Source organism: Globicephala melas, chromosome 6 (genome assembly GCF_963455315.2).
Source record: "Globicephala melas chromosome 6, mGloMel1.2, whole genome shotgun sequence".
Lineage (NCBI taxonomy): Eukaryota > Metazoa > Chordata > Mammalia > Artiodactyla > Delphinidae > Globicephala > Globicephala melas.
Window position 1 is genome coordinate 89609987 of NC_083319.1, and position 1134183 is coordinate 90744169.

Genomic DNA, 1134183 nt, shown 5'->3' on the forward strand with positions numbered 1-1134183 from the left:
CCCCCCTCTGACCATTTTTGAATCGAGTTGTTTGTCTTTTTGTGGTTGAGTTTTAGGAGGTCTCTACATATTCTGGACACTAGACCCTTGTCAGATCTGTGAATTGCCAATATTTTCTCCCATTCTGGGTGGTCTTTTCACTCCCTTAATAGTGTCCTTTGATTCCAAAAGTGTTTAATTTTGATGAAGTGTATCTGTTTTTCCCTTGGTTGCCTGTGCCCAACAAAACCTTTGACTAAATTCTCCACGCTCCTTAGACAAAGTCCCGTGCCCTCTCCCTGCTCAGTCTCCTGGACAGCAGGTCTGTTCTCAGACCCTGGTGCGCTGCGCCCCCTGGTGGCGCCTGGCCATTCAGGACACGTGGGCGATCCAGGCAGCAAGGCACAATCAGGCTCTGAGGGCATCAACGTTAGATGTGACAAAGCAACATCTGTGCTCAAGGCTACTTTCTTCCTCTGGGAAGAGAGAAAGAGGAAAACATTGCCGCTTCCCAGTCCCAGACACAGCTGACCACTGGCCATCTCTCTTTGTATCCTGCCCACTATACTGTGAGGTGAAGATTCCAGTCCCCACTCTACAGAGGAGGAAGCTGAGGTTTGGGGAAGTGCAGTAAGTGCCCAAGGTCCAGAGTTACTGATGGAGCTTCAGGGACGAGCTCTTCCATTTATTCTTTCAACAAACATTTGTGAGGATGTATCCCCACAAAGACCCCAGCTGAGCCCTGACCAACTCAGTCAGGGACAGACTTAACAGGATTGATGCCATTGGGAACTTCAGGCCAGGACCCCAAGGATCCTGGCCTGGGGTCTGGGGTCAGCGTTTGGTGGGGAGCGTGGAAGAAGGGATGTCATCGTTCCGGGGCTGGCAGCCCAGAGCTGAATGCTGACTGAAGAAAGCCTGGGAGGGAGATGTCCGAGGCCTCATTGGTCCTGCTCCTGCTGTGAATGGAACCCATTGCCCATGGAGCTCCCGAGTCCCCCGAGAGCCAGCCAGGTGGGCCCCATCACCCGACAGAAAAGTCAAGAAAAAGTGCAAAGTGCAGGATGGTGAGAACGCGGCCCTGCCCTCATCTGTGTGTATGGACAAAGAACCTTGGTCTGTGTCTGCTTCACTCCTTCCCAACAAGAGATTCCAGAAGGAAACCCAAGACCCAAAGGCAGTGGTTTCCTGGGTGTGGGTACACTGAGCAGGTGGAGGCAGGCATGAGGGGAGGCCTTCTTAAAGTGCCTGAGTCACCTGAATATGACTTTTCAAAAAATAAATTAAAAATAAAAAAGAATGATCAAAGTGTCCTAGAATTGATTGAGGTGGTAGATACACAATTCTGAATATACTAAAACCACTTTAAGTGGATAAAATGTATGGGGTGTGGATGCTTTCTCAAGCAAGCTGTTAAAAAGGGGGAAATTTTCTGTGGTCCTGAATGTTCTCCGTGAAATGGTGGGAAGGACGGCACGAGTAGGGCTTCCACTGGCACAGACGGGCTGGGACACCTCCACGCATAGATGTATTTGCAGGCTCAGGACCGCCAAGGGGTGGCTGAAACACAGATTCCTGGCTCTCTCCCAGACCATCCAACTCAGCAAATCTGGAACAGGGGCCTAAGAATCTGCATTTCTGAAGTTTCCTGATGATGCTGGGCTGGTCCTGGGACCCACTTTGAGAATTGTTGGCCCAGACAACCTCTGGTAGCACTGGGTACTTCTGGGGGCAGGTGTGAGAGGGAGAGGTTTCACCACACACCGTTTTGAATTTCATACTGTGGGATCAGGCTACTTAACAAAAAAATACATAAATAAGATTTAAACTTAAACAATAGTTAGAACTTATCAGAATTAGGTGTGTGTTGGGCTTCTCTAGTGGTGCAGTGGTTGAATCCACCTGCCAGTGCTGGGGACACAGGTTTCAGCCCTGGTCCAGGAAGATCCCACATGTCGCACAGCAACTAAGCCCATGCGCCACAACTACTGAGCCTGCGCTCTAGGGCCCGTGAGCCACAACTACTGAGCCTGTGTGCCACAACTGTGAAGCCCCTGCGCCTTGAGCCCGTACTCCGAAACAAAGAGAAGCCACCACAATGAGAAGCCCGCGCACCGTAACGAAGAGTAGCCCCAGTTCGCCACAACTAGAGAAAGCCCGCGGGCAGCAACAAAAACCCAACACAGCCAAAAATAAAATAAATAAATGTATCAAAAAAAAAAAACCATTCTAACTTTAAAAAAAAAAACGAATTAGGTGTGTATAGCAGAGATGGCTAAGTGCACTCCACTATCCTTTCTCTTCCTCTATCATAGAAACTTTAGTTGGGAGCATGGATGGATACCTGGAACAGAAAGTACATCTCCCTGATTCCCTTCCATCTAGGTATAGCCACGTGGCTAAGTTCTGACCATAGATGTGAGTGGAAGTATCCAGAAACTTCTAAGAAGTGTCTTAGAGAGCTCCCTCGTGGTCTAGTGGTTAGGCCTCGGCACTTTCACTGCCGTGGCCCTGGGTTCAGTCCCTGGTCGGGGAACTAAGATCCCGCAAGACGCACAGTGTGGCCAAAAAAAAAAAGGAAGTGTTTTAGAGTAGAGGATGCACACTTCTTTCTCTCTTCCTCCTTCCTGCTGGATAGAGGCAAGCATGATGGCTGGAATTCAAGCAGCTATTTCGGCCACAAGGTGGAGACTACGTACTGAGAAGAGCAGAACAGGAAGTTAGGAGGAAACTGGGTTTCTCACAGCATGGAACTGCCACACCAGGCTCATCCTGCTTGCCTTGGGACATCCTCTACATGATAAGAAAGAACATCTTTCTTGCTTAAAGAACTGGTATGTTGGGGTTTGTGTTACTCATAGTCACACTTGCCCCGAGCATATAAAGTAACTGGCACAGCATCTGGCCCATCACAAGCATCCCAGCTGAGGATCCTACCCAGTCACACATGTATGACGGGAGTGGAGTAGAAATGAACCCAGGCCTGTAAGCCTGGGAGGGAAGCTGACACAAAGAAGACCACGAAATTCCACTGCCCCACCCCAGCCCTGGCCCAGCTATTGGTCATTGGTCCTTGGTCTCTGAAGGCCAACACCTAACAAAACGACATGTGTTAAGCCACATGTTTTTCTGACTGTACGTTTTGCCAATTCAATTAGATTTTCCTCTTGTTGATACTGGAGTGAGTCTTCATTTCCTGACCATCTGCTGTTTGGGTGGCAGGAAAGTCCTCTGAGTGCTAGAGGAGAAGCCCAGATTGAACGTGCTCCACGGACGCCCCAGGAGCAGAGGGACTGATGGCGGTGTTCCCGGGGAGGTCCTGACAGCCGCACCACACACGGGGAAGCTCAGGCGCTGCAGCCCCCGGTCCGAGCCTGCGTGGAGTTCTTCCCACTCCAGACGCTCGTAATATTATTCAGTTTAAAAAGGAAGGAAATTCTGATACATGATGCAGCATGGCTGAACCTTGAGGACATTATGCTAAGTGAAATAAGCCAGTCATAAAAAGGACAGATACTGTACGATTCCATGTGTATGAAGCATCTACAGTCATCAAATTATAAAAACAAAAAGTAGAATGTGGGGTGCCAGGGGCTGGGGGAAAGGGAATGGAGAGTTAGTGTTTAATGGGGACAGTTTCTGTCTGGAATGATGAAAAAGGTCTAGAGATATTTTGTACAGCAATGTGAATACACTTAGCACTACTGAACTGCACACTTAAAAATGATTAAGTGGTAAAAAAAAAGATTACCTACCTGTATCTATATTGATAGATCTCTTGTATCTCATTGGTCACAGACCTTCTTGGAGAGTATCTCTGTGACTGTGTCAATCTGTGTCCAGTCAGAGGGTAGGGACCACACAGTGACCTGAACAGGATGTCTAATAGGCCCAGTTAGTAAGCACTGATGAGACATAAAAGAAAGCTCCAGGGAACCCAGGGCTGAGGGACGGCACTGGCGGAGGCCAGCTTGGAAGGAGCTAGGCCTCAATGGAGAAGGCATGCCTGAGCCCACTAGATGTCAGGGAAATCTGCTGGTTTGTGTGGGCCAGGCCGGTCTGCAGCCACCACGGCGCAGGCGCTGTGCCTGGTGGCCAGGTACATAGCAAGCTCAGGGCATCAGGATGCAGGTGGGGGCTGAGAGGGGGAAAGCTGAATCTAGAGGCCTTGGAAAGGTAATCGCCAGGGTGGGGCTGCAAGGTCACAAGGGAATGTCATTTGAGGTGCATGGCTGGGCACCAAATGTGCTGACCCCCACACCTCAGACCCCCAGGCATCAGAGCCTCCTCTCCCTTCCACCCCTCCAGTGTCCTGAACTAGGGGAGCCTGACATTTTGCTCACCAGGAAGGAGAAATGTCCAAGGGTATTTGGAGCTCAGAGGCGATGAACTGGTACACTGACCTTGGGAGAATAAGAGGCCTCCAGTACAGGATGCCAAAAGAAATAATTGGCAAAATAATATAAAATTATTATTTTATCTGAATTTATCTGAATAAAATCTGATAAATTGGACTACATAAAATTGAAAACTTCTGCTTATCAAGGAATGGGCTGCTGATACACAAACAGTACTGGTGAATCTCAGAAATATTTGGTGAGTGAAAGAAGCCAGACATATAATAAATGAATCCATTTATTTGTGGTTCCAGAACGGGCAAAGTGAATTAGAACAGTGGTGGCCTCTGCAGTGGGGGGGAGAGGGCTTGACTGCACAGGGGCCAGAGGAAACTTTCTCGGGGACAGCAATGTTCTAAGACTTGATATTCGTGATGGTCCATCTAAACAGTTCTCAAAACACATCAGTCTGGACCTCCAAGATGAGTGCTTTCTTGGTGTATGTGAGTTATAATTCACTGCTAACATCTAAAGCATATCTCACCCTGTCTAGCCCTGGCTGGGGAAGTAGCTCCAACACGGGCTCTCCCTGCAAAGTTCAGAGAAGTAAGACCAAGGCCTGAGGCCACACGGCCAGAGGGCAGAGGCCAGCCTTTAGACGAGTGCGTCCCTGGGGTTCCCTCTGCCCTCCCCAGCCCACACCCTGGTGACTAACTTCTGCATCCAGGAGCTACCTGCACACCTCTGGCCACCCCAGCTGACACAGGGCATTCCCTAAGGAGTGTGTGATGGACAGTGCACTCAGTGGGTGGTGGGCTGGGAGCAGAGGCCACCTTCGGTGGGGGGGTTCCTCGGTATCACTGGGGGGCTATGGGCATCATGGAGGCCTTGGACATCATGAAGGTCATGAACATCACAGGGGCCATGAGCATCACTGGGGACATGTACATCACAGGGGGTCATGGGCATAATGGGGACCATGGGCACCATGGGGCCTGTGGGGGTCATGGACATCATAGGAGCCATAGGCATTTGGGACCATGGGCATCATGTGGGCCATAGATATTATGGGAGATATGGGCACCAAGGGGGCCAAGGACATCATGGGGTGTCATGGACATAATGGGAGGACATGGGCATCACAGGGGCTGTAGGCATCATGGAGGAAACGGACATCATAGGGGTATATGAGCATCATGGGGGCCATCAGCCTCTGGGGCCAGTGACGTGGGAGATGTCCCCAGCCTTAGGCTGGGCTCTCACTTTGGCCTGAGTGGGTGGTGCCCAGGAGCCCAGGGTTATCCCCGCCCCATCCCTGGGGATGCAGAACCAGGACCCTGGCACTCTCTGAAGCATCCCTGATCCTACCTGGCCTGCGCCCTCTCCTGCATCCACTCCTGGGGAAGCTTAGGGAATGCTGGGAAGCTGTCATCTGAGAGGGGACAGTGAAGCCAATAGACTTGCCTTTGACTAGCGATCAAAAAGACCAGCAACACTTTTTAAGTTGTTTCTTTTAACGCTTTTGTCTGGTTATAAAATAATGTAGGAAGTATACACACAGAACTGTAACTGACAGAGGCAAGTCCTCTAAAAACAAAAGGCGTTTTTGTTATGCCATTTTTGTTATGGATGAAGAAAGAAGCCAGCGGGCTTACAAGGTGTCACATGCCCACTGGAGAAATCTTGGTAAGTCAGCAAAGGTGATTAGGAGGAAGACCTCATCCTACCACCCAGGGAAAACCATGGTTAACATTTCAGTGGTTTTTTTCTAAGGAAGTGTGTTTGTATCATTGAAATCACTTAATTTTGCGACCTCTCCCCATAACAGTATAGTGTCAGCCATAACAAGCTGCCCTGTAAGCATCTCTCGCAATGGTTACATGATATTCTATCACGGAGGGGCCACAGATTATCCTTTCCCTGGCAAACATTTAAGTTGCCTACAATTTTTCATTACTTCACATAATGCTATGGTGAATTATTCATACTGCTTTTATCATATTAAACAATATCTCTTTAGAATAGATTCCCAGCAGCAAAGTTATTTGGGTCAGAGGATATAAATATTCTGAAGGCCCTTGATATACATTGCCAAATTGTTGTGTGGAAGTCAGTCATTGGGTTTGCAGATGCTTCTCGTGTAGCAACTGTGGAAATTTGTGTACATTCAGGGTTTGTTGTTCATTGTGAATCATGGTTTCAACATATAGGTCTTTAGCTCTGAGGCTATTTTTTAAAATATGTGGTAGCCGTTTATATTTCTTTTGATTCACTGGCAGAGACAATGCTCAGAGTTTGTCCAATTATTTTCTTGGCCCCATACATCTGGGTGTGATCACATGACTAATTCCCATGTGTGGGAGGAAGTGACCTGCTACTAGATTGAAATATGCTGGGTCCCTGGGCACCACTTGGTTGAAAAGCAGGAGAGCTGCCTTACCCACATCAGGTGTGTGAGAGTGAGAAATAAACCATTCTGTATTAGCCACTAAGATGCTGGGGTTTATCTGATACCACAGCAGAGTTTGGCCTCTCGACCAAAATACTCACACTCTTAGTTATCTATCACTTTGAAACAAATAAGTGGCTTTAAAAAATAATCATTTAGTGTCTCTAATAGTTTCTGTGGGTCAAAAATTCAGAAGTGTCTCTGCACAGTGGCTCTGGCTCAGGGCCTCTTATGAGGCTGCAGTCAGATGTCAACTGGGGCTATAGTCTCACCTGAAGATTTGAGTGGAGCTGGGGATGCACTTCCAAGGTGATTCACTCCCTCATGGCCAGCTGGTACCGGCGGCCATTGCTTGGAGGCTTCAGCTCCTCCCCACACTGGGCTCTCCTCAGTGCCGCTTGAGCATCCTCACAGTATGGCAGCTGGGTCCCACAGAGAGAGTGATCCAGGAGAGAAAGGCAGAAGCCACAGTGCCCTCTATGACCAAGCCACAGAAGTCACACACCATCACCTCTGCTGTAATTTATTGGCCATATACACTAGCTCTGATTTACTGTAAGAAGAGACTACAGAAGGGTGTGAAAATGAAAGCAAAGATTATTGTGGCCATCTTTTTTTTTATTTATTTTTGGCTGCATTGGGTCTTCATTTTTGCACGCTGGCTTTCTCTAGTTGCAGGGAGAGGGGGCTACTCTTCGTTGCAGTGCACGGGCTTCTCATTGTGGGGGCTTCTCTTATTGTGGAGCATGGGCTCTAGGAGCGCGGGCTTCAGTAGTTGTAGCTCATAAGCTCTAGAGTGCAGGCTCAGTAGTTGTGGCATCCAGGCTTAGCTGCTCTGCAGCATGTGGGATCTTCCTGGCCCAGGGCTCGAACACATGTCCCCTGCATTGGCAGGCGGATTCTTAACCACTGTGCTACGAGAGAAGTCCCTTGTCCATCTTGAGGCCAGCTATCTCACTCCCTAAATCTGCTTTAGAAATTTATTCTTTAAAAAAGTCATGCGTATGTGCAAAGATTTAGGTACCAGGAGAGGATGATCATTGCAGTATTGCTTTTAGAAGCAGAAGAAAAAGGTGGGGGGACATGAATTCCATAAAGTTGAATAAGGCATAATATGACATTAAAATAGAATTGTATGCAGTCATATGTTGCAGAAGAATTTTTATGACACGGAAAGTTGTGTTTGTAACATAAATAAGCAACAAAATAAGTAGAATGATTCTGTTGTGTAAAGAACATGTCTTTATAAAAAAGCATAGAAAAGGTATGAAAGGCTATAGGTCTGTGGTAATTTGGATTATAAATGGGCATGTATCCACACACCTCCCCTTCAAATGTGAGTGGAGGACACTTTCCCACCATGTTCATTTTGGGCTTGGCCAAATGGCTTGCTCTGGCAGCAGCATCAGTAGCCGATCCCAATCCTAAACCTTCAGAGGACTTGCATGCTCTTCTTGCCAATCTGGGAGCTCCGGACTCCCAACAGGAGAGGAGCATGCCGAGGAGCATGTCCCAGGAGAATGGGAGACATGTGGAGCACACCTGGACCACACCTGAAGCTGAGGCTGAGCCCCATCCAACCCACAGGTGCAAGAGCAAGACGTACACCCTCACCCTCCTACACCTCCTAGTATTCCCGATGGCTGTGACTGATGATACAACATCAAACTAGGAAAAGCTGTTATTCCTGCATGATAGAATCATTTTCTTTTTTTTCTCTTATCTTCATTTTCTAAATTTTCTGACATGAACATAATATTATATTATTATATTAACTAATTATATATTTTATTCAATATATTCATTATATAATATATTACATTTTGTTATTTAATTATATTATTTATATACATTTTTATTGTTTATTTAAATGTTTTTATTATTTTATATAAAGAATGTGTGCATGTGTGTGTATGTGTAAAACAAGGTTTGGGGAAGTTTAAAAAGAAAACCTTGCCCTTGAAGCCACCCTGTCTCTCTGTTCCCTGCCTCCTGCAAATGCACGGTAACCAGTGATAATCACAATGCACATTTTGATATCCCGTCTTTTCTCTGAAGTTACATTGTAAACACTCTTTTTGTTACTATATGTCCTTCATGAGTAACATTTACAGTGATGACAGAATATCCCACCAAGTGAATGTAACAGCATTCTCATGTGTTTTACCTGCTGGAAATTTAAGTTACAGGCATAACTTGTTTTTTACAGTGCTTTGCTTTATTGCACTTTGTAGATACTGCATTTTTCACAAATTGAAGGTTTGTGGCAACCCTGCGTCAGATGATAGTTAGCATTTTTTAGCAATAAAGTATTTTAAAATTAAGGTATGCACATTGTTTTTTTAGACATAATGCTATTGCACACTTAATAGACTACAGTATAGTATAAACATAGCTTTAATTTGCTCTGGGAAACCAAAAAATATGTGTGACTCACTCATTGAGATGTTCATTTTATTGCAGTGGTCTGGAACCAAAGCTGTAATATCTCCAAGGAGGTCTGTATTTCAGAATTGTCGTTTAGTGAATGTGTGACCATGAATATATTCATGCATGTGCATTGTGTTTTTCCCTTTGCTTCCCAAAGATAAAATCACAGACTTGAGACACACAGGAGGGGATGCATATTTTACTCCCTCTTGATATGTATTTAAAAGTTTGCCTTCCAGAAGAAATCAGCCAATGTACCTCTCCACCAGCTGTACTTACAGGTGTGCCGGCCTGCAGAAGACACCACAGATCACCCACTGCATGTCCCTCAGGAAATAAGACCTGATTTGATTCTAGAGTGTGGGGGGCAATTTGCCTATCCCACCCTGTATCTATGGGTAGCTAATGAGATGTAAGCAGAATTACTGAGTGAGTCATCTGGAAAGCTCCTTAAGAGGGGATAACTGGAAATGAGCCCTTTTTGCCCCCATGCCTGCTTTTTGTTGTGATGGTTGGATCTCCAGCAGCCACCTTGGGCCATGAGGCTATTTTGAGGATGGAAGCTCCACACTATGCAAGGCAGAAAAGAAAGAACCCCCAACTCCCTCCTGCTGAGCTGACGTTGCACTGTTGCATATCCCAGCTACTCTGTGGGTTTTGTGAAACTGTGTGAAGTCTCTATCTCATTGTATTATATGCAGGCAAGACTGAACTCTCCTACAGATGTCTGGAGTAAGCTATGGTGTAGTTTTTTGGGGGGCACATAATAAGTACGTTACAGCAGAAAAAATAATAATAATAATACTGTGGAGGAGCCATGCCAGCCTTAGATTTCCTGTCTCCAGGCTTGTTTCAAGGTGCGAGTAAAATAAATCCAGTATTAGTTAGGTCTTTGAATTTTAGACCTCTATTACTAGTAACTGAGCTACTTCTTAACCTCTCCAGAACATTACTAGCATTGGCTTTAGCACATTACATTTTTTAAAATTATGTATAGGTGTCAAATAAGACTTAATTGTTGCTTAATTGTGCATTTTTGGAGGAACGTTACAGGCAGAAGGAGTAGCACAAGCAAAGCTGTGCAAATTGGGAATGACAGCCGTTTTCAAAAACACAACAGTCACTTCCTGGGGCACGACACCGTCAGATTTCATCTTACTGAGAGGGTTTCAGGTAAGACATAAATGCACGTCACTCCCATCATGGAGAACCATTGAGGCAGAGCATCCCTATGGAAACTCAACCTGTGTTTTCACGTTTCCAGTCTCTCTCTCCTCTCTTGCTCCCTCTCCCCCTTTTTCCCTCTCTCTCTAACAGTTTTAGCAGGAGAGGGATCAGCGAGTCCCCTGCCCAGGACAGGGTGAGTAACTCACATAAAAAGGGACAGGTTGCACAGCTTGGAGAAAGAGCTGGAAAACTGACACCCTCAGAGCAGGACAGCCCAGCCCTGCTGGCACTCTGTGAAAGGCTATTTCTCTCCTCCCTGCATTCAGACAGAGACACACCATCCAGCCCAATAAATGCCCCTTTGTGCTGGATGGGTTTCCATCAACTTATGAGATGTCTTTAATGAGAGCTGGTTGTACTCTGCCCGGCCTCTGCCCAGCAACAGGCCTGCCAGCCCGGACACCATAAGAGCCAGCAACAGGAGATGGACGTTGTGGGGAGACACTCCGGAGTTTTTAGCATCTGCACAGTGCAGACAACATCCACGGGCTAGACAGGCAGCTGGCCCCATGGAGAGGCCAGTGGGTCACATGCAGGGCCTGGCTCTTGGACCTGCCTTGAATATTCAGCTGGAGGCCCCAGTGGTCTGGTGGTTCGGCCCCCAAGCAGTGGTGGCCCCAGAACCAGCCCCTGGGGTCACCCAGCTCCCATCCCACTCCATGTCAGACCAGGAGGACACACCTGCTTCCTACCTGCTCCTGAAGGGACAAGGGTCCTTTCCTTGGGCAAGCCAATTCACCCCTCAAACCTCCACACCCTCTCCCTTAGATGGGAGGTAGCAGTTGTGGAACTGAAGTGGAATATCTCAGCTTCCGAATTCTTCTCATCAGCCTTAGCTGAAAGCAAGGAAAGAACCGGGGGTTAGCCAACCAAACAGGATTCAAGAGAGACTTGAAAGAAGAGGCTGTGGGGACCAACATTTTCAGACCGAGAAGCACAGCCCAGGCATTACAGCAGGCAAGCAGCAGCCAGAGGGTAACGGGCGAGTTAAAGTGAAACCATCCTGCTCCCTCACCTCGTTGCCCTACAGTTGTTCTTAGCAAACAAGGTCCTCTGGGAACCCCTGCTTTTTGACAACATAGGCTTTACCAGGATGAAGGCAGCCTTGCTATCTGTTGGACCAATCTGCTCATCAGCTGTGAGAAATGACTAATGACAGGACATCACCTGGTCATCGGGAACCCAGCCAGCATGAAAACTGTGTCGGCTGACCCTGGAACCTATACAGGATCCCTCTTTAGGACTCTTTTCTTCACGGATTTATGCAAGTAAAATAACTAAAAATGGTGCCTTTGCAGTATAGTCATTTCTAACATGCTACACTGAGGAGTCAATTTTTCCACAGCAGAAGACACATGCCCCGTGTTGAGGGGCAATTAGTGAGTGCATCTGTGCAAAGGTGCCAGGACCATGGCAGGTGCTCAGAAGTGGGGTCTTTTCCCCTCTGCACCCCTCAGTCAAATCCACTTGACTCAAATTCCAACGCTGGGGCTCCGAGTGGGGTCCCCAAAGCAGCCACACCAGCCTCCCTGGGACCTGGGTAGAAATGCAGGGCATGGGCGGCAAGTAATATCCCTCAGCAGTTCTGATGCTGGCCTAACCAGGATCAGAACAAGGATACCCCTTCGGATGGCACTGCATGATGTCCGGCAGGCACAGGGGCCAACCACTGGCCCCTCCCCACCTCAGAGCAGGAGAGATCTACGCCTGGGCTCAAAGCCCCCACCCTGTTGTGGCTCCTAGGGCGTTTGCAGGGGTCTCCCTAAGGAAAGTGAAGCCATGGGTCAGCCTGAGATCTGAGGTGGGCCACGCTTCTCCAGGGTAGACAGGAAAGGGTCTGAGATGGCTGAGTGCTCCTGCAGGACTCACCCCAGCCTCGCGGTAGCTCCCAACACCCGTCTGGGGTAGGTGGGGTGGACTCAGGAGACCTGGGTTCAAATCTCAGCTCTTAGAGCCTTAGTTTCCCCACATGCCGAATGGGTTCATAGTGAGACAGTGCACACCAAAGCCCCATACCAGGGTCCCTTAGCAACGCCTGCTAGTTCTATCCTTGGCTTCTCAGTGGCAGTGTCTCCACTTGTCCACAACCTGTGGGAAGCCGTGGGTGCTAAAGGAGACAGCCCCCAGCCTGAGCCTCAAGAGCCTCAGTGGGGGTGGGGGTCGTGGAAGGTGGTGGGAAAGACCTGGGGATGCAGAAAGCATGCCCTCAGGGGCATCTGGAGGTTTCCTGGAGGAGGCAGCCCCTAGACTTGGATAATGAGGAGACTGACCCTGGGCCAGGAAAGGCAGGAAGGCGGGGGTCTTCGGGCTGGGTATGTGCGGGCCCCACCAGTCCCTCAGCAACTTTCCTCTGAGCGCCTGTGTGGAGGTTTCAGACCCAGTTTACTATGGAGGAGCCATCGCCTGTCCACAGGACCTCCTCGTGGCCTGAGTCTGGGCCTTTTGCCCAGCTGGCTCCCTGGACAGGCCAAGGCTAGCAATCGACCTTCGGGAGAGGAAGGGGGGTACTTAGACTAGACCTGACCTGCCAGCAGACACCTCTTTGCCAAACCACAAGCCACCTACCCCAGCAGAGCTCCAGACACCTGTCCTCACTCCCACGCTTACCCATGGCCCAGTGGCTTCGTGGTCTGAGTCAACGGTCAATGTCAGAGCCAAGAATATAGAGCCCCGTCATTAGTGGTTTGCAAAGCACGGGCTTGGCCGAGCCAGCCAGGCTGAGGGACTCCTGGAGACTGGACAAAGCGCACATGGCCAGGGCATGCCCCGGGCAGCTACCAGGTGCGGGCTGAGGGTTAGCAGTACCTGGGGTTTTGCGTCTGTGGTTGCGGGGGAGGGGGCAGTCAACACACAAACAGCAAGCATGGTGCTTTCAGGAGCTGACCCAGGGCACGGGGTAAGGGAGGCCAGGGGCTACTGCAGACAGGTGGTCTACAATCAGAGGTTATGAAGAAGCTGGCCACATGGAGACCTGGGGGTAGGATCTTCAGGTTGGGAATACGGGGCGTGCAAAAGCCCTGAAGTAGAGATGAGTCCAAGGAACACACAGAAGGGCAATGGGCAGGGTGAGGAGGGGGGAGGATGTAGGGGTTTCAGTTGTACAGGTTCCAGGAGTGAGGATTTTCATCAGAAGACTTCAGAGGGACTTAAGCTGGTCAGTGATATAATCTGATTTACTTTTTCAAAATAGGATTGTGGGGAGGGATGAGTGTTTTAATCTGTTATATGTCCTGTGTTTATAGAAAAAAATACCTATTTATCAATGAAAAATATAACATATAAAAACTAGGACTGAGATCAGCTGTATCAGGAAAAAGAACAAAATTACAGTACCCTAAAACAAGATAGTTTGTTTTGTTTTGTTTTTTCACATTTAAGAAGTATTGAAAGGACAGCCTCTTCAATAAGTGGTGCTGGGAAAACTGGACAGGTACATGTAAAAGAATGAAATTAGAACACTCCCTAACACCATACACAAAAATAAGCTCAAAATGGATTAAGGACCTAAATGTAAGGCCAGAAACTATCAAACTCTTAGAGGAAAACATAGGCAGAACACCCTATGACATAAATCACAGCAAGATCCTTTTTGACCCACCTCCTAGAGAAATGGAAATAAAAACAAAAATAAACAAATGGGACCTAATGAAACTTCAAAGCTTTTGCACAGCAAAGGAAACCATAAACAAGACGAAAAGACAACCCTCAGAATGGGAGAAAATATTTGCAAATGAAGCAACTGACAAAGGATTAATCTCCAGAATTTACAAGCAGCTCATGCAGCTCAATAACAAAAAAACAAACAACCCAATCCAAAAATGGGCAGAAGACCTAAATAGACATTTCTCCAAATAAGATATACAGAGTGCCAACAAACACATGAAAGAATGCTCAACATCATTAATCATTAGAGAAATGCAAATCAAAGCTACAATGAGATATCATCTCACACCAGTCAGAATGGCCATCATCAAAAGATCTAGAAACAATAAATGCTGGAGAGGGTGTGGAGAAAAGGGAACACTCTTGCACTGTTGGTGGGAATGTGAATTGGTACAGCCACTATGGAGAACAGTATGGAGGTTCCTTAAAAAACTACAAATAGAACTACCATATGACCCAGCAATCCCACTACTGGGCACATACCCTGAGAAAACCATAATTCAAAAACAGTCATGTACCAAAATGTTCATTGCAGCTCTATTTACAATAGCCAGGAGATGGAAACAACCTAAGTGTCCATCATCGGATGAATGGATAAAGAAGATGTGGCACATATATACAATGGAATATTACTCAGCCATAAAAAGAAACGAAATTGAGTTATTTGTAGTGAGGTGGATGGACCTAGAGTCTGTCATACAGAGTGAAGTAAGTCAGAAAGAGAAAGACACATACCATATGCTAACACATATATATGGAATCTAAGAAAAAAAAATGTTATGAAGAACCTAGGGGTAAGACAGGAATAAAGACACAGACCTACTAGAGAATGGACTTGAGGATATGGGGAGGGGGAAGGATAAGCTGTGACAAAGTGAGAGAGTGGCATGGACATATATACACTACCAAACGTAAAATAGATACCTAGTGGGAAGCAGCCGCATAGCTCAGGGAGATCAGCTCGGTGCTTTGTGACCACCTAGAGGGGTGGGAGGGAGGGAGACGCAAGAGGGAAGAGATATGGGAACATATGTATATGTATAACTGATTCACTTTGTTATAAAGCAGAAACTAACACACCATTGTAAAGCAATTATACTCCAATAAAGATGTAAAAAAAAAAAAAAGGAGTATTGAGGTAGGCAGCCTAGGGAAGGCCTGTGATCCAAGCATTGGGGACACAGGCTCCTTCTGTCTTTGGCTCTGCTGTGTGAGACTACCATGCCCAAAGTCTCATGGTCCAATATAGCTGCTGGAGCTCCAGCCATTACAGCCACATTCCAGCCAATGCGAAGGCAGAAATAATAAAAAATGGCATACGCCCTCTGTTTAAGGTCCTTTCCCTAATGTTGCACACCGCTTCCATTGCCAGAATGTAGCCACACGGCTACCCTTCGATGCAGGAGAGGCTAAGAAATGCAGGAGAGACTCCTATTCTGGGAAGCCATTTGCTGACCTAAAAAGCAGGAGCCTGTGACTAAGAGAGAAGGGAAGAACCAATAGTAGGGATGACCACTCTCCCTGCCACCTTTGCCCTGCTCCTGGGGACAAGGACTTTGCTGGGCATAGATACCCATAGATGGCAAGTGGAGTCAGCCCCTTGGGGACTGGGAAGAGACCAATGCAGAGACAGGCAGGACAGATGGGTGGATCAGGGCTCCACAGAGGAAGCTGCATCTCACTGTTCTCTCTCCACAGTACTGGGTGGGCACCTCCAAGCCAGCTGACCTGCCTCTCACTCGCTCTGTCGATAGCTACATGACAGTCCAGAACATGATGGGCACAACTCAGCGACAACCTCATGGGGGGAACTCACTTTGTTTTGGGGTTGAGGGCCTTACTGTGTGACTTTGGGCATGTCACGTCTCACTAGAGGATCAAGTGAGGTGGTGCATATGCCTGCCTGGGTGCCCATCTCATGTTACTAGTCCATTACCATGCTTGGCCCAGGCATGTCTGCATGACCTTGGCCAGTGTCTCCCCATCCCTGTCTTTAAAACGGGGGTGATGACAAAGAAGCTCCTCACAGGCCTGGCCTCCTTCCTCTGTCCTTCTGGAAATAGGGTGGCAGCCCTGCCCTGCCTCCCGGCTCTGTGCACTGAACTGGTGGGAGCAGCGGTGCCTGGAAGTGCCTGACAGAAATGCAGAATCCTAGGCCCACCCCAATGCCATGAGATGGTTCCCCTCAGGTGGGTGGCGGGCAGGTGGGCCACCTGCTCCCAGGGAGTGCCCATTGCCCCAGGCTGTTCTCCTCCTCCCGCTCCCTGGTGGTGGGCATGTGTCGGCCAGCCTGGGCCCTGGCAGAGACAGGAACTATAGCTGCAAAGCCAGCCTCCCGGGGTAGGGTTGAGCACAGGCCTGCTTCACTCAGCCTGGGGCACCTCAGACATGCCACACCACGTTTCCAACCTTGGTCTCTCTCTCTCTCTGTAAAATGGAAATGCCATCTCTGTCTCCTTGCCTCTCACGAATGGAAAAGGGCCAGGGATTCAGCCACTTTCAAAGGTTCCCATTCATGTGGTCTATCTGAATGCACATCTTCCCAGATCCCAGATGACATAGTCATGATCTCCCCACAGTAATTCAGGGGCACAGGCAATGTTCATCCCCCTCCTGGTGGTGTGTTGGGTGAAGTGGGGCCCAGGCCCTTCTAGCCATGAGACTCCCATCCCTCCTGATGAGGAGTGAAGTGGGTCAGGCATCCTGGTCTCTGTCTCACCCAGGGCATGAAGCCACCGCCCTAAGAGCCACCAGACTCTGGGGCCTGTTCTGGGTGATGTGGCCCTTGGCTATCACTGGCCAGCAGGATTTCAGCACCTGCTCAAGGTGGCAGCATGAGGAGGGGCTTAGGTCAAGGCCACCACCACCCTCACTGCCGGGAGCTGGTCTGGGCTTCACCTGGGCTGGGTCAATTCATCTTCACAGCATCCCCATTTTACAGACAGTAAATGTATCCCCAGTCACACAGCTCAGAAGGAGCAGGTGAACTCAGCATCATGCTGCGTGTGTGCGTCTGCACATGTACGTTGGCTGCACATGCAGCCTCTCTATCACGTGTGTCTCTCTGCTGGAGCATAGCTGCTGGCCCTGTCCCTCCCCAGCCCACCCTGTCTCCTGGGACATTACCCAGTGGTCACTTCCCCATGGACCCAAGCCTCGTGGTCAGCATCTGGGAACCGGCCTTGGACAGTCATGCTGGTCTCTCCAGCATTAGAATTTGAAACCAGGTAGATGCGGGGACACACAGTAGGCACTGCCCCTTTCAGTCTGTCCTGGGAACAATCTGGTAAACAGACACAGCATAGGCAAATGAAAATGACAAAGCAGACAAGGGAAGTCCCTCCCTGAGGACAGGCACGCCTGGAGAATGAGACCCTGCCCAGGGCTGACCAAGCCCCCCACAGGTCTACCCTGGGAAGGTGAAATGCCTGCCTGGGTCCCTGGTGGTCAGTACAGAGCACAGTTACAAACCCAGGTCTAAACGCCCAATTATTCCACCACGATCTTTCCTGGCTTCCGCCTTTTGGACAGAGGGAATAATGAACCTCAGCACAGAGCTGCCATGTGGCCCACATGAGAGACCCCTATGACACCCACAGAAACCCTTTCACTCAGCAAACAGGCAGGAACAAAGCCCTCTCCTCCCACCTCTCTTCACCTGCCCCATCCCCACACCTGGGGCCTCCCCTGCAACCTCAGAGCCCTCTCCTGGCTGCCCTCTCCCTGGCCCCTCCAGGAGCCAGCACTGCCCCTAGGGCAGAGAGGCTAGTGCTTTTGTATGAATAATACCAACTTAAAAACTCTGGATTTCCAGCTGCTCATGAATAGTTAGTTAGCTGTGGGTTATGTGAGAATAACAGTAACTACTACTTGTAATGGCCACCATGCCCAGGCCTGATCAGACCCCCAGGCGCTGCTGCATCCCCACTCATGGTGGCTTTGTGAACTAGGACTGAGGCAGTAGCCACCTCTGTGAGCCTCAGTTTCCTTAGCTATGAAGTGGGCCAACAGCAGTTCCTCCTTCACAGGACGGTTGTGTGTGGGCAGAACTGATGTCCCATTGGGATGCATTGGGCCCTCAGCGGTGCTGCGACTGGGCAGGCCCTGCTCACACCTGCACAAAAGGGAGGGCTATTGGTCTGAACTGTGGGCTGCAGGACTTCAGGGCTAAGGTCAGGACAAGCTCCCAGGGCAGCCCATACAGACCCTAGATACTAGGCCCCCACCATGGGCAGAGCACTGAGGAACCAAATCCAAACACCTCATTGAACAGAGAAGGAAACCAGCCACATCATACAGCGGGCGAGCGCCCGGCTGGGTTCAGCCAGTGCTGTGGGCACCCCATAGCCCCCAGCCTGTCCCCCACCACAAATGGTTTGGACATGCCAGCAGGTCAGGAGGAGGACCTGGTGCAGGGTTTAGCGGAAGATTCCTTTTTCTGATAAATCTCCAGGGTGACTTGCATTTTCCATGCCTTCTATTTCACTTTCAAAACTCCCTCTAGCAGCGGGGGTGAGGCTCTGGGCAGGGGGAAACAAGGAGGGTCCAGTGTGGAGGGCAATCACAGGTTAGACAGGCACTAGGTTACAACACCCATGGGTACCCACCTGCTGGCTGGGTAGACTAGCCGGGAGAGCATCCAGTCCACTCTTACAGGACTGCACAATCTCCCCAGTTCTGAGCGTGGCCCTCCTGGGTCTCTTCCCAGCTGTGCCTCAGTTTCCTCCCATCATGTGAGGGGGTAACACCTGCTTCCCAGGGCTGTAAGACAAAAAGTGATGCACCTGGCCCCACGCAGGGCTGTCCCATGCCACCTCCCATCTGCCCCAGAAGTCCTGTTCCAGCCCACAGCACCTAGAACAGGGCATGGCATACAGCAGGCACTCTGTGGTTACAGGATGAATGAATGAACCTCCACCTCCAGGCCAATGTAACTCACTATCTCCTGACCTTGGGCACCGCTGCTTACCCTCTCTGGTCTTTGGTTTATGTGGAGGGAGAAGGTCATGCCCACATGGCCTTGGTCTCCCTCACAGGCAGGGAAGCTGACGCACAGAGGTCAAGCCACCTGCCTGAGCCACTCTGCTGAAGACATCAGCAGACACCGTGACAGACGGCGGAAAAGGGGCAGGGGTGGGGAGGGGGAGGGCGGCTCGACTAGGAGTGAAAAGCAGGTGGGCCTGGGAGCCGGGTCAGGGTCAGGACAGGAGAACACAGAGGCCTGTACTTTCGCATACCTGCCAGGGGAGATAATGCCTGGCCCCTTCGTACCTGCCTGGCTTCTGGGAGAGGCCCGCGTCCTGGCCGACAGAGCCAAGGGCTGGAGGAACCAACACGCTCAGGCCACCCCCGACGGCTGGCACGGGCCCACACAGGGTGCCACCCCAAACAAGGGGGCCCTGCCTGAAGACATAGAGGCTGCTTCATGAGGGGCAACGGCGGGCACTGGCACACAAAGCGGGCCCAACCTGTGGTGATCCGCTCTCTGCCTCCCCCTTCCCTCCCCTCGTGAGTGCGTGGGAGGCCTTCATGCCCCCATTTCCTAGACGAGAAGGCCGAGGCTCAGAGGGTGTGAGACCCACACGACTCGTTGACTCAGGTTCCGGGTGCGGGGCGGACGATGTGTTGGCGAGACCTGCAGTGGGGCCCCCGGGGTTCACAGCGCGTTCGGCAGTTAGCGAAGCGGCCGGGGAAAGGCCGGTTCTTGTCCTCGTTTTATGGATTAAAAGTGTCCACGACAGGAGCACAGAGGGCGACGTACTTTACCACGAACACGCGAGGTCCGGGGCCTAAGAGTGCCGAAACGCAGCGCAGGATTCCGCGGCCCTTGCCGCCCACGCTGGAAAGGAGAGCGGCAGTCTAGGACCAGCCAGCCCGGCCTCCAGCCCCGGCCTGGGGGCGGAGTCTGAGGGCGGTGGCGTGCGCTGGGCGGGCCGGGGGGCGGGCCGACGGGAGGGGGCGCGGGTACGCAGCAGGGTCTCAAAGGCTGAGGCGCCGGCCGCCCTGAGGCCCGGAGCAAGGCTGACCCAGCGCCGCACCATGGACTCGCGACCCGAGGAGTATGAGCTCAATGGCGACGTGCGCCCGGGCTCGCTTGGCTCCCCGGACGCCTCGGTAAGTACCCCTACCCCCGTGGCGCTCTGCGACCTTGGCCGATGCCCGCCCTCTCTGAGCCCGGCGCCAGCGGCCCCTAGGGACCTATGGGCGCCGACCAGCTGCGCGCCGCGTCCTTAATGAGGGTGGCGGTGGTCGCCACGCCCCGTGCGTTCCGCCCCCTACCCGCGCGGTCGGGGGCCCCAGCGGTGGCCCTGGGGCTCCAGCCACCCCGGAAAGTGAGCGGGGGCGGGGGCGGTTGGCAAAATGCCGGACGTGGCCCGGGGCAGGTAGCGCCCACACCGAGCTGCACAGCCGAGGGGCCTGGGCGCCACCTTCCCTCCTCCCCCCGCCACTTCCCGCTGGCTCCTGTGTTCCCGGCTCCCACACCACACTCCAACTTTGCCTCTCCGCCGGCTCGATGCGCGCCCGGACTGGGCGGAGTGGATCTCGGCTTCTGGGCCCCAGGCCAGCAGCGGGCAGACAGTTACGTCGGCAGACAGTTACGTCACCCACGGTGTCCACGGAGACCGCACAGTCTTGTGCGTGCCCTGATGGGGAACTTGGTGCCACTGTGGCCCCTCTCCTCTCTCCACCCGCACGAGAGGCTCTATTCAGAGACTGCCCTGCTGGCCTGGAAGCACTGTGGGCATGGGGCAGGCCCTGGCATTGGTCCCATATTACAGCTGGTACCCTCCCACCCTGGGGTCCTGTCCCACTGGCAGGGCCAGAGTAGCGGTTCCTAACTGGCTTTGCCTTGGACTAGCACTTCCCCAGGGCCTCTGTTTACGGCGCAGTCCTGAGCACGGCCCTCCCAACTTGTTGACTTTGGACGTTCTTTCAGTTTCTGACCCCCCGGGGATGGGCGTAGGGACGGTGGCCAAGTGCGCCTGACTGAGGCAGAGACTGGCCCTGCTCAGGTGTGGGTGACCAGTCCTAGGCGATGTTGTAGTAACAGGCCACGTTTAGGGGATGGGGGGAGAACATGTGGGGCAAGCAAGGCCTTGGACTGGGGAACGGGCCCTCAGCAGGCAGGATGGGTGTGCTCAGTGATCACTGCGTTCATTGGCTTTGGGACCAGTTGCAGTTGCTGCAGCCCTGTACCACTCAGTCTGAGAGCTGAGACCGGTCCAGACGGAGAAGCCACGGCCAAAGTGCTGAACTCCCAGGGGTTGGTTCTGAAGGCAGGTGGGAGTGGGGTCAGGAAGGCTTCCTGACCAGTGGGGACATTGGCACTGGAATGGGGTACAGGTATGCCTGGGAAGGGCATCCCAGGCAGGGAGAACAGTGAGAGAAAGGCCCAGGGGCTGGACCACCAAGTATCAATACATTGGAGCTGGGGAGCTGGAGGTGGTATGGGAGGTCAGACCTTGCCAGCTATGGAGGCCATGGAGGGGCTGGAAGCTCATGTGACCGTGAACACATTCTTCCAGGGTGGCTCCAGTCACAGGCAGGGAGGCTCTGGGAGAGATGGTCAGTACTGAAGGCTGCTCTGCTCACCCTGCCTGGGGCCCAGGCCCACCCAACACTGCTCTCCAGCCTCCGCCTTCCCCTTCCCACCCTCAGGACCTGCCTCACTGTGTTCTTGAGCACATCACTCTGTGTCTCAGTTCTCATTTGTGAAACGGGGTGAGAGTAGTGCCTCCCTCAGAGGGTTATGGTGAGGATTAAATGGGCTAATGCGTGTGAAGTGCTGTAGGAAACTGGGCACACAGCGTTGTTAACATTCCTGCCTGCCACACAAGACCCTCTCCCAAAGATGAAGCCCAGGCAGGGTTTGGAAAGGGCAGCACCTTCCCTCAGGTGCAATCCCTGTGGACAGGCATGGCCCTCCCCCTGCACCTCACCTGGCTTTTCCACAGCCTTCTCTCCCGGCGGTCCCTCCCTGAATCTGAGCCCCAAGCTCCTGCTTGAGGAGGGGTAGAAAGGCTTGCTGGGAGGAGGGGCAAACCCAGGATCTTCAGATGTGTCCCCACTTAAGCAAGAGCCCCAGACAGCAGGGTGTGTGGGCTGGGTCACCACTATGTCCTTGGCTGCAAGAGGACTGAGTGGGAGGCCCAGGCCCAGAGCCGCCATCAGTCTCAAGATGCCCTGCCATGCGGCCTTGGGCAAGTGCAGACCCTCTCTGAACCTCAGTTTCCTCCTCTGTGAAGTGGGACAGGATCACTCACCTCCCAGGGTGGCTGGGCTCAGGGAAGAGTTATATGTGTAATCCATGGGCAGATGAGCCCTGTCGGGCCAGGGTGGTGGGGGAGCTCTGCAGATGTCCCCGTCCCCGTGCCCCATATCCCTATGGCCTCCACACAAGGCCCGTCTGCTCAGATGCCCCGCAGGAGTGAGTTGGAGTCTTCACTAAGTCAACTCACTTTCGGCTGGCAGCAGCAGGAATAGTAAACATCAATTTTATTGTGAAAATAAATGTGGTCCTTGACTGTGTCATGCACGGGGATTTATCTCAGGGGGCAGCTGCGTTGGACCCTGCAGCAGACTCTGGGACCACAGCCAGCTGAGGACACAGCACGGAGGTGGCAGGACAGGGTGCAGTGAGGCTCCTGGGGCCACATTTGGGCTTGGAAGCCAAGTCCTGGGAGGGAGGGGTGCGTGCACAGCCTCAGCTGCTGGGGGAAGTTTGCTCCTTTTCTCTTAAACTTTTTTTTTGGCTGCACTGCACGACATATGGGATCTTAGTTCCCCAACCAGGGATCGAACCCATACCCCCTGCATTGGAAGCATGGAGTTTTAACCGCTGGACCTCCAGGGAAGTCCCAAGTTTGCTCTTTTTCTCATTTCTGCTCTCCTGGCAGATCCCGAGGCTGGTGGGGTCTTGGCCGTGTTCCAAAAGGCAGCCCTGATGTGGCTGCGGGGTTACTGCTGGCCATTGCTGAGTCCACAGGAAACGGGACTGCCCAACCCAGCCCAGCTGCAGCAGGGAACCCCCCCGCCCCCCACCCCAGGAAACTTCCTGCCATGAACTCAGACATGGAGCAAGAGACATCTCGGGGCTGGCTGGGTGCAGACAGTATGGGGACAGTGCAGGAGTAAGCCAGTGTGACCTGGAGCAGGTGGCTTCATGCTGAGTCCGGGTGGTGGCCACAATAACAGCTTATGCCCCGCACTAGTGGGTCAGACAAGGGACACCCCAGGTCCCAACAGATCCTATTCAGTCAGTTCTGAGGTCCCAGCCAGAGGCAAGGACGCCAGAGCCCGCACATCCACTGTTGCCCACTGAGTCCAAGGGGAGGGGCCTTATGCAGAAGTGGCTGCGATAGCCCAGCATCTGGAGCTGGACCTCCAGTGCACCCCGGGTCTCACTCAGCTCATGCATTTTCTGGGGCTAGTACTTTCTCTTCCTTGTTATGGATTTTTTAAGTGGAATTAATTACAAATTGGTACAGTTCATTTTGGAGGCAACCTTTCAAAGTGGTGAAGCCTGGGTGGTGAGAAAGAGGAACATCCAGTCCCGCCCTGCACCAGCTGTGCTCTGACCAGCCACTGGGCCTCTGAGCCCTTCATTCACTCCCCTTTATGTGCCCATTTTATAGATGAGGAAACTGAGGCACAGACCAGTCATTCTGTTGGTCCGTAGTGTGGCAGGATATGGAGATGATAAAGGATAGGTGCTGATGGAAGCCCCACACCCCAGCTCCTCCCAGGGTAGCTGATGAACCTCATAGATTTATTGGGGGCTTGGTTCTACAGATATGCAATTGGGCTCTGGGAGCATGGGCAGGAATTCCCATGTGGGCTCCTTGTTCCATACTTGTACATGGGGTTTGGAGTCAGTGGCAGAATTGGGGCAGGAAGGATTGGTGGAAGTCCATAACCAAAACCCTGAGGGGTCCTGCAGGGGTTCAGTGGGCCATGGCCCTGGCCTGCCCTTGTCTCCCAGGGGAGCAGAGAGTGTACAGGCAGGAGGCTGGGGGTGGGCCAGACCTCCTGGGCCCAGCTGTAGGCCACGGGCAGCCCATCCAAGCCCAGGGTGGACTGGAGGATGCATTGTGCTGAAACTGGGTTCTCTGAGTACCACAGACCTGCTTTGAATCCTGCTTCTGTCCCAACTCCCCTCCCTGTCCAAGCTGAGGTTGCCCAGCAGTGTGACCCTGGGCCAGGTGGCCTGGGTCCCTGCAAGCTGCCTACCAATGGCTGGGATGAGACCCTCTGTCCACAGAAAGTGGGCTCAAGGAGCCAGCCCTGTGGGCATCTGCCGAAGTCAGCTCCCTCCCCACAGGCTCCTTCCTGGCTTTTAGGGGAAAAAGTCTGGCAGCCCCAAGCTTACTCAGCTTCTGGGATGCCGTTGAGGTTTCAGGGAAGTCCTCTTGGCCCTAGGGACACATTAAACTGGGTATTTGTTCCCTGCACTGCCCAGGTCATGGGCAGGGGTCTCGGTGAGAGGGTCCCAGCATGGCTTCTGGCAGCTGGGTGGGCAGGTGGGCTGTCCAGGCCCATAGAGCTCCGCACCTGTGAGAGGTGGGCTCTGACCGCCCCCCCAGCCCCAGTGACCTTCTCAAGATAGCAGCCTCCCTGGGATTCACCTGTGCAGCAGTCACCTCTAGGGCCCAGAGCTCCCTCCACAGCTCAAAGCCCCTCCGCAGAAGGCCTAGGACACGAGGTCAGGCATGGGAGAAGCGGATCAGCCCTGCAGCCTCCTCCCCACCCAAGCCCCTACCACACAAACCTCCTGGGCTCTCTGACCAGGGTGGACATGAAGCTGTGCCATGTCCTGCGTGGCCCTAAGCTTTGAGGTGGAGAGGCTGGTTCAAATTCTGATCTGCCCCTCCCTCACAGTAGCCCTGGGTGAGCCCCCCTGAGCCTTAGTCTCCCACTCTATAGAATGGGAGAACAGTGCTCTTTCTCAGTGTTAGTGGGGGCACTTGGTAGGTTGTAGAGCTTCCCAGACTGTGGCCTGGGGTGTACAAATGGGGAAACTGAGGCCCAGTGAGGGGAAGCGTGTTGTCAAGGTTACACTGCCAGGCTATAGTGAGCTGGGGCTTGACCAGAGCTCCCCTCACCAGCCCCCTGGCCTGCAGCCTCTGGCCAGCACTCCTTATCACTGCACAGGTTGAACAGGAAGCAGATGGCCGTATGGGCAGGAAGTGCCCTGTATCATGAGGGGCACATGGCCTGGGGCCCTTGCTTCCTAACTGGGACCCTGAGACAGTGGCCAGATCCCCCGGAACCTCCTGGCATGTTTGCTCCGTGGCCCTGTTGCACACATGGGAGACTGAACCCCAGAGGGGCATGGCTGTCCTGAGGTCACTCAGCTAGAGCCAGGGGCTGGGGACTTCTGAGCACTCAGGCTCACAGATGACCCAGACCCCAGACCCCCACTGCAGGCTCCAAGGGGACTGTCGTGTCAGCTCTCAGGGCTTCTGAGCCCTGGGACCTGGGTTCAAATCCCAGTGCAACCCTCACTTGCTATTGGCTTTGGACAAGATTCCTCCCCATATAGCCTCAGTTTACCCTCGGTAAATGGGGTGTGAGGACGGGAGACTCCCTGGAGGAAAGCACCTAGCTAAAGGGTGAGTAAGATGATGGGCTGTGCCCTGGGCACCCAAGATGGAGGACAGCGGGGCACAGGCGCCCTGTGCTGGGGGCACTGCTGCTGATGGTGTCATTCTGTATTTGAATGTGCATGTGGCTGCATGGGCATAAAATATTTCAACAGTTCAAGAGAGCTCAGAATAAAAAGGAATTCTCCCTCCTCAGAAGCCTCCACAGTTAGCCTGGATGTGTACATATGTGTGTGTATGTGTGTTTGTTAATGCATATATACATATGTATTGTATATGTGTGTATACATGCGTCTGCATGTGTGCTCATCTGCGTTTGTGCATGTGTACTGTGTATACATGTTTGTGTGTGCTTACACACATATATGTATTGTGCTTGTGTGTAGATGTGTATTGGGTACTTACGTGTGTGTGGAAGACATTTTGGCACTTCTGGTTTATGAAACATAGGGGCACATGGCCAGCGGGCCAGTGTCTCCAGGATGCCCACACCCAGAGGAGCACACACATGGTGAAGCATGGCCAGATGGGCCGCTTTGCAAGAGCAGAGCTGGGAGACAGCCTGGTGCTTTTGGGGGGGAGGGCACAGACCCTGGGGAGGAGTGGTGTGCCTTGGGTGTTCTTGGTCCAGGGGTGTGGCCCACCCAGATGTGAGTGCAGCTGTAGGCCTGGCATGGAGAGGCAAAGGGGAGAGTTGAAGAAAGAAAGAGGAGACCTCAGGCTGCACGTGGAATTTCCCAAAGAGCAGGCCAGGGCCCTGGGTCCAGTGGAGGAGGCTTTCCCTGGGGGCTCTTGGGTCTAGAATTTTAAACCAAGTAGATTTGCTACTTAAGAACAACTGACACTGAGGGAAAGCAGGACATAGCAGAGCCGCCTACGTTCCTGTCCTCCCTCCTGGGCATGTTATTCTAGATTAAATTTAAAAGACATAATGTAAAAATGATGACCCCGCCCTTCTGTAGTTCTGTAATTTCCACGGTGAAATATCTCCAGCTGCAGAAGGTAGAGGCTTGCCCTCCCCAGAACCCCCACCTCCCATCCCTGCCTCTTTCATGACTCTAGAAACAAGATCTGAATGGCCCCAGGAGGCCTAGTGGCTCAGGGATTCCTGTGGACATGTGGCCAGGGCTGAGGGGTACAGATTTGTCCTGGGAGGTTGGGGAGGGGCCTGGCCAGGGGCAGCTTGAGGAGAGCAGATGGGCTGGATACAAAGAGGAGGCCTGGCAGCTTACAGCTGGCTTCAAGTGAAACAGCCGCCCCAAGAGGTAAACTCCAGTCCTGGGAGGGGTCTTTGTGGCCTGGACTCCAGCCTCGGAGGCAGACCTTCTCCTGCCTAACTACCCTCCCCTCTCCTGCCCTGGGACAGAAGAGCCTATCCTACAGGGGGAGTCAGCTCTGGGTGGGGCCCTGGGGCATGGAGGGCCCTTGGGAGGGACAGGGGCCCTGGCCTTGAGGACTGGGGATGTTCTCAGGCAGAAGTGAGGGAAGTTATCGGAACTTGTGTTCCTGTTTTATCAACGTGAACATGAAGGCAGAATGAGCCCTGGAGATCCACTGTGCAGCATGTCGTGACCAGTACAGCACTCTAAGGGTGATATTAGTATTATCACAAATACTAATAATAAAGGGTCAGGAGAAGACTCTGGATGTGTGGTGGCCTGGATGTGGTGATGGTGTCACAGTACACACTTAGCTCCAAACTCTTCAAGTTGTTCATGTTTATTAGGTACAGTTTTTGTGTGTCAATCACACCTCAGTAAAGTGGTTTTAAAAATTTTTTTAATAAAAATTAAGGAAGAAGCTAAGCTCAGTTGCATTGTAGAATGCTGAGGCATCTGTTGAGCACCTGCTGTGTGCCTGCACAGCTGGGAGATGGCCTGGGTGGATCGGCCATCCCAGGAAGACTTGTTTCAGGTCTGGGCGAGTATGCAGGGATCTGGAATCCAGATGCCGTCATGTCACTTCCCACGCTGGCACCAATCACCTCCTGGAGAGGAGGGCAGGCAGGGGCATGCAGGGGAGGCTGCCAGACGGCCCCGCCCATGGCAGGCAGACAGTTGGCGGCATTTTCCCATCTAACACCAGAGTGTGTGCTAAGGTTGTGTTTTGTTTCCTTTCTCTTCCAGGACTTGATTCCTAGGGTGGGTCTTGCAGGGGCTGCACAGCCTTCTCTGGGCCTCTTGTTCTATTAATAAGCACTTCCCTTTCGAGCCCTTATCTGGGCCCTCACCTGCTGATCCGATCAACCCCCACATCCCTGGGAAGGAGACCAGGCTCAAAGGGGGGGACACTAGGGTGGGCCCAGGCCTGCAGCCCCCTGCCGCAGAGCCCAGGCTGACCGCCCCCCTCCCTGCAGCCACCCCGCTGGGGCAGGAACCAGCCCATCAACATGAACCATTATGCCAATAAGAAGAGTGCGGCCGAGAGCATGCTGGACATCGCACTGCTGTTGGCCAACGCCTCCCAGCTGAAGGCTGTCATCGAGCAGGGCCCTGGATTCGCCTTCTTCATCCCCCTGGTGGTCCTCATCTCCGTCTCCCTCATGCTGCAGATTGGTGTGGGCGTGCTGCTCATCTTCCTTGGTGCGTGCCTGGGCAGGGGGCCCCAGCAGTGGGAGGGCCCTGGGGTACCCCTGCCCCACGGTCAGCTGATTCTGCCTGCACGCACCTTGGGATGCGTCACTTACCCCACTGAGTGTTTTCCAGGCCCTCACAGAGCTGCATGGGAGCCCTGGCCCTTCTCACTAGGCACGTAGTCCAAAATGTAGCTCCCACCGTGGCCCCCAGAGGGACCCCATGTCTCCATCTTTCCACTCACCCAAGCTGAGGACACAGGAAAGTGTCATAACTATACTAAGAGTTGATATGTACTGGGCACCTACTGTGTACCCTCTAGACCTTATGGCGGTCCGTAGGGACTAGGTGGTAGTCCTGCCCCCAAGGTGAGGGTCAGGGCTAAGAGCAGCAAGAGCTTTGGGCTCCCCACAACCGCTGCCTGGCTGTGTGACCTCAGGCAGGTCACACGACCTCTTGGACCTCTGTTTCCTTGCTTAGAAAGTGGACATAAGGACAGCCTTGGGTAGGTGTGAGGATGGCTAGATTATCATTGCACCAGCACTCAGAAAGGTGCTTGCCTGTGCACGTTCGGCACATTGTGCCTTAAAATCCAAGCCTGGGCCTGGGCCTCCATGCCTTCCACTTTGTGACCAGGCACCAGGCCCCTCTGAGCTTCTGTTCACTGAACAAGGGGGAGTGCAGTGGTCAGGCCACAGATACCAGACTGCCCAGGCCAGAGCCCACTGTCTGTAATGTATTAAGGCAGCCATGTCTCTCTCTGGGGGACAGAAGAGGGCCCCTTGGTGTTGCACAGCCCTGGGCAGTGTCTGCTCCCTCTCGCCCACAGTCAGGTATGACCTCAACAACCCTGCCAAGCATGCCAAGCTGGACTTCCTCAACAATCTGGCCACCGGCCTGGTCTTCATCATCGTCGTGGTCAACATCTTCATCACTGCCTTTGGCGTCCAGAAGCCCACGATGGACATGGCACCCCGGCAGTAGGGGCTCGGGTGAGCTGTCAGGGCCGACCTCGGCAGGGTCTACACGTGGCTCCACCACGAGCCCACCCACTCACCCCACTGGGCCACCGACCCAGCATGGGGGACTCAGGGTCTTTCATGCAGAGCCCCTGTGACTGCGTCTGCCCTCACCTGGGCCTTGCAGGGTGGGCGCCCCTGGCCGTGTGCAACCCCACACCACACTCAGCCCACTGTCCTCGCTCAGAGAGACCCAGCGCCTGCCCAGGGTCACCCCACTTGGGAGCAGGAGCCACAAGGGAGTGGAGTGACCCTCATAACACACTCAGCAAGCCCCTACTATAGGGCCTCAGACACAGGCAACCCTGATTGTCATGAGGGCAGATGCAGAAGGTCAGTGGGTCTGGCATGTGTCATGTGTCCAGAGTCTGGAGCCCTGGCCAGGGCTGCACAACACAGGTCCACCCACCCTTGGGTCCAGCAGTCCTCGGGCCTGCCCCAGAGGAGAGGTGGGTGCCACAGACGACTGTCCATCCACTAGCACAGCAGAGTGGACGGGAGACTGTCCCTACACAGCAAGGACCTATGTGTCAGGGGCATACTAGAAAACCTTACACATTGACCAAGTGGACGATGCCGTGAGATGCTGGGAGCAGGGCCTTTGTGTGGCCCCATTGTGAGCACCTGGCCTCCACTTGCCCATGCCATTGCTATTGGCCCCACCTGGCATCTGATTCACTGCCCAGCTGCTGGCACCAGTTTGTTGTGAAGTCTGTCCCCCGTGGAGGCCTCTGGATGCCAGCCTGCTCCCTCACTCATTGCATGATGACTGGGCCACTTATTAATCACCTGCTTGTGTGCCCCAGACACAGTCCTGACTCTCCCCAAGCATCGGCCTAGCAAGGAGACCTTGTGGGCCCCACGGCACATGTCCACCCGCCGGCCCATGCTCTCAGGGGGCCCCTATCAGAGCGTGCTGGGACCCGGCTTTTAAATCCTGACAGTGACCCAGGAGGGGAAACTGGGGCTCTCCCAGGTCAGAATTGGGCTGTCTGATTCCGGAGTCAGAGTGACCCCAACATTTGTGGGCTGGTTGCCAGACACAACACTGAGGCAGGGTCACCAGAACAGAACTGGAGGCCCCTCTGGCCTTGGCGACCCTCATGCCTCTCCTCTCCCTTCTTTGCAGATGCCCCCGGATCGTGCCTGGCCGCAGCTGCCTAAACCCAGGAGGCGCCTTGCCCTTGAGGCCCACCCTCCTATGCGCGCATTCCCCCAAACCGCCACAGCCCAGGCTGGCCCCGCTGGACTGCATCCAAGCAAGCCACCCACGGTCAGGCCACTCTGGCCAGCACAGGGCCTGCCCCATCCTCAGCTGCTCCTCCTCCTGGAGCATGGCGCGGTGAGGCCCAGAAGACAGAACTGTAGAGTCCTCAGCAAGGGTCGTCACTGCCGTGGACATGCAGCAGGCCCAAGCATGGGGGGACAAGAGGCTGGCGCCATCTCAGGACATTTCCAGAGGGACGAGGAGGCGCCTGCCCTCTGCCAGTGCAGCAGTGTCCTGGCCTCGTGTGCTGCCCACCCTGAGTGACCCATGACCTCTGCACTTCCTGACCCAGGACCATAGACCACCAGAGACCCTGTGGGACCCCCACCGTGGCCACTGACTCAGGCCTCACACCCTCTACCAGCAGTGACTCGGCAGGGCCCTACCCCTCCTTGGCGGTCTGAGCCCCCACTTTTCTAAGTACAAGTAACCAGTAAAGCTGATGCTCCTCCTCATGTGGCTCCCAGTGCCATCCTCCCCTCCCCCAGGCCCGGGTGCTGTGCACCGTGCCCCTCAGAGCACCAGCCTGTGCAGGCCTCCTCTCTCTCTCCCCACAAGCCTGTGACCTTTGTGGGGAGCAGCCTCTGTTGGCATCTCCAGACATCACCCCCATGTGTCTTCGGGGACTGGTGACCCCTGACCAGACCCTCATGGAAAGTTCCAGCACTCCCACATTTCCTGCAGTTTGCATGCCCACACAGGTCCCTTCTGCACCCACAGGACTGGCTCACCTTGTGGCGGTGCTGGGCACTGCTGGTCAATCGGGCCAAGGGGACTGAGGAGAGTGGGGCGGGTGCTGAGCAAGCCTCGACCCTGCAGAGGCACCAACAAGGGCCAGGTGCTGTCTCGGGGGGGCCTTGGGGCCACATCTCACCTGGCTGGGCCCTCCAGCTCCCTCAGTCCACCCTGTGGCCTCTAGGGCCTGAGCCCTCACTCTCTGCCCCCTTGTCGCCTCCCTTCTGACTCCTGCTGGCCCCACCCCCTCATCTCCTTGAGGCAGCAATGCTCTTACTTGGTCCTCTCTAGGTGAGATACCTGAGAATCCCCTCCAAGCAACTGGAGCCCCGGGTGGGGATGCAGCCCCCAGGAGCTCCCAAGGCCCCTCCCCCATCACTTCTCTTGCCCTCTCCACTCTGAGCCTGGGGCAGCTCCAACACCTTGTTCCTTAAGACATTCAGGTGACCCCACAGACTCTTCTGTGGGGCTGAAAATTCAACTCTGCACAAAGTGATTGATAAACAGGAGTGCTTCTGGGTGAGATGATCTAATCCTGGGCTTTACTTTAAATAAATAATCCAGGAAAAAACATAGGGAAATGGATGAAATAAGATTGAAAGTGCTAGTGGCTGCAGAGCTGGGGCCAGCTCTCTGCTCTTCTGAGTGTCTGAATGTCCCATAAAGAAAGTTTTTAAAGGTGATCCACATATGGGATGAGGTCCATGAAGAAGCAAGACCAGCAGGTAGGCAGTGGGTGGACACATGTTCCCAGAGGATCCAATGAACCTGGGGCCACCCCAGCCAGAGGGGTCAGATGCAGAGCTGTGCAGGTGGCTGGGCCCTGGGAGCAAGTGGTACAGAGGACCACCTCTCCTGCCGCTCACTATGAGCACATCTTACCTTGGCTGTCTTGTTATTGCCAGGAAGCAGCAGAGGTCAGGCTCCTGGCTGTGAACCTTCCCTACCACCTGGCCCTCATGGTGGGTCCAGGATGGTGTCCGGGCCCATGCCCCCAGGTCCAACCCTGCCCAGGGCCCAGCACAAGTGGATGCTGCCCAGCACCACGTGCCTGGTATAGCCTGAAGCAGTCTGTGGCTTGTGGTATGGGCTGGCTGGCAGCCACACCAGATGGATGCCAGCCTGTGTGGACCATGGACGTGGCCAACAGATGGCCTAGTTCCTCCTTTGGCCAGGACAGGAAGCTGGCCCAGATGTGGCCAGAGAGGTTAAGCCCCAGATGGCTGGACTGGGTCCCAGGTCACCAAGCCAGGCTGGCCTCCACGGGTGCTAGGGGCACTGGGGACAGGGCATGACAGTGGGTGGGTCTGTGCATCCCAGCCCCCTACAGCCCCTACCCCAGCTGCTGCCCCAACAGGTACACGTGACTGCCCCCCCGCCCCCCCACCAGCACCCAGGCTCATGCCTCTACAGTTCCGGCGCCCTGATCCTCACTCCAGATGTCTTCCTGTCTGAGGTCCATGGCACGTGCTGCTGCTCTCTCGGGTCAGGGCTGTGCCCTGAGGTCTTCCCCACTGGCCCTCCTGACCACCACTGCTGGTCACTGTCACGGTGGGCCATTTGGGTTTACTCTGCCTTTGGTGCCATTGGCTAGCGTCACTGCCCACAGTGTCCCCCTGGGGCCCATATCTGAGCCCTGACTACCCCTGCACCGTCTGGCCCAAGACCAGGGCTGCTCCCTGAGAAGAAGGGTCCTGCCCACCATCTCCCTGAAGGCTGAGGAAGCTCTGCCTGAGCTGGGGGAGGAGGTGGACCCCTACTCATACTTGCACTTCTCTTTGGTCTGACCTGGCTCTCCCACTGGTTGCAACCACCCACAGCCTATGTCCCCAGCACTGTGTCTGACATACAGTAGGTACTTAGTAAACATCTGCAATAGATTCACTCCTCCTCGAGTTCCGAGCCCTGTGCATGTGTCACAGTGGCCAAGGGATGGACAGAAAACCGAGGCCCAGAGAGCGAGTCAGGGCCAAGCCAGACCCAGAGGGGTGAGACAACCCTCAGGGAGTTCTCCGAGACCCTAACACATCCACTGCTTGTTAACTACCCCCTCTGCCCTACCATGCAGCTGCCCCACCCGGGGACACTTCTCTGCCCTCCCTGGGGATGGCAGAGACCCTTAAGGAGTAAGAAGCAAGGAAACATATGTGCCAAGTTGGGGGACTCCACAGAGGGACACACAGGGAAGTCAAGAGCCAGGGAGCTCTCAAGACTGATGCTCTGGGACCCAGGACCAGGAGGGAGCCCCAGGAAAAGACAGGCTGTGGTGCACGAGCCCTGAGGCCACGTGAGCTGGGGCTGGCCTTGAAGGAGTGTGGGGTGGTCAGTGCAGGGGAGGGGGCAGTCATGCATAGCTTGTTGAGCAAGCTCTGGGGGGACTGTGTGCTTAACCTTCTTACTGTAAAAGATAGATGATGACTGATGGTTGGATGGATGACAAAAAGATGATAGATTGATGGACAGATGGATAGATGATGATAGATAGATAGATAGATAGGTAGATGATAGATAGACAGGTAGATGATAGATAGGGGTAGGGATAGATGAGTCATCCCCAGGTCACCCCTGGCAGAGTCACCAGATGAGGAAGTAGCTCTGTGCCAGTGGAAGCCCAAACAGGACCCCTCTGTCCCTCCGGGAACCCTTGTTCTTGTCTCCTCATTTCTCATGTCCCCTGCATGTGTCCAAGGACACCACAGTTTATTCCTGCCTGGCTCAAACCCTGGGAGTATTCTAGGTCCGTTTCACTCTACAGGTTCTCCTTCCCTGACTCTCCATCCCCACTGTCCACCCTTCAAGGCCATGGCCCACTTGACCTGGGTGGGGGGAGGACAGGGTAAGTCAGGGGGCTCTGAGGAAGGTAGGCCACGATGGGATGGGGGCCAGTGGACCAAGAAGGTGGACTTTTGCTGCAGGATTGGGTCTTTCCTCCTTCCCACACCTGCCACACCCACCTACCCATTTCCCTCCCCTCTCTCTCAGGCACCTTCTCTCCCACCTGCCTTTAATTGAACTTAGTTCCTCTTTTCTCACCACATTATTTATAAAAATCAAGGAGCTGAATGTTTTAACATTTTTCTTCCCTTTCTCTCAAGTATTTATTTCATGGGAAACTAAGCTAAGCTGCTGGACCTGTGTGTGGCCCAGGGGAGATGCCCCATGGCAGCCCCCTAGGCCCTGCCCCAGCCCTTGGTGTCCTCAGAGGGGAGATGGGGCTCCAGTCCTGCCTCCAGGTGGAATGAGAATTGAGGTCCCAGCTGCCACGTGGCCAGCGATGAGGAAGGGCCCCTGCTCCATGCTCCCAAACCCCCATCCAGTCTACAAGACTGGGGTCCCAGAGCCCATACAGCAGGGACCTGACCCAGCGCTTGGTCAGGCCTGGGGTTTATGCAGAGGTTTTGGGGGCACAGGGTGAGCAGTATCTTCTCTGAGATAGTCCACAGAGCACTGACCTGGCGGGAACTGGATATAACAACCCCGGATTCCAACAGTGTCAGCACCCACACCTGAACCCTGTGCCCTCTCCCCAGAGGGAAACCCTGCATTGTGCAAATTGCAGTTGCATTTCTGGTTCCACAAACACCAGCCTGTGACCTCACCCGGCCTGAACCACATCACTCTGGCAAGAGTATCTAGGGCCCTGACTCCCTCCATCACAGGTCCACTACTCTTCACACACACACCTCCTTCTTCACAGACACACTTCTCCCAAATGCCCGCATCACTTCCGTCCCTCCCATACTCCTCACACCCTCCCTCATTCCTCTCCCTACACATGGGGGTTCTTCCCCACCCCAGGCAGACTGGAGATGGGACAGTCATCCCAGCACTGTGATAGCCAGGATGAGGAACTACTCTTTTCTTACTAGAGTTTTTGGGGGACTTTCCTGATGGAGATGGCATTTTACCAAAGACCCAGTTGAGTAGATGGGGGGGTGGAGGGCGGATGGTTAGTAAAGAGTGTTCCTGCTGAGGGAAGAGCATGTGCAAAGGTGCAGAGGCATGGATCATGGGCAGTTCCAGTTGTTGAGGTATGGAGGTGGGGACGGGGGACAGAGGGTCAGGGGGCCAGCAGGGGAGACTGTGGCCCATGGTGTCTTTCACACCCTGATGGACTTAATGCATTCCATGTCATGGTCACTGACTGACAAGGTGGTTGGCAGGGCGTGGCCTCATGCGGGGAGGTACTGTGCCTAGACATGGATGCCCCATTGTTCTACCTCCCTCAGTCCCAGCCCAGGAGTGCAGGCATTGTATGGCAGCAACCAGCCAGGGGCAGGCAGATGGTGGACGGGCCTGGCTGCTGGTCTGGGCTGTTGTCGCAGACTTCAGCTGCAGGCACGGAGTCCAGGCACAGTCGAGGAAGGGGCCGTTGAGGCAGGGATCCACAAAAGGGTCCAAGAACAGCCTGAGCTCGGGGGCTGCTTTGGACCTCCAGGGCAAGGCCTTGGTAGGTCATGGATGGAAGGAGAAAGTCAGCAGTCACAAGAAGTAGCCCAGCTCGAGCCAAGGGAATAGGTGTCCTGGACTGTCACAGCTCACCAGACGGGTCCTGAGACCTGGGACAGGCACTCACCGCCCCCCACTCAGGGGGTGGAACCCTACCACAGGGTCTCACAGGTCTCGGGGGGTGGACAGTACCCAGGACTTCCCTGCCATAGGCCTGCGGGGCCTGTCTCTGGGATGTTCCCTCAAAGGTGCTGTCTTAGTTCGGGGCTGCTATAACAGAGGCCACAGACTGGGTGCTGTATAAACATTTATTTCAGGGGGTTGGAAGGCTGAGATCAAGGCACTGGCTTATTCAGTGTTTGCTCTGCCTGCACCCTTCACCCAGTGGCCTCATTTACTTTTACCCAGATGTCTCTATCACCTACAGTCAGGCGTCTGTCACCTTCACCCAGTAGTGCCCTTTACCTAGTTGTGTCTGTCACTTTCACCGGGCATGTGTCACTGTTACCCAAGCGTGTCTGTCAGAGAGCAGGGCAAGCATCAAGAATACCCCAGGCGGGCTTCCCTGGTGGCGCAGTGGTTGAGAGTCCGCCTGCCGATGCAGGGGACACGGGTTCGTGCCCCGGTCCGGGAAGATCCCACATGCTGCGGAGCGGCTGGGCCCGTGAGCCATGGCTGCTGAGCCTGCGCATCCGGAGCCTGTGCTCCGCAACTGGAGAGGCCACAACGGTGAGAGGTCCGCGTACCGCAAGAAACAAAAACAAAAACCAAAAAACAAGAATACCCCAGGCATCTGCCCAGGAAGCAATTACCCTCAGAATCAGAATCCTGCTCGCTCACAATGGATGGAGGGGCTACAGACTGGACAGAACATGCTGGGCTGGGCCTCAGGGGTCTGCTGACCTCGAGAACCCCTGCCACCTTCTGAGCTCAGAGTCTGGAGCAGGTGCAGGGACTAGTCCCCTGGTCTGGCTGGCCAATCGGGAAGGTGGCCTCCAGTGTCTCTGCAGCAATAAGAGCCAGTTTACATGGGGAACTGTCTGCAAGAGACCTGGAGTGCGGTGCACATTCACAGCCCTGAGGAGGCTGGGAGGGAGTGGGCACGTTCACAGCATCCCTAACCCTGGACCCTGAACAAGATCAAGAGGAACCTTCACGTGGTGCGCAGCCATTGGGGGATCCGTTCAGCCCATTCAGCTCAGGGTGGCACCTGTGTCCTCCCCACTGAGCACAGACAACTGCACTCCTTTCACCCAATGGGAGTCTGTCCCAGAGAGAACATGCATTAGCTATGCCTTCCAGCAAAGTGGTAAATTCATGAAGCAATTTCCAGAGAACAGTACTTGGAACAGTGCTATCCAGCTCAGGATATCCATGCTCAAGGACAGGTCCCAAGGTTGTGTCCCTTTTTACAGATGGGTAAACTAAGGCTCAGAATTCGGAGACACACACCCACAGCCTGCAGTGCAGAGGTGGAGGAGCGAGTGGGAAGCTGCACTGTCCCAGGCTTCAGGGCAGAAAGGAGAGCTCCTATGCCTGGCTCTCCCTTGCCCTGGCCCTCACTTTAATGGCTGGGCATGCAAATGAGTGAACTAGCTCACGAGCTGGCTGAATGAATCAGCCAGAGACCATGTCCTGAAGCTGATTCCTCTGCCTCCCATCTTGTTTCCTTCCCACATGCTCTGAGAGACTAAAACCTGGGAGTGGAACCCCTCCTGGGGCCCCAATGGTAGCGTCGTTCCTGGAGTCAGGCTGTGGGTTCCTCCGGAAACCCCCTATGGAAAATGCAAGCTCATGATGATTCTTGGGTTGACAAACATACTTCTGTTTCCCCAAAGAGGCTGGAGAGGGACGAGCTGACAGGGTGGGGGCAATGGGGAGAGGAGCCCATCAGGGGCCAGGCCCAGGCCCTGGCAGCCCATGCCTAGTGCGGTGCATGTGTGTATCTGAGCACTGTGCACGTGTACATGTGCACACTTTTCGTGTATGTGTGCATGTATGTTTGTATGCCTGTGTGTGCATGTGTACGTGTGTGGGGAGGGCACTCTTGGCAGCTGTGTGGTCCTGGGCTCTGAGCTTCCGCTCCCTCATCAGTAATGAGGGTGGTGACAGGGGTCCACATAAAAGACAGGTGCCAGACAACCACAGCCTGCAGGAGGGTAGTAGGCACTGGGGACGTGGCTCACAGGGCCCCCAGAGCCAAAGGCAGAGCACACTCTTGGACGTGTACACTCACCCTCTTGTGTCCACGAGGGACATTCCCATGACAAGATCCTGAGCCGGAGGCTGGCAGGTGAGACAAATAGGTACAAACACCCTGGTCAAGGGGACAGGCCCATGTCCCCAAGACAAATACAGGGGCTCAGCTCTGAGGACAAGGTGCTGGGTATGGCCAAACCCCAGGCTGTTGGGGGAGGGCGTGAGGAGCCAGAGCCCAAGACTTCAGATGGCACAATTACATTTTTCACCTCTAAAAGTTCTAGAAGTTTTTGTGGACTCTTTTTTTTCTGTCTCAACCTCCTCTCCACCTGGGATCAGGGACAAGACTTTGTGTTCATTTCTAGGCTCTGACCATATCTGTGTCAACTGAACCCTCCCCAGACCCGCCAAGCGCGGGTCATCACCTCCCGGGTGGAGGGGCTCCATTTCCAAGATAGTAGTAGTATGAGGGGCCTCCAGGGCCCAGGATCTGGGTGTTGGCTCTGGTGACTGGACAGAGACAAGGGGGATGATAGGGGAGGGGGTATCTCCTTGGGACATGTCACAGGAAGGGAATGAAGATGGTGGTGGAGCCCCTCATGCACTGGGTCCCCCCACTTTCCTGGCTGAGTGATCTCTCCTTTCAGTCTTAGATTCTTCATCAGGAAAGCAGGGACAGCAGCCCACCTCCTGGGGCTGCTAAAAGGAATCAAATTAACACATGCTGGCACTAGGTATCATGAGGCATTTGGTTGGCGCCCCTCCATGGCCCAGGGCTCGGGTAACAGAGCAGCCCAGTGCGCCCTGTCCATCCTCATCCTCGCCACCTGAGGCTGAGGGCTGGGGAAGGAGTGAAGATGGGCAGGGGCAGGTGTGGGGACCAACAACACCCAGGCAGGGGATGGCAGGAGGGGTTCAAGGTAGGGAGTTCTGGAGAGAAGTAGTGGAAGGTGGCCAGGGAGGGAGGGAAGGGGAACACATGGCAGGGGATAACTGGAGGTGGGCACTGGGGGACACAGCAGGGGTCATCTGGGGCAGGTAGCCCACATGGAGGGGTGAGGCCCAGGCCCACAGGGGTCTGAGAAGGCGGCCTGAGCAGGACCTGGGTCTTGGGTTGGACTCGGGAAGCCAAGAGCCCACAGGGTCAGCCCCAGTTACACATGCTGTCATGTCTTGTGTTGGAATCATCTAGAAAACACTCCTGAGAGAAGGGATAAGACTCAAACATTTAATATTGTTGAGCACCTTTGTACAGTGAAGGTAAAGTGCTGGTTACATAAGTTATACACAGTGAGAAATAAACACTTAGAAAAATCAGCCAGCCCCAGGGCAGCAAGCAGCCAAGGTGGGCAGGGAGGGGATCGGTCAGAGCCCCCCCAGGTCATCTGTGAGGAAGGCCAGCAGGAAGCGGCTGACGTGCCTGTCGACGATGACAGGGGAGAAGCCCAGGACACGCCTGGCCCCTGGCAGCACCTTGGGGTCTGGAAGACAAGGGGGTCTCAGAACCCATCGAGAAGGCGCCTTCTCTCAGCCTCATGGCATCGCCAGCCCCACACCTGAGTGATGTGGGGTCCCCATGCCGAGTGGGCCTGCTTGGCACTGGCTCCCCACACAGGACCTTGACAAGGTCAGCAAGGCAGGAAAGGAACCGCAGGACTGCCACGCTGGGCCACAAGTAGGGGGCCTCAGGTGTAGGCCTCCGTCCATCCGGCAGGGCTCTGCCCCATGGTCTGGAGAGGACTGGGCTGAGGCTTGGCCAGGCAGCACCCACCTGGGGGGCAGCAGTAGACGAGGAGTGCCAGCCCTGCGGCCAGGCCGAGACAGGTCAGGAAGGCCACGGGTCCTGGGGAGAAATGCACGTGAGCAGCTCCCCAAGCCCAGGAGGGTGGGAGGGGTCCAGAGGCCTCGAGGGACAGGCTCACACCCTGTGCTGGGGTCAGCTGGGCAGGGACACACCCAGTGAGCACCCTGAGGGGGTCTGTCCAACAGGAAGCCAGGAACGGAACCCGACTTGGAATGGAGAAGCCCCCAAGGCAGAGATGGAGCCTTGGGTGGGGGAACAGAGAGAAGGGACATGGGAGGCGGTTACCCCTGTCACTGAGCTCACGGCCTGCGGTGCCCGAGTCTAGCTCTGTGCAATCTGAGTTCTCTGGAAACAAAATCACAGGGTGCAGTTAGTCATGGGTGGGCCAGAGGGTAAGGTGGTTGCCCCGCCCTCGGGAAACCAAGGGGGCTGTCGAGCCCCCTCCCCCAGACCACCCAGGCCCCTCAGGTTGTGCCGGTGCTAAGCCCTCCAGGCTGTGTTTGGGGTAAGTCAGCCCCAGACAGGGAACCCTGCACAGTTTTGTGTCTTCTCCTTTTGTCCACTTCATGAGAACTTGAGGACCATGGAGTAGGGGGTTCATTGTTCCCTGGCAACCACAAGGCACCAAACACAGCGCAAACACCTGCCTGTCCGAAGTCTGATGATGTTGATGTGAGGGCAGGGCGCTCTTTCCCTTTCCCCAGACCCCACTGGGGCTCCCCCTAACCAGCCAGCTGCCAGACAGCCCTGAGGGCACCCTGGTAGGTACCTGACTCCAGGCAGGCTGTGTGGTCCTGACCTGTGGTGACAGGACCGTCCCATGCTGGAGCTCAGGGCCCAGTCCTGCCAGCCTGTCCTTGGGGGCAGGGACACTAGCCCCAGGTCCAGCCGAGTGGGCTGAGGCGAGCCACCTCTTCCCTCCTGGCCTCCAGCCTCTCATCCGAGGACTGAGGGACAGTAGCCACTCCTCCTGGGGACCTGGGTGCAGAGGCCTCAGAACTGAGCTGCCATCCTCGCTTGTACCTTCCCTGCACCCAACCTGGCAGCTCAGAGGACCCATCGGGGCTCACAAGCCTCCCGGGCCCACAGGCCAGACCCTCTAAACCAAAACACATGTGTCTTGGACCAGCCATCTGTGTCAGAAACTGTTCTACAGAAACAGCCATGCCATGAGGATCTACCTGGGCGAAAGTGGACACAACCTGCGTCGTGGGGGTTGGGGGGGTCAGTTCACTCAAGGCCGGTACAGCCTACAGCCGTGAGCTATTTCTGATCAGAAGTGTAAGGGTTCCCAGATTCATTAGATTACAGAGGGAAGGGCAGAGCTGCATGCAAGAGATGCTACCTTTTGTGTAAAAACTGGCACAAGAAAAAGGGAGAGAGAGGGACAGAGAGACAGAGACAGAGAGAGGGAGACGTGGAGACAGAAACATCTATATTGTCTGAAATACTCTGAGGGCCATACAAGATGCAACCAGAGAGCAGTCTCTGGTGAAGGGCCGAACCAGAAGATGCCGAGGCCTGGGGACTGGGACACGCACTTACGCAGGGCGTGCCGGCTGGGCAGGCAGCTGTGCAGAGGCTGGGCATGGATGTACAGGGCCCGGTAGAACTCCTGGCAGTCCCGCTCACCGCTCCGCTGCAGGTGGCCCAAGAGGTCGCAGAGACGCACTCTCAGAGATACCTTGGGGTTCCGGAACTGGAGGAGGAAGGGGCACAAGACAAGGTCAGGCTGGAGCACTCTGGGCTCAGCACCCAGCCCCAGCTTCCTCAATGGCTGTGATACCATCTAGGTGCTTGGAACATGCACGGGGAGGTAGCAATTGCTACCACAGCCTCATGCACTCCCATGTGGCACCCAAGACTGTGCTGCATGGCCACTAAGCCTTGCACTCCCACTGGAGGCCAGGACACGTCAGCAAGAAAGATGGCGGTGACATTATTCCAAGTGTGGAAACTTAGTGGCTTGCTGACTTGGTTTTCCCATTTGTAAAAAGGGAATAATAAACCCACATGGTAGGGTCATTACAGGGAATCTCTGAGGTAATGATAATTTCTAGTTTACACTCTACAGGAATGTGATTCAAGTTTTAAAAAACAAATCAAGGGTTAAGGAGAAAAAAAGGTGGCTTTTTTGATGTGGTTGACTGAAAAATATGTGGTTGTAAAGGTCAATGGACAGGGTACTTGGCATTAACCCCCAGAACCTGGAGGCCATGGCTCGGTGCTGCCACCTGGTGGTGGTGTACCATGCTACAAGGAACTAGAGTCAAACCACAAAGGTACAGAAACTGCAAAGCAAAGGCAGATGTGCAGCAGAAGCCATGGGTACCTATGAGGAAAGGAACTGTAGTTTTGTGTGTGGAGGAGTTTCCTTTTTCTCATGTAAACATATGAGCTTTTCAAATTGTTTTTTTACAATGAATGTGTATTCGACTTTTAATTACAAGATATAAATTTGAGCCCCTACTTTTTAACTCACTGTACTACTTCTGTAACTTAAGAAGCATCTGGGCCAGTAGCAGGGTCCGTGTTGATTCTAGTTCTGTTGAGGATCAATCTCACCTGTCCCTAGGAGAGACCCCAACCCTCCAAATAGCTCTGCACGTGAAACTGTTACCCTGTGCCAAGGCAGGAAGCTCAGGTCCAAGAGGAGAAGAGCTCGCTCAGTCACCCAGATGGGAGGCAGGTCCTGCACCCCAAAGCCTCGGCTGGTCTCTAGCACCCACCCCCAGCCCCATGGGGGAGCCAGAGAAGTGGGTGGGGCGAGCAAGGAGCACCCACTCTCACCCAGTGTCCCTGAATAGGATGGGCCAGATTACACCCAAAACGTTTGCCCACTTTGAACTTTTGGAAAATTCAGAGTGAAGAGCCCTATGGCACTGGGTAGGGCCTGTCTGGTATCCCTGATCCCCTCCCACCCCAGCACTCCCCCTGTTCCCCCTCCCAGGTTTGTCTCATGTTGTGGCATGTTATCACATGTCTCCTGTGATCCTCCCAGCATTCTGGAAGGGGCCAGAAGGCCTGATGACATATAAAGAGACTAGGGCTCAAAGAGCTGATGTTCTGGGCCCAAGGTCACCCTAAGGAGACAGGTTTTCACCTCCAAGCTGTCCTGCCCCCCGCTTCTCCCAGCCCAGAGAGGAAAGGGATGGGAAAGCAGCCTCAGGTTCCTTGGCACCTTTTCTGCATCCTTGTCGCTGAGTATCTGGGGGTAGTAGCGGTTCAGCTGGAGGATAATCCTGTCCACCTGCTGCTCACTCAGGCGCCCAAGGCCTGTGAGGAAAGGCATGTCCTGGACCAGGCGGTCACAGTAGGTCTGCTCTGAAACAGAAGCATACAACACAGAGGGAATGAGCCAGCTCAGCCCAAAAAGGGGGTGGCGAGACCCACACAGCATGATGCAGCCATGGCAGGGACCCCTCGCAGCAAGGTCCCCATGCCCACCGAGAGGTGTACCAGCTGTAAGCATCTGGACAACTGCTGACATCCCAGCTCACGAACAGCCCAGAGTTCCCCCATGTCACGCCAACACCCTTGCCAGAAAGTGGGGTGGGTGGGTGCAGTGATAAAGGTTCAGAGTGCTCAAAAGCAGAGCAGAGCCTCTGGCTCCTATCTTTTATGCCTGAGAGCTTATTGCAAAAAAACTCAGAAGGGCGAAGAATCTGCTGTCTGTTGGGCCCCCTCAGTGCCCTCTGGAAATAGCCAGGCCCGAGGAAGGGCACGGGCAGCCTGGAGAAGGCCCAATCTCAAAGCTCCTACAATCGCTGTTGTTTGGAGTGGCCTGTGCTGGCATGGCCACCAGACACAGTGTATCTGCAAGGCCTTGAGAAGCTGACACCAACAGCAGACCAGCATGCTTGCTGCCCAGGAGGCTGGGGAATGCCTTTTCTTTTGTTTTTTCTTTCAGAGTCACCATTAAAGCATCACTGTTGCACTGTCTTTCCCATTAAGAATGTCCCTTAGAATGACAAGTCTTTAAAGGCAAGGGGTGGGGAGAGGTTGGTGGGTAGTTGACAAAGAAATCTCTGAATCTCTGAGGGAGGGTCCCAAGTTCCTGCAGCACTAGCTGCCTGAACAAGTGCACCACCTTACCTACCTGTGGCAGCTTGTCCTGTTTCCTGGTGGACCCAGGGGATGGGGGTAGGCAGAGCTGTATAGGAGGAGAGTTTTTGTATGTGACTGAAGTTAAGTTGGTATCAATTCAAATTAGATAGCTGTAACTTTAGGGTATTATGTATAATCCTCATGGTAACCACAAAGAAAATGTCCATAGAATACACACAAAAGGAAATCAAAATGTGTTACTACAGAAAATCAACACAAAAGACGGGAAGAAATGAAGGAAAAAAAGCTATGAGACATACAGAAAACAAATAGCAAAAAGGCAGAAACAAGTTATCCCTTATCGGTAATTACTTTAAATGTAAATGGATTATACTCTCTAATCAAAAGACTTAGATTAGCAAAGTGGATTTGTAGTCTCATGATTTATAATAAGAAATATATATTTGATCTTTGTCCCAATTCCTGGCACACAGTTTCTAAAACCCAAGTAATTTCCTAAGTGATGAGAGCTGTGAAGGTGGAAGGATATCTTTTGTTACTCATAACAAGCCCCTTCCAACCTCATCTGACTTTGTATTAATGAGGTGATTTTGGGAAAGCCCCTAAATAACCACAGGGTGGGAGCTGATTACGAGTGGAACCGACCACGTAATTCGAGGGGTGGAACTTTTAGTCCTCCCCATCTCACTTCCCCCTGCAATGTCTGGGGAGGGGAGAGGGGCTGGAGGTTCAATCAATCACCAGTAGTCAATGATTTAATAAGTCATTCCTACCTAAGGAAGCCTGCATAAAACCCCCCAAAAATGGGGTTTGGAGCACTCTAAGTTACTGAATATGTGGAGGTGCTGAGAGGATGGCCTGTCTGGGAGGAGCATGGAGCTTCCATGCTTTGCTTCTCACATGCTTTGCCCTATGCATCTTTTCCATCCGGATGCTCATTTGTATCCTTGAAATACCCTTTGTAACAAACTGGAAATAGTGTTTTCCTGAGTTCTGTGAACTATTCTAGCAAATAGGGTCACAAGGAGAGGGTCATGGGAACTCTGATTTATAGCCAGTCAGTTAGAAGCACAGGTGACAACCTGGATTCATTATTGGCATCTCAAGTGGGGGCAATCTCGTGGGACTGAGCCTAAAGTTAACCCATGGGATCTGACACTATCTCTGGATAGATGGTGTCAGAATTGAATTAAATAATAGGACTCCCAGTTGGTGTCCACCAAAGAACTGGAAAATTGCTTGGTAGGGGGAAAAACCCACACATTCCATAACCAGAAGTGTCAGAAGTATTGAGAAATATAAGCGTTGTATGTAAGAGTAGAAGAGAAACAGAATTTTTTTCCTCTCAGGATTTAAAAAACATGATTTAACTATATACCATATTCAAAAGACTCACTTTAGGTCTAAAGACAGAAAAAGGTTGAAGGTGAAAGAATGGAACAAGATATTCCATACAAATAGTAACCAAAAGAGAATTTACATTGCTATACTAATATGAGAAAAAACAGACTTTAAGGCAAAAGCTGTTATGAGACAAAGAAGTACATTATATATTAATAAAGTAATCAATCACCAAGAAGTTAGAACATACATGTACCAAATATCAGAGCCCCAAAATATTTAAAGCAAACATTGGCAGAATTGAAGGGAGAACTAGAAAGCTTTATGATAATAGCTGGAGACTTCAACAGACCACTTTCAATAATAGAATAACCAGACAGAATATCAATAAGGCAATAGAGGATGTGAACAGCCCCATAAACTAATGATACCTAACAGACATAGACACAACACTCCACCCAACAGTAGCAGAATATACACTCTTCTCAAGTGCACAGGGAACATTATCCAAAACAGACCACAAAACACAGTTAACCACAAAATGTGTCTTAATATATTTTAAAGGATTGACATAATAAAAGGATCTTTTCTGATCACATGGAATAAAGCTAGAAATCAATAACAGTAGGAAAACTGGAAAATTCACAATTATGTGGACATTAAACAACAAATGCATCAAAGAGAAAATCACAAGAGAAATCAGAAAATACCTTGAGAAAAATGAAAATAAAAATACAGCATACCGAAATTTAAGGGATGCAGTGAAAGCAGTACTGAGAGGAAAATTTACAGCTATAAATGTACATACTAAAATAGAAGATCTCAAATCAATAACCTAATGTTACATCTTAAGGAACTAGAAAAGGAAAAGTAGACTAAACCCAAAGCTCGTAGAAGGATGGAAATGATAAAGATTAGAGTGAAGATAAATGAATAGAAAAACAATAGAAAAACAAAACCAAAAGTTGGTTCCAGAAACATCAACAAAATTGGCAAACCTTTAGCTAGATTAACAAAGAAAAAAAGAGAGGAGATTCAAATTACTAATATCAGAAATATTACTATGAATTTTACAGAAATAAAAAGGATTATAAAAGAATACTGTGGACATTTATACCAACAAATTGGACAACCTAGATAAAATGGACAAATTCCTAAAAACACACAATCTACCGAAGCTGAATGATGAAGAAACAGAAAATCTGAAAGGACTTATTACTAATAAGGAGATTCAATCAGTAGTTAAAATGGTCTCAACAAATAAAAGCCCAGAATCAGATGGCTTCACTGGTGAATTCTACCAAACATTTAAAGAACTAATACCAACCCTTCTCAAACTCTAAAAATAAAGTTACCACATGATCCTGCAATCCTACTCCTGAGCATGTATCTGGAGAAAACTCTAGTTTGCAACCCAATGTTCATAGCAGCACTATTTACAAAAGCCAAGACATGGAAGCAAGCTAAATGTCCACTGACAGATGAATGAATAAAGAAGATGTGGTATATATACATACACAATACAATATTACTCAACCATAAAAAGAATGAAATAATGCCATTTGCAGCAATATGGTTGGACCTAGAAATTATCATATTAAGTGAAGTAAGTCAGAGAAAGACAAATACCATATGATATCACAGTTATATGTGGAATCTAAAAAAATGACACAAATGAGCTTATTTACAACACAGAAATAGACTCACAGACATAGAAAACTTGTGGTTAGCAAAGGGAATGGGGGAGATAAATTAGGAGTCTGGGATTAACATATACACACTACCAAATATAAAACAGATAAACAACAAGGACCCACTGCATAGCACAGGAAACTATACTCAATATCGTGTAACAACGAATAACGTAAAAGAATCTGAAAAAATATATATGTAGGGGGCTTCCCTGGTGGCGCAGTGCTTGAGAGGACGCCTGCCGAAGCAGGGGACACAGGTTCGTGCCCCGGTGCGGGAGGATCCCATGTGCCGCGGAGCGGCTGGGCCCGTGAGCCATGGCCGCTGAGCCTGCGCGTCCGGAGCCTGTGCTCCGCAACGGGAGACGCCACAGCAGTGAGGCCCGCGTATGACAAAAAAAAAAAAAATATATATATATATATATATGTATGTATGTATGTACATATGTATAACTAAATCACTTTGCTGTACACTTGAAACTAACACACACTGCAAATTAACTATATGTCAATTTAAAAACTTAAAAAAAGGAATAAAATACTTAGAAATAAATTTACCCAAGGATGTGGAAGACTTGGACACTGAATCTACAAAACATTGCTGAAAGAAATTTTAAAAGACACAAATAAATGGAAAGACACATCCCATGTTCATGGGTTGGAAGATTTAATATTGTGAGGATGACAATACTACCCAAAGTGATCTAGGAATTCAGTGTAATCCCTATCCAAACCCCAATAAATGTTTTTTGTTTTTCATCCTAAAATTCAAATGGAATCTCAAAGGACTTTTATGGCCAAAACTATCCTGTAAAAGGAAAGAAGGTGGATGACTCATACTTCCTGATTTCAAAATTTACCACAAAGCTACAAGAATCAAAACTGTGGTACCAACATAAGGACAGACATATAGAACAATGTAATAGACTAGAAAGTCCAGAAATAAACCCTACTTTGAGTGGGAAAAAAAAGAGTGAAGACAACCCACAGAATGGGAGAAGTATTTGCAAAGCATGTATCTGATTAGGCATTAATATATACAGAGAGAGGAGATAAAAAGAACTCCTATAACGCAACAACAAAAAATCCTATAAAGTAACCACTACAAAAATGAGCAAAAGACTTGCATAGATATTTCTCCAAAGAAGATGTACAAATGACTACTAAGCATATGAAAAGATGCTCAACAACACTAGTCATTAGGGAAATGCAAATCAAACTACAATGAGATACCACTTCATACACATTAAGGTAAAATAAATACATGGAGAGAGAGGGAATATGAATATGAGGATGAGGAGAAATTGGAACTCTCATGCATTACTGGTGGGCATGTAAAATGGTATGGCCACCATGGAAAACAGTATAGCTATTCCTCAAAAAGTTAAACAAATACTTCAGCAATTTCATTCCTCAAAAGAACTGAAAGCAGAGACTCAAACAGGTATGTGCACACCAAGTTCAGACTAGCATTATTCACAAAAGCCAAAAGGTAAAAACAACCCAAGTGTCCACAGACAGATGAATAGAGAGACAAAATGTGGTATATATACAATGGAATATTATACAACCGTAAAAGGGACAGAATTTTAGTACATGGATTTGACAACATGGATGACTGTGAAAACATTATGCTAAGTGAAATAAGTCAGACACAAGAGGACAAACGTTGTATGATTCCACTTACATGAACTATCTAGAATAAGCAAATTCTAAAGACAGAAAGTAGAATAGTGATTACCAGGAGCTGAGGGTAGGGGAAAAGGGGGAGTTATTATTTAATGGGCACAGAGTTTCTCTTTGGGATGATGAAAAGTTCTGGAAATGCATAGTGGTGACAGCTTCACAACATCGTGCATGTATGTAATGCCACTGAAATGGTTAAAATGGTAAATTTTATGTTCCGTATATTTTACCACATACATACATATAAAGGTGAATGGATAATATGTTAAACTGTGGTTCAGTTTAGTAAGTTACAATGGAATATAATTCAGTGATAAAAAGACCTATGAAGTCACAAAAAGACCTATGAAGTCACAAAAAGACATGGAGGAAACTTAAATGCATTTTGCTAAAGGTTAAAGAAGCCAATTTGAAAAGGCTATATACTATATGATCCCAAGTATATAATATTCCAGAAAATGCAAAACTATGGAGAACAGTCAAAAGATCAGTGGTTGCCAAGGGTTAGGGAAGAGGGAGGGATAAATATGTAGAGCACAGATTTTTAGCCAGGTAAAACCACTTGTATGATACTGTAACGGTGGACACAGGACATTACTAATTTTTCAAAACTCATGCAATATACAACACAAGAACTTTAGTTAGTAATACCTAAAGTTATTAATATTCTATCAATATTGGTTCATTAAGTGCAACAAACATACCACACAAATGCAAGATGTTAATAATACAGGAAATGGGGTGTGGGGACCCTCTGTGCTATCTGCTCAATTTTCTATAAACTAAATATGTTTTAAAAACAAAATCTATTAATTAAAAAGAAATCCTATTTGGAAATTCCGTAGCTGAATTTTAAAGAAAGAAAATGAGAGTCACAGAAAGCAGATGAATTCTTGGATTGGGTGGGGTTCCCTGGAAAGGAGCATGAAGGAACTTTCTAGAGTGATAGAAATGTTCTGTCTTGATTAGGCCTGGGCTGGTTGTTCCATGGGTGCATTCATTAGTCAAACTTATATAATTATTCACTAAAAATGAGTGTATTTGTAAGTAAATACTACCTCAATAATGTTGATCTTTTTAAAATAGAGTCATTGAGGTGGAACAAGTGGGGCCCCTTCCCTGATTTCTTCCATGGGGCCAACTCAACAGACTGTCTTTCTCTCTCCTCCTCCTGGATGGTCTTTTCTCCCCCAGAATATGAATTTCTATCTTCTGATTCTCCGAGCCTCTGAAAGTCAACCTTGTCAGCAGCTCCAACTTGGTGAAGAAGCCATGGACAGGAATGCAGAGAGACCTGCCACCACCACACGGCCGGACCCTCCTGGCCACCTGGCTTCAGCACCTACAACCTCTCTGATTAAAGAGTTAATATTGGCCATAGTTCATGGAGTGTGCCCCAAGCTTGGGCATTCTGTGGGCTCTAGGCATACAGATAATCATCATTCTTCCATCAGCTCTGCTACACAAGCATGACTACCACCCCTATTTTCAGAAAAAGAAACTGAAGCACAACGAGTAGGCTTATCTAAGACCTGCCTAAGACCTCAACCAGCTAGGGAGTGATGTATCGAGGTCAGGACCCAGGCACAGCACAGTGTTGGGGCCAATTCTTGACATCTAAATTTTCTGCCTCTCTCATCAACCTACTAATTAACTATGCAATTAGCTGCATCATGTCTGTTCCTGGCCAAGCCATAGGCTGTCTTGCCCAGCACTACCAGTGTGTGCACGTGTGCATAGTGCCAGCACACACTAAGCACTCACTAAAGAGTTTGGGAATGAATGGACGTAGGTCCAAGGCTCAAGGGCAAGGGCTGTCAGTGGATGGTGGCCAGCATCTTGCAGTGGCTCCTCCTCCCCTGCAGGCTGCTAGCCAGGTGGGGCCTCCATTGCCTGCAGCTGCCAGGCACGATGGCATAGCCTGGGGGCCAAAGCTCTGGGCTCTGCTGTGCGCTGTGCACACAAACCACACCCAAGCAGCCATTCAGAGGCATGAGAAAGCACAAGAAAGGAAACCACTTTGGTCCCAAGTGCTGATAAACAGTCCCAGACAGTTTTTACAGGACAAAGGAAGAGGAATGCTCTGGCATAAAATTCACCAGACCTTCACCAGCAACCTCTGCTAAGCCCTACCTCCCCCATCATCTTGCCTTCCTGGCAGCACCACAACCATGGACACCCCCGCCCACCCGCCAACCTGTTAGCCTGGCTTGGCAATAGAGGCCCTGTGGGAGCTGGCCTCACTTGCCCTCACCGGGCCTCCCAGGCCCCTGAGCCATTCCTGCACAGCAACCCCCAACTGCAGTGTACTGCCCAGGATTCCTGCCCTTGGCACAAGAATACCTGTCCCTGTGGTTTCCGCCTGGCTAACTCACGCTGACTGCCCTCCCGCTCCCCTGCCGCCCCACCCAAACCAAAGTCCAGATGCTTGGACCTCAACCTCCCTCCCAAATTGAATCTCCCAGAATCCCCTCCTGTCCCAGTGCCCAACCTGGCCTCAGGCATGGAGTTGAGATGGCACACTCCCCAGCACACCACAAGGCAGGGACTGGTTCTGCAGCAACAGCAATTGCTGCAGTGACACTCGGCCATTGCTGGCCCTGAGCAGACGCATCAGGCCCCACACACTCACTCTGCAACCCTTTGTAGAGGCCCCAGAACCAACACGAGGCAGTTTCCTGTTGGTGCATGGAGACAGTGAGCCAGGAACTTGAGGCCCGCAGCCTTGCAAGCCTGCCCATTTGACCCTCCCAGGCCTGTGCTCTCTGGGCCCCAGTTCCCCATACCAAAAATGAAGGGCTCTGAGGGAAGAGGTCTCTAGAGGCCCAGGACACAGAGATGGCAGGGAGAAAGGGGATTGATGGGCCTGGGCAGGGTCTAGTCCTGGCTCTGCCACTGACTGCCCTAGCAGTCTGGGGCACCTGCCCAACCTGACACTTTATTTCCTCATCCACACATAGAGATATTCCACTTTTTCCCATACAGCGGTTCTCAATGGGAAGCACCTGATGCAAGACCAGGTGCACAATAGGTACAACAGACCCTGGAACAATGCAGCGGTTGGGGGTGCAGATCCCTGAGCAGTCGAAAACCCACACATTACTTTACAGTCAGCCCTCCATATCCATAATTTTGCATCCAAGGATTCAGCCAACCTGAGGTCATGTAGTACTATAGTATGTATCGAAAAAAGTCCACATATAAATGGACCCTCACATTTGGAACCTCAAAGGGTCAACTCTACTCAGAAACAGCAGCCACAGATAAAAAGAATTCAGAGAGATGACAGGGGAATGCACAGCAGCTGGGGTCTCTTCTGGCTAAGGCTGGGACACTGGTGTCCTGGAAATCACCAGGTTCCTGCCCATGAAATCCTATTTGTGTGCAGGACTCAGGCTGGAACTCCAGTGAGTTCTGGGGAGAGAACAGGGACTTCTGGGGCCTTCCTGGCCCCGTGGGCCACCCCTAGGTAACTTCTACCTCATGAAGCAGCCTGACCATGCTGTCATGGGCTCTGTCACCAGCCTGTCTCTCTCATGGAGCTTCTCCTACAGGGAAAGGTCCATAGGGAAGGGTCACCCTGCTCAGTCAGGGTCAGGAAGGTGGTGGGCGGGTCCCTACTCCAGAGAGGCCCTTGGCGGATGACTGGGCTGGAGAACCCATCCAGGGAAAAGGAGGGACTGGGGCAGTTCAGTATGGGGCGCAAAGCCTTCGGGGACCAAGTCGGTATCCACAATTCCCCTGGGCCTGTCTTTGGGCAAGGGGTGCAGCCTGGGAGGCACCACAGAGTCCCATGGGTACCACACACTGCCCAGGCATGCACCACCTGTTGGGCATTCTTCTCAGGTAGCTGTGAGGACGGAGTGTCTATATTTCCTGATAGAAGCACAGTAGAATCATTTTTATTTTCACCTCCCACTGTCAGGCCTCAACCCTACCTCCCCCACCCGCCCATGCAGCATCTCCCCACCTACAGACGTGCACTGGCCGCTGCCCTCCCGGAACCACCCACGACGTGGCCCCCACCCACTAGAACCTTCTTCCATGGCCTGACCTGGCCTCAGAACCATCCCAGGCCCAGCCTCTGTCCCCCAGAACCCTCTAGGGCCTCACCTGGCCTCGCCGTCCAGACCCCTCCAAGGTGGGGCCCCCAACGCTCAGAAGCCTCCAGGGCATGACGTGGCCTTGCCCAACAGAACTCTCCAGGGCTTGTCCATGGCCCCCGCCCCCAAGAACCCTCCAGGACCCGGAGTGGCCTCGCCCCCCCAAGAACCCGGCCCCGGGCCGCGAGCCGGCCTACCGTCGTCTCGTCGACAGGACACTTAGTCACGGGCAAGGTCACTCGCCGCCGCGAGGAGCGGCCCCCGGTGTGGCATCGGGACACCCGGACCCTATGGGCCACCGTGGCCGCGCGCCCGTCCCTGTATGGCAGGCACGACCCCGGACCGCTCTCACCTGTCATGGCGGCGGCACGCCGTGCACCCAGCTGACCCGGCCAGTCCCCCTGCCGCCGTCAGTCAGCCTGGCTGTCCGGCCGCGGCCCGTCGACCCCTGTGAAGACCGCCCGCTCTTTCCCTGTGAGCCCCGCCCCCGGCATCGTCGCGGCTAAGCCCTAACCCCGCCCTCACTGAGCCCGCCCCTTGCCGATAGGCCCAGTCCGTAGCGTCGGCTGCGTCGCCTCGAGGGCTCTAAATCCCCATCCCTCACTCGAGCCCCGTTTCCGAACGCGTGGGCTACGAACGCTGCCGAGCCCTTAGCCCCTCCCCTCACTGGGCCCGGCCTTCCGAGCGCCCGGGGCATCGGCTTTGTCACTGCGAGAGCTCTAAACCCCGCCCTCACTGAGCCCCACCCTCGCGGACATTAGCTCTGTTGCTGCCACAGCTCTTGAGCCCCGCCCCTCGCTGAGCCCGGTCCTCGTCAGTTACTGGGCCTCCAGAAGCCTTAAACCTTGAGCCTAGCGCCCGCCCGCAAGCGGAACTCTCAGCTCCACCTCTCACTGAGTTCCGCCGCCGCTGTCCTGGGCTACGTCACCACCAGATCCCTGAGCCCTTCCCTTTTCCACGAGGCCCCGCCCCCGCCTGCGTTGATGGCGTCGCCGCGACCACTCTAAATGCCGCCCCCATTCTAAGCCCCGCCCCCTCCGGCATCACCTACGTCGCCGCGCAACTCTGAGTCCCGCCCCTCACCCGAGCCTCACCCGTGTCTCTGGCGCAGCCTCCTTTATACCCTATGTTCTCCGTCCTGGCCTTTACCCACTTTCGACCCGTTCAGTCTTGGCCTCACGGGGCGGCCAGGGTCCGGACCTGGATGAGCGCTTCCGGGCACAGTCCACCGTGCCCGTGCGCCGACCCCCCACCCCATGAAGGAACTGGAGGATGGGTGCAGCTGTCGGATGGAAACCCCAAAACTCTTGGACCGAGTCGTGGTGGTCACCACGGGAACCATCCCCGCTCCGAACACTGAAAGTGAGTCTGGCCCGCCTTACCGGAAAAGCCCAGCCGGGTCCTACCCCAGTCCGTGGGACAACACGGGCAGTGCCAACCTGGGGCAGGAGGGCTGTATAGCATGACCTGGGGGTGCACTAGGGGAAGTCCAGGCCTGCTCGAGGTCCCACGGCCGCCCTCCTGGAGGGGGCCTCCTGCCCACCAGTGGAACTGGCCTCACACCCCCTCCCCCATTACTCTGCATCCCTCATCCTGGGTCATGACTCTGCAGACCAAAAGTGTTGCCTGTGACATCCCAGTAAACATAAATGTTACCCACTATTAAGCCATTAGGCACTGCAGCACCCCCTTTGGGGGGAATTCAGGACGGAGAAAAACAGGATACAGGCCCCAGATAGATGAGATGCATATCTAAGGAATAATTTCAATAAGCCCAGATTCTTGTATCTTCCCAAACAGAAAAGCACTAAGATCATTAGCTTGACATGTCTGTTTTTGTGATTAGTAATCTTTTGATATTCGACTACATGGGTTTTTTGGGGTTTCTTTGTGTTTTTTTTCTTCAGCAAAAACTCTTGTGTATCCTGGCTCCTGTCAACTGGAAAAAAGGCACAACCTAAAAGTTGAGAATTATCTTTTATTTGGTAGACTTTCTGAGGATTTCAAGCCTGGGAGGTAGCCTCTCAGATAGCTCTGAGGGACTGCTCCAAATAGGTAAGGGAGGCGCGAGCATATATAGGAGTTTTGCAACAAGGACCAGGTAGTTGGGACATCAGAAGATTACTGTATAAGACTTCCCTGGTGGAGCTGTGGTTAAGAATCCGCCTGCCAATTCAGGGACACAGGTTCGAGCCCTGGTCCAGGAAGATCCCACATGTAGCAGAGCAACTAAGCCTGTGCACCACAACTACTGAGCCTGCTCTCTAGAGTCCGTACTACTGAGCCCGCACACCACAACTACTGAAGCCCGCACACCACAGCTACTGAAACCCCTGCACCTAGAGCCTGTGCTCGGCAACGAGAAGCCAGTGCAATGAGAAGCCTGTGGACCGCAATGAATAGACCCCACTCACAGCAACTAGAGAAAACCTGTGCGCAGCAGCCCAAAAATAAATAAATAAATAAAATTTATGTTAAAAAAAAAAGATTACTGTTTGTTAAAGAAAACCAGGTATCTCAAGTTGATGAATTTAGTGCTTTTCTTTGTATGGGAAGATGCAAGAGTCTGGGCTCATCGAAATCATCCCTTTGATATGCACCTTACCTATCTATGGCCAGTATCCTTTTCTTTCCCATCCTGAGTCCCCTGACGGTGCACTGCTGGGGTTGGCTGCAGTGGCTGAGGGTTTGGGGAGTAAGGGGCAGTCCGTTTGTCTGCATCCTGAGTTCCCTCAGCGCTCTCCATAGGGGGCAGTGGTAGCGGCTGATGACTGCAACATCCTTTTTTTTTTTTGTGGTACACGGGCCTCTCACTGTTGTGGCGTCTCCCGTTGCGGAGCACAGCCTCCGGACGCGCAGGCTCAGCGGCCATGGCTCACGGGCCCAGCCGCTCCGCGGCTTGTGGGATCTTCCCGGACCAGGGCACGAACCCGTGTCTGCTGCATCGGCAGGCGTCCTCTCAACCACTGCGCCACCCGGGAAGCCCACTGCAACATCCTTTTATGTTTACTGATACAGCAGGCAACATTTTTCATTCACAGAACAGTTGCTCAGAGCTACCTCAGAGGCTGTCTCCAGGGCTATAGTCCTCACTAGGGTCCCTGAATAAAACATAACTGGCAACTTTCAGGCTGTGTGTTCTTTAAAAGTCAACAGTTCCTAGCATTTACTTCTCTTAGTTCCTTTCACTCTCTAGGAGTAATGTCAGTGGCATAAGTGTGGGGTCTAGATGGACAGAGGACACAGTGAGGAAGGGGGGCTCCTAGGCCAGACTCCTTCCTGGGTGGCCAACATTCCATGCCACTCCCACCAAGGGACAGATAGGGAAACTGAGGCTCAGAGCAGCAGATTTCTGGACCTTGCCCCTGTTCAGCAATGACAGGGCCTCCCAAGTGCAGGATTTGCTAGAGGGACCCCACTCCCTGGCAGACAGGCCCTGTGCCCCTCGGGATGTGCATGCCAGGCAATCTAGGGCAGGGGATCCCCACCCTGTGAGTGGCAGCAGACGCTCAAAGAGTCAATGGGTGGGCCCTGGGCACTCCCCTCCCCAGATGGGGCGGGGAGTGTGTGCAGTGTCTCCCTCCTTGCCCACTGCCCCACTGCCACTGCACGATTCGGATCGAAAGTGAACACTCAGGAAGTTGGGCCATCTGAGGTGGGAGGGCGGGCCTCCTGGGGACCCTCCCCAATCTGCTGAATACTGTGGGTCTCACATGCAGAGGGAAACATCTCCCTGTGTGGACTTACTGGTGCGAACTGACGTTGCTCCCCACCTGTCCCTTAACATCCGGAATGCACTGGCCCTGACCCTCACCCCCACCCCCACTGCTTTCACTTCTGACTTTTGCTTCCGTAGAATTTTGTAATCTTGGCATGCTTTATGTGATCAGAAAGTAAATACAAGTTTAAATCAGGCAGGGAGAGCTCTTCCCACGTGGTGTCTGCACTTGCCACTTGCCTGATCTCCTCAGGACTGCCCTCCCCTCCAACATGTAGGCAAAGTCAAAAAGCAAACAAGAAACTGGGACATGTTAGCAGCTCATCTCCCTAATTAATAAAGAGCTCCTAGAAATCAGAAAGAAAGCAGTCAACGTTCATATACTCAGAGAAAGAGGAAATGCCTAAGGAGCTGCTCAATTTCATTCATAATAAGAACATCGTGTTCCATGGATACAACTGGCACAAATCCAAGATCCTGATCAGACCTTCTGTGGGCCAAGCCGTGGGAACACCTCACCACAGGGCACCACCACAGGCTCCCCATCCTGTCCCCCCAGGCACTTCCTGCTGCCCATCTCCCTACTAGAAGGTGAGTTCCCAAAGGCAGGGCCACATCTACTTTGGTCACAGTGCCAGACTTACAGCAGGTGCTCTGTAAATGCACTTAGAGCCTAACTAGATGAGCTGAATAAAGCGGCAAGCACAAGCCAGAGGCAGGAGGAATGCAGGGTGCCTGTGGGCTGAGAAGCAGCCTGCCTGGGTAGAGCTGACCATGCGAAGGGTTGGGGTGGGTGATAAAGGGCCTGAGAACTGCGGAGGTGCAAGGACATTCTCCTCCCACATTCTCATATGGCCAAGGGCCACAATTCATTCATTCAATCATTAATTTATTTAGTAAATATCTCCTAAACACCCACCATGAGCCCAACCAAGAGGTAGATTGTCACTGGGAGAGCAGAGGAGCCCTGATCCCATGGAGCTTCCATCAATAGCAGCAAAACACATCTGAGTGCAGGTGCTGAGTGTTGTGAAGAGCAGGAGGCTAGAGGCTGCCTGGGGAGGCTGCCAGCCTCCAAGATGGCCCCTCACATTGTTACAGAACTCAGGTTTGGCTGCTCACTGCTCAAAAGTCAATAATTGAGGACCAAGTGTCGATAGAAAGAAAAGGTGCTTTATTCTGAAAAGCCAGCAATCTGGAGAGAAGGTGAACTCTTGTCTGGAGCCCAAGTCCAAAGATTCTGCTCAGCCATGACAACTTTTAAAGGGAAAAAGGGGAAACGATCTCAGTGAATCATTAATGTAAGAGGTCAGATTCATCGTCATTTTTCCATTGCGTGCAGACCTGCTGGCTTCTGATCCTTTGGATGCTGTCTTGCTCACATGGTCCCCCTAGAATTGGATGTTCCTTTGCCCATGTGGTCTGCTTTGCAAATGTACCAAGGGTAAGATAGAGGTAGAGAGTCAGTCATTCTTTAACTACATAATTCTTCATTCTTACTCCTTTTAATCCAGGAATGAACCCATTAGACTAGGCATTGTGTACATCCAGTAAAGCAAAACTCAGGAGCTGTGTTACATGTTGCCTAGTGAGCTCATCTTTCTGATTAAGGTCTGAGGAAAACAGGGATGAACAAATGGAAAAGGGGCAAAAGAGCTGCTGCAACATACTGGGTCACACCCCTGTGCAGTCTCCTCCGCAGCAAATCAGGCCAGTCTTTGTGAGTGGTGAAATGTGGCAGAGGTGATGGTGTGTGACTTCTTTGGCTGGGTCGTAAAGGGGATTGTGGTTCCTGCCTTTCTCTCCTGGATCACTGTCTCTGGGGGAGCCAGCTACCATGTCATGAGGATGCCCAAACAGTGCTGAGGAGTATAGGGAGGAGCTGGACCCCCAGCCAACAGCCAGCATCAACTTGCCATGAGGGAGTCCCTGGCTCCAGTCAAGCCTTCAGCAGAAAGCCTGTCCAACATCTGACAGCAGCCTCAAGAGAGATCCAGAGACACAGCCACCCTGCCAAGCCTCACCTGAAACTGTGAGAGATAATAAATGATGATTATTGTTTCGAGCAGAAGGGTGAGGTCAGGTGGTGGCAGGCAGGTCACACAGGGTAATACAGGCCAGGCAGCTGGGAGCTGACAATATGAGGGTTATGAGCTGGGGAGGCGGGGTCGGGGAATGGAGATCTGCTGTGATTTATATGTTCTAAAAATAATCCCATGTACACACAAAAGTATTGAAAGCAGGGTCTCAAAGAGATGTTTGCACACCCCTGTTCAAAGCAGCATTATTCACTGTAGCCAAAAGGTGGAAGCAACCCAAGTGTCCCTCGAGGGTTAGATAGATAACCAAATGTGGCATATACATAAAATGGAATACTATCCAGCCTTAGAAAGGAAGGAAATTCTGACACATGCTACAACATGGATGCACCTTAAATACATCATCCTAAGTGTGATATTACAATTTATAATGAGAAATATATACTTGGTCTTCATTCCAGTTTCTAGCACAGTTTCTAAAACGCTTAATATTTCCTAAGTGGTAAGGTAGCCAAAATTCGGTCTCTGTACCCAGGTACCGAATTGAATCACAGAAACAGAGTTTTGGGTGAATTAGAAAAGAATAGCTTGTTGGTGGGAATGTAAATTGATACAGCCACTATGGAGAACAGTATGGAGGTTCCTTAAAAAACTAAAAATAGAACTACCATATGACCCAGCAATCCCACTACTGGGCATATACCCTGAGAAAACCATAATTCAAAAAGAGTCATGTACCACAATATTCATTGCAGCACTATTTACAATAGCCAGGACATGGAAGCAACCTAAATGTCCATCGACAGATGAATGGATAAAGAAGATGTGGCACATATATACAGTGGAATATTACTCAGCCATAAAAAGAAATGAAATTGAGTAGTTTGTAGTGAGGTGGATGGACCTAGAGTCTGTCATACAGAGGGAAGTAAGTCAGAAAGAGAAAAACAAATACCGTATGCTAACACATACATATGGAATCTAAAAAAAAAAATGCTTTTGAAGAACCTAGGGGCAGGACAGGAATAAAGACGCGGACGTAGAGAATGGACTTGAAGACACGGGGAGGGGGAAGGGTAAGCTGGGACGAAGTGAGAGTGGCATGGACATATATACACTACCAAATATAAAATAGCTAGTGGGAAGCAGCCACATAGCACAGGGAGATCAGCTCAGTGCTTTGTGACCACCTAGAGGGGTGGGATAGGGAGAATGGGAGGGAGACACAAGAGGGAGGAGATATGGGGATACATGTATACGTATAGCTGATTCACTTTGTTATACAGCAGCAACTAACACACCATTGTAAAGCAATTATACTCCAATAAAAATGTTAAAAAAAAAAAAGGAAAAGAATAGCTTTATTGTTTTGCCACGAAAACGGGGCCACAGCAGGCTAATGCCCTCAAAACTGTGTCCCAACCTGGACGGGATAGTGAGTTTTATAGTAATGGTTCAAAGAGGAGAGTGTGATCATCTTGTGGACATTCTTCCGATTGGTTGGTGGTGAGGCAGTTGGGAGTCAGCATCATCAACCTGGTTCTAACCGGCCTGGGGCCTACCTGCTTGTGGGCAGCATACAGTTAACTTCTCCCATGTGATGGGGGTTTCAGTACCTGTAAAGCAGCTCAAAGATATTGTTATGTATATCCCTAGAGGGGAACAAGGACCACTGTTTCTTGACTGCTCCTCCCTTGTCTCCACATCCCCTCCTTTCCCTGATTAGCAACTGTTTGAACCTGCCCTTTGGAACTCAGGGAAGGTCATGGAGGCTGAATGAAGCCTATTTCCTGTAAGCAAGAAGTGGGGGGCATAGAAGGACTTTTATGCCCAGGAGCCCCACAGGGTCCTGCTTGGATCAATAAGAGAGAAAAATGTGTCTTTTGTTATGTTAATGAGGCAACTTTTGGAAAGTCCCTAGGTCACCTGAGGATGAAGGTTGATGGCCAGGGGAACTAATATTGTGATTAGAGGGTTGGAAATTTCAGTCCCACCCCCTTACCTGGACTGGCAGAGGGGCTAGAGGTAGAATCAATAACCAATGGCCAATGATTTAATCAATCTTGCCTACGTAATGAAGCCTCCTAAAAACCCCAAAAGGATGGGGTCTAGAGAGCTTCCATGTTGGTGAACTGATGGAGGTGTGGGAAGAGTAGTGCATCCAGAGAGGGGACAGAAGCTCCACACCACTTTCCTCATACCTTGCCCTATGCATCTTTTCCAACTGGCTGTTCCTGAGTTATGTCCTTTTATAATAAACTGGTAAACTAGTAAGTAAAATGTTTCTCTGAGTTCTGTTACTCTAGCAAATTAAGTGAACCCAAGGAGGAGGTCATTGGAACCTCTGAACTATAGCCAATTGGTCAGAAGCACAGGTGACAGCCAGGATTTGTGATTGGCATCTTAAGGGGGGGGCAGTCTTGTGGGACAGCCCTTAACCTGTGGAATCTGATGCTATCTCTGGGTAGATAATGTCAGAATTGAGTTGAATTGTAGAAAACCCAGCTGGTGTTGAAACCGTGCACCTCAGATTGGGACTTGAACCCACGTGGCTGGGGCTCAAACCCGGCCAAAACCCTCGGTCTTCCAACCAATATCACACACCTGGTTTCAGGACTTAATGAAGCTCAGGTTCTTGATATCTCATGGCAGAAAGAATTCAGTGAGAGACAAAGTGTTAGGTAAGAAGTAGATTTATTTAGAGAGAAACATACTCCACAGAGTGTGGGCCATCTCAGAAGGTGAGAAAGGCACCAGGGTATGGGGCTCTCAGTTTTCATAGCGGTGGGTAATTTCATAGGCTAATGAGTGGGAGGAGTATTCCAGCTATTTTGGGGAAGGGGTGGGGATTTCCAGGAATTGGGCCACTGCCCACTTTTTGATCCTTATGGTCGATCTTGGAACTGTCATGGCCCCTGTGGGTGTGTCATTTAGCTTGCTGATGTGTTACAGTGAGCATATACTGAGGCTCAAGGTCTAGTGGAAGTCGACTTAACCACCATCTTGGACCCATTTGGTTCTATTCAGTTTGTCATGTCCTTGAGCTATGTCATTCTTTCAAAGGTTGTGCCCTGCCCCCTTCCCTCTTGTTTCAGTGTCTGGAGAATTGCTTGTTGGATGTGTGGGGAAACACCCTACCACATTGGAAACTGGGTGCTCATGATGCCGAAAGCTTGGCCTCTCTGCACCAGTGCTGAATCGAATCTCGGAGACAGAGTTTTGGGTGAAGTAGAAAAGAATAGCTTTATTGCTTTGCCAGGCAAAGAGGGACAAAGGGGCTCCTGCCTCAAAAAACTATGTGTCCCAACCCGGGAGGATTTGATGAAGGGTTTTATAGTAATAGTTCAAGGGTGGGGTTGCTGGACAAGATTAGGGTGTGTGCAGGGCTTGCACTCCCTTAATCTCATCTCAGGTGGTACATCTCCTTAATCTTTTTTTTTTTTTTTTTTGCGGTACGTGGGCCTCTCACTGTTGTGGCCTCTCCCGTTGTGGAGGACAGGCTCTGGACGCGCGGGCTCAGCGGCCATGGCTCACGGGCCCAGCCGCTCCGCTGCATGTGGGATCTTCCCGGACCGGGGCACGAACCCGTGTCCCCTGCATCGGCAGGCGGACTCTCAACCACTGCGCCACCAGGGAAGCCCTAGAACTCCTAAATCTTGTTGGGTTTCTCTGGTCTAATCTTGCCTCAGGTGGTTTGTTGGCTGCTCCTTCTTTGATTAGCAACTGTTTGAATCTGCCCTTTGGAACTCAGGAAAGGTAATGGAGGCTGGGGTCTTGCCTACAAGAAATGGGGGACAAAAAGGCTTCTATGCCCAGGAGCCCCACAGGGTACTTCTTGGTTTCACTCAGAACACAAAAGACTGAATGAAATTGTTCTCAGAGAGACAGCAGTGATGTGTCTGCTGACACAGAAGCAGTTTATTTAGACAGAAGCAAAGCAGAAATACACACCTGGAGAAAAAGGGGGTGGGCATCCCCCCTAATGAGGAGGAGCAAAGTAAAGAGGTGGTTAAATCATTTATATGGGGGCAGTTCTTCTGGGTCTTTGTTCTCCTCTGGCCAATTATCTCGCTTCTTTTACCACATCTGACCTTGGGGACCTTCCTGACATTCATGCACATCTTTTTGCCAAGATGGATTCCAGCGCAAAGGCTAAAGGAAGGTTTGACAACACCTATTATTGGATAACGCCCCCTCCCTTTTTAACCCCCAAGGAGCCTTCCTGTGCATGTGCAGTTGCGGAGGTTTCCTTGCCCTCAGGAGTGATACATGTGGTTATCTTATCTCTTTACTCAGCAGAGCCCAGCTCCTGCCATTAACTTTGTCCTTGGAGTGTCAAGGAAAACAAAGCTCCAGTTTACTCCACTTGACAAACCCCAGCTGCTCAGCCCAGGGGCTGTCTACCTCCTACCTCAAAATAAGCTAGTCACAAAAGGACAAATAATATGTGATTCCATTTATACGGGGTACCTAGAGTAGTCAAACGGCGGGTGCCAGGGGTTGAGGGAGGGGTGGAGGAGTTAGTGTTTAATGGGAACAGAGTTTCTGTTTGGGAAGATGAAAAAGTTCTGGGTATGGATGGTGGTGATAGTAGCACAACAACGTAAATGTGCTTAATGCCACTGAACTTTACACTTAAAAATGGCTAAGATAGGGGCTTCCCTGGTGGCGCAGTGGTTGAGAGTCCGCCTGCCGATACAGGGGACACGGGTTCGTGCCCCAGTCTGGGAGGATCCCACATGCCGTGGAGCGGCTGGGCCCGTGAGCCATGGCTGCTGAGCCTGCGCGCCCGGAGCCTGTGCTCCGTAACGGGAGACGCCACAGCAGTAAGAGGCCCGCGTACCTCAAAAAAAAAAAAAAAAAAAAAAAAGGCTAAGATAGTAAATTTTATGTTATGTATTTTTTACCACAATTAAAAAAAATAAAAGTAACCCTCTGGTAGCTGTATGGGAACTGACTCTAGGGCCAGGAGGATGGGGCTTGAATGGAGGAAGGGAGACCAAGGGGCAACCAGGAGGAGACTACTGGAATGGTTCAGGTGAGAGGAGGAGGCTAGAACCAGAGTGGTGGTTGTGGAGGTTGGAGATGGGGTGTGTTCCTGTTGAATTTGGAGGCTGAACCAAAAGAACTGCTGCAGGATTGGTTATGGGATCTGAGAGAAAGTGGGGCTGGGGTTTTGGGCCAGGGGAAGGCGAGGGAGAGAGGTAGAATGGAGAGTTCTTCTCTGGCACACTGACTTCAAGAAGTGTGAGCATATCTAAATCTTGGACTGCATGGCAATAGTCTGGGCCCAAGCCATAGGAAACCAACAGCCCCTACTTCCTGTTTCTGGGATGTCTACCCTTGAATCCCAGACACCACGCTTGAAGAATACTCAGGCTACATGTGGTGTTTCCATCTAGAGCCCCAGCTGAGGTCCCAAACAACTAGTTTCAACTATTAGCTGTGTGAGTGGTCGCCTCTAGAAGATTCCAGCCCTGGACTCTGCTAACTGCAGCTGTGGGGGAGGCAGCCCGCAAGAACCCACAGAACCAGGAGAGATGACAACATGGTGGCCACAGTTTAAAGCCACTGAGTGTTGGGATGACTCACTATCCAGCAGTGGATAAATGGGACACATAGGTAACCACATTGTTGAGGAAATGACACATGAGGTACAATTTTTTCCCAAATGCTGTGCCCCAACTGCTGGGTAATGAAGTCTCCCTTGTGACATCTTAGCCTGATTCTGCACAGCTACTTCTGGGGGCAAGAATGGCACTGTTCCAATATTTAGGTCTGATTGGTATTTCTCTGATAAATTAGCTGTCATAGCAATTGAAAACCATGGGACTCGCCAGCGCTGTATGTGAAAGAGCTGATGCGGGATGATATGGTAGTCCTGGTGGTGTTCTCACCTGCCTGTTCCCTCTCCTTCTGCACACTCAGGAGAGTTACTCTCCTGGCCCCTGAGGTCAGTCTTGTTGATGTGTCTTGCACAGAAGTGAGGTGTGTCCCCTCCAGGCCAGAGGATTGCATTGCTGGTCGAAGAGGCTCCAGCATCCCTTCCCCTTCCTGGAGACTGTGGAGGTGCAAGTTGGAAAGGGGCTGCTCCACCGGTGAGGCACTACGACTCCACTGAGCAGAGCCCCTGCTGATTGAACTGGACACACAATGTGAACAAGGAATAAATGATGTTGTCTGAGCCCCTGAGACTTAGGGGGTTGCTATGGACTGGAAGCCCTAACTTCCAGTGTTGGCTATATTCGGAGATGGGCATTTAAGGAGGTAGGTAGAGTAAAATGAGGTCCTAAGGGTGGGGTTCTGATCCCATAGGATTAGTGTCCTCCTAAGAAGAGACACCAGAGAGCACTCTTTCCCTCTCCCTCTCTCTGTACATGCTCCAAGACCATGTGAGGACATAGCAAGAAGGTGGCCATCTGCAAGCCAGTAAGAAAGCCCTCACCAGAAAACAAATCAGCCAGCACTTTGATCTAGGACTTCCAGCCTCCAGAACTGTGATATAAATCTCTATTGTTTACATTGCCCAGCCTGTGCTATTTGTTACAGCTGCCTGAGCTGACTGAAACAGGAGTTGTTTGTTTCAGCAGCACAGTCTCGCCTATCCTGAATGATATAACAACAGTGGTTAATGTTTCTTGAGCTAAGAAGGCAAGTGTGGGAGTGAGTCATGTGGCCTGCAAGGGAGGGGGCACAGCAGGTGCTAAGGCCCATCGGTGGGGGTAAGCTTGGCATTTTGAGAAACAGCAAGAAAAGGTGTTCACTCCTCTCTCTTCCTAGTACAAGCTAGAATTGGTTTTAGGGGAGATTTGGGGCTGGCTCCCCCTCCCCCTTCTCCTCTGGTGCTGAGTGAAGTCCCTCTGCTCTGAAATGCCTGTGAGAGAACGTAGCTCTCTTCCTGCTCCTTGGCAGGCATGTCTCCCAGTCCAGCTGAGACTCCTGGCCATGGTATAGATGGGGTCAGGGCCCAGCATGCTGCACCACAGAGGCCTCATGCCCCACAGCTCTCCTGAGCAATGGCTTTGATGTCCAGCCTGCACCCTTTCCAGCTGGGCACCATGTCCCTTCCTTCCTGCCCCTGTAGCACCTTGTGGCCATCTGGACACCTATCCCTGTAACTCTCAGCTATTGGGAGTTGGAGCAGGATGGGGCCATCCCCTTTGCACCACTTCACCCCAATCCTCCTGTCCTCTGCTCCAGTAGCCCAAGGTTAGGTACCTGGGACAAAACACACACCTCCTGTTGAAGGCACCCCCAAACCCTCATGGCAAGCCTCCCATCACCTCATTCTGATAAGGGCATGGAGAGGGCCTGGTGGAGTTAGCACTTATGACAGGAACTCAGAATCTTGCCCAGTGTTGCTGAAGCCCCGTAAGGAGCCTAGCGGTTTCTGACAGCATCCACACGCATCAAGATCACACCCTGCAGGATCGGGGTGAACCTTCCACCCCTGCCTGGCCCCATAAAGTTGAGCCCACAGGCCCCTTGGAGGCATATAGTTGAGGGCCACTGCTTGCCACTCCCAGAAAAGCTGGAGAGGGCCTGAGTCTACCAGGGACCCCCACAGCGTGAATGCTGCATTGTCTGGTTGAGGGCTGGGTCTGAGCTTACCCACCCAGTGTCCGCACACGTGACCTCCCCACCACCGATCGGAGCACCACACACTCCCTCTGGCCTCACAGTTCCACTCTGGAACCCACCTGATGGAAAAGTATCCCAGAACAGAAAGGATGTTGGTACCAGTGCGGCAGCTGAAAATGTGAAACCACCCAAGCGCCCCCTGCTGGGGGCTTCCCAAGTGAATCAGAGGACAGATGGACTGTCCTGTGTGGCCTGTATCAAGATGTATTTGTTAGTGATGGAAACCATGACAAACGTGGCTTCAGGGTAGCACAGGCTCCCGAGGACCACCAGCTCTTCTTTGTCAGGCTCCACCCCTCATGGCCCCAACGTGGCTGCAGGGCCTCCAGGAAGCAGGAAAGTTCAGAGGGCAAACATCAGTGAGGTTTCTCAATGGCCAGAGATCACACCCCAAATCTCAGAAGGCTGGAAGTCAGATTTCAACTGGCCCAGGAGAGAAGTGGAGTCCAGCTGCCTCCCCTCGTTCAATGGAATGCAGCAGTAGTGACCCAGGGTGACTTCTGAGGCCCTGACAGGTAAGATTTGCACTCGGGACTCTCACTGTGGAATGCCATGATGTGAGGAGGTCCAGGCCACTTGAGGCGGCCACCACCCCATGAGGTCTCGGCTGACATCTGGCAGCAACCCAGCCAGCCTTGGATATGACCCAGTGCGTGCCACCAGCTGCCCACAACCACATGGGAGAAGCCCCAGTGAGCACTGCCCAGTAGAGCCCGGCAAACCTGGAACCCCGAGCTGTAATAAGAAGGAACTATAGTTTTATGCTACTACACTTGAGGTTTTCATTATGCAGGGACTGAAAATTGAGACAGTGATTTTTACCCTTGCTGTTTTTCAAAGTATTGTTTATTTCATACCCCTTACCACAACTTTACAGATAATAGATGCAGCACCCCAGCTGGGTCCCTGCTTATAGATACAAAGCAGCCAGCTGTAATTGTTGAGAAACCTGCTGCCACCTTCCCACTCTGCTATGCAAAACTAGACGTGCTTAAAATGTCCCCCGGTCTCTTCAAAGGAACCTGACTAGAGGGAGGCTGCAGCTGGTTCTGCGAACCTCAGCAGTGGTTTCAAGGAAGCCTATCTATAAAAACCACTACAGCTGGGCTCCCCTGGGACAGACACCCCCCAAATAGGGTCCCCAGCTCAGTGCCCTGAGGGAATCCCTAAACCCGGAAGCTGATTTCACTGACCAGTCTTGAGCTGGACACATGTTGAGATGCAGTGGCCGGCTGGTGGGGTCAGCCTGGCCCTCCCACTGTGGGCTCTGGCCTCCACCTTAGTCACCCCGGGACATAGGCTGCAGGCTGTCTGAGCATTCCCACGGTTGGCCTGGAGGCAGGCAGCATCTGCCCTGGGTTCGCTGTATGCACCATCACCTGGGCACGTGGTGAGCTGGTGGGACCACTGGGGGTCCAGGGGTCCTTGTCAATGCCTCGGGCCATGCTGGCCAGCTCTCTGGTCCCCTCGCCAAGGTCTCTGCAGGAAGAGGAGGTGTGAGCCTGGGGGCAGAGCAGGGGCCCCATTTAACCCCAACTCTGCCACCATGCAGGGTACCCTGGCCCTGATCTTCAGCAGGCCTGGGATAGACTGCTGCCCCTAGATGAGGGCCCCCGTTTCCTCTTGCCTTGCACCCAAGGAGGCCCCTCCATCGGTGCCCCTCCCTGGGCCTCAGGCCCCTCACTCATACAAGGGGGATGACTCAAGGAGCATCACACCCACCTTCCAAGGGTGGGAAGGGGCTTCCTGGGGCTTTGTAGAAGAAGGGAGCTTATTCAGAGTGTGTGTAAACTATATGCACCAGGATGCCCTAGGCAGAGAAGGGACACTGGGGCCCCAGGAACATTCTGGAGGACACCCTCGCACTTGCCAGGCTCTCCTCTGAGTCTGGGACCAGATCTCCCACCTTCCATATCTTCAGTTCCCTAGTGGCCTCCCCTAGCCCCCAAGCCACAAACCCACCCATTCTCCAGGCTGAGAAAACCCTGGCCCCACCGTTGTCCACCTGGCCCTGCTCCCATCTCCCGTTTACACTGGACTTTACTTCCTGAGGCTGCCTGGCTGCTTCCTCCCCTTAAGATGCTGTCTCTCTCCTTCCCCCCCAGTATAGGCTCTCCTAATCTGTTCACCTCAGGCATCACTTCTTCCAGGAAGCTTTCCCAGATCTATGTTGCCACCCACACCTAGTTCTCAGAAAAGCTCTAGGCAGTAGTAGGACTTAAATTATCTGTTGGTTCAATGAATATGTGAATGAATCAATTAATTAGTGGAGAGGAAAGTCAGCTTAGTGAGCAAGTCCATGGACTTTGGAGCCACAGAGCCTGAGTTCAAACCTAGCTTCATGCTTAGTAGTTATGTGATTCTAGACAAGTTTCTTAAAATGGGATAAAAATAGTGCCCACTCCCATGGTTAGAACAGGTAATATTTGGAAAAGCTAAGAACAGTGCCTGGCATAATGTGAGTGCTGGGAAGTGTTTATGAAATAAAAGTAAGGTCAAGGGGCAAACCTCACCTTACTAAAGACGATTTCACCACCAATCAGTGGGAGACCTGGGGTATCTGGGCCTTGCCTAGGATGGCACATCCTGAGAGGCAGCAATTCCTTCCCCTATTCCATTGGGGTTTCCCAACTGAGACACAAGACAGTGTGTCACAGGTCTATAATGGGGAGAGGGTGCCACAGGGCAGCGGGCAATGCAGAAAATTCCAAACCTGCCAAGGAAACGTGACTATATGAAAAGGATGTGCACTAGCAAGACAACCCCAACACAACTGAAACAAAAAGGAAAGTGCTTGCAGCCAACTGACAGGTAAGGGTCTCTTCCATAATGTACACAGAGCTTCCACTATTTATGAGAAAAGACATCAGCAGGAGATTCAGCAGAGCAAAGTGAAAGTGACTAAAACCAGCAATGCAACTGCTAAGCAACGGTATGGAGAAAACACTCTTTCTCAATGTTAAAGAAATGCTGATGAAAACCACCTATGTAACTCACCCCTGCTAAGTAAGCGATGGAAAACAAATCATTAACACTCAGTGACAGTATAGGTGTAAAAATGGCTCAACTAGCGCCAGGTTCCTGGAGAAAGAATTTGGTAATAAAAATATTCGGACTACTTGGCCTAAACAGTCTGTTCCTAGGATTGCCCCAAAATGTCATCTCAAAAAAGAAAAACAGCTCTAAGCACAAGCATTTACCCAAACCTGAGCACAGCAGGTGAAGTATCTGGAGCATAGCTCCAGGGGCCTCAGACCACCACGGCAACACAATGACAAGTCAAGGCAGGTGGAAAGGGCGCAAGGCGGCATTTCTGCCATGGCCATCATGACCTAGGCCTAATGTGTGTCAAAAGCTCAAGGGAAGGAGGTAGGAAACCAATTCCTTCCCACAGGCCTCGCCACTCCAGGAGTCAGCTAGGCCCGGTACATTGAGTGTGGACATGGGACCAGACAGACCCTCGCCACGCCTGCACAGGCCACCACCTCCAGCGCCTCAGTTTCCTCACGTGCACACCAGGATCAAGAGCAGAATTAACAACAATGGCTGGCACTCACTGAATCTGTACTCTGGGCCCAGTCAAGGCCATTGACTTGTATCACCTCAACAGGGCCAGGAAGTGAGCCCTGCCATAATCCTCACTGTACAAGGGAGGAAAACGAGGCATGAGCAGTTGTCACACAGTGAGGCGTCAGGCCAGGGGCAAGCACTTGGTTCCCTGGGAGGTTCCTGTGGGGACAGGCTGAGGAAATGAGCAGACTGCCTCTGCGACGCCAGGGCGGGGCAGAGAAAGCACTAAATGGGCCAGAACATCTGTGCAGAGAGGAGGCACTTGGAGAATAAAGGGCATGATCAGGACGCAGCACAACAGGGCTCCAACCAAGAAAGGACTGGAGCCCATAGGAAGCATAGGTCCAGATGACGCAGGGGAACGGTGACCCCTGAGGTTAGCAGACGGGGACAAGAAACCCATTACACTATTCTCTCTGCTTCGTGTATTCGTGAAATATCCCCATAATAAAGTTTAAGAAAAGATTACCTATGAGTTCAGAGTGATACAAAAACAACAAAACAAAATGAGAAGGAAAGGAAGGAAAAAACAGAACTCATTTTCATTCCTCATAGAGGGAATAACAGAATCGCAACAGAATTAAAATCATTATTCTGTAAACCTCAGGGCCCAAACCGATTCTGGCTGGAACATCCCTGGATGCTAAGGCCACAGGTCAGACGTCATGGGGGCAGCAGAGTGACCCTTAGCAGGGTCCCTTCTTCATCTCCTGACAACGGACTCATCTCAGTCAAGAGCGCCCAGTCCTCGTGCCTGCAGGGCGACAGCCTGACCCATACCTGTGATTCACACCAGCACCGCCCATGGGGCACCCACGTGAGAAACGCTGCCCGAGTGCAGTCATGAGGGAATGTCAAGACAGTCCAGAACACGGTGTCTGTAGGAGACCACTGGCCTAGAGTCCGCAAAAGGCAATGCTGCCCAAGACAAATATCCTGCCCCATTTAAGGAGCCCAGAAACCGGGCAGCCCTGGGATCCTGGGGTCAGAGGGTGCTCACTCAAAGCTAGCAACAACCCTGGGAGATGTTCTATCTGCAGTCCGTGTTCAGCCAAGATTAGACTCCTTGAGTCAAAAGGAAGTATGTAAGAAATGTCCTTGTATTGGTTCATAAAAAGTGTGTGTGTGTGTTTTTAAAGAGAGACAAGAAGAGATAGAAACTGAGAGACAGAGGAGCAGGGAGGGAGATGGGAGGAGAGACCAAGCTGACAGGGCACCGTGGATCCTGGTGAAGGGTAATACTCGTGTCCAGAAGCTTCCTTCTCTAGACAAGGGGTGACAAGATAAAGAAACAGGGTGGAGGGCAACTTTAGGCACTAGGGTGCAGGGTCAGACACGGGTACTAGAAGGACCATCAGCCCCTGTCTTAGGGATGGGAGTTGAGGCCCTGGTGAGCCTGGGCTCGCAGCATGCTGGGGCCTCCCTGCCCTCACCACTGCCCCACCGCCCCGTTGCTCTGCCCATGCCCACGTGGTGAAGCTGTGGTTGTCGTGAGCCTGGATGGGCTGGATCCTGGACTCGCCACTGATGCTGTGTTTGTTGTTGAGGCCCTTGAGGCCGAGGCAGGCGGCCTGTACTGTCTCTAAGTCCTCGTCTCTCAGCTGGAACCACAGCTGGGCCGCCCTGGAGAGAGATGGGGGAAGGACATTCAGGTGCACGTGTGTCCAGGACACCGCCTGCAAGCCTCTGCAAGGTCGACAGTATTTTAGGGCCATACAGTTCCTGAGCAACTACTCAGCTCTGCTGCTGTAGGGAGAGAGCAGTCATGGATGATGAGTAAATGTCAGGAAAACTATACTTACAAAGACAGGCAGTGGAAAGTTCTTGAGATGAATCAAGCTGATGGTGGCACAACACTGTGAGTGTAACTAATGATCCTGAATTGTGCACTTAAAGATGGTTAAAATGGTAACTTTTATATTGTAAATATTTTACCACAATTTTAAAAAGAGCAAAAAGAATAAAAGGATAGGTTTCCGTGAAGGAAACTAGAGGTGGGCCAGACTCCACCTGCAGGCCCTAGTTAACCGTCGTGTAGTCAGCCCTTCACGTCCACACAGAGCAGAGCATATACTGCGTGTGTGCACAGTCTGCAGAATGAGACAATCCCCTGTGTACCTGTCACCTGTCTTATGGAAGACCAAGCGAGTGAGCCATGTGCCCTCCACGGCCTCAATGCTCTGTGAACAGCAAGATGTCAAGATCCCAGCAGCCCCACTCCCTGACACACCAGGAGTCTCGGAGTGACTTGCAGGTGCCCTGCGGCAGTGCCAGGTCACTGTACCTGTTGGATCGCCGCTGCTCACTCCTCTTCACACACTTCATGAGGCAGCAGGTGAGGAAGGCCATGGACATGAGCATGATGATGGCACAGCTGACGATGGAGGAGATCACGGCCACCTTGAAGCCGAAGGTTTCATAGGGAGGCACAGCTGCGAGTGAGACAAGTCCAGCTCTTGGGCCCAGCCTGCCCTCAGGGAGCCCTGTTCCATGGGGGAGGCAGGGAGGCGCTGGCAGCTGAGGTGAAGGTCTGTGCAAATTGTTGTAGGGAGTGGGGCTATCAGGCAAGATTGCCCCCCAAGAAGGGGGTGTTTGAGCAGGGTTTTGGAGGGTGTGTAGGAGTTTTTGCTGGCACACTGGAGGAAGCTCTGACAGCGAGTTCAGTGATGATAGTCCCCTTGGCTCCCACCCACTGCAGACTGGGCCCCTGAGACCAGAGGACAGCAGACAACACACAGTCTATTTTCACAATGCCTCAAGTGGGTAAAACCCTATGGGGGCCTAGGTGCTTTCTCGGGTCACTTTCCAGGAAGGTGCAAAAGCAAGAAAAATGCCAGTGTTTGGGGTCAAAGGGCCTTTGGCACATTATCAGCTGTGTGACCAAGAACTAGCTATGTACCAAGAACTACTTCTATCAGGTTCTAAATGATGTTCTTGGGAATCAAGGCCCAGGATGCTAATTTGAACAACACTGCATACTCTCCCCTGTAGTGGACACTGATCACGCTCCCCAGTCCCTAGTCCCCCAGCCCTAGCTGGACACTGGCCGTCCAGACTGAAGACTACATCTCACAGCTTCCCTTGCAGCTACATGTGGTCACATGACCATACTCTGGCCAGTGGTGAACAGGGTGGAGGAGTGTGGGACAACTTCTAAGAGCCTTCCTTGCCCTGCAACTCATCCTGTAACAACTGCCTGGATCATGCAGTTGAGATCATGCCTAACAGAGCCATAACATGGGAAGGACTTGGATCCCCACCGTGGGGTACCATACAAGGCTAGGACTGCCCATCCTGAGGGCCACGGGCAAGAGAAAGCTCTCATAGCCCCCATTATCTTGGGTTTTCTATCTCTTGGAGTCTAATCCTAACAGACACTCTCCTTCTCAGAGATTCAACCACCACATGAGTATTTTAAAGGCTCTGAGAAGTCCTGCAGTCTATTAACCGGGGCTTTTCCAAATTATATTGACTATAGAGCCCTTTTCAATGCACAATACACATTAACACAATATATGTATCCTCACTTTGGAAAATGCTGTGCTGGGTATTATCCTTTAACACCCTGTATAACAAATACAACTAGAAAACCATCTCCTCCCCCAGACTGGGGCCCCATGGCCAAGCAATCCTATTCCCCAGTTCTAGAATTCTTGGCGCACGAAACATCCTATTAATGTTTGCTGCATGTGTGTTTGAAAGAACGTAGTTTTCTGCTTAACAGATGAAGTACTAGCTCAGACAGCACAAGTAACCTCTTGGAGATGACAGGCCGAGTCAGTGGCAGAGCTAGAATTTAGAGCAGCTGCTAGGATTTGAGTCTACACTGTTGACATGGAGCCCCAAGGGACCACCAGCACTGGGAACAGGACCCTACACAGACGCCCATGGAACTTTCTCTGTGGACACCCACACCATCCATGTGACAAAATCAGCAACCCCCCACCAGGGGTCGCTGCTGAGCTGGGTGCGGCTCACAGGGAATGGGCCTCACTCTTGCACATGGGGGTCTCTGAAGACCACTCAGCAATGCTCCCCTTCCAGACACAGGTGAGGAGGCCAGACCCCACCATCTGGTGGCCCGAGGGGCAGTGGAACACGATGACAGTCCCCACAGAAGTACCGTTCCCACGAAGTACTTGGAAGGTGCCCTGCAGGGGTGGCTGCACTTGCACACACATGCCTAGGAGAGAAGAGAGGAGAGACAGAGTGAGGACCTCACCCTGGAGGGCAGGGGCTTGGCAGGAGCCCTCACCTGGGACAGGCATCATTGACCCAATGACCACACAATGCTCTGGAGAAGGTCACACAGCCACCCAGACAATTGGAAGTGGCGTCCGTGTGACTAGTGGCTTGGGAACAGAAGTGGAGCTAATCCCTACATTAAGTGAAATCTAGATGCTCTGAAGACCATGGTGTTGATAAAAGAAACACACATCTAAAGACAATAAAAGCAAAAGGACAATTATTACCCAAGTGCAGCTCAAAAGGCAGAATCAAGGGGGAAAAAAAGGAGAGAGATCAACAGATGTGGTTTCATTAAAAGTAAAACACAAAAACTTTTGTTACTCCCTAATAACTGAAAAACAAACAAACTCAGATGAAAAAATTAGGAAAAGGTATTTGGAAAACATAGGGCAAAGGTTCAACACCCTTAATTTATAAAGAGATCTTACACGTCAATAAAAGCTGAACATCCAAGTAAAGCAGAATGGACTGGTGTGTGAACAAGCAAATCACGAGATACAAGTAGCCAACAGACATGAGAAAATGCTTGCCCTCATAGTAACTGAAGAAACACTAATTCAAATGAGAGCTAATCTTTCACTCCTCCACTTGGCAAAAAGGAGAAAAAAAAAAAAAACGTGTGAAGTTAGCAAGGGCCTGGGAGCCACTCCCCTCAGACTTGCTGGTGGGGGCACAGATCCAAACCTTTCTGGACAGAGTCTGGTAAAGTGTATGAAGAGCTTTATGCTGTGTATACATCTGAGAATTTAGCCAAAGAAGTAGTTATGCATCTGCTGCCAGGATTTCTATACCAGGATGTTTGTCTACACCCACATCTCCAGCTGTGGGGATCAGTACAGTTAATCAAAGTACATCTGACATGAATGCCAGCAATGCTATCCTAAAGTGCTACAATGATGTCCTTATATAAGGACACAGAGAGGCACTCTGGATAACGTGGGAATCACAAGCATTTTTATAAAATTGTAACAATGCCAACAGCTGGCACGTAGAATCTACTGTGCTGGACGCTGTTCCAAACGCTGTACGTGCATTAACTCATCAATCCACAAAATACCTCCCCACTTGACAGGAAAGCAAACTGAGGTACAGGGTGGTTTAATCACTTCCTGAAGTCACACAGCTCCTATGTTGTAGGGTAGAGATGTGGAACCACACAAGGAGGCTCTGGGCCTACCGTCTCAACACACGCGTGTGACAGATACATCACGTGTCCCTTGTGTCTGGCTTCCCTTGCTTAGCACAGTGATGGGAGAGGTGCCGTGCTGCGTGTGTTGGCAGCTGTCCATATTTATGGTGGAGCTGAGTCCCGTTGCATGGATGCCCTCGTTTGCTTCCCTGTTCCTGCTGATGGGTGTGTGCGTTGTTTCCGGTGTTCAAGAATACGGAATGAAGCTGCTACCGATGTTCTGGAGCACACCTCCTGGTGCCTGAGTGCAAGAGGCTCTTCCTCCTGCTTTTCTGGAACTTTCTGACTTTGAGCACTGTATACTACTAGTGTATAAAGCAGTTAGTCTCAGACAAAAGGGAGACTGACCAGAGGCAGCGTCTGTGTCCAACTCCCTCCACACATCCGAGGCCTAGGTGGGAGCAGTGGTGGGGATTCGGACAGAGGCTGGCACTGCCCAGGCTAAGGACCCCATTATTCCACACCAACCCAAGACAACCCTTCCCCTGTCCTCCACGGGATACCTCCAGCTAGGACTGTCCCCTGGGCACCAGGCACGGATGTCCAAAAGCCCACTCGGCCTGCCACATCCAGCCAAGCTCCTGCACTGGCCAACCTGCTCATCACTTGGCCTGCCCCATTCTAACTTTGATGTTAGCCACTATGCCCTCCATCCTTTACTTACTCCAGCCCCCAAACTCGGAACCTACCTGGACTCTTTTTCTCAATCCACAACCAATTCACCAGCAAACTTTGTGGGCTCTGTTTTCAAAATATATACCCAGAATATCTGTAGTGGGCTGGAGAGTCCTCCAAAATCCACATCCACCTGGAAGCACCCATGAAGGGGATGCACTGTGGAATGCATGGTACCCCATTTCACATAGGCTGTGGGGACAGAGGACACCCGGAACTGCCCAAGGGCAGCAGCTGTCACTCAGGAGGGCCACACACATGCACTCACACACCCCGTGATAGTGCTTCACATGTCTGTGCACAACCAGCCCTGTCCAGAGGGGAAACTGAGGCTCAATGAGGTCGAGCCACCCCTTGCATGGCCCCACTGGCCCTACCCCACTTAGGGTGAGGGTGTTACCAGGGCAGTGGCAGAGCCAGGCTTCAGCCTCAGTCTTGCATTCTGCCCTTGGAGGCTAAGGCTCCTGGACCCTCGCTGTGGGCGGTGACACTGAGGGACAGCGTTTGGCTGAGATTGGCCAAGCTCCCCCTAGCTCTGCCCTACCAAGAACCTGGGGGGTGCCTCACCAGGCTGAAATGCTGGGGGGAGGGGTGTGAGCCTGGGTGGTCCTTGTGGTTTGTGTACCTAGCAGAGATGGGGGGCTGACATTCGAACAGCACAGACAACGCTGGGCACCTCATGGATGCTTCACTGTATTTCAGCCATATGAGGAAGACCATCCACCTCCATCTTACAGATGGGGAAACTGACGCAGAGCAAGGCTGGATACACGCTGAGGGTGGTGGGGGTGGAAGTGTGCTGGGCCACGGCTGCCATGTAAACTGCACATCTGGGAGGATTCAGGCTTCCCTGTCTGCAGATGTCCATCATTAGTGTCACACTAACAACGGCAACACAGGTCCGATAGAAACATCTGGTTAAGAAGGACCCCAGTTCCTGACCTCACGCAGCACTCAATCATCTGCAGAGGACAGCAGGGAAGAAATTGTTATTATCGTCATTTTAACATGAGCAACCAAGCCTGGAGTGGTGGCTGACCTGCTCAACACCCACAGATAGAGAGGGCACCCGCAGACAGGACTGACGCAGAGCTTAAGATTCCTAATCAACAGCAGAACGAGGGAGTGTGGGTATTTGCAACATACATGTAACAGAGCATCTTTCCTACATAAACAGCACTTACGGAAGACATGACAAAAATCACAACACAAAAAATGGTTAAGTTAGAAAAGAAAAATATGGAAATAGCCCCAAACCAGGGGGCAGAGCAATTAATTAAGAAAATTAAACAGCATCCGCATCAGAAAGGAAGCAGCAAAACTTCTCTATTAAATGACATGATCCTGTATCGAGAAAATCCCTAGGAATCTGCTAAAAATCTACAGGAACTAATAAATGAGCGCAGCGAGTTGGCAGGATACAAGATCAACACACAAAAATCCATTGTTATTTCAGTACAGTGGCAATGAGCAAACTAAAAATGCAATTAATAAGACAATTCCATTTACAAGAGCATCAAAAAGAATAAATTACTTAGGAATAAATTTAACAAAAGAAGTGCAAAACTTAAACTCTGAAAACTACAAAGCATTGTTGAGAGAAATTAAAGAAGACCTAAATAAATGGAAATACATCACATACTCATGGGTCAGAAGACTTAACATGGTTTAAGATGGCAATGCTCCTCTGCTCATCTACAGATTCAACATGACCCCTAACAGATCCTAGCTGCTACCTGTGAAGAAATTTACAAGCTGATCCTACAGTTCATAAGGAAATGCAAAAAGACCTAGAATAGCCCAAACAGCAATCTTGAAAAAGAAGAACAAAGTTGGAGGACTCGTACTTCCTTATTTCAAATTCTACCACAAAGCTACAGTGATGACAACAGCGGCACTGGCATAAAGAGAGACATATAGTCCAATGCAAGGCTTTAGACTCCAGAAATAAACTCATATTTACAATCAACTGATTTTCAACAAGGGTGCCAAGACAACTGAATGGGAAGAGAATAGTTTTTCAACAATTGGTGCCAGGAAAACAATACTTACATGCAAGAGAAGAAAGTTGGAGCTCTCCTTACATCATATACCAAAATTAACTTAAAATGAGTCAAAGACCTCAACATAACAGATAAAACTATTAAAAAAACTCTTAGAAGAAAACATAGAAGTAAATCTTCCTGACCTTGGATTAGGCAATGGTTTCTCAATGATACCAAAAGACAAACAACAAAAGAAACAGATAAACTGGACTCCATTAAAATGAAAAAATTTGTGCTTCAAAGGATACTATCAAGAAAGTGAAAAGACAACCTACAGAGTGGGAGAAAATATCTACAAATCATCTATCGGATAAGGGACTGTATTTAGAATGTATAAATTATTATACTGAATTATAAAAAGACAACCCAATTTATAAATGGGCAAAAGATATGAACAGACATTTCTCTAAAGATATACCAATGGCCACCAATAAGCACATGAAAAGGTGCTCAACGTCATTAGCTTCAGGGAAATGCAAATTAAATGCACAGGGAGGTACTTTTTCACATCCGCCATGAAAAAGACATAAAAAAAAACAAAACAGATGATAACTGGTGTACCAAGAATGTGGAGAAACTGGAGCCCTCACACACTGCAGCTGGGAATGTAAAAGGAGCAGCCGTTTTGCAGTTTCTCCAACAGTTTCGCAGAGTATTTCCAAATGATGCAGCAATGCCCCTCCTAGCAATATACCCAAGGGAAAGGAAAACACATCTACATGAAAACTTGTACACAAATGTTCACAGCAACAATATTCATAATAGCCAAAAAGTAGAACCCACCTAAATGTCCATCAACTGATAAATGGATAAATAAGATATGGTCCACCCATACAATGGACTACTTCTGGAAATAAAAAGGAGTGAAGAACTGACATGCTACATGGATGAACCTTCAAAACACTATGCTCAGTGAATGAAGCCAGCTACCAGAAAACCACATATTGTATGATTCCACTCATATGAAATGTCTACAATAGGCAAATCCAGAGACAGAAAGCAGATCAGGGAGAGGGGGACTTGGGAGGTGACCTCGAAGGGTCTAAGGGATGCAGGGCTTCCTTCTGGGGTGATGAAAATGTCCTAAAATTGAGTGTGGTGATGGTTGCACGTATCTGTGAATATACTAAAAATTGTGAATATACATCAAATTGTACACTTTAAATGTACAATTTAAAGGTGTGAATTGTATGGCACATGAATTATACCTCAATAAAGCTGTTAAAAGATTCAGGGGAGAGATCTAGCGGCTGCCTTCCCCAGCTCAGGCTCCAAAATGGGAAAATCCTTCGCCAATTTCATGTGCAAGAAAGACTTTCATCCTGCCTCCAAATCCAACATCAAAAAAGTATGGATGGCAGAACAGAAAATATCATATGATACGAAGAAACAAGAAGAATTAATGCAACAATATCTTAAAGAACAAGAATCATATGATAATAGATTGCTTATGGGAGATGAATGTGTGAAGAATGGCCTTAATTTCATGTATGAGGCTCCACCAGGGGCTAAAAAAGAAAACAAAGAGGAAGAAGAAACAGAAGGAGAGACCGAATACAAATTTGAATGGCAAAAAGGGGCCCCACGAGAAAAATATGCCAAAGATGACATGAACATTCAGAGATCAGCCCTTTGGTATTCAGGTTCGAAATGTGAGGTGCATTAAATGTCACAAATGGGGTCATGTCAATCCAGATCGAGAATGTCCTTTGTTTGGTCTTTCTGGAATTAATGCAAGTTCAGTTCCCACTGATGGCTCAGGACCATCGATGCACCCCTCGGAGCTAAGCGGAGATGAGAAACAGTGGGTTTGCACTGAAACGAAACGTACTGGGGAGAAACTTGACTGCAAATGATCCATCACAGGAATATGTTGCAAGTGAGGGTGAAGAAGATCCAGAAGTCGAATTTTTAAAGTCACTCACAACCAAACAAAAACAGAAACTTCTCAGGAAATTGGATTGACTCGAGAAGAAAAAAAAAGAAAAAGAGAAAAGGCAGAAAAAAGAAGAAGCTTCAGAAGAGCAGAAGTAAACACAAAAAACATAAAAACAAATCCTCCTCCTCTTCCTCTTCCTCCTCTGGTGGCACTTCAGAAAGCAGCAGTGAGAGTGACAACAAAGGAAAAAAAAAAAAAATACAGAGGACTTCCCTCGTGGCACAGTGGTTGACAGTCCCGCCTGCTGATGCAGGGGACACGGGTTCATTCCCCAGTCCGGGAAGATCCCACATGCCGCGGAGCAGCTGGGCCTGTGAGCCATGGCCGCTGAGCCTGCGCATCCGGAGCCTGTGCTCCGCAACGGGAGAGGCCACAACAGTGAGAGGCCCACGTACCGCAAAAAAAAAAAAAAAAAAAAAAAAAAAAACAGAAGAAGAAAAGAAAGAAAAACAAGCATTCAGGGAATTACAACAGTGGTTCTGGAGAGACGGACAAGTCTAAGAAGAGAAAACTTGATGAAGAACGTTCTAGCAGTCACAGTAACAAGGAAAAGCCTAGGTTTTTAAAACAAGAGAGTTCTGGGGAGAAGAGCAAATGGAGGCATTCTGATTCTGACAGAAAGCCCAGAAGCCATAACCAGAGTCCAGAGGAGAGAGGATCTGGAAGAAATGAGAGAGGCAGCAGGAGCCAGAGCAGGGATGAGAGGAGTAGGAGAAGCCGAAGCAGAAGTCATGGTGGTTACAAGCCAAGAGAAATAAGAAGACGGCCACGGCGAAGTCCCAGTGAAGAGTGGGACAGAAGAAATGACACCAGAAGCCATGGCACAGATAGACACAGAGGAGGGAAAATGCACAGAGCATTATCAGGAGACAGGCACACTAGAGTGATGCAAAGAGAATGGAGAAGTAGAGAATAGAGACTTGTATGTGACAATTACCTGGAAATAAAAATATCTCCACTTTCTTCTTGAATACCTTTAGCAAGGGCTAAATTATGTACTATTGTCTTTCTAATAAAAAAGCTCTATTTTAATTTTTCATCTCTGTAAACTGTTATATTAAGTACAAAACTACATGAATCCCATAAGAATGAACTTGGCAAATATTTTAAGTGATCTATTTTGGGGCTGTAAAAATATTTTCTGTTCATTAATGTTTCTTGTGCCCTATACTAAAACAAAAACCCCACGTAACTGCGTGACATTTTCTTTGTTCTGAAACATCATTAAAAGAATGACAAACAGTAAAAAAAAAAAAAAAAAAAAAAAAAATTCAGGGGAAATATTTATTTCAATTAAAGAAATGCAGATTTGAAACCTAAGTTATTACTTTTGGCTTCTTAGCTTGGTCAAGATCACAAAGACCAGGCCACCAGGTTGGTGAGGGTGTGGGGAAAGGGGTGCATAACCCCTGGGGCAGAGGGCACAGCAGGGAGGACCTGAGAGGCTGTCCTGCCCTGTAGCAGAGGACAGGCAGGTGCTTGCAGGCAGGAAGGGGTGGGGAGCCTGAGCTGGGAGCCCCAGGGAGACAGGGCAAGGAGGACACCGCACCCACCCTGAGCCTCCAATCGGACATTTCCTGATTACCCTCACTGGTCTTGGGTCCCCTAGTACTCAGTAGTACAGAGGGATGCCAACTTTGATTCCAGAGTATAGGCCCTTAATTAATCACCACGCTTTGTCTCCATAGGTGCCAAAGCAGGAATGAATGAATGCATGCATGAATGAATGAATGAACAAACTAACAGTTGAAAGCTGTGATCAACACTCCCCCAGGAAGAACCTCTTTTCTTTTTCAGGATCCGTGGACTTGGACATGTGCTGTTCTTCCAGCCAGGGAAGCGGACTGGGGTTTTGGAACTGGGTAGACACAGCAGGGCAGCCACGGGCCAGCCACGTGGCCCCTTCCCCAGGGTCACCGGGCAACCAACACTTCCCAGTCCCCAATTTAGAGCTGCTACTTCTCCATTCTTCCATGGCTAAGCATCTTCTTTCTCCCGGGCCCCATATGGCCCTCAGAGAAGGGAGGCCCCTGTGGGGGGATCAGCAAGGGTGAGAGCTTTGTGGACACTTGTCTGCCCAGCACCTGCACCAGTGCCTGGCGAATGAAAGGAGGAAGGGATAAACTTGTATTCATCTTTTAAAGATGCAACTAGGACTTTATCAAAAAAGTAAGATGCCTTGAGGGAGGGACGAAGAGATGGCAAGAGATATGATGAAGCAGGCCTACTGAAAAGTTATGGCTAGGCTAGAGCTGGGGGGTGTGTGGTTATAAATTCTTTCAACTCTGTGGTATGTTTGAAAAAATTTTAAGTGTGGGGAGAACGCCTCAAGCGTCACTGCTGACTGCCTGATATGCCCCAGCTGGCCTGCCAAGCCATGAGGGGTGGCTGTCCAGCTCCCTAACCAGAGCACAGCCTAGACCCTGCATTACCTAATGGCCCTGGCATGGAGAGTCACAGACAGGAGAAAAAGCTCCAGAAACAGAGGCAGCAGGCTGGTTCTGCAGCCAAACATGTCTGGGTGTAAACCACACTTAACCAGCTGGGTAACCGGGTCACCAGTCTGGTCCTCTGACCCACCTGTAAATGCTGCAGAGGGCAGGACAGGGGCTGACTGAGATGATGTGCAGCTCCGGCTCCAGCCAGGAAACCACCACTGTCGTAGGGAAAGGGCTCGCCTGTCAACAGCCACATCCTGTGCTGCTGCTGGGTTCCGCTATGGTTAAGGGTGCCCATCGTGACACAGCACTGCAGGCTATTTCACCACCCAAGGGGGTCACACGTCTTAAAAGACAGAACTAACCCCTCACCCCAAGAGGCCCAGAGCCTGTCCTGTCTCCTGGAGCCTCGTCAAGGTGGGAGGGTGAGAGGTGACACCACAGAAAGGAAACAAGACTGACCTGCAGATGCCTGCATGGTGTGCATCAAACTGAAGACTTAAGGGAAAGGTACAAGAAAATTTGAAGCACAGGCCCAACGAAAATGCCGCTGCCCCATTAACTATGCACTCTGCATGGCCGGGGACAGGAGGGGCCTCTGAGAGACTCGGAATGGAGGGCTTTAAATGCAGTCATGGCCTCTCTCCCCAGGCCTCGTACTCTGCGTTTCCAGCCAGCCAATACAGGGGTCTCACGCCCATCAGAGGCAGGGAGCCCCTGCTCCTAGCATAAGTGTATTGTTTGAACGGTTCTTCTTTTAAAAATGAAAATGAAAGGTCAGAGGAAATAACTCTGGTAAGGAAGGGTAGAGGGAGGATGAGCCTTGCCCATGGCCCCCTCCTTGCAGTGACCTTTCCCCTACCTGGGAGGCAAGGAGCTCAACCCCCAGTAATCCAAGAGCCCAACCAGGCTCAGAGAGAAGGCAGAGAAGCCAAGTGGGCCTGGTCTGCTAGGAACCCAAACCCCACCCAGCCCCTCTCCACCAAGTCTGACTCTGCTCTACCACCTCTAGCCTCAGTTCCTGGACCTGGTCCTTGCCTTGCTCAGACTCATCTTCCCAGCCTGCAAAATAGGGTGACCTGCCCCCCGGGGTGACAGGAGTGGGACCACCTGGTGGAGACCTTAAGCCTGTGCCTGGGAGCTCAGGAACGCCGCCTAGGAGGAGGCTCAATACCTCATCCTACCCCCCACCCCAAGTCCACAGCACCCAGGATACCTGCACCTGCCACCCCTACCCGCCACCCGCCAGACTCCAACAGGATGGCCTGCATCCCTTCTCTGGGCCTGGAAGGCCAGCAAACACTTTGGGCTGGGCCCATTTTCCAGATGAGGAAACTGAGGCCCACAGACTTTTGAAGGCCCCAGGTGTACACTGGCAGGGCCCCCACCAGACCTTTCTACAGGACTTGTGACACGTAGCCCAGATGGGGCAGGAAGGTGGCACAGCATCAAGGGACTACAAGGGCTTCAGTCTACCCATCTTCTAAGGGTATTCCATGAAACCACCAGCTGGCTCCAGAGACCACATCCCCTAACCACTGCAAACTCAGCCTCTGCTCACACTCCTCACTGCACCCTCCACAGCCTGGAGACCCCTGCACCCCCTAGCTGGGCCCCCAACAGTCCCTCCCCACACTTGGTGTCTAAGAGGCAAATCCTACCCCCTCCATACCCTGCTGAAAACCCTCACAGACACCCAGTTACCCCTGTATACCCTTCCTAGGACTGGCCCCCAAAGGGGACCACCCCAGCTATCCTTTCCTTCCAGCCCTGTTGCCTGGCCCCGTCCACTTGCGGCCCGCCTCAGACACTGGATGCTACACTTCCCCAGCCTTCCTTTGGCTGGACCCCTGCACCCCTCAACCTCTGGTGCATTTTTTTTCTCTGCACCCTGCATGATACTATCTTTTTTACTATGTACAAATAAATCTCAGAGGAGAGGAAAAACAACAGAAAAAACAAAGGGAATGGATTTGATGCAAGCAAGATACAAAACAAAAGCAAACCCTATAGGCTCACTGGACAGTAGAGAGGCAGACCTGCCCATCAGTGTTCGCCCAACACTCCCAGCTCACTCCCCAGCCCCAGGCAATGCTCTCTCCCACCTCTAACACACAGGGGGTGCATGGCCTGACCTAGACAGCCTGTCCTCCCAGCCCATGCCTCCCCCAGCCTGCCTGGCCAGTGTGGGTGAGAACAATCCTTGCTTGTTAATCTTTTATCTGGAACCTTGGACCACAGGACCATCCCTCCCATCCTCCTTTCTGGAGCCAACATGGCCCCCAAACCCTGACCTCACCCGCTGAGACCAGGTAAATAAGTTACCTTTTATGCTGGCTGTGACTGTGGACAATAGGTACAGTGGGGAGATGGGGGGAAGCAGGCCACTGGACCAGCCCACTATGGGCCTGGGTCCCTGTGGGACTAGAAAGTCGCTTCTGAGTCTCAGTTCTGAGTCTCAGTTTCCCCAAGTGGAAAGAGGAAACCACAGGAGGAATTTCTCAAAGAGAAACTAAAGAGTGACGTGTACAGAGGTACTCTATGGAGAGTGGGACCCCCCAAGACCGCAGCAGTGGGGACAGCCACATGCAGAAGGCCCATGCCCAGGTCGTGTGTCCTGAGGCAGGTGCAGGGTTCAGAGCTACTGCAAGCCTGGCCCTTGGGAGACCCGGGTCTCCCAGGCACTTCCCTGACAGCAGGTCAGCTCACACACCCAGAATATATATTCTCCTCCAGAACATAACCAGGTAAATTCCAAACCAAACCAGGAAGAGCGCACTTCCCCATTCCCCCCAAATCTCTCAGGGGAGAACATCGAGGCTCCAAGGAGCCTCGTTCATCCAGCAGCTCTGCCTGTACCATGGTGGGAGGCCAGAGCTGGGCCTTAGGGGCACATAAGCCACATTTAGATTCCCACCTACACCCTCTGGGCTTTGGTCTCCTCCATGAAATGGGCCCAGGGCTGGCCCAGTGGCTGGGTGGCAGGAGTGAAGCGAAGAGGCTGTCCACAGAGCACGTCCTCACCCACCCAGCAGTCCTCCTGCTGCCCCCTTTCAGGGGCATGGGGGAGGGTCACCTCTGGCCACTGGTCTTCCTCTGGCAGGGCCGTGTTCCTGGACAATCTCCTCCATCAGGGAGTGCTGGAGCTGCCCTGGGAACAGGGCCAGGGACAGGCCAGGGGCCTAAGGGCAGTGGGAGGGTGGCCTCCCAGTCAGCCATTCAGAGCAAGGCCATAAAAATTTAAGGCCTTGCTCTGAGCCGGCCTTCCCCCACCTGCCTCTCCCCGGTCATCGTGCACGGGAGATGAGGAGAGAATCCTAGGACTCTGTGTCTGACTGGACTCTCATACCTCCTCTAGGAAAAGCAGAATAATGTGCCCATTTTACAGACTGCAGGAAAAACACCCACCCCATTGCTGTGTTTTACACAGTGCCAAACTGTCTCTAAAGACCCCCACACCCATCACTTCACTGCCCCACAAGGAGAGGTGGGTGCACATTTCAGAGCCCAAGAGACTGGGGCCATGGGGCAGAGGAGTGGATGAGTCAGCATTACCTTGGAGCAGAACCATGCAAGGGTGGGTGCACTGGGCCCTCCCTGGCTCCCCCTGGCCTGTCCACAAGCCTGGGGCAGGTATACAGGGCCCACCACTTAGCACATGGAGAAACTGAGGCACAGAGATAAAGAGACGCACCGCAGGTCATTGTGTGTGTGGGGGTCCAACCCTAAGTTCCTGGGAAGGACTCACAGGCTGGGACCCACAGGGCTCACATCTGGGAGGAGGCTGAACAGCAGCCGGTCAGAAGTAGGGCTGGGGCCAGGCTTGGCAGGCCAGAGGGCAGGAACTGGATTCTGAGACCCTCTTTCCCCCAGGAGAGTCCTCTGCAAACAGCCTTTTGTATGTAGTCAGGGCCTCCCCTTCCCTGTCCTTGGCTGACCTTGGGCAAGTCCCTCCACCTCACAGTGGACACTCACCTCCCCAGGCAGTGCTGCACAACTTGCACACACATTGTCCTCTTCACACACGGGGCAAAACACCAAATTCAGGATTGGGCATCAGGCTGCCCGAGGGAGTCAAAGAAAATAAACCGACCCCACCACACCAGGGGCAGTATCAGGTCTTAGCTTCCACACCACCAAGCCACATGCCTCTGCTTTGTGACTTACTTCCCTGGGCCTGTTTCCCCATCTGAGAGGAAGCCAGCATTCCCCCCAAGGTGGCAGGTGTCACTGTTTTAAGCATGACTGGCTGCATCCCGGGTGTGTGTGTGTGTGTGTGTGTGTGACCTGTGCCAGCCTGCTCTTTCAGGCCCAGCTTCCACTTGTGCAATTCAGCGCCTGGCCTGGGGCACAGGTGTGCAAAGACCCTGAGGTTTAAAGGGGAGCAGACAGTGTGCCCTAAAGTGAGTCTCCAGGAACATCTGCGGCTCAAGGTCCGGCTTTATCTTTGTTTCTAAAAGGGTTAGATTTTAGACGCATTCATGGAGCAAGGCCGACATTCGAATCCGGGGCTTCAGCTGCAATCCCCCTATCCGAGCAAGGCAGGAAGGTGAACCCCCTACAAAACAATCTCGAAATCAAACATTGAAGATAACAGCCAGCCCACCCCCTCCTTCCGGAGACCCCGGAGCCTTACCACAGGCTCGGCTGCAGCGGGACCTTGAGCAGTCACTCCCCTCTCCCAGGTTCAGTTTCCCCGCCTGTGAAGTGGGGCTGGGGAGCTAGCTGAGGATCCAGAACACCTCCCTGGGTGAGGCCAGTTTCGATTTCCCCACGTCCGTCACACCGACATCCCCCGCACTGAGGCGGCCCCCACTGGGAAAAGGCGCGCACCTGGGTTGGCGGGCAGCTGGACGCCGCCGCCTGGTTTCTGGCCGCTTGCCGCTGGGCTTCGGCTCCGCTGGGGCGCCTGCTGGGCGGACGGAGAGCGTCGGGGAGGTTTGTCCTCCGACTGTGCGCCTCACCGCGGCAGTGCCGCACCCACCGCCCCCGCGCAGGGCTGCGCCCCCCGCGCCTCAGCTTCCCCGTCTGAGAAATGGGCGCAGAGCCCCGCTCGAGGTCTGCGGCCTCGGCCCTCACCTGTGCAGTTCCCCGGGGCGGGCGTGGCGTCCCCCATGCGCCCCCCAGGCCTCGCCCTGCGGCTGAGGGTCGTAGCCTCCTCGCGCATCCCTGCGCGCTCCGCGGTGTTCGGCCAGCCTGCCGCACAGGGGCCAGCGGGGGCGGGGCCGCCCGGTCACGCCCATCCAGGGTTGAGGGCGGGGCCGACCCCGCAGGAACCCAAATCCCCGAGGGGCGAAGCCAGCAGACCGGGAAGTCTCGCTCCAGGGCTTTGCGTAGGTGTTAACCTCTGCCCCTGCGCCTCCGACCACCAGGGCCCCCCACAGACCAGGTGTTCTCGGTGAGTAGCACATGTGAACCCCATCTGCGTCACTGTGGGTTAGGCCCTCTGTGGTGGGTGTCGATATTGTAGGTCCTAGTGAGGGACCTCCGAGTCGTGGGGGTCAGGATTCAGACCTCCAGGGTCTGGCCCTGGCCTTACACACCCGGAGGGCCTGCCCTCTCCTTGCTCCTCCTACCCAGCTCCCTCTGAAGGGGCCCCTGGCTAGGCTCAGAGCTGCGGCTCGCCCCTTCCTCTTCCTAGGACCCCACCCAGCCCAGGCGCAGCACCCCGCCCAGGCCCAGGCAACCACTGAGGGAGCTCTCAGACAACAGACTCAATAGACGCCCCCCCTCCCCCCCACTCCCCGGCCAGGGCATCTCAGGGCAGCTCCTGATCAGAGGACCAGCCCGGTAGAGCTGAGGGAACGTAAGTGGAGGATTCCTGGGTCTATCTTCGTTTGCAATCCTAGTCTAATAATGGATCCTTATGTCTATCTTGGTCTACACTATCTATTCTAATGGTGGATCCCTGGATCTATCTTGATCTCCACTACCTAGTATAATGGAGACTCCCTGGGTCTGTCTTGGTCTGCACTTCTAGATTAATGGTGGATCACTGAGTTTATCCACCATTAGACTAGGTAGTGGTGACCAAGATAGACATATGGCTCCATCATTAGACTAGGAGTGCAGACCAAGATAAATCCAGGGATCCATCCTCAGAATAGGTAGTGGAGAACAAGAGAGACACATGGATCCAACATTTGAGTACAGACCAAGATAGATACAGGGATCCTCCATTAGACTAGGTAGTGGAGACCATGATAGATCCAGGGGTGCACCATTAGCATAGGTAGACCCAGGGATCCTCCATTACTAAGTAGTGGAGACCGATATAGACACAGGGATCCACCATTAGATTAGGAGTGCAGGCAGGCTAAGATAGATCCAGGAATGCATCATTCGACTAGGAATGGAGACCAAGGTAGACCCTGGGACCCTCCATTGGACTAGGTAGTAGAGACCAAGATAGATCCAGGGATCCAACAATGGGCTAAATAGTGGAGACCAACCTAGACACAAGGATCCACTATTAGACTAGCAGTACAAACCAAGATAGACCCAGGGATCAAACATTAGACTAGGAGTGAATACCAAGATAAATCCAGGGGTCCACCATTAGGCGGTTAGTGACAGAGAGAACAACTGATGCAAGGCCTTGAGATCTTAATTCTTTGGAAGCTTGAGGTATAGCCAGAAGTCCAGTGTGCTCACCCCTGCAAGTCTGTGAGGTGGCCCAGCTGGACAGGCCTGGCTCTGGAGTGCCTGGCAGGTGGCAGCAAAGAGGTAGGTGTCTTGTGGGACAATAGAGCAGGGTTCCAGCAGGCCAGCCCCTCCCCACCTTTGCTTTCGTAGCCTGGTAGAAGCTGATGTTCAGTGCGATACATAAGGGCCCTGCCCTTTCCTGGGTCAGAGTTGTTTCAACCCATAATATCTAATTCCCACTTCAGACTTGTGGGTCACACATAATGACTTTCTTCATTTCCCTTGATGTGAACCAAGCATGTATGTCCCATTTGCCACATCAGGAAGCCGGGTGAATCCACAGGGCCCACTGTGATCTGCCCCCTTCAGACCACACTCAGGGACATGGGACCCCAGAATTCCCTACCACATGGCCCCGTGCCTACCTCTGGGGTCTTGTGACCTTCTCATTGGCTCTGGTCTTTTGTGCACACCCCTGTACCCAGGACAGCTGCCTGTATAGGTGCATGAGCAGGGCTGGGAGGGGAGGTCTGGTGTCGCCCTTGAAACTACAGGACAGAGCTGGTGGAAGCTGCCTGCGGGCTGCCTACAACACCACACGCTGGCCCAGGCCTGGTATGTGTATGCATCCTGGGGCTGCTGTAACGAGGTACCACAGACTGGTACTTTAGGACTACAAAAATGTGTAATCTCAGGGTTCTGGAGGTCAGAAGTCTGAGATCAAGGTGCTAGCAGGGCTATGCTCCCCCTGAAGGCACTAGAAAGGGTCTTCTCCATGCCTCTCCCCAGCTTCTGATAGTTTCTTGGCAATTTTCATACAGCTGTTTTGTCCCTTTGTGCATATCTGTCTCTGTGTCCAAATTTCCCCTTTTTATAGGAACGCCAGTCCTATTGGAATAGGGCCACCCTAATGACCTCACTTTAACTTGATTGCCTCTATAAAGACCCTATTTCAAAATAAGGTCATGTTCTGAGGTACTGGGGGTTAGGACTTAATCACTTGAATTTTGGGGAGGGAAAATTTCAGCCCATAACAGCCTATAACATAACAAGAACGAGACAACATGTTTTCTTGGCCATCTGTGGCATGGTTACACGTTCTGGGTATTCAAGCATGGGGCGCTGGCCTCCGTTTGTACCGTTAGGGAACTGGTGGTGGCCTGAGACTTCTGTCACACGCTACAGGAAACTCTACACCTCGTTCTACCTCAGAACACCCACTTGTGTCAAAGACATCTTCAGAAGCAGTGGTAGGCACTGGGTTTGGTTCTGGAGGTGGAACCTCAGTCGTTATGAACCTTGATCTGGACCACCCCATCTACCTTTTCTGGGACTTCTTGGAACAGCGTGCTCCTGGAGAGCACCAGCAACACCTACCATGGGTAGGGAGGGAAACTGAGGCCGGGGAGGCGAAGGCACTAGTCTACCACAGACTCAGACCGCTTGGGCCGCCACCTCGCCCCCCATCCATGTCAGGGATCGTGGTTCTGACAAGCATCCCGTGCCTGAGCGTTAGTATTCTCATCTGAGGGATAGAAAAGATCCTGCCACCCTCCCAAGGTGAGGGAGACTGTGACATGGTCAAGGATGGAGCATCTTCTGAAAGCTGGGTTACACAGGCCCTGCCAGTGTTTGGACTTGCTGCCATCCCTATCTGCCCCGCAGCTCTCCAAGTCCTGGCCCAGACTGGGAGCAGTGCCTGTGCTATGCCAGGCTGGTGTCTCCTGGCCCTCAGGCCTTGGCCACCTACTCAAGGGAGCCCTCCCTAATGCCCTTCCTGGACAAAGCCATTCCATGCTGCATGACCTCAGGCCTGTGAAGCAGACAGGACATAGGGCTCCCTGGTGGAGGCAATGGCGAAGAGGCAAGAAGCACTAGCAGAGACACTTGAGGAACTGACCGAAGCCTTGGCCTCTCTGCATTTGGGGGTCCAGCCCCTACCCCATTACCTCTTCCCCATCTGCGTTGGTATCTGGGAGCACAAACAAACATTTGTTGAATAAATGAACTGGCAGGAAGGAACCAGGGAGGTTCGTGAAGGGGGAGGGGTCTGGAAGCTCTAGGTCTTGGTGTTCTGCTCTATAAAATGGGCTTACACACATGCTACCAGGGACTTTGAGGGGATGATGAAGATCTGGCTTGGGGGTCTCCTCTTCCCTCAAGGCTTAGCCTGTCCCAGAGAGCCTTCCTCAACTTGATTGTCCTGACACAGCATCCACAGGCCATGGTGGCGGGGTGGGGGGGGAGGCGTTGGTCATTGGTGTGTTTCCCTCACATTGGATAATCACTTTAGAAATGTAAAATGCTTTTTGTTTTTCTTTAAATGTTCCTCATTTTTTCCACCACTCAATATAAAAATAAGATTTTTATCCTAAAAACCTCTCATAAAGGACCAAATCCAGAAAATTCCATCCCAAAACAAGAGTCAGGGAAGCAGGGTGGTCTCATGGGCTTTGCCTCTTTTTTAAAAAAATTATGTTTTTAAATTAAGAGCGATTATTTTAAAAAGTAATCTAAACTTGTAGCTCCAACGAGCTGGGTATTTGGGGAGGGAATTTTCCCCAAAACATTTTCTGCCAGGCTGTTTGGCATCCTCCACACACACTAGTCCTCTGGCTGCTCCACAGGAAAGCAAGAGCTGGTCCTCTTCTGTAGGGAACCCCTGGCTGGAAACCCACTCCCCACCAGGGCCCAGGCTCTGACCACTGGGATGTCCTCCCTGGCCCTAGGTCTGTACAAGTGAGGCTTTCCTTGGCTTTCAGGAGGGAGACAGGTGAATCACCCTAGGTAACATCAAGCCACCACCCACAGGTTCACAGTGATGGCTTGGAGACATGTAGCAAGGAAGCTGGAAGGAGGCAGGCCTATGGGCTATACGCTTTCCTAGGGGGGCAAAAGCAGGTGGTGGATTCACAGAACAGATAGGACCAGGCCCTCCTGAATGCCAGGCCTGCTCAGCAGCCAGGACACAGGGGGCACAGGAGGGGCAAAGGCTGATGGGCTGCTTCCAGGGCTCCTCCTCCACCTCTGGGCAGCCAGACTATGGGTCAGTTTTTCCTGCCTCTTGACTCTTCTCTGAGTTGTCTGAATCGTTTACAATAAGCACGAATCTATTCTCTCACCAGAAAGCAGGAAACTCATAAAGATTTTAAGGGTGGGATACATGTAAATGATAACACACATTCACAGGACAGTTCTGAATTCTACCTGTCAGTACAGATATGGACTGGCCCCTCATTAGCAGATGGGGAAGCTGAGGCTCAGAGAAGTGGAACTGTCCTATCTAAGGCCATTTGCCAGCTAGGAGGATGCCTCATGACTGTGGTCTGAGGGCTCACTCATAATGATAGGGTTTGGCTGTGCCCCCGCCCCTGCCGGGTCGGGGCAGGGGTATGTTTTCACAGCCAGAAGTTTTCCTAGGTAAGCCTGGGGTAAGAACTACATAGGCGGGTCCAGGGCAATCCAGAGGCTTAGTGGTTATGAGCCAGTTAAGCTTCTTTGATGCCATGCACCTGCGCAGCCAGCTTGGCGGGAGCCTGAGTCCCCAGTCACAGAAGTATGAGAGCCTGCCTCCCCCTGCCTAACACAGACCCTGTGGCCTCTCGGCCCTCATCAGCCCCTCAGGCTCAGGGCATTTTAGCTACTTCTGCAGCCTGCTGGTTGACTTTGGGTAAGCCCTGCCCCCTCTCTGGGCTCCTGTCTCCTTCCCACCTTCTCCCAAGCCACACCTGCCGAGGCTGTGGCTCAAGGGCACCTCAGAGGCCCAGGCTTGCAGCCTGGCACATGCCTTGTGGGAAGGCATCCCCTGGGCCTCCTAGGGGGTGGTGTCTCACAAGGCCTGGAAGGCTGGCCAAGGCCATCCGCATGGACAGATTGGAGAGACCTGGCCTGGGACAGGTGCTTGGAGGGCTCCCATTTCACAGATGGGGAGTCTGAGGCCTGGGGAAAGGGTCTGTCCCTAGCAACACAGCTCATCCCCAAGGCCCAGCCTCTGGGGCCTGACATTCTGGCTCTCTGTGCCTCTCAGTTTTCCCAAGATGGGCATGTTAGCACTCCTCATACCAGGGCCAAAGGAAGGATGAGATGTACAGTGCAAGTCCAAGTATGTGAGCCCCATAGTCAGGGCTAGTAGGAGGGTCAGGACAGCAGAGAGCAGGAAGGGGCTGCTCTGAGTCCTACAGGCTGTATACCTGCTCTCACCTCCTCACTCCCTGTGCTGACAGCTGTGCTTTTCCAGTAATCATCAGGAGCGCTTTGCTGTCCCCATTTTACAGGTGAGAAACTGAGGCTCAGGCCTGTGAGTCACACATTTGCTAAGTAGCTGCTTTAGTCAGCTGCAAAGGATAGAAACCCAGCGTCAACCCAGAGGAGATGGCTGCTGGCAGCTTCAGAGTTCAGAGGGAAGTCCTTGAAGCTCAGGATCCCAGAACAGGGGAGCAACTCTTTCAGCATCCCAACACCTCGTCCCAGAGATGCACTGGACCATGGGTTCATCCCTGGACCAATCGCTGTGCCAGGCAGAGGTACTCGATGAGCCAGGGTTCCAGGAACCTGTGGCTGCATAACCACGGATACCGTTTACAACAGCAACAGTCATTTCTGCTCATGAATCTGCAGTCCAGGCAGGGCTCAGCACCTTGGCTCTGATCCACGGTGAGACTCTACTGGAAAGGCATCCCAGAGCATTGGCACCTCTCCACAGGGCTGCTGTAGCTTCCTCATGGCATGATGCTGTCTTCTAGGAGCAAGCATTCCTTAAGACAGGGAGTGGAAACTGCCTGTTTATCCAGGCCTTGGCCTGGAATGTCACTTCTATCGGATTCTATTCATCAAGCAGCCATGGAGCTCAGGTCCAACGAGTAGAGACAGACCTCACCTTTCATAGAGAGGATCCTCAGCAAATTTGAGGGCCACAAGCACTAGGCCAGACTCTTCTTGGGTGTCTGATGTGCACCTGCACACTAGCAGGCCATTCCAAATTAGAGAGCTTAGATCAGATTCAGACCCCAAAAGCAGGTGTGACCTTACTGAGTTCTGATAAAACACGCACAAGCAGATGCAAACACAGGAGGACTGGAGGACACTAGTGCATGGTGTTAAGTGCTGACAGGGGATACAAGTAATGTGTGTGTTTTTGATGATTGTCCACATTTTCTGAACTGTTCAGAGGAATGTACACTCTATTCGTCTGGCCTTGGGCTGTAACGATGCTATCTGAGGGCAGGCGGGCAGAGCCTATAACCAGAGACAAGGTCATCTCTCATGTACCCACGTGTGGAGTCCTGATTATTGTGCCCAGGAGTCTTCCTTCCCATCGAGACCCAGCTCGGCCCAGGTGGTTCCAAGCTCATGTAGATCCTGGATATTGCTGTACTCTTTTCTCCCCTGTCCTCTGTACCCCCATGGTCCCGGTCCTCCTGGAGACCACCTTGTTCTCAGCTCCTTTGAGAGGCTCAAGGAGGGCCGGGGGAGGCCAAGGCTAGCCCATCTGGTGAAGGCCAAGACGCTGAGGGTGCTGCACGGGCTGGATCTCTTTGTATCTCTGCGCTCACCGGGGCCCCTGTGCAGCAGACAGTCTGTCAACTGAACACTGTGACCCTCTGTGGGGAACATGCCCCTTCAGCCTTCAGAGGACTGTGAGTGCAGAGGTCCTGCCTTCCCTTGCTGATGGCCACCACCTCTTAAAACCAGACTCAAAAGGTGATTAGGTTAAAAGGTCCCTGCCCAGCTCTTCCTTGACTCCCTCTCTTATTCCATCCAGTCATCAAATACCTGCTCCTGCCTCGCTCTGTGCCCCCATGCTACTGACCTCTGTGATCTCTTGGGTCCACAGGGCCCAGGAATAAAGCCCTCAGTTAAGCTGACTTTCCTTGCAGTCTACCCAGCCCTGTGGCTCTCCTCGTGCTTCCACAATTCACTCAGGTGCCACTGCTTCCAGGAAGGACTCCTTGCCTACCCAGGCTGGCTTGAGGCAGACCATAGGCTTGCGACTCCTTCTCTCCCACCCAATAGAGAGATTGTACCTGGAGTGCAGGAACCACACCTTGTTCATCTCCTTGGCCCCAGAGCCCAGCACAGGCTGAGCACAGGGCAGGTGTCACTAACTGTTTGAGGAATCTGAGAACGAGAGATGGTCCAGGTAGAAAATGTTGGTGACACCTTGGGCAAACTCCTGCTGTTCCTTTCTCTCCACTCACCAAACTGAGCTGCGGATCAGATTGTGGAATTTGGCATCAGTGACCTTAAGCTCAAACCCTGGCACTGCTGTGGTGACTTTGGGCAGGTCGTCTGTGACAGATGCTGCCTGTGCCCACCATGTCTCCTCTGCTAAGCTCACTCAGGGCCCTAGGCCCAACTCCCAGCTGCCTGAGTCTCCCTCTGGGGTCTTGTGTTAGTCATGTCTTTTATTTTCTATGTTCTGATGCTTTGACACAGGCCAGGCTGACCCTGGAGGGATGGCCTCCGAGTCCTAGAGAGAGTAAAGCAGTTGCCATGAGCACATCTTTCATATGCAAACCAACACATCCAGAGCCAACGCCACAAGCACCTCACACTCCAGACCCGTGTCCACCCGCCCTAGTCACCCCAGGGCCAGGTACGAGACAGCTAGCCTCTGTGCCCTGGTCCACTAAAATGATTCAAACTGGCCAATCCTAAGCCTGCTCACGTTGCTCACTCGTTCCTTCCTATGGAAACCACAGTAAAGGCTCTCACCACATGTCCCCCTCTCCCTCTGCCTCCTGAGCAAACCTGGTGCTTCCCTGTGTGGCCCTACATGGTGCAGTGTGCTCCCAGCCCCCTGGCCCCTCAGGCAGGTTAGCTCTGAGGCGCTGGTTCTATACAGTGAGAAAGCCGGGCCCTGGGGCTCTCCTGTTGAACATAAACGGTCACAGAACATCAACATCAGACAAGGTCACTCTGAGACAAAGAAACAATCAACTGTACCTATCCTGGTGATATAAGTGGCTGCTGCTTTGTTACCAATTACAACTCGTGCTTCCCTTCATTCCTTATGCTTTCTAATAAAACTTATTGATACTCAAACATAGAACAAGCCCCACTTCCTAACCGCATCCAGTCCAGCTCTGCTTCTTTGAACCTCTTCAAAATTGCCTTACATGAGCCCCAACCCTACTCAAGTCCTCCCTAACACCATTGCACTGAGATGCCTTACGATTTCGCGTGGCAAGTGTTTCACCTCACCTCATCACGGCAGGTCTAAACGACCCTGGCGTCATCCTGGGGTCTCTGCTGGGACAGGGTGAGTGGCACACAGGCTTCCCCTACAACCAAACTTCAGTTGCCTCCAGACCTAAGTTGCTTGATGCCACACTCTGTGTATCAGTGTCCTGGGGCCACTACAACAAAGTATCACAAATCAGGAAGCTTAAAACAACGAAGGAATCTTTGGCCTTCCTTCGCTTGTAGCTGCACCACTGCAATTCCGCCTCCACCATCACATTTCTGTGTGTCCTTTTCCTCTTCTTTTTTTTCTTTTTCTTTTTTTATAGTACACACCTTGAATATATGTAGTTTATTGTGCATTAATTATACACCAATAAATCAGTTAAGTAAATCATTAAATTATTTTGCAATTTTCCTGCTTCTGTCTTGAAAAAATAATCTGGAAATATTATACCTCCAAAATAATAGAGAAATATTTAGCAAGTCTTTCCCTCTTCTTATAAGGACACCAGTGATTGGATTTAGGGACCACCCTAATGCAGTAGGACCTCATCTTAACTAATTACATCTGCAAAGACCTTCTGTCTTGGTCACATTCTGACATTCCAGGTCAACATGAATTTTGGTGGGGGACACCATTTAACCCATCATAATCTACCCTTTGACCCCCTCAAAAGTCACTTTGGTCCCACTTTCAAAATATATCCACCCCATCCCAACATCTCCCAAAGTCTTAACCCATTCCTAAAGGGAGAAAAAGGAAGGAACGAAGGAGTCACTGGTCCAAAGCAAGTCTGAAGCCCAGCATGCACATTCCAGTAGATTTCAAGGCCGGCAAATAACACTTTGTGGCTTGATGCTCTGTCCTTTGGGTGCACGAAGGTGGCCCTGCTCTCTGGCGCTTTGGCAGCAGCCGCCTCCCACCTTCTCTGGTCTCTGCCTCTGCATTCATGGCTCTGCCCTCCAAGCCATTCTTTCTTCACTTCATTTCATCTCTGGGCCTCTCAATCTAGACTGGCAGAGTTTCCACTAATGTAACAGTCTCAAAAGCCTTGTTGGTCTTCTGCGTAATTCACAGGGAGCTACACCATCAGGTAAGAGGCTCCACAGATCTTTCCTGAATAGCCCCATCTCTCTTCCTGCATTCCGCTGGGATGGTGGAGTATACCCGCAAGTCACAGATTTAATCTCTTCAACACTAGGTTCTCCCACAACATCTTTGGTGCTGTCTTTAGACCACACTTTCTGAACAGTGAATTTCCTAATTTTAACAGGCTGAGGACTTCCCAAATCATCAAGTGCTGGTTCCTTTTGCTTAACAGTTCCTTCTGCAATTTATATCTTTCCTCTCAGATTTTACTACAAGCAGCAAGGAGAAACCAGGCCATATCATTCATATTTTGCTTAGAAATTTCCTCAGCTAAATATCCAAGTTCATTCCTTACAATTTCTACTTTCCACTCAACCCTAGAATACAATTCAACCAAGTTTCTGCTGCTTTATGGCCTGTCCTCCGGTTTCCAATAATTGGCTCTTCATTTCCATCTGAGACCTCACCAGAAGCACCTTTCATGTTCATACTTAATACCAACATTATGTTCATGACCATACATGTATTCTCTGAGACAATAGAAACTTTCTCTACATTCTCCTCACTTCTTTCTTTTCTTTTTTGGAGGTTCTTTTTTTTTTTTAATTGACGTATAGTTGATTTACAATGTTGCATTAGTTTCAGGTATACAGCAAAGTGATTCAATTATACATACGTATATATCTATTTTTTTCAGATTATTTTCCCTTATAGGTTACTACAAAATATTGAGTATAATTCCCTGTGCTATACAGTAGGTCCTTTTTGTTTATCTATTTTATATATAGTAGTGTGTATATGTTAACCCCAAACTCCTCATTTATCCCTCTCTCCCACTTTCCCCTTTGGTAACCATAAATTTGTTTTCTATGTCTGTAGGTCTATTTCTGTTTTGTATATAGGTTCATTTGTATCATTTTTTCTAGATTCCACATATAAGCGTTAACATATGATATTTGTCTTTCTCTGTCTGACTTATTTCACTCAGTATGACAATCTCTAGGTCCATTCATGTTGCTGCAAATGGCATTATTTCGTTCTTTTTTATGGCTGACTAATATTCCATTGTGTGTGTGTGTGTGTGTGTGTGTGTGTGTGTGTGTGTGTGTACAGATCACGTCTTCTTTATCCATTCATCTGTCGATGGGCATGTAGGTTGCTTCCACGTCTTGGCTATTGTAAATAGTGCTGCAATGAACATTGAGGTGCATGTATCTTTTCAAATTATGGTTTTCTCCAGCTATATGCCCAGGAGTCCTCACTTCATTTTAACCTCTCTCTCCCCAGAATTGCCTTTATTGTCCATATTTCTACCAACAATCTCTTCAAGGAAATCTAGGCATTTTCTATCATGTGCCTCAAAACTCGTCCAGCATGTATACATTACCCAATTCCACAGCCACATTTTTAGGTATCTGTTATAGAAGCATCTCCCTTCCTGGTACAAAATCTGTGTTAGTTTTCTAGAGCTGTTGTACACATTTCCAAATTTAGTGGGTTAAAACAACAGAAATTTATCCTTTCAAAGTTTTGGAGGCCAGGGCCCTGAAATCAAGATGTTGTCAGGGCTGTGCACCCTCCGGAAGCTCTAGGAAAGGATCCTTCCATGCGTCTTCCAGCTGCTGGCCACTCTGGGTGAACTTTGGTGTTCCTTGGTTCATAGCTGCAGAGTGCCCATCTCTGCCTCCATCATCACAAGGCCTTCCCCGTGTGTCCCCTCCTCTTCTTATAAGGACACCAGTCATAGGACTTAGAGCCCACTCTATTCTCATCTTAACTAACTACATCGGCAAAGAACTTATTTGCAAATAAAATCACAGTCTGAGGGTCCAGGTGGACATAGATTTAGGGTGGGGGATACCATTCAACCCAGGACGCCAACTTGTGTGGGCTTTTTCCCTTCTCTGCTTTATTCTCCATTCCCCTCCTATTCTTCCTGTGTTGCCTCCCAAATAAACTCCTTGCATTCAATCCGTGTAGCAGGATCTGCTACTGGGAGAAAACTACCGAAGACACAGGGCCCCCTGCTGTGAGCCAATGGGGACCCACCTAAGACATGCCCGCCCCCACCCTGTGAGCTACTGGCAACCCATTTAAGACATAACTCCTGGTGCTGAGCTACAATGTCCCCCTCTGTGAGTGGAGTGAAGATAATGGCCCTTTCCTCTGAGGTTTCGGGAGCACAGAGGAGAGAATGCCGTAGGGCTCTGGGTTTAGGACCACACACAGGGAATGGCCACTCCCTACTTCTGGGAAGCGGGGTGCTTTGGGAATGACCCCAATATTTTTCCTTGCAGTGGATGGGCTACTCTTTTGTCAGTTTTCCAGTGCCCCTTGGGGGCAGATGTCGTTCTGGGGGGCTATAATGTGCTTTCTGAGTTCTGATAGAGCACAAGGAAGTGGAGCTCCCTCTCCAAGATGGAGATTCATGGGATGGTGGCATGTGCATTGTGAGCGGGCAGAACTGGAGTGCTTAGGACCAGGCTCCCGGGGCAGGCCTGGCCCTGGCAGGAAATGGAAGATTTTTGTCCCTCTCAGGGATACTGCCAGCCTGGATTCTGCTGGGGAGAGAGGGTCAAGGCAGGACTTTTTGGAGGGTGCAGGCTGGTCCCTGCAGATGGGGTCTGCGGGGTGGGGCAGGGCCATAGAAGAAATCAGACTCCAAAAGAACTGTATTCTCTCATGGCTGCTTCAGGTGAAGTCAGAGGTGGGTTTCTTCCTGCCTCTGTTCTCCCATCCTGGTTTGGGCTCCCCGGGAGGCCCTTCCATCCCATTCCAGGATGGCCCCCTCCACCCTCAAGCAGGGGACTATCTTAGGTCACATGGCCATCTTGGACCAACCCCAGCAGAGGGAGCGGGAGAGCTGGTCAGTGAGCCTGTGCCACAGGAGGGCTAGCTGGAATCCTTCCCCTGTAACCTTCACTTTCTAGGATCTTGGGGCCAGATGGCCCACCCAAGCCACCAGCTCTTCTCCTTGGCAGGAAATTCCCTAGGCACTACCTGGTATTTGCCATCCTGCTGGTCAGAGAGGACCAAGTCCAGTTTGGGGACAGCACAGAGGGGCCATCAGGAAGGTAAGACAAGGCTGAGAGAGCAATGTGGGTGTGCCACTATCCTCAGGGATCCCTGGTATGCTCCCATCAGTGGGGGGGCCACTGAGGCCCAGCAGACAGCGGCTTGAGCACACCTGGGCTTTGAGGGAGATGGCGCGGGTGCCATGGGACAATGGCTTCCTGGGGCTGCAAGGACCTCCATCAGAGCTTTGCACCTGTGAGCAGGGCACCAAGCCCAGAAATTTGTTGGGTCAGCAAGACCAGGCCTGGTGGGCCTTGTGGCCAGGAGGGCGGGGGAGGCCAGCTTTCTAGGACGGAATGTGCAGAATGTAGGGTGGGAACCTGGCTGCTCCCCCATGGCCTGCCCTAGCCCCAGTTATTTCTCTGGCCCTTTTTCTCTCTGTTTTCTCTCTTGTAAATGGGGGGGCAGTGGTGGGTGTGGGAGGGTATGTGACCAGGGAGCAGCCTGGCCTCTTGTCACAGCTGGTTGCCTTGGGACCATCTGGAGCTCCTCAGATCACTTGGAGGACTTAGGAATACCTGGAGCCCCCAGGGGACACCTGGAGCCTCACAAGGACCATCTGGAGCCCCTGGCGACCATCCGGGGCCCCCTGAGACAAACCGGAGACCTTTAAGGATCCCTGGGGCCCTCAGAAACACCTGGAACCCCTCAGGACCACCTGGGGCCCTCAAGACCACCTGGAACACCTTGTGACCACCTGGAGCCCTCTGGGACCACGAAGAGCCCCTTGGAGACCCCGCGAGGAGGGGGAGGTGACTGAAAGGAATGGGCGGTGGGGGGTCCATAGTGCAGCCACCCTCTGTTGCCAGCTGGGCCTCCCAGAAGGATCATTCAGAGAGAGCTCGTCTGTAGAAACATTGCAGTGGCTCTTGGGGAGGTGAGCCCACCCTCTTTCCTAGATGCCAAGCACCTGGACTAGCTGCTCACAGGGGCTTGGATTCTAGGGCCCTGTCAGACCCCAAGAGGTGGGGAGGCCCTTTGAGCATCTGGGGTATGAGGGCTAGAGCCCCCCAAGCCCTGGGCTCTGAGGTTTGGGGTAAGCAGGGACTTCAGGGGCTGATCCTGCCCCTTCCATGTGCACAGTGGTCCGCTGTCCCCTTGGAGGGTGGTGACGGATGGGCACAGGTGTACGGCGGACCCACCTGGGTCCAAATGCCCCTCTGCTGATTTCCTGGGGCATGGCAGCCCCTTTGGGTCTTGTGTGCTGGTTTCTGCAACGGGACCAGACATCTGAGGAGGAATTGGCTGTATGTCCTGGAGACCTGGGGACCTCAGAGGAGGCAGGAGAGCACTGGGCCTTTATGATCTCAGACAGCCTCTGTCTCTCTCTGAGCCTCGATTTCCCCATCTGTTAAAAGAAGATTCCAGACCCAAAGTGCTCTGGGGCTGCATGGCAAGAACAAAGTCTCTGAGCTTTCACCCAAGCTGTTGGCAAATATTAACTGAGCACATACTCTGTGACAGGCACTATTGTAGGTACTTCATTCTGCTCTCAGAACTTCTGTTCTAGATGAGGAGACAAAGGTTAAACAAGAGAGCAAATACCCCAACAAAAAGTAGAAAGACTGGGGCAAGGGCTCTTTGTTGAGGTTCACGGAGCAGACTCTTGCAAAGTCCTGCAGGAAGAAACCCCAGACAGACAGAACAGCATGTGCAAAGTCCCTGAGATGGGAAGGAGACTGGTGTGTTCTGAAGGTCCAGTGGCTGGAGCCTGGTGACCTGGGGTGGGAAAGGAGCAGTGCGGGGGCGCCGGACAGGAGAAAATGAGGCTGGAAGTGTGACAGGGCCAGAGGCTACAGGGCCTGAGTCCAACCCCTGAGTCCCAGAAATCCAAGTGGCCGGCACACAGGAGGTATGCCAGCAGTGCCTGCTGCATGAAGAAATGGACAAAGAGTGAATGAGTGACTCCTGGCTGGGTCCCTAACTCATTGTGTGACCTTGGGCAAGTGTATTTCCCTCCCTGGGGCTTAGTTTCACTGCTACTAAGACACCCTGAGTTGTCATTATTTTCAGCGAATGGCTGGGCTGGGTGCCTGGCTGCAGCAGACCCTTGTGTATGTTGGCTCCTTCCTCTTCCCAGGACTGTGAGGGACATGGCCAGCATCCCCCCTGGGCCTAGTGGGGAATGTGTGTTCCCCAGGCTGAAGAGGAGCAGCCCCTGGGGGCACAGAAGACCCTCAGCTCAGGCCTTTGACTCCTGTGACAGTTGGGTACTTCAGACCCTTTTCCTGCCCCGTCTGGCATTCTTTAGGACCCCAGAGGCCCCAGGGCCCACCTCCTGCTCCGCCCACTGGCCTCCCTTCTCCCTCTGTTCAAGGGATGGCCTCCTGTCCTGCAGGGTTGGGGGCTGGACTTGGGGAGGAGGAGGAGGAGGGACAGAAAAGGAAGGTCAGTGGAGAGGCTGAAAGCCAGTGTGCGTCCAGCCTCCACCCTCTGTGGGTGGGCAGTGCAGAGTGCCCAGGCCTCAGGCTATGGGAGCAAGATGAAGGTAGACAGAGGTGGGCAATGTGCAGGTAGGAAGAAGCCCAGGCCCAAGGGTCACCCAAACACATGGTGTGGAGACTCCAGGCAGGCAGCCTGCTTCTCAAGTCCTTACTGGGGCATCCAGAGGGCCAGGCCAGATGCCCCAGCCGGAAGGGTCCCTGGGGACAGACCTGCCTTCTGGGGCCATGCACCGGCCACCCACCCCATGACTTCAGACTCCACAATAGTTATTAACATTTATCAGGATATTTCACATGAACACCTGAGTTTCTTTCATCTCCTGAAAAGCTGGAAGCTCTGGCCACACAGGTCCATGCCTGCGTGGGGACAGCTGGCAGAGGCTCCCCTATATCACCATGCCTGCTGGCCTCCAGCATGCCCGTCATGGGGGTCTGTGTTGAGACTTGCTGGAGACACAAGGCCCTGTCTCCAGCTCTGCCCTGGTTGCCCCCATCGCAGCCAACTGGATCTGTTAAGACCCCCAAGCCTGCCCCGTGGCTCTTGCCTCCTGGAGCATCACCAAATGAGACCCCGTGGAGACCCCATGACCAGGCCTTGTCTCCCCCATGCTCCCTCTGCTCCTTGCTGTGTGTCACTGGCTCCTCCAGGCCTTGGTGGCCCTGCACTCAACTTAGGCACCCTTCCTGCAACCCCTCCCCCAGGGTGTCCTGGCTGGGAGTGGGGCTCCTAGGGAACTCCTGCCACACCCCCTGCCATGCCCACTCCCCTTCCCTGCTTCTGTTCCTCCCCTGTGGCTGCACACCTTCTCAATGTCTCAGTGGGAATAGCCACTCCAAACAGAGGGATTTCCTTTCCTCTGTGTTCTCAGGGCCCAGCACTGTCCAAAATGGACAGCGAGGACATTTTTCCGGGTCCTGCTGCAGCCACAGCCTTTGGGACGCCTCCTGTTTTCACCCTTGTAGCTGGCCCCAGGACATATGGACTGTGATGGAATATAATGTCCTGGTGTACCCCGAGCTGCTAGGGACAGAATGCCCACCTCGCCAGCCTTCCGATGTGCTGACTGAGGACAGGACCCTCCTGAAATTACTGTGGAAGCTTGCGTGCCGGGCCCCCCACGCTGTTGGCTGGGAGAGGATAGGGCTCAGGTCTGCCCTGGGGCACAGAGAGCTCACTGGGAACCGGCCACGGGGACCCTGGGCAGGAACCCACAGTGGGGGCTGCGGGTGAGGACCCTGGATGGGGGGCCCAGTCTTGCCCCCTCAGACCCCAGCAGAGTGGCACCATGTCCAGCAGGTCAATTCCAGCTGCCCACTAGGTCTGGAACTGTGGGACTCTTGGGGGCATCCTTTCTGTGACTGTTTCCTCAACTGTCAAGTGGGAACATCCTGGGGTTTAGGTGAGACTGGAGTATTACAGAGTTGACCCTGAGAAGGAGCCCCACTAGGCCCATGCTCAGTCAGTGCATGAGGCAGAGAGCAGAGCTCCGAGGGAGAAGAGGCAGGACCAGCGGGAAGAGGCCGGCTGGGATCCAGGTCCCTTCAATGCCTCTGACATCTGCTGTCCCTGCCTTGGCTCCATGGGCAGGGACTTTGCTGTATTTTCTTGAGTAAGAGCACAGTTGGAAGGGCCTGGCCTCCCCTTCCCAGTGGGCAAGTTGCCGGTATCAAGCAGCTTCAGAACACCCACTGCAGGTGGTGAGCTCTCACAGGTGCAGGATTGAGGCCCAGGTATGCAGCAGGTATACAGCTGCAGCAGCATCCAAGCATAGCAGGGTGGGTATGTGGGAGACAGCGCTGACTCACGCCTAAGCTCACCTGTGCCCTGCCCACCTCACCTGGGTCTCTACTTTACCCGTGTCCTGTCCTACTTCACCTGGACCCTGACCACCTCACCTGGGCCCTGCCCACTTCACCTGGGTCCCAGCTCACCTGTGCCCTGAGCACCTCCCCTGTGCCCTGTCACTCCTTGCCTGGGCCCCACCCCTGCCTCACCCATGACCAGTCATCCATTTCTGGCTCCCACAATGACCCTCTCAGCCCACAGGTATGTGCCCTGCAAGTCTGCCCATGGCTGGGCAGTGACAGGCATCCCCGCAGGGTGCCTTGCGGACGTTAGAGGGATGGGGTCCCAAGGGACTGGACACCCCTCAGTCATCAGTTCCTAGGTCCCTCTGCTCTCCTTCAAGGCCCTCGGGGCTCTGGTGCATATAGACCTTCCCGACATCTTTGTGAGTAGCCAGCACTCCCACGATCCCGTATCTAAGTCTGGCTCCACTTGCTACAGGGGCAAATGGCCCTGTCTACCTCACTAGCATGACCAGGGACACAGAGCAGGTCTCCAGGCATGGTACCTTGTCTGAGGCCCCGCTGTCTAGTGCCGCTGCATCCTGGGGCAACCACAGGGGTGTTACTTGCACCCTGCAGGCCTGGATTGGGGTCCAGGGCGTCATTACCAGCTGTGCCCAGCTGTTACCCTCATTCTCCAGCCAACCAGGCCCACTGTGGGGAGACCCTGCCCCAAGGCTGTGTCCACCTGTTGGCTGCCAGCATTTATTTATGTAGATAAGCACTGTCCACCACCGACCAGGGGAGGCAGGCACAAATCTCAGGCCACAGATCACGACGCCTGTGTGGTCCCCCTGTAGTTTCGCAGCATGGCTATTCAGGAACCCACCACTCGCTCCCTTAGGCATCTCCAAATGGGGTGGCGAGCTACGAGGTGGCACAGGGTGTGCCCAGTCCCCAGGAGAGGAAAGAGGAGAGAGGTGGAGTCCGGGGGGCCAGTATGGTTCAGCTCACATGGATGTAGATGGTATAGATGGGTGGGCAACCATCAGGAGGGGTGGCATGACTGCAGACATCCACCAGGTGTCCTGGGCACCACCCATGAGCTTCTTCTGTCTTCTGGCGCAGATGACCCCTCACTGCCCACTCAGATGGAGTTTTCTTGACAGTCACCCCACGCCCCGCTCTGGGCCACACTGCTGGGCCTGCAGGCAGAGGCCCGGGTCTTTGAGGGACGTGCTGGGTGACCCTGGGCAATTGGCTGCCCCTGTTTGGGCCTCATTTTTCTCCTCTCTGACGTGGAGGAACCCTCCAGGGCCAAGTGCTATGTGGCCTGTTGGTCCCTCAGCAATCCAGGCTCCCTTCATGCCTGCATGTGGCCTGATGCCACCTCTCAGATGAGTACAGGCCCTGCCACGGTGGCTGTACAGCTAGGAGACACGGCAGAGACTCAGCTCATGGGGCAGCTGGGGCCTGGGGCTGCTGGGCCCCTGGGCTGGCCTGGGCCAGGTGCCCGTGGGCTGCTGAGCTCAGGGCCTCCAACCACTGCTGCTGCAGCTCGGTGGACGGGGCACTCAGGTACAAAGACTGCTGGGCCTGCTGCAGCTGCCACATGTGTCCAGCATCCAGCCTCTCTGCGGGCTCTGGCACACTCACCCTGCAGCCAGAGAGGGGGATGGCATGCAGCAGCTGGCCATCCTGCAGGAAAGGAGAGGAGCGTCAGCACCCCGGCCTCTGGAGTCCTGGCATCACTAAATACCATCTCCCACAAGTGGGCAGCAGAAGGGTGATTCTGGACAGCCGGGGAAACTGAGGCCCTAGGGTCACATGAGCCACCCACCACGTGGGGTTGGGCCCAGGCTGCATGGCCCAGGCCTATCTGGGCGCCTCGGGCTTGAGGCTGTGGGCTGCCGGAGCAGGGTGGACCCCCACCCCCAGTGTGGCCCAGCAGACAGAGGACACACCTGGCTGCCTCCTCGAAGGTGCAGCACCAACTCCAGGGAGTCCGACTCAGAGATGGCAGCCCACACCTTGCTCCAGGCTGTGCCGCCATCCGACACCAGCAGGGGGCCACAGAGCAGGCTGGGCGGGGGGTCCACAGTGGCTGGCTTCTGAGGACACAGAGGACAAGTCAGGTGGAGTCTCCCTTGTAAGAGCCACTCTCCAGGAAGCACCAAGGCTGAAGCTCTTGGGGGAGAGAGGAGGGGGAGACAGACTGGACAAGGCCTGGGCCAGCCTGAGCTTCCCCAGGGTCACTGCAAGGCCACTTGGGATTGGGCTGGACCTTCTAGGCAGTGAGACCACAAGAAGGGTCAGGACAGAAATAAAGATAAGGTAGGAAAAAATGGAACAGCAGGGAACCAGAATGTGGCGGCTGTTGATGATTTCCCTGTACACACACACACCTCTCACACGTAACATCACACACCCCACACACATTCACATCCTCCAGGACCAGGAAGAAATAAGTTTCTGTTGTTTAAGCTGTCCATCCTATGGTATTTGTTATACAGCCTGAGCTGACTAATGCACCATCTAACCCCTGAGTGCAAACGGTTCCCAAGCTCTCGGCCATGACTGGATCCTAAGAGCCCAACACGCACACACGTGATATTTGGCATTCAACTGCTAGCTGCTCTCAGTGGCCTATGGACCCAACTGAGCCCTACCAGTCCTGGTCCCAGGGAAGGCGACAGCACTAGGAGCACAGTCTATCAAGGCTTCTGGGGTCTTGTGTCTGGAAGGCTCACCCAGCCCACCCACCTCTGTGCTCTGCTTGGGCTCCAAGGGCTCCTCGAGGCCGGGGCTCGAGGGGGCCACCGGCTGGGTCAGGAAACACTCTCCGCAGACACGGCTCTGCCTGCCGTTCTCAGCCTTGAACTCGGAGCACTTCCCACAGATGACCTGCAAGACAAGGGCACCTGTGACCCCAATGCCCAGGGACAGAAGACTATCCAGAAGGAGGCTGGAAGGAGAGGTGTAACGGCATGTGGAGGGGAAGGGCTTGTCTGTGAGACATGGGAGTCGGGAGCCTTGTCCACAGGGCAGAGACCCCAAGTCTGGCCCCTGCTGGGCCTCCAGAGCCTGCCTTCTTGCTCAGAAGTTCCAGGATCCAGGGGTCTGTGTGCATGGAAAGAAGATTTGGAGGAGGAACTAAGCACATGGAGGTTCCAGCAGCTGGCCTCCTTCCACCTGGACTCACCGCCCCGCACAGCTTGCAGTGGCGCTTCCTTTTGGTGATGGAGTTGAAGGTCTCGCCGCAGCTGCTGCAGCCCTGCTTCTCCTTGTCACGTCTGGTCTTAGAGGACCCTCTCCTGGGCTCAAGCTGTGGGAGGCAAACGGCTGCAGTCAGCTTCCCAGCACATGTGGAGTGGCAGCTGTGCGATACACAGGCAATGCACATGCAGGGCAAGAAAGCCGGACGTGCAGAAGGGAATTAAGCAGGAGCCACACTGGCCATGGCCCCCTGCCCAGCCTCACTCCCCAGAAGCTGCCCTGCTGTCACACGGGGTGAGATTCCAAGGGGAACAGGAACTCTATGCTTGGAATGACTTGTCCCACCACGGAGGTCAGTGACTTTGCGTGTCTGCAAAGATAACCACCGGAACCCACACTGGGGGGAACGGTGGCTGCTCTGCACAGGAGCCCAGACGCCAAGGACTGGGGTGTCTGCACCCAGCATCCAGCCAGGTGGCCCTTGCTTCCATGCTCTGCCCTTTATTGGACCCCAGAGCATGGTCCCTGCTCCATGCCAGGCACTCAGAGGTGTGCAGTTGCCCGCCCAACACGTGTGAGAGCACTCTCCAGGGGTGGGAGCAGGGTCAGGGGCTGGACTCCCCTCTCTATCTCCTCCGATGCTGCCTGAATTTCCCACAAAAGAGGGCAGTGATGAGTCCTTTCAGCAAGACAACGGGAAGTCATGAAACATGGTGTGTGTTCAGAGAGGTTAGAAGATCTTTAAGACTAGTCACAAGAACACACTATAAAATGCTTTTACTTCTTTTTTGTTTGTTTGTTTTCTTTTACGTTTAAACAAGCTGTTTTGTGTAAGGTTTCTCAAAAAGTTTTACAAGAACCACATCAAACTCCTTGGAGCAAAGAGGAATTGGAGAGTGGCAGGCAGCAGTGGGAGAGAAGTTTTCATTTTATTCTATCACTTTACTTTTTTTTTAAAAAAAGTATTTATTCCTTTTTTAGTTAAACATATTTACAAATTTTAAAAAATCTAATGCAGTCTAAAACTAAGGAACAGGTATATAAATCATACATGGGAGGTAGATGTCAAGGCGACATGTTGGAAGACTGTTTAAAGGTGTCAAGTTATATTGCTAAGGGAAACAAGCAAGTTGCAAAATAATGTACAGTAGCGTATAATGTTTATACCAAAAAGAGTACGTGCATGAAAAAAAGACTGGAAGGAAGCACACCTGATGATCTTATTGGCTGTTTGGGGTAGAGTAACTCTTATCTGACTCTCTTATCTGGATTTTCCTCAAGTGTTCACTGAGAACAGCTTGTGAAAGAGGAAGAAAACCAATAGACACGTAGAAAAGCAAACCAGCCACTCACTGACCAGCCCCCCTAACCCCCCCACCTCCTGCCTCACATTCCCATTGAGGACTGTGTTCCCTCTGCACTGTGGACAGCGGTTTGAGAGCTGAGTGAGGGAACCTATGTGGTCCACTCTGACTGCCTACCCCTGGCCATAGTGACATCAGTCGTGTCCAGGACCCCAGCCCCACCAGATGCAAGGGCTTGGGAGGTGAGCAGGAGGCAGGAGGGAGTGAAGGTGGGAGTGGGCACCGACCATGCAGGGTGAGGCTGGCGTGGGGGCTCAGTAGCGCTGTCTGATTAGGTTTCCCCATATGATTAGGAGTGGTGCAATTTGGGGGACAGCTCCCAGGCCCTTGCCCTGCCCCTCATCAGCCATGAGACCCTGCACGAGTCACTTCTCCTCTCCAAGCTTGGTTTCCTCATCTGTAAAGTGGGGTGAGGAACCGCCCCTGGCCCTGAACCCCGTCACAGCACAAGAATCCTGACTGGTTTTGCTGATCGCCCTTATGTTACCATGGCTCTCAGGAAATGCCCCGTCCCAGCCCCTTAGCATTTCCTCTCTGTGTGGGTAGGGGGCGCTGGGGTCCCAGCAGAAAACACAGTCAATTCACCACAAACTTAAGATTTTAAGAAATGTCACAGATATGTATCAAATTCCCCAGGATGTCAGAACTAGAATGGCTACTGGAAGTGCTTGTCTCAACCTCTCCCTTGCACAGATGGGGAAACTGAGGCCCAGAGACACTTTTTCTGTTTAAAAGAGAAACACTTAAAATAAGTTTAACATTAGTGTTTCTGAGCAGAATAAAATGACGTCTGAGATTTGTTTTAAAATATTCCAGAAGAAGGAAGAGTATGTGGGGGTGGGGTGAGGATAGGGGTGGAAAGACAGATAAAACAGGAACAGCACAAAGCTGAAGTTGCTCCAGGCTGGTGTGGGGGTCTCGCTGTCTGTTAGTTCTACTTGTGTGTGTCCAAAGCTTCCCTAATAAAAATTTGAACAAAATAAGCTAAAAATATGTTTAATATAAACTCTGCAAGTTTAAGGAGAAAGAGATGCACTGGTTGGGGGTGAGGGAGACAGAAGGGAGGGGCTTGGGCATTGGAGGCTGTTACGGGCTGAATTGTGTCCCCCAAAAGTCATAGCTTGCAGTTCTAACCCCCAGCACCTCAGACGGTGACTGTGTTTGGAGAGAGGGCCTTTAAAGAGGTGATTAAGGTAAAATGAGGTCACTAGGGTGGGGCTTAATCCAATATAACTGGTGTCCTTATAAGAAGAGGAGATTAGGACATGGTCACACACAGAGGCAAGACTATGTGAGGACACAGGGAGAAGATGGCTATCTACATGCCAAGGAGAGAGGTCTGTGAACAAAAAAAGAACACAGAGTGCCACTCATCATCCAGTTATATAAGGGTTAAGATGCACCCACTGCAGTCACCCACGACAGTGCACCCGGGAGGGAATTCAGGATGAAAAAAACAAGATGAGGCATTCTGTGTGTTGGAGAAACAGGCCCCAAGATAGAGGCACATCTCAGAAAGAATTTCAGTGACCCCAGATTCTTGCATCTTCCCATGCAGAGAAAATCACTTAAAAGTATTAACTTAAGATATCTGTTCTTTGTGATATAGCAGGAATCTTTTACCAAAATGTATGCTTGACTACATGTATTTCCTAGCCAAAAAATTCGTACATATACTGGCTCCTCCCCTCCCTCTTACAAGCAGTTCCTCAGAGCTGTCTCCCAGGCTATAGTCCTCAGTAAGATCCTGAGTAAAACTTAAACCCAACTCTAAGTTGAGTGTTTTTCTTTAAGTCGACAGGCCTCAGGAGAAACCAGCCCTACCAACACCTTGATCCTGGACTTCCAGCCTTCAGAACTGTTAGAGAATAAGTGTCTGTGGTACTTTGTTAAGTAGCCTGAGCACACTAATTCTGGCCTGTGCTTCCAAGCTCTGCTGCCTCTGCTCATAGACCCCAGTGCTGGCCCCCTGGTACGAGGAGCCCTGGGACCAGCTGGTGCCTCTGAGGGTGATAGGGACGCTCGCTCTACCCAAGACCCCATCACCCTCCTCCTCCATCTCATGACCCCTGACCCCATGGACACTGGGTGTAAGAAAACCTTGGGCCCCCTCTCAGTTTATTCCATGCAGCTCAGGACCACAGAGCCCTGTGGGTGGAAAATGGGTGGCACAGACCCGACAAGCAATACTGACGCTCCCCACAGCCACATGCCTTACTGGAGGCCACCCCTGTCACCCGGCCTTGGCTGCCAGCCACACTCTAGCCCTGAGGCACATCTGTCTGCCCCACTCAGGGCTCCTTCCCTTGAAACCATCTCTCAGGACTGCTGGGGCTCAGACATGAGAAGAGAGAGGAGGGGCCATCCCTGGGTCTGCTGTGGCCCAGGAGCCTCAGCCCTCTACCAACCTTCATGGTGACCCTGCCATGCCTGTTTTCCAGGTGAGGACACCAAGGGCACTTGAGGTGGGAGTGGTCAGTGGCAGGTGGCTGGATCCGCGTCTTGCCTTCAAGCACTTACATGTGCTGCAGAACCTGGGCTCTCCAGACCCTGCGAACAGCGCTGCACAACTGCTGAGAACACAGGGAGGCCACGGGGGCTACTGGGGCATCCCTGAGGGGCAGGGCTGCCCACAAGATGGAGGAGAGGCTGTAGCGGGTCAGGGGTATGTGGCCAAGAGCTCAGGTGCTGAAGGTCAGCAGGGACCCCGTCCTGGCCAGAGGGACCAGAGAGCAGTTCCTAGAGACGGGCATCTTGGGGCTGGGGCTTGGAAGAGCGACCCATCCTGGCTTCCTTTTTTTAGGCTGCAGTTCGGTGATCAGACAGGGTCTGAGTACCAGCTTTCTTGGCTGGGTACCAGCTTCCTCGGTGCTGAAGACCGTAAGCCACCATGGCCCATGCTTGATGCGGCTCCCCCAGGCAGTTCCCGACACCGAGGGCTGGTGACCAGGTGGCTGAGGTGAGCCCACCTGCATCATTGAGGACAGGTCTTCCTGGCCAACCATACTTCCTTTTTGGATGAGGATATAGAATAAGTCCACCAAAGGGAGGGGCTCAGATTTTCTTTTTGGATGTGGAGACATTGGAAAGGCCTGGGCCAAGTCTAACCAGGGAGGTGTGGCACCATGGCTTCCCTAGTAACAGCCAAGCGACTTCACCCAAAGCGCTCCAAATGCACAAGCGTGGCCCTGGGAGGTCTGTGCCGAGGGCCTGTTTTACTCAACGTCTTCTCTTCAGCAGATTCACTTACAAAGCAGGGAAGCAGGAGGAAAATTCAGGGAAGAATTGGGTCCCAAACAGTGGCCCTGCCAACCAGCGTCAGAAGATGGAGCCACAGTTATCATCGGTCCTAAAGGGTGTGGACATAGGCCCGGGTCTTAGGCCTGGCCCTGTGGTGGGTGCAGCCCAGGCCCTCTGCCCTTCACAGGCAGCCCTGTCCTGGGCTTGGGGTGGAAGGGCGGCACTAAGTTTGTGCATGCTGAACGACGGGTGGCAGGGATGGGGCCTTTCACGACATCGTGGAAGGGTCCATATGTTGCCATGGTGGCTCTGGAGCCCAGGGAGGCCTTGACAGTTCTGTGCTTCCGTGAAGAGAGACGCAACTTTTGCAGAACGGGGAAGTCTTTGTATTCTGCAAGACTCCCTTGCAAAACTTCCTGGTTTGGGTTTAGCTTTTCTTAGGAAAGAGGGCCTAGTGGGAACTGTGTGTCTGAGGACACCACCAGGAAATCAAATGAGCACACCAAGAGTGAGTTTACATTTCCTCTCCAAAAGCTTACATCTGGCATGTTGTAGCAAAGATCACTCTTTCTAGTGCCAGAATTAAAACCCACTTTGGGGTACTTTCCACAAATATCCACTGAGCACATCTCGGACTCGCCCTGTATGGCAGGAGCTTCACGGAGCTGCCCTCCTGGGTCCACCAAAACCTGTGCTCATCAGAAACACAAATGAGAAAAACCATGGCCGGGCCATCTGTGCTGGGGCCGGAGCTGCAAGTCTGTTGCTGACGAGCGTTTGTCTGTTGTAGGGCCTGGGCCTGGCTTGGGGTGGATAAAGGGACTGGGACAAGGAGACCTGAACTTGAATTGTGATCCCAAGCATTTGGCAAGTCAATGGTGCTGCAGAGCCCTTGGAAGGCTGAGCCCCTGTGTAGAAGAAGGTGGGGTGGCCCGCATATCCACTGGCTGGGCGTCGCCATCGACGTGCAGCAAGTCTGCAGCCTGGCCTGGGCAGACCCCTGGACCGCGCTGAGGCCCTGAGCCTCAGGGGCTCTCAGCTACCTTTTCACCTGTCAAAGGAGTTGGGCAACTAATCGGAGGGGCACCCGAGTGGCCAACAGACACCTGACACAGCTCCTCTCTCTCTTCTCCCCACCCAAGGGAAGGTGAGGGCAGAGGGGGAGGAGTTGCCCAAGGCCTCATGTCAGGACCCACTCCACGTGTTAAAACATTAAACATGGGACCTTCAGGTCCCTTCCAGCTAGAACATTCTCCGATGGGCACTGCCCGTCGTGTGTGCCAGCCCCACCTCCTGCTCCTCTGTCTCTGCCTGGGCACTGGATCTTCCTCAGCCCTGTCTCCCTGACCACACAGCCCACAGCCACTTCTACTTTACCCCGCATCCACGGACTGAGGCCTGCCCATGGACTCACCCTACAAAGAGTGGGGGTTGCTCACGGCCCTTGATGCCTTCCGGCATGCCCCAGGCCAAGGGTCGGATAGCAGAGGGCCCTGCAGGGGGTCCAGCTCAGCTCCCCTGCAGAGACAGGGAGAAGCAGTGCTTCATGCAAAGGGCCATCATGGAGGTTGTCAGAGACCCTGGCCAAGGGACCCTGGAGCTGATTGGAAAGCTGAAGAGTCCCCATGTGTCATTCTTCTCTGGGCAGTTAGTTACACAGATGAAGCTTGAGTGTGCAAGCTGCTTTTCATGATGTTCCTAGACGTTCCAGAAAGGAGCCCAATAGCACACGGCCAGCCTCACACGCACAGTTTGGTGATTCAGAAAGCTGATGGTGGGTTGCTTCATGTGAGAAACACTTGTCAGTGACTCTGGGGTCAGCTGCGAGGGCTTCACAGATGAGGCCTTGGGGCACAGCAGGCATAATTGAGGCATTCTGCACAGAGGGGATAGCAGGTGCAAAGGCCCTGGAACATGGCCAGGTGAGGTAGGCCAGGGCATGGTGGGGGAGGGTGGGCTGAAAGGAAGGCAGGGCCAGACAGAGCCACAATGCAGGAAGCCCCTCAGGGAGTTTGAGGGGCTGTGACAAGACCATCTCTCCCCTGCTGGTAATGCTGCTTTCAGATTTCCTGACTGAGTTCAAACAAATTAGCACAGGCTCCCTCTGGTTCTCTCAGTGCCACCCTGTGGCAGCAGTAGCACTCAAATAAGGGGGTTCCCTCCTCTCACTTGGTCCCTGAAGCCCATCATGCCCTAGAAATGCTCCATCCCTCCATGGGAGCCCAAAAACTCCTCAAGGTTTTCCCAGTGCCTGGCAGTCAGAGACACATCGGGTCAGGGGTCGTGTGGTGACCTGGCAAAGCTTCTGCTCTTGTAACAGAGCAGGGGACTGGAGCATCTGAGCACACCTGTTCTGGGGCCTCAGCTGGGGCCCAATGCTACCCAGCAGCATGGATTGTGTGGGAGGAGGGGACTAGTTTTCTTACTAAAAATCTAAGCCAGGACAGGGACATTTACTCCCCGTGAGGAGCTAGACATCCGTCCCTCCCTCTGCTGCTGTCCCAGGAAAGTCAAGTCCCACCACAAGGCCTTTGAGGCAAAGGCCAGGTCTCCTCACCTATCAAGCCCGTTTCCTGTTCCTAAAATGGGTTGACCCTAACAGGTGCCAACCCAGAATGGCTGTGATGACCAGCAGGGTGGCCCTCGTAGCCAGAAAAGAAGGAGCTCTGCAAGTTGGTGCGAAATTCAGGCAGACTTTGCTGTCCAACTGGGGAGCACCTGCCACCAAGGGAGTGCTGGCCCAGATGAGGGATGTGAGAAAGAGAAGTCAGGGGGAGGGAAGGAGAGGCAGGCCCAGTGGAGAGAATGTGGGGGCTGGACCAACCTACCCATGGAAGAAGTTCCGCTTTAGGAGCAAAGCCCCTGTTAGGGGTCAGGCTGGGGCTCAGGCCTCCACTCATTCCTTCTGAGCCTGGAAAACTGAGGGATAGGGCAAAGCGAAGATGCCCAGGAGAATCCCCTCTCAGGATGCAGGGTACAGCACCTCCTTGGTAGTCTAGGCTTATAACTGTCATCAGACTTCACGACTATTAGGCCCAGTGGTTAATAATGATGCTTCCCTGTACTGGATACTCACTGCATGCGAGGCACACATATTTACCCTGTTACTAATCTCCCAAACTGACAGAGCAGGAGAGACTCCTGCATAGTCCCGGGGCCTGGCCCTGTCGGGGTGGGGACATGCACACAGGCTATCTGACCCTGGACCACGCCTTCTCCGCCCACATTGACTGAGCCTCCTGAGGGCCAGGTACCGCCTTGATTCACATTTCATCCAGGCATATTTTACCTGTGGTAAAGAGCACAAGTCTTCAGAAGAACTCAGCTGTGTAACCTTCACCCACCCAAGGAAATGGACATTTGGGTCCCAGCGGGCTTGCCCCAGCCCTCCACCAACAGGCCCCAGAGGCCATCACTGTGAGGACCCAGGTCACATGGAAGGGGGAGGCTAAACCCTTACCCTCAGGTCACCCTGGTCTGACCCCACCTTCCACCTCCCGCCCCTGTCAAAGCTGGGGGGGTCACTCACCCCTGCAGCACCCCCTCCACCAGTGGGTACCGCTGCAGGCACCTCTGGGTTGGAGCTCACCATCTGGAGGGGACAAGACAGCTGGCATGAGCAGAGGTCTGTGGCCACATGCTGACATCCAAGGCAGTGCTGGAATGCCACCATTCCTTCTGTCTGGTCACAGGGTCAGGAGGAAGACTGTCGGGGCCTGGTGTTTGCTGTGACTTTGGGAATCTGTCCTCCCTGGCCTGAAGGCATCTCAGAAGAGTTATCATTTCCCAGCTGGGGTGGAGGGCGGTGGGCAGGTATGAACCTCCTTGAGGCCCACCAGGCCTAACCAGCTGCATCACACCATGTGAGGTGGCCCTGGCCTCTAGCTGTCCTCAGGCATCTGTGGAGAGCTCGGTGCCCTGCCTTCTACAGTCAGGCTCTGTCTCTGCACCAACTTTAACGGCAGGTATGGGGTGGGGTGGGGGGTTCTGTTTCCAGGTCACCTCTTTTCAAGGTAGGGGACAGTACTTTCCCTGCCCGGGGACAGCACAAAGTTTTCTTCTAAAATAGTCCAGAAAGCAGACAAAATGGAGATTTGATGCAAATATTAAATGGATAATGAGGTGGCCTGTGGCCCACAGACCAGTGAGACCACAGGGAGGGCCACCCCGGCCTGGTGTCTGGGACTCAGGGCTGCTCAACCAGGCTGGGCTGGGTATCTCTTAGCTTCAGGGATGTCCCTGAGGCATGGAGTGAGGGACCCTCACTGTGAAGTCATGTTTGGTTGTACCTAGACAGAGGGGATGGCCAAGGCCTAGGGTGGACCCATCTGGCCCTGGGGGGGGATCCTGCTTCCTGGCTCCCCCCAGGCCTGGGGACAGCTTCGCATGGGGAGCAAGCTACCCCTGCTGACAAGATCACAGCCCCTAGGTGCATGTGATAGGACAATGCCCTCATGTAGCAGCTGTATCCAGGCCTGTCCTTCCCTCCCTCCTGTCCAAGCACTGACCATCCCAGCTATAAGGTACAGGCGTCCCCACATGGATGCCCAATAAAGGTGGGCATGAGGAGAGCATGGGGACTAGCTTCCCCCCCAAGCACCAGTCCTTGTGCAAAGGGCCTGGGTTGCCCCAGGGACACTGGCACTCACAGGCGGGTCTGGAGTGAGAGAGGAATCCTCATCCTGGCCGAAGGAGCCACTGAAGGCCTTGAAAGTCTGGCTGTTCTGCTTGTGCTTCTCAATGGTGGCCTCAATGACCTGAAACAAAACCATAGAGAACAAGGGCCCTCAGAGAGCATTCCAGGAGGGTGAGGACAAGGGTCCTGTGGTCATTGCGTTCTCCCCTGACCAACAGCCTCACATGTCCTCTGAGATGAGGAAACAAGGCTCAGGGATGTGATCAGTGACTGACCGGGTCCCCACTCCAATCTCCATGGCTCCCAGTTCCACCCCACATGCAGTTCTCCAAGCCAAGGGCAGATGCTCTTGGAACATTTTATATGGATTCAAGGCCATGTTTCCACTTCCTGCAACAGCATTCCAAATCTAATATCTGTTTGAATTTCCTTTTTCTCTTCTCACTCAGATTTCTGTCTTATGAATTTTGGGAGCCACTAATGGTGGCTAACCATCACTAATGGTTAGCGTTTGGCCTGGTGGTGGTCTGCCAACCCCGGTCACTGCCTTGGCCTCTGCTCTGATGTGGCCCTCCTGACCTGTGTCCCTACCATGGCTGGTTCTGAGCTGAGCCTGCTCTGGCTGCCCCAGGACACTGCCTGGCCTGTCTTTGGAAGCACAGGCTCCGTTCTGGAAGTCAAGCTGCTCGTCCTGCAAGACCCACCTCTCCTGCCAGCCATGGAGAGAAAGGACAACACGGACCTACCTTGGAGCTGCCAGACAGTGGAGATCCTCCCCAGGATGAGGGCACCTCCCTGCATGTCCACCTCCAGGCCTTTATGTTTATTTGTTTACTGGGGAGCCCCAAATAAGAGAATGGATTCAAAGGTTTGTGGAGTCTGAAGGTGCTTATAAACTTGGTCACCCCATCACTTCAAGGTGGATAGATGGGTGGGTAATACCTGGGGGGGACACGGGGCCATCCCATCCCTTGCTCCAACATGAAATGGCCATACCACTCAAGAATTTGGTCATTGGGTTACTTTAAAACTTTAGGAGCTTCACCTGAATCCATTCTTTCTTTTCCTCTTCTGTCCTATAAAAGCCAAAAGAGTATTTTATTCATTTAGTCTTGGATACTGACTCTAAACCACCTGATTCCTCTCAGCCCTGAAGTACATGCCTGTGCTGCTCACTGCCTGGAAGTGCAACTCACGGCTTGGGAGAGTGGCCCCAAAGGCTCTGGAACACTGTGGCCAGTATCCCCAGGTGCAGTCAGGCGAGGTCAATTGTGGCCAGGTGGAGTTAAGTGTGGCCTTGTGGGTGCAGGTAGGGTCAGGTGTGGCCAGATGAAGTCAGATGTGGCTAGATGTGGTAAGCTTGGTATGCAGAGCCCTCTGCAGTGGATGTAAACCAACACTTCGGTGGGCCACAATGGGTCATTGCAAAGATCTCACGTCATTGGCGGAAGTGAGAGATGGGCTCTCCCAAGCCCCGCCACAAGTCATGCACCATCTTACAGGGTAGTGTGACAACAGCCACCAAAATTTAAAGTGGACATGCTACCCTTTGGCCAGCAATTTTACTTCAGGAATCTACCAGATGGACGTAACGACACATATGTACAAAACTTGGTTCATGGACACTGCTTGCAGCACCATTTGCGACAGCAAGACCCCAGAGGACCTAGGTGCCCGTCAATGGGAACCAGCCAACGATCATACTGGAAAATTATGCTGCTTTAGAAAATGGTGCTCATATATGGGATGATTTCTGATAAATTAAATGAAAAAAGCAAGATGCAGAACAGACTAGATAGAAAATGGTCATCTGTGCTTTAAAAAATAGATACAGGGCTTCCCTGGTGGCACAGTGGTTAACAATCCACCTGCCAATGCAGGAGACAAGGGTTCGAGCCCTGGTCTGGGAAGATCCCACATGCCGTGGAGCAGCTAAGCCCACGCGCCACAACTACTGAGCCTGCATTCTAGAGCCCGCGTGCCACAACTACTGAAGCCCATGCGCCCTAGAGCCCGTGCTCTGCAACAAGAGAAGCCACCGCAATGAGAAGCCTGCGCACCACAACGAAGAGTAGCCCTTGCTCGCTGCAACTAGAGAAAGCCTGCGCACAGCAACAAAGACCCAACACAGCCAAAAATAAATAAATAAAATTAAAAATAGATACATATGTATGGGGACAGAAATTCCGGAAGGATACTTCAGAGATGGTTAAGAATGTCTGCTGGGGGTGGGGAACAGGGGGTGGGCAGAGGCTTAATTTTCATTGACTTCCCCTTAGTACTGTTACATTTTAAACCACAGATAAGCGAGTAAAATGAACACAAACACATCGAAAGTTTATGCAGTTTAGAAAAGGAAGCCATCTGCTAAAATTTCAGGTCAAACATATTCACACAGCGGCAGACACCAAGGCAGCTGAAACCTACCGAGTTTGTAGCTCCAGGGACCTTTTCTTTCCAGTTATGATGAATGTGTAGGCTGCATTTGACTTGACGACATCCTGCACCTGAAGGCATACAACAAAGGACAAAACAAAAACAGTAGGTCACTTTTAGCAGGTCCTGAACTGTGGACTCACACTCTCAGACTTGGAGGTCTTTCCCTGAGAAGGGGGGGCAGAGGTGACCCAGTGAGTCTGCAGGGGAGTGCTCAGCTTAGGGTCATGGTTGCTGCGGGCCACTCCGTGAGTCAGTCCATGGTGGAGGGTGGACCACCGACCTGCTCAGGCAGGGCTGGGACCACTCATTCACTGTTCTTGGAACTGTGCCGGCCAAATCTGCCTGCTCTCAGGGCTTCCCAGGAAGTCAGCCCCAGTGCCTTTCCCCACAAAGGTACCCACAGGCACTCCCGACACAGGGATGGGAATCTTAGGAGAAGAGCCAGGAGGATCTCCACTACTCTGCCGGGGTTTCTGAGGCCCCATGGGCAGGTACCTTCTATCTGCAGGTGTCTGCAACAGGGAGCCTTCCCTCATCCCCTCAACACTCTACTCCCACAGCCCTTGGGAGTAGATGTGGCCCACAGGCTGGCCACTGTCAGAAGGGATTTTTTTTGCATCACTAATGCAACCCTTCACTTTTTAGAATAAAGAAATACTTTGATTTAGACAGTATTTTTGGAGTGCCCGTTAATTCAAAGCACTCTCCCACAGAAGAGGGGGACTGACTCCAGCTCCAGCAGCCCCACAGCACGAGACATCAATGGACGCAAGGAATAGGGACAGCAGGGACAACAGGTCATCTGGACCTTGGGTACAAGTGCCTGCAGAACCTCATCTGGGCTCCAAATTGGTGCAGGAGTGGAGAGAGCATGGACCAAGGACCAGGGAACAGGCAGGACGGGCACCCCATCTGCATTCACCCCAAGTTTCCCTTAGAGTCTGTAAGTGGGGCCCTTAGGGCTAACTTCACAGGGGACAGGAGATGGCCCAGGTCCTGGCATTGCCCTTCATCCTGCCAACATGAAGCCGGCAGCGCACTGGCCGGTACCCAAGTGGAGGGACAGGGGATCCTGCCCATTCAGCCCAGGATGCTAGGCCAAGGCGCCCTCAGAGATGTTCCCCCATGCCTGGGTCAGGATAGAAGTAAGGCTCAGAGAAGTAGTCAGGCAACCAGTTGCACAGCAGTGAGTACTTTGGTGGCTAAAGCGCTGTGTCCCTACACCTGCTCTGTGCTTTCTCAGGGGAACAGATCGGTGGGAGGGGCTCACCCACCTGGAGGTCGGAAATGTCCATCTTCTCCCGGACACTGAACTTCTGGCCCATGAGCCGCAGTTTGGGCACGCAGTAAAGGATCATGCTGTTGAACTGCGATAGTGACGGGCACGTATGGGGTGAGGGGCGGTTGACTCCACAGAGGAGCACCCCAAGGAGGAGGTGGGGCGTGGCTCTGGCAAGAGTGGGCAGGGCTAGGCGGGGCTGGGCTGGATGTGGGAGTGGTGAGGGCATGCTGGGGGTTGGACTGGGGGAGTGGCTTAGTGGTGGGGAGGGGCTCTGCAACTGGTTGGGCCTGGGTTGGGTGAGGGTGTGGCTGAGTGGCTGGGTAGGCCCAGGCTCTGCCGCTGGGCTGGGTGTGGCGTGGCAGGGGCGTGGTTCTGCAGCTGGGCTGGGCAGGACTGGGCAGGGCTGGGTGTGACCGGTTGGGGGCTCACCAGGAAGAGGTGGCGGTCCTGGGTCGTGCCATTCTTGGCTGATAGCTTCTGGATGTGGCCCTCCTTGATCAGCTCGTTCGCAGGGTTGACGATGTCCTCCTCCCCACCTAGTCTCTCGTATACCTCCAAGAGCTTGTGCATTTTCTCCTGAGAGAGACACGGGGCTCAGGCAGCTGCACAACCACAGGGACTGGAGGCCTGCCAGGGCTGGGGACCCAGAGGTGTGTGGAACCCTGCCCTGCAAGTGTGGTCCAGAACCAAGGAGGGACCACGATCCTGCTGACAACGGTGGGAGGGAAAACACGGGCCTTGTAGAACAGAGGTTCAACTTGCAGAGAGTAATAAATAATAACAACAGTTAGCACCACTGCTATGTGCCACACCCTGTTCTAAACACAATGTGGGTATTAATTAATTTAATTCTAGCACCGGCCTTAAGAGGCAGATGCCATTACTATCCTCAATCTATAGACAGAGAAACTGAGGCACAGAAAAATCAAGTGAGTTGCTGGAGATGTTTCAGCTAGAGAACTGGGACTGGCTCTCTTAGCCTCCACAGTGAAGGGCATTGGGTCAGAGGAGATACGTTGGGCAGCTGCAGCTTTTGCCCTGGACAGTCATCCCTTCTTGTGGTAGCCTTACCTGGTTTCCTGCTCCACCCTCAGATGGCCCAGGGCCATGATGAGACCAGACCTCTGCCTACCCGCAGGTCATCGCCCTCTGTTCTCGAGACTGGTTGTGTGGTCATATGGCCAACCCCCACCCTTGTGGTGTGAGGGGAGAGGGTAGGCAGCTCATTGCTCCAGCTCTGGGCCAAGAGGCCATAGGCCCTGACCAGGGGCTTGAGCCAAGAGTGAAGGAGTGAACTCAGCAAAAGGCAGAGCTGAGCCCACAGGAACCTTAACCCAGCAACAAGGAGCATGGATCCACCATGCTACAGCACCACTGCCCTTGGACCTGACCAATCTTAGCCTGCACTCCCTGGAAGCAGGCTGGTTTGGTAGCTCTTCTGCCTCTGGTATGGAAACAGGTGGTAGATGTGGGCATGGGAGCAGGAGGGGGAGCCAGCACGGAGAGTGAGGAAGAGCAGGCTAGGCAGGGCCAAAGGGCCTTGTGTGTACTGGGGGCTGGGCGTGCAGTGGACATGTAGGAGAGCTTATGTGTGTACCTGTGAGGCAGTGGCAGGCCAGGAGGCTTCTGGACAGGGAGTGACAAAATAAGCAACCCATAGAAAGCTCTTAGTAGAGAAGTACGGACCGGAGACCAGGGAGATTGGAGGTGGGGAGGTTGGGGTGTCGGTCCAGGTTGAGGGGATTAGGGATGGACAGGTGAAGCATGAAGAGGGTCCCATGAGCCCACATTGATAAGCCTTCCCCCACACCTGACCAGAGCCCCCTGCCGGTCACAGAGGCCTCACCAGACTTGGAGCGAGAACTGCCACACAGTGGACATGCTACGGTGGGACAGGAGTCCACCCCAAGCCCCTCAGAGATGTAGGCGCATGGGGGCTCCTCCGTGGGCTCTGTGTGAGCTCATGACCACAGAGTTCCATGAAGCAGCTCTTTCTCCTCCATTAGATTTAGTCTTGGGGAGGAAGAAAAGGGGAGATTAGATAAAAAGTATCTAGAGTGAAATGTCACCTGTTTAGGTTGCCATGGGTGCCCCACTGTGGGCCTGACCTCAGGCACATCTGGTCTGGGGCCTCCAGACCCAATCCCGGGGACAGGCAGGTAATGAGGACACAGGACGTGGACGACACATAGCAAGAGCTGCCCCAAAACAGGCGGCCCGTCTCTCATTTCTCCTTTTTGAGAGATGTGGGGTCAAAGAAATATTTCACTTTCTTTTTCCTCTCAAACAACAGCAGTGCCCATGTGAAAGTAAATAGGTCTCAGGACTGAGGCAACCAGGGCTGGGTAGGGACTGTGGTGGCCTGGAGACCCGGCCCACTTAGGGGGCACCTCGCCTCGTCCCAGGTTTTAGTGTGGGCCTGGGGTTTTCAGAGTTTTCCAGTAAAGCCAGGAATTTGGATTCTCCTGTGAAATGACCTGATCTCTAATTCTGGGCAAGGATTTAGAAATTCTTACACCATGTCCAGGCAGTGTGCAGGCCAAACAAGGGCCTCTGAAGACAGAGCCCACTGGGTCAAAAGGCATTGGTATGGGCTAGGAGGCCTCCCCATCGGCAGAGCCTATTACTTGGGGGCGTTAGATCAACAAGAGGACACCATCTCCTCCACCTTCAGGCTGTATTTGGAGGTGAGGCCTTTGGTAGGTGATTAAGTTTAGATGAGGTCATGGTCATGGGATGGGGGAGGGGTGGGGCATGATGAGATTAGAGCCCTATTAAGAGAGACACCAGAGAGCTTGCTCTCTTTTTTTGCCATGTGAGGACACAGCGAGAAGGTGGCTGTCTACAAGCCAGGAACCAAATCCGCCAGCACCTTGGTCTTGAGCTTCCAGCCTCCGGAATGGTGAGAGTAAATGTCTGCTGTTTAAGCTGTCCAGTCTACAATACTTTGTTAGAGCAGCCCCAGCTGACAGAGCTTCAGTGAGTGAATGAACGAACAAATGAATGATACTAACACCAAAAGCTAACACTAAGTTATGCCAGGTCCTGTTCTGACCACTTCACGTAGAGTGATTTAATCCCCACAACAGCCCAATGAGACAGATTCTGTCAGTGACCTCATTTTACAGATGGGGAAACTGAGGCATGGAGCTCTATATAACTTACCAGCAATCACCAAGCTAGTAAGGGACAGGCCTGTCTGGCTCTCAGTGGAGTCTCTGTCTTCCTGGGGGACAGGTGGGTGAGTATGCATGCTGACAGTACCTGGCCCACCCTGTGCCCTCCCTGCCCCAAACTACTGGTCCCTTGGGCATCTTCCAGGGTCGCCCACACTCACCATTTTCCGAATGGCAGCGTTGGAGTGGTTGGCAGCTGTGGAGATGAGCTCCAAGGACCCTGCAGGAAGAAGACAGAGTCAAGCTGCAGGGCGCCTGGTGGCTCCTCGCCCCACGAGGCTTAGTGTCAGGTTCTGCCCTGCTCCTGCCCTTTCCCACGGTTGTACCAGGCTGCTCATGAGACCTGGCCCTGGGTGTGGGGGTGAGACCCTGCAGAGGCATCCCATTTGCTGGGGGTCCGCTGGGGCTGGCATGCCACTCCCCTGTGCAGACCTTGCCCCATGCTGCCTGCCAGCTGCTGCCCATGCACCAGGAGCAGCCTTGCCAGCCCCATAAGGTCCTCCGTGAGGGCTAAGCTCTGCCAACACTTAGCAGCCCCCTCCACAGAACCATCATCCACCCCTTGCACTGCAATGGGGGCAGGGGCGGTTTTCCCTTACACTCAGACTCTCAGTCACCTCCTTGTTTAGGGGTCACTTGGAGCTCTCTCCGTCTCTCTGTCTCTGTCTCTCTCTATCTCTCTGTCTCTCTCTTTCTGTCTCTGACTCTCTGTCTCTCTCAATGTGGGTTTTCAGCAGGGGCCCCAGCTCCCACTGCCCAGGAGCCCCTCAGCCTGTGGCCGGCTTGGCTCACTCTCTGCATCCTTCCAGTCTGGGGCATCCTCTGGGAGCCTCTTCAGATAGTCCTTGAGCAGCAGCTCATAGCGGGGGACCCTCTGCACGGGCTCCAGCATATGGTGCTGCAGCGTCAGGTTTCCGCACATCTCCTGCTTCTGTGGGGGAGATAGAGGCAGTGTGGGGCACCCATGGACACACATGTTGATCCCCCAGGAGGCTGCCTGGAGTACTGTACCCAACTGACTGCAGACCACATCTTACAGCAGAGGAAACTGAAGTTTGGAGAGGTTGAACGATGGAGTAAGGAGCTGGACCCCAGGCAGGCCTGCTCTAGACCCAGCACTGGCCTTTTTATACACATCCCCATTGAAGACTGTTCTGTGGGGACAGCTGGGAGGGCCCAGACGTAAGTGAGGGGGTGAGCGTGCAAGGAGTGCAGGCAAAAGGGGAGAAGGAAACACTCTGATAGTATCAGAGCTATCCTCTCTGGGGAGGGACAGGGATGCTGAGAGATGCAGGGGGATCTAGGACCCTACGCTGAGAAATCATGGGTGACCTGATTACAGTGGGATCTGGGGAAAACACAGAAAGTTATCAAGGGGCCACCCCAAATCCGAGCCTGGCCTCCAAATCCTCAGCACAGAGGGACTCTGTGCCCATTAACCCTTCAGGGTACAGTGAGGAATGTAGGTGCACGTATGCATGTGTGAACACATGTATGTACACATATTCACGTGTGCCTATGTATTACGTGTGCACATGTATGCATGTATGTGCATGTGGCATATACTTGAAATATTTTTTAAAGAATTACTTTATTTAAAATTGGTGAATGTGGCTAATTAAAACCCCAAAATTTTGTATGGAAAACAAAATCATACATAAAGTTAAAAAATAAAACATCAGTGGAGAAAATAATTTGCAACACATTTGACAGTTAACAGCTGACATTCTTAACATATAAAAACCTCATGAATCAGTGAGAAAAAGACCAACATGGCAGTAGACAACAGCAACCAGAGGTGTGAACAGGCTGTTTGCAGAAAAAGAAAAAGAAAAGATCAATGCAACATTTTCCTAAGTGCTTCCACTAGCCATTGAGAGATGCTGTGGAGGGAGACCAGCATGTTTGGATCCAGGTCCTATTGAATAATAGTTTCTGATGACATAGATCGCACAAACTTTTTTTTTTTTTTTTGCGGTACGTGAGCCTCTCACTGTTGTGGTCTCTCCCGTTGCGGAGCACAGGCTCCGGACGCGCAGGCTCAGCGGCCATGGCTCACGGGCCCAGCCGCTCCGTGGCATGTGGGATCTTCCCGGACCGGGGCACGAACCCGTGTCCCCTGAATCGGCAGGCGGACTCTCAACCACTGCGCCACCAGGGAAGCCCCGCACAAACTTTTTGAGCCACGATTTTCTCACCCATGAAATGAGAATGATGATTTGTCCCTGGAAGTTATTTTAAGGATCAAAGCATCAATAGAGCATCTGGACACATCCCACAATTTTACTGATTTTCTCCATGTTGAAACACAAAGCCAGCACTGTGCCCGTGAAGCAGAGGTGGGACCGCCCTACCTGGATGCCTTGGACAATGTCCTTAAATACCGGTGAGCGCTGGGTCCAGGTGCTCACCAGCTCCACGGCCCGGTCAAAGTTCTTGACATATTCACCATACATCTTGAGGAATGGGGCCAGCTTCTGCAGGATGTCTCCAAGCCGGGGGTTTGTGTCCCTTTGTGGGGGAGTGAGTGAGATCGTCAGGCAAACAGCTCCACTGAAGTGCCAGGGTGAGACAGGGACTTCACCAGGGAGCTATGGGACAATGGCCTGACTCCCAGCTCTGTGTGATGGTGGGCAAACTGGTCACCTTCCCTAAGCCTTAACTTTCCTTCCCTGTATCACATGGGCTGGAAAATAGTGTGTTACCTAGAGGATCATGTAAAGTACTTCAACCATGCAGTCATAGAACGATTGCTCAAAACCAGGAGTTGTTAGTAATAATGGAATCACTTTAATGATGAGCCACAGTTATCAAAAAGAATCAAGAAAACCCCATTATACTTCTTCTGTACGAGCGAAGATTAGGAACAATGGGGCAATCTAACTCTGGCAGTGTCATGGGAAAGCAGCACTGTGTAATAATGAATGGTTTGGACAGGGATTTGGAAATAAATTTCAAGGAGCAGAAAATATATTAATAACCTTTGACCTTAGAACTGTGGGGGATTTATCCTAAAGAAATAATCAAAAAGAAGAAAAAAAGGCATATGCATAAAGTCATCCTCTGCAGCATTACTAGGAACATGCACTCAAAGGCCCACCACCTGTGAAGACGGATGGGCAAGCTGCTGGACTCTCTCACCCTTATTATACAAGGGGTGTCTGTGTGCTGACAGTCTCTCCAGGGCTTTGAGGAGAAAACTTATATCTAGCAGGTGTGCACTGCATCAGCCAGAAAGCCAATCTAGCCCTGCGCTTTAACCTCATGGCCTTGGACACAGTATAACCTGCTCTGCAGGTGGAGCATGTCTTTCTAAATATTTACGAATTGCCCTGGACCCCTGCTGAGCCTTGCAGGTGCAGGGACAACCCCCAATCAACCCCCCTGGCCTCTGTGTTCTCCCTGGCCTGGCTGCAGCTTGGAAATTACCTCTTCTCTTACCACAGAACCACACACTGGCTCAAGCCAGGCCAGTGAAGAGGGGAGACAGCAGAGACCCCAAAGCAAAGCTGCAGCAGCACCCGGAACAGAGGGGGAAGCACATAATATGGAGAATGGCAAGCTGGGGGCCATGCCTGTAATGTTTTATTATCATTTCTTACAGCTGGGCAGTCCCTCTGCTACAAATGAACGGAAGCGGCAGAGGGACAGAGGGACAGCCCTCTGGGGACACTGCTGAGGAAGAAAAACATCTCATTTTTTAAAGCAGAGGTGCAATATACACTAGGAGGGAAAATAAACCAATAAGCACTGTCTATTCACTGGTGTTTGCAGATGGCAAACCTCATTTAAATTCCACAAAGCCCTGAGCAGGTATTAAAGTCCTTTTAATTTGCAGATGAAGAAGCTAAGACACTGAGAGGGCTTGGGGTCAGGGTTGGCCCAGGACCCTACCGAAAGAGAGCCCAGGGCACTATGAGACAGGCTCCCCAGGTGTCTCCTGGCTTTTGGGCATACAAACCCCAGATTTAGAGGCTGCTTGGCAGAGAGTATTCAACAAAACCACTGCAATAGTGTCACCATGACCCTCAACCACCAAGGGCATTGGAGCCAAACTCCCTGGGAGATGCCAGCCCCTACACTTCCCAGGCACCATGAGCTGCACTTACCACTCATTCGTGATCCGTGTCTGCAGCTCAGGAAGGAGGAACTTCCCGTGGAAGCAATAGATGGAGGAGATGTTAGAGAAGATGCCTGTGGTGACTTCCGAAGGGATCCCTGCTTCCATCAGTCGGGTGCAGAAAACCTGGACACGGAGAAGCCCATGCAGTGGTCACTGAGTGTGGGTCACTGCAGATGGTTACGATCATGCTTCTGCTGCAGGTATGGGAGCTCAAGAGAGGCTGCCATTGCCTTATGTTTTCTTAGTGAACCTTCCACTTCATCAAACTGGCTCAAAGAACCTTATGGTCTTAAAGCAAGCTTACTTATGGCTAAGAATTGGGGGTGAGGCAGGGACAGTCCCCTCTAGATGGGGACAGGCCATCTTTCTTCCATCTGCCCATCAAGGGAAGTGGATGGTCCTGATTTCCTTTCTTTGCTTTGTGAGCTACAAACAGAAGAAGCACCTGTCAAAACCCAGTTTCTGTTGCAGTTTTACTTCCTGTGCTCATAAACCCTACGTTGCCAGGTGGACAGGGAGAGTGCCACCCACTTTCCCAACTATTTATGCAGAAAGATGTCCAGAGGCCATTTACATGCTCAGATAATTTAACTGCCAAGAAGAAAAAAACCCCAAGGTGACTGGATGAGACAATTGCCCCAAAGCCACAAGTTCTGAAAGCAAAAACTAAGACTTTCTGGAGGAGACTTAAATTTGTCCAAGTTTTAGTATTCATGTCAGTCATACTCCAACTGCAAGCCCTAGCCAATGCTAAGAGAGAAAGTTTGCCTCTGAAACTGTCCACTGAAACTCTGGAAGTGGACAAAGGCAGGCCCAAGCCAGGAGGGCTACCTGGTCTAGCAGGTGTAGACGCTTCACGTAGGTCTCCTCAGTATGCAGCAGCTCCTGGGCAATGTGGAGCAGCTTCTGGGGCTCAGCGCACTGTGAAGAGAAGAGCCATAGCTCACCTAGGGGAGATGAGCTTTGGGGAGGCATGATATGACAAAGGCTACCCGCTGTATGCCATGGATGACCAGGGGCCCCAAAAGACCAGAGGAGGCTGCTGGGACTGGGATGTGGGGCTCAGTTCTCGCAGATGGAATTTCCAGGGAGGTTTCTGGGGAAGACATAATAGTTTCTACCAACCCCCCCCAAACCTTCTGCAGCCCAGAGAGAACTCTATCTTCCCAGGGCTTTAACTACAAAGGAGCTGCAATAGCCACATCAAAATATATCATGGAGTGACATCAGCAAGGTGGCAGATTAGAAAGCTACAGGCCCTCCCAACAGGCACATGAAAAGATGCTCCACATTGCTAATTATTAGAGAAATACAAATCAAAACTATAATGAGGTACCACCTCACACTGGTCAGAATGGCCATCATTAGAAAGTCTACAAATAAGAAATGCTAGAGAGGGTGTGGAGAAAAGGGAAACCTTCTACACTGGGAATGTAAATTTGTGCAGCCACTATGGAGGTCCCTCAAAAAACTAAAAATAGAGTTGCTATATGATTTTGCAATCCCACTCCTAGGCATACGTTCAGACAAAACTATAATTCAAAAAGATACATGCACCCCAATGTTCATTGCAGCACTATTTACAATAGCCAAGACATGGAAACAACCTAAATGTCCATCAAAAGATTAATGGGTAAAGAAGATGCGGTACATATATACAATGGAATATTACTCAGCCATTAAAAAGAATGAAATAATGCCATTTGTAGCAACATGGGCTAGAGATTATCACACTAAGTGAAGTAAGCCAGACAGAGAAAGACCATATGATATCACTTATATGTGGAATCTAAAATATGACACAAATGAACTTATCTATGAAACAGAAACAGACTCACAGACATAGAGAACAGACCTGTGGTTGCCAAAGGGGGGGGAAGGGATGAATTGGGAGTTTGGGATAAGCAAATGCAAACTACTATATATAGAATGGATAAACAACAAGGTCCTAGTGTATAGCACAGGGAACTATATTCAATATCTTGTGATAAACCATAATGGAAAAGAATATTTTAAAAAATATATATATGTATATATATAACTGAATCACTTTGCTGTGCAGTAGAAATTAACACAGCATTGTAAATAAACTATACTTCAAGAAAATATATTAAAAAAAAAAAAAGAAAGTTATAGGCCCTCCTTCCCCCACACATGAGTTAACAATATACAAACAAGAATACCTCTGTGGAAACTTTAGAGACCAGCTGAGAAGCTACAGCTTCCAAGGCATTGTAAAACTAAGAAGAGATTCTATCAAATAGAGAATGAAAATTGGCATGTTTGGAACACTCTTTTGTGTTCCTCCCCCATGCAGCATAGCACAGCACAACTGGGAAGAACCGCCCCTCCCCCCAACTAGGGCTCCTCCCTCAGGATGGAAACAAAGGAGTGAACTGTGCATCCAAAATTTTGGCTCATCTGGAAGCTGCCTGAGGGACTGGTTTCTGTCTTGCCTGATTTGGAATGCTGTCATGACCAGCGACAGAGTTTGAAAACAGGCAAGCAGCATGTTAGAGCTGATGTTCTGCAGGCAGATGCCAGGGGAGCAAGAGATCAGAAAAATTTTTAATAGGTCTTAGAAATTCCAGCCTGATTGGCTAAGGTTTTCCCTGCACAAAGCCAGCATGCAAAGACTGGAGAGATGGTTGTTTTTCAGATGCCCAAATTCCAGCAAAAAATTACAAAGAAACAGGGAAACATAGTGTGATTAAAGGAATAAAATAAAATTCCAGAAACCAAACCTAAAGAAACATAGCCCTATGAGCTGCCTGTAAAAAATATTAAATACCTGTCATATAGATGCTCAATGAACTAAAAAAGAACACAGACAACTAAGTGAAATCAGGAAAGTGATGCATGAACAGAATATCAATAAAGAGATACAAACTATTTAAAAAAAAAGAGCCAAACAGAAACTCTAGAACTGAAAATTGCAATAACTAGACTGAAAAGTTCAAGCTAGGTCATTTGAAATCATAAATCAGAGAAACAAAAAGAAAAAACAATGAAGAAAGCAAAGAGAGCCTAAGAAACTTATGGGATACTACCCAAGGGACCAATATATGCATTTTGGGAGTCAAGTACAGCATACTTGAAGAATTAGTGGCTGAAAATGTCCCAAATATGAGGAAAGAAATGGATATATGAATTCAAGAAGCTCACAGAACTCCAAATGGGATAAATCCAAAGAACCACACTGGGACACATTATAATAAAAAAAAAGGGGGGGGTGGGAAGAACGGGATGATATATTTAAAGTGCTGAAAGAAAAATAAAACTGTCAACCAAGAATATGTATCCAGCAAAGCCATCTTTCAAAAATGAAGAAGATGATACCAAAACCAGATAAACATATCACAAAAAAAAGAAAATTACAGGCCAATATCACTGACAAACATACATGCAAAAATCCTCAACTAAATACTAGCAAACCGAATCTAACAACACATTAAAAAGATCATACACCATGATCAAATGGGATTTATCCCAGGGATGCAAGGATTCTTCAATATACACAAATCAATTAATGTGATACACATATTAACAAATTGAAGAATAAAAACCATATGATCACCTCAACAGATGCAGAAAAAGCTTTTGACAAAATTCAACACCCATTTATGATAAAAACTCTCCAGAAAGTGGGCATAGAGGGAACCTACCTCAACATAATAAAGACCATATATGACAAATGTACAGCAAATGTTATTCTTAATGGTGAAAAACTGAAAGCATTTCCTCTAAAATCAGGAACAAGACAAGGGTGCCCACCCTCACCAACATTATTAAACATAGTTTTGGAAGTCCTAGCCATGGCAATCAGAGAAGAAAAAGAAATAAAAGGAATCCCAATTGGTAAAGAAGAAGTAAAACTGTCACTGTTTGCAGATGACATGATACTATACACAGAAAATCTTAAAGATGCCACCAGAAAATTACTAGACCTAATCAATGAATTTGATAAAGTTGCAGGATACAAAATTAATTCACAGAAATCTCTTGCATTCCTATACACTAACAATGAAAGATCAGAAAGAGAAACTAAGGAAACAATCCCATTTATCATTGCAACAAAAAGAATAAAATACCTAGGAAAAAACCTACCTAAGGAGGTAAAAGACCTGTACATAGAAAACGATAAGATACTGGTGAAAGAAATCAAAGATGACACAAAAAGATGGAGAGATATACCATGTTCTCGGATTGAAAGAATCCACACTGTGAAAATGACTATACTACCCAAAGCAATCTACAGATTCAATGCAATCCCTATCAAATTACCAAGGGCATTTTTCACAAATTTTACAATTTGTTTGGAAACCCAAAAGACCTCAAATAGAAAAAGCAATCTTGAGAAACAAAATTGGAGCTGAAGGAATCAGGCTCCCTGACTTCAGACTATACTACAAAGCTACAGTAATAAAAACAGATGGTACTGGCACAAAAACAGAAATATAGATCAATGGAACAGGGTCAAAAGCCCAGAGATAAACCCATGCACCTATGGTCACCTAATCTATGACAAAGGGGGCCAGAATATACAATGGAGCAAAGATAGCCTCTTCAATAAGTGATGCTGGGAAAACTGGACAGCTACATGTAAAAGAATGAAATTAGAACACTCCCTAACATACACAAAAATAAACTCAAAATGGATTAAAGACCTAAATGTAAGGCCAGACTGTATAAAACTCTTGGAGGAAAACATAAGAAGAACACTCTTTGACATAAATTGCAGCAAGACCTTTTTTGACCCATGTCCTAGAGTAATGAGAACAAAAACAAAAATAGACAAATGGGACCTAATGAAACTTAAACCTTTTGCACAGCAAAGGAAACCATAAACAAGACGAAAAGACAACCCTCAGAATGGGAGAAAATATCTGCAAATGAAGCAACTGACAAAGGATGGATCTCCAAAATATACAAGCAGCTCATGCAGCTCAATATCAAAAAAGCAAACAACCCAGTCCAAAAACGGGTGGAAGATCTAAATAGACATTTCTCCAAAGAAGATATACAGATGGCCAACAAACACATGAAAGGATGCTCAACATCACTAATTATTAGAAAAATGCAAGTCAAAAGTACAATGAGGTATCACCTCACACTGGTCAGAATGGCTATCATCAAAAAATCTACAAACAATAGGACTTCCTTGGTAGGGCAGTGGTTAAGAATCCACCTGCCAATGCAGGGGACATGGGTTCGAGCCCTGGTCCAGGAAGATCCCATGTGCCACAGAGCAACTAAGCCCATGCACCACAACTACTGAACCTGCACTCTAGAGCCCGTGAGCCACAACTACTGAAGCCTGTGCACTTAGAGTCCATGCTCCACAGCAAGAGAAGCCACCACAGTGAGAAGCCCACACACCTCAATGAAGAGTAGCCCCTGCTTGCCGCAACTAGAGAAAGCCTGTGCACAGCAACGAAGATCCAAAGCAGCCAAAAAGAAGAAGAATAAAAAAACTACAGACAATAAATGCTGGAGAGGGTGTGGAGAAAGGGAACCCTCTTGCACTGTTGGTGGCAATGTAAATTGATGCAGCCAGTATGGAGAACAGTATGGAGATTCCTTTAAAAACTAAAAATAGAACTACCATATGACCCAGCAATCCCACTACTGGGCACATACCCAGAGAAAACCATAATTCAAAAAGATACATGCACCCCAATGTTCATTGCAGCACTATTTACAATAGCCAGGACATGGAAGCAACCTAAATGTCCACGGACAGATGAATGGATAAAGAAGATGTGGTGCAATGGAATATTACTCAGCCATAAAAAGGAGCAAAATTGGGTCATTTGTAGAGACATGGATGGACCTAGGGACTGTCATACGGAGCGAAGTAAGTCAGAAAGAGAAAAACAAGTATCGTATATTAATGCATGTATGTGGAATCTGAAAAAATTGGTATAGACGATCTTATTTACAAAGCAGAAATAGAGACACAGATGTACAGAACAAACGTATGGATTCCAAGGGGGAAGGAGGGGATGGGATGAACTGGGAGACTGTGATTAACATATAAACACTATTGATATTATGTATAAAATAGATAACTAATGAGAACCTACTGTATAGCTCAAGGAACTCTACTCAGTGCTCTGTGGTGACCTAAATGAGAAGGAAATCCAAAAAAGAGGGGATATATGTATCTATATAGCTGATTCACTTTGCTGTACAGCATAAACTAACACAATGTTGTAAAGCAACTATACTCCAATTCATAAAATAAAATAAAAAAATAATAAAAAATTTTTAAATGAAGAAGAAATTAAGACTTCCCCAAATAAACAGAAGATAAAGAGTTCATTACCACTAGACCTGCCATACAAGAAATGCTAAAGTAAGTCCTTCAAGTTGTGAAAAGATGGTAGATAGCAACATGAAGCTGTACAAAAATATAAGGTTCTTCAATAAAGGTAAATGCATGAACAAATATAGTAACCTGTACTATCATAATTTTGGCAGTACAGTAACCTGCACTATCATAATTTTGGTAGATAGCAACATGAAGCTGTATAAAAATATAAGGTTCTTCAATAAAGGTAAATGCATGAACAAATATAGTAACCTGTACTATCATAATTTTGACAAAAACATTTAAAAACTATAAATCTATGTGAAAGTGCATACTATATATATAAATACATAATTTGTGACATCAATAACATAGAGTGTCTGGGAGGGGGAGCTGTAAAGGAGTACAGTTTTTGTGTATCATTGAAATTAAGTTTTGTTCAGCTTAAAATAAAATGTTATACAGATGAAAAGATGCTCAACATCACTAATTATTAGAAAAATGCAAATCAAAACTACAATGAGGTATTACCTCACACCAGTCAGAATGGCCATCAGCAAAAAGTCACAAAAACTAAATGCTGGAGAGGGTGTGGAGAAAAGGGAGCCCTCTTGCCCTGTTGGTGGGAATGTAAATTGATACCTCCACTGTGGGGAATAGAATGGAGTGTCCTTAGAAAACTAAAAATAGAATTACCGTATGACCCAGCAATCCCACTACTGGGCTTATACCCTGAGAAAACCATAGTTCAAAAAGACACATGTACCCCAATGTTCATTGCGGCACTATTTACAATAGCCAGGACATGGAAACAGCCTAAATGTCCTTCGACAGAAGAATGGATAAAGAAGATGTGGCATATTTATACAATGGAATATTAGCCATAAAAAAGAACAAATTGGGTCATTTGTAGAGATGTGGATGGACCTAGAGTCTGTCATACATAGTGGAGTAAGTCAGAAAAAGAAAAACTAATATCAAATATTACCGCATATATGTGGAATCTAGAAAAATGGTACAGATGAACCTATTTGCAGGGCAGGAATAGAGATACAGGTGTAGAGAATGGACGTGTGGACATGGGGGAGGGGAAGGGGAGGGTGGGATGAATTGGGAGATTAGGTTTGACAGAAATACACTACCATGTATAAAATAGATAGCTAGTGGAAACATGTGGTATAGCACAGGGAGCTCTGCTCAGTGCTCTGTGATGACCTAGATGCGTGGGATGGGGGTGGGTGGGAGAGAGGTGCAAGAGGGAGGGGATATATGTATACATATAGCTAATTTACTTTGTTGCACAGCAGAAACCAACATAACATTGTAAAGCAATTATACCCCAATAAAAAATAAAAAGCAGATGGAAGATCTTTAAAAAAATAAAATACTATAACTATTTTATGTAATTGCAATAGAAAAAATATATAGAATATACACAAGAGGCAATGAGAAGGGATGCAAAACATATTATTACAAAAAAATCAATTAAACTTAAAAAAGGAAAGCAGTAAGAGAGGGACAAAAAAGCTACAAAACATACAGAAAACAATGAAAAAGGCAATAGTAAGTCCTTCCCTACCAGTAATTACTTTAAATGTAAATGAATTAAACTCCCCAATCAAAAGACACGGATTGATTGAACAGGTTAAAAATAAAATCCAATTATATGCTACCCACAAGAAACTCACTTTAGATTTAAGGACATACATAGGCTGAAAGTGAAAGATGGAAAAAGATATTTCATGAAAATGGTAAACAAAAGAGATCATGAGTGGCCATATTTACATCAGACAAATGGACTTTATGACCTTTTTTTTTTTTTTTTTTTTTGCGGTACGCGGGCCTCTCACTGTTGTGGCCTCTCCCATTGCAGAGCACAGGCTCCAGACGCACAGGCTCAGCAGCCATGACTCACAGGCCTAGCCGCTCCGTGCATGTGGGATCTTCTCGGACCGGGGCACAAACCCGTGTCCCCTGCATCGGCAGGCGGACTGTCAACCACTGCGCCACCAGGGAAGCCCCAGACAAATGAACTTTAAATAAAAAAACCATTACACAATACAAAGAAAGACATTATATAATGTTAAAAGGACCAATTCACCAAGAAGATATAACAGTTATAAATATTTATTCATCAAACCTCAGAGCTCCTAAATATATGAAGCAAACTTTGGCAGAATTGAAGCAAGAAACAGATAACAACAGAAGAATAGTAGGAGATGTCAGTACTCTACTTTCAATACTGGATAGGACATGCAAAACATCAATAAGGAAGCAGGGGATTTGAATAATACTGTAGAACAAATGAACCTAACAAACATATGCAGAACACCCCATATAACAACGGCAGAACATACATTCTTCTCAAGTGCACACAGAGCGTTCTCCAGGTCAAACCACGTGTTAGGCCACAAAACAAGTATTAACAAATTCAAGAAGATTGAAATCATATAAAATCTCTTTTCCAATCACAACAGAATGAAACTAGAAATCAGCAGCACAGAGAAAACTGGAAAATCCACAGATTTGTAGAAATTAGACAATACGCACTTAAACAGGAGTCAATAATAGAGATTAGAACAGAGATAAATGAAACAGAGGGTAGAAAAACAATGGGAAAAAACCAACAAAACTAAGTTGTTTTTTGAAAAGATAAACAAAATTAACAAACCTTTAGCTAGACTTACCAAAAAAATGAGAGAGAACTCAAATAAATAAAATGAAAGACGAAATATTACAACTGATACTACAGTTGAATACAAGGGATCAGAAGAGACGGCTCTGAACAATTAAATGCCAACAATTGGATAAGCTAAAAGAAATAGATGAATTCCTAGAAACACACAACCTACCAAGACTGAGTCGCGAAGAAATAGAAAATTTGCACAGACCGATAACAAGTAAGGAGGTTCAATAAGCAATAAAAGTCTTCCCAACAAAGAAAAGCCCAGAAACAGATAGCTTCACTGGGAAATTAATACCAATTGTTCTCAAATTTTTCCCAGAAAATTAAAGAATAAGGAACACTTCCTAACTCATTCCATGAGACCAGCATTATCCTGATACCAAAACTTTGGGGCCTTGTTGACCCTGGAGGGACTCTCCCTCCCAGGGGTTCGCGGATTCCTAGAGATGTAAAGGATTCGCTGGCAAGAATGTCTTTCAAGTGCAAACCAGCCCATCCAGAGCCCACACCCAACCACCTTCTTTATACTTGCTTTCCCCTATTCCCCTGCCCTAATTACACGAGCTATCCAGGGACAGCCCCTGTGCACAGAACCCACTGAAATTATTCAAACTGGCCAATCTTAAACCTGCTTACCCTGTCTCACCCATCCCTTTCCTCAGAAACCACAATAAAGACTCTACTGTAACTTACATAGTATTTGTACATCAACTATACTTCAATTAAAAGAATAAAATAATTACATGATTAAAAAAAGACTCTTGCTCACAATTTCCACTCCCTCTGCCTCCTGCCCTACCCTGGTGCTTTTCCCTCTGGTTCCCCATGGTGTGGTGTGCCCCCTCCTCTCGGGAACTATGAGTAATAAACTGTCTTTAAATGGCAGTCATCTCCTGATTTGTGGGCTTCACCATTCCTGAATAATGATAAAACTTAGCTTAAAACATGCCCCCAGCCCACTCGCTGACAATTTGGCTTTCAAAAGTGCAGGCCTGTGGCTGCCCTTTGCCCATGAAGCCCGCCTCTTGATGCGGCCGTGTTAGTCCATACCATCTCTACCAGGAGCCAGCAGGTCCGACCCTGGCCAAATGCCACTTGTGCTTGTCTTGGGACCCAGTCACTCGCAGCTTACCTACGCTGTTCTCCTCCCATGCACAGGTGGTCTCTCTAAGCCGGGGCTGTCGGCTTTACTTCCATGTCCCCACAAGTCCCAGTGTAGAGCCCAGAGCCCAAAACGCTAAAGGGACACAGATGAGCTTTCTTGCAAGACCGAGCCCCCACAGGTGGGCACGCCTGCTTCCCGGAGCCATCTGCACGGGGCTCCCCTCGCGTGCCTGGGCTCCCTTCCTGCCTCTGCCACACACCATGGGAAACCCTGGGGTTTCCCCATTCATAAAATAAGGTGACAAGCATGCTGTCTTCCTCATGGGGGCTCTGCAAGGCAGGCAGCAAGCACTGGCAAAGAGTGGTGGCAGCACTGTTTCCGCTAAGTTGGACCGCCACAGCCACCCTGGGGTGGGGTCCCTGTGCCACCGTGGGGCCATGGAACTAGGGCTTGGGAGTGAGATCATTGTCTGATATGTCAGGGAGATCCCTGCCTGTGTGGTCCTTCCCCAGAGCCTGCCCATCAACCCATAGCAGGGGCTTCTCTGAGCATGGTGTCTGAGTGTACACCCTGCTACTGGCACCAGGCCTGGGTGATGGCACTGTAAACCTCAAATACTCTCAGAGGAGAGCTCTGCAGCCCCTGACACCTGGGACGGGAAGGTGGCCTACCTTGGCTGGATCCGCGTCAGCCCTCAAGGGGCTATTCTCGGGGTCTGGCTCCTCACTGCTGCCCTCGCCCATATCGCTATCGGCCTCCTCCCGTGGGGCCTTGCCACCTGGGGCTGTCTCCAGGTGCAGCCCTTTGATGGTGGGGCCTGGGCCCGCCTCGCTGCCGTCCTCACAGGAGAAGTGCTCGCCGACCACGCTGCAGGAGGGGCTGTCTATCCCGCTGTCCCGGTTAGGGATCTTAGTGCCGCTGCTGGGCTCACTCACAGAGCCCACGTCCCCCGCAGAGGCCTGGCTGCCAGGGCTCCCGGAGGCAGGGTCACCACAGTGGGCTCCAGGCCCAACAGGGAGCGCTCGGAGCTTCCCCGGGTCTGTGCTTGGATGCTCCAGGGAGGAACTGCTAGGCCCAGCATCTGGCTCCCCCCGGGTGGCAATGGGGGCTGGGGGCATTGAGGACACCCCTCCTGGCTCCATCCTCAAAGTTGAGTTCTCTGAGCTCTGTGAGGGGCTGGCCGGGGTCTTCCTGTCAGGGAGAAATGAGCATAGTCAATGCCAGCTGGGCCATGGACTAACCCCCAGGTGGGGCCCTCTGGAGAAAATCAACATGGAGGAGGGGGGCTGGGGCTGAGTGTGAAGTGAACACCCTGGTCAGCCTCAGCTGGGTCCTGACTAGGCAGGCTTTGGGGCAATGGCAAGTGGAAAGCATTTTATTCTAAAAATAAATTTCTTCATTAAAAAAAGAAGGAAGAGAGAGAGGGAAGGAGGGAGGGAGAGAGTGAGAAAGAGAGAGAGAAAGAAAGAAAGAAAGAAGGAAGGAAGGAAGGAAGAAGGAAAGAAGGGAGGAAAGAAGGAAGGAAAGAAAGAAAGAAAAAAGAGAGAGTGAAAGAAAAAAAAGGAGAGGGAGGAATGAATTCTGTAGCGTGAAGCTACCTGCCCCTCAGTGAATTCAGAATATATGTGTAAACGAACAGCAATAACCACCGTGAGCACAGTGAATCTGGTCTGTACTGTGCTTGGGCGTCCGTGGCACTCTATCCTACCATGTAGCTCTGAGGTGAGGCAGGAGCCCCATCGAGACCCTCCCTCAATATCACTGTCGATATTCTGTCTGACAGGTGACCTGTCATTTTCCAGAGACCTGGAGGCTGAGGAGGCTGGATCTTGGTTCCCAATTCCTCTTCCTGCTAAGCACCGGAACTACTTCATGCCCTCACATGGTGCCTCTTCTGGAAACCTTCGTGGAGGAAAGGCACCTTCAAGTGTCAGTCTAGGTGCACAGAGAGGGTCAAAGGTGAGACTAGACTGGGAGGAGATTGACATTCCCCCAAATCTTCCACTTGAACCCCCAGTGGAGCTGCAGAGGAGGTCAGGGACCAGGAGCGGCAGTCACTTATTCCTGGGCAATAGGTGGGTTACCTGAGGTTGTCAGACTCTGCAAGGACACTGAGGTGGAAGGGTGGGTGCCAGGCTCCCTGCTGGCTGTGTTCCGGGTCCTTTGAGTTGGCCAGCCCAGGCCTTGCACAGGGTTGGAGGGCTGGGAGGATTTGCTGAAAATCTTTTTCTTGCCCAGCAGTTTTGAAGTGGAGCAGTTCAGGAGGTTCTAAAAAAAAAAACGTGAAAGGAGAATGAAAACCACCTTCTCCACTGGCACTAGGAGCAGCATGGGTGACAGACCCAGTGCTCAAGGGAGAACATGGAAGGGCATCTTCATGCCACCACCCAGTGCAGGAGACCCCCGGGCAGGTCATAGAGGTCTGCGGGTGGATGGAGCATGGCTGAGTCCCTGGCCCCCGTGCAGCAGCTTCTAGGCCCTGGCTTAAAACTGGGGCCAGAACTGAGCTTGTCCCCAGTCATGCAGTGACTCAGGGAGAAAGGATCCTCTTGAGTGTGCAGTGCCCACTGTGTCTGAGGAGAGCTGGCTGGCATCTACACGTGCCCTCCCAGACACAGGCACTCACTCAGCTCTGCTGCCAGTGGCTTCTTCACACATTCCCCTCCTCCCTTGCTAAACAAAATAAAGAACCATCAGTGGAGATGCAGTTTCCCCTCCCTGCAACACACACAACCAAAAAGGTGTCCTGAAGCCTGACCCTCGGCCACCCATGCAGCAGAAGGGCCTCTGGTCAGAGTGTGCTCAGAAGAGAAGCGTGAACCACCTCTGCGCGTGCGTGGCCTTGAGGGCTGGCGAGGCCCCCGGAGTCAAGCACCAACTCCAGCCCCTGTGATAGTCTCCTACGCTCTTGCCTTCCAGTGCAGTCAGATTTCTTCTGAGTGGACCTTTTTTTTTTTTGCGGTACGTGGGCCTCTCACTGCTGTGGCCTCTCCCGTTGCGGAGCACAGGCTCCAGATGCGTATGCTCAGCGGCCATGGCTCACGGGCCCAGCCGCTCCACGGCATGTGGGATCTTCCCGGACTGGGACACGAACCCATGTCCCCTGCATCGGCAGGCGGACTCTCAACTACTGCTCCGCCAGGGAAGCCCTGACCTTTCTTTAAGTGACACCAAAACCAGTGCGGGTTGCACATTTAGTATTGGCTACTGCCACATTCTTAAAGAGCTTAATGGGGAGAAATATCAAGATTTCTAAACAGAAAATGCATGCTTTGCTACATTTTTCTCATAGCACAGGTGATAAACTCCAGTTTCCGGAAATCAGACATGACACAGCAGTCAAAATATGCCAGATGGAATGCAGGCCACGCTCAGCTTTGGTGTGTCCAGTGCAGCCATCTGGTGCCAGGTGGAGCCTGCTGCAATCACACCTCAGGGATTCCTGCTTCTGGTCAAGATGGAATAACAGAAACTGGAGATACTCTCTCACTGGAAACAACCAAATCATGGATAAAACATACGAAACAACAGTTGACAGACACCTTACACCAGGCAGCAAAGCGCGGTGCTCCTGAGAGGTGGGTACAAGTGCAGTGATCCCTCTCTCACCCCAGCTTCCTGCCCAGAGAAGGGGATCTCAGGTAGACCCCTGAGTAAGGAGACAGAGCTGGGAGTCCAGGAATACGAAGGCAGCTGGAGGTCAGAGGATAGAGCACTAGAGAGAGAGCTGCACAGAGAGAGCGCAGAGAGCTGACAAGGGCCCTCGGAGATGGCTCAGTGCATGTGTGAGGAAACTGCAATGCTGGAGAAAGATCTACTTGAGAGGGTCAGAGGGAACATTACCTGGTGCTCACACAGGGCAGGGAATATGCCTGTTTCCACCAGCTAGACTGGAAACCCCAAGATCCACAGGGAGTTAGAGAACTTGGAAGGGTCTTGCCTCAGTGTGGGGCATAATTAGCCCCATGGTGAGCTCTGCTCAGGTCCCACCTAACAAATACTGATGAATTTTAACAGGAAAGTCCATCTGTTTACAAATGACTTAACTGCCTCCCTAAACAATGCCTAAGGACAATTATAAGAGCACAAACATATTCAGCATCCAGTAAGGTGAGATTTATAGTGTCTGGCATCCAACCAAAAATTACCAGACACAGAGGGCAGGAATACACAACCCAGAGTGAGGAGAAAAAGGCAGTGAGTTGAAATTGAACCACATATGTTACAGATGTTAGAATTACCAGACAAGACAAGGTCATTAAGGCAGCAGCAGTTACCCGCATTATATTTAAAAGGTCAGTAGAAACATGAAGAATAAAAAAAAGATGCAAATCCAACTTGCAGAGATGAAAACCACACAGTGTGTGATCAGACCCACTGGAAGGGATTGATGGCAGATTAGATATTGTAGAAGAAAAATTAGTGAGTTTAGAGAGACAATAGAAGCTATCTAAAATGAAAGAGCGAGAATGAATTGTGAGATGTGGAAAAACTTTAAGCAGCATAATATCTGTGTAACCAGAATATATATGCGGAGTCTCAAAAAAGGAGTGAGCTTGAAAAATATTTGAGAAAAATAATGACCAAAATTGATACCAATTCTACACAAATCTTTCAACCATTGAGGGGAAAAGAGAATACTTCTGAACAACATGGATGAATCCAGAAATAATCATGCCAGGTGAAAGAAGACAGACAAAAGAAAAGGCACCTACTTTTTTCTCATTTACATAGAATTCTAGGAAATGTACACTAACAGGTGCTGCCAGAAAGCAGACAGGGATGTTGCCTGGAAGGAGGGGTAGGTGTGGTGTGGGGGTTACAACGGAACACAGAGAAGCCTTCAAGGGGTGACAGCTATGCTCATCATCTTGGCAGTGGCGACACTTTCACAGGTGTATATATGTATGTTGAAACGTCAAATTGTACATTTTAAACATATGCAGTTAATTGTATGTTGATTATACCCTGTGGAAGGTGATACCTCTGAGCTGTGCAAACTTGGTGAGTTGCTGACACTCACCAAGTGTCATTTTCCTTGTTACAGAAGGGACAATGAATCATGTAGAGGAGGGTGGTGAGGGGTGTGGCAGGCCCAGAGGCTGGGGAGGCTGGTCTGCCTGGATGCCCTTCAAAGGGAGGAAGTGTGCCTTTCCTCTGGAGGCCCTTTAGCCATGACCATCTTATCTTCCAAGGGTTTTAGTGCAAGGGCAGCTGAACCATGCTCGGCCAGACTGGGAAGCCCAGGGCTCAGCATAAAGACATCCTCCAGGGAGCAGAGTACGTGGTGGAGGAAGGTCCTCGTTGCAGAGCAACCTTCCTAAAGATCAGACGACCCTCTGATCTGATTTGGGAAGCCACAGGATACAGCCCACAGCCTCGCTTACCTCAGGACTGGTCTCCCTGCTGCCTGTCCAAGGCCAACGTGAGTGCAGGGCAGGCCAGTCCAGTTCCAGCCTCCCCTCCACACTGCTCAGAGGAGCCGGGGGCTAAGGTAGGGCTGGGGGAGAGGAAACACATGTTCAAAGGTGCCCAACATACACACATATAAACACACACATGCCTCCACACGTGTATACACATATGCACATGCACACATACACAAATACATATAAACATATATCCAATTATACATACACACCCACACACCCCATGTGCCAGGAGATGTGCTGAATGCTTTTGTACCCTTGCTCAGTCACAATCACCAAGGTGGGTGACATTCCATGTTTCAGACAAGGACGCCAAGGCTGACCCTGGCCATGCTGGCCTGGGGTAATCAGCACCCAGGAGCTGGGTCCCCCAGACATGCTTCTCTGAACCCCCTGGACTGGGCTCCGGGCTCATTCTGACATGCCCAAGGCCAGGGACGTGTAATCACGGAGGAGCCAAGGAGCATTTGTCATTTCTGTCTTCCCAGCCACTCAGCTCTCCCTTTAGAAGCCCTGAGCTGAGGGAGCCCACCCTAGGTGAGTTGAGCCTGCTGCCGAACTCAGGACCCAGGGCCCCTGACACCCGAGGCTGCCACCACCTAGCATCAAAGGCCCCAAACCTGGGACTGGGGGAGGTGTGGGGACTGGAGAAGTACAGAGAAATTAAATGTGCCCCACTCTCCAGTGCGTTGTGGCCCGTTAAGTGACTCCATCCACAGTAGCCAGTTGGACGGGGTGGCATGAATGCAGTGGTGTCTGCCCTGGAGTCTCTGAGCCACTTGGTAGCTGCCTGAGATGGGCAGGGATAGTCTTACAGATGGGCCACAAGTCCGCTCCACCTGCCGCTGGACGTCCCCACCTTGGAAACAGTATAGGAACCCCCACTAAAACCACCATTATGCCCATCTCACTTGCTGCCTGTCACCTGGTACCCTGGAGGCCCCACGTGGGCAGAGACCTCGGCTGTCTTGTCACTGACATGGCTTAGTGGCCCCGGCACGTGGGGCCCCAGCTGACAGCTGGCAGCAGCCATCAGATGTGTGAGCCTGAGAAGAAGACTTTGAAACAGTTCCAGCCCTCACTGGCGACAGTCCCAGAGAAACCCTGAGTGAGAGCCATGGGAATGCATCCCACGAGCCCCAGAATCATGAGAGATGACAATCCTTGGTGGGGTTGCTCTTTACCCTACCATGTCCAGGTGGTTGGTTACGTGAAGGAGGTAATTCAAACAATACTGGAAGCACCATAGGGCAATACCAGAAACTTCTGTGCTGCACACACCTGCACGCAGGTTGCAGGCTGGGAGACAAAGCTGCAGAAACCCACAAGGCTGTATTAGCAGTGACAAAGGTCTGGCTGCGCTGGCCATGCCAGATGTAACAATCAATGACATGTCAGCAAAGCTGCCCAGGGACCCAGGGGTGCCTGCACTCCAGTGTCAGGATCCAGAAGCGCAATACTTGCCTTGGGGCCTCAGCCCGGGAAGCGCTCTGGCTGCAGCTGGTACAGTCTGCGTTCTCCATCCTGTGTGCTGAGAACACAGAGGTGGACACAGGTACTGTGGGGTGCCACATGCTTCAAAATTCGCTGGGGTCAGTGGGACCTCGGGGTGGGATGGGGCCAGCAGAGTGGGGAGGAAAGGAAACGGATCAGCACAGCACCATCCCAGCTTGCTGGGACGCCCTGACCAGATGTTCCCCAAACAGTTCACACCATCACTTTAAAAAGTTACTGTTATTTTTTTAAACCTCATGAGTGATGGGTCATTTTTTTTTTTTAAGAAAACCTAGATATTATGGAAAAACAAAAAAGAAGCAAAAGTTACCTGTCCGTTCTAGTACTGGGATACTGGTGAGTGGGCAGGGGCCTGTGGGCTGGACAGCGGGGGTGTGAGGTAGGTGGGGGTCCTAACGCTCCTAGGTATGTTGCAGCTTTTCTTAGAGAAGCTGCATTTGTTTCAACACCAAATTCCAACATGAATCCCTTATGTCCTCAAGAACACATTTCTCCCAGAAGAATTGAAAGCAGAGACTCGAACAGATGTTTGCCCCCTGTTCACATGTGAACAAAGGTTCAGAGCAGCATTTTTCACAGTGGCCAAAAGGTGGAAGCCTACTTCAACATGAATGAACCTCGAGGAAGTGCTGAGTGAAACAACCCAGACACAAAAGGATAGATATTAAGATTCCGCTTGTGTGAGGTACCTGGAGGGGGCAAATCATAGAGACAGAAAGTAGAATGGTGGAGCTGAGACTGGGAATGGGGAGTTAGTATTGAATGGAATAGATTTTCATTTTGGAATGATAAAAAAGTTCTGGAGATGCATGGTGGCGATGGTGCATAACAACGTGAATGTACTTAATGCCACTGGACTGTACACCTAAAAGTGGTTAAAATAGTAAATTTTATGTTATGTGTATTTTACCACAGTAAAAAAAATAAAAAAGCTTTTAAAAAAAGGAATGCATTTCAGAAAGGTTTGCCTAGAAAGTTCTATAAATTAGGGTTAAAGTGACAGTGATTCAAAAGCACTGAAAACTTACTCCCTGCCCTGCATTCCTGTCCCCCTGGGCCTCAAACCCAGGCTTTTTCTCCACTCACCCCCCCGGAAGCCTCGAGGCCCACAGTGACGTGCGGTTGTGGAGAGGCCTGGCCCTGAGCAAGAGCTGCCTGTAAACCTCTCACCCCGCTGCTGATGCATCGTCACCCTACACTGCCCACGCTACTCCTCAGGAAACATGGCCCCCAGGGAAGGGCCTCGAACAGACCTGGGGGGTGGTTGGATGGTTGGACTGTGGCCCACGCTCTGCGTGGCTCCGGCTCTGACCTCGGCCTCCAGACCATCTTTTGGTCCCCCACCTGACGAGGTGAGGCTCAGAGACAGCTCATGGCCCAGCACAGAACATGGGTATCATTATTAGAGGCTCAATACATGACTGTGGGGAAAAGGCAGGATGATTTCCCGGTTGATTACACTCCTGGGACCACAGGTGCCTCACTGGGAGGGAGGTGGGAGGGCTAGAGCCCCCTGCCCACCAGGGAGGGTCAGCCAACTCCAGCTATGGAGGCCCTGCCTGGACTCCTCCCTGCTCTGACCCCAGGCCGTCTTCTTGGGCCTATGGGGGCATGACAGCCCCCATGGATTGCACGATGCATCTTTGGCCCTCCTGCGTGGATGCAGGGAGGCAGCAGCACAGTGGGCCTGAGGCCCTGCATCCAGAGTGATCAGTTTCTACCACTGATTGACCCAGTAACCAGAGATAAGCTCAACTTCCCCAAACCTCAGTTTCCTTGTCTGTAAAATTGGACCCAACAACAGTCCTGCAAAGGTTCTTAAAGCTTGAGGCAGTGCACAACACTCTACCCTCAACTGGCCATGTCATACATTTTTAGTGGCCCTAAATGACAAACATGGGCAGGACACCTCACCAGGGTGATGGCCTTCAGCCATTAACATCGCCTGAAGCTCCCAGGTCCCCTGTCACAGGGCCTGCTCAGCTGCAGTAGGAGTTGTGTGAAATCACACAATGAGCCCAGTAGTGATGACATGTGCCCAGAGCTGGATTGACAGAAACTCAGGGAACGCACTGGGTGCAGTGTAAGGAGCTATGACAAGAGGGGTTACATGCAGGGCTGCACTGTGCGCAGGGTGGTTGTGCCTGGGAAACAGACCACTGCACTGTTTCTTTCTTTTTTTTTTTTGGCTACGCTGCGTAGCATGTGGAATCTTAGTTCCCTGACCAGGGATCCAACCCATACCGCCTGCGTTGGCAGCATGGAGTCTTAACCCCTGGACTACCAGGGAAGTCCCTGCAGTGTTTCTACTTAATCTTTTTACTTATGTATTTACTTAATATTTTTCTTTATTTCTTATTTTTAAATTTTCTATACTTATTTCTGTTTCATATTTTGTTTCTGTTTTTATTTTACTTTCATCTAGAAGGAGTATAAATATAAACACTACAGACACTGTACATTACCATACATTAAAAGCAACTATAAAAATAAAGTCACAACCTTTGAAATAAAAAATAAATCCTTCCTTGCATAGGCAGGTAGATGTGTGATAAAGCAAATAGAATCTCAGGAGGGGACATTGTAAAATTCTTGGAGCTTTGCTGTATGTTTGAAATGTTTTGTAATAAAGCTTTTGGGGAAAAAAGTTGATCTCTGCAGTACCCAAGACCTCCAGGCCCACACTTGGGGTGGGGCAAGGGGGGGTCCTTGTTCCATTCTGACCTCCTCCATTGGGCACCCTGGGCTCACTACATACTTCTCTCTACTTTTGATTATGTTTGAAATTTTTATTTAAAAAAGTAATGAAACAAAACAGATAAGAACTTTCCAACAGCTTCCGATTGACACTGAAATCCTTGAGCACAGATGTAACTCTGCCGCTCCTTCCACACTGAGCCACCTCAGGGACCTTTGCAAGGTGCTCCCTCTAGAGGAACAGCCTGGCGCAGCTCCCTGAACTCACTCCCTGCTCTGTGACAGGCCTTCCCCCCAGATGAGGCCGCCCCTCCTCCATCCCCGCTACTCCTCCAGGCTCACCCACACCTCCCACCTCCACTCCCCACTGGCTGCAGCCCACACAGGTGGAAATCTCACCTCCTTCACATGGTCCCCCACCTGGCAAACAGCAGGACTCAGTAAGCATGTTCGGTGAGGAAGTGAATAGATGAATTTGAATCGGCATCGCAAGCGGTCTTATTTCCCTTCTAATATGTACGTTTACAAAACCATACAAAAATGTCCTCTGGCTGAGTCCAAATTTTGAAAATATAAAATGCAAATCAATATTACAGAAGGTCAAATCCCACCTCCTACAGTCCATCACTCGACAGCCCCACGGTCGTCTCATCTAACTTCACAGTGACCCTGTTAGGTAACTACAGCGAAAGGGACACCCAGACAATGGATTCACCTTCCTAAAGCCACACACCTGCACCAGCAAGAGCTCTGTGTCCTGGGCACCGAGGGGCTCCAAGTGGGCCCCACCAAAACCCCCAGAGCTGATGTGTAAGGACAGCCACCATCCACTTCACTGGGGACCTAGGTGACCAGTCATCACACATCGGGACTCAGACAGAGGGGACAGTATCCCAGACAGATGGAACAGCATTACAGACAGAGGAAACAGCATCCTAGGCAGAGGAAACAGCCTCTCAGGCAGAGGGAACAGAGCCTCAGACAGAGGGAACAGCATTGCAGACAGAGGGAACAGCATCTCAGACAGAGGAAACAATGTCCCAACAGGGGAAACAGCATCCCAGACAGAGGGAATAGAGTCTCAGACAGAGGGAACAGTGTCCCAGGAAGAGGCAACAGCATCTCAGGCAGAGGGAACATTATCTCAGACAGAGAGAACAGCATCTGAGGCAGAGAGACCAGTGTCCCAGACAGAGGGAACAGCATCAGATACCATCAGACAAAGGGAAGAGCACAAAGCAAATAAGAGTCAGCCAGGCCATCTGAAGAGCTGACAGTGTGCCTAGGTGGGTGAGCCCAGAAAGGGAGGGGATGGGACCTGGTTGTTGGAGCCAGGATGGATCTCATAGCTGTGGGTAGCCAGGGGGTCATGCAAGTGAGTGACACCCCATCCAGGTTTGGATTTCACATCTCGGCTATGGTTAATACTGCCCCAAGGTTACATTTTTACCCCTATGTTCACCCACTTTTTCATGGACCTGTTTCCTCATCTGTCAGTAGAGTCATCAGAGCCCACCTGGAGAAGGTGGCAATGATGCCGCAAGGCAGGTGCTCCTGGCACTGGATCAGCGACTCTTCCATGGTCACTGTTCTGGGTCCAGGGACACCCGCCACCCTAGGTTCTCAAGGGGCTCCGGGCAGCAAAGCCTCACCCTTCCTCTGGGGCCTCACTACCACATCTCAGCTTTAACCCCAACAGACCCACCACAGTCCAGGCTTCTGTGTGTGCAGAGCACACAGTCTTGTCCAGCTTTGCGAGGCACTGCATATTTGGAGGTGCTGGTTTTTGTGCGGAGACAGACATCAGCCCAAGGAGCGGAACCAGGGCCTCTGGCCTCCTGCACCCAACCAGCTGGAGACAAACCACTTCCTCCCCTTCCGCACCCGGCCCCACCCAGCCCCAGGGCCACTTGCCAGTCAAGCTGTCAGGCTCCAAAGGTTTGAGTTTGCCCGGCTTGGCGTCTTGCAGTCCATGGTCTAGGGCAAACGGTGGGCCTCAGTTTCTCTGTGACCTTCAGCTTCCTCTCCTGAAAGAACGGCGGAGCGAGGTCACCCTGGGCTTTGTCTGAGGACTAATCCGAATAATAGCAGAGCTGCCCCAAGCACATCCAGCCTCCAGGGGGCTGTGCTCACCTCCGGAGCCCGGCACCACTCAGACCCCAGTTCACATACAGGAAAACTAAGTGGTAGAAGCATCTGCCCAAAGTCATAAGCTGGGGGAGGGGCTGCAAGCCAAACGTCCCAGTTGGCCACGAACACCAGCAGGGCACCAGCCACCTGCTGCCCCATGCTCAGTTTCCCCTCTCCAGTGGGGTCTCAGAGAACCCCAGGCCCAACTTGCCACCTCCCAAGGGGACTCCACAGCACCTCACCGACTGCAAGAAGCTGTAAATGGGCTGGTGGTCAGCAACCACAGGGACTCCCACACTACAAACCCCAGAGGGTCCTGGGAGCCAAGTGTTCTGAGTGCAGTCGCGCCCTAGAACATGTCCACTCTGTACAACGGGCACAAACACAGCTGCCTCTGGTACCCCATGGCTGCCCATGAGCCTCCCCCAGTCTGCGAGCCTCTCACAGGTGGTCCGCCCACCACCCTGCACTGTCTGGGCACAGTGTGGGATTCTGAGGAGGCCCTGATGGGCTTGGCCTTCCTTCCTAGTAGCACTATCATGGACAGGCCCTGTCTGTCAGTACCTAAAATGCAGATTGCAGAGGAATCTTCTGGAGCCCCCACCATGTGGAAAGACCTAGCCCCCTAAGGACCATGTTTGGGACCCTTCATCTGTCCTCCGTAGGCCCAGCCTACGCAGGGACCCTGGCCTCAGGTTCATCTTTGCTAGAGTCTAAGCCACTGCAGATGACACCCAACACTGTCCTGGCAAGTGTGCTTGTTTGCTGTTCGATGATGCTCACAATAACCTGACTTGTTACAAATCATGCCAGAGGCACCACAGGAAAACAAAGGGACACAAGACATCACTCAGCGGCACCACGGCAGCTTCCTGCCTTGAAAACATCCGACCCCGAATGGGTCCTGCTCTGAACTTCCCCTGACCCTGAAAGTACCCCTTACAGGACCAGCACAGACTCTCAGGGCTGGCGAAGACCCCAAAGCCAGCACCACTCACCTGTCTTCTGCGGCACACACACTTCTCTCCAGGACTGACTTCAGACAGCAGCAAAACACAACTTCCTTTTGCTGGTTTTCGCAATATGGGTCACTAAACGACAGTGCATTTGCATTTCCGCACTATCACACATCCAAGCTCACTGGTTCTCCCCCTGCCTTATTTGCAAAAATACAGCCCAAACCGGCTGGAACGCTGTCCAAGGCCCAGGCCATCCTGGCCTGTGTTGGTTTAAAGTTTAACAGACTGCTTGGGTGTCCCTGAGTTGTTCTGGGCGTGGAGGCTGCAGCCATTCTGCCTCTGCCTCTGTGGGTTTTTCTAAGCAGACCTCCAGGCGCCTGTCGCTCAGACCCTCAGAGAGGGGTCGTCAGTGGGTTCAGTGCCTGAGCGGTGGGGCTGGCCCCAGACCACACAGGCAGTGGCCCCTAGATCAAAGAAAGGGCCCAATGGGCCCCCAGAGGCTTCTTCAGGTCTTCTTTGGTGGGAACGGTGAAAATGGCCACAGACGGTTGGAAAATTGAGAGGTCCCACTGAAAACAGATTATTTCAAGATGCTCCCGGGGTGAAGCCACTTCCTGTGGAGACCTTCCCGCCACTTCCTGTGGAGACCTTCCCGCCACTTCCTGAGGAGACCTGTTCCACAACGGATGCTCCAGCCCCACCCCAGCACCCACAGGAAGGGCTCCATGACTTCTAGGGTGAAAGTAAATATACAAAGATACAGGATTCCTACAAGGCTTAGACCACGAATTCTGACCTAATTTAATTGATGGATTCTTCATCCAGGCTTACATGCTTTTTAAAAAACAAAGCAATTTCTCTGGGCCTTAGTTTCCTTGTTGTTGCAGGGGTGTCACCATAGAGCCCCCCTCAGAGGCAGTACCTAACACACAGGGATCATGTGAGTGTAACGAATGAAACAATCGAAAGGGCCAGTTAATGAGATAATTTCTCCAGCCCACCCTGACCTCCCTTGGCAGGGCACAGAGCCATGTTTCTCCATGAGTTCCTAAGTGATGCCCACACCAGCTGGAGAAGGGACTTGCTTCCGCCCTCAGTTCTACTAAATATTTACCCGTTGTTTGGGAGGGGGTAGGCTGAGACATGCTACCCACTTTCACCTCCAGATAGTCTTCCTTTCAACCAAAGATCTGAAGAATTGTACAGCTAGGACACTGATGAGCTCTTACTCACCTCCATGAATAATTGCAGTGAAAGCCACCATGCGCCAGACCCTAGGAGTATGGCCACCCTGGACCCAGGCCCAGCTCTAGGATACCTAGGTTCATCTCCCTCCAGGAATCTGAAGACCAAGGTGAGGATGAGTTCCATCTGGCCCCCAGCCATTGCTGAGGACTCAGAGTAGCCTGGCCAGCAGGTGACAGAAGACAGGGTGGCCTGTGTTTCAGGGGCACCTGGTTTCACGTCCTGGCTCACAGGTTGTGTGACCTCCACACATCACTGAGCCCCTCGGAGCTCCAATTCTTCTCATAAAATGGAGATAATACAGGATGCGTGGTTGGAGTTTTTGTGAGGAACGAGAGCCTGGCCTGTGGCAGATTGACCACTGGAATGCTTCCAGCCCAGGCTGGGAAGGACAGTGCCTGCCACCATCCTCCAGCACAGCCCTTCCCCTTGTTGACATCCCTCAGACAAGAGAGTGGCAGGGGGACTCCATCAGGACATGGAGACCCAAGCCCAGACTCTGCTGTACAGAACTGGCCTAAGAAAGCAGAGATGAACCCTGGCAGCACAGCATCAGACCAGGTATAATGACCCAAAGGTCATGTGGTGGCGGGGCTTGGCCAAAAAGCAGAACTGGGGTGAAGTACCCTCTCACCCTGAGATGGGGGTCTCCACTGGGGGGTGACACCATCCAACAAGAAGTGTGCTTGTGGCAGTCAGCTCCCAAGATGGTTCCTGGTGATCCCACTCTTCTGCAGCCACGCCCCCTTTGAATAGGGTTGACACAGTAATGCAGCCAATAGGACACTGCAGAAATATCGAGGGTGACTTCTGAGGCCAGGTCACCCATCACATCGCAGCTTCTGCCTTTCTCTCCTGGGTCAGTTGCTCTGGGGGAGCCAGCTGCCACGTCATGATAGTGCTCAAGCATCTCAGAGGAGAGCCCCATGTGTGGAGGAGCTGGGCCCCCAGCCAACAGCCAGCACCAACTTGCCATGAGGGAGTGAATTACCCAGAGTCAAGTCTCTGGGTAAGACTGCAGACTCACAAGAGACCCCAAGCCAGAGATAAACTGTATCCAAATTGCTGACCCACCAAAACTGAGTTGGTAAGTGTTTACGGTCTTTTTAAGCCACTAAGGTTTTGGGCATTTCGTTATGCAATAATAGATAGATCTGTTATGCAATGATATAATATGGTCATCAGGAAATGGGCATCACCTTAAGGTCAGGGGGCATCAGCCCAAAGTGAAGAGGTGACTACAGGGTATTAATGGTACACATTCCTATTTCTCTATCCAGTTATTTCATCAGTGACCCAATGGTCCAAATTGTTTCCTCAACCCTGAAGGGTTCCCTGGTAACAATGGTGAAGATTCTGTCATTCACTCTCGATGGCCCTGAATAGCTTCACAAATCAGAGGCTCTTCAGGGGAAGGCCAAGTGCCCCAAACCGTCATCCCTCTGCCCGTCCATCCTCCAAAGGGGATGCTCACTCCTCCCCCAAGCAGCTCACTGCACAGGGGGCAACACTGATCAGGAGGGCTCCCCCTACAGCCCCTGCTCTGCCCCAGAAACCCCCAGGCCCACCTACCAGGACAGCTGGCAAGGACCTGGGGGCGGCCCTAGGTCTGAGGCAGGCAGAAGAACCCTGAAAGCAGTCACCGAAAGGGACTTGTGTGGAACCAAAGGCTGGAGAGAACGGGTGAGCAGAGACCTTTCTACCAGGGGGAATGTTCACTCATTTCACTCAAGAGGTGATCCAAAGGGAGAGTGCCTCAGGCCAACCATAAGAAACTGGTCTTGGGGACATTGAATGGGGCAGAGCCCACATCCCGAGGTGGGGCTGCTGCCTAGCTCTCAGCCCTCACAGAGGAGAGTATGGGGCAGTCTCTTGGAATAAGGGACAGGCCGGCGCGGAACCCAGGAAGGTCTTGTGATACGATTTATTTTGTGTTATGATCCCTACTCATCTTGTGTGAAACGCATAAGATTTAAGCTACATTAAGTAATTCAAGATGGAGTCACAGTGGTGAACGTGAGTTTCCATACTGGTTGTTTTGAAACGTCCAATACAGGACTGTGAGCGTGATACACTGAGAGTGCAATATAGATAAGGAGCTTGTTTGGCAACATCCTTGGAAAGATTTCGGGAACAGAGGGGTGACTAATAGAGACAAAACTCCCTGGGGTGTAACCATGACACCTTACTGACTTCTTAAAAGTTGAGACCACTGAACCAAATGACTTAAAGGCTCTTTGCTGGAGGACCCGCCTCCACGCTGCTGAGAGCTGTTCCAGACGGACCTGCCGGAGGCTCTGTTGGAGCAGAAGCGACTTTCCACTCACACTTGTCAAGACACCCGTTGCTGGACCAGAGACTGCTGCTGGTGCTGAGATGCCTCCTTCCGGGACTTGTCCCTGGAGTGGTTCATTACCCCCTTTCCTGTTTTCTCCCTACTTTGACTAAGCTCTGTTGTGTGTTGATTGTGTGCAATAAACCGAGTGATTCGTGAATTGAATGTTAGCTACATTTCATGTATCTCCAATCCCGTGATTCTTACCTGACTTTACTGTTGTGCCCTTCAACAAACAGGTCTGTACGAAGAACAGTGGAAAGCGTGAAGAAAGAGGCCTTGGGGGTTAAGTCCAGGGTTTATGGAGTCTCTCTATAAATTTGTTTGTCTCTCTGTACATCTGTACATTAATTTCCTGCCCAACCCTGAACTCCCTGGTTCTCCATTCACTCCGAGAGTGCTGTGTCCCAGCTTGAGGAACAGAGGTCATCCAAAATGAGTATTTTTTGTGTGTGTGTGGTACGCGGGCCTCTCACTGTTGTGGCCTCTCCCGTTGCGGAGCACAGGCTCCGGATGCGCAGGCTCCGCGCCCATGGCTCACGGGGTCTAGCCGCTCCGCAGCATGTGGGATCTTCCCGGATCGGGGCACGAACCCACCTCCCCTGCATCGGCAGGCGGACTCCCAACCACTGCGCCACCAGGGAAGCCCGAAAATGAGTATTTTTATAGTATAAAATATTGAACATGAAATGGCCACATCTGGTTGTTTCTTATTTGCACTTCCTTGAGTGTGAGGAGTACAGGACAGTACCGCCTCCACTTTCTTCTGGAGAGTGGAGTGACCACATCTTATCACTCCCGACCTCCCCGGCTGATGGTGGGCCATGTTGTCAACACTGGACAATGGGAACGACATGCCCCCTTCAGGCCTGGCCTCTCAAAAAATGCCCACGCAATCTTCCAGCTCCCTCTTCCCCATCTGCCAGGCAAATGCATGGAAGTCAGGCCAGGAGCCACCAGATGGAGAGGACTGGACCCCAGACTGTCGATGAGCTAAGCTGGACCTTTGTCCCCCAGAACCCATTCTCCCTGGGGACCTGAGTTAGGGCTGGTCACAAGGGAAATTTGCCCATGATCGGGGAGATGAAAGTGAAACGGTGCCTCCCTTTCTGGAAGTCATTGTGATTAGATGAGAGAGACCCAAACAGGAGTGCTAGCAGGTTCCAGCTCATCCCCATTCCTCTCTCTCTCTGTCCCACTCCGCATCTCCCAACAACCACCATCAACCCAGCCCCAGAAGCAGGGTCACAGCCTTCCTCGAGTATCTCCACCAGTCCCCCTTCATGGTTCTGGTCTGCTGGTAGGACCCTTCTTTCCCAGCTGGTATTTAGTAAGCACATGCCTGAGCAAGACTCTGCCTGGGCTGGATTTGTGGGGTAACTTGGCACCCACAGGCCCACCCCAAATGCTGCTCAGAATAAGATCAACCACCAGGGTGCATCCTCCGGTCATGCAAGGGTGTCCCTGGCTGTGGACATCAGATGGCCCCAGAATGTGCAGGATCAAATGTGTGGCCAGGCCTCACTGAGGTTTTCCTGCAGACACAGAGGCCAGGGGACAGCAAAGGCACTAGCTCTGGGCAAAAGTTACCTCTCACCTATACTGTATGTGTCATTGAGCTTTGCGATCATATCTAAGCCCCGTATGAGACTCTGATGTTTAAGACTCTTTCCTATGGGGACAAATTCAGAGTTTACTCATAGCCGCCAGCAATGGAAAAGCCCCTGTTAGAAAAGGGGGTGCCTAACCCACCTGCGTACATTCTGAGTGGACGCTCAGAGATCCCATCAAATCCTCTGTCTCTAAGCAGAGCAGAGAACAGAGCCTCCAGTCTCCTTGTCACCAGGAAGTGGCAGGGCTGGGGGTAGCCCTGTCTTCTTGCCTGTGCTGATCTGAGATGACCTAGCTCTTGCTGTCCTTCAGTACTGTAGGTGCCAGCGACCTCTCCCAGGACACTCTTGTGAACCATCAGGTGGACACTCTGGACCAAGGGTGTTGGGCAATTGCTGCTTCAGTACTGGGCAACTTGGGAGACACACGGAGCAGCCACTCTTCTGGGTCCTCCAAGAGCTGTCAGCCCACTGGTCTCCCATCAGAGCCCCTCAGCACTGCTGCTGGCCCCTGCATGCACTCCCTGCCCCACGGTCCTCTCTGTGTCCTTGGGGATCAGGCCAAAACCACACGCCAACACCACTTCAGTGTCCCTGATGGCGTATCCTGTGCCAACACAATGACCCAGAGCAGGCATCAACAAATCCCTCCTCACCGGCCAGGCAGCAGGCAGTCCTCACGGCACAGCAGTATGGAACCAAGAAAATGGCCTGCAAAGTGGTCATGACCAAAGGGGAAAACTACCATTTTCCAGGACCTTTAAAAATGTTTTTCAGAACATTGAAAATCTCTCACTGTTGCTATAAATATAGAAAGATGAAAAATGGTAAAACCAACATTTATTCAATATGCCGTGACAAGACATTAGAAACATTAAGACAAGGTGTTTTATTTCCTTGTATAAAAACTTATACAAAGAGAACCTAATTCTCTCTTCTATCATTTAGTAGAACTCTGGGCACGTATAACATTAAAATCCAATATACTCCAAGAGTGAAACCTAATGTAAACTATGGACTTTGCATGATTATGACCTGTCAATGTAGGTTAGTCAATTGCAACAAAGGTACCACTCTGGGGGAGGTGCGGGGGTTGTTAATGAGAAGGCTATGTATGTGTAGGGACAAGGGGTATATGGGAATATCCCTTTTCCCTCTTAACGTTGCTGTGAAAGAAAAACTACTCTTAAAAAATAAAAGCTTAAAAAAAAATTTTTTTAAATACAATACACTAAATATAATATGGTACCCCAGATTGGATGCTGTGAAACCTGACTACAGACTGCAGTTTATGGTATTCTACCAATGCCAATCTCTTGACAAATGGAACCTGGTTTTGTAAATGCCCGTGCTGGAGCAAGCTGGGTGAAGGGTATAGGAACTTGTATTATCTTTGCAGCTTGTCTGTATATCTAAAATTACTCCATAATAAAGAGATTATAAATTCAGTACTGGATATTTTAATGAGATGGAACAGTCCTGTTGCGAGGCCATGAGCAAGTTAGGCTTTCTCACAAAATCTTGTCTCTTATGGCATTTCACATTCTAAATAACTTCCTGGCTCATGTGTCAATCAGTGAGGCAGCATGAGGGACAAAGGGATGATAAAACCAGCTACCAGATGTAAAGTAATTTGTTTGCTGTTTATCAGACTTATACATGTGGAGTTAGATGAGTTAATCTGACAAAACCTAAATTTGGTTTTATTCCAAAATGGTTCAGTTTTTTTTTCTGTTTTTTTTTTTTAAGATTCAGATGGCTGATCTGCCATCAGATGAGTCATTCTCCATCATTTAGTCCAAATAAGGGTGTTGGGGGTGGGGCGTGGTGAGTGGAACTGTGGAATGATCCAGAAGCCAGTAACTCTGGGCAAAGGGCAGGAATAGATAATCATAGAAAAGGAAATGTGAGTGGTTCTTAAACGCCTCACACATAATGAGAGAACTACAGATTACAGCCACACTGAGATACATTTTCTCCCCATCAGATTGGCAAAGACTGGAGGAGGGGGGAGGTGAGGCTGTGGGAAGAGGCTCCTTCCACATGGTGGATGGGAGGGTGAAAGGACACATATGCCCTGAATTCAACTCTCCGGAAATCAGTTCTGCAGGCACACAGTGTTGCCCAGGTACACAACAACAGTGTGCCAGGTGGTTCCCTGCATCGGGGCTGGTAAGAGCAAGTCTGGAAACAACAAAGACCCACCTAGAGAGGACTTGCTAATAAATCACATGGCCACCTGCTAACTGCAGAGGGAAATTTACACAATGGGGGGATCTGGCAAAGCGACCTCAAAGGATGATGCAGCTAGTCACTAAAATGAGATGACCAGAGCCTGAGTGACACAATGGGAAGTACCTAGCCACAAAACGTTCCATCCGTGAGCTATGAAAGGTTTTTTTTTCAAATGGTTCTGACAAAAAAAAGTCTGCCTATGTATACAGAGAGAGACAGCAAATATGGGGAAATATTGACACTTGGTGAATCAATTCTTACAATTTTTCTGTAAGTTTGAAAATGTTTAAAAACAGTTTAAAATGGTTATCTATAGAGAACAAGAGGAAAGGGGTGAATGAAGATAGGGGTGGGAGTGAGACTTCTCTTGTAGCTTTTTGTTTTTTTAGCCATATAACCATATAACCTAATTTTATTTTAATCATTTTGTAAGACTAAGATAATTAAAACAAACAAAAAGATTCTACTTCCTTTCATGGCTGTCTCTATGACAAAGCACAGAGCCAAGACATGAGATAGCACTCCACAGGCACCAAACACTGGAGGTTGGCTTGGAAAGGGTCAGAGTAGTGCCTGAGGTGCACCACTCCCCCACCCCCCACCACCTTGTAGGAGGCAGTCTGGAGCCTCGACCAAAACAAGGATGACAATACACAGGTCACCCCCTTCCACACAGCTCTGCCCGCTCCAGGTGTCAATCCTTCATGTTCACACAGATGAGCAAGGACATGCAGTACAGTCATATTTGTAATAGGGGAAAATTGGAGGTGTTCTGGATGTCCAACAATAGAGAACCAGTTCAATAGATTACCACAGCACAAGTCTTACTATAAAATATAAAATGATTTAATTTATTAAGTAAAATCATTACTATAATAATAAGATTAAATTAAATAAAAAATCAAGACAGTGTGATATTAGCATAGGGATAGAGAAATAGATCAATGGAACAGAATAGAGTCCAGAAATAGACTCACATTCACATGATCAAGTTGATTTTCAGTGAAAGTGCCAACACTTGTCAATGGGAAAGGAAAACCCTCTCAACAAGCTGGAATAAGTGGTTATCTACATGGAAAAATGAACCTTGACCCTCCACTCACACCACACACATAAAAATAACTGGAAATGAATCACAGTCTTAACTGTGAACAATAAAACTAAAAAGGTTCTAAAAATAAATAGTTGAAAACATTCATGCATTCAAGGTAAGCAAAGATTTCTTAGGCTATAAAAGGCACTAGCCATGTAAGAAAAACTTGACGAACTGAACTTCATCAACATGAAAAACCTGTGCTCATCAAAAACCTGTGCCCATTAAGAAAATGAAAATGCATGCCACAGACTGAAAGCAAATATTTGTAATACATCTATCTGACAAAGGACTTGTGTCCAGAATATATAAAGAATCCCGACAAATCAATAAGAAAAAAGACAAATGATCTAACAAAAAAATAAATTTGAGGAAAAGACTTAACGAAGCACTTGACTAAGAAAAGTTATCTAAATGGGCAAAAAGCACATGGGAAGGTGCTCAGCATCACCTTTATCAGGGAAATGCAAATTAAATTCACAATGAGATATCACCATGCCCTACCAGAATGGCTACAATGAAAAATACTGACAATACTAAGTGTTGACAAGAATGCTGAGCAAACAAAACTCACACAGTGCTGGTGGAAGCATAAAATTGTACAACTGCTTTGGAAAACTGCTTGGCATTTTCTTATGAAGTTAAACATACATTTGCCCTGTGACCCAACAATTCCACTCCTAGGGGAGTCTACCCAAGAGAAAAGAAAACATCTGTCCACACAAAGACCTGGTCACAAATGTTTATAGCAGCCCTATTCATAATAATTCATAACTGGAAAAAACCCAAATGGCCACCAACTGGAGAATGAATAAGTGAAGTGTGGTATAGCCATAATATGGAATTAAAAGGAATGAATTACTGATATACCAGTGATACGGATGCATCACAAAAGAAGCCAAGCACAAAAGACTAATTTAGATGAAGTTCAAGAACAGGCAGAACTCGTCTATGAAGTTGAAGTGTGGTTTATCTGGGGCTCTGTGGTGAGGGTGGGTATTAGTTTGCTTGAACTGCCATAACAAAATTCCATAGAAACAACAACAAAAATTTATTATCTCAAAATTCTAGAGGCTAAAGTCTGAGATTCATGTGTCAGCAGGGCTGGTTTCTCCTGAAGCTTTTCTCCATGGCTTGGAGATGACAGTCTTCTCTCTGTGTCCTTACATGGTCTTCCTTCTGTCTGTGTGTGTCTATGTCCTAATCTCTTCTTCTTATAAAGACACCAGTCATATTGGATTAAGGTCTACCTGCAAGACCTCATTTTAATTTAATTACCTCTTTCAAGGCTCAATCTCCTAATATAGTCACTTTCTGAGGTGCTGAGGATTAGGATTTCAACATATAAATTTTGCAGGACACAATACAGCCCATAACCTCCCTTAAGAATGAGAACAAGGCAAGGATGTCTGCTTTCACCATTCTTATTCATCAGAGTAGTGGATTCTCTAGCCAGTGCAATAAGGCAAGGCAAGGAACTAAAATGCATACAGAACAGGATGGAAGGAATAAAAACATCCATATTTACAGATGACATGATTGTCTACAAAGAAAATTCCAAGAATCTACATCATACTCACTGGTGAAAAACTGAAACCATTTACTCTAAGATCAAGAACAAGACAAGGATGCCCACTCTCACCACTTTTATTCAACATAGTATTGGAAGTCCTAGCCACAGCAATCAGACAAGAAAAAGAAACAAAAGGAATCCAAATTGGAAAGGAAGACATAAAAATGTCACTGTTTGCAGATAACATGATATATACAGTAAGTCCCCTACATATGAACCTTCAAGATGGGAACTTTCAAAGATGAGAACATGCATTCCACCAATATTAGGTGTGAGTGAAATTGCAGCTTGCTCTTTGTCTCCTATTGCTGATGGTCTTTCAGTTCTACTATCTCCTACCTCCTCTCCCTCCTCCAGTCAGTAACTCTTCTTGCCTGTTTACTTGATGCCAGCCCCGTATGCCAGCTGTTGTACTGTACTTTTCAGTTACTGTATGATTAAAAAGTGTTTTCTTTGTTTTTTTTTGTTTGCTTTTTATGTATTATTTGTGTGGAAAGTATTATAAACCTATCAAAGTACAGTACTATATAGCCGATTGTGTTAGTTGGTTACCTAGGCTAACTTTGTTGGACTTACGAACAAATTGGAGTTATGAACGCATTCTTGGAATGGAACTTGTTTGCATGTTGGGGACTTACTGTATAAAAAATCCTAAAGATGCAACCAAAAAGCTATGGGAACTAATGAATGAATTCAGTAAATTTGCTGGATACAAAATTAATATATGGAAATCTGTTGCATTTCTATACATTCACAATGAACTATCAGAAAAAGAAATTAAGAAAACAATTCCATTTACAATTGCATTAAAAAGAATAAAAATACCTAAGAATAAATCTAAACAAGGAGGTAAAAGACCTGTACTCAAAAAACTCTAGACATTGATGAAAGAAATTGAATACAACACAAACAAATGGAAAGATATACTGTGCTCATGGATTAGAAGAATTAATATTGTTAAAATAACCATTCTACCCAAGGCAATCTACACTTTCACTGCAATCCCTATCGAAATACCAATGGCATTTTTCACAGAATGAGAACAAATAATTCTAAAGTTTGTATGGAAACACAAAATACCCTGAATAGCCAAAACAACCTTGAGAAAGAAGAACAGAGCTGTAGTTATCAAGCTCCCTGACTTCAAACTACACTACCTAGCTACAGTAATCAAAACAGTATGTTACAGGCACCAAAACAGACACATAGATCAATGAAACAGAATAGAGAGCCCAGAAATGAACCCACAATTAAATGATCAGTTAATCTATGACAAAGGAGGTAAGAATATACAATGGGGAAAAGATAGCCTCTTCAATGAATGGTGTTGGGAAAACTGGACAGATACATGCAAAAGAATCAAACTGAACTATGTCACACCATATACTAAAATAAACTCAAAATGGTTTAAAGACTTAAATGTAAGACCTGAAACCATAAAATTCTTAGAAGAAAACATAGACTGTACCGTCTTTGACATCAGTCTTAGCAATATTTATTGGATATATCTCCTCAAGCAAGAGAAACAAAAGCAAAAATAAGTAAAAGGAGCTGCATCAAATTAAAAACTTTTGCACAGTGAAGGAAACTATCAATAGAATGAAAAGGCCTCCTACTGAATGAGAGAAGATATTTGCAAACAATATATCTGATAAGGGGTTAATATCCAAAATATACAAAAAATTCATACAACTCAACATCGACCCAATTAAAAAACAGGCAGACACTGAGGTTGCTTCCATGTCTTAGCTATTGTAAATAGTGCTGCAATGAACATTGTGATACATGACTCTTTTTGAATTATGGTTTTCTCAGGGTATATGCCCAGTAGTGGGATTGCTGGGTCATATGGTAGTTCTATTTTTAGTTTTTTAAGGAACCTCCATACTGTCCTCCATAGTGGCTGTACCAATTTACATTCCCAGCAACAGTGCAAGAGGGTTCCCTTTTCTCCACACCCTCTCCAGCATTTATTGTTTGTAGATTTTTTGATGATGGTCATTCTGACAACAAATACCGTACACTAACACATATATATGGAATCTAAAAAAAAAAAAAAAAAGGTTCTGATGAACCTAGGAGCAGGAAAAGAATAAAGACACAGATGTAGAGAATGGACTTGAGGACATGGGGAGGGGGAAAGGTAAGCTGGGACGAAGTAAGAGAGTAGCATTGATATATATACACTACCAAATGTAAAATAGCTAGCTAGTGGGAAGCAGCTGCATGGCACAGGGAGATTAGCTCCATGCTTTGTGACCACCTAGAGGGGTGGGATAAGGAGGGTGGGAGGGAGACGCAAGAGGGAGGGGATATGGGGATATACGTATGCATATAGCTGATTCACTTTGTTGTGCAGAAGAAACTAACACAACACTGTAAAGCAATTATACTTTAATAAAGATGTTAAAAAAAAAAAAATGGGCACAAGACCCGAATAGACATTTTTTCCAAAGAAGACATACAGATGGTCAACAGACACATGAAATGCTCAACATTACTAATCATTAGGGAAATGCAAGTCAAAACCACAAAGAGATATTACCTCACATCTGTTAGAATGGCTGTTATCAAAAAGACAACAAACAACAAGTGTTGGCGAGGATGTGGAGAAAAGGGAACCCTCATGCTCTGCTGGTGAGAATGTAAATTGGTGCAGCCACTGTGGAAAACAGTATGGAGGTCCCTCAAAAAATTAAATATAGAACTACCATATTGTACAGCAATTCTACTTCTGAGTATTTTTCTGAGGAAAACAAAAACACTAATTTGAACACCCCTATGTTTATTGCAGTGTTATCTACAATAGCCAAGATATGGAAGCAACCTAAGTGTCCATTGATAGATGAATGGATAAAGAAGATGTTTCATACACACACGCACACACACACACAATGGAATGTTACTCAGCCATAAAAAAAGGTGAAATCTTGCCATTTTCAATAACATGGTTGGACTTTGAAGGTATTATGCTATGTGAAATCCTTTGGACAGAGAAAGACAAACACTTGCACAAGTGAGCCCTGTGCCCGTACCCCTTCCACTCACTGGTCACATGGGGCACACATGCAGCAGGAACTGGGGGCACCTGTCAGACTCCAAGGATAGGACAAAGTGTCCAGTACTGTCATTCTCCTTTCCACAAGGCAGGCGAGAGCCACAGAAATGATAAACTCGCCAGGCGGGAGGCTGGGATGAGACTCCAACAGGCTTTGGATGGGGAGGCAACTTAGCTTTCAGGCCCCAAGACAAATCCTAATGAATATTCTACTTATCAATAGACAAGACCCAGGAAAGGAAAAGGGGAATCTTTCCAGACCCACAAAAACCTCGCCATCTTTTGGTGGTGAGCTTCTGGGAATTTTCATTCTCCTCTTAATGCTTCTCGGTAATATCTAAATTTCTACGAAGTACATTCATTGTATTTGCAATTGGGAGAAAAGCCAACCTATTTAAAAATAAGAGAATAAAGGCTTCAACATACAGCTTCTCCATTGCTGTTTTGATATTCCAAACCTCCAGCTATTACATAGTCAGAGCCAGCTGTCTCCACGTCTGTTTACGTATGGAAATTTTAATTTCTACTTAGCTGTCCTAAATCTCTCTTAGGAAAAATGCGGTCAAGAAACCCCAAAAGAAGGGACTCTGAGTGTAATTCTGCTTTCTGAAAACACGTTTTTACAAAAAGTTTTCTATGTTGCTCTAAACTGAAATTGTGTTTTGTTCAAAGGCCTAAAATATTTCCTACATTGGGCACTGCCTTGAACGTCACCCACCTTCACCAGCAGTCAGGCAGCTAGGAGGGTGAACAGACCAGCACCTGGAGTCTGTGAGGCCACATCCTGGGCAGGTGACAGTGGGAGAGCCCCTTCACACCAACACAGGGCTACGGGGTGGGCAGTGAGGAGCTGATTAATCATCATTCGCTTTACTTTCTTATTAAAAAAAAAAAAGAACTGCTCTAAAAATATTTGAGACGAAACTTAGCCATCTCAGCCAAGAGGAGCCTTTGGCATTGCACTGGAGAAGCAATCTCAGCCTCAAACCCTTGGACGAAGTGGCTTTTAAGAGCTTTCCAGACAGCACAGGATAATTACAGAGAGGCCCTGGTGTGGGCTGCAATGACATTCAAGCCTGAAGTGGAAGCAACCTCTTATCTTTAACAAAGAGCTCTGATGATCTACACTGAAAGGAAAGTGCTGTGTCCAGGGTACATTTTTTTTTTTTAATCCTGTAAGAAAAAAATATCACTGTGTAAACAGAGAGCTATATGAAGGAGTAAGACAATAAGAGTGGCTTTGCCCCACTCTTCAGGTCTAGGTGTCTGGATACAGGGTGATTCCAACATTGTTCTGGCAATTGCACAGCCTCAACCAGAGCATGGCCGAGCCCAGAGAGGTGCAGGGTCTCCCCTGTGTGCTCAAGATCAACCCACATTAGAGTTAGCCAGGTGGCATTTGCACAGTCACTTGGACCCTTCCTTTCTTGTTCAGCTCCTTAGTCTCCGCTCCTGATTAACCAAAGGCAATTCAGAAATCAACAGCTCTGCTTATTTAGAGGGCTTTGTTTCAGGGCACTGCTGTGCTGGAGACTCTGGGAGAAGGTAACTAGAGAGAACTGGAATCTACTCACAGCACCACTGTCCTAGTGAGAAAGGAGGGAAGGGAGGGGAGAATGGGGAGAGGGAAAGGGAGGGGAAGGGGAGAGGACCTGAGTGTCCCTTAACAGAGGTCTAAAGCTGAGGGATAGTGTCAGGAAGCGATAGCAGGCTGGGAGCATCTGCCCACCCCCCTGCAATTGATTATTTCTTAAGCAGCATAGTTTATTTTGCAGACAAAATTTTTTGGAACTTGGTTTAAGACAAAGGATCATGGAGAGAATAGAGAACAGATGCTCCCTTTGCCATGGAAGATCTTAGACTCCCGTACACGTGGGGAATGGGGAAGGGAGGAGGGACCTTCTCTGCAGCAGCTCCTGACCTTAGCAAGGTTACCATTTCAATGGTTTCCTGCAGACACTCCCTGCAAACGCTGCACACGCACAGTTGGACACAGGCCAGGCTCCCCCCTACACCAGGGTTCCCTGACCAATCACCTAGGACAAAAAAGCGACAGCCACACTCTCCTGGACCCACGCCGGAGAAGCAGCACAGGCCGCTGAAAAGTCACAGCCTGTTGACCAGGAAGCTTACATCTCAGAGGTCAGCGGTTTTATCCAATTTGCAGCCTGAGCACCAGCTATGAGGGGTCCTTTAGACACGATGTTAAGAACATGGGAGTCGACAGATATAACCCCACATCTGCATGGGACAGCAGTTTCTTTTAGGATGCTATAAGTTCAGTGTAAGATGCATTCAGCAAAAAATTCTAGCCTCATCCAGCTTAGTCCACATGAAATATTCTGAGATGCAAAATTATGTACTAGGAGAACACAGGCCTTCCTCACTTATCCATTCAAGCATATATCACTAGTAACTTTTCATTTTAAAAGCCCCAGGTGGATCTCTAGAAAGCCAGTTGGAATTCCCTCTAAACACGCTCAACGTAGCCTTTATCTCCCAGCCAGGCCAAGGGGGAGCGAGTCGTCCACCCCCACGGTGTCCCCTCTCCCTTGTTCCTGCAGGGGACAGGGGACAGAGTGCTGGGAGGGACAGCCAGGAGGATGGTCATTTAGGGTCTCCCACTCCTCAGACCCCTTCTGAGTGGGCTCCTTGGGTCTGTTTCTGGGTTCCATTCTTTAGACTGAAGAATGTTCACAAGCTCTGATAGCTCACAAGGGCCTGACCTGGAAGTGGGGAGGAGGCTCGGAGTAAACTGGCCAACACTGAACTCACAGGTACAGAGCCTTCTCTCTCCCCTGCCTTCTTCCAACACCCGGGCTCTCAGATGGCTAGGCTCAAGTCCAGAACTCCCACAGAACTCGGTCATGGGGCTTCACGCGCCCGCCCCCCTCCCCCCACACAAAAGTTCTGTCTGCAAATACAACCAGCTCTTACACTGTATTCACCTGCTTCTCTCTCTCTTTTTTTTTTTTTTTCAGTACGCAGGCCTCTCACTGTTGTGGCCTCTGCCGTTGCGGAGCACAGGCTCCAGATGCGCAGGCTCAGCGGCCATGGCCCACGGACCCAGCCGCTCTGCGGCATGTGGGATCTTCCCGGACCAGGGCACGAACCCGTGTCCCCTGCATCGGCAGGTGGACTCTCAACCACTGCACCACCAGGGAAGCCCCGCAGGGACCTGCTTCTCTTTATCCTGAATACTTTAGGCTAAACCAAATCCTTTCTGGAACAAGATGGGAAGGAAGGAAGGGAGAAAGGGAGGACGAGAGAGAGGGAGGAAGAGGGGGAGAGGGAGGGAAAGAGGGAGGGAAAGAAGGGAGGAAAAGGGAAAGAAATGAGAAGGAGGGAGGTCAGCTAGCTGGTTAGTGGTTGGGTAGTAGCTGGCTGGTCAGTTAGTCAAACCCTAACAGGGATCTTGCCTGTGGCTCTGGGACAGAGGATGGCTGAGAGCCTCTCAGGGAGAGTAGAGGGAGGGCAGGGGGGACCACACCCCTTGGCAGCACACAGAGAGCGAGGGCACAGCAGTGCACACGAGGAGGGTGCTGGCTCAGAAGGGATGGCTTCTCGGCTCTTCCCGGGAAGATTGCTGCAAACACTGGTGCCTCACCGCTCACTGGACACAGTTGGCCCACGCAGACATCTGGCGGCCCTGGGTGGGCTGGGAGTAGACAGCTATGGCCGAACTACAAACCTGGTTCTGGGGAACCCCTCCTCTGGGTGTCCTGGAGAAGGTGGATACCCCCAAAGCTGGCCCGAAGCTACTGGACTGAAGCAGAACTGGAGCCCAGGAGCTTGGGTTGGGTGTCCCCTCAGCCCTGGCAGGTACTTCAGTCAGACAGACTCCACCTGCCTTAGATTGTACCCCTCAGCTCCTTCTACACACAGCAAGCCCCACTGGACAGCTGGGGGAACTGAAGCACTAGCCTAAGGTCATGTGGTGGCAGGGGCCACCATCACCTGGTTGTGTGCCCCCCCACCAACTCGCTTGGCAGGCAGACGTGTCCTGCTCTGAGTCCCCCAGACCTGTGTGAGCTGGTCTGTTCCCAGTGCCTAGAGCAGGGCCAGGCCCCCCACAGCCCCAGCTGAGGTCACCAAGTGAGCCACTAAGGGCCTGAGGACCAGCTGTCAAGACCCCCTGAAGTGCAGATGAGGAAACTGAGGCCCAGCCCAAGCTCTTCTTCGTGGGGTCTCTGTCAGGATCCAGCCCAATCCGACTAGGCTTGGACCCTTGCCTACACAGAGCAGACCCTGCATCCAAAGCCAGCTGGCCTTCAGCTGACCAACTGGCTAGACATAGGGGCCTGGAAGGAAAAGTCACGCCTGCCAAGACATGTTTAACTTTTCTGCACAATGTAACCTCTCGTAAACAACCTATCTGGAGCTGGGGTGTGCTGTCATTTGAATTGAGTCTGTGTACATGTGTGCACAGACACAACACACATAAGCATTCTTTTCACTTCAAGCTGATTCAAGCAAGCTGATTCAACCCAGTCACCCTAGAAATCCACAACAACAGTAAAGAAGTTCTCACTGTCCCGATTCACAGATATAGAGCAGGAAACACATCACCAAAGAGCCAGGGACAGCCTGGGGTCACCAAGGACCCGGGAATGAGCACCTTACAGCCTCTTTAAAGAAAAAGTCCCCTTGCCCACATTTACCTGAACGGCTGGTTTTCCTCATGTAAAAGAAAGTAAGTAAGTAAGAGAAATAAAAAGAAGACAACCGTGGAACCTAAAATGCATATTACTAGGTGACAGAAGCCAATCTGAAAAGGCTACATGCTGTATGATTCCAACTGTGTGACATTTCAGAAAAACTACTGGAGTTCAGGACTTGCCAGGGGTTAAGGCAGGAGGGATGAATAAGTGGAATACAAAGGATTTTTAGAGCAGTGAAACTACTCTGTACAATATTATAAAGGTGGATACCTGCTATGATACATCTGTCCAAGCCCATAGAATGTACACACCAAGAGTGAACCCTAATGTAAACTGTGGACTCTGGGTGATTATGATGTGTCAGTGTAGGTTCATCAGTTGTAACAAATACACCACTCTGGTGGGGGATGACGATAATGGGGGAGGCAGGGAGCAGGGGCAGGGGAGTATATCAGAAATCTCTGTACCTTCCCCTCAATTTTGCTGTGAACGTAAAACGACTCTAAAAAAAATAAAATCTATGTTTTTTTAAAAGACAATCCTGACATCTGAAATGGGGTCCCTGTTATCATGGCAACCTCAGGAAGTGGTATTTCTAAAGCACACACTCTATTCCTTTCCCATCCATTTAAAAAGAAAGGAGAAGACTGAGGGAAATCCAGAATTAGACCACGTCCCATTACAGAATCCAACATCCTGCATTTGTTTAAAAAATATTCTGGACAATTCCATTCAAGAGCCAGGGACCCTTCAGCAAAGCCAGCCCGGGTCGTCAGCCTAGACCCAGTGTGCTGAGATGCAGGGGGACCCCCTCCTCAAGTCACGCGGCAGCAGTGTTCCATCCCCCAGCCCTACAGCCCTGGAGAAGAAGGAGCACCCAAGGAACCCAGAGAAGTGACCCACCTAGGACTTCACCACCCGAAACGAGAAAAAGTCTCCCCTTTTCAGACACCCGTCTACTCACCACCTTCCCTTGAGGAGGAAAACCAAGAAATACGGAAACAAGCAGAGCCAGGGGTTCTCCACAGGCCTGTGCAGCGCCATCAGCCACTCCTGCCTGGGACAGCTTGCAGGAGGGGACCCCAGGCAGATCACCAAGAAGCAGGACACCGCCCCAGGTTCCCACACTGGGGTGGGGCTGGCCTCCTCCCTCTGGGCACGCTGTGCTGTGGGCAGTCAGTCCAGGGTGAGGCTGGCAGGGACCCCACAAACTCGGGGCTGGTGGTCTGGAGTGGCCCTGCCTGCCGGTTTCGGCCCTCAAGGGGCCTCAGTGGCACCCACGGCAGCCTCTTTTCTTCTCCGTCTTGCAGCTGCAGGGAGACGCTGAGCCCTGACAAAGCCCGCCTGCTCCTCCAGAGCCAGCAGGAGGGGTGAGGGGAGTGCAGCCCGCAGCCCGCAGCCTGGGATGCCCACTGTCACCATGGCAACAAGGAAGGGTGTGGGGGGGGTGGGTGACAGGCTAGTGGGACCTGTAGGGCCAGGGAGTCCATACAGTCATGGGCTAAGGAGGGGGCCCCGGCAGGTTGGGAGGGGCCTTGTTTCTTGTTCTGAACCACCACCCTCCCTCTTGCAGACTTTTTAGAAAGTTCTGAGGCAACAGGGCGTTTAAAACGTTTCATCACCACAATGAACCCCCTTTTGTAGTGTGTGGACACTTAATACATGCCTAGGTAAGCATACAGGGAATATGCATCTGCTTAAAGAGTTCTTTGGAGACCATGGGGTGTGTGTGTGTGTGTGTGTGTGTGTGTGTGTGTCCCACACTCAGGCTTACCTCCACCCTCACATTTTACCCTCACACTTGCCTGCACCCGTCAGTTTGGGGGATGCTAACTGAAACTTTGATCCTTAGGGCATGTCAGCTCCCCTGAGCCCTGTCTGTGAATGTGACACAGACTTGTTTATTTCCTGTCGCAAACCTGTAAGATGAGTACTGTTATCACGGAGTTTTCTGCCAAGGAAGCCAAGGAGATAAGTGCCCCCCTGAGGTCATTCCCTCTGTAAGTGACAAGCCTGGACTGAATGGCCACGTCACACACTGTTGTAAGTGCCGAAACCACGACCAGCAAGCACTGAGCAGACATAGGGCGTGGGCGTGAAGCAGGCAGCCCGGCCCAGGCCAGCCATCGTTCCTGGCCTGGTACCTGAAGCCTTGAGCAGCTGTGCCTCAGCTTCCCACCAGGTCTGTCCTTCACCCCCCATGCCTGCGATCTCACTAAATATCTTCGTAATTCAATGTCCAAGGCCTTCAAATGCCCACTGAGGTCCCCTTGGCGAGGGACCTGGCAGGACACAGAGGGTCTGAAACCCCAAAGTCTTCACTTCTCACCCTGTGAATTTATCTATACATATACACGTGCAGTAGCATTACAACACCTTGCAAAGAGAATGTGCTAATATGTTACTTACGAAATTATAAATAAGTGCAATGAAGAGAAAACCTTTTAAAGGAAAAAGATGCCCTGAGTGCAGATGAAACCCAGGTTCAAGTCTCAGCTCGCCCCTTGTCTGACCAGTGACCCCATCTTCTCATCTGTAAAGCGGAGATCTTGCTAGTGGGGCGCACTCCAGAGTTGCCGGAGGATTCCATGGGGTGCTGATGCATCACACTTCAGTGCAGGGCCCAGCTCACAGCAATTACCCAGTTAATGCCAGCATGCCAGCGTTTATGTGTGTTTTTTTATTTTCCAACCAGAATCTACAATATCTTGTTTTAGAAAGTGGTTCCCTCACCCCACAGTATATTGCAAACGTACCCCTATTTGTAAATACTCTCCTATAGCCATGTGATTCTTTCTGCCCCAGCCAGCGCTGCTTCCCCTGGGCTGAGTTGGTGGAGAGCGATGGAGAGCTTCTCTCCTGCTGCTTCTCCACCCTCTGCCCCTTCAGCCCGACACAGGGTGGAAATGGGTAGAAACTAGCAATCAAGCAATTTCTCCTTCTCTGATGGGCACCTCTCTCTCCCCTAGCCCTGAACCACAGAACGCACCCAGCCTTAATTGCTTTCATAACACCACGAACAATGACCCATTTTACATGCTCACATGGATGGAGAGATTACTCTGAAGTCAGGATAACACTTGCTGTCCAAACTATGGAGGCCTAAAACCCTCTGGATCTCATGGTTCATCACACGCCCACAGTCTAAGTCTGTCAGGTTGGGCTTCCCTGCAGTCCCACATTTCTGGTGTGCTCTCAGTTCTCATGTTGGAAAAGGACAGGCAGCGTGGCAGGCATTCTTCGCTCCAATTCCATGACGGCTGTGACCCAGAATGCCAGCCTCCTGGGGCCACTGTCACTGTCAGTGAGGGACATGCACACACACGTGTGCTCACATGTGAGTGACATGCATGCAGTGTCAGGGACAGGAGGTAACACGGCTCTTCTTGTCTCATCCCCTGGAGACAGCTCCAAATGTCCCAATGTGGTCTTTACTGTGCCCGGAATATCCACAAATAAAAACACAGACTTGTGAGCTAGGAAAAATGCCATTGTCTCACTAAATGCTCATTTGCTCCTGAAGTGCTGATGCACAATTGTGTAGCCATTAAAATAATTAGGAGGGTTGTGTAGCAGTATGGGAAAAAAGGCAGAGTCGTAGAAACTGAATTACCACTTTGTAAAACCAACTTTTGCAAATGAGGAGGGGACGAAGCAACAGTGGATTGTACAAAAATGGTCTTTTTTCTCATGCTGTTGTGATGAAAACTACGTAATAAACAAAAACCAGGAAAGAAGGGAATTTCCTCTGTTTCCTGAGCAGGAATTTTGTTTGACGTGCTTTCCACAGGTGGCTTCATTTAATCATACAAATCCAGGTCTTTTCACCCAAAGCTAGCACCCAGATGTCTCTCAGAGAAGGGCTTCTTTGCAATCTAAAATATCAAAGGGGGCCAGCCCTGCAACATTTCTGGGGTTCAACCCCAAGTCTTTCCCTGGGAGGAACCCCCCACCCCACCAAGAAGGGCCGACCTCATGCAAGCCCGTCCAGATGTCGTCCGATAACTCGTTCCCAAGGGGCCTGGACACATGGTTGACTTTTTTGTTAAAAAAAACTTCAGCAAAAAATGGTGTCTTTTATGTAAGGTTTGAGCAGTGTGATTTTCCTGTGGCATGTAGAAAAAATGGCAGAAATACCATAATTCCAAGCATTTATCTGCTGGGTTTAAAAATATCCAAGCAGCTGTCCCGTCAATGGAATGTTTCTCCTTTGCTAACCAGGAGAATAAAGGGCAGAAATGCTTTGTCCCCAGAAAGCATTTTCCCTTGACATGCTTTCTTTTCTTTGCAGCGTTTGCCTGTAAGCTTTTGACATTTCATAGAAGCACAAATCAAAGCTTCCTATCACTCAGCAGACTCAGTCTCGTACCCACTCCTGCCAGCCCCCACCCCATGGGTCTGATCCTGGAGGAGAAAGAACAGGTGGTGGCACCAGTGCATTCCAAACTCCTGTGCTAGTGGGATGAGCTAGCACAACGCACACCTTCAGCATCGGGTGTGTGTCAGACCTGCCGGGCCGACAGCCCAGAAATCAGCCTCGCTTGGACATGCTGAATCAACCACCCAGACACACAGGAACTGTGAATAAACTGTTACTGTATATCAAATATAAATTAAATAAAAACTGTTTACTAAATATTTACATACTGAATACGTAATGAATAAGTCGTTTTGAACACTTGGTGCGTGTCAGGCCCTCACATGAGGATATCATCATTTGCCCCCAGAGAGGTGGGCATCATTAATTCCATTCACAGATGAAGACGTGGCAAAGCGTGTAAAATGCCTCAGGAAGAGCAGTTCTGGGTGAGATAGCGGTAAGCGCCTCCTGACTCAACAGTTCAGCCCTCCTTCCTGAGTTCCTGGTCTCACCAACCTCGGCGGGGGCACCAAGGCTGGCCCACCTGGGTCCTATCCTGACAGCAGGTGAGCAGGACAAGCACACCCACACACATGTACACACGCACACACACGCACATGTGTGCTCCCACCCCACGTGCCATAGCGCTCTCCTCAATCTCTCGGTTCCACCACAACAAACCCAGACTTCTCTAAAGGATGGTAACTACGAAACTAGGAGACAAACTGCGCCAGGCCTGTTTTAGGCTCGGAAGGAAGCGGTAAGCCAAACTGACACAGGAAACCTAGAAGCAGCAGGACAGACACGTCCTGTGCCATCTGATCCTAACAGCCCTGATGTGAAGCCAGCCTCCTAGCACGGCTGCCGGAGGCCAGCGCCTGGCTCCCCTCCAGCCCTGGGCCACACGACTTAAGGCTGGCCAGTCCCCAGTGGGCAGGACCTGGTGAGCCCCTCTCTCCCAGGGAGGCCCAGGCCCAGCTGCTCAACCCATCAGCCTGGGGACACCAGGGTCTCTAAGTAAGAAGCCCTTCCCCAGGTGACTTCAGGAGTGCCCCCACACCTGGTAGTCTGGACCCCATCCCCTTGATGCCCTTACATTCCATCTGGTGACAGTGGTCCCTGGAGCACGGTGCTGCGGCCTGAGGATGGATGGATGGATGGAGGTGGCCACCACAGCCCAGATGAGGGAAGCCTGTTATGTTTGCTAAGGCCTCATCCATAACATGGGAAAGACGGACACTCTGCGTTGCTCCAGACAGTGCCTCACTGGGAACGACATGCACACCTTCACAGGAGTTTTGAAGTTCAGGTCTGTGCTTCGCTGCCCCAGGCCCTCCTGCTCCCTTCCCAGCTCTGGCCTCAGCTCCGAGCTCTTGGGTGATGCGTCCCAGGTCTCTGATCCTCTCATTACTGTCTGTGCTGCTGAAACACACAGAGTTTGCTCCGGGCTGGGGGGTCCTCTGCCACCACCGCTGACATGTTTTCACCATGAACTTAAACAATGGCAAGTGCAACTTCAGCCACGGAAGTTTAATGCTCTAAGAATATAGTGTTTAAAACCCGGACCAACTCTTCCTTGGAAAAAACAGCATATTCCAAATCTCGATTTTGGACACTTCCTTCACTTAGCCAAGAAGAGCACCAGTGGACAAAGAAGCCCATTTAGACCCTTCCCTGATGTCCCCAAGCTTCAGATTCCATGTGTACCTGCAGGGGGGCTGGGGGCTTGAACCTGAGGGCAGCCAATCCCACCTGGCCTCCAGCTGCCAGCCTTTCACCCTGCAGCCCAGTGCATCTCAGCCCAGTGCAGACCACCTGAGCTCAAACAAACAAACAAGATGGGGCTTGTCAATAGAATTCAGGACTTGACCTGGAGGAGCTCCTACTTGCCAAAGCTGGAATAATTCGAGCAACAAAATTAATGACGGTGTCAGATTTCAACCCCCAGAATAAAATAAATATCCATGAATCTGTACTGATACTAAAAACTGAGGAAGTCGATAAACAAATGCGGGAGAAGAGACAGATCTTCCTTCTAGAATTTCAAGCAACAAATGGAGATGGGAAGAGGGACACGAGAATCCCCATCAGGCAAACACTAGGAACAAATGCTGTAGACAAAATGTCCCAGTGGAGGCAAAAGGCAATGGGGAAAATGTGAAGAGAAACAGGATGTGCACCGTCTCCCCCAATATACTCATCAACTACGAAGGCAAGGGAGGAACATTACAGCAGAGAAATTCAACCAACTTAACCAAGTGATCAAGCTAATGTAACCAGGGATATGCTGAGTCACAGATGCCCTAATAGGATGCACTAAGGGACCTTCAAGATGGCAGAGGAGTAAGACATGGAGATCACCTTCCTCCCCATAAATACATCAAAAATACATCTACATGTGGAACAGTTCCTACAGAACACCTACTGAATGCTGGGAGAAGACCTCAGACTTCCCAAAAGGCAAGAAAATCCCCATGTACCTGGGTAGGGCAAAAGAAAAAAGAAAAAACAGAGACAAAAGAATAGGGACGGGACCTGCACCAGTGGGAGGGAGCTGTGAAGGAGGAAAGGTTTCCACACACTAGAAGCCCCTTCGCGGGCGGAGACTGCGGGTGGAGGAGGGGGGAAGCTTCAGAGCCACGGAGGACAGCGCAGCAACAGGGCTGCAGAGAGGGCAAAGCTGAGTGATTCCCGCACGGAGGATCGGTGCCGACCGGCACTCACCTCACCAGCCTGAGAGGCTTGTCTGCTCACCGCCCGGGGGTGGGTGAGGGCTGGGAGCTGAGGCTCGGGCTTCGGAGGTCAGATCCCAGTGAGAGGACTGGGGTTGGCTGTGTGAACACAGCCTAAAAGGATGCACTGAGAAGGACACAACATCGTGACTGTGATATTTTGCCAAAATGCATAATCTCACTCCAACCATGAGAAAATGGAGGACAAGCTCAAACTGAGGGACATTCTGTAAAAACAGAGATCGGTTTAATCTTTAATCCAGATCAGAAAGGCAAGGAAAGCCCCTGGTATCATGACAACCTGGGGGAGATTCAGGAGAAATAACGAATGTAGTGTGGGATCCCAAAATAAGAAAAAATGTCAGTGAGCAGTTTGGCAACATTCAGAAAAGTTCTGGCATTTGGTTGATAATATCATTCTATGGTAAATCTGCTTGTTTTGATCATTGTACTATGGTCATTAAGAGTCTATATTAGGGGGAGATGGGTGAAGTGTACTTGGGAACTCAGTAGTAGTGTTTCAACTTTTCTTTAAGTCCTGGCATTCAAGGCTCCTCAGTATGGCTCCAGCCTTCTCTGGGACCAGAAACACATTTTCTTTTTTCTAGTAACAGGGCATTTAGTTCGGCCTTTAGGAGGAAAGCTGTTCTAGTTAAAGTAAGGTCGAGGGCCACACCTTGTCTCCTCGACCCTTCACACCCATCCAGCTCAGAGGCCTGTCCTCAGGGACACCCTCCTGCCCCACCACCCACATGTTGGATAAGACTCCTTGTTGTCTGAGCCCTGGGGCACCCTGGTGGATGCCCAACAGCAGTGACTATCTCTTGACTGTTCTTTGTGCCCACATCTCATCTAGAGAGGCAGGAAGATGGAGCGCTTAGGGACTGTGTGTCCTTGGGCAAGATACTTACCCTCTCTGAACCTCCATTTCCTCATCTATATCATAAGAACAATAAAAGAACCAACCTCTTTTGGTTACTGGAAGGATTAAAAGAGGCAGCACAGGCAAAGGTTTAGTACAGTGCCTCTTATTGGTGCCACAACGATATCATCTCTCCTTGGAGCTGGTGTCCTTGGGACTGTCTGGACGGCACCTAACAACATCTCCCCAGGCCACCATCACAACCCCTTTGAACCTGGAAGTGAATTTAAATAGACCACAGCACATCCTAGGCACCCTGGAGCAAGTATGTGGCCTCACATCACATCACTCCTAACATTACTAAGCTCGCATTCAGATACATCTAGGAGTAAACCCGAAGTGAAAACACTCCAATTTTCGGTTGTCAGAAACTGCACAAAACCCACCCCCAAGGAGGTAAGGCTGCTTTTCTGAGTGACCCTGGAGCCTGTTTACAAAGCTTCCACAGGCTCTCTGCGGGAGAGTGGGTCCGGAACAGCACTGGGCTCAGAGCAGCCACTCAAAAATTTGTAAAGTCTATTAATATAAAAAATCAGGGCTTCCCTGGTGGCGCAGTGGTTGAGAATCTGCCTGCTAATTCAGGCGACACAGGTTCGAGCCCTGGTCTGGGAGGATCCCACATGCCGCGGAGCAACTAGGCCCGTGAGCCACAGCTACTGAGCCTGCGCGTCTGGAGCCTGTGCTCCGCAACGGGAGAGGCCGCGATAGTGAGAGGCCCGCGCACCGCGATGAAGAGTGGCCCCCACTTGCCACAACTAGAGAAAGCCCTCGCACAGAAACGAAGACCCAACACAGCATAAATTAATTAATTAATTAATAAACTCCTACCACCAACATCTTCTTTTAAAAAAAAAAAATCAATATTAATCCAATTCCTTAACCCAACCCTTTGGAGGAATCAGATAGATGTTATCTATTCTAAAGTGCTTTGTACTTGTCTCAAAAACCAAATCCTACGATGATAGATGCAAGGTACACCCGCAGACTCATTCACTGTATATACTAAGCTATGATATGTTTATTAATGCTTAGCAAAATAAACATGAATATGTCTAAAAAAAAATTTGTGGAATGAATGATCTCAGAACTCTTAAGAGGTCTCTAGAATCATTTAATTCATACACACCTCCTCTTCATTTCATACCTGTTGAATTATTTTAAATGTTTTTGTTGTTGTTGTTTGTTTGTTTTTAACAATAGCCAAGCCAGGAAAGATTGGTGAAACAGATGAACTAGGGCCATTTGTAACTACAGCAGCCAGCCACTGGTCTAGCCTGCCAACGTGTGCCAAGGGCAGGACATCCCTGCCCTTCAGCTCAGGCACCCCCAACCCTGCACCCCTGAGATTTCTCAGTGAAAATCAACAGCAGCAAAGCTCTACCCCTGCAGCACCTCTTCAATAGTAAACACATCTGAATAAAATGTCTTAGCACCAGCTGATCAGGGTATACATAATTGTGATGCAACATTATAAATAATCTAAATCATGGCAAAGTCTGTATAAAGTTTTTAGATTTAACATAGAATGGGGGAAAATCCAAATGCAAACCCACAGTTCAACACCACGTTTATGTTGAAAATCTCACAAAGATGGCCAAAAAGGGCTGGGATAATGAATATCCCTCCTGCCCCCAAACAATTTTTCTTCAGAATCTATGCTATTTCATCTTTTTGATGAAGTGTGAGGAAAATCTATGGAAAGACTGTAGAAAACTGTGAATGTAGGAGACAACTAATAATAATTCAAACGATCCTTTTCCATAGAAATAAAAATGAACCTTGCAGGTGGAAGGCAATGGATTTTTGCCCCGTGGACAAATGGCTTTGCACTTATCTGTACATTCACTTGGGCTCCCCTTACTGCCTAAACATATGCTGCTGAACCATTTCCATTGGGAAATTTCAGGGGAGTGGAGGGTGGGGCGGTGCCTGAGCTAGAGGGCTGGAGTGTCTTTGTGATTCTCAGATCAGATCTTTGGCATGTGCTCACTTCATATCTGTGTGAGTCATGTTACCTTTTCAAAAAGTGAAAATTCTCTGAACACAGATTTTAATGAAGTGCCCAGACCTAGCATTTAACTCCACCTGGTTGGGACTGTTCGTCCCCAAATGGGACTATACTCTCACAATCCCCTGTAGGATCACAGAACCAAGGCCTTAGCACCGCAGGTCCTAAGGTTAACCCCAAGCTTAAAGGCCCAGGGACCCCCAGTCAACTTCCCTTTAGAACACCTATAAATTCTAAGCTGTAGAAATATCTGGAAAGTCTAGAAGAGTAAGGGCATTGGACATTCTGAAGACTGGATCTTACCAAGCTTGTTTTTTGAAAAGGACGTATAAAAACCCATGGTGAGGGCTTCCCTGGTTGCGCAGTGGTTAAGAATCCGCCTGCCAATGCAGGGGACACGGGTTCGAGCCCTGGTCCAGGAAGATCCCACATGCCGTGGAGCAACTAAGCCCATGCGCCACAACTGCTGAGCCTGCGTTCTAGAGCCCACGTGCCACAACTATTGAAGCCCGTGTGCCTAGAGCCCGTGCTCCGCAACAAGAGCAGCCGCCGCAATGAGAAGCCCACGCACCGCAACGAAAAGTAGCCCCCACTCACCGAAACTAGAGAAAGCCTGCATGCAGCAATGAAGACCCAATGAAGCCAAAAATAAATAAATAAAATAAATAAATTTATTTAAAAAAACCATGGTGTTTTGATTTGCATTTCTCTAATAATTAGTGACGTTGAGCATCTTTTCATGTGCCTCTTGGCCATCTGTATGTCTTCTTTGGTGAAATGTCTGTTTAGGTTTTCTACCCATTTTTTAATTGGGTTGTTTGTTGTTTTGATATTGAGCTGCATGAGTTGTTTGTATATTTTGGAGATTAATCCTTTATCCGTTGTTTCATTTGCAAATATTTTCTCCCATTCTGAGGGTTGTCTTTTCATCTTGTTTATGGTTTCCTTTGCTGCGTAAAAGCTTTTAAGTTTCATTAGGTCCCATTTGTTTATTTTTATTTTCATTACTCTAGGAGGTGGGTCAAAAAAGATCTTGCTGTGGTTTATGTCAAAGAGTGTTTTTCCTATGTTTTCCTCTAAGAGTTTTATAGTGTCCGGTCTTATATTTAGGTTTTTAATCCATTTTGAGTTTATTTTTATGTATGGTGTTAGGGAGTGTTCTTATTTCATTCTTTTACATGTAGCTGTCCAATTTTCACAGCACCACTTATTGAAGAGGCTGTCCTTTCCCCATTGTATGTTCTTGCCTCCTTTGTCATAAATTAGGTGACCATATGTGTGGGTTTATCTCTGGGCTTTCTATCCTGTTCCATTGATCTATATTTCTATCTCTGTGCCAGTACTATACTGTGTTGATTACTGTAGCTTTGTAGTATAGTTTGAAGTCATGGAGTCTGATTCCTCCAGCTCCGTTTTTCTTTCTCAAGATTGTTTTGGCTATTCATGGTCTTTTGAGTTTCCATACAAATTGTAAAATCTTTAGTTCTAATTCTGGAAACAACCTAAATGTCCAACAACAGATAAATAGATAAAGAAGATGTGGTACATATATACAATGGAATATTACTCAGTCATAAAAAGGAACAAAATTGGGTCATTTGTAGAGATGTGAATGGACCTAGAGTCTGTCATAAAAAGTAAGCCAGAAAGAGAAAACCAAATATTGTATATTAATGCATATATGTGGAATCTAGAAAAATGGTACAGACGAACATATTTGCAAGGCAGGAATAGAGACGTAGATGTAGAGAACGGACATGTGGACACAGGGGTGGAAGGAGAGGGTGGGACGAATTGGGAGATTAGGTTTGACATAAACATACTATGATGTGTAAAATAGATAGCTAGTGGGAACTTGCTGTATAGCACAGGGAGCTCAACTCAGTGCTCTGTGACAACCTAGATGGGTGGGATGGGGGGGTGGGAGGGGGGGTGAAGATGGAGGGGATATAGGTATACATATAGCTGATTCACTTCATTGTACAGTAGAAACTAACACAATATTGTAAAGCAATTATACTCCAGTAAAAAAAAAACAAAACCCAAAAAACATAGTGTTTATTGGTTCTAAAAGATTTTCTGTAGGCTTCTCAGAATTTTCTACATACAAAACCACATCATCTGCAAATAGAGATGGTTTCACTTCTTCCTTTCCCATCTAAATGCCTCAGACTGAAATGCCGTAGACTGAAATTCATATGTTGAAACCAGTATGATGGTACTTGGAGGTGAGGCCTTTGGAAGGTGATTAGGTCATGAGGGCTGTGTCCTCATGGGATTAGTGCTCTTATACAAGATACTCTAGAGAGCTTCCTCATCCCTTCCTCCAGGTTAGGTTACAGTGAAAGATAGCTGTCTCTGAAGCAGGAAATAGGCCCTCACCAGACACCACATCTGCTTGTGCCTTCATCTTGGACTTCCCAGCCTCCAGAACTATAAGAAATTTCCAAATATCTGTTCTTTAGAAGACACCCAGTCTATGGTATTTTGCATACCAGCCTGAATAAACTAAGACATAAAATTCTGCTTACTTACAGTTGGTTATGTTCTACAAAGTCAACTCAAACACCGAATCAGCAAATACGGAACTGCTGTTCCTAAGAGAAATATGGGGTTAGGATCCCACTAGTCTCATATGACACTTTTCCATCAACCAATCCATACATAGTCTTTTTTATATGTATTTTTGTTTAAAGACACCTGATTTAATTTATACTGTTGATTCGTTCATGAATTCTCAGTCACCAGAACATAGCTCATGCCTGAATGAAGTTCATATAACACACATATTTTCTCCCCAAGACACATCGTAGTGTTTTTGCACTTAGAAACACCAGTCAGCCCTTCAGCACTACTCTGGGGGCCACTTTAAACAGTAAAATCACCAACAAAAAGCACAAAAATGCTTAAAATGTGGCATTAAATAGACATTGAAAAGGAGTTTACAGTATGAGAGCTGAAATAAGAAGGAAAAGTGTCCCCTTGTTTGACCTCAGCTGGGAACATTTGTGTTGGCCACTCAGATGTCAGCTGCTCGGCACATTTCTGTGAATGACCACAAAAGCACAGCAAGTGTTGATTTTGGAGTTACACATAAATTTTAACAAGCAAGTGGATATGCAAATATGGCATCCATGAATAATGAGGATTGACTGTATATTGATTGATTTTTGTATATTAAACCAACCTGCATTCCTATGATAGGTCTAACTTGGTCATGGTGTAGAATCCTTTAAATGTGCTGCTGGATTCTGTTTATGAGGTTTTTTACTGAGGATTTTTTGAATCTATAGTTGGCCCACCAACTATAGATTGTTTGAATCTATGTTTGAATCAGTGGATTCAAACAAACGAGGATGGGAAATATTTGAAAAAAATTCCAGAAAATTCTGAAAAGCAAAACTTGAATTTGCTGCACCAGCAACTATTTACATAGCCTTTACACTGTATAAGGTATTATAAGTAATCTAGAGATGATTTAAAGTGTACAGAAGGATGTGTGTAAGTTATATACAAATACTATACCATTTTATATACAGGACTGAAGCATCCTCAGATTTTGGTATCCATGGGGGTGGGGGGGCTGGAGGGAGTGTGTCCTAGAACTAATACCCCAAGGATACTGAAGGATGACTGTATATTCATAAGAGATGTTGGTCTGTAGTTCTGTTTTCTTGTGATAGTTTTTTCTGGTTTTGGTATCAGAGTAATTCTGGCCTCACAGAATGAAATGGGAATTGTTCCCTCATGTTCTAATTTTTGAAGGGTTTGTGAGGAATTAGTGTTAATTCTTTAAATTTTTGGTAGAAGTCACCAGTGAAACCATTAGGTCCAGGGCTTTTCTACGTGGATGGGTTTGATTACTGATTCAATCTCTCTATTTGTCAGGGGTCTATTCAGATTTCCTATTTCTCCTTGAGTCAGTTTGGTGTCTTTCTAGGAATTGGTCTATCTCTTCTAGGTTATCCAATGTGTTGGTGTACAATTGTTCATAGTATGCCTTTATAATCTTTTTTACTTCTCTAAGATTGGCAGTAATATCCCCTCTTTCATTTCTGATTTTAGTAATATGATTTTTCTTTCTGTTTTTTCTTAGTCTAAGCGTTCATCTATTTTGCTGGTCATTTAAAAGAACCAATTTCTTGTTTCAATGATTTTCTCTATTTTATTTTCTATTTCTTATATTTCTGCTCTAACCTTTATTATTTCCTTCCTTCTGCTTGCTTTGTTTCTTAAGTTTCTTAAATGGGATGTTTCTAAAAAACAGAACAGGTCCCTCCCTTCCTCAAAACCCTGCCATGGCTCCTCCCTTTTCACTGTGGCCCAGAAGAACCCCAGTGAGCTGGCTGTAGACACCTCCCCTACCTTTTCTCCTGGGACTCCCCTCAACCCATTGTGCTGCAGGGATATTGTTCCTCTTGTAATCCCCCTGATGAGGCACATGTGTTCCTACCTCAGAGTGTAAATGTCCTGCAAGGAGGCATGTCACATGTATCAGCTTACGGGCAACCCCTCACAGAGGCCTTCTGGGGCCACTCTGGTTTCTACCCATCCAGAACTTCCCACCCCATCACCTCTTTTATTCCCAGGACTCATCACCATCTGATCTAATCTTGTTTATTTGCTTCCTTTACAACCTATACTCCGCCATGTGGGCAGCTGAGCTGGATCTTCCACAGAGCCCCCATCACACCCAATTGTCCTTGTCACTGTCTACTTCCACTGCCCTTAATCTTACCAAAACCAACCAGCTCTTCCCTGCCACTGAGCAGGGAGATCCTTCTGACCGCTCGTCTCCCCTAGCCACTCCTCCCATCCAGGGCCTTGTTTCATTTCCACACAAGCTCTCCAAAGCCAGCCTTATCTTGTCTACTTGTTTCCCACCTCTTCCAAAATGTAAGCTCTGTGGCATCCCAGGGCCAGAGCAGCAGGCTGAGTGTTCAATGATCAGGTATGGCCACTGCTGCTCCCTGCCAGCCTAGAAGACCCAGTGATTCTGATTGTGTCCAGCTGGACAGCCAGTGTGGATGTGTGAGGGTTCCCTGACCTTAGAGGCCTTCCCAGAGCCAGAGGTGATCCACCAGTGATGCTCTCCTCAGTGGTGGCAGGGTCATTGATAATGTGACCTCCCACATGTCCCCACCTGGGGACCCTCACAACCTCCAGAGGCTGAATGGCTCTCAGACAAGTCACAGATTGCGCCAGGTCACTGAGTCCAAGGTGGGTGGCCCACTGGGGTCCAAATCCAACCCCCTCTACCACCTCCCAGCCAGGTTCTAGGGTTCTTAGGTGGGGGCGGGGGTTTTGCAGACCTACTCTGACCCCTCTCCCTTCTCAGTTTCTCTGGGCCTCTCCCTCACTCAACTTCACAGGGACTCAGCCCTCCTCCTCAGCCCTCTTGCTGTGGGGGGAGGGAGCAGGAGGTTGAAGGAGGGGAGGAGAGGGTGAGAAGGGCCTTGGGGGGAAACTCCTGCCAGACCCTCCCCCATTCTCCCCCCAGAGCCCCATCCCCTGCCTGGGCTGCCCTCCCCTGTCCCACTTTCTCTCATCTCCCCACCCCTGTGGACAGATCACATCAGCAGCCAGCACAGGGCATTATGGGACTAAAGGAGCATGCTGAGCACACGCCTGTCCTGAGAGGGACTCCTACCCTTGTCATCACCACCATTACCATCAACCATCAACCCTTACCTCCACCATCACCACCACTACCACCACCATCATCATCACCATCACCAATGCCAGGCCAAGGTGAGGGGTGTGACTTTGATGAGCTCTCAGGAGAGGAGGGAGAGTGTGGGGAGAAAAGAGGTGGCCCCAGGAGGATGGTGCATGGGATGTGCAATGCAGGGAGGACTGAAGTGTGCGGGCTGGGCCGAGAGCAGGCCATACACTTACCAGCGCCCCTGCCCTTGGCAGGGTGGGGTTTCTTGTCACTTGGTGTTTTGCTTTCCAGAGCCCATACCCTAGTAGTGATGTGCCCTGCAAGCATGCAGGCAGATATATGTAAAACTAGCCACTGCACCAGTGAGCTCAGAGTTCCAGGCTGTACACACCACCAAAACCTCCACACAGCAAGAGCCTCTGCTTCTAGAATGATGTTCCAGGGTCAGCAGAGGCCATCATGACAATGTGCAGCTTCAAGGTCAGAGGTCATCATAGCACCCTGCAAGGGGGCTGGAAAAAGAGGTCAGGGAGGCTTTCAGAAATCATTACTCCCACACTCATCCCCCATCTCAGCCAGCCTGTGCCAGAAAATGGGGCCACAGAAGAATGAGGAACCAGACAGATGAGGTTCCTGTCCTCAAGCATGGGGCTCATGTTCTTGCGAGGGAGACAGAATAAACAAATGAACCAGACAGTTCTGGACACAGGCACTATTCCCCTCCACCAGGAAGCCTACACAACCCACTGAACCAACCTTAGCCACTGGGGGCAGACACCCAAAACAATGGGAATTATGAACCAGCAGCCTGCGAAAAGGAGACCCCAAACACAGTAAGTTAAGCAAAATGAGAAGACAGAAAAACAGACAGCAGATGAAGGAGCAAGGCAAAAACCCACCAGACCTAACAAATGAAGGTCTGAATGAAACCAGACCTGAATGAAACAAATGAAAAAGAAACAAATTCTTTTTCAGGTAGGCAGTCTACCTGAAAAAGAATTCAGAATAATGATAGTAAAGATGATTCAAAATCTTGGAAATAGAATAGAGAAAATACAAGAAACGTTTAACAAGGACCTAGAAGAACTAAAGAGCAAACAAACAGTGATGAACAACACAATAAATGAAATTAAAAATTCTCTAGAAGGGATCAATAGCAGAATAACTGAGGCAGAAGAACGGATAAGTGACCTGGAAGATAAAATAGTGGAAATAACTACTGCAGAGAAGAATAAAGAAAAAAGAATGAAAAGAACTGAGGACAGTCTCAGAGACCTCCAGGACAACATTAAATGCACCAATATTCGAATTATAGGGGTCCCAGAAGAAGAAGAGAAAAAGAAAGGGACTGAGAAAATATTTGAAGAGATTATGGTTGAAAATTTCCCTAATATGGGAAAGGAAATAGTTAATCAAGTCCAGAAAGCACAGAGAGTCCCATACAGGATAAATCCAAGGGAAGAACACGCCAAGACACATATTAATCAAACTATCAAAAATTAAATGCAAAGAAAAAATATTAAAAGCAGCAAGGGAAAAACAACAAATAACACACAAGGGAATCCCCATAAGGTTAACAGCTGATCTTTCAGCAGAAACTCTGAAAGCCAGAAGGGAGTGGCAGGACATGTTTAAAGTGATGAAGGAGAAAAACCTACAACCAAGATTGCTCTACCCAGTAAGGATCTCATTCAGATTTGATGGAGAAATTAAAACCCTTACAGACAAGCAAAAGCTAAGAGAATTCAGCACCACAAAACCAGCTTTACAACAAATGCTAAAGGAACTTCTCTAGGCAAGAAACACAAGAGAAGGAAAAGACCTACAATAACAAACCCAAAGCAATTGAGAAAATGGTAATAGGAACATACATATCGATAATTACCTTAAAAGTAAATGGATTAAATGCTGCCACCAAAAGACATAGACTGGCTGAATGGATACAAAAAAAAGACCCGTATATATGCTGTCTGCGAGAGACCCACTTCAGACCTAGGGACACATACAGACTGAAAGTGAGGGGATGGAAAAAGCTATTCCATGCAAATGGAAATCAAAAGAAAGCTGGAGTAGCAATACTCATATCAGAATTTCTGGAGACTGAAAGTTCAATGAAGAAAGCAAAATAAGGGAAGGTGATGGCGATGTGGGAGGGAGGGAGGCTCTGACCTGCAGAGAATGGGAAAGGCTGAGGGAACAGCAGGCACAAAGGCCCCGAGGCAGGAACAGAGTTGCTTGTGACCTGAGCAGGAGGCTGAGGCCGTCCTGGAGTCCTTGTCAGCCTAGAAGAGTCTGGGTTCTGTTCTAAGAGCTGTGGAAAGCCCTTATAGGGAGGACAGATGACTTACAGGTTGAAAGGCTTCTGGCTGTTGGGTGGGGATGCACTGCAGGGAGCCTTGAAGGATGAGGGTATAAGCAGCAGAACATAGGAAAAGGTAGCATGAGTCAAGGGGGCCAGTGCAGAGGTGGTGGGAGTGGCCTGGAGTGAGAGCTGGGGACCAACCGAAAGTTCCCAACTTGAACATAGGGAAGGATAAAATTCATCCTGACCGTGATGGGAAGCAGGAAAGGGGCTGAGCAGCGTGAGGCTTTGCCCATCTCCTGAGGTTGACCCAGATGGCAGAGGAGGAGAGAGGAGAGGGCAGAGACGGTGGGGCAAGACAGAGAGGGACAAAAGGAAAGGGGAGAAAGGGAAGTCATCACAAAGAGCCCCTGGATGGAGTGCGGTGTTAAAAAGCATTCTGAGTCCAGGTTCTGGACCCACAGGGAGGTGTCCTGAGACCTGTGCTGTCAGTGTTGATAGGGGACTGTGCGGCCATGACTGTGGGCCCTGCCTGCCTCTCTCATAGGGGATCCCAGCTCTGTGCACAGAGCTGCCACAACACTCACTGTCGACTGTCAAAAGGCCCTTGAGCCTGAGCCCCAGCCCTTTATCAATGAGCTCAGTGGCCTTAGGAAAGCCTCAGTTTCCCTGTCTGTAAAATGGGCATCCCCTAACCTTGAGCACTTGAGAAGAAGCCATGTGGGTCCAGTGAGATTGGCAGCACCCTGGGGATGTAGGTGCATTCTTCACACCAAGGGAGGGATGGAGACCTGCTCCCCCTGCCTGACCCTGCAGACATGCACCTTTGTGAAGACAGAACTGACACCCCCAGTTTCGTGACTCTGGGTCAGAAGAAAAGTAATAAGCCAATCCCAAGGCTGGGTGAGGGCCCTCGGGGTTCCCGCCCTGGCTCTGCCCCTTGTTTTGTGGCCTGGGCAGATGAGAGACTCATACGAATTGGCACCTGGAAGGCCCAGTGCCTGCTGCAGTGAGCACCCCATACCACCCCTTCATTCACTGTCCCACCTGTCCATACCCCCCAAGAAGCCCCTCCCCCTTAAGTGGAGACCACATGCCTCCTGGATCCTGTCCCTATCATTGTGGAGGAGTTGATGGGCAATGCCTCTTAAAGCACCTGGTATACCGTAAGTGCTCAATGAATACTTCCCTTCATCTCCTTAGATTCATTTACAGACTGTCCTTTTACCAACAGGAGAGGCTCCCATCCCAGGGGGCACATATGTTTACCAGATACACACTGAGCCACCCAGTGCCGGGCCTGGGAAGTTCAATAGGCGACTGGGGCTGATCCTGTCACACGCACCCCACACAACAGTGTCAAGAGCAGAGTCCTCAGCCTGTGCCAACCCCAAGCCAGAGGTGTTGAGGCCCTGCAGGCAGCTCCCAATGAACTAGTTTTACTCCTAAAATTACATCTAACACATGGTTTTGACAAGACCCTTTAGAATCAAAGCTCCCTTCAACATTTATAGTTAAGGCATCTCAGGCCAACTCTCATGAAATGAATTAAAAGACTGCAGAGCCTTGTGACTCAAAGACAGTGAATGAACACACGGGGTGAACCAAAGTGACCTTGTGCACTGCCCTCCGCCCCGTCCCTGCTGACCCCTGAGTCATTTTGCTCAGGTGAAACAATTATTCACTGTTTAAATCTTCACAATTAAATCTTCCCGTTATGTCACTGATTTAGGTCAACCTACATATTTGAAACCCCAAAAGAAATGGTTTTAGGAACTGCTCAATAGCTGAAACACATCCAACCTTATTACCAAGTTGGAAAAGTTGCAAGAGGCAAAACGGTTGATGGATTTTCAAAAAACCCTTCGCCAAGTTCTTAGCCAATAGAATTACAGTGCTGGGGCTTCGGCAGAGTCAGGGCCTCTGGGGAGGAAACTGACTCAGAAATGCCACTTGTTGTGGCTTAATATATATCCACAGTTCTTTGACTCTCTCCTCTCCAAAAGGTGGAGCCTAGCTCCCCTACCCTTGAGTGTGGGCTGGGCTTAGTGATTCACTTTTAACCAAAGGAAAGTGGTGGAAGTGAGGTGATGTGTCTTCTAAAGTTAGGTCATAGGAAAACCTTCTGCCTTTCTCTCCTGGATTATTCATTCTGGAGGAGCCAAATGCCATGTCATAAGGACTCCCAAGCAACACTGAAGAGAGCCCTGAGTGGGGAGGAGCTGAAGCCCCCAGCCAACAGCTGGCCATGAGGGAGTGAATCACCTTGGAAGTGGATCCCCAGGCCCAGCCAGGCCTTCAAGTGAGACTGCAGCCCTGACCAACATCTGCACCTCACGAGAGACACAGAGCCAGAACCATGCTGCCAAGCTGCTTCTGAATTTTTGACCCATAAAAACTGGGGGGATGATAAATGTTTACTGTTGTTTTAACTACTAAATTTTGGGATAATTTGTTACACATCACTAGATTTGTTATACACCATTGAACGGTGGCCACTTCTCTGGCTAGAAAAGTACAAACAAGGAGGTCCTTAGAACTTGGAGCTGAGATCCTTTAACTTGGGGCCCTACCCAGATTCCCTTCACCCGCCAGTGGCCCTCACTCCCTCACCCCCAGCCTCCCACTATTGAGAGTGCTGGCTGCTCTCAGCCTGCACTGCCCATTACACTTCACCCCTCATCAGACCTTGGCCAATGACTGATGGGGTATCTGTGTTGTGTCATTCATTCTACCATACCCTGTGGATTGGGCTGAGGCTTGGCCCTGGCAGAGACCCTAACCTGGCATAACTCCCTCTCTTATGCCACCCTGTACTACTTCCTCCAGAGAGCCCTCCTCAATAAGTCAGTGGCACAAAATTCCCCTGCCTGTCCCAGTAGGACGTGTGTCATCTTAGAGAGAAGAACCCAGTTGCTATCATGTGATAAAGCCTGGATGAGAGTCCAACTCTAGCTCTTTCCACTCCATCACATTGCTTCCCTAGAACATGGCACGTGGCAGACAGTGTGTTTATTGAATGAGAAGGTGCTAACAGCCTCTGGGCTTTAAAATACTTCATGGGGCCTGCCTGCCAGAGACGGGGTAGGAGTTCAGCTTTAGAGTACAGGCCCTTGAGAGCTGGAGGGCCACGTGGGGAAGTGGCAGTACATGACCTGTGTTCCGCTCGGGGTCCTGCCGCTGACCACTGCATGGCCTCAGACACGTCCCTGTGCTCTGAGCCTCCAGCTTTGTATCTACAGAGTGGGGGTCATGTGGTAATCTTGCTCTAGCAAAGCTGCTGTGAGAAGGAGGCCATCACCCTGCTTCCAGCATAGCAAGTACACCCTGACCACAGAGACGTCTTATAAATTCATCCCAAGAACTAGATGGTGCCTGCCACAGAGCAGGGATCCATGGTGTGTGTGAAACAAATGAATGAATGAATGAACACAAGGGATGGTCTCTGCAAGCTCAGATTACCATCTCACAGGAATGGATCTCTGTGAGGGGAGGGGTGGCTGCAGAGCAGGACCCTCCCACCCAGAGCCCAAGGGTAGCATTAACTCCTCCTCCCTCCAGCTGTGATCCTCTGTCCTCTCCTCCAGGGACATCTTCATACTGCAGGGAAAGATCCAGTTCTCTCCACTCCCTTCCCACTGCTTGGATATCCATCAGCAGATACAGATGTCTAATGATGCTGGCCACAAAATGCTGAGGGTGAGGGAGACAGAGGGACAGAAAGGAGGAGTGAGGATGGTAGGGACAAGAGCAGAGGCGGCTTCTGTGGTTTCTGAGGCCAAGTCCTTCGAGAGTCTGTTCTCTCTCAGTTGTGAAAAACAACACTTTCTACAGCAGGAAACAGCTTTGCTGCTTCTATTTCCACACTTCAAAGGTGGCTTCAGCAATGAAAGGTGGCTTAGCTGACGTCCGCATCAGCACTAAGGCAGGACACAGGTGCAGAAATGGCTTTGCATTTAGGATTTCTCTTTGGGACCTAATGACTTTGCTGAGGGTCTTTCACAGGATGGTGCTGACAAGCCAGGGCTGCTCCCACCTGACAGGTACAAACTCAGGCTTAATTTCCTGCAATTCTGGGAGACTTTTCTCTTTTCACATCAACTTTAGCTTTGGAGTTTAGCTGGGTACTATGATGATCTACAATGAGAGATTTAAATGAAAGGGTCAGAGCGATGTGACAACCGATGAGGAGGCAGGTGAGATGCAAAGACTTGAGAGACTCCACGCACCATTGCTGCCTCTTAATATGGGAAGGGGTTACCAGCCAAGGAAAGCAGCATCCTCTAGGAGCTAGGAGGGATCCTCAGCTGACAGCCAGCAAAGAAATGGAAATCTCAGTCCCACCGCCTCAAGGAACTGAATTCTGCCAACAACCCAAATGAACAAAGAAACAGATTCTCACCTGGAGTCTTTGGAGGGAGCGCAGCCCTGCCGACACCTTGATTTTAGCCCCTTGAGGCCTAAACCCGACCTCTGACCTAAAGAACTGTATGAGATTTAAGTCTGTCTTGTTTTAAGCCACTAAGTGTGTAGACATTTATTACAGCAGCAATAGAAAACTAATACAGGATTTTTCTTGGAACTAGAGAATTTATTGAAAATTTTATCTAAAATACTAAAAGCCCCAAAACTAAGACAAATTTGAAAAAGAAGACCAAGTGGTGAAAAAGTGAACAAGTGGGTGTAGTGGGTTGAATCATGTCCCTCAGAAATGTATGTCCAAAGACATATCCCTGTGAGTGTGACCTTATTTGGAAATAAGGTCTTTGCAGATATAACTAGGTGAAGGATCTCAAGATGGGATCATCCTGGATTAGGATGGGCCCTAAATCCAATGACCAGTTTCCCTTTCAAGAGAAAGTGTAGAGAGACACATAGAGAGAAGGCTGTGTGAGTACGGAGGCAGGGTTGGGAGTGATGTGGCCACAAACCATGGGACGCCTGGAGCCACCAAAAGGTGGGAAGAGGCAGGAAGGAACCTCCCCTAGAGTTTCTGGAGGGAGCACAGCTCTGCCGACACCTTGATCTCGGGCTTCTGGCCTCCACACTGTGAGAGTATAAATTTCTGTTTGTCTCCCCAAGTTTGTGGAAATTCGTTGCAGCAGCCACCAGAAACGAATACAGTAGGGGAACATGTGCTATAAAATTCCAAGATGTGTTATACATAGTACTGATGTATTATCACAGACAGAGACAAATGACAAACAGATCAGACCAGAACGCCTTGGCATATACCTGTGTGGAATGAAAAGCGCTTATCACACAGATATGGCTCTGTAAACCTGGGGAGACGAACTCAGCTCGATCGTGAGGTGTTATCTTTCTTATGCATGGCTGGATATGGCTTATTAATGCTTGTTCAGAAGTGTTGCAACTTTGCTCATGAGAATATTGGCCTGTAATTTGCTTTTCCCACATAAGGCAAATTATGTGGGATTTGTCAGAGTTTAGCATTAAGCTTATGTTAGCATCATGAAATGAAAGGCGAGTGTTTCTTCCTTTTGTATATGTATATATGTTGGAAAATTTGTGAAGTATTAGAATTATGGGTTCCTTCCCAGGCTGGTAGCACTTTCTGATAAAATCATACTGGGATTTTTTTCTGTGTGGGAAGATTTTTAATTACTGATTTTATTTCTTAGTGGCTATAAGATTATTCAGGAATATTTCATATTGAGCCAGCTTAGCTATCATATTTTTCTAGATATTTATTTCATCTCGGCTTTCAAATTTACTGGCATGAAGATATTTTTAATAACCTCTGGCTAATTTTAATTTTTTTAACTGTTTGTGGTATTATTATCTCTTGTAAATAGAAATAAAATAGCAGGAAGAGCTGGAACTTGCTAACAGGGCCACTGGTGCAGCGATATTTACTGAAGCCTTGCTTTTAATTGTCAAAAATCAGATGTCCATAACTTGGAGAGGAAATTAATGCACTGTGGTATATTAATACAATGGAATGCAGTACAGCAATAAAAAGGAATGAACTAAATCTACACATATCAACACGGATGAATTAATAAACACACAGTTGGATGAACAAAGCGAGTTCCAGGCTTTATATACTGTATGAAGTCATTCATGTGAATTTAGAAATGAACGCTTGCACTTACATTGAAAAACTAAGAAAGCATGGGCTGCAGGAGAGCAAATTCATGATGATGTTGTTTCTGGAGATGGAGGGGTGTGGCCTGGGAGTGGAGCTTGGGCACTGCAGCCTTGGAATGACTTGGTTCTCAAAAGAAAACCTGAAGTAAATATGACGCAGCGAGAGAGGGGCGGCACAAAATGTAGTGGAAAATATTTTACAGGAACAAATGATTCTCACTTAAGCCTAAAGTTTTCCATTTGGGGCAGTTTTATGTTCCTACAGATTTTCTTTTTCCCCAGACGACTTCTAACTGTTATAGAAACTGATTGGTTGTTTGTTTTTTATTTTAAGGTTCTCCCTGGCTAATAAAGGCAGTTCTTTTGGGCTTGGTCCCTCTTGACAGAGCTGTAGGGCACTGACTCCGTGCTGGCACACCGGATCTAGGCCTGCAGTCCCGGCTCTCTGGCTTTGCCAAGGTGGCTTTGGAGGTGACACCACCCACCTGGGCTCTCACTTCTGCCAAGTCAGTCCCAGGGAAAAGCCACCTTCATGCATCCTTGCAAATGTTACCTCACTGAGTTACCAGAGGCAGCCCACTTAAACCCGCCCCTTATGAGTGCTTGTAGAGCCCTGGGCCAGGACAGTCGCATCCTGCCCAGGTCAGGGAGGCATCTAGTTCCCTGGGCCGAGGGCAGGGCTGGCTCAAGTGTGACTAGATGAGACTTTCATTCCAAGTTCAACTTAATTCAGCAAATATTCCCTGGAGCCTCCTCTTTGCTAGGTACCATGGGCAAGAATAGGATGCACTATATGATTTGTAGGGCCCAGTGCAAAATGAAAATGTGGACCTATTATTTAAAAAGCAGGAGAAGAGGACTGTACAAAACTTCTTTTCTTCCATGGTCTCTCTCTTAACTTATCATGATGTCTTATATTTGCTATATAATTTCATTTATAATAAAGAAAAACTCAAAATTTAAATTATTAGCATGACTTTTACTGTTAATCTTTATAGTATATAATGCCAGTTTTAAATGCAAATATAAGAGCATTTAACTCACCAAAATTATACAAATTCACACAATCTGTATTTTGTAGCTCATTCCTGACGGATGGCACTGCAAGCTGGACCAAGGAAGGTTGGAAAGAGGAAGAGAGGGTCCCGAGCTCAGAGCCAGCTGAGTGAACGCTCCTGGGCTCAAGGTATTTGCAGGGGTACAGACCTTCATGGGTACCCGGGCCGCCCTCCTGCCTGCTTGGGGGGCCTCTGAGGAAATCAGGGCCTCTCCATTCCCCATGGCCATCATCCAAGACGTTTTTAAACCTCAGTCACGCTCAGAGCCTGAACTGCTGCAGCACCTCCCATCCTCCTGCCCCCGCGCCCCAGGGTATGTACACCTGACCCCAATCCACCACGCCCATACCCAGCCTTCCCGGCCAACAGGACCTGTTGCTATGCCAGGCAGAAGGTGACAGGGGAGGCTGGGCAAGGCCTGGGCACCAGGAAGAACCTGTCCCAAGGAAGCAGGAGAACAGTCGGTGGTAGGACCACTAGAGACAACACACGTGCTCCATTGTCATGTCTGCCGCCACTTACAAAACACAAGGTCAAAGGTGAATGTATTAAGATCACAGATGGTGACAGCAGAGCATTCAGTCAGGTGCAGGGACCTCCTGAGTAAGCACAGAGGCCTGATGACTACACAGATTGCATCCACCCTGAGTAAGCAATGAGAGGGGATGGGGTCTCGGCCCCCAGTACTCCTCTAACAGAGCAGGTAATAATACAACCGGATGGTTGTGAAACAATGGGTTCCGCCAGCCCATCATGATCCGTAACCTACCCATCTCCTGCCTCACATCCCACTGTTCCCTGAGCAGCTGCTCCTCAGAATCACACTTAGAAAGAGCTCTTGTCACCCCTGCTTGCTCCTGTTCTCATGACAGATACTGCTAGCTGATCCTGGCACAAGCTGCATAGGAAACTGCAGAGTCCAAGGCAGAAACAGCGAATTGATCCCTGCCTAGGCCTAAGAGAGAACTGCAATCCCTCGCACAGCTATCAAGGCAGCCAGTACTGGTCAAGGTTGCCCTCAAAATGACCCCCACCTGTCAGCCAGTTCAAGCCTGCATTCACCTGTCTTCTGTCTTTGTACATTCTGTTCCCACCCCAGCGTGGTTGTTCTACCCTTCCTCTGGCTGATTCTCCCTCATCAGTCAAGACTCAGGAGCCTCTCCCTGGGAAGACTTGCTGCCTCGCTGGGCTGGCGTGGCACCCATTACCCCCTGATGCACCATGATTCCCATTGTTTCACAACCATCCGATTGTATTATTACCTGCTCTGTTAGCGAGTACTGGGGGTCGGGACCCCATCCTCTCTCCTCATTGCTTAGTCAGGGTGGCTGCAACCTGCATAGTCATCGGGCCTCTGTGCTACTCAGGAGGTCCCTGCACCTGACTGAATGTTGTCAACTACAGTTGGCGCTCGCCATGGGCACTTGCCATCTACATCTACAAGGATTAAATCATGTGCTGCTGCAGCTGCTGACCTTCAACACCCCCTGAAAGGAGTTCGGGGTGGAGAGCAGAAATGAGGCACTCTGTGCTCTGGGAAAAACTGGCAGACAGGTCTTCAGATAGGTAGATAGTTTCAGGAGCTGATTTTATGAGCCCAATTCTTATACCTCCTCATGTCTAGAAAAGCACTAAAATCCTTCATGGTGATATCTGCTCCTCGTGACTAGCAGTGACCTTCAAGAGACTCGCAGAAACCTTCTACAAAAAATACGTGCTGGATTACATGTACTCCCTCTTCACCAAAATCACATACGTACTGACCTTCCCCCCTACCTCTTTGGAGCAGTTTCTCAGAACTATCTGAAATGCTGTCTCCTGGGATATAGCCCTCATTTTGCACATTGTGCACTTCTTTAAGTTGACAATGCTCTGCTGTCACCATCTGTGATCTTAATACATTCACCTTTAACCTTGTGTTTTGTAAGTGAAGGCAGACACGACAATGGTTCTGATGTGGGTGTCCTGCTGAGAAACACACATACACTTCCAAGTCCACCAGCTGGGTCCTGGGCACCTGCCTTAGGTTTGCTACCTCACTTGTGGGGCTGCACCTGCCCAGCGAACCCAGCACTGTCTGTACTTTCCAAACACAGAGCCTTGGTCAAGCGTCTCATTTTCCTCATCTGTAATGTGAAGATGATCATTTATACCTTACCAGAGCCTAAATGGGGTCTTCAGGCCCCAGCATTGCCCCACACTGCTGGCCCAGTGTTCGTGCTTGGGGACAAACCCTGCTCAAGGCCCTGAGCCAGCACAGGGACAGCCAGCCACTTCCCAGGACCCAGGCCCATGTCCTGGTCAGTGTTCTCAGCACAGGGTCTCCTGCTCCCCACCCCCGAGCTCCAGGCTACTGCGAGTGCCCACATGCTTCTGTGTCCAGCCCCTCTGAAATGCAGGCCACATAAAGCCCAGCTGAGGAGACTAGGGAGCACACAGTGACTTCCAAATACCAAAAAGATGTCAGGCCAGACTGTGGCCACCTCCTTCTCCAGTGAATCAAAATACTCTCTGCTTAGTGCTTTTCCCAACAGATAAGAGCAAATGGTAAAGCTGGCTCACACCTAGATAACACTCAAGCTGCATCTGCCCTGTACTTGGTGCTTTAAAACCAAAATTTGGGCGCCTTCCCCAAAGCTAGGGAGGCACCTGTTCTCAGGGTTGTAGAGGCTCAGAAAGGTGAAGCAGAGCACCCAGGTCACACAGCCAGGAAGCAGAGTACCAAGGCAGCTGGCCTCCCCTCTGTGCCTCAATCACTCAGCTGTGATGCCTCCTGGAAGGGAGGAAGCAAACATCCTCTCTTCAAAGTGGGGAAATTCCAACTCTTGCAGCAAAGTTGTGTGGTCAAAGGATGGGAGTGGTCATGGTTAAGAGGTACTGAGCTCTTCACCTGCACTGTCTCATTAGAACCCCACAACCCTGCTCTTTGAGATGGGCTCCATTATCAGCCCATTTGAGTTGGAGAAACTGAGGATTAAAGAGCTTAAACAACTTCCCTAGGTCACGCAGCTAAGAAATACTGTTTGTGACTTCTAGGGTTATAGTATTAACCACAAGATGAGTTCCTGAGATGGGCCCTGTGAGCAGAGGACGTTAGCTAGACATCAGCCCAGAACTGAAGTGTTAATTACAGCTGAGTGACAAGGTCAGCCTTAGTAATAAGCCTGAGATCCTGGTAGCATTTAATACCTAACCTTTCTCCCTGGTCAGGTCCTCAGCATTAGAAACCTGAAACACTTCTAATAATACATCAAAATAGTGTCTTTCAAAGTGATTCCTTCTGCCAAGTATAAATAAGCCCCATACCCCACAACATATGCTTGGGAGAACTGGGTTTTGCAAGGCTTGTCAGGCCTTTACTATGCAAATGTCTCCAAGAAGGAGAATCACCAAGTAGCTGCTCCCAGAATTTTGTGACTAGTCCCTTTTACCCAGGAGCGGCTGAGGGAATGAGTGCCACATGGAACAGTTTAGGAGAGCATTTAAGACTGACACGTGTTTATACCCTGTGAGTGTGGGGAGAGAGGGGGGAAAACATGCCAAGATAGTTTCTGAATCTAAGAAATAACTCATACCAACCTGGAGTCGTCAAGCCCTCAGGTCTGCAGACAGTCATTTTCAGTCATCTCTGACATTCCAGACATACTCAAGGGAATGGCTCTGGGCTGTGGTTGGCTCAGCTTGGAAGGTCAGCAAGTAAAAGGTGCTTATTAACCATTGGTTGATAAATGCAGTTGGTAAGTAATTAGACCAGGTCCCTGCTGTCTAATTCTATTTAAGTCAAACTGATCTATGCTAATGGAGGTCAATAAATTGGATGAATCCAATATAGTACCTTCTGAAGAGATTTATGACAGTCAGCTATTTCTACACACAATTGTGACCTGATTCTCTCAGAATTAAACCTTTCAGTGTTTCAGGATGCATTCCTCTTATGGCCTGGGAATTGCAAATCAAAACAACAAAATACTATTTCCACATCAGATGGGCAAAACTTAAAAAGACCAATACTTCATGTTGGCAAAGATGTAGGGAAACAGCACCTTGCATCTATTGATGATGGTGAGAAATGGAATATTGCCTGCTGTATCAGTAAACAAAGAATGACACAGTCCTCAGCGATTGCAGCCACTGCCAATGGTGAGCGGTGAGCCCTGAGGGAACTCAGGAAGGAAAAGAACACCTGCCATCTAGCAGCCACCAGACTGCAGGCACTCCCTGTGGTGAGCCCTGAGGGAACTCAGGATATGAAAACATAGGATACTGACCCCAGATAGCTGAGGTGCATATCAAAGGAACTGTTTCAGTGAGCCCAGACTCTTGCATCTTCCCATACATAGAAAAGCGCTAAATTCCTTAACTTGAGATGTCTGGTTTTCTTTCATTAATAATGATCTTTTGACGATCAGACTACCTGCTCTTGGTTGCAGAATTCCTGTATATCCTGGCTCCCTCCTCGTCTCCTTGGAGGAGTTCTCTCAGGGTTACATGAGATGCTGCCTCCCGGGCTTGAAGTCTTAAAACTTTCCACCGAGTAAAACATAACTCTCAACTTTTAGGTTGTGAAAACTTTTTTAGTCAACAATGGGAAACAAAGGTCTACAGGCTTTTCTGTATCTGTTTGTGATTAGAAGACACTAAGGAGCACGTTTATGTGGCCCATTTGAAAAGTAAAAGCAAAACCTAAAATAAATTTAAGAAATAAAATATTTAGGTTGATTGTAAATTAAACTAAAAAATTTTATGAGTTGATTTTTTTTTTTTTTAGTTGAAAGCTTTGTTTTTAACCTCAGTTTATCAACTCAGATATTCATGAGTTAAGAATCTCTGTGCTATCCTGATGGAGCTTCTTCTGTAGACTTACATCATTGTGATCTCGGGTGGCCTCAGCCTGCAGTGGCTTGAAGCAGGATTTCTTGTTCCTGGCCAGAGATTGAAGTCAGGCCAAGGCAGTGAGAGCGCTGAATCCTAGCCACTAGACAGTGGCCAGTGACAAGGCCCTGGCCCATATGGCTTTGCAGAAAATGAATTTCCACAAAGAAACAGAAAGTAGTGAAACAAGTGTTTATTAGGAGGGAAAAGAGTATGTGTGGATAGACATACGGGCAGACTCAGAGAGAGAGTCCCGCCCTTGTGTAGTTTGAATCACTTACATGGGGTATTTATTTCTTCCAGGTTTCCTTTGGCCAAACATCTTGTTTTGCCTGGTTCTGAGTCCGTATTTGGTTTATCTCAGGGTCCTCCCATGTGTGCATGTGCATCTCTTAGCCAAGATTGGATTCTAGCAAAGAGGCTTATGGATAGGTTGACATCACTCCCTTTTTGACCTCCAAGGAGCCTTTCTGTGCGTGTGCAGTTGGGAAGGTCTCCTTGACCTTGAGAATGAGAAATATTTGGTCTCTTTCTTTTATCTGGGCAGGGCTCAGCTCCTCTCTCACTCCCGCTATTTTGGAGTATCTGTCCATAGGGGACAAACTCCAGCTGCTCACACTGGGGCCCATCTATCTCCTGCCTCAGCTGGACACTTCATAGAGTCACTAGGTGGTTCCTTTACTCATAGAACCATGTGTTAGATTTGTGGGGAAGAACTATAAGACAGAGCTACTAAACTATTAAAGATCTAACAGTCAAACTTTTTTATTCTTCGGTATTGTTATACTCCAACTATCTGTACTATGGTGTGATAGCTTAGGCGTGAATATAATTTGAATTTATGAATGGTAAGAGGGTGTCTAAAATTCAGAATGAGGCAGATCCATCTACTCTGACCCTAAGCATGGCCCTAAAGAAAATTACTTGAAGAAATTGGATTCAAAGATTACAGGCGGGGAATTTTTGCAGTATGTCCATATTCAAGTGGAGATCAAAGAAGCATTGACTGACATGACAACTATGGACTGAGCAAAAACTCTTTTTAAAAGGGCTATCTTGAAGATTAGGATTCAACCATTGGAGGAACTACAGTGATATAGTTTACAGTGGAAGAAATCATAACATGTGAATTCCTTAAATAAAAATGTATTGACAAAAAACTGCATTTCAACAGTGCCAACTCTAAATCTGGACTATTCTTTACCAAAATATATGGTTCACACATACTTCTTTTAATTTTTTTCCTTTGGCCCATTATTTCTTTTCTATATGTTTTTAAGAGAGCTTCCTTATTTAATGTTTCACTGACATGAATATTGAAGTACACTTATATGTACACATTGTCTACACACACAGCATATGTAAAACGTATACAGTACACCTCATACATAGGAAATGAAGTATTTTCATATATTTAGCAACACAGGAAATGTGCGGGAAAGTACAAGAATGTTAAGTGCTGTAGATTAAAGATAATCTATTTTTATTAGTAATGTTTGGCTTGCTTGAAATTCAATTTCTTTAAAAATATGCTGGACATCCTACCTGGTATCTGAAGGCTGCTGGAACAGAAGCCTCCATCTCAGGTGCCTGCTCTTCTCAGAAAGGAATTTATCTGGAATTTATCCCCTGATCCACCTATGTATCTCCTCCAGCCTCAGTTGTGTTTGATTGTCTAGCCTTGCTGAAATGGTAGTTTAGGCCTGGGCATGTGTCCAGCCTTGGCCAGCACAGTTTCCTTTGGGTTGCTGAGAAGTTTTCTGTGAATTTAAGAAGAGACAAAAAGGAGTTTCTCCTCAAAAGTAATGCAGAAAAATCCATGATGAGCAAAATATCCAAATCTTAAATAAAGGCAGGATACATCAGAGCTGGGATGAGGATGTGGCAGTGAGGGGAGCAACTCAGTGGCAGTCTGTCCTCACTGCACTTCTGTGACAAGTCTTAGTGGTAAGCAGAAGCAGAAACTGAGTGCTTGAGTCCTTCCAGTGAAGCTCAGCTAGAGAGATTCTAGGAGTGGAGTTGATCTCAAGGACTCCTGAAATATTTGACAAACCTCAAAGGATAAGCCCAAAGAAATCCATGCCTAGACTCATAATCAATCTGCTAAACATTAAAGACAAAGAAAAAATCTTGAAAACAGAGAAAAACAATATGTTACCTACAAAGGAACAAAGATGTAAATGATAGGATTTCTCATCAGAAATCATGGAGACCAGATGGAACTGGTGTAATATATTTAAAGAGCTGAAAGAAAAGAACTTTTACCCAAGAATTCTATAACTACTGGTAGAAAATATCCTTCAGGAATAGAGATGAAATAAAGACATTCTCCCATGAAGGAAAACTAAGATAATTTATATCTAGTACACCTGCTCTAAAAGGATTACTAAAGAAAGGTTTTCAGACAGAAGGGATACGATATCAGAAAGAACCTGAGAACATCAGGGCTAAAGGAAGAGCAACAGAAATGGGTGAAAATAACAGACTATTGGATTCTTTAAAACATGTTTAATAATTGAAAAAAAAACATTGTCTGATGAGATTTTTCAAAATATATAGATGTAAAATATAGGATAACTATAATATAAAGAGTGGAGGGAAAAAGGGATTGATGTGGTGGTAAAGTTTCTATTCTCCTCTTGAAGTGGTAAAATTCTGAATCTAAATAGACTGAGAAGTTAAGTGTGCATATTACAATTAGTGTCAAAATGTAACACTAAAGAGTGCTCAAATACCCAAAAGAAAGTAGGAAAGAGGGAAAAGATGAAATAAAAGCAGGTATAATAAGTAGAAAGCAAATAATATATAATGTATATATAATAATATAAAACTAAACTTAAATACAAACATATCAATAATTACATAAAATGTAAATGGTATAAACACACCAATTAAAGGACACATTGTCAGAATGGTTTTTTTGTTTTGGTTTTTTTTGGGTTTTTTGCGGTACGCGGGCCTCTCACTGTTGTGGCCTCTCCCGTTGCGGAGCAACAGGCTCAGGACGCGCAGGCTCAGCGGCCATGGCTCACGGGCACAGCCGCTCTGCGGCATGTGGGATCTTCCCAGACCGGAGCACGAACCCGTGTCCCCTGCATCGGCAGGCGGACTCTCAACCACTGCGCCACCAGGGTAGCACAGAATGATTTTTTAAAATGACCCAACTATATACTGTCTACAAGAAACTCCCTTCAAAAATATGTGATTTAGGGGGGACTTCCCTGGTGGTCCAGTGGTAAAGAATCTGCCTTCCCATGCAGGGGATGCAGGTTCAATCCCTGGGCGGGGAACTAAGATCCCACATGTTGCAGGGCAACTACGCCCGTGTGCCACAACTACTGAGTTCATGCGCCTCAAATAGAGAGCCCACATGCTGCAAACTGCAGAGTCCACGTGCTCTGGAGCCAGCACGCCATAATTAGAGAAGAGAAAACACACATGCCACAACTAGAGAGAAGCCCGCACACCACAACGAAGAGCCCGCGTGCCCCAGTGAAAGATCCCACGTGCCTCAACGAAGATCCCACTTGCCACATTAAGAACTGATACAACCATAAAAATAAAATAAATAAATAATATAAATGTTAAAATATGTGATTTAGGAAGACTAAAAGTAAGATTATGGAAAAAGATTTATCATATAAACAAAAACTGGAGTAGCTATATTAATACCAGATAAAACAGACTTCAGAGAAAACAGAGTTATCAGGAAAAAAAGGGACATTACCTAATGATAAAAGGGTCATTTTATCAATACATAACAATCCTAAATGTATATGCAATTAAAAATAGTGTCAAGGGCTTCCCTGGTGACGCAGTGGTTGAGAGTCCACCTGCCGATGCAGGGGACACGGGCTCGTGACCCGGTCCGGGAAGATCCCACATGCCACGGAGCGGCTGGGCCCGTGAGCCATGGCCGCTGAGCCTGCGCGTCCGGAGCCTGTGCTCCACAACGGGAGAGGCCACAACAGTGAGAGGTACGTGTACCGCCAAAAAAAAAAAAAAAAAAAATGGTGTCAAAATATAGAAGCAACATTTGACAAAATTGAAAGGAGAAATAGACAAATCCGGGATTATAGCTGGAAATTTCAGTATTTCTTATTTAGTAATAGATAGAACTAGTATCAGAAAATCTACAAGGACAGGAAGGAGGTCAAGATGGAGGATCAAGAGAAAAAAACAGATGGAGGATTAGGAGGAAGAGGAACTCACCTCCCACCATGAACACATCAAAAATACATCTACATGTGGCACAATACTCACTGAAAACTAGCTGGAGACTGGCAGAAAGACTGTTGTACAACCAAGGCTGTAAGAAAGATCCACACAGAATTGGGTAGGAAGGGAAAATAAGTGATCAGGTCAGGACCTGTGCCCCTGGGAGGAGATAAAGAAGAGGATGGGATTACACGGGAGGGGGGGGGGGATCCTCCATTAGGGAGTGAGCAGTTGGAGCCACATAGACACCCCAGACCTGGGGTCTGACACTGGGAAGACTAGTCCCTATAGCTGGTTAGAAAACCAGTGGGACTAAGAAGAGGGCTGTAAGAAACCTAGACTCCATCCAAGAGGAGTGCACACACACTTGCTTACTCCTGAAACAAGGCGGAGAAAGCTGATTGAAACTGCATAGGACTCTGGATGGTTTCCTGCAACCACCCTGGCATGTGCCCTAGCCAGAGCTGAGCACCACTCCAGTCCCACTTGCTCTTTGGCATAGCTCCACACTAGGGCAAGGGCTGCAGTGACCAAGAGGAGTGCTCAGTTGTGAGGGATGGAGCCAACTCTAACCCAGAACAACATCTGAATGGGGCACAGACAGTTATTACTGGCACCTACGGAGGCAGTGCATCAGAAGTGGCCTGAGACTCTGACTGGAGCTGAGACTGACACAGCCCATGCCCAGATCCACACCAAGCACCCACTGCAGCACTCCTCCTATCTGGATGAGAGTGCCAGTGCTGGGAGGTGGAGGAGCACACACTTAGGGAACAGAGCCAGCTTGGACCCGACCCTCAGGGCTTCCCCTCCAGCAACTTGGGACCCACCCCCACCCCCAATAGGTGATGTGGGCCACTGAGCAGAAGAAAAGCACCTGCTCACACCTGGTTCTGGCTTTAGCCCCTCCCTCTCCAGCCTCACCTCACCAAGGTGATAGCTATCAGGACACTCTGGAGAAAGATGTAAATCATGCTCACATCAGATCCAGCTCTCTCACACAGAAGCCACTGAGCAAGTGCAGGCTGTATAGGGATACTCCCACACAAGGATAGATAACTGTGTCACCTAATTTCATAGAGAAGAGAAAGTCAAACAAAATGGAAAAAAAAACAGGAAATTGTTTGAATTGAAAGAAAAAACCCTTAAAAAACAACTAATGAAACAGAAATAAATAATTTATCAGATAAAAAGTTCAAAGCATTAGTAATGAGAATGCAAACTGAATTAGGGAAAAGAATAGATTAATAGAGTGAGAATTTTAACAAGGAACAAGAAAATATATAAAAAATTAACCAGTCGGGGGCTTCCTTGGTGGTGCAGTGGTTAAGAATCCACCTGCCAATGCAGGGGACACAGGTTCGAGCCCTGGTCCAGGAAGTTACCACATGCCATGGAGCAAATAAGCCCGTGTGCCACAACTACTAGGCCTGCGCAATAGAGCCCGTGAGCCACAACTACTGAGCCTGCGTGCCACAACTACTGAAACCTGCACACCAAGAGCCTGTGCTCCACAAAAAGAGAAGCCACCATGATGAGAATCCCAAGCACTGCAACGAAGAGTAGCCTCCTCTCGCCGCAACTAGAGAAAGCCCACACATAGCAACAAAGAGCCAGCACAGCCAAAAATAAATTAATTAATTTATTTTTAAAAAATAACCAGTCAGAACAGAAGAATACAATAATTGGAATGAAAAACACACTACAAGGAATTAGCAGCAAACTAGATGATGCAGAAGAGTGCTTAAATGATCTGAGAGATAGAATAATGGAAATCACCTAATCAGAGCAACAAAAAGAAAAACAAAATTTAAAAATGAAAACCATAATTCAAAAAGAGTCATGTACCAAAATGTTCATTGCAGCTCTATTTACAATAGCCAGGAGATGGAAGCAACCTAAGTGTCCATCATCGGATGAATGGATAAAGAAGATGTGGCACATATATACAATGGAATATTACTCGGCCATAAAAAGAAACAAAATTGAGTTATCTGTAGTGAGGTGGACGGACCTAGAGTCTGTCATACAGAGTGAAGTCAGAAAGAGAAAGACAAATACCGTATGCTAACACATATATATGGAATCTAAGAAAAAAAAAGTGTCATGAAGAACCTAGGGGTAAGACGGGAATAAAGACACAGACCTACTAGAGAATGGACTTGAGGATATGGGGAGGGAGAAGGATAAGCTGTGACAAAGTGAGAGAGTGGCATGGACATATATACACTACCAAACGTAAAATAGATACCTAGTGGGAAGCAGCCGCATAGCTCAGGGAGATCAGCTCGGTGCTTTGTGACCACCTAGAGGGGTGGGAGGGAGGGAGACGCAAGAGGGAAGAGATATGGGAACATATGTATATGTATAACTGATTCACTTTGTTATAAAGCAGAAACTAACACACCATTGTAAAGCAATTATACTCCAATAAAGATGTAAAAAAAAAAATGAGAACAGTTCACAGGACCTCTGAGACAACATCAAGCACACCAACATTTGCACTGTTGGGGTCTCAGAAAGAGAAGAGAGAAAGGGGTTAAAATGTAGTTAATGAAATTATGGCTGACAACAGCTTGAACCTGAAAAAGGAAACAGATATCCAGATATAGGAAACAGGGTCCAAAACAAGATGAACTGAAACAGACCCACACCAAGACTTATAATAATTAAAATGGCAAAAGTTAAAGAGAATTCTAAAGGCAGCAAGAGAAAAATAAAGAGTCATATGCAAGGGAACCCCCATAATGTTATTAGCTGATTTTTCTGCAGAAACTTTACAGGCCAGAAGAAAGTGACATGATCTATATAAAGCACTGAAAGAGAAAAATCTGCAACTTAGGATACTCTACCCAGAAAGATTACCATTTAAAATCGAAGGAGAGATAAAGAACATCCCAGACAAGCAAAAACTAAGAGTTCATCAATAATAAAACTACCTTAAAAAATGTTAAAGAGTCTTCCCTAAGTGGAAAAGAAAAGGCTTTAACACAAAGTGTCTATAAGAAAGGAAAAATCCCGCTAGTAAAGGCAAACATATAGTAAAAGCTGAGAATCGGACACTTAAAAAAGCAAGTTTGAAGACTAAAAGACAACAAAATTGTAAAATCAACTGTAACTAAAATGAACAGTAAAGGGATAAATATGAAGATGTAAAATGACATCAAAAACACAAAATGTGGGGGAGGGAAGTAAAAACATGTAGATTTTTTAGAATGCATCTGAACTTAAATCACTACCAGTTTAAAACAAATGAATATAGTTATAGACCAACATATATAAACCCCATGGTAGCCATAAATCAAAAACCTACAATAGGCACACAAAAACTAGAGAGAAAGGAACACAAGCATACCACTAAACAGAATCATCAAACCACAAGGGAAGAAACTGAAAGATGAACAGAGAAGAGTGACAAAAACAACCAGAAAATAAGTAGCAAAATGGCAATAAGTACGTACCTATCAATAATCACTTTAAATGCCAATGGACTAAATGCTCCAATCAAAAGACATAGAGTGGGTGATTGGACAAAAAACAGGACCCACCTATATGCTGCTTACAAGAGACTTACTTCAGAGCTAAAGACACACACAGACTGAAAGTGAGGGAATGGTAAAAGATATTTCATGCAGATGAAAACAACAGAAAGCAGGGGTAGCAATATTCATATCAGACAAAATAGACTTTAAAACAAAATCTATAACAAAAGACAAAGAAGGTCACTATATAATGATAAAGGGATCAATAAAAGAAGAGGTTATAACACTCCTTAACATATATGCCCCAATACAGGGGCACCTAAATATATAAGGTAAGTATTAACAGACATAAAGGGAGAAATTGACAATAACAGTAGGGGACTTTAACACTCCACTTACATCAATGGGCAGATCATCCAGGCAGAAAGTCAATAAGGAAACAATGGTCTTAAACGACATATTAGGCAAGTTGGAATTAATAAGTATCTATAAGACATTCATCCAAAAACAGCAGAAAATACATTCTTTGCAAATGCACGTGGAATATTCTCTAGGACAGATCACATGCTAGGCTGAAAAATGGGTCTCAACAAATTTGAGAGGATAGAAATTATATCAAGCATTTTTTCCAACCATAATGGTATAAAACTAAAAATCAATTACAGGAAGAAAAATACGAAAAACACAAACACGTGGAGACTAAACAGAATGATACTTAAAAACCAATGGGTCAATGGAGAAATCAAAGAGGAAATCAAAAAATACCTCAAGACAAATGAAAATGGAAACACGACTTTCCAAAATATATGCGATGCAGCAAAAGCAGTTCAAAGAGTTTATAGCAATACAAGCCTACCTCAAAAAACAAGAAAAGATCAAATAAACAACCTAACCTACCATCTAAAGGAATTAGAATAAAAAAAAATCCTAATGTCAGCAGAAGGAAGGAAATAACAAAGATCAGATAGGAAATCAATAAAATAGAGACACACACATCCCCCAAAAAATAGAAAAGATCAGTGAAACCAAGAGCTGGCTTTTTGAAAAGATAAAGTTGATAAACCTTTAGCCAGTCTTATCAAGAAAAAAGAGAGAGGACTCAAATAAACAAAATAAGAAAAGAAAGAGGAGAAATAGCAACTGATATCACAGATATACCAAAAAATCATAAAACAATACTATGAACAGTTATACGCCAACAAATTTGACAACCTAAAAGAAATGAACAAATTTTAGAAACATACAACCTTCCAAGACTGAATCAGGAAGAAATAGACATTTTTTAATAGACTGATTACTAGCAGTGAAATTGAATTAGTAATCAAAAAACTCTCAGGAAACAAAAGTCTAAGACCAGATGACTTCACAGGGAAATTCTACCAAACACAAAAAGAAGAGCTAATACCTATCTTTCTCAAAGTATTCTAAATAAATGCAGAGGAAGGGATACCCCCAAATTAATTCTATGAGGCCATCATTACCCTGATATCAAAACCAGACAAACACACTACAAAAAAAGAAAGTTACATACCAATATTGCTGATAAATATGGATGCAAAAATCCTCAACAAAATATTAGCAAAACAACTTCAACACTATATAAAAAGGATCATATACCATGATCAAGTGAGATTTAGTCCAGGCATGCAGATTTGGATCAATATCCATAAATTAATCAACATGATACACCACATTAACAAATTGAAGAATAAAAACCACATGATCATCTCAATAGATGCAAAAAAAAATTTGACAAAATTCAACATTCATTTATGATAAAAACTCTTATCAAACTTGGTATAGAGGGAACATATCTCAATATAATAAAAGCCATTTATGACAAACCCACAGCTAACATCATACTCAATGGTGAAAAGCTAAAAGCTTTTCCTCTGAAATCAGAAACAAGAAAATGATGCCCCTCTTGCAACTTCTATTTAACATAGCATTGGAAGTCCTAGCCACAGAAATCAGACAAGAAAAAGAAGTAAAAAAATGCAAATTGGAGGGAAAGAAGTAAAACTGTCACTATTTACAGATGACACGATACTATATATAAACCCTAGAGTCTCCACCAAAAAACTATTAGAACTAAAATGAATCCAGTAAAGTTGCAGAATACAAGACTAATATACAGAAATCTGTTGGTTATCTGTATACTAATAGTGAACTATCAGAAAGAGAAAGCAAGAAAACAATCCCATTTAAAATTGGGATAATTTTTAACCCCCCAAAATAAAATATCTAGGAATAAACTTAACCAAGGAAGTGAAAGACCTGTACTCTGAAAACTATAAAACATTGATGAAGGAAATTGAAGGTGATACAAAGAAACATATGTATCCAGTATTCACCAATTAGAAGAAATAATATTGTAAAAATGTCCATACTACCCCAAACAATCTACAAATTTAATGCAATCTCTACCAAAATACCCATGACATTTTTCACAGAACTAGAACAAATAATCTTAAAATTTATATGGAACCACAAAAGACCCTAAGTTGTCAAAGGAATCTTGAGAAAAAGAACAAAGCTGGAGGTATCATGCTACCTGACTTCAGACTATACTACAAAGCTACAGTAATTAAAATAGTATGATATGGGCATGAAAAAACACACATATATCAATGAAATAAAATAGATAGCCAGAAATGGACCCACACTTATATGATCAATTAATCTGTGACAGAGGATGCAAGAATATACAATGGAGAAAAGACCATCTCTTCAGCAAGTGGTGTTGGGAAAGTTGGACAGCCTCATGTAAATGAATGAAATTAGAACTCTCCCTCACACCATATTTTAAAAAAACTCAAGGTGGTTTAAAGACCTAAATATAAGACATGGTACCATAAAACTTCTGGAAGAAAATATAGACAGAACACTCTTTTGACATAAATCATAGCAAAATTTATTTTGGATCTGTATCCTAAGGCAAAGGAATCATAAGCAAAAAAAATAAATAGATGGAAAGTATTTAAACTTAAAAGCTTTTGCACAGAAAAGGAAACCAGGAAAATGAAAAGATAATCAACTGAATGAGAGAAAATATTTGCAAATGATATGACCAATAAGGGGTTAATATCCAGATATATATAAACAGCTCATACAACTCAATATCAAAACAAAACAACAACATTAAAAAATGAGCAGAAGATCTGAATAGACATTTTTCCAAAAACATATACACATGGCCAACAAACACATGATAAGATGCTCAACATTGCTAATTATCAGAGAAATGGAAATCAAAACCACAACAAGATACCACTGTACACATGTCAGAATGGCTACCATCAAAAAGTCTGCAAATAACAAGCATTGAAGAGGACGTGGAGAAAAGGGAACCTTTGTACATTGTTGGTGGGATTGTAAATTGGTGCAGCCACTATGGAAAACAGTATGGAGGTTTCTCAAAAAAACTAAAAATAGAATTACCATATGATTAAGCAGTTCCACTTCTGCGTATATATCTGGGAGAATGAAAATACTAATTCAAAAAAGATACATGCACCCCAATGTTCATTGCAGCATTATTTACCGCAGCAAAGATATAGAAACAACATAAGTGTACATCAACAGATGAATGGGTAAAGAAGGTGTGGAGCATATATAAACAATGGAATATTACTCAGTCATAAAAAGGAATGAAATTCTGCCTTTTGCAACAACATGGATGGATTTGGAGAGTATTATGCTTAGTGAAATAAGTTAGACAGAGAAAGACAAATACTTTATGTTATCACTTGTACATGGAATCTAAATAATAAAACAAACCAGTGAATATAACAAAAAAAGAAATAGATTCACAGATATAGAGGACAAACTAGTGGTTATCAGTGGGTTGAGGGTAGTGGGGAGGGGCAAGAGAGGGGTAGGGGATTAAGAGATACAAACTACAATGTATAAAATAATTAAGTGGGCTTCCCTCGTGGCACAGTGGTTTAGAGTCTGCCTGCCGATGCAGGGGACACGGGTTCGTGCCCCGGTCCGGGAAGATCCCACGTGCCACGGAGCGGCTGGGCCCGTGAGCCATGGCCTCTGAGCCTGAGCATCCAGAGCCTGTGCTCCACAACGGGAGAGGCCGCAACGGTGAGAGACCCGCATACCGCAAATAAATAAATAAATAAATAAGCAACAAGGATATATTGTACAGCACAGGGAAGTAGAACCATTATTTTGAAATGACGTTAAGTGGAGTATAATCAGTATGTTGTACACCTGAACTAATATAATATTGTAAATCAACTATACTTCCATTTAAAAAAAAAAAGAAAATCAGGAAGGATATAGAGTAAATGAATGACACCATCAACCAAATGGAACTGACATTATTGAAAAATCCTCCCAACAGCTGAAGAATATACATTCTTTTCAAGTGCATATGGAACATTCACAAAGATAAATCTTACCCTCAGTCACAAAGCAAGGATTATTTTTTTAAATTTGAAATAACACAAAGTGTCTTCTCAGACCATATGGAATTAAACTAGAAATCAATAAGAGTAACACAATAGGGAAATTTCCAAACACTTGAAAATTAAACTATGCACCTTTCAAATAATCCATGGGTCAAAGAAGATATCTCAAAGGGAATTAGAAATATTTTGAACTGAAAGAAAATAAAACTATTCATACATCTCAAAATGTGTTGGGGGAGACCTTCCACATGGTGGAGGAGTACGACGTGGAGATCACCTTCCTCCCCACAATACATCAAAAATACATCTACAGGGCTTCCCTAGTGACACAGTGTTAAGAATTCACCTGCCAGTGCAGGGGACATAGGTTCAAGCCCTGGTCCGGGAAGATCCCACATGCTGCGGAGCAACTAAGCCCATGTGCCACAACTGCTGAGCCTGTGTTCTAGAGTCCACGAGCCACAACTACTGAGCCTGTGTGCCACAACTACTGAAGCCCACCTGTGCTCCACAACAAGGGAAGCCACTGCAATTAGAAGTCCATGCACCACAGGGAAGAGTAGCCCCTGCTACCTGCAACTAGAGAAAACCCCACACAACGATGAAGACCCAACGCAGCCAAAAATAAATAAATAAAATAAATAAATTTATTTAAAAAAATACATCTACTTGTGGAACAACTCCTACAGAACACCTACTGAAGGCTGGCAGAAGGCCTCAGACTTCCCAAAAGGCAAGAAACTCCCCACGTACCTGGGTAGGGCAAAAGAAGAAAGAAAAATCAGAGACAAAAGGATAGGGACGGGACCTGCACCAGTGGGAGGGAGCTGTGAAGGAGGAAAGGTTTCCACACACTAGGAAGCCCCTTCGCGGGTGGAGACTGCGGGTGGCGGAGGGGGAAGCTTCAGAGCCACGGAGGAGAGCGCAGCAACAGGGGTGCAGAGGGCAAAGCGGAGAGATTTCCGCACAGAGGATTGGTGCTAACCACCACTCACCAGCCTCACACGTTTGCTGGCTCAACCACCGGGGCAGGGAACTGAGGCTCGGGCTTCAGAGGTCAGATCCCAGGGAGAGGACTGGTGATGGCTGCATGAACACATCCTGAATGGGGCTAGTGTGCCACAGCTAGCCAGGAGAGAGTCCAGGAGAAACTCTGGACCTGCTCAAGAGGCAAGAGACTATTGTTTCGGTGTGCACGAGGAGAGCGGATTCAGAGTACCGCCTAAACGAGCTCCAGAGACGGACGCAAGCCGGAGCTATCAGCAAGGACACCAGAGATGGGCATGAAAGTTTAAGGCTGCTGCTGTAGCCACCAAGAAGCCTGTGTGCAAGCACAAGTCACTATCAACACCTCCCCTCCAGGGAGCCTGTGCAGCCTGCCACTGCCAGGGTCCTGTGATCCAGGGACAACCCTGGAGAACACACAGTGTGGCTCAGGCTATTGCAACCTCACACCGGCCTCTGCCACTGCAGGCTCACCCCGCATTCCGTACCCCTCCCTCCACTCAGCCTGAGTGAACCAGAGCCCCTTAATCAGCTGTTACTTTACCCCGACCTGTCTGGGCGGGAAACAGATGTCCTCAGGCAACCTACATGCAGAGGTGGGGCCAAATCAAAAGCTGTACCCCAAGAGCTGTGTGAACAAAAAAGAGAAAGGGAAATCTCTCCCAGCAGCCTTAGGAGCAATGGATTAAATCTCCACAATCAACTTGTTGTACCCAGTATCTCTGGAATACCAGAATAGACAATGAATCATCCCCAAATTGAGGCAGTGGACTTTGGGAACAACTGTAGACTTGGGGTTTGCTTTCTGCATCTGATTTGTTTCTGGTCTTATGTTTATATTACTTTAGTATTTAGAGTTTGCTATTATTGGTAGATTTGTTTATTGATTTGGTTGCTCTCTTCCTTTTTTATATATAGATATATAGTTTTTTCTCTTTCTCTTTTGGTGAGCGTGTATGTGTATGCTTCTTTTTGTGATTTTGTCTGTATAGCTTTGCTTTTACCATTTGTCCTAGGGTTCTGTCTGTCCTTTTTCTTTAAAAATAGTTTTTAGCGCTTGATATCACTTGTGGATTTGTTTGTTGATTTGGCTGCTCTCTTCTTTCTTTCTTTCTTTTTTTAAATTACTTTTTTTTTTTTTTTTGAGGTACGCGGGCCTCTCACTGTTGCGGCCTCTCCCATTGCGGAGCACAGGCTCCAGACGTGCAGGCTCAGTGGCCATGGTTCATGGGCCTAGCCACTCCACGGCATGTGGGATCTTCCCAGACTGGGGCACGAACCCATGTCCCCTGCATCGGCAGGCGGACTCTCAACCACTGTGCCACCAGGGAAGCCCTATTTTACTTATTTTTAATAATATTTTTACTTTTTATTTTAATAACTTTATTTTATTTTTTCTTTCTTTTTTTCTCCCTTTTATTCTGAGCCATGTGGCTGAGAGTGTCTTCATGCTCCAGCCGGGTGTCACACCTGGGCCTCCAAGTTAGGAGAGACTAGTTCAAGACATTGGTCCACCAGAGACCTCCCAGCTCCATGTAATATCAAATGGTGAATGCTCTCCCAGAGATGTCCATCTCAATGCTAAGACCCAACTCCACTCAATGACCAGCAAGCTACACAGCTGGACACCCTGTACCAAATAACTAGCAAGACAGGAACACAACACCACCCATTAGCAGAGAGGATGCCTGAAATCATACTAAGCCCACAGACACCCCAAAACACACCACCAGACGTGGTCCTGCCAACCAGAAAGACAAGATCCAGCCTCATCCAACAGAACACAGGCACCAGTCCCCTCCACCAGGAAGCCTACAAAACCCACAGAACCAACCTTAGCCACTGGGTCAGACACCAAACACAACAGGTACTACGAACTGTAGCCTGCAAAAAGGAGACCCCAAGCACAGTAAGTCAAGCAAAATGAGAAGACAGAGAAACACACAGCAGATGAAGGCACAAGGTAAAAACCCACCAGGCCAAAGAAATGAAGAGGAAATAGGCAGTCTACCTGAAAAAGAATTCAGAGTAATGATAGTAAACATGATCCAAAATCTTGCAAACAGAATGGAGAAAATTCAAGAAACGTTTAACAGGGACCTAGAAGAACTAAAGAGCAAACAAACAATGATGAATAACACAGTAAATGAAATTACACATTCTCTAGAAGGAATCAATAGCAGAATAACTGAGGCAGAAAAAAGGATAAGTGACCTAGAAGATTAAATAGTGGAAATAATTACCACAGAGCAGAAAAAAGAAAAAAGAATGAAAAGAATTGAGGACAGTCTCAGAGACCTCTGGGACAACATTAAATGCACCAACATTCGAATTATAGGGGTCCCAGAAGAAGAAGAGAAAAAGAAAGGGTCTGAGAAAATATTTGAAGAGATTATAGTTGAAAACTTCCCTAATATGGGAAAGGAAATAGTTAATCAAGTCCAGGAAGTACAGAGACTCCCATGAGGTTAAATCCAAGGAGAAACATGCAAAGATACATATGAATAAAACTATCAAAAATTAAATATGAAGAAAAAATATTAAAAGTAACAAGGGAAGTTCTCTGCCATTGGGTGAGGCGCGGAGGGAAGTGGAAGGCCGCCCAGGTGGGGCCCGGGGGACCCGGCCAAGTGGGTGCTGGGAGTTGCGAGAAAAGAAACGTCATCATACTCTTCAATGTGGAAGGTGAGCTTTTCGAGTTATCGAAAGTGTTCAGAGAACACGCTTTTCCTATAGCTTAATCGTTCAACAGGCACTTATTAAGTGCAAAATAAAGATGGGTACTTTGATGCTGAATATGCGGAATCTGTTTGAGCAGCTTGTATGCCGGATGGAGATTCTCAGTGAAGGAAATGAAGTCCAATTTATCCAGTTGGCCAAGGACTTTGAAGAATTCCGTAAAAAGTGGCAGAGAACAGATCACGAGATGGGCAAACACAAGGATCTTTTGATGAAAGTAGAGACTGAGCGTAGTGCTCTGGATGTTAAGCTGAAGCATGCACGCAATCAGGTGGAGGTAGAGATCAAACGGAGACAGCGAGCTGAGGCTGACTGTGAAAAGCTGGAAAGACAGATTCAGCTGATTCGAGAGATGCTCATGTGTGACACATCTGGCAGCATTCAACTAAGCGAGGAGCAAAGATCAGCTCTGGCTTTTCTCAACAGAGGCCAACCGTCCAGTGGCAATGCTGGGAACAAAAGACTGTCAACCATTGATGAATCTGGCTCCATTTTATCAGATATCAGCTTTGAGAAGACTGATGAATCGCTGGATTGGGATTCTTCTTTGGTAAAGACTTTTAAACTGAAGAAGAGAGAAAAGAGGCGCTCTAGTAGCCAACAGTTCATTGATGGTCCCCCCGGACCTGTAAAGAAAACTCGTTCCATTGGCTCCACAGCAGACCAGGGAAATGAATCCATAGTTGCAAAAACTACAGTTACTGTTCCCAATGATGGCGGACCCATTGAAGCTGTGTCCACTACTGAGACTGTGCCATGTTGGACCAGGAACCGAAGGAAAACAGGGACTTTACAGCCTTGGAATAGTGACTCCACCTTGAGCAGCAGGCAGCCAGAGCCCAAAACCGACACAGACGGCTCCAACACTCCACAAAGCAATGGAGGGATGCGCCTGCATGACTTTGTCTCTAAGACGGTTATTAAACCCGAATCTTGTGTACCATGTGGAAAGCGAATAAAGTTTGGCAAGCTATCTCTAAAGTGTCGAGACTGTCGTGTGGTCTCTCATCCAGAATGTCAGGACCGCTGTCCCCTTCCCTGCATTCCTACCCTGATAGGAACACCTGTCAAGATCGGAGAAGGAATGCTGGCAGATTATGTGTCCCAGACTTCTCCAATGATCCCTTCAATTGTTGTCCACTGTGTAAATGAGATTGAGCAGAGAGAGCTGACCGAGACAGGCCTGTATCGGATCTCAGGCTGTGACCGGACAGTAAAAGAGCTGAAAGAGAAATTCCTCAGAGTGAAAACTGTACCCCTCCCCAGCAAAGTGGATGACATCCATGCTATCTGTAGCCTCCTGAAAGACTTCCTTCGAAACCTCAAAGAACCCCTTCTGACCATTCGGCTAAACAAGACCTTTATGGAAGCAGCAGAAATCACAGATGAGGACAACAGCATAGCTGCCATGTACCAGGCTGTTGGTGAACTGCCCCAGGCCAACAGAGACACATTAGCTTTCCTCATGATTCACTTGCAGAGAGTGGCTCAGAGCCCAAGCACTAAAATGGATGTTGCCAATCTGGCTAAAGTCTTTGGCCCTACAATAGTTGCCCATGCTGTGCCCAATCCAGATCCAGTGATAATGTTACAGGACATCAAGCGTCAACCCAAGGTGATAGAGCACCTGCTTTCACTACCCCTGGAATACTGGAGTCAGTTCATGATGGTGGAACAAGAGAACATTGACCCCATGCATGACATCGAAAACTCAAATGCCTTTTCAACACCACAGACCCCAGATGTTAAAGTGAAATTACTGGGGCCTGTGACCACTCCTGAGCATCAGTTCCTCAAGACTCCTTCATCCAGCTCCCTGTCACAGAGAGTCTGCTCCACCCTCACCAAGAACACTCCCAGATTTGGGAGCAAAAGCAAGTCTGCCACCAACCTAGGACGACAAGGCAACTTTTTTGCTTCTCCAATGCTCAAGTGAAGTCACGTCTCCTCTTACTTGCCAGCGTTTACTGACTACAAGGAAGGGCGCACCTGTACTCTCTGCTCTGCAGCCTCCTGTACTCATTACTACTTTTAGCATTCTACAGGCTTTTAATTGAGTTTAATTGTGCATGGGGGTTTTATGAAAACTATATCTCCTTCTCCTCAAGTAATGTAATATCAACACCTTGTGCTGTCTTCGGGAGCTTTTAGATGGGAGGTCTTTACAGGGGTAGAAGTGGGGTATGGAATTCGCTGTGATTCTTTTGGGGGCTGGGGATACATCCCTTTGGCTTAAAGCCAAATTCTCTCATGTAATGACCTTTCTCTGGTGTAATTTCCATGAGACAGTGGTAGAAGCCCTACCTCTTTGGTAAGATTGACTTGTCTCAGGGTGGGGATTGGGAGGGCAGGGTAAAGAAAGGTTTTGACAGAAGATTTAGGATGGCTCCTTCGAGAACTTGGAAATTCCCCTTCCCCCATTATGAACTGAGCTATAACACGGAGCCTTCATAGCAATGGGGTACGGTGAGGACTGAACTAATAATGGGAGTGTGCTTAGCTTTAATTTGGATTGATTAAGTTTAATAGTGTTAAGTGGCACAACCTTGTAAAAGTGATACTACAATTTATATTTATTTCTAATTGGCCTCTGGCTGGACTTTGGGTTTGGTTGGGGTCAAAGCCAGTTTGTTCTTAAGTTGAATTCATTCTGATGCTTGACAGCCCCCACCCCCTTGTCCATTTAGAAGCCCTGCTTCTAAAAGTCAGTGTTCCATCTGTTTGGCACTCAACTAACAATTAAGAGTAGGCTATAAGGGAGGATTGTCAATATTTTGAGTGGCAAGAAAAGCCACAGTCATTTTGTCTTTGCACTTTGGATACTGAAATCTTCCTGTGTAACATAGCTACATCTAGATAAATGTGAGCTTTTTCTTCTATGAAAATTATTTCCAATGTCTATCAAAATGCTTTCTTTTATAGAATGTTTCTGACCCATAGTGGCCTATAAAACATGTATTTGGAATAATATTTGGAAAAAAGTAAATAGTTTTTTTTCAAAATGAAAAAAAAAAAAATAACAAGGGAAAAACAACAAATACCATACAAGGGAATCCCATAAGGTTAACAGCTGATCTTTCAGCAGAAACTCTGCAAGCCAGAAGGGAGTGGCAAGACATATTTAAAGTGATGGAAGGGAAAAACCTACAGCCAAGATTACTCCACCCACAAGAATCTCATTCAGATTTGACAGAGAAATTAAAACCTTTACAGGCAAGCAAAAGTTAAGAGAATTCAGTACCACAAAACCAGCTTTACAACAAATGCTAAAGGAACTTCTCTAGGCAGGAAATACAAGAGAAGGAAAAGACCTACAATAACAAACCCAAAGCAATTGAGAAAATGGTAATAGGGACACACATATCGAGAACTACCTTAAAAGGATAAAATGCTCCAACCAAAAGACATAGACTGGCTGAATGGATACAGAAACAAGAACAGTATATATGCTGTCTACAAGAGACCCACTTCAGACCTAGGGACACAGACAGACTGAAAGTGAGGGGATGGAAAAAGATATTCCATGCAAATGGAAACCAAAAAAAAAAATGGAGTAGCAATTCTCATATCAGAGAAAATAGACTTTAAAATAAAGATGAGGGCATCCTTGGTGGCACAGTAGTTGAGGGTCCGCCTGCCAATGAAGTGTACATGGGTTTATGCCCCAGTCTGGGGGGATCCCACATGCTGCGGAGTGGCTGGGCCCGTGAGCCATGGCCACTGAGCCTGTGCGTCCGGAGCCTGTGCTCTGCAACGGGAGAGGCCACAACAGTGAGAGGCCTGTGTACCACAAAAAAGAAAAAAAATTAAAAAATAAAGATGATTACGAGAGACAAAGAAGGACACTACATAATGATCAAGGGATCAATCCAAGAAGAAGATATAAAAATTGCAAATATTTATGCACCCAACATAGGAGCATCTCAATACATAACGCAAATGCTAACAGCCATAAAAGGGGAAATTGACAGTAACACAATCACACTAGGGGACTTTAACACCCCACGTTCACCAATGGACAGGTCATCCAAAATGAAAATAAATAAGGAACACAAGCTTTAAATGACACATTAAACAAGATGGACTTAATTGATATTTATAGGACTTTCCTTCTAAAAAACAACAGAATACACTTTCTTCTCAAGTGCTCATAGAACATTCTCCAGGATAGATCATATCTTGGGTCACAAATCAAGCCTTGGTAAATTTAGAAAATTGAAATCATATCAGGTATCTTTTCTTACCACAACGCTATGAGAATAGATATCAATTCAGAAAAAATCTGTAAAAAATACAAATACATGGAGGCTAAACAGTACCTACTAAATAACAAAGAAATCACTGAAGAAATCAAAGAGGAAATCAAAAACACCTAGAAACAAATGACAATGAAAACATGACGACCCAAAACTTATGGGATGCTGCAAAAGCAGTTCTAAGTGGGAAGTATATAGCAATACAATCCTACCTCAAGAAACAAGAAACATCTCAAATAAACAACCTAACCTAAAGCAATTAGAGAAAGAAGAACAAAAAACCCCACAGTTAGCAGAAGAAAATAAATCATAAAGATCAGAACAGAAATAAATGAAAAAGAAAGGAAGGAAACAATAGCAAAGGTCAATAAAACTAAAAGGTGGTTCTTTGAGAAGATAAACAAAATTGTTAAACCATTAGCCAGACTAATCAAGAAAAAAAGGGAGAAGACTCAAATCAATAGAATTACAAATGAAAAAGGAGAATTAACAACAGACACTGCAGAAATACAAAGAATCATGAGAGATTACTACAAGCAACCATATGCCAATAAAATGGACAGCCTGGAAGAAATGGGCAAATTCTTAGAAAAGCACAACCTTCTGAGACTGAACCAGGAAGAAAGAGAAAGTATAAACAGACAAATCACAAGCACTGAAATTGAGACTATGATTAAAAATGTTCCAACAAACAGAAGCCTAGACCCAGATGGCTTCAAAGGCAAATTCTATCAAACATTGAGAGAAGAGCTAACATCTATACTTCACAAATTCTTCCAAAATACAGCAGAGGGAGGAACACTCCCAAACTCATTCTAAGAGGCCACCATCACCCTAATACCAAAACCAGACAAAGATGTCACAAAAAAAGAAAACTAGAGGCCAATATCACTGATGAACATAGATGCAAAAATCCTCAACAAAATATAGCAAGCAGAATCCAACAGCACATTAAAAGGATCATACACCATGATCAAGTGGGGTTTATCCCAGGAATGCAAATATTCTTCAATATACACAAGTCAATCAATGTGATAAACCATATTAACAAGCTGAAGGATAAAAACCATATGATCATCTCAATAGATGCAGAAAAAGCTTTCGACAAAATTCAACACCTATTTATGATAAAAACCCTGCAGAAAGTAGACACAGAGAAAACTTATCTCAACATAATAAAGGTATATATGACAAACCCAGAGACAACATTTTTCTCAATGGTGAAAAACTGAAACCATTTCCTGTAAGATCAGGAACAAGACAAGGTGGTCCACTCTCACCACTATTATTCAACATAGTTTTGGAAGTTTTAGCTGCAGCAATCAGAGAAGAAAAAGAAATAAAAGGAATCCAAATTGAAAAAGAACTAAAGCTGTCACTTTTTGCAGTTGACATGCTACTATACAGAGGGAACCCTAAAGATGCTACCAGAAAATTGCTAGAGGTAATCAATGAATTTGGAAATGTAGCAGGATACAAAATTAATGCAGAGGAATCTCTTGCATTCCTACACACTAAAGATAAAAAATCTGAAAGAGGAATTAAGGAAACACTCCCAGTTACCATTGTAACAAAAAGAATAAAATACCTAGGAATAAACCTACCTAAGGAGACAAAAGACCTGTATGTAGAAAACTATAAGACACTGATGAAAGAAATTAAAGATGATACAAATAGATGGAGAGATATACCATGTTCTTGGATTGGAAGAATCAACATTATGAAAATGACTATACTACCCAAAGCAATCTAGAGATTCAATGCAATCCCTTTCAAACTACCAATGGTATTTTTCACAGAACTAGAACAAGAATTTTCACAATTTGTATGGAAACACAGAGGACCCCAAATAGCCAAAGGAATCTTGAGAAGGAAAACGGAGCTGGAGGAATCAGGCGCCCTGACTTCAGACTATGCTACAAAGCTATAGTAATCAAGACACTATGGTACTGATACAGAAATAGAAATATACATCAATGGAACAGGATAGAAAGCCCAGAGGTAAATCACGCACATGTGGTCACCTTATCTTTGATAAATGAGGCAAGAATATACAATGGAGAAAAGACAGCCTTTTCAATAAGTGGTGTTGGGAAAACCAGACAGCTACATGTAAAAGAATGAAATTAGAACACTCCCTAACACCATGCACAAAAATAAACTAAAAATGGATTAAAGACCTAAATGTAAGGCCAGACACTATAAAACTCTTAGAGGAAAACATAGGCAGAACATTCTGTGACATAAATCATAGCAAGATCCTTTTTGACCCACCTCCTAGAGAAATGGAAATAAAAACAAAAATAAACAAATGGGACCTAATGAAACTTAAAAGCTTTTGCACAGCAAAGGAAACCATAAACAAGACGAAAAGTCAACCCTAAGAATGGGAGAAAATATTTGCAAATGATGCGACTGCCAAAGGGTTAATCTCCAAAATACACAAACAGCTCATGCAGCTCAATATCAAGAAAACAAAAAACGCAATCCAAAAATGGTCAGAATATCTAAACAGACAATTCTCCAAAGAAGATATACAGAATGCCAACAAATACATGAAAGGATGCTCAACATCACAAATCATTAGAGAAATGCAAGTCAAAACTACAATGAGGTATCACCTCACACCAATCAGAATAGCCATCATCAAAAAATCTACAAACAATAAATGCTGGAGAGGGTGTGGAGAAAAGGGAACCCTCTTGCACTGTTGGTGGGAATGTAAACTGATACAGCCACTATGGAGAACAGTATGGAGGTTCATTAGAAAACTAAAAATAGAACTACCATACAATCCAGCAATCCCACTATTGGGCATATACCCTGAGAAAACCATAAATCAAAAAGAGTCATGTACCACAATATTCATTGCAGCTCTATTTACATTAGCCAGGACATGGAAGCAACCTAAGTGTCCATCAACAGATGAATGGATAAAGAAGATGTGGCACATATATACAATGGAATATTCCTCAGCCATAAAAGAAACGAAATTGAGTTATTTGTAGTGAGGTGGATGGACCTAGAGTCTGTCATACAGAGTGAAGTAAGTCAGAAAGAGAAAAACAAATACCGTATGCTAACACATATATATCTAATCTTAAAAAAAAATTAAATGGTTCTGAAGAAACTAGGGGCAGGACAGGAATAAAGACGCAGACATAGAGAATGGACTTGAGGACACACGGAGGGGGAAGGGTAAACTGGGACAAAGTGAGAGAGTAGCATTGACATATATACACTACCAAATAGCTAGTGGGAAGAAGCTGCATCGCACGGGGAGATCAACTCGGTGCTTTGTGACCACCTAGAGGGGTGGGATAGGGAGGGTGGGAGGGAGACACAAGAGGGAGGGCATATGGGGATATACGTATATATGTATAACTGATTCCCTTTGTTATACAGCAGAAACTAACACAACATTGTAAAGCAATTATACTCCAAAAAAGATGTTTAAAAACATGTGTTGGATGAAGGTAGAATAGTGTTAATGTGGAAATTTATAGCATTGAATGGTTATGTTTGAAAAGAAGAAATGTCTGAAATCCATCATCTGATCTCCAACCTTGAGAAACTAGATTAAGAAGAACAAAATAATTCTAAAACAAGGAGAAAGTAAACAATAAAGATAACAACAGAGGGAACATAACTCAATATTTTGTAATAACCTATAAGGGAAAAGAATCTGAAAAGGAATATGTGAATCACTTTGCTGACCACCTGAAACTAACACAACATTGTAAATCAACTATTTCAGTTTTAAAAAAGAAAAAAAAGATACAGCAGAATTCAAAGAGATTGAAAACAAAAACATTAGAGAAACGTGATAAAACCAATAGCTCGCTCTTTAAAAATATTAACAAAATTTTGAAAAATTTAGGAAGACTGGCAGAGAGAGACAGGAGATGTAAACAACCAACATCAGGGATGAAAGTGGGACTATAACTACAGAACCTACAGACATTGAAAGAGGAGTCAGAAAAATATTATCTTTTCTTTTGAAGTATAGTTGCTTTACAGTGTTGTGTTAGTTTATACTGTACAGCAAAGTGAATCAGCTATATGTACACATATATCTCCCCTTTCATGGATTTCCTTCCCATTTAGGTCACCACAGAGCACAGAGTAGAGTTCCCTGTGCTATACATTAGGTTCTCATTAGTTATCTGTTATATACATAGTATCAATAGTGTATGTATGTCAATCCCGATCTCCTAGTTCATCCCACCCACTCTTCCCCCTTGCTATCCCTACTTCTGTTCTCTATGTCTGTGTCTCTATTTCTACTTTGCAAATAAGATCATCTATACCATTTTATTAGATTCCATATATATGCATTAGTATTTTTTTTTCTCTTTCTGACTTACTTCTCTCTGTGTGACAGTCTCTAGGTCCATCCACATCTCTACAAACGACCCAGTTTCATTCCTTTTGATGGCTGAGCAATATTCCATTGCAAATATGTACTTCATCTTCTTTATCCATTCCTCTGTTGATAGATATTTAGGTTGCTTCCATGTCTTGGCTATTGTAAATAGTGCTGCAATGAACATTGTGGTGTATGTGTCTTTTTGAATTATGGTTTTCTCTGGGTATATGATTAGTAGTGGGGTTGCTGAGTCACATGGTAGTTCTACTTTTAGTTGTTTAAGGTACCTCCATATTGTTCTTCATAGTGGTTGTATCAATTTACATTCCCACCAACACTGCAAGAGGGTTCCCTTTTCTCCACACCCTCTCCAGCATTTATTGTTGGTAGATTTTTTGATGATGGCCATTCTGGCCAATGTGAGGTGATACCTCATTGTATTTTTTATTTGCACTTCTCTAATAATTAATGATGTTGAGCATTTTTTCATGCATTTGTTGCCATCCATGTGTCTTCTTTGGAGAAATGTCTATTTAGGTCTTCTGCCCATATTTAGGTTGGGTTTTTTGGTTTTTTGATGTTGAGCTGCATGAGCTGTTCGTATATTTTGAGATTAATCCTTTGTCCATTGCTTCATTTATAAATACTTTCTCCCATTCTGAGGGTTGTCTTTTCGTCTTGTTTATGGTTTCCCTTGCTGTGAAAAAGCTTTTAAGTTTCATTAGGTCCCATTTGTTTATTTTTGTTTTTATTTTCATTACTCTTAGCGGTGGGTCAAAAAAGATCTTGCTGCGATTTAAGTCAAAGAGTGTTCTTCCTATGTTTTCCTCTAAGAGTTTGATAGTGTCTGGCCTTAAATTTAGGTCTTTAATCCATTTTTAGTTTATTTTTGTGTATGATGTTAAGGAGTGTTGTAATTTCATTCTTTTATATGTACCTGTCCAGTTTTCCCAACAACACTTATTGAAGAGACTGTCTTTTCTCCATTGTATATTCTTGCCTCCTTTGTCATAGATTAGGTGACCATAGGTGTGTAGGTTTATCTCTGGGCTTTCTATCCTGTTCCATTGATCTATATTTCTGTTTTTGTGCCCATACCATACTGTCTTGATTAATGTAGCTTTGTAGTATAGTCTGAAGTCAGGGGGCCTGATTCCTCCAGCTCCATTTTTCTTTCTCAAGATTGCTTTAGCTATTCGTGGTGTTTTGTGTTTCCATACAAATTGTGAAATTTTTTGTTCTAGTTCTGTGAAAAATGCCAGTGGTAGTTTGATAGGGATTGCATTGAATCTGTAGATTGCTTTGGGTAGTATAGTCATTTTCACAATATTGATTCTTCCAATCCAAGAACATGGTATATCACTCCAGCTGTTTGTGTCATTTTTGATTTCTTTCATCAGTGTCTTATAGTTTTCTGCATACAGGTCTTTTACCTCCTTAGGTAGATTTATTCCTAGTATTTTATTCTTTTTGTTGCAAAGGTGAATGAGATTGTTTCCTTAATTTCTCTTTCTGATCAGAAAAATATTATCTTAAAGACAGACAGCAATAGAGAACCTCAAAGGACTAATGAACTCCTATCCACCCCACAAATTCAGGGGGAAAAGCTGTCTGTCCTCTAAAGCTTTCCTTCAATACAACAGCATTTCATTCTTCAATACAACAGCATTTCATTTCATTCTGACCCCCCAAAATATGTTTTATCTATCCTACTTTTTAGCAACTTAACTACCAATACAAGGCACTGCTGTGAGCAAACAAGTCTTAGGTTCCAAAATGGCTTTTATTGTTCTTTTCTGTATACCTGTATCTCCAACAGAAACTGTTTAAAACAATGTTTCTCAGATATTGGGGACCAAAAGTGATTTTAGTTGAGTAGAGGGAGGTGGCACTTCAGTAACATCAAATCATTTCTCATTTATCCTTCTGATTAAGGGGAAAACCCTCATGTTAGTGTGAACTTTTAACACCTAACACTTGTCAATCACCCCTTCTTATTTTAATTAACATCAAGCTTGAGACCCACCACCTTCAGCAGACAGTACTAGTTAGCAAGAATAAAACCATTACTTTGCTTCATTTATATATTCTTTCTCTCACTTCTATTTGTGGAAGTGATATTAGTTTTTCATTTCACTGTTGGGATATAGCTTCTTTTTCTTTCTTTCTTTTTTTTTTTTTTTTTTTTTTTTTTTTGGATATGTTGGGCCTTCGTTGTTATGCACAGGTTTTCTCTAGTTGCAGTGAGTGGGCTGCAACTAGAGCACTCTAGTTGTTGTGGTGCATGGGCTTCTCCCTGTGGTGGCTTCTCTGGTTGCAGAGCATGGGCTGTAGGTGCAGGGGCTTCAGTAGTTGCAGCATGTGGGCTCAGTAGTTGTCACACACAGGCCATAGAGCCTGCAGGCTTCAGTAGTTGTGACTCACAAGCTCTAGAGCACAGGCTCCATAGTTGAGGCACATGGGCTTAGTTGCTCTGCTGCATGTGGGATCTTCCCAGACCAGGGATCTAACATATGTCCCCTGCATAGGCAGGTGGATTCTTTTTTTTTTTTTTTAACATCTTTACTGGAGTATAATTCCTTTACAATGGTGTGTTAGCTTCTGCTGTATAACAAAGGGAATCAGCTATTCATATACATATATCCCCATATACCCTTCCTCTTGTGTCTCCCTCCCACCCTCCCTATCCCACCCCTCTAGGTGGTCACAAAGCACAAAGCTGATCTCCCTGTGCTATGTGGCTGCTTCCCACTAGCTATTTATTCAACATTTGGTAGTATATATAAGTCCATGTCACTCTCTTTGTCACTTTGTCCCAGCTTACTGTTCCCACTCCCCATGTCAGCAAGTCCATTCTCTACGTCTGCATCTTTATTCCTGTCCTGTCCCTAGTTTCTTCAGAACATTTTGTTTTCTTTTTTTGTTTTTTTAGATTTCATATATATGTGTTAGCATATGGTAATAGTTTTTCTCTTTCTGACTTACTTCACTCTGTGTGACAGACTCTAGGTCCATCCACCTCAATACAAATAACTCAATTTCGTTTCTTTTTATGGATGAATAATATTCCATTGTATATATGTGCCACATCTTCTTTAGGCAGGCAGATTCTTAACCACTGCACCACCAGGGAAGTCCCTACTTTCTTTTTAAAATATGTTGAAGTAAAAAACAGAGAAACATTTAAAAAAATCATCCCATTTCCGTACAAATAGTACTTGTATATGGCAAAATTATAAAGGTACTTGAAGAAAAGTTAGTGTAAGGAAATAATTGAAGTCTGTGGAAAATTGAATTAAATAATATTATCAATATGTCAATTTTACCTAACAGATATTTAAGTCAATTAAAAGGAAAGTAATATTTAATAGTAGGGCTTCTTTCTTTGTCTCCCCATTAAGTTGGAATAAAAATCAAACGTACTTGCTGAGTCTTTAGCATTTCATTAAAAGACACTGGAGCAATAGTGAAAATAAGTGATTTTAAATGTCTTTCCAAAGAATTCTGGAGAATCTGTGTTAATTTGCTATCTTGATAGCTTATAAAGCCACTTGACATTATCCACAGTTTTAGTAATCAATCTCTCTAGGTAATCTATCCTAGATCAAAAACCTAACAAAATTTCTTTTTGAATTTTATTTTATTTATTTTTTTATACAGCATGTTCTTATCAGTTATCCATTTTATGCATATTAGTGTATATATGTCAATACCAACCTCCCAATTCATCACACCCCCACCCCCACCGGCTGCTGCTTTCCCCCCTTTGTGTCCATACGTTTGTTGTCTACATCTGGGTCTCAATTTCTGCCCTGCAAACCGGTACATCTGTACCATTTTTCTAGGTTCCACATATATGCATTAATATACGATATTTGTTTTTCCCTTTCTGACTTACTTCACTCTGTATGACAGTCTCTAGATTCATCCACGTCTCTACAAATGACCCAATTTCATTCCTTTTTATGGCTGAGTAATATTTCATTGTATATATGTACCACAACTTCTTTATCCATTCGTCTGTCAATGGGCATTTAGGTTGCTTCCATAACCAGGCTATTGTAAATAGTGCTGCAATGAACATTGGGGTGCATGTGTCTTTTTGAACAGTTTTCTCTAGGTATATGCCCAGCAGTGCGATTGCTGGGTCATATGGTAATTCTATTTTTAGTTTTTTAAGGAAGCTTCATACTGTTCTCCATAGTGGCTGTATCAATTTACATTCCCACCACCAGTGCAAGAGGGTTCCCTTTTCTCCACATCCTCTCCAGCATTTGTTGTTTGTAGATTTTCTGATGATGCCCATTCTAACTGGTGTGAGGTGATACCTCACTGTAGTTTTGATTTTCATTTCTCTAATAATTACTGATGTTTAGCAGATTTCATATGCTTCTTAGCCATCTGAATGTCCTCTTTGGAGAAATGTCTACTTAGGTCATCTGCTCATTTTTGGATTGGGTTGTTTGTTTTCTTAATATTGAGCTGCAAGACCTGTTAATATATTTTCGAGGCTAATCCTTTGTCCGTTGATTCGTTTGAAAATAATTTTTCCCATTCTGAGGGTTGTCTTGTCATCTTGTTTATAGTTTCCTTTGCTTTTCAAAAGCTATTGTTTCATTAGGTCCCATTTGTTTATTTTTGTTTTTATTTCCATTACTCTAGGAGGTGGATCAAAAAAGATCTTGCTGTGATTTATGTCAAAGAGTGTTCTTTCTATGTTTTCCTCTAAGAGTTTCATAGTGTCTGGCTTTACATTTAGGTCTCAAATCCATTTTGAGTTTATTTTTGTGTATGGTGTTAGGGAGTGTTCTAATTTCATTCTTTTGCATGTAGCTGTCCAGTTTTCCCAGCAACACTTATTGAAGAGGCTGTCTTTTCTCCATTGTATATTCTTGCCTCCTTTGTCATAGATTAGGTGACCATAGGTGCATGGGTTTATCTCTGGGCTTTCTATCATGTTCCATTGATCTATATTTCTTTTTTTGTACCAGTACCATATTGTCTTGATTGCTGTAGCTTTGTAGTGTAGTCTGAAATCAGGGAGTCTGATTCCTCCACCTCCATTTTTTTCCCTCAAGACTGATTTGGCTATTTGGGGTCTTTTTTGTCTCCATACAAATTTTGAGATGATTTGTTCTAGTTCCATAAAAAATGCCATTGGTTATTTGATAGGGATTGCAATGAATCTGTAGATTGCTTTGGGTGGTATAGTCATTTTCACAATATTGATTCTTCCAATCCAAGAACATGATATATCTCTCCATCTTTTGGTATCATCTTTAATTTCTTTCAACAGTGTCTTATCGTTTTCTTCATATACCTCTTTTGTCTCCCTAGGTAGGTTTATTCCTAGGTATTTTATTCTTTTTGTTGCAGTGGTAAATGGGAGTGTTTCCTTAATTCCTCTTTCAGATTTTCCATCATTATTGTATAGGAATGCAAGAGATTTCTGTGTATTAATTTTGTAAACTGCAACTTTACCAAATTCATTGATTAGTTCTAGTAGTTTTCTGGTGGCATGTTTAGGATTCTCTATGTATAGTATCATGCCATCTGCAAACAGTGAGAGCTTTACTTCTTCTTTTCCAATTTGGATTCCTTTTTTTTTTTCTTTTTCTTCTGTGATAGCCGTGGCTAGGACTTCCAAAACTATGTTGAATAATAGTGGCAAGAGTGGACATCCTTGTCTTGTTCCTGATCTTAGAGGAAATGCTTTCAATTTTTCATCATTAAGGATGATGTTCGCTGTGGGTTTGTCATATATGGCCTTTATTATGTTGAGGTAGGTTCCCTCTGTGCCCACTTCCTGGAAAGTTTTTATCATAAAAGGGTGTTGAATTTTGTCAAATCTTTTTCTGCATGTATTCAGATGATCATATGGTTTTTATTCTTCGCTTTGTTAATATGGTGTATCACATTGATTGATTTGTGTATATTGAAGAATCCTGGCATCTCTGGGATAAATCCCACTTGATCATGGTGTATGATCCTTTTAATGTGTTGTTGGATTCTGTTTGCTAGTATCTTGTTGAGGATTTTGGCATCCATATTCATCAGTGACATTGGTCTGTAGTTTTCTTTTTTTGTAGTATCTTTGTCTGGTTTTGGTGTCAGGGTGATGGTGGCCTCATAGAATGAATTTGGCTGTGTTCCTTCCTCTGCAGTTTTTTGGAAGAGTTTGAGAAGGGTTGGTGTTAGGTCTTCTCTAAATGTTTGATAGAATTCGCCTGTGAAGCCATCTGATCCTGGACTTTTGTTTGTTGGAAGATTTTTAATCACAGTTTCAATTTCATTACTTGTGATTGGTCTGTTTACATTTTCTATTTCTTCCTGGTTCAGTCTGGGAAGGTTATACCTGTCTAAGAATTTGTCCATTTCTTCCAGGTTGTCCATTTTATTGGCACAGAGTTACTTGTAGTAGTCTCTTAGGATTCTTTGTATTTCTGCAGTGTCTGTTGTAACTTCTCCTTTTTCATTTCTAATTTTATTGATTTGAGTCCTCTCCCTCTTTTTCTTGATGAGTCTGGCTAATGGTTTATCAATTTTGTTTATCTTCTCAAAGAACCAGCTTTTAGCTTTATTGATCTTTGCTATTGTTTTCTTTGTTTCTATTTCATTTATTTCTGCTCTGATCCTTATGATTTCTTTCCTTCTGCTAACTTTGGGTTTTGTTTGTTCTTCTTTTTCTAGCTTCTTTAGGTGTAAAGTTAGATTGTTTATTTGAGATTTTTCTTGTTTCTTGAGGTAGGCTTGTATAGCTATAAACTTCCCTCTTAGAACTGCTTTTGCTACATCCCATAGGTTTTGGATCGTCATGTTTTCATTATCATTAGTCTCTAGGTATTGTTTGATTTCTTCTTTGATTTCTTCAGTGATCTCTTGTTTATTTAGTAATGTATTGTTTAGCCTCCATGTGTTTGAGTTTTTTTCGTTATTTTCCCTGTAATTCATTTCTAATCTCATAGCGTTGTGTTCAGAAAAGATGCTTGATATGATTTTAATTTTCTTAAATTTACTGAGGCTTGATTTGTGACCCAAGATGTGATCTATCCTGGAGAATGTTCCATGTGCACTTGAGAAGAATGTGTATCCTGCTGTTTTGGTTTGGAATGTCCTATAAATATCAATTAAATCTCTCTGGTCTATTGTGTCATTTAAAGCTTGTGTTTCCTTTTTAGTTTTCTGTTTGGATGATCTGTCCATTCGTGTAAGTGAGGTGTTAAAGTCCCCCACTATTATTGTGCTACTGTTGATTTCCTCTTTTATAGCTGTGAGCAGTTGCCTTATGTATTGAGGTGCTCCCATGTTGGGTGCATATATATTTATAATTGTTATATCTTCTTCTTGGATTGATCCCTCAACCATTATGTAGTGTCCTTCTTTTTCTCTTGTAACATTCTTTATTTAAAGTCTATTTTATCTGATATGAGTATTGCTACTCCAGCCCTCTTTTGATTTCCATTTGCATAGAATATCTTTTTCCATCCCCTCACTTTCAGTCTGTATGTGTCCCTATGTCTGAAGTGGGTCTCTTTTAGACAACATATATATGGGTCTTGTTTTTGTATCCATTCAGAAAGCCTGTGTCTTTTGGTTGGAGCATTTAATCCATTCACGTTTAAGGGAATTCTTTCCAAAGAATTCTGGAGAATCTGTGTTAATTTGCTATTTTGATAGCTTATAAAGCCACTTGACATTAGCCACAGTTTTAGTAATCAATTCTCTCTAGGTAATCTCTCCTAGATTAAAAACCTAACTAATTTTTTTAAATAAAAAATAAATTCAGTAGCTGAGACACATGTATTAGAAATAATACATGCTCAAAAATCACAAAAGTTTTCTACAATATAGAGAAAGCAGTACACTTATTGAGCCTTCCTGAATATTATAATTTCAATCCAATGAAAATTTCACACATTAAAAGGTAAGTAGAGGGCTTCCCTGGTGGTGCAGTGGTTGAGAGTCTGCCTGTTGATGCAGGGGACACAAGTTCGTGCCCCGGTCTGGGTGGATCCCACATGCCACAGAGCGGCTGGGCCCGTGAGCCATGGCCACTGAGCCTGCACGTCCGGAGCCTGTGCTCCGCAACGGGAGAGGCCACAACAGTGAGAGGCCCATGTACTGCAAAAACAAACAAAAAAAAAAAGGTAAGTGGAAATGAAACAGACTTACACAAATTATTTATCCCTGAATTTCTTGATCATTTCCCCCAAATAAATAAGATTTGATTCACATTATAGTATTATTTTGAGTTGCATACCAGAATTTATTGAACAGATATTTATTAAAACTAGAGTTATTTGTAAGTAGAGTTCTCAAAATTAATCTATTAGTTGATGAACTTATTTATCAGTAAATTATGCGAAAAATTAAAAATGCCCACTGCTAAATTCTCTGCATGGCTCACGACTGAGCCCCCCTTCATATCAGTGTCTGTTATTCTTCCCACCTATTAAGTGGAGGAGAAAGGTAATAAGCCAATAGAAAAGACAGACAGAAAAAAGGAAAATGTGACTGAGAAGAGAATGACACCAGAAACTTCATGTCTCCTAGAAGATATCCTTTAACGCCTCAGTTCAAATCCTTCTTTTTAGAAACCTCTTAAATGTAGGGGACCCTGGACTTTGAACTAAATTAGATCCTAACTTCTTATTTTTTAGTTATATATTTACTTGTTTTTACATCATAAATATACCACACACTTCAAACATCATTTTTTTTAATTTTCAAAAAGATATAAATTGAAAAATATTCTCATTGGCTTTGCTGATAATTTACTGACAAATAAGTTTATCAACTAGCAGATTAATTTTTCCCACCCACAATACAAATTTTAAAATCACCTTAAATAGTTAAAAACAACAACTACTACAAATATTCCTAATGACATTTTTATTTGAGTTGAGTTTAATCTAGGAAATTACCAGAGAAGTTTAGTATTTTTATTATTTTGAATCTCCCTATTCAAGAGCTTAGTAACTTTCCAATTGTACAAGTATTTGTTCTTTTTTTCAAGTCTGCTTAACAGTTTTCTTTATAGGTCTTTGTGTTGGGGGGGTCCCCACGACCACGATCAGGTTAATGATTCACTAGAATGACTCACAGGACCCAGGAAAGCTGTTATACTCATGGTTACTGTTTATTACAGCAAGAAGATACAGATTAAAATCAGCAAAGGAGCACAAAATAAGTCTTAATAAATTTTAAAAGACTAAAATCATACAGATATAATTTCTGTTCAAAATGAAATAAAACTAAAAATTAATAAGCATAAAGAAAACTGAAATTTTCAAAACCATGTGAAAATTATAAAACACACCTGTAAATAAACAGTGAATCAAAGAAGAAATCACAAGGGAAATCAGAAAATACCTTGAGACAAGTGAAAAACCCAAAAAATGCAGCATAACAAAACATATGGGATGCAGTGAAAGCAGTGTTAAAGGAAATGTATGGCTCTAAATGTGTACATTAAAAAAGAATAATCTAAAAAAATCAATAAACTAACAGTATATTTTAAAGAAAAAGAATAAACACAAAGCTAGGAGAAGGAAGGATATAATAAAGAATAGAATGGAGCGAAACAAAACAGAGAGTATGATAGGATATCATATGATATTGCTTATATGTGGAATCTAAAAAAATGATACAAATGAACTTATATACAAAACAGAAATAGAACCATAGACATAGAAAACAAACTTATGGTTACCAAAGGGGAGTGAGGGGGAAGGACAAATTAGGAGTTTGGGATTAACATACACACTACTATATATAAAATAACAAACAAGGACCTACTGTATAGCACAGGGAACTATACTCTCTCTCTCTCTCTCTCTCTCTCTCTATATATATATATATATATATATTTTTTTTTTTTTTTTTTTTTTTTTTTTTGCAGTACACGGGCCTCTCACTGTTGTGGCCTCTCCCGTTGTGGAGCACAGGCTTCGGACGTGCAGGCTCAGTGGTCATGGCTCACGGGTCCAGTCGTTCCACACTGTGTGAGATCTTCCTGGACTGGGGCACAAACCTGCATCCCCTGCATCGGCAGGCGGACTCTCAACCACTGCGCCACCAGGGAAGCCCTATACTCAATATTTTGCAATAACCTAGAAGAGAAAAGAATCTGGAAAAAATATATATATATATATACACATATATATATGAATCACTTTTTTGTACACCTGAAACTAACACAACATTGTAAATCAACTACACTTCAATTTAAAAAACAAAAGGGGGCTTCCCTGGTGACCCAGTGGTTAAGAATCCATTTTGCAATACAAGGGACACTGGTTCAATCCCTGATCGGAGAGCTAAGATCCCATATTCTGCAGTGCAACTAAGCCCGTGTGCCACAACTACAGAGCCTGAGTTCTGCAACTACAGACCCCATGAACTCTGGAGCCCATGCACCACAACTAGAGAGAAGCCCGCCTGCCACAACGAAGAGCCCATGAACCACAACAAAAGATCCCCAATGCAGCAACTAAGATACAGTGCAGCCAATAAATAAATAAATAACTATTTAAAAAATTAAAAATGAAAGGATATGGTTAGCCCTAAAAGAATAAACCACTGACAAAATCAACAAAGTTGAAATTTGGTTCTTTAAAAGATCAACAGAATTGACAAATTGACAGAATCAACAAATGTTTAGCTAGACTGACAAAGAAAAAAGAGAGAAGACAAATTACTAAAATCAGAAATGAAAGTGAGGACATTACTACTGACCTTACAGAAATAAAAAGTATTATAAGAGAATATTATGAACAATTTTACAAACAACAAAGTGAATAACCCAGATGAAATGGATAAATTCCTAGAAAGAACTATGAAAACTGACTCAAGAAAAAATAGAAAATCTAAATAGACCTATAACTAGTAAGGAGATTGAATCAGTTATCGAAAACTTCCCAGAAAGAAAAGCCCTGGACATAATGGTATCACTGGTGAATTCTATCAAACACTTAAAGAAGAACTAATACCAATCCCTTTCAAACTCTTAAAAATAAAAAAGGAGGACACACTTCTTAACTCATTCTATGAGTCTAGCATTACACTGATATTAAAGCCAGAAAAAACACTACAAGAAAATTACAGGCCAATATCCTTTATAAATGTAAATGCAAGGGAAGAGATATGGGAATATATGTATATGTATAACTGATTCACTTTGTTATAAAGCAGAAATTAACACACCATTGTAAAGCAATTATACCCCAATAAAGATGTTAAAAATAAAATAAAATAAAATAATTCATGAAAAAAATATATATAGATGCAAAGATCCTCAATAAAATACTATCACATTAAATTAAGCCGGACTTCCCTCGTAGCGCAGTGGTTAAGAATCTGCCTGTCAATGCAGGGGACATGGGTTCAATCCCTGGTCCAGGAATATCCCACATGCCAAGGAACAACTACGCCCATGCACCACAACTACTGAGCCTGTGCTCTAGAGCCCGCAAGCCACAACTACTGAGCCCATGCACTGCAACTACTGAATCCTGCGTGCTCTAGACCCACGTGCCACAACTACTGAGCCCGCATGCTACAACTACTGAAGCCCATGTGCTTCGTGCCTGTGCTCCACAACAGAAGAAGCCACTGCAATGAGAAGTCCACACACCACAAGGGAGAGTAGCCCCCACTCGCTGCAACTAGAGAAAAGCCCGTGTGCAACAACAAAACCCAATGCAGCCAAAAATAAAATTAAAAATTAAAAAAACCTAAATTAAGTCACATTTTAAAAGGATTATATACCATGTCAAGTGCAGTTTATCCCCAGAATGCAAGGGTGGATCAAAACATGAAACCCAATCAATGTAATACACCACTTTAATAGAATGAAGGGAGGAAAAAACACTTTATCATCTCCATTGATGCAGAAAAAGCATAGAAAAAAATCCAACACCCTTTCATGATTTAAAAAAAAAACCCTCAACAAACTAGAAAGAAACATCCTCAACATACATGAAAAACCTACATTATACACAATGGTGAAAGACTGAAAGCTTTTCCTCTAAGATCAGGAACAAGACACAGATTCTTATTCTCACCAGTTCTATTCAACATAGTACTGGAACTTCCAGCCAGAGCAATTAGGCAATATAAAGAAATAAGAGACTCCCTCTTGCGAGAACACCAGAATCACAACTAGCTGCTGGACAGTCATCGACAGGAAGACACTGGAACTCACCAAAAAAGATACCCCACATCCAAAGACAAAGGAGAAGCCACAGTGAGATGGTAGGAGGGGCACAATCACAGTAAAATCAAATCCCATAACTGCTGGGTTGGTGACTCACAGACTGAAGAACACTGATACCACAGAAGTCCACCCACTGGGGTGAAGGTTCTGAGCCCCACCTCAGACTTCCCAACTTGGGGGTCTGGCAACGGGAGGAGGAATTCCTAGAGAATCAGACTTTGAAGCCTAATGGGAATTGATTGCAGGACTTCGACAGGACTGAGGGAAACAGACTTCACTCTTGGAGGGCACACAAAAAGTAGTGTGCACATCGGGACCCAGGGGAAGGAGCAGTGACCCCAGGGGAGACTGAACCAGACCTACCTGCTAGTGTTGGAGGGTCTCCTGCAGGGGCGGGGGGGAGGGCTGTAGCTCTCAGTGGGGACAAGGACACTGACAGCAGAAGTTCTGGGAAGTACTCCTTGGCATGAGCCCTCCCAGAGTCTGTCATCAGCCCCACCAATGAGCCCAGGTAGGCTCCAGTGTTGAGTTGCCTCAGGCCAAACAACCAACAGGGAGGGAAACCAACCCCACCCATCAAGAGTCAAGTGGATTAAAGTTTTACTGAGCTCTGCCTACCAGAGCAACAGTCAGCTCTATCTACCACCAGTCCCTCATATCAAGGCCCTTAGATAGCCTCATCCACCAGATGGCAGAGAGCAGAAGCAAGAAGAACTACAATCCTGCAGCCTGTGGAACAAAAACCACATTCACAGAAAGATAGACAACATGTAAAGGCAGAGGGCTATGTACCAGATGAAGGAACAAGATAAAACCCCAGAAAAACAACTAAATGAAGTGGAGATAGGCAATCTTCCAGAAAAAGAATTTAGAATAATGATAGTGAAGATGATCCAGGACCTTGGAAAAACAATGGAGGCAAAGATCAAGTGGATGCAAGAAACATTTAACAAAGACCTAGAAGAATTAAAGAACAAACAAACAGAGATGAACAATACAATAACTGAAATGAAAACTACATTAGAAGGAATCAATAGCAGAATAACTGAGGCAGAAGAATGGATAAGTGACCTGAAAGACAGAATGGTAGAATTCACTGCTGCAGAACAGATTAAAGAAAAAAGAATGAAAAGAAATGAAGACAGCTTAAGAGACCTCTGGGACAACATTAAACGCAACAACATTCGCATTATAGGGGTCCCAGAAGGAGAAGAGAGAGAGAAAGGACCAGAGAAAATATTTGAAGACATTATAGTCGAAGACTTCCCTAACATGAGAAAGGAAATAGCCACCCAAGTCAAGGAAGCACAGGGAGTCCCATACAGAATAAACCCAAGACACATAGTAATCAAGTAGGCAAAAATTAAAGACAAAGAAAAATTATTGAAAGCAGCAAGGGGAAAATGAAAAATAACATACAAGGGAACTCCCATAAGGTTAACAGCTGATTTCTCGGCAGAAACTCTACAAGCCAGAAGGGAGTGGCATGATATACTTAAAGTGATGAAAGGGAAGAACCTACAACCAAGTTTACTCTACCCAGCAAGGATCTCAATCAGATTTGATGGAGAAATCCAAAGCTTTACAGACAAGCAAAGGCTAAGAGAATTCAGCACCACCAAACCAGCTCTACAACAAATGCTAAAGGAACTTCTCTAAGTGGGAAACACAAGAGAAGAAAATGATCTACAAAAACAAAGCCAAAACAATTAAGAAAATGGTCATAGGAACATACATATCAATAATTACCTTCAACGTGAATGGATTAAATGCTCCAACCAAAAGACACAGGCTTGCTGAACAGATACAAAAACAAGATCCATATATATGCTGTCTACAAGAGACCCACTTCAGACATAGGGACACATACAGACTGAAAGTAGGGGATGGAAAAATATATTCCATGCAAATGGAAATCAAAAGAGAGCTGTAATAGCAACACTCATATCAGATAAAATAGACTTTAAAATAAAGAATGTTACAAGAGACAAGGAAGGACACTACATAATGATCAAGGGATCAATCCAAGAAGAGGATATAACAATTATAAACATATATGCACCCAACATGGGAGCACCCCAATACATAACACAACTGCTCACAGCTATAAAAGAGGAAATCAACAGTAGCACAATAATAGTGGGGGACTTTAACACCTCACTTACACCAATGGACAGATCATCCAAAATGAAGATAAATAAGGAAACAGAACCTTTAAATGACACAATAAACCGGATAGATTAAATTGATATTTATAGGACATTCCATCCCCAAACAGCAGATTACACATTCTTCTCAAGTGCGCATGGAACATTCTCCAGGATAGATCACATCTTGGGTCACAAATCAAGCCTCAGTAAATTTAAGAAAACTAAAATCATGGCAAGCATCTTTTCTGATCACAACGCTATGAGATTAGAAATGAATTACAGGAAAAATAATGTAAACACAAACACATGGAGGCTAAACAATACATTACTAAATAACCAAGTGATCACTGAAGAAATCAAAGAGGAAATCAAACAATACCTAGAGACTAATGATAATGAAAACATGACGATCCAAAACCTATGGGATGTAGCAAAAGCAGTTCTAAGAGGGAAGTTTATAGTTATACAAGCCTACCTCAAGAAACAAGAAAAATCTCAAATAAACAATCTAACTTTACACCTAAAGGAGCTAGAAAAAGAAGAACAAACAAAACCCAAAGTTAGCAGAAGGAAAGAAATCATAAGGATCAGAGCAGAAATAAATGAAATAGAAACAAAGAAAACAATAGCAAAGATCAATAAAGCTAAAAGCTGGTTCTTTGAGAAGATAAACAAAATTGATAAACCATTAGCCAGACTCATCAAGAAAAAGAGGGAGAGGACTCAAATCAATAGAATTACAAATGAAAAAGGAGAAGTAACAACTGACACTGCAGAAATAAAAAAGATCATGAGAGATTACTACAAGCAACTCTATGCCAATAAAATGGACAACCTGGAAGAAATGGACAAATTCTTAGAAAGGCACAACCTGCCAAGACTGAATCAGGAAGAAATAGAAAATATGAACAGACCAATCACAAGCACTGAAATTGAAACTGTGATTTAAAATCTTCCAACAAACAAAAGCCCAGGACCAGATGGCTTCACAGGCGAATTCTATCAAACATTTAGAGAAGAGCTGTCACCTATCCATCTCAAACTCTTCCAAAATATAGCAGAGGGAGGAACACTCCTCAACTCATTCTACGAGGCCACCATCACCCTGATACCAAAACCAGACAAGGATGTCACAAAGAAAGAAAACTACAGGCCAATATCACTGATGAACATAGATGCAAAAATCTTCAACAAAATACTAGCAAACAGAATCCAACAGCACATTAAACGGATCATACACCATGATCAAGTGGGGTTTATTCCAGGAATGCAAGGATTCTTCAATATATGCAAATCAATCAACGTGATACACCATATTAACAAATTGAAGGAGAAAAACAACATAATCATCTCAATAGATGCAGAGAAAGCTTTTGACAAAATTCAACACCCATTTATGATAAAAACCCTGCAGAAAGTAGGCATAGAGAGAACTTTCCTCAACATAATAAAGGCCGTATATGGCAAACCCACAGCCAACATCATCCTCAATGGTGAAAAACTGAAAGCATTTCCAGTAAGATCAGGAACAAGACAAGGTTCCCACTCTCACCACTCTTATTCAACATAGTTTTGGAAGTTTTAGCCACAGCAATCAGAGAAGAAAAGGAAATAAAAGGAATCCAAATCGGAAAAGAAGATGTAAAGCTGTCACTATTTGCAGATGACATGATACTATACATAGAGAATCCTAAAGATGCTACCAGAAAACTACTAGAGCTAATCAATGAATTTGGTAAAGTAGCAGGATACAAAATTAATGCACAGAAATCTCTGGCATTCCTATAGACTAAGGATGAAAAATCTGAAAGTGAAATCAAGAAAACATTCCCATTTACCATTGCAACAAAAAGAATAAAATATCTAGGAATAAACCTACCTAAGGAGACAAAAGACCTGTATGCAGAAAATTATAAGACACTGATGAAAGAAATTAAAGATAATACAAATAGATGGAGAGATATACCATGTTCTTGGATTGGAAGAATCAACATTGTGAAAATGACTCTACTACCCAAAGCAATCTACAGATTCAATGCAATCCCTATCAAACTACCACTGGCATTTTTCACAGAACTAGAACAAAAAATTTCACAAGTTGTATGGAAACACAAAGACCCCGAATAGCCAAAGCAATCTTGAGAACGAAAAATGGAGCTGGAGGAATCAGGCTTCCTGATTTCAGACTATACTACAAAGCTACAGTAATCAAGACAGTATGGTACTGGAACAAAAACAGAAATATAGATCAATGGAACAGGATAGAAAGCCCAGAGATAAACCCACGCACATATGGTCACCTTATCTTTGATAAAGGAGGCAGGAATGTACAGTGGAGAAAGGACAGCCTCTTCAATAAGTGGTGCTGGGAAAACTGGACAGCTACATGTAAAAGTATGAGATTGGATCACTCCCTAACACCATGCACAAAGATAAGCTCAAGGTGGATTAAAGATCTAAATATAAGGCCAGAAACTATAAAACTCTTAGAGGAAAACATAGGCAGGACACTCTATGACATAAATCACAGCAAGGTCCTTTTTGACCCACCTGCTAGAGAAATGGAAATAAAAACAAAAATAAACAAATGGGACCTAATGAAACTTAAAAGCTTTTGTACAACAAAGGAAACCATAAACAAGACCAAAAGACAACCCTCAGAATGGGAGAAAATATTTGCAAATGAAGCAACTGACAAAGGATTAATCTCCAAAATTTATAAGCAGCTCATGCAGCTTAATAACAAAAAAACAAACAACCCAATCCAAAAATGGGCAGAAGACCTAAATAGACATTTCTCCAAAGAAGATATACAGACTGCCAACAAACACATGAAAGAATGCTCAACATCACTAATCATTAGAGAAATGCAAATCAAAACTACAATGAGATTTCACCTCACACCGGTCAGAATGGCCATCATCAAAAAATCTAGAAACAATAAATGCTGGAGAGGGTGTGGAGAAAAGGGAACACTCTTACACTGTTGGTGGGAATGTAAATTGATACAGCCACTGTGGAGAACAGTATGGGGGTTCCTTAAAAAACTACAAATAGAACTACCATATGACCCAGCAATCCCACTACTGGGCATAAACCCTGAGAAAACCATAATTCAAAAAGAGTCATGTACCAAAATGTTCATTGCAGCTCTATTTACAATAGCCCGGAGATGGAAACAACCTGAGTGTCCATCATCGGATGAATGGATAAAGAAGATGTGGCACATATATACAATGGAATATTACTCAGCCATAAAAAGAAACAAAATTGAGCTATTTGTAATGAGGTGGATAGACCTAGAGTCTGTCATACAGAGTGAAGTAAGTCAGAAAGAGAGAGACAAATACCGTATGCTAACACATATATATGGAATTTAAGAAAAAAAATGTCATGAAGAACCTAGGGGTGAAACAGGAATAAAGACACAGACTTACTAGAGAATGGACTTGAGGATATGGGGAGGGGGAAGGGTGAGCTGTGACAAAGTGAGAGAGAGGCATGGACATATATACACAACCAAACGTAAGGTAGACAGCTAGTGGGAAGCAGCCACATAGCACAGGGAGATCAGCTCGGTGCTTTGTGAACACCTGGAGGGGTGGGATAGGGAGGGTGGGAGGGAGGGAGACACAAGCGGGAAGAGATATTGGAACATATGTATATATATAACTGATTCATTTTGTTGTGAAGCTGAAACTAACATACCATTGTAAAGCAATTATACTCCAATAAAGATGTTAAAATGAAAAAAATAAAAGAAAAAGAAAAGCTGTTACAGTGGAGGATTACTGGACTGAATGTCAATATTATGACATAGTATGAGTGTGTTTCGTGTTTGATAATTGCAATCATTGTTGCTTTTGTTGTGGTCATCCATTTACAATGCTTGGTGTCTATTTATCTCTTGTAAAAATAAAATACAGTGTGTGTGTGTATGTGTGAAAAAAAAATAAAAATAAAGCCAAAAAATAAATAAATAAATAAAAGCCACCCAAATTGGAAAGGAAGAAGTAAAATGATCTGTGTTGATGATATGATCTTATATGTAGAAAACCACAAAGATTAAATAAATAAATGCAGAAAAGTTTTAGGAATCAAAACCAGGAGTGAATCAGGGCTGATCCAAACTCTGGGATACTCAGAGTTAATCCTTTACTGCACAGGCCATCCCCTGACATTTAGCCTAGATTCTCTTACAACAAAATGATCATATTTGTCTGAGCATCTGTATCTAGTATAGCATTTATGAACCAGATAGCAGAAGTCTCAATACAAATATGCCAAACATTTGGGGGAGTCAGTGTGGGGTAGGGATAGATTGAAAGAACAACCAACTTATTCTAGAAAGCCATTACATACATTTTCAAATTTCTGTACTAATTTACTGACATTTCTCCCGTTGATCCACCAGTATTTGCACCTTAAGATCATCTGAAATAGACATTTAGCATAGAAATTAGCTTATAGCTAACTAAATCCAGTTCTTCCTCAAGCCCATCATTTTTCATTGGTATTACATCTTGAGGAGGTTTTAACTCAATTTCCCAATACTTTTGATCATCAATATGAGGATTATCACATGATTTATCTGAGTACAGTTGTTGAATCTTACCAACAATGCCAGTGTGACACCTTATTGCAGTGTGGATGTAGTACCATTCAGTTTCACTAAAGAACAAACAGAGTAAGAATTTCAGTGGCATTTACTAAGCCTTCTCAACAAAATAGGCCCATGCCCGCATACCAGATAACATTATGGACAGGCGTCATTACAACTGGCCATGACTCAATTATTTCTGGGTCCCAAATCAACGAGGATGTTGTGGGTCACTCTGCCTCCGTTGACAGACTAGACTGAGACTGGTTTCCATTGCGTGCTTTTACTACTTCTTTTCTTCTTTTGAGACTAGTGTGATCTTTTTCTTCTTACTGAGGTATACCTGATTTACAATATTATATAAGTTTCAGGTGTACAACAAAGTGATTCACAATTTGTAAAGGTTATACCCTATTTAAGTTTTTGTAAAATATTGGTTATATTCCCTGGGCTGTACAATATATCCTTGTAGCATATTTATTTTACACATAGTCGTTTGTAGCTCTTAATTCCCTACATCTATCTTGCCCCTCCCCCTTCCTTCTCCCCACTGGTGACCGCTACTTTGTTCTCTATATCTGTGCTTATTGTGGATGAATACGGTTTTACTACTTTTTCTTTTACTCTTCCTACTATCTTTGTGCATAGATGGTTTTCTACCTTTTACTGTATATTTGCCTTTACCAATGAGTTTTTTCCCTTTCATAGATTTCACGTTTCTAGTTGTGGCCTCTCCTTTTTCACTTAGAGAATTCCCTTTAACTTTCTTGCAAAGCTGATTTAGTGATGCTGAATTCTTTTAACTTTTGCTTGCCTATAAAACTTTTGATCTCTCCATCAGACCTAAACAAGAGCCTTGCCAAGTAGAGTATTCTTGATGGTAGGTTCTTCCCTTTCATCACTTTAAATATATCATCCCACTCCCTTCTGGCCTGTTGAATTTCTGCTGAAAAGTCAGCTGAGAGACTTATGGGAGTTCCATTGTATGTAACTTATTGCTTTTCCCTTGCTGCTTTTAATATTGTCTCTTTAGCTTTAATTTTTGCCATTTTAATTACAATGTGTCTTGGTATGTTCCTCTTTGGGTTAATCCTATATGGGACTCTCTGTCCTTCCTGGACTTGGATGTCTGTTTCCTGTCCCTGGTTAGGGAAGTTTTCAGCTATTACGTCTTCAGGTAGGTTCTCAGCACCTTGCCCTCTCTCTTTTCCTTCTGGGACCTCCATAATGTGAATAGTAGTGTGCTTGATCTTGTCCCAGAAGTCTCTTAAACTGTCCTCATTTCTTTTTTTCTTTTTCTGTTCAGTGTCAGTGATTTCTACTACTCTGTCTTCCAGCTCAGTGGTCTGTTCCTCTGTATCATTTAATCTGCCGTTAACTCCTTCTACTGTATTTTTTATTTCAGTTATTGTATTCTTCATCTCTGTTTGATTGTTCTTTATATTTTCTAACTCTTTGTTTAAAACTTCTAACTTCTTGTTCTGTGTATCCATTCTTCCCCTGAGTTCTTTGATCATCTTTGTGATTATTACCCTGAACTCTTTCTTGGGTAGATTGCCTATCTCCACTTCACTTCTTCTTCTGTGATTTTATCTTGCTCCTTTGTTTAGAGCATGTTCCTCTGTCACCACATTTTGCCTAACTTGCTGTTTTTATTTCTATATATCTGGAAGGGTCGGTTATGTTTCCTGACCTTGGAGAAGTAGCCTCTTGTAGGGGACATCTTAGGCATCGCAGCAGCACACTCCCCTCTCATCACCAGAGCCATATGTTCTAGAGGTGCCCCTTATGTGGGCTGCATGGGTCCTTTTGTTGTGGTGAGCTGACTACTGTGGGCAGTCTGGTAGGCTTTGTTGGCCCTTGGTCTAGTTGGTTGCCAGGCCTTGCCTTATGTGGAGGCTGCCAGCTGCTGTTTGGCAGGGGCAGGTCACAAGGCAGCTGACTGCAGAACCCCAGGGGAGTCTGGGGCTAGTGCTGGCTCACTGGTGGGTGGAGTTGGGATCCAGGAGATCCTGGTGCTGGTTCCCACCCACTGGTGGATGAAGCCTGGAGCTAGTGCCTGCCCACTGGCAGGCAGAGCCAAGTCCTGGGATCTGGCTGCAAGGCTCAGGGGTCCCAGAGCTGGTGTCACACTGCTGTGGGTGTGGCTGGTTTCTGACACAGCTGGTTGTGGGGTCCAGTGTGTCCTGAAGCTTGTGTTGGCCTGCTAGTGGGCAGGGTCAGGGCTCAGCCAGTCCCAGGGCTGGTGCTGGCCTGCTGGTGAGTACGCTGTGTCCATAGGTTGTGGGACCATGTTTGTCCTGTGGCTGGTGTCTGCCTGATGCTGGGTGAGGCTGGCCCTGAGACTAGAACAGGTTTGCTTATTGGGTGGAGTCTGTGCCCAGCTGGTCCCAGAACAGTCCCAGAGCAGGATTTGGCCTGCTGGTGGGTGGGCTTGGTCCACAGGTTACGGGACCGTGTTTGTCCTGCAGTGAGTGTCTGCCCACTGTTAAATGAGGCTGGTTCAGAGGCTAGAAGAGGCTTATTGGTGGGGGCAGGGATCTGGAGCTGGTACCTGCCCACTGGTGGGTAGAGCTGGGTCCTAAGTTCTCTGGCTGCAGGTCCCTGAAGGTCCCAGTTCTAATGCCTGTGCACTGGTGTGTGGGGCCAGATCCCGGGCCCTCTGGTAGCCAAGGCTGTGTCCAAGGACAGCTGTGGGCTCAGAGAGTCTTCAGGCAGCCTGTTTGCTGGTTGGTGGAGCTGTGTCACCAACCAGTTAGTTGCTTGTCCTGAGGCATCCTGGTACTGGTGCCTACAGGCTGTAGGGCAAGGGTGGGGCTTGGTCTGAGGCTGCTAAGCCAGAGGGAAGATCCAAAATGGCACTTGGCAGCAGCAGTGTCCCAACAGAATAAGCTCCAGAAAGGGGCTTCCACTGGTGCCTATGTCCTCAGGGTGAGCTGCAGTTGCCTCCTGCCTCTCTAAGAGACTCTCCAGATCAGCAGGTAGGTCTGGCCCAGGCTCCTTTCAAATTACTGCATCTGCCCTGTGTCCTGGGGCATATGAGATTTCGTGTGCACCCTTTAAGTGTGGAGTCTCTATTTCCCCCAACTCTCTGGGACTCTTGAAAGTAATCTCCACTGGTCTTCAAAGCCAAACATTCTGGGGGCTCATCTTCCCAGTGCAGGACCCCCAGGCTGGCCCCTCTCACTCTTTTGGGAGGACGTTTGCAATTGTAATCATTCTGTTTGTGAGTCACCCACCCAGGGGTATGGGACCTGACTACATAGCAACTCTGCCCCTCCTACTTGTCTTGTTGTGGTTCCTTCTTTATATCTTATATCTTCTTTATATATTATCTGATAGGTTGTGGTCTTTTTCATCAATTGTTGTTCTATAAATAGTTGTAATTTTGGTGTGCCCATGAGAGGAGGTAAGCTCAACGTCTTTCTATTCTGCCATCGTGGCCAATCCCTCTTGTGTGTTTTTACATACCAGGGCTTTTCCCTCCTACAGGAACAAAGAACTATCAATTCACTATTAAACCGCTGTTCTGAGGATTGTATGCAACATTACATGTCCACTTATTGAGGCGTCTCTTTGCTTATGTGTGTCGTAAAGTGAGTTCCTTGGTCTGAAAAATGTGACTTGGCAGTCAAAATGGATACAGTATCTTCTGTTTGGTTCCTTTATGGTATTTTGAGAATTTGCATCTACCAAAAGGTAAGCAAAGCCCAGTCCAGAGTCAGTGTCTATTCCTGCCTGGACCCATTTATACCCCCTGAGAATACTGGCAGTGATCTCATATAGTCCACTTACAGCTGCATGTGGGATCTCCAAATGGGCATCAACATGTTCTACTTTAATGTGCCCCTTTAGTTCCTAGAGTGGTTTCATAGGGCCATGCCCTACATTAACATACATTTAATAGTCCAATTTTCCATGGCCCTTCTGCCTAGTTACATGTCAAGTTTATTGTCCACTGCCCATGAGTCAGTAAAAACCCACGCTGAAGGGCTTTTATCATTTGTGTTTCAATTATTTCATTACAACAAGAGAACAGCATGCGGTTCAGCCCATTGAGCTGATTTGTTCTCCAACTAGAGTTTTTCCATCAGTCAATCGTAGTGCACTGACCTTCCAGCCACTATGCTGTCTGTCTACCTTGGCACTGCCATTTGTAAACTAAATGGCTCTTTATTAGTCAATAGAGAGCTGTGGACCCAGCAGGTGCTCAGGTGGTTCCAAAGCTGCCTTAAAGGAAAGAAGACCACCTGCCCATGAATATGATGAGTACTTCCTTCCCTTCCCCCACAGCACGTTCCTGTATAAACCATTTCCGTATTATTTTGGAACTCTTCTGGGCACTGCCTTTCTTGTATTAGAGTGTGTCTCTAATATCACCCAACATATTATGGGTATTTCAGGTTTCAAAATTATTTTATACCTTCACTCATAGGGGTAGCGTCAATTAATAACAAATCACAAGCTAGTAATTGTGTCTCAAACAGAATACATGGTACCACCATGCCTGGAAATTTTCCAGTCCAAAATCCCAGTGGTTGCCACTGGGTGGCACTCATGGGCTTTTGCCATGAGCTCCAGTCTGTGTTAATGCTCCATGAGCAAGCAAGCCATCCTCCTTCTCCATGTGCCACACAGGGCTATTGTACAGAGAATTTTTAGGTACCAGGACTCCAACTTCTAATACGTCACTAAAGTGGTCATCTCTTTGTCCACCAGACATCCAATACTGTTTCAAATTAACAACCTGTATGGGCTCAGACAATTCCGCATTTCCCATTAATACAGTTTTATGTCTTCTGTTTTACAATACTAGGTAGGGGAAATGACTTCCAGTCAGACATACTATCCATTGATAAATGCATTTAGGTAAAAGAGATGCAACCACTTCACATAAAGTCCATTCAAACGTTCCAATTTTCCTCCAAATTTTCATCTATCAAACGATCAATCATTTCTTCCTCTATCCTCCCAATCTAACTGTAGCCCCCATCAGGACCTCACCACCAAGTTTTGAATCACAGTGCACAGGGGTCCCAATGTCAGGATGTCCCAGAAAAGTTTCTTCTCCAATGCCCGGCCAATTTTCCCCCATATATCTGCATGGCCTTGAGACCCTAAGTGGGGACTGGGTCAGAAGACACTGATCAATACTGATCCAGAATAATTTGCTGGACCATCACCTCCAGTGACTCAAGATTAGATTTCTCATAGTCATCTTTGTCTTCTGGTTTTTAATTCCTCCAAAGTAGAGTAAATAGAGCATATTTGTTTAGGCCTCTTCAATGTTGGGGGAGTAGCAGGGGTTCCTGTTGGTCCATCCAACCTCCATTAGTGTTGCATTAAGACTTTTGTTTCAACTCCATCAATGTTCATTTTATTCATTCTATTTCTTAACTGTTTAAAGATTTCCATGCTTCTGGGAAAAATCCCTTGACTATCCCCAAATTACTGGTTTCAATAATTTCTCTGTGTTGTCTCCCTGCCACCTGGACTACCTTCTTGGTTATCAGGATTCTTAGAAGTGCTTGTTATTTTTTGTTCCAAAATAATTTTTCCCTTTGGTCATGTCCCTGAGGCTAGTAGCCATAGCTCAGATCAGCTGAAATACAAGCTTGACAAACAGCATCAGGTTCCCCATTCAAAACTTTCCTTTAATTTCATTTTAGCTATTCAGACAATTGTATAATTAACTTGTTTTTCTCATTATTTTGCATTTTCTTATATATTTAGTAAGCCAACTTCTCAGGCATTGGGTCTATCAGTTCTAAATTCCATTGGTAACTTTTACCTCTAGTAACTGATCACAGCACAGCTACTGCTTCATACCATGGGTATCAAAGTTTCATCAACACCACTCCTTCAGCCTTCCTCTTCCAAAAGGAAGCTTTCATAGTGTTTCAGTAAGTCAGGATCACTACAGCCCAAACCCCACTTCTGATACCAAGTGTGTCAGGGATTTCCCAAGGCCACTCTCAGGTTTGGTGATTTGCTAGATGATCTTACAGGACATAGAAAAGTTGCTATACTCACAGTTATAAATTATTATAGCAAATAGATACAGATTAAAATCAGCAAAGGAAATAGGTACATAGGTAGAGTCCAGGAGAAACCAGGTGCAAGCTTCCAGTTGTCCTCTCTCAGAGGAGCTGCACAGACAGCACTTAACTATTCCTGCAATAATGAGTGACAACATGTGTGAAGTGTTACTAATCAGGGAAGTTCACCAGAGCCTTGGTGTCCAGGAATTTTATTGAATGTCTGTCATGTAGGCAGGGAGCACCTTAGTCTTCAGCCCATCCGGATATCAGACTGACATAGCATATCCCAGAGCCCCAGGCAAACAAAAATAGGCATTCACTATAAACCACACTGTTAGCATAAATTATCTAGCATGGCCCAAGATCCTGGGTAAACAAAGACATTCTTATCAGACAGGATAGTCCAAGGGCTTAGAAGTTATCTGCCAAGATCCAGTCAAGGGCTACTCATTTCCTTGGAATGTGCCAAGTTTAAGCATCCCAAGATTTCTGAGTTAACCCCTTACTACACAGTCCTGAATACTTGTGGTTAGCTTCCTACTAGGTATTATATATTTTTATTTGTTAACTCTATTACTTATATTATTAAAGCTATTTGTGCATATATATTAATATACCACACTACTTTCTGAATTCCCTTACTAGTTGTTAAATCTGGTTTTCATGGGTTTCCCAGGTACACAATTCTGTCACTTCCAAACACTTATAGTACAAGTTTTCTGATTGCTGCCATAGGCTAAAGTAAAAAATCAAGAAAGTATAGTTCCTGATATTTATGTTACAAATTCTTATCATAAGATTATTTTATAATCATTGATATTCTATTCATTTCTAGAATGCCAGATATCACTTTCATTCTTTAAAAGTACAGGAAGGCATTAAGACCAACACAGTTCATGAGTTTTCACTACCTTTAGCCCCTGTGTGAATAACATTTTTGCTGCTTTCAGGTTCAACCAGAGTCTGTATATTTAATGTTAGATGGATAAAAATAAGGCTCTAGAAAGGTTACCTTGAAAATAATAAAATCTAAACCTACAGAAGAACATTTCAAATACACAGATGATTTGACCATGCCATCTGCATCCTTGTCTCCTTCTTCAATGTCTTGGCTCACCCCCTTTCTAGGAAATCAAATCATAGCCTTAGTCGGCCTCTATTTCTCTGGGCCTTTACATCTAAATAATACTCCTTTATGCTGTATCCTACATGTATTGCCAGAGCATCATTCTAAAACACAAGTCTGATTATGCTCTGAATTCTCTATTTCTTATGTAAAATTTAAATCTTAGCACAGTACAGAACTTTACAACCTGACACTAGCTTTGTCCTATCCAGTACCTACTCTTATCATACAAACCTACTCAATATTCCCCAAACATTTCATGCATGTTGCTATGGACTAGATTGTGCCCTCCCCTATATTCATATATTGAAACCCTAACCTCCAAAGTGATGGTTTTGGAGATGGAGCCTTTGGGAGATAATTAAATTTAGATGAGATCATAAGTGTGACCCTCACAATGGGATTAGTGTTTTTACAAGAAGAGACACCAGAGCATTCTCTCTCTCTCTCTTCCATGTGAGGACACAGTGAAGACAGCCATCTATAAGCCAGGAACAAAGGCTTCACCAGAGAGTAACCATGCTAATACTTTGATCTTGGGCTTCTAGCCTTCAGAACTGTGAAGAAATAAATTTCTGCCGTTTAAGTCACCTAGTCTATGGTATTTTTTTATGACAGCCTAACAATTTTCTACCAATTTCAATGTGTGTGTGTGTGGAGGGAGAAGAGTGGTTTCACCACCAACAAGCAAATCTTGGACACCAGCTGAAAGTCCTACAGTTTAACCCAATTCTGACACTATTTACTTGGAGATAGCATCAGATTCCACAGGGTAAGAGCTCAGTCCCACATGACCGCCCTCTAGTTCAGCTGTCAATTGCAAGCCCGTGTTGTCACCTGCACTTCTAACCGTCTGGCTACAGAATGGAGGTTCCCATGACTCCCTCCTAAGATTTGATTAACTTGCTAGAGTGGCTCATAGAGCTCCAAAACCCTGCTTATTCACTGGATTACCAGTCTATTACAAAGGATATAAATCAACAGCCAAATGAAGAGATACATAATGTGAGGTCCTGAACAAGGAAGCTTCTGTCCCGTGGAGTTTGGGATCCAGCGTGGTGGCATGTGGAACCATTCTGGTTCTCCAACCCAGTTCTCCAAAGCCCCTCTTTTTGGGTTTATGTGGAGCCTTCATTATATAGGCATGATTGATTAAATTGTTGGCCATTGGGTTTTTCTTATAAATCACAATATTGCACAGCTGAAGCTGACCAAGAAACACGTTTATATCCCCCAGAAGGAGTGTTTGCTGTTCCTCCTGTTTATTTCTGCCTAGAGGTCCCTACTCATTTTCAAGACCCAGGTCAAATGTTACCTCCGTGATGTAGCTTTCCTGACTTTATTTTTCCTCCCACACATACAGGACCTGCAACATAACTGTGGCCCAGTACAAATGAAAATTCATGACCTCGTATTCAGCAAGCAGCAAAAAAGTGCTGTGAAAGGTACCAATACAGAAAGTGCTTTTCTTTCTTCTGCTTTCTCTTGCTTGTTTTTATTTGCTACCTAATGTCATTCTAAGTAAAGAAAAAATAAATTTTAAAATTATAGTATGAATTTTACCATTTGTCTTTATATTATGTGATGCCAGTTTTAAATGCAAATATAAGAACATTCAGCTCATATGCAGGATCACTGAAATTACACAATCCATTGCTCATACGTGCGTACAGATTCCATTCTTACCTGGGCAGAGGAAATGCTACACAAACTTAGGTCAACTGTTTCTATTTCACTTCTTGATACACTCACATTCTGCCAACTCTTTCATCTTTCTAGTGAGTGAGGGAAAACTAAAAGAAAAGCATCCGTGAGCAGCCCTGTCTTCCCCTTTCCTTCCATGGCATCATTTTCAGCTAAGTGGTTGGCCAACGTGGGGGAAGAAACACAGATAAGAAAGAATAATGATAGGTCATTGATGTTCCCTTGAAGCCACTGTCTTCTTTCTGTGTTTGAAGCAAGTTCTGTATTTAAAGAAAGTTCTGCTTGAAGTAGCTCTCAGGCAGTTCCCCCCAAAGCCCAGTTCACCCAGCTGTAGCCTTCACAGGCTTACCTCATACTTCTCCACTTGGCTCCTTTGGCTGTACACCCAAGCCCTCTCCATGCACGACTACACCAGACTTGTTCTGTTGGGCAAGAGATGCGTCTCTCACTGGGCTTCTCTGAGGGCCTGGCCCTGTCCTTCCCTTCATGTGCCAGGCACTGTGCTAGGTATGGGCATGCAGCTGTCAGCAGCATGACCAAGGCCCTGCTCTCATGGGATTTGTGTTCTATAAGGACAAGCTGGAGGTCGATGGAAAGGAGAAGAGAGAGAAAATAGATAAACAAAAAAGCATGGTAAGTGCAGTACCACTGCTCCCCAAACCATGCAGGGTGTCGGGAGGACAAGGCAGCAGCAAGAGGTCCCATGAAGCTCGGACAGGAAGGCAGAGAGGAGGAGCCATCAGAAAGGTTGAGATGAGCATCCTGCTGGAGGAACACAGCACCCATATCCCTAAGTGAGTGGCAGCTGGTGAAGTGGAGCATGCAGGAGGAGAGGGGTCCGTCCAGGCCAGGCAGGACCTCTGAATAAGGATAGGACCCTCGAGCTCCTTCTCAGAGCAGTGAGGGCACTGAGGGATGTAAGCTTCAGGCCTTCCACCTGCCTTATTTTTTGTGGATCACGGTAACTCCTGGTGGGGAAAGCATGGAGAGTCAGCTCAGGAGATCTTGATGGTGAGCTGGCTGAAGAGGTGGCAGTGGAGATTAGAGAAGGGGAAGGAATCCTGTAGTCAGCACACTGTGGGCACCACAAATACTCTGAGTGCATCGCAGTAAGGTCAGAGCTGTCAAGCACTTCTCTCTGGGTAGACTTTCTAAGTTGGGCAGGTAGTTATATACTCCTGTCTTCAGTCCTCCCTCAGATGCTTCTTCCTCCAAAATAGGGGTTGGCAAAGCACAGCCCAGGGCCAGAGCCAGCCTGCCACCTGTTTTGGTTCTACCTGTGATATAAAATGATTTTTACATTTTAAAATTGTTGGAAAAAATTAAAAGAAGAATATTTCATGAGGTGGGAATTATATGAAATTTAAATTTCAGTGCCTTTAAACAGTTTTATTGGAACACAGTCACACCCATTCATGGACGTACTGCCTATGCCGCTTCGTGCTAAAAGGACAAGTTGAGTAGTTTGTGGTCCACAAGGCCTAAATATTTACTCCCTGGCTCTTTACAGAAAGTTTGTCAATGCCGCTCTAAAACCCTGGGAGAAGGCAAATCTTTCCTTCTCACTTAGTAACGACCAGAGATGAACATAAGGAAAGAACACAGTGGTACAGAGGACAGCATGCACTAAGGCATGGAGGTAGGAATGAGGTCAGTATCCACACACACCAAGAGCTCACTCTGTAAGAAAGACCCTGTGGGGACTTCCCTGGCAGTCCAGTGGTTAAGACTCCATGCTTCCAAAGCAGGGGGCACAGGTTCAATCCCTGGTCAGAGAACTAAGATCCCACATGCCACAGGGCATGGCAAAAAAGAAAGAAAGAAAGAAAAAAAAAAAAGATAGGCCTTGTGGAGGAGGGAATGAGAGTAGATGGGGTGAGTGGGCCATGTCTTTTCAGGAAGGGGCAGAAGAAGGTGTTGTTGTGGTACCATTTGCAATCTGAACCATGGGCTTAATGTGGAAGCCAAGCCACAGAAGGTCTCAGGAGGCCACTATGTCATTCCAGCAAGATGTGAGATCTTAAAGGGGCAGATGAAAGATGTATCCAAAAGTGGAAGCAATAAGAATTGGTTCATCTTCAAGGAATTCATGGAAAAGACTCTGACAAGTACAGGTTTCTGGTAACTGACTATACTGCTGAACTGAATGAATAAGCATTTTCAGAACTCTAATGGAAAACTGATGAATTCATAAAAGTGCTAACAGAAGATCAAGATGAAAAAAAAATTAATTACATGAGACTGAGTGAACTGATGAGGATGATTATAATTTTTGTGACTTTCTGTTTGAATAAAAAAAAAAAATCCCACAAGGACTCAGAGGCAAAAACTATACAAATCAATTTTCACTGCAAAGTAAAGGCGCTGTTACAGTGGAGGGTTACTGGACTGAATGTCAATATTATGACATAGTATGAGTGTGTTTCGTGTTTGGTAATTGCAATCATTGTTGCTTTTGTTGTGGTCATCCATTTACAATGTTTGGTGTCAGTTTATTTATCTCTTGCAAAAAATAAAATACAGTGTGTGTGTATGAGTTGTGGAAAAAAATTTTTAAAAGGTTAAAAAAAAAAAGAATTGGTAACTGACTGCTTAAAGGAAAAGAGAAAGAATTGAGTCAAAATTGACTCTAGTTTCTAGCCAAGTTTGAACTGGGGAAAAAGGATTTGCCACAGAGAGAAGAAATAAAACTGGTTTAGGTACAATGGAGGTGAGGTAACAGTGAGACAATTAAAAATATCCTTTAAGCAGACATGAACTAGAAGTCAGGACAAAGAGTCTAGATAAAATTCTAGGCAGCCATCAATTAAGAAACAAATGCAGTCTCCAGGGCAAGAACTTGAAGCAAGGAAAGCCACAGAATAAGCCCTGGTTTCTATTAGAAGGTTAGAGGGGAAATCCATAGGAGGAAAGAGAAGAAGCAGAGACCAGAGAATCTGGATATTATCACAGCACAGAGGCAGAGGGAAAAGACCCTCAAGAAAGGGCCATCACTGTAGGGGTCAGAAGGCATCCTGCAAGGAAGACTTCCTGTCAACACCTTGCAGTTAAGTGTGAGAAGGAAGGTGGAGCAGACAATATGGAGGTAGATAGTCGTGACCAATGATGGCACATGGAGAAGAATAAGGGGGAAATCACCAACATGAATGCATGTGTGTGAAAAGAATATTAAAGTTAAATTACTAAGTGAAAAGTTAAAATTGTAGTCTAATATCTCACAGTAGAGGAGAAAAGCAAAACAGATTAGAGTTTTTGTTTTTTGTTACTAAGAAAAAGATTAAGGTCACACTATAACAAATTTTAGACTTCCATAAGAAAATAACTGACAGAGATGAAGGTTGAATTGAACATTACATAATTAAGAATCCAATTTTACTGGACCTGATACGAATAAATAAAACATATACCAGGTTTATTACTTTTTTCCCTTAAGTTTTCAAATTGAACAAGGTAATCTTAAGTTATATCCCACATTAAACTAAAGAATTTAGGTTTAAAAGCTGGAAAATAAATTAACAAGTGATAAGGGATAGGACAGAGGTCAAAGACAAAGAGAGAACACTGATATCACATAGACAGATGGAGAGGGATCACTCACATGGAAAGCAGAGTATTTGCATAATGCTTACTTGCTCTCAACACACATTCACTGAATGTGAACTACACACAATGTACAAATTAAATGAGATATTGCTCTTCCTTCAATAGATTTACTGTCTAAAATGCTGTATTTATAAAACAGAACCTATTTTCTTAGTGAATCTGAGAAAGAACTCTAGTAACCTGATTTACTTTATAATCATTCAACCTAGGTTTTTGTTGACTCCATAATAGCAAATCTACTGGTTGGAACCAAGGGGGTAAAAAAAGCACAGTCTAAAACGTAAATTCCATAATGATTTTAACTCTCAGCCGTGTATGAAGAAAAAATCTTCGTTTTGTGCCAGGAAAAGCCTAAACTCCTAAAGTTCTTACATCTGAATTGTGGAAGACAGAAGCCCTGATGTTATCCATATTCAGCAAGAGGAACATCTTGAGAGCTCCTTCCCAGTTAGAAGCTTTGCTCTTCTCTCTACTTCTCAAATACAGGCAGAAAAGATAACTTGTAAAATGTAAAAACTAAGTAATTGGAAGAGAGAGAGAGAGAGGAAGGGAAAAGGGAAAGAAGGGGGAGGAGGAAGAGAAGGAGAAAAGAAGAGAGAACACTACCTAACACCCTAAAATGATCTGACGAGGACTTTTCCTTAGATTTATTTTTGTTTCCTTACCATTTCTGTGGTCTTCAAAAATGAGTCATAATTCAGCTGCACACATTAAAACCCCCACAAAAACACTACATTTTATTTCAGCTTGAAAGTAGACATGTGATTTGGAGTTTTAAAGTAATATAGAACCAAGTCATACTTTCTCCCTTCAAGATCCACTTCAAAGCTATTTATGATGTGTCAGCTCTGGTGTGAGGTCCGCCATTTGCACATCATATGACACAAGTTTAATTATGGGAATGTTAGAGAAATATAAGTAAATTAAAACTGTGCATCTCAGAAAGAAGGTGCACATTCCCACAGAATTCATTTATGATTCTTTTATGGAAGTTATGTCACTGAGTCCAAGCTCACACTGCACGCTGCATGACAGGCCGATAAATCGGGAGATGAGGTGTTGAGGCAAGGAATAGGACTTTATTTGGAAAGCCAGCAGACCGAGAAGATGGCAGACTAGGGTCCCCCACAAAAAAATCTTACGGGTTCTGGATGCCAGTTTCTTTTATAGAATCAGAGAGAGAGAGGCGGTGAATAAGTTAAGTAAAAAGGGCCATCAGTCTTGCAAAACATCTCCTGGAATGGCCAGCCTTGGGGAGGGGATGTGTTAATTTCTTCCTTTCCGCAGCCATTCACAGGTGGGCAGGGTCAGATTGTCTCCCTGTGAGCTGAACAAAGGCACTTTAGTTTCATACTCAGGCAGAGGGGCTGGGTTCCCTGAGGCAGACCATTATGTATGATTATAATAACAAAAGGAATGAAAAGCAAAGGTTAAAGTCAAAGAAACAGATCCAACATGGGGTCGAAATTGGCTCATCCCTGTTACAGTTAGACATTGAAAATGGGATATATTAATCTGTAGAAAGATAATTGTCCAATCTATGAATAGTCACAATTTATTTCCTATACTAAGGAATGCCAAATCCTAATTAGATGCTCCCCTTTTGCTGTTTTTAGGCATTTATACAAAAATACTAAAACTGTCAAGATTTTTTTAAAATGGAACATAATTTTTAAACTGTGCTTAGCAGCTAGATCTCTGAAAACACCTTTCAAAATAGAAATAGGACATTTTTGAAAAGTGATATAGAAATTAAAATTAGCTGTTTAAAGAATTATTTCTGCTTCTAAAATGGAGTAACACAAAAACAGATGAAGTATATGAAACAATTATTTTTCTGACATTGGCTCTCAAAGGTGAAGGAAAATGACCCTGAGAGAGGGGAGGCAAATAAGGAGAGACTTATGACTGCCCACAGTTCACTGCCTGGAGAGACCATCCAGGGTGCAGCAGGAGGAGGTGACTCCAGGGGGCACAGGTGGTCCACCTGAGTTGAGGAGAAGGAACTGAGAGTCTGGGGAGAACAAAGCCACTAGAGTTTACAGAGCACAGTGCACAAGAGGAGAGAACTACATGGAGAAAGAGCTCTGAAGAATTCCAGAAGGTTCCCTTAGAATACTGAGAACTGAGCAGTGTGTGAGTGTGGGGATGCCAGCCAAGGCTAGGGAAAGAAGCACGAGTGAGGAGTGAGAGAACAATCACCAGAGATTTGCAAGCCTGGGAATAGTTCCTGCTCCACCAGTCAGAAGAGAAAACATTGCAATTCTCAGGCTATTAGATAGGGTACTCAGGAGGGTACTTCCTTGGTGGTATAGTGGAATCAGCCCTAGAACAAAGGTTGCTCCGGTTGTTACCGAATGCAATTCATGTGCCTGACTCACAGTGAGGCCAAATATACCAATACATCAGCATTTAGAGCAGAGAAAAGTTTATTGCAAGGCCAAGCAAGAAGAATGTGTGGCTCATGCTCAAAATCCCTGAACTCTCTGATGGTTTTTAGGGAGCAGTTTTTATAGGCAAAATTTGGAGTGAGGGCTGCAGGGTGTGTGACTTTCTTCTGACTGGCTGGTGGTGAGGTAACAGGGCAGTGTTCCAGGAATCTTATGTTTAGCCTGAAGTTACCATCCTCTACCTGGGTGAGGCCTTAGTTCCTACAGAAGAACTCAAAGATATTGTTATGTATATTCCTTGAGGAGGAACCAGGACACATCCCCAAGGTTACACTATTGTTTCTTGACTGCTCCTCCTTTCTTTCTGCATTCCCTCCCTTCCCTAATTAGCAACAATTTGAATCTTCCCTTTGGAACTCAGGGAAAGTCAAGGAGGCTGAAGCCTTTTGCCTGCAAATAAGAAACGGGGGACACAGAAGGGATTTGTACCAGGGAAGGTCCCACAGGGTCTTGCTCCATTTCATGGTCTTACATAACATCTCTCAAGAGCAAACCTTGAAAGATCAAACTGTTACCAAGTGACTTAGCTGCATCTCTAAACAATGTTCACTAATGTTCACAGGAACCCAAAATTAGCCAGCATTCAGCAAGGTAAAACTCACAGTGTCTGGCATGCAAAGAGTTAGGAAAATATGACCCATAATGAGAAGAAAAAACCCAATTAATAAAAATAAGCCCAGAGATGATACAGTTATTAGGATTAGCAGATAAGGACATTGAAATAATTATCGTAGCTGTATTCCATGTTCAATGTTCAAGAAAGATTGCACAGGTTATTAGGGATAGGAAAAATATGAAAAATACCAAAATCAAGCTACCTAAAATGAAAATACAATCTCTGAGATGAAAAATACTGGATGGGACTGACAGCAGATTAGACAATAAAGAAGAAAAAATGAGTGAACATGAAGAAATAGGAGCAGAAACTATCCAAAGTGAAACACAAAGAAAAAAGATTGAAAAAAATTAATGGAGCATCAGTGAGCTGTGAGGCACATTCAGTCAGATTAATACACATATAATCGGAATGAAACAGGAGGGAAGGGGGCAGGGCACAAACTTTAAAGGAATGACATAGCCCAAGGACATGACATAAACTGATTAGAACAAAATGGGTCCAAGATGGCCGACAAGTTGACTTCCATTAGACCTGAGCCTCAGTATATGCTCACTGTAACACATCAGCAAGCTAAATGACACACCCACAGGCACCATGACAGTTCCAAGGCCGACCATAAGGATAAAAAAGTGGGCAGTGCCCTATTTGCTGGAAATCCCCACCCCTTCCCAAAATGGCTGGAATACTCCTCCCATTTATTAGCCAATGAAATTACCCACCCCTATAAAAACTGAAAACCCCATACCCTAGTGCCTTTCTCACCTTCTGAGATGGCCCACATTCTGTCTGTGGAGTGTGTTTCTCTCTAAATAAATCCACTTCTTACCTATCACTTTGTCTCTCACTGAATACTTTCTGAGATGAGACATCAAGAACCTGAGCTTCATTAACTCCTGAAACCAGGTGTGTGATTTCGGTTGGCAGACTGTGGGTTTTGGCCGGGTTCGAGCCCCAGTCAGGGTTTTGGCCAGGTTTGCGTCCTGGCCACATGGGTTTGAGTCCCAATCAGGGTTCTGGCCGGGTTAGAGTCTGGCCTCGTGGGTTCAAGTCCCAATCTGAGGTGCACAGTTTCAGGAGTCCCTGTAGGAAAAAAGAGGTAAGGGGAACATTATTGGAAACAATAACATCCCCCAAATTTCCAAATCTGATAAAAACTCTAAACCAGTGGTGCTCAACTGGGGGTGACTTTGCCCTTGAGGACATTGGCAATGTCTGGAGTCATTTTTGGTTGTCACAGAGGAGAATAATACTGGAATCTAGTGGGTAGAAGCCAGGAATGCTAAACATCCTATAATGCACAGACAGCCTCCACCAGGCCCCATAGTGCTGAGACTGAGAAACTCAGCTCTAAATCCGCAGGTCCAAGAAGCCCAATCAGCCCCAAGCACAGAGAGAGAGTGGGGGAAAGAGAGAGAAGAGAACAACATGAAGGCATGTCATAATTGGATTGCCTTAATCTGTGATAAAGAGAAATCTTAAAAGTAGCCAGAACAAAAAGGCATATTATGTCACAAAATCAAAGATAAGAATGATAATGAACTTCTCTTCACAAGCAATGAAAGCCAGAAGATAGTGCAGCAACATCTTTAAAGGACTGGGGTCTAAATGTGGGGCTGTAAACCTACATTTCTATAATCAGCAAAAATATTTAGAAAACTTAGGCAAAACAAAGACTTTTTATGATATAGTGAAACTGAAAGAATTCATCTCCAGCAGATTTGTAGTATAGGACATAATTTTTAAAGTTCTTCAGGAAGAAGAAAATCATACCAGGTTGAAATCTGTGAGGAGAAATAGACAAATCACAATTGTAACAAGAGATTCCAACACCCCTCTCTGAACAACTGAAAGAATGAGTAGGCAGAAAATCAGGAAAGGCATAGAAGACTTGAACAAAACTTGAACAATATTATCAATCAGCTAGACCTAGTTGACATTTATAAAATACTCCACCCAACAACAGCAGAATACGTATTTTTCCAAGTGCACATGGGATGTTTACTGAGACAGGCTACATCTGGGCTATAAAACAAGTCTTGATAAACTTAAAATAATTTAAATCATACAAAGTATGTTCTCTGATCACAATAGAATTACCTTAGAAATAAATATTAGAAAGATATCTAGAAAATCACCAAATACTTATGAAACCAAGCAGGACCCTGTGGGACTCCTGGGCACAAAAGACTTTCTATGTCCCCCATTTCTTGTAGGGAATAGACTCCAGCCTCCATGACCTTACCTGAGTTCCAAAGGGCAGATTCGAACAGTTGCTAATCTGGGAAGGGAGGGGATGCAGAGACAAGGGAGGAGCAGCCAAGAAACAATAGTGCAGCCTTGGGGCAGGGTCCTGGTTCTGCCTCAAGGGACACACACTTTAGCTCTTTACAGAGCTAAAACCCCCAACAGGTAAAAGATGTTAGCATTCTTCATTCCAGAGAAGACCACCTGAGGCCAGATTAAAGGAACCAGAGAAGTTCATCAGGAGACTACCTGAGACCAGATTAGAGTGCAGGCCCTGCACACACCCTAATCCTTATCAGCAACCCTGCCCTTGAACCGTTACTATAAAACTCCTCACCAAATCCTCCTGGGTTGGGACACACAGTTTTGAGAGGCATGAACCCACTGTGTCCCCCTTTTCCTGGCAAAGCAATAAAGCCATTCTTTTCTACTTCACCCAAAACTCTGCCTCTGAGATTTGATTCGGCACTGGTGCACAGATGCCGAGTTTTCAGCAGCAGTTCTAAGTCAAGGTTAATTTTTTCCTATGGATATCTGATTGCTCTAACACCATTTGTTGGAAAGACTATTTTTCCTTCATTGAATTGCCTTTGAATCTGCATTAAGAATCAGCTACCCATACTTGTGGGGTTATTTCTGGAGAATCTCTTCTGTTCCATTGACCTATGTGTTTATTCTTGCACCAGTACCACACGGTCTTGGTTACCATAGCTATGTAAAAATCTTAAGATTGCTTCCCAATTTATTCTCCTTTTTCAAAATTTTATTAGATATTCTAGTTCCTTTGACTTTCCAAATACATTTAGAATAATATCATCTATATTGACAAAATCTTGCTGGGATTTTGATAGAAATTGCCATAAATCTGTATATCACTTTAGAGGCAATTGACATCTTTACTATGTTGAGTCTTCCAAACATGAACATATTATATCTCCATTTATTTAGATGTAGTTTGATTTCTTTCTTCAGAATTTTGTAGTTTTGAGCATTGAAGTTCTGTGCATGTTTTCTTATATTTACACCTAAATATTTCACCTCATCTTGAGCTATTGTAAATGCATCCTTAAGTATGATCCTGTCTGTAGGTTTTGTAGATAACTTTTATGAGGTTGAAGAAGTTCCTTTTACTCCTACATTGCTGAAAGTTTTTATCATGAATCTGTATTGGGTTTTCTCAAATGTTTTATTTTTTGCATGAATTGAGATGAACTTATGATTATATATTATTCTATTACTATGTATTACATGAATTGATTTTTAGATATTAAAATCACTTTAGAATAAATCTCACTTGGTCCTGGTGTATAACCCTTTTCATGTATTGCTGAATTTGACTTGGGAATATTCTGGCTGTGATAAGACTGGATATTGTACTAAATTTTTTTTCTTGTGATGTCTTTGTCTGGCTTTGGTATCAGGGTAATAATGCCCTCATTGAAGAAGTAGGGAGTCTCCCTCCTCCTCAACTCTCTGAAGAATTTGTGATATACTATTATTATTTCTTCTTTAAATATTTGATAAAATTCATCAGTGATGCCATCTGGGCCATGCTTTTCCTTGTGGAATTTTTTTATTCCTAATTAAATAATTCCTACTTTCCTTGTTATAGGTCTATTCAGATATTCTATTTGTTCTTTTTTTAAAAATATTTTTCACCTCCTTTATTTTAGCATTGGTGTTTTGACTATAGGTTTTTTTCTTTTTTTAAGAATTGGGGACTTCCTTGGTGGTCCAATGGTTAAAAATCTGCCTTCCAATGCAGGGGACGTGGGTTCAATACCTGGTCGAGGAACTAAGATTCTACATGCCATGGGGCAACTAAACCCATGCACCACAACTAGAGAGCTTGCATGCTGCAACTACTGAGCCCATGCACTCTGGAGCCCGTGAGCCACAACTAGAGAGAAGCCCACTCGCCACAGTAAAGAGCCCACTCGCCACAGAGAGTGGTCTGTGTGCCACAATGAAAGATCCTGCATGCTGCAAGGAAGATCCGGCACACCACAACTAAGACCCAATGCAGCCAAATAAATAAATAATTGAAGTACAGTTGAATTACAATCTTGTGTTAATTTCTGCTGTACAGCAAAGTGATTCAGTCATATATATATATATATATATATACATACATATATATTCTTTTCCATATTCTTTTCCATTATGGTTTATCACAGGATATTGAATATAGTTCCCTGTGCTATACAGTAGGACCTTGTTGTTTGTCCATCCTATATATAACGGTTTGCATCTACTAACCCCAACCTCCCACTCCATCCCTCCCCACTGCCGTTGGCAACCACAGGTCTGTTCTCTATGTCTGTGGGTCTGTTTCTGTTTCGTAGGTAGGTTCATTTGTGTCATATTTTAGATTCCACATATAAGTGATATCATATGGTATTTATCTCTCTCTTTGTGACTTACTTCACTTAGTATGATAATCTCTAGTTCCATCCATGTTGCTGCAAATGGCATTATTTCATTTTTTTTAATAGCTGAGTAGTATTGCATTGTATATATGTACCACATTTTCTTTATCCATTCTTCTGTCAATGGACATTTAGGTTTTTCAGATATTCTATTTCTTCTTGACTCAATTTTGGTTATTTGCATCTTTCTAGGAACTTGTCTATTTTAACAAAGTTGTCTATTTGTTGCTATAATTAGTTCAGAATATTCTCTCATAATTGTTTTGATTTCTGTAAGGTCAGTTGTGAAGTCCACTCTTTCATTTCTGGTTTTGGTAATTTGTGTCTTGTCTCTTATTTTTTTGGTTAATATAACTAAGTTTTGTCAATTTTGTTGGCCTTTTCCTAGCATCAAATTTGGTTTCCTTGATTATCTCTATTAATTTTTTTCTGTGTCATTGATTTCTGCTTTTAATATTTATTATTTCTTTCCTTCTATTTGCTTTATAATTGTTTGCTCATTTTTTCTAGTTTCCTATGGTGAATGCTTGAGTTGTTGGGTTGAGATACCTTCTTTCTTTTTTGACTTAAGGCAGTAAATTCCCCTTTAAGCACTGCTTTCACTGAATCCCCTATATTTTGATTTGTTGTGTTTCTGTTTTAATTGAGTTAAATCTTTAAATTTTAATCTTCTGCTATCTTTTTGGGGGCCATGAATTATTTAGAAGTTTAATTTACAAATACTTGAAGTTTTCCCAGATTCTTTCAGTTATTGGTCTCCATTTTAATTCCATTGTGTTCAGAGAACATACTTTGCATAATCTTTATCTTTTTCAACTTAGTGAGGCTTGTTTTGTGTCTCAACATATGATCTATGCTGGAGAATGTTCCATGAATTCTTGAAAAGAATATGTATTCAGCAGTCATTGGTGTATGTTCTGTAAATGCTACTTAAGTCAAGTTGTTTGATAGTGTTGTTAAAGTCTTCTTCATCCTTTCTGATTTGCTGCCTGGTTGTTCTTTCAATTGCTGAGAGTAGAGTACTGAAATTTCCAACTATTATTTTTGAATTGTGTATTTCTCCTTTCAGTTCTGTCGAGATTTGATTCATGTAAATGGGGACTCTGTCATTAGGTGTGTGTATTTTTAAATTTTTATATGTTCCTTGTGTATTGATAATGAATTGCCTCTCTTTGTCTCTAGTATTATTTGTTTCCTCAAAGTCTACTTTGTCTGATTTCAAGACAAACTAGAATATAGGCCTTCCGGTTCGCTTGTGGTTATTATATGCCTACTATATGTTTTCCACACAAATTTGTTTGAATCTAAGATGTGTCTATTGTAGAAAACAAAGTTATATCTTGATTCTTCATCCAGTCTCACTATCTGTGCCTTTTAAGTTGGATGTTTAACACACTCATATTTAATGTAATTATTGATATGCTACCTTTTTCTACCTTTTTTTTGCTACCTTTTTTCTATATGTCTCATATCTCTTTTCTTCTTCCATTCCTCCTTTACTATCTTCTTTTGTCCTAAATGAAACTTTAGAGAGCACTATTTATTCCTCTATTGACATTTTAACTATTTTTTTAGTTATTTTATTAATGATTGCTCTAGGGATTACAATATGCATCTTACCTTATCACAGTTTACTTTAGAATAATACTAACTGAAATTTGGCCAAATAGAGAACATCTGCTCAAATTTATCATTTCTTTCCCTGGCCTTTACACTATTATTGTGACATTTATTGCATTTATATATATTATAAATCCAATAATATAGCTTTAAAATGTTATGCATTTTAATTAAGAGAAGAAATGAGAAAAAATACATATAGAGCCTTTGATATTTACTTATGTATTCCTTCCTTTCTTCCTGTGTATTTCAAGTTACTATCTGGCATCATTTTCTTTCAGTCTGAAGGACTTTTTCTGTATTTCTTGTTAGGCCAATATGCTAGCTCCTCTTGATCTTTATTTATCTGGAAAAAGCTTTTCCCATCCTCATTTTTAAAGGATAGTTTTGCTGGATATAGAATTCTTGTTTGGCAATCTTTCCTTTGGCACTTTAAATATGTCATTCTACACTTTTATGTTTTCCATTGTTTTTGATGAGAAGTCATTTTCTCATTCAAGTGTATGTCATTTTCCTCTTGCTTTCAAGATTTTCATTTTGTATTTGGCTTTCAACTGTTTGGCTATGAAGTGCATGGTGTGGATCTCTTTGTGTTTATCCTTCTTGGATCTGTAGGTTAAAGTTTTTCATCAGATTTTTGAAATTTGGCCCATTATATCTTCAAATATTTATCTGTCCCTTTCCCTTTCTCCTCTCCTCTGAGACTCCCATTACAATTATGTTGGTACACCTGATGTTGTCTCACAGATACCTGTGGCTGTCTTTAACTTTCTTCAATCTTTTTTTATCTTTGTTTTCAGATTAGACAATTTTTATTGATCTATTATGCTTGCTATTTCTCTTTTAGGCATCTTAATTCTGCTTCTGAGCCCCTTTAGTAAAAGTTTCATTTCAGTTATTGTAATTTTCCATTCAAGAATTTCCATTTGGTTCTTTTGTATAACAACATCTTTATTGAGAGTCCCTAGTTGTTGAGTGATTGCTGTAATGCATTGCTCTAGTTATTTAAATATGGGTTCCTTTAGCTATTTGAATTTATTTACAATAGCTGTTTTGAAGGCTTTGTCTGCTATATCCAATATCTGGGGATAACCAGAGCCAATAGCTATTGACTCCCTTTTTTCTGAGTATGGGCCACACTTCGTTGTGCCTTTGCCTGTCTTATGATGTTTTATTGAAAATATAATGTATTGTAGCAACTCTGGATTCCAATTCCCTTCTCTCATGCATTATTGTTGTTGTTTTGTTTGTGTACTCTGTCTCCCCAACAGTGTATGGTTGCTGATGTATCTGCTCAGTTGTTTGTTCTTATTTTTGTGTTTAAGCCCTCTTTCCCAGGTTTTGTCCTGGTGACTGCATAGCTTAGCATTCAGGTAAAGGTTAATCAGATTGTTCTCAGAGCTAATGAGGTTTTCACCTTCTGCTGATGGGTCTGTGTGTGGGCAGAGGAGCACCTTCTAAGCTCAAGTGACTTTCAAGTGTACCTTGGCTTTCACATTCCACTGAAATCTCTTGCATCTTCACTCCATAAAAAGGCATACTGTGATGGCTGGAGATGTGCAAATGTCTTCAGTCTGCTGTAGTCTTTATCATACATGTGCACACACTCTGGGATATGTTGAGTTATCAAGTTCCCATTGCTGTCTCACCTCCTGGAGCTCCCTAGTAAATTCTCAGCTTTCCTTCTGGTCCATTGCTGCTCAAAACGGTCCTGAACTGTTAGCAGAGCTTCAGGTCTTCCCTGATCACTTGCTAATGAGATCTACTTTAACTGAAATAACTCCAGATCAAGTGAGATCTCTCTAGCAGTGGAATCAAAGGTGATAGTTTTCTTGCCCTGCTTCCACATTTTAAAAAATAAATTTATTTATTTTTGGCTGCATTGGGTCTTCGTTGTTGTGCGTGGGCTTTCTCTAGTTGTTTCGAGCAGGGGCTACTCTTTGTTGTGGTGTGCAGTCTTCTCATTGCAGTGGCTTCTCTTGTTGTGGAGCACGGGCTCTAGGTGCACGGGCTTCAGTAGTTGTGGCCCATGGGCTTAGTTGCTCCGCGGCATATGGGATCTTCCCGGACCAGGGCTCAAACCAGTGTCCCCTGCACTGGCAGGCAGATTCTTAACCACTGCACCACCAGAGAAGCCCCTGCCTCCACATTTATTGAACTATGATGATGGGAGGTGACAGCAGCTTCCCCAAGAAAGAACGTCCATGCTCTTGCTGTTTGTAACTGAATTTCAGTAGTTTTCATTGATAAAATTTTCTCAGTTTGATGTGTGCACTTGGTGAATTTCCAAGCACTGAAATAGTTGTTTGACAGTTCTGACAGTTTTCTCCAGCTTTGATAAATGATTTTTGGGAAGAGGATGTGTGGACTTGCTAACAGGATCATGTCAAAAATCCAAATAGCAAGTGTGCAGGCCTATCCCAGCAGTCAGGGGGCAGGCAGGGCATGGGCATCATGTGGCTCATGTACCTGCTGAGCTGGCTGTTGCTCTTCATCCAGGTGGCCTTCATCATTCTGGCCATTATAGCCGGACTCTACTACCTGGCAGAATTGATAGAAGAATACACAGTGGCCACTAGTAGGATCATAAAATACATGACCTGATTCTCCACAGCTGTATCGATTGGCCTCTACATTTTTGAGTGCTTCCCCACCTGCATGATTGGCATGGGTCTCTGCACCAACCTTGTCTACTTTGGTCTCCTCCAGACCTTCCCCTTAGTCATGCTGACCTCGCTTAACTTCATCCTGTTGTATGGGTTAGTGGTGGTGAATCATTACCTAGAGTTTCAATTTTTTGCAGAGGAATATTATCTTTTCTCAGAGGTCCTGGCTTATTTCACTTTCTGCCTGTGGATAATCCCATCTGCATTCTTTGTGTCACTGTCGGCTGGGGAGAACGTCCTGCCCTCCACCATGCAGCCAGGAGATGATGTGGTCTCCAATTACTTCACCAAAGGTAAGTGGGGCAAATGCTTAGGAATCCTGGTTGTCTTCTCCTTCATCAAAGAAGCCATTCTACCCAGTCGGCAGAAGATATACTGACCCCCTGGGGAGGGGATGCTGGGGCAAGATCAGGAGAGTCAGGTCCCTGGGCCTCTGCACTAGGTGGGGGCCAGTAGCTAGAAGGCACCTTCCCCCAGCCCTGGCCCTCCTTCCCTGACTCCCCCAGATGCCCCCATCCCCACCCTCCTCAGGAGGTTCAGCTTGGCTCAGATCTGATGCTGCCAGAGGCTGAGACTTCAGAGAGCACTAGGGAGGATGCTGTGCCTGCTTAGCCAGGAGGCCGTGGTCCACCTTTGGAGGGCAAAGGCTGAGCTCCTGTGGCCCTCCCACCCCCTCCTGTGATGGGTCTGGAGTTCTGGCTCAGCCAGGGCAGGCAGGGCAGGGGCCGTGAAGCTGGAGAGCAGATGGTGATAATTGCTGTGGCAGATGGCCGTAGGGAGGGGCCGTGGCTTAGCACTCGTAAGAGAAAGTTTCTGCTGTTGAACTGCGATTTCTGTCCAAGTGCTGATTGCCATTTGAATAAAGATGCTAGATGGCACTGTTTGCCATAATACCCTGAAAAAAAATATCCAAAGAGTACTTTTGTTGCAAGAATTCTCTTGCAGTGCTAGACATTGTTTATCTTTACTCACCATCCATTTCTACATTTATTCTTCTACTCCTTGTGAAGGGTGGGAAGGTTAAAAACTACATCTCCCAGAGACTTTTGCCCTTAGGAGTCTGGATTGATTGACTTGGGTTCTGCCAATAAGATGTGATTGCATGAGATATGGAAGGCAGAAGGGAGGAGGGTGCCATTCTCTTGGCAGAGATGGCACTGATGTGTAGGTTCTGGCAGATGTGAACTTTTGCAATGGCCCAATTCCATATCCCACTCACTTTCACCCAGTTTCATGGGTGTGGCAGCTGTGACCTTGGCAATGGTTTCATGCAGCTTCTTGATCTCTGGATTACAGCTGCTATGGCAGGACTCTGAGGCCTAGTCATAGCCCCACCGACTTCAAATCTTAAAGTCCTTTCCATGATTTTGCAAGCAACTGATTCCCTGTATTAAATCCCTATCTGTTTGAAACATCTAGAGTGATTTCTATCTCCTGAACTACAACTTCATCTATACAATTATATTTTGGAGACTTTGGGATGATTAAACTCTTCTTTTAGGCAATGGTTACTCTCCCTTGAGGGGCTATTATCCAGGTCTGACTGAGAAAATCACATATCACCCATAGTTCCTGGACTGGGATGTGGCAACCATATGAGACTTGGATTGTCTTCATTGGGCAGGGTTGATATGTATTTTATGTAGGTGTGGGCATTATTTAAAGTGTGTATATGGGAAAGGGGTGGTGAGAAGAGTTGTTTGTTGGTGAAATCTCAAACATTTCAGCCCAGATGCCCAGATCCCAGCTGCATGGAGCCTGGGAGGTGAGGATTGGCCCCTTGTTTGAGCTTCAAAACTGGGAGGTTGGCCCATCTTCCATCAAAACTCACATGATGGGGGAATTCTCCCAACACAGGAAAGGGTTCTGATCCTAGAGGCCCAGAAATAACACAGATTTTTCACAGTGGTAGTTGGATGAGAGCCTGGAAAGATGGGGAGGCCACATGGGGGAGCTATGTTTAACACAGCCTTGGAAATTCATCTGGAAATGCCATGTTGGCTGGGGATCCAGGAGGACCCAGAGGTGGAGTAAGACATGAAGAACAGTTTAGGTGGCAGTGGGGTGATGATGATGAGTGAGAGTGTAGATTCCCCTCCCGATCTCCCAGAGCTCAGGGGTTCAAACCCATGGCCATATCATTCTCTGTTCCTCAATTTCCTCATCTGAAAAATGGGGATAATAGCTAGGTCATTAGGCTTTTGTAAGGATTAAATAAGATAAAGCAGGCACATGAGAGCAACCAATGGATTCATTTAAAACAAGAAGTAGGTCGAAGCAGGAGGTCAGAATTCATGTCCACTAGCAGGGACAGCCACCCAGAAGTCAAGTGGCACTCAGATGATAGCTATTCAGAGACAGGTAAATGACTTTTTTTTTTCGTCTTCTCATGTTTTATGAAGGTAATATCATTACAACATTAAAACACTTGAAATTTTTTATCTTAAAAATTTCAAAATAGACCCAAAAGTCAAGAGCATAATGTAGCACCCACCCAGCTTCAACTACCATCAACAACTTCTGAAATTTCATTATCCTCATCTCCCCTTTTTTCTGGAGTATTTGAAAAAATATGTTAACCATCATGTTCTCCACTTGTACATACTTGCAGGTGTATTTACATCCAAACAGTCATTTTTCTACATAATCACACTTTAAATTAACAATAATTCCTTTATCAAAAATGTTTAAAGAAAAATAATTCCCCATACTCCCATCACTATTTAAACCACAGTGACTCCACTTCTCTTCCAGTTCTGCAGGAAGTGTGCAAGGCCCAGCTCCAAAGTTCCAAGCACAGGAACTCTCTCTTCTGTTTCTTTCCCCTCTTAAAATTGTATCATGTTCAGTTCCATGTAGCCCCACTATCTTAACCAGGGGAGCTGGGTGAGTTAATATACCTTTAAAAATACCTTACGACCATTTAGCTCTTATGAATATTGATGCAAAAATCTACAACGAAATACTAGCCAACCAAATTCGGCTGCATATTAAAAGGATTACACCATGACCAAATGGAATTTATTCCCAGAATGCAAGGATGGTTCAACATATGAAAATCAACCAATGTATCACATTAACAGAATGAACAGGAAAAAAAACCCACACACATGATCATTTCAATTGATGCAGAAAACCTTTTGACAAAGTCCAACACCCTTTCATGATAAAAACACTCAACAAACTAGGATAGAAGGGAACTTCCCCAACATGATAAAGGCTATATATGAAAAAATCCACAGTGAACATCAAACTCAATGATGAAAGACCTAAAGCTTTCCCCCTAAGATCAGGAGTAAGACAAGGATGCCTGCTTTTGCTACTTCTTTTCAACATAGTACTGGAAGTTCTGGCCAGAGCAATTAGACAAGAGAAAGAAATAAAAGGCATCCAAATTGGAAAGGAACAAGTAAAATTATCTTTGTCCATATCTTATACATAGAAAATGCTAAAGATTCCACACCAAATAAACAAACCCCGAAACCTATTAGTGCTAATAAGCAAATTCAGAAAAGTTATAGGATACGAAATCAACACATAAAAATCAGTTGCATACAGTAACAATGAACAATCTGAAAAAAATATTTAGAAATTAACTTAACCAAAGTGGGTAAAAACTTACAGACCGAAAATTACAAAACACTTCTAAAAGAAGTTAAAGAAGACATAAATATGGAAAGACATTCTGTGTTCATGGACTGGAAGACAATATTGTTAAGATGTCAATGCTACTCAAAGCATCCTATAGATTCAATGCAATTCCTATCAAAATCCTAATGATTTTTTTGCAGAAATTAAAAAAAAAATCCTAAAACTCATATGGAATCTCAAGGGACCCCAAATAGCCAAAGCATTTTGTAAAAGAACAAAGTTGGAGGATTCACACTTCCCTATTTCAAAACTTACTTCAAAACTACTGTAACCAAAACAGTGTGGTACTGGCATAAAGATAGACATACAGACCAGTGGAAAAGAAATTCTAGGGAATTCCCTGGTGGCTCAGTGGTTAAGAATCTGCCTGCCAATGCAGGGGACATGGGTTTGATCCCTGGTGTGGGAAGATCCCACATGCCGTGGAGCAACTAAACTACTGAGCCTGCACTCTAGAGCCCATCTGCCACAACTACTGAGCCCACACACCACAACTACAGAAGCCCACACACTCTAGGGCCTGTGTGCTACAACTACTGAAGCTGTGTTCTGCAACTACTGAAGCCCACGCACCTAGAACCCGTGCACCACAATGAAGAGTAGCCCCCGCTCGCCACAACTACAGAAAGCCCATATGCAGCAATGAGGACCCAATGCAGCCAAAAAAAAAAAAAAGGTCCACATCAAAAAAATAAAATTAAATTAAAATAAAAAAATAAGAAGAGTGTAAAAAAAAAAAAAAGCAAAAAGAAAAGAAAAGAAATTCCAGAAACAACCCCTTGCATATAAGGTTGATTGATTTTTGACATGGGTGCCAAGACCATTTAACGGAGAAAGGACAGTCTTTTCAACAAATGGCACTGGAAAAACTGGATATACGGTATATGTCTGAACCCCTAAGGCCTGGCACAGAGTTTATCAAATGAATGACATTTGGGTCAAAGACTCATCCTACATTACACAATATGAATACGTGGGGGATGCCATGCCATTTACTCTGCTGTCAGTTGAGCTAAGTATGCCTAGGCAGGGAGTCACCAACAGGGGATGGCTTTGCTCCTTGGTCTACAACCAGATAGCCACAGGCAGAGAGGAGACAGGATTCCAGGAGGAGGAGGGACGTTTGTGAGCACCCAGAGCTCCTGAGCAAATAGCAAAAAAGGGAACCTAATAGCAAATAGCCTTTGAGCAAATAGCTTTGGTAGCAAAAAAGTGGCCACATCTAGGCCAGGTCCCAGCCCGGACACTTGTGTGCATAAGCATCCTGCCCCTTTGCCCTGGATGGGAGGAGTGGGGGACCCGGAGCCTTTGCTTATGAAGGTAAAGCGGGTTTCTGAGAAGATATCACTTACCTTTGCCTCCAGGCTAATGGTCACCCAGTCATTCTTGGCAGGGGGGTGCACCATGGGCACCCAGCACCCCAGTGTGACAAAGGCCTCCATTCTCCCATGTCTTCCATCCTGGTGAAGGGGTATAGGGTCCAGGGAGGGGGATAATAAGGACAGCCTGGTCTCTGCTGAGTCCTGAGCCCCTGCAGGACCCTGGCTGGAGGCCCTGGTGTGTGGGTCAGGAGACTGCTGAGGCCTGGTCAAGGTCCCTGCCTCCTGGAGCTGACATTCCAGGAGGAGACAAAGGTGCAAACGTGAATAAGCACAACATGCAGGATGCCACGGAGGAAGATAAAGCCAGGAAGGGGAACAAGTCATGAGAGCAGAAGGGCCACTTCCCAGAATGTGAAGTGTCTTGGGGGGTGGCTGCTGTAATTAGGCTTTGCCTCTGGGAGGGGGCTATGATCTTAAGTTTTGTGCCCCACCAAATTCACACATTAAATCCTAACCCCCAAGGTGATGGTGATAGGATGGTGGGGTCTTTGTGGGTGATAAAGAGCCTTATAAAAAGAGACCCCAGAGAGCTGCCTCACCCCTCCTGCCATGTGAGGACACAGTGAGAGAAGAGGAAGCCAGTTCTCACTAGACACTGAATCTGCTGACACCATGGTTTTGGACTTCCAGCACCTTAAGAAATAAATGTCTTTTGCTTATAAGCCTCCCAACCGTGGTATTGTTACAGCAGCCTGAATGTACTAAAGGAAAGAGTTTTGAGCTGAGGGGGTATGACTTGCCTTGGGCTAAGGATCCTACTGCTGCTGTTAGAGAAAATATAGGGTGAGGGGGCTGGGGGAAGGCCAGTGAGAAGATGACTACAATAGTCCAGTTGGGAGGCAATTGGGTTCGAGCCAAAGAGGGGGCAGTCAGGAAGGCAGGAGGCCAAGGCTAGTTCTGAGTCTGTCGTTTGCTCACAGATTGACAAATCAGATGGAGTGTGTAAGAAGCCAAAGGTGATAACTAAGGATTTTGCCCTGAGCCTGTTTTCTCATTTGTAAAACATGTAGCATAAGCCCCACATCCCGGGGTATTGGGAGGACTCGATGAAATGATGGAGGGCAAGCACCTGGCAATGTTGGAGGCCCAGTTGGAGCCCAAAAAGCAGCAGACCTGCTTCTTTTATCTTTGCCAATCCCCTATTCCAGCAGCCTCACTGGCCACTTCCTGTGCATCTTCTGGGTCTCCACTCAGGTGTCATATCCTCAGGGAATCTCTTCCTGATGACTATTCCCCCAACACTGTCACACATCATGGCTCCTCCAGTGACAGGTCCTCTGTCCCCAGCACCTATGAGAGTCCTTGCCTGTCCCCTTCCACCACCACCCTGTCTCCAAGTTCTAAGCTCCGTGGTCAATGCCTGCCTGCACCAGATTCCCACAGCCTTTTCTCTTCTCCCTCCTCAGGCCAGCCTCATATGAAGGCATGGAGTTGGGTGGGGGTTTGGAGTTTGGCCAGTTTGGGTCAGAAGGGGCCACCAATTCTCAGAGCATCTTCCTCTTATGTTCCTTCTCCCTTCTTTTCCCTAGCATCTCTCGCACTTAGACTGAATGGTGAGCCTAGGCCTGAGGGTTTCCTAGGACTTGGGACTCTCAGCTAAGACAAGGACAGACAGGCTGATTGGGCATCTCACTCCTACTGTGATTGAATGCCCTAAAAATTATTTTTTAATTTCACAAGTAAAATTATGACATATTCTCCTCATACAAATAAAACATGAAACCACTAAAAGGAATCAGGGCTCCTTGGAGAAATGGCTGATTCCAGGTCTGGGCCCAGAGTACAAGATGATCCTGGAACAACTTTGCTAGAATGTAAGAAAATTCTTAAAAATCGTGACATGTTGAAAGGATACAAAGCCAGCTGGTGGAGCTCCCACTGGCCAAATCTGCCACATCTGAGCATCTAAGTGAATATGGAGAGTAATGGATTATAACTCATTAAGTAAAATAAGAATCCACAGATCCATACCACTAATGAATGTAGTATCTTCCCTAGAGTACAAAGTTAGTAGGTGGAAAAGGAATGATGGAAATAGAATAGTCTGATATATACACAACCAAATATAAAATAGATAGCTAGTGGGAAGCAGCCGTATAGCACAGGGAGATCAGCTTGGTGCTTTGTGTCCACCTAGAAGGCTGGGAGGGAGACGCAAGAGGGATGAGATATGGGGATGTATGTATATGTATAGCTGATTCACTTTGTTATACAGCAGAAACTAACACACCATTGTAAAGCAATCATACTCCAATAAAGATGTTTAAAAATAATAATAAATAAATATATAGAAAAGAATAGGCTAGTAACAATTCCTTTAGGCAAGAAATATCAATGAAAACTACTTAGTTAAAAGTTTAAGGAGCTCAGCCTAAGCCATTTTGTGATCTAATCCTGGCTACAATGCTTGCCCTTGAACAGGTCTCAGTAATTAATGATCTTAAGGGAACAAAAGAATGCAGAAACATTACCTGCTATCAGGCAAGAGAAGTAACAATAGCAAAGATAATATATCAGTTGTGAAGACTGCCAGTTATCTTTCAGTGGTAAAGGTTAGCCTGAAGCACTCAACCACCAGATCAACCAGAACCTAAGGGATGATGATGTTGACCTTTTCTGACCCTGGTGACTTCAATCAACTAAAGTTTGGATTCTGTCAACTGTCAGCTGAGCCCCTTCATGAATATGCATGTACCCTCAGCTTACAACCTCCCCAATTTTACTGTTCTGGGACATGCTGCTTTAGGAAAGATCCCCGGTGTTCTCCTTACTTGCTGCAAGTAATAAATCCTTTCTTCTCCTGATTAAAAAAAAAAAAAAAAAGTCTGAGGAGCTCATATAACTCAATATCAAAAAAACAACCCGATTAAAAAATGGGCTGGAAACTTGAATAGACATTTTTCCAAGGAAGACATACGGATGGCTTACAGGCACATGAAAAGATGCTCAACATTGCTAATTATCAGAGAAATACAAATCAAAACAACAGTGAGATATCACCTCACACCTGTCAGAATGGCTAGCATCAAAAGACTACAAACAACAAATGTTGGTGAGGATGTAGAGAAAAGGGAACCCTTGTACACTGCTGGTGGGAATGTAAATTGGTGCATCCACTGTGGAAAACAGTATGGACGTTCCTCAGAAAACTAAAAGCAGAACTACTACGTGATCCATTAATTCCACTCCTGGGTATATATCCGAAGAAAATGAAAACACTAAATTTGAAAAGATACAAAGTGCCCCAATGTTCCTAGCAGCATTATTTACAATGGCCAAGATATGGAAACAACCTAAATGTCCATCAACAGATGAATGGATAATGACAATGTGGTGTACACACACACACACACACACACACACACAAACACACACAAACACACACACACACCCCAATGGAATACTATTCAGTCATAAAAAAGAATGAAATTTTGCCATCTGCAACAACATGGATGGACCTAGAGGATATCGTGCTAAATGAAATGAGACAGAGAAAGACAAATACTGTATGTTACCACTTTTACGTGGAAACTAAAAAATAAAACTAGTGAACATAACAAAAAAGAAACACTCACAGATGTAGAGAACAATCTCTACATCTGGGAGAAGGATGTACATCTGGGGAGAAGGAAGGGGGGAGGGACAGGACAGGGGTAAGGGATTAAGAGGTACAAACCACTATGTATAAAATAAAGCTACAAGGATATATTGTACAGCACAGGGAATATAGTCAATATTTTATAATAACTATAAATGGAGTATAATCTTTTTTTTTTTTTTTTTTTTTTTTTGCGGTACACGGGCCTCTCACTGTTGTGGCCTCTCCCGTCGCGGAGCACAGGCTCCGGATGCGCAGGCTCAGCGGCCATGGCTCACGGGCCCAGCCGCTCCGCGGCATGTGGGATCTTCCCGGACCGGGGCACGAACCCGTGTCCCCTGCATCGTCAGGCGGACTCTCAACCACTGCACCACCAGCAAAGCCCGAGTATAATCTTTAAAAATTGTGAATCACTACATTGTACACCTGAAACTCATGTATTATAAATCAAGTATACCTCAATAAAAATTTTAAAAGCTTGAGGAGTGACAGGATATTTGCAAAGTCTGAATTGTCTTCTCACAGGATAGTATCAATGATTACAAAGGAGTATCCAGCAGCATCCGGGCCATGGGTTTGCGAGTCTCCTGACAGGATTCTGTGAGAATTTAGCACCACCTCGTTGATATTCCAGCCAAAGTGCATAACCTAATGTAACCGTGGGGATGCATCGGTGTGTACATCTCTGGCCTGCACGTCTCAGAAAGGTCAAGGTCATAAAGACAAAGAAGGAGAAAGTCTCCCAGATTGAGGGACAGTAAGGACACCTGACTGCCATTTGAGGCGTGACCCAGGACCGGGTCCCGGACCAGAACCCACGCTACGAGGGTAGCGCAGGGAAGCCATGCTGGATTCGAGGCCCCGTCAGTGTCGGCGGTCCTGAATTGGATCATCGTAGGACGCATGGAAATGCCTAATTCTTAGGAAACACGCACGAGGCATTTCGTATTTAGCTGGGGCGAAGGCGTCTCTTCCGCTAGCGGTTTGACCATCTCCCCAACTGGATACGTCCTGGGCTCCGCAGGCCTCGCCCGTCTGAACCGTCGGGTTATAGTCCCCACCGCCACCCAGCCCGCCGTCCCCGCGACGCCCCGAGCGCTCCACGTAGGGTGGTTCAGACCGGTGGCCGGCTCCACCCAGCCCCTGCATATCGCAGTCCGCGTCCCGCCGATGACCTACCGCACCACCTACCCACACCTCGCAGGCCCGGGGGCGGGCACCGGAAAACACCAGTTTCCGGCTCCGCGACGGCGGATGCCCTGGCCAATCACGGGCGGGGGCGGGCGGGCGTGTGGAACTAAGGGCCTTGTAGTCGGCGCGCTGGTGGGACTACGACCCCCACAATGCTCCGCGTGGCAGCAGCGGAGGCTACAGCGTTGGAAGGGGCCTCCCGGCACGGGGCGCGGGCCAATCACGGGCGGGGGAGGACGGGCGCTGGGCGCGACGGGCCTTGTAGTTGCCGCGGGCGGGACTATGGCCCCCACAGTGCCCCGCGCGGCGGCGAGCTCACGGCGGCTGCGTGGCGGCGGCGGCCGGGGCGCCGTCGGGTTGGGCGGCGGCGGCGGCGGCGGCGGTGGCGGCGGTGGGGAACCCGGCCTGAGCCTCGGAGCGAGTGGCGTGACTCCGGCCGTGGTCACCATGTCCGCGCCGTCCGAGGAGGAGGAGTACGCGCGGCTAGTGATGGAGGCGCAGCCGGAGTGGCTGCGCGCGGAGGTGAAGCGGCTGTCGCACGAGCTGGCCGAGACCACGCGTGAGAAGATACAGGCGGCCGAGTACGGGCTGGCAGTGCTCGAGGAGAAGCACCAACTCAAACTGCAGTTCGAGGAGCTCGAGGTGGACTACGAGGCCATCCGCGGCGAGATGGAGCAGCTCAAGGAGGTAAGGAGCAAGGGCCGCCGGCGCCACGCCCTCCGCGCCCCCGGCCAATCCCGACCCCGGACTGACCTCAGCTCTGACCCCAGAGCCGGCCCTTGACCGTGGCCAAGACTACCCCCGAGCGGACCCCCAACCAGCCTCCGACGCAGGCCAGACTGACCCCTGACCCTGGGCCGGGTCAACTCCCCAGCCGACCCCTGACCCCAGGCAGCCCGGATCAGCACCGGGGCGCCCAGCGTCAGTGTGCTTGGCCGACCGGGAGGCGGCCCTGCGGTGGGTGGCGGGCCCCAAGTGTGGTGGGCGATGCGCGTTCTAGAAACTCTGGCCTCCGCGGCTAGGGCTGCGGTGGAACCGTGTGGTCAGCTTTTCTGCTACTGATGGCAGGTCTCGGGCACGGTGGGATGGCGTCCTCTGCGGTGTTTGATTTTCTGAGTGCGGGGGATGGGGACGTGGGATGGATGCAGGTGACCGGCTGGGAAAGACCGGGCGTGTGTCTCCATCGTCTCCAGGCACATCACCTCCTTTCTCTGGGCGCAGCTGCCTTCAGAGGTTTCAGCGCCGGGAGACCAGGAAAAGGCGAAGTCGGGGGCTTGCCTTGCATGTGTTCATCACAGCTGGCGGGAGTACCCCACAGCCTCTCCCCATGCTCAGCTTGCAGACCACCCCGCTAGTTACTTCTCTGTGATGCAGTGCTTCTGTCCACTTCCCGTCCTGGTTGCCCTCCCAGGCCCTTCCCTGAAGTTGGGGGACAGGTCTGTGGGGGTTTGTCATGGATAAGCCTTGTGTCTCCTGTGTGATTTTTACTCCGGGGTGAGCAGATTGGACCCCCAGGCTGCCAAAGAGCCTTGCAGCGAGAGAGCTGTGCAGTCCTGCCGTGAAATAATTCTCTTGGGTGATTTAAGCACCATTTTCTCTCAGTCCTCCTTGCCTCCCCAGCCTTGTTGTGGGGGTGGAGAGGGAGAAGTTGCTTCCTGGGTGGAACACCCAGGTTTGGATCCAGGTCTTGCCTTTTGCTGGTGATGTGGCTATGAGCAGGAACCTTAGCTTCTTCCTCTGCAACATCCCACCCAGAAAGGGTTCGTCTGCGGCATATTTAAAAAGCCTGGACAAGGTGTTAGGTATCTAGCCTGTCAGTGCCTGAGATAGTCTGCCCCTTCCCTACTTGATTCTTATCTTGTCCAGGTAGGCTCCTGGCCCTTGGTCTCAGGATCCACCATGCTCGCTGCTTCCCGGACTGCCCACCTCCCAGCACCCCACTCCCAGTGGCCTCAGGAAGGTGCCTGGGCTATTTTGAGCCTCCGTGTCTCACTGGGTAGACCAGTTGGGTCCCCTTCTGATAGTGCAGGGAATTAATTCATGAAGGTACTTAAATCTATGCTTGGTGGAGCAGGTGCCCTGTAGAAGACAGATAGGGGCCCCAGGGAGGGTGATGGTGGAGCTCATTCGACCCGAGGTCTTGTATCTGTCAGCAGGTATTGGTACCTACTCCAAGCCAGGTTTATCTGGCACTAGATCTACAAGAGGGGTGACATGTGACCCCTCTGGCAAGGGCCTCATCTTAGTGTGTGGGGTAGGGGAATGTGCCCAAGATGGAGGGATGCTGAGGGGGCCTTGAGAATATGGAGTGGGAGACATTAGGCTCACCCTCTGCAGCTCAGAGGTGAGCCTGGTCTTCCCTAGCCTCTCCCCTCAGAGTTCATAGTGAGCTCCCTCTGGCAGCATGTGCAGTCCCCTTCTGTGTTCACAAGCTCGAATTCACGTCCGCTGTAAGAGCAGACCAGAAGGGAAAGTTGCACAGGAATTAATCATTCCCTGCTTAGGGACCTTTCAGTTGTCAACTCTTTACTGTCACAGACATTTGGCCAGTGTAAGAATCTTGACTTAGTTTTGTGGCATGTGTCTGGAGGATGGGTCCCCAGGGGAATTGGGAAGATGGTATATCGGTCTCCACAGGTGTTCTTCAGGTGGCTGCTTGCTTAGTTTGATGTTACCGTCTGGCTCTCGCACACACTGGCCACATGGCCTTGGACACATTGTCCCACTGTCCTGAACTTCAGTTTCCCTCATTGTAGGTGGGATGAGAACAGTTCAGCTGGAAGTCTCAGCAGAACTAGAGGAAGGTGCATCAGAGTCTCAGTAGATGTTGCCAGAAACCTCACACCAGTTTACTCAAAGCCATGCCAACACAGGCTCTTGTCAGCCTCTCTTAATTCTTGTTATTATTATACTTGGAAATATTTACTCTTATTTTAAAAATCAAGATTTAAGGAGACCATATCTGTTGGGTCTTTTTAAAATTTTATTTGTTTTCTTCTGTAGAGAGATGAGCCATCTTCATTCTTTTAAAACTTTATTTCTTTAACTAAAGTGGGTTCAGTTACTAACAAATTATGCTATGAACAGAGGGGCCTGTATTCCTGTTGAGCATTTGTAGCATTTGTACTGTTTTAGAGGGAGAGAAGCTGGCTGGTCTGTCCCAGGTGACTGGGTTGTGACCAGACCTGAGGGAGGGTCCCTCAGGGGCCAGTGGCAGTGGTGCTGGCCCTGCAGCCTTTCTCACATGGTGAGTGTATGTGTGTCTGTGTCCTACTGACACCATGGTGTGCGGGAGGAAGGGTACCCACTGGCCCATTTTGCCTAACCATTTTGCTAGTGATTGAGCTTGGCTTAATAAGGGCACTGTATGTCACAAGTTCTGCTGTGCCCCCTTCCCCACCATGGTGACAGATTTTGGTCAGCCATGTGATGTTTCCTGTCCTCAGTAGCCATGGAACATCTCACTCTGTGTCCTTAGCTGCAGTTTGAAAAGGACAGGTGTGCTGCCCTTTTCAAGACAGTTCCTGCCTGCATGGCTCAGGCAGGTACCAGGAGTGAGTGGTCCTTGTAGGTTGGGAATGTGAGGGCTGGAGGGCATGCCGCAGGCAAGTGGTGGGGGTCGTGGTGCAGTCTCAGCCCCACCCTCGCTTGGCTCCCAGAGAGAGCAGGAAGACAAAGTCTGGATGCCCTTGCTGACTTATGTGCTACCTCGGGATCTTGTCTGTGCAGTATACTTATATCCCAGGGAAGCCGCGGGTGGAATTTGGTGAGCTGAAGCCTGTCACAGGCTGGGACTGGTGCCTGGCACACAATAAGTGCTTACGCAATAAGTATGTGTTGGCTGGTGTCATTAGCTCCTTCCTTCCCTCCACCTCACCCAGGCCTGGATCCCCTCCCAGCTGTCCCTGTAGTCACCTTGTCTCTGCTCCTTGTTCTCGCAAGGTCTGGAGTGGCCCTGCTTCGTGTCCAGAGGGCGGCCTGAGCCTGCTGCCTGGGGCCTCTGGCCTGGCTCAACCTACACTGCTCTCTGCATTCTGGTTGCCTTCACTGCCCTCACCATCCCTGCCTCTTCCCAATCTTGGATCTTGGAAGCTCTGCCTGCCCTTCAAGGCCTGGACACTTTTCAGAGCCTCCTCTGGACTTGCCTGAGCCCAGCTCCCAATACCTGGATATCCCTCCCATCCTGCAGGCTCTGGCTGCATGAACAACTGTGGCAGAGCTGGTGGGAGCAGCTGCTCTGTCCTCTTTGCTTCCTCCTTCCCATCCCTCTTGTAATTTCCTCTCTCAGAGGATGGGGAAACCAAGGTAGGGATGGGTGTGAGTGATTGAGGAAGGTCCAATAGCTCAGACCAAGTTGGAAGTTTTCTTTGGGCACCAGGTTCCTGTCCAAGTCTGTGTAGAAGTTCCGGCCATGAGCTGGCTTCACAGAGGAGGGTGGTGTGAGGGCTGCCGCTCAGGCCTCGCCCCTGTTGGTGAGCTGTTCCTGCCATAGCCTCCGCATGCCCCACCGACTCCTGCAGTCCTCATGCCATCCCTTGGAGTCACCACCCTGTTATGTCTGTTGTACTGCTGGGGAAACCGAGGCATAGAGAAACTGAGTTTCACTCAAGGCTCTGAGCCTAGGAAGCCTGTCCCCAAGAGAGCAGGCACCTGTGGAGGAGGGAAGGGCAATTGGAGGCCTCTGTGCAAGGCGCATCCTTCTCAAGTGTTTGTTTTGAGACAGGAAAAGTCCTGATTTGGACTAAACCCTGTGAGGATTCTGCTCATCTGATACCACCCTAGAACTTGGAGCAGAGAGCCATTGGGGGTTGGGAGACTCTAGGAGACCTGTGGGCCTTTCAGGGCAAGCTGTGTGGTGGTCTGCTGTCAGCATGAAGAAGCCTGACTTGTGGTGGAAGTGGGGATCCAGGGAATCCTGGAGGTGCTGAGACAGCCCTGCTCCCAGGGGTCTAACAGCTGGGAGAGGCAGCTACCAGCATCCAAAGGCAATGACCACACGCCCCACTGTGGCTGCATTGCTGGGCATTCCCCACTTTCCTGCCTGCAGAGCTTGTGTCTGGCAGGGCGTTGTGAAGCAATCTTGAGGGCTCTTCCATTTTTAAAAATTCCCAAGACTCCCGTGTCACCTGGCATTCTGTCTTCCTGCAGGGCCTGGGGGTTAAGCAGCTGTGTACCTCAATGTTCTCAGGGTGTGACTTTGGATGGGTGGTTGGACACACTATGAAGGAGCTGCTTTTCCATAACTGGTGCAGGAGGGAGGCCAGGCCTAAGAGTGGCACTGCCTGGGCAGGTGAGGAGGTACTGCATGTGCTGTCCAGGGCTGTGGTTTCCACACTTTGGCTCCAAGGGAGCAACTGGACCCTTCCTGGGCCCTCAGGAGCTATGTGGCCCTGGAGGAATGGCTCTTCCCTCAGGATCAGGCTGGTGTACCTGGGGCACTTGGGCAGGTAGTGACCGAGGCTCCTTAAGTTTGAGCAGCTGCCTCAGAGAGAGCCACGGCCAGGTAGACACAGACTCCTGCTGGGCCTTCCCACCTCAGGGACCCCAACCCCTTACTGTGAGGGAGGAGAGATCAGTTTACCCTTGTCAGTTTGGGGCAGCCACCCCTCAGTCAGACCTGCTTCTCCACATCCGTGCACTGGATAAAGGGCCACTACACATGCTGAAGGTAAAGAAAGATTTGGTTTCTTCTTAGACAGCAAAGCGAAGGTGGCTAGCAGGCAGGGGCTGGCCAGGACCCTGCAGGCTCTGATGGATGAGACTCTCCTGGGCCCCAGGCCCCATACTGTCCAGTGTTTGAAGTGTGGCCCCTCAAGCTGTCCCCCAGAGCCGGAGAGGGCCCCGTGTGACTGCCCAGCCGCTGTCCTGGGCATCAAACCTTTCTGTCCCAGCCCTGCTGTGCCATGGGAGGTGGACTGACAGATGGGGCTGCAGGGGCAGGGTGTGTCTCGGGGACATGTGGTAGAACAGGCAGTCCAGGCTCAGGTAGGTGATGACATCAAGGAGTATCGGGGCCTGGCTTCTTCTTTAGAGCTTAATATGCTTAAAAAAATTGTTCATTCACTTTAAGAACATCAAAATGTAGAAATGAGCATGTCTCTGTAGGAATTATGGAGTATGTATGGGGAACTACCGGGTTTTTCTACTTGCCAGCTTTTTTCTTCCTGTGTATGTATGTGAGATACATATGATCTATAAAAACTAGAAAGTGCTTTGAGCATCTATAACAGTTGTTTTTAAAAAGACACAGAGTTTGGTGTTATTCTTTGAGTTGCAGAAAAGTAGGTTTCATTCAAGTGGTCGAAGACCTGGAGGTTTCCATGGGTTTGGAAGGTTCTGTGCACTTCCAGTCTATTGTTGTATCATGTGAAATAATTGTTGTAGTTTGAGTTTTATGGGTTTGCTTTTTTAAGGCAGTTTTTCTGCACTGTTCCCCTCCTAAAGGTCTTCCATCTTTAGGGGAAGTTTTAAGCATAACCAGAGCAGAGAGATTGGCCTGTGTGTTTTCGCGCCCACTTTGGCAGCTCCAGCTTTGGCAGCCTCCGTTCTGTGCCTCACTTCTACTGTAAGTACATTGGTGTGTTGTGTTGAGAAAGTAATCTGTGATTCTGTTTTTTTTATAAAAACAGAATCACAGATTAATTTTCATACCTCACAAGATTAACAGTGACTCTTTAATGTCATCTTCTATCTGGTCAGCGTCCGGATTTCCCTGTTTGGCTCATAGTCGCTTTACAGTTGTTCTGTTTGCATTGGGAGCCAAGCAGGGTCCACTTGGTGCACCTGGCTGAGGGCGCCACTGCTTACAGGGCCTCATGTGACCATCCTGAGGCTGCCTGTCCTGCTTCCCCACTGGCAACCTGGAGTAGCTGTCCCCGCCCCCATGCAGGCCAGGCATCTCACTCTTGTCTTGTCTTTCCTTTCTCTTTTTTAGGAAATTGGCCACAGTGCTACCTTCAGCTGATACATGTCCTTGCCCTTGCACTGCTGAGTCATTGTTGCCCATCCAGTTCATTCATTAGACCAGCTTTTATTGTGCCGCTGAGGCTCGTGGTCACCTGTCAAGTGTATTCTGACTGTGGTGCTGAGAGGTGTCCAGCTCTCTCTGAACCAGGAGGGAGGAGCTCTCTTTGTCCCAGTTCCATAGGTGAGGATGCTGGGGCTCAGAGTGAGGGCTAACATCCCACACTGTGTGCTAGCAAGGCTTGACATGATCTTGAGTGGTCCTCTCCCTGGGCCTTGGTTTCCTTGTTTTAGGCCAGCACATCCCTGAAGCCCTGGCAGTGGACCAGATTCTCCCTCAGTGATGGTGTCAGGGCAGGCCTGGGACCTCACCCTTCTAGCTCCTGGGGTCCCCTGGGCATTCTCCTCCCACCTTCCCCCTCACATCCTGCCCCAAATTCTCTGCAGGGGTCCAGGCTTCTCCACCGACCTGAGAGATTCCCTGGGTATTGTAGAACTGTGACCCAGGATGATCAGAGGGGATGTAGGCCCCTGGAGTTGCTGCACCCAACAGTCATGAACCCGAGGCAGTACCTAATGTTGCCCCATTGCCGGTTTGGAGAGGCTGGAATTGCAGTGAGTCCAGCAGCAGCTGACAAGCAGGTCTGCATTCTCATCAGCACTTAGTGTTGTTGGTTTTGTCATCGTGGCCAGCGTGGTGAGGGAGAAAGGGTGTCTCAGAGGGTTTGATTTATTTCTTATGGGAGCAGTCAGCTCTGCCATAACACTGTTTTTTTTTTTTTTTCTTTTTCTTTTTTGCGGTACGCGGGCCTCTCACTGCCGTGGCCTCTCCCATTGCGGAGCACAGGCTCCGGATGCACAGGCTCAGCGGCCATGGCTCACGGGCCCAGCCGCTCCGCGGCATGTGGGATCTTCCCGGACCGGGGCACGAACCTGTGTCCCCTGCATCGGCAGACGGACTCTCAACCACTGCGCCACCAGGGAAGCCCCATAACACTGATTTTGAAAATGCAAATTTTTTCCAGAGTGATTGATATTTGAGGGAACAATATGAGCATAATAAGAGTTATGTGTGATTTTGTCCTCAGAAAACACCAGGTGAACACAGAACCTGCACCCAGTGACCCACCCACCTGCATCTGGTGTGACTTTCCATCTCATTTCAGAAGGCCTGCTTTCCCCCTCTGGAGACATCATATCCACGGGCAAACCTCAGGGTTTTGTCAAGATAAAGTGCCGTGTGTTGCAGCATTTATGTGTTTTTAAACTACCTGACACTTCTAAAACTCTGCTGCCTTTTTTCATTAATTTAAAAAAATAAACTGCTTTAGGGCTTCCCTGGTGGCACAGTGGTTGAGAGTCCGCCTGCCGATGCAGGGGACACGGGTTCGTGCCCCAGTCCAGGAAGATCCCACATGCCGCGGAGCGGCTGGGCCCGTGAGCCATGGCCGCTGAGCCTGCACGTCCGGGGCCTGTGCTCCGCAACGGGAGAGGCCATGGCAGGGAGAGGCCTGTGTACCGCAAAAAAAAAATAAAAAATAAAAATAAACTGCTTTAGATCCCCGGGCTGAGGTGTTTGTCAGGCATCTCCACTTCAAGGTGCTCTTTCATCCTTTCCAAACTGCACAGCTACCACCCTAAGGAGAAGGCGGGGGCAGGAGAGGGTCATGCTCACTGCCTTGAGGGGAAGCATGTACATACATTGTTCGGAATTTTTCCCCATGGGAGACATGTCTCTTCCCAGTTTACTTGTTTATTCATCCATTCATTTATATTGGTATGGACTCACGGATATTTATTTTATATTTGGGCTTTATTTTGTTGCTTAGCTTGTTACAGCTTTGGCCCCTGGCAGCTCTTTCATTTGGCTCCTGTGCCCCTTCAACATACCTATCATTGTGATTGTTTCCTTCCTTCCTCCCTTCCTCCCTCCCTCCCTCCCTTCCTTCCTTCCTCCCTTCCTTCCTGAGAGCCTCTTTACTTTCTGGTGCTACAGGGTTCTCCAGAGGCATCCTGTATGTTCCCTGCCCCAGTACAAGAGTAAGCATTCTCCAAGGAGTCCTGGTTCCTTTTATTGGAGAATGGTATTAGAAGCCAGGATCTGGGTGCTGGGTGTTTGTTGCTGCTGGAGTGTCCCTGCTTCTAGGCCCTCTCAGCCAACAGAGGCAGGAGATAGATCTGGCCCACATATACACACACATCTATAAACATTTCTAGATGTAGTCACATGTATTTATATTAAGCTGAACATGAGTTCCTACTGATGTCTCCAGCTCTGATCTATCACCACGTAGGTCATTCCCACCACCTCCCCTTGCTTATCTGTATGTAACCTCCCTCCACCAGAGAGACACCTGGCTTCCCCATCCCCCACACAGCTCCATTCCAGCACACATCACAGTAGTGTCAGAACTGTTGACCTATACCCCTTTGTGAAATAATTTATCAACTAGAGTATAGTGCTCACGTGCTGTTCTTTTTGACTTCAGTCTTATATACTCCACTGATTTCCAAATACATTACTTAAGCAAGCACCTTATTTGCTATCCCCTTCAGTGAGGTGGTTTCATCTATCTGTAACACAGTTAGATTGTTTTACCACATTCTGTGTTCCAGCCTAGGATCCCCATATGTCCTAAATGATTTTTTAAAAAAATTTTATACATTAAGGTTCACTCTTTGTGCGGCAAAGTTATCTGGGTTTTGACAAACAAGTAGTGTCATTTATCTACCATTACAGTATCATACAGAATTGTTTCACTCTGTTAAAAAAATCCCCTGTGCTTTATTCAACACCACTCCACCCCAAAAAAAGAACCCCTGGCAACCGCTGATCTTTTACTTTCTCCATAGTTTTGCCTTTTCCAGAATGTCATATAACTGGAATCATATAGTATGTAGCCTTTTCAGATTGGCTTCTTTCACTTAGCAATATGTGGGTTTTTTTGTTGTTTTTTTTTGCAGTACGCGGGCATCTCACTGTTGTGGCCTCTCCTGTTGCGGAGCACAGGCTCCGGAGGCGCAGGCTCAGCGGCCATGGCTCACGGGTCCAGCCGCTCTGCGGCATGTGGGATCTTCCCGGACCAGAGCACGAACCCGTGTCCCCTGCATCGGCAGGCGGACTCTCAACCACTGCGCCACCAGGGAAGCCCCAGCAATATGTGTTTAAGATTGATCCATGTCTTTTCGTTGCTTATTAGCTCTTTTTTTTTTTTTTAAATCACAGAATGATATTTCATTGTTTAGATATACCACAGTTTGTTTATCCATTCAAAGTGGGCATCTTGGTTACTTCCAGCTGGGAGCAATTATTAATAAAGCTGCTATAACACATCCATGTGCAGGTTTTGTGTGGACATAAGTTTTCAGCTCCTTTAGGTGAACACCAAGGAGTGTGCGACTTGCTGGATCACAGGGTAAGAGTATGTTTAGTTTTGTAAGAAACCGCCAGACTGTCTTGCAAAGTGGCTGCACCATTCTGTATTCCTACCAGAAATGAATGAGAGTTCCTGTTGCTCCACCTCCTCACCTGCATTTGGCAGTTACTAGAGTAGGTGTATAGGGGCATCTCATTGTTCTCATTTGCATTTCTCTGCTGACATATAATGTGGAACATGTTTTCATGTTTGTTTGCTGTCTGTGTATCGTCTTTTGTGAGGTGTCTGTTCTGATCTCTTGCTCATTTTAAAATTGAATTGTTTGTCTCCTTATCATAGAGTTTTAAGAGTCTTTTATCTATTTTAGATACAAGTCCTACTTTGCAAATAAATAACCCAGTCCGTGGTTTGTCTTTTCATTCCCATAATAGTGCCTTTCACAGAGCAGTTTTTAATTTTTTTAAATTTATTTATTTTTATTTTTGGCTGTGTTGGGTCTTCGTTACTGCGAGTGGGCTTCTCATCGGTGGCTTCTCTTGTTGCGGAGCACGGCCTGTAGGCATGCGGGCTTCAGTAGTTGTGGCTCGCAGGCTGTAGAGCTCAGGCTCATTAGCTGTAGCTCATGGGCTTAGTTGCTCCGTGGCATGTGGGATCTTCCCGGACCAGGGCTCGAACCCGTGTTCCCTGCATTGGCAGGCGGATTCCCAACCACTGCGCCACTAGGGAAGCCCGAGAAGTTTTTAATTTTAATGCCATTTTGTTTTCATGTTAAGATTGTCCTCACCAAACCCAGGTCATATAGATTTTTTGCCTATGTTTTTATCTAGAGGTTTTATTAGTTTTGCATTTTATATTTAGATCTGTGGTTCATTTCAGGTTGATTTTTGTGAGAGGTATAAGGTCTTTGTCTAGATTCATTTTTCGCACATGGATGTACAGTTGTTCCAGCGTCATTTGTTGAAGAGACTGAACTTTCTTTATGAAGTTGCTTTGCTCCTTTGTCAGTGATCAGTTGGCTGTATGTGTGTGGGTCTACTCCTGGGAGTTCTGTTCTGTTCCAATCATCTGTGCAATTATCCTTTTTCCAACACCCTGCCCTCTTGAATGTATGTTGCTGATTTTATTAGGTTTCTGTCTTTTTATGTGTTAATGGTGAATCTTTCCCTTAAGCCCTGTGGTTTTTGTTATGTGACTCGGCACACCTGACTGGGATCTGCTGGCCTAGGTCTTCAGCCCTGGGTTGGCAGGGTTGGTCCTGATCATCATCAATTGGTGGTCCTTTTTTTTTTTTTTTAAATCTTGAGAAAAAGTAAAAACAAAAATCACTAGTACAGTTGGTTAGATTTTTGATAGAAGATGAGTATGATACTTCTCTGTGTCTTTGTGTCACTGTTTTTAAGGTGGTCCATGGGACCTTCTGTTTGAGCAGCTCAGTCAGGGTTGACTTTACTCCTGGGAAACCACCCAGAAAGCTGCTTAACTTACTAGCCTTATGCATTTGACCCAGGCAGTAGTTAGGGGAGGGGTGTGGACTCAGCCACTGCTCAGACCTGGGATTGGGTCCCAATTGGCCGTTTACTAGCTGCTTGCCCCACAGGCAGAAGCTGGTGGCTAGGTCCCTCCAAAACTGTGACAGACGCATCCCCATCTTCGTTTCAGGTACCTTCACTATTATTTCAGGTGCTCACCACCCTATGTGAGCCCCTTTCCAGCCTGCCAGGCCTCTAGGTCTGGCCCTCTTCTCTGGTGCTAGGGTCAGACTCCACCCCAGAGATGCCCGCCCAGCCTTTCCGTATGCCAGCTCTGACTCTTCACTACCTTTGGAATAGGTCTGTAGGGACCCACAATGGATTTATGGTAGGTGTGGGTGGTGTTTACGTGCCAGGCCGCCAAGTCTGCATCTCTCGCAGACTCTCACTACCAAGCACACCTCTTTTTCCTCATGTTCTCTCAGCATCAGTGTCTCACCTCCACTGTGGGATGCCCCTTTGTGCCTGTACTGGTTGAAGTCTGGAACACATCTCTGTTTTCAGGACCCACAGGAGCCTGTGAGGCTTTGGGGAGAGGTAGCGTGCCTGGGCCAAAGGCGCAGGGCGGAGGGTCAGGTCCTGATGTGGCACTTTCTTTGGCTGCGATTTGCACAGTGGCTGCTGCAACTTAAAGCAGTGTTGGTGCTGTTGTGATTGGGCTGAGAAATGGCCCCGGGCAGTCTACTGGAGGGTGTCCAGGATGAGTCAGGAGTGTTAGGCTTTCATGCCCAAGCTATGATGAAGTGAGCCATGTGTGCGTGTGTGTGCATGTGTTCACATGTGTGTGTGTCACAGACAGCACAGGAAGGATCCCTGCAGGCCTCACTCTTCTGGGTGACCTCAATGTGTGCAGGTTGGAGGGGCGAGGCTGGGAGACCAGGTACCTGGCTTCAGTACAGGGTCTCAGCCGCCCACCCTGAGCCTCAGATTCTCACCTCTTTTCATGAGCAGTGCAGCATCCTTGGTTCCTTGGGGTGTGGGAGTCCTTCATGACGGGGACTTACCCTGCCAGGGTGACTGTGACAGAATGCCAGACATGGGGGACACTTGGCTCCTGACACCCTTTATCTCATCATGGCTACAGCTGCTGACAGGCCCGTCTGCCTTCCAGAGCCTCTTAGGGCAGATGTGAGAATTGAATCATCATTGCGGCCCATGCCCATACATAGTTCCATTGGCTCCACTCTCGTCTCTAAAGCTGCAGACCTCTGGGTTCTTGAAGGGACATGGCCTGAGTTAGAGTCTCTGGCTACTTGCTGACTGTGAGGCTTGCTGGATGTCCCTTCCTAAATGGGGCTAATAACGTGAGGACATGTGTTGAGATTAGAGATGAGGTGAGAAACCGCAATCCACTCTCCTGGTGTTTCCAGCCGGGTATAGTCCCGGCTGCTCTGCCTACCAAATGTATTCTGAGGCTTGGGATAGATGGGAGCTGATCAGCTCCCTCGACTGCAGGCCATTGAATAGAGGTTTGTGTCGGGTAGCCAGCTGCCTCGGAAGACAAGGGCTTGTCCCCAGACCCCAGGATTGACGGAGGAGCCAGGGTCTGTGGGGAGTGCCACTGGCTACAGGGCTCAGCTGGCCAGAAGCCTGTCTGCTGACACTGGGGCAATTAGAGTGTAATCTTCTCTAAATGGCACCGATTCTGGCTAAATCCCTCCTGCTCAGGAGTGGATTCCCAGTTTTCTAAAAGCAGCTTAGTGTTTGGACACTGCCCAGGGCAGCTGGGCTTTGTGGTTGGTGATGGGATGGATGTGGACCTGTGGGACAGGCGTGGGGGTTGGGGGTGATCCCTGGGTGAGTACCACACCTTGGGGCCAGTTTTTCTGATCCCTACAGCCAGTGTGCAGGTGCTCTGACGGGAAACTAAGACAGGAAGCCACACAGTGGGAAGGGCAGGCCAGTGGAGAACAGCTGTCACACACGTGCCCCTCCTGGGCCTTTGGAGGGAGTCTGGGACAGGGTTGGGCCCTTGGCATGCTGATCTGATGGATGAGGCTTGTTTGCTTGGGCAGGGTGTATGCAGGTGTGCTTGTAGCCTCTGTTCTGCTCCAGTTCCCAGGTGGAACCCTCATCCCCAGGAGGCCCCCATCCTCTCCTGCAGGGGAGATCTGTGCAGCCTTCCCCAGCTCCTCCCTGCCCTCCTGCCAGGTGAGGCTGCTGGGGGCTCCTTGGAGCCCAGCTCCACCTTCATCCCACCCCGCCCTTCCCAGCTCTGGGAACTACTTTGCTGCAAAGAAGAAAAGTTGTTTTTGGAGTGAGAAGCCCTGTGGTGCCATTCAGGGGAATCATCTGACCTCGCTGAACCTTGGTTTGCTCAGCTGTGAAATGGGAGTGATAAGTTTCTACTTTGCGTGGCTGTTGTGAAGATCAAATAAGATTCACACCCACCTCGGTCACCTTTGCGGGGTAGCCAGGCCTTCCCAGGCTGCCTCCAAAAATGTCTAGAGGCCTGGGGCCATGCCTGCCACCACCTGTCTGTTCAGGAAACCTGTGAGACAGGGAAGAGGGAGTGGGTCTGGGGTAGGTCCTTCTTGGAATGGAAGGTGGGAGCAGATGAGAAGAGCTGGCTGAGGGTGGTGAGCTGAGTTCTCCCATGGAGTGCATGGGGTGTCCTTTTGTGTGGGTTTGCAGGTCTCTGAGGGCCTGTGTAGGGAATGGGTCTGTTTCTGCTTTCTCAGCTGGCTTGGGTTCCCTGGGAAGCTCATGCAGAGCCAGTGTGGTGTATTGAATTTCCTGCACGCCAGGATCACCAGGGAGCTTTCAGAAATTCCAAAACATTGGCCACACCCAGAAGGATCAAACAGTTTCAGGGTGGGACTTGAGCATCAGGAGATTTCATGTTTCTGGAAGGATCCCAGTGGGAAGATGCATCTGGGAAACCTATCATGTTACTGCAGCTTATGCTAGGGATCTGAACCCTCCCTGGCCACATGGGTGGACTGTCATTCTGTACTTCTGCACAGCTACAGGATTTATCCGCATCTCTCCACCTTGGTGCACAGTGAGGGCCCAGGAATGCCCTTGGCTGTGTCCACGTGCTGGCGGGAGGGCCTGCCTCTTTGTCTGCTTCCCACGGCCAGGTCATGGGCCACTGGCTACCCGGGGCTGGTCCTGGAAAGGACCCCTCTCTGGAGGTGTGCATGAGCCACAGGCAGACCCAGGTAGAGGGGTGAGCCTAGGAGCTATTCCTGCTGCCAAGTCATGGGGGTGTGTCTCCTGCTGGCTGGGGAAGAGTGGTAAAGAGGAGATGCCTGCAGGACCCGCTTCCCAGCTCCCTCAAGCACCAAGCCTCACCCAGCACCCCTACTACCTGTCCATTCACTGGACCTTCTGTCCCTGTCCACCCACTTCTGATGTAGCCCTGTCACCCCCTTGCGGTGTCCCCACATCCTCCCTATTCTCCTGTCAGTCCGCATATATTTACTGAGTGCCATTCTCTCGCTGGGAGTGGGCTTGCCCACTCCAGGCCTATACCCAACTTAGGAGGCACAGACTCCTTAGGCACAGGCCAGGCATGGGGTGCCGTAAGGTGCACCACTGCTTGCATTCCCACAGGCCCACCTTCCTTGTGTGAGAAGCCACCTCACCCCCACTGCCCTGGCCTGCACTATGTGTCCAAGGGGTTTGAACCCTGCCTCCCCCCAGCCCAGCTCTGCATCTGTGAACTCAAATGGTAGAGCACCAGCCCTAGGATGGCTTTCTGTAGGGAAGGTGGAAGGTCCCAGAGTAGCCCCTGACACTTTTTTTTGCCTGTCCCCTGCTGTCCCTGGGGCTGACTGCCCTGAGTGCCCCCCCCAACCCAGGCCCCCTTGACCCCTGGTGACACCCTAGGTCTGAGATATGGCCTGATAGGGACCCAGTGGGGATGTCACAGGGCTCTGTTCAGCCCTCCAGAACGTTCTGTCCTTGTGTGTGAGTTTGGCATGTCATCCTCCCTCCCCACCTTGGTTTCTCTTCCTGGAAGCTGCTCCTGGCCAGTTTGGTCTCACCCACCTGTCGGAATTTGGGTGATTCACTGCGAGGCGAAGCTGAGCCCCTCTTCCAGTGGCAGACTGCATTGTTCAGGTACACCTCTGACAGATGCTTCTGGAGTGACAACTCTGGCTACTGCCCAGAGGATTCTGTCTGTAATCAGCTCTCATTTTAAAATTGGGGCATAATTTACCTATTACAAGACACAGAGTTGTTTGTGCTCCTGTGGCTGCCCTGCCTGAGGGTTGTCCTCACATGCCTTCCAGTCCACCCCATCCAAGACAGCCCTGCCGACCTTCTGCTGCAGTGATTAGGTTCTTTTCTAGACTTGCATATTGACGGGCTGCACCCAGGTGGCCTTTTTGTCTGGCTCCTCTGAAAGGCATCAGAGCTGTGAGTGAGTGTTGGTGGTGGCTGTTCTCTCTGAGCAGCAGTGCCTGAGTCGTATGCCTTAGTCACCAACACCTCCCCTTGGAGGACATCAGGGTCACCTGTGCAAGGCTCTGTGTGGACCTGCATTCTCAGTTTCCTCGGTGATACCCGAGGAACAGAACTCACTTCCTTTTGTCTAGGACAGATACACACAGTTGGCCACCCTGGTCCCTTGGCCAAAAGGCCAGCTCCTCTGCAGGCTCTGCCCCTTTATTTAGCTAGTGCTTGAGGGTGGCAGGGCTGTGCCAGGAGAGAGGTAATCTCCATAAGCTATGTGAAGTAGGACCAAGGACCAGCACGACCAGCCTCAGCCAGATCTGGGGATTAACAAGCACTGCCCCAGTAAGCTGAAACATTCCAGATTCCAAGCTTGAGACTGGCAGGGCTGACTGGCAGGTGGACCTGTACTTGGGAAGGTACATTTCTGGCTCCTGGTGTGATTCTTAGGTGTGGGCAACTGAACAGCAGAGTCATGGGTCCAGGTGCTGGTTCTGCCTTCCAATCTGTTACGCCTCTTTCCTGCCTTTTCTGGCAGTCCCACCTGGGAAGTCATATGGAGTTGCTTGTTCTCAGAGTTCAGTTTCTTACCTGTGAAAGGAGATCCCTCCTGTGAGAGAAGCTAATGGGCTCATGTTGACACAGATTGTGAAGTGCACAGGCCTCGGGTTATTGCCCACCCTCCTGGGCCTCTCCCACCTGGTTCATCTCTTCCCTGGACTCCATCAGAGCTGGAAGAGGGGCCTGGGAAAATGGGCCTTGGAGCCACTCTGTTTCTGTGTGCTGTGTGATTCTCAGGGTCTTTCTCAAGGACATCTGTCCTGGATGCATCCTTATTGATTGCCAGCTCTAGCCCTTTTTATGCCCCTCTCTCCCTACCCCATCCGGTCCCCCATCCAAGCTGGTACTTTGTAGCTGTTGTAACTTGTTTCTCTCCAGTTGCCAGCAAGACTGTGTTCCTGCATGGGGCAATTGGAAGCATATGGCCCAGAGTGAGCATGCAGTCCATTTTTTTGTCCCATTTCCTGGCTGGACCTTGCATTCTTATGTCAGGTTTTTGCTGAAGTGCATTTATGGAAAGTTGATCTCTCATTGTCTCTCTGATACCTTGTTTCATTAGTAATGAGTAATTGGTCTCCATGGGCTATATTGAGATCTGGGGTACATTTGGTTTGTGTTTTGTTAATCTTATAACTGTACAACATACAGTAAAATGCACAGACTTTAAGTGCATGTGCACACCAACCCAGGCACATTTGCATCCTGCTTCCTGTTCTTTCTCATCACCAGGAGTGGTGGTAGCTAAGGTTCTGAGCATCTCACCTCTAGCATTTACATTTAGATAACATTGCAGATGTTGCATCTTTTCAATGGTTTGTTTCTATTTCAGTATGCAGTTTCATAAATCATTTTGTTTACTTTTTGAGATATAGTTTACTTCCTATTTATTTTTAAGCCCTATTATAGTTTTGACAATGGTTAAAATTAGTTTTTATTGGAGTATAAAATATAGAAACTACACAGATCATACTTTTACAGTTTGATGTTTCCATGCAGCTCCACAGATGGAGCAAGGAGCATGTTGTCAGCATCCCAGAGACTGTTCTCTAATGCTTGTTCAGGGTTAATAATTCAGACACTGCCCCATACATTGATCTTACCTGTTTTCGACTTACTCTAGGCAGTCCTACGGACCTTGGGTTTTGTGTGTTCACTCAGCATTTTCTATCTAGAGACACTGTTGCCTGAATTTGCAGATTGTTGGCACTCATCACTGGCAGGGTTCCATGTGGACACACCATGCTTCCTTACCCAGGTTTGTGCTGTTGGACTCTGTGCCTCTGTGAGCATGCATGTAGATAGCACCCAGGGTGGGCACTGGCATTTTCCATGTTAAATTCTGGCCTTTCTGATCTGTGTGTCCTAGTCGCCATCCTGATGCTAGTTTGCATTTCCCCATGGACCTTTCCTATGTTGACTGCCTATTTGGAAACCCTCTTTTGTGAGGAGCCTGTTCAGGACCTTTACCCTTTTTTCTGTGGGGTGTCCACTTTTTTCTTCCTGGTGTGTCAGAGTTCTTAATATATTCTGGACATGGATCTTCCTGCCCTCCAGCAATAGTTCTGACACTGGTGCAGCAGAAGGAGCTGGTGTGAGGGGGTAGGGATGGCCCAGAGTCCCAGCTGTGCTTCTGCCCAGGATAACTGAGCATGATAGCTGACAGCTTGACATGGCCCTGGCCTCTGGGACCCTTAGTTTCTTCCTCCATAAAATGGGAACCAGAATTCTCCTGAGAACTTTGAGCTAGGCATTAAGTGAAATAATAGATTTAAAGAAAATTATAAGAGTGGTAGCTATTATTGTTACTAATATTAATCTTTTTTTAAATGGGAAGAGACCTTACACCTACTAGGACGGGTAAAATCAAAAGACCAACAGTAACAAGTGTTGATGAGGCTGTGGAGAAATCAACACTGGAATGGAAAATGATACGCTGCTTTGGCAAGCAGTTTGGCAATTCCTCAAAGTGTCAGACATCGAATTACCATGTATATGTACCATCGGTTCACTCCTACATATATACCCAGGGAAATGAAAATATGTGTCCACACAACAACTTGTATGTAAGTGTTCACAGCAGCATTATTCATAGCAACCCTAAAGTGGAAACAACATAAATTGTCCATCAGCTGATGAATGGATAAATAAATGTGGTCCGTCCACATTTACTGTATTGTAATACTATACAATGGGATAGTATTTGACAGTAAAAAGAAGTGAAGTGCTGGTACACGCTACAACATGGATGAACCTTGAAAGCATTATGCTCAATGAGAGAAGCCAGTCACAGAAGATAACGTGTTGTGTGGTTCCCTTTATATGAAATATCCTGAATAGTCTAAGCCATAGAGACAGAAAGTACATTGGTGGTTCTTAGGGTCTGGGGGAGGGGAGCTGGGGAGTGAATGCTAATGGGGAATGAAAATGTGGGTTATGAAAATGTGAAATTAGATGGTGGTGATGGTTGCTCAACCCTGTGAATCTACTAAAACCCACTGAATTGTACATGTTAAATGGGTGAATGTTATAGTATGTGAATTATACCTTAAATTTTTTTTCATTGGAGGCAAAGGGGAGAGAGTCTCTTTGTTAAGTCAGCTGGATAAATTGCACTATTGCTCTCAAGTAATCCCAGAGGATTTGGGGCAGCTTCCTTCAGCCTTATAGCTGTGGTGTCCCAGACACATGAGCTCCAAGTGACAAGTCAGGCACCTTACTTACCCTTTTAGGTTCAGCCCTTCTTGTTAGCCTATTTATCATTTTCTTTGAATATCATTTTCTGGTTAAATTAATATTCAAGGTTAATGTTTTTTGATGTTGAGATTATAAATGTAATTTTTTTTTTAAAGTACGTTTTCCTAGCCTAATTTAACTTGGGAGGATTGGAGATTTCTCAATGACCTTTTTGGAGGTGTTTCTTAGCGCATTTTCTGGAGAAAATTAGACAATCAGACCTGCAGACAATATGGAATTAACATATCCTTTCTTCTGTTTCTTTCTTCCAGTCTCTGAAGTGTGGTGGGAGGTTATCTTGCCTTGTCCTTTTAAGTGGAGTGGCTCTAGTGCTTGTCCATTATTTATTAACGCGTTCTGTTCCTTGTTAAGTTGGCTCTCATTTTAAATCTGTCTAGGTAGATTTACTGCAGCTATAGGTGCTCTTTCTATGAAATTAAGAAAGAAAGTTACCATATCCATTTTTCTAAAACTTCAGTTGAGGAGTGGATTGAAAGCATCTTTGTGCAGATGACATTCTTACATCCTTTCTAAACATTAGTTTGTCTGTGACAGGGATGTTGATAGTTCACCTTCTGACAGCACTATATGGTTTACTTACTGTGCTTGCTTATCCTGATCCTGGACAGGCGCCAAAGCAATATTTTTAAATTGAATTAAATTAGTGCCTCTGGTTTTGTGTTCCTGGGGCAGGTGACTGATTCTCAAGGTGGACTGTTGGCTTCTGTTTGCTGAGGTCTCACCTAAGTTTTTGCATGCACAGTCAGCCCAGGTGTCCTCGGACACCCCCCCACCCCCACCGGCTTTTGAAGGAAGGATTTGTGGAGCTCCTCTGAGCTCCACAGGGTGTCCATTGAGCCTGTGATGACTGCCCCTCCCTCCCCTCCCCCCATCCTGTCTTGTGCTGTGAGTGGATGTGGAAGTGGACAGAGAAGTCCCAGGTTCCAGTCCTGCAGCACAGTTCAAAGTTCCAGGGAGTGGGGCAGCAGGGCAGAGGGCACTGGCTTACAGCTCCCTGTTTTAGGAGCATGTGCTTTTCCTATGGCTATGATCATCACCAGCTTGAGAAAATACACTAACTTAGTGGCTTTTTTTTTTTTCTTTTGTTTTGGGTTTTTGTTGTATTACTTCCCCTTTCTAAGACCTTTGCCTCATTACTTTGTTCAGTTTCTGTTTCTTTTTATCATTAATATGGATTTTTAGTGTAACCCCTCCCGCAGCACGGTACTGCTTTGGCAGTGATCCCCAAGTTCTGATATGAGATGTTTCTATTTTTTGTTTATTTGGTTTCCTGTTGTTTGTTCTGTATGCTCTCTCTGGTCCAGACATTACTTAAGAGACCAATTTCCATGTGTTTGGGTGTGAACTGATTTTATTTAATAGCTTTTATCTTCTAGAACAGTTTTAGATTTACAGAAAACTTTTTGAAATATATTTAAAAATTTTTCTTCTACAGTGATGCACACGTATATGTAGTTATATTCCCTTTGTCAGATTACTGTGATATCACTCTGTCCCATTGTGATACCATTTCCTTAGGAAAAAGCTTGAAAGGAAGCGTGTGCCCTTCAGCCTTCTGTTGAGTCGTCTTTACGTTGATGCTAATTCTGACTCATTTGAACCCCAGTCGAGTTCTTTGCCAGTTGACACATTCTTGCATGTCTACCATTATACAGTATTTTGTACCCGGCTGTTTTGGCCAGTGAATTAAGTGTTGATAGGTTTAATCAACCTTTGAGAGACTTTAATCTCCTAATGCTATAAAATCTTTATCTCATAATGTTATAGAGCTTGTTATCTGTGTCCAGTTCATAAGCCTTAGTCCCGTTTTGAGGTTAATGAGGCTCACGTGGTTTCTTGGGGCTGACAACCTCGCACAGAGAGTGTGTGGCCCCATATCACAGGTCCCCCCATCATGTCTTCTTTCCATTTCTCAGAGTTGCCAGATCCCCCTTGACTCAACCGAGTGGTGAAGCCCTGTGGTTTGTATGTACTAGTTTTGGGGTAGGGGGAAATCCATCAGCCGTCAGTATCTGCTGAACAACTTCTGCGGCAGTCTGCACTGAACTTGAGTTACTGGTTCCTCTTCCTTACCTAGCTCCCTGCATAAGGATTGGGAGGGAGGCCAGCTCCCAAGGCTGCTCCTTCCTGCCTCAGAGCAGAAGCAGACAACTACGGCTTTCTACTGATTAGTAAGTGCTCTGTGCTCCAGGTGGGGCTGAGCCTGGGCTGCCAGGTCCAGTAGGCACAAGTGTGCCAGCAGATGGTGACCATGTGGAGTGATGACTGGAGGGAGTCCTCCCTCCCTGAGCACCAGCTGCCATGTGGCCCAGCTCTGCCCCAGGCTGGTGCCCTGCACCTTGGGGTTCTCAGCACACATTTGCTCTGAGGAGCTGCTTCCCAGGGTGAGGTTCTGGTAGGGACACCACTTAGAACCAGAAAAGAAGTGAGGGACACTTTAGGGACTTCTCACTCTGGTTGGGGGATAGAGAGAGGCTGTGGTGCTGACTGGTTATAGTAATCAAGACCATTCGTGAGCTGAGGGTGGGCGGTGTTTCTGTCCATTCAAGTGGTTCCCCAGGATGCCAGGCTTTGGAGTCCCAGCTGGGATAGAATTGGGTCCTGAGGGCCTGACAGTGTTGGCTCTCCTAGTACCACTGGCACCCACCTGAGGCCAGACACTCAGTAAGCATGCTCTTGCTAAAGGCAAACTGAATGCTACCTGGAAAGGTCCTTGTGAAGCTAGCCAGTGGGGTTTCCTATAAGCCTGCATAGGAAGACGATGTGGGGTGGGTGCATAATGACCATACCCAGCCCCTGGTCCCAGGAACAGGATTAGGAAGGAAACCCAACAGAGCGGCTTGGATGGGCAGCTAACAGAAGTCGGGAATTTCCGGGATGCCCACACCCTGCTTGGTAGCCCTTCAGGAAGAGGTGGGAACTGCTGTGAGTGGATAGGGCTGGGTAAGCCCAGGAATTCCAACAAGCAAGTTGAGAATCCCAAATCCCAAGCTTCATTGTGAAAACTGCTTCCTGGAATCACGCCTTAACTCCTGGAAATGCTTATTAGTCCGGTTCTCCTCGTTTGACATGTATTGTGCCTGCTGTATCAGATCATCACCCGAAAAACTGGTTCACCTCTTGGTGGATATCAAGCCAAAAGACACGACCAAGCCAAAGAGCAGGAGAAGGAAGGGTTTATTACTTGGCAGCAAGTAAGGAGAGTACCAGGGATCTTTCCCAAAGCAGTGTCTCCCTGAACATCAAAATTGGGGAAGTTTTTTGTTTTTTTCTTTTCTTATTCAATATTATTTTCACTTTATTACTCAAGAATATTTCTGAGCTGGATAGTGTGGCAGAACCCCTATCAGATTTGTCAGTGAAAAGAGGCAAGAGGAAATGTAATTCTGCAGGCAATATAATATAGATAGTTTTAAAGAAAAAGGGCAAAGAAAATGTAAATGTGGTCTGTCTTCTTACCTATATAGAAGGTAGGCACAGGAGTAAATTATTTTTTATGTTACATTTATTTCTAAAGGTTTATAAGATATGATTTTAAAATGGGTGTATTTTATGGTTTCTATATTAATTGATACAGACATAGCAAAATACCTATGTGTATAAACTATTTGGCCAGTATCTGCTCACTTCATACCTTTAAGAAAGAGAATATAAGGTTATTTGCAATAATAATTAACTAGTTAATAATGTAAAGCAAGCTAAGTGTTTTTTTTTTTTGTGGTACGTGGGCCTCTCACTGTTGTGGCCTCTCCTGTTGCGGAGCACAGGCTCCGGACGCGCAGGCTCAGTGGTCATGGCTCACGGGCCTAGCCGCTCCGCGGCATGTGGGATCTTCCCGGACCGGGGCATGAACCCATGTCCCCTGCATCGGCAGGCGGACTCTCAACCACTGCGCCACCAGGGAAGCCCAAGCTAAGATAATTTTTAAAGAATGTTGACCTGAAAAAGTGTAATGATTCTCAGTGTAGGCGTTCCTGTGTGGAACAAATTATGTGTGAATTACAATACAGTTTAAAAGTACACATGCATATAACTATCCTCTAAAGAGCCTTATAATTTTTGAAGATAAATCTACCACATTTCTGAATAATGTGTTTCAGTCCATAATAATCATCAAAAAACGATCAAGGCTGCCTTCCACATAAGGCGCCCTCTGCTGGACAATATGGGGAAATGAAGAGCTCCGTCAAAATGACACTTTGCCATATGCATTGTGAGATTATGCTGCACAGAAAAGAAGTTCAATTCCTAAGTGATGTTACACTGTATTGAACAAATATAGAGAATTCAACAATCAATTCAACAATAAAATTCCCTCAAAAATTGAGGAAGTTTTGGGCTTCCCTGGTGGCGCAGTGGTTAAGAATCTGCTTGCCAATGCAGGGGACACAGGTTCGAGCCCTGGTCCGGGAAGATCCCACATGCTGCGGAGCAGCTAAGCCCGTACACCACAACTACTGAACCTGCGCTCTAGAGCTCGTGAGCCACGACTACTGAGCCCATGCGCCGCATCTCCTGAAGCCCGTGCGCTCTAGAGCCCGTGCTCTGCAACAAGAGAAGCCACCGCAGTGAGAAGCCCGCACACTGCAAACGAAGAGTAGGCCCCGCTCGCCGCAACTAGAGAAAGCCTGCACGCAGCAACGAGGACCCAACACAGGCAAAAATCGTAAACAAAAATAAATAAATTTATTGTTTTTTAAAATTGGGGAAATTTTAAGATAATATCACATGCATATTCATGAAGGGGCTTGGGCAGTGTATGCATATTCATAAAGGGACCAGAGCAAAGGAGAAATCAGCATAGAATTGGGGCACAGATCGATAGAGTCCAAGCATTAGTTGGAAGTCACAAGGGTCAGAAAAGGTCCATATCATCATCCCTTAGGTTCCATTTGATCTGTTGGTTGAGCACTTCAGGCCAATCTTTACCATTGAAACAGAACTGGGAGTCTTTACAAATATATATTATCTTTGTTATTATTACTTCTCTTACTTGATAATAGGGAATAATTTGTTCCCGCATTCTTTTCTTCCTTTAAGATAATTACTGAGACCTGCTCAAGGACAAGCGCTGTGACCAGGCTTAGATCACAAAATGTCTGTGGCCAAAAATGGCTTCTCTTATGTCAAGAAAGCCATGCCTGATTCTTTCTCCAGGGACCCCCTACCCTCTCTGCTAACAAGATGGCCAGGCTGGGTCAGGAAGAAAGGTCCTCCAGAGCAGCCCTGTTTGCAGCCTGGTTCCCACTGCTGCTTCTGCCCTGCTAGGGTCAGGAGCCAGGCTTGTGCTCAGTCCCCTCATGCAGACTTGTTTCTGGCCCCTTGTAGGTGTGTCAGAGACTAAGGATCAACCTCTTTGAGCTAGGACTGGTAACCCGTGCTCATTGCAGAAATGCTCACATTGTTCTCTTGATGGGAAGGGGAGTGGGCAGTGAGGACACTGCAGAGCAGACTCTCACCCAGGGTCACTCTTCAAGCCCTGGCAGTCTTCATAAGTGGGCTCAATGGGGCTTATTTCACCTGGGGCTCAGGGCCCATCAGCTGGCTTGGGACTGGACATTCTACACACAGCCCAGTTTACAGTTGGGCTCAGCGAGGGGAGGGACTTGTCCAGACTCACAGCCAGGATGGAGCAAAGGCAGCAGATGCCACAGTACTCATACCTTCTTTCCTGCCCAGTGAGTGCTAGGATCTGCCATGGCCGAGGAGGAAGGGGCCTTCTTGTTCAGGGCTCAGAGGCATGGCATAAGGACCCAGCTCTCCTCCTAGCCCACCTTGTCCTGCCCTGGGCTTTCGTCATGGCCACCCCTGCACCTGCAGCACCCCTCATCCTTCCAGGCACTGATCCGATGCACATTTTCTCCTCTGCACCTGGCTTAGGGATGGGCCCCTTCAACATACACTTAATAGTTTTTCTATAGTGAGCCACAGAAAGTGGATGCCAGGTGATGACGAGGTGCTGGCCCAGACTAGGGGTCAGCAAACTGCTGCCTGAGGGCCATATTTGGCTTTCAGTCTGGTCTTGTAAATAACATTTTACTCATTTTTGCCTCTGTTGTCTACGGCTGCTTTCACACCACAGCATCAGAGTTGAGGGTCCTTGCAACACACCCCATGCCTGTGTGACGGTTAATTTTGTGTGTCAACTTGGTTGGACTAAGGGATGCCCAGATAGCTGGTGAAACATCATTTCTGGATGTGTCTGTGAACATGTTTCTGGAAGAGATTAGCATTGATTCAGTAGATGCCTCCTCAAGTGTGGGCAGGCATCATCCAATCCATTGGGGGACTGATTGGAACAGAATGTGGAGGAAAGGTCAGTTCACTCTCTGCTTGAGCTAAGATGTCCACCTTCTGCCCTCAGGCACCGATGCTGCTAGTTCTCTGGGCTTTGTACTCAGACTGATTACGCCACAGGTCTACAACTTGCAAACAGTAGATTGTGTGACTTCTCAGCCTCCGTAACTGCCTAAGCCAACTCCTATAATAAGTCTCCTCTTATGTATATCTACATATATTCTCTTGCTTTCATTTCTCTGGGCATCCCTGACTAATACAGATTTTGGTGCTGAGAGTATGGAGCTGTTTCAGCTCTCTTCCTGTTTGACTCCCTGTTTCCTCCCTCCTGTCCTTGTGTCTGCCCTGGATGCCCCACCCAGAGAGCCTGTGTGGCAGCCGGGGCTTCTCTGGAGGGACCTTCTGTGTCCGAGGGGTCCTGAGGTCTGTGCCCTGATCCAGGCAAGTTAGGGAGAGGCGGATGGGGCCTTTTACCTGGAAAGTCCACAGACTCCCTGTGGACACCAGGCTCTTGGTCCCTGTCCAGTCGCTGACCCCCGTGTGGGCCATGTGGGCCTCACACCCATGGACTGAAGGCAGAAGCCCCAGCGTCATGCTAGCCTGCTTCAGCTTTCCCATTTAGCTGTGCTCCAGTACAACTTTAGCTGTAGAATGAGGCTTGGACCAGACATGGGCCACAGTGTGCTGACCTCCATTCTTCTCATCAGGTGGAAGAGGCAGGAGGGGGGCTGTTTGTCTACTGGTGGGTCCCAGCCCTTGGTGGAAGCAGAGGTTTGGTTTGTTGCATGAATGTCCTCATGGGAGTCTGCTCCCTACCAAGACCCCACCCTCATAAACAGTTGATGGTCCACTAGTTGTCACCCTCCCTGCACTCACTCCATCCCCTCTGTGTCCTGCTCTCTGGGTGCCCTGTGCTCTGGACCATGCGGCCCTCGATGCCTCACTGCCAACACACCGAGATTGGTGGCTGCACTGGACAGCAAGGTGGGGCCACCCAGAGCCTGAACTTCGTGACAGGAACTCATCCTCTCTTGTCTCTAAGGGCTCCCGCAGTGAGACTTCAGGCTTGAGGGAGGGAGGGTCAGGGTGGTACCGGTCTCGTTTACCAAGGTGTGCAAGTGCCCTGGTCTCTGAGCCCTCACCACTGTTGCCACTCCACAGAAACTAGGCAGCATGCTAAGTTACTTGGGGAAGCCTCCAGGCCTGACTCCCATCCCCACCCAGCCCCTCTGCTCCCCACTTGGGTCTTCCTGCCCAGGCTGTCCCTGTGGTCTCTGAGACTCTCAACTCCTCCACTCTCAGAAAGTGGCTCCTGATACTTCCCAGAGAGCCTGGGATCTCCTGCCTGGCATGTGCTCACACCGTTCCCCGGGCTTTGGCCCCTCTTCCCACCACATTTGGCTTTGAAATCTTACCCCTGGAACCCTGCAGCTCCCCTTCCTGGGCTGAAGCTTGCCCTTGGCCCCCTCCCCATTTGACACATGCAGCCTCCCCCACCATGTCTGATTCTGGCTCCAGGTGTCCACATAAATGTGGATGTACTTGAAGCAAGGCCCAGCGTGACCTCACAACTGAGCTCACTGGACCTGGGAAGCTTCGGAGCAGTGGGCAGGGTATGGGCTGCAATCCTGTGTCAGGAACAGCGTCAGCCGGCTCGCAGCTGGAGCAGCCCTGAGGGGACATCACAAAGGCACTACCACCGCCGCCTCAGAGTCAAAACAGGCACGCTGTGGTTCAGGAGGTCGTTGCCTTTCTTCCCCAGAGTGGCCAGGGAATTTTGTGGACAGACCTGGGATGGAGGCCAAAGCTGGGCCCCTGAGCTGCCCAGAAACTTTTGGAGGCCCTCCAATAGGCACCGGCCTGGGAAGTGTGCAGTGAGGCGAGGACAAGCATATCCGCAGCTGGACACCCCAATCACATGGTAAATGGTGCTGCTCTGAGCGCTTCCTGGGATAGGGAGGCAGGTTTTGAGATAGACTCAAGCCTGCACATGATGGTGCAAGGTGGGAGTAAGGAGGCTTTGGTCAGAAGAAATTCAGACAGGTGGGCTGAGTGACCAGGGGCATAGATAGTCTCCACTTCTCCCAACTTCAACCTCCTGTCCTGTGAGCTGGGGCAGTGAGCATAAGGGTGAGGTCTCCAGGTTGATGCTTCAAAGACATCCAGGTTTTTGTCTTAGCTTTATTGAAGTATAAGTGAAATACAATAAATTGCATATATTTAAAGTATTCAGTTTGGTAAGTTTTCATATAGGTGTATACTCATGAGGTCCACAGTGTGATCGAGATAATGAAGGTATTCATCATCCCCACGTTTCCTCATCCCCATTTGTAATTTCTTTCCTCCTCATCCCCAGGCGACCATGACATATACATTTGTTTGCACTTTCTAGTTTTAAATAAATGGAATCATACAACACATACGATTTTTTTTTTTGGTCTGGCGTAATTTTTAGGTGTACCTTTGTTAACGTGCATATCAATAGCTATTCCTTTTTGATTGCTGAGGAGCATTCCATTGTGTGGCTGCTCCACACTTTTTTTTTTTTCCCCTACACTTTAAAAAATCTATTTTCCTATTGATGATCATTGGGTTGTTTTGAGTTTTTTGTTTTGTTTTGGCTGTTACAGATATACACATTCCTATATGAGTCTTTGTATAGACAATATGCTTTCATTGCTCTTGGGTAAATACCTAAGAGTGGATGGCTATGCCATATGTCAGATGTATGCTTAACTTTTTAGGAATCTGCCAGATTCTTTGCCAAAGTGGTTGAACCATTTTACTCTCCCCATCAGCAGTGTAGGAGAGTTCTAATTGCTCCACCCTCATGCCAACCTTGATAGGGTCAGGCTTTTTTTTTTTTTTTTTTTTGCAGTACGTGGGCCTCTCACTGTTGTTGCCTCTCCTGTCGTGGAGCACAGGCTCCAGACGCACAGGCCCAGCGGCCATGGCTCACAGGCCCAGCCGCTCCGCGGCACGTGGGATCTTCCCGGACCAGGGCACGAACCCGTGTCCCCTGCATTGGCAGGCAGACTCTCAACCACTGTGCCACCAGGGAAGCCCCTCTTCTGCCCATTTTTTATTGGGTTATTTTTCTTACTGAGTTTTGAGAGTTCTTATATTCTGGGTACAAATCCTTTATCAAATGTCTGATTTGCAAACATTTTTTTCCCAGTCTATGACTTGTCATTCTCTTAACTTGCCTAACAGCATAAATTTGTAGTTTTGGAGTCCAGATTACCAGTTTTCTCCTTCTGTGGGTCATGTCCAAAGTCACCAACATTTTATCTTGTTTTCCCCTGGAAGTCTTATATTTTCAATGTTTGAGCCTATGATCCATTTTAAATTACTTTTCATATATGCTGTAAGGTATGGATTGTAGCTCATTTTTTTATATAAGGATATTCATTTATTCCATCATCATTTGTTAAAAGATTATCCCTTCTTCACCAAATTGCCTTTGTACCTTTGTCAAGTCAGTTGGCCATACGTATGGGTCTATTTCTCGATTCTCTGTTCTGTTCAGTACCTCTGTTTGTCCCTCTTTATGCCAATAGTATGCTCTCTTAATTACTATAGCTTTATAATATTGAAATCAGTTAATGTTAGTCCTACTCCTTTGTTGTTCTTTTTCAAAGTCATTTTGATTGTTCTAGGTCCTTTGAATTTCCATAGGAATTTTAGAATGAGATGTTCAATTTCTACCAAAACAAATACTGGGATTTTGATTGGCATTGTGATGAATTAAAAGATCCACTTGTGGAGAATTGACATCTTAACAATATTGAGTCTTTTGGCCCATGAATAGGTATATCTCTCCATGATTTAAATTTCTCTCAGCAATATTCTGTAGCTTTTAATGTATAGAGGTCTTGCACATCTTCTGTCAGATTTAAGCATAAGCATTTAATATTTTTAATGCTATTGTAAATAACATTTAAAATTTTTTCACTTTCTGATTGTTCAATCCTAGCATATAGAAATAAGCTTGATTTTTGTATATTAATCTTGTGTCTTGCAGTCTAGCTGAACTCACTTATTAGTTCTAGTGGCTTCTTTGTAGAATTCTTTGGATTTTCTATACAGACTGTTGTGTGATGTGTAAATAAAGACAGTTTTACTTCCTCCTTTCCAATCTAGATGCCTTTGGTTTTTCTTGTTTCATTGCACTGTAGGCTGGGAACTCCAGTGCAAGGTTGAACAGAACCAGGGAGACTCAGTTTTTCGTCATTAAATATTAGCTGACAGGTGTTTGGAAGATGCCCTTTATCAGGTTGAGGATGCTCCCTTCTGTTTGCTGAGAGTGCTTATCAGGGATGAATGTCGAATTTTGTCAGGTTTTCCTGCATCTTTTGAGATGATCCCATAGATTTTCTTTTTTTGTCTTAATATACTGAATTACATTGTTTTTTCCCTAGTGATTGCTAATCAACACTACATTCTTTGGATAAACCCCTCTGGATCATGGTTCCTTATCCTTTTTATATATTGGTAGATTTTTTTTGTTTTGTTTTGTTTTGTTTTTGTTTTTTGCGGTACGTGGGCCTCTCACTGTTGTGGCCTCTCCCGTTGCGGAGCACAGGCTCCGGATGTGCAGGCTCAGCGGCCATGGCTCACGGGCCCATCCGCTCCGCGGCATGTGGGATCTTCCCGGACCGGGGCACGAACCCGTGTCCCCTGCATCGTCAGGCGGACTCTCAACCACTGCGCCGCCAGGGAAGCCCTATTGGTAGATTTTTGTACTGTCTTTGGTTTTGGTTACAGGGTAATGCTGGTCTCATAAAATTAGGTGGAAAATATTCCCTGCTTTTCAGTTTTCTGAAAGAATCTGTGTACAGTTGGATTTATGTTGTTCTTAAATGTTTGGTAGAATTCACCAGTGAAGCCATCTGAGCCCAGAATGTTCTCTTTGGGGATTTTAACTACACATTCAATTGCTTTAGTACATGTAGGACTATTCAGATAATCTATTTCTTCTTGAGTGGGCTTTGGTAGTTTTTGTCTTTCAAGGAATTTGTCCATTTCATCTAAGTTGTCATGTTTGTTGGCATAAAGCTGCTCATGACATTCCCTTATTATGCTTTTTAATGTTTGTGGTGCTCCTTACCCCCACCCGAGTTATTCTGGCTAGAGATTTATCAATTTGATTAATCTTTTCAAAGCACTTGCTTTTGAATTAATTTATTTTATCTATATTTTTTCTATTTCATTCGTTTCTACTCTGATCATTATTACTTCCTTTTTTTCTTTGAATTTCATGTGCTCTTCTAGTTTTTTGTTTCTGTTTTTACTTTTCATTGAGGAAAAACATACAAAGCACAAAGCATAAGTGTGAACTTCCAGATGCTAAACACACCCATATAACAAGCACCCAGATCAAGAATCAGAACATCTCCAGCCCCAGAAGCCTCTTTCAAGGGCCCTCCCCCAACCCAACGGTCACCACTGCCCTAATACCAGCAGAGATTAGTTTTACTTATTCTTGGAACTGTATATATAAATGGAATCATACAGTATATCTCTTTTGTGTCTGGCTTCTTTCACCCAATATTATATGAGATTCGTCTCTGTTGTCTAAATAGCAGTAATTCACTCATTTTCATTTCTGTGTGGTATTTCATCATGTGACTATATCATAATTTTTCCTTCTGTTGACAAAACTTGGGAACTTTCTGGGTTTTTTGTAAATAATGCTCCTATAAACACGCAGGGTCAGAGAACAGGTGTGTGCTTAGTGTTAGTAGATAATAGTTTTCCTAAGTGGTTGTACCAGTTACACTCCCACCACCAGAGGATAAGAGGTCATGAGGGCTTTAGGCAGGGCATAACAATATGTGTCCTAGTCCACCATCCTGCTATCCAGTGTTTGTTGAGCAACAACAAACAGTGAATACACAAGCACACAGCTGAAAAGAGAGACAGTTCTGACTGGGGCTGGCTGAACTCTCATCACATACCATGTGGGCCCAAAGACTAGCCGTAAACAAGAAACAGCTCCTCCCTAAGTAATACACAGTCTATAAGGAGGGTTTAAAACCATGCTCCCAGTGGGGTTTATAGGGTCTGTGTTTAGTACAGAATTTGTGTCTGGGACATAGAGGTGAGGAACATGGCAGCCACCAAGCAGGACTTGAAGGCCTTCATCCCTCGGTCTGTAGAAGGCCCAGAGAACATTTGGGCTAAGGCCTGGAGGAGTGTTGTCTGGAGAAGACGAAGCATGCATGGTGAGCTGGGGTGAACGTGGGGCTCTTAGGAGCTTTGCACCTGGGGCCTAGGCTCTTAGCCTTGTGAGCCTCAGTCGTCTCATCTGTTAAAAGGGCTTAACCCCACAGGGCTTTTAGCTGTACCTTGAGCTTTGTGTCCATTACCTGGTCTAGTTTTTAAGATGGAAGTGAGGTTATTGATTGGATTGGTGTTTGGTTTTGTTTTTTGGGGTTTTTTTCCTGTAACATACTCATTTAGTGCTATAAATATCCTCCTAAGTCCTTGCTATAGTGACATCCCACAAATTATCACATTCATTTCATTTTCATTTAGTTAAAAATACTTTCTAGTTTCACTTTTGATTTCTTCTTTGACCCATGTGTTGGTTACGTGCCAAATATAATATTTGAGGATTTTCTAGAGAGCTTTACATTATTGATTTCTCATTTAATTCCCTGTGGTTAGAGCAAATTCTCTGTATGGCCTGAATCCTTTTGGGGCATGTTTAATGGCCCAGAATATGGTTTGTCTGGGTAAATGTGTCATTGAAAAGAATGTGTGTGCTGCTGCTGTCGGGTGGGAGATTCTACACATGCCAATTAGGTCAACCTAGTTAATAGTGTTGTTCATGTCTTCTGTGTCCTTACTGATGTTCTGTCTACTTGTCCTATGAAATCTTGAGAGAAATATGAGGAGTTGGATGTTGAACTCTCCCAACTATAATTTTGGATTTATCTATTTCTCCTTGCAGTTCTATCAGTTCTTTTTAAATTCTATAGTTACTCTGATGTTTTTTTTAAGTTATCCTTTCTTTTTATGTATGTATGTATGTATTTATGTATGTATGTATGTATGTATGGCTGGCTGTGTTGGGTCTTCATTTCTATGCGATGGCTTTCTCCAGTTGTGGCAAGCGGGGGCCACTCTTCATCACGGTGCGCAGGCCTCTCACTATTGCGGCCTCTCTTGTTGTGGAGCACAGGTTCCAGACGTGCAGGCTCAGTAGTTGAGGCTCACGGGCCTAGTTGCTCCGCGGCATGTGGGATCTTCCCAGACCAGGGCTTGAACCCGTGTCCCCTGCATTGGCAGGCAGATTCTCAACCACTGCGCCACCCGGGAAGCCCAGGTCTATCAGTTTTTGCTTCATAGAATTGTAAGGTTCTCTTTGTGACTTAGACTCCTTTTTTTGGCTGTGTTGGGTCTTTGTTGCTGCACGCAGGCTTTCTCTAGTTGTGGCGAGCGGGGGCTGCTCTTTGTTGCGGTGCATGGGCTTCTCATTGCAGTGGCTTCTCTTGTTGCAGAGCACGGGGTCTAGGAGCGTGGACTTCAGTAGTTGTAGCACGTGGGCTCGGTAGTTGTGGCTCACGGGTTCCAGAGAGCAGGCTCAGTAGTTGAGTTGCTCCACGGCATGTGGGGTCTTCCCGGACCAGGGATCCAACCCGTGTCCCCTGCATTGGCAGGCAGATTCTTAACCACTGCGCCACCAGGGAAGTCCCTAGACTCCTTATTATTATGAAATGACCCTCTTTGTTGCTGGTGATATTCTTTGCTTTGAAATCGACTTTATCTGATATTAATAGAGCCATTTCAGCTTTCTTTCTTTTTTTTTTTTTTTGATTAATTAATTAATTTATTTTTGCTGTGTTGGGTCTTCGTTTCTGTGCGAGGGCTTTCTCTGGTTGTGGCGAGCGGGGGCCGCTCTTCATCACAGTGCGCGGGCTTCTCACTATCGCGGCCTCTCTTGTTGCGGAGCACAGGCTCCAGACGCGCAGGCTCAGCAGTTGTGGCTCACGGGCCTAGTCGCTCCGTGGCATGTGGGATCCTCCCAGACCAGGGCTCGAACCCATGTCCCCTGCATTAGCAGGCAGATTCTCAACCACTGCGCCACCAGGGAAGCCCCTCAGCTTTCTTTTGATAAGTGTTAGCGTGGTTTATCTTTTCTCATTCTTTAACTTCTTTGAACAACTTTAACGGCTTTATTTATTAATATAATTCACTTACCATACAATTCACTCATGTAAAATGTATGGTTCATTGGCTTTTATATTCAAAGTTGTGCATCTATCACCACAACCAATTTTAGCACATTTTCATTAGCCCCAAAAGATACCCCTTTAACTGTCACCCACTCCAACCTCCCAACTCCACCCCCCGCCATGGGCAACCGTTGATATGCTTTCTATCTCTATAGGTTTGCCTGTTTTGGACATTTCATATAAATGGAATCATAAAATATGTGGCCCTTTGTGACTAGCTCTTTTCACATAGCAGAATATTTTCAAGGTTCATATATGTCGTACCGTGTATCAGTAATTCATTTATTTTTATTACCAAATAATACGCTATTGTATGGATAGACCACATTTTATTTATCCCTTCATCAATTGCTGGACATTTGGGTTGTTTCCACTTACTGGCTGTTATGAACATTTGTGTACAAGTTTTAGTGTGGATATATATTTTCTTTTTTTTTTTTGAGTCTATACCTAGGAGTGGAATTGCAGAATCATATGGTAATTCTGTGTTTAACTTTCTGAGGATCTGCCAGGCTGTTTTCCAGAACAGCTGCACCATTTTTCATTCCCACTAGCAATGTATGAGGGCTCCAGTTTTTCCATACCTTCACCAGCACTTGTTATTTTTCTTTTTTTTTAAATTTTATTTTTCAATTATATCCATCCTAGTGGGTGTGAGGTGCTATCTATTGTGGTTTTGACTTGCATTTCCCTAATGTCTGCTGATGTTGAGCATCTTTTTATGAGCTGATTGCCTTTTTTTTTATATGCTCTGGATACTAGACCCTTATCAAATGCAAAATTTAAAAATATTTTCTACTGTTGTATAGGTTGTTTTTTCACTTAATAGTGTCCTTTAATACACAGATTTTTAAATTTTTATGAAGTACAATTTATCTATTTTTTTCTTTTGTTACTCACGCTTTTGGTGTCACATGGAAGAACCCATTGCCAACAAGGTCATGAGGATTTATCCCTATCTTCTTCTGAGAGTTGTAGTTTTAGGTCTTCCATTTAGGTCTCTGATCCATTTTGAGTTAATTGTTATATATGATGTAAGGAAGAGATCCAGCTTCATTCTTTTGCATGTGGATTTCCATGTGTCCTAGCACCATTTGTTGAAAAACTATTCTTTCATCACTGAATTATTTTTGCACCCTTCTCAAAAATCAATTGACCACATATGTGAGTGTTTATTTCTGGACTCTTCTGTTCTGTTGGTCTATATTGTCTATCCTTATGCCAGTACCACACTGTTTTGATCACTGTAGCCTTATATTAAGTTTTGAAATCTTAAGTTTGAGAATTTCAAAACTTAATATGAGTCCTCCCCCTGTGTTTTTTTTTCAATATTGTTTTAGCTGTACTGGGCCCCTTTCAGTTCTGTATAAATTTTCATTTCTGCCAAAAAAGGTCATTGGAATTTTGATAGAGATTGATTGAATCTCTTAATTATCTTTTAAAGGGATTTACATAAGAAGAAGAACAAGTCTTTTATATTTACTCACGTAGTCACCATTTCTGGTGCTTTTAACTCCTTGTAAATCTAGATTTCCATCTGGTATTGTTTTTCTTCTTCTGAAGGATTTTATTTAGCACTTTGTAATGCATATCTGCTGGTGATGAATTCTTACAGATTTTGTATGTCTGGAGTCTTTATTTCACCTCTATTTTTGAACAGTTCTCACTGGGTATGGAGCTACAGTTAATAAGTTTTTTGTTTTGTTTTTTCAAGATGTTGCTCCTCTGTCTCCAGGCTTGTCAGAGAAATCCTGTGTCATCCTTATGCTTCCTTCTCTATAAGTACTGTGTCCTTTTTCCTCTGGCTGATTTTAGTTTTTTTTTTTTTCCTGCATCACTGGTTTTAAACAAGTCTGTGATATGTTTAGTGCAGTTTTCTTCTTGTGCTTGGAGGTTGATGAGCTGCTAAGATTTGTGGATTTATAGTTTCCATCAAATTTGGAAAAATTTCAGTCATTATTTCTTGAAGTTTTTTTTTATCCTCATCTCTTCCTCTCCCGTAGGGACTCTTAACTACCCGTGTGTTGGGCTCCTTGCAGTTATCCCACAGCTCGCTCACACTGTGTTTGGTGTTTTAGTCTTTTTTTTGTCTATGTGTTTTATTTTGTGTAGTCTTATTGCTGTTTCTTCAAGTTTACTAATCTGTGTTGTGCAGTTTTCCGTTAGTCCCATCCAGTGCCCCTTTCATCTCACACCTTGCAATTCCATCTCCTCTATCTTTGGTTGCTGCTTGGCATGGCTCAGTGTTCCTGAGCCTGTAGAAATCAGTCCTGCCCCGTCTCCCGGCTCTGTCACTGTGTCACTCTGTCCTCTCCTTTCCTCGTGGACTGGCTTCTCTGCCCCTTTGCAGGCCCAGCCACCAGTGATTGGGTGCCAGGTTCTGGGTTTCACTGTGTTGGGAGATGGTGCGGTTGTTCCTGTGTGTGTTCATGTGCTTTATTCTGGGATATAGTTTGATCCTTTCAGGTTTTGCCCTTAAGCTTTGTTGGTCGGGACCAGAGAGCATTTCCCCAGCTCCACTTTGCCCTGACCTGCAAGGGCTCTACCTGCTGCCTGTGGGTTAGGGCTTCCCTCTTGCTGGTAGGAACAAGTGCTGCTTACAGCCTCTGTCCCTATGGGTGGCCGTTTCCTGGCTTCGGTGGCTTCCTCACAGGCTTGCACTGACTGTCCCCTGCGAGGACTAAGGGCCCCTCTGTTCAAAGGTCTACTGCCTTCACTGCCTTGTCCACTCACTGTCTTCCAGTACCACCTCCTTCTCTCAGTCCTGCCAGGCCTCAGTTTCTTTCTGCACGGTGGCTGAAGTTCCTTCCTGGAGGAGTGGGGGGTGTCACGGAGCTTACCTGTGCCCTGCCTCTCACTATCTGGTGTTCAGTGACTTGAAAACTATTGCTTAGTCACATAAACTTCCCAGTTGTTTTTAGTTTTCCACATGGGAGGGAGATCCAGACTCTGAGTGTCTTGTCTTGGCAGGGAGGTGTAAGTCTCCAGCTCCATTGTCTTTGAAAAGCTGCCTGGGTGCTCATGGGCCCCAGGCTGGGAGCTGGGTGGAGGTGAAGATTCAGGCCAAGGTGTGAGTGAGTGTGTGTGTGTGTGTGTGTGTGTGTGTGTACACGCGCATGCGTGTTTAGCCATCCCACCTCAGGATAGCCTCTGAGGATGACATGGTGCCTCAGGAGATGTTGGTGCTCCAGCTCGAGATTCAAGGGTGTGTTCTGCTCTGTTTACCCCGTTAGGCTTGTCTGGAGGTTTGGAGAGACACCCATGACCTGGCTGATGCTTTCCAGTACACCTGCCCCATGGGTTGGGTTCTTCCTGCACTTCTGGCAAGTTCTGGTTCGCCCAGGGCTGGTGTGCAGCTGGGGGTTGGGGCTGCCACCCAGGATATGGCAGGTCCTATGTAGACACAGATTTATGCTTTAGTCTTTCCCTGGGACCAGGATGGAAGAGGTGGAGGACAGCAACAGAAATCATAGAGCTGAGCTGACTTGATTTAAAAAGGAGTCTGTGTCTTCACAGAGCAGGTTGTCAGTGGCTGAGAGCAGATGAACAAGACTCACTCTTGGGAGGGAGAGCAGTTACCCTGACCATACCCTACCCTACTTTATTTAGCCAGTCCCCTGCCGACAGAGAAACAAGACACTTTCTACATTTTGATTTTTTATATTACAAACAGTCCTGCTCAGTAACATCCTTATACATGGCGTTGCACGTTTTCCCAGTTGTTTTCTTGGACTAAATTCCTGGACTTCATATTAAATAATAAGTGAATGAAAATGTTTCTCTTTCTCTCAAGAGATAAAGGCATCATTTTCTTTGCTCTTTAGGAGCCCTCTCTTCTATTTTTCTTCTGTGAGCCAGGAGCCCTGTAAAGAGACAAGGTCTCCCCTCAGAGGTCTGCATGGGGTGGCCAGTGGGAAGGGAGCCCCTGGGGAGGACACACACTACAGGCCTATGTGGGTCACGTCCTGGCTACTGTGATGGCGCGGGTGAGAGGGAAAGAGAAGCAAAAGTGCTTACTAGGGGCCGTGACACCTGGGGGGACACGGCACGATGGCAGGTCCGAGCCAGCCGGGACCTGGGGCGTGGACTTGGGCAGGCCAGCACCAATCCTGGTTGTACTTGCCCATGGGGGCTTCTCCCTGAGCCAGCCACATGCTCCTTTGCCTCTTACAGCCCAGAGCTCCTGCTGGGTCTGCGGATGGTGGGTCCTCTCTCCTCTGGTATTTTTATCTCTGTGCTCAGGCCCTGGACAGGTGGGCAGGGTCTCCTGACTAGGACACACATGGGGACCTGTTGGCTGATTCTGAGTGTTCTGGTTCACACTCCTGTCCCCTCACTTGTGCCAGGCTTGGGCTTCCGCCTTCCCAGGCCTCCCCAGGCACAGGTGTCTCCCAGGATGAGTGAATCAGGATCAGGCAGGGGAAGGGCACTTCCCTGAGTCTCGGTTTCCATATCTGGAGGGAGACCTCAGACCCACCCTGGTTCTGGGGGCTTCCCTTCCTGGCCCCGAAGTGGGGCCAATCTGCTGATGGGGGCCACACTGGCAGAGATGGTGGCTGGGGCTTCCTATCCCTGCCTCGCCCCAGTTCCTCCAGCCCGTCCCTCTATCCCATCCCACCAGGGCTCCTCATTAGCTCCACTCCCAGCTCTTCTGTAACCTCACAGCCCTCGTGTAGCCCTTAGGTATCTTGCTCCTCCTGTGTCCCCTTCTTCCCCCACGTGTCTGGCCACAGGGTTGCCTCCAGGCTCCCTCTCAAGAGCATCTCATCTCCTGCAGGCATTTGGACAGGCCCACACGAACCATAAGAAGGTGGCTGCAGACGGCGAGAGCCGGGAGGAGAGTCTGATCCAGGAGTCAGCTTCCAAGGAGCAGTACTATGTGCGCAAGGTGCTGGAGCTGCAGACAGAACTGAAGCAGCTGCGCAACGTGCTTGCCAACACGCAGTCAGAGAACGAGCGCCTGGCCTCAGTGGCCCAGGAGCTGAAGGAGGTAAGCAGCAGAACTAGGGTGGGCTGCTTGACTGTGGGTGGGTGGGAAAACAAGCCAGTGCTTCCTGGGGGCAAGGCCACCCACAAGTTGTTCCACTCCCAGCCCAGTTTTATGTGGTTCATGGTGGTCCAGGAAGGGCTGAGGGTGGCAGGATCCCAGCTCTGCCCTTGGGCTGATGTGAATCCTGGGTTCCTCATGTGAACAACAGAATTATAGTGTCCACCTGCCAGCTCATGACAACAAAATCAGAAGGGACCACCACAGATAGCTCCTAGGATCAGCTCGGCCACTGACAGGGGCCTGGCCATGAAAGGCCTGGGCCGGTGGAGAGGGGAGGGCAGGCATCTAGTGCCCTCTGAGAGAGGTGGGAGGGTGGACCACCATTCGCAAGATGGGGTGGGACAGCATCAGGGGAGCAGCAGAAGTCTACGTGAGCTGCAGTCCTGGCTGTGGCCTTGAGGGGGGTCCCTGGTTGTTAGAGCCCACAAGTTCTCATTAGGAAGGGCAAGAGGCCTTGTTCTGGGCTGTGGGAAGACCCACTCTCTGGCCTCTATTCTCCTGGGTTGGGGCGGGGAAGGGGGAGCAGTGACAAGTGACCAGAACAGCAGATGGTTCTGAGCGGTGGGCAGCTCTGAGGTCGACACCTCAGATGTGAGGATGTATGACAGTCAAGGTCCCACAGGGCTGGGAGGGGACACTGGCAAGGTTTGGGGCAGAGCCCAGGATCCGGCAACAGTGGGGAGTAGTCACCCACCCTGGTTTGGGATCAGAGATCACCAAGGCTTGTGGGCCTGGGAGGAACTTGGCTGGATCCAGGGGGAGTGCATGATCTCATTTCCTCCCACAGGAGCATTCTAGTCAGGGTGGGGAGAAGGGGCCATTGGAGCTGTAGATTTGACCACCCAAGTTAGAGACTAGACTCTTTGCTGGCTAAGCACCCTTTTCCGGAAGAGCCAGTAGAGGTGCTCTGCCCAGCCCAGACTCATTCTGCTCCTTCCCCCTTCTAGAGGGGGCAGTCAGGAGCGTGGCGGGGGACTTGCTGACTACTGGCTTTGGTGTCAGGAAATGAGCTCAGCCAGTCCCACACACTGCTATTAAAGAACAGGTCTGGTTGGGCCAGGATTCCTGCTGTTTCTGTTAGTGCTTCAGGAGGAAGCCTTCCACTCCCCACCCCCATACACCCTCAGTTCATCTTTCTCCTGAGGCCCCACCTGTGCCCCTGATCACTGTAGGAGCTCTGTAGGATCACTGTGGAGCCATGCCAGGTTCTTGGTTGGAGTGGAGGCTCTCCATCACTGCCTACTCAGACTAGAGCCCTGGTCAGTGTCCCCATGATTGCTGGCTCTGTCTGTACTCCGCGCCCATCCCACTCAAGTTACTCTTCTGCTGGTCCTGGCCCTGCTGCTTCTGCCTGAGCTGCTCTGCTGAGCTCCTCCATGGCCGTCCCCCATCCTACAGGAGGCTTGCGCCAAGGCTCGGGCCTGGCTGAGGAGGCTGGATCATGAGGACACAACACCAAGCACTGTCCCTGATAAGCACCAACCTGTACCTGTCTTGGTGTGACCCAGCCGAGGAGGCTTTGCACAGTCGCCATAGGAGATGCCCCTTCCACAGAAGGTCATTTCCCTCCCTGTGCCTGGTCCTGCTTCCGTCCATGTTCAGTGACTGATGGGCCAGCTGTGCTGTGCCCTCTGACCCCCACCCCCATCCCCATCCTTCCACCCTGCGATAACTGGCTTAGGGGTTCAATCCCCCATGCCCAACTCTCCAAGAGGAACTTGTGGCCTCCATCATGTGACACGTGTAGCAAACATGCTCAGCATGTGAGACAGTTCCAGCTACCCCATAACTTGTCCTCTCAGTGACGCTGTGGGCATCCACTTACTTCCCCCATCTCACAAATTGGGAAGCCAAGGTGCAGAAGGTTTGGCTGCATGCCTAAAGTCAGTGGGTCCTGACCTCTGCACTGTGAATGGACGGGCCCTGTCGACTTCTGTCCTGGGACATGGCCTTGGGCCCCATTTTGCAGATGGAGAAGCAGAGACCCAAGGAGCTGGGCACAGCCACAGCTGGCTGGAGGCAGAGTCAGGTCCTTGGCACATGCCAAGGCCTTCCACGGATTTGCCTTGGGAATGGAGGAGTGAGGGCTTCCTGGCGAAGCAGGACTGTGAGTTGTGGAGGGGTCAGCAGCATCTGCCCAGTGGGACCCCCCACTAGGAAAAATCTTTCTGTCCCATTGGACCCTGGCCTTGCTTTCCTGGTGGACTCTGCACATGTCAGGCCCTGCACAGGCCCAGGAGTAAGTGACAAAGATGTCCCAGCAGAAGTTATGTCGGCTGTCATCTCCCCTGTCCTGGCTAGGAGCCAGGAAAAGGCTTATTTCCTGCTGTGGTGGCATCTGGGCCACCAGGAGCTGCTGGAAGAAAGCAAGGTGTTTGGCCACAAAGTGAGGTGGTGGGTATTGGGTGAGGGGCAGCAGCCCCGTGCTCCAGCGTGGAGTGGACAGGCTTGGACAGAAGGACACCTGGCTCCAGAGCCAGGGCATGGAGTTGTCACATGGGCAGACAACCCAGAGGTTGCTAATCATCCAAATTCCTCGCTTACTAATTCTGCCTTCCACCCAGCCCTGGTATACAGCTCAGTCTGGTTTTCTACCGCCTTACAGCAAGGACCGCCTTTCCACTGTTTCTTGTTCCCTCCTAAGGCCTTACTGGGAGCACTTCTAACTACCATTCGTACCTCTTCTAGTGTTATTTTGTGATGGTATATGCATTCCCTAAGGCAGCTGAAGATTTCTCTGTGACTCTTCTCTGAGCCTCACCAGAGTCACCTGAAACAATTACATTTCTCCCAATAGTCTCAAGGCAGTCTGGCCTTTTCCTGTCCTCCTCAAAGCTCTTCCAGCTTCTGGCCATCCCCACCTCCACAGCCACTTCCACATATTCAGGTATTTGTTACAGCAATGTCTTTTTCCTGGTATTAAACCTATATTTGTATATTTGTTCTTTCGGGCCACCATAATAGATTGCTACAAACTACTGGCTTAAAAACCACAGAATTTTATTCTCTAAGATTTTCTGTATCTGAAATGAAGGTGCTGGCAGGACCGTGTTCCAGGTGGAGGCTCTCCAGCTTTTGGGTGCCGGCAACCCTCAGTGTTCCTTGTCTTGTGTTCACGTTGCTCCGGTCTCTGCCTCTGTCTTCACCTTCTCCCTGTGCAGGCTCCACAGCTCTGACGGGGCTGGGGCATCCCTCCCACCTCCACCCTGGCCTTACATGGGGCCACAGGCCTTTCCTGGGGCTTGGGCTATGGCCTCATGGCTAAACATCTTGTCCTTTCCTCTGAGGGAAAATACTGACCAGCTTTGGAGCGCTCCTGTGCAGGGCGGTGCTCCGTCCCTGTGCCTTAGTTCCAGCTGTGCCGTGATGGGGCTTCTGCAACATGGGGTACTGGCTGCTCTGCATTCCAGACTCCCAGACCTGACTTCAGTACAACACCCCTCCTCACTTACTCAGGGCCTCACTCAGCAGCAGCTGACACCAGTTGGCCATGTGTGTGCTGTGCGTGGGCGACTATACACGTGCCTCAGTGAACAAGACAGAGCCTAGAGCAGCACCTAGCACAGTTGGTACTCAGTAGTGAAGGAGTGGGTGATGCCCCTCGGGGCGGTCAAGCACCAAGTGCAGTGCCAGTATGGAGACAGCGCCAGTGAAAGGTTTTCTGAGCCACACAGAGGCCACATGTTGTTCAGGTCCATTTCTGTGAAAGGCAAATCCACAGACTGAAAGAAGATTGGTGGTTGCTAATTGGTGTGTGGTTTCTTTTTAGGGTGATGAAAATGTTCCAGAACAGGTAATGGTGCACAGCTCTGAATAAGCTATAACCACTGAATTGTACACTTTCAGTGGGTGAACTTCATGGTATATGAATCATATCTCAATAAAAAAAAACAAAGACGATTCCTGTGCAGGAAGACTGTGTAAGGGTTCAGCTCAGCAGAGGTTTCTGGTGCAGCCTGGGCACATAGGTTCCGGGATGCAGAGGGCTTCGGCCTAGGCAATCAGGCTGGCCCGTGGTCTTATCTCTTTCTGTGTTCTTTCTGTCCACCTCAGGACCACTTGTTTTATTGAGGGGAGTTGTTAAATTTTAAATAAAGCCCATTTACATTGTTCGTGACCAACAGCTGCCCCTGCCCGCTGCCCCTGTCTCACCATCTTACCTCCTGTGTCCTCCCATACTGAGAGTGGGCAGGTGGTCTCAGCAGGTGCATCAGTCCAGAGTGGGCTGAACCACACCAGGTGGGGAGCAACCAGCTTGCCTTACACAAGGTGGATGCAGCAGGCATGGTTCTTGTATAGCAACCATTGTGTTAGTGAGGACTCTCCAGAGAAGCAAACCAATAGGGGTGTGTGTGTATAGAGAGAGAGATTTATTGTAAGGAATTGGCTCCCTCAGTTGTGGGAGCTGGCAGATCCAAAATCTGCGGGTTGTGCCAGCTGGCTGGAGGCCCAGGGAAGAACTGATGTTGCAGCTTGAGTCTGAAGGCTGTCTTTTTTTTTTCCTCAAGGCCTTCAACTGACTGGATAAGGCCCACCCACACTATGGCACATGATCTGCTTTACTCAGTGGGTCTACTAATTTAAATGTTAATCTCATCTAAAAGATACCTGAATGGCGACATCTAGACCGGTGTTTGACCAAATATCTGGATGCCAGGACCTAGGCAAGTTGACGCTAAGATTAACCATAACAGTCAGTTGGGTGGTTAACAAGGGAAATGGCCAGAGTCGAGGTGTATGCAGAACTTTGTTAGGAAGCAAGTAAGTATATGTTTCTTCCCATTGCCACTCACACTGTTATTTTGTTTATTTTTGCCTAATAGGAGTTTTGGTTTCCGGGGGCCTTGCATTTCTCCAGTCAGTAACTTGGTGTGTTTTTTCTGGTGTTGGCTCTTGGGTACCTCCTTGGGTCACTTATTGAGAAGACTGCATCAGTCCATTTACTGGAGATTTTGGTAGTGAGCGTTTGTCACGAGTGCTTGACACATATAATGACTCACTCCCCTCTCTGTTGCTTTCTTGAACTTTTTTTCTTATTGGTCCTATTTCATTTTACCAATCCAACATTGCCGTTCCATGTGTACCTATATGGAATCTTAGTGTATGCACGGATGTGATCACAGGAAACCTCAGCACCAGCAGAGAGGCCAGTGTGCTGGGTGAGGAGGACAGAGTGAGCTATGGGGCCCAGTGGGTGATGGCGCTTCTAGCCGAGGGTCCAGGTGGGGCGGTGTTGGCCTGGGGGTGGTGGTGTTAGGTCTTTGCAGGCATGTGGGGGAAGCTGCTTGGATTGTTGGGAACAGGGATGTGAGGAGAGATGGAGAGTTTGTCTAGGGGATGATTCTGCCCCCATGGCACACTGGCCATGTCTGGAGGCAGTTTCAGTGGTCACAACAGGGGTGCGGGCTGCATCCAGTAGGCAGGGCTCAGGTCGCTGCTAAGCATCCTGCAGTATACAAGATGGCCCCAGAATGTGGGCCAAGGGACCCAGGTCCTGGCACACGGCGCATAGTAGCAGCCGGTTGAGAATTCCCACCAGTCTTGAGTGCACAGTTAATGACAGGTCTGCACTGGCCTCTCTCCGTGCATGATATCTGAATCCTCAAGGCACCTCGGAGGCAGGAACTCCTTTTTTAACAACTTTATTGAGATAATTCATAGCCCTTACAACTCACCCACTTAAAGTGTACAGTCAGTGGATTTTAATATAGTTACAGATTTATGCACCATCCCAAATCAATTCTAGAATATTACATCATTCCAAGAAGAAACCCCGTTAGCAGTCACTCTCCATCCCATCTTCTCCTTGCCCCCCAGCGACCACCCATCTGCTTTCTATCTCTGTGGATTTGCCTATTCTGGACATTTCATGTAAGTGGAATCTTACAATACAATACATGACCACTAACACCTCTTCTTTTACTCATGTTGTTTTCAAGATTTATTTGTGTTACAGCATGTTATCTCACCAGTTGGGGGACATTTGAGTTGTTTCCACCTTTGCTATTGTGAATAGTGTCTGAACATTTGTGCACAAGATTTTGATGGACGTGTGTTTTCCTTTCTCTCGAGTGCATGCCGAGGAGGGGCATTGATGGGTCAGATGTTAACTCTGTGCTGAACTGTTCGAGTAGCTGCAGACTGTTTCCACAGCACTGCACCATTGTACATGCTACCAGCAGCATGTGACCGAGGAACTACTCTGAACCCCATTTTACAGATGAAGAAACCAAGGGTCAGAGCAGGCTGAGATCCTGCATTGTTCACTGCAATACCTCACAGCCCAGGGCCCCAGCTCCTCGCCAGGTGGCCACATCGGGCACCAGAGCAGGCCTGGGATTCCAAGTCCCAGCTGTATGACCACTATGGTGGGCCTGGCTGCACTGAGCTCCTTCTGCCCAAGGGGTGGTGAGACCAGCTAGGGCAGGCTGCTCACACCTGCCTTCCTCCTGGCAGATCAACCAAAATGTAGAGATTCAGCGTGGCCGCCTGCGGGATGACATCAAGGAGTACAAGTTCCGGGAGGCCCGCCTGCTGCAGGACTACTCGGAGTTGGAGGAGGAGAACATCAGTCTGCAAAAGCAGGTGTCTGTGCTCAGGCAGAACCAGGCAAGTATCTGGGCTGGGCAGGTGGGACAGGTAGGTTGGCTCTGGGCCACGGCCCTGGCCTAACCCTCACTTTCACTTGGCAACACTTTAAGTCACCTGACAAATTGGCAGTGTGGATGTGTTCTGATTTCCGTGGCATCTCTGGTGATGAGCAAGTCTCATGCTTCTGCACTGTTCATACCACGTGCACGTGTGTCCCAGGTGTGGGCTGACCATTTCCTGTGTGCACCTCATGCCTGTAACTCTCTAAGCATCCGTGTCTTCCCAGCTGTGTAGTCAGCACAATGGTGCTTCTTCCCCATTCCTCAGGCATAGAAGAGTGTTGACCTCTTTCACAGGTGGAGTTTGAGGGTCTCAAGCATGAGATCAAGCGTCTGGAGGAGGAGACCGAATATCTCAACAGCCAGCTGGAGGACGCCATTCGGCTCAAGGAGATCTCGGAGCGGCAGCTGGAGGAGGCGCTGGAGACGCTGAAGACAGAGCGGGAGCAGAAGAACAGTCTGCGCAAGGAGCTGTCGCACTACATGAGCATCAATGACTCCCTCTACACCAGCCACCTGCACGTCTCCCTGGACGGCCTTAAGCTCGGTGATGATGCCGAAGCCCTGGCCAATGGCTTTGAGCACGGTGGCCTGGCCAAGCTGCCGCTGGACAACAAGACCTCCACGCCCACCAAGGACGGCCTTGCTCCACCTTCACCCAGCCTCGTTTCTGACCTCCTCAGTGAGCTCAACATCTCTGAGATCCAGAAGCTTAAGCAGCAGCTAATGCAGGTGAGCGGGTGGGTAGCCCCACCCCACCCAGGTCTTGTCACAGCCCCGGGCCTTGGGCCCACGTGCACCATTCCCACCTCCACTCCTGTCCCCCATGGTGTTGGCCAGACCTGCTCGTCACCAGGACAGCGCTTTCCTGACACTTTGTCAATGCTATGCACCTTCTTTTACTTACGTTTCTTTTACATAGGTAATTCTGTATTGTTAACCTAAGTGGAATTGCAGCATTATAGGTGGAAGGTGCCCAGAGAATTAGGTTTCTGGTTACAAGTTTGGGCACCACCAGAGGTTTTCTTATGTCGCTCTGAGGTCCCTGTGTGTAGTTTCCCATGCTGTGTCCTGTAGACACGTCACGTCAGGGTTTCCTGCCCCGACTGAACAGAATCCCAGGGTCTGCACCACAGCCCCTTGGTTCACTGCATGTCTCTGAGGAGGGACTCACCAAGCCCCGCAAGCATCTGGGCAGGGGGAAGAGCCATCATAGCGCCCCACACATGACACCTCCACCCGAATTTATCACAGAGAGGCTAGCAGGGTGATGGTCATGGCATGGATGGGGTCACTCCTGGGACTGTCCAGGGGTCTTCTGAGCGCAAGTACTCCTGTGGGCTGTTGACGGGCCTTTTCTGTGCCTTCGCAGATGGAGCGGGAGAAGGTGGGCCTGCTGGCAACGCTGCAGGACACACAGAAGCAGCTGGAGCAGGCCCGAGGGGCCCTGTCGGAGCAGCACGAGGAGGTGAGCCGCCTCACAGAGAACCTGAGTGCTCTGCGGCGCCTGCAGGCCAGCAAGGAGCGGCGGACAGCCCTGGACAGTGAGAAGGAGCGAGACAGCCATGAGGATGGTGACTACTATGAGGTGGACATCAATGGGCCTGAGATCCTGGCCTGCAAGTACCGTGTGGCCCTGGCAGAGGCTGGTGAGCTTCGGGAGCAGCTGAAGGCGCTGCGCAGTGCACACGAGGCCAGCGAGGCCCAGCACACCGAGGAGAAGGGCCAGCATGAGGCCGAAAGCCAGGCGCTCACTGAGAAGGTCTCCCTGTTGGAGAAGGCCAGCCGCCAGGACCGCGAGCTCCTGTCCCGGCTGCAGATGGAGCTCAAGAAGGTGAGCGACGTCGCAGGCGAGACACAAGGCAGCCTGAGCGTGGCCCAGGACGAGCTGGTGACCTTCAGTGAGGAGCTGGCCAACCTCTACCACCACGTGTGCATGTGCAACAACGAGACGCCCACCCGTGTGGTGCTGGACTACTACCGAGAGGGCCCGGCTGGCGCCGGCAGCTGCAGCCCTGAGACCCGTGGGCGTCGCTCACCTGTCCTGCCCAAGGGGCCGCCTGCCTCAGAGGGTAGGGCCAGGGACAGCAGCCCCTCACCTGGCTCCTCACTGCCCTCGCCCCTGAGTGACCCACGCCGGGAGCCCATGAACATCTACAACCTGATCGCCATTATCCGTGACCAGATCAGGCACCTGCAGGCAGCTGTGGACCGCACCACAGAGCTGTCGCGGCAGCGCCTGGCCTCACAGGAGCTGGGCCCAGCTGCGGACAAGGACCGGGAGGCACTCATGGAGGAGATCCTGAAGCTGAAGTCGCTGCTCAGCACCAAGCGGGAGCAGATCACCACGCTGCGCACGGTGCTCAAGGCCAACAAGCAGGTGTGCACGGCGCTCGGGTCCATCAGGGGCGGGCACGTGGGCGGGGGGTTTCTCACCCTCCCTGGCCTCCTGTCCGTGCTGTTCCTGCTACTGAAGGAAAGATGTGAGAAAACCTCACCTCAGTGCTGCGGGGAGGGGCTGAGGCCTTTGAGAGGGCTGGCTGGGGCCTTGGTCTGTGGCACTGAGGCAGCAGACCTCTCCTGGCGCCCCTCACCTGCCCGTCTTTTGCATCTCTGACCCCCTAGACAGCAGAGGTGGCCCTCGCCAACCTAAAGAGCAAGTACGAGAACGAGAAGGCCATGGTGACCGAGACCATGATGAAGCTGCGCAACGAGCTCAAGGCCCTCAAGGAGGACGCGGCCACCTTCTCCTCACTGCGTGCCATGTTCGCCACCAGGTAACGCTCACTGCTCCTTTCGCTGCTCAGCAGCCCAGGGGCCCAGTTTTGTCTCCACTTTACGCCTAAGATGAGAAAGTTGGAAGCAGAAAGCTGAAAGAGTGGGTCCTTATGGCCAGGCTGGAGGCATGAGCTTCGAAGGAGAAACAGGCAAGTGGGCAAGCCAGTGATAACAAATGAGTTTGCCCCCAGAACTTGGTGGGAAGTTCATGTATTTAGAAGGAAGGTTTCCCTCCCAGCAGGGGCGGGGTCCCAGTGCTGCCCCTCTGACCCTACCAGTTAAGAGTTTGTGGGGGTGGCAGGCGGCGTCTTTCTTTAGGCCAGTCCTGTGGTCAGGAAGCCGGGCAGGTGCAGAGCTGGAGGCTGCTTTTGGGGCCTGCTTCTGGGTGTTTCCCTATTCAGAGAGGCATGGTGCCATCTGCTGGCCAGTGTCAGTCAGGGTTGGGAGGCTGAGGCTCTGGGTTAAACAGCGTTGAAACTGAGCTCAGGGCCTACTTTGCCTTGTGCCAGGGTGCTGGGCACTCCCTGCATTTCAGCGATGTGGGAGGAGGGGGCAAAGACAAAGAAAGAAGCTTCCAGGCCTCTCTGGAAGCTTTCTTTCCTCCTGGGCAAAGTGCTTGGGAAAGATCTCAGTTAGTCCTCAGCACATAGTATGTTGACCCTTGCTTCCTCAACTTGTTTTATTTAAAAGCCTGACTTGTCAGATGGTGCCAAGATTGCAAACCTCGGGGCAAGGGTTAAAACTTGCTGATGGTCCTTGGCCTTGGTGGATGGGGGTGTAGGGTGGGTGTGCCCACCATCCCCTTCACCCAGGCCGCACTCCCTCCCTCAGGGACAGGCCCAGGATGGGCATTTCTCTCCCAGCTCCTTACCTAGGTGGGGAGCATGTGCCACAGCTCAGCAGATACTAAAATAGGGCTGTTTATGACATCCACATGTGCTTTTCCCAGGCTCTGGTTAGCCATTTGTTCTAGACTTACTAAGCACCTACTGTGTGCCTGGGCTATTCCGGGAGCAAGCCAATTCCTGCCCTTGGGTTTATCCCCACATCCTGAGAGCCAAGTGATATCACACCTCCAGCCCGCTGCCCCTGAGCCACCTGGAGGCCTTGAAGGGCAGCCACCACCTCCTTTAGTGAAAACTGGCTTCAGAGAGCCCCTCCCAGAGAAAGCCAAACCTCAGAGGGGCACATCCTCTTCGTTTCTAGCCCAGTGAGCAGATGGGGTCTGCTCACCTTCTGGAGCCCTCAGTACGGGAGCCATGATCACACACGCCGCTGGCTCTCCCAGGTCCTTCAGCCACGCTCTTGCCTCTTGCGTCCCCGCAGGTGTGACGAGTACATCACACAGTTGGATGAGATGCAGCGGCAGCTGGCAGCTGCTGAGGACGAGAAGAAGACACTCAACTCGCTGCTGCGCATGGCCATCCAGCAGAAGCTGGCGCTGACCCAGCGGCTGGAGCTGCTTGAGCTGGACCATGAGCAGACCCGGCGAAGCCGCGCCAAGGCCACCCCCAAGACCAAGCCTGGTACCCCGAGCGTAAGTCACACCTGCGCCTGTGCTAGTGACAGGGCTGAGGGTGCTGGGCTTGCTGCCCAGGTGCTCTGTGGCGAGAAATATAACGTTTACTGCGATTAGGGCCGCAAGGGTACACGCTGCAGCTAACCTGCCGCATATCACCTGTCCGCTTCACCTCAACTAACCTGGCAGCAGCGGGACCATGGTGCTAGGCTGGTCTTAACTGTGACTAATGCACAGAGGGAAGAAGTTAGCAGAGGCAGCCTGCTTCTCCACCTGGACACTGCAAGCTTTGTGTCTGTTTCTCACCCCTCGGGACCACCCTTCACAGCAGCTGCTCTCTTGGAGGGGTGGTCAAGGTGGGGTTGGAGCCATCTGTCCTCACAAAAATGTGGCTTCCCAGGGCCCGCGTGCCATTGGCTCTCACGGGGAGGGGCAGAACTTGCATTGAAACTTGCATGTTCCCTGCATGTGTCTAATGCAGTTGTACTGCCCCGGCACCCAGAAACCAGTGTTAGAGGTTCCAGCCTGAATCCCAGGTGCGGCCTCGGAGGACACTCTGTGCTTGGTACAGATTACGGAGACAATTATTTTGTAGTTTGCGCGGCATCTCGTTACAGTTTATATTTGGGACAGAATTACAGAATTCCTTCCCCTAAACCCAGAGGAAGAGCAGCCCTGTGTCCCATGTCCTCCAGCCCAGGCGTACCTAACCACACCCCAGACCAGAGCTCAGCAGCCTCAGCTTCTCTTTCTGAGATTTGTACGCTTGTCCGGTGGCCTGCAAGGTGACAAATCGGCAGGCCAAAGGCTTGGGTTTTTTCTAATGAGAAAAACTTCCCAAGTGCCTGGCCAGACCTCTGTCCTCACAGGAAGCCCATCCTTTTGTACTTAGAGTGTCCCCAGCTTCCAGTTGGATTTTTTCACTCTCTGCCCATTATCAGGCCTTCCTCTCAGGGGGCTTCAGACTACAAGAAACAGGGCTGTGGAAACCCCCAACCTGAGCTTGAGTTACCAGCGGGCCAGACTGAAATGAGGGACTGGGTTCCACACCTATTAACTGAAGCCCAGCCTGGTGTAGGAAGGGAACCTTGAATGGACCCAGGGCTAGTTTCAGGATTCACAGTAGGAGGAATATGGTTCTTGATCATCAGTGCAATTCCAGAGGTGGTGACAGGCAGGAAAGGCAGCCATAGTACTCCCCCATGCTCAGAAGCTGCACCCACACCAAGAGCTTTGGCAGCCGAACTTCTCTCAGTGTTTCTCTCCATGTCATCCTTGGGCCCACCAGTCATGAAGGTGCAGTCTTCCTGAATAGCTCTTTGCCTCCTCTCTCTGGGGCCCAGAGGGGGAATTTTCATTGTCCCTGCACACTGGTATCTGCCCTCATTCCACTCTTTCCCTTAATTCCCAAGCATGTCTCAATTCCCACCAGATGCCAGGTGCTACCCAGACCAACTTGGATTTGGCAAACTGCGGAGTGAAGATACACAGGATGGACCATACCTGTCCCTTCTGTGTGCCTATACCCAGCTCCAGGCTGTTTTGCAGATGGGATGTCAGATCTTGGATTCCCCTCCCACTTGAGAAGATGTCAGGCCATCTCCCCTCTGCAAGCAGGACTTCCAGGGGCGTGGCTGCCTGCTGGTGCCGCATACTGCTTCTGCCTCCTTGCCAAGCCTGGCACACAGCTTCTCTCCATACTTGTAAAGTAAAGGGTCTTCATGAGGTACTCGGGGCCAGCGGCGCCCCCTAACATATGCAGGTCTTCTCTGCTGCCAACTAACACACCCATGCCCTCACAGCTCAGTGAGAGCTTTAGTTGTCTGACGGGTGACCGGTTCTAACGTTGTCTTGTTTTCTCCCATTTTCAGCTGTAGAGTAGCTGCTGGGAGGACTCGGCCGCCGGCCCTGTCACACTGCAGCCCCCTCCCCTCCTCTCCCATGGGCCCACGCAGAGGAAGGAAGGGCAGCCTAAAAGTCCACTTAGAAACGTTTTTGGATATGCTACTGCAATTCTTTTCAAAATAGCATTCCCCAAGTTTTTAATGGCAGAGGAAATAAAAGCTTTAATGTTGAGAATGCCGGCAGCTGCTGCTTGGAAAGGCCTTTGTACAGGCGCTGAAGAACCTGCTTGGACAGCGACCACCAGGCTTGCTTAGGAACCCTCTAGAAACACTCACCACTGGGGTCTCCCTATTACAGATACTCCTTTTTTACCCAATCCACCTGTGCACTTTTGATATTTTGATATTATATTTGCTTCCTTCATCCCTGGCGTAGAGATGGTCTCAGATGCCGTAGTCTGTCTCGTGGTCCTGTAGCTCCCAACGGTGTGTTGATCTGTTATCAGCACATGGCACAGGTGTGTCCTCCTAGCGTGTAGCTCTAGACTGTTTAGGTGAAGGCTTCAACTTGGTAAGGAGCCCGGCTAAATGTATCCATGCTGTGGTTCAGCAGCCTTTTAATTATACGGCATTGTGGTTCGTGTTTGAAATTACAGATTTTAAATGCCATTGTTCATTAAGAAATCCAGGGTATTCGGATTCTGGGGTTTTTCATATTGTATTATTATTATTCTTAGGAATAGTTCAATGTAACAAGAAGAAAACTTGACCTTTGCTCTGGTTAAACAGTAAAAGGCACTTGAAAACAAAAAGATAAATTATTGAATGAGTAGTATTACCTACAAATTCCAGAATTTTCTGGGTTTTAGGACATTGTGAAGCATGACTGATTAACAGAATTTTATACAACTGTACCAGTGAAATTCCAAATTGGAATTGTTTTGTTACTCCGGTTGTTGTGCCAAATTGTGGTACACTTAGAAAATTCTACAGTCGTCGATTTTTAGGGTGTTATATTTCAACGCCTTTTTGTTAGTAATCATTGCCAGTAGTGCCTTCATCAGTTTAGGGAGGTGTTCCAGCGTAGTTTATTCTCTAAAATGGACAGTGAAGAGCTAGTTGGGAATGTTGAAGGCCAGTGTGGACCAATCAGTGTGAACAGGTGCACACCTTCTAACCTGACCCTGGGCATCTTCATTGAGGGAAAGAAAACAGCAATTGTGCAAAATTCTGTTAGTCAGTGATTCTTTACTGTGCAGATCCTTGCAAATTCAGGGGCTGAGAAAACGAAAGTGAACACAAACCTTGAGTGTGCTTTGGGAACCAAATGGACTTTATGGGACAAGCTAAGCAAGCTATGTGAACAACACGCCACGTTTGTGAAGAGTGGGGCGGGTGGCAGGGGAGCCGGCACCGTCGGCCTCGTGCATTGGGGTGAGGGCTAGCCATAGTATTCTTTGCAAATGTGAGAGAGAGACATTATATATTCTCTTGCTTGGTGTAACTAATCACTGTTAATTTCAGGAAACAGAAGTCACTAAAGCTCCTTAGCAAACCAGATCTATGTCCTGTCCTGATTTGCTGAGTGAGGTTGTGCAAGTGGTCAAATTGGTACTCAAGGAGGAGGAAGAAAAAGTGTCCTCTCTCCTCCAAAATACAGGACAAATTATAATAATATAAGTAGCAAGAATAGAAGAATTCTGTTTCCTGGAATAAGCATTTTTATTCCTAGTTGTAGGGACCCCTATTTTTACCTTCTCTTACAGTGTTGATTCATAAGAAATAATGTTACATTTACAAAAACTTCATCTGTACGGGGTATTTATTTGCAATGAAGTCTGTGTACTGTATTTTTTCTGTGCATTACCTTAGTGTCAGAATGTCTTTATTTTAAGATCATATGCATGTTCTCCTGCCAAGGAACCTTTACACAGACCCAAACAAACAAAAATGCCTTCAGATTCTGAGAAAATGAGGCACTGCATGGAAAAGGAATAGGAAGGAGAAATCAGTCACAACTTGGGACACAGACATATGGTGCAAATGTCTGTAAAGCCAGTGCACATAGGAACAGTGGGCCTGGGTAAAGGGTCACGTTGGTAGGACCAGTAAATAAAGAATAATAAAAAGACAAAGCACAAAACTTGTTCTCTGTGGTTGCTCCGACCCCCTGCTCCAGATGACTGTGGGTCCAGCAATGCACTATAATTCCAGCACCTAAAACAAGAAAACCAGCCTGTCGTTAACCCTGGTGGTGGAAACTGGAAGCAACCTGAAGCCCATCTCAGGAGGCGTGGGGGGAAGGGGAGACAAGGGGTGCCTCCCGTGACGGGCGTCAGGTGTCATGAGCACCCAGCAGCGTGGCAGTGAGAGCACATTGCCTTTGCATTGTACTGACTAGGAAGCAAAGAGATTTGCATGACGAGGGATCCTTTGCCCTCCAAACTCTTGCTCGTTGTGCCCAGGAATGAATAGGTGCAGGCAACAAGAGTTACTTGTTTGTCAACACAAAACATGTTCACCTGCAGGAATGTGTTCAAGGCACGCTGAGCCCGTCCCAGTGATTGCTTGTGAGTGTGAGCATAGGGTACAAATCATGTCTGAGGGAATAGGAAGTCTTAGGGACAGTTTGCCACCTCTCCTTCTGATGGTCTCAGTCAGGCCTGAGTGATTTCACCCAAATCTCAGGGCTTCCCTTGGGGAGGCTGTCTGAGGTCAGGATCCTGCTACCCTGGCATCTCCTCTCCACCCGGAGTCTCCCTTGGCTTCATGGTCACTGAGAGGCCCCCTCCTTCTGACAATCCCCACCCATCCCACTTTAGTAGCATGGACCCATGTTCAGTTTGAACCTTTCTTTCCAAAGAGAATTGTTTTTGTAACTCAGGAGCTAGAAGGAATCTTCTTTCCCTACTGTCCTGTCATCCCAGCAGTTCCCTGGAGGAGGTTGGGAAGAGAGCCTGCGACAGATCTGGAGGAGACCCCCAGGAGGAGGGGGCATTGGCAGTGAGCTGAGCAGGGCAGGCTCTTTTTCAGGTGGGGATACCACCCGGTCCTCGGCCCAGTCCTGCTTTTTGGGGTGTTTGAGTTGCACAAGCGCATATGCTGAGGCCTTCCCTACCCCTCAGTGTGCTTCAGGTCCTTGAACATGTGCTTCTTCAGGAGTGGCAGGCTCCTGAGTGGGTGGGGTCCTGGGGAGCCTGTGGGAGGGGGCAGTTGGAGCTGAAAGGCTTTCCACTTGGTCTTCCTTTCCGAGAGGGAATGTCCCCATTCCTGCCACCTCCTCCATCTCCCTGCAGTGATTTTCACCCCCACACACCCAAGCAGGTTACCAGAGCTGGAAACAACAGCGCCAGCTTGGAGACACTGCCTCCTGCCTTTGGGAGCCTCCTGGAAAAACAGATATGCCTTCAGTCTGACATCACACTGGTGTGGAATTTTGGCAGGGATCAGATGCCATCAGGTTCGCCTCTGTGCTCATCTTTCATGTGTGCCCAAACAGAGCTGGAAGAGCGATGTGTTATCATTTTGTCAGATTTCTTGTGGGAAAGCACACTGGCTCTTGTGAGTTCACCTCAGTCATCCATGAACTTGCCTTGGTAAGCCTAGGTCCCTGGAGCGGAGGCTCCCTCCTCCCCGCCACCCCCCCACCCACCCACACACACAGCTCCTCCTCCTAAGCAAATGGCAGTGCCACAGTACCTTACCCACAGAAAAGGCCTCCCTGCCTGGATAGTATGAGCACACCCCCTCGTGGGCCTCCATGAGAACAATAGGAATCAGTGGTCACACCCACACACACCAGGATCCATTTTCATCTCTTAAGGAATCAAGATTTGTTTTATTTACCCTAAAGTGTTTGTGAAGTATAGCACACATACATAGGAGTGCAGGCAAGTGTCCAGTGGCTGTATATTTGCAAAATGGACACACTCTGCAGCCACCATCCAGATGAGAAAGCAAATGAAGGCAGGCAGTCCCCCAAAGCCCTCGTGCTTTCTGCACCCACTCCCTTTCAGGGATAACTCCCTGAGTCTGTCAGTTCAGGCCACTTGTGCCATTTTCTGTACTTTATATAAATGGAAGCATACAGTAGAGACCCAGACCTATAATAGATTTGCTTACCAAACTACATTTGATTTCTCACACCATCATCGAACTATGGTTGTCTCACTTTTGGTTCAAAGACATAAATCAATTGACTGTAAAATGACGGGAAAAGTTATTCCATGCAAACAGTATCCAAAAGAGAACAAGAGTGATTCTACTAATATTAGACAGAATAGACTAATTAAGACAAAAATTGTTACAAGAGACCAAGAGGAGCATTATATAATGATAAAAAAGTCAATTCACCAATAAGATATAACAATTATAAACATATGCAACAGACAACCGAGCCCCCAAATACAGTGATAATACAAATTACAGAATACAAAAGAATAGACAAATAGATCGATGGAACAGATTAAAGAATGGTACTGGAACACCTGGACATCCACATGCAAAAAGTTAATCTAGACTCAGACCATAAACGCTTCACAAAAATTAACTAAAATGGGGCTTCCCTGGTGGCGCAGTGGTTGAGAGTCCACCTGCCGATGCAGGGGACGCGGGTTCATGCCCCGGTCTGGGAAGATCCCACATGCTGTGGAGCGGCTGGGCCCGTGAGCCATGGCCGCTGAGCCTGCGCGTCCGGAGCCTGTGCTCCGCAACGGGAGAGGCCACAGCAGTGAGAGGCCCGCGTACCAAAAAAAAAAAAAAAAAATTAACTAAAATGGATTGAAGACTTACACATAAAACTCAAAATTGTAAAACTTCTAGAAGATAACATAGGAGAAAATCTAGATGACCTTGGGTTTGGCTTTTTAGATACAACACCAAAGGCATGATCCATGAAAGAAATAATTGATAAGCTAGGCTTCATTGCAATTAAAAACTTCTCCTCTGCAAAAGACATTGTCAAGAGAATGAGAAGACGGCTGTCTTCTGGAAAGAAGCTATTTGCAAAAAACATAAACGTTTCATTTTGGATAAAATAAAAGGGAATACTCTTACACTGTTGATGAGAATGTAAATTGGTGCAGCCACTATAGAAAACAGTTTGGAGGTTCCTTAAAAAACTAAATATAGAGTTACCATATGATCCAGCAATCCCACTCCTGGGCTTATATCTGGAAAAGACAAAACTCTTAATTTGAAAAGATACATGCATCCCAGTGTTCATAGCAGGACTACAGTAGCCAAGACATGGAAGCAGCCTAAGTGTTCATCAACAGATGAATGAATAAAGAAGATGTGGTGTATATATATATGCAATGGACTATTACTCACTATAAAAAAGAATGAAATAATGCCATTTGCAGCAACATGGATGGACCTAGAGATTATCATACTAAGTAAAGTAAGTCAGATAAAGACAAGTATGATATCACTTATATGTGGAATCTAAAAATTAGTATAAATAAGCTTATTTACGAAACAGAAACAGACAGAAAACAAGCTTATGGTTACAAAAGGGATAGGGGAGTGTGTGTGTGTGTGTGTGTATTCTAATCACTTTGCTGTAAACCTGAAACTAACATGGTATTGTAGGTCAGCTATACTTCAATAAAAATAAATTCAAAAAAATTTCAGAATACCTTAATACTGTAATGGTAGTGTGTAAATCACTTAACTCTAGTATAAAAGCTAAAAGACAAAATTTAGCCACAATAATTTGTTAATGGTACACAATATAAAAATATGTAAATTGTGATATCAAAAACATAAAATGGGGGTGTAAAGCAGTACAGTTTTTATGTGTGATCAAAGTTAAATTGTCAATTAAAAATAACTTTTATGTAAGCCTCATGGAAACCACAAAGCAAAAACCTATAGTAGAAACACAAAAGATAAAGAGAAAGGAATCAAAGCACAACATTACAGACATTATCAAATCACAAATGAAAATAGGAAGAAAGGAACACAGGAATTACAAAGCAGTCAGAAAACATTTAGCAACATGGAAATAGTAAGTCCTTACCTATTAACAATTACTAAGTGTAAATGGATTAAGTTTTTTAATCAAAAGATACAGAGAGGCTGACTGGGTTAAAATTGAAGGAAAAAAAAGAAAAAGACCCAACACCCTACAAGATCCTGCCTGTAATCAGTCCAGCTTTAATGACAGTTGTAGACTGAAGGCAAAGGTATGGAAAAAGATATTCTACGCAAATGGAAACCAAAAGAGAGCAGGGGTAGATATACTTCTGGCAGACAATATAGACTTTAAGTAAAAAAATGTGACAAGAGACAAGGTCATAAATAATGAAATAATGATAAAGGGGTCATTAAGAAGATATAACAATTGTAAATAGGTATGCACCCAACATTGCAGCATCTGAATATATAAAGCAAATATTAACGTGTGAAGGTAGAAATAGATAGCAATGCAATAATAATAGACTTTAATATCCCACTTTCAACAGTAGAGCATCCAGACAGGAAATCAGTAAGGAAACATTGGACTTGAACTGCATTTTAGATCAAATGGACCTAACAGATATATACGAAACATTCCATCCAACAACAGAAGATATACGTTGTTCTTAAACACACATGGAACATTCTATCATACATTAGGTTACAAAACATAAGATCTTAACAAATTTAGGAAAACTGAAATCATAACAAGTATCATTTCTGACCCTAATGGCATGAAACTGGAAATGATTGACAGGAAATTTCACACACACAAAAAGGGAAGTTAACACACACCTGTACAACCAGTGGATCAAAGAAGAAATCAGAAGGAACATCAAAAAGTGTCTTGAAACAAATGGGAAAAAAACATACCAAACTTATGGGATGCAGAAAAAGCAGTTCTGAGTAGGAAGTTTGTAGTGATAAGTGTGTACATTAAATAAACAACCTAGGACTTCCCTGGTGGTCTAGTGGGTCAGACTCTGTGCTCCCAATGCAGGGGGCCCAGGTTGGATCCCTGGTCGGGGAACTAGATCCTGCATGCATGCTGTAACTAAGAAGTCTACATGCTGCAACTAAAACCCAGTGCAACCTAAATAAATAAATAATTTTTTTTGCTGTACACGGGCCTCTCACTGTTGTGGCCTCTCCCGTTGCGGAGCACAGGCTCCGGATGTGCAGGCTCAGCGGACATGGCTCACGGGCCCAGCCGCTCCACGGCATGTGGGATCTTCCCGCACCAGGGCATGAACCTGTGTTCCCTAGCATCGGCAGGCGGGCTCTCAACCACTGTGCCACCAGGGAAGCCCCAATAAATAAATATTTTTAAAAAATAACCTAACCTTACATGTCAAGGAACTAGAAAAAGAAAAAGCCCAGCATTAACAGGAGGAAGGAAGTAGCAATTATAAGAGTAAAAATAAATGAAATGGAGATTAGAAAACAATAGAAAAGGTGAACAAAACAAGAGCTGTTTTTTGAAAAAATAAAATTGACAAACCTTTAGCAAACTTACTTTAAAAAGAAGATGCAAACAAAGTCAGGAATGAAAAAGGAGGCATTACAACTGATACTACAGAAATACAAGAATCATAAAATACTACTATGAACAATTATATGCCAACAAATTGGATAGCCTAGAAGACAGATATAAATTTCTAGAAACACAACCTACCAAGACTGAATTGTGAAGAAATATAAAATCTGAACAAACCAGTAACAAGGAGATTGAATCATAATGAAAAACACCCCAACAAAGAAAAGTTCTGTACCTAAGGTTTCACTGGTGAATTCTACCAAACCTGTCAAGAATTAATACCAATCTGTCTCAAGCTCTTTCAAAAAATTGAAGAGAAGGGAACACTCCCTAATTCATTCTATAAAGCCAGCATTACACTGATACCAAAGCCCAACAGGGACGCTATAAAAGAAAATTACAAGCCAATACCTCTGATGAACGTAGATGCAAAAATCCTCAACAAAGTCCTAGCAAACCAGATTCAACAGCACATTAAAAGTTCATCAAGTTGAATTGGGATTTATCCCTGGGATGCAAGAACAGTTCAACTTACATAATAAATGTAATATACAACATTAACAGAATGAAGGAAAACACATGATCATCTCAACTGAGGCAGAAAAAGGGACTTCCCTGGCAGTTCAGTGGTTAAGACTCTGCGCTTCCACTGCAGGGGACGTGGGTTCAATCCCTGGTTAGGGAACTAAGATCCCACATGCTGCACAGCATGGCCAAAAAATAAAAAATATAGAGGCAGAAAAGGCATTTGACAAAATTCAGTATCCTTTCACAATAAAAATAGCCAACTAGGAACAGGAGGAAACTACCTCACCATAATAAAAGCCATATATGAAAAAGCGACAGCAAATATCCTACTCAGTGGTGTAAGACTTGAAAGCTTTTCCTCTAAGAGCAGGAACAAGGCAAGGATGCCTACTTTCACCACTTCTATTCTACAGAATTGGAAGTTCTAGCCAGAGTAATTAGGCAAGGAAAAAATAAAACAAAAGTCATCCAAATTGGAAAGGATGGATTAAAATTTTGTCTGTTTGCAGATGATATAATCTCATATGTAAAAAAACTGAAACATTTGCACAGAAAATACTGTTATAATTAATAAATGAATTCAGCAAAGTAGAATACAAAGTCAATACACAAAAATCAGTTTTGTTTCTATACACTAACAATGAATAATCTGAAAAGGAAGTTGAGAAAACAGTCCCATTTACAATAGCATCAAAAATAATAAATACTTAGGAATAAATTTTACCAAGGAGGTGAAAGACCTGTACACTGAAAATTATAAATCACTGATGAAAGAAGTTGAAGAAGGCACAAACAAATGGAAGGAAAATCCTGTGTTTATGATTGCAATAATTATTCTTAAAGTATCCATACTGCCCAAAGCAACCTATAGATTCAGTGAAATCTTAGGAAAATTCTAATTTTCACTGAAAAAAAAATCCTAAAATTTGTATTGAACCACAATAGACTTCGTGTACCCAAAGCATTTTTGAGAAAGAAGAACAAAGCTGGAGGACTAACACTTCCTAATTACAAAGATATAATAAAATAATATCATACTGGGACTTCCCTGGCCGTTCAGTGGTTAAGACTCCATGCTTCCACTGTGGTGGGGCACAGGTTCAATCCCTGGTCAGGGAACTAAGATCCCGCCTACCACATGGTACAGCCAAAAACAAACAATATGATACTGTCATAAAAAGACACACTGACCAGAGAACTCTGTTCCATTAGAAAGTCCATAAACCCACACATATATCGTCAACTAACCTTCAACAAGGGCGCCACGAACACACAATGGGGAAATGATAGTCTCTTCAATAAATGGTGTTGGGAAAACTGGATACTTACTACAAAAGGATGAAACAGGACACATATCTTTCATTATTTGAAAAAATCAACTTGAGAGCGATTAAAGACTTAAATGTAAGTAAGTCCTGAAACCATAAAACCATAAAAAAAGCTCCTTGACATTCATCTTGGCAGTCATTTCTTGGATATGACACCAAAAGAACAGACAACAAAAACAAGTGGGATTACATTAAACGAAAAAGCTTCTTCACAGCAAAGGAAACGGTCAACAAAATAAAAAGGCAACCTACATAATGGGAGAAAATATTTGCAAACTATATGTCTGACAAGGAGTAATATTCAAAATATGTAGGGAATTCAATGGGGAAAAAAAGTAACCTGATTAAAAAGTGGGCAAAGGACCTGAATAGACACTTTTCCAAGGAAGACATAGGTATGCCATTAGGTACATAAAAAGTTGCTCAACATCACTAGTCATTAGGGAAATTCAAATCAAAACCACAATGAGATATCACTTCACACCCATTAGGATGGCTATTATAAAAAGACAACAGATAACAAGTGTTGTTGAGGATGTAGAAAAAAGGAAACCTTTGTACACTGTTATAGGAATGTAAATTGGTACAGCCATTAAGGAAAATGGTACGAAAATTCCATAAAATTAAAAACAAAACTGCCGTATGATCCAGTAATCTCTCTTCTGGGCTTTTATCCAAGGGAAACAAAATCAGTATCACATAGAGATTTGCAGTCCTGTGTTTATTACAGTGTTTTTCACAATAGCCAAGATATGGAAACAAGTCAAGTGTACCTTGGCAGATGAATGAAGGTAATGTAGTATATACATACAATGGAATATTATTGATCCGTAAAAAGAAGGAAAGCCTGCCATTTGCAATGACATGGATGAACCTGGCAGGCATTATACTAAGTGAACTAAGCCAGGTAGAGAAAGATAAATACTGTGTGCTGTCATTCATATGTGGAATCTTAAAAAAAAAAAAAAAAAATGTCTCATAGAAGCAGAGTAGAATGGCTGTTGCCAGGGGCTGGGGCTGGGGAAAATGGGGAGATATTGGACAAAGAGTACAAACTTTCATTTATAAGATGAATAAATTCTGGGGATCTAATGTACAGTGTGCAAATTAAATATGTAAAGCTGTATATAATTGGATCAGCATATAGTATAGATTACTATAGTTAGGAATATTGTATATATAAAATTTGCTAAGGCAGTAGATTTGAAGCTTTCTCACCACACATACACACACAGAGGCACAAAAGGCAACTATGTGAGGTAATGGATGTGTTAATGGTAATCTTTTTACAATGTGTATGTATATCAAATCATTGCATTGTACACTTCAGATATATACAATTTGACTTGTCAATTATACCTCAATAAAGCTGGAAAACAAAATGACTGAAAGGGGAGAGGATAGAGGTGTAAAAGGAGCAAGCTTTTTTTTTTTATGTTATTGCAGTTAAGATGGTATAAATTCAGATTAGAATGGTATAACTTTAGGATGTTAAATGTGATCCTCTGGTAAACTTAAAAGAAAATATCTATAGAATATACACAAAAGGAAATTAGAATGAAATTTAAAGATTTTACTACCAAAAACTCAACTAAACATAGAATAAGACAAAAACACAGAAAATGAGGACGAAAAGGTTATAGGGCATAAAAACAAGCAAACAAAAAACCGCAATGACAGAAGGAAGTCCCTCTTTAATTACTCATTAATTACACTTAATAAGTAATTAAGTGTAAATGGATTAAACTCTCCAATCAAAAGACAGATATTGGCAGAATGGATTTTTAAAATGATCTGACTATATGCTGTCTATGAACAACTCAATTGAGATCTAAAAACACAAAAAGAAAAGGATATATGCAACAACATAGGAGGATCTTGAAGTCATTATACTAAGTAAAATAAGCCAGTTACAAAACGATAAAAATACTGTATGATTCCGCTTACATGAGGTACTAAGGGTAATCAAAATCATAGAGATAGAAAGTAGAATGGTATTGCCAGGGGTTGGGAGGAGGGGGCAAAAGGGAGTTATTGTTTAATGGGTACAAAGTTTAAGTTTTATGAGATGAAAAGAGTTCTGGAGATGGATGGTGTTGATGGTTGCAAAACATGAATGTACTTAATGCCTTTCTACTGTACACTTAAAGAAGGTTAAGATGGTGAATTTTAGGTTATGTGTATTTTACCACATTTTAAAAATTGGGGATAAAAAGATGCTCAACATCATTAATCTTGGGAAAATGCAACTCAAAACTACAGCGAGATACCATCTCATACCCATTATGATGCCTACTATCAAAAAAAAAGGAAAATAATGTATTGATAAGGATGTGGAGAAATTGGAACCCTTGTGCACAGTTGGTGGGAATGTAAAATGGTGTAGTCAATGAGAAAAACAGTACGGTGGATACTCAAAAAATTAAAAATGGAAATACCACATGATCCAGAAATTTCACTTCTGGGTGTGTATACTCAGAATAATTGAAAGCAATATCTTATGAAGATATTTGTACACCAATGTTCATAGCAACGTTATATTCGCAGTAGCTAAAATGTGGAAGCAACTCACGTCCCTTAATGGATGAATGGTTATGCAAAATGTGGTGTATGCGTACAATGGAATACTATTCAGCCTTAAAGGTAAGGACATTCTGACATGCTACAACATGGATGAAACTTAAGGACATTATACTAAGTGAAATAAGCCAATCATAAAAAGACAAACACTGTATGATTCCACTTATGAGGTACTCAGAGGAATCAAAATCATAGAGACAGAAATAGAATGGTGGTTGCCAGGAGGCTGTGGGTTGGGAAGGATGGAGAATTCTTGTTTAATGGGTATAGAGTTTCAGTTTTACAAGATGAAAAGAGTTCTGGAGGTGGGTGATGGTGTGGTACATAACAATATACTTAATACCACTGAATTGTACAATTAAAAATAGTTAAGATAGTATATTTAATGTTATGTGTATCTTACCACAATAAACCACTTTCAGTAATTGAAAGAACAACTAGGCAGCTAATTGGAAAGGATAAAGAAGATTTGTACAACACTTATCAAGCAACTTGACCCTAGCTGACACTTATAAAACACCCAACTGTAGAGTACATATTCTTTTCAAGTATTCATGGAACATTCTTCAGCACAGTCCATATTTTGAGACACAAAACAAGTGTTATAAGGTTGAAAAAGATAGAAATTATACAAGGTATGCTCTCTGACACAATAGTATTAAAGTAAAGGTCCATAATTGACAGTAATATGAGAAAGCTCAGAATATTTGGAAATCAAAAAACTCACTTCTTAATACTCTGTGTCCAAAGAAGAAATTAGAAGGAAATTTTAAAAATATTTCTAACTGAAAGAAAAGAAAAATGCAACAAATCAAAATATAGGAGATGCAGCTAAAGAAGTGCTTAGGGAAATGCTTTAAACACTTAAGTCAAAAAGAAAAAAACGTATGCCAAACTAACAATTGCTTAGGTTGTTAAGAAAGTATAAAAAGAAGTATAGAGAATTACCTGGAGATCCAGTGGTTAGGACTCTGCGCTTTCACTGACGTTCAATACCAGGTCGGGGTGACTAAGATCCCACGAGCTGCATGGCCAAAAACAAAAAAGTACATTTATCATAACGCAAATAGAATGAAGGAAATTATAAAGATAAAAAGCATAGGGAGAGAGCAAGATGGTGGAATACAAGGACATGGAGCTCACCTCCTTCCATAAATGCATCAAAAATATATCTACATGTGGAACAATTCTTGCAGAATACTGGATGCTGGCAGAACTCATACAACCAAAGCTGCAAGAAGGATCACCACATAACCAGGTAGAGCAAAAGAAAAAAAAAAGGAATCAGAAGGAGACCTGCACCCCTGGGAGGGAGCTGTGAAAGTGGAAACATTCCCTCACCCTGGGAACACCCTTCCCCTGCTGGGAGGTCAGCTGGGACAAAAAGGGAGCTTCAGAGGCTCAGAGGAGAGTGCAGCAACTGGCTTGTGGCAGGCAGAACAGAAAGAGACCAGCACAGATGGTCCCGGCCACCTGGCTGCACGCCCCAGCCTGAGACGTGCATCTGCTGTTGCATGCAGGGGCTGGTTCCTGAAACTCAGGCTTCAGCAGACAAACCTGGAGAAAAGACTGGTGTTGGCTGCATGGAGACAGCCTGAAGGGGCTGGAGTGTGACTCAGGCCATAACTGGGGGTGTGCACAGGATGAAGCCCAAATCCCCCATAGAAACCCCATTGTTGACACACATGAAGGGAGGGGCAGGGCCCCACCATAGCAGTCTCATTTTCTGCGTGCTCACAGCAGGCACAGCTCCACCTCTCTGAGCTCTGGGAGCATGCCCATGGTTGCCCACACATGGAAGTGGGGCTGAAATCAACCGTGTCTGGTGGCTTTGCAACTTTGACTGATTTATGCTGCTGGTGCCTTTGTAAGCTCAGTCCCTGCAGGACATCTTAGCGAATTACTGGTGCCCCCACGGCTGTGGGAGGTCCAGAGTTAGCAGCTTCAGGCTTTGTGGGTGTACGCACGCAGAGGCGGGGCCAGGGTCTATGCTGATTCTGTAGCACCTGTGGTGGGTCCAGATGTGCGACTATGCATGACTACAGTGGGTCCCAGTGCCTGACTTCAGTTCTGCGCTGGTGGATTTAGGAGCACAGTGCCTGAGAGACATCTGGCCAATTGCCTGCATTCCCACGGCTGAGGCGGGGCCAAGGGCAGTGCCAAAAACAGTGTACTTTGTGCACGTGCACAATGGATAACAGATGACACAACAAAGCGCACTTCCCAGTGGAAACCTCCTGTGGAGGAATGCTCAGTGGCTTCTCTCCCAGCGGAAGTGCTCCAGTTCCACCTACTTCACACTGCAGCTCAGAAACAGATCTGTGGCTTCTACTCCAACAACTAGGGAGCAGACCCTGCTCCTGACAAGGCTATAACAGCCAAAGAGCAAAGAGGAGACCCTACTCAACATCCAGTGCAAGCTCTATTCAACATAACACCAGTCACACCCCCTATCAAGGGGATAATGGCCAGCACACCCAGAGGAAAGATGTGGCAGGCAACCATACCTAAAACAGCCCTCACACCAAAAATGTTAGATTCATGCAGCCTACACAGGGACACTCCCACTTAAAAACAGCCCTTCAGGACCACAGTTGATAATTGTTTCTCCTAAACTCAGAGAATCAGAGAAATATAAGTAAAATGAAGAAGCAAAGGAGCCACTCCCAATTAAAAGAACAGGAGAAATCCCCTGAGAGAACAAAGAAAGAGACCTTTCCAGTCTACTAGATCCCAAGTTCAAAAAGGAAGTAATAAAAATACTGAAGGAATTAAGAAAGGCTATTGATAGAAATGTAGATCACTGTAAGAAGGAACTAGAAAGTATAAAGAGTAACTAAGTACAATTAGAAAACTCATTTGCCGAGATGAAAGCTGAGCTAAAGACAATAAATAGCAAAGTAATGTTGAAGAACGAATAAGTGATCTGGAAGATGGAATAATAGAAATCACCCAATCAGAACAGCAGACAGAAAGACAAATGAATAAAAAGAAAGAAAGCAATATACGAGATCTATGGTATAATATAAAGTGAGCCAATCTACGCATAATAGGGATCCCAGAAGAAGAAAGAGAATAGGGGATCAAAAAGTATTTGAAGAAATTATAGCTGAAAACTTCTCAAACCAAAGGAAGGAAATAGATATCTGGGTACTGGAAGCAGAGGGTCCCAAACAAGATGAACCCAAACAGACCTACACCAAAACATTATAATTAAAATGGCAAAAGTTTAAGATAAAGAAAGGATTCTAAAGGGAGCAAGAGAAAAACAAAGAGTCAGTTACAAGGGAACCCCCATAAAGCTATTAACTGATTTTGCTACAGAAATGTTGCAGGCCAGCAGGGAGTGGTGAGATATATTCAAAATCCTGAAAAGGAAAAAACCTGCAATCTAGGATACTCTACAAAGCAAGATTATCATTTAGAATAGAAAGGGAGATAAAGAATTTCTCAGACAAGCAAAAACTAAAAGAATACAGCAGTACTAACCCTATCTTAAAAGATATATTGAAAAGTCTTCTCTAAACAGAAAAGAAGCCAGAATCTATAGGAAAGAGAAAATCACAACTGGAAAATAAATCACTTAAATAAGCCACTACATAGAATTTTAAAAAAATAAATTGTGAAAGCAATGATAACTACAGTGAACAGAAAAAGGATAAACATGAAGATGTAAAAGAGGACATTATAACAACAGAATGTGGGGGAGAGGCGTAAGAAAGTGTAGGTCTTTTTTAAAGAATGTGTTTGAGCCTATATGACTACCAGTCTAAAGCAAGTAGATATAGTAATTTGTTAATATACTCGAAAAACAGGGTCACCACAAATCAAAAACATACAATAGACGTACAAAAACCAAAACTAAACAAGAGAACTCAAGCATAATACAAAAAGTAATCAAACACAAAAAGAAAAAGGAACAAAAAAGAAATACAAAATCAATTGGAAAACAAGGTTTAAAATGGCAATAAAACACATCTATCAATAATTACCTTAAATGTCAATGGTCTTAATGCTCGAGTCAAAAGACATAGAGTGGCAAATTGGATAATAAAACAAGAGCCTACATATGCTGCCTATAAGAGACCCACTTTAGGGCAAGGGACACACATAGACTGAAAGTGAGGGGATAGAAAAAAGATGTTTCATGCAAACGGAAATGACAAGAAAGCCGGGGTAGCAATACTCATATCAGGCATAATAGACTTTTAAAAAAAAAGGCCATAAAGAAAGATAAAGAAGGACACTATATAATGATAAAAGGATCAAGAAGAGGATATTACACTCATTAACAGATGCAGCCAATATAGGAGCACCTAAATACATAAAACAAATAGTAACAGCCATAAAGGGAGAAATTGACAGGAATACAATAATAGGAGACTTTAACACCCCACTGACCTCAATGGATATATCTTCCAGACAGAAAATCAGTAAGGCTAGAGATCCCAAATGAAACAATAGCATAATTGGACTTAATTGATATCTTCAGGACATTACATTTTAAAAAAACGAAAATACACATTCTTCTCAATGCACATGGAACATTCCCTAGGATAGACCACATACTAGGACACAAAAACAAGCCTCAACAAATTTAAGAGGATAGAAATTATTTCAAGCATCTTTTCTGACCACAATGGCATGAAACTAGAAATCAACCACAGAAAGAGAAACAAGAAAAAAATACTTATATGGAGGCTAAACAACATACTACTGAAAAACCAATAGGCCAATGATGAAATCAAAGAGGAAATTTAAAAATACCTTGAGACAAATGACAATGAAAACACAACCATACAAATTCTATGGGATGCAACAAAAGCAGTCTTAAGAGGGAAATTCATAGCCATACAGGCCTTCCTGAAAGAGCAAGAAAAATCTCAAATAACAATCTAACCTACCACCTAAAAGAATTAGGGAAAAAAAGCACAAACAAAAGTCAGCAGAAGAGAGGATATAGTAAAGATCGGAGAGGAAATAAATAAAATAGAGATTAAAAATAGAAAAAATTAATAAAACCAAGAGCTGATTTTTTGAAAGGGTAAACAAAATCAACAAACCTCTGGCCGGCCAGGTTCACCAAGAAGGAAAGAGAGAGGACCCAAATAGACAAAATAAGAAATGAAAGAGGAGAAATAACGACTGATACCACAGAAACACAAAAAAACCTTAAGAGAATACTATGAAAAATTATGTGCCAAAAAATTGCATAACCTAGAAGAAATGGAAGGGTTTCTAGAAACATATAGCCCACCAAAACTGAATCAAGAAGAAATAGATAATTCAAACAGACCAGTTACTAGAAGTGAAATCGAATCTGTAATTTAAAAACCTCCCTGCAAACAAAAGTCCAGGACCAGATGGCTTCACTGGGTAATTCTACCAAACATAACAAAGAAGAACTTATACCGATCTTTCTCAAACTCCTCCAAAAGATTGAAGAGGAGCGAACACTCCCAAAGCCATTCTCTGAAGCCACCATCACCTTTATACCAAAACCAGACAAAGACACTACAGAAAGAATGAAGGAAGGAAGGAAGGAGGGAGGGAGAGAGGGAGGGAGGGAAGGAGGGAGGGAGGGAAGGAGGGAGGGAGGGAAGGAGGGAAGGAAGAAAGAAAGAAAAGAAAGAAAGAAAGAAAGAAAGAAAAAGAAAGAAAAAGAGAAAGAAAAAGAAAGAAAATAAATTACAGGCCAATATCTTAGATGCAAAAATTCTCAACAAAATATTAGGAAACCAAATCCAACAGCACATAAAAAGGATCATACACCATGATCAAGTTGGATTCACCCCAAGGTCACAGGGATAGTTCAACATATGCAAATCAATGTGATATGCCACATCAACAAAAGACAAAAACCATATGGTCATCTCAGTAGATACAGAAAAAGCATTTGATAAAATTCAACATCGATTCATGACAAAAACTGTTACCAAAGTGGGTATAAAGGGAACATATCTCAACATAATAAAAGCTATTTATGGCAAACTCACAGCCAACATAATACTCAATGGTGAAAAGCTGAAAGCCTTTCTGCTAAAATGTGAACAACACAAGGATACCCAGTCTCACCACTTCTCTTCAACATAGTATTGGAAATCCTAGCCACAGCAGTCAGACAAGAAAAAGAAATAAAAGGCATCCAAATTGGGAGGGAAGAGGTAAAATTGTCATTATATGCAGAATGACATGGTATTATATATAGAAAACCTAAAGACTCCACACAAAAACTACTAGAACTGATAAGCAAGTTCAGCAAGGTAGCAGGATACAAGATTAACAGACAGAAATCTGTTGCATTTCTTTACACTAACAATGAAGTATCAGAAAGGGGAAGTAAAAAACAATCCCTTTTAAAAATTGCATCCAAAACAAAACAAAACAAAACTTTGGAATAAAACTGACCAAGAAGGTGAAAGACTTACATGCTGAGAACTATAAAACGTTGATAAAGGAAATTGAAAATGATTCAAAGAAATGGAAAGGTAGCCCATGCTCTTAGATTAGAAGAATTAATATTGCTAAAATGGCCATACTACTCAAAGCAATCTACAGACTTAATTCAATCCCTATCAAATTACCCATGATATTTTTTACAGAACTAGAACAAATAATCCTAAAATTTATATGGAACCATAAAAGATCCAGAATTGCCAAAGCCATCCTGAGGAAAAAGAACAAAGCTGGAGGCATAACCCTCCCAGACTTCAGGCAATACTACAAAGCTACAGTAATCAAAACAACATGGTATTGGCACAAAAACAGACATGGATCAATGGAACAGAATAGAGAGCTCAGAAATAAACCCACATACTCACAGTCAATTAATCTTCAACAAAGGAGGCAAGAATATACAATGGAGAAAACATAGTCTCTTCAGCAAGTAGTGCTGGGAAAGGTGGACAGCTGCATATAACTCAATGAGGTTAGAACAGTCCCTCACACCATACACAAAAATAAACTCAAAATGGCTTAAAGACTTAAGTATAAGACACGTCACTGTAAAACTAGAAGAGAACATAGGCAAAACATATTCTGACATAAATTGTACCAGTGTTTTCTCAGGTTATTTTCCCAAGGCAATGGAATAGAATAGAGAGTGCAGAAATAAAACCTCACATGTATAGTCAAGTGATTTTTGACAAGAGTGCCAAAGATCTTTGATGGGAAAAAGACAGTATTTTCAACAAATTGTGCTGGGAAAACCCAGCACATGCAAAAGAATGAAGCTGGACCCTTACTAATGCCATATACAAAAATTAACTAGGAAGAGGATTCTGGGAAGATGGTAGAGTAGGAAGGACCAAGAATCTGTCTCCTCACCTGGACAACAGTTGCAGTGGCAGAATCTGTCTGATATTACTATATGGGACCTCTGAAGTCTGTTGAAGGATTGCAACTTCCAGGAGAAGGCTTAGATCATAAATTGCTATCAATTTCAGCTCTTAGCATATTAGCAGCTACCCATCAACCACCCACAGCCACATGGCAAGCAACTGTACATATGTTTCTAGAGCAGATTGCATGCAGCATGTGGGAGCAAGGGTGGGTAAAAGAGACCCTGTCTTCCAAATACTGGAGATCTGTGTTCTGATTGCTGCTTCTGATCATAAACGTGCAAAGATGTGGGCAGCCATTGTTGTTCCATCTCCTCCCATTGTTGCAATTCCCTCCTCCTCTGGCTTAACTGACTTCCAGAGATTTAAAGGGCTAGCACTCTTCCTCCTGCCTCTTCTTTTTTTTTTTTTTTCTTTTCCCCCTTTCAGGAACCAGACTTTCAAGACTAGGACATTCGAAAACAGCTGCATATGTGAGGAAAATTACAATAGAAAGTGACTGTGCATGCCCAAGGAAAGGCTCAGAAAAGACCTAAAAAAACCCGTTAAGTTTACACCTCAGACTGATCCTCAGCACAGAGACAGCCTACAAGAATAAAAATAATAATAACAGAAAGTGACAAACTCTGGGAGAGGGGGAAATCTCATTTAGCACATTTTTAGATTCAAATGTTCAGTGTTCAGCCAAAAAAAAAATCACAAGATATACAATGAAACAGGAAAATATGACCCATTGAAGTAAAAAAAAAAAAAATAATAAGTTAACAGTCTGTTCCTGAAAAAGAATTAATGGTTGAGGGACTTCCCTGGTGGTCCAGTGGGTAAGACTCTGTGGTCCCAATGCAGGGGACCTGGGTTCATTCCCTGGTCGGAGAACTAGATCCCACATGTGTGCCACGACTGAGTCCACATGCTGCAACTAAAAAGGCCCCTCATGCCACAACTGAGACCCAGTGCAGCCTAAATAATAATTAAAAAAATTTTTTTTAATTTAAAGAAAGACATAATGGTTGATATTATAGGCAAAGACTTTAAAACAACTGTCTTAAAGGTGCTCAAAGAACTAAAGGAAGATGTGGAGAAAGTTTTAAAAAATGTGAACAAAATGGAATTATCAATAAAAAGATTTTAAAAACTGAAAAGAAACCTAAAAGAAATTCTGGAGCTAAGTGAAAAAGAAAAATTCACTAGAAGGATTCAAAGGCAGATTTGAACTGGCAGAAGGAAGAATCAGTGAACTTGAACATAGGACAATGCAAATTATTGAGACAGGAACAGAAAGAAAAAATGATTAAAGTGAACAGAACCTAAGGGAGTCCTGCAAATTGAAAGGACACTAGATAGCAACTCAAAGCAGTGTGGAGAAATAAAGTTCTCAATAAAGGTGAATACATGGGCAATTATAAAATCTAGTATTATTGTAACATGGTTTGTAACTATACTTCTTTTGTTCTACATGATTTAAGAGACTAATACATTTAAAGAAAATAAACAATTATTAGTGTAAAAGCTAGTATTACTGTAACTTTGGCTTGAAACTCCAAATCTTGTTTTCTAAATAATTAAGGAGACTAATGCATTTAAAAGAATTATTAGTTTATGTTTGGGCGCACACAATGTATACAGATGTAAATTGGTGATATCACAACTGAAAAGGATGGGGACAGAACTGTAAAGGAGCAGAATTTTGTATGTTATTTATGTTGCTATAAATTCAAATTAAAATGTTATAACTTTAGGATCTTATATGTAATCCCCATGGTGACCACAAAAAGAATAGCTAAGAAATATGCACAAAAGAAAATAAGAATGGAATTGAAACATTTCACTGCAAAAAAACAACTAAACACAAAAGAACACAGGATTACAGGAAATGAGAGACAAAAATAGCCATAGGACTATAGAAAACAGAGGTCTCTCCTTGTCAATAATTACTTTAAATGAAAAGGGATTAAACTTTCCAATCAAAAGATAGAGATTGGCAGAATTTATAAAAACACATGTTCCAGCTATATGCTTCTATAAGAGACTCACTTGAGATCTAAAGACACAGACAGGATGGAATGTGAAAGAATGGGAAAGATATTACATGCAAATAGTAACCAAAAGAGAGCAGGAGTGATTATACCAATATCAGACACAATAGACTTTAAATCAAAAAAGATTACAAGAGACAAAAGAATCTTAACAAAATACTAACAAATATAATTCAGCAGTTTATTAAAAAATTTATACACCATGACCAAGTGAGATATATTCTTGGAATGTAAAGATGGTTCAACGTATGAAAACTGATGAATGTAATGCACCACATCAACAAAATGAAGGGGAAAAGCATGTGATATCTCATTGAAGAAAAAGCAATTGACAAAATTCAACATCATTTCATGATAAAAACACTCAAAAAATAGGAATATAAGGAAACTATCTCCACATCATAAAAGCCATATATGAAAAATCCACAGCAAACATAACACAATAGTGAAAAGTCTTTCCCTATAAGATCATAACAAGGCAACAATGCCTGCTTTTATTACTTCTATTCAATATAGTACTGGAAGTTCTAGCCAGAAATGTCAGGCAAGAAAAAGAAATAAAAGGCATTCAAATGGAAAGAAAGAAGTAAAATTATCTCTTTTTGCAGATGATATGAACTTATGTGCAGAAAATCCTAAAGAACCCACAAAAAAGATCTGATAAACTGAGCAAAGTTTTAGGATACAAACTCAATGCACAAAAATCTGTTGCTTTTCTGTACAAGAACAATGAACAATCTGAAAACGAAATTACAAAAGCCATTTCATTTATAATAGCAACGAAGGAGGTAAAAGACTCCTTCATTGCTATTATAATTTAATGAAGGAGGTAAAAGACTTGAACAACAAAAACTACAAAACATTGCTGAAAGAAATTAAAGAAGACATAAATAAATGGAAACACATCCCATGTTTATGGATTGGAAAACTTAATATTGTTAAAATGTCAGTATTACCCAAATCAATCTACAGATTCAATGCAATCCCTATCAAAATCTCAATGACGTTTTTTGCAGAAATAGAAAAACCTACCCTAAAATTCATATGGGACTTTAAGGGACCCCAAATAGCCAAAACAATCTGGAAAAAGAAGAATAAATGTAAAACCTAAAACATTAAACTGTTAAAAGGAAACATAGGACAAAACTTCATGACATTGGATTTGGCAATGATTTCTTGGATATGACACCAAAGGCACAGGCAACAAAAGAAAAAATAGACAAATTGGATTTAATTTAAATTTTTTAAAAATTTGTATATCAAAAGTCTTTATCCACAGAATGGGAGAAAATATTTACCAATCACATATCTGATAAAGGATTAACACCCAGAACATAAAAAGAACTCCTAAAACAAAAACAAAAAAACAAACAACCCATTTGAAAAATGGAGAAAGGACTTGAGTAGACACTTCTCCAAAGAAGATTTTCCAATGGCCAATAAGCACATGAAAATATGCTCAACATCCCATCAGGGAAAAGCAAATCAATACTATGAGATACCAGCTCACACCCATTAGGATGGCTACTATCAAAAAACAGAAGAAAAAAAAAAAACCACACAAGTGTTGTCAAGGCTGTGGAGAAATTGGAATCCTGTGCACTGTTGGTAGGGATATAAATGGTACAGCCACTGTGGAAAACAGAACGGAAAATGAAAAATTAAAAATAGAATTACCATATGACCAAGCAATTCTATTTCTGGGTATATATATCCAAAGGATTTGAAAGCAGGTTCTCAAAGAGATATTTGTACACCCGTGTTCATAGCAGCATTATTCACAATGGCTGAAATGTGGAAGCAACCCAAGTGTCCACCACTGGATGAGAGGATAAACAAAATGTGGTATATACATATACTTAGCCTTAAAAAGAAAGGAAATTCTGACACATGCTTCAACATGGATGAACCATGAGGACGTTACTGAGTGAAACAAGCCAGAGACAAAAGGACAAATATTATGATTCCACTTATGTGAGGTACCTGGAGTGGTCAGATCATAGGGACAGAAAGTAGATAAGTGGTTGCCAGGGGCTGGAGCAGGGGAGAATGAGGAGTTATCACTTAATATGTACAGAGTTTCCCTTTCATAAGATTAAAAGAGTTATGGGGATGGATGGTGGTGATGGCTGCACAACAGTGTGAATGTGTTTAATACCATTGAATTGTACACTTAAAATGGTTAAGATGCTAAATTTTATATTATGTGTATTTTTGCCGTAATAATTTAAAAACTAAGAAAAGAAAAGTTACGTTGAATCATATCACTCCCGTCTAAAAATTCCTCCACAGTAGCGGGGTAGATTGTGTGTGTCTGGAACACATATGGGAACACTGTACTTTCTGCTCAGTTTCTCTGTAAACCTAAAACTGCTCTAAAAAATAAAGCTTATTAATTAAAAAAAAATTCTTCCATGACTTCTTAGTGCACTTAAACAAAGACCCCGCCTCCTCATCCTGCCTTCCTTTGCCCTTCCCGCCTAACTTCAGTCCTGCTGGCCTTCGGTCCCCTGAGCAGGCTTCTCTCTGGATCACTTCTCACATCCCTACTGTCGATCTGATACCCCCCTCCCCCATTATAGCTCTCATTCCTCTCTACTCTGGGGTGACATGCACAATGCCCCACCATGGGCCTCAGACAAACCAGTGGTATTTTTCTTCCTGGGAATGTATATACAGTGGTCAGTCTCAGGAGGGCAATTTCCACCCAGGCGGCATTTGGCACTATTTGGAGACATTTTTGGTTTGGGGAGTGTGCTACTGCCCCCTATCATAATCCAGCTCTTTTTCATTACTGCCTACAAGCACTTGCATTATCCAGTGATTCAAGGAAGTTCCATTGTGCTTTGGATCTTCTCCCCAAGTCCCCAAAACCTCCTCCCTCACCGACCCCTGCAGGGGCTGGCTCTGGTGACCTGCCTGCTTCTTATACTATACTGGCGAGGCCTCCTGGGCATCTTCTGTTCCCCCCTTCAGTCTCTTGGGGACTTTGCTCTGTTCCTGACCTTCACGCACCACTAGGTCAAGCTGAGTTCTGAACCCAAGTCTCGACTGTGTATGTTTTCTGACACCAGGGTTTCATCCTCACTGCTTCAAGCGTGGGTCTTCACTCCACCCTGGTCCACTGCTCTCTGGCCCAGGCGAGGGCCAGTTGCAATCCTGCTGAACCACAGGCAGGCTGAGCTGTTTCCTGACCTTCTCTCGGCTATAGAGTTGCTCACCAACAGGGCGCACTGGCAGGGAACACAAAGTCCAGGGCACCCTGCTGGGCACGTGAGGCTCTTCCCTCCTTCACTTTTGCTAAATCAGGTAAATCAGCCAACACCCTCAGCCCAGTCTGCAGGCCACCATGTATCCCCAAGGATGGCCTTTGGCTCTGCCTTTCACAGTACCCCCAGAACAGACACCACCTCCTTCTCCCGATCTTGTGCCATAGTCTTCTACCACGCTCATTCTCCTTGCTCATCACTTCTTAGTCACTGACTGCCTGGAGCACTCCTGAGAAACACCATGCACACTCGGCGTGGCAAAGCGGCAGTGCTACATGCATGTCCCAAGGGGAGAGAGAGAAGAGTTTGGTTTCATTTACTCATTCATTCATCCATTCACTGGACAGGTATTTATTGAGTGCTTACTGAGAGCTAGGCATGGCTGGACACTGGAACACACGGGCACCGCAGTGGCTGGGCAGTTATGGGGTTAAAGTCCAGTGTAGGATGGCGGCAGACATTGAAGAAATATACAAACAGGGCTTCCCTGGTGGCGCAGTGGTTGAGAGTCCGCCTGCCGATGCAGGGGACACGGGTTCGTGCCACGGTCTGGGAGGATCCCATGTGCCGCGTGGCAGCTGGGCCCATGAGCCATGGCCGCTGATCCTGCGCGTCCAGAGCCTATGCTCCGCAACGTGAGAGGCCTGCGTACCACAAAAAAAAAAAAAAGAAAGAAAGAAATATACAAACAAAAAATGAACTTGTGTGGTGGTAGATATATACATCCTCCCCATCCCCTGGTAACCACCATTTTACTCTTTTTTTTTTTCTTTACAGCTTTGATTTTATTTAAATTTTATATTGGAGTATAGTTTATTAACAATGTTGTGTTAGTTTCATGTGTACAGCAAAGTGATTCAGTTATACATATACATGTATCTATTCTCTTTCAAATTCTTTTCCCACTTAGGTTATTACAGAATAACCAAGAAGGACCTACTGTGCTATACAATAGGTCCTTGTTGGTTATCTATTTTAAATATAGCAGTGTGTATATGTCAATCCTAAACTCCCAATCTATCCCTCCCTCACCTTTCTGCCCTGGTAACTATAAGTTCATTCTCTAAGTCTGTGAGTCTGATTCTGTTTTGTAAATAAGTTCATTTGTATCATTTTAGATTCCACATATAAGCAATATCATATATTTGTCTTTCTCTGTCTAACTCCACTTAGTATGATAATCTCCAGGTCCATCCATCTTGCTGCAAATGACATTATTTCATTCTTTTTAATGGCTGAGTAATATTCCATTGTATATATTTACCACATCTTTGTTATCTATTCATCTGTCAATAGACATTTATGATTTTTTTTTTTTTTTTTTGCTTTTGCGGTACGCGGGGCTCCCACTGTTGTGGCCTCTCCCATTGCAGAGCAACAGGCTCCGGACACGCAGGCTCAGCAGCCATGGCTCACAGACCTAGCCTCTCCGCAGCATGTGGGATCTTCCCGGACCGGGGCACGAACCCGTGTCCCCTGCATAGGCAGGCGGACTCTCAACCACTGCGCCACCAGGGAAGCCCGACATTTATGATTTTTTTAAAGATTCCACATACGAGTGATATCATATAGTACTTGTCTTTCTTTGCTTGATTTATCTCGCTTAGCATGATGTGATCAAAGTCCATCCATGTTGTTGCAAATGGAAGGATATTTTCCTTTCTCATGGCTGAATAATATTCCATTGTGTATATATATTATACCATATCTTTTTATCCATTCATCCGTTGATGGGCATTTGGGTTGTTGTCATATCTTGGCTATTGTGAATAATGTTGCAATAAACATGGGTGTGCATATATCTCATCGAAATTCTGTTTTCATTTCCTTTGAGTGTATACCCAGAAGTGGAATTGGTGGATCATATGGGAGATCTATTTTAATTTTTTGAGGAACCACCATACTGTTTTCCGTAGTGGTTGGACTAATTTACCTTCCCACCAACAGTATACAAGGGTGCCCTTTTCACCACATCCTCTCCAGCACCTGTTGTCTCTTGTATTCTTGGGCATAGCCATTTTAACAGGTGTGAGATGATATCTCATTATGGTTTTGATTTGCATTTCCCTGATGATTAGTGATGTTGTGCATCTTTTCATGTGCTTGTTGTCCATTTTTGCCCATTTTAAATTGGGTTTTTTGTTGTTGTTGTTTTAGTTCTTTATGTATTTATATATATTTATGTATTTTGGATACTAACCCCTTATCTGATATTTGGTTTACAAAAATATTCTCCTATTCTGTAGGCTGCCATTTCATTTTGCTGATTGTTTTTCTTGCTGTGCAGAAGCTTTTGAGTTTGATGTAGTCCCATTTGGTGATTTTTGCTTTTGTTGTTTGGCATCATGTCCAAAAAATATCATTGCCAAGACCAATGTCAGTGAGTTTCTTTCCTTTTTTTAATGTTTTATTCTAAGAGTTTTACGGTATCAGGCCTTTGTTTCCATGTTTAAGTCTTTGATTCGTTTTGAGTTAATTTTTCTGAGTGACATGAGATAGGGGTTCAACATCATTGTTCTGCATATGTTTCTCCAGTTTTCCCAGCACAATTTGTTGAAGAGACTATCCTTCCCATATTGGGTGTTCTTGGATCCTTTGTCAAATATTAGTTGACCATAAATGCTGGGATTTAATTCTAGGCTCTTTATTCTGTTCCACTGGTCTATGTGGCTATTTTGTGCCAGGACTCTATTGTTTTTATTAGTGTCGCTTTGTAGTATAATTTGTAATCAGGAAGTATATTACCTCTGGCTTTGTTATTTTTCCTCAGGATTGCTTTAGCTATTTGTGATTGTCTGTGGTTCTACACAAATTTTAGCATTGTTTCTTCTATTTCTGTGAATGCATTTGTTATTTTGGTGGGAATTGTATTGAATCTGTAGATGGCTTTGGGTAATATAGTCACTTTAGCAATATTTATTCTTATGATCCATGAACACAGGCTGTCTTTCCACTTGTTTGTGTCTTTGATTTCTCTTTTCTTTTTAAAATATTTATTTATTTATTTAATTTATTTGGCTGCACTGGATCTTAGTTGCAGCATATGGGATCTTCCTTGTGGCATGTGAGCTCTTAGTTGTGGAATGTGGGATCTAGTTCCCTGACCAGGGATAGAACCTGGGCCCCCTGCACTGAGAGTGCAGAGTCTTAACCACTGTGCCACTGGGGAAGTCCCGTATCTTTGATTTCTTTCTGCAAAGTCTTGTACTTTTCATTGTATAGATCTTTCACTTCCTTGGTTAAATTTATTCCTAGGTATTTTTGATGCTGTTTGAATGGGATGGTTTTCTTTCTTTTCCTGATTTAGTGTAAAGAAATGTCACTGATTTCTGTAAGTTGACTTTGTAACCTGCCACTTTACTGAAATCATTGATTAATTTCAACAGGTTTTTCATTGACTTTTTTTGGATTTTATATATAAGATCATATCATCAGCAAACAGCAACAATTTCTTATTTTATTTCTTGCCTAATTGCTCTATCTATGACTTCCAGTACTATATTGAATAGGAGTCGTAGGAGTGGGCAACCTTGTCTTGTACCTCATCTCAGAGGAAACCCTTTCAATTTTTCTTCATTGATTACAATGTTACCAGTGAGTTTATCATATATAGCCTTTATTATGTTAAAGTATGTTCCTTCTATACACAGTCTGTTAAGGGTTTTTATCTTGAAAGAATGTTGTATTTTGTGAAATGCTTATTCTGCATCTATTGAGATGATCATGTGATTTTTAGCTTTCAGTCTATTAATGTGATGGATTACATTTATTCATTTGCCTATGTTGAATCCTCCTTGCATTCCAGTGATAAATCCTACTTGGTCATGGTGTGTAATCCTTTTTAATGTATTCTTGATTCTGTTTTCTAATATTTTGTTGAGAATTTTTACATCTATTTTCATCAGGGATATTGGTCTATATTCATCTATATTCTTTTCTTGTGATATCCTTGTATGATTTTGTTATCAAGGTAATGCTGGCGTTGTAGAATGAGTTTGGAAAGGTTCCCTCTTCCTCAGTATTTTGGAAGAGTTTGAGGAGGACTGGTATAAATTTTTCTTTACATGTTTGGTAGGATTTATTGGTAAGGTTGTCTGATCCTTGAGTTTTTTGTTTCGGGAGTTTTTGTTTTTTTTTTTTTTTTACTGACTCAATCTCTTGACTCGTTATTGGTATGTTCTGATTTTCTATTTCTTCCTGATTCAGTCTTGGTAGGTTGTGTGTTCCTAAAATGAATCCTTTTCTTCTAGGTTGTGTAATTTGTTAGCATATTATTGTTCATAGTAGTCTCTTACAATTCTCTGTATTTCTATAATATCAGTTGTAATGTTTCCTCTTTCATTTCTTTGTTTTTTCATTTCTAATATTATTTATTTGAGTCTTCTCTCTTTTTTTCCTTAGTCTAGTGAAAGATATGTCAATTTTGTATCTCTTTTAGAAGAACCAGTTTTTAGCTTTGTTGATGCTTTCTATTGTCTTTCTGGTCTCTATTTTATTTCCACTCTGATTTTTATTATTTCCTTCCTTCTACTAACTTTGGGATTAATTTGTTTTTTCTCCCTAGTTCCTTAAGGTTTAAGCATAGGTTATTTATTTGGGATCTTTCTAATTTCTTAAAATATGCATTTTTTGCTATAAACTTTCCTCTCAGAAGTGCTTTTGCTGCATCCCACAAAATTTGATATGTTATATTTTTATTTTCATTTGTTTTGGGATAATTTTTTATTTCCCTTTTGATTTTTAAAATCTATTGGTTGTTTAGAAGTGTGTTGTTTAGTTTCCACATATTTGAATATCTACTCACCTTTCTCTTGTGTTGATTTCTAATTTCATGTGATTGTGGTCAGAGAAGATAGTTGGTATGATTTTAATCTTAGATTTGCTTAGTTTAGTTTTGTGGCCTATGATGTGATGTATCCTGGATTATGTTCCATGCACATTTGAAAAAAATGTGTATTCTTCTGCTGTTGGATAGAATGCTCTCTATATGTCTGCTAAGTCCATTTGTTCTAAAGTGTGGTTCAATCCCAATGTTTCCTTGTTTATTTTCTGTCTGGATGATCTATCCATTGCTGATAGTGAGGTATTAAAGTCCCCTACTTTTACTGTGTCATTGCCTATTTCTCCTTTAAGATCTGTTAGTATTGGCTTAATATCTTTTGGTGCTTAGATACTGGAGGAGTATATATTTATGGTTGTTATACCTTCTGAAATACTGACTCCTTTATCATTATAACATTTTTAGCTTGAAGTCTATTTTGCCTAATATAAGTATCAGCTACACCTGCTTTCTTTTGGTTACCATTTGCTTGGAATATTATCTTCTGCCCCTTCACTTTGAGCCTGTTTGCCTTTGGAGCTGAAATGAGTGCCTTAAAGACAGCAGATAGTTGAGTCTTGTTTTTTAATCCATCCAGCCACTCTGTGCCCTTTGATTGGTAAGTTCAAACCATTTACATTTATGGTGATTGTTGATCTATGAGGACTTACTACTGCCATTTAATCTTTTGTTTTCTGGTTGTTTTGTATCTCTATTGTTTCTTTTTCCTTGTGCTTCTGTCTACCTTTTTAAGTTGGTGGTTTTCCATGATGATTTGCTCAGTTTCCCCTTTCTAAATGCTTCATGTTTTTTCTCTAGATTTTTGTTATGTGGTTACCATGAGGTTTGTATAAAATGTCTCATAGATAAAATAGTCCTTTTCTGCTGAAAGCAACTTGTCTTCATTTCCCCACACAAATTCCATTCTTTTTCCTCCTCCCACTTTATATTTTTATTATCACAAATTATTCCTTTTTATGCTGTGACTTGCTTGCCAAATTGTAGTAGCTATAGCTATGTTTAATGCTTTTTTCTTTAACCTTTATGATATAATTAAGTGTTCAACACTCTATTCTAAAATAAAGTTACAATTTTCTGATCCTGTCTATTTACCACCTTACTCAAAGTTTTTTGTACTTTTGTCTTTTCATTTCAGGTAGAAGAGCTCCTTTCAAAATTTCTTGTAAGGCAGGTCTAGTGGTAATGAACTCTCTCAGCTTTTGTTTCTCTGGGAAAGCCTTTATTTCTCCTTCATATATGAATGATAACTTTGCTGGTTAGCGTATTCTTGGCTGGCAAATTCTCTCTTTCAGTACTTTGAGTGTATGGTTGCACCCTCTCTTGGCCTGGAGAGTTTCTGTTCAGAAGTCTGCTGATAGTCTAATGCGGGGCTCCTTGTAGGTTACTTTCTTTTTTCCCTGGCTGCTTTTAAAATTCTTTATTTATTATTGACTTTTGACAGTATCATTTTAATGTGTTTTGGAGGGCGTCTTTTTGCACTGAGATAGTAAGATGATCTTTTAGCTCCATGGACTTGTATGTCTAGTTCTTTTCCCAGGTTTGGGAAGTTCTTAGCTATTATTTCTTGAAATAATCTCTCTGCCCCCTTCTTTTCCTTCATGTATACCCATTAATCTTATGTTGGCTCTCCTAATGGAGTCTGATAACTCTCCTAGTGTTTCTTCACTTTTAAAAAGTCTTAGTTCTCTCTCCCCTTCCACCTGAATCATTTCTAGATTCCTATATTCCAGGTCACTTATTCCCTCTTCCATCTGATCTGCTCTATTTCCAATGCTTTCTAATGTAGTCTTCATCTCCTTTATTGACTTTTTCAGCCCCAGAATTTATTTGATTCTTTCTTTTTAGAATTTCAACACCTTCTGTTTATTAATTTTATTTCTAAGTTCACTGAATTGCTTTCTGAGTTTTCTAATCATTCATTGAATTTCTTCATAACAGCTATTTTGAAATCTCTATCAGGAAGATTCCAATCTTCTGTGACATTGACTTTGGTTGCTGGAAAATTGTCATTTTCCTTTTGTGATACCATATTATCATGATTTTTCACGGTGTTTGATGAAATATGCCTTTGCTGCCACATTTGAAGTATCAAACCCCTTTCTTATTTTGAAAAGATTTTGCTTACTTTGATTTTAACAGTTCAATGGGTTGGCAATTAGAGGCCTTTCTTTTGTTTTACAGCAGGTGGCACTATAGCAAAAGTTTTTGGTTTCTCTTACCTGTGCCGCCTCTTGGCTGTATTTGGAGCACATGTTCCACCTTCTACCTCTTCCGCAAGAGGGGTTGCTGGCACCCACATTGCTGCTTGACCACCAAGGTCACTAGTGACCTATCCAGTTCTGGAGTAGTTGGGGTTGCAGGCCCCCCACCACAGTGTCTCCGGGGATCTCAGGCATTGCTGCAGGGGAGGAGGGTTGTGGGGGCATTTAAAATTTTTTAAGTAACTTCCATTCTGATTTCCATAGTGGCTGCACCAGTTTACATTCCCACCAACAGTGTACAAGGGTTCCCTTTTCTCCACACCCTTCCCAGCATTTGTTATCTCTTGTCTTTTTGAGAATAGCCCTTTAACAGGTGGAGGTGATATCTCATAGTGGTTTTGAATTGCATTTCTCTGATAATTAGTGATGTTGAGCACTTTTTCGTGTAGCTGATGGCAATTATAATACCTTCTTTGGGAAAATGTCTATTCAGGTCCTTTGCCCATTTTTAAATTGGATTATTTGGTTATTTTGCTAATGAGTTGTGTATTTTGGATACTAACGCCTTATCAGATATAAGGTATTTTCTCCCATTCCAAAGGTTGCCTTTTCATTTTGTTGATTATTTCTTTTGCTGTTCAGAAGCTTTTTAGTTTAATGTAGTACCACATGTTAATTTTCGCTTTTTATTGCTGTGCTTTTGATGACATCCAAAAATCCATTTCCAAAGACCAGTGTCAAGGAGCTTTTTCCTTATGTTGTCTTGTAGGAGTTTTATGGTTTTAGGTCTTGTATTTAGTTTTAGATTATTGATTTTAGATTTAGATTATTGATTTTAGTTTTTTCTTTTTTCTGCTATATGCATTCACTGCTATAAATATGCATCTAAACATTGATTTCACTGCATCCCACAAATTTTGGTAAGTTGTATTTTCATTTTTTTCAAAATATTTAAAAAATTACTCTTGAGATGTCTTCTTTGATTCATGTGTTATTTAAAGTTTGTTTTTTAATCTTAGTTCACTCATGCTGCTATAACAAAAATACATAACAACAGAAATTTATTTCTCATAGTTCTGGGGGCTGGGAAAGCCAAGATGAAGGTGCCAGCAGATTCAGTGTCTGGTGAGAACCTGCTTTTTGCTGTGTTCTCACATGGGAGAGAGCTCACGAGGGAGCTCTCTGGGGCCTCTTTTTTAAAGGCACTACTCCCATTCATAAGAACTCTACCCTCGTGACTTAATTACTTCCCTAAGACCTTCACCTCCAAATGCCTTCACGATATTCAGGATTAACTTTAAAATTATGAATTTGGAGGGTCACAAACTTTCAGTCTAAAGCAAATCTGCATGTATTTTGGGATTTTTCAGCTATCTCCTATTATTGAATCTAGTTAAATTTCACTGCGTCCTGAGAGTGTACATTGTATGATTTCTATTCTTTTAAATTTCTTAATGTGTTTTGGCACCCAGAATGTAGTCTATCTTGGTGAATGTTCCATGTGAGCTTCAGAAGAATATGTATTCTGATGTTGTTGGATGAAGTAGTCTACAGTTGTTAATTACACCCAGTAGATTGATGGTGCTGTTGAGTTCAACCATGTCCTTAATGATTTTTTACCTGCTGGATCTGTCCATTTCTGTTAGTAGGATGTTCAAGTCCCCAACTATAATAGTGAATTCATCTATTTCTTCTTGCAATTCTATCAGTTTTTGCCTCATATAGGCTGATACTCTGTTGTTAGGGGACTTCACATTAAAGACTGTTATAACTTCCTGGAAAATTGCCCCCTTTTTCATTATGTAATCACTTCTTTATCCCTGATAACTTTCCTTGCTCTGAAGTTTGCTGTGTCTGAAATTAATATAGCTATACTCACTTTTAATTCGCGTTAGCATGGTATCCCGTTACTTTCTCCATCCCTTTGTTGTTCTTTTAAATAATATAGAAATCAAAAAGTACAGTTACAAGAGACTGTTATAACAATATTAGATTTTAGAATTGCCCATGTATTTACCTTTATTGAGATCTTTATTTCTTCGTATGGCTTTGAGTTTTGTCTCCTGTTCTTTCCGTTCAATCTGCAGGACTCCCTTAAGCATTTCTTGTAGGACAGGTCTAGTGGTCATAAACTCCCTTAGCTTTTGTTTATCTGAGTGTCTTTTTTTATTGATTAAATTTTATTGTAAGGAATAAAAAACAATGTAATAAATATATCACCAATCATGTACATATACAGTAATATATACATAGTCATAATTCCTTTTTAACTAATATGTTTGATATAAATGATATTTCTACTGTGCTTAAAACCATCTTTTATAAGTTTAAAGTTTTTCTTTGCTGTCTTTGTCGTTTGTTGGGATTTTCTTTTTTAAATATATATATATTTAATAATCACAGTGTGCATGTGATTTTTAAATTTTTATTTATTATTTATTTTTGGCTGCTTTGGGTCTTTGTTGCTGCATGCGAGCTTTCTCTAGTTGCAGCGAGTGAGGGCTACTCTTTGTTGCAGTGCACAGTCTTCTTATTGCAGTGGCTTCTCTTGTTGTGGAGCATGGGCTCTAGGTGTGTGGGCTTCAGTAGTTGTGGCACGTGGGCTCATTAGTTGTAGTTCATGGTCTCTAGAGTGCAAGCTTTATAGTTGTGGTGCATGGGTTTAGTTGCTCCACAGCATGTGGGATCTTCCCGGACCAGAGCTTGAACCTGTGTCCCCTGCATCGGCAGGCAAATTCTTAACCACTGTGCCATGAGAAGTCCCTTAAATATTTTTTATACAATTTTTAAAGGTTACATTCCATTTACAGTTATTACAGATATTGGCTATATTCTCCGTGTTGTACAATACATCCTTGTAGCTCATCTTACACTCAATAATTTGTACCTCCCACTCCCCCAATCCTATATTGCCCCCTCCCACTGTAACCAGTAGTTTGTTCTCTATATCTGTGAATCTGCTTCTTTTTTGTTGAGTTCACTAGTTTGTTGTATTTTTTAGATTCCACATATAAGTGATATCATACAGTAATCTGTCTGACTTCTTTCACTTAGTGTAATGCCCTCCAAGTCCATACATGTTGCTGCATCTTCTTTATCCATTCATCCATCAGTGGACACTTCAGTTGCTTCCATATCTTTGCAATTGTAAATAATGCTGCTATGAACATTGAGGTTCATGTATCTTTTTGAATTAGTGTTTTTGTTTTTTAAGGATGTATATGCAGGAGTGGAATTGCTTGGTCATATGGTTCTATTTTTTGTTTTTTGAGAAACCTCTACACTTTTCCACAATGGCTGCACCAGTTTACATTCCCATATTCCCCAGTGTGTGAGGTTTTCCTTTTCTCCACATCCTTGACAACGTTCATTTTTTGTATTCTTTTTAATGATAGCCATTCTCACAGGTGTGAGGTGATATCTCATTGTGGTTTTGATTTGCATTTCCCTGATGATTAAAGATGTTGAGGCTCTTTTCATGGCCTGTTGGCCATCTGCATTTCCACTTTGGAAAATTTCTGTTCAGTTTCATTTTTTACTTGGGTTGTTTGTTTTTGTGGTGTTGAGCTGTACAAGCTGTTTATATATGTTGGATATTAATCCCTTATTGGTCATATCATTTGTAAATATTTTCTCCCGCTCACTATGCTGTCTTTTCATTTTGTCAATGGTTTCCTTTGCTGTGCAAAAGCTTTTGAGTTTAATTAGGTCCCATTTGTTTGTTTTTGCTTATATTTCCTTTACTTTAGGAGACAGATCCAAAAAAATTGCTGCAATTTATGTCAAGGAGTGTTCTTTGTTTTTCTCTAGGAGTTTTATAGTATTTAGTCTTACATTTAGGTCTTTAATCCATTTTCAGTTTGTTTTTGTATATGGTGCTAGAGAATGTTCTAATTTCATTCCTTTACATGTAGCAGTACAGTTTTCCCAGCACCACTTATTGAAAGATTGTCTTTTCTCCTTTGTATATTCTTGCCTCCTTTGTCATAGGTTAATTGATGATAAGTGCATGGGTTTATTTCTGGGCTCTCTATCGTGTTCCATTGATCTATGTGTCTGTTTTTGTGTCCGTGCCATATTGTTTTGATTACAGTAGTATAGTCTGAAGTCAGAGAGTATGACTCCTCCAGCTCTGCTCTTCTTTATCAAGATTGTTTTTGCTGTTCAGGGTCTTTTGTGTTTCCATACAAATGTTTAAATTATTTGTTCTAGTTCTGTGAAAAATGCCATTGGTATTTTGATAGGGATTGTATTGAATCTGTAGATCACCTGGAGTTGTATGGTCATTTAAACAATATTGATTCTTCCAATCCAAGAACACAGTATATCTTTCCATCCCTTTGTGTCTTCAGTTTTGTTCATCAGTGTCTTATAGTTTTCTGAGTACAGGCCTTTTGCCCCCTTAAGTAGGCTGATTCCTAGGTATTTTATTTTTTGATGCAATGGTAAGTGGGATTATTTCCTTACTTTCTCCTTCTGATAGTTCATTGTTAGTGTATAGAAATTCAGTAGATTTCTGTATATTAATTTAGTATCTGGCAACTTTACCAAATTCATTGACGAGATCTAGTAGTTTTCTGGTGGCATCTTTAGGAATTTCTATGTATAGTATCATGTCATCTGCAAACAGTGACAGTTTTACTTCTTCCTTTCCAATTTGAATTCCTTTTATTTCTCTTTCTTTTCTGATTGCTGTGGCTAAGACTTCCAAAACTCTGTTGAATAAAAGTGGCAAGAGTTGGCATCTTTGTGCTGTTCCTGATCTCAGAGGAAATGCTTCAGCTTTTCACGATTGAGTATGTTAGCTGTGGGGTTGTCATATATAGCCTTTATTATGTTGAGGTAGGTTCCCTCTATGCCCACTTTCTGGAGAGTTTTTTTCATAAGTGGATGCTGAATTTCATCAAAAGCTTACATCTATTGAGATGATCATATGGTTTTTATTCTTAAGTTTTATTCTTAATGTGGTATATCACACGGATTGATTTGCAGATATTGATATATCCTTGTATCCCTGGGATAAATCCCACTTTATCATGGTGTATGATCCTTTTAATGTATTGTTGGATTCTATTTGCTAGTATTTTGTTGAGGATTTTTACATCTATGTTCAATAGTGATATCGGCCTGTAATTTTCTTTTATTGTGGTATCTTCGTATGGTTTTGGTGTCAGGGTGATGGTGGCCTCATAGAATGAGTTTGGAAGTGTTCCTTCTTCTGCAATATTTTGGAATAGTTTCATAAGGATAGGTGTTAATTCTTCTCTAAGTGCTTGATAGAATTTGCCTGTGAAGCCATCTGGTCCTGGACTTTTGCTTGTTAGGAGTTTTCTAATCACAGATTCAATTTCAGTACTTGTAACTGGTCTGTTCATATTTTCTATTGCTTCCTGGTTCAGTCTTGGGAGATTGTACCTTTCAAGAATTTAGCCATTTCATCTAGGTTATCCATCTTATTGGCATGTAGTTACTTGTAGTAGTCTCTTATTGTCCTTTTTATTTCTGTGATGTCCATTGTAGCTTCTTTTTCATATCTAATTTTATTGATTGGGACCCTCTCTCTGTTTTTCTTGATGAGTCTAGTTAAAGGTTTATCAATTTTCTTTATCTTTTCAAAGAACAAGCTTTTAGTAGTTGATCTTTTCTATTTTTTCTTTTTTTAGTCTCTATTTCATTTATTTCTGCTCTGATCTTTATGATTTCTTTCCTTCTACGAACTTTGGGCTTTTTTTGTTCTTTAGTTGCTTTAGATATAAAGTTAGGTTGTTTATTTGAGATTTTTCTTGTTTCCTGAGGTAAGCTTTTTTAAAATTAATCTTGGGCTTCCCTGGTGGTGCAGTGGTTGAGAGTCCGCCTGCCGATGCAGGGGACATGGGTTCGTGCCCCAGTCCGGGAAGATCCCATATGCCGCAGAGCGGCTGGGTCCGTGAGCCATGGCCACTGAGCCTGCGTGTCCGGAGCCTGTGCTCTGCAACGGGAGAGGCCACAACGGTGAGAGCTCCGCGTACCACACACATACAAAAAAATTAATCTTAATTGGAGTATAGTTGATTTTCAATGTTGTGTTAGTTTCTGCTGTACAGCAAAGTGAATCAGTTATACATATACATACAACCACTCTTTTTTAGATTCTTTTCCCATACGGGTCATTAGAGAGTACTGAGTACAGTTCCATGTGCTATACAGTAGGTTCTTGTTAGTTATCTATTTTATATATAGTAGTGTGTATATATCAATCCTAATCTCCCAATTTATCCCTCCCCTGCTTCAGCCTTGGTAACCATAAGCTTGTTTTCTACATCTGTGACTTTATTTCTGTTTTGTAAATAAATTCATTTGTACCATATTTTTATGTTCCACATATAAACGATATCATATATTTGTCTTTCTCTGTCTGACTTACTTCACTCAGTATGACAATCTCTAGGTCCATCCATGTCACTGCAAATGGCATTATTTAGTTCTTTTTAATGGTTAAGTAATATTCCATTGTATATGTGTATCACATCTTCTTTATCCATTCATCCATCAATGGACATTTAGGTTGCTTCCATGTTTTGGCTATTGTAAATAGTGCCACAAAGAACATTGGGGTGCATGTATCTTTTCAAATTATGGCTGAGGTAAGCTTGTTTCGCTATAAACTTCCCTCTTAGAATTGCTTTTGCTATATCCCATAGATTTTGGATCATCATGCTTTCGTTTTTATTTGTCTCCAGGTAGATATATATATATTTTTTAATTTAAAAAATTTTTTTTTTTTTTGCGGTACGCGGGTCTCTCACTTCTGCGGCCTCTCCCGCTGCAGAGCACAGGCTCCGGACGCGCAGGCTCAGCAGCCATGGCTCATGGGCCCAGCCGCTCTGCGGCACATGGAATCCTCCCGGACCGGGGCACAAACCCGTGTCCCCTGCATCGGTAGGCAGACTCTCAACCACTGTGCGACCAGGGAAGCCCTCTCCAGGTATATTTTGATTTCCTCTTTGATTTCTTCCATTGGTTGTTTAGTATCATATTGTTTAGCCTCCACATGTTTGTGTTTTTTACAATTTTTTTTTGTAGTTGATTTCTAATCTCATAGTGTTGTGGTCAGAAAAAATACTTGATACAATTTCAATTTTCTTAAATTTAAAGAAGCATGTTTTGTGGCCCAGCATGTGATCTATCCTGGAGAATGTTCCATGTGCACTTGAAAAGAATGTCTGTTCTGCTGCTTTCAGCTGGAATGCTCTATAAATATCAGTTAAGTCCATCTGCCCTAATGCCTCATTTGAGGCCTATGTTTCCTTATTGATTTTCCGTCTGGATGATATGTCCAGTGATGCAAGTGGGGTGTTAAAGTCTTCCATTATTATTGTCAATTTCTCCTTTTATGTCTGTTAACAATTAATTGCCTTATATATTGAGATACTCCTATGTTGGGTGCATATATATTTACAGTTGTTTTATCTTCTTCTTGGATTGATCCCTTGATCATTATGTAGTGTCCTTCTTTGTCTCTTGTAATAGTCTTTATTTTAAAGTCTATTTTGTCTGATATTAGTATTGCTACACCAACTTTCTTTTGAATTCCATTTGTATGGAATACCTTTCTCCATCCCCTCACTTTCAGCCTGTCTGTGTCTCTAGATCTGAAGTGGGTCTCTTATGGACAGCACATATATGGGTCTTGTTTTTGTATCCATTCAGCCAGTCTGTGTCTTTTTAAAAATTATTTATTTATTTACTTATTTATCTGCATTGGGTCTTTGTTGCTGCGCATGGGCTTTCTCTAGTTGTGGCGAGTGGGGGCTACTCTTTGTTGTGGTGCATGGACTTCTCATTGTGGTGGATTCTTGTGTTGCAGAGCACAGGCTCTAGGCATGCAGGCTTCAGTAGTTGTGGCACGTGGGCTCAATAGTTATGGCATGGGCTCTAGGACTCATGGGCTTCAGTAGTTGTGGTGCGCGGGCTCAGTAGTTGTGGCTTGCGGGCTCTAGAGTGTAGGTTTCAGTAATTGTGTACACAGGCTTAGTTGTTCCACAGCATGTGGGATCTTCCCAGACTAGGATTAAACCCGTGTCCCCAGCATTGGCAGGCGGATTCTTAACCACTGTGGGAAGTCACAGTCTGTGTCTTTTGGTTGGAGCATTTAATCTGTTTACATAAGGTAATTATTAATATGTATGTTCTTATTGCCATTTTGTTAATCGTTTTGGATTTGGTTTTGTAGGTCTTTTTACTTCATTTCCTCTTTTGTTCTCTTGTGATTTGATAACTTTCTTTAGTGTTGTAGATTCCATTTTCTTATTTGTGTGTATATCTATTATAGATATTTGGTTTGTGGTTACCATGATTTTTTGATATAGCAGTCTATATATATATATACATAATTGTTTTAGGTTGCTGATCTCTTGGTTTCAAATACATTTCAAATATCCTGCATTTGTACTCTCCTCCTCTCATGATTATTGGTTTAAGATATCATATTTGTGTGTGGATAATTTCCTACCTTTACTGTATGTTTGCCTTTATTGCCAAGCTTTCCCATTTTGTAATTTCTTGTTTCTAGTTGTGGCCATTTCTTTTCCACCTAGAGAAGTTCCTATAGCATTTGTTGTAAAGATGGTTTGGTGGTGCTGAATTCTTTTAGCTTTTGCTTGTCTGTAAAGCTTTTGATTTTTCTGTTGAATCTGAACGAGAGCCTTGCTGGGTAGAGTATTCTTGGTTGTAGGTTTTTCCCTTTCATCACTTTAAATATATTGTGCCACTCCGTTCTGGCCTCAGAGTTTCTGCTGAAACATCAGCTAATAACCTGATGGGGATTCCCTTGTATGTTATTTGTTGCTTTGCCTTTGTTGCTTTCAATATTTTCTCTTTATCTTTAATTTTTGTCAATTTGATTACTATGTTTCTCAGCATGTTCCTCCTTGGGATGATCCTGTGTGGTACTCTCTTTGCTTCCTGAACTTGGGTGACTGCTTCTTTTCCCATGTTAGTGAAGTTTTCAGCTATTATCTCTTCAAATATCTTCTCAGGCCCTTTCTCTCTCTCTTCTCCTTCTGGGACTCCTATAATGCGAATATTGGTGCATTTGACGCTGTCCATTTACATTTAAGGAAAATTTTTTAAAATATAGATTCCGTTCTTTTTTTTTAAAGTATTTATTTATTTATTTAATTTCTTTTGCTGTGTCACGTGTTAGTTTTGGCACACAGGTTCTTCGTTGTGGCATGCAGGCTCTCTAGTTGTGGTGCATGGGCTCCAGAGTGTGCAGGCTCAGTAGTTGTTGCACAAGGGCTCCAGAGCACATGGGCTCAGTAGTTATGGCACACAGGCTCTCTAGTTGTGGTATGTGGGCTCTAGAGTGTGCAGGCTCAGTAGTTGAGGCACGCAGGCTTAGTTGCCCTGCAGCATGTGGCATCTTAGGTCCCCGACCAGGGATTGCACCCACGTCCACTGCATTGGAAGGTGGATTCTTAACCACTGGACCACCAGAGAAGTCCCCATTTAAGGTAATTATCGATATGTATGTTCTTATTGCCATTTTGTTAATTGTTTTGGATTTGTTTTTGTAGGTCTTTTTTCTCCCTTTCTTCTTCTTTCATTCTCTTGTGATTTGATGATTATCTTTGCTTTTATGTTTGGATTCCTTTTTCTTTTGTGTGTGTGTGTGTATATCTTTCACAGATTTTTGGTTTGCAGTTACCAAGTGGATTTTGTATAGCCATATATATATTAAGTTGCTGATCTCTTAATTTCAAATGCATTTTAAAAACCCTGCATTAGTTCTCTCCTCCCTTCATGACTGCTTTCTATGTTATCATATTTTACATCTGATTGTTTTATGTATCCCTTAACTGCTTTTTGTGGATATATATGATTTTTCTACTTTTGTCTTTTCACCTCCCTACTAGCTTTAGTGTGGATGATTTCTTACCTTTACTGTATGCTTGCTTTTACCAATGAGCTTTTTCATTTTGCAATTTTCTTGTTTCTAGTTGTTGCCTTTTGCTTTTTGCCTAGAGGAGCTTCTTTAATATTTCTTGTAAAGCTGGTTTGGTGGTTCTGAACTCTTTTAGCTTTTGCTTGTCTATAAAGCTTTCGATTTATCCATCAAATCTGAATGAGAGCCTTGCTGTGTAGAGTTTTCTTGGTTATAGGTTTTCCCCTTTCATCACTTTAAATATATTGTGCCACTTCCTTCTGGCCTGCAGAGTTTCTGCTGAAAAGTCAGCTGATAGCTTTATGGGAGTTCCTTTGTATGCTATTTGCTGCTTTTCCCTTGCTGGTTTAATATTCTCTCTTTATCATTAATTTTTGTCGCTTTAATTACAGTGTGTCTTGGCATGTTCCTGTTTAGGTTCATCTTGTATGGGACTCTCTGCACTTCCTGGACTTGAGTGATTGTTGTTGTTGTTGTTTTCCCCCAGGTTAGGGAAGTTCTCTGCTATTATGTCTTCCAATATGTTCTCAGGCCCTTTCTCTCTTCTCCTTCTGGGACCCCCATAATGCAACTATTAGTGCATTTGATATTGTCCCAGAGGTCTCTTAAACTGTTCTCATTTCTTTTCATTCACTTTTCTGTTCAGCGGCAGTGATTTCCACTACTCTCTCTTCAATTCACTGCTTGTCCCAGAGTAAGGTCTGGCCTGCTGTGGGCACACTGGTTCTGCAGGCTGTGGGATTGTGGTTTTCTTGCATTTGGTGTCTGCCCCCTCGAGGGTGAGGCTGGTTTAGAGGCTAGTGCAAGCTTCCTGGAGAGCCAATGCCTGCCCCCTCATAGTGGAGCTGGGTCTTGGCCTGGTGGGCAGGGCAGTGTCTAGGGGCATGTCTAGAGGCACATGAGATTTTGTCTGTGCCCTTTAAGAATGAAGTCTGTATTTTCCGCAGTACTGTGGGGCTTCTGATAGTAAAGCCAAATGCTCTTGGGTCTTGTCTTCCTGGCACGTGATCCCAGGGCTGGGGAGCCTGACGTGGGGCTCAGAACTCTCACTCTTATGGGAGAATCTGTTCAATATAATTATTATCCAGTTTGTGGGTTGCCAACCTGGGGGTATGGGACTTGATTGTATCATGAGTCCACTGCTCCTACCTGTCTTGTTGTGGTTCCTTCTTTATGTCTTTGGTTGTAGAAGATCTTTTCTGGTAGGTTCTGTCTTTTTCATTAATGGTTGTTCTGCAGATAGCTGTGATTTTGGTGTGCTCCTGAGAGGAGATGAGCTCAGGGTCTTTCTACTCCACCATCTTGGCTGATCTGTATCAGAGAGTGTCTTAATTTCTCCCTCACTTTTGCAGGACAGCTTTGCTGGATATAGGACTTTCTGGTTGACAAGTTTTTTTTTTTTTCTATCACTTTGATATATTGGTCCATTGTCTTCTGGCATCCAGAGTTTCTGATAGCAAATCGGCTGATTTTGAGGATCGATTGTATGTGACAAATGACTTCTCTCTTGCTGCTTTCAAGATTCACTCTGTCTTTGTCATTTGACAGTTTGATTATGTGCCTTGGTGTGGGTTTGAGTTCATTTTACTTGGAGTTGGTCGAAATCTTTGGATATTTATGTTCATGTATTCCATCAAATTTGGAACATTTGCAGCCACAGTTTCTTCAGATATTCTCTGTGCCCCTTTTGCTCTCTTTTCTCCTTCTGGTACTCTCTCAATGCATATGTTGTTCTGGGAGATTGTATCCCACAGGTCCCTTAGGTTCTGTTCATTTTTCTTGAATCTTTTTTCTTTCTGTTTTTCAGCTTCAATAATTACCATTGTCTTGTGTTTAAGTTCACTGATTGATTCTATCTTCTGTCTGCTCAATTCTGCTTCTAGTAGTTTTTTCATTTCAATTATTGTAATTGAACTAAAATTATTTTAATTATTATCGTTGAACTAAAAGTTCTTGAATTGCTTTTTAGCTTCTCTATCTCTTTATTGTTCTTTCCATTTTATTCATACATCATTTTCTTGACTTTCTCTATGCCTTTCTTTAATTCTTTGAGCATTTTTAAGACAGTTGTTTTAAAGTCTTTTTTCAGAACAGTTTCTGTTGGTTTATTTTTTTCCTTTGAATGGGCCATACTTACTGTTTCCTTATATGATTTTGTCAAACACTGGACCTGTGAATCTAATAATGTGGTAACTCTGAAAATCAGATTCTCCCCCTTCCCAGGGTTTGCTTTGTTATTATTTTTGTTTTTTAGATTGTTGTAGGTCGGTTTTTGTGCTAAGAATTAGCCTGAGGTATAAACTTAAGGTCTTATCTCAGATTGTGTCTTTCCTTGGGCTTACACAGTGACTTTCTAATTTCCAGTATACACAGTTGCTATCGAATGTCCTAGTCTTTAATATGTTTCTCCCAAAAGGGCAAAAGAAAAAAATGAATGGGGTGGCACCACGCTTTTTACTCCCTTAAAAGTCATTTCAGCAGAAGGGGGAAGGGCTTACAATGAGGAGGTGTAAAAATAATGGCCACCCACCTCCTTGTACCTCTGTGATCAGAGGCAGCAATTAGTGATCAGAACACAGATCCCAAATATTTGGATGACATGGTCCTTATTGCCCAATCTGACTTTCTAGAACAAATGCATAGCTGTCTGCTATGAGTCAGGAGGCTGGGGGATGGGTAGCTACTACTGTGCTAAGAGCTGAAATTGACCAAAATTAACTGCAATTTACCATTCAAGTTTGCAATAGACTCTAAAGTTACCAGATAGTTACATCAAACAGATTCTGCTAGTGTAATTGTTGTTTGAGGGGAGATAGATTCCTGGTCCTTTCTACTCCCATCTTCCTAGAATCTTCTTTCTCTCCTTCACTTTTTTTTTTTTTTTTTTTTTTGCAGTATGCGGGCCTCTCACTGTTGTGGCCTCTCCTGTTGTGGAGCACAGGCTCTGGACGTGCAGACTCAGTGGCCATGGCTCACGGGCCTAGCCGCTCCGCGGCATGTGGGATCTTCCCAGACTGGGGCATGAGCCCGTGTCCCCTGCATCAGCAGGCGGACTGTCAACCACTGCGCCACCAGGGAAGCCCTCTCCTTCACTTTTGAAGCTAATTTTTCAGAATACAGACTTCTTGGTTGATGGGGTTTTTCTCTCAACACCTTACATATTTCACTCCATTCACTTTTTGCATTGTTTCTGAGGAGGAGTCAGATATCAGTCTTACCTTTCCTCCTCTATAGGTAAGCAATTTTTCCCTCTGGTGTCTTTCAGGATTCTCTGTTTTTAATTCTCTGCAGTTGAATATCATATGCCTAGGTGTAGTTTTATTTTGGCATTTAACCTGGTTGGTGTCCTCTGAGCTTTCTGGATCTGTGGTTTGATATCTGACATTAATTTGGTGAAATTCTCAGTCATTACTGCTTCGACTTTTGCTTTTGTTCCTTTTGATCTTTCTTCACTTTCTGGTATTCCCATTATACATATGTTACACCTTTTGTAGTTGTCTTCTGTATTCTTTTTTTTTTTTTTTCAGACTTTTTACTCTTCACTCTTCAGTTTTGGAATTTTATCTTGACATATCCTCATGCTTAGAGATTTTTTCATCAGCTGTATCCAGTCTACTAGTGAGTCAATCAAAGACATTCTTTCTCTGTTACAGTGTTTTTGATCTCTAGCATTTTCAAAATTCTTTCTTAGATTTTCCATCTCTCCATTTACTTTGTCTACTTTACCTATCTGTTCTTACATCTTGTCTACCTTTTTCATTAGTGCCTTTAGCATGTTAATCATTGTTATTTTAAATTCCTGGTCTGGTAATTCCAACATTCCTGCCATATCTAAGTCTGATTCTGATACTTGCTCTGTCTCTTCAGACTATGTTTTTGCCTTTATTATACCTTGTTTTTGTTGAAAGGCAGACATGGTGTACTGGGTAAAAGGAACTAAATAGGTCTTTAGTGGTATAATATAAAATGTGGAAGTGGGGGAAGTCTTCAACAGTCCTATGATTAGGTCTCAGTTTTTTGTGCGCATGTTGACCTGGGATCTGATCTTCATAAGTAGCTCTCAGTTTTTTCCCCAACTTAGGTGGGACAGGATGTTTGGAGGGGGTTGAGAGTGGGGTAGTTCCTTTCTCCACATGGAAAGCTAGAGGGGGTTGAATTTGCATATTACCCTTGCCCCAGGTTGGTTAGACTCTAATAGAACCCAAATAGGTTAGGCTCTGGTAAAAGTTTCTCCTGAAGGCAGACCTTTTAGGAAGTACAGAATGCTCTGTGTGTTTCAAAATGATTACTTTTCTCTTCTTCCTGCTGGAAGCACAAGGGGATTTTTCTCCAACATTCGCTGTGAGAAACCTGCTAGTGCTCCTGGAGGTAAACTTACAAAAAGTGTGGAGGCCCCCAGTGAATGGGGCCTATGGAGTTTTTAATCTCTCATACTTGTCCACACTGAGCCTCCAGCAATTAGTCAATTACAATTCAGGTTTTCCTACCCAACATTGGTTCCTGCAGATGTCTCTGCCTGAGGGTTTCTATTCCAGTAAGCTGATTCTCTGTATCTGCCTGTCTCCCCAGTTTTTGTGGCAGTAATTTGCCCTGTGACCTCACTTCCTCAACAGAGCTAAGATTTGTTGATTTTCAGTTTGTTCAGCTGTTTACTTGTTAAGATAGAGTGACAGTTTCCAAGGTTTTTACAAGTCAGACCAGAAACCAGAAGTCCTATTTTTAATAGGCAGCACATACATATGTACAAAATTTAAAAAGGAAAAAAGGTTACACAGAGTATACAAGGAATTTTTTTTTTGCTAGCATCACATTTTACTCCTAGTATGTAACTGTTACCAATTTCTTGTATCCTTTCAGAGATACCCTATGCTCATAGAAATATTTGGCTGATTAGATATGTATGTTTGTGTTGTATATTTTTATATGAGTGGTATCATAATGTACACAGTATCTTAAAATTTACCTTTCTCATTTAACAACGTATCTTGGAGACATTCTTCCTTTGTAATAGCTGCATAGTATGTCTCTGATGGATAATTTAGATGTTTCCAACTTGCTTTTTTATTATTTTTTTAATCTGCTATGTGCATTGCAGTTTTGTGACTTTTGTTGTGCTGAGATTTTCTTTTTAGTGGTATTATGTACATTCATAATGTACATTCACCACCCTCCATCTCTGGAACTTTTTCCTCTACCCAAACTGAAACTCTGTAGCTTTTTAACACTAATTCCCTGTTACCCCTCCCCCCAGTCCCTTGAAACCACCATTCTATTTTTGTCTCCATGAGTTTGACTACTCTAGGTATTGATACCTCAAGATTTTAATTTTTAATGTAGACAAAGTTATCAATCTTTTGTTTGATGGATTGTACTTTTCTGCGTTGTCTAAGATGATAATGATGCCCTGGGATGCCCTTATTGGAAGGGTTGGGCCTCCTTAGTCATGCTGTGGCACCATCACCCTTTCCCCTGTACTTTCCTGGAGTGTAAAAGCTGGAGAAAGGAGAAGGTGGATGAGGAGCAGAAATTCTGGGCATCAGACCCCAGGAGAGTGACTAATTCATGTAATAGCATGCCCAACGTCATCATATCCCTGTGTGGAAAGAGGCCAAGTTCCCACCAAGGACTCTTTTTTTTTGGGGGGGCGGTATGCGGGCCTCTCACTGTTGTGGCCTCTCCCGTTGCGGAGCATGGGCTCCGGACGCGCAGGCTCAGCAGCCATGGCTCACGGGCCCAGCCGCTCTGCTGCATGTGGGATCTTCCCGGACCGGGGCACGAACCTGTGTCCCCTGCATCGGCAGGCGGGCTCTCAACCACTGCACCACCAGGGAAGCCCCCTCCAAGGACTCTTGACTCACCTTCCAGTCAGGATACCTTGGAGTTGGTGGGATTACCTGAGGTCAGCAGTTCAGGTGGCCTGAATATCCTGGAGTCCACCCTCAAGAACACCTGCCTAATTCTATGTAGTTGAGCATCCTGAGGCCACTGCATGCAGAGCTTTATTATTTTTTTCTAATTACAAAGATAACTCATACTTTGTACGCAAAATTCAAATGTTACAGACACATGTAGTGTAGTCAGTGCACATCACCTGTGGTCCCATCCCCAAAGAAAATCTCAGTACACAGCAAGGCACCTATTTCTTTTTTTTTTTTTTAGGTTTGTTTGTTTATTTATTTATTTTGGCTGTGCCAGGTATTAGTTGTGGTTTGTTTGTTTATTTATTTATTTATGTAGGCTGCGCCGGGTCTTAGTTGCAGCACGTGGGATCTTTGTTGCGGTATCTTTTAGTTGCTGCATGCGGGATCTTTAGTTGCAGCATGTGGGCTTCTTAGTTACAGCGTGCATATGGGATCTAGTTCCCTGTTGAGGGATCCAACACGGGCCCCGTGCATTGGGACTGCAGAGTCTTACTCACTGGACCACTAGGGAAGTCCCAGGCACCTATTTCTTGATCATTTTTCTTTTCCATTCAAAAACAAACACCTATTTCTGTATTAAACATACCATGGCCATCTTTCCATATTCATACATAGTGATAGATCTATCTAATTTAAAAAGTATTGAGAATGTATTCATTTAAATTTTTATTACAGAAGTGTTACATGAATACATACTCTGAGTCAACAACATACAAATATAAGAGGAAAGTGACATTCTTCTTTCGTTTCTCCTGCTCTCCTCTTCCCAGATGGGAAAATTTCCTTTCCCTTTTCTTTGCATTTACACACAGACACAACACATACACACACACACTTGTTTCACTTAACCATAGACCTTGAACATCTTTCATGTCAGTACAGATCTAACTCATTTCCTTACTGCCTGTATAATTTTCAAGTATACCATAATTCAGTGGTTCTGGGATTCATGTGGGGAAGTTGTTAGAACACGGGTTGCTAAGCCCCCCTGCAAGTCTTCTGCTGGGGTGGGCTGGTGCAGCCTGAGGCTGTCCTGAGGTGCCCACATTGGGAACCAAGTCCTGTCCATCACTCTTGTGTTTGTACAAACATCCTGTACATGTCTCTGAGCACTGAAGGGAGGGTTTTGTAGGGTAATTTGTAGGCATGGAAATGGATCAAACGGGATTAGCTATAGCTACAATACTTTTAATGACATGGCCAAACTGGGCTCCAACAATGCAGACCCTCTCCTCCACAGTGCACACATCCTGCCTGTGTATACCACCCATATCAAACACTGTGCAAAATTGCTTTTATTTTGCCAGTTTGATATATATTTTAAGATATATACTTATTTTAATTATTTAATTATGAAAGAAGCTGAACAATGAATGCCTTCCTTTTTGTGAACTTTTAATTTTGGATTTTAGATTTATAGAAATGTTGCAAGATAGTACCAAGTTCCCAAATGCCCTATCCCAATTTCCCTCCACGTTAACATACCTAACTATGGTACATTTCCCAGAACAAAGAAATTAACAGTGATCCATTACTAATAACTAAACTCCAGATTTTATTTGGATTTTACCAGTGTTCCCACCAATGTCCTTTTCTGTTCCAGCATCCCACATTGCATTTAGGTGTCTTGTCTCCTTAGGTTCCTCTGGTCTGTCCATGTCTCCTATGACCTGGGCAGTTACAAAGACTCTTGGTCAGTTATTCTGCCAAATGTCTCTCAATTTGGGTCTGTCTGATGTTTTTCTAATGATTAGACAGGGATTATAGCTTTAGGGGTGAGGGGAATACCACAGAGGTGAAGTGCCTTTCTCATCATGTCATGTCATGTCATATCAAGGGATACATGATATCGCATGCTTCCTTCAAAAATAAGAACTGTTTAGTAAGGAAAATTCCAGACACACATAAAAATAGGAAGAATAGAGTAAGTACTCATCACTGGGCTCCCAGTCACTAGTGTTTTGCCACTTTGGTTCTGGATGGCTGTTCAATGTGGTTGGAAGATGAGTTTCCCATCTCACCTTTCTTCCTTTTCTCTTCTCCTCTTTCCTTCCTTCCTCTCTCTCTCGTTTCCTTTTTCAAACAGAAAGGTGACACTGATTAACTGTGGTGGGAATCTAGCTGGGACCTAGATGGAGGAGCATAAAGCATCTAGGCAAAATGTCCTCATGTAGGAATCCCAGCTAATGATGGCCTTTTGGTCTTTGCTTCACTTCTAGCTTTTTCTTGAAGAGGTGACTGGTCCAGCCTAGGGTACCCTTATTATTAGCTTGGACTCTAGGATCTGAGTGAAAGGAACCCAACTCAAATTGTTTAAGCAAAATACAGAATTCACTAGCTCAGAAAATTAAAATCAACTGAGTTGGACTCGATCCTCTGGCTCACTTTGTGTCCCCTTTCTTGCCACTTTCCAGCTGTTTCCCCTCTGTTGCTGCCACCTGTGGTGCCTGGATCACTGCTGACAGCATGTGGTGACCCCCCCAGCTTCTCAGCTGAGGTTGATTCTCCCCACAGTCATTTCAGTGCAAGCCAAAGGCGTGCGCTTGGTTGGACAAACCTGGATTACTTCCCTGCGCTTCCTGAACCAACCACTGGGAATGTAATTCTTGATTGCACAGCCTTGAGGCTAGAATCAAGTTCATTTAAGTCAGACCACACGGGTTAAATAAAGGAAAAGGTACTTCCCCTAATAAAAACTGGGTTGATGCTATAAAAAAGAAGGGAGTGTGGATCCAGGGTATGAAAAACAACTGATAAACCCTGTTTATCTGGGACCCCTTTCTCATGTCTTTCTTTTCCAGCCTTTCCTTCTCCCAACCCCTGCAGATGAGCCCACTCTCCTTTGTGTCCCTCACTGTTTAACCCACCATGATTCTTTCAGAGCATTTGTCCCTTTGATAAGGTGGGTGTGGTCCACCCTAGGAGCATCTGTGGAGAATTTTTAAACAATCATAAAATCAAGATTTAATCTTTTAAATAACCATACACTAGTAATTCTAAACAGTGTCAGTGATAAAATGTTCCTTGAAAAAAAACCCCAACAAACCAAGATACAGAACATTTCCAGCACCACAGAGGCTTCCTTAAGGAAATGGTTTTTTTTGTTGTTGTTTGTTTGTTTTTGCGGCACGCGGGCCTCTCACTGCTGTGGCATCTCCTGCCGTGGAGCACAGGCTCCGGACGCGCAGGCTCAGCGGCCATGGCTCACGGGCCCAGCTGCTCCGCGGCATATGGGATCCTCCTGGACCGGGGCACGAACCCATGTCCCATGCATCGGCAGGCGGACTCTCAACCACTGCACCACCAGGGAATCCCAGGGAAATGTTTTGATACTTAACAATCTGATCCGAATTCTGCATTCACAGATGCTGAGAAAATCTCAGACATGTTTAGAGATGTCTGAGAAAATCTCAGACACCCCCACCTTGTGGGGGTGTAGGAAGGCCTTCTCACCCTTTGTGAGTGTCCCCCCCACCCCCCCAAGTAATCCCCCAGTCCCCTTGGGGATTACTTACCTCCAGGAGTGGGCTGTTTCTGCCCCCATTTCTCGACCATCCCTGGAGTGGGGCCTGAGCCTACCTGCGCCAGTCCTTTGGGGCCCAGGGTGGGGGAGATGTTCAAAGCTATCAGCTCATTTTCCTGACTCACTAGCTTCATTTCACTACTATTCCCAAGGCCTTGCCAGGTGCTCTAAGCTGTTCTCAGAGTAGGGTCTGCAGGTCTCTCCTTGTTGAACCACATACCTGAGGCTGGGTTTTCTTCATATACTTCAACCCTAGCAATATATTGCAACAGATTCAATGCAGAAGCAGATGTGAGACTCCAGCTATCTTCTATGAAGCCAGACTTTAAAGAGATTTGCAAAAATGTGAAACATTTGCCACTCTTCTCTATATTTGGGGGAATTATAGCTACGTTTTAAAAAAGGGTAATATTTAAAATGAAAATAATTTTAAAAAATGTTTTAATTTATAATATGGTAAACATAGAAAGATATAAGCCATATTAGCAAAAACTTTTTGAGGCCTTCAATCTGTTTTTTTTTCTTGGCCACACCACACAGCTTGAAGGATTTTAGTTACCTGACCAGGGATTGAACCTGGGCCCTTGGCAGTAAGAGCATGGAGTCCTAACCACTGCACTGCCAGGGAACTCCCGTCAATCATTTTTAAAAAGTATAAAATGGTTTTGAGAGTAGGAGTCTGAGAATCGCTAATCTAATTTAATCCTCATAGCAGCTCTATAAGGTGGTATCATTAGTCCCACGTCAACAGTGAATAAATTGAGGCCCAGAGAAGGGAAGAGATCTGCCCTTCGCTTCACTGCCATTAAGTGGCAAGGGCAGAATTCAGACCTCCTGCTCAAGGTATATCCCTCAAGATTCAACGAAACCTACTCCTCCTGTAGGCAGATAGGGTAGGGGAGGTCCCCGGAAAAAGAAATCCAGGCATGGCTTTCTTTTTAATACATGGACTCCCGTATTTTTAAAAAATTTTTTATTTATTTATTTTTGGCTGTGTTGGGTCTTCGTTTCTGTGCGAGGGCTTGCTCTAGTTGCGGCAAGCGGGGGCCACCCCTCATCGCGGTGCGTGGGCCTCTCACTATCGCGGCCTCTCTTGTTGCGGAGCACAGGCTCCAGACACGCAGGCTCAGTAGTTGTGGCTCACGGGCCCATTTGCTCCGCGGCATGTGGGATCTTCCCAGACCAGGGCACAAACCCGTGTCCCCTGCATTGGCAGGCAGATTCTCAACCACTGCACCACCAGGGAATCCCCTGGGCATGGCTTTCTTGACATAAGAAAAGCCATTTTTGGCCTAAGTCATTTTAAGCCTGGCCACAACGCTTGCCCTTCAACAGGTCTCAGTAATGATCTTAAGAGAAAAAAAGAACAAACTATTATCAGGCAAGAGAAATAACAGTAGCAAAGATAATATATCAGTAGTAAAGACTCTCAATTCTGTTTCAATGGTAGTCTGAAGTGCTCAACTACCAGATCAGCTGGGACCTAAGGGATGATGTAGACCTTTTCTGACCCTCATGACTTCATTCAACTAAAGCTTGGACTCTGACTGCCCAAGCCCTTTATGAATACACATGTTACCTTAGCTTAAAACTTCCTCAATTTTGCTCTTTGGGGAGACACTGCTTTGGGAAAAAGCCGCAGCATTCTCCTTACTTGTTGCAAGTAATAAATCCTTCCTTCTCCCACTCTTTGTCTTCTGGCTTGACACCCACCAAAAGGCAAAGCCAGTTTTTCAGGTAACACTCCGACAAGAGCGCCATTTAGGAGTCCGCTTGCCTCTTTGAGCTACGTATCCTCATTTGTAAGGTGTGGACCACAATGTTTCCACTTCCTGGGACTACTGGGGTGATTCTGCATCAGGTAAAGAGCAAACGAGGATATTAATAACCCGCTGAGTGAGAAATGTATCCCATTCTACAGAAAAGAAGGCTGAGGCCCCATGACTAAGCGGGCTCCAGCTCTAGGGACCACCCGCCCCCGGCCCGCCTGGACCATCCCCTTCCAAGCTCCCGACTTGCCTGGGCGTCCCCCGCCCCCAGCCCCACTGGGACCCCCTGGCTCCTAGCGCGCCAGTACCGCTCTAACCCCAGCCCGCCTGGACTCATGTTCCCCACCAGGCCAGTGCTGGTCGCCGGGTAGCAGACGGCTCCGCCCGCTTGCCTCACTTCCGGCGCCCAGGCCGGAAGCCTCTCTTCCGGTTCTCAAGATCGCGCTCCGGAAGTGAGTCACTCTGCCAGCACCTAAGATGGCCGCCAGTCCATCCACCACCGTGGTCAACAGAGGAGAAGCGGGAGCGAACCCGGAAGTTGCCCGGCTCGGCCATGGGAGATGTTGGGGGCGTGGCTTCCGGCGGCCAGCGCCTGCGAGTGCGGGCGGCTGGGTCTAGCTGAGGCGGCGGCTGACAGGAGCTCCTCCCCGGTCGGCTGCGGCTGGTTCCTAGGCGAACCCGCGGCCCTCAGCTCGTGGCCCCGCGAGGCTCCAGGGCCGCACCGTGGGATGGACGAGGGGAAGATGGACGAGAATGAATGGGGGTACCACGGTGAAGGCAACAAGAGCCTAGTGGTGGCCCACGCACAGGTGAGCGGTTGACTGTCGGCGCGGTTCAGGGCCCTTACCCTACTCCCGGTGGGTTCCGCGTCCCCCAAGCACCCCCTCCGCTCAGGTCGGTTCTGCATCCCCTCAGGACCCATTACCCCCGGATCGGTTCCCCAGCAGCCCTCCTTCCGGTCGGTTGCGCGTTCCCCCAGTGTCACTGCCCCGCGATAAGTTTCGCGTCCCCCCAGCATCACCCCACCCCGTCGGGTCAGTTCCACGTCCCGCTGGTATCACCGCCTTCCCCCAGATCAGTTCCGCGTCCCCCCAGCGCTCTCCTCCCCGTAGGTTGGTGCCATGTCTCCCCAGCACTCCCCTCCCTCCAGATCGGTTCACTGTTCCTCCAGTGTCACCTTTTCCCCCCGGTTTTGTTCCGCGTCCTTCCAACGCTCCCCATCCCGGCCTCACACGGTGCCGCCTGCGACTGCCCAGCTGCGGTGAGGCCGTCCCGAGTAACCTTAGGGAAGATACAGGGTACGGGCAAGGTCAGGAGAAAGAAGCAAAGTGCTTGGGGTGCTGTTACCTCCCTGAGATGCAGGGAATTGCTGTTCTCCTGCTGCTGTTGTTAATATTAGTGGAGCATTGTCTACAGGTTCTTCTCCAGAATCTTTTAGAATTGAAAGAATTTCCCTTTCTTAATTCAGTAAGGAAGAGAGTTTCAGAGAGTGCAGTGACGACTCCCAGTGAGTTGAATCCAGGAAGAGAAGCTTGTGGATTTGTGTGAAGGCCCAGATCTCTCTGACATCTTGCTGTCTAATGCAACCAGGCAGGAATGTGGTGGGCTGGGGGAGGAGTGATAGGTGTCACTGAGGGCTTAAGAGTATGGGAGTTGCAGTTACACAGAGCTGGGCAGAATCCCAGTTCTACCACTGCCTGGCTCAGGCTCAGTTTCTGCATTTTCAAAGTGGAACTAGTAACAGAATCCCCTTTGCGGAATTGATAGAAAGATGAGGAGCTGGACAAGTTATGCAAGTGATAACTATCATCCACCTTGGACTTGGCGGTTAAAAGCGCTGACCCAGCCCAACAGCTCCCGTGGGGAGCTCATCTTCCAATGCCTCAGTAAGATTGCATGGTATATCATCATTTTATGTAAAGCTAATTAAGGCTTCTTTTGGCTAATGTACTGAGTTTCAAAAGTAGCCTCAGATGAAGTAGCAAGCTCCAGACTCAGCGTAAAAGAACACCAGGCCTTGGGCCCTCAGATGCCTTCTCCATTGTCCCTGACAAGCATGTGTCTACCCTTCAGGGCAACTGGCCCCTTCCCTTCCCTTGTTGCACAGCCCCAGGTGTTAGGGTCATGTTTCTTTTTCCTTTTTTTCCCCCCTTTTAAACTGAGTCATCAGGGTATCCTGTATCTGTTCTCTTCATTCTTTATTTAAAATCTAAATTTGCTTTACTATGCTCATTCCTGCTTGGTTGTTGTTAGCTCAACATTTGAATTTGAAGATTATCATCACGAGTAGTCTTGTAAGAAAAGGTTCCCACCAAGTGAAGGCGCTGAGTAAAGGGAGAACTCTGACCCTTGCGTGTGGAGAAACCTTTGTGCTTTGCCTGGGCCTTGAGGGAGGACAGAGCCCTGGAAGGCAGCTTTCAGGACCCTACTGTGCCCAAGGAGAGGGTGTGTGTGTGTGAGTGGGATAGAAGAAGGTGGGTGAGCACCAAGTATTTCTGCTCCCATGGGTGGACTCTCCAGACCCACCTCGTTCATTCTGAAGTAGAGGGTGACCCTCACCAGGTTTCTTTCAGATCGGGAGACGGTCTCTTTCTCAGAGGGGGCATCGTCTACTTTCAGAATTGAAAGGTCCTTAAAAAGTGATGAGTCTATCCCCTCTCCTTTCCAGTGTCAGAACCCGACATACCTTCAGCCAGCCAGTCCTGAGGCCTGGCATCTGCACTGAAGGAACATGGGATAAGACACAGACAGACAGCCTTCCAGGCTGGTGGGTTGGGAGGCTTCCAGGAGCACAGGACTTGAAAATGGGGCCTGGATATGGAGGAGCTAAGTGCAGGCCGAAGGAGGCCATAGCGTGGTGTGTGCTCAGGGTTGGGCAGTAAGAGATGACAGTGTGAGGCCTGAACCATATGCCAGTTCTTGACAGGTTGCTGTCAGTTTTCCTGTGGCCCAGTGCTCAGCATCCTTGGGTCCAGCTGTGCAATTTAACCCTTTCCCAGGCACTGGCCCTTGGCCCTGGCACTGACCCTCTGAGGTGCTCTAAGGCTGTGGCCAACCTGACACTGTACTCTAGTGGGTGCCTGGAGTCCCCGGCACTGACCCTGTGGGGGGTCTTGGGCAAGGACACTTCCCTTGTGGGCATGTACTTTCCTTTCCTTACTGTAGCCCGAGGGTGCTGTCACTTGTTCTAGTGGCTGTGCCAGTTCATGCTGAGCTGTGGTCACGAAGCCTGGCGCTGCCCTCAGGTGCGCTGCTGCCAAGTGGGATTTCTCTCCGTGTGGTGGTGTTGCTTTTACATCTGCAGTGACTCTTCTTTACCTTGGTCTTGTTCGCTTTGGCTTGGCATCCTGTCCTGTGAAGGTCACTGTAAGTCTGGTTTGTCATTTGATCTCGTATGTGCCTTCAGTGTGGAGAGTCACCCAGGGCAGGCCAGGCAGACTCCTCCCCAGGCACTGAGCTGCCTTCCAGCTGCCCTCGCCTCTGGGGTGCAGGGCAAACAGGGGCCCACTCCCTTTATCACACTAAGCTGTTGTGATGTTTTCCTCCTGTTGACAGAGATAACATGAAAGACCCGCCAACCAAGATCTTTTATCAAAAGTTTGTTCCTGATCTTTCAGGTTTTATAGCCTTTCTAAGATTCTGATTGGGCTTCAGATCCTTTCTGCAATTGTTTTGATGCCCTGGGGTGTTTGTCCTGAAGATACGGGGTTCAGGCAGTCAGGAGCTGTGTGTTTCTCTTCTCTTGTGTTTTAGGATTTGTAGATCATACTTCTTAATGGAGCTGTTGGAAGCAAATGAGTTGTTCTCTCTTTTTTTTTTTCTTTCTTTCTTTTTTTAATGGCGTATTCCCAAGTCCTGGGCTAAATTTTCTCCTGAATCTAGTATAAGGAGTCTTAACGTTCTGTTGCCTATAGTATTTTTTTTTAACAAGTAACTTATTCTGCATTTGAGAGTTTTAATGATATTCATACAGGTTGATACAGCTGATGTGACTTCTTGGTGATGTCTCATTGGAGAGCTGTGCATGTAGCCCTGTCTTTATTCCTGGGATCACCTGCAGTTGAAAGGTTAGGATTTGTTATTTCCAAAATATATTCCCTTTGGTGGTTTCCAGTCCTGGCCTTGGTGAGTGCTGAGCTCTGCCTTTCTAGCATGTAGGGGTCTGCTGGTCTAGGTCTGGTATCCTAAGGTGGCATGGTCACTTCCCCCGCCCCGACAATACCTTCTTCCTCCTCAGCAGAACTCAGGACAGCAGCTGCCCCTTTTACCAGGAAGGTAAGGAAGGTTTCTGTGTCTGCTGCAGAAGGACGAGACCACAGCACTGGGTCACCTACCTCTTGGTTTGTTTGGACACCTGCTCTGTGGCCATCGTGTGGCCTTGGAGAGCCTGGGGTCCTTGAAGGCTCCACTCTACGCACCCTCACTGTGCATTCCATGCATTTGTGGTGTGTCTTTATAAAACATTCTGATTCTCTTCTGACTGTTGGATTTTCCATCCTTTAGGGACCATCTGAACACCTCTTCTGCTGCAGCCCCTAAGTGTCCTTCCCCCAAATGTCACCTGGGCTTACACCTCCACTGTCCTGTCTCCTACCTCACAACTTGCATCCGTGTCTGCTTCAGTCCTGAGGCAGCTGTGGGTCCATACAGGCAGGTGAAACATGGGATGGAAAATGTCCTGCCCATTCCAGACACCTGCTGTCCCCACCTGTGGTCTCCACCTCCTGTCTGGCCTCCCTTTGGAGTCCTTGGCCCCCCTTTATGACAGGGGTTCCCAACCCCCGGGCTGTGGACCGGTATGGGTCCGAGGCCTGTTAGGAACCAGGCCGCACAGCAGGAGGTGAGTGACGGGCAAGCGAGCGAAGCTTCATCTGCCGCTCCCCATCGCTGACATTGCTGCCTGGACCACCCTCCCCGCCACCCCCCGGCCTCCGCCGTGGAAAAATTGTCTTCCACAAAACTGGTCCCTGGTGCCAAAAAGGTTGGGGACAGTTGCTGTATGAGATGTCTCGAGTCACCCTCCATCTGTTCTGTCTGAGGCTGTCAGCCCAACAATGCGTCCCACACCTTGTCCCTCTTATCCTTCTGTGGGCCCTGGGGTGTGTTTCTGGTTGTCTCTGGTCAGCAGAGGCAAGTGACTTGGCTTGGTATTCTGTCACGGGTATTCTGATGGAAGACCTGGGCTGTGCCCGAGTGGGGTGTCTGTGGGTGGTGGCCTCACTGAGAAGCAGGGCTGAGCCATTTTGGGATGCCTGGGGCAGCACCCTGCGGGTCGATTCCTTCTGCTGTTGTTGTGTTTATCTGTCTCCCTTTCCCTTGAAAGTTGCGTGATCTCTGCTTCCCTGGGGTCTTCTTGGGGTCCCATCCTGGGTTATATCCTCACTCTGGTGGAAGACCTGACTTGGGCTTGTCCTCCAGCAGTGAGGCTTCAGCGACTGATCACTTCACACCTTGTCTTTGCCAAGAGGCCCTGGAGTCTTAATTCCACCCACAAGTTTCCTTCCTTGGGCTTCACATGGGCAGGTGACCCTTTTATATATTGTTTTTGTGGTCTTTTATTTTTATTTAATACCAATCATTTGTTCCTCTCTCTGCCCCAGAAAATACAGAATACTAGAAGGAAGAAAGTAAAAAGCATCCAATGTCTCCCTACTAAGAAAATAATTTTTGTTAACACTTGGTGCACTTCCTTGTATTATATGCTTTTATTGGGTACTTAAGCATCCTTATCTGTCTGTTTTTGTTTTCTGCTTTTTCACTCAACCCTACAGCATAAATATGTAGATAATTCTTCACACAAGTTTTCAAGGCTGCAGAGCACTTAGGCAGCCAGAGTTCCTGTGCTGTCAGACATTTACATTGTTGTGCTTTTAGAGCTGTTGTGAGCCAGGCTTTGCTGATGTCTTGGTGTTTTGAGGACTTGGGTGGGTTCTCAGAGGGGATCGAAGGAGCATCTCCTAGGCCTCGTGGCACATGACATGCCAGTACTCCCCCACCCCTGCCATGGCCTGGGACCCTCACAGCACTGAATGCTTTCTATTCCTTTTATAAGTGGCGTGTTGTACGTTTTGAGGTTGTTTAATGTGTATGTGTTTATATGTGTCATTTCTCCATTCACTGACTTTTTCAGTTTGTTAAAATCTTTGATTTTCATCTAGTGTTCCACGGTATGAGAGAGCACACCATGATTTTCTGTCCTCAAGGACAGAGAAGGTGTGGCCCCGGCCTAAGATTCCCTGTCCTGCTTTGGAACAGGGAAGAGCTGCTTCTGCCCCAGACTGTGCAGAAACTCTTGTTAAGCCCCTCTTCTTAGTCTCACCCCTTTCTCTTCGTTCTTAGCATTTTAGCCTAGACACTATGAAGAGGGTATGTTTTAAAATCTGGTTTCAGATATTTAGTTTAAAAGGAAAGGAGTTGTTTCCTTCACAACTGGTTAAGACCTTGTGAGCTTGCAGGGCCCTGGTGCTTACCAGATTATGCGTTGATTTCAGCTCCTTCGTGGGAATCTCCCTGTGGGTGGCTGGATCAGTCCCACTCCATGCCATGGGTGGCCCTTGGACTAACTGCGTCTTTGTGCCAACCAGGGCTGGTGAGGTTGATTTCTCACCTTTTCTCTGCTATCCACTTGAATAGGTGTTGTCTGGTCCCATGGCCAGCCTCGTGGCATGTAACAGGGCCACCAACCCAGCCCAGTCAGACCTTTACAAGGGGCAGTTAGTACTCGCCGTCCAGAATAGGTGTGCCCACTGAGTGCTTGAGTTTGTGGAGACTGGCCTTCAAGGCTGACACTGCGGCTCCTATGGGGCAGGTGGGCAGTTTCTGGCGATGGTTTTAAATGGGTCCCTAGAGAAAGCAGTTTTCCTTGAAGCAGACACAACATGACACTCAGAATTTCTTAGCAGGTCTTGAGAAACAGTGAAGTCCAGGTGAGAAGTGAGTGTGCTTTTAGGGGGGCTGAGTTTCTGGAATGTTGCCTAGAATTAGGGTTTCTGCATATCAGCTTTTGTTTTTCCTTGAATTTTTTTTTTTTTTTTTTTTTTTGGTGGTACGCGGGCCTCTCACTGTTGTGGCCTCTCCCGTTGCGGAGCACAGGCTCCGGACATGCAGGCTCAGCAGCCATGGCTCACAGGCCCAGCCGCTGCGCGGCATGTGGGATCTTCCAGGACCGGGGCATGAACCTGTGTCCCCTGCATCAGCAGGCGGACTCTCAACCACTGCGCCACCAGGGAAGCCCTTTCCTTGAATTTTGATGGACTCCTTGGCCAGTTGATGCCCATGATCGAATATTGATGTCTGCCTGGATTTGGGAGGGGTTAGGCCCATGTGCACGTCCTCGACCTTTGCTTCCCCAAGTCTGAGCTTGGGGCTCAGGGAGATGATGGATGTCTGGGGTTTTGAGAAGAGTGTGCGTCATCTGAGTGGGGCAGGAAGTGCCAGGGGGTCTGTGGGCTAGGGAAATGGATCTCGTCTCTATGGGCCTTCCTTGCTCTCAGCCATGTTTTGGGTTCTAAAGCTGCACTTTCTGAGCCTCTTCAATCACCAGCTCCTCCCACCCCACCTAGATCCCAGTGCTCCAGACAGTGCCCGAGCTCCTGCACCTCTGCTCTCCTTCTCCTGTTCACTGCTTCTCCCTGAGCACAGTCCAGGTTCCCGACCCAAGCCCTTCTGCCTGGAACTCCCTATCTCCATGGGAATGGTTTCCAAAGTTGTCCACATGGAATTATCTCCCCCATTACCGAGGCTCTACAACACATCCAGGTTATTTCCTTGGAGAATCGCCATTTCAAAGGCTGCACTAGTTTAAAAGGTTATTTTTTTCCATTTTTTAAACTTTTGTTTTTTAACATTTTTGTAATGTATGTTATATGAGCATTGTAAAAAATTGGAAAACCCAAATAAACAGAACTTTAAAAAATAAGTTCCCAGTTGGTGCTACCTGGACACGCGGTTACCTATTCAGAAGCCCTTTCAGACAGTTCATACAAACTCAGCATGCATATACTTTATTTAAAATTTTTTGTTTTACAAACTTTAAAAAATGAAGAGTAATAAATCTACAGAAAAGTGGTCAGATCATATGTGTATATACAGCTTGATTATGACAAAATACATGGACCCGTATTCTCATGACCAGCCCCTTCTAGAGCCTTTCTTAGGGACCATCCCACCTGCCAGAGATCTTAGTCTTGTCTGTTTTTGAGCTTTACATAAATAGAACTATACCCATGCATCATTCTCTAATACATACACACACAATACACACACACACACACACACACACACGTTTATGTACATATTTATATAAAGATAGGTTAATTCTATAAGCCCTATTCTGTAATCTTTTTCATTTATCAGTAGATGATGACTGTACCTTTGTGTCTGTAAATACGGATCTTCCTTATTTTCTTGTAAATGACGGCATAGTATTTCATGGTCTGGAATATGTCCCTCTGTATTTAACCATCCTACTATTGTTGGATGTTTAGGTTTCCATTTTATTTGGAATTATAAACAGTACCTTTATATGCAGTAGCTAAAATCTTCTGTGCATCTTTAATTAAGATAAATTACTGGGAGTGGGCTGGCTAGGTCAGAGAGCACAGGTTTTCCTGGTTGCTCTGTGTCTCCAGACGTGTGGCCCAGTACGGGCCCCCACCTCCTCCCCGGGGCACTGGCTGCCTGTGGGGCTTCCAGCATCTGCACTGCTGAGGATGGCTCCTTATCCACAGCCACCCACCCTTATCCCCGGGCTTTGGGTGGGTACTAATCAGACTTTGTTTTATTTTCCAATAGCGTTGTGTGGTGCTTCGTTTTCTGAAGTTTCCTCCTAATAGGAAGAAGGTAAGATCAGTGGATTTGCCACCCAATCATTAAAATAATTATTTAAGAAAACTTTGATTTTTTTCTGATGCAGAAGTTTTAATGCTAACTTTAGAAATTTGAATATGATACAAGCATTCAATGCCGAAAGCAGTGTGTCCATCTTTTGTGCTGGATTCAGCACTTTGACCTGCTGGGGTCACTATGGGTCATCATGGTTAGTCCCTGGGTACTGAGCCAGGAGCCTCCCTGACTAGTTCAGAGAGCTCTGCTTGTGGCTGGGGAACCCAGGGCCAGGTCTTGGCTTTGCCTTGGCGATTTTCTTACACCCTGCTGCCTCAGTTTCCCCATCTGTGGAATTGTATCAATGAAAATGAAGTCTGTGATGCTGTGGTAGACAGTCAGTGTTACAAGTCACAACAGGCAGTTCAGATGGAGCCTTGTGTTTCTATTCACTGAGTCAACCAGGCAGAGTACCGTGGATACCCTCAGAAAGCCATTGTTGTTCTGTTGTATGCCTGCTGACCACTGAGTTGCAGTGTTTCTCTACATTGAGGCGGGATGTCATTGTGGTGTTTATCTAAGTGGTCGCAGCGGTCAATATGGCATAGCCCTGTGGGAGCCTTTACTCTTTCATGGTCTGGGGGGAAGGAGGGAGGTCCAGAGGGGCTAGGTGTGAGCATAGGCTCTTATCTTAAAAGGGGAGAAGAGGCAGGAGCTGCACGTCACACCCACACAGTGGGGGCAGGGCTGGTGGTTGTTGGGTGATGAGTAGAAATTGGGCTCAAGATCAGGGTGTAGGAGACATGAGTCACCACCTCACCTCGTTTGAGTTATGGAGAAACAGCCAGAAAAGAAGGTGAGGTGGATGGCTGATGGGTATCAATGGTGGCTGATTGTGCAAATGAAGGGCACACTTGCAGGTTAGCTTCATAGAAAGAAAAGTGGGGACTGTGGGAGAAAGCTGGGGGCTGCCATCACAGTGGGGCTGCAGTGAGATCTGGGGACAGTGTGGTTAGTGCAGAGAAAGATGGCACAGGATGGGAGGGTGCAGCTGCTGAAGAGAATTGTGCAGGGTGGTTCTGTTTCTGTGGAATCCAGGTGGAAACTAGAAACATCTCGGAGGCTGCCTCTAGCCCCCCTCCCCTCCCCTCTATCCCCACTCAGGGTCTACAGAGCCTAGCCTCGGTGAAGGGCCAGCGTTCTCTGGATGCCTCTATTTTCAGTTTTTCCTGTTTACATTTATTGAGGCAATGTCTTCCAAGGTAACAATTCGCCTTTCTTTATTATATAAATGGCACTGTGTGATGCCAGCTGCATTATTTGTGGGGAGTTGTGCGTGTTAATTCTGTCAATAAGAAGAGCTTTTTGTCAGAAGCCCTGTGTCCACAGCTCTACGTACGGAGCCACTGGGCGTGTTCTGGGGTTTTTTGACAGGCTTCGTTCTAATACAGTAGTCCCCCGGAATGCAGACTGTGGTCTGCCTGTTTTATGGTGCCTGGGTGGCAGCTCAGACTGAGACCTCCCCAGAGCCTGAGCCATGTGTCAGGCACCTCCCAGCCTGCGGTTGAAGAAGACAGCCCTCTCACTCCTGAGCGAGACCTGTGATCAACCCTTTGCACTTCTCACCTTGGGTCAAAGTGAGGGATACAGGAATGATTTCCTGTCTCACCTAAATCTCACAGCTTATTGATTCTTTAAGAACCTCTGAGGAGAAAATATTTTATTTCTACATCTAGAAGCTGAAGAATAAAATCTAAATACTGATTTTTGGATGGGACCGATTTTTAAAGTCGAATTCCTCAGAAGGTGTGCACGGGCCACTGGCGGGATCCACGTGTGTTCCTGGTGGGGAGGAAGGCAGGGGCACAGATATGGTTCTCAAACTTTGTTTCACAATCACATGGGGCCCTGAGTACAATGCAGAGGTGGGCCTGGGGGCCCTGTGGGACAGAAGCTCCAGTGAGTGTGGCAGTCTTCATGATGAGGCTTACCTTCCTCCAGGTCCAGGGCCACTGGTGGCTTTTTGTGGCCACATACATGGCAGCCCTGTATGTGACAGGGGCTTGTGGTGGTGTCAGAGTCTAGGAGGTCCCGGTCGTTGAGGTCTTCTTGTCCTTCTCTTTTGCAGACCTCAGAAGAAATATTTCAGCACCTACAGAACATAGTGGACTTTGGCAAAAATGTCATGAAAGAGTTTTTGGGAGAGAACTATGTTCATTGTGGGGTAAGTGATTTTTTTTTTTTAATGTAGTCTAAATTCATGGGCCTGTTCTGTATCAAAGTACCAACTTCTCATTTATAGTTTGGAAGTTGCTTAATGATACCACCCCCCACCCCCCACCCGCACCCCCAATGTGTTAGTTACAGAGTTTCCAAGTGCTTTTCTCATTTGTTGCACTGTGAAATAGCAGAGCAGATAGTGTTATTCCCATTTTCTAGCATGAGGTTCAGAGATACTTTCACTTGCTGAGACTCCTGGTCTTCACCATCCTGCCCTCATGGAGGCATTCAGTTTGGTGAGAGCTCTCTAGTGAGGTCCAGGCAGCAACACTGACCTTCAGTGGGCACCTTTGAGCAAGTTAGGGAGAAAAGGGGATCCCCATGCTGGGAGGTGTGACCTGGTCTCGTGGGAGAACCTAGCTGAAGCCCATGTGGGGTGATGGCCTCCACCTACCTGCAGGTGGTCTGCGTTGCTGGCTTTTTCTGGTCTCAGCGACTGAGAGGAGTGCCTGTTACAGGCAAGGTCTGCTGTTCAGACACTCATGGAGAGGGCAGTGTAAGAAGCCACAGTGGACTGGCCCTGTGATCCTGGCAATCCTCAGAGCCAGTGGCCTTGGTCCATGCCTGGGACAGCCATTCTTCTGTCTCCACTTTGATCACTGCTGCTTCTCTGCTTACACTGGTCTGACTGCTTGTCTTAGATCAGAGCCCTGAACAGACTAGCAGGTTTGTCATTTTGAACAGAGAGAGCACTGCCTCTGTTTTGTAAATTCTGTACCTTGTGTCCATCCTGAGAAAAATGATACCAAGAAGGTTGAGTAAAAGTTTCTTTGAAGCTTCAGGATTGCCTAGCAAAGTAGAATTTAAATGGCTCCAACGACAAAACATCCTCCAAGGAGGGTCGTCCTTTGACAGCTTAGGAAGTACTGTGGATGGTGTTGCTTTGGGTCCCTTAGGGCTCTAGTCTAATCTGTAGGCTGGGACTAAGGATCCTCTTCCAGGGTGGCCCAGAGCCGTGGAGCTGGCAGTGTGGTGCTGACTGTTGACTGGGGGCCTCAGCACCTCCCAGTGTGGACTCTCTGAAGGGCTCTGAGCATCCTTGTGACTTGGCCCTGACTCCCCCAGTACACCATCTGAGGGATGACCTGTTTGGGAGTTGTGTCTGTCGTTTCCACAGCATCCTGGGGCCTTTAGGCGTCATCCCTAGGCAGAGTGGGACTACACAGGGGCAGAGGTCACTGGGGCCATCCTGGGGCTGGCACCACCCCTAGTGAGGTCCCCAGCTGTCCTGTTGAATTGTGAAAGGCTGAAACCCACCACCTGTGAGAGCCTGAGTCTCTGAGCTATCTGCGTGCTGGGTGCCACCTACTTCTTGGCCTGGACGATGTGTGAGTGAATGCAGGTATGCCAACTACCAGTGTCCTTCTTGGGGAGAGAGCATGCTCATATGGCCAAGTGGGAGTATTTCTCTGTCTCACAGCACTTGGGGGCTCTAGACTTTTCTTCCAGGAGGGGCCAGCAGTGAAGGAGAATGGTGAAGAGCTTGGGGTTCCAGCCAGTGGCAGCCCGGCAGGTGGGAATAGCATTGGGGTGTCCCCCCAGGGCCCAGGGCATGCTCTAGCTCCAGGTTTGATTCTGTTTGTCCACAGTGCACAAGGCTCTGGGCATATGAGGTGAGCCCACCAGGTCACATTTCGGGAATATTCATCCCGTTGACATACCTCCTTCACGTGAAGACACTGCCAGAGTGAAACACAACCTGCTTTTCCTCCAGGTAGTTGTAGTATCAAGAGAGGACTGCCACTCAGGCCCAGCACTGTTGAAATGTGGGATACAGAGCACATCTCTGGCCTGAACAAGACCATGTTCAGGCAAAATCAGCATTTGTAAATGATGCTGTTTTCTCTGACTGATGGCACGAGCTAGGTTAAAGTGGAGCCCTGGGGAGAGTGTTTCCCTCTTCTGTGTCCTGGGATGAGACATAACTAGCACAGTGGTGAGAGAGCAAGGCTCAGACAGAGTGACAGACACACCCCTTGTACCTGTGCTGCCTCCGGCCCTGCCTGGCTGGTTTGGGGACTGGTCTAGGCCTGTCTTCATGTGAGCTGGAGGCTAGGTGGGACAGGGCATGATGGAGAAGGTGTGGCATGTAAGTGGACAGGATCCCAGCATTCTCATTCTAGGCAGGTATCTTGCGTCACCTTGGGATTCCTTTAGAAGTCAGAATTCTGCCACCCTGGAAACATGGGGAAGATGATGAGCAATGTGGATTAAATAGAAACTCTTAGTTTGGGAGACTGCAAGAAATAGTAGAGAGTAGTTGCTCCTTTGTTTTTTGACCCAGAGCACCAAATATTGGCCATCCTGAGTCCTGTGGCTGATGGGTACCCAGGACATCTCACCCAGAGATTAATATTTGATCAGACCCTGTTCCTTGAGCTGCTTCTCAGATGGAAATGTGAGGAGCCTCAGGTTGTCTGAGGAGATAGCTGGTGAGGAACTTCTTGCAGGCAGAGAACTGCCTCAGGCCCCTGCTCTGCCGTCCACAGACGCTGAGAATGAGGATGAGGTCGCCGTGAGAACAGAGGAGCTGGGTGAAGAGCCCTCTGTGGAGACTGACTAGGTGACATGGGGCACACTTCTGGCCACCACCACTGTGGACACCAGCTGCTCTGAGGAGGGCCTGTTCCTCTTAGTGCACAGAAACTTTAGCCTGTCTGTTTAATCTGGACATGTCCTTAAAATAACAGAGCAGCTTTTATTCCTAAATCCCACATACTGAGTATTTTTTTTTAATGTGGTAACATATACATAACATAAAACTTACCATTTTAACCATTTTTAAGTGTGTGGTTCTGTGGCATTAAGTATGTTCACATTGTTGTGCATTCCACACTGAGTACTTCTTATTTGTTCCTACAGGAAGTTGTTCAGCTGCCTTTAGATTTTGTGAAACAGCTTTGTTTAAAGATACAGTGTGAAAGACCAGGTAAGGGTTTCTAACTTACGAATTTATAATATTCCATTTGAAATGTGTTTGACGTTATTACTCATCTTAGGTAGATATAGATATAGTTTTTAACTTTATTATCGGGGGTAGAAATCCTAGGAGCTCATGAATACAATTCTGGGCATCAGATTTGCAGATCACTGCAGGGAATATATGACCAAGAACAAATTAATAAAAATAAAAATGCATTTGGGAGCCAAGAGGGAGCTGAAGGAGTTCAGGGAGACTTAGGGAAGGGAAGGTGGGCTCCAGGGGATGCCTGGAGGAGTCCAAAGGAAAACCGGGGTAGACCTGAGCCATGGAGGGTGGGCTAGGCCCTAGAGGGTGGCAGTTCTGCAAACCTTCTCCCAGAAGCTGGCACCACCCAGCCTGCTCATCCTCTTGAGGTAAGGTGAGAGACTTGAATTTTTTTACCTCCCCGCTTCACCTCATGTACTTCCCCACCATCACCATACATACCCCACCCCCCATCACCACATATGCTTTCCACCCATCACTACACATACCTTCCCCTAGTCACCTCCCAGACCTTTCCCAATCACCACAAATACGTTCCCCCATCATCTCCCAAACCTTCCCCCCATTACTTCCCATACCTTCCACTCATTACCGAACATACCCTCCCCCATTACCTCTCATATCTTCCCCCCATCACCACACATACTTTCCCCCGTCACCCCCCAAACCTTGCCCCCCTTTACCTCCCAAACCTTTCCCACATCACCACACATACCCTCCCCCATCACCTTACATACCCTCCCCGCAGTCACCTCATGTACCGCCCCACGTCACCTCACGTATTTTCCCCTCAGTACCTCATGTACCTTCCCTACACTTGCTCGTGGCAATAATGACAGTAACCATGTCAAAGCTTTTCCTGTCACAGTCAGAGGCAAAGATGTAAAATCTGTGTTGTTGAGGAGTGAAATGTCTCCTCCTAAAGCACAGCCAGGCAGTCAGGGTGTGCAGTGAGTCAATATAAAATCCTTTTCATGTTTGATTAGGAAAATGAAAGAAAACAGGATGCTGTGCCCTGGAGCCCTCAGTTTGGGGAGCAGTGAGGAGCAGGGCTTCATGGATGGAGAGGACCAACGAAGGGGGAGGAGGCAGCAGCTTTGTTCAAAGCCTGGACTGTGTCTTGGCTCTGTTTTCCCCATCTAGACAAAGACAGACTGAGGCCTGCTGTGGTTCTGCCATCTAGTTACTAGTGCCACACAGCGTCATTCGTTTTATAATTGGCAGTTATACGCCGTAACAGTAATAATGTTGTAATAATGACTCATAGTCAGCCTTGTTATGTGGAAGGAGGAAAGCTGACTTCTCCTGGGACCAAGAGGCCATATCTTATGTGACTGTCTACAATATAACTTCTAGCAGTCAGTGCTGAGGAAATATTGGTGTTTGCATATTCTGAAGGAAGCTTTAAAAGGAAGGTAGTGGCTGTTGCCTCCTTCTTCTCTGAGCTCCTGGGTTAAGAGAGTCACAGAATTGGGGAGCAGTTCCCAAGATCACCCTCACTCATGAGAGCTGCATGTTTGGGGGGTCCCCAGGACCAATCTCAGGTCTGATAATTTGCTAGAAGGACCCACAGAACTGTTATCCTCATCGTTATGGCTTATTACAGCTAAGGGACACAGATTAAAACCAGCTGAGATAAGAAGGGTTAGGGTTTTTGCTGGGGCTTGGGCATATAGACACAGCTGACCACCTGTGTGGCTGCCCTCAGCCTCCAGCCCCTCTGGAGGTCAAGCTGGTACTACAGGGCCCAAACTCCTACCACAGATCGCAGCATTATACTCATGTGACTCTAGGTCCCCAGGTAAACTCCTCAGGCAAGACATCCCAAGGCTTAGAGGTGACCTCTCAAGAGTGGAGGCCAAGGCCAGCCCTCTCTTGGGCAAGGCTGATCCTTCCCCAACAGGAGTCCAAGTTGCCATGGAGTCATCTTGTCTCTCTTGCACTGATCCTCAGTTATTTTCCTTGCTCTGTTTTCCAGAATCTCGCTGTGACAAGGACCTGGACACTCTCAGTGGTTATGCTCTGTGCCTTCCCAATTTAGCCAGACTTCAGACCTACCATTTTGCAGAGCACCGGCCGATTCTGTGTGTAGAGATCAAGGTGAATTTCTGTCAAGGGGGAAATGGTGTGGGGGAAAAGGGAAAGGTGGGTCCAGACTGTAAATCCATGAGTCATCTGCCTGGAGTGCACTTTGCCCATGCTGGGCCCCATGACCTAGGCAGCCCCCCAACTCCCAGAGAGTAGGCTTACTTCTTGCTCCTTCTGTGCATGCCTCTTGCACCGTGCTATTCTGGTTCCTTACCCTGGCCAGACCTGAGGGGCATGGCTTCCCAGACCCCCAGGTTTAGGCTCGTTCTCAGGTGTCATAACAGGGAACTAGCCGGGGACAAGCCCTAGCCGATCGCCACCAGAAGGAAGCATGGGCTCCACTCTGCTTATTTTCCTTGGAGGGTGCAGCTTGCCAGGGCCTCTCTTGACCTCCTTCCCAGCTGTGCCTGCTTGGCTGCTTGGTGACACTGCATGCCATGCTCCAAGGGCTCAGCTTGAGGACCACCCTTTAGACTGGGTGACACTCTGTTCCTTTGCTTCTCAGGAGAATGCTCAGGAGAGACCTCCAGGAGGCATAGAAGCCTTTGTGTCTCTCAAGGCCCTGGTTTGTCGTGGCAGGGATCCTCAGGAGGAGGCGACAAAAGATGTTGCTTGTCTAGTGCAGGGCAGTGATTCCTGGATAAGGGCCAGGCCGCTGCTTCAGCTCTGTGGCTCAGTGTCCAGAGTGGCCACCTGAGTCTCCCTCAAGAAGCCTGCCAGATATCTTGTTATTTGTTTCCTTCCTCCAAACCTCTGGTGGCGACTTGTGGGTCATGCTCTTGGCCCTGAGCATTCACATCCGTGGGTGTTCAGTGTGGACTGATGTTCTGCTTCTCCAAGCAGAGGATGAGTGTCTCAGGCGTCACAAATGATGGGCAGCGTGATCTTCAGTGCCCCGACGCTAGGCAGTGGTCTTTCATATTGTATGTGCCCAGAAATCATGGCTTTTAAAAGGCAACTAGAGTTTCAGATGTTCTGGGAGCCCAGCAGCCACCATATGGGCACCTTCTCCTTCACACATTCTTATCAGAGGGACCAAGCGTTCTTCTTCTTGGAGCTGGAGTGTGTGGCAGATCTGCACTCCTAGAGTCTTTCCAGTCTTGTTCCATGATGAAAACACAAAGCTACTCTTTGTTGTCAAGCTAGCAATTGAGGCATCACTGTTCTTCCCCAGTGAGAGTTCTGGCTTTGGATTCTGTAGTGGCAAAGAGATATTTATGTGATGCAGTGGGGGAGGCATCAATTCCCACCGGGGACTGAGGATAAAAGCAACTTTTGGGAATGTTTATATCTAACACTTGGTGATTCTCCTGGGAGCTGCACTTCATTATCCTGTAGTTATATGTCTACCTAAAGGTATGTGTTTTCTCCCTAAGCTTTTTTTCTTCCTTACTTGTTTATTTTGCAGCCAAAATGTGGGTTTATTCCTTTCTCCAGTGATGTTACGCATGAGATGAAGCATAAGGTGTGTCGTTACTGCATGCACCAGCACCTCAAGGTGAGAAGAGTTGACCAGCTGGGTTCCCTCCCTGCACAGAGCCTTGTGATGAATGGCTGGGCCACCTAGAGTTTTCAGAGGAGTAAAATAAAACATAGATATTATTTACTTTTTATTTCAAAAGTACTTCATGTTCATCTTTTCCTTCTTAATTGAGATATTTGCATATCCTAAGATTTACACTTTTAAAATATATAATCCAGTGGATTTTAGTTTATTCATAAGGTTGTGCAACCATCACCACTATCTAATTCCAAAACATTTCATCACCTCGAAAAGAAGTCCTGTGCCCATTAGCAGTCACCCCCTGTCCTGCCAACCCCTGGCAACCACCTATCTCTGTGGATTTGCCTATTCCGGACATTTCCTATAAATGGAATCACACAAATTATGGCTTTTTGTGACTCTCTTCTTTTACTTAGCATAATATTTTTGAGGTTCATACACATTGTAGCATTTATCAGCACTTCATTTCTTTTATGGCTGAATAATACTCCATTGTATGGAAACATTTTGTTTATCCATTCATCTATTGATGGACATGTGGGTTTTTTCCTTTTGGCTATTGTGAATAATGTTGCTATAAATGTGCACGTACATGTACATGTTTGAGTCACTGTTTTCAGTTCTCTTGGGTATATTCCTAGCAGTGACATTGCTGGTTCTTAGGGAAATTCTGTTTAACTTTTTGAGGAAATGGCAGATTGTTTTCTATAGCTATAGCACCATTCTATATTCCCACCAGCAATGTATGAGAGCTCCAGTTTCTCCACATCCTCGCTTGCACTTGTTATTGTCCCTGTTTGTGATTATAGTCATCCTAATGGATAGGAAGTAGTATTGCATGTGATTTTCATTTGCATTTCTCTAACAGTGATGTTGAGCATCTGTTCATGTGCTTATTGGCTATTTGTATATCTTCTTTGGAGAAATGTCTATTCAAATTCTTTACCTGTTTTTGAAATGAGTTGTTTGTTTTTTAGTTGTTTTAGGGGTTCTCTGTTTATTTTAGATGTTAATTTCTTTATCAGATATGTGATTTGCAAATATTTTCTCCCATTCTGTTGGTTGCCTTTTTACTCTGTTGATAGTGTCCTTTGTTGCACAAAAGTTTTAAATTTTGATAAAGTCTAATTTGTCTTTTTTTTCTTTCATTGCCTATGCCTTTGGTGTCATATCCAAGAAATGTTTACCTAAACCAAGGTCATGGTGCTTTTCCCATATGTTTTCTTCTAAGAGTTTTATAGTATTAGCTCTTATGTTTAGATCTTTGATCCATTTTGAGTTAGTTTATGTGTTTGATGTTAGGTAAGGGCCCAACTTCATGTGATATCCAGTTTTCCCAGGACCACTTGTGAAAAGACCATCATTTCTCCATTGAATGGTCTTGGCACCTTTATCTAAAATCTATTGGCCATATATGTGAGGGCTTATTTCTGGCCTTCTATTGGTCTGTATGTCTGTCCTTATGCCAGTACCACACTCTTGATTGCTGTAGTTTTGTAGTAAGTTTTGAAATGAGGAAGTGTTAGTCTTCTAGCTTTGTTCTTCTTTTTCAAGATTGATTGTTCATGATTGTTTTGGCTATTTGAGGCCCCTTAAAATTACATGTGAATTTGAGAATTGGATTTTTCATAACTGCCAAAAAAGACTTTGGAATTTTGACAGAAATTTCAGGAGTCTATAGGTCACTTTGGGTAGTACTGCCATGTTAACAATACTAAGTCTTATAATCCATGAACACAAGCTCTCTTTCCACTTACTTAGGTTTTCTTTAATTTCCTTTCAGCAATATTTTATAGTTTTCAGTGTACAAGTCTTTCACCACTTTGGTTAAATTTATTTCTAGGTATTTTATTATTTTGGAATATTGTAAATGTGGTTATAAGTAGGATTGCTTCCTTAATTTCCTTTTTGGTTTGTTTATTGCTAGGGTATAGAAACACAACTAATTTTTGTGTGTTGATCTGGTACCCTACAACTTTGCTGAATTCATTTATTAGCTCTGGTAGCATTCTTGTAGATTCTTTGGAATTTTCTATGTACAGGATCATGCCATCTGTGAATAGAGTTTTACTTCTTCTTTTCCAATTTAGATGTCTTTAAGCTTCACGATTTCCAAGACAGCAGCTGGGATTTTTGATAAGGATTCCAACGTATTGCAGATTAGTATGGGGAGTATTGCCACCTTAACAGTATTAATACTCTGTGAACACAGGATGTTTTTCCATTTATTTAGGTCTTTAATTTCTTCCAGCGATGTGATAAAGTTTTCAGCCTATAAATCTATGTGTCTTTTGTTGAACTTATTCCTAAATTTTTTATTTTGGGGGATGCTATTGTAAATGGAATTTTTAGAAATTTCATTTTCAGATTGTTTATTGCATAGAAATACAACTGATTTTTTAATATATATATTTAATTGTGATGAAATACACATGACATAAAATTTACCATCTTACCCATTAAGTGTACAGTTCATTGACATTAAGTACATTTACATTGTTGTGCAACTGTCACCATCATCCATCTCCAGAACATTTTTCATCTTGTAAAACTGAAACTCTGCATCCATTAAACAACTCTACATTTCTTCCTTTCTCAAACCCCTGGCAACCACCATTGTAGTTTCTATCTCTATGAATTTGACTACTGTAGGGACCTCATATATGTGGAATCACACAGTATTTGTCCTTTTATGACTGGTTTATTTCACTTACCATAATGTCCTCAAGGTTCATCCATACTGTAGGTTGTGTGAGAATTTCCTTCCTTTCTAAGGCTGGATAATATCCCATTGAATGTATATACCATATTTTGTTTATCCATCCATCCATTGATGGGCACTTGGGCTGCTCCCATTTCTTGGCTATTGTGAATAACACTTCTGTGAACATGGGTGTACAAATATTTCTTTGAGACTCTGCTTTCAATTCTTTGGGGTATATACCCAGAAGTTGAACTGCTGGATCATATGGTAATTCTGTTTTTAATTATGAGTACAATATTGTATAGAAATAGTAAGAGTGAGCATCCTTATCTTGTTCCTGATATTAGGGGTAAACCTTTCAGAATTTCACTGTTGAATGTAATGTTCTCACTGTGAGTTTGTGAAAGATGTTCTTTTAGAGTTTTTTTGTTTTGTTTTTATTAATCATGAAAGAATGTTAGATTTTGTCAAATGCTTGTCCTGCATCTGTTGAGATGATCATGAGTTGTTTTCCTCTTTCTATTAATATGGTGTATTACATTGATTGATTTTCATATGTTGAACCACACATGTATTTGATTGATAAATCCCATTTGATGATAGGTGTGTAATCTCTTTAATATGCTGCTAATGTGGTTTGTTAGTTTTTGTTGAGGATTTTTTCTTGAGGGATATTTGTCTGTAGTTTTCTTTTCTAGTGGTGCTTTTGTCTAGTTTTGGTACCAGGGTAATAACTGGCTTCATAGAATGAGTTAGGAAGTGTTTTCCATCTTTTACTCTTCAGTTTTTTGGAAGAGTTTGAGTATTGGTGTTGATTCTTCTTTAAACATTTGGTAGCATTCAGTAGCAAAGATGGACCAGATGGTCCTGGGGTTTTCTTTGTTGAAAGATTTTTTTTAAGTCTTTATTGAATTTGTTAGAATATTGCTTCTGTTTTTTATGTTTTGTTTTTTTGGCCCCAAGGCATGTGGGAATCTTAGCTCCCCGATCAGTGTTTGAACCCGCACCCCCTGCACTGGAAGGTGAAGTCTGAACCATTGGACTGCCAAGGAAGTCCCTGTTGAAAGATTTTTGATTACTGATTCAGACTTTTGTTATGTCTGTTTAGATTCTCTATTTCTTCTTGAGTCAGTTTTGGTAGCTGTATGTTTCTAAGAATTTGTTCATTTCATCTAATTTGTTGGCATATAATTGTTCATAGCATTCCTCTAAAATTCTTTTTATTTCTGCAAGGTTGGTAGTAATGTCTTTTCTTTCATTCTTGGTTTTAGTCATTTGAGTCCTGTCTTTTTTTTTTCTTGATCTAGCCAAAGGATTGCCATATTTGTTGATCTTTTCAAAGAAACACCTTTTGGTTTTGTTTCTTTTCTCAAATTTTCCCTTTCTATACTCTGCTTCATCTATCTCTGCTCTAATCTACTACTTCTTTCTCTCTGTTTGCATTGGATTTAGTTTGGTCTCTAGTTTTTTAGGGTAGAAAATTAGGTTATTGATTTGAGATCTTTCTTCCTGTTAATATAGGTGTTTACAAGTATAAATTTCTCTCTAAACATTGCTTTTTCTGCCTCCTATAAATTTTGTTATGTTGTATTTTCATTTATCTCAATTTATTTTCTGACTGCTCTTTTGATTTCTTATTTGACTCATTGATGATTAGGAATGTGTTTAGTTTTCATGTATTTGTGAGTTTCTCAAATTTCCTTTTATTATTTGTTTCTAGTTTCATTCCACTGAGTTTGCAGAGTTGTATCTTTTTAAATTTATTGAGACTTGTTTTGTGGTTTAACATATGGTTTCTCCTTGATAATGTTTCATGTTTACTTGATTAGAATATACTCTGCTGTTGTTGAGTGGAGTGTTCTATAGATATTTGTTAAGTCTAGTTGGTTTATAATGTTGTACAAGTCTTCTACTTCCTTGTTGATATTCTGTCTAGTTGTTCTACCTATTGATTTAACATCTTAACCTAAACAATCTAACTCAATAACAATTCAACTTCAGCAGTATACATAAACTCTGCTCCTATATAGCTTTGTTGCCTTCCCGCTCTGTTGTGCTGTTATTGTCATACAAATTACATCGTTATGCATTGTATGCTTGTCAATACAGATTTGTAATAATTGCCTTATGCAGTTATAATAATTGCCTTATGCCATGCAGGGGACATTCTGTCTTTTGAACCAGGTAGAAGAAAAAAGTTACAAACAAAATATATTTATATTATCCTTTATACTTACCTATGTAGTTCCTTTACCCAGTGCCATTTATTTTTTCATGTGGATCTGAGTTACTGTCTAGTTCCCTTTTAGTTCAGCCTGAAGATTTCCCTTTAGTATTTCTTGTAGGGCAGGTTTTCTAGCAACACATTTTTTAAGTTATTGTTTATCTGGCAATGTCTTAATTATTGCTTCATTTGAAAGGATAATTTTATAGGCAAGACTTCTTGGTTGATAGTCTTTTCTTTCAGCACTGTGTATGCCATCCCAGTGCCTCTGGCCTCCATGGTTTTCAGTGAGAAATCAACTGTTAATCTTATGGAGGATCCTTTGTACATCATGAGTCACTTCTCTCTGCCTGCTTTCAAGATTCTCTCTCTCTTTGTCTTTGAACAGTTTTATTATGATGTGTCTAGGTGTGGAACTCTTGGACTTTATCCTAAAATCCACTGATTGTTTCTTCTGCCTACTCAGATCTGCTGTTGAGCCCTTGTGACTTTTTCATTTTAGTTATTGTATTTTTCAATGACAGAATTTCTATTTGGTTCCTTTTTATAATTTCTAGCCTTATTAATATCCCCTGTTTGTTAATACATTGTTTTCCTTGTCTCCTTCAGTTCTTTGTCCTTGGTTTCCTTTAGCTTAAAGCTTATTTAAAATAGTTGAGTTAAAGTCTTTGTCAAGTAAGTCCAATGTATGAATTTCTCAGGGACAGCCTATTGATTGTTTTTTTCCTGGGTGTGGACCATACGTTTTTGTTTCTTTGCATGTCTTGTAATGATTTGTTGAAAACAGGCATTTTAAGTAATACAACGTGACCACTCTGGAAATCAGTTTCTACAACCTTTCTAGGATTTGTTGTTGCTGCTTGTTGTAATTGTTATTGTTTTGTGATTTTTCTTTGCCAAGTTTGAGAAGTCTGTGCTTTGTTGTTTGTGGCCTCTGATGCTCCATTAGCTTAGGTGAGCAGCTAATGGTTTAACAGAGATTTCTTAAATGCCTGATACCATTAAGTCTCCCAGGCATTACTGAGGGGCTCTGTGTGTGTACTGGGGCCTGCCATCAACACTTAGCAGGGCGGTTGCAGCTCTGCCTTAGCCTTCACTTCTGCAGAGCCTCAGATCACCAGAAGGTGGTGGCCTTTTCAGGTCTTTCTGGAGCTTGTGCATGGCCTCCTAGATGCCCAGGATATACTGGAGCTTTTCAAAGCCCTGTGTACATGTCCTTCCTCTGCTTTTTCTTTTTAGTTTTAGGTTAGCCTATTGTTTGCTACAACTGTTAACCAGTATCTCAGGAAGTCATGAAGTAAAACAGTTGCCTCTGAATATTTTTCACAAATGTCCCTGGGGGAAAATCCCCCCCCCCTTTTTTTTTTTTTTGCGGTACGCGGGCCTCTCACTGTTGTGGCCTCTCCCATTGTGGAGCACAGGCTCCGGACACGCAGGCTCAGCGGCCTTGGCTCACGGGCCCAGCCGCTCCGCGGCATGTGGGATCTTCCCAGACCGGGGCACGAACCCGTGTCCCCTGCATCGGCAGGCGGACTCTCAACCACTGCGCCACCAGGGAAGCCCGAAAATGCCCCTTTTGTAGTTGGTTAGCTCTGAGTCAAGTAAGTGAAGACAGGAAACCAAGAGACAGGTCAAATAATGACCACTCTCTGGAAATGAGGCTTTGGAGAAGCTCCTACACCATTTAGCCTTCTCCAGTGGCTGCCACACTTCTGTTTTCACTGTGATTGGGGATGTTGGTTTTTAGGGTTCCCTTGGTGCTAGACAGAAGGGGTAAGAATAAGGCATTAAAAGTGCCACATAGCTCACTGTTCTTATTTAGATATGGCCATTTTTCTTGTATAATACTTTCCAGATTGTTGTAAGCCTTAGGTTAATTTTCTGGTTTCTGAAAATTTTGATCCTGACTGTTTTTGCCAGTTTTCCCCTTGCCCTTATGGGGGAGAGAATTTCTAGAGGTCCTTAGTCCATCTTTTCTTTGTGGGGTTATAATTTTCTAGGCTCTTAGGAAAAAGAAGGTATGTGAGCCATTCCCTTTAGGAGATGGTTTTCATTGTTACGATTCATTTTCAACATATATGATGGATTTTTAAGAACTGTTTTTTTTTTTTTTTGCTATGAAATAATACCTGCTTGTTTAATTGATAAAATATGTAATTTTATGAATTAGGTCTCCTGCCTTCCCAGAGGTAACTCACGTTGTCAGTTTGCATGTCCTTCCAGACTTCTTTCTGTGCCAACAAAAATATACGTGTTATTCAAGTGGAAGTGATGTGATGCCTTTCCATACACATATTCTCATGTGTGCTCACACGTGCATGTGTGCACACATACACTTTCATAAAGCAAATATGGAGTCTTGCCATAAGTTGTTGTTCTGCTAATTGCTTTTTTCACTTAAATAATCCTTGGAGATTGATTGTTGTGTATCCTTCAGGGCTTTTTCAGTGCATATTTAGATACATGGCATGTATAGATGCACATATCCTTTTTTTTTTTAAGCAAAAGTGATTTCATATGCATTGTTCTGCCAATTGCTTTTCCCTTGAATAAATATTGGTGATTTTGAGCTCTGCCTCTTTCTGTTAGTGGCTGCATATTATTTATTCATTCCTTCATTCAACATGTGACTTGCTGTGTCCTGGCCCATACGAGCAGATGTCCTTTGATTTATTTAGTTGTTTCTAGGTCTTGCTGTCACAGTTAGGTCGCAGTGAATCCTTGACCCAGCGATTCCTCATACATTTGCCAAATCAGGGGGCACGCACATTTAAAATTTTGATGGAAACCAGCAAGTTGTCTTTCAAAAGGTTGTACCAATTTATCTCCTCGCTGACAACATGAACTTGCTAGTTGGGTGCACCCTCCCCTTTCTGGATATTATAATTGTAAAGATTTGTTCATCTGATTACCAAAATTCAGCCATGTCATCTTATAAAGGTGCTTGCTGCCGCTTCTCTGCTCATGTGGAGGGGCTGGCAGCTACGTGAGGCTCTCAGAGGAGGGCCGAAATTTCCTGGGCTCACAGTCAAGCCCCCTGCCCCAGCTAGTGATGTGCACTTGGAGGTGGTGTCATCCATCTGCTGGGCCCTTCAGCTGCCTTGGTCATCTCACAGTCACTTGGGCTGTTTTGTGTGTTAGAGTTGGAGTGCTCCCCCAGTCCACTCATTGATACCATGTGGTGGTTTCTTAACAGGTAGCAACTGGGAAGTGGAAGCAGATAAGTAAATATTGTCCCCTTGATCTCTACTCAGGGTAAGTGAATGCTTCTCCTTTGTCCCTAGTGCTGACTTTCTTGGTGGGGGGTGGGAGTGGGCCGCATTCTGTGAGGTGGGGGCTACTTGACTACAGATAGCCAGGGCCCTGAGCAGGGCCCAGGGTTCTTGCCTAGGGTCAGTGTTGCCTCCATAGGTTCCTGCAGATTACCTGTGGGAGCCAGTGGCTGGGAAGGTATTGCCAGAGGAAGGGGCAGAGAGCAGGGTGGGGATTAGGGGCAGGGATGGGGGTACCTCTGTGAGTAGGGCTGGGGAGAATGCAGCTCCTTAATCTGCAAAGCTCAGAGACCTCGAGTGGCAGCTCTTGGGCATGTCCCCTGAGCCACGGGCAGGTGAATGCAAAGTCTGCTTCTGTCAATAATACTTTCTCTGCAAAGTCTGCTTTAATTCTGTCAATAATACTTTCTCTTTTTAGAAATAAACAGAGAATGTACTTTGCTTTGAAAAGCTTGTTACAGGAGGCACAGAACAACTTAAAGATCTTTAAGGTAAGAGCTGCTTCTGTCTTATGGCACTTTTAGGGTGGGGCCTGTTGGTGTCCGAACTGAGCTGGATGAACCCATGGTGCTTTGGTCCTTTACAGGGCCCTGTGACCTTGCAGACGAGGGCATCTGGGCTGGGGCTGGCTTAGCATGATACTTTGGGTCCTTTTTCCAAGCCTCATTTCATGGGCATGTCATCCTGGGACTCCTGGGATGTGTGCTGGTGACTCCTTGACCACTGGGTGGCCTCGGGCTCCTTTGACACATAGACCCTGACTCTGGTTCTTGGAGAAAGATGGCCCTGACTGCGTCCCAGGAGCCTGTGTGGTTGAGATGGGAACAGGAGCTGGTGCAGGGCATCCTAGAGGGTGGCCACACCTGTGCCTTTCCTCCCGAGTAACTTAGGGAGCTTATAATTTGGGGATCTCCTTGTCAACTAGTGAGTTCTCAGAGTCCTGCATCCTGATCGTGGGAACGGTTCTGCATGCAGAATATTCACCATCTGGCACTGGCACCTTCTGCTTCCTTATTGCCACCTGCTGCCGGCACCCTGACCAGACTTGCTGAGGCCCTGTGGTCCCCTGGCCTGCTGCTAGCGGGAGGAGGAGGAGAGGCTGAGGGACAGGAGTGTGGAGAGAGGGGGTGCGGGGAGAGGGGAGGAGGGGCCCAGATCTGAAGGAGGGCTTGGTGTGGCCTGTGTTGGAAATGTGTCCCCTGGGATCCCCCTGGCCACCTCCTTTTCTGCTTACCACTGACTGCCCCCAGTCCTGGTTATCTTCTTATTAAGTATGACATATAAGCGAGAGTTTGTGACAGGCTCCAGGTTCACAGGCTCTGGATCTGTGTGGAGTAGCAGGGCTGTTGGGTGTGGACAGCCTTGTGCCCTCTGTGTCCTGCTCCGTGTGGATAGTGCTGTTCTGCACACTGGATGCCCCTCAGAAGTGGGCTCAGAGGAGTTGGGAGGGAAGCCTATTCTTGCCTTGCTTCCCCCCATGGTTCAAAAATCTGGTCAGAATGAATCAACTTTACCTTGTCTGCCTCCACCTTCCCAGATCTAGAAAAAGAGGACATTTTAAAATCAGTTTTTATTTCTAAATCTTATAAAGACTTCAGGAATTGTATATTTAAATCCTAAAGATAAGTTCCCTTTCATCTGGGGATTTATTTGGAACCTATAATGAGGCTGGCATTTTGTCCTAAATGGACCCTTTTCTGACTGCCCCCGCCTAGGCTGGCCCACACTTAAGCTGAGTGGTGAGTCTGGCTTGGCCCCTGGATGAGCTGACCTGTCCTGGGGCCTGGGACCTGGGACTGAGAACCCTGGCTATCTGCTACTTCTGTTGAACTCAGCTGGGGGAAGAAAATCCAGAGGTTGAGATAATAGTTTCAAAAGAGATGGATTAAAAGAAGTGACACGGAATGGCTTTTTAAAATAATCCCCGGAGCAAGTCAGTACATTATTGCAAGTGCCAGCATCCCTCAGGAGCAAGCTCTCTTGGTTCTGAAGCTCACGCCTTCCCTTGTTGTGAAATTCCACGTGGGCCACGGTCGGTGCTGCCACCGTGCTTTCTGTTGTTGGAGCCTTCTCCTTGTCTGTCTGAATGTTGTGCACAGACTCCAAGTCTGTGGCTCTGTCCACTAATACTGGACACTTGTGAGATGTGGGAGACATGCGGGGTTGTCACAGAGCCCAAGACGATAGCTCTCTGCCAAATGTCACATGAGGTGCTTGAGCAACCATATTTGTATATGTAAAATGCCCATCTACCTGGATTCCACACACTGGGGAGAAGAGACCTTCTGTTGTCCAGGGGTCACTCAACTGCTTATGGGCCTGGAGGAGAGAGTTTCACGGTAGGCTAAGGCTGCCCTTGCACTGGACCGCAAACCAAACTCTGGCCCTACCTCCTGGTTGCAACCCATGTTGACTGGTTTTGGCTTGGTACTCCATCTTGGCCTGCTTTCCTCCTGGGAGCTCCTGCTTTTCCTTTGCCTGGCGCACCCTCCTCCCTCTGTAAGGCCATCTCAAGGGTCAGCATGTCTTGTTGGTTTCCCCTGGTCCTTTGGCCAGCAGTGGCCACAGTGGTGTTCCCATCTCCCTGGACACCCACATCTGTGAACTCTGATGGTGCTAACTGGGGGCTCCCAGGGGAGGCATCATGCTGCTGAATCCCGGGAACTTGCTGAGGGAGGAATGTCCAGTCCACACTTCTAACTGGGTTGAATTGACCCCCCATCTGCCACCTGGGGGCAGAGCAGGGATCGTCCTCATCGTATTATCTACTACTGCATAACAGCCACTTATCATCTCAGTTTTTGTGGCCAGGAATTAAGGAGCATCATAGCTGGTTCTGGCTCAGGGTCCCTCTTGAGGCTGCATCCCATATGAAGGCTCAGCTGGGGCCAGGGCTCTGCTCCTAGGATGGCGCCGCCACAGCCATTGGCAGAAGGCCTTAGTTCCTGGCCATGTGGGACTCCACGGGGCTGCTCAGTGCGGCTGCTGTGATCTGAGAAGAGAGTCATCAGGACAGAAGCCACAGCATCTTTTATAACTTAATCTTGCTGGGGGTATGCTATTGCTCTGCTCGTATTCTCAGTCACACAGACCAAACCTCCACAGTGCAGAGAGGACTACAGAGTATGAGTGTCAAGGGATGGGGGCCATTGGGGACCTACCTGGAGGCTGCTGACCACGCTGTCTCACAGACAGGGAAACTAGGGGCAAGGGATTCATCACTCCCCTGGGATTGGCTGATGCTCAGGGTGTGGGGACCAGGATTTCCTTAGGGGTTTTCCTCCTAGATACCGCAGACCCCTGTAAAAGTCACAGGGTTGTACCCACTGAGCATCCTTTCATGTAGCCCTGGGAACATTGGTGCCATAAGGAATTTCTTTGCTGGACTTGGTTTTAGAAGGCAGGATGGCCTCAAAGATGAAGATTTCTACACTAGTGATGCTGTTGGCCTTACCCACCCTGGCTGGAGCCTGGCTTAGTCTTTCGCAGAGGACAGAAGCCCTCTGGGATGCTGGCGGCCGATGTCCACACTGGCCGAGAAGTTTGCTCAGGGTCAGATGACACCGTGTGTCCCTCAGTAGCACAGTAGTGTCACTTGGCCTCTTGCGTAACAGGCTAGGGCCTTTGGGAGTTTGTGCTTTGGGCTGAGTTTGCTTGAGCTTGCTAACATCCCAGGTGTTCTGGTCTGAAGGTTTGTATCTCAGACCCAGGGCTCTGATCTTTGGTTCTTGAGAACTTTTCTCCTTTTTCATGTTCCAGTGGGATTTTTCTCTTGGTCAGTGACATGGTACATGAGGGTGGGTTTCCCCAGAGGGCTGCAGTATGCCGAGACCCCAAATGGGGGCATGTAAAATGTCCGGTCCTTTGGCCTGTCTAGTGGATGGGGACGGAGGTGTCTTCCTACTGGCCTGTTGGAGTTGACGTTTCCCTGTTTCTTTCCCTTCCTGAAGAATGGTGAGCTGATTTATGGTTGTAAAGATGCCCGCAGCCCTGTGGCTGACTGGAGTGAACTTGCACACCACCTGAAGCCATTCTTCTTCCCATCCAATGGCCTGGCCAGTGGGCCCCACTGCACAAGGGCCGTGATCCGGGAGCTGGTGCGTGTCATCACACGGGTGCTACTGAGTGGCTCGGACAAGGGCCGGGCGGGCGCCCTCAGGTCGGGGCCTGGGCTGCGGGGCCCACCCGTCTGTGAAGCCAGCCCTTTCAGCAGGAGCCTGCGCTGCCAAGGTAGGCCTGGTGGGTGGGCTGGGTGCAGGGGGAGCAGAGCCTGTGGCATGGCCTGCGAAGGTCCTGCCTGGCCTCACGGAGCTTCTGTGGGAGCAGCCTCAGTCTTGTCAGGGCTCCCCAAAGCTGGGCCTCCCTGTCTCTCAGCCCCAGGTGGGGTTACTGCCTTTCTCATCTCCTATCTGGGTTTATAAGTTGCAGCATACATTTGGGCTATAGGGTTTTCCCTAGATATCGTCCCACACATCTGTGCATCCTCTGTGGTTTGCTGAGTGTTTTCTCTACATTGTCCTGTTCCATCTCATTCCAACCCAGGGGATAGGTTTTCCTTGGCCTTTTTCTTAGATGGGAAGAATTGAGGCCCAGAATGTTGCAGTCCCACAGTGCAAGGCCCTTTAGGGCAGGTGGGTGGCCTCAGTGGGTGGCAGTTTGCAGACAAGTTGTGAACACAGACGTGAGGGACCTGTGGCTCTGGGTGCCTCCTTCTCAAGGCCCCATTCCTCACAGACTTGCTGTGGGCTGACTTTGACTCAGTGGGCATCCAGACTTCAGGGCGATCCGTGACTGATTTGGGTTTTTGCCATGAATGTTCATGGCCTCCTCGTTTGCCACCTTTGTCGCCTGCTGGTGGCTCCACAACACACTCAAGTATGTGGCATGCGGAGCCATAGCCAGAAGCTTATGTTGAGGGGCCAACCAGGAAGATTCAGATTATTCAGTTTTTGTGCTGATGATCCCTGTGGGTTCTCAGAGCCTCTGAGGATGGCCGTAGGGATGTGACATAGGAAGATGGTAGCCCTGCTCCTGCGTGGATTTTAGGTGCTACTGTTTTGCCATACAGCTTCCTAAGCACAAATCACCCTTCTTCTGTCCCCCATTTCGCATTTTTCTTAGTACAAATGAATTTTGTGGGTATTTTTCTTGTTGCAAAAGTGATACCTAGTCATTTCAGACAATTTTGGTAAACTTATGCCCATATTTGGGTACTTAACTGCTAAGTAGATGGAACGTGTTTGGAAGGACACACAGATGGACACTGGTCTGAGGCATTGTTGACACCTGTGGACTTTTCTTCCAGACCTTCCCTGCGTATGTACACAGACATAAACCTGACCCATGGGATGTGCAATGTGTTCTACATACTATTTTGTAACCTGATATTTTTGCCTGATTAGTATAAATCTGTATCTGTATCAGCAGTTGTATTTTTTGCAATTTTATTGACCATGAGGTAGATATTCCACTGTATGAATAGCCTATAATTTTAACAAATCCCTTCTAGTTGGGCCTATGCACTTTCACTCTGTCTTACATGACTGAGCATGTTTTGCCAGAGGTAGGGGAGGTCAGAGGTCAGTGTCAGAACTGCACATGGCCACAGCTGCTCCCTGTGACTTGGACCCATACTCATATATTTGTTTGTTCATAGGACATGGCTGTTTCTTTGAAGGGTGGGATAAATGGGCTGGGACTCTGTCTCCCCAGCCCTCGAGGTCCCCGGTGCATGGCAGGGGCCTGAGAATGCTCGAGTGTGGAATGGACCTTGTTTCCGCACCATCCCTGCCATGACAGCTCCCTGCTCAGTGTGGTCACTCGTCTCTCAGTACGGGCTGTGGCTCTGGGCTCCACAGATGCAGTCTTGCAGTTTTGGAGATGTCAACATGGTCGTTTTAAATTTTGTGTCTTGTCTTATTTAGACTGAGGGTCATCTCTCTAAATTCAGATCTGGGCTGGTGTGATGGAGGTTGAAGGATGTTGAGAGGAAGGAGAGGCACAGAGTGAGGTGTGGGTCACCTCCCTTTCTTTTGTGCCTGGTCCTGAACGTCTGCTTGTCCCAGCCCCAGCAGCTCCGTGAGGCAGGGTGCGGCCTGTGCCCGCCACCTTCTTTAGTCCTTGACAGTAAACCTCTCATTTTCCCCTGATGTTCTTGGTAGGAAAAAACACCCCGGAGCGCTCAGGGTTACCGAAGGGCTGTCTTCTGTACAAAACCCTCCAGGTGCAGATGTTGGACCTGCTGGACATCGAAGGCCTCTACCCTCTGTACCGGCGGGTTGAGCGGTACCTGGAGGAGTTTCCTGAGGAGAGGTGAGGCCCAGGTCCAGGGCTCCCCTGCCCTTTCTGGGCCCACATGGGGCCCCAGCAGCCCTGAGGGAAAGATGGGGATGAGGGGAGCAGGTCAGCCCAGTGGGAGGACAGCATTGGCCTCCCAGGAGGATGACTCACCCCAGCTACCTCCCCTCCCTGCCCCCAGATGCCAGGCTCGGCCCAGAGATTCAGTGCCATGTGAAGGAGGACCAGGGTCCTGCCAGATCAGTGGTCATTTGCCCATTTCTAGAAAGGAAAAGCACATCTTGTGAACCTGACAACCCTGCATTAGGCAGCTCCATGTCCTGAGTTGGGCTGAGCCTGCAGGGGGCAGTGCTGCTCCGCAGCCAGTGAGCCGTGCTCACCCAGCCGCCGCTGGGCTTTGGCCTTCAGGCACTGCCTTGTCCATCTCCTGGCCATCTTGATGGGGGTTGCTAGGGTCCACACCTGTGGCATGTGGTGGAGGCTGGGGCCATTGCCCAGGCCTGGCTTCGCTTCCTCCCTAGCACCCCTTCACTAGCATCTCTTACCTGGACACCATTTGTCATAAACAAGAGATGTTCAGCCTTGGCTCTCCTGGTTCTGGTCTTGCAAGACGCTTCATAACGAAGTTTAGCATCAGGAAGAGATGAATCCATTAATGTTCTTTAAAACCAGATGTATGATTCTTAAACTGCTAACAGTTTAACAAACGATTTCCAGGCAGCTTTGTTATCCTGTTTTTTTGTGCTTTGTCCTTCAGAAAAACATTGCAAATAGATGGGCCTTATGATGAAGCATTTTACCAGAGGCTGCTTGATCTTTCCACTGAGGATGATGGCACAGTGGCTTTTGCACTGACAAAGGTGGGTAGATCCTTCCAGAAACACACTGCATGCTTCTTAGGCTCTTAACACTAACTCGGGGTTTTCCTAAGAAGTGTTTCCCAGTACCTACCCCTGATGGTTAAAGCAGAAAAATTGGGGATTAAAAAAACGTGGCTAAAGTTTCCTCCAGATGGACTGGGCCGGGTGGTAATAACGTTACTTAGTTTCTAGGAAGGATTTCCCTGTGTTCACTTGGCTCCAGGCCACCCAGGGCTCAGCCCTCTCTCCACCCTCCCTGTACTGGGGTCCAGCACCTGAGGCCACTGCTCTGTGCTTCCTTCTTAGCAGCCTTAGAACAGGCTAGCGCCAACCATTCCTCTCCTTACAGCCCTCAGTGGGACTCTAGGCCTGGACCCCACCTGTGGTTGTGTGTGGCTGGCTTCCTTCCTCCCCATACCTCAGGCCAAGGGTCACCCTGGGAGAATCTCTTAGGAAAGAGGCCTCATCCCATTCTTTCCGGTTCTGTAAAATCGGAATTCAGGGGCTCCATGAACTTGGATAGGAAAAAAATTACATCTTTGTTTTCACTAACCACTGATTGAAATTAGTGTTTCCTTCCATTATGAATGTGGCAACAACCACTGTGTGGTCAGCAGGACCCCCAACTTTGCCATTTAGAGAAATCAGACGTTTTAATTTCACACTGTAGTTGCTACAGATATCTCATGATATCTTTATATTCTTCACTCCTGAGATTTTGTTATATAATACTACATAATATATTTGTTTTAAAAAATAGTTCGGTATTTGACATGGTCAAGCCTCTGTTTTTTATTTTCTGCATTTAAAAATGTTATTCTGAGAGGGATCCATAGGCTTCATTGGGCTGTCAAAGGTTTTGCTAAAATGGTTAAGGAACACTGTTCTAGTGGGAGCAAAGTGACAAAAAGGTAGGAACAAAACAGAATGACCTTCTCTACATCCTCTGGGCAGCTGCCCTGGAGCCCTTAGTTTAACTGTCCTGGTCCTGACGATGTGTCTGTGGTTCTCACTTTTAAGAGTCCTCACTCTTGTCCTTGGGTGGGTGCTCCCTCCCTCCCAGGTTGGGTGCTCCCTCTTCTGCAGCTGTTGGGCTTTTGAGGAGGTCCCTTCCAAAGCCAAGGGCCCTGAGGGAATTAGCTGAGGTGCTTGGGCATAGAGCTGTCCTCAAGGTGGGGAGAGACCCAAAAGGGGGCCTCTATCGGAATAGAGTGACGGACTGCCCTGCATTGTCTGCAACTTGGGTACATTGATTTAGTAATAAGTATCAGTATTCCATTTTTCAAGAGAAGAAGCATAGGACTTTACTTCCTTTTTTACACATTTCTATATTTTTCAAAATTGTAATAAATAAGCATGGATTACTTTTTAATTTTATTGCAATTTTTAAACCTCATATGTAAACATAATCTTGTAAGAGATTCAAGCAATCATTACACAACTATCAGAATGACTAAAATAGTAACATTGAAATAACACTGAATGCTGGTGCAGAGAAACTAGATTTGCAGAGCTAAACATGCATGTGCCCTATAACCCAGCACCTGCACTCCTGGGTATTTGTCACAGAGAAGGGAAGACTCAGGCTCACCCAAAACCCTGTACAGGAGTGTTCATAGCAGCTTTATTTGCGATAGCTAGAAGCTGGGCACAACTCAAGTGTCTGTCAACAGGTGGCCTACAACAGCTTACGTAAACTGGAACCGTTGAGCAGTAAAAAGGAACGAAATCTCAATACACACAACAACCTGGGTGAATCTTCAGAGAAATGTGCTGAGTGACAAAAGCCAGTCCCAAAAGATCACACACTATGATTCTGTTTAAATGACATTCTTGAAATGACAAAGATGAATGGTTGCTGTGGGATGGGGAGGAGGTGGAAGGAAGGGGGTGTGGTTATAAAAGGTCGACACAGAGGGATCTTCTGGTGATGGAACTGCTCTGTATTTTAACTGTGGTGGTAGATGCATCAACCTACATGTGTGATAAAATACACATACACAACACACAGGACTACATGTAAAACTTGGGAGATTGGAATAAGATCATGGAGTGTATCAATGTCACTATCCTGGCTGTGATATTATACTATATAGTTTTGCAAGATGTCACCATTGGGGGAGACTGGGTAAAGGGCACTCAGGATCACCTGCATGTGAACCTACAATTATCTCAAAACAAATAATTTAATGAAAAATATTCAAGCAGTGAGTATATTGTCCGGGAAGATCCCATAGGCCGCGGAGCGTCTGGGCCCGTGAGCCATGGCCGCTGAGCCTGCGCATCCGGAGCCTGTGCTCTGCAACGGGAGAGGCCACAGCAGTGAGAGGCCCGCGTACCGCAAAAAAAAAAAAAAAAAAAATGTGATGTTATTCCTGCACAAGCAATAGGTGTCCACTGTTAACAGTATGTATCTTTTCAGAACTTCACACTAACACTCACACACACACTCACTCATACCATTTGGGGGATTATCCACATTATACGTGTTCTTCACTAGCTTGCATTTAACCTAACATGGCTTGAAGTCTGTCTGTGTTGGAATATAAGGGTCTGCCTCTTTTTTGTTTTAGGGATTTAGGTTCTGTTAGTTGGAATCTGAAGAAGGTGGAAGTGAAGCTGAAGCTGGGGGAGCAGGTTGAGAATATTCCTAGGCTACAGACTATTGAAAGTTCTTTCATGAATACTGTTTATCTAATTGAGCTTTGTACCTCTGATGAAATGAGAGAGGTGCGAATATTGTATTTATTTCGAAGCTCAGGAGACTGCAGCCCAGTGTAATTCTTGCTTTCTGACTATCGTTTAGTATTCTATAATGGGAGTCAGCAAACTTTTTCTATAAAGGGCCAGACACCACAGCTCTCATCCCAATCTAGAAAACTGATACTGGTGCACAATGGCTTGGAATGGGCTGCAAGGGCCCATACGGTGATTGCTGTGGGCAAGGCACAGGAGTCTTATCTGGAAGGTAGAGGAGGGTATATCCAGGGGGTCTGGTTTGGGGTTGACAAAATGTGTTTAGGGCTTCTTTCCAAGTTCTGCTTTTACATGATCTCTGGACCCCTAAACTGATGGTTCTCAGTCCTAGCAGATCCAACACTCTTTTTCTATAGCAAATACTGTAACTCCCCCTTTACTATCTTGAAATGAAATTCATAGATAATATAACCTACCTAAACACATCTTAACTGTAATATAGATTTTTTTTGTTTTTTTTTTTGTTTTTTTGCGGTACACAGGCCTCTCACTGTTGTGGCCTCTCCCGTTGCGGAGCACGGGCTCCAGACGCGCAGGCTCAGCGGCCATGGCTCACGGGCCCAGCCGCTCCGTGGCATGTGGGATTTTCCCAGACCGGGCACGAACCCCTGTCCCCTGCATCGGCAGGCAGACTCTCAACCACTGCGCCACCAGGGAAGCCCCTGTAATATAGTTTTAACTGTAATATAAATGGGGAGGAAAAAAAAGGCAAGTATTTTGTCATAAAATAACATGTATTTAAATTAAAAAAAAAAAAGGCAGGGGTGGCAGAGAGTAAATGCTTTAGGCTTTGGCCATCTGGTCTCTGTTGTAGCTACTTAGCTCTGCCATCATAGCTCAGAAGCAGCCAGAGACAAATATAAATGAGCATGGCTGTGTTCTAGTAAACCTTTATTTACAAAAACAGGTGGCAGGCTGGATTTTGCCCCTGGCCTGTAGTTTGCTGACTTCTGTTCACTTTTGCTTGTTAGTTTTTATATTCATTTTTTTCTCTGTTGGTTTGGGAGTTAGACATTCTGCTACTGTCATTTTTCTGGTTACTTGTTCAATTTGACCATGCATATTTAAAGACTAAAATTAATAATTTAACCCCCACTCCCACCCCAACACCTGCCACACAGACATATAATATTGGGTTGGCCAAAAAGTTCATCTGGGATACTTTAATTCCAGTTATCGCTCCCAATTTATATGCAGTTATTGTCATATAAGTTTTTGTCATATAACTTTTCTTGGGCGTATACCTAGGAGTGGAGCTGCTGGGTCAAGTGGTAACTTATGTTTAACTTTTTCAGGAACTGCCAGACTGTTTTCCAAAATGGCTGTACCATTTTACATTCCCACCAGCAGTGTACAGGATTCCAGTTTCTCCATATCTTTTACAGAACTTGTTACCTGCCCTCTATTTGTCTTATTGTTTTTTTTAAAAAAAAATCACAATTTACAGGATTATTTTTTACAGGTGTTTGTTTAGATCTACCACGTTTACCCATATCTTTGCTTAACATTCTTATATCTCAGATCTTTCCTCTTTTTCCTATAAAAGTTTTATTGTGATATGTTACATACCATACAATTTACCTGCTTAAAGTATGCAATTTGGTGGTTTTTACTATATTCACAGATATGTGTAAGCAGCATCACAGTCAATTTTAGAACATTTTCATCACCTAAAAAAAATTCTGTACCCTTTAGCCATCATCTCCTTATCTCCTCATCCCCAACAGCCCTAAGCAACTACTAATCTACTTAAAAAAATTAATTTATTTATTTTTGGCTGCATTGGGTCTTTGTTGCTGTGCACGGGCTTTCTCTAGTTGTGGTGAGCGGGGGCTACTCTTTGTTGTGGTGCACAGGCTTCTCATTGCGGTGGCTTCTCTTGCTGCGGATCACGGGCTCTAGGAGCGCAGGTTTCAGTATTTGTGGTGCGTGGGCTCAGTAGTTGTGGCTCACAGGCTCTAGAGCACAGGCTCAGTAGTTGTGGCACACGGGCTTAGTTGCTTTGCAGCATGTGGGATCTTCCTGGACCAGGGCTAGAACCCATGTCCCCTGCATTGGCAGGTGGATTCTTAACCACTGCGCCACCAGGGAAGCCCCCTAATCTAATTTTTATCTCTATAGATTTGCCTATTCCAGATATTGCATATGAATGGAATCATTCAATAGGTGGTCCTTTATGACTGGCTTCTTGCACTTTAGCATAATATTTGCAGGGTTCATGTGTATTGTAGCAGGTATCAATACTTCATTTCTTTTTATGACTGAATAATATTCCATTGTATAGATATACTGTATTTTGTTTATCCATTCATCAGTTTGATGAGCATTTGGGTTGTTTTCACTTTTTGGCTGTTATGAATAATGTTGCTATAAATATGTGTATAAATTCTTCTGTGGACATATTTTTACTTTTCTTGGGCATATACCTAGGAGTGGAGCTCAGGAGCTCAGGAATTTCAGGAACTGCCAGACTGTTTTCCAAATGGCTGTACCATTTTACATTCCCACCAGCAGTGTACAGGTTTCCAGTTTCTCCATATCTTTGACAACACTTGTTACCTGCCCTTTTGTTTTTAGCCATCCTGGTGGGTATGAAATGGTATCTCATTGTGGTTTTGATTTGCATTTCCGTGAAGACTAAGAGCATTTTTTAATGTGCTTATTGCCCATTTGTATATTTTCTTTGGAGAAATACCTATTCAGGTCCTTTGATCACTTTTTAATTATGTTATTTGTTTCATTGTTGAGTTGTAGGGGTTCTGTATATTGTGGATAGTAAGCCCTTAACAGATATATGATTTGCAAATATATTCTGTCAGAGACCTTTTCACTTTTTTGATAATGTTCTTTGTTGTAAAATATTTGCAATTTAAAAACTTTACTTGTTCATTTGAAATATAGTTGATGTACAATATTATGTTAGTTTCAGGTATACTACATAGTGATTTGACATTGCATACATTATGATATGATTACCATGATAAATCTAGTAACCATCTGTCCCCATACACAAAAAAGTTTTTAACTTTGATGAGGTCCAGTTTGTCTGTTTTCTCTTTTGTTGTTTGTGCTTTTGGTGTCATATCTAAGAATTCATTGCTAAATCCAAAGTCATGACTATTTTCCCCTGTTTCTTCAAAGAGTTTTAGCTCTTAAATTTAGTTCTTTGATCCATTTTGAGTTAATTTTTATATATGATTTGAGGTAGAGATCCAAGTTCATTCTTTGTATGTGGATATATAGTTGTCCCAGCACCATTTGTTGAAGAGACTATTTTTTCCCATAAATGTATGGGTTTATTTCTGGATAGTCAATTGTGTGCCATTGATATATATGTCTATACTTAATGCTTGTACCCTGCCTTGATTACTGTTGCTTTTTAGTAAGTTTTGAAATTGTTCTTTTGCAAGATTTTTCTGGCTATTAGGAGCCCCTTGTAATTTCATTATGAATTTTAGAATCAGCTTGCCAAGTGCTACAAGGAAGCCAGCAGAGATTGTGATAGGGATTGTTGTGAATCTGCAGATTGCTTGCATATGGCCATCTTTATAATAGTAAGTCTTCCAGTTCGTTAACATGGGATGCTGTTCCATTTATTCAGATCTTTGTTTTTCTTTCAACAGTCTTTTCAGAGATACATTTTGTACTTTGTTAAGTTTATCCCTGAGTGTTTTCTTTTTGCTGTTGTAAATGAAGTTGTTTTCTTAATTCCATTTTTAGATTGATCATTGCAAGTGTATAGAAATACAATTTGTTTTTGTATATTGATCTTATAGCTTACAACCTTGCTGAATTTATTAGTTCTAATAGTTTTTTACTGAATTTCTTAGGATTTTCTCTATATAAGATCATTTAGAGATAGTTTTACTTCTTCCTTTCCAGTTTGGTTGCCTTTTATGTCTTTTTCTTGCATAACAGCCCTTGGCTAGAACCTTTAGTGCGATGCTAAATGCAAGAACAGACCTGTCTGATTTGTTTCCGGTCTTATTGGGACAGCATTCAGTCTTTCATCATTATGTGTAATGTTAGCTTTGGGCTTTTCGTAGCTATCCTTTATTGGGTTGAAGAAGTTCCCTTCTTTTCTTAAATTGTTGAATGTTTTTATCATGAAAGGATGTTGGATTTTGTCAGATGTCTTTTCTGCATCGATTGATATTTATTATCATGTGTTTTGTTTTTCTATAGATATGACATATTAATTTATTTTTGGATGTTAAAACCAACCTTGCATTCCTGGGATAAACCTCACTTGGTCTATGATTCTTCTTATATATTGCTGGATTCAATTTGCTATAATATTGTTGAGGCTTTTTGTGTCCATTCTCATAAGAGGTATTGGTCTGTAATACTGGCCTTGTCGAATGAGTTGGGAAGTATTTCAGCCTCTTTTTTTTGGAAAGGTTTGAGAAGGACTGATGGTAATTCTTCTTTAAATATTGATATTTGATAGAATTCACCAGTGAAGCCATCTGGGTCTGGGCTTTTCTTTGTAGGTAGTGTTTTGATACCCAGTTAAGTCTCTTTACTTGGTATAGAAAATTGTGCTATTTCTTCTTGAGTCAGTTTTTGTAGTTTGTACCTTTTTAGGAATTTTTCCATTTTATCTAAGTTGTCTAATTTATTGGCCTACAGTTGTTTACAGTTTTCCTCTTCTTCTTGAAGTATATCTTATAGAAGTTACTTTAGTGAATGTCTTTTGGTAAATTCTCTTTGTATCTGTTTATCTGGATATATTTATATTTTGTCATAGTTTTGAAAGGTAATTTTTTCTAGGTACAAAGAAGAGGTTGATTATTTTTTATTAGCATTTAACCATTTTATGCAACATTATCTGACTGTGGATGTTTCTGCTGAGATGTTTTCTGTCAGTCTAACTGTCCTTCCTCAGGAGGTGATTATTTTCTCTATGGTTGCTTTTAAAGTCTCCTCTTTTTAGATTTGACATTTTAGTGCAATGTGATTAGGTGTGGTGTACTTTTAATTTATTCTGCTTGGTGTATGTTGTGCTTTCTCTATTTGTGGATGTGTCTTTTATTCTGGAAAATCCTCAACCATTTTCTCTTCACATATTTTCTCTTCTCCATTACCCTATTCTCTTCTTCTGGGACTCTAATTAGATATATATATCAGACCTCATTTTTATCATTTTCTTCAGTTCTACCTTCCCATTCACTGATTCTTTCTTCACCTGTGTCTAATCTGTTCATTCATTTGTTCAATGAGTTTTCCACTTCATTAGTTATATTTTTAATTTCTCTCAAAGTTCCGTGTGGCTCATTTTCATATCTGTTTGGTATTTTTGATAGTTCCTTGTTGCTTGCTCTCTTTTAAATTCCATCTTTTATTTCTTTAAACAATTTATGAATAGTTGTTTTATATTTCTGTATCTAAGTTACAGTAAAATTTTGGAGGTAAAAAATCTCTTGTTATTTTACTGACTCATCCTTGCTGCTTTGTTTGCTTGGGTTTTTAATTATGTATGATTGTGAGCTCATATTTGTTTGATTTTGATCTATGAGAATCTCGGGGACCTAAATAGGGGATGCTTTCCTCCAGAGGAAATATGGATTCTTGACTTAAGGGAGAAGTCTCAGGTTTAGACCCGTACTCCATGGCTTATTCCTAGAAACCATGCCTGCACTGACATTGCCTACAGGGCAGCTTAGCCTTCCAATTGCTCCTTGCTCAAAACTCTAGTTTCAGCTCCTGTGGGAGTGAGTGTGAGAAGAGGGGATTGGGTTGGGGATTTCCTTTACCTTCTGCAAGCCTAGCAGTGCATTAAGTGTTAACAGGGATATCATTGTTTTGTAGGAGGTGCCTTGGAAGTTCTCCATACACCTAAAAGTGTTGTTCTCCTTAATATGGTCATATAATTAATTGTCATTTATTTGGGTGTTATCTTTAATTTGTTACTGTTAAAAATGTTTACATTCACATTTTTGTACTTTAACCCTTGTGCACTTAAGCATATCTTCCAGAGTGATTCTTAGAAGTTAAATTGCTAGATTTATTTTTTATAGATTGTCATATTGTCCTCCTGAAAAGATTTTGCCAATTTATATTCCTTCTTGTAACAGTCGAGGGTCCTGTTTCCCACATGCCCTCTAAATTACTTGATATTTCTAGTATTTAAAAGTTTAACTTTAATTTTCTAAGCTTTTGTTTCATTAACCATTTGTAATGTTGAAATACAGCACATATAGAAAAGTGCACAGAAAGAGGTAAAGCTCGATGATTTGTCATAAAGAAAACCCTTGGAGAACTACCAGTTAGGTCTGAATATGGAACACTGGCAGCTAATTAGAATCCCTGTTGGTTTCCTGTACAGTTATTCCTCTTGCCTTTCTCCCTCAAGTTAACTATTGTATTGACTTACATACCTATAGTTTAGTTGTTTTTGAACTTTATTATTACAGAATCATGCATATATCTCGTGTCTTGTTTTTTTTATGTTCTATATAACATGTATAAGATTTACTCATGTTATTGCATGCATTTCCATATTTTCAGTGCTTTGTAGTGATCTATTTAAATGGATATCACCCATTCTACTGTTGATGGATATTTGAGTTGCTCCCAGTTTTGACCATTATGAATAAAGTTTCTGCAAAACATTCTTGTACAGATCTCTTAGTGTACATGCACACATGTTTCTCTTGGGTATATTCCTAGGAGTGGAATTTCTGGGTCAGAGGTGTGAGCATTGAGCATATTTAGCTTTAGTAGGTACTATGAAATAGTTTTACCTGTTTATATTCCCTACAACAGGCTAGGGTAGTTCAACAGACTAGGGGGTTCCTGTGGCCCCATACCCTCTCTGCCACTGGGTTGTGGGTCTTTTAAATTTTAGCCATTCTAGTGAATGTGTAAGGGTAGCTTATTGTGGTAATGAGATTCAACACCTTGTCATATGTTTATTGGCCATTTATATCTTCTTTTCCATGAGGGACCTATTTAAGTCTCTTGCCCAGTTTTTTGTATGGTTGTCTGTCTTTTTCTTATTAGTTTGAAGGAAATCTTTATGTATTCTGGATAGATGCTCATTGTCAGATATGTGTGCTACAGATATCTTCTTCCACTTGCCGTTTTACTCTCTTAATAAAGTCATTTTCAGAAGGGGAGGTCATAATTTTAAGGTCATTTAATTTACATCTTTTTCCTTCTTTAGCAGTCTTTAAGTTTTATCTACCTTAAAGTCACACAGATATTTTAGAAACTTTGTTTTGCCTTTCACATTTGGTGGGTACCTTCTGCAATTGATTTTTGGTATGGCATGAGGTAAGGTTTTATTTTCATATGCGGTTGTCCTAGAATCATAGGAATTGTCCTGATCACTCTAGAGTCATAATGAATCTTGATACCCAGTAGAGTAAATCCTTCTACTTTCTTCAGGAATGTCTTTCTTTTAATTAATGCCTTGGCTCTTCTTGACCTTTTGCTTATCTGTACAAATCTTAGAATCAACTTGTTCAAAAAAAGAAACAGACTCACAGATAACAGAGAATAAATGAGTGGTTATCACTGGGGAGAGGGATGAGGGAGAGGCAAGATAGGGGTTGGGGATTAAGAGGTACAAATTACTATGTATAAAATAAATAAGCTACAAGGGTATATTGTACAACACAGGGAATATAGCTAATAGTTAATAATAGTTATAAATGGTGTATAACTTTAAAAAGTTGCGACTCACTGTGTTGTACACCTGAAGCTTATATAATATTGTACATCAGTATACCTAAAAAAAAAATTTTTTTTTAAAGAATGAACTTTGTTCAGTTCTACAAGGAAAAGCACAACAGACCTTTTGGGATTTTGATTGATTTGGCATTAAAATGATGACAAGAGTTGACATCCATACAATATTAAGGCTTCCAACATGGGCGTTTTCTTTTTATTAGGTGTTATTTAAAGTCTGATAAAACATTTTATGATTGTCTTTAGAGAGATCTTATATTTTATTAGATATATTCCTAGATATTTGATGGTTTTAGATATAGATGGTATCTATGTGGATATATAGGAATGTAATTGATTTTTCTACTTTGACCTCTTTATCTGTCAACCTTGTTGAAGTCACTTACTAATTCTAACAATCTATAGCTTCTGTTGGATTTTCATTATATATAATATATATATGATTATATACAATCATATTGTTTGTGAATTTGATTTTTTTTCTTTCCGATCCTTATACTTTTCACTTATCTATTTTGTTTTGCCTAACTGCATAGTTAATTTTTGTTCCCACTCTCAAAGAGAAAGTATTTACCATTAAGTAAATTGCTTGCTGTAGGTTTTTTTGGGTGTTGCTTAGTTTATTTTTAAAATAAATAACCATTATCAAATTAAGGAAGCTCCCTTCTATTCCTGATTTGTTAAGAGTTTTTATCAGGAGTGGGTGTTGAGTTTTTCAATGCTTTTTCTGTTTCTGTTGAGAAGATCATGTGACTTTTCTCCTATTTTCTTTTAATGTGATTACAGGTATACCTCAGAGATATTGTGGGTTTGGTTCCAGACCACCACAATAAAGCAAATATCTTAATAAAGCGAGTTACATGAATTTTTTGGTTTCCCAGTGCATATCAAAGTTATGTTTACACTATATTAAGTGCACAATAGTATTATGTCTTAAAAAATGTATATACATTAATTAAAAAATATTTCATTGCTAAAATATGCTGACCATCACCTGAGCCTTCAGCAGGTAATCTTTTTGCTGGCAGAGGGTCTTGCCTCGATGTTCATGGCTAATGACTGATCAGGGTAGTGGTCAGGGTGGTGGCTGCTGGAGGTTGGTGTGGCCATGGCAATTTCTTAAAATAAGATACCAGTGAAGTTTAACACATTGGTTAACTCTTCCTTCCATGAATGATTTATCTGAAGTATGAAATGCTCTTTGAAAGCACTTTACCCACAGCAGAACTTCTTTCAAAATTGGAGTCAGTCCTCTCAAACTCTGCTGCTGCTTTATCAACTAAGTTTACATCATATTCTCAATTCTCTGTCATTACAGCAATCTTAGCAGCATCTTCACTAGTAGATTCCATCTCAAGAAACCACTTTCTTTTTGCTCATCCAGAAGAAGCAAGTCCTCATCCAGTAAAATTTGCTCATAAGATTGCAGCAATTCAGTCACATCTTTGACTTCAGAGTTGAAACACCTGGGTTTGAGTCTAGCCTAGCAGTGCAGAGTGGACAGGTCATTCTATGTCTGTTTCCTTATCCATAAACTGGGACACTAGCAGTGCCTGCCTGTGGGGTTGCTGTGGGGATGAAGTGAGTTAACACACAGTTGGTGATCCCTCTGTTTGCAGTGTCATTCATGGAAGCTGCATGACATTCTAGTGTGCTATGTGATCTGGGGACACTTTGTTGCTCTAAGCAGGGCCTTGGTGTGTGTCTGTATGCCGGTATCTTGAGGTATAGAGTGATATGCTCAGTGCTTTCAGTGTGGCTAGCACATCAATAGCTGACGCCACTTACTGCTTTTTCTTCCAAGGTGGGCTGTGATTGTCTTGCCGAAGACAAGCCCTAGGTCCCAGGTTTTGGAATCAGGGTCCATACACTGCCTGCAGTGAGAGGTCAGAGGGCAGCACTGGCCTCTAATGAGCTCTTTGGGACTGGGTCTTCCTAACCTACCCCCAGGTCTGGGACCAGTTCTTGGACCTCTCCAGTGGGGAAGGGTGTGTGTGGCAATGCCATGGAGCTGACCTCTCCTTCCCCTGCAGGTTCAGCAGTACCGGGTCGCCATGACTGCGAAAGACTGCTCCATCATGATTGCACTCTCTCCTTGTCTGCAGGATGCAAGGTGAGGCACCTGCTACTGTGTCGTGTGTCCTTGGTCTAGCAGGGTTTTGTGGATTGGCAAGAGAGTTGGTGTCCCTATATTTAGAGAGGCTCTGGCAGGATCATGTTTATTAACAGAGGCCAATTTCCAAGGCCTACTCGATATCATGGGGATTATTAACTCTTGCTCTTTAGAAGTTTGTAATACAGTCAACAAGACATTATTGAGAATAATTTTAAAAGCTTGTTCATTCAAGTTTACTATTATTTTCTAAGAAAATATCTCAAGGGCTTGGATACTGTGGTCCAAATTCCTTTCTCTCAAAGAAAACCCCAAGCTACCATCATGGCTCAGAGGCCCAAGAAGCTGTAGGTTCCTGTGGGCCTTATTTTTCCTCCTTTTACCAGGTCCTGATGTGCCGACCTTTATAGTCATTTCAAAGCCTTTAAAACAACATTCCATTGTTCTGCTTCCTCTTTGCAGCATCTTCTCCTGGACATCATTATCCAGTCCCCTCTCTGCCTTTTTTAGGAATTCAGGATGAACCTGATAATCTTCTCTCAGTGATTAGATGGCATCTTCAGCATTGATCTTCAGGGTGCCAAACCCCACACACAGTTTTGCAGAATGTTTCACAATCATCTGATGTGTGTTCCTGGGTCAAGATGATCTCGTCACTGGCTGCCAGCCACCCGTTTTTCCGATGCTTTTGAACTAAACATTCCCAGGAGTCCTGCTTCTTGGCAGGCACAGAATTGTCCACTTTCTGATAGGAAACACAGAGGGACATTTATAGGGCGTAACTGAAATATTTTTTAAAAAAAAGGTTGTTCTATTTAGTTGAAAACTCTCATTATCCCCTAAGAAAATGCCCCCAGTGGTTAGTGACAGGAATCCGTTTGGATTAAGCAGTGTTGTTAGATGAGAGAAAACCACACAGATGTGATTATCTATTGCCCTTCCTGAAGCAAGGATGCAGTCAGGATACAGAAATGTGAGGGGCTGAGGGCCAGGAGTCCTGACACCCTTGACCAGCTGCTCAGCAGAAACCGACATGGTGGGAGAGGAGCGGGGACACGTGTCTAGAAACTTCTGAGCCGTGTGATCACCAGTGTCATCCCCAGGGCAGAGAAGCATTTCAGGTGTCAGGAACCTCAGGCCTGGGCTCACTGGAAGCTTGAGGTCAGCAAACGGTCAGACTCTCCTCAGCAGTGGCTCTTGGGCCGTGCTCCCACCAGCCTCTGCGTGATGGACTCCTCTCTTTATTCATGTCATCTTATTGGGTGTTGGTTCTGATGTGATGTGAGGTATCCTATAAAATTGAGGGCCAGATGTTCACTGTCCCAGCCCCGCTGTGTGGAGCTTGGGTTTCAGGCCCTGAGACTGAGACTCAGAAGCAAGACCTTAATTTGTACCCATGTTCTCTGCTGTTCAGGAGGGAGTAGCTAAGACCCCAGCAAATGAGCCAGGGATTCTTTTCCTGTAAATAGTATTTCTGAGCAGGAATTGAGCTAGAGTCTAGGCCTTGATTAGGCTCATTGAATAGGAATGTTTTATCTGCCTTCCCTCTCCCAGGCAGGAGGTTTTGAAATTGGTATTTTGTTTGCTTGTTTTGTTTTTGTAATAATTTTGAAATCTAGAAGAGTAGTACACATGGAGAAACCCGGACTCCTGAGTACTTCTGTCGGGCTAAACTGAGCTCATATAATGTATCTAACCAGTCATCTGGATGTATACTATGTGTCAAGCACTCTGAGAGCTAAGTGATATATGTAGCAATCTTAGTACAAAATTCAGAATTAGCCTGAAAGTGTTTTTTAAGTACAAGTAATTGCTCATATTTCATTATAAGCATACAACTATTACAATATTTAGAAAGACCACAACTAAACCCTAAGAAACAAAACACCAAACACTGCAGATACAATTTGAGAATAAAACGTGAGACTAGATCTCTCTCTCCAAAAGTGAAAAAGTATAAAGGAGCAAGAGTTTCTCACCAGACGCTAAAGGACACGAAAAGAGAAGTCTGTCCTCAACATTTTATCCGTTTGGCTGTTGAATAGCCAGATCTACTTTCCCCATTTTCTTAGGTTTTGTAATACTCGGCTCATGATAAAGTAACTTTCTTAGCATTCGTTTATACTACTGGGATATGGTGAATATCAATCGAGTATTCTACATAATTGCTTTTCCATCTTTCTGCACATTAACTCTCTCTTCTCTGGTGTGCTGGGGGGTATCACAGTAGGTGCCTCTCTTGCAGAAGTTTCTAGCACTAGTACATACAGTTGGCATAGACAGAGATGGAATGCATATTGATGCATAGAATGGGTGCTCTTTGTGGGTTGGGTTGAGAGGATTTGGGAGGTTTGTGTATTCTGAAATTGTTCTTTTGCTTCCAGCTCTGATCAAAGGCCCATTGTCCCTTCATCGAGATCCAGGTTTGCCTTCTCCGTGTCTGTGCTGGATCTTGACCTCAAGCCCTATGAGAGCATTCCTCATCAGTATAAACTGGATGGCAAGATAGTCAACTACTATTTAAAGACTGTACATGCCAAAGACGCCACCGTGATGTCAACTAGGTTCAAGGAAAGCGAAGATTGCACATTAGTTCTCCATAAGGTCTAACTTTTTTCCTGTAGTGGTTTTGAAACTTGAACATAGAATGTGAAGGTTGAATGACAGAGTTTCTGTTGTGTTGGGTGACTTTTGGCTGTGAATGTTTTTGCTTTTCAACCCCTGTTCAGGTGGGACTGCCTCTGGGAGACACAGAATGGAAGAGCACTAGAGACATCTTCCAGGGCAAGGTTGGACGTGAGCCCAGCAGTGTGCTGTGTCCAGGAGGCCCCTCTGGGCAGTTCTCCCTTTCCACGCAGGGCTCACGTCTAATCTCTAAAAAGCCTTATAAGACCCAAGGTTTGGATCTCCTACCACCAGAATCCTAACACAGAAAACTTGAATTGTCACATATACCTTAGAGTTTGGACTTTTAAGAAAACACAGATACTACTGGAACTTTCCCAGCTGAGTTACTTGGTCACTTTTCCAATGCAAGCCATGTGTCAGCACAGGTTTAGTGGTTCCCTGCTGTGGAGAGCAATAAGTTGTTGATATGGACATCAGTTTTGAGCAGTGGACTCAGAGTCCCTGTGGAGATGCCATACCCACCACTCTGCACAGGGTCAGCAGGGAGCGTGGCACTCAGGGCAGGGGTTGACACCACTCATGCGAGCACTGACTTTTTTTTTGTGCTGAATGATTTTATCCTCTTTAACTTCAGGGGAGACAAGGTGTTCTTTCCCACCTGAAATTGCTGCTGTGGGAGCTGGAAGCAGAGCTGCAACTCTGAGCTGCTGTGCCCAGCGTGGGTGTCATGGGGTGGCTGTGCTCCTGCCAGCTCTGGGTTCCTGGCATTTTTGGGTGTTTGGGAAACCTCAGCTACTTCTGCCAGAGCCAGCATCGAGTTTTCCCTCCTTCCCCATACCTGTTCCTCCCTTGGGTTTCACTAAGATGTGTGGTGTTAGTGGCCTTGAGTGGTGCTGGACCACCTCCCCATCGGGGCTGCCCAAAGCCCTGCTTCCGCAAGACTCCTGGCTGGCACTATGAGGGTTCTTGTTGGGGTCACCAAAAGTGTGCCCAGCTGCTATGAAAACTGTTGGGAATCTTGGCTTCAGTTTTTTATTCTATGGTAGGTTGTATAGATTATTTATATCATCATTTTGAGGGACTAATGAAGGCTTATTGTAATATAATATTAGTGAAACCATGGGATTGTATGAAAATACTACACAAAAAATAAGAATATTTTGCTGATTGTAAATTTTTGTGGGGAATTTTGTGATAAATTGAGAATTATGCTTATTAGAATCAAGCCAGCTCTTCCAGAATTTATTCTCCAATTCTGTCCTATCATTTACTTCTTACTACCATTTACCACTTACTACTTAATTTTACACTCAGAGGTTCAAAAACATATTCAAATGACACACATTTCTCATTCATGTGGTGTGTTGGGGTACAGGGGCTTTGGAGATTCCACTCATAGGGATGTGCATGGAGCCGCGTTCTCATGGGCAAGTTGCAGGCTCCAGAGTGTGTGGAAGTAGGCAGCTTCCAGAGTTGTTTTGGCCTGAGGTTCCTTGTTGCTGGCCTGGGGTGAGGATGGTCTTGGCCAGGGTGTGCAGAGGACCCTGAGTGCCTGTGTGCAGAGCTCTGGAACGCCAGCTCCTCAAGGAGGTGGGCTGGGTAGCCTCCTGTTGCCTGTCCTGGCTGGTCTGGACTGTCTGAAAACCATCACCCTCTACTTGGGAGGAAGAGGTGATAGATGAGTGTCCCCTGCTAGGGGGTCTTGACCCAACCCTTTGCTCTTCTCACACTCCACCACGGCCCCTGCTCTGAGGCTTTCATTTGATCGAAACAATGTTTTCACCCATTCTACTTTAAACTGGCAACTCAGGTCAGTGCAGCACTTAGACTCTGGGGGACTTTAATGAAAACACTGTTTCTTCTGTGCAGAGGGACCAGGGGTGCTAAGGTCCTGTGTGAAGGGACAGTGCCGTATTTGCTGTCTTACTGTGTTTTTTATGCTAACCGCTCTACTTTTTTTGTGGAAGACCAAGAAGAGTGAATGTCAGAGGACTTGCTGCTGAGAGGTGCTGCGAAAGCCTCCAAGTGCTGCTTTCCAGAGCCAGGAGGCGAGGAGGGTGGTGTGGCTCCCCAGAGGTTTCTGAGGGATGTCTAAGAGATGAGGCTGCATTGGCAAGCCCTCCAAGAGTCCCTAGGTGGTGGGTGACAGGAGGAGGGCCGACCTTTGAGATGGGCTGGGGCCACCTCTGCCCTCATATTCATACCATGGGGGGCGCACAGTGGCTCCCCACATCCCAAGGTGGGCAGCCACTCCTGTACTTCCTCAGATGTTGAGTTTACTTTTAAAAATACACTATATGTGTCACTTATTTGGTATTTTGAATTTAAATAACTATTTATTTTTTATGTCCTGACAACTTATATATAATGTGCCATAACTGCATAAACATGTTCTAGAGGTAAGGTTTCTAAGTGGAAAAGAGCAAATTTTTATATTCAATAAAATCACATGCCTCCAGGTGCAGCATCTTACTTCTACGTGTAGTTTTTCACTGTTTGGGAACTAGTTGCTTGCCTCTGTGTGAAATGATTTAATCAGACTTTCCAGAGTGGCTTCAATGCCCAGCACGCCCAGTAGGGTTCGGAAGCTGAGAGGAGCAGTTTCTATGACTCCGTTCTTGTCCAGTTCCAGGGCTGTAAAGAAAACAAACTGGGTGAGAAACTTCACCGAGACAATGCCCTCATTCTCTGCTGGCCACACTGAATGGGAAGGCAGGACGACTGAATCATGACCTTGAACAGAGCACTTACCCAAAGGCCTGCGGCAGAGACATTGAGCGCTCAGCCTAGGAGGGCCGTGGGGGAGCAATCCCCCTTGCCTGTGCTTTTTGAGTGATTATGGACAAAAATATTTTGAAAACTGATTTTAAAAGTACATTAATGAAATTTTTGACTTTTGATTCTTGCCATATAAACCCAGATGAAATAAGTAGGTGTCTGTGTTGAGCATAGTGAGAAATCACCAGAACATCCCTACCTTGCAGCGGCACTTTGGTGAGAAGATCCAGCTTTGGCAAAACCTTCCCTTCTTCATCTATTTGTATCCTCCAAACAATTACTAGTTCAAACCTGAAAGAGGTAAGATGCATTGCTAAGTGCTCTTGAAATCAGACTAAACTGTATGCAGCACCTGCCTCTCTCTAGAGGAGAGGATGCCCACCCAGGCAGGAGTGCTGCTGTCCTCCCAACCATCCTGGGAGTTCCTGCCCTTCCCCAAGGCCGTGCTCAGACTCTCCTGATATTAAAGACCCACAGATGAAGAGAGAATATGGCCAGTGAAACATGAAAAGATGTTCAACATCATGAACAAACAGGAAAATGGGAACTAAGACCATAGTAAGATACTGTTTGTACCCACTGCATATTAGCGTGATCATACAAGTGAAGTACAGGATATAGAGCAATAAGAGCTTAAAAATTACTGGTGGGAAACATAAATTGATACACTACTTTGAAAAGAATTTGGCAGTGATAGCTGAATCTGCCCTATGACCCAGGAATTTCACTTCTAGGTATATGCCTAAGAGAAGCTTGTGTACTTGTGTGCCAGAGGACATGAACAGGAATGTTAGAAATAGTCGAAAATGATGAATAACCCAAATGCCCAAGACCTGAAGAATGCAGAAATACATATATTCACCTAATGGAGTGTAAGCACTGAATATGAATGAACTACAGCTACATGCACCATCAGAGGTGAATTTTGGAAATAATGTTGAATAAGGCAAGTTCCAGAAGCTTACATAGCTACAACACCATTTTAAGAAGCAAAACATCTTTAGGCACAGGTCACAGAAGCACATCCTGTCCATGTGCACATAAAGGTGCCCATGGTGGGTGGAGGGAGACCCAGATGAGTTCTCCCCTCACTCAGTGCTTGCTGACTCCCCACATTTCTTGAAATAAGTTGGTGAAAATAGAGCTCCACCCCTCGTGGCCTCCCCTCCTTGGCCTCCTAAGGACCCCAGCAGTGAGACTGGCACCTTTTCCTTACAGACCCCGTCTGTGTTTAGAGTCCCCACATGGTCCCCCTTGTGCTCTCCTGCCATCGGCTGCTTATCTGTTATGACTCCACAGACATATCTCAAGATGTCAGTTAGGTGGTTTACATTTGTTTTCTATTTGTAATCCTCATTTTTAACAGGAAACAACCGTCTGGGTGTTGGGGAGGGACTTGGTGGGGCCTGTGCACTCACCCTGGTCGGCTGGGGTTCCTGATGCCCATGCAGCTGGAGGAGGCCCCCTCTGAAAGGTGCACAGCCTCTGGGTACTTTTCCTGTGGGGAGAAGAAACGGTTAGAGAAATCTGTGGGGCGCAGGGACGCTGTTCCAGGTGACTGAAAAGAAGCAAGAAACCCTTTTCAGGTGTGTCTCGCATTCCCTGAAAGTCTTTAATTTTCAGGTGTGCCATTTTCTCATCCAGGCATCATGGCGTCCTGGCCATGGCCGTCCCCACTCCTGCCTTCTGTGGTCATCAGCACTGCCTGTTCTAGATCTCCACTGACACACAGCCTCCAGGATTCCACACCATCAAGTGCCCAGTGTTAACAGGTTACAGAACTCCATTCTGATTTCACTGGCTTGTCTACCCAGGGCCCCACAGCGTTTGGCCGACCTGCTTCCTTTGTCTGTGTCTTGTGACCTGGACAGCTTGAGGAGGCTGGTCAGGTATGCCGGCCAGCTGACCCACCAAGGTGATGGTGATCCTGATGACTGAAGTGAGGTGCTGTCTGCCAGGTTTCTCATTGTAAAGCAAATGTTTTTCTCTAGAGTGCTAGCATTTGGCCTTAAAAGCCTTTCAAACTGAGGCCTGTGGGCTGGTCCCCACCACAGTGGATGCTTCCACCATCTGTCCTCACACTTGCTGCCGAATGGCCCTAGCCTGCATGTTGGTAACTGTGGGCACTTGGCTCCTGCACAGCCCGCACGGGGCCACCTGGACTCTCCCAGTGACCTGTGTGTCTCCCCCAGGCATGGTGTCTGGCTATTCTGGATAATAGGTTTCAGGGAGCGTGCTCTGCTAAAAGGTAGCTTCATGATGAGATCGTGTACCATTTTAGAGTCAAAAGTATCCTCTCTAAAATGGAAATGAAGTCGAATTTCACGAGTTTCTAGGCTTGCAACTCTAAAGTAGGCTTGGCTTTTCCCTCCATGTAATGTAATAGTTCTGGAAATGTCTGCTTCTATTATTTGTAGGGGGCTCTGGGAACCTCTAGTATTAGACTTGACTTGTAGATCGTTAGAATAACAAAGCTTTGCAAGAATCTGAACAGAATGTTCACAACAAATAGAGTAATGAGTGGCCCCATCTTCTCAATTCTTGGAAAAACTTATTTTTGTTTGTTCTTGTGAGAACAGATTGCGGGGTTGGGGTGATATGATAGAGACTAAAAGTAGGCTCCACAGTAAGATTCTAAGTTCCAAAAGGGTCAGCTTTTGAAAGACACATTTTCTTTCCCTCTTCTCACAGCTCCTGCTGTAGAAACGGACACCTGGACTGATGCTGAAATCACATGTAAGCCCGGCCATGTCCCAAATCCAAACCCAAACCCAGCCATCGTGGCTGCCCCAAACCTCATGGAAGGAAAGTGAGGTGCGGCTTCCTCTGAGAAATGTCTGATCTAGCAGCCAGTCAGAGAAACCCCTCCTCCTGCAAGAGAAGGGGCAGGGCTGGAACTGTGGGTGAGCAGAACTTGCCTGCTTCAGAGGATGGGGCCTTCCTGAGGATGCAGGTACTTGATGGGCTGAAGAAAATCAGCTCCTGTCAAATGAGGTCTTGTGGGGACAAAGACGTGTCATAACCTTTAAAGGGCCAGCCACATATCAGTGAGTTTGTTGCCAGCGTGTGAGGCCAGTGTTCTCAGACCCCTGTGTGAGAAAGATGCTGATGGAGCGAGAACACGTCCAAACACCAAGCCATTCTGACCAAAGGCTGGGTTGGGCCTGGTTTAAACTTAGATGATTTCTAATTTCAGCGAAATAGTTTTTATGAGAAAATGTATACCTAAGTTTTTAAAATGGAAAGACTGCTGGGTGATTTTTAAACCTCAGGCTCTTCTAAATTAATAACAGCTGTATGAGGAATGTAAAGGAGAACATGTGAATGTGGCAGTGTAACTTCCAGGCTGAGCTGGAAGCACATGGCCTGGGCCAGTTCCAGCCTGAGGCTCAAGGGCTTGGTCTGCTTCCAAGCAGACCTCACAGCCTCTCTAGGCCTTCTCCTCATGAGCAAAAGGAGGGTTTAGATTAGAAACTTTCTCTAAAAAAAATAAAATTTACTCTCTTTAGTTTTTAAAATAAAAAACCAAAAGTAGAAACACTAACATTAGGAAGAGATCAGGCATTTAGTATGTGTTTCTGGAGACCTTTTAGGGGCTTGTGTGGAAAGCTCCTTTTTATACAAGTTAATAATATTGCCCTGTTTATCCAGCTTCATTCACTTGTCTGGTGACCTCAAATATTCAAAGCTGACAGGAAGAAAGCAACTAAAGGCTGAAGAGTAGCCCAGAGACGCAACATAAAAAGCACAGTCTAGATACCGTCAACGATAGTTAGAAATACAAAGGGTGGGTCTCGTCCACATGAGACATGTACAGGTGGCTTTGAGGGAGAAGACAGATAAGTTGTGAAATGTGATACAACTCTAAATGCAAAGTGGGCCTGAGGTCATAGCATAAGATCAGCATATTTCAATAGCGATTGAAAGTTTTACATATTACCATATTTGACATTCAGAAAAGCCAACTGAATCACCAAGAAAGGATTAAGATGATGTACTCTGATAAGGCAGCAATCTGGCCAATATATTTTAGAATATTTAACATGAAAAAATAGCTTCACACAAAAAAAGTTGACTGGAAAGTTATCAGCCTGACCTGGAAAGCACCTTAGATACTTCACATGCTGCCACTGGTGAAACTAAGGTCGAGGTCTGGTACATAAAGGGAGCAAATGGGAGGCCTGTGCTTCCCAGTGTTGTTGGGAAGGCTGGGAACAGGCTGCATGGTGCGGGTCCTTTGCACACACTGGGCCTGTCAGCCTTCCATAGGAAGCTTGTTCTAAGCGGTGATTCAAAATGGATGTTTATTTAGCTGCTTGCCATATGCCTGGACTTTTCAGTCAAGAACTCTCCTGGTGTTTATGATAGAAAAAATGGTAGCTGTGAGAAAGTTGCCAATTTGTTATTCATCCCAGTTTTCTACCTGAGATCTACTCTGCTGTTGGAATGGCTGCTGGATGCTGGTCCAAAGGGAAGAGAGTTTTAAACAGAACTTTAGAGAAAACCAGCCTTGTGTTACGGATCAGTCATACCATCCCGCTTCACCCCCCACCCCCACTTAAATGAATGGGAAACCTTGAGTCTTTAGTTTAAATGTACCCCTGAGTGTCCATAGATATACTAATTCATCTTGACTTTAATATTTTCCCAAAGATTATGTCTGTCTGATTCAGTAATTTTTTTCCCTAAATTGAGGTATAATTCACATTAACAAAATTCACTCCTTTAAAGTGTATAATTCAGTGAGTTTTGGTATATTCACAAGATTATGCAACCATCACCAGTTTCTAACTGCAGAACATTTTCAGCCCCTCCTCCCCCGCCCCCGCCCCGTAAAGAATCCCTGTTCCCTTTAGTTACTGTGCTGTTGGGGAGAGGTGGGCATGGGTAGGAAGATGTGGGACTCCCAACACAGGTCAGTCTGTGGAAGTGCCCATGAAGATGGCAGAGGTGGAGGCCAGGTGTGGGGCAGGGAGCACAGGCAAGGCTCAGGGAGGAGGGAGTGGTTGACTATGGGGCTCCCTCTGTGGTGCTGGGACAAAGGTGTTGGTGGGGCCGTGAGGAATTGTGCTGGATTCTGGTGGATGAAGAAGAATCCAGGATGAGGAAGGACACAGACACAGGCTGTTCCACAAGGAGCGCTTGTTGCCAGGAGAAGCAGGGAAACAGTGGAGCTGCCAGTGAGGGATATGAGGTGCTGGAATTGGGTGTGTGCAGATGGGAATGGGTACAAAGGATGATGGCCAATCCTCAAATCATCATGGCATTGGGACAGACTTAGGTGGATGGTGGCAGAGGCAGCTGATAAAGTTAATTTGTAAATCAGGACCCATAAAATGGAAGTTACCCCTGAGGCCTGGCCCACGGCACACATCTAAAGCTAAGTCAGCCTGCATATCTGGACAACACCTAACCCCAATCACAGTCCTCCAATTCAGCTTTAATGAGCTCACTACACCCTAGAAAATGGGATCTCCTAGCCAATCCTGCCTTGTTTTTGTGTGGGCTCTTTAACAAGTCTATAAAACTCCCTTGGGAACAGTGTTCCCCTGCTTGTGAGGCCCTGGACTTCCCCAATTCATGGATGTTTTTCATTTGAATAAAACACATCAAACTTGTTACTAAATTGTATTGCTTTTGTCACTTGACACAGTACACAGACTCCAAGTTGCTGGGTGTAGGAAAAGGAGGGAGAGCCCATCTGCCTGTAGGCCTGGGTTGGGGCATCACCTGTAGCAGCTCTAGGCTGGGGGCCTGTGCAGCTCTGGGAGGGTGTGCGGCCAGAGTCAAGATAGGCATCCACACTGTGCCCCACACCCAAAAATCCTGAGACAACTGTTCCAGTTGTTCCCAACATCAGAAGGCTTAGAAATGCCTACAACATCCGCACTTAGAAGACAATTGTGCTCTTATTTTAAAGATGAAGCTAACAAACGTTAAGTGGTTCCTCTGCCAGTCACAGGTGCAGTTTCTTTTTTTTTTTTAAACATCTTTATTGGAGTATAGTTCCTTTACAATGGTGTGTTAGTTTCTGCTTTATAACAAAGTGAATCACCTATATGTATACATATATCCCCATATCCCCTCCCTCTTGTGTCTCCCTCCCACCCTCCCTATCCCACCCCTCTAGGTGGTCACAAAGCACTGAGCTGATCTCCCTGTGCTATGCGGCTGCTTCCCACTAGCTATCTAGTTTACATTTGGTAGTATATATATGTCCATGCCACTCTCTCACTTTGTCACAGCTTACCCTTCCCCCTCCCTGTGTCCTCAAGTCCATTCTCTATGTTTGCGTCTTTATTCCTGTCCAGGTGCAGTTTCTTTACACACATTTTACATCTGTATAATCACAGATGTCACATATGATGTTATGGAGTGAACAAGTGTACCATTTTGGGGCCTCTGAGGCCATTCTGCCCGGGTGGGACCCTCTGTTATCTCCCTGCAGGCTCACTCACAACCATTACACCCACAGTCAGTCGTCCGTTTCTAGAGCGAGCAGTAGATAAGATACCCATCACCCCTGGACACTCAGTGGGCATTTCCCGAAATGGGGCCATCTTCCTGCTTTACCAAAACATAACATTCCAACCAGAAAATTTCAGATGTCCCCAGCTCCCCTCTGTTCCCATCATAGCCCCTGCCCCCACCCCCAATCTCCAGTCGGTCCCTGCTTCAAGTCTTGGCGGTTTGGAGAGTGAGACCTCTTGGGCTGCAGATGGGCCTCAGCCCAGGTCTGACGTCGCCTCATGATGCTGCATCAGGAGTGCCACAGAAATGCTGCTGTGCTTTTGGGGTGACCCAAAAGTCACCCTTTTCCCTCTGTAACTGGTATTTTCCAAGGGGACATCATGAGACCAGGCCACTGTCTGGCTCCTCAGTCAGATGTCCACTCACCAGCCTGGGCCTGCTGCTGCCTCACAGCTGAGTCAACCACATGAGCGTTGCCAAAGGGCGACAGTCTGTCTCCATCATTCCTTCCACATTGACGAGAAGATTTCCACCAGAAGAACGAGCTTTTACTTCTCCCTTATTTATTTATTTTGTATCAGTATTGACCCTAATTTATTCAACAGGTATCAGTGTTTCTCCAAGGAGCTAAGACCTGGGCTTATTGCTCCTGGGGCTTCAGTGCATCCAGGCCCTCTCAGGGGAAAGAGCTTGGTAAGACAGGTTGGTGTGACACACGCACACACCATAGCCCCTTCAGAATCCTTCTGCACATGCATATTAACAAGCAGGCGATCACCCCAACACCTCAGTCCACCCCTCAGAATTCTCTAGCCTTCTTTCTTCTGTGGCTCTAAAATCACTCTATTCCTAGGAAGGAATAAAGTTTACACGGATAATCCTTCTACAACTTCCCTGTTTAGAATGGAAAGGGGAAGGTTAGACAAGCAAAATCAGTCATATATACAGCCAAGAAACATACACCATGCAATCAATCTGAAGGCAAGTGTACCCTTAAAAGATCAACCCCATTAAGATTACTAGACAGTAAGCATCACTTCAGGTGGGGATACATGTCCAAACAGTAGTTCTGTTTTTAAGATTGTTTATTTCATTCTAAGCTAATTGGGTAGCAATTGTATGCTTTTAAATGTAGTCTGTTCCCTCCTAGACTGATAATTAAAAAGGCAAGCCAAGTTGGTTTCTTTTAAAATAGTCAGAAATGATAATTAAGAAGCTGAACACACACACACATATAAACATAATCAATGCTAGAAACTCTTTAGAGGTAATTTCACAACTTTCTCTTCATAAAGTTTTTAATATGTAATTATGCAAGCAAAATAATGAAATGCAAGCAGATGATGAAAGTAATATTCCAGATATTCACTGGCAATTTTATCATTACTAAGGTTGAAACTCTCTCATTATTTCATAAATCTCAAAGTAATGTCCAAAGCATTGAAACTGATTATAATTTAAAGTAACTATGGTCTAATTAAAATTTTTTCATTGAATCACAGACTTTTTGAGTTTTTAAGGTGTTTAGTTTCTTTTTCAAAAGACAAATTACACACCCATACTGCCACACACAATTTATCCATCTCTTAACATTTGCAGGCCCTATGCACTTGACGTGCATTAGCTCATCAAATGTTCACAGCAGTCATATGAAACCATTGGTATAATGCCCATTTAAATGAAACTGAGGGGACTTCCCTGGTGGCACAGTGGTTAAGAATCCGCTTGCCAATGCAGGGGACACGGGTTCCAGCCCTGGTCAGGGAAGATCCCACATGCTGCGGAGCAACTAAGCCCGTGCGAAACAACTACTGAGCCTGCGCTCTAGAGCCCGCGAGCCACAACTACTGAGGTCTGCATGCCTAAAGCCCGTGCTCCCCAACAAGAGAAGCCACTATGCAATGAGAAGCCCACACACCGCAACGGAGAGTAGCCCCCACTCACTGCAACTAGAGAAAGCCTGCGCGCAGCAACGAAGACCCAACGCAGCCAAAAAAAATAAGTAAATAAATAAATTTAAACAAATAAATAAATAAATGGAACTGAAGCTTGAAAAATTAAGATACTTGCTCAAGATTGCACAACTAGTAAACTGATTCAAACCTAAGGAAATAGGTTTCCAAAACCTGAGCTCATAAAAATTCTACCATTTAACATTTCTAAATTCAAATATAGTTGTAATACACAGGTCAAGTGTGATTACAATCAACTTGTAACAGAATTCATGCTGGCAACTGATTTTGATGGTAGCAACAGAAACATTTTTGTTGGGAAACATAATAGCCCCTACAGGTTTGTTCATATATTCCATGTGGTATAAGACTTAAGTCCCCAACAGTAAAGGGCTCCTGATCTAGTGAAAGCAACTTGTTGTGTCTATTTTTTTTGAGGGGTGGGAGGGGGTGGCCCACACCATGTGGCTTGTGGATCTCAGTTCCCCAGCTAGGGACTGAACCCCGGCCACAGCAGTAAAAGCCCGGAATCCTAACCACTAGGCCACCAGCGAACACCCCTGTGCTTATTTTTATTAGAAGTCCACAGTTTTCTCTCCAGAGGAGTCAGGTTGCAGAGTCCAGGCCCTTTCTGGAGGTTCCTAGCTTTTTCACATAGGCCTTCTGTCAGGGTGAGGACGGACTGACTCTCATATAGACTTTCTACTAATTCTTCTCCTATCCATAGTCCCTCTATCAGAGCTTCCACAGAACAAATCAACTTCCTTCAGGGGTTAGGTCGCAGCTTTCTCTGGTCCTCATCAAACAACACACTGTTATCTGCTTCCTGTATGTTACTGCTGCCTTCCTCTGGCCTATTCTTCATCCTTGTGCAGTATGTCTTTTAAAACTCTCTACTGTCATTTCAGAAGGGTTTTAGCAGGGTGCCCAACAAAGGCAGTGTGTTTCAATTGTCCATTTTTGAGGCCTTTCATGTTTATATTTTCAATTTTCCCTCATACTTGATGAATAGTTTGGGTATAGAATTTAAGGTTTAAATAATATTTAAATTACATTTTATATATAGAGCTAATGATATATGTCCAAACTTGTATTCTAGAGTCCTATGTTAAAATGCCTTCAGTTTTTAAAAATGGGAAGAAAATATATGAACCATTGTCAACTCATGTCTGTAGAAAAAGAGGAACCCCCCCCCCAACCAGGACAAAATAAAATAGGGCACAAATAATTTATGTAAATAAAATTTTAAATGGTTGAAATTTGGGGGGCTTCCCTGGTGGCTCAGTTGTTAAGAATCCGCCTGCCAATGCAGGGGACACGGGTTTGAGCCCTGGTCTGGGAAGATCCTACATGCCACGGAGCAACTAAGCCTGTGCGCCACATCTACTCAGCCTGCGCTCTAGAGCCCGTGAGCCACAACTACTGAGCTGGCGTGCCAAAACTACTGAAGCCCACTCGCCTAGAGCCCGTGCTCCGCAACAAGAGAAGCCACCACAATGAGAAGCCCGTGCACCGCAACGAAGAGTAGCCCCCGCTCGCCACAACTAGAGAAAGCCCACGCACAGCAACGAAGACCCAACGCAGCCATAAATAAATAAATAAATGGTTGAAATTTTGTATTACATCAAATCCTGCTGGTTTAAAGAAAAATAAAATAAAATGAATATTAGGCATGAGAATTAAAATGTGAGAGGGAAAACAAACCTTGGTAAAATAGTCCAAAGGACGCTAATAATTTATTCTATTTGCACAATACTTCTAACTTTGCCAGGTCTTTACATATTTAATCACAGGATGACTTTATGAGGCAGGAATATAAAATTATGTCCATTTTAAAAATAAGAAAAAAAAAAGGCTCAGAGACTTGCAAGGCTGCTCCAATGACCCCAAGCCCAAAGTAAAGAAGCCAAGCTGAGCTGGCCTCCTGACCCCAATGCCTTTCTCGAAGCAAATTTCAGGTGACCCACTAAATTAGGAAATTTAGAAAATTTAGAAAATTCTAGGAAATTAGAATCTGTCCTTTGGCTATTTTATCTTTAAAAAAAAAAGCTTGACTTTGTTGGCCCACATCCTCTGTTTCCATTTTCTCTTATTGCTGGGCGCATAATCCACCTTGGACAGTTGTGCAAGCCTCTGGGGTCCTGGGGCCCGAGTTCCCCTCCAGTCCATCAACACGATGTCTCTCTATTCCCAAATAAAGCTAAAGTATGTGCAGGTCTTTTCCATTTCTTTGGTCAGCCTCAGCCTCTGGTTTCAGCTCAGTGCTGATCAGAGTGAGGGAGGTCAGAGTGAATTCACCCTAAAACCAATAAGGCTTATAGGCTTCAGGGACCAACACCCCCCTCCTCATACATGGGCTCCTTTCAAGACCCTCTACTGAATTTTTATTTTAAAAACAAACTTTAAAAAAAGAGTTTTAGACTGACAGAAAAATTGGGAAGATAGTACAGAGTTCCTATATCATTAACATCTAATATTGGTGTGGTATATTTGTTACAATTAATGAACCAATCTTGGGACATCACTTTTATAACTAAAGTCTACACTTTATTCAGCTATCTTAGTTTTTACTTAATGTCCTTTTTCTCTTTCAGGATTCCCACCCAGGATCCCACATGACATTTGTGAGAGAGAGAGGAAAATTCACCTAGATTCTTACTCTATACACCTCCTTATGTCCTGCCATGGGTGTAAGTATTTTGCTTATTATCATTATTGTTTTTAATAAGGGGCTCCCATTTTTCCCTTAAAGACTCAAGAGAAAACGCATAGTTGTTTTTGGGGTCTTAGAATAACACACGTCTTGTCATCTGGCCACAAATGATATAAGCATCCCCTTCAGGACTGGGCAGTAGGAAGGGGCCAGCTGATCCTGGGCTTGACTTGAGACTCAAAACAGGTAACAGGAGAGTAGCAAACATGGAAAATGCTTTCATGTATGCATTTCTCTACAGACCATCCATGAACTGGCAAAACGCATTCTGTAACAGTTCAAATTTTCAGCATGGAATATCTCTTAAATTGATTGAGGGCAGAAGGATTTTTTTTGCTGCCTTGTCCTGAAACTGCTTTATTCTCCTAGAGGAGCTCTTTATTTATTAGTTTTTTAAATGTTTGTTTATTTATTTAGGCTGCTCCGGTCTTAGTTGCGGCATGCGAACTCTTAGTTGTGGCATGCACATGGGATCTAGTTTCCTGACCAGGGGTCAAACCCGGGCCCCCTGGACCACCAGGGAAGTCCCTAGAGGGCCTCTTAAGTAAAAGTATTTCAAGTTCATCCTCTCATACATCATGAGGCCTACACACATGATGAACTTGGATTGACTAATTCATTCACTCAGAATGATTTGCAGAGTGTCTACTGTGTGGAGCTATTGTGGAATGTAGACCCGTTTTTCTTTGCCTGGCAAGCTTTCTTATTACCCCTCCTCTGGTAACAGACCTGTCCCTGTTCACAGGATTGGCTCAGGTCATCACAGACTGTCAGCTCCTCACAAACAGCATATGATGTGTCCTGGGCCAACTGACAGGTAGATGCTGGGAGGACAAAATCTTTTCCTACAGTGGTTGCTCAGCAGACAGCCTCTTCCAGGTTGTATGAGGCCCGTGTGTTGTCCAGAGAACCAGCAGAGAACCGTGCAGAGATAAGGGCCTCACAATGGCAGGGAAAATCCTCTTATCTTGGTGTGATTCCCAAACGCAGGCAACCTTTCTTTGATTGTCTGAACTACTCCAGCCCTCTACTACTACTGGAGTGACTAACTTTCCCTTTTTAAAAAAATATTTATTTATTTTTGGCTGTGTTGGGTCTTTGCTGCTGCATGCGGGCTTTCTCTAGTTGCGGCGAGTAGGGGCTACTCTTTGTTGTGGTGCGTGGGCTTCTCGTTGTGGTGTCTTCTCTTGTTGCAGAGCACGGGCTCTAGGCACGTGGGCTTCAGTAGCTGTGGCACGCCAGCCCAGTAGTTGTGGCTCACGGGCTCTAAAGCATAGGCTCAGTAGTTGTGGTGCACAGGCTTAGTTGCTCCGCGGCATGTGGGATCTTCCCGGGCTAGGGCTCCAACCTGTGTCCCTGCATTGGCAGGCGGATTCTTAACCACTGCACCACCAGGGAAGTCCCTAAATTTCCTTTTTTGCTAAGCCAATGTGAGTTAAGATTCTGTCCCATCCTCTGTCACTTGCATTGAAAGAGCTCTAATAAAAACCACGGGCACTTTGTTAAATGCTGGGTATGTCCTGAACAAAATAACACTGAGCATCAGGAAAGTACAAATAAAAACCACACACCTGAATGGCTACAAACAACTGACAAAAGCGGTGTTGAAACTGAATTGAGCAACTAGAACCCTCACACCCTGCTGGTGAGAGTATAAATGGGCACAGTTACTTTGAAAAACTGTTTGGCAATACCTCAAAGCTGAACATACATCTACCCTAAGATTCAGCAACTCTACCCAACATAAACATGTACATGTGTCACCAAAAGACATGCACACAGCAGCACTATTTACAATTGCCAGGACCTGGAAGGGCCCAGGAACAGAATACTGGGTGAATGCTTTGTGGCTTACCCACAGGACGGAAGGCTACATGGCAACAAGGGGAATGATCACCAGTTATACTCCACATGGACGGACCTCATATGGACACCGTATGCAGTGACAGGTGCCAACCCCATCCTGTGGAGTCCTGTGGCAGGTAGGTGGGCCCTGGCCCTGGCGGTGTGGAAGAAATGACAGAAGGGAGCACAGGGGCTCTGGGGGCTGCTCTTTGCTCTGCTTCCTCTTCTGGCCAGTGGTTCTATGATTTTGAAAGAAATTATCCAACTGTATATTTATGATGTGTGCCCTTTTCTGTGTCTATATATTTCAACAAAAAGTTAAAATACAAAAGACAGCATCCCTGAGCCCATGAAGCATACGATCTAGTGGAGAAGACAGACATTAAACAAGTAAATACACGAATGCCTCCCCTCTGCCACTGCCATCCAGCGTGGAGAATGCTTTGTTCTTTTCTTCATCTGGAAGCTCTGTTGCCATCAAGATTACTTTGCTGTCTCTTTTGCGTCTTTTCCAACTCTGTCATGTCTGTCCTGAAGAGCAGTGACCATAAGTGCATGAAATATTGTGTACAGATGTTCCAGGATTTGGGACAAAGAACATAAAATCTATTTTCTTTTACCTGATCTTCCTAAGTTAAGACTAGCAATCTGCAAGCCTTTCTTTCTTTTTTTTTTGCGGTACGCAGACCTCTCACTGCTGTGGCCTCTCCTGTTGCGGAGCACAGGCTCCGGAGGCGCAGGCTCAGCGGCCATGGCTCACGGGCCCAGCCGCTCCGCGGCATGTGGGATCTTCCCAGACCGGGGCATGAACCCATGTCCCCTGCATCGGCAGGCGGACTCTCAACCACTGCGCCACCAGGGAAGCCCCCCTTTCTTGATGTAGAAGTATCTGAAATATTGTTTTGGGAAGCAGTCAGTATGCCTTTTCTTGGGTCACAATTAATAGCCAAGGGCACATCTTTTTGTTTTTTTTTGGTTGCTGCGCAGCATGTGGGACCTTAGTTCCCTGACCAGGGATTGAGCCCGCGCCCCCTGCAGTGGAAGCTCGGAGTCTTAACCACTGGACCACCGGGGAAGTCCCCAAAGGCAGGTCTTTTGATAAGTATTTTCTGGATTTTTTTTTTTCTTGAAGGTCTTATCTTATGCACAGTAAACTTTTATTACTCGTATGTGTGCTCTGGATAATGTTTTCAGTGCATTCCCACCCTCTGGGTATTTCAATGTGTGGAAATGCTTAAAGTTGTCTGAAAATATGGAGATCTTACTGTTGACTCCCTCTTGGGTCATTTACACAGAAGTGCAGTTGTTTAACACTTCTCTGTTCTGAAAATATGGTCACATGATTTTGTTCAACTGGAATTAGTTGAATCACATTTGAAATAAAAAAGGGCCAAAAGCTGCAACTTAGAAATTTTTGTTACATGAAAATTTTACTTGTAAAGACATTTGTTTGAACGTTTATAAGCTTTCTACTTATCTTTCCTAATCTCCTTCTATTAAAGTTCAGCTAACTTGTACATTTAAATAATATTTGAAGAAACATACTAAGTTCCAGAGGCTGAGGCTGACCAAAGAAATGGAAAAGACCTGCACAAACTTTAGCTTTATTTGGGAATAGAGAGACATCGTGTTGATGGACTGGAGGGGAACTCGGGCCCCAGGACCCCAGAGGCTTGCACAACTGTCCAAGGTGGATTATGCACCCAGCAATAAGAGAAAATGGAAACAGAGGATGTGGGCCAACAAAGTCAAGCTTTTTTTTTTTTAAGATAAAATAGCCAAAGGACAGATTCTAATTTCCTAAAGGTCATACTTTAGCCTCAGACAAACACATATTCCATGCTGTTTTAAATATCAAAAGCTGTAAGCAGAGCATTTACACATTTGTAACAGAAAGAGGGTTCTTTATTTACAAGTGCCATAAGCACTGAATACTAACCAGATGTAGTTTACTGCCTCTTATAAAGAAGAAAACATACAGAGACGAAACCAAAGTTTGAGCTTGAAAAAAGTCTTAAAACAAGTGGTTAACAATTTGTTATACTAACAGAACTAGAGAAGTTGAAAGCCCTTTGCTGAAGCATGCCTCCACTGACACACTGTTAGTGAACTTGCTTAAGCAGGGCCCTCTTGTTTCTTCCAAGAGCACTTGCAAATATATGGGCTTTTCTGCCCACACCTTTGTATGTGAAAGTGATGGTGTTCTGGTAGGATGTTCCTAAATGACTGGCCTGAAGACCCTGACTTATGCAAACATGGTTATGAATGTCTGAAATCATTTAATTAATTACAAGAGGAAGGTGATTACCTCAAACATGCTTTTCCGAAGTAACCAATCTTCAAGTTCTTGAGGCAAAAAATATAATTGGCCTTTTCTTTTGGGGGGTGGGGTGGGCAGTGATGGTGATACTGTGCAGTTCATGTTTATCAGAAAAATACACTATTTTAAACATGTTAAAAACACTGTAATCAAAGATTGGATAAAGACTAATAGAGTCAGGAAATGTGAACATATGGTTATTTTCAATTTAAATTACAACTAGACTTTGTAAGATAAGGTAGTTTAGAAAGGCATTCAACAACAATTTGAACTATCATAAATAGCTTGAAGTAAAATAGTTCAGTGTGAAAAACAGATCTGCAGGATGCTTAGTTTGAAATCTACCTTAAAACCATACAAAACCACTTCAGATCCACTAGAGTACCTATTATAAAAAAGACAGAGAGTGGCAAGTGTTGGTGAGAATGGGGAAAGTGGAAACCTCAGGCATTGTTGGTGAGATGTAAAATGGCACAGCCACTTTGTAGAACAGTTTGACAGCTCCCTTTTTCCTCTTTTTAAAATGTCCTTTATAAATTCTGAGATGATATATTCACGTACAAAGTAAAGTTATAATTGTTCCTTTAAACGCAGTCCCTCTTTTCACACAGAATCCTGTCATTCAAATCTTTCTGCACTGGGACAAACAACTGAGGATATCTGACAAGGTAATAACATTCTTCTCTTTAAATATAGCATCTATTTCATTCTCTCTGTCTGGAACTCTTATTAGATTACACTGAACCACCTAATTCCATGCTTCTTAACTGAACTTATTTGTTTTCCATCTAATTATCTTTCTGTTCTTTGGGTGGTTTCTTCAAATAAATCCTCTAATGTTCTCTTTAGTAATATTTAACGTGTTGTTTGACTTATCCACTGGTTTCTAAATTTTTAAAATTCTAATCACATTTAAAAAATTTAGAGTCAATTTGTTTCTTTTTCCAATAGGCTTTTGTAAAAAACTGTCCTATATTTTAAATTAGATCTATTTGTTTAGTTATTACTTTGATATCTTAAACCTTGTACTTTTTGTCCAGATTGTTCTATAATTCTCACTTAACAGAAGTTTGATTTATACAATTAATGTATAATTTAAAAAATATTTTATTTATTTATTTATTTTTGAGCTGCGTTGTGTCTTAGCTGCGGCATGCAGGATCTTTTGTTGCGGCACCCAGGCTCTTTGATGTGGCACGTGGGCTTCTCTCTAGTCACAGCACGCAGGCTCTGTAGTTGCGGCGTGTGGGCTCTTTAATTGTGGTGCGCGGGCTCCAGAGCGCATGGGCTCAGTAGTTGTGGTGCACGGGCTTAGTTGCCCCGCAGCATGTGGGATTTTAGTTCCCCGACCAGGTATCGAACCTGCATCCCTTGCATTGGAAGGTGGATTCTTAACCACTGGACCACCAGGGAAGTCCCAATTAATGTATAGTTTTTTAATGTGCACTTGCTTCATCTGGGGTCATTTTTGTCTGTGACAGTTATGTATGTGTGAGAATTTCCCTCCAGGGAAGTTTCAGGGTGGCTTCTCTCAGAGCCTGGGGGAGTCCCTGTATCTACAATTTATATTCCTTTCCAGATTTGGGCTTCTACCTAGCCCACACGTAGGCAAGGTAAACTGAGACCTTGTATATATCTATGTCAGGGATCTGAAGAGGTGAGTTTCTCCACCTGCCAAGTTCCCTGCAGCTTCTTTGGGGTGGCTGGCACTCTTTCCTCTTCCTTTTTCAACTGACGGAAGTCTTTGAGGCCCCAAGCTCTGGGAGGAGGATCCACCCCAGCATCTGATGCAGCCCAGGCTGTCCTCCGTCTCTGACCCAGGGCCCAGATCTGCTCTGAGATGCTGTGGGCTGGCCAAAACCAGCTCCTGCTCTCGCTTTGATTTTTCTCCTTATTTCTGGCTCTCAGGACATTTTTACTTCTTTCTTTTGAGCTTGACTATGTACTTAAAACATGTTGTACTTAATCCAGAATTTCTGTAAGATTAAAATGGCAGGGGAGGGTACATATGGCCATCTCGGCCTGCCGTATTTCTTTTTTTTGTTTTTTTTTGGCTGTGCCATGAGGCATGAGGGATCTTAGTTCCCCGACCAGGGATCAAACCTGTGCCCCCTGCAGTGGGAGTGTGGAGTCTTAACCACTAGACCACCAGGGAAGTCCCTGCCGTATTTCTTTAAGTCTCCTCTTGCTTTCTTTTTGGTGAGAAATATCACATTTTCATTTCTCTTTAATTATACAAGTAATTAACAAATGCATTCTCACTTTAAAAATTAAATGGTTAAAGCTAAGTTAAACTCTTCTTTGATGTAAGCCCAATTCTAGTCTCCAACCCTCTCTCCCCAGATGAGTATCTTGCAGATCTCTTCTCATATTACAGATCTCTATGGACCCACAGCAAATAGGAAAGTTACCCCTCAATTAAATATACCTCAATAGAGAAAATTTAATAAATACAATCATACTATACCATATTGTTTTCGCATTTCTTTTTTCTTTTTTTTTTTTTTTTTGTGGTATGTGGGCCTCTCACTGTTGTGGCCTCTCCTGTTGTGGAGCACAGGCTCTGGACATGCAGGCTCAGCGACCATGGCTCACGGGCCCAGCCACTCCACGGCATGTGGGATCTTCCTGGACCAGGGCACGAACCCGTGTCCCCTGCATCGGCAGGCGGACTCTCAACCTCTGCACCACCAGGGAAGCCCTGCATTTCTTTTCTTCACTCAACAATGTGTATTGAAGAGCTTTTCCTGTGAAGATAGAGTTGCTGTGTTCTTTTTAATGACTGTGTAGTATTCCACTGTGAATAATTTTCAAGGGTGTGTCAGCCTATGAGGGAAAACTTCCTCAAAGGAAGGGGGTGGGGCTTCCCTGGTGGCGCAGTGGTTGAGAGTCCGCCTGACGATGCAGGGGATGCGGGTTTGTGCCCCCGGTCTGGGAGGATGCCACATGCCGCGGAGCGGCTGGGCCCGTGAGCCATGGCCAGTAAGCCTGCGCGTCTAGAGCCTGCGCATCCAGACCCTGTGCTCCAGAATGGGAGAGACCACAACATCAAGAGGCCCGCGTACCGCAAAAAAAAAAAAAAAAGGAAGGGGGCACTTTCAGAAGAAGGAAGGGAATGTGCTGGGCACCAGACAACTGATGTCCACCCTCTACTACCACGTCCTACCAGGCACTCAGTGCTACATACTCTAAGTATGGTGTTGAGACCATTCCACAGACCATGATGGACACCCCCCACCAAACTTGGGGTCAGATGTCAACATTGATGGTTCCACACATTGCAAGAGGGTGTGAAGAGATTTATTACTCACATAATGAGGATTCTGGGAGGGAAGGGCAGCTAGTGTCCAGCTGTGGATGACAGTCATGAAATGAGCCAAGTTGGTACTGGGGGTAGGGGGCAGTGGAGTGGTGAGGGAGAGTCCCTGAGAAAATATGAGGAAGCAGGATTAATTACAGTGGTTTGATTCAGTCTTTGATTCCTATCTGATATGGAGCATAATGCTTGCATAGAGTTTATGATGGTTCAAGAAACTGAACTACGATGGATCGACTTGGAGGGCATTACACTAAGTGAAAGAAGTCAGACAGAGAAAGACAAATATGATATTACTTATATGTGGAATCTAAAAAATACAACAAACTAGTGAATATAACAAAAAAGAAGCAGACTCACAGATACAGAGAACAAATGAGCGGTTACCAGTGGGGGCATGGGGAGAAGGGTAATGTGGGCGGTACAAATTTTGGGTGTAAGATAGGCTCAAGGATGTACTGTATAATACAGGGAATATAGCCAATATTTTGTAATAACTGTAAATGGAAAGTAACCTTTAAAAATTGTATTAAATAAATAAATAAACTGAACTAAGAAGAGTCATTGAATTGTAGACAGAAAACATGGTCACTGCTAAGTGCTTGATCATTGCTAATTCTCCCTTCCGAAGACGTAAATAAGCCATTTTCAGCATGAAAGCAGTTAAAATTTACTTTCACTGTTCTGAATTACAGATATCAAATGGCATACCAACATAAATAGATGATGGCATGGCTCCTCCTGCAATCATGCTGGTGATTTTATAGTGAAAATATTGTTTGTTTCACTAAAGCCTGCTTGAAATTTGTCAGTTTAAAAGCAAAACAACTCTCAACCAGAGAGGAATTTGCTTTTTGTGTGTTATAACAAATGGTTTTTAACCACCTCTAAAAAAGAAAAAAAACCCTCTCAGTAATTTAAGTATATATTCAGAAAAAATTAAACAAAACAACCACAGTCCTTGAACATTGTATATAATAATTAAAGGACAATTCTCATGAGAAAGAGCTAAAAATTATATAAAATCTCAATAATCGGGACTTCCCTGGTAGCCTACCAATGCAGGGGACACGGGTTCGATCCCTGGTCCGTGAAGATCCCACATGCTGCAGAGCAACTAAGCCCGTGCAACACAACTACTGAGCCTGCGCTCTAGGGCCCGCATGCTGCAACTACTGAAGCCTGCACACCTAGAGCCGTGCTCAGCAACAAGAGAAGCCACCGCAATGAGGAACCCACGCACCTCAATGAAGAGTAGCCCCTGCTCGCCGCAACTAGAGAAAGCCTGCACGCAGCAACAAAGACCCAACGCAGCCAAAAATAAATTTTTTAGAAAATCTCAATAATCACTTATAAGTATTGTTATAAATGAAACAAACTAAAAAGAAATAATCAGTAAATATTTACTGACAGATTAATAGGCACAAAGCTTGCCTTAGGCTACACAATAGAGCACTCCAACAGTATAAAGATGTTCTTTTCAGGAAGTAAAGATAAATACATGCTGATTGAAGAAAGTTATATTAAATTTTAATAACTTTTCTCTTTCTTACAAAAGCTTTACCTGGGGTTGTCTATGTGAAAATACTTTTGTTAAATATGTTTAACTCTGTACTATATTATATCACCAACACCCAGCCAAGCTTTTATGACCTGCACTTGCCCTAGAGATCATAGTTGATAGGACTAGGGGTGAACACATGACCCAAGCTGGCTAAATCAGGTTTTCTGGAAAAATCTGAAATTGAGGGCCATACCACCAATCTGGGAAGTTGCTTGAACTGAAGGTAAATAGGCTTGGGTTCTTTGAGATGGGCCATTGGCCACATTCCTGTCAACACAGTGGGAGCTGTCCTGCAGAAGGCAAGACCTACTGAGAGGAGAATGAAGTGAACATACAGAAAATGGTAGAGATGATTTAACTCAGAAAAAGAAAGCAAGATGAGAGTCCGTGAGGACTGCCTGGACCATGAGGGTGACCTCATTCCTGGTCCCAGGCCCTTGGGAATCCTTAATGCCCTTCAGTAAGAGGGTATTCTCAGTGTCCTTTCAATACACCCCTGTTGTACTTAGGCTTATTTGAAGTTTCTATTACTTGCAATCAAAATGTATTTACAAACAAAATGGTTATTTCAATTCCATTAGTGACAATAAAGAGTATGGGATGGATGAGGGAGATATTTTTGCAGAAAGACTATCTAGGTCATCATGAGTGAACATAGATATTAAAAGAGAGGCAGAATCAAGCTCTGAATTATTTGTTCTTTGCCTTTGGTCAATCTCCTCAGTCCTGAAACAGTTCTTTTTACACAATTTTTCCAGCTTTACACTTATTTTCCTATGGAGAAGATTCAGTGACCTCTTCATTCTGCCATATTTGGAAGTTCCACCACAAATGACTTTTTAAATTTTATTTAAAATTTTTTTATCTCTTTGCCTCTTTTTGATTAGCTTTTAAAAATTTTGCTTTTTCCCATATATTAGTTGGGATGTCACATGCTCTATTTCTATATGTCAAATGGTTACCTTAGATATTTTATCATGCATACTCATCAAAGTCCAAATTAATCCATGTCTCAATCCTCCTCACGAACAAAGGACTTTACAGCATTTTAATTTCAGTCACACTTGTACTTTTGAATTCTAGCTTAAAAAAAAAAAGACTTCCCTTGACATTATTATGACTTTATTATATGGTCACTGTTTGCTGTATTTACCATATTCTTTGCTCCTATTGCTTCTTACATCTCAAACCTTCTTAGATCATTTTCCCTCTGCCTGAAGAATATCCTTTAATTCTAACATGAACATCTGTTAGAGGTGAATTCTCTCAGTTTCTAATTGTATGACTTTCACTTTTATTTTTTCCAAATTTTATCGAGATATAATTGACATATAAGACTGTATTAGCTTAAGGTGTACCATGATTTGATATATGTATATATTACAAACTGATCACTGCTGTGACATTTTTATGCATATTTCTGTATACACATGTGCACACATTTCTTTCGAATATATACCTAGGAGTATGTGTATCTTCAACTTTTATAGATAATATCAAAGTGTTGGTACCAATTTACCGTCAAACAGCAGTATATGAGAATAGCTATTGTTCCATATTCTAACAATTGGTACTATCAGTCTTTTTACTATTAATCATTTTGGTGGGTGTGCAATGGTATCTGATGGTGATTTAAAATAGATTTTCCCTCATTTGACTAGTGGAGTTGAACATGTACATGCATTTATTGGTCATTTGAATTTTGGGATCAGTCTGTTCAAATTGCTTGCCCATTTTTCCCTATCAGTTTTTGGAGTTCTTTACAAATACTGCCTGGGATATACCAAATTCTCAATAAAACACACTTGCCATATAAACTACTTATGATTGATTTTGCCATTTAATGTACCAAGATATATCCCATATCAGTAAACACAAATCTACTTTGTTATTTTTAAGGCAATAAGGCAAGCCATTGTATAGATATACAATATATTGTGACTTAACCAATTGTCTATTGATAATCTTTTAGGTTATTTGTAATTTTTCACTATTTTATATACTACAATGAATATCCTTCTGAGATATTTTTGTACATTTTTAGAAGCAGAATCGTTTAATGTTGAGTAAAGGCTGATAAAATGACCTATATAAAAAAATCTATCAATTTATATTTCTACCAACAATGTGTAAAAGTGCTTATTTTGGAAAGAGTTTGAAAATTCTCTTCTCTTAGTTCCTGTAATTCTTGTTTTGTTTATGGTTTCCTTTGCCGTGCAAAAGCTTAGAAGTTTGATTAAATCCCATTTGTTTATTTTTGCTTTTATTTCTATTGCCTTGGGAGACTGACCTAAGAAAACATTGCTATGATTTATGTCAGAGAATGCATCACCCAGATACCAAAACCAAAGATGCTACCAAAAAGAAAATTACAGGCCAATATCTCTAATGAATATAGATGCAAAAATTCCCAGCAAAATATTAGCAAACTGAATCCAACAACACATAAAAAAGGTCATACACTACAATCAAGTTGGACTCATCCCAGGGTCACGAGGATGGTTCAACATATGCAAATCAATCAATGCAATACACCATATCAACAAAGGAAAAGAAAAAGACACAAACGATCATCTCGATGCAGGAAAAGCATCTGATAAAATTCAACATCCATTCATTATAAAAAATCTTACCAAAGTGGATACAGAGGGAACATATCTCAACATAATAAAAGCTATTTATGACCAACCCACAGCCAACAAAATAGTGAACAGTGAAAAGCCTTCCCACTACAATCTGGAACAAGACAAGGATGCCCAATCTCACCACTTCTATTCAACATAGTATTGGAAGTCCTAGCCACAGCAATCAGACAAGAAAAAGAAATAAACCAATCCCTTTTAAAATCACATCAAAACAAAACAAAACAAAAAAACCACTTAGGAATAAACCTGACCAAGGAGGTGAAAGACTTATATACTGAGGAACTATAAAACATTATAAAGGAAACTGAAGATGATTCAAAGAAATGGAAAGATATCCCATGCTCTTGAATTGGAAGACTTAATATTGTTAAAATGGCTATCCTAACCAAAGTAATCTATAGATTTAATGCAATCCCTATCAAATTACCCATGACATTTTTCACAGAGCTAGAACAATTAATCCTAAAATTTATATGGAACCATAAAAGACCCAGAATTGCCAAAGCAATCCTGAGGAAAAAGAACAAAGTTGGAGGCATAACCCTCCTAGACTTCAGACAATACTACAAAGCTACAATAACCAAAACAGTGGTATTGGCACAAAAACAGACACATGGATCAATGGAACAGAATAGGGAGCCCAGAAGTAAACCCACACACCTATGGTCAATTAGTCTTCAACAAAGGAGGCAAGAATATAAAATGGGAAAAAGACAGTCTCTTCAACAAGTGGTGCTGGGAAAGTTGGACAGCTGCGTGTAAATCAATGATGTTATAACACACCCTCACACCATGCACAAGAATAAACTCAAAATGGCTTAAAGACTTAAACATAAGACATGTCACCAGGAATTCCCTGGTTGTCCAGTGTTTAGGACTCTGCACTTCCAATGCAGGGGGTGCGGGTTTGATCCCTGGTCAGGGAACTAAGGTCCCACATGCTGTGCAGCACAGCCAAAAAAAAAAAAAAAAAAAGAGACCATAAAACTCCTAGAAGCAAACATTGGCAAAACATCCTCTAATTAGGTCTTGAAATCCCCCCTACCCTCATAGAGAAATCTTCTCCCTCTCTTGAATTATTGTAATCATTTCTTAAATGGAGCCCTGTCCCTAGACTTGATCCTTCCACTCAATTCGTAAGCCAAACTACAGAGTTATCCATCTATTGATAAAATGCCACACTGGTTATGCTCCTCTCCTGTGGCCTTTGGGTAAAGCTCCAAACCTCCAACATCCCTTTTAGAGCCTGTGGAGATCTGGCTGCTTCTCTCCTGCACTCAGTCCTCCACACCTCACAATCACTTTCGCTTCCCAAAAGATGCCAGTTTCATCAGGCCTTTCTCCTACACTATCCCCTCTGGCTAGAACATTCTCTCTTACCTTATCCCTCTGTATACAAACTCTTATTTAACTTTTAAGTTTCAGTTTAAATATGTCTATAGTCAAATTTAATCTTAGGTTTGAGATGACTCCTAGACATTGAAACAGATATGTCAAGAAAGCAGCTAGAAACTTCCAGCATACAGATGGTAATACAGATGATCAAACTCACCTGGAGAGAAATTATAGCTAGAGAAGAGGTTTCAGGCCTGAGATCAAGTCGATGAAGAGGAGGAATCAGCAAAGGAGATTATTAAGTGAGGCAAAGGAGTTGGGCTGTAAAAACCAAGAGATATGAGTGTTGGAAAGAGGGGAAGAATCATTTCTGCTGAATGTTGCTAAAAACTGCTCTGACAGCTCCAGATGGGTATCTCCTGCATATTTCCAATACCACCCCACAACCCAGCCACAGAAGTGATCATACTGTTTAATACCAAGGCAGCCATTTGTCTGATCCCTTAGTAGTAAGAACTGACTTTAATTGACTGTAAGTAAGAACTCTGTCAACCTTATTTATCGTTATAGATTTCAGCAGTGAGCTCAAGATGCACTCAGTAAAAAAAACTTGTTGAATGACTTAATCACCGGCACACATACGTGTAAGTCCTCAAGGAATTTACATACATTTGGGGAAAACATATGGAAACCACTATTTATAATACAAAGCAGGGTGTAATCAGTGCTGGCAAAGTAGTACAGCCAGCGTGCAATGGTTGAACTGTGGAACGGGAGAAAGCTTCCTGGAAAAGATGTTACTGAAGTTAGGGACTGAAGAAAAGAGCAGGCTATCAGAAAGTGGAGCCTTGAGGTTCTTTTTTTTTTTTTTTAACATCTTTACTGGAGTATAATTGCTTTACAATGGTGTGTTAGTCTCCGCATTATAACAAAGTGAATCAGTTATACATATACATATGTCCCCATATCTCTGAGGCTTGAGTTTTTAAAACAATAAAAAATTGTTGTTAATTACCCAATTGTGGCAAGGCAGAGATTATTTACATATGTGCCTGTGAGTGGCAACACTCAAACTCTTCACTCTGGCAGAAATGTAGGATAAAGATGAGCATTGTATTTTAAAATACTATTATTTATGCATTAGTTATCTGAACAGGGTATGACCATGGATAATTTTAGTCTTCTTTACATTTTCTAGCAATTTCTAAATTTACTATTCTGCTATAATTTGCAGAGAGGGGTTTAGTTTTATTCTTTTTAAGACCAGAGTTTCATCTGGGCAAATTGAGAAAAGAACTTAATTCAAAAATGATATCTTTGTACATACACAAAAAAGTCAGTAATTTCCAGAATACTATTCATAAAAATTCCACAAATCTTAGAAGAGTTTGTAAACTGCATTCACGAATCTGGCAGAATTAAAATTAAATTTCTGTTTAAAAATGGAAATACAACATAATAAATGAAGTTAACATTAATTTTTTCCTACTCTTGGATGCTGAAAGATTCTAATGGAAATGAAAAAGATGAGATCACCCACCAGTAATGGGGAAAAAATGAGGCCATGGACAAACACACTATGTTTTGATTTATTAAACCACAAGCAAGCTTCACTTTATCCCCCATGAGTGATGGCTTAACCGGTTGCCAAAGTCTTCTTTTCCACTAAATACCTTTGTAAATATTGTGGTTACTCTGATTTATAGCCACCTCCTTCAGACAGTGTATCAGTAGAAAAGAATCCCTTTCCCAACAAATGTTAAAACTACCATCTGTGTAATCGTCTCACAAACCTCACGCTATGCATGGGCTTCAGGGTTTGCAGGAGGAAAATTATAGGAAAAGACCAGTTCTGGAGGCTCTGTCTGCGGTGATTCATCCCAAAGTGGGAACGCCATATCCAGAACGCCAGAGAGAAACACCTGAGTTGTCAACAGGGGACTTTTTTAAAGATAAGAACCTAGTTCCAAAGAAGGATGTGACTCACCCAGTCCTCCCTGGGAGGCAAGAGGCCAAGATGAATTCTGGCCCTGATGCCTCTGAAGTGATGTTTACCACGTCTGCTCTCCAAACACTCAGGCAATCTGGTTTTCATCTCGAAGGCGGCTGACTCCTATGGCTTTATGGGTGTGTGGAGCCATAATGGTGATGAGAGTCGGTTTCTGCTGATGTGGGCTGCAGAATATAGTTCTACCCATCCTTCCATTTCTGCTGGGGGAAGGAGCACTGCAGGGGCAAGCTGTAAAGTGACTCTAGCTTGACTGTTGTGGAAAGAAAGAAATAAGACTAACTTGAAGTCACTCTTAGTTCTCCCATTTCTCAGCAAGTCAGGCAAATCATTTAACTCTGTGAAGCTTTAGTTTCCTCATTTAGCCTCTGTAATACTTCAGCTTTCTTCCTCTGTAAACTGGAGGATAACAAGGTACATCACTGGGTTGAAGGATTTATTGAGCACTGTGTCCAGCAGAGAACTAGGCGTCTGGCACACAGTGGAACTAGTTAATGCTGCTGGTTCCTTTGTTTTTCTTCCATCCCCATCATGTATAGGAACAGGAGAGGACCTGATTCTGCCAATGCACATACTAAAAATGTCTATTCCTAGGTTATTTTGCAACTCTACAAAACTATCTAAGTGTTATAATAACATGCATTATATTTTTAGCTTTGAATGCACACTCTTACGGCAAAAAATGACTTACTGTAGTTTTTAAGAATGGAAATTAAACCATAAATACCAAATGTATTTTCTTTGCACAAAATTTCTCCTCTACAAAATTTAACCTAACTCTCTTGAACTCTTGTCAGAATATTACAAGTGTTAAAACAGGTTAGTTTGGATAAGCAAAACAATATCCTGGCTATAGGGACATAATATAAACTCACATCTCCTTTCAAGCCTAAACTTAAATAAACATCTATAAAAAGCAGAGACAAAACCAAAATTTAAAACCTCTCTGAGCAGTAAAACCAGCAATTAGGTAAATCTTGCATTTCTGTATTTCCATGAGTTATTTACAATAAGGAATACAGTAGGAATAACAAATTTTGGAGGGTAGATAGTACATCTTGTTATTCTGGATGTGCTGATGCAACGTGTGGGAGAGATCTAAGCCAAGTTGAACAAATGGAAGTTGGCAATTTGAATATAAAGCTCAGGAAACAGTTTAGAGCTTAGAATAGATCTGTAACTTATTGGTATATGTTAAAGCAATGTGACTACTGCTCATTTATGTTTGCTTAACGGATGAACAAGATCGTGAGGGAGAGTAAGGACAGATAGAGAAGAGGGCTATGGAGGATGGGGAACATCATTGTTTACAATGTGTAAGTGTGTGGGGTAAGGGCAGTAAAAGATGATGAGAAAGAAAGTAAGCAAGATGGAAGTAAGAACAGACTGACTTCCAAGAATAGGGCAATCAATAAGAAAATGACAAAAAAAAGAAGGCTGATTAGATAGCTTCTGAGGACCACTGGACATTTGAGTGGACACTTTCACAACAACCATAAATGCCACAGCAGAATCGCAGTAGTAGCAGAATTTGTTAAGGAACAAATGGGAAGTTGAATACATGGAGGCATTTCCTGTAGATATTCTTTTAAGAAATTAAGGAGAAAATGAGAAGATAAAATAGATGGCAGTTTGAGGACAGCCAGACAGGATATAGTAAGATTCTTTCTGGCTTACAGAAGCTGAATATATTAGTAGGTGAAGAAGAACAAATTATGATTATGCAAAATGCCATGTTACTGATTCAAGGACACCAAGATTCCATTGAGACACAGTCACTGCCATCATTGAACACCTGGGCATGAATGTTACACTCTCGAGACAGTTGAGTCATTTAGGTTTAGGTCATGAATACAAAAGAATGGATACCTGGGAGGTGTGAATTCATACACAAGACCAGACTGGCAAATATTAAAGGTCTCCTCCCGATCCACAGATAAGTTTATAAAGATGCTGCCTTCAGTCATGTATGAGAACCTACTTGCTTCACACACATTTATTTGCTGTACTTTTTGTACCCAAATCAGATTATTTCAGAATAGTTTCCTTGATTTGTATTACACTACAGTAGCACTTCGCTTATCTCAAGAGCAAAGTACATTTAGAAACATACGATATCACAGAGGACATCATTTTTGGGAATTGTGGTGTATCACATAACCACTACACCTAAGTCCTTACCATATGATTTCTCCACTCAGAATATTTTCTTCTCTGAAAACTATGGTTTCCACTCATGATATTTCTTAGTTTGTAATCCTAGTCCCACACTTAGACCTGGGTGAGAGTGTATCTCTGGAGTCTCTGAAATGGGCTCCACATTGGTCTTCCTCTGGCTCTCCCCTTCCCACTAAGCAAGGGGCCCACATGCTTTCTTACAGCTAGCACCTCCCCCTCAAGATCATGCTGTGGGTATGCACCTAACACCCCAGAGTTTCCTGCCCTAGTGTCTCAGTTTCCAGGGCCCATGCAGGCCTCTTCCCTGGCTCTATCACCCTAAGGACATACCCAACTGCTAGTGTGAGCAACCCTAGGCCCAAAGGGTTTGCTTGTGTGCAGTTGAGGAGGAACTTGGAAGCATGGGCTGGGTGTCCACACAAGCAGGTCAAAACTTGGGGCAGAACATGACATGGGGTAGGAGGGAAATGGCCACCATCCTGCTCCTTCCTGAGCCACCATATTCTTGTGGAGGCAAATTCTGAGAAGTTCAGCTTTCCAGGTAGTTATAAAGGATGCTGGACAGGGTAAGAGAATGGAGCCCCAACATAATTTATTTAACTATTTCCTAGCTTGATTTATAATTTTGCACATTTGTAATATCATATATGAACCTTCACCCATACTCTTGCCTTAATCCCTTCATCCCTTCCAGCCTCCCCAAATGATTGTTCCTGCAGCACAATAGGAAATCAAACTAAGATGAAATGAAGAAATGATAGGCCCTAGGAACACTTGTTATATCAAATGTAATCTCTTACACTTGACTCAAATCTTAATACAAGGAACGGCACTAATTCATTAGATTTTTCCCTTATCAAGACTCAGCAGGGACTTCCCTGGTGGTCCGGTGGCAAAGAATCCACCTTACAAGGCAGGGGATGCAGGTTCAATCCCTGGTCAGGGAACTAAGATCCCACATGCCGTGGGGCAACTAAGCTTGCGTGCCTCAACCAGAGCCCACGTGCCGCAAACTATAGAGCCCACGCGCTCTGGAACCCACGCACCACAACTACAGAGCCCACACGCCCTGGAGCCTGTGAGCCACAACTAGAGAAGAGAAAAGGCGCATGCCACAACTAGAGAGAAGCCCGAGCACCACAATGAAGAGCCCGTGCACCACAGCGAAAGATCCTGCATGCTTCAGTGAGGATCCCACATGCCGCAACTAAGACCTGATGCAGCTCCAAATAAATAATAAAATAAATAGATAACAATCTTGAAAAAAAAAGACTCAGCACCCCAACATCTTCAAGTGGCATCATTCGTTCACTTGAGTTTGTCTCCACACCTAGAAGTAATGCAGAGAAACCCATCAATGTGTCCTCTGCCCGGTATGCTAAGCATGGGGTTGCAGGGTCTGTTCTAGAGATCTGGGAGTTCAAAGGAGGGATGCAGAATTAGTAGACTGGAGGACCCATGGACAGAGAATCTGACCTAGAACTTGCCTCTGTCCATGTCACCTGTTTTACTAAGAATGGCCTCTGATCAAACTCTGCTCAGGGAGTGAGGGAAGTTCCCAGAGACGGGTGGACCTCTATGGTCCCTGTGGTCTGACAATGCCATCTTAAGAAGGCAGAAGCAAAGACACATGGAACCTTAGCATTAAAATGATATCATCGAGTCCATATATCCCTGGGATAAATCCCACTTGATCATGGTGTATGATTCTTTTAATGTATTGCTGGATTCAGATTGCTAGTATTTTGTTGAGGATTTTTGTGACTATGTTCATCAGTGATATTGGCCTGTAATTTTCTTTTTTTTGCGGTATCTTTTTCTGGTTTTGGTATCACAGTGATGGTGGCCTCATAGAATGAGTTTGGGAGTATTCCTTCCTCTGTGATTTTTTGGGAATAGTTTCAGAAGGATAGGTGTTAATTCTTCTCTAAACGTTTGATAGAATTCGCCTGTGAAGCCATCTGTTCCTGGACTTTTGTTGGCTGGGAGTTTTTTTTTTTTTTTTTTTTGCCGCACTGTACAGCATGCGGGATCTTAGTTCCCTGACTAGGGATCAAACCCGTGCCCCCTGCAGTGGAAGCATGAAGTCTTAACCACTGGACCACCAGGGAAGTCCCAGTTGGGAGTTTTTAAATCACAGTTTCAACTTCAGTACTTGTGACTGGTCTGTTCATATTTTCTATTTCTTCTTGATTCAGTCTTGGGAGATTGTATGTTTCTAAGAACTTGTCCATTTCTTCCAGGTTGTCCATTCTTTTGGCATATAGTTGCTTGTAGTTGTCTCTTATGATCCTTTGTATTTCTGTGGTGTCCACTGTAACTTATACTTTTCCATTTCTAATTTTATTGATTTGAGCCCTCTCCCTTTTTTCTGATGAGTCTGGCTAAAGGTTTATCAATTTTGTTTATCATTTCGAAGAACCAGCATTTAGTTTCATTGATCTTTCCTACTGTTTTCTTCGTTTATGTTTCATTTATTTCTGCTCTGATCTTTGTGATTTCTTTCCTTCTACTAACTTTGGGTTTTGTTTGTTCTTCTTTCTCTCATTGCTTTGGGCATAAGGCTAGGTTGTTTATTTGTGATTTTTCTTGTTTCCTGAAGTAAGACTGTATTGCTATATACTCCCCTCAGAACTGCTTTTGCCACATGTCCCATAGATCATTGTGCTTTCGTTTTCATTTGTTGCTAGGTTATTTTTTGATTTCCTCAGTGATCCTGATCCATTGGTTGTTTAGTAGCATATTGTTTAGCCTCCACATGTTTGCGTTTTTTCAGTATTTTTTCTTGTAGTTGATTTCTAATCTCATAGAGTTGTGGTTGGAAAAGATGCTTGACATGATTTCAATTTCCTTAAATTTACTGAGGCTTGCTTTGTGGCCCAGCATGTGAACTCTCCTGGAGAATGTTCCATGTGCACTTGAGAAGAATGTGTAATCTGCTGCTTTTGGATGGGATGCTCTATAAATATCAATTAAGTCCATCTGGTCTAACATGTCATTCAAGGCCTGAGTTTCCTTACTGATCTTCTGCCTGGATGATCTGTCCATTGATGAAAGTGGGGTGTTAAAATCCCCCACTATTATTGTGTTACTGTTGATTTCTCCTTTTATGTCTGTTAACATTTTCCTTATATACTGAAGTGCTCCTATGTTGGGTGCATATATATTTACAATTGTTATACCTTCTTCTTGGATTGATCCCTTGATCATTATGTAGTGTCCTTCTTTGGCTCTTGTAACAGTCTTTATTTTAAAGTCTATTTTGTCTGATACTAGTATTGCTACACCAACTTTCTTTTGATTTCCATCTGCATGGAATACCTTTCTCCATCTCCTTACTTTCAGCCTGTACGTGTCTCTAGATGTGAAGTGGGTTTCTTGTGGACAGCACATATATGGATCTAGTTTTCGAATCCTTTCAACCAGTCTATGTCTTTTGGTTGGATAATTTAATCAGTTTACATAAGGTAATTGTTAATATGTTCTTATTGCCATTTCGTTGTTTTGGATTTGTTTTTGTAGGCTTTTTTTCCTTTCCTGTTTTGTTTTCTTGTGATTTGATAACATTCTTTAGTGTTGTGTTTGGATTCCTTTTATTTATTTGTGTGTATACCTATTAAAGATATTTGATTTGTGGTTGCTATGAGGTTTTGATATAGCAGTCTATATACATACATAATTGTTTTAGGTTGCTGATCTCTTAATTTCAAATGCATTTCCAATATCCTGAATTTGTGCTCTCCTCTTCTCAAAATTTCTGGTTTTGATATCATATTTGTGTGCAGATGATTTCCTACCTTTACTTTATGTTTGCCTTTACTGGTGAGCTTTTCCATTCGTAAATTTCTTGTTTCTAGTTTTTCAATATCCGTAAATCAATCAGTGTGATACATCACATCAACAAATTGAAGAATAAAAACCATGAGATCATCTTAATAGATGCAGAAAAAGATTTTGACAAAATTCAACACCAATTTATGATAAAAACTCTCCAGAAAGTAGGCATAGAGGGAACATATCTTAACATAATAAAGGTCATATATGGCAAACCTACAGCTAACATCATAATCAACAGGGAAAAGCTGAAAGCATTTCCTCTAAGATCAGGAATAAGACAAGGGATGTCCACTGTCACCACTTTTTTCGACACACTTTTGGAAGTCCTAGCCACAGCCATCAGAGAAGAAAAAGCAATAAAAGGAATCCAAATTGGAAAAGAATAAGTACAACTGTCACTGTTTGCAGATGACATGATACTATACATAGAAAATCCTAAAGATGCTATCAGAAAACTACTAGAGCTCATCAATGAATTCAATAAAGTTGCAGGATACAATATTAATACACAGAAATCTGTTGCATTTCTATACACTAACAACAAGAGATCAGAAAGAGAAATTAAAGAAACAATCCCACTTACCGTCACATCAAAAAGAATAAAATACCTAGGAATAAACGTACCTAAGGAGATAAAATACCTGTACTCCAAAAGCTATAAGACACTGATGAAAGAAATCAAAGATGACACAAACAGTTGGAAAGATATACCATGTTCTTAGATTGGAAGAATCAATATTGTCAAAATGACTATACTACCCAATCTACAGATTCAATGCAATCCCTATCAAATTACCAATGGCATTTTTCACAGAACTAGAACAAAAAAATCTTAAAATTTGTATGGAGACACCAAAGACCCCCAAATAGCCATATCAATCTTGAGTAAGAAAAACGGAGCTGGAGGAATCAGGCTCCCTCACTTCAGACTATACGACAAAGCTACAGTCATCAAAACAGTATGGTATGGGCACAAAAACAGACATATAGATCAATGGAACAGGATAGAAAGCCAGGAATAAACCCACACACCTATGGTCAATTAATCTATGACAAAGGAGGCAAGACTATACAATGGAGGACAGACAGTGTCTTCAACAAATGGTGCTGGGAAAACCAGACATCTACACATAAAAAAATGAAATTAGAACATTCTTTAACACCATACACAAAATTAAACTCAAAATGGATTAAAGACCTAAATGCAAGACTGGATACTATAAAACTCTTAGCAGAAAACATCGGCAGAACACTCTGAGATAAATCGCAGCAACATCTTTTCTGAGCAGTCTCCTAGAGTAAAGGATATAAAAGCAAAAATAAATAAGTGGGACCTAATTAAACTCAAAAGCTTTTGCACAGCAAAGGAAACCACTGACAAAATGAAAAGACAACCCACAGAATAGGAGAAAATATTTGCAAACAATGTGACCGATAAGGGATTTGCCTCCAAAATTTACAAAGAGCTCATGCGACTCAATATCCAAAAAACAAACAACCCAATCAAAAATGGGCAGAAGACCTAGATAGACATTTCTCCAAAGAAGATATACAGATTGCCAACAAACACTTGAAAGGATGTTCAACATCACTAATCATTAGAGAAATGCAAATCAAACCTACAATGAGATATCACTTCACACCGGTCAGAATGGCCATCATCAAAACATCTACAAACAATAAATGCTGGAGAGGGTGTGGAGAAAAGGGAACACTCTTGCACTGTTGGTGGGAATGTAAATTGATACAGCCACTGTGGAGAACAGTATGGAGGTTCCTTAAAAAACTAAAAATCGAACTACCATATGACCCAGCAATCCCACTACTGGACATATACCATGAGAAAACCATAAATCAAAAAGAGACATGTACCACAATGTTCATTGCAGTACTATTTACAATAGCCAGGACATGGAAGCAACCTAAGTGTCCATCAACAGATGAATGGATGAAGAAGATGTGGCATATATATACAATGGAATACTACTCCGCCATAAAAAGAAATGAAATTGGGTTATTTGTAGTGAGGTGGATGGACCTAGAGTCTATCATACACAGTGAAGTAAGTCAGAAAGAGAAAAACAAATACCATATGCTAACACATATATATGGAATCTAAAAAAAAAAAAAAAAGGTTCTGATGAACCTAGGGGCAGGACAGGAATAAAGACGCAGACGTAGAGAATGGACTTGAGGACACGGGGAGGGGGAAGGGTAAGCTGGGGTGAAGTAAGAGAGTAGCACTGACATATATACAGTACCAAATATAAAATAGATAGCTAGTGGGAAGCAGCTGCATAGCACAGGGAGATCAGTTTGGTGCTTTGTGACCACCAAAGGGGTGGGATAGGGAGGGTGGGAGGGAGATGCAAGAGGGAGGGGATATGGGGATGTATGTATGCATATAGCTGATTCACTTTGTTATACAGTAGAAACTAACACAACATTGTAAAGCAATTATACTCCAATAAAGATGTTTAAAAAATACAAAAATGGAAGTATTTAGAATTAAATACATTAAAAGATGTATACAGTCTCTCAAAGAAACTTATAGAACATTACTGAACACAACTGCTTACTTGAAGGAACACCGACAGGTTAACTTTTTGATAATTTGGGAACAAAATGAAAAATGACATAATGGATGGCATAAAAAAAAAGAATCCATGAGTTCATGCTGATAGCAAAAACATTCAAAAGGAGGGTGGGAAGGATGGAAAGCTCTTCTTCACAAAAGAATGCCACCAAATAAGAAATGAATGATGGAATTTCAAATCACTGTTTTGCAACCTCCATAGTAAGAACTGATCTGCAATGGATGCTAAAATCATTAGGTGAAAGATTATAGGGAACAGATTGTGTCATATAATGTCATCCAGTAGGTTATTTATTAATTTCAAAGGAAAAAGGTCCCTTTTCAAAGATGAGATTTGGCAGACATCACCTTAGTGAGGAGATCAAACTTAACATCAGGAATAATGAGACATCAGATCAAGTATGTTCTGAGGTCAGCACTGAACAGGGAACAGTACCTTTCATCCAATACATCTGCCAAAAACTTTAACCAAAATCTAATCATGAGGAAAGAATAACCTATCCAAGTTAAAGATTTACAAAACAATTTACAAAACGTTGTTCAAAAATGTCAATGTCATGAAAGACCAAAAAAGACCAAAAAAAGAAAAAAAGAGAGAGAGAGAGAGAACTGGAGAACTGCTGCTTTAGACTGATGAGACAAAACATGTCGGGACTTCCCTGGTGGCACAGTGGTTAAGAATTGGTGGGCTTCCCTGGTGGTGCAGTGGTTGAGAGTCTGCCTGCTGATGCAGGGGACACGGGTTCGTGCCCCGGTCCAAGAAGATCCCACATGCTGCGGAGCAACTAGGTGCCACAGCTGCTGAGCCTGTGCTCTGGCGCCTGCGAGCCACAACTGCTGAAGTCCGTGCGCCTAGAGCCTGGGCTCTGCAACAACAGAGGCCACTGCAATGAGAAGCCCACGCACCGCAATGCAGAGTGGACTCCGCTTGCTGAAACTAGAGAAAGCCCGCGCACAGCAACGAAGACCCAACGCAGCCAAAAATAAATAAACAAATAAATAAAGATACATGTCAACTAAATTAAAAAAAAAAATGGGCAGAAGACCTAAATAGACATTTCTCCAAAGACAACATACAGATGGCCAAGAGGCACATGAAAAGATGCTCAACATCACTAATTATTAGAGAAATGCAAATCAAAACTACAATGAGGTATCACCTCACAATTGTCACAATGGCCATCACCAAAAAATCTATACAATGAATGCTGGAGAGGGTGTGGAGAAAAGGGAACCCTCCTACATGGTTGGTGGGAATGTAGATTGGTACAGCCACTATGGAGAACAGTATGGAAGTTCCTTAAGAAGCTAAAAATAGGGCTTCCCTGGTGGCGCAGTGGTTGGGAGTCCGCCTGCCAACGCAGGCGACGCGGGTTTGTGCCCCAGTCCGGGAGGATACCGCATGCTGCGGAGCGGCTGGGCTTGTGAGCCGTGGCTGCTGGGCCTGCGCGTCCGGAGCCTGTGCTCTGCAGCAGGAGAGGCCACAACAGTGAGAGGCCCGCGTACAGCAAAAAAAAAAAAAAAAAGTAGAAGCTAAAAATAGAGTTACCAGATGATCCAGCAATCCTACTCCTGGGCATATGTCCAGAGAAATCCATGGTTCAAAAGGATACAGGCATGCCAATATTCATTGCAGTGCTGTTTACAATAGCCAAGACATGGAAGCTACCTAAATGTCCATTGACAGATGAATGAACAAAGACGATGTGGTACATATAAACAACAGAATATTACTCAGCCATTAAAAGAATGAAATAATGCCATTTGCAGCAACATGGATGGAACTGGAGATTATCGTACTAAGTGAAGTAAGTCAGAGAAAGACAAATATCATGATATCACCTATGCGGAATCTAAAAAAAAATGATACAAATGAACTTATCTACATAACAGAAACAGACTCACAAACTTCGAGAACCAACTTGTGGTTAGCAGAGGGGAAGGGTAGGGGAGGAGGGATAGATTGGGAGTTTGGGATTGACATGTACACACTGCTACATTTAAAACAGATAACCAACAAGGGCCTACTGTATAGCACAGGGAACAGTGCTCAATATTCTGTAATAACCTAGGGACTTGCGTGGTGGTCAGTGGTTAAGACTCCATGCTCCCAATGCAGGGGGCCCGGGTTTGATCCCTGGTCAGGGAACTAGATCTCACATACCGCAACTAAATATTCCACATGCCACAACTAAAGATCCTGCATGCAGCAATGAGGATCCTGTGTGCTGCAACTAAGACCCAGAGCAGCCTAAATAAATTCTGTAATAACCTAAATGGGAAAATAACTTGAAAATGAATAGATACATGTACAACTGAATAACTTTGCTGTACACCTGAAACTAACACAACATTGTTAATCAACTATGCTCCAATATAATATAAAAATTTAAAAAAAAAGAAAATCCCTTAGCCCAGGAAAAAAATGATATCATCGAGTTCAGTGTCTGAGAATTACCTTCTGCAGCATTTCCAGTAGAATGTCATCTAGTTTCTACTAGAATCCTTTCAGTCTAGTGGACTTAGCATCTCAGTAGGCAGCTCAGTTGGACACTTCTAGTTATGAGAAAGGGCTTTTGTTTTTTAAACTCAGCCCAAATCAGCCTGTCTGTATCATCTGTCCATTGATTTTGGTTCTAGTCTCTGGAGCACAGCAGAACAAGTCCATGGCCTGTTTTAATATCTACAGTCTCTTCTGTCTTTGTTCCTCAGTCCCTCTAAATTCACCTGGCAGGGCCACTTCTCTCAAAAATCAAGTAGCCGAATGTGAATGAATTCTTGTGCTACTTTCTGTTCCATTGGTCTATTGATTTTCCTTGTGTTATTACCAAACTGTCTTAATTACTGTAGCTTCTTATAATAAGACTTGATATTTAGGACAGAAAGTCCTTTAGCCTTGTTCTTCTTCAAGAATGGCTTGGCTATTCTTTGGCCTTTGTATTTCCATGTACATTTTAGAATTTGTCTAGTTTAATAAAAACAAAAAAAATACATCTTTTTCTTTAATTCTCTAACCATAGAAAGACACAATTGATTTTTATTTATTAATTGTATATCTGGAAAACATGTTAGATGATTTAATAATTTTTCTGAAAGTTATTTCAGATTTTCTTTTTCTATTGAGGTAACATTGATTTTTAACATTATATAAGTCTCATGTGTACAACATTATATTTCTACTCCTGTATACCCTGCAATTTGCTCACCACAGAAAATTTATTTTCCGTCTGTCACCACACAGTTGAGCCCCTTTACTCATTTCACGGTCCCCAACCCCTTCCCGCCACCATTTCAGATTTTCTATGTATACAACGATTTTACCTGGGCTAATCAGAGATTTTTCCTTCTTTTACTTAATTTTCTTTTAAAATAAATTTATTTCTTTATTTGTTTTTGGCTGCATTGCTGTGCGCTGGCTTTCTCTAGTTGCGACGAGCAGGGGCTATTCTTTGTTGTGGTGCGTGGGCTTCTCATTGTGGTGTCTTCTCTTGTTGCGGAGCACAGGCTCTAGGCGTGCGAGCTTCAGTAGTTGTGGTGCGTGAGGTCAGTAGTTGTGGCTCATGGGCTCGAGAGCACAGGCTCAGTAGTTGTGGCCCACGGGCTTAGTTGCTCTGCGGCATGTGGGATCTTCCTGGACCAGGGCTCGAACCGGTGTCCCCTGCACTGGCAGGTGGATTCTTAACCACTGTGCCACCAGGGAAGCCCTTGATTTTCTACTTATACATTTAAAACATTTTTTTCTTTTTCTTGCCTTACTGCACTGGCCAGGACCTTCAGTGAGCCTGCTTGTCTTATTCCCAGAAAGGGAAAACTTTCAATATTTCAACACTGAGTATTTTTTAATAATAGCTTTACTGAGATATAATTTATATATCATTAAATTCACCCTTTTAAAGTACACAATTTAGTGTTTTTAGTATTTTCATAGTTGGGAGCCATCACCACTACCTACTTTTGGAACATTTTGGTGACTCTATAAAGGAACCCTGTACCCATTAGCAGTCACTCCCCATTGTGCCATCCCAACTCTTACCCTCCTCACCCCAACAACCACTCATCTACTTTCTGCCTGTACGGATTTGCCTATTATGGACATTTCATATGAAAGAGCCATACAGGGCTTCCCTGGTGGCGCAGTGGTTGAGAGTCCGCCTGCCGATGCAGGGGACACGGGTTCGTGTCCCGGTCCGAGAAGATCCCACATGCCGCGGAGCAGCTAGGCCTGTGAGCCATGGCCGCTGAGCCTGCGCGTCCAGAGCCTGTGCTCCGCAACAGGAGAGGCCACAACAGTGAGAGGCCCGCGTACTGCAAAAAAAAAAAAAAAAAGAGTCATACAATATGTGGCCTCTTGTGACCGGCTTCTTGCACTGAGCATAATCTGTTTGAGGTTCATCCATGTTGAACATGGATGCATCAGTGCTTCATTCCTTTTTATTGCTGAATAACATTCCATTGTAGAAACAGATCACACTTTATCCGTCCATCAGCTGATCGATATTTGAGTTGTTTCCACATTTTGGCTGTTATGAATAGTGTAGCTACACAATTCAAAATTCGTGTACAAGTTTCCATGTGGATTTATGTTTCCACTTCTCTTGGGTATATAGCTAGGAGTGGAAGTATGTTGTTTTTTTGTAGATAACTCTGACAGACTAAGGAGTTCCCTTCTATTTTAGTATGGTAACAGCTTTTTCTCTCTTCCTTCTTTAAACATTAAGGTGATAATATAATGTTTGGATTTTATCCTTAAATCAACCAGGTATTTCTTAAATAAACCTAGTGTAGTCATGATATATTATGCTATTTATATACTGCTAGATTTGGTTTGCTAATATTTTACTTTTTTTAAAATCTATGTTCACTAGTCAGACTGATCTATAATTTTCCTTTCTTGTAATGTCCTTGTCAGGTTGCGGTATGGTATGGTTATGCTGACCTTAAAGAATTGTTTGGTAGAATTTGTTGATTAATATAGGCCTATAGTATTCTTTGTGGGAAGGTTTGAATTTATGGTTTCAATAGTAGACAATTCAGATTTTCTATTTCTTCTTCTGACAGTTTTATTAAATTGTCTTTTTCTAGGAAGTATCCATACTGTCTAAATTTGCTGGCATAAAGTTGTTTATAATATCCTCTGATTTTAACTGTTTTCACTCTGTAGTAATAGAAATTTTCCTATTCCTCATACTGGTGATCTGTGCTTTTTCCCTTTCTCCTGCATCAGTCTTGCTAAATATTTTATTAGTTCTGTTAAAAAAAATTTTTTTTTGGCAGTGTTGATCCTGTCTCCTGCATGAATTTTTCTATTTCATTGATATTTTTGCTTTTAATTTTTTTTTGCGGTACGCGGGCCTCTCACTGTTGTGGCCTCTCCCGTTGCGGAGCACAGGCTCCGGACGCGCAGGCTCCGGACGCGCAGGCTAAGCGGCCATGGCTCACGGGCCTAGCCGCTCCGCGGCATGTGGGATCTTCCCGAACCGGGGCACGACCCCGTGTCCCCTGCATCGGCAGGCAGACTCTTAACCACTGCGCCACCAGGGAAGCCCTGCTTTTAATATTTTTGACAAACACCGCCAGGGCAAAAAGGTGCTCATGAACCCTCTCAGATCTAAACCCAGTGATTCCTTATGGTCTTTTTTTTTAATCTCATTGACGATTTTAAGATGTTTTTAAATAGTGATCCAGTGATCCAGTTTTTTAGTTGTCTTTGAAGGGAAGGTTGGTAGAATCATCTAATCCTCCAATATTGGATATAGAAAACTGAAAATTTTAACCGTGTATTTAAAAAATTTATGCTACTTATATATATTACCTATTCAAACATACAAAAATCATTTAAAAAATAAAGTGGCAGATAAATGGACATTTTACATATTTCCGGTGGGAGTATACATTACAAGAATGTTTTTGGAAAGCAATCTGGAAAAATGCACCAAAACTCAAAAAGGGGAAAAATCCAAATGTCCACTGATAGGGGAATGTATCATGGCATATTCATACATTAGTACTCCACTTAAATGTAAATATTCCTCTGAGAGGGTAAATTCAATGAAAGCAAATGAAGCACTGTCACACTTCAGCGTGAGTTAGCTGAAAAGGCATTTAACTATGGCACTAGCAAGGGATATAGAACAGGCCTGAAGCAAGATAAGACTCCCATTTCTGAGAGGGGAAATTTAGCTTTATCTGAGCAACTACACCCTTAAAAGAAAGACTAACTCATTGAAAATATTGAAAAGGTGACTTTACTCAAACACATGTTTTGGAGTTGGAACCCATGCTGGCTGTGCTTGTAGCCTGGGCACTCAGGGACCTGTTGACACCCTGTTTGGTGACCAACACCAAACTCTGCAGAGTGGCTGTCAGAGCCAAGCTTTAGAACATAGTTATGGCTGCAGTAATAAAAAGGAGGAGAGCACCAATACCAGCATTTCCCATGTACTACTGTGGTTAACATAGTTTCTGCAGGACTCATGTAACAGTCCATTAACCCACAAGATTTTAGAGCAGGGACCTCAGAAACTGTATAATCTGGTTCTCCGCAACTTTGCCAATCTTGGTATGATAATCTTGGCTATTCCTCTATGCTGCTATTTAAGTTTCTTCTTTTTCTGATTGTTTAAAGATTTTTTAAAAAAAGTTCTTTTTTTTCTGATCTGGTTATGAAAAGCTCAAAACATTATAAAAGTACAGAATTACATACTAAAATCCTCCCATAATTCCATCACCCAAAGATAACCACTAACAGTTTGTTGTTTATTTCTTCCAATTTGTTCTCTAGGAAGATGTTAAATTGTATACATTAAAAGAAGGGAACATAATAGCACGTGTACTATTTTAAAATTTCTTTCTTCCTCTTGGTATATTGTGGACAATTTTGCATGTCTATATAACAGTTACTTCGGTCTCTCTACGTAGCTTTATGGCAGCCTACTGTTCCCTATCAGTATATAACTGGTTAATTCCCCTCCCCCCTTGGGAACAATACTTCAAAGTACTTTCCTAGAGGCACACTTATGCAGAGAAAGATGTGTTTCTACAATGGATTCCTAGAAGTGATATGCTGGGACAGAGTATAGCTATTGTTAATTTGTCCTGTTTCTTATTTATTTATTTATTTCACTCTGCTGGGTCTTAGTTGTGGCACATGGGATCTTTAGTTGCTGGCATGCGGGCACTTTTAGTTATGCGGGATCTAGTTCCCTGATGAGGGATCGAACCTGGGCCCCCTGCCTTGGGAGCGTGGAGTCTTAACCGCTGGACCACGAGGGAAGTCCCTATCCTGTTTATTTTGAGGACAACTTAACAATAGGTATACTCGGTCCCAGCATTTCACTTCTAGGAATCCATTATAGAAGAGTTTCTCAGACTCACAAACTTAGAGAACAAACTTATGGTTATCATGGGGGAAGAGTGGGGGGAAGGGATAGTTAGGGAGTTTGGGATTGATATGTATATACTGCTATATTTAAAATGGATAACCAAGAAGGACCTACTGCATAGCACGAGGAACTCTGCTCAATGTTATGTGGCAGCCTGGATGGGAGGGGAGTTTGGGGGAGAATGGATACAAGTATAGGTATGGCTGAGTCACTTTGCTGTGCACCTGAAACTATCACAACACTGTTAATGGCTATACTCCAATATAAAGTAAAACGTTTTTTTAAAAAAAATATGTTTCTGTTTGCCCTAAGCAAGCAATGTGTCCAATACTGCATGTCATCCACATTGTTTTCCTCCCAAAACAATGCATAAATCAGGACACTTTTTTTTTTTTTTTTTTTTTTGCGGTACGTGGGCCTGTCACTGCCGTGGCCTCTCCCGCCGCGGAGCACAGGCTCCGGACGCGCAGGCCCAGCGGCCATGGCCCACGGGCCCAGCCAACCCGCGGCACGTGGGATCCTCCCGGACCGGGGCACGAACCCGCGTCCCCAGCATCGGCAGGCGGACTCTCAACCACTGTGCCACCAGGGAAGCCCCAGGCCACATTTTTTTTAAAGACTTTTTTTTAGAGCAGTTTCAGATGCACAGAAAAATTGATAGGAAGGTTACAGAGGTTTCCCATATATCCCTAGTCCCCCCCATCACACAGCCTCCCCTATTATCAACATCCCCCACTAGAGTGGTGCATTTGTTATAACTGATGAACCTATACTGATGCATCATAATCACCCAAGTCTATAGTTTCATTATGGTTCACTCTTGGTGTGTACATTCTATGAGTTTAGACAACAGTATAAACACGTGTATCCATCATTATGATATCATACAGAGTATTTCCACTGCCCTAAAAATCCTGTGTTCCACCTATTCATTCCTCCCACCACCAACCCCTGGCAACCACTGACCTTTTTACTGTCTTCATAGATTTGCCTTTTCCAGAATGTCACATAGCTGGAATCACATAGTACATAGCCATTTCCGAATTGCTTTTTTTTACTTAGTAATATGCATTTAAGGTTGCTCCATGTCTTTTCATGGCTTAATAGCCCATTTCTTTTTAGCACTGAATAATATTCCATTGTAGGATGCACCACAGTTTATCCTTTCACCTACTGAAGGACATCTTGGTTGCTTCCAAGTTTTGGCAACTATGAATAAAGCTGCTGTCAACATCTGTGTGCAGGCTTTTGTGTGGACATAAGTTTTCAACTTATTTGGGTAAATACCAAGGAGCATGACTGCTGAATTTTTCTAGGAAACCACCAAACTACCTTCCAAAGTGGCTGTACCATTTTGTACTCCCACAAGCAATGAATGAGAATTCCTGTTGCTTCACATTCTCACCCGCATTTGGTATTATCAGTGTTTTGGTTTTTGCAATTCAAATAGGTCTGTAGTGGCTTCTCATTCTTGATTAAATTTCCAAAGCTCTTTTCCGATTGTGGGTAGGTATTTTGGGGTGGAGATGAGGGGAACTCCTATCTCTAATGTTAGAATCTTTGCAAATGTTTGGTAATCTTGGGCTACCTGCATATGTTAAGAACACTGACCCAAAGCTCTGAATGTGTGGGTGGAGATAGTCAACTTTGTGCTTGTACTGGGTTGAGCTAGTCTGGATTCTGAAGATGGGGGTTCCCTTTTCTACTAGACACCCAGGGCCAAGTGGAAGAGAACATGGGTTGAATTTGGGGGTAAATGCCTAATATTTTGAACAAATGATGGAGACATCAGGAAGGTTGGGGTCATATGCCCTGCTTCTCTTGAGTACAGTTTCCCAACGAATCTCACCATTCCCAGGATCTATAATTTCTAAACCTGGAACACCCTCAGAGTTACCCTGTCTCATACGTGTTTTGTTGTCGTCTGCCAGACAGAGCCTATGTACCTTCAGTTTTCAAGGAATTTCTCAACATTTCTTGTCTTCTAATAGTACTAATTATTTTGTAGTGCAGTGTTACATTTTTAAAAACAAACATAGTTTTTGTTATTTTTAGGAATTTGGGTGGCCCATGTGCTCAGTCCATCATCTTGATTTGATCTATCCAGGTCATGTTAAGATTTTGGAAAGACAAAAATGTATCTTCTCTCTGTCAAATAATTTAGACCCATGAGGTAAGTAAGAATTTTAAAAAATAGATATTATAATTACCTAGTCTACGACAGGCATTTTGTATGTGCTATTCATTCTATCTGCACAAAAATTTGAAAGATAGGTATTACCATCCCAGCTGTACAAAGAAAAAACTTTAGTCACAAACAGCAGTAACTCACCCAAGGTCCTCTATAAGCAGCACTGTGGGCCAGGAACCTTGATCTGTCTCTGACCTGCTTATTTGCAGATGAAGAAACTGAGGCTGAGGTAGATAATTAATTTGCCAGTTACCTTAATCAGAAGCCTCATAGCTCCCTTGAATATTTTCTTCTTATTGCTTAAGGTTGGAAGTTACATAATTTCAATGACATTAATATGTAACAGCTTTCTGTTTTGTTAACAATATTGTGTGTGAGACTGGTGTGGCAGGCAGAGAGCCGACGAGAGAGTTAAATAACATTAACCCAATTAAAGGCATTCCAGGAAGGCATAGTCCTCTAACTTGGAACGTTAAGATTTTTAATGTAATTAGTCTATGAAAATCACGCATTTCTTAATCAAGCTCCCCTTTTGTGCTTCCAACTCCGCCTTCTCAGCCTACAGACTAATGCTTTTCCCCCCCTCTGCTGCTTTCCACTTTTCCCATGATTTAGAACAAATATTTGCCTTGGTAACTATTTTCCCTGGTTACTCTCTTGGCTGATTTTCTGCACAAAGAACCGAAAGGCATGTATCCCCAAGGGAAGCAGTTATTTTAGATTTTGCAAAGAAGTCAGTTAACAATTTTCAACAATCCCTTCTTTGTTTTAAAGAAAGCTCTGGTTTTGTTTCATTTTCATCTGGAGACTTAAATGACACCAAGCAAAGCCTACTTAGTTTAGATTTCCAGGTAAAATGTTTTAAATTTTAAGTTTCTACTAAAGCATGTGGAATGGTTTTAATATTTGGCTGTTTTATGTTGCAAATATGTTTAACCCTTGAGGAAATAAGCTCTTACTAATAGATTTTAAAAGTTTAAAGTGTACATTATTTTGTTTACTTGTTTTTTTCAGGATGACTACTTCCGAAGTATTTAAAACTTTATGAAATTAGGATTCAATATATTTTTATATGTTTAAATAGAATTACATGCTCAACAGAAGTATAAGTTGGTTTGAAAATTTCATTCTTTTCTATTTTTAAGTCCTAAAAGAGCATAAAGGATTAATTAAAAATGTTTTTCATTATAAGCCTATAGAGTGAAGTTAAAAGGGATAATAGGCATCTCATGGCTTTGTGTAGAAGTTTAAAATTTAATTTAAACCCTTTTAAAGCTTACTTAAGACAGATGACGAAGAATTTTAATGGAAAAAAATAATAAGTTAACCAAGATTTACAGATGATATTTAATGTTGGGATAAACACAATAAATGCTAAAATGAAAGAAAATTTTACTTGATCAAAATAATACCTACAGTGATTAGACCTATTGTGTCATAAAAGTTTACCTCTAGAAACATATTCACTCAATTATAAAGTTGTTTTTGGAATAAATATTAAATAAATGTGAAATTCTATAAATCACTGAAAATAACAAAGGCCGAGGCATCAATGATAAAATTAGTATTGAGAGGCCATTTCATAAACATTATTTAAACATTTCAATTAGACTATTTAGATTCTGATTTTCTTAAAATTAAGATAGCTCTGTAAATTTATTTTTGTACATATCTATTTAGATTTCTGGATAAGTAAAAGTGAGCCAGTTTGGGAGGGGGGTGGAAGACAAAGAGGGATGGGGATAATGGGAGAAGGGTGAGCTTGGGCAATGCTCTGCTAAGTAAGAGGCTCAGGGACAACACGATGCCTGAGACACTCATGGAAGTTTATCTCCAGAGCCCTTAGATCCAGGGCCTGACTCCTCATAACTCTCACCTACCACAGGATGGAGAGTCACATATATGACTGTCAAAGCAAGAAAATCTCCATGTACAGATTTTATGTAGAGCACATTTTATGTAGAGCACATTTTATGTATGCTCTCTGTCAGAGCTCACTTCCCCCCCGCCACTCAGCCAATTCTACTTCTACCCTGTCTCACAGTGCAACTTTTCATATTGCTTTCCCCTGCTGCTGTTGCTATTTCTTCCCAACATATTACCTTGCTCTCTGAATGGGCTTTGACAATTTTAGCCACCAATCAGCTAGGGGATTTGCTCCTCCCTTATATTTTGCATGTTAGTTTTTCTAAAACTAATATAGATTATGAAAAGTTGTTCTAATATAGTTTCATTTCAGTGACCTACAGTAAAGGGTTTGAAATTACTGCAGTAATTAAAGTACCTATATACTGAAAAAGAGATTGCATGCTGAGGTTAGTTGACATGAAAATAACTTAGAGGCTGCTATTTGTTGAGCCAAGGGAAAATGGTGACAAGTCAGCATATGATCCAAGTACATCCTGACTACAGGAGGATAATTCTGGCAGATGAAGTTATAAAAAGAACTGAGATTCAAGAGGGCAAACTAAGCAGATATCACTCTTTTCCTCTTACCAAATACCTAGACATAAGAGAAGATATATTACAAACAAATACACACATGGATATATAGCTGCAGTAGGAAATAAGAAGGGGAGCTTCTGGTGAGACAGAAACTGTGAGGAATCCTTCAAATACAGAGAGAAGATGGGAATGAATTTAAAGAGAAAAACCATAGCCTTGAATAGGTATGGGAGAGAACTGTGTAAAAAGAGCTTGTGTGGAAAAGAAAGAAGTCATTAGAGTAAAAGATCCTAAGAAGGATACAATAAGGAAAAAAACAAAACCCGTACATTATAGTAGAACTTCTGAATATTAAAAATGAGTTCAAAATCTGAAAAAAAAACTTCTACAGAGAGAGGAAAAAAGACTTATTACAAAGAGATGAGAATCAGATTCAATTTAAACTTTTCATCAGCAACAGATATAAGAAACAAATGGAACAATACCTATGAAGTATTGAAGGAAAATTATTCTAAAATCATAATTCTATTTCCAACTAAACAAAATGGTATTTTCTGACATATACGAATTCAAAACTTTTACAACCCAAAACATTCTCTAAAAGAAAAATGATATATTTCAGGGAAATAAAACTAATCTGAGGGAACTCATGCTTCTTATAATGGCAGACTATGCAATTCAGACCATTCAGCCTACTGAGAATAATTAGAAAAAAATAGGAAAAAATAACAGGGCCAATATTTGGGATAGGACTGGAATCCTAAGAGGTCTGGAACAGCTTTTCTTCTGGAGGCATCTGTGGAACCAAAAGAGGTGACTGAGAAGCTTAGTATAGCTTTAAAACAGCCTCTCAAGTCAAGACAGAAACAAAACTCAAGGAATGGGGCCAATCAAGCAGCAGGGGTGGCAGGCAAAAGTGATGCAGATGAAATCACCAGGTTTTGGTTTGGGACTTAAAGTATAATTATTAATTAGTTATAGTGAAACTCAGCTTCAAATCATTCAATTTATGATTGTTAGTGCCCTTAACCTCATGTCTGAATGTAAATCCTTTTAGGATAAATAATAAATGTATCATTGTAGGCTTCAAAGTATATTCACAATTTTTCATATACAATGGTTGGCAATCAAATGCCATCAGGCATAGGAAGAAACAGAAGAAAATGGTTAAAAACCTAGAAAGAAATAACAGACAATAGAAATAGACACATAGAATGTCCTGAAATGGAGTTTTCAGACTCAGACTTAAATAAATGTGATTAATAAGTTCAAAATGTGAAAAACAAGATTGAAAATTTCAGTAGAGAAACAGAAACAATAAGAACCCACTGAAAAGCCGAAAAACTAAAAAAACACAATAATAGAAAAATAGAAGTCAATGGATGGATTTAATAGCAGATAAACCATAGCTGAACAGATAATTAGTGAATGGAAGGGAGGTTAGTGGAATAACCAGAATCAATCACAGGGTGAGAGAAGGATAAAAAATACAAGAGAGGGAAAGTGACATTAAAGACATAATGAGAAGGCTATCATACGTGTCACTGTAGTTTTGAAAAGAAAGAGGAGAGAGAAGTAGGAGAGTATTATCTGAAGACGTAAGGGCTAAGAAATTTCCAAATTTGATAAATATCAGTCCACAGGTTCAAGAAGTGCTATGAATCCTATATAGGATAAAACCAAGTAAATCATATCTATGTACAACAGAGTAAAACAGCTGAAAACCAAAGCCAAAGAGAATATCTTAAAAGCAACAAAAAAAGTTACTTTTAAAGGAGAAATAATTAGATTGACAGATGACTACTCAACACAAAATATGGAAACAAGAAGATATTGGAATGAAATCTTCCAAATGCTGAAAGAAAACACTTGTCAATCTAGAATTCCATATTTAGCAAATACATCCTTTCAGAATGAACATAAGATATAAACATTTTCATATGACCAACAAACAAAAGAACTGGTCATCAGCAGTCCTGCACTAAGGCAATTACTAAAAGGTATTTTTTAGGAAGAAAATAATCCTGATAGAAGACTGGAGATACAGAAAGAAATAAGAAGAAAGAAAAAGGATAAATGTTTAGGAAGATCTAAATCAGTGGTTCTTAATTGGAGGCAGGCTGAATCCTTCCACCCCCAAGACACATCTGGTAATATATGAAGACATTTTTGGTTGTTATAACTGAGAGGAGGTATCTACTGGGTAGGAGCCAGGGATGCTACTAAATATACAAAGGCCAGCCCCACACCACAACAAAGGAATTATCCAACCCAAATGTTAATAGTGCTAAGGTTGAGAGAGCCTGATCTAAATGAACTTTCAGCATAAAATAATAATAATCTTTTGAGGGTTTAACAAATATAAAGAATTAAAATATACGACAAAAGTAGTATATGTTCTAGGATGAGGTAAGTAAAGTTAAAGTCCAGAAAGAGGTAAAGGTACTAATTTATATTAGACTTGATAAGTTAAGGATGTATGCGGTAATCTCCACAAAGAACTTTATAGTGAAAAGTATACAATTACTAATGGAATAATAAAAACTAAGCAATCAATTAAAAAGAAAGCAAGCAAGAATGGAAAAAAAAACACACAAAGAACAGGCAGGACAAATAGAATGCAAATATTCAGAAAATATATTTAAATTCAAACATATCAAGTGTTACAGTAAATAAAAATAGACTTTCTATTCCGATTAGAAGATAAAAATTGTCATATTGAACTAAAAATGATACGCTAATAGAAAATATATTGAAAATATGAAAGGCTGAAAGTAAAATGATGCAAAAAATATATTAAGTAGACGTTAATAAAAAGAAAGCAGCTACATTAATTAGACAAAGTAGATCTTATGACAAAACACACTACTAGAGATACAGAAAGTACCTAATGATAAAAGCACCAGAAATATATAACAATTCTAAATGTGTATATACCTATACCATGGCCTCAAAATATATTAATAAATATGACCAAAGTGACTTATATTAAATTTCATCCAAAAATAAACCCAAGAGACAATATAGTTAAAAACAACAGAAAATCTATTATTACATTATTTATAAATTAAAAATTACAATTAAGAACATAAAAGTGCTCACTTTGGCAGCACATATACTAAAATTGGAACAATACAGAGAAGATTAGCATGGCCCCTGAACAAGGATGACATGCAAATTTGTGAAGCATTCCATATTTTTACATAGAGAACAGACTTGTGGTTGCCAAGGGGGAGGAGGGGAGGAGGGGAGGGAGAGGGATGGGCTGGGAGTTTGGGCTTGGTAGATGCAAACTATTATATTTAGAATGGATAAACAACAAGGCCCTAATGTATAGCACAGGGAACTATACTCAATATCTTGTGATAAACCATAATGGAAAAGAATATAAAAAAAGAATGTATATATGTTTATAATTGAGTCACACTGCTGTACAGCAGAGATGGGCACAACATTGTAAATCAACTATTCTTCAGTTTAAAAAAAAAAGAAAAAAGAACATAAAAATATTTCCAGAAGATATATGCACAAGAGTGTTTTGTTTTGTTTCATTTTTTGGCCACGCCATGCAGCTTGTGGGATCCTAGTTCACTGACTACAGATTGAACTCGTGCCCTTGGCAGTGAATGCTCAGAGTCCTAACAACTGGACCAAAAGGGAATTTCCACAGGAGTGTTTACAACAGAGGAAAAGTGGAAAAAATTAAATATCCATCACCAAATTGTTTGTTACATAACGTATGGAATGAAAATAGAGTGCACAGACCAGATAGATTTACATACATTGACATATATGTCCATATGACCACACTTTATTACTGAATGGAAAGCAAACAGATTGCAGTATATCGAACAATTCCATTTATGTTTAAATATATATGTTCATATATGTTTAGAAGGTATCATGAAAGATACCCTTAAACTAGGGGATGGGAAACTATGGCCCATAGGCCAAATTCTGTTTTTCAAAGTGCCATCAGAATACAGTTGTGGCCATCCATTTACTTGTCTATGGTTATTTTTGGCTACAATAACAAAGTTGAATAGTTTTAACAGAGACTGTTGTCCTGCAAAGCTAAAAATATTTACTCTCTGGACCCTGAAGAAAAAGTAGGTCTACCATTGTACTAAACTATGAATTATCGTTAAGGCAACTTGTTTTTTATGCCTGTGTATCATTTTGAGTTTTTAAAAATTATGTACTAGTTTTAGAAACTTAAACACATCTTAAAAAGCATTGATAAAAAAAGATTAAGAACTCAGGAGAAAGAAAACTGTGTGAACATGGCTTATCTGTAAATCTCTTATGGGCCATGATATGAACAACAAATTGTAGCTCAATCTAAGGAAGACTTTTCTGACAGAGCTGTCTGAACATGGAAGATAAAGAACTTCCCATTACTGGAAAAGCAGATGACTTCAAAGATTCATTCAAAATCTGAGTTCTATACAGTGAAGCACCATTATAAATGATATAGATTGCTAGGAAGCAAAAGCATCACCTGGCCACAATGAAAACACAAACTGAAAGTAGGATCATAAATCAATGAACATGCAACTCTGACTAAATAAGCATATAAGCATACCACAGAGATGTTGTGTGTATGGTTACAGACAACCACAATAAAGCTAATACTGCAACACAGGGAATCACACAATTTTTTTTGGTTTCCCAGTGCATATAAAAGTTATGTTTACAGTATACTGTATTCTATTTAATGTGCAATAGCATTATGTCTAAAAAGATAATCAATGTTCCTGTCTTAATTAAAAAATACTTTATTGCTAAAAAAATGCTAGCCATCATCTGAGCCTTCAGAGCATAATAATCTTTTTGCAACAGTAACATCAAAGATCACTGATCACAGATCACCATAACAAATATAGTAATTTGGTAATAATGAAAAAGTTTAAAATATTGTGAGAATTACCAAAATGTGACAGCATGAAGTGAGCAAATGTTGTTGGAAAAAAGGTGCCAATAAACTTGCTTGATGCAGGGTTGCCTCAAACCTTCAATTTGTTAAAAAATGCAGTATCTGTGAAGCATGATAAAGTGCAATAAAACGAAGTATGTCTGTACTGTCTCCACAGTTTTGTCTTTTCCAGAATGCCATGTAGTTGCAGTCACACTGTACTAGCCTTTTCAGATTGGCTTCTTCCACTTAGTAATAAGCATTTAAGATTCTTTCATGTCTTTTCATGGTTTGAGAGCTTTTCTTTTTAGTGCTGAATAATACTCCACTGTTTGGATGTAACACAGTTTATTTATCCATTCACCTACTTAAGGATGTCTTGGTTGTTACCAAGCTTTGGCAGTTATGAATATAGCTGCTGTAAACATCCATGTGCAGGTTTTGGTGTGGATATAAGTTTTCAGCTCATGTGGGTAAATATTAAGAAGCATGACTGCTGGATTGCAGGGTAAGAGTATGTTTAGTTTTGTAAGAAATTGCCAAACTGTCTTACAGAGTGGCTGTATGGTTTTGTATTCCCACCAGCAATAAATGAGAGTTCCTGTTGCTACACACCCTTACCTCACAATTTGTCAGTGTTTTTGATTTTGGCCATTCTAACAGGGTACAGTGCTATCTTGTTGTTTTAGCTTGTGATCTACTATTTTAAAAATCCAGATTTGGGAGAAGAAAGTAGAAATTCTGGATGATAACTGTGGATTTGTCTAGTTCTTGCAGCTATACCAGTTTTTTTCTTCATGTAATTTGAATCTGTACTGTTCAGTGTATAAAGGCTTAGAATTGTTACATCTTCATGAATAGATCCTTTTATCATTACATAATGGCTCTCTTTATTCTTCTTCATCTTATATTAATATAGCCATCCACTTTTTTTATTGAGTTAAATATGTCTTTTCTTAAAACTTTATTTTATTTATTTATTTTTTTGGCTGCATTGGGTCTTCATTGCTGCGCGTGGGCTTTCTCTAGTTGAGTCGAGCGGGGGCTACTCTTCATTGCAGTGTACAGGCTTCTCACTGTGGTGGCTTCTCTTTTGTGGAGCACGGGCTCTAGGCATGTGGGTTTCAGTAGTTGTGGCACATGGGCTCAGTAGTTGTGGCTCGCAGGCTCTAGAGTGCAGGCTTAGTTGTGGCACACCGGCTTAGTTGCTCCACGGCATGTGGGCTCTTCCCGGACCAGGGCTTGAACCTGTGTCCCCTGCATTGGCAGGCGGATTCTTGAGCACTGTGCCACCAGGGAAGCCCCCACTTTTCTTTTGATTAGTGTTACCAAAGTATATATTTTTCCATCCTTTTAATTTTAATCCATTTGTATCTTTATTTAGCATGAGTTTCTTATAGGCAGCATAGAGTTGGGATTTTATTTTATTTTGTTTTATTTTATTTTATTTTGTTGTGGTGGGTCTTAGTTGAGGCTGCAGTCTCCTTAGTTGTGGCATGTGAACTCTTAGTTGTGGTATGCATGTGGGATCTAGTTCCCTGGCCAGGGATTGAACCCAGGCCCCCTGCATTGGGAGCATGGAGTCTTAACCACTGGACCACCAGGGAAGTCCCTAGAGTTGGGTCTTAATTTTTAAAAATTCAATGTGGACAGTCTCTGTGGCAATTAATAAATTCACATTTAATATGATTTACATGTAATATGTTTTGGATTATTTCTATTACTCCACGTTATCACCTTTATTGGTTTATTAGCTATAACTCTTGTTTTTTTGGTGATTACCTTAGGGCTTATAGTATGCATCTTTAACTTATTACAATTATCTTCAGTTGATATTCCACTTTGCTTATAGTATTAGAACATAACAGTATATTTACACTTCCTCTTTCCTCCTTTCTGCTTCTGTTGTCATACATTTTACTTTCACTTAAGGTAGAAACCCCAAAATACAGTATTATTATATTAATCAACACAACTGTTAAACAGATGACTGTATTAAACTAGCATCTTTTAAAGAGATTTAAAAATAAAAAAGAGCATTTATCTACATATATGCCATTTCCTGTGATATTCATTCCTTTGTGTAGATCCATAATTCTATCTGATATAATTTTCCTTCTACTTTAGCATTTCTTACAGTGCAATTCTGCTGGTGATTAATTCCTTCAGCTTCTCTATGTCTGAAAAAGTCTTTATGTTGCCTGTGTTTCTGAAAGACATTATCACTGAGTATATAAGTTGATTTTTTTCAGTACCTGAAAGTCATTGTTCCACTGTCTTCTGGCTTGTACTGTTTTGAATGAGAAGTCTTTTATTCTATTCTTAACTTTGTGTCTTTTTCTCTGGTCACTTTTAAGATGTTCCCCTTATTACTGGTTTTAAAGCAATTTGATTATGATGAATATTTGACATAATTTTCTTCATATTTCTTATTTTGGGGGTTTATTGATCTTGGATATGTGGGTTTATAGTTTTCATCAAATTTGGAAAATGACCAGTCTTTATTTCTTCAAATATTTTTGTGCCTCCCTAGTCCTTCAGGGACTGGAACTGGACATAAATTGATCTTCTTGAAGTTGTCCCATAGTTTGAAGATGCTCTGTTCATGTTTTTTACTGGTCATGTGTGTGTGTGTGTGTTTCATTTTGGATAATTTCTGTGACTATGTTTACAAGTTTACTAATTTTTTCCTGCAGTGTCTAATGTGCTATTCATCCCTTGCAGTATAGTTTTTCCTCTCTCACATTGTAGTTTACATCTTTAAAAGTTCAATTTGGATTTCTTTAAATATCTTTCCTCTACGTTCTTGAACACGCAGATTATGGTTTTAATAACTTTTAATGACCTACTTAATAATTATGTCAGCTGTGCTATGGATGGGTTTCAATAGATTGATTTTCCTCATCATGGGTCAACAATTCCTGTTTCTTTGTGTGCCTGGTAAATTTTTGCTGGATTTCCCAGTACTTGTTGGGTGCTCTGGGACATAGTTAAGTTGTTGCACACAGTTTGATCCTTTCTGGAGGCTTGCTATTCAGTGCTGTAAATGGGATCAGATCAGCCGTTAGTCTAGGGTAAATTGTTTTCTCTGATGTGCCGATGCCCTTCTGAGCACTCTGTCTGATGCCCTTTGCAGTACAGGTTCTCCACTATGACTGGTGGACACACAGAGTCTGCCCAGCCTTTTCTAGCCTAAAGGATGTTTTCTTTTTGTCCTTCATGGTAGTTCTTTCTCAAGTGTTGAGTAGTTTTCTCATACAAATGTGCTAATCATACTCGGTTGAAGACTTGATATCTTTGGAAGTCTTTTTCAGGGTAGCTCTCACCTCCCTGTGCTCTGCTCTGCAAACTCTTGCCTCTCTGGCATCCCCAGGACCCCAGGTTTTTCGGTTTCTTTTTTCAACTCAGGGAGATTGTTGGGCTCTGCCTGGGTCCTCACCCTGGTCTTCAGCCTCGGAAGGAACTCCCTCCAGGCAGTGAGCAGGAGCTCAACTTGGATTTTCCCCCTCTCAGGGATTTCTGTTCTGTGCTAATCCATGTTCAAGGTTTGAAAAAGTATTCATTTCTCAAATATGTTTTTCAGCTTCACCATGTGCAGGGCCCTGTACTCCTCTTGAGACCAGCTGATTAAAAGTTACTCTTTGTCCCTCTTACCTCTTTATAACTGATAGTAGTTTGCTGTTTGCTGTTATTTTTATTTGGTGCAATTATGCTCTTTCCCCCCAACAAAGAAAATTAGAACAGTAGAGAATAAAATAATAAAATATAAGAGCTGGGAAAATGAATTGTGGATGATGTTAGTCACAGAATGACTTGGCAGAGAGGTGGAGAGAAACCTCCTGAGTAACCTCTGAAAACCTACAACACAGTGGTTCAGAGAGGGGTCGGCACACTATGGCCTGGGGGGTAAGTCTGACCCACTGCCTGTTTTGGAATTTGTGTACACAATTGTACACATATAATGTACACAAACTGTGCACATATCACGTACACAAACTGTGTACATATCACATACACAAACTGTGTACATATTGTCTACCTTCATGTTACAAGGGTCGAGTGGAGTAGTTATGACAAAGACTGCATGGCCTGTAAAACCTAAAATGTTTACTATATGGTTCTTTATAGAAAAAGTTTGCTCATGTCTGGTCTAGCAATAAAGTACTAAAAATTATTTGATTCTGACAGAAAAATTCTAAATTCTGACTTGGCAGTAATACTATAGCATAGAGCCCATATATTATATGTGTTATATCTCACAGGCTTGCTGCTGAGGGATATAGGCAATTATAGGCCAATTTTCAGAGGTAAAAATTTAGTCACTAACTCTGAAATTCTGTTTCATTCTCATCCTAGGAATCAAATAGTGAAAAAGCAAGCATGAAGTTTTCAAGCTTGTATTGTTTTCTTCTGCTTCTCGTTATTCAAACTGACTTTGGACAAAATGAAGAAACTTCTAGGAAGGAAAGAAGGAAGATGTATTATAGAAGACAGAGAAAAAGTTCCTCGCCCATCCACAGATCCAGTAGACAGCTTGGAATTCAGCAAATGAGGATGGTTACACCAGCAGCAACACTTCCCATGGTTAACTTGGATTATAGTACGGAGGAAAAGTTTGAATCCTTTTTAAGATTTCCCGGAGTAGAAGCAAGCTATAATGTGTTACCAGGTAAGAAAACAGTAGGAGAGAGGAAGAGAGAGAAACTCCAAAAAGAAAATTTTTTAAAAATTCAAGTTATTATATTATCTTTTGGTTTAATCTACAAAGATAAATTTTGAAATAATTTAAAAAACCATTCACAGAATATACTTATAATACAAATTATTGTAAAACAGAAAAAATATTACTTATCCTATAACTACATTTATAAAATCATAGTTACTATTTTGGTTTATTATTTCTAGTCTGTTTACTATGCCATGTATTTAAAATAGTTGTAATCATAATATAGTAATATACATGTCAAAACTGCTTTTTCATTTATCATGATAGATCATCTAGGATATAGAAATAAATGATTCAGATGAGTCTATGAACTCACGGCTATTAAATATTTTCAACCAAACATGAAGTTAAGCCACTGAATTTATTTTATATAGACCAAACTACTGAATTTTTAAAGTTTGAAAAGATTGGAAATTCTTCCGAAGATTTCAACTAGGCATTTTTAAACACTAATATTTAGTTGGTCCACATTTTTCCAGGTTTGGAAGGAAAAAGTAATTATATTATACATATGGTACCATTACATAAAACTTTCAAAAGAATGTATCACCACATAATGTTCTGTGACCAATACTTCATACATTGTCTCAAGAAAACCAAATGCTTCTAAATGATGTTATTTCCACGAAGTTAACAGAAATAACATACAATTACCATGAAAAGAGACAATTTAGGTCACATTTACAACATGATTGAGAGAAGAAAGAGCCTGGAGGCAGGGAATTTAAAATGATGATTATAGGGTACCCATAACTCTTAAAGAACGATGAGGTCAATTTCCCTAATTAAGTGGAAAGATATCCAAGCTATAATAATAGAAAATAAAAAGGTTGAAAAGTAGTATGCATAATGTGATCTCAAATCTGTTTTAAAAAATATGCAGCATAGGGTGATGTGCATTAAAAGGTATAGAAGATGTATACGAAAGATTTCTAAATTGTCCTAAAATGTTTTCCAGTGGTCTTACAGTACAATTTAAAAAAATTGTGGGTTTCCCTGGTGGCACAGTGGTTGGGAGTCCGCCTGCTGATGCAGGGGACACGGGTTCGTGCCCCGGTCCGGGAAGATCCCACATGCTGTGGAGCGGCTAGGCCCGTGAGCCATGGCCGCTGAGCCTGCGCATCCGGAGCCTGTGCTCTGCCAACGGGAGAGGCCGCAACAGTGAGAGGCCCGCGTACCGCAAAAAAAAAAGAAAAAAAAATTGTGGTAAAATACACATGACATAAAACTTATCATTTAACCATTTAAAAGTGTACAATTCAGTGGCATTAAGTATATTCACAATGTTGTGCAACCGTCACCATTATCTTGTTCCTGAACACTTTCTTCACCCTAAAAGGGAACTACATATATATTAAGCACTTACTCCCCATTTTCTCCTCCCCGCAATCCCTGGCAACCACTGATCTTTCTGTCTCTATGAATTTGCCTATTCTGAATATTTAATATAAAAGGAGTCCTATAATATGTGGCCTTTGGTGTCTGACTTCTTTTACTTGGCATAATGTTTTCAAGGTTCACTCATGTTGTACAGTGTATCAGTACTTCATTCTTTTTTTATGCTGAATTATATCTCATTGCAGAGAAATACCATGTTTTGTTTATCCTTTCATCCATTGATGGATAATTGCGTTGTTTCCACCTTTTGGCTACTGTGAATAGCACAGCTACGAACATTTGTGTACAAGTTTCTATCTGAATTCTCGTTTTCAGTTCCCTTGGGTATATACCTAGAAGTGGAATATCAGGTACCTAGGAGCTGGGTCATGTGGTAATTATATGTTTAATTTATTGAGAAATTGCCAAATGTTCCCCAGAGAAGCTATATCATTTTATATACCCACCGGCAATATACAAAGACTCCAATTTCTCCACATCCTTGCCATTATTTTCCATTTAAAAAATATAGCCATTCTTGTGGATGTGAAGTGGTTATCACATTGTGGTTTAATTTGTATTTCCCTAATGACTCTCAGCATCTCTTTATGTGCTTATTGTTCATTGTATATCTTCTTTGGAGAAATGTCTATTCAAGTCCTTTGTCCATATTTTAATTGGGCTGGCTTTCTGTTGTTGAGTTATAAGAGTTCTTCATGTATATTCAAGATATTAGACCCTTATCAGATATGATTTGCAAATATTTTCTCTCATTGTGTACATTGTCCTTCAACTTTCTTGACAATGTTCTCCAATGGACCAAATTTTAAATTTGATACAGTCCAATTCATCTATTTTTTCTTTTGTTGCTTGTGCTTTTGCAATCATATCTAAAAATCCATTGTGAAATCCAAGGTCATGCTTTATTTTATGAATATTATATTTTACATCTTATATTTAGGTTTTGATCCATTTTGAGTTAATTTTTATTTTTGGCATGAGGTAGGGGGCAACTTCATTCTTTTGCATACGGATATACAGTTGTCCCAGCACCATTTGTTGAAGAGACAACTTTTTTCCCCATTGAATGGGCTTGGCACTTTTGTCAAAAATCAATTGGCCATAGATGTAATGGGTTTATTTCTGGACTCTCAATATTCCATTGGTCTATATGTTTATCCTTATGCCAGTACCATACTGGTATAAGCTGATTATTGTAGCTTTGTGGTAAGTTTTGAAATCTGGAAGTGTGAGCCCTCAAAAAATTTTATTTTCTTTCAAGATTTTTTTTGGCTATTTGGGGCCCCTTATAATTCCTTATGAAATTAAGGATTAACTTTTCCATTTCTGCAAAAAAGGCTGTTGGAATTTTGATACACTATAGTACTTTTATAATCAGGAGACAACTCCTGATTATATCTATTTTTTTTTTCCAGGGGAGAAATTGGATGGGTGGGATTAGTTTACTGTAAGTATCCAAATGAGAGATGGGTAGGGCTTGAACAGGGTTGACACAGCAGTAAGGGAAAGAAGGGGACAAATGTGAGAGCTCATTTGCGGGGACAGTGGCTCAACAGATGGAAAAGAGTTATCAGGAATAACACTAGGATTGGAAGGAAAACATCCCCTCTAATATTCAAATTGACTGTCTAATGGCCTGCTTAGTTGACACACATATCCATGTATCTACAACACTCTATGTAGAGAAAACAATATACTAAAACCCACTGCACTGTGTACTTTAAAAGGGTATTTGAATTGTATTTCAATAACACAACTATTCTAAAAAATAAGAGATTGTTGCAATGTCTCATCAAGAATTCAACGTAAAAAGCACCACAAGCATACAGTCTTATTTCACCTCTCCATCTGCACATCAGGAAGGGTACAATGTGGGCTCATTCATCATTAGTGCTGTTCCAGCTCTCTGCTCTCTGGCATGTGATGGAACTATACTGCTTTTTCTCTTCTGAAGTTAGATGTAGCCGTATAATTTGCCTTGGTCAATATAATTAGACATGTTTAGAGCTTGTGTGTTATTTGCAACCTCACATTCCCACTGCTGTGCTGGTCATCAGGGCAGCCTGCTTGGAGATGAAGCCTATTTTTTATCCTGACAATATCTACATTGGACACATAGCAGGAACAAGAAATAACTGAGATTTGGGGGTTGTTTGTTGCTGTTGTATAACTTAGCCATCCTGACAGATGCAGGATGGAAGTACGATTCAGGCTCAAGTTACCATGAGGAGGTCACTCTCAGAGCCTAAGTAAGAGGGGTTGAGAATACAGCATGTGAAAAGCATTTCAGAGGGTTACACCTGTAAGATACTTTTATCCTCTGCATGAAAGAACATAGAATGTTATTCTTGTGTGGGTCTATCACATTGGGCTCACTTCCATTCACAAGTGCTAGTAATCATACAAGGAATTTAAATGTTACTGTTCTCTTCTAGGAAAGAAAGGACGCTGTTTGGCAAATGGGATGATCATGTATAACAAAGCTGTATGGTCTCCTGAGCCCTGCACTACCTGCCTCTGCTCGAATGGAAGAGTCCTTTGTGATGAGACCAAGTGCCACCCTCAGATGTGCCCCCAAACAGTTACACCTGAAGGAGAATGCTGCCCCGTCTGCTCTGATACTGGTACAAATATTTAGCCCAAACAAAATATCACATGTGATTTAGTCTTTAACTTCCATTTGTTTTTATTTTGTCACTACCTTAAATTTTAAATTATGATAAACTAGTCATCAGGGTACTTAAAATATTGGCACAATGATGCTAAACATGGAAATTATTTGGGAAATTGCATGATAGGGGAGAGAAAAATAAAACATCTTGGCTTTAGAGTTCTAGCTCTATTAGAATGAGTAAACTCAGACCAGATCACATTCCACATTTGACTCGCAGCATTACAGATGTAGTGATAGAATTTACATAGCAAACAGCTCCCATGTTCTTAGTATGCGTGAAGAACTCTGCTTAGTTCCTTACATGCATTATCTCACTTAATTCAACTCAGTGTGTTTACAGTTATCAACCCAAATGAAGATGAAGAACTCATGGTGAACAAAGGGAGGAGTGGTTTGCATCTAGAGAAAAAGCCCAGTTTTCCCAGTTTTCCCAGTCTATGTGCAGTTTTCCCAGTCTATGTGCAGTCATTACTGCTCAGGTAATCCTAGGGAAATAAAGGGCAATGGCCCTGGAGCAGTGGCTTTCTGTTGTGGCACTGCTGTGCACAGAAAGATCACACTATGAGGTTTTGTTGGCTGCTCACTGTGCCTTATCTATGAGGCTGATGCAGTAGAGGACTCTAGGGAGGAAGCCTCAGGACTCCTGCAAGAAAAGCCTGGCCAATAGCTTATGAAATAAATAAATATGTGTTAAATAATTCGATGGGAAGGGATACAGATATTTTCTGTTGCCTATGATCAAGGTAGATTGTTTCCAAGCACACAGGATGATCACAGGGTGGTTACCTACAAATGTCTCCTACCAGGAAGAACATCAGAACATTTAGGAACTGTATTTTGGTGTATACTACTAATTATTTTACTAAGCTATTATGACTTTAAAAAATGTTAGAAAATAAAAGTTTTTAATGAAACTGACTCCTTGGGATATGAAACAGAAGATTTATAAAGGCAAGATCCAGAAATTCTCAGACATTTTTCAAAGGACTTGAACTATTATTCTTGAAATGCTGTGGTTATTTTGGAAAAATAAACTTGGATATACAGAAAAGATTTTAAACGTTTCAATATGATAGTTTTAGTTTCATTTTGCTAATTTTTTCCTACTCTCCTTTTGCATGTTCTGTCAGAGATGTGAAAAAAATAACTCACAGACTTTATAATACATACTGACTTGAAATCTCAAGTAATTCCTTCACATAATTATATTTTGAGTTCTTTTTTGGGGGTGATTTATGTATGGCATTAAATAAAATCATAGAAATGATTAAGTAAATTTTTATATTTTGATGAAAGAAAATCTATGTACTGAGCTCACTTTTCCCTAAAACTCTTCATTCAGAGGGTGAGTCTAAAATCCGGTCTTTGTCAAGTCTTCCCCACTTTCTGCCAAAGATAATAACAGCTAAATACAAATGTAGATAAACTTTCTACTATTATATATTATGCTATCATCATCATGGAATAATAAAAAGTACTCTTGTGCATATGTCTAGGTTAAAGAAACATCATCTAAATCCAGGACATCTTCTATAGGTCTCAAGAAGTAAAAATAATTTAAGTACAGAGTCTGGGAGGAAAACAGAAGAGAATTTTCTATAACTCTAAATTTCAGAGGATGCTTTTAGGCCCATGGAGCTGAAAGAAAATCAGACAGATATAATAAATCTATAAATAAAAGCCAATTTCACTACCATAAACAAGTAAAAGGTACATCTCTTTCACTTTTTTATGTCTGACAGTGTACAAATTCTTACATTATCAATAAGCCCAATTAACTGAACAGTATCTACCATAAAGTTATCACATCTGATTATATTACAATCTCACAATAGGACTGCTTATGGTAAGCAATATATGGTAATATTATTCCCTCTTTAGTCACCAGATAGCATGATACTTTAGTAAAAATAAGTATTAAGGCTCACAAGGAAAAACAAGAATTGCCTATAAAGTCTTACAAAACAGAAATAAAGTTTATTTATTTCTATTAAAACTTCAAACAAAAATTTCAAGATACATTTCACATTTAAACTGCACTCATATACCTACAGGGAATGTTATTTACTAACCTAATTTTCACTATGATTTTTCCTTTCATTAATACCACAACTTGCCCCTGCTGTCTTCTCCTTATGTGGTCAGTAGCCTCCTATTTGCTACTCAGTAGTATAGCATTAAATGACAGAACTGAATTTTCTGGTGATTCTTCAGAACAAAGAGAACCTACCAGTTTACTTCATAAGCAACAGCCGTCTCCTTGGGTGGAAATGCATCAAGCACTGAGAAAAGAGGAACTTCAATTTGAGGAGGAAGAAGAAATTAAACAAGATGAAGATAGGGAGCAAAAGGAAAAGATCCCTAGACCTGGAGATTGGGGGAGACCTCCCAATGAGCGACAGAGCAGAGAAGGGGGAGAGCAGAGACCTGGAGAGAAGGGGAGGCAGGCCCATCAACACAGAAACCCAGCAAGGGAGAATGAGAATGAGGATGAGGACGAGGATGAGGACGAGGACGAGGACGAGGATGACGATGACGCCGTCAGAGGAGATATGTTCAGGATGCCCTCTCAACTCCCAATCCCAGCTACCCCCAGGGGCATACCACCTCTGCCAAGCAGGTGCTCTCTGTCATACAAAACCATCTCCTGTATCAGCGCCGACCTCACACAAATACCACCGCTAACAGCACCAGAGATAACAAGTCTGGAGCTCATAGGTAAGAGATGTTGACGTTAAATTGATTTTGTGGTTAACTCCCATTGTCCTATGAATGTTATATTTTAATTTTATAATATAAGTTGACCCCAAACAGATTAATTTCACAATCTTCAAACATAAAAACTTTGCAGAAGAGATAGGTGTTTACTGCAGAATAGCACCATCAGGTATAAAGTAAATTCCTCCAAGTGAAACCATGATTTCCTATTGACTTTTTTCTAAAGCCAGGTTTAGAAGGTATAATTTATATATAGTAAAACATTATTAGCATGTTATTCTTTGAGGGTTTTTTTAAGATTTTTTTTTTTGATGTGGACCATTTTTAAAGTCTTTATTGAATTCGTTACAATATTGCTTCTGCTTTACGTTTTGTTTTTTTGGCCGCAAAGCATGTGGGATCTTAGCTCCCCAACCAGGGATCAAACCTGCAGCCCCTGCATTGGAAGGTGAAGTCTTAACCACTGGACGACCAGGGAAGTCCCTGTTATGCTTTGAGTTTTGACAAATGCTTACAGTCAATACCACAATCAAGATATAACATTTCCATCACCTCACCAAATTCTCTCATGTCCCTCCTTTCACCAGCCCTGATGTTTTCTGTCTCTAGAGTACCTTTTCTAGGATGTCATAGAAATGGAATCATACAGCATGTAGCCTTTTCAGCTGGACTTCTTTCATTTATCATAATGCTTCTGAGGGCTATGCAGGTTGTGGCGTTTATCAGTAGCTGGCTCCTCCTTACTTCTGAGAGGTGTTCTGTTGTTTGGACAGACCACAGGTCTCAGGTGAAGAACATCTGGATTATTTCCAGCTTGGGGCAATTATGCATACAGTTGCTATAAACATCCACATATGGATGTTTGTGCCGACCTAAGTTTTCTTTTTCCTAGGGTATATACCCAGGAGTGGGATTGCCGAGTGCTACAGTAAAAGCATGTTTAACTTTATAAGAAACTGCCAAACAGTTCCTTAAAATGGCTGTGACACTCCTTCCAGCAATATCAGAGAGTTCCTGTTGTTTCCCCCCCTTGTTTTAGCCATTGTGGTAGGCATGGAGTGGTCCAGACTTTTTGCCCACATTCTTATAGGGCCAGGAAGAGCTCTGAGTGGAGGAATGGCAGAACAGATACGTGTGTGAGGCTGGCTGGTGGGGAGACTGGGACAGTGAATGAGTCTTGGCAATAAGGCCCATGCTGGGGATAGCTCTGAAGATGCAGGGGTGAGAGAATCTGAGTGGGGTTTCAGATGTGTCTTGGGGGAAGTAACAGAAATAAACTACCACAGAAATAATAAATGATCGTATAAATAAATACTCAATGGTCACAGCGTGACCCCTTTAATCTGGATAGCCAATCTGCAATAGGACATTTCTGGTGTTATGGCCTTCCTGATACCATGTTCACATGACCTCCTAAGGAATTCTTCTCATGCCCAGAGTGACCTGCTCCAGCAATGCCCCCTCCTTCTGTAGCCTGCATGCCAGGTGTGCTCTGCCATTAAAACAAAACAAAACAAAACAAATTGTGAAAGTCTAAAGTCTTATGAAAGATGAATGACCTGTGCTCAGTCACAGTATCTTGGTTTTATAAGAAGGTCACCACATGATTTTTATAGTACTCACTATTTCTGATAAGCTCATTTTCTGGCTTTAAAAATCATTGACTACTGTACTTAATTAAATGTCAAACCAAAACCCCATAAATTAAAGCATGCAGGAACTTCTATAGATTGAAGTCACAGAATTATAACATAAGATCTGGAGGCAATCTGAGAGATTATCTCCCCAAGCTTCTTACTTAGAGCAAACTGATGCTCAAAGAAGGCAAGTCACATGCCCAGGGTTTCACTGTAAAACACAGTATATTTCTGGTCCAGGGTCTAGGAAATGTCAATAGGGAAATACAAAGAACTATAAAAATCAGTCTCTATAGCACCTTCCATAAACACATCTTTGTTGTAAAATGCATAATGTTAACAGAATTGTCTACCAAACCACATTCTGGCTGTTTTAAAGCAGCTTCATCTAAAACATGATGTACTAGAGCATGACAAGTCCTTAGAGTGAAAATTTTGACCATATGAAATAGTCTAGTCCCAGTCTTGTTTTTTTCCTAAACACTCATTTTCTTATTTAATACATATTGTCCTTGCTATAAGTATTGCTTTTCCTCCAGATAAAGCTCTCTTTTGCTATCTATGCATGTGCATGTATACATGTATTTATAGGCACATAGGCCTAAAACACAATTGCTACGTGTCCTAGGCAATTCTATCACCTCCATTCCGGACGAAGCATTTAATGGATTACCGAATTTGGAAAGGCTTGATCTGAGCAGAAATAATATCACCTCTTCAGGCATAGGTCCAAAAGCATTCAAGGTAAATAACATGCTCTGACTTCTAACAATCCACGTGGATGGCTTTTTCATGACTTGTACTGTCAGTGGGTGGAGATGGAGAAGGAAGGAAAAGTAAAATGTTTTACTGGAGTTTTCTCTGAAGAAAGTTTCTGATGTCCCTAAACTGTAGTCAAGTTTTATCTTGAATATAGTATATTGTTTTATAGGTTTCTAGCTGTTTTTCCTATGCTTTGTCCTTAAAGCACCCACAACAGCATGAATGACAAAACTAATGTTTTGAATTTATAGAGGAGTTTCTCCCTAAGTAGCAGAAAACATGTTGAAATATGGTCTCTTAGTACATGAGGTATTTCTGGGAAAAAAGGAGAGCTTATCTGGAAATTCTGTTAACATTTTCAGGCCAGCAATACAAAATTTCCTTATTTTGTGCTATCTGCAAAATCTGATAAAGGATACTTCAGCAGGAGGGGGTTCTAGAAAGACAAATGGGCTCAGATGAAAATTAACATGGGGATACGCTAGGGAAAGAGAAAAGCATAGAGTAAACCTTTGAAAGAATCAGATTTAAAATTTTTTTCTAAAAGGGAGAAAACAGAGTATCAAGGACTTTCAGAAAAACAAAGGCAGAAGAAAGGAGGGGTTTATGTGTGTAAACAAATACTCATAAATGTGTGCGCTTAAAGAAGCCCAAGTAAAACAAGTTACATGCCAGGAGGTCAAACTTTATCCCCTTGGGTGGTCTTCTGTCCACTCTTTGGACAAATCACTGGCCTCTTACAAGCTCAGTTCCTGGTTCTCATATAGATTCTGGAATGCAGACGAGAGAGCTCCAGACACTTGGTGTCCACGTTCATGTGAAAGACCTGGAGTCCTGCCTCATGCTAGTCGTCCTGATAGAACAACAGTTGGGACTTGTGCATTTCCTGTATTTGATCAAAAAAGAGGACACTGTAGGAAATTACCTTTTTCTTGTTTTGGGATTCTCTGTCCCATTTCCAAACTGCTGAAATTGACTCTGAGCACCACTGATGTAAATCATTCTGTAACTTTGGTAGTGTAGGTTAGTTTGGCTAACAAACAAATGTGGCTATGCACTCTCCAGACAGTCAAAACTGTTTGGGTACCATATAGAAACAGTTTGTTACATTTGTAGCATTTAATTTTGAAGAATTTCCACAATCGTTAGTGCTATTTTATGACTCTGTCTCTACTTAGTATAGATGGAAAACTGAGTTCACAAACACATTGAAAGGGTTCAAATTGCTGTCTTGTTAGCATCTATAACAGATTCAGATTATTGTATGTTTTAATTAACTTTGTGTCTACTGCTGAGAAGTTGAAAACCTAAGATCTAGGAAAATATGACTGGTCCAGTGGTGATAGGAGCGTTCTCTTGCTTTCTAAAGTCACCATAAAAATATGGGTGAGTGTGATGCAAAATCACCAAATGTAGTTTGCTGAAAATACCAGGGAATAAATGCTATTAACAGGACCAACATCTACATGGCAGGGAGAATATGGGGATTCTTGTCTAAGCCTGAGCAACTGAAGGTTTGTGAAACTTTAGTAACTACCACAAACTGACCATTAAATGACATATATGACTGTACATCTGTGACAAGATAAAAAAGTAATTTTGAGATTTGCCTTTTAAGCTTCTAAAGAAGTTAATGCGCCTGAATATGGATGGAAACAATTTGGTAGCGATTCCTTCAGAACTACCATCTACATTAGAAGAACTTAAAATCAATGAGAACAATCTTCAGGTTATTGATGAAGAAAGTTTATCAGGTATTTAACATTTGACTTTATGATATGTGTCCATATAACCTTTCTTCTGTAGTTGTGTGGAAATTTTATTTGCAATATTGCTAAATGAATAGCTAGTAAAATTTTTTTAGGTCACGTTACCATTTTAAGTTGATAAAATTTATTTTAACTATTGACTGGTGAAACTTAAAAAAATGTATTTTAAACTCCCCGTTGTCTTAAAAATGCATTTTATAAATAAACTTTCACTGATTTCAGGTTTTCATCATTCACAATACAATAACTAAATTACAAATCCATAATATCCTAAGAGTTACACTAACATTCCCCACACAGCCAGGTGTTCTGGTGCTGTGTTTGTACCGATGTTCTTGGTATCAGTGGTGATAACACAGTATCATGGCTTGTTGAACGGGTCTCCTTAGATGCACAATACACCCCATACACAACTCCCACTGTCTCTGAACATTTTGCTATTTTTAACTTGACATGTTTTGGCAAATGAGAATTATGCATAAAATATAAGTAAATGAGCAACTATGTGAGGCTGAGGGGTAATCCTACAAACAAAGTACATAAACTTTAGCACATGCACTCTATATGGCAGTCACTTTGGCTTTGACAGTCTTGTTCCCTAGAGGGCTGCTCTGGCACTTGTCCATGAGACACATGCACCCCACAGGGCAAGACAAATGATGCCCATGGGTGTGTGGTTGCCACGACAGCCTGGCTTTCCCATGGATGGGTTTTAGTGAAGGTGCCCCACATTCTGTACATTTGATACAACTGGAATTTACTCTTAAGACTGTTTCTGGACTAGCTGGATAACTAAAGTTGTCATATTATGAACTCTGTATAAAAGAGGCAGTATTACATTTACCTTTTTGTGAATTCTAGCTATGTCTTTATATGCTTCTTTAAGACAAAAACTGCCTAATTTTTCTTTTTATCTTCCTAACAGTCTAGTGTAGTTCTTGAAGTATAGTGCTTAACATTTTTTATTTGATTTGAAATATATTTATTAGGTTAATGTTGATAACCAAGGCTTTAAAGGAATAAAACAATTCCATTATTTCCTTTCATTCCTCAAAAAACTTCATAAGGACAAAACACTTCTGGTGATGGGAAAAAACAATAATGAGAACTGCCAAATCTGAGGATTACAGAGTTATGGAAATACTCTATTTCCAGATGGATTTCCGGGTACTTAACAAACAAAATTTGAAGGTCTTTTGTCATATGGAAAAGACATTAGGAAGTTCAATTTCTAACTGCTAGGTGAAACAGACCAAAGGAACACTTAATTTAGGACAAGTGTACTAATGGGTTATATGTGATCTACATGTGAGATGGTATTTCTAGCAGTGTTATCAAAATGACATGTTTTAAGTCCTTATTTGGAAGGTGCTCTCACACATTCCTACAACTGCTTCTCCACACGCACTTCCCCCTCGTGAAAAAATTTCCATATTCCCAGAGGGTTGACTGTGTTCCAGGGTGAACACTGGCCTCTTCCTTGATCCACCTCCCATCTCTACAGTCTGAGCACCTCACAGGCCTTGGCCCTGTGCAGGCGGCCAGTGAGGAGCCTCTGCACTGTCACCTTGTCCAGAGAGGCCCCTGTAGTGTGTGGCCCAAAGGCCTCTGTCTTTAGTCCCGTTCCAGTGCTGGTCCCTCAGGTACTGAGTTCTTAGTTCTGCTCTAATGCTGGCCCCTCAGGTACTGGGTTTTCTCTTGACTGCTGTAGCCACTGGGGCTCCTCAACTCCTGTGAGTCCCACTGCTGTGGATGGTCAGGTTGGCTGGCAGTGAGCAAGGCAAGCCCAAGCACAGGCCACTGCCAGTGCTGTGACACTGCTTTTCTGGGTGGAAGCCCCTGGCTTGACCATCAGTGGTCTGTAGCACTTCTGTTAGCTCCCTCATGACCCTTCAGGTTTTATATATATAGTTCCAGAGAAGTGGGGAAGCAGGGCACTCCAGGGAGAGAAGCAGTATGTACAAAAGTGTGAAGAAACAAAACAATTTGGATGCTATGGGAAATCCAGTTTCATGGATCTTGGATGCAGTGTGTGATGGGGAGTGAAGAACAAAAGATGATGTGAAAAGGTAGGAAGGAACCACACAACAGACAGCTCTGCACATGCTATGCCAAGGTGCTGGGAGTTCATCCAGAATGCACTGAGAGATGTGCATACCCACTATAGAGAAAAGGAAGGTCTTAAAATTGAAGGGAAGGTGAAAAAATAGAAGGGAGGGATAGCAGGAGAAAACTGGACATGCTAAAAAATGTTCCTGTCTTCATTAATGTTAAAAACAAAACAAAACCCATGATCATGGTGTCCTTTCTAGCAATGATGGTGGTGTGGCTATCCAGTCAGAATATCTATGAGATCAAGTTCTCACACAAGTCTACCCATGTCTATAACCTGTTATGTAGCTCCCCGCCCACAATGGGAAGGACTTCCTACCAACTTCCTGCTAATAAATCCTCTTTCTGCCACAGTCTAACCTACAAGAACCTTCTCTACCTCCATCCTGTTGCCTGTTACATATAGGAACGTACATACTATCTATGTATATACAATATACACATAAGCCAGAGAATAACCGTAAAGTAATGTATAATATTAATTTACATTGTTGTGTTTTGTTTCTCTTTCTTGTGAGGTCATGTAATGACCACCAGTCTACTTCTATTATCTATTTTCCTCTGAAAACTTGTATTACATTCCAAAACCTCAACTATGTACTAGATAATTATGCTGGATTCTCAGTATCTGTAGTTGTGGAAATTAAAGAGTTTTGGTTATATGAGGAAATAGAATCACTTATCATAATTTACTAGTTGGCCTCCATAATTCCTCTCTGTCCTTCAGCTGATGTTAAAAACACCAGCAGATTAATATTTTGTCATGCTGTTCCCTATCCAGAGGCTGCTTGTTGCCTAGAGAAGGAAAGTCAGACCTTATTTTCTGGTGCACAAAGGCCCTGCACAGCCCACCTCTGCCCTCTCAACAACCTTCATCCCCTCTTGCATATGGCCCACTCCAGGGCTGGTCTCTTTCCTACTCCTGAGCACACCCATGTGGGTTCATGCTTCCATGAGTTCACCTGGCTGCCTCACCCTCCCATGCCTACCTACATCTTTCTGTCTTGAGAATCTAGCCCCACTCACACTTCCGTACCACTCAGGTATACACTGCCACCTCCTCCTTGTCATGTTCTAGAATCTATGATCTGTACTGCTGATGGTAGTATCTTTTGTTTATCCTTAGACTATGTTTTACTTCTCTGATATGCCTAAGAGTAGGATCTGAGTTGCACAGAGCATTTCAGTGCAGTATCCATGACTTGAGTTGAATATGAAAACATCCCCTATTCTGAAAATTTTGGCCACTGAACAAACTCCAAAGTTAAACCCTGAATGTCTGACTCAGATACCTCTGGGTATCTTCACTGCTGAGCTGTCCATTTTCCTTTAAGTTTCCAGTTGATTTGGTCATACCACTCCTGAGACCAGTAGAAACAATTTAGAAAAATCTTGTTTGTAAAAAGGCCTTTCTTGGTAGCTCAATCTGAATGTGTGGAGAATTTTTGATCATTCTCCTTTCAAAACGTCCATCTGGCTGCACTGTCTGCCAAGAGTGAACACTGTGATGGGAATTCACTGCTAAAATTCTCTTGTTCAGAGACTGAGGGTTTGCCAGGCAGAGAGTGCTCCTTCAGTGTCCTGGAAAAAGGAACCACTCATTGCATTACATTCTTCATACATCCTTGATTATGCTGCCATTTCATACCTGTCTGTCTTTGCAAATACTTCGAATGACCCTCTACAACCTTCTATTTCTCATCTGCCTGCGTTCCAAGTCACTGCTTGGCCATTGCTTCCTCTGTGGGGTGCCCTGGCCCCCCAACTCCCTCCTCTGGCTTCTGTTCCTTATACAAACTTTCCTTTCCATACTGTACATTCTTGACTTCCTTTGTCATAGATTAATTGACAATAAATGCATGGGTTTATTTCTGGGCTCTCTATTCTGTCCCATTGATCTATGGGTCTGTTTTTGTGCCAGTACCACACTGTTTCAATTACTGTAGGTTTGTACTATAGCTTGAAACCAGGGAGTGTGATATCTCCAGCTTTGTTCTTCTTTCTCAAGATTGTTTTGGCTATTTGGGGTCTTCTGCGTTTCCATACAAATTTTAGAATTATTTGTTCTAGTTCTGTGCAAAAGGGTATTTCGATAGGGATTGAACTGAACCTGTAGACTGCCTTAGGGAGTATGGTCATTTTAACAGTATTAATTCTTCCAGTCCATGTACAAGGTATATCTTTCCATTTGTTTGTGTTGCCTTCAATCAGTTTTTTTTCATGAATGTCTCTTGGTTTTCTGAGTACAGGTCTTTTATCTTCTTGTTTAGATTTATTCCTAGGTTTTTATTCTTTTTGATGGAAATGGGATTGTTTTCTTAATTTCTCTTTCTGATAGTTTGTTGTTAGTGTATAGAAACTCTACAGATTTCTGTATATTAATTTTGTATCCTGAAACTTTACTAAATTCATGTACTAGTTCAATAGTTTTTTGGTGGCAGTCTCTAGGATTTTCTGTATATAGTATCATGTTGCCTGTAGTGGCAATTTTACTTCTTCCTTTCCAACTTGGATTCCTTTCACTTCTTTTCCTTGTCTGATTGCTGTGGCTAGAAATTCCAACACAATGTTGAATAAAAGTGGTGAGTTTGGGCATCCCTGTTTTATTCCTGATCTTAGAGGAAATGCTTTCAGCTTTTCACCATTCAGTATGAAACTGGCTGTAGGTTTGTCTTATATGTTGAAGTATGTTCCCTCTATACCCACTTTGTTGAGAGTTTTTATCACAAATGGATGTTAAATTTTGTCAAAAAAGCTTTTTCTGCATCTATAATAAAAGATCATTTGACATTTATTCTTCAATTTGTTAATGTGGTGTATCACATTGATTTTTATTGTGGATATTAAACCATCCTTGCATCCCTGGGATAAATCCCACTTGATCTTTTGAATTTGGTTTGCCAATATTTTGTTGAGGTTTTTTGCATATACATTCTTCAGTGATATTTGCCTATATTTTTTTCTTTTTTTGTGTGTGTGGTGTTTTGGTTTTTGTATGAGGGTTACAAACTTTCATCATACAGCACAACAGTGATTTCTCTACAGGTCTGCCTCTCCTAGACCATGCATTCAGCATTGAGTCCTGGCTGATGTGAGCATTTGGGATTTGCAAAGTACTAGGGAAAAGACTCTAAGGGGGCGGGGGATACAAATAAAGAAGCTACAACATCAGTCCTCCAAATAAACTGAACATTTCACATGATATTTTGAAAGTCTATAGAAATTACATGTTTTTTAGTTATCCTAATGTCCCAATAATTTTATTTTTTTATAGACTTAAATCAATTGGCCACCTTAGAATTGGAAGGAAACAGTCTCAGTGAAACTAATGTTAATTCTTTAGCTTTCAAACCTTTGAAGAGCCTATCCTACCTGCGTCTGGGAAGAAATAAATTTAGAATTATACCACAGGGTCTTCCTGCTTCTATTGAGGTAACAATATCTTACTTATAATATTTTATATTTTAAATACAGTACACTATGACAAAACAAACAATATATTTTAAAAGGTTATTGTGATGCATATTAAACTCAATAGTTTTGGTGCTATATACAGAATTTACTATAATCTGAGCACTGTTTTCAAACAATACAAAATTATGAGTCAAAATTATAACTACTAGTAGAAAATCTTGATAAAGTGAAAATTGGTTCTGCCGACGGCTCTTGGGGAGAGAACAGGGAAGATGAACTGAGTATTCAAACAGAAACTACAACTTGCAAAAAGTACCTTGACTTGCAAAACTGTCTCAAACTGGAACTGTGACATTCATCCCAGTCTGTTCCACCCAGAGTCCCACATGGACTAGCAGTGACCCTGTGAAGATGGACAAGATTTGCAGAGAAGGCTGCTGACTGTGCCAGCAGCACCCACCCCCACCCCCTTCCCACAGCTTACTAGTTCTAACTAGCTCCTACCAAGGGCCCAAGCACTGTCGTGTCTCCATCCCCTCTGGAGACACTCCCTGCTGCCCAAGTGTGTGGCCTCTCTTGCTACAACAAGGAACACACTTAACTAAGGGGGGACTCTGGGGGTCTTCCCTGCTGAGTGTACGCCCCAACTTTCTGCATTAAGAAAAGAGGCCTGGCAGATCCAGCTGACTCCTAGGCCACCTCCTCTGAGCTCTGTTTCTGCCGCATACACAATCAGACAGCAGGACGAAGCTTCCTACTGCTGTGGATGCAGTGAGCCAAGAGAGGGCCATTAATCTCAATATGATACTGCTGCTACCACAGCCACCATGCTTCCTCTTCCTACTTCCAGATTAAGATAGACCTTTAGAATTTACCAAAATTGTAAAGATTGAGGTTCTATAACCTGGCTTTACCTCAGAATCACTTGGATTCTAAAGAAATACAGATTCCTGGACCTATCCCAGACATGCTAAATCAGGTTCTTTGGAGAATGGGGTCAACAATTTATATTTAAAAAATTAAAATTTTAAATAGATAATGCATGCACACAGTAAAACACACACACAACACTTGAATAGTGCAAAAGAGCAATGTGTCTGTATTCCACCTCTGACCCTCTCATCCCTGGTTTCTCTTTTCAAAGACCCTCTTGCTAGCTTCTTGGGAGGTGCTGCCCATGCAAGTACATGTACTGTGAATCCTTCCAATGCACTGCTTCACAGCTGCAGTTTCAACGTATAAATGAGTGTGCTCTGATTTAGGTTGGAATTTAAACTTTAAAAAGCTCATGAGTGATTCTAACATACAATCAAGTTTAGGAACCACTGATCTAGTTCACCCCTAAATATGTATGAAGGTAAAAGCAAAAAGCTAAAAATCACTTTACTCACTTCCAACAATACCAAAATTAAATGACAAAGAGGGGGAAATTACTACAACAGGAATAGAAAGTTGCTCTGAATATATATACCAATTGTACTTCTGAATTCCAACAAGATCCCTGAGTGAAAAATTCCTTGTAATGCCAAATGAATTTAACTTGAAGGCAGCTAGCTGTTGAAAACTTACTAATGGTTCTAGCAAACTTCACCCTGATGTTAAATGAAGGCTCTTAATTAACTGTTAATTAAAGTAATTATAATACAAACAAATCTAAAAAATGTGAGCCTAAAAAAATTACAGACAGCATGGACTGGTAGGAAGCAGGCTGACCTAAGCTGGGGCCAGCCAGCATGAGTTTCCTTCATGTATTAGCTGTGTAACCTTGCAAACATCTTGCCATCTCTCCAGGCCTGAGTTTCTCTACTGCTAAATGGTGATAATTTCTACTTATTTCCTACTTTCTAGGATCTTGAAGCCCAAATGAAATAATTTATGTGAATAAGTTTTGTAAATTAGAAAGCTTTATACAATTATTATGGTATGCTATATCATATATCATTTTATGGTTAAAAAATAATTAAATAAAATTCATTTATTCCATAACCATGACAGACAGTACATTTTATTTTACTAGTTAGAAAATCTGACAACTTAAAAATATAAACTCATTTTGAAGTGCTGCAAGACTCTTTAGCTAACACTAGTGACAACAGTCTATAACCTGATTTTAATTCTGTGAGATTGAATATATTTATCAACTAATATGAAAAAAATAAGTCTCTTCTCTTAATTATAGGAATTATACCTAGAAAATAACCAAATTGAAGAAATAACTGAAATTTCTTTTAATCATACCAGAAAGATCAATGTCATTGTACTACGTTATAATAAAATTGAAGAAAATAGAATTGCTTCTTTAGCCTGGATAAATCAAGAGTAAGTACATGCTACAATCTGACTTTCTTAGATGATTTCTTTCCTTTGCCATTATTAAACAGGGTATGAACATGGGCAAGTGAGGGAGGTGACAGCATTCTTTCTTAGTGAACCTCCCCCTACATAAAACTTGGCTATTTGCACAGACTTCAAACCACTCATGATATGACTGATGTTAGGATGGCCATGGTCACTGCTGCTGGGGACACCCTACAGTGTGCAAGTGCTAAGCCCAAGCAGTGTGACCTTAGGTCTGATCACTGTTCTGCTCTCTGCTGACCTCACAGGCAGTCATGAAGTTTAAGTGAGATAATCCCATAGTGAGGAAAGAAGCTGCCCTCCTCCCGCCTTCTCCCTCACCATTAGGTGGAAGCACCAGCATTCACTCTTCTATACCACACTGTCTTCACTCCTTCAAACTATTTCTCTATTTCAAGTGCTACAAAACAGACTAAAGAATGCCTGACCCAACAGCAGAAGCAAAAAGCAGAGCCCATCTTCCTGGAGAGGAATCAGTGGCCCCAGGCTGTAGCCTCAGTGAAGGGCAAAGTGTGGAGGCCTTGCTCATCAGGAAGGAGAGGATTAGCTACACAGGGAAGCAGCGTCAGGCCCTGGCAGCAGCTGCATCAGAGCAAATCTGGAGTCATGTGGTGAGGGAATGAGGGATCTGAGTGGCACCATGGGGACAGGCATCTTTCAGAAGCAGGAGAGAGATGAAAAGAGGCCTTGAGGGCCAATTAGGTTCAGCAGGATGTGGCAGTGGCAGGGCAACTGAGTCTTCATCAGGTGAAAAGTCTTCATGGGGTGGGCAGAAGCCGCAGGTAAGGCTCTGAAAAAAGCCAGATAGTTTACCACATTTCCCAGATCTTCTGGCTTATTAACAACCTTTTCTAGATGCCTCATTCTCACCCCAAGTCCCAGATCCCAGGTCATCGGATCAAATGTGGAACAAGAATGCAAAAACCCCTCAACACTGCTACTTTCTTGCTGGAACCAGAGATGATTTTACGGTTTGATGTCAGCTTGGACTCTGGACTTCATTTCTGATACAAGTTTGACCTTAGAGATATTTGGGGGACCTCTTTGGGTCTCAGCATTACCCCTGGGATATGAGTTTTTCTCTCTGAACTCTGGTGCTCCTCTATTAGAGAAGAACTCAAGCAGCTGTGTGGTACCCGGGTAAGAGCACTAGACTTGCAGCCAGACCACCATACAGCCACACTTGCACTGGGAATCATTACAGCACACTAAGTACTGGCAGGAAAATGGACAAGCATCTTGACTGGCTTGTCAAAACTTAGAGCTTACAGTCACTGCCCTGAAGTCCCCACTCTGTTTACTCTTTTCTAGAAATCTAGAATCAATTGACCTCTCCTACAACAAGCTCTACCACGTCCCCTCCTATCTACCCAAGTCGCTGCTGCACCTTGTGCTCATCGGCAACCAGATAGAGCGCATCCCTGGCTTTGTGTTTGGTCACATGGAACCAGGCCTGGAATATCTGTACCTGTCATTTAATAAACTTGTGGATGATGGCATAGACCAAGTTTCCTTCTATGGGGCTTATCATTCTCTGCGAGAGCTGTTTCTGGATCATAATGAATTAAAATCTATACCACCTGGGGTACCAGAAATGAAAGCACTACATTTTCTGAGATTGAACAACAACAAGATACGGTAAATTCTGGCCTTTTCAAGTATCCATTTAAATTGTCATGGGTGACAAAATATAGGATTAAACAACAATGACATGATGTCTGGAATTTACTTTAAAGAAAAAAAGTGACAAGAGGTTGCATTAAACAAGATTGGCAAATGTTAATGATTGTTGAAGCTGGATGATAATAGGTATGTAAGGATTCACTATAGTGTTTTTTCTACTTTTCTATGTATGCAAACTTCCATAGTAAAAAAATGTAAAAATAGAGTATGATTATATAATACCTAGAACCTTAGAGGCATGTTCAAGTGAGGCTTCAATGCAGTAGACTATGGTGCTAATCCCACCTCCATATGTAATTTCAAACACTGTAATCTGTAGAACACAAAACCTAAGTATATGCTAAAATTAAAATTGCTTCTATCAAGATTTTTCTGAAGACAAAATTCTGAATAAATTTATTGAGACTCAGCTCCCTCACTTCTGAGGATACATTTTTCTGTGTGTGTTCTGTCTGCTGACAGAGTCATCACCCCTGCCTAGAAAGTATGAATGTCTCAAGAATTAATCTGGAACGCTTTGTTAGTGCAGCCAACGAGGGAGGCAGATCCCAGAGCTCTGTGGGCCTGTCCTTGGAGATTATACCCCTTACTCTTTTACCTGTCTCTACATTTCCAAACACAAACTCCTGAAAAATAAAACAAAGAAAGAGTCAAAAGTTTATAGGGGAAGAGGTGGGGATGGGAAAGGCTTTAAAGATTCAGAGTCAAAATTTTTGGGCCAAAATAATTCCTAGGTCATGCTTATATGCTTCCTATTGCATTGCATCAGGAGGCATACAATATCTGTTCCATTCTGGTGGGATTTAGGCAGTCACGGCCTGATATCTCCATTATAACCTTTCTCCTCCACCACTGAACCAATGGTTTTTTCACTCACAGATGCTTATTGCTTGCATCTGCTATTTCCTTAGGGGTAATAAAATGGTGAATTTCTATTTTTGTCATCCTTTCCACATTTTATAGCTGGACTTCCTCTGTAAATAATATTCTCTTTTCAGTTAGGGCAACTTTGTTACTCTGAAAGGTAGGCTCAGTTCTTTTCTTTAAACTGCCTAGCAGAGTAAGAAGTTGGTTACATATTTGTAACTGTGTGAGGTGATGGATGTTACCTAAACTTACAGTGGTGATCATTTCAACCACATACACATACATCAAATCATTACGTTGTACACTTTAAACTAATACAATGTTATGCCAATCTTTATAAAACTGGAAAAAATTATATATATGCATTAAACATGAAGGAAAAGGACTATAAAATATATTAAAATTTTAACAGTGGCTGTCTCAGGATAAAAAAGAAATTGGTGCCTAAATATTTTTGCTTTATTAATTTGTTTTTGGCTTCCTCTCTTTCTCTGGAGAATCAGTATGAACTTATGGCTTTATATATTAAGAATGTTTCAATCAACTGCAATCATTGTTCTTAAACTGTCCCATCTTTGGCCAATGGTAGCCCTTCGAGTTGGTTCCTGTGTCCTTGGATAGGCCTCTGTAGATCTTGAATGGCTCACTTTTATATTCCCCACTACAGCCCGATGCCAGCCTTCTTCCAAAGAGCCCAAGCTCCTCTCACTGGGGAATCGTGTTCAGAGGCCCCAATCTGGGCACCAGGCATCTTCCTTTCAAATGTGTTGTTACTGTTTCAAGGCCTTTCAGTGGACTGCCAGAAATATGTATTTTGTGAAGAAAAAAAATGAGTTCATACTGATATTTCCAAGTCAAATTTAATGTTATAGAGAAGTCCTTCTGTTTTAAACTTGCTTATCTTACACTGAAAATCTAGGTTCCCAACAATAACTTATATTTACTATAAACAATAGTTTCAAAATGATAATACCATTATTACAACTAACAACAAAAGTATTTAATTAAGTTTTTATGTTTTTAGTAGTTCTACTTGTCCTAAGAATATGTTCCATGAAGGATGTATAGCTTAAATACAGAAGTTTTCTCTGTAACAATAGGTCAACAACTTAATATTCAGATAGGTCTTTAATTTGCTTTGGTTTTTAGGAATTGCTACTTTCTATATAATATTTTTTCTATGCCTGTCCCTTATACCATACTCCACCCTTTCCCATAGGTTAAGTTTTTTAAAATTTATTTTTGGCTGCACTGGGTCTTCATTGCTGTGCACGGGCTTTCTCTAGTTGCGGTGAGCGGGGGCTACTCTTTGTTGCAGTGCGCAGGCTTCTCATTGCAGTGGCTTTTCTTGTTGCGGAGCATGGGCTCTAGGCGCTTGGGCTTCAGTAGTTGTGGCATGCAGGCTCTAAAGCACAGGCTCAGCAGTTGTGGCGCACAGGCTTAGTTGCTCCGCGGCATGTGGGATCTTCCTGGACCAGGGCTCGAACCCATGTCCCCTGCATTAGCTGGCGGATTCTTAATCACTGCGCCACCAGGGAAGCCCCTAAACTTTTAAATTAATTTCCCATTGATGATCCCAGTGTTATTTTTTTAAAATATAAGCATACATACATGCATTCATATTCCCCACTGTCTCTCACAATTATTATACAAATTATTACACCAAACGATTATTAATTTTTTCTCTCTGGAAAGAGTGTATATTTTTCTGTTCTTCACTTTTAAAAATTGTCAGTATATCCTGGATAGCACTCCGTATAAGTATGTAGAGAATTTCCTCAGTCCTTTTTACAGTTGAATAGTATTCCACTATATGGACATTTTATTCAACCAGTTCCTTATTGATAGACATTTGATTGTTTCCATTTTTTTATACTATAAATAATGCCACAACGTACAACTCTGTTCAAATGTAATTTTGTATTTTTCCAATCTAACTTTGGGATAGATCCCTAGAAGTGGGATTGCTGAGTGAAAGGTATAAAATACACGTGTAATTTTGCTAGATACTGCCAAATTCCTATCCGTGGGGCTGTACTGTTTTGAATTTCCTTCAGTGATGTTTGATCCTATAGAGCCTCATCATCAGAACATGTTAATGAACTTTTGGATTTTTCTGGGAGGGCGTTGGGCAAATCTGGTGAGAGTGGTATGCCAGTATCATTTCAATTTACATCTTTCTTATCATGAATGAAATTAAGCATCATGTTTACATGCCATTTCATTTTCTCTTCTGTAAACTGGTTACCCAGGTATCTTTTTTTTTCTTCTCATTTCCCTCTCCTCCTAGGTTTTTAGGTCTTTGTATATTAGCCCTTTGTCAGTAATATAAGTTGCAAATACTTTCTCCTAGTTTGTGATTTGTCTTTTAACTTTGCATTAAAAAAAAAAACAAACCTGTAGTCAATTTATTAATCTTTTCTTTTAGTGCATCTGGTTTTTGAGTCACACATAGGAAGATTTTTCCCCCACTCCCAGGGTATGACCATGTTTTATTCTACTATTCTATGGCTTCATTTTTTCACATGTAGATCTTTGACATATTTGAAATTTTTTCAGGTGTATAAGAAAAGGATCCAATTTTATTTTAAAAACAAAAGAGATTTAAAACAAATGTAAAATTTAACTCCTAAATTATGAAGGCAGAATATTACTTGGATCATTTATGACTTGCATGTCTATTTTTCCTTAGGAATATTCTTCCAGAACAAATTTGCAATTCTGAAGAAGATGGTGATTCAACCCTGGAACATCTTCATCTTGAAAACAACTATATTAAAACAAGAGAAATATCACCCTACGCATTTTCATGCATAAGATCATATTCAAGTGTCGTTCTTAAACCACAAAATATCAAGTAATTCCATGTTTTTCTTTGTCATTTGTAAATTATACTCACATATCTGTTTCAGTAGCATCTTTCATCAATAAGAGAGATATAATGTCATGTTATACTTAGTATCATTATGCTAGCCAACCTGATTCGCCAATGCACATAAGAACAACCAAAGACATATCTACAAGGTTTAGTCTTCTAGCAGTTTTAGTGAAGGTTTCAGTTTTACACTCTAGAAAGAGGCCATCTCATTGCACAGTTTTCTCATGAGAATAGGATGTTGTGTGCTACTGAACTAGACTGGAAGAATCTGGAACAAAATAAGCATGTCCTTTACAACAGATCTTAGTATTGCTATTAGCTAAGAACTCCCTAAGTCCTTTTAAAAATTATGTATATTATGGTTCAAGACCAAGAAGTTGATAACAGGAAAAAATAATAGGTAGAATTTATGAACTAGTGTTCTGTTTATTATCCTACTGTTAAAGCAATAATTTATTAATTTTCTATAAGACCCTATGATACAATTACTGGTATAAATAAACTTAATTATTGTCTTAGCTTTAGTTCCTTTTATTAATTATACGTGTGGAATTGAAACACTACTATAAAGTTAATTTCCTGGTTTTGAGAATTGTACTATGGCTAAGTATGTGGTTATTAACATTAGGGGAAGCTGGGAGAAGTGTATATGTGAATTCTATATGATTTTTGTAATTTTTCTGTAAGTCTAAAATTTCTCTGTAAGTCTAAAAAGTTTAACAGTATTTTAAGATCACCCTCATTATTCTTTGCTCAAGATCAAAAGATTTTATGGGAAGCAGTGGAGTTTGCTTAAAATATATGTTAATTTTCCTTGACTAAACCTTGTAAATGTAAACCTAATGCATAAATTTAAAAAAATTTTTGCTCCTCTGGTCATTGTTAGTACCTCTTTTCTTTGCCCTAATTTGCTCAAATGTATCCTTTTACTCAGTTCAATTTAACATAAAGCTATTAGTATTCACTATGTACTAGACCCTAACAAAACCATATAATATATTAAAATTTTCATTATATAATGATCTTTTATCTTTATTTCTAAAGTAATTTGTAAAAGACACATACAGAAACCACGTTGACTTTTCTTGTTACTCTCAGTTTTGTACCTTGAAAAAACACCAGATTAGGAACTTAAGTTCTAGTCTTGGCCCCCTTGGGCAGGTTACTCTAATTTTTCAAACTTCAGTTATTCAATCTTTTAATAGTTCTCTCACCATCCTCAGAACCTTCCAGCCCCAATTCACAGGGTCATTATGAGAACCAGAGAATAAAAAGCATCTAGGAAGTGTGGTATGCACGGTGAGTATACTTATAATTGCCAACATTTCATATAAAATTGACAGCAACCAGCATATTCAACCAAAGTTGATTATTATCTGGACAGCTTTCAAAATGTGTAAGTTTGATTTATCCCATTTAAGCTAATGTTATTTCTAAGCCCCTTTTCTTAATATCTAGGTTTTTGAGATTACAAAATGAACAAGAATAATAATATGATACAAACTGTTAGAATCAAGGGTCAAAGGCTTAAGCCAAGTTGCTAAGAAGAGAAATAAAATCCTATGGAACAAAAGTTGAGATTTATAACTAGTTTAGGAATGTAGAAGCATTGCTAATTTAAACTGGCCAAGTTGAATGTAAGAGACAGATGAAAACAAGAAGATATGGTTATTCATTTAATCAACAAGAACCCTTGTGCAATGCTTCTTGCTGTGTGAATATAAACGCATTGACATAAGTGGTTAAAGGCAACCTAAACAGTAAACAAAATTAGTGTCAGAGGGGACCCAAACTGAATAAGGTGAGTCAAAAGAATTAGCATCCTGGACAACACAGACGAATACTGAAACACTCCAGCATTCATTTCTCATTCTGACTTTAATCAGATGTGTCCCAGGTGCTGTTCTACAGAGACAGGGATGAATAGATCAGATGAGGTCCCTGCTCTCTGGCAATGCATACTGCGTTAGGGGCAATAAGCAGGAAATCAAATAGACAATCAAATCAACAGGCCAAGTGTAATGAAGTCAGCAGAACAGGGTGGTGATGCAATGAAGCATGCTGAGTTCCTGAGGCCCCTCTGCCTGGGCCTGGGGGTACTCCCAGATCGTGGGTTTCTAGAGTGTGCGAACAGCACAAATTGCAGTAAGACACAGCAATCCCTGGAAGCCTTGGAGTAACACCAGGCCCAGGAACACACTGAGACCCTATTGTGCACTCAGGGACACCCTGTTGGGAGCAGAATCTCTAGAAAGGCTAAAAATCAGAATGACTGATGAAAGCTTTGTTTTTAAGTTGTAAGATGCTTTTATTTCTGATTTTATAATTTAAAATATAAAATATGTCTAGCATTGAACTTGTTTGCTTTGAAACTTCATCATACTCTGGATAGAAGCTTTAATTCCATTTTTAAAAATGTGATAAATGTCCATATAGCAAACATTGTTCATGATATATAATGTTTAAAATAAAGAGGTGTTCTGTTTGGCTTCAGAAATATGCTGTAATTACTAATACATATGTACACTAAGGAAATCCTGGCCCAGCTATGGTCTGAAAATATTAATCGTGTGTCATCTTTGCACATAAGTACGAGGAGTGCTAACTAACTTTTCAATTTTGAGATTTGGCTTATTGTAGATTAAAATAGCTCAAAAAGCACTAAAGATAAGATGTGGTTAAAGAAACATATAGCCTAGAATCATAAGGAAATAATTACACCAGGAATCAGGACACCTGGGTGCCCATCTTGGTCTCCAATAATTATGTAGTCATTTTACTTTTCTGAGATCACTTGATTCAATTATAAAATAGCATGCTGTGTGACTATAAATGCATTGATGAACACATCAGTGGTTTTCAAGCATGGCTCATTAGGAGTTCATGGTGCCCTGGGGTGGAAGTGTCCCTAAAGAGGAAGTACACAGACTCTCTTCAGACAAAACTGCTTTGCTACCATCAGGAAGGGTTAGCTGCCACTGTTCCTGCCTGCCTCCCTAACCACCCTTATTTCTTGAAACCAGTAGACAAGGTACTATATAAATGACACATCAAGTTTTAAGAATCATAAGGAATATTCAGCCAAAGTCCCTGGTCCTTATCCTCTGCTCAGCTCCTCCCACACTTTCAGAGAACTTCGCTGGAGAGCTCTGGTCTGAAGAAACGCTTCTCAGGTATGCAGATTACAGCTGCCTGGACACAGCCAACCTCTGAGTATGCCAGGGCAAGGAAGTTTAGTAGATGTGTCTGTTCCTTTGGAGCTCCTAGGGTGGGATCAGCCCTGAGCACTTCTGCCACAACCAAAGACTACTGACCTCCAACCTGAAACACCCTGAAAGGCAGTCAGCATGAGTACGTGTTCTGTAGGACAGGCACAACATGGCACAGTGCTGTAGCGTGCACAGACTGGGCTCACATCCTTGTCTCTGTCAGACTGTGTCACTCCCTATGGAGAAGGCAGGTCAGGATGACCCCAGCATCCTGAGGGTGAGTGTGTGGCGCTTGGGAATGACAGGGAGTAGGTGGCTGAGTCTGGACTTAACATGCATCTTCTGAATGAAGACCACAAAGTGGAAAGTCTGGACACCTGAGAGTGTGTATGGCACACCTCTAAATCTGAGGGTGCAGCGCACCTGGTTTGGCAGGTGCTGCCAACAGGAGTGAGAAGATACAACAATCTCTCCTTGGGCTTGTATTGTCAAATGACTCTACACACATCCCTTAGGAGTCAGGCTTGTGAGGTTAAAGTTAACTACTCTTAGGGATGACTGCTTTTATTAACATGGAAAACACCACCCACTACACTAGTTGAAATCTGCTCCTGGTCTGCATGGACACCACTAAGAGCAGTGAGGATGACACCCCATTCACACAGAAGAATGTGATTATTCCAATAACTGTTCAAACTATGTAGTATAAACCTTTAAATTCATTGGGAAGTGTTAATAAATTATAATGCTTGTTTCAAGATAATTTTAGATTTGGTAAGTATGTGGAAATTTAAGCCACAGATGATGGGTATATAGCTAAAGGATAAAATCCCAAATTTTTACTGGTGCCACACATTATGTTAAGCATAATGCTGTGTGCTATAGGCAAAAATGGCTTCCCTGACAAATTTAAATCAGGAGTAATAAAGGAAGCCTGTGGTATATATGATACGGGAAATAACGAGCACTGAGTTTGGAGAAGAAAAGATCAACAGGCTTGAGCTGGGCCTTGAAATAGGATTTGAATCAGTTGAGGGGGAAGGAATGACTGACTAAAAGAGGCATGAGCCAAGCATAGTTGAGGTTCACCAGTGGAGGAAAGATTATACAGGAAATAAGAGGCCTGGGATGGCTTGGAAGGCCAGCAAGAAGAGACCAGACTTACTGTGATGAGAAATGTAGTGCACCACCAAAAAACTCTGAAGGGAGGACTACGTCATGAAAGCAATGGTTTCAGGAAGGAAAAAGAGCCACCACTGAAATAATCTAGAAACAGAATAAGTGGGACCCACACAGCACAGGTGACAGGAAGAAGAAGCAGGAACAGGAATAGGTATGACAGAGAGTTTGAAAGAAAGAAAAAAATATCTACATTCTCATCGTGGAGATTAAGTCTGAGGGCAAGTTTGCCATAATTAGTGACCACCTGTGGTCTTCTGAGGGACTCAATCTCAGAAGGACATTATGAGCCATGAATAACTGAGAATATATTAAAAATAAAATGAACTGATTAAGTGTAAAAAGAAAGAAAGAGAATAAAAGAAAAGAAAAGAGAAGAACTATTAGTGGATAGTGATCTACCATGTAAGGGACACACACAAAGAGAAAAGGAGACAAAAAGGAGAACTGCTCTGAGTCTCACTGATACTGCTGAGAAGCTGTAAGAAAGGGACAGTTTGGGTGAGAATATGCTGAAGTTGGGTGGGGGGGGGTGGTCACCATGGAATTCAGGCAGGAGGGTGGGAATGCACTCAGCTGGAGTGGAATCCAAAGGAAAGGATAGACATTGAGGGGCAGGTGAAGAGAAGGGCAGGGGAGCGGAACCCTAATGAGCACCGACTTCCAATTTGAAGGGGAGCAAGTACACCATAAGTCTCCATCTGACTTGAGCCATATGATCTGATCTCAAGGAGCTTCCAAGGCACAAGACAAGCTGTGCCTAGAAGCCCAGCTCCCTGGGAAGTGACCCCTCCCTTCGGCACTCGGCATCTGTTCCACCAACCTCATGAAAGACAGATCTGGTATTATGAGTTAGGTCTGCATTGATTATTTCTTTGCATGTGGGGTGTTGTACGGTAGATGGGTAGGAGGTGTATCTTGTTTTCCCCAAAAGATTGTAAAACTTAGAAGAAGAGAGACAATTCATTTCTTGGATCCCTGCATTCTGTGTACAAAGTAGGTACTAAAATGACTGTTGATTCCTCAGTCTAAACAATCAGCTCATGAGTTGTCCAAAGTTGATCTTAATACTACGCCTAAACAAAACAAAAAGAAATCTGCAAAATTTAAGGATTTTTAAAGGAAAAGCAATAAATATTTATAAAGGGTCATAAAATTAATAAGGAATAATTTCTCATTAATATTTCCTGACATGGACATTAGAAGACACAGAGTATATTTTATAAAAAATTAAGTCATGCTTTGACAACTGGTAATACTTAGTAATCAACTGATTGTTCTCCATAACAGCAACTTTGACAATGTTTTCCAAAGCCATCATTTAAACATGAATTACTAGGTTCATAGATGCTGACATAAAAGAATGAAATACTTATGTTCTGCTGTTTAAGTGAAACCTCAAAGGGCTGGGTAAAACCCTCTAGGATATCTATTCCATCTCTTTCCCTTATTTAGAAAACAGAAAGTTTCCTCATAGGAGAAGTACTTACAAATTGGTGATAAATGAATTATTCAACTGTCCATAGTTGAATTCAGACTCTCAGTCAAATTAAAATTCAAAAATATTAAAAATACTTATGGGGCTTCCCTGGTGGCGCAGTGGTTGAGAGTCCGCCTGCTGATGCAGGGGACAAGGGTTCGTGCTCAGGTCCGGGAAGATCCCACATGCCGCGGAGCGGCTGGGCCCGTGCGACATGGCTGCTGGGCCTGGGTGTCCGGAGCCTGTGCTCCGCAACGGGAGAGGCCACAACAGTGAGAGGCCCGCACACCGTAAAAAAAAAAAAACAAACAAACAAAACAAACAAAAAAAATACTTATGAAAACAGAAGTTTCTGGCCAGCTCTAACATATACCAGATGACTCCAGGGGCCCTTAAACCCTAGAAGTCTGTGAAACAGGTGGTCCATCTCTTGAAATGAAAAAACAAGAACGAGTATCTTGGGTCTGAACTGGAATCCTTATTAGCTGTGGGCTTGGTCAAGTTACTTAGACTCTGATTTCCAGTTTCCTTGCCCATGAAATTGAGGAGAACATCTGCCTACCAAGGCTGCTGGGAAGGTTAAATAAGGTGATGTCCGTGACAGTACTGAGCACAGGGTGGACGTCAGATGAGTGTCCATTCCTTCATGGATAGGCATTGGGAAACCAGCAGGTAGGAAGGTTCAGTGACTTGCTCAAGGCTGCCAAGTCTCATAATATGGTAGATATTAATTATTAAAGGACATTGATTCCTTAGATTGTGATATACAGTGGAAAAAGGAGTGGGCCTATTACAGCAGGGCAGGAGTCAGCAAATGCTCTCTGTAGACGGCTGCACTCAAGTGGGACTCTGCAGTCATGTCAGCGTCTCTCTTGAGCTTGGCAGTCTTTGTGCTGTGTCACTGCATGCTCATATCCATCACACAGAACAGAATGAAACCAGCTTAGAACAAGGGCTAAGCAAGGGCTCAAGCCTTACCTGAGCAAGGGCTCTCTAAACACAGAGTAAAACCAGGACTCATAGAATCTAAACTACTTATTGTCATAGATATGGCAATAGTTTAGAAGCAGATTAAAAAAAAATCCTGATTATAGGAAACAAAAGTAATTCTAACTTATAAGTGTGATTCACTGTAATAATATAACACCAAAAAGGGAGAAAAACTGTATGTAAAATAGCCAAACTAGAAGAATATTTGATCAGTAAACCTGTCCTGCAGATGGATTCCTACCTCAGAGATAACCCACAAGTGGGTCTACGGGGATACAGTAAGAGTCTGCATGTAAGCCTTGGCCAGGTGCAGCATGCTCTGGGCAGATGGTTCTCCTGGGGAGTTTAAGTATTTACTATCCTTGTAAACATCAGCTCTGATTAAACCTACTCCAACAGACCCAGAGGCATTTGTGAAAGATTTTCAGAGAAACTAAAATCTACTGTAAACAGTATAGATATGTGTATATATATCTATAGATATCTATATATCTATATATATCTATATCTATCTATCTATATATAGATAGATATAGATACATTTCATCCTATATGTCTTAAACAACGCTTTGGCATATTAACGTATTACTCACATGTCGTTGCTTCAACATGCTGTACAGGAACAGTTGAAACTATAAGTCATGTTGGAATTTGGTCTGTCACACACTGTTATGTGCAAAGAGGTGGATGTTTCTAACTAGATTAATAGAGCTTAGTGATTACACAACTAAAAAATATAAAGGCATGATTTTCTTCTTTGACATTATATTTCCCTTTCTACATGAAAATGGATTAAAAAATTTACAGTCTAGCATATTTTTCCCTTTGCACAAAATGTGAAGAATGTGAATCCACATAAGGGAAAGCAGACTGCATTAAAAATAACATATGATTGCACTAAACACATGTTAGTTTGGAAAAGAAAAGGAATACATCATGTTATTAGAATGTCATGGTGTGTTTCTAAGTAACAGAATCTCTGTGGTCAAATAAACTTACATTGAACTATCAGCTGATATAAGCAAATCTTTTTATAAATTGGAATCTGCTGAAGGTTCATTTGCTTTACATAAGTTGAGAATTACATTCACAATTACCAAATTTATACATGAACTGTCTGAAATGCTGACTAGTATGTGATACTCAAAATAAAGAATGCATTATAAATTGTAAATCTACTCTAGGTCAGTAGTTCTTAACTATTTGAAGGATGGACCCCTCCCTTTGAGGATATGATAGAAGCTATGATGGACCTTCTATGCAGAAAAATACACATATACAAACACTCTGCATGTATCAAAAGGCTCATAAAACCCATCCTAAATCCTCTAGGGATCCTTGTACAATAGCTAAGAATCTGTAGGTAGAGTAACACCTTAATTAACTTCAAATAAATTTTACATGTAAATATTTCACTAGAGTTAAAGATAAATCAAAGAGTTAAAATTAATTTAAGGCAAATTGCCTTATTCCCCACAACTATTTAGCATTTATTTAGCAATATTTTTATGGCCATAGAAAAGTTGAAAGAATACAGTGAACATCTACATATTCTTCACCTACATTCACCAATTAATATTTTGTCACCTTCATTTTATCTTTTTCACTCTTTCCATATCCCTATCTATACATATATATGTATTTGTGGGGTACAGGGGCTGGACCATCTGAATGTAAGTTGCAGATATCATGTCACCCTAGTACTTCAGTATAAGTCTCCTAAGAACAAGGACATTTTCTTACATAACCATGAGACAATGATTACATTCTCTCACATTATCAAACCCCAGAAATTTAACATCGATTCAGTTTCAACATACAGTCCATATTCAGATTTTCCCAACTGTCCCAACAATGTCCTAAATTGCTGTGCGCGTGGTATGTGTATATGTGGCTCAAGATCTAATCAGAGTTCACTTGCCTTTAGTCTCCTATAATCTAGAGTAGAAATTCTCTGCCTATGTGTTTCACCCCTTCACTTTTTGAAGGGTCCAAGCCAGCTATCATGTAGAATGTCCCCTAATATGTATTTGTCTGATTGTTTCCTTACGATTAGATTTAGGTGAAACGTTTTTGCCAAGAATCCCACATAAGTGATGTCATGTACTTCCTTTTGTATCATATCAGGAGGCACAAAATGTCGGGCTGGCGTGTTATTGGTGATGCTGAGACATTGGTTAAGGTAGTGTCTTCATCTCCTTGTAATTAAGAAATATCCTGCAAGGTAAGACTTTAGGTCTGTGTGAATATCTTGCCATCCAATAACCTTTCACTTAGTGGTTTTAGCTCCCATCTTTGCCTAAATCAGTGACTATGCTGGAGGTTTCACAGTGGTGATTTTCTAACTCTGTGATTCCTTCTGTACTCATTAGTTGGCATTCCTCTACAGAAAAAGCTATGATCCTTTTGGCCCTCTTCCCTCTGTTATAAAAAGGATTTTGCATTTGATGTGCTATAATCCATTGCCATTCTTATTTGAGGTATTCAAACTATGCCTTCACCTAGCTTCTATGTTCTGTTCACAGTCCGCAGTAATCTCTGAGTGCTTTTGTGCCTGCTGGTATGATGAAATGTTTCAGGTTTACAGAATTCCTTTACAGATTCCCTGGCCCTGATCTATTACTTGACATTTTTCTCAGGGGCCTTGCTCCTTCTAATGAAAAATGGCCCTTAGAAACACAGATCTGGAAGTTAGATATGCTCACTGCTTTTAGGTCTTCTCAGTTAAAAGAGCCTGGAAATTTATTTAAAACAAAACCATTACTTGCACCCATTCCTGAAAGCAAACTGACCTTTGAGGCATTACTTAAAAATATTTGATACCTACATTTTTATTATAAATTCAACTCAATCCATTTTAAATGACAATTTATGGCATTAATTCATCTTCAGAGCAAAACATCCAACAGGATGATGACAGGAGCTCAGCCTGCAAGTTGCAGAAGCAAGTCCTTACCAGCACAGGGTATAGAAGAATGGGAGCTGAGAGCCAGGAACCAGAAGCCCATTTGAAGAAGGTTGCTGCCATGAGCTCAGCCAATTGCTGGAACTGCACAGGAATTCAGGGCCGGTTTTGTCAAACTAGTTTTTAAGATATGGTAAATTTAGACTTTGATATAAAATTTCCTCAATTTTAAAAATACCATATGCTCCAAACAAACCATATCTGTGGGCTGAATACTGCCCATGGGTCATGATCTACTGTATAAAGTCAATTCTCATTATAAACCACAGAGCCTAGTCCACCATGAAGGATGCTTGAACATTCAAAACCACCCATAAAATCATATCAAACCCATGAATTCACTTCTTTCAGAAGTTTTTGTGAATGCCTACTATATACAACCTCTGTTATGCATAAAGAGCATACATTATTTACATCCTAGGATTTGATGGTCTAGAACATTCTTGAACTAGGTATTTGGAAGGCACATCCCCTCATTCCCTCAACGTTTCGCTGACAATCCCCCATCCCATTTTGCTTTTCTTCATGGCACTTAACACCGTTCTTTGAATAAACGGATGGACAAAATTTTCCTTGTAATTTCTACTATGAGAGACTAGTACACAATCCATTCCAATGTACTCAGAAGGTTAAGGTAAACAGGGGAGGAAGCACCAGATACCAGCTGACAAACATCATAAAACTCAATCGTCTTAGTGATACTTGAGCTCAGGAAGGTGTCTCATGTGACCACAGTCACCCCTACTCCTCACCCATTGGAGTTTTAATTTGCATGAGATGATTTCTAAGGTCCTTTCCAGTTCTCATTTGTTTGGGCTTTGACCACTGTTCTCCATTTCTACATTAGCAGAAGGTCAGGAAAGGGTCTTAAAAATTATATGCAAGCGTGGCTTAAGCAATTTATTTTTATTTTCATCATGATTGGAATATATTGGGCCATGCAAGAAATTTGTGTTGATGTTCCTTTTATGCAATCAATGTTTCTGTTCATAAAATGTCAGTAGAGCGAATATTACTTTTCTAATTTTCAAACTTATCTTGTTTAAAACATAATAATGTGCAGATTATTCATGATTCCCAAAGACACTGTTTGATATAGTAACACTAATTCTCCAGTATTTAGACCAAGGCCCAACGAGGCAAAAGCCAAACAATAAAAAACAAACATGTAGAAAAGAATTAGGTCCCCTTCATAGGACCCTTATAGGAACCAAAAAAGGAAGATTTTTTCCTCACAATACTCTAGGGAAGAGGAGGTACACTGATGTGTCTGGAATGACAACCCGCAAAGGTGTGGAGAAAAAACTCCAGTTTATATCCAAATGGTGTGTTTGTGCACGCTGGGCTATCTCTGCAGTTGTGAGGTAAAGCTTCCCACCTGCAGCTCCAAGACTGTGGGAGGGGTTTTGGGCCCTGGGCTGTACCTCTAGTCACAATGTCAGCAGAATAGGGTGAATAAGCCAGAAAGACCACCTGCATCTTGGCATTATACTCCAGGGCCCATTTCTTTTCCTAAGCCTTCTGACTAAAGAGCACAACAGCATGCTGGAGGAAGATAAGCTCAGGGCTCACAAGTGAGGAGAGGAGAGAGGCTGCAACACATCTTTAGAAAAACAATCTCACAGGAAGTGCCTCCCAGCTCTCTAGACAAGGTGGCAGAACCCTGCCTAGACGGGTGGTCGCGGGGCAGATGCCATGACTGAGAGGTGAGGAGAGGCTGGTAGAATGATGTGGGAGAGGAACACTGTGTGAGCACAGGCAAAGGTAGAGAGTGGGAGGCACACATCCCACTGAGAGGAGGCGCTGCCACTCAGCCCCAGCCAAGTGTTGCCATGCAAAAACAGGAGCCACCCAGTGGCAAGGCTTTACTTATCAAGAGAAGTTGAAACTTCATAATTTTTTTTTTTTTTTTTTTTTTGCGGTACGCGGGCCTCTTACTGTTGTGGCCTCTCCCGTTGCGGAGCACAGGCTCCGGACGCGCAGGCTCTGCGGCCATGGTTCACGGGCCCAGCCGCTCCACGGCATGTGGGACCCTCCCAGACCAGGGCACAAACCCGTGTCCCCTGCATCGGCAGGCGGACTCTCAACCACTGCGCCACCAGGGAGGCCCCATAATTAAAAAAAAATATTTTATTTATTTTTTTTGGCTGCGTTGGGTCTTCATTGCTGTGTGTGGGCTTTCTCTAGTTGCAGCAAGTGGGGGCTACTCTTCGTTGCGGTGCACGGGCTTCTCATTGCAGTGCCTTCTCTTGTTGCAGAGCACAGGCTCTAGGCGCGTGGGCTTTAGTAGTTGCAGCACGCGGGCTCAGCAGTTGTGGCTCACGGGCTCTAGAGCACAGGCTCAGTAGTTGTGGCGCATGGGTTCAGTTGCTCCACAGCATGTGGGATCTTCCCGGACCAGGGCTTGAACCCCTGTCCCCTGCATTGGCAGGCAGATTCTTAACCACTGAGCCACAAGGGAAACCCCACAATTTTTAAATATAGAGCAATTCTACCTGACAGAAACATACACACGAGCCTCAAATGACAGATCAATGAATGCTTAAAAGTTCATAGCTACACTCCAAATGGAAATTAACCCAGTTAAATGAATATATATATGAATATACATATAAAATATATAATTTCTGGCATATTCATACAGAAGAATGTTAGATAATATGGGTATACCTTGGAGATATTGCATGTTTTGTTCCAGACCACTGTGATAAAGTAAATATTTCAATAAAGTAAGTTACACGTACTTATGCGTTTCCCAGCGCACTATACTGTGATCTATTAAGTGTGCAATATCATTCTGTCTTAAAAAAAAAAGAACAAAACTTAATTAAAAAGATTTTATTGCTAAAAATGCTAACCATCGCCTGAGGCTTCTGCAAGTTGTAGTAGTAATATCAAAGACCACTGATCATAGATCACCATAACAAATATAATAACAAAGGAAAAGTTTGAAATATTGCAAATTACCAAAATGTGACACAGAGACATGAAGTGAGCAGATGCTGTTGGAAAAATGGCACCAATAGATTTGCCCGACACAGGGTTGCCACAAACCTTCAGTTTGTCAAAAAACACAGTATCTGTGAAATGCAATAAAGTGAAGCGCAATACAAGAAGGTATGCTTATAATGAGAATGAACAAACTATTGCTAACCACAATGACCTGGATGGATCTCTAAAACATAACGCTGAATGAAGAAAGCCAGACTCAGAAGAGAATGCACTGTATATATAAAGTTCAGAAAGCTATGGTTTTTGAAGTCAGACAGCGGCCTCCTCTGAAGACAGAGTGATTCTGAGGGGTCCAGGAGTGCTGGGATTTCTTGATTAGGTGTTTGTGAAAATTAATTGAGCTGTACCATTACAATGTTTATTTTTTTGTAACGTATACTTCAGTTAAAAGTTAAAAAAACAAAACAAAACACTGTGAAGGACACAGATTTCTGCCCAAGGAGCTTCTCATTTATGGCCACTGCTTTGATGGAGCTCAGGTTAATAAAATCCAGTTCAACACTCACGATGTCCCAATTCATCAAGGTAACAGACAAATGTTTCGAACTAAACATAACTGAATAAATGGGAACATGAGCATTATAACCAAACAGGAGGCCTGCCAAACCTCAGGTGCTGCACCCAGGGCAGGCTTAAAGCTCTGCAGAGGCCAGCATACGGGACTGTCTGATGTGAGGGCCACAGAAGTATATTTTATTTAAGTGGGGGCTGGGTGTCCTGCACATTGGAGGCACAGTACTTTTTCTATGGCTTGCTTCAACATGTGCCATTTCTCTGGGAATCAGGAACAAACAACAGTCAGATTCTTTGTGTCAGGAGAGACCAGACTCTGCTAAACTACTGGAAACACGCTTTGCAAACAGGCTGGCCCCCAAATCTGCACGTCATGAAGATGCTAGTTTGGTGTTACCTAGTACTTAGGTACCCAGACTTAGAAAAATGTCCTCTTGAAGGATGATGTCTTAATTGATGTGGGAATTGGGCATTCTCTCAGGCCTAATTGTGAATGTTGTCTTCCTGCTCCCATGTCCTCCCTAAATGCTATGTGGTCATAGGTGATATTCTCTTGAAAAGTGAAAGTCCAAGCAGGCTTCACCTGTATCCTTGCATCAATGTCTGTATCACAGCATACAGGCTGGGGCCAGAAGCATTATATAGGGCCTGGTCTGCAATTCCCCTGACATGCCTGTGGCAGGGCCAAAAGCTTTTAAAGAAATTCTTGAGACGTATGCTTGATGTAACAGCTTCAGTCATCAGAAGAAAATTAACAGCATGGCTCCTTTCTTAGGTACATCTGGAGATTGGATTTACATTTCAATAATGTACTCTTTCAGTATTCCTTCCTAAAACTGATAAATATTAGTCTATATAGAGTGAGTGATTTTTAAATTTGTAACTTATAAGTATTCATTCATTTAAGAATTTCATATTTTTTTCAAATCAGGTATTTCTTGAATGGCTTTGACTGCACTTTCAATGGCCAGTTGCCATGAATTATTAAACTCTCTTTTTTTTCTTCAGAATCTTCCAGTAGACGTCTAGAGTTTAGCTAGAAGTCTTGGCTACGATACAAACAGTGATGGAAAACACATGAGCAGTAACAAGTTTTAATCTTGCTTCTCAGTACTAACATGGGCTAATCTGTGGAAGCAGCTTATTCCAGTGTCACCCAGGGTGCAGCCACACCAGGCTCTGCAGAAGGCTGTTTTTCTTTTAAATGTAATATCTTTTCATATTTTCTTCTTAAATAGTAGCTGAGAACATTTACGTTATAGATAAGTAGTACATGGTGGAAAATTCTACTTTCAGGAGAACTTACTCTCTTCTTACAAGGTATGTTTTCATGTCTTTTTTTCATGTACTAGTGTACAATTGTTTTAGTCAATACTAAGAGGACATTAATGTAATTAACATAAATGCTTGTAAATTATATAATATAGTTTAAAGATTATCTGTATAATGTCTTAAAAAATAGCACTTAAATACATATCTAAAATTACTCTAGCTTTTATGTTTTACATATAATGGATTTACTTTCAACATAATTGCGACTTTTTAAAATAGCTAAATGATAACCTGTCATTATACTTTACCATAAAAGTTAACAGGGTTGATTTTTAAAATAATTTAAACAAATATCTTGTGAACATGTTCTTTTAAGAAAATAACATTACCTTAATAATGAATGATAAGAAAGTTTGGGGATATTACAAATACATTAAGTGAAAACAGTAAAAGATTTTTTCAAAATGTGAAACTATGATATTTTCTAAGGTATTTTAAAAATATATGAGTTATTCAAATGTTTTTACTTACATATTTGAATATTCATATTTTGCCTTAATAAATGTATTCCTTATTCTTATGTAATGAAATGACACTGGACAGTTAAAATGGAGATCCATATAACTCTAAGAAAGAATATTTATCAGCAATAGTTTAATTAGCCCTATATTCAATGTGAAAGATTAGAAACTTCTTTTCACAATATCCAGTCAGAGTGTAAAACAAAGATTTCCTTTGTCCCCTCCCAAAATAAATTTTTTATTTAATATTAGATTTTAACAAATTAAACAATGTATTTGATATTCTACTCCCTCTTTTATTTAATATTAGATTTTAACAAATTAAATAATGTATTTGATATTCTACTCCCTCATAATCTAATACAGCACAGCATTCTTTCTTGTTAACCTATTTGGAGGTGTGGCAGCCATAAACAGTAGCCACATGGTATAGAGGATTAAGTCACAAAGAATCTCAGGGGGTATATATCTCTCTAAAAATAAAGAATTAAAAAATCCCACCAAGAACCGAGTTGTTTAAAAAAAAAATCATAAGCCCACACATGTGTAAAAGCATCTTGATGTTTTTAGTATTTAGCCATATAGGGTAGTGGTGGAAAGAATTGAGGATATGCAGTCTTCTGTTACAGCTACTTAATTAAAAAAGAATATTCAGATATCTGATCTGAGGTTTGAGACAAGAGATTAACTTTACAAGCACAAGTTTTAAGGAAGCATAGGAAACAATAGAAAAATGAAGAGGTAGGAGTTTTTAAAGACAGTAGCTAGGTTGCTAGATGCATTGAAAAACTGATGAAGGACAAAACATATAAAAGGAAAAGCAGCCAGCAAGTTCTTCAATCAGCTGCTATTTATACTTTCAAGGTAAAGTTAAGTATCTCTTTAAGGAAATCATAGGCTTTAAAAGTATCAGTTTCCATGACAAAAAGGTACTGTGAATAAGTTTCCAAAGTTTAACTTATTTGTCCATTTACAAGGCTGTGCCTTGACTACACCAGAATTTAGTCTGGATTCCTTCTGCGAATACACAGAGCATGTTATATCACATTTATATACTGAAAACTATTGTTGGTACTTGTGAATCGAGAGGAATTTCAGCCAAGCAGAACTTTAAGCATAGGATTTCAAAGCACAGTGATTTATTTTCCTAATGATAGTGTCTGAGAGGAAATACCATTTCACTTAGACAAATTTTCCATTCCAGTTTGTGGAACATTTAAGCAGAAAATAGGAGCTTATGTAAATTCAGAAAGACACTTCTCAAGCTACATTTCCAGTCCTAAGAACATGGCCAAGCCTCTCACCCCATCCTCTCCGAGGAGAACCTGGTTACTGTCTGGAAGTCACTGTGGGAATAAGACCCATTTAGAAGAGGCCAAGCAGAAGGGTGGACAATGCGGCAGTGAGGAGGCCAGCTTCGGCTTCTTCTGCTATAAAAGAGGGCATGGTAGCAAAGTCTCAAAGGCCTCTCCTGGCTCTAATGTGCCATGGCTTAGTAATAACAGCAGTAGCACTGAAATAATATTTCAAATATTATTCAGAGTAAGAGAAATTTGAAACAAAATTTCAAAGTTTTCCATGAGTAAGAAACTCTGTCAAAACGTCTGTATCAGGGAAATACTGAGCTTTCTTGAGAACAAGACATAAACATTTTTAAAGGTTTTAAAAATAACAATCTAAATACTGCCAAAACTAAACAAATAAGAGCTTGACCCATATTAATAAACGCAAAATTTAAAAATAAAACAAACAACTAAGAGTCATCATTTAAATGAGAAACAATATTCTCTACACTCTCTGAATAATGGGGAAAAAACATTGCTATTTAGTGTTCCCTCTTGGACATTCCAATATTTTTCTACTGATAAAAAATTGCTTAACTAGAATAGGGCAAGGTTTGGGGTCTATAATCACTTGTTTTTTTAATCAAGCCTTTGCCATCTCAAATGAAGGGAATAAATGGTTAATTCCTCATGGAATCAAGGTTCTCCTGACTTCTCTTTTCAAGTAAACAGGATAAGAGAATGCAAAAAGATCAGGTTAATTTCATATAACTAACAGAAAACAGAAGTAGCACAGAGAGAAGAATGTGACAGAAGGCATTTTTGGTCTCAATATAAAGAATTTCCTGTCAACCACAGATGGACAGCAGTGGAACTGGATGCCTCTTGAGGAGGTGTGCTCCCTGAGTCCTCTCACTGGAGTCATGCAATCAGAGAGCAGACACACCATCTGGTCTACAATGTTCTGGAGGAAACTTCAACACTGGGAGGGAGTTTCAACTAAATGGCATTTCCTGCTTCCACATGTCTCCTCTCTCACTCACCAGGGAAGGGTCCAGAAGGGCATGACTGGTGGCTGCCCCCACCAGCCAGCAACTGGAAAGCTTGCCAACTACCATAGACAAGCCACTGCCTAACATAGCAGGCCAGAGTCACCATCTTATCTAAGGCAGGGAGGAACTCATGTAGCTTATCAGTGTAAGAAAGAAGAGAGAGGAAGGGAGGGACACTGGCTGATGCTCCTCCTGACCCCACAGGTAGGCTGACCAGCAGCCCTTTTGGAAGGAACATGTAAGAGAAATAAGTCCCCTCCCTCATGCTTGGCTTTCTTCCTCTCTTTCACCTGAGCACTGATCTTCTGTGTCTCCTCCCAGCTCTGCTCCTCATACCAGTGTCCCTCTAAGTCTGCCACAACTGCTCTGCTCCCCCTCATCCCAGCCTACACCCCACTCCAGGGATCTCCTACATCATAGGGCAACATGACTGCAGCAGGAAATGGGGTTTGCAGGAGTGAAGGCAAGTCCCTGGCCCTGCTGCCAGGCTACAGGGAAAGCCAAGGCATTGCGTCCTGGCTTCCCACTTTGGATCTCTAACATATTCCTCTTGTTATATGTATTTTTTAAAGTTTTACCATTTTCTTAGGTCTAATTATGCATTACATAGATTTTTCTGGTCTAGACGGGGAAGCTACAGCCTATTTATCTCTAAGTTTCTACAAAAATAATGAAACTCAAACAACCAACCAACTCAAAAATAACTTTTTATTAAAACTCTTTTATCTCCCATGGACCAGAGTAAATGGTGCTAGCCCTCAAGAAATTGTGGCTCCAGACTATTTTGAAGGTAGGCACTGCTGGTTGAATTCTGAGGGGGCAGTGTATGGGAAACCTTTAATTGTACTGTCTAATGTTTCTAGAAGTGGCAAAGTTTCAAGAAAAGGCAAAAGTATATGGAGGACCAGAGTAAAGACCATTTTCTTGCAGATTGCTATTTAAAATATTTAAAAAGCAAAATAATAATTTTAAAAATATGCACCATAGACAGGAAAATAATCCTTCACTCATAAGCCCACTATCCCTCTTATTAGGTTTGTGTATTCTATTTCAACCTTTTTTTCATGTATGTATATTTTATAGATGTCTTTATTTCTACTGGTCTCAAATAGTAAACTGAGATTTATGAGGAGTACACAATTTATGAGGAGTACACAAACTTATGGTGAAGAATTTTATTTTCAGAGTCTGGGGACCACACATCTGGAGATTATTCCAAAATGTTAGAGCCAGAGTGTACACAGCTAGCACTGACCACACACAGTTTAGTTCTATTTACTAACTTGAGCATTTGTTTTTTAGTTTTCCTATTAGCGTACCTGACATTCAAGTATTAACTTTTACAACAATCCCACACTTACCTGAGAGTAGCGGATTAGGAGCTGTGGTTGTGTTTTGAGCAAGGAAGCGTGGGAGAAGTGGATAGGGAGAAGCATGTCCATTGAACATCCAAACATGTTCTACTTCATGGATTATGTATCCTAACCCTGTGCCTGGTACACAGTGGGTACTTGATAAATGCCCAGTGAAAAACTCCAGCAGCCTCAAAGAAAGCCAGAGACATGACTTCAAATGACATTTAATTCACTAACTTCTCTACCAAGGTCAAATAAGGTCAGGGGCAGCTATGGTCCTAGAAGATAGAGCTGCGATGCAGAACAATCTTAAAGAATAAATTGGTACCAGAGACAATCTTTGGTTTTGCTAAGGACCAAGAGCTAAATTAGCTCAAGAATGAGAATTGTGGAAGTCAAGGCAAGGCAGGGCACCAAGCATTAAGGAGCCAGGAACCACAAAGAAGCCTACGGTCAAGAAACATAATGGAGCATAGTTAGGCGGGCAGCTAAGAAGCAGAAATGATGTGCCAAAGTGATGCTGGAAATGAAGCCTAGTTGACGAAAACCAGGTGCCTGTGCCAGGATTCCAGGGTGACTGGAATAGTAACCTGCTTGTCCCCAGGGCCGGCTGACAGAAGCTGCTGGCCCGTGAGTTGCCAGCACAATCTCTCTCTGCACCATACAAATCTGACCACACAACCACTCCCATTTCCACCCTCCGAAAGCTGTGAGTGCACTCCTTTATGTACAGATGTACACAGGACAGCAACATGTGGACTGGCTGGAAAGGAAGAGATGACAGAGGCCACTAGATAAAAGAAGATAAAGGAGTGTGCTCCTGTGTGGGTTGCAGCAGAAGATGCAAAGAATGGGTTGGGACACATGAGCTCTAACTCAATTTCCACTTCAATTTGGTTATGTGGCCTTGGGGAAGCCACTGAAGCTCTTTACACCTCTCAGGGCTCCTGGTTAATGTGAGAGACGTATCTAGAATAAACTGAATTGACAATTCCACAGGCAGTGTAGAGATGGAAGGACAGAACTGGTTCTGAAGTGGGATTCAGAATAAGATTATAAAAATATAAAAATCTTTTCTGTTCTGTGTCCTGTAATCTCCCCTTTCCTAGCACAATTGAGTGTGAGTTCTCATAGGGAAACCTGATAAGGCTGGTCATGTCCAGCTGCCCAGAGGGCAAAATGTACTTGTCGCCATATAGATTTCTAAGCGTTAAATAATGTTAGTTATCAGGTTAATCACTGATGACAGTAGGGTTTTTTAAAAAACCTTTCTCTGATGATTAAAAGATATACAAATGAATATTTTAATTAAGTTAGTTAATTCATTTCTGATTCTTAAGTCCAAAAAAAAGCAAGGCTGTGGAGAGATATTAAAGCTGATTTCTGGGTTCTAGAAAACTGTAAGAAGCTGGCATAATTCAAGGATTTGGAGGGCCAGGTCTTCCTGAGGCTGGACCAATTCTGACTGACTCTAGAAGCCCTCTGTGGCTAAGGTGCTATCTGGTGCTCAGGCATAGCAGGACAGCTACACTGCTGGATGATCTGGCTGGGTGTGGACTCCCTCCTGCCAGGATACAGACTCACCAATGGGCATTATGTGAAGCTAACTGCATGCCCCAAAGGGAAGACAGGTATAAGTCTGTTTTAGATGATATCATAATGCTTTTAATTTTTGAAAAGTACAAAGAATGTATGTTTTACAGTTGATGGTTAAGAAACCATGATATGTAAACATACCTGTAGGAATATCCACCATCAGATGACAACAAATCTATTCTCAGAAGGTTCTCATTCATACATTCCAGTTTTGTGTGGGCTTTAAAAACTACAACTGAAAGCACCCCATGCCTTCCCCCTGCAAAAAAACTAAACAAAAGGAACTCAGTGGAAAGATCAGTAAAAAAGAATAGCCTGGACCAAAGATGCTTTGGATCAGGTATTAGATAATGGAACAGATTGAAAGGAAGAAATCCAATAACACTGTGGAAAAAGTAACCAACTCTGAGAGTGAGGCTGGGGAGGATGGTGGGAGAGAAGTTAAAAGAAAACTTCCAGATGTACTAAGGGGATATGAAGGATTTTACTTTAAAAGTGACATAGATATTAAGGCAATGGAAGGATTTTAGGAGTAAATAGTCAGGTATGATAATATGTTTTTGTTTTTAAAAGCATTTATTTGTTTCCTAAGTATAAATGTAGTTCTTATTGCTCAGTATAGAAATTAAAGAAAAAAAAAGACACAAGTAATTCATGACTCTACCATCCAGATATTATCATCAATTAGGTATATTTGTGCCAGGTTTTGTGTGTGTTTGTGTTTGTAAGTATACTGTGTATAGATTTTTTATATTTTCTTTTATTTCAAAAAACAGTTTTTCATATTTTTAAATATCTTTGCAAACATTTTGTGGGTTCCAAAGTATTTCATGGAATAAATATACCCTATTTTATTTTACTATTTCTCTTTAACCATTAGTATTATCTTTAATTTTTTTGCTATTATATATGATTCTCTGATGAACACCTTTATGCACATTAGAATTGTTTCCTGAGACTAGATGCCAAAAGTAGAACTGCTAGATGAAGAATAAAGATATTTATAAAGCTTCCAATGCATATTGCTGAACTGCTTTCCAAAAACTTTTAATAAACTTACTCTCACACTGGTAATAAATTAGAATGCCATTTCATTGTACTCTTGCCAGCTCTGAGAAATGTACAGCAGCAGGAACTGTATTTATTTAAACTTTAACTTAATCCTCAATGTCTACTTAGTTCTAGACCGGTCCCCTACACAGGACGACATGAAGGAGTATGTGCTCCTAGTGTTCTTGACTTTGTGCTCTGCCAAACCCTTATTTCACCCTTCGTACCTGACACTGAAGAATATGATGCTGAAGGACATGGAAGACGAAGGTGACAGTGATGCTAACAACTCTCTTTTCCCAACAAGAGAGCCAATTAACCCCTTCTTCCCATTCGATCTGTTTCCAACATGTCCGTTTGGATGCCAGTGCTACTCGAGAGTTGTACACTGTTCTGATCTAGGTAAGGACACATGTCAACTTGTTTTGTAGAATAATGTCGTTTTGACAAAATTTAAAGGATAAGGAAAGACCTCACTGAAATTTCAAAAATCAACTGATTATAAAGGAATTTTTCACCTAAATTTTTGAAAAGTATAACAAACTCCAAAGTACATCCAAACTTATTTTTAAAATCCAGAAAATCAGAGGAAAACAATGGAAATTTCATATACAGAACATTTCCTTCTCTTCCCAAATTTGAATCAGTATTACATTTAAATTTCCTTTAGAGAGAATGGATGTCACTGTGGTTTCATCTTATAGAGTGTCAGCCGGTTGAAACTGTGCTTCCTAGCAAAATTCTACCATAACAAAATAAGTTGCCCATCCAGAACAATAAATAGGTTATAGAGTTTGTGAAATCTCTAATCTAGACATTTTAAAGACAATACTCTATTTGTTTTGAATGTTTTGGGTTTAAAACTATCTAGAAAATAAATGGCTGAACTAAAAACCACTTTCTAAAGTCTCTTAAAAATGTGTAATTCTCTGCTGAGTATTTTATTCTTTTAATACTTCTAATGAAGGTGCTCTCAAATAGAAGGGCATACTCAGGGAGAGGTGTAACAGGAATGCACATCAACAATTGTTGTACTCAGCTATTTGTAAAAGAGGAGATGGCTCAGACCTGACCCACTGTGGGAAACCAAAAGTATGGCACACACCTCCCATTCTGGACCTGGAGGCCACTTAAGGCCACTTCCAGAGCGCATATGAGCAGACAGTGCCTCTGAAAGCTTTAGATTCATTTCCTACTGCCACAGCATTCGTGGCAATAGTCAAAGCTTGTTACAGTGAACTCCAGAGACTTTAAAAAAATGTGTTATTGGGTTTCCCTGGTGGCGCAGTGGTTGAGAGTCCGCCTGCCGATGCAGGGCAGACGGGTTCGTGCCCCGGTCCAGGAAGCTCCCACATTCCACGGAGCGGCTGGGCCTGTGAGCCATGGCCACTGAGCCTGCGCATCCAGAGCCTGTGCTCCGCAACATGAGAGGCCACAACAGTGAGAGGCCCGCGTACCGCAAAAAAAAAAGTGTTATTATGGGACATAATGAGAAAGGTGAACAAAAATCATCCCAAAACGAGGATATTATTATGAGCTAGAATCGCTGGTAAAGTCTTAATGGAATATACAGGCCAGGAAAAAATGGGTTTTAAGCTTTACCTTTGACATTCTTATGAGAAAGAGATGACAAGATGCAAACAACGTTTGCTGGTCTGGAAGCACAGGCAAGAATGACTGTGGGAAGAGCGGCAGGAAGGAGAAATGTAGAAGCTGAAACAGACCCTGGTGTGAGAAAAGGTTAGATTAGGGAGTATCGGAAGGTCTTTTTTTTTTTTTCTTTTGGTACTGTCGTTTTTAAGCTGCATCCCAGGCAGGAAGAAACTTCACTATCAATTTGTAGAGTTGAAGCCTGAGAAAACACTTTGCTAAACAAAGATCAGGATAAAAATGTATATATCTACTTTGATACTGCTGGATGTAAACTGGGTTTGTTCTGGGTAAAACTTTGACTAAGGAGATGTTCACCTTTAGCACACACCGTCCTTGTGTGATGGCCTTCATGTTCACTCCAGCACAAAGTCTTCTACTTCAACTTAAAGAGCTTGAAGGAAACACTGCATAGCTCTGCTCCAGTATGTGACTGTCTTCAAAGAACTGAGAAAAACCAAACTGCCTCATGACAGACAGTTGGTTGCAAATAGTGTTTTACTTACATGGTCTCTTGAATATTTAGCTTTGAAAAAAATCTAATAAAATTCACCCAAGAATATCTGTAATAGTATGACACATACCTTTAAAATGACACAGCACTGTTAGCAGCATATAGTGGTCCCCCATGACAACTGAAGTTGAGAAGGACACTTAAAAATCTTTTTCCCTCAGGAAATGAAATTTTTTTCAGAGCTTCCAAATTCATCAGGGGTAGGGTAGGGGAAGGTTTGTCAAAGTTTATGTTACTAGATCCTGTCTGCAGAACCTCTACCTTCCTATAAGAACTTCCACTTCATTTTCTAAAACCAAAGTAATCTCCTAACAAAACTGCTGTTACCTTGGTAACCCATCAAGTTACCCCTTTCCATCTATGTCAAACTTCTTAAAAGAATTGTCAATTTTAAAGTATAAAGGGCAAAGAATTGAGGGCTGTCAAGTGAAATGTTGATATTCACAGTATTTCAATATTGGATTCTTCAATTTGGGCCTATTAAATATACTACTACTCTTTAGGAGTAAGGATGGCTCCACTAGAAGTGTAGTAATATCTAAAACTCACTTTAAAATACATAAAAAAGATAAATTGATGGATGGACAGTAAGTACAGTATAGCAAAATGTTGATGGGAGAAAAAGGAATATGAATTTTCACTGTAAAATTGTTTAAACTTTTCTGTATGTTTGAACATTTCAAAAATAAAATGTTGGGGAACACCAAGAAAGCCCCATGCTCGTCAAGCATAAATACCATATGGAATGTCTGACAACAATCAGAGGTGCACATGTTCAGCCATTTAGGGAAAGCAAGGAAAGTAAGGAAGAAATGCGCCACATACAGCTCCTGGCAATTTTCCTCTTCTTTAAGAGAGGAAAAACACACTTAAGTCTTTAAATAATGTAATTAACATTTACTGAGTACCTACACAAAAAGGAAGATGCAGCTGCTGAGATGAGAGAAAAGAAAGCTATTACTAGAGTACACAGCTCGAAAAGAGCTAAGGCTGTGGGTGATAAATTCAGTAAAGGTATACTACACACCTAGATGTTAATTATATGTTATGGATGAATAAGTTTTCATAAATCAAATAATTTACGACTAATTAGAGGAGCTCATTATTAAAGGAAATGGGTAGTAAAGTCTTTGATAGTGTACACGAAAATAATTTATCTATTTTCTAAGCACAACTTTCTACATGTTGATGCTTCTTAAAATGATCAAAACCCACAGGCTCCAATTAGCACTACAACTGCCTGAAAATCTGCAAAGAATGTTAATATTCTTTAGTTAAAAGTACATCAGCAGAAGTTGTGCCTCAGCTGTAGATCTCCTCCTCGTAGTCATATTAGAACCCCCCAACTTAGCTCCATTTAATGTCACCTTGCAGCAGACTGAACGGTGATAGCTAGAACCAGCTAGACACCTTGTAAAAATAAAGTTACTTGATAAGATCTTTAGGCCTTTCCAAAGAACAATGTTTTTGTCATCTGTTACATGTTGAGTCATCTATTACTTAATGGTAACCGTGAATTTTGAAAAAAAGCACATTTCTATCATATCAGCAATTTCATCTTTAGCATATAACATATATGCAACGTGTTTGTTTATTTCTCAGGTTTGTCCTCTGTCCCAAGAAATATTCCATTTGATACCCGAATGGTTGACCTTCAAAACAATAAAATTATGGAAATCAAAGAAAATGATTTTAAAGGACTCATCTCACTTTATGTAAGAATACATGCAAATATTTAAGTGATAATCTCTGTCACTGCTAAAATGATTGCTTGTATTTGTGTAAACAAGTCTTACTTTTCTGTGTATGATGAGTGACAAAATCCCCGTTATTCAGCAGTGGTCTAGTTAATGAAAAATTATAGATTTAATTCAATTAATAATTTAATTCAACTGATGTTTACTGAATAACAGCCAGGTGGAAAGGCAGCGGGCTAAGAATTCAAATAAGTGGTCCTTATGATCTATTTAGGTTCTATTTAGGTAATCATAGTCATTATACACTAAAATAATAAAACTGATTATTTTCAGGAACTCATTAGTGTACAATGTAAGAAAAGCAGTACCCAAACCCACAAAGCTCTAACAGCAGTATGTGCAATATAACATAATTGACTAAATATACTTGTATGGCTTTTTTTTCTAGATCTCAAAAGATGAAAAAGAATTTTCCTTACTATACTCATTAATATTTTAATTTTCTAAGATTTATAAGATTCTTATTTTTCTATTTAGCATTTTGAGCCTCTAGATTTTAGCAGGTAAAATTTCTAATTCTATTTGAAATTGGGTTTGAGGGAGAGCCTGATTCCACACTGTCACAGACATGGAGTGTGCGGCACACACAGAAAGGAGTATATTTTACCAGTGGTAACAAGATGTATTTTAAATTCTTCTAGGCTTAACCTATCTCAGTTGAAATTGTTAAAAGTAGTGATGTATCTGAAAGGAAGGTAAGAACAAGGAGACACTAAGGGCCTATGGTGAAACCAGTAAACATAATAAGTAAAGGGAGTTTAACTGCAGAAGTATTTGTATTTCTTCTGTGAAACAGCAACAATGTGAATAATACCAGAAAGGCGTATATTAAGTCATTCTGGAAACAATGGGAAGATTGCTGTAGAATGGAACCAGGGACAAAAATCATAAAAGGAAATAATCTAGAGCTGCTCCCTGAAAGAATGAGAGGATCCAGATTAGCAGAGAGGAATAAAAAGTCCTAGGAATGCCATTGCTCTTGTGAAACACTGAAAATTGTTTCTGCAAAATCTGGCACGTTTTGAAAATAGTTACTAGGTGAGTGGCAAGCCCTGATTACCAAGGATTTTCCCAGTTTTGGTTCTGAAGTTCCGCACCCCAGTAGCTCAAGATGGCTGCAGTCAGAACCCTCAACATGTCGCAAAGGGCTTGGCTGTGGGGAACAAAGATTCAGGCTGCATTAAGCTTTCACTCTCTGGGGTTGTGTCTTCTCTGAAGAGTGCTGCCGCGTTGCACTGAGAAACAGTCACAGAACTGAGAAGAGGTTGAGTCATTCTCCAGAAACTACTACCATTTCCCCATTGTCTAAAATATGCCAGAATGCTGAGGGCACTTTGTAAGAGTTTATTCTTTCAGGCCTCTGTTCTGGGGAAAATGGTAAACATTAGTAAACAAGACAGAGGTGAGGTTTTAAGAGTAGATAAAATCATGCAAAAACGTATTTGTTGTGTACCGAAGTTAATTTTGTGGAGTGAATAGCTTTTAAGATAAGATAAAGAGGGCTTCCCTGGTGGCGCAGTGGTTCAGAATCTGCCTGCCAATGCAGGGGGACATGGGTTCGAGCCCTGGTCCGGGAAGATCCCACATGCCGCGGAGCAACTAAGCCTGTGCGCCACAACTACTGAGCCTGCGCTCTGGAGGCTGCAAGCCACAACTACTGAAGCCTGTGCTCTAGACCCAGTGCTCCGCAACAAGAGAGGCCACCACAATGGGAGGTTCATGCGCCACAACGAAGAGTAGCCCCCACTCGCTGCAACTACAAAGAGCCCCCGTGCAGCAACGAAGACCCAATGCAGCCAAATAAATAAATAAATAAATTTTAAAAAAAGATAAGATAAAGATAATACTATCCATCACTTCCATGAAGAGAAATGGGAGAGGGGAGCCTTAAACACGTGTCACCTACTCAAAGACAAACCAAAGGTGTGAAACCAATCGTTAAAGCTTTGCACTGTTCCAACTCAGTAGTAAATTTTTCTTTTTTTAAGCTTAGATTGGGCTGGAGAATTATTTACATTGTTAATAAAGTATATGAATGACATAATTTGCATTGATTTCCATGAGTGACTAATCACTGTAGAATACTGGTAAATCACATCCACTTCCTGATATGGTGTAACTTTTTATGCTTTATCTAGGCTTTGATTCTGAACAACAACAAACTAACAAAGATTCACCCCAAAGCCTTTCAAACCACAAAGAAGTTGCGAAGGCTATATCTGTCCCACAATCAACTAAGTGAAATACCACTTAATCTTCCCAAATCGTTAGCAGAACTCAGAATTCATGACAATAAAGTTAAGAAAATACAAAAGGAGACATTCAAAGGAATGAATTCTTTACATGTGCTAGGTAAGTTTTTACAAATAAATGGAACATTTTAAAATTATAAGCAATATGCAGATGTAGAGATCTTTATCATCATTAACAACTTTAGGACTGATAATTTCCAAAATTAATTTTTTGAACCTAGTAAGCTGTACCTAGATAAGCCATTCATAAATCAGTGAAAGTATCAAACAAAATTTATAGCACTTAAAGAAATACACCTTTTACAATATAAATACACATGCACTCTGCACTCTCAAGAATCCCTTAGTGTGGTTTCTGTTTTCTGACTGCACTTAATTGGTTAAAATCTGTTATTCTTATTTAATTTAAAGGTATCATTTTTAATGTATTGTAAAAACTACTCAAGTACAACCTACAACATTAATTCAGATATTATTTGGAATGTACATCTAACTTTTCATTATCTGCTTTGAAGATTATTCATCTAAGGTGTTTTTACTGTATACTTCCAATTCTACACACTATTTTACTTCTAACACCCATGGTATAACCATGCCATCTTCCCCTACTATATCCATTCAAAATTCCTAACCAATATTCTCATTCATTTATTTACTCATTTAATTCAACCAAGTGCCTGGCACTTAGCCAAATAGCTTCACTTTCTGGCATTCCTCAGTTATATTTCTGTTAATCAAGTAATTTCTAATTGACTTACAATTTTAAAAGTTTAGGTGACAAATAAATAAATGTACAGTGGAAAACACAAAGGTTTTAAATTATACGAAGGATGGTCTTTTTTCCTATGTTACATTACTATAACGAAACCTTGATTATGATTACGGTTGGAAAAGAGTGATAAGTAAGTTACTGACTTAGTAATTCAAAGCAAAATAGTAAAGCTGTTATATATTCCAGCCTATGTAATACAAAGCAGTCTTTTTCTGAGACTGACAGAAAGGAGAGTAGATAGACACAGAAACAGATATACTGAGTGAAGGAGAGTGAACGATAATGCTCACACTTCTTAGAACTTTCTTGGGACGTGCATCTCTGCATTGTGAGTTTCCTTCACATACAACATATGTATGCTAAATTATATAATTTCCCCCCACAGAAATGAGTGCAAACCCTCTTGATAACAATGGGATTGAACCAGGGGCATTTGAAGGGGTAACAGTGTTTCATATCAGAATTGCAGAAGCAAAACTGACCTCAATTCCTAAAGGTTTGTATTTATACAGTATTTATTGAATTGTCATTTTAAAATGACCATTAAATGTAAGGTTGTAAAGTGTACACACTGTCAAAACCACACTGCAATTAGAATCCTTTTTACCAGTATATCTGGTCAGTGTAGTATGAAATTTAGTGTTTTCTCATGTACACATCAAGAGCCATATGTAATTCTTTTTTCTTTTTTTGACAGTATGAAACCAGAATCTTTTTTTCCCAGTACGAACAAACATTAAGAAGCAAAGGACTTTTTATTTTCTGTCTCTTTCCTAACATTTACTCATCTATACTTGTCATTCTGTGAAGTGTCTGTTAGAGGTGAGAATTCTGTAGAGAAGAAAGCAGAGGAAGAAGCACAGGGCCAGAGACCTTTCTCCCAGCCTTGCAGCAGTGGTTCAGGGTGGGGCTTGTGAGGAGGGATTGGGGCAGACGCTGGCTCTGGCAGGGATAGGTGTATACTCTGGGCAAGGCACTCTATACCTCATGTTTTTACACAGGGGTGCTGTGTAGATTAATGGGCTGATGCACAGAAAGGTCTGAAGACAATGTTGGGCACATAGTAAACGCTCTCTCCTGACATAACCAATAACAGAATGAGCACCGTGCTCTTTATCATATGAGCTGAAGCTGGTGCCTCAAAGTAAAATGCTTAAGTTTGCTACTGGACCAGTTTTCTAATGTATTACTTCTAAGCTCCCAGCCTGATGATTAACTAGATTGGATTTGCCTTTCTCCAAACCCATGCTCAAGGTCACACCTTCCTCTTCCCTGACAAGTTCTCTCTTCTATGCTAACACCTGGATCAGAAATAACCCCTGTGATTAATAACATTTTCCTTTCAAACAGCCCTGTCTTTCAGTATCCACAGTAAAAGCAGTAATAACCTGTTTTCTTCTATTTTACCATAACCCCTTTTCTACTACTCAGATGATCCAGAAGATTAACAAGACAAATACATGCTGATAATTTAAAAGACCCAGCAAAGCTGCTGTTATTAATTAAGGAAAGCTGCTATTATTAATCTTTCATTTAGGAGGAAAATCGTCTAAAGTAAAAGTAGAAAGACAATTTCTTTCAGTATAGAAAAAATCAGTTTAATTCAGAACTACACAATTAAAAACAACCTTAATTTAGGTTTCAAGGAGATGGCTGTTTTTCTAAAAGAAACATAAAAATATTATATTTACCTTCTAATCTTTAGAACAACAACAAAAATACATACTGTACCTAACAAGTTAAATAAAATCCCTTTCATAAGCTGGAAGCTGACATAGAGTGAGGGGGAAGAGGAAGAGGACAGGACAGAGTAGAGGCAGAGAGGATAAGAGGATATACTGGAGCAGAAGAGTAGGGCGCCACCCCAGAGCTGTGGCTCTGAGGTCCTGCAGTTATCATCGCTCTTTATATTTACATCAGCAGCTTCCTTATACTACAAAACATCCTGAGAGTAATTCTCTTCAAGTTTCAAAGTGTATCTTAAAAATGAAGTTTTAACTCCTCGTGAAATTCTCAAGATTCTTCCAAAGTCTAAAGGAACATTTTATGTTTTTAGAAATTTAAATTTCAAATCTCCAAATTTACATAACTACTGCTTTAAGATCCTTATGACATTCGAAAGCCAGTTTTTTGTTTTTATGACTTATTTGCTCAAATGTTAAGGCTGACTGCCCAAATGTTATAATTCAATCATCACTACCCATTGTGACAGGATGAATTAGGCCGAGGTCCAGAGGGTTCTTACCAGACCTGACAAGTTAACATAAGAAGAGTGAAACTGTTTTCCTTCCTATTCATCTGGAAAATTCTGTTACATAATAGTATTGTGTTGAGGGGAGGAGAGACCTGTTTGAAGATAGAGTAGGTATAGAAATATCTGTATGAAAGTATACTATATTTGTTGGCAGTCACTGAACTACCCAAATCCATATGAGAGGACAGGCCCCTTAAATTCTACAAACCCTCTTCCAAGAAGTTTTCCTGACTCAACATGCACAGAGATCTCTCATCTTTGACTTGCTACAGCATATTCTAGAATAGACTGGCACACTCTAAAATATTTTTCTAGTAATTTTTGTATACATGATAGACTTGCTCAATTAGTGTTTAAGGTCTTTGAAGATAGAACTTACCTTCAACAGTCTTTACTACTAATAAAATAAGGAAATGTTTTAGCAAGAGTTGAAAAACAAATGCATTTCCTAGCTAGCTAACAAGAACTTTTGACTGAAAAATAGTATCTTATGTGTAGGATTAATAAAATGAGATCTGACTGAATTTTCTGGTTAGTCTCTTTCATTCCAGCCTCAGTTAATCTGGGGAGGGCTGGGGTCAGAATATGAAGGTGTGAGAAGAGAAGGTGCAAACATTCACAAGGTACCTGCCATGTGCCAGGTGGCACTGAAGATGCTTCCCTTAATTTATGCAGAAACTACTACTAATTGAAAAGAATAAATACTGCAGTGGATCAAACATATCAGGGAAAAAACCCATATGTTCATAATGATATAAAAAAATTCATTGGTCACCTCTGGGCATTGCACTAATTCATTACTTGAAAAAAAATCAAGCATTTATGCTGCTTTTTCTATAAAAACTGTATTATAAAGTAAATAATGAAAGAAAATTCTTTAGAGAACAATCTCACCTAATAAATGAATAACGAATGACAAAATCAGAAAATCACCATTTTCCCATTCTGAATGAAATAATAAATCTAGGTAGCAGTAATCAATAAATGAGTGCAAAGACTGTCAGATGAAAGAGTGATTTGCTGAATCTAATCTGGTCTCTATATCTAACTACAGGTCATAAGAAATAAGGGGGCTAGAAACCCTGATAAACTATATTATGTGGAGGCCAACAGCCCAATCTACAAAGGAGTATCTCAAGCAAATTAATATCTGAAACGAATCAATAGAAGAGGAGAAAAAGGAAAGAGTAATAGAAGAAGAGATTTAAAGAGATATAAGACCCAAATATATCCTGTAAACTTTATTTGGATCCTGACCTGAACAAGTCAACTGTAAAACAATACATTTGAGATCATTAGGGAGAGGAATATTAGATGATTAAAGAATTGTTGCTAATTTTGTTAGATGTGATACTAACATGATGGTTATGTAAGGGGAGAAAAAGATGACCTTATGGGTTAGAGATGTCTAGTGAAGTCTTTACAGGTGAAATGACATTATGTGTGTGAAATTTGATTTTAAGTACTCCAGCAAAAAAATAAATGAATAAATAAAAACAAGTCAATAAACAAATCAATAATAAATAACTATTGGCGTAGATGAAACAAGATTGGAAAAATGGAGATAACTGTTGAAGATGGGCAAAAGCAAGGTGTCTCATAATACTAGTTTCTATTTTTGTATGTTTGAAATTTTCCATAATAAAAAGTTAAAAAAAAAAGCAGATTCCCCCAAAACTGCCTAAGCCTATAATGTGAAACTTAACAAGTAAACAAATAATCAATAGGGCTTGGTCTTAACCTGATCTAACATACATATGTCTTTTCTTATCGCTAGAACTACCTTCAACTTTACTGGAGCTACATTTAGACTATAATAAAATTTCAACTGTGGAACTAGAGGATTTTAAACGATACAAAGATCTGCAAAGGTAAACATCCCCCAAATCCTAACTTGGAAGTGGTAGTCCATATGATGAAGATGTTAATGAAACTTCTTGGAGAATGTGTACAGGGACATAAAATTAAGGGAAAACTAGAAGGAACTGCTATCATTCTGTCTCAGTAATGGAAGAGGGACAGCAAGTGGAATGAGAAAAGGACACTTTCCAAATGTCCCTTTTGTTGCATATAGGTTAGACAGAAAATTTTCTGACAGTGGAGGAGCAGGCTGTTACATCCTGAAATAGGTTATTAAAGGAAACCATGAAATACCTTTCTCTGAACATATATACAAATATTTCTAACTCAGTTGTGGTGTTTGCAGCTAAGTGTATCATACCATCTGCTCAAGAGCTGATGCATTTTATGTCATTTTTAGGCTGGGTCTAGGAAACAACAGAATCACAGATATCGAAAATGGAAGTCTTGCTAACATACCACGTGTGAGAGAAATACACTTGGAAAACAATAAACTGAAAAAAATCCCTTCAGGATTACAAGAGTTGAAATACCTCCAGGTAAAATATTCTACTTGTGTTTTGCAGATATTAGTACTTTTCTTTGTTTTTATGAAACATATTAGTATCTGGAGCAAAGACCAATCAAGTAGCAATGGTAATCCACACCCTAAAGACCCTCCAGGTTGGCCGAGGTGTTTTATGCCAAGGAGAGCGTTAGAATACCAGTTTCTATTGAGATATCAGCTAAAACGTTCAGGTACCCATTTCCATCCCTCTGTTTCTTCTACTGAAACTGCTAAGGCCATTGTGGTGAAGGTACGGACACAGCTAATTTCAGGTTTCTGGGGTGGCAGTGGCTATGTAAAGGCAGGACCGGTCAGGAGGAAATCAAGTAAAATTATATAACCTTTCATTCTGGAAACATTTCACAAAGGCAGAGCATGTGGATGAAGTCCCAGGTATTTTCACTATCAATGTGGTGCCACATTAGAACTGTGCATGCTTTTTAAAAACTCAGGCCAGAATATATAATTAAAAGTCAGTATTTGGAGCATTAAGGGCGCACATTTCTTGTTCTTCATTACTAGAAAACTTTTCCTTCTAATCTGGCAACTCTTGACTAGCTGGGAGGGGCCACAGAATTGTTGGAAAATCTGATAAAGCTTTAGATACTTCCAAGAACAAAAATGAGACAATATTTTCACATAATTTTAGCAGTTTCACAGATCCTCCTGATTCCCATTTGTGGACCTCAAATTAAGAAACCCTACTTAATCTCATGTCACCTTAGTCCATTTCTCTCATGTGCTTTCCTTGATATACAATTCCTCATCTTCCAAGGAAAAACACATTGAGAACAAAACTGGGCCTTGAGCCATTTGCTTCTAGATTTCTTTCTAATTTTTCTTTAAACAAGTTTTGTTCACTACACAAATAGAAGCCTGTGAAATAGAAGCCATCAAAATGGATGTGCTATATAGGCAGATGCTCATTTCAAGATTATGACTTTTGCTTTGATTTTTTCAAACGCTGCGTTTAAATGTTTATTTAACCAGTGAGCATGACCAGAGTCTTTCCTCCCTCAAGCTGTCCAGTCTTTGAGTACTTTACTCCACAACGCTGATCCCAGCTTCTGGGTGTCTTAAATCTATCCATACTATTGCTAGCATTTTAAAAAATGAACAGAATTATAACACATAGTCATAACGATACAATTCAACGGATGTCCACAAAGCAAATACACTCATGTCCAGCACTGTTCCCCATTCTCAATGAGGTCAATGCTGTGGTAAACTACATCTTGCACTGCTGCTGGGCTGCCAGGAAACCACATAATGCATCTGTCACAAAATCTCCAAGATTAATAGAGGGCGGCAGGGACTGCAACAGAAAACTAGAGGTTTTAGCAGTGCCTACAGTTCTCATGACTGGCTCAGATCAATCTCACCAAGGCAAAATCTAGAGGTAACATCGGCTAGAACTGGTATCTTAGCCTTGCCAGCAAAAGGCTCCTTCTTCCTAATATGCCGAAACACTGTTAATTAAGTAGATTGTTTTTACTTCCCAGAAATCTCAGTTGCCAAAAAAATCCAAGGAAGAAATTTAAAGGGCTATTAAAGGGAATGAAGGGAAGGTCCTATATTGTCCATTCTTTCTGAGTAATAATTTAATAAGACACATACACAGCCTATAAAATTGTATTTTATCCATTGGAGCAAATAAAAATTCAACTATTGATGTTGTATTACAGATACATATTTAAGATGTTGATAGACATATTTTTCTATAAAATTTACAAAAAAGCAGCTCTACACTTCTCCCTTTGATCACAGAAAATGCTGGCTAAAAATTCTTCACATTCATATTGAAAGTCATTCTTAGAGCATTAAATTTCATTCTTCTGCTCATTTCTAATACTTTTAAAACACATTATTGTAAATATGGCACTGAAGTAACCATACACACACACGCACGCACCTATACGTGTGTGCGTTGAGTGTGTGTGTGTGCGTGTGTGTGTATAGAGACAGAGAAACAGAGACAGAGAGAGACAGAGACAGAGGAGAGTGACATGTGCTGACCAGGCAGTGTGCCCTGGGCACTGGCATGAGTGCTACGCCACACTTCACACATAGAGCACTTTTGTATATAACACAGGAGCCTGCGTCCTTGTAATAAGTATTTAACAGGCATAAACGGGCACATATACTTTAAGCAAAATGTATTCAAATCAGTGTAAAATAAAGAGACAAACCCATGAACAAATGCTGACTATAAGCAGAATATCTTCTTTTTACATTTATCATGTATTTTTAATCCACTCTTTTCCCACTACAACAGATAATCTTCCTTCATTCTAATTCAATTACGAAAGTGGGAGTGAATGACTTCTGCCCCACAGTGCCAAAGATGAAGAAGTCTTTATACAGTGCAATAAGTTTATTCAACAACCCAGTGAAGTATTGGGAAGTACAACCTGCAACATTTCGTTGTGTTTTGAGCAGAATGAGTGTTCAGCTTGGGAACTTCAGAAAGTAATAATTAGTAATTAGTGATATCCATTTAATGTAAAATTCAAAAATTGTTACATTTGGAATACTTGAACTCTATTTAAAATGGTGGTATTATGCACACAAGCAAAAAATCTATTCCCATGTGGTAAGTCCACTGACTTACTGTACGACAAAAAATTTCAACAGAATTTTGCAAAAACTACAACAGGATTAAAGGAAATAAGTATCTGTCGCAGTTTCCTTTTACATATAAATGATTTTGCATAAATCTCATGCTTGAATGTTCTTTCTCAGTAACAAAAAATAAGACATTCAGTATTTAACACTTTGTTATCAAGTGCATTTAAAAAAGAACTGTACTGTAAATGGAATGCTTGACTTAACAAACTTTGTGCTCTTTCATTTGCTATTAGAAAAAGAAAATTGACAAGTATGGTTATATAAAGAGTATGTTATATTATCCTTATTCTGTCTTTAAAAACTTGGGTATTACTGTAATATTTCTAATAATGCTGAAGTATGGTTTGATATAATCTTATTCAAATTCTCATGCCTTAGAGCCTTACTGTCTTTATGTTTAAAACTCCTTATAATAAAGCCTTCACTAAGTGTTTATTACCAACTCAACAGATGCTATTCATAAACAGCTTTTTTCAAGCTGTAGCACATGCTTTTCTTTTTAACTATTATTACCTGATTATAAAACCTCTATAGAAATGCATAGTGAGTGTTTATATAAAATCTCACACTTTTTATTATCACAGTTATTATAAGCTTTTAACAGTGTGTCAATTGTTAGGTTATATAGCACTGTCACCTCAATGCTAAGGAATATTTTTGAGATGTCCCTTTGTAAGACCTTCGTTGGAAGAGAATGGATACTATCAACTCTACACCAAACTGTCTCCTTAAATATGCACAAACTGGATAACTCTGAAAAACACACCTGGTATAACCGAATAGGCAGAGCATTAAACAGAATGCACAGCTCTGTACAAAAATTAAGAGTACTTAACGTATATTTTTGTTGGTGTTCAACATAAGTAAAACTAGAAAATAAGGAAAACATTAAAATATTGGTTTGAAATAAAATATTTTGCTTTGGTTTAATTTTTCTCTCCCATTCAGGAACATAAACTATTTTTCATAAAACTCTTATATTTTTACTAAAACATTTTTAGTAAAGTGTTAATGCTTATTCTTAATAATAGTACCGAAATATCCCAAATTATACCTATGCCATGAAAGATAATCACCTTTACGGTAAACCACCTCAAAAACTAGACTTTAAATAACTTTGGGGAGAGCAGTACCTTACAGATATGTAAAATGGGGTGGAGGGTCTGGATATCCAGGTCAAGAATGGGTAAATAGGTCTTCTTCTTCATAGTGAGGTTCCCCAACTCTGGCACTGCTGACACTCTAGGCTGGATCATTCTCTGTGTGGAGTGCTATCCTGTCCGTTGCGGAATGTCTGGCAGCTCCCTGTCTCTACTCACTAGATGCCAGCAGCACTTGCACGCTGGCCCCACAGTGTGACAATCAACAATTTCTCCCCAAAACGCCAATGTCCCGGTGGAAGGGGTGGAGCCAAATTGCAGCTGGTTGAGAACTACTGCTTTATATAAAATTTACTTAATTTCTAAATTCTGACACAAATTTGGAAACCTGAAACAAAATAGTTCGTATTTTTGTTTGGTAAAACTGTAGGGGCAAGATTAAAGTGTGATTAAAATAATAGCACCAATAGTGATGTAACAGAAAGAGCCCAGGGATACAGAGCTCTGAGTTGGAAAAACATACACAGAAGTCCAGTTCCACTTATAGTCTTGGGCAAATCACAATCTCTCTGAACCTGTCTTCTCATCTATAAAGGGTAGGTATGAGAATACTGATCAAATAAGTTGCTATAAGAATTGAATAATAAAAGTATATGTGAAAATGCTTTGTAAACCATAAAGATTCATGAAACATGCATAACTGTTACACTGGACAATAATTCACTGCAAGAAAAATAAAAGATTAAGAAGTCCTTTAAAAACAGAAGAATACCTAACAATGATAATCATCCTAAAATTAAAATGTTCTAAAGTTCTAATAGTTTTAATAAATAAAATTCATTTTTCTTTCTTTTTTAAATTCATTTTTCTACAATATATCATAAAAATAAAATTGTGACATCATACCACTTATAAGAACATAAGTAGAAGTGAAATGTTCACTGAAATTGTAAGAATCCAGTTCTTGAAATTAAATTAAATTATAAGGTTAGTGCTAAGGTTAGAATCATCTAAACAAATAGATTAGTCTATGATCTGAATAGAGAAGCTTAAAGTAGCTAAATCAGCCTTTTCTAAAAAGAAAAGACAGCAAAATTTTTTAAATACTGGAAATGATTCCTGAAATCACTGCAATTAATTTCCTGTATTTAATGTTTGTGTTTTTCATCCCACAGCTGTTAACCATTTTTCGTTATATGTTTGCAAAAGACAAATCACTAATAAAAATCATAAGCAACCAAAACTGCATTAAAGCTTCTGCCACAATCCTATTTTATGGTAAATACAAAATACTACCCACTTGAAATCCATTGAAGTTTGGAAACAAATGAATTACTACAACTTACTGGGTTTATTAAGGACTTCAAGGTAGAAAAAAAGAGTCTCAATGACCATCTATCCTTATTTCCTCTCAAATACTACAATAAAAATGATCACTGAATTCATGAAACAAATATAATACTTTTAGAAAATCACTTGAAGTCACTAAAACTAAAAGCTTTTTTCCTAAATCAATTTTGTTCCTCCTTAAACTACCGCATTATTTTTCTTTCGTTTGTAATTCCATCTTTTGGGAAAAGAATTGTCTTACCTTGGCCTTAATTACTTCTCTACTCACATGGTCCTTTACCTACTGCAACTGACTTAATTCTCTTGAATTTATTTTCCCCAAATTGTACCATATGAGTAATACTTAATACTAATAGGTGGTATGTAAAGAACATTTTCAGACATTCTTCCAAAAGCCTTACTTGCATTTATTCATTTAATCCTCACAATAGCCCTATGAGGTAAAAAGGAACGAAATTGAGTTACTTGTAGTGAGATGGATGGACCTAGAGTCTGTCATACAGAGTGAAGCAAATCAGAAAGAAAAACAAATACCGTATGCTAACACATATATATGGAATCTCAAAAAAAAAAAAAATGGTTCTAAGGAACCTAGGGGCAGATGAAGAGAATGGACTTGAGGACACGGGGAGGGGGAAGGGTAAGCTGGGACGAAGTAAGAGAGTAGCAGTGATATATATACACTACAAAATGTAAAATAGATAGCTAGTGGGAAGCAGCTGCATAGCACAGGGAGATCAGCTTGGTGCTTTGTGACCACCTAGAGGGGTGGGATAGGGAGGGTGGGAGGGAGACGCAAGAGGGAGGAGATATGGGGATATATGTATATGTATAGCTGGTTCACTTTGTTATAAAGCAGAAACTAACACACCATTGTAAAGCAATAATACTCCAATAGAGATGTTAAAAAAATAAAATTAAGATATACAGTGTAAAAAAAAAATAGCCCTTTGAGGGAGCTACATTTACTTATTCCTATTTTTTGGGGGTGTGAAAATGGGAAAACAAAGATTGGATACCTTGTGGCAGACCTAGGATTTGATCCCAGCAGTCTGGCTCCAGGCTTTTAACCACGATGACACACTAATTTTTTAGTCAGTGATTAATCTTATAAAAAGGTGGACAGTGCTTCCTCCTGGACATTCTTTGCTTACTTGGCTTCCACCTATCATGCCTTTCAGTTTGCTCTTTTTTTTTTTTTAATAGTTAAGATGTACCATTGTACTTTATTTATTTATTTTTTAAATTTACTTATTTAATTTATTGATTTTTGGCTGCATTGGGTCTTTGTTGTTGCACGTGGGCTTTCTCTAGTTGCAGTGAGTGGGGGCTACTCTTCGTTGCAGTGCGCGGACTTCTCATTGTGGTGGCTTCTCGTTGCAGAGCACGGGCTCTGGGCGCGTGGGCTTCAGGAGTTGTAGCACGCAGGCTCAGTAGTTGTGGCGCACGGGCTTAGCTGCTTCGTGGCAATATGGGATCTTCCCGGACCAGGGATCGAACCTGTGTCCCCTGTACTGGCAGGCGGATTCTTAACCACTGTGCCACCAGGGTTGCTCTTTAATGGCTAGTGTTCCCCAATATTGTTTTGGCCTCTTCACTTTGCCCCTGGTAATCTCATCCATTTCTAAACATTAGCCATAATGTCTCATGTGAAGGCCTCTGAAATCCATGTCTCAAAAGTGGATCTTAGGTATCACCTCACACCAGTCAGAATGGCCATCATCAAAAAATCTACAAACAATAAATGCTGGAGAGGGTTTGGAGAAAAGGCAACCCTCTTGCACTGTTGGTGGGAATGTAAATTGATACAGCCACTATGCAGAACAGTATGGAGGTTCCTTTAAAAACTAAAAATAGAACTACCATATAACCCAGCAATCCCACTATTGGGCATGTACCCTGAGAAAACCATAATTCAAAAAGAGTCATGTACCACAATGTTCATTGCAGCTCTATTTACAATAGCCAGGACATGGAAGCAACCTAAATGTCCATCAACAGATGAATGGATAAAGAAGATGTGGCACATATATACAATGGAATATTACTCAGCTATAAAAAGAAATGAAATTGAGTTATTTGTAGTGAGGTGGATGGACCTAGAGTCTGTCATACAGAGTGAACTAAGTCAGAAAGAAAAACAAATACCGTATGCTAACACATATATATGGAATCTAAAAAAAAAAAAAGGGTTATGAAGAACCTAGGGGCAGGACGGGAATAAAGACGCAGACCTACTAGAGAATGGACTTGAGGACGTGGGGAGGGGGAAGGGTAAGCTGTGACAAAGTGAGAGAGTGGCATGGACATGTATACACTACCAAAGGTAAAACCGATAGCTAGTGGGAAGCAGCCGCATAGCACAGGGAGATCAGCTCGGTGCTTTGTGGCCACCTAGAGGGGTGGGATAGGTAGGGCAGGAGGGAGGGAGATGCAGAGGGAAGAGATATGGTGATATATGTATATGTATAGCTGATTCACTTTGATATAAAGCAGAAGCTAACACACTATTATTGTAAAGCAATTATACTCCAATAAAGATGTTAAAAAAAAAAAGCGGACCTTGCTGCAGAGTAACAAACTCTCAAAAGCAAGTCCAGGGCTTCCCTGGTGGCGCAGTGGTTAAGAATCCGCCTGCCAATGCAGGGGACAGAGGTTCGAGCCCTGGTCCGGGAAGATCCCACAGGCCGCAGAGCAGCTAAGCCCGTGCACCACAGCTACTGAGCCTGCACTCTGGAGCCTGCAAGTCACAATTACTGAAGCCCAAATGCCTAGAACCCGTGCTCCACAACAAGAGAAGCCACAACAATGAGAAGCCCACGCACCACAACTAGAGAAAAGCCCGTGCACAGCAACTAAGACCCAATGCAGCCAAAAATATATAATTATTTAAAAAAGTGCTTAACCCATCATTCAAGACTTCCATGATCTACATTTAAGTAATGCTTTCTGAGCTTTTTAGTTCATGTTTACATCTTTTTATACTCCAGCTGAAGATTACTTGTTATTTCTCAAATATACTCTGTATTTTCTGGCTTCTGTGTCTTTATTAATGCTGTCTTTTACATCTATCAAAGTCTTATCCAACCTCAAATGTCTGTGTCAAAGGTCACCCATCTCAGTTCATCTTCCTGATTCTCCCATAAACGGATGTGGCTTCTCACACCCTACCCTCCAAATCTTCCCAGTATTTTGATGTGCTTCTCTTTTGTACTTATCAAAATCTAACTTATAGCTATTTATATATGGGTTTTTTTCTTCACATTCTCTAGAGGATTGTAGATATCTTGAGTGTAAGCACTTGATTGCAAAGTCATCTTTGCATCCCCTTTTTCTCCTCCCCCCCCACCAAAGCCTACCACACTTCATTGGCTCAAAGCATTCTTCTGGATTAAATCAGCAAAGGGTGCTTATCGAAGGGAAAGAAAAAGCCTTTATCCTCATTCTAACAAGGCAATGTGTTTTTATCCTACGTATCTTTCTTTCATCCTAGAAGCTCCCTCTCTGGCTCCAGTTCTCCCACAGACCCGATGCAGATGTACTGTGTGTTCCACATTACTATAAAGTAGGGGCAGGTGGCATTTTTTCCCAGTGCACATTTTTTCTCAATACAGTTTCTATCACAGGCTCTGGGAAGCTCTAAAACAGATCCGCCACCACGGGAATAAAGACGACCAGTGCTGTAACAAGGTACATATTCCCAGCAGTGACATCTCTCCCTTGGTAAAATAACAGCATGAAAATAAAGATAACTGCTTTAAAACGAGCCCTTCCATAGTCAAAGGAAAGAGCTTACAGAGGGCCCTTTAAAACGAGACCTTCTAAAGACAGGGGAAGAGCTTACTGAGGGACCTTTAAAACGAGCCCTTCCGTAGACAGGGGAAGAGGTTACAAAGGCTGCAAGGGGCAGAAACACAAGGACAAATTAGGCCAAGGGGCAAAAGCATGTGCCATGCCAGCTCTACATGGAAGGTGCAATCAGTCATATGAATTCCTAATATTAAAACTTGCAGTTTGAGTACTGGAGATTTCCTTTTTTAAAAAAAAAAATTTTTAGTTTTTAACACTTTTATTGGAGTATAATTGCTTTACAATGTTGTGTTAGTTGCTGCTGTATAACAAAGTGAATCAGCTATACGTATACATATATACCCATATCCCCTCCCTCTTGCGTCTCCTTCCCACCCTCCCTATCCCACCCCTCTAGGTGGTCACAAAGCACCGAGCTGATCTCCCTGTGCTATGTGGCTGCTTCCCACTAGCTATCTTGGCATGGACATATATATACACTACCAAATGTAAAAAAGAGATTTCCTTTTTATTAAGGAAAATTTTCAATAGAAGCAAAAGTAGACAAAACACTACAATGAACTTTCATCTACTTCTCACTCAGTTTTTAAAATTATCAACTTAAGCCAATTTTATTCATTTAAACTCCCATTGCTATTATTATTTTTAATAACAGCTTTATTGTGGATATAATTCACATACTGTACAATTTACCATTTAAAGTATACAGTTCAAAGGTTTTTAATATATTCAAGCTTAGCAGCCATCACCACAATCAGTTTCAGAACATTTTTATCACTCCAAAAAGAAACCCTGTCCTGATTAATGTCATTTACTCCCAGCCTTAGGTAACCACAAATCCACTGTTTCTATCAATTTGCCTATTCTGCACATTTCATATAAATGGAATCATATAATATGTGGTCTTTTGTGACTGGTTTCTTCCACTTATAATGTTTTCAAGGTTCATTCATGTCATAGCATGTGTCAGTACTTCACTCCTTTTTATTGCCAAGTAATATTCCATTGTATAGATGGACCACACTTATTCATCCATTCACCAACTGATCAACATATAAGTTGTTTCTACTTTCTGGCTGTTATAAATATGTGCATTCAAGTTTTTGTGTGAACATATGTCTTCACTTTTCCTGGGTATATACTTAGGAGTAAAACTGATGGGTCAAATGGCAACTTTATGTTTAACTTTCTGAGGAACTATAGATTGTTTTCCAAAGTGGCTGTGCCATTTTTATTTTTCATCAGCAATATATGTAGATTCCAAAATCTCCACATCCTCACCAACACTTGCAATTGTCCATATTTTTAATTTCAGCTATCCTAGAGAATGTGAAGTGGTACTTCATTGTGGCTCTGATTTGCATTTTCCTGATGACTAGTGATGTTGAGCATCTTTTCATGTGTTTGTGGACCATTTGTTATCTTTGAAGAAACATTTATTCAGATCCTTCACTCATTTTAATATTATTATTATTATTATTGAGTTGTACGAGTTCTTTATTTATTCTAGACACAAGTTCTTAATCAGATATATGATTTGCAAAATTTTTCTCCCATGTGTGGGTTTTTTTTTTTTCCACTTTCTTGATAGTATCTTTTGGCACAGAAAACAATTTAAATTTTAATGACATCCAATTTACCTATTTTTTCTTCTGATTCTTGCGCTTTTAGTGCCACATTTAAGAAACTGATGCCTAACCCAAGGTCATAATGACTAACATTATATTTTCTTCTAAAATTTAACCATATTAGCTCTAACACTTAGGTCTTTGTTCCATTTTCAGTAAATTTTTGCATGTGTTCCAGTTGTCTTAGCACCATTCGTTCAAAGCAGATCAAGATATAAAAGATTTCTATCACTCCAGAAGGTTCTTCTGTGCCCGTTCCCAGTTCATACTCCCACTTCATCCAGCAAACATCCATTCATTCACTCACTCCACCAAGCAGACATACCCATCCCAGAACCTTGCCAACCTCTCCTAAAAATTTCAGTATGTGTCAGTACTTCACTCCTGTATAACCCTCTCCTAAAAATTTCCTTAATAACTGTTAACTTGAGTAAACATAAGTAATAGGAATTCTGCTTCCTGGATCCACATGGCCTACCCTCTCCTTTAACAGAAAAGAAAATATTCCCATTAATTTGGCATTCCCATTAATTTGGCAAAGGGAAACACATCTTATCACCCTTTCCTGAGTCTGAAAACGCTATTGTTTTGTACTCAGTCCCAGTCAGTGAAAAAAAAAATTTAATGGATTATATAGACAACTACTTTTTAATTGTGTATATTATCTTGGAACTTTACTCTGTGAGGGTGGAAAGTACTGGCTGCTCCATGAGCCTTTGAGTGCTTCCTTGCTCTCTCTTTGCCATCTGTGGCTGGTTGTATGCTGGTCTTTTTGAATTCTTCTCTCTATACCTCCTTATTTGATGAAGTTTCTATGATGTCTTCCAGTTTTGTTATCATGTGGCTTATTGATTTGAATTGTACTTTTATCTCATGTGGTTTACTTAGGAGTTAACCGGGAGAAACACAAAGCAACAGTCCAATTGTCTGAAGAGTAAAGATTTGCAAAATATCTTCTTGAAATAAGAGCTATCCTCCCAAAAACAATTAGAAAGAAGGTACAATATCATTTGCATATGATTCATATGCAAAACCCAAGAGAATCAACCTGAAAAACCCAAGAGAATCAACTGAAAAATGATGACAGTGTCACACATATAACAAAAAATGGGTATCCATAAACATATAAAAAACCCCTAAAAATAAATAAGAAAAAGACAAATAACACAACAGAAAAATGAGCAAAAACATTAACAGGCATACCTCAGAAGAGAAAATCCAAATGGCTGAAAAACATTTGAAAAAATGTTCAACCTCTTTAGTAATCAGGGAAATGGAAATTAAAATCACAAGTAATACCATCATATACCTAAAAATTGGGGGGAAAGTTAGATAATGTCAAGTATTAATGAGATCTAAAACAACCATAGCCTTTCATTCCCACCACCTCCACTTGCTTATCTGTAACCTCCCTCCAGCTGTGAGACACCTGGCTCCCCCATTCACCACAGTTACATAACCATTCCTTTCCAGCATACATCACAGTAGCGTCAGAACTATTGACTTAAACCCCTGTGCTCATTCATTTTTACCCCTCTGCCTTGCTTTGTTCCTCTCCATTGCACTCCACACCACTTGATATGTTTATTTTCTCTCTTCCTCTTCAGTGATAATAGGGAATTTTACTGCTGGGTTCTCAGCACCTAAAACTGCCTTGAACAAAGTAGGTGCTCAACAAATATTAGCTGGATGAATAAATGAATTAAAAATCTTTATTATGGTTTATTACCATAATTACCAGTCTCAGTCAGACCTTTCCTAGTCAGCACTAGTTATCTGGCTCTGAGATAGTTTATCTACTTCAGTCAAATTATAATCATAGAATATAATTTAGACTTTCACCAATTCAACTGACTTCTCTCCCTAATTGCTACAATTATAATCACCAACTGAGGGAATTCCCTGGTGGCCCAGTGGTTAGGGCTCTGTGCTTTCACTGCCGAGGGTGAGGGTTCAGTCCCTGGTCAGGGAACTAAGATCCCGCAAGCAGTGCAGCACAGCCAAAAATAAATAAATAAAACTAAAAACAATTTTTAAATAAAATAAAATAACCACCAACTGAAACAGTGAACTATCACAATCACTTGCAGCTTCTAGTTTTCCTCTAAGGCCTGACTCAAACCACCCTTCCCACCCCCTGCCAAACCTAAACCTCCTAGACACCATCAACCTTATTTAAATTTCCTAGACACTTTCAACTCTGAGTGTTCTAGCTATATATTGATAAATATTTTCACATTTGTTAGGAACATGAACAACATAATCACTATCATAAGTTCAAATCACAGAGTTAAAAGAAGAATTTAATAAAAATTAAGCTGTTAATTTTACATTAACCTTCCAAAAGAACTGTGAGGGCATGTAGAATGATTTTTGGAAAAAGTACAGATTTGCTCTCTTCTCCTTAGCATGGAAGTCTGAGTTTTAAGAACAAACACTAAAAGGAAACATATGGAAAAGATCAGTAACAAGATGAAATCTTGGCCCAAATATGGTCTGCCACGTTTTACATACCAGTGTCTCAAATAATAGATGAGGTTTTTACAGTATTGCCAAAACATCTCTTGAAACACTGTACACTTTTTAAAAATCTGAAGTATAACAAAATAAATCTTGTGCATTCTTTATGAAAACCTAATGGAAAATACTATTTTGAGGAAACAAAAACAAATTCCAGGAATCACTTTACCTTATTAGTTTGTACAAGCTTGAAAGAATCTCCCAAAGAATGAACTCAAAGTTCACTGCCAAGAGATACAAGTTAACTCTGTTTAAAATATGAAAATATTGGTTTAAAAATATAGCATTTAAGTAGTTAACTGCCACTCTTCAAGAGAGACAGCTCAGTGAAATTTGTAAATTTTCTACATCTGCAAAATAAAAGCAATAACAGCTGGTCAACAGAAGTTCCTAATTCCATCTTATTCAATACTATAAAATTATTTTTTTGTACTAGTAAAAACAGACAAATCAGAGATATACCTTCTGAGTGAATTCCATAACTAAGAGATTAATTTTATTTCAAAGGTTATTAGAACACATGCTAGTGGATGTATTTGGGAGGAAGGTGAGAAAGGGGATAGCTGATAGAAAAGAAGGTATACTTCTTTGTATGGAAAAGTGATGTATTTAATCTGTGTCACTAATGACCATCTATTTCATTTTTAAAATAAACTAGATATGAAATGCTGTATGTTTCTCATCCTGGTTCCTTGTCTTAATAAAGGGAAGCACTGGTGTGAATACACGGTATCAGACAACCGAGGTCTCAAGATGACTCTGAGTTCCACCTTAAAATGCCAAGACACTGAGCTCCATGTTACAGTGGACCTTACTTTGAAGAATTCTTTGGCATGAAAATGAAAATAAAACAGTAATCAGTACATGCTGTTTCATTTAGTTCTGTTTGCCTTTCATACTAGAGGAAATTCTTGCCATACCTCAAACCAAAATTAAGGGGAAAAGAAAGAAGTAAGCCACATAAATCTGACCAAGAACACAAGCATTTTAATTTGAGTCCACAAAGTTTTGGATAATGAAAAGAAATACATAATTTTAATTCAACCCAAGTATTTTTCCAAGTAGATTATATTTGCTTAAATTGCTATAGCAATTCAAGGGACAGCCCTGCCTGGACACACAGTTACTGTGGATTTTTAAGAGATTCAGTTTAAGAATTTAGGAATTTCTGATTCATTTACAGGATTTGCAAATTCATCAGCCCCTGAAAACTAAAGCAAACTCAACAGGTATGATGATAAAATAATTTTCATTTTTTAAAGAAAATATTCCTACTGTTTAAAATATATTTGATTTAACATTAAAATAGATTATAGCCATCATAAATGCACATTTTTATAAGCAATATCTGGTAAAAGCTACATTAACATTTGATTAGCAAAAATATTCAGGGAAATAATATAGGGAATTTAATTTTCTAACTTAAGATTTACCCAATAAATGATTTTTGTTTAGATTTTTTTTTACTTTGAATGAAAGATTCTCACGTTAATGGAATAATTTTCTGTTTCTCTCTCCCTCTCCCTCTCTCTCTCTCTCAACTTTAAGTGACAAAAAAACAGCGAACGCCTTTGAGCCATACATCTGAGCAATGCTAGAGATTCTGGTTTTAGAGAAATGGGTATTTGTACAAATTTCACTAGAAATTTTCTCAAAATTTCTTTATTAACCAAATCTCTGATGTTACGATGTGTTTGCCTCTTCCTCAAAGAGAAAATACAAGTACTCTATCTAGCACTGAATGTTCTAGTTTCTTGGGTTTCAGTTAATTAAGATCCAAATGTATTATGGCTAAAAATAATTTTGAGACTTTCATATTTTTAATAGCAAAAGAGTTTTACTTCCTTAGGCCTTGTGTGTGACAGTGATGTATACAACTTTAATTTTACAGGGTTAAATTTAAAACTGCTTTGGAAAAAATTCTGAATCATATCCTAATACTTGGTTTCTTATATTTTAGTTTCTGTGGCATACCAACAAAACAATTAAGTTTTTAAAATAATAAAATGCTATGAAGCTTTCCAATTACTTTAAACTTTCCAGGACAAAGTTCCATCTCATTTTGATTAGTAATTTAACTTAGAACTTTCTTGATGAAAGCACGAGTGCTTTTTTCCAGGTAAGAGAAATGTTATGACATAGAAACTTTTTTAGCTATAATATGAAAAATTCATATTAATGAGTAATTTTAAAAACCTGGTAACATATTTCAGTTTGCCTTAAACTTTCTTTTTCACATTTGTGATTTTTCTACTAAACAAGGTAAGGAATACAGGTAGGAAAGTGAATATAGTATATTGTGACAGAAATATTCAATAGAAAATAGAATAGCCATGTTCTCTGTGAAAATGTTCATTTAGAGAAATCACTGTGGTGAAATAAATGCCTAGAAATAATCAACATTAGTAGCAATAAACATCACTAACAAGATGTAATCTATAACAAAAAATCAATCATGCATTCAACAAATCTGTGAGCACTTACAAACTGTGCATTGTACTAGAGTCTGTCAAAAATTAGAGGTTGAGAAATGAGATGATTGACAGTGAGTTATAATGTTTTGCTATGAGTTATGCTATAGGAGACAAGGCACAAATTGCCGAACATAAAAGGCAGAAGTAATAAAAGTATGCCTTGCAAATGGCTGGTAAAAGATTAGCTGAATGAAAAATTTGGATAAAAAGAAATAAGAGAGGACTATAACAGGGAAAATGATCAGGGGTGAAGTTGAGGAGTAAAAAAAATAGAAAATAATGGGTATATCAATGGAGATGGAATGGATTTTAGACCAGAAAACAGCACTTATTGAAAAGGGAGTGGGACAAGGTTGAGCTAGAGGGCCGAGGTCCTCAGTGGATGAGGACAATGATGATGAACTCAGATTTAGAAGAGAAAATGTCTTCAGGGAAAGACCTTTCTTCTTGGGCGGCCAAGAAGACCAAAAGCAGATAATACTAAGAATCCCTTTATTTTCAGAGAGGCCCTCATCATGAGGTCTTGATTCCTAGGCAAAGGTAAATGCTGAACCAAAAGTATCATCCAGGTCTCCTTTTTTCCCAACAATTTCTTGTAGTTGTTGAACAGTCATGACTTTAATTCTCAAATGTAAGATTACTAACTGATGATTACTGATGTTCTAACACAAGGTTAAAATTCAGAGTTCTGATGAGCAGTACTCTTTTCAAAGTTCAACTGTGTATCAGTCAGCTTCTGAGACCCCCTACATGGCCTGACCCTGCACAGCTGCATGTCTCTGCCTCTGCTTCTACTTTCATCTCAACTCCATGGTGCAGTACTTTAAATGAAGTATGACAAGCACTTAAAAAAAAAGTTGATATGTTATGGTATAATGAGTATAAAATACTATAATTTTAATACATAAAATATTATCAACTAGAGAGTAATATGTATAGGGTGTTCTATACCCATTCCTGTGAATCTCCCGAAGTCTTGGCCAAATGATGTCTGCAAAGGTTTCCCTGTCTCCCGCAAGCAGGGTTAAGACACTGGTTCCCACAGCACTGGTATCTCTGCTGCAAACCATATTTCCCTCTGCCTGAGAATATGTCTACTAAATTGTATGCTCATGTCTTCATATTTTCTTCATTTCTGTATTTCCCACCAAGCACAGTGCCTCACCTCTAAAATTCGAGACAATCATCAAGTAACCCAATCAAACTAACTAAATCACTAGTAATATTTGCAAGGCTCTTTTCTAACCATGTCCACACACAACATCTAGTACAGGGTCACTAATTATAGCAGGTGAAAAAGCACTACTAATCATACCCACTGGGAGCTTCCCAGTGCCCTGTCTGGGTCAGCCAGCACTGAACACTGCCCTTTGGGATGAGACCATACTCTTTCACTTCTCCTCCCAGGACTCTATCTTACTTGATGCATGAACACTGCAGTGTGCAGATTATGGCTCAGCTATATTAATGAATTAAACTAGGTGTTCATTCCCAGAGTGCAAATTCCTGAGGTCACAATTTAGGCCTTTAGGTTCTGGTTGAGATTGGCTGTAACAGTCTTATTGTGCTCCTTCAACAGTTAACCACCACATCCCAAACATCTCACCCTTTGTTGCTTACATGTTTTTGCTCATCTCTTCTAGCTGCAAATCTTCCCTATTTCCCTCTGTGAGAACCCTCACATTCCTTCAAAGTCTAATGCAAATGCCATGTCCTCCATGAATCACATGGATAAAAAGGAACAATGGATGGAGTCTATTTAGATTTGCAAAAGGAAACTTTATGAATTTCAAAATCAAAATTGTTTAAAAGATGAAACCATTACCATTTTGGCATTTTATGTAGGAAGGGATAAGATTAAATAGAAGTCAATATATTAGAGTAAATGATTGTCTCTTCTATTTTCTTGGTGAAGAAAGAGGCAAAGTCATCATCTGATTCTCCACTAAGACCTAAACTCCTGGGAGACAGGACAGTGTGTTTTTAATATCTGTGTATCCAGAAATTAACTCCAAAATATCAGTGGAAAGAAAGAAGCTAGGAAGGTAATAGGAAAAATGTATAGAATAATCAATTAGAAACTAATTTTGTAGAATGTAAATGTTGTGTGTGTTTGTGATTTAAAGTAGTTATTCAAGTAGAGTCAGAGACAAAATAATTGGATTCTGCAAACTATTTCACAGGGAAAATTTGAAGTCACAGTTAGTCTTGGACAGAAAACACTAAGAGGAAACATGATAGTTATTTTTAGTATCTCAAGCTTTCACGTAAAATGGAGTGTTCTATGTTCTTCCAAAGAGCAGAAAAGAACATCAGCAAACAAAAGTTGCAGCGGGAAAATTTTGGTTAATATCAAGAATCTCCTAAGTAACTAAAACATAGAGTCTCTCTTCTCATAGGCAGTAAACATCACTGAAGGGGCCAAATAGTCAGTGAGAACATCCAGCATTTATATGGAAAGAGCACTTGGCTTTGGGGTGGAGAGATGTCATGCTATCATTGTAAATCTATAGTCTAGTAAACAAGACAAATCGAGATTCTCTTAAAAGACGGTTACTTAGTCTGGTTCAATGCAGTATGTGACTTTTTAAAAAATACCACCTTATACATTAATTTTGGTCTGAGCAGTACCCATTAATTCTGGACACTCTTTTATATATTTCAATACAGATATAGATATTATGCATTTTATATAACTGTCAATTTATATACAAATTATTCTAAGTTTACTCACTTTTCCCACAATATATTTCCTTTTTGCCTTGTAATAGGACAAAAAAAGGAACATGGGCTTTTCAAGTCCAGTGTGTGTCCTTTTCTTCTTTCTTGGAGTCAAAGTATATTGCCAGTATGAAAGTTATCAATGGAATGAAGATTATGACCAAGAACCAGATGATGTCTACCAACCAGAATTCCAATTTCATCAAAATGAAGATTATGGAGTTCCATTTCATCAGCATACTTTAGGTTGTGCCAGTGAATGCTTCTGTCCACCTAACTTTCCATCATCAATGTACTGTGATAATCGCAAACTCAAGACTATCCCAAATATTCCAGCATACATTCAGCAAGTTTATCTTCAGTTTAATGAAATTGAGGTTGTGACTGCAGATTCATTCATCAATGCCACTCATCTTAAAGAAATCAACCTCAGCCACAACAAAATTAAATCTCAAAATATTGATCATGGTGTGTTTGCCAAATTGTCAAATCTACTACAACTCCACCTACAGTATAACAATTTAGAAGACTTTCCATTTCCTCTTCCTAAGTCTTTGGAAAGGATTCTTCTTGGTTACAATCAGATCTCCAGACTGCAGACAAATGCTGTAAATGGGCTAGTAAACTTGACCATGCTTGATCTTTGTTACAATCAAATTGACGATTCTACATTACAAGAAAAAATCCTTGCGAAAATGGAAAAACTAATGCAGCTTAACCTATGTAATAACAGATTAGAATCAATGCCTCCTGGTTTGCCTTCTTCACTTATGTATCTGTCTTTAGAAAATAATTCAATATCTGCTATACCAGAAAATTACTTCAAAGAACTCCCAAAACTTCATGCTCTACGAATGTCACACAATAAACTACAAGACATCCCTTATTATATTTTTAATCTTTCCAACCTTATAGAGCTCAATGTTGGACACAACAAACTGAAGCAAGCATTCTATATTCCAAGAAATTTAGAACACCTATACCTAGAAAATAATGAAATTGAAAGTATGTAAAATTTCATTTTTTTGTGTGTAGTTTTTATTTTTATTATTTATTTATTTAATTTTAATTTATTTACTTATTTAATTTTTATTTTATATTGGAGCATAGTTGATTAACAATGTTGTGTTAGTTTCAGGTGAACAGCAAAGTGATTTAGTTATACATATACATGTATCTATTCTTTTTCAAATTATTTTACCATTTAGGTTATTATAGAATATCGAGCAGTGATCCCTGTGCTATAGAGTATGTCCTTGTTGTACATGTCAATCCCAAACTCCAAATCTATTCCTCTCCCCCACTCTTCCCCCCTGGTAACTATAAGTTCGTTCTCTCAGTCTGTGAGTTTGTTTCTGTTTTGTAAATAAGTTCATTTGTATCATTTTTTTCTTAGATTCTGCATATAAGTGATATCATATGATATTTTTCTTTCTCTGACTTACTTTACTTAGTGTGATAATCTCCAGGTCCATCCATGTTGCTGCAAATGGCATTATTTCATTCTTTTTTAATGGCTGAGTAATATTCCATTGTATATATGTACCCTATCTTGTTTATCCATTCATCTGTCGATGGATATTTAGGTTGCTTCCATGTCTTGGCTATTGGAAACAGTGCTGCAATGACATTTGGGGTGCCTCTATCCTTTGGAACCATGGATTTCTCCAGATATATGCCCAGGAGTGGGATTGCTGGATCATATGGTAGCTGTATTTTTAGTTTCTTAAGGAACCTCCATACTGTTCTCCATAGTGGCTGTACCAATTTATATTCCCACCAACAATGTAGGAGGGTTCCCTTTTCTCCACACCCTCTCCATCATTTATTGTTTATAGATTGTTTGATGATGGCCATTCTGACTGGTGTGAGGTGATATCTCATTGTAGTTTTGATTTGCATTTCTCTAATAATTAGCGATGTTGAGCATCTTTTCATGTGCCTCTTGGCCATCTGTATATCGTCTTTAGAGAAATGTCTATTTAGGTCTCCTGACCATTTTTTGACTGAGTTGTTTGGTCTTTTGTTATGGAGTTGTATGAGCTCTTTATAAATGGAGACTAATTCCTTGTCGGTTGCATCGTTTGCAAATATTTTTTTCCATTTTGTAGGTTTTCATTTTTTTTATGGTTTCTTTGCTGTGCAAAAGCTTTTGAGTTTAATGAGGTCCCATTTGTTTATTTATTTTTTTATTTCCATTACTCTAGGAGATGGCTTAGAAAAGATATTGCTGTGATTTATGTCAAAGAGTGTTCTGCCTAAGTTTTCCTCTAAGGGTTTTATAGTATCTGGTTTTACATTTAGGTCTTTAATCCATTTTGAGTTTAATTTGTGTATGGTGTTAAAGAATGTTCTAATTTCATTGTTTTACATGTAGCTGTCCAGTTTTCCCAGCACCATTTACTGAACACACTGTCTTTCCTCCATTGTATAGTCTTGCCTCCTCTGTCGTAGATTAATTGACCATAGGTGTGCGGGTTTATTTCTGGGCTTTCTACCCTGTTCCATTGATCTATATGTCTGTTTCTGTGCCAGTACCACACCATTTTGATGACTGTAGCTTTGTAGTATAGTCTGAAGTCAGGGAGCCTGATTCCTCCAGCTTCATTTTTCTTTCTCAAGATTTCTTTGGCTATTCAGGGTCTTTTGTGTCTCCACATGAATTTTAAGATTTTTTTGGTTCTAGTTCTGTGAAAAATGCCATTTCATAGGGATTGCACTGAATCTGTAGATTGCCTTGGGTAGTATAGTCATTTTGACAATATCGCTTCTTCCAATCCAAGAACATGGTACATCTTTCCATCTGTTTGTATCATCTTCGATTTCTTTCATCAGCATCTTATAGTTTTTGGAGTACAGACAGGTCTTTTGTTTCCTTAGGTAGGTTTATTCCTAGTTATTTTATTCTTTTTGACGTGATGGTAAGTTGGATTGTTTCTTTAATTTCTCTTTCTGATCTTTCGTTGTTAGTGTATAGAAATGCAACAGATTTCTGTGTATTAATTTTGTATCCTGCAACTTTACTGAATTCATTAGGAGCATCATTGTCTTTTAAAGACAGAAAGAAGAGTATTTTGACCTTTTAAAGAACAAATCTTTAAAACCATATGCTTTACAAATTGCTGAAAATGGTTGCTTTGAAGCTGGCTAGGGAAATGGCAGAAATTGGCCCCAGAGAAAGGTGTACTCCAAGGTTTATAGTCTTTTCTATTAAATGTTATCACCTTGAACATTGAGAATTAGTACTGTAGAGTATACAGAGAAATATGAGATCCTGAGTAGTAGAACTATAGGTGATTTTCACTTTTTTCTTTTTGAGATTGTTTCTACTAAGAATTTATTACTTAAATAATTTATTTAATACTTAAATAATTACTTAATAGCCAATGAAGCCATCGTTTATTTTGATAATATAAAATTCACTTATAGTTTCATTTTCATTTTACTATTTGATTACTGTAAAAAATAATTCCACTTACAAGTATTTTAATTAATAAAACTATACCCCATAAACATTTTAATAAAATTCAATATAGGATTATGGATGTAATTCAGCAGGATTAATTTTTAATTTGTATTTTTCAGATATCAATGTCACATTGATGTGTCCATCTGTTGACCCACTACATTACCATCATTTAACATACATTCGTGTAGATCAAAATAAGCTAAAAGAGCCAATAAGCTCATACATTTTCCTCTGCTTCCCTCATATACACACTATTTATTATGGTGAACAAAGAAGCACTAATGGTCAAACAATACAACTGAAGACCCAGGTTTTCAGGAGATTTCAAGATGATGGTGACAGTGAAGATCACGATGATCACCATGAAGCCCAAGAAGAAGGAACAGAAGAAAATGTTGACCCTCACTATTATGGAAGTCAAGAATGGCAAGAAACTATATAGGTATACATTTATAACTTCACGAAATCTTATTATTCAGTATAAATTTAACTAAATATGCATAGCTCGTAGTAATATACCTGGAATTCTGTACTAGTATGAGATCAAATTGAATTTAGGTTGTTGACAACATTTGCATCATTACACAGGATTAGAACTTACTCAAAATGATATAAATCTTTAGAAATGTAAATTAGAATGATAAGTAGGAATCAAAAACTACACTTTGAATATTAAATTATCATCATGTTGAGAAAAAAAGCAAGTATGACCACTTCTATTAACAGTAATTTTTCTAATAATGATGTAAGAAGTAGTGTTAGAAGCTAAGAACTGTAAGCCATGTGCTTTAAATCACTATGAGCATAGTGTTTAAATGCCAGAAGGTTACATTAATGTAACAGCAGCTACTCATTTAAGGACTAGACTGTTTTTTTGACCTAATGTCCAGAAAAGCTTTCACACTTGTATTTGAATATCATCACCATGACAGCCACCCACTGGTCCTACCACTTAGAGCACAGAATGATATTCTTGATTTTCAAAAGAGGCTATCGTACTAAGGATCCAAGGCACACAGACTTAATGAAATCAACTAGTCTTGTTTTTCTCTCAGAGCACGAAAGCAACAAATATTTAAACCCTGTATTTGGATACCTAAAAAACACCACATCATCTTATCACAATTCATATTTTAGCAAATTTCAGCAATTGTACAAAACAATCTTGACTGCGTTCCAGTGTTTCTATAGTAAATTCACTAGAGAAAGGTTTTATTTACATAAAGATTTGCTAATAAATAACTGCTCTGTTCACAAGGTTAAGTTAATGTTAGCACAAGAAAGTATATCAACATAATTAAACACTTTTATTTTCCTAACACAATATATTAGAAACATATATGTATATCAGCCAATGTTTATTTACATAGTGTTAAAGTTGAATAGAGTTCCTTTGAAATTTGAATGACAGGCTTTGATATCTTCTTTAAATCCTTAAAAATCATATATCATTTTGAAGCATTTTAAGTATGCCTTATAATGAAGTATAGCTTCTATGATGAACTTTCTTGATTTACCAGGCTAATATTTCACAGAATTCCTCAGATAAGGAATAAACACAAATCTGGAACTGCCTACACAGGAAACCCCTCAAACAAACAGTAACAATTTAAATAGTATGCAAAAAGACAAATTAAAACTGTATTTTAAAAGCAGTTGTCTAGAGGTGAGCCTATTTTTCTGGAGATGACAGTTTAAAATGAAGCCTCTAATGCTCTTTATATCTTTGAGTAGGTTATTAGCATGTAGCAGAAACAGAACACCCACATGTCCCCAGGGACAAGCTCAACAATCCAGAATGAACATGAACAACACTCCATTCATTCATTCATTTAATTAACATTCAGCAAGTCATTTGGTATGCAGGGCTTAGTAATGAGAGGTCCAACATAATACATATGTACACCTGTGACGCTATGAGACACAGGTGTGAGGGTAAAGGTAAGAGCAAAACGATAGTGATGTGGGTAGAGCACATTTTCCAAAGAGGTAAAAAACTTTAAGGACCATCTCCCCCTTTAATGAAAATTTTTAAAATAGGGTTATAAATTTAAACATTTATTATGAGCTAATATGTGTAAAATACTGTGGGTGTTTTAGGAGATCAGAAAGAGAAGACTATTTCTTACCCAGAACAATTTAAAATTTAATGAGGAGCCATCAGGAAAATGCAAATCAAAACCACAGCGAGATATTCCTTTACATTCACTGGATGGCTATAATCAAAAAGGCAGACAAATAATAAGTATTAATGAGGAGGTACAGAAAGTGGAATCCGCTGGTGATGCAGTCAAATGGTGCAGCTGCTTTGGAAAGCAGTCTGGCAGTTCTTCAAAAAGTTAGTTACCTATGATCCAACAATTCTACTCCTAGATATATACCTAAGAGAACTGAACACATATGTTCACACAAAAACATGTACACAAATGTTCATAGCAGCATTATTCATTAATAGCCAAAAAGTGGAAACCACTCAAATGTCCTTCAGGTGATGAAAGGATAAACAAAATGTGGTATATCCACACAATGGAAAATTATTCAGCCAAAAGAAGGAATGAAGTACTGATACATGTTACTACATGGATGAACCATGAAGACATTATGCTAGTGAAGTCAGTCACAGAAGACCACCTACTGTATGATTCCATTTATATAAAATGTCTAGAAGAGGCAAGTCTATAGAGACAGAAAGATTATTGGCTGCCTGGGGTTGGGGGGCAGGAGAATAAAGGGAAACTGGGGGATGACTGACAATGGATAGAGTCTTTCTTTTGGGGGTGATGAAAATATTCTGAAATTGATTACAGTGATGATTGTACAAGTTTGAAAATACTAAAAACTATTGAATTGTACACTTTAAAAAAGTGAATTGCATGAGATGTGAATTATTTCAATAAAGCTGTTATTTAAAAATTTAACAGAGACAATAAAATCTAATAACTCACTCTAACAAAAGGAAGAAAGAAATACAATGTGGCAGTAACTGAAACATGATGTGAACACAGATATGCCGACTTTATTTCTGGCCAGGATGTGAAGCAGTTGAAGGCTTCAAAGAGATGGTACTTTGATGTGTGAGTAGGGACTGATTGGCAAGAGTGAAGAAAACAGGTCCTACGGTGATATTAATATAAAGATGTGGTAATTACTTATTTCACCTCTTGCACAGTTAAAACCCTCCAAATTTTCAGAATTCTGGAGCACCTATTTTTATCTCCTCCTAAATTGACAAATGAAAATACATTTTAATCTTCAATGAATAGGCTTAGTGAAGAAAAAACCTGCACAGTTTCGCAGTTCGTAACAAGGAACTTGAAATCAGATATACCTTGGTAGAAGCCTGACTTCACACTCGTAACTAAGCAAGATGACTCTGAGTAAGTTACTTCTTGAAGCCTCCCTTTCTGCATTTCTGTAAGGAAGGTGGTTCTCACAGGGCTGTTATAAGGACAAGTAGAGATAGTATACATACCAAAGCATTTAACAAACTGCATGCCAGTTACAGGTACCCTACAAGCAGTAATTACTGCAGTATGTCCAGCCCAGCAGCCCACTGGATATATGTGCCCCCAGCCATCAGCTGTGCTTCGCATGCCTTGGAGCTCTCTCGGGGAACCTCTAGAATGGAGTTAGCATCCTTCAGGTTCCTTGCAAGGTTCCACTTGTACAAAAGACTAGTAAACAAGACAGAATTTACTAAAGATTTCATTAGGGAGAGAGAGGAGGGAGCTTAAATCATATACCCACCACAAACATATTCCAAGTCATTATTTGATGGTTCAGCTTCCAAAGCACCTCTAGATGGCCTACAAGGGTGGGAAGCAGAGTTCCCTCCCTCCCTCAAAAGGCACTTGGCTGCCTGGCTCCTCTGGCTAGAGTAGTCAAACTCTTCCTGTCTATTAGGAAGAAGAGGTCACCTCTGCTCTCCCTTTAAAGGCATGTATATATAAACACGTCATAAAATGTCCTCCAGCTGCAGGGCCAAGTAAGGAGGCAGGTTAACAACCATCTTTTGTTACTCAAAAATGTCCAGAGGAACACATGCCTACCCCAAGTATTTCTCATTAAAAAGAAAACAAAACAAATAACCACCAATGCTTTCCCTAGGAGGATGGAAGAATAAAGTTCTACCTCCTACCAGAGCTGCAAACAAAACCAGATGATATATTTATATCAGGAAAGAAAAAGATGAAAATTCATCAATTTTCTCATTACACTTCAAGGTATTAGCTATATTAGCTCTGAGGCTGAACTGTGTGTGTTTGTGACCACTAACAAATAAATCCAAATCATACCATGAACCCAAGCTTAATTAGCAAACATATTAGAAAGCAAATAAAAATAAAGGATATTTAATAAATTTGCTTATAATAATACTGGTTGAGAATGTATAGCATGTGTTTAAATATTACCTGAAAACTATACATTTTTACTTTATTCCTCAAGTTGGAACCACTAACCCAAAATGCAGATGTATGCATATCACGTAACATACTAAACGAATTCCATGGGGAAAAAACAGAAGAAATGAACCTGTCTCTTCTGTATACTTTTACTATAGCAAAGGATTCATATGACCCATGGAAAGCTAGAACTAAAACCCCAATTTCCTGATTCCAAATACATCTTTTCTAAATCTTAGAAATAAAGAATAACAGCAGCTGGAAACAAAATTAAATCATAACCGCTAAAAATCCAAAGTTTCTTACGCATTCCAATTTCCTAAATAAGTATAACCTGGTATGCCTAGCAAGTAAATAGCACGGCATTTATGGATATGTCTGTCCTTACATGTTTAGGTTGCAAATTTATTATACCTAGACTTATGTACTACTCAGAAAAATTAAAATCACAAATACGATAAATTTTTAACATTAACCCTTCTTTATATTGAGTCATAATTCCCCTCCCTTTAAACTTAAGCCTTTAGTCCGGGAAGTACTTGGGTTCGCATCTTTATCTCATTTGCCCAAACAACTACATCTTTATCTCATTTGACCAAACAACTAGGCTTCAGGCATAAGCAGAGACTTGAGACAGAGATTCAAATCATAGACTTCCCATAAAATCCTAGAATGTTCATTAGAAACAAGTCAGAGGTCATTCCCACACTGAAGGGGAGATGACTACACAAGGCAAAATTCTGGGACACCTTCAAAGATATAAAACCCTATAAAGATACCAAGGATAATGTGGCAGGGTCACCAAAAAGAACTCCACAGAGATAACCCTCTCAATTTTGGATAAATGCCTGCTCTTGAGCCTTAGCTTTCACCTTTTATTACTGTTCAGTGAAAGCTAAACAGCTTTCTACCAGGACACAATAGTTCTTTCTGGAGTAGAAAACAATCTAACTTTGAAACATATTTTATACTGGAAACTATGTAGTAAAGAATTTGACACCAAAGAGGGGTTTGGGCTTTGCTGTCAGCTTCTAGGAGGTAATCTCTATCTTTGTTTAGAATGCTGGTTAACACATCCAATCTTAGGGTGGGACGGGCCATACCAAATAGTCTTAGGTTGGCCATGCCAGAAAGACAACCATGTGATTTAGGATGTGTCATATAGTATCAGTCAACCTGGGGGCAGAGTTCAACCATGTGGGATACTCAATTGATCATGCATATGTAATGAAGCCCCAGTAAAAACTGAACTGTGAGGCTCAGTAGTGCTTTCCTGGTTGGCAATACCCATATTCCTTGTCATACACCAATGCTGGGCGGGTAACGCATCCTAAGAACAATGGAAGCTCTGCACTTGGAACCCTCATAGACTCTGTCCAATGCGTCTCTTCCTCTGGCTGATGTTTATGTGTATCCTTTCCCTGTGATAAAACATAACCATGAATAGAACGGTTTTCAGTGAGTTCCATGAGTCCTAGAAAATTATCAAATGTGAGGGTAGTTTGGGGAACCCCCCAAACTTTCAGTTGGTATAAGAAATGAGGATGGTTTGGGAGACTGTGCTCTCAAACTTTGGCTAACTGTGGGTGGGAACATACATATTTTCCAGTGTAATTCTGAATACTTCTAGAATCTTGCCTTGTATAGTCATCTCCCCTTCAAGTGTGGATGTGACCTCTGACTTGCATCTAACCAACACAATATTGCAAAGAGATGGCATATATATGATTATGGGTGCATGACTGCTACAAAGAAACTGTGAGATAATAAACGTGTGTTATTTTAGACCCTTAAACTTGTAATAGATAAGCAGTGATATTCTTCAGAAATGCAACATTAGAGGGATACTTCTAAAATGAAAATAGAATAATGTCACTCACTGGCTTAAAAATCTCTCAGTGGTCTCTCACTGGCTGCAAATAAAACTCAAACACCTCAGCAAGGTATAAAAGACTCTCCTTAATCTGACCTCTAGTCCCCTGTCTGATCTCTTAACATGAGCCACCCCCTCACCTCTTCTCTCTCCCTCCAAGCTCCAGCCATATACAACTAATTATCCATTTCCTTAAGGATCTACCCTCCCCACCTGTGTGCTGCTCCCATTCCTAGAGCACTTCTCCCTCGGCCTGCCCCCCACCCCCACCCCTCATTTTCTCTAGAGAAGTCAGTATGGTGCAGTCTCTGTGGCTTCACGCTTTCCCAGGCCACTGCAGAACTCTGTGCACATTTCTGTGTAGCAGGTCTCTCACTGTGCATTCTGTCGCTTGTTTGTTGCCCTTCTTGCTAACTTACAAACCCTTCCTTTTTTTTTTTTTTAACCCTTCCTTTTTGAGGGGAGAAAATGAACTTTGCTTGTCTGAGTTTATTTTTCTGTAGTACTGGCAGAGAAGTGGCACTCAATAAACTTCTACTAAATGAATGAATGCCAATAAAACTATATTTACTGGTCATAATTTTTCAAGAAAAAAAATGTTATATCCACAAAATAATTTTCATTACTACGAAGTGTCAAACTGTGTATACCATTAGTAAACTATGAATCTCTAAGATTCTCTAAATTTATTTAACATCTATCCAGTTCATTTCTCAACATCCCATTAAACCTGCCACAAAACAGAAAACAAATCAATATCTGCTGTTTCATTATTAGATATTTTCAAAGACTTTAAAGCCATAAAATTGACAATTTATATCAACCAAAACCAGAGAATATCACAACTAAATTTAAAATAATTCACATTCAAATAAAAACATGAGTATTCAAGTCTTAGTTTATCCAAGCTTTAATTCGAAAAACTCTAAAGCCAATTTTGAATAGAAAAGGGAACAAATTAGTATTCTTTCATTTTCTACTTTTTAATAAAGTATTTATTCATATCCATATTTATTGAATTTTTAGCATAGAGGAGAAAGAAATGTTACCTTGACCGCTAAAAGTACCAAAGAGTGATAAAATTAAAACAAATCTTTAAAGATGTTCACATAGTTATCTAAATCCCACTTCAACTTAAAAAAAATCAAATTTAATATTAAAATAATTAAAACAGCTTCCTTCATTTAGCAAACAAAAATATATTTTACTATCAAACCCCAAATTATAAATAAAATTTATTTTTAAAAAGCTAATTCTGACACTTGAGTTTTTGTTATATGCAACAATATAAAGGGGGAGAGGGACCTCAAATGACTAAACTAAAAAATAATTTGTGCTAAAACTAATTTCTACACCGGAAACTTTTTGGCTATATACTAATTAAAGTACTAGAACAACATTTTTACTCTTCATAAAATTAAGAGCATAGATTATGCTTTAGTTTGGTGTTTTATTTCATTCAAAAAGCAGATGTTTTATCTACTGGGAAAGCACTAAAATGAAAAGAATGATTTTTAAACTATGTCATCTTCATAAACTAATATTCACAAAAACATGAGTATTTATTACACAAGGTAAAAATAACAAAATTATGGTGAACAGTAGAAACAATCTGAGTACAGCAGTTACAAATATTTTAAGCACAGTTCTCTAGTACAACACACTACATTTCACCCTAGAGAAAGAATGTTGGCAAAGATCTCTACCACATGGAAACTGCTTTGAAAGCTGTTGGGCCCTGAAATTCTATTCAGCAGTTTGAAATCAATCCACAGCTTTTCTCATTCACCCTCTCACTTGGGGCTAATGCAAGCCATGACCATCTACTGAGGAAAACCACAAAAAACTTCAAAACAGCTACAACGGTAGGCTCTTTTTTCACATATTATTTTAAATATCGTTTGTTAAAATGTGACACCTAACAATCTTAGTAAATGTAAAGGCCATCTTTAATTTTTTTACGTTTCAGTTACTTTGAACAATTATTTTTTAACAAGCACTTAAGTATATCATTGCATAACTTTAATGTCCATGCAGGCAAGAACAAGGTGCTGCAAAAGTCACAAAACCATGTTATTCTTAATTTTCAACCATTGATTTTTGACAAACTGGTATCTACAATGCAGCACCAGGAACTATGAGTGATTCTGTCTGAAGTTACTTATGAAAAAGTGTAAAATGTGCACCACCAGATAAAATCCAGCGGTGAGCCTAAAAATCTTTCCCATTTCATTCCCTCTAAATCTTTGATTAAAGTTCTATATTTTTTCTAGTCTGCAATACTATTTTTGCATTTTTCATGGTTTAAATTTTAGAAGAAATGCTATTAACTAAAAGAAATGATATCTATAAAAATTATAAAACTAAGAAAATTTAAATTATGGCTTTTCCCATATTCTGTACCACCTAAAAAAGTGTTAATGACTACTTTTCATAATGTTAAATTTAAAATTTAATTATAAAACTGTTCCTGGAACTTGTTTCTGCTCATACCAATACAAATCAAGAGTTCGTATAAAGGAGGAAAGTTGAAATATGATATTTTTTAACTCACATGAGACAGATCATGGGACTTCATTTTAACTGTTTATATTACAGGTATCCTAAGAAGACTTCAATTACAAACAAGTACCTTTGTTCAAGGCACCTAATTATTAAAAAACTGAAATTATCAACATTGCTTGGATTTTTGATAGAAAAGGAACTAAAACCATTTTCTGAAACTATTTTTCAGAATGTGGCTGATACATAAAAACTTTTAGCATCTAATTAAAGATCACTAAGGGTTAAATACTTGTTCTCTGGTCCCTACTGCGTATACCCTGCCAAAAAGTCCTCTAAGCTTTTAAATATTGCTTCAATGGTCTGCGTTTTTATTTCCAGGGTAAAAGAGAGTATTGTCCCACAGTCAGCAGGCCACTAGTTTATTAACTTCCAGTCACTTTCATTTTTGCTAAAATGAAGACTCTGAAATCTACACTTCTCCTGTTCCTGTTTGTGCCTCTGATAAAGCCAGCACCACCATCTCAGGAGGATTCACGCATTATCTATGATTATGGAACAGATAATTTTGAAGAAAGCTTATTTAGCCGAGATTATGAGGATAAATCCCTGGATGGAAAAAGTATTAAGGTATTTTATTTCTACTCTAAATTTAATTTCTAAAATGGTCGCCCATTTAAATGTATGTTTTTGTTTTTTCTGAATGTGTCTGATAAGGTAAGAGGAAAGGAAAAGCACATTAAATGCTTCAAAATAATTCAAAATAACTGTCCTCAGATGATATTTTTAAAGTATGCATGCTTCCCAAATTAATACATAGAATCCATAATAACCAAACAGTATCTATAGCAACCAAAACATAAGATTTAAGGAAAACTAAAATTTAAAACATAAAATTTAAGGAAAATTAAACTTTGAGAGGATCTCTGACCATTTGAGATTTATATGTTAAGTAATATTACATAATGTCCTCTATATGCATATTAAAATAAAATAGGAGAAGTGTGTATTAGGAGAAATAAAAATGAATCACCAGCTTAAGGTTTATTGTTTTAGGAAGAAGTGGTTCAAGGAAATAAAGAGTACTGCTTATTTTGTATCTACAGCATTTCACAATAATTCACATATGTCAAAAAATGAAAACTACTTAATATAGCTTAATTTTTAATCGGTTTTAACAATTCAGACTCCATCACTTTACCAAGTAACGGTAACTGTCATTGTCTACAGAGATGACTTTCACACCACATCTTCATATTCTACTTGTACGGGGGCTAAGTAATTACTTGTGGTTTTACTGGCACACAGAAATGAACACTGGGAAAGGAAAAAGATAATACAGCACATAAGTATCTGTTGCCTGCCTACCGTGTGTCTGTATGTGTGTCTCTCTCTCCCTCTCTCTCTCTCTCTCACACACACACACACACACACACACACACACACACACACACAAATGGAAAATGAGCAAAGCAGCCAAATATATAACAATGTTGATTGCTTCAAAAGTTCTCCACTATAAATAAGATGACAAAGATTTTAAGAGTGAACAGTTATAATTGCTTCTTTCTTTTTTTAGTACAGATGAGCAAATGTTAACTGTACAATTTCTTCCAATGGAGTTGGTTAATATGCTATTATTATTATTATCACATATATATAATATAGGTATATATATATATAGTTATAGCTTAGGGAAAAAAAAGGCCCACTATAACAACAAGTTGTTGGCTCACATGGCTGATTTGAATCTATCAATCAGTTTAAAGAATACTTTCAAAAATCTACTGGTCCCTAAAAAGTAGTAAATAAAAAGTTCTCTGCTTCTTCTCTTTACATTGCTTTAGGATTTTCTCTATCTTAATATAAATGCAGAGACCAAGATATTTGTGAAGTGGAGTAGAATTCAACGACATTTAATAGACAAATGGAAAGGGGAGAGGCTGTTCAACCAGAACACTTACGGGAGAATGTTGTCTGTAATCCCTCAGTTTTACCGTCCAAATTGGTCCTTGTCACACCTGATAATAAATGTTTATTTTTTCAATAGGAAAAAGAAACTACGATAATAATACCCGATGAGAAAGGTTTTCAATTACAAAAAGATGAGAGTACAAAACCATTATCCCCCAAGAAAGAAAATGATGGTAAGTATGAATACTCTAGCATCAAATTTTTTAAAGGAGCTTTAAAAAATAGCTTATAATGGAACTTTATTCCTTATAGTAATCAAAAATTGCATCAGGATATAGTGGATCCAAACAGTGGAATTTTATCTCTAATGATAAAGTCAAACAGGTATATTGTGAGTTTTCATCATTTGCCATTCCACATTATGAGTGAGAAATGTGGAATAGGAACATTCAAGAACAAAGTTTAGTCTACGTTTAGCCTCTACAAAGTGTGTGCTTCTGTCTATATAAAATCAGTTCAAGAAATACTTGTTAAACACCAATTATTTTCAAATACTATGTAGCCTGAGGATAAAGTAAATAAAATATAATTCTTGCCTTTAAGAAACTCACAGAAGAGAGACATAGTTATATACATAAATAATTATAATGTACATTTCAATTAAAACAATAGAAAACTTATAAAATTACAAAGTCCTACTTATTAGTTTCTATTTGGTTTATTCTTGCTCTATCACAGAACATTACTTCACATGACAATATGAAAAAAAAATCACACACTAATTTCTATATTGCTACAATAAAATTAAAATGGACAAAACCAGGGCTTCCCTGGTGGCGCAGTGGTTGAGAGTCCACCTGCCAATGCAGGGGACACGGGTTTGTGCCCTGGTCCAGGAAGATCTCACATGCCGCGGAGCGGCTGGGCCCGTGAGCCATGGCCGCTGAGCCTGCGTGTCTGGAGCCTGTGCTCCGCAACGGGAGAGGCCACAACAGTGAGAGGCCCGCATACCACAAAAAAAAAAAAAAGGACAAAACCAGAAAATATATCTTAAGAAATTTGAGAAGTATCATAGTGAAAGTAGACTTGAAGAAATGGAGAGACATTCTTTGCTCTTCAGTAGGATGATTTAATATCACAAAGATGTCAGTGCTCCCTAAATTTACAACAATGAACTTCTTTAAAGAGCTGGTAAGGCTGATCTTCAAGTTCAGAAGGAAAATCAAACCTGCATGAAATCACCTATCAGAACATGCTTTAAAGCCTGCATACTTAAAATAAGTGTAATACTGGTGTATGAACGAAAGTCCACAGACAAAAAGAAATACATGTAGAAATTTAGTAAATAATAAAGGTAACATCTTTAATCACTGAAGCAAAGATGATATTTTAAAAAACTGGGGCTGGGACAACTAAGTAGTCAACTGACAAGGGATACAATTAGATCCCTATCTTACACAGAAAAACTCCAAATAAATTAGGGTCTAAATGCAAAAAGTGAAACCATACAAATAGTAGAAGATAACCTGGGTGTGGGGTATCTCAAACTCCAGAGACGATAATAGAAAAGATCAATAAATTTGACTCCATAAATGAAACATCTGCATGGCAAAAACCATCATAAACAAAGCCAAAGGCAACTGAAAACTGAGAAAAATATTCGTAATATATATCACTGATAAAGAGTTAATATCTCTAATTTCTAAAGAACAAGTAAAAATCCAGGAAAAAGAAACTGATCAAAACTCCACTGGAAAAATGGACAAAAGATATGAACAGACAATTCACAAAATGATATAAAAATGACGCTTAAACACATAAAAGGTGTTCAATCTCACATGTAAGTTTAAATTATGCCGAGATAAAATTTTTTAACCTATCTGACAAATATATTAATATATTCCATTGGCAAAACTGTAGGGTATCAGACACTGACATACGTTGCTGGTGGTAATACAAACTGGTAGAATGGACAGGAATTTGGTAATATCTAACGAAACCTAATACGCATTTACTTTCTGACACAGCAATTGACTTCTAGGAATTCACCCTAAAGATATACCTCCAAAAGTAAGAAAACACATATGCAAAATCTCTGAAGCATTGCTTGCATCTGCAAAATACTGGAAACAATCTAATTATCCATACATTCAAGAGTGGTTGAATAAAGTATGGTACATCCACCCAGGGGAATACTATGCAGTTGTAAAAGTGAATGAGGATGATCTCTATAACTAATATGGAGTGATTTTCAGAAGAGATTATGTGAAAAAAAAATGCAATAGAGTATCTACAGTATGCTGTCTTTCACCTAAGAATGAAGGGGGGCTTCCCTGGTGGCGCAGTGGTTGAGAGTCCGCCTGCCGATGCAGGGGACACGGGTTCGTGCCCTGGTCCGGGAAGATCCCACATGCCGCAGAGCGGCTGGGCCTGTGATCCATGGCCACTGGGCCTGCGCGTCCGGAGCCTGTGCTCCGCAACGGGAGAGGCCACAACAGTGAGAGGCCCGCGTACCGCAAAAAAAAAAAAAAAAAAAAAAAAATGAAGGGGATGTAAGAGAATATACATACATCAGCCCACTTTGTGAAAAGAAATTCAAGAAGGGTAACTAAAAAACTGAGACTAGTTACCTATGGGTTACAGATGGGACTAGGGGTAAAAAGGAGGGGGAGATGGTAACTAGGGGTACTAGGGGAAGGTGCTAGAACTTCTTGGAGTATACACTTGTTGTGCAGATTTGATTTTAGAATAATGTTATATTCAAATAAGCAAACAAACAAATACATTTATAAATAAAACCAACTAGGATAAGATAAAAAGAACCCAAATTGGCAAACAAACAGAAAAATAGAAACTTAATTGCATTTCAAATCAATAACATAACACACTACAGGGGGAAAAATCTAATCGAAGTAATCCTTAAACACAGTATTTTGACTGTATACTTTCAGGCTAAAGACAAAATAAAATAGGCAAATACTAAAATTCTAGTGGGTAGGTTTGTTTTCCATAGTATTATAGGTTATCAATAATGAAACTACTTAATGTGTGTTCTGGGACTGAGTAAAGTAAATGCACAGTGGATCACAAGAGCCAGGTTTCTCATTGTCAGAGAAGGGTGTTACAAATATGGTAAGGGGGAAGGCTAAAATGAACACTGTTGAGATGGAGTGGAATGAAAGATATCAGGATCAACTCCTGGTTTGTATACAGAGATACAGAAATAGATATATACATGTTTGCCTCCCTGTATGAGTGTGTATGTTAAAATATGCATACCATGTGCTTATGTTTTCGTATGAGCATATGACACATATTATATACATGTATATATGTATGTCTGCATGTGTGTACTTGTGTATTATGTCCATGTCCATATACCTATACTTGTGTGTATGTATGTGTATTATATATGAAGAGAGCGCCAAATAAAAATACATATATTTCCCAGGTCCCTTTGCTGAAAAAGCCCAGAAGCAATGAGATCCCAGTAGCAATGAGCACATCCACACCCAAATGTTGGTTTCTAAATACCATCCTCCACTAAAAGGGACCAGTACTCCTTGAAATAATAGCTGATTTCAGGCCTGGGGCAAGGAAAGGGCAAGATTGGTCTGGGACATCTTAGCATGCCAGAAAATAAGTAAGTTCTCAAAAAACAGTGGGGACATTTAATTTTTAAAATTAATCAAAATATAAAAAATACATAGGTATAAATGTGTAAAAGATGTACAAGACCTGCTCATTGAAATCCAGACAATATAAAGGGATCAATTGTTATTCATTAATATAAAAAATGTTTGCTCTTCTTTTTTTTTTTTTCTGGCCCCACCATGTGGCATGTGGAATCTTAGTTCCCCAACCAGGGATGGAACATGCACCCCCTGCAGTGGAAGCATGGAGTCTTAACCACTGGACTGCTGGGGAAGGCCCCAAATGTTTGCTCTTCAAAAGACATTGATAAGGAAATAAAAAGACAAGCCACAGACTGGAGGAAAATATTTGCAAAACATAAATCTGACAAATGATTTATATCTACAGAATATACTTTTATAATTCAAAAATAATAATACAAAAAACTATTTCAAAAAACAGGCAAAAGATACGAATAGACACTTCACCACAAAAAAATATGTGGATGGCAAATAAGTATATAAAAAGATGCTTAGCACATTAGTCATTAGGAAAATGTAAATTAAAACACGCGATACCACAACAAACCTTACTTGAAAGGCTAACATAAAAAAGTCCAACCATACATACCAAATGTTGACAAGAATGTAGAGCAACTGGAACTTTCACACACTGCTAATGAGAATGTAAAATGGCACAACCACTTTGGAAAACACTTTAGGACATTCTTCAAAAGGTAAAATACATACGTATAATAAGACCCAGCCATTCTACTCTTAGGTATTTATCCAAGAAAAATGAAAACATTAAGTCCATACATAAATGTTCATGGCAGCTTTCTTTGAAATAGCCAAAAACTGGAAACAACCCAAATGTCCGTAAGAGATGACAGTATAAATGGTGTTTATTGAGACAATGGAATAAATTGGAATGAACTCAGTAATAAATAGGAATGAATTACTGATACATACAAAATTATTTTGAGAAATAATTATGCAGAGTGAAAGAAGCCAGACAAAAGAGTGTATACTGCATGATTCTTTTGATATAAAAGTTTCAAAAATGCAAACTAACATATAATGACAGAAAGGAGATTAGTGGTTGCTGGGAGGGAGAAATTACCAAAGGGCATGAGGAAACTTTTAGAGTGATGGATGTGTTAATTATCTTGATTGTGGTGATGGTTTCATGGGCATATACACATGTCCAAACTTATAAATTATACAAATTAAATATGTGCAACTTACTGTATATCATGGAACCATAAAAAGGCTGTGGGAGGATAAACAGAGCTTAAGAGTTCTCACTGACTAATCTGTGACAATGTGATTATCAAAATAAATAAGACAGTAACATATTACGGGATACGTTACCCATGGGATGAGGAATTCATAAGTTCATACTGACAGAAATAAACAAATAAGAAGGGAATGTTCCACCTTATATCAGAATGCCAACTAACAAATAAAGAAGAAATGATGGAGTTAGAAAATAATTGGCAATTATCCTAGTGATAAATGATTCAAGTAAGAATCTTCAACAGATGATAAAACTAGAGGGTGAAAGTTTGATGACAAACCTGATGTTTAGAATCTCAAAGTACTCCTCTAGAAGGTACAATTTACAAAGTGAAAAACAGTAATTTTACAGAGTGAGAACCATGGCAGGTACTAACTGAACCAAGTGACCAAAGACAGCATCATAAGGAATGAGACAGATACATAACACTAAGGATGTAACATTATTTCCATGGTATTCCTGCCAAAAAATGAGGAACTTCATATAAACCCTAATTGAAAGATATTCTGCAAAATAAGTGCCCTGAAAATAAAAGTTTTAAAAAATTCAAAAATTTCCAAAACAGTAAAAGGTATGAAAAACAAAGACTAAGGAACTGTTGCAGGTTGAAGGAGATGAAAGATGCATGACAAGTAAATGCAATGAATGACGTAGGGTACAATAGGGATTCTAACAGTACCCACAATGACTCCAATTTTTAAGTTAATAGTTTGCTTATTTAACTAAGTGGTTTCTAAACTCATTAGAAATGTGTTTGCACCACTCCAAGTGATAAATCAAGCTTATATTTACCTTAAGTCCTGCTTTATGATTTTTGATACTCCAATGAAGAAATGTAACTGTCAATCAATTCAGCAATTAAATGATCACTGCTAAAACAGATAGGAGAATAAAAGAGATTGTGGATTACAGAATTTAAAATAAAATTCTGGTGAGTTATCAGATACAATATAGATTACTAGCTATCATGGCCATAACGTCTTTCCTGTTATCATCCATAATTCTGTAAAGGATCTTTTCAAATTGGTAATAACATTCATGATAGCAAGAATTTTAACACTAGAGGTCAAATATTTTTAAACTACTGATTTTTATGATTTTTGTTTCCCAATTTAGAAATGCCCACATGCCTGCTATGTGTTTGTTTAAGTGGCTCTGTATACTGTGAAGAAGTTGACATTGATGCTGTACCACCCTTGCCAAAGGAATCAGCCTATCTTTATGCACGATTCAACAAAATTAAAAAGTTGACTGCCAAAGATTTTGCAGACATACGTAAGTTAATTTTAAATAAGATATTAGTGTTAACTCATGTTAGTATTTAACTCATATAAACACAAGTTTCTAGGTACCTGTGGCCTATCACGTGTACGGTAGTGACTGTTGAGGTATTTTAAGTATCCACCACACTTCACAAAAATCCACTGGTTTACTGGTGAATCTCCTTTCCATTCAGATGTTCCCTGTCATCTTTCTTTACTGGTGACTACGGAGTCTATGTTGACTGCCCATCTAACATATGGGCAACTATATCTTCTCAACCCCAATATTTCAAGATCCATTTGCCTCAGCCAGTCAGCAATACAAATATAATCAGGATATTTCTCCAAAGACAATGTTTTATTTTCTACTTTCACTATAAAAACATAGAAACTGCTTTTTCTTACTTTAACTCATGGTTCTTAAATCTGGCTGCATATTAAAGTATTTTTGATACTAGGTTCTAGTCCCCAGAGATTCTAATATAGGTCTCTAAATTTAGAGGCCCAGGTGTTGTCATTAACCACAACCAAACTCTTCAGATGACTCTAATACAGAATTAATGCTGAGAGCAGTGCCATTTAACTCCTTCCCAGGTCATTAAAAATCCTGGACTTCTGGTGTCCAATCAAAGCTTACAACAACTGCCAGGAGAGTGTTGCCATGAGCACACCAAAATCCCCTACTTCTGCAGTATGAAGTCCAAGTCTGGATCACTAATCCCTCATAAATTTTCTAGATTCCAATGCTGTCAAGGGCTTCTGAAGAAAGTCACATCAAGAAATGCACACTGGCTGCGCTACACATTTACAAGATTAGCCATAACTAAATTCATGCTGTCACCAGTAGCTCCCAACTGACTGAATACAGTTGTTCCTCTTTTGTGGATTCCATGTTTTCAAACTCACCTACTTGATAAAATTTATTTGTAACCCAAAACATCAATACTTCTGGCACTTTCATGGTCATTCGTAGACATGTGCACAGTGGCAAAAAATTTGAGCCATCCAGGATAGGCTGAATGAGATGCTTGGCCTTTTGTTTCAGCTTTTATACTGTAAACAAGTATCCTCTTTACAGTCTACTTAGTGCCACATTTTTCACATTTTTGTGCTCTTTGCTGTTTAAAATGCTCCCTAAGTATAGTACTAAAATGCTGTCTAGTGTTCCTAACTGCAAGAAGGCTGTGATGTGCCTTACAGAGAAAACACGTTAGGTAATCTTTATTTAAGTGTGAGTTACAGCGTTGATTGGCTGTGAGTTCAATGTTAATGTATCAACAATATATACTAAGTAAGATGCCTTTAAAAAGAAACACACATAAAATTTTCCACTGATTGGTTGATGAAAATGTGTGATGAGAGGCTCTAACCCTGTATATTCCCTAGGAGCAATGGTTCCATATTCACTAATTCAGCATTTACACTGACTTTACAGACATGACCACCTTGAATAGTGAGAAGGGACCATATTTTCTAATCATCCCAGGTGGACAAAAGTGATGCACACATAAATACACACACTGAATTTCTCTATCTCTCAGTATGCACCACGGTAACAAATTAGGGAACATTTTTGCCTTTATTGTTGTCAAGCAATAAGGCATGGAGAGATTAAGATATCCTCAGTCACAATATAACAGGCTGGCAAAAAATCCAAAAATATTTACATGATTTTATTCAATCAGATGTAATGCTTACTTTCCATAATTTGCAACAAAAAGTTTCTTTCAAACTACTTGAGCATACTGAGAATTCAAACAAAAAAGGATGGAAGGACTCTATTAACTTTAAGTTCCCTTCCAAACCTGAGGTTTTAGAACTTCAGTGAGAAAGACCATCAGTGTCAAGCACAGAATAGATGCTCAGTGTTCAACAAAACTTACTGAGCTACTAATTGTAGACACTCTGCTAGGCACTAAAAATAAAAGATGTTTGAATGACCTGATAAACAACTGCTTTTCCTCAGTCCATACAATTAAGAATTTAACTTCATATATTTTTAAAAAATTTCTTATTTTTTGTATATTTTTCCTTCAAGCTAACTTAAGGCGACTTGATTTTACGGGAAATTTGATTGAAGATATAGAAGACGGTACTTTTTCAAAACTTTCACTGTTAGAAGAACTTACACTAGCTGAAAATCAACTACTGAAACTTCCAGTTCTCCCTCCCAAGCTTACTTTATTTAATGCAAAATACAACAAAATCAAGAGTAGAGGAATCAAAGCAAATACTTTCAAAGTAAGTATTTTATAGTATGACTGAGCACAATATAAAAATATCGGTTATACAGCCAATAATAACATGAGAAAAGAAAAAGAAACTATGGTCTAGAATTTTGTTCTAAAACTATTTTAATGTAATAAATGAAGATATTATTTACATGATAAATAGTGATACTACTAGGCTTATTCAGTCTAGCTTATGCCTGTACCTCACTTAAAATACCTTTATCTTGTTTCATGGGACTACCTGGTGTCACATCTTTTTCCCTTGTTCACACAGCAATATTTATTTATACAGACAAAGTTTGCACCCTCGTGGCACCAACAGTCTGCAAAACCTCAAAATGGGAGTGTTCCTGTGTTTATTTTTTCCTTACAATATTAGTAATTTACAAACACCAGAAAAAATCATGTTCTAAAGTAAACACTGAATTTTATTTTTAATACTTAAAAGTATTAGACCATAGACTTCTGTAGGTAGACATTCTTTTGAATTCCATGATGGCACCTAATACAAAATTCTGTATGTAGTAAAAATTACATATATTTCTTAATTTAGTAATACAAGAAAATAAATGCACATGAAAAGGGCAAGGTGATTTCCTCTGATTTAGATAGCCAGGTTGTCTCAAAATGCAGAGCCTACAGGGAAGTAACCTCAGCCCAGGACTTCCATAGCTCTATGTACTCATTCCCAGTCCTGGAAGAAACCCCAGATAAAAGGATGAGACAATCACGCTACTGTTGGCAACAGAAGACCTCGTTCAAAAGGAAGATTTGGGGCTTCCCTGGTGGCGCAGTGGTTGAGAGTCTGCCTGCTGATGCAGGGGACACGGGTTCGTGCCCCGGTCCAGGAAGATCCCACATGCCGTGGAGCGGCTGGGCCCGTGAGCCATGGCCGCTGACCCTGCGCGTCCGGAGACTGTGCTCCGCAACGGGAGAGGCCACAACAGTGAGAGGCCCACGTACCGCCAAAAAACAAACAAACAAAACAAAAAGGAAGGTTTGTAGCTCCTTAGGACAACTCCTAGCAGTTCCTCAGAAGTTAAGGGACTCTTAGGGGACTTTTAAAAACTGGACTCATTTTAAAAACAAAAAAATGTTTGTAATTTGAAGATATGCAATTTGAGCAGGTAAACCTTTGAAAAACTGACATGTTAAAGACCTACAGGAGTAGGGACTTCCCGGGTGGCGCAGTGGTTAAGAATTCATCTGCCAACGCAGGGGACACGGGTTTGAACCCTGGTCCGGGAAGATCCCACATGCTGTGGAGCAACTAAGCCCATGCGCCACAACTACTGAGCCTGCATTCTAGAGCCAGTGAGCCACAACTGCTGAAGCCCGTGCATCTAGAGCCCGTGCTCTAGAAGAAAAGCCACCACAATGAGAAGCCCGCACACTGCAACGAAGAGTAGCCCCTGCTTGCTGCAACTAGAGGAAGACCAAGCACAGCAACAAAGACCCAATGCAGCCAAAAATAAATAAATAAATTTATAAAACAAAACAAAACAAACAAAAAAGACCCACAGGAGCTAATCAACATTTCACAAAAGGAATGTTTGAATATTTCGGATTTTACACGTGGATTACAGAAGGGATTCATGACAAGTTGGCATGAAAATGATAAACTCAGCTATTTTCTAGTTTTGCTTAATGCCCTAGGCTGCCAAAGCCACTGGTAAAATCAGGTTACTCTAATCCATGTTAAAGAGGCCCACTGGGGAAGACAAGAGCTTGGTGCCCATATGGTGAATTGTAGGATGCTTAAGAAAGGATTAGGGCTTCCCTGGTGGCGCAGTGGTTGAGAGTCCACCTGCCGATGCAGGGGACACGGGTTCATGCCCCGGTCCGGGAGGATCCCACGTGTCGCAGAGCAGCTGGGCCCATGAGTCATGGCCGCTGAGCCTGTGCATCCGGAGCCTGTGCTCCGCAACGGGAGAGGCCACAGCAGTGAGAGGCCCGCGTACCGCAAAAAAAAAAAGAAAAAAACAAAGAAAGAAAGGATTAAAATAACAGCAAATTAATTCTAAAAAAAAAAAAAATATTACCAAATTCTGTCACAGGATGCATATCAAAGGTAAGGTAAAAGATTATTGTCAAGGGAAACTACATCTTGAGATCATATTATAAAATTATACACAATAATGGATTACTGATCATGAAGAGTAATCCAATGTAGAGTCCTTGGGGTGTAAAAAAGTCATACTTGTCTACGTATTTAATAAACTGCTTTGGGAGACATCTTACTAACAAGCATACACATCTCTTAGGAATATTCATTTTACTACAAATTGGTGGAGCTGAAATGGAAAGTTGTGAAGGTTCAAGAGAGGTTATGGCAGTACCAGGATGCAAATATAATCCTGCATAAGAATTAACCTTATTACCTGCTCCCAAGAGAAATTTAAAGGGCCCCAGAAATTGGCATGAGGGCTGAGGCTGAATATGATGGTATTCCGAAGTGAGATGAGTGGACAGAAATGTGGGGATGCATCAGGACTCTACTGCCCTTCGTAAAGGACCAAATATACTACTTGTAAAACCAAAAGCACCGAACAACAACAAAGCAAACAAAAAAATCCCACCAAACCTAAAACTACCATACCAATGATTAATAGTATTGATATGTGTCTATATCTATGTATTTATACATATATGTGTGTATATAGCTTGAATCATGTGAAGAAATGCAATGAGCTCAATAACACTTAAGCAAAAGCACCTCTTCCTTACAGAAATTGAATAACCTCTCCTTCCTCTACTTGGACCACAATGCCCTGGAATCTGTGCCTCTTAATTTACCAGAAAGTCTGCGTGTAATTCATCTTCAGGTATGATTGCTCTTTTCACATTATCTGACTTTAATTCAAATTATTATGGGTCAATCTTACGATTCATTAGGAAGCTCACTTATTTACACGTAAATTTTGCCCATCAAAAGTATTAATATTTAGCCAAATGTTCTCTCCTGCCCAGAAGCCCTGGTTCTATCCAGAGCACAACCAAAGGACCAGTAACACTAGGTGGGAGGTCTGCTCTTATAGTAGGATTTGTCTCCAGGTGTGCACTTGGCATCTCCTAGTTAATCTGACATGTGGATTTGAAGTTAGGGGACACTAAGACCTGTGGTTTATGTTTCCTTCTCCAAATAGCAGTAAACACTTGGTTTTGGAGACTTCCCAGCTGACTTTATTGTCCAACATCAACTTAGGGTAATAGAAAAGTGAAAAGGGAATAAAAATAAACTAAAAGTGGTCTTTTACCATCACAAGAATTCCCATTTTTTCTTTTTATTTCTTTAAAGTATATTTAAGGAAACAGTACCCATTTTGAGTTGACACTCTAGAATAGGATACTTTATCCAGCTATTATAATCTTATTTATACTCAGAAATTTGTTATATGGGTTTTGCTCTTAGAAATAGCCAGTAGTCTGTTCTTCCAAAGTAATACTGTAGACTTTAAAAAGGAAGGCTCAGATTGCTCAGCAAGGGTTTTTATTACCGTGAAGATATATACACAGTATGTACAGTATTTTAAAAATCACTTTTTAGATAAAATATTCTGTGAGATCTCATTACACAAAATACAAAAGGATGATTTCGGGTTTCTAAACAATTTTTCCCTTTTATTTTCTAGTTTAACAACATAACTTCAATTACAGATGATACATTCTGCAAGGCTAATGACACCAGTTATATTCGGGACCGCATTGAAGAGATACGCTTGGAGGGCAATCCCATCATCCTGGGAAAACATCCCAACAGTTTTATCTGCTTAAAAAGATTGCCTGTAGGGTCATACATTTAACCACTATCAATGCAGCACATAAGCTAAAGTACACACATACTTATAATCTGTCTCAACAATGTCTAAAGGAGCTTAAGTATTTAATATTAATTTTGTATCCTACTATGAAGGAACTTATGTTTTAAGCAAAGATGTTCAAAAAACCTTACATATAACAATGAGCAAAAAGTAACAGTGAATCTCTAAGTTCAAAACAAAGTAATGTGAAAATATTTGAACAGCATTACAAAATCCCTGCAGTTTATACTGGAGTACCATTTAAAAGGTATGTTTTTATATAAATACCCAAATTTAAGATGTATTACGAAGTGAAAGGATAAGTCCAAGAAACTTTCAACTGTTTGTCTTTCCTGGCTTCTACTGGATCCCTAAAGCATTTAAGGCATATGTTCCAAACACTTTGAAAAGCTAAATATTTCCAGGGACCTCTCACTTTTCTTTTATCATTCATACATTATTCATTATGAAGTAGGAACTCTGTTTTCTTTCTATTAAGGCAGCTACTATATTTTTACTTAGCCTCAGAAATAGGAATATAGTCTCATACCTAGGCAAAACTTTCCAAATAAAGCATAATTTTACTCTCTGATAAAGAGCTAATATAGTAATGTTCAGTTATTCTGCTTTGTGATCACACAATTAAAGGCTTTAGTAAAATAGTACAAAATTTTCTTTAATCTAAATATTAACATTCTAAGTCCACCATAAAACATTTTAGGAAGCCAAGCACATCAAAATTAGTATGCTTATAAAAAAACCTGAAAGTCCATCCTGTTTCTCAGAACATAGCCATAAAATTCTCCACTGTAAAGGCTTTCAATTATGATATATACTGCAAAATATTTTCTTTTTATACTATAGGAATGAGAATCTCATCAATAAATTTATCCAAATGTAAGACATGAAAACCAAGTGAATTCTGTGGTGTTACTACTACACACCACCTTCCCACCCACCCATACACATCCACGTTCTTGAGAATAGACCACACATTCACAAGAAAGCATCTCAGCAACATTTTCTAGAGACCCATAATTAACTGGTATGTTTAAAGATGAGAATTCATCTCCAATCTAATAGTGATGATAAAGTTCCTAAAATTACTTTCCTCTTGAGCAAACCCCACTCAAAAGTCTTAGTCTCCACACTGCTTTGGGGTTGCATATAAAATGATCAGTGCTTTAGAAACAAGAGTCTGAACTGTGTATATAAAAATTGCCGACATTGTTTCCAACATAAATTATGCATTAGAATCAAGTTGGTCTCTGTATACTATTCCCAGAACAAACACTATTGGTGGTTTTTCATTTGCTTCTGTTTTTTCCATACGTAGAATGACCTGTTTTTCAATTTTCCCATTTGTCAAGGATGACCCCAAAATGAAATTTTTTCACTAAAACACCTGTGATGTCTTAACACCACAATAATTACTGCTACAACACTAACGCATTCACTGATTTTATTGTGGTAACTGGCAACAATAACTATTATACGGCTTTCTCATTTTGTGTGCGAGCCTCATTTCTCTGTGACTGAGAAAGCTCACTGAGCACACTGAACACGTCCAATATTCCCTTTATACATTCAAAGTGCTAGCATAATAGTGTGCACATCTAAATTGAATATATAGTAAATAGTGCAAAATAAAATCCATTTAAACAGAAGGGCTCTGTTTTATTTGGAAAAATAGAATATTTAAACTACCACAATCTTGAATAAATCAATAGAAATAAACTGTAACTTTATCTGGAAAAACAAACTTAATAAAGGATTGCTGAGTGGTGGAACCAACACTGGGGAAAGGGGTCAGTACTTTCTTCCCATTTCCAGATGTCAGAATAATAATGTATTCCTATGTTCTTTATATTACTAAACTCAAAGGGGAAAAGCACCATAAAATAACTCTTAAATTTTAGAGAATTTAAAAGCCAGTGGTTTATATAAAATAGCAATTAGGAAAGAGCACTGGTTTAAAAGTCTGAATTATGGAATTATCTTAAAAAATAGCTTTGAGACTTCTAGATAAGAAGATATGAACCTAGGTACCTGACAACCTTATATACACCTTTAAGTCACAAATAAAATAATGAAGTAAAATATATGCTGATCCCCATTATCTTAAATAGATATTGCTTCATTCTTGACACTGATAATGAAACAGAGGATTAAAATTAAAAATATTTTACCCCTACAAACATTCCTGAAAGAAACTAAAGAAGATATGCATAAATGGGAAGACATCTTGTGTTCAAGAATGGAAGACTGAATAGTTAATATGTCAGCACTACCCAAAACAACTTCAAAATGATAGGAACAGAATAAAGGGACAAAGCAGGTGATTGAACAGTTAATCCCACTATGGGATTGTAAGTAAAGGAAAAGTATGGGAGACCCCTGTAAGTTAATGATCGCTCAAGAAAGCAGGTTTGCTTAACCACAAAGCCAAGCATGCCTGCTTAGCAACAAAACCATGCAACAGAAACATAAGACATGCCCCCAAACAATAAACAATGGTGGCATGAGACCCACATCCTGACCAGTGAGCTCAGTAAGTTAATGACCCCTAGGACATGCTCTCTGCACACATAAAAAACAATAATTTATGGAAAGGTGACATTTCAAAGTGAAAGACCCTCATTGTATGGAGACCTGAAATAATATTTCCACAGTGCCATGACAGTCCTGGCTTGACCACGTAGGGACAAGAAAACTCCCCTGTCCAACCTAGAGGAGAAGTTAATGATGGAAGCGTGATATCTACTCAAGAATGAGGAAGAAGGTGGTCTTTTCCTCCTCCCCACTTCTCCTTTGATTATAAAACTGTAGCCAACTAAGTTCTCAGGGCGCATCACCCCCTAGCCCACCTGCTTTTAAGCCTCACAAGCATCCTATTCTAATAAATCACTTCTTATCTATCACTTTGTCTCTTGCTGAATTCTTTCCACAATGAGACATAAAGGACTGTAGCTCCTTGGAACCCCTCCGAAACGCCACCTAGTGGTTTCAAAAGCAATCCCTATCAAACTCCCAACGACATTTTTTGAAGAACTGGAAAAACCCACCAAAATTCATATGGAATCTCAAGGGACTCCAAACACCAAAAAGAAATTTGAAAGGAAGAACAAAACTGGAGGATTCACACTTCCTCATTTCAAAATGTAACTATAAAGCTACAGTAAACAAAAGTGTGATACTGCCATAAGGACAGACGTACAGACCAATGGAATAGAATAATGAATCCAGAAACAAACCTTTGCATATATAGTCAAATGATTTTTGACAAAGGTGTCAAGACCACTCAATGAGGAAAGGACAGTCTCTTCAGCAAGCGATGCTAGGAAAACTGGATATCCATATGTATAAGAATGAAGTTGGACTGCTGGCTTACAGAATATATAAAAATTAACTCAAACTGGATTAAACACCTAAACTTAAGAGCTAAACTATAAAACTCTCAGGAAAAAATAAAGAGAAAATTCTTTATGATGTTGAATTTGGCAATGATTTCCTGGATATGACACCAAAAACACAGGCTACAAAAGAAAAGAAAATAAATTGGACTTCATCAAAATTAAAAATTTCTATGCATCAAAGGACACTATTGAGAGAATGAAGGAACGGCAAATTAGTGTTTAATGGGACAGATTTTTACTGGTGATGGTTGCACAACAATGTGATGTTTCTTTCCATTCTAGTAACCTTGTCACCAGCAAAGGACCAGCTCAAAGAAGCACTTTATCCTCTACAGGAAAAACACACCAATTATACTTCTACACTTGCCTTAAAAGCACCTAGAGGAAAATCAGTTTGAAACTGGGACTAGTGCTCACATTTCCCACAACCCATTCTAATGTATAAGGAAATGGCCGTATTAGGTGATTCATTACCATAACTGCCAGCAGACTCCTCAATCATTATTGTATTTTACCAATTCTGAAGAAGAGCTATTTAATTGTCCTGGTGCAAGAGCACCTGCAAGTAAACAACATAATCCTGAGCACTCCTCAAGGGACCACAGTACAGGTACAGTACAGGTACTGACATGTTTCATTCTAAAGAAAATCTTATGCTTGACAGATATTACTAGCTCAACCAAATAAAATGCAAATAATGATGATGATGATAAAAAAAAAAGAATCCAAAATAAATGAGAATTAGTACCAGTCATAAAAATAATAGTCAGGACTCAGGATTTTGAGGGAACCTGAACCTTGAGATATTATTTATGTTAACTCTTTCAGAACTGGTTTCTGTGTGCATCACTGCTGTCAATAATATGATACTATCTAACTAAGTAGGATCTGGGGAATTACAATGCAGCCAAATATAGTTCTAGTTATGACAGAAAACAAAGGGAATTAAAAAAAAGTCTCTGAATGTATATGTATCAGACCTAAGAAGCATTACTTTACAAGAATCAGACTCCAATATTTAAACTTGAAATATACAATAAATAAGAAGCTCAAAATACAGAGTGTGTCTCAGGAAGTAAAGATTACACTGTGACGTTACAAGGTTGCTATGCCTATGTCCTTCATTAGCATTTGGCATTTTACTTCACGTGTCCTTGACAGATTAATTTTTCAAAGTGTGTACTGTAAAGTAAATATATATTTTATATATATATATAAGACTATATTCTTTCAATATAAATGGTTAACTGACTTGTACAGAAGCATTCCTCCTTCATTTATTCCAAATAACTGCAAATCTAGAAGTCAATAAAAACATTTTCTATTGTTTGAAAACTTTAAGAATGTTATCTTAAACCCCCAAATTAACATCAGCTTCACTTTCCATATACGTTTAAATTGAAAGACTTTAGACTCTACCTTGAAACGTTTAAATGTGCGCTTACGATATTCACACCATTCCACAAAGAAGTGTAGGCTTCGGAAAAACATAAACAGATCTCTTCTTTCTTCTGCTCTGTAAAAATAAAAGGCTCTATGATTAATAAATATCGTTTATTATCGTTCATTTAAGTGCTCCATCTGGCTTTATATTATTATTGCTTTTTATAGATCTGAAACTAAAGCTAAAAAAGTACTTAATATATTTCTATACACTGAACTCTGCCCTTTGGAGTATGTGCCCCTGTGTGATTTCTCAGGCTGGAATTCCCTTTTCTCCATCTTCAAATGTTTAAATTCTACCCAGCTTTCAAGATATCACACAAATGCCACTTTCTCCTTGATATCTCATTTGATGACCTGTGGTATAATAAAGAATATATCTGGTCTTTGTCACTAGTTCCTAACAGAGCTTCAAACACTCTTGGAATTCCTGAGTGACAAGAGTGCCTTTTTTATGCTAATGAGGTGAATCAAGGTGGTCCCTAGGTAGCCTTAGGATGGGAACTGTTCACCAGAAAGACCAACCACATGATTAAAAAGTTGGAACTGTGGGCTCACCAGTTCTCCAGGGAAGAGAGGAGAGCTAGAGGAGTTTAATCACATGGCCAATCATGATGCCTATGTAAGGTAACCCAAATAAAACGTCTGGACAACAAAACTCAGTGGCACTTTCAGGTTGGTGAACATGTGGATGTGCCAGGAGGCTGATGTGCCCAGATTCCATGAAGAGAGGGCACAGAAGCTCTATGTCTATCCTCCTACCCCAGCCCCCACGGCACCCCACCCCACCCCTAGACCTCGGTCTATGAATTGTTTCCATTTGGCTGTTTCTGGGTTGTAACTTTTACTGAAGTCTAGCAGTCTTATGGAGAACTCTGCCCTTAACCTGTGGGTCTCTGCTAAATCTGGGTAGTGTCAGAATTGAACTGAATTACAGGACACCCAGTTGGTGTCACAGAATTATTGTGTCTCACCACCACACCATATGTCCTATTCCAAAATAGCTAGAAATAATTTCATTCCTATGCCTATGAGCTCCCATAGGAATTTAGCTCAATTCTCTTAATACTATACCTATTGTTATATTGACACCTACAAACACTTCTGAGCAACTTATAGGCAAGATGCATGTGTTCATTTAATCATTCATTCAATAAATTGTGGGAGTAGAGTTCCCATTCTAGTCACGGTAGAGTAAGCACATTGAACCTGAATGTTCCCATTAATTACAATTTAGAAACATGGAAATAACACATAAAACAAATATTAGAAGATTCTGATATGTGGACAGAAGAAGCAAAACAGGTAGAGACTTCAGGAATTAAGGGAGGACCAGATAATGAGTTCCTTGGGGTTCATTTTTACCTCTTGTACATCCCAATCTGGATGCTAGAGCAGACTGAAATTAAAAAAACAAACAAAAAGGCCGGAAAGACTGCTCCTTCTAGCCAGCAGAAGTCATACAAGATGAGGAGTGAAGACACTGGTTTTAGTGATGATTATTTGGACTTGACACCAAAAGCTAAGGCAACAAAGCAAAAATAAACACGGGACTACATCAAACTAAAAAGTCTCTGCACAGTAAAGGAAACCATCAACAAAATGAAAAGGCAACTTGGCGAATGGGACAAAGTACTTGCAAACCAAATATCTGATGGGGTTAATATGCAAAATATATAAAGAACTCACATGACCCAATAGCAAAAAATCCAAACAAGCAGATAAAACAGGCAGAGGATCTGAATATAAGCATACTTCAGAGATATTGCAGATTCAGTTCCAGACCACCACAAAAAAGCAAAAATCGCAATAAAGCGAATCGTACAGATTTTTTTAGTTTCCCGCATATTAAAGTTATGTTACACTATAGCTTCATGTCTAAAAAAATCAAGGTACAGGTCTTCCCCGGTGGCACAGTGGTTAAGAATCCACCTGCCAATGCAGGGGACCCGGGTTCGAGCCCTGGTCTGGGAAGATCCCACATGCCATAGAGCAAATAAGCCCGTGCGCCGCAACTACTGAGCCTGTGCTCTAAAGCCCACGAGCCACAACTATGGAGCCCACGTGCCACATCTAGAGAAGCCCGTGCACTCTAGAGCCCATGCTCTGCAACAAGAGAAGCCACCGCAATGAGAAGCCCACACACCGCAACGAAGAGTATCCCCCACTCGCCGCAACTAGAGAAAGCCCGTGTGCCACAATGAAGGCCCAACACAGCTAAAAATAATAAATAAAAATAAATTAATTAATTTAAAAAAACAAGGTACATATCTTAATTAAAAAATACTTTAGGAGTGGGGGAGAAATAGGTGCAGGGTACAAACGTCCAGTTATAAAATGAATAAGCCACAGAGATGTAATATACAGCATAAGGAATATGGTCAATAAAATTGTAACAACTTTGTGTGGGAATGGATGGTTACTAGACTTACCATGGGAAACATTTCATAATGTATGAAAATGTCAAAACACTATGTAGTACACCTGAAACTAACATAATATTGTATGTCTACTATATTTCAGCTTAAAACTAAGTTTCTATAAGATATAAATACACTTGTTATATATCTGGACCCAATCAGTCCATATCTGATTGAGGACTCCTGAATATTAAACTAATCTAATATTCACAATAAAGAGGAAAAAGTTCACAAGAAAAAAAATCACTTTACTGCTAAAAACTGCTATCCATCATCTGAGCATTCAGCAAATCTTTTTGCTGGTGGAGGGTCTCTCCTCGGCATTGATGGATGCTGACTGATGAGGGATGTTTACTAAAAGTTGGCATGGCTGTGGCAACCACCACCCTTATTCTTCAAATAAGACGACAATGAAGCTTGATGCATCAAGTGACTCTCCCTTTCATGAACGATTTCTCTGTAACATGCAATGCTGTTTGATAGCATTTCACCCACAGAACTTCTTTCAAAACTGGTGTCAATACTCTCAAACCCTGCCACTGCTTTCTCAACTAGGTTTATGTCACAGTCTAAATCCTTTTTTGTCATTTCAACAATCTTCACAGCATCTTCACTAGGAGTAGATTCCATCTCAAGAAACCACTTTCTTTTTCTTCATCCATAAGAAGCAACTCCTCATCCATTAAAAGTTTTGTCATGAGACTGTAGCAATTCAGTCACATCTTCAGGCTCCACTTCTAATTCTAGGTCTCTTGCTATTTCCACCACACTTGCAGTTACTTCCTCCACTGAAGTCTTGAACCCCTCAAAATTATCCACGAAGGTTGGAATCAACTTCTTCCAAACTCCTGTTAATGTTGATCTTTTCACCTCTTCCAATGAATCATGAATGTTCTTTCTTTTTTCTTTTGGCTACGTAGGGTCTTAATTGCGGCATGTGGGATCTTTGTTGAGGCATGCGGGATCTTTCGTTGCAGCACACAGGATTCCCTCTAGCTGTTGCGTGGGGGTTTTCTCTTCTCTAGTTGTGGTGTGCAAGCTCCAGGGCACATAGGCTCTGTAGTTTGCCGCACGCGGGCTCTCTAGTTGAGGAGCGCACAAGCTCAGTAGTTGTGGCACATGGGCTTAGCTGCCCCATGGCATGTGGGAACCTAGTTCCCCAACCAGGGGTCAAACCCACGTCCTCTGCATTGGAAGGTGGATTCTTTACCACTTGACCACCAGGAAAGTCCCATGAATGTTCTTAATGGCATCCAGAATGGTGAATCCTTTCCAGGTTTTCAACTGACTTTGCCCAGATCCATCAGAAGAATTCACTACCTATGGCAGCTACAGCCTCACAAAATATATTTCTTAAATAATAAGACTTGAAAGTTGAAATGACGCCTTGATCCATGGGCTGCAGAATGGATGTTGTGTTAGCAGGCATGCAAACAACATTAATATCATTGTCCATCTCCATCAGAGCTCTTGGGTGGCCAAGTGCATTGTCAATGAGCAATAATATTTTGAAAGGAATCTTTTTTCTAGGCAGTAGGCCTCAACAATGGGCTTAAAATATTTAGTAAACCATGTTGTAAACAGACATGCTGCCATCCAGGCTTTCCATTTATAAAGCACAGGCAGAAGAGATTTAGTATAATTCTTAAGGGCCCTAGGAATTTTGGAATGGTAAATGAACACTGGCTTCAACTTAATGTTACCAGTGGCATTAGCCCCTAACAAGAGAGTCAGCCTGTCCTTTGAAGCTTTGAAGCCACCGATATGAGGCTGTTTTGTCTACATTGAAAATCTGTTGTTTAGTGTAGCCACCTTCATGGATTGTCTTAGCTATATCTTCTGGATAACTTGCTGCAGTGTCTACATCAGCCCTTGCTGCTTCACCTTGTACTTTTATATTATGGAGATGGCTTCTTTCCTTAAACCTCATGAACCAAACTCTGCTAGCTTCAAACTTTTCTTCTGTAGCTTCCTCACCTCTCTCATCCTTCATAGAATTGAAGAGAGTTAGGGCCCTGATGTGGATTACACTTTGGCTTTAAGGAAATGTTGTGGCTGGTTTGATCTTCTATCCAGACCATTAAAACTTTCTCCATAAGTGCAATAAAGCTGTTTCACTTTCTTATTTGTGTGTTCACTAGAATATTACTCTTGATTTCCTCCAAGATAGACAGATAGATATACACACACAGGGAGATACATATCCCTATCTATCTATCTAATGGACTATTATTCATCCATAAGAAGAAGGAAATCCTGATATTTGTAACAACATGGCTAGACCTCGAGGACATTATGCTAAGTAAAATAAGACAGAGACAGAAAGATAAATACTGTATGATCTCACTAGTATGTGGAATCTAAAAAACAAACAAACAAAAAACAAACTCGGTTGCGGAGAACACATTGGTGGTTGCCAGAGGCAGGGGGTTATGAGGTTGGCAAAATGGGTGAGGGTGGTCTAAAGGTACAAACTCCTAGTTATAAAATAAGTAAGTCATGGGGATGTAATATACACCATGGTGACTGTAGTTAATAATACTGTATTGTATATTTGAAAGTTGCTAGAAGAGAAAATGTTAAAAGTTCTCATCAGAAAAAAAAAAAGTAACTATGTGGTTATACATGTTAACTAGAGTAATTGTAATGATCATTTCACAATTTATACATATATCTAGTCATTACATTGTACACCTGAAACTAATATAATGTTATATATCAACTATATCTCAATAGAAAAAAGCCAGTGTTCAAAATCATGCAATTTAATCTACTGGACATAATATTAATAAAGTTTCTTTTGTGGTTTATTACTTAATAGCAAAAGTTTTCAAAAATTAGGCAACAAAATTTTTGATGCAGTTAAAAAAAAGAAAAAAAAAAGATGAGAAAAGGGAAACCATGCAGTACAGAACCCTAATGCCAAAGAGGAGCCGTGTCCCTAATCCTCCCAATTAGGCAACTAGTACTGCTGGTAATAAGCAAAAGCATAAGCACATGGATAAAGGGAAGAGAATTGAGAGTCCAGAAATAAAATCATAGATCTACGGTCAACTGATTTTCAACAAGAGTGCCAAAACCATTCAATGGGGGTAAGAATAGTCTCTTCAAAAACTGGTACTGGGACAACCAGATATCCAAATACTAAAGAATGATGTGGCACCCTTACTTTGCACCATATGCTCTAAACTCTAAATGGATCAACGACCTAAATATAAAAGCTAAAACTATAAATTCTCAGAAGAAAACACAGAGGCAAATATCGACCTTAGATTTGGCTGTGGTTTCTCAAATGACAATAAAATCATGAACATCAAAATAAAATATAGATAATGTAGACATCATAAAAAGATCTCACATGCTGCAGAGCAGCTAAGCCCGTGCGCCACAGCTACTGAGCCTGCGCTCTAGAGCCCACGAGCCACAACTAATGAGCCCACGTGCCACAACTACTGAAGCCTGCGTGCCTAGAGCCTGTGCTCTGCAACAAGAGAAGCCACCTCAATGAGAAGCCCGCGCACTGCAACAAAGTGTAGCCCCCCTCACCGCAACTACAGAAAGTCCACGTGCAGCAACGAAGACCCAATGCAGCCAAAAAAAAAAAAGAAAAACACCTCATCAGAAGTGTTCCATAGCAGAATGGAGATGGCAGGGGAAAGAAACTTAAAGATAGACCAATAGAAATTATTCATACCAACAGAGAGAAAAAAGATTGGGGGAAAAAACGGTAAGAGACTCTCAGAGAGTTGTGAAATAATAACAAAAGGTTTAACCTTCATGTCATCAGCCTCAGAAGGAGAGGGGAAAGGGCCTGGGACTGAAAAAATATTTGAAGAAAAAAGGACTGAGTACTTCCTAAATTTGACTAAAAAAATATACCTACAGATTCCCAAAGATGTCTAAGCCCAGAGAAATGATGATCACATTTCTAAAAATGAAAGACAAAGAAAGTCCTTGAAAGCAGGCACAGAGAAATGAGGCATTACAAATAAGGGAACAACGGTTTGAATAACTGTCTATTTCTCATCAAAAACCATGGAGGCCAGAAAAAGTGGCACAACATTTTTTAAGTGTTGAAAGAACAGAACTGTCAAACTAGAATTCTATATCCAGAAAGAAGCTTCCTCAAGAATGAGAGTAAAGACATTCTCACATGAAGAAAATTAAGAAAATTTGCTGCCAGAGCCATCATTCACTCAGTTTCCTTTAACTCCTTGAGCATATTTAAAACAGTTTCTTTGTCTAATAAATCCAAAGTCTGGGCTTCCTCAGGGACAGTTTCTATTGATTGATTACTTTTTTCCCTGTGCATGGGCCTTACTTTCTTATTTTGTTTTTCGTTCTGCCTGTTTTGTAATTTTTGTTGAAAACTGAACATTTTAAACACTATAGTGTGGCAATTCCTGGAATCAGATTCCCCCTCTCCCGAGGGTTTGCTGTTGTGCTTTTTGTTCCTTTTGTTGGTTTAGTGACTTTTCTGAACCAATCTGTAGAGTCTATTTTTTGTTGTGCGTGACTACGTAAGTCTCTGCTCAATTAGCTAATATTTGGACAGAGATTTACTTAAACACCTTGAATCCACGTCTCCAAGTCTTTGCCAAGGGGCTTTCTGTTGGGCATAGCTTCAATACTCAGCAAGGCAAAGCTTCCCTGGTGGCACAATGGTTGGGAGTCCGCCTGCCAATGCAGGGGACGCGGGTTCGTGCCCCGGTCTGGGAGGATCCCACATGCCGCAGAGCGGCTGGGCCCGTGAGCCATGGCCGCTGAGCCTGCGCGTCCGGAGCCTGTGCTCCGCAATGGGAGAGGCCAGAACAGTGAGAGGCCCACGTACCGCAAACAAAACAAAACAAAACAAAACTCAGCAAGGCAAATGACAATACTACCTTAGCTTTCACTTCCTGCTTTTGCACAGCCTCACGGTCAGCCAGTAGTGAGAACTTAGGCCATCTCAGGTCTTCCCTGAGCATGCACACAACCCAGCCTTCTAGATTCCCAGGGATAGGTCAGAGATTTTTGAAGTCCCTAGCCATTGCATTCTACAGCTTTTCCTTTTAAGCTTTTTCATTAACCTATTAATTGCCCCAGCTGTTATCCACCGCCTCAGGCACCCATGAAGTTTAAAAATTGCCTCCAGGGCAACCCTGGCAGTCCAGTGGTTAGGACTCAGTGCTTTCACTGCTGGGGCTCAGGTTCGATCCCTGGTCAGGGAACTAAGATCCCACAAGCTTCATAGCATGGACCAAAAAAAAAAAAAAGCCTCCAAATATCTTCAACAAATTCTCCCAGAGAAAAACCTTTCACACTAGATTAGTTCTGAGTTAGGTCAAATAAATACAGCCTTCAAAGTGAGATCTTCCAGCGAATAAAGAAACAGGTCAAACAATGACAATTTACTGGGAATGTGGCTTTGAAGGAGTTTGAACCTATTCTGCTCCCTCTGGTGGCTGCCAGGCTTGCTGGTTATCACCAGGATTACAGGCTTTTTGTTGTCAAGGCTAACACAGAGCTGGTAAAGGAGAGATAGGTATAGGGCATTTAAAAAACACAAAGCTCACTCTTGTTATCAAGATTCTGCCATTTTTCCTGAATAAATGCTCCCTGGATTGCTACAACCCTTTGGTTCATTTCTAGAATTCCAAAAAATTTGATTCTGACAGTTTTGGCCAGTTGTTTTGTTGCTTTTACGGAGGAGAGAATCTTCAAAGGTACTTTACTCTGCTAGTTTCACTGACATCTATGCCTTGAATTTTAAAAGAACTCAGCCAGGGCTCTGTATTAATCATGTCTTTTATTTTCTGTATTCTGATGCTTTGACATCTGGGGCCTTGCTGACCCTGGAGAAACTGTGCCTCCCAAGGTTAGCCCATTCCTAGAGATAGTAAACAACTTGCTCCTGAATGCTTTTCTAACGTGATACAACCAGTGCAGAACCCAGATCTCAACCACCTCCTTTATATTTGCTATTCCCGTATCCACTTGCTCAGGGCTAGGTACCAGAGGTATCTAGTGACAGCCCCTATGACCCACAGCCTCCTGAAATTATTCAAACTAGCCAACCTAAGCCTCCTCACACTGACTCACCTTTTCCTTACCTCAGAAACCACAGTAAAGGCTCTTGACCAGTTTCCCATTCTCCCTCTGTCTCCTGACCTACTCTAGTGCTTCTCCCTGCGGCCCCCAGTGGCATGATGTACCCCTCCCTCTTAGGAACCCACTAAGTAACAAACTACCTTTTCAATGGTAATCATCTTCCTGATCTGTTGGCCTTACCATACTCAAATAATTTTTTTAAAAACCTATTAAAATAGGTTCCCATGCACTTATTACTAACTTTTAAACATTAGCCATGTAGTATATATAAGCATAGATGTTTATTTCACATGTAAGCTGTTGGTTCCTGTAGATAGCAAAAAGACTACGCCAGAACACATACACAGTAGTGGTGAGGTTTATTCTCTCCATACTTGGTCACTCAGCCAAATGGTCCTGTAACCATGAGTTAATAAACTCATTGGAACTGCTTCTCAGAGGGACCTCACCAAACTAGTCTTCGTGGAAGCTATAGTGATATTTCTATGAAGGTGACTAATTTGGTGCAGCTCTTCACTGAGTAAATGGCCCTCTGAAGCTGCTTTGAAGCTAATCTTGGTGAACTTATCAGGACTTGGGATAGTAAGTAACTTGTGGAAGTCAGTAAGGGGATTAATTCAATTGTGATTCTTGGAAAATGACCTAAATTGCCTCAGACATACAAAAAACGAGCATGTCTGCATAATAATCATTCAGCTTACCTGTACAATGACTAATCTGAGGAGTAGTTTTGTCCTAAATCCCTTCCAGTTATAGCTTTTTATGCTTTTCTGTGCTTTTTTTTTCTTCAAAAATAACAACAAAAATAGTGAAGAAAGCATCTGGCATATAGAATTCATTCTCAAATAATCCTTGTAACTCGATCAGTTGAGTATATTGTAAACAGTGGTGGGCATGTATTCTTACTGAAGGAGTTTAGGAATCTATGCCACAAGTAATATCACACAATAGGGAATCTGTAAGATGAAGTAATTCCATGTAGAGTGGGTGGCCCAGAGAAACAGTGCTTTGTAGATCCAGTTTTGCTGAGAAGCATTCCCCAAATATTGGCAATCACTCCATGTTGTAAACGGGAGACCTAGCTCATGGATATTCTTCTAATAGCTCTATTATTCCAATTCCAATAAGTTGCATTATTTCTCAGAATTATTTTTATTCTTTGATTTGTTATTCTTCATATAAACTTTTGGAATGGGGCAGAAGCTTGCAAATACTTTTATCCAGTTTCTTCATTTTGCAGATAGAACTCCACAGAGTTTAAATATCTTTCCTAATTCAGTGGTTAGTCATTAGTTTAAAGGAAAAAACCCAACGAAATGTGTTATATGAAGGTACACTGTCCTTGTTATCACATATTTGTGATTTACACTAAGGATAAGATATGCATACTAAGTGATTATAATACAAGGAAAAATAAGATTCATTTTTAGAGAGTACCTAGAGTTGGTAACCAGCTGGGTACAATTAGGCAAGTTTAGCTCCCTGACTTACTCATAGTCACCCTCTCAGTGAGGCCTTCTCTGACCATACTATTTAAAAATGGATACCTCTCCCTCATCCTGTACATTCTCTATTTCCCATCCCACTTTATTTTCTCCCATACCATTTATCTCTACCTAATATATTATTCATTTTATATATCAGTTTATTTATTGCCTTTTCCTCTTCCTAGAAGATAAGTTTATGAGGGCAGAGATGTTTTGTTTTGTTCACTGCTACATACTAAGCACGTACAATGTTTGCCATGTAATAGGTATGCACTTACATTCCCATAGCATTTATCCCATCATCATTCACCACACGTTATTGGTTTTGCTCATTTACTAGTCTGTCAGCTTCATGAAGTCAGAAACTATGTATCTTTTGTTCAATTATATTCTTAGAGACTAATACAGTACAAAGTACATAATATGCTTTCAACACGCATGTATTTATTTATTTTTAAATTTTCATCCTGGGGCAGGAGAGGTATATTTTAAGCCCGGAAAGTCTTTTTATCCCTGAATATAAGGAAGTGCTCAAAAATATGAAAAGAAGAGTAAAGAATTATAAACCTTTAAAAAAAAGAATGAATGATACCATGTCTATAGTAAATATATATGTACACATATACACATATATTGATACACAGGGGTGAAGGGAGATATATTTCTCAAGCACAAGGACTAATGCTTATTGAGAAATGTAAAGGGAAGTGCTGGAGTTGAAAAATCATCATTTTGCAACCACCACAGTAAAAAGTAGATCAGATATGAATCACCAGGGGTGCTAAATATAGGCAGAAATTTTAATGAAGAGTAGTATCTGCATGACCATAAAGTATCTCCCCATAGACTGTCTATTAGTTGTCAGGGAGGAAAAAAAGCAGTGATGATACAGTGGAGAATCACGCAGCAGTTTGACTGATGATCAAAATTAACATCACCTGTAAGGGACAGTTATCTGAGAAGGACAAAACATCACCTATACAGTATTTTGCCTGAGAATACATAACAGTAATTGATGATGAGAAAAAAAATCAAAGACTAAATTAAAAACATTCTATGAGTGGCAGGGAGGGGGAGGCGGAAGAACTGTATTTTTTAAAGATGGCAAAGTCATAAAAGGCTCTAGAATTGCTCTAGATTAAAGAAATCTATAAGACATGACAACTAAATGCAATACTTGACTCTAGCCTGGATCATGTACTGCAGAGGAAAAGAAAATACAATAAAGGACATTATTAGATCAAATAAGCAAATTGGAATATGGATGGCAAAGTAGATAAAAGTATTATATCAATGTCAATTTATGGAGTCAATCACAGGACTATAAGAGAATACCTCTACTCAGATTGCACACCAAAGCATCTAGGAGAACATAGCCATGATATATGCATCAGGAAGAAAAACAGAAATGGTAAAAATCTGGGTAAATGTAATAATCTATCACTCTTAAATTCTTTAAATTATGTATCATGGTTGAGGGTAAAAAACCATAACTGTCTGATGAGGTTTTCAGTGCATACATATGAATGTAATTCATATAAAAACTATAACATGAAGCAGGGAGAGAAAGGGATCTATACTGTTATAAGGATTCCCAGACTGTAAATGCAATGGTAAAGTATTAAATCTAAATAGACTGTTAAAAGTTAGCTTATGCAGTTGAAATCCCTCCAGCAGCCAATAATAATAATAATATAATAATAATAATATTTTTTTAACATCTGACAGTGGAAATTACTCTCCAAAGAATATAGGTCCATAAAGAGCAGTAGTTACTTCATTAGTGTACAAGGCCAAAATGACAAGATGTTTTAATCTCCATTAAACAAGGGAGCAAAAAATGAGCTCTTAATCATGTGATGAGGGAGTGAGCCAAGAAATAAATCTTAAAAACTACAATGGCCAAAGTTTAAACACACACGCACACTACAGACACCCAGAGAAAGAAAGAAAAAGACTGTTCTCTTACATAACTTTTTTAAAATAACTGTATTTAAAAGTGGATTAAGTCACAATTCCTTCACCCCCATTCATATCTCCACAGTCTTCCATTATAGAAAGAAAGTGTGTGTGTGTGTATGTGTTTGTGACAGACAGAAAGAGACAGTGTGTTTGTTTGTGTGTGTGTGTGTGTGTGTGTGTGTGTGTGTGTGTGTGTGTATTGGCTCTTAGAGCTGTAAGAGTGATTGCAATTTATCTATTTTCCCAAGCATAGTTCAAACTTCACTGGATGTAAAACAGATGTTATGGATTTCCTTCACAAAATGTTGGCAGTGGCACATTTCCAATGCAACTAGAGGAATCAAAAAAGTAAAGTAACTCCAAATGTCTCTTTCTCAAGGATAAAGCAAAGCACAGAGAGAAATTTGGAATAACACTTTTAAACTTTTCTTTAAAAATTAAATTCCTAGGAATATTGGGTCTAAAATCAAATGATTATCAGAACTTAATTCACTAAAATATTATCAGTTACTCTCACACACTGCCAGTGGGGATGCAAAATGGTATGGTCACTCTGGTAAACAGTTTGGCAGTTTATTATAAATTTAAACATATTCTTATCATATGTCCCAGCAACCCCACTTCCGGTTATTACCCTAGAGAAAAGAAAATTTACATTCACATAAAAAACTCTATTGAGCAGCACTATTCATAATCACCAAAACTGGAAATAACCTGAATGTCCTCCAATAGGTGAATGGATAAAAAAACTATTATACAATAAAATGGAATACTACTCAGAAATGAAAAGATAGATGAATCTCAAAGGCATTATGCTAAGTAAAGAAGCCAATCTCAAAAGGTTACACACTGTGTGATTTCATTTATTTGACATTTTGTAAAGGAAAAATTCTAGTAATGAAGATCAGAGCAAGTACTGCCATGGGTTAAGAGTGGGGAGAGGGTATAAGGGCTTTTTGGCATTGATGGAACTGTTTAATACCCTGATTGTACTCGTGAATACACAGAAACGATCTAATCAGAATAACACAGAAGGAAAAAACTGAATTAAATGAATGGAGCCACAGGGACATGTCGGACAATACCAACGATTTTACATTCATGTCATCAGAGACCCAGAAGCAAAGAAGAAAAAGTGCTGAGTGAAAAGTATATTTGGAGAAATAATGGCTTAAAACTTGTCAAATTAGGTAAAAAGACATAAACTTACAAATTCAAGAAACTCAGAAAACCCTAGGGAGAATAAACTCAGAGAAATCCATGCTTAAGCACATCATAATCGAACTACTGAAAATTAAAGAAAAAGAAAACTTCCTGAATCAGTAGAGGAAAACAAACACATATCATATAGAAGAACAAGGATTCCAAGACAGTGGATTTCTCAACAAAAACAATGGAGGCCAGAAGGAAGTAAAACAACATTTTTAAAGAACTGTCACCCAGAATTCAATATCCAGTGAAAATACCCAAACACATGGAGGCTAAACAATATGTTACCAAATAACCAAGAGATCACTGTAGAAATCAAAGAGGAAGACAAAAAATACCTAGAGACAAATTACAATGAAAACAAGATGATATAAAATCTATGGGATGCAGCAAAAGCAGTTCTAAGAGGGACGTTTATAGCAATACAAGCCTACCTCACGAAACAAGGAAAATCTCAAATAAACAACCTGACCTTACACCTAAAGGAACTAGAGAAAGAAGAACAAACAAAACCCAAAGTTAGTAGAAGGAAAGAAAGCATAAAGATCAGAGCAGAAATAAATATAATAGAAACAAAGAAAACAATATCAAAGATCAATAAAATAAAAGCTGGTTCTTTGAGAAGATAAGCAAAATTGATAAATTGATAAATTTGAGGGAGAGGACTCAAATCAATAAAATTAGAAATGAAAAAGGAGAAGTTACAACAGACATGGCAGAAATACAAAGCATCCTATGAGACTACTACAAGCAACTCTATGCCAATAAAATGGACAACCTGGAAGAAATGGACAAATTCTTAGAAAGCTATAACCTTCCAACACTGAACCAGAAAGAAACAGAAAATATGAACAGACCAATCACAAGTAATGAAATTGAAACTGTGATTTAAAATCTTCCAACAAACAAAAGTCCAGGACCAGATGGCTTCACAGGTGAATTGTATCAAATATTTAGAGAAGAGCTAACACGCATTCTTCTCAAACTCTTCCAAAAAATTGCAGAGGAAGGAACACAGCCAAACTCATTCTATGAGGCCACCATCACCCTGATACCAAAACCAGATAAAGATACTACAAAAAAAAGAAAATTACAGACCAGTATCACTGATGAATATAGATGTAAAAACCCTCAACAAAATACTAGCAAGCAGAATCCAACAACACATTAAAAGGATTATACACCATGGTCAAGTGGGATTTATTCCAGGGATGCAAGGATTCTTCAATATATGCAAATCAATCAATGTGATACACCATACTAACAAACTGAAGAATAAAAACCACATGATCATCTCAATAGATGCAGAAAAAGCTTTTGACAAAATTCAACACCCATTTATGGTAAAAACTCTCCAGAAAGTGGGAATAGAGGGAATCTACCTCAACATTAATAAAGGCCATATACAACAAACCCACAGCAAACATCATTCTCAACGGTGAAAAACTGAAAGCATTTCCTCTAAAGCCACAGCAATCAGAGAAGAAAAAGAAATAAAAGGAATACAAATTGGAAAAGAAGAAGTAAAACTGTCACTGTTTGCAGATGACATGATACTATACATAGAGAATCCTAAAGATGCCACCAGAAAACTACTAGAGCTAATCAATGAATTTGGGAAAGTTGCAGGATACAAAATTAATGCACAGAAATCTTTTGCATTCCTATACACTAATGATGAAAAATCTGAAAGAGAAATTAAGGAAACACCCCCATTTACCATTGCAATAAAAAGAATAAAATACCTAGGAATAAACCTACTTAGGGAGACAAAAGACCTGTATGCAGAAAAGTATTAAGACACTGATGAAAGAAATTAAAGACGATACAAATGGAGATATATACCATTCTTGGATTGGAAGAATCAATATTGTGAAAATGACTCTACAACCAAAGCAATCTACAGATTCAATGCAATCCCTATCAAATTACCAATGGCATTTTTACAGAACTAGAACAAAAAATCTTAAAATTTGTATGGAGACACAAAAGACCCCAAATAGCCAAAGAAGTCTTGAGGGACAAAAACGGAGCTGGAGGAATCAGACTCCCTGACTTCAGACTATACTTCAAAGATACAGTAATCAAGACAATATGTTACTGGCATAAAAACAGACATATAGATCAATGGAACAGGACAGAAACCCAGAGATAAACCCACGCACCTATGGTCAACTAATCTATGACAAAGGAGGCAAGGATATAAAATGGAGAAAAGACAGTCTCTTCAATAAGTGGTGCTGGGAAAACTGGACAGCTACATGTAAAATAAAGAAATTAGAACACTCCCTAACACCATAAACAAAAGTAAACTCAAGGGCTTCCCTGGTGGAGCAGTGGTTGAGAGTCCGCCTGCCGATGCAGGGGACACGGGTTCGTGCTCCGGTCTGGGAAGATCCCACATACCGCGGAGCGGCTGGGCCCATGAGCCATGGCCACTGAGCCTGCGCGTCCGGAGCCTGTGCTCCGCAACGGGAGAGGCCACAACAGTAAGAGGCCCGCATACCGCAAAAAAAAAAAGTAAACTCAAAATTGATTAGAGACCTAAATTTAAGACTGGACACTATAAAACTCTTAGAGGAAAACATAGGGAGAACACCGTTTGACATAAATCACAGCAAGATCTTTTTCAATTCACCTCCTAGAGTAATGGAAATAAAAACAAAAATAAACAAATGGGACCTAATGAAACTTAAAAGCTTTTGCAAAGCACAGGAAACTACAAACAAGGTGAAGAGACAACCCTCAGAATGGGAGAAAATATTTGCAAACGAATCAACGGACAAAGGATTAATCTCCAAAATATATAAGCAGCTCATGCAGCTCAATATTAAAAAAAACAAACAACCCAATCCAAAAATGGGCAGAAGACCTAAATAGACATTTCTGCAAAGAAGACATACAGATGGCCAAGAAGCACATGAGAAGCAGCTCAACATCACTAATTATTAGAGAAATGCAAATCAAAACTTCAATGAGGTGTCACCTCACACCATTTAGAATGGGCATCATCAGAAAATCTACAAACAGTAAATGCTGGAGAGGGTGTGGAGAAAAGGGAACCCTCTTGCACTGTTGGTGGGAATGTAAATTGATATAGCCACTATGGAGAACAGTATGGAGGTTCCTCAAAAAACTAAAAATAGAATTACCATATGATCCAGCAATCCCACTACTGGGCATATACCCAGAGAAATCCATAATTCAAAAAGACACATGCACCCCAATGTTCATTGCAGCACTATTTACAATAGCCAGGTCATGGAAGCAACCTAAATGCCCATCGACAGACGAATGGATAAAGAAGATGTGGTACATATATACAATGGAATAGTATTCAGCCATAAAAAGGAACAAAATTGGGTCATTTGTTGAGATGTGGATGGATCTAGAGACTGTCATACAGAGAGAAGTAAGTCAGAAAGAGAAAAACAAATACCGTATATTAATGCATATATGTGGAACCTAGAAAAATGGTACAGATGAACCGGTCTGTTGGGCAGAAATTGAGACACAGATATAGAGAACAAACACATGGACACCAAGCAGGGAAAGCGGCAGGGTGGTGGGGGTGGGGGTGTGATGAATTGGGAGATTGGGATTGACATATATACACTCATGTGTATAAAACTGATGACTAATAAGAACCTGTTGTATAAAAAAAAATAAATTAAATTAAAAAATTGTTTTAAAAAAGAAAGAGAAATACCATTTGATATCACTTATATGTGGAATCTAAAAAATGGCACAAATGAACCCATCTACAAAACAGAAACAGAGTCATAGACATAGAGAACAGACTTGTGGTTGCCAAGGGGGAGGGGGGAGGGAAAGGGATGGACTGGGAGTTTGGGGTTGGTAGATGCAAACTATTATATTTAGAATGGATAAGCAAGGTCCTAATGGATAGGACAAGGAACTGTATTCAATATCTTGTGATAAATCATAATGGAAAAGAATATAAGAAAAGAATATCTCTATGTGTATAACTGAGTCACTTTGCTGTACAGCACAGATTGGCACAACATTGTAAATCAACTATACTTCAGTAAAAAAAAAAGACAATGGATAGGGGTTTAAGAGCAGATTATGGGAGACTGGGATTGACATATACACACTACTATATATAAAATAGATAACCAATTAGGACCTACTTTATAGCACAGGGAACCCTACTCAATACTCTGTAATGGCCTGTATGGGAAAAGAATCTAAAAAGAGAGATGATATATGTATATGTATAACTGATTAACTTTGCTGTACACCTGAAACTAACACAACGTTGTAAATCAACTATACTCCAATAAAAATTTAAAATAAATTTTTTTTAAAGAGCAAATTAGTCAGAAAATGAAGAAATAATTACTGAACTGAAATACAGATCTGAAGAACAATCAGGAATAAGCACAAAGATATGAAGAGATAGAAAATATAAAGAAAGGGTAATATGGATGCAGAAGATGAAAAAATAATATGCCCTAAATTCCAGAATGAGAATCAAAGAAAACCAAGATAGAGTTCCACTTCTACTTAAGATGTAAAAATCTGCAGAGAAGGTCACTCTCAACCTAACATCCTGGAAAATCTGAATAATCTATAAAATCATAAACTTTCTTGAGCCCATCAAAGACCTGAGGTTACAAGGCAATCAAATAAATTAAAATTTTTCTCCCTCTAAGGAGAAACAAGACACATAAACTATTCACCTTTGGTTAAACATAGGGGAGGGAAGCAGTTACCATACAAGTGGATAACAAGAAATCAGCTAAAATTTCAACAAATTCTTAAAGGACAAATGTGGGGTGGATGTCATTTTGGAACAGATGGGAACCCCACACACAAAGGGACTCCACCAGAAAGATCATGGCAGGAGCCCAGAGAGAGCTCCCCTCAGTGACACAGGCACAAAGAGGTGATCAGCTGCTGCTGGGGTACAAAATGAAGCCAGAACTTCTCTTTGGTAGGAAGCAAAAACCCTAAGCTGCTAAAGAAGCAGCAGCAAAGCAGTGCAAGAAAAAAAAAAAACCTTGCCTCCGAGGGAGGAGTAAAAGTCACACCCATATGATTCTGGGAGAGGGGCAGAAAACACTCCTGCTATCAAGAGAAAGATCCATTGCTTTGGAAAAAGGGGCAGAAGCTTAAATCCCTCTGTTGCACGGGAGGGATACAAAACCCTTTGGGTGCATGATCCTACACCAAAAGCAAGCATAACCCTGGGGTGTGGGGGGAGGGGCAAGGAACTCTCCCCCCCCCGCCCCCCGCAAGATCAACACCAGACCCAGGCTGAGTTTGGCTGCACTGGGGAGGAGGAGCACAAAAACGGGTGTTCTCAACCCCTGAGGTGCAGGTCTACAGGACCTGCCCAATACTAAGGATGGACCATGGAACACAGATCTCCCTTTGTTCCCACCATGAGCCTAGCACCAAGAAACAGGCATCACCACCTACTGCTGAGGGAGTGTCAAGTGCAGGGAGAAACATTCCCCACTGAGATGCAGATATACAGGGACTACTAAAAGTTGAGAGTGAAGCTGGAACACTGATGAAAACCCTCCAGCTCCCCAAACCCTATTCTAAGCATAAGGAAGAACTGAATTTGAAGTTGAGTTTGAATTCACTGCTGGAAGAATTTGAAGCCTTTGGTGCCTAAAAATAATGAAAGAAACAAAAATCCCAAACCCAGCTCAACTGCTGACTACCCTGAATTAAATCCCATACTAAGAGCCTGATAAAAGAAATGTACCCATTTCTGGGCATAACTACTATTTGTTTCAGACTCTACTGTTTTCAACAGACAATGTCCATCAGTCAATAAAAAATTATGGAACACAAAAATTCAAGAAAAAACAAACTATTGTAGACTAATCACCAGAACTGAACTCAATGATGACTCAAATGTTGGTAATATCAGATATGGGCTTTAAAATAACTATGATTGGGCTTCCCTGGTGGCGCAGTGGTTAAGAATCTGCCTGCCAATGCAGGGGACGCGGGTTCGAGCCCTGCTCCGGGAAGATCCCACATGCCGTGGAGTGTGCCACAACTACTGAGCCTGCGCTCTAGAGCCCGGGAGCCACAACTACTGAAGCCCGCACACCTAGAGCCCGTGCTCCGCAACAGGAGAAGCCACTGCAATGAGAAGGCCGCGCACCGCAATGAAGAGTAGCCCCCGCTCGCCGCAACTAAAGAAAGCCCGCGTGGAACAATGAAGACCCAACACAGCCAAAAATAAATAAATAAATAAACAAATAAATAAATTTAAAATGAAATAAAATAAAATAACTATGATTAAAAACCAGAGACAAATAAGAATGGTGGGGCTGGGCAGAGAAGGAAATGGGGAGCTACTGTTTAATGGGTATGGATTTTCAGTTCTATAAGATGAAAAGAGTCATGGAGATGGATGGTAGTGTTGCTTGTACAACATTATGAATGTATTTAATACCAATGAACTGTACATTTAAAAATGGTTTAAAAAGTAATATATATTATATATATTAATATATAATGTTATAGTGTTACACACACAAGTGCTTGGAAAACTGGTAAAATCTGCAAAAGCTCTCTGGATTTCACTAATATCAAATTTCTGGTTTTGATAGTATACTATAATTATGCAAGATGTTATCACTGTCAGAGGCTGGATGAAGTGATCTCCTTGTATATTGTTTTTATTGCAACTTCTTGTGAGTCTCTAATTATTTCCAAACTGAAAGTTTAAAATGTATAAGAATAGATGAAATAAGATTGGAAAAATACTGATAACTGTTGAAGGTGCCTAATGGGTAGCTACAGGTTAATTATACTATTATTTTTACATATCCATGTATCCCCCCACTTTTCAAAAGTTTGATTCACACCACTTCACTTTTACCAAAGACCTACATTATTACCTCTTTTTGCTAATCGAAAGAAATCTGATGGAAGAATTTTCACTTTTACGAAAAAAGGCAAAAAATGAAAATAACATTCAGGGTTTGTTTTGGAGCGAGCCATCATAAAGACAACATGCACCCTGAGCAGTGAAAGTGGCACCACCAAGCTCCTTCCCCAGAAACTACATTCAGCATCTCAGCATCAAGCCACCATAGCTTTGAAATGTGTCTGTGAGCATTTGTGCTGTATCTTGATTTATTTTGTACATCTGTTAGCAAAATGTGTCCTGAGGTAACTGCTTCTTCACTTTACACCATTTTGGCTTACAAAAGGTTTCATAGGAATGCTCTATTTTCAGATGTGGGGGAACCTATATTTAAAATTTTCCATAATAAAAAACATTAAAGAAAAAAATAACTATGATTAATAAGTTAAAAGATCTAGTGAAAAAAGGTAGATAACATTCATGAAGAAATGGGGAATTTCAGCAGAGAGAGAAAAATTAAGAATCAAATGAAAACACTAGAAATAAAAAAACATTACTTTAGAGATGAAGAATTTCTTTAATGGGCTCATTGGCAGAATGGACTTCAGCTGAGGAAAGAATCTGTGAACTTTAAGATACAGTAATAGAAATTATCCAAAATGAAATGCAAAGAAAAAAAGAGTGAAAGAAATAGAACAGAGCATCCAAACACTGAGACAATATATCAAATGTTCTAACATATGGCTAATCAGAGTTGGAGAAGAAGAAAGAGAACAGGACAGAAAAAGTATCTGAAAAGATGTGGTTGAGAATTTTCACATAAACACACCTTAGAAATAGCACGCACTGTCAAAAAACAATATTAATAGAAACGTTTGAAAGCAGCCAAAAAAATGCATGCACAGACATAAACAATATAGCAGACTTCTTTTCACAACCCATGTACTCCAGTAAACACTGAAAGGATTGCTTTAAAGAAAGCAAACTGTGAAAGAAAGTGTCAATACAATTGTCAATGGTCAACAACACAGTCCTGGTTTTCCTCCCATCTCTCAGTTTTCTAATTTCTTTGCATTATCCTTTAATTCTATTCAGCAGGACATTTTAGAATTCCTCAAGGTTCAGTGGCAGTCTTTTTCCTATTTTCACTCTATATTCTCTCCATAGGCAGTCTCATTCCTGCTCAAAGTTTTAACTTTACCCACTGGCAGATAACCCCAGTGTTTTTATCTCCTACCTACACCTCTTCTTAGCTTCCTACTTCTTATTTTTACTTCAGTGTTTCAAAGGCACTTAAGTTCAACATGTCCAAACTGAAGTCACCAACTCATCTGACATGGTCTTCTTCCAACTCTTCCTATCTCAACAAATGCAATCACCATCACCAAGGAGTTAGCACCTGTCAGTGACTCCTGACTCCTCTTATTTAACCAACACCATGCCTATTCAATTGTACTTCCTAAATATCCCCCAAATCCATTCAGCCCTCTATCTCAACCACCATTATTCTAGTCCAAACTACAAACTTCTGTTTCCCTGACCTGTTTTATAGGCTAGTCACTGACCCTCCTGTATCCAATTTTGCACCTCTTAAATCCCTTCTCCCTGCAACATCAAAAATAATTCTTTCTAGGATGTCACACCACGTCACACATAGTTTGACTATAGTCAAACTCCTTATACCAAAATCCATAGTGTGGACCTTACATACGTTGCTAACCTCATCTTATACCATTCTCCCCTGCTCTTGCCCTCTCCCAGACACTCCGGCCTCCTGTTCCCCCCCAGCACAATGCCTGTGTATAAGCTATCCTATCTAGGACCTCTTTTGTTAGTGTATGCCTGCTCATTTTTCAGATATCAGCTCAAGTTTCAGGAAATTATTCTATGTTCTCCCTGAAAGTCAAATTCCTGATACATGCTTCAACAGCACTGTGCAACTCTTATTTGTAGCATTTGCCACAACGATAATTTTAGATTAATTTCTGCAATTATTTAATATAACTTCACTCTAGGCTATAAATTCCATGAGGATCAAGGATTATATCTGGTTTTGCTTACATTTTATTTTAATGCCTAGTACATGGTGAATGTACAATAAATTTTAATTGAGTGAATGAGAGACATAGAAAATATAGGCTTAAATATAAGCCACAATAATGGTGTTATACTTTCAGAGATATTTTGATATTTACTTATCAAGAAAAAAGAACAGGTAAACTTAAAATTGTAAACTGAAAGAAATTCCTAAGAAAAGAAAAGTAAAATATCTTACCTAGACACAAATTCACTTAATTCTGAATATTCGGTGGGTTCCATTATTATGCTGAGGTCAGTAATAACAGAAGATAAACTCTCCTCATTCTAAAATAGGAACAAAAAAACTTTTTTGTATTAAAGCACAGTCAACTTTTAAATAAAATTAAGAGACAAATCTACTTTCAAAATATGCAAAATGAAATGTCACCAAGTAATAGGAAAAAGTAACCAAGAAAAAGTACTGCAAATATGGGTTACTTTTTAAAAAAATTTTTATTGGAGTGTAGTTGATTTACAATGTTGTGTTAGTTTCAGGTGTACAGCAAAGTGAATCAGTTATACATATATAGATATGCACTCTTTTTTAGATTCTTTTCCCATATAGGTCATTACAGAGTATTGAGTATAGTTCCCTGTGCTAAATGTCCTTATTAGTTATCTATTTTATATACAGTAGTCCGTATATGTCAGTCCCAATCTCCCAATTTATCTCTCCCCTCCCCTTTACCCCCAGTGACCGTTAGTTTGTTTTTTACTTCTGTGACTCTATTTCTGTTTTGTAAATAAGTTCATTTGTACCATTTTTTTAGATTTCACATATAAATAATATATGATATTTACCTTTCTCTGACTTACTTCACTTAGTATGACAATCTCTAGGTCCATCCATGTTGCTGCAAATGGCATTATTTCATTCTTTTTTTATGGCTGAGTAATATTCCATTGTATATACATACCACATCTTTATCCATTCCTCTGTTGATGGACATTTAGGTTGCTTCCATGTCCTGGCTATTGTAAATAGTGCTGCAATGAACACTGGGGTACATATATCTTTTTGAATTATGGTTTCCTCCAGATATATAACCAGGAATGGGATTGTTGGATCATATGGTAGCTCTATTTTTAGTTTTTTAAGAAACCTCCAAACTGTTCTCCATAATGGTTGTACCAATTTATATTCCCACCAACAGTGTAGGAGGTTTCCCTTTTCTCCACACCCTCTCCAGCATTTATTGTTTGTAGATTTTTTGATGATTGCCATTCTGACTGATGTGAGGTGATATCTAAATAGTTTTGATTTGCATTTCTCTAATAGTGACGTTGAGCATCTTTTCATGTGCCTCTTGGCCATCTGTATGTTGTCTTTGGAGAAATGTCTATTTAGATCTTCTGGCCATTTTTTGATTGGGTTGTTTGTTTTTTGATATTGAGCTGCTTGAGCTGTTTGTACATTTTGGAGATTAATCCCTCGTCAGTCGGTTCGTTAGCAAATATTTTCTCCCATTCTCTGGGTTGTCTTTTTGTTTTGTTTATGGTTTCCTTTGCTGTGCAAATGGGTTACTTCTTAAAAGAGTGAAATCAGATCCTCACTCCATACCAAAAACCAAAATGAACTCCAAGTGAATTACTTACTTAAATGTTAACACTGAAACCATAAAGTATTAGGAGGGAATATAGACATGTAACTGATTACTGAGTAAGAAAGAACTTTCTAAGCAAACAATAACAACAAAAAAGCAAATATGATTACATAAAAACACAAACTATCGATATAAAATGGCTTTATAACTAAAAGAAAAGAAATAAACAGGAAAATCTGTACTATAAAAATGACAAGGAGATATGAAAACTTAAAAGAAAAAGGCACATAACATGCACTAAAAACTCAGAGGTAAAAGACAAGTTACATGGAAAAAAAATGTTTGCTCTGACAAGTAATAAGATAAATGTAAATTAACACAATGAGATGACACTTTTACCTATAACATTGTTTTGACAATGCATAACTTAAAATGTTTATATTCTCTGTCTCAGCAATTTGAATTCTATGAATATATCATAAAGAAATGAAGACAAAGGCTAACAGCTTCTTATTACAAAAAGCCAAAAACAAGTCTATATTCAATAATGGGGATTGTTAAATAAACTGTTAAATACTTTGATCTGCAAAATCCAGGTTTTCTCCTTTACTCTAGTAAATTTTCTTCTATTATATATTTACCTATAATTTCTCTTTCATTTTTTCTTGTTTTTGGAAAAATCATATGAATCTTCATTGTCTTCCAGATTTTTCTTCTTTTCAATTGCACTTGTAGGTGATTTTTCTCAAGCCTATCCTCCATATTCTACTCCTAACTACTTCTAATTTATTTTTCAGCACTATAATCATTTTATTCTTCCTTTCTTTCTCCCAGCTCTCTTTCCCTCTTATTCAATTTTCTTTGAATGCTTTCATTTGAGAGTGCAGTTATAATATAGCATGTTCTTTTATTTCCTGGATTAATTATTTCAAAGAGAATTTATCTACATTTTCGAATTCCTTTCATGGCAAGGTTTCTAAATGATGACTAACAAATTCTGCACCATTTTTGTGTTCTGTACTCTGTGGATCTTTTTTGTTAACAGGAGTAGATCTAGCAATTTCTTCTATTTCCTAAGGATATAGAGTGAGTAGATAATGCTTGACTGTTTACCATTTGTCTGGGTAATATCTGACTTGTCTTTCTGTATTTTCAGCTGCTGGAGAAATGGATATTAATGGCTTATAATCACTGTTTAGTTTTTTCCGCTGCTCAAGAATATAGTGGGAATTGTTAGGAGCAGCTGTAGTCAAAGTAGACTGTTTGTGGGCATCTACCACCATATCTCATCAAAAAAAAATTCCAGGGCTTCCCTGGTGGCACAGTGGTTGAGAGTCCGCCTGCCGATGCAGGGGACGCGGGTTCGTGCCCCGGTCCGGGAAGATCCCACATGCTGTGGAGCGGCTGGGCCCGTGAGCCACGGCCGCAGAGCCTGCACGTCCGGAGCCTGTGCTCCGCAATGGGAGAGGCCACAACAGTGAGAGGCCCGCGTACCGCAAAAAAAAAAAACCAAACCAAACCAAACAAAAACAAAAACACAACAAATTCCAGAACATTCTTACAACTCAATAATGAAAAGACAAATAACCCAATTAAAAACTGGGCAATGGATCTCAACAGACATTTCACCAAAGATGATATACAAATGGCCAATAAGCTTATGAAAAGATGCTCAACATACTAATCATAATCTGGTACTTCCATCTGACCCAGTAATTCTCTACCTAGATTTATATAAGAAAAATGAAAACATAACGTCCACTTAAAAACTTATACATGAATATCTTCAGAAATGTTATCCATAACAGCCAAAAGGTGAAAACAAGCGAAATGTTTCTCAGCTGACAAATGAATAAACAAAATGTGATAGATCCTCACGATGCAGCCAAAAAAAAATTTTTAAAAGAATGAAGTAATGATATATGCTACAACATGAATGAACCCTGAAAACATTGTGCTAAGTGAAAGAAACCAGTCAAAAAATTTGTAATCATACAAATTATATGATTCCATTTCTATGAAATGCCAAGAATAGGCAAATCCATAGAGATAGAAGATAGATAAGTCAGGTCTGGGCAGAAGAAAGGCAAATGAGGGGTGATAAAGAGCATGGGGTTTCTCCTTGAGGTGATAAAAAAGTTCTAAAATTGATGTGGTGATGGTTGCACAAAGCTGAATAAATTAAAAACTGCTGAATGTATACTTTTAATGGATGAATTATATGGTATGTGAACTACATCTCAATAGAGCTGTTATAACAAAAAAAAAAAAAGGGGGAAAGAAAAAAAATCTCAGAGAAATGCCTTGTCTTTTGTTTGAGTATGTGTAAGTGTTTTGGATTTTGGCCTTATACCCATTAGAATAGGCAAAGTACCCTGTCAGCATAAAGCCTATGATTTACTGGCCCCTCCATTTTTTATTCATTCATTCATTCATTTATTTTTGGTGTGTTGTGAATTCTTCAATATATTTTTTCTCCATCTCTCTCCTTGCCAGTCATACTGCTAACGAGGTCAACCCACCCCAGTTGGCAAACAAGGGAAGGACCTTGTAAACAACCTGACCTCAAAGATCCTGCATGAGTCTCAGCAGCACATTCCTTTCTACCACAGTCAATTTAAGCCCGCATTTCTCATTCTTCTCTACAACTTAAGGATTTGGGGTAAAGACATTCAAGAAAAGGGTCCTGTAATTTCACAAAATACCCTACATCAGATTTCAGTGTTTTCTTTCATTTGGGTTTGAATGTCATCACATCAGGTAAATTTTCTCTGGAGACTATGATATGGGACTGTATTCTTTTTTCTTTTTTTTGGATTGTATTCTTTTTAAAAAAATTTTTTTGAGATATAATTGACATATAACACTGTATTAGTTTCAGATGTACAAAATCATGATTACATATTTGTATATATTGTGAAATGATCACACAGTCAATATTCAACACCACACATAATTACAAAAATTGTTTCTTTGTGATGATTTGAAGATTTACTTTCTTAGCAACTTTAAAAAATGCAATAAAGTATTATTAACTATAGTTGCCATACTGTACATTAGATCCCCATGACTAATTTATTTTCTAACTGGAGGTCTGTACCTTTTGACCACCGTCACCCATTTCCCCCAACCCCCTCCCCTGGCAACCACCAATCTATCCTCTACATCTATAAGCTTGCTCTTCTTTTTGTTTATGCTGTTTCCTAGATTCCATATATAAGTGAGATCATACAGTACTTGTCTTTCTCTGTCTGAGTTCACTTAGCATAATGCCCTCAAGGTCCATCCATGTTGTCACAAATGGCAAGATTTCATTCATTTTATGGCTGAATAATATTCCATTTTATATACAGACCACATTTTCTTTATCCATTCGTCCATCGATGGACACTAAATTTGTTTCCCTGTCTTGGTTATTGTAAATAATGCTGCAATAAACATGGGGGTGCATGTATCTTTTTGAGTTAGTGTTTTTGTTTCCTTTGAATAAAATACGCAGAAGAATTGCTGGATCATGTAACAGTTATATTTTAACTTTCTGAGGAGCCTCCATATTGTTTTCCATAGTGGCTGCACCAATTTACATTGCAACCAACAGTGCACAAGAATTCCCATTTCCCTACATCCTCACCAACACTTGTTATTTCTTGTATTATTTACATTACACATTCTAACCAGTGTGAGGTTATAGCTAATTGTGGTTTTGATTTACATTTCCTTGATGAATAGTGTAATGTTGAACACCTTTGCATGTACCTGCTGGTCTTCTGTTTGTCTTCTCTGGAAAAATGTCTAATCAAATCCTCTGCCCATTTTTAATCAGACTGTTTTTTGCACTATTGAGTTTTATGAGTTCTTTACATGTTTTGGATATTAACACCTTATCAGACATGACTTGCAAATATTTTCTCCCATTCAGCCTTGTAATTTTGTTGATGGTTTCCTTTGCTGTGCAGAAACTTTTTAGGTTCATGTAGCTACTTGTTTATTTTTGCCTTTAGTGTCAAATCCAAAAAATCATCACCAGAATGATGTCAAGGGGCTTACCACCTATGTTTTTTCTAGGAGTCTTATGGTCTCAGGTCTTACATTCAAATCTTTAATCCATTTTGAGTTAGGTTTTATGTATGATGTAAGAGTGGTCCAGTTTCATCCTTTTGCATGTGGCTATCCAGTTTTCCCAACACCATTTATGGAAGAGACTATCCTTTCCCCTTTCTATAATCTTGGCTATTTTGACATAAATTAATTGACCGTATATGCACGGGTTTATTTCTTCGGTTCTCTATTCTGTTCCATTGACATATGTATCCATTTTATGCCAACACAATATTGTTTAGACCACTATAGTTTTGTAATGTAGTTTGAAATCAAGGTGCGTAATAGCTCCAGGTTTACTCTTCTTTCTCAAGATTGCTTAGGAGGGACTTGGTGGCACAGTGGTTAAGAATCCGCCTGCCAGGGACTTCCCTGATGGCACAGTGGTTAAGAAACCGCCTGCAAATGCAGGGGACAACGGGTTCGAGCCCTGGTCCGGGAAGATCCCACATGCCGCGGAGCAAATAAGCCCGTGCACCACAGCTACTGAGTCTGCGCTCTAGAGCCAGCAAGCCACAACTACTGAGCCCGCATGCCACAACTACTGAAGCCTGTGCGCCTAGAGCCTGTGCTCTGCAACAAGAGAAGCCACCGCAATGAGAAGCCTGCGCACCACAACAAAGAGTAGCCCCTGCTCGCCACAACTAGAGAAAGTCTGCACACAACAACAAAGACCCAACGCAGCCAAAAATAAATAAATAAATAAATTTATAAAATTAAAAAAAAAAAACGAATCCGCCTGCCAATGCAGGGGACACGAGTTCAATCCCTGGTCCAGGAATATCCAACATGCCGTGGAGCAACTAAGCCCATGCGCTACAACTACTGAGCCTTCTCTCTAGAGACCGCAAGCCACAACTACTGAAGCCCGCACGCCTAGAGCCCATGCTCCACAACAAGAGAAGCCACCGCAATAAGAAGACTGCACACCACAACGAAGAGTAGCCCCTGCTCACCGCAACTAGAGAAAGCCCGCATGCAGCAACGAAGACCCAATGCAGCCAAAAATAAATAAATAAATTTATTTAATAAAAAAAAGATTGCATTGGCTATTTGGGACCTTTTGTGGTTCCAAACAAATTTTAAGAGTTTCTTCTATTTCTGTGAAAAACATCGTTGGAATTTTGGTAGGGATTGCACTGAATCTGTAGATAACTTTCATCAGTATGGACATTTTAACAATATTAATTCTTCCTATCTATGAGCATGGAGTATCTTTCTACTTCTTTGTGTTATAAACTTCTTTCATCAATGTCAGACTTTTCAGTGCACAGCCCTTTCACCTCCTTGGTTAAACTTATTTGTAGGTATTTTATTCTTTTTGATGCTATTGTAAATGAAATTGTTTTCTTAATTTCTCTGATAGTTCATTATTAGGGTATAGAAATGCAACAGATTTATTGATTTTGTATTCTACAACTTAACTGAATTAGTTCATTTGTTCTAATAGTTTTTCTGGTTCTTTTTTTTTTTTTTTGGTGGAGCCTTTAGGGTTTTCTATAAATAATAACATGTCATCTATGAATAGTGACAGTATGACTTCTTTCTTTCCAATTTGGATGCCTTTTATTTCTTTTTTTTAATCTAACTGATCTGGCTAAAACTTCCAATACTGTCTTGGATAAACACGGTAAGAGAGGGCATCCTTTGTCTTATTCTAGATATTACAGGAAAAGCTTTCAGCTTTTCACTATTGAGTATGAAGTTAGATGTGAGCTCATCATACATGTCCTTTATTATTTTGAGGTATATTCCCTCCATACCCACTTTTTTAAACATTTTATAATAACTTTTATCTTTTTCTAACATCTTTATTGGAGTATAATGGTTTTACAATGTTGTGTTAGTTTCTGCTGTATAACAAAGTGAATCAGCTATACGTATACATATAACCTCATATCTCCTCCCTCTTGCATCTCCCTCCCACCCTCCCTATCCCACCCCTCTAGGTGGTCTCAAGGCATGGAGCTGATCTCCCTGTGCTATGTGGCTGCTTCCCACTAGCTATCTAGTTTATTTATTTATTTTAATTTTTTAAACATCTTTATTGGAGTATAATTGCTTTACAATGTTGTGTTAGTTCCTGCTGTATAGCAAAGTGAATCAGCTATACATATACATATATCCCCATATCCCCTCCCTCTTGTGTCTCCCTCCCACCCTCCCTATCCCACCCCTCTAGGTGGTCACAAAGCATCAAGCTGATCTCCCTGTGCTATGCGGCTGCTTCCCACTAGCTATCTATTTTACATTTGGTAGTGTATATATGTCAGTGCCACTCTCTCACTTCGTCCCAACTTACCCTTCTCCCTCCCCATGTCCTCAAATCCATTCTCTATGTCTGAGTCTTTATTCCTGTTCTGCCCCTAGGTTCGTCAGAACCTTTTTTTTTTTTTTTTTTTTAGATTCCATATATATGTGTTAGCATACGGTATTTTTCTCTTTCTGACTTACTTCACTCTGTATGACAGACTCTAGGTCCACCCACCTCACTACAAATAACTCAGTTTCGTTTCTTTTTATGGCTGAGTAATAGTCCATCCATCTGTCAATGGACATTTAGGTTGCTTCCATGTCCTGGCTATTGTAAACAGTGCTGCAATGAACATTGTGGTACATGTCTCTCTTGGAATTATGGTTTTCTCAGGGTATATACCCAGTAGTGGGATTGCTGGGTCATACAGTAGTTCTATTTTTAGTCTTTAAAGGAACCTCCATACTGTTCTCCATAGTGGGTGTATTGATTTACATTCCCACCAACAGTGCAAGAGGGTTCCCTTTTCTCCACACCCTTTCCAGCATTTATTGTTTGTAGATTTTTTGATGATGGCCATTCTGACCGGTGTGAGGTGATACCTCATGGTAGTTTTGATTTGCATTTCTCTTATAATTAGTGATGTTGAGCAACCTTTCATGTGTTTGTTGGCAATCTGTATATCTTCTTTGGAGGAATGTCTATTTAGGACTTCTGCCCATTTTTGGATTGGGTTGTTTGTTTTTTTGATATTGAGCTACATGAGGTGCTTGTATATTTTGGAGGTTAGTCCTTTGTCAGTTGCTTTGGTTGCAAATATTTTCTCCCATTCTGAGGGTTGTCTTTTCATCTTGTTTATGGTTTCCTTTTCTGTGCAAAAGCTCTTCTATACCCACTTTGTTGAAGTTATTACCATAAATTGTTGCTGAATTTTATCAAATGCTTTTTCTGCATTTATTGAGATAATCATATGATGTTTTATCCTTCTTTTTTGTTCATGTGGTGTAGCACATCGATTGATTTGCAAATGTTGAACCATCCTTGCATCCCTGGAATAAGTTCCACTTGATCATTGTGAATGATCCTTTTAATGTATTGCTGAATTTAGTTTGCTAATATTTTGTTGAAGATCTTTACATCTATGTTCACCAGGGATATTGGCTTATAATTTTCTTTTCTGTGCCCTTGTCTATTTGGGGTATCAGAGTAAGTTGGCTTTCTAAAGTAAGTTCAGAAGTGTTCCTCCTCTTTTTGGAAGAGTTTGAGACACACTGGTATTAATTCCTCTTTATATGTTTGGTAGCAGTCATCAGTGAAGCCATCTGGTCCTGGATTTTAGTTGGGAGGTTTTAAATTACTGATTCAATCTCCCTATTAGTAACTGGCCTGTTCAGATTTTCTATTTCTTCCTGATTCAGTCTTGGAAGGTTGCTTTTAGGAGTTTATCCATTTGTTGGTGCATAATTGTTCACAGTAGTCTCTTATGATCCTTTGTATTCCTGTGGTAGCAGTTGTAATGACTCATCTTTCATTTCTGATTTTATTTGAGTCTTTTTTTTTTCTTGGTGAGTCTAGCTAAAGATTTATCAATTTTGATTATCCTTTCAAAGAATCTGCTCTTAGTTTCATTGATCTTTTCTAACGTCTTTTTAGTCTCTATTTCATTTGTTTCTGTTCTGATTTATGTTCATAGGTTTTTTTGTTTGCTTTGCTTTGTTTGTTTGTTTTTGGCCCCACCAAGTGGCTTGCAGGATCTTAGTTCCCCAACCAGGGATCAAACCCAGGCCCTCGGCAGTGATAGCACAGAGTCCCAACCACTGGAACACCAGGGAATTCCCTCTGATCTATGTTATTCCCTTCCTTCTGGTAACTTTGGGCTTCATTTGTTCTTCTTTATCTTTATACCTCAGTTCCTTGAGGTATCAAGTTAAGTGTTTTGAGATTTTTCTTGTTTCTTTAGATAGGCGTATATTGCCATGGTCTTCCCTTTCAGAACTGCTTTTACTGCAGTTCATAAGTTTTGGTATGTTGTATTTCCATTTTCATTAGCCTCAAGGTATTTCTTTATTTTGCTTCCATTTGTTTTTTGACCCATTGGTTGTTCAGTAGCATGTTTTTAATCTCCACATATTTGTGAAATTTCCAGTATTCTTCTTGTAATTGATTTCTAGCCATACCACTGCGGTTGGAAAAGATGCTTGACATCATTTCAACCTTCTTATATTTAAGACTTATAACATATAAGAATATATGGGGCTTCCCTGGTGGTGCAGTGGTTGAGAGTCCGCCTGCCGATGCAGGGGACATGGGTTCGTGCCCCGGTCCGGGAAGGTCCCACGTGCCGCGGAGCGGCTGGGCCCGTGAGCCATGGCCGCTGAGCCTGCGCGTCCGGAGCCTGTGCTCAGCAGCAATGGGAGAGGCCACAATAGTGAGAGGCCCACGTACCGCAAAAAAAAAAAAAAGAATATATGTTCTATCCTGGAGAATGTTCCATATATACCTGAAAAGAATGTGTATGCTGTTGCTTTTGGAAGGAATGTTCTATATACATCTGTTAAGTCAACCTGGTCTAACGTGTTCTTTAAGGTCAATGTTTCCTTATTGATTTTCTCCCTGGATGATCTATCCATTGATGTGTGATCAATTTAAGGTCCCCTATTATTATTATATTGCTGTCAGTTTCTCCTTTAGGTCTGTCAATATCTGCTTTATATATGTAGGTGCTCCTCTGCTGGGTGCATAAATATTTATAAATCTTATATCCTCTTGTTGAATTGACCCCTTTATCATTATGCAGTGCCCTCCTGTCCCTTATTATCGCCTTTTTTAAAAGTTTATTTTGTCTGATATAAGTATACCTACCACAGATTTCTTCTGGTTTTCATTTGCATGGAATATATTTTTCTACCCCTTCACTTTCAGTCTGTGTGTGTCCTTATACCTGAAGTGAGTCTCTTGTAGGCAGTGTACAGAGGGGTCTTGTTTTTTATTTATTTATCTACTCTATTTCTTTTGATGGGAGAATTTAGTCCATTTACATTTAAAGTAATTATTGATAGGTATGTACTTAATGCCACTTTGTTCATTATTTTCTAGTGTTTTGTAGTTTCTCTGTTCTTCTCTTGCTTTCTTCCTTTGTGGTTAAATGACCTTCTTTAGTGGTATGCTAATATTCCTTTCTCATTATCTTTTGTGTATCTACTATAGGTTTTGGCTTTATGGTTACCATAAGGCTTACAAATAACAACTTACATTTACAACAGTCTCTTTTAAGTTGATAACAACTTAAACACATTCCAAAGCTCTACATGTTTACTCTCCCCCTCAATGTTTTATGTTCTTGATTTTACATTTTACATATTTTTATCATGTATATCCCTTAAATAATTATTGTAGTTAGTTGTTTTTACTATTTTTGTCTTTTAACCTATGTATTAGCTTTATAAGTGATGAATTCACTACCTATACTACATATTTACATTTACCAGTGAGATTTATACTTTCATGTTTTCCTGTTACTAATTAGTGCCATTTCTTTTCAGCTTAAAGAAATCCCTTTAACATTTCTTTTAAGGCTGATTTAGTGGTGATGAACTCCTTTAGCTTTTGCTTATCTGCAAAATTCTTTTACCTCTTCTTCGATTCTGAATGATAACTTTGCCAGGTTGATAATTCTTGGTTGGAAATTTTTTTCTTTCAGCCCTTTGAATACTTATGCCACTCTCATCTGACCTGCAAAGTTTCCCCAGAAAAATCTGCTTAAGGTCTTTAGGGTGTTCCCTTGTACATAACAATTGTTTTTGTCTTGCTGCTTTTAAGAGTCTCTCCTTGTTTTCAAATTTTGGTATTTTAATTTTAATGTGTCGGTGTGGGGTTTTTGCGGTTCCTCTTATTTGGAACTCTCTGGGGTTCCTGGATCTGGAGAACTGTTTTCACAGTTTAGGGAAGTTTTCCACCATTACTTCTTCAAGTATGTTTTCAGACCCTTTCTCTTCTCCTTCTGGAACTCCTTGTAATGTGAATGTTAGCACACTTCATGTTGTCCCATAAATCCCTTAAGCTATCTTCACTTTTTTTTCATTCTTTTTCGTTTTTGCTGCTTTGATTTGGTGAGTTCCTGTGCCCTGTCTTTGAGTTCACTGATCTTTTCTTCTGTCTCATGCTGTCTGCTATTAAAATCTCCAATGTATTTTTCAGTTCAGTTATTGTACTCTTTAGCTTGGGGACTTCTGTTTGGAACTTTCTTATATTTTCCATATTTTGTTGAAGTTCTCCGTGTGTTCATCCATTCTTCTCCTGAGTTTGGCTAGCATCTTTATGACCATTACTTTGAACTCTTTATCAGGTAAATTACTTATCTCTGTTTCGTTAAGGATTTTTCCTGAGGTTTAATCTTGTTCTTTCTTGTTTCACACATATTCCTCTGTTTCTTCGTTTTACTTGATTATCTATGTTGGTTTCTATGCATTACATGAAACAGTCACCTCTCCAGTCTTGAAGGGCTGGCCTTGTGTAGATTAACCTTACTGTTCAACCCTGCCCTAGTTCTTGGTTGTCTCTCAAACCTTTATGATTATCCAAGCTGCCAATTTTATTTTTTATAGCTCCCAGTAGTTGAAGTTGTGCCAGGACCAAATATTCTTTTAATTTAAAATTTTCCCTATTTTTGAATCTTTTTTTTCATTTCATTGCATTTCAGGGAGAGCAGTTATGAAAATATACTCAACTGTCACTTCCCCCAGAAACTGCCACCCATTTGACTTATTATGCTGCATGGACTGTGAATGCTGACACATGTTAATTATAATGTTCTTGCAACTCCTCACAAACAGTACATTAGCACTAACAACACCAGAGGGTAAATCTGGGGAAAAGAGTTATATGCTCCAACTGCATCTGACAATAATAGCTGTGCCAACATGGGTAATCATTCAAACATTCTGGGTGTATTTCCCTATAAGAGGGTTGACCTAGATAATCTATAAGGTCACTTTTGGTCCCAGCATTCTATTAATATGATTTTAGGTCACTTTGGTTTCTAACATTGTACTGTCATGATTTTATTATAACAATATTCTACAAGTAAGATAATTTTATTGTTTAGGTTACTTTTTAATTTTCTGATAGTTAAATGTCTCCCTCTAGTGGAAATTTTGTTTTAAAAAGTGTTTTAGAACACAGAAGGTTGCTATTTATTTATGACTGTTTTTTTTCTATCAGTCTCAACTATAAAAATCTGCTCAACACGTAAAACGGTAAAATTATTTTAGAAGGCAGTTTGGTACTATCAATCAGAATTTACATGTAAATCTCCTTTAACCTGGCAATTCCATTAGAGATATAGTTCTAAAAATATACTTAGCCAAGTAGGTCTAGAACATCTGAGGGTTTACCAATAAATAATAAAAATCATAAAACTGGAAAGGTGCAGAGAGAAAGGGAGTGTTCTTAACATAGCCTGGGACAGCATGCTCTTTTTGTAGCAAATTAGGTAAAACCAAGCAGTTGAAAAGCATCTACATACTTTGAAATGTATATAATGACAACTTATGTCCCTTTAGAGATGCAGCAATTACTGTGTTCTATGTCTTTCAAAGAATATAAATTGCTCCTCTCCTTATATATTTTTTTCCTGCATCCCCTAAAGCATGTGGGACAGAAACTGCTGGTAGTCCCCAATATTTGTACTTCTTTCTTGCTCCGATTTTTTCACTGGCTACATGGCCATGCATAATGAAGGCTAAATTTCCAGCCTCCCTTGCACTAATTTATTGGCCATTAGAATGTAGGTGAAAATGATGGGTGTTACAACTTCTGAGAAGTGTCCTTCAATGGAAAAGGTGAGCCCTGGTTTGCCCAGCCCTTTCCCGATGTCTGAAATGCTAAAGTGATAACTGCACTATGATTTGGAAGTCACATGGGTGATGGCAGAGCCTGATGATCATGAAACCACCATACTAGCCCTTGAAAACATATCCTGCAATTTTGTTTAAGCAATAGAGAAATAAACTAGTACTTTGAACCTTCCTTATTTTTAAGTTTTCTGTTATGTGCAGCTCAACTAATTCTAATTCATTCAACATGTGAGCTAACAGTATAACTTTAGGCCAATACTAAATGGTTACAAAGTTTTCAATCATGCTTTGGTGGTATGAGGATCAGAATATTAGCTTAAAAGGTGAGGTCTGGGCTGGTGCCACTACTGCCTGGTAGGAGGTAGGGAGCATAGCCACTACAGCAGGGGTAGCAGGTCCTGTATGGTAGGGCCCACATGGCTCTGGTCCTGTCTATGTGGCTTCATGGTGGCCACCCAGGACCATCAAGCTAAGCTACTATGGGAGCTGCAGGGGCCCAGTGCCAGTTCATGCTGGGAATGCCTCTGGTCAGGTAATAGCCATTCTTAAGAAGCACGTCGCATTATAAAAAATGCCCCCAAACTGAAACCTCATCCTTGATCTAACTCATGATGTGATCAAATTACCACTTGATGCTTTTCTTCAGAGGCTTAAGGTGACCAGAGTATGGAACTTCAACAAAATGAAATTAAAATATTCCAGGCTATTTTATCTCTCAGGCCAAAGTCCCACTAATGAGCACACTAATCAATCTGGCCACAACCTATCCTGGAATGTATAGCTCCACTGAGCAGCTCGTTCACCTCAACTTCAGAGGATGGTCTTTCTTTTCTCTGTTGGACTTGTGGACATCCTCCCAAGGATAAGCCTAATTTTGCTAGCAGTCTAACTTCTCTTCAGATAAGTCAGGAAGTGACTATAAAAAAGGTGAATGCCAACAGCAGAAAAAGCCTGTAGGACCCCAAGGCTACTAGGATGACCCTGAGCAGTTTCCTGGACAATGTATACAGTGATAGTGCAGATGTTCTCAGACATGGAACTAGACCTCAAACCTCTGACTCTGCCAACCCGACACAGATTATAGGCCTGGCCATTAATGGAGGGCAGAATGCAGGTAAGCATTTGGTATCTCACCACTCTGAGCTTAGGATCACATTAGCCATAAAGAAAGAAAAGGCAGTTGTCCAACTATGCAGCCTTATGCAACGAGACAACATCCAGGAATTTCTGGGCCACACAAAGGAGAAGTCTGGAGTCCTGGCATGGGCTTTTCATCCTAAACGAGATCAACCCATTTGGGTCCATATTCTGTTTTAGTCTTCAGCAGACGATGTTTGAGGTCATACAGAACTACAATATCATCTTGGTGACTCTGCATGGCTCTAAGGCCTGGTGCCAACCTGGGATCAGTTTACCTTCCCTAGGGACACTCATCACCCATGTCCATGACATCCTACTCAACCGGCTTTGGCATCCGGTTGGATGTGGATGTTCTTGGTCACTTTGACAGACTAAACGGGGATACTCTGAGGTGGGAGCAAGCTGGAAACTCTGCCATCAGATGAGAGGCCTAGATATCCCTCAGTCAGTTCTCAGCCTGCCGGGGTCTGTGGTGACAACCACGGACATAGACTGCAAAGAGTTCTCAAGAAGCAAAACCTCTGGCCCAGATACCTGGACCCAGTTACTCTTGACTAGTTGGGGACAGTTTCTGATATGTGACATCAACTCCCGTTGCATACAAAAAGGGACAACTTGAGGCTGTTTCTGTGGCTGAGGATAAGCATGAGGAACCCAGGCACATGACTGTGAATGCAAGCAAGCAGCAGATCCCTATGACTTGGTTGTGACAACTGGTCTACATCCACTTTAGTTATCTGACGAACTGAGGCCAAGGCAGTGTGCCTGCCCTTCCCTGTTCCTCTCCTCTACACATACTCCCTGTAGGCCCAAACTCATAAAACCAACGGGTTGAAATTGCCTTCTGCTATCAAAGCATGTGCCCAGGATTGATCATTTCTCAAAATTATGCCTGGATCCCATTCTTCTTGGAGCCAGACTTTGAAGATGTCTGAGTCTTGTTCTGCCCTATCCTGGCCAGGGGCTGCACATTAATATTCTGTCTGCTTTCTGATTTTATGTGAAAATCCTACCAAGAGTATCTTCCTCCTATGTTGTGTCTCAGCAATCCTGTATAACTTGCTGGCATAACCGTGAACCACCTTGAAGTCTAACCCTCCAGCCCTGAGCAGTCTTCAGATTGTAGTGATCCCACATGGCCGCAACTATAGGAGAGGCCCTGAGCAAGAACACCAACTGTGCTGCTCCCAAATACCTGAACCACAGAAAATGGTGAGATAATAAATGTGTTTTGTTGGTTTAAGCTGTTAAACTTGGGAGAAAATGTTAAGCAGCAATAGATAACTAATAGATAGTAGATGACTGAGATACCAGCTGATGACTGAGGGCATCCAAGACTGTTTCCATGACCTCGGGGCTTGCACTGGAAGCCCAGGAATATCTTACTAACTGCCCTCCAATAAAGCACTATGCTCTCAGCAACAATCCTACTGCACGCAGTTGCTGGGGTATTCATACTTAAAATTTATTTTTAATGGTACCACTTTGCACAAATGTGCTACGAGGGGGCCCTAGCTCAAGAACGTCTCCTCAACTCAGCCACTGCTGAAGACTGGGGTGTGGGAGTTTTTATTTCATAGCAGCAGAATCTGTGTTATCTACCACATGTATTCTTAATTTACCTGGATTTCCAGAAGTTGAAATTCAAGTTGAAACGTAATCATGTGGCAATTTCCTGATAATCTGTGTCTCTGCAGAACTTTCTTTATACCTGTAAATCATAAAAATAAATATTTTTGTTTGAAAATAACAATTTCTTTTAAATATCTATTATTTAATTTTGTGTGGATACCTATAATATACGTGGGTATATGTGTGAGAGTGTATTTGCATCGAAAATACCTGGAAGAATGTGCACCAAATTGATGGCCTTTGCAAAATAAGATTAAAGACAACTTGTACTTTCTAGTTATTGATTAACCAAAGATTAAGGTAAGAAACAGAAATATGTCAGTATGACCCTAGACAAACTTGAATCATGATAACTGTTAGATATTTTTCATTTTTTCAACATTATCTAGACCTAGTTAGACAATAAATTAAATCCATGTATTTACCTCAGTTAACTCTCAAAACTTTACTAAAATGACAGCAAAAGTATTTTTTTAGGTATAACATGAATACTCAAATGCATAAAATGCCCTATTCTTAAGTACACATCATGATATATATATATGTGTATATATATATATATATATACATATATATATATGTATATATTTACACGTGTTTCCCATGTAACCACCACTAAGATCAAGATACAGAAAGTTTAAAGTACCCCATAACGTTCCCTCATGCCCTTTCCAGGCTATACACTACGTCCCCCTCAAGAGAGAACCATTATTCTGACTTTATTACCATCTACTTTTGCTAATGAAGGTATTTTTAAATGAGCACAATTCTCTTTTTTTAATTTTTATTTAGTTTTTTTAAAAAGAAATTGATAGAGCTTCTTTTCTTCTTTTAATTTTATTTATTTTTGGCTGCGTTGGGTCTTTGTTGCTGCGCATGGGCTTTCTACAGTTGTGGTGAGTGGGGGCTACTCTTCGTTGCAGTGCGAGGGCTTCTCATTGTGGTGGCTTCTCTTGTTGCGGTTCATGGGCTCTAGGCATGCAGGCTCCAGTAGTTGCACCACGCAGGCTCAGTAGTTGCGGCATGTGAGTGCTAGAACGCGCGGGCTTCAGTAGTTGCGGCACATGGGCTCAGTAGTTGAGGCATGCGGGCTCTAGGCGAGTGGGCTTCAGTAGTTGTGGCACGCGGGCTCAGTAGTTGTGGCTCGTGGGCTCTAAAGCACAGGCTCAGTAGTTGTGGCACATGGACTTAGCTGCTCCACGGCATGTGGGATCTTCCGGGACCAGGGCTCGAACCCATGTTCCATGCACTGGCAAGCAGATTCTTAACCAATGCGCCACCAGGGAAGTCCCCACAATTCTCTTTTTTTAAAAACTGAAGTATAGTTGCTATACAATACACATACATTACACATGGACAATATAGTTTTTCACAATTTTTAAAGGTTATAGTCCATTTCCAGTTATTATAAAATATTGGCTATATTCCCCATGTTGTATAATATATCCTCGTAGCTTGTTTTATATCTAATAGTCTGTACCTCTTAATCTACCCCTATATTGCCCCTTCCCCCAGAAGGGCACAATTTTACAAGGATAAAGAGAAAAAGATGAGAGTAACCTAATTTTAGAAGCTGAAAATCAGATGGATAAGCTAGATATTACATAAAAAAGTGGAACTAACCTGGCAGATCCAGGAAAATTAAAACCTAAGCCAGCAATGCGGAAAGCTCAGAATCAAGCCCATTCAAAGGCATTCTGAATGGGCACCACCAAGTACCTCTACAGATGGGGTAAACCTGGGGCTCAAAAAGAAAGAGTGAGACTTTTGTACAGTAAAATCTCACTCTCCATATTCTCTGTATTCCATCTATTCCTTTCAAGTACCTGAAGTGTCTAAATTTCATTTCTACACGTAATTCAAAGTTTCACTGAGGTGAGCTGCCCACCACCTTCTGAGGGTCACTCTTCCTCTCCCTGGTCATGAGGGTTATTTTGGTGGAAAAATCAGGAAGCATTTCCTAAAGTGATTCCTTCTTCTAAACCAAGTTCCCAACATCCAATCGCACAGCTGAATTAGCTTCCCCTTACTTGCTAGTGCATCACAGATCCTTGGTAATAAAACGTAAGTCATTGGGACCAGAAACCCTCCTCTGCCAAATGGTCCAGTTCTTGAAATATTTATCTTGGCCACAAGGCCATGCTCAATAGCAGCAGAGCACCACAGATGACACAGCTCTCATGTCAGTAGTGAACAACAGCTAAGATTTACAAATTAATGCTGCTACTGTTCTTAAAGTCGCTTATGGCTGTTACTTGACTGTTAAGTTACATAATGACAGACTGTGTCTTCTTTAATATCTACCTCAGGCAGCTTTTAAGAGTATTACACACACTGTGATATTGAATAGACACTTGACAAAACAAGTTTACCACAACCACACATTCAAATCATTATCTTGCAGAATTTTAATTCAGGGATAAGGCAACCAATTTCCTATGTATAATAAGGTAAACTTCAGTACCACTTCTAGATTAAAATGAATGCTTACTCTGGAAATTCCCTGGATGCGTAATGGTTAAGACTCAGCACTTACACTGCCGTGGGCCCAGATTCAATCCCTGGTCGGGAAACTAAGATGCCACACAGTGCAGCCAAAAAAAAAAAAAAGAAAGAAAGAAACTAATGCTTACTCTTTTCTGTCATCTCAGTGCTCGTTAGGTCCTCTGTCTTCTTGGAGTAATGTCTTATACTGATGCCAGTAAGCGTACTTAGAAACTGAATTTCTGATTCTAAATGTCCAAGATGACTTCTCAGATCTTTTGACAATTCCCATCCTTCAGAATCTGCTTGGTATGTTTCTCGAAATGATTTTCTAAAAAGCAAATACCACAAATAATTACTGCAATTAAGAAACCACTAATAAGTGTTTCAACTAGTATTTATAAATTTCTTCAAACCATTCCCATTTTATCCTTCTTACTCTCTTCCCATTAAAACTAGTAAGATTTTTCTTAAAGCCAGTAAGATTTTTCTTAAAACCAATGTGGCTACTAACACTGCAATCATTAATCTCAATATAAAACAAACCTAACCAAGTTATAATACCATTTTCCTACATATTAGAAACAGATATAAAATAAATTATAACAGGAGTACTTTGTAAAATTAAAATGTCTGTTTAGGCTGGAATATTTAAAGTGTTCCAACCTAAATGTCTGATATCCCAAGATGCCTCAAACTATTTTAAAAGATATGATGAACCTAAAGACAAAATAAATCATCTAGCTTCAACTTCTAAAACAAATGAAGTATCACAAAGCATTTTATACTCAGAAAGAGATTCTTGCGAAATTGAAGAGTATAGAGGTAAAAATTCCAAACAAATAACGAATAGCATAATCTCTAAACAACACTGTAATCAGATATTCTGCACTGAAAACATAGCTCTGTTTTCCTTGAAAAAAGTAAAATTTCAGCAAATAATCGCATTAAATGATATTTTATTTTTTGTAATCCTTTATTGCCATCATGTTATCAGCCACATTCTACACTGCTGACTTCCAGTATCTTAAACATGCTTTCCTTTCCTTCTGGGGCATGATTATCCTGATTCTCATTTTATATCTTGGGTCTTCCACTGTCCCTGCTTTTTGTCTCCCGTGTTAGAAGAAAACCCTAACACTCTTGCCTCTGCTCTTCTGAATATGCATTCTCTCATTCCAGAAGAATATCTGGTGATTAATCTCAGCTCTTTTATGCCAGTAACTCCTAAAACACACCTTTAATCATCTCTTCTTCCTGCAAGGTAGATTTAACTTGATAAAGCATCAAATGTTTTCTTCTTCAAATTAGTTTTTCCTTCAAATTTCCCTACTCTTGTTAATGATAAAATCTGTCCCCTGCTATAGCAGGTTCCATTTCTTGAGGGTCACCCTTGCTCTATTACTCCTCTCACATCTGGATCTGAGGTCATCTTTTCTGCCCCCCCACATAGCTATCCCTCCTTTTCTAATTCCATTACATTAGCCTATGTTCTTATGACCATATACCATGTCTATAAAGAATAACCTAACTGTATCTTCACACTCATATTTCAAAACTTGTATAAAGCCTGTAGAAATTTTTTAAACTTTGTTTTAATGCTAATTTAAAATATCACTATAAGTATATTCTATGTCATCTGAGAGACTACAACATGCTCTTTTGTATTTGCTTTTTGAAAATTAAATAGATAAAGCTAATGAACAAAAGAACAGAGATAATCTTTGTATAAATGAGTTCCTTCCAAGTGAATACTAAACAATGACAGAGCAAACTACGGATGAAAATTTCAAGGTATTTCCAACAGAGCAAACTGATAAGAGAACTAAGTAATCACACTAAAGGACAGATATGCAGAACTCAAGAAAGAACTTGTGGCTGAGAAATGGAAAAATGGGGAGTTATTGTTTACTGGGTACAAAGTTTCTCTGTGGGACAATGAAATCATTTTAGAGATGGATAATGATGTGATGGTTGCACAACAATGTGAACTAAACTATATACTTTAAAAGGGTTAAAATGGTAAGTTTTATGTTATGTATATATTACCACAAAATAAAAAGATAACCTGTATATTCTCATTCATAGCAGTAATTTACTTTGAGCAAAACATCACTGGTCCATTACAATTAATGATGCTATTCTGAATGAATTGGGGATATGGGTTTTATGGTTTTGTAGTTTTATTTATTATTTGCAAATTTGTCTTAGTAGCATATTTTTTTTTGCCCAAAATTAGATGTTCACAAGCAGATTTTTTTCTTTAAAAGCAAATCTACACAAGACTTGAGTTTAAAACTCAATGATCTAGGATTCTATGAAGATGGCGGAGTAGGAAGCACCAGGAACCTATCTCCCCAACTAGGAAGCAATTGCAGTGGCGGAATCTGTCTGATATAACTTTTTTGGAACTCTGGAGACTGCTGAAGGCTTGCAACTTCATGGAGAAGGCTTAAACATACGTTACAGTAAATCGTGGGCAATTTCAGCTCTTAGCACAGTAGTAGCTACCCACGCCCCCTCCAACAACATGGCAAGCAGCTGTGCACACGGTCTTGGAGCCACCTGCACACAGCTTAGGGGAGCAAGAGTGGGCAAAAAGGACTCTGTCCCCCAAATATTGAGTATCTGTGCTCCAGTTGCTGATTGTGGCTGCTGATCACAGAGAAGCAGACAAAGAGGAGGGTAGTCACTGCTGCAAGCCCCTACCCTCTGGCTGAGGTAGCATTAAGAATATTTAAAGAGCTGTTGCTTTTTGTTTCCCACCATCATTTTTGTCTTTTCTTTTTCAGGAGTCAGACATTAAAGACTAGGACATGAAAAATCAAACTAAATATGTGGGGAAAATTAGAAAATGATTGCACATACCCAAGTAAAAGCTCAGAAAAGACATAATTAGACATTAAGTTTACACTTCAGGCTGATCCTCAGCACACAGACAGCCTACAACAACAACAACAACAAAACAACCTAAAACAATAACAAAAAAGTGCAAACACTGGGGAAGAGGGGAGAGAAATCTGATTTCCAGAGTTACCACATTATTAAATTAAAATGTCCAGTGTTCAACAAAATATCACAAGGCATACAAAAAACAGAAAAGCATGGCCCATTCAAAGAAAAAAAATATTCAAAAGAATCTGTCCCTGAAAAAGACTTAATGGCAGATATATCAGACAAAGACTTTAAAACAGAAGTCTTAAAGATGCTCAAAGAAATAAAGGAAGATGTAGAGAAAGTTAAGAAGACGATTTGTGAACAAAATGGAAACATCAGTATAAAGACAGAAAACCAAAAAAAATTCTGGACCTGAAAAGTACAATAACTAAAATGAAAAATTCACCAGAGGAATTCAAAGGCAGATTTGAGCAGACAGAATAATGAATCAGTGAACTTGAAGATAAGACACTAGAAACGGAGACTGAGGAACAGAAGGAAAAAACACTGAAGAAAAGCAAACAGAGCCTAAGGGACGAGTGGGACACAACCACAAGGACCAGTGTATGCATTGTGGGAGTACCAGTAGGAAAAGCAAGAGGAAAAGGGGAAGAAAGACTATTTGAAGAAATAATGGTAAAGGGCTGCCCTGGGGGGGGCGCAGTGGTTAAGAATCCACCTGGCAATGCAGGGGACGCAGGTTCGAGCCCTGGTCCGGGAGGATCCTACATGCTGCAGAGCAACTAAGCCCACGTGCCACAACTACTGAGCCTGCGAGCCACAAATACTGAGCCCGCATGGCACAACTACTGAAGCCTGCGCACCTAGAGCCCGTGCTCCGCAACAAGAGAAGCCACTGCAATAAGAAGCCCGTGCACTGCAACAAAGAGTAGCTCCCGCTCGCCACAACTAGAGAAAGCCTGCATGCAGCAACGAAGACTCAATGCAGCCAAAAATTAAAAAAAAAAAAAAAAAGAAATGGTAAAAAGTGTCCCAAACTTGATGAGAGACATGAAGGCTAACATTCAAAAAGCTCAACTAATTCTAAATAAGATGAACTCAAAGAGGGTCACAATGAGACATAATCAAATTTTCAAAAACCAAGGGTAAAGAGAGATTTTGAAAGCAGCAAGAGAAAAGCAAATCATCACATATAATGGATCCTCAATAATATAAGAGCAAATTTCTCATCAGAAGTTTTGGAGGCCAGAAAACAGCGGGCCAATACATTCAAAGTGCTAAACGAAGAAAACCATCAACCAACAATCCTTCTGGCAAAATTTTCTTTCAAAAGTGAGGAAGTGGGACTTCCCTGGTGCTAAGACTCCGAGCTCCCAATGCAGGAGGCCTGGGTTTGATTCCTGGTCAGGGAACTAGATCCCACGTGCTGCAAATAAGAGTTCACATGCTGCAACTAAAGATCCTGTGCTCCGCAACTAAGACCCGGTGCAGCCAAATAAATAAATATTTTTTAAAAAAAAAGTGAGGAAGAAATCAACACATTTTCAAATAAACAAAAGCTGAGGAAGTTTGTTACCACTAGACATGACCTCCAAGAAATGCTCAAGGCAGTCCTGTAAAGTAAAATAAAAGTACACTAGACAATAACATGAAGCCATGTGGAGAAATAAAGATCTCAATAAAATTAGTATATGGGCATATAAAATCTACTAGTATGGTAACAATGGCTTGTAACTGAACTTCTTTTCCTACATGATTTAACATTTTAAAAAATTATTAGTCTGAAGGTACTATAACTTTCATCTGTAACTCCATGTTTTCTATAAAATTTAAGAGTGAATGCATTTAAAAGAATTATTAGTTTATGTTCAGGGGTACAAAAGTATTAAGATGTAATTCTGTGACATAAAAAAACAAAAACAGTGGGGATGGAGCTGTAAGCAGGCAGAATTTTTGTATGTTACTGAAATGAGGTATGTATAAATTCAAATTAAGAGAGTTGTAACTTTAGCATATTATTTATAATCCCTCTGATAACCACAAAGAAAACAGCTAAAGAATGTTTATCAAAGCAAATGAGAAAGAAATTTAAGCACTTCTCAAAAGACAGAAATGCAGGAAATGAGGGACAAAAGAGCTTAAGGGCACACACAAGAAAAACAAAGAGCAAAATGACAGAAATAAATCTCTCCTTATAAGTACTTATTTAAATGTAAAGGGGTTAAATCCTCCAAACAAAAGACTGAGTTTGGAAGAACTGATAAAACCACAGGCTTCAACCATATGCTGTCTATAAGAGAATCACTTCAGATACAAAGACTAAAAGTGAAAGGATGGAAAACGATACTCCATGCAAAAAGGAACCGAAAGAGAGCAGGGCTGGGGATACTAATATCAAACAAAATAGAGTTTAAGTCAAAAGAGGTTATAAGAGACAAAGAAAAATATATATATATATTAATGAAAGGTTCAATACAGCAAGACATAAAAATTATAAACATTTACAAACCTAATGACATATCAAAATACAGTTTTCCTTCAGTATCTGTAGGGTATTTGTTCCTTGACTCACCACAAATACCAAAATCCATGGATGCAGAACCTGTGGATATGAAACCTGCAGATACAGAGCTGACTATATTTCAAAGCAAAAACTGAGACAGTTGAAGGGAGAAATAGTTCTACGTTCAAAGTGGCTACATAAGAGGATGATGAATTCACCCTCCTCCCGTAGTCACACCAAATCTACACGTACATATGAAACAATTTTCTCTGAAAGAAACCCAAAAACTAGCTGAGCAGCTCCTACACATCAGGCAAATGAGAAAAAGCCTATGTTGAAATGGATAGTAGAGGCTGAGACACAATCCACATAAAAGCCACCTGTTGCACGGCAACCCACAATCAAGAGGGACTAACAACCCCGACCTGCTCCCTGAGGAGTGAAAGGTGTGAACAGCACAGCTGGCACCCCAAATTTTAAGACCAGCACCTGAGAGGCCCTAAAATAAGCCCCTAAAATATCTAGCTTTGAAAGCCAACAAGCCTTGGGTCCATGAGATTCACAAGGCTAAAGGGCTGCAGTCTCCAACCTTTTTGGCACCAGAGACCAGTTTCATGGAAGACAATTTTTTCACAGACCGGGGCGGGGATGGTTTCGGGAGGATTCAAGCACATTACATTTATTGTGCACTTTATTTCTATTATTATTACATTGTAATATGTAATGAAATAATTATACAACTTACCATAATGCTCATACGAGGTAGAGCTCAGGCGGTAATGTGACCTGTGGGGAGCAGCTGTAAATACAGATGAAGCTTCACTCACTCTGCCGCCACTCACCTCCTGCTGTGCAGCCCGGTTCCTAACAGGCCACAGACCGGTAGTGGTCCGTGGCCCAGGGGTTGGGGACCCCCACTATAGGGAACCGAGAAACAGTTCTTAAAGGGCTCATGCATGCAGACTCACCTACCCCCTACCCCGGAACCCAGCACAGAGGCAGCCAACAAAAAAGCAACCAGTGTTTCTGTTTAAGAGGCCTACTTCCTTACCTTAAAGCTTTGGCCTGAAGACTTCTAATTTAACATCATACAAGAGCCTACTTAAATACCTCCAAAGAAAGAGGCCAGAGCATCATCTTTGTACTCTCTCTGTCTTACTCCATATCACCAGTATCTCCTGGAAAGGAGTTTGTGCACTCTTTGGAACCCTGATTTTTGTGGCTGCTGCCCAGTTGGACACCTCTTATTCACTGGGCTCTGGCAGTCAACAGAACTTACAGCAGAACTTATTGTGGGTCCCGTAGCACTGTAACAAAAGGAGAAATAGTTCTTAAATGACTAATGGCCCCAGGGCACAGTGGAGATATAGCAGACTAAAACGCAGGCCTAATCTTACTGTGAAAGAGACAAATAAGCTTGTCTTCAGAACTGGAACCTGAGTGGCAGGCTTATCATTAAACACACATTCAGGGCCCAATTACAATCCTCTGCAGAGACTGAGGAGGCCAGAGGATGCTACCCTTCATGTTTTCCATCTGACCAGGCCCCAAGTCATCAGTGTCTCCAAGACAGGGGCTTGTGCACCCCAACTGTTGTGAATGCTGTCCAGAGGACACATCCCTTTATAGCCTGGCTCTGGTGGCCAGCAGGGCTTATGTTCACGATTTCGAAAGAAAAGTAACAAACAAAGAAACACTTCTTACCTGGCTATTACCAGGGCTCAGGGCAGAGGGAGCAGTCTTCCCTCGAGGTATATTTGTGTACTTTAAAAGCTCCTCCCTGGGGGCTTCCCTGGTGGCGCAGTGGTTGAGAGTCCGCCTGCCGATGCAGGGGACATGGGTTTGTGCCCCGGTCCGGGAGGATCCCACATGCCGCGGAGCGGCTGGGCCCGTGAGCCATGGCTGCTGAGCCTGCGCGTCCGGAGCCTGTGCTCCGCAACGGGAGAGGCCACAACAGTGAGAGGCCCACGTACTGCCAAAAAAAAAAAAAAGCTCCTCCCTGAGCTTCTTCTTGCCAATCAGCCTGAATCTACCTGCTGACTGAGAACCTCCCTTTTGCGACACTGACAAGTCTTGAGGTACCCTCAACTACTGGGAGCAGCTAAGAATAAATAGGCTGCTTGGACAACACCAAGGTTTGAGAGAAAACCAAGACAGAGTTGAACAATAAAGTTCATCTACTACACGAGGTCACTCTTCCAAGACTGCAAGAGAGGGCTGTTTTATCTAATACATAGAAACAAACACAGAGAGTCAAGGAAATGAAGAAACACAGGAATATGTTCCAAATGAAAGGACAAGATAAAGCCTCAAGAAAATACCTTAATCAAATGGAGGTAAGTGATTTACCTTATAAGAAGTTCAAAATAATGATCATAAAGATGTTCACAGAGCTCAGGAGAACAATGGATAAACAAAATGAGAATTTCAACAAAGAGAGAGAAACTATAAGAAAATACCAGGTAGGGGTCATAGACCTGAAGACTACAATAACTGAACTGAAAAATTCAATAGAGGGGTTCAACATCAGACTAGATGAAGCAGTAAAAAGGATCAGTGAACTTGAAATTATGGCAATGTAAGTTATCCAATCAGAACAGCAAAAAGGAAAAAGAATGAAAAAGAAAAAAAGCTAAAATAGCTTAAAAGACTTATGGGGCAACAACAAATGGACCAGCTTTCAAATTATAGGGGTCCTTGAAGGAGAGGAGAGAAAGGGGCAGAAAACTTATTTGAAGAAATAATTGCAGGAAACTTTCCTAACCTGGGAAAAGAAACAGACATCAGATCTAGGAAGCATAGAGAGTACCAAATAAGAGGAACCTAAAGAGACCCACATCAGACACATTAAAATTAAAATATCAAAAGTTAAAGACAAAGAGAGAATCTTAAAAGCAGCAAGGGAAAAACAACTTGTTATGTACCAGGGAACCCCAAAAGACTATCAGAGTTTTCAGCAGAAACTCTGCAGGCCAGAAGGAAGTGGCATGATATATCCAAAGGCTGACAGATAAAAACTGCCAACCAATAATACCCTACTGGCAGAGTGGTCCTTCAGAATTAAAGCAAAGATAGTCTTCCAGACAACCAAAAGCTAAAGGAGTTCATCACCACCAGATAGGCCCTACAAGAAATGTTAAAAGAACTTCTCTGACACAAAAGGTCAATATGTAGAAGCAGGAAACAAGAAAGTGTAGTTCTCACTGGTAAAGGTGAATATATAGAAGAATTCAGAATAATCTAATGGTGCAATGGTGGTAGGTTAATCACCTGAAAGCTAATATGAAGGTTGAAAAACAAAAGTAGTAAAAACAACGATAAATACAACAATTTGTTATGGTATACACAATATAAGAAGACCTAAATTGTGACATCAAAAACATAAAACATTGGGGGAGGGAGTAAAAATGCAGAGATTTAGAATGTGTTAGAACTTAAGTTATTGTCAACTTAAAACAGACGTTATAAACATGTTTTATGTAACCCTCATGGTACCCACAGAGCAAAAAGCTACAGTAGACACAAAAAAGATAAGAAGGAATCTAAGCATACCACTATAGAAAATCACCGAATCACAAAAGGAGAGAGCTAGAGATGAAGAAAGGAGCAATGGAATTACAAAACTTCCAGAAAATAAAATGGCAATAAGCACACACCTATCATAAATTACTTTAAATACAAATGGACTAAATTCTTCAATCAAAAAGCACAGAGTGGCTGACTAGATTTAAAAACCAACAAAAGACCCATCATGCTGCTTACAAGATACTCACTTCAGATGTAAGGACATACACACTGAAAGTGAAGGGAAGGAAAAAGATATTCCATCCAAATGGAAACTAAAAGGAAGCTAAAGTAGCATATTTACATCAGAAAAAAAAAGGCTTTAAGACAAAGTTGTAATAAGAGAAAAAGATGGTCATTATATAATCATAAAGGAGTTAATCCAACAAGAGGACACAGTGGTAAATATTTATGCACCCAATATAGGAGCACCTAAATATATAAAACAATATTAACAGACCTTAAAGAGAGAAATAGACAGCAATACAATAGTAGGGGATTTTAGCACACCACTTACATCGACATGTAGATCATCCAAAGAGAAAATCAATAAAGAAACATTGGTCTTAAATGACACATTTAGACCTTAAGAACTTAACAGACATATACAGAATATTCCACTCAAAAGAAAGACTACACATTCTTCCCAAGCACACAAGGAACATTCTCCAGGATAAGCCATATGTCAAGCCACGAAACGAGTCTTAATAAATTTAAGAAGACTGAAATTATATCAAGCATCTTTTCCAACCACAATGATATTATACTAGAAATAAATTACAAGAAAACTAGAAAATTCACAAATATATGGAGATTAAACAACATCCTACCGAATGACTGAATGAGTCAAAAGAAAAATCAAAAGAGAAGTAAAAAAGTACCATGAGACAAATGAAAACAGAAATAAAACACACCAAACTGTGGGCTGTAGCAAAAGTCATTCTCAGAGGGAAGTTCATAGCAATAAAAAGCAGTAACAAAACATCTCAAATAAAAAACAAATGAAGCCCAAAGTTAGTAGAGGGAAATATCAAAGATCAGAGAAGGAAAAGAATGAAATACAGCCTAAAAAGGTGATAGAAAAGATCAAGGAAACCAAGAGCTGGTTAGTCAAAAAGTAAAAAAAAAGACAAAACTTTAGCTAGAATAATCAAAAAGAGAGAGAGAGAGAGAGAAGACACAAATAAAATCAAAATGAAAGAAGAGACATTACAACTGACACCACAGAAACACAAACGAAACCACTCACGTCATAACAAAGTATGAAAAATTATATGCCAACAAACTGGACAATCCAGATAAAACAGAAAAACTTCTAGAAACATAGAACAAGACTGAATCATGAAGAAACAGAAAAACTGAGCAGACAATTAATAATAAGGAAATTGAATTAGTGTTTAAAATCCTACCTACAAATAAAAGTCCAGGACCAGATGGCTTCACTAGTGAATTCTACCAAATATTTAAAGAAGCAAACCAATCCTTCTCAAACTCTTCCAAAAAACAGAAGAGAGGGAAAACTTACAAAATCATTTTATGAGGCCTTTACCCTGATACCAAACTCAGACATGAACACTACAAGAAAAGAAAATTATAAGGCCAATATCCCTGATGAACATAAACATAAGTCCTCAACAAACCATTAACAAAGCTAATTCAGCAATACGTTAAGCAACATACACCAGGAACAACTGGGATTTAGTCCAGGAATGCAAGAATGGCTCAAATCTGCAAATCAGTCTGATACACCCCATTAACAGAATGAAGGATAAAAACCATGTGATCATCTCAATAGATGCAGAAAAATGTCTGACAAAATTCAACATCCATTTATGATCAAAATTCTTAACAAAGTGGGTATAGAGGAAATTTACCTCAAAATAATAAAGGCCACATGACAAGTCCACAGCTAACATACTGAACAGTGAAAAGCATAAAGTTTTTCCTCTGAGTTCAGGAACAAGACAAAGGATGCTCACTTTCACCACACTTATTCAACATAGTAATGGCAGTCCTAGCCAGAACAGGTAGACAAGAAAAAGAAATAAAAGGCACTCAAATCAGAAAGGAAGAAGTAACACTAAGTATTTGCAGATGACATGATATTATTTAGAGAAAACCCCAAAGACTCTACCGTAAAACTGTTAAAACTAGGAAACAAACTAGTAAAGTTGCAGGATACAAAACCAATACAAAAATCTGTTGTGTTTCTATACACTAATAACAAACTATCAGAAAAAGAAAATAAGAAACCAATCCCATATATAACTGCATCAAAAAGAATTAAATACCTAGGAATAAATTTAACAAAGGAGGTAAAAGACCTATACACTGAAAATTATAATAAGACACTGAAAAAAGAAACTGACAAAATACTAATATTTGAAAAGATATTCCATACTCATGGATAAGAAGAATATTGTTTAAATGTCCATACTACCCAATGCAATCACCAGATTCAATACAATTTCTAACAAAATTCCAATAGCATTTTTCACAGAAATAGGAAAAAATCCTACTGTTTGTATGGAACCACAAAAGATCTGGAATAGCTAAAGAATTCTTGAGAAAGAACAATCCTGGAGGCATCAAAAGTCTTGATTTCAAACTAGATTACAAAGCTATAGTAACGAAAGCAATATAGTATTGGCATAAAACAGACACATAGATCAACAGAAGAGAAAAAAAAGCCCAGAAATAAACCCATTCATATATGGTCAATTAATTTATGACAAAGAAGCCAAGAATACACAATGGGGAAAGGACAGTTTCTTCAATAAATGGGTTGGGAAAACTGTACAGCCAGAAGAAAAAGGAAGAAGGAACCACTATCTTACACCATACACAAAAGTTAACTTAAAATGGATTAAAGACCTGAAACTATAAAAATCCTAGAAGAAAACATAAGCAGTGAGCTCCTTGACATTGGTCCTGTCAATAATTTTTTGGATTTGCCACGAAATGTTAGGCCAGAAAAGCAAAAATAAACAACAAGTAGAAGTACATCAAATTAAAAAGCTTCTAGACAGCAAAGGAAACCATCAACAAAGTGAAAAGGAAACCTATGGAATGTAAGAAAATATATGCAACTTATTTATCCCCTAAGGAGTCAATATCCAAAATGTATAAGGAACTCATACAACTGAATAGCAAAAATCCACATACAATCTAAAATGAGCAAAGGATTTCAACAGACATTTTTCCAAAGAAGACATACAGAAGGCCATGAGGTATATGAAAAGGTGCTCAGCATCACTAATCATCAGGGAAATACAAATCAAAACAATAAAAAGACATAACCTCACACTTCTTAGAACGGTTATTATCAAAAATGCAAGAAACAACAGGTGTTGGTGAGGATGTGGAGAAATAAGAATACTTGTGCACTGTTGGTGGCAATTTAAATTTATGCAGCCACTACTGAAAACAGTATGGAGGGTCCTCAGAAAGTGAAAAATGGAACTACCAGGGAAATTGACAGTAACACAATAATAGTAGAGGACTTAAACACCCCACTTTCACCAACGGACAGGTCACCCAAAGTGAAAATAAAAAAGGAAACAAAGCTTTAAATGACACACTAAACAAGAGGGACTTCACTGATATTTATAGGACATTCCGTTCAAAAACAACAGAATACAATTTCTTCTCAAGTGCTCATGGAACATTCTCCAGGATAGACCATATCTTGGATCACACATCAAGCCTTGGTAAATTAAAGAAAACTGAAATCATAACAAGTATCTTTTCCGACCACAATGCTATGAAACTAGACATCAATTACAGGAAAAAACTGTAAAAAATACAAACACATGGAGGCTAAACAATACACTACTAAATAACCAAGAGATCACTGAAGAAATAAAAGAGGAAATCAAAAAATACCTAGAACAAATGACAATGAAAACACAACGACCCAAAACTTATGGGATGCAGCAAAAGCAGTTCTAAGAGGGAAGTTTACAGAAATACAATCCTACCTCAAGAAACAAGAAAAATCTCAAATAAACAACCTAAACTTACACCTAAAGCAATTAGAAAAAGAAGAACAAAAAAAACCCAAAGTTAGCAGAAGGAAAGAAATTATAAAGATCAGATCAGAAATAAATGAAAAACAAATGAAAGAAACAATAGCAAAGATCAATAAAACTAAAAGCTGGTTCCTTGAGAAGATAAACAAAATTGATAAACCATTAGCCAGACTCATCAAGAACAAAAGGGAGAAGACTCAAATCAATAGAATTAGAAATGAAAAAGGAGAAGTAACAACTGACACTGCAGAAATACAAAAGATCATGAGAGATTACTACAAGCAACTCTATGCCAATAAAATGGACAACCTGGAAGAAATGGACAAATTTTAGAAATGCACAACCTGCCAAGACTGAATCAGGAAGAAATAGAAAATATGAACAGACCAATCACAAGCACTGAAATTGAAACTGTGATTAAAAATCTTCCAACAAACAAAAGCCCAGGACCAGATGGCTTCACAGGCGAATTCTATCAAACATTTAGGGAAGAGCTGACACCTATCCTTCTCAAACTCTTCCAAAATATAGCAGAGGGAGGAACACTCCCAAACTCATTCTATGAGGCCACCATCACCCTGATACCAAAACCAGACAAGGATGTCAGAAAGAAAGAAAACTACAGGCCAATATCACTGATGAACATAGATGCAAAAATCCTCAACAGAATACTAGCAAACAGAATCCAACAGCACATTAAAAGGATCATACACCATGATCAAGTGGGGTTTATTCGAGGAATGCAAGGATTCTTCAATATACGCAAATCAATCAATGTGATACACCATATTAACAAACTGAAAGAGAAAAACCATATATTCATCTCAATATATGCAGAGAAAGCTTTTGACAAAATTCAACACCCATTTATAATAAAAAGCCTCCAGAAAGTAGGCATAGAGGGTACTTTCCTCAACATAATAAAGGCCATATATGACAAACCCATAGCCAACATCGTCCTCAATGGTGAAAAACTGAAAGTATTTCCACTAAGATCAGGAACAAGACAAGGTTGCCCACTCTGACCACTCTTATTCAACATAGTTTTGGAAGTTTTAGCCACAGCAATCAGAGAAGAAAAGGAAATAAAAGGAATCCGAATAGGAAAAGAAGAAGTAAAGCTGTCACTGTTTGCAGATGACATGATACTATACATAGAGAAGCCTAAAGATGCTACCAGAAAACTACTAGAGCTAATCAATGAATTTGGTAAAGTAGCAGGATACAAAATTAATGCACAGAAATCTCTGGCATTCCTATACACTAATGATGAAAAATCTGAAAGTGAAATCAAGAAAACACTCCCATTTACCATTGCAACAAAAAGAATAAAATATCTAGGAATAAACCTACCTAAGGAGACAAAAGACCTGTATGCACAAAATTATAAGACACTGATGAAAGAAATTAAAGATGATACAAATAGATGGAGAGATATACCATGTTCTTGGATTGGAAGAATCAACATTGTGAAAATGACTCTACTACCCACAGCAATCTACAGATTCAATGCAATCCCTATCAAACTACCACTGGCATTTTTCACACAACTAGAACAAAAAATTTCACAATTTGTATGGAAACACAAAAGACCCCAAATAGCCAATGCAATCTTGAGAACGAAAAACGAAGCTGGAGGAATCAGGCTCCCTGACTTCAGACAATACTACAAAGCTACAGTAATCAAGACAGTATGGTACTGGCACAAAAACAGAAAGATAGATCAATGGAACAGGATAGAAAGCCCAGACATAAACCCATGCACATATGGTCACCTTATCTTTGATAAAGGGAGCAGGAATGTACAGTGGAGAAAGGACAATCTGTTCAATAAGTGGTGCTGGGAAAACTGGACAGGTACATGTAAAAGTATGAGATTAGAACATTCCCTAACACCATACACAAAAATAAGCTCAAAATGGATTAAGGACCTAAATGTAAGGCCAGACACTATCAAACTCTTAGAGGAAAGCATAGGCAGAACACTCTATGACTTAAATCACAGCAAGATCCTTTGTGACCCACATCCTAGAGAAATGGAAATAAAAACAAAAATAAACAAATGGTACCTAATGAAAGTTAAAACTTTTGCACAGCAAAGGAAACCATAAACAAGACCAAAAGACAACCTTCAGAATGGGAGAAAATATTTGCAAATGAAGCAACTGACAAAGGATTCATCTCCAAAATTTACAAGCAGCTCATGCAGCTCAATAACAAAAAAACAACCCAATCCAAAAATGGGCAGAAGAGCTAAATAGACATTTCTCCAAAGAAGATATACATATTGCCAACAAACGCATGAAAGAATGCTCAACGTCATTAATTATTAGAGAAATGCAAATCAAAGCTACAATGAGATATCATCTCACACCGGTCAGAATGGCCATCATCAAAAAATCTAGAAACAATAAATGCTGGAGAGAGTGTGGAGAAAAGGGAACACTCTTGCACTGCTGGTGGGAATGTGAATTGGTACAGCCACTATGGAGAACAGTATGGAGGTTCCTTAAAAAACTACAAATAGAACTACCATATGACCCAGCAATCCCACTACTGGGCATAAACCCTGAGAAAACCATAATTCAAAAACAGTCATGTACCAAAATGTTCATTGCAGCTCTATTTACAATAGCCAGGAGATGGAAACAACCTAAGTGCCCATCATCAGATGAATGGATAAAGAAGATGTGGCACATATATACAATGGAATATTACTCAGCCATAAAAAGAAACAAAATTGAGTTATTTGTAGTGAGGTGGATGGACCTAGAGTCTTTCATACAGAGTGAAGTAAGTCAGAAAGGGAAAGACAAATACCGTATGCTAACACATATATATGGAATCTAAGGAAAAAAAATGTCGTGAAGAACCTAGTGGTAAGACAGGAATAAAGACAGAGACTTACTAGACAATGGACTTGAGGATATGGGGAGGGGGAAGGGTAAGCTGTGACAAAGTGAGAGAGTGTCATGGACATATATATACTACCAAACATAAAATAGCTAGTGGGAAGCAGCCGCATAGCACAGGGAGATCAGCTCGGTGCTTTGTGACCACCTAGAGGGGTGGGATAGGGAGGGTGGGAGGGAGGGAGACACAAGAGGGAAGAGATATGGGAACATATGTATATGTATAACTGATTCACTTTGTTATAAAGCAGAAACTAACACACCATTGTAAAGCAATTATACTCCAATAAAGATGTAAAAAAAAGTAACAAATTAAAAAAAAAACTATATTAAATCCAAACACCTTGGACTCTTCCGACTTTCTCAACTTTATCATTGAGGAGACTCAGGTTACATGGATACTCTACATACTATCCTGACCCTTACTGTGGCCAAAAATAAGCTCAAAATGGATTAAAGACCTAAATGTAAGGCCAGATTTCCTTACTGGCCCCCTTATTGCGGCCAGTAAGGAAATCATCTTTCATCATGGTGCTTACTCAAACTTTCTGAAATGCATAAAATCATCAACGGTCTAGTTAAAAAGCAGATTCCGACTCAGTAGGTCAGGATTGGGCTGAAATCTGTATTTCTGTTCAACCCAAGTGATGCTAAAGCTTCCAATCTGTGGAGCAGCCCTGGAGTAGCAAGCATTCTGATACATTTACACACTCACTTGCAGAGGAACATATTTGTTCCCTGTTCACCTACTTCCCTCTCCCTTTTACTAGTTACAGCTTCCTCTACCTTCATGATTCCTTCCAACATGCCTGCAAACATTTTCTTTAGAACTCCTCCTTCCCAATTTCAACCAACTCTTGTCCAGTTAGTTCAGGAAAATCTTATTCTCTCTGCATCTATGTCAAATTAGAATTGACTAAAAAATGAAGAAAGTTTCTGCTTTTCAAGCAGCTTGCAAGCTTGAGACAACAGGTACATAATTAACTGTCATGGATCCCTTCTCTCCTTTTCCAGTAAGCAAAGTGCCTGGGCTTTGAAGTTTGATTTTTGGGTTCCAATCCAGCTCTAACACTTACCTTCTCTGAGACTTCAGGCAAGCAACTTAATTTCTCTGAGCCTCAGTTTCCTAACTCTAAAACGGTGTTAACAACAGCACCTAACTCAGAGGATTGTCGTAGGTATTAAAAAGAGATGATGCACATAAAGACGTTTGCATCTCTCAGTCTAGCACTTAGTAAGTAATTAACAGACCATGGCTATTGGTAGTAACAAAGACGTCATGATGCCATCCCTCTATGGTAGACGGCACTCTTCAGTTATTTCTATTAGTGCATATGGCTCTGTTCGCCTTTAAACAGGGAGTTCCCCCACTTGCTTTACAGGGATGCTTCCCCTCCTGCAGTATATGACAATCACCTTCGCAGCTTCTGCCAAATTCTCCTATAGACTACATTGCCTACTCTTCTTTATATCAACTTATTCTTTTACCTAAATTATTTCTCAAGGGAAATTTCGTATCACTACCGTAAGCGAAAAATCAGTATCACTTGCCACAGTTAGGTGACTCATAAAAACAAATACCATGAAACCAGAGTTTTTAAATTCCAACTAGATACTGCTGTCCACTAAAGGCAAGATTGCTAAGGAGATAAGCAAGACTTTCACCTTGATAGTTACGAGCATGAGAAGAGAACACCTTGAAATGAAATGAAACACCTTAAATGAAAACACCTTCCCCATGAGTGTGATTAAATCAGTTAATATATGGTAATATGTTTACAACGGGGTCCACGCGTGTACTCATCACTCTCAGCCCTGTTGGAAGAGACAGATAACGAGTTCCCGCCCACGTCTGGTGCTCGGGAAAAGTCTGTGGGGAGGTCCGGGGCGCCTGGAGTAGAGATCTTCACCCTTCCCACTGGGCCTGAGGAAGGCCACGTACCGAACTCGGGAGGTGTCTTCCCCGGGCGCCGGCGGCTCCACGCACGCCCGCCTCAGAGCGGTGATCTCGGCTTCCAAAGCGCGAGCCTCAACCAGCTGGGAATCCATAGGGCCGCGCTGACGGGAAGCTGCCTAACAGAAGCGCGCCACGTCCTGCTCTTCAAGCCTCGCGCGCTGCTGGCGTGAACCATCCCGGAACTCGGCGGGGGAGGCAGGGGAATGACGCGCGATTGTCGAGCTTATAACCCGCGCTCGCAAGCATCCCAGGCTCATTGCCATCCCTGCTTACTTTTCCACATTCGTCCCCCAGCAGTCCCTACGCTTCAAGAGAGTTGACTCCCTCGAACCCAAAGCCCGAGGGCATAACTACCCACCCTGACCTGGTGCCGCCTTGGAGCAACCAGGACGAATATGTCACATTAGAGGAGGTTCCGGGAGCACTTAAGGGGGGAGTCTCTTTATTTTTCTTCCCCTCCCTCACTTCCGCCGACCATATCCAGGAGAACACAAGGTGATAACCCTCTTAAGTATGAAGTAGGGAATTTTAGTTTGGGGTCTTTTGCGAACTTTGAGGCAGGGAACGGAGGCATTCCGGTCGCCCAGAAGCCTGGAAACGAAATAAAAAGCACTGGGGAACTGAGCGTGGTAGTGGAACCTTAGGATGCTGGGTTGGAAATCCAGTAGGAAGGAAGAGAGGCGACACTTGTTGGGACACGTGACCAGAAGTTACGGCCCTAAACTGCGCGGGATGTAAAAAACGAAGTGGTGAGGAGTCGGTTTGGGGCATGGGATGTGCCGAGGTCAACTGGCCTACCTTCTCCCTTCTCGTCTTTGAGTCTTCTCAGAGGAAGACGGCTAGGGTGGGTAGGTTGGGGGCGGAGGAAGCTACCAGGAAGATGTAGGCCGTGGCTCACGCCTAGATCAGGAGCGATGCTCAGGGCTTTTGGCGCTGTTTTGGGGTCGCGCGTGGCAGGAGTCTGGGAGCTGAGCGCTAGCCGGGTGCTAAACGAGATTAGAGATCTCATGAAAAGCCGCAAATCTCAGTACCTCTGGAAGAGTTTTCCTGAGTCCCTTCTAATCCAACAATCTCCCTAGTATAAAGAATTACAGTTTCTGAAATTAGATTTGGGTTATAATCTTGGCTTCACCGCTAATTCTCTGAATGGCTTTGGGAAAGTGACTTAACCTCTCCTGCTAATCTGAAAAAAGATGCCTGCAAACTATTTTGTACAACGCTGGCACATAGTGTTTTTTAAAAAGTCTGTATTAGCCATGATATCAGTTGCTCTTTTTATGCCTGAACAGCACTTTGTAGATATTTCTGTTGTGACATAGTATTGTAATTGCAGCATTTGCTTACTTCTCATGTGACTGTGAGGAGCTTGAGGATTGAGAGCCTTTTATCTTTCCGTGTGGTAACCTGTCCCATCCCATTTCTGTCAGCATTTGTTAAAGTGAATGAATGAAGGGAAAACACCTAACAATATGGATAAGTAAAATCGGGAGGAGTAGAGTGTAATATTGTGGTCATTTAGAGGGAAAGTATGTGCCTGTACCTGTGTCTGTGTGTAGAGGTGCTGTTCCAAAATGCATTCACGAAGAAGTTTTGTTTTGTTTTGTTTAGATTTGAGAAGATTTAAGGGAAAGAGCTCTTCTCTGTAGATAATTATTTTTTCCACTAGAAATACTTGAGTGTATGCCCAGCCTTGATGAAAGCCAACAGAGAAACGAAGCGCCTTTTTGTGGGTGGCCTTGGCCAGAATATTTCTGAGGCAGACCTACAAAATCAGTTCAGCAGATTTGGAGAAGTTTCTGATGTGGAAATCATCACTCGGAAAGATGACCAAGGTAAATTTATAGTTCTTCATGGGTAGTTAAAGGCAAATATAACTGAAGTCAAGTATCACAAAATAAAGGAACCCAAGAGATGAATGTTAGCCCTGAACACTGAAAGTGATATGCATCTCATTACATGATACTGTTGTAGTAACCCCCCACCTCCCATCCCTCCCCCTCCTATGCTCTGTAGGTGTTATGTGTGACCTGGAACTTGCCCAGAATTACATTTCTGAAATCAAAAATTTCTAAATTCCCAAACATCCGGTTTTTGTTTTTGTGGGGTTTTTTTTTTTGGCCGTACGGCTTGCTGGGATCTTAGTTCTCCAACCAGAGATTGAACCCAGACCCTCAGCAGTGAAAGCACAGAGTCCTAACCACTGGACTGCCAGGGAATTTCCAAACATCCAATTTCTGAAACATATAGCTTTCAGTTTTCAGAGCTAAAATTCTAATAATTAGTAGGGTCCTGTTAAGTAGAATATCACTAACATACAAACATGCAAAGTGTTTCCTTAACTGAGTACTTGACATTTTTCTCTTACGTATTTTCTTTTGGAATATTTAGATAATCATGCTTTAAAAAAAAAATGCAATCTTTGTATCCAATGATAAATAAACAAGGTTTTCCTTTGAAAGAGTACGTTTCTAAGAGCTCTTTTTTAAATTTAGAAACTTAATAATGTTTACATTGTTCTCTGCATACGAATTTAATTTTTTTTTTTTTTTTTTTTAGGAAACCCACAGAAAGTCTTTGCATATGTCAACATCAGAGTAGCAGAAGCAGACCTGAAAAAATGTAAGAATGTTTTCTATACTATTTACCAGTCCATGTCACCATGTAATTTGGAATAACTTTTGTTCTAAATCTAAACATCCACCTTCAACTCATCCTGAGGGACAACCACGATCAAGAGAATTTCCATATCCTACAATTCAGGAGGTCTAGGTTCATTCCATAATGAATGACATATGGTAGCACATTGCCTGTGAGTTTGCTCAAAAATGGCATTCCCAAATAATTTGGATAAGGAACCACACTTTAATAGAAACTGCCTGTTACACATATCCCACTGGATATTATGAAATACCCACCTCCCCAGTGTGTTCATTTCTCAGGCAACTAATTCTTCTTATTGAGTGCTGTTAGGAGAGAGGTTTAGAATATGCCCTTATAAGATCATATCCTTGAAATTATGAAGTCTCCATCGATAAGTTTAGTAAAGCTGAGGGCCACCTGTGACCTTCAATGAATAAAGAGGGGGAGATAATTCATACTTCCACTGATGTAGTAATGCATTCTAATTATTTGGAGACTGAAAAGTCAAAAGACACTGAGCAGGAAACATGCTAATAGAGAAAGAGGGCCATTGACCTTTTGTAATTTCATTTGCAAAAAATTGATTCGTTCAGTTAGGAAATAGATATAACAAATATGTTGCAGTTAAGAACACATCAGTTCTGCTGTGTGACCTAGCAGTTTATTTAAACTAGAAGACCCGGTTTGCTTATCTGATGTATAACCAAGATACTGCTTATCTCATAATACTACTGTGAAGATTAAGTTGAATAATATCTTTGTGCTTAGCATAGTACCTACCTCATTGATATTTCTGTTAGTGGTAATTATTAAGGAAGCTAATAGCAGATGTTGAGAAAAATCAACTACTAGGGCACAGTAGTTTAAACACAGTTTAGTTGCTTGCAGCTAATATGTTTGCAAGTTTCACAGTGATAATTAGTATGAGGTGATAAATAAAAGTGAGGTGCTGCAGGATTCCAGTGTCCTCTGATTCACTCTAAGAAAATTACATTAATGTTTTATAGTTTTAGTGTGGGAAATAACAATGAAATGTTAAATAAATACCAGCCATTCGCCACAGATTCCTGACATTACTTTATAAACAAATGACAAATTTTGCTTTATGGTTTACACGTTTGCCTCATTCAAATCTTTCAATTACACGGGGAGGTAGGGAGTGTAAAGATCTAATAAGTGGTCAAAATGAGAATGGGACCTAAGCCTTCTCCTTCCAGGTCTCATTTTCTTTATTCTATTTCCTCTGTGTCTTTGTGATAAGCAGGTTTTCTTTTTTTTGGTACTAACTAATTAGTAAAAGCACATGCTGAAATATATTTTTGCATTGCCATGTACTTGGGTACTAATTCTTTGCTTTATAGGTATGTCTGTTTTAAATAAAACAAAATGGAAAGGTGGAACTCTACAAATTCAGCTAGCAAAGGAAAGTTTTTTGCACAGGTAAGATTTGCTCTCCGTGATTTGACCCAATGTTTTTTATATTGTAAGTGGTTTTATATGTTCACTTAATTGATTTGAAACTATCAAATAATGTATTATTACAGTTTTAGCAAATATATGCATTACAAGTAGAGCTAAAATCCTTCTTAACTGTGACTCCCTGTGACCCCCAGACCCCACCAAAGAAGATAATGTAATGCTCCTGTATACGTATATTTTAACCCATAAAAATATATACTTATTTCAGCTTTTTAAACACAACCTTATGTGATGATGTAGGTCTTCCCCCTTCTTATAATGAGTGTTTAGTACTATTTTAGAAAATGGCTGTGCCACAGTGTAGTCAGTCATCCCCCACTCATAGACATTTAGACCATTTCCACTTCCTCTTGATAAGACTCTTGAGGATGGTCCCTCTGGGGTTTATGTCAACAAAAGGAGTTGCTATGTCATATAGTTATGCACATTTAAAATTTTAATAGACAGTACCAAATTGCTTAAGTTGACTTTAGGCTGTTAATGAAAGTGTCATACAAAAACATAAAGATAATAGGAAATCCCTGTATGAGAGGCATAAGATTAATTATGCATGTGATTTAAGAACAAGGCAATGTAAAAACTTTTAAAGCATTTTAAATCCTAAAAGTATTCTTAGGGAGAAAAGATTGTATGAGATTGGGTGCTTCCAAAATAGGAGATATTTTAGGAATGTACACATGGAGTGACCCAGAGCATTTTAAGATTGTTCTGGGCCAAAGAAATGCCACAAGGAAAAATAAGGTCTAAACAAAGTTTTGAGGGAGTGGTCTGGTGACGAAGATGAGAATTTGATTTTGTTCTTCAGCTGGGGGTCTATGTGAACAGGATAGTGATGAGATTTTCATTCAGCAGCACTTTGCTGCCTATTATATGCAGGAACCGGGGCCCTAGTCCTGAGCAGGTGAGCACACAGTGCTGCTGCCTTGGAGTGTCTATGCAGTTGTGCCTGGGGAGCATGAATCTTGGAAGTTGGAATGTAAGGGACACAGACCAGAGGCAAAGAGGCCAATGAGAATTGGTCAGCACAGTTGACCAGGCCTGTATAAGGTGGCGGAGTTTGAACTGGTAGGTTGAGTTGGCGTTCTGCATTCTCTTTGTTGTGAGAGTAGAAATATTCAAGACTTAGCATATTAGTCTCTGAAAGACACCTCTTCCTCATAAGAGTGAAAAGATTAAGGATAGATAAAATGCCAAAAGTACATAAGTTGAAAGGGAAAAACTGAGAGACCCTAAATGATCTCTATAAAGTTAAACAGCTTTACAGTATTAAAAAACAAAACAGAAGCACTGTTAATAGTGTGGTTCGTTATTTTAACTCTTATTTATATTTTCTGTTTGATTCAGATTGGCCCAGGAGAGAAAAGAAGCAAAAGCAAAGAAAGGAAAATCAACAACAAGCAACACCAACTTGTTAGAAAAAATGGGAGTGGTGGATTTCCATGTGAAAGCTGTGCCAGGGACAGAAGTACCAGGGCACAAAGTGAGTCTCCTCTGGTAGCCTGAATAGCTCAGGAACCAATTCCTGACACCAGGTGACCATGAGCATCATGTTTTAAAGCAACTGCTTTTTTCTCTTGCTTTGAAGCAGTTAACATAGATAGTGCTTTATGGTCTTCAAGTGCATTTACAACTCTTGGGAAAGCACAGTTTTCCCCCATTTTAGAAAGAGAAATCAAAACCCAAGTGGAGGCAGGTCTCCCAGGGGGCATAGGTGGTGAAGAGTGCAGGCAGGTCCGACGTTTGCCTTTTTAATGGCTGTTATTTGTGTAGCATCCTACATGGTTTATATGGGATCAATAACTGCCCCAATTTTCCTTCTTTGTTTTTCCTTTCCTGATACACTTTTTTGAGCACTTGTGTTTCATTATCAGAAAACTAAACCCAACAGTAATCGTGGTCCACTATGAGTTCAAATATTTTTAAATGACATTTATTCAGTGTGGTTAATCTTTTCCATTTGTGACAAGTATAGTAAATGTATTCTTTTTTTTTTTTTCTTTTAGAATTGGGTTGTGAGTAAATTTGGAAGAGTCTTACCTGTCCTTCACCTAAGGAATCAACATAAACGTAAAATATCCTTAGCAATTGGCCTTTCAGAGAAATTATTGTTTACTACGATGTGGATATTTGCAAAAGTTTACTTCATACCTTTAGAATTTCACTGCCTCTGTCAGTAAATCTTTAGATGTTTGTGTAACAGTTTTTATGTTCCCAATTTCTAAGTAAGGTAATACCCACCTACCTACATGTATGAAACAATTAGTGGATAATGAGAGAATGTAATTAGGTTTTATGCAAGTGATGCAAATGATGATTGTTAAAGAAGCACGTTGACTTACTAATTTATACCTCATTCTTCTTGTTTGACATGGATTCAAAGCCATTGCCAGAGGAGCTAAAGAAGGACAAGGGAACACAGCACAATCATTAAAGAAGGCTTTAGAGGAAGTAGGATAAGTTTCACATTAATAGAAAAGAGATAGGAAGGAGTCTAGGAGAGAGGAAAATAGTAGGTAGAAATGTGTAGACAGGCAGAAGAATGGTGGATGGAGAAATAGTATGGAACCCAGTATGAGCAAATTCAGATGCCCATTCCCCTGAGGAAATGAGGTCAGATTGTCTAAGACCTTGAATTCCTAGTGTCATGGACTTCTGGGCAGAGGGTGTTTTTTGTATTCTTTTAGCTCTAACCCTGTGTGTCATGGGAAGCAGAAGCAATTTCAGGTATTTCAAACAGAGGTGTGTCCTCACTGTTCATGGCTATTGAGGCCCCTGGAGCCCTGGCCACAGCTGCTGGTTCTGCTGTCCCTGCCAGTGGCACTAAAGTCAGGGAAATACTTCTTTCTTCTTCACCTTCCAGCTTCCCACCAATGGTACCACTGACAGCAAAGAGGAGGATTTGGAAGGACAGTGTAAAGCCAAGAGACAATAGACACTGTTTGGCATACCTCATATATAATTGTCCATGTATTCAGTAGTCACTAAATGAACAAAAGGACTTTTCAGTAGTGATAGATTAAAGCAACTTATACTTGTTTATTCATATGTTTTAGGAAATCAGCAAATGCCAGCTGTCACTACAGCACAGTGACATTAACTAGAATCTTTCTGGACAATGTCAGCAACGAAGACCTGATAAAGAATTATTAGCCTTCTAAGAAAGACCTATAAAATGCAGAGAGCGAGTAAAATGTGAAATGGATGTCATTGAACTAAGAGAATCAGATCTAGGATGAGGCAGCATTGAGAAAACAGAAATGGCCAAAAAGTTTGAGAATCTTTGAGTCTCAAGTTTGAGATACCAACACTTAGTATAGTATCTAGCTGTGCCCGCTCTGGGTTCCTCTCTATACTCCGCTTTATGGTATTAGCTCAGTGGATAGACTTCTCAGATTTACAGAAAAGTCTTGTGGCCTCTTGTACCTAGAATATAATCTGAATCGGTTTGCTGTGATATACACATGCAGCCCAAGTAATTTCTGCCAATTAATAGTGATGGTTCTTGGTTTTCACTCTGGACATGCCATGGACATGTCAGTTCCAAAGACCCTGAGTCACCTAATTAAGTCCTTATTTTGTTTGATAGGAAACTGAGGGTAAAATGAGTCAATGACTTGCTCAAGATTAAACAGTATTCTTTTTGCTTTACCAGTTTGATAGGTTTTTCTAAAACCTAGTGCCTTTGTTTTCTTCCTTGACTGTTGGTGACATCATAAAGTATGATCCCTCAAAATACTGCCACAACCTAAAGAAAATAGGGGAGGATTTCACAAATGCTATCCCTATATCCAGCCTCACTTGGGAATTGGAAGGAGGGAATGATCCTGTGAGTAAGAAACGACGAGGAGAATTCTCTGACTTTCACAGCCCTGCCAAGAAGATAATAAAAGTGCAGAAGAACGAGGGTTCCACTGCATCTCTGGCTTTGAGACCAAAACCTAGTAGCATAATGGAGAGCCCACATTTAATACAACAACAGGCTGCACAAAATACACCTCATAATTCCATTACTCCTAAATCACCCTGTGTACCTGATTCTGATAGTCAGAAACTTAAAAACGTATTTTTTCAGACTTCTGACTTAGAAACTACCAAAAAGAGAAATAGCATGTCTGATGATGATATTGATTCTGAAGATGAATTAAGACTAATGATTGCAAGAGAGGAAAACCTAGAGAAAACTACATGGTCCTCAATAAATGGATCTGAAAATGATCCCTTTGAAGTTGTAAGAGATGATTTTAAATCACATTTTCACAAATTTCATACTTCAACAGGTTTAGGCATCAAAAATAATGTCTTTTGCCTCAGTAGTGAAGATAATGTTATGGGAAATGATTGTGACTCTGATTCAGGAGATACAGATGAAATCATTGCAATGAAGAAAAATTCTGATAAGATCAAACACAGTGTAGAACTTTCACAAACAGAAAAGTATATGCACAAGAAAACTTATTTGAAAAATAGAAAAAAGTGTGATCTTTCTGTTGATTGTATTAAAGTACAAAAAAGAAAAAATAAAGAGACAGCCCTCAGTCACAGAATTAAGCCTCTCAGTTGTGAATCTCCGATTGAGTCCAGTAGCAGTGAAGATGCTGATTCTGTATCAGAATCAACCGAGTCTGAAGGAGATAAGGAGTATAACACCATGATGAAAAACTGTCTCCATATGAATCTAACTTTAGCTGATCTGGAACAGTTGGCTGGCAGTAACCAGGAGGCGCCAAAAGAAGATACTGAGAGCAATGGCCGGAAAACCACTGCCAAGTCTGACAGGGCCTCCAAGAGCCACAGAACTCCAGGTGGCCTCCACAAAGGCCAACAGTGTATTCATCCTGAGGAGATTGTGGCTTCCCTTTTAGAAGGAAAAGAGAACACACATGGAAAACAGGAACCAAAGGAAAATACCTTAAAGCCAAAATTCCAGGCTTTCAAGGGAGTAGGCTGTCTCTATGGAAAGGAAACAGTGAAAAAATCCTTGAAAGAGAGTGTTGCCTCTAACAATATTAATAAAGATCATAAATCCTTGAAACTTGAGGATCCCAGGAGCATGTCCATGAAAAAATGGTCCTTGTATGCTAATAGCCCATCAAGTAAACTGACTCTTTCCCAACATGCAAAGAAGGCAAGTGACTCAAACCAAATTCAGCCTCAAAAGAGACAGTCTACTTTTGAGAGCCAGGCTCACAAGGTGGTTTTCCCTAGCAGTTCAGAAAAGGGAAATGGAAATCCTATTTCTAGTCTATTGCCACTAAAAGATAAGAAATCTTTGAGTCTTGGTGCCAAGACTCTCAGGAGAGGCTTTGATGAAGACTGTTGCCACAGGACTGGAAAGTCAGGAGAGAGCTCCAAAAAGAGGCCTGATCTGTGCAGCCATAAGGCCCCTGAGAAATCACCAGAGGTCTCCTCCAGGAGAGACCCTCAGGGAAGCAAAACTGACTTCCCACTTTCTGTTAATAGTTCATCAGATGTTAGTGCTAAGGATAAGCACGCTGAAGATAATCAGAAGCGTTTGGCAGCCTTAGAGGCAAGGCAGAAAGCAAAAGAAGTACAAAAGAAGTTGGTTCACAATGCTCTGGCAAATTTGGTGAGTATATTTTCAGTCTAGGGATTTAACAAGAACTTGTTTCCAAGTCCAACCTTTCTTTCCTACGAAGGTAAGCAGGCTCCTTTAGAGCTGAATGTTTGTGTTTTGTGTCCTTGTATCTTTAGTATATCCGGATATCGCTTTAGAAGCTGTAACTGATATAGTTAAGTGATATGTCCTAATATGTCTGAATTTACATATAAATCACTTGCCAAGTGATTCATATCTTACCAAGATTTACTGTAATGAGTCTTTATTCATTCTTTCAACAATTGTTAATTACCTATGAAATTCCAGGCCTTCACAGCAAGTGCTAGATTTACAGAGAGGATCACTGTTAGGTGGTTGGTATTGGCTTACAGTGTGGTGGACAGAAGGTCACAGTTCAGTTCCATGGGATGAGAAAGAAGTACGCCTGTGTGCTCTGACAGCACACTGATACTAATTTGTTGGCAGTGGTGGGGCAGAGGGGGGTGGGGAGCCGGCACTTCCTCAGCTGAACTGAATCTAGTGTGAAAGGATCAGTGGGAATTGGTCTGGCAGAGGTAAAAGGGTACAAAGAGAGAGGAAAGGCATTCCAAGATAAAGGAACAGTTTGTACAAAAGTGAATATTTGCAATCAGTGTGATCAAATGTATAGAGTACAAGATGGTGAGAAATGAGATGAGAGAGATAAGTAGGGGTGAGGTGTGAAGAGGCTACAGGGGTTGGACTTTATTCTCAAGGCTGTGAAAAGACTAAAGAACTTGAAGCAAGGGAATGGAGATTAGTTATGTATATATTGGAACAGGAGTTGGCAAACTAGAGCTCACAAGCCACTAGCCCATGGCGTATTTTGGAAGAGCCTCCAAGCTAAGAATGGTTTCTACATTTTTAAAGGGTTTAAAAAAGAAAGATACAGAACCAAAACTATATGTGGCTTGCAAAGCCTAAAATATTTACTCTCTGGCCCTTGACAGAAAAAGTTTGCCAACTTCTGTTTGGGAAAGATGGTTCAGGACATGATGAGAACAACAAATCAAATGGGACAGACAGCCTTTGGGAGGTCTTGAGCCAGAACCAAGGCAGTGACAGTGGGAATATATTTTTAAAATAGCAAGACGGTCCAACTGATGGGACTTGGTGATAAACTGGAAATGGAGAGAGAGAAGTTTCTATCTTAGGATGATGGCAGCATTCACTAGATAAGGAAATAGGGTCAGAAATAGACTTGCTAGGGGAAGGAGATAAGCGGTTGTCTTAAGGGTAATGCTTTTGATGCCCACTCTAGGATGGTTATTCAGAGGACAAGCCAACGCACATCATCTTTGGTTCCAACAGTGAAAGTGAAACAGAGGAGACATCCACTCAGGAGCATAACCATCCAGGAGAGGAACCAGTAAAAGTAAGAAATTTAGGGTGGGCATTCCTATACTTTTGCAGATCCATTTCTGCATGTTGCATACCAAGACTTGCATACAACTGCTGGGCTCAACATAAAATCCTCTGGGAGCCACAATGAAACCCAGGGCTCCCCTGACCATCACGCATGGATACCACAGGGGCCTTAGAGATTTTCTCCCACATAAATCTATCCTCCACATCATCTGCAAAGTGACATCAATATTAGTGAAACCCTGCAGAAGGTGTTCACACATTTAATAACTCCCCCCCATTCCAGGCTGCATTAGGAGCCTCTGGATTTAGTGACCCAAGGGGCCAAGTAGATATCACTGAGTCAGAAGTTTCCATTCTAACCACCATCCAGTGTTTCCTGGGAGATGCATGTGGGTTGTTGTTCCATACATGTGAGGAGGAAGATTACATAATGAAGGAAATGCTGTCTTGGTTATTAATAAACATTTCTGTCTTTACCTATGTAACAGGAGTCCATGGGTGGAGCCTCTGGGAAGCTCTTTGACAGCAGCGATGATGAGGAATCTGGTTCTGAAGATGACAGTAACAGGTTCAGAATTAAACCTCAGTTTGAGGGCAGAGCTGGACAGAAGGTTAGTGAAGACTGAAAATAATAAAACTTGCAACATGTCCTTATTTTTCGACATAGTCCTTAAATCTAGATTAGTGCAGGCAGACCTTGACCCACACTCCAGCGTTAAGGTGTTTATTTTGATAGTGAGTCCTCCATGACCCTCTCTGATTGGTTCATGGGTAGGTGAGTTTATGCAAATATTAATGTAGTGAATTTCATGGCATGGAGGTATACTTAGAAGGTCTTGTTTATAAGTAATTTCTTGGGAACATGGCTGTCAGTTGTCTTTGTGTTTTGTCTTATAGCTCATGGATTTGCAGTCTCACTTTGGCACTGATGACAGATTTCGCATGGACTCCCGATTTCTAGAAAGTGATAGTGAAGAGGAACAGGAAGGTAAATGCCTTATTGTCCAAACAAACAGTCCTGATGTCAGAGCTGGGGGACCTTGAGAAGTCATGTAGTCTAAATTCTTCACGTAACACATAGAGAAACTCTGTACCCCAAGACACTGAATTGTGGAGCTTGTAATCCAATAGTTAGCTTACTCAATACTTCTTGAGTTTGTTTGTACATATTAATTTATTTATAAAATTTTAATTACCTGAAGCTGCCAGAAAAGACAGGAATAGTTAGCATCCACCAAAGATGCCATCTTCTATCATCCTGTTCCTGGCATTAGAGAGAAGGCAAGGACCCTACCTGGCAGTAGATCAGGTCCTGGTGAGGCTGTGGAAGACAGTTACATCACGCTTGGCTTACTTAAAGGAAGTGTTTATCTTCCAACATGCATGCTGGGTGCAGGTTTTTAAAAACAATGTACCATTGAATGTCACTCTACGTAGATTCATCCCATGTGAATATATCTAACAGCAGTGATGCTACCAGAAGCATCCTGATTCTGCTCTTACTTCCTATACCATTTTCTACACCAGTGGTTCCAAACTTTCTCTACAAGATCTTCTACTCTTATCCTTTGCAAAAGACCTTACCTCCTACCATCCTCACTTGAGGATGGCCACCTCAAGTGAGCTCCCTGCTTTCCTTTCCAATCTCAGAACTACTCTGTCCTTAACTTTTTTCCTCTTCGTGAGTTAATCTAATCTGCATCTTAATCTTCCTCATTCATACCTCCTTTTAACCTCCTTTCTTATGCGCATCTTCATACTTTCCCTTTTTTCTATCTCTTCCCTCTTTCTACAGACATAGGTCTCATAGGTTCAAAAAGCCATTTCTTCAACCCTGCCAGTTTTCAAGTTGCCACTCCCATCTTTTTTCAGTTCTAAACGTGAAATGAAAAAATAAATTGCACTAATTTAGAAGCAGTTGGCTTTTTATTGAAAATACAACCTCTGGAAATGATGCTCTTGATTCTTTGAAGTGATTATTGTGTATATTGTACATTTCTGAAAACAAGTGTTCAGAGAGTAAGTTCTCCAGGATCCACAGCAAATTATGTTTCAGAGCTTCTCACTCAAAATTCCATGTTGAAAACAGGAATGGACAGAACCTTGGGAATAGCCTAGAAGCTATACATAGAGTTTACTTTCTAACTTCTGCCACTTTTGTCTGTCTCTTTACAACTCTTCAGTATGCGTTCCCTGCACATACTATCTGGTTCACCAGATGCAGTGGCACCTTCCCAAGCTTCTTCAGCCTGCCCGTACCATTTGTCACTGTTAATCATCCTTCTTGAACTGTTCTCTTCCCTTAGCTTCCATTGCACTATAACTTCCTTATTTTCTTCTTAATTCTTGGTTCCTAATTTTCCCTTTGCCTTTAGATATGTAAAGGTTCTGTAAGTCCCTGTGGCTTTAACCTTCTTTTGTGCGTGAATATTTTCCAAATCTGGATCATCTTTGCTCCTGACTATCCTGCTGAGCTCCCAATTATTCTTTTCTCAATGCCTGATGGATATTTCTCACAGGCGTCCCTGAACGCGTGTTAAAACGCAGCAGATCCCAAACTGAATTTACTCTCTCTCAGGTGCTCTGGACCCTTCTGTTTCTGTTGATGGTACTTCCATTCTTAGGGCAGTCAGACACAGAATCTCTGTCTTTTGTTTCTTTCCTTCCCAACTTTTGAGACTGAATTTTTTGTGAGTTGCACAAAGACTGTCCTGCAGGTAAGCAGCCTACAAATACCTCGCAGCCAGTCTACAAATACCTTAAGCCCTTTCTAGCATTGTGTTCTTTTTCCTAATGGTCAGTATTAGGGTAAAATTGAAAGTACCATTTTTTGAAGTCAAAAATTGTTGAATATTAGCAGTTTCATATGGTTTAACCTAATGCAATGTAAACTCTTTGAACTTTCTTATTTCAATGTATGTGTTCATTTTTTCACTTGCCTGGCATGCACTCCTCCCTCCTCAGGGGATCTACTTGTCTTTCCTACCTTAGACTCCACCTGGTTTATAAAACGTTTCTTAATCCAATTGAACATAATCTTTACCTCTTTTGAACCCTTAGACACTTTGGGGTCATCTCTATAGAGAACTATTCAAATCAGCATTTTATTCTGTTTATTTCTGTTACTTGGTTGTTTATATCCTGCCATAATTTGAAAAGGTCTTTAAGGCTTACTTAGACTTCTTTTGTATTTCTATCTATAATCCAAACTAGCTGTTAAATGTTTAACTTTGTTCTCTGATATTTGTCTGTTTCTAGTAGCTAAGGATAACAAGCTTCTAGGCTTCCACAGTGCCCTGTGTGTAGGCTTTCTTCCTGCAATATTTAGTACTGAATCTAAAGGCTAAAGTAACTGTCTACTAACATCATATTAATAGTCAGTAAAATTGGCATCTTTCACTATTTTTCATGTTTAGATTTACATGTAATTTAGATTAATTTTTAGAAAGTTAAAAAAATCAAAGAATCTCTGATCACTTTAATTTTATAATTAGTATATTGCTCTATTACATTTGTCAATCTTTACCTTAAAAACTTTTAGACTTGCCACTGAAAGCCATTAAATTCAGATTTCATTTGTATAATTACAAACAGAAATGGGAATTTTGTTTGCTGGTCATGCAGTTTCTAGATTCACTATGACATTGGGGATCTTGGGGATAGGGAGGTTAGCAAAACAAGGTTTAACTTTTCTTCTTCCTATCTTAATGTGCTTTGCACATGTTTACGTGCTTGATAAATATTTGATCATTGAGACTTCTCAGGTTATGTTTGCCAAGAGATTACTAATTATCCTCTTCCCTCTAAGAAATAAATGAAAAGAAAGCTGCTGAGGAAGAAGAGCTTGCTGCAGAAAAGTTGAAAGCCCTGAATGTTGTGCAGAGTGTTTTGCACATCAACTTAAGCAGTTCTACACGCAAAGAATCAGTAGCTGCTAAGAAATTTAAGTATGGTTTATGTTTCATCCCATTCTGCCCTCTTTTCCTTTGCCATAAAATGAGGCCATTTTAAACTTCCTGGGGAGAGCAGTTAGCAACATGTATCAGACCCTTAAAATTGTACTTACCTTGACCTAGTGATTCACTTCAAGAAACTAATCTTAAATTATTTCTGTATTTATTATTAGTAAAAAAAAAATTGGACAACTGTTTAAATATTAATAAATGTAACTGTTTACTATGGAAAATTTCCAGCATATAACTTAGAGAGACTAGTGTAATGAAACCCCTATGTACCATCACCCAGCTTCTACAATCACCAACATGTGACCAGTTTTCTCTTTGATACCTTTACTCACTTCCCCCTACTTGCCTCACTGAAATATTTTATGCAAATCCCAATAGCATATCATTTTATCCATATATATTTTAGTATGTTTAAAATAATATTAAACATTTTTAAAGATCCAGGACAAGAAGTCAAAACTAGATAATTTAAAATATGATTGCTTCTGAGGAGCTCCTAATACATTTCTTTGGTATTATGTGCCTTTTTCTTGCTCAAAAAGTGGAATTGCCCTGGTATTGCATTATAATTTGCTATTAGTTTTTTGCATTAATATTCTGAATTGTCTCTTCCAACTTATCACTCTCCTTTCTTTAATAGGGACATCATACGTTATGATCCAACAAGGCATGACCATGCCACTTACGAAAGAAAAAGAGATGATAAACCAAAAGAAAGGTATATTAAGCTACTACTTTTAGTAGCAGGTTCATATGAATTAATCTCATTTCAGACAGTGAGAAAAGTAGATAGTAACCATTATCACATCCATTGGTCCCCATTGTATTTAGTTTAAGAACAGGGAAGGGAGAAAGAGAGCAATTATTGATGTGGTGGAGAGAGTCTTACTTTTGGCAAAGGAATCTTCATGCATAGAAATGATGATATGTGCCCCTTCTTTAGTCGGTGTCTTCTACCTACATTAGTTTCCTGTGGCTTCTGTAACAGATTGGTGACTTAAAAACACAAAAATTTTTCTCACAGTTCTGGAGGCTGGGAGTCTGAAATCCAGATTATTGGAAGAGCTGTGTTCCCTCTGGAGATTCAGGGGGAAAAAACTCCATTTCGTGCCTCTCTCTTAGCTTCAGGTGACTGCCAGCAATCTGGTATTCCTTGGCTTGTGACTATATTATTCCAGTCTCTGCCTCCATCTTCACGTGGGCTTCTCATTTCTATGTGTCTCTCATCTTTGTGTCTGTTATAAGGACACTTGTGATTCCATTTAGAGTCTGCCTGGATAATCTCTTCATTGCAAAATCCCTAACTTTATTACAAAGACCTTTTTTTCAAAATAAGGAAATATTCACACGTTCCAGGAATTAGGGCCCGGACATATCTTTCTGGAGGCAACCATTCTATCCACTGCACTACTCTAGTGTGGTAGGAGCATCTATTTCTTATAGATATGCTGTGGCAAATATTTTTTTGATAAATATGGCAAATATATGGAGCAACCAGTAACTTTGCCTGATTTAATTTCTTGATTTCCCGCTATTTAAAATCACTAAAGGCACTGTGGTATCCTGAATTAGATCCTGGAACAAAAAAGACACTTGTAGAGAAACTGGTGAATTGGGAGCAGAGTCTGTGTTTAGTTAATAGTAGTGTACCAGTGTTAATCTTTTAGTTTTGACAATTGTATCATATCTATGTAAGATGTTACCTTGAGGGGAAACTAGGTGAAGGTTATTTGGGAACACTGTTTCCAGTTTTTCTATAAATCTAAAATTATTCCAAAATTAAAGGTTTCTTTTAAAAAGAATCACATACCAGACCAAAGTAGAACTAATATAAACGTTCCCTGCAATGTAGGATTCCAGATTGCAATGTGATTCTGGGTAGTCTCTGGAGAGCTTGCAGTCAAAATGTTGCTTGGGGCTTCAGTCTCCAAAGGCCTGACTAATCCTCGCGATGTACTTCCAAGATGTCTCACTCACATAGCTGTTAGCCAGTTCCTCACCTTGTTGGCTTCTCCATTAGGCTGCTTAAGTGTTCTCATAACACTGACCCAAAAGAGAGATAGAAGGAGGAAGCCACAGTATATTTTATGACATAGTCTTAGAAGTCACACAGTGACACATCTGCCTTATTCAGTTTTCTTGAAATAAGTCACTAAATCCAACCAATACTGTCATAGGGGAAGGGGAGATTAAGCACTTCTTCCTGAAGAGAGAGGCACTGAGGAATTTGTGGACACATTTTAAACTATCACAACCTGTCCTCTGGTTGAAAATTGTTTTATATTCCTGCCATATGCAGAACATGCTCAACCCTGCTCTAGACTCCCCAGAAGTCTCACCTTTTTATAGTGTCAGTTCAAAATCTAGGATGTTGGGCTTCCCTAGTGGCGCAGTAGTTGAGAGTCCGCCTGCCGATGCAGGGGACGCGGGTTCGTGCCCCGGTCCGGGAAGATCCCACATGCCATGGAGCGGCTGGGCCTGTGAGCCATGGCCGCTGAGCCTGCGCGTCCGGAGCCTGTGCTCCGCAACGGGAGAGGCCACAACAGTGAGAGGCCCGCATAACACCAAAAAAAAAAAAAAGTTTCTCTCTGTAAGATAGTCTCCACCAATAAGATGATCATTTAGGACATTATTATTTTAGGTAATATAGTTAGAATATTTGGCCTAGTAAATAGAGCAGACTCTAATAGAAAAGAGGATTTTAATCTTTTACTAACTGAAAACTCAATATTGGAGACTGCCATATAACTCTGGTTTAAGATCAAAGAGAAAAACATATTCCTAAATATAGAGCAGGTTGATGGTAATAGAAAAATTTCATTCCCAAACAGACTAGATTTAGCACATTTATAAGGCGTTTCTAAAACAGAATTATGACTAAATCCTTTAATGCCAGTGTCATAAAACTCATAGAATTTTAGAATTTGAAAAAGTCTTATAAGTCATGTGGTTTAACATGGTTCATTTTACAAATGAGGATACTGAGGCCCATTGCAGTTAAGTGATTTTCTTACTCATAGCTAATATCTTAGATGTGACTTCTGAAATGTAGTTCAGAGGATAAGAGATAGGAGAATATGATTCTTGTTTAATACTTGGAGCTGTTTGAAATAGTTTTGTCTATAAAAAGCTTTTTGGTTAAGGTTCTGCCTTTATGAGTTTTATATGTAGATCCTCTTGGTTGTTGAAAGGATGGGACTAAAGTTATCCAAGGTGTTTTTTTCCTGATTTCTGGAAATTTTCCAAAAATTGGCTTTTTTTGTGATGCACATATCTCTATATATGTCAATGCAGTAAAGCAAAACGAAAGAAGAAAAGGGAGGAAGATGAGAAGCTACCTGAGGTATCTAAAGAAATGTATTATAACATTGCTATGGATTTAAAACAAATATTCCAAACTACAAAAGATACCATTGAAAAGGAAGACAACACACCTTGGAATGAGGACTCTGATGGAGAGAAAGCCGAAGTAGTCCAGGACCCTACAGCTCTGATGACTGGGGATGAACAGCCCAGCGGGTTCACATTCTCCTTTTTTGATTCACACACTAAAAATGTAAAGGAAGGTACTTTTTTTTTTTAAACGTTTTCATTTAAAGCGGTTTGAACTTAATTGATTGAATCTACTGTAACTGTAATGATTTAACATTAGCTGAAGAAAGGATTCTTTCTTCCATCTACATAAACAGTATTGCAGTCAGCATTACATGACCATAAATGTACTGTGCCTAGAGCTGTGTTTAACACACTAAGAAATTGTTCTTGCATTTGGAAGCAAACTTCTAGATAGCTGCCATATGAAGGGAAGCCAGAGAATAATGTGCAGCATCCCTTCTAATGTTGAGTAGAAATAGTCATGAAGAAGTATAAGAAGTCATATATTTAAAAAGCTTTGTATCTTAGATGCAGTTGGAGAAGCCATGACTTCAGGAAAACCAGTGCTATATGGTAGGGAAAGGGGAGAAATAGGTAACCCTGGCTCTATACAATTATGCTATGTCATCAATACACCAGTTGTTTCAAACTTTATCCTTGGAGATTTGCCAGAACCTAGAAAAAAGTATCAGCACCAGTATAGACAATTTGGCATTCCATTTCAGGAGGTTTACCTCTGAAGTCCTACATAGTCTAAAAGTTAAAAACACCTATTCCTTAGGAAGTTGCTCCTCACCTAGTGTTTAAGATGAAGTGTAGCTTTTCTGGAAGTTCATTGTAAAAAGCAAGATATACCTATACAGGAGAATACATGCACAGCTAACAATAAGCTCTACTTTAAAGATCAGCAGTTAAAGTAGTATCCATGTGTTTAGCAGGTGAGTATTAAATGCCGGCTTTGTAGTGCTCCAAAAGGAGGTATAGCAATTTAGTAGTTTTCCCAAAATTGTTCTAAATAAGACACAATATATCATTGCTCTGCTTACTTCATTCTCTTGCCTGTGTTGTCCATTTGAGTACCAAGGTCAGTCCTAAACTGTTGAACAGAGTTGATATGATATAGATACTGTCTTTAATTCTTCTAACTTTGAGAGCCAAGTGTGAGAAATTGGCCTTGAAGTGAGTACTAAGACACCTCAGCAACCTGGGAGATGTGTTTTGTGTACTTAGGAAATTATGAGGACTTGTGAGGAGATCACCCACATCTTATAGCAGAAGCTTTTTCAGAAGTTTTAGAAAGAGGCTTTGGGAATTGAAAATATAAAGATATGTTCCTTTTCTCATTTATGAATAAGCAGGAAGGCAACCTGGTTTCACTGCATCATGTTACAGTTTAGGCTTCTCCTGCTAGCACAGGTGCCATGCTTTTTTTTTTTCCTTTTAAATAGCGTTGCTCATTCATAAACCTTTAGTTTGTATATCTTTTTATAGTGTTGCTATATTCCTTATCAGATCACCCTAGCAATGCCCAAAAATATGATAATAGCTTCTCTCAATATTTGAAAATCTAAAAAGATACTACATATTTTGAATTAATGATTAAGGTATTTGAAATTTAGAAATATGAGTGCATGGTGAAAGTAAACAAATTAGTGTGTCCACAAATAATCGGTTGTTAGGTTACAATTCTGTCATCTTTCATTGTCATGACGATATAGAGACCTATAGAGTTGAGGCAGTGAAACCTGGGAAGATTGCCTGGCAGGGAGACCCTCGTTTCCAAGACAGCAGTTCAGAAGAGGAAGATGTTACTGAAGAAACAGATGACAAAAAGCCCAGCCCTGGGTAAGTAGTGTGTTTCTGTGCAGGTTTATTTCATAATTCATAAAATCTGAGTTAGACATGCTTTAGAAATGTTATAGAAGTATCTAAGCTTAGCTTCTCAAGACAATTTTCTTTTTTTGGCTCCTTTAGAGAGTTCTGTAGCCTTTTTGTAATTAGGAGCATGTTTCCTTTTCCTTGAAATTTGGATAAACTGGGTGGGGGATATGACGTGCATGGGGAAGAAAACTTGCCACTGAAGTCCTTGATCTGGAAAGAGTATGCTTCAGCTCGTTGGCTGCTACCACATGGGAAACACTGGCAAATTGGGTAGCAATGCTGGGGTGAGAATATCAACAATCAACACAGGGAAGATAAAGCGTGTACTTAAGTAAGTCTTCGTTACCAAAGTTTCAGGTAGAAGAGAAGAATGTTGAATAGAGAAAGGGTGGTATCACTTTAACTCAGGAAAGAAAAATGAGCAAAACACAAAGCACATATATTTAAGGAATAGTTCATTTATACTTACAGTGTAAACATTTCTTAAATATTGAAATTAAGTGGCCAATTCTCTCTCTCTTTCTCTCTCACTTCAGAGAAGTATCATTACCCGAGAAAGAGACCACTAGATATTTCTTTTTCTCTAAGAATGATGAGAGACTTCATGGTAAGTCAATGTTTTGATTAAATGGTATAGAACAGGTAATAGTACAGCTCTCACCATAGCGCATTCTGATATACTAACATGCATCCAAGTAAGAACTGATTAGGAAAAATTCTGATCCTTTGCAATGTCATGTGCTTTAGCCCCCTCTGTTAGACAGATGCATGTTGACTTGCAAAGCTCTGGAAAACTGAAAGCTCCCACTCGCCACCTCCCTCACTTGTTCACTAACCTCAACAAGGGCTTGTTTTGTTCCAGGGGTTTGCTGAGATACTAGACGTACAAAACTCCTAAGTCTTTAGTACCCTAAAAAGTTCACATAAACTATCTCAATGTCTTGTAATAACCTATAATGGAAAAGAATCTGAAAAAGAATATATAACTGAATCACTTTGCTGTACACTTGAAACCAACACAACATTGTGAATTAACTATACTTCAGTAAAAAAAAAATAGAAAAAAATTTCACATGAAAACTCTGAGGCTGTTGATGAACTCATTTCTTTTTTTTTTAAAATATATTTTATTTATTTATTTTTGGCTGCATTGGGTCTTTGTTGCTGTGCGCGGGCTTTCTCTAGCTGCGGCGAGCGGGGGCTACTCTTCGTTGCAGTGCGCGGGCCTCTCATTGCAGTGGCTTCTCTTGTTGCAGAGCACTGGCTCTAGGCGCGCAGGCTTCAGTAGTTGTAGCATGTGGGCTCAGTAGTTGTGGCTCACAGGCTTCAGAGCACAGGCTTAGTAGTTGTGGTGCACAGGCTTAGTTTCTCCTTGGCATGTGGGATCTTCCCGGACCAGGGCTCGAACCTGTGTCCACTGCATTGGCAGGCAGATTCTTAACCACTGCGCCACCAGGGAAGGCCCAGTGAACTCATTTCTTAAGCCTAACACAAACAGAAGCCAAGTTACATAGTAGTAAATGGTTTATAAACAGTAAAATCCTTGCAGTTCTACATTTTCATTTTGTAAAGAAAACAAGATATTTTTGAAAATTAGCATAAATTGGCTGGGGGCGGTGGGGGAAATGGTCTTAACTAGAATTGAAGACCTTGATAATGCCAGCACTAGAATATTGTCTGTTTTAATATTAATGGGCTGTCTTGTCCTTCTTTATTTTCCCCTTTTAGGTTCTGACTTATTCTGGAGAGGAGTGGGAAGTAATATTAGCAGGAATTCTTGGGAGGCCAGAACAAACAGCTTGCGTATGGTGAGTAGTTGTATTTTCATATTAATTGTCTCCATATTAATTTAAAAGATATGGTGTTATCTTGTGTTAATATTTGCCTGGTGTAAGAATATAGGAGGGCATGAAACTTAAGATAACTGAGAACATGACTTAAATGCTCAGAATAATAGTGCTGGAACAGAAGTTTTAAGTTGTTTAATTCATTCAACCCATGGTGCAGTAAGGAGACTGAAGAGTGGCCCCATTGAGTGACTGGAACGAGTTCTGGCCATGCTTATTAAGTAGCAGGAAATCATAAGACTTTTGAAAGACTGAATTACAGTTTCCATTGTAAACACTTAAAGCCAAAAGTTTGAATATCCCCTGTACATTCCAAGTGAGCACTTCCAAAATGGCTTCTACAACCCTGACACTGAATAACCTAAATTTTACTTTATAGTTACTAAACACCTTGGAAAGTATTTACCACTATTTTTAACAAAGGCTTTTGGTTTTACGTTTTTCTAGGACTGTCGGAAGAAACATAAAGATGCCAAAAGGAGAGTGAAACCAAAATAATAAATGTCATCATTAGTTTTGATACTGAATGTGAACAAGGCTCACCTGTGGAAATTGGAGTGATCTAGAAAATAAGTTTAGCTGACAAAGAAGAATTCAGAGTGAAGGAATATCCAAAATCTTATCTGGTGGATATCATTCTGGTTGCTTTCTTTTCCTGTAGATTTCCTCTCCATTTGTTCCTAATTACTTCAAATAATTAACCTGAACATTTTTTTTTAATGAAGCACAAGATAGTCCCTCAAAATACTTTTCGTACATAATCTCTTTGCCCTCCATCTTCAATAACTAATGGCTATCTTCTGACACAAGGTTTACATAAAGCCTTTTAAAATATATGGATCAGAGCACTTGTATTTTCCAAGTTACGTTTCGTGTGAATTATACTTGAAATATTTCTGATTGTATCAAATACACCTTACCTCCATCTTGTGGTTTTTGTTTAAGATGTTGAAAACAAATCAGCCTTGAGTTCTGTACTTGTGTCTTGATGAATAAGCTAACTGAAATGCAGGATATTTCAGACCGGCATCATGGGAGAGTTCTGTGAGGACCAGAAAAGGATGCCAAATGCAGCGTTTTCCTGTCCTTGGCCTCCATGAATTGAGGCCAAAATTCAAAATCTCAAAATTCTAATTAGACTACAGGCTTTTGAAAAATCCAAGTGTCTGAAAGATATGTAGTCACAGTTAGGAGTCAGGACCCTGGGTCCAGATAGGGAAGCAGACTTAATACCTCATTAAATCAATGTGGCTAGGATTCAAGACAGATAAGCCTCTATCAAACTGGGCTCTGTACAAAATTATGCTATATATAAAGTTCCAAGGGATTATCATTGAGCCATACTGTATATATCTGAAATTAAGTATTTATTGATTTACATCTTGATCAAATATAAACTCTTTGAGGGCTGGGATATCACCTGGTTTGTTAATGGTTACGTCCACACTGCCTAGAACTATGTCTAGCACTAAGTGGGTGCTTAGTAAACAGAGTCCAAGGAACTAAGTAGTTGAAAAGTCATTCGAGATTCCTGTGTTTCCAAGACTTCAGACTTTGTGTAAAACAGAAAGCACCACTCAGGAGGATAAATAATCCAAATATTCCACCTTCTCTTGATGTTGATTATATTTATACCTTCTTATCTATTGCTGCATAGCAAGCCATCCCAGTAACAGTTGTTCATCTTCCTCACAAATAAGCAACTTGGTCAGGACTCAGTGGGGACTGCTCATCTCTACTCCGTGTAATATCATGTGAGTGGCCCAGCTGGGGCTAAAGGATCTATTTCTAAAATGGACTGCTCACTCAGTGCCTGTCCATTGGTTTCCTCACAGCATGGCAAATAGGTTTCAGGAGTAGGAAGCAGATGCTGCCAGTCTCTTAAGGCCTAGTCCAGAAATTGGCTCAGTTGTTTCCACTGTATTCTACAGGTTAAAACACACTGAGCCCACCCAGACTCAAAATGAGGGGACATAGATCCTCACCTCTCAGTGAGAAGTCTCCAGAATTTTTGGCCATGTTTAAATTTGTTACACCCACCTTCTCCAGAGCAGACAAGTAACATCAAGCAGCCTTCTGCATCCCCAGTTTCTGCTCCCCAGATACAACCACATTCAAAACTTTGTTTCCTCTGATATTTATCACTGAATTTCTACCTAACATGCTTATGCTGTGATTTCTTGGTTTTTCAGTTTTAGACATTAAATTTAGACATCATTTTAAAATACTGGGCTGGCCAAAAAGTTCGTTTGGGTTTTTCCATAATGTCTCACGGAAGACTCAGATGAACTTTTTGGCCAACCCAATAATTAGACCTATCATCCCCACCTTTTTTTCCCCTGGACACATCTGTCTGGAAGCCCTCTGTCCTGCTCTAATCCTGGCTGTCTGGACAGATTATAAAAATGAACTGAACAGGTGGCAACTTGAAGAATGTGAAAATTAAAACACATTCCAAATACTTATAGTTAATAAGGTAAAGACACTACTAAATATATGTGTTCAAGTAAGTTAAGTTATTGGAGAGTCACCCCTTTGGGCAAGGACATAAAATCCCCTACTCTAATCCCTTTAGGGTGCTCCTAAACCATGTATGACTTGAATGAATGCTACACAGACTATCAAAGTGTTCTGAAACTTATCAAGGAATACCTTATACATATTCTCAGATAGATCAGTTTTTTTCTGTCCTTTTATTGGATACACTAAGAAGTTACATACAGAATTACTCTCAATTTGTCAAGGGCTAAAATTTCCGTCATAGTCTCTGGTGAGGTCTACTGTCCTTTGCATGGCTCTGGATTCCGTGGTTTTTAACCAGCAGATCCAAAAGGTGCTGGGCAGGCTCGCAGCAGTGATAATAAATACATAAGTAAGCAGACTAATATGCAAATAATTTTGTTTTCAATACAGGAAACAATTATTCTAAAGCTGGTTGTCAGGCATTTCCTTCCTTTTTGTTATCTCTCTCCATATGGCTGTTACCATCATTTCTGCAGTAAAATTTATGAGACCTCTGCAGGTGGCACTGAAGGACACAAAAGGAGAGGCTTCTCTGAACACCACTGACCACCAGTGCTTCAGCTCCTCGCAGACCATGTTGTGGCCTCTGCATTTCCCCGAGAAACAGGAGGGTCTCTTCAGATAGGTGGGTCAAGAGTTTTAGTATACAACAGAATTATCCAGGATGCGTGTTAAGATGCGTATTTTTGTGACCCACCTCCAGAGACTCAGCAGGCCTAGTCTATGCCCTAGGACTCTGCATTTTTGCAGACTCCAAGGTGGTTTGGTGCAGGTCTCCACTACACCAGAAAACATAGTCCTAGTGCCTAGGGCTGCTTTCCTTAACAGTCATTTAGTAAAGCAGCCTTGAGACTGCGCACTCACGGCCCCGCAGTATAATTACTGAGGCTACTATCGTTGGATTTGGTTAACCCCTGGTGAAATGCATTTACGTCTTGTGAACAGTGAAGTGAACACCGACAAAGGCTGTGTAACAACGCCCAGTCAGGACGCACAACAGCCTCCTCTCTGTGCCCTTACCAGTCAGTCCCCACCCCGGAGGCCACAAAACAGTCGTGTCCACCACCATCGCCCTAGCTGCGTAAAGGACGCAGTGCGTCGCCGCCACGCCACGGAGTCGCACAGCCTGCCAAGGCACAGAGCAACGCTTGGTCGGGTGGTCGTGACTTGGAACGCACGCGGCCAATCGGCGTCCGGCTTGTTTACGGGTGTCAAACGGCGGGCGCTGATTGGCCGGTGCAAACCAGGCCACTTCCTCTTAGCCTCATGCTTTCGGGACGTTGCATCACCTCTAGACTCTTGACCAAGGCGTAGGCACGGCTCCTTCCGACGTACTCAGGCTCGGAGGCCCCTCAGGTACGCCTGGTACTGCTCGCGGAGGCCCCTCAGGTACTCCCCATCCTGCCCGCGGGGCCCCTCAGGTCAACCTGTCCTGCACACGGGCCCCTCAGTTACGCCCCTTACTGCCCACTGGGATCTACAGTCCCTCCGGTACACAAGATTTTTTTTTTTTAATGTTTATTTTGAGCTATGGGTTAGTTACGTGCATATCCGTTTCCAAGGAAAACATTGGGAGGAGGTCTAAGTGGGGCGAAAGAACTCAGAACCAGGTACCAATCCTTGCTTAGCTCTCGGGCCGAGGATTACAACCCTTGGAAGTTCCTCAGCTTCAGCCTGGTATCCTGGTAACACATGAACTGCTGGGTGGTTCTCAGAATTTGGTGTGATCGAGCTTACTGGAGTTCAGAAGGTGGACGAAATTACTTGAAAGTCTAGGTATTCATAAGAACAAATTAATAAATGCCCACGAATGGGCATTTATTGCTGGGTGCCTGGGATTAGAGGGAAGTCCCCGTCCTCGGCTCTTACACAGTCTAATAATACAGTATTCCAAGTGCACAGAGGAGGAAGACAGTTCCTAAGTGGGATTTCGAGGTGGGAGAAGGAGAAGGCTTCTCAGGAACTGCAGTGGCTTTGGAGCCTTGAAGATAAGTAGGAACTTGGGGATACGGTGCAAGGGACTGTAGTATAATGTATAGCAGGATTTTAAAGTGTGTGATTCAGGAGATGGGGAGTTGTTGTAGTCACTGCAGTTTCGTGTGAGGAACAAGTGGAAGATGATGCTTGGCTTCCAGCCTTATTGAATTTGTGGTTTCCTTCTTGAGTGAAGTGGTGTTTGAAGTGAATCCAGAAGGGAAGATAAGTTTTTTATTAGGTTTGACAGTATTACTTTTAGCATTCATTCAGGTGTTGCAGAGAAGTCAGGAAGAGTGAAACTAGGGGCAAAGCAATTGTTTTAGGGATTTCTAAGTAATACGATGAACTTTTACAAAGTAAATATCAGTAAAATGGTGGACAGTATGTCTTCTTAATAAGTGATTAGAGAGTGAATTATAGGGAAGAGAAGGCAGCTAAATGCAGATTGCACTCTTAAATGTTTTTGGAAAGATGATATAGTGACTGGGCAAAGGCAATAGAGTAGAATTTGTGGACAAAGTAGTAATGATAATAATTTCTGTAGATGACATGTGATTGCTGAGATAGCCATTATTTCACTTAACGTTAAATTAGCATTGTGTTTACAAACTTTATTTTACAGGTGGCAGAATTGAGGTTTAAAGGTTGAGTAACTTTTCCTATAAGTCACATACTAAGTTGTGGCACCAAAACTGTCAAATTCCAAAGCCAACCCTCTTAACCATTATCCTTGCCAAGAGGAGCCCCCGGAGTGGGATATTTGAAAGGCAGGTGGGGGAACTATCACTGATGGAAACTAAGGATGCTGACAAAGGGATTTGTTCAAACTTTTTGAGCACTACCATGTGTAAGCACATGGTAAGACAGTAAGAGGTTAGACAGTAAAATGCTTTTGCCAGCAATAAGTTTACAGTTGAGTTGGAGAGACAGGCATGCAATACAAATAAACCATAATGTGTAGAAGAGGAGCAGATTCCGGGCAGGGGGATATTAGTTTTGTAAAAAGGGGATTGGTAAATCCCCATAGAGCAGAGTACATTTAAGCTAAGCAGTGCTAGAGTATTTGGAAAAAGGGCCTGAACGCAAAGCAGTATGTCAGCAAAGCAGTTTTGTTTCTCAGCAGTGTCAAGAATGTGATGTAGTTGGAGCTTGAGTTTTGTAAGAGTAAAGGCCAGGAGTAGTAACTGTGGGTAAGATCATGCTGCCCCACTGAAAAGTCTGTACAGAAACCATTGGGAGTGAGGAACCATTGCATTTTTCTTTTTTTAATACAGAAGTGATACTTTCAGAACTTTTCTATTAGGAAGGTGGTGTGTAGGCTGTATAGTATTTATTTTTCCCTTTATTTTTAAACTTTTTATGATAAAGTTAATACATACTCAAAAATAATCAAGACAGAGTAATGTGAAATAAATAAAAATCTGTTCTTTCACGCCTTCCTCATCTAATCCTATTCTCTGGTGGTAGCCATTGTTAAGTTTGGTGGGTAACCTTCTAAATTAAATACAGAATTACTTAAACATAGACTTAGTGTATTTTTAATCTCTTGAAAATATTATAATACACATAGTATAAATTGCTATAACTGTGACTTGCTGTTTTCTTTCTCAGTATGTATAAGGAATATATATATTTGATATATTATGATTTATTATCTTTAATGCCTGCATGGTATTGATGTACCATAATTTATTTTAGTCTATTATCTATTCATGGATATTTAAGTTTTCAGATATTTGTCTATAGAAATGCTTCAGTTGATATCTTTGTACATATTTTATACATTTGTGTAAGTAAATCTCTGGGTTATATGTTAATAGGATATAAGTAGTTTGTGAAAAGGCTGGAGATAGACCCACCTCTTGGGTTAAATTTGACTTAATGTAACAAGTTATGAAGACCTGAGAATGAGGAAGAGGGAATAGAGAAATAGACTTAGAAGTCAGACCCACATGACTTGGTGATCACCTGGATGTGGGGATCATCTGGTAGTATTAAGGGTAACTCAGAAATTTCAGGTAATGGGAAGGAATAGTGGAACTACTAGTACAGTGGAATTAAAAATGGGAGCAAGTGTGGCAAGGAAGATCATGAGGTTTATTTTAAACAAAAATGTTTTTGGTATGCTTTTCCAAGATCTGTGGAGGTAAATACAAGTAAAGGTGAAGGAGGGTATCTAGAAATTGCTGAACAGGAAGTTGAGGCTAAAGAGGTCTGCAGGAGTCATGGAGTAAAGAAGATAGTGGAGGCCTTGGATTATAGTTAAAGGGAAGAAGAGGAGGTTGCTTCCCTGAGCCTAACCTGGTAGGGTTAATCTCCCTCTTCTTTCTGCTCCCCCTTTCCCCCAAGAGCCCTGTGGTTACTGGATGCTGTTGTGCAGGTACAGCTCTCCAGTGGATGTGAGGGGCCAGAGCAATCCTGTGATTTATGCATGGGGGCTGTTTCTCCTCAGCAGCCGCCATAGCCCGGTCACTGATACATGGCTCTTCCTGGAATAGTCTATACCATTACATGGATCTTTGGGTTTGGCCAATAATGCAGTGGTTCTTAATCTTTGGGGGGAGTAGAGGCTCTCTAGAAAATTTTATAAAAGTTAAAAGCCATCTTCACAGAAAGCTTAAATCTCATTTTCTCAAAAAAAAAAAAGTTCAGATAGATATTCCAGAATAATTGTCAGAACAGTTTAAGAGAATGACTTAAATTTTGATGTGCATGCTCATCTTCTAGGATCTTGTTAAAAAGCAGGTTCAGATTCCTCAGTCCAAGGTGGGGCTGGTGAGTCTGCTCTAATCAACTTCCATAGATGCTGCCAATCATAGGACCAGCCTTGACAAGCATTAGGGGGTGACAGAAATAAGTATGTTGATATCTAAAGATCTGTTAGTCTTCAAATGTAACCCCTTAAGTTTCAATTGGCCTCTAGTAAGGTTGTCAATGAACCAGTAGGACTCCTACTAAATCAGTAAATGCACAGACTAACACCTCTCTCCATCCTTCAAAGGCTGGAAATTATAACAAGAACTCAAGATCCAAAATACTTCTCAACTTCTGTTTAATAACATTTAATGGAACACCCTAATCAGAAATGGATAGTTGAGTTAAATGGCCCACCTGTTCTTTCCTTATTTTTTTCCTATATAAAACTCAAAGGTACTCTCATATCTCAAAAATAAATGACAGGGGGACAAAAGGAAAGACACCGCTTGTAACAAACTTAAAAAAATGTTTTTTCTAATGTTAAAAATGTTTATTAAACAGATCACTCATTTCCATGTGTGACTCAGACCTCAGTGGCAAAATCTCATTTTTTATAGATTTTTCTCTTATGTGCAAAATCAATATCCTTTTAACTTTTTATCCCTTGTCTTGGCTGCTAGGAAGCTCACAGTCATATTTTGAATCAGTGTTGCTAATTGATAAAAGCATAGGAGCTGCATGATTTAAATTTTCCCTGATCCTGAATTTCCATATAATTTTTAGATTCCCTAATTTTATTTTTAATCAATGTGTGTATTTGCCATTTTATGGTTAATCTTTTGGTTAGTCTCTTCACATTCTCTGTCAAATAAAATAGAATAGAAATTAGTTAACATAGTAAGACTATATTTGTCTTTGAAATTCCATAATTTCTAGCATTGCTTTATATACATAAATTTATTTTTTATTTGTTTTTTATAAAAAAAATTTTTTTTTTGATGGCATGGGTCAATTACTGTACTTAGGCTTTGATGTTTTCAGAATTGGTTGAGGTATGTAAGTTTCTTTGCTCCTAGAGTCAGTTATCCCAGAGTGTTACAGTTCTTGTGTTCTTAAGGTTTTCCACCTACTCTGTTGTTTTCTCATTATTAGCAATTCTGTCCCCTTCTAATCTGATGTTGGCTTGGAAATCTGGTCACCAACCTTATTAGAATTATAAAGTGAGAATAAATAGGCTTTGAGGAGGAATGGGCTCGAGGATGCTCACTAGATAGTTAAGCCCCGACTGATCAAATGTTTCTGAAAGAAGTTATTAACAAACTTCTGAAAAAAAGATACTTTAAGACTTCTCTCACCAGGCACTAAATCAGAGAGATATAGAGTTTGTCTTTTACAAAAATCATGAATAAACAACAAAAGTGGTAAAATGTAAAATTAGAATGAGCTAGGAATTATTTGAATGTGATTCTCATCTTTTTAGCTTTAAAATTTTTTTAGGTTTTGCCTGTTTCCCTCAGAAAGATTAGGTTGATTCAACAGAAGTGCTTTCTGTCCTGTGAATGTAGGTAAGAATTTTTACCTACTTTGAGATTTATTTTTTCAGATTAATGAATTTTTAGTATCACTAGACAGAATTGCCAAGATTTTCTTTTCTTTTTTTTTAAGTGTGTTGTCTACAATTACTAAATGTTATACTGTAGTTGTAGAATAAGTGAAGAGTGTGAATTGGACACAGATTCTGAAATAAATTTAAAGGTACCATATATTTCTACTTCATACCATATACAGAAATAACTCAAGATGGATCAGTGGCCTAAATATAAGATCTAAAACTTCACAACCTTGTTATCTGTAGTGGTCTCTTAGATATGACACCAAAAGTTGAAGTAGCGAAACCAATAAATAAACAGGACTTCACCAAAATTAAAAGTGTTTGTGCTTCAAAGAATATATACCATGACGAAAATAAGAAACAAGCCACGGAATGGGAAAAAATTTTTGCAAATCCTGTAACTGATAAGGGGATTTTATCTAGAATATAAAGAACTCTTACAACTCAGCAGTAAAAAGACAACCCAGTTAAACAATGGGCAAAGGATGAATAGACATTTCTCCAAAGAAGGTATGAAATGGCCAATAAGCTCAACATCACTAATCATTAGGGAAATGGAAATCAAAACCACAATGAGATACCATGTTATACCCACTAGGATTTCCTATAATCCAAAGATGGACGATAAGGAGTGAGTATGTAGAAAAACTGGAATCTCATTCTCTGCAGGGAGAATGTAAAATGACACAGCAGCTTTGGAAAACATTTTGGCAGTTTCTCAAAAAGTTAAACATAGTACCATATTACCCAGCAGTTGTACTCCTAGGTATTTACTTAAGAGAGCTGAAAACACATGTCCACATAAAAACTTATACATGAATGTTCATAGCAGCTCTGTCCAAAAGTGGAAACAATGCTAATGTCCATGAACTGATGAATGGAAAAACAGAAAGTGGCATATCCGTATGATGAAATATTATTCAGCCATAAAAAGCAATGAAGTATGAGTGCATATCACAACATGGATGAACCTCGAAAACATAATTCTGAGTGAAAGAAGCCAGACGCAATAGGCTGTATATACATAATTTCATTTATGTGAAATGTCCGGAATAGGAAAATCTAGAGAGGCAGAAAGCAGATTAATGGTCTCCAGGAGGCTGGGGAAGAGGAGAATAGAGAGTGACTGCTAATGTGTACAAGTTCTTGGAGGGCAGAAATGGGAGTAGTGAAGAAAATGTTCTGGAAGTAGTGAGTGGTGGTGGTTGCCCAACCTTGTGAATATACTTCAAAAAAAAAAAAGGTAAAAATGAATTGTACACTTTTTTTTTTTTTTAATATTTATTTATTTATTTGGCTGCGCCAGGTCTTAGTTGCAGCATGCGGGACCTTCGTTGCGGCACGTGGGATCTTTTTTCAGTTGTGGCATGCGGGATCTAGTTCCCTGACCAGGGATCAAACCCAGACCCCCTGCATTGGGAGTGTGGTCTGAGCCACTGGACCACCAGGGAAGTTCCATATTATATACTTTAAAAGGGTGAACTTTATGGTATGTGAACTTTACCTTAAAAAAAGGGGAATTTTTTTTAAGTACCAGGTAGTATCATGGCTAGTGATAGGTACATCTATTTTAATGTATTGTACTCTGTTATTCCTAGACTTCTCTTTTGAGAATAATAAATTTGATTTCTCTTGCAGTAACAAAATGGTTCAACAAGTTCCAGAAAACATCAATTTTCCTGCTGAAGAAGAGAAAATCTTGCAGTTTTGGTCCGACTTTAATTGTTTTCAGGAATGCTTAAAGCAATCAAAACATAGGCCAAAGTATGTGGATTTCTTTGGTAGAGTCTTTAAGAATAAGAGGTCTTCCGAATAGAGTTTATATGTCACTCTCTTCCTTTCCACTTTTCTCATTATCACTACCCTCATTTAAGCATTTAGACTAGTAGTGTAATAGCCTCCTATTGTGGTACTTCCTGCCTCTAGTCTTCATTCACCTAAAGACCAGTCCTTTCTTTAATTACTGTTTTCATCATGTGTCTCCTGTGCTCGAAAACTTTATCATAGGTGTTTGTTGCCCTATTTTACAGATAACTCAGGATCAGAGTGAATAATTTCCCTTATATCATGGAACTAATTAATGAAGGATGGATGGTCCAATACAGGTCTCTCCAACTCTGTCATAATTAGCTTTTTTAAAGGCAGGGCCTACAGTAGATATCTAATCAGTTATGTCTGAGTTTCCTAGCCTCGCAGCTTTTCTTCTCCCCAAAGGCTCTACAGTTACAGGAGCTATCTATAGAAAAATGCTGTCCTAAATTTTTGCTATCTGTTTTAAAGTAACTTAACGTATTTTTATTACCTGTTAGATTTACCTTCTATGATGGGCCTCCTTTTGCAACTGGACTGCCTCACTATGGACATATACTTGCAGGGACAATTAAAGATATAGTTACAAGATATGCTCACCAGAGTGGGCTTCACGTTGACAGAAGATTTGGATGGGATTGTCATGGTTTACCTGTGGTATGTTTGAGTCACCAGCCTTATAATGTTTTGATTTTTTTAATAAGCATTAGATTTCATTATATAATATGTTAAAGTATGAATTTTTGCTATAATCAGACTTTCTTCATTTTTATAATACTATTTATAGTTCATTTTCTCTGTAGATTTTCTGAGAACTAATTTTTTTTAATCTGTTTTCTAGTTTTGTCGAATTGCATTTGCTTCATAGGGCAGGGATGTTAACAATCTTATTGCAAATTTTCAGGAATATGAAATTGATAAGACACTGGGAATCAGAGGACCAGAGGATGTAGCCAGATTGGGGATTGCAGAATATAACAGTCAGTGCCGAGCCATTGTGATGCGATATTCTACTGAGTGGAAGGTATTTTTGGTTATTTTAAGTAGAATTAAAAAAAACTCTAGCTTTTAAATGGGGGTTGAAATGTTTTATGGTTCCTTGTGCTTTTTATGATATGTGCCCAAAAGAGGGGTTGATAATCCTCTTTAAAGGAGTTTTTGGCTTCCATCTTCAACTCCATTACTTAAACTGTTAGCTTAAACTGAACCCTCTCCTTTCTGATTTCTATGTGCTTGATTGGTCTTCCATGTTTAATCTACCTACCCACAGTATATGACAGGAATCATGCTGTCCTAGCAAATAGATTAACTTGAATGTCGGCAATAAAAAAATTCAGATGTTAAAAACAATTCACATTTGTACCCATTGTTTTATATTGACTCCCATCTTGCCCACTGCTTCTCTTTGTAATAGAGCTCCCACAACTGGTACATTTTAGTAACCGTCTGGTGCCGGCAGAGCTCTTGTCCTCTCTTATTCTGATGTGCTTAGGAACAAAGGTCCTCAACTCCCCCATTCCTCAGTGGCTCTCAGATTTATATATATGTATATATACACACACACAACTTAAAAACATGTCTGGCTTTTATTTTTTTCCATCTTTACTATCTTACCACTTTGTCAAATTTGCTATTCTTCAGAATTCCCTCAGTCTTCCAGACTTCAAACTTTAATCATCATGATCGATTCAAATGTCAAATCCTATCAAGCCTTTCTTAGTATCTCTTATACTAAGTATCTTTTATACATTTCTTTTCATTCCTACAACCTAGTCTCTCACCCACCTAGTCTCTTATTTCTATAAGAATCTAACAATTGGTCTCTTGCTCATGTTCCTTCCACTTAGCCTGCCAAGTTATTTCTCTCAAGACTGTTCATTGTACTCTTCCTGCTCAAAACTTATCTTCATTGTTGAATGAAATCTGATTTCATCAACCTAAAAATCAAAGCTCCTCAATTTTCTCCTAACCTAACTTTCTTTAATCTACCTTTCTTGCCTGGTCACCAGTAGGGGAAAATCCTGATGATTATAACATGCATATGGGCTCTTTTTTTTTTCTCCCCCCAAAATGGTATGAAGAGCCTCTATACCCATCACCCACTTCCCAAAAGCTAACACCTTTAATAACTATCGTATAATTATCAAAAGCAGGATTAACATTGATACAATATTATACACCTTATTCAGATTGAACCAGTTGTCCCACTGATCTTTATTTTTGATGCAAGATCCAATCTAGGAGCATAGATTGCATTTAGTTGTCATACCTCCTCAGTCTCCTTCAATCTGGAACATTCCCTCAGTGTTTGTCTTTCATGACCTTGTCACTTTTAAAAGAATACAGACCAGTTATTTTGTAAGAAGTCCCTCAATGTCTGATGTTTCCTTATGATTCAGTTTAGGTTATACATTTTTGGCAAGAATTCCTCAGAAGTAACATCATCCCCTTCTCAGTCTATCATATCAGAAGGCCTATGATGCTGATAAGTCTCATTGGTGTTGTTCACTTTGTTCACTAAGGTGATTCTGTCAGGTTTCTCCATTGTAAAGTTGCAGTTTTTCCTTTGTAATTAGTAAGTACCCTGTTTCTTATCATACTATGACTCAGTAATTTTAGCAACCATTGATGATTCATGCCAGCAACAGTTAGACGTGTGTTTGCCAAATGGTAGTTTTGGTAGACTTTTATAAAAGAATGTTAATACTTGTAAATAACATTCCCTGCATATAGAATGAATGCCAAGAAAACTTGTTCTTAACCTTGCAAAATGTGTTGTTTACAGTATACATTTACTTGAACCATTGATCTGTTTTTCCAAAATCATCATATGTAGTGATAATAGAAGTAAAACAAATAGCTATACAATAACAAATACCATTGTCTAAAAACTCTAATATTCATATTTTTTAAGTCTACTATTACCAGACTTGGCCGATGGATTGACTTTGACAATGACTACAAAACTCTCTATCCACAATTCATGGAATCTGTCTGGTAAGTTTATTTGAAGTTGAAATATAATGACTATTTTGTTATATTAGTTAGTAGAGATGCTCTAGCATGAATCCACTTGTTTTCAGATCCACAATTATCTGAAATCTTTGGGGATGGATTTGTTTTGTTTCTGTTTTTAAAGACTTAATTTTGCTGTGAACCTAAAAATGCTCTAAAAATATAAAAGAGGAAGAGATACAGATTTCCCATGTACGCTGTGCCTCCACACATACATAGCCTCCTCCATTATCAACATCCCCCACCAGAGTGGTACATTTGTTACAATTCATGAATCTACCTTGACAGATCATAATCACGCAAAGTCCAGAGTTTACATAAGGGTTCACTCTTGTTATGCATTCTATGGATTTGGACAGATGTGTGATGACATATATCCATAATTCTAGAATTATGCATTGCCGTAAAATTCCACTGTACTCCACCTATTCGCCCCTTCCACCCCTAGGTTTATTTTTGAATTCAGTAAATTTTGGATTCTAGAAAGGTATTAGGTTATCCATATGTTCTGTAGTACTTAATGGCCCTAGCAGATTGAGCAGCAACTTCTAATCAATTTCATTAGTATTTCTATATCAGAACATATAACTCTTCACACTAAGTAAAATAAATGAAGAATATAAATGGCCTGATGTGAGTTCAAGGTTTTTTTGTCAAATTAATTAGTACCAAATTTTAGGAAAATTAGGTTTCAGAAATGGGTTTGTTTGTTTGAAGGAATTAAGTCTAAGAGATGTGTACTTGAATTTTTTACTAAGAGAAGTTGTATATGCAGTCACTGTTTCATGAGTTTCAAAATGAATTTTGCTTCCTTTTACTATTATAAGACAACTGTTGCAATGCCAGTCTTTTTTTTTTTTAATCTATTTTCTTTATTTTTGGCTGCATTGGGTCTTTGTTGCTGCGTATGGGCTTTGTCTAGTTGCAGTGAGTGGGGGCTACTCTTCGTTGTGGTGTGCAGGCTTCTCATTACTGTGGCGTCTCTTGTTGCAGAGCACAGGCTCTAGGCACGTGGGCTCAGTAGTTGTGGCACACGGGCTTAGTTGCTCCACGGCATGTGGGATCTTCCCGGACCAGGGCTCGAACCCACGTCCCCTGCATTGGCAGGCAGATTCTGAACCACTGCACTACCAGGGAAGCCCAATGCCAGTCTTGATAGGTGATTTAACCTGAGCCTCCTACAATTGTCTGAGAATCATTATGTATCATTAATGGGCAAATAGTTATTATGGTTGCAAAATGACCTATGTATATAACTCAGACCTTGAGGGAGTCCTACTTTTGTTAAATTATGCATGATTACAGGTGAGTTGCAAAGCTCTTTTGTAGGATACATATTTTTGTGCTGCACTGTAGGTGCTTGTGCCTCTTACTGTCGTCCTATCTACCTGATTACATTTCTTTTAGTCAAGATCTGTTGCACGTGCTTGGCACGTGCCTTAGCCTTTGAGGAGCTAGATACCGTGGGACAGTTCTCAGACCCTCTGACTCTGATGTGCCCCTGTGGGTGCATCTCCAGACCCATGTACCCAAGGGTGAGAGCTGATTAAACTCTCTGACATGGCAGAAACTTTGGACAGGGAGGCTTCCCATTTCACTGAGTAGTTGGAGTTCTCATGATTAGGGCATTCTAAAAAGCAGGGTTTCTCTTAAACTTCTGGAAAAGAAGGTACTCTTTATGCTCTAGATCAGGACAGTTTAGCACTTAAATGTGGTTAGTATGACCAAGAAACTGAATTTCTAATTTTAATAAATTTATTTTTTATTTTTTATTTTTTGCTTTTTTTTAATTAAATTTTATTTATTCTTTTATACAGCAGTTTCTTATTAGTTATCCATTTTATGCATATTCGTGTATATATGTCAATCCCAATCTCCAAATTCATCACACCACCACCACCCACCTCGGCCACTTTCCCCCCTTGGTGTTCCATAAGTTTGTTCTCTACATCTGTGTCTCTATTTCTGCCCTGCAAACCAGTTCATCTGTACCATTTTTCTAGGTTCCACATATATGTGTTAATATACGATATTTGTTTTTCTTTCTGACTTCACTCTGTATGTCTAGATCCATCCACATCTCTACAAATGACCCAATTTCGTTCCTTTTTATGGCTGAGTAATATTCCATTGTATATATGTACCACATCTTCTTTATCCATTCTTCTGTCAATGGGCATTTAGGTTGCTTCCATGTACTGGCTATTGTAAATGGTGCTGCAATGAACATTGGGGTGCATGTGTCTTTTTGAATTATGGTTTTCTCTAGGTATATGCCCAGTAGTGGAATTGCTGGATCATATGGTAATTCTATTTTTAGATTTTTAAAGAACCTCCATACTGTTCTGCATAGTGGCTGTATCAACTTACATTCCCACCAACAGTGCAAGAGGGTTCCCTTTTCTCCACACCTTCTCCAGTATTTGTTGTTTGTAGATTTTCTGATGCCCATTCTAACTGGTGTGAGGTGATACCTCATTGTAGTTTTGATTTGCGTTTCTCTAATAATTAGTGATGTTGAGCAGCTTTTCATGTGCTTCTTGGCCATCTGTATGTCTTCTTTGGAGAAATGTCTATTTAGGTCTTCTGCCCATTTCTGGATTGGGTGGTTTGTTTTTTTAATATTGAGATGCATGAGCTGTTTATATATTTTGGAGATTAATCCTTTGTCCGATGATTCCTTTGCAAATATTTTCTCCCATTCTGAGGGTTGTCTTGTTTATGGTTTCCTTTGCTGTGCAAAAGCTTTGAAGTTTCATTAGGTCCCATTTGTTTATTTTTGTTTTTATTTCCGTTACTCTAGGAGGTGGATCAAAAAAGATCTTGCTGTGATTTATGTCAAAGAGTGTTCTTCCTATGTTTTCCTCTACGAGTTTTATAGTGTCCGGTCTCACATTTAGGTCTCTAAACCATTTTGAATTTATTTTTGTGTATGGTGTTTGTTTGTTAGGGAGTGTTCTCATTTCATTCTTTTACATGTAGCTGTCCAGTTTTCCTAGCACCACTTATTGAAGAGACTGTCTTTTCTCCATTGTATATCCTTGCCTCCTTTGTCACAGATTAGTTGACCTAGGCATTGCTATTTTTGAAAAGAAATTCATTTCAATCAAAATCACTCTTGGGAGGGCACAGAGTGGCAGCTGGGGGTGGTTCATTATCAGGTATTTGGTTCATGATTTTGATCTGTAAAAGTGTAGCAAGCAGCTGATGTAGCCATTGCTCTACTGTGGGAGGTCAGCTCTCCCTCCAGGGAGAAGTCTGATCCTTGTCCGGAAAAGCCCATTCGTCTTTGGATTGTCCTCTTCTGCTTCTGGTGCCCGAGGTCCCGTTTGTCCTACACTCTCCCCGTTACTCCAGAACTTTGATTCACGATATGTAAGCCCCAAAGAGTTATGTAATTTGACATAACTTTGAAAAGTAAAATGTATTCTCTATCCAAAGAGATACATTTCTCGTCAAAGCAATTCTGATGTTGAGCTGCAGCTCTTAAGTCTGTTTTAATATTTTAGTTTTATATTTAACCACCCTTTTCCTTTTCATAACTCAGAGTCAACATCATTATAAGCTCTGATTATTGGCTCTCCCCAAGGTACTCTCATCCAGTTACACTCATTTGCCAAAAGTCCAGGATTTCTGAAGTTCTTTCCATCAGGTTTGGGAGTAGCTCCTATGTGAAGGTCTGGAAACAAATCCAGAGGCACAAGATGAGGGAGAACTTCATGGTCTGGGAGCAAAGGAAGTTCCTTGGGAACCAATCTGAGAGTCCTGGATCTCATACTTTGTAGTCTGTGCAGTGCTGAGAAACTCCAAACTGAGAAGTACATGGGTATTCATAACCCAGATCTGCTGTGGGCTCTAAGAGGATGTCTTCCAACCTTCAAAAGCATTTCTTCACGTTGGGCACTATCAGAATCACAGGATTTTCTGTGCAGTTTTTCCACATCTGCAGTAAGGTTTCCATACCCAGTGATTTGCAGAAGGCAAGTCTGAAGAGATTCCCAACCACTGCGTTGTTGTCATACAGCTCCTCCACCACCACTAAAGGCAGGGACCCCATCAACTCCTCTGGCCTCCATAAAGCACCAAGTCATTTAACAGCAGCATCTGGTTCCAGGTGGGGAAGAGGGTCTTGGAAATGACCTTACTCATGACAGGTCTTCAGCCTGGTTTTCTACTGGTACTGACACCTCCTATACCCTGAGGAACAGAAGACCTTGCTCAGGGACCTTTGGCTTTCTTCCTTTTTTATTCGCTCCCTTTAAAAAATAAACCGAAAAGAAACTTCCAGTAATCTCAGCTGGAAAATTAACATTCCAGATTGCTCTCCTTCCCGAGGATGATGATAATCTGATTTACTGCCTCCTTGCCAATGTTTCACTCTCCAGTGTTCTCCTCTCCCAATGCAGTAATCATGGAAGCACACAGTCATTGCACACAGAGAGGGCAGAATCACAAGAAGATGGAATCTTCATAAAGTTGGATCTCTGAGACACTTCAATGAGCAGAGTCCCTCTGCCAACCCATCTAACCCATTTTGGACATGAAAATCTTTGATGAGTCATGTGTTTTTCACCTTGTCTTTCTCCAGAGGAGTGAAGAAGCACCCTCTCCAAAGACCAGCATAGGTCAACTCTACCAAGAGGAATTTCACCCGAAATGAAAGGTCCTTTACTTGGGTTCCAAAAGCCACTGCACAAATACACAATGGAGATCTCTGGCTCAGCGGTAACTAGAATTGCCTGCTGCGTGGACAGGCCTCCTCATAACGGAACAGATGACTAGGGGTCTGTCCTTGGCAGTAGTCGGCAGGACTGATTTTAATAAATTTAAATGAGCACATGTGGCTAGTGCTACCATGTTGGACAATATAGCTCTACATCAGACTTCTTAATTTACATAAAACATACTTGAATCGGGGGAAAACCATTTTCAAAGCCTCTTGCTATTAGAATGTTAGTTATTCCTGAGGAACGTGTTGGCATATAAATAAGGCATATAGACCTAGGGTGAATATTTAAAAAATAGTAGGAGATACATTTAAAATGATAACATTAATTTAATGGTGATAATTTAGATTGAGTTGGTGCTTTTGAGTATATAAAGTACTTCCACTTGAATTTTCTCAGATGATCCAGAAAGTCCTGTGGATTGGGTTAGGACCCACTTTGAGGTAAAGGCAAGTGGTTGTGACTTGCTTGAGATCACACAACTAATTATATGGCTCTTAGGCTTGAATCTTGGTCTTATGATGCAAATCTGACACTTTTCCTCTGGTCTCTGGTGAATGTCCTTGCATCAGAGTATATAATTTAAGATTGAGTTTAAACTTGGGAAATTTGTTACAAGATGTCACCTTTTAGGCTTTATCCAAAGCCAAAGGAATACGATGAAAATACTTGCACAGTTTTACATAAAAATGTATTTTAACAAATGGGAGAGAATTTAATTCATTTATTGTGCCAAGTACATAGGAATCGAACTGTAAAAATGAGTTAAAGACAAGTAAGGATTCCTACCAAATGAATTCTGGCACCCAGTTGGGAAAGGTGAGTAGTCACCACAGGAGAACCTGGGATGACTGTTTTCCAGTGTCTTGCTACATTTAGCTTAGAGCAACATGTTTAAGTGTTTAATAAAAGTTTTTGACTGACTGTAGGAGAGATATCTCATCCTAATCCCAGTGGTTTATACTTTTTAAATTGCCTCTGTAAAACTGTCCATTACAGTGAAATTTAAGCAGTATACCAGAAAACTATTAAGAAAAACAAGAAGTCTGGGCTTCTCTGGTGGTGCAGTGGTTGAGAATCCACCTGCCAATGCAGGGGACATGGGTTCGATCCCTGGTCCGGGAAGATCCCACATGCTGCGGAGCAGCTAAGCCCCTGCGCCACAACTACTGAGCCTGTGCGCCTAGAGCCCGTGCTCCGCAACAAGAGAAGCCACAGTAATGAGAATCCTGCACACCGCAACGAAGAGTAGACCCCGCTTGCTGCAACTAGAGAAAGTCTGTGCGTAGCAACAAAGACCCAACACAGCCAAAAATAAATAAATAAATAAGTAAATTAAAAATTTTTTTTTAAAAGTCTGAAATCCCAACCATAGTTAACATATTGGTGAAAATCTACTTTTTTAGCACCTCTAAAAATGTAAATGTGTATACTGATACATAGTTTTACATAATTGGTACCTCATTGTACAGTATGGTGTCAATTGCTTTTCTCAGTCAACATCAAGTCATTAACACCTTTCCATGTCAACAGTTATTTGCACTTTTAATATCTACATAATATTTCATTATACTGAGCTGTTGTAATTTACCAGCTATTCACCAGTTGAGAGACATTGTGTTTCCACTTCTTCGGCTGTGAGAAACTCTACAGACAGAAACTGGCATAAATGTTTGCATTTGGGAAAATAGAATTATGGTTATGTAATTGTAAAATTCTGTCTCTTTACTTGCCAGGTGGGTCTTCAAACAGCTCTATGATAAAGGCCTTGTTTATAGAGGAGTGAAAGTCATGCCCTTTTCCACTGCATGCAATACTCCACTTTCCAACTTTGAATCTCACCAGAATTACAGGGTATGTGAGATGTCATTGGTGTTAAGTTATGTACTCAGAAGTTAAATGGCTGTGGTGATCATGGTAACTTAGTCCCAGTGTGGAATGTTAGCCGGGGGAGTGATGTGAATGATGTGTCTTAATGTGATAGGTTTTGCTTGTTTTAACCATATTTTTATGCCTCTCTTTGTTTAATAAGTCCAGCTCTGCTCTATTTTCCTTCAGTCACTGTTTCATAAGGGTTACAGCTTAGGGTGTTTTTGTGCCTCATCTGAGGCTTTGTAATATCATTTATTTGTTAAAAGTATTTGGAGGAAGATCTGATTTGCAATTGGTGGTGTGTTATGATCGTTGATGAATGGAATAACTTGCTGTCGTTGGTATAAGAGTTTAGACGTGTCTGTTGTTTACAAAGTGTACTGCTTTACCTTATCCAGGGAAATAGTAAAGACTGTAAGTCTTCAGGAATAAGAACTATCTGTTCTCATGTGTGTATATTCAAGGGGTGTTTTATTTCTGAGTTTATCTAACCCTCTTTGTTTTTAAAGGATGTTGATTTGTTTGGAATTCCATCTCACGGCTAAGGTTTGGAAAAGAGAAATGTGCTGTAAATAAACTGTGTATTTACCTGCATGTCATTATTATTAACACTTGCATTTCAAAAGCACTTTTCGTCTTGCAGAATGCTTTCAACATCCCATTGGATCGTTGCATATCCTTGTGAGGTAGGCATGATGATGCCTGCCTGTTGTCCCCTAAATACCCTTCTATGGCGGTGCTCATGTTATTATGTTTTTTTAATAAAATATTTTAAGCACATAAAAGTGTAGAGAATAATATACTAACTATTGAGTACCAAAGACTTAAGTTTTGTCAAATCTTAATATATTGCTGTATTTGCTTACTTTTTAAAAACACTTTAACATGGAGAATTTCAAGCATATACAAAAGTAGACAGAATAATTAATTAACAGAATAATTAACTCCCATGTCCTATCGTGTATCCCCTACAATCTCTGGTCAATCCTGCCCCATCTACACACTCCACTTACTTCTCCCAGACCCTTTTTCCAAAGCAAATTTTAGACATATCATTTTATCAATAAGTAATTCATTATATATCTTCACTAGATAAGAAATATTTCTTTAACATTACCAGAGTACCATTATCACACCTTAAGAAGTCATCATCAATCATTTTTAATGTTCTTAATATTAAATATTCTGTAGTTGTTTAACTCCTGGATATCATCAGTGTTCACATTTCTATTTGTCTCATAAACAGCATCCTTTTTTTCCCTCAGGTTATTTCTAGTTGTTTTTTTTGGTTTGTGTTTTCTTGTTTTGTTTTAATCGAGACATAAGGAAGGTTCATACACGGTAATAGTTGTCTTTTAGGTCTGTTTTAATGTGTAGGGCTCCATTTCTCTTTCTGTGTTTTTCTTTTTCTTTTTTTTTCCCCCTTGCAAATTGTTGTTTGGGAAACAGATATTATCTTGTAGTTTCCCACAATCTGAGTTTTGATGATTACATCTCCATAATCTAACATTTTCTCTGTCCTCTGCATTTTATAGAAATAAGTACTTCTTTTTTTTTTTTTTTTTTTTGCGGTATACGGGCCTCTCACTGTTGTGGCCTCTCCCGTTGAGGAGTACAGGCTCTTTTGGGGAAGGAACTAAGGTCGCGCAAGCCTCGTGGCATGGCCAAAAAATTAAAAAACAAAACATGGGTTTCACTAAATGCATCCGTTGTTGATTTCAAATACATCAAATGTCACAGATAGCAGTTGATTAGTTTTGTCTGGTTCTGTACTTTGAAGAAATGGAAAGATCCACTATGTATTCTTCTGTTTCTGGCTTTACTCACTCAGCATTATGTTTGTGATAGTCATCCATGTTATGTGTAGTTTTGGGTCTTTTGTTCTAATTTCTGTGTAGGTGAATATACCACAGTTTGTTTATTTACAGCACATTTCTCTTTTCCATTTCCTTCTTCACATCCTGATAGGTAACCACTATGCTGAATTTGGTGTTTCTTTTTCATGCATATTTTTATTATCTATATAAGTATCCGTAAGCAGTATTTAGTGTTGTTTGCAAGTTTTTAAATCTCATTCATTGTATTTATTCTGCATTTTTCTTATTATTTCTATTTATTCTTGCCTTTTATACTAAACATTGTTTTAAATTTTCTTCATATTGATACATGTAGCTTTAAGTTTATTTTTAACTGCTGTATAGTGTTTCATATAACAGATTACAATTTATTTATTCATTCTTTTGATAGATATTTGAGGTGTTCAGAGGGCACAGCCTTTTTTTCTTTTTAAATGGTAACAATTGGTGTTGCTCCAAATGTTTTGTAATATAAATCCTGTGTACTATGCTGGAATTTTGTTTGGTAACTAAATTTTTACATGTTAGAGTCCCATTATAGCTTGTTAGGTCCTAGGGTTTTCAAAGTGTATACTCTTCTATAAGTAAATAAATACATTCTCTTATTGGGAAAGAGCAAGCTGTATGGAACTAAATTGAGTTACAGAAGAAAGTCCTTCCAACTTTTCCAAAGGTAAACCAACTTGTGGTATATAAAAATATTTATTTTTTATATTGTCTAAATTTTTAGTTTTTAGAAGTCTGGTTGATGTGATTATTTATGAGGCTTATGCTCATTGTGGAAAATTTAGAAGCCATAGAAGATATAAAGAAGAGGGAAAAAAATTATAATCTCAGTACCCAAAGGAAATCACTATTAATGTTTTATTTAGAGTTCTCTTCAGTGGCTTTTTATTTTTTTTATGTTTATTACTATACATACTAAAATTAATAATTTTTATATCTTAGTACCTATTTCCTGGTTTAATAAGACAACATTTTTTTGCTCCTCCATTTACTTACTCTGTTCCATATACTGGCACAAAATGAATGTGAAGCCAACACCCAGATAAAGTTAAAGAAGAACCTTGTCAAGCAACCTGTGAAAAGCTCTCCCTTCTCATGGTCCCTTCAGTTTAGCATGTATCCCCCCACTCCTCTATAGCAACCACTGTCCTCACTTCCAACCTCATTGTTTGCTGATTCTGTACTAAATATAAATGGAATTGTACACTTTGTTCTTTTTTTGCATCTGGCTTCTCTTGCTCAAGATTATGTTTGTGAAAGTCATCCCTGTTGTGTGTAGTTGTAGATCATCATTTTAATGGCTGTCTAGTATTTAACTTATCCATTCTATTGTCGATGGACATTTGGGTAATATCCAATTTTTGGCTCTTATCAGTAGTACTACCGTGAGCATTCTGGAACTTGTCTTTTGGGGAGCATATATACACATTCCCAGGAGTGGGATTATTGAGTCATAACGTATACTTACATTTAGCCCTAGTACAAGAGTTGGCAAACTTTGTAAAGGCTAGATAGTAAATATTTTAGACTTTGTTGGCCAGATCTTTCAGTCCTGTCAAAACCATTCTTAGGTCTTGGGCTCTATAAAAACAGGTAACGGCCAGATTTGACCCATGCATGGACAATGGTTCATTGCCTCCCACTCTAACCCCAAAGGGATTATACTTCCACTAGACAGTTCTGATGACACTGCATCCTTGTCAGCACTTAGTATTTTCTGTCTTTTTTCACTTTGGCCATACTATGAGTGTGTACTAAGGATTGTGTTTGTTTTTAATTTTTGGCATAATTTCAGACTTCCTGAAAAGTTGAAAAGAATTCTCATATACCCTTCAATTCAAATAAAGAATAACACTGTTTTCCAAAATCGTCATTTTATTGACCTAATTCTTTATGGACTTGTTATAAAATAGATCATTGTAATAGTGAAACCTCATTTATGTATCCCACTTGCTACACTATAAATGTTTTATTTGTGACTACTAAGGTAATTATTAAAGCATTTTCTTTATATAAAAAATGTATTTGGAATTTCTCTCTTTGTATTTTCTTTTTACAAATATGGCAGATTTTTTTAAAGCTCAGTTTATTCTGAAAATAGAAGTTTATTTTATTCTTTAGGATCAGTTCGTTTTTCTTCCATGTCTACTATTATGGAATCTGTAAAAGAATACTTTATTTCATTTTATTTCAGGATGTTCAAGATCCTTCAATATTTGTAACTTTCCCTTTGGAGGAAGATGAAAGTATATCTTTGGTTGCCTGGACAACTACTCCCTGGACTCTACCTAGTAACCTTGCCCTGTGTGTTAATCCAGATATGCAGTATGTGAAGATTAAAGGTAAGTGTGAGCCTGGTTACTTATGATCAATATGAATAAAATAATTTTAATGAATTTTGGGAAAGAATGAAAGCTTACATTTCTTCCCTTTTTTTTTTTTACTTTTTTAATTGACGTATAATTGACATACATTATGTTAATTTTATGTTTACAGTAAAACATTTGTGTACCTCATGAAATGAACACCATAGTAAGTCTAGTTAATATTCATCACCATACATATTTACAGAATTTTTTTCTTGTGGTGAGACCTTTTAAGATCTACTCTCTCAGTAACTTTCAAATATGTAATACAGTATTATTATTATTATTTTTTTTTTTTTTCCGATATGCGGGCCTCTCACTGTTGTGGCCTCTCCCGTTGCAGAGCACAGGCTCTGGATGCGCAGGCTCAGCGGCCATAGCTCATGGGCCCAGCCACTCCGCGGCATGTGGGGGTCTTCCTGGACCGGGGCATGAACCCGTGTCCCCTGCATCGGCAGGTGGACTCTCAACCACTGCGCCACCAGGGAAGCCCTGTAATACAGTATTATTAACTATAGTTGCCATGCTATAAATTATATCCCCACGCCTTATTTTATAATTGGAAGTTTGTACCTTTTAACTCCCTTTACCCATTCCACCCCACACACACACATACACACCCCTGCTTCTGACAACCACCAGTCTGTTCTCTGTATCCATGAGGTTTATTTTTGTTGCTTTGATTTCATTCTTATTCCACATATAAGTGAGATAATATATTATGTGTCTTTCTTTGACTTATTTCACTTAGCCTAATGCCCTCAAGGTCCATCCATGATGGGGTGTTTTTTGTTTGTTTGTTTTTGCGGTATGCGGGCCTCTCACTGTTGTGGCCTCTCCCGTTGCGGACCACATGCTCTGGACGCGCAGGCTCAGCGGCCATGGCTTACAGGCCCAGCCGCTCCGCGGCATGTGGGATCTTCCCGGACCAGGGTACGAACCCGTGTCCCCTGCATCGGCAGGCGGACTCTCAACCACTGCGCCACCAGGGAAGCCCCATCCATGATGTTTTAAGCAGCAAAATTTCAGTCTTTCTTACAGCCAAATAGCATACCATTGTACATATACATACCATATTTTCTTCATCAATCCATCCATTGATGGACACAGGTTGTTTCCATAATTTGACTATCATAATTAATGCTGTGATGAACATGGGGTGCAGATATCTTTTCAAGTTATTGTATTCATTTTCTTTGCATAAATACCCAGAAGTAAAATTACTGGATCATATGTAGTTGTATTTTTAATTTTTTGAGGAACCTCCCATACTGTTTTCCATGGTGGCTACGCCAGCTTACATTCCCATCATCAGTGCAGAGATTCTCTCTTCTCCACATCCTTGCCCACACTTGCTGTCTCTTGTCTTTTTGAAAACAGCCACTCTTAACAGGTGTGAGGTGATACCTTATTGGGGTTTTGATTTGCATTTCCCTTATATAACTGGTATTGAGCATCTTTTCGTGTACCTGATGGATATCTGATTGTCTTCTTTGGAAAAATGTCTATTCAGATCTTCTACCCATTTTTTAAATTGGTTTGGTAGGTTTTTTTTGTTTGTTTGTTTTGCTATCAAGTTGTATCAGTTCTTTATATATTTTGGATATTAGCCCCATATCAGCTGTATGATTTGCAGATATTTTCTCCCATTCAGATGGTTGCCTTTTCATTTCGTTGATTACTTTTGCTGTGCAGAAGCTTTAGTGTAATGTAGTCCCACATTTTTTTTTTGTTTGTTTTTATTTTTGCTTCTGTTTCCTTTGCTTTTGTTGTCAGAGCCAAAAAAAAAAAAAAAAAAAGACATTGCCAAGACCAATGTCAAGAAGTTTATCAACTATGTTTTCATCTAGGAATCTTATGGTTTCAGGTCTTATGTTAAAGTCTTTTATCCATTTGCGTTAATTTCTGTGTATGGCATAAGAGAGTGGTCCAGTTCTCCCAACACCATTTATTGAAGAGATTCTCCTTTCCCTATTGTATATTCTTGGCTCCTTTGTTGTAAATTAATTGTCTTATGTGTGAGTTTCTTTCTGGGCTCTCTGTTCTGTTCCGTTGATCTATGTGTCTGTTTTTATGCCAGTACCATACTGTTTTGCTTACTAGAACTTTGTAATATAGTTTGAAATCAAGGAGTGTTGTGCCTCCAGCTTTGTTCTTCTTTCTCAAGATTGCATGGACTATTCAGGGTCTTTTGTGGGTCCACATAAATTTTAAGATTGTTTATTCTATTTCTGTGAAAAATGCCATTGAAATTTTGATAGGAATTGCACTGAATCTATAGATTTCCTTCAGTAGTATGGACGTTTTAACAATATTAATTCTTTGAATCCATGATCATGGAACACTTTTCCATTTATTTGTGTCTTCCATTTCTTTCATCAATGTTTTAAACTTTTCAGTGTCTAGGTCCTTCATTTACTCTGCTAAGCTTATTCCTACATATTTTATTCTTTCTGATGCAATTGTAAATGCAATTGTTTTCTTAATTTCTCTTTCTGGTAGTTCATTATTTGTGTATAGAAATGCAACAGCTTTCAGTATTTTGATTTTGTATGCTGCAACTTTACTGCATTTATTTATTTTTATTTTTTAAAATAAATTTATTTTTATTTATTTTTGGCTGCATTGGGTCTTCGTTGCTGTGCGTGGGCTTTCTCTAGTTATGGCAAGCAGGGGCTACTCTTCGTTGTGGTGCACGGACTTCTCATTGCAGTGGCTTCTTTTGTTGCAAAGCACGGGCTCTAGGTGCATGGCCTTCAGTAGTTGTGGCACACAGGCACAGTAGTTGTGGCTCGCGGCCTCTAGAGCGCAGGCTCAGTGGTTGTGGCACATGGGCTTAGTTGCTCTGCGGCACGTGGGATCTTCCCGGACCAAGGATCAAACCTGTGTCCCCTGCATTGGCAGGAAGATTATTAACGACTGTGCCACCAGGGAAGTCCCTCCATTTATTTTTTAGTTCTGAGATTTTGGTGGAGTCTTGAGTTTTCTATATGTACTATCATATTATCTGCAAATACTGAGTTTTACTTCTTCCTTTCCAATTTAGATACCTTTTATTTCTTTTTCCTGCCCAATTATTCCGGCTAGGACTTCTAATACTATGTTGAATAAAAGTGGCAAGAGTGGGCATCCTTATCTTGTTCTTGATATTAGAGGAAAAGCTTTCAGTTTTTCACCAGAGTATGATATTAGCTGTGGGCTTGTCATATATGGCCTTTATTATGTTGAAGTACATTCCCTTTAAAAGAGGCATTTTTAGTAGAAGTTGTTCAAGTAATTTTATCTAGCTACAAAGAGAGATTATCAGGATAAACTTGGGGTTTTTTTGTTTGTTTGCTTGTTTGTTTGTTTTTGGCCACACCACACAGCTTATGGGATCTTAGTTCCCCAACCAGGGATCGAACCCAGGCCCCCGGCAGTGGAAGCATGGAGTCCTAACCGCTGGACCGCCAGGGAATTCCCAAGGATGTTGTTATTATCAAGTAACGGAAAAATCTCTTAACTCCCTGGGTTTGTGTGAAGGCAGGGCCTGGATATGTATTGTTTAGGGCTATGCCCTTATAACCCATTACCTAGAACAAAATAAGTATTCAATAAATATCAATTAAATGAATGAATGCTTAAAAAGTCTTATCATGATAGATAGGAGGAAATAAATAGACAATAGATGGGTCACACTAGAAATAGAACACAATTCATTAAGGAAAACTGAGTTGGATACAATATTAGAGAACATCTAAAATTTTCTCAGAAAGTTGCTTAAGTCATGCTTAATTATTATTTTAAAAATATTCTTTATTTTGATTTTTAAATAGACATCAGTATTAGTAATCAGGACATAGTTTATACTTATAACTTAATAAACTTATTACAAATTATACAAAAAATAAATGTATTTACTAGAATCAGTAAAGCCGTTGGGGCTGGGAGGTAGCATGAACTCTCTGGTCACATGTCTTATGATTTATTGTTTGGGAATCTGTTCTTAGGTATGTCATAATCACTCATATGTGCTAATAACCCTGGGGAAATTTGCCTTTTATTAAAATTTCTTAGAAACCCAGAAAACCTCTACTAAATAATTTTCTAGTAGTGAATACATAGGTATGGTGTTATGTAGCAGGATATGTTTTGGAGGGAGAAATCTGATAATGAGTTTCAAACAGCACAGCAAAGCCAGTTAGCTTCCAGTGTACTTCTAAAGCTGGAAATAATCCAACTGTTTGGGCCTCCTGAAAGGATAACCATGCCTGTTTCATGTTGGTGAATTCCAAGGCTTGAGGCAAGGGATCCAGAAAGGAAGCCATAAGAAGTGGACAGAGTGAAGGTCAAGAGTATATTTTCAGGAGTTTAGAGGAAAATAATATAAGAAAACATGTGGAACACATCTTAGTTTACTGATTCCTACTCCCCTCTTTTACATGTCCAAGCAACTAGTTTATCTACTTATTTCCCTTGGCCTAGGAAAAGGACTATTTTTTTACCCAGAATTTCCTTCTTGGTCCAGTGTAGAAGTAAATACTACTTTTTTTTTTTTTTTTAGTTTTTTATTTAATTTTTCTTTTGTATTAGACTATAGTTGATTTACAATATTGTGTTAGTTTCAGGTGTACAGCAAAGTGATTCAGTTATACATACACATATCTATTCTTCTTCCCTATATTTTCTTAACCTATATTTTCCCATATAGGTTATTATGGAGTATTGACTAGAGTTCCCTGTGCTATACAGTAGGTCCTTGTTGATTATTTTATATATAATAGCATGTATATATGAATCCCAATCTTCTAATTTATCCCTCCCCCCAACCTTCCCCTTTGGTAACCATAAGTTTGTTTTCTAAGTCTGTGAGTCTTTTTCTGTTTTGTAAATAAGTTCATTTGTATCATTTTTCAGATTCCACATATAAGTGATAACCATATGATATTTCTCTTCCTCTAACTTACTTCGCTTAGTATGATAATCTGTAGATCCATCCATGTTGCTGCAAATGGCATTGTTTCATTCTTTTTTGTGGCTGAATAATACTCCATTGTTTGGTTTTTTTTGATGTAGAGCTGCATGAACTATTTTTTATATTTTGGAGATTAATCCCCTGGCGGTTTCTTCATTTGCAAATATTTTCTCGCATTCTGTGAGTTGTGTTTTCCTTTTGTTTGTGGTTTCCTTTGCTGTGCAAAAGCTTTTAAGTTTAATTAGGTCCCATTTGTTTGTTTTTGTTTTTATATTCATTACTCTGGGAAGTAGATCCAGGTATTGCTGTGATTTATGTCAAAGAGTGTTCTGCCTATGTTTTCCTCTAAGAGTTTTATAGTATCTGGCCTTACATTTAGGTCTTTAATCCATTTTGGGTTTTTTTTTCTGTATGGTGTTAAGGAGTGTTCTAATTTCATTTTTTTACACGTAGCAGTCCAGTTTTCCCAGCGCCACTTAGGAAGAGACTGTCTTTTCTCCATTGCATATTCTTGCCTCCTCTGTCATAGATTAATTGACCATAGGTGCGTGGATTTATGTCTGGGCTTTCTATCCTGTTCCATTGATCTATATGTCTGTTTTTATGCCAGTAACATACTGTCTTGATTACTGTATCTTTGAAGTATAGTCTGAAGTCAGGGAGCCTGATTCCTCCAGCTCCATTTTTGTTTCTCAAGATTGCTTTGGCTATTCGAGATCTTTTGTGTTTCCACACAAATTTTAAGATTTTTTTTTCTAGATCTGCAAAAAGTGCCACTAGTAATTTGATAGGGATTGCATTGAATCTGTAGATTGCCTTGGGTAGTATAGTCATTTTGACGATATTGATTCTTCCACTCCCAGAATGTGGTGTATCTTTCCATCTGTGTCACCTTTGATTTCTTTCACCAGCGTCTTATAGTTTTCTGAGTACAGGTCTTTTGCCTCCTTAGGTAGGTTTATTCCTAGGCATTTTATCCTATTTGATGCAATGGTTAAAAAGAAAAAAAATTACATTTCTTTTCTTCTTTTAATTAATTAATTTATTTATTTTTGGCTTTATTGGGTCTTCGTTGCTGCGCGCGGGCTTTCTGTAGTCGTGGTGAGCCAGGGCTACTCTTCATTGCAGTGTGTGGGCTTCTCATTGCGGTGGCTTCTCTTGTTTCAGAGCACAGGCTCTAGGCATGCGGGCTTCAGTAGTTGTGGCACACGGGCTCAGTAGTCGTGGCTCGTGGGCTCTAGAGCGCAGGCTCAGTAGTTGTGGCGCACAGACTTAGTTGCTCCATGGCAGGTGGCATCTTCCTGGACCAGGGCTTGTGTGCCCTGCATTGGCAGGCGAATTCTTAACCACTGCACCACCAGGGAAGTCCTACATTTCTTTGTGGAGTAAAAATAGAAGTTTTTGAAAAAGTATTAGATTTAATCAGAAAAATAACCTCTAAGAGCATTTTCATTTCTGATTGAAAAATTAACACAAAACATTAAAATTAACACAAAAAAATTAACGTTGTACAGAGATATAAAAAGTAAAAATTTCATATACTTTTCAGATTATAATACTTTTATACATCATGCTCCTATTACAGATGAAGAAACTGAGATTCAAAGGGGGTGGCGTATCATTGCTATTAGGAATCTCCAGTATGTGTTTTCTCAACACCGCCAAGCAATTAAATCAATTCAAGCACTAGCTATCTGGAGCTTGAGTCAGATATCACAGGCCAAGAGCTTAGTCCTACAAGACTTCCCCCTGCCACTGCAACCCCCCCGCCCCCTTTCAGATGTCAGTCACAAGTTCCGGTTGTCACCTGGGCTTCTCACCAACCCATGACGCCCTCCTTGGGTCCGAAGAGCAACTCACAGAACTCAGAAACATTGTACTTACTAGATTACTGGTTTATTATAAAAGGAGATTGTAATGGATACACATGAACTGCCAGATGAAGAAGTGCATAGGGTGAGATCTGGAAGGGTCGCAAGCACAGGAACTTCTCTCCCCAGAACTGGGGTGGGCTACTCTCATAGCATGTGGATACGTTCACTAACCTGGAAACTCTCCAAACCCCATCCTTTTGGGTTTTTATGGAGGCTTTGTTACATGGGCACAATTGATTAAATCATTGGCCATTGGAGATTGAACTCAATCTCTGACCCCTCTCTCCTCTCCAGAGGGGGCTGGAGGTGGAGTATGAAAGTTCCAACCCTGTAGCCATGTGCTTGGTTCACCATCCTTAGGTTACCTAGGGGTTTTACAAAAGTCACTCCATTAACGTAACAAAAGACACCTTCCCACCACTTAGGAAATTCCAAGGGTTTTAAGAGCTCTGCCAGAACAGGGATTAAGACCAAATATATATTTCTTACTCTATATCATAGTATCATAGAATTGGTACCAGAACTTGAGAACTTTGTACCTTTCAAATATTTCCTGGTGGTCAAGTTAACCATAGTCTTGATGAGGCCCTTTCCATAGAGATTTATATGAAAAAAGAAGGTTGGTACCTTCAGGTTTCTATAGTTTATGGGGAGCAGGGGGAAGTCAGGGAAAGAAAAGAAAAACTCATAGCCAGAAAAAGAATCCGTCTTACAAGACAGTTAACTTGATTCACAATAGCTTGTGCTATCAAGGGAAGAATATTGAGAAAGGAATGGAAAAGTGTTGGGCGTCAGATATTTTTATCATTGTTTAGCTGTGCCTTAGGAGTAGCTAAGACCAAGAGTTGGTTTCTAGCGATATCAACTGGGAAGGAGCTGTTTCCACATAGAGCCTGGCTCTGGTGTCTACTGCTGCTTCTCCCTGCAAGTGCATTTCTGTCTGTTATAAGTTTCCTGAGTTGCCTGTGGATCATGGCCATTCCGTAGTAAGCCTGACAGCCATAAAGGCCATCTGGCTGAGATTTCAATCATGTCATTCATCTGCCTGCATACAACTCTTTTACTTCTTGTGTTCTTGTGTACCATGTGTTCTGTGTTTTATTCAGAAAATATAGACTCCACTTATAATGAAGTTCCTGTGAGGTCAGAACTGGTGGATGGCAACATTATTTGTGGTAGTTTTTCAGTGAATTGCAAAGGCCTTCACAAGGATCCATAGATACTCATTTTTCTTACAGCCTTAGTATATTCTTAGGTATAGCTTTAGTATATTCTTGGGTATGTCATACTTTACATGTGGGCGTTTAAATTAGCCTAAATTTTTGTAAGGCAATTTGTCAGTATCTATTAAATTTTATATGTTTATGCATTTGTTTCAGCTTTTCTCTTCCTAGGATAGTATCCTTCAGAAATGTTTCCAATATGGGTACAAAGACATGTATAAGAATATTCGTTATCCCAGTGTTCATAGCAGTAGCAATTTGAAAACAGTTTAATTGTCTAGCATTAATTGATATGTTAAAAATAACTTGTACCTCCATAAGATGGAATACTATAGAAGCTATTTAAAAGAATGAGAGAATCTATATGTGCTAACATATGAGAAAATGTTCACAACGTATTATGTGAAAACAAATTACAAAACTGTATTGAGTTATATCCCATAATTATTAAGTTACATGTTTACATAATATGTATGTTGATATATACGTAGAAAAACACCTGGAGGAATAGACACTGAAACGATAGTGTCGAGGCGGGGGCGGGGTGGGGTGGGGAGCATGAGATTATGGGAAACTTTTACTTTGTGATCTCTTCTTGGTTTGCTAATGTTACGGATTTTAAGCACTCATGTATGTTACTTTTGGTAGGAGAAAAGATTAATTTACTTAAAATGAATAGAGGTGCAGTTAGCAACAACTGATGAGCTGCCTTAACAGCATTTGATGTTTTTGTCTTTTTCGTATTTGGAAAGCACGTGTGCCCTAGCGTTCTTTGTGGTGTTCCTCTGTCAGTGCTGAGCACATTGGATGCAGGTGATATAGGAGCCCCTGGAGGGAAAAATATGCAGATGCATGTCTTTAGCGTAAGCCAAAGCCTGAATATCATTGAAGTCCACTTTTTCCCTTGCTCTCATAGATGCTGTCAGAGGAAAATTATACATTTTAATGGAAGCCAGATTATCAGCCCTCTATAAATTGGAGAGTGACTATGAGATCCTTGAAAGGTGAATATACACCTCATTGATTTGTATGTGTGTGTGTGTGCACGTGCATGTGTGTCTTTAGCTTTAAAAAGTGAGATACTTTATTGCCCAAAAGCTATATTATGCACGTTTAGTTTTAAGTACTAATACCAAGTACATTCAGGTCACACGTTCCAGCACTCATGATTTAGGAACAAGGAAACCAGAAGGGAATGATAACTTGATGTGGCTGTAGCCTCATTTCTTTGATAATTTTAATTGTGAGTTTGCCTTTCTCTTTTTTCTAGATTGCCTGGTGCCTATCTCAAAGGCAAGAAATACAGACCGCTGTTTGACTATTTTATAAAGGTGAGCTTAGAGACTTCTACCACAGGAGCTGTCCACAACCCAAGTATTTGATAACTGGAGTGGTATTTATATTGTCTTATTGTTATATTGTTTGTACAAGTGTGCCTAAATCCAAAAATCTGTTTTAGTATTACAAAAATTAAATTCTGTTTGTATTGCCTTCTTGCTTTAATAATTAAAATCCTATAGGAATTTTTAAATACTTTTCTCAGATTACATAAGGAATCAGTTACTTTGATAAGATTTAATGTGTGTATATTTGTATTGTTTATAGTCCACACATCACCCAGGCAAGTCGTTGAGGTGTTTTTTGTTTTTTGAGTTTTGTTTTTACAAACTTAAGGTAGTGCTTTTACAAAACTGTGTGTGTAAAAGTAAACAGAGTTCATTTCCAGGAATTGATGAGGTGGGTGCTTTAAGCTCAGACATTTAGTAACTTAGTTCTTATAAGAGTCACAAAGCTATTTTATGTGGTTTTCCATTTTCTGGCAACAGAATCCACAGCTGTAGCTGTAAACCCCACCACCAACAACAAAAGAATAAAGTCAGCAGGAATTTCCTGTTGGTTCTTATTTATAGGTCTTGGAGTGAAATAATGAGCAACACTCTCAGACCCGGTTTTACACATTATGTGGAAATTATTTCAGTTGGACGTAGCATTAGCCAACAAAACCTTACACCATAGCCCATGATAAGATATTTGCTTACCTCTGTTCTGGTTCAGTGTAGGGATAGAGTTTGGCTAATGCAGGTGATCTCTGCCATTTGGGCTCTGTCCACAACGTCACATCTGCCTCTACATTTTTGTGCACCTGAGTGTTTTCCCATGTTTTTTATCTCCTAACTAATGGCATTCCTCCTCATTCCATGTTGCTGCTGATGGATTTCCAAACACTTTACCTGGTCTGGTCCCTCCCTTGAGCCTGTAGTCATTTGCCAGCACATTCCTCAATGGGTATTCTCCAGTTGACACAAGGCAGTCCTACTCCCTAACCACATTCCCTAATGTTGATTTAAACATATCCTTTGCTTCCATCACACTGGCCCTTTCTTTTCCTCCCTCTCTGCCTTTGTTTTTATTGTCTTCCTCCTCTTTTTTAAAAAACCCTCACCTTGCTTTAACGTCATATCAGCTTGACACTCTTCAAGGCTAAACTCAGGTGCCATCTGAAAAAAAAGCAATTTTTGAAATGCTTCTTTGGTTTCTCCCTCTGAAAAATATCATTCCTGCATTCTTCTCTTCTGTATCATAACATGTTTTATTTTTTCTTGTATTTGTTTTTATTTGTCTTAAAACCTCTTACACTAGATCCCTTTGAGAACCTAAGGAAAGTTCAGCCCTCTCAGAAAATGCACATGAGCACAATAGATAGGAACTTTAGGTTAAATCAGAAGTCTGTCTGGAATATGCACTCAGTTCATACTGATCTAAGTTATTTAAGAACAACAACTATCCATTCAGTTAGCTTCCTGAAATTTCTAGAACGTTTGGTGAGTTTTAGAAAGATGCTGCAAATTCTTTGAAGACAAAAATCATCTGATGTATACCTAAAATACACATGTTCTGAAATATTAAGTGAGAGCTATGAGAGTAGATGCTGTCTTTGAAGGACAGCACTATAACTCTCTGTGTGAATGCTGACCCAGTTCATCCTTGGCAGGGGAAGGATCTAAAACTGGACTTCGAGAGATAGGAATGCAATGTAGGGTTTCTTTGTTAGAAACCCTCTACAGTTAGAAACAGTAAGATACCTTTGTATTCCCTGTTCTTACATCTGATTCTAAGAACCCACATATTATCTCTCCATGTTTAAACTATTGAAGACACACCTTTTAGCACCTATCATACCACACCAAAAATATTTCCAGGTGACTTGGGTTATAGCAATTAAAAATTCATAGTTATTTTTCAAGTTTAGTTTTAAGTGAATGCCAGAGAATTAAAGAGTTGTGATATAGTTGAAAATAAAATTGCGTTTGGAACCAGAAGACCTTCTTTCAGGTCATTACTAGTTGTATGATTTGGGCAAACCATTTCATCTTTGTTCAGAGTTTGTTCATCTGTGAAATTCAAATACAACCAGAATATTTTTGAAACATGAGACTGCTGATGCCTTTTTCACAGGATTATAGGATTAAATGTGAAAATAATTTCTGAAAGTACTTTTTGCAAAGGCAGAGAGGTAAGAAAGCAAAGAAAAGAAATATTAAGAGATAAAGGTAGAAGAAGTAGGTCTGTAGTGTTTGTGTATGAACCTGACTTTATTGTTGTTACAAAGAAAATCAAACTGAGAACATTTCCCTTCATGTTACAGTAGGTGGAGTACCTGTAACTAGAACTTGTAACTCAGCTCCCATACCGATTCTTCCAAGGTTTGCCTTTTATTACTGAATAACCTGAGCTGGACTGAAAGGAAAAGGAGCAGCAAAGCATATGCAGTGATTGAAAATATACCCGGAAGTGAATGGTTAAGGAAGCACATCGTCTGAGACATTTTCACGAAAAACTGCATTCTAGGGCAGGGGTGAGGTTGGAAGAACTGATGAAAAAGCACAGTTTTGTGGCAAAGGAAGTTAGAAATTTTTCTCTGCAAGTCTTCAAATAATTACTTCATTTATAAGTGATGACCTGTTATTCATGGAAACGATGTATTGAATTAGCATGTTTCTTCCCAATCTGAATTATTCTGTCTTTTCTATTTCTGAAAATAATTTTGCATGTTAAAAGATTTTTCAGCCTCTTACCAAAAACTGTTATTAAATTAATATTATGGTATGGTATTGTTTTACTCTTTAAGCCTGATAACCTTTCTTTTCCAGTGTAAAGAGAATGGTGCTTTTACTGTGCTTGTTGACAACTATGTGAAGGAGGAAGAAGGCACTGGGGTTGTACACCAAGCTCCTTACTTTGGTGCTGTGAGTAGTATATGTCTTGCAAATGCATTTATGAGAAATAAACGTCAGTGGCCACTGAGTTGTGTGTGTGTGTGTGACAGGGAGAGAGAAGAGAGATGTTTCTCACTGTTTTTCACACTATGGAGTTAACCTCTTTTCAGGCTCACTGCCCCCAGAGATAACCTTATAAAACTTGCATCTGTAATTCCTTTTCACCCTGAGCTGATTTTTGAAAATGGTGTGCTAAATCCTGAATGTTGCTGGGCATTTAGTCTTTCTAAAAGGCATGCTGTGTTTTCATTCATTCACTATTTACTTGCTGTACACTTTGCCATTTATGATATGCAGGTCTGGGAGTTTTGACAAGGGCATAGAGTCATACAGTCCCCACAACCATCAAAACTCTGAAAGGTTCCATCACCTTTGCTGTATTCTTGACTAAATAAATACTATATGATCAGAAGGGAGAATTTGACCTCTTTCCTCAAAGCTATGCAGTGTGGTTAATTTTAAGTTTTTCCCAGAGTAATTTTTCCAAAAATGTAATCCTTTTAATGTAATTTGTATATGAGTAAAACAAGAGCATAGGGTTTAAGGGCACACATTTAGAACCAGACCTCACCTTAGGTCACAGCTCTGCCACTAACAGGCCATCTCTGGGTAAGTTACTTAGCCTGTCTGGACTTCCTTTTCCTCCTCTGTGACATGGAATGATAGTACCTGCCCGTCTGGGAAACTACAGGGATTAAGTGGAGTCATCCATATAGAGCGTTTAGCACAGTGCCTGACACTGTAAGAGTGTGTACTGCTGGGGGTGTAGCACCCACTGGGGACCTACAAATTCCTCTTGGCTTGATCATTTTGTCAGAGAGGCAGTGAAGCTAGTCTGTCTCCGTTGGTCTTTTTTTTTTTCATACTTAATCTCTGCAGGGATTTTTATTATGGAAGTCTTCAAACATACACAGAAGTAAAGAAAATATAATATTCCTTATGTTCACATTATCCAGCTGCTTTAATTATTAATTTGGAATTTCTGTTATATCTGTCTCGTTCCCTGTCCCCTTCCCCAACACCTTTTTTATTTTGGCTGGAGGGTTTTGTAGCAAATCCTCAACATCATATCTTTCATCTGCAAATACTTCTGTATGCATCTCTGACTGATAAGGACTTTTATTTTTAACATAGCCACCATGCCATTATACCCAATAAAATTAACAATTGCTTAATATCACCTAATACCTGGTCAGTATTCAAATTAGATGGAAAGTAAGCATTCTTGATAATACTACTTATTGAGTTTTAGTAATTAGTCAAATCTCAGCTATTCATTATAATTTTAGGGTCAACTGGTGTCATTGTTCCACTGTTAATAAATAATGAAAAGGTAACTTCTTGGTGTGTATCTGTCCTGAATGCCAGGCAGGTTAATGTTATAGAAGATCAGATCTTTAAATTTCAGCCTTTAACCCCACTTGGTAGACGTTTTCCAAGAGACCTTCCATGTTGCGGTTTTGCCAGACAATGTGCTATGTGATCTCTCCACAGAGTCTATGCACTTCTACATGACCGTGTTGAACATTACCTGTTACTCTGGCTCCATTCAGGAATGCTGCTCTTAGCTAGTCGAATCGAGTAGGGCTGTTTGCTCTATACTAAATGGTTCAAATTGCTGGACTTTGGGGCTTGTCCTGTCTGTGTTGCTTACTGTTTTTTTTTTCAGGGTCTTCCTTCATGGCCAGGCTGTCATTGCCCTTGGCTGTCATGTGCCACATGCACATGTCGCATCACGCTAGGCAGCCTCTCAGCATAGCGAGAGTTGAACATAGGCCCAGGTGGAACCATACTGGCTTTCCAGTTTATCTTGGAGTCAAACCAGGGTTTGGTTTCACTATTTAGTCCAAGACAGTCCCTTTAATTTTATATTCAAACAGCATAGCAAAGAGGTAAAGACCTTGGACTCTGGAGCCAGGCTGTTTGGTTCTGAATGTGAGCATTGCCACTTTGCAGCTGAGTTATTTCTTTGTGCCTCAGCTTCTTCATCCGTAAAATGGAGATACTTGCTGGTTTGTCTGAGGGGAACACATGATGAAAACCTAGTACATCTATCTGCCTTCCTCACAGGATCATTGTAAAGGTTAAATGAGCTAATATAATGTAGTCAGATGTTCAGAGCACTGTTTGATATAGCACTTTATAATCAGTTTGCCCTTATTATTGTTAACATTGCTCAAAATGTATTCCTGAAGCATTGTGGTGAACCCAGCCTGCCTGGGGCCCATATTACTTATTTGTAAAGTGAATAGTTTGGGGTTTGTTTGTTTGTTTTATTTATTATTATTTTTAAATTAATTTATTTATGCACGCCACACCACGCGGCCTGTGGGATCTTAGTTCACTGACAAGGGATTGATCCCAGGCCCTGGCAGTGAAAGCGCCAAGTTCTAACCACTGGACCACCAGGGAATTCCCGTAAAATGAGTAATTTGGATTTAGATCACTGTTGCCATCCTTTCAGGCACTCTTTTGACAGGATGCAAATCCATATGCACATCAAGCATTGTGCAGTACTAAATGGTTTATGCCTTACACGTGTATGTTCTTCTGCTTTGTGCATACATGTATGTGTATACATGCTGCTGTTATAAATCAAATTTGATTTTGTTCTAATGTATTCATATGTTTCTTCTTACTTAGTGGATACTCAGCTATATTAGGGGTTTGTGAAGTAATGGCTGGGAAGACTGATCTAATCCCCTAACCCTGCTATAGGGCTCTGGATTCTCTGAATAATCCTTGAGTTAACTTCAGTTGAGAGGATAATGAAAGTTGGATACATTTATATGTCAGAATACTGAAAAATTTTCCTCTAAATTTATTGCCTCATATGCTCCTCTCTTGCCACACCCACACTTAACTGTTTTATTCTTCCCTTCTTCTACCTTTCTCCTTTTCCCCAGGATGACTATCGGGTCTGTATGGATTTCAATATCATTCAGAAAGACTCTGTCCCTGTTTGCCCTGTGGATGCTTCAGGCTGTTTCACAGGGGAAGTGGCAGATTTTGCAGGACAGTATGTGAAGGTCTGTATCTCTATGGCTTAGAAAGGTGTCGGTTTCATCGTACTTCTTTCATTAATCAGTTTTTTGTTAAATAGCTTCCATATGTGGGATTTTTTTCCCCCAGGAAGTAGATTTTGTTTTGTTTTGTTTTGTTTGAGCACATAAAATCAGAAAAAATAGACATATTATCAGCTGCATTCCAAGGGTCTAGTATCTTCAGAGGAAGCATGCTATAATTTCAAAGGTAGAAATCAGAAAAAGTGGGCTCTGGTTTGTGACTCCGGAAACGGCTTTGTGACCTTGGGGTAATCATTGCTGATTGAAAATTTCACTGCCTTAAGTAGTCTGGAACGTACTTTAAAAGTACTTAAAGTTACACAGTGGCTGAAATGTGAACCAAGTATTTTTATAGTACATTTGTTATTTGTGCCTTTTATTCATAGTAAAGGTATCAAAATAACAAAGTTTAGTAATATACTTAATTATATTGTATTACTAAGTATTGTAGGATATTTTAATGGCTAGATTTAAAATTTTTTTTAAATAGGATGCTGACAAAAATATTATCAGGACCCTAAAGGAACAAGGTCGACTTCTTGCTGCCAGCACCTTTACCCACAGCTACCCTTTCTGCTGGAGGTGAGAAGAAATGTAGCTCAAGCTTCAGCTTTGTGGATACATTTGATATGTGTGCCCATTCCATCAGTTCATGGTTCCCATCTCATTTGTATCCTTTAGAGTTAGTGTTTGAAAACTTCATTCTTGTTTTAAGGAGAATTTTATGAATTCATATATTAAGTTATTTCGTTCCTTAGGTGTAAGAAACAGGCATATGCCAATATGTATTGTGTTGGGATCACAGTTCTCTAGGATGAGATATAACTCTAAAACTTTCTAATGGAATTTAGTGAGAAATATAATGTGCAATTTTTTTTTTTTGGCTGCATTGGGTCTTTGTTGCTGTGCATGGGCTCCTCATTGTGGTGGCTTCTCTCGTTGCGGAGCACGGGCTCTAGGCATGCAGGCTTCAGTAGTTGTGGTGCGTGGGCTCAGTAGTTATGGCTCATGGGTCCTAGAGCACAGGCTCAGTAGTTGTGGCGCATGGGCTTAGTTACTCTGCAGCATGTGGGATCTTCCAGGACCAGGGATCGGACCCATGTCCTCTGCATTGGCAGGCGGATTCTTACCCACTATGCCATCAGGGAAGTCCCTGTGATGCAAGTTTTAATATAACATCATACTATAAAGATGTGGGTGAAAATGGAATGTTCAGTGGCATCACGTTTTGTTCCCGTGTTTCCTCTTTGCTGAGGTTGACATCATTTCTTAGTCAACTGTCACACAGCAGAACTATATTTTTTCTTGTTCTCTTATTAGCTTTCACCTTCTTGTGAGAGATGGAGGGAGATGACATAGACATTAGTATTTGCAATAGAAATAAATATCAGTAGAAGGCCTAATAGTTGGTGATGATATCAGTAAGAAACTAAAGGTCAGTCTTACCCTTTGCCCCTGCATACCTCAGTCTGCCCAGCCACATTCTGCATTTTTGCTTCCGCAGGTCAGACACTCCCCTCATTTACAAAGCAGTGCCTAGCTGGTTCGTTCGGGTGGAGCATATGGTAGACCAGCTGCTGAGGAACAATGACCTATGTTACTGGTGAGCAATAAGATGTGTGTCTTCATAATGTCCTTTGTCATGTAGTTAGTACTGGTTTATACTTCCCTCAAGTTATAGTAATTTTAAAAGCCATCTTTTATTGTATATTGTAATAATAGCTATTTTTCTGTTTATTCAGGAACACAAAATAATTTAAATAATATTATATAACAGAAGAAACAGCCCTCTTATGACAGGACATATAGGGGAACATTTTTCTTTTTTAAACCCAATGGAAATGAGAAGTTGCCATTTATTTGATTTAAAGAATGGAATGACTTTGGAAAACTGGCTGTACTCTCAGAGTCCATTAGCTTTAAATAGTAGTCATTTTCAGGATATACATTTATTTTTGGATATACCTACAAAAGCCATTTACACTTACTACTTTTGACACTTGTTGAGTTCCTAAAATATGACAATGTCTTGTGTACACTGGTTTCATGGATAAACACTGCAGGAACAGAAGCCTTTCTCTCCTCAGCTAATATCTAAACTGCAGAGAGGTGTTACAGTAGTTCCTCCATTTTTCCGTAGCGGGTATGTTCCAAGACCCCCAGTGGATGCCTGAAAACGCAGATAGTACCAAACCCTACACTGTATAGACTGTGTTTTTCCTATATCTACATACCTATGATGAAGTTTAATGTATAAATTAAGCACGGTAAGAGAATATCCAAATTGCCAGCATCACTGCTTTTGCCCTTTGGGGCCAATTTTTAAGTAAAAATAAGGGTTATTTCCACACAGGCACTGAGATAATCAACAGCTGATGTGGTAGCCGAGATGGCTGCTAAGTAACTAGTGGGCGGGTAACATATACAGCCTGGATATGCTAGAAAAAGGGATAGTTCATTTCCCAGGCAGGATGGAGTGCAAGGGTGCAACACTTCATCATGCCACCCAGAACAACGTGCAGTTTAAAACTTATGAACTTTTTACTCCTGGAATTTTCCTTTTAATATTTTTGGACCACGGTTGACTGTGGGTAACTGAGACCATATGAAACCACAGATAAAGGGGGACTACTGTACTTCAACCTGTAGGTGCAAGAATGATACAAAACTAAATCTGTGTATTCCAGAAGAATGTTTTTCCCTGAGAGTTTTGAGGGTAATAACTATTTCTTATTTTCCCCAAGAATCCAGCTTGACTTTAAGTTGTGTTCTCTGGGGAAGTAAGAAATAGTGCATTTGATTTTGGAAGAATGGGGAGAATCTCAGGGCAGTAAAAGAAAACTATAGCTTTCTATATTTCTTAGCAAAGTGAATTTCTCAAGAGCAAAATGTTTTTTCATTTTTATACCTAGGAAGCTCTTTAGTTTCCTGGTAGAGCACTGAGTATAGAATATTCGTGTGGCTGCCTCATTGAGGGGGGGTGGTGACAGGTGTGCAGGCCTATAAACTGACCTAGGATGGTAACTGCAGCACCTGAGAAGACAAAATGTTTTGGAGCCTAGGTGTGCCCTAACTCAGCCTTGAGCTTGACAGCGTTTCCTACAAAGCTGAACCTTAAAGAATAAGGAGTCATTTACCAGTCAGAAGCTATAAGAGCCTTGGGTAGGGGGGTGGCTGAGGGAAGGAGGGTGGCGGGGTGAACGTTATCGAAGTAGAGGGATGGCATGGACAGAGGCAGTGAGGTAAGAAGCTGCATTCTAAGGAACTTGCCTTATTGCTAGAGCCTACAGTGCAGTGGCGGGACTGCAGGTGAGCCTGGAGAGGCAGCTTCTCACCAGCTACACATAACCCCTCCTATTCAGACTCTTACTTTGTAGGTGATTAAGAGCCCTTGCTAATGAGTTTCAGTAAAAGCGCTATTGTATGGATGACCTGAAGACTAGATCTAAGTAAGATCAGGCTAGCTGTCGTCATGGTGATTGGTTAAAGGATTGTGGCAGTCCTGCAGTTGGAGAGCAGGACAGAGCTTGTGTGCTGTGGGGTTTCATATTACAGAGCATCTTCCTGGGATGGATTCATAGCAGAAACAGCCTCTGTGGGTCTTCTGGTGCTGTCCATTTGGAAGACATTCTCGTAGGAGTGAGCTCAGCATTTCCAGAATGTTAGGTTCACAAAGGCTTATGCAGATCTAATTTACAAATTTACTTACTAATGTTTTTATGTGATTGGTTATCTGATCTGTTTATTGCAGGGTCCCAGAGTTTGTGCGAGAAAAGCGATTTGGAAATTGGCTGAAAGATGCACGTGACTGGGCAATTTCCAGAAACAGATACTGGGGCACTCCTATCCCACTGTGGGTCAGCGATGACTTCGAGGAGGTGAGGCAGGGCAGTGTTTACTTGTGTTGATTTTTGCTAAAGCATTTCATTCATGCATCTCAGTATGGGGTAAAAGAATATGGTTTCTTTTTTTCTTTGCCCCTTTCTTATTGCATCAGGTTTTTTTCTTTGTTCCTTCCTAGAATCATGACATAAATAAGAATATGTTTTTAAGATTTTAATTTATTTTTACTTTAATTAAATATAGTTTTAAATTTCCCTCTGTGTAGGGCTTCCCTGGTGGCACAGTGGTTGAGAGTCCGCCTGCCGATGCAGGGGACACGGGTTCGTGCCCTGGTCCGGGAAGATCCCACATGCCGCGGAGCGGCTGGGCCCGTGAGCCATGGCCGCTGAGCCTGCGCGTCCGGAGCCTGTGCTCCGCGATGGGAGAGGCCACAACAGTGAGAGGCCCACGTACCGCAAAAAAAAAAAAAAAAAAAAATTTCCCTCTGTGTAAAAGTGAAAAATGTAATTTGTATTTTTCTCGGGAAACTCCTCACATTGTTTATCTTGTGTTGCTCAGAACTCTTTTTCTCCTTTTGAGTTTCTGATGAACAGAATAGAGACTCCACCCGCTGCACTAAGTCACAGCATATTAAAACGGCCCTATTAGTGATAAAAAAGGATGACTTAAAAGAATTACCAAAGTGGGCTTCCCTGGTGGCGCAGTGGTTGAGAGTCTGCCTGCCGATGCAGGGCACACGGGTTCATGCCCCGGTCCGGGAGGATCCCACATGCTGTGGAGTGGCTGGGCCTGTGAGCCATGGCTGCTGAGCCTGTGCGTCCGAGCCTGTGCTCTGCAACAGGAGAGGCCACAGCAGTGAGAGGCCCGTGTACCGCAAAAAAAAAAAATAATAATAATAATAATAAAAATTACCAAAACATTGCAGACCTTTAATTTAAAATCAAATTGTGTGTGTGTGTGTCTCTAAATAAATACATACATAGGTATATAGATGTATTCCCTCTGTCCAATGCTGACAGCATTAGAACAGTCATGAGCAGCAGCAGCAGCCCAGGGACCTCAGTAAATCTCCAGTAGGGACCTGAAAGGCAACAGTGAAGTAGCTGAATCAGAGGACTTTACAGGACTGAGCAGGAAGTGCAGAGAAAGAGGCTGTGGGTATTCATTAGGTAGTAGATGACCTCTGGGTGTGAACCCACAGCAGCTCCTGCTGGTGTAGCCCGGCTACACGGCCCCTGTTAGATGACTCACCCTGTTCTGAATGCCCCTGCTGGGCCCATCTCCCAGTCTCCTTACATGAGTATAATCCTAATGTCTTGCAGTCTGACTATTTGGTCCAGTTCATGCACAATAAATTAGTCCCAGCTTTGACTTGAGAAGGTTTCAGATTAAAGAGCCAAGTTCAAGTGCCAGGAGCAAACTAAGATGCCTTAGAGTAACAGTCTAGGCATTTCACTTATGCTAGTTATTTTTGTCAGAGATTTGGACATAGTAGACCCTCAAGAAATACTCGTTGAGATGATGGCTGTGGAATTCTCTCCTTGTTGGGAATCCCTCTGATATAGGGGTAGATAGCAAAGAAGTGAGGTCTGCTCACCAATTCAGTCAGTGACCTATAGTCTTTCATGAGGTAAGCCACCTTGATGATAACTCATGAAGATCAAAGGTTTCTAAACCTAAACATGAATGTTACATAAATTAACTCTGTTTGATCTTCGGCTCTGAGGCCTTTTAACTTTGTTTTGACAGGTGGTGTGTGTTGGGTCAATGACAGAACTGGAAGAACTGTCAGGAGCAAAGATCTCAGATCTCCACAGAGAGAGGTCAGTTTCTGAATGTTTGATTCACTTCAGTTCATATCGGGCTAGGTAGCCTGTTTAGACATGGTCTCTGTATCAGATCACAGAGCTACATGTAGAAATCAGACACTAGTTTGCTGAATTACTTCGTTGTTGATGATTCATGTCATATTGAGGAAAGGTGGCCTCTTGTCCTTGAGTTAGATGTCAGGAGACTTTGGTATATAACCTTCCAGATGGAGCCCTGATGGTGCTCTCTGAAAGCCTGTGATAACTGCCTATATTTCTGTTTGCAGATGCATATGAAAGAGCCGTGAGGGCATTGTGTTTCCTCTTGGCAATTAAACTGTAATTTCTGTTTTGCTTAAAATTAATAGAAGTGGCTACTTCTTTGTTTACTAGCATTGACCATCTGACCATTCCTTCACGCTGTGGGAAGGGATTGTTGCATCGCATCTCTGAAGTGTTTGACTGTTGGTTCGAGAGTGGCAGCATGCCCTATGCTCAAATTCATTATCCATTTGAAAACAAGAGGGAGTTTGAGGATGCATTTCCTGCAGATTTCATTGCTGAAGGCATTGACCAAACCAGAGGATGGTATGTTTCTTGTTCTTTAAAGCGTATTTATTTATTTATTTTTGGCTGCGTTGGGTCTTTGTTGCTGCACGTGGTCTTTCTCTAGTTGCAGCGAGCGGGGACTATTTGTTGCGGTGCGCGGGCTTCTCATTTAGAGGGCTTCTCTTGTTGCAGAGCATGGGCTCTGGGCACGCGGGCTTCAGTAGTTGTGACGCACGGGCTTCGTTGCTCCGCGGCATGTGAGATCTTCCTGGGGCCAGGGATCGAACCTGTGTCCCCCGCATTGGCAGGCAGATTCTTAACCACTGTGCCACCAGGGAAGTCCCTCTTTAAAGTGTTTTACTGATTTGATTTAACAGGTGTTTTACTGAGCATTTAGCATTTATCAGCTGGGTGCTGGGGAGATTGTGTCAAACAAGACAGGCTTGGGCTTCCCTGGTGGCACAGTGGTTGAGAGTCCGCCTGCCAGTGCAGGGGACACGGGTTCGTGCCCCAGTCCGGGAAGATCCCACATGCCACGGAGCGGGTAGGCCCGTGAGCCATGGCCGCTGAGCCTGCGCTTCCGGAGCCTGTGCTCCGCGACGGGAGAGGCCACAACAGTGAGAGGCCCGCATACCACAAAAACAAAAAACAAAAAAAAAAACAAGACAGGCTCTGCTCCTGCCCTCTGCCCCTCACCACTAAACATACTATAAAAGTGTCTTTTGAGCAGGAATCTCACACTCTATTAGGGCTGTAGTTTTAGAGTTTGAATTGTTTCTTTCACATTTTGGAATACAGAGATTTTGGTTTATGGAAAGGTTAAGTGATACAAAACTATTAATGTGTTCTTAGTTTGTTTACTTCAAATCATTTACACAAGTGTTTAGTGGGTATTTACATAGAATTGACTGGAGTGGGTGCTACAAATTGGAGGGTTAGTTGAAAATGTACTAAGATGTTAAGGCTGGCCTCATAACATTCTAAAAAATCCAGGTTTAAAATTCTTAAAAAAGAAAAAAAAAACATGGTGGGGAGGACTTTGGCATTGGTTTTATCTGATGCCTTATCTAAAGCAGTACCCTCATCCTCTTAATTAGAAAAAGATGAATTACCTTCTCTTCATGCATGAGCTTGGCTGACCCAGGTTCTAATTATACTTTCATTAGTAATGTTTCTGCAGGAGTGTTAAAAGAATGTTGGTATCATTTTCTCTTTACAATTTGTAGTCATCACAAACTGATGGAATTCCAGACTTAATGTTCTTAATGTTTTCAGCTTCCAATCCATTTTTCTGTAGAAACAGCTACCATATACAAACTCCTCTTCTTAGGGAGGGCCAGATGACTCACGAATAAGTTGTTTCTCTGAGGAGTTGCCATGTCTGGCAACTGTTAAAAGCCCTCACGTGGGTCCCCATGTGCACATTGCCTCCCTCGCCTTCTGTCAGGTATGGGCTGCCTCTCTTAGGAACCAGGGTCCTCCTGACCTGTCTGATTTCCGTCCTCATTAGTTGTGTCTGGTGATGTTCTTGGGATGCAAAATCAGGTCGGAGATGACACAAGTGCATTACTTACTGGGACAGCTTACATGAATGTGATAGAGTTCTTTTAGGGAACAATCTAGGTAGCATATAAACATGCATGATATCTGATAGAATAAAAACATTTTCTATGTTCATATAGACTAGCTTTTAACTTTTGGATGAGAGTGCTTTTTTCATCTTTTGTCATCAGACTGTCCCATATGACCTTGTGCTAAAGGCAACATATCTCTGGATTTCCAGCCTGGCATTTCTGGGAGGTCCTGAGAGGCCACCCAGTGCTGCCCTGCTCTGCCTTGTGGCTGTCCAACTAGCTCCCCAAGGAAGATGATAGTACTGTCCCCAGCAGGGGGTCAGTACCTCATTCTAGGGCTTTATTTGCTTTAAATAAAGTTCATTTTAGTTTTTCTAGTGAGAAGCTGTAATATGACTGGTCTGCAGTGGGTCCTGTGCCTAATTTTTCAGCACTCCCCAGATGATTCTGATGTATCCAGGATCAAGAACCATTGCTTTGTGATTATCAAGAAGTGTAACTTACCTAAAATAGAAATTCAGTCCAATAAGTAAACACAGTTTTTTTTTCCTATGCTTGAATTCCTTTTCTTATTTTATTGAACTCTTTGTTTGTGGGTTTTTTTCCAGGTTTTACACCCTGTTGGTGCTGGCCACAGCTCTCTTTGGACGGCCGCCATTCAAAAATGTGATTGTGAATGGGCTCGTCCTGGCAAGGCAGGTGCACTCCCTTGTGTAATAATGAGTTGCAGTTCCTGACCTCCTTTATTCTTTCAGCATGTTCTGGTTGGATCTAACCATTCTCTGTTTAAAAGGGATTCAGGAATGCCCCAGCTCTGTTCCTATTCTCTTCCTTCCTTCTGCCTTTATACTTCTTCCTGCTCTCCCTTTTCATCCAACTCCTGCCTTGTGCTCTTCTCAACCTGTAACATTCTGTCTCTACATATTCCTCTGTCTTAAGAGAAGGACTGCATTAAGAGCTAAGCCTAATGGAGGAGGACAGAGGGGAGGACATGTGTCCCATGATACTACTAGTGATAAAATAACTTTTGTCATTTAGAATTTTATAAAGTACTTTTGCTTATAGCTCTTATTAAATCTGTACACTGGTCCTTTAATATAGATTTTTGTTGTCCTGTTTTTAATATATAAGGAAGCTATTGGTTCTAGAGGCTTATTATAGAGGAGTCTTATTTTTTCCTTCTACTGCCTCTAGTCATTAAAAGTAAAAACAAATAAAAGGAAGAAAATGAAATTTTTATACCTAGATACCTTGCTTCATGTGCTGTTCAAGGCGGGGGATGACACCTGGCACTGTACCAGGCTCTGTTTTGCACATTTACACATCTTCACTCATTTATCCCCAGAACTATTTGAAATGGGTCCTTTCATTGTCCATTTTGACATTTGAGGAATTTGAAGTGCAGAAAAATTAAGGTCATACAGCAAAAGAGTGTGAAATTCTAGTTCTATATCCAGGCAGTCTGGCTCTAGAGTCTGTACTTTTTTTTTATAATTGAAAATCTTACTGAATTATAGTTGTAAAAATTAATAGAGACCCCTCGTGTGCTTTGCCTGGTTCCCCCAACGGTCAACGTTTTTGAAACTGTAGCACCTTGTCACAATCAGGATGTTGATTGAATCCACCAGTCCTACTCAGATTTCCCCAGTTTTACTCATTTGCTATTGCATGCAATATTATCTCATATATGGGTTCCTGTATCCACCAGCACAGTCAAGATACTTGGCCTGTTTCAACATCACAGGATGCCTCTGTTGCCCTTTTATAACCATACCCACCCCACCCCTTCACACTCCTCCCACCTCAGCCTTCAGTCCTAATCCCCATCCCCTGGCAACCACTCATCTATTCCCCATCTCTGTAATTTTGTCATTTCAAGTATGTTATATAAATGGATTCATATCATATATAACCTTTTGTGATTGGCTTTTTTTGCTTACTGTAATTCCCTGGAGATACCTCAGGTGGTTTTATGGATCCGTAGTTCTTTCTCATTGCTGAGCAGTGTTCCATGGTGACCCACAGTTTGACTTTTCACCTGCTGAGAGACATTGAGGTTGTTTCCAGTGTTTGCTGACTATGAATAAAGCTGTGAACTTTCTAAGGTTTTGTGTGAATATAAGTTTTCGTTTCTCTGGGATAAATGCCAAGGCTGTGTTTTTTCACTTTTACACTCTGGCATCTTCCTGCTGCCATTTATCCCAAAACTTCTCCATTGACTCGCTACAGTATTCAAAAACAAGCTTTAACAACCTATTGTTGTGCCTTAGTAGTAGCTTGTGTCCCATTTGCACTTACGTATTCCAATTAGTAGATAATCTGTAACCATATATAAACTGTGATGTTGACTTATTTATTTGGTGTTTCCCTTCTATTTTTCAAGTGATGGCCAAAAAATGAGCAAACGCAAAAAGAATTATCCAGATCCACTTTCAGTCATTCAAAAATATGGTGCTGATGCCCTCAGGTACAAACCAGTGCTCTGCCTTGTGTGTATTTGTCATTTCTTATTAAGCATCTTACATTCTGTTAATCATGTTTTCAGTGATATTAATCATTCTATTAATTTGGTTTATAATTAGCTTTTTTAAAAAAATGCACATCTGTTACATGGAGAATTACATCGGTATGGTGTTGACTTTAATCCCCCAAGGTGGTTTTCTAAATAGTAAAGATGTTTCTATATCTGTAGGTCTTTTGGAAGAGGAGGCTGTGTGTTGGATTTTATTAAGCAGCACACGTACTCCCAGGCTAGTTGCTGGTGCCTTTCCCTCATTCCTTCTATAGGTTCCCTGTCTTATTGATATTAGAATTCTCTTATATCATTTATTTCAATTTTACACTTACTCCTCAAATAGCCGTATGAGGTACAATTTATGCTAGAGCAAATAAAAATACTGAAAAGTTTTTAGAGAAATGTGAGATACTGCTTGAAATAGTCATAAACGTTGAGTGCTCAGGTTAAAAGGCACCAAAGAGATCTTATTCAGCATCTTCCTGTTACGAACACAGAGACCCACACCCAGGGGCAGTGGGCAAGCCTGTTCACGGTTGCCATGTTGCCCAGGAGCAGTTAGTGTGGTGTCCTGCAACCCCCAGTTATCTGTTAGACTCACCTTGGCATAGCTGACAACTTGGGCCTCTTAATTCTTTGTGTTGAAGGGAACATCCTGTAGGATGTTTAACAACATCCCTGGTCTCTGCCCCCTGCGTCCCTCTGTGCTGGCAGAGCACATGTGGCTGTTCCTTGTGAATCCCTGATGCCTGCACATATGTCCTGGAAGGAGGGCCTGGCTTCTTCCTCTTAGTGTAGCCATACTGCCTGAGGCCTGTGCTGGGACCAGCGCAGGGCATGCTTCTAGGTTAGTTCATTGCCATATTTTGGTGTGGCACTTTTGGTCTCCCCTTTATAATTTGCTAGGTCTCTTACACAAAATAAGAATTTTGTCGGTTTTAAATTGACTGTTAGAAGCGTATTTATAATTCCCCACTTTTGTAGAAAAAGGGCTGATTTGGGTATTGCCCTGTCAACATGTCAGTAATATTTGGTTTACTGTCTACATCCCTTTTCCATGTAATTTTTCTCCTCTTCCAGATTATACCTGATTAACTCCCCTGTGGTGAGAGCAGAAAACCTCCGCTTTAAGGAGGAGGGTGTTCGAGATGTCCTGAAGGATGTGCTGCTACCTTGGTACAATGCCTATCGCTTCTTCATCCAGAACGTCCTGAGGCTACAGAAGGTGTGGGTTGCAGTGCTGTGGGGTAGGGTCTGCCCCACGGAGCTGGGTTGAGCTGGGTTTGCGAAAGATGGTCAGGGGTCAGCTGTGAAACAGAGCTCCATGGGAGACAGGAGCTAACAGGCCCGGTGGGTGGGGGCTCAGAGCCACTGGGGAGGCCATAGATGAAAGTGTGACAGGTGTCTGGGGTCCATGCTGGGCCAAGAGCACAGGACTGGAACTTCACCATTTGGATAGATGCTCACCTCTGCAAGACACAGAAGCCTCACCTGTTGAAGAAGAGTTGCATTGGATATTCATTTAGCCAGCCAAATTGGTACTGGGGACTTAGTGATAGGGGAGCCAGTAAAGAGTCAGCTACTATCAGAGTGAGCGCCTAGTAAAGGCTGCTGCAGATGGGTGGTCAGGGAAGGCCACTTGATTAGTGCATTTGGGCTGAAACTCTGAAAGTGAGAGAAGTTCTCATTGGGTTGCTGGGATGAAAAATAGTGGTTCTGATATATAAGAAAGTGCCTCAGAGCAGTTACGTGCTGGCCTGGGAGGCATCCTCTGAGAAGCCCCTTCCCTTGCCCCTACTAACTGCTCTCAGGCCAGCAGGCTTCATTGCACATGTGCCTGTGCATGCTTCCTAGACTCCATTTGGGGTCAGGGCTCAGGTACCACTCATCTTTTTATCTCCAACACATTAAAAGTAGAATTCCTTAGTAAACTACTTCTGACTAAACATGTGATACTATTCCTTCCTGAGAAACTCGTTGGAGAGCTAAGCTTTGAGCATTGCATTCCAGCAGGCTGGTCACTTCTTGCTGCCTCTGGCTCATCTCATTCTGCTAATGAACCCTCCCAAGAAGAACAAGGCTTTGGGAACAACATCCCTAGTGTTCCTATCTTTTGGATCCCACCACCTCTCAGGCCAGCAGTGGGTCTACTTTGCAGGCCTCTGCTGGTGTGGGATTCAGGAACACAGGCTGGTTCAAACCACTCATAGTTGGGGCTCATCTGGGCATGGCAGAAAGATGCAGGCTCCAGCATCAGAGCAAGAGTCAGCATGGTCACTGCCTTGCCATCCTGATGGTGATGCCGTTGAGTAGGGACAGGTAAAGTAGGCCTTCAGGATCGAGGAGGATTTGCAAAGGAAAAAGCAGGGGTGGAATAGAGCATTCTCGGTAAAATAATTTAAGCAAAGACATTAATTCCTAGTACTCTTTTTCAACTTACAGACAGATGTCCAGTCCTAGCCAGTTTTACTGTCCTTCCTTCCTCAGATTCAAAGTAACTAAACCGCCTACTTAACAAGATGTTGGAATATTTCTTAATTCATAATTACTCTTTGGTGCATAGGAATCATTTTTTCCTAAATTCTCTTTAGTTCACTCAAAAATGTAATTCATTAATTGAGGACTTAATGTTCCAAGTTCAGAGTTTACTTGGAAAATATTGCTAAGAATCAGAAATTTAGATTGCCAACAGGGTCTGGGTTTTTGTGGTGTTTTTTTGATTTGTTTGGATACTTCTTTCAGTTTAAATAATTTAAAAAATTCATTTCTCTACAGTAGTTTCCCCCAGGCATGCAGAATGTTTCAATAATTGTCACTTCCTAGGAGGAAGAAATGGAATTCCTTTACAACGAGAACATGGTTAAAGAAAGTACCAACATCACAGACCGGTGGGTCCTGTCCTTTATGCAGTCGCTCGTTGGGTTCTTTGAGACTGAAATGGCAGGTGTGTCTCTCTTGGGCCTTCTCTCAGGAATAAGGAGTCTTCTCTTTGTAATTGTCCTTTTGATATTTAACTGTTTTTCTTTATAAACATAGAGGAAATTTTTTTTTGAAGTATAGTTGATTTACAATGTTGTGTTAGTTTTTGGTGTAGAGCACAGTGATTCAGAAATATAAATGTGTATATATATATTTTTTTTCATATTCTTTTCCACTGTAGGTTATTATATGATATTGAATATAGTTCTCTGTGCTATACAGTAGGACCTTGTTGTTTATTTTATTTATAGTAGTTTGCATCTGTTAATCCCAAACTCCTAATTTATCCTTCACCCACCCCCTTTCCCCTGTGGTAACCATAAGTTTGTTTTTTATGTCTGTGAGTCTGTTTCTGTTTTGTAAATAAGTGCATTTGTATCATATTTTAGATTCCACATATAAGTGATACCATATGGTATTTGTCTTTCTCTTTCTGACTTACTTCACTTAGTATGATAATCTCTAGGTCTATCCATGTTGCTGCAAATGGCATTATTCTTTTTTATGGCTGAGTGGTATTCCATTGTATATGTATACGTGTGTGTGTGTGTGTGTGTGTGTGTGTGTGTGTGTGTATAAGTACCATATTTTCTTTATCTATTATCTGTCAGTGGCCATTTAGATTGCTTCCATGTCTTAGCTATTGTAAATAGTGCTGCAGTGAACATTGGGGTGCATGTATCTTTTCAAGTTCTCTCCAGGTATATGCCCAGGAGTGGGGTTGCTGGATCATATGGCAACTCTAGTCTTAGTTTTTTAAGGAACCTCCATACTGTTTTCCATAGTGGCTGCACCAATTTACATTCCCACCAACAGTGTAGGGGAGGGTTCCCTTTTCTCTACATCCTATCCAACATTTTTTATTTGTAGACTTTTTAATGATGGCCATTCTGAAAGGTGTGAGTGATACCTCATTGTAATTTTGATTTTCATTTCTCTAATAATTAGCGATGTTGAGCATCTTTTCATGTGCCTCTTGGCCATCTGTATGTCTTCTTTGGAAAACTGTCTGTTTAGGTTTTCTGCCCATTTTTTGATTGGGTTTTCTTTTTGGTATTGAGTTGTATGACCTGTTTACATATTTTGGAAATTAAGCGCTATCAGCCGCATTGTTTGAGAATATTTTCTCCTAGTCCATAGGTTGTCATTTCATTTTGTTTATAGTTTCCTTTGCTGTGCAAAAGCTTATGTTTGATTAGGTCCCTTTTGTTTATTTTTGCTTTTATTTCTGTTGCCTTGAGAGACTGACCTAAGAAAACATTGGTATGATTTATGTCAGAGAATGTTTTGCCTGTGTTCTCTTCTAGGAGTTTTACGGTGTCATGTCTTATAAGTCTTCAAGCCATTTTGCGTTTATTTTTGTGTATGGTGTGAAGGAGTGTTCTAATTTCATTGATTTACATGTGGCTATCCAGCTTTCCCAACACTACTTGCTGAAGAGATTGTCTTTTCTCCATTGTATATTCTTGCCTCCTTTGTGGAAGATTAATTGACTGTAGGTGTGTGGGTTTATTTCTGGGCTCTCTAAACATAGAGGAAATTTTATAGAAATTTTGAGAGATACAGAACAATAGATAAATAAATATTTCTCTTTACCTCTCAAATATAATTTTAAGGCTTGTTAGTTGTAGAAATGTGTTGTTCCAAGGCCTTAGAGATTGTCTTGGGGGGATGTCTAGTGACCTCACCCCTCCACAGATACCACACAGGCCCATGGAATCACAGGCTTCAGTAGTGGATGCCCATGAGTTCAAAACCCAACTGCACCACTTGTTCCCTGGGGGAAACGTTACCTAATCTATGAGCCTCAATTTCTTTCTCCGAAAAATGCCTGGTAAGAGTTAATATGAGGCTCAGATGGAGATTATGTATATACAGTAGCTAGCAGATAATAGGTACTTAATAAGTAGTAGTTGTTATTAATATGTTTTTAATTTATTTTTAGGTCTACTTTATTAAATAAGTAGTCCCCGTTCAGCCTGCAAAAATTAGGAAATACAGAAAAACAATAATGAAGTTGACATTTCCCCACATTTCTCTTACCTAACAACAACGAATTTGGTTTTAGACAGGGTTGGAAAAGTAGGTTATGTGGGTTTCCTAGAAGTTGGAGATGGAACAACCGTAAGTCAAGGCGAGAAATTCCAGAAACTGTTAACCTGGATACCTGAGATGGGTCTGATAAAGTCTGTGGGCAGGGGAGAAAAGATGACATCCCTGTGTGCACCCTTGTGACATAAACCAGCCTCCCCCAGCGTCCTGTGGTTGCCAGGTGCTGTTGTTCAGGTACTGTACTCCAGTGGATTCGAGGGGCCAGAGCAATCTGGTTCATACAGGGTTCTTCCATTCCTCAGCTGGTACATAGCTCTTTGTGGAATAGTTGGTGCCTCTGTACTTGGCACAATAGGATGGTTAGTCCAGGAAATTTTGAATGTTTTATCAGTCATCCTGAAGGACTACACCCACTCTATTAAACATATGTAATAAGGGTCGTATGACTGTCAAACTATTGGACAGATTGACATAAGTGAAGACGGAAATGAGTGTGCAAAGCAGACATCGGCAGTTGGGTTCTCACCACACTCCCTGGGATACCTACTCGTAGCTGTGTCCAGTTTTCCCTCCTGAGTGATATAAATGAATGGGATTGTTGCCTGGGGGCCCTTGCCATCTTTAGACAGCAACGGCTGTGACCTGAGAATGTATATCCTGGCTGGGACCTGGTCTGCCTGGGAACTAGAGGTTTGGCAGCAGTTGTACACACAGCCGAGTGGTAAGGGCCAGGTGCAGGAGGCTAGGTGGTGCACGTTGCACCGATGAGAGGGGCTCCAGACCCAGATTGCCGTGCAGTTCCCACTCCACCAACCTGTCAGCTTTATGCCCTTGCCTCCCTCATCAAAATAGAATTCTGAGTACTAAATAGGTAGCATCGTTGAAGAGTCTGCAGTTGGTATTAGTGATTTCAGTGGTAGCTGCTGCTCCCTTTTATTATATATGGGCTTAGTTTTCCTTATAAGAGTTGCAACTCTTGAACACTCTAGCTTCCTAGAAGGTGAAAAGTGTAGTGAACCCTAGAGGTAACTTAGATGGGCCTCTGTCTTTACAGAACAAGCCTCTGATCACAAAAATTGCCTCTCTAGAAATGTATGACCAGTGAGTGCCTCTGGCCTGGGGTCCAGGTGTTGGTCTAGCAGCACCTCAGTGCTAGTCTTTTTGAACTGCAACAGAGAGCAGCTCTGCCCTTGGCAACTTAACCACTGTGTTAGCTTAGACTAGGAACCTCATTAACAGTCACTGAACTCTTAATATAAATTGTGGTGTGTTTTTATGATTTTTGGTCTTACTCTCCTTGTTTTTCGTGTTTGTTTTTGTGCAACAAAGAGTATCAGTTAAAGGGGAGGTGAATGGCAAAAATCCTGAAGATAAGTCTGGGCCTCAAACAAAGTTGGCTAGATGACCTTAACTTCCTGCTTGCCCTCTGAGTTCCTCAGGGGAGCCTTCAAATTTTTCTGATTCTTCAAGGTTCTTCTCTCCTTCCAATACCTCCTTTAGCTTTCTTTCCTTGACTATTTTAACCTTTAGAAACCCTGTTCTATTTTATGCACAGCCCCTGCCTGAGTTTCTCAGTGGCAGCACTGCTGACAGTTTGAGCTGGGTCATTCTCTGTGGTGGAGGCTGGCCTGTGCATTGTAGGTTGTTGAGCAGCATCCCTGGAGTCCACCCACCAGATGCCAAGAGTGCCCACCTCCCCAGTTTGACAACCAGCATGTCTCTCTAGACATTGTCAGTGTCTCCTGCAGAGCAAAATTGCTCTGGTTGAGAAGCCCTTATCTGTGCTCTGCCTCTTAGAATCTAATTAAAGCTTTTTGCTTTTTATGTGTCTGTCTTAGTTGAGGTCAAGGTAGCACAGTGGAAGAAGTCAGGCTTTTGTGGTACTACCACCTGATACAGTTCCAGATAAATGATGCCTCATGGAGTCATCTGGCGGGCAGCCTCGGCCCCTCAGCCACGCATACGGGGTTTCCTGTTTTCTCACTGACACTGGGAGTTTGCATGTAGCTCACAGGGTGGTTTGTGAATGCCTCTAGACACCTTGACAGCTATATAGTACGTCCTCAGTTTTGATTGTTTCACTTTGGGACTTCTGCCTCCTTAACAGGTGTGACAACCCTTGGATAGCAGGGGCTGCTTGCTCTTTCTTATATCCAGCCCTGTCCTAAGCACCCAAGATGCTTATGTGTTCTCACTGCCTGATTGGTTGTTACTTTTAGCTTACAGACTCTATACTGTGGTTCCTCGCCTAGTCAAGTTTGTGGATGTTCTGACTAATTGGTATGTCAGGATGAACCGTAGAAGATTAAAGGTAAGTGCAGGCTGCTGCTGGGAAGAGCAGAAAGTGTAGGAAGTATGAGAGTTGAGGAAAAATGAGAACAGCGAACAGCCAAAAGGAAAAAGAGCATTTTCAAATGCTCTGACTTTTTTAAGCTATCTTTTTCCTTTTAATTGCATATTAACTGTATTGGCATTTGTTGGTTGGGGAACGCATAAGTTTAGAAGACATCTTGCATATTTTCAAAGCACAATTATGGACATTCATATTAGAGGGAAAGTCTCAGGCCAAACAGGACTGTACTGAGCAGACCTCTTAAAATCTGAAATAAATTCATGCAGATATTTTGCAGATGTTTTTAGGTAGAGCTGTGATATTGAGAGGGACACCTCCTCACTTCTACCTCTAGAGGGACAGTTACTTATTGACAAGACTCGTCCTTAAGCCTGTTGGGGATATAGGGTGAGTGAAGCATGGATCCTGTCCCAGGACTTAAGCTGTACATAAGCAACAATGGTAGAAAACAAGGAGTGAGGGTTGCCCAGACCACTGTCCATCAGTACTGCCTTCAAATGTGTTAATGATAAAATCCCGTAACAAAACAATAATCTTGTTTTTGTTAAATTATATTACACACACATGTACATGTATGTGTGTATATGTACATATATTTAGAAGGACATACACTAAAATGTTTAAAGTAGTTATCTCTGGGTAACTTAATTATGGTTGAGTTTTCCCCTTTTTATTCTTTTTTTTCTTACAATGAACTATTGGTTTTAACAGTTTAATGTGTGTTTTTTATTCACTAGGGTGAAAATGGGATAGAGGATTGTGTTATGGCTCTGGAGACCTTGTTTAGTGTTCTGCTTTCTCTGTGCAGACTTATGGTAAGATGCCAGCCCTGTGGGCTGCTTGTGGTGCCCGGTTGCTGCACTGTCCTCCGTCTGTATCTATTCTGTATTTGTTCCACTAAAAATAGAAATAGAAGTGTTAAAATAACCTAAATTTCTAGTTTCTTTTCAGAAATCTCGTTAGCTTATGTATGTCAAATAACGGCTAAAAAACATTAGCTTTAAAAGCTGGATTCTTTCTTTTCACCCTTGGCAGTACATTTCAGGTCAAGGTCCTTGCATCTAGACTTAAGAGCAGCATACCTCATCTTAATGTAGATTCCTGTAATTGTCTGTGAGTAGTGGAGAAGTTCTTGAACTAATAGCTAACCAAACAAAAATATATTGCAAACAGTATTTTACTTGAGACATGTTCCTATCAATTGAAATAAATGACATACAAGTAAAAATTCCAGTTTTAATTTCCTGTATCTTATTTCTGCTATTCCAGTTTAATGTTATAAGGCTTCTATTTGTTTCCTAAACGTACATGGAATGAAAACCTGCTTTGTACCAGGTCCCCTGCCTGGTGTCTCATGTCTGACCTCATTCCCCTTCATCCTGTGAAGCAGGTGGTGTTTCCCCAGTTTACAGAGGTTTAGGGACATTCATTCCTCTGCATGTTGACTTGACTGGCATGTGGTCAGGGACTCCTGTTTTTATTATAGACATCCTCAAGAATGTTTTAGGCACTTCTGGCTGTTAGTCCTGCTGCTGTGTTTCATGAGTGTCTAGCTCGCCAAGTTCAAAATGACGTCATTTCTCTTTCATAGGGCATGTTTTGTAACCTTATGTTCATTTCTGTGCATATTCCCATATCATTTCTCTAAAATGTTTATGTAGTTGCTTCTCACCCTGAGATCAGTTAATGATGGCTACGTATGAATGACCCGATGTCTTCTGTCCTTACACAGGCCCCCTATACCCCTTTTCTTACTGAATTGATGTACCAGAATCTGAAGACACTGATTGACCCTGTTTCTGTCCGGGACAAGGACACATTCAGTATCCACTACCTCATGCTGCCCCATGTTCGGTAAGAATCAAATACACATAAGCCTCTCCTGGGCCAGGGGAAGGAGAGTTGCCAGAGATGCACTCAAGTGGGACCCCCAGCTCCCTGCTCCAGCCCCTTCATGCCCTGCCTCCCCCCTGAGCTGCTCCTCAGGCTACAGAATGGATAGGAGGGATGCTTAGTGTGGAATCCCCAGTAGAGCTATGGCAGGTAGGGGTGGGTAGGCCTGTTGGGATCGCTTTGGGGAGCTGCTAGGCACTAAGCAGCAGGCTCAAGCTTGCTGCCTGCTTCTCAGTGTGTGCCCCAAAGGCAGGCATGTGCTGTCCTTCCCAAGAGCCTCCCCGGAAAGCCTAGCTACACCATCACATCTCTAGCCTGACCCTGTTCCTCACTTAAGCATGCCTATTCTTTGGAATTTTCTCCTTTTGAATCTAATCTCTTTCAAATCCCTACCTCTACCAACCAGAGAGGAATTGATTGACAAGAAAACCGAGAGTGCAGTATCTAGAATGCAGTCTGTGATTGAACTCGGGCGAGTGATTCGAGACCGCAAAACTATTCCAATAAAGGTTTGAGATTTTATATCTGTTTTGCATTACACATACCTAGATAATTATGTTTTGGAGTATTTTCTTAATATAAAGAGCTGCCAGCAATGGCGTAAATTTCTTTTCTGCAATAAGGGTGTGAATGACTTAGTACTAGTTATGCCTGCTTAGTCTGGAGTTTGAGATTCAGATAAAACATTTAACATTCATTTTTCTGCAGTTTAGAGGACTGGATGCTTATGAACTTTCCCTTCCATTTTCTTTCTAGTATCCTTTGAAAGAAATTGTAGTTATTCATCAGGATCCAGAAGCTCTTAATGAAATTAAGTCATTGGAGAAGTATATCATTGAGGTAAGACAGTTGATCTGTTTGATTTGGTCCAAACAAACTTCTTGCCTTGGGAAGATTATTTTGGTTAGTACTCTTTAGTCAACTACACTTTGAGTGTATCATTTGTCCTTTTCCTTTTTATATCAGTATATACATAAATTTAACCATCCATGGAATTTTACACTTTGCTTTTAGATTCATCATGACTTTTTACAATGTAATTGTAATTCTTTGACAGTGATTTTCAATGTCCATGAATTTTACACCTTTGTTGGATCATTTATCCTTTCATCCACTTCTCTTCCCCAAAGTACTTTTTGATAACTAACACCAAAAAAATCTTTGTTCCTTCAAATTATACAAGTATCAAGTAAACACACACTGGTTCTAAATAAGCACTAGCATCGAGTACAAAGCAAGTCTCCTCTTACCCTGGCCACTCCCTGGTGTCTCATCACCCACTTGTTCACTAGGTTATCTCCTGCTGGGTTGTTCCTAGCATTTTACATACGTGTACACACATTTGTACACACATATACACACATGCACACATCATTGGTTTTATTTGTGAATAGAGAGGATCATATATGTAGTTTTTAACTTATTTTTTTCACTTTATAATATTTCTTAAACAGCATCCCATGTTAAAACATAGAGATCTAATTTATTCTTTTTGTTCACTTCCTGACTGCATCATAATTTATTTAATTACTCATATTGTTGGAAATTTAGGTTTCTGATTACAGACAAAAGGGGTGTGTGTGTGTGTGTGTGTGTGTGTGTGTGTGTGTGTGTGTACACGTGCAAATATGTCACAGTATGGATGTTGGATAGGTTCCTAGAAGTGGAGTTTTGGGGTCAGAAGTTTAAACTGTCATGTCAGTTATCCTCCCAAAAAGCTTTTACCCTGTAATGTTTTAAAAAGAAATATATTTCAAATTTCATTTTTATTCCTTTCACAGGTAGTATTTAAATCTTTATGATAGAAAATAATTAATTTCTATATTTGGTTTTGAATTGCTTGAGAATTCCAGACAAATATTAGAAACCAAGGAGTTTATAACTGTTTAGAAACTTAGAGTTCATAACTAAAGAGCTATAAATTCTATAATCAATGCTTAAGATATGGATAAAAATAGAATTATTTAAATAGAATATCTTAATCACTCTGAGAGCAAATAATATAATAATGTATAATAAACCAGAAATTTCAAAACCAGAAATTTCCCTATAATTTGCTTCAGTTGACAGTTCCATGATATCTCAGTTTCATATTTCCTACTGTGCAGTCACCATTTCCTGCTACATTAGTAATCCTTAACTAACTAGTATGATGGAGACATGAAATGTTAAGATTTTTTCCAAAAATATTTATTTATTTATTTATTTGGCTGCATCAGGTCTTAGTTGTGGCACACGGGATCTTCAGTGTGGAGTGCAGGATCTTTTGTTGCAGTGTGTGGGCTCTTCGTTGTGGCACGCAGGCTTCTCTCTAGTTGTGGCACGCAGGCTTCTCTCTAGTTGTGGCACGCAGGCTTAGTTGCCCCGCAGCATGTGGGATCTTAGTTCCCCAACCAGGGATTAAAGCCACATCCCCTGCATTGGAAGGCAGATTCTTAACCACTGGACCACCAGTGAAGTCCCGAAATGTTTTGATTAACTGATTCTTCTAGTTAATTGGTAGTTATTTGTGGTGCTTTGAAATTTCTTGAGCGTAGGTCACCCTTAAACATGAAGTTCATATTTCTAAGGCTACAGTCCTTGTTAGTTGCGTTAGGCTCAACTTGATTGATCTGGACAGAATTTTTTCATACCATACAATTATTTATTAGTATTATTTATAGAGCTGTGCAGCCATCACCACAGTTTCGTAGCATTTTCATCATCCCAAAAAGAAACCCAGTATCCATTAGCATTCATTTACCATTTTCCCCTCAATATCCCACCATCCTCTGGCAAACACAAATCTATTTTCTGCCTCTGGATGTGCCCACTCTGGACATTTTCTATAAATGGAATCATACAATATGTGGTCTTGTGTGTCTGGCTTCTGTGACTTAGCACTAAGGATCAGTCATGTTATAGCATGTATGCGTGCTCCATTCCTTTATATTGCTAAATAATAGTCCATTATATGGATATACCATATTTTGTTTATTCATTCACAATTGATCAACATTTGGGTTATTTCCACTTTTTGGTTGTTGTGAATAATGTTGCTATGAATGTTTGTGTGCAAGTTTTTGTGGACATGTTTTCATTTCTTTTTTATTTCATCTTATCTACCAAATATAGGAATTGAATGTTAGAAAAGTTACATTATCTACAGATAAAAACAAGTATGGCATTCGCCTAAGGGCAGAACCAGATCACATGGTCCTGGGGAAGCGTCTGAAGGGAGCCTTCAAGATGGTGATGACATCCATCAAGCAGCTGAGCAGTGAGGAGCTAGAGCAGTTCCAGGAGAGTGGTTGGTATCTGTTTTATTGGGGCCACCGTTTGTGTCCTCAACCTGATGGGTGTCTCATACTTAGGCTCCTCTTTGATTTCTACTGTCACAGCCTTTTCTTAAATAAGAACTTTTTTTTTCTGTTCATAAAAATATTTATTATGAATAATTCTGATAATTTAGAAAAAAGTAAAACAAGTAAAGAGAATAAAAATGACCCATAACCGATCACCCATCCATTTAATGTAGATTGAGTGCCTACTGTCTGGTATTTGTTATGTTAGGTGCTGGGGTGCTATTAAAATTCTGATTTATATAATTACAGCTTTACAAAATGGAAATCACATAATTTTAAATTTCACATTTTTCATTCATATATTTTTACATTTTATGTTATTTTGTTTTTATTTATATTTTTAGTCTGTATTTTCACTTTACATTATAAACATTTTTGTGTGTTATTAGTCTTTAAAATGCTGTTTCAGTAAGTGCTGAAAATATTTTCCTTCCTGTGGATACCGGATAGTGTCTTTCTTTTTTTTTTTTTTTTTTTTGCGGTACGCGGGCCTCTCACTGCTGTGGCCTCTCCTGTTGCAGAGCACAGGCTCCGGATGCGCAGGCTCAGCGGCCATGGCTCACGGGCCTAGCTGCTCCACGGCATGTGGGATCTTCCCGGACCGGGGCACGAACCCGCGTCCCCTGCATTGGCAGGCGGACTCTCAACCACTGCGCCACCAGGGAAGCCCCGGATAGTGTCTTTAACCAGTCTCTTATTGTTGGTGCTTTAGGTTGTTTCCATTCTTTTAATAGTACAACTAATATTTCAGTGAATAATTCACATATAAGTGTTCTGTGGAATTGATTCCTTCTGGCTAGATTTCTAGATAGAAATTACTGAGTCAGAGGGGTGGACCTTAAGTTACCATTGAACTCTATAAATGCTAATGTGGGCCTAGAAAAATCTACCCTAGTGAGAGAGCAGAACCCCCTGAGATTCACCAGCCAGTGGTATAGAGTGTTATTGTTATTAGATGTTGCTTGTAGAGAAAAAGGTGGTGACTTTTTAGAGGTGCCAGAATGAAAACTAGAAGATATTCAAAAGAAAAAAGTTATGTTTTAATTTTAGTTCAAAATTTAAATTTAAAATTTAAAATACTTAAGTGTTTTTAGAGAAAGGGATTTAGCATTGAGGTTTGGGGCTTCTTGTGAAGGAGGACTGGGTCAGAACTTATTATAGTTTCTCTAAAATATCTAGAATACATATGTTGGTCTCAATTGAGCAAGACTGGAGTCATTCATTCAGCAAATATTTTTTAAGGCCCTTCTGTTTGGTTGGCACTGGGAACATAGAGTTAAATGAGGTAGACATTGTCCTTACCCTCATGGTGCTGGCAGACACTAAAGATTTATGGACATAATCATAGTTTTGATAAGTACACTGAAGGAAATCTTCAGGGAGCTTTTCCAGGTGCCCAGGAGTTCCCAGCTCTGCCATGATTAGAATCATATGTGGTCTAATTATGGCCACTTGACATCCTGTAGCAATCCTAGGGGCATGAGTTGTTTGATTGTTAGGGTTCCCTCTGAAGTTGAAAATCATAAGCATGGAAGTGTCATGAGGAAAGATTTAAAGATTCAGAAATCAGATGGGTAGTTATGGAAATTGGGGGAAATGTCCCTAAGATTCCCCGAATTTTTAGGTAAAATTTATAAAACATAAGAGGCTAGCAACTAAAAGTTGAGTCAGTACTAATTTAACTTGACAAAATTAAAGGATCAGCCTTCAAGTCACAAATCTTAAGTTGTTTCACCAGTTAGCCAAAATATTAAAAAGTCCTCAAACCTTATTTGAAACGGAAAGCCTACAGTTTCTAAGCTATAGTTTCTGAATGGACTGTTCTGCATTGATGGAAAGCAAAGTAGTTTTCAGAATGCAGTGACTTAAAGTGAAAATGACAGCCAGTTGCTGAAAGACCAAGAAGATCATTTGTGAGTTACCATAGTAGGCTTTCCTTATGATGGGAACTGCCATCCTTAGCTGTTTATACATTCTGCCTACCATGAATAGGCATGATGCTCAGAACTTCACACTGTCTACCTTTTTTCACCCTCACTGCACTCTGATAGGCAGATAATAGAACACCAGGGTCCTACAATCAATGAGTGGTGGGCCTAAGTCCAGTTTGACTCTACAGACTGTGCTTTCTTCATTATAGCATGCTTTCTCCATCATAAACATGGTTGCTCATGTTTATGGTGGAGATTCGTTGCCTTCTGGCACATGTCTTTGGACCTGGGAGCTTATATACAACAGTAGATATCAATGGTGATTTAAGTGTCCTCAAGATAGCATGGTGCAGTCTAAAGAAAGTTTGTCTCATTCTTGACCTCAACAATGACATGAGTCCAGAGGACATATCTCTTGAAGACTGTGTAGCTTGATTATATGAAGGTTTTATTAAAGAGTGGCAAAATATATTAGTAGCAGGGCAGCTTGAGGAGTGGGGTACTGATTGAGTAACAGTGGCAGTTGTTTCCCCAATAGGGACCATTGTTGTGGAAGGCCATGAATTGCATGAAGAAGATATCCGCCTCATGTACACCTTTGATCAGGCAACAGGTGGAACGACACAGTTTGAAGCACACTCAGATGCTCAGGTATTTTTCTGTTCCCTAGAATATTTCTTTACCAAAAGATAAGAACATAAGAGGAGAAAACATTTACCTATGCCTCTCCTGACAGTATTGGCAGCTTGTCTCAGGGTAAAATAAACCAGTTATTTATTTTAGATTGGCCTTATTAAACTCCTCTATTATAACTTCTTGACATATGCATTTCTTTAATGAATACATAAATTGATATCTTGTGACTTTATGCATGCAGTTGTCCTAAGTGTTGGGTCATACAAAAATGAGTAAGATGTAATCCCACCCTTCAAGGAATGAGTCTGTCATGGAGATAGAAAAGTAAGTCAATTCTTATTACTGTACTTGATAAGTTATCTAGTAGAAATAAGTGCTCCTATTTGAAGTCTGGGGTAGCAGTGGGGGTGGTTAGAGAGCACCCCTTGAAGAGGATGTACAAGCAGTTTTGCATTCTGGGGTCTGTCTTTTTTTGTTGTAATGGATCACAGCATCTCTCTTCACTCTTGACCAGACTTCTCCAGGCAGATAGGTTGTAAGGTCTCCATTGTGAGAGTGAGGGACCTGCTGGAGTGCCTCTGTGCTTAATATGCCACATACAGGGGAAGATGCCTCGTATGAGGCAAGCCAACCTCCTCCAGCCTTTATACAGGGTTTGTTTGTTTGGTTGGTTTTTTTGGCATGCCATGTGGCTTACGGGATCTTAATTCCCCGACCAGGGATTGAACCCAGATCCCCAGGAGTGAAAGCACCGAGTCCTAACCACTGGACCACCAGGGGATTCCCATACACAGAGTCTTAAATATGATGTAGACAGAACTCCATGTGGGCAAACAGTGGTAAGGAGCCAAAGGTGAGGAAACTAGGAAAGAAGGAATTGGGGCCAGGGAAAGAGATTTGTAAACAGTGAGAGGGTGCAGCCCTTTCTGACTACAGCCAAATGAGAGAGTCCTGAAGTTGTCTATACTTAAGGAGGTGTTGTCTGTGATGCTTCTGAGTTTCTTGACATGATTTGTGTATTGTGGGCCATGGTTGCCCTGCCATGACACATTATCCATTTCCAGTTTGCCTCCTGTGCCTTCATGAAGTGGAGCAAGTTTGTTAACTTCTCTCATTGAGTGTCCTCAAAAACGTAAATGGGGATGATGCCTAACTTATACGTATGTTCCCCTCTATAATAGAAGTGACAGTCATTATTATCACATCATCATTGACAGCCTTTATGACCAATGAGATAAAAAAGTAGTTAAAGTTGACAAGAAGGTGGCAATTTAAGCTAAACCATATAAAAAAGTATGGTGGCCCATTGTAGAAACTGTGTCTTGAATCACACCAACAAACCAAAGAATAGAGTCATGGTTAAAGAAAACAACAGAGATGGCGGCTTTGAGATCTTCAGTCCACTTGTTTGTGGTGGATGCATTGTGAAAAGTCGTGCTGCTGTAAGAGCTTCATGATTGGTGATTTTATTTATTAGAAGAGTTGATATTATTCATTAGATAGACAAAAAGTAGAGTTACATGAGAGACTCTCTTGAAAGTCGGTCTCAGGAAATCTCCTGTGAGCAGCACCCTACAGAAGAAAAATGAGAAGTCTCACCTTTCTTCAGAGATGAAGGAATAGCTGTTTACAAAGGAGGACCCAAACATAAAGAAACCACGTTAATTTTGTCTTTGGCTCAGGTGTGTGACTAAATAGTGCTGCATTATAGACTTCTGAGAATTTAAACACCATTTTGCTGAGTTTGAAAGAACTGTTTTTCTATATTTGATTGTCATGGTGTACACCGTTCATTCCTACAGGCTTTGGTTCTCTTAGACGTCACCCCTGACCAGTCAATGGTGGATGAAGGAGTGGCTCGGGAAGTCATCAATCGTATCCAGAAACTTCGAAAAAAGGTCAGCTTGTCAGATTAAGAACAAGCTACTGTTTTGGAGTTTTGTTTTGGTTTTTTTGTTTGGTATTTGTTTTGGTTTTGGGGGAGGAGAGGAGAGGCAAGTAATATAAACCATAGTAATTCATTAATGATGATTAGTCACTGATCTTTGGTCCATTCAGATTGTACTGTTAGGAGAGGTAGGCCACTTCCTTTCTCTCCTGTTCACTCCCAAGCTGGATGTGGCTCTTTTGTTTCTCTGATCAGAAGCTTTCAGCTAACATGTGCTCCTTGTCCTTCTTTTTCAGTTCTTTACGGCTTCCACAAAACCATCTTCTGGATAGATAGTCCTCCTGACTGGCACATAAGGTTGTCAGAGCTGACAGCAAATGTCTCTGAGGAAGAGCAGAGATGCAGTCAGTGTGGAAGGACTCCTAGCTCAGGGAGAGATTGTTGGATCTGGACAGAGTGAGGTGGTTCTTCCTCATTCAGAAGTTGGGAGCCAGGACAGGTGCACAGAACATTTGCCTGCCCCTACTGGGTGAGAGAGCCAGGGAGCTTCTGTCCCAAGGAGGGTTCCCACAAGTCCTCCTCCTCTGGCCAGGTTTCTGAGACCTGTAGTTCAGGGTCTGAGGTGGCCACTCCAGCAGATAATGGGGTACTTGTAACGTCTGTCTCAGTTCAGAGCTTTATGAGTTGTTACTTGATCACTCCTTTTTTCAGAGAATTGGTCAGGATACTGTACCCTTCCATAATGATTCAGTGTGGGATCATCAGCCCTGTTTAACAGCACCTTACATTTTAATTGACAAATGTGCTTCCCTTTTAAATTTTCTCTATGTGCTTTCAGTGCAATCTGGTTCCAACTGATGAAATAACAGTTTATTATAAAGCAAAATCTGAAGGAAAGTATCTGAATAATGTTATCAAAAGCCACACAGAGTTCATATTTGCCACCATAAAGTCTCCTTTAAAACCATATCCAGTTCCTACATCAGATGAAATCCTTATTCAAGAAAAAATGCAGGTGAGTTCTGAGTTCTGTTGAACATTAAGACATTTAGGATTAGATTTTATGTTAAGTTTATGTAGTTATATCTTGATGTTCTGTCCCCCGGTAGCAATTAGTATAGTACTCAGTCCTGAAGTATTGCTCTGGGGAATAGTGAGTAGAGTCCAGAAGAGAAAAAAGGGAAATTAGAGCCGTTCTCTTTGGGAAGGTAACTAGGATATACATAAGAATTGCCAGGTTAGATGACTGTATGGTGCTGTTTTATCTAAAACTATAGAAGTCAGTATTGTGGATTCTGGTGCTTACTGTTAAACATAAAGAGCAATTGACTTGAAAAGCAGTTTACTTTTATGGTAGTAGGTTATACATAAAAATATAATTTCATTTCCTGTTCAAACATTTTAGATGTAACTCTGAAAATCTGACCAAGACGTGAAAGGTATTGGTCAATAATTCAGAAGTATGTCTGATAAAAATTCTTTTCTATATCAGTTAGTCATTTATTCAGTCATATGTTCCTTGTCTTTTTCTACTTTGTATGGGAGAAATGGAATAGAAAAGCAGGACCTGAATGTGACTGTCTTTTCAGTGGCACAAGTTACAAGATGGTTTCATTTTCTATTTTGCATGTTTTCTAAGGAACAAGGAAAAAAGAGGGGAAAAATTGTAGCTCTTCACTGTTTTAGTGTTGAGATTGAATATGCTCTCAGAGTTGTATAGAGCTCTTATTTGACACTATGGTCAGATGCTACAGGTAGCCGCTCACATATTCTCATGTGCTTAGTTAAAAGGGTCAGACCTGGAAATTACACTCACCAGAGGATCTTCCATGCCTGGCCCTGCTTGTGCATATGTCAATCTTAACATTTGTACAGATGGCAGTGAACAAGGTAAGAGTGACCTCCATTGTTTGTATTTTATTTTTTAATTAAGCCTATGAATGTTTTTAAGGCTATTACAAGAGAATTGGTAAAATTGGATAACCTTTTTCTTTCTAATTGTCATCAAAATGAATCCACAAGAGTAAGTGATTGAACTAGCACTTCTAGAAAGATGGAGTAGACATACTTTTCCCTATTCCTCCCACAAAGTACAGCTAAACACCCCAGACATGATATATAAAAACAAGCATAAGAAGACTCTTAATGGTAGAGGGAAGAAGGCAGACCAACTAGGGATCTTGGGAACAAGTAAGAAAACAGTGGAGAGTTCCCTGGTTTTTCTTTTTGCTTCATGTATCCCAGGCTTGGAGCTGAAGAAGCTGGCAATCTGGAAATGCCAATGGGCATGGACGTAAATACCCCAACAAAATCCTGCTCTCTGCAGGTGGGACCAGGAGAGTGGCAACCAAGCAAGACAAAAAAACTTCCAGACAGTAACTGCTCTACTCCACCCAAATAAGACAGAGGAAACTAGGCTCTACTACCATTCACACCAGCCAGAGCCAAGTGGGGAGCCTAGACCTTTCCCAGGCTGAGGACCCTCAAGCCCTCACTGCCATGGTGGTATCAGAGAAGACCAAGCAGTGAGCTGGGACTTTCATCCTACCTGGGTGATAACGAGCTCTTTTGCCCAGTAGTGTCATTGTAGACCACGTGGAGAGCCTAAACTTCTATCCCCATCAGGCAATAACAAGACATCCCTTCCCCTTACCACTACCCAGCAGTAGTGAGGCCACATATCCCTCCACCCTGTCAAGATGTCAGTGAAGGCCACATGGGGAGCAGTAAGGAGGCATTCCTACTCTTTGTGGCCAGGGGAGGTATTAGTGGAGGTCTAGAGGAGAACAGGAACTCCTTTCTTGCATCACCTTACCCCTCACCACCACCACACCACCCCCACCCCAGAAGTAACAAGGAGTCCTGACCTCAGTGTCAATGCAAGCTAAATAGGGAACCCGGACTTCTCTCACTAATCAGAGATGAAGCAGTATTCCCTTTCCCTCGCCAGTGTAATGTCAAACAAAGTCAACTAAAATAGAGGATGTAAATAAGAACCAGAGTCTCATAATGCCTAACATGTCCAGGTTTTAATTGAAAATTACTCATTATACCAAGAACTGGGAGATCTTAAACTGAATGAAAAAAGTCAGTCAGTACATAGGAACACCAAGATGACAGAAACGTTGACATTATCTGACAGAATGTAAAGCAGCCTTAACAAAAATGCTTCACAGAGCAATTACAAACACAATAGAAACAAGTGAAAAATAGCCTCAGTAAACAAGTAAAAGATACAAAGAATAGAATTAAAATATTAGAACTGGTAAATACAATAATTAAAATACAGAAACTCAGTGGATGGGCTCAACAACAGAATAGAAGAGATAGGAAAGAATCCATAAACAGGAAGAAATAACAATAGAAATTACCCATTCTGAATAACAGAGTTAAAAACAAAAAAGCTTAAAAAACTGAACAGAGCCTAAAGGATCTGTGGGATAATAACAAAAGTTTAATGTTCTTGGCACTGCATTCTGGAAGGAAGAGAAGATAGGACAGGACTGAAAAAGTGTTCAAAGAAATAATGTCTGAAAACTTCCTAAATTTGGCAAAACACATAAACCTACAGATTCAAGAAGCTAAGAAAACACCATACAGGATAAATCCAAAAGAATTCACATCAGACATAACATAGTAAAACTTCTGAAAACTTAAGGCCAAGAAAACATCTTGAAAGCAGTGACAGATGTTGCAATACCTAACTTCTAGGGGAAAAACAATTTGAATCATACTGGATTTCTCATCAGAAATCAGTAGAGGTCAGAAGATGAAAGGACAACATTTCTCAAGTGCTAAAAGATGAGTATTGTCAACCCACAATTTTATATCAAGCAAAAATATCTTTCAAGGTAAAGGGATAATCAAGACATTATCAAATGACGGAAAACTAAAAGAATTTGTTACTAGCAAGACTTACTAAAAGAATAGCTAGAGGAAATTCTTAAAACAGAAAATGATAAAAGAGGAAATCTAGGGACATCAGAACAGAGGGGAAAAAAATTGAAAGAGTCAAAATATAGATAAATTCAACAGACTTTTCTTCTTGAATTTTTAAAATTTATGTTTGATGGTTGCAACAAAAACGAAAACCTCTAAATGCATATGCAAGGAATATTCAAGATAGTTATAAATAGGGAAGAGCAAAGGGATGTAAAGGGAGTTAAGATTTCTACACTTATCTCAGACTGGTAAAATGTCAACACCAGTGGTTATGTATATATAGTGTACCACCTAATGCAACCACTATAAAAGCCTACACTAAAAGATATATACAAAAACACTAAACAAATAAAAATGGAATTCTGGAATATGTTCAAGTATCCTACAGGAAGCATGGAAAAAGAATGTAGAACAAATACAAAGCAGAAAATAAAATGGAAGGCTTAAACTTAACATTAGTAATTACGCTAAATGTAAATGGTGTAAATACATCAATTAATAGAGATTGGTAGAGTGATAAAAACACATTATCCAGCCTTTTGCTGTGTACAAGAAAGTCCTTAAATATAACAAAATAGGTAGGTTGAGAGTAAAAGGCTAAAGTAGGATATACCATGCAAGCATTATTCAAAGAGAGCAGGGTGTCTATGTTCATTTCAGTGAGTACACTTTATAGCAAAGAAAATTACCAATGATACTAAATAATGATATAATGTCAACCCAAAGGAAAATATAATGATCCTAAATGTATATGTACCTAACAACAGAGCTGCTTAAATACATAAAACAAAAACTGTTAGACCTTGAACGAGAACAAAAAAATCTGTAATTATAGTTTGAGAGAACAGTTAGACAGAAAATCAGAATCTAATCAGTATTTATGGAACACCCCACCTAACAGCAGCAGACTACACATACTATTCAAGTTCCCATTTACCAAGGTATATAGTTCCCATTTACCAAGGTATATTATAGCCTAGGCCATAAAATAAACCTCATCACATTAAAGAGTTGAAATCATATAGAGTATGTTCTCTGACCACAGTGGAATCAAACTATAAATCAATAACAGAAAGGTAAAAGCAAAATCTCAGCACATTTGAAAGCTAAAAAACGTACTTCTGAATAATCCATGATCAGAGAAAAAGTGTTAAGGAAAAACAAATGCGTAAAACTCAATGAAAAGGAAAATACAGTATCAAAATATGTGGATTACAGCTAATTTGTACCTCTGAAGACTAACATTAGAAAAGAAGAAAGTTTCGATCAATAATCTAAGTTCCAACCTCAAGAATCTAAAAAAGAAAGTAAGCAGAAAGAAGGAAAGTAAAAATAAGAACAGAAATCAAAGCAATTGAAAATAGAGCAATAAAGATAATAAAACAAAAAATGTGGTTCTTTGAAAAAATTAATAAAATCAATAAACCTCTAGTGAGACTGACATAGAACCAAAGAAAACACTAATTACCAATATCAAGAATAAAATAGTAAAAGTTTACTGTACATCAAAAAAAGAAAAAAGAATAAAATAGGACATGAATACAGACTGCAGAAATCAAAAAGTAAGTAAATACTGTGAATAACTCTCTACACATAAATTTGACAACTTGGATGAAATGAACCAGTTTCTCAAAAAGCACAAACTGCCTCAACTCACTCATATGAAATAGATAATTTCAGTAGCCCTATGGCTATTAAGGAGATTGAACTCATAATTTAAAAACTCCCTAGAAACTTTGATTGTAAATTTGATTTTCTAGTTGAGTTTAATGCCATCACTGATGGTGTTGCACAATACAGATGTCCATCAAAAAGGGACATAGACATATTCATAATGTCGGTTCCTCATACCAGTTAAAAGTAATGAAATGTATCTCTATGTATAAATTTTTCTATATTTAAAAAACATTTTCAATGAAAAAAGCAAGTTTCACAATTAAATATACAATAGCGAGCATTCATGTAAATTTTAAAAATACATCATCACACATTGTTTATGAACATATAGAATTACAAAATATGAGAACATGGACTTGAAAAACAAAGTTCATAATAAGTCTTGGGAAAGGGAGGAAGGGAAACTGAGGAAAAAAGTAAAAGAGATGGCAATTTTTAAAAAGTAATGAAACTCTCAAGAAATCTCCAGATCCAAATGGTTTTGCTAGAGAATTCAACCAGACTTTAAAAGAATAAACACCAGTTCTACACAGGTCTTCCAGAAAATAGAAAACGAAGGAACACTCCCTAACTCACTTTATTCCATAATAAAGTATTGACACCAAAACCAGATACAAACAATACCAAAAAAAAGAAAACTACAAATATCTCTCATGCATATAAATGTACAATTCTTAACAAAAAATCATGAAATTGAATATAGCAGTATATACAAAGAATTATGTATCATGACAGGTGAGGTTTATTCCAAGGTTACAAGGCTGGTTCAGTATTCAAAAACCAATCAGTATAATCTACCATATTAACAGACTAAAAGCTTATAAGACTATACCAGTTAAAAAAAGCATTTGACAAAATTCAGTGTTCATTCATGATAAAAAAAAAAACTGTCAGAAAAATAGGGAGAGGAACTTCATCAACTTGATAATGAGCATCTGTAAAAAACCTATAGTTAACATTATACTTAATTGGAAGAGATTGAATGTCTTCTGTGTAAGATCAGAACCAAGGCAAGGATACCTGTTCTCATTACTCTTATTCAGCATTGCATTAGAAGTTCTTGCCAGTAGAATGAGGCAAGAAAAGGAAAGCCATGCAGATCAGAAGGGAAGCAATAAAACTGTTTCTATTTGAAGGTGACATGATTGTCTACATAGAAAATTGCAAGGAATCTACAGACTGAGATGTATACTGGGACCCCTCCGTTGCTTTGCCCACCAGCACTGTTACCAGCTATTCCCAGGATGTTTGTGTATCCCTTTGGACCTGTGATGATACCTCGGGCAATACGTGGTCCTCTACACTGCTGCACAAGTTCAATGATGTGTGGCATGTGAGCTGGTCCATCACTGCCAACATTCTGCCTGTCTTAGGTGGAGACAGGTGATCCTGTGGAAGGAATTAGTTGCAGGAGCAGAGGATGTGCATAAGAAATGTCAACGCGGCCAGCGTTTTTTGTCAGCTTTAGTCACAGAAGGTCAGCAGAATGAGCAGTGACAAAACAGATGGGACCTAGCTCCCCCATCTGCTGACTTCAATACTGCTTCTTTCTGGACCAACTGACCAAACAACTAGGAAGAGCTCACAACTCCAACAAGATTATTTTCCCAGGATTGATTTCAAATGCAACCACAATTTATCATCTGCATCAACATGATGTGATATGGTTTATAATTTACTGTCTGACTGAAAGCATTCATGTTATGAGGAAAAAACTACAGATGATCTTTATATTATTTTAAAGTATTTTGGCTAGTTTTATATACCATTTGGGTTTAAGCTTTAATTGGGAGGGTTTGTTTCCAAAGTAATTGAATAAAATCTATTACTTTTTAAAAAATCATATTGCTTATAAAAAGAAAAAGGTTTTCATCAAATTCACAGGATATAAGATAAACATACAAAAATTAATTTTTATATTCTAGCAATGAACACATGGACAATGAAATTTAAAATGTAATACCATTTACAGTTGCTCAAAAGAGAGATACTTCAGTATAGATCTAATAAAACAGGTACAGGACTTTTATGTCAAAAACTACAAGATAATGATGAAAAAATCAAAGATCAAAATAAATGGAGAGAGACTTTCCTGGTGGCGCAGTGGTTAAGAATCTGCCTGCCAATGCAGGGGACACAGGCTCGAGCCCTGGTCTGGGAAGATCCCACATGCCGCGGAGCAGCTAAACCCACACGCCACAACTACTGAGCCTGCGCTCTAGAGCCCATGAGCCACAACTACTGGGCCCACCTGCCACAACTACTGAAGTCCACATGCCTAGAGCCCATGCTCCACAACAAGAGAAGGCACCATAATGAGAAGCCCACGCACTGCAACGAAGAGTAGCGCCTGCTCGCCACAACTAGAGAAAGCCTGTGTGCAGCAACGAGGACCCAATGTGGCCATAAATAAATAAGTTTAAATAAGTAAATGAATGGAGAGACATGCCATAATCATGGGTTGGAAAATTCAGTATAATAAACGTGTCAGTTCTCCCCCAGTTAAAATATAAGTTTAACTCAGTCCTGTCAGATCTCAGCAATATTTTGTTGTAGATATAGCCAAATTTTCTTGAAAGAGAAGAAAAATAAAGTAGTTAAAACACTTTTGAAAAATAAGAATATAGTGGGAGAAATCACCCTGCCCAACTTCAAGACTTATCTGAAGACTTGTGTGGCATGAGCATTGAATAGACACAAAAATCATTGTCACAGATACAGAATACAGAAGTAGACTCACAGTAGATCACAAAATGTGGCCAGATGATTTTTGAGAAAGGAGCAAAAGAAACTTAATTGAGTAGTCTTCATTATATGGTACTAGGCAGTTAGATATCCACATGCAAAAAAAATGTCCTAGACCTAAGTCTTACACCTTATACAAAAACTAACTTAAAATGGATCACAGACTTGCTTCCCTGGTGGCTCAGTGGTTAAGAATCTGCCTGCTAATGCAGGGGACATGGGTTTGAGCCCTGGTCCGGGAAGATCCCACATGCCGCAGAGCAGCCAAGCCCGTGCACCACAACTACTGAAGCCCTCGCACCTAGAGCCTGTGCTCTGCAACAAGAGAAGCCACCTCAATGAGAAGCCTGCATACCGCAACGAAGAGTAGCCCCCATTCCCGCAACTAGAGAAAGCCCGCGCACAGCAACGAAGACCTAACGCAGTCAGAAATAAATAAATTAAATAAATAAATTTATTTTAAAAAAAATAAAACATTTAGGAAAAAACCAAAATTTTTAGAATTCAGGATTAGGCAGAGTTTTTAAGACTTTATACCAGAAGTCCAATCCATAAAAAGAAAAACTGATAAATTGAACTTCTTCAAAATTTTAAATTCTTTGTGAAAGATCCTGCGAAAAGGATGAAAAAACAAGCTACAGACTAGGAGAAGATCTTTGCAAACTGCATATCCAACAAAGGATGTATCTAGAATATATGAAGAAGTCTCAAAATGCAACAGTTTCTTTTAGATCTAATTAGAAAATGGGAAAAGACGTGAATAGACATTTACCAAAGAAAATATACAAATGATGTGTTCCCCTTGACTTTTTATTCAAATTTAACTTTTTTTTTCTTCTGTTTCACTTATATTTTTGGCTTTTTAGGTGGAGTACTACTTCTGGAAAATCCAAAAGGAGATAATAGGTTGGACCTTCTAAAGCTGAAGAGTGTTGTTACTAGCGTTTTTGGTGTAAAAAATAGAGAGCTGGCTGTCTTCCATGGTGAAACAGGTGTGTAGAAAGTCAAAAGATATTCATCTGTGTCCTTTGACATGAGATTGATCATTAAGGATCTTAATTTGGTAACATAACCTTTGCCTTTTTCCTGACTCTGAGTCAGGGCCAGCCTCTACAGTAGTGCCTGCCTGCAAGTGTCTCTTTATGCTTTCTTTGTGTGATATGGCTGAAAGAACACTGGACTTACTAGGAGATGAAGGTTCTAATCCTACCCTTTACTGTTAGCCATGTGATGCATTCTAGGCTTCAGAGACTTCCCTGTTGTGTTTTAACTTTATTAAACATAGTGTCTGTGTCTTGCTAAATCCAGCGTCTTGCTAAATCCAGATTCTCAATGAGACAAGCCTAAATAAAATTTTAAAGAATTATAAGTACATTTCCTCCCACTGTCATGGGTTGAATTGTGACATCACCACCGAATCCCCCACCTCTACCCCAAGATGGGTTGAAGTCCTTATGTTTACCCCCAGTACCATCTAATGTGACCTTCTTTGGAAATAGGTTCATTGCAGATGTAATTAGTTAAGGTAATACTGGAGTAGGGTGGGCACTACTCCAGTATGACTGGTGTCCTTATAAGAAGAGGGCCATGTGAAGACATAAACAGGGAGAAGGCTATGTGGTGACAAAGGCAGAAATTGAAATTAGGCAAACCTGCAAGCCAAGAAACACCAAAGATTGTTGGGAACCTCCAGAAGCTAGGAAGAGGAAAAGAAGGATTCCCTTACAGGCTTCAGAGGGAGCATGGCCCTACTGACACCTTGATTTTGGACTTCTCACCTGCAGAGACTGTGAGACAATAAATTTCTGTTGTTTTAAGCCGTCCCACCCACCCCACCCCACCTCCCTCCCCAGTTTGTGATTCTTACAGCAGACAAAGGAAACTAATACACTCACTTAACAAACCTGAATGTTCATTTTCAGAAACTTTTAAATATCAGTAGCTTAAAAGAAGAAATCTAAATGGCCAGTAAATAAAGGGAAAACTGCTGAACCTCAGTAGGAAAAACCACAATGAGGTACTATCACATGTAACCGAATTAGCAAAAGCTAGAAGAATTTCACAATATCAGATGTCAGGGATATTATGTAATAGGATTTGTCATTCCCTGTTGGATTGTAAATTGATAGAAGCACTGTGGACAGCCATTTGCTAAGGCTGGATAAGGGAAGCAAACATGATGTGGGGAAACTGAGGAAGTTAAGGTCTGGAAGACAGATGGTTCACTGGGGGCTCTGAGAAAAATCTCTCACCAGGATCCACCAAGGGGAGCTGGTAAGTAAGTCAGTGGACAGCTTGGGTCTCTATCTCAAGTCACTGTAGAATAAGAAGCAAGGACATACTGGAACTCACATCTGTCTAGCTCACTGTCCCCTCTGACCCAGCAGGCGGAAGCCTGTGAAAGCTGAGTAATGCCTGAGCCCCACCTTAACCTTTAGTGGCATAGTGGCTGTAACCAATCTTCTACCCTAAGCAATGTTTAATTGTATATAAATGAAATTACACTATGTGTGTTCTGTGTGTCTTGCTCTTTTCCACATATGTTCATTAGTCAGCTTATCTTCTGATCATAATTATCTTTTTTTAATATAAGCCGCCTTTTCATGGTAAAGTTTAGGATTCTGATATAAGAGGAAATTTTAAGAGGAGCTATAATATGGAGGAAAAATACTAAAAGGGGAAAAAACAATTTGCCTTATAAGTTATGAATATTATGCTATTTTGCAACATTAAGATTACCTACTATTTGCATGTCATTAAAGCCTAATTTTATAGAAAAGACAGTATCCTTTGATAAATAGAAATAAAGTGGAAAGCATCACTGTAAAGATACATGATAGTTTAATAATTAAATAGGAAAAAGTGAATGACTTCAGCTCTGAACTTTCCCCCTGAAAGAATGATATTTTTGTTGTTATTTTTAGAAATAAAAAAGCAAACCAACTTACTGAGTCTTAGTGGAAAAACACTTTGTGTGGCTGCAGGATCAACTCCCTCTATGGTCAACAGTCCTAGTACTCTTCTCTGTCAGTATATCAACCTACAGCTCTTGAATGCAGACCCACAAGGTGCGTGCCTCCCCCAGCTGTGAACACCCTCAGCAGGCAGGTTATGGTGTGCTAGATGTTAAGATTTCCTTTAATGTTCAATCTCTCTGATTTATATGGATTTTTTAAGTCAGCTTCAACTTAGTAATTTAAAATGTAGACTCCAACACTTCTTTGGGGAATACTCACGGCTTGTTTCTTTTGGTGTATTTATGTAGAAACACCCCTCCATCTGATATGGTCAGGAAATGAGGTAAATTGGTTAGGTAAAAATTACAGCCAAACGAAGCTGAACTGTTTAAATGTCAGAACATTGTAGTCTTAAATTTTGCCTTCTTTTTTTCTTGGAAAATGTTCTGAGAACTGTTGAACATATCCATGCCTTAATCAACAGACTAGGTCGATACTTATTTTTCCTTGATATTTTGGGGTCCTCACTGTGCACATTTATTACTGTCTTCAGGCTCTTCATTTGACTGTTTACTGAATATCTCTTCCCTAAACTACTGGGCTTTTATACTAGTTGTTTTTTCTTCTTCTCTTTCTCCTTTCCCCCTGTGAAATATTTAAGACTGTTTCTGCAGACTGTACAATTAATCCCACTCTTGCTCTTGTACCCACTGCTGGCTTTCAAAGCCAGCACTACTATCTACTCACTACCTCCATTAGGGATCCACTAGCTAGAGGGTGAACTCTCAGGATTTAATCCATTTTGGGTTTTTTTTTTTCTGTAGAGTGTTTAATGGGAACAGTAGGCACTCTCCTGCTTGAAAATCCACTTGGGCAGAATGGGCTGACCCACCAAGGTCTTCTGTATGAAACAGCCAAGGTGTTTGGCCTTCGGAGCAGGAAGCTAAAACTGTTTTTGAATGAGGCTCAAACAGAAGGTGAGGAGATTATAGAACGTGCTAATTGTTTTTCATTTTTGTTTTTATTTTATTGAAAATAGATTGTGATGCCATCAATTATATGTGTAAGAGATAGTACTATTGTTATACTTTTTTTCTTTTTTTTGCTCTTTCTCCAGAAATTTGCCATACTATAAATGTTAAAATAATAATAATTAAAAGGATGATATGTATAAAATAGATAATAAGAAAAATATAATTAAAAGGATGATCCTTTTTGCTTTGGAAATAATCTAAAAATTATATTGGTATATTAAAATACATGCTTCTAGGTAAATTAGCTTATTTGCTGATCCTAAAATTGTCCTCTTCCCCGAGAATCAAAATGTTCACTGTATTTTAAAATAACAGCTTGAAGGAAACATAACTGACATTGTACTTCCTCCTTAACAACTTATAAAGCATACCTTTTCTTGGTGAGCTGCATAAAAATGTGAAGAGCTAGGTCATTAGTTGACATATTCCCCATTCCATAATTCAGAAAACAGTCAGGATAAGGCACAGGCTAGTGTCTTCGAGGGTATGTTTTCTCTTTCTCCCACTTATATCATCCACTTCTGTGATTTCACCTTCTGTGGCTGTTCTGACAACTTCTCTAGTGACATCTTAGCCCTCCCCCGAGTTCTGTTCTATATTCGATTCCCTATTACACATGGGTGTTCATTTTAGTGCTGCTGCCACTGGAATCATTTCCTTAAACAGCTTCCGCTGATGGGATCTGGGTTTTTCTGTTTATAGCCATCCTTCTTGTCATCCCAACTCAAAACCTTTTACCATTTCATCCTTTTATTTATTCAGCCGTACAGCCTGGGATTTATTGGACTTTCTGAGTCAAGATTTGTGTCTCCTAGCACTGGTGGAAAGTTGCTAGGCATTATCTTTTCCAAAGGTAGTGTTTTGATTTTCTGCAGTTTGAATATGCTGTGCCTGGGTATAACTTTTTTGGTATAATGCATTATTCATTTCTGTTACAGAGTTTTGATTTCTAACATTTCCTTTTAATTCTTAGAATTTCCATCTTTCTGCTTACATTACCCATCTGTTCTTGCATATTGTCCACCCTTTCTATTAGTGTCCTTAACATTAATCCCAGTTATTTTCAATTCCCAATCTGATAATTTCAAAATCTCTGCCATACCTGAGTCTGGTTGTGTTGCTTGCTTCATCTCTTCCTATTGTGTTTTTTCCTTTTTAGAATGCTTTGTAGTATTTGGTCGATAGCAGTACATGAGGTACTGGGGAAAAGGAACTGAGGTAAATAGGCCTTTATTGTAAGGTTTTATGTTTATCTGGCTAGGAGTTAGGCTGTGTTTATTGTTTACTGTTGCTGTAGGTTCCAGAGGCTCAAATTTCCTTCTTCTGTCTTATGGTTTCCCTAGAGATTCCTTTTTAAATATGGTCAGAGCTTTGCCCATACTTTCAGCTGTAATGCCCTGTTGTCATACAGGAGCCCATATGATGTTGTAGTAAAGTATGGGGGGAGGAGAAGTGGGGGAAGTGTTCTATAATTTTATGATTAGTTCTCAGTCTTTAGTAAGCCTGTGCCTCTGGGCTGTGCCCCTCACAGGTGTTACTCAGCTTTAAAATTTTTCCTCTTTAGGTAAGAAAGGAAGGTAAAGGGGGCTAGAGGTGGGTATTTCCCTTTCCCCCGGTCAGTTAGGCTTTGGTTAAAAAGAAAAAAAATAGTTACTCATAAGGAAGAACTTCCGCCATTTTACTGGGAATTTTTTTCAAGAAGCCTTGTACCTTTTTTGTTCTCATTTCCTCCATTACTGCCACCTTTTGTGTTCAGTTCATTTTTTGCAGTTTACTGTTTTCTTTTTTTACTTCCTCTTGTGTGTGTGTGTTTTTTAAGATATTAGTGTTTACCATGGGGATTACAATTAGCATCCTAAATTTATAACAATTTAACTCTTGATACCAGTTTGACTTTAATAACATACAAAAACTCTGCTTCTATACAGCTCTGCCCCCGTTTATATTCTTGTCAGAAATTATATCTTCATAATTATGTTCCCCAAAACATAAGTTCTTAACTGTGTTTTATGTATTTACTTTTAAATCATGTAGAAAACAACAAGTGGAGTTAAAAATAAAAAATACAACAACAATATGGCTTTGACTTACTGTCTAGCATCCTTTCATTTCAACCTGAAGGATCCCTTTAGCATTTCTTGGAGGGCAGTTCTAGCAGTAATGAACTCCCTCAACTTTCTGTTTATTTTGGAATGTCTTAATTGCTCCTTAATTTGTGAAGAAAAATTAAGAAGAAAAAATCTGTTTTGCAAAATGGAGAATTCTTTGTTGATAGTTTTTTCTTTCAGCACTTTAAGTATGTTTTCCCACTGCCTTCTGGCTCTCATGGTTTCTGATTAGAAATTAATCTTCTAATCTTATTGAATATCCTGGTGTTTTGCTTCTCTCTTGCTACATTCAAGATTTAGTCATTATTTCTTCAAATATTCTTTATAGTCTTTTCTTCCTGAAATTCCCGTAGTGTGTATGTTGGTCCACTTGGTCTGTGTCTCAGACGCCCCTTAGGCTCTGTCCACTTTTCTTCATTCTCTTTTCTTCCTTCTCCTTCAGACTGGATGATTTCAAATGTCCTATCTTCAAGTTCACTGTTTGTTCTGTATGCTAAATTATGCTGTTAAGCTTCTCTAGTGACTTCTTAATTTCAGTTATTGTACTTCGGCTCCAGAATTTCTGTTTAGTTCCTTTTATAATTTCTCTGTTGATATTCTCATTTTGTTGATACATTGTTTTCTTGGCTTGTTCTTTGTATGTGGTTTCCATTGACCTTTCCATTAGTCAGTTATTTTCCATTTAAGACAGTTGATTTAGAGTCTGTCTAATAAGTCCAAGTATCTGTGCTTCCTCAGGGACAGATTGTGTTAATTATTTTTTCCTGTGAATGGGCCGTACTTTCCTATATCTTTGTATGCCCTGTAATTTTTTTTTCTCTTTGAAAACTGGATATTTGAATTTGGTGACTCTGGAAATCAGGTTCTCTTCCCCAGGGTTTGCCGTGTTTGATGGTTGAAGGCTACAGTCGTCTGTTTGTTTATGACTTTTCCAAACTATTTTTACAAAGACTATTCCTGGTTGTATGTAGTCCCTGAAGTCTCTGTTCCTTTAGCTTATGTTCAGCTATTATTTTGACAGAGATTTCCTTGACCTCCAGGAACTAAAAATTTAAAAACAAAATACCTACCTCTCCCAGTCTTTTAAGATTGTCTCTTTCTGGTCCACTCCTTCAGCTCCACCAGGCTGTTGACAGTTCTGCCTCAGGCTTCTCTTCCTGTTTTCACTGAGCCCTGAAGATCAGCCACATTTGGCCAAAAAAGCTTTTTACCTTTATCAGAATCAAATGCTTAGGGTCTTCTCAGATCTTTCTGTATATGCATACTGCCCTGGGCATGAATGTGGCTTTCTAAATTATTCAGCATACAGAGGCACTTTTTAATGCCCTAATTGCCCAAACTTTTCCTCCCAGGCCTTAAGCAATCCATTGCCTGTCTCATCCATAATCTTTTGCCTCAGGCAGCCGTGGGTTTTTTGTTTGCCTTTGGTTTTCATGCAGTGCCCACCACTTTTCCACCCTGAGTGAGTTCCAAGTAGGCAAAACAGAGACAAGCACCTTATGTAAGCCCTTCAAGTAGCTCCCAGACAGGTTAGAACAAACGCAATACTTTTGCTCCATTCCTCCTGGAACTAGGAGCCAGGGTCCCACACTGGAAACAGGGGCTACTGTCTTCAAGCCCACCACCAAGCTAGGAAGGAGCTGGTAAAGCACAAGTAAAAACACAGTTCTTTCCTGCCATTTTCAAGTTGCCTTTTCTCTGATTCAACATTCACTTGGTTGCTGTAAACGTTTGATTGCTTTCTAGAGTTCTGACGAAGTTGATTCTTGCTGGCTGTTTTGTGATGTTTCAGTTGATGTCCACTTTAAGGGAACATTTCTTTAATTCTTTGGGGGCACTGTCTACCCTTGCCCACTTTAAACTCAATTATTTTGGGCCACAGAGAGTGTTTAGAAAGTTCTGGCCCCAGTTACGCAAAGGGCCAGAATTCTCATGGGGACATGTTCTGTCTCTCTATCTCCCCAAACCAAGGCTAAGTGGGGCAAGTCTCTATATTGGTTTACTGTTACTGGTGTAATAAATTACCAAAAACTGGGTGGCCTGAGACAACAGAAATGTATTCTGTCACGGATCTGGAGGCCAGAAGTCTGAAATTGGTGTGAGCAGGACTGTATTCTCTAGGGGAGAATTTGTTCTTTGCCTCTTCCAGCTACTGGTGGTTCCAAGCATCCTTGTGGCTACATCACTTTGATCTCTGCCTCATTGCCACCTCTTATGTCTGTTTCTCCTTTTTCCAAAAAAGGTCAGTCACAGTTTCCAGGAATTAAAGCATGGTCATATCTTTTGGAAGGCCATTATTAAACCCATAACGTTCTCTTAACTGTTTTTCTCTGTGGTGAAGGATCTTTTTGAAATTTACCCTTTTTCCATGGGCTCCTTATTTGAGGTCTCAGTTTTTTGTTTTTTAATTTTTATTTATTTATTTATTTTTATTGGAGTATAATTGCTTTACAATGGTGTGCTAGTTTCTGCTTCACAACAAAATGAATCAGTTATATATATACATATGTTCCCATATCTCTTCCCACTTGCGTGTCCCTCCCTCCCACCCTCCCTATCCCACCCCTCCAGGCAGTCACAAAGCACCGAGCTGATCTCCCTGTGCTATGTGGCTGCTTCCCACTAGCTATCCACCTTACGTTTGGTAGTGTATATATGTCCATGCCTCTCTCTCGCTTTGTCACAGCTTACCCTTCCCCCTCCTCATATCCTCAAGTCCATTCTCTAGTAAGTCTGTGTCTTTATTCCTGTTTTACCCCTAGGTTCTTCATGACATTTTTTTTTTCTTAAATTCCATATATATGTGTTAGCATACAGTATTTGTCTCGCTCTTTCTGACTTACTTCACTCTGTATGACAGACTCTGAGGTCTCAGTTTTTTGAGGGGGGTTTCATTGGACTCCCCAGTTTGTGTAGACCCTAGGATTTTTCTTCTCTCACTTTCATAGCCTATTAGTGCCAGGTCTTTAAGCCTCCAGGTCCACCAGAAAATCTTAATGTTCAGCTACCTCTTGGGATTCATGATATTTTGGGCTCTGTGGATTTCTCTCATTTTCTTCCCTTGCTCAGCTATTTTTTTTTTTAATTTAAAAAAAATTTTTTTTAATTAATGTTTTATATTATACTTTGACATTTTCTGCTACATCATTAAAAGGGAAAGCCTTCTTTTCCACTTACATTTCTCTCTTCAATGAAGCACAATTATTTTGCTTGAGATTTATTTTCAATAACTCTCCTTTGTCTCTTTACCCCTCACTAGTTTTAGGGCCTCATCATCTAATGAGACAGCCTGTCTGCAGGCTGTATTCTTCCACCAAGATTGTCTTCATGCAGATTCCTCCCTTGATGATGTTCCCCTGCTTGGATCCCCCAAGGCTCACTATTATCTAATGCTTCAGAATCTTTAGCTTGACACATAAAATCCTTCCTGTTCTGGTCCTTATCTGTCTTTCCAGTTATGTCCATGAAGCTTTCATTCTATCAGAAGGCTTTTTTCACTCTCCTTCCAACACACTTGGCTCTTTCATGATGGTTTGGTAGTCAGCATCAACAAGTAGGTGTAGCTTCCTGTTTTGATAACCTTGTGTGAAACTTCAAAGATATTCTTAACTTCTTTTTCTTAGCCCTCAAATCCATTGGTCACCAAGTGCAGTTGAGCAGTGAAAATGAAGAAGTGTCATCATTTTTACTTGTTGTATGCAAGTGTAGGTACTTGGTTGAAACTGATCAAGGATAGAATCACATCCATGTGAATTAGATATTAGTACTACTACCTATGATTCACAAACCAGATCTTACCTATAATGTCTTATTACCTTCTTTTTGCTCTTTAAGGTTGACTGGGCAAGTTTAGTAGGTAAAAGCTTGAAAGTTAACTTATTCACCCAAGATTATCAAGAAACGTGGTATTCTTTCCAATCCAGTATCTTTTCCCAATCTGATATCTCTTGCCTCATTTTCATTGTATTCTTCCTCTCAAGATTATCTTTCATAAAATATTAATAATTTGGTAAATTAGAAGGATCTCATAAGGCTTACAGTTTTAAAAACTCACTGATGCCTTCTTGCTTGTTCCACTAGACTCTAAATATCTTCTCCAGCTCCTGTAGTTATCTATTAAGGAGGCAGCTTTTGAAAGCATTTTCTTATCCAGGGTTCCTGTTAGGACAGGAGCCATTTTTAGAGAAAGTTGGTCCTTCCCTTTGAATTCAGATCTGGCTAGACGCAAAATGCCCCACAGTAGGCATAGAACTTTTAAAAATTTTCTCCTTCCTTCCTTCCTCCCTCCCTCTTTCTTTCCTTTCTCTTTCCTTCCTCCCTTTCTTCCTTCCTTCCTTCCTTTCCCTTCTTCTTCTCCCACCACTGCCCCACTCTTTTTCTGAGCTTTAATATATTCAGTGTGTTTTGATCTATAGTATTTGTGTTATGCTTTTGGATGCTCAGTTTTTTCTTTTATCTTCAGCTGTATTGGCTCCTGTATTTTTTGACCTGAGTCTTTAGTCTTTGATAAGTTCTTGCTTTCTGACATTGCAAGCTGTCCTAGGTTTATCATGTGTACTCTTTCTTCCCCAAACATGGAAACGACTTGCTGTTTTTCCTGTTATAGGGTGTTAATATTTAGGAACCACAAATCTGAGCTGCTTGCTTAGCATTGCTTCTAGGCCTTTTCTGAAGACATAGGAAATATTGTTCGTGTGGGATTGTGGGGACATCTTGGGCAGTACTCAGAGTTAGTTAGGTTAAGGGCACAGTCCTCCAGAAGTCTGCCCAAAACTTCTAACCCCAAGTATAAGGAGTTAGGCTCCAACTACAAGCTCAGACAAAAGAGTTCACACAAGACCATTGTCACTTCTGGCACCAACTGCAAGTTCAGAGGGTTTCCAAAAATCACCCTCAGGTCTGATAATTTGCTAGCAGGATTCACAGAACTTGTGGAAGCTATTGTACTCATGACTACATTTATTATAGGGAAAGGATAAAAACTAGAACCAGGTAAAGAGAAGAGATGCACAGGGCCAAATCTGGGAGGGGGTCCAAATATGTAACTTCAGATTATCTCTCTGCAAGGAGGCATGGACAGTGTTACCTCCTAGCCTGAATACATGACAGTAGTACGTACAGTGTATTACCAACCAGGGAAGCTCACCTGAGCCTTGGTGTCTAGAGTTTGTATTGAGGCTTCATTACATACGTATGATTGCTTGTATGGTTGGTCTTTCTGGTGTAGCCAGCTCCACCCTGAGTCATCTCATTAGCATAAACCATCAGGTGTGTTCAGGGGCCTACAATAAATAACAAAAGATGCTCCTATCACTCAGGAAATCCCAGGGTTTCAGAACTACCCCCAGTAGCTGGGACAAAGTTTAGGTTTCTCTTAAGGTGAGGCTGAATTTCTTACTACCCAGGCAGTTAACATTTTTTTAATATTCATCCAGAATAGGTAGAAAAATGATTTCTTTAAAACTTCTTCTTTCCATTCTAGAAATTACAGAAGAAATCCCCATGAAGACTTTGAACACGAAGACTGTGTATGTTTCTGTATTGCCGACTACAGCAGACTTCTAACATTCAGTTATCTGTGTGGTTCAGTCAACCTTTCCCTGGCATATACCTCTACTCCCCTCCCCCCAACCCCGGACACACACACGGACACAGACATGTTGATATTTCCTTCAGGTGCATGTATAATATACTGCTTTTGGTCTAAAATTGAAATGGAATTGATCAAGTGACTTGAGGCTTCACAGTAATAGTCACACTTAACCGTAAACACCTATGTAGTCATGTTGAGGAAAAGTTACAGTGTTACCTCAGCACTACAGAGTATATTTCTATACTTGAATTTTTAAGTATAGAACATAGTTGTTTAAATGGTATTGTGTGTGTGTGTGTGTGTGCGCGCGCACGTGTATATATATATCTCTGTTATCTGTCTATCTCTCTCTATATATATCATTCTGTGGCCTTTTAAAACTTATTTGAAATCTATTGAAGGAATGGACAGTGTTATATATTTTTGCTACCTGGATTTTCCTGGGTAATTTGATGGAATATTTTAAGTTTTAGTAAATTAGGACAATAAACTTTCTCACAGATAATAAACATGTTAGAAGTAATTCATTCTCCCATAGTTCAGTGAAACTTGGAATTTGCAATCTTTAAAGAACAAAAAAACTTAATAGTGACTTCCATATTAAGACACTAGACCAAATATCTAATTTCACTTCTTCCCAAAATCCTGTGTCAAAGAAGCATATGCCAAGACAAAATTAGATGGGCAAGAATTTATTGGGGGAAGCATACATGAAAGATAAAGGAGAGAGAGTAAAGGCAAAGGTAGAGAGAGCCTTCAGGCAGAAATGACCTGACTTTGGACCCATGCCTTGCTCAGTCAGTGGCTGGGAGCAGCTGAGGGGGTCCATGGCCTCAGCACAGATGGATCCATTGATCTGAAAATGTAGTAGCTAGAAGCTGTCAACAAACTATACTCCCTACATCAGATTCTCCTGAAAGGAGTTCTGAATGGTGCATCTTTAGCTGCTAGAATAAATGCATTCAAATCCATACCCACAAAGTTGGAGGAAACCACACAAGATAACAAGTGTTGGCAAGGATCAGCGAAACTGGAACCCTTGTGCACCGTTGGTGGGAATGTAAGATGTTGCAGTCACTATGGGAAACAGTATAGAGGTTCCTCAAAAATTAGAAGTAGAACTACCATATGATCCAACAGTCAGCTTCTGTTTACATATCCAAAAGAATTGAAAGCAGGGCCTTGAAAAGATATTTGCACACCCAGGTTCATTGCAGCATTATTCACAACAGCCAAGAGACGGGGCAACCCAGATGTCCACTGAGGGATAAATGGATAAAGAAAATGTAATCTGTACATACAATAGAATATTATTCAGTCTTAAGAAAGAAGGATGAACCTTGAGGACATTAAGCAAAGTGAAATAAGCCAGTCACAAAAAGACAAATACTGTGTGATTCCACTTGTATGAGGTACCTAAAGTAGTCAAATTCATTGAAACAAAATGCAATGGTGGTTGCCACGTGTTGCAGGGAAAGAGAAATGGTGAGCTGTTCAATGGGAATAGTTTTAGTTTTGCAAGTTTTGAAGAGTTCTAGAGGTCTTTTGCACAAAAATGTGAACATAGTTAACATACTAAACTTGATCCTTAAAAATAGCTAAGTTGGTACATTTTATGTATCTTTTACCACAATTTAAAAAATTTTTTGAATGTCAGAGGGACAGAAGCCAACCTGAAAGAGCTCCCAGTGGCCAAAGCTGGAACAGTTTGAACAAACATATAATGTAATATTGAATTAAAATCCAAAATATAAAATAAATATCAATGAGTACATGCTGATATAAATGATTGAATAAATAAATGAGAGAGGTGAGGCAAATCTATATAAAATTCCAAATAATGTATATACATACTCTTTCACAAGGTGGTGTACCTTAACTCCCCACACCTTGAGAGAGGGCTGTACTTTGTGACTTCAAAAGAGTGGAGTATGTGAAGGGGGCAAAAAGTAACTTCACAGTTTAGAAAACTGACAAACACTACCTCAGACAGGTTAACATCATCAGGCATGATAGCATATACTCTTTTTTTTTATAATTTTTTTATTGATGTGTAGTTGATTTACAATGTTGTGTTAGTTTCTGCTGTACAGCAAAGAGATTCAGTTATATATGCATATATTATTTTTCATATTCTTTTCCATTATGGTTTGTCACAGAATATTGAATATAGTTCCCTATGCCCTGACCATTTTTTTTAATAACATCTTTAATGGAGTATAATTGCTTTACAGTGTTGTGTTAGTTTCTGCTGTATAACAAAGTGAATCAGCTATATGGATACATATATACCCATATCCTCTCTCTCTTGCACCTCCTTCCCACCCTCCCTATCCCACCCATCTAGGTGGTCACAAAGTACCGAGCTGCTCTCCCTGTGCTATGCAGCTGCTTACCACTAGTTATCCATTTTACATTTGGTAGTGTATATATGTCAGTGCTACTCTCTCACTTCATCCCAGCTCCATTCTCTACATCTGCATCATTATTCCTGTCCTGCCCCTAGGTTCATGAGAACCATTTTATTTTTAGATTGCATATATGTGTGTTAGCATATGGTATTTATTTTCCTCCGTCTGACTTCACTCTGTGTGACCAACTTTAGGTCCATCCACCTCACTACAAATGACTCAATTTCGTTTCTTTTTATGGCTGAGTAATATTCCATTGTATATATGTGCCACATCTTCTTTATCCATTCATCTGTTGATGGACACTTAGGTTGCTTCCATGTCCTGGCTATTGTAAATAGAGCTGCAATGAACATTTTGGTACATGACTCTTTTTGAATTATGGGTTTCTCAGGGTATATGCCCAGTAGTGGGATTACTGGGTCGTATGGTCTTTCTATTTGTATTTTTTTAAGGAACCACCATACTGTTCTCCATAGTGGCTGCATCAATTTACATTCCCACCAACAGTGCAAGAGGGTTCCCTTATCTCCACACCCTCTCCAGCATTTATTGTTTGTAGATTTTTTGATGATGGCCATTCTAACCACTGTGAGGTGATACCTCATTGTGGTTTTGATTTGCATTTCTTTAATGATTAGTGATGTTGAGCATCCCTTCATGTGTTAGTTGGCAATCTGTATCTTCTTTGGAGAAATGTCTGTTTAGGTCTTCCACCCATTTTTAGATTGGGTTGTTTGTTTTTTTGTTTGTTTTGTTTTGTTGTTTGTTTTTGCGGTATGCAGACCTCTCACTGTTGTGGCCTCTCCCGTTGCAGAGCACAGGCTCTGGACACGCAGGCTCAGCGGCCATGGCTCACGGGCCCAGCTGCTCCACGGCATGTGGGATCTTCTCGGACCGGGGCACGAACCCGTGTCCCCTGCATCGGCAGGCAGACTCTCAACCACTGCACCACCAGGGAAGCCGTGGGTTGTTTGTTTTTTTGATATTTGGCTGCATGAGCTGCTTGTATATTTTGGAGATTAATCCTTTGTCAGTTGCTTTGTTTGCAAATATTTTCTTCCATTCTGAGGGTTGTTTTTTCATCTTGTTTATGGTTTCCTTTGCTGTGCAAAAGCTTTTAAGTTTCCTTAGGCCCCATTTGTTTATTTTTGGTTTTATTTCCATTTCTCTAGGATGTGGGTCAAAAAGGATCTTGCTATGATTTATGCCATAAAGTGTTCTGCCTATGTTTTCCTCTAAGACTTTTAAAGTGACTGGCCTTAAATTTAGGTCTTTAATCCATTTTGAGTTTATTTTTGTGTATGGTGTTAGGAAGTGTTCTAATTCCATTCTTTTCCATGTAGCTGTCCAATTTCTAGCACCACTTATTAAAGAGACTGCCTTTACTCCATTGTATATTCTTGCCTCCTTTATCAAAGATAAGGTGACCATATGTGTGTGGGTTTATCTCTGGGCTTTCTATCCTGTTCCATTAATCTATCTTTCTGTTTTTGTGCCAGGACCATACTGCCTTGATTACTGTAGCTTTGTAGTATATAGTCTGAAGTCCAGGAACCTGATTCCTCCAGCTCCGTTTTTCTTTCTCAAGATTGCTTTGGCTATTCAGGGTCTTTTGTGTTTCCATACAAATGGTAAAATTTTTTGTTCTAGTTCTGTGAAAAATGCCATTGATAGTTTGATAGGGATTGCATTGAATCTGTAGATTGCTTTGGGTAGTATAGTCATTTTCACAGTGTTGATTCTTCCAATCTAAGAACATGGTATGTCTCTCCATCTGTATTGTCTTAGATTTCTTCCATCAGTGTCTTATAGCTTTCTGCATACAGGTCTTTTGCCTCCTTAGGTAGGTTTATTACTAGTTATTTTATTCTTTCTGTTGCAGTGGTAAATAGTGTTTCCTTAATTTCTCTTTCAGGTTTTTCATCGTTAGTGTATAGGAATGCAAGAGATTACTGTGCATTAATTTTGTATCCTGATACTTTACCAAATTCATTGATTAGCTCTAATAGTTCTCTGGTAGCATCTTTAGGATTCTCTATGTATACTATCATGTCATCTGCAAACAGTGACAGTTTTACTTCTTCTTTTCCAATTTGTATTCCTTTTATTTCTTTTTCTTCTCTGATTGCCATGGCTAGGACTTCCAAAACTATGTTAAATAATAGTAGTGAGAGTGCACAACCTTGTCTTGTTCCTGATTTTTGAGGAAATGGTTTCAGTTTTTCACCATTGAGAATGATGTTGGTTGTAGGTTTGTCATATATGGCCTTTTTTATGTTGAGGTAGGTTCCCTCTATGCCCACTTTCTGGAGAGTTTTTATCATAAATGGGTGTTGAATTTTGTCAGAAGCTTTTTCTGCATCTATTGAGATTGTCATATGGGTTTTGTGGGGTTTTTAAATTTATTTTATTTATTTTTTGGCTGCATTGGGTCTTAGTTGCTGCACGGGCTTTCTGTATCTGTGGCAAGCAGGGCCTTCTCTTCGTTGCGGTGCGTGGGCTTCTCATTGTGCTGGGTTCTCTTGTTGCAGAGCACAGGCCCTAGGCGCACGGGCTTCAGTAGTCGTAGCATGCGGGCTCAGTAGTTGTGGTGCACAGGCTTAGTTGCTCTGCTGCATGTGGGATCTTCCCAAGCCAGGGCTCAAATCCGTGTCCCCTGCATTGGCAGGAGGCTTCTTAACCACTGCGCCACCAAGGAAGCCCCTATCATATGGTTTTTCTCCTTCAATTTGTTAATATGGTGTATCACATTCATTGATTTGTCTATATTGAAGAATCCTTGCATTCCTGGTATAAACCACACTTGGACCATGGTGTATGATCCTTTTAATGTGTTGTTGGATTCTGTTTGCTAGTATTTTGTTGAGGATTTTTGTGTGTATGTTCATCAGTGATACTGGCCTGTAATTTTCTATTTTTGTGACATCTTTGTCAGGTTTTGTTATCAGGGTGATGGTGGCCTCGTAGAATGAATTTGGGAATGTTCCTCCCTCTGCTATATTTTGAAAGAGTTTAGAAGGATAGGTGTTAGCTCTTCTCTAAATGTTTGAGAGAATTCACCTGTGAATTCATCTGGTCCTAGGCTTTTGTTTGTTGGAAGATTTTAAATCACAGTTTCAATTTCAGTGCTTGTGATTGGTCTGTTCATAGTTTCTATTTCTTCCAGGTTCAGTCTTGGAAGGTTGTGCTTTTCTAAGAATTTGTCCATTTCTTCCAGATTGTCCGTTTTATTGGCATATTGTTGCTGGTAGTAGTCTCTCATGATCCTTTATATTTCTGCAGTGTCAGTTGTTACTTCTTTTTCATTTCCAATTCTATTGATTTGAGTCTTCTCCCATTTTTTCTTGATGCGTCTGGCCAGTGATTTATCACTTTCGTTTATCTTCTCAAAGAACCAGCTATTACTTCTATTGTCCTTTGCTATTGTGTCCTTCTTTTTTTTTTTTTCATTTATTTCTGCTCTGATCTTCATGATTTCTTTCCCTCTGCTAAGTTTAGGGGTTTTTTTGTTCTTCTTTCTCTAATTACATGTAATGTTAGGTTGTTTATTTTAGATTTTTCTTGTTTCTTGAGGTAGGATTGTATTGCTATAAACTTCCCTCTTAGAATTGCTTTTGCTGCATCCCATAGGTTTTGGGTCATCGTGTTTTCATTGTCATTTGTTTCTAGATATTTTTTGATTCCCTCTTTGATTTCTTCAGTGATCTCTTGTTTATTTAGTAGCGTATTGTTTAGTCTCCATGTGTTTGTATTTTTTATAGTTTTTTTCCTGTAATTGATATCTAGTCTCATAGCATTGTGGGCTGCAAAGATACTTGATACGATTTTAGTTTTCTTAAATTTACCAAGGCTTGATTTGTAACTCAAGATATGATCTACCCTGAATAATGTTCCATGAGCACTTGAGAAGAAAGTGTGTTGTGTTGTTTCTGGATGGAATGTCCTATAAATATCAATTAAGTCCATATTGTTTAATGTGTCATTTAAAGCTTGTGTTTCCTTATTTATTTTCATTTTGGATGATCTGTTCATTGGTGAAAGTGGGGTGTTAAAGTCCCCACTATTATTGTGTTACTGTCAATTTGTGTTAACATTTGCCTTATGTATTGAGGTGCTCCTAAGTTGGGTGCCTAAATATTTACAATTGTTATATCTTCTTCTTGGATTGGTCCCTTGATCGTTATGTAGTATCCTTCTTTCTCTCTTGTAATAGTTTTTATTTTAAAGTCTATTTTGTCTGATACGAGAACTGCTACTCCAGCTTTCTTTTGATTTCCATTTGCATGGAATATCTTTTTCCATCCCCTCACTTTCATTCTGTGTGTGTCCCTAGCTCTGAAGTGGGTCTCTTGTAGACAACATATATACAGGTCTTGTTTTTGTATCCATTCAGCCAGTCTGTGTCTTTTGGTTGGAGCACTGAATCCATTTACTTTTAAGGTAATTATCAATATATATATTCCTATTGCCATTTTCTTAATTGTTTGGGGTTTGTTTTGTAGGTCTTTTCCTTCTTTGTCTTTCCTGCCTAGAGAAGTTCCTTTAGCGTTTGTTGAAGCTCATTTGGTGCTGCTGAATTCTCTTAACTTTTGCCTGTGTGTAAAGTTTTAATTTCCCTGTCAAACCTGAATGAGATCCTTGCTGGGTATAGTAATCTTGGTTGTAGGTTTTTCCCTTTCATCACTTTAAATATGTCCTGCCACTCCCTTCTGGCTTGCAGAGTTTCTGCTGAAAGATCAGCTGTTAACCTTATGGGGATTCCCTTGTATGTTGTTTATTGCTTTTCCCTTGCTGCTTTTAATATTTTTTCTTTGTATTTGATTTTTGATAGTTTGATTAATATGTGTCTTGGCATGTTTCTCTTTGGATTTATCCTGTATGGGACTCTGCACTTCCTGGACCTGATTGACTATATCCTTTCCCATGTTAGGGAAGTTTTCAACTATAATCTCTTGACATATTTTCTCAGACCCTTTCTTTTTCTCTTCTTCTTCTGGGACCCCTATAATTCGAATGTTGGTGCGTTTAATGTTGTCCCAGAAATCTCTGAGATTGTCCTCAATTCTTTTCATTCTTTTTTCTTTATTCTGCTCTGCAGTAGTTATTTCCACTATTTTATCTTCCAGATCACTTATCTGTTCTTCTGCCTCAGTTATTCTGCTATTGATTCCTTCTAGAGTATTTTTAATTTCATTTATTGTGTTGTTCATGATTGTTTGTTTGCTCTTTAGTTCTTCTAGTTCCTTGTTAAACGTTTTTTGTATTTTCTCCATTTTATTTCTGAGATTTTGGATTATCTTTACTATCATTTACTCTGAATTCTTTTTTCAGGTAGACTGCCTATTTCCTCTTCATTTGTTTGATCTGGTGGGTTTTTTTTCCTTGCTCCTTCATCTACTGCATATTTGTCTTCTCACTTTGTTGAACTTACTGTGTTTGTGGTCTCCTTTTCACAGGCTGCAGGTTCGTAGCTCCTCTTATTTCTGGTTTCTACCCCTGGTGGGTGAGGTTGGTTCAGTAGCTTGTGTAGGCTTCCTGGTGGAGGGGAGTGGTGCCTGTACTCTGATGGGTTGGGCTGGATCTTGTCCTTCTGGTGGGCAGGGCCACGTCCAGTGTTGTGATTTGGGGTTTCTGTGAACTTAGTATGTATGACTTTAGGCAGCCTCTCTGCTAATGGGTGGGGTTGTGTTCCCCTCTTGCTAGCTGTTTGCCATGGGGCTTCCAGCACTGGAGCTTCCAGGCCATTGGGTGAAGCTGGGTCTTAGTGTTGAGACAGAGATCTCTGGGAGAGCTCTTGCTGATAGATATTACGTGGGGCTGGGAGGTCTCTGGTGGCCTAGTGTCCTGGACTCGGCTCTCCCCAATCAGAGGCTCAGGCACAACACCCAGCCAGAGCACCAAGACCCTGCCAGCCACACGGCTTGGAAGGAAAGGAAGAAAATTTAAAAAACGAACAGATAGAACCCCAAACCAAATGGTAAAAACAAACCTAAACAGACAAAATCACACAAAGGAACATACACATACTCACCAAAAGAGAAAAAGTGAAAAATATATTAAAAATTTAAAAATAATAATATAATTTTTTAAAAAAAGAAGAGAGCAACCAAACCAGTAAACAAATCCACCCATGATAACAAGCACTAAAAACTAAAGATAAACATAAAACCAAAAACAAATCAGATGCAGAAAGCAAACCCCAAGTCTGCAGTTGCTCCCTAGGTCCACCACCTCAGTGTTGGGAACATTTGTTGTCTATTTAGGTATTCCACAGATGCAGGGTTTATCAAGTTGATTGCAGGGATTTAATCCTCTGCTCCTGAGGATGCTCAGAGAAATTTCCCTGTTTTCTTCTTTGTTCGCACAGCTCCTGGGGTTCAGCTTTGGTTTTGGCCCTGCTTCTGCATGTAGACTCGCCTCAGGCACCTGTTCCCCACCCAGGCAGGAGGGAGTTAAAGCAGCAGCTGATTAGGGCTCTCTTGCTCACTCAGGCCAGGGAGAGGGAGGGGTACGGCAGTCATAATTGGAATGCGAGGCGAGCCTGCAGCGGCAGAGGCCAGCATGACATTGCAACATCCTGAGGCTCACCGAGTGTTCTCCCAGGGAAGTTGTCCCTGGATCACGGGACCCTGGCAGTGGCATGCTGCACAGGCTCCCCGAGGGATGTGGGTAGTGACCTGCACTTGCACACAGGATTCTTGGTGTCAGCAGCGGCAACATTAGCAGTTCATGCCCATCTCTGGGGTCCATGCTGATAACCGCAGCTTGCGCCTATCTCCAGAGCCCACTTAGATGGTGCTCTGCCTCTTGTGGGCACACACAGCAGGAATCCCCTCTCCTTGTGCACCCCAAAGACGATGGTCTTTTGCCTCTCCAGCAGGTCCAGACTCCCTCCCAGCTATCTGTGGCACACTAGCCCCCTTCAGGCTGTGTTCATGCAGCCAACCCCAGTCGTCTTCCTGGGGTCTGACCTCCAAAGCCCGAGCCTCAGCTCCCAGCCCCAACCTGCCCCAGCGGGTGAGCGGACAAGTGTCTCAGTTTGGTGAGTGCTGGTTCACACTGATCCTCTGTGTGGGAATCTCTCCACTTTGCCCTCTGCACTCCTGTTGCTGCGCTCTCCTCCATGGCTCCAAAGCTTCCCCCCACCCACTCACCCACCATCTCCACCAGTGAAGGGGCTTCCTAGTATGTGGAAACTTCTCCTCCTTCACAGCTGCCTCCCAGAGTTGTAGGTCCCATCCTATCCTTTTGTCTCTGTTTTTTCTTTTTTCTTTTGCCCTACCCATGTACGTGGGGATTTTCTTGCCTTTTGGGAAGTCTGAGGTCTTCTGCCAGCATTCAGTAAGTTTTCTGTAGGAGTTTTTCCACATGTAGATGTATTTTTGATGTATTTGTGGGGAGGAAGGTGATCTCCATGTCTTACTCCTCTGCCATCTTGAAGGTCTACCTGCATATAATCTTGATAGGACTTGATGAGATTAGCACTTCACTTCTGTTTTCCCAAGAACTTATAACCCCAGTCTAACCATGAGGAAAACATAAGACAAACCCAAATTGAGAGACATTCTACCAATACATGACTCTTCAAAACTCTCAAGGTCATCAAAAACAAGGAATGTGTGAGAAACTCACAGACAAGAGGATACAAATAAAGTATGGGGTTTAGTTAACAGTACTGTTTTATTGTTTGTTCAATAATTGCAAAAAATGTACCACGATAATGCAAGGTGTTAGTTAGCAATAGGATAGACTAGGTGTGGAGTATATGGAAACTCTGTACTATCTTTTCTATAAGTCTGAAACTATTCTAAAATAGAAAGTTTATTTTTAATAAGTGGAAGAACGTGAAATTTAAAATTATTTCTAATAGCATCAAAAAATATGAAATACTCAGGGATAAATTTGACCAAAGATGTGCAGTACCTATACCCTGAAAATTATAAAATATTGCTTAGAGATAATAAAGCCCATATAATTAAAAGAGATATGGTCATATTAGTCAGCTAGGGCTGTCATAACAAAATACCACAGACAGGGTGGCTTAAACAAGAGAAATTTATTTTCTCACTGTTTTGGAGGCTAGGAGTCCAATATCACCAAGTCTGCAGGTTTGATTTCTCCTGAGGGCTTTTACCTTCTCACTGTGTCCTCACATGACCTCTTTATGTGTGTGAACTCCTGGTGTCTTCTTGTCAGGACACTAGTCCTATTGGATTAGGCCCCCACCCCCATGACCTCATTTAACCTTAATTACCTTTATAAAGGCTCTATCCCCAAATACAGTCACATGGGCATTAGAACTTCAACATTTGAATTTTGAGGAAACAACTCAGTTTATAACAATTTTCATGGATCCAGCGACAGTATTGTTAAGCTGACAGTTCTCCCAAATTGATCTATAGATTCTATGTAATCCCAGTCAAAACCCCAGCAGGATTTTTTTTTATAACATTAACTAGCTAGTTTTATATTTTATATGGAAATGCAGAGGATTCAAGAACCAAATAAATTTTCAAAGAGAAGTACAAAGTTGGAGGATTTAATTAACCTGATTACACGATTTATGAAACTAATTAAGACTATGGAATTGGCATAAAGATAACAAATAGATCATTAGGGCAAAATAGAGAATCCAGAAATATACCCATACGTGTATTTTCTTTTTTTTTCTTTTTTTTTTTTTTTGCGGTACGCGGGCCTCTCACTGTTGTGGCTTCTCCCGTTGCGGAGCACAGGCTCCAGACGCACAGGTTCATTGGCCATGGCTCACGGGCCCAGCTGCTTCGCAGCACGTGGGATCTTCCCAGACCGGGGCACGAACCCGTGTCCCCTGCATCGGCAGGCGGACTCTCAACCACTGCGCCACCAGGGAAGCCCCATGCATTTATTTTCAATTGATTTTTGTTTGTTTTTTTTTTTTGATGATGCCAAGGACGTCAATGGGAAAAGGGTCATCTTTTCCCCAAAATGGTGCTGGAATAAGTGGATTGCCATAGACATACACACCCAGAACCTTGGCCTATACCTCTCCATAAACAAAAGGACTCAAAACTATCAAATATAAACATAAATACAATAAACATAAAATATGACAAAATATATTTTACCACAATAAATGTATATTTAACAGAACTAAATGTAAGAACTAAAATTATAGAACTTCTAGAAGAAAACAAGAAAATCTTAGTGACCTTGTATGGTAGGTAAAATAGTCCCCCAAAGATGCCCACATCTTAATCTCTGGAACCTATATATATGTTACATGCTAAAGATCTTTGCAGCTGTGATAAAGGTTATAGGCTTTAAGATTAAAGAGATTATCCTGGTTTATCTGAGTGGGCCCAATCTAATCACAGGAGCCTTTAAAAGCAGAGAACTTTCTCTGTCTGGAGGCAAGAGAAATTGGCAGAAGGGGAGGTAATAAATTCCAAACATGAGTATTTGCTCTACTGTTGCTGGCTCTGTGATGTCGGGACCCATGTGCAAGAACTGGAGAAGGGCCTCTAGGAGCTAAGGTCAACCCCAGATGACAGCAAGGAGACCTCAGTCCTACAACAGAAAGGAACTAGAAACTGCCAGGATCCTGACTGACCTTAGAAATGGATTCTTTCCAGAAGTTTCTGATAAGAGCCAAGCAAGTCAACACCTTCACTTTGGTCTTGGGCAAAGAAATCATCTAAATTCACCAGACTTCTGATTTACCAACTTATGTGGAACAATAAATTTGTGTTGTTTTAACCTGCTAAGTTTGTGATAATTTAATAGAGCATAATACACTCTGAGCTAGGCGAAGATTTCTTAAGTAGGTTACAAAAAGCAGAACTATAAAAGAAAATATAAGTAAATTGAACTTAGAAAATTAAAGACTTCACTTCTTCAAAAGATATTGTATAGATAATAAAAAGGCAACCAACAGACTGAGAGGAAATATTTGCAAAACATATCTGGCAAAGGACTTGTATCTAGAATATATAGGGAGCTCTTACATCTCAATGATAAGAGAAACCACCCAGTTTTTTTAATCTGGCAAAAGATTTGAACAGATGTTTCACCAAAGAAGGTATACAAATGGCAAATAAGCACATGAATGATGTTCAGCATCATTAGTCATTAGGGAAATGGAAATTAAAGCCACAATGAGAATCATTACACACCCACTAGAATGACTAAAAGTTAAAAGTCTGACCATATCATGTGTTGGCAAGGATGTGAGAGCACCTGGACCTCTCATAACCCTGCTGTTGGGAATATAAAACAAGACCATTAATTTGGAAAACAGTTTAGCAGTTTCTTAAAAAGTTAAGCATAGACTTCAGGTCCATACAAGAGCACAGACCTGTTTTTCTTGCTTCTCTGGATAAAAACAACTAAAAGCCATGGAAATAACTAAGCAGGCAACCAAAGGAGAATTCTGAAAAGTGTTAAGAGGGAGGTGAACTGGTTTGGAACGTCGTGACTGGAAAAACAAGACAAGTGGTAGGATGTCATAAAGTTCCCCACCCAACAAAAGACGGTGACCCAACCTAGCAACAAAAGAGAGCCCAGGTAGTTCATTCCTCCCACAGAGCAAACAGAAGTCCCTCAAACTACACCGGGTAAACCCAGTGCCATCAACAAGGGAGCTCTGCTAACAATAAGCAGTAAACAATAAGCCCCACTTCCTACCAGAGACCTGGCATTACAGGGGACAACCAGCAGGGGGCATCCTGCCATAAGCACCCAGACAAGGCAGCCTCTTGTCTTCATTGGCCTGAGACTCCCCTCTCCTGCCTAGAGACACCAGGGTGGCTAGGGTAACTGGTGTGTGGGAGAGGAGAGAGAGGACCAGGGGGTGGGGGAGAAGAAAGCCTCCCCATAACAAGCATGTGACCTCTAGTGCAAAGATAGGGGATATCCCCCAACAAACTCTGGGACAGAGAAGCCTCTTAGTTCCTTGAGGCCAGAAAACCCCTCATCCCGGGGAGAGACCCAGCATCCAAGCCTGGGAAGAATCCTCAGGCAGCACCAGCAGGGAGCCCCAGTGGCACTTAGTTAAAGCAGACCAAAATGGTACCACAAAGCTGCTAAAAGCTGCTAAAACTGTCAGTGGAACCACTATCCACAAAAGGAGGTTAAGACCTGCATACTAAACAGAGCAGGATACCTACCTGCTAAAATGAAAGATTAAATAGGAACCTAAGCCTCCTAACAATAGAAAATCACCCTTTACTTTAAGAACCAAAAAAATCACAATTCAAATGAGAAAAGAATCAACCGACACTAACACCAGTGTCTAGATCCAATCAATGAATTCAGTAAAGTTACAGGATTCAAAATTATCATACGGGGCTGCCCTGGTGGTGCAGTGGTTGAGAGTCCGCCTGCCAATGCAGGGGACACGGGTTCGTGCACCAGCCCAGGAGGATCCCACATGCCGCGGAGCGACTGGGCCCATGAGCCATGGCCACTGAGCCTGTGCGTCCGGAGCCTGTGCTCCGCAACGGGAGAGGCCACAACGGTGAGAGGCCCGCGTACCGCAAAAAAAAAAAAAAAAAAAAAAATTATCATACAAAAAATGGTAGCATTTCTGTACACTAATGATGAATTATATGAAAACGAAATAAAGAAAATGACCCTATTTACAATAGTATCAAAACCAATAAAATATTTAAGAATAAATTTAACCAAGGAGTTGAAAGAAATAAACTCATACTCCCTACTCAGTCTTCTGCAACACCATCCCAGTGAGTAGGGAGTGGGGATGATTGGGAATACTTCGTTATAACAAAGTACTTGAGGGTAGAAATCTGGACTTTGCTGGTGTGCTGGGATGCAGCCACAGTGTATTTTATGGTATTTTGCTGGAGTAGAGAGGTTATTCTCTAAAAGTTTTCTGTCTTGTTAGGCTTTTCTGGCCCTTTTGTTGCAGGAAGGGAGCCCCTTCCAGGGCCTGAGAGTGGGCTCTTGTCTAACACTCAGAAATGAATTGTCCGAAGAGACATACGTGCTGACAAAGCAAAACACTTTATTGGGAAGGGGCACCCAGGTGGAGAGCAGCAGGGTAAGGGAACCCAGGAGAACTGCCCTGCCACATGGCTCGTGGCTCACAGTCTTGGGATTTATGGTAATTGGGTTAGTTTCCAGGTTGTCTCTGGCCAATCATTGTGACTCAGGGTCATTCCTTGTGGCGTGTGCATCACTCAGCAAAGATGGATTCCAGTGAGAAGGATTCTGGGAGGTTGGTAGGACATATGGACTGGAATCTCCTCTCTCCTTTTGACCTTTCCTGAATTCTTCTGGTTGGTGGTAGCTTGTTAGTTCCTCATTCCTTACCAGGATCTCCTGTTGTAAGATAACTCATGCAAGTGGTTACTATGGTGCTTGGCCAGGGTGGGCGGTTTCAGTCAGTGGTTCCCCTAACATTTTCTTTTTTTAACATCTTTATTGGATGCTTTACAATGGTGTGTTAGTTTCTCCTTTATAACAAAGGGAAACAGTTATACATATATATATATCCACATATCTCTTCCCTCTTACGTCTCCCTCCCTCCCACCCTCCCTATCCCACCGCTCTAGGTGGTCACAAAGCACCGAGCTGATCTCCCTGTGCTATGCGGCTGCTTCCTACTAGCTATCTGTTTTACATTTGACAGTGTATATATGTCCATGCCACTCTCTCACTTTGTCCCAACTTACCCTTCCCCCTCCCCGTATCCTCAAGCCCATTCTCTACTAGGCCTGCTTCTTTATTCCCATCTTGCCCCTAGGTCCTTCATGACCATTTTTTGTTTGTTTTTTAGATTCCATATATACGTGTTAGCATACGGTATTTGTTTTTCTCTTTCTGACTTACTTCACTCTGTATGACAGACTCTAGATCCATCCACCTCACGACAAATAACTCAATTTAGTTTCTTTTTATGGCTGAGTAATATTCCATTGTATATATGTGCCACATCTTCTTTATCCATTCATCCGATGATGGACACTTAGGTTGCTTCCATGTCCTGGCTATTGCAAATAGTGCTGCAATGAACATTGTGGTACATGACTCTTTTTTAATTATGCTTTTCTCAGGGTATATGCCCAGTAGTGGGATTGCTGAGTCATATGGTAGTTCTATTTTTAGTTTTTTAAGGGACATCCATACTGTTCTCCATAGTGGCTGTATCAATTTACATTCCCACCAACAGTGCAAGAGGGTTCCCTTTTCTCCACACCCTCTCCAGCATTTATTGTTTGTAGATTTTTTTATTATGGCCATTCTGACTGGTGTGAGATGATATCTCATTGTAGTTTTGATTTGCATTTCTCTAATGATTAATGATGTTGAGCATTCTTTCATGTGTTTGTTGGCAATCTGTATATCTTCTTTGGAGAAATGTCTATTTAGGTCTTCTGCCCATTTTTGGATTGGGTTGTTTGTTTTTCTGCTATTGAGCTGCATGAGTTGCTTGTAAATTTTACAGATTAATCCTTTGTCAAGTAGCTTCATTTGCAAATATTTACTCCCATTCTGAGGGTTGTCTTTTTGTCTTGTTTATGGTTCCCTTTGCTGTGCAAAAGCTTTTAAGTTTCATTCGGTCCCATTTGTTTATTTTTGTTTTTATTTCCATTTCTCTAGGAGGTGGGTCAAAAAGGATCTTTCTGTGATTTATGTCATAGAGTGTTCTGCCTATGTTTTCCTCTAAGAGTTTGATAGTTTCTGGCCTTACATTTAGATCTTTAATCCACTTTGAGTTTATTTTTGTGTATGGTGTTAGAGAGTGTTCTAATTTCATTCTTTTATATGTAGCTGTCCAGTTTTCCCAGCACCACTTTTTGAAGAGGCTGTCTTTTCTCCACTCTGTTCTTGCCTCCTTTGTCAAAGATAAGGTGACCATATGTGCATGGGTTTATCACTGGGCTTTCTATCCTGTTCCATTGATCTATATTTCTGTTTTTGTGCCAGTACCATACTGTCTTGATTACTGTAGCTTTGTAGTATAGTCTGAAGTCAGGGAGCCTGAATCCTCCAGCTCCGTTTTTCTTTCTCAACATTGCTTTGGCTATTCAGGGTCTTTTGTGTTTCCATACAAATTGTGTAATTTTTTGTTCTAGTTCTGTGAAAAATGCCAGTGGTAGCTTGATAGGGATTGCATTGAATCTGTAGATTGCTTTGGGTAGTAGAGTCATTTTCACAATATTGAATCTTCCAATCCAAGAACATGAAATATCTCTCCATCTGTCTGTGTCATTTTTAATTTCTTTCAACAGTGTCTTATAGTTGTCTGCATACAGGTCTTTTGTCTCCCTAGGTAGGTTTATTCCTAGGTATTTTATTCTTTTTGTTGCAATGGTAAATGGGAGTGTTTCTTTCATTTCACTTTCAGATTTTTCATCATTAGTGTACAGGAATGCAAGAGATTTCTGTGCATTAATTTTATATCTTGCTACTTTACCAGATTCATTGATTAACTCTAGTAGTTTTCTGGTAGCATCTTTAGGATTCTCTATGTATAGTATCATGTCATCTTCAAACAGTGACAGCTTTACTTCTTCTTTTCCGATTTGGATTCCTTTTATTTCTTTTCCTTCTCAGATTGCTGTGGCTAAAACTTCCAAAACTATGTTGAATAATAGTGGTGAGAGTGGGAAACCTTGTTTTGTTCCTGATCTTAGTGGAAATGGTTTCAGTTTCTCACCATTGAGTATGATGTTGGCTGTGAGTTTGTCATATATGGCCTTTGTTATGTTGAGGTAAGTTCCCTCTATGCCTACTTTCTGGAGGGTTTTTGTCATAAATGGGTGTCGAATTTTGTTGAAAGCTTTCTCTGCTTCTATTGAGTTAATCTTGTGATTTTTCTCCTTCAATTTGTTAATATGGTTTATCACATTGATTTGCATATATTGAAGAATCTTTGCATTCCTGGGTTAAGCCCCACTTGATAATGGTATATGATCCTTTTAATGTGCTCTTGGATTCTGTTTGCCAGTATTTTTTAGAGGATTTTTGCATCTATGTTCATCAGTGATATTGGCCTGTAGTTTTCTCTCTTTGTGACATCTTTGGTTTTGGTATCAGGGTGATGGTGGCCTCGTAGAATGAGTTTGGGAGTGTTCCTCCCTCTGCTATATTTTGGAAGAGTTTGAGAAGGATAGGTGTTAGCTTTTCTCTAAATGTTTGATAGAATTCGCCTGTGAAGCCATCTGGTCCTGGGCTTTTGTTTGTTACAAGATTTTTAATCACAGTTTCAATTTCAGTGCTTGTGATTGGTCTCTTCATATTTTCTATTTCTTCCTGACTCAGTCTTGGCAGGTTGCGCATTTCTAAGAAGTTGTGCCTTTCTTCCAGGTTGTCCATTTTTTGGCCTATAGTTGCTGGTAGTAGTCTCTCATGATCCTTTGTATTTCTGCAGTGTCAGTTGTTACTTCTCCATTTTCATTTCTAATTCTACAGATTTGAGTCTTCTCCCTTTTTTTTTTGATGAGTCTGGCTAATGGTTTATCAATTTTGTTTATCTTCTCAAAGAACCAGCTTTTAGTTTTATTGATCTTTGCTATCGTTTCCTTCATTTCTTTTTCATTTATTTCTGATCTAATATTTATGATTTCTTTCCTTCTGCTATGTTTGAGGTTTTTTTGTTCTTCTTTCTCTAATTGCTTTAGGTGTAAGGTTAAGGTTTTTTTTTGAGATTTTTCTTGTTTCTTGAGGTAGAAATGTATTGCTATAGACTTCCCTCTTAGAACTGCTTTTTCTGCACCCCATAGGTTTTGGGTCATCGTGTTTTCATTGTCATTTGTTTCTAGATATTTTTTTATTTCCTTCTTGATTTCTTCACTGATATCTTGGCTATTTAGTAGTGTATTGTTTAGCCTCCATGTGTATGTATTTTTTACAGATCTTTTTCCTGGAATTGATATCTAGTCTCATAGTATTGTGGTCAGAAAAGATACTTGATATGATTTTAATTTTCTTAAATTTACCAAGGCTTGATTTGTGACCCAAGATATGATCTATCCTGGAGAATGTTCCATGAGCACTTGAGAAGAAAGTGTATTCTGTTGTTTTTGGATGGAATGTCCTATAAATATCAATTAAGTCCATCTTGTTTAATGTATCATTTAAAGCTTGTGTTTCCTTTTTTATTTTCATTTTGGGTGATCTGTCCGTTGGAGAGCGTGGGGTGTTAAAGTCCACTACTAATGATTGTGTTACTGTTGATTTCCCCTTTTATGGCTGTTAGTATTTGCCTTATGTATTGATGTGCTTCTATGTTGGGTACATAAATATTTACAATTGTTTTATCTTTTTCTTGGATTGATCCCTTGATCATTATGTAGTGTCCTTCTTTGTCTCTTGTAATAGTCTTTGTTTTAATGTCTATTTTGTCTGTTATGAGAATTGCTGCTCCAGCTTTCTTTTGATATCCATGCATGGAATATATTTTTCCTTCCCCTCACCTTCAGTCTGTATGTGTCCGTACGCATGAAGTGGGTCTCTTGTAGACAGCATATATACAGGTCTTGTTTTTGTATCCATGCAGCCATTCTATTTCTTTTGGTTGGAGCATTTAATCCATTTACATTTATGGTAATTATCAATATGTATGTTCCTATTACCATTTTCTTAATTGTTTTTGGTTTGTTATTGTAGGTCTTTTACTTCTCTTGTGTTTCCTGCCTAGAGAAGTTCCTTTAGCAGTTGTTGTAAAGCTGATTTGGTGGTGCTGAATTCTCTTAGCTTTTGCTTGTCTGTAAAGGTTTTAATTTCTCCATCAAATCTGAATGAGATCTTTGCTTGGTAGAATAATCTTGGTTGTAGGTTTTTCCCTTTCATCACTTTAAATATGTCCTGCCACTCCCTTCTGGCTTGCAGAGTTTCTGCTGAAAGATCAGCTGTTAACCTTATGGGGATTCCCTTGTGTGTTATTTGTTGTTTTTCCCTTGCTGCTTTTAATATTTTTTCTTTGTATTTAATTTTTGATAATTTGATTAATATGTGTCTTGGCATGTTTCTCCTTGGATTTATCCTGTGTGGGACTCTCTGTGCTTCCTGGAGGTGATTAACTATTTCCTTTCCCATATTAGGCAAGTTTTCAACTGTAATCTCTTCATATATTTTCACAGTCCCTTTCTTTTGCTCTTCATCTTCTGGGACCCCTGTAATTCGAATGTTGGTACATTTAATGTTGTCCCAGAGGTCTCTCAGACTGTCCTCAATTCTTTTCTTTTTTTTTCTTTATTCTGCTCTGCAGTAGTTATTTCCACTATTTTATTTTCCAGGTCACTTTTCTGTTCTTCTGCCTCAGTTATTCTGCTATTGATCCCTTGTAGGGAATTTTTAATTTCATTTATTGTGTTGTTCATCACTGTTTGTTTGCTCTTTAGTTCTCTTAGGTCCTTGTTACATGTTTCTTGTCTTTTCTCCATTCTATTTCCAAGATTTTGGGTCATCTTTACTATCATTATTCTGAATTCTTCTTCAGGTAGACTGCCTATTTCCTCTTAATTTGTTAGGTCTGGTGGGTTTTTACCTTGCTCCTTCATCTGCTATGTGTTTTTCTGTCTTCTCATTTTACTTAACTTACTGTGTTTGGGGTCTCCTTTTCACAGGCTGCAGGTTCGTAGTTCCTGTTGTTTTTGGTGTCTATCCCCAGTGGCTAAGGTTTGTTTAGTGGGTTGTGCAGGCTTCCTGGTGGAGTGGATTTGTGCCTGTGTTCTGGTGGATGAGGCTCGATCTTGTCTTTCTGGTGGGCAGCTCCATGTCTGGTGGTGTGTTTTGGGGTGTCTGTGGCCTTATTATGATTTTAGGCTGCCTCTCTGCTAATGGGTGGGGTTGTGTTCCTGTTTTGCTAGTTGTTTGGCATAGGGTGTCCAGCACTGGAGCTTGCTGGTTGTTCAGTGGAGCTGGGTCTTGGCATTGACATGGAGATCTCTGGGAGATTTTTGCTGTTTGATATTACGTGGAGCTGGGAGGTCTCTTGTGGACCAGTGTCCTGAAATTGGCTCTCCCACCTCAGAGGCACAGCCCTGACGCCTGACTGGAGCACCAAGAGCCTGTCATCCACATATCTCAGAATCAAAGGGAGAAATAAAAAAGAAAGAAAGAAAGAAGAAGATCAAATAAAGTGATTAAAATAAAAATTTAAAAATAATTATTGAAAAATATTTTTAAAGTAATTAAAACAGAAAGAAAGAAGAGAGCAACCAAACCAAAAAACAAATCCACCAATGATAACAAGCGCTAAAAAGTATACTAAAAAAACAAAAACACTGATAGACAGAACCCTAGGACAAATAGTAAAAGCAAAGCTATACAGACAAAATCACACACAGAATCATACACATACACACTCACATAAAGAGAAAAAGGGAAATATATATATATATCGTTGCTCCCACAGTCCACTTCCTCAATTTGGGATGATTCGTTGTCTATTCAGTTATTCCACAGATGTAGGGTACATCAAGTTGACTGTGGAGATTTAATCCACTGCTCCTGAGGCTGCTGGGAGAGATTTCCCTTTCTCTTCTTTGTTCGCACAGCTCCCGGTGTTCAGCTTTGGATTTGGCCCCGCCTCTGCACGTAGGTCGCCTGAGGGTTCGCTCAGATAGGACGGAGTTAAAGGAGCAGCTGATTCAGGGGCTCTGGCTCACTCAGGCGGTGGGGAGGGAGGGGCAAGCCTACGGTGGCAGAGCCGGGCGTGACATTGCAACAGCCTGAGGCACGCCGCGTGTTCTCCTGGGGCAGTTGTGCCTGGATCACGGCACCCTGGCAGTGGCGGGCTGCACAGGCTCTCGAAGGGGAGGTGTGGATAGTGACCTATGCTCGCACACAGGCTTTTTGGTGGCGGCAGCAGCAGCCTTAGCATCTCATGCCCATCTCTGGGGTCCGCGCTGATAGCCACAGCTCGCACCCGTCTCTGGAGCTCCTTTAAATGGCCCTCTCCTCGCGTACCAGGGAACAAAGAGGCTAGAAAAATTCTCTTGCCTCTTCGGCAGTTCCAGACTTTTTCCCAGACTCCCTTCCGGCTAGCTGTGGTGCACTTGCCCCCTTCAGGCTGTTTCATCCAGCCAACTCCAGTCCTCTCCCTGGGGTCTGAGCTCTGAAGCCTGAAGCCCAAGCCTCAGCTCCCAGCCCCCACCCGCCCCAGCAGGCAAGCAGACAACCTCTTGGGCTGGTGAGTGCTGGTCGGCACCGATCCTCTCTGCAGGAATCTCTACGCTTTGCCCTCTGCACCCCTGTTGCTGTGCTCTCCTCCGTGGCTCTGAAGTCTCTCCCCTCCGCCACCCGCAGTCTCCACCCGTGAAGGGGCTTCTAGTGTGTGGAAACCTTTCCTCCTTCACAGCTCCCTCCCACTGGTGCAGGTCCCGTCCCTATCCTTTTATCTCTGTTTATTCTTTTTTCTTTTGCCCTACCCAGGTGCGTGGGGAGTTCTTGCCTTTTGGGAGGTCTCCTGTCTTCTGCCAGCATTCAATAGGTGTTCTTTAGGAGTTGTTCCACATGTAGATGTATTTCTGATGTATTTGTGGGGAGGAAGGTGATCTCCACGTCTTACTCTTCCGCCATCTTGAAGCTCCCCCTAGCATTTTGACTAGAGATTTGGGGGGGCTTTTTTTTTTTTTGTCTGCACCCTGTCGCATTCCTGAATTGTTGGCTTCTTCAGCTCTAAGTCTAGGATATACAAGGCAAAAAGAAAACCCAAAGAACTGACCAGCATTTTGTTCCTTGGGTCCTGTGATATTGTGATTTATAATGAACATATATTTAGTCTTTGTCCCTATTTCTGGCACAGAGCTCCTAAAATCCTTGTAATTTCCTGTAATGAAAGATAAAGGTGTCTCTTGTTATGTTTGGACAATGGCTAAGGATGAGGACTGGTTGCCAGGAGAACCAACCATGTGATTAGAGGGTTGGAATTTTCAGTCCCACCCCTACCTCCCCAACTTCCAGGGAGTGGAGAGGGGCTGGAGATTGAGTTCAATCACCAGTGGCCAGTGATTTAATCAATCATGCCCATGTAACGAGGCCTCCATAACAGCCCAAAGGGCAAGGTTCAGAGAGCTTCTGGGATGGTGAACACTCGGAGATATGGGGAGAGTGGCACACCTAGAGAGGGCATGGAGGCTCCTTATTTGTCCCCCATACCTTGCCCTATGCATCTTTTCCATCTGGCTGTTCCTGAATTATATCCTTTTATAATAACCTGGTAATCCAATAAATAAAATGTTTCTCTTGAATTCTGTGAGCAGCTCTAGCAAATTTATCAAACCCAAGGAAGGGGTCATTGGAATCTATATCCTATCAGAAGCCCAGGTGACAACTTGAACTTGAGATTGGCATCTGAAGTGAAGGGATCAGTCTTGTGGATCTGAGCCATTAACATGTGGAATCTAGTGCTATCTCCAGGTAAACAGTGTCAGAATTGAGTTGAATTGTAGGACACCCAGCTGGTGTCCAAGAATTCCATGATGGGGGACTTCCCTGGTGGCCCAGTGGTTAAGAATCCGCCTGCCGTGCAGGGGACATGGGTTCAAGCCCTGGTCCGGGAAGATCCCACATGCTACAGAGCAACTGAACCCGTGCACCACAACTGCTAAGCCTGCATTCTGGAGCCCGCAAGCCACGACTACTGAGCCCACATGCTGCAACTACTGAAGCCTGCGTGCCTAGAGCCCGTACTCTGCATCAAGAGAAGCCACCACAGTGAGAAGCCCACACACTGCAACGAAGAGTAGCTCCTGCTCGCCAACTAGAGAAAGCCCGCACGCAGCAATGAAGACCCAACGCAGCCCAAAATTAATTAATTAATTACCAAAAAAAACCCACGAATTGCATGATGGTGTGGGGAAACCCCACCTCCCACACACTGAAAGTAAGTGCAGACTCCTTAGGTCCCAAGAACCGTTGTCTTTCTGCCTTCTTCTCTCCACATTTCAGAGCCTTCTTATGTTTGATTTATTTGTAATTTCCAGGGATTTAGTTGTACTTAGAGGAATGAACAGGGAAAAAGTGCATCTACTCCATCTTTCCAGAAAACTAGAATTGTTCTGAGAATTATGTGAGGCAGTGATTCTCAACTAGAGGTGATAATGCCCCCCAGGGAAGGGAGCATTTGGCAGTCTGGAGACTTTTTTGGTTGTCACAACTGGTCGGTGGGGGTGCTGCTCACATCTAAGTGAGTAGAGGCTAGGGATGCTGCTAAACATCCTACAGTGCACAGGATGGCTCCCACAACAAAGAATTATCTAGCCCCAAATATTAATAGTACCAAGTTTTAGAAGCCCTGCTGTGACTTTGTGAAAGGACATTGTGAACTACTAGACACCATTTATCATTACCATCATGAGAGACAAACATGTTTATGTGCATTTGAGCAAGCTGCCTCCACAGATCAAAGGTTTTTTCCCTGTTGTTTTACATCAGTATATGACAAGAATCTGGACATTTAAAGCTTCTACGCTATAGGCTAAGAGATTTTAAGCTTCTATACTGTAAGCAGAGAGCACCAAACACAGCACACTGCACACACTAGGCAGTTTATAAATGCCTACTATCCAGCACACAACAGAGCTTTTCAATCTAGAGAGGTCTGTGGATCTTCCAAAGAGCAAACCTTAAGGAGAATAAGAAGATGACATTAATGTAAGCTTCCAAGCAGGTACATTAAAAATGAATATTCTAAATACAGGTATCAGGCATCAGCAACATTTTCCCGTTGCTGGCCTGAGGAGGATTCAAAGGAAAGAAAGATCCAGGTGGCAGATACCAAACTACTAATGAAGCTCAGGTTTCCATTTTAAATGCCTCTGTCTCCCAACTCCAAATGTTGTTCCTAATAACCTTAATAATCTCTTTACACTATCAAGGATAAGTATCAAGGGGTCTGTGGAGGGCAGTAAAAGCGGATAAGAGTAGAAGATAATGGGGTGAAGTTGGGAATATAGAAATCATATCACAAATTTGTAGCATAGGCAAGAGAAGTGGAAATTTCAGTGCCTGACAAAACCAAAAAACTACAAATCAGGGTTAGACAGCCACCTTGGGAACACAACTCAGATGGGTGGAGGATGGATGGATGGATGGGACAGTTTATCCAGCCTAGACCTGACTCTACTGATATTAAACCAAAAATGCTCAATTAACTTCTCAGATATCTTCATTTTCTTGCATGACATATTAAGGACTTACTACTTACCAAAACCTTTCTTCCCTTCTTGAGCTGGCAAGTATCAATTTATGTCTTCTGTATTTCAGGAAGTACCCTTTCTTCCCTTCTTGAGCTGGTAAGTATCAATTTATGTCTTCTATATTTTAGGAAGTATCCCCACATTCTAAAGTACTAGTGTTAAATAGTCTGTTTTCCTTACATGTACACACACACAGGGAGACAGCCCAGTCCACTGGCTTTGGAGTACCTGGGTTTAAATTTATGGGTTCAAATTCAGCTCCTTGCCAGGTATCTGACCAAAGGTTGTTATTTATAACTCTCTCAGTGCTTGATTACCCTCTTTTTTTTGTTTTGTTTTGTTTTTTTTGGCTACACCATGTGGCTTACAGAAACTTAGTTCCCCAACCAGGGATTGAACCCTGGCGCCACGGCGGTGAAAACACCGAGTCCTAACGCCTGGACAGCCAGGGAATTCCTGCTTACCCTCATTTTCTAATAGCAAGAATATTGTAAGGAATAAATGAAAAATGTCTGCTAAAGTTTCTACCACAGTTCCTAGCATTTTGATCCATGAAGGATAACTGTTGGTATAATAATATTTATATTATATATAATGTATTAATATAAAATATTATTATTGGCCTTCCACACCCTTCTCAATCTCTTCAACTGACAAGCACTCACCTAACCACTCTGTCTTTATCCATTCCTGTTGGCATATTTTCTAGCTTCCACTTCTGTGCCAATGAGATCTACATTCAGAATTCCAAGTCTGAAGTATCCTGGCTTTATACCTGTGTAGGATAATCTTTATTTGGTTTCTATATCAGTCAACAATTGCCACACTAATCCTGTATAATGAAACACCCCAAAACTCAGTAGCTTAACAGAACCATCATTTATTCTCATTCTTAAGTCTATAGGTTGGCTGGGAGTCAGCTGGTCCAGGCTCGACTGGATCCAAGCGCAAATTACATATAGGTCTTTTCCACATGTCTCTCTCATCCTCCCTAGACCACAGGGCTACCCAAGACAATTTCTTATCATAGTGATGACAGAAGCTTCTGAAGGGGCAGTAGAAACACATGACTGTTAAGCTTAGTCTCAGGGCTGGTACACTGTCACTTGTGCCTACCTCATTGGCAAGAGCAAGTCATATGACTATGCCCAACATCAGTGGGGCAGAGAAATAGACTGTAGCTTCAGTGGAAGCATATGGAAAGTCACACAGCAAAGAGCAGAGATATGGAGAGGGTTGAAGAATTGGCAACAATAATGCAATTGAGCATAGTTTCCTATACTCCTCTTGCTGATCCTCAATTTCTTGTTGGCCCATTATGTGCCTCAGCCTCACACTTCAGAGCCCAGGCTTGAGTAACATTGTTTTCTTTCCTGCATCAGAGTGATTGACCAGAACCCATTGTTCATTTACCAAACAATAAACAAGGCATAATGGGGGAAACAATCATGTGTGAAGCCTGGTTCCTGCTCTCAAGGTATTCCCAGACTGGTGTAGAAGGTAGAACAAAAGAATAAATAATTCTACTAGAAAGCAGAATGTGGGGGGCACCCTAAAATATAAATGTGATAAATTTACCATATGACCCCACAATTCCACTCCTAGGTATCTGTATGCAGTAAATGAAAATGTCTACCCACAAAAAAAACTTGTACATGAACGTTTACAGTATTATTATTTATAAATGTCAGTAAGTGAAAACAACACAAATGTTCATTAACTAATGAATGGACAAGGAAAATGTGGTATATTCATACAATGGAATATTATTTGGTAATTAAAAAGAATGATGTACTGGTACATGCTAAAGCATGGATGAATCTCAAAAACATTATGATAAGTGAAAGAAGCCAGACACAGAAGACCCCACATATTGTACAACTGCATTTGTATGAAAAGTCCAGACATCAAATCAATTGAGACAGAAAGTAGATTAGTTGTTGTCAGGGCCTGCAAGTGGGCAAGGGGATCTTGTTGGGCTTATCGAAATGTTCTAAAACTGAATTGTGGTAATGGCTGCACAATTTGTTATAGTTACTAAAATTCATTGAATTGGGTGAATTGAAATGGGTGAATTTTGGGCTTCCCTGGTGGTGCAGTGGTTGAGAGTCCGCCTGCCGATGCAGGGGACGCAGGTTCGTGCCCCTGTCCGGGAGGATCCCACATGCCGCGGAGCGGCTGGGCCCATGAGCCATGGCCGCTGAGCCTGCGCGTCCGGAGCCTGTGCTCTGCAGCGGGAGAGGCCACAGCAGTGAGAGGCCCGCGTACCGCCAAAAAAAAAAAAAAAAAAGAAAGAAAGAAATGGGTGAATTTCATGACATAAATATTACCTCAAAAAAGTTGTTTTTTTTAAAAGAAAAATTTGTGCAGCCAATGTACAATGGCAACTATTAGATGTCTTAGGAAGTTAAATGTTACTACATATGTTGGCTTTTGTGATTTTTTAAAATGTTTAACTTGTGGTTTTCTAAATATTTCAATTTTGTACCTATTTCTGGATTCTTGAAAGATGGACCCCAAATGATATATGCTTCAGATTTTAAAAACCCAGATTCATGACAGTCTGATGGGTAATAACAGACATAAATGCTTTAAAAATTCAAGTTAAGATTTTGAATACTAAATTAAGATTTAACAATTCATTCAATGACAGTGAAAGTTGAGAGAGAAGAACATTTTTATTTTCCATGTACATATGTCACCAAAATGAATGGAGAGACATGGCATTAGATACACTAATACAAAGAAATAAAGCAGGAATGCTCTCTCACTCATGCTCTACCTGGTCAGGAGGGACTGTGGTCCAGGGATCCCCAGGTCCAGCCATGTGATAGAGGGGGCACCAAACTTAGTCATCTTGGATCCCTTTGGTCAGGATTCTTCACAAATGCTTTGTGTTGCCCAAAGTTGAGAAGAGACTGGAGAGAATGTATATTTGAGGCTGAAGTTTGACAGCCTATGTGAACTGTGCTGTGGCTGAGGAGAAATAAAAAGACAATTTAACATGGGGAGGGGGAAGGGTAAGCTGGGACGAAGTGAGAGAGTGGCATAGACTTATATATACTACCAAACGTAAAATAGATAGCTAGTGGGAAGCAGCCGCATAGCACAGGGAGATCAGCTCGGTGCTTTGTGACCACCTAGAGGGGTGGGATAGGGAGGGTGGAAGGGAGGTGCAAGAGGGAGGGGATATGGGGATATATGTATACATATAGCTGATTCACTTTGTTATACAGTAGAAACTAACACACCATTGTAAAGCAATTGTACTCCAATAAAGATGTTTAAAAAAAAAAGACAATTTAATAAATGATGGCTGAAAATGTGGTTTTTAAAATTTAATAGTAGATATTTGTATTTATTAGGTACCATTAAGTTAGGGATACTATATTCATTGGTTTGTTCATTCATTGCATTTATGTATAAAATTTATTTTAGCTAAAAACAAAAAACAAAAACAGTTTACCTCCCACCCCCTGCCTCCAATTTGTTCTCTGTATCTATTAGCTTGGTGTTTGGTGTGTGTGTGTTTGTGTGTTTATATTTATTTTATAGTCTACATATAAGAGAGATCATACAGTATTTGTCTTTCTCTGTCTGACTTATTTCACCTAACATAATGCCCTTGAAGTCCATTCATGTTGTTGCAGATGACAAGATTTCATTCTTTTTATGGCTGAAAAATTGAGACATGCATAGATATAGATATATGTATATATTCATTCATCCATCAACGGACACCAATGTTGTTTCCATATCTTGGCTATTGTGAATAATGCTGCAATGAACATGAGGGTGCAGTTATATCTTTGAATTACTGTTTTCATTTTCTTTAAATAAATACCCAGAAGTGGGATTGCTGGATCCTTAGTTCTATTTTTAAGTTTTTGTGTAACCTATCCAGTATTATCTGTAGTGGGTAAAGCTATTTACATTGCCACCAGCAGTGCACAGGGATTCCCTTTGCTGCACATCGTCAAGGAAAATCCTTGTGCACTGTTGGTGGGAATGTAAATTTTTGCAGCCACTATGGAGAACAGCATGGAGTTTCCTCAAAAAATTAAAAATAGAAATACCATGTAATCCAGCAATTCCACTTCTGGGTATTTATCCTAAGAAAATTAAACACTAACTTGAAAAGATATCTACACCCCTGTGTTCATTGCAGCATTTATTTACAATAGCCAAAATGTGGAGAAGTTCTATGTGTCTGCTGATAATGAGTGGATAAAGAAAATGTGATATACACAATGGAAAATTATTCAGCCATAAAAAGAAAGAAATCCTGCCCTTTTTGCCAACAAGGATGCACCCTAAGGGCATTATGTTAAGTGAAATAAGTCAGAGAAAGGTACTGTATGATCTCACTTATACCTGGAATCTAAAAACAAAAAAATGGAAGTCATATATACAGAGAACAGTTTGGTCGTTGCCAGAGGAGAGGGTGGGTGGGTAAGATGAGTGAAGGATGTCATAAGGTGCAAAATTCCAGTTATAAAATAAATGTCATGTAGTGTACAGCATGATAACTATAGTAAATAACACTATTGTATATTTGAAAGTAACTAAGAGAGTAGATCTTAAAATTTCTCATCACAAGAAAAAAATTTTTGTAGCTATGTGTGGTGACAGATGTTACCTAGACTTATTGTGGTGATCACTTTGCAATATGTATAATTATCAAATCATTATGTTGTACACCTAAAACTAATACAATTTTATATGTTTATTATATCTCAATTTAAAAATAAAAAACAACTTATTATAGTATAGAGGTTAAGTGTTTCGAAGTCAAGCTGACATTTTCCCTTTCTCAAGTTACATTGTAAGTTATATAACCTTAATTTCCTCATCAATAAAATGGGTTTACTATTAAAAAAAGAATTGTATGTACTCCAGAGAAGAAAATAATTATTGTCAGAATCACATTAAATTTACATAAGAAATTCCCTGCATCATGATAGTTAGTTTTATATAATGTATTCAGCAGCATAAACACTACATTATTTGGAACCATCCATATATGAAGTTGGTTACTGTGTAGTTCCATTTGTTTTCACTTTCCCAAGCTTCATACTCCACAGTGAACACAATTGTGATTTTAAATTGCTTTCCTTCGTTTTCCATAAAAATTTTGGAATTACATGCCTAAAAGAATTTCTATAAAAATGCTTTCAAAATATATCAACATAATAGCTTCCTCTTTGTACGAATTTTCTAGTTTAAGAAGACCTCAGCCATATTGTTCACTGTTCCACATTCAGTAAATTTATAGGTTTTTCTCCCTTGTGGGAGTTCTATAATGTGTAATTAGCTCTCACTGCCATGCAAGAGCCATCCTGTGTTAAGTACAGGTTTTCCCTACATTGAATCCTCTTATGTATGAGTTCTGGCTTTTCAGTCTTTTCCATATTAATTGCTTTAATGAGGTTTTTCACTAGTATGAATTAAATGATCCTTAACAAATTGTGCATTACAGGAAAAGACTTTTCAACATCCAGTATGTTCAGACGGATTTTCTTCAGCACAAATATTCTTCTGTCTAATGAGTTATTCCTTCCTAATGAAGTGTCTCCCATAATTATATTCATGGTGCTTCTCACCACCATGTATTAATGAGGTATGATTGCTGAGAGAAGGCTTTCCAACTTTCATTACACTCATGGGGTTTCTCTTCAGAATGAATCCTCTGACATCAGATGAGTTTTGATTTCCTGCTGAAGGCTTTCCAATATTCAATACCTTCATGGGGCTTTTCCCCAGTATGACTTTTCTGATGTGTCTTAGGACCTGCCTTACAAGATAAGGCTTTTCTACATTCTGCACATTCATGGGGTATCTCCCCAGTATGAATCTTCTGATGAATAGTAAGTTCTGTTTTACTTCTGAAGGGTCTTCTACACTATTTACAATCATGTGGTTTTTCACCAGTATGAATTAACTGATGCTTAATGAGGTGTCCTTTCTGGGAGAAGGCTTTCTCCTCAGAATGAACCTTCTGATGTCTGATGAGTTCTGGCTTCAATCTGAAAGCTTTCCCACATTCATTACTTTCAAAGGGTTTTTTCCGGTATGAATTTTCTGATGCCTGATGAGGGGTGCTTTTAGGGAGAAAGCTTTTCTACATTTGGTACATTCATAGGGTTTCTCTCCAGTATGAATTGTCCAGGGCTTGCAGAGATCTAGGTTACATAAGTTTTTCCCACACTCAGCACATTCATAGGACTTCTCCCAAGTGTGAATTTTCTGATGTGTCTTGAGATCTACCTTATGAGAAAAGCCTTTTCCACATTCTGTACATTCATTGGCTTTATCTCCCATATTTATTTCCCTCTGATGTATAATGAATGTTGTCTTACTTCTGAAGGCTTTCTCACATCTTTTGCTGTCATAAGTTTTCTCACCAATATGAACTAACAGATGTCTTACAAGATGAGTTTCTGAGAGAACGCTTTCAAACATTTAGAACACTCATAAGGTTTTAACTGAGTATAATTTCTCTGATGGATACTAAGTTCTGAATTACCACCTCTAAGTTGACTTAAAATTTGCCTTGATTTGCCACAATTTGTTAATTTTCTAAAATGGAGCAAAGCAAAGCATCTCTTGTGAAATGATCCAACTTCTCAAAAGGGAAGAAATATTCTTCAGAAATTCCCACTTTTGTGGTTTCAAATCTAAATTCTTCATCTGAAAGGAGAAGGAAGATAAAATTGGCTCAACAAGACGTATAAAATCAGACAGAAACCAAGCTATGCAGCCCACAATCAGATGTATTACTCTTCTGATTGCTGATCTGGGGCTTGGCACATAGTTGGTGCTTCATAAGCAATTGTGAAAAACATCAGTGTCTTATCCTATTATAGCTCCTGTTCTCCGAATTTGTATTGATCATTACTTCCTTCCCCTATTGTCTTCATCCCTAGATACTTCTTTTCTTGCCTCTGAAACCACATTTCCCTTTAAATCTAATATTAAATCTTGACACTTAAGGCTTCCACTTACTGTGACTATTATAAACTTAGGCTTTTCTCAAATTTTATTCTCATTTCCTCAAAACAAACCAACCAGTAATAACCTAACTAGACTGTGCTGCCAAAATATTCAAATGATATACATAATTCCTGTGCTCAAAGCCCATCTGTAACACTCTTAAGGCAACAAATCCAGTTATCTACAATATTTCACTAGTACCCACAAATATATTCTGCTCCAGTAGGATCAGAATACTAATTATTCTGTACAAAGTGAGGTTTATTGCAAGTTTGTGTATATACAAATGCCCCTCTGCACCACTTAGCTTACTTTTCCTCTTCTTGACTACTTATTCAAAACATGTGTGTGAGGGTATGTAACCAAGAGAAATTAGTGTACCATGCTCTGAAATAATAATTTTTCCTAACTTTTTCATACTACCTTCAAAGGTCTTTTTTCTGTGAATTCCTAACAATAACACTGATTTTGACAGTTTCATATTCTCGAAGATATTTATTCTGAGCTGCTCCAATCTGCAGTGAAAGCTCTCTAGAACTCCTACAAAACTGTGGCCACGGGATCTACCTCCTCCTTCTTGCCTTGGATTCCCTCACTTATGTTTTTTGCTGGATCCTGATACTTTGATTCCATGTTTTCTTTTTCCAGTAGTTTCCTGATAGACTTGTGAATAGGAGATAAATTCTTTTGAGACCATGCATGTCTGAAAATGTTGGTATTGTATACCAAAACATAATTAATAGTTTTGTATGGTAGAAAAATTCTAGGTTGGAAATAATTTTCTCACAAATTTTTGGAGGTATTACTCTATTATATTCTAGGTTCCATTATTGCTGTTGAAGTCTAAAGCCAATTTTGTTGCAGGTCTCTTATTTATGTTCTTTTCTCTTCCTCTTAGGAAGCTTTACAGATATTCTTCTGTAATTAGCATTTAGAAATTTTATGATCTGGATTAATGTCAGTTTACTTTCATCCACTTTGCTAGCCATCATTCAGTGGACACTTTCAGCGAGAAAATTTTCTTAAATTATTTTGTAACAGTTTTCTTCCTCCATTTTCTCTCTTCTCTCTGTTCATGAAATTTCAAAATGCTAATTACATTACTTATGGACATTTCAGATGATTACATTTTTGATGATTATGAATAAAGCTGCTGTAAACATTCTTGTTCAAGTCTTTTTGTGGACATAAGATTCCTTTCTCTTGGGAATATAAGAATGGAGTTGCTGGAATCATGAGGGAGGCTTATATTTAATTTACCAAAGTCTGCCAGACAGATTTTAAGGTATCTGTGTATGCAACTCCCGCCAGTTATATATGAGCATTCCAGTTGTTCCACACCCTTGCCAACACTTGGTTTGTTGATCTTTTTTTAGGTATCCTGGTAGTTGTGCAGTAGAATCTCATGGTGATTTTACTTTGCATTTTCCTGATGACTAATAAGATTGAGCATCACTTGATGAGCTTACTGACATTTGTATATCTTGGTATGAGTGCTCTTTCAAGCCTTTCACAAAATTTTTGGATTATCTTTTTAATTATTTCTGACTTGAAGGAATCAGTTTTATTCTGGATACAAATTCTTCGTCAGTTTTATTCTGGATACAAAAAATATTGAAAATATTTTTTGAACCCAGCACAGACTTCTTCCAAACCATCTAAGAAAGAAACCCTGACTTTCAGACCTTCAGAAAAAGTGTTTATTTCATTTATATCACACACACACACACAAAGGAACAACTACTTTAAACATGTATTAAATTTTTTAAGTTAAAAAAAACTCAATGGTTTCTACATCACAATACATATGAAAATTAATTCAAGATTGACATAAATCTAAATGTGAAAGCTAAAACTATAAAATTTCTAGAAGAAAATAGAGAAGAAAATCTTCACAATCTTAGAGGACAGATCTATTTATGAGGACATAAAAAGCATTAGTCATGAAAGAAAAATAAATAAATTGGGATTCCTCAAAATTAAAATTACTCATCAAACACAATGTTAATTAAATGAAAAGGCAAATCACAGACTGGAAAAAATATTTTCAATATTTTTTGTATCCAGAATAAAACTGACAAAGAACTTGTATCCAGAATAAAACTGATTCCTTCAAGTCAGAAATAATTAAAAAGATAATCCAAAAATTTTGTGAAAGACTTGAATGAGCACTCATACCAAGATATACAAATGTCTGTAAGCTCATCAAGTGATGCTGAACCTTATTAGTCATCAGGAAAATGCAAAGTAAAATCACCATGAGATTCTACTGCACAACCACCGGGATAGCTAAAAAAAGATCAACAAACCAAGTGTTGATAAGGGTGTAGAACAACTGGAATGCTCACATATAGCTGACGGGAGTTGCATACACAGATACCTTAAAATCTGTCTGGCAGATTTTCATAAATTAAATATAAACCTCCCCTATGATTCCAGCAATTCCATTCTTATATTCCCAAGAGAAAGGAATCTTATGTCCACGAAAAGGCTTGAACAAGAATGTTTATAGCAGCTTTATTCATAATCATCAAAAAATGTAATTATCTGAAATATCCATCAACAAAATGAACAAATTATATTATACAAGTAACATGGAATTCTACTCTTAAGAAAAGAATAATTGATGTGTATAACAATATAGATAAGTGTTAAAAACGTTATGTGCAGTGAAAGAAGCCAAACACAAAAGAGAATCACACGGTAAGTACTATGTTCATGTACATTTCACCGCATGTAACTTACACTCAATTTCTAAAAATGTAAAATGTGGGTAAATATAAAAGACATCTGGCTATCTAAAACAAAAATAACACAGTATTATGGGGTTTATTATGTATATAGAAGTAAAATATTTGAAAACAACATAAAGATCAGAAGGTTAAATGGAATTATACTATTGGAAGGTTTTTATGTTGTTTGTGAAATAGTATGTTGTTAATTAAAAGTCGACTGTTACAAATTAAAGATGCATACTGTATTCCCTGGGACAATTTTCAAAAGGGAGAACCACTTGAAAAGTCAATGCTTGATTAAGAAAAAGAAAGCAGAAAAAGAGGAACAAAGAACAGATCAGACAAATAGAACGAGATTGCAAGTTGGTGAACTTGAATCATATCAGTAATTATATGAAATGAAAATGAATTAAACAATGCCATTAAAAGACAGTTATTATAAAACAACATTTTTAAAAAAGCTACATAAATATTTAAATCTTTTGTGCATCAAAAGACACAATAAACAAAGTGAAAAGGCAACTGATGAAAGGGGAAAAAATATCTTCAAATCATGTCTGATAAGGGATTAATATCCAAAATATATAAAGAACTCATGTAATTCAACAACCAAAAAACCCATCTGATTAAAAAATGGGCAAAGGACTTGAATAGACACTTCTCCAAAAGATATACAAATGCAATAAGGATACGAAAAGATGCTTAATATTCCTAATCACTAGAGAACTGCAAATCAAAACCACAATTAGATACCCCCACACATTCATTAGGATAGCTACTATCAAAAACACAGAAAATAAGTGTTGGTGAGGATGTAGAGAAATTGAAACCCTGTACATCGTTGGGGAGAATATAAAATGTTACAGCTGCTATGGAAAATAATATGGCAGTTCCTCAAAAAATTAAAAATAGAATTATTATATTACCATATAGCAATTCCACTTCTGGATATATACACAAAAAACTGACAACAAGGTTTTGAACAGATACATGTATATGTTCATAGCAGCATTCTTCGCAATAGCCAAAAGGTGGAAACAACCGAGGTGTGCAACTACAGGTGAATGGATAAACAAAATGTGGTATGTACCTACAATGGAATGTATTTCAGTCTTAAAAAAGAAGAAAATTCTGACACATGCTACAACACAGATGAACGTTGAGAACATTAGGCTAAGTGAAATAAGCCATCATAAAAAGACAAATATTGTATGATTCCACTGATGTGAAATATCTAGCATAGTCAGAGTCATAGAGACAGAAAGGAGAATGGTGGTTTCCAGGGGCTGGGAAAAGGGGGAATGACACATTATTTTTCAATGGATACAGAGTTTTAGTTCTGCGAAATTAAAAGAATTCTAGAGATGACTGGTGGTAATTGTTGCACAAAAATGTCAATGTACCTATTAACGCTTAACTTAAAATTGGTTAAGATGGAACATTTTGTGTTATGTGTATCTAACCACAATTTTTAAAAAGACTGAACTGTATGCTGACTACAAGAAACATATTTTGAACTTAAGGACAGCTATGTTGAAAGTAAAAGGATGCAAAAACATATACAATGCAAACACTAATTATAAGACCAGTACGGCTATGTTAATAGAGATAAAGTAGGTATCAAGACATAAGTATTTCTAGCAAAGAGGGAAATTTCAAATGACAAAATGATAATGTCATCTGGATGATATAAAATCCTAAATGTATATGCAACAAATGTCACTTCAAAATTGACAGAACAAAAAGCAAAATAGGCAAATCTATAATCACAGTTAGAAATTCTCATACTACTCTCTTGTCTGTTTGATCAAACAAACAAAAAGTCAGTAAAGATACTGAACACTATCAAGCAATTTAACCGAATTGACATTTATAGAACATTACAACTAATACTCAGGTAATGCACATTCTTTTCAGAATGTATGAAATATTTATGAAAAGAGACCATACGCTGTATCATAAAATATGTCTCAATAAATTTTAAAGAATTGAAGTAATGCAAACTATGTTTTCTAATGATAAAGATATAACAGAAATCAACAATGAAAATATGACTAGAAAATACCAAAATATTTAGAAATTAAACAAGACACTTCTATATATCACATGGAGTAAAAAATCCTAAATGGAAGGGAAATATTTTGAGGTGAATAATAAAAACACAACGTACTGAAGTTGATAAGATGCAGCTAAAGCAGTAGTTAGAGGAAAATTTAGAGGTTTGAATACATGTATATTAGAAAATAAGATTTAAACAAATGTACAATCGATAAAAAGAAAGCCAATAGTTGATTCCTTCAAGTGATTAAATTGATAAACCCTGAACAAACCTAAACAAATGAAAAATATACAAATTACAAAAAATAGAAATAAAAATAAGGATTACCACTAACGATTATACACAGATTAAAAAATAATAAAAGGACATCACGAACACCTTTCTGGCAATAAATTTGACAATTTAGAGAAAATGACAATTTCTTAAAAGAAATTACTGAGTTACTAAAACTGACACAAAAATAATCTTAGTGACTAATATCTACTGAAGAAAATGAATCTGAATAAAAGCTTTCCCACAAAGAAAATACCAGGCCCTGATGCCCTAATAGTAAATTTCATTAAAATATTTAGAGAATCTTACACAAACTTTTTAAAAGAATTAGTAAATAATGAGCCCTTCCCAATTCATGTTGAAGCTAGCATTACCTACCAAAATCTGACAAGTGCATTAAAAAAAGTACAGACAAAAATACCTCGTGATCATAGATGCAAAACTTCTTAACAAAATATTAACAATTTGGATCCAGCCATGTATAAAAAATAGAATTACACACCACGACCAAGTAAGTTTTATCCCAGCAATGCAAAAAAAAATCAATCAATACAATCTACCAAATTAACAAAATAATGGAGAAAATTTATAATTATTGCAGTAGACGTAAGAAAAGCATTTGACATCACAGTTAAGGGTTAAATAGCCCTTAAGGTGGGGTGCAAGGCCAACATGTCTACTTTCACTGCTCAATTCAACATTTACCAGAGGTCCTAACTACTACACTACAGCAAGAAATATAAATAAAATATGTAAAGATAAGAAGGAAGAAATAAAACTGGCTTTATTTGCAGATGATATAATTGTGAATGCAAAAATATCCAAAAGAATTTACAAATGAACTACCAAACAAAATTTCCAAGACTGTAGAATAAAGTCAATATAAAAAATTGATTATAGTTCTATATATTATCAACATCCATTAAAATGAAATTAAAAAGCAATACTTTTTAGAAAAGTGTCAAAAAATATTTTGATATACTGAGAAATAAAGTTAACCAAAGATACAAAAAACCTGCACACCAAAAATTAAAAATTACTGAGATATATTAAAGAAGACCTAAATAAATAGAGAGGTATGTCAGCTAATGAATTAAAGACTCATTATCACTGAAGTCAAGTCTCCCAAAATTTATCCATAGGTAAAATGCAATCTCAATCAAAATCCAAACACCCTTTTTGTACTAAATGGGAGACAATATCTGCAAACAATATATCTAAGGGGTTGTTATCCTTTTGTATATACTATATATTTTTATATAAAGAATTCATAGAACATAATATCAAAACAACTTGATTAAAAAATGGGCAGAGGATGGGACTTCCCTGGTGATGCAGTTGTTAAGAATCCACCTGCCATGCAGCAGACACAGGTTCGAGCCCTGGTCTGGTAAGATCCCACATATGGGAGCAACTGAGCCTGTGTACCACAACTACTGAGCCTGTGCTCTAGAGGTCGTGAGTCACACTACTGAGCCTGCGTGCCTAGAGCCCATGCTCTGCAACAAGAGAAGCCACCACAATAAGAAGCCCGTGCACTGCAACCAAGAGTAGCCTCCACTTGACGTAACTATAAAAAGACCGAGCACAGCAACGAAAACCCAGTGCAGCCAAAAAATAAGTAAATAAACTTTAAAAATGGGCAGAGGACCTGAACACATTTTTCAGAGAAGACATACAGATGGCCAACAGGTGCATGAAAAGATGCTCAGCCTCACTGATCATCAGGGAAATGCAAGTCAAAAACACAATGAGGGCTTCCCTGGTGGCACAGTGGTTGAGAGTCCGCCTGCCGATGCAGGGGACGCGGGTTCGTGCCCCGGTCCGGGAAGATCCCACATGCCGCGGAGCGGCTGGGCCCGTGAGCCATGGTCGCTGGGCCTGCGCGTCCGGAGCCTGTGCTCCGCAACGGGAGAGGCCGCAGCAGTGAGAGGCCCGCGTACCGCAAAAAAAAAAAAAAAAAAAAAAAACACAATGAGCTATCACTTCACAATTATCAGAATGGCTATTATCAAAAAGACAACAAATAACAAGTGTTGGCAAAGATGTGGAGAAAAGGGAAACTTTGTGCACTGTTGGTGGGAATGTAAATTGATGCAGCTACTATGAAAAACAGTATGGAGATTCCTCAAAAAATTAAAAATAGAACTACCACATGACCCAGCAATTCCATTCCTGGGTATTTATCTAAAGAAAACAAAAACACTAATTAGAAAAGATATATGTACCCTGTGTTGATTGCAGCATTATTTGCAATAGCTAATATATGTAAGCAACCTAAGTGCCCACCAATAGACAAATAAAGAAGATGTGATATATACGCGCACGCGCGCGTGTGTGTGTGTGTGTGTATACTGAGTCATGAAAAAGTATGAAATCTTGCCATTTGACACAACATAGATGGATGGACCTGGAGATGATTTTGCTAAGTGAAATAAGGCAGACAGAGAAAGACAAATAGCATATGATTTCACTTATATGTGGAAAACAAAACAAATGAACAAACAACATAAACAAAACTGAAAAATAAAACAAATGAACAAACATAACAAAATAGAAACAGAGTTATAGATACAGAGAACAAACAGGTGGCTGACAGAAGGGAGGGGTGTTGGGGAAGAAAGAAATAAGTGAGGGAGGTTAAAAGGTACAAACTTCCAGCTGCAAAATAAATATCACAGGTATGAAATGTACAGTATAGGGAATATAGTCAGTAACTGCAATATCTTTGTATGGTTACATATCATAACTAGAATTATCATGGTGATCATTTTGAAATGCATAGGAATATTGAATTACTATGTTGTATAACAGGAACAAACATAGTGTTGTAGGTCGATTACTGTATTCTTAAAAAACGAACTCATAGAAAAAGAGATCAGATTTGTGGTTACAGAGGCAGAGTCAGGGGAGGGGAAATTGGATGAAAGCAGTCAAAATGTACAAAATTCCAGTTATAAACAATTGCTAGGGTTGTAATGTACAACATCATAAGTACAGTTAACAATGCTGTATGTTATATATGAAAGTTGTTAAGTTAGTAAATCCTAAGAGGATTTACCACAAGAATAAAAAAACTTTTTTTCTTATTTCTTTACTTTTGTATCTATGTGTGATGATGGATGGTCACTAAATTTTTTGTGATAATCATTTCATAATTTATATGTCAAATCATTATTTTGTATGCCTTAAACTTCTACAGTGCTGTATGTCAATTATATCTCAATAAAACTGAAAGAAAAAAGCCAATTTGGAAATTTATATGGAAATTCAAAAGACTTAGAACAGCTAAAATAATCTTGAAGAGGAACAAAGTTGGAAGACTTGTGCTAATTAATCTAAATCATTACTATAAAGTAACAGTAATTAAAGAAGTGAATTTTCGACATAACAAAACAACAGATTATTGGAATAGAACAGAGAAATCAACTCACAATTATATGATCAATTGATTGTTTTAAAAGACACCAATGCAATTGAATAGGGAAAGAAAAGCCATCTCAAATATGGTGCCAGAACAACTAGATATCAGTATGGCGGGGGGGAATATAAGCCTCAACTCCTAGTATAAAACTGTTGTGACTTTATTAAATTAACATTTGTTAAGTGGAACCCCAGGATGTCTGAATAGTGAGCTGTGGTTCAACAAAAGACAAGGAAATCAAAATAGAAGTTTATTACTCACAGGTTCTGGAGGAAGTACTCACATGCCTGAGGGGTCACACTTCAAGGTCAAAGCAGAGTGTGGGCCGAGAAAGCCTGACACTACCTAGTACATGCCTTTATTAGGATCTTTGGGTGAAATGCTTTGAGGTTCCCAGATTAAGCCAGATTGGTCAATTCAATCCCCCAAAAGAGCAAAGGTTTCGTATGTTCCTTGAGGTTCATATCTAAGGGGAAGGGCCTGGGAGGCGAGGAGACTGATTATCACAAGAGCCATCGGGGAGTTCTATCATCAACTTACATTTAACTCTGTGAGCTGTTTTCTAGGACATGTGATGGAGGGAGGAGCTAGTGTCAGTTCAAGGTCTCTGCAGGCTGTGCGGCCACACAAAATGGATGCTGAGGCAGCAATATTATGGAGTAGTTTAACTAAACTGTCAACATACAGAGGAAGGTGGCCAAGATGGCAGTGTTGGAAGACCCTGAGTTCACCTCCTCCCATGGTGCACCAAAATTACAACGATTTACAGAGCAAATATCGATGAGAACTACCTGAAGACTAGCAGGAAATATTTTCTAGAACTAAAGATATAAAGAAAGAACCATAACAAGATGGGTAGGAGAGGTGGAGACATAGTATAGTCAAGTCCCATACCCCTGGGTAAGATCCACAAATGGGAAAATAATTAAAATTGCAGAGGTTCCCTCCAAGGAATGAGAGGTCTGAGCTACATATTGGACTCCTCAGCTCAGGGGTCCTGCATGGGGAAGATGAGCCCCCAGAACATTTGGCTTTGAAGGCCAGTGGGGTGACTTTGGGAAGTGCTGTGGGAAATAGAGACTCCACTCTTAAAGGGTGCAAACACAATCTCACGTGCTCCAGCACTCAGGACAGAAACAGTAATCTGAAAGGAGCCTGGGTCAGACCCACTTGCTGATCTTGGAGAGTCTCCTGGAGAGATTAGAAGCAAGTGGGACTCATCCTTGGGACACAGACGCTGGCAGCAGCCATTTTGGGAAGCTTGTTCTACCATGTGGACACTAGTGCTAGCAATTGCATTTTGGCATCCTCCCTCCAACTTATTAGGGCCAGGACCCAACCCTGCACACCAGCCCATGGCACCAGTCCTGGGATGCCACAGACCAAGAGCTAGCTGAGCAGGAACACAGCCCCATCCACCAGGAGACAAGCTGCTGTAGGACCTCCTGAGCCTTCACCCACCCCAGAACCGAGCCCTGACTACTGGAATGTTGGTATCAGCCCTAGGATGCAGCCTCACTCAACAGGGGATGGGTACCAGCCCAGGAACCCCCTGGACACTGGTCCTGCCCACCTGTGGGCCAACACCAGCTCTGGAACCCACAGCCAGAGTCCCCAGGCTCTGACCCTACCCACCTGTGGGCCCACTAGCTTTTGAAGCACCTGGGGCTCTGTAGCCAACCACCTTGTGACCTGGCTCTGTCCACCAGCAGGCTGGCATCAGGATCAGGACTCTCTTCCTTTACAGTTGGCCATGCAGCCAGCTGTGCCACGACCTGGCCCCATCTACCAGTGGCCAGCAGCCACTGCACAAGGCAGAGCCTGGAAACCAAACAGACCATGGGCCAGGCATGCCTACAAGCACACCCACAGCAGTCGGCCTGCCTCAACAGAAGGGCCCATGCAACCCACAGAGAGAACATCCCTAGAACATATAGCTCTGGTGAACAGAGGGGAATGCACTGGTGGATAACATAGGATGTTTCCTACATAAGCCCACTTCTCCAAGATCAGAAAATGTAACCAATTTACTAAATACATAGAAATAAAAACAGCAAACTAGGCAAAATTAGGCAACAGAAGAATATGTTCCAAATGAAGGAACAAGATAAAGCCCCAGAAGAAGAACTAAGTGAAATGGAGACAAGCAATCTACCCAATAAAGAGTTTAAGGTAATGATGATAGAGATGCTCAAAGAACTTGGGAGAAGAATGGATAAACAGAGTGAGAACTTAGATGTTTTAACAGAGTTAGAAAATATAAAGAAGAACCAAACAGAGATGAAGAATACAATAAGTGAAATACAAAACACACTAGAAGAAATCAATGTAGATTAAATGATACAGAGGGAGAGATCAGGGAACTGAAAAACAGAGTAGTGGAAATCACTCAAGCTGAACAGGAAAAAGAATTTTAAAAAATGAAGACACTTAAGAGACCTCTGAGACACCATCAAGCATACTAACATTCACATTATAGGGGTACCAGAAAGAGCAGAGAGAGAGAAAGGGGCATAGGACATAGCTGAAGAATAGCTGAAAAATTCCCTAACCTGGGAAAGAAAACAAACATCCAGGTCTGGGAAGCACAGAGAGTTCCAAACAGGATCAACCCAGAGAGGACCACCCCAAGACACATTATAATTAAAATGTCAAAAATTAAAGATAAAGAGAGAATATTAAAAGCAGCAAGGGAAAAGCAACAAGTTATGTACAAGGGAACTCCCATAAGGCTATCAACTGACTTTTCAGCAGAAATGCTGCAGGGCAGAAGGGAGTGGCATGATATATTTAAAGTGATGAAAGGCAAAAGCCTACAACCAAGAATACTCTACCCAACTTACAACAAAGAATACCCTACTTTCATTAAGATTTGAAGGAGAGATAAAAAGTTTTACAAGCAAGCAAAAGCTAAAAGAGTTCAGCATTACAAAACATCTTTTCTCTAAGTGAAAAAGAAAAGGCCACAACTAGAAATATGAAGAGTTCAAAAGGAAAAATGTCATTGGAAAAGGCAAAAACAGTAGTCAATCAACCACTTATAAAGCTAGTAGGAAGGTTAAAATACAAAAGTAGTGATATCATCTATTTCCACAATAAGTAGTTAAGGGATACACAAAACAAAAGGATGTAAAATATGATGTCAAAAACAGTAAAACAAAGTGGGGGGGAGGAGTAAAAATGCGGGGTTGTTAAATGCATTTCAAATTAAGTTCAGCAACTTAAAATAATCATGTATATGTATAGATTGCTATGTATAAACCTCATGGTAACAACAAACCAAAAATTATAGAAGATACACACACAAAAAAGAGAAAGGAATCCAAATATAACACTAAAGATAGTCATCAAATCATAAGCGAAGAGAGCAAAAGAAGAAGAACAAAAAAGATAAATCAACTATACTTCAATTGAAAAAAAGTGATTACATATATAGTTGGACAAAAAAAAAACAACTACAAAAACAACCCAAAACAAAGAATAAAATGTCAATAAGTACATACCTATCAATGATTAAATGTAAATGGACTAAATGCTCCAATTGAAAGACAGAGTATCTGGATGTATAAAAAAAATAAGACCCATATATATGCTGTATGGAATATTAGCCATAAAAAAGAATGAAATCTTGCCATTTACGACAACATGGATGGACTTAGAGGGTAATATTTAAGTGAAATAAGTCAGACAGAGAAAGACAAATACTGTACAGTGTGAGTAATATAGTCAATAATTATGTAATGTCTTTATATGGTGACATATGACAATTAGTCTTATTATGGTGACCATTTTGAAATGTAGAGAAATATTGAATCACTATGTTGTGTACCAGAAACTAACACAGTGTTGTAGGTCAATTATACTTCAAAAATAAATAAACAAACAAACTCATAGAAAAAGAGATCAGATTTATGGATAGCAGAGGCAGGGCATAGTGGGAGGGGGTATTGAATGAAGGTAGTCAAAATGTACAAACTTCCAGTTATAAAATAAGTACTATGGATGTAATGTACAACATGATAAATTTAATTACCACTGCTGTATGTTATATATAAAAAGTTATTAAGAAAGTAAATCCTAAGAGTGCTCAACACAAGGAAAAAAAATTTTTTCTGTTTCTTTAATGTTAATATATATGAGATGTTGGATGTTCAATAAACAACTTACTGTGATAATTGTTTCATGATGTATTTAAGTCAAATCATATTTACAGCTTAAAATTATACATGTCAGTTGTATCTAAATAAAACTGGAAGAAAAAAATAACTATAACACAAACAAAAATTAATTCAAGATGTAAACTAATGTGTTTAAAAGTATAAAGCTTCTAGAGAAAAAAAGATAATTTGTTAGTAAACCTTGGGTAGGCAAAGTTCATCATCATTATAGTTAACATAGCAGCATCATTACAGTTAACAGTGAAATGTTAAAAACATTCCCTATAAAATGTGAAAGTAGACAAGGATGGCCATAATCTCCATGGCTACAGAACATGGTATTGAAGATGCTAGACTTCGTAGTAAGATTTAAAAAAAATAGAAATTAAAAAGGTTTGCAAAGGAAGAAATAAACACTCAAAATTCACAGAAATAAAGGTCTACACAGAGTGAACAGATGATTACACTTAACAAGAGAGTTTAGCAAGGTTGCTAGATGTCAAATTGATATACAAAAATCCATTGAGTTCTGTATACCAACAATAATGAAAAAGATTAAAGATAACCCAACTTAAATTCAAACTCTCTATAAAATAAAATAACTACCGAGGAGAAAACATCTAGAACTCACTCAAAATAAGGAGGGCTGGTGGCTGTTCAAAATATGTAAGTGCTTTTATCACTCAATAAAAATAAACAACACAAAACAATGGGCTGCGAAAATCCAGTCAATAGAAACAAAAATACAAAATGGTTAACAAATACATACAAAACAGGCTCAAACTCAAAAGTCATTAAGAAATACAAATTAAAATGAGACATAACCCTTTAGATTGGCCAAATTCTTGAAATTAATTCATCTTTTTGAATAATATATGCATAGTAAAACATATAAACACACAAACATACCCACAAAATTTACAAAGTAGAAAAGGGTACAGAAAAAAAAAAGCTGTTTCTCCCATCTCTAGGCCCCATTCGTTGGTACCTGTGATCAGAACAATAACTCTTACCACTTTCTTATATATTCTGACAGGGACAGTTCAAGTATATAATAGCATATATGAACACTCCCCTTTCAACACAATGGCTAGTATCATAGGCACAGTTTCTCATACTGTTAATGCGAAGTCAGGTTGACTTCCACTGGCATCTTGAAAACACTTCAATGCCATAATCTTGCTGCCAGAACCAACACTAAAATCTATTTGCCTCCTGACTGTATACATGTGTATGAGGAAGTTCCTTATTTCACTGCTTGGAACTGCCAAAAATGTAAACCATTGAATGTGCCTCTGCAGACGTGGCTATCTAATTTTGTGGGGGAAATTGTACCCAGAAAAGGACAATCACACAGTTGACAATGGTTGAAGATGGATAATGATACACAGAGGTTCCTGTTACTGTTCAACTTTTGTGTATGTTTGAAATTTTCCATTACAAAGTTAAAGAACAATTAAGCCCCTTCATTCTCTGTCCTTTCTCGGAATTAGTGTAAAGTTGCAATGCAATCTGATTTTATTTAAAAAGATAAACTTTGTTTCATTATCTCCAGTTGATTTTTCAAAATTAAGTCTCATAAAAAGTTTCCCCCACAATTTTCTAGGAGATTTTGGTCTTTCCTTTGAGTTGATGTTCTCTAAACACACCTTTTCTGTACCACTTACTCCCCAATCACAAGACCTCCTGTTTTTGCCTTTCCCTTGCATGGAACTGCAAAAACTTCCTGAAATACATTGGCAAGCAAAGAGTGGTAGGTGTGGATGTGTAAATACAAAGCTTAACTCACCTGAGTCTGGGTCATCCTCTGCAATCTGGAGGAATGGTGGGCACTATGGCCTCTGAGTGAGGGTATCTTCCTGGGCTTTCCCTGGTCCTTACCCTATCTGATCCTCTACTGTGGACCTTGAGACAAGGGAAGCCACCAGCACCCAGGCTGAATCCCTGGTACTCTAAAGGAGAAGAGGCTTCATGAGGGGCTGTGCCTGACCCAGGTACTCTGAAGGAACAATCACATAACAGAGGCAGGCATGCTGCAGGTCACTAAACAAAAAGAACACCATCAAACCAATTCTGGAGTCAGGCAGATGGGATCCAAGAGAGGCCAGAAGATAAGGACCTACAGGCGGGGAGAACAGGAAGATGAGCTTATAAGGCCCTTGTGAGAGTTTGTGAGGCCCTCAGCACAGCATCTGGCAAAGGGCACACCCTCTGTATGATGGGGTATGATGCATCTCATTTAATCCCAAAACAGCCTGACTTAGAGATTGTCCATGTCACAGGTGACCCACATAACTTAACATGCAACCAGCGCTCCTGATACTTCAAGTCCTATTAAGGCAAATGTAGCCTCTTCCAGTGGAAAACAAAACCCTGACCCTTCCCCAGATGGGCCTGCCACCCTGCCTCATGTGTAGGGCAGAGATGTGAATGCAGGCTCCCACAAGTGGGGCTGATAGCACATAGGGATGAAATGAAATACAAAATTTTACTGTTGAAACATGTCTCCAGACCTCAAAAAGAAACAATGACCTGGCCCAAGGATCCAGTTTCCCAGGCCCCAGAAGCTCCTGATAAGCATCACTTGTCCTGGGACCTGGGGTCTCTAAAGGTACAGGGCCACTGTGTACTGAAGTCACCTACTATGATTCCATGCCAGAGAAAAACACAGTTAGGGGTTGAAACTGCACTGGGAAATTTGTGAACATTCTACCCCATGACTCCAGCAGGGCTTGCCTGCTTTAGCTCTGACTGCATTTTTTTCCCTATAATGTTCTTCATGTTATTTTTTAACATCAATTATTTGGCACATAGGCCATAATAAAGTCCTCAGGACCCTTTTCTCCACCCCACCCCTTAGTCCCCGGCACCCAGAGTGGTTTTAAAAATTGAAACAGATCTTTTCACTCCCTACTTTAACACCCTCCTGTGGCTTCCCACAATCACAGTCAACCCTGTTATGCCATTTTCCTCACTGCACTTAACACTACATGAAGTCACCTTCCTCATCTGTTTGTATATATACATACTGCCTGTCATCCCTACCATAACATGAATATTGTTACCTGGATCGCTGGTTCTTTTTTTTTTTCAAGTTAATTGCATTTTATTATTGTGCTATGATGTGGTTTGTCTATCCTTAAGCAGAGCAGCATAATGTAAAGTATAAGGTGAATATTGCCAAACTTTTATGTATGTCTACTTTATTTTGGCCTGTGAATTCATTTATTTATTGAAGTAGAGTTGATTCACAATATTATATTAGTTTCAGGTATACAGCATAATGATTCAGTATTTTTGCAGATTATATTCCATTAAAAGTTATTACAAGCTAGTGGCTATAACTCCCTGTGCTATACAATATATCATTGTTGCTTATCTATTTTATAGATAGTAGTTTGTATCTTTTAATCCCACACCCATAATTTGTCTCTCCTTACTTCAGTAAACACTAGTTCATTTTCTAATCTATGAGTCTGTTTCTGTTTTGCATATACATTCATTTGTATTATTTTTTAGATTCCACATATGAATGATATCATACAGTATTTACCTTTCTCTATCTGACTTATTTCACTAAGCATAATATTCTCTAGGTCTATCCATGTTGTTGCAAATGGAAGAATTTCATTCTTTTTTATGGCTGAGTAACATTCCATTAAATAAATATATATATATATATATTCACATCTTCTTTATCCATTCATCTATTGATGGGCACTTGGGTTGCTTCCATGTCTTGGCTCTTGTAAATAGTGCTACTATGAACATTGGGGTGCATGTATCTTTTTGAATTAGTGTTTTCATTTTCTTCAGATATATACCCAGGAGTGGAATTTCTCCACTCATGTGGTAGTTCTATTTTCAGTTTTTTGAGGAACCTCCATACTGTTTTCCATAGTGACTACATGAATTTACATTCCTAACAACAGTGTACAAGGATTTCCTTTTCTCCACGTCCTGTCCAACATTTGTTATTCGTAGACTTTTTTTTGGTTTGTTTTGCGGTACGCAGACCTCTCACTGTTGTGGCCTCTCCCGTTGCGGAGCACAGGCTCCAGATGCGCAGGCTCAGCGGCCATGGCTCACGGGCCCAGCCGCTCCGCGGCATGTAGGATCTTCCCGGACCAGGGCACGAACCCATGTCCCCTGCATCGGCAGGTGGACTCTCAACAACTGCGCCACCAGGGAAGCCCTATTTGTAGACTTTTTGATGATAGCCCTTCTGACATGTATGAGGTGATATCTCATTGTGGCTTTGATTTGCATTTCTCTAATAATTTGCAATGTTGAGGATGTTTTTCATGTGCCTGTTAGCCATCTGTAAGTCTTCTTTGGAAAAATGTCTATTCAGGTCTTCTGCCCATTTTTTAAATTGGATTGTTTGGGGGGTTTTTTTGATATTGAGTTGTATGAGCTGTTTATATATTTTGGATATTAACCACTTGTAAGTCACATCATTTGCAAGTATTTTCTCCCATTCTAGGCTGTCTTTTCATTTTGATGATGGCTTCCTTTGCTGTGCAAATGCTTTTAAGTTTAATTATATCCCATTTGTTTATTTTTGCTTTTATTTCTTTTGCCTTAGGAGACAGATCCAAAAAGTATTGCTACAATGTATGTCAAAGAGTGTTCTGCCTATGTTCACCTCTAGGAGTTTTATGGTTTCAGGTCTTACATTTAGATCTCTAATCCATTTTGAGTTTATTTTTGTATATGTTGTGAGAGAATGTTCTAATCTCATTGTTTTACATGTAGCTGTCCAGTTTTTCCAGCACTACTTGTTGAAGAGACTGTCTTTTCTCCATTGTATATTCTTGTCTCCTTTGATGTAGATTAATTGACCATAGGTGCATGGGTTGATTTCTGTGCTCTCTATTCTGTTCCATTGATCTACATGTCTGTTTTTGTGCCAGTACCATGGTGTTTTGATTACTGTAGCTTTGTAGTATAGTCTAAACTCTGGGAGGATGATACCTCAGCTTTCTTCTTTTTTGTCAAAATTGCTTTGGCAATTCGGGAACCATTTGGTTCCATTTGAATTTTAGGGATCACTGGTTCTTGATTCACATAGGTGCACAATAAATATTTTCTAAATAGAGGAGTTTGAGCAAAGGACTGCAAGGAAGGCAAATATTCCTGTTCATTGACTTAAGTGAAGCTGCCATGTACCTTCTTCTGCAGATTCAGCTCATAATCCATTCAGTCATCAACATGGGAAATAAAGTGATCAAATTCTCATAAGTTAATTAACATAAAAGTTGACATTTCAGTTCAGTAAATAGTGGATGATGTTACAAAAATTACCATCTGTGAGGAAGAAAATAAAATAGGAGAAGGTATATTAGCTTAATAGCTAACATTTGTTGAGCAGTTATTCTATGCCACACACATGTATTAACTCATTTAATTCTCTCAGTGGAGATGCAGAGAGTTAAAGAAAACTGCCCAAGGTCACAAAGGTCATAAAGGGTGGAGCCAAGATCTAAAAAATTCATGAGGCAACTTGAATGTGGTGATGGTTACACAAAACACATAAACACATACTACACCAAAAAGAGCTGATTTTATTGAATGTAAATTAAAAATAACTTTAAAAAATTCATAGGTGGTAATTATGAAAAAAATGGAGATGAGTTAAACGGAGACAAATAACTTAGCACTAAGCACATGAATGCACTGTACTAATAACTATTAAAATCTATACTTGTGAACAGGGTATCAAGAAAGTCTCTACCAACTGACCCTGTTAATGACTACCCCCAATCAGTCAGCCATTCACTGACCTCACCTGATCCTCATCACTGAACCCATGGACCCTCCTCACTAAATTTCACTGACCCCAGTTATTACAGCCACTAATCTCTCATTACTGAACTCAATGAAAGCCATCACCAATCGCACAGACTCTCCTCACTAATGCCCCCAAACCAGTGTTACTGTCCCGTAAAGCCCACATTCCTGGCCCGACATCCATGCCATCAGCGAGCAGGAAGCCCCACATTAGTGTCCCCACATTGTGAAGCCCACCCATCCCTGTCACTCACATCACAGACGCCTGAATCACTGGGGACACAATCATCCTTAGTGAGCAACATTGACCTCACAGGTGTTGTATCAGTGACCTGGACACCATCAGTCAATGCACTCAAGAGGGAGACCAGTCATTCTGATTTGCATGGGATTAGCTATGTTCATGGCTCCACCTGGGAGTTCTGGGCTAACCGAGACAAATCGGTTAGCCTGGAACCAAAATTTACCACCCCATCAGCGAGCACAGAGCACCCTCAGTGACTCCCAAACTCAACCATCTCTGCCTGACCATCACTGAGTGTGACCATCACACTCTCTGGACCACAGATTTCTGTGCTTACACTGATCCCAGGGATAACAAACACGGAATTTCAAAATGACTCTCGCTTTTGGAACCTCTCTCCTCTGTCAGAACAAGCCTGAAGCTGTGCACTGATCAGTGGGACCACAGGACTCCTTGCCAACAGTAACAAACATGCCCCCCACCCGCACCCCCACAGCCCTCCTTTGCAGCTGCTTGTGTCCAGGAACAAGACGGCAGTGCCCAACTCATAGTTTTTGCTTTGAGACAGTAATATTGGTAAGGCCCTTCTTCCATACGGAGTAGGTGCCTTCCAGGGACCTCAAGGATTCTCTCTGGAGGGAGGAGAATAGGAGGCGGGTGGATTCGGGTCCAGAATCGTTCAGGAGAAAGTTTGGGATTAAGATCTGGAAAAGAAAATCTCTCACCTGGAAAAGTCAGACAGGTGGCAGTATGGTGGGCTCTGTAGCGACACAAGCTAGGGGCTGGGGACCAGTCCAGATGGGAGCCCCAGGTAACAGGGCCCATATACAGCACTTCCCATATGTGACTCATTTCTCACATAAGAAAAACTGACTATCAGAAAGGCTTCCAAGTCCAGCAGTTAATCCACCTGGTTAACTCTCCTCTGTGTTGTATTCATTACATTGTATTCATTGTGTTGTATTCATTCATTGTATTCAAGGAATCCTTGCATTCCTGGAATAAACCCCACTTGATCATGGTGTATGATCCTTTTAATGTGCTGTTGGATTCTGTTTGCTAGTATTTTGTTGAGGAGTTTTGCATCTATGTTCATCAGTGATATTGGCCTGTAGTTTTCTTTCTTTGTGACATCTTTGGTTTTGGTATCAAGGTGAAGGTTGCCTCGTAGAATGAGTTTGGAAGTGTTCCTCCCTCTGCTATATTTTGGAAGAGTTCGAGAAGGATAGGTGACAGCTCTTCTCTAAATGTTTGATAGAATTCGCCTGTGAAGCCATCTGGTCTTGGGCTTTTGTTTGTTGGAAGATTTTAAATCACAGTTTCAATTTCAGTGCTTGTGATTGGTCTGTTCATATTTTCTACTTCTTCCTGATTCAGTCTTGGCAAGTTGTGCATTTTTAAGAATTTGTCCATTTCTTCAAGGTTGTCCATTTTTTTGGCATAGAGTTTCTTGTAGTAATCTCTCATTATCTTTTGTAGTTCTGCAGTGTCAATTGTTACTTCTCCTTTTTCATTTCTAATTCTATTGATTTGAGTCTTCTCCCTTTTTTTCTTGATGAGTCTGGCTAATGGTTTATCAAGTTTGTTTTTTTCTCAAAGAACCAGCTTTTAGTTTTATTGATCTTTGCTATCGTTTCCTTCATTTCTTATTCATTTATTTCTCATCTGATCTTTATGATTTCTCTCCTGCTAACTTTGGGGGTTTTTTGTTCTTCTTTCTCTAATTGCTTTAGGTGCAACATTAGGTTGTTTATTTGAGATGTTTCCTGTTTCTTAAGGTAGGATTGTATTGCTATAAACTTCCCTCCTAGAACTGCTTTTGCTGCATCCCATAGATTTGGGGTTGTCATGTCTCCATTGTCATTTGTTTCTAGGTATTTTTTGATTTCCTGTTTGATTTCTTCTGTGATCACTTGGTTATTAAGTAGTGTATTGTTTAGTCCCCATGTGTTTGTATTTTTTACAGATCTTTTCCTGTAATTGATATCTAGTCTCATAGCATTGTGGTCAGAAAAGATACTTGATATGATTTCAATTTTCTTAAATTTACCAAGGCTTGATTTGTGACCCAAGGTATGATCTATCCTGGAGAATGTTCCATGAGCACTTGAGAAAAATGTCAAAATATTTTAAAATTTTCTCCTAAGACTTTTTTGATGCATGTGTTATTTAGCAGTGTATTGCAGAGTCTCCAAAAATTTTGGGATATTTCAGCTTCTTTTTTGTTGCTGATTTCTTGTTTAATTCCACTGTTGTCTGAGAACATACTTTATTTAATTTGTATTCCTATAAATTTGTTAAGACCTGTTTAATGGCCTAGAATGTGATCTATCTTGGTGAATGTTCTATATGAGCTTGAGTTCAACGTGTGTTCTGCTGTTGTTTGATGAATTTTTTATAAATGTCTATTATGTCCAGTGGATTGATGGTGCTGGTGAGTTCAAATATGTCATTACTGATTTTATGCCTATAGGATCTTTCAATTAGTGATAGAGGAATACTGAAGTCTCCAATAGTAACAGTGAATTTGACTTCTTCTCTTTTCAGTTCTACCAGTTTTTTTTCCAGTTTCATTGAGAAATAATTGACACACATCACTGTATAAGTAAGTTTAAGGTGTACAGTATGGTGGTTTGATTTATATATATTGTGAAATGATTACCACAATAAGGTTTAGTTAACATCTATCATCTCACATAGATACATAAATAGAAAAGAAAAAAGCAATCTTTAAATTTATAAATATTATGAGATGAAAATTTAATACCTCCTCCTGTCATTCCTCATCTTCTATCCAAAAATTTTATCATACTTTAAATTATATCATAATTACTGTTTGCATCTTTATAACAATGTAAATATAGCTCACTGCAGAACCATTTAGAATACTGTGATTATATATCCTTTTTAAAAAATCGAAGTATAATTGACCTACAGCACTGTATTAGTTCCAGGTACACACCTCAGTGATTCAATATTTCTGTACATTACAAAATGATCACCACAGTAAGTCTAGCTACCATCGGTGACCATACAAAGTTATTACAATATTATTGACTATATTCCCAAAGCTGTACATTCCATTCCCATGACTCAATTATTTTGTAACTAGAAGTTTGTACCTCTTAATCTCCTTCACCTATTTCACTCAACCCCCCATCCTCCTCTCCTCTGGCAACCATCTGTTTGTTCTCTGTATCTATGAGTCTTTCTGGTTTGTTTTGTTGTTGTTTTTCATTTGTTTCAGATTCCACATATAAGTGAAATCATACAGTATTTGTCTTTGTCTGATTTATTTCACTTAGCATAATACCCTCAAGGCCCATCCATGTTGTTACAAATGGCAAGATTTCATTCTTTTTTATGGCTGAGTAGTATTCCATTGTATGTATATGTGTCTGTGTGAATATATAGATATTCATACGTCTTCTTTATCCATTCAATCTATTGATGGACACTTAGGTTGCATCCATATCTTGGCTATTGTAAATAATGCTGCTATGAATATTGGGGTACATGTATCTTTTTGAATTAAGTTTTTTTGTTTTCTTCAGATTTGTACCCAAAAGTAGAATTGCTGGATCATATGGTAGCTTTTTTAAAAAAATAAATTTATTTATTTTATTTATTTATTTTTGGCTGTTGGGTCTTCATTGCTGGGCATGGGCTTTCTCTAATTGTGGTGAGCGGGGGCTACTCTTCATTGCAGAGCAGGGGCTCTAGGTGCATGGGCTTCAGTAGTTGTGGTGCGTGGGCTCAGTAGTTGTGGCTTGTGGGCTCTAGAGCACAGGCTCAGTAGTAGTGGCACATTGGCTTGCTTGTGCTGTGGCACATGGGATCTTCCTGGACCAGGGCTTGAACCTGCATCCCCTGCATTGGCAGGCGGATTCTTAACCACTGTGCCACCAGGGAAGCCCCATATGGTAGTTTTATTTTTAGTTTTTTGAGGAACCTCCATACTGTTTTCCTCAGTGGCTGCCCCAATTTACATTCCTACCAAGAGTGTACAAGTGTTCCTTTTTTCTCCATATCTTTGCCAACATTTGTTATTTGTGTTCTTTTTGATCGTAGCCATTCTGACAGGTGTGAGGTGCTATGTTATTGCAATTTTGATTTGTATTTGTCTGATGATTAGTGTTGTTGAACATCTTTTCTTGTTAGCCATCTGTAAGTCTTCTTTGGAAAAATGTCTATTCATATCTTCTGCCCCCTCCTCCTTTTTATTTTTTGGCCATGCCACATGGCTTGCATGATCTTAGTTCCCCAACCAGGGACTGGACCCTGGCCTAAGGCAGTGAAAGCACCAAGGCCTAACCACTGGACCACCAGGGAATTTCCCTCTGCCCATTTTTAGATTGGGTTGTTTGTTTGTTTTTTGATAGTGAGTTTTATATATTTTAGATATTAACCCCTTATCAGCAATATCATTTGCAAATATATTCACCTATTCAGTAGGTTGTCTTTTAATTTTTTAAAAAAGATTTTTTTTATGTGGACCATTTTTAAAGTTTTTATTGAATTTGTTAAAATATTGCTTCTGTTTTATGTTTTGGTGTTTTGGTCATGAGACATGTGAGATCTTAGCTCCCCGACCAGAGATCAAACCTGCACCCCAGCACTGGAAGGCAAAATCTTAACTGCTGGACCACCAAGGAAGTCCCCTCTTTTCATTTTTTTGATGATTTCCTTTGCTGTGCAAAACCTCTAGCTTTATTTTGATTAATGTTAGCATGCTATATCTTTCTCTATTACTTTAATTTGATCTATTTGTGTCTTAAAATATTTTTTGTTTAGTTTGAATCCACAGCTTTATTTAGAAATAATTAATATATAACATTATGTAAACTTTAGCTGTACCGTGTAATGATTTGATACACATATATATTAGAAAATGATTACCACACAAGATTAGTTAATACATCCATCATCTCACACAATTACAGTTTTTTATTGTGATATAATGGACATACAACATATCAGTTTCAGGTGTACAACATAATGATTTGATATATATGTATACATACGTACATATATATATAACAAAATGATCATTATTATAAGTCTAATTATATCCATTACCACACAGTAACAATGTTTTTCTTGTAATGAGAACTTTTAATATCTACCCTCAGCAACTCTCAAATATACAGTACACTATTATTAACTATTTTCACCATACTGTACATTATGTCCCCAGGACTCATTTATTTTATAATTGGAAGTTTGTACCTTTTTTAAAAATAAATGTATGTATGTATGTATGTATCTATTTATGGTTGCATTTGTTCTTTGTTGTTGTTCACGGGCTTTCTGTAGTTGTGGCTAGCAGGGGCTACTCTTCATGGCGGTGCAGGGGCTTCTCATTGCGGTGACTTCTCTTGTTGTGGAGCACGGGCTCTAGGTGTGTGGGCATCAGTAGTTGTGGCACACGGGCTCAGTAGTTGTGGCTTGCGGACTCTAGAGTGCAGGCTCAGTAGCTGTGGTGCACGGGCTTTGTTGCTCCGTGGCATGTGAGATCTTCCTGGACCAGGGCTCAAATCCATGTCCCCTGCATTGGCAGGCAGATTCTTAACCACTGTGCCATGAGGGAAGTTCCAGAAGTTTGTACCTTTTGACTCCCTTCACCTCATTCAACCACCCCCACCCCCATGGCTGGCAACCACCAATTTGTCTGAGTTCAATTTTTTCCTTCTTTCTTTTTAAAATTTTCAAATATAAGTGAAATCATACAGTATTTGTCTTTCTCTGTTTGACTTATTTCACTTAGCATAATGTCCTCAAGGTCTATCCATGATATTGCAAATGACAGGGTTTCCTTCTTTTTATGGCTTAATAATTTTCCATTATATATACATATGAAGGTCTATACAGATCCTTTTCCCATTATTTAATTGAATTATGTCTTTTTGCTATTGAGTTGTATGAGTTCTTTATATATTTTGGATATTAACTCCTTGTCAGAAATAATTGATATATAACATTGTGTAAGTTTAAAGTGTACATTTCTCTCTACCTGGAGATAGTAGTGGATTTCACAGGTTAAATGCTCCTGCCTGTGCTGCCCCCCTACTCCCTCCCAGACTTTAGATTCCAATGGTAAGTAAGGTTTTGTTAAATGTACTTCTGACCAACTGGCTATAAATCAGAGGTTCCTGTGATTTCCTCCTTAGTTTCCACTAATTTGCTAGAGTGGATCACAGAACTCAGAGAGACATTTTACTTACTAGGTTACCAGTTTATTATAAAAGGGAAAGGTATGGGGAATAGGCACTGCACTTCCATGTCTTCTCTGAGAGCGTTACTCTTCTCAAATCTCCATGTGTTCACCAATTCAGAAACTCTCTGAACTTTTGGATTTTTACGGAGGTGTCATTTCATAGACATGATGGATTAAATTGTTGGCCACTGGTGCTTGATTCAGACTCTCTCCCCTCCCTGGAGGTCAGTGGGGTGAGACTGAAAGTTAGGTAGGAGGTCAGGGGCCCCTGGTTAGTTCCCCTGATAACTAGCCCCCATCCTTAGGTGGTTTCCCAAAGTCACCTCATTAACATAACAAAAGACAACTTTTTCTTTCTTATCACTCAGGAAATTCCAAATGTTTTAGTAGCTTTGTGCCAGGAGTGGGGGGACAAAGACCAAATATATATATTTCTTTTTATAAATCACAATATCACAGCTTCCGAACCATTTGTTGTGTTACGGAGTCTAAGCTTGTACTGCTTGTCCACAATAGGCCAATATGTCAAGAGAAAAGTTATTGGGGCAAGGAATAGTGACTTTATTTGGAAAGTCAGAAAATTGAGAAGATGGCTGGCTAATGTCCTAAAGAACCATCTTAACTTGGAATAGAATTCAGGCTTCTTTTATGTTAAGGGAAAGGGGAAGCAGGAGGATTCAAGATTAAAGGGTAAAAGTGGAGTGCAGACTTCTTGGAGCCACCTGGCCTTCAAGGGAAGCATAACATTTCTTTGTCCTTCTGCTTGCTCATGTAGGCTGGATCACAAGCCCCCTGTAAAAACTTTAAATTATTAGCAGTTATTTTTACTCTACCATTCTTATCTCTGCTTATTAGCAAGATTTCTGGGCTGAAAGCGAACTTATCTACAAGTAGTAGCCATAACTAGCTCGGGACCAGGGGATGGAAACTTTCCTCAGGGAACTTAATGAGCTATTTGGGCACAAGCAATATTTCTCTAATATTTAACTCTTTATGCGCAGGACTAGAGTAATAGAGTATAAGCTAAAAAATGAGGGAGGCTGTTCCAACATGGTGTTAGTTCTGTTCTTCCTCTGTTACAGTTGGAAAGACTATCCTGCCATTGAATTGCTTTTGCACCTTTGTCAAAAATAAGTTGGCTGTACTTGTGTACTATTTCTTGGTTCCCAATTCTTTTTCTTTGAACTGTCTGTCTCTTTGCTAATATCAAACTGTCTTGATACTGTAGCTATATAATAAGTCTAAAAAATGAGTAGAATGATTTCCACTTTATTTTGTCTCAAAATTATTTTATTGAGCTGGCTGGGTCTTCCAGGGCTAGGTAGAATTAGAGTGGTGAGAACAAACATATTTGCCTTGTTCCCAAACTTAGGGGGAAAGCATTCAGTCTTTCATAATTTAATTTGATATTAGCTATAGTTTCCCCCCCTAATTTATGAAGTTAGGAAGTTCACCTCTACTCTTAATTCCTGACAGTTAAAAGAAAACAAGAAATGACTGTTCAATTTTGTCAAATGCCTTTTCTGCATCAATTGATAGGATCATGTAATATCTTTAATTTTATCCTGTTAATATGACGGATTACAATGATTTATTACATTGGTTTAATTTATTCCATGACTTAATAAACACCACTTGGTAATAGTGTATGATTATTTTTATATATTTGTTAAAAACCCAATAACAGGCCCCAAATGGAGTCACTTATGCTAAACCTCATGTCACCAAACCGACACATACCTTAATTACAGTTTCAGCTCTCCAAGAAATAAAATCTTAAACCAGTCAATACGGAATCACCTGATCAGCACTTGTTAGGTAATCTGCCTGATAGACCCCTGTCATTCCCTAAAGGAAAGTAATCTTGCAATAACCAATCTGCTTTCTGCCTGATAGAAATAACTTCCTTGTTCCTGCTCTCTTCTGCCCATAAAAAAATTTCATTTTGCACAGCTTCTCAGAGCTCCTTTCTATCTGCTATGTTGGATGCTGCCAGGCTCATGAATCGTTGAATAAAGCCAATAAGATCTTTAAAATTTACTCAGTTGAATTTTATTTTTAATATATTTAAAAATTCTATTTGCTAATACTTTGTTAAGGATTTTTTCCTTATCAACATTCATGAAATATATTGATCTGTATTCTTTTTTTTTTTGGTACTGTCCTTCATTTTGGTATCAGGGCAATACTGGCCTCATGAAGTTAGTTGGAATGTGTTCCTTTTAATTGTTTATTCTGAAAGAGATTGTGTAGAATTTGTGTTAATCTTTAAATGTTTGTTAGAAATCTCCAATCTCCAACATCTGGGCCTGAAGATTTCATTTTCAGATGTTTAAATTTTGACTTCAATTATAGAGCTACTCAACATATTTATTTCTTGCTGTGAAAGTTGTTGGAGTTTGTGCTTTTATGGGCAATTGGTGTATTTTTCTAAGTTGTCAAATTTATGTGTGTAGAATGGTTTTGGGTATCCTCTTTTTTTTTAACGTCTTTATTGGAGTATAATTGCTTTACAATGGTGTGTTAGTTTCTGCTTTATAATGAAGTGAATCAGCTATACATATACATGTATCCCCATATCCCCTCCCTCTTGCATCTCCCTCTCACCCTCCCTATCCCACCCCTCTAGGTGGTCACAAAGCACAAAGCTGATCTCCCTGTGCTACGTAGCTGCTTCCCACTAGCTATCGATTTTACATTTGGTACTGTATATATGTCCATGCCACTCTCTCACTTTGTCCCAGCTTCCCTTCCCCTTCCCCGTGTCCTCAAGTCCATTTTCTAATAAGTCTGTGTCTTTATTCCCATCCTGCCCCTAAGTTCTTCATGACCTTTTTTTTTTTTTTTTAGATTCCATATATATGTGTTAGCATACGGCATTTGTTTTTCTCTTTCTGACTTACTTCACTCTGTATGACAAACTCTAGGTCCATCCACCTCACTACAAATAACTCAATTTCGTTTCTTTTTATGGCTAATAGTCCATTGTATATACGTGCCACATCTTCTTTATCCATTCATCTGTCAATGGACACTTAGGTTGCTTCCATGTCCTGGCTACTGTAAATAGAGCTGCAATGAACATTGTGGTACATGACTCTTTTTGAATTATGGTTTTCTTAGGGTATATGCCCAGTAGTGGGATTGCTGGGTCATATGATAGTTCTATTGGTATTCTCTTTTTATTCTTTTGTTATCTGTAGGATCTACAGTGGTATCTTACATTTCATTCTTGTTTTTGGTAACTTATGTCTCCTCTAGAGGCTTGTCGATTTTATCACACTTCCCATGGAACTAGCTTATTGTTTTGTTTTCTGTATTGTTTATTCTTTTTTCAATTTTATTGTTTTTTGCTCATATTTTTATTATTTACTTCCTTCTTGTTTTTTTGTTTTTGTTTTTGTTTTTGTTTTTTTTGCTCTTCCTCTTCTAGTTTATTAATGTGGGAACTTAGGTTATTGATTTGAGAATTTTCTTCTTCTCTAATGTAAACATTTAGCAGTATAAAATTCCTCTCACCACTACTTTACTTGTCAACTACAAATTTTGATACATTTCGTTTCCACTTTCATTCATTTCAATATATTTTAAAAATTTCCTTGAGGGCTTCCCTGGTGTTGCAGTGGTTGAGAGTCTGCCTGCCAATGCAGGGGACACAGGCTCTTGCCCCGGTCCAGGAGGATCCCACATGCCGCGGAGCGGCTGGGCCCGTGAGCCATGACTGCTGGGCCTGCACGTCAGAGCCTGTGCTCCGCAACGGGAGAGGCCACAACAGTGAGAGGCCCGCATACCGCAAAAAAAAAAAAAAAAAAAAAAAAAAAATTTTCCTTGAGTCTTCTCTTTTGACCCATGGATTATTTAGAATTGTGTTGTTTAATTTACAAGTGTTAATTTCCCATTGTCTTTCTGTTATTGGTTTCTTGTTTGATTCTATTGTGTTCAGAGAACATACTCTTGATGGAGAAAATTTTCACATACTGAGGTATGGAGAAGTCATTTTGGCTTATACATGGTTCAGCCTGAACTTTGGGTGAACTAAAGCAGCCTGACTCCTGGCCTGTCAAGTACACACAGTGCATCTGCTTTAACCATTAAGGTAAAGAATGTCTGTTTCAAAGGTAAGGATAAATAACTCCCTTCCTATAGCTTCCAATGTTAACACTCCCTCAAAGATAAAGTTCCCTTTCCAGACACCAGAGTCTTGCTGTCTCACTGTATATGTAATAAATCTGTCTCTTTTGAAAGCTTGAAGGAATATACCCCTGTCATGTTTGATGTATGCTCTTTGTTCTGATAAGGTTTAAGCTTGTGCTAAAAACCATGCTTCAGGGGAGTGGTTCCTCAGAGCTATCTGAGAAGCTCTCTCCTGGGCTACAGTTCTCAGTTTGGCTCAAATAAAACTCTTTTATATTCCTATCTTAGATTGTTTACTTATTATTTCCATCAATACTCTCTAAGATTTCAGTTCTATTAAATTTGATAAGATTTGTTTTACAGTCCAGCTTATGGTATCCCTTGGTAAATGCTCCATAGGTGCTTGCATAGAATGTTTATTCTACTGTTTGGGGGCGGAGTGTTTAATAATTGCTGATTAGATATTATTGTTTGATGGTGTTTGAAGCCACAGGAGTTGGGGAAAGGCCTGGGGCTGCTTGGAGTGACCGACTCTGGTCACCCAGAGCTCTGGGTTGTTCCTGGCTTAATTCCAGTATACATACCTCTGGTCCACCTTTCCTCCTGACAACTCTTAACTACACACAAGTCTACGTCACTTCAACATGGCCGCCCACAGGCCTGAGTGACTACAGGGGCGCCGCCATAATGACTTCAAATTTAAGACATTTAGAGAGGGGCGGGGTTCAGCGGAGCGCCATGTTGGATACTGGCAAGTTTTGGCAAAGAAGTCGCTACTGAGCATGCGCACACCCAGGAGGCGCCTAAGGAATTCCGCAAGGACAGGGAGGGATCCAAAAAAAGGAAGCGGGTGCTGTTGTCGTTCCAGTGATTAAATGACCACTGTCTTGAAAGAGCGTGGGTGAGGGGCTGGTGAGTGCAGGGAGTTTCCGAGGGCTGAGTGAAGAGGTGTCTCTGATGTCCATGAAGAACAATCGGGTCAGTGATGGAGGCGGTCAGTGGATGGAATAATAGGGGTCGGTGTGATCTTGATGGTGGCTTCCCGGCGGATTGATAGTGGGGTCTTTAATGGTGGATCCGCGGAGACATGGGGTGGGAGTGATGGGGTCTATGATGGTGGATTCCCAGGCGGAGTGATGGGGTCTGTGGGATCTTTGATGTTGGATCTGTGGACGGATTCCCGGAGTCTGTGGGGAGTGGGGAGGATAACTGTGGGGGCCTGAGTAATGAAGGCTCTGAGGGGGAAGGATGCTAGATCTTAATTGATTACCTCTCTTTTTTTCTGCTTACTGGTTTGTTTCTATTTCTGATATTTTAAAAGTTGTCGATGGAAATAATAAATAATCATAACAGGAGTAGAAAAGAGTTTTATTTGAGCCAAACTGAGGACTGTAGCGCAGGAGATAGCGTCTCAGAAGGCTCTGAGGAACCTCTGGGTTGAAGCATGATTTTTAGCATAGTCTTATACTTTATCAGAACAAAAATCATACATCGAACATGACAGGGATATATTCCTTCAAGGTTTTAAGAGCACCAGATTTAGTACATGTAAAGTGAGAGAGCAGGACCTTGGTGTCTAGGAAGGGGATGCCATGTGAAGGGAGTTATTTATTTTTATCTTCGAAACAGACTTCTTTACTTTAATGGTTAAAGCAGATGTGCTGTGTGTGTTCACACAAGTTCAGGCAGAACCATGTATAAGCCAGAATGACTTCCCCATACCTCTGTATGTGAAAATTTTCTTTATTGTTATCATGGTACACTTTGCTAGAGACTTTTTGATCCCTTCCATATCCAGGTTAGTAGCTACTGTGTCATTCCTAATATTTATGTATCATTTTTCTTTCCCTTTTTTATTATCAATCATCTCAAGGTTTACTTTATTGGTCATTTTGAAGTACCGATTGTGTTTATGCTCTCTTCTGTTTTTATATTAATTTTATCTTTTTATTTTTAGATAGTTTCCCTTTTATCTCCATTTTATGTAAATTGCCATTCTTTCCCTTATTTTCCCAGTTTTATACTGGATACGTTTAGGGGTATAAAGTTTCTTTTATATACATCTTTATCTTTGAAATGTATAAGTTCAGTTTGATGTTCCACTTTGATCTTGAGTTATTGGAGTTTCTTCATTCCCAAATTATTGATATGTTTTGTTTATTTTAAATTTTATTATATTGTCATAAACTGTAGACTACAAAGTCTCAACTTTTAAAAATTTGTCAAGATTTTCCTTGAAGACAAGTTACACAAGTTACATTGAACTTTGTTCAATGGCTATAGGAGAAAGTATATTTTCTGTTTGTGTGGTACAAGCTTCTTTTAATGTATATTAAATATAGCCTGTTAGTATTTTTCAAGTTTTTTTCTTTCCTATTTTTGGTCTACTTGATTCATCATATTCTGAAAAAGATATAAAAATAATCTCTCACTAATAATTCACTTTGTAGTTTTATATGCTTTTTTTGCTAGCTTTATTTGTGTGTGTTTGGGGGAGAGACACACATAAACCTAATGGTTAATGCATTTTGTATCATTTTTTTTCATTTATTGGATGCTATTATTACAGGATCCCTCTTTTCAGCAAAAAGCAATTTCAATTTTGAATTTCACTTTGGTATTTATATTGCTATCCTTGTTTTCACTTTCATTTCATTTGGATGATTTATCTTTGCCCAGGTCTTTATTTTATATTTCTATTTGTCTCATTGTTTAGGTTAACTACTTATAATAGATACATTTTAGTTTTCTTAAATCCAACCTATAACCTAGTCTTTGTTTGTCAATAGGATAATTTTACCTTTTCAGTTTAGTGTAATAATGATTTACCTGATTTTTATACCTTCTGTTTTAATGTTTACTATTTATTTTAACTCATTTTCTTTTCCTTTTTCATACTTTTATTGGATTGATGAAATTTCTGTTCATTGTTTCCATTCTACACCCCAGATAACTCCTGTTTTTTTCCTGAGATAGTTAAAAATGTTTTGTCATAGGATAGTATTATTAATTTTCTGTTTAATGGCCTCCTTATCACATAATCATCTTTTTAAATAATTACATATCTCTTGCAAAAATTATTGCTGAACAATTTTTCTATTTGCTGTTTCTCATCTGATTTATTTTACATTTGTTTGGAATACTTTTTGTGGGTATTTTCCTCAGGTAATGATAAGAGATATTCTTCAAGTGCTTTTATTTCTGAAAATGTCTTTGACCCTAACAGAAATGGTCCTTTAGATGCTACTTCTGATGTCAGTTAGCTTTCATTACTGCAGATGGGGCATCTTGATTTTCTTAATTCTTTTTCTGTAAATAATCTGTTCTTTCACACATGATTTAGATGTGTTTTAGATTTTAAAGTTTACCTTTAAAATTCAAGAATATTCCTAGATTTGTTCACTGATTGAGCTCCAACTGGTGTGTGTGTTTGTGTGTAAATTTGTTGGAAAGGCTAATGGTGTAGGCCTAGTGAGTGGTGTGGATAGTGGTAGGAGTCCTTGGGTGATTTCTCAGAGTCCATCACAGGTATGTCTGGAATTGGAGTCTTGGGATCACTGATGGAGATGCATTGTGGGTAGTGTGGACAAAGAACACTGCCTGCCATTTCAGTAAACAAAGTATGGTGTGGCTATCAAGCCATCAGCCACTGCAGCCACCCCCCACTGTGCATCCTGAGGGGAATCCAGAATGGGGAAAAGCAGGATATTGGCCCTAGATAGTTTGATGCATGTCAAAGGAATGATTTCAGTGAGCCCAGACTCTTGCATCTCCCATATATAGGAAAGTGCTAAATTTATTAACTTGAGATGTCTGGATTTTCTTTAATTGACAGTAATCTTTTGATGTTCCAATTAGATGGTTTTGGTTTTGTTTTGTTTTGCAAAAACTCATATATATTCTGGCTCCTCCCTTACCTCTTTGGAACAGTCCCTCAGAGCTATCTGAGGGGCTGTATCCTGGCTTAAGTCCTCAGTGAGTCTGCTGAATAAATAATAATCCTCACCTTTTAGGCTGTGCATTTTTTTTCAGTCGACAGTAGTGATAACAGTGTGGAGGCCAGTTATTGGTACATGTGGTATTGTGATATAATAAGAAATATATATTTTGGTTTTCATCCACAGTTCCCAGCACATAGCTCCTAACACCTTTATTATTTCCTAAGTGATAAGGGCTATAGGGGCTTCTTTTGTTCCTGTGTCTTGAAATAGCATCAAAGGGCTAGGGTGAAATTAGTGGGGTTTTTTTTTGCTATAAAACGTTCCTTTCAACCACACCTGAAGTGATGTTTGGAAAGGCCCTAGTGAATTGCTGGATGGGGGCTGGTTGCCAGGGGAACCAAGCAAATTATTAGCATTTTAGAACTTGAAACCCATTCTCTGGCTGGAGGTTGAATCAGTTGCCAATGGCCAGTTATTTAATCAATCATTTGTACATTGTGAAGCCTCCATAAAAACCCAGAAGTGTGGGGTTTGGAGAGTTTCTGGATTGAACATGTTGAGATTCTGGGAGAGAGATGCACTGCTTCCGACGTATCTTGCCATAACCATCTCTTCTATTCTACCTGGCTGTTTCTGAGTTATATTCTTTTATAATAAATTGGTAATCTAATAAGTAAAATATTTTCTTGAGTTCTATGAGCTGCTCTAGCAAATTAATGGAGACTGAGGAGGAGGTCGTGGGAACCTCTGATTATAACCGGTTGGTCAGAGCACAAGTAACAACCTGAACTTGTGATTGGCACCTGAAGTTGGGGTGGGAACAGTCTCGTAGGACTAAGCCCTTAACCTGTGTGATCTAGTTCTAATTCTTAAGTAGATGGTGTCAGAACTGAGTTAAATTGTAGAACACCCAGCTGGTGTTGTAGAATTGCTTGGTTTGCGGCCCCCTCCTCCCAACACACACAACACACACACACACACACACACACACACACACACACACACACACATTTGGTGGCCAGAAGTGTTGAGAATAGAGGAAAAATACACAGGAGGAGTTTTTCCTTTTCAGGGTGTGATTGATGTAGAACCAGGACCATGAGATAGAGATGTTGGAGGTTCTGTGATCAGGGACTGTAGAATGAGTGATTGTGATCTCGTGGAGAGAGCAGTGAATGGTGGCTTGAAGCGAGATCTTAGTTCCATGCCCAAGAATTGGACCTGGGTAGCCTGGCTGAAAACCAAGAATCCTAGCCCCTAGACCAGCAAGGGCAAAGTTTCCCTGGCTCTTGCCCCGTTTGAAAGCAAGAATGTTTCAAGGAGGCAGAAACCGTAAACACAGGTACAAAGTTTATTATTAGAGACACAGTACAACATGTGGGAGAGACATAGAGAAACAGTTTGTGTAGTTAAGACAGAAGCAAGGCAGAGACACACACCCGGAGAGAAAGAGTATGGGCATCCTCCCTAAGGAGGAGGAGTGAAGTGAAGAGGTGGTTAAATCATTTATATAAGGCATTTCGTCTGGGTCTTTGCTTATCTTTAATCAGTTATCTCACTTCTTTTTCCACACCTGACCTATCCTAGGTCCCTCCCTCACATGTATGCACATCTTTTTGCCAAGATGGATTCCAGTGCAGAAGCCTGTGGGAAGGTTGACACCACCTATTATGGGGTGGCACCCCCTCCCTTTTTTGACCCCTGAGGAGCCTTTCTATGCATGTGTAGTTGGGGAGGTCTCCTTGACCTCAAACATGAGAAATATGTGGTCTCTTCATCGTTTATCTGGGCAGGACTCAGCTCCTGTCTGCCCCTGCCATTACTGTTATCTTAAAGTGTCCACTGGAGGCAAAGTGCAGCTGTTTACCCTGTTCCTGTGTTCTTTCTATCTGGAAGTGTAAACAGGAAGCTGGCTGTAAATGTCTAACCTGGAGCCCATCTATTTCTTGCCTCAAGAAATATAAACAGAGGATGGTTGTAAATGTCTAGCCTGGAACCCATCTATCTTCTGCCTCAATTGCGGCCTGTGGGAAGCAGGACAAGGGAACCAGTGATTCTGATGTGTGAGTAATGGCTGCTGGGGTGAGGTCAGTGTGCAGCAGTTGACAGTTGTAGTAAGCAGATTGAGGAGTGGGAGTGAGGAATTGAGTGTCAGGGTTGGTGATGACTTGAGGGGCTGGTGAAGTCAGATAATGTTTGATACAGTAATTGCATTCTATGTGGATTACTGATCTTGTAATAATAGCAGTAATTAATATATAACAAGCAGGTATGTGCCACACATGGACTGAGTGCTTTTTAAGTATTATAAAATTGGTTTATCTTAAAAGTATAAGGATGAGGAAACTGAGACTGAAGTAAGTTCTTCAGATGGTCACAGCTAGAAGATGGAAGACCTGGGATTCAAATGTACATTGATTTGGCTCCACACCTCATATATTTCCCCTGTGCCACCCTGTTCCATACTGTTTGATGCACTCTTGCGAGGACAGCTGAGAGGCTGTCACTGAGTGGCACTCTCTCTGTCAGGATCCCTTTGTGTTTCCACAGAGCCCTGAGGTCAGACCACTTAGTTGAACCTTCAGGATCATTTTTTCAGACTCCAGCCCAACTTGGCCCGATAATCACTGGCAGTCTTTGGACCCTCACTCAACTTAGGGCTCCTGGGAAGACTGGAGTTCTAAGGAAACAGAGGTGAAGCTCATTGTGAACATGCCAGCCAAAAAGAGCTTGTCTCATAGATCCCATATCCAGTTCAAATCCTGGCTTGGCAGGAATATGACAGTTCCTGTGAGTGGGGAGGGGGAAGCCCAGAAGCACGAATCTTCTCAGAGGTGGACTTGCTGAAACAAAGCATGATCCTTTGCAATGTGAACAATGCATGGCCCATGTCATGTACTCAAAGGCTGTTCCCTGTAGTGGGAGAGGATTTATTTTTTTAAGTTTTTATTATAGAAAATTTCAAACATACAGGAAAGTAGAGAAAATGTTATAATGAACCTACAAATGCCCTCATCACCCAGTCTCAATAATTATCAACTATTTGCCAGTGTTGTTTCACCTATCTCTTCTCACTTGCTTTGTTCTAGTTAGAATATCTTAAAACAAATCTTGGATACCATGTCATTTCACCCACAAATACTTTAGCATGCAAATCCAACTGATGTGGACTTTTTTCTCCCACATAACCCCCAGGCCATTACTCACCTAACAAAAGTTACAGTAGCTCCTTAATATCATCTGCTATTCAATCTATAGTCAGAGTTCTCTGATTATTTTGGACAAAGAAAGTTGTCATCTGCTGTATCAGTAAACAAAGGAAGTTGTGGTCAACAATCCATCAGCCACTGCACTCGCCCCCACTGTGCACCCTGAGGGGATTCAGTATGGAAAAAACCCAGGATACTGGCCCTAGATATTTAAGGTGCATATCAAAGCCATGATTTAATGAGCCCAGACTCTCGAATCTTCCCATACATAGAGAACTGCTAAATTCATTAACTTGAGATGTCTGGATTTTCTTTTTCTTTTCTTTTTTAAAAATTTTTATTGGATATAGTTGATTTACAATGTTGTGTTAGTTTCAGGTGTACAGCAAAGTGAATCAGTTATACTTATGCATATATCCACTTTTTTTTAGATTCTTTTCCCATATAGACTATTACAGTGGATTTTCTTTAACAGTAATCTTTTCATGTTCCAGCTACCTAATTTTTTTTTTTTTTTTTTTTGTAAAAACTCCTATATATCCTGGCTCCTCCCTTACCTTTTTGGAACAGTCTCTCAGAGCTATCTGAGAGGCTGCCTCCTGGGCTTAAGTTCTCAGCAATTCCGCCGAATAAAACATAATTCTCACCTTTTAGGTTGTGCATTTTTTTCAGCTGATGTTATCTAAAAAATGACTTTTTAAACTTTTCCTATGAAAATTTAAAAAATACAAATGTAGAGAAACTAGTATAAAGAAGCTTCATTTAGGGGACTTCCCTGGTGGTCCAGTGGTAAAGAATTCGCCTTCCAATGCAGGGGATGCGGGTTCAATCCCTGGTCAGGGAACTAGGATCCCACATGCCACGGGTCAACTAAGCCTGTGCACCACAGCTACTGAGCTTGTACGCCTCAACTAGAGAGCCCATGTGCCACAAACTACAGAGCCCATGCGCTCTGGAGCCCGTGTGCCATAACTAGAGAAGAGAAAAACCCCACGCCACAACTAGAGAGAAGCCCTCGTGCCGCAATTACCCATCAATTTTCACAATTATCAACTCATGCCCAGTCATTTGTCGTCTATCCCTTCCTCCAATATTTCTTTTCTTCTGCTGGATTATTTTGAAGCAAATCTCAAAGATTTTGTCATTTTATCCATAAATATTTCAATATGTAAAATTCCTTTAATAAAAATAGCCACGGTGATATTATCACACCTTAAAAAATTACAATACATTTTAAAGTATCATTTTATGTGGATTGGATTGGTAAGATTTAGAGGCTTGATCAGATTCAGATTCCTTTTTTTGTTTTTGTCTTTTGGGGAGCAAGACTACTTCCCATGTGATATACTTGATCAGGAGGCACATAATGTCTGGTTATCTGTTTTGTGATGTGAGCAGCCATTGATGATTGTTTCTTAGATCCATATTTCATTATGTGTGCAAAATGGACATTTCTATTTCTACCATTCTTTTACTTTGTTGACTTATAAAAATGCATAATGTGAGAGTTGAGAGTTGTCTTATTTGGGGCAAAATGAGGACTATAGCCCAGGAGACTGTTTTATATAGCTCTGAGAAACTGCTCTGAGAGCTAGCGGGGAGGGTCAGTATTATATATGATTCAGGTGAAGGGGGTGGTACGTACAGTCAAGCACACATTTTGGCAAAGTCTTGCTGCTAGTCCTGTGAAGGTTGCTGCTAGTCACAAGGAGCAGATGTCTCTGTTAATGATTTTAATGCCTTTCTAGATATGAGGAGATGCAAGAATTTGGGCTCATAAAATATTCTCCTGAAAATATCTTACTATCTGCAGGGCTGTTCTGCCAGTTTTTGCCAGAGCATCAAGTGCCTCATTCCTGATCTCCACCCTGAACTCCTTTCAGGATGTGTTGAAGGTCAGCAGCTGCAGTGGCTAGTGACTTAACCCTTGTAGAGGCAGATGGCAAGTGCCAATTTTTAGTTGGCAACTTGTAGCTGGAATAAGTATATAAGCAGAAAAAGAAATTCCTTCATGAAGTGTTTGGTTATGCTTGACTGAATCTTTTGCTTTTTGACAAGTTTCAAAAATAACGGTTTGATTCCCTAATACTTTCCAAAGGTGCTAGAAATGTTCTCTCTCTTGATCTGGGTGGCAGATGTGAAAAATAGGGGAAAGTGATGTATACTTAATATTAATGTACTTTACATAAGTTATACCACACAAAAAAATTAGCAAAGAAGTAACCAAAATGTTGTTTATATTAGAAAGTGTATGTTAGAAGCAAAAATGTTAAAAGTCCATCATAAAAAGATAATGGGGAGGATAGGTCTAGGGTAAAAGGGACACAGTCCCCAATGTATGAGTCTCGATTGGAACATGCTTTCAACAAAACAGCAAGAAAAGGTTTTTCTGGTGTCATTGGGAATTTTGAATATGAGCTGAATATTAAAGTGTTATAGAATTGCTAATAATTTTCTCAGGCATGATAATAATCTTTTAGGAGATTGATGTTATGAATTTAGGCATGAAGTGTCATGACATCTGCAACTTTCAAATGGTTCAGCCAAAAAAACCCTATATACACTAGTATACTCATATATATGTATGCATTTACATGTAACTATATGTGTATGTAGAAAGATTAAACAAATATGGCAAAATACTAATTGTTGAAACTAGATGGAAGGTATATGTGTATTTCTTGTACTAATAATTCAACTCTTTATGTTAGAAAACTCAATAAAAAAATTAGAGGGGCTTCCCTGGTGGCGCAGTGGTTGAGAGTCCGCCTGCCGATGTAGGGGACACGGGTTCGTGCCCCGGTCCGGGAAGATCCCACATGTAGCAGAACGGCTAGGCCCGGAGCGGCTGAGCCTGCGCATCCGGAGCCTGTGCTCCGCAACGGGAGAGGCCACAACAGTGAGAGGCCCGCGTACCACACACACACAAAAGAAATTAGAAAACAGTGGCTTCAGTTAGTAGGTGACTTAGGTCTTAAGGTTTATTAACTAGAACCAAATCCACTTACTATGTTGTAGTTAAGACAAAGTTTCCATTGACAGTTCCCTTTTAAGAATGGGAAGCGGGAATTCCCTGGTGGCTCAGTGGTTAGGACTCAGCACTTTCACTGCTGGGTCCTGGTTCAATTCCTGTTCTGGTAGCTAAGATCCCGCAAGCCGCGGGGTGTGGCCCCCCCAAAAAAGAACTGTAAGCAAAGAACAGTGAAAAAGCTAGCAGTCGCCCTTTTTTTGGTCTTACTTATGGATGTTCTCACTACTTGTGAGGGGCTGGTCACAGAAGCTCAGAGCAAAATCATTAAAAAGTTACTTTGCTTTTTACTAGCAAATAAGAAAAATATAAACATTCAAATTACTTATAATTTTACCATCACCCAAATATTATATCTGTTAACATATAGTTCCTTCCAGATAATTTTCTCTATGTGCATGAATTCATTCATGTATGTGTGTATGTACACACATATTGTTCAATGAAAATGGACTCATACTGTTTGGTACATATTTTTACTTAGCATTTTAACACATTTTTCTACAGTAGTTTAATTTTACATGACATTATGTCTATATTATGCCCTATAAAGTATTTAAAGCTGTCCACAATTATTGTTATCAAGATGTTTCTAAACTTTTTTTTTTGGTATTAGCTGTGGTAAAACTCCTGGATTTAAATCTTTGTGCAACACAGGATGATTTTTTTATAATGTAATTCTAGGAGTAAGTTTTTGGGTCAGTTGCATGGACACTAAATGATGTATATGTCCATGTGTGCCATTGACACACTTCCTTCTCTCATCGGTCCCTCTATCAATCTGTTTTTTCAGATCTCTGCCCCTTTCCCAGAAGAACCAGAAATGACCAAGTCCCTGGTGAGTTCTTATTTGTTCATGTATTTATTTGTTGCTTTCTTTATTTTTTAGTGGATTTTAGGAGGCATCTATTAACCCATATAGTAAATGTGTAAGTATAAATAAATGAAAACTAAGATCAGAGAAAGTAGAGATTATCAACTCCAAGTCAAGCTTGGATTATAGGTATATGTGAGTTGTGTGGCTTCACACAGTTATGAACTTTGAACTGTAAAATTGTCTCTGATCTTCCTGAAAGACATAGCAATGATGGAAGTGAAATACATGGTTTATATTGTTGAAAAGTAATTTATTTCATCTATAGTAACTATTTCCTGGTTTTTGATGTTTGAGAAAATTTTTGATAGATCTTCAGATGAATGGAGATAGGACAGTGTCTTTAACAACCCTGTTAGAAGTTCACTAACAGGTTTTCTATAGTGACTTACAAAGCAGTGCGTTTCACACTGGCACATGACTTCAGATTCTGATTTAATAGGACTGGGATTCCCACAGGATGTTAGTGCTGCTGGTGCAAGGACCACCTTGTGAGGCAAAGTTTTGAGTGAATGGATGTTGAGTTTTGTCAGTTGCTTTTTCTGCATCAGTTGACATGGTCAGGTGATTTTCCTTTTTAGCTTATTGCTGCCGTAGATTACATTGATTGATTTTCACATATTGAGCAGGCTTGCAACCTCTGAATAATTTCCAGTTGGTCATGACATACACTTCTTTTTATATATTTGTATTTGCTAGTATATTTTTTAAGGATTTTTGTATCATGTTTAGGAGGGATATTGTTCTATTTTTTTCTTTCATTACTACTATGCATGGATGAAAGTCCCAAAACTCCACTTGGCTTTTTTCTTTTTCCATACCACTCCATTGGAGTGTGATGGGGCCCCTCTGTTCAACCAGGTAAGAGTGGGAATCTAAGCTACCCACTGGGTCTTTGCTGATGGGCATGGGATCAGGCCCAGAGTTTTCTGTTTATTTATTATGTTTGGCTGGAGCATGTTTTGCCTAAACGTTTTCTGTTTCTAGATTGCCCCTTTCCTGGTCTTTTAGCTAGAGAGAGCAGACTTTTCTGTGAGTTTTTTTGTTGTGCCTTTGTTGGTATTTCTGGGTTGTAGGCTTTTCTAGTACTTGCTCAGGGCTGTATGAGTCAATAGACTTCAGGAAACTCATGCTGTGTAGTTCCTTGGTTCCTGAGGTCCCTAGACAGTTTGCTTTTTTTTCTTTAAGCTTTGAGTCTTCTTATGTTTGCTTTATGGATAATGTCTATGGTTACTAGAGGTACTTAGTGGGTGAATAGGGACAAGTGCGTCTACTCTGTTCTTCCAGGGGTTGAAGTCAGTTCATTGATTTTTTTTTTAAAGGAGGAGTTATTTATATATTAAGCATGGTCTTTTTTTTTTCAATTTTTTTACATGTTTGTTCTTTGCATTTTAACTTTTAAAAGTAAATATTTAATTTTGAATATCATTAAGGTTATAGATATGTTTACTCAATCAAATAGTTTTTTGAAGCTTCATTTAAAAAAAAAACAAACCACCTGTTAGCTGCTCTCTTATCCCTCAAATTGCAGCTTCTTAAAGGTAATCACATCACTCTGAACTCAATTGAACTAATTTTTTTAGTATTTATGTTCCCATGTCTAAATAACATGTTTATATTGGTACCTTTTGGTTTTCAGTTTTAGGCAGTTTCTACTGACTTAGCACAATGGAAAATAGGAATTTAACTCTCTTTCAGACACTTAAGCCTTCAACACTTATACGAACATTTCTTCTTCCCCTCCTTCTAATATAGGTATATCATAATTTTGGGTAAATCAATAGGCTGTATTTATTAATATGATTATTTTAATTATATTCACAGCTGAACCATTTATTTTACCTTTTATGCACTATTTTTTGTTTTACCTGGAATTTATTATTGTTTGGTTTAATCATGTTTCATTTTACATATTTGGATCACTAATTCAACTTCACATTCTTCCCAGGTATATAAATATCTTCTCAATATGTTAAAATATATTAGATAATAACAGTAATCACAAACATTAATATAGGCTTACTATATGCTAGGCACTATAAACATTCTCTATTAACTGATTTAATCATAACCCCTTTGAGGTATCTATAATCATTATCCTCATTTTACAGAGAAGGAAACAGATCCACAGAGAAGTAACTTGCCCTGGGTCACACTGCTAGTAAGTGGTGAAGCCAGAATTAAAACCCAAGCAATTTGGCTCCAGAATATAGGTATTTATTTCAGCTGTTGAAAGAAGCTTCCCTTAGAGTCTTTGACCTGCTTGAAGTTGCTCTCTATTTGATACTCATCTACTGACTTGGGGGTCTCCCTTTGACATGATACTAGGAATTCCTTTCATGTCTCTCAAGTATTGGAGCTCTTGTTTTCTGGCTGTTTCCTGATTTATGCTTTCATTTTTAGAGAATATTATCCAGTAGCTCTCTAAAAAGTATTGTGTGGAAAGTAAATTTTTTGAGACCTTGCATGTCTGGAAATATTTTTATTTTACCCTCAGTAATTTCATAGCTAATTCTAGATTGTAAGTCATTTTTACTCAGAAATTTTAAGCCACTCTTTTTACTTTTACTATCCCATCTTTTCTTACTGGGTGTGATAGGCAGAATAATAACCCCCAAAGGTATCCACATCCTAATTCCTGAAACCCGTGAATATGTTACTTCACATGACAATAGGGACTTTGAAGATGCGATTAAGTTAAGGATTTTGAGATGGGGTGATTATTTTGGGTTATCTGGGAGGGCCCAGTGTAATCACAGTTCCTTATAAGTGAAAGAGGGAGGCAGAAGGGTCAGAGTCAAGGGGAGATTTGAAGATGCTACTCTGCTGGCTTTGAAGATAGAGGAAGGGACCACGAGCCTCTTAGAAGTCATATAAGACAAGGAAATGGATTCTTCCTTAAAGCCTCCAGAAGGAGTGCATCCAACACACTGATTTTAGCCCAGTAAGACCTATTTTCAACTTCTGACCTCCAGAACTGTAAGATAATAAATTTGTGTTTTAAGTTTGTGGCAATTTGTTGCAGCAGCAATAGGAAACCATTACAGATTTTGGTACCTGGAAGTGGAATGATGCTGTAACAAATACCCAAAAATGTCAAATGGCTTCGGAATTTGGTAATAGAAACTGTAAAAATTTTGAAGAGTATAATAGCAAGAGCCTAGATTTCCTCGAACAGATTGATAATAGAAATATGAATGTTAACTCTGCTAGAGGACTCAGAATGAAGTGAGGAGCACACTAGGAAAAAAGCTATATTGTTTTAGAGAATATTTCAATTATTATAAACAGACTATTGATAGAAATATGGGTGTTAATGGTGCCGCTGCCAAAGACTCAGAAGGAAATGAGGAACATGTTACTGGAAACTAGAGGAAAAGGACATCTCTGTTATACAGTGGCAGAAAGCTTAGCTGAATTTTGTCCTGTAGTTATGTGAAAAGCAGATTTGTCAATGATGAACTTGTATTTTTCTCAGAGGAGATTTTCAAGCAAAAGGTTGAAGATCTAGCCTGGTTTCTTCTTCTTGCTTATAGTAAAATATGAATGTTAAGAGACAGATTGAAGGAAGAACTGTTGAGCAAAAAGGAACTAGATTTGATGTTTTGGGAAATTTTGGGGCTATCAAGATTCCAAAAGATGCTAAAATTAGTTTCACTGTAGGAAAGTATGCTCTTGAGAGAAAGTCAAGGGTGTGGAAAGATGCTTGTATATATTTCTAGGTTTTTAGAAAAAAACCTAGGTATTTAGCAGGATGAATAGGGTGGAATGCATTTAACTTTTTTTTTTTTGAAGTGGAAGTCTCAATCTTTGCTGTTAATTTGATTGTTTAATTTATTTATATTTAATGCAATTACTGATATACTTGAATTTATATCCAGGTTTTTTTTTCTTTATTTCTTTCTTTCTTTTTAAATTAATTAATTAATTAATTATTTTGGCTGCGTTGGGTCTTTGTTGCCGGGCACGGGCTCTCTCTAGTTGTGGCGAGCGGGAGCTACTCTTTGTTGTGGTACCCGGGCTTCTCATTGTGGTGGCTTCTTTGTTGGGGAGCATGGGCTCTAGGCACACGGGCTTCAGTAGTTGTGGCATGAGGGCTCAGTAGTTGTAGTGTGAGGGCTTAGTTGCTCCGCAGTATGTGGGATCTTCCTGGACCAAAGCTCGAACCCGTGTCCCCTGCATTGGCAGGCAGATTCTTAATCACTATGTCACCAGGGAAGTCCTATATCCAGTTTTATTAGTTTTATGTTTGAACTGTCTGTTTAATATTATTTTTACATTCCTTTCTTGACTTTCTTTTAGATTAGTCAAAATTTTAATTTTGTTAACTTGCTTGTTATACATTCTTTCATTTGTTTCCCTAGATATTACAATATCCATTTTTAACTCATTATTCCCTTGCCCCCTTCTCAGTAGATACTAAAACACCTTAATTCCATTTGCTGCATTTAAATTCTACACATATTTTAAACTTCACAAGATATTACTGTTACTGTTTTTGCATAGTCAGTATTTACAGTATTGTAAAGTGGGATTTGAGAAACTTCATGAATCTTTGAGTTGCTGTCATTCACCATTACTTTTTCAAATTTTGCTTCTGCCTCATATTCTCCCTCTTTATCTTCTCAGACTACAATATGTTATTCCTTTTCACTGTGTTGTACATGTGATACGTTACATGCACTTGTGTTTATTTTATTAAAAAAAACCTCTGTGGTCTGGTTTGTATATTTTCTGTTTGCTTGTCTTCCATTTCAGTAATTCTGTATTCTGCTATTAAACCTCTCTCAGTTCTTAATTTTAGACACTGAATTTTTCTGTTTTCATTTGATATCTTTATTATAAGTCCCATTTTCTCTAATGAAATTCTCCATCTTTTCTTCTAACTCCAAAGTGCTGTAGGACTGTTTCTTTTGAATTTTTTTCCTCTGGTTTTGGATATTTGGCCCTGTTTTCTGATAGGCATAGGATTTCTTTTATTGTATCAAAACATGTATAAAGCATTGTAGAAGATCTAGATTATGATATCTTTCTCAATAGTGGATTCATCTTTCCCTGAGCAGATAGAGTAGAAGATGAACATCTTTATCCAGTCAGGCACAGTGTTATGTTGAATCAAGGCTGAGTTTAAGCCCTAATAATAGTCTACCTTTGGTTCACTCTGGCCATCTAAGATTTTCAGCTGAGAGCCTGGTTTGTCTTCTGTGGACCCTCCTCCTTACAGATGCCAACTCTGTCTTCTTACCAGACTACTAAAATTTTGCTTTGCTTTTCAGAGGTTATTCTGCTTAAGTTTTTAGTCTTCTGCCCATACAACCCTAGAATTTGACAGATGTCCTGAGAGGAAGATTGGCCATGTGTTTGAGTTCTGGTCTCCTTCACATACCATATATATTGCCCATTTAAAGTGTGCATTCAGTGGGTTTTAGTATATTCATGGAGTTGTGCACCCTTTTTCACAGTTTTAGAACATTTTCTTTCTTTCCCTCCCTACTCCAACTCATACCTTTTAGCTGTCACACCCCCCCCCCCCAACATCCTTCCATTCCCCCCTAGCCCTGGGCAACCAGTAGTCTTCTTTCTGTCTCAATAGGTTTGCCTGTTCTGGACATCTCATATAAATAGAATCATATAATATGTGGTCTTTTGTGACTGGCTTTTTTCACTTAGCATAGTATTTTCAAGATTCATCCATATTGTAGCATAAATCAGTACTTCATTTCTTGTTATGGCTGAATAATCTCTTGTATGGATATACCACATTTTAAAATTCATCATTAGTTGGCAGACGTTGCATTGGTTTTATTTTTGACTATTAAGAATAATGCTACTATGAACATTCCTATACAAGTTTCATGTGGATAAGTGTTTTTATTTCTATTGGATATGTACCTAGAAGTGGAACCGTTGGGTCATATTATTCCTTTTGAGGAAGTATCAGACTGTTTTACAAAGTGACTGCACCATTTTACATTCCCACCTTTACTGTATGAGGGTTCCAGTTTCTCCACTTCCTCACTAACACTTGTTATTATGTGTCTTTTTTTTTTTTCATTATAGCCATCCTAATGGGTGCATTTTTCTGATGACTAATGACTAATGATATAAGTAGTTTTTTAAATGTCAGAATGAAAATTTTAATGTCATTTATTATTTTGCTACAAAATAATAAAAATACAAATAGGCACAAACAGCATTTTTTAAATTATAATCATCTTAGTGAATTTGAAGGGGTATCTCTTTGATTTGAATTTCAATATCCCTTATGACTAAAGATATTGAGACCCTCTCATGTGCTTTTTTGGCCATTTGTATATCTTCTTTGGAGATATGTATATTCAGATTCTTGATCCATTTTTAATTGGATCATTTATCTTTTTATTGAGTTGTAAGAGTTCTTTATTATTCTATACACAAGTACCTTATCAGATATATAATTGCAAACATTTTCTCTCAGTCTTTGGGTTGTCTTTTCACTCTCTTTTTTTAAAAGTACACCTTTTATATATTTGTTTGTTTGTTTTGGCTGCGCCACAGGGCATGTGAGATCTCAGTTCCCCAACCAGAGATCAAACCCATGCCCCCTGCAGTGGAAGTGCAGTGACCTAACCACTGGACCACCAGAGAATTCTCCCTGTGTTTTCACTTTCTTGATGGTATCCTTTTAAACACAAAGTTTTTAATTTTGATAAAGTCCAATTTATGTATTTTTTTCTTTGGTTGCTTGTGCTTTTGATTTTATATCTAAGCATTGACATATATATGCTACCAAATGTAAAATAGTTATCTAGTGGGAAGTAGCAGCATAGCACAGGGAGGTCAGCTGGGTGCTTTGTGATGACCTAGAGGGGTGGGATAGGGAGGGTGGGAGGGAGGCTCAAGAGGGAGGGGATATGGGGATATATGTATACATATAGCTGATTCACTTTGTTGTACAACAGAAACTACAACAGAAACTAATACAGTATTGTGAAGCAATTAGTCTCCAATAAAGATCTATTAAAAAAAAAAAGAAATCATTGCCAAATCCAATGTCACAAAGATATACCCTTCTTAGCTAAAACTTAAGAACATTTAGGTCTTTTGATCCATTTTGAGTTTATTTTTTTAATATGGCATGAGGTAGGAGTCCAACCTCATTTTTTTGCATGTGGATGTCCACTTGTCCTAGCACCATTTGTTGAAAAGACTATTTTTCCCCTTTTAAATTGTTTTGACACCTGTGTTGAATTATCAGTTTACCCTAAATATGAGGGTTTATTTCTGGATTCTTGGTTACATTCCATTGAATTCTATCATCTATACTTATACCAATACCACACAGTTTATTGGAAAAAGAAGCCTATTTTATTCATCTTTTTTAAAGAAAGAATTGACTTAGTAGATTGATGAGTGCAAAGTGAAAAGCAGAAGATATATTCTAAGTGAAGTGTTAATGAAATATGGCATACATAGAAAAGAATGCACAAATCATGTATGCAGCTTGATGAGTTTTCACAGCTTATTCTTTTGTAACCAGCACACAGATAAAAACAAAACAAAATACAACTCCAGAATATTATCAGAACCATAGAAAGAATGGCATGATACTTTTAATATTTATTTTTTCCTTGAAATAATAATGTAAAATTTAGGTATTTAGTCGGAATCTTATATGTCATATCATGTTAAAAATTATTAAAAATAAGTTTCTAAATATCTTGTTCCTGTCCTGCAATCCTGATCCTTTACATTGAATAAGCATGTGTTTTTCCAGGGATCAGTGTCTTTCAAGGATGTAACTGTAGACTTCAGCAGGGAGGAGTGGCAACAGTTGGACCTTGCTCAGAAAAGTCTATACAGGGATGTAATGCTGGAAAACTATTTCAACTTGATCTCAGTGGGTAAGCACAGCTCTGCTGGGTAAGGCTGTACCTAATTGAGTGTATTTTCTTTCTCAGTGGAATTTCTGAAATCTGTGAGATTTCTGAGGTACGTGGGACTTTTAAAGACTGCAGGACATCTGAAGTATGTAATAGTTTTGTCCTTATTTTTTGTCCTGTGTTCTTAACAATATTATGAATATACTTCTGTTCCCCATGAACTTTTCTGGAAAGTAAATGGAATATTTCATTGTATGACCTCTGAAATCAAGTATTTTATCATTTCCTGTTATTAGGGTGTCAAGTTCCCAAACCAGAAGTCATTTTCAACTTGGAGCGGGGAGAACAGCCATGTATGTTGGATGGTGAAATCTCAAGCCAGAGCTATCTAGGTGAGTAGGGAACAAAAAGCATAAGAGATAGCACAATCGAACTGCAGTTGTACTGGCAGAGGCTGACAACTTTGAAGTGCTATTGTTATGATGTTTCTCAACATTCTGAACTTTTGGAACTGCATGGATAGAGTTGATATTGGCCCCTTGGACATCTAAATGCCATCCCCACTTCAGGCCCCTTCCAATATCAGTGTCTTTGTTGCTTGACTTTTTTTTTTTTTTTTAGCAGAGTTCCCTGTGCTATTCAGTAAGTCCTTGCTGGTTGTCTATTTAATTAAATTAATTAATTAATTTAAAAAGCATCTTTATTGGAGTATAATTGCTTTACAATGGTGTGTTAGTTTCTGCTTTATAACAAAGTGAATCAGCTATACATATACATATATCCCCATATCTCCTCCCTCTTCGTCTTCCTCCCACCCTCCCTATTCCACCCCTCTAGGTGGTCACAAAGCACTGAGCTGATCTTCCTGTGCTATGTGGCTGCTTCCCACTAGCTATCTGTTTTACATTTGCTAGTGTATATATGTCCATGCCACTCTCTTCATCCCACTTTGCTTGACTTTTTAGGAGGGATGTGCTACAACTACTGGTATGTTGGATTTAAGATACTGCCTTTTTGCTTTTCCTCCCTTTTTATAGCATTTTTTTATTCTTTTTACCTCCATCAAGGTCTTAAATCATTTTCTTACACATTCAGGGGCTCATAGAGTTGCTTTTTAAAAAAATTACTGTGGGTCACACTCCTGCTGATTTCTTTTCATTGTTTTTCTTTTCCCTTAGTGCTTCAGAATTGTCACCTAGAGATGGCCTTATTATATCTTCTCCCATGCCTCTCCTCCAACTGTTGACTTTGAGGGTACCATTACCTACAATTGGGGACAGCTTTTTATTGTATGTGATATTAGTAATTATGCTTCCTGACATTTTCTTCCTACCTGGCTAGTGTAACACAACACTCACTAGGTCTTTCTGATTAATTTATTAATTTTGATATTTTAGAAAAAGTTTCTGTACCTTGTGTGCAGGAAATCGAGTAAATCGCAGTCCTCAGTTTGTAGTCAATATATTCATCACTCTGTTTAAGCTCCCCTTCTTATTTTATTTCTTTCATAACTTTTTTCTTTTTTTTTTTTTGCCACACCCTGCAGCATGCAGGATCTTAGTTCTCTGACCAGGATCGAACCGTGCCCCCCTGCAGTGGAAGCTCAGAGTCCTAACCACTGGACGGCCAGGGAATTCCCTATTTTACAATTTAAAAAAATTTTTATTTTATTTCTTTACTTATCCCTTTTAATCCTCACTCCCTGTTTGTTTTTATTCTTCCCAGAGGCAACTGCTCTATTATATTTGATATGTTTGCAATCTATCCTTGTATTTGTGGGGTATTTATAAAATTTAAATTCTTGGTCATTTTAATTTATAGAAATGGTACTGTGCTGTATGTCCTACTCAGTTTCTTATTTTTTTCTCTCAGAACTAAATTGGTTCATGTTACAATGTGTTTTTCTAGTTCATTTCTTCTAATTGACGCATACATTTCATAGTGTGTATATATACCATATTTACTTGTCCAGCTTTCTAGCTACTACAACTAGTACTGTAATAAATTTCTTCATGAACTATTCTTATAGGAAATGAGAATTTCTTGAGGAAGAGTAGTGGGATTGTTTTATTACTGAGTATACTAATACTTTATTTAACTAAGTATAAACATGTTGTTTTCTAGATTGGATGTATTAGTCTGCAATCCCCTGAACATACAAGGGCATCAGTTTCTCCACATCCCTGCCCATATTTTTAATAATTTCACATAATGTGGCTAATCTGATGGATTTTAATTTCTAACTATTGTTTTAATTTGTGTTTCTCTAATAACAAAATATTTTGAACATCTTATCATGTACCTTGTAGTAGATTCTGACTTCATTTTTGGTATTTGACTGCTGACACCTTCTAAACTTCACCACTGTCTTCACCTTCTGCCGCACATCTGGGCAAACTTACAAGAAAGTCTAGGTGCTCTCTCCCTTGGTACTAGTGGGAAGTTGCACTCTATCAGTCAGCTTAGCCCCATATCCCAACCACCATAAAAAACCCAAGCAAGTTTCCTTTTCTTGCTCTCTTAAGTCACTTTTGGACCTGCTTGGGAGTGCTCCCTTTAAAAGCCTCATTGTGTGAGTAATGAACCTTTTCACACCTTATTGGTGTGTGTGTCAAATCATCACTCTTGAGATTTGAACCAAATTTGGGGTGGGAGTCCATTCCTCCTCCGCAGGTGACTTAACAGTTGGTATGTAGTAAACAGGATCTTTAGGCGATGACCACCACCAGGGGGTCTTTCTTCTCTTGTTCTGTGGCTTTACTGCTCTCTGGTGAGTATACACTTTGAGCTGTGTTACTTTATGCTACATTTGCTGAGTCCCACAAGTCTCTGTCATATTTTTTTTTCTCTGTGGGTGGGTGAGGATATATTTATTCTCTCAGAGTATAATTAATAAGTGGAAATAAGAATCAGAGTAAATAATCACATTTATATGTATATTTTGTAGGCTGATTAGCAATAAGTGAAATTGAAATAAAAATGACAAACATAAAAACATCAAAAAACAAATAACAGTTAAAACAATGATGGCAGGTACATTGAGAAACAGGTACAATGCTGAAAGCTCTGTAAGTTTAGCCAAATCTTTCTGGAAAGAACTCTGGAAACATATAATAAGTGATATTAAACTGAACATGCTTCCTGCCCTGGAAATTCTACTTTGGGGACATACTCCAAGGAAGTAAGCAAAAGAAAAGTCAAGAAGTTGACACAAAGATTTTTATGGCTACACTATGTATGAGGATAAACTAAACATCCCAAATGGTCCAAACAGAGGAAAAACTACCATAACTATAAAAAAAAATTATAAGTATAGGAAGTACTAATATACAGAAATGTACTATGAAATGTTATGTGAAAGAAGCAAAAACAAATAATCAACACAGAGTTTAAATACATGTAATGTACACACAGACCTTAGCAGGGTTTATAAGATTTTAAACAATATAAATAAATTATAATGCTCTGTCATATTTTTAACCAATTGAAGTTGTAAGTTATTGGCATTATGGGACATATGTAAAGGACAATGCCTTCGTTAACATGGCCTAGACCTATCTGTGTGTCTCAGATTGAATCATGTGTCTCAATTCTGGCATAAGCCTTTCAGGGGAACAACTGATACCTTACACATATAAGGGCCCATCAGGTGGCTGCTTGTGTGGAGGAAGAGCAGTTACAGTGCAGCATGCTAACAGCAGATGGTACACCTTTCAAAATTTTGTCATATTTTATTGTGCTTTTTGCTTTTCCCTGTGACTCATCTTCTCAAATAATTCTTTATGCTCTTTCTACTAATTTTTCTCTTTTATAAAATATCAGTTAGATGCCCTCCTCCTTTTACTTTCCAGTGATATCACCAAAACCATGTCTGTATTTACTTATGCCTGGATTATTCTAACCCTATTTGGATGTGCTGTTTCCTTTTTTTTTTTTAACTTTTTTTCTTAGATGCTGATTAAAATATTCTGCTTATCTTGTCATAGCTATATGGTACAAAATATTATCTAACATATGACAAATTCCTCTCTCAATGGGTTTATAAACTAAAGGAAGAACATGCCTCATATTTGCAATTCACATTTATCTCTGTTTAGTTTCCATAATCATGTTTACTTTGTTTTAACACTTTCTTTAATGATACCCCTGCGTCTGACCCTTTATTTTCTGGCTTATCTGCCTATTCAAATAATCCACATACTTATGCTTTGCTCTCAGGTTTCACTTACTCCTTGAATTGGACCTAACTATTACAGCATACATTGCTTTTCCCTTTTCTAATTCTTCAACCCCCAGAAATTCAGAGAAAACAACATTAATTTGTGTGATAACTGAGTCTTTTACCTCTTTTTTAAAATGTTTCCTTAGAGAATAGTTAGTGAAATTAACTTCTTTAATTTATGTGATAGGCAGAGGAGGTTATTTTGTGTTATTTCAGAGGGATTTGAAAATTTTTCTGCTAGGAGTAATTCAAAGGGCCAATAATTGTAATTAGAAAGGGAAGATAACTGCAAGAAATGTTTAAAATTTCAGGCTTTGAGCATTAAGCATTTGTTATTGTGCAAATCTATGCCGATTAAATATGAGTATGAAAGGCTCAGAAATATCTGTGTTTGTTTTTAAATTAAAAGAAAAGAGAGTCTTCCTAGAGTTGTGCTGAGATTTGAGATTCATTTTCAGAGCATAGAACCCTAAATGATCCACGAAGAAAATGAATTTTGAATAGGAACAGAGGACCAGAAAAAGGAAGCTTAATGGGGAAAAGGAAAAGAATATATGTTTGGATTCAGTAATAAAATAGATTTTAGTGACTGGTGGAAAGATAGCTTGCATACATTCATTTTATTGGCCTGAATTATGACTCTGTATTTTATTGAATGAGTAATTCAATGTGTGACAGAGGAATTATGGATAAACTTTTTACCACAGGAGCAAACTTTTTACATTGAACATTGTTGGTAATAATGTAAATGTTGTCAGGTGTAGCAATGGGTTTATAAGCTAAGGAAAGTGAAAGGTTGCAAAAGATGAAAATCCATGTTTAGAAATCAGTATTAGAGGTCCTCAGGATTAATGAAAGCCATTAATGTGTGTGAGTAAAAATGTAATATAAAAAATAAAGAATGTGTTTGGGGACATTACAAGGCCTTAGAGATAGAATGAAATGGATATGAGGTTAGACTGTGTCTATATTCAAGAATAATCTAATTTTTACTTAAATATTTACTGAGAGTCTTGTCTTACACACTATTCCAGGATTTGGAATATTAGTGATTCTTATTCTGGGCAAGAATGGTATATTGGAGTAAAACTAAGCCCCTGTCACTGAGAGACCCCCAAGAAACAGTGACTTAGAGAATATAAACATTGACCCATCACATGACAGTTCCAAAGTGAGTGGTCCAGGTCTGCCAGGCCACTCTGCTTCCAATGACTATTTAGGGACAGAGTTTCTAGAAAGTCATTGCACCATCACCTCCTAGAGCAGGGGTCGGCAAATATTTTCTGTAAAGACCCAGAAGTAAATATTTTAGGCTTTGTGAGGCATGTGATTGCTGTCATAATTACTCAATTTTGTTTTGAAGCCCCAAAGCATCTATAGACAATACATCAATGAATGGATGTGGTTGTGTTCCAATAAGAACTTTATGGACATGGAAATTTGAATTGTATATAGTTTTCATGTACCATGAAGTATTACTCTTCTTTTGTTTTTTCAACCATTCAAAACTGTAAAATCTTTTCTTAGCTTTTGGGTAGAGGCCTGGATTTAGCCTGAGGCTATAGTTTTCTGATCTCTGCTTTGGGCATTGCCAACTGCAAGATAGCCAATGGGAAGAGGAGAGGGTTTTGGGAGACACACCCACTTCCTTAAGACCTTGGCCTGATTACAACAAATATAATTTTTACTCCCATTTGATTGGTGATAACTGAATTACTTGGCTTTACCTAATGACAAATGAGGCTGCACAGACCTATTGTTTTTCTGTTGTTTTTAGACCTATTGTTTTGAGGCAGACACATGCTTGGCTACAAGCTTAATACTGTTGAAGGAAGGGGACAGATGGACAACTTTCAGTCTCTGCTTCAGAGTTGGCCCTTTTTGCTGTTATATTCTTCCTATTAGATGCATGTATGTGCACCCCAAACAAGACATAAAGAATTGAATCATATACATACATTTATTGTTTGTAATGGTAAAGCTAATTCAGGATGACTGAGGCTACAATAGTTTTCTAAACATAAATAAGTTGGTATTTAGGGCACAGTGGTTAATAGGGAAAAGAGAAAGCAGGGAGATTAAGATTTATAGATGAAGGATAGTAAGAAGCTAGACTCAGAAACACTTCTTTTTAGCCACTTAGTTTGTCACTTTGTTTTTCTGACCCCTTACTGTGTAGTTCTGCTACATGCACAGAACTGATGTACTTCAGTTTGAATCTCATCTTCCCCAATTACTAAACATTTGATTTGGACACACTACTTAACTCTTCTGTGGCTCAGTTTCCTCATCTTTAAAATAGGGATAATAATAACACCAATATCAAAAGGTTGTGATGATGTTTAAATGAGTTAGAAAAATGCCTGGCAAATCTAAATGCTATTGTTTATCAGACAGCAAATGTAATGTAAATGCTTATTTTATTATTGCATATTATTATATATAAAGAGATTACTACACATATATTTATTCATATTTTATATATTTATCTATATTTAGTATTATGTTTATATAAATCTCTTCCATTTCTCTGTGTTCACCCTGTATCCACTCTATGTATCATCCCTTCTGTGTTCTGCTAACTGTTCTTTGTGTGTTTTATTTTATTTTTTAGATCAAGGTATTGGTTTTGAAACATCACAACAGGGAATGTCTGAAGAAGTTTCAATCCAGTTTGAGAGAATTAATCTCTTCACAAGAGATGACCTGTATTCCATTTTAGAAGAATGGTGGCAAGATGATGAACAGACAGGGAGATGTGAGGAAAACCAGAACAAACATTTAAGTCATGTTGCCTTCATCAACAAGGATACACTAGCTAATGAGGGAGACTGTGAATATAATAAAGACATTAGGAAAATGTTTCGTGTAAACACATACCTTGTTCCTTCAAGAAAAAGACTCCATAACTGTGACTCATTTCAAAAGAGTTTGAAGCCTATTGTAAGCCTATGTAATTATAATAGAAACAATGTAACAGAAAATTTTGATAAGATTATTGGATATGGTAATATCTTTACTCATATGAATTCTCATACAGAAATGAATGCTTGTGGATATAATCAATGTAAGAAACTTCTGAGTCATAAGCAAACTCTCATTCAACATCAAAAATTTCATGGGGAGAACCTCTATTTATTTTCTGATTGTGTAAAACTTTCCACCCATAAGTCACACCTTTTTGCACATCAAAGGATTTATACTGAAGAGAAACATCATGAGTGCAGCAAATGTGAAACAGTCTTCACTCGGAAGTCCCAATTTGCTGTACCTCAGGTTTATACAAGAGAGAAACCTTATATATGCACTGAATATGGGAAGGACTTTTCCCTCAACTCAAACCATGAGAAAACTCCTCACACTGAGGAGACTGATTGTAAATTCAGTCCACATGGAAAAGCCTTTATCCAGAAGTCAGATCTGTTCAGACACCAGAGAATTCATCCTGGAGGGAAAAAAACCTATAATTATAATGAATGTGGGAAAAATGTCTCTCAGAATTCAAACCTCAATATACATAAGAAAGTTCATACTGGTGAGAAACACTTTGAATGTACTGAATGTGGAAAAGCTTTCACAAGGAAATCAACACTAAGTATGCATCAGAAAATTCATACAGGAGAAAAACCCTATGTATGTACTGAATGTGGGAAAGCCTTTATCCGGAAGTCACATTTTATTACACATGAGAGAATTCATACCGGAGAGAAACCTTATGAATGCAGTGACTGTGGGAAGTCCTTTATAAAGAAGTCACAGCTCCATGTGCACCAGCGAATTCACACAGGGGAGAATCCCTTTATATGTTCAGAATGTGGGAAGGTCTTCACCCACAAGACAAATCTCATTATACACCAGAAAATTCATACTGGTGAGAGACCCTATATATGTACTGAATGTGAGAAGGCCTTTACTGACAGGTCAAATCTCATTAAACACCAAAAAATTCATACTGGAGAGAAACCCTATAAATGCAGTGACTGTGGAAAATCATTCACCTGGAAGTCACGGCTCAGGATACATCAGAAATGTCATACTGGAGAGAGACATTATGAATGCAGTGAATGTGGGAAAGCATTTATTCAGAAGTCAACACTGAGTATGCACCAGAGAATTCATAAAGGAGAAAAACCCTATGTTTGCACTGAATGTGGGAAGGCCTTCTTCCATAAGTCACATTTTATTACACATGAGAGAATTCATACTGGAGAGAAACCTTACGAATGCAGTGATTGTGGGAAATCCTTCACGAAGAAGTCACAGCTTCATGTACATCAGCAAATTCACACAGGAGAGAAACCCTACAGATGTGCTGAATGTGGAAAGGCTTTTACTGACAGATCAAATCTCTTTACACACCAGAAAATTCATACTGGTGAGAAACCCTATAAATGTAATGACTGTGGAAAAGCTTTCACTCGGAAATCAGGCCTCCATATACATCAGCAGTCTCATACTGGAGAAAGACATTATGAGTGCAGTGAATGTGGGAAAGCCTTTGCAAGAAAATCAACACTAATTATGCATCAGAGAATTCATACAGGAGAGAAACCTTATATTTGTACTGAATGTGGGAAGTCCTTCATCCAGAAGTCACACTTAAATCGACATTGGAGAATTCATACTGGAGAGAAGCCCTATGAATGCAGTGACTGTGGGAAGGCCTTTATTAAGAAGACACAACTCCTTGAACACCATCGAATTCACACAGGAGAGAAACCATATATGTGTGCTGAATGTGGAAAGGCCTTCACAATCAGATCAAATCTTATTAAACACCAGAAAATTCATACTAAACAGAAACCCTATAAATGTAGTGACTTTAGGAAAGCCTTCAACTGGAAAGTACAACTCAGTATACATCAGAAATCTGATACTGGGGAAGTAGAATGCTCAGTGCCACACTCATGGTGTGGGGATAAAAGTTTTGAGGAGCTATAGCTTGACTAAGAAGCAAGAGGTAACCAAAGTTACTTTATCTAGTCAGAAGTATGAATATCTGGATCTCATAGCTGACGTCCAGTTTTATACATATGGGGAGACACTCTGGAGAAAGTGTTTAAGCAGTGCTTAATGGCCATGCTTGGTTACTTGGGATTGTCAAGCCCCTGCAAATAATAGTACATTTGGAAGGAGATAACTTGGCAATCTTTCTTGTTTCACATTTTGGATAAGGAGCTTTATAAATCAGGGCTGTTGAGTTTTTCATGCCCTGCATAGCAAAAATATTCAATGTTGACCAAAGGAATTTCTTAAGGAACAGTGTTCTAAGAAAAATTTTCATTGTCCAAGCACCCTAAGGACACTGAAATCAAGGCAACAGTATAGACAATTCAGGTCTATAATGAAGAAAAGCTAGACGTTTTTGTGAAAATTGACATTAAACGCACAAAGAAGAACTCTACTTTTTTTCCTTTGGGAAGTCAGTATTATTTATTGTTTATAATGTTTACTAGTGTGTGGAAATTTGGATTCGTAAATTTAAAATTAACAATTTGACTTTGAGATTGGCAAATCAGAACCACAGACTTACCTGAATATTCACAGGCATCTTTAGGTAACCAATGTGTTCCCTCATTTACTAATTCCCTGCCATGGCAGCAGGTAACTCATGGCCAAGAGGTATAAAGTGCTCCCAGCCTGTATCCCAAAAGTGATCAATGATGTAAGCAGCACCCCATAGACTACCTGTCACACTAGAACTAGCCCTGAGATCATGGAATTTAGCTGCAGGTTACAGATTTAGTACTCTGGATTCTCAGCATCTTTCACAGAAACCCCTACTTTTTACTGATTTCTGTTTGAAAAAGAGACAAATTAAGAAAATGAGTTTTAAAACCTAGAATTCTTTCCTTTGAATTTCGTTAATGCATTCTCTACATATTTATTATTACATACTAGGTTATTATGAGGCAATTATCTTGCATTTGAGCTTGTATTCTTAGAAGATAGCTGCACATTTGGAAGAGTACTATTTCCTTTCAATCTCTACAAATTAATCAATTGTTTTCAAATCCTCTATATTCTCAAATTCTTAATCCTCTATATTGTATCAGATACTAAAAGAATGTGTGTACTAATCTCCCAGAATAATTGTGAATTTGTCTCTCTTTTAGAGCTACCAGTTTTTGTTTTATATATTTTAAGTCTATGTCTTTACATATATTCATATTTAGAATTGTTATACTCTTTCTGGTTAGTTGAAACAATCATTATAAAATGTCTGTTTTTTATCTCTGGTGGTGCTTTTTGTCTCAAAATTTACTATGTAAGATATTAATACAATATGCATACTTTACTTATTAAAGGCTAATGTAAATGAGTACACCACTTTCTGTATAAGGTGAAGAGTTAGAACATTAACTTTATTTCCTTCTTGACTTGTATTGGTAGCATGCATTTTAATTCTGAATGTAGTTGAAACACTCAATCATTACTGTTTCAGAGTCAATATGCATTTAAATTAATCCATATATTTACCCTTTTTGTTACTTTTTTCCCTTCTTCTTCTTGAATTTTCCTTCTAGAATCTTTTTTTTTTTTCTGACTGAAGGACACCTTTTAGTATTTCTTTTAGTGTATGTTTGCTAGTGACAAATTGTTTTCATTTGTTGGAAAATGTCTTAATTTTGCCTTCATTTTTAAAGGATGTTTTTACTGAGTATAGAATTCTAAGTTGGCAGTTATTTTCTATTAGTATTTTGAGATATTTTGTTTTGATTTGTATTTCATTGTTTTGTTGAAAAGTAAGCTTTCAATCCAGTTACCTTTGAAGGTTATGTTTTTTTTTAATTATTCTTTTCTCTCACTCCTTTAAAATCTATGTCTTTGTCTTAGGCTGTCAACAGTTGGACAGTGATATGCTTAGGTATGATATTCTATGTATTTATCCTGCTTGGGGTTTGCAGTGTTTTTTAAAATCTGGAGCTTAATGGTTTTTTTCTTTGGGTTTTTTCCTCTTTTTTTGCACATTTGGGGAAATTTCTAGCTATTATTTATTCAAATTATGCATTTACTTCATTATGTTCCTCTTCTTCTCCTAGTGATGACCCCATTGTCTAGATAGTATTTTTCTGTTGACTATTGTTTCTCTTGGGTTTTGGTGATGTCTTGTCTTCTCATATACCTGGTGATTTTAAGTGAACTGCTTAGACATTATATATTAAAAATTGTAGATATGATTAGATGGCCTGGATATCTTTCAGAGAGGATTTCCTTTGCTTCTAACAGGTGACCAGCCTAGGAACATGAGCAATCCCTGATTGCCTTCATCCAATCATGTACTGAGATTATTCGAAACTGGGCTGCAGTCCCTGTGAGGGCTTGTCTATTTTTTTTCACTCTTATTCTTAGGGGATACCCTCAAGACTTAGGACTTTGGGAGATTTATCAGGATGCTCCTCCTTAGAGGGAACTTAATTCTACTATTTGTCCCTTTAGTCCCATAAGTTTGTCAAAAAACTGTCTTAAGTTTCTCTTGCTCAGTATTTGCTTTAAGAATTAGCAAACAACTCTTTTTAATAAATAGTTCCAAATTCCAGAGGTTATGTCTTTAATCTTATTCTTGCAGTTTCTAACTTCCTTGGTAGCTCTCCAGTGCTGTCACAAAGCTAAACGTTTTTAATATTTTCTTCCACCTTTTTTAGTTCTCAGAGGGAGTACTGGTACAGGCCACCTACATTGCCATTAACAGAAGTTTTTAATTCACTGAGATAGCTGTTGCTACTTAAGGAATGCAGAGTCCAGAAATATATGTTTTTAATTACCAAAACTCTCCAAACTTTCCAAAATATGAAAGTGCTCTGATTTGCAACATGACTTTATTCCCAATTTTTGCTGCTAAAAGTTAAGGCATTCACTCTTTTGTTAAACACTTTATAAACTTTGATACATATGAGAAAAGTACTTCTGGTGGTGTCAAATTTTATTACGGTAGCTGCCAAACTTTAGCAAAAGGAGGAGATTGACTAAGAGCCTCTCAGATTCTTTCTTTGATAGTATGCCCCCCCCCACCCACTGGATAATTAATAGAAAGTTGTGTTAATGAAAACTGGTGGCAAGAGCCCATCAATTTGATTCTAAACTTTTTTTTTCTATGTTGGGGGTAGGAGTTTATTAATTAATTTATTTATTTTTGCTGTGTTGGGTCTTCGTTTCTGTGTGAGGGCTTTCTCTAGTTTTGGCAAGCGGGGGCCACTCTTCATCACAGTGCTCGGGCCTCTCACTATCGTGGCCTCTCTTGTTACGGATCACAGGCTCCAGACGCGCAGGCTCAGTAGTTGTGGCTCACGGGGCTAGTTGCTCCGTGGCATGTGGGATCCTCCCAGACCAGGGCGCAAACCCATGTCCCCTGCATTAGCAGGGAGATTCTCAACCACTGCGCCACCAGGGAAGCCCCTCAACTTTTTTATTCTCAGGTATATTTTAAAAAATACAATTCTACATTACCAAGCCAAAAAAAAAAAAAAGATACTTTACCTTTCGTAAACACACAATTAATCTCTAGGAGAAAGGAAGAGTGTTTTGTGGGCCTCCATGTATCTCAAGGGATACTTGGGAATTGATTGAGGAATGGATGATGGAAAATTATCAGTGGAATATGAGAGCTAAATCTTAAGTAGGTAAACCCCAAGGTCAGTATAAATTGATTGGGGGAAATGTGGAGTATAGACTTGACTTGGGAAAGTAGTGTGAGTTAGCCATATCTTTTTTTTTTTTTTAACGTCTTTATTGGAGTATAATTGTTTACAATGGTGTGTTAGTTTCTGCTATATAACAAAGTGAATCAGCTATACATATACATATATCCCCATATCTCCTCTCTTGCCTCTCCCTCCCCACTCCCTATCCCACTCCTCTAGGTGGACACAAAGCACTGAGCCGATCTCCCTGTGCTATGTGGCTGCTTTCCACTAGCTATTTTACATTTGGTAGTGTATATATGTCCACGCCACTCTCTCACTTCATCCCAGCTTACCCTTCCTTCCCCCTCCTCATGTCTTCAAGTCCATTCTCCACAGCTGTATCTTTTTATGACAGCACTATAATACAGTTCACTTGTATTTACAGCAAAACTATTTTAAGGCAGTTTTACAATAGAAATTTTTAAATTAAAAATACACTTTATATTAATTTTTCAAAAAGGAATCTTGTTCTGTGAATTCAGTAAATGTAAGAAAATGGTCACTTGGACCAGTATTTAATTATACATCAGGTAATTCGTAGGGGAGAGTACTTTGATTAAACGTGGGTAGGGCTGCATTCACAAATCATACTTCATTACAGAAATTCATTTTGGAGAGAAAAACCTATAAAAGCAGTGACTAAAAAACACTACACCTGGAAGTTATCAGAAAATTTCTGCTAGAGGAAGACAAATGCACTAAATATGGGAATAGCTTCATTCAGAAATCAGTTTTCAGTATTCTGTATTATACACAAGTAAAATTGTGTATTTCTTAAAAGTGAGAAAGTATTCTTACACAAGTCAGAATTATAAATTATTAATTACAAGTTATTCATACTACAGAGAGGCCCTATGATATTGTATATTGTATGTTATATGTCAAAAAGTCTTTGTCCATGAGTTACACCTTACTGGACATCAGATAAATAATTGAGAAAAATAAGTCTTCTAAGAATACATCATTTTCTTAAAATGTCACCAAATTCATAGTGGGAGGAAACTATATATTTGATACAGTGGAAGAAGCCTTCCTATAGAAGCAAATTCCTCAAGAAATATGATTCATCTTGTTTATTGCTTTAATTTCATGCCCATGTCTCTAGAACCAGTGGGGACAAATAGGTCAGTCGAAAAATCTCCTTTCTTTTCTTTAAAAAAAATATTTAAAGACACACATGTGCACACACATAAAACTTTGTATAAATGTGACGTAATATATTTTATCTCTTGAATTTTGTACTTTCTCCATTCTCAGCAACTCCAGACATCAACAGTCTGTCAACAGATAAGCAATGCTGATGAACTTCTTTTATTTTTCTTTATACTCATAACCATATGTGGACACATTAATATGTTATCTGTGCACACATATATGAGTGTGTGTTTCAATTGTCTTAATATGGGATTATACACACATTTTTGCATCTTTTGCACTCAACAGTACTTTAACCAGCTGAAGACTCCATGGTGTGGAATGCCATAATTTGTTCAACCACTTTGCCACTGTTTATTGACATTTTTGTCACTAGGAAAAATGATCTGATAAACATCTTCCAGAGCTGACATAGCATAATAGGTTAGTGGACAAGCATAATCATGCCCTTACCTACTGGAGCTTTTTTTCCCCCCTGTAAGAGTGAGATTGATGGATTGAATTGTGTTTTCTTATTTTAATAGATGTTGCCAGATTTCTCTAGAATAAGACTAACATTTCATATTTCTAACATTAGTATAAAAATATGCCCTTCCCCTGTATTACAAGTAGCTGTTACTCTTTAACCTTGAGGAATTTTATTATTTCAAAGTGATAACTAGTTTTATTTTAATTGACGTTAATATACCTCTTTAAAAGTTCCTTCGCCACTTTGCTAATCTGCAAAGTTGCCTTTATAAACCATCCTAAATTTTTCTTTTTGGATTGTCTTGTCAATTTGTAACAGCTTTTTATGTTCTAAAGGTAGTAACTCCTTTAAAAAAATAGCCTATTGTTTGTCTCTTGACTTTGTATATGATATTTTCCCATTCACATTTTGTTTTTTACTTTTTTTTTTGCGGTACGCTGGCCTCTCACTGTTGTGGCTTCTCCTGTTGTGGAGCACAGGCTCCGGACACACAGGCTCAGTGGCCATAGCTCACAGGCCCAGCCGCTCCACGGCATGTGGGATCCTCCTGGACCGGGGCACGAACCCGTGTCCCCTGCATCAGCAGGCGGACTCTCAACCACTGCGCCACCAGGGAAGCCCTTTTTACATGTTTAAATGTGCCCATCAATTCTTCCGCAGCTTCTGAATTTCTAGTCTTAGTTAATCTTCACATATTATAAGATTTTTAGATGTTTGTGGGGTTTTTTGTATACTTTGTATATCTTTTTTCTTGGATATGGATAGTCACTTTCACAGTTGTAGACACTGTTGGTTTGCTGAGCAATTCCAATACTCCTCTCTCACTGCTTACTCCATTAGCACCTTTTGAAGCTTGTAGTGGCCAAGTGAACTGACTCAGGCCAGGAGAAGCAAAACACTGGTAGTTCTGGGAAAACCTTTGCTTTCCTAAAGAAAAGGACAGACTTAGCTACTGTCATCAATTTATGCTTTCTTCCTTTTACATGATGCCTGGGGCAGAGGCAACATTTTCTCAACCATAGGGGAGAGGCCAAAAGAATCAGAGACATGTCCTGACATATTTAATCAACACTAGCAGCAAGTTACCTCCTGGCTTTTGCTATGTGATAAAAATAGACATGCTTTATATAAACCATTCTATTTTAGATTTCTCTTGCATGGGAAAGTATGCCTGAATTTATTCAGACACCAAATTTATAAAGTAGTCCATCTTTTCTCTATTAAAATAAATAGAAAAGATTTTTTAAAACCCCAGTAAACTAGATACCCCACAGAAACCGAAATGAAGTAGACAGATAGCAAAATTAAACAAGATGTGTAATGAGTAAAAACAACCACAGATACTGGGTCAATCAATAGGACCAGAAGAGAATACTACCAAGAGCAAATGATTTCCTAGCAAGACATAATTGATCAAAATTGAAAAAGAAAAAACTGAAAACAGTCAACAATCATAAAAAATTGTAAATGTCATTATAGAGCAACCATTTAAAATGTACCGGGACCATAGGAAAATACTTCTTAGATTGGACACACAAATAATGAACTATAAAAGAAAAAATGTTAAGTTTGACTTTTCAGAATTAAAAACTTGTCCTTTGAAAGGCACTGTTAAGAAAATGAAATGGCAAGATACAGAATGGGAGAGAATATTTGCAGTAGACATCTGACAAAAGATTTGTATTCTGAAAATATAAAGAAATTTACAACCCAATTGTAAAAAGCCAGATAACCGCCCCCCGCAAAGTGGCAACAAATTCAAATAGAGATCATACATGAAAAAAAGATATGAAATAGCCAATAAGAACAAGAAAGGATTTTCAACGTTAGCCATCAGGGAAATACAAATTAAAATCACGAGACACATCTATACACTCATTAAAAAAACACTAAAAAGGATTGACATCATGTGTTGAAAGGTGTGAAGCAACTGGAACTCATACATGGCAAATGGGAATATAAAATGACACAAACACTGTAAAATAGTTTGGCAAATTCTTAACAGTTAAACATACAACTACTATACAACACAGCCACCACATTCCTATATTTAATCCAAGAGAAATAAAAACTTATGTCCATACAAAGACTTGTACATGAATGTTGATATCAGTTTTATTAATAATAGCTTCAAACTGGAAATAACCCATATGTCCATCATCAAGTGAATGGATAGTCAAAATGTGGTGTGTTCATAAATGAATACTACAATACTATTCAGCAATGAAAAGGAATGGACTACTGATATATGTAACAACATAAATGAATTTCAAAGTCATTCTGAGTAAAAGAAGCAGACACAAACGAGTATTATATACTGAATGGTTGCATTTATATGAAATTCTAGAAATGAAAACTAATATACAGTGAAGTGACAAAAATCACATCAGTGGTTGCCTGGGGCTAGGGGCAGAGGGAGGGATGACCAGAAAATGGGTACAAGGAACATTTTGGGGGTGATGAAAATGTTCTGTATTTTTATTGTGTTGGTGTATGCAACTGTCAAAATGCATTGAATTCAACACAATGGGTGCAGTTTATTGTATGTAAATTATATCAATAAAGTTGATTTTAAAAAATAACATGAAAAGATGGACTTATATATGAATTTAGCTCACGTTTAAACAGAAGATAATTTTATTCAAATCTTCCAAGTCCTAGAGAAAGATAGTGTTTCCCAGTACATTTTACTATTTTCATTGCACCATTTGTGGTTTAAAAATATGCTGTCACTATACAGCCATCATAGTAAATACAATACAAAAATAATTATTGACTCGTGTTATGTATGACTACACATACATTTTAGCAAATAGAATCTTGCAGTATATAAAATGACAATTAGTAGTGATTTTAATTCTAAAACTCAACAGTGATGGAATATCAAGAAATTAGAATAAGTAATTAAATTAAAAGAGAAAAGCAATATGTTGATATCAATATTTACTGAAAAGTTATTAGTTCATCATTCTTTACTAATAGGCGTAGTAGAAAACTACTTAAATGTAGTTATTCTCTAATAGCAACAACAAATATTTTAAGTGGAAATAAATAGTTGAATTAAAATCAGTAATTAGAGATTTCCACTGGTACCATTATTGTTTAACATACTATTAGAAAATATGACATATGAAATAAGATGAAAAATGCAAGTATGATACAAACATTGGAAACAGAATTAAGAATAGATTTTAGTGGCAGGAGGGTTTTAAAACAGCAGACATGGCATTTAATTCTATGAGAAAATGTGATTCATTTTTTATTATTGACAATATATGCACCAGCCTGAAATATTTAAAACATTACAAAAGAAAGTGCAGGTAAATGCTACCTCCACTATTTCATGGTCCGCACATTCCTCTGCCGATTATAATGTAAGCAGAAAGTAGGCATGGCTTGTTAATTAGTCTAAATATTAGAACCTGTATATCTTTATCACTTATTTTTAAAATTTTACTTGTATATATCCTATATATACATTAATAATGGGTGTACCATTATTATTTACCCCATCACATTCTGATGGGCATTTGTTTGTATCTAGTATTTTTATATGTCAGAAAGTGTATAGTTTTTAATGAAGAGAATTTCCAGGTTGGGGATATTTTAAACTTATACATCATAGAAGTTAAATGATTGTCAAATTTTTCTGACAGCTTGATAAGTGAAAAAGGTAACTATATATTTTTAAATTATATTTTCATATGAATGTGCTAGAATTTTGTGTGTTTAGAAGCCATTTTTTTTCTTTTACTATGAACTGCCTACTTATTTTCTTTGCCCATTGTTTTACTTTCTTATTGTTTCTTTGTTGGCTCCATATACTTAGGAAATGATGCCTTTGTCATATACCATGCATATGGTTCTTACTAATCTGTCATTTCTCTATTGATTTTGCTTGTGATACATTCAGCTATGCATCAAATTTTATTTTGATATAATTTCAGATTTAAAGAAAATTTGAAAAAACATTACAAAATTCTCATATATGCTTTACCCAGATTCACCGAATGTTAATATTTAACTACATTTACTTCAACTCTTTCCCCATTAAAATATGCATACGTCCACAAAAACACAGAGACACACGTCATTTTTTGAAACTTTGAGAGTATATTGAAGATATCATTCCTCTTTATCCCAAATTTTCAATTTTTATTTTCTAAAAACAAGGACCTTCTCTTATATAATCACAGCACAATTACCAAAACAGGAATTAATACAGATTCAATGCTATTACCTAATGAACAGACTTTATTCAGATTTTACTACTTCATCAAATAACATACTTAATTGCTAAAAAATCCTAGATTATGTTTCACATTGTTATCATGTCTTTTAGTCTCCTTAAATCTACAACAGCTCCTCAGTCTTTTTGTGCTCTTCATGACTTTTTTTTAACATCTTTATTGGAGTATAATTGCTTTACAATGGTGTGTTAGTTTCTGCTTTATAACAAAATGAATCAGTTACACAGATATCCCCATATCTCTTCCCTCTTGCATCTCCCTCCCTCCCACCCTCCCTATCCCACCCCTCTAGGTGGTCACAAAGCACCGAGCTGATCTCCCTGTGCTATGTGGCTGCTTCCCACTAGCTATGTGTTTTACATTTGGTAGTGTATATATGTCCATGCCACTCTCTCACTTTGTCCCAGCTTACCCTTCCCCCTCCCCATATCCTCAAGTCCATTCTCTTGAAGGTCTGCGTCTTTATTCCCGTCTTGCCCCTAGGTTCTTCATGACCTTTTTTTTTTTTTTAGATTCCATATATATATATATGTTAGCTTACAGTATTTGTTTTTCTCTTTCTGACTTACTTCACTCTGTATGACAGACTCTAGGTCCATCCACCTCACTACAAATAACTCAATTTCGTTTCTTTTTATGGCTGAGTAATATTCCATTGTATATATGTGCCACATCTTCTTTATCCATTCATCTGTCAATGGACACTTAGGTTGCTTCCATGTCCTGGCTATTGTAAATAGAGCTGTAATGAACACTGTGGTACATGACTCTTTTTAAATTATGGTTTTCTCAGGGTATATGCCCATTAGTGGGAATGCTCGGTTGTATGGTAGTTCTATTCTTAGTTTTTTAAGGAACTTCCATACTGTTCTCCATAGTAGCTGTATCAATTTACATTCCCACCAACAGTGCAAGAAGGTTCCCTTTTCTCCACACCCTCTCCAGCATTTATTGTTTCTAGATTTTTTGATGATGGCCATTCTGACTGGTATGAGATGATATCTCATTGTAGTTTTGATTTGCATTTCTCTAATGATTAATGATGCTGAGCATTCCTTCATACATTTGTTGGCAATCTGTATATCTTTTTGGAGAAATGTCTATTTAGGTCTTCTGCCCATTTTTGGATTGGGTTGTTTCTTTTTTTGATATTGAGGTGCATGAGCTTCTTGTAAAGTTTGGAGATTAATCCTCTGTCAGTTGCTTTGCTTGCAAATATTTTCTCCCATTCTGAGGGTTGTCTTTTGGTCTTGTTTATGGTTTCTTTGCTGTGCAAAAGCTTTTAAGTTTCATTCGGTCCCATTTGTTTATTTTTGTTTTTATTTCCATTTCTCTAGGAGGTGGGTGAAAAAGGATCTTGCTGTGATTTATGTCATGGAGTGTTCTGCCTATGTTTTCCTCTAAGAGGTTAATAGTGTCTGGCCTTAATTTAGGTCTTTAATCCATTTTGAGTTTTTGTGTATGTTGTTAAAGAATGTTCTAATTTCATTCTTTTACATGTAGCTGTCGAGTTTTCCCAGAACCACTTATTGACGAGGCTGTCTGTTCTCCACTGTATATTCTTGCCTCCTTTATCAAAGATAAGGTGACCATATATGCATGGGTTTATCTCTGAGCTTTCTATCCTGTTCCATTGATCTATATTTCTGTTTTTGTGCCAGTACCATACTTGATTACTTTAGCTTTGTAGTATAGTCTGAAGTCAGGGAGCCTGATTCCTCCAGCTCCTTTTTTCGTTCTCAAGATTGCTTTGGCTATTCAGGGTCTTTTGTGTTTCCATACAAATTGTGAGATTTCTTGTTCTAGTTCTGTGAAAAATGCCAGTGGTAGTCTGATAGGGATTGCATTGAATCTGCAGATTGCTTTGGGTAGTAGAGTCATTTTCACAATGTTGATTCTTCCAATCCAAGAACATGGTATATCTCTCCATCTATCTGTATCATCTTTAATTTCTTTCATCAGTGTCTTATAATTTTGTGCATACAGGTCTTTTGTCTCCTTAGGTAGGTTTATTCCTAGATATTTTATTCTTTTTGTTGCAATGGTAAATGGGAGTCTTTTCTTAATTTCACTTTCAGATTTTTCATCATTAGTATAGAGGATGCAAGAGATTTCAGTGCACAAATTTTATATCCTGCTACGTTACCAGATTCATTGATTAGCTCTAGTAGTTTTCTGGTAGCATCTTTAGGATTCTCTATGTATAGTGTCATGTCATCTTCAAACAGAGACAGCTTTACTTCTTCTTTTCTGATTTGGATTCCTTTTATTTCTTTTTCTTCTCTCATTGCTGTGGCTAAAACTTCCAAAACTATGTTGAATAAGAGTGGTGAGAGTGGGCAAACTTGTCTTGTTCCTGATCTTAGTGGAAATGCTTTCAGTTTGTCACCATTGAGAATGATGTTGGCTGTGGGTTTGTCATATATGGCCTTTATTATGTTGAGGTAAATTCTTTCTATACCTACTTTATGCAGAGTTTTTATCATAAATCGGTGTTGAATTTTTTCGAAAGCTTTCTCTACATCGATTGAGATGATCATTTGTTTTTTCTCTTTCAATTTGTTCATATGGTGTCTCACATTGATTGATTTGGGTATACTGAAGAATCCTTGCAATCCTGGAATAAACCCCTCTTGATCATGGTGTATGATCCTTTTAATGTGCTGTTGGATTCTGTTTGCCAGTATTTTTTAGAGGATTTTTGCATCTATGTTCATCAGTGATATTGGCCTGTAGTTTTCTTTCTTTGTGACATCTCTGTCTGGTTTTGGTATCAAGGTGATGGTGGCCTCGTAGAATGAGTTTGGGAGTGTTCCTCCCTCTGCTTTATTTTGGAAGAGTTTGAGAAGGATAGGTTTTATGTCTTCTCTAAATGTCTGAGAGAATTCGCCTGTGAAGCCATCTGATCCTGGGCTTTTGTTTGTTGGAAGAATTTTAATCACAGTTTCAATTTCAGTGCTTGTGATTGGTCTGTTCATATTTTCTATTTCTTCCTGATTCAGTCTTGGAAGGTTGTGCATTTCTAAGAATTTGTGCATTTCTTCAGGTTGTTCATTTTATTGGCATAGAGTTCCTTGTTGTAACCTCTCATGATCCTTTGTATTTCTGCAGTGTCAGTTGTTACTTCTCCTTTTCCATTTCTAATTCTATAGATTTGAGTCTTCTCCCTTTTTTTCTTGATGAGTCTGGCTAATGGTCTCTCAATTTTGTTTATCTTCTCAAAGAACCAGCTTTTAGTTTTATTGATATCTGCTATCGTTTCCTTCATTTCTTTTTCATTTATTTCTGATGTGATCTTTATGATTTCTTACCTCCTGCTAATTTTGTTTTTTTTTTTCTTCTTCTTCTTTCTCTAATTGCTTTAGGTGTAATGTTAGGTTGTTTATTTGAGATGTTTCCTGTTTCTTAAGGTAGGATTGTATTGCTATAAACTTCCCTCTTAGAACTGCTTTTGCTGCATCCCATAGGTTTTGGGTCATTGTGTTTTCATTGTCATTTGTTTCTAGGTTTTTTTTTTATTTCTTCAGTGATCTCTTGGTTATTAAGTAGCGTATTGTTTAGCCTCCATGTATTTGTATTTTTTACAGGTTTTTTCCTGTAATTGATATCTAGTCTCATAGTGTTGTGGTAGGAAAAGATACTTGATACGATTTTAGTTTTCGTAAATTTACCAAGGCTTGATTTGTGACCCAAGATATGATCTATCCTTGAGACTGTTCCATGAGCTGTTGAGAAGAACGTGTATTCTGTTGTTTTTGGATGGAATGTCCTATAAATATCAATTAAGTCCATCTTGTTTAATATATCATGTAAAGCTTGTTTCCTTATTTATTCTCATTTTGGATGATCTGTCCATTGGTGAAAGTGGGGTGTTAAAGTCCACTGCTCTGATTGTGTTACTGTCAGTTTCCCCTTTTATGGCTGTTAGTATTTGCCTTATGTATTGAGGTGCTCCTACGTTGGGTGCATAAATATTTACAATTGTTATCTTCTTCTTGGATTGATCCCTTGATCATTATGTAGTGTCCTTCTTTGTCTCTTGTTATAGTCTTTGTTTTTAAGTCTATTTTGGGCTTCCCTGGTGGCGCAGTGGTTGAGAGTCCACCTGCTGATGCAGGGGACACGGGTTTGTGCCCTGGTTCGGGAAGATCCCACATGCCGCAGAGCGGCTGGGCCTGTGAGCCATGGCTGCTGAGCCTGCACGTCCAGAGCCTGTGCTCCACAACGGGAGAGGCCACAACAGTGAGAGGCCTGCATACCGCAAAAAAAAAAAAAAAAGTCTATTTTTTCTGATATGAAAATTGCTACCCCAGCTTTCTTTTGATTTCCATTTGCATGGAATATCTTTTTCCATCCCCTCACTTTCAGTCTGTATCTGTCTCTAGGTCTGAAGTGGGTCTCTTGTAGACTGCATATATATGGCTTTTATTTTTGTATCTATTCAACCAGTCTTTGTCTTTTGGTTGGAGCATTTAATCCATTTACATTTAAGGTAATTATCGATATGTATGTTCCTATTACCATTTTCTTAACTGTTTTGTGTTTGTTATTGTAGGTCTTTTCCTTCTCTTGTGTGTCCTGCCTAGAGAAGTTCCATTAGTATTTGTTGTAAAGGTGGTTTCGTGGTGCTGAATTCTCTTAGCTTTTGCCTGTCTGTAAAAGTTTTAATTTCTGCGTCAAATCTGAATGAGATCCTTGCTGGGTAGATTAATCTTGGTTGTAGCTTTTTCCCCTTTAAATATGTCCTGCCACTCCCTTCTGGCTTGCACAGTTTCTGCTTAAAGCACAACTGTTCACCTTAAGGGGATTCCCTTGTATGTTATTTTTTGTTTTTCCATTGCTGCTTTTAATATTTTTTCTTTGTATTTAATTTTTGATGATTTGATTAATATGTGTTTTGGAGTGTTTCTCTTTGGATTTAACGTACGTGGGGCTCTCTGTGCTTCCTGGACTTAACTATTTCCTTTCCCATATTAGGGAAGTTTTCAACTGTAATCTCTTCAAATATTTTCTCAGTCCCTTTCTTTTTCTCTTCTTCTTCTGGCACCCCTATAATTCAAATGTTCGTGCCTTTAATGTTGTCCCAGAGGCCTCTGAGAGTGTCCTTAATTCTTTCATTGTTTTTTCTTTATTCTGCTCTGCAGTAGTTATTTCCATTATTTTATCTTGCAGGTCACTTATCCATTCTTCTGCCTCAGTTATTCTGCTATTGATCCCTTCTAGAGAATTTTTAATTTCATTTATTGTGTTGTTCATCACTGTTTGTTTGCTCTTTAATTGTTTTAGGTCCATGTTAAACGTTTCTTGTATTTTCTCCATTCTATTTCCAAGAGTTTGGATCATCTTTATTATCATTAGTGTGAATTCTTTTTCAGGTAGACTGCCTATTTCCTCTTCATTTGTTAGGTCTGGTGGGTTTTATCTTGCTCCTTCATCTGCTGTGTGTTTCTCTGTCTTCTCATTTTGCTTAACTTACTGTGTTTGGCATCTCCTTTTCTCAAGCTCCAGGTTCGTAGTTCCTATTGTTTTTGGTGTCTGCCCCCAGTGAGTAAAATTGATTCAGTGGGTTATGTAGGCTTCCTGGTGGAGGGGACTGTTGCCTGTGTTCTGGTGGATGAGGCTGGATCTTGTCTTTCTGGTGGGCAGGTCCACGACTGGTGGTGTGTTTTGGTGTGTCTGTGGCCTTATTATGATTTTAGGCAGCCTCTCTGCTAATGGGTGTGGTTTTGTTTCTGTATTGCTAGTTGTTTGGCATAGCGTGTCCAGCACTGGGGTTTGCTGGTCATCGAGTGGAGTTGGGTCTTGGCATTGAGATGGAGCTCTCTGGGAGATTTTCATCATTTGATATTACCTGGAGCTGGGAAGTCTCTTGTGGACCAATGTCCTGAACTTGGCTCTCCCACCTCATAGGCACAGCCCTGATGCCTGGCTGGAGCACCAAGAGCCTGTCATCCACACAGCTCAGAATAAAATGGAGAAAAAAATTAAGAAAGAAAGAAGATAAAATGAAATAAAGTTATTAAAATAAAAATTAATTATTAAAAAGAAAAATTTGAAAATAGAAAGAAAAAGAAAGAAAGAAGAGAGCAACCAAACCAAAACAGAAATCCAATGATAACCAGCACTAAAAACTATACTAAAAAACCCCAAAAAACGGACAGACAGAACCCTAGGACAAATGGTAAAAGCAAAGCTATACAGACATAATCACAGAGAGAAGCGGACACATACACACAAAAAAAGAAAAAGGCAAAAAAAATGTATATCGTTGCTCCCAAAGTCCACCTCCTCAGTTTGGGATGATTCGTTTTCTATTCAGGTATTCCACAAATGCAGGGTACATCAAGTTGGTTGTGGAGATTTTATCTGCTGCTCCTGAGGCTGCTGGGAGAGATTTCCCTTTATCTTCTTTGTTCACACAGCTCCTGGCGTTCAGCTTTGGATTTGGCCTTGCCTCTGTGTGTCGGTCGCCTGAAGGCGTCTGTTCTTCGCTCAGACAGGATGGGGTTAAAGAAGCATCTGATGCGGGTGCTCTGGCTCACTCAGGCCACGGGGAGGGAGGGGTTTGGAGTTCAGGGTGAGCCTGTGGCAGCAGAGGCTGGCGTGACATTGCACCAGCCTGAGGTGCACCGTGTGTTCTCCCAGGGATATTGTCCCTGGATCATGCGACCCTGTCAGCGGCAGGCTGCACAGACTCCCAGGAGGGAAGGTGTGGATAGTGACCTTTGCTTGCATGCAGCCTTCTTGATGGCTGCAGCAGCAGCCTTAGCATCTCATGCCCGTCTCTGGGGTATGCGCTGATAGCCGCACCTCATGCCCGTCTCTGGAGCTCCTTTAAGCGGCGCTGTTAATCCCCTCTCCTCACGCACCATGAAACAGAGGCAAGAAAAAGTCTCTTGCCTCTTCGGCAGGTCCAGACCTTTTCCCGGACTCCCTCCCGGCTAGCTGTGGTGCACTAACCCCCTTTAGGCTGTGTTCACACATCCAATCCCAGTCCTCTCCCCGGGATCCTACCAAAGCTGGAGCCTCAGCTCCCAGTCCCTGCCTGCCCTGGCTGGTGAGCAGACAAGTCTCTCCGGCTAGTGAGTGCTGGTCGGCACCAATCCTCTGTGCGGGGATCTCTCTGCTTTGCCCTCCGCACCCGTGTTGCTAAGCTCTCCTCCGTGGCTCCAAAACTTCCCCCTTCCGCCACCAGCAGTCTCTGCCCACAAAGGGGCTTCCTAGTATGTGGAAACCTTTCCTCCTTCACAGCTCCCTCCCACTGGTGCAGGTCCCGTTCCTATTCTTTTATATCTGTTTTTTTCTTTTGCCCTACCCAGGTACGTGGGGAATTTCTTGCCTTTTAGGAGGTCTGAGGTCTTTTGCCTGCGTTCAGTATGTGTTCTGTAGGGGTTGTTCCACATGTAGATGTATTTCTGATGTATTTGTGGGGAGGAAGGTGATCTCTGCGTCTTACTCGTCTGCCATCTTGAAGCTTCTCCTCTTCATGACATTTTAAATGAAGAGTATGGAGCAGTTATTTTGTAGACTGTCTCTGTCTGATGTTTCCTTATAATTAGATTCTGATAATTTTCGTTCAAAAAACCATAGAAATGACTTTGTATTGTAAGTTCATCATATCAGAACTCATATGATATTGATTTACTTCATTACCAGTTATATTAACTTTGGTCATTTAAGGTTGCTGTCTATCAGGTTTCTCCCCTGTCAAGGTTCTGTTTTCCATTAATATTAATAAGTTCCCTGGATGGGGGAATCTTTGAGACTATGTAAATATCTTTTAACTCCTCATCGATTCATCCACTACACTTAGCATTTACTGATGCTTCTTGCATGAATCTATTATTCTGATGGCTGCAAAATAATAAATTTTTAATTCCATACTTTTTATATGTGTATTAGAAGACTTTCTATTTTTAAAAATTCATATTTTTATTTTTACAGCTTCATTGAGACATAATTGATATATAATGTGTAAATTTAAGGTGTACAACGTGATGACTGTATACACATTTATTGTAAAATGATTACTAAAATAAGGTCAGTTAACACTTCAATTGTCTCACATAATTACCTTTTTTTGTGTGATGAGAACATTTAAGATCTACTCTCTTAGCAACTTTCAAGTATATAATACAGTATTGTTAACTATAGTTACCATGAGGTACATTAGATCCCAATAACTTATTCAATATTAAACTAGAAGTGTGTATCCTTTGACAAACTCTCACTTCCCCTGGCCCCCAGCCACGGCAACAACCACCACTATACTCTCTCTGTTTCTATGAGATTGGTTTTATTACATTCCACATATAAGTGAGATCATCCAGTATTTGCCTTTGTCTGGCTTATTTCACTTAGGATAATACCCTAAAGAGCCATCCACGTTGCCTCAAATGGCAGGATTTCCTTCTTTCTTATGTGTGAATAATATTCTATTGTTTGTGCATTTGTGTGTGTGTGTGTATGTATGTGTGTATAATGTTTTCTTTATCATTGATGGACACTTAGGTTGTTTCCATACTTTGGCTATTGAGAATAATGCTGCAATGAACATGAGAGTGCAAATATCTCTTTGAGATACTCATTTCATTACCTTTGGATACAGACACAGGAGTGGAATTGCTGGGTCATATCTTAGTTCTATTTTTAATTTTTTGAGGAATCTTCCTATGGTTTTCCATAGTGGCTGTACCAATTTACATTTCTACCAACAGTGCACAAGAGTTCCCTTTTCTTCCCATCCTTAAAAACACTTGTTATCTCTTGTTTCTTTTTGTTTTTTGTAATAGCCATTCTAACAGTTGTGAGGTAATATCTTGTGGTTTTGATTTGCATTTCCCTTATGATAAGTGATGTTGAGCATCTTTTCATGTACATGTTGGCCATTTGGATATCTTCTTTGGGAAAATGTCTATTCAGGTTCTCTGCCCATTTTTTAAAATGGATTGTTTCTTTTTTCTGCTACTAAGTTGTATGAGTTCTTTCTATATTTTGAATATTAACTCCTTATCCTAGGTATGATTAGCAGATATTTTCTCCCATTCTTTAGGTTTCCTTTTCATTTTGTTAATTATTTATTTTGTTATGTAGAAGTTTTTAGTTTTATGTAGTGCCACTTATTGACTTTTGCTTTTGTTGCTTGTGATTTTAGTGTCATAAAAAAAATCATTGCCAACATCTATGTCAAGAGCTTCTTCCCTCTGTTATTTTCTAGAAGTTTTATGATATAAGGTCTTATCTTTAGTCTTTACTTCCATTTTGAGTTAATTTTTGTGAGTGGTGTGAGGGAGGGTTCCAATTTTATTTTTCTGCATGTGGTTATATAGTTTTCCCAACACCATGTGTTGAAGACTGTTCTCTCCCCATTGAGTATTCTTGCCTCCCTTGTCAAATATTATTTGACTTAATATGCATGGGCTAATTTCCATGTTTTCTATTTTGTTCTATTGATCAATGTGTCTCCTTTATGCTAATACTATACTGTTTTGATTACTGTGGATTTGAAATACACTTTGAAATCAGGGAGCATTATGGCTCCAGCTTTGTTCTTTCCTAAGATTGTTTTGGCTACTTGGGGTCTTTTGTGGTTCCATGCAAATTTTAGAATTGTTTTATCTATTTCTGTGAAAAATACAACTGGAAGTTTTATAGGGATTGCATTGAATCTATAGATGGCATTGGGCAGTATGGATATTTAAACAATATTAATCCTTCTGATCCATGGATATGGGACGTCTTTCTGTTTATTTGTGTGTTCTTCAATTTCTTTCATCAATGTCTTACAGTTTGTTTGGTTTTGTTTTTTTGGATGCACTGTGTGACTTGTGAGATCTTAGTTCCCTGACCAGGGACCAAACCTGGGCCCACGGCAGTGAAAGCACAGAGTCCTAACCACTGGACCACCAGGGAATTCCCTGTCTTACAGTTTTTATTGTACAGATCTTTCACCTTCTTGGTTAAATTTATTCCTAAGTATTATATTGTTTTTGATACTATTGTAAATAGGATTCATTTTTTAATTTTTTTCAGATTGATCATTTGTTAGTGTAAAGAAGTGCAACTGATTTTTGTATGTTGATTTTACATTATCCTGAAACTTTACTGAATTCATTTATTAGTTCTAATAGTTTTTAGCAGAGTCTTTAGGATTATTTTTACATAAGGTCATCTGAAAACAGAGACAGTTTTACTTCTTTATTTCTGATTTAGATGCCTATTATTTCATTTTCTTGACTAATTGCTCTGGCTAGGACATCTAGTACTGTCTTGAATAAGAGTGGTAAGAGTGGGCATGCCTGTCTTATTTCTAATCTTAGAGGAAAAGCTTTCAACCTTTCACCACTGGGTAAGATGTTAGCTGTGTGCTCATCATATATGGCCTTTATTATGTTGAGGTACATTCTTTCTATACTCAATTTTTTGAGAATCTTTATCATGAAAGGATATTGAATTTTTCAGATGCTTTTTCTACATCTATTGAGAGGATTGTGTGATTTTTATCTTTAATTTATTAATGTGATGTATCACATTTATTGATTGTGTATGTTGAATCATCCTTGTATCCCAGGGATATAGCCCTCTTCATCATGGTGTATGATTCTTTTAATGTGTTAATTGAATTTGGTTTGCTAATATTTCGTGAGTTTTTTTCCATCTATATTCACCAGGGATGTAGTTTTCTTTTCTTGTAGTGGCTTTGGTATCAGAGTAATGCTGGTTTTGTAAAATGAGTTTGGGAGTGTTCTCTTCATCTGTAGTTTTGGGGGAAGAGTTTGAGAAGAAGTGGCATTAATTCTTCTTTAAATGTTTATTAAAATTCACCAGTGACACCATCTGCTCATGGACTTTGTTGGGAGGTTTTTAAATTACTGTTTCAATGTTATTGATATTGATTTGTGCAGATTTTCTTTCTTGATGATTCAGTCTTGATATGTTGCATGTTCCTAGGAATTTTCCATTTCCTCTAGGTTATCCAATTTGTTGATTTATAATTGTTAGAGTAACCTCTTGTGATTCTTTGTATTTCTGTGTTGTCAGTTGTAATGTCTCTTTCAGTTGGAATGTCTCCTCTTTTATTTCTGGTATTATTTATTTAGTCTTCTTTTTCCTTTGTTAAAATGTTTATCAATTTTCTGTATCTTTTCAAAAATTAGCTCTTAGATTTCTTGATATTTTCTATTGTTTTTCTGGTATCTACTTCATTTATGTCTGCTCTGATGTTTCTTTCCTTCTGCTAAAGTTGGGCTTTGTTCTTCTTTTTCTAGTTCTTTGAGGTGTAAAGTTAGGTTATTTATTTGAGTTCTTTCTTTTCTCTTAATGTAGGCTAAAACTTTCCTCCTAGAACTTCTTTTGCTTCATCTCAGAAGTTTTGGTATGTTGTATTTTTGGTTTTGTTTGTTTCAAGATATTTTCTGATTCCTTTTGATATCTTCTTTGACTCATTGCTTGTTCAGGAGCAGGCTGTTTAATTTCCACATCTTTGTGAATTTTACAGATTTCCTCCTGTTAGTAATTTCTAGCTTTGTATCACTGTGGTCAGAAAAGATACTTGGTATGATTTCAATCATCTTAAGTTTGCTAAGACTTCTTTTGTCATCTAACATATCATCTATTCTGGAGAATGTTCTTTGTATGCTTGAGTAGAATGTGTATTCTGGTTTTATAATATGTAATATTCTGTTATATGTGTGTTAGGCCCATTTGGTCTAAAGTGTAATTCAAGTCCACTGCTTCCACTCTCTGGATAATCTATCCATTGTTAAAGGTGGGGTATTGAAAAAAAAAAAAAAGTGGGGTATTGAAATCTGCAACTATTATTGTATTGTCTATTTCTCCCTTCAGATCTGTTAGTATTTACTTAATATATTTAGGTACTATGTTGTTGGGCGCATTTAAATTTACAATTTGTTTATCCTCTTGATAAATTTACCCCTTTATCATTATACGATAACGTTTTTTGTCTCTTGTTACAGTTTTTGGCTTAAAGTCTGTTTTGTCTGATGTAAGTGTTACACTCCCTGCTTCCTTTTGGTTTCCATTTGCACAGAATATCTTTTTCCATCCCTTTACTTTGAGCCTATATATGTCCCTAAAACTGAAATGAGTTGTAGGCAGCATATCCTTGGTTCTTGTTGTTTAAATCCATTCAGCCACTATATGCTTTTGAATTGGAGAATTGAAGCCATTTACATTTAAAGTACTTATTCATAGGGAAGCACCTATTAATGCAATCTTACTGTTTCTGGCTTTTTTTGTTGTTTGCTTTTTCTTTTCTATTGTCTTCCTTGTGTATTGATGATTTTCCATAGTGATATACTTTGATTCCCTTCTCTTTATCTTTTGTGTATCTACTATATGTTTTTTCTTTGTGGTTACCATGAGGCTTACATAAAACGTAGTATACGTGTAACCATCTATTTAACACTGATAACAACTTAACTTCAATCATATGCAAAAACTCTTCTCTTTTACTCCCCTTCACATTTTTTGCTTTTGATGTCACAATTTACCTCTTTTTTTTTTTACCTCTTTTTATATTGTGTATCCATTAACAAATTGTTGTAGCTATAGTTAGTTTTAATACTTTTGTTCTTTAACCTTAACACTAGCACCAAGAGGTTAGCACACTACCATATTATAGTATTAGAATATTCTGAATTTGAAGTATACTTACCTTTGGCAGTGTGGCTTTTATTTTAATATGGTTTCATGTTACTAATTAGGGCCCTTTGTTTCACATTGAAGAATGCTCCAACACTTCCTATAAGGCAGGTCTAGTGGTGATGAGCTGCCACAGCTTTGGTTTGTTTGGGAGAGTCTTTATCTCTACTTCATTTCTGAAGGACAGCTTTTCCAGGTAAAGTATAATTCTTTGACAGTTTTTTTTTTCCCTTTCAGCATGTTGAATATATTATCCCACTGTACTGGCCTGCAAGGTTTCTCCTGAAAAATCAGTTGATAGCTTAACTGAAGTTTCCTTGTATGTAAAAAAAATTTTCTCTCTTCTTTTAAAATTCTCTCTTTGTCTTTGATTTTAGACAGTTTTGTTATAATGTGTCTTGGAGAAGATCATTTGGGGTTTAAATTTTGAAGGGACCTATGAACTTCATGAACTTAGATGTCTAAATCTCTCCCCAGATTTGGGTAGTTCTCGGCTATTGCTTTTTTTAAAAAATAAATTTATTTATTTATTCATTTTTGGCTGCGTTGGGTCTACATTGCTGCATGCTTTCTCTAGTTGTGTCAAAGGGGGCTACTCTTGTGGTGTGTGGGCTTCTCATTGCAGTGGCTTCTCTTGTTGCAGAGCACAGGCTCTAGGCACACAGGCTTCAGTAGTTGTGGCACACAGGCTCAGTAGTTGTAGCTTGTGGGCTCTAGAGTGCAGGTTCTGTAGTTGTGGTCATGGTCAGTTTCCCTGTGGCATGTGGGATCTTCCCGGACCAGGGCTCAAACCCATGTCCCCTGCATTGGCAGGTGGATTCTTAACTACTGTGCCACCAGGGAGGCCCTCAGCTATTACTTCTTTAAATAAACTTTCTACCCCTTTCTCCCTGTCTCCTCCTTCTGGGACTCCAATAGTGCATAGATTGCTTCTCTTAATTTTATCCCATAGTTCACACAGGCTTTCTTCATTCTTTTTCATTCTTTTTTCTTTGTTTTCTGACTGGATAATTTCAAGAAACCTGTCTTCTACTATACAGATTCTTCTGTTTGATCCTCTCTCTCATTGATTTTCTCTATTTTTTGTTTGTTTTATGCATTATGCTCTTTGGCCCGAGATGTTCTTTTTTATTATTTCTATCTCTCTGTTAAACTGAAAAGTTTTTGTTTGTGTGTTGTTTTCCTAATTTTGTTGAATAGTTTTTCTGTGTTTTCTTGTATCTCCCTGAGTTTCCTTAAAACAACTATTTTGAATTCTTTCTCAGGCAAATTTCAGATCTCCATTTCTTTTGGTTTGATTATTGGAAAATTATTGTGTTCCTTCAGTGACGTACTGTTTCCTTGATTTTTCATGTTCCTTGAAGTCTTGCATTGTTATCTTTGTATTGAAGAGGATGTGACATCTTCCCATCTTTACTGACTAACTTTGGGAGAGAAATATCTTCCATCAGCCCTGTTAGGGATTCTGAGGTTTTCTCAGACCTTTTCTATGGATATGCTGGTGCCACACTTCTTGTTACCTCTTGTGGGAGAAACAATAAGATTGTATGCCTTCTATCAATACTGCAAAGCCAGGTTGGGTGTGGACAACCTCCCGTTTGCTTTCCATAAGGTGGTGCTGAATGCCTACGTTTATCAGGTTTCTCCTGATTCTGCAGTTGTGCCAGCTTCCTATGCAAGCTCACTAGGCCTCCACACAGGCTCACTCTCACCATTCTGTGGAGGGGGGGGCATGCACAGGGAGATGGTCACAATGTGTGAGGGTATGTGTGAGTGAGGCATATGAAGCATTGGGTCAGTTGGGGGGATCTGTAGGCAAGGCATTACCAGCAGTCATGGGTGGGCTCCCTGATGGAATCTGTAATGCAGTTAATAGGATCCACATCTCTTTGATGCCCTCTGAGAGACGTAGCTACTCTTCTCCCAGTCATTCCCTGTACTCATCTCACTGCACACCTCAGTATTCTGGGTGGGGTGAAAAAGAAGTAGGTCTGTTTTTTAGCATCATGCAGAGCTGAAGAAGCTGGGTGCTCATTCATATGCTTGCTTTTCCCCATGGGAGAAAACATGGCCAAGAAATTCCCTCTTGGTACTGAGCTAAACTGCCTTGGGGGAGGGTTGATGCAGGTAATGTTAAACTGTTCATCTTCCCTATTTAATGCATCCACTCTCAGATTTTTCTTTTTTTGTTCCAATGCTGTGCTAGAACTGTCCTCCTGGACATCCACAAATGTCTCTTATCCATTGTTAATTGTCTAAATATGTTTTCTTTTGGGGGGAAGATGGTAGAAACTCTTACCCTGCCATGTTGATGATGTCAATTCTTCTAGATGATTTCTAGTATAAGAAAGATATTTCCTTTCTCTGTCTTTATTTTTTTAAATTAACCCATGCTTTCCTTTACTCTTTTGTTATATGCATAAGGAATCCTGGATTCTTATTTTATTCACCTTAATGTCATTATTTATTATTTTTTACATCTTTATGAGAGTATAATGGCTTTACAATGATGTGTTAGTTTCTGCTTTATAACAAAGTGAATCAGTTATACACATACATATGACCCATATCTCTTCCCTCTTGCGTTTCCCTCCCTCCCACCCTCCCTATACCAACCCTCCAGGCAGTCACAAAGCACAGAGCTGATCTCCCTGTGCTATGTGGTTGCTTCCCACTAGCTATCTACCTTACATTTGGTAGTGTATATATGTCCGTGCCTCTCTCTAAGCTTTGTCACAGCTTACCCTTCCCCTTCCCCATATCCTCAAGTCCATTCTCTAGGTCTGTGTCTTTATTCTTGTCTTACCCCTAGGTTCTTCATAACACTTTTTTTTTCTTAAATTCCATATATATGTGTTAGCATACGGTATTTGTCTTTCTCTTTCTGACTTACTTCACGCTGTATGACTTACTCTAGGTCTATCCACCTCACTACAAATAGCTCAATTTCGTTTCTTTTTATGGCTGAGTAATATTCCATTGTATATATGTGCCACATCTTCTTTATCCTTTCATCCGATGATGGACATTTAGATTGTTTCCATCTCTGGGCTATTGTAAATAGAGCTGCAATGAATATTTTGGTACATGACTCTTTTTGAATTATGGTTTTCTCAGGGTATACGTCGAGTAGTGGGATTCCTGTGTTGTATGATAGTTCTATTTTTAGTTTTTTAAGGAACCTCCATACTGTTCTCCATAGTGGCTGTATCAATTTACATTCCCACCAACAGTGCAAGAGGGTTCGCTTTTCTCCACAACCTCTCCAGCATTTATTTTTTGTAGATTTTTTGATGATAGCCATTCTGAATGGTGTGAGATGATATCTCATTGTAGTTTTGATTTGCATTTCTCTAATGATTAATGATGTTGAGCATTCTTTCATGTGTTTGTTGGCAGTCTGTATATCTTCTTTGGAGAAATTTCTATTTAGGTCTTCTGCCCATTTTTGGATTGGGTTTTTTGTTTTTTTGTTATTGAGCTGCATGAGCTACTTGTAAATTTTGGAGATGAATCCTTTGTCAGTTGCTTCATTTGCAAATACTTTCTCCCATTCTGAGGGTTGTCTTTTTGTCTTGTTTATGGTTTCCTTTGTTGTGCAAGAGCTTTGAAGTTTCATTAGGTCCCATTTGTTTATTTTTGTTTTTATTTCCATTTCTCTGGGAGGTGGGTCAAAAAGGATCTTGCTGTGATTTATGTCATAGAGTGTTCTGCCTATGTTTTCCTCTAAGAGTTTGATAGTTTCTGGCCTTACATTTAGGTCTTTAACCTATTTTGAGCTTATTTTTGTGTATGGTGTTAGGAAGTGATCTAATCTCATACTTTTACATGTACCTGTCAAGTTTACACAGCACCACTTATTGAAGAGGCTCTCCTTTCTCCACTGTACATTCCTGCCTCCTTTATCAAAGATAAGGTGACCATATGTGCGTGGGTTTATCTCTGGGCTTTCTATCCTGTTCCATTGATCTATCTTTCTGTTTTTGTGCCAGTACCATAGTGTCTTGATTACTGTAGCTTTGTAGTATAGTCTGAAGTCAGGGAGCCTGATTCCTCCAGCTCCATTTTTCATTCTCAAGATTGCTTTGGCTATTCGGGGTCTTTTGTGTTTCCATACAAATTGTGAAATTTTTTGTTCTAGTTCTGTGAAAAATGCCAGTGGTAGTTTGATAGGGATTGCATTGAATCTGTAGATTGCTTTGGGTAGTAGACTCATTTTCACAATGTTGATTCTTCCAATCCAAGAACATGGTATATCTCTCCATCTACCTGTACCATCTGTAATGTCTTTCATCAGTGCCTTATAACTTTCTGCATACAGGTTTCTTGTCTCCTTACGTAGGTTTATTCTTAGATATTTTATTCTTTTTGTTGCAGTGGTAAATGGGAGTGTTTTCTTGATTTCACTTTCAGATTTTTCATCATTAGTGTATAGGAATGCCAGAGATTTCTGTGCATTCATCTTGTATCCTGCTACTTTACCAAATTCATTATTAGCTCTAGTAGTTTTCTGGTAGCATCTTTAGGATTCTCTATGTATAGTATCATGTCATCTGCAAACAGTGACAGCTTTACTTCTTCTTTTCCGATTTTGATTCCTTTTATTTCCTTTTCTTCTCTGATTGCTGTAGCTAAAACTTCCAAAACTATGTTGAATAAGAGTGGTGAGTGTGGGCAACCTTGTCTTGTTCCTGATCTTAGTGGAAATGCTTTCAGTTTTTCACCATTGAGAATGATGTTGGCTGTGGGTTTGTCATATATGGCCTTTATTATATTGAGGAAAGTTCCCTCTATGCCTACTTTCTGCAGGGTTTTTATCATAAATTGGTATTGAATTTAGTCGAAAGCTTTCTTTGCATCTATTGAGATGATCATATGTTTTTTCCTTTTCAATTTGTTCATATGGTATATTACATTGATTGATTTGCATATATTGAAGAATCCTTGCATTCCTGGGATAAACCCCACTTGATAATGGTATATGATCCTTTTAATGTGCAGTTGGATTCTGTTTGCTAGTATTTTGTTGAGGATTTTTGCATGTTTGTTCATCAGTGATATTGGCCTGTAGTTTTATTTCTTTGTGACATCCTTGTCTGGTTTTGGTATCAAGGTGATGGTGCCCTCGTAGAATGAGTTTGGGAGTGTTCCTCCCTCTGCTATATTTTGGAAGAGTTTGAGAAGGATAGGTGTTAGCTCTTCTCTAAATGTTTGATAGAATTAGCCTGTGAAGCCAACTGGTCTTGGGCTTTTGTTTGTTGGAATATTTTTAATCACAGTTTCAACTTCAGTGCTTGTGATTGATCTGTTCATATTTTCTATTTCTTCCTGATTCAGTCTTGGCAGGTTGTGCCTTTTTAAGAATTTAGAAATTCTTGCTGCATCCCATAGCTTTTGGGTTGTCCTGTCTCCATTGTCATTTGTTTCTAGGTATTTTTTTATTTCCTCTTTGATTTCTTCAGTGATCACTTCGTTATTAATAGTGTATTGTTTAGCGTCCATGTGTATGTATTTTTTACAGATCTTTTCCTGTAATTGATATCTAGTCTCAGAGCGTTGTGGTCAGAAAAGATACTTGATACAATTTCAATTTTCTTAAATTTATCAAGGCTTGATTTGTGACCCAAGATATGATCTATCCTGGAGAATGTTCCATGAGCACTTGAGAAAAATGTGTATTCTGTTGTTTTTGGATGGAGTGTCCTATAAATATCAATTAAGTCCATCTTGTTTAATGTATCATTTAAAGCTTGTGTTTCCTTATTTATTTTCATTTTGGATGATCTGTCCATGGGTGAAAGTGGGGTGTTAAAGTCCCCTACTATGAATGTGTTACTGTCGATTTCCCCTTTTATGGCTGTTAGTATTTGCCTTATGTATTGAGGTGCTCCTATGTTGGGTGCATAAATATTTACAATTGTTATATATTCTTCTTGGATTGATCCCTTCATCATTGTGTAGTGTCCTTCTTTGTCTCTTCTAATAATCCTTATTTTAAAGTCTATTTTGTCTGATATGAGAATTGCTAGTCCAGCTTTCTTTTGGTTTCCATTTGCATGGAATATCTTTTTCCAACCCCTTACTTTCAGTCTGTATGTGTCTCTAGGTCTGAAGTGGGTCTCTTGTAGACAGCATATATAAGGGTCTTGTTTTTGTATCCATTCAGCCAATCTGTGTCTTTTGGTGGGAGCATTTAGTCCATTTACATTTAAGGTAATTTTTATATGTATGTTCGTGTTCCCATTTTCTTAATTGTTTTGGGTTCGTTATTATAGGTCTTTCCCTTGTCTTGTGTATCTTGCCTAGAAAAGTTCCTTTAGCATTTATTGTAAAGCTGGTTTTGTGGTGCTGAACTCTCTCAGCTTTTGCTTATCTGTAAAGGTTTTAATTTCTCCGTCAAATCTGAATGAGATCCTTGCTGGGTAGAGGAATCTTGGTTGCAGGTTTTTCTCCTTCATCATTTTAAATATGTCCTGCCACTCCCTTCTGGCTTGCAGAGTTTCCGCTGAAAGATCAGCTGTTAACCTTATGGGGATTCCCTTGTGTATTATTTGTTGTTTTTCCCTTGCTGCTTTTAATATGTTTTCTTTGTATTTAATTTTTGACAGTTTGATTAATATGTGTCTTGGAGTATTTCTCTTTGGATTTATCCTGTATGGGACTCTCTGTGCTTCCTGGACTTGTTTAACTATTTCCTTTCCCATATTAGGGAAGTTTTCAACTATAATCTCTTCAAATATTTTCTCAGTCCCTTTCTTTTTCTCTTCATCTTCTGGAACCCCTATAATTCGAATGTTGGTGCATTTAATGTTGTCCCAGAGGTCTCTGAGACTGTCCTCAGTTCTTTTCATTGTTTTTTCTTTATTCTGCTCTGCAGTAGTTATTTCCATTATTTTATCTTGCAGGTCACTTATCCGTTCTTCTGCCTCAGTTATTCTACTATTGATCCCATCTAGAGTATTTTTAATTTCACTTATTGTGTTGTTCATCATTGTTTGTTTCATCTTTAGTTCTTCTAGGTCCTTGCTAAATGTTTCTTGCATTTCGTCTATTCTATTTCCAAGATTTTGGGTAATCTTTACTATCATTATTCTGAATTGTTTTTCAGGTAGACTGCCCATTTCCTCTTCATTTGTTAGGTCTGGTGGGTTTTTATCTTGCTCCTTCATCTGCTGTGTGTTTTTCTGTCTTCTAGTTTTGCTTATCTTACTGTGTTTGGGGTCTCCTTTTTGCAGGCTGCAGGTTCGTAGTTCCCATTGTTTTTGGTGTCTGTCCCCAGTGGCTAAGGTTGCTTGAGTGGGTTGTGTAGGCTTCCTAGTGGAGGGGACTAGTGCCTGTGTTCTGGTGGTTGAGGCTGGATCTTGTCTTTCTGGTGGGCAGGTCCACGACTGGTGGTGTGTTTTGGGGTGTCTGTGGACTTATTAAGATTTTAGGCAGACTCTGTTAATGGGTGGTGTTGTGTTGCTATCTTGCTAATTGTTTGGCATAGGGTGTCCAGCACTGTATCTTGCTGGTCGTTGAGTGAATTGGGTGCTGGTGTTGAGATGGAGATCTCTGGGAGATTTTTGCCATTTGATATTATGTGGAGCTGGGAGGTCTCTTGTGGACAAGCGTCCTGAAGGTGGCTCTCCCACCTTAGGGGCACAGCACTGACTCCTGGCTGCAGCACCAAGAGACTTTCATTCACACGGCTAAGAATAAAAGGGAGAAAAAGTAGAAAGAAAGAATTAGTAGAAGTAGAAAGAAAAATGAAAGAAAGAAAGAAAGGAGGAGGGAGGGAGGGAAGGAGGGAGGGGGGAGGAAGGAAGGAAGGAATGAGGGAAGGAAGGGAAAAAAAGAAAGAAGATGAAGTAAAATAAAGTAAAATAAAATATAATAACGTTATTAAAATAGAAAATAATTATTAAGAAAAAATTTTTTAAAAAAACCCCGGACTGATAGAACCCTAGGACAAATGGTGGAAGCAAAGCTATACAGGCAAAATCTCATGCAGAAGCATACACATACACACTCACAAAAAGTGGAAAAGGGGAAAAAATCATAAATCTTGCTCTCGAAGTCCATCTTCTCAATTTGGGATGATTTGTTGTCTAAAGGAGGGAAGGAAGGAAAGAAAATGAAAGAAAGAAAGAATGAATGAAGAAAGAAAGAAAGAAAGAAAGAAAGAAAGAAAGAAAGAAAGAAAGAAAGAAAGAAAGAAAGAAAGAAAGAAGATAAAGTAAAATAAAATAAAGTTATTAAAATAAAAAATAATTATTAAGAAAAAAATTTTTAAAAACAAAAAAAAATTGGACGGATAGAACCCTAGGACAAATGGTGGAAGCAAAGCTATACAGACAAAATCTCACACAGAAGCATACACATACACACTCACAAAAAGAAGAAAAGGGAAACAAATCATAAATCTTGCTCTTAAAGTCCACCTCCTCAATTTGGGATGATTGGTTGTCTATTCATGTATTCCACAGATGCTGGGTACATCAAATGGATTGTGGAGGTTTAATCTGCTGCTTCTGAGGCTGCTGGGAGAGATTTCCCTCTCTCCTCTTTGTTCTCACAGCTCCTGGGGCTCACCTTTGGATTTGGCCCCACCTCTGCGTGTAGGTCTCTGGAGGGAGTCTGTTCTTTGCTCAGACAGGACGGGATTAAAGGAGCAGCTGCTTCAGGGACTCTGGCTCACTCAGGCCGGGGGGAAGGAGGGGCACGGAGTGCAGGGGGGGGCCTGCGGCGGCAGAGGCCGGCGTAACGTTGCACCAGTCTGAGGCGCGCCATGCGTTCTCCCGGGGAAGTTGTACCTGGATCCCGGGAACCTGGCAGTGGTGGGCTGCACAGGCTCCCCGGAAGGGAGTTGTGGATAGTGACCTGTGCTCGCACACAGGCTTCTTGTTGGTGGTAGCAACAGCTTTAGCGTCTCATGCATGTCTCTGCTGTCTGCGCTTTTAGCCGCGGCTCGCGCCCGTCTCTGGAGCTCCTTTAAGCAGCGCTCTTAATCCTCTCTCCAGGAAACAAAGAGGGAAAAAATGTCTCTTGCCTCTTCGGCCGGTCCAGACTTTTCCCCGGACTCCCTCCCCGCTAGATATGATGCACTAACCCCCTGAAGGCTGTGTTCACGCCGCCAACACCAGTCCTCTCCCTGCGCTCTGAACTAAGCCCTAGCCTCAGCTCCCAGCCCCACCCACCCCGGCGGGTGAGCAGACAAGCCTTTCGGGCTGGTGAGTGACGGTCGGCACCGTTCCTCTGTGCGGGAATCTCTCCGCTTTGCCCTCCGCACGCCTGTGCCTGCGCTCTCCTCCGCGACTCCGAAGCTTCCCCCTCTGCCACCTGCAGTCTCCACCCACCAAGGGGCTTCCTAGTGTGTGGAAACTTTTCCTCCTTCACATCTCCCTCCCACTGGTGCAGGTCCCGTCCCTATCCTTTTGTCTCTGTTTATTCTTTTTTCTTTTGCCCTACCCAGGTACGTGGGGAGTTTCTTGTCTTTTGGGAGGTCTGAGGTCTTCTGCCAGCATTCAGTAGGTGTTCTGTAGGAGCTGTTCCACGTGTAGATGTATTTCTGTTGTATCTGTGGGGAGGAAGGTGATCTCCACGTCTTACTCTTCCGCCATCTTCCCTTCATCCCCCATTATTTATTTTGATGCTCAAATTATCCCATATTAGACAAGTGGGCATCCCTTCAGGCTAACGCCTATGTCCTTTGGATGTATTCCCATTTTTTTTTGAGTACTTCTTATTTTCTGCCACAAGGTGTTCCAAGTTCATTTTCCTTTTCCTAGCCCCAAGTTAGCACTGTCATAAAGGATACATGAAGATGAGGATAATATAATAGAAGAATATAATATCATATTTATTTATAGAAGAGGATAATATTAGAAACCAAGATCTGGGTGCTGTGTATATATTGCTATTGAAATATTATAATTTCTTGTCTGTATCAGGGAAAGAACTAATAAATAAGTGAATAACTATACATACATTCCCATAAACACTCAAAATATCATGTACATGCACATGTGATCTGTTTCAGTATCTATATATTTAAAAACATGAGTTCATTTTAATACCCCCAATTCATATCCAAAATGAAAATGTTTATGCTCACTTCCCTTTCCATATTTGTAACTCCCTTTTCTGACAGTGAGAAACACAGCTCCCATTATCCACAATATATTTCCATATTCTCTCTCTAGAATACATAGGAAGTACAGAATGGCTAATCTACTCTTCTGCAAAATAAGAAACTATAGTTCAGTATTTGTTTATAGCTCTTCCTGTCTCTAAACAGAGGACGTACAGCACAAAATGGTGTTCTAAGTTACTTGGGGACTCAGCCATATGATCAAGGTTAACATTAACAATGATAAATCATGTTAATGATATGTACTAAAGATTTGATGTAATGAGTAGCACGTTCCTCTATGGCCTTCCTCCTCAAAACACATAACACCAGTCCAATCATGAGAAAACCGTTAGAAAAAGATCAATTCTGGGATATCCTACAAAATACCTCTCTAGTACTCCTTAAACCTGTCAAGGTCATCAAAAATGAAGTGTGTCACAGCCAGAAGGAAACATGATGACCAAATGTAATCCTGGATGGGCTCCTGGAACACAAAAAAGAACATACAAAAAAGTAGATTCTGAATGAGGTTAGTAATAATGTGTCAGTATTGATACATTACTTGTGACAAACACCATACTAATGTAAGATGTAAATAGTAGAGAGTACTAGGTGTGGGGTACATGGAAACTCTGTACTATTTTTCATAAGTTTTTGCTAAATCTAAAATGTTTACTTAAAAAATTGCATGGGGAGATGAGCTGAGGGAGGTCAAAATGACTAGCATTCCAGGACACAGAACCAGGCAGGAGAGAGCTGCACACACACACATACACACACATACACACACACACACACCACTCACACTGCACAGGGATGGAAGTTGTTCCTGTTCTGGCCACCCACAGTGGAAAGTCTCATAATTTGTGGGGCACTGGGTAAGGTACTCAGATAGATACGTTCTGCCTCACTAGTGGGGCAATTTAGCCCTATACCAAATGCTGCTCTGATCCTGTCTAACAAACTTTAGACGAAAGACCCAATGGATCAAATGTTTCCAAGTAACTAAACTGCATTTAAGAACAAATCTCAAAAATATTAGTGGAAACATGAAAATATTCAGCATACAACAATTCACAGTGTCTAGCATACAATTATAAATTATCAGGCATGAAAATAAAGAGGTAAATATAACCCAGAAGGAGGAGAAAAATGAATTAGAAATAAACCCAGAAATGACATGATTGAATTAGTAGACAAGAACATTACAGTACAGTTATAACTGTATTAAAAATGATCAAGGAGATAGAGGGAAGATTAAATGAATTAAATAGATATGGAAGGTATAAAAAAGACATGATTCAAACTTCATAATAAGAAAACCACTATGCTTGAGATTAAAAGTACACTGTATTGGATTAATATTAGGTTACATTGAGGAAGAAATACTGAACTAAAAATCATAGCAATGGAAACTTTCCAAAAGTAATCTCAGAAAATGGACACAAAAAATAGACACCAGAGCATCAGTGAGCAGCAAGACAGTTTCAGGCATCCTTAACATACAAATATTTAGCATCCCCAAAGGGGGGGACAAGCAAAAATATTTAAAGAAATAATGGTCAAATTTCCCCCAATTTGGTGAACTCTATATACCCATAGATTCAAGAACCTCACAAACCTGAAGAAGAAGAAAGTATGCCAAAACATATCATAACTACATTTCTTAAAACTAGTGACAATAGAAACTCTGAAAAGTTGACTAAGGAAAAAAGACACCTTATGTACACAGGAACAAACAAAAAACAACAGCAGAGGCTTTCTGTTTTTGATCTGGCATGTAAAGAGTTTGGAAGTCATCACTTTGTCCTAATAATAAATAAAAAGCTGAACATACTGAATAATAAAAACTATTATTGGATCTTCCAGAGAAATGAGGTCACAGGGCAAACCATTATCCCCCAAATTGAAGAGACAGACAGGCAATTGGAGAAACAAATTATCACAACTTACCAGAGCAGAAACCCACAAGGAGAAACTTCTATGGGAACCAGTACACATGTAGGAAAACCTAAACTATAATTGATGAATTGCTGGAAATGCAGTGTGGACAAGTTTGAGAGTTAAAAAATCCAGTGGGACTCAGTCAAAAGGAGACTCCCACAAATTTGTGAGTTTATCTCCAGAAACCTAACCAAATTCTCACAATACATATCAGAGAAAAAGCCCCTCATCCTTCTAGTAGGAGAAGGGAAAAGGAACAATTTTGAAACTTGCCAGAGCATTTTGTTCTTCTTAACAAGGCCTGCCCTCCAGAGAAACTCTTACCACAGCCTAAATGGTATTTTTTCAGAGCTTAACCACATCAGGGGATAGCAAATACCAACCTCAGCCCTCTCTACCCTTCCACATGAGGAAAGAAAATACCCAACTCCTGTCCACACTAGCCATCCTTTCCCATCTAAGGGAGGAAAAACTGAGAAACATTTGTAAAGTTCACAGTCAAAGGGCACAGGGTCACTAAAAGACTGAGACTTAATTATAACACTACAGAATGCTTTCCATTCCCCACACGTTGCCACCACATTATTAACGGCTTATTTACCACACTTCCTTTTACTCAGTACATGATGTTCAGCTATCAAGAAAAAGGTACAAATTATACTAAAAGGGAGAAAACAGTTTGAAGAGAAAAAGCAAGCATGAGAACCAGACTCAGATGTGGCAGGGATGTTGGCACTATCAGACCTGAAATTTAAAATAACTATGATCAGGGGGGACCTTCAAGATGGTGGAGGGGCTTCCCTGGTGGTGCAGTGGTTGAGAGTCCACCTGCTGATGCAGGGGACACGGGTTCATGCCCCGGTCTGGGAAGATCCCACATGCCGTGGAGTGGCTGGGCCTGTGAGCCATGGCCACTGAGCCTACACGTCCGGAGCCTGTGCTCTGCAATGGGAGAGGCCACAACAGTGAGAGGCCCGTGTACCAAAAAATAAAAAATAATAAGATGGTGGAGGAGTAAGATGTGGAGATCACCTTCCTCCCTACAAATACATCAAAAATACATCTACATGTGGAACAACTCGCACAGAACACCTACTGAATGCTGGCAGAAAACCTCAGATTTCCCCAAAGGCAAGAAACTCCCCCACATACTGGGGTAAGCCAAAAGAAAAAACAGAGACAAAAGAATAGGGATGGGACCTGCATCTCTGGGAGAGAGATGTGAAGGAGGAAATGTTTCCACATACTAGGAAGCCCCTTCACTGGTGGAGACAGGGGGTGGACCGGGGGAAGCTTCAGAGCCATGGATGACAGCATAGCAAGAGGGGTGCAGAGAGAAAAGTGGAGAGATTCCCACACAGAGGATCGGTGCTGACCAGCAATCACCAGCCTGAGAGTCTGCTCCCCCGCCAGGGTGGGTGGAGGCTGGGAGCTGAGGCTCGGGCTTCAGAGGTCAGATCCCAGGGAGAGGACTGGGGTTGGCTGTGTGAACACAGCCTGAAGAGGGCTAGTGCACCACAGCTAGCCAGGAGGGAGTTGGGGGTAAAAGTCTGGACCTGCTAGAGAGGCAAGAGACCATTGTTTCAGGGTGTGTGAGGAGAAGAGATTCAGAGCACTGCCTAAATTAGCTTCAGAGACAGACATGAGCCACAGCTATCAGCGTGGACACTGGAGACTGGCATGAAACACTAAGGCTGCTGCTGCAGACACCAAGAAGCCTGTGTGCAAGTGCAGGTCACTATCCACACTTCCCCTCCCAGGAACCTGTGCAGCCTGCCATGGCCAGGGTCCTGGGTCCAGGGACAACTTCCCCAGGAGAAAACACAGTGCACCTCAGGCTGTTGCAATGTCACGCTGGCCTCTGCTGTCGCAGGATCGCTCTGCATTCCGTACCCCTTCCTCCCTCCAGCCTGAGTGACCCAGAGCCCCCTAATTAGCTGCTACTTTAACCCCGTACTGTCTGAGAGGGGAACAGATGCCCTCATGTGACCTACACAGAGAGGCAAGGCCAAATCCAAAGCTGAAACACAGGAGCTGTGCAAACAAAGAAGAGAAAGGGAAATTTCTCCCAGCAGCCTCAGGAGCAGTGGATTAAATCTCCACAATCAACTTGATGTACTCAGCATCTATGGAATACCTGAATAGAAAATGAATCATCCCAAAATTGAGATGGTGGACTTTGGGAGCAACTGTAGACTTGGGGTTTGCTTTCTGCATCTAATTTGTTTCTGGTTTTATATTTATTTTAGTTTAGTATTTAGAGCTTATTATCATTGTTAGGTTTGTTTATTGATTTGGTTGCTCTCTTCCTAAATATATATATATATATATATATATATATATATATATATATATATATACACATATCTTTCCTTTTCTCTTTTTGTGAGTGTGTGTGTGTATATGCTTCTCTGAGAGATTTTGTCTGTACAGCTTTGCTTTTACCATTTCTCCTAGGGTTCTGTCTGTCTGGTTTTTCTTCTTTTTTGAGTACAGATTTTAGCACTTGTTATACTTGGTGGATGTGTTTTTTTGGTTTGGCTGCTCTCTTTCTTCTTACTTTCTTTTTTTATTACTTTCTAATTTTTAATTTTTAATACTTTTTAATTTCAATAACTTTATTGTATTTTATTTATTTATTTCTTCTTTCTTTCTTTTATTTTCCCTCTATTTTCTTATAAGCCGTGTGGCTGACAGAGTCTTGGTGCCCCAGCCAGGTGTCAGGCCTGAGCCTGATAGGTGGAAGAGCCGAGTTCAGGACACTGGTCCACCACAGACCTCCCAGCCCCCCATAATATCAAATGGCAAAAGCTCTCCCAGAGATCTCCATCTCAACACGAAGACCCAGCTCCACTCAACGACCAGCAAGCTACAGTGCTGGACACCCCATGCCAAACAACTAGCAACATAGGAACACAATACCACCCATTAGAAGAGACGCTGCCTAAAATCATATTAAGTTCACAGACACCCCAAAACACACCACAAGATGTGGTCCTCCCCACCAGAAGGAAAAGATACAGCCTCATCCACCAGAAGACAGGCACCAGTCCCCTCCACCAGGAAGCTTACACAACCCACTGAACCAGTTTTACTCACTGGGGGCAGACACCAAAAACAGTGGGAACTACAAACCTGCAGCAGGAGACCCCAAACACAGTAAGTTAAACAAATTTAACCAGACTTCCCTGGTGACACAGTGCTTGAGCGTCCGCCTGCTGATGCAAGGGACACGGGTTCGTGCCCCGGTCTGGGAAGATCCCACATGCCACGGAGCAGCTGGGCCCATGAGCCATGGCCGCTGAGCCTGTGCGTCCAGAGCCTGTGCTCCACAATGGGAGAGGCCACAGCAGTGAGAGGCCCGCATTCCGCAAAAAAACAAAAAGAAAAAAACACACACAAAAAAAAACAAACTGAGAAGAAACAAATACACAGCAGATGAAGGAGCAAAGTATAAACCCAACAGACCAAACAAATGAGGAGGAAATAGGCAGTCTACCTGAAAAAGAATTCAGAGTAATGATAGTAAAGATGATCCAAAATCTTGGATATAGAATGCAGAAAATACAAGAAATGTTTAACAAGGACCTAGAAGAAATAAAGAGCAAACAAACAATGAAGAACAATACAATAAATGAAATTTAAAATTCTCTAGATGAATCAATAGCACAATACCTGATGCAGAAGAATGGATAAGTGACCTGGAATATACAATTGTGGAAATAAGTACCACAGAGCAGAATAAAGAAAAAAGAATGAAAATAATTGAGGACAGTCTCAGAGACCTCTGGGACAACATTAAACACACCAACATTCGAATTATAGAGGTGCCAGAAGAAGAAGAGAAAAAGAGAGGGACTGAGAAAATATTTGAAGAGATTGTAATTGAAAACTTCCTTAATATGGGAAAGGAAATAGTCAATTAAGTCCAGGAAGTGCAGAGAGTCCCATACAGGGTAAATCCAAGGAGAAACATGCCAAGAGACATATTAATCAAGCTATCAAATCAAATACAAAGAAAAAATATTAAAAGCAGCAAGGGAAAATCAATAAATAACATACAAGGGAATTCCCATAAGGTTAACAGCTGATCTTTCAGCAGAAACTCTGCACGCCAGAAGAGAGTGGCAGGACATATTTAAAGTGACAAAAGGTAAGAACCTACAACCAAGATTACTCTACCAGGCAAGGATCTCATTCAGATTCAATGGAGAAATTAAAACATTTAAATACAAGCAAAAGGTAAGAGAATTCAGCACCAATCAACCAGCTTTACAACAAATTCTAAAGGAACTTCTCTAGGCAGGAAAAACAAGAGAAGGAAAAGACAAACCCAAAACAATTAAGAAAATGGTAATAGCAACATGCATATCGATAATTACCTTAAATGAAGTGGATTAAATGCTCCAAACAAAAGAAATAGACTGGCTGAATGGATACAAAAACAAGACCAAAGAAACCCATTTCAGACCTAGGGACACATACAGACTGAAAGTGAGGGAATCAAAAAAGATATTCCATGCAAGTGGAAATCAAAAGAAAGATGGAGTAGCAGTTCTCATATCAGACAAAATAGACTTTAAAATAAAGACTATTGCAAGAGACAAAGAAGGACACTAAATAATGATCAAGACATTAATCCAAGAAGAAGATATAACAATTGTAAATATTTATGAACCCAACATAAGAGCACCTCAATACAAAGACAAATGCTAATAGCCATAAAAGCGGAAGCTGACAGTAACAAAATAATAGTAGGAGAACTTAACACCCCATTTTCACCAAATAGATCATCCAAAATGAAAATAAATAAGGAAACATAAGCTTTAAATGATACATTAAACAAGATGGACTTAATTGATATTTATAGGACATTCCATCCAAAACTAACAGAATACACTTTCTTCTCAAGTGCTCATGGAACATTCTCCAGGATAGATCATATCTTGGGTCACAAATCAATCCTGGATAAATATAAGAAAATTGAAATTGCATCAAGTATTTTTCCAACCTCAATGCTATGAGACTAGATATCAATAACAGGAAAAAATCTGTAAAAAATACAAACATATGGAGGCTAAACAATACATTACTAAATAACCAAGAAATCACTGAAGAAATCAAAGAGGAAATAAAAAAATACCTAGAAACAAATGTCAATGAAAACATGACGGCCCAAAACCTGTGAGATGCAGCAAAAGCAGTTCTAAGAGGGAAGTTTATAGCAATACAATCCTACCTCAAGAAACAAGAAACATCTCAAATAAACAACCTAACCTTACACCTAAAGAAATTAGAGAAAGAAGAACAAAAAAACTGCAAAGTTAGTGGAAGGAAAGAAATCATAAAGATCAGTTCAGAAATAAATGAAAAAGAAATGAAGGAAATGATAGCAAAGGTCAATAAAACTAAAAGCTGGTACTTTGAGAAGATAAACAAAATTGATAAACCATTAGCCAGACTCATCAAGAGTCCATATATATGGAATCTAATTAAAAAAATGGTCCTGAAGAACCTAGGGGCAGGAATAAAGACGGAGCCATAGAGAATGGACTTGAGGGCATATGGAGGGAGAAGGCTAAGCTGGGATGAAGTGAGAGTGGCATGGACATATATACACTACCAAATGTAAAATAGATTGCTAGTGGGAAGCAGCCGCATAGCACAGGGAGATCAGCTCTGTGCTTTGTGTCCAACTAGAGGGGTGGCATAGGGAGGTGGGAGGGGGGCGAAAGAGGGATGAGATATGGGGATATATGTATATGTATAGCTGATTCATTTTGTTATACAGCAGGAACACACCACTGTAAAGCAATTATACTCCAATAAAGATGCTAAAAAAATTTAAATATAAAATATAATGTCTATGATCTTATGCCACGGTTCTAATGGAAAAAGTAGACTGCATGAAAGAACAGATGGGCCATGTAAGTAGAGATATAGACATTCTATGAATGAAAAAGTATGCTAAAGATTAAAAAACCACAGTAACAGAAATGAAAAATGCTTTTGATGGCCTCATTAGTAGGCTGGGCATGACTGAGGAAAGAATCTCTGAGCTAGAGGATATCTTATTAGAAACTTCCAAAATGCAAAAGCATAGAGAAAAGAGACAAAGAAGAGCAAAGTATCTATGGACTGTGTGACTACTGCTAAAAAGGAACATAAATGTAATGGGAATACCAGAAAAAGAAGAAAGAGAGAAAAGAACAGAAGCTATATGTGAAGCAATAATGACCAAGAATTTTCCCAAGTTAATGTCAGACATCATACCCAGATCCACGAATCTCAGAGAACCTCAAGCAGGAAAATGCCAAAAAACTACCCCAAAACATTTCATATTAAAACTACAGAAAATCAAATATGAAGGAAAATCTTCTAAAAAGTCAGAGGAAGACAACTTATATAGAGAGAAGGAAAGAAGAGAATTTCATCTGAATTCTCTTCAGTAATCATACAAGAAGAGAGTGGAGTGAAATATTTAAATGTTGAGAGAACCCACTAACCTAGAATTCTGTACCCTGTGAAATGATCCTTGAAAAGTGAAGGAGAAATCATTTTCAGAAAAGCAAAAATTGAGGTAATTTGTCACAAGTAGACCTACCTTGCAAGAAATGTTTTAGAAGGAAAAAAAATGAAATTCAGAACTAAGATCTATATAAAGAAAAGAGAGTGTTAGAGAAAGGAAAAATAAAAGTAAAATAAAATCTTGTATTTTTTATCCATAATTAACCTAACAGTTTGTTTAATATAATAATAGCTTAAGTATGCTTATATGTGTTTAAGTGTATGTATGTCATATATAATTTTGTATGTGTAAGAGAAATAAATAACAGCAATAAAACAAGGGACAGGAAGGGAGAATAAGATATGTTTGTTAGTATAAAGTATTTGTACTACTTGCGAAGCAGTATAGTGTTATTTGAAGGTAGACTCTTGTTAGTTGTAAATGTATATTGAAAGCTCTAAGGAAACCACTCAAAAAAGTTTTAAAAAATATATAATACATATCATAAGAAAGGAGAGAAAATGGAATAATATACAATGCTCAATTAAAACCACAAAGTGAAGAAAAACGTGAAGGACAATAATAAGACCAAAGAAGAAGAGCAATGAATAGAAAACGTAAAAAAAAAAAGTTAGATATTAATCCAAATATATCAATAATCACTTTAAAAATCAATGGTATAGATACACCAATTAAAAACAGACATTGTCAGGGGCTTCCCTGGTGGCACAGTGGTTGAGAGTCCGCCTGCCAATGCAGGGGACACGGGTTCGTGCCCCGGTCCGGGAAGATCCCACATGCCGTGGAGCGGCTGGGCCCGTGAGCCATGGCTGCTGAGCCTGCGCGTCCAGAGCCTGTGCTCCGCAACGGGAGAGGCCACAACAGTGAGAGGCCTGCGTACCGCAAAAAAAAAAAAAAAAAAATAGACATTGTCAGAGTGGATAAAAAATCAAGACCCATGTTTTCTAAAATAAACCTACTTTAAATATTGACACATATTAAAAATAAAAAGAATGGAGAAAGATAAATCATTGTAACAGTAATCAACAAAAGGCAGAGAAGATTGGGAAGATGGGAGAGTAGAAAATATCAGAAATCTGTCTCCCCACATAAACATTTACAATGGCAAAATCTGTCAGATGTAATTATACTAGAGTCTACTGAAGGTTTGCAACTTCCAATGGAAGATTTGTATGGTAAATTGCAATTAACTTCCATCAATTTCACCTCTGAACACAGTAGCAGTTACCCATTTCTCATTCCCAGCCGCGGGGCAGGCAAGCTGTGCACATGTTTTTGGGTTGCCTTGAACATAGCTTGTGGGAACCAGATTAGGCAAAGAGGATGCTGTCCTCCAAATATTGGGATCTGTGCTCTGATCACTTATTGTTGCTTCTGATAACAGAGATGCAGAAAATGAGGTGGTGCCATTATCATCGAACCTCTTCCCATTGTTATAAGCATCTATTTCTCTAGCTGGAGTGGCTTCCTGGAGATTTAAGGAGCTAGTGCCCTTTTTTTCCTCTTCATTTCCCTCCTCCTTTTGGGAGCCAGACATCAAAGACCAGGACATTAAAAACCAACTGCATATATAGGGGAGTTTGCCCAAGGGAAAGTACAGCTCAGAAAAGACCCAAGAAGATTAATTTTCACCTCAGACTTATCCTCAGCACAGAGACAGTCTACAACAATGAAAACAATAAAAACAGGACAAAAATAAAACAGCAAACTCTTGGGAAAGGGGAAAATTGAATCTCCAGAATTAACAAATTTTTATATCCAAACGTCCAGTTTTCAAAAACAACAGAGAAATCACAAGGCATAAAAAGAAGAAAAGTATGGTGCATTCAAAGGAAAAAATAAACCAAGAAACTGGTTTATTATTCAGATTCTGTTATTGATCCAGACCTGAGGGTGGACGACTAGAAAAAAATTAAAACAACTATCTTAATGATGATCAAAGAAATAAATAATGACATGGAGAAAATCAAGAAAAAGATGTGTGAAGAAAATGATAATACCAGTAAAAAGACAGAAAACCTAAAAAGTATCTAAAATGAAGTTCTGGAGCTGAAAAGTATAATAACTGAAATTAAAAATATGCTACAGGGATTCAAAGGCATATTTGAGCTGGCAGAAAAAAGAATCAGTGAATTTAAAATTATCAAGTCTGAGGAACAGAAAGATGAAAGAATGAAGCAAATTGAACAGAGTTGAGGGACGTATGTGACACCATCAAGAAGATCAACATACCATTGTGGGACTTCAGAAGAGGAGAGAGACAACAGGGCAGAGAGAATATTTGAAGAAATAATGGCCAAAACCTTCCCAAATTTGATAAAAGATATGAATATAACCATCCAAGAAGCTCAACAAACTCCAAGTAAAATGAACTCAAAGAGACCCACCCTAGACACATAGCAGCATTATTTACAACAGCTAAAATGTGGTAGTAATGCAAGTGTCCACTGACAGATGAATAGATAAGCAAAATGTTTTATCTATATATACATATAGATAAGCAAAATGTATATATATATATAACAATATTATTCAGCCTTAAAATGGAAGGAAATCCTGACATACACTACAACATAGGTAAACCTTGAGGACATTATGCTAAGTAAACCAGTCACAAAAGACAAATACTCCAGAGATTGGCTCAAGATGGTGGAGTAGAAGGACATGCGCTCACCCTCTCTTGAGAGAGCACCAGAATCACAACTAACTGCTGAACACTCATCAAGACGAAGACACTGGAACTCACCAAAAAGGATACCCCACATCCAAAACAAAGGAGAAGCCAGAGTGAGATGGTAGGAGGGGGTGCAATCACAATAAAATCAAATCCCGTAACCACTGAGTGGGAGACTCACAAACTGGAGAACACTTATACCACAGAAGTCCAACCACTGGAGTGAAGGTTCTGAGCCCCCCATCAGGCTTCCCAAACTGGGGGTCTGGCAACAGAAGGAGGAATTCCCAGAGAATCAGACTTTGAAGGTTGGCAGGATTTGATTGCAGGACTTCGACAGGACTCGGGGAGACAGAGACTCCATTCTTGGAGAGCGCACACAGAGTAGTGTGTGAACCAGGACCCAGAGGGAAGGAGCAGTGACCCCACAGAAGACTGAACCAGAACTACCTGCTAGTTTTTGAGGGTCTCCTGCAGAGGTGAGGGGTAGCTGTGGCTCACTGCAGGGACAAGGACACTGGCAGCAGAAGTTCAGGGAGTACTCCTTGGCGTGAGCCCTCACGGAGTCCGCTATTAGCCCCACCAAAGACACTGAAGGCTCCAGTGCTGTGTCACCTCAAGCCAAACAACCAACAGGGAGGGAACTCAGACCATGCATCAGCAGACAAGTGTATTAACGTTTTACTGAGCTCTGCCCACCAGAGCAACACCCAGCTCTACCCACCACCAGTCCCTCCCATCAGGATGCTTGCACAAGCCTCTTAGATAGCCTCATCCACCAGGGGGGAAGACAGCAGAAGCAAAATAAACTACAATCCTGCAGCTTGTGGAATGAAAACCACATTCAAAAAAGACAGACAAACTGAAAAGGTAGAGGACTATATACCACATGAAGGAGCAAGATAAAACACCAGAAGAACAACTAAATGAAGTAGAGAGAGACAATCTTCCAGAAAAAGAATTCAGAATAATGGTAGTGAAGACAATCCAGGACCTCGGATAAAGAATGGAGGCAAAGATGGAGAAGATGTAAGAAATGTTTAACAAAGACCTAGAGGAATTAAAGAACAAACACCTAGAAGAATTCAAGAACAAACAAACAATGAGATAATAATACAATAACTAAAATGAAAAATACACTAGAGGGAATTAATAGCAGAATAACTGAGGCAGAAGAACGGATAAGTGACCTGGAAGACAGAATGGTGGAAAACACTGTCACAGAACAGAATAAAGAAAAAAGAATGAGAAGAAATGAAGACAGACTAAGAGACCTCTGGAACAACAATAAACGCACCAATATTTGCATTATAGTGGTTCCAGAAGGAGAAGAGACAGAGAAGAGACCCAAGAAAATATTTGAAGAGACTATAGTCGAGAACTTCCCTAAAATGGGAAAGGAAATAGCCACCAAGTCCAGGAAGTGCAGAGAGTCCCAGGCAGGATAAACCCAAGGATAAATATGCCTAGAAACATAGTAATCAAATTGACAAGAATTGAAAGCAAAGAAAATTATTAAAAGTAACAAGGGGAAAACAACAAATAACAGGGAACTCCCATAAGGGAACTCCCATAAAGTTAACAGCTGATTTCTCAGTAGCAATTCTACAAGCCAGAAGGGAGTGGCACAATATATTTAAAGTGATGAAAGGGAAGAACCCCAAAACCAAGATTACTCTACCTGGCAAGTATCTCATTCAGCTTTGACAGAGAAATAAAAAACTTTACAGACAAGCAAAAGCTAAGAGAATTCAGCAACACCAAAGCAGCTCTAGAACAAATGCTAAAGGAACTTCTCTAAGTGGGAAACACAAAAGAAGAAAAGGGTCTACAAAAACAAACCCAAAACAATTAAGAAAATGGTAATAGGAACATACATATCGATAATTACGTTAAATGTGAATGGATTAAATGCTCCAAACAAAAGACACAGGCTTGCTGAAAGGATACAGAACAAGACCCATATATATGCTGTCTACAAGAGAAAGTGAGGGGACGGAAAAAGATATTCCATGAAAATAGAAATCAAAAGAAAGCTGGAGTAGCAATACTCATATCAGATAAAATAGACTAAAATAATGTTACAAGAGACTAGGAAGGACACTACATAATGATCAAGGAATCAATCCAAGAGGAAGATGTAACAATTATATATATTTGCACCCACATATATATATGGACCCAACATAGGAGCACCACAATACATAAGGCAAATGCTAACAGCTATAAAAGAGGAAATTGACTGTAATGCAATAATAGTGGGGGAATTTAACACCTCACTTACACCAATGGACAGATCATCCAGACAGAAAATTAATAAGGAAACACAAGCTTTAAATGACACAATACACCAGGTAGATTTAATTAATATTTATAGAACATTCCATCCCAAAACAGCAGGTTACAGTTTCTTCTCAAGTGCATGCGGAACATTCTCCAGGATAGATCACATCTTGGGTCACAAATCAAGCCTGGGTAAATTTAAGAAAAATTGAAATCATATCAGGTATCTTTTCCAACCACAACACTATGAGATTAGGGAAAACAACATAAAAAACACAAACACATGGAGGCTAAACAATACGCTACTAAATAACCAAGAGATCACTGAAGAAATCGAAGAGGAAATCAAAAAATACCTAGAGGCAAATGACAATGAAAACACGACGATCCAAAACCTATGGGATGCAGCAAAAGCAGTTCTACGAGGGAAGTTTATAGCTATACAAGCCTACCTCAAGAAACAAGACAAATCTCAAATAAACAATCTAACCTTACACTTAAAGGAATTAGAGAAAGAAGAGCAAACAAAACCCAAAGTTAGCAGAAGGAAAGAAATCATAAAGATCAGAGCAGAAATAAATGAAATAGAAACAAATAAAACAATAGCAAAGATCAATAAAACTAAAAGCTGGTTCTTTGAGAAGATAAAAATTGATAAACCTTTAGCCAGACTCATCAAGAAACAGAGGGAGAGGACTCAAATCAATAAAATTGGAAATGAAAAAGGAGAAGTTAAAACAGACACCACAGAAATACAAAGCATTCTAAGAAACTACTACAAGCAACTCTATGCCAATAAAATGGACAATCTGGAAGAAATGGACAAGTTCTTAGAAAGGTATAACCTTCCAAGACTGAATCAGGAAGAAATAGAAAATATGAACAGACCAATCACAAGTAATGAAATTGAAACTGTGATTTAAAATATTCCAACAAACAAAAGTCCAGAACCAGATGGCTTCACAGGTGAATTCTATCAAACATTTAGAGGAGAGCTAACACCCATCCTTTTCAAACTCTTCCAAAAAATTGCAGAGGAAGGAACACTCCCAAACTCATTCTATGAGACCACCATCAGCTAGATACCAAAACCAGACAAAGATACTACAAAAAAAAAAATTACAGAACAATATCACTGATGAATATAGATGCAAAAATCCTCAACAGAATACTAGCAAACAGAATCGAGCAACACATTAAAAGGATCATACACCATGATCAAGTGGGATTTATCCCAGGGATGCAAGGATTCTTCAATATACGCAAATCAATCAATGTGATAAACTAGATTAACAAATTGAAGAATAAAAACCATATGATCATCTCAATAGATGCAGAAAAAGCTTCTGACAAAATTCAACACCCATTTATGATAAAAACTCTCCAGAAAGTGGGCATAGAGGGAACATACCTCAACATAATAAAGGCCATATACGACAAACCCACAGCAAACATCATTCTCAATGGTGAAAAACTGAAAGCATTTCCTCTAAGATCAGGAATGAGACAAGGATGTCCACTCTCACCACTCTTATTCAACATAGTTTTAGAAGTCTTAGCCATGGCAATCAGAGAAGAAAAAGAAATAAAAGGAAAAGAAGAAGTAAAACTGTCACTGTTTGCAGATGACATGATACTATACATAGAGAATCCTAAAAATGCCACCAGAAAACTACTAGAGCTAATCAATGAATGTGGTAAAATTGCAGGATACAAAATTAATGAACAGAAATCTTTTGCGTTCCTATACAGTAATGATGAAAAATATGAAAGAGAAATTAAGGAAACACTCCCCTTTACCATTGCAACAAAAAGAATAAAATACCTAGGAATAAACTACCTAGGGAGACAAAAAAAAAAAAAAAGTAAAGGGATGGAGAAAACTACATTAAAACTAATCGAAAGAAATCTAGTGTAGTGATATTAATTTTGTTTAAAGCAGACTCCAGAACAAGGAAAATTAACAGGGATAATTACATAATGATAAAGGGGTCATTTCTCCAAGAAGGCATAACAATCCTTAATGTGTAAGAATCTAAAAACAGGTTCAGAAGACTTGAAGCAAAAATTGATAGAACTTGAAGAAAAAAATCAAGAAATCCGATACTATAGTTGGAGACTTCGATACCTCTATAATCAGTAAGGACATACTTCATCTGAATAACACCATCAATCAACTGGATCTAGTTGACATTATAAAATACTTCTTCCAAGAACAGCAAAAGTCTATTGCTTTCCTACGTACCAGCAATGAATAATTGGAATCTGGAATGAAAATACAAGGCCATTTACATTAGAACAGGGGTCCCCAACCCCCTGGCTGTGGACCATTAGCAGTTCACAGCCTATTAGGACCTGAGCTGCACAGCAGGAGGTGAGGAGCAGGCGAGGGAGCGAAGCTTCATCTGCCATTCCCCATCACTCCCCATCGCTCGCATTACCGCCTGCACCATCACTCACAGTACCACCTGAATCATCCCCCACCATCGTCCATGTAAAAAGTGTCTTCCACGAAACCAGTCCCTGGTGCCAAAAAGGTCGGGGACCACTATATTAGAATCAACAAAATGAAGCCCTTAGGAATCTAAGAAATATGTTCAAAATTTGTATAAGGAAAACTACAAAACTCTGATTAAAAAACTCAAGGAATATCTGAATAAATGTAAGATATTCAACATTCATGAACAGGAAGACCCAAGATTGACAAGATGTCAGTTCTTCACCATTTGATCTACAGATTCAGTGCAATCCCAACCAAAATACCAGCCAGCTATTTTGTGAATACTGAAAAATTGATTCTAAAGTATATATGGAAAGCAAAAGACTGGAAGAGCCAACACAATATTGAAGCAGAAGAACAAAGGCAGAAGACTGTCTGATTTCAGGACTTACTATAAATCTACAATAATCAAGACATTGTGGAAGAGGGATTTATCCCAGGGATGCAAGGATCTTTCAATATCCACAAATCAAACAATGTGATACACCACATTAACAAATTGAAAAATGAAAACCATATGATCATCTCAATAGATGCAGTAAAAGCTTTTGATGAAATTCCACATCAATTTATGATAAAAAAAAACTCTTCAGCAAGTGGGCATAGAGGGAAAATACCTCAACATAATAAAGGCCATATATGACAAACCCACAGATAACATCATACCCAATGGTGAAAAGCTGAAAGTATTTCCTCTAAGATCAGGAACAAGACAAGGATGCCTATTCTTGCCACTTTTATGCAACATAGTTTTGGAAGTCATAGGCACAGCAGTCAGAGAAGAAAAATAATAAAAGGAATCTAAATTGGAAAAGAAGAAATAAAACTGTCTTTTTTTGCAGATGACATGATGCTATACACAGAAAATCCTAAAGATGCTACCAGACAACTACTAGAGCTCATCAATGATTTTGGTAAAGTTGAAGGATACAAAATTAATATACAGAAATCTGTTGCATTGCTATACACTAACAATGAAATATCAGAAAGAGAAATTAAGGAAACAATCCCATTTACCATTACATCAAAAACAATAAATTACATAGGAATAAACCTACCTAAGAAGTCAAAAACTCTATACTCCAAAATCTATAAGATGCTTATGAAAAAAACTGGAGTTGACACAAACAGATGGAAAGATATACCATGTTCTTGGATTGGAGGAATCTGTCTATCTATCTATCTATCTATCTATAGTTTTTTGGCTGAGCCATGTGGCTTGTGGGATCTTAGTTCCCCAACCAGAGATCGAACCTGGGCCTCTGGCAGTGAAAGTGCAGAGTCCCAACAACTGGAGCACTGGGGAATTCCTGAATAAATATTGTCAAAATGACCATACTACCCAAGGCAATCTACAGATTCAAAGCAATCTCTATCAAATTACAAATGGCATTTTTCACAGAACTAGAACAAAATTTTTAAAAATTTGTATGGAAACACAAAAAACCCAGAATTGCCAAAATAATCTTAAGAAAGAAGAACAGAGCTGGAAGAATCACACTCCCTGACTTCAGACTACACTACAAAGCAGTAGTATGGTACTGGCACAAAACAGTATGGTACTGGCACAAAAACAGACATATAGATCAATAGAACAGGATAGAAATCCCAGAAGTAAACCCATGCACCTATGGTCAATTAATCTACAACAAAGGAGGCAAGACTATACAAGGCAGGAAAAACAGCATCTTCAATAAATGGTGCTGGGAAATATGGACAGCTACATATAAAAGAAATGAATTTAGAACATTCTTTAACACCATACACAAAAATAAACTCAAAATGGATTAAAGACCTAAATATAAGACTAGATACTCTGAAATTCCTAGAGTAAAATATAGACAGAACACTCTTTGACATAAATTGTAGCAATATATTTTGAACCTGTCACCTAGAGTAATGGAAATAAAAACAAATATAAACCAATGGGACTTAATTAAACTTAAAAGATTTTGCACAGCAAAGGAAACCTGAAACCAAATGAGAAGACAACTAAGGACTGGGAGAAAATATTTGCAAATGATGCTGCTGACAAAGGATTAATTTCCAAAGTATACTAACAGCTCATACAGCTTAATATCGAAAAACAACCCAATCAGAAGATGGGCAGAAGACCTAAACAGACATTTCTCCAAAGAAGTACAGATCACCAACAGGCACAAAAAAAGATGCTCAATATTGTTAATTGCTAGAGGAATGCAAATCAAAACTGTGATGAGGGCTTCCCTGGTGGTGCAGTGGTTGAGAGTCCGCCTGCTGATGCAGGGGACATGGGATCGTGCCCTGGTCCGGGAAGATCCCACATGCTGAGGAGTGGCTGGGCCCGTGAGCCATGGCCGCTGAGCCTGCACGTCCGGAGCCTGTGCTCCGCAACGGGAGAGGCCACAACAGTGAGAGGCCCATGTACTGCCAAAAAAAAAAAAAAAACTGCAATGAGATGGCCATCTTTAAAAAGTCTACAAATAATAAATCCTGGAGCAGGTTTGGAGAAAAAGAACCCTTGAGTACAGTATGGATGTTCCTTAAAAAACTAAAAATATTGTTACCATATGACGCTGCACTTCCACTCCTAGACGTATATCTGAAGAAAACTCTAATTGAAGAATATACATGCACCCCAATATTCATAGCAGCACTATTTACAATAGCCAAGACATGGAAGACACCTAAATGTCCATTGACAGATGAATGGATATAGAAGATGTGGTATATATATATATATATATATATATATATATATATATATATATATATATACAATGAAATATTACTCGGCCATAAAAAATAATGAAATAATGCCATTTGCATCAACATGGATGAATCTAAAGTTTATCTTTTTGAGTGAAGTAAGTCAAAGACAAATATCATGATACCACTTATATGTGGAATCTAAAACTAAAATGATACAAATGAACTTATTTACAGAACAGAAATAGACTCACAGACGTAGAAAACAAACTTATGCTTACCAAGGCATAGCGTGTGTGAGGGATAAATTAGGAGATGGGGATTAACATACACACACTGCTGTATATAAAATAGGTAAACAAAAAGGACATACTGTATAGCACAGGGATTTACATTCAGTATTTTGTAATAACCCATAATGGAAAAGAATCTGAAAAAGAATATATATACATATATGCATAACTGAATCACTTTGCTGTATACTTGAAACTAACACAACATTGTAAATTAACTACAATTTTTAAAAAAGACATTGTATTAACACAACATTGTAAATCTACTATACTTCAATAAAATTTTTAAAAAGGACATATCGTTGAAAGAATAGATAGATTAATGAAACAGGATGCAGAGCCCAGAAATAGGCCCACATGGATATAATCAACTGATCTTTGACAAAGGATAGGCAATTCAATGGAGAAAGCATAGACTTTTAAACAAATGGTGTTGGTACAACTGGACATATACATGCCAAATAATGAACATAGAAACTGTTCTTATACCTTCCACAAGAATTAACTCAAAATATATCATAGATATAAATATTAGATGCTATAAGCTATTAAACTCCTGGAAGATAACAAAAGAAAATCTAACAGTCTTTGGTTTGGTGAGAAGTTTTTAGTTACAACAACAAAAGCACAATCCTTGGGGAAAAACATTGATAAGTTAGACTTCATTAAAATTTAAAACTTCTGATTTGTGACAATACTAATAAGAGAATGAAAGACAAGGTATACACTGGAAGAAAATATCTGCAAGACATATATATGATAAAAGACTCGTATCCAGAATATACGAAGAACTCTTAAAATTCATCCATAAGAAAACAAACAATTCAATTTTAAAATGGGCAAAATATCTGGAGAGACACCTCCACAAAGAAGATAAACAGATGGCAATAGCATGTGAAAAAAATGCTTAACATCAAGTCTTTAGAGGACTGCTTAATGACAATGTTAAAATAATGAGATATCACTATACATCTATCAAAATGGGTAAAATTTATCATGTGACAGTACAAAAACGCTGGTGAGGATGTGGAGCATCAAGAACTTACTCATTGCTGGTGGGAATGCAAAAGGATGAAGACATTTTGGAATACAGTTTGGCAGTTTCATACAAAGCTAAACATAGTTGCACCATATGATCCAATGGTTGTTATTCTTTTTTTTTTTAACATCTTTATTGGGGTATAATTGCTTTACAATGGTGTGTTAGTTTCTGCTTTATAACAAAGTGAATCAGTTATACACATACATATGTTCCCATATGTCCTCCCTCTTGCGTCTCCCTCCCTCCCACCCTCCCCATCCCACCCCTCCAGGCTGTCACAAAGCACCGAGCCAATATCCCTGTGCCATGCGCTGCTTCCCACTAGCTATCTACCTTACGTTTGTTAGTGTGTATATGTCCATGACTCTCTCTCGCCCTGTCACAGCTCACCCTTCCCCCTCCCCATATCCTCAAGTCCATTCTCCAGTAGGTCTGCGTCTTTATTCCTGTCTTACCCCTAGGTTCTTCATGACATTTTTTTTCTTAAATTCCATATATATGTGTTAGCATACGGTATTTGTCTTTTTCTTTCTGACTTACTTCACTCTGTATGATAGACTCTAGGTCTATCCACCTCACTACAAATAGCTCAATTTCGTTTCTTTTTATGGCTGAGTAATATTCCATTGTATATATGTGCCACATCTTCTTTATCCATTCATCAGTCGATGGACACTTAGGTTGCTTCCATATCCTGGCTCTTGGAAACAGAGCTGCAATGAACATTGTGGTACATGACTCTTTTTGAATTATGGTTTTCTCAGGGTATGTGCCCAGTAGTGGGATTGCTAAGTCGTATGGTAGTTCTCTTTTTAGACTTTTAAGGAACCTCCATACTGTTCTCCATAGTGACTGTATCAATTTACATTCCCACCAACAGTGCAAGAGGTTCCCTTTTCTCCACACCCTCTCTAGCATTTACTGTTTGTAGATTTTTTGATGATGGCCATTCTGACTGGTATGAGGTGATACCTCATTGTAGTTTTGATTTGCATTTCTCTAATGATTAGTGATGTTGAGCATCCTTTCATGTGTTTGCTGGGCATTTGTATATCTTCTTTGAAGAAATGTCTATTTAGGTCTGCCCATTTTGGGATTGGGTTGTTGTTGTTGTGGGTTTTTTTGATATTGAGTTGCATGAGCTGCTTGAAAATTTTGGAGATAAATCCTTTATCAGCTGCTTCATTTGCAAATATTTTCTCCCATTCTGAGGGCTCTTTTTTCGTCTCCTTTATGGTTTCCTTTGCTGTGCAAAAGCTTTGAAGTTTCATTAGGTCCCATTTGTTTATTTTTGTTTTTATTTTCCTTTCTCCAGGAGGTGGGTCAAAAAGGATCTTGCTATGATTTATGTCCAAGAGTGTTCTTGCTATGTTTTCCTCTAAGAGTTTTATGCTGTCTGGACTTACATTTAGGTCTTTAATCCATTTTGAGTTTATTTTTGTGTATGGTGCTAGGTAGTGTTCTAACTTCACTCTTTTACACGTAGCTATCCAGTTTTCCCAGCACCACTTATTGAAGAGGCTGTCTTTTCTCCACTGTATATTCTTGCCTCCTTTATCAAAAATAAAGTGACCATATGTGTGTGAGTTTATCTTTGGACTTTCTATCCTGCTCCATTGATCTATATTTCTGTTTTTGTGCCAATACCATACTGTCTTGATTACTGTAGCTTTGTAGTATTGTCTGACGTTAGGGAGCCTGATTCCTCCAGCTTCATTTTTCTTTATCAAGATAGCTTTGGCTATTTGGGGTCTTTTGTGTTTCCATACAAATCTGAACTTTTTGCTCTAGTTCTGTGAAAAATGCCGCTGGTAGTTTGATAGAGATTGCACTGAATCTGTAGATTGCTTTGGGTAGTATAGTCATTTTCACAAAGTTGATTCTTCCAATCCAAGAACATGGTATATCTCTCCATCTGTTTGTATCATCTTTAATATCTTTCATCAGTGTCTTATAGTTTTCTGCATACAGGTCTTTTGTCTCCTTTATGATTTCTTTCCTTCTGCTAACTTTGGGGTTTTTTTTTTTTCGTTCTTCTATCTCTAATTGCTTTAGGTGCAAGGTTAGGTTGTTTATTTGAGATGTTTCTTGTTTCTTGAGGTAGGATTGTACTGCTATAAACTTCCCTCTTAGAACTGCTTTTGCTGCATCCGATAGGTTTTGGGTCATCGTGTTTTCATTGTCATTTGTTTCTGGGTATTTTTTTAATTTCCTCTTTGATTTCTTCATTGATATCTTGGTTATTTAGTAGTGTGTTGTTTAGCTTCCAACTGTTTGTATTTTTTACAGTTTTTTTCCTGTAATTGGTATCTAGTATCATAGCGTTGTGGTTGGAAAAGATACTTGATATGTCAATTTTCTTAAATTTACCAAGGCTTGATTTGTAACCCAAGATATGATCTATCCTGGAGATTTTTCCATAAGCACTTGAAAAGAAAATGTATTCTGTTTTTTTTGGATGGGATGTCCTGTAAATATCAATTAAGTCCATCTTGTTTCATGTGTCATTTAAAGCTTGTGTTTCCTTATTTACTTTCATTTAGGTTGATCTGTCCACTGGTGAAAGTGGGATGTTAAAGTCCCTTAATATTATTGTGTTACTGTGATTTCCCCTTTTATGGCTGTTAGCATTTGCCTTATGTATTGAAGTACTCCTATGTTGGGTGCATAAATATTTTAAATTGTTATATCTTCTTCTTGGATTGATCCCTTGATCATTATGTAGTGTCCTTCTTTGTCTCTTGTGATAATCTTTGTTTTAAAGTCTATTTTGTCTGATATGAGAATTGCTACTACAGCTTTCTTTTGATTTCCATTTGCATGGAATATCTTTTTCCATCCGCTCATTTTCATTCTGTATGTGTCCCTAGGTCTGAAATGTCTCTCCAGTATACAGCATATATATGGGTCTTGTTTCTGTATCCATTCAGCCAGTCTATGTCGTTTGGTTGGAACATTTAATCCATTTACATTTAAGGTAATTATCAATATGTATGTTCCTATTACCATTTTCTTAATTGTTTTGGGTTTGTTATTGTAGGTCTTTTCCTTCTCTTGTGTTTCCTGCCTAGAGAAGTTCCTTTAGCATTTGTTGTAAAGCTGGTTTGGTGGTGCTGAGCTCTCTTAGCTTTTGCTTGTCTGTAAACGTTTTTAATTTCTCTGTCAAATCTGAATGAGATCCTTGCTGGGTAGAGTAATCTTGGTTGCAGGTTTTTCTCCTTCATCACTTTAAATATGTCCTGCCAGTCCCTTCTGGCTTGCAGAGTTTCTGCTGAAAGATCAGCTGTTAACCTTATGGTCATTCCCTTGTGTGTTATTTGTTGTTTTTCCCTTGCTGCTTTTTTCTTTGTACTAAATTTTTGATAGTTTGATTAATATGTGCCTTAGCATGTTTCTCCCTGGGTTTATCCTGTATGAGACTCTCTGTGCTTTCTGGACTTGATTGACTATTTCCTTTCCCATATTAGGTAAGTTTTCAACTATAATCTCTTCAAATATTTTCTGAGTCCCTTTCTTTTTCTCTTCTTCTGGGACGCCTGTAATTCAAGTGTTAATGCATTTAATGTTGTCCCAGAGGTCTCTGAGACTGTCCTAAATTGTTTTCCTTCTTTTTTTCTTTTTTCTGCTCTGTTTTATCTTCTAGATCATTTATTCGTTCTTCTGCCTCAGTTATTCCACTACTGATTCCTTCTAGAAAATTTTAAATTTCATTTATTGTGTTGTTCATCATTGTTTGTTTGCTCTTCAGTTCTTCTAGGTCCTTGTTAAACGTTTCTTGTATTTTCTCCATTGTATTTCCAAGATTTTGTATCATCTTTACTCTCATTACTCTGAATTCTTTTTCAGGTACACTGCTTATTTCCTCTTCATTTGTTTGGTCTGATGGGTTTTTACCTTACTCCTTCATCTGCTGTGTGTTTCTCTGTCTTTGCATTTTGTTTAATTTACTGTATTTGGTGTCTCCTTTTCACAACCTGCAGGTTCGTAGTTCCTGTTGTTTTTGGTGTCTGCCCCCAGTGGCTTAGGTTGGTTTAGTGGGTTGTGTAGGCTTCCTGGTGGAGGGGACTAGTGCCTGTGTTCTGGTGGATGAGGCTGGATCTTGTCTTTCTGGTGGGCAGGACCACATCTGGTAGTGTTTGGGGGTGTCTGTGACCTTATTATGATTTTAGGTAGCCTCTCTGCTGATGCGTGGGGTTGTGTTCCTGTCACTAGTTGGAGCTGGGAGGTCTCTTGTGGACCAATGTCCTGAACTCAACTCTCCCACCTCAGAGGCACAGGCCTGACACCCAGCCAGAGCGCCAAAACCCATCAGCCACATGGCTCAGAAGAAAAGGGAGAAAAAAAGAAAAAAATAAGTGAAAAAGTAAGTTATTAAAATAAAAATTATTAAAAAGTAATAAAAAAGAAAGAGTGCAACCAAACCAAACAACAAATCCACCAATGATAACAAGGGCTAAAAACTATACAAAAAAAATGGACAGACAGAACCCTAGGACAAATGGTAAAAGCAAAGCTATACAGACAAAATCACACAAAGAAGCATACACATACACACTCACAAAAAGAGAAAAAGGAAAAAAAATAGGTATCTTTTGGGAAGTCTGAGGTCTTCTGTCAGTGTTCAGTAGGTGTCCTGTAGGAGTTGTTCCACATGTAGATGGGTTTTTTTTTTTGTTTTTGTTTTTTTTTTGCAGTACTCAGGCCTCTCACTGTTGTGGCCTCTCCCGTTGCGGAGCACAGGCTCCGGACGCGCAGGCTCAGCGGCCATGGCTCACGGGCCCAGCCGCTTTGTGGCATGTGGGATCTTCCTGGACCGGGGCACGAACCCGTGTCCCCTGCATCGGCAGGCGGATTCTCAACCACTGCGCCACCAGGGAAGCCCTAGATGTATTTTTGATGTGTTTGTGGGGAGGAAGGTGATCTCCACATCTTACTCATCTGCCATCTTGAAGGTCTCCCTGTAGAACTACTTTTTAAGGTAGGCATTGTTAAATCTCATTTAACAATTAAATCAGCATAAGTCAGCAACTGAGAATTTTAGCTGAGGACTCAACCTCTTAGTTGAGTGCTTTGAAATGTGGTGCGTTAAAATAGAGGCTTGTTCAAAATAGTGGAGATAGAGTTACTAAGGCAAAAGCACAAGTAGAGATGCTAGGGCCCAGGGAAATCAGAAAACTATTGTGCTTGCCTACAGTGTCCTTGAAGTGGAAGCTCATGGGAAAATCGGAGATGCCTCCACATCTGGCCACCAAAGAGTAAAATGGTACTTGCAGAGAAGTCTGAAAATCTACCATTTCTGGTCATCCAAGCCGCAAAATAGGAGCTGAAAGAGATGTCTGAGACGCCATCATGAGTACGAAGTTTCAATAATCTCCTGAGAATAACAGCCTTTCTTTCTCTGTACCTTCCAAGTATTGTTCAAATACCTATCATTGGAAAATCCTAACTCATAATTATCTTTTAAAGAAATCTTGTTCAAATATGCTTCTTGAAAGCAGAGAAAACCTTAGAAAAGAGTGACAGCAGTGCAAAGTTGACAACCAAAATCCAGCCCAACTACTTTTTTTTAGGGAAAAGTCAGCCCTGGGACCATTGGGACTATATGTGTCCCTGTAATTATAGAATGACACTTGACCTTAATCACACTAGCATATTACATTTCTCCCTATTGAGTTGATGTTCCAAGCAAGGTATAAGAACCCTTCCAGAATTTCCCCTATTATCATGATACGTCTTCCTAAAAAGTTACCTATCCATGGATATATGGTTACCATTGAGTTCAGCATATGTTTAAAAGTTATTCTTGCTATATTTTATACAGTGAAGCTCTCTTTCACATTCACGCTTATATTCTGGAGCCTATGAAATACAAAAATAATTTATTAATGGTACTAGAATATTCAAATAATTGAAAATATAAGTTGTTATTCATAAATAAAAATAAAATAGAGGCCTATTTTAGTGAATAATTCTTTTTTTTAACATCTTTATTGGAGTATAATTGCTTTACAATGTTGTGTTAGTTTCTGCTGTATAACAAAGTGAATCTGCTATATGTATACATATATCCCCATATCCTCTCCCTCTTGTGTCTCTCTCCCACCCTCCCTTAAAGTGAATAATTCTTAATCCTAAAATTCAAAACTGTGACAGAGACTTTCGTTACAAAAATATAGCTTAAATCTGAATTCTTAAATATCTTACTAGTCAAGGGTTCTTGGGCAAATAATTTCATCTCTCTTAGCCTCTACTTGCCCATTTGTAAAATAGTGACAATAACACACCCTTTATTGTGGAGATTAAATGAGATAACCTATGTGAAAGCACCTAGGTGACACATGTAAAATTAGTAATACTAATTAGTAATATTAGTTAAATAAATGTGAGATTCTTTTTTTAAAATAAAAGGGAAACTATGGTCCATGCTTTAAATAAAACAAATAAGAAGAACACACAAACACACACAAAACCAAAAAACAAAAACCTTATTTTGGCTTTCGCCCAATCACAATACTAAATCACCCCCATGCTATTACTTAAGTTAATATAATTATGTACAAGGAAAGGAAGAGGCACTTATTAAGCATATAATGCATGAGAACATGACCTCTGCTAATTCATTGGATCCTGAAAGCAATTTAGGTTTGGTTTTACACCATATGCAACCTCTCAGACTTCAGAAGCTTTGAATCAGCACTGTACCACCTTGCCATAGATTGGGCACAAGTATAAAAATAAAGAGAAAAATCAAACCATAACTCTGGACTCTATCCAGGGTCTTGTCTTGAAGTTAAAGTCTTAGAAAATGTCTCTCTTTGGCAAAATAAAGAAGTAATCATATCCTTGCCCATGTCGGACCTCTACAGTCTCTTCAAGGTTGTCCTGCTCTACTGTATCTCCCTGACCCCAAATCGTGACCCCTCTAGTCTTTGTGATGTTCTTCCCCTCTGGCTTCAAAAGTATATCCTCACTCCCTTCAGTTTAATCAAACATTTTCATCTCTTCCCTTTTATTCCAATCACCCATCAGCAGCAGTAGCTGTTTCACAAGTGTCTAATATCCAGCATACAAAACAGGACAACTGAACACTATCACAAAGGGAAATATTGAAAATTGAACTTTAGTAAAATTAAGAACTTCTGTTCATCAAAAGATATCACTAAGTGAAAAAGCTACAAAAATATATTTGCATTATATAAATCTGATAAGGAACTTAAATTCAGATTTTTTTGAAATCTACTTTATATTAATAGGAAAGGACAACCCAAGTTTTTTAAATAGGTAAAAAACTTTGATAGTTCATAAATGAGGAAATCTAAATTCCAATAAGCACATGAAAAGATGCTCAACATCACAAGGCATTAGAGAACTGCTGATTCAAATCAGTCAAAAAGTTCTACATACCCACTAAAATGGCTAAAATTTAACAGTAACAATGGAATGGATCAGTGTTAGAGAGTATAGGGAACTGGAACTCTCCCATCTCACTGGTGGGAGTGAAAATTGTCAATACTTTAGAAACTATTCGATGCTATCTACTAAACCTGAAGAGACACACATATTCATTACCCAGCAATTCCTCTCCAGGCTATATTCCTAATAGAAAGGAATGTGTCCACTAAGAGAAAAGGGTATATTTAAGAATATTCAAAGCAGTCATTGTAATAGCCAAAAATGAGAAAACAATGCAAAAGCTCATAAACATTGGAAAATAAAATCATGGTGGTAGATTCATATGACAGAATATCAAACAACAATAAAAAGGAATAAACTACTGCTATACACAATGGCATGGATGAATTTCACAAGCATAATAGTGATCAAAAATACATGTTCCATGATTCCTTTTTTATAAAGTTCAAAGAGGGGAAAAACTAATCTAGGGCAATAGAAGCCAACAGAGTGGTTACCTTTGGTGGAAGAAGGGGCTGACCAGGAGATGCATGGGGATATTCTGTGGTATGGGCAACATTCTCTGTTTTTATCGGGAGTATCACTTGAGTATTACACAAATACGTTCACTTTAGGTAAAAGCTAATCAAGTTGTAACTTAAGGTTTGTTCAGTTTACGAAATGTACTTTATACCTCCATCAAAAATACACACAAAAAATCCACATCCTTCTTCACACCTCTAATTAAGACTCATGGATTCCATATAACCAACTCTGTGACTTTAGAATAAACATAAGTATGATTGGAATTCACCCGTCCACACAGAACATTTTCATACTCCATACCCACAAGACCACCTTTTTCCAAAAAAACACTTATAAATATAAGCTGAACTGTCTGCAATTCAGCTTTCTCTGGTCAATGCTTTGTGGAAATCATCATGTAAAGAAATGGAAAGCAAGAGGTCAAGAGTTTCTAAAACAGTCATCATAATAGTGGCAAATATGAACAGATTATTTACTACACATTAAGCAATGTGCTAAGGCCTCTAGGTGTATTATTTCATTTAATCCTCACAACAAACATTTGAAATAAATACCATTAGTACTCCCATTACAGAGGCCAAGGAAAGTGAGATACAGAGATGTTAAGTATCTTATCTAGGTCCACACAGCTGACAAGCAGCTAATCAGGATTTATACCCCAATATGTCAACTTACCCTGTCAACTCTGTGGACACTGGCCTGCCCTGCCCTCCTCCTTGGGAAACAATGAGACAGAGGAGGTGGGAGATAAATTCTCTCCTCCCTCTCTGCCCAGGGAAGAACTTCACAGTTAGGAAACACAAAGAAAATAGTGTAGATATTTCAGCTTCAGAGCTCCATTCTGGCCAGGAGCACATAGTCTGGGACTGGGGGTGTCCTCCTTGTGAGAGGCATTTCTGCACAATGGAATGGAAAGAGAATACCCAGCCTTTGGAGTATGAGAGATCTCAGAGCTCTCCCTCTTGTATGCTCTTGAACAAGTCTATTTCTTTATCCACAAAATGAAGATGATCTATCTTTTTCATAAAGTTATTAAGTGAAAGAAAACATTGGTTATCTTAAACCACTGCAATTTGGGGAGTTTTGTTTGTCTGTTTACCACAATGGAGCAGAGCCTATGTTGTCTAGGACACTTTCCTTTCTGATGTTTCTACTAATCCTCATCACAGTCCTGGAATGTACTGCAGAGAGGTGATTAACTTAAAGACCATGCCGTTTTTAAGCTAAGGTCCTTTCCTATGCTTAGCCACTGTACAAACTGCCCTAAATTCCTTTTCTCCTTCTTTTTATGTGACCTAACCTAGGAAATTTGGAAGAACACTCAAGTATCTTTATCTCTCTCCTTTTAAATTTAGAACCAAAACTAAAATGTTAATTACTGCTTCCTTCAATCCAGATCTTATTTTGATCCTTTTCAGCAAATGAGAATCAAATAATTATAACTACCACTTCAGCATCACCTTCTTTAGGACAGATCTAAACCTCCGATCATTTTTGCCCCAAACTTTGTTGCTCTTTCCACTCCTTTCTTTTCACAGTGTGCTGACATCATCCACACAGGTCCCCAAAATTCATATCCTCAGTTATCTTTCATCCTCTTCTCCCCTTCAACCCATAATACATTGTTTCAAGATTGATTGAGTTTAGCCCCCTGCCTCAAACCTTACCTACCACTGGTAGTTTGGGAGAGCTGGAACTTTTTACCTTATAATTGTATGTACCATCTTCCCAACTGGTCCCTCTGTTTCTACCTCTCCTTTCTCCTTGTTTACGGATCTCTCATCTACATTTCCTGTAGAATAAACTCCAAACTCCTTAAATGACAAGTCAGGCCTGACACTCTCTTGACCTTCTTTTCCAAGTGCATCTAGCTCACTTCTCTTATCACAGTCTATACTTCTGCCAACCTGACATCAGCACCATTCCTTTCACGATCCTTTGTACAAGCTGCTCTTCCGTCCTCTTCCCAATCCTACCCCATCTGTCAATCTCTTACACATTCTTCAAAATACTGCTAAATGTAACTTCCTCTACAAAAACTCTTTTTTCCCACTCCCAGCAGCACAGTTGGTTGATTTCTACTCTGAGTTCCCACAGCACTTGTTACATTGAATTGTGATATCTATTTTCCAATTCCTGCCATTCCTCAGGAGTAAAAGTTGTGTTATCTTTATCTTTGTAACCCCAGTGCTTGGCACTTTACCTGGCATATCTAGCTTTTATGAAGATTAGAAAAGGTATCTGAAGGAAAGTATACATAGCATGAATTAAACAAATGTAAAAGTTGCAAAGGAGAATAAGAATCTGATTTGGAGAAATAGCACTGCATTAATAATCCATACACCTGAGCGTTACTCCATCTATGCCATTCACTAGCCATGTGGCTATAAAGGTGTAAGTTTACTCCTCAGTACTCTTAAACCCAAGGATCTCTGACATCACTTCCTATTCTAACATACTATAGGGCTTGAAAGAGATCAACAAGCTAACCAATGACCTAAGTCTCTGTGTGCTGCAAGAGTTAATTCACATGCTAATGAAGTTCTAGGGTACAAGAATCCCTTTCCTAACTGAGGCCAGGAGGAAAGAGCCACAGCATTTCTAAGCAAAAGCTTTAAAGACATAAGAAAAAGAAATATTGGCTCAGAAACAATATAAAAGGATAATCTCTGGATGTAGGACAAACCACATGAAGTAAGAGGAAATACTTTTTTTATGAGGAGATTCGAGCCAACCCCTCAAAACAAAACAAAACAAAACAAAATTCAGACAAAGTAAAAGTCCATTCCAATGCAAAGCAGTTTCATTTAGGGGAAGGCAAATGGTGCAAGGTTCTTGCCGAGTTGGACCCAGAAGCTCCACTCTCAAAATAGACAGGAATTTTAACTTTACATGTGTGGTTTTGCTATTGTCAATTACGATATTTGTAATTAGCCTTTGTTGTCCTTTCTGGCCTGTGTTAGAACATTTTGTGGTTTCAAGAACAGGGACATACTGGTTCATATTTTGGAAAAGGGAAGGGATGGCACTGAAAGGACGCATAGAAGGAAGACTGACGAGGATCTTATCTGTGCTACCAGCATTAGGGAGAGCAAGGAAGAGGGGAAGTCAAGTTTCATGGGAACCCAGGAAGAGCCACCATGACGGCCTCACCAAGATCAGGATATACATAGATTTCACTTAGCAACATCTCTAGTAGTCAAGTAAATTGCTTGTATTTTCAGCAGCCCAAGCTTGCTAAACCATGCTCTATTAACCACTGTTAGCATGGCTCAATTATATCCTTTGCCCCTTTTTCTGTGTGACTTTCAAATTCTGCAAACTCATTACATTATCTCCTCATGTATCTAGGTCAGATATTTTCCAGGGAGGATCTGAACGCTCCAGTGGTAACATCTTGTCTGATTAGCAAAGCATTTACACAATGCCACTAAGTAGGCTGCTGGCCAGCCTGCAGATTGCTCACATTTGAGTCTCTACCATGATTCTATCAGCTTTGGCCAGAGTAAACTGGTCAAATGAATCAACATCAGTTTACAAAAGAAATCCCTGGGAATGATATTTTGGGTGATGCAGGTACTCTCAAATTTGGTCTGTCCAGGACATAATAAGAAGGCCCATTTAGACAGTGCTTTCCTTGTTTTAAATTGGAAGAAGCTGCCAGTAACTCCAGAAACCTCTGAACATATCTTTAGTGTTCAGCAGTCACTTGAACGACCCAGTTACTCAGGCCAACAGAAGGCCACTTTTCAATGAGTTTTCTGCATCAATCAGTTGTATTGATTAAACTTCTGTTACCAGTTGGCTGAGCTGTGCTGTAGTAACAATGGACCCCAAAATCCTAGTGACTTACAGAGGGTGATTTCTCTCTCATGTGTGTCCATTATGGGCCGGCTCTGGCCCTGCTCCCTGCCATCTTCTCTCCAGAAACCAAGCTGACAAAGCAGCCTCTAACTGGACTCCACATTCCAGTTTATCCAACACAGTCCTAGCTTATGTCTATGTCCCAGAGTAATTATTAATAGCTTATCTTTTCACTCTCAAGAGTTCATCTTCTCACTTTCAAAACTGCCTGGTTTGGACAATAAATTATATGTCACTTTTCCTATCTGGGTTATTGATGATTTCCTGGCAAAGAAAAAAAGAGATATTGCAAAAATACAAGCTGGCTCTTAAAAGTTTCTGTTCAGAAATGATGCATGTCACTTCTTCCCACCTTTCATTGGCTAAATCAAGGTCTCATATCCACTCCTGAGTTCAGTAGGGTGAGAAAGTATAATTGCCCCCAAGGAGGGGCAGCAAGTATTTTGAATAGAATACAGCCTTCCACAGTGAACAATGGCAAACATAAAGAAAAAATAAAATGATATAAATGGTGTGCCTAAGGCATGTGTGTGGAAGAGATAAAAGGGTACAGTTAGAGTTACTACGATTGGGGGCTTCTATAATTTTATCAATTCCCTAGTCTTGCTCAATGCCCTCATTTTTTGAGAGGAAAAGAACTGAAGCCCAGGGAGGAGAAGTAACTTGCTCAAGGTCCTGAAAGTCTGTGGACCGGTACATAACCTGCTAATGTGTCAGTTAAGGAGTGTTGTGAAAAGAAAGGAAGGTCTGGTGATAATATAAATCATATATGTCTAAATATAAAGCAATCCCAAGCCACTGAATTTGCATAGCGTTAAGACAGATGTAAAATCAACATTGCACAAAACACAGCAAATGAGAGAGTACCCAATAACATGAGAAACTTTGTAAGGACTGGAACATAATCCTTCCTCTTTTAGGAGCGATGATTTTGGAGAAACTTCTCCCCTTCTATTCAGACATTTATGGCATCTGAGTCTCACTTCCTTCTTGTCACTAGGTGACAAGTCACTGACTACCTCCTTCTGCTCCAGGGCCCAGCTGCCCAGAGATCAGTGGCTCCCAACCTCGGCTGTAATCCTCAACCCTGGTCCCCAACCCTCTTCCAAGATTCTGATTCAGTTATTGGGAGAAGAGGTTTTGAGGATTAGTACTATATAAAAGCTCCCAGGTTATTCTAATTTACATCCAAGACTGAGAATCACTAACATAGGATTTTTTATAATATTCCATGGACCAGGATAATAGACATAATTTTTGGTCTAGCAAACCACTCTGAAAATAAGGAGATTTACATACTATTTGTTATGGACTGAATGTTTGTGCCCCCCCCCAAACTCATATATTGAAGCCCTAACTCCCAACATAATGGTATTTGCAGATGGGGCCTTTGGGTGGTTAATTAGGGTTGCATGAGGTCATGAGGTGGGACCTGCAAGATGGAATTAGTACCTAATTAGATGAGGTCATGAGGGTGAGGCATCCACGATGGGATTACTACCCTTATAAGAGACACCAGAAAGCTTGCTTTCTCTCCCTCTCCACACTCCCACAAATAAAGAGGTCATATGAGCACAGAGAAGGACAACGACCATCTACAAGCCAAGAGAAGAGACCTCAGAATGAAACTACCTGTTTGCACCTTGATCTTGGACTTCCCGGCCTCCAGAACTGTTAGAAATAAATATTTGTTATTTAAGCTACACAATCTATGGTACTTTGTTATGGCAGCCCAAGCTGACTAATATACACCAGTTCTCTTCAAAACTTCTCAAGTCCTATTTCTCACTGCTAGTACTTCCCAAATACACACACACACACACACACACACACACACACATGCACTTAGTATGTTTTACTTGTTTGCCTATAATGCATTTTTAACATATAAGTAACATATAATTTATCACCCAAACCAGACATTTTTGAAAGTGAGGAGGTATACTGTTTCATTGGTGTTTTCAGCTTGAAGATCCAGTGTCTCTCTAATGAGTATAATAAGGCTACAGGTTAGGAGACCTTTGGTCTAGAGTTGGTTCTGCTACTTAACTGGCTTGGACACTGGCTGAGTCACTTCACCTCTCTGGATGTCACTTTCCCATCATAAAGGAGAGAAACAACACAGACACTTTTGTAAGGTCCTCTCTTCCAGGGCAGGAGTCACACAGCCATCCATAAGGCAGAAGTTCTGATCCACTTTATAAAATTTATTGAGCTTTCCAAAAATGCCAATACCCAGGACTCTCCTCTTCTCCCCAAACTGGTCATTGGTCCAGGGCAGATGAAACCATTCATCGTATTGGCGGTTTTTAAAAAAACTTCTAACGAGCAGCCAGGATTAAAACTATGAGCTATTTTACAAATTTTTACCACTGAGAATACAGACTCAGGTCTGTATACTCATTCTCACGTATCTTTCAAGTGGCAAAAGCAGAACACAAACTCTAGTTGTCTGGCTGCAAACTTCCACCCACTGCCTGTGGTACAAGAACTCCTGACACATTATCAAGTGCCTGATGCTATTTCCAGAGCTTTGGCTGCTCATATTTGAAAAGTTGCTTAGCTGACTGATCAGCCACATTCACCTATCAGCTGCTGCAGGTGTCAAGCACAAAAAGTGGTTTCATTGTGAAGCTGGGATAGGGATATTTTTCCATCTGTGCCCAGTTGGATATACTGGTCTTCCATATCTGCGGTTCAAAGGAGAACAAGATGCACAGAGATTAACTGTGAATTATAATTAGGAATGTTTATAGATAAAGAAACGCTCTGGCTTGCATTTCCACATAGAAACTTTCTGGTACACTATATGGACGTTTTGATTAATGTTACATTCTTGGCTCGTTCTTCAGTTACTGCAACACACAGATTTCCGTCTACATGTACTATTAACTGTCATCTGAGCTTCCCACTCAATACAGCTGATAATTACACATTCTGGAAGCTGAGTGTCACAACCAATTAACTTGACAGGCTTCACTGATTCGGGTAGAAATGGAGACTGTACAAATCTGTTTTGTAGTATCTCGGTAGATATAAAGAAGCAATTAAGTCCAAGGACTACAATAAAATAATACTGGCTTAAACCCAGGAACACGAGGAGTGAGTAGAACGATTTTGAGCTTTGGAGCCAAAGAGACCGAAGTTCAAATCCCAGTTCTGCCACTTCCTAGTTAAAAAGCCTTCAAAAAGTTACAGTCAGCACCCCGTATCCGCGGTTGCAGAACCAGCAGATAAAGAGCGCCTTCTGTACTGTGTCACTGCATAAAAGGGACTTGAGCATCCTCGGATTTTGGTACCTGTGAAGGGTCCTGAAACCAATCCCCCGCCGGCCAAGGGATGAGTGTACTTAGCCCTACTTTATCTTAAACTATATATTTACCCAAAAATGCGTTTATAAAGGTGTGTGCTTCTTCCCCGCCCCCGGCGACAGGGTGGGGCAGGTGGGCGGCCAGGCCTGCGGTGAGCGCTCCACTGTCCCCGTCGCCACCACCGCTATGGCGGCCGCCGCCGCCGCCGCCGCGCGCAACCTCCGCGGGAGAAGGGGTCGCCTCGTGGGACAAAATACAGCAGCCCTCAGCCCTTCGCCCGCCGTAGCCCGGGAGGTGGAAGGGGAGGAGGAAGAACCTTGCTTCTTAAAGGAAATAAATAAATTTCTGTTCAACCTACCAGCTTAAGAAATGGAACTGACTAGTACTCTTTCTTTCTTTGGGGGGGGGGGGGCGGGGGCAGTCAGTAGTCGTGGCTCACGGGCTGTAGAGCGCAAGCGCAGTCGTTGTGGCGCACGGATTTAGTTGCTCCGCAGCATGTGGGATCTTCATGGATCAGGGCTCGAACCCGTGTCCCCTGCATCCGCAGGCGGATTTATAACCACTGTGCCACCATGGAAGCCTGTATATAAGGGTTTAAATCACTGACTTAGGAGATAGATTGAGTGATGAAGGAATGATCACACTTCAGTCTCTAATTCTGAATTCAGACTTTATGTATAAACTATTCTGTACTATGCGACTGCACTTGAACTACCTGTGTGTAAAGGACAGTTTATCATCCTCTATCAGAAGAGTCTGAAACATGAGATTTGAAAAGGTTTGACTCTACCTAAGACTAGAAGAAAGTCCACCTTCTTTTTAAAAAATTTTATTTAATTTTATTTATTTTTTTATACAGCAGGTTCTTATTAGTCATCAATTTTATACACATCAGTGTATACATCTGACTAGTACTCTTGAAGATCCTAGAACTTGACCCATTCTCATATTCCCTTCCTCTGTGGTGGTAACTCCAAGCCTCTCTTAATCATTCCCTTCCTTTCCTCACCCCTATATGTATCCCTAAATACACTTATAGTCGGCTTACCTGCTCTGAACTGTAGAATAATGTTATGTGTGCCTTATTGCACTTGTTCCACACTGTGTCTAGAATTAGTTCACATTGATGTATGTGGCTGGAGATCACTTCTTTTCACTGCTATCTAGCATTCCACCGATTGAATATAAAACAACATATGTAACCATTCTACTGGTGATGTGGCCATTTGAGATCCTTGTTCTTATGAACAGTATTAAAAGAAGCACTTCTGTACAGCTTCTCCCAGTGTATCATTGTCAGTTGTTCTAGAGCAGGAGTCAGCAAATTACATCCCAAGGGCCAAATCCAGGCTGCCATCAGTTTTTGTAAATAAAGCTTTATTAGAAAATAGTCACGTTCATTCATTTACATATTGTCTATGGTTGCTTCCCACCACTGTATCACAGGATCACATTTGCTCTCCTGAATGGTGCCTCCTTCCCCCAGACTGCAACACAAAATCTCTGTATCCCTCCAAACAGTCTAGTTTTTTTCCCTTTTTTGAAAAAAATCACCATCTTTATAGTCTCTTAAAGAACCACCCGGAATTATTAGCAATTGCTTTTAAAAAATAATTCCCTTTTCTTGAAAGCAAGAACACTAAATTTCAAACACTCTGAAAGGTAAAGGGAAATCCTTGTGTTCATCTTGGGGATAGTAATTTAGACATGACTGAGAGGAATGTTTATGCTGTTTAGAAATAAAACGGTTGTTCTTTTTACAGATTTCTACCTCCTGCTTCCTATACTTAATACTCATTCTCACTCAGAGGCAATCCTTTCTAGGAATAATTCTATTCCATCTCCCTGAAGCAACTTGGTCTAGAAACAATCAGAAGATGATTCCTTAGGAAACCAAATGTGTGGGCTAGTTGCCAAGAATCTCTCACATCATGTGAGCTTTTGGAAGGAAATTCATTGCCTCCCATCTTTAAAAGTGACTCCAATCCCATGCATCAGAGCTTCACTGGGCAGTCCCAGAGGTAGCTTCATCTTGAAGCCTGTTATTTGCTTCTGGTAGAAATATGTTGCTCCCTAATAAGTAGTAAATGTGGTTTTTGGAAAATCCTTGGAACTTAATGCCATAGAGACTAGACCTTGGGATATCTTATTTCCGTTGATAGCCAGCCTTCTCGGATGGGTTCAAAGCCTATTTTCTGCTTTGACATGTTTTAATTAAGCAAGTTACTTGACTACTCGTTTTCATGGTTTTTCCAACAAGCATTTTAAAATAGGCAGCAACTAGGAGAAAGGCATAGTGCTGGTACAGATAAAGATGAATCTGAAATAGCCCTTCTCCGTATGGACAGCACCACTTACAATATTTGCAGAACTCGGTGCAAAATGAAAATGCAGGACCACTTGTTGGAAAATTCTTAAGATTTTCAAGATGGTGATAACATAACATTCAACTAAGTGTGAGGTCCTTCTAAACACGGGGTACTGTGCCACTCATGTCCATGGAAGCCAGCCCTCATAATCTAGTGGATGACATAGACACAAGTTAGCTACCTGATAAAGCAACAAAGAACTTATGTTAAACATCTGAACAAGTAACAACTTATCGTATAGACATGTAATTCTAAAGGATAATCAGGGTAAGTAACTGACAATAGGAAGTAGTTAAACTGGACTTTAAATGAGTGAAGACATTTTTATAGGGAGAGAGTGTGACCAAATGCATTCTTGGCTGGGAAACTACACAAGAAAAAATTTGTGATGTGAGAATGTTGGCTTTGATAGAGGAGAGGCAGGAAAGCTACAGTGGTTAGAATGCAGAGTGCTGTAGGTGACGTGATGGTGATGAACCCAGAAAGGTCATTTAAGGTCAATTTACTGGGGTGTCCTGGGAGCCTGAATTCCTTAAATTTGGACTTTATCTTGATTTGGATATACTAAACATTCCAAGGTTTTTAGGTAGGAGAATTATATAATCAGTTCTAGGATTCCAGAGAGAAAAATAACTCCAGTTGTAATGTGGCAAATGGATCAGAGAAGAAAGGGACCAGAGACAGGGAAAACTATCAGGAAATAGTTAATAACATCCAAGGGTAAGAAGTTGGGGCTCCAGGCTACAGATAGAAAGGAGACAGATGGAAGACACTGCAGTGGCCTTCCTTCTTTGAAAACGAAAAAGAATTGCCAAGAGTGCACGTATTTCTTTCTTTCTTTTTTCTTTTTTTTTTTTTGCTGTACGCGGGCCTCTCAGTGTTGTGGCCTCTCCCATTGCAGAGCACAGGCTCCAGACGCTCAGGCTCAGCGGCCATGGCTCACGGGCCCAGGCGCTCACGCGGCATGTGGGATCCTCCTGGACCGGGGCACGAACCCGTGTCCCCTGCATCAGCAGGCGGACTCTCAACCACTGCGCCACCAGGGAAGCCCACGTATTTCTTTTTTTTTTTAATTTTTAAAAACCACTTTATTGAGAGGTACGATTGACATGTAAAGATCTGTACGTATTTAGTTTACACAACATGATGAGTTTGAGGATAAATATATACCCGTGAAAGCATTAAGGCCATAAACACGTCCATCACTTCCTAAAGTTCCCTCCTGCTCCTCTTTAGTAGTGCGTGTGTGGTGTGTGTGTGTGTGTGTGTGCACCCATGCGCTAAGAAAACTTAACATAATATTTACCCTCTTAGGAAATTGGGTGGATGGCTTAGAAATATTCATGCAGCTCTCCTGGAGAACTCTATGCCAAGATTAGAAAGATTGTTCTTGTGCCTTGCCAAGAAATGAACAAGCACAGACCCCCACTAACAAGATCCACAGGGGAGCTGTCAGCAAGGTACACTCATGGCTGTCACGGTGGAAAACAGAAGGACCTACCTTGAGCTGCCCATGTTTGTTTCAGTCAAACTGCTGGGCTGCTGAGGTGTAGATGGGTCTGAAACACCTAATCCTTGCCAAGAGCTGGGCAAACTGGGTGAACTCACCCAGAAAATCTTTTTACATAATTTCCATAAAAGACTAAGGAAAGCATCAATTTTTAAATGGATAGATGGGTAGGAAGCAGGAAAAAAAATTTTAATGCCCTTGCGGGATCTGTTTAAATACCAAAAGCATCATTTGTCTAGGAGGAATTTTTTTTAGAATCATAAAATTTTTGATACAAAAATATATGACAATTATTAAAACACTGGTTTCTGGCCATAATTCAAATCAATATAACTGCAGCATTGGAACAAAGTTGTATAGAAAGATTTTGGTTCAAATCATGATTCTGCAACTTACTATTAATCTGATCTGAGACAAGTAATTTAGCTTCTCTGAGATTTTGTTTCCTTGAAAATGAACATAATTTTATTTGCTTTGCAAACTTCCCAAAATCATTATATGGGGCAGGAGATGAATAAGTACACAGCAAGACTTGAGGGGCTCCAAAGTGCTCTAAAAATCAAAGATCTTATTAGCAGTGCTACATACCTTAGTGGTCTGTAATTTTTAATCCTACAGAATTAATTTACTTCCTTATAGCAAATATACTCCCAGAAAAACGTGGACTAGAAACCACTTGAATTGTCATCCTTGTGTGTATGTGTTTTGTTGTTGTCAGTTTTTGCACAAACATATAACAAATATTAGCAGACATCATAACAAGGAATAAATAGGAAACCTGCCAGAGCCTTCTGTATGTAACCAAGAAAATATATTCCATGTATGCTATCTTCTGAGCATATGGGAAATGTTAAAATAAGTGAACCCAACAAATACGTGTAAATCACATTTGTTTTTCTTGCTTCCCTGCCCCCAAAAACAACAACAAAAAGACACTCATAAATCATCCATTTTATGTATAAGCACAGTGGTTACCTCCTACTAGGCTGCTTCTGATGGTGCAAACTGGCCATGTTAAGTCCACCTGTTCTGGCATAAGGAATTCGGCTGGCTCTGGCTTGGATATGCCTTAGGTTCACTAGGTGTATATGTGTCCCTCTCCCACTAGAAAGAAAAGACCTTCAGGGCAGGGACTGACTTCTTCCTTGTTGTATCTTCAGCATCTAGTTCAGCGCCTGACACACAGTAGATGCTCATTCAATGATGAAGGAATGAATGAGAATTTAAGAATTCTTGTAACAGGATGCACAGCCAGTTTTCTTCTCCATGTGATTATCCAATTTTCATGGGTAGATTTTTTCCTCTGATGTGGGCATTTTTCCAGAGACCACACACACTAAGGCATCCTTTTGCATTTTTTAATAACCCAATTTCACCTAATGTACAGTTCTTGCAATGAGTATGAAATGAGTTTACACATGTAGGGAGTTTAGCATTTACATGATATGTACTCAATAAGCTAAATATTACATTATTTATCTACAAGAGGCAGAAGAGTGACTCTGAAGCCAGATTACCTAGAATCATATCCTAATTCTTCCATCACTGCTATGTGACCCACATGTAACTTAACTGCTCAATGCCTTATTACTTTAGCTCTGTAATAGGAAAACAATACAGCTCACTTTACAGCATTGCTGTGAGGTTCACATGAGATGCTATGTTTGAAGATAATGCAAGAAAATGGAACACATGTATGGTGGTGGGAACACAGTAAATAATAAATACTAGAAAATAAAAAAAGCCAAAGAAACATTTGTTAATCACCTGCTGTATACCAGAAACTCAGCTAGCTGCTGTGGAAGAGAGACAAGACCCAATCCCAACCCTCATAGAATTTAGATTCTAGGCAGAAAGGATCTCAATCTGGGTAACAATGATAACAGGGATAGTTACACTTTCCCTCCATTGTTTCTTCAGAGCTCTGGACCAGCACACAATTGAGAGAAAAAGAATTTTTACAGCAGCCATGTAAATGGACTGTTAAATGGCCTCTAACTCTTCAGCTCTTGGATGTAATTTGGATACAGATAATAATAGTAATAATAATAACCTTACCATGCTGAAAATTCTATATTTGATCTCATTTAATCCTTACAACAAAATTGCAAAACAAGTATAGTTGCCCTCTATTTACAGATTGAAGTTCAGAAAAGATAAATAATTGCCCGAGGTCACATATCAAGTGTATCCCCATAACTGCACTAACCATGCCTGGATACTTTCCCTGGCCTTTTGCTGGAACTTGGCAGCTAAGCCAATAAGCTCAGCAGGAGTATATTCTCTCATCATGAGCACTTCCTGAATTAGGGACTGCCCTGTTGGCTGGCGCGGTTGTTGCTGTGCTTCTGCTTTCCTTTGTGTTAGAAATCAGATGGCATGGGGCCAGCACAGCATCTTCCTCTTTGTTCTCACTTTCCCAGGAATTCCACCTCCTGGCGTCCCGATCAGGCTGTGTCACAAGGGCTCAGACCTTAATCCGAGCAGCTTTCGCCCTCCTAGCTTTGCAAAATGGCACACCAAGGTCTCTGACTTATCAGCCTGTTCTCCCACCTTGTCTGCCAGCCCAAAGCTAGCAGAGCGCTGAACACTGCAGGCCCTTCTCCAACCTCAGCTTTTCTTCCAACCTTCTCACAATATCTTCAGCCTCTAGTTGGGCATCAGTGGCCACAGAACTGCCCACAGTGGAGGTCAGCCCACTGCCCAGCCAGGCATTTCCCTTCTTTGCCTTCCTGCAAAGAACTTCTTGAAGTTCCTCAAACAAGCACATCAAACCAGCCAACATTTTTGGGACATCCCAATACCTGCTCAGCGGTCCACAAACATCTGACATACTGGCCACCCCTCACCACATAGAGGTTGATGGCCAACTCGGGATTTCCCCTGTGGGTGTATCTATCCCAAGACCCATTTCTTGTCTCTTGGCTGAAGGAATTCAATTGCTGGTTCACAACCTCGGGAGCTTCTTGGGTAAAATCTGAAAGTGACCCCATATATGGAGGGCAAAGGGAGACCAAAGAAAGAGACAGAGCCCTCCAGATTGGTAGGTGGCAGGTGTAATAATCAAGGGAACCTACATACAAGGCTCATCTTGGGTGGCTACAAGATGCATAGATCTCAGCACCCGCCTTCCAAAATCTTAAACGTTTATATATATATATACAGAGAGAGGCCTTAACCAGTTTCAGTCACATATACCAGGCAGATAGTCCCGATACCTAAATTCTCTCAAGGTTCAGTCCTTGAAATGGCTCCAGTTATGGGAACTATGGGTGGAATGTATATTTCAAGGACAGAGAAGTGGGTGAGGAGCCTCCAATTGCCCGGGTCCAGCTCTCTGGTCAACCAGCAGTCACATCCTCTTGATAACTTCCTCCAACTTTAAGTGTAACCAAGTTACATATCAAGTGTAACTGCTCTAACAAATAAACTCGAAGTTGTGTAATGTCACAAACACAAGAGAAGTTTCACTCTTGCTTACATAATAATACTGAGCAGGCGAACAGGAAGGCAGAGACACAGGTTGCCAGAAGCTCTGTCAACATGTATATTTTAATAAAATAGGGAGGAGAAAGAGGATTTAGACAGGTACATGGGAGATTTAGTGGGCCAGACCTGAAAGTGGTGCACATCCCTTCTGCTAATTTTCCATAGTCTAGAATTTAGACATGTGGTCACTCTTAACTCCAGGGAGAAATGGGGAATGTAGACCCTGGCTGGGCAGCCACCTCCTGTGCATAATTCTGTCCTATGGAATGGAAGCACAAATATTTGTGTCTTCAGTCTTCTCTAGACAAAAAGTAAGTACCAAAGGCATGACTCCAATCCAGGTCTGTCTGCCTCCAGAGTCCATGCTTCTAAACACTGGTAATCACAAAGCCAGCCAAGAGCTCAGTATTGCCCCTATGCTGTCCATGTTTCAAATCACTTCATCCTCAAAACAACTCTATGAAGTGAGTCCTATTATTTGATAGACAAAACATGACCCAGAAGGATCAAACAGCTTGTTCTGTGTGACCTTGGGCAACTCACTGAACTTCTCCACTACTCAACATTCTTATCTTTAAATGGGCTTTATAATAACACCCTTTAGAGTGTGTGTCTGATCAGAACCTGCCCCCCCACCCCCAGTCCCTGATTCTGACAACTTCCCAGGACCCTTCCAACTCTGCGTGCAACCCTAAAGCCAAGTTCTGAGATCAGCCTCAAAGGATATCTTCTACCAGTTATCCCAGTAGCAGAATTGAGCTGTCCCCCAGGATGCCAGCCTTTGCTGGCAAGACAACCTATGGGCTGTTATTTTGTCTTGTATGGTGCTGTCTCTAGATTATCTCACTTTCTAGATAATCCTTCCTGTGGGTTATCCAGGAATTCCACAATAAAACACCCTACTGAGAGAAAAAGGTTTTTGGCTTTTGACCCAAAGATTTAATGTCCTTGCAGCTTTTGGAACACAACATTTCTCCCTAAAAGTTCACCATCAAATGGTGACATCTGTCAAGAATAAAAAGCTATAATTCTATTCACATACTACTTTGAAGTTGAAAACTAAAATTACATTTACTGGACATAGATTTAAAAACCTCTATTTTCAAAGTAACCGCAGACCAATTTTTTACAGTGAAGCCTCATATCAGAGTAAATTTCACAGTGGTTGCTGCTTCTGAAAGGATTTCATGGCATTGTGCTTACAAGTCCAGGCATTGGAGCCAAGTTGCATATGCTTAAATTCCAGTTCTGTCATTCCTGCTAGCTGTGCAACAAGGGCAAAGGGATTTACTTTCTCTAAGCCAGTATTTCCCAATCTGTAGAATGGGGACAAATCCAGTGCCTGTTTTAGAGTGTTGCTGTGGAGATTAAAGAACTGAGGGTAACCGATGTGATCACTCAGCATAATGCTTGGTAAGCACTCCCTGGAATGTGTAAGGTAAGAAGACATTTTATTTTCCCAATTGTTTTCTTAGATTTAGGGCCTGCATAATGGATCAGACAGAAATTTCCTCTTTCTAATATCTTGAGCCCATCAATCACTACAGTATGATGATCAACCTGTGGGTAGAATCTGTCTCTCATCCTATATCACAAGGGTGGCCCATGGCTCCAGAAAGTATATCCCCCCCAAATAGGTTTATCCTGTTCACCCAGCATGTGATTAGTGTGATGCTAATTTGTACCTCCAGAACTAAAAGAGGGAAAAAGGCTTTATAGTACAGTTGTTAAAAGCTTAGTTTTGGAGCCAGATAGACAAATATTAAGAATCCCACATTCTGTGTGGCCTTGGGCAAGTCGCTGAACTTCTCCACTGCTCAGCATTCTTATCTTTAAATGAACTTTATAACAATACCACTTTTATAGGATTACTATGAGGATTAAATCTGCTGTGACAGACACTGTGCTAAACATTTTATAAACATAATAAGTCTTCGGTGAGTACAGAAATCCTTTAAGCCTGGTAAGAGTTAATCCTTTAAGTCTTCGGTGAGTACAGAAATCCTTTAAGCCTTTAAGCCTCATTTTTTCTTCAAATAAAGACATGGTCAATGTAAACGTAAAATGATGCAATCACTGTGGAAAACAGTTTGGCAGTTCCTCAAAAAGTTAACTATAGGATTGCTATGTGATCCAGCAACTCTACTGCTAGGTAAATACTCCCTCCAAAATGAAAACATATGTCCACACAAAAACATGTACGCAAATGTTTGTATGAGATTGAGTCATAATATCCAAAATGTGAAAACAACCCAAATGTCCATCAACTGATGAATGAACACTATCAAATACTATTCAGCAATAAAAAGAAATGAAGTACCAATACATTCTATAACATGGATGGACCTCAAAAACTATATGCTAAGTGAAAGAAACCAGACACAAAAGACCACATATTGTATGATTCCATTTTCTTTTAACTGAAGAATAGTTGATTTACAATGTCATGTTAGTTTCAGATGTACAGCACAGTGATTCAGTTATATATATAAAGGTTTTATATATATCCTTTTTCATATTTTTCCCCTTATAGCTCATTACAAAATATTGAGTATAGTTCCCTGTGCTATACAGTAGGTCCTTGTTGGTTATCTATTTTATATGTGGCAGTATGTACATGTGTGATTCCATTTGTATGGAATATCCAGAATAGGCAAGTCTACAGAGGTTGGAAGTATCTATAGATTAGTGGTTGCCAAGAACTAGTGGCGGGGGGATGAGGTGTAAACTGGTGCGAGGTTTCTTTTGGGGGTAATGAAAATATTCCAAAATTCTATTGTGATGATGGCTGAGTAACTCTGTAAGCACACTAAAAACCATTGAATTATACACTTAAAACGGGTGAATTGTATGGTATGTAAATTACATCTCAATAAAGCTGTCTACAAAGAATATATAGGTACACTACAGAGATATTTCAAGTTTGGTTCCAGATCACCACAATAAAGCGAATGTTACAATAAAGCAAGTCACATGAATTTTTTGGTTTCCCAGTGCATATAAAAGTTATGTTTCCACTATAGTAGTCTGTTAAGTGTGCAATAGCATTGTGTCTAAAAAAAAATGTACGTACCTTAATTAAAAACAATTTATTGCTAAAGAATGTTAGCCATCATCTGACAACTCAGGGTTGCCACAAACACTTAATTTGTAAAAAACGCAGTATCTGTGAAACACAATAACACTAGGTATGTGTGTATTGAATGGTAACTACATCTACTGTAGGTTCCTGGCTGGGATGTCGAATGTATTGGTTTGTGTGTTATAAACATTCAAAATGTAGCTATTGAATGAAGAGCAAAATAGAGAAGCCTAACTTTTCCTCTGAAATGTCCTGCCATTGCCAAAGAGTCTTCCTTCCCCTCCTAGCCAGAAATCAAGTTGAATCAAGTGCCAAAGCCAACCTAAAGAAGTTGAAAGTGGGGACATTTTTCTTGCAGTAGGTATTGGTGTAGGAACTAGACCCCTTGCTGGCTGGCTCTTTGGTCTAAATAAGCAATAATCTCTCACCTACAAATACACACACTCTCTTCCATACACAACCAGTCTGAAGATCAGAATGTTGTTTTAACAAGGTGACCAGACTAAAAGATTTTAATGACTTATTCAGTCACACCATTGTTTGAATGAATTTTTCCTCTGTGTTTATGGGTTGTTTAAGAAAAGAAACATAACATAACTTATTCATTCATTTAGTTAATATTTTTAGATCACCTACTCAGTGCCAAGCACTAGTCCAAGTGTTGCATATACTCAGATTATTGATCTACTTGGACAACATCAAACAGAAGCATTTTATCTCCTCAAGATGACTCTCATGTGCTCCTGGAGATCAAATAGGAATGCAAATTTAATTAAATTAAGGTCTGGTCAGCTATCCAGAAAAAGTAAAAAGCATACTCTAGTTGCTTAAGATTTTTAAGCAAAGAATGATGACACTTGACTGTCCATTGAGAAACCATTTCTTATTACTCTGGTCCTATGTCTTCTGTACACATTAAAGTATTTATCCAAAGAGAATGTTGAAAGGAATTTATTCTCCAATGAATAACCTGATTCTCCAAACACAAGTTTCACTACAGTTTCCAACACAAGAAAGAGGGAGAAATGGCACAGAAGGCGATAGCATGACACACTGAGGCACCAAGCTTGAGTCCTCCAGCCTACTCTGTGCTCGAAGCTTTACCTTGTCTGTTCCCCTCAGCTTTCAACTGGCTTCAATTACCTCTAGATTTAGCTTCAACAAACAACCAAGTATTGAAAACTCAAGTTTCCATTCTTCAAAGTGCATTACCAGAAAAAGTGAAATGCAAGGCAACAAAGAGCATTAAATCATTAGGATCTTGCCCCTTGCTGTGGTGAAACCACACGGCTTGGCCCACTTCCAAGGCTAGAATTAATGAATGAGCAGGATTCTCAGGGAAAGCCTTTAACTACAGTCTGCTTAGCCCACAGAGCCTGCCCCTTTATTGCTCTTGGCATGTCTGCCTCTGTTTCTAATGGATCACCTTCCCAGGGGAATACGCACAGGGGGAAAGGTGCAGCCTTATGAATTCCTGTTTCCATTTCTTTTCTTCTCTTTAGAAACAGACTTAAGGAGATTTAATTATGCTGAAGCAGAAAAATCTTGAGTCTTAAGACTAAGACAGCAATCAACTGTGTTCCCTCTCTGCCATTTCTCAGCTGTGGGGAATTTGACACTTGCTTGCAGCCATGCTCCTAGGCTACAGTATCCCAATAGCCAACCTTCCTTCAGCTCGGACCTCGTGGGCCTCACAGCATCAGCATCACAGATCCCTCTACCTATACTCTACCTTCTTGAAGAGGCAGTGTGTTGTTGAGTCAGGGTCAAGGGCAATGCTGGCTACATCCTAGGGCTGGAACTTCATTAGATAAGCTAGGTTAAGAGCTTTTTGGCTTCTATTCTAGGTCTCCTCTCCTGATTGCTTCTCTCTGTTGGGCCAGCCTAAAGCTAGAGCAGGAAAACAGGCCTGAGGATGCTTTGTGACATTTATTGTATGTAGGCTACCCAATAATCATACCCTTCTTCTTATATGAATGTCACCTCAATAGGCTTTTAAGGAGTTCCCTCTCTAGACACAGATTGGCAACTGGCAACGAATCACCCTGCCCACCTCTAACCAGTGGGTGAGCACATGTCACAAGCTGGGGCCACATACCTTCCCCCCACCAAATTTTACTCTTCAGCAGGATGATTAGAAAAACTGAACACAGATTTTTTTCTTGAGGAAGAGGACTGTTTAGGGGAAGACACATTATCAGTTCCCGCTCTAAAGAGTCCACTTATCCACCTTCTACTGCCCCCAGCACACACAGACGCATGCTGTTGTCCTGTTCATCAGCCTCCCTTCTGTTCCATGAGTAATTCCACATCCTTCCAATAAATGCATTCTTAGCATCAGTTAACCAGAGACAGTTTCTGATACTTGAAACCAAGCAGCTGCATAATAGGTTCATTTTTTTCTCAGTTTAATAAAACCAACTCAAGGATGTAACTGGTCTCTAAAGATGGTCTATGCTTCCAATATTCAAGGAAATCTTTGTAAATGTACATTATATTTGTGTGGCACTTCCCAGGCTTTAAAGTACTCTCTCTCTCTCTCTCTCTCCACACACACACACACACACACACACACACACACACACACACACACACACACACACACACACACACACACACACACCATGTGCATATATATAAGTATGCATTCATATATACACGTGCGTGTGTGTGTGTATGTGTGTGTGTGTGGAGAGGGATAGAGAAAGAGAGAATCATTCTCAACTGAGACTAAAATAAAACAAACAGCTCTCCAACTCTGTGACATAAATAGCTATTGAACACAGAAAAAAGTGAAATAAAAAAAGAAAAAGAATGGCATTGTAAATGTCCTCAGATTTTCTGGCTCCAGCCCAGAATGCTTTTAAGTAAACAACACACAAAAGCATAAAACCAAATGCTTTAACACTTACTAATGAAGTATTATAGACCCCTTATCTCATTGAATCCTCTTCATAGCCATCTGGGATACTATTAGGCTTATTTAACACTATGAAGTAAATGAGAATTTCAAGTAAATTGTCTTGTGTCTCAGCTAACAAATTAGAAAAACAAGATGATTCAACACCAGATCGTTTGGAATGCCAAGTCTATGTTCTTTACCCCACATCATATCCATCCTCTGCAATGGGGAAAGAAACATACCCTTAATGGACTTAAATCAGAAAACACTTTTAATAAACGTTACTTGATAATAAACGGTTTAACTATGTGAGGGAGGGGTAAATTTCTGCCACTGAACATATATCAACATAAATTCAAGGTAGATTAAAGAGTTCAATGTTTAGAAATGAAGCAATAACCAAGTAGAATAAAATATAGGCAAGATTTTTCTGATCTCAGGGTGGGGAAAGCCTTTCTAAGCTAAACAAAGGAAACATCTTAAAGGACATTATTGATATATTTGACCGCATACCTATTAAAAACATCTGTAGCACAAAAAGTTCTATGAATTGAATCCAAAGACAAACAGGAAAAATATTTCCAAAATACATTATGCAAGATAAATAGTCTTAGTATATACATATTTCTTCTGAAATAAAAATATTAATCAACACTTCAATATAAAAATATACTCAACAGTCATACAGTCAAATCTAGATAGGGGAAGAATACATCTAATTTAAAAATACAGGTTCTCTAATAATGAAAGAAATACAAATTAAATAAACTATGAGTTTCTATTTTCACACACCACATTGACAAAAGTTTTTTAGTTGTATCAATACTATTACAACACTGAATGCACTGAGTAATTCTGTAGCAAACACTTTAATAATGTGTAACAAACACCTTAAAAAATGTCATTATAACTTGTCTCAGTGGGGAAGTGTTTTAAAAATACATTACATTTATATGATAAAACGCAAGGCAGTTATTAGGTGATAGGATGATTTTCATCTTCTTTGTTTACATGTCTACATGTAAACATGTTTACATGTCTATATTTTCCAAATTTTTACAGTGAGTATCTACAGGACAATGTGTGTGTATGTACATACATATAAACACATATATTGCTATACATACACACATGTATATATATATACATACACATAAATGATTTTTTAAATTTTGCACATTTAAGTTTGTATGTATTCGTGTGTGTGTTTATTGAGAATTTTAAACTCAATGGGGCATAAATAAGAAATCATTTCATTCTTATTTTGTCAAATCTCCCTTTTCCCTCCCATGTTGATACCCTAGGCAGAGTCCACAATTTCTGGATTCTTTCAGTAATTTGGAAACTCAGTCTTTTCATTTTAAAACAGAGTCTGTTCTCTGCTTTGGGGCTCTCTCCGGCTCCAACCCCAGGCAATGCCCCAGCTTAGAGGCCCTCAGATGGAGAGGGGGCCGTGGTCTGCACTTGCTCTTTCTAGGTTGAGGTGGGGAAGGACGTGGTGGCTCCTGGGATACCCCCTGCTCTCCTTCTTATGGACGCAGCTTTTCCTCTCTGAGGGGCAAGGAGCCCAGGAGGCTCCACTGGTGGAACCCGCAGAGCCCTCTTCACATGGCTCCCTTGTTTGCAAGATTCGCCTGTACACCCACTTCTGCACCCTTTCTCCTCTCCGCCACTCTGATGTTGCCAGAGCCTTTTGTTTCTGAGGCTTCTATCCGAGCAGCTAAGCCATTCAGGATAGAGGTCTCTGGGGCTTACCCGTCATGGGGAGCGGAGAAAGAGTTAGAATACAGAGCAGGCAACTAAGTGCCTCTGGACAACTCAATTTCTCTTCATTCCTGTCCCCATGAGCTCTCGCCCTCCAGCTCCCTGCCTCCCACTCTCCTCCAACTCATTCTCCGCCCTGCAGCCCAAGGACTCCTTCTAAAACCCACACCCAATTGCTTAAAAACCTTTCAGTGATTTCCCGCACCCTGAGGGTAAGCTCCAAAGCTACTCACGGGGCTGTGAAATGGCATCTGGTTTCTCCTTAGTGTCTACCTTCATTTGGTCCTCCACTTCCTCTCCCATCTTAGCTGCACTGAATGTTTACCCATCTCCAACTAGCCGCACTCTCCACATTAGGTCTCCACACACGTGTTCCCTTTTTCCAACATACGCTCCGCCATGCCCAGTCCTATCACATCTGCCTCCCCCTTCACCTAATCAGTGTCTGCCCATTCTTCAGATTGCAGTCTAATCTATTACAATCCTTCAGGGAGGTCCCCCGCCTGAGACAGGGCAAGGGCCCCATGGACCCTTCCATCACCTGTCATACACTCATTATACTATTTTGCAATCACTGATTTAATTTCTGTGCTCTCTCATAGGCCATGGTTCTGCTGAGAGTTAGAATTGCATCTGCCATATTTACATGGGTTTATATCCTCAAGACCTAGCACCTAGTCACTTAATCCAGAATAATAAATACATAATGAGGATTTGACTATAAACGAATTCCTAAACTTGGATTGAAGCTGCTTAAGGGTATCTGGCATGGTCCTCTGCAGGACACAAGCTGAATAATCAAAAAGAACTGAATAAAAGGTGTATTTTTTCCAAACTGTGGGCACAGCCTAAGGAAAGCAGCAAGGGTGGAACAGCATCCTAAGACATGAACCTAAGGAAGCACTTACCACCCCAAGGCACAAAGGGGAACAGAACGGAGCCTCGGTCAGGATCTACTCAGAGATAGGGCTGCACAGAGAAGGATACCTGAGCAGAAGAAAAGCTGATATGAACCTGCAATTCAGCAGGGAGTCAGGGAATGAATACTTGAACTTCTCCCTCCTCTCCACCCCCATCTCCTGTTGGTGTCTCCCATTGCCTGAAAAAATCCAAAGCCACAGGACAAGGAAGTACAGTGATGTGGTCCATCTAAACCAGGTTTCCAGGGTGCAGAGCAGGGTGGAGAAGAAGGGAGGGTAGATTTGGAGTGGTACCAGCACCAGCAGAGGTCTTCCTAGCTCTACATTTCTTTGCATCCCCCTCAGTGCCTGGCAGTGGGCCATAAACACCCATGAAAATGGATCCACTAAATTGAATTGAATGAAATAGAATGGAATTGAATTGCTTTGAACTGAATGGAGTGAACCAGACTGCTAAGTAGTTTCCAAGTCAAGAGTTGTCTTATCTTTATGGTATAATCATGGATCTTGCACCCCTGAATTCCAGTACAGTCTCTCTAAGCCTCCTGGTTTAGCAGAGTTTGGAATGCACAACATCCCGTGTTCTGAGCAATTCCAGTGAATCCTGCATTTCACTGTTATATGACATTGTATGTAACTTCATATGTTATCTTTAATTCCTGGGTCTCCCTCCCCACTAAGTTTATAAGGCATGGTAAATTGGGCAAAGAAATATTGTTTGTCTTTAGGGTTTCAAACCCTAAGAGGTAGTAGACTATTAGAGGTTTATACACATGCATTAAAAAATGAAAAAAAGGAAAGTGCTACTTTTACGTGGGATTTCCAACATTTTGCAGCAGCCTCCAGGTGCCGGTATTGGCTTGTAGAGAGCAGCACCTTGTGAACGCGAAGCTGGTAATTTACCTGGTGCAGCGTCTGGGAGCACAGAGCCATTTGAGCAGCAGCTGATGCTGTGGCAGGTGGTGTGCCCGAGGCATTACTGGCATCCCTTTAGGAGAGCAGTTAGAGTCCTGGAGTTAGAAGGGACACACGGGCCAAGTCAGGCTGACTCTAAAATAACCTGTCGAAAATCAGTCATTTTAGTGGAAGCAATTACCAAACTCTTACAGTAACAATCAGATGATTAGATAGTCCCCTGTTTACCCAATCATGTTATTGATATTTTACCATAGGCCCAGTCTTTAAAAAAGACAATTTAAACCCAGCAATTAAACTTGAACACAATGCGGGACTTCCCTGGTGGCACAGTGGTTAAGAATCTGCCAGCCAATGCAGGGGACACGGGTTCGATCCCTTGTCCGGGAAGATCCCACATGCCGTGGAGCAACTCAGCCCGCAAGCCACAACTACTGAGCCTGCATGCCACAACTACTGAAGCCCACACTCCTAGGGCCCATGCTCCACAACAAGAGAAGCCACTGCAATAAGAAGCCCGCGCACCCCAACGAATAGTAGCCCTCGCTCACCACAACTAGAGAAAGCCTGCGCACAGCAATGAAGACGCAACGCAGCCACAAATTTAAAAATAAATAAATTTAAAATAATAAAAAAAGAAAACTTGAACACAATGCAAGTCCAAAGTGTCTAGTTGGACTAGAGGGTCTTTTATGACTCCGGTAGGGGAACAGAACCCAACCTAGCTGCTATAGGAAAATTACTCTTTGTCAGATTTTTGGTATAATAATGAAAATCATAATAATTTCACCCACAGTTAAAACAGTCTGTGTAATTAAATCATGGTATAATGGGATTATACGGCTATACAGAGGCTGAAAAATCACTGATCTTGATGTCAAGATCTGACAGAACACAAAACAGAAACCCACAAAAACCTCACAAAAGTAGTGTTTATAGAGTCAACTATAAAATAGCACAGTGATGTGATCAGTTGTGTAATATGGAAACAAAAAAAAAGTTACATCATTCATTAAAACCTACCTAGTCTGTTCATTCCAAAAGAGAAGTCATTTTAAATTAGGTTAAAATAGCATAAAGGGAGGTGGAGATTTGAAAATGATAAGGACACACTTTAAGCCAAAAGATTTTATGTCACTTTGCTGTGCAGCAGTGATCGGCACAACGTTGTAAATCAACTCTACCTCAATAAAAAAAGATTTTTTAAATAGCTATCCACTAATGAAAAATCTGAAAGACAAATTAAGGAAACACTCCCATTTACCACTGCAACAAAATGAATAAAATACCTAGGTATAAACCTACCTAGGGAGACAAAAGCCCTGTATGCAGAAAACTAAAAGACACTGATGAAAGAAATTAAAGATGATACCAACAGATGGAGAGATATACCATGTTCTTGGATTGGAAGAATCAATATTGTGAAAATGACTATACTACCCAAAGCAATCTACAGGTTCAATGCAATCCCTATCAAATTACCAGTGGCATTTTTTACGGAACTAGAACAAAAAATCTTAAAATTTGTATGGAGACACAAAAGACCCTGAATAGCTAACGCAGTCTTGAGGGAAAAAAATGGAATGGGAGGAATCAGACTCCCTGACTTCAAACTATACTACAAAGCTACAGTAATCAGACAATTTGGTACTGCCACAAAAACAGAAACACAGATCAATGGAACAGGATAGAAAGCCCACAGATAAACCCATGCACCTATGGTCAGCTAATCTATGACAAAGGAGGCAAGGATATACAATGGAGAAAAGACAGTCTCTTTAATAAGTGGTGCTGGGAAAACTGGACAGCTACATGTAAAAGAATGAAATTAGGACACTTCCTAACACCATACACAAAAATAAACTCAAAATGGATTCCAGACCTAAATTTAAGACTGGACACCATAAAACTCTTAGAGGAAAACATAGGAAGAACACTCTTTGACATAAATCACAGCAAGATCTTTTTTGATCCACCTTCCAGAGTAATGGAAATAAAAACAAAAATAAACAAATGGGTCCTAATGAAACTTAAACGCTTTTGCACAGCAAAGGAAACCATATACAAGACGAAAAGACAACCCTCAGAATGGGAGAAAATATTTGCAAATGAATCATCAGACAAAGGATTAATCTCCAAAATATATAAACAGCTCATGTAGCTCAATATTAAAGAAACAAACAACCCAATCCAAAAATGGGCAGAAGACCTAAGTAGACATTTCTCCAAAGAAGACATACAGATGGCCAAGAAGCACAGGAACAGCTGCTCAACATCACTAACTATTAGAGAAATGCAAATCAAAACTACAATAAGGTATCACCTCACACCAGTTAGAATGGGCATCATCAGAAAATTTACAAACAACAAATGCTGGAGAGGGTGTGGAGAAAAGGGAACCCTCTTGCACTGTTGGTGGGAATGTAGATTGATACAGCCACTATGGAGAACAGTATGGAGATTCTTTAAAAAACTAAAAATAGAATTACCATATGATCCAGCAATCCCACTACTGGGCATATACCCAGAGAAAACCATAATTCAAAAAGACACACACACCTCAATGTTCACTGCAGCACTATTTACAATAGCCAGGTCATGGAAGCAACCCAAATGCCCATCGACAGACGAATGGATAAAGAAGATGCGGTACATATATACAATGGAATATTACTCAACCATAAAAAGGAACGAAATTGGGTCATTTGTTGAGAGGTGGATGGATCTAGAGACTGTCATACAGAGTGAAGTAAGTCAGAAAGAGAAAAACAAATATCGTATATTAACACATGTATGTGGAACCTAGAAAAATGGTGCAGATGAACCGGTTTGCAGGGCAGAATTTGAGACACAGATGTAGAAAACAAACGTATGGACATCAAGGGGGGAAAGCCGCGGGGGGGTTGTGATGGTGGTGGGATGAATTGGGTGATTGGGATTGACATGTATACACAGATGTGTATAAAACTGATGACTAATAAGAACCTGCTATATAAAAAAACAAATAAAAGAAAAAAAAAGCTATCGAAAGTCACTGACCACCCTGAAACATTTTGAAACCGAGAGAACAAGGGCAAGATGGGAGAAGCAATTATTAAGGTGCTGAAAAGTCCAGAGACAGGGACTGGACCCCAGAGAACAAAGAACAAGATGGATGAACCCACTTCAGAGACAATCGTATCATGCATTGCTCACGTCAAGGATCTGAAAACCCAGGGGGCGTCTCTGATAGAGCCATCTTGGGAAGGTCAGTGTGACACCAAGCGTGTGACACCCTCCTGCTCTTCCCCATCTGCTCGTCCTGGACCCAACAACTGGAGAAGAAAGAAGAGAACCTGATATGCAGCAGAGTCGAGGGTGGGGTGCCTCTACCCGTCATATGACCGTGGACCACAGAGCAAGTCTGAGCTTGATGGAGGGGAAAGGGAAACAACTCTGATTAGGATATAAGATTGAAGTCTTGACTTGGACCAGACTATATTTTTCAATACCTGAAATCAGACTGTTTCTTTCTGTTAAAGTGACTTGGCAGCTATGGGATTTTTTCCAAGCTGTTATCAAGGGACAGGGAAGAAAGACACATCAAAGAAGGCAGCAGTAGGCAGAAAACAATGTTATTTCCTCTTTGTATTCAATTAATTCAATCAAGAAAACAGTTACTTGTGGAACTAAGTGTTTACAAACCCCAATCACACTAATATTAATGCCCCCCACCGACACACAGAGTATTTTAAGAGGCATAGAGCCCACACAGAAAAGTTTGTCTGATTAGTCAGTCTGAGTCACTTACACATTCTCAAATTGAAGGAGACCAAGCCCCAGGATTGAGGGTCCTGATGGTCCTACCATAATTATGTAAAAGTGGTAAAGAACATTTCCTCTAAGGAAGGGATGCTGGAAAAGAGAAACAAACAAAAAACAAACAGTGGATGGACATTACAGTACCAAAGTGGAGCATATCACAGCAGCTGACCTACTTGTTTTGGTTTTGTCTCAGTTGTCAGTAATCATCTCCTTCTGTCTTTTTCATTAATCTACTTTTTAAACATCTCCCTTGAATATTAGGCTTGATTAAAGGAATCAAAGAGCAGGACATCTGTGAGGCAGAGGGAGTGTGGGGTAGACTTCAGGTCAGCAGGTTCTTCCTGAAAGCTGTATGAACTTGGGACAAATGACCTCATAACTTTTAAGCCTTAACACTCCTTTAAAAACTTACAAAACTGACCTAACAAAGGAAAAAAAAAAACAGTCAACGGTCACATGAGTGACTTCAGAAGCAACTTAATTAGGTATTGGTTTTCCTTCGAGGAATAAATATATAATCTATATTATGGTGCATCCAGTGGGTTTTAAAGATAAGATCAAGAAACATGAAAGTTACCTTTTATGTTAAACAATAAAGAGATTTATATAATAGACTGCCCAGGTAATAAATAAAGGACTAAATAGAAGGGAAAGAAAGAGGATAGAAGAGAAATAGAAACGGAGAACAAAAATTTCAAGGAAAAGGCAGAGGCAGAGACAAACACAAACAAATTACAAAGAAGGAAAAACCAGGCAGGGTGAGCAAAACAAGCTGGGGGGTGGGGTGGGGAGCGGGAAATACAAGCTAATGTCTGTATGATAGGAGCGCCATCTTGTGGCTTAAAAGGATAGTGCAGCTGACGGCTTCTGACGCCTTCTTCCTCTCTCTCAACTGTACAGTAACTGCAAACAGTAACTTCACTTTCTTGGTACATTTGCAACGAACCAAGTGAAATTCAATAGCGGGAAAAGCCCAATGTATGGACTGAGGTTTCCCAATTCTTCCGAGGGGAAACAATGGCTCATAGAACATTCCAAACATTACAAAGATGAGATACACCTGAAAACATTCAGAACAAATCTAAAAGTAATGACATTTGTAAGTAAAGTTTTCTTAATATTAAGTTTCCTGTGACTTCTGTTTCATTTACCTCAATTAATTCATTTATTCATTCAACAAAGAATATTTATTGAACATACATGATGTGCCCCAAATAGCACTCCGTGGGTGGGAGATACAGCAGCTCCTGACCAATGAAGCTTCTGTTTCAGTGGAAGATAAACAATCCAGAAATAAACAAGTAAATATAAAGTGCCAGTTGGGATTGGGTGCTACAATGCTAACCAAAGCAGGATGTGGCAGATAGGAAGCATGGGGGTGAGAGAGGGCATTACTGTTTTATCTGGGACGGATAGAATGAAAATGAGCAGAGACATGAAGTGAGGGAGTGAGTCATGTGGCTTTAAGGGGAAAACAGACCCAAAGGGGACTAAGAGACAGAGGTGCTCAGGCTCTGGAGTCAGACACACTTGAGCTAGAACCCCAGCTTATCATTTACCAACTCTGTTACTTGATCTCTCCAAGCTTGCATTTCTTCAACTACAAAATGAGAATTAAAATGCTTTCTTCGTTATACTCTTGGAAGATCAAATGGGGATAAAATGTTGCAAAGGTTATATGCATATAAAGTGCTTTGCACAGTGCCAGGCACGTGGCTTGTATACAAAAGTAGGGGGGGATAAATTAGGAGTTTGGGATTAGCATGTACACACTACTATATATAAAATAGATAACCAACGAGGACCTACTGTGTAACACAGGGAACTCTACTCAATATTTTGTAATAACCTATAAGGGAAAAGAATCTGAAAAAGTATATATATATATATGAATTACTTTGTTGTATACCTGAAGTTGACACATTGTAAATCAACTATCTTTCAATAAAAAAAACCAATAAACATTAGCTATTACCTATGTCAGTTTTTTTTTTTTTTGCGGTGTGTGGGCCTCTCACTGTTGTGGCCTCTCCCATTGCGGAGCACAGGCTCCGTACGCTCAGGCTCAGCCGCCATGGTTCACGCGCCCAGCTGCTCCGCGGCATGTGGGTTCTTCCCGGACTGGGGCACGACCCCGTGTCCCCTGCATCGGCAGGCGGACTCTCAACCACTGCGCCACCAGGGAAGCCCCCTATGTCAGTTTTGATCCATGTGACATTATAGACACAGATTTGAAAACACCTTGATTCTTACGTTTTTATGGGATTGTTCAATAATAATAGCTACTATCGAGTGCTTACTCTATTCACCTTATGTTAAATCGTCACAATATGTCAAAAAGGGGTAATATTATTTCCATTTTACAGATGAGGAAACTGAGGCCCAAAGAAGTTAAGTAGCTCGCCCATGTTCATTCATGCAGTCTGTGTGAGCCAGAATTCAGACCCAGGCAGTCTGACTGCAGAATCTGTGTTCTTAGTCACAACAGGAAACTAGCCCTCAGTTAGCTGTGCACAGAAGGCAAGTGTTGGAAGCCAGAATCCGAACCCAGACTTCTCATTTCTTCCCCTCCATGTACCTCTCATTCAGAATTACTTGATTTAATCTCTGTGATTCAGATTTGATCATTACACCCAAACTGCACCAATATGATGCCAAAACAATTGATCAGTGAAAAATAAGATTTCAAATCACCTACCCAGTTGTTTTTCATATTAGGGGAAATAGCAACCCATTAGGGAGTTGTGAAACCAATTTGGTCAATGGTAATCAGCTTCTTTTAAAAAAATGAAATAGGGCTTCCCTGGTGGCGCAGTGGTTGAGAGTCCGCCTGCCGATGCAGGGAACACGGGTTCGTGCCCCCGGTCCGGGAAGAGCCCACATGCCGCGGAGCAGCTGGGCCCGTGAGCCATGGCCGCTGAGCCTGCGCGTCCGTAGCCTGTGCTCCACAACGGGAGAAGCCACAACAGTGAGAGGCCCGTGTACCGCAAAAATTAATAAATAATAAATAAATAAATGAAATAGATAAAATGTAAAATACCATATAGGTACACATAGTAAGGATATTTTCAAGTAAACCTTTGTTTCATGCGCGCACATGCGCGCACGCGTCTATTTAAGTCCTCAGCACTCTCTGTATTTTGATGTAAAATGCATTTCTTACAGTGCGCCTCAAACTAAATATCTCAAAAAACACTGATTTAGGTGATACTCTTTAATCTTCTCAAAAAGATGATTAGTTGCTCAATTATACTTTTTGATTTCCAATCTAGCCTGTTGAAATCAGGTATGTACATCATAAGATGAATTACCAGAATGGAATTTTCATGCCTTGTTCAGATATGTTGCTGTCATGGACAAACCAAGTCTTTACCTATATGTTATCAGCAAATCTGGAACAAGAGTACAATTTTTACTCTTTAGTGTTTATTATTCTTCCCAAAGACTTGTTGGATTTTTTTTTCTTTCATTGAGGAGACAAGTCATTTTAGCCTCCAACACATACTGTCTCATTTTGCTAATCATAAAATTTATGTCACACACTGAAAAAGAATAAACAAATTACAAGCCTTAAAGAGACAGGTTGGATTTTCAACCAGTAGGTGAGCTTATATATCATATATTCAGCCATCCTCAGGCATTTTTCAAAGTTGGAAATGTCAGGCATTTATATGGTTTATTTGTAAAGCACTAACAATAATTGGAACATTATGGTCTTATTATTTGCCAAAGAAATTTATTTAAGCAATTCAAGTGGCTGAAGGTTAAGGGTGTAGAAAAATGTCATGTGACACCAAATAAAATTTTATTACTGTTTTTGCACTTACATAACTTAGAAACACCTACTTAAAATAAATAAATAAATAAATAAATAAATAGCTTCCTCCCTTATGACAAAAGTTTAATCTTAGCTCACACTTTTAGAGACATGACATAGGGCAAAGGATGTTTCGATAGCTTTAGAATTTTCTGTACAAAATATGATTTGGAGCCAAAAATATCAATACTCAAAACTAATCAGTAATCAAAATACCAATCAGTTCTCGTAGTATGGACTTCGAGGCAACAAACAAACAAAAAACAGAAAACCTTCAATATGTCTGATATTTTAGTTCCATGGTTGGCCTTCCTTGGTGTCCTTCAGTCAGTATCAGAGAAATTTCTGAAATTGAAGATCAGAGATGATCAGAGCTCCTTCTCTACTCACCTTCCATATCACCACCATCTCTATCTAATACTACCACTTCCACCATTACCAGACCTACAAAGTCTAGAGCCCTCTACAGGGAAAGCAATGAGTTCCTAAGTCTTGTCATCTGCCCACCAGCCTTCATGTAATAATCATTTGCTTCCCTATCTCTCTGCATCTCTACAATTCTATTCACCAACCACAGAACAATTGATTTCCAAGAAAAGACTTAACAACTCTATGGCCCTGATTTTCCTGATCATTTCTGGTTTCGAATACTTTGTCCTCCAATCCTCAGAAACAGGGTTAAAATTGTGCCACACCTCCATGGTTGCAGCCTCTGTGACAGGTATCACTTATCGCTCTTTCCTGCTGAGCCCAGACACAGCTTCAGAATCCTCCTCAACCCTGCAACTGGGGCAACCACTAGCAGCTAAACAGAGTTGACATGAGATTGAATGTATTTGACCTTCGTGTTACACACCATCATAATGTCTAAAACCAACACTTTGACGTTCAAACACTATATCTCAGACCGTCCCTGGCATTTGAGAGGGGAACAAAAACCAATGTCAGATAACATGTTTGATTTTAAGGTTTGGAGGAAAGGGTTGCAGAATTTTGCATAATAAGGAAACGAACAGCTTCCAGGGAACAAAAATGGCCATGATTAATAGGACCAAATAATGGGAAATCTAGTTCATCCCCATGTCTAGCATTTTGCCCCATTGATCAACCCAAAATCAAACCTTTTGTCAAATAAAGAGCTGTTAGTTTTTAGATTTAAACAAAATTGACACTACAGCTATGACAATGTATTCCCTTTCTCAAGGACATTTGCAGTAGAAGTCACATCTCAAAGGGGAACCAAAGGATTTCACTTTAAAAGGATTTGACTTTAAAGAATTTCAGCCAGGAGAAAACTGGAAATCTTTGGTTATGGCAAGATAATATATGTAATATATTAATTTATGTCTTATACTAGTCTAAACTAAGGTACTTATCCCACTCTGGACTCAAAAAGGAGCCAAGATTTCACTTTTTTCCCCATGGAAAGTGGGCAAGATCCCCACAAAAGACACAGAGTATCATCTGAAGAAAATATCTGATCTACACAGACATCAGCATTAAGCTGAGAGGAAGTAGTATTTGAGTTTCTTTTAGAAGGGATAGGTTTAATTGAAAGAACATATGTTGGAGGCTCGCTTCGGCAGCACATGTACTGAAATTGGAACAGTACAGAGAAGATTAGCATGGCCCCTGAGCAAAGATGACACGCACATTCATGAAGTGTTCCATATTTTTAGAATCTGAAAAATAATAGATATATATATACATATGTGAAACTGAATCACTTTGCTATACACCTTAAGCTAACACAACATTGTAAATGAACTAGACTTCAATAAAAGAAAAAAATTGGGTAAGTTGGGTGGCGGGAGCAATTGGATCCCCTTCCCCCAATTAATGACATTAAATGCAGGAAATTGAGAGGCTTCTTTAGTAAAATAAACATAACTAAGTTAAATAACAGCTATGCAACATAACACACTGTGATTGTAGTCAATGCATTTAATCGGAGTTTTTGGAGTCTTCATACTAAAGTGGAATAAAAATTGTTTTGAGGATGAGAGATGGTATACACAAAGTCATTAGCACATAGTAGGTGCCCATGTAGTGCAGTCAGGGCAGCTTCAGGGGCTGATGTCTTCATGGTCATGACATCCTTTGTTTACTGATATAGCAGGTGACATTATTTGTCCAAAGTAGAGAGAGGAAAAATATATTGGTGACATGTGGGACTGTTGAGGTTGTTTCCTCAGGAATTGGTGGGTATTGATCCTACTCTAGCACCTGCCATGAAGGAAACTTACTGTCTTCAGCTGATATGAGCCCCTAGGGGATATGTTAGCATCCCATTGACACAGGGTTATTCTTTCCAAAGATAATGGGCTCAAAATGCAGAGCTAGAAAATCAAAGCCCAATGTTGATCTACCTGGCACCAATCAGTAGGTACAAATGGTGTTTAGGGAGTTTGCAGCTTTCCTATCACCCTTTAAATGACATCATATAATCAGTAAGTCTTAAGTCTACCCGTATTCCAGGGAACAGAAAATCACCCCAGGTCTTTACTTCATCCTGCATTACTACATATCACCATTAGATGACAACAGTTGGCAAATAACTGCGTAGTCCAGGCTGGGACTGATTTTTTTTTTTTAAGGCAGAGCCGGGTCCACACTTGGGAAAGTAAAGCGTGGAAGGTGAGTCACACGAAATAGCCTTTCAGTAGGCTTCAATTTTCTCCATTGTTCCCCATCAGATAGCCCATTTGGAAAAAAATGCCCCTGGGTATTCAGTATGTGAGGATTCCAAAGAACAATAGAACAACATCCCCTGAAGAACAGAATTCTGTCAAAGTGTTCTTCCATTGCTGTATCACAGGCCTTTGACTATTCAAGTGATACTGGAGGTATAAAGAAAATACTGTAGCAAATATGGCCTTGCAGTAGATCATGCATCTGCTTTAAGATTAGGTAATGATTTTAGGTAACTCAAGGATACATTTGGTGAAATGTTACCTAAGTAACATTTTGACATGTATAGACTTAACAAGACTTAAGTTTGCTTCCTTTGAGTGGAACCAAGGACGATGTTACAAAAGGAGAAGGGAGACATTTTCAAAAGTAAAGCTGGAACGAAATAAAATAAGGCCCGCTTGAAGAAGAAAAACAGCCAGTGTAAAAAGAGAAAAAGTGATTTATCCAAAAGATCAAAATCGGTAACTGCTGTTTCACTGATTTGGGCTGAGTTCTCTTAGCCAGCGTTCTGCTCTAATTGACCAATCACAATCGTCCCTCTGAGAGAGAAAGGAGTATGCAAATAAAGCTATGTAGAAGCAAGGACACAACCCCTGGCTCCTATTCTCTCTGAATGAAGAGATCCACAAGTTGTCTCTGGCCTTGGGAAAGCTCTCCAGGCATTGGATGTGCTAAACACTCGAATTCCATCAACTCACCTGATACTCCCGAGGACCGCATGTTAGAAGCAGGGGTTATGGGTTGGATCCCTGGTCCGCGGAGCTAAGATCCCACACGCCTCCCAGCCAAAAAACCGAAACATAAAACAGAAGCAATACTGCAACAAATTCAATAAAGACTGTAAAAAACAAGGAAAAAGAAATGCAGGGTCCAAGACCAAGACTCTTTCCTCCTCCAGGGCAAGATGTGGCAAAGTGAGAGGAGATAACACCAGCCGCTGAGGGCTCTGAATTCAGCGCAGGCACCTGACCCTCTCCTCCCATAGGTGGTTCTCCATCCGGTTCCGCTGACGGAAAGAATCAGAAGAGTGGGAGGTGGAGAAACGTGGGTCCTACCCGCTGCCAAACTGAGACCACAGCCTGCAACTGTTCCCTACCACCACCCACGATGATTGGGCAGCTCACGTCTGTGTTTGCAGTAGAGACAGCCATTTCTGTGCTACAACCTTGTCTGTTGTAGTAATAAAACTGCTTGCTATTTGTTTTGTTTTGAGCATCACATGGCCACTTCCATCGTAAAGTTTCTCATAGGTCTTCGCTTAATGGTTTTGGCAGATATTGATGACTGGGATGGAGTCATCAGAATGGAGGGTTTTTTTTTATTTCCAGCTTTATAGAGATTTAATTGACATATAACATTCTGTAAGTTTAAGGTGGATGCCTGTTGAATTGATACACTTGTATGTTGCAGAATGATTTCCACCAAGAATGGAGATTTTTTAATCCTATCATTCCTCCTGCATTTATTAGCTAGAATTATCCAATAAAGAATGTTCTCTCAACAATTGTTGAATTACCTGAAACAAAAGAGGCGGGGTAGATGCTTCTTTCTTACCGTCTATTTGTCTATTTTCAGAATAGTGAGCTGGTGCCCACACAACCTCCAAACTAACTTGTTGATTTTACATACTTGATGTGTTTCAAAGTGTTGTAATCATTATTTGTTTTTACATTCTTCCCAAATTTGGCCAGTGGGAAATCCTTCAAGTTGGCTCGTATAATCTTGCTCTGGGGCATAATAATATGCCCCTAATTCATCTCACTTTCTTCCCCAGAAGTAAAATTAGGCATTTTTCTAAGGAGCCCTGTTCCCTTTAAGATGGAAGTGGTACTTAGATTTTACATTCTGGGTACCCAGAGTGATCATTTAAACTGAGTTGGTCATGCTTCTAGGCCTTTTCAGTGGACAGGACTAGGAAATTTGTAGTTTTTAGAAAGAGAAAAATAAATCGTAAATACTGATATTTCTAATTCAAATCAAAGATTACAGAATTTTTACTTCAATTCTTTTACTTTGTTTGTCTTTGTTTACTCTGAAAACCTTATCTCCTAAGTGTATTAACTTAATTTCTTAGTTGCTTTATCTTGCTCTCTATATAATGGTATTTAAAATAATAATGTGAATATTACCACTAACAACTAGCTGAAAGAATTCAATCTAAAAGATCTTTTTTAAAATTTATTTTATTGAAGTATAGTTGCTTTACAATGTTGTGTTAATTTCTACTGTACAGCAAAGTGATCAGTTATATATACATATACATTCTTCCATATTCTTTTCCATTATGGTTATCATAAGATATTGAATATAGTTCCCTGTGCTATACAGTAGGACCTTGTTGTTTATCCATTCTCTATATAATAGTTTTCATCTACTAACCCCAAACTCCCAATCCATCCCTCCCTCCCCTCACCTCCCCATTGGCAACCACAAGTCTGTTCTCTATGTCTGAGTCTGTATCTGTTTCGTAGAAAAGTTCATTTATGTAAGAGATCTTTATACATTTTTTTTGTCCTTAGGATATATCTCCCTAGGAATGTAAAATCGAAATATGTCTTTTAAAATCAGTTGAAATAATTCTTGAGATGGTTATGCCACAGAATTGATATAAAGTTAAGTTCACTTTTATCCAGTTTATTTTAAAGTTTCAGGGCTTGTTGTGTTTTGGTTGCTTTTCTCTTTGATTTAACTTTGTTTTTAATTATGTAAAATATTTACATGATTCTAAAGTCAAAAAAACAAAATAAATTTCATAGAGAAGTCTATGTCCCCTCCATATCCTCTAATTCCTTGTTCCCTCCATCCCATTTTTAATTAATTTTTGGTTTATCCAGCTACTGAAATTATAAATAAGTACGTATTTACTATGTCTCCTCCTTTCTTGTCTAAACTATAGCATTGTGCAAACACTGTGATGCATTTTGTTTTTGTTACTTAACAATATGTCTCAGCTGTCACTCTATATTACGATGTAGAGATCTTCCTGATTCCTTTTCACAGCTACATAATATGGCATTGTGTGGATGCTCCAAAGTTTATTTAACTAGCCTCCCTTCGATAGACATTTGGGTTGTTTCTAGCTTTTTGCTAATTGGTTCTCTACATTTGTCTTATTTTGCCCTCCCAAGAGTCCAGTATGTTTGGCTTAGTCTTATTTTATAGAAAAAGAAACTACTGCATAAGTAGTTAAGGACTTGGCCAAAAGTCACAGAGTTAAGTGGGGAGGAGGGAACCAAGGATTCTCCCGCTTCCATAATTTCTGTTCTTTGCACAAATCTATATAGTTCATACTTCGGTGTAAATAGCTGGTAACACCTTTGTTTTAGAGTGAGAAGGAAGGGGAGGAAGTGAGAAGCACATGCTTTAGGGTAGATTGTGGAGGAAAATTTAGCCTTAAGTTCAAGCCTGGAATTTCAGGTCTCAGCCAGACTGTGGGAGGAGTATCTGAGGGAACAGCTGGCCTCTCTGGCATTGTCCCCAGTCAAAGGAATGCCACACATCCACAAGCAGGTGGGTCTATTTTTGGCAGAAGGACCTTCTCAGTGCCTGCTAAAATCACATCATGTCCCCTTCTATCGCAGGGCACTTTGCTCTTCTGGTAAATCCACTCAAGACTCCCTTTAAAAGATATAAAACAGTCCCTTCTCGACTCTTCCCTCATCTGTGACTACCCCCTTTGTCTTCTTTTGTACTCTAAAGACCAGGCAGAAAATGTTACATATACTAAACCACACAGAGCAAGCCCAGTTCTGATAAGTAAACATCATTTTACAGTCTTCTTATGGGAGAAATTAAGCTGATATTTACAGGAAGACTTAAAGACTTTGAACAGAATCTTTCATTAATTTTCCCTTTTCCATCACTCTATTTCTTTAAGGGACAGTGTCAATTCTGAAGGAACATAAGCCCATATCATAATGTTATTTTAAAATGAGCATCTCAAGGTAGTGCCTCATCTAAGAATATGTTTAGCCCAATCTCCTCCTACCTTCTCCTCTCCGAAATAATCATATTTAAAATAAAGCACGGAGACCACTGTAAGACAGGAGGATCAGCAGCTTTTCAACTTCAAGACACAAATCATATTCACTGCACAGTCCTTCCCAAGGCGAAACAGCGGCCACTACATCTTATAGAGATTTTCCAAAAGGTTTTAAACAAAGGAGATTTCATCTCTGCCTGAGTAGTTGGAATATACCATTCCCTCAGTAGTCTTGTTAATCAAGGTTGTATTGTGCCATTGCTACACTTCTGAAACCAAACAGCACAAGTAAATTAAGCACATTATCATTGTACTGCAGACGAGGCAGCAGGGGGGGATCTGATCTGACCACGTGAGGATCTGATCTCATCATGGATCTGACCAGCTTTCAAAGCTAGTCTGGCTCAGGACTCTCCCCAGCTCAGCTGGGTGGACCCACTCAAGTAAAGCCAGTACCCCATAACTCTGACCTTTGTCTTGTCAACTTTGACATGTGAGTCAATGCCTGAAAGTTCACTCACTCAGCATACATGAAGTTACTTTCTGCCATGTGTCAGAGATGAGGAAGAAAGTTGTGAGCAAGACACACACACTCCCTGTTATCTGAGAGAAATGGGGAGAAATAGGGATATAGAAAGACAAATCTATACAAGTTAAGTGTTACAGCAGTACCTTGGGTACATTTTTAAGCTCTTTGTGCCTGTTCGTAAAGGAGGATGACAAAAGTAGCTAAATCACAAGGTTGTTATGAAGAGTAAAATACCTAGTATCAGGTATTATCTACCATAAATGTTAGATAGAGTTAGTTATTAAGTGAATTTAAAATTAATGTAAAGCTAGGTCTTCTCCCTATTCTTTCTGAAGTATATCTTTCTCCTCCAGAGTTTCATTTAATGAACCCAACAAGCCTGTAACATAGATGCTACCCACATTTGGAGAAGTTGAGGCCACAGAGATGAATGGGCTTCTCCAAGTCTTACACCTCACATAAAGTCGTGGTGGAACCCAGATCAACTCATATCAATTCAGCCCCCAAAATTCCTTATGCTTTTAATCCATACTTTATGCTACATTACCTGTGAGAATCAAAACTATGAATAAATACCCAGAAGAGAGAGAGATTAATTCTATCAGGAGGCATCTAGAGAGGCTTCTTGAAGAAAGAAAGTGGAGCATGCACTGCCCTGCTAATCCACCCATGGCTCCTTACTGCTTTACAATAAAGTACAAACCCTTTACCAAAGCCGGAAATCCTCTTTTCCTTTCCTTTTCCTTGAGTCCCCAACAAGTCCTATAAGTTATAGCCACGAATTTTATCCCAATACATCATTTTTATCTATCTGTCTACTGCTACCACCTTAACCCAAAGTACCACCATCTCACGTTCAGTTTGGTTTCCCTACTGATCTCCCTGCACCCCTTCCTGCCAACCTAAAATCCATTCTCTGCACAACAGCAAGGGTAAGGTTAAAATGCAAATCCGACTGTGGCACTCCCCCACTTTAAAGTCCTCCAGTAAATATCATTTGTATTTAGAATTAAATCTAAATTCCTTTCCGTGACACTACGTATACATGATCTGGTGTCTGCTTATTTTTCCCACTTCATCTAGTCAATGTCTTCTCTCCACTCATTATCCTGCAGCCATAAATGCCTCCTTTATTTTATCCAACAGAAAACATTTTTGATCTCATCTCATGGCTTTGCACTTGCTGTTTTCTCTGCCCAGGATGCCATGGTCTTTTCTTCCAGACTTGTTCCTCCTTATTGTTCAGATCTCAAATATCACCTCCTTAAAGAGATCTTCCCAAGACACTTCATTTAAAATAGGACCCCATTCCTCCTGCCCCTCCCACCCACCCCGTTTTTTTCTATTACTACACACTGTTTAATTCCTTTAAGGTGCTAATCACACTCTATAATTTTTAATGACATATTTATTTGTTGACTGGATCCCCATTGAAATGTAAAACTCCAAGAAGATGGGGATTTTGTCTATATTGCTCCATATGATATCCTGGGCTTATAGTAGACATTCACGACATAGTTATTAAAAGGATGCAAGGAAGGGAGGAAAGGAAGTTTCAACAGCATTTTTTCAGAAGCATAAGACTTGAGCAGGTAAATGTATAAGGAAAGTAGGGAGGCAATTCATAGCAGAAGGAACAGCTTGAACACAAATCTTGAGTCAGATGAGTTCAAGATTTGTTTAAAGAAAGACACGTGTAGTAATGTGCCCAGAAAGTAGCTGTATAAGGAAACTAGGATCTTCAATCAGTTTACAAATGCTTGTCAAATGCCTGTGATGTCACAGATACTGTGCTGGATGTTCCCGTTACATACTGCTGCATAGCAGATTATCCTGAAACTTAGTGGCTTAAAACAATCACAATCATTTATCTTCCTCACAAAGCTGCAATTTGAGCAGAGCTCAGCAGGGGCAGCTCATCTCTGATCCACGTGGCATTGGCTTGGTAGATTCAACTAGGGGCTGGAAGATTGACTTCCAGGATGGTTCACTCACATGGCTAGTTAGCACTGGCTGTCGTCTGGGAGCTTGGCTCCAACTGTGAGCTGGGGCCCATGCTTCCTCTCCCTGTGGGCATTTTTACAGATTGTTTGAGTTTCCCCACAGCACAGTGGTTGGATTCCAACAGCAAGGGTCTAAAGGAGAGAAGCAAATGTGCATGGCATTTCTATGACCTACCTTTGGAAATAACATATCACCCTTCAGCTCTACTGTTTGAGACAGTCACAAAGTTCCATCCAGTTTCAAAGGGAGGAGACAGGGAATCCACCTCTGGATGGGGAAGTGACAAGGTTCTAGAAGAATACTTGAAATAGGAGATATTGTTGCAGCCACCTTTGTGAAATAGCAATATAACCTACTACTCAGGGATACAGCAGTGAGCTCGGAATTACAGTACCTGCCCTCAGGAAGCTCAGACTATAATGAGGAAGACAAACCCATATGGTTTTGTAAAGTGTAAGTTCAGTGATGGAGGAAAAATAAAGTGTTAAGCTGAGACCAAATGACCTGTTGCTACGCTCAAAATTTAACAGCTTAAAATAATAATCAGTTGTTTTCTCACAGTTCCAGTGGGTTAGGGATTCAGGAGTGATCTAGGTGGTTCTGGTTCAGAATCTCTCATAAGGTTGCAGTCACCACAGCAGACTGGACTGCAGTCGTTTAAACTCTTTCGCTTCCAAGATAGTTGCTGGCAGGAGGTCTCAGTTTTTTGCTACATGGACCCCTCCACAGGGGGGTCACAATGCTGGAGGCCAGAAGTCCACAACCAGGGGTCATACTCCCTCCAAAGGCTCTAAGGGAGGATCCATTCCATGTCTCTTCCAGCTTCCAGTGATTGCTGGCATTCTTAGCTTGTGACCACATATCACACAAATCTCTTCCTCCACCTTTACATAGACTTCTCATTGTGCCTGCCCTCTGCATATCTCCTATAAGGATACTCGGCATTGGATGTAGGGCCCACCCAGATAATCCAGAATGATCTTCTCATCTCAGTATCTTTTACCTCAATTACATCTACAAAGACCCTTTTGCCAAATAAGGTAACCTGCCCAGGTTCTGGGGATTAAGACATGGATATATCTTTTGGGGGGCCACCATTGAGCACACTATGAGAGGCAAAGGAGAAGGATTATTTATTTATTTATGTGTTGACAGGAGAAGAGTTATTTTCCCGAAGGTCAGAAGGCTTACAAGTGGAGTGAATCAAAGATCTGCTGCACCACCAGTGATGACAAAGCACTCTTTTCCAAAGGTGACCTTCAACTCATTTACAAATTTTGAAAAGATCTAAGTGGTCCATAACACATTCTCTGAAAAGATGCCTTGCCATCAGCTTTGTCAGCTAACTGTGGGTCATGGGCTAGAGGGTGAAAATGTATCCAACAAGTAGTGACTGGCTTACATGCTTAGGCATGTGCCCTGTTTACACGATACTTTCTGCCAGAGTTAGCTTCATGCCAAGAGGCAAACTTGAAAAGCCACTATTGAAACAAGAGCTCCTGTTTTCGTCTGACCAGAATATCAGATTCTTTGCATCATTCACTCTCTTGGAGAATCAACCACTAGACCATCTGTGCTTCTCCCATTGTCCTTTAAATAAAGATTAATATGTGTTTGTTTCCAACTCCAGAGCTATGTCTGTGATGTGTCATAATCTATAGAACTCACATTTAAGGCACAGTCTTTCAGAGGCTAGTGGCAGCTCTACTGTATGCTTATTCTTCCAAGGGAAAGACACCTTCTTGTTTACAGTCTCCGAAAGAGAAAAAGAAAGGAAATACGCTTACTGAGCAGGCTGGGCATGTTCCATTTGCTCCCAGATCCACTCTCCATCTCTCTCTACTCTGCTCCCCAGATCACTTCCTGTGACCTTAATGGACTCTCTTACCAAATGGCTTCAGGTTGGGTTTGGCCACTAGAGAATTCTGAAGGAATTGGAGGGAGAGAAAGCAAGAGGGAGGGAGGGAAGCTACTCTGTTCATTTCCCAGGCCCCCAGTTGTTTCCAAGGCTGGCAATATCTCTCACAAAGGTCTCAGCACCTCTCTGGCAGCTCCCTCGGCACAGCCTTCTCCATCTCCAAGTCCCAGGAAACACTGCTTTTACCCAGACTTTCAGGCCTGGAGCTGGTATCCCTAGAGTATTGCACTATCTTAATTTTTTATTGAAGTATAGTTGATTTATAATGTTGTGTTTGTTTCAGGTGTACAGCAAAGTGATTCAGTTACACATATACATATATATATTCTTTTTCAAATTATTTTCCATTATAGGTTATTACAAAATATTAAACATAGTTCCCCGTGCTCTACAGTAGGCCCTTGTTGTTTGTCTATTTTATATACAGTAGTGTGTATCTGTTCATCCCAAACTCCTAATTTATCCCGCCCATCCCACCCCATCCCACCTCCTGCTTTTCCCCTTTGGTAACAATAAGTTTGTTTTCTGTCTGTGTGTCTGTTTCGGTTTTGTAAATAAGCTGATTTGTATCATTTTTTAGATTCCACATATAAGTGATATCATATGATATTTGTTTTTCTTAGTATAATAATCTGTAGGTCCATCCATATTGCTGCAAATGGCATTATTACATTCTTTTTAAGGCTGAGTAATAGTCCATTTTGTGTATGTGTGTGTGTGTGTGTGTGTATATATATATACACACACACACACACACTACATCTTTACCCATTCATCTGTAGTGTATATATATATATATATGTATACACACATACTACATCTTTATCTATTCATCTGTTGATGGAAACCTGGGTTGCTTCCATGTCTTGGCTATTGTAAATGGAGTATTGCATTATCTTTTGTGGTTTTCCTACACTTTGCATATACATTTTTAAAATAGTCCTGCTACTACACTTTCCTCAAATTTTCCTACTTTGAATGGACCACCTGTTTCCTAAAGGGACTCAGGCTGATGAAGCCCAATCCTTTCAAGGTTTTCTTCTAGATGTCCCTTTATTTCAGTGATTACAACAGTCCTACGGGGTAGGTACTCTTAACCCATGTTACGATGAGGAAATTGAAGCTTACTGAGGTGATATAACTTGTCCTAGGAGACAAGCTAGCAAGTGAGGAGTTAGGATTCAAACCCAGATTTGTCTAACTTCAAAGACCTTGGATTTTTAGCTATTTCTCCTCAACACTGAAGAAATGTCTTTTTTATTATTGAGTTATAATTGACATATGATATTAGTTCCAGGTGTACAACATAGTGATTTCATATTTTTACACATTGCAAAATGATCCCCATGGTAAATCTAGTTACCATCTGTCACCATATAGGGATATTATGATATTATTGAGTATATGCTCTATGCTGTAAAATACATCTCGTTACTTATTTATTTTATAGCTGGAAGAAATGTCTTAAAGGATGCCTGGAGAAACAAAGCATTTTAAGGCACAAAAATGCCAGAATGGCTTAAATGCTTTATCAAAGTTAAACTTTATAAAGCCATTCTGAGGACCCATCTCTCCTTAGTATTGCATAAGGAAAAAAAAAAAAAAAAGACAACCCTACCCAGCAGCCACAATAATTGGAATGTAATTGACATCTTTACTGTATTCTCCTAAAAAGAGGCCAGGAGTAAATTACATTTTCAATGCAGAGCCAGACTTCTTAAAAGCCTCTTTCTTTCCTTCATCATTCTTTCTATGTATTCCATATATGGCAGCTACTCACAAAATCTTTTCCAACCCATCCCAAGCTTTCAAGATTTCTCCCAACAGGCTCCCTGTCTCCATCTTTTCTGGATTCCTTTATCCTTTCTGGATATTTTCCCTCCTACCAGTAACTCTGCCTTTCCAATGAAAATCCCTGTTGTCTCTTCCAGGCTTTTCCAGATTTCCCTTTGGCACCATGTCCAATTAACACAGCTAAAGAGATGGATTGATTTATCAATCAGAGCAGCACAAGCATCTTCTGGGGAGAGTGGGAGTTACGTTAAGATTTCAAATAATTTTTTCTCTATATAATATAGATGTACTCAGGTTTCAAGGAGAAAAGATTTTGGTAGCACATATGAAATCTATACTAACGATGAAGGATAAACTATAAGTACTGGAGCATGGGAAGGGCAATGAGAGGGGTAAAGGGAATATTCAGTTCACATCTTATTCATTCCCTCAACTTCCCAGTGGGCTGTCAATGTAGTACAAATATTTGTTTCAGTTCAATTGTGTGAAACGCCAGACATATTTTATTTGAGAAACAGCATTATGGCTACATATTTTATCCATCGTAAATTGTGTTTGCACTTAAAATTATAATTATTAATAATGATATTTATTTCCCTATCAATCGATTTACCATTAGTTCTTCTGTGTCCCAATTTCTAACGAGGTAACTACACAGTCATCCCAGCAATACCCCCAAAGCAACTTCTACCTCCTGGAGAGTGATTATAAAATCCACTACCTTTCACATCTTTCCTTAAACACCTTAACTGATGGAAATTCAGGAAAAGATAGAATGGGTCTACAGTCAAGACAAGCTATTTGCAGTAGGTGCTTTTAAAAAAAGTCATTTATGGGTTGAAAGTAGTTCATCTGGAAGTATTCTCTTTGGCTAGCCCAAAAAAAAAAAGTTGATTAGCTCTGGGACTTAAAAGACAGACAGACCCTCACAGGAACATTAGACAATAACCCAATTCATCCTGAATCCACAGTTCATAAGATGACAAGGATCTTCATTTTTCTGGCCTCAAGAAAGGCATCAACCAAACTGAAAAGGAGACAGTTTGTTCTTTTTCTAGAGCCAAGTAGGGTAGGGAGTAGAGGAGGTGAGAAAGCTATCATTTGCTGAGCCCTGCTGTGTGTGAGACACTATTGCACAAGTTAATAACTTACCCTAGGGCACAAAATAAGGAAAGAAAGCAAATACAGAGGCCAAGAGTTAAGGAGTATTTGTATGTTCATTATCTGGTCTCTCCACCTCCACTGTTCTAGAAGTTGTAACATCTAGGGGAGCAAGCAGCTCTTCAGTCTGTTGCTGAATCCCCAGAGCCTCACATAGCACTTGACACATTAAAAGGAGCTCAATGAACATATGCTAAGTAAATGAGCAAATGAATGAGTTCTTTCTTACTTCATAGCCCAGGGTTATCCTACTCCACCTTACTTGTGGCTAGAAAAACAAAACTCAAACAGCACTTGCTCTGAGATTTTAAGACGTCTCCTCTGCGGTGTATTGATATCAGGATAGACTTTCTTCCTTTACAAACCAAACCTCCCCGTCCAGATAAATTATCATGGAAAATGGCACAGTACCATCAAATTGGAAATGAAAACCACAATTCCTGTTTGCAAACAAACACAATACCCTTAATGGTCATGAGAACACCTAACTTCGACTCCCACAGTTAACTTGAGAGGAAATTGGAAAGTTCAGCAGAAAAATTACATTATAATGAAAATTCCCATGAACTAATGTTGCTTTAGGTTTGCTTTGGCTGTATTTGCAGCCAAAACCCAGTCAATCAACCAATTTTTCACCCTACACTATACCAAAAGAGTGGTTTGTCTGATTTTTTTTTTTTGTCATTGAATTGATGAATTACTTTGGCATCATGTAGCCAGCTTTTATCTTGGCAAATAATAATTTTCTACTGGGAGAGCTATTCAACTGTGTGGTAGTACTTTATCACCAGCTGCGCGTAAGTGGTGCTGTTTGCAATTTGATAAACGTGCACAGAGGCTCAGAGGTCCCCAAACACAAGTCTGATATGTAAACATAATCAAATCGTACTATTAACCAGGGGATCGAGTTGTGATTGTTCATCCTTCTCTGTCTTTTTCAACTTCTCGGTAAAACATCCTCATACCTCATTCTGCACAGGTGAAGGGAGGGATATTTTTCAGTCTTAGATGGCACTAGAATGAGAGTTAAGTATTTTCCACCTGTTCTAAACTGAATTTGTGATTGGAGAAAACCACATCAAAACAATTTCATAAGAAAATGGAGCACTTCCAAAGGCTTTTAAGCTCATTTCAAAATATTGAGCAGTACCTAAGGAATGCAGAATAGCTTATTCTTTCAACTTTTCTCTACAAAGACTTTGGAATCATAGAATTTCAGGTTAAGAGGAACTAGAAATGAAAAACACACACACACAAATAATACACACACACACACACACACACACACACACCTCCTTTCTAGACAACTAAGAACGAAAGTTAATTATTTAATTTAAGCCTTGCCAACAATTATGCCTTTTCTTCATTTTAAAGATTATGAAACTGAAGCAGAAAAATGAAGCAACTTACTATGTGTCCTATACGTGGTAAGTGCCAAAACTGGAACTCAATTCCATCCCTAAGTCCCAACTAATACACTGCACCACTTTGTTTCTATGATACTGCTGCCAACCTACGCTTGACTTCCTTTTTTGGCCATGAACTCAGTCTATCCAATCCTCAGACATCTCTGTTTGAGTTGTCTGCTCTGTGTTAAAAGTTACCTTTCTATAACTCCTACCTACTGAACCTAGATGTGGCCTAGGGCCATACTGAATAAGTGTAATCTCTCTTCCAAGTGACAGGGTTTTGAATATTTGAAGCTGACAATCGTGTCACATGGAGTTCTCTTTCTTGTGGGTTAATATTCCCAGATCCTTCAGCCATCCTTCATATAACATGGTTCACTCTCTTAATTGCTTTCTACTTTATACATGTTCCTCTTCAACTGTCATCTGGCCTCACCAAGAAGACCGGAAATCTCACCATCCTCAATCTATTAATGCAGCAAAAATCGAATTAAGATTTCTCCATTCTGCACCAATCCTATGTTTTGAAACCTCCACTTTATGGGCACCCAACCTTGCCTCAGAGTCTCGCAACCCTCACACAGAGTGTGAAATCTCTAACAATGCTCATCTGAAAACACTAAGCAAAACCTCTATGAAATTAATCAGAGATCCCAATGGGACTCTGTATTATGCATCCTAATCCACTTGAATGTCCTGTCTCTCTCCTCAAAGCCACATGGTCCAAGGATACCCTATCTCTAAGGAGTTCATAAATTCTTAAGTGCCTGCCACAAACCCAGTCACTCTTCTAGGAAAGTGGTCCCAGGTGGCCTTCCTTGCCAGAGTTGTCATTAATGTTAATAAGGTATAGTCACCTGTCACCCTTGCCATTGCTGACAAGACTGTCCCAAGGGGCTGTACAAGGTCTGGTTACCTTTGGAGCAACTATCATGAACTACAGGGAAAATGATGAGATTCTTATCAAATGGTGCCAAAAAAACCTCATTATATACTCTCCTTAGAAAATATGTCAGAAAGGTAGTCTCCAAGCTCAAATGTGTGAGAAATATGTTTGTTTTAATTTCTTGACTTTATTTCTATTGCAAGTTCCCAGATTACTAGAGGTTTAATCTTAAGAAATTGAGGAGTCCCTCTCCTTTGAAAGGGGTTACCTCTAATTTGAGGGGATTTTATGGAGTGCTACTGCATCCTGCATGGTTGGGATGAGGGCATGTGATTTGGTTTATTTAACCTCACAGGCATCAACTGAGCTGTCTCCCTTTTTAGGTCCCCTTTCCTTCTTCAATCATTGATTCAATCATGTTTGGAATAGATGGTCTCCATTCTTTATTTTTTAAATTTATTTTGGCTGCGCCGGGTCTTAGTTGCGGCACGTGGGATCTCCATTGTGGCATGCGGGATCTTTTAGTTGCGGATTGTAGACTCTTAGTTGCGGCATGCAGACTTCTTAGTTGCAGCATGCACATGGGATCTAGTTCCCCAGCCAGGGATCGAACCCGGGCCCCCTGCATTGGGAGCACAGAGTCTTACCCACTGGACCAAACAGGGAAGTCCCTATGGTCTCTATTCTTGACTCTAGGCTTTCTCCTGGCTAACTTCCTAAACACTCAGGGTCATTCTTCGTACTTATGCCAGACAGAACTACAGGAAACTCAGTAGAGCTGTTTATGACTCTTTCCTCTTTGCATTTTCCCAAATCTCTGGGATAGTCTGTTCATACGCATCCTTTCAGATTCCCCCTGAATGCTTAGACTTTTGAAATACAAATATCAAGGAAGAACACTTTCGCCTTCTGATGTGCCATCATATTCCTGAGACAATGAGCTCAGAACCTCTTTCCTGTTATGTAATAGCAGAACGAAATTCTAGGAATAAACACGTTTAAAATGACATTCCAAAAAGCATTAGTCTTTTGCAAGTAGAAGATGAGGCACACAAAAAGATGGAAAAATCACTCAAACTCAGCAGCTGCCCCAAATGAGAATACAGGAAGTTTTCTGGTTACCATTACTATCCTTATTTCATAGGTGACCAAACTAAGATTATGAGAGGTTAAGAAACATGTGCACAGTCACCTACCTAGTAAATAGTAGAACCAGGATTTGAGCCCCAAAATCTGACCCCAGAGTAATGCTCTTAACTACTTCTGTGACAAGGAAAAGAGGCAGGAAGGAAAACCATAATGAAGGGCAATAGTGAACTAATGTTATGAAGAAACAGAAAATGTATAGTGCCACAGAAGTGTGTAATGAGGGTCAAAGGAAGAATGGGGGGATCTGATCTAACCTGAAGCTTAAGAATAGATCTCTCTGAAGAAGTGACCTTTGGGCTGAGATCTGAAAGGTTGCCTAGGAGCTAACTGGTCACCAGGAAGAAAGAATAGCACGTGCAAAGGCCCTGAGGCAGGATGACCACAGCTTTGTGTAGACCTGAAAGGAGGCCAGGACGCCTGGAGCAGAGGGAGTGTCAGGGAGACTGGTGAGCGATGAGGTTAGAAAAGGAAACAGAAGTCACTTCTGGCTGGACCTTTTAAACTATGTTAATGAATTTTACTAGAAATGGCCATCCCATCAGAAGAACCTCAAGTCCTGCGTTTATATTATCTCTTCAAGCATTCATCATGAATGAACTAACAAGACTTCGAACTCACAAGGTGTAAAATCTGATTGGTTCAACTTGGCTGACGTAGTCCCCACTTATCCAATCAGCAGGAGGGGCAGGATCACGTGGTCTTCAGAGCCAATCATCATGAGGAAGAGTGGGCGTTCTAATACAAACAAATATATGTATCTGGGCACAAGTTGCTGCATTGACCAGCATCTCTGAAATTACAAGATCCCCAGACATACTCAGGTTTACCCTGGGCAGTGGGTTTTATTGTAAAGATAAAACAGGACATTAAGTAAAACCTGATGTTCATTCAGAAAACATTAGCTCTAGCAATGCACTGCACACAGCAAAAGCACTAGCCATTCCATCATGTGATCAGCCTCTCAGCAGCAGGCCTCCAGTCTGAATGTGCTGCGATTAAGTTTTCTTGGCATTAAGTCTCAGGGTCTACTTCTTCTCCTCCTGTTATTATGACATAACTCTCTCTATCTTCGGGTCCAGTTCCACAAAAGCGAGGGTCTGACTGAGCCGAGCAGTCACCTTCTAGTATTAGGCTTCCATGTTGAAGAGCATGCTTCCCACGGGTCATTTCTGGGCAAAAGCTAAAGAGACCTGCCATCACCCCAATGACATTTCCTCCCCAGAGAGCAGAAGGCGGCACAGTGGTGCTGTGGGTGGAGCATGAAAGCTTACACAGTGTTGTTTTTAAGTTAATGTGCAACCAACATTTTTAAATAGAAAGCTTTCATGTAAAATTCCAGATTTCCAGCTGCCCTTGAAAACTTGGAATATCAGACAACACTAGCCACAGTCAACAGATACTGCATAGTGAGTGACCCGTGACCCCTTTAGAGGCCCATAAGCTCTCAGTTCAACATAGTCTCCAATATCCCTACCGTCAACCAGCTTCACTGATTTACTTACATGCCTGACCCTTGTAGGCATCTGAGTTGGCAAGCACTAAAGTATGTAATTACATGCACTTTTCTCAAAAGGGAGTTCATGGTGAGGCAGGCACTTAAAGAGTCACTGACTACAGGACTGTCACAATATGAAGTTCAGAAACTCTACTCTAGTATAATTTCACTGCTACTGGCAACCCCTGAAACAATTTTGAGATAGTCTCTGAACACAATTAACTGGGGTCCCTGCCAACTGTTTCCTATAAGGCAAGTGAACCTTCACTCTACTATGATAGCCTAACCAGACTCGACCTGATGATTTTGAGAAAGGTTAAGGATAGAGGAATGGCTCCTAGACATTGGACCAATTCCATTCCACATCTTAGGTCATCCTGCTCTGCCCTAATAATACCTGTTACAAAACACAGTAATAGGATCTCCTTGACAAACTATGTGCTCCTGGCTATCAGATGGCCCTGAGGAATGGATATTCATGCTGGTAAAATTGGGCACTTAGCCCCTAAACTAGCACGTTCAGGCTAGCATGTAGCATGTCTCAGTCTTGAGATGCTATGGCTTGTGGTAAAAACACATCTTACGGGCCAAACTGGTGTCCACCTACCGGCCAACCACGTGAACTTGGCCGAGCCCCTTCATCTTTTTCAGCTTCAATTTCTTCATCCACAAAATGTAGATAATAATACAGACCTCAGTGAATATTTTGAGGATTAAAGGCAGTGATGGGTGTCTTCCTTCTTTACCCAGGTAGGGTATAAAATAACTTCAAACCCAGCTATTTGAATTAAATTAAACCTCTCTAACCACCCCCAGCCCCCTCACCTTATCATCTTAAGAAGTTTCTTCTGGCCTTTTTCAGGTTACCACTCCTCCCAGGGCTTTCCCCAGTTCGAATATTTAGCCCTCGTTTTACAGAGAGAAAAGCTGCTCAGTCCCACAGGTGGCTGCATACTTTCAATGAGGCTGCAGCTGCCACTGTTTCAGAGTAAAAGCCGCCTGCCCCTCTTGGCTAATTCACTACCAAAATATCCCACTGTGCTGCCACATGCCCCTGACCACCAAACCCACAAGGCCAAGATGGGGCCCAGCTCAGTGCAGCTGCTGTGGTCAGCAGGCACGCAGCATGGGTGCAGAAAGAACCTCTGTGGATGATACAGGAGGGACCTGTCTCCCCTGGAGGCATATGTTGCTATGGAAGCTTCATTTGCCTATCCCAACTCTTGGGTCAGTTTTCATATTACCAACGTTTAGGCTACCTGGCTGATGTTTAGGTTATAACTGATGTCTTCTCTCCCCTATCCCTGCCTTAACCAAGAATTGGTTCTGATTCTCCTTTGCTTTACTCTAGCATAGAGACAAGAAAACTAAGTATTCAATTTTCCTAGCTGCAATCTAGCTAGAAGTGGTGATGTGACAGAGTTCTGACCAATGATATGTAAGTTTAGTGACACACACTCTAAGCCACTTTCCCAAAACAGACCTCCCATCCAGCATGGCTGAGTTGGAAAGCATTTCTGACACAGCATCACCCTGTGACAGAACCATTCTTTCTCCCGACTTCCTTAGTCTCCCAGGTCCCTGGAGGTAGAGAAAGACCTTCCATCTCACACTCTCCAGCCTGTCTCCTACAATGGGATGAGTTTGTTTCATCCATGAGAAAACATCACAAACGGATAAAAGTCCTGGTCCAGCAGCAGGCACAGGGTGGATGCTCCTCTTGACCTTTTGATACTATTCGAAAATTCAACTATGTGCGTATACTATTTTCCCGACTAAAAATTTACTATCATTAGTGTATAACTGAGGCTTTTTCATTATGTTATTAGAAAGAAGCAACAGAGCATTTAGAGGGAAATATATAACTGTCCCAAGCATTTTGTGTCTGAAACAAATACTTCAGGATTTGGATAAGTAGGAGGAAATCTAGATTCTATTTCCAATGAACACAATGCTTGACTAAGCCATAGAATCAAGGATGTAAGCTGTCTGGACTTAGACTACTTTACTCCCATTTTGGACACAATGCCCAGTATGTTTTTGGCCTTCAACCTGGGCAAAAGGCAAAGTCTGTGACCCATTTTGAGTCACGACAGCTTATTGGCTCATACCGAACAACATCTCTTCTATTCTTAAAAAGTGGATTAATGTGGAATTTGCTGTCTCTGCTATGATCCCTGAAAAGGGTTACGATTACGGAGACAAGCAAGGCCATCCGAGTTGGAGGCTCATTCTTGCTGTGTGTGCACTTGACAGTTTTCTCTGCGTGGTTCCCCAGTCCCATGCTTCTAAGGCCACAAGTGTGCTATCCTGCGGGGCCCAGCCAAAGAACTCCGGGTCGTGCATTTCATCAGTACATTCAAGGCCAACGTCACGCAAAATTTATTTCAGCTGTCTCCCAGCTCAGTTCTCACTTCTACAGAGAGAAGAATCCACTAATGGAGACCTTTGGTTTCAGTGTCAGTATGAGATTATGCTGAAAGAAGAGACTCTTTAATGTAAAAATAGAGAGAAATTATTTAATTAATCATCAATCAGCAACTTTTCTTTAAGAGTTTGCTGAGTACCCGGAGCGGGGCAACATGTGAGTGCAGTGATAAATAACATGGGCCCCGGAATCAGAAAGACCTGGGTCTGAGTCCTGCTTCTGTCAGATATTTAAGGTTGAGCCACACGATATTTCCAGCATTCAGTCATTCTGAAATGTAATTCTAGGCAATGAGGAGGCACATTCTCTCTTAGCATAGCAAAACCAGATGATTTGTTTATATGAAATGGGTTCTGTGTTATGGTAATAGGAAAAAAACTAATCTCTCATGAAGGATAATAAAAGTTTTTTTCTGAATGAAATTTTCTGCCTGTCCGGTATCTTTTAATATCCATTCTATGGTATTGTTGGGGACCAGGCTTTTACTATCCTCTGGTCCCACCATCCTTAGGACATGACTCTCATCCTCATGATGGCAGGAGATGTGTTGCACCTTCAGCCATCATGCCTGCTTCCCAATCAAGAAGAAGATAGAAGGACCACAGGTCTACTACCTAATGGAAGCCCTTCCCATCAGACTAAATTTACATACCATTGGTCAGAACTGTGTCATATCTCCACCGCTAGCTGGATTGCAGCTCAGAAAATTGAATACTTAGCTTTCTTGTCTCTGTGTTAGAGCAAATCAAAGGAGAATCAGTGTTTGAGTGAACCAATTCTTGATTAAAGCAAGGATGGGAGAGAGAAGACATCAGTTATTTAATGAGCTATTCATTTATGTTATGTTTATTTCCACAGTCAGATGAGGGACTAGGGTTCAGGGAAACTGCAACAATTACCCAAAACGTAAAGGTAGGAGTCCCGCCCAAGTCATTCCAACTGCAACATTTTTGCTCTTAAAAAGAACTTTCCTTGCTTTGGACAAGAATGTGGAGTTTCCCTTTAAGCACCTCAAGCCAGAGTAATGGTCTCCCCGGGTCCCCACTTCGGGCCGGTGGGGGTGGCCGGGGGCAGTCGAAGACGGGCGTACGTGCGTGCGTGCGTGCGTGAGAGCGAGCGAGTCCACGGGGCGGGTCGCGCGCGCCGCGAGTGTTTCAGCCCGGCTCCCGGCTCGTTGTGCTTGCCTCACGCCGGCCCGAGTTGGCGGCAGCACTGGAGGCCCCGGGCCTCTGAGCACAAAGAGGGAGCCGGGGGCCAGACGGGAGCGCGGCGGCGGCAGCTGAGGCCCAGGCCAGGCCCCCTCCCCTCAGCCTCCCGCCTGCCCGTCTGCCCCGACCCCGCAGGCGGCGCCGCGCCCCTCCCCCAACCGCCAGACTAGCGCGGTGCGGGGACCGCGCGCGAAGACATGGGGGAGAAGCTGGAGCTGAGGCTGGAGTCGCTCTTGGGGACCGAGCCCGCCGTCTACCCGTGGCCGCTGCCGGTCTACGTAAGTGCCGCCCGTCCCCTCCTCCCGGACCCCCGCCCCTCTTCCCCCACGGCGCGCGCTGAGCCCACCGAGAAACGGAGCGACTCGAGTTGCCAGACCCTCTTTGGAGCCCCCCTTCCCGTCACGCCGTGGTTCTCCGCGGCAGTTTCCAGCCCCCGCGCGCAGAGTGGGCAGAGGGGAGCCGGCGCCGGCCGGGGGCGCAGACTCGGCCGCGGGAACCCCGCGCTTCTGAGGGGCGCCCGAGCCGGTCTGCGGTTGGCTCTGCAGGGCTGGGGACCCCGGTCCCCCCAGGCCTGGACTGCCGGCGGGCTTGCCCTTCTGTACTTTAGGATCTGACATGTAGGGTTTCTTTTTCCTGGTAGTTTATTCTTAGCGCTGTCAACGTGCTCAGTTTTTTTTTTATTTTTCAGGGCACCCTTTTCTCCCTCACTCCAGTTTTTTTGTGTTTCTGTTTTGTTTTGTTTTAGTTAGGCATTTTGTTCCTCTGATCTTGAGTGGGTGGGCTGGCAGGACACTTGGAGAGGAGGCGTTCTGTCCCCTGATCTTGAGTGGCCTTTGGAAAATGACAGGCCAGACGAAAATGTACACAGGCGTCTGGTGATTCCAGAAATGCAGGGTGTCCGGCTAGGTGGGCGCCCGGCCTCTCGTCCCCCGTGGCGGCGTGGTGCGCGTGTTCCTTGTGTCAGGGTTTACGCTTGGGCCCCGCAGCCCACCTTCCGGAGGGAAAGCGCAGCGGGCGCCTTGGGCCGGCGCCTTTGGGGCACCCTTTCGTGCACTCGGCTTGCGGGGGACCGTCCTCCAGGCGACCCGGCCCTCGCGCGGGCTCCGTGTGTGTCAGTTTGTGGAAAGTGTGTCGCGGCCGGGGTCGGGGTCGGGACGCTGGGACCGCCTGGGAGCCGATGTTGACACCCGGGCCCCGGTTCTCCGCAGTTATCTGAGGCCCGAGGGTTTCCAGCCCACCACCGCGCACTGGCGCTTTCTATTTTTGCCCTTCCTGTGCCCGGAGGCGCGGCTGAGCCTGGGCTCTGGCTTTTCCGGTTGGGTAACTCCGGGTGGCCCTGGTGGGCGGCCTGAGCAGTGGGCAGGGCGGGGAGACATCCCAGGGGAGGGAAACTGAAAGTGGGGAGAACCTTCAGAAGTCCAGCTGATCCACTTGCCTCGCCTTCCCGCCCCTCTTACTGCACTTGTCATGCACGGGTTGGCTGGCCGGCGCATTTTTCAAAATGTAATCATTTGTTTATCCTTAGTAGCCGTGAAGCATAGTTCACTTGTAGTGCACAGTTGTAGGAGTTTTGACAGATGATCGCCGTTAGGCGGCAGAGCAATCCTGTCATGCCATTTGCTGCCCTTTGGCGCCAGCATGCCTCTAGCTTCTTGGCCGCTAATCTCCTGTCTGTCCCTAAGGTTTTGGCTTTTCCAGAAAGCCAGATTAACGGAACAACAGCATGTAGCTTTTTGATTCTGGCTGCTTTGGCTCAGCAAAACCTATGCGAGATTCATCCCGGGTTTGTTTTTTTTTGTTGTTGTTGTTTTAAACATTGATTTAGTTAGTTATTTACTTGGCTGTGCCGGGTCTTAGTTGCGGCACATGGGATCTTCATTGGCGCATGCAGTATGTTTTCGTTGCAGCGTGCGGGATCTAGTTCCCCGAGCAGGGATGGACCCCGGGCCCCCTGCATTGGGAGCGCGGAGTCTTAGCCACTGGACCACCAGGGAAGTCCGTCATCCCTGTTGTTGCAGATATGAGAAGCCACTCCTTTTTCTGGCTGTGTTGTATTCCATGTTCCGTTTGTCCATTCGCCTGCGGGTGGCAGGACTTGTGGGATGTTTCCAGTTTTGAGGGGATCAGGAATAAAGCTGCTGTAAACATCCCAGGGCAGGTTTCCATGTGAACTCGGGTTTTTACCTCACTTGAGAAAATACTCAGGAGTGGGACTGGGATCTGTGCTAAGTGTATGTTTAACAACCCTTCTGCATCTTAGAAATTGGTATTTTTGAGTATTGGAAGAGTTTAGAAATGCACTGTGACCCAGCACCCAGGCACTTGAAACGAAGTTGAAAGTTCATCTGGAGATGGTCACGTTGTCCCCGTCTCTGTCTTTTATTCGAGGCAGAGCAAGGCCACAGATTTGTAACCCTTGTAAGGAAGGCCTCGTGCGTCCAGGCCCTGGCAGGACCCAGCTTTCTAGTGGTGGGCGGTTCTGAAGTGGAGAGAGCTCTTTCCCTTGCTGGCCAGACCTCGCTTGGCAGGGTGCAGGGTGTGCTGCCTGCCTGGCCGGGCGCTCTTTCTGCCGGTCAGCAGCCGTTCCTGGTGTGTCTGTCCTACTACCAGGCAGGCGGTCAGGGGCCCTAGTGAAGTGCTCAGCGAGCCGCAGCCTTACCAAAGCTTTGCAGGTAATGTCTGCTACCCTCCCATTTCCCTGCTGAGGAATTTTGCTTTCTCATGGGAAGTGAGGGGGCAGTACTTTATAAGAGTTCATATTTTGTGATGACTCGATGCTGAATACGTTAAGAAAATGGGCTCCTTCCAGAAGCTTAACTTCTTAGAAGGTCAGATTACTCATGTGACCGCATGTTTGAAATGAGTGAGCTTGTTTGTTCATTGATTCATTCATTCTGCAAGCACCTCCTGGATATTTAGAGTGAGTGTTCCAGGGGGCACGGAGGACAGTAGACAGTATTCTTTTTTTTATTTTTGAATTTAATTTATTTTTTTATACAGCATGTTCTTATTAGTCATCAGTTTTATACACATCAGTGTATACATGTCAATCTGACTCGCCCAGTTGAGCACACCACCATCCCTACCCTCCCCCCGTGGCTTTCCCCCCTTGGTGTCCATACGTTTGTTCTCTACATCTGTGTCTCAACTTCTGCCCTGCAAACCGGTTCATCTGTACCATTTTTCTAACTTCCACATACATGTGTTAACGTACGATATTTGTTTTTCTCTTTCTGACTTACTTCACTCTGTATGACAGTCTCTAGATCCATCCATGTCTCAACAAATGACTCAACTCCGTTCCTTTTTATGGCTGAGTAATATTCCATTGTGGATATGTACCACCACTTCTTTATCTATTCGTCTGTCGATGGGCATTTAGGTTGCTTCCATGACCTGGCTATTGTAAATAGTGCTGCAGTGAACATTGGGGTGCATGTGTCTTTTTGAATTATGGATTTCTCTGGGTATATGCCCAGTAGTGGGATTGCTGGATCATATGGTAATTCTATTTTTGGTTTTTTAAGAAACCTCCATACTGATCTCCATAGTGGCTATATCAATTTACATTCCTACCAGCAGTGCAAGAGGGTGCAAGAAGCTAACCTTTTAGCTTCTTTTTGTTCCTTGATTGTAGTTAAGCTTCATCTTGCCTCAGGGCCTTTGTATTTGTTTTTCCCATGTTTTGGAAATAGTATTTCCAGAAAAATTGTCCATAAATGATTCCTTTCTGTTCTTTGGCACTCATCTCTTAAAGATATTTTTTCCTTGATTGTTCTACCGGCCTAACTTAGTTCCAATTTATCAGATTACCTTACTTCTTTCACAGAATAATCATAAAAACAAATATTATCTTTGGTGTCTCTTTGTATTTAGATGAACTTCTTCCCAAAGAACTCAAGCCCCACAGTGACAGAGGTTGTTACCTTTCTTATCCCTTATTCTGTGTCTTAGAACTGTGTCTGGCATGTAGTAATCACTCGAGGACTGTTGACTGTGTAAAGAATATGTGAGTAGGGCTTCCCGGTGGCGCAGTGGTTGAGAGTCCGCCTGCCGATGCAGGGGACACGGGTTCGTGCCCCGGTCCGGGAAGATCCCACATGCCGCGAAGCGGCTGGGCCCGTGAGCCATGGCCGCTGAATCTGCACGTTCGGAGCCTGTGCTCCGCAGCGGGAGAGGCCACAACAGTGAGAGGCCCGCGTACCGCAAAAAAAAAAAAAAAAAAAGAATATGTGAGTAGATGAACAGATTTGGAGTTATTTAAGGTCGCTCTTAATGATGACTGGTGTTGGTGATTAAATTAAAATTGTAGGTTTTAGAGTTGGAAGTGATCTTGCTGAGTCTCAGAGCTATGGCAAAACTCTCCCTACTGTAGCATCCCTGACAGATGATCAAGTCTGAGCTTGAATCACTGTATATGAAAGACCCTAACCAGGGCAACCTCGTAGCTTTCTTCAAGCAGATCACAGCCTTCCATGGGAGTTTGCTCCCTATTAGTCAGCTGTAATTAGGAGAAAACAGTTTGATTTACCCAGAATCATCTTCTCTCAGTCTCCTTGTTCTAGTTCCTAGAGAATAGACAGGACAGAGTTTCCTCTAAATTACATCCTTTGGGTTTGCACTCCTGCTTGTAACAAAATAAGCACCATGCTATGGCAAAATTCCCCTTGATTGTCTGCCACTTGTTGCTACATTCCTTGTTAGTGTTTAGAAATAATTTGTCTTAATGTTCCACATTATAATTGATGGAGTACAGAAGTAAAAGAGATCTCGGGGTTATGTCAGAAGCAATCAGACAGATATTTTAACTTACCCTTTTAATGTATTTAATGCTGACACTGTGAGGAATTGAGCAGTATAGTCACTGCGTAATTGCCATTGCTGAAAAAATGTCTTTATGGTGAAATTTATGGTCACTTTGAAAGCATTAGCTGATGGGGGAATTGTCAGCTACATCTTAGAGCGCTGAGCATTTCTCAAAACGTTGTGATACGAAACACCCCTGTCTTTTCTTGTATTTCTGTGACATTCACCTACTTCACAAAAAGCATTCGTCATATTCCTGAAATAATGATGGGCTTAGTTGAGATTCTTTTGGGTCCTAAGGGACCAACATATGTGCATAATAGTGTCCAGTTACACAGAGCCTGGATGTTTGGCTCCAGACTGAAAGCCCCATGGAGTCGTTTTTTCACATCTGTTCACCAATGTGTATGAATGGGAGAAAACCAAAGTTCTGGTTTGTTTGATCAAGGGGAGCCACACTCCTTTTACTTTTGCTGTGACAAACAAGTAAGGAGGTGTAAAATATCTGAAAAGAGCCTCTGAAGATTTGGTAGAACGCTTAAGTGGGATGTAGAGAATATAAAACAAAAAGAAAAGCAAGTGAGTACTGCTGGCAGACTTTTTCAAGGACAGCTAACAAATTAATAATAGTAGTAACAACAATAGTAAGATTGATTTTCAAAGACTTAAGAGTGGCATGGATTCCTAACCACTCTACATGTATTAACTCCACGCCACAGCCCTGTAAAATGGGTGAGGTTATTAAACCCTTGATTTTCAAAGAGGAAGTGGAACACAAAGAAGTACCACTCCTGAACTCCCACCACTAATAAGTGGTGGAGCTGGGGAAAAAAGATCCAGGCAAATTAATTTTAGAGTTAGTGCTCTTCACACGTAGGTTATATCCCACAGGTAATATTTGCACATTTTGAAATCACTTTACAAATACTATTTTTACCCCTAAAGTACACAGGGAATACCCAGGGAAATTGGCATTCTAATTATTTTTATATCTTTGCCAATAATCTGTTAACTAAAATGTTCCCTTTTTTTTCTGATACTTTTACAAGTCATTAATTAAATGTTGCTCACTTTTTTGTTGTTGTTGTTGCTCACTTTCAAGGCCAATCTGTGAGACATTATTTAACTTGTCTACTCTAAAGTTCCAGCATTAACTCAGGCGGGGCTTCACCAAGTACTGATCATGTGACCTTGGCCTCTCATTGCCTCAGTTTTCTCATTTGTAACATGGGTATAATAATAGTCTTATTTCATACGCCTATGAGCAGGAAAACTATATATATATATATATGTGTGTGTGTGTGTGTGTGTGTGTGTGTCTATATATATGTATTTAAACGTCTTAGAATAGTGTCTGGAACATGATAAGCATTATAGAAGTATTGACTGGTGCTACTAGTACTGTCATTATGAGAACTAACTGTTGAGAATAATCCTTCATATAGTGGTTTATTCCACTGAAGATAAAGGAAACTCATAGAATATTAGAAATCAGATTAAACACAGAAAGCCAGTAAAATATACCAGGACAGAAGATGATGAGAGTGTGAAAGCATAGAGAAAAAAATGCTTTTTCTTTTTCTTTTTTAAAGAAGGAAAGAGCCTAGAAATAGGACAAAAACTATTCATTGGCTATACTGACATGGAGACCCCTGGTGACCTTCATAAGTAAAATTTCAGGACAGGGGGCAGAGAGATTATGGTGAGAGAAGTCAGATGGATGTAAATTATAGAGTAAGTGGGACGTGAGGAAATGGAAACAATATATGATGATAACAATTTTGAAAAGTTCAGACATGAATTGGCTAAAGAAGATATGCAGGGATTAGAGCATGAGGGAGGCTTTCATGTTACACGTATAGATTTTAACATTTTAAGTTGGAGTTAGTAGTCTAGAATGAGGTTGAATTTTGGCAAGAATCATTCATAAGGAGTAGTAGATGGGTTGTAGAAAATGCAGAGCTGTGAAGTACTTGAGAAGATGAGAGAAAATGAAATGCTATCTGTAGTGCACGTGGCCTTTTAACTTGAGCTTCTGTAGTGAAAGGGAATACAAAGATCAATGCAAATGCTAATGAATTAACGGATTTGGCAGTGGACTATTTACTGACTTCTGTGTTCCTAATGAGTTAGGAAGCACCTCACCAGCTCAGAGTGAAGGAAGTAGAGAGGATGGAGGAAAATTTGAGGAGGGTAGGGAAAGCTTCTAAGAAAATAGTCCTTAAGGAGAATTAGAAAGAATTTACTGTAAGAGCAATATTTCCAGTCTTGAAAATCTATTTAAAGTTGGTGATTATTAATTTATTGGAATACCAATTTGCCCTGCCACATGATTTTCTCCAGGTACCTGGATATAAGTTACACAGAGGCAGAAAAGAATGAGAGATAACAATCGAGGGAAAATACAATTAGTATTTTTTTTACCTTTTTCCACTTTCCCGCTCCAACTCTGGGGAGCCTTCATGGACCTGGCTGCCCTCCCAGCCTCCAGCAGCACTCTGTTATCAAAGAATTCAAAGAAATGGAACATAGGTTTCCAACTTATTAATTTAGCAAAATCAAAAATTGTATATAATGTTTTCTGTTGCCAAAGATTTTTGCAATATAATTTGGTTCCATCTTTTGACAAGTAATTTGGCAATGTCTAGCAAGATAAAAATGTTAATAGCTTTTTACACGTTAACTCTAATTCTGGAAGCTTATGCCGATAAATAATTTATAATCCAGAAAATTATTATATAAAGATGCTCATTGTCATGCCATTTGTAATAACAAAAAATTGGAAACACCTTTAATTGTTAACAATAGGAAAACAGTTTAGGAAATTATATCCACTTAGTAGAAAATGACACAGTTACTATATTATAATTACACGATGATGAAGCAAAATAAAATAATGCTTACTAAAGAAAGAATGAAGAAAGCTGACCTAAAATTGTGTCTTCCTTGTGACAGTAATTATGTAAACATATCAATATTTATTAAAACTTAAAACCAAAATAAGGTTTTAAAAGCTCTGTACCAGTAATGGGGATTTTATGTTTGTTTCAAAATATTTTTTAACATAACTCTTATAATTTTGTTTTGTCTACTCCTTTTCTTAAGAATTTCTGACTCTTACCTCATTTTTCATTTCATAGTTTCAAATAAAGTCAGCAATTTTATTATCAGAGAAGATTAGACTTATTTGACAGTTCATAATTCTAAGTTATTTGGTATAAAAAGACCATATATACTTGTAGGAGCTTTCAAAATAAAATTTCAAGAATTTTTTTTTTTTTTTTTTTGCTTAGTCTTTCCTAGTATGGAGATGAAGCAAACTACCTAAAATTGCTAGCCATTCTTTTTTCATTTTTCTCATTTTATTGATTTATCTTGCCCTTCACAGAAATGATAACAAATGAGTCTGCAGTTGCATCTGCCAATTTCTTAAATCCTCTATTATCCACATTATGAAATCATACTAGTATGAATGCTTCCAGTATTTTCAGAGCTCTTTAGTTAGTATACTTTAGCATTCTGTATGAAGTATCTCATGTAAGTGTAAAATTTAGACTCAACTTCTGGAAGCTTTTGATTTCTTAGTTCAAAAGTGAGAGATCCTTAGTTCAGCCATATGATTAACAATTACTTGTATAGTAAGAAGCTCCTAAATTATTGTTTTATGGATACCTGGCAGTTTTTTTGCCATTTCTCAGAAGTTCTCTATTAAACACATTCTCTCTCTTTCTCTCTCTCTATCTCTCTGTCTCTGTCTCTGTCTGTCTCGGTCTCTCTCTCTCTCTCTCTCTCTCTCTCTCTCTCTCTCTCACACACACACACACACACACACACACACACACTGTGATTAAAAGCACAGATATGGCATTATGAAATCTAAGGTTCAATTTCCAGTTCTGTAGTTTCTGGGCCACTTCACTTTAGGCAAGTAACCTAATGTCTCTGAACCTTGTTGTTTTCATCTGTAAAATAGAAATTACAATTATATCAGACATTCCTCAAAATATTCGTAATGATTTTAGAGTTTCAGAGTCAGGTAAAAGCAGGCACTCAGTAAATGGCTAGTGCTTTTATTACTTTATTATTATTTCGGTCTTGGTTTTCCTTGAGTCTGTGAGTCCCCATAATGAAATGTAATTTCCAGTAGATTGAGTAACACCTGTTTTCACCAAAAATTTTAACTGAGTTCATTACTTTCTGTGCAACCCAGATTAGTTTTCTGCCTCTTTTTCTGTGCCGTATGTAGGTGTTCAGTAGATTTATTTAATAAATGTATGAATGCGTGAACGCGTAGATGAATTTTTAAATGCTTCTTTTTGAGAAGGTCGAACAAATGTGACACAGTAGAACACATAAGAAAATAATCCATGGAAAAAATGGCAAAGTCATGTATGTGCCCAGGGCCAGACTAAGAAGAATTGCTTTTTTTTTTTTTTTTAGGAAAAATGTGTTGAATAGCTTATTTTAATTATTTTTAGAAGTTAAGTACAGGGACTTCCCTGGCGGTCCAGTGGTTAAGACTTCGCGTTCCAATGCAGGGGGTGTGGGTTCAATCCCTAGTCGGGGAGCTATGGTCCCACATGCCTCGCAGCTAAAAACCCAGAACATAAAATAGAAGCAGTATTGTAACAAATTCAATAAAGACTTTAAAAAGTGGTCCATATCAAAAAAAAAGTTAAGTACAAAAATTTACTGATAACTTACATATTTAGGACCAATAAAATAATGTGAGATTAGCTGCACTAAAACAGAATGTTGAGCTACATTCACATTAAGTGACATTATATAGTCTAAATTTATGGAAAACTTCTGAGATGATGAGTGACCTTTGAGCAGAAAAAGACAGAAGGGGAAATGGCCTTTTCTACATTCTATTGTGCCTCTAAGTAAAATGCTTGGTAATCTAGCTACAAAACTCTCTGTCATTTGGCTTTAGGCACGTACTGTGATTTACCTTGTGAAGATCAGATTTTGCCATGGAGAGGATTTGTAAAAGTATCACACGTTTCAGTACCGTTGGCAACCACAGCTACCAAAAACTCCAATTTAAATTGATGAACCTAATATCAGATGATAGTATCATTTCCTTGTGGGTGTTCTGAGGAGAGGTGGGTAGGAAATGTATAAAAGTGAATACTTTATTGACTGAAAGAACAATTCATCATTTTGAAAACATAAAATACATTAAAGTTGTTATAGCATCATCCATTAATATTTCACTGTATTTTAGACATGGCCTACAATCAATGTTTTCTGCCCTTTGAAACAGAACCATGCTTGTGGTATGCATTAATCATATAAAAGATGAAACACTGAAAAGAAATTCAGCCTTTAAAGACAATTTGCTTTGATTTATTCAGTGGGTTCTCCTAAAAAGTTAATACCAAGAATTATTGCTTGTTAAATTGGAGTTACAAATTCTTTCAGAGTTACTTAGTATTTTCTTTAATATCAGTATCAAGGAAGGCAAAGCAAATTTACATATTTATTAGGAAATACAGGCACATAATCATAAAACAAGAAAACAACGTTTTTATAGACTTTATTTTTTAGAAGTCTTTTAATTTTACAGAAAAATTGAGAAGATAGTATAAAGTGTTTCCATATACACTATACCCATTTCCCTCTCTGATGATCAACTTATATTAGTATGTTCCATTGTTACAATCAGTGAACAAATATTGATACATTATTGTTTACTATAGTCCATACATTAGTCCAGTTCCTTAGTTTTTACCTAATGTCCTTTTTCTATTCCAGGATTTCATCCAAAACATCACATTACATTTAGTTGCCATGTTTCCTTAGGCTCCTCTTGGGTTTGATAGCTTCTCAGATTTTCCTTGCATGACCTTGGCAATTTTGAGTAGTTAGGTTTGCGTAGGATGCCCACTACTAGAATTTGTTTGATGCATTTTTCATGATAATATTGGGATTATGTGTTTTGGGGAGGAAGACCACAAGAGTAGAAGGGTTATTTTGTCAGATCACATCAAGTGTACAAAGTATCAATATGCATTATGAATGCTGAGGTCGACCTTGATCACCAGGCTGAGGTAGTGTTTTTCAGGTTTCTCCATTGTAAAATTACTGTTTTCCCTTCTCCATATTGTACTTTTTGGAAGGAAGTCAATATGCTCAGCCCACAACTAAGGAATGGAGAGTTATGCTTAAGATGGAGTACTACATAAACTATTTGGAATTCTTTTGCACTGGAGATTTATCTATTCTCCCGCATTTATTTACGTATCCAATCATTTATTTATATCAGAAGAACTCATGGATTTTTATTTTATACTTTGGGTTATAATCTAATTCTACGTTAGTTACTTTGTTCCTCAAATTGCTCTAGTCCTGACCCTTGTGAACTCTTTTCAGTTCAGTGGCTCGTGTGCCACTCTGAGGTATCCCCATCCTATATATTTTTTTGGAACTTCCTTACTTTCTGACACTATAAGATGGTCTTGTATATAAATCTTGTATATTTACTGCCCCAGTCCTAGAATCAGCTACTTCTTCAAGGATAACCAGGTCTTTTTAGTGGAGCACAGTATTAGACAGCAGGATCTGGGTGTGGGGTGTGCTGATTGCTGCCCGGATGTCATTGTTTCTAGATCTTCTCAGCTGACAGAGCAAAGAGGTAACATGTGTGTACATTACCCATGTATATGCACACATCTATAAGTATCTCTCTACATAACCATGTGTATTAAGGTAATATGAAGCAATATTAAGCTAAACATGAATGTATATTGATGTTTCCAACTTTAATCTGTTACCACATAGACCATCTTAGCCTCATCTCTTGCTTATCTTTAAATTTCAACTCCAGCAAAACACTTGACTTTTAGAAGTATGGAAATCAAATTGTAGCTACTTTGGGAAGCCACATCATCTAGCAGAATAATTCTGAAAGGGCAAGGTGTATATCATCAAATTTTAATTTACAGTCAGCAGCACTTTGTAACATCCATAGGCCTCCAGACCTCTGCTTCCAAGAAGATGAAGTAGCCCATTTCTCCCAGGTTCTTCCACTTAAAACTAAAACCCTGAACATAACAACAGACAAACATAGGAAGACACTGAAAGGTGGAAATGAGAAGGCAGACTTAACTAGGGACTTTGGGACTTGAGGAATAACATGGTGATGAGTCCCCTGTGTTTCCTGTTGCTTCCCATACATCCTGGAGAGGGTATACAGGAACCCCCAATCAATAACCACCAACAGAACAACAGACGAAAAAGCTTCAAAAAAGAAAACACAAAACCCCCGTTCCCCCTAGCCAAGGTGTGAGGAAAGGGGTTGCCAAAGAGAGAAAAGCATTTGGGCAATAATATACACACTACTCGAGCCAAGTGCCAGTGGAATATTGCACCCGTCCCCTATGTCCTGTGGTTTCAGTTGGGCCAAGCTAGGATTTGATCTTCCACACCACCCCACTCCTGCCCTCCAGAAGAGGCAGCGCTCTGATTCGCCACCAGGGCTGTTTCAGTATGGTGCAGTGGTGAGCTGAGCCTCCACCCCTTTGCATTAGCAAAGAGACTTTCAAAGGTGGTGCCTGACAGGCTAGTTAACACTGGGCTGCCCTCACACAGTCGTGGGGTCCAATGGTGGGACCTAGCCTCCGTCTCTCCCTGACATCAATAAGAATAGGATGTTACAGGTTGGAGGGAGTAGGCACCCCACTAACCCCCAACACATGGTGCCAGTGAGACCCAATGGGGTGCTGAATACTCATAACCATCCTGAGGCAGTAAGACAGAATGAGATGGCACAAGCAGGGCTAGTTGGCAGTTCTCTTCCTCTTACCCTGGTGTCAGTGGGGCCAGCAGGTAGCTGACCCTCTACCCACACCCGGCATCAACAAGAAGGAATGAAGTGGGAGGAAGGACAGCAAACACTTCACTTCTCCCCTCCCCTGGTGTCAAGAAATCTACTGGGGAGATGAACTTCCACTCCTACTAAAAGGCAACACAATGATATTAATGTTCCCACTTTTGGGGGGAAGGTGTCAGGAGGGCCAATAGGATAGCTGAACTTCTACTTGATCTGTCTGCAGTGAGAGAATGTAAGTGCCCACTTTTGCTGGGGTATTGACAGTAGGGCCCAATGGAAATCTGTACGTAACCCCCCAGTCCTCATACTACACCTCCAATAGGATGACTTCCTTCTAAAAAGTAATAATAAAATTAAGTGGGATACAGAGTCATGTAATAACTCACAATGTTTGGACTCCAATTGAAAAATACTCATGGCACCAAGAGCCAGGAAATCACAGAATAAATGAGAAAAGACAATAAACCTACACCAGCACTGAGATAAAACATCTATTGAAATTATCAGACAGGGATTTTAAATAAGCTGTCACATAAATGCTTCAGTTAGCAATTATGTGTTCCTTGACGGAAATGGGAAAAATAGAAAATGTAAACAAAGAACTAGAAGTTATAAGAATAAAAACAAATGAGAACAGTAGAACTGAAAAATACAACAATCAAAAAACTTTGCTCAAGAGTAGACTGGAGATTACAAAGCATAGAATCATGAACTTCGAAGAGATCAATACAGTGTACCAAATGTACAGAGAAAAATAGGCTGAGGGGTAGAGATGGGAGAAAGAACAGGATCTCAAGAACCTGTAAACAGTAACAAAAGCACTAACATTCATATCATCAAAGTTCCAGAATGAAAAAAGAGAGCACGTAGGACTGACAAAGTATTCAAAGAAATAATGACTAAAACGTTCCCAATTTTTTAGAAGACATAAGCACACATTCAAGAATCTGAGCAAATCCAAAGAGGAAAACCACAAAGGTATCCTTGTCAAGACGCGTCGTAATTAAACTTCTGAAAAGTAGAGACAAAACAAATCTCGAAAGTGGACAGGCAGAAACGATGCATCACTTATTGAGAAACCAGTTCCAATGACAGCATATTTCGTGTCTAAAATTATGGAGTCAGAAGCATTGACATAACATTTTTCAAGTAGTAAAAGAAAAGAACTCTCAGCCACAAATTCACACTTTTTATATCCACTTTCTTGTTTGACTTATATTAATGGACTACTAACTCATCTTTCTATATCCGGGTCTGCCATCACACTTCTCCAAAAATCTAGTCACAGTATTTCCAGAGTGATCTTTCTGAAAAAGAAGCAAATTTTTCTTATAAAAATACCTGACTGTGTTATGAAACTTTTCTCTCTTCTAAGTTACCAGGTAAAACCCTTCAACGGATTCCCATCTTCCTTGGAGTAAAAGCTCCCATCCAAACTCTCTTTGTCCTTTTGGGCTGCTGTAAGATTATCCTGCAGCTTGGGTGGCTCCTAAACAACAGGAATTTTTTTTTCTCACGGTTCCGGAGGCTGCAAGTTCAAGAATAGGGTGCCAGTATGGTCAGATGAGGGCCCTCTTCTGAATCACAGACTTCTCATTGTATCCTCACATGGCAGAAGAGCTTAGGGAGCTCTGTGGGGTCTCTTTTATAAGAGCACTAATACCATAATCATTTCCCAAAGGCCCCACCTACTAATACTATCAGCTACGGAAATTAAGATTTCAATGTATGAATTTGGAGGGGAACACAAAGACTAGACCATAGCACTTACTATCCATACATGGACCATGCATGATCTGGCTTCTACCACACTCTCCATTGTCTTCTTTTCCTACACTCCAGTGAGCATTTCTCTTTTTTTTTTTTTGCGGTACGCGGGCCTCTCACTGTTGTGGCCTCTCCCGTTGCAGAGCATGGGCTCCGGACGCGCAGGCTCAGTGTCCATGGGTCACGGGGCCTAGCCGCTGCGCAGCATGTGGGATCTTCCCGGACCGGGACACGAACCCGTGTCCCCTGCATCGGCAGGCGGACTCTCAACCACTGCGCCACCAGGGAAGCCCCAGTGAGCATTTCTTATACTGATTATGAATGGAACTCCTTTCTGGACTGATCCTTAACCATTCATTTTTCTGGCAACCATGAATTTATCTTCTCTTTTCCTCAAAATTTCACCCTTCCTTCATGTTACATATCCATTTCATTTGCCTTCTACAGGAAGCCCTACTGATATCAACCATATACTACTGTCCACAGCATGGGTTAACGTCTTACCGTGTCTTCCTATAGCACTCTGTAATATCTTTTACGGTAACTATGGATTTTCTTATTTGAGTGTCACAGTACATTGAATTCTAGGTGGCACTCTGATGATTTTAGTAGCAGTAACACTGCTGCCTAGTTTAACCCGTGACATACTTTAGGTGTTCAATAAATGTTTGTTGAATGAGTGAATGAATGAATGGTCAATTTGAAATCTTAATCATGTTACCTTTCCAAAATCTGTTAAAAGATACCACCGTTTTCCAGAAGATTAGGGATTGAGGACCTTAAACTTGATTTAACAGAGGAAATTTTTACTAATACATCATGCTTAAATACCTCAAAGTAAAACCATAAACCCAGGAATGTAAGGTTATCCATTTGGACTTTCAAGCCAATAATTGATATCTCCTGCCCCGACTGTATTAGATGGTTTCGATGCTCCACTCATATCTCCCCAGCACTCATCCTTCCAGTATATGCTGATAGAATCATGCTGCCACCTGCAATTATCCACCTTAGGGCAGGCCAGAAGTGTACAGGAGTTAATGTATCTGGGTGTAGCTTTCAACCAAGGACAGAGGGGACTGGAAGATTAGTACTTCAAGTTTCTCACCGATTCTTGGGATAACTCTGAGACATGTTCTGTAGAGTTTCACAGAACTCCCCTGAAGTACTGGCAGCAGTTCCCTGCAGGAGTAATTTTTATTCGGTAATGCACCTCTGTTGGCTGCCTTCCATGCCTCCATTCTCAATTCCCACTCCACTTCTGAGTTTTCTGGAAGCACCTCCCAGATGAGCAGTTTGCACTCAAATTATTGCCTCAAGTTCTGCTTCTAGGGGAATTCAATTGATAGCCTCCTAACAACCCAGTGCTGCTTACACAGCCGTCACTGGTACAAGTACCAAGGCACGGCACATTACGTATCACTCCTCCTAAATCCTATTATTTTTAAACAGATAGGAAAGAGCATGACCTTGAAGAGAAAAAGAGTTTATATGAGGACGGCCAATGGATAAAGGGAAGGAGAGACAGTGCCATTTGTTTTCCATTAATGATGGTGTGAAATGTATGGGCAGATGGTCTAACAGGTGTGACTATAATTTGAGGAGCCTGCTCCCTTGGTTACAGAAGACTGCTGTTGTTATTATTATGGAACCACAACCTCATGACTTTATTGTTTCACTTGATGTAACCTTCTCCTTTACCCTTAAATCTTTCTACATCACTGAATTGCAGCCAATAGATTTATTTTCTCCCTATGGCTCCATCACAAAAAAAGACACACATGTGCGCGCGCGCGCGCACACACACACACACACAGAGTTTTGTGTATGCCAGTGCTAGAAAAGACAAGCTCATGGTGCATGTATGCAATGGATATTGTACATTACACGTCTGTGTGAAATAGTCTTCTGCAGGTTCCTATGTTTATTTTATGAATAATTAACTTTAGTAAAGTTAATTTCCTGAAGATCTTGTTGAAGACTGAAGAAAGGAAGTAAATTGTAAAGAAAAAGACTTTGAAACTTGCCCTTTTTGCCCTCTCTTTGTGTCTTAATGAACAAAGGATAACTGGGCCTTTTTTGAAGCCTTTGCTTGAGTTGAAGACACAAAATGCAACCTGTACTCTTATCATAATATGTTCAGTTCATGAGTACACAAACTTATAAACCGTGAATTTCCCTAAAGTTATTATACCATTTAGAAGATGTTTGCTTGGACGTTTACTTAAAACCAAACAATTGAGGTCTATATGTCCAAATAATTTCCTTCTCTCTTGCTGTCTCCATTTCAGTTTTCTGAGTTTCTGGGAAGGCCTGGTTTCCCCAAAGGAACGATTTCTGGTAGAAGTCTGAAGGTCTGACCCAAGAAAAACAAATCCAGTACAGCCAATGAATTGAGGACAAGAAGGTTTCCAATCAGGTAGGAACATTTAATCTCATACATTACGATCACCTTAAGTAAGGTGTGCTGATAGCTGGATATGATTTAACTGCTTGGAAAAAGATGCATGTATATTATATAACCTACCCCACAAGGAAGCTGTTCTCAATTCCCTTAGAGGTTGTGGTGCTTATCAGAGAGTGCCTTGGGGGAAAATGAATACAATAACAGTATGATGCTTTTTTTTTTTAATTTTTAGCTCATTGTTGCCAAGTACACTTGGTGATCTTGGTGCCTGTGGTTGAATCCCAGGAGGTTAGACATGTGGAACAGCACATTAACCCACTTTAGTATTTTCTCCCAAGACAAATCATTTTTATAGGTTGTCTCCATGGTCTTCTAGTTGCTTATCAAAATTAAGCATCAAGTCTTCTAAGTGAGCAATAGCCCCAGTCAGTGTGAGGAAATCAGCTTGGTTCTTATTGGGGCACAGCTTCTTGGTCTTGGCACAAAGTGAGTTCACATAGGGAGTTAGAAGGAGGAGAATGGGGCATGCGAAAGGGGAGTTCTGTGTTCTCATTGACCTATGCATGTTGAAACTCCACTAACAGCTTTATTTTCATTAGCAATTTGTGATAAAAACTTAGGGTAAAGGGAATAATGAAGCTGTCCCATTATATGGCAGGACAAAAGATAGTAGTGACATCAAAATCAGGGCCTATCCATCTCGTTTGCAGTTATATACTGAGTGTTTAGCATAGCATTTGACGCCTCATCAGTATTCAATAAGAAGATGCGTGTTGAATGACTTAGGGATGAATTAATGAACGAAAAAATTTAATATGGTAGAAAATGTGTTTTATCCTTGTATTTTCGTGTGTTGACTTCAATGCACAACCTAGAAATTGAGAATTATGTTTTATGTGGAGGACATACTGAGGACTGAAATCAGGAGACAGCCTCTCAGATAGCTGTGAAGAGGTAAGGGAGGGCGCAGGGTATTTAGAGGTTCTTCCAAAAAAAAAAACCAGGTAGTTGGAACATCAAAAGATTACTGTTAATTAAAGAAACTAGACATCTTAAGTTAATAAATGTAGCACTTTTCTATATATGGTGAGATGCAAGAATCTGGTCTCCTGGAAATCAGTCCCTTGATGTTCACTTTAATTATCTAGGGCCAGTATCCTGTTTTCTCCATCCTGAATCCCCTCAGGGTGCGGCTTTGGGTGTGGCTTCAGTGGCTGATGGCTTGATGGCTATAACATCCTGTGTTACCGATAAGGCTGGCTACATTCTTTGTCTACATAAATGACTTGAATATGGATAGCAAATCTGTGGATTTGTGTAATTCTTGGAGCACTTTTATAAGGACAAAGTTAAGGCAATTTCAGAATCACTAGTGGCTAAAATTGCTACTTACACTTTTCCACTGGTAGGTAGTCATCTGCTGTTGCTGTCTTCAGTAATCTGCTGTTGCTGTATTCCCAAGGGATAACAAAAGCCATTTAATTCAAGAAAGAAATGTAAAATTTAGCACAATGCAGCTTCCACAAAACCAAACACACAAACACACACCCAACTCTCGCAGATATGAAGTAGTAATCTAAAATAGAATCCTGGAACTAATTGCAAAACAAGAGCAAATGTACTCATATTGGATCATTTTATTCTTTTATTAATGTTTGATACATATATGTATTTATTATTAAAATTCAAAGTTGCTATATGGGCCGCGCGCGAAGACATGGGGGAGAAGCTGGAGCTGAGGCTGGAGTCGCTCTTGGGGACCGAGCCCGCCGTCTGCCCGTGGCCGCTGCCGGTCTACGTAAGTGCCGCCCGTCCCCTCCTCCCGGAACGCAGCTCCTCTTCCCCAACGGCGCGCGCTGAGCCCACCGAGAAACGGAGCGACTCGAGTCGCCAGACCCTCTTTGGAGCCCCCCTTCCCGCCCCGCCGTGGTTCTCCGCGGCAGTTTCCAGCCCCCGCGCGCAGGGTGGGCAGAGGGGAGCCGGCGCCGGCCGGGGGGCACAGACTCGGCCGCGGGGACCCCGCGCTTCTGCGGGGCGCCCGAGCCGGTCTGCGGTTGGCTCTGCAGGGCTGGGGACCCCGGTCCCCCCGGGCCTGGAATGTCGGCGGGCTTGCCCTTCTGTACTTTAGGATCTGACATGTAGGGTTTCTTTTTCCTGGTAGTTTATTCTTAGCGCTGTCAACGTGCTTAGTTGTTTTTTGTTGTTTTTTTTTTTTCAGGTCACCCTTTCCTCCCTCTCTCCAGTTTTATTGTGTTTCTGTTTTGTTTTGTTTTAGTTAGGCATTTTGTCCCTCTGATCTTGAGTGGGTGGGCTGGCAGGACACTTGGAGAGGAGGCGTTCTGTCCCCTGATCTTGAGTGGCCTTTGGAAAATGACAGGCCAGACGGAAATGTACACAGGCGTCCGGTGATTGCAGAAATGCAGCGTGTCCGGCTAGGTGGGCGCCCGGCCTCTCGTCCCCCGTGGCGGTGTGGTGCGCGTGTTCCTTGTGTCAGGGTTTACGCTTGGGCCCCGCAGCCCACCTTCCGAAGGGAAAGCGCAGCGGGCGCCTTGGGCCGGCGCCTTTGGGGCGCCCTTTCGTGCGCTCGGCTTGCGGGGGACCGGCCTCCAGGCGACCCGGCGGGGAGGCCCGCGCGACCCGGCCCTCGCGCGGGCTCCGTGTGTGTCAGTTTGTGGAAAGTGTGTCGCGGCCGGGGTCGGGGTCGGGACGCTGGGACCACCTGGGAGCCGTTGTAGAGGGATATGATTTCCATTTTCAAGGCGCATTCATCCTATGCAGGGAAACAGCCTAACATAAAATTTGCCTAACAAAAAATATATTAACAGGTGGAAAGACTATCTCCCAGTTGAACAGCGGATGCCTGGGACTCGTTTCACTGCTTTCAAAGTTCCTTTAAAAAAGGTGAGCAAAAGTTAATACCGTATTCTTCCAGAAATCTGAATTCACCATATAGAGCCCTGGCTCTCAACCCCGTCGTACTCCATTTTCCCTTTTTATAGCAAATACTTTTTTTTTTTTTAAACATCTTTATTGGAGCATAATTGCTTTACAATGGTATGTTAGTTTCAGCTTCACAACAAAGTGAATCAGTTATATATATACATATGTTCCCATATCTCTTCCCGCTTGCGTCACCCTCCCTCCCACCCTCCCTATCCCACCCCTCCAGGCGGTCACACAGCACCGAGCTGATCTCCCTGTGCTATGCGGCTGCTTCCCACTAGCTATCTACCTTACGTTTGGTAGTGTATACATGTCCATGCCTCTTTATTGCTTTGTCACCGTTTACCCTTCCCCCTCCCCATAGCCTCAAGTCCATTCTCTAGTAAGTCTGTGTCTTTATTCCTGTTTCACCCCTAGGTTTTTCATGACATTTTTTTTTCTTAAATTCCATATATATGTGTTAGCATACGGTATTTGTCTCTCTCTTTCTGACTTACTTCACTCTGTATGACAGACTCTAGGTCTATCCACCTCATTACAAATAGCTCAATTTCGTCTCTTTTTATGGCTGAGTAATACTCCATTGTATATATGTGCCACATCTTCTTTATCCATTCATCCGATGATGGACACTTAGGTTGTTTCCATCTCTGGGCTATTGTAAATAGAGCTGCAATGAACATTTTGGTACATGACTCTTTTTGAATTATGGTTTTCTCAGGGTATATGCCCAGTAGTGGGATTGCTGGGTCATATGGTAGTTCTATTTGTAGCTTTTTAAGGAACCTCCATACTGTTCTCCACAGTGGCTGTATCAATTTACATTCCCACCAACAGTGTAAGAGGGTTCCTTTTCTCCACACCCTCTCCAGCATTTATTGTTTCTAGATTTTTTGATGATGGCCATTCTGAATGGTGTGAGATGATATCTCATTGTAGTTTTGATTTGCATTTCTCTAATGATTAGTGATGTTGAGCATTCTTTCATGTGTTTGTTGGCACTCTGTATATCTTCTTTGGAGAAATGTCTATTTAGGTCTTCTGCCCATTTTTGGATTGGGTTGTTTGTTTTTTTGTTATTGAGCTGCATGAGCTGCTTATAAATTTTGGAGATTAATCCTTTGTCAGTTGCTTCATTTGCAAATATTTTCTCCCATTCTGAGGGTTGTCTTTTGGTCTTCTTTATGGTTTCCTTTGCTGCGCAAAAGCTTTTAAGTTTCATTAGGTCCCATTAGTTTACTTTTGTTTTTATTTCCATTTCTCTAGGAGGTGGGTCAAAAAGGATCTTGCTATGATTTATGTCATAGAGTGTTCTGCCTATGTTTTCCTCTAAGAGTTTGATAGTTTCTGGCCTTACATTTAGGTCTTTAATCCATTTTGAGCTTATTTTTGTGTATGGTGTTAGGGAGTGATCTAATCTCATACTTTTACATGTAGCTGTCCAGTTTTCCCAGCACCACTTATTGAATAGGCTGTCCTTTCTCCACTGTACATTTCTGCCTCCTTTGTCAAAGATAAGGTGACCATATGTGCGTGGGTTTATCTCTGGGCTTTCTATCCTGTTCCATTGATCTATATTTCTGTTTTTGTGCCAGTACCATACTGTCTTGATTACTGTAGCTTTGTAGTATAGTCTGAAGTCAGGAAGCCTGATTCCTCCAGCTCCATTTTTCGTTCTCAAAACTGCTTTGGCTATTCGGGGTCTTTTGTGTTTCCATACAAATTGTGAGATTTTTTGTTCTAGTTCTGTGAAAAATGCCAGTGGTAGTTTCATAGGGATTGCATTGAATCTGTAGATTGCTTTGGGTAGTAGAGTCATTTTCACAATGTTGATTCTTCCAATCCAAGAACATGGTATATCTCTCCATCTATTGTATCATTTTTAATTTCTTTCATCAGTGTCTTATAATTTTCTGCATACAGGTCTTTTGTCTCCTTAGGTAGGTTTATTCCTAGGTATTTTATTCTTTTTGTTGCAATGGTAAATGGGAGTGTTTTCTTGATTTCACTTTCAGATTTTTCATCCTTAGTGTATAGGAATGCCAGAGATTTCTGTGCATTAATTTTGTATCCTGCTACTTTACCAAATTCATTGATTAGCTCTAGTAGTTTTCTGGTAGCATCTTTAGGCTTCTCTATGTATAGTATCATGTCATCTGCAAACAGTGACAGCTTTACTTCTTCTTTTCCGATTTGGATTCCTTTTATTTCCTTTTCTTCTCTGATTGCTGTGGCTAAAACTTCCAAAACTATGTTGAATAAGAGTGGTGAGAGTGGGCAACCTTGTCTTGTTCCTGATCTTAGTGGAAATGCTTTCAGTTTTTCACCATTGAGGACGATGTTGGCTGTGGGTTTGTCATATATGGCCTTTATTATGTTGAGGAAAGTTCCCTCTATGCCTACTTTCTGCAGGGTTTTTATCATAAATGGGTGTTGAATTTTGTCAAAAGCTTTCTCTGCATCTATTGAGATGATCATATGGTTTTTCTCCTTCAATTTGTTAATATGGTGTATCACGTTGATTGATTTGCGTATTTTGAAGAATCCTTGCATTCCTTTAATAAACCCCACTTGATCATGGTGTATGATCCGTTTAATGTGCTGTTGGATTCTGTTTGCTAGTATTTTGTTGAGGATCTTTGCATCTATGTTCATCAGTGATATTGGCCTGTAGTTTTCTTTCTTTGTGACATCCTTGTCTGGTTTTGGTATCAAGGTGATGGTGGCCTCGTAGAATGAGTTGGGGAGTGTTCCTCCCTCTGCTATATTTTGGAAGAGTCTGAGAAGGATAGGTGATAGCTCTTCTCTAAATGTTTGATAGAATTCGCCTGTGAAGCCATCTGGTCCTGGGCTTTTGCTTGTTGGAAGATTTTTAATCACAGTTTCAATTTCAGTGCTTGTGATTGGTCTGTTCATATTTTCTATTTCTTCCTGATTCAGTCTTGGCAGGTTGTGCATTTCTAAGAATTTGTCCATTTCTTCCAGGTTGTCCATTTTATTGGCATAGAGTTGCTTGTAGTAATCTCTCATGATCTTTTGTATTTCTGCAGTGTCAGTCGTTACTTCTCCTTTTTCATTTCTAATTCTATTGATTTGAGTCTTCTCCCTTTTTTTCTTGATGAGTCTGGCTAATGGTTTATCAATTTTGTTTATCCTTTCAAAGAACCAGCTTTTAGTTTTATTGATCTTTGCTATCGTTTCCTTCATTTCGTTTTCATTTATTTCTGATCTGATTTTTATGATTTCTTTCCTCCTGCTAACTTTGGGGTTTTTTTGTTCTTCTTTCTCTAATTGCTTTAGGTGTAATGTTAGGTTGTTTATTCGAGATGTTTCCTGTTTCTTAAGGTAAGATTGTATTGCTATAAACTTCCCTCTTAGAACTGCTTTTGCTGCATCCCATAGATTTTGAGTCGTCGTGTCTCCATTGTCATTTGTTTCTAGGTATTTTTTGATTTCCCCTTTGATTTCTTCAGTGATCACTTCGTTATTAAGTAGTGTATTGTTTAGCCTCCATGTGTTTGTATTTTTTACAGATCTTCTCCTGTGATTGATATCGAGTCTCATAGCGTTGTGGTCGGAAAAGATACTTGATACAATTTCAATTTTCTTAAATTTACCAAGGCTTGATTTGTGACCCAAGATATGATCTATCCTGGAGAATGTTCCATGAGCACTTGAGAAAAATGTGTATTCTGTTGTTTTTGGATGGAATGGCCTATAAATATCAATTAACTCCATCTCATTTAATGTATCATTTAAAGCTTGTGTTTCCTTATTTATTTTCATTTTGGATGATCTGTCCATTGGTGAAAGTGGGGTGTTAAAGTCCCCTACTATGAATGTGTTACTGTCGATTTCCCCTTTTATGGTTGTCAGTATTTGCCTTATGTATTGAGGTGCACCTATGTTGGGTGCATAAATATTTACAATTGTTATATCTTCCTCTTGGATCGATCCCTTGATCATTATGTAGTGTCCTTCTTTGTCTCTTCTAATAGTCTTTGTTTTAAAGTCTATTTTGTCTGATATGAGAATTGCTACTCCAGCTTTCTTTTGGTTTCCATTTGCATGAAATACCTTTTTCCATCCCCTTACTTTCAGTCTGTATGTGTCTCTAGGTCTGAAGTGGGTCTCTTGTAGACAGCAAATATATGGGTCTTGTTTTTGTATCCATTCAGCCAATCTGTGTCTTTTGGTGGGAGCATTTAGTCCATTTACATTTAAGGTAATTATCGATATGTGTGTTCCCATTCCCATTTTCTTAATTGTTTTGGGTTTGTTATTGTAGGTCTTTTCCTTCTTTTGTGTTTCTTGCCTAGAGAAGTTCCTTTAGCAGTTGTTGTAGAGCTGGTTTGGTGGTGCTGAACTCTCTCAGCTTTTGCTTGTCTCTAAAGGTTTTAATTTCTCCATCAAATCTGAATGAGATCCTTGCTGGGTAGAGTAATCTTGGTTGCAGGTTTTTCTCCTTCAACACTTTCAATATGTCCTGCCACTCCCTTCTGGCTTGCAGAGTTTCTGCTGAAAGATCAGCTGTTAACCTTATGGGGATTCCCTTGTGTGTTATTTGTTGTTTTTCCCTTGCTGCTTTTAATATGTTTTCTTTGTATTTAATTTTTGACAGTTTGATTAATATGTGTCTTGGCGTATTTCTCCTTGGATTTATCCTGTATGGGACTCTCTGTGCTTCCTGGACTTGATTAACTATTTCCTTTCCCATATTAGGGAAGTTTTCAACTATAATCTCTTCAAATATTTTCTCAGTCCCTTTCTTTTTCTCTTCTTCTTCTGGAACCCCTATAATTCGAATGTTGGTACGTTTAATGTTGTCCCAGAGGTCTCTGAGACTGTCCTCAGTTCTTTTCATTCTTTTTTCTTTATTCTGCTCTGCAGTAGTTATTTCCACTATTTTATCTTCCAGGTCACTTATCCGTTCTTCTGCCTCAGTTATTCTGCTATTGATCCCATCTAGAGTACTTTTAATTTCATTTATTGTGTTGTTCATCGTTGCTTGTTTCATCTTTAGTTCTTCTAGGTCCTTGTTAACTGATTCTTGCATTTTGTCCATTCTATTGTCCATTCTATCTCCAAGATTTCGGATCAACCTTACTATCATTATTCTGAATTCTTTTTCAGGTAGACTGCCTATTTCCTCTTCATTTGTTAGGTCTGATGGGTTTTTATCTTGCTCCTTCATCTGCGGTGTGTTTTTCTGTCTTTTCATTTTGCTTATCTTACTGTGTTTGGGGTCTCCTTTTTTGCAGGCTGAAGGTTCGTAGTTCCTGTTGTTTTTTGTGTCTGTCCCCAGTGGCTAAGGTTGGTTCAGTGGGTTGTGTAGGCTTCCTGGTGGAGGGTACTAGTGCCTGTGTTCTGGTGGATGAGGCTAGATCTTGTCTTTCTGGTGGGCAGGTCCACGTCTGGTGGTGTGTTTTGGGGTGTCTGTAGACTTATTATGATTTTGGGCCGCCTCTCTGCTAATGGGTGGGGTTGTGTTCCTGTCTTGCTAGTTGTTTGGCATAGGATGTCCAGCACTGTAGCTTGCTGGTCGTTGAGTGAAGCTGGGTGCTGGCGTTGAGATGGAGATCTCTCGGAAATTTTTGCTGTTTGATATTATGTGCAGCTGGAAGGTCTCTTGTGGATCAGTGTCCTGAAGTTGGCTCTCCCACCTCAGAGGCACAGCACTGACTCCTGGCTGCAGCACCAAGAGCCTTTCATCCACAGGGCTCCTTAATTTGGGATGATTGGTTGTCTATTCAGGTATTCCACAGATGCAGGGTATATCAAGTTGATTGTGGAGCTTTAATCCGCTGCTTCTGAGGCTGCTGGGAGAGATTTCCCTTTCTCTTCTTTGTTCTCACAGCTCCCAGGGGCTCAGCTTTGGATTTAGCCCCGCCTGTGCGTGTAGGTCGCCGGAGGGCGTCTGTTCTTTGCTCAGACAGGACGGGGTTAAAGGAGCCGCTGATTCGGAGGCTCTGGCTCACTCAGGCCCGGGGGAAGGGAGGGGCACGGAGTGTGGGGCGGGCCTGCGGCGGCAGAGGCCGGCGAGACGTTGCAGCCTGAGGCGCGCCTGTGCGTTCTCCCGGGGGAGTTGTCCCTGGATCCTGGGACCCTGGCAGTGGCGGGCTGCACAGGCTCCCCGGAAGGGCGTGTGGCTAGTGACCTGTGTTCGCACACAGGCCTCCCGGTGGCGGCAGCAGCGGCCCTAGCGTCTCATGTCTGTCTCTGGGCTCCGCACTTTTAGCCGCGGTTCGCGCCCGTCCCTGGAGCTCTCTCAAGCAGCGTTCTTAATCCCCTCTCCTCGTGCACCAGGAAACAAAGAGGGACGTAAAAGTCTCTTGCCTCTTCAGCAGTTCCAGACTTCTCCCCGGACTCTCTCCCGGCCAGCCGCGGTGCACTAACGCCCTGCAGGCTGTGTTCACGCCGCCAACCTCAGTCCTCTCCCGGCGCTCCGACAAAAGCCGGAGCCTCAGCTCCCAGTCCCGCCCGCCCCGGCGGGCGAGCAGACAAGCCTCTCGGCTGGCGAGTTCCGGTCGGCCCGATCCTCTGCGCTGGAATCTGTCCGCTTTGCCCTCCGCACCCCTGTTGCTGTGCTCTCCTCCGCGGCTCCCAAGCTCCCCCACTCCGCCTCCCGAAGCCTCCACCCGCGAAGGGGCTTCCTAGTGTGTGGACACTTTTCCTCCTTCACAGCTCTCTCCCGCTGGTGCAGGACCCGTCCCTATCCTTTTGTCTCTGTTTAGTTTTTTCTTTTGCCCTACCCAGGTACGTGGGGGGTTTCTTGCCTTTTGGGAGGTCTGAGGTCTTCTGCCAGCGTTCAGTAGATGCTCTGTAGGAGTTGTTCCACGCGTAGATGTATTTCTGGTGTATCTGTGGGGAGGAACGTGATCTCCGCGTCTTACTCTTCCGCCATCTTCTCTCATCCAGCAAATACTTTTTAATACCTCTTTTACTATCCAGAAATGGGATTCATAGACAAATACAACCAACTTTTGTACTTAATTAAAAAACAAAAAAAACAATGCAATGCCCTAACTATAAATAAAGAATAAAGTAATTTATAAGAAAGTAATATGTATCTCAGTATGTAAATGTTTGGGGATGACTATACTAGAAATAAAGAAATAGTCAGTTACTTGTACCATGAATGCAATAAACTATGGACTTTGATTGGTAATGATGTGTCAGTGTTGGTTCATGAATTCTAACAAATGAAGCACACTGGTATGGCATGTTGATAATGGGGAAGGCTGTGTGGGGTGAAGGAGAGAGGGTGTAAGTGGGAACTGTGTACATTTTGCTCAGTTTTGCTGTGAATCTCAAACTGCTCTAAAACGAGTCTACTAATTTTAAAAAAAGTGTGTGTTGCTGACACTTGAATAACCAAAGAGATCAATGGAACAGGGTACATGTATAAGCCAAATACATGAAAGAATATTTAGCAGTGAAAGCCATCCTTCCTATATGTAGATATTCAAGAAGTATTTATTTCTGTGTCTTATTTTCAGGCACTCTGCTTGGAGCTGGCAATACAGTGGTAGGCAAAATGGATGTGGTCCCTGCCTTCTGGGAGTTTAGAGTCAGGTTAGGAGACCAACATGAAATAAACAAACACAGAAATAACTATATAGAAGTGAGCTTATTTTCTTCCGTCTAATCTCTCTGGAAGAAAGGTTTGTAATATCGCTTGTAAACTCCAGAGGAGGAAACTTTACTTTGAATCTCATATGTTAGCATCACAGGGTTTGAATAAATGGATAATGTAGTAAAGGATTTTAAACATATGTTCTTCCTTATTTTATTCTTTCTGACAGAGTTTTGAAAAGAATCTTGCTCCAGAAGAACGTTTCTCCCCCTTGGATCTCTTAACAAAATCCAAGGACAGAATGAAGAACTTGGGCTGATTATTGACTTAACAAATACTCGCCGCTATTACAAGCCAGAGGTAAATGGAAGCCGTAATTGAAAATGACCTTCTTTCTGATACTGTAATAATTCATGGTAGTTCAGTAATTATCATCTTATGCTAAGGTGACTCCTGGCCTTCTCTCGTGGGTTCAAAAAGGGAAGCTAGTGGTTTCCTTAAATACACATTTGTAATTGCTGTTTCAAAATGAGATTAAAGATACGAATTGAACTATAGTATTTGGCAGTAGGCTCTAGATATGCTTAAGAAATTCTATAAGCTTCCATGTTCTATATTTTGAAAATGAAGTAAACTTTTAGTAGTTACAGTAGTATCCTAAAAGGAAAGGTATGTCCATTATGTCTTTAGCACTTACTTTAAGCAGTTGCTTGAGCGTGTTTAAGCATCACTGTAAAAGACAATTGTTCTCTAAGTTTTATGCTTCCTTTTCCTAATGCCTTCTGATATAGTACAGAAACCCATATATTCTCTTGGCCCATGTAGGACATTCCAGTGCAAAAGAATTATCCTTCTTCTGACCTGTTCCATGGCCTTGGGAGACAGTAACACCTAATGTCTTTTAATATTTGTAGAGCAGTTTGCCATTTAGAAAGTTCTTTCATATCCATTGACTTAGTTAATCTTCACAGCAATCCTTTGCTCTTGAAGTGGAAGTAGTACTGCTATCTCCTACTGAGTGCTTACCCTGCACTAAGCTCAGAGGATAGACAACTACAATTACTAATTTTACAGACGATGAAACTGACTCTCGGAAAAGGAAGAATTGAAATTTCAGCTCTGTTATTCCTTTTTTTTATTGTGGTAAAATATAGAGAAATCATATTTATTTTAACCATTTGTAAATATGCAGTTCAGTGGCATTAAGTACAGTTACAGTGTTGTGTAACCATCACCGCTGTCTATAACCAAAACTTTTTCATCATCCTCGACAAAAACTCTGTAACCATCAAACAGTAACAACCCCATTTTCCCTCCCACCAACCCTTGGTAACCTCTATTCTATTTTCTGTCTCTGTGAATTGGCCTATTCTAGGTACCTCGTGTAAGTGGAATCTGCAGTATTTGTCCTTCTGTGTCTGGCTTATTGCACTAAACATCATGTTTTCAAGGTTTATCCATGTTATAGCACGTAACGAAATGCCGTTTCTTTTTTGGCTTAGAAAATCGCATTGTGTGTATATAGACCATAGTTTGTTATTCAACGGTTGATTGACACTTGGTTGTTTTCCACCTTGTAGGTATTGTGAATCATGCTGCTATGATCGTTGGTGTACAGATATTTGTTCAAATCCCTGCTTTCAGTTCTGTTAGATGTGCAGCGTAGGTAGTAGCAGAGTTGTTGGATCATACGGTAGCTCTACACTTAACTTTTGAGAAAGTGCCAAACTGTTTTCTACAGTGTTGTCTTGTTTTTAAACAATTATCACAAATTTTAAGCATATACAAAAGTATAAAAATACTTTTTTTTTATACAAGTGTTCCTTGTATACCCATGAACTCATCCAGCTTTCTTATTTACCAACTGATGGCTGTCATGTTTTATCTGTACCCCCACCTGTTTCACCCCATTCCATATTATCTTGAAGCAGCTCCGAGACAGCATGTAATTACACCTGTACGTTTTTGGTACGTGCATTTAAAATATAGGACTTTTATTCCTTAATATCATTTTTTAATATTAAATACCCAGGGAGTGCTCAAATTTGCAGTTGTCTCCTAAACGTCATAAAAAATTGTTTATAAGAATTTTGAATTAGATCCCAATAAGGTCCACACTTTGCCGTGGATTGTTAGGTCTCTGAAGTCTTGTTTAATCTATAGGTTCTCCCTCCATGTCTCTCTCACTTTTTTTTCCTCCTTGAATTTTGTTTTTAAAGAAACCAGGTAATCTTTCCCATCTAGATGTCGATGATTACATTCCATGTGTTGGTAACATATTCTTCATTCCTTTTATTTCCTATAAATTGGTAGTTGATCCGAATGAAGCTTGCATGTTTTGTTTTGGCGAGACAGTTTCATAGGTGATGATGTGTTCTTCCATGGAGACATATATAATTGTGTCTTTCTGTGGTATTAGCAGTCACTGATGATTCATAGCTACATCCATTAATTCAGTTGAGGCTTCAAAGAATGGTGAATTCTGTTGTTCTTTTTTTCACTTATTAGCTGGGTATATTTGTACGAGGAGAAGATTCCCCTCATCAACTGTTTGGTTGCCCAGTTGTAGAGGCATGATTCTCTTCTTTTATTTAACAGTTTTCAGAATAATGAGTTGATTCACAAATATCCTCCAGTGGTGAGCAGTTTTGTAAAATTTTATTTATTCCTATCACCGTGGACTCCGTTACAGTTATTATTCTAACTGAGGCCCTGTCTTTGGCCAGTTGGAGCTTCTCGGTGACTCCTGAGTCCTTTTGACATGACATCAGTTGTTTCTAGACTTTTTCAGTGGTCAGAGCTAGGAAAAATGTATGTTTGTTTTTAATATTTTTAAAATATGTCATAGGTTCCTGCTGCTACTTTCCATTTAAATTCAGAACTAGAGAATTTTCACTTATCCTTTTCTGTCTTCTATTGATAGTCTACTTTCTCCCACCTCAAGAATACCAGTTCTCAACAATGCCTGAAATTGCCTCTATTTCCTAATTCGAATCCAAGTTCTTCTGACTCTGTTCTACTACTCTCCTTAAATCACAGCCGCTTTATGGCCCTTGAAATGTAAGATAGAACATAAGTGTAGGTAGAACTCCTTATATCATTTTGAGTTACATGTGCATTCATTCACATAGATTTGCTTTTCCTTTTTGCATGCCTGGTAACTGTCCGTTCTGCAGTTTTAATGAAAATCAAGTGATAATTACTGGTTAAAGCAGCTTTGGAAAAAATGGCTCTCATCAGAATGACTGACATACAAAGTTTAATGTACTCTCCTGGTTTATAGTCTGCCTTCTCTAATTAATTTTTTATTCTTTCCCTACAAAGGAAATAATACATATTTTCATGGTTTTGCCTTATAGGACTTACCAGAAACTATTCCTTATTTAAAAAGTTGTACAATTGGGCATCAGGTGTCAGATGACGACGCTAGTTTTAAATTCCAGTGTGCTGTTAATGGGTTTCTGAAAGAACATAAAGATAACGGTGAGTTGCTTTTGTTTTTGTTTTTGTTTTACTTTTCCTGAACTTTGGTATGCATTTTGAGTGGGCTTGGGGGTTTTTAACATTTTTAATAGTTCTGACATTAGTGTCAAGTTGTGTTTGGTAACATTAAGGTGGAAATGTCAGATGGTGCTAATAGAGTACGGTGTTTTTCCTGTTTATGGTCACAAACAATTTAGTTTAGTTTGGAAAGTGATTTTTGTGAGAAATATGAACTGAGCTAGCTTACTTATCTCTTTTTTAAAAATTTGAATGGAAAATACATAAAAACATAAAAATGTTCTTGTGTCCTATTTATTGGTTGAGAGGTGGAAGAAAAGGTTAAGACTCTCGGGTTCTTAGCGTACATAAAAGAGAAAACAAAAAGCAAAGGTTCCGAGTGAGACAGATCCCTAGAAGCAAAACAAAACAGAGTGGACCAGAAGAGCGGCTTCCTCATCATATATGTGTTGAAGATATTTTTGCCGCTTTTACACTTCGGTGCAAGTGAGGAAGAACACTACCACCTCTTATTCTTATCTTCAGACAGGAAGAACTTAAAAGGCTGGTGTTTTCTTGTTTCCGCTTTAAGATCTACTCTGTTGATAGTAGGTCTTAATAGCGTGTGAATTTTAAGGATCCACTTGCCTTTTTCTAGCATCTAACTATCAGAAGGAACGTGGTGTTTGCCATGTTTTAAGGCTGAGGAATCTTTTGTCTTTGGAACACCACTGACGCCCATGCGAAAGTGTTCATTTTGTCCTCTTTCTAAATTTAGCCTGAGGAGTGTGCACTTTATTAAATAAACGTAACAGACAGTAAATATTCCGTGTATATATAAAATGATGCACGTATATACATAAAACAGGGAGTAGGGGAGAAGGAATAGAGATGGAGGTGGGAAGATAGGGGATAGGAGGCGAGAGAGAGAGAGGGAGAGACGGGCATTTCAAGATAAATTTTCATTCTATAACCTGGTTGCTTAATGCAGGTACTAGCTCTTAAATATCTTAAGCCCTCTTCACAGATCTTCCGTGTACTTTAGCTTTAAAACTTGAGAGGCTTGGCCTGTCCTGTGATAACCAGGGTGTCTAGAAAGGAGGCAAATTATCTGATTTGTTTAAACTGTAGTCACAGAAATGTTCCCTCTTAAGATGTTAGGGCGCAGCTGCCTGCCTACTCACTTCCTCCAGGCTCCTTTGTGTGTGTTCTGTCTGTTCCGCGTGGGCTAGAAGATCCTTACAAGTGCATGAGAACACGTTTGTAAACCTTGATTGTTCGCATGTTATACCAAGTGTAGTCCATTGCATATGCTGACTCCTCTGTGGGTCTTCTGCATGCAGTGGGCTAACTTCACCATGCTGTCTGCCATTGCAGTCTCAGGACCTTAGTTATGATCCATTGGTGACTCTCCTCTGCTGTAAGGCCCTCCCACAGGTGCCAGGCTCACTGATAATGAGGAGGAGACTATACTATGCACTCCCTAGGATTGGTAGAGACTCAGAAAATAAATTGTTTCAGTAAACACCGAGAGCCTTATAGGTTTGTTGTTAGGGCACGGGGATACAGAGGTGAGTAGAAGTCTTTGTTCAGTAGCAACTTACAGTTATCTAGGAAGAGAAACATGTAGTGAGTATAAGTGGGTTAATTATGATAAAAGAATCAAGTGCAGCAGGAACATAGAGGAGAAAGTGAGGAAGGCCTGACTGAGGAGACAGCGTTTGAGCTGGGCTTGGGGGAAGAGGATTTTGCCGGAATGAGGAAAGGACAGCCCAGGTATTGGGGACAGGTACAGAAGGCACAGGGCTTGAACTTGTGCTCTGGAGGGGCAGCCTCTGGTGTGACTAGAGGGTAGTGTGAAAGGGCAAAGAAGTCATACATTGATTTTCAGCAAATAGTTGTATAACACCTTCTAAATTGAAGGCACTGTTCTAGGAAGTAGGAAGAGAACAAAGTTCTTGCCCTTACGTACTTTCCATTCTAGTGGGGGAGAGAGATGAATAAATAAGTCAATATATGGAGTGTCAAGCGGTGGTAAGTGCTTTGGAGAATAACAAAAGAAGATGAAGAGGTGAGGGAATGTGGTAGGTGATCAGGGAAGTCCCCTCTATTAAGATGTCGATTGAGCAGAGCCTTGAAGTGAGAAACAAGCCATTGGCTATCTGGGAGAGTGGAGATGGGGTGGGAGGGTGTGTTCTGGGAGAGTGGAGATGGGGTGGGAGGGTGTGTTCTGGGAGAGTGGAGATGGGGTGGGAGGGTGTGTTCTGAAGCAGAAGGAATAGTAGGTGCAAAGTCCCTGAGGCACGACTGTGCTTGGCATGTTTGAGGAATAGTAAGGAAGCCAGTGTGGCTGGACAGGGGAAAGTGAGTGAGGGCAGGGCAGTAGAGAATGAGATCAGGGGAGGCTGGCAGGGCAAAGGAGGGAGGTGGATGATGTAGGTCCTTGGAAGTCATAGTTTGAACTTATAATTCAGTTGGAGAGACAGACTGATACTTGTTTATAAAGAGTTCTCAATGCTATGCTAACAACCTGGGCTGTATTCTGTGCTAAGTGAAGATGTTCAAGCAACAGAGCAATCCAGCCAAGTTTATATTTTAGAAAGATAACAGCGTCACTATCCAAGACACATTGTAGACTATGTATATAGTATGTGTATAGTGTGCTGCTCTTCTGTAAACTACAGGATACCTGTTACGTACAAATACTTACATACAAGATACAAGTGTGAATGTAAGCACTTGGGCAATATCTGGAAGAACCACACAAGGAACTGGGAGAGTCGGACAACTTTCCATGTCCCGTATGATTGGAATTCTGAAGGGTACACACACGAACTAATGGACGTGTGCTCCCAGCCTCCGGCTAAGGAGGGAAATTGCAGGCATCAGAATCCTCTTTACCAATCAAGCGCGTTAATCCGCCTGCGTGCTGAGAGTCATCTCGAGACGCCCCGCGGTGGCGCATGCGCGGTAGGAGGAGGTCCGTGAGCTGCGTGGGCTTGTGCCTAGGCGCCTGTGGTTCGTGGCCTTGTGCTGGCACCGGGGACGCCGGGTTGGCGACTTTGGCAGTCCTGGCGTTGGGTGGGCGGTATCTTGGGGGTGACATGAGCCAGTTCGTCGGCCACGAGGAAGGGCGGAAGCACATCCCGGAAAGGTAATACGCCTTGGCCCCTGGGCGTTGCCGGTGGAGCTCAGAGCCCCTGGGCCTGGGCTTCGTCTCTTGTGCTGTCGCCTGTCACAGTGGCCCCCGCGCGCTGGCCCGTCCGTGCTGTGCTAGGGGGTACCGGTCGTCTCGCGGCTCAGTTCACAGTAGCTGAAAGGGACAGTGTGATGTTCTGGTTTCTCCCCATCGTTTTAAAAGGGAGGCTCTGGCCATTGCTCCTCGGGTAAAATGCAGGGGGACTGCTTTTTAAGATGGGACTGTCAGTGTTGGGGACCCTCCTTAATTACCAGGATGGAATCCCCTTCAGTTCCTCAAGCTGTGTTGTTTAGGCACAGAAAATGTGAGTAATAGTCACTGGAACTAAGTTTGAGTGAAAAAAGGCACCGGTACCGCCGAATTTTCCATCGCAACAGTTGATCTGTGTTGTCTCTTGGAATTATAAAGGGCGTACAGTTGCTTCCTAACCGGTGTCCTTTGAGAGCTCTACCTCTGTACGTTCAAAGGATTAATTTTGAGGCTTTGCTCATACGTGTAGTAAACCCTTTAATTCCCTAAGACCTTCCTTTCCTCCATCTCATACCCCATTAAGCCCGCTTCAGTTTATCTCCTGAATTTCTTCTGAATCTGTCAACTCTTCCTCAACATCCTAATACCGAACTTGCCTGTCTGTTGCAGTGAGGTCCTAACCAGTGTCCATATATCTTGTTTCCTTCCAATCCATTCTTCACACAAGAAACCTTAAAAGCAAGTTGGGACATTGCTCATAAACATGGCTCAAAAACATTGTTTTGAGAATAGAAAACAAACTGTTGGCCTTTAACACTCTGCGTGGTCTAGAATCCTGTCTGCTTCTCTGCTACGTGGACTCCAGCTTGGTGCCTCTCCAACTTTACTATGGGTATGCCTCTCTTGTGGATCTTGTTAAATGCAGGCTGTAATTCACTAGTTCTGGGTGGGGCCTGGATTCTGTGCTTCTAAGGAGCTCCTAGGTGACGGTGACCCTGAGAGCAAGGGTCCAGCTCCTGCCTTTCTCCCTTCTTTCTGGAAGAGCAGGACGTCTGCCCCCCCACCCCGGGAGGAGAAAACATCCGCAATGTGACTACTAGTAACCAGCTTCCCTCACAGGCAAGGGACCTTTACCACAGCTCCCTACCATTTTGTCTGAGGCGCAGCAAGCCAAAACACTGACACGCTGAGGTTTGCAGCAAAGAGGAGGTTTATTCACAAGGCAGCCAAGCGAGGAAGTGACGTGACAATAGGTCTCAAATCCGCCTCCCCAAAGGCAAGGGGCTTGGGGTATCTATGGGATAAAGAATAAAGAAGCAGGGCAGTATGAGGCATAGGGAGCATGAGGAAAGGTGATTGGAAAAAGGTGTGCTCGTCATTGTTCTGAGCTGGCGTAACTAGGCTACGGGGCTCAGCACATTCTCAGGCTGTAGTTTTCGGCCCTCTGATGGCCGGAGGTCAAAAGGCACTGGCCCAGGTGGAAGATCGGTGGTCCTCTCCAGTCTCAACCAGCTCAGCCTAACTAGACACAGCTGATTCCAAGTTCCTGGACAATACCCGGGGCAAACATCTTATTGCTTATGCTACATGTTATTTGGAGGACGTGCAAGTGTTCAAGCTACCTTGAGGATTGAAGACAGGATTTGACTAATCCTTACACATGGTTTCGCCTCCAGATGAGCAGAAGAGGCCTGTAGGCTGAATCTGGCTCCTGGCACCTGGAATTGGAGGCAGATGGTTTAAAAACAGGCTCTCCCACCCTCTGTGTTATCTTAGGTAGATAGACTATTGAACCTTCCTGTGCCTGTTTCTCCACCAGCAGCATGGGGACACTCAGAGTCCCTCTCTTGGGGGCTGTTATGGGGGTTCAGTGAGATATAGATGCATGCACAGGCACACGGGAGACACCCAGTGTGTGTTAGCTTCATGCTTACTTTTATTAGGAGACCAGTATTGTTAGAAGATTTCTGGTTTGGACAACAAATTAGATAGGTGGTCATTACTATAGTTTATGCGACAGCAATTCACATTACCATTTGCAAAAAAGCAGTTGGTTGTCCAGTGGGGATTATAAACATCCATTTACCATGAGCTACTGAACAGATACTTTACACAGTAACTACTTCAAGTACTATTTAAGATCAGTTCTCTATGTTGTCTTAAGCAGTTGTTAACCCCCAATTTCGTGAATAGTACCAAGTAAGTCACTTGAACATCAGCTAGAGCAATCTATTTCACTTAGCAAGCCTAAAGTTATAGTTCAACAATTTTATTTACTGTTGTATGACAAAAATTACTCTCAACAGCTATGCCCTGGATAAGTAATCAGCTAAAGCTAGTTTGACTGACCAAATCTGATTTACTGAGTTAATAATAAGCCAGTTGATTTAGAAAGGTCTAACGTATATTTCTCATCCATTCAGCATTAAACTGTTTCCCATGCCTAAAATGTCTTTTTTCCCATTCGTACCTATCCAAATTCCTACTTCTGTGCCGTAGGGCTTGGCTGAACTACAACTGCCTTTAGTGACACTTTTCTCACCTGCACAATTGGAGATAATTTTAGTCTCCTCAAGACTCCCACGGGGTTACCTCTGTTGTGACACTTGACGATTTGGTGGCATATTTTATTTTATTTTATTTTACTTTAAATAGCTTTCCATTACTCCGTGCACATCAAACAGTAAATGCTTTCTCCTAGTAAAGGTGCATAACAATTTTCTGAACTCTTCTGCTCTGGGCAAGATTCATAAATACACCAGGCAAACATAGTGAAAGAGGAGACAGTACTTGTGTTATATTCAGTTGGGTCTTGATACCTAAGTGTGACTCTTAACCAAGGATTATGCAGTAATTAAGGACACAGGTTAAAGTTGTTTAGAGTGTGTCCTAAAGTCTCACTGGCAGAATTTAAATCTCTACTCTGGAAATTGTAGACCTGAGACAAATTACTTCCCTAAACTTCATTTCCTACATCTGAGGAAGATAATAGTATCTACCTTGTAGTAGACTGAATAGTACCATTGCCCCCAAATGTCCACCTTCTAATCCCCAGAACCTGTGAATGTCACCTTAAATGGCAGAATGGCCAATGGGATGAAAGTAAGGGTTTTGAGATGGGGAGATTCTTCTGGCCTACCTGGATGGACCCAGATGTAACCACTGGTGTTCTCGTAAGAGAGAGGCAGAGGGAGTTTTTACTCCAAAGAGAATGTGATGATGAAGTTGGGGTTGGATTGATGTGGCCAGAAGTCAAGGAATGTTGTCAAGGAAACAGATTCTCCCTTAGAGCCTCTAGAAGGTGGATGGACGGCCTTGTCAACTCCTGGTTCCAGCCCAGGGAAACTGGTTTTGGACCTCTGTCTTCCAGAACCATAAGAGAATGAGTGTGTTTTGTTTTACGCAAGCTCATTGGTAGTAATTTGTTACAGCAGCCATAGGGAACTAATGCGTACCTCATAGGAACTATTTCTCCAATTAAAATGTGTGACTGGAAACACACTTGGTGGCATGTCTGACACACGGTAGGTATGCTACTGTGGGTAGTTCTTGGAAACTAAAGCCTTGGTTTTTGAGGAATCATCAAAACCAGTACAATGTTTGCCATGTTCCTCCTTGTTCATCCTGGTGACAAACCTGTAGAGAGAGCTCCATCCTTTCCCACAGGACACCCACCCGTAGTACTTACAGGGAAGAGGTTATGTCTCACTTCAGGCACCTTCCTCTTTTCCTTTCTACTTTTTTTTTTCATTAATCTTCATCCAACTGGCCTTTCTAAGTTAAAAAAAAAAAAACAAGACAAAACCATTTCTCAATGGATTCAGATACTACCCCAAGTTAATAATCCAACCATGTTCTTGTTCTTCCGGGTCTCATCACCAGAAATTTCTGAGCTGAAATCCTCTCTAGTTTCTAGGATCAGTCACTTTCTAATTTCTCCCTTCTCAAGTTCAGAGTCTTGTCAGTTTAGTCCCTTCCCTAACCACAACATCTATTAAGGTGACACAGCAAAGTGATGAAAGTCTCGACGGTCTGGTTTTCATCCTGGGTTTCTGCCCGCTACTTACTGTGTGGCATTAGACAAGCTATTCAACCCCTCTGGGCCTCAGTTTCCCCCAAAACAGGTGAATATTATGAACATTACCTACCTATAGGGTTGCCATTATGAGGATTAAGTGAGTTAATATTTGCTAAGCACTTAGAAGATTACTTGTTATAGTCTAAGCACTACAGTTGTGCTTGTTAATAATAATAAATGCAATTCCAAGCGTATAACTTACTCAACGTTCTGTCATAACTTTGAAGTGTTGGTCTATCTGTTGGCCAGCGTTGCAGGTAAATGAGTCGAGGCATGGGCTGAGGCATTGCTACCAGTGAGTGGTGTGTTCCCAGAACTGGGAACAGCCGTGTGAAATAGGTAGCGGTTCTACGTGGAGACAGGGCAGACTGGAAAATGACAGCGCTGGGAAGGAGGTGTGGTGTCCATAGGTTTGGTGTCAGAGCTGCTGCCTGCTGAAGCACCGATGCCGGTCTAAGCCGTAAATGGGGGGGGGGACTGGGGAAAACAGGGGCAGAATAGAAAGGGAAAAAAGGGGAAGAACGGAGAAAGATAGCCTAGGGAGGAGGTGTGGTGTCCATAGCTTCGGGGTCAGAGGTGCTGCCTGCTGCAGCACCGATGACACCCGAAGCCGTAAATGGGTTGCTGGGGAAAAGGGGGGCAGAATGGAAAGGGACAACAGGGGCAGAACGGAAAACGATAGCCTGGGAAGGAGGTGTGGTGTCCATAGCTTCGGGGTCAGAGGTGCTGCCTGCTGCAGCACCGATGACACCCGAAGCCGTAAATGGGGTGCTGGGGAAAAGGGGGGCAGAATGGAAAGGGACAACAGGGGCAGAACGGAAAACGATAGCCTGGGAAGGAGGTGTGGTGTCCATAGCTTCGGGGTCAGAGGTGCTGCCCGCTGCAGCACCGATGACACCCGAAGCCGTAAATAGGGTGCTGGGGAAAAGAGGGGCAGAATGGAAAGGGACAACAGGGGCAGAACGGAAAACGATAGCCTGGGAAGGAGGTGTGGTGTCCATAGCTTTGGGGTGAGATGGGCTGCCTGCCTGATCTGAGAAAAGCGAGTGAAAGTGGGAGAGCTTCTCCCTAGCTGCTAAGTCTTCTCAAGGTCTAGCACGCACTGAACACTGGCCGGCTCAGCCTGGGTGTTGACATTGTACTGTACGTGTCACAGAGCAAGGGCGGGTCAGGGGGTGGTATGGGGGCCCCACACAAGCCCAGCCCCTGGAGAAACCCGGCCCGAGGGCAAAGAGCCCGACCCCTTGTGGGCTTTCTAGCGGCTGGGACTTGTCGCTGTGGGTGGCAGGTGTTTGGCACCGGATGGGCCACCATGCGGAGACTGTTGGGGACTGTGGAAGTCTTCTCCTCCAGAGCTCACCCTGCCTGGGCACCGGCTCTGCAGACCCCTCAGCCCTGGCTATGTATCGGCCAGCCCTTCCCCGCAACGGGGCCCAGAGGCCAGAGCCTGCCCAGAGCTGAGTGGAGGAGGCACCCAGAGTTTGCCAGGCTGTGGCCCGCCACCTCCGTGGACCTCCCCAGCTTGTCCGCGAGCCCTGGAGACAGGAGCGCCTTCTCCAGGGCTGCTGAGCTGCCAGCATCACCATGAGCCAGGCGGTGAAGGTTTCTGAGCAGGGGATGCAGAGCCCTGACGCGACTGGATGCTGCACCCCACGATGTCCCTTCCTGGCAGGTAGGTTCTTTCTTCACTTGTTTTTCGAAATTTGGTAAAAGAACATTTAAACCTTCGACTGTTCTTCAGGGTATACAGATGGTAGTGGCTTAGCCGGGATTCGAAGCAAGCCTGTGTGATTCCAGAGCTCGTGCTCTGGACTCTGGTGCCTCCTTATCATATATGCTTCATGTGTTACTTTTAGCCCTAAGTGCCATACCTGTAATGAACACATACACTGCCCTGTAGGAGGTGTTCTTTTGTTCAGCGCGTGAATTGGTCATCCACCACACTGGGTTCTAATCTCAGAAGATAGGTCAGGGACCACCAGTTGTCAGCATAGCACCATCCCACATTTCTAATTGAGGCTTGCAGCCTAGATTTGTCCCTTTGGTCTAGTTTGAAGGATCCAGGTATGTAAGGCTTATATTCTAGATAAATCAGGGGCTCTCCTGAAAGGAATTCATCAATGAATTATTCTGTATGGATTAGAAGCCAGTTTCTCTGGCCTTCCTGGAGTATATCCAGTAAGGCATCTCATTCATGTCTAGAAAGCAAATATATCATTTATTGCAACTTCAGCATGGAGCGATGTATTGGTTTAAAATAAAGTACGATCAACACAATTTGGTCATTGTGAGCATGCCGGCTGGGTCCACTCTTTACTACACATATGTAACTCTAGAGCTTCTTACGCCCCATAGAGGAGACATACTCTTGTGTGTCTAGGACAAGGGAAACATGTGTTGTTATTCAGGAGCTGGAAGCTACAGCATGACAGGAAAGAACTGAAAAATCCTGGTCTTGGTCTACACACCACTTTACCTTGTTCGAATCTTGTTTCTTTGGCTTGCTTCATTGGAGTGTCTTCTCTCTCCTGGGACTGACATTGTGTGTTATATATCAGGCATGTAACATGTAGAAGTTTCAGAACCCAGAATCATATAGATCAGTGAAAATTTATATATTTTTGTTTAAAATCTATTTAAAATCGCACTGGGCATAATTCATATATTCCAAAAGTAGTTTGACCCTCTGCTGATGAGATTCTTTTTATGGTATGTCAAAGCAAATTTGGACTTCCATCCCCAATAAACTTTGAGGTTGGAGGACACAAAAGCTTTTGCTCAGACCTAAATTCTGTCTGAAGAAAAAGGGTAACTATTATAAGCCCTTTCTAACCTCTCCAGGAGCAGAAATGATTTACAGCTATGGCATTGAGCCATAATTTCTTGATCTCATTTGAGAAGAGCTCAGTAAGAAACCGTGTCTTGATTTTTGTTTGTTGGTTCCCTGTTTTCTTGTCTTGCTTACCAACAATCCACTGTAATCCATGAGTGAGTATGGCAGCAGGCTGAGTGTTCCCTGGAGCTCATTAAGTGAACGTTTTTTCCTAAAATGACTTTTGTCTCCTTGTTTTCAGGCCCTCTTCTTTCCTCTGTCCTTTACTATAACCAGGGCTCAGCAAAAGCTGCCTGGCTTTGTGCAGACCCTACTTAGGGTAGTCTTTTCTTCATTATTTTATTCATGGCCCCTCCATTTCATTGTTTGCCTTCTCGAAATGTGTTGAAATCTTTGTGTGGTTGATGACTTCCACAATGTCTTGGCTTTTATTGGTTGATTAATTTTGGTATTTCTGCAGTTTTATTTAAACATGGTTTCAGGAGGACCAGAAAGTAAATATATTTCCTAGTCTGCCATCTTGAGCTGAAAATCCCTGTGGATTTTAGCATCCAATGTTCCCATGGGTAAAAAACCCAACCTTGGCATTAATAGATGTACACTCAAGATTTCAGCTTTTCTTGAGCAATCACTAAGGATTTAATATGCGGTCACTTCTAATGGGAAAATAATAACTATCTCATGGCGTTGATTTGAGGATTAACTTAGATAATGGACAAGAAAATGCTTTGTAAGGTTTTAAAATCTATAAAAAATGTTTTTGTTATTATTTGATTTGTTGCTATTTCACCTTTAGCTGACAGTTGTTTGTGACCTTGCTTATGTGAGAAAATGCCTTCTGGTTTATTGTTTTGAAAGCCAGATGATATTTTTCAATAGCTCAATGGAAATGGCATCATTTGTGAAGTTGAAGGGTGAAGGCATAAATGTTTCTTGACATTTGAATCAACTATTGGTCTTCTGGGGCTTGTCCTTATTCTCCTGCAGTCTCTAATCAACATGGCATCCAGAGAGATCCTGTTAAAACATAAGTCAGATCATGTCACTCAAGTCTCTTCAATGGCTTCTTCACAGGAAAAGCAAAGTCCTCAAAGTGCCTCCACAGCCCTAGAAATCTGGGCCTCTGTTTCCTCTCTGACTGTTTCCTTCTCCTCTCCACTTTGCTCCCTCTGTTTTCCACACACTGACATCCTTTCTGCTCCTTGGATACTCCAAGCCCACTCTTGCCTCATTGCCTTTCCATCTGACTATTCCCTCTGCTTGTACTATTCACTTCCCAGATATGCACCTTGCTCCCTCTCACAACCTTAGGTTCCCTCGTAAATTTTATCTTCCCCAGAAAGCCCTCAGTGATCACTTAGTTTCCGATCGCAGCCTCCTCCTACCAGCTAACAATCTCCATCCGCCTTCCCTGCTTGCTGTTTTTCTCCAGCACTTACCTGATACACTAGTTATTCTACCCATTTATTCAATTTTTATTTACGTATTTACACTTATGATTTTATATTTGCTTCTTTACTTTTGTCTCTCCCCTCAGCTCGAGAGAGGCTATATTCATCTGTGTTAGTTAACACTGCTGTGTTTCCTGAACATGCCTAGAAAACATCCTGAAGAAGAGTGCCTGAAATTTGGTAAGGGATCCATCAATTTTCTTGGCTGAATGAAGAAATATGTTCATAAATTACTGAACAAATCTCTGGGGTTTCTGAATTAAGGACTAATGGGAAGAGGAAGGCAAATGGTTGGGACAGGGTACTGCAAGAAGTAGTATTTGGAGTACTCTGATAGCTATCCTAATAGATAACATTTTGTTCATTTAAATAGTTTGAACGAGAGAGCCGGGAACTAGGGACACACAGCATCGAGGTTTTATAATGCATTCCGTAGAGTTCTTTTCAAGTGTGTTCAAATATCATTGAAAATATATGCATGCATATAAACCTCTGTTACTTGATTTAGTGCTTTACAAGAGCCCCTCAAGGAAGGGGTAGTAGCAACTCTCAGTATCCTTCCTTTATGATGAGCTTACGTTATTCAAAATTACATCATAATTTATTTGTAACTGTGAAACTAGACTTAGTTATTTAGTAGACCCCCCCTAGAAACCGATGACGTTAATAAAACCAACAAAAATGTGTTCAGTTTCCAGTGATACACACACTACAGACTCAATTATGTGTCATCCATCTTAATGAAGGGAAGAAGTGATTTAACAAACGCAGAGCAAACAGAATATGAAGTTTTGTCCTCCATTAATATTAGTAATGGATAAAGTGGGCTCCAACGCCTTCAAGGTAGCTTGAGACCCATCATCTGTGTGTCATGGGCAGGGGGATGCTCGGCCAGGATGTCTTTCTCTGTCACTGAGAAAAATTTCCATAATATATAATGATACTTACTGAAACAGATAAGGGGCATTTGGGTAATTAGGAATCCGTTAGCATATTTTTCCGGAAGCCTTGACTACAAAACGAAGATAGTAGATTTGGACACTTCCAGCTATGCAGAAGTTGTTCGGGTATTCATCTTTATGCCGAATGCAGTAAGCTTATTTCATCTCTGCAGCTTCCCATATACCATTTTCCCACCTCTGTTTTGTGTTTGGAAAGACTTTCAGAAATTAAAACTCAAGTTAAAAAGTGAGTGACGGGCTTCCCTGGTGGCTCAGTGGTTGAGAGTCCGCCTGCCGATGCAGGGGATACGGGTTCGTGCCCCGGTCCGGCAAGATCCCACATGCCGCGGAGCGGCTAGGCCCGTGAGCCATGGCCGCTGAGCCTGCGCGTCCGGAGCCTGTGCTCCGCAACGGGAGAGGCCACAGCAGTGAGAGGCCCGTGTACCGCAAAAAAAAGAAAAGAAAAGAAAAGAAAGTGAGTGACAACTTAAATGATATATGGACTATTTTGCTGACTTACAAGAGCATGCAGAATTAAATATGACCCAGTTGAAATGTTAATTTTATTTTAATGTGTATATTGGGGTGGAGTCTTAAAGGTGCCAGAAAACAAGCATTCACCCGTCCTGTTTGGAACTGCAGCACACAGGCACCTTCAGTTACCAGTTCTGTTCATTCCACAGAATCATCTTGGGAAAACATAACTGTTTTTTATGTACCTGGTATATATCTTAATTAGTTTGAAGAATTTCCCAAATACCTGTTAATATGTAGTTCTCCAATTCCAATCTTGCCACGTCCTGTACCAGTGACACAGCACATAGGAGTTTTATTTCTCTTTCTTTCTCTGGGTTGCTGAGAACCCAACGAGAGAACAATGGAATGGCATCAAAGAGATCAGGGTTCCTGACTCAGATTTGCCATAAAATAATAGTGTCCTCTTGGGAAAATTATAGTTATTCTAGGCCCCTTTGCTTTTCTTTACTTTGACAGAGCTGCACTAGATGACCCCAAGTAACACTGCACTCTTTGCAGTAGTAGCTTAGACGTTATTGGTTTTCTGAAACAAATGAAGACAGTGACACAGGAAACTGTGCAACATCTCTGTAACTATGTTTTCTTAGAGTTGCCTCCATTTTACAGATGATAAGATGGCTGAGCACAGAAGTAGGTGTTTTGACCAGAGGTTCCAGAGTAGATGGAACTGAACCACAAGTTTCCTGAAGCTCACTTAGCCAAAACATAGGCTTCTGAATATTAAGCTGTAAAGCATATTATCAGTATGCTTTAAAAGAAGCGGTTCTTCTAGGATTTCTAATTACTAGCAGGCGGTTTTGAAATTCTTAGAAGATCATCGAATTTTGTGAGATTTACAGCTCTCTTTTCCTGTCAAGCAAGTTGTATTAGTGCCAGACAATCACCTGAGCTTCTGGATGCTTCTCTGAACCTCTTGAATTTTTCTTCTTGCTATCTGAAATTCATGCCAGATAAGCCTTTTTGTAGAGAACATGTACAGACTTGTCTATTTTCATATAAGAAAGCGATGCAGTGAGCCAGGTCGGGGATTAAGCCCTCATTCTCAGAGTGGTGTTGAGCTCCTGGTGAAATATTATCATCATTTCCTCAGAATAGAAAAGCAGTTATCTCAAGTTTTTAATGCCATTAACTATTTATACATTTATGTATAATACATATATTTATTGTACCTACGAGGTGTGCTCTCTTTGGGAAGTACAAAGCTATTTGAGACGTAAGTTGTTCGTTTGTTTGTTTTCCCACAAATACTGTGACCCTTTGAGCAGGAAGGTCTATGTTTTACTAACATCTAGAACAAGCAGCTAACACGGTGTCTAAGATGTAGTCAATAAATATGAAATAGGTAAATGAACACATTTCTAAGGAAGGGCCAGGACATGAACAAATAGAAAATTTTCATTTTCAGTCACAAAGCCACAACAGACATAAAAATGATACAGACAACAAGTGCTACGGTCATTCAAAGAAGGCATAGAGTTGATACAACAAGGATCTCCTCTACGGCACAGGGAACTGTACTCAATATTTTGTAATAACTTATAAGGGAAAAGAATCTGAAAACGGAATCACTGTGCTGTACACCTGAAACGGACACGACATCGTAAATCAACTATATTTCAATTAAAAACCAAACAAACAGACAACAGCAACAACAAAAAACCAGAGAGGTCATAGAAGTTCTTATGAGATTCCAGAAGAGAAGAGAAGCCAGATGAGGACGGGAGAGGAGGCTTTTGAATCAGTTCAGAGGAGAAGTCACAGAGGAACGAGTCTTTGATCTGAACTTGAGATTAAGATTAAGATGAATTAATCTGAATTAATTAAGATTGCAACACAGGGATATTACAGATGAAGGTAATCACATAAACTTACTCTACTGAAACTTGCAGAGGTTATGAGTGTTGTTCAAGATCCCAGAGCAAGTGCATTGTGGAATCAGAATTTTAAGTGAGGCCTAATGAACTAAAAACAAAGAAACACAGAAACAAGCCCTTCCTGTGACACCACGTTGCCTTTGAAGTCGTTTTTTTTTTGGCGGGTTGGCAGAAACTGGTTCCAGTGTTTCTTGCAGGAATGACTGGCCATAGGACTGGGCGTCGTAGCTTCCTGCCAGGCGGCCGAAGGTCGCAGGCAGGTGGGTCATTGGGACACACGCGGAGGGGCTCCTGCCCGGCTCCCTGGCCGCTCAGTGCCCCTGCCCCAGAGCGGGGGTGGGGGCCCCAAAGCAGCCTTGTCTGAGTCCCCTGCCACTAGAGAGAGTATTGGCCCAACACTTGTAGAAAACGGGGACCTTGCTGGCAGTTCAGTGGAGGGACACAAATAAATCTTTGCCGACTTTCTGCTGAAGCTCACGAGGGTTCACTCCTAAGCCTCTTACAAGGTCAGCTGCCGAGGCTGCGAGAGATGAGTCGGGGCTCGCCCTCCACCACGGGGAGATCGCTGGTTAAAGCGCTCACGAGGGAGTGAACCGCGTGTCCGCACCGACACGCACGGGCAGACCTCGTCGATGCCTTCTGTTCGGGGTATGAAGCCCTCTCCTGCCTCTTCCAGCCTCTCTAGAAAGCATGTGCAGAGCCTCCCACCCCACCCTCGGACTCCGCGGGCCACAGCTGGAGGGACCAGCCAAGGAACCGTGGCAGGAAGAGGCCAGAGGTCAGCGGGCCTCGGCCAGAGCCTGTCAGTCGGTCCCCATTCACACACCACCAGACGATCCTCTTGACCTGGGCAGTAGCCGCCAACCGACCGCTGAGGTGAGCCCGGTGCGCGCTTGGCTACCTGGCATGGCTGGGAACCCCAGGATCTCCTGGCAGAGGCGGGCATTCTCCTGGGCCGGGTCCGCGGGCGTCTGCGTGTGCAGGGCCTGAACCACCTTGGCCAGGACGATCTGGCACAGGTTGAAGAGGCCTGGGGGGTGGGAGGAAGGAGACGGGGGGCTGGCACCGTGTCCAGGCCGCGCTTTCCAGCCGGGCAGACCGGAAGCCCCCTTCCCTTCCCTCGGTCCGGCCGCATCTGGGTTGGCCTCCCGGGACTTGATGAGCTTGTCCAGCAGCTCCTGAGGGACGGTGCTGCCCGTGCCCCACCAAGACTGGCAGCAGCGCCAGGGCCTCCCAGGGCACGGCGCCCCCGGCCCCAGAGCCTTCCCTCTGGTTCTCATCACCGGCTGTCACCAGACTTGCATGCAACGTTCTTTTCTTTTCTCTTGTCGTCTTTACGTCCCTCAGCCACGCAACGCGGTGAAGCCCTGACGCTCGCTGCCGCGTCGATACACCCTGAGAACACGATGCTCAGCGAGAGAAGTCATACACAGAAGGACACACAGGGCGTGACCCCACTGAGGAGAAACGTCCAGAGCAGGTAGATCCACAGAGTCAGCGAGTGGGTTCCTGGTTGTCAGGGGCTGGCGAGGGGACGGAGTGATAGCTAAGGGCGTGAGGGACATTTTCGGGGTGACGGAAATGGTCCAAAGCAGTAGTGACGTCTGTACAGCTCAGTAAACTGTCCCCACACGCCCCGGTGCAGCCTGTGAGAGCATCGCGCTCAAGATGAAGGGCTGACCACAGGAAGACTGAACGAGCAGTGGGTCCTGGGCCCAGACGCTCAGCTGGCGCCCCCCACGTGGGGAAGTCACTGGGACTTGCTGAGCCTCCACGGAGACTGGCAGCAGCCCCCGAGCTCACAGGGCACTGCGCCCCCGGCCCCAGAGCCTTCCCTCTGGTTCTCATCACCGGCTGTCAGCAGACTTGCAGGCAACGTTCCTTTCTTTTCTTTTGTCTTTTTTCAAGGCAACTCTTGAGTGCATGTATTTAACATGCAGGGAACCAGCCCTGACTCCTTGATCTGGGTCTTCCAGCCTCTAGAGCCTCGAGGACATCCATTTCCGTTATTTACGCGCCCAGTGCCTGGGGTCTGATGATGGAAGCTGACACCGAGGGCATCACCACGTGCGGGGTGATGTCAGTGGAAGAATCCCATGGCGAGGGCCTGCCTGAGGACCACGCACGCCCGGGCCCTCCCCGCCCCCTGCCTGCAGCCCTGCGCCTGGGAGCGGAGCTGGTGCATCGCGTGCCCGACGTCGTGGAAGTTGGTCTCCCGCTCATCATGCTGCAGCAGGGAGGGCAGGTTGGGCGTAGGCTTGGTGAAGTTGGCCACCGTGGCCGCGATGGCAATCTGGCAGCTCCCATCGTGCTGTAGGCAGCCCGGCTGCAGGCCGAAGCAGGCCGCGTGCCCGGACTTCCCCACCCTGCGGAGGGACGTGGATGGGGCCCCGCTTCCACAGAGGAGCCCCGGCCCACGGCCGACAGGTTCCCCCACGCACGCACCGAGGATAGAGATCAGGTAGAACTTGCCGATGGATGACCTTGCCCGAGGCCGCGTCCCAGACCGTTTAGAGCCTCACGTCTTCGTGACACATGCTGGTGCCCTCCTCCAGGTCGAAGGTCAGCCCCAGCAGCTCCTGGGAGATGCCCAGCAGCCCGCGTGTGAGCGCCTGCATGGGGAAAGCCTCATTGAGCAGGTACTGGTTCACGTGGTAGCGCGTCTCCTCCCCCTGGTTCATGTAGTAGCGCAGGTCCCAGGCATTGATGGGGCCGTCCAAGTGCAGGCCCCGCCTCTGGCACTCGGCCTTCTTTAGCTCCAGGATCACGGCCGCTCCTGCTCCCCGAGGGGCTTCAGCTTCTGGGCCAGCTCACCTGCGGGCGGAGGGGAGGGGCTCAGCTACGTCCCTGGGGCGGCCCCCCAGCCACCCCCGACCCCGCGCCCCTCGAGGCAGAATGAAGGGTCTGGGAAGGTGACCCCCAAGGGCTGACACAGTGGGGTCTCAGGCAGCACCACGTCCGGTCAAGGTCCGCCTGACCCCGTCCCCACTGGGACTCAGGGGGAGGCGGTGTTACCTAGGACAGTGGCCACCACCTGGCTGGTCTTGTCCATGTTCATCTCCAGCACGGAGTCGGCATGCGTGCGGAACCCCAGCAGGCGGGACTTCGGGGCCTGCAGCCTCACCAGCTCCCTGAGGATCACGCAGTTCTCCTGGAACCCAGAGACGGAAGGCGCTGGGGACCGAGGGCCACGGCCTCCCCGCGGGCCCCGGGCCAGGTCTCTGCAGGCGGGCAGGGCTCCCAGGCCACTGGCGGGCACAGCCAATCCCCCTCCCTCCTCCTCCTGGCCCGGATTTCTAGACACTTTGGTGCTGTCCTAACACGTGGTCTTTATTAACACAGGTCCTTTTGGAACCAGAAACGGCATGAACGTGATGGGCTCTAAGGCCAAGGGCAGGAAGAAATGCGGCCAGTCTTTCCAGGAGCCACCAAGGGGCCTCCCCGGGCTCAACAAGACAAACACGGCTGCCGTGCAGACAGTGGCTCAACCCCACGGCGCCCGAACACCCAGCCCCTGGACGGTGAGACAGCTGTTGCTGCAGGTGGCCCGTGGCTCACTGATGAGGCCCGGCCCCAGGCGTACGCCACCTTCTCTGGGGCCACCTCTCCGGTCTGCAGTGGGGTTCTCCTGGGAGCCCCCAGTCACCACAGGACCAGCGTGGCCTGTCTGTAGCCCAAGAAGGTGGGGACACAAGACTGTCCCCCGTGCCCCCCGCATCACCCGCGAGGCCGAGCGAGCACCAGTGGTGTCTGCGGGGAAGATGAAGGGCTCACGCACAGTCCCCATCTACAGAAGCACAGACTGCAGCCACCTGCGCTATGGAACAAACACAAGTGTCCACGCAGGACCCGATGTCTGACTGTCAAGGCCATGCCCGGGCCACAGTGAGAAGGTGTATCCCCCATGCAAGCCACAGAGAGGGGATGGGGGGGCCATCTGCGATTCTGAGCTCATCGGGCATCACCCCAGAGGGAGAGGGAGAGGGAGAGAGGTAGACAGAAGTACAGAGGGAGAGAAAGAGAGAGGGAGGGAGAGACGTCTCTCCCTTCCCTGGGGGTTCTCTAGTGCAGCCAAGGCTGAAAACCACTGCATTTTGGGAGATGGGTCCTCGTGGAAGAGTTAAATAGTAGCTCATGGCATTATCGACACATACTAAAAAGGCCCCAAATCTTGGGGAGTCAGGGAGGGGAGTGTCGGCTGCCTCGTAAACGGGGAGAGATTGGGCATCAGGGGAGGTGCCTGTGCAGCCTGCGCCCAGGGCCCCGCAGACTTCATCTCCCAGCGGTGGTCCTGGGCTGGAAGTCAGCGGGGAGGTCAGGCTGTCCAAGCATCAACGTTGACTTCAGGGCTGATCTAAAAGGCGCCTGGTGTTTGTTGAAGCAGAGAAAAGAGAAAGCAGTAGGGAAAGGATGGGAGTGGGAGGGGGAGGGAGCCCCCCTCCTCAGCACTTCTACCGCTCTCCCTCTCTCTCTCCCTTTCTCCCTCTCTCCCTCTACCTCGCTGCCTCTCCCTCTCCCTCCATGTCTCCCCCTGCCTCTCTCCCTCCCTCTCTCCCTGTCCCTCTCTCTCTCTCCCTCTTTCCCTCCCCCTCTCCCTCTCCCCCTTTCCCTCTCCCTCTCCCCTTCTCCCTCTCTCCCTTCCTCTCTTCCTGTCCCTGCTTCCCTGTTCCGCACGCTCTGGCTCTACCTCTTTCCCTCTCCCTCTCCCTCCACCTCCTTCCCTCTCTGGAGAGAGAAGGAGGTGGAGGGAGAGGGAGAGAGAGATGGAGAGGGAGGGGGGAGAGGGAGAGAGAGATGGAGAGGGAGGGGGGAGAGGGAGAGAGAGATGGAGAGGGAGGGGGGAGAGGGAGAGAGATGGAGAGGGAGGGGGGAGAGGGAGAGGGGGGAGTGGGAGAGAGTGATGGAGGGAGCGAAAGATGTCTCTCCCTCCCTCCCTCTCTCCCTCCCTCTCTCCCTCTCCCTCCCTCCTTCTCCTCCCTCTCCCTCTCGCTCCAGCTCTCCTTCTCCCTCCGTCTCTCCATCTCCCTCACTCCCTCCCAGAGAGGCAGAGATAAGGCAGAGGGAGAGAGGGAGAGGGAGAGATGGAGGGAGGGAGAGAGGGAGGGAGAGGGAGGGAGAGAGGGAGGGAGAAAGAGGTCTCTTCCTCCCTCCCTCTCCCTCTCTCCTCCTTCTCTCCCTCTCTCCCTCTCTCCCTCTCCCTCTCTCTGTTCTGGTCTCCCTCTCCCTCTCTCCCTCTCTCCCTCTCCCTTGTCTCTGCCTCTCCCTCCATCTCTCCCTCTCTGAGAGGGAGTGAGGGTGAGGGAGAGATGGAGGGAGAGGGAGTGACAGAGGGAGGAAGAGGGAGAGAGGAAGGGAAAGGGCGAGGGAAGGAGAGGGGGAGATGGAGGGAGGGTGAGAGAGGGAGAGTCGGAGGAGAGAGGGAGAGGGAGGGAAGAAGAGACCATTTTCCCTCTCCCGCTCTCCCTCTCTCTCTCTCTCCCCCCCCTCTCTCCCTCTGTCCCTCTCTCTCTTCCTCTCTCCCTCTTCCTCCATCTCTCCCTCTCCCTCTCTCCCTCTCCCTCTCCCTTATCTCTGCCTCTCCCTCCATCTCTCCCTATGTGGGAAGGAGTGAGGGAGATGGAGACATGGAGGGAGAGGGAGAGTTGGTGGAAGAGGGAGAGGGAGGAGAAGGAGAGAGGGAGGGAGAGAGGGAGAGACGTCTTCGCTCCCTCTCTCTATCCCTCTCTCCCTTTCCCCCCTCTCCCTCCCTCTCCCCCCTCCCTCTTGTGCTCTCCCTGTCCCTCTTTCCCTGTCCCTCTCCCTCCACCTCCTTCCGTCTCTGGAGAGGGAAGGAGGTGGAGGGAGAGGGAGAGGGAAAGAGGGAGAGGGAGGGCGGAACAGGGAAACAGGGACAGGGAGAGAGGGAGGGAGAGGGAGAGAAGGAGGACGGAGGGAGAGGGAGGGAGGAAGAGACCTCTTTCCCTCTCCCTCTCCCCCCCTCTCTCTCGCTCTCCTCTCCATATCTCTCTCCCTCTCTTCCTCTCCCTCCCTCTCCCTCCATCTCTCCCTCTCTCTCTCTCCCTCTCCCTTGTCTCTGCCTCTCCATCTCTCCCTCTCTGGGAGGGAGTGAGGGAGATGGAGAGATGGAGGGAGCGGGAGAGTTGGAGGGAGAGGGAGAGGGAGGAGAAGGAGGGAGGGAGAGGGAGAGAGGGATAGAGGGAGGGAGAGAGGGAGGGAGGGAGGGAGGGAGGGAGGGATAGAGGGAGGGAGGGAGGGAGGGAGGGATAGAGGGAGGGAGGGAGAGACGTCTTTCGCTCCCTCCCTCTATCCCTCTCTCCCTCTCCCCCCTCTCTCTCCCTCTCCCCCCATCCTGCTCTCTCTCCCTGTCCCTCCACCTCCTTCCCTCTCCAGAGAGGGAAGGAGGTGGAGGGACAGGGAGAGGGAAAGAGGTAGAGGGAGGGCGTGCGGAACAGGGAAACAGGGACAGGGAAAGAGGAAGGGAGAGAGGGACGGGGGAGGCGGGAAGAGGGAGGGGGGAGGTGGGAGAGAGACGGGGGAGACGGAGGAGGTAGAGGGAGGGGGAGGGGAGAGGGAGAGGGATGTGGGAGAGCGAGGGGGAGATGGAGGTGGAGAGGGAGTTGGGAGAGGGACGGGGAGAGGGATGGGGAGGGGGGAAGGGGGGGAGGGAGAGAGGGAAAGAGAGAGACGCAGAGGAAAGAGGGAGAGGGAAGGGGGGGACAGAGGGAGAGGGAGAGAGGGAGGGGGAGAGGGACGAGAGGAAGCAGGGAGAAAAGAGACAAAGAACACACCATGTACATTTCTGTCAAATGACACCGGGGATCCTTACACAACCAGGAGAAAATAACACAGCGAGGCTCTTTCTCAGCTGGAACTGGAACTGCAGATGGGGCGAAACACCACCAGGGTGGCCACACATGTCCAGCTGCCGCCCCAGCCCCCTGAGTCTGGTCACCAGGGCTCTGAGTGTTTGCTCCAGGGACCTGGGGTTCACCCTGTCACCCTGGAGGTCGGGCCTAGACAGCAGGGCCCCGGGCTGGACACATAGGGGGAAAAGCATCCCCACAGGACAGCTTGTGCGAGCCGATTCAGCTGCGAGATTCTAGAGGCCCGGGATCACCCTGTGGCCCATGAAACCCAGGAGCCAGGAGGGTCTTGCATCGGGATTCCTGTCCGTTGGACTGTAACATTTATGTAAGGAATCTTGGAAACGGTGGTAACAAGAGTGAATTCGAACGAGCTTTAGGATATTATGGACCACTCCGAAGTGTGTGGGTTGCTAAAAACCCTCCCGGCTTCGCTCTTGTTGAAAATGAAGATCCCCGAGATGCAGCGGATGCTGTCTGAGAACTAGACGGGAGAACACTCTGTGGCTGCCGAGTAAGAGTGGACCTGTCCAATGGGGAAAGGAGAAGTCGAGATCGTGGCCGCCTCCTTCTTGGGGTCGTCGCCCTCGAGATGATTATCGGAGGAGGAGTCCTCCCCCTCACCACAGATGTCCAAGACGGAGAAGCTTCTCCCGCAGCCAGAGCAGGTCCCTTTAGTAGATATAGGAGAAGAGAGAGATCACTGTCCCAGGAGAGAAATCGCAAGCCGTCCCGATCTTTCTCTAGGTCTCCTAGCCGATCCAGGTCAAATGAAAGGAAATAGCAGACCACTTTGCAAGAGGAGTGGTGCACAGGAAATAACTTCATTTGACAGGAGTATGTACAGAAAATTCAAGTTTCGTTTGAGACTTCCGAAGCTTGATGCACTTTTTAAATGTTTTAGCTGTTCACATTTGTTTGTCTCTTGGGACAGTGACACATAAAGGTGTCATTCTCTATGGTTTGAAATGGGTCATATGAGGCATGTAATATGAAGAATTGTTTCTTTACAATGTTCTCTTAAGCAAAATTGAATTTGCTTTGAATTTTTGGTCTTGCCTAGACTGAGAATAAAACTCTAACTCCTGCCCACCTAAAGTGTGATGTTTATTATTATGGAAACAACACTGGCAAACATTGAAGAGACTTTCTGTAGCTGGGATATGGTATGCAGCTGTAGTTAAGCAAGCAGTCTTTAAAAGGTGCTGTGAACACAAGCCAGCAGGTACAAGTGAAAGCTGCACCCTTACGCTAGATTAGAGGTTTAAGAATTCCACTAGTCTTCACACTGGACAAGAGGTTGTCCAGTGAGTTTAGAATCTAAGAAGTTTCAAGGAAGTTAGTTTTCCTTTGAGTTAGGTCATAAGTCCCCTCTGTGATTGCCGTACATGAATACATAGCTCTTTGTAATGTTTTTTGGAAGTTGAGATGATCAAGATACCAATGTCTTGCCAGATGAAGAGTATATTGTAGAGCTGAACTTTGAGTTACTGTGCAGTTTTTTTTTTCATGCTGTCATTTGTAATATGTTTTGTGAGACTCCTTGGGATTAAAGTTTTGGTTCCAAAAGGAACAAAGAAAACAAAAAAAGGATCCACCTGCCAATGCAGGGGACACGGGTCCGAGCCCCGGTCCGGGAAGATCCCATGTGCCGCAGATCAACTAAGCCCGTGGGCCACAACTATTGAGCCTGCGCTCTAGATCCTGGGAGCCACAACTACTGAGCCCCCATGCCACAACTACAGAAGCCCGCACAGCTAGAGCCCGTGCTCCGAAACAAAAGAAGCCACTGTAATGAGAAGCACGTGCCCGCAACAAAGAGGAGCCCCTGCTCGCCGCAACTAGAGAAAGCCCGTGTGCAGCAATGAAGACCCAACGCAGCAAAAAAAAAAAAAAAAAAAAAACACGATACCGGCCAGGTGATCAAGGGTAAAATTGTTTGTCACAAGTCCCGTTGATGGGGTGTATCCTTGATGTGTGTATCCTTGATGGTGTGTATCCTTGATGATGTGACCTGAGGAGAATGACATTTTTATCTGTGTCTGGATCTTCTGCCCCAAACCCCGTAATTCCAGCCCAACCATAAGAAAAACATCAGAAAACCAACAGACAAACAAATTGAGGGACAAAATACCTGACCAGTCCTCCTCAAAACTTTCAAGGTATCAAAACCCAGGGACGTCTGAGAAATGTCACAGCCCAGAGGAGACTGGGACAGAAAAAGGATGTTAGGGGAAAGCTAGGGAAATTCTAGTAAAGTGTGGACTTCAGTTAATAATAACGTATCCATCTCGGTTCCTTAGTTGGATAAGCATGTCGTACTAACGTACCAAAGTACTAACGTGTTGGAAATAGGGGTACTGGGTCGGGGGTCCACAGCACTCTGCACACTCTGTACAGATCTTTGCAACTTTTTTGTAACTCTAAGCTATTCTAAAATTAAGCAACTACTAAACAGAGATAAGAATGTTATTTCCCTGATTTGAACATGCCTGAGTTTGTTTTCATGGTCACATTTGTGCTATCTGGATGTGTCTTGGAATCAGTAGCAAAGGAGAGTTGCCAGCCCCTGGGAAGATGTGGCTGGTTTGCAGGTGGCTTGCTCTGGAGCTGAAGACCACGGTGGGAAGTCTGCAGCCTCGGGCTGCACTTAGAACCATGGGAGGGGATGGGCCAGCTTAGTTAGGGATGGAACCTATAAATAAAACTCTTTTTCTTTTCCATTATGGCTTATCACAGGATATTGAATATAGTTCCCTGTGCTAGACAGTAGGACCTTGTAGCTTATCCATCCTATATTTAATAGTTTGCCTCTGCTAACCCCAAACTCCCAATCCAACCCTCCCTCCCTCTTTCTCCCCCTTGGCAACCACAAGTCTGTTCTCTATGTCTGTGAGTCTGTTTTTGTTTCGTAGACAAGTTCATTTGTGTCGTATTTTGGATTTCACATATAAGAGAGATCATATATGTGTCTTTCCCTGCTGACTTACTTCACTTAGTATGATGATCTCTAGGTCCATCCACGACGTTGCTGCAAATAGCATTATTTCATTCTTTTTATGGCTGAATATATTCCATTGTATATATGTACCACATCTTCTTTATCCATTCATCCATCAGTGGACATTTAGGTAGCTTCCACATCTTGCCTATTATAAATAGTGATGCAATGAACATTGGGGTGCATGTATCTTTTCTTTCTTTCTTTCTTTCTTTCTTTCTTTCTTTCTTTCTTTCTTTCTTTCTTTCTTTTCTTTCTTTCTTTTTCTTTCTTTCTCTCTTTCTTTATTTTTTTGTCACACAGTATGTGGGATCTTAGTTCCCTGGCCAGAGATGGAACCCATGCTGCCTGCACCGGAAGCACAGAGTCTTAACCACTAGACCACCAGGGAAATCCCAGGGGTGTATGTATATTTTTGAATTAGAGTTTTCTCCAGATCTATGCCCAGGAGTGGAATTGCGGGACCCTATGGCAGCTGTATCTGTTCTCTGCACGTCTCACATCAACCACCTGCACTCCACTGCTTGCTCTCAACGTCATCTTCGGGGAACACAACCTGCGACAGGGACCTTGACAAGAAGAAATGGCTCAGGGAAAAGCTACCTGCACAGGGAGGAGATAGAGGCCATCGACCCTGGGGTGCGGCGGGGAGAGTGGGCACGGAGATTTGTCATTTCATCCCTGATACTCAGCCCTCCTGGCTGCCCCACTCTAGGTCACCTCGGGATACAGAGGTGACCCGGTTAGAGTCCCAGCCTGTGCAGGAATCTAGGGGCACCAGCGGGTCTGAATAATATTAGTGCAGGCTCTCCCCCATGGCACTGGGGTTATTTGGGGCGGGTCATTCTCTGCTGGGGGCCCCTCCTGGGCACTGTGTGGGGTTCCGCAGCATCCCTGTCCCCACCCATTTGATTCCAGGGGCCCCTTCCCCCCCAGTTGTGACAACCACAGATTTTCCCCAGACATCACCGAAGAACTGGGTGAGGCGGAAGCAGGATGGCCCTGGGTGAGGACAGCTGTGTTGAAGCAACCAGCCTGGCTTAGGGCAGGGTCCGCCCCAGTCCCGTCAGAGCCTGCATTTACAACTGCCCCTTCCCTCTCCCACCTCCCATGCCCTGCAGTGGTCTCCGAGACATCATCCCCGTGTAACAAATCACACCTTCTCAGTTTACTGTCCCCAGCACCTAGAAGAGTGTCTGCTATGTAGTAGATGCTTCCTAAATACTTGCTGAATAAAGGAGTTGAATAAAGGGATGAGTGGATGAATGAATGAAGGTTACCATGGAAGGAGGGGGAAGATTCCCTTTCTGACTCTCGGGGGTTGGGATATCAAGTGAAAGATCCATCCTAAATAGGCTGACCAGTCTTCTGGGGTTCCCCGGAAATGAGGGTTTCCCCACAGTTCCAGCGCTCAAACCTGAGCGGTCCTGGGCAAACTGGGGGCGGGTGTTGGTCACCCTGTGTAAACACAGTAACAATTGCAACTGCAATAGCAATGGCCAAGGACCTCTACGGTCTTATTGACCAGGCCCAGTTCTTTACCTGGCGGGGAAGGGTGGGCCGGGATTGGAATTCCGGTGATCCAGGGTGGGCGGGTGAGGGCACACCCCGAGCTTGTGTAGGGGAGTCCAGGAAGGTTCTGGAGGAAGTGACAGTGACACAGGAGGGAGGGAGGAGTCTAAGGAAGAACATCCCACACGACAACGTGTGCCAATGGCCCTGGGCCCAAGGTCACACCTGACCAGGGCTTGCTTTTTTTCTTTTTTTCTAATTTACATTTTCCCACATGGATATGCAATTGTCCTAATGCCATTTATTGAAAACTCCTTAATTTCCCCACTTTCTGTCCTATCAAGTGTTCATCTATCTGTTTCTGGACCTTTATTCTCTACCATAGAGCTATACGTCCCATCCTTGCACCGCTAGGGCTGTTTGATCACTATAACTTTATTTTTTATTCATTTATTTCTTTGGCCGTGCCGGGCGGCATGTGGGATCTTATTTCCCTGACCAGGGATCGAACCCGCACCCCTTGCAGTGGAAGCTCAGAGTCTTAATCGCTGGACCTCCAGGGAAGTCCCCAGGGCTTGCTTTGACATCCATCGAATGGTGGCGGGTGGGCACGGGGAGCAGCTGTCTGTGAGCCATCCTGTGTAGAAATGCAGGGTGGAGGGCAGGACAGCTGGAGCGGGAGGGATGGCGGGCGGGCGAGAGACAGACAGAGAGTTTCCGGAGACACTAGCTCTGGCCGTGTCCTAGGGCATGAAAGCTGAAAATAGCTCCTAGTGCCGGGAGCCTTGGAGCCGGAGCCTGGGAGCCAGGGTGACTGGCTCTCCTCCCTGGTGTGTGTGTTGGGGGGGAGGGGGGTGGGCTCCGGACTTCTCAGGCTGGGAATGGGGTGCACGGAGCAGGGACGGAGCAGGGACCCTTCTCTCTGGGACCTCGCGGGCCATCCTTAGCTCACAAAGCTGAGCCACTCCTGGCCCTACGAGTGGGGGGCTTTTCCTCCCTGTCCCCTGGATCACACCCCCTCACACACAACTTCCCCTTGTGTGCTCCCAGCAACCAAGATAATCTGTTTTTAAAAGATTTGGGGGAGGGGGGTAAACATACAAACAAGAGCAGAATGGATACTTTTTCAGAATGGGAATGGTTCTGTGTAACCCCATCCCCAAGGTAACCAGAGTCCTGACCTCTAACACCCTTGACGAGTCAGCCTTGGTCTAGGCTTGCAGAGCCACGGAAGCCTCCTCATCCCCTCCTTCAGACCCCGTCTCTCCCTCGGCATCTTTGTGAGAGGCACCCGGGGAAGTGGGACTGCTAGGCTGTACTGCTGCTAGAACTCCACCTGGGCTCCACCAGGCTCCAGCCCCCCACCCTGTGCACCTCTCTGACCCTGAGGCACCTCAACTGGTAGGAGCGGCATCACCTTCCCTCCCGGGACTTGTGACACTTAAGGGAGACACAGAAAGGACAAGCGTTTGGCTCCCTGGCTGGCAAAGAGCAGGTGCTCAATTGTCATAAGTGTCCGTATCAGTGAGGGTTCTCCAGACAAACGGAATCCATAGGGTGTGTGTGTATATACACACACACGTACATATGTACACGCATACAAAAATATACAGCTGTGTATATATGCAGTACGCATACAGACATATACACATATAGTATATGCAATACGCAAATACATATGTACACACATATATATATAATGCATAGTTTGTATATATACAGTATGTCTACACACATATACGCATAATATATACAATAGACACATACATATACACTATACATACACACATATGAAATGCATAGTTTGTGTATATATACAGTATGTACACATACGTATAAGATATGCAATATACACACCTAGGTACGTCTATATCCTACATATATACACACATACAAAGATATTTAGGTGTGTATATATACAGTATACATACATACACATATAATATATGCAATACATACACGTACATACATATATACACATATACACCTACATATAGAAGCATGTAGAATAAAAATATATATGTACTGCATCTATAAATTCGTCGTATATATACATACACATATCATATATAGGATACATACACATACATATATACCATGCATACACACACACCTATATGTAAATATGTGCATGTACATACACATATAAGTACACACGCAAGTGTGTATATATATAGTACATACATATACACATATAATACCTATACACATACAGGTATACAACATATATACACACCTATATATCAATATACACTGTATACATACATACATACAGTGTACATATACTGTACACATACACACCCATATATCAATACATGGGTGTGTGTATATATACAGCATGTTCACCTTCATAATATGTATACTGTATATATACACATACATACATGTATACAATATATACACACAAATATATAGGCTTGTATGTATACTGTATATAGTACTTACACATAGACTACAAACGCATGCACATATAAACATATGTGTATACATATATATATAATATCTATACACACATATACAAATTAATAGGCTTGTATATATTCAATATTTTTACATATATAGTTTCGTTTTAAGGAGTTGACTCTTGTGACCGTGAGGCAGGCAAGTCAGGGCAGGACTCTGGGCTGGAGACACAGGGAAGAGCTGATGTGCCAAGTCCATTGGAGGAACACTTCCCTCTTTCTAGGGCACCTCATTTTTCTCTCCAGTCCTTCAACTGATGGACGAGGCCCACCCACGCCGCGGCATTGACAATCTCCTTTACGCAAAGTGGACCAATTTCAGTGTTAATCTCTTCTGAAGAATACCTTCCTGGCCACATCTGGAATAATGTTTGTGGTTGCCGGGGCCCCACGCAGTGCGCACATGAGATTAACCATCCCCGTGGCGATGATGACACTTTATTTTCTCCCTTGACCATTGTCACTACTATTCCAATTAAAATGGCAGTGCTATGAGGGCAGGGCATTTCCTTTTTTGCCAGTACTGGGCGTCCGCGGTCTGGTGCCTAGCATAGGCTAAATACACGGCATTTTTGTGAACAGAAGCCAGGATTCCAGCTGTCATATTTAATAGGAATTATAGTCTTATTACTGTGTGTGTGTGTGGGGTGTGTGTGTGTGTGTGTGTGTGTGTGTGTGTGTGTCTGTGTGTGTGTCTGTGTGTGTGTGTGTGTGTTACGGTATGTCGAGGTCAGGAGTCGAACCCGCCGCCACTGGCCCTGAGAGGTTTGGCCGGATCCCAACTTCGGGCCGGTGGGTGTGGCCAGGGGCAGCCGATGACGTGCGTGCGTGCGTGGGAGCGTGCGTGCGTGGGATTGTGCGTGCGTGGGAGCGTGCGTGCGTGGGAGCGTGCGAGTCCAGGAGGCGGTCGCGCGCGCCGGGAGTGTTTCAGTGCGGCCCCCGGCTCACTGTGCTCGCCTCACGCCGGCCCAAGTTCGCAGCAGCGCTGCGGGCCCCGGGCCTGTGACCACAAAGAGGGAGCCGGGGCCCGGACGGGAGCGCGGCGGCGGCAGCTGAGGCCCAGGCCAGGCCCCGTCCCTTCAGCCGCCCGCCTGCCCGTCTGCCCCGCCCCCGCCGGCGGCGCCGCGGCCCTCCCCCAAGCGCCAGACTAGCGCGGTGCGGGGACCGCGCGCGAAGACATGGGGGAGAAGCTGGAGCTGAGGCTGGAGTCGCTCTTGAGGACCGAGCCCGCCGTCTACCCGTGGCCGCTGCCGGTCTACGTAAGTGCCGCCCGTCCCCTCCTCCCGGACCCGCGCCCCTCTTCCCCCACGGCGCGCGCTGAGCCCACCGAGAAACGGAGCGACTCGAGCCGAGTCGCCAGACCCTCTTTGGAGCCCCCCTTCCCGCCCCGCCGTGGTTCTCCGCGGCAGTTTCCAGCCCCCGCGCGCAGAGTGGGCAGAGGGGAGCCGGCGCCGGCCGGGGGCGTCGACTCGGCCGCGGGGACCCCGCGCTTCTGCAGGGCGCCCAAGCCGGTCTGCGGTTGGCTCTGCAGGGCTGGGGACCCCGGTCCCCCCGGGCCTGGACTGCCGGCGGGCTTGCCCTTCTGTACTTTAGGATCTGACATGTAGGGTTTCTTTTTCCTGGTAGTTTATTCTTAGCGCTGTCAACGTGCTTAGTTTTTTTTTTTTTTTTTTTTCAGGGCACCCTTTCCTCCCTCTCTCCAGTTTTTTTGTGTTTCTGTTTTGTTTTGTTTTAGTTAGGCATTTTGTCCCTCTGATCTTGAGTGGGTGGGCTGGCAGGACACTTGGAGAGGAGGCGTTCTGTCCCCTGACCTTGAGTGGCCTTTGGAAAATGACAGGCCAGACGGAAATTTACCTTAATTGATATATAATATTGTATCTGTCCAAGGTGTACAATGTGATGATTGGTATATATATAGTGTGTGAAATGATTACCACAATAAGTTTAGTTAACCTTAATTCACATAATTACAAATGTTATCTTTGTGATGAGAACTTTCAAGATGTACTCTCTTAGCAACTTTCAAACATAAAATACGGTATTGTTAACTGTAGCGACCGAGCTGTACATTACATCACCATTACTCCCTTGTCTTATAACTAGAAGTTTCTACCTTTTGATCGTCTTCCCTCATTTTCCTCACCTCCAACCGCCAGCTCTGGCAACCGTCATTCCATTCTATCATGAGTTCAGTATTTTAGATTTCACATATGAGATCATAAAGTATTTATCTTTCTCTGTCTGACATTTCATTTAGCATAATGCCCCCCAAATCCACCCATGTGGTCACAAATAGGCAGGTTTCCTTCTTTATCACGGCTGAATAATAGTAGGTTGTATGCATCCCATTTTCTTCATCCATTCATCCACAAAAAAACACTGAGGTTGTTTCCATGTCTTGGCTCCTGTATTGGGTTGGCCAGAAAGTTCATACAGTTAATGAATACACTGTTCAATAAAACTTGGTGAAAATGAGTCTTTCATTTTTACTTAAAATAAATCTTTGACAAAGCCAGCTAGGCATCCCTTTGCGTAATGGCTTATATCACATTGAAATATTTTAAACATGTGAACAGTAATAGCTGAAATGACAAATGTTACTAATATTGACACAATTTATCAAGGAGAATATGTTAGAATATGTTAAAATGCAGATGGACAGTGAAAGAACAAATATAACTTTTAACTAAATATTGTCTTGATATTTAGACCATTGGTTAAAATCATGATAACAGGTTTCATCCATTTCAAGAAAGCAGAATATTTTCAGATCACTTAACATTTACTAGGTATGTTCTCAGTCTGGAAGGATATATTTCACTGACATGTGTCATTTAATTTAACCACATCCCTCTGTAATAGATAGTGTTATCCCTATTTGCAGATAGGAAACAGGCTCAGAAAGATTAAGAATGTTACCTAATTCTAGTAAGCAGCCAAACCTAAACTGATCTAATTCCAGGGCAAAGCTCTTTCTGACACATCAGTGTGGGTCTTTATCTCTTTGAGAATTGTTGAACATTAAAAGCCTTCTTCCAGTTAAATGCATAAAGAAACAACATGAGCAATGACATAACAATACAAGTCTCACGAAATAATTGGTGTGTTTGGCCTTGCTTTTGTTGATTGATCTTTTGCAAAATTGCTTTTCTCTGAGATATTTAAAGTGGACTTTAACTATTTTCTTGGAAGACTTTCCTAAATTATACCTATCAGAAAGCTGCTTTGCTTTAAGGCTGAAGAAAAATGAAAGCTTACTTAACTACACTTAGGTGCCAGGGTCATACTATGAGCTCTACACCTGCCAGGATTCACGCTAAGATAGATAGGGTGGCTCAGCAAACTGTCCATAGTCCTGTGATTCCTTTCTGATATTCTGAAGTAGAAATAATTTAATAACTGTTCACAAAAGAGAGAAACACTGTTTCTTGGTCCTCAATATCATGCTGCTGTAGGCTAATTCTTTCTCTCTTCTGTCGCCCCTTAGTATAGAGAGTGTGTTTTGGGGACCCTCCTTCACGATCTTCTGCATTCCAAGAGCATCTTACATAAATCCAGGACTTCTCAAGCAGCCAGTTTTGCCAGATGGTCTTAGGGTTGGTTGTACCCCTATATGTATAATCCTGAACTTCTCAAGTAAGGTCCTTAGAGAGCATAATGGCTAAGAGAATTGGTGCTGATACCAGACCTGAGTCCAAATACTGCCTATGCCCCTAACTAGCTGTGTAACCTTGGAGAAGTAACTTAAGCCCCTTAAAGGGATTAGATTTCTCACCCGGAAAATGGTATAATAAATGCATCTACCTCATATGGTTAGTGTGTAAATTAATGTAACTTGAGATGGTGCATGTTAAGCATTAGCACAGTGCCTGTCTCTTGTTAGTAGTACCTGCTTTTATTATTAATTATTCTCTTTATATTCCCAGTTCCAGCTAGGTGCCTAACATATAATAGTTGTTCAGCACATATTTACTGGATTGAACCAGCTCTGAAATTTAAGCATTGGGTCAACAGCAAAGTAGTCACCCCACCATCATTTCTCCCAGAGAAAGGGAGAATAGATGGAAGCCAGCCATCATACTTTCTTTTCTTATTCTAAACTTCCCATCCAGCCCCAGCAATAAAATAATCTTCCTGAACCCCAACAATTTCAAGAATTTTTCAAATCACACTATTTGAAAATAGTTGGGTTGCCCAGATCTAATATGTCCCAGGACCCCAAGGTCACCAAGCTTATATTAATGAAGTCTAGTTAAGATAAATGATTACAGTTAGTAAACCAACTGCTTATGAGCTCATTGGGCTTTTTAAAATTTACTATCTGCGCTTCATAGAGACACAAGTATTTTGCTTTTGTAGGACGCTCAACAGTCAAAGTAGTCTTTTAAAAAGCACAAATCAGACGCTATTATTGCACTGCTTCTAACCTCTAAAGGCTATCTATTGTAAAGAGATTAAATTTTCAACTACTTAGCCAGGCTCACAGAGACCATGTGCTCTGGTCACTTACTACATCTTTCCCTGACCTTCATGGGGTTCGAGGCACAGTTGTCTTTTTCAGTCCCTCAGATGCAACAAGCTCTACTTCTTGCTCTCCCAGCTTTAGATTGGCTAATCCATGTACCCAGACCAATTTCCCTCTTATCGTTAAGGTCTCGGTTCAAACGCCACCACTGCTATCTTGACCAAAGAGACCTGCCTCCTCAGTGCCTCTCCATCCCTTTGTCCAGTCGTATTTCTGTCACCGTACAACATTTATTTACATGTTTACTCTGTCTTCCTCCACCACTGGACATTTGCTTAAGAGCAGGGACTTTGTAACTTTTTGCTCACCACTGAATCTTCCAAGGCTTGCAGCACACACTGGCACATAGGTGTGTAGGAAATGTGTGTCTAATAAAGAATAAATACGTGAATTAAAAAAAACTGTGAAACACTAACACAAGAATATTCTTCTTTCAAAAGAATAATGAAAAATAATTTCATTCAATAAGAGTCATTCTTAGTTACTGATACGTGACTTAGTAGATCCCATTCAATTTAAAATGTTCCCTTTTTTTCTGATACTTTCACAAGTCATTGATTAAATGTTGCTCACTTTTAAGGCCAATCTGTGAGACATTATTTAACTTGTCTACTCTAAAGTTCCAGCGTTAACTCAGGCGGGGCTTCACCAAGTACTGACCATGTGACCTTGGCCTCTCATTGCCTCAGTTTTCTCATTTGTAACATGGGTATAATAATCGGCTTATTTCATACGCCTATGAGGAGGAGAACTTTACATATATGTGTGTGTGTGTGTGTGTGTGTGTGTCTATATATATGTATTTAAACAGTGTCTTAGAATAGTGTCTGGCACATGATAAGCATTATAGAAGTATTGACTGCTGCTACTAGTACTGTTATTATGAGAACTAACTGTTGAGAATAATCCTTCATATAGTGGTTTATTCCACTGAAGATAAAGGAAACTCATAGAATATTAGAAATCAGATTAAACACAGAAAGCCAGTAAAATATACCAGGACAGAAGATGATGAGAGTGTGAAAGCATAGAGGAAAAAACATGGTTTTTGTATTTCTTTTTCTTTTTTAAAGAAGGAAAGAGCCTAGAAATAGGACAAAAACTATTCATTGGCTATACTGACATGGAGACCCCTGGTGACCTTCATAAGTAAAATTTCAGGACAGTGGGCAGAGAGATTACGGTGAGAGAAGTCAGGTGGATGTAAATTATAGAGTAAGTGGGACGTGAGGAAATGGAAACAATATATGATGATAACAATTTTGAAAAGTTCAGACATGAATTGGCTAAAGAAGATATGCAGGGATTAGAGGAGGAGGGAGGCTTTCGTGTTACACGTACAGTTTTCAACATTTTAAGTTGGAGTTACTAGTCTAGAATGAGGTTGAATTTTGGCAAGAATCATGCATAAGGAGTAGAATGGGTTGTAGAAGATGCAGTGCTGTGAAGTACTTGAGAAGATGAGAGAAAATGAAATGCTGTCTGTAGTGCACGTGGCCTTTGAACTTGAACTCCTGTAGTGAAAGGGAATACAAAGATCAATGCAAATGCTAATGAATTAACGGATTTGGCAGTGGACTATTTACTGACTTCTGTGTTCCTAATGAGTTAGGAAGCGCCTCACCAGCTCAGAGTGAAGGAAGTAGAGAGGATGGAGGAAAATTTGAGGAGGGTAGGGAAAGCTTCTAAGAAAATAGTCCTTAAGGAGAATTAGAAAGAACTTACTGTAAGTCAGAGCAATATTTCCAGTCTCGAAAATCCATTTGGAGTTGGTGATTATCAATTTATTGGAATACCAATTTGCCCTGCCACATGAGTTTTCTCCGGCTACCTGGATATAAGTTACACAGAGGCAGAAAAGAATGAGAGATAACAATCGAGGGAAAATACAATTAGTATTTTTGTTTACCGTTTTCCACTTCCCCGCTCCAACTCTGGGGAGCCTTCATGGACATGGCTGCCCTCCCAGCCTCCAGCAGCACTCTGTTATCAAAGAATTCAAAGAAATGGAACATAGGTTTCCAACTTATTAATTTAGCAAAATCAAAAATTGTGTATAATGTTTTCTGTTGGCAGAGATTTTTGCAATATAATTTGGTTCCGTCTTTTGACAAGTAATTTGGCAATGTCTAGCAAGATAAAAATGTTAATAGCTTTTTACACGTTAACTCTAATTCTGGAAGCTTATGCCGATAAATAATTTATAATCCAGAAAATTATTATATAAAGATGCTCATTGTCATGTCATTTGTAATAACAAAAAATTGGAAACACCTTTAATTGTTAACAATAGGAAAACAGTTTAGGAAATTATATCCACTTAGTAGAAAGTGACACAGTTACTATATTATAATTACACGATGATGGAGCAAAATAAAATAATGCTTACTAAAGAAAGAATGAAGAAAGCTGACCTAAAATTGTGTCTTCCTTGTGACAGTAATTATGTAAACATATCAATATTTATTAAAACTTAAAACCAAAATAAAGTTTTAAAAGCTCTGTACCAGTAATGGGGATTTTATGTTTGTTTCAAAATATTTTTTAACATAACTCATAATTTTGTTTTGTCTACTCCTTTTCTTAAGAATTTCTGACTCTTACCTCATTTTTCATTTCATAGTTTCAAATAAAGTCAGCAATTTTATCATCAGAGAAGATTAGACTTATTTGACAGTTCATAATTCCAAGTTATTTGGTATAAAAAGACCATATACACTTGTAGGTGCTTTCAAAATAAAATTTCGAGAATTTTTTTTTTTTTGCTTAGTCTTTCCTGGTATGGAGATGAAGCAAACTACCTAAAATTGCTAGCCGTTCTTTTTTCATTTTTCTCATTTTATTGATTTATCTTGCCCTTCACAGAAATGATAACAAATGAGTCTGCAGTTGCATCTGCCAATTTCTTAAATCCTCTATTATCCACATTATGAAATCATACTAGTATGAATGCTTCCAGTATTTTCAGAGCTCTTTAGTTAGTATACTTTAGCATTCTGTATGAAGTATCTTATGTAAGTGTAAAATTTAGACTCAACTTCTGGAAGCTTTGATTTCTTAGTTCAAAAGTGAGAGATCCTTAGTTCAGCCATATGATTAACAATTACTTGTATAGTAAGAAGCTCCTAATTTATTGTTTTATGGATACCTGGCAGTTTTCTTGCCATTTCTCAGAAGTTCTCTATTAAACACATTCTCTCTCTGTCTCTCTCTGTCTCTCTCTGTCTCTCTGTCTCTGTCTCTCTCTCTCTCTCTGTCTCTGACACACACACACACACACACACACACACACACACACACACACACACACACGGTGATTAAAAGCACAGATATGGCATTATGAAATCTAAGATTCAATTTCCAGTTCTGTAGTTTCTGGGCCACTTCACTTCAGTCAAGTAACCTAATGTCTCTGAACCTTGTTGTTTTCATCTGTAAAATAGAAATTACAATTATATCAGACAATCCTCAAAACATCCGTAATGATTTTAGAGTTTCAGAGTCAGGTAAAAGCAGGCACTCAGTAAATGGCTAGTGCTTTTATTACTTTATTATTATTTAGGTCTTGGTTTTCCTTGAGTCTGTGAGTCCCCATGATGAAATATGATTTCCAGTAGATTGAGTAACACCTGTTTTCACCAAAAATTTTAACTGAGTTCATTACTTTCTGTGCAACCCAGATTAGTTTTCTGCCTCTTTTTCTGTGCCGTATGTAGGTGTTCAGTAGATTTATTTAATAAATGTATGAATGCTTGAACGCGTAGATGAATTTTTAAATGCTTCTTTTTGAGAAGGTAGAACAAATGTGACACAGTAGAACACATAAGAAAATAATCCATGGAAAAAATGGCAAAGTCATGTATGTGCCCAGGGCCAGCCTAAGAAGAATTGCTTGTTTTTTTTTTTTTTTAGGAAAAATGTGTTGAATAGCTTATTTTAATTATTTTTAGAAGTTAAGTACAGGGACTTCCCTGGCGGTCCAGTGGTTAAGACTTCGCGTTCCAATGCAGGGGGTGTGGGTTCAATCCCTAGTCGGGGAGCTATGGTCCCACATGCCTCGCAGCTAAAAAACCAGAACATAAAACAGAAGCAGTATTGTAACAAATTCAATAAAGACTTTAAAAAGTGGTCCACATCAAAAAAAAAAAAAGTTAAGTACAAAAATTTGCTGATGATTTACATATTTAGGACCAATAAAATAATGTGAGATTAGCTGTACTAAAACAAAATGTTGAGCTACATTCACATTAAGTGACATTATATAGTCTAAATTTATGGAAAACTTCTGAGATGGTGAGTGACCTTTGAGCAGAAAAAGACGGAGAAATGGCCTTTTCTGCATTCTATTGTGCCTCTAAGTAAAATGCTTGGTAATCTAGCTACAAAACTCTCTGTCATTTGGCTTTAGGCACCTACTGTGATTTACCTTGTGAAGATCAGATTTTGCCATGGAGAGGATTTGTAAAAGTATCACACGTTCCAGTACCGTTGGCAACCACAGCTACCAAAAACTCCCATTTAAATTGATGAACCTAATATCAGATGATAGTATCATTTCCTTGTGGGTGTTCTGGGGAAAGGTGGGTAGGAAATATATACAAGTGAATACTTTATTGACTGAAATAACAATTCATCATTTTGAAAACATAAAATACATTAAAGTTGTTATAGCATCATCCATTAATATTTCACTGTAGTTTAGACATGGCCTACAATCAATGTTTTCTGCCCTTTGAAACAGAACCATGCTTGTGGTATGCATTAATCATATAAAAGATGAAACACTGAAAAGAAATTCAGCCTTTAAAGACAATTTGCTTTGATTTATTCAGTGGGTTCTCCTAAAAAGTTAATACCAAGAATTATTGCTTGTTAAATTGGAGTTACAAATTCTTTCAGAGTTACTTAGTATTTTCTTTAATATCAGTATCAAGGAAGGCAAAGCAAATTTGCATATTTATTAGGAAATACAGGCACATAATCATAAAACAAGAAAACACAACGTTTTTATAGACTTTATTTTTTAGAAGTGTTTTAATTTTACAGAAAAATTGAGAAGATAGTATAAAGTGTTTCCATATACACTATACCCATTTCCCTCTATGATGATCAACTTATATTAGTATGTTCCATTGTTACAATCAGTGAACAAATATTGATACATTATTGTTTACTGTAGTCCATACATTAGTCCAGTTCCTTAGTTTTTACCTAATGTCCTTTTTCTATTCCAGGATTTCATCCAAAACATCACATTACATTTAGTTGCCATGTTTCCTTAGGCTCCTCTTGGGTTTGATAGCTTCTCAGATTTTCCTTGCATGACCTTGGCAATTTTGAGTAGTTAGGTTTGCGTAGGATGCCCACTACTAGAATTTGTTTGATGCATTTTTCATGATAATATTGGGATTATGTGTTTTGGGGAGGAAGACCACAAGAGTAGAAGGGTTATTTTGTCAGATCACATCAAGTGTACAAAGTATCAATATGCATTATGAATGCTGAGGTCGACCTTGATCACCAGGCTGAGGTAGTGTTTTTCAGGTTTCTCCATTGTAAAATTACTGTTTTCCCTTCTCCATATTGTACTTTTTGGAAGGAAGTCAATATGCTCAGCCCACAACTAAGGAATGGAGAGTTATGCTTAAGATGGAGTACTACATAAACTATTTGGAATTCTTTTGCACTGGAGATTTATCTATTCTCCCGCATTTATTTACGTATCCAATCATTTATTTATATCAGAAGAACTCATGGATTTTTATTTTATACTTTGGGTTATAATCTAATTCTACGTTAGTTACTTTGTTCCTCAAATTGCTCTAGTCCTGACCCTTGTGAACTCTTTTCAGTTCAGTGGCTCGTGTGCCACTCTGAGGTATCCCCATCCTATATATTTTTTTGGAACTTCCTTACTTTCTGACACTATAAGATGGTCTTGTATATAAACCTTGTATATTTACTGCCCCAGTCCTAGAATCAGCTACTTCTTCAAGGATAACCAGGTCTTTTTAGTGGAGCACAGTATTAGACAGCAGGATCTGGGTGTGGGGTGTGCTGATTGCTGCCCGGATGTCATTGTTTCTAGATCTTCTCAGCTGACAGAGCAAAGAGGTAACATGTGTGTACATTACCCATGTATATGCACACATCTATAAGTATCTCTCTACATAACCATGTGTATTAAGGTAATATGAAGCAATATTAAGCTAAACATGAATGTATATTGATGTTTCCAACTTTAATCTGTTACCACATAGACCATCTTAGCCTCATCTCTTGCTTATCTTTAAATTTCAACTCCAGCAAAACACTTGACTTTTAGAAGTATGGAAATCAAATTGTAGCTACTTTGGGAAGCCACATCATCTAGCAGAATAATTCTGAAAGGGCAAGGTGTATATCATCAAATTTTAATTTACAGTCAGCAGCACTTTGTAACATCCATAGGCCTCCAGACCTCTGCTTCCAAGAAGATGAAGTAGCCCATTTCTCCCAGGTTCTTCCACTTAAAACTAAAACCCTGAACATAACAACAGACAAACATAGGAAGACACTGAAAGGTGGAAATGAGAAGGCAGACTTAACTAGGGACTTTGGGACTTGAGGAATAACATGGTGATGAGTCCCCTGTGTTTCCTGTTGCTTCCCATACATCCTGGAGAGGGTATACAGGAACCCCCAATCAATAACCACCAACAGAACAACAGACGAAAAAGCTTCAAAAAAGAAAACACAAAACCCCCGTTCCCCCTAGCCAAGGTGTGAGGAAAGGGGTTGCCAAAGAGAGAAAAGCATTTGGGCAATAATATACACACTACTCGAGCCAAGTGCCAGTGGAATATTGCACCCGTCCCCTATGTCCTGTGGTTTCAGTTGGGCCAAGCTAGGATTTGATCTTCCACACCACCCCACTCCTGCCCTCCAGAAGAGGCAGCGCTCTGATTCGCCACCAGGGCTGTTTCAGTATGGTGCAGTGGTGAGCTGAGCCTCCACCCCTTTGCATTAGCAAAGAGACTTTCAAAGGTGGTGCCTGACAGGCTAGTTAACACTGGGCTGCCCTCACACAGTCGTGGGGTCCAATGGTGGGACCTAGCCTCCGTCTCTCCCTGACATCAATAAGAATAGGATGTTACAGGTTGGAGGGAGTAGGCACCCCACTAACCCCCAACACATGGTGCCAGTGAGACCCAATGGGGTGCTGAATACTCATAACCATCCTGAGGCAGTAAGACAGAATGAGATGGCACAAGCAGGGCTAGTTGGCAGTTCTCTTCCTCTTACCCTGGTGTCAGTGGGGCCAGCAGGTAGCTGACCCTCTACCCACACCCGGCATCAACAAGAAGGAATGAAGTGGGAGGAAGGACAGCAAACACTTCACTTCTCCCCTCCCCTGGTGTCAAGAAATCTACTGGGGAGATGAACTTCCACTCCTACTAAAAGGCAACACAATGATATTAATGTTCCCACTTTTGGGGGGAAGGTGTCAGGAGGGCCAATAGGATAGCTGAACTTCTACTTGATCTGTCTGCAGTGAGAGAATGTAAGTGCCCACTTTTGCTGGGGTATTGACAGTAGGGCCCAATGGAAATCTGTACGTAACCCCCCAGTCCTCATACTACACCTCCAATAGGATGACTTCCTTCTAAAAAGTAATAATAAAATTAAGTGGGATACAGAGTCATGTAATAACTCACAATGTTTGGACTCCAATTGAAAAATACTCATGGCACCAAGAGCCAGGAAATCACAGAATAAATGAGAAAAGACAATAAACCTACACCAGCACTGAGATAAAACATCTATTGAAATTATCAGACAGGGATTTTAAATAAGCTGTCACATAAATGCTTCAGTTAGCAATTATGTGTTCCTTGACGGAAATGGGAAAAATAGAAAATGTAAACAAAGAACTAGAAGTTATAAAAATAAAAACAAATGAGAACAGTAGAACTGAAAAATACAACAATCAAAAAACTTTGCTCAAGAGTAGACTGGAGATTACAAAGCATAGAATCATGAACTTCGAAGAGATCAATACAGTGTACCAAATGTACAGAGAAAAATAGGCTGAGGGGTAGAGATGGGAGAAAGAACAGGATCTCAAGAACCTGTAAACAGTAACAAAAGCACTAACATTCATATCATCAAAGTTCCAGAATGAAAAAAGAGAGCACGTAGGACTGACAAAGTATTCAAAGAAATAATGACTAAAACGTTCCCAATTTTTTAGAAGACATAAGCACACATTCAAGAATCTGAGCAAATCCAAAGAGGAAAACCACAAAGGTATCCTTGTCAAGACGCGTCGTAATTAAACTTCTGAAAAGTAGAGACAAAACAAATCTCGAAAGTGGACAGGCAGAAACGATGCATCACTTATTGAGAAACCAGTTCCAATGACAGCATATTTCGTGTCTAAAATTATGGAGTCAGAAGCATTGACATAACATTTTTCAAGTAGTAAAAGAAAAGAACTCTCAGCCACAAATTCACACTTTTTATATCCACTTTCTTGTTTGACTTATATTAATGGACTACTAACTCATCTTTCTATATCCGGGTCTGCCATCACACTTCTCCAAAAATCTAGTCACAGTATTTCCAGAGTGATCTTTCTGAAAAAGAAGCAAATTTTTCTTATAAAAATACCTGACTGTGTTATGAAACTTTTCTCTCTTCTAAGTTACCAGGTAAAACCCTTCAACGGATTCCCATCTTCCTTGGAGTAAAAGCTCCCATCCAAACTCTCTTTGTCCTTTTGGGCTGCTGTAAGATTATCCTGCAGCTTGGGTGGCTCCTAAACAACAGGAATTTTTTTTTCTCACGGTTCCGGAGGCTGCAAGTTCAAGAATAGGGTGCCAGTATGGTCAGATGAGGGCCCTCTTCTGAATCACAGACTTCTCATTGTATCCTCACATGGCAGAAGAGCTTAGGGAGCTCTGTGGGGTCTCTTTTATAAGAGCACTAATACCATAATCATTTCCCAAAGGCCCCACCTACTAATACTATCAGCTACGGAAATTAAGATTTCAATGTATGAATTTGGAGGGGAACACAAAGACTAGACCATAGCACTTACTATCCATACATGGACCATGCATGATCTGGCTTCTACCACACTCTCCATTGTCTTCTTTTCCTACACTCCAGTGAGCATTTCTCTCTCTTTTTTTTTTTTTTTTTTTTTTTTTTTGCGGTACACGGGCCTCTCACTGTTGTGGCCTCTCCCGTTGCGGAGCACAGGCTCCGGACGCGCAGGCTCAGTGTCCATGGGTCACGGGGCCTAGCCTCTGCGCAGCATGTGGGATCTTCCCGGACCGGGACACGAACCCGTGTCCCCTGCATCGGCAGGCGGACTCTCAACCACTGCGCCACCAGGGAAGCCCCAGTGAGCATTTCTTATACTGATTATGAATGGAACTTCTTTCTGGACTGATCCTTAACCATTCATTTTCTGGCAACCCTGAATTTATCTTCTCTTTTCCTCAAAACTTCACCCTTCCTTCATGTTACATATCCATTTCAATTGCCTTCTACAGGAAGCCCTACTGATATCGCCCATATACTACTGTCCACAGAGTGAATTAAGGTCTTACCGTGTCTTCCTATAGCACTCTGTAATATCTTGTACGGTAACTATGGATTTTCTTATTTGAGTGTCACAGTACATTGAATTCTAGGTGGCACTCTAATGATTTTAGTAACAGTAACACTGGTGCCTAGTTTAACCCGTGACATACTTTAGGTGTTCAATAAATGTTTGTTGAATGAGTGAATGAATGAATGGTCAATTTGAAATCTTAATCATGTTACCTTTCCAAAATCTGTTAAAAGATACCACCGTTTTCCAGAAGATTAGGGATTGAGGACCTTAAACTTGATTTAACAGAGGAAATTTTTACTCATACATCATGCTTAAATACCTCAAAGTAAAACCATAAACCCAGGAATGTAAGGTTATCCATTTGGACTTTCACGCCAATAACTGATATCTCCTGCCCCGACTGTATTAGATGGTTTCGATGCTCCACTCATATCTCCCCAGCACTCATCCTTCCAGTATATGCTGATAGAATCATGCTGCCACCTGCAATTATCCACCTTAGGGCAGGCCAGAAGTGTACAGGAGTTAATGTATCTGGGTGTAGCTTTCAACCAAGGACAGAGGGGACTGGAAGATAGGTACTTCAAGTTTCTCACCGATTCTTGGGATAACTCTGAGACATGTTCTGTAGAGTTTCACAGAACTCCCCTGAAGTACTGGCAGCAGTTCCCTGCAGGAGTAATTTTTATTCGGTAATGCACCTCTGTTGGCTGCCTTCCATGCCTCCATTCTCAATTCCCACTCCACTTCTGAGTTTTCTGGAAGCACCTCCCAGATGAGCAGTTTGCACTCAAATTATTGCCTCAAGTTCTGCTTCTAGGGGAATTCAATTGATAGCCTCCTAACAACCCAGTGCTGCTTACAGAGCCGTCACTGGTACAAGTACCAAGGCACGGCACATTATGTATCACTCCTCCTAAATCCTAATATTTTTAAACAGATAGGAAAGAGCATGACCTTGAAGAGAAAAAGAGTTTATATGAGGACGGCCAATGGATAAAGGGAAGGAGAGACAGTGCCATTTGTTTTCCATTAATGATGGTGTGAAATGTATGGGCAGATGGTCTAACAGGTGTGACTATAATTTGAGGAGCCTGCTCCCTTGGTTACAGAAGACTGCTGTTGTTATTATTATGGAACCACAACCTCATGACTTTATTGTTTCACTTGATGTAACCTTCTCCTTTACCCTTAAATCTTTCTACATCACTGAATTGCAGCCAATAGATTTATTTTCTCCCTATGGCTCCATCACAAAAAAAGACACACATGTGCGCGCGCGCGCGCGCACACACACACACACACACAGAGTTTTGTGTATGCCAGTGCTAGAAAAGACAAGCTCATGGTGCATGTATGCAATGGATATTGTACATTACACGTCTGTGTGAAATAGTCTTCTGCAGGTTCCTATGTTTATTTTATGAATAATTAACTTTAGTAAAGTTAATTTCCTGAAGATCTTGTTGAAGACTGAAGAAAGGAAGTAAATTGTAAAGAAAAAGACTTTGAAACTTGCCCTTTTTGCCCTCTCTTTGTGTCTTAATGAACAAAGGATAACTGGGCCTTTTTTGAAGCCTTTGCTTGAGTTGAAGACACAAAATGCAACCTGTACTCTTATCATAATATGTTCAGTTCATGAGTACACAAACTTATAAACCGTGAATTTCCCTAAAGTTATTATACCATTTAGAAGATGTTTGCTTGGACGTTTACTTAAAACCAAACAATTGAGGTCTATATGTCCAAATAATTTCCTTCTCTCTTGCTGTCTCCATTTCAGTTTTCTGAGTTTCTGGGAAGGCCTGGTTTCCCCAAAGGAACGATTTCTGGTAGAAGTCTGAAGGTCTGACCCAAGAAAAACAAATCCAGTACAGCCAATGAATTGAGGACAAGAAGGTTTCCAATCAGGTAGGAACATTTAATCTCATACATTACGATCACCTTAAGTAAGGTGTGCTGATAGCTGGATATGATTTAACTGCTTGGAAAAAGATGCATATATATTATATAACCTACCCCACAAGGAAGCTGTTCTCAATTCCCTTAGAGGTTGTGGTGCTTATCAGAGAGTGCCTTGGGGGAAAATGAATACAATAACAGTATGATGCTTTTTTTTTTTAATTTTTAGCTCATTGTTGCCAAGTACACTTGGTGATCTTGGTGCCTGTGGTTGAATCCCAGGAGGTTAGACATGTGGAACAGCACATTAACCCACTTTAGTATTTTCTCCCAAGACAAGTCATTTTTATAGGTTGTCTCCATGGTCTTCTAGTTGCTTATCAAAATTAAGCATCAAGTCTTCTAAGTGAGCAATAGCCCCAGTCAGTGTGAGGAAATCAGCTTGGTTCTTATTGGGGCACAGCTTCTTGGTCTTGGCACAAAGTGAGTTCACATAGGGAGTTAGAAGGAGGAGAATGGGGCATGCGAAAGGGGAGTTCTGTTTTCTCATTGACCTATGCATGTTGAAACTCCACTAACAGCTTTATTTTCATTAGCAATTTGTGATTAAAAACTTAGGGTAAAGGGAATAATGAAGCTGTCCCATTATATGGCAGGACAAAAGATAGTAGTGACATCAAAATCAGGGCCTATCCATCTCGTTTGCAGTTATATACTGAGTGTTTAGCATAGCATTTGACCCCTCATCAGTATTCAATAAGAAGATGCGTGTTGAATGACTCAGGGATGAATTAATGAACGAAAAAATTTAATATGGTAGAAAATGTGTTTTATCCTTGTATTTTCGTGTGTTGACTTCAATGCACAACCTAGAAATTGAGAATTATGTTTTATGTGGAGGACATACTGAGGACTGAAATCAGGAGACAGCCTCTCAGATAGCTGTGAAGAGGTAAGGGAGGGCGCAGGGTATTTAGAGGTTCTTCCAAAAAAAAAAACCAGGTAGTTGGAACATCAAAAGATTACTGTTAATTAAAGAAACTAGACATCTTAAGTTAATAAATGTAGCACTTTTCTATATATGGTGAGATGCAAGAATCTGGTCTCCTGGAAATCAGTCCCTTGATGTTCACTTTAATTATCTAGGGCCAGTATCCTGTTTTCTCCATCCTGAATCCCCTCAGGGTGCGGCTTTGGGTGTGGCTTCAGTGGCTGATGGCTTGATGGCTATAACATCCTGTGTTACCGATAAGGCTGGCTACATTCTTTGTCTACATAAATGACTTGAATATGGATAGCAAATCTGTGGATTTGTGTAATTCTTGGAGCACTTTTATAAGGACAAAGTTAAGGCAATTTCAGAATCACTAGTGGCTAAAATTGCTACTTACACTTTTCCACTGGTAGGTAGTCATCTGCTGTTGCTGTCTTCAGTAATCTGCTGTTGCTGTATTCCCAAGGGATAACAAAAGCCATTTAATTCAAGAAAGAAATGTAAAATTTAGCACAATGCAGCTTCCACAAAACCAAACACACAAACACACACCCAACTCTCGCAGATATGAAGTAGTAATCTAAAATAGAATCCTGGAACTAATTGCAAAACAAGAGCAAATGTACTCATATTGGATCATTTTATTCTTTTATTAATGTTTGATACATATATGTATTTATTATTAAAATTCAAAGTTGCTATATGGGCCGCGCGCGAAGACATGGGGGAGAAGCTGGAGCTGAGGCTGGAGTCGCTCTTGGGGACCGAGCCCGCCGTCTGCCCGTGGCCGCTGCCGGTCTACGTAAGTGCCGCCCGTCCCCTCCTCCCGGAACGCAGCTCCTCTTCCCCAACGGCGCGCGCTGAGCCCACTGAGAAACGGAGCGACTCGAGTCGCCAGACCCTCTTTGGAGCCCCCCTTCCCGCCCCGCCGTGGTTCTCCGCGGCAGTTTCCAGCCCCCGCGCGCAGGGTGGGCAGAGGGGAGCCGGCGCCGGCCGGGGGGCACAGACTCGGCCGCGGGGACTCCGCGCTTCTGCGGGGCGCCCGAGCCGGTCTGCGGTTGGCTCTGCAGGGCTGGGGACCCCGGTCCCCCCGGGCCTGGAATGTCGGCGGGCTTGCCCTTCTGTACTTTAGGATCTGACATGTAGGGTTTCTTTTTCCTGGTAGTTTATTCTTAGCGCTGTCAACGTGCTTAGTTGTTTTTTGTTGTTTTTTTTTTTCAGGTCACCCTTTCCTCCCTCTCTCCAGTTTTTTTGTGTTTCTGTTTTGTTTTGTTTTAGTTAGGCATTTTGTCCCTCTGATCTTGAGTGGGTGGGCTGGCAGGACACTTGGAGAGGAGGCGTTCTGTCCCCTGATCTTGAGTGGCCTTTGGAAAATGACAGGCCAGACGGAAATGTACACAGGCGTCCGGTGATTCCAGAAATGCAGCGTGTCCGGCTAGGTGGGCGCCCGGCCTCTCGTCCCCCGTGGCGGTGTGGTGCGCGTGTTCCTTGTGTTGTTAGACCTGCGCGGTCTCCTAGGAGTTTCGACTCGCCCAGGAAACAAGAGTCGGAAGTCGATGCAAAACGGAAGTGGTTTATTGAAGGCCGGTGCACCGGGGTTCCTTGGTCCTCACGCAGGAGGTCGAAGAAGGAACCCTTTTGGGCGCGAATATATCAGTTTTATAGCTTCCCACTTCCCCGTATGTAAATTATAGATTTGGTTGTGTTCTGCTGATTGGTCCCGGCTTAGGCTCGGACCAGAGAGGGAACTTGTCCCCAGCTGCCTGATTGGTCTTTGACAGACACCTTTTTTACATTTTGTTATCTCCCTCCTTCTCCCCAGCTGCCTGATTGGTCTTTGACAGACACCTTTTTTACATTTTGTTATCTCCCTCCTTCTCGGAAGGGGGCCGGACATCCTGGAAATTCACCCATTGTCTAAGCAGCCCCTATTGTCTGGAGAGTTCTTAATCATTAGCTGGAACAATGTCCCTCGAGTCCCACATTCCCCCCTTTTTCTTGTGACTATTGATTCCAATCATGCGAATCTCAACCTTCTGTTCGTAAACTTTGGTACTGTTGTCTTAACATTAGAACTTGTACAGTACTGATACGTTCTCTAATAAATGCTATCAAGCGATTTAGAACACATGGTCCAAAAGTTAAAATCAACAATAAAACAATAAGAGGTCCCAACAGAGTAGAGATTAAGGTGGTAAACCAGGGGGACTTATCAAACCATGATTGAAACCATCCTTTTTCATTCTCTCTCTCCCTTTGCCTTTTATCTAAGCGTTCCCTTAGTTTATCCATGGTTTTGGTAATGGTTCCTGAATGATCAATATAAAAGCAACATTCTTCTTTTACAGCGGCGCATAATCCCCCTTCCTTAAGAAACAGCAAATCTAGGCTGCAACACCATTTCTGAAAGTGAGGTGAGTGATTCCTTTAGTTATGGAACTTTCTAATGCTCGAAGGTCGATGTCTACAGCCTGTCTTAAACTTGCATAATACTGGGGTTGTTGTATGAGGGCTGTGGTTCCTGTTCCTATCCCGGCAGATATTCCTAGTCAGTCAGTAAAGGCAATAAAACCAAAATTATAAGTCTTAGGTTCGTAGAAGCTTGAGTTTGAGCGGGTTGTCGGTTCTTTGGGCCCGCCATCCTGATGATGCCGTCGCTGGTGCAGCCTTCACATGTGAAGCATGGATCCAGGCAGCGATGCCGTCCACTTTTATGGCCGTTGGGGTGGTGAGGAGGACGGTGTATGGTCCTTTCCATCGAGGTTCCAACATCTGGGTTCGATGCCGACGGACGTATACGGAGTCTCCGACTTGGAAAGGATGAGTTTCTCCCGGTGTTCCCGGTTGGTAGGCCTTGGTGAGTTGGGACCATATTTCTTTCTGGACCAATTGGAGTCCCAGTAGCCTAGCATATAAGTCAGTGTTATTTTGACAATCAGGTTTTATTTCTTTTCCTAAAGTGAGGAGGGGAGGCGGGGCACCATATAATATTTCAAAAGGAGTAAGATGGTATCGGGAAGGTGTATTTCTAACCCGGAATAGGGCCAAAGGAAGGAGCACCGTCCAATCGGTACCGCCAGTCTCCAAGGACAATTTAGTTAGGGTCTCTTTTAGAGTCCTATTCATTCTTTCTACCTGACCTAAACTTTGGGGTCTATAGGCACAATGTAATTTCCAATCAGTCCCCAAATATCTGGCCACATCCTGACTTACCTGGGCGACGAAGGCTGGACCATTATCAGACCCTATTACCTTTGATGCTCCAAATCGAGGAAAAATTTCTTCTAAAATCTTCTTGGCTACTACAGCAGCTGTTTCTTTCTTTGTTGGGAAAGCCTCTATCCATCCTGAAAAAGTGTCTACAAAAACTAAAAGGTATTTATTACCATACCTTCCAGGACGCACTTCAGTAAAGTCCACTTCCCAGTAAGTTCCTGGGCGGTCCCCCCTGAGTCTCTTTCCAGTTTCAAGTTTCCCTTTGCGAGCATTTACCTGTTGACATGGGACGCATTCCTGCACAATTTGTTCAGCTATTTTGTCATTCCAGGGGTTTCGTACCCGGCTTTTTGTAACAAGGCTACCATCTTTTTAGTCCCCAAATGTGTCCATCTGTGCATCTGTTGTAACATGGATTCTGCTTGCTGAGGGGACAAAGTTCCTTTTGTTGTGGCCGGGATGATTTCTTCATCGCGGCCTGGTTTTTCAGGAACTTTATGTGACAGTCCTAAAATGACTTCTCCCGATGCTATTTCTCGGGCCACTTGGTCAGCCATATTATTTCCCCTAATTATTGGGGTATTTCCTTTTTGATGTCCAGGGCAGTGGATGATACTGACTTTAGTAGGAAGCATGAGTGCAGTCAACAAAGCCACGATTTCGTCTTTGTTTTTAATTTCTTTGCCACCTGAAGTTAGTAGCCCTCTCTGTTGGTAAATGGCACCGTGGATATGAGCGGTAGCAAACGCATATCTACTGTCTGTGTAGATGTTTACTTTTTTATTCTCTGCCATCTCTAATGCCCTCGTCAGGGCAATTAATTCAGCTCGTTGGGCTGAGGTCCCTTGTGGTAGCGCCGCTGCCCATATGACTTGATTTCCGTCTACCACGGCTGCCCCAGTTCGACGCTTACCTTCCTCCAGGAAACTGCTTCCATCCGTGAACCAGGTGAAATCAGCATCAGGGAGGGGCAGGTCCATCAGATCTGGCCTACTGCCGTGTGCTGCGGCTAGTACTTCCTGACAATCATGTATGATGGTGGAGGCTTCCAAGTCAGGATCAGGTAGCAAGGTGGCTGGATTGAGTCCTGTGGCTGGAGCAAACTTGATGCGATCTGAGTTTAGCAACAGGGTTTGGTAATGGGTCATCCTGGCATTAGTTAGCCACCTATCCGGTGGTTGACGGACTACATTTTCCAGGGCATGAGGAGCTGTTATCGTTAGATTTTGTCCTAAAGTTAGTTTGTCAGCATCTTTGACTAGAACGGCCACTGCAGCGATTATCTTTAAACAGGTGGGCCATCCTGATGCCACAGGGTCCAATTTTTTTGACAAATAAGCAACTGGGCGATTCCAGGGACCCAATTTCTGAGTCAATACTCCTTTTGCAATGCCCTTATTTTCGGCCACATATAAATGAAAAGGTTTGGTTACATCTGGCAGTCCTAGGGCTGGAGCTGAAAGTAAAGCTCGTTTGATTTGGTCAAAAGCCCGTTGTTCCTTATCGCCCCAAATGAAAGGAGTGCTGTTTTTGGTTAGGGGGTACAATGGGGCTGCCAGCTCAGCAAACCCTGGAATCCGTAGTCTACAGAATCCGGCCGTCCCCAAAAATTCTCTAACCTGCCTGGCGTTTTTGGGAGCCGGAATTTGGGCCACCGTATCCTTTCTGCTCTCCGTGAGCCATCTTTGCCCCCCTTTTAATAGATACCCCAGGTAACTGACCTGTTGTTGGCATATTTGTGCTTTCTTGGCTGAGGCTCTATATCCCAGGGTTCCAAGTTCCGTTAACAGTTTTTCAGTACCCTTGATACAATCTTCTTGGGTCTCAGCAGCTAATAAAATATCATCAACGTATTGGAGTAATGTTACCTGGGGATTTGATTCTCTATATAATGCCAAATCCTGATGGAGGGCTTCATCAAAGATGGTCGGGGAGTTCTTAAATCCCTGAGGTAGCCGTGTCCATGTCAGCTGACCAGACATTCCCGATGTTGGATCTTTCCATTCGAAGGCAAAGTAGGGTTGGCTCAGGGGAGAGAGTCTTAAACAGAAAAAAACATCTTTAAGGTCCAAAACAGTATACCACGTATGTTGAGGTGGAAGAGTGCTCAGGAGGTTGTAAGGGTTTGGAACTGTGGGGTGGAGGTCTGCCACCCGTTTGTTTACCTCTCGTAGATCCTGCACCGGCCGATAATCATTTGTTCCTGGTTTCTTTACCTGCAGGAGAGGGGTGTTCCATGCTGATTGACATCTTATTAAGATGCCCAAGTCTAGTAGCCTCTGTATATGGGGACGGATACCGTCTTTGGCTTCTCTACTCATGGGGTATTGACGGACTGTTATTGGGGTGGCAGTTGCCTTGAGTTCCACTAGCACCGGGGGCCGATTTTTGGCCATCCCCATTCCGGCAGTTTCTGCCCAGGCTTGAGGGAACCGAGTTACCCAATTAGTAACATTAACTCGTGAGGATGAAGGCTGCTCGTATAATTTATATTCATCTTCTAATTTCATAGTCAATATTTGAAGTAACCTTCCCTTATTATCAGTTATGGTGGGACCTTCTGGCTGAAAGTGGATTTGAGCCCCTACTTTGGAGAGTAAATCTCTTCCCAGCAAAGGATAGGGGCATTCCGGAATAATCAAAAATGAATGGGTTACTCGTCCAATCCCAAGATCTACTGTCCTTCGTGTGGTCCATGAATATTGTTTATTCCCAGTGGCTCCTTGTACCCATGACCTTTTAGCTGAGATAGGACCTTTTGAGTGGAGAAGGACGGAGTGCTGGGCTCCGGTATCTACCAAAAATTGAACAGGTTCCCCCTCCACTTTAAGAGTTACCCGGGGCTCGGGGAGAGGGTTCGAGCCCTGACTTTCCTAGTCTTCTTTCAATGTTAAGATTTTGTTTTTGGTTGGCCTTCCTCCATTCTTTTTCTTAGGGCATTCTCTCGCCCAATGTCCTTTTTCTTTACAGTAGGCACATTGGTCCTTGTCTAATGGCTGCCTTCTGTCTGCCGTTCGCCCTTCCTGCCTACTTCTATCCCCTATATTTCTTCCTCCAACCACAGTGGCCAGTATCTTACTTAAATTCCTCTCCTGTCTCTTATCCCGTCTTATTTCACGGGCTTCCTGCTCTTTCTGCTTTCTTTCTTCCTTCTCTTCCTCTGTTTCTCTTTTGTTATATACTTTATCTGCCTCTTTTACTAAGTCCTGAAGCGAAAATCCCTGCAAGCCATCTAGCCTTTGTAATTTCTTCTTAATATCAGGGGCCGCTTGATCTATGAAAGCCATTGCTATAGTAGCCCTATGTCCCTCCGAAGTTGGATCATAAGGGGTAAAGCGTCTAAAGGCTTCCATTAAACGTTCCAGGAACACAGCGATTCCTGGGGCCCCTGAGTTACTTCCCTTACCTTAGCCAAATTAGTGGGCCGTCTGGCCGCTCCATGGAGACCCGCCACCAGAGCCTGGCGATACATTTTCAGGCGCTCCCTACCTTCCGGGGCATTGAAATCCCAGTTTGGCCTGACGAGTGGGAAACCAGCATCAATCTCGTTAGGCAGCTGGGTAGGTTGCCCATTGGCGCCTAATACATTTTTTCTGGCTTCCAAAAGAACCCGTTGCCTCTCCTCAGTCGTTAGGAGAGTCTGGAGCAGCTGCTGACAATCTTCTCATGTGGGCTGGTGGGAGAAAACAAGAGATTCTATTAAAGCGGTAAGGGCCTGTGGATTTTCGGAAAAAGTTGGGTTATGCATTTTCCAATTATAAAGATCTGCAGAGGAAAAGGGCCAATATTGGAGAGGTCTATTCCCTTGGCCATCGGGGGGGCCATATTCTCTAAGAGGTAGGGCAGTGGAGTCCGGGGAGATAGCCCTCCGGCTCCTAGTGCCCACTGAGGGACCCCTTTCTTCTTCCATCATGGATGGTTCCCTTGGTGCCGAGGGCAGTGGAGCTGGGGGTCCTCTAGGTGGTAGGGGATTCGGGGCCGGAGGATAAGGGGGTGGGGAATCCAAAAGAAGCAAATCGGACTGCGGGTCAGGATAAATCGCCTTCGGTAGATCCGGGGCGTCGGGTAGCTTCTCCGTGTTGGGGTTTTTCTTTAAGGCTAATATCTCCGACGCTGCTGATGTATGCGCGGACGTACCTGTTGAGGAAACAAAGGGCCGGACCCACGGAGGTGGGGAGAGAATTAAATCTTCCCAGACCAAGACATATGGTACTTGGTCTGGATGTCCGTGGGGATCTATATTAAATATCTTAGACTTCAGCAGCTTAATCTTGTCTAATAAAAAGGATCCTTCGGGGGGCCATCCTATCTGAAATGTTGGCCATTCAGAGGCACACAAAGTCTGCCACTTTCCTTTCTTTACCTCTACCGAAAAATTATGGGCTCTGGCCCGAACTTCGGTCCAATAGCTTAGGGTAAGGGAAAGAGGAGTCGTCATAGTTTGTCCCATTGTCGTCCGTCAGAGAAGAAGAATAGACCACAATACAGAAACAGTTAAAACTCCACGAAACACATATACGTATGGGCCACCGCGAGCTCGCTTCAAAACCGAAACTTCTTCAGATGGCAGTTACCACCAAGGGAACTGCCGAAACCGAGTGAAGGGGAGACAGAGTTTGCTTCTCCTTCCAGATGAGCCACCAGGGCGTCCCCTAGGGCTCATGGACGCCGGCTATTAGCACGTCTGCCTAGCCAGAGGTCCGATACAGATTCCATAATAAGCCGATTCTTACGGCTTTCCTCCGATAATGGCCCACAAAGAACAAGGGACAAACAGACAATCAAGCTCGAGCTTACCTGGTACCTCCAACTCCCGATGTTCTTGTGGTCCGGGGCGAGTGGAATCCCGGACGAGCCCCCAAATGTTAGACCTGCGCGGTCTCCTAGGAGTTTCGACTCGCCCAGGAAACAACAAGAGTCGGAAGTCGATGCAAAACGCAAGAGGTTTATTGAAGGCCGGTGCACCGGGGTTCCTTGGTCCTCACGCAGGAGGTCGAAGAAGGAACCCTTTTGGGCGCGAATATATCAGTTTTATAGGTTCCCACTTCCCCGTATGTAAATTATAGATTTGGTTGTGTTCTCCTGCTGATTGGTCCCGGCTTAGGCTCGGACCAGAGAGGGAACTTGTCCCCAGCTGCCTGATTGGTCTTTGACAGACACCTTTTTTACATTTTGTTATCTCCCTCCTTCTCCCCAGCTGCCTGATTGGTCTTTGACAGACACCTTTTTTACATTTTGTTATCTCCCTCCTTCTCGGAAGGGGGCCGGACATCCTGGAAATTCACCCATTGTCTAAGCAGCCCCTATTGTCTGGAGAGTTCTTAATCATTAGCTGGAACAATGTCCCTCGAGTCCCACAGTGTCAGGGTTTACGCTTGGGCCCCGCAGCCCACCTTCCGAAGGGAAAGCGCAGCGGGCGCCTTGGGCCGGCGCCTTTGGGGCGCCCTTTCGTGCGCTCGGCTTGCGGGGGACCGGCCTCCAGGCGACCCGGCGGGGAGGCCCGCGCGACCCGGCCCTCGCGCGGGCTCCGTGTGTGTCAGTTTGTGGAAAGTGTGTCGCGGCCGGGGTCGGGGTCGGGACGCTGGGACCACCTGGGAGCCGATGTAGAGGGATATGATTTCCATTTTCAAGGCGCATTCATCCTATGCAGGGAAACAGCCTAACATAAAATTTGCCTAACAAAAAATATATTAACAGGTGGAAAGACTATCTCCCAGTTGAACGGCGGATGCCTGGGACTCGTTTCACTGCTTTCAAAGTTCCTTTAAAAAAGGTGAGCAAAAGTTAATACCGTATTCTTCCAGAAATCTGAATTCACCATATAGAGCCCTGGCTCTCAACCCTGTCGTACTCCATTTTCCCTTTTTATAGCAAATACTTTTTAATACCTCTTTTACTATCCAGAAATGGGATTCATAGACAAATACAACCAACTTTTGTACTTAATTAAAAAACAAAAAAAACAATGCAATGCCCTAACTATAAATAAAGAATAAAGTAATTTATAAGAAAGTAATATGTATCTCAGTATGTAAATGTTTGGGGATGACTATACTAGAAATAAAGAAATAGTCAGTTACTTGTACCATGAATGCAATAAACTATGGACTTTGATTGGTAATGATGTGTCAGTGTTGGTTCATGAATTTTAACAAATGAAGCACACTGGTATGGCATGTTGATAATGGGGAAGGCTGTGTGGGGTGAAGGAGAGAGGGTGTAAGTGGGAACTGTGTACATTTTGCTCAGTTTTGCTGTGAATCTCAAACTGCTCTAAAACGAGTCTACTAATTTTAAAAAAAGTGTGTGTTGCTGACACTTGAATAACCAAAGAGATCAATGGAACAGGGTACATGTATAAGCCAAATACATGAAAGAATATTTAGCAGTGAAAGCCATCCTTCCTATATGTAGATATTCAAGAAGTATTTATTTCTGTGTCTATTTTCAGGCACTCTGCTTGGAGCTGGCAATACAGTGGTAGGCAAAATGGATGTGGTCCCTGCCTTCTGGGAGTTTAGAGTCAGGTTAGGAGACCAACATGAAATAAACAAACACAGAAATAACTATATAGAAGTGAGCTTATTTTCTTCCGTCTAATCTCTCTGGAAGAAAGGATTGTAATATCGCTTGTAAACTCCAGAGGAGGAAACTTTACTTTGAATCTCATATGTTAGCATCACAGGGTTTGAATAAATGGATAATGTAGTAAAGGATTTTAAACATATGTTCTTCCTTATTTTATTCTTTCTGACAGAGTTTTGAAAAGAATCTTGCTCCAGAAGAACGTTTCTCCCCCTTGGATCTCTTAACAAAATCCAAGGACAGAATGAAGAACTTGGGCTGATTATTGACTTAACAAATACTCGCCGCTGTTACAAGCCAGAGGTAAATGGAAGCCGTAATTGAAAATGACCTTCTTTCTGATACTGTAATAATTCATGGTAGTTCAGTAATTATCATCTTATGCTAAGGTGACTCCTGGCCTTCTCTCGTGGGTTCAAAAAGGGAAGCTAGTGGTTTCCTTAAATACACATTTGTAATTGCTGTTTCAAAATGAGATTAAAGATATGAATTGAACTATAGTATTTGGCAGTAGGCTCTAGATATGCTTAAGAAATTCTATAAGCTTCCATGTTCTATATTTTGAAAATGAAGTACACTTTTAGTAGTTACAGTAGTATCCTAAAAGGAAAGGTATGTCCATTATGTCTTTAGCACTTACTTTAAGCAGTTGCTTGAGCGTGTTTAAGCATCACTGTAAAAGACAATTGTTCTCTAAGTTTTATGCTTCCTTTTCCTAATGCCTTCTGATATAGTACAGAAACCCATATATTCTCTTGGCCCATGTAGGACATTCCAGTGCAAAAGAATTATCCTTCTTCTGACCTGTTCCATGGCCTTGGGAGACAGTAACACCTAATGTCTTTTAATATTTGTAGAGCAGTTTGCCATTTAGAAAGTTCTTTCAAATCCATTGACTTAGTTAATCTTCACAGCAATCCTTTGCTCTTGAAGTGGAAGTAGTACTGCTATCTCCTACTGAGTGCTTACCCTGCACTAAGCTCAGAGGATAGACAACTACAATTACTAATTTTACAGACGATGAAACTGACTCTCGGAAAAGGAAGAATTGAAATTTCAGCTCTGTTATTCCTTTTTTTTATTGTGGTAAAATATAGAGAAATCATATTTATTTTAACCATTTATAAATATGCAGTTCAGTGGCATTAAGTACAGTTACAGTGTTGTGTAACCATCACCGCTGTCTATAACCAAAACTTTTTCATCATCCTCGACAAAAACTCTGTAACCATCAAACAGTAACAACCCCATTTTCCCTCCCACCAACCCTTGGTAACCTCTATTCTATTTTCTGTCTCTGTGAATTGGCCTATTCTAGGTACCTCGTGTAAGTGGAATCTGCAGTATTTGTCCTTCTGTGTCTGGCTTATTGCACTAAACATCATGTTTTCAAGGTTTATCCATGTTATAGCACGTAATGAAATGCCGTTTCTTTTTTGGCTTAGAAGATCGCATTGTGTGTATATAGACCATAGTTTGTTATTCAACGGTTGATTGACACTTGGTTGTTTTCCACCTTGTAGGTATTGTGAATCATGCTGCTATGATCATTGGTGTACAGATATTTGTTCAAATCCCTGCTTTCAGTTCTGTTAGATGTGCAGCGTAGGTAGTAGCAGAGTTGTTGGATCATACGGTAGCTCTACACTTAACCTTTGAGAAAGTGCCAAACTGTTTTCTACAGTGTCGTCTTGTTTTTAAACAATTATCACAAATTTTAAGCATATACAAAAGTATAAAAATACTGTGAGTGTTCCTTGTATACCCATGAACTCATCCAGCTTTCTTATTTACCAACTGATGGCTGTCATGTTTTATCTGTACCCCCACCTGTTTCACCCCATTCCATATTATCTTGAAGCAGCTCCGAGACAGCATGTAATTACACCTGTACGTTTTTGGTACGTGCATTTAAAATATAGGACTTTTATTCCTTAATATCATTTTTTAATATTAAATACCCAGGGAGTGCTCAAATTTGCAGTTGTCTCCTAAACGTCATAAAAAATTGTTTATAAGAATTTTGAATTAGATCCCAGTAAGGTCCACACTTTGCCGTGGATTGTTAGGTCTCTGAAGTCTTGTTTAATCTATAGGTTCTCCCTCCATGTCTCTCTCACTTTTTTTTCCTCCTTGAATTTTGTTTTTAAAGAAACCAGGTAATCTTTCCCATCTAGATGTCGATGATTACATTCCATGTGTTGGTAACATATTCTTCATTCCTTTTATTTCCTGTAAATTGGTAGTTGATCCGAATGAAGCTTGCATGTTTTGTTTTGGCGAGACAGTTTCATAGGTGATGATGTGTTCTTCCATGGAGACATATATAATTGTGTCTTTCTGTGGTATTAGCAGTCACTGATGATTCATAGCTACATCCATTAATTCAGTTGAGGCTTCAAAGAATGGTGAATTCTGTTGTTCTTTTTTTCACTTATTAGCTGGGTATATTTGTACGAGGAGAAGATTCCCCTCATCAACTGTTTGGTTGCCCAGTTGTAGAGGCATGATTCTCTTCTTTTATTTAACAGTTTTCAGAATAATGAGTTGATTCACAAATATCCTCCAGTGGTGAGCAGTTTTGTAAAATTTTATTTATTCCTATCACCGTGGACTCCGTTACAGTTATTATTCTAACTGAGGCCCTGTCTTTGGCCAGTTGGAGCTTCTCGGTGACTCGTGAGTCCTTTTGACATGACATCAGTTGTTTCTAGACTTTTTCAGTGGTCAGAGCTAGGAAATATGTATGTTTGTTTTTAATATTTTTAAAATATGTCATAGGTTCCTGCTGCTACTTTCCATTTAAATTCAGAACTAGAGAATTTTCACTTATCCTTTTCTGTCTTCTATTGATAGTCTACTTTCTCCCACCTCAAGAATACCAGTTCTCAACAATGCCTGAAATTGCCTCTATTTCCTAATTCGAATCCAAGTTCTTCTGACTCTGTTCTACTACTCTCCTTAAATCACAGCCGCTTTATGGCCCTTGAAATGTAAGATAGAACATAAGTGTAGGTAGAACTCTTTATATCATTTTGAGTTACATGTGCATTCATTCACATAGATTTGCTTTTCCTTTTTGCATGCCTGGTAACTGTCCGTTCTGCAGTTTTAATGAAAATCAAGTGATAATTACTGGTTAAAGCAGCTTTGGAAAAAATGGCTCTCATCAGAATGACTGACATACAAAGTTTAATGTACTCTCCTGGTTTATAGTCTGCCTTCTCTAATTAATTTTTTATTCTTTCCCTACAAAGGAAATAATACATATTTTCATGGTTTTGCCTTATAGGACTTACCAGAAACTATTCCTTATTTAAAAAGTTGTACAATTGGGCATCAGGTGTCAGATGACGACGCTAGTTTTAAATTCCAGTGTGTTGTTAATGGGTTTCTGAAAGAACATAAAGATAACGGTGAGTTGCTTTTGTTTTTGTTTTTGTTTTTCCTTTACCTGAACTTTGGTATGCATTTTGAGTGGGCTTGGGGGTTTTTAACATTTTTAATAGTTCTGACATTAGTGTCAAGTTGTGTTTGGTAACATTAAGGTGGAAATGTCAGATGGTGCTAATAGAGTACGGTGTTTTTTCCTGTTTATGGTCACAAACAATTTAGTTTAGTTTGGAAAGTGATTTTTGTGAGAAATATGAACTGAGCTAGCTTACTTATCTCTTTTTTAAAAATTTGAATGGAAAATACATAAAAACATAAAAATGTTCTTGTGTCCTATTTATTGGTTGAGAGGTGGAAGAAAAGGTTAAGACTCTCGGGTTCTTAGCGTACATAAAAGAGAAAACAAAAAGCAAAGGTTCCGAGTGAGACAGATCCCTAGAAGCAAAACAAAACAGAGTGGACCAGAAGAGCGGCTTCCTCATCATATATGTGTTGAAGATATTTTTGCCGCTTTTACACTTCGGTGCAAGTGAGGAAGAACACTACCACCTCTTATTCTTATCTTCAGACAGGAAGAACTTAAAAGGCTGGTGTTTTCTTGTTTCCGCTTTAAGATCTACTCTGTTGATAGTAGGTCTTAATAGCGTGTGAATTTTAAGGATCCACTTGCCTTTTTCTAGCATCTAACTATCAGAAGGAACGTGGTGTTTGCCATGTTTTAAGGCTGAGGAATCTTTTGTCTTTGGAACACCACTGACGCCCATGCGAAAGTGTTCATTTTGTCCTCTTTCTAAATTTAGCCTGAGGAGTGTGCACTTTATTAAATAAACGTAACAGACAGTAAATATTCCGTGTATATATAAAATGATGCACGTATATACATAAAACAGGGAGTAGGGGAGAAGGAATAGAATGGAGGTGGGAAGATAGGGGATAGGAGGCGAGAGAGAGAGGGAGAGACAGGCATTTCAAGATAAATTTTCATTCTATAACCTGGTTGCTTAATGCAGGTACTAGCTCTTAAATATCCTAAGCCCTCTTCACAGATCTTCCGTGTACTTTAGCTTTAAAACTTGAGAGGCTTGGCCTGTCCTGTGATAACCAGGGTGTCTAGAAAGGAGGCAAATTATCTGATTTGTTTAAACTGTAGTCACAGAAATGTTCCCTCTTAAGATGTTAGGGCGCAGCTGCCGGCCTACTCACTTCCTCCAGGCTCCTTTGTGTGTGTTCTGTCTGTTCCGCGTGGGCTAGAAGATCCTTACAAGTGCATGAGAACACGTTTGTAAACCTTGATTGTTCACATGTTATACCAAGTGTAGTCCATTGCATATGCTGACTCCTCTGTGGGTCTTCTGCATGCAGTGGGCTAACTTCACCATGCTGTCTGCCATTGCAGTCTCAGGACCTTAGTTATGATCCATTGGTGACTCTCCTCTGCTGTAAGGCCCTCCCACAGGTGCCAGGCTCACTGATAATGAGGAGGAGACTATACTATGCACTCCCTAGGATTGGTAGAGACTCAGAAAATAAATTGTTTCAGTAAACACCGAGAGCCTTATAGGTTTGTTGTTAGGGCACGGGGATACAGAGGTGAGTAGAAGTCTTTGTTCAGTAGCAACTTACAGTTATCTAGGAAGAGAAACATGTAGTGAGTATAAGTGGGTTAATTATGATAAAAGAATCAAGTGCAGCAGGAATATAGAGGAGAAACTGACGAAGGCCTGACTGAGGAGACAGCGTTTGAGCTGGGCTTGGGGGAAGAGGATTTTGCCGGAATGAGGAAAGGACAGCCCAGGTATTGGGGACAGGTACAGAAGGCACAGGGCTTGAACTTGTGCTCTGGAGGGGCAGCCTCTGGTGTGACTAGAGGGTAGTGTGAAAGGGCAAAGAAGTCATACATTGATTTTCAGCAAATATTTGTATAACACCTTCTAAATTGAAGGCACTGTTCTAGGAAGTAGGAAGAGAACAAAGTTCTTGCCCTTACGTACTTTCCATTCTAGTGGGGGAGAGAGATGAATAAATAAGTCAATATATGGAGTGTCAAGCGGTGGTAAATGCTTTGGAGAATAACAAAAGAAGATGAAGAGGTGAGGGAATGTGGTAGGTGATCAGGGAAGTCCCCTCTATTAAGATGTCGATTGAGCAGAGCCTTGAAGTGAGAAACAAGCCATTGGCTATCTGGGAGAGTGGAGATGGGGTGGGAGGGTATGTTCTGGGAGAGTGGAGATGGGGTGGGAGGGTGTGTTCTGGGAGAGTGGAGATGGGGTGGGAGGGTGTGTTCTGAAGCAGAAGGAATAGTAGGTGCAAAGTCCCTGAGGCACGACTGTGCTTGGCATGTTTGAGGAATAGTAAGGAAGCCAGTGTGGCTGGACAGGGGAAAGTGAGTGAGGGCAGGGCAGTAGAGAATGAGATCAGGGGAGGCTGGCAGGGCAAAGGAGGGAGGTGGATGATGTAGGTCCTTGGAAGTCATAGTTTGAACTTCTAATTCAGTTGGAGAGACAGACTGATACTTGTTTATAAAGAGTTCTCAATGCTATGCTAACAACCTGGGCTGTATTCTGTGCTAAGTGAAGATGTTCAAGCAACAGAGCAATCCAGCCAAGTTTATATTTTAGAAAGATAACAGCATCACTATCCAAGACACATTGTAGACTATGTATATAGTATGTGTATAGTGTGCTGCTCTTCTGTAAACTACAGGATACCTGTTACGTACAAATACTTACATACAAGATACAAGTGTGAATGTAAGCACTTGGGCAATATCTGGAAGAACCACACAAGGAACTGGGAGAGTCGGACAACTTTCCATGTCCCGTATGATTGGAATTCTGAAGGGTACACACACGAACTAATGGACGTGTGCTCCCAGCCTCCGGCTAAGGAGGGAAATTGCAGGCATCAGAATCCTCTTTACCAGTCAAGCGCGTTAATCCGCCTGCGTGCTGAGAGTCATCTCGAGACGCCCCGCGGTGGCGCATGCGCGGTAGGAGGAGGTCCGCGAGCTGCGTGGGCTTGTGCCTAGGCGCCTGTGGTTCGTGGCCTTGTGCTGGCACCGGGGACGCCGGGTTGGCGACTTTGGCAGTCCTGGCGTTGGGTGGGCGGTATCTTGGGGGTGACATGAGCCAGTTCGTCGGCCACGAGGAAGGGCGGAAGCACATCCCGGAAAGGTAATACGCCTTGGCCCCTGGGCGTTGCCGGTGGAGCTCAGAGCCCCTGGGCCTGGGCTTCGTCTCTTGTGCTGTCGCCTGTCACAGTGGCCCCCGCGCGCTGGCCCGTCCGTGCTGTGCTAGGGGGTACCGGTCGTCTCGCGGCTCAGTTCACAGTAGCTGAAAGGGACAGTGTGATGTTCTGGTTTCTCCCCATCGTTTTAAAAGGGAGGCTCTGGCCATTGCTCCTCGGGTAAAATGCAGGGGGACTGCTTTTTAAGATGGGACTGTCAGTGTTGGGGACCCTCCTTAATTACCAGGATGGAATCCCCTTCAGTTCCTCAAGCTGTGTTGTTTAGGCACAGAAAATGTGAGTAATAGTCACTGGAACTAAGTTTGAGTGAAAAAAGGCACCGGTACCGCCGAATTTTCCATCGCAACAGTTGATCTGTGTTGTCTCTTGGAATTATAAAGGGCGTACAGTTGCTTCCTAACCGGTGTCCTTTGAGAGCTCTACCTCTGTACGTTCAAAGGATTAATTTTGAGGCTTTGCTCATACGTGTAGTAAACCCTTTAATTCCCTAAGACCTTCCTTTCCTCCATCTCATACCCCATTAAGCCCGCTTCAGTTTATCTCCTGAATTTCTTCTGAATCTGTCAACTCTTCCTCAACATCCTAATACCGAACTTGCCTGTCTGTTGCAGTGAGGTCCTAACCAGTGTCCATATATCTTGTTTCCTTCCAATCCATTCTTCACACAAGAAACCTTAAAAGCAAGTTGGGACATTGCTCATAAACATGGCTCAAAAACATTGTTTTGAGAATAGAAAACAAACTGTTGGCCTTTAACACTCTGCGTGGTCTAGAATCCTGTCTGCTTCTCTGCTACGTGGACTCCAGCTTGGTGCCTCTCCAACTTTCCTCTCTAGTTTCTAGGATCAGTCACTTTCTAATTTCTCCCTTCTCAAGTTCAGAGTCTTGTCAGTTTAGTCCCTTCCCTAACCACAACATCTATTAAGGTGACACAGCAAAGTGATGAAAGTCTCGACGGTCTGGTTTTCATCCTGGGTTTCTGCCCGCTACTTACTGTGTGGCATTAGACAAGCTATTCAACCCCTCTGGGCCTCAGTTTCCCCCAAAACAGGTGAATATTATGAACATTACCTACCTATAGGGTTGCCATTATGAGGATTAAGTGAGTTAATATTTGCTAAGCACTTAGAAGATTACTTGTTATAGTCTAAGCACTACAGTTGTGCTTGTTAATAATAATAAATGCAATTCCAAGCGTATAACTTACTCAACGTTCTGTCATAACTTTGAAGTGTTGGTCTATCTGTTGGCCAGCGTTGCAGGTAAATGAGTCGAGGCATGGGCTGAGGCATTGCTACCAGTGAGTGGTGTGTTCCCAGAACTAGGAACAGCCGTGTGAAATAGGTAGCGGTTCTACGTGGAGACAGGGCAGACTGGAAAATGACAGCGCTGGGAAGGAGGTGTGGTGTCCATAGGTTTGGTGTCAGAGCTGCTGCCTGCTGAAGCACCGATGCCGGCCTAAGCCGTAAATGGGGGGTGGGGGCGGGCTGGGGAAAACAGGGGCAGAATGGAAAGGGAAAAGAGGGGAAGAACGGAGAAAGATAGCCTAGGGAGGAGATGTGGTGTCCATAGCTTCGGGGTCAGAGGTGCTGCCTGCTGCAGCACCGATGACACCCGAAGCCGTAAATGGGGTGCTGGGGAAAAGGGGGGCAGAATGGAAAGGGACAACAGGGGCAGAACGGAAAACGATAGCCTGGGAAGGAGGTGTGGTGTCCATAGCTTCGGGGTCAGAGGTGCTGCCTGCTGCAGCACCGATGACACCCGAAGCCGTAAATGGGGTGCTGGGGAAAAGAGGGGCAGAATGGAAAGGGACAACAGGGGCAGAACGGAAAACGATAGCCTGGGAAGGAGGTGTGGTGTCCATAGCTTTGGGGTGAGATGGGCTGCCTGCCTGATCTGAGAAAAGCGAGTGAAAGTGGGAGAGCTTCTCCCTAGCTGCTAAGTCTTCTCAAGGTCTAGCACGCACTGAGCACTGGCCGGCTCAGCCTGGGTGTTGACATTGCACTGTACGTGTCACAGAGCAAGGGCGGGTCAGGGGGTGGTATGGGGGCCCCACACAAGCCCAGCCCCTGGAGAAACCCGGCCCGAGGGCAAAGAGCCCGACCCCTTGTGGGCTTTCTAGCGGCTGGGACTTGTCGCTGTGGGTGGCAGGTGTTTGGCACCGGATGGGCCACCATGCGGAGACTGTTGGGGACTGTGGAAGTCTTCTCCTCCAGAGCTCACCCTGCCTGGGCACCGGCTCTGCAGGCCCCTCAGCCCTGGCTGTGTATCGGCCAGCCCTTCCCCGCAACGGGGCCCAGAGGCCAGAGCCTGCCCAGAGCTGAGTGGAGGAGGCACCCAGAGTTTGCCAGGCTGTGGCCCGCCACCTCCGTGGACCTCCCCAGCTTGTCCGCGAGCCCTGGAGACAGGAGCGCCTTCTCCAGGGCTGCTGAGCTGCCAGCATCACCATGAGCCAGGTGGTGAAGGTTTCTGAGCCGGGGATGCAGAGCCCTGACGCGACTGGATGCTGCACCCCACGATGTCCCTTCCTGGCAGGTAGGTTCTTTCTTCACTTGTTTTTCGAAATTTGGTAAAAGAACATTTAAACCTTCGACTGTTCTTCAGGGTATACAGATGGTAGTGGCTTAGCCGGGATTCGAAGCAAGCCTGTGTGATTCCAGAGCTCGTGCTCTGGACTCTGGTGCCTCCTTATCATATATGCTTCATGTGTTACTTTTAGCCCTAAGTGCCATACCTGTAATGAACACATACACTGCCCTGTAGGAGGTGTTCTTTTGTTCAGCGCGTGAATTGGTCATCCACCACACTGGGTTCTAATCTCAGAAGATAGGTCAGGGACCACCAGTTGTCAGCATAGCACCATCCCACATTTCTAATTGAGGCTTGCAGCCTAGATTTGTCCCTTTGGTCTAGTTTGAAGGATCCAGGTATGTAAGGCTTATATTCTAGATAAATCAGGGGCTCTCCTGAAAGGAATTCATCAATGAATTATTCTGTATGGATTAGAAGCCAGTTTCTCTGGCCTTCCTGGAGTATATCCAGTAAGGCATCTCATTCATGTCTAGAAAGCAAATATATCATTTATTGCAACTTCAGCATGGAGCGATGTATTGGTTTAAAATAAAGTACGATCAACACAATTTGGTCATTGTGAGCATGCCGGCTGGGTCCACTCTTTACTACACATATGTAACTCTAGAGCTTCTTACGCCCCATAGAGGAGACATACTCTTGTGTGTCTAGGACAAGGGAAACATGTGTTGTTATTCAGGAGCTGGAAGCTACAGCATGACAGGAAAGAACTGAAAAATCCTGGTCTTGGTCTACACATCACTTTACCTTGTTCGAATCTTGTTTCTTTGGCTTGCTTCATTGGAGTGTCTTCTCTCTCCTGGGACTGACATTGTGTGTTATATATCAGGCATGTAACATGTAGAAGTTTCAGAACCCAGAATCATATAGATCAGTGAAAATTTATATATTTTTGTTTAAAATCTATTTAAAATCACACTGGGCATAATTCATATATTCCAAAAGTAGTTTGACCCTCTGCTGATGAGATTCTTTTTATGGTATGTCAAAGCAAATTTGGACTTCCATCCCCAATAAACTTTGAGGTTGGAGGACACAAAAGCTTTTGCTCAGACCTAAATTCTGTCTGAAGAAAAAGGGTAACTATTATAAGCCCTTTCTAACCTCTCCAGGAGCAGAAATGATTTACAGCTATGGCATTGAGCCATAATTTCTTGATCTCATTTGAGAAGAGCTCAGTAAGAAACCGTGTCTTGATTTTTGTTTGTTGGTTCCCTGTTTTCTTGTCTTGCTTACCAACAATCCACTGTAATCCATGAGTGAGTATGGCAGCAGGCTGAGTGTTCCCTGGAGCTCATTAAGTGAACGTTTTTTCCTAAAATGACTTTTGTCTCCTTGTTTTCAGGCCCTCTTCTTTCCTCTGTCCTTTACTATAACCAGGGCTCAGCAAAAGCTGCCTGGCTTTGTGCAGACCCTACTTAGGGTAGTCTTTTCTTCATTATTTTATTCATGGCCCCTCCATTTCATTGTTTGCCTTCTCGAAATGTGTTGAAATCTTTGTGTGGTTGATGACTTCCACAATGTCTTGGCTTTTATTGGTTGATTAATTTTGGTATTTCTGCAGTTTTATTTAAACATGGTTTCAGGAGGACCAGAAAGTAAATATATTTCCTAGTCTGCCATCTTGAGCTGAAAATCCCTGTGGATTTTAGCATCCAATGTTCCCATGGGTAAAAAACCCAACCTTGGCATTAATAGATGTACACTCAAGATTTCAGCTTTTCTTGAGCAATCACTAAGGATTTAATATGCGGTCACTTCTAATGGGAAAATAATAACTATCTCATGGCGTTGATTTGAGGATTAACTTAGATAATGGACAAGAAAATGCTTTGTAAGGTTTTAAAATCTATAAAAAATGTTTTTGTTATTATTTGATTTGTTGCTATTTCACCTTTAGCTGACAGTTGTTTGTGACCTTGCTTATGTGAGAAAATGCCTTCTGGTTTATTGTTTTGAAAGCCAGATGATATTTTTCAATAGCTCAATGGAAATGGCATCATTTGTGAAGTTGAAGGGTGAAGGCATAAATGTTTCTTGACATTTGAATCAACTATTGGTCTTCTGGGGCTTGTCCTTATTCTCCTGCAGTCTCTAATCAACATGGCATCCAGAGAGATCCTGTTAAAACATAAGTCAGATCATGTCACTCAAGTCTCTTCAATGGCTTCTTCACAGGAAAAGCAAAGTCCTCAAAGTGCCTCCACAGCCCTAGAAATCTGGGCCTCTGTTTCCTCTCTGACTGTTTCCTTCTCCTCTCCACTTTGCTCCCTCTGTTTTCCACACACTGACATCCTTTCTGCTCCTTGGATACTCCAAGCCCACTCTTGCCTCATTGCCTTTCCATCTGACTGTTCCCTCTGCTTGTACTATTCACTTCCCAGATATGCACCTTGCTCCCTCTCACAACCTTAGGTTCCCTCGTAAATTTTATCTTCCCCAGAAAGCCCTCAGTGATCACTTAGTTTCCGATCGCAGCCTCCTCCTACCAGCTAACAATCTCCATCCGCCTTCCCTGCTTGCTGTTTTTCTCCAGCACTTACCTGATATACTAGTTATTCTACCCATTTATTCAATTTTTATTTACGTATTTACACTTATGATTTTATATTTGCTTCTTTACTTTTGTCTCTCCCCTCAGCTCGAGAGAGGCTATATTCATCTGTGTTAGTTAACACTGCTGTGTTTCCTGAACATGCCTAGAAAACATCCTGAAGAAGGGTGCCTGAAATTTGGTAAGGGATCCATCAATTTTCTTGGCTGAATGAAGAAATATGTTCATAAATTACTGAACAAATCTCTGGGGTTTCTGAATTAAGGACTAATGGGAAGAGGAAGGCAAATGGTTGGGACAGGGTACTGCAAGAAGTAGTATTTGGAGTACTCTGATAGCTATCCTAATAGATAACATTTTGTTCATTTAAATAGTTTGAACGAGAGAGCCGGGAACTAGGGACACACAGCATCGAGGTTTTATAATGCATTCCGTAGAGTTCTTTTCAAGTGTGTTCAAATATCATTGAAAATATATGCATGCATATAAACCTCTGTTACTTGATTTAGTGCTTTACAAGAGCCCCTCAAGGAAGGGGTAGTAGCAACTCTCAGTATCCTTCCTTTATGATGAGCTTACTTTATTCAAAATTACATCATAATTTATTTGTAACTGTGAAACTAGACTTAGTTATTTAGTAGACCCCCCCTAGAAACCGATGACGTTAATAAAACCAACAAAAATGTGTTCAGTTTCCAGTGATACACACACTACAGACTCAATTATGTGTCATCCATCTTAATGAAGGGAAGAAGTGATTTAACAAACACAGAGCAAACAGAATATGAAGTTTTGTCCTCCATTAATATTAGTAATGGATAAAGTGGGCTCCAACGCCTTCAAGGTAGCTTGAGACCCATCATCTGTGTGTCATGGGCAGGGGGATGCTCGGCCAGGATGTCTTTCTCTGTCACTGAGAAAAATTTCCATAATATATAATGATACTTACTGAAACAGATATGGGGCATTTGGGTAATTAGGAATCCGTTAGCATATTTTTCCGGAAGCCTTGACTACAAAACGAAGATAGTAGATTTGGACACTTCCAGCTATGCAGAAGTTGTTTGGGTATTCATCTTTATGCCGAATGCAGTAAGCTTATTTCATCTCTGCAGCTTCCCATATACCATTTTCCCACCTCTGTTTTGTGTTTGGAAAGACTTTCAGAAATTAAAACTCAAGTTAAAAAGTGAGTGACGGGCTTCCCTGGTGGCTCAGTGGTTGAGAGTCCGCCTGCCGATGCAGGGGATACGGGTTCGTGCCCCGGTCCGGCAAGATCCCACATGCCGCGGAGCGGCTAGGCCCGTGAGCCATGGCCGCTGAGCCTGCGCGTCCGGAGCCTGTGCTCCGCAACGGGAGAGGCCACAGCAGTGAGAGGCCCGTGTACCGCAAAAAAAAGAAAAGAAAAGAAAAGAAAGTGAGTGACAACTTAAATGATATATGGACTATTTTGCTGACTTACAAGAGCATGCAGAATTAAATATGACCCAGTTGAAATGTTAATTTTATTTTAATGTGTATATTGGGGTGGAGTCTTAAAGGTGCCAGAAAACAAGCATTCACCCGTCCTGTTTGGAACTGCAGCACACAGGCACCTTCAGTTACCAGTTCTGTTCATTCCACAGAATCATCTTGGGAAAACATAACTGTTTTTTATGTACCTGGTATATATCTTAATTAGTTTGAAGAATTTCCCAAATACCTGTTAATATGTAGTTCTCCAATTCCAATCTTGCCACGTCCTGTACCAGTGACACAGCACATAGGAGTTTTATTTCTCTTTCTTTCTCTGGGTTGCTGAGAACCCAACGAGAGAACAATGGAATGGCATCAAAGAGATCAGGGTTCCTGACTCAGATTTGCCATAAAATAATAGTGTCCTCTTGGGAAAATTATAGTTATTCTAGGCCCCTTTGCTTTTCTTTACTTTGACAGAGCTGCACTAGATGACCCCAAGTAACACTGCACTCTTTGCAGTAGTAGCTTAGACGTTATTGGTTTTCTGAAACAAATGAAGACAGTGACACAGGAAACTGTGCAACATCTCTGTAACTATGTTTTCTTAGAGTTGCCTCCATTTTACAGATGATAAGATGGCTGAGCACAGAAGTAGGTGTTTTGACCAGAGGTTCCAGAGTAGATGGAACTGAACCACAAGTTTCCTGAAGCTCACTTAGCCAAAACATAGGCTTCTGAATATTAAGCTGTAAAGCATATTATCAGTATGCTTTAAAAGAAGCGGTTCTTCTAGGATTTCTAATTACTAGCAGGCGGTTTTGAAATTCTTAGAAGATCATCGAATTTTGTGAGATTTACAGCTCTCTTTTCCTGTCAAGCAAGTTGTATTAGTGCCAGACAATCACCTGAGCTTCTGGATGCTTCTCTGAACCTCTTGAATTTTTCTTCTTGCTATCTGAAATTCATGCCAGATAAGCCTTTTTGTAGAGAGCATGTACAGACTTGTCTATTTTCATATAAGAAAGCGATGCAGTGAGCCAGGTCGGGGATTAAGCCCTCATTCTCAGAGTGGTGTTGAGCTCCTGGTGAAATATTATCATCATTTCCTCAGAATAGAAAAGCAGTTATCTCAAGTTTTTAATGCCATTAACTATTTATACATTTATGTATAATACATATATTTATTGTACCTACGAGGTGTGCTCTCTTTGGGAAGTACAAAGCTATTTGAGACGTAAGTTGTTCGTTTGTTTGTTTTCCCACAAATACTGTGACCCTTTGAGCAGGAAGGTCTATGTTTTACTAACATCTAGAACAAGCAGCTAACACGGTGTCTAAGATGTAGTCAATAAATATGAAATAGGTAAATGAACACATTTCTAAGGAAGGGCCAGGACATGAACAAATAGAAAATTTTCATTTTCAGTCACAAAGCCACAACAGACATAAAAATGATACAGACAACAAGTGCTACGGTCATTCAAAGAAGGCATAGAGTTGATACAACAAGGATCTCCTCTATGGCACAGGGAACTGTACTCAATATTTTGTAATAACTTATAAGGGAAAAGAATCTGAAAACGGAATCACTGTGCTGTACACCTGAAACAGACACGACATCGTAAATCAACTATATTTCAATTAAAAACCAAACAAACAGACAACAGCAACAACAAAAAACCAGAGAGGTCATAGAAGTTCTTATGAGATTCCAGAAGAGAAGAGAAGCCAGATGAGGACGGGAGAGGAGGCTTTTGAATCAGTTCAGAGGAGAAGTCACAGAGGAACGAGTCTTTGATCTGAACTTGAGATTAAGATTAAGATGAATTAATCTGAATTAATTAAGATTGCAACACAGGGATATTACAGATGAAGGTAATCACATAAACTTACTCTACTGAAACTTGCAGAGGTTATGAGTGTTGTTCAAGATCCCAAAGCAAGTGCATTGTGGAATCAGAATTTTAAGTGAGGCCTAATGAACTAAAAACAAAGAAACACAGAAACAAGCCCTTCCTGTGACACCACGTTGCCTTTGAAGTCGTTTTTTTTTGGCGGGTTGGCAGAAACTGGTTCCAGTGTTTCTTGCAGGAATGACTGGCCATAGGACTGGGCGTCGTAGCTTCCTGCCAGGCGGCCGAAGGTCGCAGGCAGGTGGGTCACTGGGACACACGCGGAGGGGCTCCTGCCCGGCTCCCTGGCCGCTCAGTGCCCCTGCCCCAGAGCGGGGGTGGGGGCCCCAAAGCAGCCTTGTCTGAGTCCCCTGCCACTAGAGAGAGTATTGGCCCAACACTTGTAGAAAACGGGGACCTTGCTGGCAGTTCAGTGGAGGGACACAAATAAATCTTTGCCGACTTTCTGCTGAAGCTCACGAGGGTTCACTCCTAAGCCTCTTACAAGGTCAGCTGCCGAGGCTGCGAGAGATGAGTCGGGGCTCGCCCTCCACCACGGGGAGATCGCTGGTTAAAGCGCTCACGAGGGAGTGAACCGCGTGTCCGCACCGACACGCACGGGCAGACCTCGTCGATGCCTTCTGTTCGGGGTATGAAGCCCTCTCCTGCCTCTTCCAGCCTCTCTAGAAAGCATGTGCAGAGCCTCCCACCCCACCCTCGGACTCCGCGGGCCACAGCTGGAGGGACCAGCCAAGGAACCGTGGCAGGAAGAGGCCAGAGGTCAGCGGGCCTCGGCCAGAGCCTGTCAGTCGGTCCCCATTCACACACCACCAGACGATCCTCTTGACCTGGGCAGTAGCCGCCAACCGACCGCTGAGGTGAGCCCGGTGCACGCTTGGCTACCTGGCATGGCTGGGAACCCCAGGATCTCCTGGCAGAGGCGGGCATTCTCCTGGGCCGGGTCCGCGGGCGTCTGCGTGTGCAGGGCCTGAACCACCTTGGCCAGGACGATCTGGCACAGGTTGAAGAGGCCTGGGGGGCGGGAGGAAGGAGACGGGGGGCTGGCACCGTGTCCAGGCCGCGCTTTCCAGCCGGGCAGACCGGAACCCTTCCCTCGGTCCGGCCGCATCTGGGTTGGCCTCCCGGGACTTGATGAGCTTGTCCAGCAGCTCCTGAGGGACGGTGCTGCCCGTGCCCCACCAAGACTGGCAGCAGCGCCAGGGCCTCCCAGGGCACGGCGCCCCCGGCCCCAGAGCCTTCCCTCTGGTTCTCATCACCGGCTGTCACCAGACTTGCATGCAACGTTCTTTTCTTTTCTCTTGTCGTCTTTACGTCCCTCAGCCACGCAACGCGGTGAAGCCCTGACGCTCGCTGCCGCATCGATACACCCTGAGAACACGATGCTCAGCGAGAGAAGTCATACACAGAAGGACACACAGGGCGTGACCCCACTGAGGAGAAACGTCCAGAGCAGGTATATCCACAGAGTCAGCGAGTGGGTTCCTGGTTGTCAGGGGCTGGCGAGGGGACGGAGTGATAGCTAAGGGCGTGAGGGACATTTTCGGGGTGACGGAAATGGTCCAAAGCAGTAGTGACGTCTGTACAGCTCAGTAAACTGTCCCCACACGCCCCGGTGCAGCCTGTGAGAGCATCGCGCTCAGGATGAAGGGCTGACCACAGGAAGACTGAACGAGCAGTGGGTCCTGGGCCCAGACGCTCAGCTGGCGCCCCCCACGTGGGGAAGTCACTGGGACTTGCTGAGCCACCACGGAGACTGGCAGCAGCCCCCGAGCTCACAGGGCACTGCGCCCCCGGCCCCAGAGCCTTCCCTCTGGTTCTCATCACCGGCTGTCAGCAGACTTGCAGGCAACGTTCCTTTCTTTTCTTTTGTCTTTTTTCAAGGCAACTCTTGAGTGCATGTATTTAACATGCAGGGAACCAGCCCTGACTCCTTGATCTGGGTCTTCCAGCCTCTAGAGCCTCGAGGACATCCATTTCCGTTATTTACGCGCCCAGTGCCTGGGGTCTGATGATGGAAGCTGACACCGAGGGCATCACCACGTGCGGGGTGATGTCAGTGGAAGAATCCCATGGCGAGGGCCTGCCTGAGGACCACGCACGCCCGGGCCTTCCCCGCCCCCTGCCTGCAGCCCTGCGCCTGGGAGCGGAGCTGGTGCATCGCGTGCCCGACGTCGTGGAAGTTGGTCTCCCGCTCATCATGCTGCAGCAGGGAGGGCAGGTTGGGCGTAGGCTTGGTGAAGTTGGCCACCGTGGCCGCGATGGCAATCTGGCAGCTCCCATCGTGCTGTAGGCAGCCCGGCTGCAGGCCGAAGCAGGCCGCGTGCCCGGACTTCCCCACCCTGCGGAGGGACGTGGATGGGGCCCCGCTTCCACAGAGGAGCCCCGGCCCACGGCCGACAGGTTCCCCCACGCACGCACCGAGGATAGAGATCAGGTAGAACTTGCCGATGGATGACCTTGCCCGAGGCCGCGTCCCAGACCGTTTAGAGCCTCACGTCTTCGTGACACATGCTGGTGCCCTCCTCCAGGTCGAAGGTCAGCCCCAGCAGCTCCTGGGAGATGCCCAGCAGCCCGCGTGTGAGCGCCTGCATGGGGAAAGCCTCATTGAGCAGGTACTGGTTCACGTGGTAGCGCGTCTCCTCCCCCTGGTTCATGTAGTAGCGCAGGTCCCAGGCATTGATGGGGCCGTCAAAGTGCAGGCCCCGCCTCTGGCACTCGGCCTTCTTTAGCTCCAGGATCACGGCCGCTCCTGCTCCCCGAGGCGCTTCAGCTTCTGGGCCAGCTCACCTGCGGGCGGAGGGGAGAGGCTCGGCTACGTCCCTGGGGCGGCCCCCCAGCCACCCCCGACCCCGCGCCCCTCGAGGCAGAATGAAGGGTCTGGGAAGGTGACCCCCAAGGGCTGACACAGTGGGGTCTCAGGCAGCACCACGTCCGGTCAAGGTCCGCCTGACCCCGTCCACACTGGGACTCAGGGGGAGGCGGTGTTACCTAGGACAGTGGCCACCACCTGGCTGGTCTTGTCCATGTTCATCTCCAGCACGGAGTCGGCATGCGTGCGGAACCCCAGCAGGCGGGACTTCAGGGCCTGCAGCCTCACCAGCTCCCTGAGGATCACGCAGTTCTCCTGGAACCCAGAGACGGAAGGCGCTGGGGACCGAGGGCCACGGCCTCCCCGCGGGCCCCGGGCCAGGTCTCTGCAGGCGGGCAGGGCTCCCAGGCCACTGGCGGGCACAGCCAATCCCCCTCCCTCCTCCTCCTGGCCCGGATTTCTAGACACTTTGGTGCTGTCCTAACACGTGGTCTTTATTAACACAGGTCCTTTTGGAACCAGAAACGGCATGAACGTGATGGGCTCTAAGGCCAAGGGCAGGAAGAAATGCGGCCAGTCTTTCCAGGAGCCACCAAGGGGCCTCCCCGGGCTCAACAAGACAAACACGGCTGCCGTGCAGACAGTGGCTCAACCCCATGGCGCCCGAACACCCAGTCCCTGGACGGTGAGACAGCTGTTGCTGCAGGTGGCCCGTGGCTCACTGATGAGGCCCGGCCCCAGGCGTACGCCACCTTCTCTGGGGCCACCTCTCCGGTCTGCAGTGGGGTTCTCCTGGGAGCCCCCAGTCACCACAGGACCAGCGTGGCCTGTCTGTAGCCCAAGAAGGTGGGGACACAAGACTGTCCCCCGTGCCCCCCGCATCACCCGCGAGGCCGAGCGAGCACCAGTGGTGTCTGCGGGGAAGATGAAGGGCTCACGCACAGCCCCCATCTACAGAAGCACAGACTGCAGCCACCTGCGCTATGGAACAAACACAAGTGTCCACGCAGGACCCGATGTCTGACTGTCAAGGCCATGCCCGGGCCACAGTGAGAAGGTGCATCCCCCATGCAAGCCACAGAGAGGGGATGGGGGGGCCATCTGCGATTCTGAGCTCATCGGGCATCACCCCAGAGGGAGAGGGAGAGGGAGAGAGGTAGACAGAAGTACAGAGGGAGAGAAAGAGAGAGGGAGGGAGAGACGTCTCTCCCTTCCCTGGGGGTTCTCTAGTGCAGCCAAGGCTGAAAACCACTGCATTTTGGGAGATGGGTCCTCGTGGAAGAGTTAAATAGTAGCTCATGGCATTATCGACACATACTAAAAATGTCCCAAATCTTGGGGAGTCAGGGAGGGGAGTGTCGGCTGCCTCGTAAACGGGGAGAGATTGGGCATCAGGGGAGGTGCCTGTGCAGCCTGCGCCCAGGGCCCCGCAGACTTCATCTCCCAGCGGTGGTCCTGGGCTGGAAGTCAGCGGGGAGGTCAGGCTGTCCAAGCATCAACGTTGACTTCAGGGCTGATCTAAAAGGCGCCTGGTGTTTGTTGAAGCAGAGAAAAGAGAAAGCAGTAGGGAAAGGATGGGAGTGGGAGGGGGAGGGAGCCCCCCTCCTCAGCACTTCTACCTCTCTCCCTCTCTCTCTCCCTTTCTCCCTCTCTCCCTCTACCTCGCTGCCTCTCCCTCTCCCTCCATGTCTCCCCCTGCCTCTCTCCCTCCCTCTCTCCCTGTCCCTCTCTCTCTCTCCCTCTTTCCCTCCCCCTCTCCCTTTCCCCCTTTCCCTCTCGCTCTCCCCTTCTCCCTCTCTCCCTTCCTCTCTTCCTGTCCCTACTTCCCTGTTCCGCACGCTCTGGCTCTACCTCTTTCCCTCTCCCTCTCCCTCCACCTCCTTCCCTCTCTGGAGAGGGAAGGAGGTGGAGGGAGAGGGAGAGAGAGATGGAGAGGGGGGGGGAGAGGGAGAGAGAGATGGAGAGGGAGGGGGGAGAGGGAGAGAGAGATGGAGAGGGAGGGGGGAGAGGGAGAGAGATGGAGAGGGAGGGGGGAGAGGGAGAGAGATGGAGAGGGAGGGGGAGAGGGAGAGAGAGGGGGGAGAGGGAGAGGGGGGAGTGGGAGAGAGTGATGGAGGGAGCGAAAGATGTCTCTCCCTCCCTCCCTCTCTCCCTCCCTCTCTCCCTCTCCCTCCCTCCTTCTCCTCCCTCTCCCTCTCGCTCCAACTCTCCTTCTCCCTCCGTCTCTCCATCTCCCTCACTCCCTCCCAGAGAGGCAGAGATAAGGCAGAGGGAGAGAGGGAGAGGGAGAGATGGAGGGAGGGAGAGATGGAGGGAGGGAGAGGGAGGGAGAGAGGGAGGGAGAAAGAGGTCTCTTCCTCCCTCCCTCTCCCTCTCTCCTCCTTCTCTCCCTCTCTCCCTCTCCCTCTCTCTCTTCCTATCCCTGTTTCCCTGTTCTGGTCTCCCTCTCCCTCTCTCCCTCTCTCCCTCTCCCTTGTCTCTGCCTCTCCCTCCATCTCTCCCTCTCTGAGAGGGAGTGAGGGTGAGGGAGAGATGGAGGGAGAGGGAGTGACAGAGGGAGGAAGAGGGAGAGAGGAAGGGAAAGGGCGAGGGAAGGAGAGGGGGAGACGGAGGGAGGGTGAGAGAGGGAGAGTCGGAGGAGAGAGGGAGAGGGAGGGAAGAAGAGACCATTTTCCCTCTCCCGCTCTCCCTCTCTCTCTCTCCCCCCCCTCTCTCTCTCCCTCTGTCCCTCTCTCTCTTCCTCTCTCCCTCTTCCTCCATCTCTCCCTCTCCCTCTCTCCCTCTCCCTTATCTCTGCCTCTCCCTATGTGGGAAGGAGTGAGGGAGATGGAGACATGGAGGGAGAGGGAGAGTTGGTGGAAGAGGGAGAGGGAGGAGAAGGAGAGAGGGAGGGAGAGAGGGAGAGACGTCTTCGCTCCCTCTCTCTATCCCTCTCTCCCTTTCCCCCCCTCCCTCCCTCTCCCCCCTCCCTCTTGTGCTCTCCCTGTCCCTCTTTCCCTCTCCCTCTCCCTCCACCTCCTTCCGTCTCTGGAGAGGGAAGGAGGTGGAGGGAGAGGGAGAGGGAAAGAGGGAGAGGGAGGGCGGAACAGGGAAACAGGGACAGGGAGAGAGGGAGGGAGAGGGAGAGAAGGAGGACGGAGGGAGAGGGAGGGAGGAAGAGACCTCTTTCCCTCTCCCTCTACCCCCCTCTCTCTCGCTCTCCTCTCCATATCTCTCTCCCTCTCTTCCTCTCCCTCCCTCTCCCTCCATCTCTCCCTCTCTCTCTCTCCCTCTCCCTTGTCTCTGCCTCTCCATCTCTCCCTCTCTGGGAGGGAGTGAGGGAGATGGAGAGATGGAGGGAGCGGGAGAGTTGGAGGGAGAGGGAGAGGGAGGAGAAGGAGGGAGGGAGAGGGAGAGAGGGAGAGGGAGGGAGAGAGGGATAGAGGGAGGGAGAGAGGGATAGAGGGAGGGAGGGAGGGAGGGATAGAGGGAGGGAGGGAGAGACGTCTTTCGCTCCCTCCCTCTATCCCTCTCTCCCTCTCCCCCCTCTCTCTCCCTCTCCCCCCATCCTGCTCTCTCTCCCTGTCCCTCCACCTCCTTCCCTCTCCAGAGAGGGAAGGAGGTGGAGGGACAGGGAGAGGGAAAGAGGTAGAGGGAGGGCGTGCGGAACAGGGAAACAGGGACAGGGAAAGAGGAAGGGAGAGAGGGACGGGGGAGGCGGGAAGAGGGAGGGGGGAGGTGGGAGAGAGACGGGGGAGACGGAGGAGGTAGAGGGAGGGGGAGGGGAGAGGGAGAGGGATGTGGGAGAGCGAGGGGGAGATGGAGGTGGAGAGGGAGTTGGGAGAGGGACGGGGAGAGGGATGGGGAGGGGGGAAGGGGGGAGGGAGAGAGGGAAAGAGAGAGACGCAGAGGAAAGAGGGAGAGGGAAGGGGGGGACAGAGGGAGAGAGGGAGGGGGAGAGGGACGAGAGGAAGCAGGGAGAAAAGAGAGAAAGAACACACCATGTACATTTCTGTCAAATGACACCGGGGATCCTTACACAACCAGGAGAAAATAACACAGCGAGGCTCTTTCTCAGCTGGAACTGGAACTGCAGATGGGGCGAAACACCACCAGGGTGGCCACACATGTCCAGCTGCCCCCCCAGCCCCCTGAGTCTGGTCACCAGGGCTCTGAGTGTTTGATCCAGGGACCTGGGGTTCACCCTGTCACCCTGGAGGTCGGGCCTAGACAGCAGGGCCCCGGGCTGGACACATGGGGGGAAAAGCATCCCCACAGGACAGCTTGTGCGAGCCGATTCAGCTGCGAGATTCTAGAGGCCCGGGATCACCCTGTGGCCCATGAAACCCAGGAGCCAGGAGGGTCTTGCATCGGGATTCCTGTCCGTGGGACTATAACGTTTGTGTAAGGAATCTTGGAAACAATGGTAACAAGAGTGAATTCGAACGAGCTTTAGGATATTATGGACCACTCCGAAGTGTGTGGGTTGCTAAAAACCCTCCCGGCTTCGCTCTTGTTGAAAATGAAGATCCCCGAGATGCAGCGGATGCTGTCTGAGAACTAGACGGGAGAACACTCTGTGGCTGCCGAGTAAGAGTGGACCTGTCCAATGGGGAAAGGAGAAGTCGAAATCGTGGCCGCCTCCTCCTTGGGGTCGTCGCCCTCGAGATGATTATCGGAGGAGGAGTCCTCCCCCCCCTAACCACAGATGTCCAAGACGGAGAAGCTTCTCCCGCAGCCAGAGCAGGTCCCTTTAGTAGATATAGGAGAAGAGAGAGATCACTGTCCCAGGAGAGAAATCGCAAGCCGTCCCGATCTTTCTCTAGGTCTCCTAGCCGATCCAGGTCAAATGAAAGGAAATAGCAGACCACTTTGCAAGAGGAGTGGTGCACAGGAAATAACTTCATTTGACAGGAGTATGTACAGAAAATTCAAGTTTCGTTTGAGACTTCCGAAGCTTGATGCACTTTTTAAATGTTTTAGCTGTTCACATTTGTTTGTCTCTTGGGACAGTGACACATAAAGGTGTCATTCTCTATGGTTTGAAATGGGTCATATGAGGCATGTAATATGAAGAATTGTTTCTTTACAATGTTCTCTTAAGCAAAATTGAATTTGCTTTGAATTTTTGGTCTTGCCTAGACTGAGAATAAAACTCTAACTCCTGCCCACCTAAAGTGTGATGTTTATTATTATGGAAACAACACTGGCAAACATTGAAGAGACTTTCTGTAGCTGGGATATGGTATGCAGCTGTAGTTAAGCAAGCAGTCTTTAAAAGGTGCTGTGAACACAAGCCAGCAGGTACAAGTGAAAGCTGCACCCTTACCCTAGATTAGAGGTTTAAGAATTCCACTAGTCTTCACACTGGACAAGAGGTTGTCCAGTGAGTTTAGAATCTAAGAAGTTTCAAGGAAGTTAGTTTCCCTTTGAGTTAGGTCATAAGTCCCCTCTGTGATTGCCGTACATGAATACATAGCTCTTTGTAATGTTTTTTGGAAGTTGAGATGATCAAGATACCAGTGTCTTGCCAGATGAAGAGTATATTGTAGAGCTGAACTTTGAGTTACTGTGCAATTTTTTTTCATGCTGTCATTCGTAATATGTTTTGTGAGACTCCTTGGGATTAAAGTTTTGGTTCCAAAAGGAACAAAGAAAAAAAAAAGGATCCACCTGCCAATGCAGGGGACACGGGTCCGAGCCCTGGTCCGGGAAGATCCCCTGTGCCGCAGATCAACTAAGCTCATGGGCCACAACTATTGAGCCTGTGCTCTAGATCCTGGGAGCCACAACTACTGAGCCCCCATGCCACAACTACAGAAGCCCGCACAGCTAGAGCCCGTGCTCCGAAACAAAAGAAGCCACTGTAATGAGAAGCACGTGCCCGCAACAAAGAGGAGCCCCTGCTCGCCGCAACTAGAGAAAGCCCGTGTGCAGCAATGAAGACCCAACGCAGCAAAAAAAAAAAAAAAGACGATACCGGCCAGGTGATCAAGGGTAAAATTGTTTGTCACAAGTCCCGTTGATGGGGTGTATCCTTGATGTGTGTATCCTTGATGGTGTGTATCCTTGATGATGTGACCTGAGGAGAATGACATTTTTATCTGTGTCTGGATCTTCCGCCCCAAACCCCGTAACTCCAGCCCAACCATAAGAAAAACATCAGAAAACCAACAGACAAACAAATTGAGGGACAAAATACCTGACCAGTCCTCCTCAAAACTTTCAAGGTATTAAAACCCAGGGACGTCTGAGAAATGTCACAGCCCAGAGGAGACTGGGACAGAAAAAGGATGTTAGGGGAAAGCTAGGGAAATTCTAGTAAAGTGTGGACTTTAGTTAATAATAACGTATCCATCTCGGTTCCTTAGTTGGATAAGCATGTCGTACTAACGTACTAAAGTACTAACGTGTTGGAAATAGGGGTACTGGGTCGGGGGTCCACAGCACTCTGCACACTCTGTACAGATCTTTGCAACTTTTTTGTAACTCTAAGCTATTCTAAAATTAAGCAACTACTAAACAGAGATAAGAATGTTATTTCCCTGATTTGAACATGCCTGAGTTTGTTTTCATGGTCACATTTGTGCTATCTGGATGTGTCTTGGAATCAGTAGCAAAGGAGAGTTGCCAGCCCCTGGGAAGATGCGGCTGGTTTGCAGGTGGCTTGCTCTGGAGCTGAAGACCACGGTGGGAAGTCTGCAGCCTCGGGCTGCACTTAGAACCATGGGAGGGGATGGGCCAGCTCAGTTAGGGATGGAACCTATAAATAAAACTCTCTTTCTTTTCCATTATGGCTTATCACAGGATATTGAATATAGTTCCCTGTGCTAGACAGTAGGACCTTGTAGCTTATCCATCCTATATTTAATAGTTTGCCTCTGCTAACCCCAAACTCCCAATCCAACCCTCCCTCCCTCTTTCTCCCCCTTGGCAACCACAAGTCTGTTCTCTATGTCTGTGAGTCTGTTTTTGTTTCGTAGACAAGTTCATTTGTGTCGTATTTTGGATTTCACATATAAGAGAGATCATATATGTGTCTTTCTCTTCTGACTTACTTCACTTAGTATGATGATCTCTAGGTCCATCCACGACGTTTCTGCAAATAGCATTATTTCATTCTTTTTATGGCTGAATATATTCCATTGTATATATGTACCACATCTTCTTTATCCATTCATCCATCAGTGGACATTTAGGTAGCTTCCACATCTTGCCTATTATAAATAGTGATGCAATGAACATTGGGGTGCATGTATCTTTTCTTTCTTTCTTTCTTGCTTTTCTTTCTTTCCTTTCTTTTTCTTTCTTTCTTTCTCTTCTTTCTTTCTTTCTTTCTTTCTTTCTTTCTTTCTTTCTTTCTTTCTTTCTTTCTTTCTTTCTTTCTTTCTTTCTTTCTTTTTCTTTCTTTTCTTTCTTTCTTTTTCTTTCTTTCTCTCTTTATTTTTTTGTCACACAGCATGTGGGATCTTAGTTCCCTGACCAGAGATGGAACCCATGCTCCCTGCACCGGAAGCACAGAGTCTTAACCACTAGACCACCAGGGAAATCCCAGGGGTGTATGTATATTTTTGAATTAGAGTTTTCTCCAGATCTATGCCCAGGAGTGGAATTGCGGGACCCTATGGCAGCTGTATCTGTTCTCTGCACGTCTCACATCAACCACCTGCACTCCACTGCTTGCTCTCAACGTCATCTTCGGGGAACACAACCTGCGACAGGGACCTTGACAAGAAGAAATGGCTCAGGGAAAAGCTACCTGCACAGGGAGGAGATAGAGGCCATCGACCCTGGGGTGCGGCGGGGAGAGTGGGCACGGAGATTTGTCATTTCATCCCTGATACTCAGCCCTCCTGGCTGCCCCACTCTAGGTCACCTCGGGATACAGAGGTGACCCGGTTAAGAGTCCCAGCCTGTGCAGGAATCTAGGGGCACCAGCGGGTCTGAATAATATTAGTGCAGGCTCTCCCCCATGGCACTGGGGTTATTTGGGGCGGGTCATTCTCTGCTGGGGGCCCCTCCTGGGCACTGTGTGGGGTTCAGCAGCATCCCTGTCCCCACCCATTTGATTCCAGGGGCCCCTTCCCCCCCAGTTGTGACAACCACAGATTTTCCCCAGACATCACCGAAGAACTGGGTGAGGCAGAAGCAGGATGGCCCTGGGTGAGGAGCTGTGTTGAAGCAGCTGTGTTGAAGCAACCAGCCTGGCTTAGGGCAAGGTCTGCCCCGGTCCCGTCTGAGCCTGCATTTAGAACTGCCCCTTCCTCTCCCACCTCCCATGCCCTGCAGTGGTCCCCGAGACATCATCCCCATGTAACAAATCACACCTTCTCAGTTTACTGTCCCCAGCACCTAGAAGAGTGTCTGCTATGTAGTAGATGCTTCCTAAATACTTGCTGAATAAAGGAGTTGAATAAAGGGATGAGTGGATGAATGAATGAAGGTTACCATGGAAGGAGGGGGGAGATTCCCTTTCTGGCTCTCGGGGGTTGGGATATCAAATGAAAGATCCATCCTAAATAGGCTGACCAGCCTTCTGGGGTTCCCCGGAAATGAGGGTTTCCCCACAGTTCCAGCGCTCAAACCTGAGCGGTCCTGGGCAAACTGGGGGCGGGTGTTGGTCACCCTGTGTAAACACAGTAACAATTGCAACTGCAATAGCATTGGTCGAGGACCTCTACGGTCTTATTGACCAGGCCCAGTTCTTTACCTGGCGGGGAAGGGTGGGCCGGGATTGGAATTCCGGTGATCCAGGGTGGGCGGGTGAGGGCACACCCCGGGCTTGTGTAGGGGAGTCCAGGAAGGTTCTGGGGGAAATGACAGTGACACAGGAGGGAGGGAGGAGTCTAAGGAAGAACATCCCACACGACAACGTGTGCCAATGGCCCTGGGCCCAAGGTCACACCTGACCAGGGCTTGCTTTTTTTCTTTTTTTTCTAATTTACTTTTTCCCACATGGATATGCAATTGTCCTAATGCCATTTATTGAAAACTCCTTAATTTCCCCACTTTCTGTCATATCAAGTTCTCATCTATCTGTTTCTGGACCTTTATTCTCTACCATAGAGCTATACGTCCCATCCTTGCACCACTAGGGCTGTTTGATCACTATAACTTTATTTTTTATTCATTTATTTCTTTGGCCGTGCCGGGCGGCATGTGGGATCTTATTTCCCTGACCAGGGATCGAACCCGCACCCCTTGCAGTGGAAGCTCAGAGTCTTAATCGCTGGACCTCCAGGGAAGTCCCCAGGGCTTGCTTTGACATCCATCGAATGGTGGCGGGTGGGCACGGGGAGCAGCTGTCTGTGAGCCATCCTGTGTAGAAATGCAGGGTGGAGGGCAGGACAGCTGGAGCGGGAGGGGAAGAGGCGGAGGAGGGAGGGAGGGAGGGAGGGATGGCGGGCGGGCGAGAGACAGACAGAGAGTTTCCGGAGACACTAGCTCTGGCCGTGTCCTAGGGCATGAAAGCTGAAAATAGCTCCTAGTGCCGGGAGCCTTGGAGCCGGAGCCTGGGAGCCAGGGTGACTGGCTCTCCTCCCTGGTGTGTGTGTGTGGGGGGGAGGGGGGTTGGGCTCTGGACTTCTCAGGCTGGGAATGGGGTGCACGGAGCAGGGACGGAGCAGGGACCCTTCTCTCTGGGACCTCGCGGGCCATCCTTAGCTCACAAAGCTGAGCCACTCCTGGCCCTACGAGTGGGGGGCTTATCCTCCCTGTCCCCTGGATCACACCCCCTCACACACAACTTCCCCTTGTGTGCTCCCAGCAACCAAGAGAATGTGTTTTTAGAAGATTTGGGGGATGGGGTGTAAACATACAAACAAGAGCAGAATGGATACTTTTTCAGAATGGGAATGGTTCTGTGTAACCCCATCCCCAGGGTAACCAGAGTCCTGACCTCTAACACCCTTGACGAGTCAGCCTTGGTCTGGGCTTGCAGACCCACGGAAGCTTCCTCATCCCCTCCTTCAGACCCCGTCTCTCCCTCGGCATCTTTGTGAGAGGCACCCGGGGAAGTGGGACTGCTAGGCTGTACTGCTGCTAGAACTCCACCTGGGCTCCACCAGGCTCCAGCCCCCCGCCCTGTGCACGTCTCTGACCCTGAGGCACCTCAACTGGTAGGAGCGGCATCACCTTCCCTCCCGGGACTTGTGACACTTAAGGGAGACACAGAAAGGACAAGCGTTTGGCTCCCTGGTTGGCAAAGAGCAGGTGCTCAATTGTCATAAGTGTCCGTATCAGTGAGCGTTCTCCAGACAAACAGAATCCATAGGGTGTGTGTGTATATACACACACACGTACATATGTACACGCATACAAAAATATACAGCTCTATATATATGCAGTACGCATACAGACATATACACATATCGTATATGCAATACGCAAATATATATATACACACATATATATAAAATGCAGTTTGTATATATACAGTATGTCTACACACATATACACATAATATATACAATAGACACATACATATACACTATACATACACACATATGAAATGCATAGTTTGTATATATATACAGTATGTACACATACGTATAAGATATGCAATGTACACACCTAGGTTCGTCTATATCCTACATATATACACACATACAAAGATATTTAGGTGTGTATATATACAGTATACATACATACACATATAATATATGCAATACATACACGTACATACATATAGACACACATATACACCTACATATAAAAGCATGTAGAATAAAAATATATATGTACTGCATCTATAAATTCGTCGTATATATACACACACATATCACATATAGGATACATACACATACACACCTATATGTAAAGATGTGCATGTACATACACATATAAATACATAGGCAAGTGTGTATCATTTCCTCTAAGATCAGGAACAAGACAGGGATGTCCACTCTTGCCACTTTTATGCAACATAGTTTTGGAAGTCCTAGCCACAGTAATCAGAAAAGAAAAAGCAAATAAATGGACCCAAATTATAAAAGAAGAAGTAAAACTATCACTGTTTGCAGATGACATGATACTATACATAGAAAATTGTAAAGATGCTACCAGAAAACTACTAGAGCTTATCAATGACTCAGTAAAGTTGCTGGATACCCAGAAGTCTGTTGCATTTCTACATACTAACAATGAAAGATTGAAAAGAGAAATTAAAGAAACAATCCCATTTACCATCACCTCAAAAAAATAAAATACCTAGGAATAAACCTACCTAAGAAGACAAAAGACCTGTAGTCCAAAAACTATAAGACACGGATGAAAGAAATCAAAGGTGACACAAACGGATGGAAAGATATTCCATGTTCTTGGATTGGAAGAATATTATCAAAATGACTATATTACCCAAGGCAATCTGCAGATTCAATGTAATCCCTATCAAATTACCAATGGCACTTTTCACAGAGCTAGAACAAAAAAGTCTTAAAATCTGTATGGAGACACAAAAGGTCCTGAATAACCCAAGCAATCTTGAGAAAGAGAAACAGAGATGGAGCAATCAGGCTCCCTGATTTCTAACTATACTACAAAGCCACAGTCATGAAAACAGTATGGTAGTGGCACAAAAACAGAAATATAGATCAATGGAACAGGATAGAAAGTCCAGAGATAAACCCACAGACCTATGGTCACCTAATCTATGACAAAGAAGGCAAGACTATACAAAGGAGAAAAGACAGTCTCTTCAATAAATGGTGCTGGGAAAACTGGACAGCTTCATGTAAATAAAAAAAAAAACTCAACATGGATAAAAGACCTAAATGTAGGACCAGATACTATATAACTCTTAGGGGAAAACATAGGCAGAATGCTTTGCAACATAAATTTCAGTAATATTTTTCCTTATCTCCTAGAGTAATGGAAATAAAAACAAAAATAAAAAAATGGGGCCTAATTAGACTCAAAAACTTTTGCACATCAATGGAAACCATAAACAAAATGAACAGACAACCCATAGAATGGGAGAAAATATTTGCAAACCATGTGACCAACAAGGGATTAATCTCCAGAATTTACAAGCAGCTCGTGTGGCTCAATATCAAAAAGTAAACAACCCAATCAAAAAATGGGCAGAAGACCTTAATTGACATTTCTGCAAAGAAGACATGCAGATGGGCAAGAGTCACATGAAATTTGCTCAACATTGCTAAGTATTAGAAAAAGGCAAAACAAACTACAGTGAGATATCGCCTCACACCAGTCAGAAAGGCCATCATCAAAAATCTGCAAACAATAAATGCTGGAGAGGGTGTGAAGAAAAGGGAACCTTCTACACTGTTGGTGGGATTGTAAATTGGTACAGCCACTATGGAGAACAGTATGGAGGTTCCTTAAGAAACTAAAAATGGAGCTACCATATGATCCAGCAATCCCACTCCTGGGCATATGTCTGGAGAAAAACATGGTTCGAAATTATACATGCACCCAATGTTCATGGCAGCACTGTCCACAATATCCAAGACATGGAAGCAACCTAAATGTCCACCAAAAGAGGAATGGATAAAGATGAAGTGGTACATATATACAATGGTATATTACCCAGCCATAAAAAAAGAATGAAATAATGCCATTTGCAGCAATATAGATGGACCTGTAGATTATCATACTAAATGAAGTAAGTCAGACAAAGTCAAATATAATATGATATCGCTTATATGTGGAATCTTAAAATAATGATACAAATGAACTTATTTACAAAACAAACAGACTGACAGACTTAGAGCATGAACTTTTGGTTACTGGGGAGGGAGGGGTGGGGGGAGGGATAGATAGGGATTTTGAGATTGACACGTACACACTGCTGTATTTAAAATACATAACTAACAAGGACCTACTGTATAGCACAGGGAACTCTCCTCAATATTCCGTAATAACCTAAATAGGAAAGGAATTTGAATAAGTACTTATACATGTATATGTATAACTGAGTCACTTTGCTGTACACCTGAAACTAACACCACATTGTTAATCAATGATACTCCAATATAAATAAAAATTTAAAAAATAAAGATAATGAGATTCCTTTAAAAAAAATAAAACATACACATCTTGACATTAAAATACCGAAAAAAACCCCATGTTCCAGAAGGATATCAACAATATATTATTCATATAAAGTTTATAAATTAATAGAAGCCTACTATGTATTTTAATTAACATTATTTATATATGAGTTCATTAAGTTACTCTTTATTAATATTTATATACATTTATATATATTTACAGTAATAACAATATATAAATCGTCTGGGTGAATTCCCAAGAAGATGAAAAACATGGAAATTTATAGAAATGAGGGGAATTGTAGAGGAGTAGTTATCTAAAATCTGAGAGTGAAAGGAACTGTAATTGCTAACTCTAATTTTTCTTCCTTTTCTTTTTACAGACATATAAATGCCAATCATTTTTAAAATCTCATAGTTGGTATGTGCCTGAAAGTTACCAGCCATACCTTTTATTTATTTGAATATTATTTTATAAGATTGGAATTAACATTAAAATGGAAACAAAAAAATGTGTAGACATAGATTTTTATAGAGCGAGTTCCATGGAGGCCAATGCAAGGAGGGGAGACATTTTGAGAAAGAATTACTTTGAACTTGACTTGCAAGTTGATAACTGTTGGGGAAGGGAGTTTAATGCAACATAAACTAAGAAATATTATTTTATTTCCTTCTAGCCTTTGAAATGTTTCAACTGAATTTAGTAGTCTAAAACTTGGCACTGAAGAGCTAGTAAATAAAGATATTCATTAAATTGAGCAAATAAGTGGAACCCCTTTTCCACTTGATGACAAGGTAGATAATCTTCATGCTTCCTGAATTCTCCCTTAGGATTGATATTACTGGAGGTGTGTGTATGTTGGTGTTATGGCCCCACTGGGTCATTACTTTTCTAGTTTCATTACTTCATTTGTTAGATCTGCTCTCAAAGGGTCAGTGTACTGGTTGAGTTTTGTCTCAATGCAATGCCAGCTTTAGTATGTCAGAGCTGTTACAATCCCTGAGATTGGTTTTAACCCCAGCTCTGACTTTGTCTGTCTCTGTGCCATTTTTTTCTATCTGCAAAATGGGGACAACTACTGTAGAAGGTTAATGCATGCAAAGGTGTTAATACAAGTAATATCCTTATAAGAGTGAGTGGCATGCTCAATAAAAGTAAAAAGAAAACAATAATATTCGTGGGGGTTCTCTCAGTCATTCTGTATGTCTGTCTGCAACTTCTTTTTCTAATGACTAGAGCAAAGCCAGGTTTTCAATACAATATCCTCTTTAACTTTATCATATTACTATTATAAATAGAGAGTTTATCCTTTTTGGTTCAAATCCTTCAGTGTTTCTTAGAAATATTTATGACAATGATAAAACTCACAACATTTCACTGGGCAAGCTGCCTCTGATATATTGTGTTTTCTAGACTTAAACCTACTGCAAGTTTGAATCCTCTTTGGTATGAGCTGTGCTTTTCTTTCTCAAAGGGCAAGAATACATCACTGTATTATTTCTAAGAATGTCTTTTATATTAAATTTGACACCAGCCTTTCCTTTACTCATACTGAATGATGTCACTTCAGAAAGCATTTGAAGACTTGCATAAGAAACATTTCAGGGAGGAAGATACATAGCAAAATTGTGGAGGTAAGAATGGATTTAGGTATTTTCTGCTTTTTACAATACTGGAATAGCTTGTAACAGATTAATTCAACTGCTGGAAAAAAAATAGGTAAGTTCGTTAAATTAAAAGAATATTATTTGTGGGCATCAGAGAGACACAAAGCTAGAGTAGATTTGATAGACTAAGTCCTAAAAGAAGGAAATGCATCATTGTGAGTCTGATACTCTGCACCACTTTTTCACTTAGGTAACTGCCAATTCATAAGCCAAATTATCAAAACACAGTAATATAGATCTATCTCACCACCACAGCCAATTAAATGTTGGCCAAAGAAGCTAGAGAAAAAAGAACACATAAGGCATGAGTACACTTATATAAATTTAAAGGATTTTTTGTTGGTAAGAGTAATTATTTTAAAGAGAATGAGGTTTAGTTCACAGGAGGGTTCATATGAGAAGAATCTGGTATGCTAGTTATGACCAATTTCTCCATCTACTGATAGCTAGATGGGTGTCCTTCCTTGTGAAAATATACAATTTGTGAACTCTGTATGTCTGACTTTAGTAAATATGCCACTAATAGTTAAAATTTTCCATTTGTCAATGTTAGGAAACAAAATCTTGTGTCCTAACTAGTGCTTGGTTCAATGCAATGACAATATGCACATTCAGTCACAGTAATTAATAGAAAAAGAGACTTACTTTTACTTAAAAGGAAATAAACTTTATCTTTTGATGGGAAAATTAGGAAATTAGCTTCATTAATTCTTCCTCTCCTTCACCTGTCTGCCTGCCTGCCTTCCTTCTTTTTTCTTTTACTCTTTCAACAAATATTTCTCATCTATACTCTGCCAGATGCTGTACATAATATCTGGGCATTCTGTCAACATTGAACTATTTTTGGTGAGATGAGAATCTCAATTTACAAAATAAGATCATGGAGAAGAAATCTATCAGAAAGTTCAGACAAAACATTTGTAGGAGAAGTGAGAGACTCTAGTGCTATATAAGTCAAGGGAAGAAAGGATTGAAAGAGGGAGCAATTATTTGAAGGAAGGGATGTAGATATTTTAATTGGAGAGACGGGGAAAAATGGAGAGGAGGGTGGAACTACTAAATGGGAGGTTAGGCAGTCGGCAGTCAGAACCCTAAATGGAAACAATGCTTTCAGCAAGTTAGATTTGAGCTAAAGAGGTATATGTGGTTCTGCGGTTTAGAGTTTGTGATTGCTTGTCTTTAGATCAAAGAGAATGGAACGTGTACAGGCATACCTCGGAGGTATTGTGGTTTGGTTTCAGACCACTGCAATAAAGAAAATACCACAATAAAGTGAGTCCCAAATTTTAAAAAATTTCCCAGTTCATATAAAAGTTATTTTTACACTATAATCTGTTAAATTGCAGTAGCATTATGTCTAAAAAGACAATGTACATACCTTAATTGAAAAATACTTTATTGCTAAGAAATGCTAAACATAATCTGAGCCTTCAACAAGTTGTCATCTTTTTGCTAGTGGAGGGTCTTGCCTTGATGTTGATGGCTACCAACTGACCAGGGTGGTGGTTGTTGAAGGTTGGGATGGCTGTGGCGTTCCTTAAAATAAGACACCAATGAAGTTTCCCATATCAACTGACTCTTCCTTTCATGAACAATTTCTCGATAACATGCAATGCTGTTTGACAGCATTTTACCGACAGTAGACTTCTTTCAAAATTGGAGTCAATCCTCTCAAACCCTGCCACTGCTTTATCAACTAAATTTATCTAATATTCTAAATCCTTTGTTGTCATTTGAACAATCTTCAGAGCATCTTTACCAGGAGGAGATTCCACCTCAAGAAAACACTATCATTGCTCATCCATAAGAAGCAACTCCTTATCTGTTAAAGATTTATCCTGAGATTACAGCAATTCAGTCACATCTTCAGGCTCCACTTCTAATTCCAGTTCTCCTGCTACTTTCAAAGTCACCCATTAGGGTTGGGATCAACTTCTTTCAAACCCATGTTGATATTTTGACCTTTTCTCATAAATCACAAATGTTCTTAATGGCATCTAGAATGTGGCGAATTTTTTCCAGAAGGTTTTCAATTTATTTTGCCCAGGTCCATAAAAGGAATCACTATCTATGTCAGCTATAGCTTTATGAAGTGTATTTCTTAAATAAGACTTGAAAGTCAAAACTTCTCTTTAATCCATTGGCTACAGAATAGATGTTGTGTTAGCAGGCATGAAAACAACACGAATCTCATTGTATATCTCAATCAGAGCTCTTCGGTGACCAGATGCATTGTCAATGAACAGTAGTATTTTGAAAAGAATCTTTTTCTGAGCAATAGGCTTCAAAGGTGGGCTTAAAATATTCAGCAAACCATGCTATAAACAGATGTGCTGTCATCCAAGCTTTGGTATTCTATTTATAGAGCACAGGCAGAGTAGATTGAGCATAATTCTTAAGGACCCTAGGATTTTCAGAATGGTAAATTATTGGCTTCAACTTCAAGTCACCAGCTGCCTTAGACCCTAGCTAGATAGTCAGCCTGTTCTTTGAAACCAGGCATTGACTTCTCCTCTTTAGCTATGAAAGTCCTAGATGGTATCTTCTTCCAGTATAAGGTTGTTTTGTCTACATTGAAAATCTGTTGTTTAGGGTAGCCACCTTCCTTAAGGACCTCAGCTAGATCTTCTTGATAACTTGCTGCAGCTTCTAAATCAGCACTTGCTGCTTCATCTTGCATGCACTTAACATTAATGGAGACAACTTATTTCCTTAAGCCTCATGAACCAGTCTCTGCTAGCTTCAAACTTTCCTTCTGCAGCTTCCTCACCTCTCTCAACCTTCATGGAATTGAAGAGATTTAGGGCCTTCCTCTGAAGAGATTTAGGGTCTTCCTCTGGATTAGTCTTTAGCTTAAGGGAATGTTGTGACTGGTTTGATTTTTTGATGCAGACCACTAAAACTTTTTCCATATCAACAATAAGGCTGCTTTGCTTTCTTGTGTTCACTGGAGTAGCATTTGTAGTTTCTTCCAAGAACTTTCCCTTTGCATTCACAAGTTGATTAACTGGCAGCACAAGAGGCCTAGTTTTCAGTCTATCTGCTTTTAACGTGCCTTTCTCACCCAGCTGCATCATTTCTAGAGTTTGATTTAAAGTAAGAGACATGTAACTCTTCCTTTCATTTGAAAACCTAGAGGTCATTGAAGGGTTATTTACTGACCTAATTTCAGTATTGTTGTGTCTCAAGAATAGGGAGGCCCAAGGAGAGGGAGAGATGGAGAATGGCCCATCGGTGGAGCAGTCAGAACACACACATTTATTGATTAAATTTGCTGTCATATAGGTGTGGTTTGTGGCACCTCAAAACAATTACAACAGTAACGTCAAAGATCACTATTCGCAGATCACCATAACAAATAATAAAACATTTTGAAATATGCAAGAATTACCAAAATGTGATGCAGAGGCTCAAAGTGAGTAAATACTGTTGAAAAATGGTGCCAATAGACTTGCTTGATGGAGGCTTGCCACAAACCTTCAATTTGTAAAACATGCAATATCTGCAAAGGGCAATAAAGCGAAGCACAAGAAAACAAGGTATGCCTGTATACATGCTAATGGAAATGGTAGAGAAGGAAAAGGTAGCAATACCAAAGAAAAGAAAGAAAAAATAATGGCATAACTTTGTTGAGATGTCAGGTACGATGGGATCCAGAGCCAGGGAGTGGAAGTAGAGGGGAAGACAGGAAAGTGTTTGGTAAGAAGACAGACGTCCCCTCCTGTTCAATAAGTAATAAAGAAAAAATAAGAGCATGTGCTGTGGGGATTGAGGGTAGGAAATTGAGGTAGTTTTGTCTTTTGGGCCTTTTAAGTTTTTGTGATATATCTGAAACATTAGTAAGAGAAAAGTATCTACATGTTCATAGAAATGTACATCTTTAAAGGATGAAATTTACTTTAGGTATATTAAATCACAATAATCCTGCCTTTAAAACGAGAAAAAGTGAGTTACATTGACCTACCTCCCCTTTTTGTTTTTGCTTCATCATGTAACGATACAATGATAATATAAGTTATTTAGTCTCAGGAAAAGAAGAATGCAAAAATTATAAAATTATTTGTACAAATTAAGAAAAAATTATAATTTAGATGGTGAACAACTTGTTACTGTTTTTGATGATAATCAATGTATTTATATCACACTTCATGATTTCTAGTTCCTTAGAAATTGGGTAGACTGGCACATTTTTCTCTATTAAAATGATAAATGATCTTAAGTGATAGTAATGGATATGTTTATCAAATAATAAAAGCAATAAATAAGCTAAGAGTAGTAGCTTCAGTACATACTTATTCAATGTAGGATATGTTGTATTTTTATTACTAGTGATGTGGCTGTTTAAGAGAAGTAATTGTCATGTATGATTCTTTTTACAGTTAGTTATAAATTATTTCCTTATCATGCTTTAAAGATGTCTAAAATATTATGGTTTCAGAATTAGGAAAGATCAAATGATTTTTTTTTTACAATTCATATATTTCTAAATTATCTTTATGAATCATAGCTAACCAAAAACTTCAAAATTCTGGGCCCAATAAATATTATTGACAGAATAATCATCTTAATTTAGTAATAAAGGTACTATTTTTTTTAATTTATTTATTTTTTTGTGGTACGCGGGCCTCTCACTGCTGTGGCCTCTCCCGTTGTGGAGCACAGGCTCCGGACGCGCTGGCTCAGCGTCCATGGCTCACGGGCCCTGCTGTTCCGCGGCATGTGGGATCTTCCTGGACCTGGGCACGAACCCGTGTCCCCTGCATCGGCAGGTGGACTCTCAACCACTGCGCCACCAGGGAAGCCCTAAAGGTACATTTTTAGTACTATATAGCACACTAACTAATACATACCTTTTTAAGAATAGCAATCACAAATTTGCAGTGTTTTTCCTGTTTGTGAAGAAGCTGCTTGTAACACTTTTTTTCCAGAGAAAGCCTTAGGCTGTGCTAAAGGATGAGGGCATGTTTCATATAGTGATAAATAACAACAAAAAATGAAACATCAAAAGTAGTGTGAACTACAACATGCATGGAAATTTATTGAGATACTATTTCTAAGATTTTAAAAATCTTTAGAATTTATTCATTTTAAAAATTATTTTTAAGCAGTATCCCATATATAACAAACTCTTTTGTTAAGCCCTTTGTAATGTAGGAGTTTGAGAGGCTAATGTTCCTTTTCTAGAAGGATTATATCTATAGTGTCAGGAAGCAGCATAATCTACTTTTTTTTTTTTTTTTTTCATAATCTACTTTTGATACCATTCAAGTACCACAGGGGTATAAGCTTACATTGTAAAATTTTTACTGGAACATTTGACCACTTGATTGTTGTAAAAAGTTCAAACAAAAATGAATGTTTTTTGACATTCTATTACATTAAATATTACTTTCCTCTATGTCTGATATATTTTGCTGTATTTCCTACCAAGCATATATGAAGAACTCTGAATTTATTTTCTACCATAATTATTTATCCTATATTGTGTGTTTATTTGTTTCTGTGGTATGTTAGAGAAATAAGTCTTGACTACCTCTGGCTTTCTAATTCTTTTTCTGGATTGTGCATTCTGTTATTCACACTACATGTAGATTTTTTGTTTTCATTTTTGTCTTTATTAGGACTTCCCTGGCAGTCCAGTGATTAAGACTTTGCCTTCCAATGCAGGGGTTGTGGGTTCAATCCCCTGTCAGGGAGCTAAGATACCACATGCCTCGTGGCCAAAAACAAAAAGCAAACAAACCAAAAAACCATGAAACAGAAGCAATGCTGTAACAAATTCAATAAAAGACTTTAAAAATGGTCCACATCAAAAAACATTTGGCTTTATCATCTGAAACCTCTACTTGCCTCTTTCCAAAATAAATGCTTATTCATCTATTTTTGCTTTTCTGTTTATAATACAATATAGATAATAATACTGTATGTACTTTTCAAAAATTCTTTTTTCTAAAAGATATTTTGAGTATTGCTCATGTCTTTAAGTATGATACTTTGTTTCTTTGATAGTTATGCTACCTCAGATATATGTTTTTCTTATTGTAATCCAGACCTTTGCTTGATCAGCACAGATATCTAGAGGGATATCACTCTAGTTAGTTTCCTTAGTTAAAGGAGGGATGTTTTCCTGAGTATGGAGACAATTCTGATAAGAAATAAAATGTCTTTGCTCCATGATTCTACATGAGAGTTGAGAGGACTCACATTTGAACAGGTTCTTCCATTGAATTCTCTCTCCCTTTTATTTAAAGAGGGGGAGCTACTTTTTAATCCTACTCTCACATTCATTATATCAGAGTGGTTTCATTGTTCTTTAGTCAATTGTTTGGGAATGAAAATCCAAGGCTCATTCCATCGCCCAGCTCTCAACTCTCCCACATATATTTTGCTAATAATGAGGAATTATACTAAGAGTATTTTTTTGATGGACTTATTCTTATTGGTGTTGAGTGGTAGATTTTATAGGTCTTTGGATTTGAACACCTTCTGATCCAATTTGCTGTAGAACTTAACAGAAATGAAATACTGCTAAAAGCAAGAACAAATGGATTCTGATTTTTAATTCTAGAACTATTGCAGATTTAATATTTTTATATTTGTTCTGCCATTTGAAATGGATTCTGATAGGGAGAGAGAAATTCCTGTATATAATAAAATTCCTTGGGTAAAGCTCACTGGTTTCTTTAATAAAGCCTTTTTCTTTGCTCCTTCCAACATCTGTCAATAAAAATGTAATTACTATTTTTGTCAAGAGAAAAGGAAAATACTTGTTTTGTTTTTCAAGTGTCAGAAACAAAACCCTTACCTCACTAAAGAATAAGACAAAGATGTTCACTATGACTAGTACAGTTTTACTCAGCATTCAAGGTATTAACTAATGCAATTAGGTAAGAAAATTCAGTTCTAATCTAAATAATTAGAAAGGAAATAAAACTACGTTCATCATCACAGTATATGACTGAATATTAGGATAAAACCAATATCAACACAATAACTACCAGAAATGTGACAATAAAAGTAAAACAGTAAATACGGGATATAATGAGAGAGAAGATTCAATTTGAGTTAACAACAAAAAACAGTTACAGAAAAGTGCCTCAGTACAAACCTAAACAGTAATGTGCAAAACTGGAACGCACAGAGTATATATTATTAAACAGAAAGAAATGTCTATGCTCTTGAATAGGAAGTTGTAACTTTATAAACTGTCAATTTTCCATAACCTAATTTATAGATTTAATTAAATTCATATAAAATAAAATTTCCAACAATTGCTTTTCATGGAGCCAGCTAACTTGATTATGATATTCATTTGGAAAGCATGAGTAAGCAAAATAAATAGACAAAGAAAAAGTAGAAAAGCAATATTAGGTTCTTCCAGCTATTTAAATGTATAGCTCTATACTTCCAGCTATTTAAATGTATAGCTTCTATAATTAATTGTGTGTGGTATTAATGCACAAATATAAGAGCAACATATCAAAATTTAAAATACCAGGAATATACACAGAAGATAGTAAAATTTGCTAGCTGATAAACTTGGCATCACATTACAATGAAAGAAGGTTAACTTTTTAAATAAATTATTTAATAGATATTCAGATGAGTATAGAATTGAACCTGTATGGTATTGTATAAAGGATAAATTCCAGATGGATGAGTGATCTAAATAGTAAACAGTGAAATAATACAGATGTTAAAAATGGTTAAATTCCTTTGTAATCTTGGAATGCGTAATACCATTGTAAAATTCCAAAGCAATAGTAATAGTGATTGATAAATACAACTCATTTAAAAAGCAAACAAACAAACCAAATCAGACTTTACATGCATTAAAAATAAAAATCAAAAAGGAAATCACAAATAGGAAACAAAGGAAAAGTATTTGTAATTTATGTCACACACTTAGAATCTGTAATATCAATAAAGAAAATGAGATTATGTAAATTAAGTATATATTTAGAACTGAATATAGAATTTAAAAATATTAAACTCATATAAATATTAAATTTACTTACCTATCTGACTGGAAAAATCCAAGTTTGAGAATATACTGTAATGACAAGACTATGGGAAAATAGGCATTTTTCCACAATAAAATGAAAAATGTTATATTCCTTTGATGATATCAACAATATATACATTTACCCTTTCACCTAGCAATTTCAATTCTAAGAATCTACTCATTCTGCTTTTTATAATGAGATATATATTTGTGCAACAGTTTCTTCATCTTTTCTTGAAAACTTCCTTTTATAAAATTAAGAATTCACTAAATACAATCTTGTAAGTGATTTAGTGCATAGGGAATTTCTGTACTCAACAACATGACCTCATTCTTCTTATGTTAGGGCATTTAATGCTTACTTTTGGAGTGTCTTTGGCAATTGAACACTGTATAACGTCTATCTTTGGACTAGTTATTCTATGGTACTTATACTCAGTATATGACTATTATATGGGTACTTCTACTCAATATATGAATACTACAGTGTAACAATGGAGACACAAGTCTAATGCAAGAAAAGCATTATCACAGTGTCCACCTAAATATTGGACCTCCAACTTAACCTAGGCTGCAAGAGATAAAATCAGCCTGTTAACCATTTTTGTCTGTACACACTGACCTCAAATATATAAATTTTATTTTCTCTTCTCAAACCTAAAATAAATTAAAAATTTTAAGCTGTAAAAGATAATACTGATCTCTTCTCCAAGAATGACTTATACACAAATATGTTCATTTTGGCATTATTTATGACATTAAAATTTTAAAACAACCCCAAATTAATGGAAGGGCTTGAATGAATAAGTTTTGTTATACCTGCCCAATTGAAAACAAAGAATCCATAAAAATGAATGGGGAAAATTTTTATACATTGGTATGGAGTCATACCTTCATGCAAATATTCTTAAGAAGACAAGGAAAAGGTGCAAGAGAGTTTGTATGTGTATGTATACATATTAGCTGCATTTTATGAAAGAAATGAAGGAAAATATATATTTGAAAAAGGAAACCCTGAAATAACCACAATTATAATACAAATTGTTCCTTTTAAAGAGTAAAAGGCATAGATTGGAGAGAATAGGAAGAGAAATATGGTGTTTGTTTTTCTAAATATTTATCATTTTATAGTTTTGCCTTTGGAATGGTATAATTTTACATATTTAAAAACCAAATTATGGTATCACACTTTCTGATTTCAAACTATACTATAAAGCTATAGTGATTATAACAGTATGATGCTGACATAAAAATAGACATAGACAAATAAACAGAACAGAGAGCCCAGAATTAAACCCCCATATATATAGTCAACTCATATATGACAAGAGAACCAAGAACACCCATTGTGGAATGGATAGTCTCTTCCTCAAATGGTGCTGGGAAAACTGGATAAACACATGCAGAAAAATAAAATTGGACCCCTGTATTACACCACTCACAAAAATTAACTTGAAATTTCAAAAACTTAAACATAACACCTGATACCACAAAACTCCTAGAAGAAAATAATTGATCTTGGCAATGAGTTTTTGGATATGACACCAAAAACACAAACAAAAGCAAAATTCAACAAATGGGACTATATAAAACCAAAAACTTCTGCACAGCAAAAGAAACAATTAATAAAATAAAAAGGCAACATACAGAATGGAAGAAAATGTTTGTAAACTGTATATCCAATAAGGAATTAATATCCAAAATATAAAAAGAACTCATACACCTCTATAACAACAAAAAAATTTTTAATGCCCTGAAGAACTAAATAGACATTTTCCAAAGAAGACATCCAAATGACCAACAGGTACATGAAAGTATTCTCAGCATCACTGATCATCAGGGAAATGCAAATCAAAACCCAATAAGATATCACCTCACACCTGTTAGAATGGTTATCATCAAAATGACAAGAGATAACAAATGTTGGCAAGGATATAGAGAAAAGGAAACCCTTCTGCACTGTTGGTGGGAATATAAAGTGGTTCAACCACTATGGAAAACAATATGGAGGTTTATCCAAAAATTAAATAGATCTACCATATGATCCAGCAATTCCACTCCTGGGTAAATACCCAAATAAAAACATGACATTGAAGAGATATATGCATTCCCATGTTATTGCAGCAGTATTCACAATAGCCAAGATACAGAAACTACCTATGTATCCATCGATGGAAGAATGAATAAAGAAGATGTGGGGTGTGTGTGTGTGTGTGTGTGTGTGTGTGTGTGTGTGTGTGTAATATTATTCAGCCATGAGAAATAAGGATATTCTGCCATGTGTGACATGGATAGACTTTGAGAATGTTATGCTAAGTGAAACAAGTCGGACAAAGATAAATACCATATGGTATCACTTATATGTGGAATCTAAAAAAGCCAAACTTGTAAAAACAGAGAGTGAAATGGTGGTTACCAGGGGATGGGGCTAAGAATGGAGGTGGGAGGGATAGGATAGATGTTGTTGAAAGGTACAAACTTGCAACCAGTAGTAGATAAGCCCTAGAGATCTAGTGCACAGTATAGTCAATATAGACAACAATACTGTATTATAATCATCAAACTTATCTTAATTATTCCAACTAAAGAAATACTTATGTGATGTGAAAGAGCTACTAATTATCACTACAATGTCAGTCATATTACAATACATATTTAACATGTAGTACATCTTAAACAATGTATGTCAAATGTATTTCAATTAAAAAAATAAAAACCAAATTAATTACAAAAGCAATTTCCTCTAATTGAAAACTAACTAAAATAAATTAATCCAACCACATATCATATTGGGGACCTAACATACATGCACAAATGATAATTATTTCAAATGACTTTAGAATACAACATTTTAACTCTGTGTCTTTAGTGTAATATACACTAAAACCAAATAGAGCTTCTAAGAAATCCCAAATATTATTCAGGTAGCTAATACTGAATAGTAAACCAATAAGTATTATTGTACAGCTGTGTTTAAGTGCATGGAGCCCTGCTGCCTTTCTATAACATAGATTTGGGAAATGGGAATAGATATTCTGTTACTAAGACAAGTTGAAGCACTGATTTTGAATAGGATATTAAAGACAATGTTCTGTAAAGCATTTGATAACTTTTAATTCTCTTCCAAGTTACATAGGTAATATGAGCAGACGGGGTCACTATTTCACTGTTTGCTTAACCTCTGCCTTCTTCCCACAATTTATCAGGATATATTCATGTCCCTCACCATGTGGTAAGATTTTATTTTGCATCAGTCTTTTACTGAACTTCTTAGGCATATGAGTATCTCTTCCACAATATGGGAAAAATTAAACCTGTCTGATTTGAACTAGCCCGGTTTGGCTCTAGATAGTGGAGCTGGAAGCAGGAATTTAGGATTCCAGATGATAAAAATTCATGGTTTTTATGTCACATGATTTTTGATTAAATGCCTTTTCCAACTCTTAAATCATTTTTCATTTGATATTATTTTCAGATCCTGAGGCATCCAGGTTACCCTTATTTGGGCAAATTGACCTGTCAAATTTTAACACAAATAACAAATAGGTGGATTACTCGAAATATCTTACAGACACAAATTAGAAGATAAAATGTATTTAATGTTTTTCCCTGTATCATTTATGGAAATAATTAGAAATGGAATAATCAATCAATAGAAATTAATGCCACTCAAAGCAGGGTACAAGAGACAGAAATGTATTTCCTTGGACACAGGAAAGCCAAAGTGAGATATAATTGGAAGGCATGCTTGGGCATTAATTCTGCCTCCTTTCTTAAGGAGGTAGCTTTGACATTGTAGAGCTTGGTGAGGTCACAGGAAAATCTATTATTTGCGAATATTCAGTTAAATAAAAGAGTTCAGATTGTTATTTTAACACCATACTGAATGGTGGCCTGACTGTATTATAAAAAATAGTGTTTCAGGAAGCTTAGTCTTTTTGGATCAGATAGGACTTTACCTTCTTTCAACAGTCATTCATAACTTCTTTCCTTTGCAAATAAAGTTCAGAGAAATCAGACCAAGATGCTCTACAACTATTATTTTTCTTGTGAAATCACTTGTTTTTCCAGAAATTTCTGAAATCATTCCTAAATTGAGATTATGTATTAATTGTGTGTTTGGTCTCCTTCTGCCTATATTAGAGCCAATTATAAAGGTGTTTTTATGTTAAACATTCTTTATTTCAAGATTTAGGAGCCAGAAAATGAAATTTCTTTAGCCAGGGATAGTTTCACATTGGTCAAATAGTCATAAAACGTTCAGTTCATGTTCTCCATACATCTTTCTATACTTAAAAAGTTCATTATTGATCACATATATTGTTAAATTCACTTAGTATAACTAATAAATATTTAAAAGATAAAGATTAAATTCATGGATAACAGTAAAGCATATTTTCTTCTATAAGATTCCCTTTCTTAACCCTATAGAATATAAGTTTTCCATTTCTTTAAAGTGCTTAACAAACCAGAACCAACTCACAGCAACATATACTGATGAACAAAGGTAAAAGATCTCTGACATGTCCAAGAATATCCATGGAGAACTTTAAAATATAAAAGCTTAGATTAGTTCAAACGGAAGCAAAGTGGACATATTCCAGGCTCACATTTTTTCTAGGAAAATAATTGTATCCATTTGAGTCTGGCAGAGATAGGTTTTTGGATGAAGTTTGATGGCAGACATAGTATGAAGCGCAATTAAAAAAAATCATAGTAGAAACATCAAGTTAAAAACATACAGTTAAATTACTATGGAAGTGAAAAATACTGTAGTTTAATAGCACTGACAGGCGATGAAAAGCATACCTATTTTCACATTCAATGGCCAGATTACACCTTTAGATACGTTAATGACATCCAATAATGGATATGGGCTCACATTTTGTGCAAAAAGTTAAAACTGACCTAATAATATCACTGAAATTAACTTGAAGGCTAGATAGTAATAAATGTCCACTCAATGAAGTGGAAATTGTGTTATATTGTAATGAATCAATAAATACTACTGCATGGGATATAGTATTTTAAAAGCCTGGGAATTGTGTATTTTTCCACGGCGTGCAAAGGGACTTTCATTTTCTAACATAAAGAGAAAAGTAGGGGCTTCCCTGGTGGCGCAGTGGTTGAGGGTCCGCCTGCCGATACAGGGGACACGGGTTTGTGCCCCGGTCCGGGAGGATCCCACATGCCGCGGAGCGGCTGGGCCCGTGAGCCATGGCCACTGAGCCTGCACGTCCGGAGCCTGTGCTCCGCAACGGGAGAGGCCACAACAGTGAGAGGCCCGCATACCGCAAAAAAAAAAAAAAAAAAAGAGAGAAAAGTATATCCAAATCTTCCAAGTCTCAGATTTAGGAGCTGGTCAAATTTAATCTCAGAAATATATATGTGTGTGTGTGTATACACACACACACACACACAGTATTTAGCAGCCTCAAAAATGTATATTGTAGAAAATATTAGAATAAATTTATTAAGACAAATGGGTTATCATTTTCTAAGTTTATTAAAGGTTGTCAAAGTTGGGATTCTTGATCTATGGAGTCCATTTATGTTTTTTGGGAAGTCCAATTGTTTTTGTTAGGAATGGGTATGTAGCTTTTTTATTTTTTCAATAAGAATTAGAGTCACTAAAACGAGTAATGGTAATATGAAAATCCAAAACAAGAACCAGTGGAATGGGACTTCCCTGGTGGCACAGTGGTTAAGAATCCGCCTGCCAATGCAGGGGACATGGGTTTGAGCCCTGGTCTGGGAAGATCTCCCATGCTACGGAGCAACTAAGCCCATATGCCACAACTACTGAGCCCCCATGCCACAATTACTGAAGCCCGCATGCCTAGAGCCCATGGTCTGCAACAAGAGAAGCCACCGCAATGAGAAGCCTGCGGACCACAACAAAGAGTAGCCTCCGCTCGCTGCAACTAGAGAAAGCCCACGCGCAACAACAAAGACCCAACGCAGCCAAAAATAAAGATTAAAAAAAAAAAAAGAACCAGTGGTGCATCATTTGGAAGATAGGAAAAACAAGAATGTTCAAGAAAATATACAAAAATAATTAGAAACATAGTCCTAAATTTGAGAAGTGCAGATTACTTCAAAAATATTTTGTACCTATTCTTGTGAGAGTAATTGTACCATTTACGTTTAATTAGTACCATTTTAATTAGTATCATTTAAAACTTAAATTCAGATAGAGTTTTCAAGAGGGTAGTTATATGTTCATGCCCCTAAAGTCATATGACAAAGGGGGCTTCATGTGACCACTGAGGTACAGCCAGTCTGCTTAGAGACAGCTTGGGAGCCTCATATAAAGATGATAGGTTTCTGCAGGTTTTTACTCTTTTTCTAAATACTTCTAAATGAATAGCACAATGCCAATTATTATCACATTAACTCATCAAATGCTAGTGGGTTTATCTTTCCTTTTTTAATGTGTCAATGTTGTTGATACCACTTTCCAGAGGAGATTGAGGAAAGATCAGTGATCGCAGCATAACTTTATGTAGGATGACTATGAGGGTCATGATTTAATACCATTTATCCTAAAGTAGAAAGTTTAAATATTTCCATTATGCCCTTTTTAGGAGTTTTCATAATCTTATGATGAACCATCATTTTAGTTTACAGATTTGTCAGAATTGGTTAAAGCTCTCTATTAACAGTGACCTTTCCCTCCTCCAACCCCTAAATAAACAAAAAACATATTTAAAAGCATTTCAAGGTAAGGCTTATTTTTCTTACAGATTAAATCACTTGACTAGGGTTTTACTGCTGAATATGTTCTATATTCTTCCTAATACCAAAACAAAAGTAAAACTGCAAATGATGAACATAGGTTTTTTAACCAATCAGAGCCTATGTCAAAACTCACTAAAATAATGAATCTTACTGCTGGAAGGAAGCTAAAACGACCTGCTTCACTAAATGTAAAGTGGCAGAAGCATTTACATGTTGAAAGCAGTCTTCTTTCTATGGAATCTCAAAACTCACAAAAGAAAATCAAGCCCTAGGGTAATAGAATCAGAACAGGACACTTTAAACACACACAAACACATGCATGCATACACACACATACACACACACACACACACACACACACACACACACACCATAAGAATAAAAAAGAATTCTCAGGCACAATGTGAGGCAGAAAAAAAATTAAGCTAAAACAACATAACTGTTCTCATTACTGAATTTATATAGAACCTCACTAAAAAATATTATATTTGAATCTTGTTAGAATGACACTTGGAAATGAAAAACTGGAACCATATTGCCATATCGGATACTGTGTTTAATTCTGGTGAATATAATAAAAGGTTTTTTTGTTTGTCTCTTTAAAAGTTTATATATTTGCTAAGTAAAATGCACAATGGTTAAAAACCTGACCATCAAAAAAGTAGCTTGATCTGGAACCCAAGATTGCTTTGAAAGTAATTCTGACATATGTGTTCTGACATAATTTTATCTGATTAAACCTAATACTATTAATTTTAATATAAAAATAAAGGTAATAATTATTATATGCCCACCATGTACTTCTTATGATCTCTGACTTTAAGTCAAGCTTCAAGGTAAATATTAATAATGGGGGCTTACACATAAGCAAACAGGTTTGAATAGTTTAAGTAATTTGCCCAAAATAATAAAACTATGACACAGCAAAGCTAGGTTGTAAACTAAGGAATGTTTTCATTCCAAATTTTGCAATCTCTTCTATTAAATCATAATAACAGGTTAAATTATTAATATTTGGTTTTCTGAGGTATAAGTATAAATTAGATAATCATTAGGTATAAAAGACTATTAATAAATGGCACTGTTTCAAAACTTTTTTACTTATCAGTGTCGGGAAAAGAAAATCACACGCTCTATTCAGTCAATATGGTTTGTACTTTAGGGGATTGGGGCCATTTCTGTCTGGTTCAAAATTGTATCTGCAATGTAAAACACAGTGCTTAGTACCTAAGAGGTGCTGAGTATGTTTTTGAATAAATGAATGAATATTGGTGGGTTTTATTTAACACTAAAGTTAATTTTGCTATATTAGAAATTAATTCCTCTATGACCTGCCTTATATTATTGTGATATTTTAAGAACTTAGTAAACAAAGCAGAAAACAAATTGTTCAATAAGGAAACAAACTCTTTTATGTGGAGGGCGGCAGGGTTTTCGTTTGCTTTGAAAGTATTAAAACTCTATCTATATATATCTATATATAGAGAGAGAATTTTTAAAATATATATATTTTTTTACTGATTAATATAATCAAATTGTAAAATGTAAATTCAGGACATACAAAAGGAATAAACTAGTGATATCATTAGTCATGTTGGACATCTACATTTTCATAATATTTAACTGGAGGAAACTCAAGAGCATGATCAAATGTGCACCATGCCAGTAATATTGAACTACTATGATTCTTGGGCAAAACAGCCCATCTTACTATTTCCTAAGAAGAAAAACGTGCTATGTGATTGAAAAACTACTTTTCACATGAGCATTGACTCATAAAATGCATAAAGTATTAGTCAACATTCCAAAATGTTAAGGTTAATGCTTACTATTTGTATTAGTTTGCAAGGGTTGCCATAATAACATACCACCGACTAGGTGGCTTAAAGAAGACTAATTTATTTTTTCACTACCCTGGAGGCCAGAAGTCCATGATCAATATATGGTCAGGTCTTATTTCTTCTGAGGTCTCTTTCCTTGGCTTGCAAATAGCCACCTTCTCTCTGTGTCTTCCCCTGGTCTTCCCTTTGTGCACATGTGCCTCTGGTGTTTCTCTGTATGTTATAATCTCCTCTTTTTATAAAGACACAAGTCAGAATAGATTAGGGCCCACCAAACCAGCCTCATTTTTAACTTAACTACCTCTTTAAAGACCCTACCTCCATATATAGTCATTTTCTGAGGTACTGGAGGTTAGGACTTGAACATATGAATTTGGAGGAACACAGTTCAGTTTATAACACTAATACAAATATTACAATTAATTAAGCATAACTTGTTTAGGTAATCAAGATTGGTTCATCTAGGAGATGACAACTGAATCCAGGTAAAAAGAAAAAGTCAAAAGTAGGCAAGACATAAAGGAGTGAAGACACTAAAACCCAAAATTTTTTTAAAAAGCAGAAAATAAAACTTTTAATTCTAATCAATGTGTTATTTTCTAAGCAATTCTAAAATTTTGCTTTCCTGCATTGCCTGGATCATGAAACAACATTTTCAACCATCATTATTATTCTCTTTTAGAGAAAATTATTTAAGAAAATTGCCTCTGACAGCATTCAAAAATGTTGTTTATATATATTTTTTTACTTCAATCATATTTTAATCTTAGATTTATTTTTAGAGCCCACAATTATACATTTTAGGCAAAATGTAATATAAGATATGATGATCCTAAGACTACTGAATACTGGATTGTTACCAGATAAGACAACACTCCTTCTCCTGAGATTCTCAACAGAGAAAAACATCAAACATGAACAAAAACAAAAAGCAAAAGCATTTGATTATTAATTGGCCTTACACTCCTACTTCTCAGTTCAGTAGGCTCTGTTAATAGGGTGCAACTTAAAAGGGATACCTGAATTGTCTCCGTGTGGCCCTAAGTATAGAGCCAACTGAAGACTAAGAGTGATAAGATAACAGAGTGGGTAAAAAAAATGGGGAGGGAGGGCTTCCCTGGTGGCGCAGTGGTTAAGAATCCGCCTGCCAATGCAGGGGACACGGGTTCAAGCCCTGGTCCAGGAAGATCCCACATGCCACGGAGCAACTAAGCCCGTGCACCACAACTGCTGAGCCTGCGCCCTAGAGCCCGCGAGCCACAACTACTGAGCCCATCGTGCCACAACTACTGAAGCCTGTGCACCTACAGCCTGTGCTCCACAACAAGAGAAGCCACCGCAGTGAGAAGCCCGTGCACCGCAACGAACAGTAGCCCCCTCTTGCCGCAAGTAGAGAAAGCCTGTGTGCAGCAATGAAGCCCCAACGCAGCCAAAAATAAATAAATAAATATTTTTTTTAAAATGGGGAGGGAGGTTCATATCTCCTACTATAAAGCATGGAATCCTCCACTGCTGACATCCAGCATCATGAAAGTACAGAGCCAACTACTTTTACCCTCCACGATGGTGACTGTTAGAAAACAAGGGCCATGAATTTTATGGTATTTGACATCTCAATAAACACATTGAAAATCACTTTGGGAATAGAATAATTCTCAGTGGCATATTTGAAAGATGCCTAGAAAATAAATATGAAAGGAGTTTTGATATAATTATAGTCAATATTAAGAAAACTAACACAGTACTGGACAAATAATTTCCCTGTCCACAAATATTATTATTCCATCCTCAACCTATTCTCACCATGCCTTTTCTTTCCTTTCTGTTCAGGAAATGCTTTGCACACATACATTTGATGTTGGATATTACTGTTAAGTTTGTCCCTTAAATTTTCAGACCTTTGTAAAAGTATTGACTTACTATTCTTGTTAGTTTTCCTTCAGGATGCTACATGTAACTTAAAAATCAATGGAATTATGGGTGTGTGTCTGTGTGTGTACAGAATGTCTTATTTTAGAGTCATTTTCTAATTACTATATGTGTCAACCTACTCACAGTCATTAGGGACACTTAGTCCACTATGATACATGTTTTTATTTCTTTACAAAATAGTTTTTTCCACGTTTAATCAAAATTGCCAATTATCTGCATTTGCCTAATGATCTCCTGATATGTGATGTGTTACCAGGAGGACAATGTAGAAGGTTAAGAAGGATGAAAAGCTATGAAACGTTCTGTGCTTTTTAGGATATCCTTCTTTTGGCCCTGAAACCTGAAATTATGGCTAATATAATAGCCACAGTAAGAAAAACTTTTAAACATTTTACTTGCCATTCAACGTAATATCATATATTAAGTTAAATATTATGCCCCAAATATTTTTCATTATTCAAAGAAGCTTGTAAAAATAAAAAGTGAAATATATAAATTAAAACAATAAACATATGCTTATCTCGTCAGCAAAGCACATTGCCAAAAATAACACATTTTGATAGTTCAGTATTTAACTATATAAACTCTTATGGAAAATGTTTCAACATATAAGGAGCATAACAGAAATATTCTTTGCTAAAACTTTTTCCTTTACTATTAGTGCCATTTTATGTGACTCAGGAAGATTATATTCCATATATTTACAATTAAATTCTATTCAATAAGAGAAAAATAATACTTAATGCATTTCATACAGACTATTGTTGCTAGAGTTTCTCAAGACCTAGACCTATGGGGTCATAATCCATGGATTCTAAAGGAAAATTACATTTTTATATGCTATAGCGCCATCTAGCGCACTGCCTAGGTATTTACTCATTTATACATATTTGGAGGGGGGCGTACATGAGATTTTATGTATCTCTGTGTGTTAAATGCATGACGTTATATATGCACAAAAACATATGCACCATGTATTTAAAAAATCAAGACATACACATATATTCAAATAGTACTTCATTTACTGCTGATGCTGTTAAATTTCTTTTTAAACAATTATCACTTATATCAGCAAAATACATTTCAATATTCGCAGAGAGAGAGAGCCCCTAATATATGAGTCCATTCCAACATTCATAATTCACTGGATTACACCAGTTTACAAATGGCATGACTGTGAAATTGGACTGGGTCTGCTTCACAAAATCTTGAATAAAAAAACCACGTTAACTATGATGAACTAAAATCATTTCCTAAATAAAAGACTATAATCAAAGTATGTCAGTTACATATGGTTTTACTGATTTATTGAATACTAGTTAAAATAGTATTATACACTTAGCTGGCATTTTCCCAGTAGAACAAGTTTTTTAGAAATTTGACTTGTGCTCATACTGAACACACACACACACACAATTAATAGGGATGCACATACATTACAGCAAAGAGCAACGGTCATCTCCATGAAGATTTGTGTTACACACTAAATTATTCTGCTATTGTTGCAATAAACTAACAGGCCACCAGAAAATTCAGTGGCCTATCTAGCAAGCATTTATTCTTCTACTCATGGTCTGTTTAACAACTGGGTGACACTGCATCATATTTCAGTGAGCTCAGCTTGGCTCTGGGATTTGAGTAGGGTTCAGATATATTCCACATGTGTTCACATTCTCCGTGGGCAAGCACTACCCAGGGATATTGCTTTCATGGTCGACCCAGGAGTAAAAGAGTTCAAGCCAAACCACACAAGAACCAAAACCACTCACAGATCATTGAACAAACCAAGTCAAAGGCAAATCCATAATCTGTGCAGAAGAAAAGCATACTATACCCCAAGGGATATGGAATAGTGGGTGAAAGCAAAAAATATTATGAACTAATACATATACACAAAAATATACTTTAAGGACTGATATAAAGATAATTTTTCTGGTAAATTGAGTTATTTGTGTTAATAAACTTAGAACAATTTTAGATTTACAGAATTATTGTGAAGATAAAGAGTTCCCATATACCCCATGCCCAGTCCCCCATATTATTAAAATCTTATATTAGTATGATACATTTGTCACAATTAATATTGATATATTTTATTAACTGAAGTTCATGCTTTATTATGATTTCCTCATTTTTTTCTTAATGCCCCATTTCAGTTTCAGGATTTCATCCAGGATACCATCTTGCATCTAACAGTGTTGTTTCTTTAGACTCCTCTTGTCTATGACAGTTTCTCAGACATTCCTTGGTTTTGATGATCTTAACAGTTTTTATTACTGTTCATCATTTTGTAGAATGTCTCTCAATTGGGATTTGTCTGATTTTTGTCCCATGATTAGACTGGGGTTGTGTATTTTTTGGAGGAAGAGCTCAGAAGTAAAATGCCATTCTTAGCACATTGCTTCATGAGTATATACTGTCAATATGACACCATTTTTGATGCTAACCTTGTTCATGTAACTTGAGGTAGTGTTTATTAGGTTTCTCCACTGTCAAGTAACTTTCTTCCCTTTCCATACTGTACTCCTGAAAACAGTCACTACGCACAGCTCACACTTAAGGTGTGGGGAGTTAATCTGTACCTTCTGAAGGGTAGCATATCTACATAAATGGTTTTAAATTCTTCTGTGCAGGAAATTTGTCTATTATTCCTCATTTATTCAATCATTTCTTTATATCGACATGAATGCATGGATATTTTATACCTTATAATCTAAAAGTATTCTATTTTGTTTCTCAAATTGTGCCAGGTCTTTTGGCTGGCCCCTGTATCACTTTTGTATTTCTTCATCATTGCGTGTGTGTGTGTGTGTGTGTGTGTGTCACTTCCTTACTTTCTGGCACTACAAAATACTCTACAATCATCATACACATTTTCTGTCCCAGTCCTAGAAACAGCCATTTCTCCAAAGAGTACTGGTTGCATTTTGGAGAATGGTATTACGAAACAAGATCTGGCCATCAACTGTAGTTTTTGCTACTGGGTTTTGTTGACTTGAACTATTTTTGAGTATACAAACGTAAGTATCCATAGGAAGTTAGACATTTAAAGATAAAAATTACTTATTAATGCAATATCTTCTCTTCCAACAGATTACATGTTTCTAAGAGTCAAAGAAAACTAACTTGGGGTACTATATACTTAGGAGAAGCACAGGGATAGAAATTTGGGGATATATTTCTAGAAAATGTGCATCTTTGCATATATATGTGTGTATATAGACACACATATGGATATATTCTATATATGTACATATATGTATATAAACATATACACATTAAAATAAAGATATACATATGTGTATATTACTATATAGGAGAGTGCAAAAGATAAAAGTTAAAATTGTTTCCAGATTCAACCCTGATCATTCCTTTATATAACAAAAATTTTTGGTCATTTTAACATGTAAATAACTTATAGAAAAGGGGATAAATATAGATTAATATATATATATATATCTGATTTCAATCTTTGTTGATAACTTCTCAGCAACCAATATAGACAATTTTGATAAAGATTATATGTGACCTTGAAAACCACATAAATTCAAGTTTCCAATTTCATCAGCTTTGCCCTGTATTTCAGCTAACTACTTTCTGGTTTCTCCTTCTGTCTTCCTTGGCCATGCTCTGATTCTCAGCCAAATCTATATACCTTAGATTGAAGATGATCAGTCAGATTTGTTTTTTCTGAGTATTTGTATGTGGCTATGACAAATACAGGATCATATATAAAGACATTATGTCTGAAGCCGGGCTTAGCCTCCGTTGGTGAGTCAATTTGGGTATAACAAGAGGAGTGGTCAAATGAAAACTACAATGAGGTATCACCTCACACCTGTCAGAATGGCCATCATCAAAAGTTCTACAAACAAAAAATAAATGCTGGAGAGGGTGTGGAGAAAAGGGAATCCACCTATACTGTTGGTGGGAATGTAAATTGGTACAACCACTATGGAGAACAGTATGGAAGTTCCTTAAAAGACTAAAAATAGAACTAACGTGTGAGCCAGCAATCCCACTCCTGGGCATATATCTGGAGAAAAACATCATTCGAAAAGATACATGCACCCCAGTGTTCACTGCAGCACTATTTACAATAGTCAAGTCATGGAAGCAACTTAAATGTCCACTGACAGAAGAATGGATAAAGAAGATGTGGTATATATATACAATGGAATATTAGCCATAGAATAGAACAAAATTATGCCATTTGCAGCAACATGGATGGGCCTAGAGATTATCATATTAAGTGAAGTCAGTCAGATAAAGACAAATATCATATGATATCACTTATATGTGGAATCTTAAAAAAATGATACAAATTAACTTATTTACAAAACAGAAACAGACTCACAGGCTTGGAAAACTTATGGTTACCAAAGGAGAAACATGGTGGGGTAGGGATAAATTAGGAGTTTGGGATTAACATATACACACTACTATATATAAAATAGATAACCAACAAGGACCTCCTGTATAGCACAGGGAACTCTACTCAATATTCTGTAATAGCCTATATGGGAAAAGAATCTGAAAAAGAATGGATATATGTATTTGTATAACTGAATAGGTATACACCTGAGACTAATGCAACATTGTAAATCAACCATACTCCAGTATAAAAAATTAATTTTAAAAAAGAGGAGTAGTGAGGAATAGTTGGGGCTAGTGTTTAGCAAGGGTCAGTGGGAAATGTTCAGTTCTTCAGCATCTATTATATTACACGGTAGTTATGTTTGGGGTAAGTGGAGAAAAATATGAGCGTATTTTAGGGACTTAGATGTTTATTCCTCAATAACATGGTCATTGCTTTATCAAATAACAAAAGCATAACCCCAGGTTGTGGGCAGCATTGAATTCAAGAAACAAGAGTGTGAGCCATCACTAGGAATGACTTAGACCAGTGAAAGTAGCACCAGTGAAATTTAATTTACCTACCAAGTCTCAGACTATTTGGAAAAACAGTGTGTTAGAACACTATGTTTCATATATAATAAATAATATGTACCTAGAGATTGTAAATTAAGGAAAACATGATCTTTCCACAGATAATTCATGTCTAATCCTGCTTACATAGCATTTAAATATGTTCCACGCCTTTTATATGCATTATGTTCCCTACGTGTTACATTTGGTGTTATGCTATAAATTGTTAGCGAGAATTTTTCCTAAGTGCCTGGACAAATTAGAAAAAAAAACTACTGATTTTTGACTTGCCATTCAGATATTATTTAGTAAACCCTATATCTTAGTAAATAAATAGTTATTTACAAAGCAATCTGTGAGGGATACAAAAAGAAATAAGACATGGTTCCTGTTCTGTGAATTTGAAGTCTAGAATTTCAATACCCAAGATACATTTTGGGGGGACTCTTAAAGCACAAACGTCTAAAATCATAACATATCAAGAAGTGTGAAATCTTGCTGATATACAAAAATATGAGAAAACCTAGATATGATGTTGCTAACCTAAAAATCCTTAAAATCTAAAATCAAAACTTGGAAAGAAAGGAAAGATCAACACAAATAGCAACTGTTTGCCAATAATTCTTTACTACATTGCCTTTAACTTTACATTCTTTTTATAATATTAAGTATCTTCTCTTTCCTATATGTTGATTGGTTTCTGCTAGAGACAGAGGATTTTTTTATGGTATGATATAAGAACTTGTCAACTTTATGGGAAAAGGAATTGAAACTTAATATCTTCCATAGCACATGATGTGTCCAAGACAGCCTACATTGTTTTATTTAACAGACTTGCAGTCAAGGAGTGGGGAGTGACATCAATCAAATGGTTAGCCTTGCTCCTTGATACCAATGCAGATCTGTGTGGATACTCATCACTCTACTCTCAGGAAAGCCTAAGTGTTCCCACCTAGTGCCACTATACCTAGGCTCTCCATTTATTTAGTGTTTTGTAGCCAAGCTGTCCACAACATGAAACCTATAGTTGTCATACATTTGAAAGTACTTGTCACAAGATTAGTATTCAGAATTCAGTGGATTCGTACTTTCTTAATAGCACCAGGCAAACGGGAAAAGAAGACTGCAATTCTTTCTGGAGGTGACATCTAATATACACACCAAAATCTCCACCCTGATGTGTTCTGTCTTCATAATTCTGTGGGTAATGAGGTACTACAGACTGCAGCCCTCTTCCGTACTCAAGTTGTAGAACTCCATCATCTACTGTGGTATCTAGTTACTTCCTTCACCATGGTAATTGTGCCTCATTTATCTTTATTTTGCCAGCATCTGGCATGGAGTATGACAAGAAGTGATTTTTCACAAATATTTATAGAATGCAGTTGAATCAATAAACTTGAAAACAATGACCCAAATGCCCACAAAAGGAATTGCTTTAATTGGCCTGAGTTAACAGAAACAAGAAAAATCATAAAATCTTAAAACAATAGTAAGAGCACAAAAAGTATGGATACAGTATATATGAAACTCTCTTAGCCAACACTGACAGTTTTTAAATTTTCTTATTTACAGGAGACAATAGTCCAGATAAGAAAAAATTAGAATTTACATATTTAATATTGGCAGATTTTACTTTTGTGTTTATTCTTGTGATACCCACAAGATACCCCCCAAATTCACTATACAGAGTAACTTGTTGAATAACTAAGGTACAGATCTGAATCATGATTATTCATCTACATGTTCCACTCAGTGAGTGGATAGAGCCAGCCATCTATCACCTGCATGTCAGCCAAGCTTTGTTACCTGTATAAGCAGGATGAATGGTGACTTCAGTAAGATCTACTGGATTCCTGTTACCTGACTTCATCCTGTCACACACTGTATTTTATTGTCATTCTTATTTACCCACTACCTGAAGTTGGAGCAGTGAAACACTGTGTATATCACTTTAGCTTTTATTATTTTTAACACCTTTATTGGAGTATGATTGCTTCACAATGGTGTGTTAGTTTCTGCTGTATAACAAAGTGAATCAGCTATACATATACATATATCCCTATATCTTCTCCCTCTTGCACCTCCCTCCCACCCTCCCTATCCCACCCCTCAGAGGCAAATATAGTTTTGGTCATTGTTGATAAGATGATAAGCATTGGTTTTATAGAATCATAAAAGTCATGTTTTTGGATCGATTTCATTTTGTGGTGAAAATAAATACGTTAGTATTGTTTGGGAAACTGGGGCTTCTCAGGAATCTTAAAACTTGTCTATAAGTGTGAATGTATAGATAAATTAATTTTGAATTAAATTTAAAGTTTCTTCTTTAAAATATTTCTGAAAATTCTTCCAAAAAAATAGCCATGAAATATGAATGTCTCCATTTTTAAAAAGCAACAAAACAAAAAGAAAAAAACTCCAAAGTTAAACTTTAAAACATATAAATTTTATTGAACATATTTTTGGAATAGTGCTTTAAACTCAGTAGATGACAGGTTGCTTATTTTATTTCAAAGGGAGTGAAACTAGTTTGGTTGGCTTTCAGAGCTTTTCAAATCCAGCACAAGAATTTGAAAACCTTTGTGTGTGTGTCTGCACATGTATATGTGACAGAAAGGGAAAAGGAGGCATTCTATCACAAAGAAAAATAAAATCATTAGGAAGGCACAGATTCACACAATTTAAAATGACATAATCATTTTACTGAGAGATTACAATTTAACATGCAATTGTAATGTGCTCACAAGTTTTCTGGGAGCAAGCTTAGCTAGCCTTTTTAAAAATCCTTAGCCTGTTCTTACTAGTGTTATACAAAATACTTAAAGGCTTTTGATTCATTTTCCTGATTAGTAAGTTAACTTTTCTTAAACGAAGCAGTAAATCCTACAATGTATATAAGCAAAAATAAAATTTCCCATGGATCTACGAATTTGAAAAGTAAACAGCTTTATAATACAGTGGTTTTAGAAATAATGCTGTAAAAGTTAAAATTGAATGGTCTTTGCTTCAGTTGAGGCTTCACCTGATCTCTAAAATATGGGATATATCAAATTTTGGACATGCCTTAAGTATTGAAAGAATAGACTGAAGATGTATTTTAATAGAGTAGTATCTGAAAGAAGATGCAGAATGTATAAGATCGATAAGTGAGTTAGGGCAAATAATGTGAGGAACAATGTTGGAAAGAGTAAAAGATCATGAGAGTAAAGGCCTACGTTGTTCAAGCTTAAAGTCGTTTGCAACATTTCCTTGCCTTCAACTCACTTCAAGAATCATAAACTTGAAAGTGTCCTAATGGCTTCTGATTTTTGTGGAGTTCAAGAACAATAACCAAAAAAAAAGTAGTGTATGATAAACCCCCTCAGAGTTTATCACAACTGAACCAGCAAAAGATTCAAACAGCTCCAGTCAGCAGCTCCTGGAGGTGCTGGAAGAGGAGTTAATGTTATGAACAGGATCATTGCCTTGTGGTTGCACTTGAAGTATAGTTTCTGCCTTTCATTTGGGTTAAGCAAGTGACCCTAAGTTCTGAAAAAAAAATAACTACAGTTAGAATTAGAGACAGAGACAAAGAAGAAATATATACCAAGGCAGAGGAGAAAGAATGAGAAAATGAGAATGAATAAGGGGTATAAAGCTGCATTGTCCTATATGGTAACCATTAGCCATGTGAAGTTATTCAAATTTCAATTAATTAAAATTAAATAAAATTAAAAATTCACTTCCTCAGACTTGCTAGCCTCATTTCAAGTGCTCAGTATTTACACATGGCTACTCATTACCATATTGAACAGTGCAGATGGAGGGCATTTCCATTTTCTCAGAAAGTTATGGTTCAAAGGGCTAATATGGACAAAGAGGGAGAAATAAAAAGACAGCAGGGACATAGAGGCTAAAATTGAGTGATAATAGAGCGAGAACGGATTACAGTTAGAGGCAGACGTGGGAGAGAGGATACAAAAAGATGATACAAAGAATTCCTTTTATAACTTAAAAAAAATTTAAGACAGGGTAGAATATAGGAATAATAGGTGCAGAAAAAGTATAGAAGCCCACAATCACCTGAGTGGTTTATGATTTTTAAAAAATCCATAACTATCAACTCAGCATACATGATATTCAGACTTTAAGAAACTAACCACCAAAAAGACCAAAATAGGGTCACTGAATTTATAGTCTAAGCACCAAGATCATTTAAGGATTTTTGTTTGACTTTTTAAAGCACATACAATTAAAATTTCAGATTTGCTCATCCTTCCTCTCTTCATTTGTATATGAAATAGAATAGCTGCCTTACTAGGTCAGGAAGTAAGTGGGTACATGTAAAGAAAAAAACAATAGATTATGAAAAAATCATAGCAAAGATAAACATTTTAAAATGTATATGTAAATTTTTACAATGTGAAGTCCTAATACTCAATTTTTTCTTTATTCTGAAAAATTGAATATGAATTTTATACAGAATATAGGTTATTAATTTTTAAATGAAAAATTTTTCAAAGATTAAGAAATTTAATGCAGAAATGAATGATAATGACCTGAATTTTATATAGGAAAAATGCACAATTTGGAAGAAAAATTCCATTAAAATCCAACTAGAGAATTTATCAAATAGGAGAGTTTGAGCAAAGAACTTAAAAGGAATATCTTCATTTTTCAGAAAATATTTAGATTTAATAACAATTTTTAAAAATTTATATTTACATATACATTTTCATATTTAGAAACATTAAATAGAAAAAATATAGAAACAGGCTTTTAAATTGCATGTGGTCAATATTTAGTGATAATATTGACTGATAATCCAAATGGAAAAATTTACCTATATGTTCTCTTTTTATCTTGTGTTTTGAGAGAGTAGTTTACATTTACTCTACTGAAATAATCTATAAAATAATCTTACTAAAATAATCTACTGAAATTTTCTAATTTTAAAGTCTCTGGAGAGAGGATAAAAAGAAAGAAAAACAGGATGATAATTGTCAGGTCCTTTACTTGGCAATAATAAACCATCCTTCTATGCATATAATTAGATCAGTTTTTGTGAATGCCATATCTTACACATTCCTCCACTGTTTTGTATTTTCCACTACACAGGCCATTCACAGTCTCTACACTTTTTTGTCCAAAGAGATTTGATGCTTTTATATTCATCATTATAGAATTTCTACAAAGAAGACATATAGATGGCCAAAAAGTACATGAAAAGATGATCAACATCACTAATTATCAGAGAAACGTAAAATCAACAGCCATCACCAAAAAGTCTACAAACAATAAATGCTGGAGAGGGTGTGGAGAAAAGGGAATCCTCCTACATTGTTGGTGGGAACGTAAGTTGGTACAACTACTATGGAGAACAGTATGGAAGTTCCTTAAAAAACTAAAAATAGAACTAATGTGTGAGCCAGCAATCCCACTCTTGGGCATATATCTGGAGAAAACCATAACTCGAAAAGATACATGCACCTCAGTGTTCGTTGCAGCACTATTTACACTAGTCAAGACAGGGAAGCAACTTAAATGTCCATTGACAGAGGAATGGATAAAGAAGATGTGGTACATGTATGCAATGGAATATTGCTCAGCTATAAAAAGGAACAAAATAATGCCATTTGCAGCAACATGGATGGACCTAGAGATTATCATACTAAGTGAAGTATGTCAGACAAAGACGAATATCATGTGATATCACTTATATAAGGAATCTAATTTTTAAAAAATGACACAAAATAACTTATTTACAAAGCAGAAACAGACTTACAGATATTGAAAACAGACTTATGTTTACCAAAGGGGAAAAATGGGGGGGGGATAAATCAGGAGCTTGGGATTATCATACACACACTACTAAATATAAAATAGATAACTAACAAGGACCTCCTGTATAGCACAAGGAGCTCTACTCAATATTTTGTGATAACCTATATGAGAAAAGAATTTGAAAAAGAATGAACATACGTATAACTGAATCACTCTGCTGTATACCTGAAACCAACACAACACTGTAAATTAACTATACTCCAATAAAATTTTTAAAAATTACTACTAAAAAAAATGAAGTCTCTGGGGAACTTCTAATTCTAAATCTGAAAAGGTTTTCAATCCTTATATAAATCGACTGACCTTTTTGCAAAATTTTTTGCTCCTCAGTTCTTATGCATTTGGAAACTTTATACCCATCATGTAGTTTTTTTGTTTGTTTGTTTTTTGTTTTGCAGTACGCAGGCCTCTCACTGTTGTGGCCTCTCCCATTGCGGAGCACAGGCTCCGGACACGCAGGCTCAGCGGCCATGGCTCACGGGCGCAGCCGCTCCGCAGCATGTGGGATCTTCCAGGACCAGGGCACAAACCCGTGTCCCCAGCATCGGTAGGCGGACTCTCAACCACTGTGCCACCAGGGAAGCCCCATCATGTAGTTTTGAGACAGCTCTGGCTGCCTCCTCTCACTCTTCAAGAGTTCCTCTCCATGCTCCTTAAAGGCTAGGGTTCCCTAGCATTCCCTTCGCTAGCCACTAACTGGCTGTTTCACTCTACTTGCCCTCCTCCCCTGATGCTATTATTCACTCTAGATGTTGATTACATCTCCAAGTATACTTCATGCTTAGAATAATTCTCTAGATTCTGACATGTATCTCAACCGCTTTCTAGATTTCTCTATTTACATCAGCGATTTTAGTGGTCACCACATTTTCATCCTACGTACCTGCTTTTCTTGTTCTTTCCTACCAATCCCAATTCTTCTCCTTCCTTTCCCTCTAGTTCTCTAACTGGGATCAATGCCCCTTCTTTGTGTGCCCATACACATGGAATGGCATACTTTGGGACTGCAGATAATTCCACTTCTGACATTCAACATATTGTATTGTGTCATCATCTTAAACGCCTATGATACCCAGGGAGCACCATGAAGTAGAGAATGTTTTATTATATATATATATATATATATATTTTTAAATTTCCAACCATTATGCAGTTCTTGGTATGAAAAGTTATCCAAAAAGATTTCATGAATGAATGAATGAAATCAGGATATGAAAATAAAACTAGATTTAATAAATACTTAACTACATGTTAGGTAATACTTCACACATTTAGTTGTTTAATATTATGACTCATTTTCCATAACCTTTTGAGGCAAGTATTATTATCTCTACATTAGTGGTGGTAGTAGGGAATAAGCCATTACAATATTAAGTAAAAGGCCTAAAATTATATGGTTGAGAAATGGCAAGTCTTTCAACACACCAACGGGAATCAACTAGATAACTTTAAAAAGAAAGAAAACACAAGATATCACAGAAAGTACACAAACTCTAAGTAAATTCAGACACATAATTTGGCTCGTAGTTTGTAGCACCCTATTGCTATAGAACGTAAAATGACAAAGCATAGAAAAATTAAAGCATTTTTTAAAATGTATTTTTATAAATAAATTAGCAAATGTTCATATATATATAAGTGATATTAAAGGTAGTAAAAACTGAACTTATCTATTCAGAGATGATATAATAAATTATTTCTTTTGGTAAGTACATATATTTTTAAAATAATAGATGATTTTTGTGATGAGTTGAATCACACAAGTGTACTGAGGTTTTTAGGAGACAACTCTATAATATTTCAATGAATCACTTAGCTCCCTTCTCAGAGGTAAATTCAGTTCTGACAAAAACTATAAGATCGACCAGGATGATTTCTGATTCCTGCACTTCAAATAGGTTTTATCATGCAGAAGAAGATTTTTTTAAACTAAATTTATGATTGACTTGAAATAGTCAAAGACTAGGTGTTTATACAGAGTGGAAACAAAATACAGAAAGAAAAAGTAGATAAGGACAGCAGAGTAACCCTATTTAATGTGGGATAAAAAAAGTGGTAAGTAAAAGCACAGATGACTCTACTTAACAAAGTCTAATTAAACTGTATGGAGAAAGACTTATGTTGCACCATCTTGACAAGCTTGGTTCTCAGGTTTAGACTTTTAAAAAAATTAAATGAACTGACATTTGCATCATTTTGAAACTAGTAAATATTGTCTATTTCAGCCTCAGATGCCAGGAAACTCAACTAATCTGAAATAGGATTTAGTCTTTCAGGATCATATGAAGCTGTTTAAGACCTTTGGAACAATTATAATCTCCATGGCAACAAAATATTTTGCTAGTTTTTTGTTTAATACTGCTTTCACTGTATCTAGATCATGCCCAGTACATAGCAGATGTTCAATAAAATTTGATAATGTGTTCATCCTATCATTTATTATTCAACCATAGTTTATTGAGTAAGAATTCTTACCTAAGGATGTGCTTGGGTTGCAAAGTATAAATAAGGTCAAGGAGCTTAGTGTGATGAAGCCAAAAAACAGGAAATACAACACATCTTGTTGCAACCTAGAGGAAACTGCTGAGGTTTATAGGAGTATCAAGGAATTCCTTTTCAATCTGCTTATAAGACAAGTTGGGGAGAAGCAGATTTGGGAGCTGGACATGGAAATGTGGATGAGTGTGAAGGTAGAGGAGCAGGGGTCAGACTGCCTAGGTTTTGATCCTAACCTTGTCCTTACTAGCTGGATGACCTTGGGCAAATTATTTGCTTTCCTCCCAATGACTCCTCATCTCTAGAGGATGGATACCAATCAATAATACCTTTCTAATTTATTTTGCTCTTTTTTTTTTTAGAATTAAATGATCTAATGTATGTAAAAGACATAAAAATATTCTGACACATAGTAAGCACTCAGTAAAACACTGCCGTTGCTACTTTTCCATAACATTATTCTCATGATAGAAACCAGTAATATATTATATTGGCATCATGTTTTATATATTGTTTGCTGATGATGCACATTATATTAGGGTTAAGTACTGAGATGATGGACTATTTCTCTTTGATTAAATAAGATCATACTCTGGAAGGAAGGAATCCTGGGGGAAATAATCGAAACATAAGAATACACAAAAAGTCTCCCATATATTCAAACTGTAGCCTACTAAAAGCAAATTAAATGACAATATCAATAGATGCAATTAGAAGTATAGACTTTAAAAACTGGATCTATATTTTATCCAAATATGTTTCAAAAAAAGCAGTTGGTCTCATTTTATTCTTAAGACAGAGAGGCAGGAGTAGATGTTTCAGAAAAGCCCAAATGAACGTTTTGGCCAACCCAATAGAAATGACAACAACCACTGCAATCCCGTTTTCTTTCTTTCACCAGGGCAAGCTATTAAAATCTCACTAGTCTCTAGTTTCTTTATGTTTAAAATGTGGCTAGTAACACTTAGTTTATCTCAGAGCATTGAGTAAGAATCAAATGAGATAAAAGACATATTTTAAATACACTTGAAAAATGATAAATTAAGGCACACAAAGGCACAGATATAATGAAAAGTGTTAAACATTTTTTCAAGATTTCATAGATAAATACATTTTATAGGCAATAAATAAAGGATACAATTGACTAATTAATCTATACAGAAATTTTGCTGCTTGGAAAAAAAAAAGGTTTTCTACTGCCTTCAAGCTGGTTACAAACCCAAATAGCCACACCTCTCTTGCAATTGCTGCTGTATGGCAGTCACACTTTTCTTCAAAAATGGATTTTGTACCTATCCTTTATTAGTAGATCTTTTATTTTATGTCCCTGTGTGGTGACACTTTAAGAAACAAGACAGGATGTGAGTGAGAGGGGCCAATAATGTAACATTGCATTCTGGGAGGTTGATCCACCTGAGAAATACTGAATGTAGAGATAAATGCAGTCAAAACTTTAGTATCGTAAGAATGATGACGATTTTAGATTGTCAAGTAGATCAGCTGGTAGTTATGGAGAGTGCAATTAAGTAAGGGTGGGCAATACTAGTGTCACATTTCAACAGAATCCAATAAATGGACACTAATGGACTTAAGAAAACAAACTTGAGATTTTGAGACCCATCTCTCATCTTGGATATGAGTAAATCAGAAGGTACTAAACCAGACATATTTTGAAGAAAATTTTCAGAAAGCTATGAGAGTTTTGCTTTTATTTTGCTATTGTGCTTCCCTTCCCTTTGTTTATTATCAACTATTTAAAATGCACTTTAATTAAACAAAAAACCAAAAAAATAAGATTGGTTTCAACCCGCTTCACTTTTCATTAACTTTCCCTGGAACGAAATACTGGCAGCCTGGACATTGCTCCTCAACATTTCACTTCCCTGAAAACGAACGGTCCCTTTCAATTCACATAATCTCATCACTTTTTAAAGTTGGGATAGTTAAAAATATAAAGTAGTAGAATAATTGTTTCTATTCCCTTTATACAGCTATCTTCTTTGTATATTAGTTCTCTGTTAATTTATCTTTGTCTGCTTTAAATTCATTTTATCAACCCATTCATCTACTTGGCACATTAATTTAAAAATTTCAAACTTGTCTACCCTGACATTCAATTCCTTGTCAAGTACACTTTTTTCCCCTTAATCCCCATATCTGACTGGGATCATTTTTCCTTCACTCTACAGAATTGTGTTGTAGTATAGGAATGCTGATGAAACATTACTTTTATTTTTGTTTGTTTTAAAGTATTATAAAAATCTTAATTTTTGAAGATTACTACTTGTAGAATTTTATATTTATTGCACTGCTTTAATGATATAATTCCACTGTCTTCTGGATTCCACTGATTTTGCTGAGAAGTCAGATGTCAGTTTTACTGGTTCTTAATTTAAAATACTGTCTTTAAAAAATTGTTTTCTTGAATATTTTCCCTGTTTTTCCCAAATATTTTACTATGATGTTTATAGATGTCATTTTATTTTCATTTATACTACTTGGTGTTCACAATGCTTTATGAATCTGTGTTTTGGTATCTTTCTTCAGTTTTAGAAAATTCATGGTGAATATATCTTCAGATATTACTTCTACTCCATTTTCTTCTCTCCTTTTCCCCTATAAATCAAATTGTATGCAGGCTAAACTTTTTCACCACTTTGCACTTGTTCTGTGCTGCCTTATTCTTTCCTCTCTGTGTTTCATTTTGAATATTTTCCACTAGATAGCCTTAACTTCAGACTGGATTTGAAATAGGAAGGCCAGAAAACTTGAAGACAGGTTGAAAATAACTAGTCAAAGTGGAACAGAAAGAGAAAAAAGAGTGAGAAACAAAGAAGAATAGAGCATGGCTGATATGTGTTACATTAGCAAATGAAAAACTTGTATCTAGTATCTAACTAGTATCCAAGAAGGAGAGGAAAGATAGGATATATCAGAAGAACTTTTTGAAGAAATAAAGAGTTGGGGATTTCCAGATTGATGAAAGATATTATTGTATATGTGCAAGAAATTCAGCAAAACTCCAAGCAATTAATATACAAATAAAACCATACCCAGCATGTTATAAATTAATTATTTAAAACCAAAAAAGGATAAATCTTAAGGGACAAGGCTAAAAATACTCATTACATATAGTAGAACAACAAAATGAGTGACTAATGATGTCAACATCCCATCAGGGAAAACATAAATAAATAAAAAATAAAACATAAATAAATAGAAAATAAATACTAATTTTTAGCTACACTTTTATATTCAGTAAAAATATTGCTTAAATTTTAATGGATTTTAAAGGACATTTCCAGACAAAGCCTGAAAGTATTTGCATCTAGTAAATGCACTATAATAAATGGTTAAACTAAATTCTTCAAGTGGAATGGAAAACTAACAGATAAAAAGCCAGATTTATATATGTGATGAAGACCCAGAAAAAGAATATCTCTAGGGAAATAACAGAACATCATTGTTTTAGTATTTGTATTTTTATATTTAGATTTTTTAAATTGTTAAAAACCTAGTGACTCTTTAGAGTAAAATATGTTAGCGGGTTTATAATACAGAAGGAAGTAAAATATAAGATGTCCACAAATATTTGAAGGGAAGTAAATATATTTTACTGTGATATGATTTGATGTTTTGTAAAATGATTATGAAATATCATATTATTATATATTAATATCTCTAGCATAGCAAACTCAAAAATATATAGATAATAAGTCAATAAAGGGTACACTCACCACAAATAGGCAGAGGACAAAAACCAAAGAAATAAAAACAAAAACACTAATTTGAAGAGATACATGTACCCCAATGTTCATAGCAGCATTATTTACAATTGCCAAGGTATGGTAGCAGCCTAAGTGTCCATCAACAGATGAATGGATAAAGAAGATATGGTATATATATACACACAATGGAATACTACTGAGCCATAAAAGTGATCAGAATTTTGTCATTTGCAGCAACATGGATGGACTTGGAGAGCATTATGCTAAGTAAAACAAGTGAGACAGAGAGACAAATATGGTATGAGATGACTTATATGTGGAATCTAAAAGATACAACAAACTGGTGAATATTAAAAAAATAAGCAGACTCACAGATAAAGAGAATAGACTAGTGGTTACCAGTGGGAGAGGTGAAGGGTAATGTAGGGATAGGGGAGTGGGAGGTACAAACTATTGGATGTAAGATAGGATCAAAGAGGTATTGTACAACACGGGGAATATAGCCAATATTTTGTAATAACTGTAAATGGAAAGTAACTTTTAAAAATTGTATAAAAAATTAAATTTTTTTTAAAAAAAAGGTATTGCCAGGAAAATAAGAGACAAGATTGTTAATGAAGAAGAATAAAATATTTAACCAGGAAACCTGTATAAAATTGTTCAAGAGGATGAACAAAAAAAAATCAAAAACAAAAACAAATGGGATAAATTAAAACCAAATACCAAGACAGGAGTCTTAACCCAGACAAATCCATTATTAATTTTATATGTTTGAATTAAGATTCTTCATGAAAAGGCAAAGATTGTCAGACCAGATGATGAAGTAAGACCACATTATATGTTGCTTATAAGAAACACATTAAAAAAAAAAGACATAGTGGCTGAAACTAAAATGTTGAAAATTACATACTATGAAAACACTAAGCTAAAGTAGGCTGTAGTGGCTGTAATAATACCTGACAAGGTAGATTTCAAGTCAAATGTATTACCAGAGTTAAAAAGGGTATTTTATAATTAAAGGAGGATCAATTATTCAAGAAGATCTAACAATCCTAAGTGTTTACCCACTAACAGAGCTATAAGATACTTGAAGAAAAATTGACAAAGCTAAAAATAGTAGACAAATCCATAATAAATGTTAAATATTTCAATAATACTCTCTTAGTAATTGATAGAGAAAGTGTAAAAAAATGAGTAAAGATACAGATATTTGATCAGTACTATCAACCAACTTAAGTTCTGTGGATCTAATTGACCTAACTGACATCTAAAGGACAAATACAACTTACCACTGAAGCTTAAATATTCCTCTCAAGTGTACATAGTAATTAACTAAGGTAATTAATAAGATGGACCATAAAAACAACTCTAAATTAGTATAATTTAAGCAGAGTCTATTTTCTGACCCATGTTTATTCCAAGTATTCTTTATTCTTTTGTGTAGATCCCTATTTCCATTTGGTTGTTACTTTCTTTTTGTCTGAAGAACAACATTTAACATTTTTTAGTATGGATCTCCTGGAGATAATTATCTCATATTTCATGTTATAAAATATTTATTTTCTTTCCATTTTAAATGGTATTTAACTAGGTATAGAATTCTACACTGGGGAGCATAGAGAAAAATGGAGCAGTAGTGGAAAAATGGAGCATAGAGAAAAATGGACCCTCAAACCTAAACGCAGGGAGAGAAGAAAAGGAGGGATAGAAAGAGCTTCAGCCTGTAATGCAGCTCTGACAAAGTATTGGCCAGGATGATCAGAGCCTCAGGACAAAGATGTCCCATTTAAGGAATCACATATTAGGCAGGAATATGTATCATAGCTCAAGTACCTGAACCATGTTCAGTCATTGGCTGGGAGTAGTCTGGGAAGAGTGTGGTTTGATAAAATGTTCTGGAAGATCCTTAAGTTATGGCAATTGGAGGCTCTCAAGTAACTTTACTCTTTCCAACACAGATTCTCTCTTGAAGAGAGTTCTGAGTGGAGCACTCCCCTGGCTGCCACAGAGACATCCTTGTCCTGATATAGAGCATATTTGATAAGGCTACAACAAATATCCTCCTTACGATGGAAGATCGAATACTTTCCCCTTGAGCTCAGGAACAAGACTGTCTCCTTTCTATTCAGCATTGTATCAGAAGTGTATATATATATATATATATATATATATATATATATATATATATACACACACACACATATATATATATTTATTCCATATATATGTATTATAAATTAATATAAAGGTATATTACATCTGACTTTAGAAGGATGCAGTATTCTCTCATATCTTTAAGGATAATAGTAGTATTTCTTCCCCATAAATAAATTGATTCTCTCAAGTTACTTTGGTTTGTTTTCATATTATTTTGTTTCCTGGTGATCTTGATCAATCATCTTATGTATAAGATAGGGATACTAAAAAGCAAGGTCAACTAACAGGTGTGTGGGAATACTTGGCCTCTCTATCCTTACTGTAGATTGATCTTGCTGGCACTTATTGTAGAAATCGCTGGTGATAATACTTTTTATTTATTTATTTTTTCATTTGCTTGGACTTCCCATATATTGTAGAGAAGATAATGTCCATCTCCTGCCTTAAGTGTGAACACCTTTGTCCCAGTTAGAATACCAAATAGCAGAAAAAGCCCTTGGGTGTTCCTTAATCCTCATGTGATCGTCCCCCAAGCTTCAACTTTTCCTCCAAGAAAGATAATTTATATTTTACACTCTAGAGTATAATTCTGAGTCTTCTCTTAAGTAGGGAAGTTACAATCTCCTGCCTGCTTGGAATGGGGGGAGGATACTTGGGTATAATTTCTTCTCAATTAGACTTTCAACCAGTCCACCTGCTGTAAAGGTCACCTTCCTTTACCTTTCAGAGTTTACTGCCACCAATTAGTATGGCTTCTGGAAGCTCTATGGGGATAGGTTTACTTCATTCTTAAATTTCCCCACTGCTAAATTAAGGTTCTGTCTTCCCAAGCTTACTGCATGTAAGCAGAAGGCACTGCTATCTCTTTAATCCTTTTAGACATTTAGGCTATATGTATGTATACATGTGTGTGCAGTTTTTCTGTCATCCCATGATCTCATGCTCTTGGGTTTTAATTGAGGTTTTAAATCCAATAGCTTGAGTTCTCCTGGTGCTTGTGACTGATGACTTTCACTTACTATGAACTTTGTAATTTCTGATTTTGAGCTTGTGAGCTCATCTTAATCTGGTCTCTTTTGATTTTCCCCTTTATAAATCCTACATGGACCAATGTGTCCCTCCAGAGAAATTTTGCATTTGATTTCTAGACTCCCTAGGATTTTCATGACACCAGGATCATTTTTTAATTGCTACTTTCTCAGCTTAGAATATCCCCATATTATGAGCATAGTGTAAATTCATGTTCAAACACATCAAAGTTGCAGGGCTACTCTTTTGATTTCTTGCGAGAATTGTTGCCCCACACAGAGTTATGACAAAGGCAAGCTTAATTTTCTCTGGTGGCAGATTTAGTTAGTTCCCTTACCACTAATACTAAAGGCCTTTGACAGAATCTACTCTATAGGAATTTTGTAGGCCTGAAAGCACACTACTCAAACCATCACTATTTCAATAATTTCACAGAACTGTTGCTGTATCATCTTATTTACCTCTGTCTAGTGCTCAGTGCATTCTTCACTTCTGGCATTTAGAATCGAACATAAAGGGAGAAATTGACAATACAGTGATAGTAAGGGGCTTTAACATCTTACTTACATCAATGGACAGATCATGCAGACAAAAAAGAAATCAGTGAGGAAACATTGGCCTTAAATGAGGTAGTAGGTCAGATATAAATATACAATTAATAGGTAAAATTAATACGTATGTTTCACCAAAGACAGGAGAATACACATTATGTTCAAGTGCACATGGAACATTATTCAGGATAGATCATATGTTAGGCTACAAGATATGTCTCAATAAATTTAAGAAGATTGAAATGTCAAGCGTATCTTCTAACTACAACAATATTAGACTACATATTAACTACATGGATAAAAACTGCAAAAAACACAAACATATGGTATCTAAACAACATGCTACTAAAGAACCAATGGGTCACTGAAGAAACAAAAGTTAATAAATACCTGGAGACAAATGAAGAAAAAACCACAACAATCCAAAACCTATGGGACACAGCAAAAGCAGTTCTAAGAGGGAAGTTTATAGTGATACAAGCATACCTCAGGAAACAAAAATCTGAAACTATTTTACCTCTAAAGAAACTAGAAAAAGGACAAATAAAACCCAATGTTAGAAGAAGGAAAGAAATAAAGATCAGATAGAGATCTGATAGAGAAAAAATTAAAACTAAGAACTGTTGGGCTTCCCTGGTGGCGCAGTGGTTGAGAGTCCGCCTGCCGATGCAGGGGACACGGGTTCGTGCCCTGGTCAGGAAGATCCCACATGCCGTGGAGCGGCTGGGCCCGTGAGCTGGCCGCTGAGCCTGCGCGTCCGGAGCCTGTGCTCCACAATGGGAGAGGCCACAACAGTGAGAGGCCCGCGTACCGCAGAAAAAAACAAAACAAAACAAAAAACTAAGAACTGTTACTTTGGAAAAATTAATAAAGCTTTATCAAAACCCATTAAGAAAAAAAGAGGTTTAACTAAAATCAGAAATAAGTTACAACACTACAGAAAAACAAATGATAAGAGATTACTAAGAACAATTATATGCTAATTAAATGAACAACCTAGAAGAAATAGATACATTCCTAGAAACATAAAATCTCCCAAAAGTGAATCAGGAAGAAATAGTAAATATAAACAAATTTACCAGTAATGAAATTGAACCAGTTAAAACAAACAAACAAAAAAACTCCCAAACCAAAGTCCAGGACCAGATGACTTCACAGGTGAATTCTACAAAACATTTAAAGAAAAGTTAATACCTGTCTCTCTCAAACTATTCCAAAATAATCTAAGAAGGAATCTTTCCAAACTCATTCTACTAGGACAGCATAATGCTCATCCCAAAACCAGACACCACCCACCCACACAAATTACACGCCAATATCCCTGATGAACAAAGATGCAAAAATCTTCAACAAAATATTAGTAAACTGAATTCAACAATACATTAAAAGGATCATCCACAACGTGTTCAAGTAGAATTTATCCCAGAGAGACAAGGAAGGTTCAATATGTGCAAATCAACCTGATATACCACATTCACAAACTGAATAAAATTTATATGATCATCTCAATAGATGCAGAAAAAGTTTGAAAAAATACTTCATTTATGGTAAGAACTCTCAACAAGGTGGGTGTAGAGGAAACACACCTCAGCATAACAAAAGCCACATATGTCATTCTCACAGCTCACATCACATTCGACAGGGAAAACCTGAAAGCATTTTCTCTAAGGTCAGGAACAAGACAAGGACGGCCGTTCTTGCCACTTTTATTCAACATAGTATTGGAAGTCTTAGCCAGAGCAACTCGGCAAGGAAAAGACATAAAATGCATCCTAGGAAAAAGAAATAAAAATTGGAAAAGGGAAGTAAAACTGTAATCTGTGAACAACATGATTTTATATATATAGAAAACCCTAAAGTCTCCATCCCAAAACTGCTAGAACTCAAATTCAGTAAAGTTGCAGAGTACAAAGTTAATAATGCAAAAATCTGTTGCATTTTATATACTAACAATAAACTATCAGAGAAATTGAGAAAACAATCCCATTTACAATTGCATCAAGAAGAATAAAATACCTAGGAATAAATCTAACCAAAGAGGTAAAATACTTGTACTTGGAAAACTGATACTGGTGAAAGAAATTAGAGATGACACAAACAAATGTAAAGATATACTGTACTCATGGATTAAAAGAATATGGGTAAGATACTCCTCAAGGCAATCTACAAATTCAGTGCAATCCCTATCAAAATACCAAAGGCATTTCTCACAGAACTAGAATTCTAAGATTTATATACAAACACAGGAGACCCCAAAAAGCCAAAGCAATCTTAAGAACAAATCTGCTCCCCAATTTCAAACTATATTAAAAATCTCCAGTAATCAAAACAGTAGGGTAGTGACAAAAAAGGAACAGAATAGAGGGTTTAGAAATAAGCCCATACTTTTATGGTCAATTAATTTACAACAAAGGAGGCAAGATTATACAATGGGGAAAAGACGGACATTTCAATTAATGGTGCTGGGAAAATGAACAGCTACATGCAAAATAATCAAGCTAGACTAGTTTCTCACAGCGTTTACAAAAATAAACTCAAAATAGATTAAAAAGATAACGTAAGACCTGAAACCTTAAAACTCCTGTAGAAAACCTAGGCAGTATGCTCTTTGACACTGATCTTAGCAATAATTTTTTTTGGATTTGTCTCCTCTGCCAAGGGACAAAAGCAAAAATAAAGACATGGGCCATGTCAAACTAGGAAGTTTTTGTACAGTAAAGGAAACTGAACAAAATTAAAAGCCCCCCTACTGAATAGGAGAAGATATTTGTGAACAATATATTCTATAAGGGGTTAATACCTGAAATATACAAAGAACTTATACAAATAAAAGGATTAAAAAAAATGGCAGGAGACCTGAATAGACAGTTTTCTAAAGATGACATACAGATGTCCAACAGCAACATGAAAAACATGCTCAACATCACTAATCATCAAGGAAATGTAAATCAAAACCACAATGAGAGGGCTTCCCTGGTGGCACAGTGGTTGAGAGTCTGTCTGCCGATGCAGGGGACACGGGTTCCTGCCCCGGTCCGGGAAGATCCCACATGCTGCAGAGCAGCTGGGCCCGTGAGCAATGGCCGCTGAGCCTGCACGTCCAACAAGTGTTGGCAAGGAGGTATAGAAAAAGGAACCATCACATACTGTTTGTGGTATTGTAAATTGGTGCAGCCACTATAAAAAACAGTAAGGTGTTTCCTCAAAAAAACTAAAAATAGACCTAACATATAATCTAGCAATTTCACTTATGGGTATTTACCCCAAGAAAACAAAAACATTAATTCAAAAAGATATGCACATGCAAATGTTTATTGTGGCTTTATTTACAATAGCCAAGTTATGGAAGCAACCTGTGTTCATCTACAGATGAATGGATATATATACGCAATGGAATACATTCAGTCATAAAAAAAGAATGAAATCTTGCCATTTGTGACAACGTGGATGGACCGCAAAGGTATTATGCTATGTAAAATAAGTCAGAAAGACAAATACCAAATGATCTCAGTTATATGTAGAATATAAAACAAAAACAAAACAACCAAGCTCATAGATACTGAGAATAGCTTGGTGATTGGAAAGGGATGGGGGTAGAAGAAATGGGTGAAGGGGGTCAAAAGGTACAAACTTCCAGTCATAAAATGTCATGGGAATATAATGTACAATATGGTGACTACAGTTAATAATACCATAGTGCATATTTGAAAGTTGCTAAGAAAGTTGATCTTAAAGTTCTCATCACAAGAAAAAAAGTGTAACTATGTAAGGTGATGTTAACTGGACTTAGTCATCATATCAAAGTGTATACAAATATTGAATCATTATGTTGTACACATAAAATGTAATGTTATGTCATTTATAACTCAATTTGAAATTAAAAAAATTAAAATATAAAAAAAATAGGGTGAGTTTGGGGAGGGTAGAAGGTTCTTATTTCTGATTGCTTATCTTCCTAAACATACTAGGTCACTTTCTAAACATGACATACAGCCAGTTCAAGTGATTTACTTCTACACATGCTTTGCCATTATTTTTAGTTTTTATTATCAACATAACATACATATATTGGCTCATCATTTCCCTGAAGAGTTTTAAAGGTCTAGTAGGGGAAGCATTCACTCTTTTGAAATTTTACCTTAGTCTACATCATGTACTATGATCCCTCGTTATCCAGGAGGGATTTGTTCTAGGACCCCCCCCCACCAGATATCAAAATCCACAGATGCTCTAGTCCCTTGTATAAAATGGTTTCTCTAGGTTATTTATAATACCTAATACAATGTAAATGCTAGGTAAATGGTCCAGTGTGCAGCAAATTCAAATTTTGCTTTTTGGAACTTTCTAGAATTTTAAAAAATATTTTCAATCAGTGGTTGCTTGAATTCATGGATGCAGAGCCCACAGATATGAAGGGTTGACTGTATCTGTATTTGACCACTTCCTTCTCCCTGGGACTTATCCTTAGTAGGTGGGCATTAGTTTCCTCAGGGAAATAAGATTTACCTTCTCCTCAGTTCTCAATTTCATTCCCTACTTTAAAAAAAAAAGGTTAATTTTCTTCCTTTTATTTGAGGTGCAACTGGCATAATTTTCCCTGGAACACTAACATAAAAGTTCTAAATGAGGGCAAAGCTCTCAGAGAAATAAAAACAAAATATTCCCAGAGAAAAACATCAGTTTAGAGGTATTTCAAAATATTCTTATTTTAAAAAACCTAACCATTGTATGAAATAAAAATCACCATTTTTTGAGAGCTTATTCTTAGCCACACTCTAATAGAGGGATTTACATAAACTTTAATTTCCATTCTCAGGTAAAACATTAACTCTTAAACATTCTTAGTAAATTTGTAGCTATGCTATTATGGGATATACAATCAAAGTTTATGCACCTATTCACTATTAAAGATGAAAGCTACCGTGGTACACAACACACACACACCCACCCCAAGGGCAAGAACCATTTTCCAGAAGTTAATGGTCAGATGTTTTGGGGGTTTTTTTTGCAGTACGCGGGCCTCTCACTGCTGTGGCCTCTCCCGTTGCGGAGCACAGGCTTGGGACGCGCAGGTTCAGCGGCCGTGGCGCACGGCCCAGCCGCTCCGCGGCATGTGGGATCTTCCCGGACCAGGACACGAACCCGCGTCCCCTGCATCGGCAGGTGGACTCTCAACCACTGCGCCACCAGGGAAGCCCCTAGAATATATTTTTTTCCCTAAACATTCATCTAGAGATAAGTCGTGTCTCACACATATACTTGCAGAGAGTTGAAGAAACAAAAAAAATGTTAAGCTCCTAAAAATGAAAAGTAGTAAAAGCAAAAATATAAAGACAATAAAATAATATATGTTAAAAGATAATACATAATGAACCATTTGTTTGTTTCCCAGAAATTCTAGATTAATTTTTTTTTAATTTATTTTTGTTTATTTATTTATTTATTTATTTTTGCCTGTGTTGAGTCTTCGTTGCTGCGCACGGGCGTTCTCTAGTTACAGTGAGCAGGGGCTACTCTCCGTTGCGGTGCCCGGGCTTCTAACTGGGTGGCCTCTTGTTTCAGAGCACGGGCTCTAGGCACATAGGCTTCAGTAGTTGTGGCTGGTGGGCTTCAGCAGTTGTGGCTCCCGGGCTCCAGAGCACAGACTCAGCAGTTGTGGTGCACGGGCTTAGCTGCTCTGTGGCATGTGGGATCTTCCCTGAGCAGGGCCCGAACCGGTATCCCCTGCATTGGCAGGTGGGTTCTCAACCTCTGAGCCACCAGGGTAGCCCCTAGATTAAGTTAACAACAGAAAACTGATCAATATGTTTTTAAACATTAACAAATTAAAGAAAGGAAGCTATATGGCTGTGACAATACCTGCAGAAAAAGGGGCAATACAATTATATACCATCTTATGATTAGAAAGTCTTAATAAATTAGGAAAGTAAACTTTTAGCTTAATATTGAGACTGTGCAAAAAAATTTAATGACATATACCAGAAGTAATATAAAAAGTACATTTTATCAAATATAACAAAATGGTCTTTACTGGAAAAATAAAACCTTAAAACCTTAGAGAAGACCTATAAAATTGATAGAAATATTATTTTTATAGACTGGCTAAAGGTTGCAAATTTCTGGGGAAAAAACAAATGGTTCATTATATATTATCTTTTAATATATATTCTTGCATTGTCTTTGTATATATATATATATTTTTTTTTTTTTTTTTTGCGGTAAGCGGGCCTCTCACTGCCGCGGCCTCTCCCGTTGCGGAGCACAGGCTCTGGACGCGCAGGCCCAGCGGCTATGGCCCATGGGCCCAGCCGCTCTGCGGCACGTGGGATCCTCCCGGACCGGGACACGAACCCGCGTCCCCCACATCGACAGGCGGACACCCAACCACTGCGCCACCAGGGAAGCCCTGTCTTTGTATTTTTGCTTTACTACTTTTCATTTTTAGGAGCTTAACATTTTTTGTGTGTTTCTTCAATTATATTTTCCAAACTGATCTGTGTATTTATATAATTGAAATCTCAACCCAAATAGAAATATAGTCATTTATATGTGGTAATCAAATTTATCACAGAGCTTATACATTCTTGGGGGATAAGGTGGACTAATAAATAAATGGGTATACAAAAATAATTATCATTATGTAAAAAGGAGATGAATGCTTATCTTACAACACAAACAACAGCTGATTCCAGATATGTCATTGGCTTAAATGCATAAGTGAAATTTATATATAGTTTTTGAAGATGATATAAGAGAATAAGTTTATGGCTTTGGGTAGGGAATAATTTCTTAATATTCACAAGTTATAAAAAAGAAGAACATTATAAATTTAAGAACTTCTGTTGGTCTAGAGAAAAGAAATGATAAGCCAAAGTGGAAAATACTTTCCACAAATATAACTCACAAAGAATTAGTGTTCTAAGAGAATAGTTATGATATATAAGTGAGTAAATTGTGTGTGTGTGTGTGTAAGAGAAAGACCACTAACAAAGTTTTAAAATGGTAAAAATATATGAACAAAGATTTCACAGATAAAACATGAATAATAAAGGGACATTAGAGAGCAGAGAAATGTGAATCAAAACCACAGTGACCAATTTGGAAAACATTCCAAAGTTGGACAAAACCAATTATTGCCAAAGATATGAGCAAGGGGCACATTTATTAACTACCTAGCAACTGCTCGTCTTACAGCAAATTGCTGCAGCCAGTTTGGAAAATAATTTGACGTTATTTAATACAGTTGACAAGTGCATGTTTTATGACCCAGCAATCTCACTACTCGGTATACATCCTAGAGACAATCCTACACATATGCTTCTGCAGACATGAAACCAGAATTTTCCTTGCAGCCCTGTTCATAAGAGTAAAACACCGAAAACTACCCAGATGTCCATCAACCATGGAATAGACTGCAGCTGCATGAATCAGATTGGGTGAATCTCAAAAGCATAACATTAACTGAGAATAGCAAGCTGCAAAAGAATATATACTAATTTCATTTATATAAATTGACAAATGCACTAGAAATGAATGAACGAACTAACTAAATATATATACATACGTATTATATATCTTACATGGATAGTAAAATTCTAAAGAAAAAGAGAGATTTAATAACACATAACTTGGAATAAGTGGTTATTACTCCCGAGGGAATGATGTTGACAGGGAACAAACAGGGGCTTTTAAGGTATTACCCTGACTTCTGAATATATTGTTTGGTTTATCATGATGATTTAATTGTACATCTAAGTTATATGCAGCAGTTGTATGTATATTTAATGACTTAAAAACATTTTTTAAATGCAATGCTAATAATACATTATGTGCACAAACACTAGAGACGCAGCCCATTCAAAGGGCAGAGAGTTTGGAATCAGAGGAAATCAAGGTTGAATAGTTATTGCACCACTTACTATGTTTGTGACCTGGACATTTTTTAAAAGGGAGGCAATAATATCCATTCCATAGGGCTGCCATGAGAACTAAATGAAATAATGAATGCAAACTGCAGGCAGAATGCCTGGCACATAGATGCTCAAATTGAGAATCAGCAAGAAGGAAATTAACTCTCCTTTACTGACAGCAGTTACAACAGAAAAGATGTGTTCGCTGCAGCAACTACATTGTAGGAGGAAGTGTCAAATTGTGAGTGAAAAATGCAACGGAGTAACAGCTTCCAATAAATAACACTGTAAAAAAAGCAGAGTTTTGTCCTGCTCAGGCATGCATATACATAGGCAGAGGGGAGGTGTGATAGAAATGGCTCTCTTCTCACTGAGACTCTTTCACCCTCAGATGATCTGTCATTGTATGCAGAACACAGTGGCAGATTTATCCCCACATTTCAGGTTGCTCAGTAATGGTTCAGGTGAAAGCATTCAGGAGTGACATAAAGTGGGAACTCATAAATGACAGAGTCTATTACTGGGTGACAAGCTCCAGCCTAGTGACTTTGTATAGACTCTGCAGAAATGCTTTCATTGTCATGAGATTTAGGAGGAAAGGAAAATTCAATGATAACATTGGTCAGCACATTTAATGGCCTGATACTATTAGAAAAACAAAACCCTCCTATGGACAGAAGGCTAAACAGTTTAAAGTAATTGCTGTAATACAGAGCAATTACATTTACTGATGCAACTTGTAATTGTGGTGAAACCTAGGTGTACTTTATATTGTCCTTAATATTTCAAGGAATATTGCTGTTTCCATATTCTGAATAAAGATATTAGATTTTCACTCTGCTTTTATTTTATATTATAAATGAGGATTAATGGTGTCCTTCTCTACAATTAAATGTTCGGTCAAAAGAAAAATATGTATCAATAGCTTATACGTGTAACTAGTATTCCCTGTAAAAATTGCTTTGAGGGAAGTAGTGGGAATAAGCTGGCACTTGGGCTCATGTAATT

General features: G+C 41.8%; 15 protein-coding genes, 3 long non-coding RNA genes, 3 other non-coding genes and 4 pseudogenes across 86 annotated transcripts; 19 read left to right on the forward strand and 6 right to left on the reverse strand.

Annotated features, from left to right (window-relative positions):
• The first annotated feature begins 20007 nt into the window (after positions 1-20007).
• On the forward strand, positions 20008-31798 carry NINJ1 (ninjurin 1). 2 transcript variants are annotated; one of them, XM_030847215.3, is made up of 5 exons: positions 20008-20199; positions 27815-27829; positions 28045-28270; positions 29091-29253; positions 30410-31798. In XM_030847215.3, exons 1-4 carry the CDS (start codon positions 20125-20127, stop codon positions 29243-29245), a joined length of 471 nt encoding a protein of 156 aa, XP_030703075.1. In that variant the 5' UTR covers positions 20008-20124; the 3' UTR covers positions 29246-29253; positions 30410-31798. The 2 variants fall into 2 exon arrangements, with proteins under 2 accessions (XP_030703075.1, XP_030703076.1); XM_030847216.3 differs by lacking the exon at positions 27815-27829 and having other exon boundaries at positions 20012-20199; positions 30410-31795.
• A 7340-nt stretch (positions 31799-39138) lies between these two features.
• Positions 39139-53568, reverse strand: CARD19 (caspase recruitment domain family member 19). 7 transcript variants are annotated; one of them, XM_030847210.2, is made up of 7 exons: positions 52976-53568; positions 43834-43887; positions 42916-43058; positions 41280-41433; positions 40020-40079; positions 39702-39773; positions 39139-39411 (listed from the first exon to the last, which is right to left on the reverse strand). In XM_030847210.2, the coding sequence occupies exons 1-7, from the start codon at positions 52980-52982 to the stop codon at positions 39296-39298; spliced, it is 606 nt and encodes a 201-aa protein (XP_030703070.1). In that variant the 5' UTR covers positions 52983-53568; the 3' UTR covers positions 39139-39295. The 7 variants fall into 7 exon arrangements, with proteins under 7 accessions (XP_030703070.1, XP_030703064.1, XP_060157154.1 ...); XM_030847204.2 differs by having other exon boundaries at positions 39702-40079; XM_060301171.1 differs by lacking the exon at positions 40020-40079 and having other exon boundaries at positions 41276-41433.
• A 13315-nt stretch (positions 53569-66883) lies between these two features.
• Positions 66884-87353, reverse strand: SUSD3 (sushi domain containing 3). 6 transcript variants are annotated; one of them, XM_030847305.2, is made up of 5 exons: positions 87205-87353; positions 73715-73774; positions 71876-72023; positions 71062-71214; positions 66884-67500 (listed from the first exon to the last, which is right to left on the reverse strand). In XM_030847305.2, the coding sequence occupies exons 1-5, from the start codon at positions 87290-87292 to the stop codon at positions 67305-67307; spliced, it is 645 nt and encodes a 214-aa protein (XP_030703165.1). In that variant the 5' UTR covers positions 87293-87353; the 3' UTR covers positions 66884-67304. The 6 variants fall into 6 exon arrangements, with proteins under 6 accessions (XP_030703165.1, XP_030703159.1, XP_060157162.1 ...); XM_030847299.3 differs by having other exon boundaries at positions 73586-73774; positions 87205-87352; XM_060301179.1 differs by lacking the exon at positions 87205-87353 and adding an exon at positions 86959-87047 and having other exon boundaries at positions 73586-73774.
• Positions 78031-80705, forward strand: LOC115847452 (corepressor interacting with RBPJ 1-like; annotated as a pseudogene).
• A 17192-nt stretch (positions 87354-104545) lies between the features above and the next one.
• On the reverse strand, positions 104546-150758 carry FGD3 (FYVE, RhoGEF and PH domain containing 3). 3 transcript variants are annotated; one of them, XM_070045773.1, is made up of 21 exons: positions 150702-150758; positions 149488-149600; positions 140017-140200; positions 139739-139867; positions 138604-139123; positions 128660-128749; positions 127815-127951; positions 126060-126216; positions 124498-124636; positions 123867-123925; positions 120959-121105; positions 120522-120614; positions 119236-119315; positions 117854-117884; positions 116822-116929; positions 115702-115764; positions 115273-115461; positions 107555-107677; positions 107116-107256; positions 106317-106463; positions 104547-106050 (listed from the first exon to the last, which is right to left on the reverse strand). In XM_070045773.1, exons 5-21 carry the CDS (start codon positions 139072-139074, stop codon positions 105808-105810), a joined length of 2418 nt encoding a protein of 805 aa, XP_069901874.1. In that variant the 5' UTR covers positions 139075-139123; positions 139739-139867; positions 140017-140200; positions 149488-149600; positions 150702-150758; the 3' UTR covers positions 104547-105807. The 3 variants fall into 3 exon arrangements, with proteins under 3 accessions (XP_069901875.1, XP_069901874.1, XP_069901876.1); XM_070045774.1 differs by lacking the exon at positions 120522-120614 and having other exon boundaries at positions 104546-106050; XM_070045775.1 differs by lacking the exon at positions 115273-115461 and having other exon boundaries at positions 105089-106050.
• Positions 150759-214307: 63549 nt separating this feature from the next.
• Positions 214308-216306, forward strand: LOC115847442 (rac GTPase-activating protein 1-like). The gene is made up of 2 exons (XM_060300020.1): positions 214308-214316; positions 214408-216306. Exons 1-2 carry the CDS (start codon positions 214308-214310, stop codon positions 216304-216306), a joined length of 1908 nt encoding a protein of 635 aa, XP_060156003.1.
• Positions 216307-266252: 49946 nt separating this feature from the next.
• Positions 266253-266843, forward strand: LOC115847425 (protein TEX261 pseudogene; annotated as a pseudogene).
• A 9795-nt stretch (positions 266844-276638) lies between these two features.
• LOC115847431 (inositol-pentakisphosphate 2-kinase) lies at positions 276639-431688 on the forward strand. Of its 3 annotated transcripts, XM_060301182.1 has the most exons (19): positions 276639-276973; positions 315192-315404; positions 321921-322073; positions 322412-322846; positions 323487-324494; positions 324740-324891; positions 326219-326429; positions 389807-389854; positions 391965-392060; positions 394979-395045; positions 397063-397184; positions 398581-398670; positions 406801-406859; positions 407295-407367; positions 410827-411106; positions 413038-413188; positions 413931-414033; positions 426519-426598; positions 428983-431688. In XM_060301182.1, the coding sequence occupies exons 1-19, from the start codon at positions 276734-276736 to the stop codon at positions 429206-429208; spliced, it is 3807 nt and encodes a 1268-aa protein (XP_060157165.1). In that variant the 5' UTR covers positions 276639-276733; the 3' UTR covers positions 429209-431688. The 3 variants fall into 3 exon arrangements, with proteins under 3 accessions (XP_060157165.1, XP_069901878.1, XP_030703082.2); XM_030847222.2 differs by lacking the exons at positions 276639-276973; positions 315192-315404; positions 321921-322073; ... (2 more) ...; positions 324740-324891; positions 326219-326429 and adding an exon at positions 381581-381822; XM_070045777.1 differs by lacking the exons at positions 389807-389854; positions 391965-392060; positions 394979-395045; ... (7 more) ...; positions 426519-426598; positions 428983-431688 and adding an exon at positions 328283-330495.
• Positions 320976-341611, reverse strand: LOC132597503 (uncharacterized). Of its 3 annotated transcripts, none has more exons than XR_009564377.1 (4): positions 341333-341611; positions 341138-341213; positions 326126-330472; positions 320976-324584 (listed from the first exon to the last, which is right to left on the reverse strand). It is a non-coding gene; the product is annotated as an uncharacterized lncRNA (long non-coding RNA). The 3 variants fall into 3 exon arrangements; XR_009564374.1 differs by having other exon boundaries at positions 320980-323651; XR_009564376.1 differs by having other exon boundaries at positions 321075-323651; positions 326126-326271.
• On the reverse strand, positions 376722-381418 carry LOC115847436 (uncharacterized). Of its 2 annotated transcripts, none has more exons than XR_004037329.2 (4): positions 381360-381418; positions 380899-381096; positions 379237-380593; positions 376722-377794 (listed from the first exon to the last, which is right to left on the reverse strand). It is a non-coding gene; the product is annotated as an uncharacterized lncRNA (long non-coding RNA). The 2 variants fall into 2 exon arrangements; XR_004037330.2 differs by having other exon boundaries at positions 381322-381389.
• Positions 428272-654638, reverse strand: CENPP (centromere protein P). Its single transcript, XM_030847234.2, has 8 exons — positions 654239-654638; positions 636538-636719; positions 633895-633983; positions 617578-617666; positions 595249-595345; positions 433423-433502; positions 432204-432295; positions 428272-431860 (listed from the first exon to the last, which is right to left on the reverse strand). Exons 1-8 carry the CDS (start codon positions 654343-654345, stop codon positions 431730-431732), a joined length of 867 nt encoding a protein of 288 aa, XP_030703094.1. The 5' UTR covers positions 654346-654638; the 3' UTR covers positions 428272-431729.
• On the forward strand, positions 476974-515103 carry ECM2 (extracellular matrix protein 2). Of its 4 annotated transcripts, none has more exons than XM_030847217.3 (10): positions 476975-477208; positions 488074-488386; positions 492277-492465; positions 494661-495233; positions 497499-497614; positions 499251-499386; positions 504788-504945; positions 507107-507246; positions 508597-508923; positions 512528-515101. In XM_030847217.3, exons 2-10 carry the CDS (start codon positions 488098-488100, stop codon positions 512694-512696), a joined length of 2097 nt encoding a protein of 698 aa, XP_030703077.1. In that variant the 5' UTR covers positions 476975-477208; positions 488074-488097; the 3' UTR covers positions 512697-515101. The 4 variants fall into 4 exon arrangements, with proteins under 4 accessions (XP_069901877.1, XP_030703077.1, XP_030703078.1 ...); XM_030847218.3 differs by having other exon boundaries at positions 494664-495233; XM_030847219.3 differs by having other exon boundaries at positions 476977-477208; positions 494730-495233; positions 512528-515099.
• LOC115847456 (U6 spliceosomal RNA) lies at positions 481897-482003 on the forward strand. Its single transcript, XR_004037335.1, has one exon. It is a non-coding gene; the product is annotated as a U6 spliceosomal RNA (small nuclear RNA).
• Positions 527200-568060, forward strand: ASPN (asporin). 3 transcript variants are annotated; one of them, XM_060301183.1, is made up of 10 exons: positions 527200-527381; positions 530930-530979; positions 534320-534592; positions 537957-538069; positions 540250-540463; positions 541521-541631; positions 545167-545260; positions 545650-545788; positions 564078-565032; positions 567613-568060. In XM_060301183.1, the coding sequence occupies exons 1-10, from the start codon at positions 527335-527337 to the stop codon at positions 567936-567938; spliced, it is 2322 nt and encodes a 773-aa protein (XP_060157166.1). In that variant the 5' UTR covers positions 527200-527334; the 3' UTR covers positions 567939-568060. The 3 variants fall into 3 exon arrangements, with proteins under 3 accessions (XP_060157166.1, XP_030703086.1, XP_030703085.1); XM_030847226.3 differs by lacking the exons at positions 564078-565032; positions 567613-568060 and adding an exon at positions 548072-549152; XM_030847225.2 differs by lacking the exons at positions 527200-527381; positions 530930-530979; positions 534320-534592; ... (3 more) ...; positions 545167-545260; positions 545650-545788 and adding an exon at positions 559989-560061.
• Positions 575495-594564, forward strand: OGN (osteoglycin). Its single transcript, XM_030847237.2, has 7 exons — positions 575495-575637; positions 576656-576904; positions 578325-578421; positions 584237-584395; positions 586421-586623; positions 589343-589438; positions 590246-594564. The coding sequence occupies exons 2-7, from the start codon at positions 576731-576733 to the stop codon at positions 590414-590416; spliced, it is 900 nt and encodes a 299-aa protein (XP_030703097.1). The 5' UTR covers positions 575495-575637; positions 576656-576730; the 3' UTR covers positions 590417-594564.
• Positions 654639-654876: 238 nt separating the features above from the next.
• NOL8 (nucleolar protein 8) lies at positions 654877-677329 on the forward strand. Of its 6 annotated transcripts, none has more exons than XM_030847242.2 (17): positions 654877-655002; positions 655862-656085; positions 656810-656872; positions 658255-658333; positions 659717-659852; positions 660376-660444; positions 662082-663959; positions 665230-665343; positions 665825-665947; positions 666234-666324; positions 669145-669283; positions 669942-670019; positions 672596-672867; positions 674395-674521; positions 675094-675164; positions 676286-676365; positions 676852-677329. In XM_030847242.2, the coding sequence occupies exons 2-17, from the start codon at positions 655947-655949 to the stop codon at positions 676900-676902; spliced, it is 3510 nt and encodes a 1169-aa protein (XP_030703102.1). In that variant the 5' UTR covers positions 654877-655002; positions 655862-655946; the 3' UTR covers positions 676903-677329. The 6 variants fall into 6 exon arrangements, with proteins under 6 accessions (XP_030703102.1, XP_060157171.1, XP_030703099.1 ...); XM_030847239.2 differs by having other exon boundaries at positions 654961-655097; positions 655920-656085; XM_030847241.2 differs by having other exon boundaries at positions 654966-655101.
• Positions 677330-679532: 2203 nt separating this feature from the next.
• Positions 679533-763735, forward strand: IARS1 (isoleucyl-tRNA synthetase 1). Of its 5 annotated transcripts, none has more exons than XM_060301185.1 (34): positions 679533-679552; positions 686852-686977; positions 687523-687679; positions 687927-688046; positions 689937-690019; positions 696501-696618; positions 700693-700840; positions 709832-709919; positions 710186-710246; positions 713067-713162; positions 716099-716221; positions 716748-716839; positions 717762-717860; positions 720009-720135; positions 721850-721923; positions 722302-722496; positions 724640-724726; positions 726415-726498; positions 727627-727771; positions 729370-729490; positions 733797-733888; positions 734668-734745; positions 735663-735784; positions 736230-736332; positions 736580-736663; positions 738938-739112; positions 741637-741749; positions 743537-743632; positions 744461-744637; positions 745407-745512; positions 752853-752978; positions 754911-755054; positions 755768-755920; positions 763568-763735. In XM_060301185.1, exons 2-34 carry the CDS (start codon positions 686859-686861, stop codon positions 763648-763650), a joined length of 3789 nt encoding a protein of 1262 aa, XP_060157168.1. In that variant the 5' UTR covers positions 679533-679552; positions 686852-686858; the 3' UTR covers positions 763651-763735. The 5 variants fall into 5 exon arrangements, with proteins under 5 accessions (XP_060157168.1, XP_030703145.1, XP_069901879.1 ...); XM_030847285.2 differs by lacking the exon at positions 679533-679552 and adding an exon at positions 680161-680283; XM_030847287.2 differs by lacking the exon at positions 679533-679552 and adding an exon at positions 680293-680418.
• LOC115847459 (small nucleolar RNA SNORA84) lies at positions 683255-683387 on the forward strand. Its single transcript, XR_004037337.1, has one exon. It is a non-coding gene; the product is annotated as a small nucleolar RNA SNORA84 (small nucleolar RNA).
• A 19030-nt stretch (positions 763736-782765) lies between the features above and the next one.
• LOC132597504 (uncharacterized) lies at positions 782766-790548 on the forward strand. The gene is made up of 2 exons (XR_009564378.1): positions 782766-786929; positions 788312-790548. It is a non-coding gene; the product is annotated as an uncharacterized lncRNA (long non-coding RNA).
• A 34508-nt stretch (positions 790549-825056) lies between these two features.
• On the forward strand, positions 825057-860276 carry ZNF484 (zinc finger protein 484). Of its 5 annotated transcripts, none has more exons than XM_030847272.2 (5): positions 825057-825185; positions 835245-835289; positions 843082-843208; positions 843484-843579; positions 850024-860276. In XM_030847272.2, exons 2-5 carry the CDS (start codon positions 835275-835277, stop codon positions 852348-852350), a joined length of 2565 nt encoding a protein of 854 aa, XP_030703132.1. In that variant the 5' UTR covers positions 825057-825185; positions 835245-835274; the 3' UTR covers positions 852351-860276. The 5 variants fall into 5 exon arrangements, with proteins under 5 accessions (XP_030703132.1, XP_030703130.1, XP_030703138.1 ...); XM_030847270.2 differs by having other exon boundaries at positions 825077-825251; XM_030847278.2 differs by lacking the exon at positions 843082-843208 and adding an exon at positions 843266-843296 and having other exon boundaries at positions 825077-825251.
• Positions 860277-945954: 85678 nt separating this feature from the next.
• On the forward strand, positions 945955-946059 carry LOC132597543 (U6 spliceosomal RNA). The gene has a single exon (XR_009564448.1). It is a non-coding gene; the product is annotated as a U6 spliceosomal RNA (small nuclear RNA).
• Positions 946060-966970: 20911 nt separating this feature from the next.
• On the forward strand, positions 966971-1017527 carry LOC132597505 (uncharacterized). 16 transcript variants are annotated; one of them, XM_070045780.1, is made up of 15 exons: positions 966971-967317; positions 983741-983868; positions 985548-985654; positions 986682-986757; positions 994605-994735; positions 997735-997858; positions 1006456-1006774; positions 1009473-1009566; positions 1010545-1010802; positions 1012270-1013614; positions 1014086-1014218; positions 1014647-1015199; positions 1015294-1015377; positions 1015803-1015955; positions 1016081-1017336. In XM_070045780.1, the coding sequence occupies exons 12-15, from the start codon at positions 1014835-1014837 to the stop codon at positions 1016121-1016123; spliced, it is 645 nt and encodes a 214-aa protein (XP_069901881.1). In that variant the 5' UTR covers positions 966971-967317; positions 983741-983868; positions 985548-985654; positions 986682-986757; positions 994605-994735; positions 997735-997858; positions 1006456-1006774; positions 1009473-1009566; positions 1010545-1010802; positions 1012270-1013614; positions 1014086-1014218; positions 1014647-1014834; the 3' UTR covers positions 1016124-1017336. The 16 variants fall into 16 exon arrangements, 15 of the variants coding, with proteins under 15 accessions (XP_069901881.1, XP_069901884.1, XP_069901880.1 ...); XM_070045783.1 differs by having other exon boundaries at positions 1013415-1013614; XM_070045779.1 differs by having other exon boundaries at positions 1010501-1013614.
• Positions 1017528-1019872: 2345 nt separating this feature from the next.
• On the forward strand, positions 1019873-1020693 carry LOC115850775 (serine/arginine-rich splicing factor 3 pseudogene; annotated as a pseudogene).
• Positions 1020694-1027485: 6792 nt separating this feature from the next.
• Positions 1027486-1073300, forward strand: LOC138842729 (uncharacterized). 14 transcript variants are annotated; one of them, XM_070045798.1, is made up of 14 exons: positions 1027486-1027835; positions 1042492-1042619; positions 1044300-1044406; positions 1045953-1046018; positions 1052518-1052593; positions 1053578-1053708; positions 1056698-1056821; positions 1065278-1065371; positions 1066350-1069418; positions 1069882-1070014; positions 1070443-1070995; positions 1071090-1071173; positions 1071599-1071751; positions 1071877-1073298. In XM_070045798.1, exons 11-14 carry the CDS (start codon positions 1070631-1070633, stop codon positions 1071917-1071919), a joined length of 645 nt encoding a protein of 214 aa, XP_069901899.1. In that variant the 5' UTR covers positions 1027486-1027835; positions 1042492-1042619; positions 1044300-1044406; positions 1045953-1046018; positions 1052518-1052593; positions 1053578-1053708; positions 1056698-1056821; positions 1065278-1065371; positions 1066350-1069418; positions 1069882-1070014; positions 1070443-1070630; the 3' UTR covers positions 1071920-1073298. The 14 variants fall into 14 exon arrangements, 13 of the variants coding, with proteins under 13 accessions (XP_069901899.1, XP_069901895.1, XP_069901902.1 ...); XM_070045794.1 differs by lacking the exon at positions 1045953-1046018 and adding an exon at positions 1062261-1062579; XM_070045801.1 differs by lacking the exon at positions 1045953-1046018 and adding an exon at positions 1062261-1062579 and having other exon boundaries at positions 1069219-1069418.
• A 2145-nt stretch (positions 1073301-1075445) lies between these two features.
• LOC115850034 (serine/arginine-rich splicing factor 3 pseudogene) lies at positions 1075446-1076520 on the forward strand (annotated as a pseudogene).
• Positions 1076521-1134183: the final 57663 nt, after the last annotated feature.

Excerpts from the sequence above, each read along its gene's own strand:
- NINJ1 (XM_030847215.3), top strand. The coding sequence starts at position 20,125 with ATGGACTCGCGACCCGAGGAGTATGAGCTCAATGGCGACGTGCGCCCG. Across the intron at positions 28,271-29,090 it reads CGTGCTGCTCATCTTCCTTG|TCAGGTATGACCTCAACAAC; the intron begins GTGCGTGCCTGG and ends TCTCGCCCACAG.
- CARD19 (XM_030847204.2), bottom strand. Across the intron at positions 43,059-43,833 it reads AACAGGACAAGCTGCCACAG|AGCAGACCTACTGTGACCGC; the intron begins GTAGGTAAGGTG and ends CTTCTGTTTCAG. Across the intron at positions 41,434-42,915 it reads GCGACAAGGATGCAGAAAAG|TTCCGGAACCCCAAGGTATC; the intron begins GTGCCAAGGAAC and ends TTCCTCCTCCAG.
- SUSD3 (XM_030847299.3), bottom strand. The coding sequence starts at position 87,292 with ATGCGCGAGGAGGCTACGACCCTCAGCCGCAGGGCGAGGCCTGGGGGG. Across the intron at positions 71,215-71,875 it reads GAGCAGCGGCGATCCAACAG|GGCGGCCCAGCTGTGGTTCC; the intron begins GTACAGTGACCT and ends ATCTCTCTCCAG. Across the intron at positions 67,501-71,061 it reads GACAACCACAGCTTCACCAC|AGACCTTGGCGAGGGGACCA; the intron begins GTGGGCATGGGC and ends CTCTTCCTGCAG.
- FGD3 (XM_070045773.1), bottom strand. The coding sequence starts at position 139,074 with ATGGAGCCAGGAGGGGTGTCCTCAATGCCCCCAGCCCCCATTGCCACC. Across the intron at positions 120,615-120,958 it reads AGGACCGCCACCTCTTCCTG|TTCAACAGCATGATCCTTTA; the intron begins GTGAGCCCCCAA and ends TCACTATCGCAG. Across the intron at positions 106,051-106,316 it reads ACCTTCGAGGAGGCAGCCAG|GATGGCCAGCTGCTGCATGC; the intron begins GTGTGTCCTCTG and ends CCTTTCCTGCAG.
- LOC115847431 (XM_060301182.1), top strand. The coding sequence starts at position 276,734 with ATGTCCGCGCCGTCCGAGGAGGAGGAGTACGCGCGGCTAGTGATGGAG. Across the intron at positions 322,074-322,411 it reads CTGTGCTCAGGCAGAACCAG|GTGGAGTTTGAGGGTCTCAA; the intron begins GCAAGTATCTGG and ends CCTCTTTCACAG. Across the intron at positions 414,034-426,518 it reads TGGCTTTTGCACTGACAAAG|GTTCAGCAGTACCGGGTCGC; the intron begins GTGGGTAGATCC and ends CTTCCCCTGCAG.
- ECM2 (XM_030847217.3), top strand. The coding sequence starts at position 488,098 with ATGAAGTTTTCAAGCTTGTATTGTTTTCTTCTGCTTCTCGTTATTCAA. Across the intron at positions 495,234-497,498 it reads AACAAGTCTGGAGCTCATAG|GCAATTCTATCACCTCCATT; the intron begins GTAAGAGATGTT and ends TACGTGTCCTAG. Across the intron at positions 508,924-512,527 it reads TTGAACAACAACAAGATACG|GAATATTCTTCCAGAACAAA; the intron begins GTAAATTCTGGC and ends ATTTTTCCTTAG.
- ASPN (XM_060301183.1), top strand. The coding sequence starts at position 527,335 with ATGGTGGAAAATTCTACTTTCAGGAGAACTTACTCTCTTCTTACAAG. Across the intron at positions 545,261-545,649 it reads CGATACAAAGATCTGCAAAG|GCTGGGTCTAGGAAACAACA; the intron begins GTAAACATCCCC and ends TGTCATTTTTAG. Across the intron at positions 565,033-567,612 it reads AGAAAATAATGAAATTGAAA|ATATCAATGTCACATTGATG; the intron begins GTATGTAAAATT and ends TGTATTTTTCAG.
- OGN (XM_030847237.2), top strand. The coding sequence starts at position 576,731 with ATGAAGACTCTGAAATCTACACTTCTCCTGTTCCTGTTTGTGCCTCTG. Across the intron at positions 576,905-578,324 it reads TGGATGGAAAAAGTATTAAG|GAAAAAGAAACTACGATAAT; the intron begins GTATTTTATTTC and ends TTTTTTCAATAG. Across the intron at positions 584,396-586,420 it reads CAAAGATTTTGCAGACATAC|CTAACTTAAGGCGACTTGAT; the intron begins GTAAGTTAATTT and ends TTTTCCTTCAAG.
- CENPP (XM_030847234.2), bottom strand. The coding sequence starts at position 654,345 with ATGGATTCCCAGCTGGTTGAGGCTCGCGCTTTGGAAGCCGAGATCACC. Across the intron at positions 617,667-633,894 it reads TTCAACTTCTGGAAATCCAG|AATGAGGAGAGTTTATCTTC; the intron begins GTAAATTAAGAA and ends TTCCTATTTTAG. Across the intron at positions 432,296-433,422 it reads AGGAACCCCAGCCGACCAGG|GTTTGAACTAGTAATTGTTT; the intron begins GTGAGTGCACAG and ends TACCTCTTTCAG.
- NOL8 (XM_030847239.2), top strand. The coding sequence starts at position 655,023 with ATGGGATGTGCCGAGGTCAACTGGCCTACCTTCTCCCTTCTCGTCTTT. Across the intron at positions 656,086-656,809 it reads CACTCGGAAAGATGACCAAG|GAAACCCACAGAAAGTCTTT; the intron begins GTAAATTTATAG and ends TTTTTTTTTTAG. Across the intron at positions 660,445-662,081 it reads GGAATCAACATAAACGTAAA|ATCATAAAGTATGATCCCTC; the intron begins ATATCCTTAGCA and ends ACTGTTGGTGAC.
- IARS1 (XM_060301185.1), top strand. The coding sequence starts at position 686,859 with ATGGTTCAACAAGTTCCAGAAAACATCAATTTTCCTGCTGAAGAAGAG. Across the intron at positions 686,978-687,522 it reads CAATCAAAACATAGGCCAAA|ATTTACCTTCTATGATGGGC; the intron begins GTATGTGGATTT and ends ATTACCTGTTAG. Across the intron at positions 727,772-729,369 it reads ACGTCCTGAGGCTACAGAAG|GAGGAAGAAATGGAATTCCT; the intron begins GTGTGGGTTGCA and ends GTCACTTCCTAG.
- ZNF484 (XM_030847270.2), top strand. The coding sequence starts at position 825,231 with ATGTCCATGAAGAACAATCGG. Across the intron at positions 825,252-835,244 it reads TGTCCATGAAGAACAATCGG|ATCTCTGCCCCTTTCCCAGA; the intron begins GTCAGTGATGGA and ends CTGTTTTTTCAG. Across the intron at positions 843,209-843,483 it reads TTTCAACTTGATCTCAGTGG|GGTGTCAAGTTCCCAAACCA; the intron begins GTAAGCACAGCT and ends TCCTGTTATTAG.
- LOC132597505 (XM_070045779.1), top strand. The coding sequence starts at position 1,014,835 with ATGGCGAGGGCCTGCCTGAGGACCACGCACGCCCGGGCCCTCCCCGCC. Across the intron at positions 1,015,378-1,015,802 it reads GGGAAAGCCTCATTGAGCAG|CACGGAGTCGGCATGCGTGC; the intron begins GTACTGGTTCAC and ends GTTCATCTCCAG. Across the intron at positions 1,015,956-1,016,080 it reads CCCCGCGGGCCCCGGGCCAG|GTCCTTTTGGAACCAGAAAC; the intron begins GTCTCTGCAGGC and ends TTATTAACACAG.
- LOC138842729 (XM_070045798.1), top strand. The coding sequence starts at position 1,070,631 with ATGGCGAGGGCCTGCCTGAGGACCACGCACGCCCGGGCCTTCCCCGCC. Across the intron at positions 1,070,996-1,071,089 it reads GCACCGAGGATAGAGATCAG|GTCGAAGGTCAGCCCCAGCA; the intron begins GTAGAACTTGCC and ends GCCCTCCTCCAG. Across the intron at positions 1,071,752-1,071,876 it reads CCCCGCGGGCCCCGGGCCAG|GTCCTTTTGGAACCAGAAAC; the intron begins GTCTCTGCAGGC and ends TTATTAACACAG.